Source organism: Cupressus sempervirens, chromosome 4 (genome assembly GCF_028749045.1).
Source record: "Cupressus sempervirens isolate cs-2001-9-10 chromosome 4, ASM2874904v1, whole genome shotgun sequence".
NCBI lineage: Eukaryota > Viridiplantae > Streptophyta > Pinopsida > Cupressales > Cupressaceae > Cupressus > Cupressus sempervirens.
In genome coordinates this window covers 613,840,845-614,994,277 of record NC_143121.1, presented here as the reverse complement: position 1 = coordinate 614,994,277, position 1,153,433 = coordinate 613,840,845, and the positions used below count along the sequence as shown (strand labels likewise).

At 34.4% G+C, this 1,153,433-nt stretch overlaps 4 protein-coding genes across 4 annotated transcripts; 2 read left to right on the top strand and 2 right to left on the bottom strand.

Annotated features, from left to right (window-relative positions):
* Window positions 1-340,531: 340,531 nt before the first annotated feature.
* On the bottom strand, window positions 340,532-345,907 carry LOC149562737 (uncharacterized). The gene is made up of 5 exons (XM_089828021.1): window positions 343,886-345,907; window positions 343,588-343,742; window positions 343,428-343,458; window positions 341,982-342,432; window positions 340,532-341,951 (listed from the first exon to the last, which is right to left on the bottom strand). Exons 1-5 carry the CDS (start codon window positions 345,751-345,753, stop codon window positions 341,808-341,810), a joined length of 2,649 nt encoding a protein of 882 aa, XP_089684147.1. The 5' UTR covers window positions 345,754-345,907; the 3' UTR covers window positions 340,532-341,807.
* A 255,798-nt stretch (window positions 345,908-601,705) lies between these two features.
* LOC149562736 (uncharacterized) lies at window positions 601,706-604,314 on the top strand. Its single transcript, XM_089828019.1, has 3 exons — window positions 601,706-602,049; window positions 602,235-602,718; window positions 602,815-604,314. The coding sequence occupies exons 1-3, from the start codon at window positions 601,706-601,708 to the stop codon at window positions 604,312-604,314; spliced, it is 2,328 nt and encodes a 775-aa protein (XP_089684145.1).
* Window positions 604,315-620,359: 16,045 nt separating this feature from the next.
* LOC149562735 (uncharacterized) lies at window positions 620,360-622,122 on the bottom strand. Its single transcript, XM_089828018.1, has 3 exons — window positions 622,020-622,122; window positions 620,849-621,938; window positions 620,360-620,765 (listed from the first exon to the last, which is right to left on the bottom strand). The coding sequence occupies exons 1-3, from the start codon at window positions 622,120-622,122 to the stop codon at window positions 620,360-620,362; spliced, it is 1,599 nt and encodes a 532-aa protein (XP_089684144.1).
* Window positions 622,123-925,942: 303,820 nt separating this feature from the next.
* On the top strand, window positions 925,943-946,805 carry LOC149562734 (uncharacterized). Its single transcript, XM_089828017.1, has 2 exons — window positions 925,943-926,075; window positions 946,213-946,805. Exons 1-2 carry the CDS (start codon window positions 925,943-925,945, stop codon window positions 946,803-946,805), a joined length of 726 nt encoding a protein of 241 aa, XP_089684143.1.
* The last annotated feature ends 206,628 nt before the right edge of the window (window positions 946,806-1,153,433 follow it).

Genomic DNA, 1,153,433 nt, shown 5'->3' with positions numbered 1-1,153,433 from the left:
GGACTCCATTCAACCATCCCATGTGTGGAGGAAGTGTTTTGAGGAAATCTCATGGTAGGTTCATTGTTCAAAGTTTTTTGTGCCATAAATTGATTATGAGGATCTTGCAGATACATATTCAAAGGGTCTGCTAGTAATGGTTGTGATGTCTCGATTTGGTCTTCGTCAAAGGTTTGTTGGATTTTCTTTCTCTTTCTTTGTCTTGGATGAGGTTGAGGTTTTGGTTGTTCTTGTGCCTGAGAAAAAAAAGGTTTATAGAGATGATAAAAGATGAAAAGGTCAATGATGTCAAGACATAGATAGATTTTGACCAAAGAAAATTATAATAAAAGATAAAAAGACTAGTCAAGATCCATTATCCGTCAACACTAGGAGATACTCTAAGACTTATACTTTGTCTAGATTTTTGACTAAATTCAAAGGTTTTGGGGGTTCAAAATGATTTTTTGAGGACTCAAAATGATGGTGATGCTAAGAGGATATGTGATACAAAAAATTCCTATGATGCAAAAGGGGATTTCTGGTGCAAGATACAGTTTTGGGTCAAGTGCAGAATAGGGAGGTCTAGAGGCTCCTAGATGCAGTTTTGGGGTCCTAAAGTGTATTTCGGAGGCCCAAAATGGTCATGCAGGTACCCAAGTGCACTCTAACAGTGCCAAGTGCACCCTAATAGTACCAACTATGTCAATAACACACTTGGAGCTATTTTGGGTGCACTTGGTACTTTCTAGGCGCAGTTGGTAAGCTATGAATAATGTTTGCTTATTCTGGAGAGTATTGCTACCAAACTAACATGCGAGGAAGCTAGGATGCTGGGGTTGATGTTAGGATGGGTTGGGAGATGAAAAATGAAGGTTATAATGTATATAATTATGTCTTAAGTGAAGGTGATGATGATTAGGTGTTGTACAATACAGATCTGGGCAAGCTAGTGCAAGGGGAGCTAACCAAGTACCTAAAGACACTGTTGAAGCCCCAAAATGCTATCTAGAATCCAAAACTAGATCTCAGGACCACCAAGTGCATCCAAATAGTGAAAACTACATCAATGACATAGTTGGGGCCTATTTGGGTGTAGTTGGTAATTTTTGGGCGCAGTTGGTAAGCTGGGCTGAAACTGAGGCAATTCTGGAAGCTATGGTTTCAGGATTGATGTCACAGAGAGGTAAATGGTAGAGGACAGTGTTAGGGCTAGTTTGGATGCTCAAAATGATGATTAAGACACCTAGAATGATGGATAAAGTGGTCAAGATGATGAATAGGTATGTAAAGATGTAAGGTGGTGAATGCAAAGTGCTGATTCTGAGATGGGAATGCAAAAACTAAGGGAAGTAAAATTGAACCTAAGTGGATGCAACATGAAAAGTAATAGATACTAAATGAGGACTAAAAGGTACAATATGAAGTCTATATGATGTAAGAATGAAGCCTGGATTAGGGTGAATGCAAGTGAAATCTATGCAAATGTGAGATCTATGTTTTGCCAAGCACATTTAGGAGCATAAGTCACCATGTTTTCCAAGGTTCGAGTGTGTTGAATCAAAGTTTGCAAAGTTTGATAAAGGTTGAAATGTTTTGGAAATGTGTGAGGTTTTGACAAGTTCAAATGATATCCAAGGTGTAAATTTAAAAGTTTGGCTTTTATCTTGATTATGTTTTACACACATTCAAGACACATTAAGACAAGAATAGATGTTGTAAAAGTTAACAAACACACCACAACCTAGGCTTTTAGGACTGTATCCACTGAGTCCTACTTGAACCAAATTTCAGCCATGCTTATCTAGAGCGGACAACCTAGGATCTTGGCACTACAGGCTCCCCCTTACAACACACTCACTTCTCGAGGCTACCAAGATCCGCTTCCCAAGGGGCATGACTTCCCAAGGGACTGTTGCATCTACTAAGGACCACAACAATGTAGGATGTCTTCACAGGCATGGGTGACCCCTTGAGCTAGTGGATAGAAAGGATTTTGGCCACTAAAACATGGTTTTTAGTAAGGTAATTTCATTTGGCAAGTTAATGATAAACTTCCGCAGAAGGTCTCCCAGCCCTGAGAACCGAGGTTTGACACACCACAAGGGTACTGGAGGAGAGCTATCACACAGCAATACCGCCAACATAGCTTTCACTATAATCAAATTTTATATAGCGGCTGGAACGTTGACCTAGCTTTGGCCTATTACCACTCTGAGGTCATCCCCTAGCATACCCAATATCAAGTATCTTGGTCCAAGGTAGGCCTCCTATAGAAGTTACATGGATTTTTCTTACACCCAACATCCACAAATGGCAAGGGGAGAGGATACATCCAATGCAACTCCTAGGGATCTAACATCGTAGACACGCCAGGCAAAAAAGAAAAAAGGTTCTTTTTAATCACCAAATGAAATGTTATCTAATCTAGTAAATCCACACACATAGTTTTGAAAGACACACAAAGTCTTCAACAATGTCCTACAAAGCACACATCAGTAGTTTGTTATGATCATATCTTCATCCAACGATCACCACATGCTGCAAATAGATCATTAGTAACACAAAATCACCTAATCTATGTCCTAGAGAATGATAGGAGCTTGAAATGAAGATTTTGATTGGTGCATGTGCTTACTATGAACCTAGGTGTACTCTGATAGTACAGATCTAGCTATGAAAAGGAAGAGTAGATAGTCATTATACCCTTCCAAGTGAGCTCCTTCCTTGCACCTACAAGCACAAAACAAGAAAACCCAAGTTAGATATGCATGTTCACGTCGGGTTCACCAAATGTAGGACTAGAAAAATGAGTTAGAAGTATAACATACTATGAGCAAATCATAAAACTCAATCAACATATGTTAGCACCCACTAGTCTACCATGAAAGCCAAACTAATTAAGAAAACAATAGAAACCCCCTTTTTCATTTGTAGCTCCCATGTTCTTCTTTCTTCTCCAAATGATTGTAGCTCCAATTTGCCTATAGTGCACACAATATTGGAGCCAAAGCCTATGATGTGGATCATGCCATTAGAATACTTGAAGTGTGATTTAATGTGAGAGCAAGAATGCAACATGCAAAGAAGTAGAGATTCAAAGATTCAAAAATTTGGATTTTCAAAACTTAAGTATTATGATCTGAAATGAGAGGAAGAGTGTCCATTTTATAATTTTCATGGAGAGTGAGAGCATTGAATTTTCCACCCATGGATACGTGATGTGGTAAGAGATTCCTATGACGCATATGACAGAATATGCCAAAAGTAAGATTCTATGACACATGAGAGTCAAATTTGGCTAAATGTGGAAGAGAATCTATGATGCGTCATAAGATTCCTCAACCCACTTAAAGCCAACAATCTATTATGAATAAGCCAAATAGGGACGTGCGTAAGAGGTAATAATATTTTCTATGATGCATATGATAGAATATGCCAAAATTAAGATTCTATGACACACGAGAGTCAAATTTGGAAGAGAATATATGACACGTCATAAGATTCCTCAACCCACTTAAAGCCAAGAATCTATGACGAATAAGCCAAATAGGGACATGTGTAAGAGGTAATAATATTTGATTATGATAAATCTTAGTCAAGTGTCAAAGGAGAATCCAGGAGGTGTCACATCCAAGTGTCATGATGATGAAATATTTTATGGAATATTTGAATTAAAAATCCTTTTATTCCACAAAATAAGAATTAGTAGAAAATGGAATTAATGATGGAAAATGGAACTTAGGAAATTTTAAATTTCCATGGTTTGTAGATAATGAATCAATTAATTAATAAAATTAATTAATTGAGGATGATAATCAGGAAGAATAATTAGTGAGAATAATAGAATTAAATTATGGGTTAGTTAATCTTATAGAGAAAATTAGTAGATGATTGGCCAAATTGATTAAATGAATGCGACCATATCCTTTGATGAAAATGTGACGATGATGGATATCGAATAAGATGATGAAAAGGTAGACCAAAGCCATGGTAAAATTAATTGATAGATCAAAATTGATAACATGCCAAGGACACATGACATGAATTAATTGATATGTAACATTTAACCAACATTGTAAATGCTACAGGATTGAAATTGATTGATAAGGTTTGATCATAATAACACTGATGGACACTATCAATATTATTAAAATGGTTGATGATACCATGATCTGACATTGAAAGCCTCAACAATGTCAAAGATTGAATGACATGAATGATATTTTGACCTAGTACTGAGAGCCATGACAGTATTAAAGCCAAATTGATAAGATTGATAAGTTGATAGGTTTCCAAGGCACTAAAAGCCACAACAATGCCTAGGAGCAGATAAATGATGATTGATTTGGGATGTTTTATATGTTTTGGGTTGATTAGGACTGATTTTGAGTGATTTTGAGTTGATTTGGGGTGATTCTGAGTTGATTTGAAATTGATGCGAAAGGGGATACAAATGACAAAATATGGTCAATCTGGCCAAAAGATCAAAGTTAGTAGAATGAGAAAATGGCACAAATTAGTATGAAGAAGTGATGAGGTCGTAGATGTGAACCATTTTTGAGCATCTACAATATCATTGGCCTCTTCCCTGTCAACCTCAACATTCATAATGGGTCTTTCACCAATTTTGTCTGCGTTGAATAGGGGCTCCAGTAACTATTTAGAATCCTATTGCTTTATTTCCTCTAGGATGTTCAACTAGAGAGCCTTTTCTACTAGATACAAAGTCATCCTACAATAGTCCCTAATGCAAAAATCGTAGTCATTTGTGGCATTCATCTAGTGATCTTCAATAGCATCCTCATGATGAAAGTCCTTCCCTATCAAACTCTCCACTCTCCTGACATTATCAAAATTGGGCTAAGGAGAGTTGTATTCTTCAAGAAGATAGTTCTCCCACTCCCATTTGAAAGATAGAATATCCTACTTCCTCTTTACTTGACATAGTCCAATAACCAATGGCCATGCCAAGAAACATTTTTATTGTCTCTTTATCTTCTCATAGGTTGACTCATTTTTTTGTGAAATATCCAACAACACTAGTTTGTCACTTGGATGTATCAAGAGCTTCTTAGGATTAATAGAGGCACTAGCTACTCATAGATATGTGAATGTCTTGAACTAGATGAAGTAGAATTTTGAGAGCTATAACTTGTTCTTTGACTTCATCAAATAACCTCTTCCCATAGTCTCCCTCAATGAATCAAATGATCGCAAAAATAAATGCATCATTCATGATTTTGTACTCTTTTCTCTACCCTAAGAGCTTCTTCTTCACCAATTGAGGATAGACTATGTATGGCCAGGCATTGGGATCCTACATACTACCTCTCCTATACAAACCATGATAGTTTGTTGCCCATATTGAAAGTAGGTATACCATGTAAGAAGTCATGTAGAACTTCTTCTTATCCTTCACTATCTTCAATTTCTCACACAAGTTTTTGCTTAATGTGGTGGCCCAGTCCAGTGGTATCATTGCCTATGTGATGGTCTTATTGAAGTTGACCATAAAGGTTCTAAGGTGACCTACTATGGGTAAGCCCATGATTCTGCTCAAGAGAATGATAGAGTATCCAATTTCCTCCTTTATGTATCCCCAAGTCATATCCACTTTGCTTGTTATCCTTCCCTAAGGAGGCTTCTCAATGAGGTATGAAGATTGTATGATGCCAATTGCCTTTTGTTGGTGCTCCCTATACCATCTTTTAGCTACTTCATATGAGAGCCTAATGAACTAGTCTACTCTCAGGAGATGGAACACCCTTTCAATGTTGTTGGGTCATAGGTCTAACACAACCTCTCCTATGATGCTCTTGACTACTCTTTCATTAGAAACAAAATGATGTGATAGGGCCATGATTAGCTCAACTGATTGTACTAACATGGGATGTGAAGCTACGTTCACCAACCTAGAATGAATCAGTGAGGATACAAGAGCTAATCTCTCGATGGGATTGTTGCAAATTCTTAGAAATTATCCCAAATTTATGTGTCCTAAATCAGTGTTTCAGATTTCTTCGCAGTCATCATGGAATCTCAACTTTGAGGGTACACCCTAAAACTTGAACATGATAGGTTTGGGTGCTACTCTGGATGTGTACGCCATTTGATCACCTGCACATCATGAGAGAGAAAACATTTATCAGTTCAAAATAATAAAGACTACCAATAAAATGTAAAAGCTCTCAATTTAAATAAACATTACAAAAATAAAAATGCCCAATTTGGGCATTTTATTTATTTTATTTTATTTTATCTGTTTTTATTTTTATTATTTTGATCATTTTTTATTTTTTTAAATCTATTTATTTTTATTTTTTTTAAATAATAAAAATAAAATTTAAAAAATGTGTATTGGATGTGTGCGTAGCATTGCACGCTATGTGCAAAAGGCGTGCTTAGGGTGCACCACAGGTGCAAAGCATCATAGGCATGATATTTGAGTGGCACCAAGTGCATGTTTTGAATGGCACTCAATGAATGTTTTGAATGGCATCGAGCACAGTGTAGTGGGTATGATGGTGAGGTGTGTCATGTGGGCATCTCATGGGGTGTGCCAGCGAGGGCACCATGTAGGCACCTCGTAGGGCTGGCATTTATGGTGGTGCCATGTTGTGTGGGAAGAAAGCACCGAGCACTACTATGGAGGATTTAGCACTGGTGTAGGCATAAGTTTTAGTGCCACCATGTAGGGTTAAGCACCGATGCGAGTGCAAGTTTCAGCACCACCACATGGCAAGAGTTTTAATGCTGTTGTCGAGGGTTTAGTGTTGGCATGGGTGTAAGCATTAGCATAGGTGCACAGAGTGTTTACCTTTTCTCTCACTGATCAAAGGTAAAGTGTGCAAATAAATGAGTGAGGTGAGGGTTTTATAACCCCCTGCCACCTGCAACTATGCACAGGTGCAGAAGTGCATGCTGCACACTTTGCACACGTGGATTTTAATTTTTTGTTTTTATTTTTTTTTAAATTCCAATTTTTTACAATTTTACAATTTTACAATTTTTTTCATCCTTTTCAAATTTTTGATTTTTATAGTTTTTTCAATATTCTAAATTTTTTGTATTTTTCTAATTTTTTAATTTTTTGTGTTTTTTAGACTCTAACACTTTTGACTTCTAATATTTTATCTCAACTCTCAAATGGTGAGTTTGGGAGTTGAGAAAAAGGTAGGGGGTCCCCATTCCTATCTAGGAATGGGGTGTGTGTTGTGTGACCACAAAAAATAGCCCCAAAAGAAGGAAGAAATGATGAATGCATTTCTTCATTAGCAAACATTGTTCCAATGTGTGTCAAACACCAACCAAGCTTCAAACACCTTAAGAATCTTTTGGATAATTTTTCAATCAGAATCTCAAAATTTGAAACCTTCAAGCTCAATGTGTGCTTTGTGTATTTGTTCCTTTTGAGATTCTAGGATGTAGTCTTCCTAAGTTTTTTGGTGAATTAGAAACAATCTTTGACTCCTTCTAGCTCATTCATTCAGAATATCTACGAAGGCTATTCATCGATTGTTTGCCTAACTAGATGAGAGAATTAGTTCAAGGGCTCTTGGCAGGATGCCACGTTCTTTTAACTTTCTATAACTTTTGAATAATCACTCCATGTCATTTAGAATTTTACTTTTGATGAAGCAATATTTTGAATACAAGATACTTTATTTTGAAGATGTATCTTTTTCCATTTTAGATCTTTAGAATTCTTCAATCTTAACACTGTATTTTCTCTTTTATTTCATTTTTCTCTTTTTTCTTTTTTTGTATCCTGACCATGCATAGACTGTGTAGTCAAGAAATTGCTGTCATTTCTAGGATTTGATCTCTTGTGAACATCTCTTGCATTCCTCTTTTAGAACTTTTAAAAACTCTCACGCCAAACAATGATCTTGGAAACCTTTCAAGGAGACCCCTCCTATTTGAACTAGTTGAAGTTTGGATTGTCCCTCATTATCTTTGACTCTAATTCAATAGCACCTAAAATAATCAAATTCTTAAATTTACAAAGTGTTGAGAACTTGTTGGTCTAGGATTCTGATTTCTAGACTGAAAGTTCCTTATTTCCATAAGAAATGTCGATTGCTCAGTTGGTATAAGACACACATAATCATCGAAATTTTTTGACAAAGAAATACCTCTCCTAGAAATTGAAACCAACAAGTGGTTAGCAAAATCTTTGAGAAAAATCTCAAGTACAATTTATCCCCTAAGACTAACACAGCTTTGAAAGGAAACATAAGACTGAAGGCAAACACACAACATGAAAGCAAACACACTTGCAAAAATAAACACACTTGCAAGAATAAAAATCTAAGCTAAATGCAGAAATAAAATCTAACTATTTCTTCTTCTTTTTTCGTCTTTTGGGCTTCAAAATAATGCTTTAGAAACTACCTATTTATGGGAAAGGAAATAAATTATCCCTGTAAGGAACTAAGCCTAAAAGTGTTTTCTCCAAGAATTTCTATAATCTAATAAGGGCTTGTTCACAAGTGTTGAAACTTGGTATGGCTGCCCAACTTTTCTTTCGCCTTATCCCAAAGTAGAACAAGTTTGGAAATCCTAAATGACTTTATGGTGGCTCTTTTGTCAAATCATATTTTCACAACAGCTTGATGTTTAGCCATGTGCTCCAATGCTACTATCTATTTCTTGTCCATCTCTAAAAAATTCATCAATCTAATTTGTACTTTGTCAACATCTTTAGCATACCTACTCATGAATCTCAAAATAGGAATTCTGAGATTAAGTGGGAACACTAGTTCTTGTCCATAGACAAGAAAATATAGAGAAGTCTCCAAAGAATTTTTGAATCTCACTCAATTTGTCCCTAAGGCATATTTGAGCTATTTATGTCAATCCCTAAGGTTCTCCTTCAATAGTCATTTTATTACTATGATCAAGTTCTTATTTGTAGATTTTGCTAACCCATTTCCTTGTGGGTAGTAATTCGAAGAAAGCTTGATAATGACTTAGTTTTCAAATGCCCACTAGGTTGAGAATGTAGATGTGAAGGAAGACACATTGTCACATGCAAGGATGAATGGAATTTTGAATCTGGTAAAAATATGTTCTTCCAAAAAGTTTGTTACCACTTTAGTAGTGCAATTTCTAAATGTTTTTTCTTCTGTCCAGTGTGTGCAGTAATCCATAATGGTGAGAATAAATGCATGTCTAGTTGATGATGGTGGGTTGAGAAAACCAATGAAATCCAACCCCCACTTTGCAAAGGGGTGTATCTCATACACAAGCTATAAGAGCATTGTTGGATTCCTTTCTTTGTTGGTACTAGTTTGACAGATATGGCAAGAGCGTACATGCTCAAAAGTATTTTTGAATATTGAGGACCAAAAATAACTTGATCATAAAATCATGTGAGCCATTGCTTCTACTGAGCCATGTCCTATACCATACTTATCATGAAAGTGTTCCAAGACTTCCTTTGCTTTCTCATAGCCTAAACACTTCAGATAAATCCCTTCATAGTTTCTCTTGTATAACTTGTTGTCATGTAGCATATAAGATTCACACTTCATTTTAAGTCCCCTAGGTTGTGAACTATTCATTCACTTGGGACATTGATCTTGTAGAAGATAATAAACAATATCTTGATACCAAACATCTGTCACCACACCCTAGTTAATGTCAACTTGTGATACAACCATCTTCTTCTGATAATCTTCATTTGTTTCATTGTCAAACTTGAACTCCTTTTCATTTTCATCTTGGTTATCAACTATCATCTTTGACAACCCTTGACCTCTGAATAATCTCATAGATTGAATTTCAAGATCAAATTCTTGAATTATATCCATTCACTTTCCTCTCCTTTCACCAAGTTCATTCTACATCAAAAGAATATTTACTGTCAGATCAGGTACAATTGCATACGCCTTACTTCTTAGTATGTAATGATAGAATTTTTTTTACCACATTGATTAATTCAAAGGATTATTTGTCAAGGTTTGAATAATTCAACTCTACATTCTTTAGAGGGAAACTCATAAAATCAATTGGTCTTTCATCCTCTTTTTCCTTATTTTATGTTAGGATCCTGGATAAGAGTGTTTGGAAGCAAAGGAATAGATCTTAAAAGGTAACTCATAATCAAGACTCACCAAGACTAGGGCTATAGAAATGGCAACCTTGATATCTTTAAATTATTTGTTTATCTTTGGAACCCATTCTATCTTAGCCCCCTTTTTGAGCAAATCATTAAGGGGATGAATTATCTCTACAAATCCACTTAGGAATTTTCACACAAAGTTTATCTTTCTAAAGAAAGACTTTAATTCCTTCTGACTATGTGGAGGTGCTAACTTTGGAATGGCTTCAACTTTATTAGGATCAATGAAGATTCCAACTTTAGAAATGACATGTCCTAGGAGCTTTCCTTTAGTAATGCCAAACAAGTATTTCTTGGGATTGAGGGATATGCAGTATTTATGACACCTATTGAATACCTATCTTAGATCAGGAATGTGGGTACTTTGATCTTTTGAAAAGATAGTCAAGTCATCCATGTAGATGACTATACATCAATTAATCAATCCTTTGAAAGCTTCATCCATCACTCGTTGAAATGTAGCTCCCACATTAATTAGTCCAAAGGGCATTCTTCTGTAGGCAAAAGTTCCCCACTTTATTGTGAAAGTTGTCTTTAGTCTATCTTCTTCATCAACCATCACATGATTGTATCCTAAGTAACCATCCATGAATGACATCATCTTTGAGCCATTCATAATCTACAAGACCTCATCTAGTGAGGGAAAAGGATAGTTGTCTTTCTAAGATGCTAGATTCAAGTTACAAAAGTCAACACAAAGATGAATCTCTCTAGTATTCTTCTGCATGGGAACCAAATTTTCCACCCAATTGGAATGGAAAATAGGAAATATGATCTTAGCATCTAGTATCTTCTTTACTTCTTTCATGATCAGTGGTTCAATGATAGGATTTACGTGTCTTTTTCTTTGTCAGAATGGTTTGGCATCTGGTTTCAGCAGGATGTCATGTGTGATAATCTTAGGATCATAAGTCTTTAGCTGTTCATAGCTCCAAGAAATGACATCCTTATACTCACTGAGAAATTTAAACATATCTTCTCTTTCTTGTTGATTGCACACTTTTCCTAGCTATAACATTTTTGGTTCTTCATTAGTACCCAAATTGTATACGTTGCATTCTATGATTCCCTTTTCTTGGGTTACCATTCTATTGAGTGTTGATTTATCACGATCAAAGATGTATTCTAGTTCAACCATTTCTTGTGGAATAGTGTTTGTTTTTCAATTAAGAATCACATTTCATCCTCAAGCTTATCATCTTTAGGTTTTTCATCTCATGTATCATCAATCTATTGTCCCTCAAAAAGGTGACTCCACATGATAAACTCAAGTATATGTTGATCATCTTGAAAGACCTGAAAGTTTTTGATATTATTAGGAATGGATAGAATCATAATTAATTCCACTAAGAATCTTTTCAACTTGGTTCTTTCAACTAGTTACAAAGCACTTGCTGAAATGGCGAGAGCATCTACTACCATGTTCTTTCTTCTTGGAATGGATTTGATGTTTAAAGCTTCAAAGTCATCCATTATATCCCTTGCCCTTTTTTTCTAAGAAATTAATCTTTTATTGTTGCAAGAGTATACAAATTTTATTTTTTGTATAACCAATTGAAATTCTCCTTCAATTATGAGAGTAGTGACTCCTTTTTCCAATGCAAAGAGAAGTCCTTGAATTAATGCTTTGTATTCTACAACATTGTTAGTACATCTAAATTGTAAGTGATATGTAGCATAGAAAGACCTACCCTTTGGGTTGACCAATTTGATACCTACACTGGCTCCCAACTTGCACCTAGAACCATCAAAAGTGGAGTGTCAAAATTGCATTTTCCTTGGGTGTTCTGACTTAATGCTTATTCATCCTTAACTTTTCTTTCACTTAAACCTTGAATGACTATTTCTTAGGAATTCATTGTAACTTTCCTTGTGTAGGACTTGATGATTCCCCTTTATAATTTGTAGATAGAGGAAATGTGTTTTTTTCTTGTTTATCTTGAATTTCCCCTATTAGTTCTTTGATTTCCTCAAATTTAAGTTTAGGATGAATGACTATTAAAGTCCATCCTTTAACTTTCACATATCATACTCTCCTTTGAACTTTAATCATCCCAGGAGGAGGAGAAGAAAAACCTCCACCATCTAAAGAGGTATCAATGTCTGATGCATTTAGATCTTCATTTTTGTCTTTGATCTTTTCAACAAGGTTGGATGAGTTCACTAGATTTTGACTTTCTATGAGTTCATATTTTGAGGTCCTTTTATCCTTGCTTTTCATTATGTGGGTCAATACCTTTGCTACTACTTCTTGACATGATGAGCATCCAAATTCTGAGTGACTAAATTTATGCAAGCAGTAAAATCCTAGGAGGAGGATATTGGGATTAGCTTCCTCTCCTAAACATTGTAGATTAGTCACCATATTGTCTACAAATTGTGTCATGGTTTCACTTTTGGGTACTTGCACTTTAGGTTCTTCATTCTAATCTTGAGATGTATTGGTCAGTACCATATCCAATACCATCACTTTGTATGAACCCAAATCCAAATATAAGAATTCCATCTCGTTCGGAGCATTATAATTTGTAATTGTCATTTTCAATTTGGGTTCTGCATGTATCTTGATTTGATTGTTCAATCCTTTCCATGGCAACCATAATTGACTGAAGTCTATAGAAATCCATCCTCTTAGACATTTCATCCATTCTCTGCTTAGAATAAAACCATATGTTTCTAGGATATCAACCACATGTATATCAATAATGTCATAAATTTGAGGGTCAATTGTCAATTGTATCCACACATCTTTCAATACACCAATGACTTTTACCTTTGTTTTATCTAACTCTATCACCACTTGATTAGAGGGACTAACTCCTAGCCTTTGAGCTATTGATAATGGCATTACCTTGCATGAAGCTCTCGAATCAATTAGGCAATTGTGAAGATTCTTCCCATATATCTTGATGCTAAGCAAAAATGAGGGTACCTCAACTTTGTCTTTGAACATAGTGGGCATTGCTTTTGTAGCATTCACTTGTTGAGATATTGTCTTTTGAGGAATAGTATTCATATTGTGGGAAACCTTTGTATGATCCAATGTCTTCATAAGAGCTTCTCATTGTTGTGGAAAATTCTCTAACCTATCAAACATGGACATATTGGCCTTAGTCCTTTTCAAGTCCTCTACTGCATTGTACTTTTTAGTGGACCAAGTGGGATTCTTTAGTATTGTTGGTACATTCACTTGATTTTGATTTTGTTATCCTCCATATGGTGGCCTAATTGGTGTTGGAATGTTACTCGCTCTTGGATCAAAAGGAGTTGGTTGTAAACCTAGAGGAATCCCATCTGTCAAAGGTTCCCTTTTATTTCTAAGATTGTATGTATTACGATTATTATTATGAAAGGCAAACATCTCATCATGCTGAAGATTTAGTTCTTGGCTAAATGGGAATGAGAATTCCTCACTTGTTGGTTGTTCCACTTGTGCATTTTATCAAGAATTGTAGGATTCCAATAGCATAGCATTGAATTGTATAGGAGGAGGATTGTCATTTACCTATGAATTTTGATTCATCTCCTAATTGCCATTATAGTATGAACCATCATTGTTAAGCACATTTTGGCTATCATCATACTGATTGATATCAGCATATTGAATGTTGTTGTTGTTGTTATCAGTAGAAATGTTTCCATTATTTGGTTGAGTGTTCCACTATCGGTTCTACCTTTGGAATCCATTGTTTAATCAGGGGGATTGAAGTTGTTTCCTCCACTATTGTTTCTTGCATTATTGTTGTTATTGTTCCCATTAAAGTTCCTATTCTAATTCTGACCAAAATTGTTGTTATAGGGGCCAGCATTGTTTCTTTAGAAATTTTTATTTTGTCCTTGTGAAAATCTAAGACGTGTTAATTCATTGTTCATTTGTGACATAGTCTTCTTCATTTGACCAACTTCTAAAATAAGGTTATTATCTGTCTCCATAGGAACTATGGTCTTCTATTCAAAGAAAGTTGTTTTTGGACCCTCATACCCTAGATATGTGATCACATGAGTTTGTGGAATGGGTGCCTGTTGTAATGGAACTAGACTCATAGGTATGAACTGTTTAGGAACCATGGGTGTTCCCACAGGGTATGTTGGTATTGTAGTGACTACTTGTGTTGGAAGCATCATTCCTCCTCCATTAGGATTAGCTTGCTTAGTAAAGGTAATTTCCTCTATGAAGACTTTATCCAATGTGTCAATATTTTTTGTAGGAAGTCTTCTCAAAAAGATTGTAGTAAGATGGTCCATCGCATTCAAATAAATCTAAATAGCAGCTTCAACCAGTATAGTATATGGCATTTCTAGCTTATGGTATAACATATGAAAGGGATATTTGAAGCATGAAACTATCTCAGTTAGGTCCCTTTTGATTGATATGAATTGTTCATGTATCATAGCTAGAATGTATCATAGCTAGAATGATGAATGTTTTGACTTGTTCCAAGGACAATTTTTCAAATGTGTCCCAATCTCCAATGCATCTAGGTGGCAAATTAACATACCAATTGAAGGTAATTTCCCACATAGAGCAGGGGAATAAATGAAGAACCACACCCTCATTGGTAACCTACTTGCAGTTGCAAATTTCCTTGAAAACTTTGACATGATCTTTGGCACTTTGTGTTTCACCATAGATGAATCTTAAGAAAAACTTCTCAAGATTCTTAGGGAGGTCTTGGAGTGCACCTCTTAAGTTTATTAGTGAGTGTTTAGCATTTGCAAAAAAGTTCATTGGGGGATTTGGCAGACCTAATGGTGGTTTTTGAGTAGCTATTAGAGTATGTGGTAGTCCACCAGGTGGTTAGAGTGGAGGTGGAGTTGAAGAAGATGATGAAAGTTTGAATGAAAGTGGTTGAATTTGGGATGTTCCCTTGTCACTACATGGTTTGAAAAAGTGGGTAAGCTTGAGAAACTCATGTGCACTTGGCATACACCTAAATTCTCGCCAAAATGGGGATTTTGGATCAATATCATCCAGCTTGCATCAATCTTGGAAAAAATGCACCTCTATAGAAGAACACTTTATCACCTCTGCTGGGCCCATTTGTCGTTGCACCAAAAGCCATGACTATTAGTGAACATGGAAAACCACATAATTAACCACCTGTGGGCAGGGGAGCGTGTCGCATCACCCAACAATCTCCCCCTCGACGCGCATACCAAGTGCTTACGTGGATCGGGAAGGCACCAAGGAGATTTGAACCCATGACCAGGCCAAAACCAAGCTCTGATACCAATTGTGGGGCCCATTTTTCATTGCACCAAATCTGAACCAATGTGTAGAGCTCTCTAAGAGCTTTTCGTTGACTACTCGAAGTCCAAAATATGACTCCGTATGCCCAAGTTATGCCCTAATCCGTGCTCAAAATAAATAACATCTAACTTTAGGGCTCTAAAAACTTGACAAAATTTTAAAATCACAGAATCAAACTTACACCTTGTTGTAGTGCTCTGAATTAGCTTTCCAACGCCTATAAGAACTCTAAAATCCGATATTCTGAGAGAAAGTTATGGCCATTTTACTAAGACAGTCTTTTTACCATTTTCAGTATGATTTTTCATTTTTTAGTTTTTCAGTGACGAAAATTTCGACGGGATTAAATTTGACAGCCATCATGAGCTGAAACCAAAAAATTCTTTCATTTCCTCTGAACATGGCCAAACTAGGGCATATTATATATCAAATTTTATGAAAATGTCGACCCGGATCCAATGATGAGGTCTATTTTTACCCAGGAGGTCATTTCTGCAAGCTCCCCCCTAAAACCCTCATTTAAATGAAACATCCGAAAAAATCTTGTCCAAGAATTTCACATGCCCAAATCTTTTAACATCCCATCATAACAGCAAATCCAAAACCCTCAGACCTGCAATAAATCATTCATATATCTTGCCCCTTTTTTTTATCCTCTCATGCATTCCCATGGACTCAATCTAGGGTTACAATAATAAAACCATAGCTCTGATACCAATTGCTGGGCCCATTTGCCGTTGCACCAAAAGCCATGACTATTAGTGAACATGGAACACCACATAATTAACCACCTATGGGCAGGGGAGCGCGTCGCATCACCCAACAACCTCTCTAAATTTTATGCATCATAGAGTTTTGTGCATTTGCAAAGTTGCAGATTTGCAGACCTATGTACCTAAGAAGCTGTAGAGCTACAGACCTGACTTTCTCCAAAAACTCAAAAAAAAATTGAAGTTGTGTGAAGCACAAATTTTTGTAGAAGTGAAAAATTCTGAAACTTTGACAAATTTTCTTCCTTTCTTGAGGTTCAAGCCCTCCTTCTAGTGCCACTTCTATTGGGTTTTCATTATGCATGAGGTCAATGGTAGGAATCCATTGTGCAATTCCTCTCTTGAAAAGATAATCTTTTGGGATCAACTCCAAGGTTCAGTATTTGTCTTGCGATGTACCAAAATCTACTCAGTTGAAGATAAATGTGATTGTTCATGAGGAGACCTTTGCTAGTTATATTTTTGATCTCAAAATGAAGTAAAATATGTTTGCTATCTCAAAATAACACACAAAAGAAAAATATTTTTTGTGTTTTCTATTTTTCAATGAATGTAATTCTAACAATGCAACTAAAATGAGTTCCTATTCTAACAAGGGGTTAGCAAAGCAAATAACAAAACTAAAAGAAAATAACATGAAATTGAAAACCTAATGGACATAGGCTATAGAAAACAACATGATGTAAGTTAAACTTTTGAAGAAATTGGTAAGAAACCAATGAAAATAGGAGTAGCACTTCCTATAATCCACTAATGTAATATTCGATGGGAAATTTCAATAACCAAATGATGTTTCACTCTTCATCAAATTGCAAGGTCACAGAAAGTGTGCTCATGCAAGACAAAGAATTATGCAGGAACAATTTGGTGATTTCTTCTCAAGCTTGATATGTTAGTTGAATTTACAAATATGTACCAAACACCAAAACTAAAAAATTGCACAACTAGAAACAATGTAATAAACCTTTGGCTCAATCACAATCTCGTGAAGAAAATTCAAATTCCAAATGCTAGCACCAAAAGCATAATTTTATTGCATAATAATAGTGGCCTTTATTACATATTACAATGGGGTATTTATAAGAAATTGTCTCCTCAATTTGAGTTAAGAGTGAGAGATATCATTATGCAATAAAATGCTTTTAAAACATTAAAACAAACTAAATATATACAATCTGAAAGTTAATCTTCTGCTTAGAGGGACTCCATCCATATTTTATTCATTAATTGGATGCATAGCCCTTTACATGTCAATAAAAAAGAAAATATGAAAGAAGAAATAGGAGAAAGCCTTCAGTCGAAGTAGGAGTGTTAGGAAGTGCCAAAAATAGAAGTTGGTCCTTTACTAGGCATGTATCAAAGTTAAAATGCCATCACAATGCATTTCTCATGCATAGAAAGTGCTATTTTTGGAACTAGCAGTTAATTGATAGTGCACCTTTAAATTGCAAAGCTACATCCCTATGGACCTATGCACCTTGATAGGGTCAAAATCTCAAAATTTTACTGAGTGTCAAAATTGAAATTTTGGCATCTGAGTTTTGTTCTTCTTCATCCCAAAGCTATGTTTGGATGTTTGCCCTTGAATTTATCTATCATCTTAGTAATATTAGCTACATATAGAAGATGTAAAGCCTCATACTTAGCTTTTACCTTATTTCTATAATTGTCTAGCTCAATTGGGGTATCAGTAAAATCCTCGAGTTTGATATCCAATTCTAATAGTGCTTCTTCAATGCTGAAAGCTTGTCAGATATCTTCATCATTGGATGCCTCCTCTAAGGTCTTCTTAAAATTCTCTACTACCACCTCAACTGGCAGTAGCTTCTCTCATTCCTCATCCTCAAAAATGTCTAAGCATGCATCACTATAGAGCTTTTCTACTTCCAAAATTTACTCTTGGGCTTGGTCCTTGAGCTAATGAATCTCCTCATGTAATGTTCCCATTACCTTATTGATATTCGCTATCTTTTCTATCCAATCATCAATCATATCTAATTCTTCTTTGGTATATACATCAATCAAAATGTGGTACCTTTGCACCTTAATGACTTCTAAAGTCTAAAAATCCTTACTCTAGGCCTATACTTCATCCATAATACTAAAGTCCTACTTCAAAATTGCTACGATCTTATTCATCTTCTCTTGCATAGCATGTAGTAACTTCAAATTTCCTATGATTATTGTAACTCCTTTATCTTTGAGCCTTACTTGCAACTCCTAACAAGTCTTCAAAAATGAGTCTAATTGTACACCTCCCCCTTCTCTACGTATGGTATTCCGAGTCTACTAAGGGTGTTCAGGATCAAGAGGACCAACAACTTCAGCTAGATATCCTTTTAGGATCTCAACCTACCTTTGAAGTGTTTTGAGTTTAGCCTCATCTTGTTCCATATGCTTAAGGACCTCTTTAACTCCCATAGTCATCATTTTTTGGGTTGAATCCCATGTAGGCTTCCCCAACATAACATCCTTTAACTCATAATCTTCGAGGCTAAGGCCTTCCACATTTTTGCCTTCAGGAGCGAGAACCACTTGGCAAATAGTTCCTAGTTCCTTATGCTAGTGAAAAATGCAAATGACACTACCTCATCTGATGGGGACTCAGGTTTGTTCAAGATCTTTGCAATGTCAAAAATTTCATACTTTGAAGCACAGAATTGAGGCTTAGTACTCCTCATTATTTCCTTTTGGATCCATCCAGAGATGCATCCTACTAAGGACCTAGCTCTTGATGACAAAGGGGTGTGTTTTGCTATGTCCTTCCCCTTATCGCTCCTACTTAGAGTCAACACCTATTTTGAGGGCTCCCCTTCTATAGCCTCAATCTTTGCTGATCCTATAGCTTGCACCTCAATGTCTTAGGAAGGTGGTTAAGAATATTTGACCATTTGTGCACCCTTTGATAATTCATTAGTCTCCATTTGTTTCGGTCACTCCTCTGATGATGTTTCCTTCTAAACCTACTCTCCCTCTAAACTTTGAGGTGGAGGAATCACTGAGCCTTATTCTACCACTATAACTCATGGTGGAGATGGAGGATTAAGATCAGGACCCTATGTATCTAGCAGCATTTGCATCCAATCTTCCTATTGAGGTTCTCTTGTAGGGGTGTCCCTAATGCTATCCCCAATCAATTTTGTACCCATAGGCATGAAATAAAAATTTGACATTGAGAAAAAATCATCCCCCTCTTCACTTTGCTCATCCACCCACTACTGTACTTCATTTTCTGAAGAAGAGAGTTATGAAGGTTCTGCTTGAGTGGATTGCGGGGTACCTATGGTACTCTTTCTCCTTTGAAAATCTATGGCTCTAGCTAACCAAGTTCTTCCCTATAAGGGTACTTGTTCCTCTTCTCTTCTAATTCCTCTTCTTCCTCCTCTTTGTCTCCTTTTGAAATGCTTTCAGCAATAGATGGGGAAGGCACCAATCTTCTATTTATCCTTTTCCTTTTCTTCATCAGAATCTTAATCCTCTTCTTCTATTTCTTTGGGATAGAAGGAGAAGCTAGTTCTTATTGTGTAGGAAGAATGGAAGCATGTAGAATCTCACCCTCTTCTAGTTGGCTAGACACAATAAGAGGAAACTAAGGTTCATCTTGGACTTGAGTAGCTCCACTATCATCAAACCTTTGTGCACTTTGTTCTTACTATTTGGGAGGTTCTTGTTCTACAACTTGTTCTATCTAAATCCTCTGAGGGGAGGTCCTCTTTCTTTTATTCTTTCCCTTCCTTTCATGAGGATGATAATATCCAACCGGGTGATCAAGCTGATATACTATCTTTGGCCTGATAGGAGACTGGGCTATGAAGGTAGGAATTGTTACTTTCTCCCCTCTACATCTTTCTGAATGGGCATGTGAGTGGAAGATCACTATATTAGGAATTGGATCAAGTGGAAAATGTTTCTTGATCCAATCCTTCATCATTCTGATGACATACCTCGCTTGATGGTTAATATCATCGGCATCTTCCCTATCAACCTTAGCATTCATAATGGGTCTTTCACCAATTTTGTCTATGTTGAACAAGGGGTCTAGTAACTCTTTAGAATCTTGTTTTTTTATTTCCTTTGAGATGTTCAACTAGAGAGCCTTTTCTACTAGATACAAAGTCATCCTACAATAGTCCCTAATGTGGACATCATAGTAATTTGTGGCATTCATCTAGTGATCTTGAACAACATCCTCATGATGGAATTCCTTTCTTGCTAGACTCTCCACTCTCCTAGCATTATCAAAACTAGGCCAAGGAGAGTTATATTCTTCAAGAGGATAGTTCTCCCACTCCCATTTGAAAGACGAAATATCTTGCTTCCTTTTTACCTAATATGGTCCAATGACCAATGACCATGCCCATGAAGGTCTTTGTTGTGTCTTTATCTTCTCATAGGCTAACTCAATTTGCCAAAAAAAATTCAACAACACTAGTTTTTCACTTGGATATATATGGAGCTTCTTAGGATTAAGAGAGGCACTAACTACCTACAGATATGTGAATGTCTTGAAGTGGATGAAGTAGGCTCCAAGAGCTATAACCTGTGCTTTGGCTTGATTAGATAACCTCTTCCCATTGTCTCTCTTAATGAATCAAATGATCATAAAAATGAACACATCATTCATGATTCTATACTCTTTGCTCTTCCCTAAGAGCTTCTTCTTCACCAGCTAAGGATAGACTACCTATGGCTAGGCATTAGGATCCTACATAATGCCTCTCCTGTACAAACCAAAATAGTTTTTTTTCCCTTGTTGCAAGTATATACCATGTAAGAAGTCATGTAGAACTTCTTATCCTTCACCATCCTCAATTGCTCACACAAGTTTTCACTTAGTGTGATGGCCCAATCTAGTGGTATCTTTGCTTGTTTGATGGTCTCAATAAAGTTAGCCATAAAGGTGCTTAGGTGACCTACTTTGGGTAAGCCCATGACTCTACTCAAGAGAATAATAGAGTATCCAATGTCCTCCTTCATGTATCCCTGAGTCATATCCACTTTTCCCATTATCCTTTCCGAAGGAGGCTTCTCAATGAGGTATGAAGATTGTATGATGTCAATTGCCTCCTGTTGGTGCTCCCTGTACCATCTTTTAGCTGCTTTGTATCAGAGCCTAATGAACTAGTCTACTCTCAAGAGATGGAAGACCCTTTAGATGTTGTTGGGTTGTAGGTCCAACATAACCTCTCTTGTGATGTTTTTTACTACTCTTTTATCAAGAACTAAACACTATGACAAGGCCATGATTAGTTCAACTGATTATACTAACATGGGATGTGAAGCTATGTTCATCAACCCAAAATGAATCAGTGAGGATACAAGAGCTGATCTCTTGATGGGCTTGTTGCAAATTCTTAGAAATTCTCCCAAATTTGATTGACCTAAATCAGTGTCTTGAATTTTTGCGTAGTCATCATGGAATCTCAACTTCAAGGGTACACCCTAGAACTTGAAGAGGATGTGTTTGGGTGCTACTCTAAATGTGGATGCCATTTGATGACTTGCACGTCATGAGAGAGAAAATGTTTATCAGTTCAAAATAATAAAGACTAGAAATTAAATGTAAAAGATCTCAATTTAAATAAACATAAGGAAAATAAAAAACCCAATTCAAGCATTTTATTTATTTTATTTTTTATCCCTTTTTATTTTCTATTATTTTTTATCATTTTTATCATTATTTTTAAAAATTATATATATTTTAAATAATAATAAAAAATTTAAAATGTGTAGTGGATGCACATGTGGCATTGTGTGCTATGCACAAAAGGCATGCCATGGGCATAAGGCACACCGAGGCTACAAAGGACTATGGGTGCGAAGTGCCATGAGTGCAATCTTTGAGTGGTGACAAGCACAAGTTTTGAGCATTGCCAAGCACATATTTTGAATGGAGTTGAGTGCATGTTTTAAATGGCACCAAGCACAAGGTAGTGGGTACAATGGTAGGGTGCATCATGTGGTAATCTCACAAGTGCATCAGATTGGGCACCTAATGAGGTATGTCACATAGGCACCTCACGAGGCTAGCATTTATGGTGGTGTCATGTTGTGTGGGAAAAAAGTGCCAAGCACCACTATGGAGGGTTTAGCACTAGTGTTGGTGCAAGTTTTAGCACTACCATATAGGGTTAAGCACCAATGCAAGCACAAGTTTTAGCATCGCCACATGGAAAAAGCTTTAGCACTACTGCCGAGGGTTCAACACTAGTGTGGGTCCAAGCTTCAGTGCGAATGCATGGAGGATTTACCTTTGCTCTCACTAATTGAAGGTGAAGTGTGCAAACAAATGAGTGAGGCGGGGATTTTATAAACCCCCTACCACCCATAGTCGTGTGTGAGTGCATGTCGCACACTTTGCGTGCATGTAGATTTTTTATTATTATTATATATATATTTAAATTTTCCATTTTTTTACAATTTTTCAATTTTATAATTTTTTTTGTCCTTTTCAATTTTTTGATTTTTATGGTTTTTTCAATTTTCTAATTTTTTTGTATTTTTCAAATTTTCAAATTTTTTGTGTTTTTTAGACTCTAACACATTTGACTTCTAATATTTTCTCTCAACTCTCGAATGGTGAGTTCAAGAGTCTGGAAAAAGGTAGGGGTCCCCTTTTCTGACTAGGAATGGGGCATGTGTTTCGTGACCACTACAGTACCGATCAAACAACAAATTTTCTTTAACATATAATGAACTTAAATTTCATAATTATATATGATCATTTTATCTAATTAACCTTAATCAAATGAATATGATTTCAAAGCACATGAATGTTGTAGGAAGGATGAAACATCATTGTATCCATTTTTTAATAAACACATGCATATAATTGAATTACAAGATAAATCATATGAAAGAATACTACTCATTTTTTAAAATATTTTTTGAACCACCTGATTTAAAGGCTCTATCAAGAAAGAACTAGGAAGAAAACCTGACATTGTAACCATTTCCACAATAAGTTTTAAAATAACATTTTTACACAAGATTACTATCCCAAGGAGAAATCTTGCAACATATTTGAATTTTAATAACATTTCTAAATTTCCTTCTTGGCTCCACAACAAGGAAACCATTACAAAGTCTGTAACACATCAAGTTGAACATAGAGAGAATGAAAATTGGCCAAGAGACAACCAATCTGAACATGAAGCCAATTTTAAACATTCACTCCCATCCAATTATGTACAACAAGTTCGTCATTGAACTAGAGTAGGGAGAAGGTGGATTTTTCCAATAGGAGACATCAGCCAAAATACCATAACAAGTGCCCTTTTAGGGCTATAATCACAAGAACTCCTATTCTTCCATTTCCTAAATTCTAAAACTCAAAATATGGCTTGTGCTTATGAGTAGGGGCCCATAACACCTTACTGTCTCATCCTGAGGAGAGACTCTGCACTATTGGAGTTCAACTAAAGACCTCCTCCCTTACATGACCACTTTTTCCCTATCCGAGGGTGAGTAATTCCAATACAACCCATTCAATCCCTTTGAAAATCAAAGAAAAATACTAAGAAAGAACATTTAAGAAGAAACCATTTCAATCCCTCCCAAACATATTCATCAAACACATTAACATACATATGCAAGAAAACTACCTAAGCATGAAAGACAGAAAGAACAAAATAGTCTTAAGGGATTCTTACCTTCATAATAAGATTATGGAAACTGAACAATTTGAGATGAACTTCGCTTCCTTCTCCTTCTCCTTTAATCCTAAATTGCTCTCTAAAACTAGAGGTTCTGTGAACACTCTTCGTCTTTCAAATTTTTCTCTAAATGGGATATTAACTCAACCACCTCCAAAATGAAATAACTCCCCCACTTGCCTTGAAGGTTCTAGAGTCTTCTAACTCAACTTGTCATAACGCTAACCTCAAGGTGAAATTTAACTTATCCAACTCATGGTGAAACATTTAATTTTCGAAATAAAGCAAAAATGGGATATTTGGGTGACCATAAAAGTCAACAAAAGGGGTTAGAGGGGTGGAAAATGCCCTCAACCCATACCTATACTCCTTAGGTACTTAGTTTTCATGATTTTTGGCCTCTAGGACTATTTAGGAACCTATCAAAAAGCTTTGAAAATTTGGACTTCCTAACAACCCTCAAAAAAGAAAATTAATCACTAATCCTAATTAGGATAATTAATCTTGATTACTAATTGATTAGCAAAAAGGTAACTAACCTATTCCAACTTAGATCTTTAGGTTACTTAGTTATCCCTAGCTATCAAGTTGAAATGCATATATGAGTCACAAGTGTCAAGAAATGCTATAATATCACTATTACGAAACATTAACACTTAATGCTTATAGAGTGATACATTTATTTAATTCATGATACAAATAAAATATGAACAATAGGGTCTGCATCTTTCATTAGGCTCAACCTTGGTTTCCACAAATGGTACATAGGGTCTATTTTTGATTCCCCATTAGATTTCTTGACTAATAAATCTTGCACACTCATTTCACACATCAATAGCTTGAGAAAATCACATGCATATATTTAAAACTTATTTGGATAGTTACATAAATCAAACATAAATCTTTCATTTAAATAACCCTTTCTAATTCAGGCCACAAATTTAATCATCAATAATTACATAATTAATATAGCATAACTTTATTCATTAATTTAGATTAAAATACTAGAATAATCATCATTAGGCATGCATATACCTAAACATCATAAACATCACCAATTAAGGAATGTTGAACTATCTAAATGTGTATAACCTAATCATCAAGGTACTATAATCAACATCATCATCATTGGGTGAAAACACCTCGTATCATCATTAGCAAAATTTTTAAGTTTAAATAGTCAAGATAATGTAATAGCTCTCAAATCACTGAGTATTAAAACATGGATGTATCAACTGATCTCAATTTTCATTAGGGCATTCACAACATAAAAAATTACTTCATATCCATTTCAATCTTCTATAATGGATTTAACAGAGAATTTATATTTGATAATTACATATGAGGTGGGACCTTACACTATCAAATCAGGGAAGTCATGCTTAGAAAGCCTACCTTGGATATTGCAAAAGTAATGGTTACAATAGGTATGAAGGAGGTATTCAAGAGCCTGGAGTAGGACATGGTGGAACTAATAACACTTTAGAGGAAAAATAAAATCCTAAAGGGATATCTAAATGATGTTGTTGGTCCCTTAGACCCTAAGCATTTGGAGGAGACTTTAATACAACAATTGAGAGAAGAGATAAGGGTACATCCCATTTGGATCCATTTTTTAGAGCTTGTCAATAGTGGAGAGAAAATTTTGAGGAGAAAGGTCTAATGATTATACAAGAAAATCTAAAGTTATTACACATCATGGAAGATAATGTGGATAGGCTAGTAGCCATTTTGAATCAAGATTTTGGTCTGATGGATAAGCAAATTTTCCAAGATAAGAAACATTAAAGTGATGCATGTCTGGATATTTTTGAGGATGATACACAAGAAAAGCTATTACCAATAGAGGTAGTAGTTGAGAAATTTTAAATTTTTTTGAAGAAGCTTATAATGATTAAGATATCAGGTAGGCATTTAGAATAGAAGAAGCTTTATTAGAGCTTGATATAAAACTCGAAGATTTTGTAGGAACTCGTATAGATGTGGGAAACTATAAGCAAAAATTAAAAGATAAATATAATGCTTTAGATTTTCCAAATTTAGCTTGAATTACTAAGATAATTAAGAAATTCAAGGGTAAATATCCAAAGCTAGCTTAGATATAAAGTGGAACAAAACCCAGATGCCAAAATTTTAATTTTGACACTTCATGAAATTTTGCATTTTTTGGAGCCTACTTCCAAGGTGTACTTCTATGCAAGGTGTGTCAAGTGTGCTTGTGCATAGGTGCACTTTTTTTAGTAAGTGTTTTGGAAGATTTTGAAGAACTCAAAGTTGTGTTGATAGTTAACTATCAGTTCTAAAATTAGAGCTTTCCATGAATCAAAAATGCATTCTAATAGTAGTTTAACTCCTACAGATGTCTAATCAAGATGGAGCTTCTATTCTTGCCACTTCTAGTCACTTCTACATCAACTAAATGTTAGATTGTGGTGACTGCTCAGGAAAGTACTATACATACTTCATAAATTCTTTGGGGTTCAGCCGACATTGTAGCCAACATATGGCCGACATATGGTTGACATGTTGTGACCCTAAAATGGCATAAAATACTTGTATAAAAGGGTTTAGGGTTAGGTATTTTCATTACGTTGTGATGCAAAATTGCTTCTTGTAGTGTTATTGAGCTATAAGAGATTATGGATTGTAATCAGGTTGTAATCACTAGATTGTAATAATATTGGACTTGCAATTTGGTGGACATAGCCTAGGGATTGGGTGAACCACATTAAATCTTGGTGCCTTGTGTTCATTTCTATGTGATCTATTATTTTCTATTATTGGTTATATTTGCATGTAGTTTTTTATTTATGTCTGTGGTTTATCCTAATAAGTGGTATCAAAGCCTAGTTGTTTTTCAGTTATCCTCTATAGGAAAGTTTCACAATTGAGTGGGAGTCTCACGGTTGAGTGGGAGCAATGGTAGATGAGGGTAAGCTAACGGTTGATAGGTTTAATGGGAAAAACTTCTAGTTATGGAAGACGCAAATGAAAGACTATCTATATCAGAAGGATTTATGGAAGTCGTCGGAAGGCAAAGCCAAGAATCAGGGAACTATGTCAAATGATGAATGGGATCTTTTAGATAGAAAGGCACTTGGAAGCATTCAATTATTCCTAGCACCATCAGTGGCATTTAATATTACAAAAGCAAAGACGACAGAAGAATTGATGAAAACCCTAGCGCCATTGTATGAAAAGCCCTTCACTTCAAACAAGGTATTTCTCATTAAGTGTTTATTTAATATGAAAATGGTAGAAGGTGGATCTATTGTAGATCATTTAAATGAGATTAATACTATTACTAGTTAGTTATTTTTTGTGGGTATCAATTTTGATGAAGAAATTAGGGCTCTCTTGATTTTGTGTTCTTTACCTAAAGGCTAGAATGGCTTGGTAATGGCTATGAGTAATTTTGTTCCTTGATCTAGTACCTTAAAATATGATGATGTGATTGGTGTTGTTTTGAGTGAGGAAACTCATAAGAAATCCTTAGGTGGATCTACATTAGGAAGTGCCTTGAATGCACAAAGCAAGGGTAGAATGATTGACAGAGGAAGTAACTCTAGAAATTGTGGGAAATCAAGAGGAAAGTCAAAGGGGAAGAGGTCTCAATCGAGAGGACCAAATGACTGCTGGTACTGTGAGAAACTAGGGCACAAAAAGAAAGATTGCTAGAATTGAAAGAAAAATGAAGGAGATAAATCAGATAAAGACAAGGAGGCAAATGTGGTAAGTAACAAATTTGAAGAGGATGCTTTGCTTCTATCTTTAGAAAGTGTTGATGATTTATGAGTTTTAGATTTTGGTGCTTCATTTCATGCTAGACCTCATAGAGGTTATTTCATTGATTATGTCCAAGGGGATTTTGGGCTTTTTTATTTGGGGGATAATGAACCCTGTCAAATTATTGGAAAGGGAAAAATTAAGACTAAGTTGTAGAATGGGAATCATTGGCTACTACATGAGGTAAGACATGTTCCAAGGCTGAGTAGGAATTTAATTTTAGCAGGGAAACTCGGTGATGAGGGTTGTGTAGTTGCTTTTAATGATAAAAACTAGAAGGTTTCAAAAGGTTCCCTTGTAGTAGCAAAAGGTGTGAAATTATGCATCTTCTATCTTTGTACAGGTCATATTGTTCCTTCTACTTTGATTGTTTCAGAGAAAAATGAATGTTCAGGAATAATTGCTACAGTTGAGCAGGGAGAACAAATAGCTATTGTAGATTCTGATAAAGTGTTGTGGCACAACAGACTTGGGCACATGAGTGAGAAAGGTATGAAAGTACTTTATTCAAAGAAAGTTTTACCAAGTCTAAAATATGTTAATATGGATTTCTGTGAAAGTTGTGTGTATGGAAAACAAAAGAGAGTGAGTTTTGTAAAGACTAGAAAGGAAAACAAAAAGGAGAAATTAGAGCTTGTACATATAGATGTATGGGGACCAACTCAATTATCTTCCATTGGTGGCTCTCATTATTATGTTACATTTATTAATGACATAACTAAAAAAGTATGGGTTTATTTTCTTAGATAGAAATCTGATGTATTTCAAACTTTTAAGAAATGGAAATGCTTGGTTGAAAATGAGACTAGTAAGAAATTAAAATGTCTCTGATCTGGTAATGGTGGTGAGTATTACAGTCATGAATTTGAAGATTATTGCTCCATTAATGGTATTCATAGATAGAAAACTATTCCAAGGACTCCACAAGAAAATGGAGTGGCTGAACGCATGAACAAGACTATAATTGAGTGTGCAAGGAGCATGAGGTTGCATGTTGGGTTGCCCTTACACATGTGGGTAGAGGCTATCAATACTATAGTATATTTGATTAATAGAGGTCCCTCTACTCCTTGGGCTGTGGTATTCCAGAGGAGGCATGGACTGGTAAGAAGGTAAGTTATTCTTTTCTCAAGACCTTCGATTGTGAAGCTTTTGCTCATATAGATTCTGAAAATAGAACCAAGATAGAAGCTAAATCAAAGAAATGTGTATTTTTTAGATATAGCATTAATGAATTTGGTTATAGGCTTTGGGATTTTGAAAATCATAAAATTTTTAGAAGTCAAGATGTCACATTCAATGAGAAAGTGTTGTACAAAGATCCATTGCAGCAACATGAGGACAAAGAAGATGATTATGTAGTGTTTGATAATACTCCAAAAGCTAATGTTCCAGTCATTCTTCATGATGTGCAACAACTGCAACAACAAATACCACACACGCCAGTGAATGTTAGATGGTCAACGAGGCAAATTAGAGCTCCACAAAGATTTTCTCCCTCTTTGTATTCTATTTTAATTATTGATGCTGGTGTACCTAAAAGTTATGATGAAGTTGTGCAAGTGGATACTAAGATTCAGTGGGAGTCTGCAATGAAAGATGAAATGGACTCTATCCTAAAGAATTAGGCATGGGATCTATGCAAGTTGCCTGAAGGTAAAAAGGCTTTATAGAATAAGTGGGTTTATAGGTTGAAAGAAGAGCAAGAAGGTCAGAAAAGATTTAAGGCCAGGTTAGTTGTAAAAGGATTTGCACAAAAAAAGGGAATTGATTTTGATGAGATATTTTCTCTTGTTGTTAAAATGACTTATATTCATATTTTTTTAAGTCTTGTGGCTACTAAATATTTGCATTTAGAGTAGCTAGATGTTAAAATAGCCTTTCTTCATGGTGATTTGGATGAAGAAATATATGTGGCTCAGTCACAGGGTTTTGAGGTCAAAGGTAAGGAGAACTTAGTGTGCAAATTGAAGAAAAGTTTATATGGCTTGAAGCAAGCACCTCATAAATGGCATCTAAAATTTGAAATTTTTATGCATGAACATGGATATAATAGGTTTCATTAAGATTACTATGTTTATTTTAAGAGTTTGGATGATGATAGCTACGTTATTTTATGTTTATATGTTGATGATATGCTTGTAGCTGGGTCTAACATGGATCATATTAAGGGGCTAAAACACTAGTTAGTACATGCATTTGCTATGAAGGATTTGGGGGCAGCAAAACAAATCCTTGGTATGATGATTTGTAGAGATAGGAAGAATAGAACATTAATGCTATCTCAGGCTCATTATGTTGAGAAGGTGTTGCAACGTTTCTCTATGGAGAATGCTAAAGATGTCAGCACACCTTCACCTGGTCATTTGAAGTTGACTAAGAAGATGTGTCCTAAGACATAGGAAGAGGAGGATAAGATGTCCAAGGTACCCTATCCTTCAGTTGTAGGAAGCTTGATGTATGCTATGGTATGCACTAGGCCAAATATTACACATGCAGTGGGAGTCGTTAGCAGGTATATGAGTCATCTAGGAATTGAGCATAGGAATGTAGTCAAATAGATTCTCAGATATTTGAGAGGCAAATCCAATAAGTTTTTACACTTTGGGGGCTCTACTACTTATTTGCAGGGCTATGTTGACTCAGATTTGGTAGGGGATATTGATACTAGGAAAAGTACTACATGTTATGTCTTTCTATTGGTGGGGGAGCCATGAGCTAGGTTTCTAGGTTACAAAAGATTAATGCTCTATCCACTACAAAGGTAGAGTATGTTGCTACTACTAAGGCAGACAAGGAGATGATATGGCTTCAATTTTTCTTGGAATAATTGGGACATCCTTAGAAGCATAATTATTTGTTCACAGATAGTCAAAGTGCCATTCATCTTGCAAAGAATTCAGCTCTACATTCTAAGACCAAACACATATAGTTGTGGTACCATTTCATTTAGTCAGTTTTGGAGGATGGATAGTTAAAGCTAGAGAAGATTCATACAAATAACAATCTAGCAGATATGTTGACAAAGGTTGTAACAAGGGAGAAACTGAACTCCTCTTCGGCTTTGGTTGGTCTTTTAGACTGAACATGAATAAAAGAACTACAGAGTCCAGGGTGGTTTGACCCTATGGTAGTGGTATTGCTACAAGATCAGTCTCCAAGTGAGAGATTGTTGTTTAGTGTGGAGCCTAATCAATCCCCAAGTGGGAGATTTTTAGATTGTGGTGACTGATTAGGAAAGTACTATATAAAATACTTATATAAAAGGGTTTAGGGTTAGGTATTTTCATTATGTTGTGATGCGAAATTGCTTCTTGTAGTGGTATTGAGCTATAAGGGATTAAAGATTATAATCAAGTTGTAATCACTAGATTATAATAATATTGGACTTGCAGTTTGGTGGACATAGCCTAGGGATTGGGTGAACTATGTTAAATCTTGGTGTCTTATGTTCACTTCTGTGTGATCTATTATTTTCTATTATTGGTTATTTTTGCATGTAGTTTTTTATTTTTGTTCATGGTTTATCCTAACACTAAAAGCTTTCTATTTCTTATTTTCTCAAGCTTTCTTTATTTTATGACATGTAAAGGCTCATGCATCTAATTAATAATATAAAAATGGATGGAGTCCTACTTAGCACCTCTTAGATAGATAGTTTGTATATAAATAGATTTTTTTTATTAGTTTAAAAGAATATGATTACATAAAGATATCTCTCACTCTCAACACAAATTGAGGAGAAGATTTCTTATAAATTTTGGATTGTAATATGTAATTGGGCCTACCATTATTTTGCAATTGAATATGCTTTTGGTGCTCACATTTGGAGTTTGCTAATTCTTGCCTAATTGTGTTATATTTTGTGAATGCATGTTCATGGGATGTGATTGAGCCAAAATTTTATTGTATTATTTCTAGTTGTGCAATCTTTTAAATCTAGTGTTTGCTATGGGTTTACAAATTTTTTTGATGTACTTAGTTTGAGAAGAGACCAACATATTGTTCTTGCATAACTTTTGTCCTGCATGAGCATAGTTTTTGTGGCCTTGCGATTTGATAAAAATTCAAACATCCTATAGGTACTAAATTCTTGTTAATGATTGCATCAATGGAATTGGGAAATCACTACTCCTATTTTAATTGGTTTCCTATTGATCTTTTCAAAAGCTTAACACACAAACATGTTGTTTTTCATGGTTTATGTCTGATAGGATTTTACTTCATGTTATTTGCTTAAACTTCTTGTTACCCTATCTTTGTTATTTTCTTTTCTAACCCAGGTGTTAAATTATGAATTCATAAAGTTGCATTTGATAGATTTCATTCATCATAAAAATAGAAAATACCCAAAAAAAAAAAAAAAAGACTTTTGTGTGGATTTTTTGAGACAGCAAGTAGATTGTTCATCTTATTCAAATCATTTAAGAGCCAGTAAAGGCCTCCTTATGAAGATTCACATTTATCTTCAACTAGATTTGATCCTTAGATTAGGTTTTCAAGAGAGGAGTTTGAAAGGATTCCTATTGTTTAACATTGTGCAAAATGATAGCTTAATAGAAGTGGTGCCAGAAGGAGGGCCTATTAACTTTTAGAATAGAAGAAAAAAAATTGAAAATTTTAAAATTCTACACTTAGCTACAAGTTCAAAAAAAAAATCTATGGTTTTGAGATTTTGAGGTGCGCTAGGTGTGCAAGTGTGCCAGGTGCACCAAGTGCATGTGCACCAAATTTCAAGGTACACCTTATTTGTGAGAAAGTGTACTTCTACAGAGGTGCACTTTTTCCAGATCTAATACAAACTAGAGGATTTTGATCTAGAATCCCCATTTCAACAAGCTTTAAGATCTTTACCAAGTGCACACAAGTTCCTTGTGCTTAGCCATTTTCAAAAACCTCACACTAACAAAGGAATCCCTCAAATTCTACCACTTCCATTTAACATTTCATCATCTTCTTCAGCTCCACCTCACAATAGCTACTCATTACTCCACCTAACCCTTCAATGGCCTTTTTTGAAAATGTTGTAACTCATCAATTAATTTGATAGGTGTACTCAATGATCTTCCTAAGAATCTTGAGAAGTTTTTTCCAAGGTACTTAAAGATTGCATTAATGTACTTAAAGAAATTTGCAACCAAAAGTAGATTGCTAATGACAATTTCATTCTTCACTTATTCTCCTACTCTTTGGGGGAAGTTTTCTTTAATTGGTATGTTATTTTTCCACCTAGATGTATTGGAGATGGGGCTACTTTCATCAATCTAGTTGTGACACATCAACAATTCATATCAATAAAAAAGAACCCAACTGAGATGGTCTCATGCTTCAACCACCACTTTCACATGTCATACCACAAGTTGGAAATTCTATAAACTATACTAGTTGAAGCTGCTATTCTGATTTATTTGAATGCTATGGACCATCTTACTACTATTTTTTCTAATAAGACTTCCTGTAACAAGTATCAACACATTGGACAAAGTCTTCAAAGAAGTGATTAACTTCACTAAGCCAGCCAATCCAAATGGAGGAGGATTGTTAATCCCAATTCAAGCTATTACTACAATGCCAACATATCCTATCAGAATGCCTTTGATTCCTAGCCAAGTCATACCTATGAATCTAGTTCTATTACAATAGAAACCTGCTCTACAAAACCCTGCTTTGACATATCCAGGGTACAAACCTATAAAAGCTACTTTCTTTGAACAAAAGGTAGTAGCCTTTGCCAAGCTAGACAATAGTTTTGCATCTAAGTTTGGTCAAATGAAGAAGACCATGTCACAAATGAACAATGAGATAAATTATTTAAGTTTGTCACAAGTACAAAATAACAACTTCCAAAGAAACAATGTTGGTCCTTACAACAACAATTACAATCAAAACTACAATAGGAATTTTGCTAGAAATAACAATGTTGGAAGCAATAATGTTGGGAATAACAATGGAGGAAATAACTCCAATCCTCCTAATCATAACACTGGTTTCCAAAGATAGAATAGACAATGGAACACTTGTCCAAACAAAGGTAGCATTCCTACCAACAACAACAACAACAATAACGTTTAGAATATAGACAATGATCAGTATGATGATGGTCAAAACACATCTAACAATGATGGTCCATACTACAATGGAAATTAGGATATAACTCAGAATTCACAAGTTAATTACAACATCCCTCCTATATAGTTTATTGTTATGCTACTATAATCTTACAATTTTACACAAAACATGTTGGTAGAGAAACCATCTAATGAAGAATTCTCTTTTCCATTTAGTCATGAACCAGACATTCAACTAGAAGAGATGTTCACCTTTTTTAATGACAATAGAAATATATACAATATTCAAATCCATAAAGAACCTATGACAGATGGAATTCCACCAGCATTACAACCAACTCCTCTTGATTTGAGAGCAAGTAATAATCTAGTATCGATCAAACCAACTTATGGAGGACAACAAAATTAGATTCAAGGAACTATGCCAACAATTTTGAAAAATCTAGATTGTTCTACTAAAAAATATAGTGCAATGGAAGATTTGAAATGAATAAAGGCTAACATGTCCATATTTGACATGTTGTAAAATGTCCTAAAAAATGAGAAGCATTGATGAAAACTATAGACCATACAAAGGTACCCCATAATATGAATATTGTTCCTGAAAAGATAGTATCTTAACATGTCAATGCTTTAGAGGTAATGCCAACTATGTTTAAGACAAGGTTGAGGTACCCTCATTTTTACTTAGCATCAAGATATATGGGAAGAATATTCATAATTGCCTAATTGATTCAAGAGCCTCCTATAATTTTATGCCACTATTGATAGTCAATCCTCAACCCTCCAACTGAATAGTGATCCAAATTGATAAAATAGAGGTGAAAGTCATTGGTGTGTTGAAAGATGTTTCGATACAATTGATGGTAGATCCCCAAATTTAGGACATCATTGATATACATGTGGTTGATATCCTTGAAACCTATGAATTATTACTAAGAAGAGAATGGACCAAATACCTAAGAGGATGATTTTCCATAGATTTTACTCAACTTTGGTTACCATGGAAAGGTTTGAACAATCAAATCAAGATAGATGCAGAACCAAAGTTTAAAATGATGATTACAATACAATGCTTTGAATGAGTTGGAATTCTTACAAAAAAAAATTGGTTCTTACAAGGTGATGGCTTTTGATACAACTTCAATCAAAATATCAGATAATCAAGACATAGAATCCAAGATTTCAACCCCAAAAATGAGGTCATAACATAATTCATAGATAACATGATGGCTAACTTACAATGTCTAGGAGGAGAAGTTGACCTTAGCATCTTTCTTCTTCCAAGATTTTGTCAATTGCATAAAGTTATTCATGCAAAGTTTGAATGTTCATCTTGCCAAGAAGTAGTTGCTAAAGTATTGACATAGGTGATGAGACTAGAGAATAATAATGGTCTAAAAGATGAACCCACAAAGAATCAAGATCCCACAAACATATTTGAACTTGTAGAAAAGGTTGAAGAAGAAATTGAAGTCTAAGTGCATCATATAGTGATACCTCTTCAAATGGTGGGGGTTTGTCTTCTCCTCCACCCAGAATGATCAAACTTCAGAGAAGAAGATGGTACATGAAAGGTCAAGGATGGACTTTAGTAGTCATCCATCCTAAACCCAAAGTGGATCAAATTAAATAATTGATAGGGGAAATTTAGGAAAATTAAGAAAAAATACACTTCCTCTATCAACAAGTAATAATGGAGGATCATTAAGTCCACCTTGTGAAAGATTATAGTGGATCCCCAAGAAATAATCCTTCTAGGCTCATGTGAAAGAGAAGCTAAGGATGAATAAGCATAAGGTTAGGAAACCCAAAAAGGGATCTGATATGAACACTTCATTTTGATAATTCCAAATGCAAATTAGGGGCCGACATAGGTATTGAGTTGATCAATCCAAAAGGTAAGTCTTTCTATGTAGCATATCAATTATAGTTCAGATATATTAATAATGTTGTAGAGTATGAAGCATTGGTTTGGGGAATCCTTTTCACACTAGAGAAAGCAATCACAACTCTTATAATTGAAGGAGATTCTTAGTTGGTCATATGAAAAGTGAAATTAGTATACACTTGCAATGATAAGAGGTTGCTTGCTTATAGAAAAAGAGTATTAGATTTAATGGATGATTTTGAAGCTTTGAACAAAAACTCCATTTTGAGGAGGGAAAATATGGTAGCAGATGCTCTTGCCATTTTAGCTAGTGCATTAAAACCAGTCAAGAGAACTAAATTGAAACAATTTTTAGTAGAATTAGTTATGGCTCCATCTATCCTAGACAATATCACAAACTTTCAAGTCATTCAAGATGATCAAAATATACTCAAATTTATCATGTGCAATGGCCACTTTAAAGGGCAAGAAATTGATGACATTCTAAATTAAAAACATGAGGATGATGAACTTGAGGATGAAGATGGGATCCTAAACTTGAAAACTAATACCATTCCTAAAGGAGTGATTGATTTGGAACACATTTTGATCAGGACAAATTAACACTTAACAAAAGAGTAGTCTAAGAAAATGGTATTGAAGAATTTGATTCATATAACTTAGATACTGATGAAGATCCTAGAATGGTAAGGATTGGAAAGGTGTACAATGCACAAGAAAGGGAAGACATGCTCAAATTACTTATAGAGTCTAAGGATGACATTTCTTGGAGTTATGAGGAGCTAAAGACATATGATCTCAATATTATTATGCATGACATTCCATTAAAACCTTATACAAAGCCTTTCTGGAAAAGACAAAGGCTTGTTAATCCTATTATTGAACAATTGATAATGTAGGAAGTTGAGAAGTTTCTTGATGCCAAGATCATTTTCCCCATTCACCATTCTACATAGGTGGCTAATTTGGTTCCTATACAAAAAATGACCAAAGAGATTCATCTTTCCATGGATTTTCATAATTTGACCCTCGCATCCCAAAAGGAAAATTATTTGTTTCCATCAATAGATGAAGTTCTACAAATTGTTAATGGTTTGAAGATGATATCTTTATTGGATAGATATTTAGGATATAATCAAATCATAGTCGATGAAGAAGATAGGCTGAAGATGGCATTCACAACTAAATGGGGATCTTTTGCCTACAGAAGAATACCTTTTGGACTAATTAATGTAGGGGCTACATTTCAAAGAGCCATGGATGAAGCTTTTAAGGGATTGATAACTTAGTGCATAGTCATCTATGTGAATTCTTTTACTATCTTTTCAAATAATCACAACACTCATATTGCTGATCTAAGACAAGTGTTCAACAAATGTCATAAATATGGAATATCCTTCAATCCCAAGAAATGTTTATCTAGACCAAAGGGAAGCTCATAGGACACATCATCTCTGAAGCTAGAATCTCCATTTATCCTAATAGAGTTGAAGCCATTCTAAATTTATCACCCCCTCACAGTCAAAAGGAGCATAAGTCTTTCTTCAAGAAGATAAATTTTGTGGGAAAATTCATAAATGGGTTTGCAGAGATAGTTGTCCCCTTAATGATTTAATCAAAAAAGGAGCTAAGATAGAATGGGTCCTAGAGACTAAGAAATCATTTGAGGATATCAAAGTGACCATTTTCATTGCCCTATTACTAGTAAGTCCCAACAATGGGCTACCTTTCAAAATATACTCTTTTGCATTAGAACATTTATGTGATGGGATCCTCACACAAAAGAAGGAAAAGGAAGATGAAAGGCCCATTATCTTTATGAGTTGTCCTCTAAAAAATGCTGAGTTAAATTATTCTAACCTTGACAAATAATCTTTTACTTTAATCAAAGTAGTAAAGAAGTTTTGTCATTACATACTGAGAAGCAAGGTATATGTGAGTGTGCCTGATCCAGTACTTAAGACATTGATGATGCAAAATGAGCTTGGTGAAAGAAAAGGGAAATGGATGGAAAGAATTTGATTTAGAGACTCAACCCATGAAGTTGGTTAGTGGCCAAGTATTATCAAAAATGATAGCGGATAACCAAATTAGAGATGAAGAGAAATTTTGGTTCAATAGTGAAAGAAATATGGACAATCAGAAAAGGATTGTAGTATCACAAGTGGATATTGGTCAAGATGTAATAATAGATGTTTGGTGCCAAGATATCATTTACTATCTCTTACAAAATTAGTATCCTAGTTGGATGAATAGTTCATAGCATAGGGGACTCAAAATGAAATGTGAATCCTACATGCTACATGATGAAAAATTACACAAAAGAAACTATGAAGGGATTTATCTAAAATGCTTGGGATGAGAGGAAGTAAAGGAAGTTCAATAGAGGAAACTACTCATATGATTTTAAGATTGGGTTATTTCTAGACCACAATACTCAAAGATACTTTTGAGCATGTATGTACTTGTCATATTTGTCAGACTAGTGCTAACAGAGAAAGACATCCTACAATGCCATTACAAATAGTGTTTGAGATATGCCCCTTTGCAAAGTGGGATCTAGATTTTATTGGTTCAGTGAAACCATCATCATCAACTAGATATGCCTTTACTCTTATAGCTACTAATTACTGTATGCATTGGAGAGAACTAGAGACATTCAAAAATTGCACAGATATGTTGGTTATGGACTTCTTGGAAGAACACATCATTACTAAATTTGGAATGTCATTTTCTCTAGTGTGTGATAATGGATCAGCTTTCACATTAGTATTCCTAAATCAATGGGCATTTGAAAATCAAGTCATTATTAACTTCTCTTCAAAGTATTATCCACAAGAGAATGGCATAGTGGAATCTATGAACAAAAATTTGATGACGGTAATAAGACATTTGTTAAAGGAGAATCCCAAAGATTGGCATACACAATTCAAATATGCACTATGGATAGACTAAGTTAGGGTCAAGAATGCTTTGGGGAAATCACCATATTTTCTTGTCTACAAACAAGAACCAGTATTTCCACTTAAACTCAAAATTCCTATTTTGAAATTCATGAGTGCATATGTTGAAGATACTGATAGATTAAAAATCAGATTGATGAGTCATTTGGAAATGGACAAAAAATAGACAACTATTTAGGAGCATATGGAAAAACATCAAGCAGTCATCAATAAGTGGTTTGACAAGAGGGCCACAATAAAGTCTTTTAGAATATCTGCCCTTATTCTACTCTAGGACAAGGCAAGAAAAAGCCAGATAGCCACACAAAATTTCAATCTTAAGGATTTTTTCTTATTAGATTGTGGAAATTCTAGGAGAAAACACTTTTAGGTTGACCTCCTTATAGGGGGAATTAATTATATTGCTAGTCAATGGGTAATTTTTGAAGCATTACTTTGAGGCCTAATAAATACAACAATAAAAAAAGATTTCATTTCTACAAGTGTGTTTCTTTTCAATTGCGTGTTTGTTTTGAGTTGTGTGTTTGTTTTCAAATTTGCATTAGTTGAGGGTGTAGGTGCACTCAAGATTTAATCTTGAAATATCGTACTAACCATTCTTTGGTTCTAATTTTTGGGAAGAGGTACTTATTTGTCAAAACATTTTGATGATTTTGTTTCTTACCCCAACTAAGGAATAGATGTTTCTTCTAATAATAGGGGACTTCTAATCTTGAATTTAGAATTGCAAATCAATAAGTTCTCAATACTTTGCAAATTTAAAATTCAGTTATCTCAAGTGTTGTCAAACGAAGGTTGAAGGTAGCAAGGGATGATACAAACCCCACTAGTTCAAACATAAGGGTCTTCTTGAAGGAATTGCTAAGATCATTTTTTGGTGTGAGAGTTTCTAAAAAAAAGTTCTTAAGAGAGGAATGCAAGGGATGTTCACAAAAGATCAAATCTAAGAAATGACATTTCTTAGCCACATAGTCTAAGCATGGTTAGGATATAGAAAGAGAAAAAAAAGTGGTGTTAAGAATGAAGGATTCAAAAAAGTCTAAGAAAGGTAATCCAATAATAGGATATGCACTCTATATAAACTATCCAGTACAAAATATTTCTTCTCCAAAGAATCAAATGGTGACATTATGAGCTACATGAAGCAAGTATTCAAAATATTACCCAAGACTTCAAATGAAAAATTAACAACCCATCAAGAGTTCTTAGAACTAATTCTCTCATCTGGTCAAACAATGGATCAACAAATAGCCTTCATGAAGAATCCTAACAAATGAGTTGGATGGGGTGGAAAATGGTTTCCAATTTGTTAGAAATTTTGATAGATTTCATCCTAAGATGTCAAAGGAAATGAATAAATTGAGCACACACTAAACTTGGAGGTTTGAGATTATGAAGTTTTGACTATGAAATCACTTGAAATACACTTGGAGTGACTAGGATTTAGTTGGTGCTTGACACATATTAGAGGAATGTTTGCTGATGAAGAAATGCCTTCATCATTTCTTCCCTTTTGCTAGGGCTTTTTTTTGTTGTTTCACAACACACACCCCATTTCATCTAGAAATGGGTACCCCCTACTTTATTTTTGGCTTCTCAGATCCATGGTCTTGGGTTCGAGTCTTTTTAGGGCTTTTTGGTCAAATATGGGTCCTGGCTGGAAAAACTAGTTGTCAAAAATTAGAGTGAAGGAAGATGATGACCTATTTTGAAAAAAAAAAGAAGGCACACCAATGCACCTCAACTAGTGTGCTAGTGTACCAAAGTGTACTAGAGGAGGCATTTCACTTGTATAGATGTGCAAAGGCATAGTTGTGCACCTATGCAACACAAAAGTTGACAGGGCCTATAAATCCCCCCCACACCCTTCTCCTTGCCATTGTTCTTAATTTTCTCTTCTTCTCCAACTTCCAGTCGTAGTTCCACACCAAGTGAGGTGTACCTCCCTACATCCTACCATCTATAAAACATGAAAACAAACATCAAACAACACCAAAAAGAGTTGTGCATTAGTATACCTAGTTGGGTGTACTAATGCACACCTCTTTTGCATCTTTGTCCATAAAAATATAACAAAAACCTAAAAATAAACTAGTAGAAACTAAATTAGAATGCACATCAGTGTGCACCTTAAAAACTTCACTAAAACATTTTTTTTTTCCTAGGAGTTAAAATGTAGGGTACGCAACAGCGCACCCCACAAGATGCATTGTTGCACACCTTATCTTAAGAATTTTATTTTTAAAAAAATTTTGAAAATGGGTGCACCAAGCACACTTATTAGGTGTGTTAGGTGTGTAGAAATTCTCATTTTATGGTAAAATCAAGCTTTTTCATGTTTTTAGAGTAATTAGGTTTTTAGGGATTTTTTTATTGTGTCACCCCTCAAGTGTCATTAATCCATTTTTCTTCAATTTCAAGCTAAGAGATTATCTTTTGTATAGATTTAATGGTTTCTTCATTGTCCTCCCTCACTAATAAAATGGTCCCAAAGTCTATCATGTTCAAATTTCAAGGTGTTCTAACCAAATCAAGAATCTAGGATGATCATTTAGAAATACAAGATACTAAACTAGGTCACACTAATTTTGGAGCATACTTGACACTATGCAACAAACCAATGGAAAGATCTCATATGCTTTCCACTCTGATTCGCTTTGGACTAGTGAATGCAACATCACACCAGTGTTAGTGCAATCCTTAGAGTTGATTATGACACTCATAGAGCATTATGTTCCTAAAGAGAGGGTAGTGAAAATCATAACTAGAGAGATTGTCCTAGATTTATGACCCAACAATATTGAAAAGGTGTTCCACCTTCAAAGGGCTGATCAATTCATCTGATTGACCTATCACCAAGCCAAAAGATGGTATAGAGAACATGTTGATGAATCCTTTGAGATCATTTGGTGTCATACCTTATTGAGAAGACTCCCGTAGGACAAAAAGATGGTAAATTGGATATGACATGGGGCTACATGAAGGAAGACATTGGGTATTCAATTATACTTTTGACAAGAGTCTTGGGTTTGTGTGCATCAGGACATTTGAACATTTGGATGGTGCATTTTATTGAGAACATCAAGACAAAAAAGATGCCACATGATTGGGCCTCCATTCTCAATGAGAACTTAGGAGAATAGTTGGTGGTAGTAAATAATAACTAAAGATTTTATATGACTTCATATTTGGTATGCTTGCTAGCTGCTAGAGTGACAGATTATACAAGGCTATATAAAAGGGGTAGTATGCAAGATGCAATTACATGGCCAGACATAGTATATCCTTAGCTAGTAAAGAAAAATCTATCAAAGAAAAGCAAGGAGTACAGGATAGTGAATGATGCTTTCATCTTTGCAATAATCCAATTCATAGAAAGGGATTATGTGAAATGAATGTCACAAGAAGTAGTTGCCAAGGTATTAGAAGTTGGGGCTTATTACATATAATTTTGCATGTTCACATATTTGAGGTAGTAGGTACAAAAATCAATCCAAAGAAGCTCCCTAGATATCCCAGTGATAGACTTATTTTACTAGTGATTTCTTGACAACTCTTGTCTACATATGATAGAGTTAGAAAAAAACACAAATTATGTTGGGTATAGCCTATTGCAATAGGACCATTCGAGGATGGTTCACAGATAAGACATTCCATCTTCTGAATGTGAATGGGATCAATGTCCCTTGTAAGAGTATAATACTCTATAGCCATATTTTGACAATATTGAGAGAGTGCAATACTTAGTGAGTAAAACACTCCAATGTGAGGATGCAATTGAAGATCACTAGATGAATCCAATAGATGACTATGATGTCTGCATAAGGGATTATTGTAGGATGACTCTATATTTAGCAGAGAGATTTTTAAAGATAAATATCCCATTAAAGATTGTGCAACAAGACTTAGAGGAGTTTCTCAATCCATTATTCAATAGGGATGGGATTGGCAAAAAGCCTATTATGAACGCTCAGGTAGATAGAGAAGAAAACTTAGACATCAACCATAGGGTGAGGCACATCATTAAATTGACATAGTATTGGATCAAGAAACCATTCAAACTTGATGTAATTCCTCAAACAATATTTTTTCATGCTTAAGCCCACCTAGCCAAAGGTCAATAATCAAAGGTCACAATGCCTAGATTTATAGCCCAGTTACTAGTAAGACCCAAAATGGTGCACCAACTTGATAGACTAGTTGGGTATTATCAAGCTTAGAAAGAAAGAGGTAAAGGAAAAATGAAGAGGAATTCTCCTCAATAAGTCAAGCTAGAAGAGGGATAAATTCAAGCACCTTCATAGCAAGGAGAGGAAAATATACAAGGGCCAAAAAATGTAGGAATTGAACAAGCACCAAAGGATCCCCAACTACTGCCAGCTACACAAAGCTAGGAAGAAGTAGAAACTATGGTACAAGAGGTTTCTCTACCTTGAAAAGTAGAAAAAGCCTCCCCTTCCACACCTAAAAGAAGGAATATCAAGACTCCAATGAAAAGGAGGTAAAAAGTTACTAGGAAAGTGATTCTTTTCCCCTCAATTTCCAAACCAATTCTAGAAGAAGCAGAAGAAGAGGTGATGAGAAGGAAGAAGACAATCTACCTTTGAGCTAGAGAACTTGACTTGCAAGAGCTATAGATTTGGAAAGGATGAGAAGCTCAATGATCACATTTTCATCTATCTCTAATGAACCCATTCATACTACAATATCAAAAGATGAGATGCCACAATAGATAGATAAGTATGATGTGGAGGGCACTGATATCTTTTAAATGTAAAATTTTGACTTTATGCCCATAGGTATTGAGTTGGTCAGAGATAAAATAAGTGATACACCAACTAATCAACCTAAACAAGAGGAGTGGAGTTAGATGCCACCCAAATCACAAGATCCCAAGGTAGCACCATCATCCCAAGTGCAAGTCATGTTTTATGTTGATAAGGAATTGGCTATTCCCCTTCCTCCTAACAATCAAGAAGAGAAAGTCCAAGTGGGATAGGGGGAAGAGACACAACAAGTATCTACTAAGGAAATGTCAAAATAAGGGTAGATAAGTGAAATACCTCACCAAAATTCCCAAGACACGAAGGTGAGAAGTGTGGCCTCCACAGATATAGAGACTCCTAGTGTGGATCTCTTGCAAAACGAGAGGACTCTAGAAAGGAGAGATAAGGGAAATGACATTGTAGAACAAACTCCTTCATCTTCAAAAAGAAAATATTCATTATAAAATATCCCAAGGTAGCTAAGCAAAGAGATAATAAGTAATAAAAGCACCAATTCACTACAAAGGAGGAAGATGGGTTGGAATTGATTGAAGTCCTGAGGAAACCTAATTCACCTCCAAAAGATGCACATGCATTAGAATTCATTATGAGTGATCAAAACTAGGATTTGTTTTCTCACATGGCTATCCCTCCTCTACATTTGAATGTTGAAGAATTGACTCTATGAAACTATCAGATCAAGGAAGTCATGCTTGGAAAGCCTATCTTAGATACTACAAAACTAATGGTTACAATAGATATGAAGAAGGTATTTAGGAGCTTGGAGTAGGATAGGATGGAACTAATAAAGCTGCAAAGGAAAAATTAAATCCTAAATGGATATCTGAGTGAAGTGGTTGGTCCCTTAGACCCTAAGCATCTGAAAGAGACTTTGAATACAACAATTGATAGAAGAGATAGGGGTATAGCCCAATTGGATCCATTTTTAAGAGCTTCTAAATAGTGGAGAGAAAGTTTTGTGGAGAAAGGCCTAATGATTACACAAGGAAATCTAAATTTATTACATGTCATAAAAGATAATGTGGATAGGCTAGTAGCCATTTGAATCAAATTTTGGTCTGATGGACAAGGTACATACCTTGGGCAAGAATTTGCAAACATTACAGGCAATTAAAGGCCAAAGGTGTTGGATGCATACATAGTTGAGGAATTTGTTAAAATATATTATTGGATAGAGAAGATTGTAGATATTGATAAATTAATAGATACATTACACGCATATATTCTTAGGCTCAAGGACCAAGCCCAAGAGAAAATTTTGCAAGTCGAGAAACATTATAGTGATCATGTTTAGACATTTTTGAGGATGATACACAAGGGAAGCTAGTACTAGTAAAGGTAGTAGTTGAGAAATTTTGAAAGACTTCTGAAGAAGCTTCTAATGATGAAGATATCAAGAAAGCATTTAGAATAGAAGAAGCTTTATTAGAGCTTGATGTAAAATTCAAAGATTTTGCAAAACCTCGTATCGAAGTGGGCAACTATAGGTAGAAAGTGAAAGATAAATATAACACCTTAGATTTTCTAGATGTGGCTCAAGTCACTAAGATAATTGAGAAATTCAAGGGAAAATATCTAGACATAGCTCTAATATAAAGGGGAACAAAACTGAGATGCCAAAATTTTAATTTTGACACTTGGTGAATTTTTGCATTTTTTGGAGCCTATTTCTGAGGTGCGGTGTTGTGCCAAGTGCACAAGTGCACAAGTGTTATTTTTTAGTAAGTATTCTAGAAGATTTTGAAGAACTTAGAGGTGTGTCAATAATTAACTACCAGTTCTAAAATTAGATCTTTCCATTCATGAAAAACACATTCTGATGATAGTTTAACTCCTATGCACATCTAGTGAAGATGGAGCTTCTATTTTTGTCACTTCCAGACACTTCTACATCAATCGAAGGCTTTCTCTTTCTTATTTTCTCATGCTTTATTTGTTTTATGACATGTAAATGCTCATATATCTAATTAATAATATAAAAATGGATAGAGTCCTACTCAACACTAGTTAGATAGATAATTTGTACATAAGTAGATTTGTTTTATTAGTTTAAAAGCATATGATTACATAAAAATATCTCTCTCTCTCAACACAAATTGAGGAGAATATTTATTATAAATTTTGGATTGTAATATGTAATTGGGTCTATTGTTATTTTCCAATAATATATTCTTTTGGTGTTCACATTTGGAGTGTAGTGATTCTTGCCTAAGTGTGTTATATTTTGTGAATGTATGTTCATGGGATGTGATTGAGCTAAAAGTTTATTGCATTATTTCTAGTTGTCAAATCTTTTAATTCTAGTGTTTCCTATTGGTTTACAAATTCCACTAGCATACTTAGTTTAAGAAGAGATCATCGTATTGTTCTTGCATAAATTTTGGCTTGCATGAACACACTTTCCATGGCCTTATGATTTGATGAAAAGTAAAACATCTTATAGTTACTAAATTCCCATCGACGATTGCATCAATCGAATTGGGGAAGCACTGCTCCTATTTTCATTGGTTACCTAGTGATCTTTTCAAAAGTTTAACTCATAGACTTCTTGTTTCCATGGTTTATGTCCATTAGGATTTTACTTTTGTGTTATTTTCTTAAAGTTCTTTTTACCCTATATTTTTTATTTTCTTTGCTAATCCCTTGGTTAAATTATGAATTCATATAGTTGCATTTGTTAGATTGCATTCATCATAAAAATAGAAAATACAAAAAATATATATATTCTTTTATGTTGATTTTTTGAGAGAGCAAGCAGATTGTTCATCTTATACAAATAATTTCAGAACCAAAAAATGCCTCCTCATGAGCATTCACATTTATCTTCAACTGAGTAGATTCTAGTAGGTTGCAAGATCATCCAGAACCTTGGAATTGACCCTCAGATTAGCTTTTCAAGAGAGGCGTTTGAAAGGATTTGTTTCGTTTAGCATCATGCTAAATGACAGCTCAATAAAATGCTAGGCTATTAAAGTGCCATAAGAAATGAACATGAAATGGTAGGGATTTTCTCTTAAAATCATTGGCTTCAAGAATTCATAGGCTTAATCATGTCTAATGATTTCTACACAAACTAGGATTTCTCCAAGGGCTAGGGCTTTTGTTTCGTTATATCAAATTGCAATCTTTATATATATATATATATATATATATATATATATATATATATGTCTACCTATAGATCTTAATTTTCTAAAAATATCAATAAAAAATTTGTAGTTATGTTTAACATTGTATTTCATTATTCTATTGATTTCTTCAAGATTTTGGCATTTTAAAAAAAACTCTATAAATTTGAAAGAAATGGGATATAATATTTAACATTGAAGAAAAATAAAAATATTGTGGTTTAACAGTTAACATGTAATTAATTAAAGTAATGAAACATTAATTTTAAATCTATGCTAATAGTAGCGAGGTCAAAATTCCCAAAATACTTTAGGGATGCTTACACTTGTCCACCATCACTAGCCACAAATTATGATTATGTGCAAGAAACATAAATGATCATTGTTATGTTCATTTAACTTAGATCAACAAATCAAGATGAATTTTAGACAGACTTGGGGAACACTCAACCATTTTATAAGTGTCACCTAAAAAGAAGACACATGTCAAGTTTTAACTATAATAACTAGCATTGAAGAGAAATTTTTTTTGAAGATGTTATTATTATTTAATTCTTTTAAAATTAAAAACTTAGATTTGTAGGGGTTATTTTTAGTTTTTATTAATTTCATTTAAAATATCAAATAAATATCTTAAATTTGTAAAAACAATTTACATATAATATTTCAAATATCATAATATTGTTTATCTTATGATTAATACTAATTATTATTTTATTTACTAACTACAACAAAAAATGTTTGTTTATATAACTAATTAGTATTTGCTTAATTCCCAACTTCTAATCAATCAGTCGATCTGATTAAATTTCAAATTTCAATTAATTATAGTTCTATAAAATATCTATTATAATAAAAATGATGAAGGCAAGTTCTAAGCCATGGCACCATGCAATTGTTAATATTTATAATAAATTTAATTCATCTTAAGAACTATTTTTTAATTTTATACGTATTTAACTTAATAATTATTATATTAAATTTAAATTTAAAATGACAACCATTAAATCACAATAAATGAATGACATGCGGTGTATTTTTGGAAGTCAAATTAAATAAATGGGATTTTTGAAAATCCCTTCTAGAAATGTCATACATGTCCAGTGACTAGTGTGAGTGTGACTAATCACTTTCCATGTTGAGTTTGACATGGTATAAATCAGAGGGACCCATAGTGATGTGGCACCTACATCTAGATTTCTTCATGGGATTGAGTTGCTGGGGTTGGTAATTTGTTCATTTTATTTCTAGTAGATCTTGGTTTTTTTTCTCTTATAATTATATTATGCTTTGATGCCTGTTGCATGTAATCTTTGCCATTGGAACAAAATGTGTTGACAATTTTTTTCTTGGATAAAGTGTTTTGAAGCTATCTTGTCAATTATTAGAAAGAAACATATTGACAAACATTTTCTTGAAAAAAGTGTTTTAATGTCAACTTGGTTTATATAACAATGATATGTGTGTGTGAAGGTATGCAAAAATAATAATAGAAAGAGATAGAGTGTGATAAAATATAAAGGTATATATAAATGTAGGCATATTTTGCTATAGGTTGGTTGGTATAGGTACATTTTGATAAAATTTAAGAGTATCATACCCACATCTATTGCAAATAAGTTTGGTTGATATCTTAGTAACAAGAATTAAATTCATGCATTTTTAGATCTAATTTCTCAATTCATATTTTGTTTTTATTGATAGTGACTCATCTGATTGCAAAGCCTTTGCTATGATACTATCAATGAAGCTTTCTAGACAATGAGCCCATTTACAATGATAATTCTGGCAATGAGCCACCTTTTGTAAAATTCATCTTAATTGATGTTCTTATTTATGAGAATTAGATTCTTCATGATTTTTACCATCTTAGGTTTCCATGTAAAATTTTGGTGTTGAGTACGTATGTTTCATGTATTTGTATTCATGTTTACCTATATTTTAATTGAGTGATTGAAGATTAGAGTTGCCATTTTCAAATCTATGAAATTGATCAAAGGTTTCCACTACAACTAGTTTAACTTTTTTAGTTGTTTGGGACCTTTCAATAGAGAGAGAGAGGGGGGAGAGAAAATGTGAAGGATAGAGATAAAGATAGAAGGCTTATGAAGAGGGAGAAGAAAATAAATAGTCACATAGATGTGAGGGGAGGGAGAGGGAGGTTAGAGGGAGATACATGTAGCTATTGGTATATGTGCATACATAAAGAGAATGAGATAGAGTGATGCATAAAAGGAAAAGGAAAGAGATAAAATAGAGCTAGAGATTAGAGAGATAAATGTTTAGAGTGATAAGAGAGAGATAGAAATGGAGAAAAATGTAAAGAATTGATTAGAGGTAAAAAGAGATATAGGAAAAGGGAGTGAAAGAGGGATATAAGTATAAAGAGAGTTGGGGAAAGGGGTGAAAATGAATACAAGGTGTGTAAAAATACTTCCTACTACTAACCTAGTGGTGAAGAAAGTATAAAATATTTTTTATAGAGTGCTAACAAGAATTTTAGTCTATTTTTTGGCCAAAAAGGTGGAAGTCTTTTCCCTATTTTTTCAAATTGTCTCATTTGACCTTAAATTTTTAAGTACTTAAAGATTGAAAAATTCAATATCAAAATTTTTAGTACTTTGGAGTCTACATTTGAAATATGTAACTTATTCAAATACCCATATGACACAAGTTATGTTCAATATGAAATATTGAAAAACAATTTTTAAAAGTCACTTTTCCCTGACCATACCATACTCATGTACTACAAGCATAAATTGATCATATAAAAGTGTTTATCAAAATCCTATTGGGAGAAGGTTATGTTGCCTTCTGAATTAACAACTTTTTAATAACCTAGTGATAAGAATAGATTGACCTAGGGGTAGCTAATTCCCATGTTTGATGCACCTATTTAGACACCAGGGCCAACTATAAGGCTATTTAATCTCCTTCTTCTCTTCAGGCTCTAGAAGACCTAGGAAGGTGAACCTCAGATTCGTTATATGGTACCAGTATAAAGGCATATAACTCCATCTAGATAATAGATAAAACCCTTGAATCTTCTACAATTATGCAAAAATTCATGGATGTGAAATAACTAATAATAAGGTACATGAATCTAATAAACTAAGTGAGGGAAACTTATTTTGAGTTATTAAACATAAAGGGAAAAGATATTTGATTAAAGATTTTGAATGAACATAACCCAAGTATGTAACAACAAGAATGTATAATTTCTAAGTTGATCAATCCCTTGTCCATTGGGCATAAAATAAGTCAGAACATACACATTGATACCCGAAAAATACTCATTAATCTAGATATCTAATCTATCTATCTACCTTGAAAAAAAACACCTATCTTCAAATGAAATTCATACTTATAAAATCCTCCTATGATTCTTGTAGTTTTTTTAATGTGCATCAAGAAAATTTACTTAGTTTCTTGACCTAATAGAAAGACATATAGTGGCATACAACTTTGAAAACAAGCTGCAACTAGACAATATGCACTTTGGCCATATATCAACAAAAAACTACAAACCCATAGAAAAGAGACAAATTGAGATTGAAACTTCAAATAAAGATTTGTATTCATTTATTGAAATCAATACATCATAATGTATGCAAAAGACTCAGAGAAAGACACAATGAATGACTATATTAGCTAACTACTCAAAGAAATTGTAATGTTGTTGTTCATAACAAAGAAAATAGTAAGAATGGTATCACAGTTATAAATTGGAACCAACTATGATATCATAGAGTCAAAAAATTCTTCAACTCCAGAACCCTTATAAAGAGAAAAGAGAATGAATATATAGAGAAAAAGAAAGCTCCTAGATCTTAAATCTAATTTTGATATTGCCATGTGTCATGCTAAAACTATGCCTTCCTGATGTTGTTGAATTCATCTCCTTTCTCATCTACTAGCAGATGAAATATCACTACTGACTGATGCCAGAATGCCTAAAATTCATATCAAATCTTTTAACTTTATCTTTATAACGTATCAATTTATTTTTATTTTATATTCATTCCCCTATCACTGGGTGACACTCATCGATTCTCCCTTGATTGATCGCCTAGGTAGGACCCACATCTTCTTCACAACATTGAAAATCCATTTGAATTTTTACCTTATAATGTTACAAACATATTATATTATGTTGTATCTTAACATCTTAGCCTTCAAATTATTGTCTTGCGATCTTACGATGAATTTGACATTGTCATAACATCATAATGGTTCAAATCTCATCTTTCGATCATACAATAGCATGCTAGGTGTAGCATCATAGGACTTCAACTTTCATATTAATATCTCACACCATTGTCATAACATTTTTCATAACATCATATGTCTCCATATTTTTCTCTCTAAACTTATGATGAGAATCTAAAGTTGTGCCATGTGTCACCTTTTATTTGGGCATTTGAATGGTCAAAACTTGTGACTTTAACTTGCCTCCAGCTATCCCCACACAATGGGCCCCTTCATGAATGAACTATGAGTCTCAAAAGACCCTTTCCCTTTAATACACCTACAAATGTTTTGTGAACCTATTTAAAAACCCAAAAAATACATCCCACAATGTGTTAAAAATAATAGTCCACCAAGATAGCTTTTTTTTTTTGGGGGGGGGGGGGGGGGGGGAGTGGTTGGATCAGTTAGCTAACAATTAATGCATTCATATTTTTTAAACAAACTAAAAAATTCAACCAAAGTAAATAGAAACCATAATAAGATTCACATAGACAATTATAGTAGATATGTTAACTAGGGAAACACTTGATCAAGGGAAAACTTTGGTGGTAATGATGCCCACAAGGTGATGTACTAATATAAATATTCCTTGTTAGAGGATGGATCCTATGAGGAGTCTATTAAAATATTTAGTACATAGAGTCCCTATTAGGAGACTTTGAATCCCTTTTAGGAGATTCCAACCCTATTAGGAGCTGTGGTGCAATGTATGCAAGATGAGCCCACTGCCCAAACATGCAATTTCAATTACAAGAAGAGCTCACTACTCAAACATGAAATTTATTTTTATGTTCTTCTTTCCTTTTTCTTTTCAACCAAACCAATCATTTTTTGACCTTTTAGACTAGGTCACAAACCTTAGATCACTCTGTAAAATCTCAACAATGAAGTTTCCTTCACCTCTGCACTGCTCTGCTCAACTTTGCATTCTACTTTTTCTCTACTGACAATCTCCTTTCATAAACACAATTCATATTATACTTGATAAAGGAAAATTTCCTTCCTTTATACATAGTCCTCAAAACTATTCCCTGAATCAGCTATTAGACCTTCTTAATTAATTATTATAGGACCAATAAGAATATGTTACACTTAGTGATAACAATAATCTTCTGCCTTACAACTTGAATAAATTTATGTACATGTAATATTATGATGAGAAAAATTAGATATGTCATCATCAACATGTCTTCTTCATGTCCTTAACCTCAATCCTTGGAATATCAACTCTGCTAAGAGATATAAAAAGTTTACCTAAACATGGCTCTATAAACTCTATCTCAAGATAAACATCACCAAAAGTTACATAACTTCTTCTCGACTTATGCTTTCTTCTTTTGATGTTAACTACATGTACTAGATACTCATAAGTATCTCCCATAACCTTGAATAGTTATATTACTCAACTAGTCATCCATACCAACTTGATCTTTCTGCTATTCTTCTATCAAATACCACAAAAAACTTATATGTTGACATCAATGACAAACTTAGTCATGATTGTAACATATCATCATAGTAACATATCTACAATACTCCCCATTAGGAATATCATTAGCATTCATGCTTCCAACATAATGAATATTGGACTAACCCCCTGGGAGTGTTTCCAAATTATCTACCATATATCCATCAAATTTTACCATTGATCTTGACAATATAAAAAAGATAGCCTACAGGTTCATGAAGGAGAAATGTATGGAGGTTAATTGGTCATGTATGGTGACATTGAAGCACACACTTTCATCCTTTCTTCTGCTCCAACACTCCAACTATCATTACCCTCTTGTTTACATCTCTATCCACTATAAATTCACATAGACTCAAGAAAAACAATAGCAACATGCCATCAAATGATATCATCATAGAAAAGCAACAAGAAGAAAACAAAAACCTTTCCTTATGGCTATATAAGTTATAGAGAAAAAGAAATCCTTCCTTTCCACTTCATACACTTCTCATAACTTGATTAAGGGTACTATGTGACTATTGGAATTACAAGAGGAAAGCTAAACTTTTGGGGTGGGGGGAATCAATAGTTTAAACTTGGACCCATAAAACTTTCACCATACATTCATCACATGCATTCAATGAATGACCTAAAATAAAATATAAAGCATATGCATCTAAATCATATGACCATGTAAGAATTCACACACATAACACTATATATGATTACCTAGAAACCCTGCAAGTGAGAAGGTAAAAATGGGGTGGGGATGACACTCACAAATCTTCACTACTATAGTAATAAAGTGTATCCAATAAATTTTATAGTGTTTTCACCATGAAATGTGATCTATACCTATTAAAGGTTTGCCCTGTTGAAGGCTTACAAAGACTATTAGGTCTCACCTTGTTATAGGATTTCAACACCCTATTAGAAGTGTGCCTTGTTAGAGGACTTCAACTTACAACTAAGTAAGCACCCTATTAAAGGATTTCAAATAACCTATTAGGACTACTCTATTAAGAGATTTAACTAAAATCACCTGTTAAAATGTCTCAACATAGATCATCTCATTGGCACTTGCTTGCCTAATAATAGATCTCCTCTAAACAATATCTTCTTGATCCTTCATGATCAAGTGTCTCAATTTTGTATCCTTTACTCTATCCTCTATTCTCTCTAAATAATTCTACAATTCACTCTTTCATCATAACTTCTATGTCACCTTGAATGCTCTGCATGCAAACTATCTTTTTTGCTCCTTCAATTCCTTACATGCTCATTCTCCTCTTTGATAAAGTGTTTAGGGCTTCATCCTCCTTAAGAAGACTTAGGTGTCTTAGTGTTAGGTATGAATATATGGCTAAGATTCATCCATTTTACCACTTAAACCTTCCCTTTTTCTAATTGGTTGCATGTAATTGCATAGGGAATCCAAATACAAATTTCTCCTTATCTCCAAAATATCAATATATAATATTAATTTGGCTCAAAAAAGGTTAACATATTTTTTTTCCCCTTAGAAAAAAATTTGTCAAAATTGTGTCACTCGACATATAAAGTCTCTAATGTTCAGCATACACTGTTATTTATACTGTGACTCAGTACTTGCATTACTTGGCATCCACTATTTAATTAGCTCCTAAATCATTCAACATGGTCTATCTTCTTGGCACATGAGTGCCTTGGCACTAATTGCAACTTTTCATGGTCTAATATTTACATGTTGTTCTTAGCATGTATTACTAGTTCAACATTACTAACTAAATGACTTAAGTGTGTTGACACTCACTTGTCAAAACCAATCTGAGATCAAGAATCTCCCCCTTTGACATGAGTGTCAAAAACACTTGAATATACAATATTATCCTTAATATCTAGAGCATAACATATCCATGACTTGACTTATATACCAAATTTCAAAAATTTGTAATAACTTGTATACCTCAAAATTTTATAACTCCCCTTGAGTTAATGTGTCTAAGTTATATCCAAAATTTGTGCTTTTATCTAAGTAAATGTGTCTCTACTAATACACTTTGACTTTAATGCACTATGTTACTGATACTCTTTCATCTAATATGTTGTCCCTTAGCTGATATCTATCCTCATTTTCTGCTTTCTCCCAAAACTATATATCTCCCCCTTTATTCATGCTCCCCCATATTATATTTTCCCAAATTATATTTCTCCCCCTTTTTGACACTTATGTCAAATGGGCTATACACCTATGGTATGTTTGTCCAAAAAAGATTTATGGACATCAATTGTTATCCTTAGAGCTACATCCCAATTATCACATGTAACATCCAATGACTTAATTTGGATTGCAAGCTCAGCACCAAGGTGTACTAGACCATACAAAGTAGAAAGATTGGGGTCTTTCTTCAATAGAGTTTCAGCATAGCCTAGCTCCTTGTGCATTATCTCCATATGTGGGTGAGGGTAGCCTGAATACTTGTTATTTTGGCTCTAATGTTAGCTTCATCTATTGTTAAGATAGCTAGTTGACTTTGTGTCTAAAGAAATGTTCTAAAAAATTTCTCACTCTGAGCTAGATTTGTAGGTAGGCTTTGACCTGATGTGGATATTTTTCTCTCCAGACTCAAAATTTGACTTCTAGTATCTTGGGTGAAGAGTATAAGAGTGCATAGTTTTGTGTACAATGAGAATATATTCTCAAGTACCTTCTTCATGTCCTCAATCTTGGTTTCCAATGCAACTTGTTATAGTGCTATCTCACTAGTTATTTTCTCATTTACTGTGCTTTGAAACTTCTTTTTAGACCATTCTAATAGTTTTGTATTTGTATCAAGGTATTCATTACTAACCTTCTCCATTATATCTATCAATTTTTCTATTACTAGCTTTGTCTCTTTAGGAGGTGGTAGACTAAATGCATCTAAAAATATGTTCTTGATATCTTGAAGTGTTTGCTTCTGCCTATGTTCTCTCGTAAGCATTTCTTGAGGCTTTTTCCTTTCTAATGATTGTTGTAAAATGCCTACTTGCTCCAATGTCATAGTATGATAATCATACTTTGGAATAACAATTTATTCATCAAGGCTTAGGTCTCCATAATGTATTACCTTGTTAACCTTTGATGAGTTTGGGGTTGGCACTAAGATCTAGAATGGGTTAGCATCTTTGCTTGGCTTCTAAAGAGTTTGAGTAGGAGTAGTAGATGTTGTTAAGGCTACAAGTTCTTGGATGGTCACTTGTTCCTTCACTTTTTGTTTTGTCTCTTCAGGCTTGCCCTAGTCTATCAATATGACTTGGCTTGCACCTTGTTCTTGTGTTGTAGGTATAGATGAATCTTTCTATCCTATTTCTTCTTGTTGTCCTATAGTTATGTCTTGCTCTTCTACTTTCTTCTCAACTTTATCAACCTTAGTAGATGTATCTACTATCATTTGAATCAAAGGTTATACATCGGTAACTAAAGGGGTGATGGAAGTTGGTTATTGTGGATTCACCTTTTCCCTTGTGACATTAGTTATTACCTTTTTCAATTCTTCTACACTAACCAAAATAGGATTACCACATAGTTTTGCTTGCAAGGTAGATTGATCTAAAATCTTCTTTAAATCTTCTATAGTAAGAGGATTGATGTATTGAACTGATGGATTAGAGACATCCTTAATAATTATAGTTTCAGTGGTTTTGGTTGTGTCATGAGGAGGACTAACACTTGGAAATTGTTTGTCATGCATACTCTATTCTTCTTGCTATTACTCAACTATTGCCTTGTCATCATCTTGATTTTCTATCTCTCCTCCAACTATGTTATCTTTATCATCATCTTTACCCTTTGAGGGGTCATCTTCTCCTTTATTAACAATGGTTAACCCATAAATGAGTTTCCATATTTGTGTTGACTTCTTAACAAAATATTCAATATTCTTTTTGAGAATGATAAAGGCTATATATTTAGGTGTGAACCTAACTACATATTTCTTGATAGCCTTAGCAATTTTCCCCTTTTTCAATTCTAGCATTACATGGGCTAAAGCTTTCTCCCTAATTTGTCTTTCCACATTCAAACAATAATGTCATTTTTGCTCAACTAAGTCATATAGACTTTTAGGTATTGAGTTGGAAAATTCTAGTGGTATTGTCTTAAACTTTGACATCATGGCATATAATACCTTTTCCACTTGGGTTTTATCTTCTTTACCCAATTTATCAAAATCAATATGTCTAAAACCTTATAAATCAGCATTTTTTTTAACATTTTCACACAAGTTCTCAAGATTAGTGAGAGGATTATGACTCACCACCTTAAATTAGCTATTATCATCTAATTCTATCTTCTCTTCATCAAAAATTGGTTGAGCTACATACTTCCTTCTCTATATTTTCTTCTCATGTCCACCTTGCTCTATTTTCTTTAACTTTTCCTTAGCCTTTTGGGTAGTTGCATGTGTGGTGGCCCTTTTAGTAGGTATACTAAGCTTTGATTGACTTGGTTTTACAAGTTTCTTTTCCCTTGCCATGGGTGGTGCCTTTTCCTTCTTCTTCTTTGACTTAGTAGGAGTAGGTGCTTCCTAGGCTTCTTCTCCCTTGGCACATTTAATCTCCTCCTCTTCTCTATCTTCTCCCATGTCTTGAGTTAAAGCTAGATGTTCTTGAGCTTGTGTTTGTTCATCTTCTTCATCCTCTTCTTCTTTTACCTCTTCCTCCTTGGCACCTTCTCCAAATTTTTCTTTTAACTTCCTTACCAACTTGTCCTTTTTCTTTATTATGGAGGTAGTCTTTAGTTCCATGGCAATCTATGATTTCACCATCTCATAATTTCCAAAAACTTTAATAGTTTTATCTACTTCTTCTACAAGTAGAGTTGATATGGCTACTAAGGCTTCATCTACATTTACCTCATAACCTAAGGGTCTCAACCATCTTACCCTTGGTGTGGCAGCTTGCACAAATGTGTAGTCAGCATCAACAAGAAAATATGCATCATTATAATATTTTTCAACTAAGGAAACTGATATTCTAAGTCTCTGCTTCATTGAATTCTTGAAATCATCAAAGTAACTAGTCATTATGGATTCAAAGTTTTCTCCTAGTTACTCAATGTAATCACCTATATGCACTACAATTGATCTATTAGCATTCCATCCTAATTTTCCAAATGAGGAAAATGTGTTCTATACATAAAAGAGTATACAAACTAGTATAGAACCAAACTTGCATTGTGCACTCTTGGTTTTCCTTATTGCTCCAAGGTTCTCCATAAGTTGTTGTAACTCAAGTTCTGCTAGATCATATGTATGATTTTACTTAACAATTTTATATCCAACATCCATAGCTATGTAGGGTACACTATTCAATCTAATGGATTGATGGAATTTATGTGAGATTAGCCTTACAGAAAAATTAATGAGAGGATTTGTGATTGTATCTATAGTCATACCTCTCTTATTCCATACTACTCCAATAGTTTTCTCAATCACTTCCTTGGAATAACTTCTAAGTGTCTTGGGTCGATCTAGGGTTAGGTAGCCAGTAACCCTATGAATTATTTTCTTATTTATTTTGATTATTCCTCCTTCCATCCACAAGGAACCATTATGAATTCAGCTCAACGTAGTTTGTATCCAGTCAATTTTAAATACATTTAGAAAATATAAGGCTCATGTTAAACCCTTTGTCTCAACAATTTTGTATTCTTCCTTCAAAACACCATTGTCACACAATATATTGTAGGAACCTCTTATTTCCATGTCACCAATGCTTCCTATCTTGAAATTGTATCATTTCCTCACATCTTTCACCATTATCACATTTGGTAGGATCATAGAAAATGCACTAGAAGGGTTTTGTTTATAAGTGATGTCAGGAATGGCTTTAAATATAAGCTACTTAACTTCATTACTAACTAGCTAAACATTTAAAACTTCTTTCCCTTCAACATTTTTTGAACTTGATGCCATAGAGACAAGCTAGGGTTCATGAAAATTTAAACTCTACAGTTTAGCTTTTGATAAATACCTTAGAAAATCTGATGAATTCATAATAAATTGTTGTACAAATCTTCTATAATCATTGCTAACAAATTTTAGGTTGCTACTAGCTCTTCTTTTTCTGTCTTGATTTTGAAATGATGAAAAATGAGCTCAAATCAATCATATAACACTTGAAAACCTTGCATTTAATGCTAAGTGATTGCATAGCTATAAGCTCAACAATAGCTAATTTTAGGTTCATTTGGCATCCATTGACATCTTCATCACTCAGTAGCTACTACGAGCTCAACATCAAATACCTAGTCTGACAACTCAACATCAACTAGCATTCCACTTAGCTCATATAAGAAATTTTTCATATTCGGAAACAACATGAAAATTTTGAAGAGTTGTCTTGAATTTCTAATAACATCTTGCATCTTTATTCATGCTAACATATTCTTTTTAGTACTATCTCCTTTTGGAACTGGTGTATGATATGACCTTTAAATATGAGTCTCACATACCTCCTTTTTGTCTAGTTTGATTAAGTGTGATCACCTTACCCATTGACTGAAGTGATCCCTTCTCCATTTGATGTGATGCAAATATATTTCTTTTTCCATGTCTTGTTCATCTCATCTCTAATGTGTTCAACATCTGCCTTGCCTTTACCTTTATCAAATTCACAACTTGGTGCCTTTGACCTAGTTGGACAATATTTACTAAGGTGACTAGTCTTCAAATAGCTAAAACATGTAGTTTGACTTAACCATCTTTTTTAATTACCACTAAAGTGTGTGCTAAAACAATTCTCAAGAACATTCCATATTCTTGACAACAATGATAGCTACATCTTGTATTACAATCCTAATTGTAAGAGTTCCCATTGTTTCTTACCTTTGTTGACTTGTTTGATGACCACATGGATCTATATCTGCATTCAAAAGCTCTATGTCCATACTTATAACAATTGTAGTAATATCCTTCAAATCTTTGTGTATGCATGGTTCTAGTTCTGCATTCATGTGCCTGATGACCTTTCTTGTTGCACTTATAACAAAGAGTCATGTTCTTAGGCTTGACATTCTGATTTGTAATTTTTCTCTTGCACACATTAGCAATATGTCCTTTCTTATCACAATTATGACAAGTATGTTTAGAGTTCTTACCTTTGGCATTTCTTTCTTTTGCAACTTTGGGTGATTCTCCTTCTTCAATGCTTGTGTAGCCTAGTCCTAATGTATCATTATTAGATCTAAGGGATCTCAATAATTGCTCAAAGTATTTGATAGCTTCATTTGGCTTGTTGAAACTTTTAGCAAATCATTTTTCTCTCTTTAAGTCATTCTACAATTGTTCATTCTACAACTTCAATGTAGTTATCTCAATGTCCTTGGCAGTTAGTTCAAACTTGGCATTCATTATTTTACTTATAGTATTCAATTGTATGTTGGAAATCTTGATTAGCTCTGTTGACTTCTCTTCCAATCTATTGGCCAGAATTCTTTTATCTTCTTCAATCATAGCTTTATCTATCATAGCTTTCTTCTTTTGTTTAGTCACCTCACATAGTAGTATATGTCATTTTCAGAAATTATAGGGCAAAACAAAACCAACAATTTTTTTTTTGAAAAGTGAACTAAAGGATAATATATAGATCTATACTTTTTCATGAATATTCTATCGATCTTTGGAATATAACAACACATTTTTCTCAAGAATGTTAGAATGTTACTTTATTTGGTCATTGAGATGGAGATGATTAATCTTAGTTGATGCAATAGAATTTATTTTGTTCATAGTTTTGGACTTCAAGTTTCCAAGGAAGACCAATTAGTTTTGTATCATTCGTTGAAAATCTATGTTATAACATAAGAGTTAGATTTCGTTCACCAGATTGTGACAAAATAGATTGTGACAAAATAGATTCCTTGAATGAAAACATGGTTAATCTAGGGGACTATCTAACCAATGCCAGCCTTGAGGGGAAAGTGGAGCAGGGTATAGAGCACAGAACCAGCTAGGAAGATCCACAGAAAGAGACTGGAAACCAGGAAAGTTAGGGGGACCAGAAGCATTTCCTCCCCACGATCCAGGAGGAAGAGGCCAACCAGAAGGAAAGTGATGCTGCAAAAACCGTGCAGACAATGGAAAAGAAGGGACACTAGTCTGCCCACCAGGCTCTGTTCCTGGCCTTTGTTTCTCAGGCTTCAGGCCTTTTTGTCTCTGGCCTTTTGAGGCAGTTTTTTTTGTCTTTTCAGTTTTAAGTTGTTTTCTACTGTAAAACTTTGGGTTTCAGGTCCCCTGTAAAACCTGTTTTCCTAATAAAAAACATAAGAGTTAGATGATGTTATCATTTTGTTTCCACATCCTAAACTTGTAAGTAAATGTTGCCAATATGAATGTGAAGCATCAATACTTAGTTAAGATAGTTCCAAGAACTTAAAGAGTTAGAATGGGTAACATGCCTATTTATTCTAAATATTCTAATTTTTACTCACTTGAGAGATATTTTTCTCTATTTTTTATAAGGTAGTCTTAATTCGATTCATTACTATGCCAACTCTATCTTCTTTTATTTTATTTTATTTTTATAAATATTCATACCTTAAGGGAACTCTAACATGTTACAATTTAATTATACTCTACTAACCATGATCTTACCAACTAGATTATTGCATTGATTACTAATCATCAAATTTCCCAAAACTACTACAATATTTTATCATCTACTAACCCTTTATTCATCAATTAATATTCAAATTAAATAACCCTAATCCTAAAACTATCTAAGCTTATATAGAACTAACATTATTTACTATCTAATATGTACTACTCCTTACCATTAATTTAACTACTAACTAATTAATGCTTACCCCACTAACTTCACTACTTAACTACTTACACATGAATAATTAAATATCAATAACTTAAATTTTCAAAATTACCCACTAACTAATGATACTCCCCGCTTACCAATTTTCATACCTCTAAATGCTAACACATGCCTTTATATCATAATATTAGCCAAACATTATTAATTAGTCAATTTAATTAAAATTACTTTCACTACTATCCTACTTTACCTCTTACCATTTCTAAAATATAAAGTAACATATATAGTTATTTGGGTTAGCACTTAAAAATATAATTTTATCTACCTAAATTCCTACTTGTCTCATTCTTTTTTTCCTACAACTTTACCTCTAACATGAAAAGTCACATGTCAAAACCTATCCTTGGCATTCATATTAAATCCCTACACCTCTCTAGGTGAATTTCCAAGCCCTAGGCTCAAGTGCCTAGGGAATAGTTTGGGTCCTTCCATGGTGATATGATTTTAGTCCTATCACCTCCTTAGGTGCCTAGGGAATAGTTTGGGTAGCATTTACACAAGGTTGGATTTTTCTACCAAGGTGATGGTGAGTTCTACAAGGTGACTGACATATGTCAATGGGGCACCTTTTTCCCAAGTGCCTCAAATGTCTTCTAAAGATGGTCTACCTTTTATTAATTTGTTTTGGGGCTACCATTCTATTTCACCCTCAACCCCTTTTAACATCCCTCACTATTACCAAGTCCATATGTTTTGGGAGGGGGGATGGTCAAATCCTAAAGACCATTGACTTCACACATGTCAAAGGGATGTGGTAGTTTAGGGTGGTCGGCTAGGTCATCTTTTGGGTTTTTTTTTTTCTTTATTTTGCTAAGTGATTATGAATGTGTGATGTGCTTAGTGGTTTTTTCCACTTTTCTTAATTGAGTTGCACATATATCAATATTGTTTTTTTTTTTTTTTTTTTTTTAAACCAAGTACACATAGGTCCCCTCAAGGTTCATGTGATCATCAAACAATTTTTTAATTTTTATAAATTATTACCAACTATGCTTCATAAGTCTATTTAGGAGTCAAGATCTTAGGGAATATTCTCTAAGATTAATTTATTGGTCTATAATGCAAAGTGGAATATTTTTCCATTTCCCATACAATTTCTAGAGAAAAATGTGCATCTACAGACTTGTTTGTGCATGCATATTTGCATTTTAAGATCCTACTTAGTTATTTTTATTTGTTTATTTTTGTCTCTTACTAAAGGTTTTGTCACATGGTAATCAACTATAGTGTTGAGTATTAGTGTTAATAAAAATGTTTTAATTGATACCTCAAATTGAATACTTTATTAAACTATCAGAATCCATTTGAGACTTAAAACTTGAGAGTCAAATCTACTACCTTTTGGCAAGACAATAAATTTGAGTATTGTATTATACTTGTACAAGATCAACTATGAAGACAAATAGATCAATCCTTTCCTAACTAGAACAAATCCTTTAAATGAAATTTCCTATCGAACCAATAGATAATAAAATGTTTGTCCACATATGAAATGCACTTTTCTTGTATTATTTCATGATCAAAATAATGAACATGTTTCACCTATGCTTAGTCAATTCTATGAACATAATTACAAGGATCTATCTATTGGAGTGTTTTTTTTTTTTTACATTTCAACTATATCATCAGTGATTCATCTTTCTATTTCCTTACATAAGAAGACACATCACTAAACAATGATACACTTATATCTCCACAAATTCCAATTTTCCAACATGTATTCATGCATCACAATAATTTAATACAATGTGAAATTTCTCCATGACAATGAAATACACAAATGACACATTGTCTCCTTCATGTTCCATCCATGCAATGAGAAATACCAAGTTTCTCCAATGAATCCATTGAGCACAAAATCTACAAATACATTATTAAAGAAAACACAAGAACCATTGATGCAGAGGCTAGTGGGCTGCAACAATATTATCTTCCACTAGACTCCACATCTTAATGTCTTCACTCTTTGAACCCTCCCACTCATGCATCAATGCATTCTGAACATATGGTGTTGTGACTGTTCCAGTCTTCCAGCACTCCACTTGTCTCCAATAACATATCAACTAGGATCACTCTCAAAGGATCCACTACTACTTGAAACAAAAGGACTCTTCTATGTGTCCCCCTACAACTCTTTAATCCCTTTATAAAACTTCTCAACACATTCATGAAACAAATCCATAAAAATCTGCCCTATCACAGTCCTCTACACATACCCGTGAACAGTCATTCATAACTTCTTGATAAAAGCTTATTTTCTCAATCTAACCGTTGATATTTTGAGAAATTTGTTCCCCAACAACATATAAAAATCTGAGGCAAATCCAACGGTGGGTTTGGGAGATATGACCCCCGCACTGGACTACATTTTCTGGGACAGTTTTCCATTCATTTTCCAAACAGCACTTTGTCACAATCTGAGACCTCTTTATTCAATCTCTTGCATATCCTACATGAAAAAAATACCTACAAGAAGTATCATACATTTTTAACCCTCCTCCCACAAGAAACAACCATCTACATAAAGTGGGAGGGGATTTTACTCTTTAAAACAACAAAACAATCTTAAATCTGTCACGTGACAGCCTTATTACAGCAAACAAAATGACTTATTTCTCTTAAACTTTCACTATCCAAATGTTAATAAGTCATGATCAAAGCCTTCTAAATATTTAGGATTCAAATACAAAGCTTTTTGATGTCAAAAGACTTACAAACTTTAAAACAATCCAAATTGCATCAGTCACTGTTTGTGACAGTTATAATGTGACAGTGAAACACAGAATTTTATTGATTTTTTCAAGACTTTTACATTAATATCTCTGAACCCCTCCTTGGACACCAAATACATTGTATTTATAAACTCCTTTTCCACCATCTAACTGTCCAAACTTCAAAAACTGACCAAAAACTCCCTAATTGTCTATGACAGTTTTGAATAACCTTTAATTAAATTTTAAAAACAACTAGTTACTGCTTATTTCAGACTTCTAAGACTCAAACATTCATGAAACTTTTGAAACTAATGTAAATGGATGTTCCTATGCTCAAAAGACTTATAAATCCTTACTTAACCCTTGACTCCATCATAGTGCCCTATGTGGCCTATTACTAACATTTTGACAATTTGACATGTTTTCCCAATTACATTGTAATTATTTGCATTTGATATGCACTTTATGACTCTTTGATCCCATTTATCAACCTAGTAAATTCTAGGACTCTATCCCCATGACACTTCATTACATCACATTAATGACCCTTAGGTACATTCCTTGTCCTTTCATCATGCCATTAATGGCTTACAATTTTGAACTTTAACAAAATGAGTACAAAACATATTAAAAGGACCTTTACAAGGTCTTATTACATTTAATGACCCAATATTCTCATGTTGCCATCTTGTGACCTTAATGTCTTCTCATGCCTTCAACCTTGGCCTTGATGCTCCTGCATCAACCATGAAAGCTCACCTCCCATCCTAGGCTTCGATTAAGCCACCCACCAAGCAAGGGAAACAAGTCAAAATGGGATACAACGATAGAAAATTTAATAATGCATGAAAACATACAACACCACTCATAACAATCCCATCCAAGGTTTATGCCATATACATAACTCAAAAATCAAATTTCAATTGCATTTTTGCCCCTCAAGGCTATCATAAAATCTCCTCCTTCTTACACATACACTTATACCTCCAAAATAAACAAAAGGAATATGGTTTCAATGGACCCCATACTCCATGAAAGGAAAAACAACTCCTCATCATGAGGTAAACTTTCTCAACTACAATGTTAAGCCCAACTAACCTCTTCACCCAAGGCTTCTCTTCTCTCCCAAGGGTGAGTGAAGCCTTCACACCCATGAACAAATTTCAACATTCATGCAAAACAAGGAGATAAAGTAAGAAAACCAAGAAAATCTATGAAACACAATACACAATAACGACACAATACAAAGATTACAATGACAGTACATGATCCCATAACAACACTCCATACTTTTAGATTCATTATGCAATGCAAAGACAAAATGATTAGGGTTTGAGTACCAATCTTGGTCCAAGATAAAGGTAGTGATAGTTGATGAAAAGCTCCCTTGGCCTCCCTTCAAAACCATAACTATCTCTAAACATAGAGAGTGGGTGAACACCCCACTAGTTTGTCCAAGACTCTCTAAAAAGGCTTTGCCACTAACTATTTTGGCAAAAACACCAAGTCACTTCTTCTTACAAACTTGTCTCTCCCTAAGTTTTCTATATTTGACTTAGTGGAAACATGGGGAAGGACTCATGTGACAGCTCCATTTTCAAATTAGTGGAAGAAGGAATTGGTAAAGGGGGTCCCTAGGATGTCTAGTCACTTTCATGGTCAAAATTAGGTCCCTAACATGTTATATACTATCATATGGGTAGCTGATTTTCACATAAAAGACAATTTGTGACCACCTAATGACCCTTCAAAACCCTAGTCAAGTCTAAATTTCAATTTCCTTTTGATAATGACCCATCCTAGCCCTTGTCAAGTGGGTTTACTTAATATTTAACAAGGTAATTAGTTTTAGGATAAAATGCCACCATGACCAAAACCCTAAATGACATGTCATTAACACACAAAATCTGCAAGTGTCAAGTGACACATACATGTCCCTAATGAATCTTTTGAGATTGAAAATTTCACACAAAAACAAGCTTACATTTACAAAATAAAATACATCACAATGAGGCTTTTTAATCTTTCAAAGATTCACCTTGGCTAAACCATGTTCATATATGTTTGGACCTTATTTCCCCCAATAATTTCCATGGTTCCACTTCTTGTGCACTAAACTCAAGCTTCAGTAGTCCATTGAGGTCATATAAAATACACGTAATAAATGCATAAAATTCAAATGTTACATAATCCATATTAACATAATTCACTTAAATTTCTTTTCTTAATCATTTCAAATAAAACATTCAAAATTTTAAGATATCAAAATATGCACATCACATGTAATCATAAATCATCATAATCTATTTAACATTTTGCATCGCATTATAATCTATTTCTTATCATAATGATAAAATGTTGAATCTATATAGCTAATTTAGCCAACATGAAAATTAGTTTTCAGTTACATACCTTATACCAAAACCACCAAAATATAATCATCACAACCAATATACTTGATTCAATTAAATATAGTTTGATTACTAACACTATCTTGTTATCATTATGAGATGTTACATGATAAGCATATGTCTCTAAAATCACTAATGTCAAGAAATTAGGATGTTTTCATAATCATGTCTACATAGGTTCCAAATCAGTCATCAGGAAAACCCATTATATCTATTAGTCAGTATATTAAATATTCATCTTAATCATTCACTATAGCTTATCCACCTAATACTACTTGTACAAAAATTGAATTATTATATATACATCATATTGAGATCTATCAAGTAGACATTTATATAAATCAATAACAATTTATATCCATAATTATTATTAGTATTCACAAAGGTGAGTGTTAATTTATCTTTCACAATGGCCTTCTAAAACAACTATCCTAATAAATCATAACATATTATGAACTCATTAGCATAGTTTTCTAAGTTATAACATCTCGAGTCTTTATTCCATAGGGACTTAGCTTACCAACCTAATAAAATTTCAAATATGATGCTTATGACAATAATGACTACAATGTATATTAGTCTTAATAAGATCTTATGTCCAATGTTAATAAAAAGGATGCCAATCATGACATACCTAAATCCTAAAACCTACTTATCATCATTCTATCATAAGGTCTATGATAACAAATGATAATTTACATACCTTGCATGAGAGACAAAGACATGACATCTCACCTTCTTATGCTTGCTAGTTCTATGTTAAAAATGCTTTAGAATAATTGAGAGGGGGTGTTAATTAGTTATTAAAGGTCCAAAAGTCATAATAAAACTTTTTCACTAAATATAGTGAGCCCATTTAACTAATCATGCATCCAAGCTTAAATTTTCCTACTTAGCAAGTTACTGTAAAATCAACATGTTAGAATAAAACATGAAGAATCAACACATAACACAATGATTTACATAGAAACCCAATTTGAAAAAAACCACCAGTAACATGCTACTCAATTCTCACTCTTCTGAAGTGATGCCCTATGAAAGGCATGCCTTGTTAAAGGCTACAACACACTGTTAAATGTGACTTGGTTAAAAGATTTCAACCACCCTATTAGAAGTGGGCCTGGTTAGAGGACTTTAGAACATTCACTTGGAATTCCACCCTATTAAATAATTTACAAATGGTTGTTAGACCAACCTAAGTCCATAGGGTTTTACCCTAAGTGATAGAATTGTTAGAGAGTAACAATAAGGGTTTTCAATCTGATACAACTCATAACTTAACTTGTAGATTTTAGATCTTAGTTTAGCTCCCAAATTTTCCTGGCTTTCGGTCTCTATAGCTCTAACAACTTTTCCTCCTCTCAAGCTTTGTCTGCTTGAGTCTATGTGCTTGATATACTAGTACAATCTCCTTTATGGTCAAATATCAAAGCAGAGTCTTTGTACTCTATTCCTTCTTCTCTCTTGATGCCTTCACCTTGACATCCTACCAACCACTTCAACAACTTGGCAACTTAGAAACTCTTGCTTCTTGACCTAAAACTCCTTAAATAGAAGTCTAGAAAACTTTTCCCACTTGAATCTTTCCACTTTTAATTTTAGTTTGAATGGATTAGGTAAGATTCAATGAATCTACCTCTTATCTAGTTTCTTCTAGAAACATCATGAAGAATCCTCATGATGCCCAAAAATGGTTTACCTAAAATTTTGTGCCACCATCTCATCATCCTTATCCTCCATCTAGTACACAAAATATAAGGTAACAAAGTTGTTGGCTCAGATCTAGAAAATCTTTGACTTTTCCAACAATGCAATAACTCGGCACTACTAAAATCTTGATGCTAAGCACATACTATATTACTTAGCACCTTTTGTGCTTTACTGATGCTCAACATCTACTATGGATTCACTTAGCATCAACTAATTTTTTTTTATGCTTGGCACCTATTACTTGCTCAACACCTAAACTTGCTTGGATCCTTCTATTTCACTTGATACACACTTGATCTTGCATTTGCTTGGCACTTACTGATAATCTACTTGACATGAACTAGCTTGCTTAACATCCACTAATGAACTTAGTCAAGATTTGAAAATAGCCTTGTTACAACTTATCTTTCTAGAGTTTCTAAATGTGACCAACCTCCCTATCTTCAAGTATATCATCAATATATCATTTTACCATTGTCTTAACTGATCCTTGTACTTCATTCCAAAACCATAACTCAACCTTTCCTTAGGTGCTTTTGTTATGTCTTATTGATTAAATCCTCTCCATCAATCAACTAAGTGATAGTACTTTGACCTTATAAGTAATTGCCATTCTAGTAAATAGCAGGTTTGACATTAGTGACAAAACAATGATTGAAAACATGCTTTATCAACAATTTTCATCTTTATTGATGGGGACACAACCCAAGCACAGAATAGACACAACAGGAAAGGGAAATTTTATTGACTATAAAAATATGCTAGTACACTTAGTGCAGAAAAAAAGACTCCAAAATAATGCCTTATGGGCTTACAATAGCATAAATCTGGAGATAAATTCTTCTCCCAGTACCTTCTCTCAAACTCCACTCCGAACTGCCTTTTACAATGCCAAAAATGTTCTTAAATAGACCCCAAAGGGTTAAGGATTAGGAATACATTCTAGAAAGTGCTAGTAGGCATCCACTGACCAAATAGAAGGCTCTAGAAGTTGCATTAGAAGTCAGAAAAAAATTAGAAGAATCTAGAAACGGTAATCGAACTTTCGGGAGGCATAACTTTTGAACCGTAGCTTCGATTGACAAATCGTTTACATTTCCAAAAAGCTCTCAAAGTGCTCTATAGCCCTATGGACCAGCATCGCTCATCCCCCATTTTTTGGCCCTATTCAAGGTCATTTAATGCCCCTAACCTAAATTTGAAGTATTCTTAGGATGTCTCCAAAAACTGAAAAACTGCAATAACTTTCAAACTGTGGGGCCTTTTGACCTGATTCTTTTTCTAGAATTCTCTAAATTATAATTACAATCATTCGACCAATTTACACCTCCTAGTTCACCAAAATGATGGCTCAATTATATACTCTTATTTTTCTAGCATTTACACATATCCCAAGGTGTTTAACTACTCTAACCCAGAACACTAATAGTGGAATTGTGAGAGTTGGAACTTTTATTTGACCCAAATGGGTATCCAAAAATGAAAACACATGAAATAGAAACTAAGTCTAAGTAAATTTTTTGAATGACATAGGATTACCCTTATACCTCTGGATGCTCCTGCATCAGACACCCAGGGTAGATTGAAAAGTGACCCTGTCACTTTATGAATGGTAGAGGAAATCCCAAATGGGAAACCTCAGCTGCTGATATCCAAGTTGAGTCCTCAATCGGCCATCCTTTCCACTTGACCAAATACTCTTCATACTGCCTATGTTTGGTACTCCTACCCACACGATGATCTAGAATGTCTTCTATCTCCTCCTTCTTAAAAGTAGGAATTGGAAATGGCTCTAACATTGGCTCCTCATCTGCACCATCATCATGATACTCTATTAAATCTACAATGTTGAAAATAGGAGAAATGTGAATACCATCTGGCAACTCCACCTCATATGCATTTCCTAAGTAATGTTTCTTTAGAATTTTGCAAGGGCCAAATTTCTTCATTTTCAGCTTGTTGTAAGTACCGACTAGAAATCTTTCTTTTTGTAAGTGTACCATGACTAGATCCCCTACTTGGAATTCCTTATGTCTTCTCCTTTGATCAACCTATTGGAAATATTTAGGACTAACAAGGTTACTGAGAAGGGAGGGTTGAATCAGTAAGCCTTAAAGTCTTAAATCAATTTAGCATAATAACAAATTCACCATTCATTCATCTACTTTACTATAAGCATGAAAAGATTAACACACTGATTTGGTGACCCAGAAACCTTTCAATTAGAAAGTAAAACTGGGGTGGGGATGATGCCCATGAAACTTCAATACTGCAATATAAAGTTGGCCAATTAAGGCTTACAATGATCACTTCTGGTGATCTGCCCTGTTAGGAGCAAGTAGAATTGCTAGATCCACCTTGTTAGAGGATTTACAAACATACAATGAAGTATGCACTCTGTTAGGAGATTTATAAAAGACTTTTAAGTCTACCTTGTTAAAGGATTTACAAACTAATTCACCTATTAAGATGAAGTAGTGGATCTGCCTTCAACTGGTTTGCTGATTAGATCTTAAGTACTGATCACTTGACGTGATGGATATATCTTTGTTGCTCCTTGATAACCTTGCTGAATACTCTGCTGCTAATTCTCTTTCAATTCACATAATTACTTTCTTACTTCACTATATTGCAAATGGCACAATACATCACATTTATACCATTCCAATATTTACAACAACAAGGTCGGCTAAACACAAGTTGACAAAACATTACTGAGTCAGCCAGATAGTAGAAAACTCAGGTTCCTCAAACTCACTCGATGACCTTTTGACACTCGACATCCACTACAATACACTACATCATCATGTACTCGGCAAGATTAGAGGCACAATCCATACTAATCACTCTGAGTAGCTTGGAACTTGGTAACCACTGGTGACTCGGTAAACATTGTGTCACTCGATAGAAACTGATTCACTTGGTAAGCACAGAATACTTCTTTTACCTTTCTGTCTTGGTAATCACTAAAACCTTCATTTACCTTCCTGACTCAATAAATACTAAATTCTTCGTTTACCTTCCTAACTCGGTAAATACTAAATCCTTCGTTTACCTTCCTAACTTGGTAAACACTAAATCCTTCATTTACCTTCCTAACTCGGTAAACACTAAATCCTTTGTTTACCTTCCTGACTTGGTAAACACTAAATCCTTCGTTTACCTTCCTGACTCGGTAAACACTGCTAAACATACTTGGTAACCGACGAATGCTCGGTATGAACTATAAACTGAGTGATGAACTCGGTAAGCATTCAGAATCAAATAAGTGTTGTAACTAATGACAAATGTATCATTATTCCAACAATCTCCCCCTTTGGCATTAGTGACAAAAACACATATGAGCCAAAATTTATATACAAGATCTGACAAAACTGACTTGATTCTGTTGTGCATAATATACATGGGTTACCTTACATATAACTCCCCCATACAATATACACAAGGTTTTTACATGAGTTATATGACTTTATTCATATTTTCACCACTATCACTATCTCTTTATTACTTTATTACTTTCTTTCTGTCTGATTCTCCTCTATATATTACCTCTATATATTACTGTCTCCCCCTTTTTGACAATAATGCCAAAAAATAAAGAATGTATTTACATGGAGACACCAAAATGTGTGATAAACTCAGAGTGTACCTAAAGAATTAGTTGCAGAGTTTTATCCCAATTTTCTTGCAGGATTTTACATGTGGAGAGAGCTACTTGAACTTCTGCGAAAAGTTCAATCACATGGTCTACAATAGAGAAGTTATTGTCATGGATCAATTTTTTTGAATATGCAATGTGCTTCTGCATTATGTTCATGATGGGAAGGATCATGTTCTGGATTTCTAGGAGTGTAGACCTTATCCTTCCTTCCTCTTTGAGTAACTTTTTCTGCTTCTCTATCAAAAATTTGATCCTAAGGTGATGAGATGAGCTTGAACGGGGGTCAAGCTTTAGTGATTGGGCACTTATCTTCAAATCCTTATCTATCTTATTTAACTTCTCTCTTATTTCCTTTGTATACTCGGTAACATCACAAAGTTTTGCAAAAAGTGAAGTTACATTATTAAAAGAATTTTCAATGTTAGACAAAATTGAGGTTAATTCAACCTGTTTTATTGCTAAGTGTTGAGCAATGTTCTCAAGCACCTTATTTTCAAATTTCCTTTTTGCTTTTTCCATTAATTTTTCTTGTCCCGAGATATCCTCATTAAATTTATTCACTGCCTCTTCTAGCTATAACAAAATGTGTTGAGATGAATCCACATCAACACTTATAGCCTCAGTTATTATGTTTTTAGCACTTTCAATTATGTTGAATTCTCTATCCCTTTCATTCCTTAGCTGCATTTGTTGTGCCTTTTGCTCTAGATGCTGACTAGCCAATCTTAGTTCATTAACTGTAGCAGTTTCTAGATTTATCTTTGGAATGACAATTTCTTCATCCAAATCTATATCACTATCTAATACTTTGCCTATAAGTAGTAGTTTCAATGGTGTCTTTGGTTTATCTATTGTGCTTACCTCTTTTCCTTTTGAAGTAGATACAATGGTTGATGATGCAGGACTAGCAGTCAAAACTGGAATGGGACCAACTAAAGGTAAACTAAGAGAAGTGTTGGCTGTATCAAAACTTGATATACTTCTCAAAAATGATGTATTACTCAAAAATGGTGTACATACTGGCATATTTACAATTGGAGAACTAACTGGAGCCAATGTGGCTAAGGAAGAAAAAATTGATAAGAAACTTGGAAGACTTACTATACAAACTACAAGTGGAAGAGATACACTTGGTGAAGTAACTGCTGCAGTGGATGACTCATTAGCTAATGATGTGCTCTCAATAACTAAAGAAGTGAATGCCAGCTTGGTAGATGAAGTGCTTGGCACTTGCATTGCAAAAACCTAGAGCTGAGAGGAGACTAGAGGAGATTGAGCAATGGATGTCTCTGTTGTGCTCACAATCTTTCTTGAAGATCCTATCTCCATAATAGATTTTACAGTCTTTGGTGGAGAGTGAGGAAGGGACGCAATGATAGCTGCTGCAATTTTGACTGCATCATCCTCTTCCTCAACATCTTCTTCCTCCTTTTCTTCTTCTTCCTTCTCCTTCATTACTTGTTCAAGGTCTTCATCAATTACTTCCATGGAAATGGTGTTGCCACCATCTATATCCTCTTCATCATCACCATTTTCATCATCATCCTTGATCTCTATGGGTTCCTTAGTTGTCTTATGTAGTTTATATACATCACTCCAGACATCAGTTGCATTTTTAACAACTGGCTCAGTGCTTTTTAGCAATATGAGACATGTATTAAATCTCATATTCATTCTACCTTCATGATCCTTCAATGCCCTTTTGATTTTTGCATCTGTTAGGCTGGGGACCAATTCTCTTAATTTTTGTTCAAAAATGTCTTTAACTATTTGCTCGGTGTTCTCCCATCTCACCTTTATTTTATCAAACAGTTCAGCAGGAATTTGGGAAACAAATTGGTCTGGGGAGAATTTCTAGGTTCCCAACTTCTCCATTATCAGATCTTCAATTTCTTTTGGCTCAGTAGGAGTCCTGGTTTCATATTTCAATGCCTTGAAATTGTTAATTCCTGCACCAATCCTTAGTTGTTTCATCCTTCTTCAAATGTTAGAGGAGGTTTGTTGAACACAACTTCTTTCTTGCCTCTCCTGGTTCTCCTTGTGAACACCACCTAAGGTTTGGTAATGATTAGCCTACCTTTTTTCTTTGTTGGCTCTACTTCCTTTTCTAGCTCCTCTTCTTCTTCTTCCTTTTCTTCATCCTCACCGATGCCCTTGGTAAGCATAAGAGGTCCAGTATCAGTTTTCAGCTTTTCTATCTTACTTTTGCCTTTAGAGATTGCTTGAGGAAGCTTGATTTCAAGCTCTATTCTAACCTTTTCCTCTTCATAGGTTCCAAATGTAGGCAACTTGGGATCCACTAGTTCATTTACTAGTGCCTCAATGATATCTCTGGCATCATCAATATTTAGCTCATAGGGAAATGGTTTTACCCATGCCACTTGGGGTTTGACTGCTTGGATGCAGACTCTATCACAGTCAACCATGAAACAGACATCATCCTTATAATCTTCAACAAGTTTCAGAGGTATCCTGAACCTATTGTTCATCCTTTCCTTGAAATCTTCAAAATAATTATCCATTACCTTGTCAAAATTGATACCCATTTCTGCTATGAACTCATTTATTTGATACAAAATTGGAGTATCTTTCCTCCATACAACTGCACCTTTAGATGGAAAGAATTTTTGTACATAGAAAAATAAACAAACTAGCAAAGAACCAAATTTATAGGGGTTTTTCTTTTCAGTCATTATGTTATCCATGTTTTTATTCAATTGTTTTAATAGCACATCAGCTAGGTCAAAATCTATGTTTTTCTTCACAATCTTATATGCCAAATCTATAGCCTCACAGGGTACACTATTCAGCCTACTGGAACTATACAGTTTGTATGCAATAACACAAATACCAAATTTCAGCTCTACATCTGAGACATTGTTAAGCTTTAAACCTCTACCATCCCATATAGCTTGGGTTAACTTCTAAAGTTCATCCCGACCTAGGGTTTTGGTGGTTTTGGCTTTGGTCAACATTGGTAAACCAGTGATCTTGTGGATCATCTTCTTCATTATGAGGACAGGTTGCTCTAACCACAATTGTCCATTATGCACACGGCTTAAGATATACCTCAACCATTTCACTTGGAAACTTCTTGGCAGATGCGGGATATGGGTTACACCTTTGGTTTCCAAATGTTTAAACTCGGGTTTTAGGGTTCCATCCACGCATAACTCAGCCAGGGTACTATCCATATCTAGTGTCCCTATTTCTTGCATAGTACACTTGAAATGAGTACGAATATCATTGATAAGGAGTACCTTTGGAGGGATCTGCAATTGACCTCCATGCAGGTCGAGTGATTCAGCAATGGTAGGAATGATTTTGAAATTGGGCACCTTCCATTCGACTCCCTTCACAAGCATTTCAGAACCTCTCTTCGCCTTGCTGCCATTGGTGCTTGTGGATGCCATTACTGTTTGGTGAGTGAACAATTTCGTAACACAAATTCTTCACTGGAAAAATTGCTTCAAATCACTTGAACTCGCTTGGGTGCACTTGAAAATATATTTGATCTATGAACTCTAAATTCGCGGTGAAAAATGAGATCAAATTCAGCCTTTTTGATTGAAATTTTGTCATTAATGCTCGGGTACTAAGGTAGCTAAGAATTAGGGTTTTACAAATAGTCATCGACTTACTCAGTAAACCTTGCAACTTGGTGAACACAAAAACCTTTCTTATTTTCTGACCAAGCTCGGTAAGGTCTGAAAACCAATCTTACTTGATAGATGCAACACTACGAATTATGACTTGTATCTGCAATACTGATTTATCATTTCCATTCTTTCTTTTTGGAACTACTTAGGATATGGCTTGAAGATGCAGTCCCTTATCCTTCTTTATAAGTCTAATTAGGAATGGTGGAATCATCCACTTCTAGAGTGACATTTCCATCATTTGAATTTTCTTGCTCGGTAGACTTAGGAATCCACTGTTGTTTCATTTGCTTACGAATATTATCAGCTCTAGTTTTCTTTTCATCTTCAACCTTTCCTATATTCATGCAATTCTTGGCTATATGACCAAGTTCAGTACAAGTATAGCATCTTATGGTTGTATCTTTCTTCCTTAAGTGATGCCTTCTATAGTTTGCTCCTATGTGTCCATATTCTCCACAATAGTGACATCTGCACCAAGTATTGTAATCCCAATCAAATATTGCTTTGACAATTTTTTCTGCTGGATTGAATGATTTTGATCTACATTCAAATGCCTTGTGTCCTTGTTTCTTGCATTTGTGACATTTGCCTTCAAACTTTGGTTTCTCCTTGCATTCATTGGCTTTGTGACCATGCTGATTGCAATTGAAACATTTTCCATTGAATTTACCTTTACCATTACTCCAACATCTGTTAGATGTATGACCTATCTTGCCAAAATGATTACAAGTAGGTCTTTGATTCCTTTGGGTACCTTGTTCAGAAGATTCACCTTCTTCCTTGTATCCAAGACTAGCTTTACCTTTTTGCTTATAAAAATTTTGCTCATTTTGCTGATTCAATTGATTTATGTCTGCTTGAGATTTTGTCATCCTTTCATTGACTTATTTTTCAATATTTAGATCATTTTCCAAGCTTTCATTGATTTTCCTTTCAAATCTTAGGTCTCTTCTTAGACTTTCATTGATTTGTCTTTCAATATTTAATTCATTTCTCATTCTTTCACTTTGAGCTTTGAGAATCCTAATTTCTTCATTTGCATTGGATAGTTGATCTGTTAGATCTTCATGTTCAAGGGATTGATTTTGAGTTTTATTGTCCCTTCTTTCTATTTCTTCTTGCATCATGTTTCTTTGCTCCATAATTTCACAAAATCTTATTGATTGAGTTTCTTGTTCCAATCTTAGCATCCTTACTTCTTCTTACAAAGATCCATTCTTTTGTAGAGTTCTTTGATTGCCTTGTCTACCTCATTAGCTTCATTTGAACTACTTAATGGGATGAGATCTTCAATTTTTGTTTCAGCATACTGATGATCATTCATTTCTTTTGCAAGATCTTTCCTTCTTTTTAGGGATAGAGAAAGATGCTCTTTTGCTTCTTTGAGTTGTACCATGGACATTTCCAAATCTAGCTTTTCATTCTCAATAGTTTTGTCAAGTCTAAATATCTCCATTGTCCTTGATCTTTGCTCAAGCTGTTTAAACTTTATCCTGAGAACCACAATGCTCTGATACCAATAGTTGGAAATATTTAGGACTAACAAGGTTACTGAGAGGGGAGGGGTGAATCAATTTAGCATAATAACAAATTCACCATTCATTCATCTACTTTACTGTAAGCATGAAAAGATTAACACACTGATTTGGTGACCCAGAAACCTTTCAATTAGAAAGCAAAACTAGGGTGGGGATGATGCCCACGAAACTTCAATACTGCAATATAAAGTTGGCTAGTTAAGGCTTACAATGATCAGTTCTGGTGATCTGCCCTGTTAGGAGCAAGTAGGATTGCTAGATCCACCTTGTTAGAGGATTTAAAAACATACAATGAAGTATGCACTCTGTTAGGAGATTTACAAAAGACTTTTAAGTCTACCTTGTTAAAGGATTTACAAACTGATTCACCTGTTAAGATGAAGCAGTGGATCTGCTTGCAACTGGTTTATTGATTAGATCTTATGTACTAATCACTTGACGTGATGGATATATCTTTGTTGCTCCTTGATAACCTTGTTGAATACTCTGTTGCTGATTCTCTTTCAATTTGTATAATTACTTTCTTACTTCACTATATTGCAAATGGCACAATACATTACATATATACCATTCCAATATTTAAAGCAACAAGGTCAGCTAAACACAAGTTGACAAAACATTACTGAGTCAGCCAGATAGTAGAAAACTCAGGTTCCTCAAACTCACTCAGTGACCTTCTGACACTCGGCATCCACTGCAATACACTGCATCATCATGTACTTGGTAAGAGTAGAGGCACAGTCCATACTAATCACTCTGAGTAGCTTGGAACTTGGTAACCACTGGTGACTCAATAAACATTGTGTCACTCGGTAGAAACTGATTCACTTGGTAAGCACAGAATACTTCTTTTACCTTTCTGTCTTGGTAATCACTGAAACCTTCATTTACCTTCCTGAATCAGTAAATACTAAATCCTTCGTTTACCTTCCTAACTCGGTAAATACTAAATCCTTCGTTTACCTTCCTGACTCGATAAACACTAAATCCTTCATTTACCTTCCTGACTCGGTAAACACTAAATCCTTCATTTACCTTCCTGACTTGGTAAACACTAAATCCTTCGTTTACCTTCCTAACTCGGTAAACACTGCTGAACATACTTGGTAACCGACGAATGCTCGGTATGAACTGTACACTGAGTGATGAACTCGATAAGCATTCAGAATCAAATAAGTGTTGTAACTAATGACAAATGTATCATTATTCTAACATAGCCCTGGCTTTATACTCTTGATTCATCTTGGTAATGTGTGCCTAAACCTCCTCATGTAGATGCTTGATATGTTCAGCAAATTCTTCAGCATTAGCACTTGTCCTTTCCCCTTGCTCTATCTTCCTCAATTTTGGTGTAGTCCTTGGGCTACTTCCAAATAAAATTTGGAATGGTGATCTACCAGTACTCCTATTTACAGAGTTAATGTAAGTAAACTTCGCTTGTGGTAGAATCAAATCACATCCCTTGGGATTATCCCCAACTAAACATCTCAACAAATTGCCCAGACTTCTGTTTACCACTTCTATTTGGCCGTCAGTCCGTGGGTGATGTGTGGAACTGAATTTCAAGTCTGTTCTCAACTTTTTCCACAATGTTCTCCAGAAATACCCCAAAAATTTAGTATCTCTGTCAAAAATTATACTCCTTGGGAGACCATGTAGTCTTACCACCTCTCTGAAAAATAAGTCTGCAATATGGAAAACATCATGAGTTTTGTGGCATGGAATGAAATGTACCATTTTAGAGAACCTATCAACCACCACAAATGTTGAGTCATTACCCCTTTGTGTCCTCGGCAATCCAAGAACAAAATCCATACTTATGTCCTCCCATGGCTTTCATGGAATAGGAAATGTCTGATATAGCCCAGTATTGTGACTAGATCCCTTGGCAACTTGACAAATCTGACAACTTTGTACAAACTTCTTCACATCCTATGACATTTGAGGCCAAAAATAATGTTCTTTGAGAATGGAAATGGTCTTATCTCAACCAAAATGTCCTGCCATCCCTCCACTATGTTTCTCCTTTATCAAATTTTCCCTCATGGAACTCCTTGGAATGCACAATTGATTGCCCTTGAATAACATACCATCATGAATTAGATAGTCTAACCACTTAGTTCTATCTATAGAAACAGGCTCTTTACAAGCTTTTCATGCTTCAACAAAATCAAGATCCTCAGGGTATAGATTCTTGAGTTCATCAAACCCAACTACTTCAACCTGCATTAATGTCAACAACAACTATCTCCTACTTAGTGCATCTGCAACCTTGTTAGATTTTCCACTTCTATGCTTCAACACAAATGTATAGCTCTACAAGAACTCTACCCACTTCATATGCCTCTGATTCAATTTACCTTAGCCATTTAGGTACTGTAATGCCTAATGATCAGTATACAAAAAAAATTCCTTTGGCAATAATAATGCCTCCATTTCTTTAAGGCCTGAACTATTGCATAGAACTCTTGATCATAAATAGAATACTTCTTTTTTGCATCATTCAATTTTTCACTAAAATATGCAATAGGCTTACCTTCTTTGCTTCATACAGCCCCAATAGCACTGCCACTAGCATCACAATCAACCTGGAACACCTTTCTAAAATTTGGAATTGCCAACACAAGTTGTTTTGTCACCTTCTTCTTCAGCATTTCAAAACTTCTCGTAGCTGCCACAGTCCATTTGAACTCTTTTCTATCCCCTCTTATTTTGTCAGTCAGAGGTGCACATATGCCACTGAAATTCTTAATGAACTTTCTGTAAAAACTAACCAAACCATGGAATGATCTTACCTCAGTAGTAGACCTTGGAGTAGGCCATTCCAAGATGGCTTTTACCTTCTCTGGATCCATTTTGAGACCTTTAGGTGATATAACAAACCCCAAGCAGACTAACTCCCTTTTTGCAAAGATACACTTCTTTAGATTAATTAATAGTTTCTCTTCCCTTAACCTTTCAAGGACACTACAAATATGTAATAAATTTTCTTCCAAAGTCTTTCTGAAAATTAAAATATCATCCAAATAGACAATAACAAATTTTCCCAAGAACTTATTAAGTACCTCATTCATAAGCCGCATGAAGATGTTTGGGGAATTCATCAATCCAAAGGGCATGACTAACCACTCATAAAGGCCCTCCTTGGTCTTGAAGGCTATTTTCCACTCATCTCCTTCTTGTATCTATATCTAATGATAGCCACTCTTGAGATCTATCTTTGTGAAGTACTGAGCTCCACTCAAGCAGTCCATAAGATCATCATTCTTGGCAAAGGAAACCAATACTTGATGGCTATACTATTTATAGCTCAAGAGTCTGTACACATCCTCCACTCTCCATCCTTCTTTGGTGCTAGTACTGTAGGTACTACACATGGACTTAGGCTCTCCCAAATCAAGCCCTTCCTCAATAGCTCCTGAACCTATCTATTTAGCTCCTCAGTTTTAGTAGGAGTCATCCTGTGAGCATCTTTGTTAGGCAAAATAGCTCCTGGGATTAAATCTATATTATGATTGATTTCCCTTACTGATGGAAATCCTTTTGGAACATTATCAGAGATGATATCTCCAAACTCACCTAGTAAATCTAAAACTTCAAATGGTATTTCACTACTACCTTCTTTATCTTTCCTAGGGATCAAAGCATAGCACATACGCTAACATTTCATGCCATCTAAAAACTTCCTTCCATCAACAAGACAAATCTTAGCACTACTACATACCTTTTTGCCTTCCTTTTTCATGGGCTTTAGTTTGTGGTGAACTCCATCCTTTTTTAGAGAGTATGTGTTTGCATGACCATCGTGTACTGCATGCCTATCAAACTGCAACAGTCTTCCCAATAATAGATGGCAAACATCCATTGGAATAATATCACAGAGAACTTCATCATGGTAACTCCCAATTTTGAATTTCACTAAACATTGTTCACTTACCAAGACCTTATGATCATCCTTCATGCAAGCAATTTGATAGGGTTGGGGGTGTTTCTCCCTCTTGAGCTTCATCTTAGAGACCATCTCCTCTGATACCAATTTATCAGTGCTACCACCATCAATGATCACATCACAACATTTATCCTCACACTTGCACCTAGTATGGAATAAAATCCTCCTTTGTCCTAGTTCAATCTCACCACTTAGTAGGACCCTTTCATTCACTAAAGTCTCTCCTCTTTTTGCATCCTCTAAATGTGATGATTGTGCATGCTCATCCACATGAGATCTCCTAGCTTGACCCTCAGCTCTCCTATCTATCCTTCCTTGTCATTGAGGGCATTCAAAGGCATGATGACTTTCTTCATTGCAATAGAAATAGGTACCCAAAAGACTCCTCATCCTTGTCCATGACCTCTACTTCTTCCTCTCTAATTTTCAACCTCTTGATCACAGGAGCGGTTGAAACTCTCATTCCTCTGGTTCCTGCTAGTACCCACATCTTCATTTTTCTTTTGGGTTTCATTTCGGCCTCCAGATGACCCACCACTAAACCTTTCTCATTGACCACACCCTCTTTGTCTCCCTTCAAACCTCTTATTTAGCTTCTCTTCAACTCATAGTGTAAATTGGTATGCCTCTTCAACGCTAGTCATTCTTACCAGACTTAATTCCTCCTAGATGCTAGGTCGCAACCCACTAATATAACAAGTAACCTTCTCCTTATTTGCTTTTGCATGCCTTGCTCTAATCAAGAGTAGGTAAAACTCCTCCATATATTCTTGGACTGATTTTCCTTCTTGCTTTAACCCATGCATCTTCTTGAACAAATCAAGTTCATAATCAATAGGAATGAACTGCTTTTTCAATTTGTCCACCATACGATCCCACCTTGTTATCTTATCTTTTCCTCTTCTATTTTGTTCCAATTGAAACTCTTGCCACCAAATTTTGGCATGGCCTTTTAGTTTGGCCTTTGCAAACTTAACCCTATCTGGATCCTTGATATCCTCATACTCAAAGTACTCTTCCAGTTCATTGATCCAATCGATCAACTCATCTGGTTTCAAATTTCCTAAAAATACACCCACATCAATTGTAGGACTTTTTCCAAACTTAGTAATGGCCCTAAAAAGCCTCTCCTCTACCTGATTCAAAAATTCCCCATCAAATTCCCCTTCTAGTCCAATTTTTTCTTCTTCATTGTCATCCTCAATTTCATCACCTGCAGCAACATTTGTTCCTCTACGAAGCTCCTCCTGCAATGCTTGTACATGCCTTTGGAGGGCTCTAACCTCCTCAAGATTAATAGCTCCATCCCTTCCACCATGCTCTCTTTGTGGAGGCATCTTCTTAACTCAAACCCACAACTACACAATCCTTGTGCAAACTACCTCACAGTTGGTGCTCTATCTACACACTTAGGAAAACCTGCTCTGATACCACTTGATGGGGACATGACCCAAGAAAAGAATGGACACAACAGGAAAGAGAAAATTTTATTAACTATAAAAATATTCTAGTACACTTAGTGCAAATAAATAGACTCCAAAACATGCCTTATGGGCTTATAATAGCATAAATCTGGAGATAAATTCTTCTCCCAGTACCTTCTCTCAAACTCCACTATGAACTACCTTTTACAATGCCAGAAATGTTCTTAAATAGACTCCAGAGGGTTAAGGATTAGGAATACATTCTAGAAAGTTCTATTAGGCATCCACTAACCAAATAGAAGGCTCTAGAAGTCACATTAGAAGTCAGCACAAAATTAGAAGAATCCAAAAACGGTAATTGAACTTTCAGGAGGCATAACTTTTGAACTGTAGCTCCGATTGATGAACCGTTTACATTTTTGGAAAGCTCTCGAAGTACTCTATGGCCCTATGGACCAGCATCACTCATCCCCAATTTTTTGGCCCTATTCAAGGTCATTTAATTCCCCTAACCTTACTTTGAAGCACTCTTAGGATGTCTCCAGAAATTGAAATACTGTGATAACTTTCAAACCGTGGGGCCTTTTAGCCTGATTCTTTTTTTGAAATGCTCTAAATTACAATTACAATAATCTAACCAATTTACACCTTTTAGTTCACCAAAATTATGGCTCAATTACATACTCCTATTTTTGTGGCATTTACATGTATCGCAAGGTGTTCAAATACTCTAACCCAGAACACTAATAGTGCAATTGTGAGAGTTGGAACTTTTATTTGACCCAAATGGGTATCCAGAAATGAAAACACATGAAATAGAAACTAAGTTTAAGTACATTTTTTGGATGACATAGGATTACCCTTATACTTATAGATGCTCTTGCATCATTTATAAACAATCTCTCTTCTTCAGTAGTGATCTTTTCAATTAGATTCCAACAATCTCCCTCTTTGGTATTGATGGAAAACCAAACTAATCAACCAAGTTATCAAAATGCAAACTAGGTTAAAATAGTAAATTAAATGTCAAAAAGAAAACTTTATTCAAAACTATTATTTCTTTCAGCAACACAAACTAGCTTGTGACTCCCTCTAAATTTTGTAAGTAACTCCCTCTTTCAAGGTATTAGGAATATCTCTTTTGTTGATACAGTGTCTTTTATGTTGTTGTTCAACTATTTCTCCCTCTACATATCTACATATCTGATCAGTTTTTGTCTTCATCTTAACTGATATTTCTCCCTCTTACATTATTTCTCCCTATGTATGTATTGATTAGTTTTTGCTACTTCTCCCTTCACACATTTGATTTTGTAGATTTTATCGATTTAGATACTTCTCCCTCTTTGACAACAATGCCAAAGACATATTATTTCAACATCTTATCATGCAAATGTAGAATTTACATGAACTCCAATTTCTCCCTCTGTCACCTTTCTTGTGACTTTTTTGGAATTTTAGTATTTTAATTACTTCAAAAAAAAAACCTAAAGTAAGTATTCTCTGCATCAATTTATAACATTTCAACAATTAGTTTATTTGATGTAGGGTAGTCTTGTTATTGCTTAAATAGCCTTGGATAGGGGTATCACCCTTAACTTACCTCTAAGATATTTAAATGCATCTTTAGGTAATGCTTTTGCGAAGATGTCAACAATTTGTACCTTTGAGTTGACATATTTCATTTTCACTTTCTTGTCTTCCACCAATTCTCTTACATAGCGATACTTAATTGTAATGTGCTTTCTTTTAGCGTGCATCATAGGATTCTTTGATATATTGATGGCACTTGTGTTATTTCAATAGAGTATCATAGGTTCAATCATCTCTTCCTTCATACCTTGCAACAGATGTTTGATCCATACAATATTGGTGTAGTTGATAGTAGTAGCAACATACTTAGCTTCTATTGTGGACTATGAGGTACAACTTTTCTTTTTGCTAGTCCAAGTGACTAACCTTTTACCTAAGAAAAGTGCTCTTCCACTGGTGCTTTTTTTTTTCATCTATATGACCTCCCCAATCTGCATCAGTGTAGGCTTTCAACTCAAAATTTTCACTCCTCTTGTAGTATAAGCCAAAGTCATATATTCCTTTTAGGTACCTCAATATTCTTTTTACTGCCATAAGATGATTTTCTCTTAGGTTTTCAAAAAATCTTGCCACTATTCCAACAGTTAATGCAATGTTTGGTCTACTATACGCAACATATTGCAACTTTCCAATCATTGATCTATACATTGTCTGATTTACCTTAGCTGACTCAGCATTCTTGGATAACTTATGTCCTATTACCATTGGTATACTGACTAGTTTTGAATCTTCTAAGACAAATGTCTTTAGTATCTCCTTGATATATTTTGATTGGGTCGCAAATATGCCATGTTTTAGTTGATGTACTTGTAATCCAACAAAGAATTTGATTTCTCCAAACATTGACATTTCAAAATTGTGTTTTATTTGATCAAAAAAATCTTTGCAAAGGGCATCTTTTCCTACAAATATTATATCATCAAAAAAGATTTAGATATCAAAATGTCTTTACCTTTTTCTACCTTGATATACAAGTTGTTGTTATCATCTATTCTTTTAAATCCTATCTTTACAAGATATTTGTGAAGTCTCTCATACCATGCTCTAGGCACTTGTTTCAAACCATAGAGTGATTTATGCAGTTTGCAAACCATATCCTTCTTGTTGCCATCAACAAAACCCTTTGGTTATTCTATGTAGACTTCCTCTTCTAGTATACTATTAAGAAAAGTAGACTTTACATCCATTTGGTAAACTTTAAAACCTTTGTAGCTAGCATATGTAAGTAGTGTTTTTACTCCTTCCATCCTTGCAATAGGGGGAAATGTTTCCTCATAGTCCAATCCTTCTTCTTGTGCATAACCTTTGTAGACTAGTCTAGCCTTATTTCTTATGATCTCACCATTCTCATCTAGATTGTTCCTAAATACCCATTTTGTACCAATCACATTCTTATCAGCTAGTCTTGGAACTAAGGTCTAGGTTTTATTCTTCTCTATTTGATCTATCTCTTCTTCCGTAGCTTTATGCCAATTATTATCTTGTTGTACATCTTTCACTATTTTGGATTAAATCTTGCTCAACATACATGATTCATTTCTTAGTTTTTTCCTTGTCATTGGTCTAGCTTTCTTGTCACCAATGATTTGTTTTGTAGGGTTATGTCTTCTCACATACTTGGATAGCCTTGGTTATTTTCTCATTTCTAAGTTTGTTCTTTCAACTTTAGAGTCACTGTGCACATCTCTTTCTGGTATTTCATCATCTCTTCCATGTGTATTGATTTCAGAATTAGAATGTGTATTATCTTTATTTTCCAACTTAGCTTCTAAATGCAACTCGGCATTCACTAGTTGTGACTCAACTAATACTAAAACTTTTTGCTAATTCCCATCTTGATTGGTAGCTTCTTCTTCAGTAGGCATTCTTTCATAGAAGTATACAAAGGATCTATACTCTTTTGGTTTCTTGGTTTCATTAGATTGAACTTCTACATGTCCATCAAAATTTATATTTGCACTCTCCACAATTTTTTTAGTGTTAGTACTCAAACACTTATATGCTTTACTTCTAGTGGAGTATCCAAGGAATATGCCTTCATCACTTTTGCATCAAACTTTTCATTTCTAGTATCATTGAGAATATAACATCTACAACCAAATACTTTGAAATGATTTACATTGGGTGAGTAACCATACCATAATTCAAAAGGTATCGCATTTGTACCTTTCTTGACCTATACTAGATTCAAGGTGTAGATAGTTGTACTTATAGCTTCTCTTCAATACTTTAGAGCAACATTTTTCTCCATCATTAATGTTCTAGCATAGTCTATCACTAATCTATTCCTTCTCTCTACAATGCCTTTCTATGGGGGAGTTCTAGGTGTTGATGTTTGTCTCTTAATTCCTTTTTCATTGCAAAATGTCTCAAATTATTTTGATGTGAACTCTCCTCCTCTATCTAATCTTAGGCACTTCAGACTCTTTGTTGTTTTCTTCTCAACCCTCGCCAAATACCACTTAAATATTTGAAATGCATTAGATTTTTTCTTTAAGCACATGGCAATCATCATCCTAGAGTAATCATTCATAAGCAACATTATATATATATATATATATGTATGTATGTATGTATGTATGTATGTATGTATGTATGTATGTATGTCTTCTTTGTAGCTTTACACTTCTATTGGGCCACATAAATCTGTATGGAATAACTCTAGTACTTTTTTGGAAGTGTAGGTTTTTCTTTTGAAACTTGACTTGGTCATCTTTCCTAGTTGACACTATTTACACATTGTGTTTTTAGGTTTCTTTAGTTTAGGAAAACCTCTAACTTTCTTCATTTTGCTAATGCTAATTAGATTACAAAGTTGACATGACATAGCCTTTTATGCCATAGCCACACATCATCAATTCTCACAAAAAAATAGGATGCATCTTCCATATTTGAGTAAAACAAATTGCTCCTAGTTTGTTCTCCTTTTCCTATCAGATTTCCATTAGTATCATAGATTTTACTAGTTTTTTTTCCAAATTCTACTTTGCAACCTATATTGCCTAATTGTTATGCACTCAGCAGATTATAGTTCAATACTTCAACATAATATGCATTATCACATGAGATTTTCTCTATAAGTTTAATAGAACCTTTTCCTTTGATTGGAGATGGAGCATCATTTCTAAATCTAACACTATTTCCATCATACTGAGTAAAGGTAATAAACTTACTTTTGTCTCCTATCATGTGATGTGAGCATCCACTATCTATGATCCATTTTTCATTCTTGTTTACACAGGTTACCAGTGTTGTTGCCTCATCTTCATCTGAATCATCCTTCATGGCTACATAGACTACCTCATCATCATTTTTATCATAATCTTCTTCTTCAACAATGTAGCACTTTTTGCCTTTTTCTTTGTTCTATATACATCTTGTTTCAATATGTCCTACTTCATTGTAATTAAAACATATGATAGGAAGCTTACCTTGAATTTACCTTTTCCTTTGTGAAATCTTTTAGCCAGCAATGCTTCCAATTGTTCAACATCTTTTTCATTTGTGTTGTTGTCACTAGATGCCTACTTTACCTTTTTCTTCTTCTTCTTTGGTTTGACCTCCTTAGTGTCTTTTAATAGCTTGGCCTTGAAAGCAGATTCAAGATTCTCAAGTATGTAGTTATCAAAGTTTGACAACTCAAATGCAGTTAGTCTTCCCACTATACCTTTAAGAGTTAGTGTGTTTCTTGGTACACATCTTAATTCTTGTATAGCTGAAACTCTAATATCATAGATGGGGAGCAAAGTTCTTAAGAATTTTCTATTAAAGTGTCATCATCTAAATGACCACCCAAACTTCTTATTACACTTATTACTTCTTTCATTCTAGAGGCATATTGAGCAGTGTTCTCACCTTCCTCCATTTTCATGTCATCAAACTTTCCTTTGAGATTTTCTCTTTTTGCTCTTTGAACATTTTGATCTCCTCCATAAAAATCAATCAAGGCTTTCCACATTTTGAGCGCAAAATTACATCCCTTGATGTCATCAAATTTAGCATAGTTAAGGGCAAAGACAATCTCTAGCATTTCCTAATTGTGCTCCTTCTTTTTCTTCATATCTTCTATAATGGCTATATTTGGATCAACATGTTCTACTTTAATTGAGGTTTGTTCATGGTCACTTATTGATCCGAGGTGTAGTGTCATTAAACTTTTCCATGCAATGAAGTTATCTTTGTTGAGCTTGGGAACTTCTTTATTGGACATCTTGATCTTCCTACTTCTAGTACCTTTAAACTAAATCAGCAGATGGCTCTAATACCAATTTTTAGAAATCCTTTTGAATAATTGAGAGGGGAGGTTAATCATTTATTCAAGGTCCAAATGTCATAATAAAACTTTTTCAGTAAATATAGTGAGATCCTTTAATTAATCATGCATCCAAGCTTAAACTTTCCTACTTAGCAAGTTATAGTAAAATCAACATGCAAGAATAACACATGAAGAATAAACACATAACACAATGATTTATGTGGAAATACAATTTGGGAAAAACTACCAGTAACATGCTACTCAATTCTCACTCTTTTGAAGTGATGCCCTGTGAAAGTCATGTCCTATTAAAGGCTACAACACACTGTTAAATGTGACCTAGTTAAAGGATTTCAACCACCTTGTTAGAAGTTGGCCTAGTTAGAGGACTTTAGAATATTCACTTGGAATGTCACCCTATTAAAGGATTTACAAATGGCTATTAAACCAACCTAAGTCCATAGGATTTTACCCTAATTGATATAATAATTAGAGAGTAACAATAAGGGCTTTAATTCTGATACAACTCACAACTTAACTTGCAGATTTCAAATCTTAGTTTAGCTCTCAAATTTTCTTGGCTTTTAGTCTCTATAGCTCTAATAGTTTTTCCTCCTTTCAAGCTTTGTCTCCTTGAGTCTCCATGCTCGATGAACTAGTGCAATCTCCTCTGTGGTCACCTATCAAAGAAAAGTCTCTATACTCTATTCCTTCTCTCTTGATGCCTTCACCTTGACATCCTACCAACCACTTCAACAACTTGGCAACTCAAAAACTCTTGCTTCTTGACATATAATTGCTTAAATTTAAGTTTGAAAAATTTTTCCTACTCGAATCTTCTCGCTTTTAATTTCAATTTGAATAAATGAGGCAAGATTCAATGAATCTACCCCTTGTCTTGTTTATTCCAGAACCATCATGAAGAATCCTCCTAAATTTGCCCAAAAATGGTTTACCTAAAATTTTGTGCCACTACCTCATCATCCTTATCCTCCATCTAGTTCACAAAATTCAAGGTAAAAAACTTGTTGGCTCAAATTTGGTGAATCTTTGACTTTTTGTATAATGTAGCAGCTCGGCACTATTGAAATCTTGATGCTTAGCACATACTATATTACTCAACCTCTTCTATGTTTTACTGATGCTTGGCATCTATTATGGATTCACTTGATATCAACTAAGTTATTTTAATGCTCAACACCTGAACTTTCTTAGCTCCTTCTCTTTCACTCGACACACACTAGATTTTGCATTTGCTTGGCACTTACTGATAATCTACTCAGCATGAACTAGCTTGCTCGACATCCACTAATAAAGTTAGTCAAGCTTTGCAGATAACCCTATTACAAATTATCTTTCTAGAGTTTCTAAATGTGACCAACCTTTGTATCTTCAAGTATATTATCAATACATTGTTAGGAATAAGGTGTCTCAACCTTGTATAATTCCTATTCTTATTATTTGTTTTATAAAATGTATTTCTTGCAAATAATGTTGATGTGTCGACGTCTTGAATTGTGTGTAAGGAGATCATGGCTAAAATGATTATGATGGATTCCTATGACACGTAAGAGCTATGTTAGAAAGATTCAATGATAAGTGAAGACATGTGGAAACTAAGATATTTGAGTACGATACACTCTACCCAAATAGTGGGGTTGGGGTTCCTATTTTCTCAAAGAATGGTAAAACCCTAATATAGTTTATGTTTGGGAGTAGCCCTAAAGTGAAGCACATGTTATAAGTGTTTTTAGGGTTATGAAGAGAAGTGATGCATAAGAGTGTATTGTTGGTACTTTGAGTTGCCATTGGAGTCTTCTATTGTCACTGTTGAGCTTGCACTGCAAGTATATTGTAATATTTTGTTGAAGATAATATATTGTGTAGGTTCTGGAGGGGTGGGGTTGTTTTACCGAAAGGTTTTTCCCCACTGACAAATCTTTGTGTTATGAATTTCTTTCTTTGTTTATTTTTTGTATGCATGGTTGGCTACAATATTGTTGTTTACATGATATTGAATCTGTAAGTGTAGAAGATTTTAATAGGATTTGCATCATACCTTCCTTATGAGATTAGTTTAGGAAGTTGTTTCTGCACCTGAGTTTCCTTACATACATCATTTTACCATTGTCTTAAATGATCCTTGTAGTTCATTCCAAAACTATAACTTAACTTTTCCCTTAGGTGCTTTTGTTACATCTTATTGATTAAATCCTCTTCATCAATCAACTAAGTGATAGTACTTGGATCTTGTAAGCAATTGTCATTCTAGAAAATAGCAAGTTTGACATCAGTGACAAAACAATGATTGAAAACATTCTTTATCAAAAATCTGCCTCTTTGCAAATAATCTCTCTTCTTCAATAGTGATCTTTTCAATCAGATTCCAATAGTTCTAACCATATTCATGTTATTTAGAGTTTATAATATGGTACTAGGGAAGGAGTCTTAAAGTATAGCTTGTGATTCTTGTTCTATCTTGAGAATTCTAATTTCCTCAACTTGGACTCTATTCTTTTCTATTAGATATGCAACTACTGCATGAAATTCATTGGAATCACCATATGAAAATAGTAATCTCCTTCCTTCTCTATAAGGATTTCTTTAATTCCTCCCTTGCCTGATTCATTTGATGTAGTATGAGATGTATTTCAATCTTCTAGTTTTCAATAGTCTTTCCTAACTTGTAGACTTCTATTTCAAGATCTTTTCTCAAAGTTTCAAAGCTTCCCTTTTTTAGAACAAAGCTCTAATATCAATTCTTGGAATTACAAGAGGAAAGGTAAACTTCTAAGAGGGTGGGTGAATTATTAGTTTAAACATGGACCCATAAAACTTTCATTGTACATTCATCACATGCATTCAATGAATGAACTTAAATAACATATAAATAATATGCATCTAAATCATTAACCATGTAAGAATTTACACACATAACACTAGATATGATTACCCAGAAACCCTCCAAGTGAGAAGGTAAAACTAGGTGGGGATGACACCCATAAATCTTCACTACTATAGTAATAAAGTGTATCTAATGAAGCTTACAATGTTTTAACCATGAAACATAATCTACCTTGTTAAAGGATTCCAAAGGCTATTAGGTCTCACCTTATTAGAAGATTTCAACACCCTGTTAGAAGTGTGCCTTCTTAGAGGACTTCTAATGCAAGAGCATCCAGAGGTATAAGGGAAATCGTGTGTCACCCAAAAAAAATGTACTTAGACTTAGTTTATGTTTCATGTGTTTTCATTTTTGGATACCCATTTGGGTCAAACAAAGATTCCAACTCTCACAGCTTCACTATCAGTGTTCTAGGATAGAGTATTTGAATACCTTGGGATACGTGTAAATGCTAAAAAAGTAGGAGTATGTAATTGAGCCATCATTTTGGTGAACTAGAAGGTGTAAATTGGCCAGATGAATGTAATTGTAATTTAGAGCATTCTAGAAAAAGAACCAGGTCAAAAGGCCCAATGGTTTGAAAGTTATTGCAGTTTTTTAGTTTTTGGAGACCTCCTAAGAATGCTTCAAAGTTAGGTTAGGGGCATTAAATGACCTCAAATAGGGCCAAAAAATGGAGGATGAGTGAAGCTTGTCCATAGGGCTATAGAGTGCTTCGAGATCTTTCTGGAAATGTAAATGGTTCATCAATTGGAGCTACGATTCAAAAGTTATGCCTCCTGGAAGTTTGGTTACCATTTCTAGATACTTCTAATTTTGTGCCAACTTCTAATGCGACTTCTAGAGCCTTCTATTTGCTTGATGGATGCCAACTAGCACTTTCTAGAATTAATTCCTAATCTTTAACCCTTTGGGGTCTATTTAAGAACATTTTTGGCATTGTAAAAGGCAGTTCGGAGTGGAGTTTGAGAGAAAGTACTGGGAGAAGAATTTATCTCTAGAGTTATGCTATTGTAAGCTCATAGGGCATGTTTTGGAGTTTGTTTCTCTACTCTAAGTGTACTAGCATATTTTCATAGTTAATAAAATTTTCCCTTTCCTATTGTGTCCATTCTGTACTTGGGTTATGTCCCCATCAACTTCAACTTACAACTAAGTAAGCACCCTTTTAAAGGATTTCATATAGCTAGTTAGGACTACTCTGTTAAGAGATTTAACTAAAATTACCTGTTAAAATGTCTCAGCATAGATCTTGCTATTGGCACTTGCTTTCCTAATAACAAATTATCTCTATAAAATATATTCTTGATCCTTCATGATCAAATGTCTCAATGTTATATCCTTTAATCTATCTTTTATTCTTCTCTAACTAATTCTATAATTGACTCTTTCATCATAGCTTCTAAGTCACCTTGAATGCTCTACATGCAAACTATCTTGTTTGCTTCTTCAATTTCTTACACACTCATTCTCCTTTATAATAAAGAGTTTAGGGCTTCATCCTCCTTAAGATGGCTTAGGTGGCTTAGTGTTAGAAATGAATCTACGACTAAGATTCATCCATTCTATTGTTTAAACCTTCCCTTTTTCTAATTTATTGCATTTAATTTCATAGGGAATCCAAATATAGATTCATCCTTATCTCAAAAATATCAAAATATAATCTTAAGTCAGCTCAAAAATGGTTTACATATTTTTTTGTGCCCTTACAAAAAAATATGTCAAAACTATGTCACTTGGCATATTAAGTCTCTAATGCTCAGAATGCACTAATATTTATACTATGAATTATCACCTACATTACATAGCATCCATTATTTACTCAGGTCCTGAATCACTTGGCATGGTCTCTATTCTCGTCACTTGAGTGACTCGGCACATTAGTGACTTAGCACTCCTTACAAATTGGCATGGTCTAATATTTATGTGTTGTGCTCAACATGTATTACTAGTTTGGCATAAACTAAGTAAATGGCAATAGTGTTTTCACACTCACTTGTCAAAACCAATCATAGAAATCATTATTTAATATCTCATAATTGATTTCCTTGTAATTCAGAGAAAGAATAGGTTCAATATTTCCTATCAATGGTAACAATGGGATTATCATCAAAACTAGAGTCAACAAGTCCTATATGGACTGTCTCAGTAGCTTTATCAAAACAAGGACATTAGCCCATCCTCTACCAAATTTTTGAAAGATTTAACCATATTGGAAGTCTAAAGTCCATCTCTCCACAACTTTCAAGACCTTATAACTTTTGAGATGCAAATAGATATATATCTAGTTGATTTGTTATGTTCACACTCTCATTGTAAGAAAATATGGTAACTAAAATATCATACCATTATTCAAACATCCTCAATTTCCCTAGTCCATATCTTAGCAATCTAATGATATTAGTCGAGCCTCAAAGTAGGTCCACCTAAAAAAAAATTGAACTAAAACATCTAAAGTGTCATATTAATCCAATGAGATTTTGGCACTGATTGGATTCAAATTAAGCACTGAATCATCATTAAAAACTCATTTACCTATTTTTGACAAACTATGATTTCCTAATTTACAAGCCCAAAAGTCAGCTTTAAAAACAAGCAAACACTAGAATAAGCCCTAAAAACTTGCATGTTGATTATTTATTCTACATTCTTGCACCTTCTTTGATCTTATGTCATGAGCACACCTAGATCAAAATATATTGACCATAAAAGTTGCCTACTTGAAATTGCCTACAAACCAACATGTCAAAAAATAGGAAAGTGCATTTGGTTGAAAGTGCATTTCATGAATTTCTATTACTTTTGCATAACTCCTTATTCTAACTACAATGGTTCTAGGCCGTCTCAATTGTTGATACTGGCATGTGTTAGAGAATCCAACATCTTGAAGATTATCTCAATCATTTCAACATTGAATATGATTATACCTTGTTATCATTATCTTTGATTTTCTTGTCTCATTTTTAACATGAGATGTACAAACCAACACAAAATTTAGTTCTTGGGTAGCCACTAGGAATGATGCACCAAAAGAATATAAGTTTAGGAAGGTGCATACTTAGTGTTGTTGATTATTTCTTCATTCTTTAAATAAACTTTGACATGTCTCTTCAATGTTGGAAACCACTCAAGAAGGTGAAATATCATTTTGATAGTTTTGGTATCTATAACTAATCTTCTTATCTAGTGAGGTAACTAGTTCTTTAGAAATTGAAGAAGTTTAGTCACATTAATTAGTAGTCACTAAGAGCTCTATTGAATGGAGTTTTTGCACAATCAAATAAAATACTTCTGTTAGAAATAATAGTCCACCAAGATAAATGATTCACCCCAACCCCCTCTCATTTATCTCGGTGAAGCATGAATGTTGATGATATTCCTATGGGGAAGTATTGTAGATATGTTACATTCGTGATTGAGTTTATCATTGATGTTAACATAGTAATTTTCTATGGTATCTAATAGAAGAATAGTGAAAAGATCAAGTTGGTACAAATAGCTTTTTGAGTATTCTAACTATCTAAGGTTATCAAAGATACTTTTGAGTATCTAAAATATGCAGTTAACATTGGAAGAATAAATGATAAGTCTGGAATAAGTTATGTAAGTTTTGGTGATGTTTGTTCTAAGATAGAGTTTACAAAGGCATGTTCTAGTGAACTTGTTATATCTCTTAGAAAAATTGTTATTCTGATAATCAAGGTTGAGGATGTGAAGAAGACATGTTGGTGATAGCATGGCTAAGTTTTCTCATCATAATATTGCTTGTATGGAAAGATATTCAAGTTGCAAAGTAGAAGATTAATGATCTCGCTAAGTGTAATGTGTTCTTAATGTGGTCCTATAATGATTAATTGAGCTGGTCTAATAACCAACTTAGTGAATTGTTTCATGGAATTGGTATAAAGGAAGGAATTTTTCCTTTATTGAGTATGAAATGGAGAAGTAATTGTAAGTAGCATAGAGCAAAGTATGAAGTTTAGTGGAGTAGTGTGGAAGTTAAGGAAACTTCATTATCAAGGTTTTTTTGAGTGATTTGAGGTTTAATATTTGGGCCTAAGGTTCATGACTAGTCTACAATGTCTAACAATGATTGGCTTGGTTGATAGAACAAAGGAAAGAAAAACATAAAATTAAATTTCATGTTTGAGTAGTACGGTCTTCTTGTAGTTGAAATTGCATGTTTAGGCAGTGGGTTCATCTTGCAAACATTATACTAAAACTCCTAACAGAGTTGGCACAACCCCTAATAGGGTTGGTAGAACTCCTAATAGGATTGGAGTCTCCCAATAGGCACTCAAAGTCTCCTAATAGGGATTCATTTGTATTTAATGTTGTAATAGACTTGTAATAGGGTCCATCCTCTAACAAGGAACATTTATATTAGTACATCATCTTGTGGGCATCATACCCATTGGGGCTTTCCCTCTGATCAAGGGTTTCCCTAGTTAACATATCTAGTTTAATTTTCTATGTGCATCTTATTATTGTCTTTTTTTCTTTGGTTGAATGATTAAGGTTGTTTAAAGAAGATAAATGTCTTAAATATCAGATAACTGATTCAAGCCTCCCTGAGTTATCTTGGTGGACTATTATTTCTGAAAATTGGTATTAGAGTATTAGGTCCTTTAAGATAAAGTTTAACAACTTTGGGAGATCCATGATGAGCATGTTTAGGAAAGATAGTCCTACATCTTATAGAAAAAAATTTGACACATGAATGATTGAAATTCTTGGTGAGTTATTAAATTTGTGTAAAGAGTAGAGCATTGATTTTTTAGGTCCACAATCCTTTTATTATATACAAGGGAATAGTAGCACAAGAAAAGATAGATCCAGATCAAAAGAAGACATAATGATAAAGGAAGGTATTGATCTACTCGCAAAGAGAGAACCGAAAGATATGAAAACTTTTATTTGTTGGAGATGTAAAGAATTTGGTCATTTTCTAAGTAAATGTCCTAAGAGATTAAGAAAAGCTAGAAAGAATCTACTCTCTAATAAAGTTGAATAATTTAGAGAAAGTATGGAAAGATCCTTGAATGACTGTGTTAATGAGTCTAGATTGGTTGATGAAAAGCATGTGTCAGAAGAAATAATTTTGGAGACTATTATGCAAAGTGCAAATGTGAGAACAGATGAGAAATAAAAGATACAAGAGAGAATAGTTGATTAGAATTCGGATGATGATGTTGTTACTAAGCCAAGGAATGATGAGGTGTTTCTTGAGACTAACAATGATTTTCAGAATGAAGGATAGCCAAGGCTAGAACAAAGCCCAAAACCTTCATTAGAGCCAAGAGTTGAGATAGCAACTCCTACTTTAGTAAATTATATGATAATGAATCACCCATCTAAGAAAATCATTGAAAGCAAAGACAAAGGTGTGATGACAAGAAGTAGTCAATGAAGAACTATGTTTGATATCTCAAGTTGAACCTAAGAATGTAGATGAATAATGTAAATATGATCACTGGAAACAAGCTATGAAAGAGGAATTGGATCAAATATTAAAGAATAAGACATGGGAATTGGTCCCCATACTAGCAGGCAAGAATGTGATAGGAACTAAATAGTTATTCAGGAACAAGATGAACGAACATGGTGAAGTTGTAAGGAACAAAGAAAGATTGGTATGAAAAGGTTACTCAAAGCAAGAAGGGATAGACTATGATGAGACATATGCTCTGGTGGCTAGAATAGAAGCATTAAGATTATTCTTAGCCTATGTAGCACAAAAGAAATCAAAGTGTATCAGATTGATGTTAAGTTAGCATTTTTGAAGGGAGAACTTGAAGAAGAAATGTACATTGAGTATCTTTAAGGTTGTCCTTTGACAAATGACAAGGACATAGTATTCAAATTCAAGAAAGCATTGCATGGCTTGAAGCAAGCACCCAGAACCTAGTGTGCAAGGTTGGACAACCATTTGACATAGCATGGATATAGAAAAGTAGAGAAAATAGTAATTTGTATTGGAAAGAAACTAATAATGCTTTGATGATTTTGGTAGTATTTGTTGATGATGTCATATTTGGAGGAAATGATGATGAAAGTGACAAATTTTTTGAAGAGATGAAGAAATCATTTGAGATGAGTATGATAGGAGAAATGAAATATTTTCTAGGATTATATATTGTACAGAATAAAGAAGCAATATTTATATCTAGACAAAGTATTTGAACGATTTACTAAAAAGGTTTGGTTTGGAAACACGCAAACCCATTGGAGCACCTATGGTAATTGGACACAAGTTATCTACAATGGATGAGACACCTACTATTGAATAGAATAAGTATAGATCTATGATTGGAGGATTGCAATATCTGACTCACACAAGGCCAAATATAGAAAATGCAGTTGGAATTGTTGCAAGATTCCAAGCTGATCCCAGAGAAGCACATTATGTAGTAGTCAAAAAAATATTTAGATATATGAAAGGAATATCTAAGTTTGGATTATGGTATGATAGATCTAATGATTTTACTCTAAGTGCTTATACTAATGATGCTTGGGAAGGTAGCATGAATGAGAGAAAGAGCACCAGTGATGGAGCCTTCTTTCTTGGAGGAAGATTGGTTTCTCGATTAGTACTTCATAATGTATAGTAGAAGCATAATATGTTGTAGTAGCAAACAATTACAAAAAAAAAATTTAGATGAAGCAGATGCTAAAGGATATAAATATTATCAATAGTAACAATGGGATTATCATCAAAATCATACTAAACAAGTCATGTATGGACTGTCTCGATAGCTTTATCAAAACAAGGACATTAGCCCATCCTCTACCAAATTTTTGAAAGATTTAACGATATTGGAAGTTTAAAATGTGTCTCTCCATGACTTTCAAGACCTTCCTATAACTTTTGAGTTGTAAATAGATATATATCTAGTTGATTTGTTATGATCACACTCTCATTGTAAGATAATATGGTAACTAAAAAATCATACCATTATTCAAACATCCTTAATATCCCTAGTCCATATCTTAGCAATCTTGTGATACTAAAGTGTGAGATTGATCCAATGAGATTTTGGCACTAATTGGATTCAAAATCAAGCACTAAATCATCATTAAAAACTCATTTGCCTATTTTTCACAAACTATGATTTCCTAATTTAGAGGGTCAAAAGTCAACTTTAAAGACAAGCAAACACTTGACTGAGCCCTAAAAATTGGCATGTTGATTAGTTGTTCTACATTCTTGCACCCTATTAGATCTCATGTCATGAGGACACCTAGGTCAAAAAATATTGACCATAAAAGTTTCCTAATTGAAATTTCCTATAAACCAACATGTTCGAAAACAAGAAGGTGCATTTGGTTTCAACTTTTAAAATAGGTCAAACAGATACTTGGGGGCTTGAAAATAGGGGTGTTAGTTTTCTATCATAAGGGGATTACAATTTTATGGATTGGGCTCATGACAAATAATAGGGAACATCAGGAAATCACATGAAGTGAGGTACTCAAAACTTTTAGAATTGGAAACATCAGCAGAACAATGATTTTCACAAATGTAATGGCCCTAGGAAAGTATGTAGATGGATTGGTCAAGACTTAAAAATTAGCACACTTGAAGAATTTTTAGAGTGGAACATGATAATACAATTCATTTGGTCTTATCTATTATAGATTTAGAGATGTGATATCCCAAACAAGGATACTAATCAGTCTACATTTTGACACCAGTAAAACTTTATAAGTTGCAATCATAATCATCTTTTAAAACTGATCAAACGGGTTCATCATAGACTCAAATCTAGAACATAGAAAGTCCCTAACCTCTAGAATACAATGAAAAAATAATTTTATTAGAATTTTCAATGGGCTCAAAAGTTATAATCAATCAAACAAGAGCTCCCAGTATTCAGGGCAATTTGCATCAGCATGACAGAGATAAATAACCAACTTCAAGGGATTCAAAACCTAGTCAAAGCATGTCAAATTGAATTAAAAATTGGAACATAGGTTATCATATATGCATAATAAACACTCCCAAAGTAGTGAGTCGTGAATCATAACTAGGTGTGAGATATTCAAATGCAAATAAGGCTTCATATCACTATTTGACACTTAGGCAAAAATGCAGAACTAAACATAGCACAAAATAGAACTTTACATAATGACTCAAAATGATAGTATATCATTATAAGATGCATGTATATGTTGAATGCAACATTTTAGAAATTTAAAACACCTCTTAGGCCTCAAGATGACAGATGGGTGCATATGCAAGAAAAAGTTCTTATAGGGCTCAAAATGACTCAAAATTTTGAAATGGTACTCCAAACAAGAATGCAATTTTGAGTCCCATCAGGTTGCTAACACACTCAAAATTTATTATTATAGTTTTATTAATTGTTTTAACTGTTTTTTCATTCAACGTAGTTTTTTTTAAAATCTCTTGGGTACAACAATCATAATTTGACCTAGACTTATCATTTGTTTTTCAAGTTGTATAGAATTGTCTATATTTTAATACCAAATACTTAATTTTGTTTAAGAAAAAACCAAAAAATAATTAAAATAATATGAAATCATTTTTTTCAAGTTTATGCAACTATTTCAATAAAAAATTAAAATTTTTTAAAAAAAACTAACCCAAGTCTCTTCAACACATTCACATGTTTGAAGAATCTTTGTATTTATCCTTTATACCCCTATAGTAAAATTATTTCCTAATTTTGAAATTTTTCAGCTAAACCTCTTGTGATTATGTTTCCATGGCCTTGGATCTAGAAGAAGTTATCAATGAGTACATTCAAATCATCAAATGATGCCAAGAGGTTATGAAAAAACCTAGCTTGTGGGAAGCCAATTGGCTTGCCTATACAAACATTATTTTTCTTACCAACTCCATCAAAATAATCTTATATATGGGATACCTTAAGAGCATGTAGGGTTTCTAATCAAAAAAACTTACTCTAATTTATTTTAAACTAGAAAATTATTATAAAAGGTATGCAAATTCATTTACCATTTTCTATGTTTCTTGAGGCACTCTTGTCTTTTTAAGTGGCATATTAAAGGGACAAGTAAATACACCATAAAAAGCATCATGAATTTGTTTTCAATGTTGTATACTTCACTTCAAATTGAAATAATAATAAAATTTCCATATTGGTACCTTTTATCTAAAATAATAGTGGTAAGTCATAGTAACTACCTAAAATAAGTTACAATCGTAGACTAGGCATGAACTCATTTAAAAAGCAAGAGAATTGTGAACCTCTAAGTTTCCTACACAACTCATCATTGATGTTTTTCCCTTAGAAGATATATTATATGCCCTTTTTAATGATGGAGATATATATGTATATCCAACTCACAAAAGTGCCAGGTTTCTACAAATCCTTGGTCTTGTTGAGAAGATAAATAATGTTGTTGATCTCCTCTTTAGAATGCTCTTATAGAGAATTGATGGTGATCTAGTCAATGTATTCATCATTTTTGAGAGCCAATTTCTATTACTTTTTCATAACTCCTTATTCCAAAAATGATTATATGTCTTCTCAATTGTTAATTCTTGCATGTGTTAGAGAACCCAACATCTTGAAGATTATGTCAATCATTTCAACATTGAATATGATTATACCTTGTCATCATTATCTTTGATTATCTTGTCTCATTTTCAATGTGAGATGTACAAACCAACACAAAATCAATTTCATGGGTAGCCATTAGGAAATATGACACAAAAAGGATATAAGTTTGGAGAAGGTGCATTCTTAGTGTTGTTGATTATTTCTTCATTCTTTAAATGAACTTTGACATGTCAATGTGTCCTATCTCAGTATCTTTTATCTCTTTAATGTTGGAAACCACTCAAAAAAGTGAAATACCATTTTGATAATTTTGGTATCTATAATTCATCTTCTTGTTTGGTGAGGTAACTAGTTCTTTATACAGTGAAGAAGTTCAGTCACATTAATTGGTAGTCACTAAGAGCTCTATTGAATGGAGTTTTTGTACAACCAAAGAAAATACTTTTGTTAGAAACAATAGTCCACCAAGATAACTAATTCACCTCCCCCACTCTCATTTATGTTGGTGAAGCATTAATTTTGATAATATTCCTATGGGGGAGTATTGTAGATATGTTTCATTTGTAATTGAGTTTGTCATTGATGTCAACATGGTAGTTTTCTATGGTATCTGACAAAAGAATAGTGAAAAGATCAAGTTGGTACAAATGGCTAGTTGAGTATTCTAACTACTTGAGATTATGGGAGATACTTCTAAGTATCTAATATTTGTAATTAACATTGGAAGAAGAAATGATAAGTCTAGAAGAAGTTATGTAAGTTTTGGTAATTTTTGTACTGAGATAGAGTTTGTAGAGGCATGTTCTAGTAAACTTACTATATCTCTTGGTAGAATTTTTAGTCTGACAATCAAGGTTGAGGATGTGAAGAAGACATTTTGGTGATGGAATGGCTAAGTTTTCTCATCATAATATTGTGTTGACACAAAGATATTCAAGTTGCAAGGCAGAAGATTAATGTGATTACTAAGTGTAATGCATTCTTAATGTGATCCTATAATGAATAATTGAGCAGGTCTAATAGCCAACTCAGTGAATTGTTTTATAGACTTGGTATAAAGGAAGGACATTTTCTTTTATCAAGTATGACATGGAGAAGTAATTATAAGCTATAGAGAGAGTGGAATGTGAAGTTCAGTAGAGTAGTGTGGAAGTAAAGGAAACTTCATTATCGAGGTTTTGTTGAGTGATTTGAGGTTTGATATTTGGGTTTGATGTTCATGACTAGTATAAAAGTTCTAAAAATGGTTGGTTTGGTTGATAGAGAAAAGGAAAGAAGAACATAAAATTAAATTTCATGTTTGAGTAGTGAGCTCTTCTTGTAGTTGAAATTGCATGTTTGGGTAGTGAGTTCATCTTGCATACATTGTTCTACAACTCCTAAAAGGGTTGGCACAACTCCTAATAGGGTTGGAATCTCCTAACAGGGATTCAAAGTCTCCTAATAGGGACTCATATGTACTAAGTATTGTAATAGACTCGTAATAGGGTTCATTCTCTAACAAGGAACATTTATATTAGTACATCATTTTGTGGGCATCATTCCCACTAGGGTTTTCTCTCTGATCAAGGGTTTCCCTAGTTAACATATCTAGTTTAATTGGCTATGTGCATCTTATTATGGTCTTTTTTTGATTTGGTTGAATTATTAAGGTTGTTTAAAGAAGATAAATATCTTAATTCTTGGATAAGTGATTCACCTCCTCCCTCTCAATTATCTTGGTGGACTTTTGTTTCTAACAATTGGTATCAAAGCATTAGGTCCTTGAAGATAAAGTTTAATAACTTTGGGAGATCCATGATGAGCATGTTTAAGAAAAATAGTCCTACATCTTACAAAAGAAATTTTGACACCTAAATGATGGAAATTCTTGGTGAGTTATCAAATTTGTGTAAAGAATAGAGCATTGAGTTTTTAGATCCACAATCCTTCTGTTGTATATAAGGGAATAGTAGCACAAGGAAAGATAGATCTAGATCAGAAGAAGACATAAAGATAAACAAAGGTATTGATAAACTTACAAAGAGAGAACCAAAAGGTATGAAAATGTTTATTTGTTCAACATGTAAAGAATTTGGACTTTTTTTTAGTAAATGTCCTAAGAGATTAAGAAAGTCTAGAAAAAATCTACTCTTTGATAAAGCCAAAGAATTTAGAGAAAGTATGGAAAGTTCCTTGAAAGACTGTGTTAATGAGTCTAGATTGGTTAGTGAAAAACATGTATCAAAAGAAGTAGTTTTAGAGACAATTATGGAAAGTGCAAATGTGAGAATAGAAGAGAAAATTGGGATACAAGAGAGAATAGTTGATGACAATTCAAATGATGATGTTGTTACTAAGCCAAGGAATGATGAGGTATTTCTAGAGACTAACAATGATTTGCAGAATGAAGGAGAGCCAAGGATGGAACAAAGCTCAGAACCTTCAATAGAGCCAAGAGTTGAGATGGAAACTCCTACATTAGGAAAGAATATGATAAAGAATCACCCATCCAAGTAGATCATTAGAAGAAAAGACAAAGGTGTGATGAAAAGAAGCAGTCAATGAAGAACTATGTTCGATATCTCAAGTTGAACCTAAGAATGTAGATGAAGCATGTAAAGATGATCATTGGAAACAAGCTATGAAAGAGGAATTGGATTAGATAGTAAAGAATGATACATGGGAATCGGTCCCTAGACCAACAAACAAGAATGTGATAGGAACTAAATGGGAATTTAGGAACAAGATGAATGAACAAGGTAAAGTTGTAAGGAAAAAAGAAAGATTAGTATGCAAAGGTTACTCACATTAAGAAGGGATAGATTATGATGAAACCCATGTTCTAATAGAAGTAGTAAGATTATTCTTAGCCTATGTAGTACAAAAGAAATCAAAGTTTTTTAGATGGATGTCAAGTCAACATTTCTAAATGGAGAACTTGAAGAAGAGATGTACATTGAGTATCCTGAAGGTTTTCTTTTGAAAAATGACAAGGACATAATTTTCAAGTTAAGGAAAGCATTGTATTACTTGAAGCAAGCACCCAGAACTTCATATGCAAGGCTAGACAACCATTTGACAAAGCTTGTATATTAAAAAGGTATGAAAAATAGTAATCTATATTGGAAAGAAACTGATGATGGTTTGATGATTTTGGTAATATTTTTTGATGATATCATATTTGGAGGAAATGATGATGAAAGTGACAAATCTGTTGAAGAGATGAAGAAACAATTTGAGACGAGTATGATAGGAGAAATGAAATATTTTCTAGGATTATAGATTGTATAGAATAAAGAAGGAATCTTTATTTCTTAGACAAAGTACTTGAAGGATTTATTAAAAAGGTTTGGTTTGGAAATATGAAAACCCATTGAAACACCTATGGTAATTCGACACAAGTTATCTACAAAGGATGAGACACCTACTATTGAGTAGAAGAAGTGCAGATCTATGATTGGAGGATTGTAATATCTGACTCACACAAGGCCTAATATAGAAAATGCAGTTGGATTTGTTGCAAGATTCCAAGCTAATCCTAGACAAGCACATTATGTAGCAGCCAAAAGGATATTTATATATCTGAAAGGAACATCTAAGTTTGGATTATGATATGATAGATCTAATGGTTGTACTCTAATTGTGTATACTACTGATGCTTTGGTAGGTAGTATGAATGATAGAAAGAGCACTAGTGGTGGAGCCTTCTTTCTTTGAGGAAGATTGGTTTCTTGGTTAGTATATCATAAAGTAAAGTAAAAGCATAATATGTTGTAGCAGCAAAAAATTGCAATCAAATTTCTTGAATGAAGTAGATGCTAAAGGATATAAGGATAGGAATCAATGAAACTATTGCTATACATTGTGACAACACAAGCATTGTAAATATGTCTAAGAATCTAGTGTTGCATTTGAGGACTAAGCACATTTCTATGAATTAATCACATGTTGAGAGAGAAAGTTGTAGAAAATGAAATTAGATTAGAGTATATGAGTACTAAAGAGTAGATTGTAGATATATTGACTATGCCTCTTCCCAAAGAGACTTGTGAGTATTTATGAGGTATGCTTTGGGTTATTTCCCTTCCTACATTAGAGTAGAAGATGCAAGAGTGCATCAGCCTAGTGTAACAGAGCATCATTTTTTCCTAGACTAAATGCTAATGTTTCCTATATAGAGGAGTATCTGTGATGGATAGAGTCATCTAAGACTCTTGTTTGGACTAAATTTTGATGCTTCTTATATGGGGAGTATCTATGATGGATAGAGTAGTATAGGACTCTTGTTGAATGTTGTGTTGAATAGTGTCTTTGGACACTTAAGCTAAGTAAGAATTAGTTGTTATAGGGTTTGATGCAGTAAAGTTGGTTATTGGAACCTTTAACATTGATCTCAATGGGGAGAATTTTGGCATGAAAAATAGCATGTAAAGCATGATACTTAGAAGAAGTATAGCATGGAATGATAGTTTGATAGAAAGCACATTGAGGTATATCAATGGGGCAGAATGATTGATATAGAGAAAAAGATGAATAGTCTTTTGTTGGTATTCTTGGAACTAGATGTTTTTCATCTATGTTGCCATAAATGATAAAGGGGGAGATTGTAACATATCATCATAGTAACATATCCATAATACTCCCCCAGAGGAATATCATCAGCATTCATGCTTCCAATAGTCTGGCAACAACTTTGATATATCAAATCTTGAGGAATATGTGTGCATGGATTGACTTGCCCAAGGACAAAAATGATATGTGTAGGGTCATTACTACAATCTAGATCATGGGAACTAACTTACAAATGCATGAAAGAAATGAAAAAGTTTATTTTTGTGTGATTTTGTAGTGATCCCTTGATGGGGTTGTGCACAAATATGGGGAACCAAAAAAAATTCAAATTCCCTTTTTGGTGCTTGAAAAGAACATGTATTATATAGCATGCATGTGCTATGGCTTGGATTTTTCAAACCTAAACTAAACCATAGTGTGTATGAATTATAGTGTGACCTATAGTGTTTATGCACTATGGGACTTGCACATTATGTTCAATATAAAATCACAATTTCCCTTAAAAAATATTATTTACACACTTGATATGCATTCATAAACTTACTATGGATAATTATACTTGCATTGTAGTACATTTTTTTAAGAATGTAATGAAGAGATTGTGTTCCATGCATAGATTAAAATTCTATGGACCTTGCATGATATAAACTTTTGTTGAAGCTAGAAAATTATAACCTCATAATTAACTTTGAAGATTATTTTTAAAAATTTTCCAATGAAGAATCATCTTTGGATATTTTTGAATATTTGTAGGATCTAGAAGTGGAATTTTGACCACCTTTGAAATAGTTGATTGACAAGGAGTGCAAAAAAGTGACCACCTATTCCACCAAGTGAATCCTTGTGTCTAGGAATGTGGGGAGATTGATTTTTTATTCATCATTGCTTCCTCTACATCACAAAGAACTAGTTGAAAACTAAAATATTTCCTTCATTCACTAAGATATAGTCTTCACATCATAATTAGGATCATAAATTGGTGTGTATTCAAAAGTTTACTAGGGATAACACCAAAATCATACCTTAAAAATTCTTCACCTCTCCTACTTCTCTAATTGTAAATCCACAACAAAAACAAAATGGAAAAAGACTCCCCACTTCCAAATGTGTTTTATCTCAATGTTTTCCAAATATTTCTAATATTTATGGATGACTCATTTCTATTGGAACTATAATTGGAAAAATTGTTATGTTGTCATTGTTATCAAACATTACTAGTAAGGCATTTTCTTATAGTATAGAGTGGCATATCAGTTGATTGATGGAGAGGATTTGAAAAGAGAGATGACAAGATCAAATAGTAATGTTTTTGAGTAAAGAGGAGTAAGTATGATGGAACTATAAAGGGAACTTGATCGATTAGTAGTTGACAAGGTAATGTGTCATTTGGTCATTGTATTAAGTGAAGAAGAAAGATGATTTTAAGTATAGAAGAGATGATTGATAGAAGTCAAGAAATTGAGTAAACCATGACTTTGACTAAGTAACAAGTTACTAGTTCAATGAAGTAGTTAAGCATTACTCAAAACAATATTAAGAAACTTAAGTATTAGCCAAGTGATGGTAATGTCTGAGAAAGATGAAGAAAATTATAGTAATGATCAAACACAAAGTTGTATGAGTGAACCATTTTAAGCCAAGAAAGGTAGATGAGTAGTAATTGAGCTACCTAATGGTGACCAAGTTGAATAAGATAGTGACAACCAAGTGTCATCAAATTAATAGAGTGTGAAAGAATCAAGATTTGAGGCTGACATAGAAAAATTTATGGAATAGTCGAAACATGTCAAAGATGAGGATTGATGAGTTGGCATATTTAATGCATGAATTGAGTTTGTTAAGCAATCTAAGGCAAAGATTCAATGAGAAGTTTCTAGATGTTTCAAGGAAAGAAGTAGAAGGACAAAATGAAGAAAAAATTCAATGAATCTAATCAAACCCTAAAATCTATAGTTATGTTTAAATAGAAAAAGGTTAGACCTATCCATTTAAGGATGTATAAGAGATTATTTTAGTTGTTGTTGGCTAGAAAGTTTGTGAAGAACTCATGAAGAATAGAGTTGCAAAGGAAAAGTAAAAAGTTGGTGAAAGTGAGATTTCTTTAAGTGTTTCCAAGCAGATCAAAGACGAAGAATGTGATGAAGACTATTAAATGAACTAGGAATGAGCTAAATGGAGATCTGAATAGGCAAAGTGAGTTGTATTTTATCATATCAATATAGTTGTTACTTTCTAACCATCATGGTAGTAAAATCCTTTAATCAAGGTTGACCTAATAGTCTTATTATAAATCCTTTAATCAAGGTGATATTCAGATGGGATATTCTAAAGATCTCTATTAAGGCCACTCCTAATAGGATGATTAAATCCTTTAATAGGTTCACACTAACAATGTATTTTATAACCTTTAATAGGGTTGGCTCTTAACCAAGCTTACTTTATAAGAGTGAAAAAGTGGTGGCATATTACTTGGTGATATTTTCCAGATTGGGTTTCCATGTTAAATCTTGGTGTCGTACTTGTGTGAATTTCATTTTCATGTTTTATGCTATTTACTCTTATCTACAATCTAACCAATACTAAATAGAGAGCCAAGTCTTTCTATGAATAAGTTGGATTTCTATTGAATTTCTATATTGGCCAAGTGGATTTATGAGTTTAATAAAGTTATTTAAAGTTTCTAAATGTTGAATTGGTACATATGGACCTAAGGATAACTAATTCACCCCCACCTCTCTCAATTATTCTAATCATTCTAACAATTAGTATTAGAGTTATGGGTCATGTAAGGGAATTTATAAGAGACTTAAGCTAAAGATCAAGATTTACAAAAGAGAGGTACCCAAGCTAAACAAAAATAATTTCCCAACATGGCAACATCTGATGAGATTGTATCTATCTGGAGTTGGAGATTATGCACTATACTACTTGGACAATCAATACATAAAAGAACTTAGACCCATGACAATTGAGAAAATATAAGAAAATTAGGAGAACAGTCAAATAATGGTAGATTTGAAATCTTCCCTAAGTTATGTTGAGTTTGATGATGTAAAGGATTGCACTACTACAAAGAAAATGTAGAATAAGTTGGCAAAAATTCATAGAGGAGACAAAAAATGTGTTAATGTTCAAAGCTAAAAGTTTGAGAATCAAGCTTGATGAAATGAAAATTAAATAAGGAGAAATTGTTTCTCAATATTGTGGCTAAATAAAAGAGGTGGTGAATGCAATTAGAATTGATTGATCATACATACATGAAGAGAATGTGATCAGCAAGGTATTAAGAACTTTACTTCCTATTTATGTCATTAGAGTATCTTCAATACAAGGACTAAGATGTACACCTGGTAATGACTTGATGTTGGATAGTCTAATTGGTAGATTAATTATATTTGAATTGATAAATTTTGATAGTTATACACCTTCTAGTTTTGAATGTTCTTTCAAGTATCAACTAACCCTTGATGGATCTAGAATAAGAAAATCTTCAAAAAGTAAGCATGTGGATAGTGATAATGAATCTGATGATGACCATGATGGCTTTGGAGCATTATTGGCAAGAAGCCTACCAAGAGGAAAAGGAAAATACAAAGGTAAACTTTCTATAATCTATTTTGCATGCAATAAATTTGGTCATATTGCTGCAAGCTATCCTAATAGAGATGAAAAGGACAAACAAAAATAAAATAGATACCAAGAAATGAGAGACAACATAGACAACCAAGGTGAAAAAGACTACAAAGGAAATGGTAAGAAATCTTGTTTAATTATTGAAGAAGATGGTTCTAAAATTGAGTCTGATGAACATGATGAATAAGTTGTTTATGTTGCAATCAAAGATGAATCTAAAAAAGATGAAAACATTGAGTAAACTACTCTTATTTCACACATGAGTAAGAATGATAAATGGATAATTAATAGTGGTTCCTCATATCATATGATTGGTGATAAAATTATGTTTGAAAAGATAGAATACTATAATGGAAGTTGTGTTAATTTTGTAAATGATGCACCATGTTATGTGAAAGGTAAAGGATCTATTATATTTTATGAAAATATTAGATGTGACAATGAAAATTGGATTGATGGACTAAAATATAATCTATTGAGTGTGGCATCACTAAATAGTTCAAGCTACCAAGTTGAATTTTAAAATAAGAAGACAAAAATCTATGATGCTACTAGTAAATTGAATGGAAGTGGAGAGAAGACAAGAGGTAACTTGTTCTATCTAGACCTATCTACAAATACATGTTAACTTTAAAGATGTTTGGCTATGGCATAAGAGGCTATGTCATTTGAACTTTCATAACATGGTAACCATTACTAAGATGGAAAGAGTAAGAGGATAATGGGAAGAGTAAGAGGATAAAGTCATGGGAAAACAATGTCAAATGGGAAAAATGATAGTCAAGGTTCAGCAATAAGACCCATTATTCTGAGGATGTTTTGGAGTTGGTTCATACTAATTGATGTGATCCTATTGTAGTGTAAAGTTATTTTGGTGACAAGTATTTTATCCTATTTTTCAATTATTTCTCTAGAGTGATGATTATAATATTTCTTAAAGAAAATTATGATGCTTTTCAAACATTTAAGTGGTATTTTCCTAGACTTGAAAAGGAAATAAGTAAAAGTCCAAAATGCTTGAGATCATATACAGGAGGTGAATTCATATCAGAGGAGTTCAATACATTTTGCAATAACAAAGGAATCAAAAGACAAATTTCTACATCAAGGACTCCACCACAAAATGGGATAGTTGAAAGAAGCAATAGATCAATTATCAATTATGGACTATGTAATAACATTGATGATAAAAAAGAATGTTTCACAAAATTATTGGAGAGAAGGTGTAAGTTCTAATGTTTATACACTAGATAAAGCTCAAGTCAAGAAAGGTACAAATAAAATCCCTTTTGAACTATGGTATGGATATGCACCTAATGTCAAATATTTGGAAGTATTTGGAAGAATGTCTTATACATTAAAAGATGCAAGGAATGATAAAGGTATATTCTTAGGATATTCTACTAAAAGTAAGGCATACAATTGGTTGAATACTAACACTAAAAAATTGTGGAAAGTGCAAATGTTAGAGCTAATGAATTTGTAGAAAAGAATGAAGAAGGATACAAGAAGGAAATTGAAGATTACAAATACTTTGTATTCTTCTATGAAGGAGAACCAAGCACCATACATGAACAATAGAAGGAGGTTGTTGAACATCAAATAGAGGAAGTCACACAAAGAGGAGACCAAACACCAATCAGAGGAAGTCAAGTTACATAAGGAAATAGTTGGAGGAAATGAAACAAGTTGGACCAACTGTGCTACAATAAGGAGAAATAAGATATGAAATTGTCTTAGAAAAATATGTGAGAAGACACCACACACCTGATCAAATCATTGGAGACAAATATTTAGGAGTCATGACAAGAAACAAGTTGAGGAGTGATACATGTTTACTATGTGAGTTTGAGCCAAGAGTTCTTAAAGATGCATTGGAGAATGAAGATTGAATTATAGAAATGAATGAGGAGATTTATCAAATAGAGAAGAACAAAACATGGACATCAGTACCAAGGCCAAAGGTCAAAAATGTGATTAGAACCAAGTGGGTATTCACAAACAAGTTAAATGAGAAAGGTGAAGTCACAAGGAACAAAGCAAGATTGGTTTGCAAGGGATATGCACAAGAGGAAGGAATTGACTATGGAGAGGAATTTTTCTTTGTTCCAAGGTTGGAAGGAGTAAGAACATTACCTGCATATGTTTCTTAAAAAGGTTTCAAGGTATACCAAATAAATGGCATTCTTCATTTTTTAATGGAATCATGGAAGGAGAAGCCTACATTGAACAACCTAAAGAATTTGTTGAACATGGTATGTGAGTTTCACAAAGCATTTTATGGTTTTAAATAAACCCCTAGAGCATGGTATGAAAGGTTACATACATATTTGGCAAAAATTTGTTTTGCAAGAATAATGACAATAGAAATCTATATTTGAAAAGTGAATCTAAGAATAACATATTGACAACTAAAATATTTGTTGATGATATCATATTTGGAGGACATAATTTATTGTGAAAGGGTAAAATAGCAAACCTATGTCACCATTTTGTAAAGGAAAATGCTATCAAAAGTATAATTTTTCACCTTCAATGACATATAGTTGATATTATTATTTTGAATTTGGAAATAAGTAGAAATAGATAAATTTTAGGATTTTAATTTGTAATAATTATTTGGAATAAGAATTGATATATTTTCCCAATTTTTATAGATAATTCTTTAGGTATTGAAAAATGTTGAAAATTAGGGGTCTAGTTCCCACCACAAAACTATATGCATATAAACTTATTTCCCTTTGATCTCAAACTATGTTATAGATAACATATATATCTAGAACAATCAAAAATAAAAATTGTTTAAGAACTATTTTTTGTCTTTTATAAGGATTTAAATTTCAACTCACCTGAAATCAATAGTTTTCATCTGCCACCACATTTTTCAAAACAAATCTATTCTAACCAAGAGAAAACTTATACATTCTAGAAGAGAACTCTCTCCTTTAGAACATCATATAATTTTTAGAAAATTTATTATACGATTTAATATTTTTTTCTTTCTCATAATCAACATATTTTCGAGTATTAAAATACGTGGTAGTGGAATTTTTTTAATTTCAATATACTATATCTAGTTAAAACACTATAAACTCTACATAAGAATATTTTTGACTCTGAGCTCTATAAAATGGTGTTTATATGTTATTAAAAATATATCATAAAAAATATTAATAGTTATTGAAATGCCACTTTTCTAAAATAATTTTATTTCTTTAGTAATTGGATACAAACTAGTATAAAACATGCATTTAATAGACATGTCCAATTGGAAAATGTAAGACCATATATAGCTTAGCTATAATGAATTTATCTAGATCATATGTTTTTTTTTAAATGACTTTTAGATAAAAATACTCAAATTCAGTCATTCTGATAAGTCAACCTAAAAGGTGACATAACTTCATACTTTTACCTGAAAATAATTTTCTAATGAGATGAAGAAAGAATTTGAGATGTCAGCATTTGAAGAGATTAAATTTGTTGTTAGTTTGAAAGTCTATCAAATGAAAGGAGGTACATATATTAGATAATAAAATTATACCAAAGCAATAGTCAAAACCTTTGAAATGCAAGATTCAAGACCAGTTGGAATACCTATGCTTACTAGACATAAACTTTCAAAAAATGGTGATTCTATTGAAGTAAATTAGACATTGTACAAGTCAATGATTGAAAAAATTGTAATATATTGTTCATAGCATACCTGACATTGCATTAGGTATTATAATTTTTGCGAGGTTTTTTGTCAATCCTAAGGAGAATCACTTGATGTTTGTGATAAGATTTTGAGATATCCGATAGGAACATAATACTATGATTTTGGTATAAGAAGAATGACAAGTTTGAGCTAAAAGTTTACAAAGAAGTTGATTGGGCTAGAAACATTGATGATGGAAAGAAAAATAGTGGAGGAGCTTTCTTCCTAGGAAAGGAATCAATTTCATGGATAAGTAAAAAAAAAATTGTATTTCTCAATGCATAGGAAAAGTTGCATATGTTTTAGTACAAGTCAATTACTCAAACATAGTATGGCTCAAGAAATTGTTGGAAGGTGTGAAGGAAGAGATTACTAAACCTATGGTGATATATTATGATAACAAAAGTTTTATAAACAAGTCCAAGAATCATGCAATGCACACAAAGAATAGTAAAATATCAACTAAGTAGCATTACTTAAGGGAATTAGTCCTAGACAAAGAAGTAAGATTGGAATATCTGAATACAAAAGAATAGATTCACTAAGGCATTACCTAAGGATTCATTTGTGTATCTAAGAGGTAAGTTAGGGGTCATTTGCTAACCAAAGCTAATAAAGTTGCATGTAGATATGTGGTGATAGATTCTATGACAAAGATAATTCAAAATTTAGTCAATACAGAAGTAAAAGAGGAGATGTATGTGTGATGTCTTTGGCATTATTGTCAAAGAGGGAGAAGTTTGTTAAGTTACCATCATGAGAGATTTTTCAAAGAGGGAGCCAATGTAATTGGTATTACAATGAAAAATCTCAATTGGTATCATACAGGGAGAAGTGTAAAGAAGTGGAAAGAGGCAAGAATATCAAAGATTGTATGAATGAGAATTAGAATGAAACTAAGGATATTAATGAAGATTTGATACTCATAAACATTTTTTCCATTGCATGGTAACTAAATTTGTTGTTATCAGTGATAAAGAGGGAGATTGCTAGAACTGCGATTGGAACAATTATTATATTATCATTTATGTCAAACCTTACTGGTAAAATATTTTCTAATATTTTAGAGTGTCATATTAGTTGATTGATGAAGAAGATTTAAAAAGATAGATGACAAGATGAACCAATAAATTTTTTGAGTAAAGAGGAGCAAGTATGATGGAACTAGAAAGGGAACTTGATTAATTAGTATTTGATGAGATAATTTTTTATTTGATCATTATATTAAGTGAAGAAGAAAGATGATTTTAAGTATGGAAGAGATGATTGATAGAAGTCAAGAAGTTGAGTAAAGCATGAGTTTGACTAAGTGAGAAGTTACTAGGTCAATGAAGAAATTAAGCATTGTATATGAGCAATGTTAGTATGCTAATAGAAACTAAATTTAAATAAAGCTTCTACAAACTAAAAAAAATTCATAAACTTCAAGATAGACTAAGATGAGCTCTCAATTGAGAATATGAGCCATTAATGGGCTCTCTCAATGAGAAGCTCTCTTGTTGAGTGGCTTTGTCTAAATAGATAGGATGTATGCTCAAGCTTATGCTTCAAAAAGGGCTTCAAATGGAGTTGGAATTTGGGTGTGAGTGTATGGTTTTGATGTAAAATGGCTTCTTAAAATGGCATTATGATTTTACTTCATGGATTGTGTTAAAATGGCTTGGGAGAGGATTTCTTAAATAGGCAAAGGGCTTGAGGGATCAAGGGCTAGGATGCAAGGATGGAAAAAAGCTTATGGAAGGTTTAGATTGAATGAGAGGAGAGCACATGGATTGTGCTTCCTTACAGCCAATCAGGAAATGACACGTGTCACAAGGTCATTAGTTAGAGCAAGAGGGGTTGAGGGGTCAACAAAGGAGGCTCAAAGCTCATAAAGACCCTCATAATGGTTTGTAAGAGCAATGAATAGGCTTGTAAGAGTCATTTATGGCTTTGTGGGCTTCATAAAGTTTTATGGTTGGGATATTTTGAAGGGAGTTGAGATTGTTGACTTTGCTTGGCTTAGGAAAGTGTTAAGCTTGACTTAAGAATGTGCAAATGATTAAGGCTTGGATTAGGCTTGGGTTAAGATTAGATTAGGGATGTTAGAGATGGGCAAGTGGATGGCATTAAATGAGGGTGGGTGAAGGAGGAGATATTTGTAAGCTTTGGCTTGGGTTAGCAAGTCTTAACCCATGTTTAGGGAATGTGACAAGGTTAGGGGGGGATTAGGATTAGGGTCAAAGATAAGGATTGACATCTTCTAGAAGAGTCTAGGCTTTGGATGAGGATGAAGACTTTCTAGAAGAGTCTAGAACTTCTTAGGATGGGGATAAATTAGATTTTTAGGAAATAAATACAATTTTATTTATTTTAAGGGTTTGGGTTGAGGAGATATTTATTAAAACTTTTTTAATAAACATGAGGATTAATATTTAATCTTAATTAAATATTTTGAGTTGAGATTAGGGGTAGGAAATGATGGGATTAGCCTTTAATCAAAATTAAAGAAGGATTAGAAGACTTTGGAAGAGGTTAGTGGTCTTAAGGAAATTGGCCAAGTTTTGGGCAAAAAATAAATAAATTATTTATTTTGAGATTTTTGGTCAATTTATTAATCAAATAATTAATAAATAAGGAAATAATGTTTAAATAAGATTTAAACTTTTTGGGAGGGGTTTCTTAATTAAATATTTTTAATTAAGATAAAGAGATTTAATGGCATAAAAATTAATTAATTAAATAATTAATTAATAAATGATGATGTCATCAAGAATTTTTCAGAAAATAAAAATACTTTATTTTCTAAAGGTTTTTAGGTGTCTACATTTTGCCCCTCTTTGATGTGATGTCGCCAGTGGCATGGCATCAAAGATAAGAAAATAAGATGCCCAAGGCTAGAATTATTTATTTTGAGATTTTTGGTCAATTTATTAATTAAATAATTAATAAATAAGGAAATAATGTTTAAATAAGATTTAAAAATTTTTGGGAGGGATTCCTTAATTAAATATTTTTAATTAAGATAAAGAGATTAAATGGCATAAAAATTAATTAATTAATTGATTAATTAATTATGATGTCATTAGGAATTTTTCAGAAAATAAAAATACTTTATTTTCTAAAGGTTTTTAGGTGTCTACACTTTTCCCCTCTTTGATGTGATGCCGCCAATGGCATGGCATCAAAGATAAGAAAATAAGATGCCCAAGGCTAGAGCAGAAGAGGAGAGAATGGACTGCAAGATGCCCCCTCAAGAAGGTGGTGGGGAGAGAAAGCGAGGCTCGACAACTTCTTGAAAAGTCCAAGAATCCAAGATGAGCAAGAAGACTCAGATTTTCTTAAGAGAAGAGATTTGGTTAGCGCAAGCTCTCACTACGGGAGAATGATAAAGGGAGAATCAGAGGCACAAGGGGAAGCAAGCTTAAGATCTTAGGGATTGCAGAGGATGAAGGAGTGGAGTGCTATAAAAGGAATCTAGGATGGGGAGATGGATGAGGGGGTTAAAAAGCTAATGCAATAGGATTTCAAAGAGTTAGATTGGCGGAAGATGGGTTTCAGAGATCCCTAGGACTAGGATTGTGGATCTCGAAAGATGAGGCTTGGTGGATTGATTTGGATTGGTGAATCCCTAAGACTAGGATTGTGGATCCCTAAAGCTAAAGGTGAGGAGTGATTCAAAGAGATACTGATGCATAAGCTGGGGTAGGAGAGATAGATGTTGGATATGGATGGGGGATAATGGAGATGAAGGAAAACCATTGAAGCTTTTTGAGCGGGGGGGATACTTCAAAGAGAAGTACCACCACGTAGTTGAGCACTAGATTTTCTATAGGACTATTGGTTAATTGCCAAGGTTACCAAGAACATCAAGGCCTTTTCACTAACTATCTAGAAGACTGACGGACTTACTCAAAACAAACACACAAGGATTGCCCCAGCATCACACATGAATCTTGAAAGAATCAGAGTGGAACTGACACTGGGTAACCCACAAGCAGAAAAGAAAAACAAACAAAAGACTTGATCAAGATCTTATGCCCAAATTGCCCCATTCGTAGTATACCATGATATGGAAGATCGTGGCAACTTTGAGGAGGGAACAAAAAGATTATTTAGAAAAGATACTTCAAGACCCAAAAGGGAAGATTCCAAATCAAAAGAAAGTGAAAATCCAAAAGAGAAACATTTGCCAACGAGATGGGTAGGACGAGGTACTAATGGACCAAGATCAGACATGAGGAAAGCTATATCGTATAAGGATCTATCAAAGAGCACCTAAGCTGGTGGATCTAGATGAGTAATGTGTCTGGCAAGCTAAACTAAGAAGGATAACACTTTGGTGACAGGAGATCTAGCTAAAGGATGCATTGGAATAGCTAACCAAGGGTTGTGTGATGTGTGCAAGATGCTGATCAAGGAGGAACTGACATGAAAACTGGATAGATACAATGGTACTAATCTAAAGAGGATGTACAAGCTGACGGACCAAGTATTTACAAGCTGAAGCTGACCAAGATAGTTACAAGCAGGCAAAAGCTCAGGATGATAGTATAGCAGGATGGTTCAATGTTGTGCAAGATGCGAAAGCTAAGGGTGGGGTGATAGCGAAAGATATGGATTTGGAAAGATGCATCCAATGATGATGAGAGATTTTGTGACCAAGGATAGCTAGAGGAGTAGGATGAGATGGCTGCATAGGATGGTAGATAGCTAGGATTATGATGGATATAAAGAGATGACATTGGGTTTGCATGAGGATAGCCTAGAGCTAGATACCAATGATAAGGGAGGATAGATAAGACAAGATCTCCAAGGAATACAGTGCCCCCAATCAGAAGATAACATGTGAAAGGAGGTCTTATGATGGATGTGATAGGATTGAAGCTACAATGGAAAAAGCTAAAGGGGCTAGGGAGATGGATGATAGCTAGGATGGTTGGCTGAAGCTGTAGGAGATAAGTGGATGGTGTGAGATGGAAGATGGAGGGTGGAGGATAGGTGGATAGATTGGAAGATGGAGTTGGATGTCAAGAGATGACCAAAAGCATGAGGGTGATAGGCTAAGCTGAGGATGGCAAGATTATGCATGATGCTTGTTTGCCAAGTTTTCATCATGGTACTTGTCCAAGGTGCTTGAATTGCCAAGTTTTCACCAGTGGACGCTTTTTTTCTTTTTTTTTTTTGACTTTTTGACTTTGTACTTAGCTAGAATGATTTTGGCTTTCTTTAGCTATTTTGGCTTTTTTGGGATTTTTCACTGGCTGTTGGAATGTTCAATTTTGTTGCTAACTATTGGTACATCGGATGTGTGATTTATGTAATAGATTGGATTAGATGGGATTAATGGTAGGAGATGGAGGGATGAAAAGGCTGGAAAGGAGCATGAGATGGGGATGCTTGCAAGAGCAACATTGGAACATGTTGGGACGGGTGTGAAAAGAGCATATGGGGGATAGATGGTAGATGCAGGCATGATGGAGGATTTGTGGAAGCGTGCTTGGGGATATAGACACCTAAGATGGAGTTAGGAGATGGGGGACATGAGTCACTGGATGGGGGATTAGCAATGGTGGATGCCTTTATGCATTGGGTTTCAACTTTTTTCTTTGGGATCCACATGGTTTTGGTTTTTCCTTTCATAGGCATTTGCATTATTTTGCATTCTTTGATTGGATTTTTCCTTTTTGGAGTATGTCTTTTAGAATAGACATATGATTGCCTAGGATGTGGATTTTTAGCTTTATCCATTTTGAAGTTGGCATTTACATTGTTGTGGTAAGCTTTGGGAAGATGGTTAGGAGAAGCTTTGTGAGATGGAGAGGATATAGGAGAGCATGTATGGGGATGATGATGGATGATGTGCCTCGATATGTGCCTTTGTTGATCTTGCATAGGAATGGAGGGAATGAGATTTGAATGATGGTTGATAGGAGGATGGAGGATGGTAGATTTTGGGACATAGGGACCCAAAATGGATTTAGCAGATGAAGGGGGGATATGGTAGGTTGTTTTAGTTTGAAAAGATGGTGGAGGGGGGATGACATAATATTTCTTGAAGGAGTGATGGGAGGCTGGCATGGGGGGTTTGGAGATAGGCTTGGTTTGGGGGTGTGGTGTACCAACACCTTTAGATGGTGAGCCTTTGGATACATATCCAAGACCATGAAATCCTAGATTTTTTTGTGCAATAACAGGCTTTTTGATTCCTTGATCTTGTGGTTCTAAACCTTGACTTTGATAATGCCATCGATTGAGCATTTCAACTAGCTGAGGATACTTTTTTCTTGTAGAAAATGGTGGAAGTGCTTTATCAAATGTATTGCAATAGGGAGATACTATTCTTAATTCTTCTGCTAAGAGGAGGCCACTATGGATGAATGTAAGTGAACCAAGAGGGTATATTATAGATGGTGAAATAGCTTGGATAGGTGGTAAGATGGAAGCATGGAGTGGAGGAGATGGTAGGATAGGATCTTGATTTAGCTGATCGGATGAAAAGATATCCTGCAGTAGAGGAGGTATGGCTTGAGGTTTTGGAGATGGAGGGGATAGTGACTGCACTATGGATGGAAGACATAGTACGATGATATCTTCATTTATGCTTTGGGGGATGTCAACATGCTTTTGGGCAGGATCTTGATAGGATTGGTTTGGAGTGGATGGTGCATAGGAGGTGAAGCGATGGACTCTTTAAAGGTAGCAGATGGATAGATGGGAGATTTAGTAGTGGAGATGGGTGAGTAGAAGATGGATGCATAAGGGTCATTATGGGAGATTTGGGAAATTCTTGGAGGTGATGTGGATAGGATTTGGAGGGTTTTGATAGATGGTGGGATTTTGATGCTTGCAGGAAGTGGAAGGATTTTAAACAATTTGATGGATGGTATGGGGATGATAGCTATGGGAAATGGAGGTGATATTATAGATGGGGAAGCTTCATTACTGACTACTTCACATGGTTGGATTAGATGACATGGCTTATCAACTGCTGGAGGTGTCGTTTCTTGTATTTCCTCTAGGAGATTCCTTGGAGACTTTTGTGTCAGAGGTGGAGGTGGATTGACAAGAATAGCTAGTGTGATGGGGGTGGAAGATTGGAAGCTTGGTTGATTGGGTGATGGAGGAGAAGCTAGGATATCAGATGGCAAAACTAGATAGTTTGGAAGAATGCGTGGATTTTGTGGGATGCTTGGGGGAATGTTTCTAAGGCTTTCAATATACCTGTCATAGTCAACAATATTTTCATCATCATTGGAATAAGAGGTGATCGGAGCAAGGACAATACGACCGAACACATCATGATAGGTTTGGGATTTCATGTTTTGATGATGAGTCGGATGGGGATGGGGTCTTGCATATGGATGAACACGGAAGGTCATGGTTGGATTTGGATTAAGCACAGATTTTGGATTGGCTAATGAAGGATTTCCTAGGGAGATTCAAAGCTGTATGATAGACCTAAGGAGGATTGGCTAGAGATATTTGGTTTTCCTGTGGATGGAAGACTTCAAGGGCATGCTGTCAAAAAGTGAGAGTTTTTCTTTCCTATGTGCTGGATTGGTGGAGATTGTGTCAACTTAAGGATAGACTGATGATCCTATGGGCATGACACGAGATTGACCACTTGTGGATCCCAACCTTTAGCTCAAGGTGATGAGGGATAACAAGTGACAAAGCTAGATTACCCTAGACAAAGCTCTGTCAAAGGGATAACCTTGGTGAGGCTTGTGGATTGGTCGGATTGATTGGATAGAAAATTCTAGTAGAATGACAACAACTCTCTAAAGGCTTGCGTGTGATTTTGTTTTGGGTTGCTAGCTAGCTAGGGGGGATGATTTGGAGAGACTTTGGATTTGGGATTGTTCTAAAGAAAAGAACTAGATAGATTTGGTTGCAGCGGGGGAGCTTGGATGATTTTTTGATGAGGCAGTGACTACGCTAAGTATGCCTTGAGCTAGGAGATTTTTTCTTTTTGGGGATTTTGACCAAAGTTGGCAAACATCATTCAAAAGCTATGAACAAATAAACAAAAAAAAATTTGGACCAAGCACGTCAAACACACCAACATCCTAGAAAGCTACCTACAAGGATGAAATTTGTTATAGCTAGGGAGTCCTTGATATATGCAAGGTACATGAGGCCCAAATTCATAGATGAAACCAAAAAGATGTCACACAGTCGAGAGGAGCGGTAATCCACTTCTCCTCTTTCACTTCTCAAGGGTATAAAGTTCCTTGAGGCTTAGCCCGAGTGACAAAATCTTGATTCCAAGAGAGGTGTCTTTGGATTCAGCTCCCGATTTTTATACTTCGCCAGAATGCTGGAGTTGAGGTCATCCCAAGGGGTGATGAAATTCCCAAGCAGGCCTCCTAAAAAGTGTAAAACAAGACCACATACATGATCTCGGGCTTTAAAAGACATGTGTTTATTCTAATTGATGATTTAGATTTTGTAAGCTATGATTGAAGACACTTGTGATTATGGAATACAATGTTCATTCCAATTTGACAGCATCGTCAGCATAATGAAAGTCGAGAGATCGTCAACATAAGAAATGCGAGTGCCATTGAAAATGCGTCCAAACCATGCAATGTTCATTGATTTTTAGGCATTCAAGATTGAGTGTGAGTTTTTTTTAAGCCCAAAACAAAGATGTGTGAAACTCGATTGCCAAGCGCATGCCCAAAGGCCCTCCACGTCAAGATTTGTCCAATTTTTATGCCCAAATGAAGTGTGAGTGAGATTAATGCGCATTCAAGGAATTTTCTAACTTAGAAAAGCCACTAAAGACCCAAGTGAGTGGAGTTTGATCTTTGTGGAGCACTTAACACCCTCTTAGGTAGACCCATCCCCATAGATGGCACTGAGATTGCAACCAATGGTTAAGTTGATGGCTGATTAAAGAGGGTGAGTCCAACTACAAACTTACTCAAAGCGTCTTTATTAGTTTTTATAACTTAGAAGATTTCAAAAATGTGGATTCTTTTTATGCCCCAAAAGATGATTATTTGATCTATGGCATTCAAGATTGGATTTTTTTTTTTAATCATGCATTCATAAAAAAAAAAATTGATTTTAATCCATGGCACTCAAGAGTGATTTTAGCAACATGCATTCAAAGAAAAGTGATTAAACATTCAAGTTTTTTCCTTTGAGCATTCAAGATTGAGATTTTGTGTGTTATTTTAAGAACTTTGAAGTGCTTTGTTTTAACCTTAGATCATGCAAGATTGTTTTGGACTCAAAAGTGAAAATGACTCTTTGGACTTTGCTTTTCATTCAAGATTTTGTGTTCTAGTTTGCATGTTTTAAGCCCAAAAAATGATATTCCTAGATTGTTTTGATGCATGAAAAACCTAAGAAACATTCAAGATTTTGCAACAAGACATTTGTTTGGAACAAATAACAAAGCTTTTAGGACAATTTTTGGCAACCATTTAGGACTCTTAGTTTTCATGAGATTTTTAAAAGAACTTTAAAATATTTGCAAATGAGGTTCATTTTATCCTTGATTGATGCTTTGAGTTTGATTTAGATTTTAGTGTGCACTTAGTGTTGATTTTGAACCTTTTGAAATGGAAACTTGAAGTTCTTTGTAAATTCCCAAAAATGAAGTGTTCCTAACTTTGCATGAATGCATCTAAAACCTTGATGTTGCAAGGATGCAAATGATTGGATTGGTTTAGTTTCACTTGTTAAAAGATTTTTTCTTTTTTGCAAATTTTTTATTTTTTAATGGATTTAAGTATGATTTGGGGGTTCATTTTAAGCACTAAAAAGAAGTGTGTATGATTTTTCTTCCTTAAAATAAAAATGGCCAAGATCTCCCACAAGAAGAAGAAGAAGAAGAAGTAGATGGAATAAGAAGAATTCCAAGTTCTTTGTCCACCTATAAGCTTGAAAAATATGCGAATGCTATGAGATAGATTATGAGTTCCTTTGTCTTTTTCATGCTCATGTGGACCTACAAAACCAATTTATACAATCCTACCAATCACAAAAACAAGAAAAATTAGCAAAAATTAGAAAATGACATACAAAACTTGACTAAAAAAGTTAATGAAGATGACCCATGCGAGGTCCCACCAGGCATGCCAAAATGTATATGAGCAATGTTAGTATGCTAATAGAAAACAAATTTAAATAAAGCTTCTACAAACTAAACAAAATTCATAAACTTCAAGATAGACTAAGATGAGCTCTCAATTGAGAATATGAGCCATTAATAGGCTCTCTCAATGAGAAGTTCTCTTGTTGAGTGGCTTTGTCTAAATAGATAGGATGTATGCTCAAGCTTATGCTTCAAAAAGGGCTTCAAATGGAGTTGGAATTTGGGTGTGAATGTATGGTTTTGATGTAAAATGGCTTCTTAAAATGGCATTATGAATTTACTTCATGGATTGTGTTAAAATGGCTTGGGAGAGGATTCCTTAAATAGGCAAAGGGCTCGAAGGATCAAGGGCTACGATGCAAGGATGGAAAAAAGCTTATGAAAGGTTTAGATTGAATGAGAGGAGAGCACATGGATTATGCTTCCTTATAGCCAATCAGAGAGTGACACATGTCACAAGGTCATTAGTTAGAGCAAGAGGGGTCGAGGGGTCAACAAAGGAGGCTCAAAGCTCATAAAGACCCTCATAATGGTTTGTAAGAGTAATGAATGGGCTTGTAAGAGTCATTTATGGCTTTGTGGGCTTCATAAAATTTTATGGTTGGGATATTTTGGAGGGAGTCGAGATTGTTGACTTTGCTTGGCTTAGGAAAATGTTAAGCTTGACTTAAGAATGTGCAAATGATTAAGGCTTGGATTAGGCTTGGGTTAAGATTAGATTAGGGATGTTAGATATGGGCAAGTGGATGGTATTAAATGAGGGTGGGTGAAGGAGGAGATATTTGTAAGCTTTGGCTTGGGTTAGCAAGTCTTAACCCATGTTTAGGGAATGTGACAAGGTTAGGGGGGGGATTAGGATTAGGGTCAAAGATAAGGATTGACATCTTCTAGAAGAGTCTAGGCTTTGGATGAGGATGAAGACTTTCTAGAAGAGTCTAGAACTTCTTAGGATGGGGATAAATTAGATTTTTAGGAAATAAATAAAGTTTTATTTATTTCAAGGGTTTGGGTTGAGGAGATATTTATTAAAACTTTTTTAATAAACATAAGGATTAATATTTAATCTTAATTAAATATTTTGAGTTGATATTAGGGGTAGGAAATGATGGGATTAGCCTTTAATCAAAATTAAAGAAGGATTAGAAGACTTTGGAAGTGGTTAGTGGTCTTAAGGAAATTGGCCAAGTTTTGGGCAAAAAATAAATAAATTATTTATTTTGAGATTTTTGGTCAATTTATTAATTAAATAATTAATAAATAAGGAAATAATGTTTAAATAAGATTTAAACATTTTTGGGAGGGATTCCTTAATTAAATATTTTTAATTAAGATAAAGAGATTTAATGGGATAAAAATTAATTAATTAATTAATGATGATGTCATCATAAATTTTTCAAAAAATAAAAATACTTTATTTTTTAAAGGTTTTTAGGTGTCTACAAGCATTGCCAAGAAGAAGATTAAGGAACATAAGTGTTAGCTGAGTGATGGTAATGGTCAAACAAGATGAAGAAAATTATAGTAATGATCAAGCACAAAGTTGAACAGGAAAGCCAATATAAGCCGAGCAAGGGAGATCAGTAGTGATTGAGCTACCTAGTGGTGACCAACCTAAAGACCATAGTGATGACAAAGTGTCATCAAATTAATAGTTTGTGAAAGAATCAAGATTTGAGCCTTACATAAATGAATTTATGAAATACTCAAAATATGTTAAAGATAAGGATTGATGAGGTAGCATATTTAATGCATGAATTGAGTTTTTAAGCTATCTAAGGAGAAGATTCAATGAGAATTTTTTAGAAATTTCAAGGAAAGAAGTAGAAGGACAAAACATTGAAAAGATTCAATGAATTTGATCAAACCCTAAGATATAAAATTATGTATAAGCCAAAAAAGGTTAAACCTATATATTTAAGGAGGAATAAGTGATTATTTATAGTTCATGTTCACTCACTAATTTGTGAAGAACAAGGTTGCAAAGGAAAATTTAGAAGTTAGTGGAAGTGAGATGCTTAAAGTGTTTCCAAGTAGATCAGAGATGGAGAATGTGATGAAGACTAGTCAATGAAACAAGAATGAGTTGAATCAAGGTCTAAAATTACAAAGTTCTTTTTGTTTTATCATATCAACCTAGTTATTACTTTCTAAACATTGTGGAAATAAAATCCCTTAATCAAGGTCGACCTAACAATTATATTGTAAATCATTTAATCAAGGTGACATTCTGATGAGATGTCTTAAAGACCTCTAATAAGGCCACTCCTAAAACAATTATTAAACCATTTAATAGGGTCACACCTAAAAATGTGTTTTATAACCTTTAACATGGTTGGCTCTTAATTGAACTCATTTCAGAAGAGTGAAAAAGTGGGAGCATGTTAGTGTTTTTTTCCAATTGGGTTTCCATGATACATTTTGGTGTCATACTTGTGTGAATGTTGTTTCCACATTTCATGCCATTTACTATTACATGTTTCTTCAATTTGGCTAACACTAAACAAAGAGCTAAGTGTTGATATGAATAAGTTAGATTATTGATCAATTGTTATATTGGCCAAGTGGATCTATGAGTTTGATGAAGTTTTTTGAAATTGTTAAAATTTCAATTGGTACATCTAGACCTAAGGATAATTTACTCACCCCCACCCCCAAAAAAAATTACTCTAATAATTCTAACACTTTGTTGGTTTCATAATATTTTAAAGTAGATGAGAATGTTAAGTTTTTTAATTCAAAATTTCTTCCTCTACATCAAAAGAACTACATGAGAACTAACAACTTCTCTTCATTCAGATTACAAAGTGAGAGCATTTAAAGTACAAGTTTAGTTTCCATGTCATCATTAGGACAAATGAATAATGTGAATTCAAAATTTTATAATGGATAATAGAAGAGCCATACTGGTGTAGGAGTACCTAGTCTTAAAGATATTGGAGATGATCTCTAGAAATATTTTAATTATTTAATGTAATTCCATATGTTTTTATGTGATATTCCATGTAATGGAATCAATGGTAATGCCCAAAGGCAATAAATGTAAAGTTGTTGGGAAAGTGCAAAACTATAAGTTGTAATATTTCAAAAAGTGCAAAAATGGTTAACAAATTTGGAGTGATTCTTAGTTGTTTTTTTGATTGGTTTTCTACTTTTTGTGTTGGTTCTAGGTATTTTACAGCAATTTATGGCCTAGAAACCATGTAAAATCTATATATTTAGATATTTGGATTAATAACCTTACTTTTGGTTTTGGTTTGGAGTGATTATGTGGAGAAACGAATAACTTATGAGCATTTTGGTAAAAGTGCTTGTTTGCAAATTTGGGACTTCCTGACAATAATCATGTTTAAGAGCTTGGTACTGACACATATGGAAGAGTTATGAACTCTAAATTGATTCATTGTAAATTTATGTGAATATAGTTTTATTTACATTTATTTTGAGCTATTTTCATTGAGATTTGTGTAAGTTATACATTTCATAGTGAAAACTATTTTTTTTAAATCTTCAATAGAGTAGCAGACATATATTTGCATAGATGTAACAGTTTATGAATTTGAAGATTTAATGTATTACATATTTAGAAACTAGACCCAATATTTATTATTATTAAAAAAAATTGGGATCAATTATTTTTGCATTCTAAATGATATGGGATGCCCTAGGAAGGATTACTAGTTTTATTTCTAGTTTGTGATAGAGAAAATGTGTCTTGATACAAAGAAGATAACTTGTAATTTTTTTATTGAATGGGTATCAGATTTAGATATGCATTAAAAGGGAGAATTAGGAACAATTCCTCCAAAGGGTTTGGAAAGAAACATTAAGGATTTAAATTTAGGAATAAAGGAATCATATATAGAAATTAGGATATGTGAATGGAGAAGAATTGATGTTTTTGTGTTGGAAAATGTTTTGTTTTTCCTCATGAGATGCCTCTATATAATGAAATTATTTCATATATTTTGAAAGGATCAGCATATATCCCACTGATTGGCTTATTTTTAAGATGCTTCACATCAGATTAGTATCAAAGCTTGAAGACCTTGAGTGTGTGGGTAGAGTGGCAAAGGAGGAAATCCACTCATGTACCTTGAAGATTTGGTTTTGATTTGTTAATGATTTTTTGGTTGCATGTGCTCATCCATCTTGCTACATAAAGAAGGTGTTATGTTGGTGTGTTGACAGATATGGAAATTCTATAAAGGGTCATGAGAAGGTCCAAGTGAATGCCAAGAGACTAGGGAGAGAGGCAAAGAGGAGAACTCCTAGGTGAGGAACATGGAGAGTTATTTTTGGTGAGTTTGAAGCAGCATGCTAATGGTGGAACTTTGACTAATAAGGCACAATGGAAGTTGCAGCCATTAATGCTCCACTAATAGGAGTATTTGAGAAGGTTATTTTGAGGGCAATCCTATGTCCTTAAAGAAAGATATGATGGTTATAAAGGCATGAAGAGGAAAAGGTAAAGAAGAGGATTTTTGGTCTAGTCCTTTTTCTTGTAGGCTATTGGTTTCATTTTTCCAAGGGACTTGGAAAATTTTCAAGCTCGAGAGTATGGTGCATGAGTACCTAGTCTTAAAGATATTGGAGATGATCCCTAGAAATATTTTAATTATTTAATATAATTCCATATTTTTTTATGTTATATTCCATGTAATGGAATCAATGATAATTCTTAAAGGAAATAAATGTAAAATTGTCAAGAATGTGCAAAACTATAAGTTGTAAGATTGCAAAAACTGCAAAACTATTGTAAAATGTGAAAAAATGGTTAAGATAAGGTAAAAAGTTGGTTTGGATGTTGTAAACCACCAATGAGACTATAAAAACCTATGAGTGGTTGAAAAAATCATAATGGAAGTAAATATTTACATTTGAAACAAATTTGGAGTGATTCTAAGTTGGTGTTTTGTTTAGTTTTTCAGTTTTTGGGTTGGTTCTAGGTCCTATACAGCCATCTATAGCTAAAAAACCATGTAAAATATATATATATATGGATATTAGGATTAATAACCTTCCTTTGCATTTTTTTTTAGTGATTATGTGGAGACATGAATAACTTATGAACATTTTGGTAAAAGTACTTGTTTGCAGATTTGGGACTCCCTAACAACAGTCATGTTGAAGCACTTGGTACTGACACAGATGGAAGATTTATGTACTCTAAATTAATTCATTGAAATATATATGAATATAGTTTTATTTCCATTTTTTTTAAATTTTTTTCATTGACATTTGTGTAAGTTATACATTTCTTAGTGAAAACTAGTTTTTTAAAATCTTCAATGGAGTAGTAGGCATATATTTGCACCAATGTAATGATTTGTGAATTTTAATATTCAATGTCTTACATATTTGGAAACTATACTCAACAATAGTTATTATTAAATTAGTTCTAGAATACTTAGTTTTGTATTGTGAAATACATGGGATGCCCTAGGAAGGGTTACCAGTTTTGTTTCTAGTTTATGAAAGAGAAAATGGGTCTTGATACAAAGACCATAACTCATAATGTGTTTATTGGATGGGTATAAAATTTGGATATGACTTAAAAGGGATAATTTGGAACAATTCATCCAAATGGTTTGGAAATAAATGTGATTAAAAGTTAGGAATAAAGGAATCATAAATAGAAATCAAGATATGTGAATGGAGAAGACTTGATGTTTTTGTGTTGGAAAATGCTTTGTTTTTCCTCATGAGATGCCTCTATACAGTGAAATTATTTCATATATTTTGAATGGATCAGCATGTATCCCACTGATTGGTTAATATTTAAGATTCTATGCATCATATACTCCTAACATTCTTCACCTCTCTATCTTCTCTAATTACAATTCCACCGTAAGAAAAAGGCCAAAAACTCCTCACTTCAAAATGTTATTTATCTCAAATTATGCTCAACGTCTTTTCCATTTTATGGATAACTCATTTCTTAGTTTTACAATAGTTTAAATTAGTATTTTAATCTATATTTGGTTTTGTGTCTTTGGAATGCTATTTTATTATTCTTTTTTTAAGGCAAGAAGATAGACATAGTCAAAAAGTAGTGTGCATAAATTTGGAGGAGTTGGAAGTGACATTGTAGCTACTTTTGAGACAATTTATTGAAAAGGAGCATGAAAAGGTGACTATCAGTGCCACCAAGTGAATCCTTGTGTCTAGGAGGATAGGAGATTAAGTTTTTTTATTAGACATTTCTTCATCTACATCAAAAGGAACTAGTTAAAAACTAAAAGCTTCTTTTCATTCACATTGCAAACTAAAAGCATGCCAAGAATGAATTTAGTCTTCACAACATCATTAGGATAACCAATTGATGTGCATTTACAATTTTACTAGGGCTATACAAAATTTGAACCTCTAAATTTATTCACCTCTTCCTCTTCTTTAACTACAAATACACCATAGATAATCACTAGAGCCATTCAATATCTTAAAGTAGTGTTTTGTATTCATTCATGTCTATGGCTTTGGAACACTAGTTTACTAGTAGAGAATATGTTGACTTATATGGATACAAATAGAGCCTCTTGTTTCATTCATGTCTACCAAAAACATATAGAGATAATGAAATTTTTCTTTTTATATTTATTGGTATGATGGACACCTCAACAATTATCATTCCAAGAAGACAATGACTTATATGGAGATAGGTAGAGCCTATTGTTTCATGTGTGTCTCTTAAAAATATAGAGAGAGTGAGAGTCTTCATTTATATTTTTTGGTATAAAGGACACCTTAGAGAGAAGGGGGTGGGGGGGGGGGAGAGAGAGAGAGAGAGAGAGAGAGAGAGAGAGAGAGAGAGAGAGAGAGAGAGAGAGAGAGTCTTCATTTTATATTTTTTGTCACCATTCCAAGAATAAAATGACTTATATGAAGATAGGTAGAGATGATTGTTGCATGTGCATCTATGAAAAGTACACACACAAAGGAATGTTTGAGTTAGTCTCGTTAATTTCACTACAAAAATTACCTTACTTGCAAAGACAAAAAATTAATATGTAATTGTATGAATAGTAGTTATCAAGTTGATCAAAAATTTGTAGTGGATTGCAAGTGGGATCATAAAGATGTTTAATAATTTAGTATTCCTTTACTTAGATAGAATTTGGTTCATCTACACAACCAGAGCATGTTTGAGAACTAATTGTCTCCATTTGAAATTAGGTCTCTAGAAAGGATTATATTTGTTAGTGAAGGAGATATACCCACTAGATCTATAATAACTTTATATTCACTAGGTTTTCTATTTCTCTTCAAGTAGGATACTCTTTCTGAAATTGATCAAAACATTCCTCTTTTAATGCGTCAAAATCTCTAAGAACACAAGAAAAATATTAGGTCAAATAGAAATAATAAAATAGAACTTGAGGAATTAATTACAAGGATGAAAGATTAAGCAACAACAAACTCCTTATAGATCTACCCTTGTTGAATCACTCCAATATATTGTATTTCACATAGTATCAATGAGTTAGAAAACCAATAGGTGGTCAATCAAGATGGAAGACTAAGAAAAAATTTATGCATACAAAATTTCTTAGGAGAAAGATAAACAAAATAAAATAATGAAATCTAACTTGTGTACACTATTTACTAAACCAAGAACCACTCGACCCATACATAATGGTTGTTGGGGGTTTTTATGTTGGAGAATTCCATTGACTATATTATTATCAAATCCTAGGATGCACTCCAAAAGACCTTTGTAGAAGCTTTTCTAAATAGCTCTTTTAATGAAAGATTATCAAGAATGAAGGTTATACTATCCATTTTCATTTCATGACACCACATTGAAATCTATTACCTATTGAAATCTATTGACCTTCTTGAATTCAATTACAACCTATAGACTCCAGAAGACTTTTGTAGAAGCTTTTCTAAATAGCTCTTTTAATGAAAGATTATCAAGAATGAAGGTTATACTATCCATTTTCATTTCATGACACCACATTGAAATCTATTACCTATAGATCCTCATTTTAGACCCCTCTCATTGAGACCTTTCACTAGATTAGAGTTTTTACATGTCACTATCTCTTTTTTGTGAAGGACAATGTTGAGGTGGAGACCTTAGAATATATCAGCTTGTTGGCTTAGACCCTTATACATCACAATAGGCTACTAACTAGACCAAAGCTTGTAATGTCAGTATCCCATCTATTATGAAGGAGGTTGTTGAGGTGGAGACCTTAGAATATGTTAGTTTGTTGATTCAAACCCTTATACATGACATTAGGCTTCTAGCTAGACTAGAGTCTTTTCATGTCACTATCCCTACTGTTAAGAAGGAGGTTAATGAGTTGGAGACCTTAGAATATATTAGCTCATTGACTGAGACCCTTATACATCACACAAGGCCTCTAGCTAGATTAGATTTTGCACATGTCACTATCCCTTCTATTGTAAAGGAGGGTGTTGAGGTTGAGACCTTATATATATTATCTTATTGACTCAAACCCTTATACATTGCACTAGGCATCTAGCTAGTATTGATTTTAGACATCATTATCCATTTTTTTGTAGAGGAGGGTGTTGAGGTGGAGACCTTAGAATCCATTAGCTCATTGACCTAGACCCCTATACATCCACTAGGCCTCTAGCTAGATAGAGTTTAGGCATGTCGCTATCCCTTATGTTGTGGAGGGTGTTGTAGTGGAGACCTTAGAATCTATAAGTGTGTTGACTCAAACCCTTGTACCTAATAGTAGGCCTCTTGTTAGACCAAAGTTTTCATATGTCACTATCTCTTCTATTATAAATGAGGGTTTTGAGGTGGAGACTATAGAATATATTATCTCACCGAATCAAGCCCTCAAACATAATGCTAGGCCTCTAGCTAGACCAGAGTTTACACATTTTAGTATGTTTTTTGTTGTAAAGGATGGTGTTGAGGTGGAGACCTTAGAATATATTAGCTCATTAATTTAGACCTTTATATGACTACATGGACAACCACCTAATTATGAATTTTATTAATAATGGACCTTTAGTCTATCCCTTTGGAGCTTTGAATTTGGTTTTCATCATAATTATGTTCAATTGATTGTCTAGATAGCCCCTCGGTGGCTCTCTTCTTATCAAACTTTCTAAGGCTCTCCTTTTGTGTATTTTTTGGGTTTCCCTTGATCCACTTCCCCTTATACCTTCATGTGGGATTCTTAGTTGATCTAGGTTTAGGTTGGTTGTTGTCTAAGCATCTTCCCAATGAGAAGAAAGTCCTACTTTACATTTTTATCACTATTCAAGATAGCATGTTTCCTGTGGATTTAATCCCATTCCACTAGTTATCCAGCATTGTGAACTTCATTAGAAAATATTCTAAAGGAGAGAGTAAAAATGGCATCTTCAGATATATGTCTAGTTGATTCATGAAACAAGACCAAGAGAAGCAAAGATATAAAGCTAAGAAACTCTCAGATCAAAGATCTGAAGTCAAAATTAACTTTTTTGTAGTGAGACAAGATTTCATGTTGATAGATGCTCATCCTCTAAAAGTGGGAATTTTTTGATTTGTTTCCAAAGCTAAGATGACCCATTCTCTATTCAAAATATTTCATGTGTTTGGTGGAACCCAAGTGCATTTTTATGAAGAAGTTAACTCGAGCCCTTGATATGCATCACCAAATGATGAATCCATAGTCAGCAATTTTTTTTGAGGATATATAAGGAGAAGTGGTGAAGGTAAAGGAAAATGTTTTGGAATTATTATCTCTTTAGAAAGTGGAGGTCTTGATGGTGTTTTTCCATCTAATAGAAGAAAACAAGGCCTTCTTTCTTGAACATAGGGAGGAAATTTATTTTAAGAAATGCATACAAGGATATTCCATGGAGATGCCAAAAAGATGCTTCTTGTGAAGTAAGGTACAAGCCTATGTCCCTGATACAAAGGAAATCAAATATTCATGACTAATCTAGAGAATCCATTTTGTGGCTTTCCCAAAATTAAGTTGTGAAATTAAGAAAGAAAGCCTTATGTGGAAAAGAGGGAAATGAAGTGCCCAAGGTGTTGAAGGAGTATTGCTCACACTATGATCCCAAATCAAAGAAAGAGGCAATCTTGTATAAAGATAAGTCTAAGATATCCTTCCCCACACATAAGAAGTTATGGTGAGAACCCTTGTTCCAAATTCTAAAGTAAAGAAGGGAGTTTCCATTAGGCCTAATTCAACTAATTTGGTAAGTAGCTGATCTCTCTTCTATTAGAGATTTAAAGTGAATGATATGATTTTTGCATTTATGAATTTCATATGGGTGGAAATGGCAAGTTTTAGATAGTTGTTAACCATCAAATTTATTACAAATTTGACCATTATGACTATTACTTGTGATTTATTTCACTTTTGTGGCATCAACATTTGGATTCTTGTATCTATATGATCTTTTTTTCCCAAGCATAGCTCTTTGTTGTTTTAATGGTAATTTATCAAGTAGTTTATCCCCTTTATGAAATTGTAAATTAATGGAAATTAAAGCTATAGGGTATGATCATCTAATTGGTCAAGAAAGTGAATTCAAGAGCTTCTTAGATACCTCATTAAATTTTTATGATTTAGGCAACCTCAATATAAGGCTCAACCCTCAACTAATTTACCCAATAACCTAGAAATTGAAGGAAAATAGATTAGCTAAAGCTATTAGATTCTCCATGGTTGTGCAATTGCCAAAACTAGTAAAGGAATGTATCAAAAGGTACAATCTAGAGACAAAGAAAACATTGCTACCTGATTAGTCCATTCTACAATCTATAAACAAAGTATTGATGTAGTCTACATTTGGCATTCTAACAAAAGAAGAATACTATGATATCAATTTCTCATCCTTTGTATTGATGTTCAATGAAAAGAAGACTCTAAGAAAAGAATAAATTTAGAGAACTTGGTTCTAAACACCTCATTCTAGAAAGAGTAAAATGCTAAAGACTCCTTTTGGAACCGATTTAAAAAAAGAGATCATGAACATCTTGGCACTATTGCTAGATTGAAAGGAAAAGAGGAAATATTAGATTTCATAAAATACCACTTCTTCTTGGTGCATGTCATATGTGCTAATGGACTACTTACTAATTGGGTTAAGATTATATGTCAAGAGCTTTCTTCTTGATTAGGTTCAACTAAGGCATTTGGGTAGTTCTATATTTTTTTATACCTAATATATGCATTAGCCACACATCACCTGTGGATGCATCTTCCCAGTATCGAAGACTGTGATGAAAACATGAAGGTGTATGAGTTCATGCCCCATCTACAAGTGCAGAGGAGATGTGAAGAATATGTAAAGATTAATTATGCCTTTATAATGAGGTTGTATTAGGAATTGCAAGGGTTTCCTAAGTGTAGGTTCTCACCTAAGGCTATATTAGTGATGAACCAATTCTAATAGTGTTTCATCTAGTTCTCATCTTTCTCCTACAAGAGGATTGGTGCATTTGATGGTTTCCCAAAGAGGATTCCTAGATATCTTGAAGACAAGGTTTTTCTTGTTGAATAATGTAGAAAAATACTAGAGGTGAACATCTTGTGTTCCAATTGTCAAGAAGATAACTAGGATTTCCTTTCCAATAGTCATATGACCTTGTTCATGTAAATCTTGTTGATCCTAGATTCATTTTTGAGTTTCCAAACACACTTAAGTAATTTACTTAGTTCATGCCAAACAAGTAGTACATGTTGAGTACAACATGCATATTATAGGGTATGTCAAGTTTATAGTGAGTATCGAGTCACTCAAGTGCTCAGTAGATAGTATATACCAATTTATTTACGAGCCAAGTAGTGCATGTCGAGTGATATAGATGTCGAGTCATAGCATAGAGATCAATGTATGTCAAGAATTAGAGACTTTAGATGTCAAGTGACACAGTTTTGACATAATTATTTGTAATGGCACAAAAAACTATGTGAACCATTTTTGAGCTGACTTAAAGATGAATTTAGGATATTTTGGAGATAAAGATGAATCTTAAGTTGGATTTCCAATGAAAATATATGTATCCAATTAGAAAAAGGGAAGGTTTAAGCAAAAAAATAGATGAAACATAGTCATTGATTCATACCTAACCCTAAGTCACATAAGCCTTCTTAAGGAGGACAAACTCTCTAGAGTGTGAAAAATGTGAATGAAGGAGAGTATAGAGAAGTTTTCATGCAAAAATAGAGCATTCATGGTGGCTAATGAGTTATGGTCTAAGATTGAATTGTAGAATTAGTTAAAGGAGAATAGAGGAAGAGAAGAGAATACAACAAAGAGACATTTGATCAAGAAGGATCAAGAAGACATCAGTTTAGAGGTGATCTATCATCATGAAATCAACTGCTAATTGTAGGATCATTGCTGAATCATTCTAGTAGGTGAATCAATCAAATATCTTAACACAGTATTCCTAACAAGCTATATTGAAATCCTCTAACAAGGTGCTTACTTAATTGTGAGTTGAAGTCCTTTAGCAAGTCACACTTCTAATAGGGTGTTGAAATTATTTAATAGAGTGGGACATATCAGTCTTTGTAAGCCTTTAATAGGGTAGACCTTTCATAGGGTAGATCATGTCTCATGATCAAAACATTGTAACCTTCATTGGATACACTACTCATGCTAACTACGGGATCATTGCTAAATCATTCTAGTAGGTGAATCAATCAAATCTCTTAACACAATAGTCCTAACAAGCTATATTGAAATCCTCTAACAAGGTGCTTACTTAATTGTGAGTTGAAGTCCTTTAGCGAGTCACACTTCTAACAAGGTGCTGAAATTATTTAATAGGGTGGGACCTAAGAGTCTTTGTAAGCCTTTAATAGGGTAGATCATGTCTCATGATCAAAACATTGTAACCTTCATTGGATTAACTTTATTACTATAGTAGTGAAGATTTGTGGGTGTCATCCCCACCCTAGTTTTACCTTCTCATCAAAGGGCTTTTGGATAATCATATCTAGTGTCATACATGTGTGAATGTTTACTTTCTTACATGTTTTAGATGTACATTCTTTATATGTTATTTCAGTTTACTCATTGAATGCATGAGATGGATGTGTGGTGAAATTTTTATTGGTCAAAGTTTAAAATACTAATTCACCCCTACCCCCTCCCTCTCAGTAGTTTACCTTTCCTATTGTAATTCCAAAAATTGGTATCAATGCCTAGTTCTCTAGAAGAGAAGTTTTGCATCTTTGATGAAAGATCTTGGAAATGGAAGTCCACAAGTTGGTAAAGACCATTGAGAATCAAGAGATTGAAATACATCTCATTCTACATGAATTGAATCAAGCAAGAGAAGATTTAAAGAAATTTTTGAAGAGAATGAGGGAAATTGCTATTGAGGATAATAGCACACAATACAAAGAGATAGACACTACTAATTTGTTCACTGATGGAGGCTCAAATCAATTTGATTTAGTAGTTGTAGATCTAATGGAAAATAATATAGCCCAAGCAAAGGAAATTAGAAATCTCAAGTTAAAGAAAGAATCACAAGCCATACTACTATGTGAGGTGATCGAATAGAAGAAGAAAGCTATAGAAGACAAAGCCATGATTGAAGAAGACAAAATATTTTTGAGCAATAGACTGGAAGAGAAATCATCATAACTAACCAAGATTTTTAATATGCAATTGGATACTCTAAGTCATATGATGAATGCCAACTATGAGCTAAATGTCAAGGACATTGAGATAACAACATTGAAGTTGTAGAATGAGCAATTGCAAAGTGACCTAGAAGGGGAAAAGGAATTTGTTGAAAGTTTTAGTAAGCTTAATGAAGCCATCAAATACTTTAAGAAATTATTAATATCCCCTAGATCTAATAATGACACATCTGGACTAGGATTGACAAGTACTGAAGAAGGAGATTCATCCAAAAATGTTTAGGAAAGGAGCAACAAAGGTAAGAACTCCAAACTTACTTGTCATAATTATGGTAAGAAAGAACATACTGCTAATGTGTGCAATAGCAAGACTACAAATTAGAATGTCAACTATAAGAGCATGGTTCACTATCACAGGTGCAAAAAACAAGGTCATCAGGCACATGAATGTAGAACCAAGACCATGAACACACAAAGATTTGAAGGATATTACTACAACTATTAGAAAGATGGACATAGAGCTTTTGATTGTAGATCCAAACCCGTGTGGTCATCTAACAAGCAAACAAAGGTAAGTAACAATAGAAAATCTTATAACTTAGATTATAATACAAGGTATAGTTGTCATTATTGTCAAGAATATGAACATGTTCCTAAGAATTGTATTAGGACACACTTTAGAGGTGATTACAAGAGGTGGTTGAGTCAAACCACATGTTTTAGCTATTTGAAGACTGGTCACATCAATAGATATTTCCCAACAAGGTCAAAGGCACCAAGTTGTGAGTTTAATAAAGGAAAAGGTAAGGAAAATGTTGATAATATCAAAAATAAAATGAACAAGACATGGAAGAAAAAGGATGGTTGCATCACATCAAATGGACAAGGGATCACTTCACCCAATGGGTCAAGTGATCACACCTCATCAAACTAAGCAATCAAGAGGCATGTGGGACTAATATTTAAAGGTTATATCATACATCTGTTCCAAAATGATTTAGTACTAAAAAAATCACATTAGTATAAACAAAGATGCAAAATTTTATTAGGAATCTAAGAAAAATCTTTAAGTTTTTCATGTTACTACCAAGCATGAAAATTTTCTTGTATGTGATGAATGAAATGCTAGAAGATGTCTAGCCAATAGACTGGCTATTTGGTTCCAAGCTTATAATGGATGCCAAGAAAATAGAATGTTAATGGATGTTGAGTGAGCTTGAAATTGGTTTATGCTAAGCTTACAGGTTTATAAGCACTCAACATTAATTGCAGAGTTTTAAAGGGTATTTTATCAATTTTCAGCACATTTCACATCATTTCAAAATTGACAAAGAGTGAGAAGAGAAAGAGGTGATTTGGAAATCTAGCAAAAGTGATTCAAGAAGATTTGAGCAGTGATTCTACATTATTTCATTAGATCTTACAAGGCATTTATCAAGAGCTAAGCTAAGCAATTTATATTTTTGTAAACCCTAGTTTCAGACTATGGCATCTAGTTCAAAGAATGTAGAGGGTAAGGAGTTTTTGAATGTTTATCTAGTTAGTAATGAAGTTAAGCAACCCATATTCAAGGATCTTCCTAATATTGCTTTCAAATAAGACCCCTCTGGTGCGTTATCCATAATGCCACCAAATGTTTTAATAGTGTAAGATGTTAGGAAATGCTATAATTGTAAAATTGGTAGCATTAGTGATATGGAGATTAGGAAAGCATATGACAGACTCTTTGATAATGGTGTACTAAAGGAAGAATTCAAAATGATAGAGAAGAAAGGGTTAACACAAGCCCTAGATTTCCCAAATGTGTTTAAGGTAGAATAGATTAGGATAGTGCTTAGGTGAAATCATGATAGTTTGTTATGGCTAGATAATGGACCTATTGAGATAACCAAAAGGATAATCCATAGATTAATAGAGTGTTTAACCCTAGATCAACCTAAGACATTGAGGAGTGATTCAAAAGAAGTTATTAAGAAAAATATCAGAGTTGTATAGAACAAGAGATGCATAGCTATTAACACAATTACTTGTCCTTTGATAGAGTTTGTAGTAAGGGTTATTTCACACAAGTTTTACCAATCTAGTAGATTAAATAGTATGCCCTATATAGTAGTTGATGTGGGATATAAAATTATCAAGAAATATCACACATATGATCTAGTAGAGTTACAACTAAAGCAATTGGTTGATAACCTTGGAGCAATAAGAAAGACTAAGAGTGCACAATGTAGATTTGGTTCTATTTTGATATGCATATTCTTTTATGTTCAAAACACTTTTCCCACATTTGGCATAGTTTCTTGGAAGAAAAACATGTCAGTGGCAATACATATTGATGAATATATTGAACAATTGGGTGAGAATTTTGAATCAATGATGACTAGCTATTTTGAGGACTTTAAACAATCAGTGAGGAAAAGACTAGGAATTCTAGTATCTTTAGTGGAGAAACATTATGATGATTTTTTTTTCTAATAGATGTTGATTGCACTTTTTTTGAAGTAGCAACACCAAGGTTGAGACAGTTGAGGCCATTTGGATATGAAATAAATGTGGATGAAGCCTCTACAGCTATCAAAACTTTACTAGCAAGATAAATTGACAAAAATGACAAGGCCTTTGGAAAATATGAAATGGAAAAGTGCAACATCACCATGGAACTAAAAACTACCTCAGTTATTAAGAAGAAGGATAAGTTGGTGAAGAAATTAAAAGCTAAATTTTGTGAAGGTTCCAAGTAGGAACAAAAAGAAGAAGAAGAGGAAGAAGAGAAAGAAGACATCCAAATAGAAGAACCACTTGTATTTACTCAGGGTATGGGTGAAGATCAGCTAGAAGAGGAGATAGAAGTTGTTGAAGGTACTAAGGGAGAAGAAGCTAAGGAAGAACCTACACCCATAGAACACAACAAGAGGAAGGCTAAAGTCAAACCACTGGCAAGAACCAAGAAGAGTTAGGCCAAACCAATTGCACCTACTAACAAGGATAGTGCACATGTGACTACGCAAAAGACAAAGGAAAATATCAAACTAGCAAAGTAGGGAGGACAAGTGTAGAAAAGATATAGAAGGAAATATGTTACACAAGCTAAATTAGATGAGGAGAAAATAAAATCAGATGACAATAGCCAAATCAAAGTGGTGAATCACAATCCTCTATCAAATCTTGAAAATCTATGTAAAAATGTCAAGAATAGTGCAAACTTATCAGGATTTGCACATGTTTATTTTTATAATCTTGGTAAAGTGAAGAAAAATAAAGTGGAGGAATCTCTATATTCCATGATGTCAAAATTCAAGAGTACCCCACTATAGATTTCCAACTCAATGCCTAAGAGTTGATATGAGAGATTTGAGCAGAAATGGCACTATTGTCTAAACTTGGAGAGACAAATAGGAGAGACTTCACTTGCACAAGTGATGCCTAACCTTAGTAAGGCACAAATTTCTAAGGTTATGAAGAAATATTCAATTAGGTTTATACCTAAATATAGAGCATTTTGCATTTTGCAAAATAGCATTGAAGATGTTGTTAAGAAGTCCACACAAATGTGGAAAGTAACATATGGGCTCACCATAGTAAAATAAGGTGAACAAGAGCCTATTGATGTGAAATATTATGAGGAAGATGATAAAATGAAGGTACTATTGAGGGAGAAATAGAAATTGAAGAAGATGACAAGGCAATAGCTGAGGTAGAATAGCAAGAAGAATAGAGTGTGCAAGAAACACAATTTCCTAATGTCACCCCTCAACATGTAACAAGTGAGAATACTAAAATAGACATAGCTAAGGATGTTTCTAATCTATCTACTTAGAAAATAAATCCCCTTATAGAGGAAGATCTCAAGAATATACTAGATCAGTCTATACTATAGGCAAAGCTATGAGATAATCCTATATTGATGAGTGTAGAAGAACTATAGAAAATAGTGACTAAAACAATAAGGGAGGAGGTGAAAACACAAATACCACCTACTATTACCCCTTAAGTAACTAATGAAAAACCTTTGGACAAAGTACCTAAAGATACATTAGAGAAGCTTAATACACTTGTAAAGGACACATTGGAAGCACAAGGTACTACAAAAGCACAGAATGGAATACACAAAGTGGAATAGGTCAAATAATCTTATTTGCACCTATAGCATAAGAACAAGGTGCATCACAAGGCATTGTGGAAATAAAAGATAAGCCTAAAGAGGTAGAGATGACATCAAAGCTGAAGGAGCAAGTAGCTATTCAAGCCCTAGTAGCCTTATCAACATCTGGTACTCCTTCAAGTCATACTCTTTAGAAGCTGAGGGGATAGATGCAACACCATTATAGATCTTAGTGATGAGCCCAAGTTCATCAAAGGCTGAAGAATTAATCCAATATGGATATGTAAACTTTGATAAAGAGATTATCTTTCCAAAGTATGAATGTGCTAGAATGACCATAGAGTAGATGGGCATACTCTAGGAAACCCTAACTAGAAAGAAACATCAAGAAATGCTTAGAATGGAGAATAGGCCTTACAAGATATCAAAGACATCCTTTTAGATGTATTTAGTCAACCTACTCCATATGGTACCAAGACACTAATTGAACAACTAACACATTTAGTGGAGAAGGTTAGTGATGCAAACCTAGACACAAATGCTAAATTGTTAGAGTGGTTAGAAAAGAAATTCTAGAGCAAAGTAAATAAAAATATATTAGGTGACATAGCACTAACATAAGTTGCATTGGCAACTAAACTAGAAAGTGTGAAGAAGGTACTAGAGCATATCTTCTCATTGTACACAAACTTATGCAATCCAACAATATTCACACAAGAGACTAGACATCACATTTTGAGTTTGGAAAGTCAGATTAGTTCATCAGGTGCAAAACTACCTATGACACTAACTTAGAGTGAGAAGCACTTCAAAATATTGCTACAAACCAAGTGTGAGTTAGCTGCATTGTCAGTAGATGAAGCTAATATAAGGGCTAAACTAATTAGCATCCAGACAACATTGACCCCCCATATGGATATTTTGCACAAGGAACTAGGTTATGTTAAAACTCTTATGAAGAAAGACCCAAATCTTTCAACATTAGACAACCTAGTCCTCTATGCATAAATTGTTGATCTCTGATACTCACACACACTTTGACAGTCTTTACTTGAGAGATCATCCCAAAATGAACATTGAATTATTCGTTCAAGTAATCTAATTAGTGCAACTTGTTGCCTTCTAACTAGAAGGATTTTTCCTTGTTGTTAGATCGAGAAGCAAGAAAATAGACCTTTTAATACCAAGGATTTATGAAGCTAAATGAAAGTATAATTAGTCTAGATGAGAGATGCAATTATTAATCTAATGACAAATAAATAAAATAAAATTATATGATTGCATTTTAATCTATATGATATTGAAGCTAAATAATGAAAGCTAGGAGAATATTTAAGCAAATGAGTACTCAATTCAGTAGTAATTTGATGCAATTCAATTTTTTTCAACCTTTTCTCTAAAATGAGGAATTGAGAGATTCTTAAATATAATCTAGGAGTTGATCAATGGTCAATATCAATTTGGATGGATGGTCAAGATTAAAAATGAGATTCAATTAGAATGGAAAGTTTCCTTATGAAAAGAAAGTTAATTGATTTCTTTTGAGTGGAATAAGGAATTAATTGATTTAATTCCTTTTCTAATTTCAGTCAACTGAGATTTTCCATTTATAAACTAAAGAAAGAATATTGGAGAAGATATTTGATTTAAGGAAAATAAATATGACCTCATAATTGAGTATTCTAAATTGAATAATTAAGTTCAACAATTAGAATGAGAATATTTAATTCCTTTATACATTAGCTAAAGAAGTAATTTAATTTAATTAAAGTATAAACACTTATAATTAAATTAAATGTAATCAATAGGTTTAATGTAGCTAATTTGAGTCAATACTTAGGAATTAAATAAACAGTATGATTAATGTAGATTAGGGTTTTCTGCATTTGACACTTAGGTCAAGTAGTGAGTATTAGAATTAGAATTGCCTAGTAAAATAGGACTTAGAAATGATTGAATAGACTAGAATTGGTTTAGCATGGCAATGTGCCAATTTTGGGGTATTACATTTTCCCCTCTTTAAATGAATGTGTGGGTAGCATGTTTGATTCAAAGAAATCAAAAGTATGATGCATAGATCAAGAAATGAGATTGGTTCTAAAATTGATGATACAAAGACCAATTGATAAGCTTTTAAAGGTTATCTCTAGAATGGAGATTAAACTTAGGGAATCTAATAGAACACCTAGATCCCAAGACTAATAAACTTTTAAATATTATCTCTAAAATAGAGCTTAATCTTAAGGGATCCAGATGGAATAGCTAGATACCTAGATTGACAAAATTTTATAGATTATCTCTAGAATGGAGCTTAATCTTAAGAAATCCAAATAGAATAGCTAGATACCTAGATTGAAAAGCTTTTAAAGATTATCTCTAGAAAGGAGCTTAATCTTAGGGAATCTAGATAGAACATCTAGTTACCAAGATGATAATCTTTTAAAGATTATCTCTAGAACTAAGCTTAATCTTAAGAAATCTAGATAGAACACCTAGATACTAAGATGATAAGCCTTTAAACATTATCTCTAGAATGGAACTTAATCTTAAGGGATCCAAATAGGACACCTAGCTATTGAAATTATAAGCTTTTAAATATTATCTCTAGAATAGAGGTTAATCTTAAGGAATCTAGATAGAACACCTAGATACTGAAGTGATAAGCTTTTAAAGATTATCTCTAGAATGCAGCTTAACCTTAAGGGATCCAGATAGAAAAATTAGATATTGAGATGATAAGATTTTAAAGATTGTCTCTAGAATGGACCTTAATCTTAAGGAATCCAAATAGAACACCTAGATACCAAGATGATAAGCTTTTAAAGATTATCTCCAAAATGGAGCTTAACTTTAAGGAATCTAGATAGAACACCTAGATACCTAGTCCATAAAATATAACAAGATCCAACCATGAGTCATAGAATCATCTCCAAAATGAGGCTTGGTCCTTAGGAGTCATGGTTTAGATTGTCTCAATACCTATCCATCAAACTTTGACTCTGATAAATTGCTATAAGATGTGATCAGCTAACAAAAAGGTGAGATAGATGAAAAATAATGCCAAATAGAGGGGAAAAAGATGCCCTTACTAATGAGATGCCTCGAGTGATGAGGACATAAGATTCAAGTTGAGTTGAAATTCAAATCCAATGATGTAATCATCCTACCACCTTGGGAGTGAAATCAAAAGATGACACACCAAAAATATGATATAGAGTGGTATAGTGAGGAATACAAGAGTAATATGATATCTAGAAGAATAAAGAAGAGATTAGAATGATCAAAAGAAAATTTGGAGTCAATTTGGAGTGATTTTGAGCTCCAAAAGACCAAGTTTGAACAAAGGTTGTCCAAAGTTGACATGAGTTTACTTGAGTTAACTTCTTCTAGAATTTTGAAAAAAATTAAGGAAATGTGATTTGAAAAGATTCCAAGATTCACATAGTATTAGAAAAATGGACTGCACAAGCATTAAATCACATTGGTCCCAAAAAATTTTAATGCATTTTTTAGCTATTTAAGTGTGTTAGATTTTAAATTTGATCCCAAAAAATGGGTTCAAAGTAACCAAAGTAGCCAAGAGGGTGATTAATCAAGCATTTGTGCAGTCATGAAGAACATGATGCTTTGAAGAAGCCAATAATTCCTCATTACAAAGGATGCAAGTAGATCTACAAGTGAGCCATGTTCTTATGCAATGCAACTGTATACTAGATGTAACCTTAAACTAGATGCAACCTTAGGTTTGGTTACCAAGCTTCGACAATTATCATCACTAAGCATATAGGAAAACCCTAGATGTCATACAATCCCTACTTACATTGCAATCATATGAATATGAATAGGACATCTATTCTAGTTTTTTTGGGATTAAATATAAAGCATTCGAGGCACAAGAAGCTAGAATGACTAGAACATTTGTCCCTTTTAATGTAGAAAGAGAACATAAGCATTAAAACATAAACACTAGGATGACTAGAATGCTTCTTGCATATAGACACACCAAACACATGAGAGATCCTTCTTATGCTAAGTAATTAGCAAGTATTATATTTGCAATGACCCTTGCATTCATATCCTGAGACAAAAATGTGCTGAGTATACTCCCAGTGAACCATACATTCACTTTATAGGACAAGTAACAGTATTTACTGTAGCATGAAGAGTTCACTCCAACAATAAAGGAGAAGAACTAAACACACTAATTTATCCATATAGAGGGAGTCAAGATACACATGGCCACCTAATACAAGATGGAGGCTCTTATAGTGGAAACCCCTCTTATATGGATGCTTCAAATTATTTGAAATTAAACAACAAATAGAAAGCAAAGAAAAGATCATACCCCAGTCTTTGCTTCTCTAGTCAAAAAGGACATCATTGAGTTGCTCAAAGAGACATGATAAAGAAAAAGTGAAACAAACAAAGAAAATCTTAGCATATCCCAAAAAAATTCATTACTTTTGAGTTCATTATTTTTATGTTATAAGATTGATGTTAGGTGTCAACATTTGAAACATGTTTGAAAGAAATCTCTTCATTAAGGTGACAATAATAGACAAACATAGTTAGAACAACTAGTGACTAAAGTCAAGGAGGAATCTTCAGTATGAAGATCCTTAGTAGCAAACTATGCAACAATAGGTAGATGCAATTAGAACAACTGGTGACTATCATGAAAGAGATCTGCCTTGAGAGGAATCTCAAAAAGTGACATGAGCGATAGTAGGTAGAAATAGTTAGAAAAATTGGTGACTATTACTTAAGAGATCTTCTGCAAGAGAAATGACATTTTTTCCTATTTTTCAATTTTTTTTGTTATTACCAAGGTACCTATTGCTAGGTTTTCACCAAGATAATAGATTTCTTTAGGACTATTTGCAATTTTTAGATTTTTTTAGGATATTTTCAAATTTTTAGAATTTTTTTAGAAATTACTAGCTATCAAAAAGGATTACCTTGATTTTTTTCTAGTGTCTAACGAGGTGTAGGATTAGTAGCAAGTTGGTGGATAAGTGGAGATGGATAGGTAAGGAATATGAAGTGGTGAATGTTAACCCTCAAGGAAAGTCTTCACAAGATTACCCAAGCTAGGGGAAAAAAATAACAATATGAGCTCATGGTGTAATGAAGTGTGTCACATAAGTAATCCAAGAAAATGACCATGTCCAGAGATTGCTAAGAACTGAGTTTTCTTTTTTCTTTTGTTGATCAAGATCAAAGGGTTAACTGAATAGGATAGCAAATTTTGTTATGGAGCTTATGACTGAATGACTTTGGGAATGAGGACATCTAGAGGATAAGAAAGATCATGGTAGGATGTCATGGATGAAAGAATTATGCATGATGCATGTTTACCAAGTTTTCATCATGGTATTTATCCAAGGTGCCACAAGAAATGGTTTTCACCATAGGATGAATTTATTTTTCTTTACTTTTGCTACCAAGGAAACTATTTCCAAGTTTTCACCAAGGAATTTTTTTATATTTTTTCTTTTTTCTTTTTTTTGGATTTTTTAGAAAGAGCTTAAGCTTTCTTAAGTTAGATAGCACACCTATAAGAAAGATAAGTCTTGACAAGCCAAGGCCATAGCAAGGTATGCTCAAAGATGTTGATAAGGTAATGGAAGGGAAATGATAGGAAGATGAGAGGTAGATGGAGGATAAGGTTGTTGGTTTTGGAAGACTAAAACAAGTAAGGATAGCAAGTAGGTGTAAGATTTAGATGATTTCATGAGGGTGGATGAGATATTAGAAAATATCAACATTGACACACACATTGAAGGGTGATGGAATAATGGGGAAATCATGGACAAAATAGATTGAGGCTTAGATATATGAGGTAGTAGAGCCATTTTGGAGATGGGTGGAGTAGAAGGTTTTAAAACCCTTTTAGGAAGATGTTGGGAAGAAGATGAAGTGGAAGCCTTTGGAAGCTTGAATGTCAACTTTGATTTGTTTCCAATATTCAAGTCCTTCAAAAGAGACTTGGGAATCCATATAGCTTTTGATTTTTCATTAGATGCTTTGGAATGCATTTCTTCAATAATAGATTTAAGAACCCACACTTTCCTTGGTTGAGTTCTTTGAATAGTGGATCTTTGCGGTCTCATTTGTGTATTTTCCTTCTTGACACTCACATGTTAATTAGATGAGACATAGTGAACTTTTGAGGATGGATTCATGCACTTGTGTTTGAGTTGATTGTCTAAATTACTTCTAAAGTACTTGGGACTTGTGGATGAATGAGGCCAATATGACTGGTTTAGATGGAAAGGTGAATATGAAGAGTTTGAGTATGTGTATCTTTGTTGATCTTGGGGTAGCGTAGGAAGAATGTGTAATGAGATGAGAGTGGAAGTAGGAGATAGGAACATAGGGTCCCAATATGGATGGAAAACTTGAAGGTATTATCTTACATGGGTAGGGACCAAGGATACATTTAGAAAATGTGAATGGATCATAAGTAGGGATATTCACATCTTTAGAGTGAGCAACATGACCAAAGCCATCAATAGATTTATGATTAACTATTATAGGAGCAATACCTTTGATAGGAGTATTTAAAGCTTCAAAATATTTTTTAAGTGAATGTAGCAAGGTAGAACAAAAGGGTGAGGGAATACTTTTCTCTTCAAAAGGAATTTTAGGTAGCATAGGAAAATCATCCTTCTCTTGGTCTTTAATAATATCGTTAAGGATGGTGGAAGGAATATCTTTATCTTGCTTAGTAGAGGTGCATGGCATGGGAGAAAAAGGACTATGTGGCTCTTGAGATGGAGGAACAAGATCTTGGAAGATTTGAAAGGGGATGAAGGAATCTTGGTCTTGATCAATCCTTATTTTGTCATCATTTAAAGTAGTCCTCTTGACATGAAACAATTTCTAAGGATGAGGGAATATCTAAATCTGTATTCAAACCTATTTCTAGAGTTTTCAAATAGGCTCTTGAAGATCAAAAGTAAAGTTACTTGGAATGGACTTCATAGGCATAGTAGGGCATGAAGAAGTATGATCTATGAAGGTAGTGAAAAGACTTGCATCCCAATATTAGTTGGCTTGAGTTTCTTTCAAAGGCAGTCCTTGAGGGTACACATAGTCAACAAGGGTAGTAGCGAGTTCTTTGTTTGGTGAATATGTGTTCAAAAGTTTGGACACCTTAGAAGGTGGTTGTATGTTGGAAGAGATAAGTGTCACAATTAAACCATTACTAGACTTGGTTTCATGATTTTGATCCTTCTTGAGAGTATAATATCTAGTAGATGAAAGCTTAGATTTTTGAATTATGTCATTGTCAAAGAGATCTTGGATCTTTTTTTTAAGCTCCCTACAATTTGAATTTTTATGTAAATTATGTCTATGATAGGCACAATAGTTACTCATATAGGAAACTTTCACCAAAGTGACCTTAGGAAAAATAATGATTTTTTCTTCAAGAAGTTCTTCCAAGGTTAAATCCTAAGATTTTCCCAAAGATGTGAAATCACACTTTGGTTTAAACTCCTACGGTTTGTTTTTAAAGATGCTTAGATTTATTGGTGTTGTTGCACTATTTTCCTAGGATTTGATCTCAACATCATAAGAATTTGATGGCTCATTGTTATTAGAAAAAATAGAATAAACTTTCAAGGAGCAAGTGTTTGATGATGTTTTTGTTGATCAAATAAGTAAGATTGACAAATGAGTGTCAACATACTTAACCATTTTCACTACACATGTCGAGTTACAGATAGTGCCAAGTAGACCAAAAGATAGTATGTGCCAAGTAAGTCACAACAGGTGTTGAGCAATGCAAAAAACTAATAGGTGTTGAGTAATGCAAGAAACACAGAGGATGCCAAGCAATCTAGAATAGATGGTGTCAAGCATCAATATTACTTCATGTGCCAAGCAACATAGGATTAGCATAAGAGTTTGTGTCAATACAAACCATGATGTGAAATGGTTATGCATGACTCATGATAGGATAAAAGGATAAGATCAAATCCTCACAACCACCTATGCAATCCCCATGCATCCAATTAGAAAATTAGAGACTGCATGTAGCCAATGGGTGAATTTCAAGGTTTTGAGTGGGAACACTTGAATCAAGGATGCATAATGAACCACTAATCTTTATAAGGGAGTCTTGAAACCATTAAAAAATGCAAGAGTGAAGTGGAATTGTGAGAAGGAAAAGAAGAGCCTATTGTTAAGGTCATTGCAGAATATTGGTGTCAAAGATTTAGTGGAAAGGATGGAAAATTTACACATATAGTTGATCATAATAGAACAAGGAACACAATCATTAGATTAGATCTAGTAGAGATCAAAGATAGACAAGTAGATCAAGTACCTGAGATCAGCATTAGAGATTGCATTAGATCAGGTGTATTATTGTAATACTCTCTCACAATTGTATTCGAAATTTGAAAATCCTATTGAGTTAGGTGGGTTTAATAGCCTTATGTAAATCCTTTAATAGGGTGGAATTCTAATTTGAATGTTCTTAAGACCTCTAACAAGGCACACTCCTAACCGGGTGTAAAAATCCTTTAATAGGGTCACATTTAATAGTGTGTTGTAGCCTTTAATAGGCTAGGCCTTTAACAAGGAAAACCATCCAAAGTGGTTGAAATCAATTGCTACAGTAATTTCATGGGTATCATCCCCACCCCAGTTTTACCTTCTTATTCTTGGAGAGTTTCTATGTCACCAAAATCTCAAGTTTTATGCGGTGATGCATGTTTGTTTCTCATGATTGTTTAATGTTTATATGCATGCATGTTAATTTTAGTTATATGTTATTAAGGGTTTAAAAGTGGTTAAAAGGCCAGTACTTTTGATTCACAACCCCTCCTTAGAAGCACTCTTCCCATTAAGACATTCCAACAATTGGTATCAAAGCTCACTTCTCTCAAAAAGAAGCCTAACAACTTGGAGGAAAAGATCTGAAGATGGAAGTTTTCAAACTTGGGAAGATCGTTGAGAACCAAGTGATAGATGTACATCTAGCTCTACACAAGGTAGAGGAAGCTAGAGAGGAATTAAGAAAATCCTTAAAAAGAAGGAAGGAAATAGCTATAGCAAAAAATGATATTCACTACAAGGAGATTGAAACCACACAAGTATTTTCCAAAGGAGATTCCAAAGAATTTGATGCAACAATAGCAGAACTAATGGAGAAAAATGGAGTTCAAGCAGAAGAGATAACAACTCTTAAGATAGAGCATGAATCATAGGCCATGATGAAATGTGAAATCATTGAACAAAAGAAAAGAGAAATTGAGGATAGAGTCATGATGGAAGATGAGAAAAGAAATCTTGCAAATAGACTTGAAGAAAAATGTACTGAATTAACAAGGATCTTAAACATGCAGATGGATACACTTGCACAACTAATGAACCTTCATCATGAACTCAATATGAAAGATATTGAGATCTCTACTTTGAGGATGAAGAATGAACAACTAAAAAATGAATTGAAGAGAGAAAAAGAAATAGTAGAGAATCTCAACAAGTCAAGTGAAGCTATCAAGTACTTTGAATAGTTTCTAGAATCCCCAAGATCAGCCCATGATACATCAAGACTTGGATACAACAGCACTGAATTTGGTGAATCATCAAAGAGTGTTGAGCAAAGAAGTGTGAAAGGTAAGGATTCTAAACCCACTTGTCATTATTGTAATAAAAATGGGCATACTGCTAATGTGTGTAGGAGTAGAAGGATCAATCAGCCAAACACACCTAAAAGAAAGGGTTACTGTCACAAGTGCAACATGCAAGGTCATATGACACAAGACTATAGGTCTAAAGTCATAAGGAGTATGGACATAGAGCCTTTGAATGTAGATCAAAGCCTATGTGGACACCAAATCAGCATGTAAGAAGGGACAACTATGTACACCATTACAATTAGTTCTACAATACAAGGCAAAGCTATAAGTATTGTCAAGAGTATGGACATATACCCTAGAATTGCATCAGAATACATTTCAAGGGGAACTATAAAATATGGTTGAACCAAACTACTTGCTTCAGTTGCTTGAAAACTGGACATGTCAGCAAGAATTGTCCAACAAAGGCCAAGGCACCCAAGACTAAAGTAAATAAGGGCAAAGAAAAAAATGATGAGGAGGCACACATCAAAATAGATGTAAAGAAGACATGGCAGAAAAAGGATGGATCAAGTACATCCAATGGAAGGGTCACTTCACCCAAGAGGTCAAGTGATCATACCTCATCCAACTAATCACAAGATGAGCCTATGAGGCTGATACATATAAGGAAGTATCATACATCAGCCCTAAATAGAGATGAAGCATTGCAAAGTATAAATCTACATGAGATAAGATACTAAGATAAAACTTGAATGATGATGCTGAGCTATCTTTGGTTGCCAAGTGAAACTAATTTGGATGTCGAGTCAAGAAGTCAAGTGGAAGTTGAGTAAAAACTATAGTGGTGGCTAAGTTATCAACAAAGTGAGTAGATGCCGAGTGAGAATAGTTGTTGAGTGGATGCCGAGTTGAAAACCTTTGGAAGTCGAGTGACAGATTAAGGTACAAAAATGCATTAAATGCAAGGTTTTTAAGTCACTTAAAGGTGAAAATCGATTCATTTTGAGCCATTCAAATGAAAAGCAATTACCAGAAGCACAACTGAGTAATTTTTAAGCTTTCAACTAGTGATTTGCAGTGATTTAGCATCTACCCAAATGATTTAATTGTTCAACTAGGTATTTCCTTCAGATACTAAGTTTGTGAAGTTTATTTTAAAATGTCAAAACCCTAGTTTAGTTAAAAATGGCATCTAGTTCAAAGTCCATGAAACAGAAAGAGAGCCATGAAATTTATCTTGTTAGTAACGAGGTTAAGCAACCTGAATTTAGGCCAATCCCAGAAGTTGCATATAAAAATGATCTTGCTGGTGCCCTATCTAACATTCCTAAAAAAGTTGTTATGGTTCAAGATGTGTGAAAGTGTTATAACTACAAAATAGGAGCCATAGGAGACTTGGAAATCTTTAACGCCTTTGAAAAACTCTATGATAATGGTATATTGAAGGATGAATTTTCAATCATAGAGAAGAAGGGTTTAACTAGAGCCCTAGTTTTTCCAATCATATTCAAAACTAAGTGGACACGCATAATACTTAGCAAAATTCATGATGGATCATTCTTGTTAGAGCAAGGACTAGTTAAAATTACCAAGAAGATGGTTCATAGGGTTATAGGATTTCCAACCCTAGATCGGCCCAAGACACTAAGAAGTGAAAAGAAGGAAATAATAGATAAGAACACAGGTGCAAAATGGAATAACAAGGGAATGACAATTGACACAGTAAAAGACCCCCTATTAGATTTTTCTATGAGGATCATATCACACAAATTTTATCATTCTAATAGATTGAATAACATGCCTTGTATAGCTATTGATGTTGCATACAAACTGATAAAGAAGGATCGTGAGTATGATCTTGCAGAGCTCATGTTGCAGCAAATTAATGAAAATCTTGGAGCTATTAGAAAGTCCAAGGGAGCATGGTGCAGGAGCACATTAAATACAAGAACATGAGAAAGTTAAGATTCATTATTTGTGATATTAAATAAATTTGATTCATTTATATTGTATTTGGGTCAAGTTGTAAAGGCTATGAAGCCATTTTGTCAAAAATGTAAAAGTTGCATAAAAAGTTGTAAAATGCAACATTGAGAAAGTTGCTAACAATAAAAGAAAGATGTAAAAAGGTCTATGGTTGGTCTTGGGGGTAGTTAGGAAGGTTTCTAACTGTCAAATGGATATAAATACCATTGTATGGTCGAACCAAATCAATTTGGAGAAGAGGAAATACTTTGATACATTTTTGGTGCATTTTATTGTTGTGGTTTTGATTGGTTTTTTTTAGTTTTAGAGTAGTTTCAAGGCCTTGTACATCTATGTATGGCCTGGAAACCATGTAATATAGTAATGGATATATAGTATGATGAATCCTTCTTCTCATGCTTTTGGTTTGGTTCAATTTTATGAAGAAATGAATAAGTTATGGCTATTTTGGTGAAAGTGGATGTTTGCAAATTTGAGATTTGTTGAATATAGTCATGTTGCAGCGTGTGGTGTGGACATATTTTGGAGACTCAAGATCTCTAATGATATTCAACTGGTTTGAATCATTTTCATTTAGATTTGGGAAAGTTATGAAGATTTGAGTGGAAACTGGTTTTTAAATGCCTTCAATGGTGTTGCAGAAAAAGATTTGATATTATACAATGATTTATGAATGAGAAAAGAAAATAACTTATATATTTGGAAACTAGACTTAGAAATGGATACTACAGAATTGATTTGATATTATTTAAATTTATTTTGAGAAAGTTATTTGATTCCCTAGGAAGGGTTAATGGTTTGGCTCCTGATTTATGACAGAAAATATGGGTCTTGGTTCAGAGTACATAATTTATAATCTTCTTATTGGATTGGTCTCACCTTTGGATATGTTTTATAATTACTAATTTGGAACAATTCCTGCAAATGGTTTTTCAAGAAGATATTTAGAACTGAATTTATGAACAATTCAATCAGAAATAGAAATCTGATTGTGTGAGTGAAGATGTTTTCTTTATTGGTGTATAATGTTAGGGTTCTTTGTTGTAATCTTTGAGATGTTTTGGTTCCTTGAGGGTGTAACAGCCTGTTGTGAATCTCTTGAGTTGAACTAAGATTCCTTGAAGATAAATACAGAGGGCTCTGCATCAGAGCACAATGCAAATTTGGGTCAGTGCTAGTTTATATGTTCTTCTATATGATGAAGGAATTCCCTTCATTTGGCAAAGTCAACTGGAGTCAGAACAAAAGAATTGTTGATCAAATAAATGATTTTATTAAACAAATGGGAGATAGCTTTGATAATTAAATGTCTATCTATTTTGATGATTTCAAGAATGCAATGAAGAAAAGAATGAGGATACCTATTTCAATGGTGGAAAAAAATGTAAATGATATATGCTTTCTTGTTGATATTGACTACACTTATATCCAAGTAGTCCTTCCAAGAGTAAGATGGCTTAGACCATTGGGATATGAGCTTGATGTTGATCAATCTTTTGCAACTATTATAGCATTACTTGTAGAGGAAATGGAAAAAATTTCCAAGGCATTTGGAACATATGACACTGTCAAATCAAGAGTGGTTATAGAACACAAGACAGCTACAGTAGTGAAGAAGAAGGACAAGCTGGTGAAAAAGATAAGGAAAAAATTTGGTGTTGAAGAAACAAGTGCAGCAGGAGAAGTAGAGGGGATTAGTGATGATGAAGAAGAAGGTGATGATGAGAAAGATGAGGATGAGCTAGAACAAAGGCCACTTGAATTGTCACAAGGCAAAGGTGAAGACAAAGAGGAAGAAGGAGCCAAGGAAGCACCCATCAAAGGCAAGGTCATCAAAAGGAAGGCAATGACACCTCCTACTTCTCAGCCTACATTAAAGAATCCAACAACCAGAGCTACAACAAGGGCCACCACACAAAATCCCAAAGAGAAAGCTAAAAGGAAGAAGCAAATAACCAAGAAGGCACAGGAAGAGCCAAGGAAAAGGAAAAGATATGTGGCTCAACCTGATACTAATGAAGAAGATCACTCTGAAAAAGTAAGTCATCCTCCTAAGTCTTCAATTGATACATTATGTGAAAAGATTAAGAATGGAGACTTAAGTGAAATGAAAAAGATTGATTTCAATAAGTTCAATAAAGAGGAACAAAATAGAATAGAAGAAATAGTCTATGTAATGATGGCACAATTCAAATATACACCTCTTGAACTAGATGGACAATTGCCAAAGGAATTGTCAAAAAATGTAGAAGATAGATGGCATTTCTGTTTGAAAATGGAGAAGGAGATGAGGGAATCAACCCTAGTAAGCATACTGACTGATTTGACAAGGGAATAGATAACTAAAGCAGTCAAAAGGCATAACACTAGGTTTAAACCTAAGTATGGGGCATTCTCCATTCTCTAAAACAAAATTTAAGAATTTGTATAGAAAACCACAAGATCGTGGAAGAATTTATATAAGAAAACTAAAGATGTCCTTGAAGAGGAGTACAAAGAAGAAGCTACTGCTAAGCTAGAAGAGAGAAGAAAGAGGGGAGAAGAGAAGATAGAAGTAGAGAAAAAGGTTGAAGAGGAGGAAGGAAAAGATGAAGATAGGGGTACTGATGAGCAACAACGTGTGCAAGACACACAACTTCCACCTCCTAGTCCTCCTCACTCTACTATCACACCTATAGAAATCATAAAGATTAAGGATGTTTTTGACACCTCAAGTCAAAACATCAATCCATTAACTATAGAAGATCTGACTAAGATCCTTGACCAAACAAATCTTCAAGCATAATTGTGTACAAGTCCCATATTGGTCAATGTAGATGATCTCCAAAAGGTAGTAGATAAACTCAAAGAAGCCAAGGTTTCACCATAAGAACTACCTCAGATCACTAAAACTACTGGATTTCCATTTCTACTACCTCCATCACTACCAAGAATAGCCATGCAAGTTCATTAGGATCTGAGCACAATAGCAGGGGAAGTCATAGGTACATCAGTATAGATAACAAGTACACCCCTAGCAGCAGTGACACAAGAAGAGGATAAGGAAGAAACACAAGATAAGGAGGAGTCTGCAATACAAACTTTGGTTGAATTTCCAAAAATAGGAACTCCTACCAAACCTATTTAGTAGCCGAGTACTGAACAGTTGACCTTACAAGTTAGTACACCAAGCTCAAGTTCTACTAGGGTAGCCAAGACCATTGATTATGGCATTCCTAAGCTTGATGAAGAAATCCAAATACCCTTTATGATTCAAGCACTTTAACTAAAGAAAAGATGAATGAAATATAGAGTGCATTAGATAAGAGAAGGAGGAAAGATGCATCGAGGAAAGACTACAAATACAAGTAGGCAATGAATGAGATCAAAGATATATTCATGGATGCATTCAGCCTACAAACTCCAAATTCAAACAAGCCAATCCTTGAGCAACCATTTGATATAGTTGACCAAGTAAATAATGAACACTATAATACAAATGTAAAACTCATGGAATGGTTAGAGAAGAAGTTTCTATGCCAAGTCAACCAAAAGATAGCCAACAACATTATTTTGGGATAGGTTGACCTAGCCAAGAAATTGGATAAGGTAAAGGTTGTACTAGGGAACATCTTTTCACTTTATAGCAAATTGTGTGATTTTTCTAGGTTCACACAAGAAATAAATCCAAAAATTTTGAACCTTGAGAGCAAAATTAAGCTCTCCAGTATGCAACTACCCTCAAATCTTGCATAGAGTGAGAAGAAATTTGCTCAAATGCTTCACACTCAGAGGGAATTAGTTACATTATCAACAGAAGAGGCCACTATTAAAGAAAAATTGATGCAAATACAAGCCTCAATCACCCCTCACTTGGGGATATTACATAAGGAGAAAATGTATCTAGAAATAGTCCTCAAGAAGGATCCAAATATTTCTATGCATGAAGAACTTGTTGATCTAGCAGCAGAGCTTCCAATCCAACACAAGTCATTGGATATTGCATTGAATAACTGGGATCCAGCTCTCAAAATAATCCTTGAGGTAAATTAAACATTTTTGGCCAAGCATGGTATTACCATCTAGGAGCCTTTGACATAAGTGTCAAAAAGGGAGAGATAATATTCTAAGGGGGAGATATATTAAAGGAGGAAAAATGCATATAGCATGAAGATAAGGAGATAACAAGTTTAGAAGTTAAGAACAGGTTAAAGAACAAAGTACATTAGGCACAATGGCACAAGACATTAGAATTAATGACATAATCAACTTAGGGGGAGTCATAAGTTAAGTTTTTTTGACAATCATGTCAAAGGGGGAGATTTTTGATCAAATAAGTAAGATTGACAAATGAGTGTCAACATACTTAACCATTTTCACTACACATGCCAAGTTAAAGATAGTGCCGAGTAGACCAAAAGATAGTATGTGCTGAGCAAGTCACAATAGGTGCCAAGCAATGCAAAAAACTAATAGGTGCTGAGTAACACAGGAAACACAAAGGATGCCAAGCAATCCAAAATAGATGGTGTCGAGCATCAATATTACTTCATGTGCTGAGCAACGTAGGATTAGCATAAGAGTTTGTGTCAATAAAAAACCATGATGTGAAATAGTTATGCATGACTCATGATAGGATAAAAGGATAAGATCAAATCCTCACAACCACCTATGCAATCCCCATGTAGCCAATCAGAAAATTAGAGACTACATGTAGCCACGGGTGAATTTCAAGGGTTTGAGCAGGAACACTTGAATCAAGGATGCATAATGAACCACTAATCTTTATAAGGGAGTCTTGACACCATTAAACAATGTGAGAGTGAAGTGGAATTATAAGAAGAAGGAAAAGCAGAGCCTATTGTTAAGGTCATTGTAGAATATTGGTGTCAAAGATTTAGTGGAAAGGATGACAAATTTACACATCTAGTTGATCATAACAAAACAAGAAACACAATCAGAAAATTAGATCTAGCAAAGATCAGAGATAGATGAGCAGATCAAGTACCTAAGATCAGCATTAGAGATTGCATTAGATCAGGTGTATTATTCTAATACTCTCTCACAATTGTATTAGAAATTTGAAAATCCTATTGAGCTAGGTGGGTTTAACAACCTTATGTAAATCTTTTAATAGGGTGGCATTCTAAGTTGAATGTTCTTAAGTCCTCTAACAAGGCACACACCTAACAAGGTGTAAAAATCCTTTAATAGGGTCACATTTAACAGTGTGTTGTAGCTTTTAACAGGGTAGGCCTTTAACAAGGCAAACCATCAAAAGTGGTTGAAATCAATTGTTGCAGTAATTTTGTGGGTATCATCCCCACCCCAATTTTAATTTCTTATTCTTGGAGGGTTTTTGGGTCACCAAAATCTCAAGTGTTATGTGGTGATGCATGTTTGTTTCTAATGATTGTTTAATGTTTATATGCATGAATGTTAATTTTAGTTATATGTTATTAAGGGTTTTAAAGTGGTTAAAAGGCCAGTACTTCTAATTCACCCCACCTCTCAGAAGAACTCTTCCCATTAAGACATTCCAACAGTGTTTTCCTCATCTTTTAGTCTTTTAAGTTGAGCACTTATTGTTTCGATCTTTTCTTCATATTTGTCATTAGAATCCCTTCTTCCTCACTAGCAGTGTTAGACTGAGTGTATTTATTGCTAGCCATTTTGATGTACTATGTTTCAGGTAGTGACAGCCAAGTTTTAGAACACAAGCCCACTGTAGATAGAGGAATAACATGATTTGTATAGCCACAAACAATGAAGAAAAGAAAAATCCTAGACAAGGACAACACAAGAACACAGCCTCAAAGTGAGATAAGAGTGTTGAATACTTGGGTACAAGTCATATGAGTAATGGCTAGAATAGCCAAGAATTATGACTATCATGACACAAAGTACAACAAACACAAAAGGACAAAAAAAGATTACAAAGTGAGGAGACTAGTTCATGCATAAATCACAAGTTTTCAACTAAGCAAGAGATCATTGTTTTGACATTGTTTGTAGACAAACAAGAGGTACAATGTTGTAGATAATAGACCAAACTTAGAACACAAATAATTCTAACAGACAGTTTTGGTAATTGCAAGGCAAGATCCCACGTGAAGATTCCTAGGGAACCATGTGAGAAAGTATAGAGAATCAGGCAAAGACCTAGAACATCAAATTTTCCAAAATTTTCTCATGCAAGGACTTGTTTAAAGTCATGTGAGGATGTACTAAACTGTCACAAAAATAAGATTCTAACACAAAAGGAAAAATTTGTAAAACCTTTTGTGAAGATTTGTATAGGGTTGCACAAAAACATAGATAGTGTTGTGCAAAGAAGTGTCAACCAAAAGGTTCTCATGCAAAATTTTAATTGGGCACAAAAACAAGGAATAGATTGACCAAAGTGACTAGATTTTAAAGATATTTTAAAGGTTTTGGACTATTATGGATAGATTTTTGGTTGTTTGGATAGACTTCAAATAGATAGCAAGGTTGGTTTTCAAGTTGTTAGATAGTATTTGGTTTTGAGCAAGACAAGTTTTTTTTTGTTTTCAAAAAGACATAGGAAGCAAGCAGTAGTTGCATACAATCCAACCAAGGACAAGGAAACTCGGATGGATGGGGGAGTCTCAACTTCTTCTTTTTTTTTTGATAGGTTTAAAAAAATTTAAGACTCGATAACAAATATACTTGATCCCTATAACCAAAAATGGTAGAGGAAGAAAAACCTTTGTCCCACAACTTATGTGCATGCATACACCTCACACTACTGTGTCATCCCAGTAGAGGGTGCTCATGTTTTTGGTGTATTCTAAGGGCTCAATAACATATATGCTAAAGGAACACCCTTGTGGAAAGGGTCAAGCACATATACCACCTTCCAACACCCAGGTACATGCCTATAGTGAGTTCTACAAGAGAGATTCTTCTGCCTCCTTGCACAAAGATTATGCTCCCTTTTAGAGGTGAATTGGGTAGCAACTAACTAAGAATTTTTTACTTAGCTTTTGTTAATATTAATCCATGGTGGCTCTGCAACTAGAGTTGAGACCAACAGCCCACACCAGCATCTAAGAGTGCACACACTTGACTAGCAAGACTGGGGCTGGCACTGGCTAGTGCAATAGATAGAGCCTCCTCTTGATATATGATATCAAGAATCAAGAGGAAGAAATTAATATGGCTTTGGAGTCTTTTACTCTACAAAGCTTCTTTGTTAGAGTGAGTTGGAATCTTTGGTGAAAGGAGTGCACTCAGTTGGGTCGTTCCCAAAAGTTGGATTGCTCTGGCAAGCCCTCTAAGGGTTGACTCAAATTGGTGGTTCAAGTCTAAGGGTCTGAGTTTCTAATTTCCCTCAAGGGGAAAGAGCATACTCCTCTACCTCATCACCTTGCTCAAACATGAAGACATGTTAATCACCGAGTTATCTTAGTTGATCTAGACTTATCTTTTTTTAGGATTTTGATTCCCTAAAGGAAATCATCATCTCTTCATAGAAGAGGACTTGTACTAGAGAACCACTAACTTTCTTGCCTCCATCGAATGTCATCTTTTAGAGGCTTTTAGGGTTTTTATTTACCCTTGGTCATGACCTCCAAGTGGTAAAGAACATACTCCCCCATTCCCCTATCTTGTACCCTACAAAGTTCACAAGCCCTAATTATACTATGTGAGGAAAACAAGAAAAAGACATGACATTTAAAGAGGGTTTGAAATTGATCTTTGGCATGCATTTCTTTCATCCTAAAATCACACAATCAATACATATTTGAAGCATTTATATAAGGTTTCTTTGTCAAAATGACTTGCAAACCACTGTTATGCTACAGGAAACTAGAAATCTAAAAGAAAAATGCTTCAGAGAAAAATATTAGTCATATAGAAGATTAACTATGGGAAAATAAAATTTAACTTTTTTTGTTCTTTTTTATACCCATAAAATAGCTTAGAAAAGGTCAAAACCTATGAAAACATAAAATGTCCTACAAACCACTATTAAACTATTAAAAATTAGAAATTAAGAGTGAAAATGCTTCAAAAACCACTATTACTTAGATCATCATGATAAATAGAATTTGAAAGTTGGATATTGTAATTGCTAATGCAAAATTTCATGCAAAATCCTACACAAGCTTGTGTGAGAAAATAGTGTGTACCATGCAAGAAACCATGCAATTATACACTTTTTTTGTGTGAAATCCTACATAGGCCCACATGATAAAATTTATGTACAACACGAGAAAGAATGCAATTATGCACTTTTTTGTGCGAGGAAATGCAAAGAAAGCGGCAAAATCTTCAAATCTTTGCACAAAAATTAGATTTCTTACACAAAATTTGGAAATTTGTATAGACATGTACAATAGAAACATTAAAATAATAGAAAACAAAGTAGATGAGGCCAAAAAAATTGATTTCTTGGCCCCACAGTGAGTGTTAGAGATGTATGCTTGAATTGTGGGCCTTTGATCCTCACACACACTTCAACATAGTCTTTACCTAAGAGATCATCCCTAAATAAACATTGAATTGTTTGTCCAAGTAATCCGATCAGTGTGACCTATTGCCTTCTAACTAGAAGGATTTTTCCTTGCTCTTAGACTAAGAATCAAGCAACCAGACCTTTTAGTATGAATAATTTATGCAGCTAAATAAAAGTGCAATTATTCTAGATGAGAGATGCAATTATTAATCTAATGACAAATAAAGAAAATTAAACTATATGATTACATTTTAATCTATATGATATTAAAGTTAAACAATGAAAGCTATGAGAATATTTAAGTAAATGAGTTTGTAATTTGATAGTAATTCAATACAATTCAAAAAAAATCAGCCTCTTCTCTAAAATGAGGAATTGAGGCATTCTTAAATAGAATCTAAGAGTTGATCAATGGTCCAGATCAATTTCGATGGATGGTCAAGATTAGAAATGAGATTCAGTTAGAATGGAAAGTTTCCTTATGAAAAGGAAGTTGACTGATTTCTTTTAAGTGGAATAAGGAATAAACTGATTTAATTCCTTTTCTAATTTTAGTCAACTAAGAGTTTCCATTTCTAAACTGAAAAGGGACTATTGCAGAAGATATTTGATTTAAGGAAATTAAATGTGACCTCATAATTGAGTATAATAAAAAATTGAATAATTAAATTCAACAATTAGAATGAGAATATTTAATTAAATCAAAGATATTTTATTCCTTTGTACATTAGCTAAAGAAGTGATTTAATTTAATTAAAGTATAAACACTTATAATTAAATTTAATTTAATCAATAGGTTTAATGTAGCTAATTTGAGTCAATACTTAGGAATTAAATAAAGAGTGTGATGAATGTAGATTAGGATTTTTTCCATTCGACACTTAGGTCAAGTAGCAAGTATCAAAATCAAAATTTCCTAATAATGATTGAATATACTAGAATTGGTTTAGCATGGCAATGTGTCAATTTTGGGTTATTACAAGTCTAGCTTGCTACTGAGCTGGCAATCCAAATCAAGTCTTTGGATGTAGCATGTGCAAACTGGGATGCAACTCTCAAAATTATCTTAGATTTCCATAAATCTTTTTTAGAAAAACACACTATAAGTGTATAGTCCTTTGATATAAGTGTCAAAAAGGGGGAGAGTGAGAAATGGGAAGAGTAAACAAAGTGGGGGGAATAAAAATAAGAGAAATGAGAGAAGATAGAGAAGAATGGGGGAAAGTATGAAAGGGACAAAGAAAAGATAGAATAAGCTAAGGCAAAGCAAGCACAAAACAATATGAAGTTAAAGAGTATTAGTTGAGGCACATTTACTCATCAAGAGTACAAATTTTTGGATAGAGAATAGACATGTCAACTTAGGGGAAGTTATCACATTTTGAGGTATATAAGTTGTTACAAAATTTTGAAATTTTAAATTTTTGTACATAAGCTAAGTTAGAGATATGATATGCTTGTAAGTTTAAGGATATTAATGTATAATCAAGTGTTTTTGACATGCATGTCAGAGGTGGAGATTGTTGATCTCAATTTGGTTTTGACAAATGAGTGTCCACACACTTAAGTCATTTACTTAGTTCATGTTGAACAAGTAGTACATGTCGAGCACAACATGTATACTATAGATCATGTCAAGTTCACAATGAGTGTCGAGCCACTCATGTACCAAGTCAATCAAGTTCTAAGAAGAAAGTGTATGCTAAGTGATTCAGAAGTCAAGTAAGCAATGTGCATTTAGTGATATAGATGCCAAGTCATAGCATAGAGATCAATGTATGTCGAGCATCTGAGACTTCAAATGCTGAGTGACATAGTTTTGACATAATTGTTTGTAATGACATAAACAACTATGTAAACCATTCTTTAGCCAAATTAAAAATGAATTATGATATTTTGTAGATAAAGACAAATCTTAAGTTGGATCCCCAATGCAAATACATGCAGCCAATTAGAAAAAGGGAACATTTAAGTGGGAAAATGGATGAATCATAGTTGTTGATTCATACCTAACCCTAAGTCACCTAAGCCTTCTTAAGGAGGACAAACCCTAAACTCTCTAGAGTGTGAAGAAGGTGAATGAAGAAGAGTATAGAGAAGTTTGCATGCACAAATAGAGCATTCATGGTGGCTAAGGAGTTATGATCTAATATTGCATTATAGAATCAGTTAAAGGGGAATAGAGGACAAGAAGAGCATATAACGAAGAGATATCTGATCAAGAAGGATTGGGAAGACATCAGTTTAGAGGTGATTTGTCATCAAAAAATCAAGTGCTAATCACAAGATTATTTCTGAATCATTCTAGTAGGTGAATCAATCAAATCCCTTAATAGAGTAGTCCTAATAGGTTGCATTGAAATCCTCTAACAAGGTGCTAACCTAATTGTGAGTTAAAATCCTTTAGCAAGGCACACTTGTTATAGGGTGTTGAAATCTTTTAATAGGGTGAGACTTAATAGTCTTTGTAAGTCTTTAATAGGGAAAGCCTTTCACAAGGTAGATCAAGTCTCATGATCAAAACATTATAACCTTCATTGGATAAACTTTATTACTACAGTAGTGAAGATTTGTGGGTGTCATCCCCACCCCAGTTTGAGCAAATGATGTCTCCTAAATGCATCCCTCAAGCTACAAACAAGTTAAATTCCTTTCCTACTACCACCCAAAGAAAGGTGACACCCCTAGTGGCAAGGAAACTCTTTGATCCTACATCCCTATAGTCAATAATCAATGTCCTTTCAACTCAGTCATGGTTGGAAGAGACTATTGATCAAAAGAAGAGAAGTTGTGAGGAATTTTCCCCATCAAAAGACCTCATTGTACAAGAAACTTCTTCTCAACCACCATCAAAGAAGGTGAAGAAGCAAAAGACTATAGCAGAATTTGCTACGTATTCTTCTATTGGTCATATGCTAGTAGAAATTATAGAACCTTAGAAGGAGGGGAAGTTTCATTATTTGACTAAAAGTGATTTCCAAATTAGAACTATTGACATAGGTATTCTTGTGCACATTTCCATGGCCAACATATGGAAATCAAAAAACAAGAAAATTGAGGATAGACTGGAAGAAATAAGGGCAGAGAAAGAGGTACTAAAGGCCTCAAAAAAAGAGCTTTTTGGTGTTTTAAAAAAAACTATAGGTTTTGAAAACCTATACCAAGATGCAAAAGATAAATAAAAGCCTAAGGATTAACTAATTCCTATATATAGTAGAAATTATCTCAGACTTGGACCAATCTTCAACAAAGCACACAAGGGCTTTCTACTCTTTTGGATCTATAGAGCCAAGATAGGTGCACCTAGGGATTAAGAAGGCCTCTTCTTTGACTTTCTTCTTCAATATTTTCTCACTAATATTATTCTCTTTAGATCTATCTCTTATTTCAAATAAATGGTCAATAATCTTCTTGATATCATAAACAACTTATGTGTTATAGGAGCTAACCATAAACTCCAAGAAAGCTCTTACAACAAGGGAATGACTAGCAATTTAGTTCTTTATTACATAAATGGAAAATTTATTTTGATTTATATTTGCATTGTGCAACCACATGAATACATCAATTTGTATCTGAGTTAATGACAACCACTTATCCGTTGTTATACAAAGTCAAACTAGTAACCCTAGACCTATTTAATTGACTTAGAATTAAAATTATCATTTTTTAACCTTGAATTTAATTATTATGATATCCCTCCCATATATCTAGAAACCCTAGCAATTCATGAAAGCACGCACTTAATTCCTTGAACCAAAAGAAATCATTGAAAAAATAAACAACTCATCTAAGCTACATTAAATTGAAAGAACCTTGCTCATTTCAATCTCAAAATAACAGATACATGAAAATAGAGACAAAATTCAAGACACAGATATTGAAAACTTCTCTTTTGGATTAATTTTCCTTGAAAACCATACATTACTGGTATAAACTAAAAATATAACTTAAACTTGAAAATTTTAATCATTCAATGTTCACTATATTCTCAGACTTGCAAAATTGAATACAACATATAATTGATACAAATTTTGTACCAACTTTAATAGAAAAAAATCTAAAATTCTACAAACTTTGAACCCTCACTCCACATCTTGGAAATTCTTTTTATAAGAAAAGATTGCAAAAATATTAAAATGGGAGAACACATGAAAAAATTTGATTTGGAAGTAAATACAAAGATACTTTTTGATATTCCTATTTTACAAAACATTCTTTGTATTCAAACAAAATTAGGGAAATAGTTTTACAACTAGCAAGTGGCACTTTCTACAAGTGTCTTCAACATAATTCTATTTGTATCCTAACTATCTATCTCTTTCCTTGCCTTTTTCTTCACTTTGTATCTTCTAAAATCTTGTTGTAGTTCTTTAACTACTTCATGTTGGCAAAGCCTTGATTTCTCCAACTGCTTCTCATATATATATATATATATATATATTTCCCTTTTGGTGGGCCATTCAGTGCCTTTAACTTCATCTAAGTCTCTTACTTCTTTATTCCACCTGGCATCTGTAATGGCCTTTGATTCTATTCAAAATAAAATGCATCTATTTCAACTTTAAACAATGAATCAATTAAATAAATAAAGGGAACATCATTTTCAACCTCAAAAACTAATGTTGTGCCTACTTGTGTTAGTATTCAACTAAAAGAATCTAACCATTCTTTCCAATCTTCAATATATTATCACCATCCAAAATTGGTGGGATACAAGGCTCAATCCCTTGTGACATTTTTTTCATCCTACCTTGTATCATCTACAATTTACCAGTAAAGAAGCCTATTACTTATTTTACTATTTGTAGACCTTCGTTAACTTTGATTATCTTATATGGTAGATCTAGCTTCTTTTCCATTAACATGATTATCCTCTCTAAGAACTGTATATATGGCACCCATAAATTAAAATTCGGTGATAGTCATTCAAGTGCTTCATTGCAAACATGCTCAACATCTTGTAAAGAAATATAAAGCACATGAGCCTGTTGATAAATTTTCTTTAGAGTCTCTACTCTATGGCCTATCATGCCTATCAATATAATTACCCTCACTTCACCACCTTTCTATGTAGATTGTGTGTTAATGCTCATCCATCTTAGCTTAGGTTCCTCTTTCTCAAACTTTACAATCTGAGTAGATGCTTCTTGTATAATAATCGTTGGTTGGTTAGTGATGGCATGTGCCCTATTTTTCTCTACATTATCTAGTTGCTCCCTAAAGGATGCAACTTAAGCCTCTACCTCCTAAGATTTGGCCTCCAGCTCCTCTACCTTCTACTTGTAGATATAACTCTTTCTAAGTTCCTCTTTATAGAGCTTTCTGGCATCTATGTAATCATGAAATGTCCTTGCCAATTATGTCTCTATCTCTTCTACCTTGGCTTCATTCATGAAGGAGAAATGCTTCATGGACTTGGATATTTTTGAACTAGATGTTCTTTGTAGAGTCCATTCTATTTTATTACCTTCAGTAGTGTTCTACACATCCATCAACTTTGGGTTATTAGTCTCAAGAGCCATACTCTACACTATTAGGAATTTTGAATCAATGTTGAAGCTTGATCCCCTCTATAAACTAATAGCTCCAAAAGCCTCATAAGAGATGGAGTTCTCTTGCCTCCTTATTTGGTCAAGCATAAAAGCTTGTTCTAGATCCCATCCTAGTACTACAAACATGCCACTTATTTGGACTAAGTACCTTGCCCCTGTAGGATTCCTCACCTCACTCTCTAGGTCATAGGCATGAAGCTTCAATTTCTCCTAGTTTAAGCTTTAGGGCTAGTTCACTCTACTTCACTTTGTAGAGGAAACTTTTAAACTCATAAAATTTAAGCAAGTCGTCATCTTCTGTGAATTTTTTTTCTTGGATGATTCTATCATCCAACCTAGCTACTACTAGCTCAAGGTCTTTTAGAGAATTCTCTCCTACATTCAACCTGTCTTAAATGTAACTTTTCCTTAAATCAATAAAGTACTAATTTTTTAGACATAAATTTGAAATGTCCTCTATTTTACCTTTTTAGGTATATGGACTACTTTCTGCCTTGTGTTACCCTTGGTAACCTATGATGCTTTAGCAGGCTCTTGCTCTTCAATCTCTAGGGTTAGATTTGGCTCAAAGATAATAGGGTTTACCCTTTCCTCCTCTCCTATTGATCCTATAGGAATTTGTACCATGATCTCTGCATGATCATCCACCATCTTCATTATTATTTTTGGATAACAAATATCCATATAAAAACCCTTGAAGTAGGCTCTTTTTAGCTCATTCTCAACTCTTAAAACATCATCAAACTTAGCTAACCTATATGCAACTTCCCCCTCAACTATAATATTTATAATTAGGTCCTCTTGGGGATACTCCCTAGTATTTGGAAATATATGTATCCCCTTATTTTTTTAAGATATTCTTCATATAGCCCTCTAGGTCATACATCTTATAAGGGTAGTGGATAGATTTAAATGGTGGAGGAAAGAATGAATTTGATATAAGGGTTCTTTTCCAATGGAAAAGTCTCATATTATAAAGCATCTACACAAAAAATTCCCTTATGCACTTTAGGCCCTAGGTATTCCATGTTTACCATGAAAAATTTCCACATGAATTCAATGATGGCCAATTTAAGTGGTATGTATTTTAGTAGGATATGGGGCGGCTAGGGGCAACCATAGATTCTCATAATGGAAAAGGTTGGAAGCAAAAAAATATCACCACAATTGTGATCTAACTTTTTATTCTCAGGGAGAAGGGTTAGTCTCAATAAAATTTTCAAAATCTCTAGATCCCTAAAGAAACTTGGTTCTAGCACTTTCATAATCACATAACTAAAGTTATTGAAAAAAGAAACACAATTAGAGTAGTGATACAATCTATCCCATACCTATGTCCATAGCTAGACTAGTAGCTCTCCATTTGCATCAAATGTTTGATCAAAAAAAATTGGGCTAATATACACCACATTCTTATTTAGAATCAAGTGTATCAACAAAAAATAATGGTGGAATTTGAAATTCTCCATCTCTCCTCTCTATTCTAGCCCAATGTCCAATGGTTTGCTCATCACACCATCTAATCCAAAGGCTTTAATGAAAGAGGCATGATCCAGTGTGCATATAATGGTCCCATCATGCCTATGAAATGATTTAGTGGCTAGATTATAGGATTTAATGAGGGCCTTTACTAGATCAACATCCACAAATACTTATGGAAAAATGACCTTTGCCAGATTGTTCTTCCATGGATTACATACAGGAATCTTTTCAAACCTTTTATTATAGAAATATTTGAAAAGTTCATACCTAGTGACACCAAGACAAGTATCATCTTTTCAAAGAGCATATTGGTCTCTAAAGTCATGGTCATTTGCAAAGATGTTGTTTGAGGAGTCAGGAAACAACTTTATCCATTTGTCTACGTACTTATTGGGTTTCTTCTATCAAGTTTTTACTCATTTGGAAGTAGAAGTATCCATAACTCCCATTTCTTTATCTTGAATCTCTTCAAATTATTTTTCAATTATCTTGACTAATAATTAGGAATCTAGAAAAACCCTACAATTAGCACTAAGAACTATAAATCCTTCACATTGAAAAGTCTACAATTTTTGGAAATCATCTTTTTCTACAAATGGTAATCTATTTCAGGCCTAGAGAATATATTTATGCTATGTGTACCTCATCAAAAATATCTATGCATTGAATTCCTACATGTACAAGCCTTAAACTTATTTTTTCCTATCACCTCAAGGGAGTGTCAACATAACTATCTAGCTTTGCATTCTCTATACTTTTCTCAAATTTCATTGGTTGATAACTTCTATCATTTTTCCAACTCAAAAAAGGGAAAAAAGTTTTTTCATGTCTTATTTTAGGTCTTACAATCTTATGATTCACTTTAAGTTTCAAACCTTTCGTATCCTCTGAAGGAAGAAAATTAATGTTTACGATCTTATGATTAACCATGCTTCATATCTTCAAAAGGCCCTCTTAATCTTATTAGCTCATGAATAACAGCTTGTTATAAGTTCATAACTCTTGAATTTTATGTCATCTTTTAGAGTCACTAAATTACACTTAGAATTTTATAAACCCTTTCATAGCATCACTACATTACACATAAACTCCTACTATCTTACAATCACAACTCAACGTAGTATCGGACCTTGCCTTTTCTCACTTTAGGATCTCTCAATCATGGTAATCTAAGCTTCTTCTTAACTTTTGAAGTTTTCTCTTATGTAATGCCCCACCAAGGGATCTAAAAGAATTAACCTAAAGTTTTACTAAGTTTGCCAAAGAAATTTTTTTTTTAATCGTGGAAAATAAAACATTCACATCAAACACATAGTAGTGGAAACAATAACATACATACAACTAAAAGCATACATAACATGTTACATTCCTTAGGGATCCCAAGATGTTGAGTCACATTTAATCTAATTAATACTAAGTCTAAAAACTACCACATCCACATGAAATAATAATTAAAGGTCCACAGTCCATAATATACATTTCTTTTGAATGCCTCTTGGCAATTAAATTTGGAATGCTCAATCATCCACTATAAATGTCATAGGGTATGAAAAGCTTATAAAGAATATACATATGCAAAGATAAAAATACATCAACCTTATTGAATCTATGATAAAAAGTACAATAAAGTAAATGAAACCAATAATATACATGATATATCCATCCATCAATAAAGATATAACAATCATCATAAAAGATAACCATCCATCATAAAAAACAATTAACTAAGTGCATGGTTCCTCCCAACTATCAATAGCATCATTAGGCCATCATGGCCCCTAGCTACCCCCCTATGCATAACATCCAAAGCCACTGAAGAGATCATCAGTACTATCATAATAGGGATGTCACTCCTAAACATGCTACAACATATGTATAAAGAAATCTAACATGCTACAACATAAGCATAAAGAAATCTAACATGCAATAATAAAGCATAAGATGATCCTACAAAATAGATAATATCATCTATCACATGTTAATCATCAATATAAAGAAATATACTAGTAAATAACATCCATCATAATGATCCAAGTACAGAATGAAGATAAATGCCAATAAAGAATGCTCCAGCCACGATGACTACAGATGAATCTCAAAGGTAAGAGTGAAAAAGCACTACCACCTAACCACGTGGAACCTAAATGACCCACTCCCACCATGCTAAAGAGATAGTCTCAAGTCCCAAATAGGATATCAAAAAACATAACACAAATACTCTCTAAGTGTAGGAGTCCTAAAAGTATACTAACTCAAAGGTTCCAACATAAATTGACATCTAGACCCAAAGGCACAACAAAGACATGTAGGAACCTACTATGTAAGCGAGAAAGTGTCATCGCACAAATCATGCTAGAGTTACCCTGGTAGTCTCTTAATAGACCTCAGCCCCCTAGTGATCCCTATGCGCCACTAGTATCCTCTTGTACTGACAAGACATACTATAGAATGCAAGGTCATAACCAAGCATTCTTTATACTCCCATCCTAGTATGTACTAGCACTCGAGGCATGGGCAAGAATCATACAATTATCTTATTAGGTTCATTTTAATCCCCATTTATTGTAAAAAATTTTATTTATTAAAAAACCTACAATGAGTTACTTGGAAGCCACTTCCTAACACTACATATAGATAACATACCCTAGGCTCATGAAATCACAAATCACATGATCACCTCAGCCCTATACAAGTGACTAGAAAGAATCATAAAGAAAATCAAAATAACCACATTAATTCTCTATGAGAAACTGAAAAGTATCAAATGATAGATCACAATATCCATCGGTTCTCAATGAGCAACTAGAATAAATCACAATACCCATCAGTTCTCAACAAGCAACTAGAAAGTATCTCAAAGTAATATTGATCAAAGACCCCAAATGGTCAAGTCAAAACATGTCACAACATGACATCATCAAGATCTAAACAAACACTTCAATCCCAACAAGGTGATTGGAAAGTAACCCAAGTATAATTGATCAATGACTCAAAAATGGTTAAGTCAAGTGTCTCATACACATACACCTCAGTTTCACACAAGAAGATTGATGAGCATCAACGAATAGTAAATACAACATCTCATAGAGCATACCATCACATTTCCATGGTTGGGTCTTAAAAAGATCAAGATCAAATAACATCAGCATGACATCACATCTCATAACCCTCGAGCCTCTAGTAGATGTCCTATGACTAGTCAACAATCCAGTCAACCCCAAAACCCCAAAACATACATAGCATAACGAAACAAGATATAAACACATATTTTTGTTTGCTTTTGCAATCACATGGCTATGCCAAATATAAGGTTTCAGTTTTTGTTTCAAGTAAACCTCAAGTGTATAAGATTCTTCATTTAACCTCCAACTCAATCCAATTATCTCTTCGAATAAAACATAGAATTATCCCCCATTATTTAAAAACAATTTTCTAAAATAATTAGAAGAGAATTATTTACTTATTTAAATCATTTGCATTATTTTACTAAAATCAATGTTACTAATGATTAAGTAAAACTCCCTTAATTCTAAGATGTGTCTCCCATTATCCAAATCATTAGATTAAGACCTATCAACCTTTAGTTAAATTTTACAATTTCCTTAAAATCGGTATTCTCAATAATCAAATCAATTAGCAGTCTATTGCATAACTTAATTATCAATTAAATTTAATTAATTTAATTAATTAATAATTACATAATTTAATTAATAACTCAATGGTTATTATCAAGCGAGAAGACTCTCTTTTACCCTATAATTATCAAGTATATATAGTTGAATCAATTAAAGTTTAACCCCCATAATATCTTAATCAATTTTTCTAAAATCAACTAATGTAAAATTTTCAATAACTTAAATCATTAAGATTATAATTTAATAATCTCTCAATGATTTAATTCTAAAATCATCATCACGATAAAATGAGTTCATCTCCATTAAACACTTCACATTAAATTTAGTCTCCATTAAATTAAAATTATTCATTGATATCCAATAAATCAATTTGCAATTCTAAAGAACCCAATAATATCAATAACAATAACTAAAAACTTGAATCTATAACATTCCCTATTAATTAGCCTTAATTTAATTAAGCTAATTATTAAATTCTAAATATAACACTATATTATTATTTAATTATCTATTAAATAATAAATAGAATCTTTAACAAAACTAATAAATATTAATAAGTTAACAATTAATATTTGTAAACTTTTAATAGTATATATTTATTTATTTATTTATTTATTTATTTATAAATGCAAAACTACTAATAAAGATTATTAAACTTTACCATTTTAAAACTATTTTAAAAAAATACATATCATGCAATTTAAATTCACACTAGCTTTTAAAGTTGTTAACATAAATAAAGGGCTACATGTAATTAGGCAAGGTTGTGTGGCTATCACTGCACATCGCAAGTACGGTGTAGTGCAGCAACCCATGAACGTTGATGGGTAAGAAGAGAGTGGGGGTAGGGGGTGGTAAGCCCGCCCCTCCCCAAATATTATTATTTATTTATTTATTTTTAATTAAAAATTTTATTAAAACATTTTCGTATAAACGTTTCTTCTAGGGTCATTTTAGAATTTGACAAAACAATACCATTTAAATATATATATATATATATATATATATAAATTAATTTTTTTTAAAAATTAATATACTATGCAATATAGTCTGATAAGAGATCCACTATCAACTATTCAAATTTTCTAAAGATTTCATTCACAAAATCAAACCCTTCCCCAATTTAATTTCTCAATTCCAAATTAATTCAGCCCAAATCTCGATTTCATTTTAAATTTTTGATTATACTAAGGAAAGGTTGCAATGATATTTTAATTCCCCAATCCAAATGATACAACATGCATATCCAAATTTCCACAATATAGAACATTCACCACAAGAATTATCCAATTACTCATCTAGCAGACACAATGAAGACGGGAAGAGAGAGCATAATAGAGTATATGAAATAATCACAAGTGCCTACCTAGACACTGATGCTAATTTACTATACCTCATACAATTGCAGAGAAAAAAACTCCTTCCTTCTCCCATATTCGCAATTCCTCCAAGAACCGAACCCCCCAAGTGACTAGGAGTGCCTATAGAAGCATATGAGTATGTAGAAGCCTATGAGCTTGTAGAAGCCTATGAGGATCTAGAAGCATATGAGCATGTAGAAGCATATGAGCTTATCGAAGCATAGGAGCTTGTTGATACACACTAGGAGAGCCTGTATATAAAGGCCTCTAAGATGCATCTAGAATGTGTCTAGAAAGAACTAGGAGATAAGCATGACAACTAAGCACATATCTTCCATGATAAGAAGATAAACATGAGGTATCTAGAATGTTGTAGACACCATGTGCTCAAATAATGTGCTACTCCTATGTTTAGACAACATGTGCATAATTAGAGTGCAAACACCTGTGTTGTCAACATGACAACTCACAAGAGTTTGCATACTCCTATGTGAATCAGTATTAAAGTAATGCACATTACTTAATTAATTAAATTTCTTTATTTAATATTCACTTGACTCCTTTTTAAATTAATTTATTAATTTTAAATCTCATGCACTTATTATGTGGTCATGAAATTTTAATAAATTAATTTCTTTTCCACTTTTAAATTTATTTTCAAAACTTAATTGATAAAAATATTTATTAACTTAAATAATAATATTATTTAGCATTTATTTTAAAATAAACTCTAAAATATCATTATTAAATTAAATAAATATTATCGCGTTCTAAATATAAACTTATAACTTTTACCTTCAAATTTAATTCTTTTTATTTAATTAATTTCCCAACTAATTAAATAAAATTAAATATTAAAATATCATATTAATTCTCCATTAAATTAAATCATCAATTAAATCTTTTTAATTAGACTTAGTTAATAGAAAATACACCAAAGACTCATAAAGTAAAATACCAAAACCCATCATAGCAAAACACATACAAAATCAAACCAAGGGGTTATAATCATGAATTACATCATCTAACACATTTGGAAGGTATTTAACTCAGATACTTGTCCTAATTTTCAATTCGATCAAATAGCTTAAAGGTTTAGGATTTGGACTCAAGAATTTATCTCCTCTCTCTTACCATTGACATAATGTGATAAGGTATACTCATCCTAGCAATTTAGAGAAGTCAATACCTGGTACTTGCACCCTACATAAAATACATGCATGTACAAGCACAATATGTACTAGCCTAAATAGGCAATGGCAGGAAGTGGTGCATTCTATAGATCCTGACTAGTAGATGACTACGACTCCCTTCCTTAACCACATCAAAAATTCCATACATAAAGAAAGCAAACATAGACACCATATACATGATATATAGGGTAAGTATCCATAAGAAAACACGTATGATAATAAACCATCTAACTATCATCATCAATGACTGAAATCACTAAATAATCATCATGCATACATGAAATATAGACTGCCAAATGATCTCATCATATAATAAATTGAATGTAAAATAGTATCTAATAATCACAAAACAATATTACTGATCATAAGCATTAAAACTACCCTAAAAGAGTTTTGCAACAATAGAAAAGTGTAAACTATGGTAGGCACTACATCTTAACTATTGCATTTCTTTATGATAACTTTAGATCTTTTGCTTTCACTTTAACTTAACCCATATGACCATATGCTTGGCACTACTTTGTAACTTCAAAAGTCTTAATGTTTTTCCCTTGTGATCTTATGGTCCTCTATTCTTTGTATCTTTGGGAGACTTCAATTGCCATGTGTTTAATTTCTTTATGTGCATGCACCTTGCCCCACTTCATAATATTGTGACACTTAATACCCTTACCACTTTATGTCTTATAATCTTATGATCTCGTTTCTTTTGTATGGTCGAGGGTTCTCTTATAAGCCTTTACACTTACATGCTCTTTAGTTCATCATAAGATCATATCACTTATTTTAAACCATAAGAAGCTTATGATGACACTATGTTGGGACAATCATAAGATCAAAACCTTCATAATATACTCCCATGATTCTAAAATTACATTGGATATCATAACATCAAGAGACCTATTTTTTACCTTTATGATCCTTCACTAGCCTTAAGTTCATAACATTGGAAGAGGGGAAACTTAGACTTATAACTAGATGCTTAAAACCCCAATCATAAGATTGTAACAAAAGATGGAAATTTTGAAATCACATGTGATCTTCTACTTAAGCTTAAAACCTAGGCTAAAAGTCAAATTTGATCACAAATTTAGAAAATATCTCAATGATACGGTAAAAACATAATCCTTAGGATATTAGAATATCCTATGCTAGGGAAAAATTCAATAGGTTAGGGTTTTTATTGGAAAATTGATAACAAATATATGAAAAACCCTAACTTCATAACATATTTCAAAATATTTTTATAATAAAATTTTTAATGGTGGCACAGTGAAAATAAGGGCTAGTAGTGGTTCTATTTGGGGATGATGGACAACTTTATCCATGCAAGAATTTAAAATTTTTGCAATAATCAGACCATGCACATGATAATAATAATGACAACATCTTAGAGAGCAATGTTGAGATTGGGAAACACCACAAATATATACAAAGTGACAACACATATATACAAGGATTTACAAAATGTACAAGCTTAGCTACTACTCATGAAAAGAAAAGTACCTTCAGCAAAAGTACTTCTTCAAGAATTGTCCATGAACTGGCAATTCAAGAATGTAACCTAATAGTTCTTTTAAGATATAAGAATCCTCACCCCATGAAGAATAAATTGGATAAGGGCCTAACCAAATAGGATCAAATTTTCCATGTTTACCTTTATCCTCAATTCTTGCATTCCATATTAAAACTAAGTCTTTAGAGTCAAATTTCTTTGTCACTGCTTTCCTATCATATAAATGCTTAAATTGCAAGTGCAACTTTATATTCCTAGTAGAGGCTTCTTTCCTAGTTTCTGTCAGTCTTACCAATTCATCCATTCTCTCTTACATATCATCTATAATATCATCATCATACATCTGAATGTAATTTTAAGAATTTTCTTGAGGAAATAATTCAATACCAAGATCAAGAAGCTCAATAGATAGCACAAGAGAGAAAAATGATGATCAAATGAGAATAGATACCATATGATTTGATGAATACATAATAGAAGAGCTTTATATATAAAGAAAACTAGAATGAGTAAGAGTTAGCAAAGAGATAATCATCACAACTAAGCACATCTCCACCAAGAGTGGATTATCCTCCATTATGCATAAATGTACATGAAACAATGAGAGGATAAGAATACAAAGGTGTATCTAATAAAGAGATATAGTAAACAACAGGTGCTCAATTAGAGTGAAAACAACTATGTTGTCTACATGACAACTCATATGAATATGCAAACTCCTAGGTGCCTACATAACAACTAATATTCTAAAGCATTAACCTAAGTAAAGTTAAGTAAAGTGTAAATGGTAGATATGTATTTACACCAACACCCCCCCTTAAGTGCAACTTAGGGGAATGCACTTAAGCTCACAAAAGCTAGATGAAAATGCATGATGGATCTAGGCTTCTAGGCCATGTTAGGTACCCATGTACAAATTGCAAGTGAAAAAAATATGTAATGCAATCTCTCATAAAGAAGAGAAAGAGGGAAAACCACATGAGAAAAAACCCCCTCCAAAAAGAGAGATAAGTACAAAAAAGGAAAATGAGAGAGAAGAAAACCTCATGTAAGGAAAAGATCCCTTCCATAAGAAAGAAGAGAGAAGTCAAGTGACTCCCCTTAGTGAAATTTTACACACTCCCAAGAGATCTTGCAAATGGGTATACTTGACCTTAGTGAAGGGTTTGGTGGAGATTTCTACAACCTACTCTACTATAGGACAATACCCCAACTCAATGACCTACTCATGTATCAGCTCTCTAATGTAGTGCATAGGAACCTCAATGTGTTTGGTCCACTAATTTTGAATTTGATGTTTTGAGATCTCAATAGCACTCTAATTATAACAATGAATGATTGTAGACTATGGAAAGTTGAACCCAAACTCCTTCAAGATATGTCATAGCCATATAGCCTCTATAGCTATAGTAATAGCCCCTTGATACTCAACCTCAGTCAAAGAAAGAGCAATAGTATTTTGCTTCTTACTCTACCAACAAATGGGGCTAGAACCAAGATGAAACATGTAACCTAAAGTAGACTTGTGGGAATCAAGATCTCCTACATAATTTGAGTCTGTGTATCTAACCAATTGAAGTCTAGTACTACTACATAGTGTATCCCATGTGTATGTGTACCCTATATGTAGTGCAAGATGCATTAGGCAACCTTCCAGTGAAGCTCATGTGGCTCTTGCATGAAGTGAGAAACCATGCCAACTGCAAAAGCTATGTCAAGGCATGTATGTGTCAAGTAAATGAGACTCCCAACCAACTATCTATATAATGTAGCATCAACAAGTGGAGTGGAACACTTGGCCTCTAACTTAACACTTGAAAGAAAGGGAGTTTGTGCAGACTTACAATCACTCATATGAAAGAGAGAAAGTAAATCAAGAGCATACTTGGGTTCAGAAAGTGTGATCCTAGCTGAAGACTGTGTGATCTAAATACCAAGGAAATAATGAAGTAAACCCAAGTCTATCATAGAAAATCTATCCTACAAAGAAGTCTTGACATTGGCAATGATGGATGAAGTACTTTTGGTGACGATCAAGTTTGAGTCATCCCTCCAAAGAATGTAGACATTCAAATCTAAATGACACCTAGTGAATCCTACTAAGAGTAGGAAGGAATCCATCTTGGCATACCAATCCCTAGGAACTTGCTTAGGCCATAGATAGACTTCCTCAAACTATAAACCATTGTAAAATCATGTATGAATCCTTGAGGTTCTTCCATATATATCTCTTCAAGAAGATCCTCATTAAGGAAAGCACTCTTCACATCCATCTAATGTACAACCTAACCATGAGCTATAGTAATAGCTACTATCAAATGAATGAAGATCATCTTAGCTACTAGTGCAAAGGTCTCACTATAGTCAATAGCAAGAACCTATGAGAATACTTTGGCAAAAAGTCTAGCCTTATACTTATCCACACTTCCATTTGCTACAAACTTGGTTCAATAGATCCACTTACACCGAACCAACTTCCTTCCCTTAGGAAAAGGAACCAAGTCCCAAGTTTTTTTATTCATTAAATGGCCTTGTCCCATTTAAGAACCCTTCATACTTCATTAAATGACTATGGATCAAAAGCAATGGCAATATATGCAAGTGGAAATTATTTGTATTGTGCCCTCGTCCTCCTAGTATCTGAAGGATTCCCCACCAATGAACCTATTGAATCAAGTTTTTGTTGTGCCCAATGAGGTCTAGTGTAAGAAGAAGAAGGAATATCCTCATCTATTTGTGGACCCTATGAATTTGGTGTCTTACAAGCCAAAGTTGAAGGAATATCATCCTCCAAGTAACTATCATCACTGTCATCACTTTCCATGAAGGAAGAAGGAGGAGTTGAAGGAGCCAAACTTGGACAAGTTTCTTCAAAGAAAATATTCATCTCAAAGAAAATTTCACATTTCTCTGGATCCATGATTTTGTATGCCTTAAGATGGTTAGGATATCCAACAAATATACAAGGTTTACTTTATGGTTATAATGCCTTCCTTTTTTTGTGGAGGTATCCTTGCCCATGCTAGACAATCAAAAACTTTAAAGTGTTTTACACTTGGTTTTCTTCCACACCAAGCCTCAAAAGGTGTAATTCCATCCAAGGCCTTATGGGGACTTCTATTTTGGATGTAATTTACACAACACATAGCTTCTGCCAAAAAAATGTGATCAAGAAACTTATGTTGTAGCGTACAAGTGGTCATTTCCTTAAGGGTTCTATTCTTCCTTTTAGAAACACTATTTTGTTGTGGCAGTTGATAAATACCCTCATGAGTACAAAAGTCTATAAGCCTTGAGTTTTCATACTCCCTTCCATTATCTATTTGAAGAATCTTGGTGGCTTTCCCTAATTTCTTCTCAACTTGAGCTTTTAAGGTGATAAACTCATTAAACACTTCACTCTTATGAGCAAGAAAGAAGACCCAAGTGTATCATGAAAAATAATCAATGAACGTGAGAACATATCAAGCCTTTCCAAATGATGGTACTAGAAATGGGCCAAATACATCACTATGGACCAATTCAAGAACAATAGTAGCTCTCCAATACTTCCCCTTGTAAAACTTCTCTTTGGGATGTTTCCTGCTTCACAACCTATAAATACACCCTTTGAATACTTGACTTGAGGTAGACCTATAACCATATCCTTGTTGCTAAGTTGTTGAAGGAAGTGGTAATTAAGATGTCCAAACCTCTCATTCCATAGTTTACTTTGTGAATTTGAGTGGGTAAACAAGGCAATGAAAGTAGACTTAGGCACAAAATGAGAAAAGGAATAAAGTCTTTTATCATGATTAGCCTTTCCAATTGCCACCATAGAATCATCCTTTAGATTTTTCACCATAACTGAATCAAGAAGGAAGTCCACTTTGTTGCCACATCTATAGTGAGTGATTTGGTAGATCAAAAGGAGGTTGGTGCTAAGGTTGGGAACATGAAGAACATCCTTGAAAACTCCATTGTCCAACTCAACATTCCCTTTTCCTTCAACTTCTACTTGTGTGTCAATTCCCACATAAATGTAAGGTACATGTGATGGTTTCAAAGAGGAAAAATTCTCCCTTGAATTACCCATATGATGTGTAGCTCCTGAATCAAGAACCCATTCCCTATAATTGATTGTGCTTGCTACCAAATCTTGTACCTTAAACTCATCAATTTTCATATCCTTAAACTCATATTCATCATGACCATTCTTCTTACAATAGGCACAAGTTTTCTTCCTTTTTTTAAAGTTTTTCCCCTTCTTATTATTGTTGGAAAAAAAATTTCCTTGTTGTGAGGAAGATTATTGTGTGGAGGAATATTGATGTGTAGAGGTAGATTGTTGTGTGTTATCTTGTGGCTTAGCCTTCCACTACTTTTTCTTCTTGTTATAATTTTTACCACTGTGATTCCCTTGATTCCCCTTATTAACCACCAAGTCTTTGGACTTAGAAGACTGGAGAATTTCCATACTCAGTAACTTTTCATGTTCTAAGACCAACATTCTTGAAAAGGACTCGAATGAAGGCTTAGTGAAGGCACTTCCCATTGTTATACCAACATCTGATTTACACTAGCAAGCTCTAATCTCAACCTGCAAAAAAAAATACTCTCCAATAGTTATGCAATGAAACTCCTATAGCTCTAATACCACGTAAGAATTTTCCTATGGAAATAATTCAAAAGCAAGATCAAAAAGCTTAGTAGATAGCACAAGAGAGAAAAATGATGATCAAATGAAAATGGATATTAGATGATTGGATGAATACATCATAGAAGAGCCTTGTATATAAAGGCAGCTAGAATGATTAGGAGTTAGCAAAGAGATAATCATCACAACTAAGAACATGTCAACCAAGAGTGGATTATCCTCCATTGTGCATGAATTTGCATGCAACAATGAGAGGATAAGAATACAAAGGTGTATCTCATAATGAGATGTAGTAAACAACATGTGCTCAAGTGAAATGCAAACAACTGTCTTGCCTACATGAAAACTCCTAGGTGTCTACATGACAAATAATATGCTAAAGCATCAACTTGATTAAACTTAAGTAAAGTGTAAATAGTAAATACTTACTTACACCAATAGTAATTGTATAGGTCCATTAAGTTATTATGAGGCATTTTAACTTAGATTACATATACCAAGTCAAAAGGTGAAACACCTATTTCCTTCTTGGTAATCACTTTTTCAACCCATGCTGCTAAATGCAACTTGGAATTGTGTTCTTTTTTACTTTCATCCAAAGTCCTCTTAATGACTTTCAACAATATTTTATTTGTAGATTTAGCTTGTCCATTTCCTTGTGGATGATATAAGGTTGATGTTGATCTTATAGTACCATACTTGTCACAAAACTTGATAAATTCTTCTGACCTAAAGCACATGGCATTATCAGTCACAATTCTCTCAAGACATCCAAATCTAGTTATTTATTTACTACTTTAGTAGTAGCATTCCTAGTAGGAATAGCCTCTATCAATTTTGTAAATTAGTCTATTGCAACCAATATCCATGAGTAACCAGCAATAGATTTGGTTAAAATTTCACCTATGAAATCCATTCCCCATTGTTGAAAAGGTGCCTATACCTCCACTAATTTCAAAGGAGTACTCCTAGAAAATTTTATCTTTCTAAAAAATCTCTAGCAAGAGTCACACTTTCTAACCAAAATATTTTCATCTTTGAATAGACTAGGCCACTAGAAACCAGCTTGTATTGTCCTATGGGTAGTGGTCTTCACCATGTAGTGGCCTCCACATACTCCTGAATGCATATCAGTGAGTATTTTCTCTGATTCTTTGGGATCAATGCAGTTAAAAAGTACCCCCTACAAAATTTCTCCACCACAAATTTCCATTAACAATAACATATCTAATGGCATGTAACTTAACAGTTCTCCTTTCATTATCTATCAGATGGGGTGGGGCTTCCATATGTTGTAAGTAATGTATCACATTTTTTTACTAGTCACATTAATCCATATCACATGTATTTGATTTGAGATCTTCACATACTAAATTTATCTTATTAGCATCTAAGTTAGACTGAGCCATCAATTTTTCTAACCCTTGGCCTCTTACCAATTTTGTGATTTGGATTTCAAAGTTAAACTCTTGGATCCTATTTGTCCATCTACATCTTCTCCCTAAAACTTCCTATTGTGAAAAAATGTCCTTCACTATAGTACTTGGTAAAAATGAAATAACAATACCATGAACTAAATAGCATCTAAAATATTTTATAGCTTTGACTAGAGCATAAACCTTTTTTTCATTTATTTCATACTTGAATTCTACAAGCTAGAGGGATTTGCTAAAAAATGCAATTGGTTGCTCATAGCATTCTTCATCTTTTCGAAGCAAAATTGTTGCTATGTTATGGAATGAGGCAAGGGAGAATATATGCATGGGCTTTGCATAATATGGTGTCTTAAGAATTGGTGCATTTTTTATAGTATTTTTAATTTCTTAGAAAGTGACAGTAGGCTCACCTTCCAAACTAATGATTGCTCCTTTCTTGAGCATCTTGGATAATGGTCTACTGATCTCAGCAAAATTAGTTACAAATATCCTTAAGAAATTTACATGTCCAAAAAAAGACTATATCTCTTTGACATTTTTGGACTTAAGAACTTTTTCAATTCCTGCCACTCTTTTGATATCAATTTTAACTCCTTCTTTAGATACTATGTGACCAAGCAATTTCCCTTCTATCACTCCAAAAGTACATTTCTTTGGGTTTAATGAAACCCCATACTCCAAGGATTTTCTAAATGTCTACAATGGTCCTTAGCCTTTTTTAAGTATGTTGTCAGATCATCTTGGTAAACAACCTTGAATTTATCAATGTATTCCTTAAATGCTACATCCATAGCTCTCTGAAATGTTGCTTCTACATTTATCAAACCAAAGGGCATCCTAACATATACATAAGTTCCCCAAGCAGTTGTAATTTTTTTTTTGAATTTCTCTTTCTCGTCAACTAGTACCTGATTATATATTGAGAAATCATCCATCATAGACATTATCTCTAAACCAGTGACTTATTTCAACATGGCTTCCATATTGGGCAATGCATAGTTGTCTTTCAAAGATGCAATATTTAAGTTCCTAAAGTCAACACACAATTGAATATCACCATTATTTTTTCTGATTAACACTAGTGTAATTGGTTTGATTATTCCCCCATCCCTAAGCTTCATAGGTTCTTCCTATATTTATGGGGCTAATGTGGAATTGACAAGCCATTTATTTTACCTAAATGGATTTACATTCTCTTTAATGGGTATTACATGTTGAAAAATATCTTCCTTGTAAGCCTTAAGGTCATCATAGGACCATGTGAACACATGCCTAGATTTATTAACAAATCAATCAATGACTTCTTGATTGCAGGGGATAAAGTTTTACCGATGTATACTTTTTTGGGAGATTCAATTGTGCCAAGGTTTATTTCTTCACACTCTTGTGGCTTCTCATCTTTGATATTTGAATGCACCCTATCTTGATTATCAAAGACACTTTCTAGTACCACTAATCCTTTGGATACCTTCTTGGTCTTTAGCTACAAAAATTATTGATCAAAAATGGTTTCCTTTCCATCTTCTATTTCAAAAAATGCACTACAATCCAACTCTTGACCATGGTACTTATCCTTGTTGAGAAGGAAGTTCAAGATGTCTTTTTCATCTTCATACACTTGCCAATTTTCTACATTGTTAGGGATAGAAGGCATGTTATGCATCTCAATTATAGACACACCAGTAAATGATATATCACTTGGCTTAATCACTACATTAGCCAACAAGTTAGCTATCTTATTTTTGCTTCTATCCATCCAAGAAATGCCAAAAGTGTCAAATACTTCAATTTGGTCCCAAAAAACATTCATATATTGTTTTGGCCTCTTATTAGTCACAAATAACATGTAGTTTCTTAGTTTCATGATTTGTTGCCACTTCTAATCCCAGTAAAAGGGCCTCATACTCTACAATATTATTAGTAAATATGAAATTTAGATATTATTATTAAAATTATTATTTTCTAGAGATATGAAAAAAAACTCCAGTCCTTGATTCATCTTTAGAATTTGCCCCATCAAAGTACATGGTCCAAAGGCTTTGGGAATCTATACAATTTGTTACCTCTCATGCAATCAATGGGGCTAGCTTCTCAATTTCCTAAATAATAAGTTCAGCTCTAAAAGCATTAACCTTAGTGTCTAGGAAACATGTAGCATCTCTATCAATGTTTTTCTCAAGCATATGTGTGACTCCTAGTTCTCTATCAATTTTGATGGCCTTGTCTCCTATGTGGAATATAGCATATGAAAAATCACATTGTAGGCTACCTCCCATTCCAGCACTCCATTTTCTTGAGATCAATATCCCATATTGTGGAGGAATATCTACTACTAGGAAAGTGATAGTCAGTTCAACATCAAGGTAAGAAATTAACTTAAAAGGAAAAGCATTAATTATACCTATGACAAGAACTTCTCTTATATCCATAGCCCTATATATACCTTTCTTGGTATCCACTTTCAAACCTAAGGCTTCCATAATTTTAAAAGGAATGATAGTATTTGAAGCCCCTAAGTTAATCATACAACTTTTTAATGTAACTCAATTGTCTTCTTTCTCTTTTATTATAAGTGGTGCATGTTGCATTACTAATTATTCCCATTCAAAAACATTACTACTCCCTATTCCACCTAACCAAGATAAGGCCTTATTTTTGTGTTCCTCTATCCTACACATCTCAAATAAAGGAATTTTAACAGTGATTTGTGACAACATTGTAATCATATAAATAGGATCATATATAATAAGCTTAAAAGAATTACCTCTATCTACTACTGCTTGAACAGTAGGTTCCTCCACTTGTTTGGTAACATTAGAATTTCTTTTCTTTTCTTGTACATTTACCCTGATTGTTTCAACTACTTGAAATTGCATTTTCTTTTTTAGTCCCCACTTTTTATTCCTACTATCCTTGATTTTAACTGTAAGTGGATTGTCCTTTTTATTCTCATCATCCATTTTATGAGTAATATGATTAATGAAAATACTAGATGGCTTACCAATGACATTGTTAATAGTTTTTTTTTTCTCAGATTGTAAGTACTATGCACTTAGGCTATCATTTCTATATTTATTTGGTCAATCTCTTCATTGGATGGTTTTCTTAAGTTCATGTTCTCATATTGTACATCTTGTCTTCATCTTGATCTTCATTATTTGAAAACACTTTCTAATGATGCATTTGATACATATTTCTTAGATTTGTAATATTATTCTCAGAATCTTCTAAATTAGATCCCTCACCATTATCACAAAAGTTTATCATGTTACATCCTACATCCTTATGATTATTTTCTTCATCTCCTTCTTCATTTTGTGCTTGTTTACAGAAAATGACTGAGAAACTGCACAATAGTTAGGATAATGAGAGGATTGGCACACAATGCTCCAAGGCACATCATCCATCATGTTTACAAAAAAATTTTGCAGTAGATCTAGTGTACCCTTATCTTTTTTACATTGGGTAGGATTAGGAATAGGCTTTCCATCTTCCACTGTGTGGTATAGGGATAATTTTGCATCCTAGGCTACTTGTAATTATTGTTAAATTGAGTTTTCTCACTAATACTTGGCTTATTAGCATGCTATGCTAGTGGATTCAATTTCTTAAGTAGATTCAAGATTTGGCCCATTATATCATCCTTAGGATTCTTAGTTATAATAGATTTTTCAAGTTCTTTCTTATTTCCCCTTGGAATGAATAGTCTTGGGTCATCCCTTCTCCCTAACTTACTAGATGTTTTTCTATTATTTTCAATATTCATAGCCATCTTGTAGGCGTCCCTCAATGTTATAGGATCCTTATCTCTTAGATTATATGCCATCTTACTATTAAAAGCATTGAAATAAGTTGTGAAACACACATCTTCCCCTAATCTCATCACTTGAAACAACCTATACATCCCCTTTTGGAATATCACATTGAAATCAAATGTAAACTCATTTGGGTTCTTCTTTATGTTGTTAAATTCATTCAATATAAAACTTGCATTGGTGTTGTCACCATATTTCTCTTTGAAAATTTTCTCTAAAACATTCCATGAGCCAATACTATCATTAGGTAGTCTTCTAAACAAGTCACTAGCATCTTTAGTAAGAGAATGAATAAACAATTTCATCACAAAATCTTCATGTCCTACCTCATAGTCATTAATCACGTAAATAAACTTTAAGACATGTTCTTCACCAATCATAGCATTGTTGCCTAAGAATTTAATAACTTTGTTTCTCAAATTATTTGAAATAGGATTAGGAAAACCAAGAATGCCTATGAAAGACATTTTCTTATATTTCTACATGTAGATAGGTCTTCTTTGAAAACCTATAATATTTTATGTGCTCAATCTAGCTCCTTAGGTTTGTATAGGGATTTGGGCTTACTAGATAGTAGATATTTGACTAGTGGTAGTGGTTGAAGATGAAGTAGGTGTAGATTTAGATGTGTTTTGATTAGTCACTATTGGTCCACAAGTAGGAACTAAGGGCATAGCTTGTGAGGATAAGCTTGGCCAAGATGCTAAGGTAGAAGTAGATTTAATAAAATGTATTTTTCTTCTAGTCTTAGTGGCATGGGCCTCATTTTCAACTTTCTGAAGTTCTTTGGCTAGATCCTCTCTTTTTTTCTTAGCTTTCTCTAAGTTTAAATCAAGTTTAGACATGGTAGATTTGTTAGAAAGAACTTGGGGCTCATTAGTATGAATCCCTATTACCTTTTTCTTTCCTTTATTAGGATTTTTCATAGTTAGGTCTATGACTTTAGGTTCAATAGGCTTGTAAGGTTGGATTTGGGAGATGACAAGTGTAAGAATTTGCCCAAGGGAAAAATTCACCCAGGAACTAAGAACTCAAACACAAGCACATAGTAGACCAAAAATGGATATGATCAATTAATCAGAGTATGTCCGAATACATTGCTCTGTTCAGAATGTGATGTTCAACACACTAGGAGTGCCTATATATAAAGGCCTCTTAGGAAGAACCTAGAATGTCTCTAGAAACAACCAGGAGATAAGACAACTAAGCACCTTATCCAACATTCTAGATGAATGGATAAGAATGACAAAGTGTCATATGTGTGTAGAAGATTTTTGTGTTGTAGACAACATGTGTTTAAAAGAGGTATAGACCCCTTGTGATGTCATCATAACAACTCACAAGAGTGCACAAACTCCTAAGTGTCTCACAAATAAAATAATGCAAAATAATTAAATAATGCATTAACCTAAGTAAACTTAAGTAAGTGTAATAAGTAAATACTTATTTACATCAACACCCCCCCCTTAAGTGCAGCTTAGGGGAATGCCCTTAAGCTTACGAACTAGAATGAAGATGCATAATGGATCCCAGCTACTAGGCCATGTTAGGTACCCATGTACATAATGAAGATGCAAATCTCTCATAAAGAGGGGAAAGAGGGAAAACCTCAAGGGAAAAACCCTCCCACAAAAAGAGAGGTAAATATGGATGCATGGATGGATGGAGTAATCAAGACCCCCCCATTATGACATACATCCATGTATATACAAGAAAGAATGGAGAAGGACAAAAACTCCTATGAGGAAAAAGTCCCCCCCCCAAAAAAGAGAAGGAGAGAAGGTAGCCCCCCCCCCCCCCCCCCCCCACTTAAAAGTAGTGTTCCTATCACTAAAAAATGCTCTGATGTAGAAGCTAATCCATGACCTCTATATGATGTTCCTCCCCTTTGGAAGAAACAAAGGCAAGGGTACTTGCAAGCTACATCCGCTAGATGGAGAATAAATCTCTATGATGACTGGTATCTCTAAAATTTGTTCAAAAGTCCTTATGTCAATACTAATGATGGCTTCCTCCAAAACTGCTAAAGAGAAGAGCAGATCGAACAAGGAAGGAGGTAGAACCTGTCTCAAGAAACCAACAGTCTTCTCAAATGTGAAAGAGATCTCTTGTAGATGTTGTAAAGAAGAATCCACAATCATTCCAACCTGGAAGGATTGATCATGTAGAGCATGGAGTTGAGGGTCAGAGTGGGCCCTCACAACAATTGTAGAAGACTCCTCAGCAAAGAGAAGTGAGAAATCATCATAAAAGTCTCCCATATCTATTGTGTGTGACTCCAAGAACAAAATTGAAATGTCTAGCAAGAACTCATCGCCTAGAAGACCATGAGTACCCTACAGTGATAAAGTACATGAGTCTATCACTATGAAAAAGGATGAAGTATCCACCTCAAATAGAAGATGAATGTCATCAAGAATATCTCCCACATCTTCAATGTGAGACTCTTGGAACAACTGTGCAATGTCTGAAAGGAAGTCTTCACATGAAGGTAGAGTAGGAAGACATAAAGTATCCTATTGCACTAATTTTGAAGCATCTGTGGCTGAAATAGGATCAGTAGGAGCAACAAGAGCTGGAGGTGTGATCTCATCTGAAGAGGAGTCAGCTGCAACTGGTGGAAGAAGATCTTCTAGGAATGGAGGAATAGTTGGATCTCCATAATTCTCCCAAAGATACATCTGAAAAACATATGGATCAGATGAATTAATTTTGATCAAATTTTTCAAAACTTTATATTCCATACATAATTACAGAGTACTCCAAATGATGTCATGGTGATAAAAAGTAAACTCAAGATCTAGTGCATAGGGCAGTACATTGTGCTGACAAAGATATCTGATAGCAAGTTGACTCCATTCATGATAGTTGTGTGGGGTCAATTCAATCAAATCTTCCTCTTCCATGATGGACCAATCAATGAATCCTCCAAAATATCAAGGACAATCAAAGAAACCCCCCCCCCCCCTAATGTATGATTTGAGCACTCTATAACCACTTGCCAATTTAGGGTCTATTTATGAAAGTAGTATTTCTATCAATAGAATCTATAATGTGATTGCAGATCTGGAAAGTAGATTTAAAAAAAACACTTTCAAAAAATATGGAACCTGATTTGGAGTCCAGATGAGCCCGTACCAAGCATTTTAAGTGACAAAATTCAAGATTTTAGAGTTGCAAAAAAATTCAGAAACAGAGTGTAGACGCTCAAAAATGGTTCACATCTACAACCTCATCACTTCTTCATACTAATTTGTCCCATTTTCTCATTCTACTAACTTTGATCTTTTGGCCAGATTGACCATATTTTGTCATTTATATCCCCTTTCACATCAATTTCATATCAACTCAAAATCATATCAAATCAACTCGAAATCATATCAAATCAACTTAGAATCACCCCAAATCAACTCAAAATCACTCAAAATCAGTCCTAATCAACCCAAAACATATCAAACATCCCAAATCAATCATCATTTATCCACTCCTAGGCATTTTTGTGGCTTTCAATGCCTTGGAAACCTATCAACTTATCAATCTTATCAATCTGACCTTAGTACTGTCATGGCTCTCAGTACTAGGTCAAAATATCATTCATGTCATTCAATATTTGATGTTGTTGAGGCTTTCAATTTTATATCATGGCATCATCAACCATTTTAATAATATTGACAGTGTTTGTCAGTGTTATTATGATCAAACCTTATCAATCAATTTCAATCCTGTAGCATTTACAATGTCGGTTAAATGTTACATATCAATTAATTCATGTCATGTGTCCTTGGCATGTTATCAATTTTGATCTATCAATTAATTTGACCATGGCTTTGGTCTACCTTTTCATCATCTTATTCGATATCCATCATCATCACATTTTCATCAAAGGATACGGTCGCATTCATTTAATCAATTTGGCCAATCATCTACTAATTTTCTCTATAGGATTAAATAACCCATAATTTAATTCTATTATTCTCACTAATTATTCTTCCTGATTATCATCCTCAATTAATTAATTTTATTAATTAATTGATTCATTATCTGCAAACCATGGAAATTTACAATTTCCTAAGTTCCATTTTCCATCATTAATTCCATTTTCTACTAATTCTTATTTTGTGGAATTAAAAGATTTTTAATTCAAATATTCCATAAAATATTTCATCATCATGACACTTGGATGTGAGACCTCATGAATTCTCCTTTGATACTTGGCTAATATTTTTCATAATCAAATATTATTACCTCTTACGTATGTCCCTATTTGGCTTATTTGTCATAGATTCTTGGCTTTAAGTGGGTTGAGGAATCTTATGATGCGTCATAGATTCTCTTCCAAATTTGACTTTCGTGTGTCATAGAATCTTACTTTTGGCATATTCTGTCATATGTGTCATAGGAATTATTATTACCTCTTACGCATGTCCCTATTTGGCTTATTCGTCATAGATTCTTGGCTTTAAGTGGGTTGAGGAATCTTATGACGTGTCATAGATTCTCTTCCAAATTTGACTCTCGTGTGTTATAGAATCTTATTTTTGGCATATTCTATCATATGCAACATAGTAATTATTATTACCTCTTATGCATGTCCCTATTTGGCTTATTCGTCATATATTCTTAGCTTTAAGTGGGTTGAGGAATCTTATGACACGTCATAGATTCTCTTCCAAATTTGACTCTCGTGTGTTATAGAATCTTACTTTTGGCATATTTTGTCATATGCGTCATAGAAATCTCTTGCCACATCGCATATCTGTGGGTGAAAAATCCAATGCTCTCACCCTCCATGAAAATTATAAAATGGACACTCTTCCTCTCATTTCGGATCTGAAGACTTAAGTTTTGAAATCCAAATGTTTGAATCCTCAAATCTCTACTTCTTTGCATGTTGCATTCTTGCTCTCACATTAAAATCACACTTCAAGTATTCTCATGGCATGATCCACATCATAGGCTTTGGCTTCAATCTTGTGTGCACTATAGGCAAATTGGAGCTACAATCATTTGGAGAAGAAAGAAGAACATGAGAGCTACAAACAGAAAAGGGAGTTTTAAATTATGTTTGATTTCTTTTGATTAGTTTGGCTTTCATGGTAGACTAGAGGGTGCTAATACATGTTGATTGGGTTTGTGATTTTCTCATAGTGTGCTATGCATTTAACCCATTTTTTTGGTCCTACATTTGGTGAACCCGACATGAACATGCATATCTAACTTGGGGTTTCTTGTTTTGTGCTTGTAGGTGCAAGGAAGGAGCTCACTTGGAAGGGTATAATGACTATCTGCTCTTATTTTTCACACCTATATTAATTAGGGGGTCTAGTAAAATTCTTATATGTTGTTGTTTCATGCATTCTATTAGCTTGCTGTCCTAGGGAGCACTATGCTCTGTTAGGGCGCACTTGGGACCCCTAGGAGCAGTTGTAGGAGCCCAAAATACACCAAAGCCTCTTTCTATTGTTTCCAACTTACCAACTATGCTCATCTGGGCCCCAACTATTTCATTGACATAGTCTACACTGTTTAGGCACACTTGGGAGTGTAGCTTTGAAAATTCCAATTTCTGGGTCTTGACTAGGCACCCATTTCTCCACACTCTGCACCTAACTTCCCAACTGCACCCTAAAACTAAAAACTACACCCAACTGGGCCCCAACTACATCATTGATGTAGTCTGCACCATTTGGGTGCACTTGGGGATGTTCAAAGCCATTTTGGCCTTCTGGGGAGCAATTTGCACTGTCGGAGCACAACTAGGTTCACAGTAAGCACATGCACCAATCAAAATCTGCATTTCAAGCTCCTATCATTCTCTAGGACATATATTAGGTGATTTTGTGTTACTAATGATCTATTTTTAGCATGTGGTGATCATTGGATGAAGATATGATCGTAACAAACTACTGATGTGTGCTTTGCAGGACGTTGTCGAAGACTTTGTGTGTCTTTCAAAACTATGTGTGTGGATTTCCTAGATTAGATAACATTTCATTTGGTTCTTAAAAAGAACCTTTTTCTTTTTTGCCTGACGTGTCTATGGTGTTAGATCCCTAGGAGTTGCATTAGATGTATCCTCTCCCCTCGCCATTCGTGGATTTTGGGTGTAAGAGAAATTTGTGTAACTTCTATAGGAGGCCTGCGTTGGACCAAGATACTCGATATTGGGTATGCCAAAGGATGACCTCAGAGCGGTAACAGGCCAAAGCCAGGTCAACATTCCAGCTGCTATATAAAATTTGATTACAGTGAAAGCTATGACATCGATATTTCTATGTGATAGCTCTCCTCTAGTACCCTTTTGGTGCGTCAAACCTCGATTCTCGAGGCTGGGAGACCTTCTGCGGAAGTTTATCATTAACTTGCCGAACGAAATTCCCTTACTAAAAACCATATTTTAGTGGCCAAAATCCTTTTTATCCACTGGCTCAAGGGGTCACCCATGCTCATGAAGACATCCTACATTCTCATGGTCCTTAGTAGAGGCAACAGTCCCTTGGGAAGTCATGCCCCTTCGAAAGCGAATCTTGGTAGCCCTGAGAAGTGAGTGCGCTGTAAGGGGGAGCTTGTGGTGCCAAGATCCTAGGTTTTTTGCTCTCGATAAGCATGGCTAAACTTTAGTTCAAGTAGGAATTCAATGGATACAGTCCTAAAAACCTAGGTTGTGGTGTGTTTGTTAACTTTTACAATAGATATTCTTGTCTTAATATGTCTTGCGTGTGTGTAAAACATAATCAAGATAAAAGCCAAACTTTTAAATTTACACCTTGGATATCATTTGAACTTGTCAAAACCTCACACATTGCCAAAAAATTTCAACTTTTACCAAACTTTGCAAACTTTGATTCAACAAACTCGAACCTTGGAAAACATGGTAACTTGTGCTCCTAAACATGCTTGGCAAAACGTAGATCTCACATTTGCATAGATTTCACTTGCATTCACCCTAGTCCAAGCTTCATTCTTACATAATATAGACTTCATATTGCACCTTTTAGTCCTCATTTAGTATCTATTACTTTTCATGTTGCATCCATTTAGGTTCAATTTTACTTCCCTTAGTTTTTGCATTCCCATCTCAGAAATAGCACTTTGCATTCACCACCTTACATCTTTGCATACCTATTCATCATCTTGACCACTTTATCCATCATTTTGGGTGTCCTAATCATCATTTTGAGCATCCAAACTGGCCCTAACACTGTCCTCTACCATTTACCTCTTTGTGACATCAATCCTGAAACCATAGCTTCCAGAATTGCCTCAATTTTAGCCCAGCTTACCAACTACGCCTAGAAACTACCAACTGCGCCCAACTGGGCCCCAACTACATCATTGACATATTTTTCTCTATCTAGGCACACTTGGTGGTCTTGAGATCCAATTTTGGATTCCAGATGACATTTTGGGGCTTCAACAGTGTCTTTAGGTACTTGGTTAGCTCCCCTTGCACTGGCTTGCCCAGATCTCCATTCTACAGCACCTAATCATCATCACCTTCACTTAATAAATAATTCTATACATCAGAACCTTCATTTTTCATCTCCCAAACTATCTTAACATCAACCCCAGCATCCTAGCTTCTTGGCATGTTAGTTTGGTATCCATACTCTCCATAATCAGCAAACATTCTTTCTAGCTTACCAACTGTGCCGAGAAACTACCAATTGTGCCCAAACTAGATCCAAGTGCATCATTGACATATTTGGTACTATTAGGGTGCACTTGGAATTTTTAGAGCACACTTGGGTACCTCCATGACCATTTTGGGCCTCCGAACTGCACTTTAGGACCCCAAAACTGCATCTAGGAGCCTCTAGACCTCCCTATTCTGCACTTGACCCAAAATTGCATCTTGCACCCAAAATCCCCTTTTGAATCATAATCATTGTCTGTATCACATATCTACTTGGCATCACCATCATTTTGAGTCCTCAAAATGTCATTTTGAACCCCCAGAACCTTTGAATTTAGTCAAAAATCTAGACAAAGTATAAGTCTTAGAGAATCTCCTCGTGTTGACAGATAATGGATCTTGACTAGCCTTTTTATCTTTTCTTATCATTTTGTTTGGTCAAAATATATCTATTTCTTGATATATTTGACCTTTTTCATCTTTTATCAATTTGGTCTTTTTGTCTCTTATCAGTTTTTTGGTCAAGATCCAAAGTCCTTTATCACAAGGTTAAACTCTTAGGCAAAATACTTTCTAAGGTTTTATCTAAGTTCAAAACTCTCCATATACCCTTGTCATAGCATAATCATACCTCTAGCATCCCCAAACATCATTTTGACCTACCCTAGTGGTATATCCCTTTCATATTGCATTGATCAAAATCCTTAACATCATTTTCACTACCAAACCCTATCAAATTGTCCATTAACCAAATTTCCTTCTTGAGCATTTATCCTCATTTTTCATGTCCCAAACGTCATTACCAACCCTAGAACATCATCCTTTGCATGATATACCTTGCATAAATCAACCTTTAGCATCCTTAGGAACTCCAAAACATAACCCTAATTGTCATTCGACATACCTTAGAGTCATTTTCATCCCCTCTAGTCAAACTTCAAAACATCACCTTGCATTTACATTTGCATAACATCCCTAGGAAATTTACACTTTTCACATCAAAACTATAATTCATCTAGCATTTCCTCACATTTCATAACATTCCTAAACAATTAAAAATCCCAAAAACACTCATATTTTGCATACCCACCACCCTTTGCACTCTTAGGTATCATGCCAGCACTTACTAGGAGACAAGCAGCTCAGAGACCCAAGGAACTCTATCAACCTTTTTTTTCTGAGGCACAAGCATGATTAAAACCTCATCCAAGACAAAGAAAGAGCAATAAAATCCAACAAACCTTTGACAAAGACCAAATCAAGGAATCACAACCATTACTAGCGGACCCCTTGAACATGTATCCTCAAGATCCTCAAGCTATGGCACAACAAACCTTGAACAATACACCTACCATGAGATTTCCTTCAAACACTTCCCCCACACATGGGATTGTTCAATGGAGTCCTAACTTTGAACCTATATTCATGCCAATGCCACCAGGAGGAGGAAGCGTACCAACCTCACCTAAAGATGAACAATCACATTCCTTTGAATTCAGCCAACCTAACACATCAAACATACAACAAGGTATTGTACACCTAAGTGATGACTCTAATACTGATTATGGCATCACTGATGAAGAAATGGCTAGGGCATGTCAGGACAAAATTTTTTGCAAGAACTTCAAACATTTGGCAGCTCAAGAAATTGTCAAATTTAATCCAAACTTGGAAGGTCCTAGGTCCAAAAATCAAACCAACACAACAATTGAAAACATCCAACCCATGATAAATTTGGACTTAGACAATGGAAAACAACCTTTGGAGTTTTCAAACATGATAATGGAACCTATAAGGTCCCATCAAGAACCAACAATTGAAATCCTCCAAAGTACATTTGAACACATCAATGTTAACCCCTTGTTTGATGAAATACCACCAATCCCTAAACACCCCAAAAGGACATTAAGACTTAATTTTAGTCACATGATGCAACAACAAGATGAACCTAAAGGGACCCATGCTCTAGGGATGCCAAACATACCTTCTTTGGAGGCAAATCAACAAAGTACACCTTTGCTCCTAACTTTACCCAGTGCTACGACATCAAACACTATAGAACCTCTCATAAGTACACCATGTGAAACATCAAGCACAACCATCCCTATGGACACACAAAGGAAAAGTCTTATTGACATTACACCCATTCCCAATAGAAATGTATCTCATAGTCAAGTCAATATGATGTCACAAGCAGGAACATCTAAAACACAAAGGTACCAAAACAACAATACAAACATGACATTCAATTCTCAAGGACTTAGTCAACCCCCACGACAACAAAAACCTACAATGGTACAAGGACTCAACACTTCCAAGGCACAACCAAGTCTACATCTTCTTGACACACATCCCACATATCAACAACAACAACCACAAGTGGGGCAAACATCCAACATTCCTTACACGCAATCCCATGTGGACCCACTTGACTTACACACGATTTATCAAAAAAAATTCCAACAACAACAAATGATGTTTGCTAAAAAACAAGAGCAACTCAAGAAACAGTTAGAATACCAAAGACGCCTTGAGTAACAAATCGCATACCAACAACATTTGTTACAACAACAACATGTGCCACAATAACCTCAACAAATACCTCTAGAACAACAAGCATGCACATGGTCCCACATACAACCAACAGAGGTATCCCAACAACAACCACAACACATGGCACAACAACAACACATGGTGCCACAATCATAGTCAATCCCACAAAAAATTCCACATCAAATACCACAATGAGTTCCCCAACAATAGGGACCTTTCTATCTTCAAGGTGCCAACATATCTCCACCACCTAGCGACACTTCATCAGACTCATCAGACACAGAAATTTTAGAACCAAGTAGACATAGTTCTCGCCACAGCAAACGGTCTACTCACAAACACAAAAGACTTGAAGGAAAGACCATCATGAAAAACCCTAATGAAGAACTATTACAACAATTCAAACAACTTTCTAAACAAGTCAAGGCATTGGGAGTCCAAAAAAAATAGGCTCTATATATAGAAAGGGACCTACATCCTAACCCATTCGATAAAAGTCTATATATGCCTCCATTCCCAAAACACTTTGAAGCTCCAAGGTTTGAAAAATACCGAGGAAAAGGAAACCCTATTGATCACATCTGAGAATTTTGTGCTTCATGTACCAAACTCAATGATGAGCCCACTTACCTTATGAGATTATTCCCTCATTCTCTAGGTGGGCCTACACTTGAATGGTACTCCAAACTTCCTAGCAATATCAAATCTTGGTCAAAGCTAGCAGACAAGTTTATCTCCCACTTTGCCTTTAACATTACAAATGAGGTGACACTTTCTGATTTGTGCTCAACTAAACAGAAGATATGAGAATCATTCATCACATTCTTACTACATTGGAGAAGCTTAGTTAGTCAATGTCCACTAGACATTCCTGAAGAACAACAAGTAAACTTGTGCATTGAAAACTTAGTCCTGGATTTAATGTATGAACTCAAAATCTAGAGTCCAAGCACCATTTCTAAACTAATGAAAAAAGGGGCTAGTATTGAAGATGCTCTTATCCATAAGGGAATCCTCAAGATAAACAAAGAAAACACAAACACCAACTCATCTAATGACAAGGCAAAAATTTTCTCAAAAACCAAGAATGTGATTAATGATGGCATTGTGGATGCCCACACAATTAGCACAGCACAACCTCAATTGACTTTGAAAGGTTTAAACCATACAAATTCACAAACCTCTAATCAAACATTAGCTCCACAATAGAGAACTGAGACTCCCATGAAAGATAAACCTCAAAGACATCCTAGAACCAAAGATAGGAAATTCACACCATTGGGAATACCACTTGAGACTACATTACAATAGTTACTGAGGAATAACTTCCTATAGCTACCCCCAATCAAAGATGAACCATTAACTAAAGCAGATTGGTGGGATGACAAAAAGTATTGTGATTACCATCGCAGCAAAGGACACAAGACTTCATCATGCTTCCAACTAAAACATGCAATAAAAGACCTTATTAATGATGGTGTCATCACAGTTGATCCATCATTGTTAGCATCCAACTTTGATCACACTATTTTCAAAGATCCTTTGGGTAATCATGACAAAGAGAAACCCTCAAATTCAAACTCAAACTCGCAAGGTAATGTAAATTACACACGTACTGGCCATGACTACACCATCAATTACTTTAATGAGTTTGACTTTCGCATATCCACATTCACATTGAAGGCTGAAAACCCTCATTGTGTTGTCACTACATGTCATAGCAAGATCACCCTACCTGGAGCCCCAGTTAGGCCTACTACTTCTACTAGACCTATACCCCCATCTAGACCTACTGCTCCTACTTCAACTAATTATAACCTTGCTGAACAACTCAGCAAAACTCCTACACAAATATCTATTTTGGACCTCCTACGTGCATCCCCCCAACACCTAAAGATCTTGGAGCAAGCCCTTAAAGAGTCAATAGTCCTAGATAACATGGATGTTGCCCAATTCCAAGCCATGGTTGGGAACCTATCTGCATCACAACATATCACATTTTCACCCCGAGATATTCCTAAGGAAAAATCTAACCACAATGATCCCCTCCACCTAGAAGTCTTTGTCCACAATGTTAAAGTCAGACGTGTCTTGATAGATGGAGGAGCGGGACTGAATATTTGTACACTTAAAGTAGTCAAAGGTTTGGGGTATTCTAAAAATGATGTGGATCCCTCTCAAAGGATCACAATCAAAGCCTATGATGATGGTGAGCGTTTCTCTACAGGGGTTATCATCTTACCTATCAAAGTTGGTCCAGCTACTGAAAACACTTTATTCCAAGTTCTAGATATAGAAATGAATTGCAATATGATACTAGGTTTGCCATGGATCCATGCTATGAAAGCAGTTCCTTCTACATATCACCAATGCCTAAAGTTATCCTATAATAATATAGAGGTAACCATCCCTGGTGATCCAGATCCCTTCCAGTTTTGTGCCAATCTTAGAGGAACCACTACATACCAGGTCTCGACAAACCATGTAGTAAATCCACTAGAGTCCTCCAAGTATGTTGATCCTTCCACACTCACACCCGTATCCAAAGGAAAGCTTAAAATACAAGACCAACGTTGTGGTGATTACTCCATGTCTCATGCCTTTCACATTGGGAAACTTCCTTTATCCCCCAAGTCATATGGTAAACCTTAGCTTATACAAAACAAGCCTAAGTTTGCACTTCAAAACAGACCTCTTATGTCATTCACTAGTGGAGGCAGGCTACATGAAGAACATGTCTATGAAAATACCTCTACATGGATGGAAAAGGCTAAAGCAGAACAAGAAATTACTCCTATATCCCCCAACAGGTATGGACTTGGATTCACCATCATGCAAAAAAAGGGATATGATGGATGTAGTGGCCTAGGACTTCAAAAACAAGGCATTGTTCAACCCATCACTGCATTAGGACAACCTCATAGCTTGGGACTTGGATTCAAACCATTTGTTTTTGGTCTTCCTAATACTGAGTCATCCTCATCTGAGGAGGTGAACACTTCAAACAATGACAAGGCATCTAAGAATAACCAACCTGGACCCACCCAATCTATATCTAATGTTGAAAATCTTGATACCTCCTTTGGTCTTGATCATATGTTTGCAGATCCAGATAGCTTACCCATTGAAGATAAATATGTTAATCCACCTGTCACTCAAAACAATTCTTCACCTTGGATTGAAACATTCTAGGATCCAAGCCCTCTTTCTTCTAAACATGATCTCGATGACATCACTAAAGCAAATATCCATATATATGCCTTGGACCAAAGCTTATTCAATACCAATGATGGCATTTCCTTAGTTTTCCCTGAACTTATTGATTCGAACCAACAAGGACCACCAATGTTTGATCAGTTTGAAAATGATGATGCCATCGCAGAATTCTTTGAGCTCCGTGAAGATGTACCAGGAGGTGATCACAAGTCTAGATTTTCCATTAATCTAAACATCATGGCATATTTTTGGGAGTCAACTCCATCTTCCAGTCGCAAAATTGAGAAAATAACCAAAAAAGACACAAATAGGTCTCTTGGTGAAAACTGAAAGGCGCCATTAGACCATGAAAAAGTAAAAATAAGGGATGTATAAGAGGGTGAAAACCTCTCTGAGGTGCCTGAGGATGGAATATTGGACACACTCCCATTAAAGGAAAAATCAGCATTACTTGTAGAGATGATAGAAGAGATTAATTTGGGAACTCCTAACAACCCCAAAATCATACACTTTGTGGCCTCATTATCATCAGAAGAGAAGGATGAATTTATTAGATTTTTTCTAGAGAGGCAAATCAACTTTGCTTGGTCTTACGTAGATATGCCCGGATTAGATCCTAAACTAGTCCTTCATCACTTACCACTAAAACTAGGAATGAAACCAGTAAAGCAAAAGTTGAGGAAAATGCATCCCCAAGTTACTCTCCTTGTCAAAGCTGAATTAAAGAAACTATTGGATGTTGGCTTCATAAGACCCATTGATTATGCAGAGTGGATATCTAATCTAGTACTAGTAAGAAAACACTCTGGGGGCATCTAGACATGCACTAATTTTCGTGATCTTAACAAGGCATGTCCCAAGGATGATTTTCCTTTACCAAACATAGATATCATTGTAGACATGATAGCTGGGTATGAGATGTTATCACTAATGGATGGATTTTCTAGCTATAATCAGATAAGAATCACCCTTGAAGATCAACACAAGACAGCTTTCACATGTCCTTGGGGAACTTACTACTAGAATGTCATGCCATTTGGTCTTAAAAATGCTGGGGGCAACATGTCAAAGAGCAATGACTACAATCTTCCATGATTTCATGCACATCCTCATGGAAGACTGTGTTGATGACTTACTTTGCAAATCCTATAAAAGGAAAGAACACTTGGGCATCCTAGATTAGATATTCACCAGAATGGAAAGCTATAAGCTTTGTCTAAATCCAAAAAAGTGTGTATTTGGAGTTGTCTCTGGAAAGCTCCTAGGCTATATTGTTTCTCAATGAGGCATTGAAGTGGATCCTGAGAAAGTAAAAGCAATACTTGACATGCCTCCTCCAAAAAATTTAAAAACCCTAAGAGGGCTACAAGGAAGATTGTAGTATATTCGTAGATTCATTGCACAATTGGCTGATAAGTGTCACTCCTTTCAACACCTCTTATGTAAAGGAGTATCCTTTCAATGGAATAAGAAATGCCAAGAATCTTTCCAACAACTCAAGGATTATCTTCTACATCCAGCAGTTTTAATGGCTCCTATTCCAAGAAAACTGTTTATCTTATATATATCTGCTACAGATATAGCATTAGGCACTCTCTTAGCATAAAATGATGAACAAGGAAGAGAGCGAGCCATATATTACATTAGTAGAACACTTGTGGGCTATGAGCTAAATTATTCACTAATTGAATGAGCCTACCTTGTTATTGTCTTTGCAACCCAAAAGCTTAGACATTACATGCTCCATCAGAAAACAATGCTCATCTCTAAGATTGACCCACTGAAATACCTCCTCAATAAGGCTGCTCTCACAAGATGCTTAGCCAAATGGGTCATGGTCCTTAGTAAATTTGACATAGAATATGTAGACAGAAAAGCAATCAAAGGGCAAGTGATAGTAGATCAATTAGCAGAAGCGCCTATGTCAGATGGTCATCCCATGATAATAGACTTTCTAGATGAAGCCATATTTCACATGGATGTAGCTAAAAAATGGAAGCTTTATTTTGATGGATCACATACACAAAATGGTTCAGGAGCTAGCATTATGTTTATCACTCCTCAAGGAGACATAATCCCCAAGTCATATAGGATTGCATTCCACTGTACAAACAACATAGAAGAATATGAGGCACTAATCACAGGGCTCAAGATAGCTATCCAATGGAACATTCAACATTTACAAGTCTTTGGGGATTTCCAGTTGGTCATCCACCAAGTCAATGATGACTATGAAACCAAAGATGATAAACTAATGCCCTACAAGCAGATGGCAGACTTCCTTAAGTCTAAATTTGTTACTATATTTTTTCATTAACTACCAAGAATACACAACAAGCAAGCTAATGCTATGGCTACCATTTCTTCCATGATTGATATGCCTCAAAATGTGGCACGCTGTGAATTCCTTGTTGAGCAACTTTTGATTCCAGCATTCGAGCTCTCCCAATCTGAGTTTGTGTGTGAACTTGTTGGTCCCAACTCTCCTTGGTATCAAGATATTTATGATTACCTACATGCCCAAATCCTACCACTCAACTTTTTTGGATACAATTGATAATTGCATGATCGTCTTTGATGTTACACAAATGTCATATCAGTCATCAGACAGTGTTAACCGAGCTCACTCGGTCATCAAAGAAAAGTAGCAGACAGTGTTAACCGAGCTCACTCAATCATCGAAGAAAAGTAGCAGATAGTGTTAACCGAGCTCACTCGGTCATCGAAGAAAAGTAGCAGACAGTGTTAACCGAGCTCACTCGGTCATCAAAAGAAAGTCGGAGAAATCGGTGTTTACCGAGTTCACTCGGCGACTGAAGGATTTCATGAAATTCTCTGTATTAACTGAGCTCAGTCGGTTAACACAGGAATTATTTTCTGTGTAGTATTTACTGAGTTAAGTCGGTCAGTGAAGGATTTCACGAAATTCTCTGTATTAACCGAGCTCAGTCGGTTAACACAGGAATTATTTTCTGTGCAGTATTTACCGAGTTAAGTCGGTCAACGAAGGATTTCTCAAAGGTTAAGTAATTAAATTTAATTACTTTATGTAATGTATGAAGCCGACTTATAGCACAATTATTTATAATTGTAACTTGTATTTGAGCCGACTTGATAATCTGAAAGGTATATATGAAGGATCAAGTTGTGAATTCAAGCATGGAAGTATGAATGTGAAAAAGCTAGCAGATATGATTGAATATCTAATATGCGAATTATAAGGAAGGTCAGAGCAAATTTTTGAAGGATCAGAGATGCAGAGTTGCATTTGATCAGAGAGGATCTAGAGGAACAGAACAGAGATCTGTATCAGCAAAGATAAGTTGTATTTATTTTAGATCACTCATTGTTACTTTCTAACAATTGTAACAGTGTTTTCAAATCTCTTAACAGAGTGGGTTTAACAGCCTTTTGTAAAATCCTCTAACAAGGTGGCAATTCAGTTGAATTGATCTAAAGACCTCTAGCAAGGCCACTCCTAGCAGGGTGATTAAATCCTCTAACAAGGTCGCACCTAACAGTGTGTTTTGTAACCTTTAACAAGGTTGGCTCCTAACAGGGCTCACTTCAGAAGAGTGAAAAATAGTAACTAGTTACATTGGTGGTTTTTCCCATATTGGGTTTCCACGTTAAATCTGGTGTCTCTTGTCTCTTGTTTCTTGTGTTTTCAGATTGATTATATGAGTATCAGCAATGAGTATTTCCTTTGACATCTTAAGGGACTTGTGGGAAAAGTTTTTGTAGTAACTGATTCACCCCTCCCCTCTCAGTTACTCCATTCTCATTTCCAACAATTGGTATCAGAGCTTATTGGTGCTTGCAGGAAAAGATTTCAAGGATCTAAGCCAAAGATCAAGATGTCTTACAAGAGAGAAATTCCAAGACTCAACAAAAATAACTTGTCTACATGGCAAGGATTGATGAAACTTCATTTGGCTACTATTGGTGATACAGGACTGAAATATCTTGATGAAAAATACAAAGAACCTTCTGGCACATTATCTGTCAATGATATTGCTGAAAAGAAGACTCATAACAATATGATGATAGACATTGCATCTGCACTAAGCTATGAAGAATTTGATGATATCAAGGATTGCCAAACCACTTTTGACATGTGGAACAAGCTGAAAGAAATCTATGGAGGAGATGACAATGTGAAAAGAGCAAAAGCAGAAAGTCTAAGAGGACAATTTGACCAAATGAGAATGAGAGAGGATGAAAACATTGCAAAATATGTTGATAGAATCAAAGCATGTGTCAGTGCAATCAGGGCATCTGGAGGTGATATCAAAGAAGAGACGGTTATAAGCAAAGTTCTCAGAACCTTGCTTCCCATCTATGCAATCAGAGTTTCTGCAATTCAAGAAAGAAGGTGTGAAGCAAATCATAATATCAATTTGGAGGCTATAGTTGGAAGACTAACTGCATTTGAACTAGACAATTTTGACAACTATGTTCCAGCTTCCAAAAACACTGAATCAGCATTTGAGGCCAAACTTTCACTCAAAGATAGAGGCAAAAAGAAATCAGAGTTAGAAAGTGATGATGAATCAGACCAAAGTTCAGACAGTGATCTTGAAGTAATTGAAGCTCTACTGGCAAAGAAATACTCCAGAGGCAGAGGAAAATATAAAGGTAAAGTTCCTCTAATCTGTTTTTCATGTGAAGAAATTGGTCATATTGCAGCTAGGTGCCCAAACAAGCAGAACAATGATGAAAAGAAGGGTCATAAATGGAATAGAAAGAAAGATTACAAATCATTCAAGAACAAAGGTAAGAAATCATGTTTCATGGCTGAAAATTCTAAGGATTCTGATAATAGTGAAGATGAAATTTTTTATATTGCTGTGAAAGATGATTCTGATAGTGATGAGGAAGATAAAATGGCTCTTATCTCTCATATAAGTATGAATGATACATGGATTATAGACAGTGGTTGCTCTCATCATATGACTGGTGATAAAACTAAGTTTGATCAGTTTGAAGATTATGATGGTGGCAGTGTAAGGTTTGGTAATAATGAACCTCGTTTCATAAAAGGAAGAGGAAGAATCTCTCTAACCAAAGAACTTATATGCAACAATGCCTATTGGGTTGAAGGTCTTAAACATAACTTGCTAAGTGTGGCACAGTTACTCAATATCGGATTTAAGGTGGAATTCATGCATGGAAAGGCAAGACTGTTGAATGAGCAAGGAAAGCTGATAGGATGTGGCACACAGACCGAGACATAGGAAGTTTTTACCGATCTAAAAGAATCCGAGTCACTTTCAGACTCTACCAAGCAAGTATCTACCAAGTCTGAATCTACCGAGCCAGAACAGCAAGAATCTGAAGTACAAAGGGACAACAATGAAACTCATTCAAGAAGTAAAGAACCTGTGTTAGCTAAATATGTCAGAAGGCATCATACTCCAGATCAGATCATTGGAGACAAATCTGAAGGGACTCTGACAAGAAGTAAGTTAAAAGGCACTTGTTTACTTGCTGAATTTGAACCCAAAAATATCAAAGATGCATTGGCAAATGATAGTTGGATTGAAGCTATGAATGAAGAAATAGAACAGATAGAGAAAAACAAAACATGGACTCTTGTATCTAGACCCAAAGATAAGAATGTGATTGGAACAAAATGGGTATTCAGAAATAAACTAAATGAAGATGGCAAGGTATCAAGAAACAAAGCTAGACTAGTATGCAAAGGATATGCTCAAGAAGAAGGTATAGACTATGGAGAAACCTTTGCTCCTGTTGCAAGATTGGAAGGTATAAGAACCTTACTTGCATATGCTGCTCACAAAGGATTCAAAGTTTATCAGATGGATGTCAAGTCAGCATTTTTCAATGGAATACTGGATGAAGAAGTTTACATTGAACAACCTGAAGGTTTTGTTGATCCAGATAAGAAGAACATGGTCTGCAAATTACACAAGGCGTTGTATGGTCTAAAACAAGCTCCTAGAGCATGGTATGAAAGATTGCATAACTATCTTATTCAGATTGGTTTTCAAAGGACTAATGATAACAGTAGCTTGTATATAAAAGAAGGTCCAGATAATAAGATTGTTTTGGCAAAAATATTTGTAGATGACACTGTTTTCATAGGCAATGATGATCTATGCAAAGAATTTTCAGAACAAATGAACAAGGAGTTTGAGATGTCTATGTTTGGTGAGATTAAATTCTTTGTAGGTCTTCAAATCCAACAAAGTAAGAATGGCATCTTCATCACACAGTCAAAATACATCAAGGAGATATTAAAAAAATTTGGTATGGAGGATTGTAAACCAGTTGGAACCCCTATGTGTACTGGATTGAAACTTACCAAGGAAGATGAATCCAAAGAAGTGGATCAAACACTGTATAGATCTATGATTGGAAAGTTGCAGTATGTAGTACATACTAGGCCAGATATTGCCCTTGCAGTCGGTATTGTAGCAAGATTTTCAGCAAAACCAAGAGAAACTCATATAATGGCAATCAAAAGAATAATGAGATATTTGAAAGGAACTGAAGATTATGGGCTATGGTATAAATTTGGAGGTAATTTGGATTTGAAAGTATTTACTGATGCTGATTGGGCAGGAAACCTTGATGACAGGAAAAGCACAAGTGGAGGAGCATTCTTTCTTGGAAAGAGATTGGTTTCTTGGACAAGCAAAAAGCTGAATTGTACATCCCAATCTACAGCAGAGGCAGAGTATGTTGCTGCAGCAGTAAATTGTTCAAATATTGTTTGGCTTAAGCAGTTATTGCAAGGAATGAGGATGGAAATCAAAGAACCAGTTGTTATGTTCTGTGACAATACTAGTGCAATCAATATATCAAAGAATCCAGTGATGCATTCTAAGACCAAGCATATTGCAATCAAATATCATTTTGTCAGAGAATTGGTACAAGACAAGGAGATCAGATTAGAATATGTCAATTCAAAGGAACAAATTGCTGACATATTCACAAAGCCACTACCTAAGGATGCATTCTTGTATCTCAGAGGTAAGTTAGGGGTTACACCCCTATCCAAAATTCACTAAAAACAAGTTTTAGTGATGCATCAACGCATACCAAAATGAAAATCTATCTGTTGATGCAGTCAAATCTGGAAGCTTTGCATATGAATCAGTACTAAAGGTACATTACAATTCATTTAAGTTCTATTGTCTTTGCCATTTGTTGTCAAAGAGGGAGAGATTTACTTTACTGTCATATCTTTCTGAAATTTGTGTGAAAAAGAAAGTTCTTATGTAATTCCTTCACAGAGGGAGATTACTGAAAGAGGGAGAGTCTATCATCTTAGAGGGAGAATTGTTTTGATGACACATTGTGCTGATAAGGACTTGTTTTCAAATTTCATTCTGCTATGACATGTTGTGTTGCCATCAATGCCAAAGAGGGAGATTGTTGGATACAATTGATAATTTCATGATTGTCTTTGATGTTACACAAATGTCATATCAGTCATCAGACAGTGTTAACCGAGCTCACTCGGTCATCAAAGAAAAGTAGCAGACAGTGTTAACCGAGCTCACTTGGTCATCGAAGAAAAGTAGCAGATAGTGTTAACCGAGCTCACTCAGTCATCGAAGAAAAGTAGCAGACAGTGTTAACCGATTTCACTCGGTCATCAAAAGAAAGTCGGAGAAATCGGTGTTTACCGAGTTCACTCGGCGACTGAAAGATTTCACGAAATTCTTTGTATTAACCGAGCTCAGTCGGTTAACACAGGAATTATTTTCTGTGTAGTATTTACCGAGTTAAGTCAGTCAGTGAAGGATTTCACGAAATTCTCTGTATTAACCGAGCTCAGTCGGTTAACACAGGAATTATTTTCTGTGCAGTATTTACCGAGTTAAGTCGGTCAACGAAGGATTTCTCGAAGGTTAAGTAATTAAATTTAATTACTTTATGTAATGTATGAAGCTGACTTATAGCACAATTATTTATAATTGTAACTTGTATTTGAGCCGACTTGATAATCTGAAAGGTATATATGAAGGATCAAGTTGTGAATTCAAGCATGGAAGTATGAATGTGAAAAAGCTAGCAGATATGATTGAATATCTAATATGCGAATTATAAGGAAGGTCAGAGCAAATTTCTGAAGGATCAGAGATGCAGAGTTGCATTTGATCAGAGAGGATCTAGAGGAACAGAACAGAGATCTGTATCAGCAAAGATAAGTTGTATTTATTTCAGATCACTCATTGTTACTTTCTAACAATTGTAACAGTGTTTTCAAATCTCTTAACAGAGTGGGTTTAACAGCCTTTTGTAAAATCCTCTAACAAGGTGGCAATTCAGTTGAATTGATCTAAAGACCTCTAGCAAGGCCACTCCTAGCAGGGTGATTAAATCCTCTAACAAGGTCACACCTAACAGTGTGTTTTGTAACCTTTAACAAGGTTGGCTCCTAACAGGGCTCACTTCAGAAGAGTGAAAAACAGTAACTAGTTACATTGGTGGTTTTTCCCATATTGGGTTTCCACGTTAAATCTGGTGTCTCTTGTCTCTTGTTTCTTGTGTTTTCAGATTGATTATATGAGTATCAGCAATGAGTATTTCCTTTGACATCTTAAGGGACTTGTGGGAAAAGTTTTTGTAGTAACTGATTCACCCCTCCCCTCTCAGTTACTCCATTCTCATTTCCAACAAACTTATCCAAAAATGATCGTCAAGCCTTTATCCATCAAGCCGCTAGATATGTCATCATCGGTGACACCCTTTACAAAAGATCTTTTGACCAAACCCTTCTTAGATGCCTTGACTCGCAAGAAGCTAAAATTGCCTTGCATGAGGTTCATGAAGGTATATGTGGAGGCCATTTCAATGGTCTAAGTCTAGCCAAGAAGCTTATCAAAGCCAGGTATTATTGGCCCACCATGGAACAGGATGCCCATGACTTTGCCAAAACATGTCATGAGTGTCAGATACATAGCAATCTAATCCATGCACCAGCACAAGAATTGTAGCCAGTCATATCACCATGGCCCTTTTTATAGTGGGCATTTGATCTTATTAGAGCTATTTCTCCTCCATCCTTTGATGGTCACAAGTTCATTATCATGGCAACAGAATATTTTACCAAGTGGGTTGAAGCTATCCCCTTGACCTTCACCACTGGCAAGCAAATCTCCAGGTTTATTCTAAACTATATCATATGTCGGTATGGAATTCCCTTGGCTATTATTATTGACCATGGTACTCCATTTCAAAACAAAGATGTAGACAAGCTTTGTGATAAGTACAACATATACCATGGATATTCTAGTATTTACCATCCACAAGGCAATGGCCAAGCAGAAGCATCTAACAAGACCATTGTTAAGATTCTCCAAAAGACTGTCAATAATTTGGGCCAAGACTGGCACCTCCAGCTAAATCCAGCTCTTTTGGCATATCAAACAAGTGTCCATGCTCCTACTAGTGCAACACCATACTCTCTTGTCTATGGCACTGAGGCCATACTTCCCATTGAAGTTGAAATTCCATCATTAAGAGTATCCCTACAAGATGTTGTTGATGATGAAAACTACCAAATATCTAGACTTCATGAGCTGGAGATGCTTGATGAACGAAGATGAGCTGCCTTGACACACTTGCAAGCTTACCAAAATTGACTCAAATAGAGCTATAACAAGAAAGTACGAGGTCATCATTTTGAGGTAGGTGATCTGGTCCTAAAGATGAATTACAAGACACAACATCATAGAGAAAAACAAGGCAAATTTGAGCCAAATTGGGAAGGACCTTATATAGTTACTGCATCTTTTGGATCTAGAGTATATCAACTTGCAACTCCAGAGGGTGAACCATTGCCCATGTCCATCAACAGCATGCATCTTCGCAAGTACTACACTTGATTCTATCTAAAAGTCCTAAAAAATACCAAAAAAATTTAAAAATGTCATGAAAAGAAAAAAAGAAAAAAAAGGATGCCTTGATGAAAACCTGGCAAACAGGCATCTTAGCATGAAAATTTGAGTCAAGAGAAAAATTCTGTCCAAAAATGAAAACCTAGCAAACAGGCGCCATGTGTAATCAGTTATTGCTCCTCCATCTATCATGATTCCATCTGGTCTTTTCCCCCTCTATCATTCTTTGATCATATCCTTCATATTGCAAGACATCCTTGGTTCCTTATCATGGCACATGAACTAGTTAATGTCCTTCGTTACCTTGCTTAAGCATCACCAATCTACACACACACTCTATCATTGGCCTCTATACATAATTTGCATCTTATCTCGAGGCATAGTACCTACATGGTGTGTAAGTTTGAATTTGAACTAGGGGCATACCCCTAAGTGCCTTTTATCCATTAGATCCATCACATAATGGATTGGAGCTAACACTTGTATATGCTTATACGATCCTGAAAAAATCCCTAAAAATCATAAAATGTCCTGAGAAAATCTATAAAAATCACATAATGTCCTAAAAAAATCCTTAAAATTTCAAATACAATCCTAAGAAAATCAATAAAAATCACATAATGTCCTGAAAAAATCCTAAACATTCAAATATGATCCTGAAAAAATCACTAAAAATCATAACATCTCCTTAAAAAATCACTAAAAATCATAACATCTCCTGAAAAAAGCACTAAAAATCATAAAATGTCCTGAAATAAACCCTAAAAATTGTAAAATGACCTAAAGAAATCAGTTACACAAAAAAAATCAAATATCTCCACAAAACCCTAAAAATCACAAAACTCGTCAAAAATTTGCAATAAACCTTGCACATTTTCACTATGGATAACCACCCCTTTTGCATAAACACTTGCACTTTGTAGACTGAAAATCAAAGCGCTATGCTTCAATGCCAATCACAATATCTGTGCAACATGAACCAACAATCAATCCAACCAGTCACTATGAACTTATCAACTAAATCCACAACCAGAACTATCACATTATCAACATGTCGAACACTATCTACACACCTAAAACATTAACAAGAACGTAATAATGGACAAGAATAGCTATTGGCTCATGCTGTTTAGTGAGTGATTTATTTTTACTTTGTTTTTTCTTTGATCATGTCCCTATGCTACTCAATGATATAAATTGATCTATGAGAGTGGCCAGGATGGTTCATGGTCATCTTTTTCCATTTTTGTCTGTTACAATGTACCTTTTGAGAGTCTGGGGCATGTACATATGCCTCAGGAAGGACAAGGTCATTCTCTGTTTGCATCGTGCTTGTTTATGCAAAAGGCTTGCATTTGTGCTCTGGCCCTTTATGCCATGATGCATTGCATTCCATTTGCCATATCAAAATAAAGCTCCATTTGACATATAGTGAACTTTCTAGAAGCAAAAGTCTTTCCATCATACTAACATCTCCTCATCTCATCTTTTTTCTTCATCTCATTCTCCATCACCTTGATCATGTCTTCTAATTCACCAAATCATCTTCATCTTGCATTCATGCATTCTTGCATCATCCTACACTGTCAATCACCTTTCTGTGGCTTTCCACCTAGTTCAACCTCATTCTGACATTTGTCTCATCATCTTTGACCAAATATGACCATTTTTGATGATTTCCCTCATGTTATGACATCTTTCCATCATTTTGGGCATGCACGCACAGTTTCGGGTCATTCCGTCAGTTGTTATGGTTTTGTCTTCTTGTTGTCAATAAATTGACTTATCATATGCTTATCTTAGTCAATTTCTCAAGGGTGTACCCATATATATCATCCCTACTAGGGCATGTTGTGGCTTTCTCATCAGTTATTCTTTGATACAATGCTCTAAATCGCATTGCATCAAAGAGGGGCAAAATGTAGACGCTCAAAAATGGTTCACATCTATGACCTCATCACTTCTTCATACTAATTTGTCCCATTTTCTCATTCTACTAACTTTGATCTTTTGGCCAAATTGACCATATTTTGTCATTTATATCCCCTTTCACATCAATTTAATATCAACTCAGAATCATATCAAATCAACTTGGAATCATATCAAATCAACTCGAAATCATATCAAATCAACTCAGAATCACCCCAAATCAACTTGAAATCACTCAAAATCAGTCCTTATCAACCCAAAACATATCAAACATCCTAAATCAATCATCATTTATCCACTCCTAGGCATTGTTGTGGCTTTCAGTGCCTTGGAAACCTATCAACTTATCAATCTTATTAATCTGACCTTAGTACTGTCATGGCTCTCAGTACTAGGTCAAAATATCATTCATGTCATTCAATATTTGATGTTGTTGAGGCTTTCAATGTCAAATCATGGCATCATCAACCATTTTAATAATATTGACAGTGTTCGTCAGTGTTATTATGATCAAACCTTATCAATCAATTTCAATCTTGTAGCATTTATAATGTTGGTTAAATGTTACATATCAATTAATTCATGTCATGTGTCCTTGGCATGTTATCAATTTTGATCTATCAATTAATTTGACCATGGCTTTGGTCTACCTTTTCATCATCTTATTCAATATCCATCATCGTCACATTTTCATCAAAGGATACGGTCGCATTCAGTTAATCAATTTGGCCAATCATCTACTAATTTTCTCTATAGGATTAAATAACCCATAATTTAGTTCTATTATTCTCACTAATTATTTTTCTTGATTATCATCCTGAATTAATTAATTTTATTAATTATTTGATTCAATATCTATAAACCATGGAAATTTACAATTTTCTAAGTTCCATTTTCTATCATTAATTCCATTTTCTACTAATTCTTATTTTGTGGAATAAAAGGATTTTTAATTCAAATATTCCATAAAATATTTCATCATCATGACACTTGGATGTGACACCTCGTGGATTCTCCTTTGACACTTGGCTGAGATTTGTCATAATCAAATATTATTACCTCTTACCCATGTCCCTATTTGGCTTATTTGTCATAGATTCTTGGCTTTAAGTGGGTTGAGGAATCTTATGACACGTCATAGATTCTCTTCCAAATTTGACTCTCATGTGTCATAGAATCTTACTTTTGGCATATTCTGTCATATGCGTCATAGGAATTATTATTACCTCTTATGCATGTCCCTATTTGGCTTATTCATCATAGATTCTTAGCTTTAGGTGGGTTGAAGAATCTTATGACACGTCATAGATTCTCTTCCAAATTTGATTCTCGTGTGTCATAGAATCTTACTTTTGGCATATTCTGTCATATGCATCATAGGAATCTCTTGCCACATCGCATATCTATGGGTGACAAATCCAATGCTCTCACCCTCCATGAAAATTATAAAATGAACACTCTTCCTCTCATTTCAGATCTGAAGACTTAAGTTTTGAAAATCCAAATCTTTGAATCCTTGAATCTCTACTTCTTTGCATGTTCCATTCTTGCTCTCACATTAAAATCACACTTCAAGTATTCTCATGGCATGATCCACATCATAGGCTTTGGCTTCAATCTTGTGTGCACTATAGGAAAATTGGAGCTACAATCATTTGGAGAAGAAAGAAGAACATGGGAGCTACAAACAGAAAAGGGAGTTTTAAATTATGTTTGATTTCTTTTGATTAGTTTGGCTTTCATGGTAGTCTAGAGGGTGCTAATACATGTTGATTGGCTTTGTGATTTTCTCATAGTGTGTTATGCATTTAACCCATTTTTCTAGTCCTACATAGAGATCTCAAACCACCTACACCAATGTGTAGATCATGAAATCCTACCCCAAAACAAAAAAAGTTGCTTGCAAAAAGGAGTCCGTATGAGGAAGATATCGTTGTTTGAAAATCATTGCTACTGTTATTTTTTTTGAATCACCACTACACCTCCAAAAAATAAATGGCTCTAGATTTTGCCTCAGATGTCTAATTTGGATCAAACAAAATCTTATTTGGGGGTTTTTGGACCTTTTGAATGTGATGCAAATATCAGATTTGCACCAAGAAGCTTCAATCTTCACCTACAAAAAATCTCTCCTATGGTCTCGTGGCCAAAAAAATTCTAGAAAATAATGCAGATCTAAAAAAATAGCAGAGATACAGATGAAAAAAATTTAGATCTAAAAATTAAATGCACAGATCTAAAATGACCGTACCAATTTTGCAAATCGGTTCTTTGGGTGTCAATTTGCAAAAAAAATTTGCCTCACAATCGACTTTGGCCTAGGGTAGGCAGCTTTGTAGCTGATTTTCACCAAATCAGCATTCTGGATGCCATGGTGAGGTCAGATCTAATGTTGGACACTCCTAATTTCTATGATACTCCAGAGTCGAGCTGCGTTGATGAAGCAAGATGATGGTCTCGAATGGCTATGTGATGAGAAAGTCTCCAAGTTGCTTTGATACCATGTAAGAATTTTCTTAAGGGAAAAATTCATCCAAGAACTAAGAACTCAAACACAAGCACAGAGTAGACCAAAAATGGATATGATCAATTAATCAGAGTATGTTCAAATACATTGCTCTGTTTAGAATGTGATGTTCAACACACTAGGAGTGCCTGTATATAAAGGCCTCTTAGGAAGCACCTAGAATATCTCTAGAAACAACCAGGAGATAAGACAACTAAGCACCTTATCCAACATTCTAGATGAATGGATAAGAATGACAAAGTTTCATATGTGTGTAGAAGATTCTTGTGTTGTAGACAACATGTGCTTAAAAGAGGTGCAGACCCCTTGTGATGTCATTATAACAACTCACAAGAGTGCACAAACTCCTAAGTGTCTCACAAATAAAATAATGCAAAATAATTAAATAATGCATTAACCTAAGTAAACTTAGTAAGTGTAATAAGTAAATACTTATTTACACCAACAACAGGCCCTTCCTTTTCTTTTAGGAGGTATTCTTGTTCTTAAACTTTGGATCTCAAAACTTCCACATCCACAAAAACATCTTAATGTAGTTTAGAAGATCTTTCTTCTAATTTCTTATTTTGCTTCTGTAAGGCAACCATTCTTCTAAGCAAGTTGTCTTTCTCAATAAGAGTGTTCATAGTAATTTGTTCCTTCTCCTTCTCCAAATGTATGTTTTTGACCTCTTCCTCAACAACCTTTTCTCTAAGAATCTCCACTTCAGTAAGAAAATCATCAAGATTTGTGGCTTTTATTTTTTATTCTACAAGGTCACTAAGATCAATGAGGTTTCTCTTAATGAAAGGAATATGGCAAGGCTGAGATCTACTTGATTGAACACTTCTGGGTTTCCATGCATGACTGGTTTCTCCCTTCTTCTTAGGCCAATTCTTCTTACCACCCTTTGGTAACTCTATATACAAAGGGATATATGGGTTTTCCCTTACATATTCTCCCATACTCTTCTTTCTATCAGCCATTCTTCACTTTATTATGAGCACTAGTTAACAAAATCTAAGATTGATTCACCACTTGCTAAGAGAAAAGCTTTGTATAATGGCTAAAAGACAAGAAAATTCACAAGAAAAGTATTTCTAAAAATAGATCTAATAGAGGGACCCAATCTAGATGGTTTTAATATAGTATACTTTGATAAATTAAACTCTATATGAAAAATAACGCACTATGCAAGCCCACCCTATGTCACACAGCTTCCATGGTACTGGGATTTTTTTCTAGATTCTCAAGGTTTGTCACTCAAAAGTGACCAATATCAAAACATGGGATTACAAAATAATAGGGATATGACTATATATATGACTTACAAAAGAGATTCCAGCACTTCAGAGTTAGTTTCTTTCATAGGCTCCCAAGCATGGTCACCATTTTGTTGGTGTTTTAAAACAAACTATAGGTTGTGAAAAACTTATACCAAGATGTAGAAGATAAAGAAAAGCCTAAGGATTAGCTAATACCCATATTCAGAAAAAAAATATCTCAGACTTAGATCAATCTTCAACAAATCACACAAGGGCATTCTACTCTTTTGGCTCTGCAGGGCCAAGGCAGGTGCACCTTAGGACCCTTGATTATGAAAAGCCCATGCATATTTTTTCCTTTGCATCTTTCCATACTATTATTGTTGTCCTATAAAAAAATGAAGATGGACATGAACAACCTATAGCATTTTTTAGTAAATCCCTACAACCTATTGAACTAAAATATGAAGTCAATGAGAGACAGGCTTATGCTTTAGCTAAGGATATTAAGGCTTTTATGTGTTACCTAGTGGGTGTTTTTGTTATTTCCTTTGTACCAAGTGTAGTAGTGAAGAATATTTTTTCTCAATAAGAGGTGTCTAGTAGAAGGTGTAGGTGGATCAACAAAATTTAGGAATTCAATATAGATATTCAAATTACCAAATTGGTGAGAGGACAAGGATTAGCTAAACTAATGGTTTAGTCAAATCTAGATGCTAATCAAAATAATGTTGTAAACAAATATTTTGTTTTTGATGCATGTGATATGCATTAGTATGATTGGTATAAAGATGTAATATACTACTTACAGTATATGTAGGTCCCACCACACTTGATAGATAATCAAAGGAGGACTAGTAAGTTACATTCAGTTAGATACATCATTGTCAGTGGCAAGTTATAGTGGAGAAATTTTGAAGGTATACTTTTGAAATGCATTGATCAAGAGGAATCTAAAAGAGTACTAAGTAAGATGCATTTAGGGGTATGTGGTGGGAATTATATGAAAAAGACTACTACCCACAAGGTCATGAGAGTGGGATTTTGGTGGCCTAACTTATTTAAAGATGTGCAGATCCTAATTAGAAATTGTGTTCCTTACCAAAGATTTGCTAGAATGTTAAAGTTCTCTGGAAACACACTTTTGAAATTAGTTGAGGTCTAGGCACCTTTTCAAAAATGGGGAGTGGATTTTATAGGAGAAATATCACCCAAGTCCAATAGTGGCTACTCATGGATATTAATTGCAATTGATTATTTTACCAAATGGGTAGAAGTTATGCCTATAAAAAATACTACTAGTAAGGTGGTAAATGATTTCCTTCTGAATAATATCATGACAAGGTTTGGATGTCTTGAAAAATTAGTGACTGATAATGTTAAGTGTTTTAGGTCTAATGAATTTTATTAATTTTTGTGATAAATATAGCATTTCTAGGTAAACTTCATCATCGTATCACCCCAAAGGAAATGGAAAAGCTAAGTCTAAAAAAAAGAGCTTATTGAAGATCATAAAGATAACTTTGGAAGATAACAAGAAAGCATGGGATTTAAAATTATAGTTGGCAATCTAGGTTGATAGATTGACAATGAAAAAGGAAATTGGTGTTGTACCATTTGACCTAGTCTATGGAATTTAGGCTAGAATGCCTTAGAACAACCTAATAGTCCTATATAATTATATTTAAATATATGATGAATATATCATAGATGATATGAAAGAAAGAATGGATGGATTAGTTGGATTGACTGAAACCAAAAAGGAGGCCTCTGCAAGAAATGTAAAGTTGTAGTTTTAGACTAAGCCTCTATATGATAAGAAGGTAGTTGCTAGAAAGTTTCAACTAGATGACCTTGACCTAGTGTGGAATGCAAGGTTGATGATAAAGGAAAGCATGGAAAATTTGATCTTATATGGATTGGCCCTTATCTGGTTGACTCTACATGGGGTGAAGATTTGTACTTTATCCTGAAATTATCAAGAAGCTTTCTTGAATTGCTAGTTTATGGATAATTCTTGAAAAAATACTTTTGTTAAAGATATTTGTTTTCGATGAATAGTAGTTAGGTTTGTATATCCTTGTACATTTTTGTAATTATCTATGCATATGTAAATAATCCTTGTATATATTTATATGTTTCTATGTAATCTCACGAAAGTTGTCTTAGGTTGTCATGAGTGTGGTCTGCTTTACCAAGAGAATATGAATTCTTGCATGGATATAAGTATCCATCATCCCTAAATGGAGCCACTAATAGCCCTCATTTTCACTATACTAAAATTTTGATCCTCATTATGAAAATTATTTGAAATTATGTTGCATTATTAGGTTTTTTTGTCTCATGTATTTCAATTTTTAAAAGAACCCTAGCCAAATTATTTTACCAAAGTTCAAATAGTGAAAATATTTCCCTAGAGTTTTATTTGGGTATCTTAAGGTTGTATTATTATCTTTTCATTAAAAATTTCAACCAAAATTGCAACCTTTTTGCCCTTATCCTAAGTGTTTTTAGATGAGAGATTGTATATTTTAAAAAACCCTAGAGCTCCAATCTTATGATCATGGCCTTGGAATCTAGTCACAAGATTACATTTTCCTTCTCCCAATGTTATGACACAAGGTTTAGTGGAGGATCATAGAGTGATCTTTTATGTTACCCAATGTTAAGATATGTTACTATCATAGTATTGTGAAAGAAATGGAGGAATTAACACCAATGTGATATGTGGCTTATCATAGGATTGTAGAACAATAAGAGTATAATTAAGAAGATGGATGGTGTTGGTCCTATGATGAAGAGATAGTCATGGCATCATAATGATTTTTTTAGGTATTTTGATGTTATGCTAAATGCCTTAGCTATGAGCTTGGGGAAGAGGATTTTAAGGATCATGATGCTATAGGAATTGTGATCATAATATCATAATGAGACAAATGACAAAGCAAGCTAGCAGTTCAAGTTAGAAATGTGATGAGTGTTCTATCTTGATTGGTTAGATAATGAAAAGTATACAAGGTGGATGCCACATTAAGCTAGTGGGATTGAAGATGTCTTTACATATGTCTACAATCTAATAGAACCCATTCTACAATCTTACCATAGACGGTGCTCTATAAGATCTTAAGAGTAGCAAAAGGGTGTTGTAATGCTATGATAGGAAGTGCATTAGGAGATAATAGAGGTAAAGGTTGATGTCAAAAATGTTATGATGAAGGAAGGTGATAGTCTCTCATAGCATCATAGGGGTAAAGCAGATGACCACCAAATTCATGAAGTAGTCAGTTGAGCCATAATCATAGGATCATAAGCCAAGGAGAAATAGGATAAGATGCTATGTTGTGTAGTATAGACCACCTATCATAAGATTGTAAAGATTTTAAAAGAAAGCTCTAATGCTACAATAACTATTGTATCATAAGATTGTAGAGACTTTTTCCAAGCCTTACGACAATGTGATAATGGTTTTGATTTCAAGAGATCATAATATCAAAGGGCATTTCTTCCTTGCCTAAGATATTATGAGGGTTTTGACTCTGGGGTCAATTGTAGGATCATAAACCTAAGTTGACATTATGTATTCCATTTTTTGAGTTGGAAATGATTCAAGAGATTCATTAGTTCAAAATTTCTAATAAGAAGGTTCAAGAGATTCAAGTAGTAGACATGGAAGTTGCAGAAACCTCCACTTCCAAGGGAGGAAAAATATGATAGAAAAAACCAAAGTGGTTTGTTGAAAGAATAGTTAAAATTATTTCCATACAATAGATGATCATTCTTTTGTTGACCTATACACATTATGTAGAGATGTTATATTCCCTAGGGTCATGGGTTCTAAGATTATTAAGTATTTGTATCATAACAGAGAGAAGAAGATCCCTATTTGCAACCCTTGGAAGAAGAACTTGGGAAAATTAATATTTCTAGAGGTATTCTATAGTGCCTCTCACATTTGACTTCTATAAGTCATCTTGATGGATGCAACCTTGTTGATCTTTTGTTGTGATGGATCATGATTATGACCATGAGTGGTCTACATTGTTGAGATGATTTGATTTATGTTTCTATATCAATTTCTTTGATTATGCTTATGACTAATTTGTAAGTTTATGATGTGATTTATGGTTCACTGAGGCTTGTGCCATTGGTTACTAGGATCGATGTGGTATCATGATGTTATTATATGATTACCTTGAGAGGTGTGTAGAGATTGCACTGTGTACTAGTACCTTGCTATACTAAACTAAGTTCTTGTAGTAGTGGTTAGTCATGTTTTTTACTATGTTTGCTTATGTGTTTTAAGTGCCTTTTTATGTTGTTTAAACAACCATTATTAAATTCTTAAATAGTTAGAAATGGATTTTCTATGTTGGATTCATTAGTTATGTGTTATGGATATTTACTTATGTTATGTTTTACTTTTGAGAAGACCTAAGGGTTAGATGTCCTGCCTTGATTTTAGTATCATAGATTTAGACTACTATGTTGTTCATTTGATCATATTTGCATGATGATATCATTATGAGATGACAATGTGTTTTATGATGATATCTAGTTATCCGATATTTGCACATATCATTGATTATGTTAGGTGATGGATTTAATGCTATGGATATTAACTTCTTTCCTACATTGTTACGCTTTATGCAACCATGAGTGATGTAAATAGATTATTTTGAAATTATTAAATAAATGGTTAAATTGATTTAATGCATTAAATAGATTATTTTGATATTATTAAATAATTGGTTAAATTAGGTGATTTAATGCATTTATTTCTTTAGCTATGTTATTATATGCAATTGCACTGGATCATGTTGGTTAGTGTGTAGGATTTATATCCCTGGTAGTGGCACATCAAGTTAATGATTTAGCTATTCATATTTTACCAATGTCATCCCTGCATGGTCAATGTATCCTTATTTTAATTTTTTAATTGAATCTTTAGTGATTATTAAATCTGAACTCATCTACATTATGTGATTAGACTAGTGAGTGTGTCTATGTATTTAGAGGTTCGCTTTGTCACGAAAGTTGTTAAGGAAATTTCTATGTTTTTGGTTTTTTTGGGATTTTTAATTGATTTATTTTAATTTCCAACAGATACACCATAGATTAATTCCTATTTCTAGGAATAGCCATTTTTTGTTTAGGTTAATTCAAGGTTTAACTAGGTTGGCTAGATATTTTCCATAATCGATTATTCACTCGAAAAGTGAATAAGTATCTTAAAAGGAATTTAATTCCTCACTTCTCACTTTTGAATTAGAAAGTTGGAGAGTAAAATCCAAAATCCTCTTCATGAGGATTTATTTTTTTTCTTATTGTGCAAGCTAGGGGCACAGGATCGTCATGAGCTTAAGCTCATTGGATCCAGCTCAGGGAGACTTTAGATTGCAATGATTTTCAGCCACTTCTACAAGCTTTTTATTTTCTAGTTTATATTTTTGTTTTTCCCTTTTGGCTTCGAGCTAGGGCTCTCTTGTTCTATTATTTTTGCTTCATTTTTTCTTCTATTTTTGTTAGCCATTTGGTTGGAGGTTGAGAACTATTGTTCCCCTCCTTTTTTGTTTGCTAGTTCTACCCGGTTGGTTAGGTATGAGAATTTCACTATTTTTTGAGATGAGGGTTTGGGGTATTGTGCCATTATGCTAGCCATTTTTGTATTCAGTGTCCAAACTTATTTATTTTTAGATGTTTGAGGTTTTTGTGTCCAAAGGCCAAATGCATGTTAATTTTGAAAAATTTCCAAAATTTGGGGTTTTTACCTCATTTTATGCACCATCCTATTTTCTCAGGTTTTCTTGGCATGAGTTGGGTCGTGGACCTAGATTATCCATTTGGATATCATTCAAACTTTTTTTGCACTTTAGTTTGCATTGGGATGCATGTCACATCTATACTCCTAACTTTGTGTTCAGTTGAGTGATTTTTATACTTAGTGTTATGGTTTCTTTTGGACCTTTGGTATTGTTTCATGGACACGAGGATTCATGTAGAATCCATGCTCCCAGATTGAGGTCAATTGAGTGAGTTCATGATATTTGGTCTTGTTACATCATTGGGATTTGTGTAGAATCCACACTTCCAGATTGAGGTTAATTGAGTGTTTTCATGATGTATGGTTTTATTAGCTTAGGGATTCGAGTAGAATCCATCCTCTCAAGTTGTTGTTTGGTTAAGTGATATTTTGCATTATGTTCTCATCTAGTCCTTATGTTATGATCTTTGTGATGGTGGTGTGCCACACATGAGTACATGCATGTACATTTGTCAAAGGACTTGTGGATCTCAACCTTCCATGGTACTTTCAAATGTTATGATCATTGGGGGTTGGGTTTGGAATATGCAGGCCCATGGGTACTTATCATTGGATGAACATGGGTAGGGTAGGGTAGCATATGGAGTGGGTTTATATCTTACATTTTAGTGTTCATGGAATCGGAGGTTGGCAGAGTGAGCTTTATATAAGTGATAACTAAATAAAACACTAGGTCATAATAAAACTAAAGATAATAAAATGCATGTGTGAGAGCCTTACCATTGAGGAAGTTGTATCCACATGATCTGAGCTTGGAGCATCTCTAATGCCAAGTGACTCTCCATGATGTTAGCCCCTACATAGTAGCCCATTGAGATGTCTGACCTATATTTTATGCATTGTTTATGTCTTGGATCTAGTCATCATCCTACTTGGTGTGTGTGTTAGGCTTAGATGTTTGTTTCACATGCATTTTTCGTTGGATCGTTATCTCCATTAACATAGTGGGTGTGGACCTATGGGTGTCACATTTTTGGGAGGCATAGATAGCTTCACCATTGCTAGGGACTAGTGTACAGAGAAGGTCTTTTGTCCTAGTGCGACTATTGCTAGATGTCAACACTTGGTACTTCAAATTCTGAAGTATGCTTTTTAATGATTTATGATGTCATTGGGATGCTTGTATATCATGGTTAGATGATGTTATTTACTAATGCATTTTTTTACTTTGATGATTAGCATGTCATAGATGATGTTATCTACTTTGTAGGATTATGTTATGCTTTCTACTAGCATGTTTGATTTCCTTATGCTTATGATTGTAGCATGTTTAGTAGTGACATCCCTATTACAATAGTACTAACAATATAATAGGTGGCTTGGGATATTATGCATAGGGGATGGCTAGGATCCATGATGGTCTTGTGATGCTATTGATGGTTGGGAGGAACCATGTACTTAGTTTTTTTGTACATTACAATGTTATTTCTGTATATTGCAATGTTACTTCTATTCACTGCAATGTTGCTTTCAGTACATTCTTAATTGCTATGGTTTAGATGGATAGATGTTCCTCTTTCTTGTTTTTTATGCACCCAAGTGTTCATTCCTCAATTTATGTAGATCCAATACTCCCTAGTGTGGACATTTTCATGTTTTTATGCTTTTTATTCTTGCTTCATTGTCGCACTGATGTGTTTTCTTGTGTGGAAAGGTAGTTCCTCACACAAGAATGTACTTACTCATGCAAGAATGTACTTCTTCATGCAAGGAAGAAAAATTTTATGCATCTTGGTGTGAATCCTCATGTGATTCAATCTAAATCCTCACATGGTGCCATGCACATCCTAGCACAGAGAAATGCACTTTCTCATGTGCAGTGCTACAAGATCTTGCATGAGACTCGAGACCAGTGCACTTCCTCAGGCGAGAAATAGGGAGCAGTTAAGCTTGGCTAAGAAAGTTTTGAAAGTTGGTTTTGGACACCTTATTGGATTTCACACCTTTCTAGTTCAAAATAGTCTTTCTACGGGGTTTAAGTATAAGTTGATGTATATTTGATTCTTTATACTTAACATATATTTTAATGTATGCAACAAATATTTTGAGATAGGTTTCAGACCTCTCTTAGATAAGATAAAGATTCTAGGAAATTTAAGGGCTTCAAGATTTTAGACTTAGCCAAATTTTAGGGTTCTACATTTATACCCCAGTCTGGTGTTTTTTTAATGAGTGGTCATTTCTTCGAGCCCTCATCATGTGCGTGGTCATTGTTGGCCTCTATTTTGTGTGTGTCTATTTGGTAGTGGCAAATGGAAATTCATTGGTTTCTAGGATTGTGGAAAAGTCTTCCATTATGATCTTTGTGATCCCTATATGATGCTTTCATGTGCATTCATACTTGTAAAAAAAGAAAATCTTGACTTGAATTAAATCCTTGTTCCAAGGATCTTTGGGCGGGGGCATTAGATGTTTGTTTTGTGTGCATTTGTGGTTGGATCATTATCTCCATTAGCATGGTAGGTGTGGACCTATGGGTGCCACATGGTTGGGAGGCATAGCTACCTTCACCACTACTAGGGACTAGTGTACAAAGATAGTCTTTTATCCTAGCATGATTGTTGCTAGATGTTAACACTTGGTACTTCAGATTCTAAAGTATGCTTTCTTGTGATTTATGCTATCATTTAGATGCTTGTATATCATGGTTAGATGATGTTATTTACTGATGCATTTCCTTACTTTGATGACTAGCATGTAATAGGTGATGTTATCTACTTTGTAGGATTATCTCATTCTTTCTACTAGCATGTTAGATTTCCTTATGCTTATGATTGTAGCATGTTTAGTAGTGATGTCCCTATTATGATGGTACCAATAATCTAATTAGTGGCTTGGGATGTTACATGTGGGTGATGGCTAGGATCCATGATGGTCTTATAATACTATTAACAGTTGGGAAGAATCGTGTACTTAGTTGTTTTGTTCATTGTGATGTTTTTTTTGTACATTGTGATGTTACTTTTGTTTGCTGAAATGTCACTTTTACTATGTTTTTTATTTCTATGGTTTCAGATGGATAGATGCTCCTCTTTCTTGTTATTTATGCACTCAAGTGTTCATTCCTTGATTTACATGGATCTGGTACTCCCCGATGTGGAGTTTTTCATGTTTTTATGCTTTTTATTCTTAAGATATATAAGTCAACATATATTTAATTCCTTATACTTAAGATATATTTTAATATATGTAACAAATCTTTTGAGATAAGTTTTAGACCTCCCTGAGATAAGATAAAGATTTTGGGAAATTTCAAGGCTTCAGGATATTAGACTTAACCAAATTTCACGATTCCATTTATACCCTAGCCTAGTGTTTTGTTAATGACTGGTCATTTCTTCAAGTCCTCATCATGTGCATGGTCATTTTTGGCCTCTATTTGTGTATATCTATTTGGTAGTGGTGTTTAGAGATTCATTGGTAGCCAAGATTATATTGAAGTCTTTTTTTGTGATCCTTGTGATCCCTATATGATGTTTTCATGATCGTTCATACTTGTTAAAAAAAAAAATCTTGTCTTGAATTCAATCCTTGTTCCAAGGATCTCTAAGCTAGGCATTACATCTTCACTAATGTGGATTTGGTGAAAGCCCTAATCAAGCCATATAATTAAGCCATCAAATAATTCCATAGGAAAGATGGAACTATTTTGTGTACTTCGGACCATGTCTCATTCATTGAAGTATCTGGATTGGATGGTGTTATGAGTGAGCCAGTAGATTTGGAGGATCTACAGAAAAAAATTGAGAGAAACACCAAGGCATACACAAGAAAATCAATGTTACAGCATATGTCCATGGACCTAAATAGTGTGGGTGATTACACTAAGAAAGTGGAAAAGATGATTCCTTTGGATAAGTTCAAGAATTATTGTGTGGAAATAGTGTATGGTGTCTACAAGGTTGTTGGCAAAGATGGATCAAACATGGTGTATGGAGCTGAATTTATTATTGCCAGAGATGTGTGTTGGTAAATAGATTGTTCTTTTCAATGTAACTCTTACATGCTCGAACTAGTGAGAAACAATTTGTTGCCAACAGTTGGATAATCTATCATGAGATTGATAAATTTCCTCTGAATTGAAAGGTACAGCTCCCTTATCAATGATATTCAATGAATTTTTTTGTTCCTAAACTAATTGCGTACGTTCTTAACTCAAGAACGGAAGAGGAAAACCAAGCCAGCCCTAGATAGAACTAGCTCAGGTAGAGAATTCAGTTCTACACCTAGCCAACCCCAGGAATTCACATTTCCTATGACTCCCCAACATTGGTAATGCAATATGAATGCTATGTATGCAAATGCATTGGAAAATGAAATGAAAGAGAGTGTTAAATAATCCCAATTCTTGTAACAAGAACGTCTACAAATACTCTAATCTACAACCCATTCATAATTCAACACAAGATGGAAGATGATGCCCAAAACTGAAAATAACAATACTCTGATTGATAATTATCAAAGGAGAAATACTAAATGCTTTGATTTAGAATAAAACCCTTGTTGTTTTGAACATCACAAATAAGAATACTCAAATTTTATTTGCTCACAACTTATGCTCAATCTATTACAAAAACTCAAACTCTTAACCTGCATAATGAAAATATGAAACAAATTAACTAAGCCTCTTCCCCCTACTCCAGCTCTCTTTCTCTTGTAGAAAAGAAGAACCTATATGCAATGCAATGAAATATCTAAATGAAAATCCCCCCCTCTTCTATTCCATCTCTTTGACTATCTATAGTCAAGAAGAAGACGTCTTTTCAATGTCATCGAATTACATATTTAACACTTTCCCTCTGCTTGGCGGTGAATTTTAAGTTGCCAAGATAACTCTTTCTTTTAAGGAGTTGATTAATCATTTTCATCTAATCTGCTTGATGGCTGATGGCATTCTATTTTTAAATATAATGCCTTTGTAATTCTTTTTGAATTTGAAACTTTACATCAATTACACTTTGGTTAGTGTAATCAAACCATGGATTAATAATTGATATTTTGCATTCATAAACAAGTGTCTATTTTGCATTCAGTAGGTTCCTCCTTTACATCTTTTCTGACCTTTCATATTCAACTAAATCTCCTTTTAAGTGACTATATGTGCTATTCATTATGTATCTGATCACTAAAAATTCCTCTTTCTTTTGCCGCAAGTTGAAGGAAGCCTTAAGCATTAGAGAGTGGGTGAATCTTTCTTAACTCTTTGTGTGCCTTTGCAACAAGATTCTCACTCACTAAAACATGATAAAATCCAATGACCTCTACTCTTTTCATGCAAAGTAAATCTTTGAATTCTAGTTATAGGATCTTTAATTAAAACATATCCCACCACAACATCATGTGAAAACTTTTTCAATTCTCTCACTAAGGCATCATCAAGAGTAGGCACTTCTTGATGCTGGAATTCTTTTGAAAATCTAAAGCCTGTATCCAATTGTTTAATCTGACTCGAATTTAAATTTCCCACCTTTACAGTGCTGTCACCAGACATATTCTGCATGTCCCTGTCATATAGTGCCATCAACACACCATCATGAGAACAAGATGCATCAATTTCCATACAGTTAACTTGAGAATGAAATAGCTAAATGATATGCAACCATCGTATTTTTTGGCACCCTACTTGAATCGCCTCCATGGGCACACACGAGAGGAGGATTCTGTAACCAGCCACATTTTTGTCTTTGTATCTCAAAGATAAAATTGACCAAGCCATGATTGATTTGTTCCCCAGAGGTCTCGTGCTCGATCCCCACCTTTATTTCATAGCCACCCTCTAGTTCTGCCAAGAATTTTCAATGAGTTTTTCTTCCATTTTTGGTTCATTATCATCCTCCAAAACTCTTGCATCCCCATCTACTGGTCTATCTGAGTTGCATCATCTGGCGCATTTATATCTCTTACTGGTGCACTCAATATCTTGATCACAAATGTAGAACATAACCAATTGCAAGTACTCTATCAAATATTTGATAAAAGCTCATCATATTAGCTTTATGATTAAACTTGTGCTCCTCCAATTTCCAACTGATAGACCCAAAGTCACCGAGCTCGAGTACATCCATTTTTAACAATTTACTCTGCCATTTTGCCTTGCTTAGAAGGATATCGGGCATTACCATTACTTTCTTGGCAACTATCTTTAATTCATTTTCACTGGGGATGTTCTATGCAGGGAAATGTAGATAAAATAATTCATAATCCTTTACTTCTATCATAGCCTTTTATAGGAATAGAGGTAGTGTATCGATTAAGCCCTGCTCGACACTAAAATCATGAAGATGAAATAGCTATTGCAACTGTCCTTTTAGGACTATCATATTGGCATGACTCAAATCTAGGTCTCCTCTCCTCGGTGTTTTCACAAGAAATTTGATCAGCAGATGGAGACATCTTGATATGAAAAATTTGATAGCCAATACTATTATTATTTCTTTGATTGATGTCATCAACATTGCCCTCAAACTTTCTAACTATAGGTGGCACTGGATTGGCTAGATATGACACAAGGTCTACTAGAGAAGGAGGTGATAGAACATTTCCCTCTAATGACACCAATCTCCTCCGAATAATCTCCATGTCTCTCCATAAGCTTTCCAAGGTCAAATTTTGGAGCTTTCAAGATTTTGACTTTGCTGATGAATTCATTTCATAAAGGGTAAATGGATGAAGTAGCCTTCTCAATTTCTTTCCCAATCACGTCTACTATAAAATTTTGCATAAGCTCTTTTAGATCACATGATATAGCTTCACATACCATTATTTCTCTCATCTTCTTGCGAATCTTTCTAATCTTCTAATTCCAATTCCAAATATGCATTCCAATCCTAATTCTGCAATTCCAAATCTTATTTTTGCATGCTTGAATCTATAGATATAGATCTAGATTTGAACTCTGACATTTGAACTTTTGAATCTGAGGCATAAAACTTTTACATCTACATCTCAAGATTATGATCTTCATCTTTTACAACATCATGTTTAAAGAAAGTTTAGGAAACTTATGAGAAAATCGACCGGGACAACCAAATAATTGAAGTTTTGAAATAGGGGTACTAAAAGTATGCCTACAATGTGCAGGACTCCTCCTATGGTGGAGAATATGATTATGTTAAGTTCATTCTAGAAAAGATGAAGGAGAATATTGGCTGGCCCAAACTAGAGAAATGAAGAATTTACTTTTCCTTCATTACTCATTGTTGATGCATCTGATCCTATACAAGAATGTGGGATATTTTAGTTCACATTTCATTGATCACACCTCTGATGCTAACAGAGAGTTTTTAGTTCAATTATGGACATGGGTGTGGGACACCTCTTATCACTATTCTAATTATATCTCCATTTTCAATAATTTTAGTGTTGTTATAATGAAAATGCTATATCTAGGTTACTTTTGAGCACCTGATATCCTGAAGAGTCTTTTGAGACTAGCCCTGCTCACTGAGGGTAAGAGATTAGATCATAATTGGGGGATATTTTCTTATTCCTAGATTTTTCCCTGATGAGATTATATGGTTGTACCCAACCATCCCACATATTACCAAAATTCTTTCCTCCTAGGTTTCATATTATTGAATTCATGTGGCAACTACTTATGGTAAACAGAGAATACTTAGGGTAGGGTCACTTTTCTATGTAAATGTTTTAAGATGGGAGACTTTTCAATTGGAAAAGAATCCCTAGATCATATTTAATCTTTCCTCCACCATTACAATTGTCAATAGCACAATATAGGATCTATGACCCTGATAATTGGATGAGGACTACCCTCAAAGAAATTAGGAATTATGCATTCCCAAGTACCAAGGAGTTACCCCATAGGGATGTTATTCCTAATATTATTGTAGAGGGGGGGGAAATAGATAAATTGTCCAAAGTTGATGATTTTTTGAGGGTAGAAAGGAAATGAAGAGAGTAGATCCCAATTTTGAGGGATTATATATATTGGATATCCCTTATCCTCATAGGATTAGGAAGATGGTCATTGACCATGCTAAAATCATGGCCCAAACACCAGACGGACCCATAGGAGAAGGGGAGATGGTGTGTCCTAACATCCCTAAGCCTAATCTAGTTCCAGAGATAGAGGAAGATGAACCCACTAAGGCATAATGGGTCACTAAGGGAAATAAGAGACCAAAGATTATCCATATCCCTAAAAAATTAAAATAAAGAACACCACAAATTCTACCTAGTAAGAATTAGTACTCTTCTTATTTAAGGAAATTTTATATGCAAGATAGGGTCAAGACAACTAAGATTACACTCATCGACCTAGAGCCAGTAGTGGCAAGGCTAAATAATAGGATCATCTGAGCCTAACAATTTATGGAAGATGATGAATTCATCAAATTAGTTGATTTCAAGAGCTTTTTGTATAAGGTAATATAGAGTGAGTTGGTATTAAATATGAAACTAGGAGTATCAAATGAGAAAAAATTAGAATTGGTTGAGAATTTACAAGCCTATGGTCTTGGGAGTGAAGTTATAACTTTGGAGGAGGCAAGGGACCTTGTATAGAGAAGTGGGATGTTGATGGTACCTAGTTGGGATTTAGGGGAAGCATTTATGATTAATCAAATTAGGAGACAAGAAAATGCCATCTCCTATGAGGTTTATGTTGCTGATGGATTACAAAGAGGAACATGGTTCAACATTGACACCAAGTCTCTAGTAGTTTGGACCATGGCCCCTACCTCAAATAAGACTAAATTGATGGATTTGTAGAGCACAAAATAGTGCAACACGGTTGTGTGGACTTTAAGGGGCACTTCACATACAGAAATATTAAAGGTTGAAAAAAAAATTTCTTTCATGAATGAAGCCAAGGTAGAAGATATAGAGACAAGGCTTGCCAAGTCTATGCATGATTATATAAATGTGAGGAAGCTCTATGAGGATGATCTCAAGAAAATCCATGTCTACAAAGAAAAGGTTGAAGAGCTTGAGGCTAAGGTCCAAGTACTAGAAATTGAAGTTGCATCCCTTAGAAAGCATCTTTTAAATGTAGAGCAAGTGGTTACTATAGAGTGGAGCCAAGAATAGGACAATCAAGAGTAGCCAACTAAGGACACAACTGAAGCCCCAACACAAACAAATGAGTTGGAGGCAAAAGATATAGTAGAACCCAGCAAAATGAGCATTTATGCTCCACCAACTCAACAAGGAGATGAGGTAAGGACATTTTTCCTTAAGTGTGTGGTTGGCCATAGAGGTGAAATTTTGAGGAACACCTTTCAATAAGCCCATACATTATATGTTTCTTTACAAAGTGTTGAGCAATTGTGTTATGAAGCACTCTCATGGCTATCACCTACATTCAATCTATGGGGGCCATATATTTAGTTTTTAGAGAGGCTTATTATGATGATGGCTAAAAATCTGAATTTTCCTGATAAAATAATCACAATAAAGGAGAGCTTAGAAATAGTTAAAGAGTTAATTGGTTTCTTCGCAGGGAAATTATAGATTATACAATGTAAACTAAAAGTTTTATCTCAGGGAATTGAGCCCTACATGCCACTAATTATGGATGATAGTAATGTGGTGAAGGAATGGGATAATTGGTCTATTACATTTGGCACAATATTGACTCAAGAGGCCATAGTGGTTATTTTTGAAGATATCAGTGATGCTCCTTTCCATAATCCGATTGACTCCCTATTCAAAGTAGAAATGGATTTGACCAGATTCATAATGGAATCTAAGGCCATAATAGATGCCAAGTGGACTAAAGCCACTAAGGACCTACAAGAGGTTAAAACTATAGAATAGCCCAAAAAGAGAGAGATTTATGTATGGGAAGCAGTGGCAAAAATAAAGGCCTACTAAAGGGAAGCAGCTAAAACATTATAAAGGTTAAAGGAAAATGAGAGATTAAAGGATAAGACCAAATACATTGGTCACTTTATCCGAAGAATAAATATATTTTAAATAGGCTTATCAAACTTTGAAACTTTTTAGGTAGTGGATTGAAGAAGAAGACAAAGTGGAGTAAAGATAATTTGTTGCAGTAAAGTGTCACTTGCTAACTTTCAACTACTCTCCTAATTTTGGATAAAGCATAGGAGAGTGTTTTTTATTATCTTTTTGTTTATGTATTTCCTTTATCTTTTTCATTAAGTTAATGGCATTCATCCTTCTCCCATTTGTAGCTTTTTGTAATTCTATGTAAGTATTTCCAAGATGTGGAGTTGAGGTCCAAAGTCTATATATTTTTTAGTTTATGTTATATTTAAAATCCATCCAATCTTTTGTGAATATATAAATGTGTTAAAACTTGTGAACTTGAGAGAGTAATGAATATGAATGATCAAACTACCAAGTTCTGAGTTATATTGTGAGTCTATTTCTAGTGTTATATATATTCTCAAAGAAAATTAATAGAAAAGAGAATTTTTGTATATTTGTGTATCTGAATTTTGTCTCCTTCCTTGCATATCTATGATTTTGAGATTGAAATGAGCAATATTCTTTTAGTTTAATGCAATTTAGATTTATTGTATACCTCTTATTGATTTTATCTAGTTCAAGGAATTAAGTAATTTCTTTCAATACAAGGTAGGGTTTTGGGTATATGAGAGAGATATGATAAGAATGAAGTCCAGAGTTCACTGTTGACAAATTTAATTGCAAGTCAGCTAAATAGATCTAAGATTTGTATTGTTGACTCTATATAACAATGGATAAGGCTTTGATCACTTAATTTCAATTTCAAGTTGATGGTTTCTATAATTACAAGATATATACATCAATCATAACCAATTTTCCATTTCAAGTAATCAAGAGCTAAAGTTGTTGGTTAGCCCTTATTTGTAATTGCTTTCCTATTGATTATAAATAGTCATTATAATCAAGAAGTTTATTATAAATCTAAGAAGAATATTATGACCATTTTCTACTATAGGGGATAATCATGAAGAGAAGAGTGTCATAAAAAAATTTAGATAAATCCCTAAGGTTTTCGCACCTTGGCCCTACAGAGCCTAAAGTGAAAGGAGTATCCGTATACTCTATTGAATTTGGTCCAGAAGCTAAGACTAATCATACAAAATATAGGATTTGGCTAATCCTTAGGCTTGTTTTGTCTTATGTTTTTTGGTATTGGGTTTAAGGTACCTAGTAGTCTAAAAAACAACCAACAGGACCCTCACTCCACATCTTGCAAATCCTTTTATAAGAAAGGATTGAAACAAGCTTCAAATGGGAGAACACATGTCAAAATCCAATTTGAAAGTACATACAAAGATACTTTTTGATATTCCTATTTTACAAAACATTCTTTGTATTTAGACAAAATTAGGGAAATGGTTCTATAACTAGTATGTGGTAATTTATATAGGTGTCTTCAACATAAATTTGTTTGTATTCTAACTATCTATCACTTTCCTTTCCTTTTTCTTCATTTTGTCTCTTATACTATCTTGTTGTAGTTCTTTAACAGCTCCCTACTGGTAGACCCTTGATTTCTATAACTAACTCCCATACATATATTTCCCTTTTGGTGGGCCACTTAGTGCCTCTAACTTTATCTAAGTCTCTTATTGCTTTATTCCATCTAGCATTTGTAATTGTCTTTGATTCTATTAAAAAAAATTTTAAGTCTACTTAAACTTTAAACAATGAGTCAATTAAATTATTAAAGGGCACATCACTTTCATCCTCAAAAATTGATGTTGTTCCTTCTTGTGTTAGTATTGAACTAAAAGAATCTAGACATTCTTGCTAGTCTTTCAGTTTAGTGTCAACATCCAAAATTGTTAGGATACAAGGCTCAATCAGTTGTGACAAGATTTTCATCCTACCTTGTATCATTTTTAATTTACTAGTAAAGAAGCCTATTAATTCTTTTACTATTTCTAGGCCTTGTTTAATTGTGATGATCTTATTTGGAAAATCTAGCTTTTTTCCATTAACATTATTATCCTCTCTAAGAACTATATATATGGCCCCCATACATTAAAAGTGGGTGATAGCCATGCAAGTGTTTCATTACAAACATTCTTAGCATCTTTTAAATAAACATAAAGGGCATGAGCCTATTGAGAAATTTTATTTAGAGTCTCTACTCTGTGGCCTATCATACCTATCAATATACTTATCCTCACTTCACCACCTTATTGTGTAGATTGAGAATAAATTCTCATCCTTCTTGGCTCAGCTTCCTCTTGTTCTAGCTCCATAATTTGAGTAGTTGTTTCTTGTATAATCCTTTTTCTTTGCTCAGTGTTGGCCTATACCTTATTTTTGTCTACATTATCTAGTTTCTCCCTCAAGGTTTCAACTTCATCCTATAGCCCCTAAGCTTTGGCCTCCAAATCCTCTACCTTTTTCTTGTAGAAAACACTTTCTGAGTTATTCTTTATAGATCTTTTTCACAAATACGTAATCATGAAATATTCTTGCCAATTCTGTCTCTATCTCTTCTACCTTGGCTTCATTCATGAAGGAGAAATGCTTCATGGCCTTCGAGATTTCCACACTAGATGCACTTTACAAAGTCCATACTATCATATTACCTTCAATTGTGTTCTACACATCCATCAAGTTTGGGTTATTAGTTTCAGGAGATTTTGAATTGATGTTGAAGCCTAATCCCCTTTGTAAACCACCCACTCTAAAAGCCTCATCAGAGATGGAGTTCTCTTGCCTCCTTATTTGGTGAAGCATAAAAGCTTGTTCCAAATCCCATCCTAGTACTAAGAACATGCCACTTCTTTTGACTAAGTCTCTTACCTCTACATGAGTCATCACCTCACTCTCTAGGTCATAGGCATGAAGCTTCTCCACAAGTTCTTGTATTTTCTCTTTAGTTTCTCCTAGTTTAAGCTTTAGGGCTAGTTCACTTTGCTTCACTTTGTAGAGGAAACTTTTAATCTCAAAAAATTTAAGGAATTCAACATCTTCCATGAATTATTTTTATTGGATGATTCTATCATCTAGCCTAGTTGCTACCAGCAATAGGTTAGTAAGAAGATCTTACATTAAATGCATGCATAGCCACAAGTCAACTCACATCAAATGTTAACTACAAATATCAAAATTAAATACGTGCAAAGTCAGCCCAAATTGGAACTAGACACAAACAACTCAATAAATGAAGGCTCCATGAAATAGTGATGCTCAACATCCACATGAACTTAGAAATCATGCAAACTTAGCAACCAAAGATCACTTGGTAACCACACAAATTCAGCAACCAAAAGGTGACTCGGTAACCAAAGAACACTCAAGAGAAACTATGAACTTGGCATTAACTAGGAATCTCATCATGCACTTAACACTTAGCACTCACTAGGAACTTGGAAAATGAAGGATAACTTGGTAGCAATTGAAACTCGGTAGTAACTAGTAGAAAGAAAAAAAGTACAGGAATACATGACAACCAAATTTGGAAGAAATAATTCTCCTAAATCATTGAGATGTCACACCCTAAGCTAAATCTAACTTAGATTGAGAAATCCATGAAGCATCTTCAACCGGTCTATTCTTCCATTTCACCAAATACTCATAGTAATGTTATCCTCTTATACTCTTACCAACTCTTTGATCCAATATCCTTTCAACTTCTTCAATATGCTTCTTAGGATAATCATCTAATACAATAACTTCATCATCTAGCTACAGATACCTATATAAATCAGCAACATTGAATATAGGAGATATATCCATGTCATCAAGTAACTCAACTTTGTAAGCATTACTACTCTCAAACTTCTTCAAGACCTTACAAGGTTCAAACTTCTTCATCTTTATCTTACTGTGTGTTCTAACAAGAAATCTTCCTTTCTTCAATGAACCATCATCTCATCACTAACTTCAAAATCATGATTTCCTCTAGATTTATCAGCATTTTTTGTATATTTTGATTACTTTGTTCCAACCTCAACTTCAATTTCTTATGAAAAGACTCCATAAAATCTACAAATTCTTCCCCTACAGCACTTCCCTTTTCTTCACTAACAATATCTCTCAAATTTGATATACCTCTATGCTGCATTCCAGTAATAATCTCAAAAGATGTTTTCCTTATACACTTATTCATAGAATTATTATATATAAACTCAACTTGTACCAACACTAGTTCCCAATTACTTGGCTTATATCCCACCAAACATCTCAACAAATTACCCAAACTTTTATTCATGGCCTCTATCTATTCATCTTTTTGTGGATGGAACATAGAACTACACTTCAACTTAGTACCGATCTTCTTCCACAAAGTCTTCCAAAAATAACCAAAAAACTTTCTATCTTTGTTAGAAATAATACTTCTTGGTAATCCATGCAATCTTATAATCTCTTTAAAGAAATTTTAACATGCTCAACATATGATGTCTTCTTACATGGTATGAAATGAGGCTTCTTAAAAAATCTATCCACTACAACAAATATAGAATCATACCCCTTCATTGTCTTATGCAATCCAAGAACAAAATCTATGCTAATGTCACTCCAAGGCTTCTTAGGAATAGTAATATGCATATACAAACAATTTTTTTGACTTAATCCTTTAGCAACTTGAAAATTTTCACAACTCTTTACAAATTTCTAAACATCCTTATACATTTGTGGCCAATAATACTAATCCTTCAGCAAACTCAATGTCTTGTCAATTCCAAAATATCTAGCCAATCCATCACTATTCTTTTCCTTAATCAAATTAATTCTCATACAAATTCTAGGGATACACAACTGAATTCATTTGAACAACATGCCTTCTTGAATGAAATATTCATCATACTTACTTATGTGATCTATTAGATTTGGTGTTCTGCACTCTCTCCATGCCTCAAAAAAATAAGGGTCAAGATCATACAACTCTTTCATGTCATGAAAAATAAGAACTTCAATCTTCATTTCAGTTAATAAGGAACATCTTCTATTCAATGCATTAGAAACTCTATTAGTAACTCCACTCTTGTGCTTGATAACAAATGTGAAACTCTACAAGTACTCAATCCACTTCATATGTCTTTAATTCAATTTATGTTGACTTTCCAAGTATTGTAAGGCTTTATGATTAGTATAAAACACAAACTCCTTAGGAATCAAATAATATCTCCACTTCTTCAAGGCTTGAACAATAGCATAAACTCTTGATCATACATAGAATACTTTTAGCATCATTCAACTTTTCACTAAAGAAAGCAATAGGTTTATATTCTTGACTTAATACAGCTCGTATTGTACTACCACTTGCATCACATTCAACTTGGAATACCTTATTGAAATTAGGCAAAGCCAATATGGGTAACTCAGCAACCTTTTATTTCAAGGTCTCAAAACTGTTATTAGCTCCATGTGTGCACTTGAATTCCTTTTAATTTCCTCTCATTGTCTTAGTCATAGCATTACAAATAGAACTAAAATTTCATATGAACTTCTTATAGAAACTAGCTAAACCATGAAATGATCTTACCTCACCCACATTATTAGGTGTAGGCCATTCCAAAATTTCTTTTACCTTCTCATGATCCATCTTCAAACCATCAACTAAAATTACAAATCCTAAATACACAATCTCCTGTTGCATGAAAGAACACTTCTTCAAATTAATCATCAACTTCTCCTATTCCAATCTCTGTAATACTTGTCTAACATGCTCAAGATGTTTTTCCTTAGTCTTAATAAATATCAAAATGTCATCCAAATAAACAATCACAAACTTACCCAAAAATATTTTTAGAACTTCATTCATCAAACTCATGAAAGTACAAGGTGCATTGGTCAAATTAAAAGGCATAACCAACCATTCATACAAACCATCTTTTGTCTTGAAAGAAATCTTCCATTCATCACCTTCTCTAATTTTGATCTGATGATAACCACTTTTCAAATCAATCTTGGAAAAATACTTTGCTTTACTTAAACAATCTATTATGGCATCCATCCTTGGTATAGGAAACCTATATTTCACTGTGATCTTGTTATTAGCTCTAGAATCAATACATATTCTCCATTCTCCATTATTTTTAGGTGCTAATATAGCAAGTATATCACATGGACTCAAGATTTCTCTGATAAAACCTTTCTACAACAATTCATGCACTTGTCTATTAAGTCCTTCATTCTCTATAGGTGTCAATCTATATGGTCCTTTGTTTGGAAAACTATCTCCAAGAAGCAAATCCATACAATGACTTATACTTCTCATTGGAGGTAAACCATCAAGTATATCTTTTGTAACAATCTCTTTATACTCATTCAAAAATTCAAAATTTTCCTCTAGTACTTGGTCAATAATTACTAGTGCTCAGTTAACACTATTTTCTAGCACTCAGTTACTATTGATACAACTCAGTCTTCTTGGAATTATATCAAAACAAGCTTGATTCTTTTTCATTTCCTTTTCAATTTTTTTTCCATTAACCATGCAAATTTTTGATGTAGAAGCATCCAGAGGTATAAGGGCAATCCTGTGTCACCCAAAAAAAATTTACTTAGACTTAATTTCTATTTCATGTGTTTTCATTTTTGGATACCCATTTGGGTCAAATAAAGGTTCCAACTCTCATAGTTCCACTATTAGTGTTCTAGGATAGAGTATTTGAATACCTTGGGATATGTGTAAATGCCAAAAAAATAGGAGTATGTAATTAAGCCATCATTTTGGTAAACTACAAGGTGTAAATTGGCCGGATAAATGTAATTATAATTTAGAGCATTCTAGAAAAAGAATCAAGTCAAAAGGCCCCATGGTTTGAAAGTTATCATAGTTTTTCAGTTTCTGGAGACCTCCTAAGAATGCTTCAAAGTCAAGTTAGGGGCATTAAATGACCTTGAATAGGGCCAAAAAATGGGGGACAAGCAAAGCTGGTCCATAGGTCTATAGAGCACTTTGAGAGATTTCTAAAAATGTAAACAGTTTGTCAATTAGAGCTACGGTTCAAAAGTTATGCCTCCCAAAAGTTTAGTTACCATTTCTAGATTCTTCTAGTTTTGCACTGACTTCTAATGTAGCTTCTAGAGCCTTCTATTTGGTCGGTGGGTGCCTACTATCAGTTTCTAGAATGTATTCATAATCCTTAACCGTCCGAGCTCTATTTAAGAATATTTTTGGCATTGTAAAAGGCAGTTTGGAGTGAAGTTTGAGAGGAGGTACTGAAAGGAGAAATTATCTCTAGATTTATGCTATTGTAAGCCCATAGGGCATGTTTTGACGTCTATTTTATTTGTACTAAATGTATTAGCTTATTTATAAAGTTAATAAAATTTCCCTTTCCTGTTGTGTCCATCATGTGCTTGGGTTGTGTCCCAATTAAGTGGTATCAGAGCTGGTTTTCCTAAGTGTGTAGACAAAGCGTCGACTATGAGGCAATTTGCACCAGGACTGTGTGGTTGTCAGTTCAAGTTAAGAAGATGCCTCCATGAAGAGAGCATGGTGGAAGGGCCAAAGCTATTAATCCTGAGGAGGTTAGAGACCTCCAAAGGCAGGTACAAGCATTGCAGGAGGAGCTTTGTAGAGGAACAAATGTTGTCGCAGGCGATGAAAGCGAGGACAATAATGAAGAAGAAGAAATTGGACTAGAAGGGGAATTTGATGGGGAAGTTTTGAATCATGTAGAGGAAAGGCTTTTTAGGGCCACTACTAAGTTTGGGAAAATACTTACAATTGATGTGGGTGTATTTTCAGAAAATCTGAAACCAGATGAGTTGATCGACTGGATTAATGAACTAGAAGAATACTTTGAGTATGAAGATATCAAGGATCCAAATAGGGTTAAGTTTGCAAAGGCCAAATTGAAAGGACATGCAAAAATTTGGTGGCAAGAGGTTCAATTGGAAAGAAATAGAAGAGGAAAGGATGTAGGGCCCATTTACCATTGCACCAAAAGCCATGACTGTTAGTGAACATGGAACACAACATAATTAACCACCTGTGGGTAGGGGAGTGCATCGCATCACCAAAAAATCTCCCCCTTGACGTGCATACCAGGTGCTTACATGGGTCAGGATGGCACCAGGGAGATTTGAACCCATGACCAAGTCAAAACCAGGCTCTGATACCAATTGTAGGGCCCATTTACCATTGCACCAAAAGCCATGACTGTTAGTGAACATGGAACACCACATAATTAACCACCTGTGGGCAGGGGAGCATGTCGCATCACCCAACAAAGGATAAGATCACAAGGTGGGATCGCATGGTGGACAAACTAAATAAACAATTCATTCTTGTTGCCTATGAGCTTGATTTGTTTAAGAAGATGCATGGGTTAAAGCAAGCAAGAAAATCAGTCCAAGAATATACAAAGGAGTTTTATCGACTTCTTATTAGAGCAAGGCATGCAGAAGAAAATAAGGAGAAGGTTTCTTGTTATATTAGTGGGTTACGACCTAGCATCTAGGGGGAATTAAGTCTGGTAAGAATGACTAGCATTGAAGAGGCATACCAGTTTGCCCTACAAGTTGAAGAGAAGCTAAATAAGAGGTTTGAAGGTAGACAAAGAGGGCATGGTCAAGGAGGAATGGGTAGTGGTAGGTCATTTGGAGGCTGAAATGAAATTCAAAAGAAAAATGAAGATGTGGTTACTAGCAGGAACCAAAGGAATGAGGCTTTCAACTGCTTCTGTGATCAAGACTTTGGAAATCAGAGAGGAAGAGGTAGAGGACATGGACAAGGAAGAGGAGGCTTCTGTGGTTCCTATTTCCATTTCAATGAAGAAGGTCATCATGCCTTTGAATGCCCTCAATGACAAGGAAGGATAGATAGGAGAGCTAAGGGTCAAGCTAAGGTTGCTCATGTGGATGAGGATGCACAATCATCACATTCAGAGAATGAAAAAAAGAGAAGAGACTTTAGTAAATGAAAGGGTCCTACTAAGTGGTGAGATTGAACTAGGACAAAGGAGGAGTTTATTTTGTACCAGCTGCAAGTATGAGGATAAATGTTGTGATGTGATCATTGATGGTGGTAGCACTAATAACTTGGTATCAGAGGAGATGGTCTCTAAGCTGAAGCTCAAGAGGGAGAAACACCCCCAGCCCTATCGGATTGCTTGGGTGAGAGATGATCATAACGTCCTGGTAAGTGAACAATGTTTAGTGAAATTTAAAATTGGGAGTTACCATGATGAAGTTCTTTGTGATGTTATTCCAATAGATGTTTGCCATCTATTGTTGGGTAGACCATGGCAGTTTGATAGGCATGCAGTACATGATGGTCATGCAAACACATACTCTCTAACAAAGGATGGATTTTGCCACAAACTGAAGCCCATGAAAAAAGAAGGCCAAAAGGTATGTAGCTATGCTTTGATTCCTAGGAAAGATAAAGAAGGTAGTAGTGAAATACCACTTGAAGTTTAAGATTTACTAGGTGAGTTTGGAGATATCATCTCTGATAATTTTCTAGAAGGATTGCCACTGGTAAGGCAAATCAGTCATCAGATAGATTTAATTCCAAGAGCTAGTTTACCTAACAAGGCTACTCACAGGATGACTCCTACTGAAACTAAGGAGCTAAATAGACAAGTTTAGGAGCTATTGAGGAAGTGCTTGATTCGGGAGAACCTGAGTCCATGTGTAGTACCTATAGTACTGGAACCAAAGAAGGATGGAGAGTGGAGGATGTGTACAGACTCTTGAGCTATAAATAGGATAACCATCAAGTATCAGTTTCCTTTTCCAAGAATGGATGATCTTATGGACTGCTTGAGTAGAGCTCAGTACTTCACAAAGATATATCTCAAGAGTGGCTATCATCAGATATGGATACAAGAAGGAGATGAGTGGAAAATAGCCTTCAAGACCAAGGAGGGTCTTTATGAGTGGTTAGTCATGCCCTTTGGATTGACGAATTCCACAAGCACCTTCATGTGGCTTATAAATGAGGTACTTAAGTAGTTCTTGGGAAAATTTGTTATTGTCTATTTGGATGATATTTTAATTTTCAGCAAGACTTTGGAAGAACATTTATTACATATTCGTAGTGTCCTTGAAAGGTTAAGGGAAGAAAAACTATTAATTAATCTAAAGAAGTGTATCTTTGCAAAAAGGAAGTTAGTCTACTTGGAGTTTTTTATATCACCTGAAGGTCATTTGTAGTGTCCTTGAAAGGTTAAGGGAAGAAAAAATATTAATTAATCTGAAGAAGTGTATCTTTGCAAAAGGAAGTTAGTCTACTTGGGGTTTGTTATATGACCTGAAGGTAAAAGCCATCTTGGAATGGCCTACTCCAAGGTCTACTACTGAGGTAAGATCATTTCATGGTCTGGTTAGTTTTTACAAGAAATTCGTTAAGAATTTTAGTGGCATATGTGCACCCCTGACTGACACAATAAGAGTGGATAGAAAAGAGTTCAAATGGACTACGGCAACTACAAGAAGTTTTGAATTGCTGAAGAAGAAGGTGACAGAACAACCTATGTTGGCACTTCCAAATTTTAGAAAGGTGTTCCAGGTGGATTGTGATGTTAGTGGCAATGCTATTGGAGCTGTATTGATCCAAGAAGGTAAGCCTATTGCATATTTCAGTGAAAATTGAATGATGCAAAAAAGAAGTATTTTGTTTATGATCAAGAGTTCTATGCAATAGTTAAGGCCTTAAAGAAATGGAGGCATTATTTATTGCCAAAGGAATTTTTTATATACTGATCACTAGGCATTATAGTACCTAAATAGCCAAGGTAAATTGAATCAGAGGCATATGAAGTGGGTAGATTTCTTGCAGAGCTATACATTTTTTGTTGAAGCATAGAAGTGGAAAATCTAACAGGGTTGCAGATGCATTAAGTAGGAGATAGTTGTTGCTTATAGTAATGTAGGTTGAAGTAGTTGGGTTTGATGAACTCAAGAATTTGTACCATAAGGATCCTAATTTTATTGAAGTGTGGAAAGCTTGTAAAGAGCCTATTGTTGTAGACAGAACCAAGTGTCTAGACTATTTGATTCAGGATGGTATGTTGTTCAAGGGCAATCAATTATACATTCCAAGAAGTTCCATGAGGGAAAATCTAATTAAGGAGAAACACAGTGGAGGAATGGCAGGACATTTTGGTCAAGATAAGACCATTTTCATTCTTAGAGAACATTATTTTTGGCCTCATATTTCATAGAATGTGAAGAAGTTTGTACAGAGTTGTCAGATTTGAAGGGTTGCCAAGGGATTTAGTCACAATACTAGACTATATCAGCCATTGCCTATTTCATCAAAGCCATGGGAGGACATAAGTATGGATTTTTTTCTTGGATTGTTGAGGACACAAAGGGGTAATGACTCAGTATTTGTGGTGGTTGACAGGTTCTCCAAAATGGCACATTTCATTCCATGCCACAAAACTCATGATGATGTCCATATTGCAGACTTGTTTTTCAGAGAGGTGGTGAGACTAAATGGTCTCCCAAGGAGTATAGTTTTTGATAGAGATACTAAATTTGTGGGGTATTTCTAGAGAACATTGTGGAAGAAGTTGAGAACAGACTTGAAATTTAGTTCCACACATCACCCGTAGACTGATGGCCAAATAGAAGTGGTAAACAGAAGTTTGGGCAATTTGCTGAGATATTTTGTTGGGGATAAGCCCAAGGGGTGGGATTTGATTCTACCACAAGCAGAGTTTGCTTACAATAACTCTATAAATAGGAGTACTGGTAGATCACCATTCCAAATTGTATATGGAAGTAGCCCAAGGACTACACCAGAATTGAGGAAGATAGAGCAAGGGGAGAGGACAAGTGTTTAAGCTGAACAATTTTTTGAACATATCAAGCGTCTAAATGAGGAGGTTTAGGCACACATTACCAAGATGAATCAAGTGTATAAAGCTATGGCCAATCAAAGGAGAAGACATAAGAAATTCTAGGTAGGGGATCTAGTCATGGTACACTTAAGAAAAGAAAGATTTCTAGCTGGTACTTACAACAAGCTAAAAATGAAGAAATTTGGCCCCTGCAAAATTTTGAAGAAACATGAATCAGGAAATTCATATGAGGTGGAGTTCCCAGATGGTACTCAGATTTCTCCTATTTTCAACATTGCAGACTTAATAGAGTATCATGATGATGGTGTAGATGAGGAGCTAATATTAGAGCCATGTCCAATTCCTGCTTCTAAGAATGAGGAGATAGAAGACATTCTAAATCATCGTGTGGGTAGGAGTACCAAAAATAGGCAGTAGGAAGAGTATCTAGTCAAGTGGAAAGGATGGTCGATAGAGGACTCAACTTGGATATCAATAGGTGAGGTTTCCCATTTGGGATTTCCTCTATCATTCATAAAGTGATAGGGTCACTTTTCAATCTACCCTAGGTGTCTGATGTAGGAGCATCCAGAGGTATAAGGGCAATCTTGTGTCACCCAAAAAAAATGTGCTTAGACTTAGTTTTTGTTTCATGTGTTTTCATTTTTGGATACCCATTTGGGTCAAATAAAGGTTCCAACTCTCACAGTTCCACTATTAGTGTTCTAGGATAGAGTATTTGAACACCTTGGGATATGTGTAAATGCCAAAAAAATAGGAGTATGTAACTAAGCCATCATTTTGGTGAACTAGAAGGTGTAAATTGGCCAGATAAATATAATTGTAATTTAGAGCATTCCAAAAAAAGAATCAAGTCAAAAGGCCCCACGGGTTGAAAGTTATCGCAATTTTTCAGTTTTTGGAGACCTCCTAAGAATGCTTCAAAGTTAGGTTAGGGGCATTAAATGACCTTGAATAGGGCCAAAAAATGGGAGATTGGAAAATCTGGTCCATAGGGCTATAGAACACTTCGAGAGCTTTTCAAAAATGTAAACAATTTGTCAATCGGAGCTATGGTTCAAAAGTTATGCCTCTCGAAAGTTTGATTACTGTTTCTAGATTCATCTAGTTTTGCGTCAACTTCTAATGCGGCTTTTGGAGCCTTCTATTTGGTCAATGGATGCCTACTATCACTTTCTAGAATGTATTCCTAATCCTTAACCCTCTGAGGTCTATTTAAGAACATTTTTGGCATTGTAAAAGGCAGTTCGGAGTGGAGTTTGAGAGGAGGTACTGAAAGGAGAAATTATCTCTAGATTTATGCTATTGTAAGCCCATAGGGCATGTTTTGAAGTCTATTTTCTTTGTACTAAATGTATTAGCTTATTTAAAAAGTTAATAAAATTTCCTTTTCCTGTTGTGTCCATCCTATGCTTGGGTTGTGTCTCCATCAATTTTTAATAGAAGTACAGTTAACCTCATCTGGACTTTCAATCAAAGGTAGAAATTTTTTTTTTTTCTCATTCACCCAAAGAGTATATTGATTCAATCTTCCATCATGTATAGCATATCTATCATATTCTCAAGATCTACCCAATAGAATATGACAACAATCCGTAGGCATAATATCACGCAAAACTTCATCAAAGTAATGCCCAATCTTGAACTTCATAAGGCATTGCTCACTTACTAATATCTTATGCTCATCTTTGATCCATGAAACATGATAGGGTTTCAGATGCTTCAGCCTCTTTAATTGCAACTTTGTAACCAGCTCTTCTAATGCCAAATTTGTAGAACTTCCACTATCAATGATCACTTTGTAACATTTTTGATCCATCTAACATCTTATCTTGAAAATACTTCTCCTTAAAACAAGTTCCTCATCACTTCCCTTTTTACATAAGGTTCTTCTTACCATTATATTTTCTCCAGCTTCAAGTCCACTTGGTGAGCTCTCATCATCTCCTTGAATCATAGCATTTCTATTACCTTGCCCACTTTCAGAGGATCTACATTCGAAGAATCTATGCCTTTCTTTACCACATCTAAAACAATTACCATGAAAACCACCTCTACAATAAGAATTACCTCTTCCTCAGTAAGAATTAGTACCTCCTTGATAAGAGTTGCCACCTTTCTATTCAATCTTTCCTTTTTCATCATTCTTCCATTCAAATTTTCCCTTATCTTGTATAGAATTATCAAATCTGCCAACTCCACCATAAGATCTACCTCTACCTCTGAGGAATCTACCAGCTCTACCTCTTTGTCTTTGTCCATGCTTCTTTGTCAAGATCTCCTCAGCCTTCAAGGTATATTGGTATGCTTCTTCTACACTTCCTAGCTTCACAAAACTTATTTCATCTTGAATTCTAGATCTCAATCCATTTATGTATCTTGCAATTTTTTCAACATCATCATCCACATGTCTAGATCTGATGTCCAAACTATAGAATTCTTCAATATACTCCTTCACACTCATTTTTCTCTGCCTCAAATTTTGCATCTTTCTCAATAAGCTAACTTGGTAGTTAGCAAGAAGGAATTTTTTTTTACTTTGTTCACCAGCTTCACCCAAGTTATGATCTTCTCCTTTCCTCTCCTTTATCTATCAGTTTGAAAATGCTCCCACCACAATGAAGCATGTGCTATCAACTTAGTAATAGAAATCTTCACCTTCCTATTATCAAGAGTGTTTTCATACTCAAAGAACTTCTCCATTTTAGAGATCTAATCTAACACAACATTGGTATCCAATTTTCTATCATAAGGAACAAATTCTATAGTAGGCTTTAAATTTTCTTGACACAACGCTCTCAACAACCTTGCTTCATCTTGGTCTTCTTCAAGTTGTTAATTTGGGTTTGGTGTTATTGCTTCATCATCAAGATGTGCTCTTGTCCTTTGGGTTGTCTCCATAGCATCTAATCTAGCTATAATTTTTCTCAATATATCCAATATTGCATTATCAACATTTCCTCTACCTCGAACCATATTTACAAAGTTCCTTCAAGATTGTAACCCTTTGCAAGTTGTAGTTCAAATCTTTTGATCTGCTACCACACAACCAAATTCACTTAGGGTTCTACACAATCTGATCTCCATAAGGATGAACCTCAAACTCTGATATCACCAAAAGCAAGGAAGAATGAATAACTAAGGCCAAAGACACACCCAGCTATCCAAACCACCTTGTAAGAGTTAACACAAGGGAAACCCAACACAAAGAACAACAACCAAGGAGGAAAAGAAAAAAATTATTAATTCATCAAATAATTAGCACACATGCCTAGCTATAAGGCCTTATGGGTTATGGCCAGATACAAAATGCATTCAAATTCATGATCCAGTTTCAAATTTGGATTTCCAAACACATATGCTTCCAAATTTTTTACATCCTCTAAGTTTTGCCCCTAAAACTCAATCCTAGACCTTCTTAAATACTTGTGTGGCCATAGGTTGGCCTATTACAAAATTAAATCTTACATTAAATGCATGCATAGCCACAAGTTGGTTCACATCAAATATTAACTACCAATATCAAAAATAAATACATGTAAGGTTAGCCCAAACTAGAACCAAACATAGACAACTCAGAAAATGAAGGCTCCATAAAATACTGACATTTGACATCCACATGATCACTTGGTAATCACACAAACTTGGTAACCAAAGATCACTCTGAAACCACATGAATTTGGAAACCAAAAGGTGACTTGCTAACCAAAGAACACATAGGAGAAACTATGAACTCAGCATCAACTAGGAAGCTCGGCATACACTAAATGCTCGACAGTCACTGGGAACTCAAAAAATGAAGGATAACTTGGCAGCAACTAGAACTCAGTAGTAACTAGTAGAAAGAAAAAAAATGTAGGATTACAAGGCATCCCAGGATTCTCTTGCATCATATACATAGTCAAAGTAGTGATAGAATCTATCCCATACCCATGTCCATAGCTAGACTAGCAACTCTCCATTTGCATCAAATGTTTGATCAATAAAATCTAGGCTAATATATCCCACATTCTTGTACAAAATCTAGTGCATCAATAATGAATAATGGTGGAATTTGAAATTTCCCATCTCTCCTCTCTGTGCCAGCCCAATATTTTCCTTCATCTTCTCTAGGACATAATCTAAATAATCATATTCTCCACCATGTTATGTATCTTGTACATCTTTGGAAACAATGTATTTTGCCCCATATACCACATCAAATCCATTTTTTCCTACCACCTTGTGGACACCATATATTGTCTTCTCGAAATAATTATTAAATTTTTCTAGGAGCATCTTCTTATCTACTTTCTTTGGATAATCCCCAACCTCCTTGAGGTCCATTAGGATTTTTTGCATTATGGTTTTCCTAGTATAATCCTTGGTATTCTTCTCAAACTTCCCTTGAAGTTCAATAGTGTCTAGTGGTTTGCTTATCACATCATCTAATCTAAAGACTTCAATGAAAGAGGCATGATCTAGTGTGCATAGAATGGTCCTGTCATGCCTATAAAATAATTTAGTGGTCGGATTATAGGATTTAATGAGGGCCTTTACTAGATCGACATCTACATATACTTCTAGAAATATGAGCTTTTCTAGATTCTTCTTCCATTTGTTACATACAAGAATCTTTTTAGACCTTTTTTTATAGAAATATCTAAAAAGTTCATACCCATTGACACCAAGAAAGGTAGCATCTTTGTAGAAAGCATGTAGGTCTCTAAATTCATGTTCATTTGTAGAGATGTCATTCAAGGAGTCTGGAAATAACATTATCCATTCATCTACGTATTTACTGGGTTTCTTCTATCATGTTTTTACTCCTTTGGAAGTAGAAGTCTCCATAACTTCCATGTCTTTATATTGAATCTCTTCAACTTCTTTGTTTGACATCTTGACTGATAATTAGGAATCTGGAAAAACTTTATAACTAGCACTAAGAACTATAAATCCTTCAAACTAAAAACTTTGCAACTACTAGAAATCTTCTCTTTGTACAAATGGTAATCTATTACTAGCCTAGAGAATGTATTTATGCTATGTGTACCTCATTAAGTATTTATATGCATTGAATTCCTACATGCACAAGCCTTAAACTCATTTTTTATGTCACCTTAGGGGAGCATTGACTAACTATCTAGCTTTGGATTTTCTATACTTTCCTCAAATTTCATTGGTTGATAACTTATGTCATTTTTCTAGCTTGAAAAAGGGCAAAAAAGTTCTTTCATGTCTTATTTTAGGGCTTGTGATCTTATGATTCACTTTGAATTTCAAACCCTTGATATCATCTTAAGGAATAAAATTGATGTTTATGATCTTACAATCAACCATGCTTCATATCTTCAAAAATCCCTCTTAATCTTCTTACGATCTCATGAATAATAGCTTACACAAGATCAGAATTCTTGAATTTCATGTCCTCTTTTAGAGCCATGAACCTACACTTAGCATTTTATAAACCCTTTTTTAGCATCACTTCAATATACATAAACTTCTATGATCTTATGATCACAACTCGTCATAGCATTGGACCTTGCCTTTTCACACTTTATGATCTCTGAATCATGGTTATCTAAGCTTCTTCATAACTTTAGAAGTTTTCTCTTAACCACTTCCTTTACCTCCTGATCATATGTTGACTATAGCCTTTCTTTATCATAACTTTGGAAATTCTAATGTTCATTTTTCCTTAACCCTTGTGACCATACACTTGGCACTACTTTGTAACTTTGAAAGTCTTATGTTTTTTCCTTGTGATCTTATGATCCTGTATTCTTTGTATCTTTGGGAGACTTCAATTGTCATGTTTTCAATTTCTTTATGCCCATTTTCCTAGCCCTTCTTCATAAGATAATGATACGTAATACTTAGCATTTTATGTCTTATGATCTTATGATCTCCTTGCTTTCATATGGTCGAGGGTCTTTTTATGAGCCTTTACACTTATATTATCTTTAGTTCATTATAAGATTATATCACTTGTTTTTTACCATTAGAAACTTATTATGACACAATACTAGGACAATCATAAGATCAAAACCTTCATAATATACTCCCACAATGCTACAATTACATTTTCTTGGAAAATAGATTGTTCTTTCGATTTAACTCTTAGATGCCCAAAATTGTGAACAATATCTAGTTACAATAGTTGGAAAGTTGCTTCTAAAAAGACTAACCTTCCTCTAAATTCTTAGGTATAGCTTCTTATTGTATTATAATTTGCAATGAATTATGTTTGTTTCTAAATCTAAAATAGGGTGTGTTCTTAACCTGAGAATAGGAGAGGTAAACCAAGCTAGACCTAAAGAGGAACTAACTAGGGTAAGAAATGGTATTTTGAGATTGATTAAGTCTATGAATTCACACATCCTATGAACCCTCAAGGCTTAATTATTTAGTAATGCATACTAACTAATACTAAACTGATATCAATAGGAAACTAACTACAAAGAAAGAAATATTAGTCTTGAAGGAAAACACAAAAGAGATTTCTCTTGAACTTATGATGACAATACTATCATTTTTAGTTTGTTGCCTCAAAATAGGGGAGTGAAGCTTTTCTCATTCCTTTATTTAATTTAGATGAAAGAGAAAACATAAAACTAACACAAAATAGAATGGAATAGACAATAATTGACACAAAATACCATTCAATTGTCTCTGCAACATCAAGTATCTCACACCAAAAATTAGTTGACCTTTTATTAATCTTTCATTCTAGTACATATAGGATTCCAAGATGACCATTACAAAGGAATTTAAATTAGTTCATCTCTTTAAAAATGACAAATGGAAAGGATCCAATTTGTCCATTACAATCATTACACCAAAATATGGAAGGGGTAGAATATGAATCACTTTTCCTTCTTTTCTTTTTCTAATTTTTCCCTATAGGATTTGCCAGCAACAATGATTGGAATTAATTCCTCATGCCTATGTACATGTAAATTAGTGTATTTCAAGAGCCATTTAGGGTGCTTGATAACACTTCCAATCTACAAAACCTCCCTTGCATACCCATTAGGATCAAACATGGCCCTCAATTATTCATACATTTCCAACTTATACTTCATCTCAAACACCTTCAACATATTCTTGGAATTAGAAAAATTTTCACAACTAAAAGTTCCCACCTTCATAGGGAATTCATACCCTTTCTTCTTTAGACTCCTACTCAACACATTCACTTGAGTAGCTTCTCACATGATCTCAATCAGCATGATTATATCACTAGGATATCTTGACAGCTTCAAGGGGAAACCATCAAAAGCTACAAGACATAAATAAGAAAAGGATGAGAATTGGATGAAATAACTTCCAAATTAGTTGATGGCTTCCATGGCTTCAAGACTGAATCTCCTTTCTGGACATTCTTAAAGTTCTCTACAAATTCTCATAGTGAATGCATCATTAACCTTCACATACTCTATATAACTATTTTTCAATTGTAAGGAAGGGTTAAATTCATAAGACTTCACATCATCAAGAAAACTTTCCACTCTTGGGAGGCCTTTCCATAATTTTAAAGAAGCAAACATGTAAATGAGGAAAGAGGACTTATAAAATGTATTATAGAACTTTATGGAACAAAGAACATTTTACAAAATCACACTTACCTTATGAGCCCCATCAATATATTGGGTGTTAGAGCAGATGGCTTGCACTAAAAAGAAATATTTCTCAACAAAATTCAAAGCTTCTATCTCACCTTTTAGTCTATGTAGAAGGACCAAGATATCAATGATCTCTAGTTTGAGATTATTCCCAAACAAGGTCTTAGGAACCCTACTCTTGGCACTCTGTAGTTTTTGGAACCATGTCTGTATGATTTTCTTTCTCCAAATTTTATTCTTTGTGGAGAACTTAGAAATAGCTCCTTCAAAGTTCAAATCTAAGAATTCCTCTCTGTAAGGAAACTTGGCAACAAAGAATATAACCATTTTCACATAACCAAAATAGATCTGAAAAATAAACACGGAATTAAAATCCACATGCAAGAGAATAGACAACATACCCACAAAACTGTGACACAAGATATACCTTGGAAAACCCTTGTTGAGGGAAAAAACCCAGCCTCCAAAAGCATCCATCACCATGTATTATTCAACAAAAAATACCATTGCAATACAACCATGGAAGCCTTCATGGTCATAGCCACAACTAAGAAAACTACGTGAACAAGCATGAATCCACGCATCCCATGCCATGCTTCCAACCTTCCCAAATGCTCCCTTGGCTAACTTGTCAAGCCTTGTCCCACTCGACTCTTGCCTTTCTCACTCTCTCTCTCTCTACAACAACTACCCTTGTGGCTGCTTATATAATAGAAAGTCCCACAAAACCACTAAGTGGTATTATGTAAACCATGTGCTAAAACCATGTGCTACCTAACCCACTAACCCCACATTTAATATTGGGCATTTAATTCTTTTCCTCAATATTAAATAATTATATGAAATATTATCACAATGTTACAATACAACTCATCAAGAATATTCCATAGAAATCTTTATATGTTGCACATCCATCTAGATGGAACATTACATAATAAAATAAAAAATAATAAAATATAACAATGCAATGTGTGCAACACCCAGTATCTCAACAATCTCCCACTTGTTGTATACATTGCACAGGGTCAATCTGTAGCCACATAAATGAACAAGGGAACAATCCCTCCTAGCACATCCACCATCATGGATCAAAATACACCAAGTGCTCCATCCTAGTACTCGCAACAAAATCAAAGTATCCAACATCTCAAATATGAATAATCTCACCTCGTATTATGCCACTTCCACTAGACATACATAGAAGCCATCCAAAGAGAAAACCACCCACCCTGTCGCATCAAAAGATCATAAAACCTTGTACCAACTGAAATTCCAAGCACAAAAAACCTGATCCAAAATTAATCACATGTATCCATAGTTGTCAAAATATATCCATAGCTAAAATAGCACCCACAGCAAGTGCCAAACCCATCCAACTATCCATACGTCCAAAGGTATAACAAGTGAATCTCATATCACTGACATATCCAATCTATAACCTACAATCACAAGCCTCAAGAGAAATACCTGCCACATATATACCAAAAATCTCCCACTACAAAAGATAATGTCAAATTTATAACCAATCCACTCACAACATATCAAAGAAGTGAATCCATGTAGTATCAAGGACATCCACAATACATAAATTGATATCCTACAAGAACAACTCTTGTAACAAGTCTCCAATAGTCTCCCCAATTCTCCACAACCAATAGAGGAAAGAGATAAAGTAATAACCATGTCATCTCTCACATGACATACATGAGCACAAACTAGTGATCATAATCTCTAACCAATCTCAAATCCAATGTAGGCAAAACTGAACATCCAAGAAGATAACCAAGACCAAAGAAACCATGCAAATCATAACCTGTATCATGTCCTTCTACACACACCTCTAGATGTAAACTGTGAAAGTATGATCTCCTCCATAAAACCCCAACAAGAAGCCTCAACAACACCCAAAGCATACCATATAACTAATCATGGATGTAAGCCTCTCACAAGAAGATCAAACTCATAAAACCATTCCTAAACCAAGGAATAACCATTCCTAATCCAAGGAAAATGCCCAATATAAAACCATCTCCCAAACTCAACCAGAATAACAACATATGCACATGGAGATAACCAATGCTAAACCATCTCTCAAATGAACCCTCCAAAACTAACTCATGTACCATAGCTCAAGATCCATATCCATGAAAGACAATCATAAATATAATGTAACTGAGAGAAACAATGGGCTATACCTCTCAAGTAGCAAACTTTCAAGTAGACCAAGAGTGGGGAATGAGAATGCTCATCAAGATACCCAAGTCTCCAACTAAGACTCATCTAAGAACAATCTCTTCTCAAGTCCATATCAGGTGACTACCCCTCGAACTTCCTGCTGAAACCATCAATCATCCCAACAAATGCTTCTCTAATCCAAGAGAAATCAACATCACCACCATCTCTAAGTATCCATGAGCACCTTAACCAATCAATCCATGCCAACTCCAAATGAAACATAGCAGTATCATGAAGTATCCAGGTTATGATAAGTATACTCAATACCAAGAAACTAAACCAAGATCAATGTCAAAGTTCCAACCATGGCCTTAGGAACATAAACATGACAACATGATCTAACCATCTCAACCAAAGAGATAACATGCTCCACATGAACATACTATAACATGTCAAAACTCTAAATTTGTATCAAGAGTATACCATGACATAATATTGAAACCATCCTCATACTAAGGATAACATGCCAAATAGAAGCATAAACGACACCTTTTCCAAGAACCCCATAAGTCCTCAAGATGCAACCATCTCCACACACCATGAAGAAAACCATCTCCACATACCAGGAAGAACCATATCCACATACTATGAAGATAAAAAGTGCACCATGCAAATGTCAAAGATGCTTCTGCAGCAATAGGATCTAAGACAAACCTCCAACATCTGCAAACACTCAATAAATATATCAATGCCAACAACTCTCACTCAACTGTGGTACCAAGTCACCTATGGCATCATAAAATTCATCTCCTACATGAATATCCAAACCAAACTAGGAACTAATCCTGCACTGTCACCCCATCATTGTCACAAGCTCCCACTAAACCATGTATCTAAGCTATCAATGAGATAATGATGAAAAACCATACTCTAACCATGAGAATTAGCCATAGCATCAAACCATCAAAGAACTCAAAATGCACATCATGAGCTCCTCAAAAGATACCAAATAACCATGATCCTCAACCAAGAAGATATACCCCCATAATAGAATAAAAAAAACCAAACTAATGAATATCGAGGATGTACCTATATATCCAATCATTTCATGCCAAAATTCATGGCACCATGATCACATCCATGAACCGAGCATCTGCCTCTCAATATGTCCAACCCATCAGCATAAAATAGTCAACCACAATCCTCCACCATGACTGTACCTGATAACAACATCTCATCCCTTCTACATGAAGAAAAAATCAGCAAATCATATGACTTAGGGCATAGACAACCCAAATCCAAGCCACCAATCTGAATGTGCATCAATAATGAAAGATCAATGGGCAAATACAACCCATAACCAAGCTATAAATGTAACCTATAAGTATAGATCACTTACAAAACTACACAACTTGTAGATCCAACAAGTCATCATACATATCCAAACCAAACACTGATAACCATATCATCATGAGACCAAACTAAAATATGAACTGAGTATACAATGACATCAAATTTTAAATCTCCAATGCCATAAATCACAATCTTACCATAGTCAAAATATACCATAAACTATTCAAATCAATATATCACCAAATAAATTATGCCAAACCTCTAAACCTGCACCAAATTTGAACCAATGTGTAGAGCTCTCTAAGAGTTTTCGGTTGACTACTTGAAGCCCAAAATTTGACTCTGTATGCCCAAGTTATACCCTAATCTGTGCTCAAAATAAACAACATCTAACTTTAGGGCTCTTAAAACTTGACAAAATATCAAAATTATAGAACCAAACCTATACTATGTTGTAGTGCTCTGAATTGGCTTTCCAATGCCTATAAGAACTCTAAAATCTGATATACTGAGAGAAAGTTATGGTTATTTTACTAAGACAGTCTTTTTACCATTTTCACTGCGATTTTTCATTCTTTATTGTGATGAAAATTTTGACAAGATTAAATTTGACGGCCATCATGGGCTGAAATCAAAAAACTCTTTCATTTCCACTGAACATGGCCAAACTAGGGTATATTATATATCAAAATTTATGGAAACGTTGAACTAGATCCTATTGTGAGGTCTATTTTTACATAGGAGGTCATTTTTGCATGCTACCCCCCAATACTCTCATTTAAATGAAATATCCGAAAAACCCTTTTGTCCAACAATTTCACATGCTCAAATCTTTTAATATCCCATCATAATAGCAAACCCAAAACCCTTAGATCTACAATAAATCATTCATATATCTTGCCCTTTTCTTTTATCCTCTCATGCATTCCCATGGATTCAGTCTAAGGTTACAATAATAAAACCATAGCTCTGATACCACTTGTAAGGAAACTTGGCAACAAAGAATAAAATGATTTTCACATAACCCAAAATAGATCTAAAAAATAAACATGGAATCAAAATCCACATGCAAGAGAATAGAAAACATACCCACAAAATTGTGACACAAGATATACCTTGCAAAACCTTCATTGAGGGAAAAAACCTAGCCTCCAAAAGCATCCATCACCATGTATTATTTAGCAAAAAATACCATTGCAATACAACCATGGAAGCCATAGCCACAACTGAGCAAACTATGTGAACAAGCATGAATCCACACATCCCATGCCATGCTTCCAACCTTCGCAAATCCTCCCTTGGCTAACCTGTCAAGCCTTGTCCCGCTCGACTCTAGCCTCTCTCTCTCTCTCTCTCTCTCTCTCTCTCTCTCTCTCTCTCTCTCTCTCTCTCTCGCTACAACAACTACCCTTATGGCTACTTATATAGTAGCAAGTCCCACAAAACTACTAAGTGGTATTACGTAAACCATGTGCTACCTAACCCACTGACCCCACATTTAATATTGGGCATTTAATTCTTTTCCTCAATATTAAATAATTACATGAAATATTATCACAATGTTACAATACAACTCATCAAGAATATTCCATGGAAATCTTTAGATGTTGCACGTCCATTTAGATGGAACATTACATAATAAAATAAAAAATAATAAAATATAACAATATTATGCAATGTGTGCAACACCCATTATCTCAACACTCTCATTCTAGTACTCATAGGAAATTCACCACAGTTTGCCTGTCGATTGAAATTAGCATCATGTCATTTGGTAGTACAATTTTCCTTGTATCTGGGTTGTAATGATTTATACATTCATAGATCAACTATGGGGCTTGAACTGCAACTAGAAAACAAGTTGCCTCAACCAAACCACATCCTCAGAGCTTCTTAGTGATGGGATGAATCCACTTAGACCTCACTCTCTTTTGAAAATCCTACATGTCATAAAAATGAAGAGTGGTATTCATGAAATTCTGCAATTGGGACTTGATTCCATTCAACCCATCGAAACTTGAATATCTATTTTCCATTATTTTAAGAATGATTTTTGAATTAATAAAGTAAGAATAAAATCTAATGCAAAAAATACTGGCTTTTTGAAAAATTTATGCACATTAATAGAATAATAGTTCAAGAGAAAGAGTAGTAGTTTGTCCAACTATTCATGCTTCCATATATATAATAGCCTTGATTCATCTATTGATCTTCAAAATTCATGCCACATGAATAAATTAAAGGAGAGATCCATTGACATAGTAAATGTATGGTTGTAATAGATATCTCGAAGTCTTTTCACTATTTCATTGGCCCAATGATAATTTCAATCTCCCAATAATTACTTTCTTGTTTTCCTTTAAGTTTTGAGAAGTTAACAATAGAGTACTCCATGGTAAAATATTTTTTGGGTTGAATTCTACTCATTAACTCTTTCCCATAATGGTTAGATTCTTTCTATTCTCATCTTGAGACATTTTGTGTACAAATTGTGGGTCTAATCTACTTACTAGCTTAATATTCTTTAAAATCTAGGAAATTGTTTTCATGGGTTAAAAACCCGCTGAGGAGAAGACAATTTTTATTTTTCTGCTAACGCTTCCCTTTTAATTAACTTTTAGACCATTGTCCTTTTTGGGTTTGAAAATGTCTAAGTGAGGTGCAAAAATTCTGTAGGGGTCCAGTTATGGTTTCTTTCACTTCATGATTGCCTTTTACGAAAAACCAACTTCATGGGTTGAAAACCTGCCGACGAGAAGTTCATTTTGAGTTTTCCACTGGAAATGATTATGAAAGTTATGATGAATCTTTAAGATTTTCTAAGGTAATAATTATAAAGGAAACATGAATTCACCATAGGATACTTTTCTATTTTCTATTTTTGATCTATATGTATCATTTGGTGACCTTTGTCGAAAATCATCTTCATGGGTTAGAAACCCACTGAGGAGAAGATGAATTTCAAATTTTTGCAAGAATTTGTTTCTATTGATAAAGTGATGGGCCAAAAATTGATATAACTTGTAAATGATCATTTCATGAGCAACATGAATCTCCATCAAACTAGGCGCTAATCTACCCGTATGATCCCTTTGACAAAATGGAGAACCACCCTGCTATGAAATGCAGAGAAAGGAAAAAGGAGAAATCTAATGGAGACTCATTCCACCTAAGAAATATTATATCTAGACTTAAACACAACTAGGAACTCACTATAACACAAGTTTTCACTTTTACTAATCAGTTAGAGGATGAAGAGTGGGGCAACACATTGCATACCATAACATTGAGAGACTTTACCTTTACAATCCTTTGCTAGCCTTTAGTTTGTAACATCAAGAGAGGGAAAACTTAGACTTATGACTAGATGCTTAAAAGCGTTATCGTAAGATCATAACAAAAGATGAAAAATTTTTAAAATCACATGAGATCTCTTGCATAAACATAAAACCTAGGATAAAGGTCAAAATTGATCATGGATTTAAAAAAATTCTCAATGATAAGGTAAAAAACATAATCCTTAGGATATCATAATATCCTATACTAGGGAAAAATTCAATAGGTTAGGGTTTTTACTAGAAAACTAGTCACAAATATATGACAAACCTTAACTTCATAAAATATTTCAAAATATTTTCACAATATATTTTCAAATTTTGGCATAGTGAAAATAAGGCCTAATAGAGCCGATGGATTACATCAAGGCTACACTAGGAAGCACCTCTACAAGTACATTTGACCCAAGTGGAGCAGAGAACAAAAATCTACTACTAAAGTTATAGCAAGAGAGGCAATTTGGTCAAATTGGTCATGCCTAGATTGATAAAATGAAGGCCCAAGGTCCCCTTCTTATTGAGAAACTTGGAAACTTGTTGTTACACACTGATAAATTAAGAGAACTAATGTCTAGCCATCAAAGCTCAATGCACAAAGCATCAATGTGTCTGATAGAGAAGTTAGCCTTGTTGTAGGAGGTAATTGAAATGAAAACCAATGTCAGCATAACCCATGGAATTCTCAAAATAGGACATGAATCATTGCTTCATTGGAAGCAACTACTAGAATTCAAAATTGAGAGCTCAATGAGGTGTAAAAATGAGCTAAAAAGTGTATATGATTTATTGTAGAAAGTCATGGATGAGATATTTGAAAATCTAAAGATGTTGCATATTGAATCATAAGTCACCAATAATGGTCAATTGGTTGAAATTGAGAGAATGAAAGCTAAATGTATAGCTTTTGTAAAAGAATCCCTTGATCCATCAAGCTTCTAGATATCAAAGATCTAGGAGCTCTTAGTGGCAGATTCCATTCTAAGGCATGCATTAAAAAAGCTCCAATCAAAGATTGCCAAAGTTGAAAAGCCAAAAAAAATGCATGATTATTGGATGGTTTGAGCTAATAACATTCTTATCCCAAGAATCAGTGAGCTCAATAGTGTAACTAATGCAATGAAGGCATATAGGGCTAAGGTTGTGACCCCAGAGAAAAATTGATGCTCTGACACTCTCTTTTACAAGTGTCACCACTTCTATTTCTTAGTTGCTAATATTGTAGCCATCTTTGGCATTCTTCTCATAGGCTTGGACTCTTTAATGGATAATGACTCAATCAATCCTATTTTTAGCTTTTTCTTATTCATAGATTCTCTATAATGTAATCATCAAATGTAAGTAGCCATTCCTTACAAGGGCCTATAAGTGTAACTTTTGATAAGTTAATAAGATTGTGATGGGGACACAACCCAAGCACAGAATGGACACAACAAGAAAGGAAAAATTTTATTAACTTTGTAAATAAGCTAATACATTCAGTATAGAGAAAATAGACTTCAAAACATGCCCTATGGGCTTACAATAGTATAAATCTAGAGATAATTTCTCCTTTCAGTACCTCCTCTCAAACTCCACTCCGAACTACCTTTTACAATGCCAGAAATGTTCTTAAATAGACCTCGAAGCTTTAAGGATTAGGAATACATTCTATAAAGTGCTAGTTGGCATCCATCGACCAAATAGAAGGCTCCAAAAATTGCATTAGAAGTTGACACAAAATTAGAAGAATCTAGAAATGGTAATTGAACTTCTGGGAGGCATAACTTTTGAACCGTAGCTCCGATTGACAAACCATTTACATTTTTAGAAAGCTCTGATTGACAAACTGTTTACATTTTTAGAAAGCTCTCAAAGCGCTCTATAGCCCTATGGACCAGCTTCACTCATCCCCCATTTTTCACCCCTATTTGAGGTCATTTAATGCCCCTAACCTGAATTTGAAGCATTCTTAGGAGGTGTCCAGAAACTAAAAAATTGCGATGACATTCAAACCATGGGGCCTTTTGACTTGATTCCTTTTCTGGAATGCTCTAAATGACAATTACATTCATCTGACCAATTTACACCCTCTAATATACCAAAATGATGGCTCAATTACATACTCTTATTTTTCTAGCATTTACATGCATCCCAAGGTGTTCAAATACTCTATCCTAGAACACTGATAGTAGAACTATGAGAGTTGGAACCTTTATTTGACCCAAATGGGTATCCAAAAAGGAAAACACATGAAATAGAAACTAGGTTTAAGTACATTGTTTTGGGTGACACAGGATTGCCCTTATACCTTTGGATGCTCCTGCATCAGACACCTAGGGTAGATTGAAAAGTGACCCTATCACTTTATGAATGGTAGAGGAAATCCCAAATGGGAAACCTTAGCTACTGATATCCAAGTTGAGTCCTCTATCAGCCATCCTTTCCACTTGACTAGATACTCTTTGTATTGCCTATTTCTGGTACTCCTACGCACACGACTATCCAGAATATCCTCTATCTCCTCCTTCTTAGAAGTAGGAATTGGACATGGCTCTAACATCAGCTCCTCATCTGCACCATCATCATGATACTCTGTCAAGTCTGCAATGTTAAAAATAGGAGAAATGTGAATTCCATCTAGTAACTCCACCTCATATGCATTTCCTGAGTCATGTTTCTTCAAAATTTTGCAGGGGCCAAATTTTTTCATTTTTAGCTTGTTGTAAGTACTGGCTGGAAATCTTTCTTTTCTTAAGTGTACCATGACTAGATCCCCTACTTGAAATTCCTTATGTCTTCTCCTTTGATTAGCCCTCGCTTTATACTCTTGATTCATCTTGATAATGTGTGCCTAGACCTCCTCATGTAGACGTTTGATATGTTCAGCAAATTCTTCAGCTTTAGCACTTATCCTCTCCCCTTGCTCTATCTTCCTCAATTCTATTGCAGTTCTTGGGCTACTTCCATATACAATTTGGAATGGTGATCTACCAGTACTCCTATTTATAGACTTATTGTAAGAAAACTCTGCTTGTGGTAGAATCAAATCCCACCCCTTGGGCTTATCCCCAACTAAACATCTCAGCAAATTGCCCAAACTTCTGTTTACCACTTCTGTTTGGCCGTCAGTCTGTGGGTGTTGTGTGGAACTAAATTTCAAGTCTATTCTCAACTTCTTACACAATATTCTCTAGAAATACCCCACAAATTTAGTATCTCTATTAGAAACTATACTCCTTGGGAGACCATGTAGTCTTACCACCTCTCTGAAAAACAAGTCTGCAATATGGACAGCATCATGAGTTTTGTGGCATAGAATGAAATGTGCCATTTTGGAGAACCTATCAACCACCACAAATACTAAGTCATTACCCCTTTGTGTCCTCAGCAATCCAAGAACAAAATTCATACTTATGTCCTCCCATGGCTTTGATGGAATAGGCAATGGCTGATATAGTCCAGTATTGTGAATAAATCCCTTGGCCACTTGACAAACCTAGCAATTTTGTACAAACTTCTTCACATCCTATGACATTTGAGGCCAAAAATAACGTTCTTTGAGAATGGCAATGGTCTTATCTTGACCAAAATTTCCTACCATCCCTCCATTGTGTTTCTCCTTAATTAGATTTCCACTCATGGAACTCCTTGGAATGCACAATTGACTCCCCTTGAACAACATACCATCTTGAATCAAATATTCTAGCCACTTGGTTCTATCTACAGCAATAGGCTCTTTATAAGCTTTCCACACTTAAGAAAAATTAGGGTCCTTAGGGTACAGATTCTTGAGTTCATCAAACCCAACTACTTCAACCTACATTACTATAAGCAAAAACTATCTCCTACTTAGTGCATCTATAACCCTGTTAGATTTTCCACTTCTATGCTTCAACACAAATGTATAGCTCTGCAAGAACTCTACCCACTTCATATGCCTCTGATTCAATTTACCTTGGCTATTTAGGTACTGTAATACCTGGTGATCAGTATATAAAACAAATTCCTTTGGCAATAAATAATGCCTCCATTTTTTTAAGGCCTAAACTATTGCATAGAAATCTTGATCATGAATAGAGTACTTTTTCGCATCATTCAATTTTTCACTAAAATATGCAATAGGCTTACCTTCTTGCCTTAATATAGCCCCAATAGCACTACCACTAGCATCACAATCCACCTGGAACACATTTCTAAAATCTAGAAGTGCCAACACATTATGTTTTGTCACTTTCTTCTTCAGCATTACAAAACTTCTCGCAGTTGCCATAGTCCATTTGAACTCTTTTCTATCCCCTCTTATTATGTCAGTAAAGGGTGCACATATTCCACTCAAATTCTTAATGAACTTCTTGTAAAAACTAACTAGACCATGAAATGATCTTACCTCAATAGCAGACCTTGGGGTAGGCCATTCCAAGATAGCTTTTACCTTCTCTGGATCCATTTTGAGACCTTTGGGTGATATAACAAACCCCAAGTAGACTAACTCCCTTTTTGCAAAGATACACTTCTTTAGATTAATTAACAGTTTATCTTCCCTTAACCTTTCAAGGACACTACGAATATGCAATAAATGTTCTTCCAGAGTCTTGCTGAAAATTAAAATATCATCGAAATAGACAATAACAAATTTTCCCAAGAACTTCTTAAGTACCTCATTCATAAGCCGCATGAAAGTGCTTGGTATGTTGGTCAATCCAAAAGGCATGACTAACCACTCATAAAGACCCTCCTTGGTCTTAAAGTTTGTTTTCCACTCATCTCCTTCTCATATCCATATCTAATGATAGCCACTCTTGAGATCTATCTTTGTGAAGTATTGAGCTCCACTCAAGCAGTCCTTAAGATCATCCATTCTTGGAAAAGGAAACTAATACTCGATGGTTATCCTATTTATAGCTCAAGAGTTTGTACACATCCTCCACTCTCCATCCTTCTTTGGTGCCAATACTGTAGGTACTGCACATAGACTCAGGCTCTCCTGAATCAACCCCTTCCTCAATAGCTCCTGAACCTATCTATTTAGCTCCTCAGTTTCAATAGGAGTCATCTTGTGAGCAGCCTTGTTAGGAAAACTAGCTCCTAGGATTAAATCTATTTGATGACTGATTTTCCTTATCGGTGGCAATCCTTCTAGAACATTATCAGAGATGATATCTCCAAACTCACCTAGTAAATCTGAAACTTCAAGTGGTATTTCACTACTACCTTTTTTATCTTTCCTAGGAATCAAAGCATGCACATACACTGATGTTTCATGTCATCTAAAAAATTCCTTCCATCAACAAGACAAATCCTAGCACTGCTACATACCTTTTGGCCTTCATTTTTCATGGGCTTCAGTTTGTGGCAAACTCCATCCTTTTTTAGAGAGTATGTGTTTGCATGACCATCATGTACTGCATGCCTATCAAACTACCATGGTCTACCCAACAATAGATGGCAAACATCCATTGGAATAACATCATAGAGAACTTCATCATGGTAACTCCCAATTTTGAACTTCACTAAACATTGTTCACTTACCAGGACCTTATGATCATCTTTCACCTAAGCAATCTGATATGGTCGGGGGTGTTTCTCTCTCTTGAGCTTCAGCTTAGAGACCATCTCCTCTGATACCAAGTTATCAGTGCTACCACTATCAATGATCACATCACAACGTTTATCCTCACACTTGCACTTGGTATGGAAAACTCCTCCTTTGTCCTAGTTCAATCTCACCACTTAGTAGAACCCTTTCATTTACTAAATTCTCTCCTCTTTCTGCATCCTGTGAATGTGATGATTGTGCATCCTCATCCACATGAGCAACCCTAGCTTGACCCTCAGCTCTCCTATCTGTCCTTCCTTGTCATTGAGGGAATTCAAAGGCATGATGACCTTCTTCATTAAAATGGAAATAGGTACCATGGAAGCCTCCTCTTTCTTGTCCACGTCCTCTGCCTCTTCCTCTTTGATTTCCAAAGTCTTGATCATGGGAGCGATTGAAACCCTCATTCCTCTAGTTCTGGCTAGTACCCACATCTTCATTTTTCTTTTGGGTTTCATTTTGACCTCTAGATGACCTACCACTACCCCTTCCTCCTTGACCATGCCCTCTTTGTCTCCCTTCAAAAGTTTTATTTAGCTTCTCTTCAACTCACAGGGAAAACTGGTATGCCTCTTCAACACTGGTCATTCTTACCAGACTTAATTCCTCCTGGATGCTAGGTCACAACCCACTGATATAATGAGAAACCTTCTCCTTATTTGCTTATGCATGCCCCACTCTAATCAGAAGTTGATAAAACTTCTCTCTATATTCCTGGATTGATTTTCCTGCTTGCTTTAACCCATGCATCTTCCTAAACAAATCAAGCTCGTAGTCGACAAGAATGAACTACTTTAATTTGTCCACCATGTGATCCCACCTTGTGATCTTCTCCTTTCCTCTTCTATTTCTTTCCAATTGAACCTCTTGCCACCAAATTTTGGCATGGCCTTTCAATTTGGCCTTTGAAAACTTAACCCTATCTGGGTCCCTGATATCCTCATACTCAAAGTAATCTTCTAGTTCATTGATCCAATCGATCAATTCATTTGGTTTCAGATTTCTTGAAAATACACCCACATCAATTGTAGGTCTTTTCCCAAAATTAGTAATGGCCCTAAAAAGTCTCTCCTCTACCTGATTCAGAACTTCACTGTCAACTTCCCCTTCTTGTCCAATTTTCTCTTCTTCATTGTCGTCCTCACTTTCGTCATCTATAGTAACATTTGTTCCTCTACAGAGCTCCTCCTACAATGCTTTTACCTACCTTTGGAGGGCTCTAACCTCCTCATGATTAATATCTCTAGCCCTTTCACCACGCTCTCTTTGTGGAGGCATATTCTTAACTCAAACCCACAACTACACAATCCTAGTGCAAACTGCCTCACAGTCAGCACTCTGTCTACATACTTAGGAAAACCAGCTCTGATACCACTTGATGGGGACACAACCCAAGCACAGAATGGACACAATAGGTAAATGAAAATTTTATTAACTTTTTAAATAAGCTAATACATTCATTACAAAGAAAATAGACTTCAAAACATGCCCTATGGGCTTACAATAGTATAAATTTGGAGATAATTTCTCCTTTTAGTACCTCCTCTCAAACTCCACTCCGAACTGCCTTTTACAATGCCAAAAATGTTCTTAAATAGACCCCGAAGGGTTAAGGATTAGGAATACATTCTAGAAAGTGCTAGTTGGCATCCATCAACTAAATAGAAGGCTTCAAAAGTCGCATTAGAAGTCGGCACAAAATTAGAAGAATCTAGAAATAGTAACTAAACTTTTGGGAGGCATAACTTTTGAACCGTAGCTCTGATTGACAAACCGTTTACATTTCCAAAAAGCTCTCAAAGAGCTCTATAGCCCTATGGACAATCCTCACTTGTCACCCATTTTTCAGCCCTATTTTAGGTCATTTAATGTCCCTAACCTGACTTTGAAGCATTCTTAGGAGGTGTCCAGCAACCAAAAAACTTTAATAACTTTCAAACCATGGGGCCTTTTGACCTGATTCCTTTTCTGGAATGTTCTAAATTACAATTACATTCATCCGACCAATTTACACCCTCTAATATACCAAAATGATGGCTCAATTACATCCTCCTATTTTTCCAAAATTTGCATGTATCCCAAGGTGTTCAAATACTCTAACCTAGAACACTAATAGTGGAACTGTGAGAGTTGGAACCTTTATTTGACCCAAATGGGTATCCAAAAATGAAAATACATGAAATAGAAATCAAGTCTAAGTACATTGTTTTGGGTGACACAGGATTGCCCTTATACCTCTGGATGCTCCTGCATCAGATTGGCAAATTATTTTGTAGGAAAACCTTTGTAGTTGGGACTACAGTGTGAGAATATGTGTTTGCATCTTGAATTTTATGTTCATCTTGTTTCTATATAGTACTTGGGATGAAATATGATATTAATGAAAACTGAGAGATTGCAAATAAAATTGGTTTTATTTCTTTCATTTTAGTGGGTTCTAAGGTTTACTTTCTTCCTTACAGTATTATCTTATTCCCCTATTCTATACATGTTAGTTCATATGCATTTCATTGTTATATAATAATTGTAGGACTTGGTTAATGAAAGTGACTGAGTAGGAAACAATTTGAGCATTGTCAAATCTTGGTAACTCAAGAATTTGGGTATTGTCAAGTTAATCATAATTTCTCTTCTTACATAGTGTGCATTGGTAGATATTCATGAATTTTTATCATCTTGCATGCAAAGGTAAAATAGATTTCATTTTTGATGTTAGATAAGCTTAGCAATGACTTACATGCATTCATGTTTGTGCAATTTGTGAATTATATTCTAAAATTAGCCTAGATTGTTTGAAGTGTTAAGCAATCTGATTGTACCACTTTTTCTCTCTGGTTAAGAGCATTCCTCAAAGTTAGTTGATCTACTAAAAATAAATTCCTTGAAAATATTTGCACTACAAGGGACTTGTACAGTTCAATTCAAGGGTCTCTAATAGATTACCACATTAACCCATTATATCATTAGCTATTGTGTTTTATACCACTTTGGGCATATTAAGAGTCAAGGTATAAACCAAAACCTATGGAAGACAAACTATTAACCAACCAATAGTTTTTTGTGATATCCCCATTTTAACATATAATTTAGTAAGTATTATATATAAAGTAATACTATATTATAGTATAATCATATAATACTTTATGATCATATTATATTTATCAATATTATATTATATTATAATCATATAATAATATCATATTATAAAGGTAATATAAATATTAATATTAATATAGAAATATTATATTAATAATGTATTATAATATAATATGATATATATAGTTGATATGTTAATGTATTTGATGTATTTGATGTTTCTAAGGAAGAAGTATTCACTATGGAACATATAATAATATGTAATTATAAAATAAGGAAATATAAAATAAGATTTTTGGAAAGCGAGGATATGTCTATTTCCTAAGAGAACAAAGACTCTCAAGAAGGATGATACTACAAACTCAACAAAACAAAAATCACATCCACCAATCAAAACATGGAGCCCATTATGTGAGTGGATCAAATTAGCTTCTAAGTAGACCACCTTGATGGATGTCATAGGCTGCCATCAAGGCCAAGAGGGCCAAAGTTTCACTTTTGGTCTTAGGTAGGATATTTAAGAAGAATAAGATTACCTCCTAAGTAGAGCACCTTGATGGATGTCACAGGTTGCCATCAAGGCCAAGAGGGCCAAAGTTCCACTCTTGGGCTTAGGTAGGATATTTAAGAAGAATAATATTACCTCCTAAGTAGACCACCTTGATGGATGTCAATGGCTACCATCAAGGCCAAGAGGGCCAAAGTTCAGCTCTTGGGATTAGGTAGGAAGAATAAGATTACCATCTAAGTAGAACACCTTGATGGATGTCAATGGCTGCCATCAAGGCCAGGAGGGCCAAAGATCTGCTCCTAGGCTTAGATTGATTAAGACTTGACATCATGTTAACTCTATTCAGTTGAGAATCTTCCAAGTAGACCACCTTGATGGATGTCAATGGTTTCCATCAAGGCCAAGGGGGCCAAAGCTCCACTCCTAGGCTTAGATTGATTAAGACTTGACATCATGTCAACTCTATTCAATTGAGAATCTTCCAAGTAAACCACATTGATGGATGTCAATGGTTGCCATCGAGGCCAAGGGGGCCAAAGTTCCACTCTTGGGCTTGGTAGGATATTGGTTTAGAACTAAGTTATCATAACTAAACTTTTCTTTGGAGCTATTATATACATGTACATGCTAATAATTGTTTGTGTTGTAGGATATATGATCAAAAGATGTACTGGGGAACTATATGTTATAAATCATTCCCTTTATTCTACATCATTGTGTAAAATTATAAATAATGTATAATGTGTTTGCATCGTGTTTGCTCCATGTCTTCATCTATCTACATCATGTTTGCTCCATGTTTTCATCTATCTACATCGTGTATGCTTTATGTTTTCATGTATATTTCATAAATTTCTCGTCTTTTGAATGCAAATATGTTTTGTGTCAATGATCATACACAGGTTGAGAGCAAGCAAATTTGAGAGAGGAGGACTGTGATATCCCCATTTTAACATATAATTTAATAAGTATTATATATAAATTAATACTATATTATATTATAATCATATAATATTTTATGATCATATTATATTTATCAACATTATATTATATTATAGTCATATAATAATATCATATTATAAAGGTAATATAAATATGAATATTAATATAGCAATGTTATATTAATAATGTATTATAATATAATATGATATATATAGTTGATATGTTATTAAAATAATAGTTAATATAATTATTAAATATCTTACGATATTAGTAAAGTCAAAGCTTATTAATATATAAATATATAATTAATATTAATCTGTATTATTAATATATAATACATAATTATTAATATAATACACCTTATGATATATAAATAACCTTATTAATATATAATTAATATAATTATTAATATAATATAACTATTATGAAAGGATGTGACCCTTTGTAAATACATACATACATACATACATACATACATACATACATATATATTGAATATCAAAGAGTGAAAAAGGAGATGGGACGAAATAATAATAAAAATATCTATACAATCAGGGTTTTAAATCTAATGTCCAAAAAGGGGACATTACATTTTTGTTGACTCTACTACAAAAACTTTAGAATCTCTAAATCACATCGTTCTTGAGATGGAAAGATAAAATACTGTACCTATTCCTCACTATCTAAGTTATCTTTAGTAAGTCTATTCGTAGCTTTACTGGAGTAACTTTTGATTCCATCCTTCTTGCCACTTACATTTGTTGAGTCATGCTTGTTAACCTATGAGGAAAAATGGTGTTGACTCATGAAGGTCAAATCCCAATAATTCAACCCAACCTTGGATTTCAAGATAAACAAGAAGTTGTAATAAATCAGTTGAATACACTCACCTAGAGAAATAGAAAATCCTTAGATGAGTATAGGAGAGTCAACTTTTCTTTAGAAAGAGAAGAAGCCATCAATGAGTACTGGGAAGGTGTGTTGCAGCAAAGAAGATTGAGACAAGCATAAAGCACATGAATTGTGAATAGAATAAGTTCATCTTGGATCCGAAACATACCAGGAGTTTTCATGATTGAGGCCAAATTGATCTAGTATTTGAAGAGTTGAGGAAAGCTAATTTCCCAATATTAGAAGATCCTCTAAGAAGAGGGAGGGTTTCTTTAAGGGACCTGGTGTTTCAAGGTATTTGTAAAGCTCTATTTCTAACACCCCATCTTGTTTCTTGAAGATAGAGTGATTCTTCTTCCCCTCCTATCTTTCACACTTAGATTATGTCATTGTGTAACACCCTCACCTTACATAGAGTTATAGACCCATCTACTATCACCTTCCAACCAGTACCAAATATTCTTCCTACATCAATGGTTGTACCCTAGGGTAATGCTATTGGCCCCCTATGACTTGTTGCTAAAAATGACTTACCAAGGGCTTCCTAAAAGAACTCTTCCAAATTCAATTGTAATGAGAAAGTCTCTATAGATGAACATATGTGTGCCTTCTTTGTAGCTTGTAGTATTGTCTACCCTCAACATGAAGATGCAACTATAAAAATGTCCATTGAGACTCTAGTAGAAAATGTAGTCGATAGGTTCCAACATCTCTTGTGGGATGCATTACAACCTAGGATGATATGAAAACTCTATTTGAGGCATCCTCTAAAAGCATAAAGGATGAAAATACTTTATTGTCTTGTCTTACTCAAATAAAAAAGAAACCCAGTATTCCTATGAGAAACTTCATTGCAAGATTCAACAAGTTGGTCAAATAAAACCCTATTACAAGTAGGCTAGTTGTAGATAGTCAGAAGATGTTCTTCATTAGTTTTATGCCTCTAGATATTAGCTTTTAGATCATTAGATCACATGTGGCTAATCTCTAAGATTCTCAAACATTGGCAATAGAATTAGAAGATGATTTCATAGAAGCCAAAAATTGGAAGAGAGAACTACAAAGTGTGACTCCCATTAACACTACTACTAGTACAACCAACAAAGTGGAATAAATGCTTCTAAATTCGTCAAATGAGATGATTTCTGTGAAAATGAAAATGGTTAAAATAGTTCATTCATTCTAGTAACCTTGCCAAGAGATTTCTAGAAGGCAACATGAAGGAAAAGCCTTGCAATTACCAAATGCTCAACAAAAGCTTTCCATTGAGGGAGCTCCTAAGAAGTAGAGTATGTGTATATTGTACTTAAGAGAAGATCATGATGGTGACTCCTATCCAAAAATAAATAGATACAAGAAGCTTAATGCAAGTAATGAGCTAACAGTGAAATACCCTTGAAAGTGAAGATGATTTTGCTCCCCTTGGCAACTCTAGAACATTTTACTTGGAGTATGAATCAGATTTGGAGATAGGAGGTGACTATTTCACAACCTTGGATGGAGTACAAATGACTATAGAAAAAGGAAGCCAAAGAAATAAAGGTCTAAAAAACTCAATTACTATTCAAAATAATGCTCCTACCTCTTCTCCAGTTATGGTCAGTACATCTACCCCCTCTACTTCAAGAAGAGAACAATAAATAGTAGAGCCAAGTGGTAAGTTTCACCCCTCATTTGATATCATCCAATATTGTATAGATGCCCGTATTCAAGTTTCTCCCTTATATTACTTGAAGTCTCATCCTACTGAACTACAAAAATTAGTGGATTATTGCAAAGGAGAAACTAGTAGTAAAAATCATCCCAATATCAATACTACCATTAGTAATGATCAACCTTGTACCAATGCTTGTTTTTGTATTGATAAAGAACCAGTCCTACCCATTCTATTCAAATAAGAAGAGTCTTTAGTCCTAGATACCTTTCCTAGCCAAAAACCTAATCCATTTTATGTGTCTTTATATATAAATGGTCACAAGTTAAGTAATTACATAATTGACTCAGGTGCCTCAGACGATGTCATGCTTGCTACTACTACTCATGCCTTAGGCTTGTCCTTAATTAAACCTTTGGCCATTGTTACTCTATGGATGAAAAATAAGTCCCTCTATTAGGTCAAGTAAAGGACACCCAAGTAGCCCTAGCTGCACACCTAGCAAAGAGAATTAAATTGACCATCCTTGTGGCTAACAACCCTATTAGTTGTGGCATGTTTTTAAGTAGGAGTTTTTGCAGTGATATGGGAGGTGAAATTAAACTAGATTGGTCTCACGTTGTTATCCCTATTGGCAATAATAAGATCAAGCTCGAACCTAAGGAAAAAGATAAGTTTACTATCATGAAAACTAATGATCCCAAAGCCCAAATCTTGTATCAAGAAATGGAGTTTGGGAACTACATGATGTTTGCTAACTTAATGCTCTAGAAGAAGAATCAAAACCTCCCGATGATTAAAATATTTGAACCTTAGAATTTGATGGTAGTTGTGCAACTACTAGATCTAGAGCAGGTGTGGTGCTCAATTCCTATGAGGGAAATGTGAAACAACTTTCCTACAAGCTACAATTCAAAAACATAAATAATACTATAGAATATGAAACATCAATCTTGGGTATCACTATTGCAAAACAAAGAGGTGTGAAAACCCTTATAGCCCAAGGTGATGCAAAACTTATAGTGAGACAAGTTTGAAGTTAATATAATGTGAAGAATACAAGAGTTTGAAATTAGTTTGTGATGAAATAGAAGACCTTGATGCCTTCTCTATACAAGTTATCTGAAGGGAGAAAAATGTAAGGGAAGACATATTAGCTACCTCCTCATCCCTTCTACTACCCCATCTAGAATTCAAAGATAGAAAATATAAGGTTGAAGTCCTCTTCAGACCTAATGTACCTAACAATGTTGAATCATAGTAAGTCTTCACCAATGATAGGCAGATCCAATGTTTCTTAAAAGGAGATGAGCCTTTCACTAACCAATTTTTTGAAGGAAGTGAAATCCTTTGCTAAGAGTTCTCCCTAGATAGAAAGAAAGATTTAGAGCTTGGCATTGAGCAACTTAAACATAACAAAATTCCTAGGCATCTAATCTCTTTAGAAAATTTGTTCAATAGACACAATGCATATATTAGAAGAGAAAGAGGTAGGAAAGGAGGAAACTCTAGAGATTGTGAGGAAATGAATATAGGCATTGATTTTAATCCTAAAATGGTTAATATTGGTAGTAGTTGTTCTAATGAAGAATGGACTAGGGCTAAAAGCTTTATTTCTAAATACCAAGATATTTTTTCTTGGGGATATGAGGAGTTGAAAACTTTTAGAAATGGTGAGTTTAAACATAAGATTCTCCTTAAGCCTAAGGTAGTTCCTTTTAGACAAAAGAAATGCAACTATAATCCAATGATCACAGGCACCATCTTTAAATAAATCCATAAGATGGTAGAAGTAAGGATCATATATCCTATACACCATTCAACTTGGATAGCTAACATTGTTTCTACCTAGAAAAAGATTGGGGCGATCAAAATTTATGTTGACTTTAGAAACTTGAATCAAGCTTCTCTTAAAGACAACTATGCTTTCCTAACATGGATCATCTACTATAGACAGTGGTAGGATCTAAGATGATGTCCATGTTGGATGGTTTCTCAAGCCTCAATCAAATTGAAGTAGACCCAAGTGATCAATTTAAAATAGCATTCACCACTCCTTGGGGAATTTTTTCTTATAACAAAATGTTGTTTGGGCTAATTAATGCCAGAGATACTTTTTAAAGGACCATGAATTCATCCTTTGTAGATCCAAAGGATAAAATTGTTCTCATCTATCTAGATGATTTAAAAGTCTTCTCCAAGAAAAGAGAATGTCATTTAAAGGACTTGGAAAAAGTATTGATGAGATGTAGGGAACATGGAATCTCCCTTAACCCCAAGAAATCTATTTTCTATGTTATAGAGGGCAAGTTGCCAGGTCATATAGTGTCTCAAGAAGGCATTAAGATTAATCCTAATCATGTCAAAGTTATCCAGCAACTCAACTTGCCAACAAGAAAATTTAGAATTAAATCCTTCTTTGGACAAGTAAAATTCTTGAGGCATTTTGTTCCTAATTTATTTGAAATTACCAAGTGTATAATTGACATGATGAAGGGAAGTCAAATATTTAAGTGGAATGACTCTGGAAGGAAGGCTTTTGATGAAATCAAAGATTTCATTATCCTAGCCCCTATCCTGGTTCATGCAAATTATACCAAAGATTTTATTTTGTATTGTTATACATCAGCCTATACATTATATGTCATACTCATGCAAGAAAAAAAGGGAAGGTATTCAAGCACCTATTGCCTTTATGAGAACCCCTCTCAATGAGCATGAACTAAGGTACTCTTAGATGGAGAAGCATGCTTATGTTGTGGTAAGATCACTTAAAAAATTTAGATTCTATGTTTTACATTCACATTCTATTACATGTTCTTGATTCGCCAGTCAAGAGTATCTTGACTTAGCAAGAGATAGGTTGTAATACCAAAGGAGCCTAGATAGCCAAGATCCAAGAATATGACATTGAGTTAAAGCCAAAAAAATTGGTACAAGGAAATGGCTTGTGCAAAATAGTTGCAAAAAATTAGGAGTCAAGCAAAGAAGAAGAAATCTAAAGAGTTTTAATGGAAGTTGTTGGTGTTTTGAAAAAATATGGTTTCAAATTACCCTGATGTAAACAAGATACATCTAGGGGTAGCTACTTCCTATCTTTGACATACCCTTTCAAACATTGGGCCAACTATAAGGATAGACCCTTCTTCTACTTCAGACTCTACAAAACCTAGGCAAGTGTACCTCAAATTCACTTATATGGTACTAGTGCTAAAACATGCACATGAATCTTGACAAAGAAAATAAAAACCCTAAATCTTCTAACACTTATGCAAGGATATCAAGCATAGAATAGCTAATAACATGACCAAAAAACTTGATAAGCTAAGTGGTAGCATCCTTTTTGGTTCTTCAACATTAAAAGGAAAAATATTTAATGAATGATGTTGATTTCAGCAAAAACCCCAAATATGTAGTAGTAAGAACAAGTTGATCTTGTAGTTGATCAATGCCTTATTTATTAGGAAATTCCACAAATTAAACACATACATTTGTGATATCAAGGATGTATTCCATACACCCAGATATCAGATCTATCTTATCAATTTGTGAATCAGACATCGGTGCTCATAAAGACCTCATTCTTATGAAATATCTTTCTTAGATAACCAGCAAGATTGTCAAACACATCAAGCATTTACTTGGCCCTTTTTTCAAATAGTAAAATATATCATACATATAACCTTAAGGGGATGCAAATGGGTCTTAGTTCTTTGTCCTTAAACCACATAAGATTGCAGATTACAGAGATAGGAGATGAGAATTAGAATGAAACTAAAGAGATTCTTGCTCATTTGTATTCATTTCCTTGAAACTATACATTCAGATGCATGAAATTAAAACATAGAAATGCCTAACATATCAGAACTATCTATATTATCTTCACTACTACTATTTATTCAAGAGAACTATGTTGAATAAAATGGTGGAATCACAGCTATGGATCCAACAATGTGGTCTCACACTGAAAATTGCCAACCTAGTATCATAGTAGTGAGAAATTACTCCAAAACTAGAACCCTTACAAAGAATGAGTGAAAGAAAGATATAGGAGGAATTATTTCTTGAATCTATTCTATGAACACCATGTGTCCACTTGGAAAACTTCCTCAAGAAGTTAAAAAACATCTCTCTAATGTCTCCCAACAACTAGTAAATTAGATCCTCCCTCATTTTGCCCCCCAAAAGCATAAAATTGTTGGAAATACGCAAGACTGGCTAAGTTACTAAGAGGAGAGGGGTAAATCAATAACCTCAAAAATTTTAAATCAATTCACTGCTTAACCATATAAATCATTCATCATTCATTTATCTAATCTACTGCATGCATGAGAAAATATAAACATTCATAACACATAAACACAGTATTTTGGTGACCCAGAAACCTTCCAAATAGAAAGTAAAACTGGGGTGGGGATGATACCCACAAAACTTCACTATTGCAGTATAAAGTTGGCCTGATAGGGCTTACATTGACCACTTCTAATGATCCACCCTGTTAAAATAAATTTTGGACTACTAGGTCCACCTTGTTAGAGGTTTTGAAAACATACAATGATGTATACACTTTGTTAGGAGATTCATAAAAAGACTATTAAGTCTACCTTGTTAAAGGATTTGGAAAACTAATTCACCTATTAGGATGAAATAGTATATCTAACTTACAACTCTTTTTTTTAATAGATCTTGAAGTATAGATCACCTCTTGTGACTGATATGTCTTTGTTGCTTCTTAATGGCCTTGCTAAAAACTCTACTTTGCTATTGATTCACATTTACTCTTCTCTGACATTACATATCCATTCCTTAACATTCATTACAATAAAAAAATATTGTAGATGATGCAACACATTACATATATATCATTCCAATAATTACAATAGCAAGGTCGGCTAAAACACAAGTAAACAAAACATTATTGAGTCAGCCAAATAACAGAAAACTCGGGCTCTTCAAGCTGACTCGATGACCTTCTAATACTTGACATCCATTGCATTACTCAGCATCATCATGCACTTGGTAGAAGTAGAAGCATGGTCCATACTAATCACACAATGTATCTTGGAGCTCGATAACCATTGGAGACTTGGTAGATATAGTGTCACTCGATAAATATTGAAACCTTCGCTTACCTTGTTGTGTCTTGGTAAACACTACACATCCATTACTCGGTAGAAACTAATTTCATATCATGCAAAATGATGACTTGGTAGATACTATGAAGCTCGATGACCATTATTTGTTCAGTGAATACTGTGATCTTGGTAAACAATATTGAACTACATATTCACTCAGTAGCTTCAAGAATACGTAGCTTCAGGAATACTCAATGTGAACTACTTAACTACTGAACTTACAAAGTAACCACTGAATGCTCGGTATAAATTGCGAATTGAGTAATGAGCTCAGTAGCCATTCAGAATCAAATAAGTGTTGTCACTAATGACAAATACAACATAATGCCAACAAAAATATCTTAGATACTTGATGGAACAATAACTAGTTTTGATGCCAAATCTAAGAACGAGGCAAAGGCAAAAAAATTAGTTAAATGACCTCTAGAGGCAAGATAAACTTGTCAAAATCATTTTTCCCCACATTTAGGCTTCAAAAATCTTTCATATCTACCCTCTAACAAATTTTGATGCTCAATGATGAATTTTTCCCATTTCGCTAAGAACACCCCAAAAAATAAAAATTTGCTTATAGATTAAACCATTGAATACTTATGCAAATTTTGACCTCATATTCAAAAAATTCATCTCCTCCCAATTCCAACAATATATTGGAGTCCATATTTTGGGCAAAAATTTCCCCCCTAGTAGCCATTTGAAAAACTAGCCCAGGACTATGAACAGAGCAATTTAAATGAATGAAGTTGAAAAAAATATATATTTCTATAGTTTAAACTATAGAAAATCATCATTTAAAACAAAAAATTTTAAATAGATTTTTGGATGCTCAAAATTGTAGATTAAAAAAGTATTATTTTAAAATGATTCTCCTTATACCTCCCTTGGCCACTCAAATAGTGTCACTTGTCAGATTCTGTGTGGCTCCCACAACCTTGCTAGATTTCTATTTTGCTAGGAGGTTTCCATGTCTCCATTGGTGAAACCTCACATTTTTTGGTGGTGTGGCAACCACTAAAAACTTCACCCTTTTTTGATGAGTCTTTTTCAAGCCAAAATTGTTGACTTTACCATCCACCAACTGGCAGGCCCCACTACACAAGCAGCTCTACCTTTAAAAGGCCTTGTCCTTAAGACATTGTACCTATTGAGTATTGTAATATTTAAACACTACAAGAAACATCCACATGAGAAATGTCAGATAACTGGTTCAAAAGATATTTCTCTTCTCTTTCAACATGGGGACCCTACCTATTTCTAACCAAGCCGTGGGTGTTCTTCTTATGTTGTAGCCTTTGTCTTTTTGCATAATTTGCATATAATTGATTTTGAAACATCTACATGATCACATTGAGTCATCCCTTCACCTATAGCACTCACTCCCTCATGAGCAGCAGAAACTTCATGTCTAATGCTTTCCATAGTGATGATTCCCATTTGATCGTTGGTGTCTTTTATCATGAGAAAAAATTTCCTTTACCTGCATGAGACTTCAAAATTTCACACCTCATCCTGTTTGTTATTGCTTCAAAAACAACAAAAACAAAAAGCAGCAACTTCCTTCAATGACAAAATTGATTTTAAAATCCAACACATAAAAAGATGTCTCTTTTGTATGGAATAGTTGAAAATCTTTTGCGTTGGAGATGCTTTAAACTGTGGCTTCTTCCTCTATTGTCATGGACTACCGTCAGTTGCAAGACCTGGTCTTTTCTTTCAGCATGGGGACCCTGCCATGAGCTGCTTCATTTTGAATGATGCCCTATTGCATGCCATCATGGAATATAAATTGGAGGAAGAAATTTAAATGCTTGGAAAATAGTCATTCCAGTGAATTCAACTACCCCCATGCCATGAAGCTCCTCCTTTGGTGTGATTTCTTAGTATCCCCTATGGCTTCCTTAAACATTAGATGCATCATTTCTGGCCATTAATTTTAGTTTTTCCCTTCTTCCTTCCACTAAATCAACTTATCTACTTTCCCTTCTAGATTTTTTCCATGGTCAAAAACTTCCAATAGAGGGAAACCAATGCTAAATATATAGCATTATCAAAGTCCAGATTGAGAGGCCAATGAGGGTGGTGAAGATGTGGCAAAAAAATTTATTACTAAGTCAACGAGGAGACTATTTATAAATGGGTGTGGCTTGTGTCATGATTGAAGCAAAATCAAACCAAAAACCATCAATATGCATTTCAATAATTTCTATTACATTGATTTGATGGGAGAAGGCATATAAGCATTCGTGGCCTCCTCTTTCACCACACCACACTTCAACTTTAGAATTGCTTTGCCTTGTAAAGAAAACCCAACACTTGGCTCTCTAATGAATCTAACCCCATTCATGAGCTTTTCATAAAATGATGCCCCATGGTGGGTCATTGACTCTTGAGGAATCAATCACTCATATATATGGCTCCCACTAACTATAACCAACCATCTTCCAAGCAAGCATACTCCAACTTGCCTTAAATTGAGAGCTTTGGAACAGAGCATTGTAATTCATTACAATACCAAAAAAAAAAAAAATTTGTCAAAGGTTGTTGTAAGTGACTCCTCAGGCTCCTCACTATTCAGATGATGAGCAATCAAACATTAATCAACATGCCATTTATGAATTATAATCAAAGAAAACAATCTTGACTTATCAATCTAGTGCAATTAGTCAGGCCCCAAAGTGGGTTCAGCTATAAAAAAATTGAATTCAAACACTTGAACCCCTAAATTGTTCCAAAGAAGTTACCTTACTAACTGGAAACAATTTGCAATTCTTATTCAACCTTTAAAATTCAGTTTTTTCCAACTGCTAATTTCATGCTAGGAGGCCCTTTGACTAGCTTTAAAAACTAACCAAAACAACTGACCAGGCTCCAAAAAAAAACCTATTGATTATCTATTATTCATTCTTTCACATTGTTGAATCTTGTCTCATGAAGAATCCTTAGTCAAAAGATATTGACTGTCAAAATTGCTCTCTCAAAACTGCCTGCAAAAAAATATGTCATAAAATAGTAAATCGTGCTCAGAATTGGCTCTAAAAATAGGGAAAACTAACACTTGTGAAGATAAAAAATGGGGCATTGGTTCATTTTCATGAGGACAACATAAATCTAGGATTAGGGCTCATGATGAATAATAGGATGCATTTAGCGAATGGTCAAAGTGGGCTACTCAGAACTTGCAAATTGGAAACATTGGTAAAAAAGCATTTTTTGCAAATGGAATGGACTTGGGAAAGTGTGAAAATAGATTTTTCAAGATTTGAAAATGATTTATGTCATCACAAACAAGGGTACTAACCAATCTACATTTCTTGACACCAATAAAAATTTACAAATTGCTTTTGGGATCACATTAGAAACCATATCAAACGGATTCATCATCAGCTCAAAATTGAAATGAAGCAAGTATTTGGCCTCTATAATGCAATGCAATAGGAATTTTTACATTTTGGTCAACTAGATCAAAGTTATAACAAGTCAAACAGGGCCTCCCAGAATTTTGAACAATTCACATCATCATGACAACAATAAATGACCAACTTTGAGGGATTCAAAACCTAGTCAAAACATATCAAAATGACTTGAAATCTAAAATAATAGGTTCTTTGGTATGGAAACTAAACACTCCCAAAGAAATAAGACATGAAACATTATTGGGTGCAAGATATTCAATTGCAAACACAACCTCCTATCATTGTTTGACATAGGCCAAATGCAAACTTTGGACGTTGCTCAAGTGGAACTTCACGGAATGACTTGGAATGGAAATTTATCATCATGGGGTGAGTGGATATATTGAATCCAAGGTGTTAGAAACATTGAACACCTCTTAGGCCTCAAAAGGATAGTCGGGCACACATGCATTTAAAAGTTCTTAAAAGGCTTGATTTTTCAATGGTACTCAAAATCAGGGCTTCAATTTTGAGTCCCAACAGTGGCTCTATCTGGGGATGCATGTCTCTTGTGGGCATGATAAGTATTCAGATCTCTAGAAGAAGTACACCACACACCTAATAGCAAAGACTTCTCTTGAATAGCTTTATTGAAAGCAAAAACAACTACTCTTACTATGTACAAATGATGGTCCTGGGCCACCAAACTTCAACAAAAACTTTTTACCTCTATCATAAATCTAATTTTTATTTGAACTTTCAAGAGGTACACTAGAAATATTTATTCTATCAGTTTCACCAATCAGATTGGCATTATGAATCAACTCACTTGGCAAAACTAAATCTACACCTTCACTTTCATGATGCATATAAAAACTAGATTCATTCTCTATAAATTGCTCATTATGAAAGTTTTGATCAGCATGCTCACCAATATTAGACTCAAAATGAAATTATTTTTCAATGAATGAATCATGCATGCTATCACTCTTGAATATGAAGGCTTTGTATTCAACTTGGGGAAAGAGATCACACATACCTTGAAATTGTGTATCCTTATGCTTAACTAGATGGTATTCAAATGGGCAATCAGATTTATACTCACAAATGTCATCAATGTCAGAATCTAAAACTAATCTGGAGTCTTCCAATGGTTCTTTGAAATCAGCAAATGGATTAGTCCTCATATTAGATTATTCATCATAGAACTCATTGCAAGGTGCATGTTGATTTTCAATAGCAACTTCTTTAAACACCTTGTTATCAACATCATGAGATATAACATTATTATTATAATCGCTATCACATTTGAAAAAAGAACAATCTAATCTCTTACAACAGTAAGATAATGTATCATCATTAAACTCATCTTCAACTAAATCTGAATATTCCATGTGCTCTTCAAAAAGTAGGTTGACAACTCCATGCAAAGCTCCTTTGTAGATATTATGACAACTGATGTGTTGATCAAAATCACACTCTTCACCATACAATAGATTAATGAAAACTTTGAAACTACTTCTAACATCACTATCATGAACAATTTCAACATATGAAAAAGAGAAATCAAAATCATCACATGAAGACACACCATCCACTCCATCAATTAAGGTGATTCAAATGTCTTGCAAACCAATCATCCTTCATTTTATCAATAGATGTTCATGCATTAATCTTAAAATCATTTGCATAATGTTGATTACTACTGCATGCATCTTCACAACATTCATCTACACAATTAGGTAATTCATCATTATAAATGATCTCTTTGTCCTCATATTGTGTAGACAACTCTTCTTCACAAATTTCAACCTCAAGTTGATTTGTATAACTTTGAAATGGAACTTCACTTTTAGATTTAAAAAAAGAACTCATACCTTTACTTGCATAAGAGTCCTCACTTCCATCATTGCTTTCTTCTTTCCAATTCACATTAGATTCATATGAAGATGAAGATGTATTATCAATGTCCTCTTCTTGACTCGAGCAACAACTCTCATCATTGTCTTCACATGATGCTTCTTCATAATATGTTAGATCATAAACTTTATCTTCATCACTTGAAGCATGACTTTTAGCTTCTTCATTCTCATACTGAGATGAACATATTTCAACTTCAAAGTTTATAACATTCTCAACATAATGCAATCTATCAATAAGAGAAATCATTTCTTGCATATCTAACTAATCAAGTGAATCCACCTTATCATCCACTACTGAAATACTACAACCATGTGCACTTTGTTCATCAAGAATAGAATCATCTCTTCTTTGAAACCAAGAAACTTCATTTGCATATGTCTTTAATTCTGAATTTTCAACAAAATTATCTACCACAGTAGGGGTACCTATTTGCTCATTTGGATTTGAACACTCTTTATGACATTGATTTTTCCTTTGAACCTCATCTTGCTAGCAAATAATTCTAGAGAAATGACTCCTAGTTAATCTATACTTTATGCTATTTTCAATCTCTATTTTTTTCATGAATTCCTAATGCAAAGTATTAGGTTCTTTATCTCTTAATAGATAACTCATCTTCTTATCAAATGTGTCAAGATAAACCATTAAACACATTTGATCATCCAGGTTACCATTTTCAAAAATCTCATTTACAACCTTGGAAAATTTGATATTGAATTCAAGAACTAATTCATCACTCTTGATTTAAATCTTCGAGAACTTATAAAAATAATCATAGATGCTTACTCTTTCTCAGAACTGCTTCATAAAGGCTAAAATTAATTCATCCTAGGATCAAATAGAACATGCCGGTAAAAAGGAAAACCAATCTCTAGCATCACCTTCCAAAGTTTGAATAAACAACTTCATACGCATGTCTTCATGAGCAATTTCAAAATCACCAACTAAATCACTAAACATTTGAACATGATGACTGGCTAAATCTTCATGGTTCCCACCAAATTTATGCAAATACTTTCTAAGATCATACGGCATAGAGTTTGGGAGACCATGAATGCCATCAAAAATCAATGGCATGTATCTCTTGGTAGAAATAGATCTATAAACATCACTAGCTGACTGCATACTTGATGAAAGGAAACTTGTCATTCTTTAAAGCCTTGACACTCATCAACAATAATTCTAGTTTGTAATTTGCAGTAAGCTTATAACCTTCTACCAAATGAATCTCTTCAAACACTTCACAAAACTTTATACAACAAGCTAAAACTTATTACAATGAAGTGTATAAAACTTATCACACTATTCTCCTCCTCCTAGTGTTGAAAATCACTTGATGGAGGACACATACACATACTACTTTCTTTCATAACAAGAACAAGATCATGAAAAATAAAATACCTCGAGTGTTGATGCTGAAACCACTAATCTGTTGATTGGCACAAGTGTAAACTTCAATTCTACACACTAGTAATCAAATCCTTGTAGATTCATCATCTCCTTGAGGAGAAAAAAATGAAATCACTATTGTGATTCATTTTAACATTAAAAATTCTTATGACAACAGATCACATACAACACATCAAAACATATCAATCAAGAACTTGTATATTCTCTCTTCTTGCCTAAATCTCATCATAACTTTCAAATCTACACAATTTAGTTGAAAACTCTTGAAAACATTTATTCAAAACCAATTTGCACTGGTACAAAGATCTTTTAGAGAGTCACCACTCACAATTTTGAGAAAGATATACAACATGATTCATAGCATGACAAATATGAACTAAATTTTCAACTTGCAAAATTTTGCAAATTATTAAACACTTAGAAGAGAGAATCCACTTTTAAACAATTCTGACTTTGAATTTATAGCAGCACTTTGAAAACCAAAGTTGGCTAAATTGATTGAAAATAAAACTTGGTAACAATACAATCTGCATTCAATCCTTCAAAGCTACTGTTGTCCTGAACAAAGCATCATTGGGGTGCATGATATTTGAGTAAGAGAACTGGAAAATACATCAGATAACTTACTTCTTCAACTTTTTTCATGAACTTCTCCTATTCTATTAAATCTACTTTTTTCAAATTCTCAAGGTTTGTCTACCATTCAGATTCAATACAGTCCCTAATAGAGTCTCCATTTTCTTGGTGTTTTGAAACAATACAGTTTCAAATTACTTTGATGAGAACAAGATGCATCTAGGGACAGCTACTTCCCATCTTTGACATACCCTTCTAGACACCAAGCCAACTATAAGGCTACACCTATCTTCTACTTCAAGCTCTTAAAAACATAGGTGGGTGTACCTCAAATTCACTTATATGGTACCAATGCTAAAACATACACTTGAATCTTGACAAAGCAAATAAAAACCCTAAATCTTCTAACACTTATGTAAGGATATCAGGCATGGAATAGCTAATAATGTGACCAAAAAACTTAATAAGCTAAGTGAGGGCATCTTTTTTTATTCTTCAACATTAAAGGGAAAAAATTTAATTAATGATGTTGATTTCAGAAAAAACCCCAAATATGCAGCAATAAGAACAAGTTTATCCTATAGCTATTCAGTGCCTTATTTCTTAGGCAATTCCACAAATTAAACACATACATCTGTGATATCAAGGACATATTCCATACACCCATATATCAAATCTATCTTATGACTTTGTGAATCAAACATTGGTGTTCATAAAGATCTCATTCTTATGAAGTATCCTTCTAAAATAACTAGAAACCTTGTCAAACACATCAAGAATTTACTTGGCCCTTTGTCCCAATAGAAAAATATATCGAACATATAACCTTAAGGCGATACAAATGGATCTCATTTCTTTGTCCTTAAACCACATAAGATTGTAGATTACAGAGGAAAGGAGTTGGATCTTGTAATTGAACAGGCTAGTCATGAGTTTATATTTGATGACAATTTTGTTAAAACTAGAGCCTTCTACCAATTTTCCTACAGAGTAAACATGGGAAAGTTTGAGGAAAGGTGTAATAAGCTGAAAGTAGAGCATCCATGAATTGAGGATGTAGATGTACAAAATTAGATAAAAGAAGAAATGATGTCCAAAGCATGACCCCTGAAGAGGGGAGACAAATGGTAAAGGCATCCAATGTTTTGTTGCTATCCAATTAGGATATAGCAGATGCTTTCGTTTTTTATTTTGTTTCAAATAAACTAAGTATAGAGGATCAATGGAAGAAGGAAATAAAAGGTGCCAAATTTAGTGAGGACTAGGCTGCATTAGTCATTTGGCCAGTAAGGAAAGGATCTAGGATTGGCTCTTCCCAGCCTGATGATATTGGATTAATAGGCAACCTGATTGTGAAGAGAGTAGAAGAAACTACTAGTGTAGAAGTTGCACATCTAGGTGTTGGAGTATCTACCTTGACTTTAGCCACAACCCTAAGAGATGAAAAAGAAAAGTTGGAGTTGTAAGATAGCTATGAAAAACTTTTGGTTGCATACAATAAAGAAGTTCAAAGAAGGATTGAACTAGAGAATATAGTGATGGGACAATCCAATAGGCCACTAATCACTTATCTTCACCCATCAATGGAATATTCTAGATCCACTCCCTTCATTGAGATCCCTTATACTCCACAAAGGCCAAAATTTTATACTACTAAGGATTTAGAGGAAGAAAAGAATAAGCTTAGGGCCTTGCAAGATGAATTAACTTATCAGTATAGAGAAAAACTAGAAAAGCAATCTTATATATGGTAGATAAGATTGATTGGCCAACATTCTATGATCAATTAGTGAGCACATTGGATATGTGAAGAGAAATCAAAGATGCTGAGGAGGTTTTGAAACCTATAATAAGTAAATGGGATGGAAGAGATAAGGATATCACCCTTTTATGCATTTTAGTTATTAGCTTATCTTGTGAACAAATAGAAAAAACTTTTGATCTAACTAGTATTCTATCTAATTTTCAAAATAAGAGGGAGCCAGTGCAAAAAAGAATAATAATTTGTTTCTCAAAATATTTAGGTGAGAAATTTGGTCTTTTTCCCTAGGCACTCAAAAAGATTGACATAATAAAAGAGAAAAACGAGTGGGGAAAAGAATTAAATGATTTATTGTGGAAAAGAATAAATGAAGTCAGTAATAAAGAAGGACATGTGCTATGGACAAGGACAAATGAAGAATTTGTTAAAGTGCAACTATTTTACAATTCCCTCAAAGAGGAATTTTTTGAAATAAATGAATTAGGGAATTGGGTGGTTAAAAAGTAATGAGAAATCTTGAGCTTTGATTGGCCTAATGATATAGTCTTCAAAAAATGGGTGGATGATTTTGTCCATTCAAAACAAATGGAAATAGTAGAAGATGATGTGGACCAAGATGAGGACCACATAGATGACACATCAGTGTAGGAAGAAGAAGACAAAGAAGAAGAACTAGCCCAACTGGAAAGCACAGTGGTCCCAATTGATAATGTGGCAGAAGTAAACTCAGACATAACTATTATTTTAAAAGTACATGATGATGCAAGTGGAGATCCTCAAGTTGAAATGAACTTGCAGATATCAGAGCCAGACACATCATTGGTAAACTTGATGGCTACATATTGTGAGGATTTAGAATAGTCAAAAATCCAATCATGAAATTTATAGCATTTGAAAGTGCAATAGAAAATAATCCCACCAAAAAGGAATATTATAATGTAAAGTTTTTTTGTTGCACAAAACTTTGTCTTTTATGACAGTAACCACTAATACATTAGGTAGTGTTTTGCGACGTCAATGTGTATTTGACATTTTTTTTTGTCTTATGACCCAACGATGTCGCAATTGCGACGGTAATGTCACAATTGCGACGTCGTCGGGATATAAGACAAAAAAAAAGGGCGCATTACTCACATTGTTTGCACCCAATTCTCCCAACAAAGCAAAAAAATACCTTCGAGCACAGCGAATCAACAAATCTGCCCTCAATCGAGCACAGAGCACTACAATTATTTGGAGTAAATTTTGAATCCAAAGACTACATGAATTGTATGCAAGACAAAGGAAACAAATAAATCTCATTCAGGTCTAAGGTAAAATATCTCATTCTCTGAGACATCCTCCTCTTGAAGATGAAGGAAAGAAGCAAATCTTGATTGGACTCCAGGTTTGATGTGAAGAGGTAAAATATCTCTTTCTCTGAGACATCCTTCTCTTTGATCTCACCTTATTCAATTCATTATCTAGTCGATATAATGTTTAAATAGAACAGATTTTGTGAAATCTTTCAATGGTACAAGGTGTTGTAGTGGACAGATAGTTTGAGTATTATTTTTGGGGCTAGATGTGAACGGGAATATGAATTTTTGATTTTTTTATTTGGTCCATACCCCCACCATAACGCTCGGTTCCATATCCTGAAATGGCTTAGTCCCCGAAACTTGGCCCATTCTTGAATAGCCGCGTCTAAAGAGGAAATGGGTATCTATGAGATGGAAATGGATTTTATTGGTTGGGTGGTTAGATACCGAAAAAAAGCCAGCCGTCTTGATGCCCTACTATTCGACGGTGCATGAACCTACAGGGTGTGCATGCATGCATGAGGGCCAGGTATTGTTTCTTGTATAACCCCCTCAATCCTAACAATAACATAAATAATTAATCCCTTGTTGCCTATAGGAATGCCTCTTTCCTAACTTGGTTTAGGTTTCTGATTATCCTAAGAAGGAAATAAGAATACTTCCCCCATGTCTCAAATTTGTTTCAAATAGTGAGGATTGGGGTTCAAGGATACATGCTAATAGAGGGAGTAGGGATCATGCTTCAGGGATACTTGATGTTGGAGAGAGTAGGGTTGAGGGGGCATGTAGAATGAAACAAAGGCATGACATTATGAGAAAGCACAGAATGCCATTGAAGGCTGTAATCACACTTTCATACAGAGGATTAGGGACAATACATGTCATACTACATATCAATTCAATTTTTTAGGATGAACAAGATTCAATGAGGACTCTATTATCCTTAGAGACTGGTCAATCAACAACATTGAATGTAACAAATTGAAAGTCATCAGACTTGCCATAACAAACTCCACAACCTACAAAAGCCTACATGTCTCAAATTTGTTTCTGAGTTCTTGGAGATAAATCTTTGGACTATTGATGGAGGCATGAACCTGCAGATGATAATATGGAAAAAATAGTCTTTGTGGTTGCAAAATATTAAGCTACCTTCCAGCTTCTTCAACCGTGAGTAGAAGAAGAATTATAAGAGGCTCTCAAAGAATTGGGAGGTTAGAGATAAGTTTAAATCAATTGTAGGTCTCTCTTTTGTTTACTTACTCTAGTTCACTTTAATACTCTTACCGGCCTCCAAAACTGGTAGAGTATCAACCAATTTTAAGAACAACCTCTCACTCCATCATTATTGGGCTCAGCCTCACATGCACCACTATGTCTCCCTTCTAAGTCGGGCTTTCACTTTTTTGCTATCCTAACATTTCTCAACCATTTTTCACAGTGATAGGATGAAAATTGATTGTAAATCAGAGTAGATACAATTCAGACATGTCCTTTAGAATTACATAATCATGAATGTTGGCAATTAGTGATTAATCAAAAAATCACATTTTTTGGCTTCATCAACACATTCCTCGCAGCATCATATGAAGTTCCTTACACAATTGGCAAATGTGGGCTTAGCAAAAACTTTGGTAAATTAAAAATTGCTTAAGTTTATTTAAAAACAACTTTCTGTTATACATAAAAAAAATTCTACTATCCAATATTTTACTTGATGTTGTTTCTAGAAGAGATTGTATATGTTTTTTGAATCACAATGTTTCAGATCTCACTCTATGATCTATCATCTAGATGTTAGAGAGCAGAAGGTTGCTATGCTTGCTGGCACATTTTGGCATGAGGGAGCAAGTACCAAAGTGTTGGGCCTATCATTCTTGCAGAGGGTGCTCCTGAGCTTCCCATTTCTACAAATGGTGTAACACTTGTTTAATTGCATGTTTAGTTTGGCATGCAGATGAGCATGTGTAATATTTTTCTTGTAGATCTATTTATTTTTCTTGCAGGGAGACATAGCATAATAAAAGGAAATATGGTTAAAAGTATTTGTTCAGAGCTCATTTTCAAATTGTTTGAAAGATCACTCAATTCATTCTTTAAATGTATGGATTTGTTGTTTTTTTTGTCAATGCAAATCATGTTGTTGTTAGTAGGCTTAATTCCTTTTGATTACTATCTATGGCATTTTTTCATCTTCTTCACAGGGGCAGGAAAAGCCATACAAAAAGTTTCAAGCAGTCAGCGTAGCTTTTGTTATTGCTCAACTAGTTAAAAATATACCAAACAAATGCATCATTTATCCATCTGTATATTTTTACTATTTTTCTTAAGTTGACAATGCTTCCTTTTGAATCTATTTATGTTAAAGCAGGATGCATCAGCATTGACTGTAATAGAAAAAGAAGTTACATAGATGGAAACTTGCATTGTTGCACTTACAGCTGACATTTGACACTTGGATTTGATATGCACCTTTACATGAAATGCTGAAGTAAGATGCATATCAAATATATTGTCTTGAGTATTTCATGCCAAATTATGGGCTCTCTTGTTAAATGAGCATACACAGTTTAAATGGTATACTCTTACAAACTATTAGCTCTTTTGTTGCTCACTTACCTAATTTCCCTACAGCTACAAGCAGAAATTAACAATAAATATTTGACATATTATTAGTGTTGATCTTCTTAAGCTGGGCACTGATTTCAACCCATTCTGATTGATTGGTACAAATTCTTATAACCAGTTCCATATATTTAATTACATTTAGACACTATCTTTTAATGCTTTATTTCAGTGTGCTACATATTTTATTTCATATTTGTGATATATGATGAAAGTATTATAACATATGGAGGAATAGTCCATGAGTGGCGTGGCCAATTGAAATGGTTTTAGTTTCAATTTTACACCATTTGATACAAATAATCAGTTTACCAATCCACCCCTAGGTTCATTCCATTTGCAGTAAAATCTTCATTACATAGAAAATGTTCACAAAATCTATGTCAATGCTCACACATCTTCTTGGACTTATGCAAATCTATGTCAATCCTCACACATTTTCTTGGACTTACGCAGGAACTATGCTGCCCTGTAGCTCTTGTTAAATATGTTATCAACTTGACTTTTCTATTAAAGGCTCTCATGCTGAATTGAAAGCCAGGTAAAGAAAAAGATATTATACACTATTTTGTTGGTACCCTGTGTAGCACAACAAACTTGTTCTTACTATAAGAAAATTTTCTTTTCTTTTGTTTCATTGTAGATCTTCTGCTTGCACGGAGGTCTCTCCCCATCATTGGACACACTTGATAACATTCAAGCTTTGGATCACATACAGGAAGTGTGTCTATACACATAAGTATAAAATTCTTCTTTTCCCACAACACATATAACAACAATTTTAAGTGCTTGCAAGGTATATACTTATGAATAAATATTACATCCTGATTTAAATGTATGAAAACAATTTTCATTCCTTTTAAGCTTCATTCATCTTGAGGTGCAATTCACAAACTCAAGAATAGTGGCTTTTGTTCTTCAGGATACCTTTAGGGGAAGAGTATGTGAATGCCCCCTCGTGTTTGGAGTCTAGTTTAGAGGAGATGGCTATTTACACTGCTAAGGTTTGTTGAATGTAATTCTGAATAACATTGCTTGCTATTGTTGAATCTAATCTAATGTATATTTTAACTAGACTTATAGCTTATATGTTTTGAATTTTTTGTTAGGCCTTGTAGTTTGTATAATTTGATTGCTGGAGAGCTTCTACAGCTAAGCAAGAAGGCCGTTGCACGAGTTATAGCCGCGCGCTCAGGTATGAAAATTGTTTTTTTTTTATTCTAATGTATATTTTAACTAGACTTTTAGCTTATATGTTTTGAAATTGCTTTTAGTGGCTTAATGTTGTAAGGTCTCTTCAAATAAGACCTTCAGGTAGTTGGTCAAAGTTTTACAAATAATCTTAGGAATAAAGTCAAAGAAAGTATTTTTAAAATATTAAAGTATTTAGCTAGGTCTAAGAAGATTTGTGTACTTTCGACAGTTTTACTTAGTTTTTGAAAGTTGCAGTAGACCGAAGTTTTCATAGCCTGATTTTTGCTTCCTGCAAAGAACGATCATGTCAGATAATATAAGTGAAGAACAAAATAGGGAGACAATTGCTAGATTGTGGTCTAACTTGAAAAGAAAAGGTGATGGAAAATGTTATTGTCCTTGCAATATTTGTAAGGGCTTAAACCGTAGAAGACTGCTAATCAAAATAGTTAAGAGACATTGTAGGGAGAATGGTCACATTGAAGGGGGGCATGACTATCATCCACTGGTAAGTCGTTCATTATATCATTTTAACAATTTATATACATATGAAATCACTTGATGATGAGTTGATGATCATGGTTTATTTATGTTAATCAATTTTATATAGGTTGATCTTCCCAGGGAAGTATATGATATGAACCACAACAATCCGAAGAATATGGTTTTCGAAGTGGAGGAACATGGAGGTGCAAATATCCAAGGTGAAGATAATGATCCCATGGAAGATGATGATCATGCACCAGAAAACACAATTGAAGAGGATGGTATAAATACATTGATCCATGACACATCTAGTCCAAGCATATCTGATCATGATGATGATGATAGCCTCGATGTACCTCTACTTCAAAAGGCATACGAGCCCCTATACAAAGACTCCCAAACAACTCTTCTCTCTTCTATATTGTTGTTGTTGAACTTGAAGGTTATGAATGGTTTATCCAACATAACAATGTCACGTATGTTAAGGTATGGCATATATGTCTTTATAGTTAACAAAGGGTGAATAATGTACCACTAATATTGTTTATATTAAGAACTTATATTTTTTTTTGTAGATTGATAGGTGAGTTTCTGTTACCATCATCAAATATTCTACCTCGCTCATATCGAGAATTAACTTCTATTATGAAAGATATTGGAATGGATTATGAAGCAATACATGCTTTTCCCAATGATCATATTATATATTATAAAGAACATGAATTTGCAACACAATGCCCTGTATTTCATACGAGTAGATATCGAACAGATCGACTAACAAAAAAGGTGCCTCAAAAGGTTCTTTGTTACATCCCCATTATTCCATGGATGCGACAATTATTCAGGTGTAGTAGCTTGGCTCAATTTATGGATTATCATGCACGCAATAGAAGTTGAGATGACATTATTCGAATCCCTGCGGATGGTTTGGCATTTATGCACATAGAGGAAAAGTGGCAACACTTCAAAGAAGAACCTCATAATCTCAGGCTTTCATTGGCAGCGGATGGTGTCAATCCATTTGGAGAGATGAGATCTGTTTACTCGGTGTGGCCTATTTTTGTTATCAACAATAACATTCCTCCGTGGATGTCAATAAAGAGAGAGCACATTATGTTGGCAATGATTTTTCCACGTATCTTATCATTTGATAGTTATTAATTTACATGTACTTACAAATCTTGCAGTAAAACGGTCACAATAACTATGTAATGTTACTGTTCATTCAAGTAGGTAAATATCAAGTAAAAGATATGAATTTATATATTGAGCCTCTTATCGATGAGTTGGTGGAGTTATGGAATGGTGTCACTATGTATGACGTGTCTAGACCAATACGACAAAGACAATTTCAATTCCATGCAATACTTGCATGGACAATACATGATGCCCCAGGGCTAACACATTTTTGTGGTATGTTATAGTGAATTCAAGTTGCACACAATAATTCTAATTATAAAAATTAACATATTTAATAATCCAATTACATCATTATCTTGTAGGTCTTCAAACAAAAGGAAAATTTGCATGTTCAGTTTGTGGTCCAAAGATGAAATCTTGTCATTCAAAAAGTTTAGGAAAGCAGGTGTTTGATGAGTGTAGACACTTCCTCCACAGGAATCATAAGTATCAAAGTATAGAAAAACATCTTTTCAATGGGAAAGAAGAGACTACATCAAAGCCACAAAGAATGACACCTCGCCTATGGAAGTTGGAATATAATAGAATTAATAGTCGAGGTAATGTCGTTCCACCTAATGGTTTATGTTTTTAATTTATATATTTCTATTGTGATTTTTGTTGACAAATTGTGTAATTGATGATCCTGAAGGTCGTCAAGGCAATACTGACAACCTTCCAAAGGGACTAAAAACCTATCCCAAACAATTTAGTAGGTTGCCCTACTACAAGCACTTACAAATTGTGCATTTGTTTGATACTATGCATATTGGAAAGAATATAATAGAGACATTGTGGAAAATATTGGATGGAAGGCGTAACAAAGAAAAAATTGTCAAAATTTGTAATGACATACATGAATCCAATCATATTGCATTGAAAAATTTCATTCACTCAAATAGCAACAGAGATTAGATTAATATAAGTGCCCTTCCATGGTTATTAACGGAGCAGCAAAGTGATGCCATAAAAGAAGTCATACGAAAAATTCGATTTCCCATAGGATTTGTTGCGAACATAAACAATCTCATATCAAAAAAAAGTGAATTTGGGCCAGGGCTCAAAACGCATGATTGGCATACTTTCGTCAAGGTAAGTTATGTTCTTCTGTATTTACAATATATTCATAAACTACGTGAATTGTTTGTTATGTTATGTTAGAAAATAATGAAATGATTAGTTTATAATTACTACAGTATGTGCTTCCTCTATCTCTCCCAGAGCACTTCAACAATAACATCAAACAAGTGATATATGATCTTGGAAAATATATGAGGTAAGCAATAATATCTGTTCAATTTGTTGTATATATTTATTATATCCATGATTTGTTTTTCTTGCTATGTAATCTATTGTATATTATTTTGTAAAGTCTCATATCTATATTTTTTTGTGACTTGAATCTCTTAATGTAGGTGGTTGTCATCTAAAGAAATCCATAAAGAAGATATAAACTATTGGAAGAGAAGAATTCCTCATTTACTGTGTGAAATGCAAAAGTGTCTACCTCCAACTTTTTTCAATGCACAGGAACACTACCTCATACACCTAGTTGAGGAGATTGAATTGTGTGGACCTGTACACACTAGGTCAATGTGGATGGTTGAGAGGCATTTGAAATATTTGAAGGCTTTGGTTTGACAAAGAGCACATCCTGAGGGTTCTATGGTAGAGGGATATATGGTATACCAGACTATGGTGTACATTACTGAATATCTTCCTAAGTTTACATCAAATATCCATGTAGATCGCATTTGGGATCTCGAGCCTTTTAAAAAATTAGAAGGGGAGTACTTGATGGGGAAAAGTACATTGAGGAAAGTGAGAGGTAATAAATTATAAGATGTTATTGTAATAAATTATTTCTTAATCTTCAAAATAAATCGGTTGTAAGTTGTCTATTTTTTTTTGTACAGGTGCTCGAGAGTGGGATGCACTACATTTGTATATTGCAAACAATCTTGATTGGATGACGGTATGGATTGAACGATGTCAACATTTTGGTCGCACATTAACATGGGAAGGTGTATCTTCATTGGTTAAAGAAACTCATCGTAATGGAGATTCCAATGTTACGCAAAGGGAAATAGATTTAGCACATGGTTCAAGAGATTTCCAAGTACGTACAAATTTATTAATCACCCGTATGTTTATCAACTCACGATACAATAATTTTGATATGTTTCACATATTATTGCAAGTTAAACACCACAAGGCTATGTTCTGTAATGGTCAGAAATTTTGCGTCAAAGTGTTGGATGACACAAAGAAAACTTGTGATTTAGGAATAATTGCAGTCTTTCAAGTGACTAATATTTCATCTAGAAATGACTTACATCCTCAAGAGTCTAAAAATTGATACTATGGCATTTTGGATGAGATAATTGAGTGTGACTTTAGTTCCTTCAAATTAGTACTCTTCGTTGTCAAATGGTACAGGCTACGACTTAATCCAAATGATCCTGATAGAACTGTTATTGAACATGATAATGGATTTACAATGGTTAATACAAGGTCGTTTGAGCCAGTTGGGCATGAGCCTTATGTTCTTCCAAGCCAATGTGAGCAGGTATTTTACTCAGAGGTTCCACATAAACCGGGTTGGTCATTTTTTGTTAGACATGAACCAAGAGGAAGGCCAATAAAGTATAATGCGATGGAAGAAGAAGATACCGAAGAAGTAGAAGATGATGTAGATGGTGATCACGATCGACAGTTATTGGATGATGTTCCTGACACAAATTTTCATGAAGAAGAAGAAGAAGATGATGACGATGATGCTGCTACTGATGATGATGATGAAGATGATGTTGATGATGACGACAACAATGACTATGATGGTGAGGAGGATGATGATGACGACGACGATGATGATGATGAGGATGATGATGATGATGATGATGATGATGATGACGACGATGAGGATGATGATGATGGAATTTAGAGGTATGCCATCAATCCTTAATCTATTTAATATTCATTTCTTGCTAGAAATATATTTGTCTTATATATATGGTTACATAGTTTATTCATTATCTATTTAAAAGCTACAAGTTTCAACTACAAATAGAATACTACTAATCCATTTTAAAATTATTATAATGGGTTTTGGAAGAAATTACAGTTATCTTAATTAATATAAAATATCTAACTGAATTTCAAAATGTTATGCAAGTGGCTTTAGTCTAGGTGTTTCCTCCACCTCCACACACATCAAACAACTTCAAATAGCGTGTCCCCAAGGTGACTAAGCCCTCAACTCATCAGCTGATACAAAAACCCAGTTTTAGCCCTTCACTAGGCCTACTTCCCTAGTAGGCTTATAATGTGAGCCTGATTTAAGTGTTTTATTGTGTACCTTTTAATGCTTTTAATTTTTATGTGATGCTAATGATGGATGTGATTATGATTATGATGTGATTATGCTCACGATAATTGAATTACATTTGCAGGAAATTGAACCCCTTTCAGGAGCATCCCGCACAGTCTCATGGATCGATAGGTATAAGTCAATACTCCTTATAAATAGACTATTTAATACACTTATCAATAGTAAGATTGATGTCTTCTAAGATCTCTCCCATTTGCAGGTACCAGCGAATAGGTATTTGTCAGAAGTGTCTTCCTCAAGTGAGGGAAATATAGGAATAGAAGAGGAAAGTGAGACATGCAGTTTATCTAGAACAGAGAGATTAACTAGAGGTCAAAGGACTAGAAGGAAATTCAATAAATGCATGAAATTTTTCCTTGCTCAAGGGGGGTCATATTCTTATGATGATGAGACGGAAGGTGACATCAAGGTGCCCTTGAGGTACCAACATCTACAAAAACATTGGGTACCCAAGGAACTTCCTCCAATAAACACTGATTTTTGTGTTAACGAGAGGATATATCGCATAGCACCATCATCACTACATGGTTTGGGCCTATTTTCTATGGACGGCATAAAGGTGTCTTACAACAAAGTTTCTAAATTGATGGAGTATGTTGGACCATGTTACGATTACAAAAGTTGGATGCATATTGTTAAATATAAAAAAAGTATGCGTAGGTATGCCCTCTCGAAAAATTATATACAACAGCAAGACAATAATCAAAGTAAAAGTGTGGCTATATACATTGATGGAAGGCCAAAAGAAACAGGGAATATTGTGGGTTTTATAAATAGTACACGACCTGGGTCAACTATAAAGCAACCCAATTGCATATTTGAGGAGCACGAGGGAAATCGTGTATTCATCTGTGCGATAAAATCAATACGTGCAGGGGAAGAGCTTCTTATTGATTACAATTTGAACCGCATAGATACAAACGAGGCTACTATCATGGGGGTGGTACATACTATTAAACCAACTTCTAATCAATGACTCCAACATACTATTTAGTCAATAAATTTTTGGGTAACATTTTTATACTTCATCTTTGACACAGGGGCACAATATGGAGCAACCGCCCGGAGGGGATGCTGACGATGCTCCTGGCTCATCTACACATGAGCAGGTAAAACTCATTTGTAATTGTGCAAACTAGATAGAAGCAAAATGTTATTTTTTTAATGTTGTTTTCTTTATTGTTTTGGAGTAATTTTGATAATACTAATACTATTGTTGTCACAGAGGGCTAGTGGTCGGAGGGAGGGAAATGAACCTACAATCCCTCAGCAAGCTCCCCCTGAGGAGGACCCTTTCTATATCGATTTAGTAGAGACCGATGACCCGATCGGTTCGATTAAAATTAATTTAAAGAAAATTAGCAAAGAAATTCTACGTTTGGCAACCATAAAGCCTATGACTCAACAAATTAAAGATAGGGCATCTGAATTTTTGCACACCTCTGAGTCCTTAAAAGTAAGTATTAATGAAATTTTTAATTATAACAAGAGTTCAATAATGGTTTTTATGTTATGCTCTTTTATGGCATTAATTAAAATATGGATGCATTGTCTTTACAGATTTTTTTGCTTGATTTCAAGCCCCATTCCCATGATGAGGGTGTTGCAGGTGGTCCAGGTAGATCGCATGTTCCATTCGCCACTTTTGTTTTCCACTGAATATATATAGGAATGATCATAATCATTGACAATACATGCTCGAACAATCCTTTTTTTTAATGCTCTAACAATCTTGTCCATGCTAGTCCACGCATTCTATATTTATGCATGCTCTAACAATTTTATTCTTTAGCTTCACATCAATTGAATCCTACGATGATGCCGCCTCCATCCAGGACAACCACAAATCTCTTTTTGATTGCTGAGTCAGCAACATGTAGCTTACATGCATCGACTGTTGCACCATCTGCTGGTACACAAATCCCTCTTTTTCTCTCTTATGACAGCACCAAACAGTTTCTTTTTTACAACTTTATAACATCAATTATCATTTGTTCTTGTATACTTAGATCATGACAAAGACTTATGAAACTTATGAAACTTTTTGCAATAGGACCTGCAACATCATTTCCTGGATGTTCCTATGTTCCTAGTACGGGAACGGTGAAGGATGTCACATTGATCATCAGTGACGATGAAGGCATTCCATTAAAAGTAGCCAAAGTTCTAAGTACTTTAAAGTTATTATTATTCTATAGTGATATAATAGTAATTTAGTTTTTGATCACTCTTCATCGACTAATGATCCCATGATTGTTTTGTAGGGAATGATCTTTTTTGGAGAAAACTTGGTGATGAGTGTTTGCGAATATTTGGGCCCACCATGCATACCTGGTGGAACATCATATCCTAACTAAAACCCCAAACCACTATTTTGATTTCATATCATTGCTATAATAGTTTTCCTTTTCGTCCATTTCTTGAACTATATTAAAGGTAGCTTCACTTCATTTATGAGTCTAACATGTTTTTTTTTACTTAAAAGGTGGAATCAGCAATGCAAACCGTTGAAGGATGATCTTATAGACAGCATGACCCAACTCTTTGGACCTCGTGCATTCGAGAGAAACAAGTTCCTTGAAAAAGCTAGTTTATGTTTGAAGTATATTAGGGACCAGTACAGAAAAAAATTATGGGATAACCCCAGGTATGAGCATCCGCCCTATGTTCCTGAGGCTGAGTGGCAGGCTCTGATTTTGGATGGAAAGTATAAAGTTGACAAGAAAAATAATATTACACCAGTGGAGAGTACAGCAAGGTATGTGATACTATTGAGAATCTAATTATATACCAATTAACCTCCATATTTATACTATCTAACATATTTCAAACTTTTCATAGATTGCTTGACACATCAAAGGCAACGAAGGCAAGACTAGAAAAGCACGGGACACACAAGCTCGGCTCTGGTGGTTTTTTTAAACTTCAAGCAAGAGTTGTAAGTATTAGTAAATGAAAAATTGTATCAAATTTTTTATATAATGTGAAGGGAAATGCTAGGACTCCCTTATTTAGCTCATCAATTATAAATAGGTCAATAGAATATAATAACAGTAGTGAATTTTCATATTCAATATAAACAATTCAACAATTGAAGTCAAGACTCTGCAATCTAGATTAGTGAAGAAAACTTGTGATTCACTAATATGACATTATTTAAAATCTCACCCTTGACTGAATTTTCCTCTAATAGTTGAGAATAAAGGCAGTGATTGAAAGAATGAGGGAATGTAGCAGCACTTGCAACCATTTTTATTTCCAAAGAGCTGAACTAACTCTTACCCAACTTAAGTATTTGGAGAAAATATGTTGGTACAAGCAAAGCATACAAACACGCAACATTTATATAGTAGATTGCTCCATCAAAACTACTCGATTTTTCTCCTATTATATTGTAATGGATATAGATGATTTTCTATTGATATTTTAACTACCCTCCATTGGTTGATGAAACAATGCAAGTAAAATTCACCATACCACGCAAAAATGCAGCGCTCAGAGTTCAAGAGATGCCTCACAGAAGACGATAAGAGAATTGGCTTCCAACAAGGCTATAGAGCCGTGGCTGAATGGCTACGAGCTGAAATTAGTGTGGAAGGTTCTAATACTAATGCATCTCAGCCACAGGTAAATAAGCTAAATGAAATTTATTTCAAATTGAATACTTTACCAATTATTCTATTTGATGTTAAGTTCCAATATAAAGTGAGTATATCTGTTTTAAGCAAGCAATGATAACAATGTGTAGGATGTTGGAATGCAACCTGACAATCCTTCTACACAATCTGTGGATGTTGAAGGTTCACATGATGTGCATACCAGTGGTGGAGGTATACATTTGCTATTAAATTTTTTATATGTAATTTCAATTGGTGTTTGGATTAACGTAACATTTTGTATAGCAGTTGTAGAGGATCGAGGGGTCGATGTTCATGACCGTGTTGACGTTGAGTCCAGACAAAATGATGTGGTCAGATCAAGTAAAGAGACACAGTTATGTTATTTAAAATAATTAAATACTTGTAACAATTATAATAAATTATTTTTAATTTAACTCTTTTATTTGTTATTGCAGAGGACCCCCCTTTGCAACAGCATAGGAATTTGAGATCATCAAGAACAGAGAACAAAACAACTGATGAGGGGGCCGGAATTGATGATGACATTGATGCTCCTCTTAGAGCTTACATAGAAAAAAGAAATAGAAAGAAAAAAAAGAAATGATTGTCACTACATACCTTAATTGATAATGATTGTATTTTATGTCTCAATGAATTTAATTATGTGCTAATGAATGTTCATGAATTATGTGTTAATGCAGAATAGATATGAATGTTGCATGTTAACGAATCTAATGTGTTAATGAATGTTATCATGTGATATTGATTGAATGTTATCATGTGATATTGATTGAATGTTATCATGTGATATTGATTGAATGTTACATTTTATTAATGGTTGAAAGAATGAATGAATGTTAGATGTTAACGGGGAATGTAGAGTGATGTTAGGGGGAGGGGGGTGGGGCCAAATGAGCTTCCACCTTCACGTGGTTGGCCCTGTTTAGTAGAGAATATTAAACTATTCTTGAAACAAAGTGAAGCTCAATAAGATGTAAGTGAAGCTCAAATTGGCACAAATAGGGAGTCTATATGATGTAAGGGGTCATTTGAAGTCCTAGGGTGTCCTAGGAAGAGTTATGATTCTTTATGATTCTCTAGCTTAAGGATCCTCATATTCTCAGAGATTCTTCTTATATGTGACTTAAATTGGTAGGTTTAAAGATATCTTCCAGGAGGTATATGAGGCCAGTTGGAAAGATAAATATGACGCAGTAGGAATCTGGTTGGTTTTGTTTCTTGGCACAATAATATGAAGATTGCAATGTTGATTATCTTGATTCTGTCGGGCACACAATAACTTCTTTCAATGATTGATTCATGAATAGGCATGAGCATAGGCTTATTGATGACATGGTAGCCTATGATTTGAAGAGTAATGGTGCCTATGTTTGGGTGTGCAAAAATTATGATGGTGATGTGCAGAGTGATTTCCTTAAACAGGGTTAGTTGTGCAAAATACTATTTTTCATTGAATCTAGCTTTGAACTGATCATTATATCTAATCTTACATATATCTATTGTTTTTGTAAGGAAGGAAACATGAATTGAGATTTTTTTGGGGAAGATATTGGCTGGCTCCACAATCATGATTAATCAGGTATAATCAGTGATTTTGCAAATTATTGCTTCTCTGGTTTAAATCTGTCACTTCTTTTATAGAGATAATATAACAATTTATCAATTATATTGAACAATTACAGTACTAATAGATTTGAAAACACCAAGCAATAACAGTATATGCATTAACTCTTTTGAACATATAGTTGAATATTCTATGGAAGGCTTGTACTACCGTGTTTCATTGCAAGGTTATGCATATTTTTGTTCTCAATAAGATATCACAGATAGACTTGAGACTTGATACATATTCCAAATTGAAATAAGTCACCATCTTTTCCTGAAGTAACCAAATTGCGTAAATATGTTAACTTGGATATTTTAGTCTTACAATTTATGTATAGATTATTTTATAGTATGATTAAGTATTGTTAACTGTGTATATTTACTATTTAGTTGTATAGGATACTTAATGAAATAAATTAATGTAACTTTTTTGTGTTTTCTTTTTTGTATGGAGTTACCCAGCCCAAAAAAACATTACTGTATTGGTATGTTGTATGCAACTACCCATTCCCAATTATGATTCCAATTTGGCGACTTAGGAGTTGTGAGAGCAGTTCAAATCACTCACTGGGGAAGATGGTTCATAGTCATTTCCCCACTTGCTTCCTTGTATTGTCATAATTGGAACATAGGCATCTCTCTCTAATTAATGCTTACCTCTGATTTATTAACCATATTGTTACTATGGATATAACACAATTAAATTTAAATCTCTTGATATCTGGATCATCAATCCAAGCATGGCTGTAGAGAATCGTAGCTGTGTAGACACCAAATTTGAACAGTCCACTTACAATTGAGAAATAGATTATTGGTAGTGTCCTCATCTACTTGACAGATTGAGCATGCAGAATCTTGGTAGGTGCCTCAAACCTAGCCCTAGTTTCATTGCCAACCATAAATTTGGTGTATACACGAAAGCTGTTTTGATCTTGTGAGCATTGAATATCAAGATCTCCATTTGACTTCTCGTTATTAATGCCTTGACTCACTACTGCTGGATAAACAACCTAGTTGAAGTCCAGTGCAAAGAGGTTGTTGGCTACCAAAGATTTGATAAGTGTTACGAAAATATTCACTGTAATAATCTCCTTCTAAATTGAACTCCCGATGAATATTAATCTGGAATTCTTTTGGCACCATCTTTTTTATTTGTTTTTTAATATTCTAAATTCCTACTCTAGCCTCATTGCTCTATTTTTGTTTTTATTCTATTTAATTATATATGTAATATTACAATGTGAAATTCAATGTTCAGATGTTTGTGGATGAAGTAATGGAACTTGTGGAGCTCACTTCTTTGAGAGGTGCCTTGGTTGGGCTTCATGGACTGAATGGCCTATCTACTGAATAGTGTAAGTGGTTAACAATAGTAGTAGAGCTTGTGGCTAATCCTTCAATTATATTCATGGATGAGCCAACTTCAGGCTTGGATGCTCAGGCAGTAGCTATAATTATGAGAACAGTAAGAAATATAGTTGACATGGGGAGAACTATTGTTTGCACAATCCATTAGCCTAGTATTGATATCTTCGAGGTATTTGACGAGGTAAAGATTTGGTTTTCTTAAAATAGCTTTGTGAAGCATTTGAAATTGGCATCTTCTTAAAGCTAAATGAAATATGCTGCAGCTATTCTTAATGAAGTGAGGAAGTCAACTTATCTATGCAGGTCCACTTGGTCACAATTCTAACAAACTTATAGAATATTTTTCGGTAAGATGCCATCCACTACAGTTTTATTTTGTTGAGAGATTTAGATCTAAATCTAGTACCTTTTGATGAGCAGTTTGAATTTTGGAGTTGTAAGTAGTCATAGTTTATTGTACTAGAACCAATAGGAAGTTGATTTTATATACAAGAAATTGGTCATGCCGGATAGTGTTGACCACTAAGCTTTTAGCAAACATTCTCAATACGTTGAGCTTAAGAGTCAAGCACTAGTTGCAATCATCATATATGTTTTAGCTAATTGAAAATGATTCATGTAGGCCATTGAGGGGGTTCCACAGATCAAGGAAGGTTATAATCCAGCTACGTGGATGCTGGAAGTAACTTCTATGTCAGAAGAGCACCATCTAGGTGTCAACTTTAGTGAAATCTATAAATCATCAGACCATCTTAAAGCACAAAATTTTTTTTTTTTTTGTTTTACTCCTTTTGTCGTCGCACCTACAGTAACCCCGACGCAATTGGAGGGGTTGGCTTCGCAATTGCGACGGAAAACACAAGAATTGTGACGCGGTTGCCGTCACACCTACCCAATTGCGACGGGGTTGCTGTAGGTGCGATGGCAAACACAAGAATTGCGACGAGGATGACAGGACAACAAGGTGGCTGCATAGCGACGGATAGGCATCGCAATTGCAACAGCAAGGGTAGATGTCATAAATTGCGACTAAATAACTACGACGTCTATGTCTATCGCAGTGGCGACACATTGCTGTCGTAATTGCGACACACAGCCATCGCAAATCGATGCCAAATCTATTAGTGAACAAATGTAAATATCTTTTGTCTAAAGGACAACTGTCAGTTCTCTATTCTTGAAGCTTGTTGTATCTCACCCTATATAAGTGAGATTCCAAGGCTAGAGAAAGGGTTCAAGTTATTGCATAATTTTAGTTTTTACTAAATTTGTTCAATCTAGTTTCTTGGTGTAAACTTTATGATGTATTTCTCTGCAAATATCTAAGAATACATTAATCTTGTAGGATTTTGAGGTCTTATCTTGACTCATTCTGAGTTTTGTTTCAATTGTATACACTTTTCAATAGAAATTAATAGAAAGATGAACTGTCCCCATATCTATTTTTGGTGAATGTTGTCTCCATTTTTATTACCTAGTTATTTTGAAGTTGTATGAGCAAAGCTTGTTCAATTGGATGCAATTAAATCAAGTCGTATATCAATTCACTATTGCTTTTAATTCAATGAATTAAGTAAATGCTTCAGTGAGATTGATAGTGTTTCCATGGTAATAGGAAGGATGTCTGTAAGAATGATTTTTAGTGAGAATTGTTGATAGTATTGATTGTAATTCAGTCAATCAGATCTAGAAATTGAATGGAATATGAATCCTAATGGATGAGGCACTAATCTAGTGAATCAGTCTATAGATGGAAAGATCCTGAACAAACATCAAGCTTAAATTTGAAATCAATTTTACTTTATTGTTTGAAGAATGTCAATGCTGGTCAGTACTTGTTCGCATTTAATCCTTGTGTTTTAGTTAGATGCTATTTCTCAGAATTATTTGTAAATCTAAGAAGAATTGTGACCAAATCTACTATAAGGGATGTGTATTGTTGTGAAATGTCATGGAATGAATAAAATATGTATGCAATATCAGTTTGAAAATCTTTCATCCCTCAAGTGCACCCCCCTTGGTTTTGTAGAGCCTAAATAGTAGAAAATCTCTTTTGATTTTGTTGAAGTTGGGTCTAGATGTGAAGAACAAGTAACTTGTTATAGGAAGTAGTTGATCCTTAGGTTATTGGGATCTTTATTATCTTGATATTAAGTGTTTTGTTACTTAATAGTTAAAAAACACCGACAGAAGCCTCCAAGATCCTTAGTTTTCAAACATTGCTTACTTACTAAATGTCCAAATAGATTGACACACAAGCAAAGATTAGATCTTAGGACTAAGTCAAGCAAGTATGTTATTTATGATGATTAATTGTATAAAAGGGGAATCGATGGTACCTTCCCAAGGTGTGTGAATAAGCCTCAACAAGAGAGGTTGCTCCAAGAATTTCATAATGAAGCTTGTGGTGAGTGCTTCTCTTCTATAGTAACAGCTTATAAAATTCTGAGGCAATGCTATTATTAGCCTAGCAATTTCAAAGATGCCTTCAAGTGGGTATCCCAATGTGACAAGTGCAAGATGGTTTCTAGTAAACCTTAGTTGGTTGCCTTACCGTTGAAGCCAATAGTGATAGAATTGACTTTATTAGTCCAATTAATCCCTCCTCCTTTGCTGGTCATTATACATTATACTTGTTACAAACTACTTTACTAAGTGGATGGAAGCAAAACCTACCAAGAGAACTACCTCTAAAGTTGTTTGTGAATTTATCAAGGAAAACATCCTCATAAGATTTGGTGTCCTATTGAAACTAGTCATGGACAATGCTACATACTTATCTTCAATGGAGATTGTGGAGCTCTGCTATGACAACAATATTCATCTGAGTCATTCTTTAGACTATTTCCACCAAGGGAATGGGCAAGCAAAACCAATAAACAAAAATTTGATCAACATTATGAAGAAGCTTGTAATTAATTATCAAAAGGATTGGCATAAAAAGCTACATGAAGCTATCTAGGTGGATAGGATAGCACCTAAGAAGGCCATTGGTATTTCACCATTTGAATTAGTTTATGGAATTGAGGCTAACTTTCCCCTTCCACTGGAACGATCTATTTGAAAGTTGTAGCAAGTGATTAAGGATCTAGTATTCCAGAATGATCTCAAAAAACAAATTTTGTACTTAACCAAGTTGGAGGAAAAGTATATAAATTGGTTGATCATATCACCAAACATCAAAAGCATGTGAAGAGCTTCTTTGACAAGAAAGCAAGGTTGAGAAGGTTTATGAAAGATTATATGGTCTTGTTATGGGATAAGTGACATGAACTCAAAGCTATGCACCATAAGTTTGATTCTCTTTGGAAAGGCCCTTTCAAAATTATGCAGGTGAATCAAAATAATTCTTTTATTTTGGCCTATCCTATTAGGAAGCTTCCATCATTTTCCTATAATGGCCAAGACCTGAAGCTCTATCAGATCTGAAATTGAGAGCAGGTAGCACTTGCAGTTAGAGTTAGTCTAGGTAGGTTTTCCTTTTTGTTGTCTTCTGTGTTTTGTTTCCTGCTTTCTTAGTCTAGTGTACCTTCCTTTTGTGTGCTTAGTGTAGTGGTTCCCCCTTTAGTTTTTCATTCTAGCTATGTGAAACCAAATATTCTAGGTCCCTTCTCAAGTATTTGCAATGCCTAAGTCCCTAGTTAGAGCTACTTTTTGCTAGACTTTCAGTCTATCCTTTTGGAGCTTTGAGTTTGATGGTTTTCATTGCAATTATGTTCATTTGATTTTCTAGATAGCCCCCAGGTGTCTCTCTTCTCATTAAACTTTCTAAGGCTCTCCTTTTGTGTCTTTTTTGCATATCCCTTGATCCACTTCCCCTTATACCTTCATGCAAGATTCCTATTATTCCATAGCATTAAATTTTTAGTTGATCTAGGTTTAGGCCGGTTGTTGCCTAAGCATCTTCCCAATGAGAAGAAAGTCCTACTTGTTCTACATCTTTATCACTACTCAAGTAAGCATGTTTCCTATGGATTCCTACCCATTCCATTGGTTATCCATCTTTGGTGAACTTTATTAAATAAGAGTGTGAAGGAAGGATTAAAAATGGCATCTGCAAATATATGTCCAGCTGATTCATGAAAGAAGACCAAGAGAAACAAACATATAAAGCTAAGAAACTCTCACATCGAAGATCCGAAGTCAAAATTCATTTTTGTGTAGTGAGATAGAATTTCATGTTGATAGTTGTTGATCCTCTTGAAGTGAGCATTTTTTGATGTGTTTCAAAAGCTAAGATGACCTATGCCCTTGATATGCATCACTAAATGATGAATCCACAGTTAGCAATTTGTTTCGAGGATATATAAGGAGAAGTGGCAAAGGTAAAAGAAAATGTTTTGAAAGGGTTCTCTCTTCAGAAAGTGGAGGTCTCAAGGGTGCTTCTTCATCTAATAGAAGCAAATAAGGCCTCCTTTCCAGAAAATAGGGAGGAAATCGATTCTAAGAAATACATGTAATGAAGAAAGATGCTTCTTGTGAAGTCAGTTGCAAGCCTCTGCCCCTGATTACAAAGAAAATAAAGTATTCATAATCAAGGTGGAGAATCCATTCCACAGCTTCCCAAGAATTAAGTTGTGAAATTAAGAAAGAAAGCCTTATACGGAAAAGAGGGAAATGAAGTGCCCAAGGAGTATTGCTCGCATTGCAATCTTGAATCAAAGAAAAAGGCAAGCTTGTAAAAAGACAAGTCTAAGATCTCCTTCCCCACACATAGGAATTTGTGGTGAGAACCCTTGTTCTGGATTTGTGAGTAAAGAAGGGAGTTTCCATTAGGCCCAATTCAATTAATTCAGTAAATGGCTGATCTCACTACTACTGGAGATTTAAAGTGAAAGATATGATTGTCAGATTTATGAATCTTCATATGGGTGGAAATGGGAAGCTTTAAATCACCGTTAACCATAAAAGTTATTATATATCTGACTTTTACGACTATTAGTTATGATTTATTTCATTTATGTGGCACCAACATCTGGATACCCGCATCTATATGATCAGATTTTTCCCAAGCATAGTTCTCCATTGTTTTAACAATTATTTGTCAAGTAGTTTATCCCCTTTATGAAATTGTAAGTTAATGGAAATTAGAGCAGCAAGGTATGATCGTTTGATTATTCTAGAAAGTAAATTCAAGATCTTCTTAGATACCTCTTTCAAGTTTTATGATTTAGGTGATTTGCATAGAAGGCTCAACTCTCAAACAATTCACCCAATAACCCAAAAATTGAAGGAAAGCAGATTAGTCGAAGCTGCTAGATTCCCCATGGCCATGCAAGGACTAGAACTAGTAAAGGATTTTATCGAAAGTTACAATCCAAAGACAAAGCAAATATTGCTACCCGATCAATCCATTCTGCTATCTATAAAAAACACATTGATGCAATCTGCATTTTGCATTCCAGCAAAAGAGGAATACTATGATATTGACTTATTGTCCTCTGTGTCGATGTTCAATGAAAAGAAGACTCTAAGAAGAGAAAGCATGTAGAGAACTTGGTACCAGACACCTCGTTCCAAAATGAGTAAAATGTCAAAGATTCTTTTTGGACCCAATTTAAAAAAAAAAGATTGTGGACATCTTGTCATTATTTCTAAAATTGAAAGGAAGGGAGAAAATCTTAAATTTCATCAAACACCACTTCTTCTTAGTGCATACCATATGTGTTGATAGAATGCAGATCGATTGGGCTGAGATTATATGTGAAAATATTGCTTCTTGGTCAAGTGTCCCTAGTATCAAAGACTATGATGAAAATACAAAGGTGTATGAATTGTATCCGCACCTATAACTGTAGAGGAGCTTCAAAGAATATGTAAAGGTTAATGATGCCTTTATAATGAGGTTGTGTCAGAAATTACAAGGGTTTCCTGAGTACAGGTTCTCACCTGAGGCTATATTGGCTACTTCAACATCAATTGGTCCAACACAATCTATCTATGGAGGAGGAGTCCAACCTCCTGAAAAGATTATCCAACTCACTCCAACCTATGGAGGAGGATCACTGCCAGACACGTGAAAAGTTGGGAATGACAAGAAAAATAAAGAGGAGTAGGAGAATTCAATGACCAAGCCTCCTTCCCCCATGCAAGTCATCAACCTTGATGATGACAATAATCCCCTAGATGGTCAAGAGAAAGATGCATCTCAACAAGGTAATTATCTTTCCTACTAGCACCCAAAGAAAGGAAACACCCCTAGTGGCAAGGAAGCTTGTTGATCCTACAGCCTTATAGTCAGCAATCAATGTCCTTTCAACTAATTCATGGTTGGAAGAGACTATTGATCAAAAGAAGATAAGGTGTGAGGAAGTTGCCCAATCCAAGACTTCATTATACAAGCAAATTCTTCTTAGCCATCATCAAAGAAGGCAAAGAAGTAGAAGACTATAGTGTCATTGCCTACTGATTCTTCTAGTAGTCATATGCTAGTAGAAATTATATAACCTCAGAAGGAGGGGAAGTTTCATGAGTTGACAATGAGTGATTTCCAAATTAGAACTCTTGACATAGGTATTCTTATGCATGATTCCATGGTCAACATATGGAAATCAACAAATGAGAAAATTGAGGATAGATTGGAAGAATTGAGGGCTAAGAAAGAGCTACTAAAGGCCTCAAACAAAGAGTTGATAGATTACATCAAGATACCTCTACAAGTACATTTAACCCAAGTGTAGAGGAGAATAGAATCTACTACTAAAGCTACAGTAGGAGAGGTAATTCGGTCAAATTGGTTGTGCTTGGATTGATCAAATGAAGACCCAAAGTCCCCTTCTCATTGAGAACCTTGGAACCTAATGTTAGACACTGATAAATTGAGAGAAGCAATGTCTAGCCATCAAACCTCAATGTACAAAGCATCATGGATCTGACAAAACACTTAGCCTTGTTGCAGGAGGTAATTGATATGAAAATCAATGCTGCCATAACCAATGGGATTCTCAAAACACACCAAGAACCATTGCTTCATCGGAAGCAATCACTAGAATTTATAATTGAGAGCTCAATGAGGTTGGAAAATGAGCTAAAATTTGTACATGATTTAGTGTAGAAAGTCATGGATAAGATATTTAAAAATCTAAAGGTGTTGCATACTAAATCATATGTCATCAATAATGGTCAATTGGCTGACATTGAGTGAATGAAAGCTAAATTTCTAGCTTTTGTACACTAGTACATTTGAACTCAATTTTCAACCAAGGTTCGTCGCTATTTTTCTCATCAAAATTTTGACCAAATTGTAGGTTAGTCAAAATTTTGATGAATACATTTATCGAAATTTTGACCAACCTATAATTTCATTAAAATTTTGATGAGAAAAATAGTGATGAACCTTGGTCAAAATTCAACCAAAATTTGTAAAAAATTGGGTCCAAATTTATTAGTGCTAGAAGAAGCCACCGATCCATCAAACTTCCAAATGTTGAAGATCCAAAAGCTCTCAACCATAGATTCTATTCTAAGGCGTGCATCAGAAAAGCTCCAATCAAATATCACTAGAGTTGAAGAGTTGATAGAGATGCATGATTACTAGATGATTCGGGTTGATAACATTCTCATCCCAGGAGTTGATGAGCTCAATAGTGTAACTGATGCAATGAAGGCATACAAGGCTAAGGTTGTGACCCCAAAGAAAAATTGATGCTCTAACGCTCTCGTTTACAAGTGTCACCTCTTCTCTTTCTCAATTGCTAATGTTGTAGCCATCATTGGCATTCTTATGATAGACTTGGACTTTGTAATGGATGATGAGTCAGTCAATCCTATTTTTAGCTTTCATCTATTCATAGATTCTTTGTAACTTAATCATCAAATGTAACTGGCCATTCCTAACCAAGGCCTATAAGTGTAACTTTTTGATAAATTAATAAGATCAACAAATTATTTTGTGGGCAGACCCCTGTAGCCAATACTATGTGAGAATCTACTTCTGCATCTTGAATTTGTTGTTCATCTAGTTTTTGTATGGTGCTTGGGATGAAGTGTGTTGTTAATAAAAACTAAGAGATTGCAATAAACTTAGTCTTATTTCTTTCATTTCAATGGGTTGTAAGCTTTACTTTCTTTGTTACAATATTATCTTATTCCCTTGTTTTATACATGTTTCATATGCATTTCATTGTTGTATAAGAAGTCTAGAACTTGGTTAATGAAAGCGACTGAGTAGGAAACAATCTGGGTATTGTCAAGTTAATCATACGTTCTCTTGTTTTACAGTGTGCATTAGTAGATAGTTGTGCATTGTTATAATATTGCTTCAAGGGTAAAATAGATTGCATTTTAGGTGTTAGATGAGCTTAACAATAACTTACATGCATTCATGTTTGTGGAGTTTGTGATTTATAATCTGAAATTAACCTTGAGTGTTTGAAATGTTAAGCAATCTGCTTCTACCTCTTTTGCTCTCTGGTTAAGAGCATACCTCAAAGTTAGTTGATCTACTAAAAAAAAATTCCTTGCAAATCTTTCAGCTACAAGGGAGTTGTACCTTTCAATTTAGAGGTCTCTGATAGATTACTACGCTGACCCATTATGTCATTAACTATTGTGTTTTCCACCACTTTGGGCACATTAAGAGTCAAGGTATAAACCAAAACCTACTAGAAGACAAATTGTTAACCAACTGAATGAAACCATCAAGGAATCAAATGATATAGTACTCCATAACACAAGGTATAGTCTTGATGAACATCATATTATAGGTACATTCATTCAATATACTAATATGTGTTAAGGAATTGTAAGGTATCCTAAAGGGTCCTGATGGGTCTTGATGCGTCCTCGTGGATTGCAATAGAGCCTAAGTAGTGCAAGGACCACCTAGACATACTAGGGCTCTACCTAGATAAGAGTTTGCACATGTCAATATCCCTTTTTTTGTGAAGGAAGGTGTTAAGGTGGAGACCTTAGAATCTATAAAATCATTGACTCAAACCCTTACACTGACTATGGAGAATCTAGTTATGAATTATGTTAAGAATGAAACTATTAAGAATTTTCATGATATAGTAATCCATGGTGCAAGGTATATTCTTGATGAATGTGGCATTGTAGCTACATATATTCAATATACTAATGTGCGGCAGAGGGTCCTCAAGTGTTCCAAAGGGTTATAACAGGTCCTAAGGTTTCCTAATGGATCTTAAAGTATCTCTCTCTTACCACCTCCTACCCCTCCCCACCCACCTTCTCACTCTTCCTATCTCCATCCCTTAAGCCTTTTTGCAATGTATTGTATAGTGTGTAAACTATTAATGCATTATATTTGGAGATTACACCAAATGCCATCTCATAAGAACATTTGCATTTATATAGCGTGTGTGATATTCTCCCTACACACTTTTAAATGCATTAAAATTCACCATGCCTAAGGCTTGGATTTTCCTTAGAGATCCAACCCAAATGCTTGGAGAATTCAAGCAGGGTCTGAGACAATTTTTCTAGCAAGGATACAGCAAAAAAATGTGTCTTTTTTTGTGTGCCTTTTGTCAAGGTTTCTCATGGTTTAATAACGATAAAATCAAATGACATAATATGATAGATCTCTTTGTTCGCAATCTAACCATATAATTTATTTTGAGTTCTAATTTTGTTAAGCATTTGATCTCTAACTTCTTTTGATTGTGTGTTTGATCTTTATCAAAAACCAATGTGTAGTATTTTGGTCTTATATATTGGCTAGTTCATCAAATCTTAGCAACAAGTTTGGTTTTTAGAAATAGGACTCCATTCTACAAACTTCCAGAAAAATATTAATTTTCAATGATTTTCTAGAGGGGGTACACTGAAATTTCACATCTTCAAGATGTGTTCACTTGCAAAATTTGTAAAAGAATCAAATATACATTTAAAATAGCAATAAAATCTAGGATACACTGTGTGGTGTATTGATTAAGTAAAAATAGTTTTAAAAGAACCTGAAACCTTATACAAAGAGACCAAAAAGATCTAACAATGAAGGATCTTAAAAGAACTGTGAAATGCCACCCAACAAACTAGAGGGACACACCAATGTTCCCAACAAGAGGGCTAAAAACCAGCCTAGAAAAAGACCATCAAGATTTACATTTTGGTCCAATCTTTTCAAAATGTAAAGACATATCAAACAAAGGTTTGGATGATTGAACTTTTTTACCTTTAATTAATGTTCATCCATCCTCCACCTTTCCAACAGTCCTCTACTAATCCAAGGATAATCTAAAGAACTAAGGCCTAGATTATCTAAACGGGTAGCACCACTACTAACCCCCAAAACCCTCACAGAAGAAACATGGGCCTTAATACCCACAGCAACAGGAGATAAGATGGTTGAATCAACACTAGAAACAAAATTATGGATAGAGTCAGTAGTAAGAGAAGGGACAGCATCAACATTATGGATCAACCACCAAGAAGGTGATTTCTTCGATCTAACCTTATCAGAGGAGCACCTCGCAGTGAGATGGCTAGTCTTATGACATTTCCTAAACCTAAAGGGAATACCCTCATAATCAAGAATCTAGGTCCAAGAACCATTGGGAGAAGCTAAAGTAATATTTTTAGGGAGACCCTTGGACACATCAATCTCCACAAGAATTGGGCATACATCGTCCTATACACATTAGTAGACTTCGAATTCACCAACTAGAAGTGCCCAATAGCCTCCCCTATAGCCTCCAAAACTGAATCCACCCAAAAGTGAAGGGGAAGATTCGGCAATCTTACCCATAAAGGTATCTTATTAAAGGATTCAATAGTCAGTGCAAAACCCTAATACCAAGGTTTTTCCATTAGTGGGAACCTCTCCTCCCAAGAGAAACAACGACACAGAATTGATTTCCTATCAGTAGCATTTGCAAATTTCACAATTAAAAAGCCCCTTGCCATAGGGTAAATATGAACTAAATCCAATATAATTGGTTCCCAATGTTTGGAAATCCAAGCATGTAGATCCAAAAGAGAGGGCCAAAAACCCCTAAAACGAAAAATAGCAATAGTAGAAGAGTAGTACTCCACATATTTGAAAATCTCATCAATAGTTTCTTAATCTAGTTTAAGCACAATGGGCCTACTTACAGAGATAGAAATAGCCAAACAGAGACCCCCTCTCACAATAGGACCACCAAGGCCTACCTCAAAAGTAGCCACATCCGCATAAAAAATTGCAGATTTCCCTACAACAACCCAATACCCAGATAGGGTCGTCCGAAACGTCCCAAAGGACCCACCAGGAACAGTGATATGAACCGTAGCAAGAGTACAGAGAGCATCCACAGCAATAGCCTAAGGACGAAGAGCATTCACAACAGGACCCAGAGCACAATGGGCGAGAGAATCTGCAGTTTGAAAAACAGTGTGGGCAGGAGCGAGAGTAGGAGCCATCAAGATCATTTTCCATAAACTACGTGGTGTTAGCTAACTTCTAACTAGAGCAATTAACATCTTCAAAAAAAAAAAGATAACATTTTTTTTAGGTGGGGCAGGGGGGAAGACACAAGACACTATATTATGTTTTTTAACAAAGAACGAGACCACTATTTGTGCTCCTTGTTTTTTACGGCCTTAAATTCCACCATTTTCAAAAAAAAAAGTAGTAGTTTAGAAACTAGATTCAAAGGACTACAACTCTTGTTCTTGTTGCATCTAACTATCTTCAAATTCTTGTCGAAGTTCAAAATTTGTTGATTTTAGGAAGAAAAAAAGTGGCATCTTATAACCCCTTTTTGGTCCCTCATTTTTCTCAACTTACCATGTAATCAAGTCTCAAAGACTATATTTCAAGGATGATAGTATATAATGTTTTGCAAGAAAAGAATTGTGCAAGGGTTATAGTATACTAAACAAGTGCAATCGGGTCTCTAAGACCCAACCACAAGTTTGATACAACTAGTTCAAGTGTAGGAAGGTTTTTCAAGCTTGCAATTGGATCTTAAAGAACTAATTGCAAGTGATGATATAACATTCCTTGTAATCAAGTCCTAGAGACCCAATTGTGAGGAATGAAACTTGCAATCAACGGGTGTAATCAGGTCCTAAAGAACTAACTACAACTACTTTGGGTAAAGATAAGAAATTAACACCTTGCAATTGGGTTTCAAGGACCCTATTGCAAGGGAAACCTTGTACTTCATTCTTGTGATTGAGCCTTTGAGCCTCAATTGCAAGTTTTTTGAAACTAAAAAACTTACAATTGGTTGTGAATCATGCAAGTAGATATCTTGTAATTAGCTCATGCAGATGTAATTAAATCTGACTTGATGATACCTCATTTCACAAAAATAGGGCATTAAAAAATCCCAAAAACAAAGGGTTTGAATTCATGGCAATTGAAATCAAACACAAATGAGAAAAACACATATAAAGAACCCTAACACAAAACCTAGATAAGATAAGATAAATTTATTAATGTCTAACACTAAAAATGGCAAAGAAAATAAACACTTGTTGAGAATATGAAAAATTCACTTGCCAAGGAATGTTCAATACCAAACAATAGTAATTGCATGATGATTTCATACTAAGGCAAGAGAACTTTACCAACTCCAAATGAATTAATAAAATGAACTAGAGAGTTATAAATCAATTTCATAAAGAACAACAAATATTCTTTCAATTATAGTTGGGTCTCTAGAACCTAACTACAAGTCTTAAAGACTAAGTGTTGCAATTCAAGTCAAAGGACCGGATTTGAAAAGAATAATACAAATCAAAAGTGCAATGGCTACGCTAAGTGGTGACTTTGCATTTTACTAAAAGAAACCAACATGAATGCATACAAACTTATCAAAACAAAATAAAGACCTCAACCTTGACAACACACAACCTAACAACAAAGACACTTGAAAATATGTAATATTCGCTTCAATAAGTCTACATTAGAGGACATAGATTGCAGGTTAGGCAAAAATTCATAAGGCTTAGCATATGATTTCACCAAATTGTAATTAAGGACAACAAGGCTTAATCCCAAGAGTTCATTATATAAGGTTAAAGCATATCAATAAAACCTAAGAAAATAAAAGTTGTATCCCCATCCCCTACATATACCCTACTAGAAAAACCAACTTAAACAAACCAACAAAAAAATGAATTTTCTCATTATTCTATGCATTTTGATTTTGGTGAGCACTATGTTCGATAGAAAGAGTAAAGTTTAGTTGTGGGTGTGTGGATGTTGATTCTATTGATAGTTTTGGATATTTTTATTTATGAATTATTTTACGAGGCATGGACTAGAAAAATTAGCCAAGTTTGAGGATTTTAAACTTGTTGAAATTGAGATGGTTGAAGAAAAACATATTTAAGATAGATAGTGGAGGGTAATTGGTAATATTATTCTAGATTATTTTAATGACTTTTATAGATATGCAATTATTGCAAAAGAAAACGATATATTATGTCATTGAAAAAAAAGGCATTGAAGGGAAAACATGGTATATGTTAAGTAATACTTAATTTGATTAATGTTTATTGGTTACCATTGTAAAGTACTATTTGTTATTTGAATAATAGTTCACTTTGATGGGATTTGGTTAATAAAACAATATATGAAATTTGTAGAAGTAAGAAGACCTTCATTTTTTACATTTAGTGCTTTGCATGTGAATCTTTTGTTTGGGTGCCTAACAAGGAATATTCTAAGTTAAAATTTAAAGTTAGCAAATATTTCCATTGGTTATAGAAAGTATGTTCAAGGTTGTATGTGTTGAAATCCTTTAACCTTGATGTTAGTATTATTCTAGCGATATGATTTTGAGGGAATTTGGATTAAGCATGATTGTGTACAGTCAATAGGAGTGGAGAATGATATCGTGGATATAAAAAAATTAAGTAAAAAGATGTAGAGATGGAAGAATTAGAAGTTGGATGGCAAGATGTAGATGAAGGTACAGATTTAGAGAGTTTGGAGGAAGAACATGAATAACCTCTACCTACATCTAATGTCCAAATACACAAGGCAATAGAAACTAGTCAATAGGCATTGCCCAATAAATTTTATAGTGTATTTGTTTGAAAAATATCTTCTCCAAAATAAACATGAATTTTAAATGGAGGCTATGCAAGATGAGATGCTGACCTCAGGCAAGTGTGAAACTTGGGATCTAAGTTGAGTTGTTTGAATGAAAAAAAAAACATTGTTTGTAAGTGGGCATTTGCGAAAAAACAATTATTACAAAAAGGTTGTTGGAAATTATATAAAAAGGTATGTAGTAAAAGGAAAGGTGAAAGTTTACAAGTTAGAAAAGGAGACACTTTGGATTTGATATTAGAAATCTGATGTTTTTGTATTAGACCGTGGGTTTGTTAGAAGTGAATCATTGTCTTTCATTTTGATGATATGAACGTTGATTAAAGAACTCAAAACATAGTTATAAGGGATCTTTTTTGCATGAAAGATTTGAGATCTATGAAGTTCATTCTTGGTGTGAAGATTAACAAAAATTAGGTTGGGGAAAGAATTCTTTTGACTTCAATTATGTTAAGACTACTTTACAAACGTTTGTAATGCATAATTATTAGTAAGTCTATATTTCATTACCTGTCAATACTAAGTTATTATTAGAACAATATCCAAAGTTAGATAATGATTCAGAAAATATGTTTAATTGTAATCTTAAATCTGCAGTGCCCTTATATTTTAAAAGCTATTCAATGGTAATTTGCATTTCATCACTTTCTACTGTGAGTCCTTGAAAACTAACTCCAGCAATTGGACATGGCACTAGTTGCACCTCGTATCTTCGTTCATTCATTGCTTCTAGCAATCTCCTCACTCTTGACTGGTGTACTCTTAATTCTTCAAGATCTAATATAATACAAACAGGAATAATCAAATAAAGCTCAAGTCTAATAATCGGAACTAAATTTACAGAAGATCAGAATTTTTGTCCATTGCCTTCCTGAACATTTTAGCTTTTATAATTGGGGCAATTGCTCCTGCCTTGTATGCAGAAAATTTAGATATCAGAAAGATGTCTGAGCTATGATTTTCATAGGTGAGCATGGAGATATTTCCCAAATCCATACAGAGACCGGGTTGATGCAGTCTTGCAATGCTGGATATTAAGTTGTACCGCCCCGTTAAAAGAGTAGGCAATTGTCTAGATCACACACGCAGATGGTTCTAAATATTTGGGGCTTCTTAATTCCTCGGAATAAATTGGAAGTGATATAAAACCTTAAATACTTTTCAAAGCTATCTTCCAAAGATTGTTCAGCTTGTCCAAATGATTGATCAAACTTATTTCATCAAATAGGGGACTACAGAACGGTGCAGCATTAGTCATATTATTATAAGCAATTGAAAAAATTAGTCATTTTCATTGAGGTACTGAAATTGCAAACAGGGGTGCCAATCCATCTAATATAGTAATTTCCATGAAAAAATTTACAATTGTGAATACCAAATGGGCTGTAGAATATTTTCCAACAGGCAAGAACTAATTACTTTATGAATCAATTTCCTGCTTAAGACTTAACCATACACATGATGAACTTCCAGAACTCTTACACTTCGCAGTCAGAATTGGTGAGAAAGATGGTGGCTGTAACCAGAAATGAAAAGCCATTCCAAGTCTCCTGATACGTTAAAATCTGGATTCAAAACTGCAACAAAAAGAACCATGAAATATTCAAGCATTAGAAATTTTAATTCACATGTAGGTTGACCTAGCAGTGAAAGCTTCTATTTTGTTGCATTTAGAGTAACATGCCAAAATATTCTGGGCAATTGTACTTTCTTACTGTCTCCATAACAGAACGTTCAATAACTCCCAGTGAGTCGCGCAAGTTTAGGTGGGATGCGGACTGTGCTGTTACTGGCAGGTTTTCATGACCCATCACCATGACCCTGGTCATGGGCCATGACCCGCATGACTTGGCCAAGTCATGCAGATAATGCCATGACTATCTGGGTCCGACGATCATGACCCACACATATTACAGAAAGCGGTTTCTTTATCTTGAAGTTACAATAGTTTATAGCATTATACTCACTCTGATATGCCAGAAGAAGAAGCTCCAATGTTTGTCTGTGAGCCCCCAACTTCAACAGCAGATGATTAATGCAATAAATATGCATCAATCACTAAGCTATGGCTAGTGCAAGATGCAAGGTATAGCCCAAAAAACAGTGCATTACAAGTTCAATCAACTACAATACAGTAGAGATTGTCTTAGTGTTGTTTTGTGCACTAATTTCAATAATATTTTCACATGATTTTCTACTACTGAGCAGGGATCTGGTATTTGTTGAAGACAGATGTACAGGCAAGGAAAATATACATATGGCATGTGATAGTTTGTAAACTATTACATTCCATATATATTTTGCTTGCATGTACTAATGTGATGGATGTATATTTATGTATGTGATTGAATCAGCTTCTATTTGATGATGTTATTGTGTTGTTAAGCTTTATTCAATAAAGGTGTATGAAACAAGTTTTATATCCTAAAAAATCTCTGTTTTTTTTTTTCATTTTTCCAAGTCATAGCCGAATCATCACCAAGTAATTAGCGAGACACAGGTCAGGTCGACCTTGCCGACTCATAGGCAACTCTGAGTGATGGAACTCTGAAACTCTCGATTGATGCCAAGCCCCAAAACAAGAGTTAAATTGAAAGATACCTAGAAAACCAAACTGAAGAAGCCAAATGGAATGAGCTCAAGCAGTAAATCATTGGAACTTTTATAACCCATGTTCAAATCCAACAACTAAGAGATATGTTTCATGCTTAAGATATACAAAATTTTGAATGTGGAATTGGGTAAAACAATGATGCCCAATGTTGGTTATGACATATGCCCCAATAGTCAAGACCACTTATCCCTTAGTCATTGTATCTAAGCTATGGGACACCCCCATAAAAGGCTATTAACTGATTAAAAAAATAAAGAAAAGCAAACTGAATAAATAAAATTATTGGATTATTAGACTTTAAACTGGTAATTGAATTTCTGGTACAAGGTGAGATCTGATTATCTCCAATTTTTTAGCCATTTTGGCTTTTAGCTTCCCTGTCATGTGAGCACCTTTACGTGCAACCGACGCTTTTGTTTTGAACAAGACCAAAATTTTAAACATGTCAACTGTTTAAGCAAATATTCACACTTGTCTGCCGATTTTCCTTGACAGGATTTTCATAAGAGTGAGCATTGTAATCTAAGCAATAGGAATAAATCTAAAATCTAAATTGTATATGATCGATTTTCCTTTACTCGTAGATTACTAGCCTAAATTTTTGTATTTAAACAGTACTGAGGGCAATCTAAAAACCATATATCATTACTCTTGTAATATCCCTGGCGAGGGACCATGAAGGAGACTTGAAACAATACCCGGTGGTACCCAAATACATGGTATCATTTATGACTGAGTATCTAAAATGTTTAAATCATATACCTCTTTTATCCATGAGCAAATTCATTAGCTAAAAAATAATTCCAGAAAATGTTTATATTCATGAGAAAATAAGTCAAGCACTTATTGACTGCAGAGGGAATACCCTAACAATCTCAAACTTATTCCCTATGACATGGACACTTATGGCGCTGGATTTCATCACTGGTAAAGGTGAATTTCAAGGCAAAAAATCACGGGAATACAATCCTTCCAAATTGGAAAGGCCAAATGTTTGTCTTTTTGCACCAAGAACTGAAAAAAGTCCAGAAACATTGCCTCTCTTTGCTACTAAAAGTGTTGTAATTAACTTTCAATATCTTTTGAAATGTCTCATATTGCAGCAGTTTGTGGAGGTTGTTCAATTGCCATCTCCAGTAGATTTGATCAAGCTTATTCACCTGAAACTTTCAATATTTAAGGGAAGGCGCCATACACAAAGCATGTTAACATTAAAGCTTTCAGGAATCCTCTTGATCCAACAGTTTGATGTCATACAAGAAATTTACATGAGAGGGCACGGGTAAATTCTTATCACAAGATGTGAGAAAAATCAATATGTCACCAGCTGGAATAATTAACCAATAAAAGATTTTCTGTTTGCTCCATATTATCAAGGTCATAAACAAAAACTAAATCTCATCAATGCCCTTGGAAATGATTTCAAAGCAAGATCTTTTCTTCACTAGTACTCTCAGAACACTAACCATATCGCCAAGCAAATCTTAAACAAATCCTCACTTACGAAATCATTTTACATGACCTCCAATAAAAGAAAGACCTGTTGAATTGGAAAATGGAGAGGCCTTCATGATGGTATCCCTCAATTGCCTTAATTCTCTAAGTCCAAAAATTTCCAGTCATAGTATCACTCAATTGTGTCAATTTTAATATTTCATGCTGAGAATCCCCTGCCACCACCTTGAGTGCTACAGAGTTAGGTCTACATCCAATGGGCCAACACAACTCTGACAATTGATTCACAAACATATCAAGGTCACTACATGACAAAAAAAATAGTGGTGTTATAAGCAGTGCTAGATATCAAATTAATAGAATAATTCATATTTAAAATTGTGGCATATTTTAGTCAATTGATTATTTGTAATTTTTAAAGGAAAAAACTACTGAACGCTTGTGTAACTCCAGACTAGAAATCTTGGAGGCTTTCAAGGTCAGTTTTCCAGGTCTCCGCCATTTTGACTAACTGCACTATATTGATGTTTGTGAAGGTTTAAGCATAAGCTGTCTTTGCAATAAAGCAAAGGTCTGAATATGAAAGACACACGACACATGGAATATTTGCAATCATGAGTTTGCAACATTCAGAAGAGCTCCTTCAAGGACCAAGGAGATTCACTATGTAAGAGAAAATGGAAATATCAATAGAGGCACTATGAGATGTACCATACAGATGTACGGCCGCAAGCTTCACCCCTATAGTATTTTGTGTGACCAAATCACCCAGCATGTCACCTCCAAACACAAATACTTAGTGTGGGTACCTGTTATGTAGTTTTCACACCATCTTCCCTTTGCAAATGGGGACCGCCTCTTTTTACTTTAGCAAGTTGAAGTTGTTGTCTTAGGTTAAGTCACAAGGTTCGAGTTCGACGACTATGAATTTTGACAAGTCAAAAAAAAAAGGAAAAAAAATTGACATTGATTTCGCCTAATGTAATTTTTTTTTAAATATAAGTATATACTATTTTTATTATTATATGTTTTAATAATTGATAAATAATATAAAATGATATAAATATTAACATGTTTAATTATAAATATATGCAATCTATTATTATATAATAAAAAAGTATATTGTCATGTTTTAATATTTGATAAACAATATAAAATTAATAATAGTAATAAATAAATAATAACAAAGCATATGATAATAAAAATTTATAACTATTAACTAAACCTAAAATTAAATAATCTCAACATTAAACATTTAAAATACTATAATAAAAATTTGAAACTATTACCTAAACCTATTAAATAAATAATCTTTGAACGTAAAAATCAAAATGGCATGCACCAAACAATTGATGGAGAGTAATGGAAGTGGAGTTTAGTTCAGACATTGTTGCCGAAGAGAAGAATGGTAGCCAAGGTTTGTTCAGACACCATTCATCGCAAGGTTAAAGAGACGTCGAAAGCAAAGGGCAAAGCAGAGAGGTTAATGTCTTGAAAGCAACCGAGAAAGCAGACGACAGAATGTGTAACTAGACGGGAGAATTTGTAAACCATGACCTGCAAACTACACTCACCATTTCAGAAACACGACTTGCCTTTAGAAGAATTTAGGACGAATTTATCCAATTTTTTTATAACTTTAAAGGTTCGCCGAATTTTGAACCTAGAGCTGAAAATTCGATGAACCTCATGACATAGGTTTTAGGTGATTGATGGAGACACATCCAAAGACCAGAATGAACACACAAGAAAAGGGAAATATTATTATCAATGAAAAATGCCCTATGGGCTTACAACAGTATGATTCTGGAGAAAGAAATCCTCCACACAATACCTTCTCTCTAACTCCACTAAGAGCTGCCTTTACAACGGCAGAAATGTTCTTAAATAAGCCCCAAATGGTTTAGGGTTAGGAATACACTCTAGAATATGCCAGTTGGCATCCACTACCAAAATAGAAGGTTCCAAAAATCACGTTAGAAGTCGGTGTAAAATTAGAAGAATCCAGAAATGGTAGTCCAACTTCCAGGAGGCATAACTTTTGAACCATAACTCTGATTGATGAACTGTTTACATTTCTATAAAGCTCTCAAAGCGCTCTATAGCCCTATGGACCAGTTTCGCTCGTCCCCCATTTTTCGGCCCCGTACAAGGCCGTTTGGTGCCCCATATCTGACTTTGAAGTGCTCTTAGGAGGTCCCCAGGAATCGAAAAATTGCAATAACTTTCTAGCCGTGAAGCCTTTTGACCTGATTCTTTTTCTGGAGTGTTTTAAATTACAAATATAACCATCCCTCCAATTTACACCCTCTAACTCACCATAATTATGGCTCAATTACTTAGTCCTACTTTTTCGGCATTTACACGTATCCCAAGGTGCTTAAAAACTCTAACCCAAAACACTAATAGTGGAACTGTGAGAGTTGGAACCTTTATTTGACCCAAATGGATATCCAAAAATGAAAACAGAAACTATCTCTAAGCATATTTTTGGGTGATACAAGATTGCCCTTACACCACTAGATGCTCCTGCATCAGACACCCAGGGTAGATTGAAAAGTGACCCTGTCACTTTATGGTAGACAAAAACCCAAATGGGCAACCTCCGCTGCTGATATCCAAGTTGAGTCCTCTATTGGTCATCCTTTCCACTTCACCAGGTACTCTTCATATTGCCTATTTCTGGTACTCCTACCCACACGACTATCCAGAATCTCTTCTATCTCCTCCTTAGAAGTAGGAGTTGGACAGAGTTCCAGCATCAAACCCTCATCTGCACCATCATCATGATATTCTGTTAAGTCTGCAATGTTGAAGATAGGAGAAATGTGAATCCCATCTGGCAACTCCACCTCATATGCATTTCATATGTGAGTCATGTTTTTTCAAAATTTTACAAGGGCCAAATTTCTTCATCTTCAGCTTGTTGTAAGTACCCACTGGAAACCATTTCTTTCATAAGTGTACCATAACCATATCCCCTACTTGGAACTCCTTATGTCTCCTCCTTTGATCTGCCCTAGCTTTATACTATTGATTCATCTTGGTGATGTGTGCATGGACCTCCTCATGTAGGCTCTTGATATGTTCAACAAGTTCTTTTGCCTCGGCACTTGTCCTCTCCCCTTGCTCCATCTTTCTCAATTTTGGTGTAGTCCTTGGGCTACTCCCATACACAATTTGGAATGGTGATCTACCAGTACTCCTATTTACAGAGTTATTGTAATCAAATTCTGCTTGTGGCAGAATCAAATCCCACCCCTTGGGTTTATCTCCCACTAAACACCTCAACAAATTGCCCAAACTTCTATTTACCACTTCGGGCTGTCCATCAGACTGCAGATGATGTGTAGAACTGAACCTCAATTATGTCCTCAACTTCTTCCATAAAGTCCTCCAGAAATACCCCACAAATTTAGTATCTCTGTCGGAAACAATACTCTTTGGGAGACCATGTAGTCTCACCACCTCTCTGAAAAACAAATCTGCAATATTTACAGCATCATGAGTCTTGTGGCATGGGATGAAATGTGCCATCTTCGAGAACTTATCCACCACCACAAATATTGAGTCATTACCCCTTTGTGTCCTCGGCAATCCAAGAACAAAATCCATACTTATGTCCTCCCAAGGCTTTGATGGAACAAGCAATGGCTGATAAAGTCCAGTATTGTGACTAAATCCTTTGGCTACTTGACATACTTGACAACTCTGCACTAATTTCTTCACATCTTGTGACATTTGAGGCCAAAAATAATGTTCTCTACAAATGGCAATGTTCTTATCTCTACCAAAGTGTCCTGCCATTCCCCCATTGTGTTTCTATTTGATCAAGTTTTCCCTTATGGAACTCCTTGGAATACATAATTGACTACCCTTGAACAGCATACCATCCCAAATCAAATAATCTAGCCACCTAGTTCTGTCTACAGTAACAGGTTCTTTGCAAGCCTACCATGCTTCAGCAAAATCAAAATCCTCAGGGTACAGATTCTTGAGTTCATCAAACCCAACCACTTCAACCTGCATTACTGTAAGCAACAACTGTCTCCTACTCAATGCATTTGCAACCCTATTAGACCTTTCACTTCTATGTTTCAATACAAATGTATAGCTCTGCAAGAACTCTACCCACTTCATATGTCTCTGGTTCAATTTGCCTTGGCTATTATTTAGGTACTGCAATGCCTAGTGATCAGTATACAAGACAAATTCTTTTGGCAATAAATAATGCCTCCATTTCTTTAAGGCCCGAACTATTGCATAGAACTCCTAATCATAAACAGAATACTTCTTCTTTGCATCATTCAATTTTTCACTAAAATATGCAATAGGCTTACCTTCTTGGCTCAATACAGCCCCAATAGCACTGTTGCTAGCATCACAATCTACCTGGAACACTTCATTGAAATCAAGAAGTGCCAACACTAGTTGTTCTGTCACCTTCTTCTCAACAATTCAAAACTCCTTCCAGCTGTTGTAGTCCACTTGAACTCTTTCCTATCCCCCCTTATTGTTTCAATTAGGGGTGCACATATGCCACTGAAATTTTTAATGAACTTTCTGTAAAAACTAACCAGACCATTAAATGATCTCACCTCAGTAGCAGACCTTGGAGTAGACCATTCCAAGATGGTTTTTACCTTCTCTAGATCCATTTTGAGACCCTCAGATGATACAACAAACCCCAAGTAGACTAACTCCTTTTTTACAAAGCTACACTTCTTCAAATTAATCAACATTTTCTCTTCCCTCAACATTTCAAGGACTACGAATGTGCAATAAATGTTCATCCAAAGTCTTACTGAAAATTAAAATATCATCCAAATAGACAATAACAATTTTTTTCAAGAATTTCTTTAGTACCTCATTCATAAGCCACATGAAAGTGCTTGGCGTGTTGGTCAGTCCAAAAGGCATGACTAACCACTCATATAGACCCTCCTTGGTCTTGAATGCAGTCTTCCATTCATCTCCCTCTTGTATCCGTATCTGGTGATAGCCACTCTTGAGATCTATCTTTGTGAAGTACTAAGCTCCACTCAAGCAGTCCATAAGATCATCCATTCTTGACAAAGGAAACCGATACTTGATGCTTATTCCATTTATAGCGCAGGAGTCTATGCACATTCTCCACTCTCCATCCTTCTTTGGTGCCAGTACTGCAGGTACTGCACATGGACTCAGACTCTCTAGAATCAAACCCTTCCTCAATAGCTCCTGAACTTGTCAGTTTAGTTCCTCAGTTTCAGTAGGAGTCATCCTATGAGCAGCCTTGTTAGGCAAACTAGCTCCAGGGATTAAATCTATCTGATGACTAATCTGCTTTACTGGTGGCAACCCTTTTGGAGCATTATCAAAGATGACATCTCCATACTCACTTAATAGGCCTGACACTTCAAGTGGAATTTCACTACTACCTTCCTTATCTCTTCTAGGAATCAAAGCATAACACATTCGCTAATGTTTCATACCATCCAAAAAATTTCTCCCATCAACAAGACATATCCTAGCACTATTGCATACCTTTTCACCTTCCTTTATCATGGGCTTCAATGTGTGGCGAACTCCATCCTTTGTCAGAGAGTATGTATTTGCATGACCATCATGTACAGCATGTCTATCAAATTGCCATGGTCTTCCCAACAATAAATGGCAGACATCCATTGGAATAATGTCACAGAGAACTTCATCATGGTAACTCCCAATCTTGAACTTCACTAAACACTGTTCACTAACCAGGACCTTATCATCATCCTTCACCCAAGCAATCCGATAGGGTTGGGGGTGTTTCTCCCTCTTGAGCTTTAGCTTAGAGACCATCTCCTCAGACACTAAGTTGTCGGTGCTGCCACCATCAATAATCACATCACAACACTTATCCTCACACTTGCACCTAGTACGAAACAAATTCCTCCTTTGTCCAAGTTCAATCTCACCACTTAGTAAGACCCTTTCATTTACGAGAACCTCTCCTCTTTCTGCATCCTCAGAATGCGATGACTGTGCATCTTCGTCCACATGAGCAACCCTTGCTTGACCATCAGCTCTCCTATCTGTTCTTCCTTGTCGTTGAGGGCATTCAAAGGCACGATGACCTTCTTCATTGCAATGAAAACAAGTACCACAAAAGCCTCCTCTTCCTAATCCTTGTCCGCGTCCTCTACCTCTTCCTCTCTGATCTCCAGAGTTTTGATCACGGGAGCCGTTGAAACCCTCATTTCTCTGGTTTCTGCTAGTACCCACATCTTCATTTTTTTTTTGGGCCTCATTTCGGCCTCCAGATGACCTATTGCCGCCCCTTCCTCCTTGACCACACCCTCTTTTCCTTCCTTCAAACCTTTTATTTAGCTTCTCTTCGAATCGTAGGGAAAACTGGTATGCCTCTTCAATGCTTGTCATTCTAACCAGACTTAACTCCTCCTGAATGCTAGGTCGTAACCCACTAAGGTAATGGGCAACCTTCTCCTTATTTGCTTCTACACGCCCTGCCCTAATAAGAAGTCGATAAAATTCCTCTGTATATTCCTGGACAGATTTCCCTGCTTGCTTTGCATTTTCTTGAACAAATCAAGCTCATAATCAACAGGAATGAACTACTTCTTTAGTTTGTCCACCATGCGATCCCATCTTGTGATTTTCTCCTTTCCTCTTCTATTTCTTTCTAGCTGAATCTCTTGCCACCAGATTTTGGCATGGCTTTTCATTTTGGCCTTCGCAAACTTAACCCTATCTGGATCCCTAATATCCTCATACTCAAAATACTCCTCTAGTTCATTGATCCAGTCGATCAACTCATCCAGGTTTAGATTTCCTGAAAACATATCCACATCAATTTTAGGTCTTTTTCCAAGCTTAGAAATGGCCCTAAAAAGCCTCTCCTTTGACTAATTTAGGACTTCCACTTTGCCTTCCCCTTCCTATCTAATTTCTTCTTCATTTTCTTCCTCACTTTCATCGCCTACGGCAACATTCAGTCCTCTACGAATCTCCTCCTGCAATGCTTGAACCTGCCTCTGGAGAGCTCTAACCTCCTCAGGATTAACAACTCTGGCCCTTCCACCACGCTCTCTTCATGGAGGCATCTTCTTGACTCAAACCCACAACCACACAGTCCTAGTGTAAACTGCCTCACAGTTGGCGCTCTGTCTACACACTCAAGAAAACCAGCTCTAATACCACTTGATGGAGACACATCCAAAGACCATAATGAACACACAAGAAAAGGGAAATATTATTAATGAAAAATGCCCTGTGGGCTTACAACAGTATGATTCTGGAGAAAGAAATCCATTACACAGTACCTTCTCTCTAACTCCACTAAGAGTTGCCTTTACAATGCTAGAAATGTTCTTAAATAAGCCCCAAATGGTTTAGGGTTAGGAATACATTCTAGAATATGCCAGTTGGCATCCACTGCCAAAACAGAAGGTTCCAGAAATCACATTAGAAGTCGGTGTAAAATTAGAAGAATCCAGAAACGGTAGTCCAACTTCCAGGAGCCATAACTTTTGAACTATAATTCTGATTGACAAACCATTTACATTTCCAAAAAGCTCTCGAAGCACTCTTTAGCCCTATGGACTAGCTTCGCTCGTCCCCATTTTTCAGCCCCGTACGAGGCCGTTTAGTGCCCCATATCTGACTTTGAAGTGCTCTTAGGAGGTCTCTAGGAACCGAAAAATTGCAATAACTTTCTAACCGTGAAGCCTTTTGATCTGATTCTTTTTTTGGAGTGTTTTAAATTACAAATATAACCTTCACTCCAATTTACACCCTCTGACTCACCATAATTATGGCTCAATTACTTAGTCCTACTTTTTCTGCATTTACACGTATCCCAAGGTGCTTAAAAACTCTACCCAGAACACTAATAGTGGAACTGTGAGAGTTGGAACTTTTATTTGACCCAAATGGGTATCCAGAAATGAAAACAGAAACTATCTCTAAGCATATTTTTGGGTGATACAAGATTGCCCTTACACCATTGGATACTCCTGCATCAGTGATTTTAGTTGGCAACATTTTAAAGTGTCCAAGTCCAAGGGTGAGTTTGGGCAATTTTGGCTTGCTGGGAGGTAATATTTTGTCTAGCATTTGTGTGAGGGCATTGATTTCCTTTTGAGGTTTTTAATCATAGCCTAAGTCCTAGTGGAAGCGTAGAGTTTTAGTCTAAGTGAGGAAGGTTAACATGCCTAGAGATGGGAGAAGGCTTGTGAGCAAATTCAAATGTTTGGTGGAGATCCTCTCTCCAAAGGATTCCCACCAGCTAACATTTCTCCCCAAAATCTCAAGATTTTCTCCTTAAGACAAGGTGAGGTGCGAGCATGGTGAGGATCCCTATTACGGTACCAAATTGATCAATGCAATGTTAAAATGATGAAGAAATGGAAGAATGATAATTTTTTAGGATAACTATCGCAGTCATATTTGGTGGAAATCCTCTCTCCTTAGGATTTTCTCCTGAGTTAGAGAGTAAGCATTTTCAGATTTTTAAAGAGCTTAAGAGGGTAAGCTTTGGGGGTTAATGATTAAGATGCCTAGCATTCGATGATTTAAAAAGGGAAATTTGAATTTCTTCAAGACATAGGATGGGTGTAGGGAGACAAAATTTGATTGAAAAGGAAAGAAGCTAAGACTCATATTTTCACTAAAGCATTAACAATGGAAAAGCATGTCAACGCTCTAGGATTCCTAGTCTCTTTTACAATCCTTAGCAAGCCATCTAAACTCAAATTCTAAGTCTAATTTGTAGTTTGTTGTGGCAGATGAGAGCATGTCTAGAACCAAATCCGTACATACAAAGAAGGTAAGGCAAGCCCAAGCGAGGACATGGCTCAAGCTCGAGGACTCAAGTGAGAAGGAAAGATTCATGTTCAAGCTATCAACCTATAAATTCAAATTGAAATCAAGAGCAAATTCAAGAAGGTACAGAAGATCTAGCTACATGAGGACATATTCAAGGAGAATCAAGAAAGATCAAGTTCAGAGGCTCACAAAGATGCAAGTGATTCAAGTCAATTCCATGAAATTTCAAAGTATAGAGAAATCTCAAACATTGAGAGATATTTATGCAATTTTAACAAACATCTTCTCAAGTTAGGACTTCAAGCATAGAATAAGGATGATGAAGTGGCAACTATTTGTATCCTCCAATTAGAAAATTTTAATTTCAAGCACAATTAATCACAACATGCCAAGTGTCTTATTTTCTCATTCACTAGAAAAATCATTGTAATTTTCTTATTGGCCCATGAATTTGCACCTCCATGTAACTGGGTGCAAATTTGGTAACCCCAATTGGGGTTTGTGGGAAGAAATCTGAGTCCTTGATCTTGAATCAATCTTGGCCCTTCGTTGTAATGGAACAACTGAAAAGGCCAAGGCCCTCTCATTTGTAATTCATGAGCTTAGGAGATTAGAGTAGTAGAGAGGCAAGAGATTAGAATAGATTAGCTAAGGGGGAGATTTGATGAAGTTGTTACCATAATGCTTGTAAAAGTAATTGATAATTCATTGTTGGTTTTTCATGATGGATTACTTAATATTGCTTTGAAGTGTTGCATGGTTTCTTCAATCTTTCACTTGGAGGTGATTTCTTTTCATGTTGAAGTAGTTTAGTTGGATGGAAGTTATTGTGGATGTTTATTTGCTTGACTCGAATTCGGGCTGCTAACCTCTTGTTAATGGTAAGAGTGGCTTGTGTAGTAAGCGGATGGTTGAATACACTTAACTTTAATTGATGTTGAATCTTTAGTTTGCATCCATTTGATAGAATTGGCGAGGAAATATTGATTTGAAAACCATTTGAATGTTCCTTAGAAGCTTTCACTAGGTGGGTGGAACCGTTGGTAAGATTACATCTAGTAGAGTCCAAGTCATCCATGATTCCTTACATCCACAATTAGGAGTAAAAATTTTAAGTTAGAGTTGGAGTTGAAGTGGAAAAGTTGGAAGATATAACTACATTTTCTTTGCACATTGTGAAGCAAAATCTTGAGAAGTGTAAGAATTGATATTCATCAAATGAATAGCATAAGTCCCTCTGTAATAACCAGAATATCACATCATTAAACTAAGTGAACTCCATGATTAAGAAGGAACCTCGAAATCATTTCATAATCTTACTTTGCAAGCTTAGCATGAAATATGACCTTATATCAAGAGAGGTTTGAGTGTTTGGTGTTTCTCCTCGAAACATTAAGTATTTGATTATGCATGTTGCAATGGAACAAAACTCACATCAACAGTACCCATCACTATGGCATAGAATGCCTCCATACAATACCACGCCACTCCTATGACCATATGGAAAGACTTCCAAACCTTACCACACTATCACCATATGATGGGTTTCCAGTACAACATTCACATACCACATCACAATGACACTCTGCTTACTGTACACCACACATTGTACACTACACGCCACACATTGCACACTACATGCAACGTGCACACAATCTGCATGCATTATGCATGCCCCATACACACTTCGCATACCACGTTCACTCTTCATGCACTCACGCACTCTGCACCCTACACACTCTCCATGCCACCCTCACGCACTCAACACACTACGCATAATCCATACACACTTTGCACGCTACTTGCACAGTTACCTCCACCATATAGACTGGTCCATGTATAACTAAGTGAGCACACAACTCAACTCTTCGAATACATAGTGATGACACCAAAGTATCTTCCTCTAATTCTAGAATTATGCATAGATAAACTTGCCATACCAAAAAATATTATTGATGCAAGAATAAATTGCCGCAAATCGAAAATATTGTACTTCCAGATCTGAGATATACTTTTTGAAGATGTTCAACAATACAAATTTATCTCCAAGGGAGACATCACAAATTAGCTTAGTTGTCGATTCGTGAAACAAATCCGATTCGAGCACGTGAATAGGATCCATGGTTTCAGGATTTTTTTTCCATATCATGATTCGTGGAGGATTCATGTGTGTACATATATATACTAAAAAATGACACAAATATACATAATTCTAAAACTAAATCATTTCATAGTATGAATCTATGATTCTAGTATGGATCTATGAATCTAGTATACTTGATAATTGATTTATTTTCACGATTATAAAGAAAATTAACACATTCACATTGAATTACTGAATTACAAAATCAAATTATGATCCTTGAAGATCCTCGGGCTGTGGCTTGGATCCTTGAGGATCCGAGCAGGATCCTTGATTCTACCTGTGGATCCTCAGGCTGTGGCTTGGATCCTTGAGGATCTAGTCAGGATACTTGATTCTACCTATGGATCTGTCAGGATTTGGATCCGTAGGCCACAAATCCACAGGAAGAATCAAGGATCCAACCATGATTCTGAATCCAGATCGAATCCGGACCCAGCCTGTCTAGGACGAATCCGGCAACTAAGCAAATTTGGCATTCAAGTACAAGGTGAAATATCTAAGATGATATTTCCAACAATAGACTAGGGTGGCAACTAACCAGTAAAACTACAATTATAGACTAGACAGGGTCTTGCACCTTCGAAACTACAACAAGGACTCAATTCCAATTGGAATCGCAAATACACAAGAAAAGTTTACTCCACGATGACCTCCACAATGCCAAAATGGGCTTATAAAGGACTCTAGGAAGTTTCGCCAAGGGCTACAAATAGTCCAACATCCTTTATTTATTATTTTATTACTTGCCCCCCTTTTATTTATTAATTAATTAAGTATATGCTTATCGTATTATTTAAATTTTGAAACCACTTAATTATTTCACTCCACTAATTTGGGGACATTTCAAATCCTTGCTGCCCAAAGATTGTTTGACCTCAAGTAACTTGTCATCAAATCTAAAACCAAGCATGGATGTTGATGATCGTATCTGCTAAGAGCTTGATTCACACTACAACTATGAGCACCACCTCCAAAACCCTAACAAGCTTCCATTGTACTACTTTGATATAAGTGTTGCCATGTCAAGAGTCATCAAATTCCCACTGAAGCCAATCATCAAAGACATCGATGCTTGGATCCCTAGCTATCAAGCCATCAAGACAATCAATCACTTCCAAAAATGAAGGTCTGAATCTCAAATGTCAAGTGCAACTTGTTCTTCCCATGAGAAAACCAATCACATGAAGATATTTCAATCATGCATTCAGCATGACCAATCAAAGGGTAAACTCCATATTCAACCAATTGTAGAGATTGTATGTGCAAAGGATCATCAGTACAGTTTGCATCTCTATGAGGCTGAACAACCACTGGTAGAGCCTGCTCATTCAAAGGATCACTTATAGAACCTGTAATTCCATCAAGTTGATTGATAAGTGTAGACTTGACAAATTTGTGCAAGCATCTTCTTCATTTTTGTGAAGATTTCGGAGCTCTCCATTTGAAGAGACAATTATTGAGTCTTGCTTGTCCATATCCTCATGTTGCTGAAGTGGATTTGTGAGCATGTCTTTATCCTCTTTGGAGTTTAAGGTGTTGTGTGTTGTGTAGTCCATTGCCAATCCCTTGTTTCAGATTATTACCTCACTCAAATTATTGCCTCCACTCAAGTGAGCTTGCAGCTGAACTCCTCAAGTGTAGAGTGACAACATGAATCGATCTTGCTCTAATTCTAGAATTACACATAGATAAACTCTCTATAACAAACAATATTACTGATGCAAGAATGAATGGCTACAAAACAGATATTGTAATTCTAGATCTGAGATATATTTCTGATGAAGTTCAACAATACAAATTTGTGTCCAAGGGAGACATCACAAATTTGGCATTCAAGTACAAGGTGAAATATCTGAGATGATATTTCCAATGGCAGACTAGAGTGGTTGCTAACTGTTAATTATATTAGCTTCATGGTAATTGAAGCAATATATTTGGTTTATATTAAAACTGATTATTCATATATATAACTCAATCATTTAACTCATTTATATCTAACACTTTACATTTCATATATATATATATATATATATATATATATCATGACCTTATATTACTAACCGATCAACTCAATATAATCAAATGAGATAATATATCGATGAAGATAATGTGCATCAAATAAGTGTAGTATCGGTTGATGAGGATAGCCAATATTATGAACCATCACCAGTCATTGTTAAGACTACGATTATTATTAAAGAAATTCAGTATGTTGATCGGTGCCTTCTAAAGGTATGTGTTGGGGTATGGCTACGTAGTGTCATACCCCTACATAAACATACCTCAAGGCATATGTATATATATTGCTTGAATTCTGAATTCTGAATCAATCAATCACAAAGGAAATTGCATCTCAGTCTATGCAGATCTGCACATATATAAAACAGTATCAGTAAAAGACAAAGGAAAGCAATACTCATATATAAGGACATTCATTCTAGATCAAAAATACATTTATAAGAAATTAAATTGAAGATTGATCAAGATACTTATATAGTCAGATTATAAGGGTTAGTAAGTCTCACCAATAAACAATCAATAAATTCTATATGGTTTTATAGCCTAATTGCAGAGAGACTTCTAAAATTAAATTCTTGAAACAACAGTGACAAAACATGTCAAACAATGTTAGAGTAGAGGATAGGCTGGAAGGAGCAGCAAATTTCTTCTCATGGAAAATTCTAATTATAACAATCCTAGAAGCATTAGAACTAGAATCATTTATTGAATCAGACATTTTAATACTTAAAGATGAGGCAGAAAAGGCCACTTGGAAAAGAGGAAATAATGAAGCCAAGAACATTATTGCTGATTCAGTAAAAGATCAGATTCTTCCATCCATCTCAAATCTCAAAAAGGCATTTGAAGTATTCAAGACAATTAAGGATACATTTGAAATCAACATCTCTAGCAGATTAATTACATTAAAAAATCAACTGATTAATACAAAAATGAATAAAAGAGAGTAAATGTCATCCTACTTTGGAAAAATTTGCAAAAGAAAGAATCATCTATCTTCTATTGGAAGCAAAGTAGAAGACCAAGAACTATCTATAATAGCACTTAGAGGATTACCTATATCTTGGGAAGCATTCATTCAGGTTGTCAACAGACCCTCAACACCAGCTTTTAATCAACTAAAAAATGATTGCACATTAGAAGAATCAAGACTAATTTCGAGAGGGATCATTTCAAATCAAGAGGGGGAAAATCAAGCTCTTTCCTTAGTCTCCAACAACAAAGGAAAGAAGAGGAAATTCCAAGGAACGAAATATGGTAAGAGGAAAAGAAATAATAATTACAAAAGAAATGATTTTTCCAAAGTTAAATGTTATAAATGTGAGAAATTCAAACATACCTTCGGGAATTGCCCAGAAAGGGGAAAAATCCTAGCTTCCTTAGCCGAAACTAAAAAGGATGAAAATTTGTTATTTTATTCTACTCAATCAAGTGAGATAAAATCAAACGAAGATGTATGGATAGTAGATAGTGGTGCTTCCCAACATATAACAGGATTCAGAGATAAATTTGAAGTTTTTGGCAAGTATCTCACTAAAGGAGTCACCATTAGAGACAACTCCACATATCCAGTAAAAGGAATTGGGACCTGTTCTATACAACTAAGAACTGGGGTTACACTAAAATTGAAAAATGTTCTTTTCGTACCAAGCATAAAAAGAAATCTAGTATCAATCTTTGGACTTGCTAATGAAGGGTTTCAAGTCACCTTCAATGAAGACAAAGTATTGTACTCGCCTAAAAACACTAAACTCAAGAATGTTATCACCATAAGGACTAGAGACGGGACCTTATATAAACTTTGCAACATTCAAAAGCAACCTCTTAAGTCATGAAGTGACAAATTCTAATGAAGTGTGGCATAGAAGGCTTGGACATATTGGATTCAGTTCACTTCCAAATATAGAAAAAAATCACCACTAGAACACCTAGCCTAAATTCAAAACATATAGGCACTTGTAAAGGATGTGCTTTAGGAAAGAATATAAAAAAACCTTTTCCTCCTAGTGAACACAAATCTAAATCAATTATAGAACTCGTGCACTCTAATTTATGTGGACCTATGCCAACCCGGATCTATTTTTTAAAAGTCAAAGAATCAAATGAGGTCCTATCAAAATTTAAAGAGTTCAAAGAAATAGTGGAAAATCAAATGTCAAAAAGAATTAAAATGCTAAGATCAAACAATGGAGGAGAACAGAAAGAAAAAAATAGAACCATTGTTAAAGCAGCAAAAGCCATGCTTCATGATCAAAATTTACATTTCTCATTCTGGGCAGAGGCCACCAATACAACCATATAAATTCAAAACACATGTCCACACTCAATACTCGAAAACATAACTCTTGAAGAAGTTTTCTCAGAAACTAAACTTGACTTAAGTCATCTTAAAATATTCAGTTGCCTGTTTACATTCACATACCTTAAGAAAAAAGAACCAAGTTAGAACCATCCGCAAAGAAAGGAATATTTGTTAGGTACAGTGAGAACTCCAAAGGGTATAGAGTCTATATACATGGACAAAGATCAGTTGAAGTGAGCAGAGATGTCATATTTGAAGAAAACAATGCTTTAAAACTATCTACAAGTATAGAAGATGAGCCCATCACAGACTTAAATGAAAATCTACAAACTGAAATTTAGAGAGAGAACATATTAGAAGAGAATGAATCATTACCAGCTACAGATAATAGAGACATCACTAATATCAAGAAAAGGCCATTATGGGCAATGAAAATTATTGAAGAAAATAATGTTGAGCCAGATGAAATTTCTAGGGAAAGTAAGAAAACTAGGAACAAATCTTGTTACACTGCTTTAATAACTGAGCTTACTAAATCTGAACCATTAACTACTAAAGAAGCCCTAATCGGTCAAGCCTACAAAGATGCTATGGTTGAGGAATATCAATCCATATTACAAAATGATGTTTGGGATATCCTAGACCAAAAGACAAATCAATTGTTTCATCAAAATAGTTATACAAAATCAAATATGCTTCTAATGGCAGTATTGAAAAGCATAAAACAAAGTTTGTCGCTCAAGGTTTTTCTCAGAAGGCAGGTATTGATTATGAGGAAACTTTTGCTCCTGTTTCTCGCTACACTTCCGTAAGAACAATTATTGCAATTACAACATCCTTTGTAATTGCAACATCCAAAGGATGGAAGATACATGAAATGGATATCAAGACCACATTCCTAAATGGTGTCATAAATGAAGAAGTATATATTGAACAACCTAAAGGTTTTGCTATAAAAGATACAGATAAATATGTATATAAACTCAAGAAAGCCCTCTATGGACTCAAACAAGTACCTCGAGCTTGGTATAAAAGGATAGATAGCTACCTCAAGAAACTAGGATATTCAAAGTATGAAGTTGATCCTAACATCTACTTCAAAATTTCTAATGATGACATGTTAATACTTGTTTTATATGTTGATGATCTATTGATAACAAGTAACGATCACTTGATTGAAAAATGCAAACAAGATCTTATAGCTGAATTTGAAATGAAGAATCTAGGCCTACTACACTATTTTTTGGGCCTAGAAGTCTATCAAAAGAAAGATCATATTTTTCTAAATCAAGGGAAGTACACTCAAGACATTCTGACTAGATTTGGAATGATGAACAGCAAACCTCTAACAACTCCGATGGAAACTAATCTACACAAACTAAAAGAAGAAGCTGTGAATTCCGAGCCTATTGATCCCACTCTCTACAGACAGATCATTGGATCACTTATGTATCTTGTAAATACTAGACCTGAAATTTGCTATACTACAAATGTTTTAAGTTATTTTATGTGTGAACTAAAGAAGATTCACTTGATGGCTGCCAAACATATCTTGAGATATCTACGTAGCACTATTGGTCTTGGTTTGAAGTACAAAAATGTAGAGATCAAACTTGAAGGCTATACTGATTCTAATTGGGCTGGTTGTTCCATAAACCGCAAGAATACTACAGGGTGTTGCTTTAGTCTTGGATCAGCAATGGTATCCTGGTTCAATCGTACATGGCAGCCTCCATGGGAGCACGTGAAGCAGTATGGCTGAAAAAGCTATTATTTGGATTTTTTGGAAAACAACTAAGTCCTACAGTAATTCATTGTTATAACTAAAGTTGCATCAAGCTTTCTACAAATCCTGTTTTCCACAATTGGTCGAAGCACATCGAGACTCCTTATCATTATATAAGAGACATGGTTGACAGAAGTGTCATCAAGTTGATTCATATCAGCACAAATGAGCTCGATGATGACATTTTCACCAAACCTCTTGCAAAGTTGAAAATAGTGTACTTCAGAGGTAAACTTGGTATGACAAATTTGTAGTTACATTTGTAAATTAATATATGCATGAATAATTAAAATTAGATTGTTTGCAAACTTGTGTTATGAAAGGTGACGATCTTTCTTGTGTAAGATCACTATTATAAGGTGACGACCTTATTTATAGTTGATTTATCTTCTAACACCAAAATTGTTTTAAGTGTTATCCTTGTTCTTCTAGTCGGATTTTGCCGGACACATTGATAACCATCATGGTTCTTCAAGCCAGATTTTGGCGGACACCATAGTTTGACCACATTTTAAGTGGCGTATAACCTTTTGTTATAATTCCTTCAATTCCCGTCTTGCTAAAGAGGGAGTGTTAAGTATATTAGCTTCATGGTAATTGAAGCAATATATTTAGTTTATATTAAAACTGATTATTCATATGTGTGTGTGTACATACATACATACATACATACATATATATATATACATATGTTTATATACATATATATACACATACACACACACACACACACACATATATATACTATCATGACCTTATATTACTAACCGATTAACTCAATTAATCGAATGAGATAAAATATCGATCAAGATAATGTGCATTGAATAAGTGTAGTATCGATTGATGAGGATAGTCGATATTATGAACCGTCAACAGTCATTGTTAAGACTGCTTATTATTAAAGAAATTCAGTATCTTGATCAGTGCCTTCTAAAGGTATGTGTTGGGGTATGGATACATAGGGTCATACCCCTACATAAACATACCTTAAGGCATACGTATATATATTGCTTGAATTCTGAATTCTGAATCAATCAATCACAAAGGTAATTGCATCTCAATCTATTCAGATCTGCACATATATAAAACAGTATCAGTAAAAGTCAAAGGAAATCAATACTCATATGTTAAGGAGATTCATTCCAGATCAGAAATACAATTTATAAGAAATTAAATTGAAGATTGTTCAAGATACTTATATATTCAGATTATAAAAGTTAGTAAGTCTCCACCAATAAACAATCAATAAACTTTACACTAACCACCGAAACTGCAATTACAGATTAGAGAGGGTCTTACACCTTTAAAATTGCAACAAGGACTCAATTGCGCTTGGGGTTGCAAATATACAAGAAAACATAACTCCACAATTGCCTCCTACAATGCCAAACACGGCAATAAAATGGGCTCCAAGAAGTTTCCCCGAGGGTAACAAATAGGCTGACATACTTTATTTATTATTTTATTACTTGGCCACTTTTTATTTATTAATTAATTAAGTAGAGCCTTATCATACTATTCAAATTTTGAAACCACCTAATTAATTATTTTGCACCATTAACTTAGGGACATTACACACTATTAATAGCTTTATAATTGCAGGGGATAGAAAATCACTTGTAGTTTTTTTTATTCAAAATAGAGTCTGTTGAAACTTGTTCCCCGGCAGATCAAACTCATCCTAGAGATGGGGAGCAAATTGGGGATGACATATTAGAAAAGAAAGGAATAGAAAACAAAATACAATTTGCTGAGTTAAAAGTGGTGGTGTCATTGTCAACAAAGTTGTCTGTACTTAATCTACTCACTGAATGACCATTGCCAAACTAACACAATTTCCTCCTAGAAATTTTCATTGGGCTTACAAACTCCCTTTCAGAAAACAATAATTAGATATCACCCTCTACTTGTACTATAGTGGAAAACTGTCTAGGTTGTATGATGTATATCACGCCCAATATTTATCTTTATTTCTTCTCCTTTTTCTTTTAACTTTTTCTGTAGCTGCTGGTAGCAGCAGCACAGAGGAGGCAGCAGAAGCAATGGCAGCAGTTGTGGTTTATCCTACGGCTGGCATATTATTTGTTAGAAAATCAGTAAATAAGCATCAATCTTTCACTGATTATGATTATAACCAATCTTCTAATATAGACATCTTACAAGAATAAAAACAACAAAATATAAACCTCTCTGCTGCTAATTTTGTTACAATTATTCATAATATCAATAGAATCAAATCTATACTGATGTGCTTGCAATGATGTACATTTACACAGTTCCCTGACACCGTGAGAAAAGAACGCTCACCTCAAGTTCTGTCATCTCACTGGAGATTGTAGCTGCGACATAGATCTTTATCTCTAGAAATATGGACATTATTATCATTATGGTCAGCTTCAGCTGAAGAGAACACTTATGATTAAATTGTAATATTAAATATAAAGACGTGTCATTTGACATGCGTTGAGGCATGGAAATACGAAGAGATGTATTTGAAAATAAAGAATTATGTTATGAGAAATTTGAAGAGACCTTCAATTGGAATGTGAAGAGTCTCTCTTTTTTATATGAATCGCATCAAGCAAAAGGCATTGTACACTTGAACATTTTATGATCAAGAAGTGATATTTTTTGTTGTGTGGCTGAATTTTTTCCTTCATCTTAAAGGATTTTCCCAAGATAATTCTGAGTGTCTCTTGGTTCTTTTCTGCACTCCCTTATTGTTGTTTATCTTTATTTTTGTGGGCTTAAATTCCAACATGGTATTAGGGCACATGTTTAGATAACAGCATTTGAGGGCTACTGTGGTTATTCTTTAAGTATTTGTAGTATAAATATATAGTGTCGATATCTTCCTCTATATAGAGACTGTTTATCTTTTGTGGTATTGATTGAAAGTCAGTTGGCATATTTTATTGTGCTTTATTTGTATCGTGAGGTGAAGTATGGCACCAGTTATCAAAAAGATGATTTTGTTGACACTATGCTTCATCATCCCTACAATTGTGGCAGTGAATATTTTCCTTCGGTCATTCTAGAGTAGAAGTTGGTTAGCACTCTCAATGTAGGCGTCACAGTAGATCTTGAAATTCTTCAACAGTAATCAAGCTTTGTCCCATTCTAGCAATGCATCAAGCTCCTCTTCATGTTGATGTGCAAATCGTTCTCACTCTGTTTTTTTGGGTATATATCTTCTAAGTTTGTGGAAGTCGCCTAATTAATTCTTATGCTCATGTTGTCATCACCATGGGTATTTTCTTTGTTATTCTCTGTCTCCCTGCTAGAAAAATTGTACGCTTGATTGAAGTTGTATTTGATCTGTATACCATCGGATATTGAGTCTGTCTCTTCTAGTAACCTATGTTCCCCCAAGTTTCTGGGATGGGGACCGCAAAAGGCAGCGGGACGGTTTTTTGGGGCACCAAATTTTTTTGCCAATTTTGGGGATGGGGGGCAGCAAATGGGGACAGCTATATAATAATAGGGAAAATTAATATATAGAGAAATTTAAAATATTTATACGAACACATGGATAAAGAATGTACTTATGCATAATAGAACCTTAAGATATAAGAATCAACAAAATTCATATGACAAATTTGTGTTACTTTGCGAATCAAAGTCTAATTTGTTCTAGAAGTCAAAGTTAAAGACCCCTAGGTGTCCCCACATCTCCAAGACGTTTATGGGATGAGGATGGCTCAAACTATATGGGGGATGCATCCCCGGGTAACACTGTCTATAACGGCTCATTCTTTCTCCAAGTGTTTGTAAGTTTTAATGTTTTTGTTGTGGCGAAAAGGACATTAAGTTCCATGTTATTCAATGGAACCCAAGGATGGAAAGATGATCATACCAACTCGCGAAATTTTTTATTTTTTCTCTCGAACCTTGATTCGACTTTCGATTGGATATGCTTGGTTGGTGTGACATGCATGTGGCACTTTTATTCCACCTCAGCACTTATGGCATCTTCTTTTGTAACGACAAGCATTGAAATTATTTTCACCGCCTACGTAAGGTTTGTCATATCTCCTACTATTTATCCATTTTTGGAGTGATTTTGCATAACAGCAAAGTTTAAGAAGGTTCATTCATGTGTGCGTGGGATCGCAGAGACGACAAGTGTTCTTCTATTTATTATTTTTGCAACAAGTATTATGGACTCTCTTACTCCTATGGATTCTGCCCGACTGGCTTCGGTTGTCGTATTTATTCCAATTGTTTCGTCTCCTTCGTAATTGTTGATTCATGATAGCTGCCATCGTGGACTCCCTATGTTGCTTTGTCAATTCATGGTCCGTGGGGGTCTGACCAAAAAGAGCAAACGAAGAACTTTAAGCAGAAAATTTGGAGTGTGGGAGTTGATCCAGTAGCAAGCAAAATGTTGTCACTAGTGGCTTCTACAAAACTGCTTCATTAGGCAATTGATCGCATGTGCAAACTCTTGAAGATGGGTCATAAAGTTGACTCCAAGGATATCTTTCACCTCTGAATGGTACATGATTAGTGAAATAGGATTCAATCCATTACAAGAGGTTTGCAAAAGAGATAAGTATTTTATTTTATTTCACTAGGTATAGTGTATAATTTTGATATTGATGCAATGGCTATAGAGGCACAAGACAAAACCTCTCTCGTGTGTACATTGATTATTAATAATTACTCTTGGTTGTAGGATGCAACTAGAAGCAATATTTTAAGGATGTTGATTCAGAGGGAGAGGGAGATGTCTTAGCTCCAAGGTGAGCTTTCATTTGCTTGTGATGATCAAAATTGTTTATGTTAGAAGGTAATTATGAAGCCTCGTCATTTTTACGTATGTTAAAATTTTGGTATTGTAAATTTTGAGACTCTAGTTGGAAAAGAGTTTAAGCTATAATTTCTTTTTATTGTAGATTTTGTAATGGGAGTTGGAAGACATGTTGAGAGAGTCCATGACTGTATCACGTTGAGAGAGTCCATGATAAAATGTTGGTTGTAAACCTTAGTAACTTATCATGTTGAGAGATTCCATGACAACATCACATTAAGTGAGTCTGTGATGAAAAGTGATTGTGATTTTTGCCGATTTGTCATGTTGAGAGATTTCATAACATCACGTTGAGTGAGTCTACGACTAGTATAGATATCTTAAATAAATCTATCTAAAGAAATGCCGATAGATATCCATTATAAGCATAATTAAAATTTAATTTACTACATCTAAAAATATTTTTATTTCCATTCTTTTTTTTGCACTTAATTTTTTTATATTTTGCCTCTTTTTTGGACACACTTGAGTTTTTTTTGTTTTTTAAATGATTATTTATATCTCTTAATTTATAATTTTTTAAATATTTTATCGATCATATAGTAAACTTTTAAAAAATAATATACCATGTTTATAATAAATATTAAGATCTATCGATCAAAAAATATATATATTAAGATCTTGACATGCAGATGGTTGTCAAATTTAACCTAGAAAGTAAATGTTAACATTAACATACTCACACCTTCCCACTCCACCCATTTTGCCATTGAAGAATGTCTATCGGCATTAATAAAAGTTGAATATAATTTTTGCAGGTTTTCCATGTTGAGTGATTCCATGATTATTAACAATGAGAGATTTCATGATTATTAACAATGAGAGATTCCATGATTATTAAAAATGAGAGATTCCATGACAACATCATGATGAAAGCTGGTTGTGTTTCTTGCGGGGTTTTCATGTTGAGTGAATCCATGAATTTTATACGATCTATTTTATCATTGACATTTTGGTTGCAGCCTTGTGTGACTATTCAGCTAAAGATCTCTCTCTGGCTAAGAGGGAGTGTAGGAGATTGTAGCTGCAATAGAGATCTTTATCTCTAGAAATATGGACGTTATTATCATTATGGTCACCTTCAACTGAAGAGGGCACTCACGATTAAATTGAAATATTAAATATAAAGATGTGTGTCATTCGACATGCGTTGAGGCATGGAAATAAGAAGAGATGTATTTGAAAATAAAGAATTATGTTTTGAGAAATTCAAAAGACCTTCAATTGGAATGTGAAGAGTCTCTCCTTTTTAAATAAATCACATCAAGCAAAAGGCATTGTAACATTGAACATTTTATGATCAATAAAGTGACATTTTTGGTTGTGTAGCTGGATTTTTCTCTTCATCTTGAAGTTTCCTAGGGTAATTATGAGGGTCTCTTAGTTCTTTTCTGCTCTCCTGGTTCTTTTCTGCTCTCCCTTATTGTTGTTTATTTTTCTGGACTCAAAGTCCAACGCTTGATACCAAACACAGGTTATGAGGGCAATTTCAAACTAAAAAATTGTTGTGTATTTCCTCAATGGTAACAGTTGCGTTATTCCAGTTGCATACGAAACTCAAGCAAATTTATTGTCCAAGACAATGATGATTTCTGGCACAATTTCTATTTTGAGAAAGCGGTTTGCCAGTTTTCTTAAAGCACTGATGTTGCAGAGAGAGCTATACCATATCCTTCCACTTTCCTAATCTATATAGATATTCAGTGTCATAGAGTCATGATCTCTGAATGGAAATCTTTCTCCATCAAACTTCACTAAATTCTATTGCTTCTCCAACATTTCTCAATAACCATAGCTTTTTGTATCCCTTGCTGTGGCATGAATCATCCCATTTATGATCAAGGGTCCCGGTGGCAAGCTCACATCCCAAGTGCTATAGAGCTCAATAATCAGAACCCATTTCTGTGCAGAAAAAAGCAATTACTATTAACATAAGTTGAAATGGTAACCAAATAGTGATGTTGTATATTCCATAAATGTGATTTCCTGATTTGAACAGTTATTGATAGCAGGCAAGAACCTAAATATCACTGACTTCTTCAGGACTAATTTCAGAATATAATGGGCTTGAGTATAGAAGCCCTTTGCCTCCAGTTGTTTCATAAGCCAAGTTGATTGATGAGATTTCCTCTTCCTTAAAAGCCTCTTCACCAACACATAATAAGTTTGACCCTCTTCAGAGCAGCTTTGAGGTTGTCATCCTTGCAGAGTAAAATATGATACTGGAAGTATATTCATCACATATGTACCCCATCCTAGTGAGCTCATTAAAAAGTTCAATAGCTGTTCCTGCTCTTCCCTCTGTGTGCATCGCGTGGAACACACTGGAATACTGTACTGGAAGTCATGGCATCTGGGAAAAACCCACTTCCGTGCATCTCCTCTAAAAAATTTAGCAGCCTCCTCCATTCTTCCTTGATTGCAAAACCCATTGAATAGCGTATTGAAAGTAACAGTATCTGGGTAAAGCCCACTTCCACACATCTCCTCTAGAAGTTTAAGAGCCTCTTCCATTCTTCCTTGCTTGCAAAACCCATTAATTTATGCATTGAAAGTTACAATATCTGGGTACAGCCCATTTTCATGCATCCCCTTCAGAAGTTTAACAGCCTCGTCCATTCTTCCCTGCTTGCAAAACCCATTGATTAGTGTAGAGAGAGCCACAATATTTGGATAATGCCCACATCCATGCATCTCCTATAGAAGTTTAACAACCTCCTCAATTCTTCCCTGCTTCCCGAGCCCATCAATTAGTGTATTGAAAGTCACAGTATCTGGGTAAGACCCACATCCACGCATTTCCTTCAAAAATTTAAAAGCCTCCTCAATTCTTCCTTGCTTGCAAAATCCACTTATCAGTGTATTGAAAGTCACAGTATCTGGGTAGAGCCCGCTTCCACGCGTCCCCTCTAGAAGCTGGTTAGCCTCCTCATTTTTTCCCTGCTTCCCAAGCCCATGAATTAGTGTATTGAAAGTCACAGTATTTGGGTAAGACCCACACCCACGCATTTCCTCCACATACTTAAAAGCCTCCTCAATTCTTCCCTGTTTGCAAAATCCACTTATCAGTGTATTGAAAGTCATGGTATTTGGGTACAGCCCGCTTCCACGCATCTCCTCTAGAAGCTTGGTAGCCTCCTCCATTCTTCCCTGCTTGGGTAAAGTTCTTTAGAATAGATCTTTCTCTGAATTCAGGTGTAAATTATTGACTTCAGCAAAGGAAGCTTGGTGTTTGAGTCTGTCAGGACATCTTGCTGCTTTGTGAACATATTTGTCGCATCTAAAACATTGTACACGAGAAAGATCTGTCTGTTTCTTGAATGGTCGTTTACCATTCTTCCCCCTTTTTATTTTTAAGTTTGTGGTGAGAGCTTGAATGTCTTCATTTGTGGACTCTATGTCAATTCCTCTCGTTTTTTGATAACTCTTCTTGAATGCAGTCAGCTTTTAATTGATCGAATTTGGGGAGTTCAGGATGAGGACCTATTCATTGTCTAAAATTTTCCAATGAAACAGGCAAGGCCCATTTAATGATATAATAATTAACTCTTTACTATCATAGTTGTGATGACCGACTGTTAATCGTTAGTTTCTTAATTCTGTTATCCTCATAAAGTATGACGTAATGGTCTCTCCTTCCTAAATCTTTATATTATTGAGTTGATTTTTCAGAGTGAGAATCCTGCTAGTGTTATTGATCTCGAACATATCTTCTACAGCTTTGAACATTTCATATGCAGAGTCTAATTTTGAGATAGTAGGTAGCAGATGATCTTTTACTCCATCGACTAATAATTCCATAGCTTGGGCATTGTCATTCATCAGTCTTCTTAGTTTTAGGAGCAATTTCCACAATTGTTGTTAACTTCTGTTTTCGTAGTATCACCATCATACATAGTTTCCAAGCTTCAAAATTTGAAGCACCTTCCAGTCTGTCTTCAATCCTCATTCCATTTATCATTTTTATAAGTAGAGTTTAAGAATGTTGAGTGCACTTGATAAATAAATCTAATCAAGATCATCTCTTAGACCGGCTCTGATACCATGTTGATTTTTGTAGATTAGATTTATTCTCAAGTTTTCTTCTATGATGTCTATAATAAAATTTGTTCAAATAGTTGACTTTAAGTTTATATTCTATGTTTTATCCGACTAACTAACGCTATTAAAACATTGATATCAGAACCCATTTCTGTGCAGTAAAAAGCAATTATTATTGACATATGTTGAAATGGTAACCAAATGGTGAGGTATTATATTCCATAAATGTGATTTCCTGATTTGAACAGTTATTTATAGCAGGCAAGAACCTAAATATCACTGATTTCTTGAGGATTAATTTCAGAATATAATAAGATTCGAGTATAGAAGCCCTTTGCCTCCAGTTTTTTCATAAGCCACATTGCTTGATGAGATCTCCCCTTCCGTAAAAGCCTTTTCACCAACACATAATAAGTTTGGCCCTCTTCACAGCAGCTTTGAAGTTGTCATCCTTGCAGAGAAAAATATGATACTGGAAGTATATTCATCACATATGTACCCCTTCCTAGTGAGCTCGTTAAAAAGTTCAATAGCTGTTCCTGCTCTTCCCTCTGTGTGCATTGAGCAGAACACATGACTAGAGTGTACTGGTAGTCATGGCATCTGGGAAAAACCCACTTCCCCACATCTCCTCTAAAAATTTAGCAGCCTCCTCCATTCTTCCCTGGTCACAAAACCCATTGAATAGCGTATTAAGAGTCACAGTATCTGGGTAAAGCCCACTTCCACATAACTCCTCTAGAAGTTTAAGAGCCTCTTCCATTCTTCCTTGCTTGCAAAACCCATAAATTAACGCATTGAAAGTTACAATATCTGGATAATGCCCACATTCACACATCTCCTCTAAAAGTTTAACAACCTCCTCCATCCTTCCCTGCTTCCCGAGCCCATTCATTAGTGTATTGAAAGTCACAGTATCTGGGTAAGACCCACATCCGTGCATTTCCTCAAAAAATTTAACAGCCTCCTCAATTCTTCCTTGCTTGCAAAATACACTTATCAATGTATTGAAAGTCACAGTATTTGGGTAGATCCCGCTTCCACGCATCTCCTCTAGAAGCTTGGTAGCCTCCTCAATTCTTCCCTGCTTCCCGAGCCCATCAATCAGCGTACTGAAAGTCATTGTATTTGGGTAAGAACCACATCTACGCATTTCCTCCAAAAATTTGAAAGCCTCCTCAATTCTTCCTTGTTTGCAAAATCCACTTATCAGTGTATTGAAAGTTACGGTATCTGGGTAAAGCCCGCTTCCACGCGTCTCCTCTAGAAGCTTGGTAGCAGCCTCCATTCTTCCCTGCTTGCAGAACCCATTCATTAGTGTGCTGAAAGTCACAATATCTGGATAATGCCCGCTTCCACGCATCTCCTCTAGAAGCTTGGTAGCCTCCTCAATTCTTCCCTGCTTGCAGAACCCGTTGATTAGTGTACTGAAAGTCACATTATCTGGATAATGCCCGCTTCCACGCATTTCCTCCAAATACTTAAAAGCCTCCTCAATTCTTCCTTGCCTGCAAAATCCACTTATCAGTGTAGTGAAAGTCACAGTATTTGGGTAGAGTCCGATTCCACGCATCTCCTCTAGAAGCTTGGTAGCCTCTTCAATTCTTCCCTGTTTGCAGAACCCATTGACCACTGCAGTGAAAGTCGGAGTATCAGGAGTGCACCCATTTGAATCCATTTCCTTCAATAAGTCCGCAGCCTCTTCCATCTTACTATTTCGTATAAACCCAGACATAAGAGTACGATATGTTACTTTATCGGGGACCAAAGCAAAGTGGGACGACATATGTTTCAACAAAAACAAAGCAGAAGCTAGTTTGCCAGCCTTACATCGGGCCTTGATCAACGTGGTGATGATCTTAACATCTGGTTGGATCCCAGCTGACCTCATTTGTGAAAAGAGTGATTCCACCATCGTAAAATTGTTTTCATCAATAAGAAAATTCAGCAAAATGTTATAGATATTGACTGTGGGAGGAAGTCGTGCTACCTGCATTTCATCGAGGACTCCAAGGGCCCGGTCAACCATGTGCGCTTTGGCGTAGCTCGTAGCGATGCTGCAGAAGGCTTTCTCTGTTGGCTCGCTCATTAACCTCAAAACATCCCGCATCTGCTCTAAATGCCCTGCACTGCCCAGGCGATGAATAAGTAATTCACAGACTGAAGGATAGGGAGTGCACCCCTTGTTAATCATAGACCCTTGAAGGATTGCGAAGTCCTTCAAGACGTCCTTTTCCTTTTTCCGAGAGTGGAACCGCTTGACTGAGGTGTAGTTTTTGGGAAGCCGGTGAACTGCACCGCTGTTTGCATCTAGTGACGGGGATGATTGGGGTCTGAATTCACATCTGCAGAAAGATAGGGAAATTTGCAAGGGCTTCAAATGGACATTTGCGGATGGATGTGGCACAGTGGAGGAATAAGCAAATGGCAGGGCGGCAGAAGCCATTGCTCTTCCTTCAACAGACTACTCACAAGTTTCTGTAAGATTTGGTGCACCGATTTTCTGCGACTGGTATGGTTCTGTAAGATTTGTTGCCCCGAGTAACTGTCGGCTGGGCTTTAAGGTATTGTTGAGATTTTTCTGTAGTGGTTCGATTAAAAAATTATTTTTGTTTCAACTTAAAAATTGTTGTTTTGAAATTAAACAAAACTACTTTTAGAGTGAACATTAGTTTTAAGATTTAAAATTAATAGTGATATTATTGTTTAAAAAAATTGTTTTATAACGTTATTTTATAATTTGTATTTTTTTATTTTATTTTATTTTTGGATAGAATTCATTTAATTTTAGTAATAAATAATAAATAAATATAGAATATTTAATGAGTTTTTATCATTTATAAATTTTAAATGAATATACAAATTACAATAGCTCTTTAAAAAAAGAGTTTTTATTTAAAGATTTTTTTTTAAATTTAAAAATATATTTTCCAATCAGCAATATATAACTACAAACAATTCAAAAATAATGTTTAATTTTATTTTTTAAAAGTTTTGGGTTTAAATGAAAAAAATTTAAAATAATTCTACTTCAATTAATTATAAGGGCAAGAGCTAGTTATAGTCCATTATATTATTGTATAAAGTTCAGCCATTGTCACTTATATCAGATACCATCAAAATACATATGGATCTATGGCTTAGTTAGACTTAGAAACTAAACAATCCATGGTTGGGGACCATCTGCCCATTTAAGTCTGAGACCATCTTGTTGAATGACATTATATGGGTTTAAAAATTAGGCTTCCCAAGGCAATGTTGGAGGAGGAGGTGAGACGTCTACTACTAGACACAATTGACTAGAGTTGTTGGTAGCTACAACAAGTGACTCATAGCATGTTTCAGAATCTGATAAGTTGTTGGAAGAAGCTTCTAGCATTTTCTTTTTCTTAATTTGCTCCAGAAATTGCTTCAATGTACAATCAAAGTCAAATTCAACCTTGTCTTCGTCTGTAAACTTGTATGGAATACCTTCTTTTTTGAATATGGTGGTGCGGTCATTGATGACTTTGAGTAGCTTGCATTATTTAGCCTGCATAGTCGTAGCCAGCTGCGAGGACATGTTAAGGTAAATGTGTCTCTGCAAAGACTTGATGAGAATTTTATTTCAACCCTTGAAAATATTTGCATTCCTAATTTTCGAGATGTGTCAAAGAAAAAGAGGAGCAAAAATAAACCAAAATGAATTGTAATTTCTATCAATTCCAAAAATAGAACCATATATGACTTGAAACACTAAAATCTCACCACCTAAATAAATACCAAAGATCTTTCAAACTCCCTTAGCAAAGGGGCAATCAAAAAACACATGTAAAATAAATTCTAGGATCAATTTGCAGAAGGAGCAGATATTAGGATCACCTTCAGGTTTAGAGAGGGGGATTGTGTACAGAAGAAGGCACCAAAAGAATAATTGAATATTAGGTTGGATGGGAAAAATGTTAGAGATTACCAAGAGTTTGAATAAAGTTTGTGTTGTTGAGGTTGTTGTTCTATTTAAGGTTGAGGTTATCAATGATAGAAAAGGTGTGAGAGAGAAAGTTATTAAAAGATTATAGGGAGATCCATTTGATCACCTCAATAGGGGGAGTCTATCAGCAACATCACTACAAGCTCTAGGGAGTATAAGAACAACACAAGTCTCCTTCAATAGGGAACATGTTCTTTTTTTAGAGTGAGGAATATTATATTTGTTAACAACATCTTGGCATTTTAAAAGATTTCCCTTAGAGATGATGTCACTGAACTTGTTGATACCATTTTCTTTCAAATTAATATTGTAGGAGGGCAGGGGTTTTATGATTTCTTTTGAGATTCCACCATAATTATTTCTCTCCACGGACATTAAGCTCTTGATCCATCAACCCATTCCTTGAAATCAATTGTCTAATATGTTTCCATCTTTTCTAGATAGCTTGAAAGATTGGCCCTACAATTCTAAGGGGGGGGTCTGATTCAATTGATTCTCAAATAGATTAAATTGAGCCTCAAACCTTGAGTTTCCATTTACCTAAAAGAAGGTTGTTGATGTGTGCCCTTTTCAAAATCTTGCAATAGAGGATACTCCCCTATATATGTTGTTTTTAATAAATATGTTCCATGGTGCATTCCCTTGAGTGGCCTTAGCTACCCATTTGAAAACTACAGAAATACCTTGTCATCTAAGGTCTTTTAGTCCAAGCTCACCCACCTCTTTCCTCCTCACACACCAAACCTAGCTAACAACATGCCTCTTCTTTTTACCTTTTCCATTGTACCAGAGAAATTCTTTCATAACATTTTGCACACAATTAATGTGAACTTGATTGAATACCAAGATGAGGAATAGTATATAGTGTATGTTGATAGAATCTTTTAAAAGTCTTGTACTCTACTTGGCAAAGATAGATACCTATTGTTCCACTTGAAAATTTTCTTCTCAACCTTATTTTTTACCCATTCCCACATTGTATTTATATTAGAATGAATTGAGAAAGGAGTCCCCAACTATCTTACCTAATGATTCCCCCACCCCACATGTGAAACACCAAATTGTGGGATTCTTATCCCATTCTAACATAATAGATTTAGATAGTTTACAACCCAAAGTAGAGGAAAATATATGTATATTGGCTACTATGTTTTCAACATTATTCTCAAATAACTCTACCAACATAGTTGTATCATCTGCAAACTTGATGTTAGCTAGTTCCTCCTAGTTGGAAATCACAATCCCTCTAACCATTGGTGATATTGAGTCATCTCCCATTATATAAGATAGAGAATTTGTAGCAAGAACAATAGAGAAAGGGTTAATTGGAAACCTTGTCTAATGGATCTAGAAAGGGAAAAGGAGCTAGATCTAGCACCATCAATATATATATCGAGGTTGTAGCACCAATCATGAGAGAAATAACCATTTTGTTAAAAAAAAATAGGGAGCCCTAGCCCTTCAAGCATCACCATGATATATTTATATTCAATCCTATGATAGGATTTTTTCATAACCTACAAAAAATATATAGGCATGTCATCCAGAACATCTAGCCTAGTCCTTGGCCTCCCAACAATTAATTGAGTTTTCTAGAATAAATCTTTCTTTAACAAATCCAATTTGTGTGGAGATGATCATTTTAAGTAATATTTTTTCTTGTCTTGGTGCTAGTGTTTTGGATAGAATCTTATAAGACACATTGGGTAGGGTAATAAGCCTCCAGTTCTTGGTTAAAGTTTTGTGACTTGTCTCCATCCTTATGAATAAGTTTTATAAGGCTTGAGTTGGTAACAAAACCAAGAGATCTAGTTTCAATAGCCTCATCATACAACACCAAAAGATATTGTCAAATCTAATCAATGTTAGCCTTATACAACTCAATGGGCAACCCATCAGGCCTCAGGGCCTTCTTATTGCTAATTTTCAAAATGGCAATAGTGATTTCCTCTTTCAATATAGATTGGTCAAGCAGACAACTTTCTTCATCATCTACCTTCTTAGGAATGGGGTTTGTTTATCTTATCTCTCATTTCTTCCATAGAGCCTTCCAAATCCTTTGAAGTGGAAAGTTTTAAATTATAAGTTGGCAAAAGCATTAAGGATATCCATCTAATAACAATTGTCCTTACCATCTTTCCAAATATGTTCAATCTCGTCTCTAGCTTCCTTATATTCCAAAATCTAGAAGAAGTATTTTGACCCCCTATCCTCATGACACTCCAACCAATTAATTCTAGCCCTTATTTTGGCTCCCTAAATCTTAGAGTTTTGTAGCTTCCTCAAGGAATCTCTAGCTAGGGTTAGCGAATCCAAAGCTTGTAGGTTCAAAGGATCAAACCTCTTAATGACATATTTTTTTCAAGGACTCTAGCCCTCTAACATTCCAAGATATGAATTTGGCATTCATTAGATAATAGTTTAGGTATCAATTTCCATAGGAGCTTTAAATCTCTTAAAAGATTTTGGTAATTTCTTTCTTGGGATCTTATATGGTTTAAAAGTGTTGATTGGTTTGGGAGGCCTACTCATCTTCTTGTTGGAAGAGGTTTCTACATCCTCATAGAATATTTTATATTCAAACTTCTCTTTCACTAACACATCTTGGTTAGTTCTAGGTTTTCTAGACTTCTTATCATTTAAAATAAACCTCACCCATTTTATCAGAGTTAGAATAATCAACCTTCATCTCAGTTTGCTTCACAACATCATTACTAGTTTCAAGGACCTCTCTCTCTCTATTCCAAAACTACTTAATAGAATTTATATTCATACTAAGGGTGGTAGGAAGCCTAAGGTTATGGGGGGGAGGGAGTCAAGGAGGAGCCAAAATAAATACAACTTCATAATTACATAGTTTGTCTTCAAGATTATAGGAAAGTTTAATGGCTTACAACCCATCAATGGTCATGGCATCACAAGGGAGATCACCATAGTCCTACACTATCAATAGGAAGAGAAACTTACTATTTATTACTCCAAAGCTTAGGAGATAGGTGGGAAGGAGGAGAGACTCCATCAATTGGGGGTAACACCAAGGGGATCAAGGAGTGATTCTTGAACTTATGACTAGATATTTTGTTAATTTTCTCCAAAACTATTTGTTGGGTGTTCTACATCTTGTGCTTGGGCTTGGGAACCAAAGGATGGAGACTAATATTGATCTCATTGGGTCTAGGGAGGGACTCAACCTAAGAAAGGTCATAATTCAATGGAGTGGGGCTCCTAGAGACTTGGTGATGCTTCTTGTAGGAAATCTAGTGAGGCACAAACTTCCTCAGAATTGACAAGAGGGGCAATGTTAAGAGAAAACATTGAAGCTTGAGGGAGACCATTAATAAGATTCCCTTGTTGTAATGATGGGATCAATTTTTTAGGCAATTAGGGTTGCACTTAGGAAGGTTAGGAATTTTCTTTTTCACAAGAAGGTAATCATGTCTCGGGTGCCCTTCTCTTCTACAAAGAATGTAGGAGTTGAGACTACAAAGGAAGTAAGAAGGACACAAAAATGAGCTATCATGAAGTTTAAAAACTACTTCTTTTGGAAAATCCTTACCAGGATCAATAGCCATAGGGACTCTAGCATTAGTATGAGGCAACAATTATCAATTTTATCTTCCCTCAAAAAAACTCCAAGGGGTTTGAGAGCTTGGGGAAGAAGGTTCCATAAAAAAGGGGAATGATATAGAAATTAATCCAATAGGAGGATGATAGAGCCATGATTTTGGCAATAATAGCATTGGGTGACCATGGCATGGCCCTGAAACAAGAAGAGCCAACCCTCCAAGATTACTTATCAACCACCTCCTTTTGAGAGTTATTGTTAGAAAACAAAATTAGGAATAAACCTTTTTGAATCATTCTCAGGCAAGAAAAATGAAACCCTAATTTCTTACTCCAAACATTGTGCAAGCATTCATTCAAGTATGCCATGGATGGAATCTTATTAATGTCTTGGGTCTCAAGAAAGATGATTGAATTCCTAAGTCTATTTGCCCCCCTTAATGGCCATAGCTACCTAGGTATTAGGCCTAAGAATATAGATAGGGGTGACCAAATTCTAACCTATATCTTAACCTCTCCCATCTCCTTCTCCATTATTGCTTGATTGACACTCAGAATTTTGTCTTACTAGTAGTGGTATTTAATTTCTGAGAGCCTATTTGAAGGACCTAGGTTATTCAAGTTGCATGAAAGGTTTATTTTGTAGAGTTACACACTCTTTGTAATGTAGAGTATCTAGAGAATTATTCTCCATATTAATTGGATTGATGAGCCCACAACATTGATTTCCCCTGATGAGAGTAGATAGAAGGTATAATAATGAAGGATGACCTTTTGTTAGTGAGGAAGGCCTTCTTAGTTTCTTACCTAGGCCTTTGAGACTAGTTGCAAAGCGCTCTCTTATCGATTCTATTATGCAAAAAATTACTATTATTTTTTTACTTAAAAATTCAATAACTAAAAATATTAAAATTTCTTAAATAGTATTTAATATATTATGATAATAATATATTTTAATATGTAAAATTATGCATGATAATATATATTCTTCAAATTGCCAATAATGGCATGTTGTGATGGTTAAGTTATTGAGTTGTCTTTGAAATAAAAAGCAACCAAAAATAAGGGGTCAGGCCTTACATCCAAAAAGCTAGTAACCAACAGATTACCAACAACACATTACCAGCAGAGACCAATAGAGAACCTTAACATAATGAACTAAAGTTCCACTAAGCCATAGTAAAACATATGCATGTTACCAACCAACATAATAATATGAACAAAACCACCTAAACTATAGTAGCAGTCCAATAAGTCTATAAAACTATGAGAGTTTATCATAAAAACTGTTGACATAACCATGCCTACCCAAGTCGGAGCAACAGTTGAAAATCAACAAAACCAGAACTGGCATATAAACATAAATTTTTGGATTCGGGGATCCCCAACATCTAGAAAACTTAATTAACAGTTTTCTCCTTTCCCTTTGTAGTGAGCAGAATTCATGCCTAGTCATCTGCAAGGAATTTAAAGAGGAGCTTATGATCCTCCATATTCATTCCAATGTCCTCCTTCTCCCGAGCCAGTAGTTGGAGGGTAGTGGCAGCAGCGTGAGTGACCTTAAGGGAAAATTTAGAGAAGGGAAAGAACCCTTCCTCTAAAGACTTAACTCTCATTTCCAATTTGGCATATGCCTCCAATTGCTCCTCTATCTCTTTCTTATTAGCTGCTTCCACCTTCTTAGCTTCCTCTTTAGCATTCTGCGCTTGGTTATCATCCTGCAAAACCCTAGGGTTAGTAAAAACATTAAGTTTATCTTTGGTCGGGGAGGATAAGGTGATGGGGGAAGTGTCCACTTTTCTGCTATCCTCACTGAAGGTAATGGGCTATAGAGTAAAGCTGGCAGCAACATGGGTAGTCTCTATGTTAATAGCATTGCCAGCTACCACTTGAGTGTTATCCGCATACAATTGGGCATTTCCAACAGAATTGTCTGCCAAGTTAACACTTTTTCTACCTCCTCCATTCCTTCTTCTCCTTTGGAATCCTCCTCCTCCCCTTCTTCTTCATTATTATCTTCTCTCTCTTCTTTAGCCTCCTCAACCCTGAACCTATTGGATTTTTGTTTCTGTCTCGCCTGGGATTGAGCAATTCTCCTAGACCTTCTTGTTGCCTTTCCCTCAATCTCCTCCTCCGAGTCCTCCTCTTCCACCACCATAGGTTTTTCCATTTTAATTTTTTTACTACCCTTTTGTTCCCCAACTATATCAGGTTTTTTCTTTTTCTTATTTCCATGGTTAGGGGAGGGTCACGGGGTATGAATTTTTGTTCCAGTACTGGTGCTTGGGGATGAATTTTGACAGGGGAATTGGTTGTCAACCACCACCATCCTAGGGGGGCAAAGGGTAAGGTGGAATTGGTATAGGTGAAATATAAGACCTTGGTGGATAATGGTAAAGTTTTTCCCTCTATTTCTTTTTTCCTTAACATCACTGACCATATCTTCAAGAGAATGCAACATAAAAAATGAGATATAAATAAAATCCCTAATCCTAAAATGATTCAACAAAGGGAAGTGATAGTAGAAGCAAACATCAAACCTGCCCCCTAGCGTTAGATATTTCATAAGAACCAGGCACACATCATCCCATGAAGCTAGCAGTTTGTCCCTCTTAAATCCTCCTCTATAGCATACTGGTTCCTCACTGTTTGTAAAAAACCGATTCTTACTAGCCTCGTTCACATTTTTAGTAATCTTCTTCCATTCCTTTCCTCTCATTGAAAGACTAGTAGCCATGGCTATCGCCTCCTCATTCACTTGAAAAGTGATTCCATTAATGGTGACCTTGCGATCGTTCCACCCATTGAGTTGTTATCCTTGCCATCAAGGTTCAAATCTAATGGGGATGAGGTCCCCCATTTGTGGCCTCACTAGTTCATAGCTCCAACTCAAAGTGTTTACCCCTCTTTAAACACACACACACACACACACACACACACACACACATATGTATGTATGTATATTCTTCAAGTTGTATTCATTGTATTATGACTAGTTTTTTTACCAGTAATAATATTGATATTTATATTAATAAGAATTTATAAGATATTGGCAAATATGCTCCAATCAAAACAAGAGTCCAACCAAAATAGACCCCTCATAATTGACTATAATGATCATATAATATACATCAACATCCTAAGATACAATATTACAATCTCATATTTACTCAAAAGAAAAAAAATTATCATAGTCCATCAAAACCAAGAACAAATATACAACTATAATTTACTGCAAAAAAAAAACAATGATGATATTTTAAAATATCAACCCACCCAAGATTACATTAAAAAACTAGAAAAGATAGAGGACTAGCCATAAAAGTAGGGGAAATTGCCCATCTAGTGAATTGCAACATTGAGGTATAATCATGTCATTCAACCAATAATCTTGCAACTCCATAGAGTATCCCTTTTCCACACACCCTTCCTTTTCTTGACAATCTAAATCCTCTTTCTCTCCTAGAGTCTCCCAACCAATTTTGACCTTGAGCATATGTTAATTAATGCTTGTGGACACACACACTAAATAATAAAGGTACAAAGGTCTCCTTTACTCCCTCTTACATCTCTCCAACTCAACCTAGCTTAATTCAACAACATTTCCCAAGAATTGCATTTTCCATCATTGTCATCAAGTCAAACAACCATTTTTCCTCCACATAGATTACATGACCCACATTGCATCTTCTGTTGACCCCACTCTAGGACCAATCATAATAGATTGCAACTATATCAACATTAACCTAATAATTATGCTTAGGCTCCATGAATTCTTCACCAATGATGAGATCTACTAATTGTAGAAACATAGGGTTGTCAATACTAAAAATAACCTTCAACATTTTTTCAAATATTTTCCCTAGAAATGCCAACTATTGTTTATTGGTAGCAATGAAAAAAATTGCCTCCATCTCTACAAACAAGTTGTAGCCAATCCCCCACCTCTTCAACAAGACAAAATAAAAGAACCCAAAACACCACCAATCATGCACCATAAAATATGGTAAAGTAAATTTAGAAATTTCTAAATTATTGAAAACAATTGCTCACCTTCATCTCAAAGAATGAAATATAATTATTGTTAAGAAATAAATTAGGAAGGTGGTGGCGTATTGAATAAATTAATTTTGGGTGTCAGAAATTACCCCACACACTCCCAAGTGAATTATCTATCAAATTAACCAACCACTTGGATTATATATCAGCCAAGCTATTTTTTTAAAAAAAATTTATCGATAAGAGGCCAAAACCAAGATTAATTATTCTGTATTATTATTAATTATTATTTTATTAAGCATGGGTAGATTTGAACCCAAGACATCTTTGATAAGAGGCTCACAATTTACCGTTGTGTTGTAGGCTCTTGCCTCAACCAAGCTATTTCTTATATGGAATATATGAAAAAGATTAATTTCACTAAATGAAATAAAAATTTAACAATCTATTTGATAAATGTGTTTAAAAACCAAGATGAGGTATCGCCATGTTGGAAATATAAGGTAGGCAAGGTTCCTAATTCACCCCTCCCCTCTCAGTAACCTTGCGTACCTTATATTTCCAACATTTGGTATCAAAGCATTATGGTTCTCATAGAAGAATTTTAACAACTTGAGCAAAGATCAAAGGCAATGGAGGTATATAGGTTAGATAAGGCTATTGAAAATGAAAAGTTGAATCTTGAATTGGCCATTGGGCAACTCAAGAAAGCAAATGAGCAACTCTCTCAATTATTGAAAAGAAGGAAAGATCTTGTAGTACAAATGAATGAGAATCTCTACACTAAAGAAAGAATTGAAGATATATATCCTGAAAGAAATTCAGATGAAGCTGATGAAGCAATCAAAGACCTATTAGAAAAGAATTCCAATCTTCAAGAAGAAGTTAGAAAGATGAAAAGAGAACAAGAAATCCAATCAGTGAGATTGTGTGAAGTCATGGAAGAAAAAGACAAATTCAAAGAAGAGATAGAAGAAACGAATAATGAAATCAATCAACTATCCCTTTAGCAAGTAGATTTTATTGATCAACTCACTAGTGCAAATGAAGAACTCATGAATCTAAGATTAGAAAATGAAAGACTGTAGAATTATCTAAACATTGAAAAGAAACCCAATGAAAGGATGAAAAAATCTCAAGAAAGCATGAATCAATTGAATGAACAAAGTCAGTATAGACACAAAGGCAAAGTTGGAATAGGATACATGGAAGAAGGAAAATCATCCAAGTAAGGAGCTCACAACAATCAAAGGCTTACTTGCAATCATTGTGGTAAGATAGGTCATACATCAAATAAATGTTGGAGTAATGGTAAAGAAAAAATCAATGGAAAATGCTACAACTGCAATAAGCATGGACATAGAGCAAGTGAATGCAAGGAGAAATCTAAGTTTGAAGGAAATTGCTATAGTCACAATAAACAAGTACAAAAACATTATGAATGCAAAACCAAGAAATTGAATCTAGCAAAACATATTGTGAAAGCAATATTTGGATGGAAATACAACACATGGTGTTTTGATGCCACTACTGTAGTGAATTTGGACACATTGGAGCAAACTGTGTGAAACATTACATGAGGAAAAGAAATTTTACATAAGACTGTTAAGTCTACTTTGTTAAAGGATTTAATTGATACACCTGTTAGGATGAACTAGTGGTTGATCACTGATCTGCAACTCTAATTTCACCAATAAAATCTTCTTCTACTTATTCCACCAATTAACTATCCATATAATATTTTAATCTAATTGCATGCATGAAAGCAGTAAAACATTCATAAAAATTGACACAAGATATGATAACCCAGAAACCTTCCAAATATAAATTAAAATTGGGGTGGGGATGATACCCACAAGCTTTAGTACTGTAGTATAAAATTGGCCTGTTAAGGCTTATAATTAATCACTTCTAATGATGTACCCTATTAGAGCAATAAGGACTGTGAGGTCCACCTTGTGAAAGGATTTACAAAACATACAATGAAGTATGCACTCGATAAAGAGATTTTACATAAGATTAATAAGTCTACCTTGTTAAAGGATTTAATTGATACAACTGCTAGGATGAACCAGTGGTTGATCTTTGATCTGCAACTCTAATTTGCTGGTTGAGATTCCTTGAATTGTAATGATCAACTTTCTGTGATAAAATCTTCTTTTTTGGCCCTTATACTACTTGTAGCCTTCTTAATTTGCACTTATTCTTATTCCATGCTCATGTGATACTCCTTTAGATATGATACAATGCTTTACATTATACCAATCCAAATCATAACTTATTGAAGTCATATACAATACAAGTTTCATCAAAATCCACAAAGTTGGTCCAACTATTGTAACTCAGGTTCTGAAGACAAAATCGATGATGGTCGTATACTCAGCAACCACTGTCAAGACTCAACATCATCTAGCACTTGGTTGATGAATAATCTTGGTTCATACTGATCAATTCCAAGTAGCTTAAACTCGATCAGCACTGCATGACTTAGTGAACACTACAAAAATTGACATATATTGAATGACTTAGTTGACACTCCATGGCTTGGTCAACACTAGATTCATATCGCTAATGCTACAAGCTCGGTAGACACTGGAGAACATGGTTAACACTATGTAACTCAATTGACAATGTGTAGTTTGGTTAACACTAGAGTTTTCATCACTTGTATTGAACAACTTGGTATACTACTATACTTGGCATGAACTATACATAGGTTCTGAAGCTTAATAGCAATTGAGAAACTTGGTAACAACTATAGAACTTAGTAGCAACACAACCAATTGACTAAGTGTGAGTCACTAATAGACAAATTAACCTTAATGTCAACACACCCTTGATCAAAACATTAATAATAACTAAAGAATCCCCTTCCAAATGAATGTTTCCAATTACAAGATGTTTATCCATATTCACGACATACTAAGTTACTTAAGCTTTTATCAAGTTGTTTAAACCATCATTTACAATATTTTTCCTTCCAACACTACAATGTTTGTAGTGCCCTGTCTAGAGGTCCTTGGAAACAATCATAAACATAAACCATTTTTTGTTAAAATAAAACATATTTACATGTAACTGCAATCATAAGGTCACAATGGAATAAAAAACTAACCAACCAACCAAAGATCCCCAAGTGTTCACTACTTACCAATCTAGGTGATTAATTATACAGGGTTCATTCCTTTAATCATACTAACATAGATACAACATTCATTTTAAAACCCAAAGTATAAACTCCTACATGATTAAGCCATACAATTTTGTTTCCTGTTAAAAGGTCTAACAATATAAGATATCATCTAGCTATACTCAAATAGTATTGATGCTCGATTTCTTTTGAATTGGGAAGGTGCAAAACCCAAAATGGGTATCCAAATATTCTATTTGTGCCGCCAAAATACAATTAAAAAAATCCATTGCTTATCATATGAGAATTTTGGGTTAATCCTCATATGAGCTAGAATTGGCTACCGTATAAGAATTCTCCATGAACCATACAAATTCATGCAAGAGTTAGATGAGAAAATACCTCATCATATGAGAGTATGCTTTCCCATATAAGTAAATGCATGAGTTGTATCATGAAATGCATTGTCATACATTATTTTAGATGCAACATCCAAACATAAAAATTGAAACTATAATTAATGAATCTCTACATTGAGGAACACTAGATACACATATATCAAGGAATGAACACTTGATTGAATCAATAAGGAACAAGTAATGTAACAATACATCATCATGACAATCTAACAAATACAACTCTAATACATAGCAATGGTAATACAACATCAAGGTAAAGAAAGATAACATCTAACATTATACTCTACAAGATATCTCTAATCCATGGTAATGAGATACATAATATGAGCATTAAGAAAATACCAAGATACATCATCACATAACATTGTAAACCAAGGTACCAAGTAAAAGCACAAAGGAAAATCATAAATCACAAGCAACATACTTTAGATACAACAAAGCAACAAGTGAACATCAAGCTCTGCCCTTGAACTAGAAAAGACCATTTTTGTAAACCAATCCCTAATAGTGGTATAGGTAGCTATGCCTCCCAACAATGTGGCACCCTTAGTTTGACACCCATTATGCTAATGGAGATAGTGACCTTACCATAGTCACATAAACATACAAGACTTACACACATGTACATTAGTACACAACAATAATATCATGATCATGAAGACAACGTAGAAGGTCGAGTCACTAGCTAGACACACTATAGGATAACTATGTAGGGAACCTAGTGGAGTTTAATCCACTTGGCATCAACTATATATATATATATATATATATATATATATATATATATATATATATATATATATATATATATATATATATATATATATATATATATATATGGTATGGCTCAACTCCCTTAAGAGGCCACATACCTAGCATGGCTCAACTCCAATATGAGGTCTTGAGTCATACCCTTGTACAAACTTCCATAGAAGAAAAGTAACTGTATAGACACCACACCCTTGAACTAGATCTCTTGGGACACTTGATAATTGTACAGGTGATCTCTTATCTTATCATTAAGTTTTATTAACCATTTATTAATTATGATTATTACTTGTTTAAACCTCTTCATGTTACCTTGTTAGCAACTTTAAGACTAAGGTAAAGGAGAGAAGCCACTCCACACGTCTACCCTACATGCCCATACTCATCACACAATGAGTGTATGTAGGCAATAGAAATTCCTAATCTAGCCCCCAAATTAACAATCACTTAATCAACTTATATCTAGGGGTTCATGTCTCTCATAAGATCTCATCATACATGTACCTGTGTGTTGGTACAACCAACTTTATGAATCTGACCACATAATACTAATACAAGGGTTGAATATAAGAAATACAACAAATGTCACAAGTAGAAGAAAATGACTCAACCAAGCATCTTGCCAGGAGTATGGATTCATCACAAATCCCAATAATGCAATACAATGACATGAATCCCATTTTCCATAAAGAAAAACCATGGCATGAAATAACATAAAATGAAGCCTTTGAGTCCAAGACCCATGAATCATCAACATTTTCTAAAGAAAGAAGAAAAAAATCATCTTCAGATTTATTACTCACCACATTTACCTCCTTGTTTCCATCTTGTTTATCTCCTTCAATCTTGTTTCAAGTCCAACAATCTTTCTTTTTGTTCCTTGGTTTTCCATAGTACCAACAATCTCTTAGTCGTTTAGATTGGGACCTCCTTCACTTTGACTTTCCTCTTGATTTCCCATTAAATTTCTAAGATTATGTCCACTTGCAATCATTCTACTTCTACTTTGTGTGTTCAAGACACTTCTTGATGTAGATCCACTTGAGCTTTTCCTATTAGTTTCCTCATTTATAATAACACCAATAACATCATAATATTTTAGGGTATTAGAACCAGAGAAAAAAAATAAAAAATTACTCATGAAACCATTAAATCTTTTAGGAAAAGAGCACAAAACCAAGACAGTCCTAATTTCTTCATCAAAATTGACATTTATAGAAGATAATTGGCTGGTAACCGTATTAGAATCATTTAAATGATCATCAATAGATCTACCTTTTATCATCTATAAATAAATACTTCATAAGAAATACCTTCTTTGAAGTGGAAGGTTTTTTGTACAACTTTTCTAGGGTTTGCATTAACTCTTCTATTGTCTTCGCTTTTGTATTATTAAATGCCACCAATTATTCCAAGAATAAAAGAATACTTTCAAGTGCCTTTCTTTCTAGAATATCCTAGTCCTCATCTATCATATTTGAACATTTCTTGTCCTTTCCTCCCAATGGCCACCACAAATACTTTTGATAAAAATAGTCCTCCATTTGCATTTTCTATAACTAAAAGTTCTTCCCATTAAACTTCTCAACCTTCCACTTACCCTCATCTTCCATTGCTCCCACTTAATCATGAGACTTCCACTCAACCATGAGACTTTTCTGTAGAGAATAACTAAAATATCCTCTCTTTGATACCAATTGTTAGGATTAGAGAGACATAGATAATAATTACATGAAAATATAACTAATATCACAAAAGAGTAAAGTACACAAAAGAGAATGCAAGACACAAAGATTTAACATGATTCACCCAATCCTTAGGCTATGTCCACCAAATTGTGAGTCCAATATTCGTATTATCAAGTGATTTAAGCTTGGTAATCCCTTGCATCTCAATACCACTACAAAAAGTTACAATCTGATCACACCTAATAAAATCCCTAACTCTAATCAATTTTATACAAGATTTTTGTCGCTTACAAAATTAGGGCTAGAACTGGTTACAACATGTCAGTCATAAAAAAAATTCATGAGGATACATGGCAAGTGTATAGTACTTACCTGATCAATCTCCACAAGCTAATAAGATATACTCAGATGTGATGGTCATCTCAGTGTTTGGTAGGTGAAAGGTGTTTGTGTCACTATAGGAACATTCCACCAATGTAGTAAGAAGCATGTGATTAACTTGAATGTTAGGTACCTCATGCAAGTGTGTAAGACCAAGGATGTCTATATGTGTGACCTCTATATATGGCAGGTCTCTATAAGAACCTAGGTTAGAAGATATGTTGATCGAAACTAGGTGTTAGGAAGACCAATCTTCAAAAGGGAAAATAGAGCAAGTATTAATACAAGTTTGATATGAGTGTTGGAAACTACAATTGGAGTGATTGTTATGTTGTCATTGATGTCAAAACTATTGGTAAGATAGAGTGTCAAACCTACTAGAGAGACATTTATTAACAATGTAGAGTTCCATATCATTTGATTGATGAAGCAGATTTAAAAAGAAGAGATCATGATATGACCTAGTGAAAGGTTGAGTTGAGAAGTTAAATATCATGTAAATACAATGGGCACTTGATAAGTTAGTCCTTGACAAGATAATGTGTTGTTCAATCAATACATGAAGTAATGAAGACAATAGTATGAAGCTTAAAGTTGAAACAAGTCAAAAGGATAAGCTTGACAGAGTATCAACACTGATCGATCAATGAAGGAGCTAAATTAGAAGACTAAGGAACTTAAGTAGAAGTCGAACAAAATTGTTCAAGCTGAGTATTAGTTATTTTTGAGGAAATGTATGAAGAAGTATTAGTAGCAATAGAGCATAGCAATGGATGAGAAATCCCATTGATGTTGATTGAGACAATATAGTGTATACCGAGCTACATAATGATGATCAAGAAGAATACAATGATTGTTAAGTGTCAACAAAAATTACAAATTGAGAAATATTTGAATTTGAGGTTTACACAGTCTAAATTTTGAATCATTCAAAGTGCATAGAAGATAAAGATTGATGAGATGGAATATTTAATACATGAGGAGATGTTGTTATGAGATCAAAGGCAATGATTTGATTAGAAGTTTCTAGAAGAAGAAGGAGAAGGATTCAATGAAACTCTAAGGGTAGTTCATTATTGCTTGGTGATCTTAAAGAGAAGTTGTGAAGAGGAGAACAATAGAAGTGAAGTGTGAAGAGTTTAGTGAAGAGTGATTTCTTGAGGAGATGCCAAGTAGATTAGTGATGGAGATATCAATAGAGGTTAGTCAATGAACCAAAATATGAGCAAATGGAGATCTAAATTTACATAGTGATCTATACTTTATAGTTCAAACCTATTGTTACATTCTAACAATTGTATCAGTCAAAATCCTTTATGCAAGGTTGGCCATGTATCACCTAATCTAGTAATGTAACATGAATACTAACTATTAAATGAGAGCATTAATACAACTAAACAAGCTAACACTTAAGACAAGACTCAAGAAGACAATATAGAGGAAAGTAGACCAAGAATGGTAAACTCCTCAAGAGCTTCTCATGATGACAAAGCTATGTCCTTGATGAGAGGGGATGTATGCTCATGTTGTGCTCAAGCTTCAAAGGATGGGGGTTTTTACCAAGTATGTGTATGGATATGGGTTTCAAATAATGGAGGTATGGAGGGATTTCAACATTATGATGGTATTTTGGTAGTTTTTAGGCTCTTAAAATAGCATTATAACTTTGCATGAAAAGTGGATGATCTTTGTGAAGGGAGAGGGTTTCATTTATAGGCCAAGAGGTAGAGAGATGGATGGTCAAGATGCAAAGATGACAAAGTAGCAAGGGAGGGTCAAGATGCACTCAAAAGGGAGCACATGGATTGCTTGTTTAGAGCCAATAAGGAAGTGACACTTGTCACAAGAAGGATGAGTGTGAGAGGATAGGATAAGGGTTGGTCAAGGGTGTTGGAGTTTGAAAATGTTACCCATTTCCAATTACCCTGATGAGAACAAGATGCATCTAGGGGTAGCTAACTCCCATTATCAACACATCCATTCAGACACCAGGCCAACTATAAGGCATGACCCTTCTTCTTCTTCAGGCTCTGCAAAACCTAGGTGGGTGGACCTATAGATTCTTTATATGGTACCAGTTGTCAAAGCATACACTGAATCTAATATGAAGCAGATAAAACCCTTATTTCTCCTGATAACTCATGAAATGACATCCATCTACAGTAGCTATATGCAGATCTAGGAAACTCATGAGCTGAGTGAGGGCATTCTATTATAGCTCTTCAACATGAAAGGGGAAAAGCGTTTGATTATTGATGTTGATCTCAGCAAAACCTCAAATATGTAGCAATATAACAGGTGATCCTATAAGTGATCAGTGCCTTATCTATTGGGCAATTCATACAAAAACCTAACACACATCCCTGAAAATCATTGATATGTGCCATACATCAGGACTTCCTGATCTATCTAACCACTTTGTGAACTAGACATCTACATCCTTCTGAACCTCATACTCGACTTATCCCTTCATGAAATCTGCAATCCTATGATGAGGAATCAAGCATTTACATAACTCTTTGAGTCATAAGCAAAATAAATCAACATATACAACCAATAAGTTGCAACTGAGTTTCATTTACAAAACACAAAAGATCACAAACAGCATGAATGAGAGACAAGATATTAGAATGAAGATTGACTTGCTGCTGCCTTATCATTCATTTCCTTGAAACAAATTACAATAAGATGCATGAAATTTAAATGCAAAGCTACCTAACAGATCAGATTATCTGTATTCTTATTTCTACTGCTGTTCACATGAGAGAAATTGCTAAAGAAATATGTGGTATCACAGTATGGGAACATATCAAAACTGGATCCAAAATTTGGTATCTCAGTAGTGACTGGTTTTTCTCCAAAAACTGGAACCAACTGGTTTCTCAGTGACAAAAACTGGAACCTCTACAAAGTGAAGAAAGAAAGAAAGATATAGCAAGAAATGAATTCTCGGATCTGATATGCAATTGCCAGGTGTCCACTTGAAATCCAATCCTCTGTAACTGAAAAACCTCTTTCTTCCCTCTCTCTATCAACTGGCAGATCAAATCGTCATCATTATACCTCTCAAAGGCATCAAAATATCTCAACAACCTAATGATGAAATAATGTAACTGATTTTGATGATAAAAAAGAACTCAATATAAAAGTGAAAATCAGTTCACAGTGACCTCCAAAATGCAAGAAAACTGCTGAGAGTTAATTTTTCTCCATATTCAGATCCCGACAAGCTTTTAAAATTGCCCTCTAACCAATTTTGATGCTCTAGAATCAAGTTTTCTCATTCTGTCGCTAATGCCCCAAGAAACACAAATTGACCTATAACTCGAACTGGTGAGCACCTGTGCAAGAACCAACCTCAAATTCAGAAAATTCAGATCTTCTCGGTTCTCATGGTATATTGGAGTGCCCAATTTGGTTAAAAATTGCCCCAGATATTGCCTTTTGAAAATCTCAGTCTTGTTCATGACTTCCATGCAGTTTTGCAAAAATTTTAACTTTTATATAGTTTCAAACTATATGATAAGTGAAAATTTATTTAAAAAATCTACCCCACATGATCTTTTTAAAAAAAAAATTAATTTTTTTTTTTTTTTTTAACCTTTGAAAATTCCACCATATGTTTCACTCGGGTCAAACTTGGTTTGACCATATCGCCATGTGTCACGTGCTGATTCGCTGATTTGACTCTTGCCGAATTCTTGAGTTTTCCGGCAACCTCGCTATATCGCTAGCCGGATTTTTTGAGATTTTCCAGCAAGCGACATAGCGACCTGCCGGATTTTTGACTTTTCCGGTCGGATTTGCTGACGTCATCCTTTTGTTTGCACGTTTTCCTTCAAAATTTTACTTGTCTCCAACCAACCATGGACCCACCTGCACTAGCTTTGGCTTTACAAAAGCCTTTGTCTTGCTGACACTAAGCATTGGTAAAGATTTGTATTTAAATAATCAAAACTTCTTTCCCACAATGAATATGGGATAAAACAGTTTCAATGTTTTTTTTTTTGCTGTAGTGAATAGCTCCCTTGTTCATACATGAATCATGTGCCATCTCTGATGGACCTCCCCATTGTGTAAATTGCTGCACTTATCCTCACATGGCCCCTCTCAAAAACGTGCATTGCTGCATTATTTGCTGCCATGGACTTGCCTTTTAATTGTGGGGCTCCGTTCAGTGTGTGAGATGCATTTTTCATGGTCCTTGTGCCAAAACGTGGAGCCTTTTGTTGTTCCTATTGCCTCGGACAGTGGCATTTCCCTTTGTAATCTTTATTCTACTCTTTGGACGCCCTACAACATATGGATGCCCCAAAAACGTGGGCTGCTCTGTGATTTGCTCCAACACATGGAGTTCCTTGCTGGTTATCTTATTTAAAACATGAGACTCTCAGCTGGTGCTTCCCTTCTTCCTTGCCTATGGATGAATGACTCTTTTCCTGGTGATGCCTCTATTATGGCATGAAAGCCCTCTATTTTGCTCAATGCATCTTCTTAGTTTTCTTCTTGTGTTAAAACATTATATTGTCAAAACAAATAGCCCTTCACATTTATTTGATTCTTTTATCATTGAGAAAAAGTCCAATCTCGTACATTTAGTGAACTAAGATAATGGCAATGACTATAGTGAAGCATTGTAATGATTGTATGTAAAACAATCAATTTAAAATTTCATTTTAAATCATTTCCACACTAGTGTGAAATTTGTGTTTGAAGGCCCGCCAGGTGGCCGTAAAAACTAACTCAATCAGGTAACCAGGCCATGAAAATCGGCATGAGTGTTCAATCCTGCATACTCTATCACACTGCAAATTTTCAACCCATGATGGATTCCCAGTCAAAAGATTTTAATTGCCGAACATCCATACTTCAGTTACTCTGCAGGCAAACAATGTTAAAAAACATAAACTGGGCTCGGGTTCGGCATTATAAACTGGGTTATTGATCACTTGGGGTTTTGAAAACTAGGATATAAGTTCTTTGCCATGAAGAGGATATAATTCTATGTTTTGGGCTCATGAAGAATCACAGGGCACATTTGGCGAATTTCCGAAAACAGGCACTTGGAAATTTTAACTGGCAAATGTGTCAAAAAGTGATTTTTGGCAAATGTACGGACATAAGAAAGTATGCAAATGGATTCATCATGACTTAAGAACTGGCATGCTTCAAGAATTTCTAAGACACAACATAATGCTACAATCCATTTAGGCTAGCCAATCACAAGATCAAAGTTATAACATGCCGAACAGGGGTACGGATCAATCTGGATACCTTAGCCGTAACAAAACAATGCAAACTAGGTTTTTGATCATGTTAGCAAACTGATCAAATGGATTCGACATGATCTCAAAATTGGAACATATGAAGTGTTTTACCCCTAGAACACAATGCAAAAAGAATTTTTTCATTTGGGTCAACTGGGTCAAAGATATGATTGGTCGAACAGGGCTTCCCAGAATTGTGAACAACTAGTTAAATGCACAAAACAGTAAATGACCAACTTTGCGGGGTGCAAAACCTAGTCAAACAGATTCGAAATGACTTGAAAATTGAAACATAGGTTCTCTATTATGGACACTAAACATCCCCAAAGTGACTAGTCATGACATAGTCCTGGGTAAAAGATATTCAGATGCAAATTGGGCCTCTGATCGCTATTTGACACTTGGTAGAATTGCAAATTTTGACACTAGCTCAAAATGGGACTTCACAGAATGATTCGGGATGGCAAAATAACATTGTGGATCATATGAATATGTCAAATGAAAGGTTTTAAGCCACTCAAACACCATCTAGGCCTCAAGCTACCAACTGACCACATGCATAAAAGGCACTTTAGGACATGATTTTCCAAAATTTTCAAAATGTGACTTAAAATGAAGCATGCAATTTTTAGTCCCAACAAAGGGAGTAAAGAGGGAGGTTGAGTATGTAAGAGGCATGTAAGAGTCATAAATGTTGGAGGGTGAGGGGAGGAGATATTTTGACTTTAGCTTGGGTTAGCAAGTCTTAATCCTTGCTTAAGGTTGTGCACATGTTTAGGAGGGGGATTAGGATTAGCTTAGAAAGGGGGTTAGGGGGTAAGTGATTTAGCTTTGATGGGATGGGTTAGTTAGGTGGTTAAGTCAAGTTAGTATGGGTGAATGGGTTGGATTAGGGGTTAGGATAGGGTTTAGGGAAGCTTTAAGGGTTTTAGATATTTTATTAAATGATTTATGTAATAAAATAGGGATATGTTATTAAATTAAATAGATTTGAGAATTTATTTAATTTAATAGAGGAATAGGGATTTAATTGATAAATTGATTTTAGGTTATTATTTGATTTTATCAATTGGACTATAGTTAATTTAATTAATTAATTAACTAGGGGATGATGATTAATTAATTAAATAATAAATATTTAATCAATAATGTCCTAGGAGATGACTAAATAAGATTACTTAGTGATGCAATTAGATTTAGATGTCTACAAGCCTAACAATCATTTTGTAAATCCTTTAATCAAGGTGACATTCTAATGGAATAATCGAAAGTCCTCTAACAAGGCCACTCCTAATAGGGTGATTAAATCCTTTAACACGGTCACATTTAACAGTGTGTTGTATTACCTTTAACAAGGTTGGCTTTTAACCGAGTTTACTTCAAAAGAGTGAAAAATTGTTAGCATGTTACCTTAAGGAAACGTAATCTCGTGGCAAGGATGAGGTCAATGTGGGAATGGGGTAGGGTTGACTAGGGAGAAGAAAAGGTGAAACACAATCTCATGGGAACATGTGTCTGCAGGATCACCAAGGTAAGCTTGCGTGAGAACGTAAGCGAGAATATGGGTCAAATAGTCTAAGGGTGGGAAAGGTCAAAGGGCAATCCTGCGAGAACATATCTCCATGAGATCACAAGGTTTAATGCTCATGCGAACGTGGGTTAATGAACAAAAGTACAAAAAAATAGGGGTTTGGGTAAGATAAGGTGTGAAAAGCTAGGGTAGGCAAAGTATGGAAAAGAATACTGATGTGTGATTGGGTTTTTTGATGTGTAGAGGTCATTGGATGCCCTGGTGTCACACGAGTGATGAGCAGCCATGCTATGTGGAGGAGATCAACAGTCGGCCATAGATTGGGTGAGGATCAAGGGCATTGGGCTTGGATACTTGGCAAGGCTGCCCCACATGCAGACATACATGGCCATGGTTACAACATTGTGTGAGCGATGGCATAGCGAGACAACCACCTTCCACCTACCCACAGGGGAGATGATGATGACGCTGGAGGACGTATACCGAATCTTCAAAATACCCATACGAGGGACCAGAGAGATGACCATAGAGGTAGCAGTGTAGGGATTGGTTGGGCTAGGGTTGGCATATCAGATTTGGAGGGGATAGTTCACACTAGATGAGCATTTGGATATAATGGCCTCGAAGAGATGGACTTACTTCTAAGTATGCAAGCTAGTATCAAGATATATTGGCCCAGATATAGAGGGGATAGGAGTGACACTAGTGCTGATCCCTGTGATCATGCAGATAGTAGACACATGACTCCCTATAGCATGGGGATCATTGATGTTGGTTGAGTTGTACAGAGATCTTCACCAGATTATCTATTAGGGAGCTAGTTGATAGGGGAGGAGTATAAGGTTCCCCACCTTATTATAGGTATGGGCCTAGGAGCATATTGCAGTATTCAGGCCGATTGGGTGAAAAAATAGGTAGGTAGAGGAGCTAGTGGCATACAGCCGGGTGGAGCCATTGACATACCACCACACAGAGGATGTGGAGTACTAGAGAGTCCAAATTGATGAGATTGTAGCAGTGGTATGGAGACCCTACATGGGTCTAGGGCCATGGGCAGAGGAGGGACAAAAATTGTCCTATATTATATCCCCATGCTTCATTTTTGGATGGTGGGAGTACATTGCTAAGTAGTACCTACCAAACAGGGCCTTGCAGTAGTTTGGATGGCGACAGGTGGCTCCTAGAGAGCCAAACTGGTATCAGTGAGTGACTCGTGAGCCAGTGTTGATATACAAACCAACACTACAGAGATAGGGTTTTCTTTGGGCCTAACTAGAGTTAGAGCCACAACAGTGGGATTGGTTTGGCAGGGCAGAAAATGCGGGCTCCACTCAAGAGTATTGGGATGGTTTTCAGTGGCCAAGACCAATAGGCTGAGCACTTGTTAGGAAGGCAGCAGTAATGGCAAGAGAGCTAGCTCGGGTAGCATGGCAAGGGAGATATGTAGCAAGAGGGATATAATAGTGGGCAAAGGCCATTGTACAGGAGGAGGGGCCAATGCAATAGAGGCAGAGGGTAGGGAGGCAGGAGAGAGGGGCACAGCCAAAGAGAGGAGAGGAGAGGGGCAGAGTTGGAGAGAGAGAGGGCATCGAAGGAGAGGAGACCATAGGGGGAGGAGGAGTAGAGGCCATAGAGACTAGTAGGGGATGGTGGAGGAGGGTCATCTGCAGGGGGAGGGGATGATGGACTTGTAACCTGATACGCATCACTACAATAGATACATGATGCCACTAGCCAGCTACTGTGAGATACCAATAGTAGAGAGATTAGCTTAGGATTGAGCGAGATCAATTATGCTAGGGGCAAGATGTGGCACAAGGTCAGGCTAACAAGGTTGGGATAGAGGTGGTGAGACTATAGATGGAGGTGGCATAGATGGAGGGGAGGCTGGATGTGGTTAGCTTGGAGAGGCAGGCTATACAGGCGAGATTAGATGTCATGCAGTAGGAGCGAGACAGACTGGTGGTGGAGGTGGTGACTCTACAAGCATAAATGGTGGTGGGTGGAAGGATAGAGGAGTTGAGGAGACTATGTGTTGAGGTGGAGGATCTAAGGGAGAGGGTAGGATTCAATCAAGGGAGGTATCATGCAGCAGTCCCAATAGACCAGATAGGGCACTATAGATGACCGACACGGTCAGGGACAACTAGGACCCACACAGGGATGTAGGGAAGGGGGGGACAGTGGATGGAGCATCAGGGGTTTACATAGTACAGGTGGGTCTTAGTGCATTGGGCAGAGTTATAAGATAGGATAGAGCTAGAGGCGAGACATAGGGATGAGGGGGAGGAGGGATGAGGTAGAGAGCTAAGAGACAAGAGGATGATTGATGAGGCCACCACTAGTAGCACCAAGGGTAGGGAGAGATATAGAGGAGGACCCATATGTGGAGGCGACATATCAGGGAGACTAGTGATAGGCTGGGTACACTTGTATGATTAGCATTTTGTTGTACGGATTGGAAATTTTGAGATATATGTATATTTTTGTTTGAGCACAAACCCATTGTAGTGATATGTATGATATGGATACTGTACATATGGACTTTGATGGACTGTATTAATTTATTCTTTGTGGAGGAGAGGGATATATATATAGAGTGGATCATTCTTTGGGGCGGGATATGTGTGATGGACTTATGATTGCATGAGTATGGTTGTATATGGTTAGATGTAGATGAGAGACTGATATATTTGATATGCAGGATGTGGCATTGGATGAGAGATATGATATTGCTGACAATTTGTGATGCAAGATGTGAGGTGTGATGAGAGTTATGATTTTTTTTATAGTTTGTGATGTAGGATGTGATGTGTGATGAGAGATATGATTTTACTAATAGTTTGTGATGCAAGATGTGATGGGTTTTGAGGATGAGGTTGGTGTTGATAGCGTAGGATATGATTTTCTATGATAGTGCAAATATGATGTGATATGTTTTTGATGATATGAGTTGCTTATGATATTGTAGATGTGATGTGATTTTTGATGATGTGATTTGATTATGATATTGTAGATGTGATGTGATATGTTTTGATGTGATTTTTCTGACTGTTTGTGATGCAGGATGTGACAGGTTTTGAGGATGAGGCTGGTGTTGATAGTACAGGATGTGATTTTCTATGATAGTGCAAATATGACATGATATGTTTTTGATGATATGATTTGCTTATGATATTGTAGATGTGATGTGATATGTTTTGATGTGATTTTTGATGATGTGATTTGCTTATGATAGTATTGAGATGTTGTTTTATGTTTTGATGTGATTTTTGATGATGTGTTTTGCTTATGATAGTATTGAGATGTTTTATGATGAAGAACGTGTAGTATTTCAAAACAAACACAAACTAAGGATGACTGACAGATTTAAAATGAACACAAACTAAAGATGGATTACATATTGTAAAATAAACATAAACTACAATTGAACGTGATTTTTATGATAAGCTAAAATGAACACAAACTACAATTGAATGTGATTTTTATGATAAGCTAAAACGAACACAAACTAAAATTGAACATGATTTTTATGATAAGCCAAAATGAACACAAACTACAATTGAACATGATTTTTATGATAAGCTAAAATGAACACAAACTATAATTGAACGTGGTTTTTATGATAAGCTAAAATGAACATAACTACAATTGACCATGATTTTTATGATAAGCTAAAATGAACACAAGCTACAATTGAACATGATTTTTATGATAAATTTAAAATGAACACAAACTACAATTGAACATGATTTTTATGATAAATTTTGATGATGACATGTGCAAAGTGGGCTAAAATATATAATCATTGGATGAAAGAACTAATGATAATGAGAGATCCAAGGTATGATAAAAGGGTAGATGAACACAAGCTATGATAATACAACATGCTAAATTCGGCAGGGAGATAGTAAATAGATGTAGGCAATGATGACAATAATGAGATTGGAAAAATTATGATGGTGGGATGGGACAACCAATACTTGAATTAGGATAATGAGCTATGATAAAAAATGATCATAAACATAGGAGATACTGACTCTAATGAGGATGATGTTGGAAAATAAGTGACCAATGAACTCGTAGTCAAGAGGATAGTAGAGATTAGAGCTAGGATATTGACTTATGTTAAAGATCACATCATGATGGTGGTGAAATTGTAGCCTAAGGGATGAAAAATTTTAAGAGTATGATAATGTAGATGAGTCAATGTTTGATGATAAGGATTTTGAATTGAAAGATTCTGATAGTGGAAAAACTTGACGTTTGAGACATAGGTGATGTAAAGGAAGAGGATATAATGGGTTATGATAGGAAAGGGAAGGAAAAGTAGCAAGAAAACAAATATGAGGTGTATGAGAAGCTTGAGAGTGGGGTACTTCATGAAGAAGTACCACCATGTAGTGTGAGCACTTTATTTGATGTAGGAATATTAGGGACCTACCAAGGTTACTAAGAACATCAAGGCCTTTTCCCTAATATTAAAGAGGACTTACTCAAACAAGCACGCAAGGATTGCCCAGCATCACACATGAGTCCCAGAGAGATCAGTGTGGGAATGATGCTGGGTGATCCACAAGAAAATGATATTGCCCAAGTGCATCATGTTATCATAAACGAAAACATGGTTGAAATATGCAAAGGTGATATCCGACTGACTCACAAGTAGAAAAAAGACCACGATCGAGACCATGCCTTTGAGTTGCCCCAGTCAAAACACACCATGATATGAAAGAACATGGTGACCTTAAGGAGGGAACAACTGAAATCAGGTAGAAGTGACCAAAGCAAAATATACAAAAAACCAAAGATTAGAAGAAAGAACAAAAGTGCAAAAAAGTAACCTTTTGCTAAAGAGATCGGGATGATTAGCTATTGATGGGCTGAAAAACATGGAAGAGACACTTGGAAAGGACTTTAAAATTAGGATGTGTAGGGTAATGATAAAAAGGGACAATGACTTCTTTTCTACAAATGATGGGCTAGGGACATAGGGTGTCATAACATGACCTGAACAATATGTACAAGCATGACTTATACAATGAACAGGGACTCAGGAACGTATGGCAAAATATGGTAGTGGGTATGTATATAAAGGGGGGAAAGCTGAGGATGAGGAGATAGCATTGTTATAGTACAATTATTGTTATAGGGGTGTGATATGTAAAGTGCAACTATTGTTAGAAGGATTATGATACTGATGTATTTACAAGATTATGATGCATAGGATACAATTGTTAGTACAGGGATATGATACACAGAATACTACTTGTCGGGTAGGATATATATGGTAAAGTACAAGGATGAAAAACACCTGATAAGATACATGTGGCAAAGTGTAATGGTAGGGTAGATCTAATATGATACATGGGGTAGATTACAATGGTAGGGTAGATCTGATATGATACATGGGGTAAATCACAATGGTAGGGTAGATATACTAACAAGAACTATAATATAGGATATAGGTGGGGTGCTACAAAGTGGTGGAGACGAAAAGAAAATGTTGTGAGTTGGATTGGGGGTATGATAGTGAAACTACAAGGGACACCTTGAAAACATGAGGAGATGGGTGATGAGATATGGAGGGGTGATGGGGGAGATGCATATCATTGATAGATAATAAAAAGGCTAAGTACACTTGGTGCCTAATTGCTATGTTTTCACCAGAGTACCTATCCAAGATGCTTGAATTGCCAAGTTTTCACCATTGGATGCTTGTTTTTCTTGATCTTTTTTGTCTACTGAGATTTTTTCTTTTAGGCATAGATTTTCTTAAGGTGAGAATGATGTTGGTAGGATCATTCAGGATTTCCCTTCAAGTGTAGATAGCTGATAGGCCCTTGAGCCAAAAGATGCTGTGACCACATAAGGTCCAAGCAATGTGGGCTCAAACTTGCCTTTCTTTTCTTGATCAGTTTGAACCTTCATGTTTTCTTTGAGGACCATGTCTCCTTCTTGAAAGTGGCATGGATGGACCTTCCGATTGAAATTGTGCTTGAGGCAATTCTAGTAGACCATGAGGTGGTCATAGGCCTATTGCCTTTTTTCATCAAGTAAATCGAGTTGAGTCAGTCGAGCCACTCTATAATCCTCATCTAATATCTGACCCCATAGAGAAATGCAAAGGGATGGGAGTTCAACCTCAATAGGTAATACTGCTTCAGAGCCATAAAACCAAGAGTATGGGATTGTACTGGTGGATGTACAAAATGAGGTGTGGTATGCCCATAGGGCGGGGTTGATTTGTAAATGCCAATCATGGCTAGAATCATTAACAACTTTCTTAAGGATTTTAAGTAGGGTTTTATTAGTTGCCTCCACCTGACTATTACCTTGTGGGAAGTATGAACTAGAAAAATGGTGATGAATGTGAAGGGAAGTGCACAATTCCTCCATATATAGGTTTTTGAAATTACCTCCATGGTTAGTAAAACTGGTAGCCGGGATGCAAAAGTGACATATGATATAATATAGGATAAATTTGGACACCTAAAATCTTGTGGCAGTGACAAGGGGAATTGCCTCAACCCACTTAGTGAAATAATCAATGGCGGTGATTATCCACTTATGCCCTTCTGAAGAAAGAGGTGCGATAAGACCAACAAGGTCAAACCCCCAATAGGAAAAAGGCCATGGTGGTGCTATGGGTTGCAGATCTTGAGCTGGGGCTCAAATTAGATTAGCATGTTGTTGACAGGGTAAACATTGTTTCACAAATTCACATGCACCATGCTCTAGAGTATGCCAATAATACCTAGCTTGAAGGATTTACTTTGCTAGGACTATCCTACTTGTGTGAGCACCACAAATTCCAGCATGTACCTCTTTGAGAACCATTGCAGTCTCATTTTTTTCTAGACATCGAGAGAGAGTATCATGATAATCACGATGATATAGGGTTTGGGCAATGATAGTATAATGGGAAGCTCTGTGAATGAGGTTCTAGCATTACATTTGTGTGAGATGGGGAGATATGATACCATTTAGTAGGTAAGCATAAATTTCATGGTACCATGGAGATTGGGGACCAACCAAGATGCATACCTATATTGACTCATCATTCTCATATGTGGGCTAGTTAGCTGCTCGACCAAGAATTCATACTATGTAGCCTCACGTGGTATTTTCAAAAGGGAACCAATAGTAGCCATGCCATCAGCTACCTTATTTTGTAGTTTAGGTATTTGTATGAACTAGAGTTGAGTAAAATGTTCCTTTAATTGATCAACCAACTCTTTGTAAGGTAGTAGCTTGTCATCCTTAGTCTGGTATTCATTTAGGGCTTGTTTGATGATAAGCTGGGAATCACCGTAGGCTTGTAGTTCTGTGATATTCCATTCAATGACTATTTTGAGCCTTGCAACAAGGGCTTCATACTCTAAGATATTAGTGGTACATTGAAACTATAACTTGAAAGAACTAGGAATGTAGTCTCCTTGAGGTGTGACCAAGAGTATGCTAGCGCCAAAGCCATGGGATGTGTAAGATCCATCAAAATATAACTTCTAGGGTGGTTGTTCTTCTATCAAACAGAGGTGTTCATCTAGAAATTCCATAATGAGAGGGTGGTCTGCCACCAAGGGTGCATCTGCCAAGTGATCTACAATAGCCTAGCCTTTGATAGCCTTTTTGTCAACATATTGGATGTCAAATTTGCTAAGAAGCATGGCCCATTTAGCCAGGCGCCTTGTGAGTACTGTGCAAGATAACATATATTTTAATGGATCAATTTTGGAGATTAGTTACACAGTGTGGCTTAACATGTAATGGCGCAACTTTTGAGTGAAAAATACCATAGCTAAGCAAGCCTTTTCCATTGGTGTGTAATTGAGCTCATATCCCACTAGGGTGTGACTAATGTAGTAAATAGCCATTTCCTTGCATGCATCATCAAGTTGTGCTAGAAGAGCACCTAGTGCTATAAGAGTAGTTGTAATGTATAATATGAGCGCACACCCTACAACTAGAGGAAGCAAAATAGGTAGGTTAGCCAAGTATTGCTTAATGAGCTCAAAGTTGCAATAGCAAGAAGGCTCCCATCTGAAGTTTTGATCTTTTTGAGTAGATGTGTAAACGGTTGGCATTTATCAACAAGTTGGAAGCTGAATCATCTGATTGATTGGAGTTTCCCTTGAAGAGGATGAAGGTACTTGAGTGCCTTAGGAGGAGCCATATCCATGATGGCCTTGATATTTTTAGGATCAATCTTAATACCCTACCATGATACAATGAATCCTAGGAGCTTTCCTGAGGTAATGCCAAAGACACATTTCTTAGGATTGAGTATGAGACGATATTTAGCCAATCGATCAAACACTTCCTTGAGATGAGATAAGTGATCAAGGGCATTAAGAGATTTGACTAAAATGTCATCTACATAATCCTCAACAGTCTTATGAATTAGGTCATGGAAGATGACCATCATGGCACGCTGATATGTTGTCCTGGTGTTCTTTAGCCCAAATGGCATCATCTTATAACAGAATGTTCCCCAAGGTGTGGTAAATGTCATCTTATGTTGATCTTCCTCTGCTATCTAAATCTAGTTAGATCCAGAGAAACCATCCATGAGTGATAAGAGCTCATGGCTTGCCATGAGATCAACAATCATGTCTATATTTGGCAATGGGAAATCATCTTTCAGACAAGCTTTGATGAGATCTCTAAAGTTTGTGCATATTTTGATATCACCAGAAGGTTTTGTAACAGGTACCATGTTGGAAATCCATTCAAAATAATCTATTGGGTGAATGATTTTTGCCTCTTGCAAATTTTCTAGCTCCACTTTAACCAATAAAGCCACTTTGGGGTGCATCTTATGGAGCTTTTGTTTGACAGGTTTGGCCTTTGGATCCATGACCAAATGGTGTACTACTAACTTGAGGTCCAACCCTAGCATGTCTTGATAGGACCATGCAAAGTGACCAACATTTTCATGGAGGACTTTAATGAGAAGATCTTCTTGCTCAGGTGGTAGAGAGGCTATGATATATGTGATATGTGGTATTTTAGTTAGACTGATATTGACTAGTCTAGTTTCTTCTATCAAGACTAAAGATATGGGAGGCCTGTGATCCTATGGGGGAAGGATGAAATCTCCATCTTTGGATGCCTTAGAGAGGTTTTCATCATTAGATACATCCTTTATTTTTATTTAATTTTTTGATTCATTCAATGGTGTCCCAGAGGAGTTTTCACCAAAGGAAGTTTTGCATTTTCTTTTTTCTTTTTTGTTTCCTTTTTAATTCAATTTTGCGACTGGAGATTTCCTCCTCCCCAAAGTAACCTATTGGATCCAGTTTGTAGACATATGCAGATGGTGGTGGTAGTCATTTATGTAGTGTCTTTGCCCCCATGAATTTATGGAGTGCATGCTCGATAGAGAATTTTTCAACATGGACAACACTTGGTTGGTCCCAATTAATGAGTTTGGGGTGAGCAAGTGGTAGGTCTATAAGATTTAGGGATAATTGGCAAAGCACAAATGCTCCTAAGATAATCTTGTTAAGGAAAATATCATCGTAGGATTTCTTTTCTATTTCCTTAGGAATGTTTTTGACCTTAATGAGATTGTTTTGGATGTTTGTGAAGGCATGACCTTCTTTCGTAGTGCCCCTAGTTACAAGGAGTCCATAGCATAAGCCTTGCTTTTTCTTTTCTAGGTATGCCTCTATAGGTTGCCTAATACCTATTTCTAGACTTCCTAGACTACCTCCTTGATAATCCCATTGTTCAATGGCCAAGCGATGTGACCATGGGTACTTTTGTTTAAAGTGATCAAGAAACTCTTCACTCTTTGGAGGTGGCTCTTTGTATAGCCATGTGTTAATATTTGGAGTGGTTTCTTCGCCATCAAGGATTTCCTTGGTGATGAATGTGGTAGGGCCCATCTATTTGAGTTGAGAGGTAGTATCTAGCTTTGGCCCTTGATGTGTCGGGCATCCTTGAGTATGTGGATCAAGTGGTAGAGCATCGACAACAAAAGCATCTGTGAGACTGTATTCGCCACATCCTTGGTAGTTGATCTTAACCGTGAAAAGAGTGGAAGCTAAAATGGTATCTAGACCATGGAAGGTGCTAAAGGAACTAGCCATGGTGTCACTAATGTTGATTCCAGGACAATGATTGGTGTATGAAGCTTTAACTTCATTACAATAAGCAAAGGGTTCATGATCTGCATGGATGGTTATCTTAGTGCCAATATGCAAAAATTTGACACACTGATGATATGTGGATGGAACAACCTTCATGGCATGAATCCATGGGCAGCCAAGGAGGATTTTGCATGGAAGGTTAAGATCAACTATGTGACAAACTATTTCTTGAGTGGTTGGGTCGACTCTGAGGGGGAGCAAGATGATTCCTTCAATGGTGCACTCCAAGTTGTCATATGCTTTGATAGTGATTACTTCATCATGATATCTGCCTCAATATATCTTTCCTATTTGATAAATTTTAAAGTACATAGATTTAAAGCCGATCCATTATCGATCATGACCCTTTTGACTACAAAGTCAAAAACTATGACAGCTATGCGAAGTGGAAGGATATGATCAAGTTCAACTACTAGGATGTCAGTGGTTTTGAAGGATACATGATGCGAAAAGCTGACCGACCAAGTTTCAAAACTTGGTGGCATTTATGTTAGTGGGGATGTGTAACTCATGGAGAGCACTATCAAGGATCTCTTGATAAAGTGGGTTTGTGCATAAGAGATCTAGAATGAAAATTTGAGTTGGCGTGTTTCCAAGGTGTTCTAGGATACTATACTGTGGTCATAATGAGGGTGATCCTGATGAAGGTGTTCTATATGGTGGTGGTCTTGATGGTACAGACATAGATGGGCTAGCTATATTGAGTCAAGCTCGGCGAGTAGTCATTGCACATTGGATATTCGGGCCTTTGATGTTTATAACATTGATAGATGACTCAACTTGTGATATGCAATCGATGAGGCTCCCATAGTCCAAATATGCTAAGGTATACTTTTGAGACTTATCTCGATTATCACCTTGTTTATTTGGAGAATTTTTTGGTTTGTTGATAGGGGTGTTTGTAGGTGCTTTTCCTGTGTTTGTGTTATGAGGAGGAAAAGCATTTTGATAGATCATCAATCCTGCATTGGGTGAAGTTTGTGCCCCTACTGTGATCTCTTTCTAGTCAATAAGATCTTGGACATAATTTTTGATTTGCATGCACTTGAGGGTGGTATGTCCTTTGACATGATGAAATTTGCAAAACTCATTATCCTTATACTAGGATGCCCTATACTGATTGGGTTCCAAGGGTTGTGTCTATGGATATCGAACAAGATTATCCTTGGCTATTTTTTCAAATATTGCATCAAGGGGCTCCTCTAATGGGGTGTATGGACATAGTTGTCTCTAAACACGTGGTTTAGGTCTAGTTGAAAGTGTAATGGCATTAATTTGATTATGATGGGTAGGTACTTGTTGATTGTTTTGCATAGGGGGTTGCTGATATACAGGGGGTTGTTGTTGACAAAATGTGGTGGGGTTGTTGGTAGCTACTCTAATGATATAAACATGTCGGGTGTTAGTGACACCATTGGTCACCATGTTTTTGGTTTTATTCCAATACCATGTTTTGTCATTGCTTGGACCTCGATCTTGAGTGTTTTCTTTGTAAAGTTTGATGACACCATCCTTGATGAGCCCTTGTTCAAGTCCCATTCCTTTTTCCTTAATGTCTTTGTATGTTTGTAAATAGTTCATAACCATGTGATAGGCAAGACTAGGATGTGCATTATTTATGAACATTTTAACAAGGTGATGTTTTGGAATGGTACATGAGATCCTAGTTGTGAGGATTTGCCAACATTGTAAGTATTCTTCAAGGCTTTCTCCTCCTTTTTGCTTGGTATGAACTAGGTCTACTACATATAACTTGGTTTTGACAAGATGAGCATATTGAGCCACAAAGGCTTCAGAAAGATTAGAGAAGGTTTTAATGGTACCTTGAGGGATATGACAAAACCATTCTAGGGCTGGTAATCCTAAGCTTTTTGGAAAAAGTCACATGAGGAATAAATCATTATAAGCTACTTCTTGGCAATGCATATAAAATTCTTTGACATGCATCATTGGATCACTTTTTCCCCTAAATTTATCAAACTTGGGGATCTCAAAATTTTAGGAAATGGTGTCATTGTGATGGTTTTGTCAAATGGATATGGGCAATTATTTTCAAATTTAAAAGTTTTGGAATCTGTCCCATCTTTGAGGGCCTTAAGAGAATTTTTCATTTCCTCCCATTCAGAATTTATAGGTAGGGGAGCAGATGCCCCCAGTCCATGTGCCCCTAGTGTGGGATACATAACAGATGTTGAGGATTGATATGGAATACCCTGACTGTCATATGTGTATGCAAAAAAATAGGTTGCACAACTAGTGGGATGGACACCATGGGTTGTTGGAATGTAGTTTAGTGCTGCATCTGTTGGGTAGATTGTGGATGGGGTTGGTAAGTATGAGGTTGTTGCCCTACTGGATAATTCTATGTAGATACTTGAGCATATTGTTGATGTGATGATTGTAGCTGAAAAGGTGGTAGTGTCAGAAATGCCTGGACCATGCTCTAGGAATGCATACTTTGCCCAATATATGTTGGTTGTGCTCCTACTTGAGAGAGCAACTGAGTATTAATAGGGGCAAGGTAATTAATATGAGGAAAAGCACTCACAAAAGGGAATTGTAGTGGAGGGGTGATTTGGCTATTGCCTAAGGGTAGCATAGAAAAATAGTTGGTAAGGGGTGGTAGAGAATAGCTTCGTGAAGTGAGGGATGAAAGTGTCTGAGGCATGGACATGGATGTTATGGTAAAGGGGAGGCTAGCGGTAGGTCCTTGTGCCATAGTAACACCTTAAGGTCCTAGAAGAAATGAAGCCAATGTATTTTGGCTAGTAACAAAGGGGTTGATAGTGATGTTGGTTGGAATGGAAGATGAGGTATTTGACCCTAGTGGTGGCATTCCAGTGGTAATCGGACTAGATGTGTTGTGGGATGGGAGGGAAAATGTTGTGTTGCTAGATGTAAAAGGAGGATTTTGTGAAGTAGGGAGATGAGTGGTAGAAGCAGATGTAGATGATACACTTGGGGTTGTTTGAGATGTAGTATGTACTAGGGATTGAGTGAGGATGGGATGGGTGTTTTGTGGAATGGCCGTAGTCACATGTGTTGAAGGTATATTTAGGTTTGTAGGCTCTGCCTATTGTCGTTGGTATCGATTGTTGGTTGAAGAGAAGGGATCAAAAGGGTCTGATGACCCTACAGATGGTGGGTATCACCCAAATAGGGGATGCATGGGATCCATAATGTGGGGAGGTGGTGGACATCCAAACTCAAAAGCACCAACATTGTCCCTTAAGAAATTTCCATGATGGTTTCCTTAATTTGATGTATGATGGCATTAACAATGGTCACATGGCCAAGTTGGTTCATGAAAGCATCAATGCCTATAGAAGAACCTATGTATTCAAAGAGTTGTGGTGGAGGATCCAGTGGTGTCATGGAGACTATAGGGTAGGGTTGAGCCCGAGTTGTACTACTGCTATGACTAGGATCCATATCCTTCTTTTTCTATGTGTTCTTACCGAAATGTGCGGTGGGTGGCATGAAATGTTAATTTTCCTAAGGATGGAATGCAAGAAGGATGATGCTAAATGTATATAATGAAGGGATTTTTTCTAAGTGTGCCTAGGGTGGACTAGTTTCCTGAGATGTGAGCAAAACCTGAATGATATGGTGCTAAAGGAAGGAGACTATGTTTCCCTTAAATGTGATCCTGAATATGGTGGTGGTATCAAAACCTAAGGTAGCCAAATGTCTATTTTTCTGAGAGATAAAAGAGGATCAAGTATGTAACCCAACCTTTGGCTTAAGGTGACATAGGACACAAGTGAAATCCTATTTGAGAAATTGGTTAGTTTCAAGAATAACTATGACAGTGAGATGGATAGAAACTGTTTTTCAGGGAAAAAAAGTTTTTCAAGAAATGATGCTAAACGTTTCTAAGTACTTGAGTAAATGGTGGTAGGTACTAGGGCTTAATGATGCATGTGGAGGATTCTTTGAAAACCTAAGGTTGATGCAAAAATGGGAGGAGGTGATCCTATTTTAAATGGTTGTATGGGGGAGTGGCTCCTATTTAAAAAACTAAACCTATGAAGAAATAAGTACACAAGTGTGTGTGGAAAAAGAAAGACCTAATCAAAGTGAGTAACACTAGAGTTGTTGATAAGGCTATGGTTGACATCTCGTTGAAGAGTTAGGTTAAGAATTTTTGAATCCCACTCAGTTTGCAATACAATGTTTGCGCCATCTTTCTCAATTTGGTCTAACTTGGCAATCCTTGGGTTGGGGGTATGTTTTTTGCATTCCGCATCTATTTCCTTGTAAACTGGTATTTGTGGAAGTTTAGCCTTTTTGAACTTAGTCTTGGGTTGGCCTGACATGAGATAACCGTAAAATATTTGATCACAACTTTGGGGTTTTATAGGCAATGACTACACTAAGTGTACCTTTTGACCTTGGGTTGGGATCATAAATCAATTGAGGGATAGCTAAGTTTCTAGAAATGGTAAAGTAGTGAAGTGAGGCAAATTTAGACTTTAGATTTTGTTGCGAATGAACTTGCTAACAATATTTTGATCAGTAAGTAAGGAGTACCTATTTTGAAGACAAATGTGTTATTTTCAGTCAAGTAGGATAGGTAATAAGGATATTTTTGAAAAATGACAACTTTTGGATTAATGGCAAAAGGGTTTGATTGCAACTGAATTTTGTTGGATAGTGTGGTTTTGAGGCAATATGTATAGTTTGGAACAAGGTAAAACCAAAGAGACAAACCATTATTGTGAATGGACTTGCTAACAACTGCTTGTAGATGAAAAGATGAGGTCTTTCAAAGGCAATATGTGTTATTTTTGATCAAGTAGGATGGGTAATAAGGATATTTTTGAAAAAAGGACAACTTTTTGGTTTGAAGGACAAAGAGTTTATAATTTGGGACTTATTGAGTGGTTTGTTTTTCGGAGGGAACAAGTATAACTTTGGACAAAAAGGGGAAGTTGAACCAACGAGACAAAATTTGTTGTGAATGGACTTGCTAACAACTATTTTCTGTAATAACAAAGATGGGTTTCTTTTGATATGAGGGATTTATGAGCAAATAGTTTCTAAAAGGTTAAAGCAACTTTGAGAAAGACAAACAAATTGTCTCTTTAGCAAAAGAATTGGATAATAACCATAGAATTATGTATGTTTTACAAATGTTTTTAATGGGTCTTGAGCACAAATAAGACAATTCAAACACACGCTTTATCCCTAAGGTCAATTTTTTTGGTTGCAATATGCTATTCAACGACCCACAACTTGATGTCTCCTAATTCTAGTGCAATATGTCCCTCTCATCAAAGAGGTGAGTAGATACAAGAGTTGATCAAAAAATGATACACATCAAAGAATCTTCAAGGCATGGCAAATAGAAGTCCCACTTCTGCAGGAACAACGACCCTTGGAAATGAAACCCAAGTGGCCTTATGCCTCTATGAGGGGAGCACAATGGTGAGTAATCTTGAGGGATGCTATTTCCCTTGAACCATGAATGAACATACCATGGAAAAATATTGAGAAACTTTGACTAAGAGGGTTGTAAATGGATCTGTGGCATCTCACCAAATGGTTGTTATGTATGTGATCCACTTAAGAATCTATTTTGGACATGCTGAAATCATGGGAAAGTTTTCCCACCTCAAGCTACCCCTAGAAACACACCACCCAAACTTGGGTGATAGAGCAAGAAATTTTACCTTTCCCCTCATTTATATACTGGCTAGACTTTTTACCAGTTTGAGCTTCTCACCAAAGGGGAAGCCCTTCCCAGAGGTGGATGAACTCGCTAGAAGCACTCCTAGGTTGTTGCAGATTATCTTGCTAACAACTTTTTGTACATGCATTGCGTATTTTATGGTCTTAAGATGTAGGAAATAGAGAAGACAAAGATGTGCTAGAGGGCACAATCTTAGAACATGCAAGAGACTCGGTTCATTGCTATTTGGACACTTTAATGCTGTATTTTATGACTTGAAGACACATGTGATTAGCATTCAAAGGTTCTTTATAACTTAACAACATCACCAATAAGTAAATCGAGTCAACAAAAGGGAAATTGAGTGCGAAAGCTTTAAAGAGGAGGGAATAAGAACATTTTCACTTTAGAGAATTCAAGATTGGATGAAGTTCATTTTAAGCACCAAAAGTGAAGTGTTCACACATAATGTTCATTTGCACCTTAAAAAAAGCATTCATCACATTGGTTTAATTTTAACATTTGTCATTCAAGAGTGGATTATTTACTTAGGCTATTCACGCATTCCAATAAAAACAATGCCTAAAAGACTTAGTCATTCATTCCATGAAAAAGTGGGATTTGTTCAATTTTAAACCTTGAAACATGGTTATGGTGACAAAACCTACAGGAAACTAGTTAGTCAAAATACCTACAATAGAAAAAAATGTTAGAAGTTATAGTAAATCAGCAAATGCTACAAACCCAAGGGTAAAAGTAGCAATCTTGCAGGTGCAAGAACATGGTCTAGGGTCATAGGTTTGTTGCACAGGAATTGGCAAAAAATGTAGGAAAATGAGATGCGGGATAAAAATTTATAGAGTGATCTTGCAAACAAGCGATCTCATGGACACTTGTAACAATGTTCTCATGGAGAGGTTCATCAGCGAGTTTAACTGGTCAATAGGAGAAGCAATTTTTGGAGGTTTGACCAACAAGGTGACATGTTCCTGCAAGTGTTATATGGTGTTCCTGTAGGTAAATGCAGCATTCCAGTGAAAATAATTTTGGGGGGGATGCGGGGACTACTTTAGGACATGTGTAAAGGAGGGCTAGTGGCAAACAACAAACTTGATTTCATGGGTCCGCGTTCCCACTCTTATGTAGCTGCAATCCTACGATCGCAAGTTTACATTCTTGTGGTTACAGGATCACGAAAAAATAGGTTTGGAAATTGTTTCAACCTAAAAACCAATTTGATGGCTGGGAGCGCAATTTCCAAAGTGACTTGTGTACCTGCAAAAATATTAGCAAACCACCAGCAAGCACCCACAAGCACAAAATGTTATGTTGGTTAGTTTATCATAAAAACCCAAAAAAATGATCATATTGACCCAAATGCAGGGTCCCATCGAGCATGCCAAAATGTATCACCTAATCTAGTAATGTAACATGAATACTAACTATGAAATGAGAGCATTAACACAATAAATAAGTTAAGGCTTAAGATAGGACTCAAGGAGACAATATAGAGGAAAGTAGACCAATAATGGTAAACTCCTCAAGAGCTTCTCATGATGATGAAGCTGTGCCTAATGAGAAGGGATGTGTGCTCACGTTGTGCTCAAGCTTCAAAGGATGGGGGTTTTCACCAAGAATGTGTATGGATGAGGGTTTCAAAAAATGGAGGTATGGAGGGATTTCAACATTATGATGGTATTTTGGTAGTTTTTAGGCTCTCAAAATAGGATTATAACTTTGCATGAAAGGTGGATGCTGTTTGTGAAGGGAGAGGGTTTCATTTATAGGTCAAGAGGCAGAGAGATGGATGGTCAAGATGCAAGGATGACAAAGTAGTGAGGGAGGGTCAAGATGCACTCAAAAGGGAGCACATGGATTGTGCTTGTTTAGAGCCAATAGGGAAGTGACACTTGTCACAAGGAGGATGAGTGTGAGAGGATAGGATAAGGGTTGGTCAAGGGAGTGAAGAGGGAGGTTGAGTATGTAAGATGCATGTAAGATTCATAAAGGGTGATGTAAGAGTCATGAATGTTGGAGGGTGAGGGGAGGGGATATTTTGACTTTAGCTTGGGTTAGAAAGTTTTAATCCTTGCTTAAGGTTGTGCACATGTTTAGGAGGGGGATTAGGATTAGCTTAAAAAGGGGGTTAGGAGGTAAGTGATTTAGCTTTGATGGGATGGGTTAGTTAGGTGGCTAAGTGAGGTTAGTATGGGTGAATGGGTTGGATTAGGGGTTAGGATAGGGTTTAGGGATGCTTTAAGGGTTTTAGATATTTTATTAAATAATTTATTTAATAAAATAGGGATATGAGATTAAATTAAATAGATTTGAGAATTTATTTAATTTAATAGAGGAATAGGGATTTAATTGATAAATTGATTTTGGGTTATCATTTGATTTTATCAATTGGACTATAGTTAATTAAATAAATCAATTTACTGGGGGATGACGATTAATTAATTAAATAATAAATATTTAATCAATAATTTCCTAGGAGATGACTAAATAAGATTACTTAGTGATGTAATCAGATTTAGGTTTCTACAGGCCTAACAATCATTTTGCAAATCCTTTAATCAAGGTGGCATTCTAATGGAATAATCCAAAGTCCTCTAACAAGGCCACTCCTAATAGGGTGATTAAATCCTTTAACATGGTCACATTTAACAGTGTGTTGTATAATCTTTAACATGGTTGGCTTTTGACCGAGCTTACTTCAAAAGAGTGAAAAATTGCTACCATGTTACTTGGTGGTTTTTCCTAGATTGGGTTTCCACATTAAATCTTGGTGCCGAGTGTTCTTTTCACATGTGGATATTATTGTTATGCATGCTATATTGTATAGTAGTTTATTTATTGACAGTTGGCACATATAGCAATAATGAGTTAATATATTTCATGAAAAGTTGTTTTGTTGATTATATACTATATAGACCAAGTGGGTATCTGAGATTGATTAAGTTGTTTAAAGTTAATAAAAGTTGAATTGGTCCATCTGGATTGAGGATAATTGATTCACCCCCCTCTAAGTTATTCTTGATCAATATAACAATGAGCAATAGAAAACTAAGGAAAACAATGCAACAAAAATATTCACATGGGCTAAAAATGCATACGAAGACATCTACAAAATTAAAATGGTAAAATTCTAAGTCTAATTTTGGATGACAAAAATGAAAAGGTAAAATTGTTTCCAATTCTTGTATGACAATATATGAGTCATTTTATGACAAGATAGTTTTGGGTGACATTTCTCACCATACAAGAAGACAAAAAGACATGTTCTAATAGACTCTAAATGACACATGGGTAGTATTAAGATGAAAAATCTAGTGGATTTAAATAAATAAGTATGTTGTTCCTACTTTTTTGTACAACTATTGCCACTATGTAAGATGATGAAATGACTGGTTTAAATGAAAAAATGATTTTCTAACCTAAAAATGTGTATTATCCCCCTCCACCAAAGAAATTTAATACTAAGTCATAATTTGATGGAATAAATAATAATATAATAAAGAGAATATATTAATAGAATGACTAATTATTTATTTTTATTTTTTTTGGATCGGTAAACGACCGAAGCCTAGATTAATTATTCTTATTTATTATAATTAATTATTATTTTTATGTGTTAAGAAAATTTGAACTCAAGACCTCCCACACGAGAGGCTCACAAGTTACTATTGTGTTGTAGGCTCTTGCCTAGAATGACTAATTCATTATTAAATGCATAGTTATTAAATCAATATTTATTTGTCTTAAAAGTAATAAAATAATAAGTGTTAACAATGAGATAATAGAATATAACTAAATATATAGATAATATAGATATTTAAATTAAACTAATCCTTAAACAAACCTATACCTAAATACATAACTATATGTTAAAAGTCTTAAGTCAAAGGACACGATACATGGATGTGTATAAGAGGTAAGGTTGCGACCCATACTTGAATAAAACATATAAATGATAATATTTGGGAAACATTAAAATATAAAAATATTATCAGATAAGGATGTAGATCAAGAACAAATAAATTAGTTCATATGTGGATTATGTAGGGAGGGATATGAAGAACAAGAGCTACATGGTAGCTAAGTTCCTAAAAAAGACAATAGAGGTTTCATGCTTGAATGGAAAGGTTTCAAGATTTACTATAGGTGTGTAAGAAGATGCAATTTGTTGGTGTTATGAGGATAATATAGTCCTATTGTGCATACACCCTCAACTAAGATCAATTGCAATCTTGAGAAAAGGTGTGCATAACAATGATGTTCACATGAGCGATACAAATGTAATCAAATGCAAATTTTAAAATAATGAAATAGTGTCAATATAATTAAGAAAATTGTTCTAGTTTGACATTGTTTATCCTTGTTACAATTTTAGCTATTACTAGAGGTAACACTATTTTTATTATTATTATAAGAAAATTGCTACCAAGGGGGTAGCACCCATTACATTGAGAATCAAGATATATGAAATGACCAAAGAGACCAAAGAGACACATGCCATAAGGATAAACCCAGAAAGAAGAGACAACAACCCAACTCCATGGATAGAGGAGCACAATGAAACTAAAATGACCATAAAGAGCAACAATAATACACATCGTGTTCATGGTGGACAATGAGCAACATTATACTAGAGAAACCAAACAAAGGACAATCAAACAAACCATGTGAAAGGGGAATAACTGTAGCCACCCAAAAGAGGACCACAAAATTGACTCCATTAAGGGACACAAACATCCCTAGCATATAGAGTTATAATCAAGATGAGCCACCAAGGGAGGAGACTCCCTTGGAATGAGTGAGATAGGACTTGATGGAAAGAAGATCCATTGACTGAGAATCTTTGACACATTTTTGCTTGTTAGATTTTTGTCCAGAGTTCTTCCTTGTAATGAGAGAGTTAATCAACTAAGTAATTGACTGAGAAATGGTCCTAGGCTCCATTATATCAAGCTCATCAAGAAACTACTCACACTCATTCTCACTTGTATGATAATCAGAGTTAGATGGCACATTGAAATCCATACCAAATTCAGAAAGAGTGGTGGGACCTAAGGAAGATTTTTCCATAGGTGGCTCTGCAACCCCCAAAAAACACCATTATTAGAGAAGATGAAACACCATCAATTCCCATGTTAGGGGTGACCAAAGGGGGATCCCCAACCTGAGTAGAGACAACACCAAGATCCACACATAACTTAGCCCACATAGAAACATCATCCATAATCGATGGAGCCAAATGGAAAATATTTGCAGTTGAAATCCCATTAATCACCACTTCACAACCAAATTGCTTCTTTGTCAGAGTATATCTTTGTGCCTTAGGTTTAGGGGATGAAGCCTTAAAATGGCTACAACTTCTATGCTGGAGGCAAAAAAACCTCTTATGTTTGAAATTGATCTCTTGTCCATAAACTAGTCCTAGATGACAATAGGAGCTCCTTTGGAATGTGTTGGATAGCTATGATTAGGATACAGGCAAAGAAAAAAGAGTCCCCATCTCCCAAACCCATATAGATGGTTTGCCCAACTGCCAATCTTTGATAGGGTATCCACTGACCGATATTCCAAAGGAAGATTGTACAAATAGATTTAGGTGAGTTTGATGAAGGGGTTCATAGCTATGAGGTTAAAAATTTTCACCCACTTTTGGATAAAAAAATATTGGTCATCAAGCATCCAGGTTTTGGATAATAAGATTTTAACTTGAACGTGAGAGTTATGAAATTTGACTATGAAGAAATGCTTAGGAAGGAAGACCACCTTGACAATGTTGGTGCTCCAAATGGATTGAATCCATGATCAAATATTAGCTCGAGAATGAGCTTTGTTGATGATCCTCCCAATAATAGAAGTTTGTTCCAGTGAATTGGCAGTGATGTCAATAAATTTGACAAGTTTAATAGCCATAGAAACATATAACAATAAATATTAAATAAATTCTTAAAGCCACTGACAATCCTTAAGTTAAATGTTTTAAAACTGGAAGAGTATGTGTGTGTGTGTAAATGTTTTAAGACTGTGTGTGTGTGTGTGTGTGTGTGTGTGTGTGTGTAATAACACGTGTTATACTCAATCTTAAACTCACTAGACAATGATTAATTTAAATGTGTTGAAACTAGGAGAATACAAAACAAAATGTTGAAGCCATTAGACATTTTTTTAAAATTTTAAACTCTTTCAAGCTACCAGAATCTAGAATCTTCAATAAATGATTGAAACTTGCTTCCTTGAAATAATAACTAATGAATACGCTCTAAGGCCATAGCCTTTGTACATAACATAAATCATATATAATTTATTCCAATATGAAAATCTAGGCCTTGGTGGTATAATATATGTCACAGATTTTAATTCTATCCAAAAATGCAATTCAAACAACAACATAGGCTATTGTTTCATATCCTCCATGAGCTTTACAATTATTGGTTGTTATACACTTCAAAGCATTCTTTAAAGATATACCTTCCATATTAAGGAAGAATGCCCATGATTTCCAATAACTAGAGAACTTGTAGGAGCTATAAGTAAGACCATGGAAGAATCATAAAATGCATGAATTGAAATGAAAATCTCTTTGTTTTGTTCATAATTGCATGTTTCTCTATAACCCTGAACCTGAAGTTACTAATTAACCTAAAAACCATAGCAAGTCAATTGATAATTTCTAATAAAAATATCATTCTTAGAATATTCTTTAACAAAATTTTACCTATAGTTTATCTGTTAAATTGTCTACAAAAAGTTTTGGTAGAGGCATTAATAAATTTCGGTAGTTCTAGACTGTTTACATCATCCTTTTGTAGAACAATAACACTATCTAGGTTTCAATGGGTGAAGACCTGATTGTGGTTTGTATTAGAAAACATATGGCTATAGTGTACAATTTTAATCTGTCCATGATTCCTTGCATATCTAAGTAGACAAAGTGAGGAAGTCTAAGTTTGATAGAGAGATCAGATAGAGAAACCTAGAAGTGAAGGATAGAACATAGAAAATCAGACAAGGAGATCCTATTTAGACATTGAAATCCTATTTAGACATTGAAGATAGAAGATCCATAATAAGCTTCATAAACTAAACTAAAGGATCAAGTACTGAGACATTCTAACCAATGTATCAGGGCAAATCTCTTAATAGAGTGGTTTTAATAGACTTTGTTAAATATCCTAATAGAGTGCTTACTTCATTGGAAGTCTAAATCCTTTAATCGAGGTAGACTTAACAGTCTTGTGATGCTTTTAACCAAGAAAACCGCTCATAGGGTAGATAATCATAAGTGATCAAATTGTAGCCCTAACATGCAAACTTTGTTGTTGCAGTAGTAAAGATTCATGGGTGTCATCTCTACCCTAGTTTTACCTTTACCTTGGAGGGTATATGGGTTACCAAAATCTTTGTGTTATGAGTTTATATTTTAATGGTTGATGGATGTTATGCATAAATAGATTTTATTTTAGTTTTATAGTTCATGATTATATGGTATGAGATGGATCAGGAGTGAATGTAGTTAATCTATTATTTTGTTCAAGAAGTGAAAAGTTTTATAGATCCTGATTCACCCCACTCTTAGTATATTGTTTCCTAGTAAGACTTCCAACAATTGACCTATCAAAGATTTGTTCTCTTGAAAGAAGTCTAATAGCTTGAGAATTTAGATCTTAGAGATGGAGGCTTAAAAATTTGGAAAGATTATTGAGAATCAAATGATTGAAATCCAAATCATACTATAATAAATAGAAACAACAAAAGAAGAGTTGAGAAAATCCTTAAAGAAAAAGAAAGTCATGGCCATTCAATAGAATGATACACTTTAACAGGAAATTGATATCGAAGGATTGCTAAATAGGGATAATTCTAGTGAAAGTGATGCAACAATAAAAAAACTATTGGAGAAGAAAATCATTCTAAGTGAAGAAGCTAGAGGATTGAAAAGAGAGCATGAAATCTAATCAGTAAGATTATGTGAAGTGATTGAACAAAAAAAGAAAGATGAAGAAGACAAGATCATGGTTGAAGAAGACAAAAGACAAATGGCTACCAGACTTAAAGAAAGGTCATCAGATGTGCAGAATCTTAAGAGTAATCAGCTAGACATGATAAATTAATTGTTGCTTGTAAATCAGGAGCTAAACAGGAAGGGCATGGAGATTACAAATTTGAGATCACAAAGTCATCCAGTGGTACTTTGAAGAATTGATGAGATGATCAAGGTCATCCATTGGTACTTTTGGTCAAAAACATATCAAGCACTCTTCATCTACTAAGGAAGGAGAATCATTCAAGAGCGGAGAGTAAAGAAATGAAAAACCTAAAGGTAAAATTACATGTCATCATTGTGACAAAGTGGGACACACAAAAAACATTTGCAAAAGTAAGAATGGTATGCAAAATCCCAAGCTTAAGTTTACTGGTAATTGATTTAATTGCAAGAAATAAGTACATCAAGCACATGAGTGTAGGTCAAAGGCTAGTGATACACATACTACACCTATTTGAAGGAAGTTACTACATCTATCAGAAATATGGACATGGAGTTCAAGAATGCAAATCCAAAGCAAAATCCAACTAGACATATAAAAGGAAAACACATGCACCTAATCAAGGTGACTCTTACAATTGGGATTACAACACATGGTATAATTATCATTATTATGGAGAGTATGGTCACATTTTAGAAAATTGCACTAGCACACATTTCAGAGGTAATTACAAGAAACAAATGAATGTAATCCTAGTTTGTTTTAGTTGTCTCAAGGTTGGACATGTCAGTAAGAACTGCAGGACCCAAGCATCAACACCAAAAAATAAATACAACAAAGGAAAAGGAAAAAATGACATGAAACAAACAAAGAAAGGAGTGAATCTTACCTAGAATAAGATAGTAGGAGCTAGAGGTAGTGGATCAAGAGAAGATGAGATCGCCCAATCCAATGGTTCAGGTGATCACACCACATCCATCTAAGAAAAAGAGGTTTATAAGGAGCTGCACACTTGAATGATATATGACACACTAATTCCTAGCAAAAGATGTCATTAGAATTCTATGTCAACATGAATTAAGATGCATTGGGACAAATTTGAGAGAAGAATTGGGAAATGGAATCAATTATATTGTCAAGTGTTGAGCATCAATAATTTTGCCTATATTGACTAAGCATTGCAATATGGACCGATAGTTTACATCAACCAAGCTGATGTATTGGCTAAACTAAATGGTATTGACTAAGCTAAGTAACAACAACTGAGTATTGAAGGGAAATAAGTGTAAACACAACATGTGAAGATCAAGACAACTATAATACACCTACTTCAATACAACAAATTTATTGCAGATCTAAATTGACTAATTGAAGGTATACATCAAACTTTGATGTTCATTTTCATTTACCATGCAATTTTAGTGTACAAATGCAATTCAAAGGTGATTAAGGTGATATCAATAAAAGAACAAAAGAATTATAGCGTGCCATCAAAAATATTTGAGGAATTAAGTGAGGTTTACATTGCTGAGTTAAATTGATTTTGAAACTATTGAAGTGTAGTTGTTTAAATGAAATGGCATCCACTATATCTGGGAAGATTAATGTCCTCGACCCAAATTTATGACATGATATTGCAATGACTAGAGATGCATTTGGCACCCTATCATCTTTTCCACTGAGAATATTGATGGTTCATGATGTTCGATCATGCTATATGTGCAAGATTGCAAAAATTGGAGATTATGAATTGCAAGAAAATTATGATAAGTTGTGTGATAATGGATTTTTGAAAGATGAAAATAAGATTTTTTTTGAGAAGGGCTTACTCATGCCCTAGCATTTCTAAAGGTATTAAAAATTGAATGGATCAAGATTGTACTAATCCAAGTACATGACATGAAATTATGGTTGGAAGATCGACCGATAAAGATAAATAAAGCAATCATTCACTAAGTTACTAGTTATCCCACCTTGGACAAAGTGAAGTTATTGAGATGTATTGTGAAGGACTTTATTGAAGAACAGATGACGACCAAGTGGAATTGCCAAGGAATATCAATAGATGGGATTGAAGATCCAGTTATTGAGTATGTTGTGTGTGTAATTACACACAAACTATATCATTCAAGCCGAATGAATAATGTTCCTTGCATTTTTTTTGACCTAGGTTATAAGATTGTAAAGAAAGATCATAGTTATGACCTAGACTAGTTATAGCTACAACAACTTTCAAAAAAAACTTGGAGAAATTAAGAAGGCAAACAATACTTCATGTAAATTTGGATCATTGTTAGTTTTTATATCTTTCTATGTACAATACTCATTCCCTATAGTTGGCACAGTTGCACGTGATAGGAATAAACTTGTTACTGAACAAATCAATGTTGTCATTGAGAAATTGGGAGAAAATTTTGAGGCTATTATGTACAACTATTTTGATGAGATCAAGAACAAGATGAAGAACAGGATGAGGATTCCAAAATTAGTGGTAGATCATTATTTTGATGATATATGTTTCATGGTAGACACAAATTTCACCTATGCCCAGGCAATATCACCATGGTTGCATAGTCATTTCTAGGCAGCATTGGTTAGTCATCACTATGACTAAGCCATTTAGAGAAGGTTGAGCTACATGGACTTATTTATATTTCACTATATGTTAAGAAAGCCAAAGGTTATCGAGCACCTCGGTAGAGACCAAGCTACTATACATGTCTATTGAACTGTATAGAGACCAAGTGATGTAAAGTTAACTTATGTCGAGTGAGTTAGTATATGTCAAGCCTATAGAATCTGAGGGACATCATGAATGTTAGTCATGATTGACAATCAAAACATTCAATTGCCGAGTAAAGCAACTTTGGCATATGTGTTTGTAATGGCACAAACACTTTTGCAAATCATTTTGGTTATAACTTCTATGAGACATTTATGGATTGTAGAGACAACTAAGGTGTAATTTATGTATTTTCTTAAAAGGCATTAATCCCAAGAAAGGAAAATTAACAGAATTAGAAGGGTTAAACAAAAAAAAAAGTATTCTAGATCATTGATTATGATCTAGAACCTTCTGTAATTGTCTATTTAATAAGGGACCAAACTGTAAATCAAGTGTGTACAATAAAGAGTGTGAAGGAATATGAAGGAAGTTCGTGAATGATCAAAAATGATAAGGACAAAGCGAAGAAGGCTATGTTTGATAGAGAGATCAGACAGAGCAACCTAGCAGTAAAGGTCAGAATAGAGAAAATCAGATAAGGAGATCGGATTTAGACATTGAAGAAGAAGATTTGTAATAAGCTTCATAGAGAAAACTAAAAGATTAGGTACTAAGACATTCTAACTAGCGTACTAGGGAGAATCTCTTAATAGAGTGGTTTTAATAGACCTTGTTAAATCTCCCAATAGAGTGCTTACTTTATTGTAAGTTTAAATCCTTTAATCAAGGTAGACTTAACGGTCTTGTAATACTTTTAACTAAGTAGACCTCTCATAGGGTAGATCATCAAAAGTGATCAAATTGTAGCCCTAATAGGAAAACTTTGTTATTGAAGTAGTAAATTATTCAAAAATAAAATAAAAAATCCAAGTCCTTTAGTGGTGAAGCTCTTTAAAAAAATTCTAACGAAAATGACAACTCAGTAATGATTCTTGTTGTATTTTATGCCTTATTTTAAATTATAAAGCAAAAGATGGAGGTAGTTAATGAAAATGAAATGACAAGTCAATATCCCTTTGTCTCAATTTATACAAGTAATAATGTTGAGAGGTAGAGGTAATCTAACATCAAAACAGGGCAAATACTTTTGAAATTTGAACACAAAGTGATGGCAATGAACTTTTCACTATGAAAATGATAATCAATCATGTCATTTTTCTCCTTCTATTAAATCAAGCACCATATCTTTCAATCACTTCATGTAATCAACAAGTGCCAAATAATGGCTTAGTACTTGTCATTAGTTTTAGTATAAATTTAGTTTTTATTTAATAAATAAATAAATATATTTATTTAATTTAATTTTTGATTGGTAAGAGGTTGAAGCTAAAATTCATTATTATTATGTGATGTGATTAATTATTATTTATTAATAGGGTAATCTTTAAGAAACCTCCCTCCACAAAAAAGATATAAAATATTGGTGGATCTTTCATTATCTAAAAAAAGTAAATTATTTCTATTCACAAATCCTTCAAATTTTTTATTTTAAATATTATTTATATTGGAAATTATTTTGGAATCATAATTTTGTATAGAAAAAATTGGCAAATCTCAATAACAATAGATATTTCATTAATCAACATAGAATATTACAAATGAAAATTGGATATTTTTTAACTCATGGAATATTATGAGGATCATTACATTATATTTTAAATCAACAGTGAAAAATGAATATTGGTGATATATCCCTAAAGTAACTAATAATTATGATAATTATTGATAAAGTAATTTTAATTTCTCCTATAATATATAACATTTAGGTGAATCAAATCTAGTCATATATTAAATATTATGGTGAATCTTTGAATATAATTTGTTGGAATATTCAAATGTGGAAAGAGTACTTATGAGAGGGGCGGGGGGGGGGGGGGGCAGGGGGGTGAATCAGAAGTACTAAAATTTGTCCTATAAAACTTTTATGTGGAAATAAATTGCATGCATGTAAATACATTAAGTAAACATGAAACTAACACATGCATCAATAACACATAACACCTAAAATTGGTAACCCAGAAACCCTCCAGGAATAAGAAGGTAAAACTGGGGTGGGGATGATACCCACAAAAATTACTGCAGCAATATTGTTTAACCACTTCTGATGGTTTGCCCTGTTAAAGGCTTTACACTGTGTCAATAGTGACCTGGTTAGAGGATTTACAAACACTTAACATGAAGTGTCACCCTGTTAAAGGATTTAATCACCTATCTCTAGGATCAATGAAATAGCTGTTAAGCTAACCTATCATCATAGGATTTCCATGCTAATACAATGGCTAGAAAGTATTAGGTAAAATGAACCTGATAGTTTACAATCCTTGATTGCTGAATGCTGGTTCTGTTCTGCTTCGTCTGATCTTGATCCTTTGTGATTTGATATCTTTCGCTTCTGAAAATAGTATATCAACCACTCTATATCTTCTCCTCTATATCATCATCTTCATCATCTCCTTCTCTATCATATCTTCTCTATGAGATATCGTCTTCCTTATAAAGACATTCGAGGATTTAGGGTTAGGTCTGGATCTACGATCCATATTCAATCTTCATTTCCGCTTAATGCTTATCTTTTTCTGATTGGTTGCATGCCTTTATCATTTTTCTTATTGGCTGCATGCAAATTACATAGGAAATATAAAAGATTCGATCTGATCATTAAATCCTTCGAGATTTCCTTATGTCGGCTATAAAGAATATTTTCATCATAGTTTGTGCGATTCCAAACTCTTATGCTGATATCCTGGATTAGTCGGCTCCTGAAATATTTTTGTTGCTCGGCACATGCTGTTCTACTGAGTTACTCAACACTTACACAAAACTGTGTTACTCGACATCTAAACTTTACTCGGCACCTGATCTTCACTCGGCATTTACACTTTACTCGGCACCTACACTTTACTCGGCATTTACACTTTACTCGGCACCACTTTACTCGGCATTTACACTTTACTCGACTCCTGAAGATTACTTGGCATCTATTGCACTCGACACCTATTCTTGATCTTGGTTAAGTGTATTGACACTCAGTTGTCAAATTTATTCTTTAAGCTAACAATCTCCCCCTTTGACATGAGTGGCAAAAACACTTAACCCATGTGACTCAGTAATTAATCCTTCATTCAAACTTTGCTTCCCAAAATTTTCTTTCTCCCCCAAAATTCCAAAATTTGCTTATCTCTGCTATCTCCCTGTCAAAATTTCAAAATTGGCTATCTCTGCTATCTCCCCCTTTTATTATACTTACTCCCCTTTTTATTATACTTATTATTTCATTCCTGTACTCAACTTCTTTCTTTAATTACTTATTCTCCCCCTTTTTTGACACTTATGTCAAGGGTCTTTACAATGAAATGCCATATTTGGCCAAAAATGTGCTATTTACTTCAAGGAGTATCTTCAGAGCTACATCCTAATTTGCTAATGCAACATCTAATGTCTTATGCTGGATGGCAATCTCTACTGCTAGGTGTACAAGTCCATCAAATGAAGAAAGATTGGGGTCTTTCCTGAGAACTGTCTCTGCATCTATTTTCTCCTTATGAAGTAATCCCAAATGAGGAGTAATTGATAATTGCATTTGTATCAATTTGGCTTTTGTAGTTGCCTCCTCTGCTGCCAAAATGGCTAGCTCTCTTTGTGTGTGAAGCGATTGGACAAAATGTGTTAGATTAGGTGAAAAACTAATCTCCCAAGAACACCTGCATGCATAAAACTGTCACATGGATGAAGCAACGAACAGAGGCAAGGAAAAATCATGGAGGCCAAAAAGCTAGATCCATCTTATGGACATGCAAAGAGAAATATCTCATATAATCCAATAAGTGAATGTATAAAATACAAAGAGGTGAATCCTTATAAAGGAATCACGAAACCCGAAAAGGGAAACTAAAGCCTAAGAAAGCTAGGGTTGCACAATATAATTAATAAAATATTAATTATATGCACCTACAAGATAGCTTAAGAAAACTAGAGTAATAGGCAACTTAATTAATTAAATCAAAGTGATTTAATTAATAAGTTAGAACAAATAATTACTCTAACACCCCCCCTTAAGCGAAGCTTGGGAGGAAGCTAACCTAGCACAGCTATGAAAGAGAATTGGGTCCCGGCAACAAGGCCAGATCAGGTACCCAATCACAACAAAATCTCTATAAAGAGGAGAAATAGAGAAAACCACATGGGAAAAACCCTACTCCAAAAAGAGATAGCAAAGAATGTTCCAGAAGAAGGAACAAAGAGATCAGAAGAGAATCATTGAAGCATGAAGAACTGCAAAACTCTGTCAAAATGCTGATCTGTAGAACCTCCATGGAAATAGAAGGCATGAACCATCAACCAAAGGAACCTCCATGGAAATAGAAGGCACGAACCATCAACCAAAGAAGCATAGAATAGCAATATAACCTCCCCTTAAGGTAGGTGAGGTGACAGGCAGCTAAAAAGATGCCAAAAACATCTGCAAGAAGAAGAATCGGGAACACCAATAGTGCAATAGAAGTACAAGCACAGGATAAAGGATGGTGTCACTGACACACTGCATGGGCTAATGTCGTGGAAGAAAAATTCACTTGACAAAGGTGGATGAGCACAAAATGGCAAAACATCATGACCCCCCATGGCACTTTATAACTGAGTGCGAGTACAAAGTGAGAAAACATATAGAGTCGTGACTGATGATCTGCTCAGTTATTAAGTGCCATGGGGGGTCATGATGTTTTTCCATTTTGTGCTCATCCACCTTTGTCAAGTGAATTTTTCTTCCACGACATTAGCCCATGCAGTGTGTCAGTGACACCGCCCTTTATCCTGTGCTTGTACTTCTATTGCACTATTGGTGTCTCTGATACCATGTTAGATTAGGTGAAAAACTAATCTCCCAAGAACACCTGCATGCATAAAACTGTCACATGGATGAAGCAATGAACAGAGGCAAGGAAAAATCATGGAGGCCAAAAAGCCAGATCCATCTTATGGACATGCAAAGAGAAATATCTCATATAATCCAATAAGTGAATGTATAAAATACAAAGAGGTGAATCCTTATAAAGGAATCACGAAACCCCAAAAGGGAAACTAAAGCCTAAGAAAGCTAGGGTTGCACAATATAATTAATAAAATATTAATTATATGCACCTACAAGATAGCTTAAGAAAACTAGAGTAATAGGCAACTTAATTAATTAAATCAAAGTGATTTAATTAATAAGTTAGAACAAATAATTACTCTAACAAAATGCTTCTCACTCTGAGTTGGATCTGTAGGGAGCTGCATACTAGAAGTTTTCAGATTGCTTTCCAAACTCAGTATTTTCTGGCTAGTGTCTTGTGTGAATGTTGAAAAATCACACAACTTGTTGTACAGGGAAAAGAATTTTCCTAGTACAATTTTAATTGTTGTAACTTTCTTTGCCAGTTCTTCTTGTGCTAGTGCTATATCACTAGATATTTTACTAGTTTACTTTTCCTTGGAACTTCTTTTCTGACCATTCAAGTAATTTTACATTTGTTTCCTGGTCTTCATTAGTCACCTGGTCAACTATATCAGAAAGTTGTTCCATGATTGGTCTTGACTCATCTGGAGATTGTAAGCAAAAAGATTCCGTGAATATGTCCTTAATTTCATTCAATGTACACTTATGCTTGTATTCCTTTCTTAGTGCTTCTTGTCTCCTTCTTTTGTCTAGTGCACTCTGAATTTCATTAATCTTTTCTTCTGTAAGAGTGCTAGATTCATAATATGGGATTTTAATTTCTTGATCAAGCTCAGGAACTCCATAGTGAAGTCTCCTGACTACTTTTGATGAACTCGAGCCTGGTGTTCTAATTTTCAGCTATAATCCATCTATGCTCGGCTGCTGAAGAGTTTGTGTTGGAGTACCAGATTTGGGTAATGCAACCAGTGTTTGTATTGCAGTCTCCTCCTTTTTCTATGTCTCTTTTTCTTCAGCTTGAGTATCCCCTTTTTGAATGCTAGATGGGGTAGAACTTGGTGGCTGTTCAAATTTTTCTTTTGTTTCCCCTGCTACTGTACTTGGCACTTGGAGTGTATCAGTACTTATACTTGGTGAAGGTGGTGGTGGAAGTAATAGAATACCAGTAGTTTGTGTGATCAAAGGTGGCATTTGTGCTTTTACCCTTGCTTTTGCTTTGACTTCTGGATTCTGTAATTCATCAACACTGACCAATATAGGATTTGAACTTAATTTTGCTACTAAAAATGATTGGTCAAGGATTTCCAAATCCTCTGTAGTTAATGGATTGATGTTTTGAACTGAAATTTTTGTAACATCCTTTATTTTTATGAAATCTGCAGGTGTGATGGTGGCATGAGGAGGACTAGGAGGAGATACCTGTATGTCTTGCATACTTTGATCTTGTGGCTCAGCTGTATCTTTCTCTTCCTCTTTCTCCTCATTGAGTGCCTCTCCTTCCTTTTCTCCTTTACTCTCCTTCTCCACTAGTTTCTTCTCTTTTATTTCTGATGCTCCCTTTTATTTTATCTTGGCAATTGCTTCTACCTTATATTCCTCATTATATACATCTTCAATCTTCTTGTAAACTATTTTCCACAATCTTGTGGATTTGGTAACTACCTCTTCAATTTTATTCTGTAGAATACTGAATGCTCTATACTTGGGAGTGAATCTGTTATTATGCCTTTTTATGGCATTTATTATTTGATCTCTAGTCAAATCAGACAACAATCTTGCCAATGTTGACTCCCTTATTTCTTTTTCCATTTGTAAACAAAAATGCCATTTATCCTCTATGACTGTATACAGTTCTCTCGACATAGAGTCATCTAATTCTAGAGGTGTGTGCTTATATTCAGCCATCATAGCATACACAGACTCCTCTAATTTATTTTGCTCTCCTTTGGTGAGCTTAGAAAAATTCAGATTCTTTAATCCTTTCAAATCATTATTTCTAATTTCTGTACATAATTTATCAACATCAATCTGGGGTATTTGTCTTACCTCTTGAGATTGACTATTGTCTTCTGACTTTGTTTCCTCCTCATCTGTTTTAGGCTGGGGAATGAACTTCCTCTTCTTTGACTCAGCAACAGTCTTCTTTGAGTCTTTCTTCTTCCCTTTAGCCTCTTCTTTTGCTTTTTGAGTTGTGGCTCTTGTGGTTGGTCTTTTTGGTGCTGGGGCAACTACTTTCCTCCCCTTGGATTTAGGAGCAGATGGAGTTGTGGTCTTTTTCTTGACTGGTGCTTCCTTGGCTACTTCAACCTCAACACTTTCCTCTTTGTCTCCTTCTGACCCTTGAGTCTGATCCTGAAGTTTGTCTTCTTCTTCTTCAATGACTTCTTCTTCTTTTTTAATGTCATCTCCTTCTTCTTCTGCTGTCCCTTCTTCTTCTACACCAAACTTTCTTTTGATTTGTCTTACCATTTTCTCTTTCTTCTTTACCGCTGAAGCAGTCTTCAACTCTGTTATTATCTTTGATTTGACAACATCATAAGTTTCAAAGATTTTTGCATTTTTGTCTACTTCTTCTGCAAGTAAGGCTGTTATTGCTGCAGAGACTTGATCAACATCAAGTTCATATCCTAGTGGCCTAAGCCATCTTATTCTAGGTATAACTGCTTGCACATAAGTATAATCTATATCTACAAGAAAGCAAATATCTTTTTCATATTTCTCAGTCATTGAAACTGGAATTCTCATTCTTTGTTTCATGGACTTTTTGAAGTCCTCAAAATAACCAGTCATTTGGGCATCAAAATTTTCACCCATCTGTTCAATGTATCCATTAATTTGTTCAACAATTGTTTTTTCTGGATTCCATTTAACTTTCCCTATAGAAGGAAATTCTTTCATTAGATAGAAAAACATACATATCAAAACTGATCCAAATTTACGTTGAGCTCCTTTGCTCTTCCTTATAGCTCCCAGATTTTCATTAATCTATTGAAACATGAGCTTTGCCAGATCATAAGTGTGATCCCTTTTTATTATCTTGTATGCAACATCAACTGCTATACAAGGTACACTATTTAATCTGCTTGATTGATAGAATTTGTGTGAAATAATTCTTACAACAAAGTCTAGTAGAGGATCAGTGACTGTGTCGATAGTCATCCCTCTATTGTTCCATTTTGCACCTGTATTTCTCTCAATTACTTCCCTTTTGTCACTTCGCAGGGTCTTTGGCCGATCTAGGGTTGGAATACCAGTGACCCTATGAACAATTTTCTTGGTGAATTTTACTAGCCTTGACTCTAACCAAAAAGCTCAGTTATGTATTCGGCTCAAAACTATTCGTACCCATTCTGTTTTGAAGACAGTCAAAAATGCTAGGGTTTTGGTTAATCCTTTTCTTTCTACAATGGAAAACTCATTTTTTAGTACTTTGTTTTCACATAATTTATCATATGCATTATGAATTTCTAAGTCTCCTATGGCACCAATTTTACAATTGTAGCATCTGTAAACATCTTCTACCATAACAACTTTATCCGGAATAACTGATAATTCACCTGCAGGATCATTCTTGTATGCTACTTCAGGTATGGGCTTAAATTCAAGTTGTTTTACTTCATTGCTGATCAACTGAACTTCATGGCTTTCTAAACCCTTGGTGGTTCCTGACCCGGATGCCATTGTTTTCCAAACTAGGGTTTTATAATTCAAACAAGTTTGTGAGACCTACGTAGCTCGGCACTTAAGAGAAATACCTTGAATCGACGAGATCGAATTGCTTCTGAACTTTTCTTGATCTTCTCTGCTCCTTTTTCGGCTTTGCTTCTTGATCGCGATGCAAAAAACTGATTGAAATCACGATAATATACCCTAATTTCATCGCATTAAATGCTCAACTGCCAACTTGGCTTCTGAAGAAATTTCAACCTAACTCGGCGTCTAATAAATTTCCTTTCTACTCAGCTTCCATTGGAGTTTTTCAACTCGGCATCGGTTATCAGCTCAGTCTCTGTTGGGAGCTCAGCATTTGTTTTGAGTTTTGACTCGATATCCAAAGGTAGCTCGGCATCAACATTTAGTTTTCGTCTTGGCATCTTGTTTCATGTAGATTTATACTTTGAATTGCTTCTTTGTCTTGGGACTAATGTCTGATATAACTTTGTATATTAGTCCCATACACTTCTCATGCTTAGTTTGATGAAGTGTGATCACTTGACCCATTGGGTGAAGTGATCCCTTCACTTGATGTATTGCACTCATCTCTCTTTTTCCAAGTCTTGTTCATTTGCCCCCTTATCTTTTCAATATCAATCTTTTCTTTGCCTTTATTCTCTTCAGACTTGGGTGCCTTTGATCTTGTAGGACAATTTTTGCTGATATGACCAGTTTTCAGACAACTGAAATACGTGGTTTGGTTCAACCATCTTTTGTAGTTCCCTCTGAAATGTGTTCTTATGCAGTTCTATGGTGTATGTCCATATTCTTGACAATAATGACAACTGTACCTGGTATTGTAATCCCAATGATGATGACTTTCTTTTCCTTCTATTTTTGTTGGTTGATTTGATGTCCACATAGGTTTTGATCTGCATTCAAATGCCCTATGTCCATACTTATTGCAATTATAACAATGTCCATCAAATCTCTGAGTCCTTGTGAAATTGGATCTGCAATCTTGTGTCATATGTCCTTGCATGTTGCACTTGTGACAGAAACTCTTACTCTTGGGTGTGTTTGGTTGATTGAATCTTTTGCTCCTGCACACATTAGCAGTATGTCCCTTCTTATTACAATAATGACAAGTGGGTTTAGTATTCTTACCTTTGTCACTTCTTTGTTCAGCACTTTTTGATGATTCTCCAACTTTAGTGCTATTGTAACCAAGTCCTGATGTATCATGGGCAGATCTTGGAGTTTTCAGCAACTGTTCAAAATACTTGATGGCTTCACTTGACTTGTTGAGATTTTCTGCTACCTCTTTTTCTCTGTTCAATTCATTCTGCATCTTCAGAGTAGAGATCTCAATGTCCTTCACATTGAGTTCATGATGAAGGTTCATCATTTGAGCAAGTGTATCCATCTACATGTTTGAGATCCTTTTCAGTTCAGTACATTTTTCTTCAAGTCTGTTTGCAAGATTCCTTTTGTCATTTTCCATCATGACCTTATCATCAACTGCTCTTTTCTTTTGTTCTGTAATTTCCCATATCATTATGGCCTGTGATTCATGTTCCATCTTGAGAGATCTAATCTCTTCTTCTTGAATTTTGTTTTTCTCCATCAGTTCTACTATTGCTGCATCAAACTCTTTGGTATCTCCATTGGAAAATATGTTGGTGGTATCAATTTCCTTGTAGTGTATATCATTCTCAGCTATGGCCAGATCTTTCCTTTTTTTTAATGAGTTTCTCAAATTGATTCTAAATTCCTCCAAGCTATGCATAGCAAGTTGCACATCTATCACCTGATTTTCAATGATCTTTCCAAGTTTGAAAGCTTCCATCTCTAGATCTTTTCCTCCAAGCTGTTAAACTTTGCCTTATGAGAACTTGGTAACGCTCTGATACCAATTGTTGGAATATTCAAATGTGGAAAGAGTACTTATGAGAAGGGGGCGGGGTTGAATCAGAAGTACTAAAATTTTTCCTATAAAACTTTTATGTGGAAATAAATTGCATGCATGTAAATACATTAAGTAAACATGAAACTAACACATGCATCAATAACACATAACACCTGAAATTGGTAACCCAGAAACCCTCCAGGAATAAGAAGGTAAAACTGGGGTGGGTATGATACCCACAAAAATTACTGCAGCAATATTGTTTAACCACTTCTGATGGTTTGCCCTGTTAAAGGCCTGCCCTGTTAAAGGCTTTACACTGTGTCAATAGTGACCTGGTTAGAGGATTTATAAACACTTAACATGAAGTGTCACCCTGTTAAAGGATTTAATCACCTATCTCTAGGATCAATGAAATAGTTGTTAAGCTAACCTATCACCATAGGATTTCCATGCTAATACAATGGCTAGAAAGTATTAGGTAAAATGAACCTGATAGTTTACAATCCTTGATTGCTGAATGCTGGCTTTGTTCTGCTTTGTCTGATCTTGATCCTTTGTGATCTGATATCTTTTTCTTTTGAAAATAGTATATCAACCACTCTATATCTTCTCCTCTATATCATCATCTTCATCATCTCCTTCTCTATCATATCTTCTCTATGAGATATCGTCTTCCTTATAAAGACATTCGAGGATTTAGGGTTAGGTCTGGATCTACGATCCATATTCAATCTTCATTTCCGCTTAATACTTATCTTTTGCTGATTTGTTGCATGCCTTTATCATTTTTCTTATTGGCTGCATGCAAATTACATAGGAAATATAAAAGATTTGATCTGATCATTAAATCCTTCGAGATTTCCTTATGTCGACTGTAAAGACTGTTTTCATCATAGTTTGTGCGATTCCAAACTCTTATGCTGATATCCTGGATTAGTCGGCTCTTGAAATATTTCTGTTGCTCGACACATGCTGTTCTATTGAGTTACTCGGCACTTACACAAAACTGTGTTACTCAGCATCTAAACTTTACTCGGCACCTAATCTTCACTCGGCATTTACACTTTACTCGGCACCTACACTTTACTCGGCATTTACACTTTACTCGGCACCTACACTTTACTCGGCATTTACACTTTACTCGGCACCTGAAGATTACTCAGCATCTATTGCACTCGGCACCTATTCTTGATCTTGGTTAAGTGTATTGACACTCAGTTGTCAAATTTATTCTTTAAGCTAACATAATTTATTTAATAAAATAAATTATTGAGGGATTTTAAATATTTTAGAGCTAAAATTTATAAAAATATGGCAATTTAGGTTGCGATAATCTTAAATTATTAGCCAAATTACCAATCAAATGTTTCTAAAATTAGCCAATTAACAAATATTAGCCACTAAAAATATATTGTTTATTAATCCTGTGTAGAGTAAAACCCAAGACCTCTCAAATAAGAGGCTCACGATTTACTGTTGTGTTGTACACTCTTGCCTTCATTTAATGAATTTATTATAAAATATCTAATATTTGAATTAATAAAAAATTTATATAATATTTTTATAATAATAATATATATAATAGTATTTCTTAAAAGATTATATAATATAAGTATATATAATATTTTTAATTAAATGGAAAAAATTAATTTCTAAAATATAATATTAAAAATCTTAAAAAGTATCAAAGTATCATGTTTTACAATCCATGAAATCTGCTCCATATAAGAGTTAAAATGATTCATCAAAAAGTAATTTATAGAAAGTATTAAGTTAAGAATATTGCATCTAACCATGCACAATGTAGTGATTTTATAATTAAAGTTAAAAATGACAAATTTGAACTACTCGAAAGGAAAATTTTAAATCATGAATTAACCTATGAAATGCAAAATGTATCACAACAATATTTAGCCTATGACAAGTACTTATAATAATTCTTTTCTCCTATTAAGTCAATTAAGTCAAGCACTATATCTTTCAAACACATCATGTAATCAATAATAATTATTGTCTCTTATTAAGTCAAGCAAGTCAAGCACTATATCTTTCAAACAAGTCATGTAATCATTAATAATTCTTGTTTCTTCTTAAGTCAAGCAATATACTAGAAAAAATAGTATTAATAATAATAATTGTTCTTCTTTCTTGTTAAGTCAAGCATTATGTAAGTCAAGCATATTGCCTATCAAACACATTTGGGCAGAAATGATAATAAAAACTGATTCTTCAAGCACTCTGCTTTACCATTATTAATACTGATAGTTTTTTATATTACTTTATACTTTCAAATATGAAATTGAATTTTAAAAATGGAATTTTTTTTCTTAGACATGAGCTTTACCTTTCGCACATATTCCTCATTTCATACTAAACCAAATGAATTGAAATGTGTAGTGATTGAATTTGTTGACATATTAGTCAAGTTTTCTATAAGTGACACACACTTATTCAGAATTTGTATGGCTACTGAGATCATTGAACAGTCTACCTTGTTTTCCATGTAATTCAATAGCCACCAAGCTCTATAGTCACTAACGAGTTTTTTGGACTAATTCCAATAGCTACTGAGTATTTCAGTGCTTATCAAGGATTGTAGTTTCTACTAAATTCACAATTCATGTAATGAGAAGCTAGTGTAAACCAAGCTTATGTGTTTACCAAGTGATTCAGTTTATGCCAAGTTACACAATATCTACCAAATCACCAATGCAGATTGAGTTCAAGACTACTTTGAGGTGGTCAGTATAGACCGATCCTCTACGTCTACTGAGTGCATGACAATGTCAAGTAATGACAAGTTGTGCTAGGTATGAAAACTTCACCAAGTCAGTCTTCAGAACTCGAGTGACTTCATTTGGGATAACTTTATGATATATGTGTTAACTTATATGACAGCCAACTTTGTAATTTTGCAAATTGGTTTGATATATATGTGTATATATATGTGTGTGTATATATATATATATGTATATATATAGACATACATATATATAGATATATATACATATACATATACATATACATATACATATACATATACATATACATATATACATATATATGTGTGTGTGTATATATAAATATACATATACATATATGTGTGTGTGTGTATATACATATATATATACATATATATATATAAATATATATATATATATATACATATATACATATATATGTGTGTGTGTGTATATGTATCTATATATATATGTATATATAAATATACATATAATATGTATATACATATACATATACATATATATATATATATATGTATATGCATATGCATATACATATATATATGTATATGCATATGCATATACATATATATATATATGTATATGTATATATATATATATATACATATGCATATACATAGATATATATATATATATATACATATACATACATATATGTATGTATGTATATATGTATATGTATATGTATATACATATACATATATACATACATACATATATATATATGTATATATATACATATATATATGTATGTATATATATATATATATATATCTATGTATATGTATATGTACATACATATTATATGTATATACATACATACATATATATATATATATATATATATGTATATATATATATATATACACACATACATACATACATACGCACATACATACATACATACATACATGTGTGTGTGTGTGTGTGTGTGTGTGTAATGTATTGTATCGTATCATATCAAGGATGTATGGAAAGCAATGTGTATGAAATGCAAGTGCAAGAATGCAAATGTAAGTAGTAGATAAAGATTTATGAAGGCCATATTAGTATAAAGAGCAGCAATGAAAAATCTATCATAGAAAAGTGATTAGTACAATCAAAGAATCTCTATCACCAATCCAGTTATAAGTCAAAGATCTACTATTTCATCTTAACAAATGAACCAGTCAAAATCCTTTCACAAGGTAGAATTAATAGTCTTTCTTAAATCTCTTAATAGAGTGCATACTTCATTGTGTTTTTGAAAAACCTCTAACAAGGTGAACCTAGTAGTCCTAATTGCTCCTAATAGGGCAGATCATCTGAAGTGATCATTGTAAGCCTTAATAGGCCAACTTTATGTGGTAGTATTGAAGTTTTGTGGGTATCATCCCCACCCCAGTTTTACTTTCTATTTCGAAGGTTTATGGGTCACCAAATCATTGTGTTCAAGTGTTACGAATGTTTTATGTTTCCAGTTTGGCATGCATAAAATTAGATCAAATATGATGAGCTAAATGGTAATTAAATTACTGCAATTAAGATCTGTAATTGATAAGATTTTTCATTACTAATTCACCCCTCCCCTCTTAGTAACCTATCATAGTCTTGAATATTTGCAACAATTGGTATCAGAGCTTTGTGGTTCTTAGGAAAAAGTTTGATGGCTTGAGCAAAGATCAAGGAGCATGGAGGTATTCAGACTTGATAAGGCAATTGACAATGAAAAGTTGGATTTGTAAATGGCCATTGCACAACTCAAGAAAGCTAAGGAGCAACTTTCACAACCCCTAAAAAGAAGGAAGGAACTTGCAAATCAAATGAATGACCATATCTACATTGAAGAGAGAATTGAAGATTTTTTCCTTTCAAGAAATTTAGATGAAGCAAATGATGCAATCAAAGAACTCTTAGAGAAGAATGGCTCCCTGGAAGAAGTAAGGAAACTGAAAAGAGAACAAGAAATTCAGTCAGTAAGGTTGTGTGAAATCTTAGAACAAAGGAACAAGATAAAAGAAGAAATGGATGTAAGAAACAATGAGATCCAAAACTAATCCCTTCAACATGCAGATCTTATGGATCAAATCTCCAATGCAAATGAGGAAATCATAAGCCAAAGATAGATCAATGAAAAATTAAGGAATATGCTAAATTTAGAAAGAAAAATCAATGAAATAATAAGAAATGAGCTGAGATCTAAAAAGAAAATCAGTGAAAGGTTGAAAAATGACCTAAACACTGAAAGGAAAATCAACAAAAGAATGATGAAATCTCAAGTAGACTTGGTTCAATTGAATGAGAAAAACATCTAGAGGCAAAAAGGAAAAGCAAGAATTAGATAAAAAGAAGAAGGTGAATCCTTTGAAGAAGGTGCTCAAAGGAATCAAAGACCTACTTGCAATCATTGTGGTAAGTTAGGTCATATATCAAAAAAATGTTGGAGTAATGGTAAAGCAAAATTTAATGGAAAATGACACAATTGCAGTCAGCATGGTCATAGGGCTAATGAATGCAAAAAGAAACCAAAATTTGAGGGCAAGTGTCACAAGTGCAAGAAATAAGCTCACAAGGCATCAGAATGCAGAACCAAGTCATTCAATCCAACAAAGCAAATTGTGAAAGCAATATTTAGTTGGGACTATAACACTTGGTGTAGATGTCATTTTTGTGGAGAATTTGGACACATTGTCATGAATTATTTAAATATCACACAATGAGAAGAGATACCACCATAAGATGTTTCACTTGTATTGAACTTGGTCATCAAGCCAAAAATTGAATAAATATAGGTAAAATTGAAGATGAAAAGAAGGAAAAAGTAGATAACATTCAAAAGTAGATTAGGTAGCAATGGATTCCTAAATCTACTGAGGATGCTAGTCCAAGTAATGGTGGTCATGTCACTTAAGAAGTGGGTGACTCCACCATTTTCAACTAGGTTTCCAAAGGAGAACTGGAACTGCATTATCAAGATCACATTCAAACAGTTCCAATTGAAAGGTGACAAAGATCCAAATTAGTATTCAAGATAAAAAAGGATCACTGAGGAAGATTGGTATCAGTTATCACTGAGTTATCTTCTTTATCGAGTAAGGTTAGGCCCTGGACTCTACTGAGCAAGGTTAGGAGTAACAAGACACACATGGTTACTGAGTCACAAAGTCTTCATTAAGTAATCAATAGAATAGTGGATAATAGGCTGTCAAGCATGATGTCAACTTAGCTACCTTCATACTGAGCATTAATGGTGAAGCTTTAACAAAAACCATGAAATTAAACTCATTTCTCACTGTGAAATCTAAGTGCTATTGCAAAGAAGTGATTTACAGTGCGATCAAGTGACTTTAAGTAAATTTATAACAAGCTATCAAGGTTCTCATAGTTTACCGAGTAAAATGGCATCAAGTAGCAACAAAGTGAAGAGATGGTTTGAGATGTTGGTTCAAGAAGTTGAGTGGAAAGGGCTAGATTTCAAACTTGTGCCTGCAATTGTAGAAACCCTTGACTCAAGTAGAGCTCAATCGCAAATCCCTCTTAAGGTACTCCTTAGTAATGATATTCATACTCATTTCAAGTGCTCTATTCAAGAAATTGGTACCCTAGAAATGGATGATGCCCTAGGTGAATTGTGTGTTAATGGAATTCTTAAACCTGAGCATAAGCATTTGGAAGACAAAGGTTTAACGCATATTCCCTACATTCCCTAAGATTTTCAAATTAAATGGAATTGATACATTCTAAGCTGGGTGTATAATGGTCAACTATGGCTTGAGAAACCTATTGTGATTACAAATAAAATGATTCATCACATCACTTGTCTCCCCATGCTCACCAAAGCTAAAACCACCAAAACCCTAGGTCAGGCTAAGCTGGAAAAGAAAACCCTAGCAGAGTGGGATAGTAGAGGCATGAAAATTAGTAGTGTAATAGATGTAGAGGTAAAATTTGGAATTCATGTTATAGCACATAAGATATATAGTTTGAGCTGCCTTACTAGTGTATCATGTAAAGCTATGGACTTAGCTTATAAAGTGGTGAAAAAAAATCTATCTTATGACTTGGAAAATCTATTGTTGAAGCAACTCAACAAAAACATGGAAAGTATCAAGATATCCAAGAACAACCCCTATAAATTCAGTTCACTTTTGACTTTTTTGTTCTTTTATGTTAGAAGCTCTTCCCTTCCAAAGGCACAATAGTATGGAGAAAAGATGTGCTTGTATTATACCAGATAAATGAATACATTGGAGAATTGGGAGAGAACTATGTCAGCATTATGGACAACTACTTCAAAGTGTTCAAAGAGAAAATGAACAATAGGTTTAGGATACCTAAGAAGTTAGTTGAGGATTACAAATATGATGTGTGCTTTATGGTAGATTGTGACAAAGTTTACATCCAGGTAGTGAAGCCCAAAATTGTGTGGGTAAAACCTCTTCCTTATGAGGTAAATACTGATGAAGAAAAGGATATTATTGAAGCTCTAATTAATGAGCCTATTGATCCAAAGGCATCATACTCTGGAACCTATGAAGAAGCCAAGGCAAGGATAGAACTAGAGATAAAAATCCTTTTGGTAGTTAACAAAGGAAAGAGGAGGATAGCTAAACTGAATACTAGCACACCTCTCATGTTAACTGAAGGCAAATGAGAAGATATAGAAGAGGTAGAGGATGAAGAGGAATCAGAAAAGGAAGAAGAGCCTATGAAGAAGAAAGGCAAGGTGATCATCTCCAAGCCACCTAAGCCATCCACTATAGTTTTTACAAGGAGGTCCAGGAAGAAAGGAAGTGATATTGTCCTTAGCAAACCTCCTCCCACCTTCCAAGAAAAGTTGAAATAAATGGAAGAAGGTGAAAGTATAACAAACTTCAAATCTTTGAAGTATGAAACAAGGATAGAGGTAGAGTAGAAACAAGTGGAAGAACTAGCGTTGACCAAAATGGGAAAATGGAAGTATTCACCAGATCAAATTGCCTCTCAAGTCTCTAATGAATTGTTAGGGAAAATAAAGCTAAGATGGAACTTTGCAATGCAAACATCAAAAGACATTTATGCACAAACCCTGAGGCAATTACTACCAAGCATGAAAAATGCCAAGGTAAAAGAGTCTTTGAAGAAAAATGAAGATAAAATGACTCTTATGTTTAATACATGTTTAATTTTGATCAAAGAAATAGAGCATATAGTTAAGAATGCTACAAACATGTGGAAGAATGTTTATCATCTACATAAACCAAGTGACTTCCCAATAGATGTAAAGTATGATGATGATGATAGTGATAATGATGAAAGTTATACTAGGCTTACACATTTTGACAATGAGGAAGATGAAAAAGATAAAGAGGTACAAGCTACCGAGGAAGATATGAAGATGATGAGGAGACTAACCCAATGAAGATAGCAGCTATAGTCATTGCCTCACTTCCTCACTCTCCAAGAAAACCAATAGCTATATCAAGCTTGGAGATAGCTTTAGCAAGTTTGATTGTGACAACCATAGACACTTCACCTGTCTAATCACTCTTCACCCCCACTCAGCTCAATGTATCATTAATAGAAGTGATTTCCACTTCATCTATCGAGCTACAACTTCTCTCTTCTTCAACTACTGAATTAATGTCATCAGTCATAAATATAGTGTCTTCTACAGTTTTGAGTTCTTCAACACTAAGTACTTCAATTTTGGATTTTACAGTTTTGTCTACTTTAGTTTTGGATACTTTGGTTACGACTTCTTCAATTTTGGATTCAACAAGCATTCCTGTTAGTATTCCATCAGTTAGTACTATATCAATTTTCATTACAAGTCCTTGTATATCAACTATTGTTTCCATTCTAGACACAAAAGCATTGAGTACCCGAACAATTGAACCTAAGGCTCAACCTAGTACAAAAATTTTGAGTAAAGGGAAGGACATAGAGGATGACATAGACTTAGATGAGGAAATAGAAATCCCCAAATGGGATATTCACAATCTTTCTATAGATAACATGCATGAGTTTGGAAAAATTCTTCAGAAAAAAGGAAAAGTAGCAAAAATAAAGAGAAGAAAGAGGTAGAGAGTATAAAATTATAGATGATGCTAAAAATATTTTGTCTGAGGCTATAGGAATTGAGGTTGATACTTCTCAACCTATTTTGTTACAATTAGTAGAAGTAGTCCAAAAGTTCAATGAGGACAGACAAGACAAACTAATTGAGAAAGTTGAAAAGAAATTTGATAGTAAAGTGTTGGAGCACATTGCTCATCACATTGCTATTCATCAAGTTGAGCTTTCATCAAATTTGACCAATCTTGCGACCTCCTGCACCAATGTGACATCACTTTTTGGGAAGTTGTGTGATGTTTTTGAGTTCACTAAGGAAATAAAGGAAAAATTGTCAAAAAATGATGAGAATCTGAAAGCTAGTGCTCAACAGTTGCAACTTGACCATAGTTCAAGCTCTGCACATCACATGAAGACCATATTTTTGTTAGACATGTAGGCAGAATTATTAAGAGAAGAAGCCAGGATTTGGTCAACATTGATTGAAATTTAGAATATGATCCTTCCTATCATGGATAAAATGTAGAAACATATTATCTACTCAAAAACCTTGATCCATGACAACAACTTCTCTATTGTAGATCACATGATATAACTCTATGTAGAAGTACAAGTTGCTCTATATACATGCAAGATTTTGCAAGAAAATTGGGATAACACCCTGTCACTTATTCTTAAGGTACATTCTAATTTTTTTAATCTCATTTTGGTTTCTCCATGTAGATAAGTTCTAAATAAATCTTTGGCATTATTGTCAAAAAGGGGGAGATTATTGTTGAGACACATGGTATACTATATATGGAGAGACACATAGTATTGGGGGGGAAACATGCTATGAGGAGAATGTATATAATAGATGATGTACAGTATACCTTATAGAGATAAATTTTGAAAAATCTCAAAATAGTTTATTCTATCACACTAGTATCACATGGTGATGTATATAATATTTTGGCCAATAAGTGTTTTTGTCACTAATGCCAAAGGGGGAGATTGTTGACATATCAGTCAAGTTTGTTATTAGTGACATACACTTATTCAGATTTTGTATGGCTACCGAGCTCATTGAACAGTCTACAATGTTTGCTATGTAATTCAATAGCTGCCAAGCTCTATAGTTGCTACCAAGTTTTCTGGACTAATTCCAATAGCTACTGAGCATTGCAGTTTCTATTGAATTCATAGTTCATGTACTATGAAGCTAGTGTAAACTGAGCTTATGTGTTTACTGAGTGATTCAGTTTATGCCCAGTTACACAATATCTACCAAGTCACCAATGTAGACCAAGTTCAAGACTACTTTGAGGTGATCAATATGGACCGAGCCTCTACATCTACTAAGTGCAGGATGATGCTGAGTAATGATAGTGGGCTCTGAGTATGAGAGACAAATCTATCAGTAGTAGTGACAAATCTATCACAGAAAGGTGATCAGTACAATCAAAGAATCTCTATCAACACTCCAGTTATAAGTCAGAGATCTACTGTTTCATCATAATAGGTGAACCAATCAAAACCCTTTCACAAGGTAGACTTATCAGTCTTTTTCAAATCTCTAAATAGAGTGCATACTTCATTGTGTGTTTGTAAAACCTCTAAAAAGGTGGACCTAGTATTCCTAATTGCTCCTAATAAGGTAGATCATCGAAGTGATAATTGTAAGCCTTAACATGCCAACTTTATGCTGTAGTATTGAAGTTTTGGGGGTATCATCCCCACCCCAGTTTTACTTTCTATTTGGAAGGTTTCTAGATCACCAAATCATTGTGTTCAAGTGTTATGAATGTTTTATGTTTCTAGTTTGTCATGCATATGATAATATCAGATATGATGAACTAAATGGTAATTGAATTACTACAATTAAGATCTGTAATTGATAAGATTTTTGGTTACTAATTCACCCCTCCCCTCTTAGTAACCTATCATAGTCTTGAATATTTCTAACATGAATTATCTATAATAAATTTCAAGATCTTCAATGATGAAGCCCTTCAAACACATTAGTGGAAATGACAAGTCAATAGTTCTTTGATTGGTAAGAGGTTGAAGCTAAAATTCATTATTATTATGTGATGTGATTAATTATTATTATTTATTAATAGGACAATCTTTAAGAAACCTCCCTCCACAAAAAAGATATAAAATATTGGTGAATCATTAATTATTTTGAAAAAAAGTAATCTATTCCTATTCACAAATCCTTCAATTTTTTAATTTTAAATATTATTTATATTGGCAATTATTTTGGAATCATAATTTTTGAATAGAAAAAATTCGTAAGTCTCAATAACAATAGGTATTTCATTAATCACCATAGAATATTACAAATGAAAATTGAATATTTTTTAACTCATGGAATATTATGAGGATCATTACATTATATTTAAAATCAATAGTGAAAAATAAATATTAGTGATATATCCCTAAAGTAACTAATAATTATGATAATTATTGATAGATTAATTTTAATTTCTCCAATAATATATAACATTTAGGTGAATCAAATCTAGTCATATATTGAATATTGTGGTGAATCTTTGAAAATAATTTTTTTAATAAAATAAATTATTGAGTGATTTTAAATATTTTAGAGCAAAAATTTATAAAAATACGACAATTTAGGTTGCGATAATCTTAAATTATTAGCCAAATTACCAACCAAATGTTTCTAAAATTAGCCAATTGACAAATATTAGCCACTAAAAATACCTTTTTTATTAATCTTGTGTAGAGTCAAACACAAGACCTCTCAGATAAGAGGCTCACAATTTACTGCTGTGTTGTACAATCTTGCCTTCATTTAATAAATTTATTATAGTATATCTAATATTTAAATTAATAAAAATTTCATATAATATTTTTATAATAATAATATATATAATAGTATTTCTTAAAAGATTATATAATATAAGTATATATAATATTTTTAATTAAATGGAAAAAAAAAATTTCTAAAATATAATATTAAAAATCTTAAAAAGTATCAAAGTATCATGTTTTACAATCCATGAAATCTGGTCCATATAAGAGTTAAAATGATTCATTGAAAAGTATTTTATAGAAAGTATTAAGTTAAAAATATTGCATCTAACCATGCACAATATAGTGATTTTATAATTAAAGTTAAAAATGATAAGTTTAAACTACCTGAAAGGAAATTTTTTAATCACGAACTTACCTATGAAATGCAAAATGTATCACAACAGTACTTAGCTTATGACAAGTACTTATAATAATTCTTTTCTCCTATTAAGTCAAGTAAGTCAAGCACTATTTCTTTCAAACACATCATGTAATCAATAATAACTATTGTCTCTTATTAAGTCAAGCAAGTCAAACACTATATCTTTTAAACAAGTCATGCAGTCAATAGTAATTACTATTTCTTCTTAAGTCAAGCAATATACTAGAAAAAATAATAATGATTATTATTCTTTTTTCTTATTAAGTCAAGCATTATGTAAGTCAAGCATGTTGCCTTTCAAACACGTTTGGGTAGAAATAATAATAAAATTGATTCTTGAAGCACTCTGCTTTACCATTATTGATACTGGCAATTGTTTATATTACTTTATACTTTCAACCATGAAATTAAAAATGGATTTTTTTTCCTTAGACATGAGCTTTACACATATTCCTCATTTTATACTAAACCAAATGAGTTGAAATGTGTAGTGATTGAATTATCTATAATAAATTCCAAGACCTTCAAAAGTGAAGCCCTTTAAACACATTAGTGGAAATGACAAGTCAATAGTTCTTTGTCTCATTTTACACAAGCCAATAATGTTCTAGTTCATTTAAATTTTTGAAGTCTCAACAAAAAATGAAATGACAAGTCAATACTACTTTGTGTCATTTTGTATGAGTCAATAATGTTGAGAGACTCAACTCACTTTTGAAATTTGAATAGATGAACTTTTCATGGTAAAAATGATAATCAATCATGACTTTTTTACTCTTTCTATTAAATCAAGCACTATATACTTTACTTTATCACTATTGATATTAACAGTCATTTACATTACTTTGTACTTTCAAATATTAAATAGAAATTTTTTTCTTAGACATAGGCTTTACCCTCGTCATATATTCCTTATTTCATACTATAAATCAAAAGAATCAAAATGTGGAGTGATTGATCTAGGTGTAAGAAATTCAAATATGTTACTAGAAATAATTATAGAAGCCAATGATGTTCTCATATTATGCAAGCCAATGATGTTCTCATTCATGTTAGGAATAAGGTGTCTCAACCTTGTATAATTTCTATTCTTATTATTTGTTTTGTAAAATGTATTTCTTGTAAATAATGTTGATGTGTCAACATCTTGAATTGTATGTAAGGAGATCATGGCTAAAATGGCTATGACGGATTCCTATGACACGTAAGAGCTATGTTAGGAAGATTCAATGATAGGTGAAGACATGTGGCAACTAAGATATTTGAGTACTAAAATTTTTTGGGGTTCCTATTTTATCGAAGAATGGTAAAACCCTAATACGATTTACCTTTGGGATTAGCCCTAAAGTAAAGCACATGTTATAAGCATTTTTAGGGTTGCGAAGAGAGATGATGCAAAAAAGGTGTATTGTTGGTATTGCGAGTTACTACTGGAGTCTTTTGTTGTCGATGTTGAACTTGCATTGCAAGTGTATTGTAACCTTGTGTTGAAGATAATACATTGTGCAGGTTCTGAAGGGGTGGGGTTGTTTTATCGAAAGGTTTTTCCCCACCAAAAAATCTTTGTGTTATGTGTTTCTTTCTTTGTCTATTTTCTGTATGCATGGTTGGCTGCAATATTGTTGTTTACATGATATTGAATCTGTAAGTGTAGAAGATTTTAATAGGATTTGCATCATACTTTCCTTATGAGATTAGTGTAGGAAGCTGTTTCCACACCTAAGTTTCCTTACAATTCATCTGAAATTCTAAAGTCTCCATATTAGCATAAAGTCATTCATATTGAAATGGGGAAAAAATAGGTTATCATTGTTTTCCTCATGTTGGTGTCAGTATTCCAATCAGTTGATAGTATACTTGCAGGTAATGTATTTTTGATTAAATTATTTTATCCCTAGAAAGCCATCTTGATTGCATTTTGATCATGATACTTAATTTTATGGGTCTCATATAATAGACAAGGAGAAGTTGGGCATAAGGGAGATGCATAACACAGAGGTATAAAAGAAACAATGTATTTTTTCATCATCATTCTGAATGTATTTTTTTAACATTTCTTCATTAAAAAAATTATTTATATGGATAGGTTTATATATTTATGCCAAAGGTGTTTCCTTATTTGAAAGGAGTGAACAAAAATTAAAGATCAACAATTTAGAACATACTAGAGCAGTGGACAAATAAAAAAATTAGAGTGGCTATTAGATTTTTTAGTCACTAGTTAAAATGCTCCTCTCATTTTGTGATGCTACATATTGTTGTGATTAGACATATTGTTGTGATTAACTAACATAGTCTCATGTTCTTGATTCTCGAAACAGTCATGGTTGGGAAGGGGGATGCTCAAGTTCTACATATTCTTTCCTACAAATATATTTGTTCATGAAGATAGTGTTTGAATATCCAAAGAGTTAGTGCTAGCTTGTGGTGAAAGAAAATGTACCAAGTCATGAGTTCCTATTGTAGTTGACCCTTGTCCAATGTATCTTGTAATGATTGCCACCTACAAAATAGAAGCCATGTCAAGAATCTGTCTAAAAGTGGAAAAGTCAACAAGAGTCAAGATCAATATACATCAGTCAACGATAATTTTAATTAACATTAAATTTAAAGAAATAATAAATATGTAATAGTATGAAGATAGGAGATAAAACAAAAAGTTCTAAAAGAAACCATAACCAGTTACTAGAATACCAACATGATCTAAACCTATCTTCCAAGTTGACAAGGGCATGATAACCTATCCAAGAACATAAGGGTGAGAATATTGTAGGAGTTCTTTACTACCCTACCATGGAGCTATTAAGATTCCCCATAATCTTTCTTGACATGAAAGATACCCATCCTAACAATGAGAAAGTCTTACTAAGAAAAATTAAAGGAAGTAATGGAATAGTGCTACTTAATACATCCAAGTCCAAAATTTCCAATATAACATGTTAGGGGCATATCCACCCTACATCTCACTATTTGATTTGATTTCATACACACGAAGACACAAAATAGATAACCACAAGGTATATTCCCAAGGGAGAAATAATAGAAATACATTACCATGGGTAACCACAATAAGAATACCATCACTATTTTCATTATAGAGACACCATTCACAACCATATTTCAACAAAGATAATAAATAGAGCAAAGAAGTGTTTCATAATATTAATTTTATCAATCATGATTTCAAATAAAGTAGAGCCCTTAGCGATAAGATATATCATACAATATGCTACCACTCTTATAGTAACTTAATCATGAGAATCTAATATAAAACACATTCTTAGTTTATTGATGAAGATAAAGGCTTATGTTCAAAATAAATATCCAAAATGTGGTCAAAGTTCCTCACATTTTATACACCCCGAGATACTCACTCCCCATTGAATCTACATTAGGTCATTTCTAAAAGAACTTGGTATTCAATCCCTAAACATTTCCAAAGATAATCTATACCTACTTTGAGTTGCTTGCTTCCCAAACTAAACTACTCAACAATTTCATCACAAAAATCATCTAGTAAAATTTAGAATGCCCAACCATTTTCTCATGGAATGCATCTCACAAACTCTTAACCAAAGAAAACCTTAAAAACATACCATTTTAGTTAATGTTATACTTGATTTCAAATCATTAAGATACAAGCCATTTGAGACTCAAGATTATTCCACTCATTTTATGAAGTCTATATCTCAAAATAGATTCAAGAAGTAGTAGATAAAACCATAATAATACTAATAATTTGCAAAAATATCCTAGCTCATGATATAAATATTTTAAAGAATATTCCTTATAAATAAATAGGAAGAAGACAATTTAAAGAATTAATTCATTTTGCAAGGATTTATATCTTTAAATTTCCTCTTGATGTTAAAAACTTCTTCGCTTGATAAATTAACACCAAATGATCAACCCAACAATAGACTAATTTTATTAATCATTTATCCTCATTATCTTAATTTTATGAAGACATGATAACCTCCTACTATTATTTAAATAATGTGAATTAATCTAACTATCTGTTTACATAAGACATAACCAATTTAATCATTGAATTAAAATAGAATAATATTTTTTTTTCATCAAGGATTTATTTCATTATCATATTTCATAACTAATTTAATCATTTGATTAGATAAAATAGCCATTCAATAGAACTAACTTAATCATTTGATCAATCAAATAATATTTCCTATTTATTTGATAAAAGAAATACAACAAATCGACCATTATGACTTAAATAAATTTAACAAAGGCACTCATACATATAAGTGAGCATTAAAAAACTTGTTTAATAGAGAAAATTAGATGGTTGACAAATAACAGGAAATATTACGTAAATGCAATGCTTCATAAAAATGACTTCCCAAATCATAGCTCTAAACCATGACAATGGTAGGTGTTCAATCTCACAATGGAAGGAGGGGAATGAAACTAACACCAATGATGGGAAGAGGAAATGCAACTTTGGAAAGTCAACTGTCAATTATCCAATGTGTTGGTACTTATGAACATGGACATTGAAAATACAACAACCCATTCCCCATGGAATAAACTCAAAATGCAACAATGTTTCAAGAACAAGGGAAATGATTGAAATGATATAATTGAGTCCCAACAAACTAAGAAAATGTAGACAATAATTTCAATGTCAGAATATAAACAAACATTCAAGATATGAAAGAATTGAAACTTGCAAAAATATAGAATGCTCTTTGATTTTACTATTTTGCTTTGCCACCAAATTCATGTTAGTGTGATTTTTTCCCTCCTATTAATCCAAAAAAATTCTATTTATGATCAACCAATGCATGAAGAAAAGAGTATCAATTTTTTCCATTTCAATATAATTTGTTTTTAATATTTTATTTTCATTAATTTGTAACTTACAGGGGTTGACTAATCTATGTGGCAACTAATACACAGATTTATTCAGTTTGATAAAAATTGGGTTGTGACATACTTGTTCTTGAGTTCATATGGAGATCATAGGGGAATATTTTCATTTCCAATGTGATGGCATGTATCTTGGGTGATAAGTCTCTTGCTATTGAGTGCAGTCTGCTCATGACCAAAAATAATGCCCTTCATATCATCATGCTCAAAACTAGGATCCCTGACCCTTTGAGAGGCACGCACACCCTACTCATCACCATGGTCTTTTGACTGATGAATACTATAAGTGTGATCACCATGAGTGAAATCTATAGGAGTGTTTGGATATAATCCATCTACACCCTCAAACACATCGTTACCACTATGACTAGTCTCTTGTGCATCATTCCTTTTGCATGAGAGTGTTGACTAGTCTAATTCATTGATAACTTTTTCACTATTATGAAGTCCACAAAAGTTTGAATTAGGATACCCCAACTTGCACTAGCCAATGTATATGGAATTTGAAATGGTTGCCATTGTTGTGGAAGGAAAATCCCAAAAATAGTAATTTGACACATGACCCATATTGGCAAAATTGTGTATGTTATGTGCTAACATGAGACCCAGGTCTATATTAACATGTGCTTTAGCTGTTGTAGAATGAGATCCTTCTATTTTCTTAAATTGTTCACTTGTTGTTCAGTGATTTACATGAGAAATGGGCTCTATGATATTTTGGTATGAGTCACTGCTCATACTGTCTATTAACAGACTAGGATTTGGGGATAAAACATAGGTAGGAGTAGTAAACATGGATTGGGGCTGAGGATTTGATGATATACAATTTTTATTATTTCAAAAAATGGATAGGGAATGAATTCTTTCAGAGATGTTTCTTATGATAAAACTGGGAACTTAGACTCGCTAAAGACCACATCTCAACTTCTCACAATCTTCTTTGTAGTTGGATCCCATAAATGAAAACTAAATTCATCTTTCCCATAGCCCATTAAAATAAACTTATCATTTTGAATCCAACTTTCTCCTCTTTTCCTTAGGAACATGAATAAAAGCTTGACACCCAAAAACTTGAAGATGTGAGTAGGGAATCCTTCTTTAAATCCATTCTTCTTTTGGAATTCCAAAGTCCAAATGAGATTAAGGACTTTGATTAATCATATATACTACTATATTACAAGCCTCTACCATAATTCTTTACCTAAACCAACATTAGAAAACATGCACTGAGCTTTGTCAAGAGTGGTTCGATTGATCCTTTCCACTGCCCCATTTTCTTGAGGGGTGAATGTCACAACTTTCACCCATTGAATACCATGATCTAAACAAAAGTTTTCAAAATTTAATGAATAGAATTCATCTCCATTATCCATTTTTAAAAATTTGATTTTGTGCCTACTCTAATTTTCAACAAGAACTTTAAAAACTTTAAATTTTGAGAAAGCTTCAGTCTTCTTAAAGATCATATAAACCCAAATCTTTCTAGTACAATCATCAAGAAATGAAGCAAAATAGTTTTCTCCTCCATAAGAGATTACTTTTATGGAACTAAAGACATCTGAGTGCACTAGCTCCAATAGTTTTTTCTTCTTGTCATGACCATTCTTCAAAAAGTTGCATGTTTTTGTTTCCCATGAAGACAATGTGCAAAATTCTAAATTTGTTAATTGAAGAACCAAAAGTTGATCATAGTTAAGAATAACCTCTAGCCCATTTTTTCTCATGTGGCCTAATCTTTGATGCCAAAGTGTGACATCATTGTCCACAAAAATCATAGTAGATCCCACCTCATCATTAGTTTCTACAACATATAGCCTACCAAATTTATCTCCTTTGGAAATAACCATGGAACTCTTGGTAATTTTCCATGTGTTTATAAGAAGTGTAAGAAAGTTTTGGGTATATAACTAACTTACAAAAATCAGATTCCTTTTTAATTTGGGAACATGCCTAACAACATTAAGCAATCATTTAGCACATCCTTCTACTGATAATAGAATATCACCCTTTCCTACAATTTCACGGGCTTTTATGTCATGCAAATAGATATTCCCAAACTTACCTTCTTTGTAAATTGTGAAGGCTTTGCTACAAGAAGATGCATGAAAAGAAGCCCCAAAATCATTTACCAAGAACTTGAGGTTGTGTCACTTGTTGTAACAACCAAAATTCCATTGTCCTTATCATGAATGATGTTTTCTCTACTATCCTAAACCTTTTTTTGAGCCCTTTTACATTTTTGACAATCCTTCTAAAAATGACCATTCTTTCCACAAAACCAACATTAACCATTTTGTCTACCCCAGGACTGCAATCTTCTATTTGGTTGAGATCTATGAATGTAATTACTTCTACCTCTATTTTCTATGTTGACCATCTTTAGAGCATCACCAGTTAAAGAATCTTTATTACTTCTTCTCATGTCTTCATTAAGAAAAGCAAAAATTACTTCATCATAGACCAACTTATTTTTGCTGGCATCAAAAGTGTTGATTTGTGAATTCTTACAGATTTAGTGTTGTGGAGCCTCACTTGGAAAAGAGTTGATTAAAATATTCCCCAATATTTAGGAACTAAAAATATTACTTCCATATGCTCATTCCTATTTAGATTTAAAGAATCAAGGTTTGTATTGCATTGAAATAGACTAAGGCACTCCTCCACTTCTTGACTATTTCTCATGGCTATACCATCTTGCATCCATGCTAAATCATAAACAAAATAAAAGTGTGCATATGGTGAGTTAAACTATGATAAAGTCAAATTCCACAACCTCAATAGACTTTAGTGTGAAAAGTAGTATTCTATTTCCCAAGATCAATGAAATGAGTCATGAAAGTAATTCTTAAGCATGTCATGTAATATTTATCAAAAAAAAAGTATGTCATGTAAGAAAATTGTATAATATAAATACAAGATGAAGGATACAATTAGGATAGATATGAAAAATGCAACTTTTACATATGTAATTATGTTTGTAATTATGTGTCTACTCCATGCTATGTATCATACATTTTGTCAATTGTTATAAAGCTTATATTTTTTTACAACAAAGATGACAATAAATGCAAGTTCACATCTACAAGCATGTATAAAAAATAGATGTAGTTATTACAAATTTTTGACAAAAATCCAAAACATGGTATAAATACATAAGGCAATATATGACTAAAATTGAAAAGCAAAATGTGAACTTTTGTATATGAAAGCATATGTCTATTCCATTAAATGTAACACATCTTTCTTCTATAGTATTGATATGTATATATGTTCACAATATTTGTGATAGTATCTATGATTTTTAATCTTGTAGTATTATTTTGAAAAATTTGTACACAAGTAAAAATATTCATTGTAGTTTATGTAGTTTTCAACATTATTCTCTTAACATATAAATTCTAGACTCTTGAGCACTATTTTTTATGTACATGTTTATTATTCCTTTACATTTTCTTAGAATGATGATTTCCAAGGGTACTAATTAGGGATATGAAAATGAGAGGGAGAGAGTGGAGATGGAAGGTATAACTATATAAAGAAGAGCAAATAAAGGAGGGAGAGACATAAGATAAAGGGAGAGGGAAATGTATAGGGGTAGAGAGATATGAAGAGATAACAAGGTAGAGATGGAGATAGAGCAAGAGATGGGGAAAAAGTATGGATATGCAGAGATATTGAAAAGAGAGGAGGAGATAGAGATATATAAGAAGATAAGTGACAAGATATGTGAGATGGAAAGGAAGAAGTAATCAATAAAAAAAAAGTGAGGAAGATATAAAGAGAAAAAAGGGATATCTATCTATCGACCAAGAGAGAGGGAGGGAGAGAGAGAGAGGGAGGGAATAAATATGATATCTATCTATCGACCAAGAGAGAGGGAGGGGGAGAGAGAGAGAAGGGGGAATAAATATGAGAAAGATAGAGTGAAAAGGAGGAGTGGGAGAGAGGTTTAGGTAGAGAAATATGGAAACAAATATCTGATCAAGATAGATATATGAAAATATAGAAAAAGGGTGAAGAAAGAGGATATTATAAAAAACATAGAGATATAGAGAGACATACAATTTTAAAAATTAGGCCAATCAAGTGAGAGATTAAGGAGAGAGAGAAGGGGACAATGAGAATAAAGATATAGGGAGAAGAACATTTTTGCAAAAGAGATATCTATATTTAATTATTTGTTTTTGTCAACAATTAAGATAACATGTGTCTATGAGAAACAATGACTAATCCAATACATCATTTGCTTAAGGACTCAACCATTAACCTTTAAGACCTCTTAGTTTTATCTATCACATATACTATTGACAATTTTTTTAGATGATGTAATTCATTTGCTCAACAAGAAGAGGAAGTAGACATTTCCAAATAATGTAGATGTGTGATTTTTTATATGATGACAGGGATCTAGAATATGGGATTGATAATGGTCAAATATAACCTACCATTTATAACACATTCTTTGAATTTGCAAAAAATAATTTTATTGAAATGCAAACCACAATTAACATATGGAAATTCATTTCACATGCCTAAAATTTATAATTGCGAATTGTAGTTAGATTCAATAAATCCAAGAATATTCCAACTTACTTGATGTATTTAAAGGTTCTTAACATGGAACATTGTTATATAACCCATCATGAATATTGCACAATTTTTTCAAAGCACTAAGAGAGAGATGGAGATTGAAAAGAAGAGGGATATGGAGAAGAGAGAGATAGAGAGAGAGGGGGAGGGTGGGTAGGGGAGGATATATTGGTAGAGAAAAAAGAGATATAGAGAAGAAAAGAGGGGGATAAGAAAAAAAATGACAAATGTTTAGTTGACATTTCATATTTATTCGATGTACCTATTACACACTAAGGTTGGATTGCTAGTTAATTTGATATTGTTGTATAATGTCTTGTATTGATGATAAAATAGATGAAAAAAGGAAGTACCAAAAAATTAGGAGTTTCCTTTCATAGATAAACATATTTAGACTCCCCTATAGAAGATTCCCCTAATAGCTATTGGAATGTTCAAATGGGAAGAGTACTTCTAAGAGTGGGGGGTGAATCAGAAGTACACAATTTTTATCCTTTCAAACTCTTATTAACACATATTTGAAATTTTTTTTGCATGCATGTAAACATATAAACAAACATGAAATGAAAACATGCATCAATACATAACACAAATATTTGGTAACCCAGAAACCCTCTAGGAATAAGAAGGTAAAACTGGGGTAGGGATGACACCCACAAAAATCACTACAACAATGAGTTCAATCACTTCTGAGGTTTGCCTTGTTAAAGGCCTGTCCTGTTAAAGGCTACAACACACTGTTAAATGTGACCTATTGAAAGTATTTACAAACACTTTACATGAAGTGTCACCCTATTAAAGGATTTACATAAAGGCTATTAAACCCACCTAATACATAGGATTTTCTTGACCTTCTCTAAAGGCTCTTCTACCTAGCTATTAAGCTAACCTATCACCATAGGATTTCAACCTCTAATACAATTGTGAGAGAGTATTAAAACATTTAACCCAATTGAATGCAATCTCAAATTACTTGATTTAGGCACTTGATCTTCTCTTCCTCTTCTAATCTCTACTTGATCTGATCTCTAAATATGTCCCCTATTCTGTTTTGATCAACTAGATGTATAAATGTTGTCATTTCCACTAAGTCTTTTCTCTTCACTCTAAAATTTCGCTATAATCTCCCCTTATTCTATTTTCTTCCACTACACACAATAGTGCATTAATTATCCTTATAAAGAGTGCAAAGACTTAGGGTTAGGTATGGATCTACGATCCATTTTGAATCTCAAATTCCCACTCATACTTTGCATTTTTATTATTGGTTGCATGCCTTAACCATTTTTCTGATTGGTTGCATGTAGATTGCATAGGGAATGTAAATGATTCATCCTTATCCTTTTTCTCCTTTGAGATTTCTCTAAGTCAGCTCCAAAAATGATTCACATCTTAGTTTGTGCAAGTACAAATTCTTATGCTGATTCTTTGTTGCTTGGCACATGAAGTATTACTGATGCTCAGCACATACTGTTTATGGATTGCTTGACATCAACTACATTTTTTGGTTTGCTCGGCACCTGTTATATCCTGTATTGCTCAACATGTTTTGTTCTGAATTGCTCAACATCTGAATGATTCTGTTACTTGACACATGAATAATTTTGTATCACTCAGCATATACTACACTGTGATCTACTCGACACTAGCTGTGACTTGGCACCTATTGAAATTCTGGCTCGACATATATTATGTACTTGACATACATAGTGAAAATGGTTAAGTGTGTTGACACTCATTTTTCAATACTATTTATTTGACCAACAATCTCCCCCTTTGACATGAGTGTCAAAAACACTTAACTAAGCATTAGTGATCCTATCCTTATTGAGTACATTCTTTACTTACTCAACTTACATGTAAAATTTCAAAAATTGTGAGTAGCAATATACCTTATGACTCCCCTTGAGTTGATTATGCCTTTGAAATTGAAATTTTGTACCAATGTGCCTGATCCTCCCTATCCTTTGACTTGTTTCTACATTCTGAGCCTATATACTATATTTGATCTATGTGATGTCCCTATATTCCATGTGATTACCAAAATTTTACATCTCTGCTTTACTCCTTTATTCCTTGTCTCCCCCTTTTTGGATATTTACAATCATTCCACTTTATTCTCAAAATGAAAGAATGGAGTGAAAGAATGTAATCAAAATGATCATAATTTGTCAAAATTTGGTAATTACCCAAAGTATCTACATATCTCCTCCTTTGCTTATTACTCCCCCTATAATATTTCTCCCCCTTTTTGACACTGATGTTAAAGGGTTCTATGGAGTAATTCCATGTTTAGCCAAAAATGAGCTATTAACCTCTAGAAGTATCTTCAGAGCTATATCCCAATTATTTAATGCAATATCCAATGACTTGTGTTGGATTGCAAGCTCTGTTGCTAGTTATACAAGTCCTTCACGTGTAGAAAGATTGGGATCTTTCTTCAAGACTGTCTTTGCATACATCTACTCCTTGTGAAGTACCTCCAAGTGAGGGGTGATGGAGGATTGGATTTGCATTAGCTTGGATTTTATATTAACCTCCTCTATTGTTAATACAACTAGTTCCCTTTGAGTGTGAAGTGCCTGAGCAAAATGATTCTCACTTTGAGCTGGATTGGTAGGAAGTTGCATGCTAGAAATCTTTAGATGTCTCTCCAACTTAAATATCTTTTGGTTGATCTCTTGTGTGAAATTGGAAAAATCACACAATTTATTGTAAAGGGAGAATATATTTCCAAGTACAATTTTGACTCTATCTAATTTCTTAGCTAGGTCAACTTGTCCCAAAATGATGTCATTTGATATCTTCTGGTTGACCTTACCTTGAAACTTCTTCTCTGACCATTCAACTAGTTTGGCATTAGTGTCATGGTCCTCATTTGTCACCTGATCAACTATATCTGATAGTTACTCTATAATTGGTCTTGATTCATCTGGAGACTATAGGATGAAGGCATCCATGAATATGTCCTTGATTTTATTTAATGCTTTATTGTATTTATAATCCTTTCTAAGTGCCTCTTGTCTCCTGCTTCTATCCAATGCACTTTGTATCTCATTCATCTTTTCTTCTGTGAGAGTGCTGGATTCATAATAGGGTATCTTTATTTCTTCATCAAGCTTAGGAATTCAATAATGAAGTTTCTTGGCTACTTTTGTTGAGCTCGAGCTTGGTGTTCTAATTTGCAATGCTAGCATTTTAGTGCTAGGCTATTGAAGAGTTTTTGTAGGAGTATCTATTTTGGGAAGTTCAACCAAAGTTTGTGTTGCAGATTGCTCCTTATCTTTTGTCTCTTCTTTCTCTTCAGTTTGTTTCTCTTCTGTTGTCATTCTAGCTAGGGGTGTACCTTATGATTGTACTAATTTTCCTTTGTCATCCCTTGCTGCTGCACTCGGCTCTTGAAGTGCATCTGCAACTACTTTTGGTAGAGATGGTGGTGGAAGGAATAGAAGTCTAGTCGATTGTGTGGTCATAGGTGGTTCTTGTGTTTGCACCTTGACTACCTTTGATTTCACTACTACTTTTTGGAGTTCATCAACACTGACCAATATTGGGCTTGAACATAGTCTAGCTGCTTGTGTTGATTGGTCAAGGATCTTTGCTAGATCCTCTGCAATTAATGGATTAATATTTTGACCAAAAGTGTCAACAACATCCTTTATCTTGATAATCTTTGTAGGTGTAATGATATAATGAGGAGGGCTAGGAGGTGGCAGTTGTGTGTCCTACACACTCTATTCTTGTTGCTCATCTATCCCCTTCTCCTCTTCTTTACTCATTTCCTCTTCCTTCTCTTCTTCATTGTTCTTTTCTTCCTCCACTTTCTTCTCTTATAGCTTCTTCTCCTCTACCTTCTTCCTTCTTCCTTCTTTTATTTCCTTTGTTTTGGCACTTGCTTCTACCTTGTATTCTTCATCAAAAACATCATCAATTTTCTTGTAAATAATTTTCCACACTTTTGTGGTTTTGCTCACAACCTCTTCAATTTTATTTTGTAAAATGTTAAATGCCCTATATTTAGGAGTAAATCTATTGTTGTTCCTTTTGACTATATTTTTTATTTGACTTTTAATCAAATTAGGCAACAAAGTTGCAAAGGTTGACTACCTTATTTCCTTCTTAGTTTGTAGACAAAAATGCCATTTATCCTCTACAATCTTATATAATTCCTTCGGCAATGAGCTATCCAATTCAAGAGGTGTATGTTTATATTCTGCCATCATATTATAGACATATTTCTCTATTTTATTCTGCTCATCCTTTGTGAGCTTATTAAAATCTACATTCTTCAAGTCATTCATGTCACCGTTCCTAATCTTAGCATATAATTTGTTAATAAAAGACTTAGGCGGGTGACTTACCACTTTGAACTAACTGTGGTCTTCTAATTCCATCCTTTCTTCATCTGAATCAGGTTGAGCCACAAATTTTCTTCTTTTCTTTAGCTCTTCTTCAGTCTTCTTAGTGGATTCCTTCCTCTTTGCTGCCTCTTCTTTTACCTTTTGTGTAGTAGCTCTTGTAGTAGCTCTAGTAGTAGGCTTCTTAGGTGCAAGCCTTGCCACTTTCTTTGGCTTGGGCTAAGGAGCAGGTGGTGCTTTTTCCTTTCTTTTGATGACCTTGGTTTGGATGGATGTTTCCTTGGCTTGTTCTTCCTTGTCACTCTCATCCTCATCTTCACCTAGGCCTTGGGTCAATTGAAGTGGCCCTTACTCTAGCTCATCTTCATCTTTCTCATTATCATCCTCCTCTTCATCGTCACTTATTTCCTCTACTTCTTTTGTAGTGCCTGTCTCTCCTATATTTGTCCCAATTTTTTTCTTAAGCTTCTTTACAAGCTTGTCTTTCTTCTTGACTGCTGTTGTTGTCTTAAGGTCTATAACTACCCTTATTTTGACAACATCATATGTTCCAAAGTGCTTTGCAGTTTTATCAATTTCCTCTGCAAGTAATGCTATAATAGCTGCTGAAGCCTAATCCACATCAAGTTCATAACCCAGTGGTCTAAGCCATCTGACTCTAGGGATGACTGCTTGTATGTAAGTATAGTTAATATCCACTAGAAAAAAAATGTCTTTTTCATGTTGCTCTACCAATGAGACTGGAATTCTCATTCTCTATTTCATGGATTGTTTGAAGTCCTCAAAATAACTGGTCATTTGGGCATCAAAGTTTTCACCCATTTAATCAATGAATCTATTTATTTGGTCAACAATAGTCTTATTTGGATCCCATCTCACCTTGCCTATTGAGGGGAATTCTTTCATAATGTAGAAAAACATGCATAACAAAACTGAACCAAATTTACATTAAGCCCCTTTTGATTTCCTTATTGCTCCAAATTTTCATTGATTTGCTGCATCATCAACTCTGCAAGATCATAAGTATGATCCTTTTTCACTAGCTTGTAAGCAACATCTACTGATATGAAGGGTAAACTATTAAACTTGCTAGATTGGTAAAATTTGTGAGATATAATCCTTACAAAAAAATCTAGAAGGGGGTCTTTGATGGTGTCAATTGTCATACCCATGTTGTTCCACTTGGCACCTGTGTTTTTCTCAATTGCCTCCCTCTTATCACTCCTTAGGGTCTTGGGCCAATCTAGGGTTGGAATACCTGTAACCCTATGTACAATTTTCTTTGTGAACTTTACTAGCCCTATTTCTAACCAAAAAGCTCCATCATGGATTCTGCTCAACACAATGCGTATCCATTCTATTTTAAAGACAATAGGGAATACTAGGGTTTTGGTTAAACTGTTCTTCTCAACTATGGAGAATTCATCTTTAAGTTTCCCATTTTCACAAATTTTATCAAATGCATTGAAAATATCTAAATCTCCTATTGCTCCTATCTTATAGTTGTAGCATTTGTGTACATCTTGAACCATTACTACTTTATCAAGAATCATGGATAGGGCACCAACAGGATCATTTTTGTAGGAAACCTCTAGGATTGGCTTGAACTCAAGTTGTTTAACTTCGTTGCTAACTAATTGAATTTCCAAACCTTCCTTTCCCTTTGCAGACTTAGAACCAAATATCATTTCTAACCAAACTAAGGTTTACTATTTAAATAAACCTTTCAAACTGCGTAACTTGATACTTGAATGAAATACCTGGTAAATTGATAAAATGGAGTTGGGTTGCTATTAAATTGCTACAAATTGCCTTTTAATCACTAGGAAATCACTCAATCACTCTACTCATCTTTTCTCTTTGTTCAAATGAAAAAAAATGAACAATTTTCACTTTTATTAGGCTTGAAACCTAGCATTTATTGCATTCATTCTTTATAGCTGTCACTCGGCTTCCAAAGAATTTTCCAGCATGACATCAATTCTATTTCATTCACTCGGTAGCTACTATCTCGTTTCACTTAGCATCTACTGATCTTCTTAATTGCTCGACAACCATTATCAAGTCTTACTTGGTAGCTACTAGACTATTCAACTCGGCATGTACTGGAGTTTTACTAGGCAACCAAAGGTAACTTTGCATCATCTTCCAAATTTTATCCTAAAATCTTAACTTATGCTAATTTCTTCTTTGCAATGCTCCTATGTTCTTTTGGGCTGAAGTATGATACATCTTTATATGTATAAGCCCCATGTGCCTTTCTATTGCTTAATTTGATGAGGTGTGATCACTTGACCTCTTGGGTGAAGTGATCTCTCCATTTGATGTGTTGCATTCACTTTTATTCTACCATGTCTTCTTCATATCTTCCCTGATGTGTTCAACATTAACTTTTTCTTTGCCCTTGTTACCTTTAGTCTTGGGTGCTTTGACATTTGTTGGACAGTTCCTGCTAATATGACCAGTCTTTAAGCAACTAAAACATGTAGTTTGGTTTAACCATCTGTTGTAACTTCCCTTCAAATGTGTCATGCAATTTTTAGGAATGTGTCCATACTCTTGACAATAGTGATAGCTATACCTAGTGTTGTAATCCCAATTGTAGTGATGTGCATGATTGATTCCTCTTGAAGGCTAATTAGGTGTCCACATAGGCTTTGATCTACATTCAAATATTCTATGTCCAATTTTTTGTATTTGTAGTAGTGACCCTCAAATCTTGGTGTCCTCATGGCCTTGGTTTTGTAATCTTGTGTTAAATGTCCTTGCCTTTTGCATTTGTGATAGAAATTTGCATTTTTAGGTTTATCATGCTGATGACTATTCTTACTTTTGCACACATTAGAGGTATGTCCTTTTTTACCATAGAAATGACAAGTAGGTTTAGTGTTCTTACATTTATTGCTTCTTTCTTCCATAGCCTTGGATGATTCTCCTTGTTTAGTGCCGATGTAGCCAAGTCCTGTAGTGTCATTACTAGCCCTTGGTGATTTCAACAATTGCTCAAAGTACTTGATGGCCTCTTTGGGTCTATTGTAACTTTTTTCTATTTCCTTTTCTATCTTCAATTCATTCTACAATTGTTCATTCTGTATCTTTAAGGTGGAGATCTCAATATCCTTCATGTTTAGCTCATGATGAGCATTCATTATCTAGCTTAAGGTGTCTAATTGCATGTTTGAAATATTTTCAAATTTGATTGTCTTTTCTTCCAACCTATTGATAAGATTTATTTTGTCATCTTCTACCATGGCCTTATCTTCAATAGCTCTTTTCTTTTGTTCAGTCACTTCACAAAGCATTATGGCTTGCGATTCTTGTTCAAGCTTGAGTAATCTGATTTCTTTAGCTTATGCTCTATTTTTCTCCATTAATTTGGTTCTTGCTGCATCAAATTCTTTGGAGTCTCCATTGAAAAACAATTGTGAGTGTCAATATCCTTGTAGTGTATGTCATTTTCAGCTATGGCTATCTCCTTTCTTCTTTTCAAAGATTTTCTCAAGTCCTCTCTGGCTTCCTCTACTTTGTGTAGAGCTAGTTGCACATCAATCACCTTATTATCAATGATCTTCCCAAGTTTGAAAACTTCCATCTTCTGACCTTTTTCTCCAAGCTATTAGGCTTCTTCTTGAGAGAACCAGTGCTCTGATACCAATTGTTGGAATGTTCAAATGGGAAGAGTACTTCTGAGAGGGGGGTGAATCAGAAGTACACAATTTTTATCCTTACAAAATCTTATTAAAACATATCTAAAAAAAAATTGCATGCATGTAAACATATAAACAAACATGAAATGAAAATATGCATCAACACATTACACAAAGATTTGGTAACCCATAAACGCTCTAGGAATAAGAAGGTAAAACTGGGGTGAGGATGACACCCACAAAAATCACTGCAATAATGAGTTCAATCACTTTTGATGGTTTGCCCTATTAAAGGCTACAACACACTGTTAAATGTGACCTATTGAAAGGATTTACAAACACACAACATAAAGTGTCACCCTATTAAAGGATTTACATAAAGGCTATTAAACCCACCTAATACATAGGATTTTCTTGACATTCTCTAAAGGCTCTTTTACCTAGCTATTAAGCTAACTTATCACCATAGGATTTTAACCTCTAATATAATTGTGAGAGAGTATTAGAACATTTAACTTGATTGAATGCAATCTCAAATTGCTTGATTCAGGCACTTGATCTTCTCTTCCTCTTCTGATTTCTACTAGATCTGATCTCTAAATATGTCTCCTGTTATGTTCTGATCAACTAGATGTATAAATGCTGTCCTTTCCACTCAGTCTTTTCTCTTCACTCTAAAATTTCACTATAATCTCCCCTTATGCTATTTTCTTCCACTACACACAATAGTGCATTCTTTCTCCTTATAAAGAGTGTGAAGACTTAGGGTTAGGTATGGATCTACGATCCATTTTGAATCTCAAATTCCTACTCATACTTTGCATTTTTCTTATTGGTTGCATGCCTTCACCATTTTTCTGATTGGTTGCATGCAGATTGCATAGGGAATGTAAATGATTCATCCTTATCCTTTTTCTCCTTTGAGATTTCTCTAAGTTGGCTCCAAGAATGGTCCACATCTTAGTTTGTGAAAATACAAATTCTTATGTTGATTTTACATTGCTCGGCACATGAATTATTATTGATGCTTGGCACATACTATTTCTGGATTGCTCGACATCAACTACATTTTCAAGTTTGCTCGGCACCTGTTATATCTTGTATTGCTTGGCATGTGTTGTTCTAAATTGCTTAGCATCTAAATGATTTTGTATCACTCAACATATACCACACTATGATCTGCTCAACACTAACTATGACTCAACATCTATTGAAATTATGGGTCGACATACATTATGTGAGATTAAAACAATTTGGTGAGATTATCTTCTAGGTTGCTAATCTTGGATGATAGCTACTTTTGCATTAGATTCCTAAGGAACAAAAGACTTGTTCATGAGATCCTTTCCATGAGGTCCTCAATACTGACTCCATACTTGAATAGATCAAAAGCTTTCAACCATGTGGAGTCTTCTGGTGGATGCCCATTCCATTTGACCAAGTATTGTAGATGCTCTTTACCTCTAGTTTTCATGATGACTTTTGTGTCCAAAATTAATTCAGGCTGCTTTGGAGTTGCTTTAGGTAACTATTGCTTCCATTGGAAAACCTATTCTTCACCTATTTCAGGGAATTGGACTAGTTTCTCCTCTCCCTTATAAGGGTACATATCTGCAACATTGAAGATAGGGGAAATACCAACACCCCTTGGGTGTTCTATCTCATAATCATTGCTAAAGAACTTTTGTAAAATTGAACAAGGGCCATTTTTTTTGGCTATCAACTTGTTGCATTCCCCTCTTGGGAACCTTTCTTTTCTAAGATGAGCTAAAACCAAATCTCCCACATCATAATTTACTTCCTTCTATTTCAAATCAACTCTCTTTTTGTACTTAATGGTACTCTCTTCAAGTTTACTTTTTACTTGTTCGTGAAAATCTTGGATTGCATTGGAAAAATCTTCCCCATCAACACTTCTCATTTCCATTTGACCTAGATTCCTTAACTCATATAATACTCTAGGATATATACCATACATGATTTGGAAAGGGCTTATACCTCTACTTTTTTTAAGAGAATCATTATATGCAAACTCTGCTTGTGCAAGCACCAAGTCCCATTGTTTTGGATGCATACTCACTAAGCTTTGCAAGATGTTTCCAAGGCTTCTATTGACCACTTCTATTTGACCATCAATTTGGGGATGGTAAGCTGAGCTAAAACTCAAAGTGGTACCCAATTTCTTCCATATAGTTCTCCAAGATTTTCCTATGAATTTATTATCTCGATCAGAGATGATACTCTGAGGAAGTTCATGTAGCCTAACTATCTCTTTGAAGAATAAATTTGCAATATTAGTAGCATCACTTGTTTTTGTACATGGAATAAAATGAGCCATTTAAAAAAACCTATCAACCACTATGAATATTGAAACATGTCCTTTATGTGTTCTTGGCAGACTAAGTACAAAGTCCATACTGATGGAATCCCATGGTCTGGTTGGAATTGACAATGGTTGATACAAACCTACATTCTAGCTACTTCCCTTGGCATGTTGACATATTTTACACCTTTCCACAAACTTCTTGACATAATTTCCCATATTTGGCCAATAATAATGTGAACTTAATTGAGCCAATGTATTATTTTGTCCAAAATGCCTTGCCAAACTACCACTGTGTTTCTCCTTTAACAAGTTTTCTCTCATAGAGCTTTTTGGAATGCAAAGTTGGCTACCTTTGAATAGTAGCCCTTCTTGTATCATGTACTCCATCCAAGGACTCATATTTCTATTCAAGGGATTTAAACAAGCTTCATATGCCTATTTGAAGTCCCTATCTTCTTTATACATCTCTTGGAAGTCATCAAATCCCAATATACTTACTTGAGATTCCTACAAGATCAAAATCCTTCTACTCAAAGTGTCTACCACTTTTTTGGATTGACCACTCTTGTGCTTAGTGAAAAAAGCAAAGCTTTGCAAAAATTCTACCCATTTGACATGTCTCTGGCTTAATTTATGTTGACTACTAATAAATTATAGAGCATGGTTATTAGTGAACAAAATAAATTCTTTAGGCATGAGGTAGTGCCTCCATTTATTCAATGCTTGTATGATGGAATAGAACACCTAATTGTATGTTGACTATCCCTTCTTTGCATCATTAAGCTTTTCACTAAAGGAGGCAATGGGCTTTCCATCTTGATTGAGGACATCACCTATAGTAGTCCCACTAGCATCACACTCAACTTGATAAGGCTTAGTAAAATCAGGCAAAGACAAGATAGGTTCCTTAGTAATTTTCTTTTTAAGCATATGAAAACTTTTATTAGCATCCTTTGTCCAATAGAATGTATTTTTACTTTGCTTAATTGTATCCACTATTGGAGCACAAATCCCACTAAAATTTCTTATGAATTTTCTATAGAAACTGGTCAACCCATGAGAACTTCTTACCTCAAAGATATTCTTAGGAGTAGGCCATTAAATGATTGCCTTTATCTTGTCCTTGTCCATATTTAGTCCTTCTTGTGAGATGAAAAATTCCAAGTAAACCAATTCTATCTTCAAGAAAGTAAACTTTTTGAGTTTGATTAGTAGCTTTTCCTCATGTAATTTATTTTATACCATTCTTAAATGTTTCAAATGTTCTTCCTTTGAGTGATTATATACCAGGATGTCATCTAAGTAAACTATGACAAACTTACTTGTAAAATCTTTAAACACCTCATTCATTCGATGCATGAAAGCTCTTGGAGCATTCAATAAGCCAAATGACATAACTAGCCATTCATATAGACCATGGTTTGTCCTGAAGGTTGTCTTCCACTCATCACCTTCCCTTATTCTAATTTGATGGTAGCCACTTTTTAAGTCTATTTTAGATAAATACTTAGCCACACTTAAACAATCCAATAAATCATCAATCCTTGGTATAGGAAACCTATACCTGATGGTTATTTTGTTGATTGCTCTGGAATCTATGCACATTTGCCAACTCCCATCCTTCTTAGGGCTGAAAATGGTTGGAACTACACAAGGACTTAAACTTTCCCTTATCAATCCTTTCTCTAACAATTCTTGCACCTGTTTCTTAATTTCTTCATTTTCTCTTGGTGTCATCCTATAGGTGGATTTATTTGGAAGATGTGCTCCCAAAATTAAGTCTATGTGATGGCTAATACTCCTTAATGGGGGTAAAACATTACAAAGATCCATTACCATGTCTTTATACTCTTTCAACATATCTTGAATTTCTTTAGGAAAATCAATTATCTTTGTTCTAGTATCTTCACTTTTAAGCTTTCCTATCAAAGCAAAGTTTACCTTTTCCTTCTTAATTTGGTGAGAAATTGCTTACCACCCATTAAAATCACCCTAGAATTTGGTTCAACAACAATATGTTCCTCCTTCAGGGTTGTAGAATGTGCTTCTTCGCATCTTTCTCAAAAGTTTAGGTATTGTTTTTCCCATCATGCATAGCCTTTCTATTATATTGCCATGGTCTTCCATGTAAAACATGACATACAACATGGGTATAACATCACACACTATCCAATCCTTGTAAGTTCCTATTTGTAAATCTACTTTATATTTCTCATTAACCAAGAATTGATGTCCTTTTTGCAACCATGATACTTTGTATGGAGTAGGATGTGTTACCTTTTTCAATCCTAGCTTCTCTACCATCTTTGTTGAAACTAGATTGTCTGTGCTTCTAATATCTATGATGACATTGCAACACTTTTCCCCACTCATGCATGTTGTACAAAAAAAATTCTTTCTTTGGGGTGGTTCTATCACCTCCTTGTTGGATTGGAGTAACACCCTTTTCACTAAGAGTGATTCACCAACTTTGGGTTCATCATTATAGGTGACAAGTTCATGTACATCTTCCTTCTCTTCACCTTCAAAAATGTGTACACTTCTTTGACTTGTTGTAGAATTTTTTGGGCACTCATAAGATCTATGGCCATATTTTTTACATTTAAAACATTTTCCAAGAAATCCTCTACCTCTACCTCTTAAATAAGGCCTTCCTCTAAAAGAGTCATTACCTTGGTATGCTTGTTCTTGTGGATGCAAGTTATTGGCTTCTTTTTGTGCTTTCCATTCTCCTCTGCCTCCTTGTGATCCTCTTCCTCTAAAATTTTACCTTTTCTCTCTTGAGCTTTGTATTTGTTTCTTAAATAATTTCTCTTTAGCTTTTAGAGCATATTGGTATGATTCCTCCATAGCTCTAGGAAAAAAAAGGTTAATTTCATCTTGAATATTATACTTCAGCCCATTGAGATATCTAGCCACTTTTTCAACATCATCTTCAGTATGACTAGATCTAATGGTCAACCTATAAAATTCTTCTATGTAATCTTTAACTAACATGTCCTTTTTGTTTAAGATTTTGTAATTTCTTGAAAAGACTAAGCTAATAGTCTTTGGACAAGTATTTACCTTTTAGTTTTGCTAACATTATGTCCCAATTATTGATCTTGGTCTTTTGTTGTTGAATTCTTTCATTTTGTACTCCATCCCACTAGAGGGATGCATGACCCTTCAATTGAGTCACAAAAAACTTTACTTTCTTGTCACAAAAAACTTTACTTTCTTGTCATTAGCAACATTTTCATATTCAAAATACTTGTTAATTGCATTGATCCAATCAATTGGCTCTTCTCGACATCTAGGTTGCCTTCATAAGTAGGCACTTCAAACCTTGGCTTGGAACCAACTCCTAGAATCACTCTAACAGTTCTTGTTTCAACTCCTTCATCTTCTTCTTCATCTTCTCTTTGAGGTTGTACCTCTTCATCACTAACATCTCCTATGACATCTGCTCTTCTTTGTGCAAGTTCCATAGCTTCTAATCTTACCTCCATACGTCTAATCCCTTCTAGAATTTTTGCATTGCCAGCTTGCTTTCCTAGACCTCTTCCTCTTCCTTGTCCTCAAACTATGAGTGCTATATCTTGGCAAAAAAAATATTGTCTCACATTGGCTGGGACTTCTTCACTCTTAAGAACCAGAAATGGCAAAGAGCTGAAGAATAATCTTCTTCTCATACAAAAAGATAAAAAGTCTCTCTTCCTCTTAGTTTTCTAGAACATTTTACCCTTGCACCTTATTTGACAATTCAATTAATACCTCCCCCAAAGTATTCAAAGTGATTTAAATATTAAAAAAAAAGAAAAAAAAAAGAAAAAAAAAGAAAAAAGAAAAACATTTTCAATTTTTAGAGGATTTCCACAGTCCACCATACAATTCATCAACTCTAAAAAATTGACTTAACTTACATTTTCACCAGACATAATTCAATTGTCATGACAATTCAATAACCAATAAACAGAATAGTCCCAATATCAAGTCAAATATCATACCAATACAATGTTGGACTAGCTCAAGTCTACTTGACTTTGTATGGATTTTGCAGTTACTCCCAAGGCTGTGAATTTCTTCCTCAAACTAGTGGCTACAATCTATCTTCATTGTCCCACCTCCTCCTTGTAGCAACGAATTGACTTTTAATTTTCTATTGGTTTGATTGTGCTTGTGGATTTATACTCAAAGTACTACGGTAACTACAACAACTATGACTCTAATGCTTTCAATATTAGCATTCCATCAAATTCTCCTATCTTTGATACCACAAATGATGCATAATAGAAACTCAATGAAAAAAAATAAAATTATATAGCAAGGAATTGAATGACATTCTGGAACTTCACCAAAAACACACAATTTATTTCCTTTCTCCACACGCTCAATCTATTCTCCAAGCTTGCAAACTTACAATATTTATATGGAACTATAGAATCTCCTAATCCACAAAAAATATGGAACAATTTAATAACACTACCAAATTCCTAGTTATATAAAATTTTATCAAACTAAAATTAAGATAAAATAGTTCAGTGAGATTATCTTCTAGGATACTAATCTTGGATGACAATTCCTTCTACATCATAGAGTAAACCCATAAAATGTTTGACAAAATACTTTGTATAGAATTGACATGCTCCATCTAGCTACACCTGAAAAAAAAGGTCAAGAGAATGAGAGTATACACCACATATTGTTTTTTGATGTACATTATAATTAAAGAAAAAATTGCACTTGAACTATAAGAGGACTCAATGCACCAATTACTAGTAAATAAGATGCCATATTTTTGCATTGTTTTAAATGATGTTGCAGTCAACTTAAATACTTTTATTATATTCTTCACATTCTCATAATTTATATATTTTAATAGTTTAAAAGTTTTGACTTCAAAAAATTAAAATATTTCAATCAAAATAAAAGAGCTCTCTAATGATTGAAGTCTTATTATTAATATAGTATTTTATTTATGTTAACATCTTGTATTATATATGTAATCATTATTAAAATAAATTAATTTTTTTTAACAAATATTAATATTTAATTTTAAAATTTTATTAAAATGACAATTATTTCCTTGTTTTTCAAAGCATTTCATTTTACTTATACTTTCTTATATTTCTTATTTTTGTTTTTATATATTCTTAGAAGTAACTTTTAATTTGAAATAATTAGACATTTATTCAATATTAAAGTATTTTAATTTTATTTTATTGATGTATATAATACAAAAGTAAGCGAAATATTTCTTATTATATATATTTTTACACTTTATTCTATATTAATATAAGAGTTAACAAAAGGGTTATGCTATCTTTCATAAACAATGATCTAATTGATACATTGGCTTCAACAAGAAAATATTTTTTTTTGAGATAATACTATTGGATACAATTTTTCAATTGTGTGTTTTCTTTGATGTCACACAAATGTCATATTAGTCATCAGATAGTGTCTACCGATCTCAGAAGGTCAACAAGGCAAAGGATAGTGTCTATCGAGCTTAGAAGGTCAGCAAGGCAAAGGATAGTGTCTACCAAGCTCAGAAGGTTAGCTAGACAAAGGACAATGTTTACCGAGCTTTCATGGTAATCAAAGAAATTTAGTTCTTACTAAGCTCACTCGGTAATCAAAAAAAATGTGATAGAAATAGTTCTTACCGAGTTTGCTCGGTCATCAAAGGTAATTTGGAAGAAGCAGTTCTTACAGAGCTCACTAGGTCATCAAAGGTAATTTGGAAGAAGTAGTTCTTACCAATGGGATTTAGTTCTTACCGAGTAAACTTAGCAGCCAAAGGATTTTAAGGATATTACAATGTTAACTGAGTCAAGAAGGTTAACTCAAGAAATTTCTAAAAGAAGTATTTATCGAGCAGGGTCGGCCAGTAAAGGATTTCATTGTTTTATGAAATATCATTTATTTGTTCAGAGTAATATCTGTAGCCGACTGATGTATGGTTTATTGGTAAATGTAACATGTGAATGAGCTAACTTGCCAATCTGAATGGTATAAGTAAGAGGTCAAGTTGCAAATTGTAAGTGAAAAAGAATGTGGAATTAATGTGATATGAAGACTAATTATTGTGGAAGCAGATTTGAAGGATGATCAGAGATCATTAAGGAGCAATAGTGCCATATTTGATCAAGGAGGATCTAATAATGCTGAACAGAGACCTGTAACCAACAAATTCAACTGCATCTTGTTTAGGTCAATTCATTGTTTCTTTTTAACCATTGTACCAGTGATTTTAAATCTCTTAACAGAGTTGGTTTAACAGCCATTTTGTGAATCCTCTAACAAGGTGATAGTTCAGTTGAATTTTTCTAAAGACCTCTAGGAAGGCCACTCCTAACAAGGTGATTAAATCCTGTAACAGGGTCACACCTAATAGTGTGTATTGTAACCTTTAACAGAGTTGGCTCCTAATAGGGATCACTTTAGAAGAGTGAAAAATTGGTGACTAGCTACTTGGTGGTTTTTCCCATATTGGGTTTCCACGTTAAATTTGGTGTCTCTTGTGTTCACTTTGTTTTCAGTTACATACATGAATACTTGAAAATAAGTAATAATTTAATTTACTGAGTTACAACATTGTTTATTGAGTATCAACTATAACTAGATCTTTAAGACATCTAAGGGATTTGTGGATTAATTTTTGTTTGTAACTGATTCACCCCCCCTCTCAGTTACTCCATCTTTAATCCCAACAATTGGTATCAGAGCTATTGGTGCTTACAGGAAAAGATTTCAAGGATCTAAGCTAAAGATCAAGATGTCTTACAAAAGGGAAATTCCAAGATTTAATAGGGACAACTTCTTAGCATGGAAAGGATTGATGAGGCTTCATCTAGCTGTTATTGGTGATACAGGGCTAAAATACCTTGATGAAAAATATGAAGAACCTTCTGGTACATTATCTGTCAATGATATTGCTGAAAAGAAGACTCACAATAACATGATGATAGATATAGCATCTGCTCTGAGTTATGAAGAATTTGATGACATCAAGGATTGCAAAACTACCTTTGAAATGTGGAACAAGCTAAAAGAAATCTAAGGAGGAGACAATAATGTAAGAAGAGCCAAAATAGAAAATTTGAGAGGACAATTTGATCAAATGAGGATGAGAGAGGATGGAAACATTGCAAAGTATGTTGAAAGAGTTAAAGCATGTGTTAGTGTAATCAAAGCATCTGGAGGAGATATCAATGAGGAGATAGTTATAAGTAAAGTTCTTCGAAATCTACTTCCCATTTATGATATCAAAGTCTCTGCAATTCAAGAAAGGAGATGTAAGGCAAATCATAAAATAAATTTAGAGGTCATAGTTGGAAGATTGACTGCATTTGAGCTAGACAACTATGACAATTATGTTCCAGCTGCCAAGAACATTGAATCAGCATTTGAAGCCAAGCTTTCACTTAAAGAAAAAGGGAAAAAGATGAAGGATCCACAATTAGATAATGATGAAGAATCAGATCAAAGTTCAAATAGTGATCTTGAAGTGGTTGAAGCTCTACTAGCAAGAAAATATTCAAGAGGCAAAGGGAAATACAAAGGTAAGGTTCCTCTAATCTATTTTTCTTGTGAAGAAATTGAACATATTGCTGCCAGGTGCCCAATTAAGTAGAACAAAGATGAGAAGAAAGGTCACAAGTACAATGGCAAGAAAGACTTCAAATCATTCAAGGATAAAGGTAAGAAAACATGTTTTATGGAAAAATATTCTAATGATTTTGACGATGAAGAAGAAGATGAAATTTTCTACATTGCTATAAAAGATGAATATGATAATGATGAGGAAATGGCACTAATTTCTCATATGAGTAGAAATGATACATGGATCATAGATAGTGGTTGTTCTCATCACATGACTGGTGATAGAACTAAATTTGAATACTTTAAAGACTATGATGGTGGCAGTGTAAGATTTGGTAACAACGAACCTTGTTGTATAAGAGGAAAATGAAGAATCTCACTAACTAAGGAACTTATTTGTGATAATGCATACTGGGTAGAAGGACTAAATCACAATTTGTTAAGTGTGGCACAACTATTCAATAATGGATTCAAAGTGGAATTTATGCATGGAAAAGCAAGATTGCTGGATGGAAAGGGAAAGCTGATTGGATCGGGCACTCAAACACAAGGTAACTTATTTTATCTTGAACTTGGTGAATGTTCATGTTTCATTGCTCAAATTGAAGAAAGTTGGTTATGGCATAGGAGGTTGTGTCATGTAAACTTGGACAACTTAATAAAAATCAGTAAATTCAAGAAAGTAAGAGGTATTCCTTACTTAAAGAAACATGAGGTTAGTCTATGCAAGAATTGTCAAATTGGTAAAATGGGAAAGACTAGTTTTAAAAGCAAGAACTATCAAACTGAAGAAGTTCTAAAAATTGTGCATACTAATTTGTGTGGACCTATTGGCATTGAAAGTTATACGAGTGAAAAATTCTTCATTCTGTTTGTTGATGATTATTCAAGAATGATCACTGTCATGTACCTTAGAGAGAAATCAAAAGCACTTGAAAAGTTCAAATGGTATTTGGCTAGAGTAGAAAAGGAAATAGGCAAAATACTAAAATGCTTAAGGTCTGACAGAGGTGGTGAATTCATTTCACATGAGTTTAATAACTTTTGCATTGAAAGGGGAATCAAAAGACAGGTTTCAACACCTAGAACTCTAGAACAAAATGGAATAGTAGAAAGAAGGAATAGATCTATAATGGATTGTGCAAGAACTTTAATGATTGAGAAAGGCATTTCTATCAAATATTGGAAGGAAGCTATCAACACTGTAGTTCATACCTTGAACTGAGTACAGCTGAAAAAAGACTCATTCAAAACACCCTATGAGTTGTGGTATGGCTACAAACCCAATGTAAGTTATCTAAAAGTATTTGGAAGCAAATGTTACATTTTGAAAGAATCTAGAAAAGATAAATTTGATGTAAAAAGTGATGAAGGAATATTTTTGGGATACTCTTGCAAAAGTAAAGCATATAGATGTTTGAACTTATCTACTCACAAAGTCATAGAAAGTGCACATGTGAAAGTTGATGAGTTTGCAGAAAGAATAGAAGAAGAAAGAAAAAAGGAACTTGAAGACTACCAAAGATTTGTTTACATATAACCTAATACAATGCCAAGCATACCCATTAATCAAGAATCCTCAAATCCAAAGTCTTCATTAACTGAGTCATAAGAAGTTCAAACCAAGTCAGCATCTACTAAGCTGCAAGAGCCTGAGTTGCAAACAGAAACTACTGAATTAGCATCTACTGAGCCCGAGCAACTAGAATTAGAACTAGAAGTTGAGACGCAAAAGGATAATAATGCAAGTAATTTAAAAGGAAAGGAGCCCATGTTAGTCAAGTATGTCAGAAAGCATCATGCACTAGATCAAATCATTGGTGATAAATCAGAAGGAACAATAATAAGAAGTAAGTTGAAAGACACTTGTTTACTTACTGATTTTGAACCTAGGAATGTCAAAGATGCACTAGACAATGAGAGTTGGATTGAAGCTATGAATGAAGAGATATAATAGATAGAGAAAAAAAAAACATGGACTCTTGTACCTAGACCCAAAGACAAGAATGCAATTGGAATAAAGTGGGTATTCAGAAACAAACTAAATGAAGATGGTAAGGTATCAAGGAATAAACCTAGACTGGTATGCAAAGGATATTTGCAAGAAGAAGGTGTAGACTATGGAGAAACTTTTGCTCCTGTTGCAAGATTGGAAAGTGTCAGAACCTTACTTGCATATGCTGCATTCAAAGGATACAAGGTTTATCAGATGGATGTCAAGTCAGCATTTCTCAATGGCATATTGGATGAAGAGGTTTAAATTGAACAACTTGAAGGTTTTGTTCATCCAGACAAGAAGGACATGGTTTGCAAATTGCATAAAGCAATATATGCTCTGAAACAAGCCCCTAGAGCATGGTATGAAATATTGCATAACTATCTTATTCAGATTGGTTTTCAAAGAACTAATGACAATAGTAGTTTGTACATAAAGGAAGGACCAGATAATAAGATTGTTTTGGCAAAAATATTTGTAGATGATACTGTGTTCACAGGAAATGATGATCTTTGCAAAGAATTTTTAGAACAAATGAACAAGGAATTTGGAATGTCAATGTTTGGTGAAATAAAATTCTTTGTTGGTCTTCAAATTCAATAGAATAAGAATGGCATCTACATTACTTAATCTAAATACATCAAGGAGATACTAGAAAAGTTTGGTATAGAAGATTGCAAACTAGTTGGGACTCGTATGTGTCCTAGATTAAAACTTACTAAAGATGATGAATCAAATGAAGTGGATCAGACATTGTATAGATCTATGATTGGAAAGTTGCAATATGTAGTGCACAAAAGGCCAGACATTGCCCTTGTAGTAGGGAGTGTAGCAAGATTCTCAGCAAAACCAAAAGAAAGTCACATGATGGCAATCAAAAGAATCATGAGATACTTAAACAGAACTGAAGATTATGGATTATGGTATAAACTTGGAGGAAAACTGGATTTAAAGGTGTTCACTGATGCAGATTGGGCAGGAAATATTGATGATAGAAAGAGCACAAGAAAAGGAGCTTTCTTTTTTGGAAAAAGTTTGGTTTCTTGGACAAGAAAAAAGTAGAATTGTACATCCCAATCCATAGCAGAGGCTGAATATGTTGCCGCAACAGTATATTGCTCAAACATTGTGTGGTTTAAATAATTATTGGAAGGTATGAAGCAAGAAATCAAAGAACCAGTTGTTATGTTTTGTGATAACACAAGTGCAATTAACATCTCCAAGAATCCAGTGATGCATTCAAAAACCAAGCATATTGCCATAAAATATCATTTTATTAGAGAATTGGTGCAAGAAAAGGAAATAAGATTGGAATATGTGCATACAAAGGAACAAATTGCTAACATATTCACAAAGCCTTTACCTAAGGATGCATTCTTGTATCTAAGAGGTAAGTTAGGGGTCATTCCCTTATCTAAAGCTCACTAAAATATAGTTTTAGTGATGCATCAACAAGAACAAAATTGGAAATCTATTAGTTGATGCAGCAAACCAATGAAGATATTGCATATGAATCAGTACATCAGGTACAATGTTATTCAGTTGTTTTGAGTTTTCTTTGGCATGTGTTGTCAAAGAGGGAGAATATACTGTCATATCTTTTTGAAATTTGCGAATAATAAGAGCTTGTGTAAGAGGGAGAGATTATTGTGAAAGAGGGAGTTTTGTATTTTGTCATTAAAAGACTTGTTTTCAAATTTCATTTTGCTATGACATGTTGTGTTGCCATCAATGCCAAAGAGGGAGATTGTTGGATACAATTGTTCAATTGTGCATTGTCTTTGATGTCACACAAATGTCATATTAGTCATCAAATAGTGTCTACTGAGCTCAAAAGGTCAGAAAGGCAAAGGATAGTGTCTATCAAGCTCAGAAGGTCAGCAAGGCAAAGGATAGTGTCTACCGAGCTTAGAAGGTCAGCTAGACAAAGGACAATGTTTATCAAGCTTTCAAGGTAATCAAAGAAATTTAGTTCTTACCAAGCTCACTCGATAATCAAAGAAAATGTGATAGAAACAGTTCTTATAAAGTTTACTTGGTCATCAAAGGTAATTTGGAAGAAGTAGTTCTTACCGAGCTCACTCGGTCATCAAAGGTAATTTAGAAGAAGTAATTCTTACCGATGGGATTCAGTTCTTATCAAGTAAACTTGGCAGCCAAATGATTTTAAGGATATTACAATGTTAACTGAGTCAAGAAGGTTAACTCAAGAAATTTTTGGAAGAAGTATTTACCGAGCAGGGTCGACCAGTAAAGGATTTCATTATTTTATAAAATATCATTTATTTGTTTAGAGCAATATCTATAGCTGACTGATGTATGGTTTATTGGTAAATGTAACATGTGAATGAGCCAACTTGACAATCTGAATGGTATAAGTAAGAGGTCAAGTTGCAAATTGTAAGTGAAAAAGAATGTGGAATTAATGTGATATGAAGACTGATTACTGTGGAAGCAAATTTGAAGGATGATCAGAGATCATTGAGGAGTAGTAGAGCCATATTTGATCAAGGAGGATCTAATGATGTTGAAAAGAGACCTATAACCAGCAAATTTAGTTGCATCTTGTTCAGGTCAATTCATTGTTGCTTTTTAACTATTGGAGCAGTGATATGAAATCTCTTAACAAAGTTGGTTTAATAGCCATTTTGTAAATCCTCTAACAAGGTGACAGTTCAGTTGAATTGTTCTAAAGACCTCTAGCAAGGCCACTCCTAACAGGGTGATTAAATCCTCTAATAGGGTCACACCTAATAGTGTGTATTGTAAACTTTAATGGGGTTGGCTCCTAATAGGGCTCACTTTAGAAGAGTGAAAAATTGGTGACTAGTTTCTTGGTGGTTTTTCCCATATTGAGTTTCTACGTTAAATCTGGTGTCTCTTGTGTTTACTTTGTTTTTAGTTACATACATGAATACTTGAAAATAAGTAATAATTTAATTTACCAAGTTACAACATTGTTTACCGAGTATCAGCAATAACTAGATCTTTAAGACATGTAAGGGATCTATGGATTAATTTTTGTTTGTAACCGATTCACCCCCCCTCTTAGTTACTCTATCTTTAATCCCAAAAAATACAACACTTATAACTTATTTAGTAGGCATCTTACTCGTGCTTAAATTTTAATTTGATGAATCTCATACCAGAGTTCCCATTTCACACATTTCAAATATTCATATTTCAATTAAAGCAATCAAATCTCCATTAAAACGTTTGTTACATGAAGAATGTCTAATTGGTTTGATTATTCCTCCATCCCTGAGCTTCATAAGTTCTTCCTACATTTTAGGGGCTAATGTGGGATTGACAAGCCATTTCTTTTGCCTAAATGGATTAACATTCTCTTTAAAGTGTATTACATGTTGAAAAATATCTTCCTTGTAAGCCTTAAGGTCATCATAAGACCATGTGAACACATGCCTAAATTTTATTAACAAATCAATCAATGACTTCCTAACTACCAAGGATAAAGTCTTACCAATGTATACTTTTTTGGGAGATTCAGTTGTGCCAAGGTTTATTTCTTCAAACTCTTGTGGCTTCTCGTCTTTGATATCTGAATGCACCCTATCTTGATTATAAAAGACACTTTCCATTACCACTAATCCTTTAGATACCTTATTGGTCTTTAGCTACAAAATTTCTTGACCAAAAATGGTTTCCTTTCCATCTACTATTTCAACAAATGCACTACAGTCCAACTCTTGACCATGGTACTTATCCTCGTTGAGAAGGAAGTTCAAGTTGTCTTTGTCATCTTCACACACTTGCCAATTTTCTACATTGTCAGGGATAGAAGACATGTTATGCATCTCAATTATACACACCAATAAATGATATATCATCTGGCTTAATCACTACATTAGCCAACAAGTTAGCCATCTTATTTTTTCTTCTATCCATCCAAGAAATGCCAAAAGTGTCAAATAATTCAAATTGGTCCCAAACAACATTCCTATATTGTTTTAGCCTCTTATTCTTGGAAACATATGTCTCGTTAATTTTAGACACAACTAATTATGAATCACCAATAACATGCAATTTCTTAGTTTCATGATTTGCTACCACTTTTAATCCCATTAAAAGGGCCTCATACTCTACAATGTTATTAGTACATATAAAAATTAGATATTATTATTAAAAGTATTATTATTTGGAGATATGAAAACAAGTCCAGTCCTTGATCCATGTTTAGAATTTTCCCCATCAAAGTACATTGTCCAAAGGCTTTGGGAATCTATACAATTTGTTACCTCTTGTGCAATCAATGGGGCTAGCTTCTCAATTTCCTAAATAGTAAGTTCAGCTCTAAAAGCATTGGCCTTAGTGTCTAAGAAACATGTAGCATCTCTATCAATATTGTTCTCAAGCATATGAGTGACTCCTGGTTCTCTATCAATTTTGATGGCCTTGTCCCTATGTGGAATGTAGCATATGACAAATCACATTGTAGGCTACCTCCCATTGTAGCACTCCATTTTCTTGAGGTCAATATCCCATATTGTGGAGGAATATCAACTACTAGAAAAGTGATAGTCAGGTCAACATCAAGGTAAGCAACTAACTTAAAAGGAAAAGCATTAATTATACCTATGAAAAACACTTCTCTTATATCCATAACCCTACATATACCTTTCTTGGTATCCACTTTCAAACCTAAGGCTCACATAATCCTAAAAGGTATGATAGTATTTGAAGCCCCTAAGTCAATCATAAAGTTTTTTAATGTCTTACCATTTATATCAGACTAAAAAAGAAAGGGTCAATGTTTTCTATATAGGCTACAGATGAATTATCCAAATATATCTAAGGTATTTGGGACATAACTCTATTGTCTTCTTTGTCTTTTATTATAAGTGGTGCATGTTGCATTACTAATTATTCCCATTCAACAATATCACTACTCCTTATTCCACTCAACCAAGATAAGGCCTTATTTTTGTGTTCCTCTATCCTACACATCTCAAATAAAGGAATTTTAACAGTGATTTGTGACAACATTGTAATCATATAAGTAGGATCATATATAATAAGCTTAAAAGAATTACCTCTAGCTACTAGTGCTTGAATAGTAGGTTCCTCCACTTGCTCGGTAACATCAGAAATTTTTTTTTTCTTGTACATTTAGCCTGACTATTTCAACTACTTGAAACTGCACTTTCTTTTTTGGTTCCCACTTATTATTCTTACTATCCTTGATTTTAACTATCAGTGGATTGTCCTTTTTATTCTCATTATCCATTTTGTGAGTAATATCATTAATGAAAATACCAGATGGCTTACCAATGACATTGTTAACAATTTTTTTTCTTAGATTGTAAGTACTATGCACTTGGGCTATCATTTCTATAGTTATTTTGTCAATCTCTTCATTGGATGATTTTCTTAAGTTCATGTTCCCTACATCTGATATCATATTGTACATCTTGTCTTCATCTTGATCTTCATTATTTGAAAACACTTTCTGATGATGCAATTGATACATATTTCTTAGATTTGTAACATTATTCTCAGAACCTTCTAAATAAAATCCCTCACCATTATCACACAAGTTTATGATGTTACATCCTACATCCTCATGATTCTTTTCTTCATCTCCTTCTTCATTTTATGCTTGTTGATTTGCAAAAAAGGACTAAGAAACTACATAATAGTCAGGATAATGAGGGGATTTGCACACAATACACCAAGGCACATCATCCATCATGTTTACAAAATTTCTTTGTAGTAGATCTAGTGTACCCTTATCTTTTTTACATTGGGTAGGATTAGGAATAAGCTTTCCATCTTTCACTGTGTAGTATACGGATAATTCTACATCCTAGGCTACTTGTAATTACTATTAAATTTAGTTTTCTCACTAGTACTTGGCTTATTAGCATGGTATGCTAGTGGATTCAAGTTCTTAAGTAGATTCATCATTTGGCCCATTATATCATCCTTAGGATTCTTAGTTGTAATAGATTTGTCACCTTCTTTCTTATTTTTCCCTTGGAATGAATAGTCTTGGGTCATCCCTTCTCCCTAACTTACTAGATGTTTTCTGTTATTTTCAATATTCGCAGCCATCTTGTAGGCATCCTTCAATGTTGTAGTATCCTTATCTCTTAGAGTATATGCCATCTTACTATTAAAAGCATTGAAAATAGTTGTGAGATACACATCTTCCCCTAATCTCATCACTTGAAACAACTTATACATCCCCTTTTGGAATATCACATTGAAATCAAATGTAGACTCATTTGGGTTCTTCTTTATGTTGTTAAATTCATTCAACATAAAACTTCAATTGGTGTTGTCACCATATTTCTCTTTGAAAATTTTCTCTAAATCATTCCATGAGCCAATACTATCATCAGGTAATCTTCTAGGCAAGTCACTAGCATCTTTAGTAAGAGAATGAATAAACAATTTCATCACTACATCTTCGTGTCCTACCTCATAGTCATTAATCATGTAAATAAACTTTATGAAATGTTCTTCACTAGTCATAGCATTGTTGCCTAAGAATTTAAAAACTTTGTCTCTCAAATTATTTGAAATAGGATTAGGAAAACCAAGAATGCCTATGAAAGAAATTTTCTTATATTTCTACATGTAGATAGGTCTTATTTGAAAACCTACAATATTTGATGTGCTCAGTCTAGCTCCTTGGGTTTGTATAGGGATTTGGGTTTACTAGATAGTAGATATTTGACTAGTGGTAGTGGTTGAAGAGGAAGTAGGTACAAATTTAGATGTGTTTTGATTAGTCACTATTGGTCCACAAGTAGGAACAAAGGACATAGCTTGGCCAAGATGCTAAGGTAGAAGTGGATTTAATAAAATGTATTTTTCTTCTATTCTTAGTGGCCTGGGCCTCATTTTCAACTTTCTCAAGTTCTTTGGCTAGATCCTCTCTTTTTTTCTTGGCTTTCTCTAAGTTTAAGTTAAGTTTAGACATGGTAGATTTGTTAGAAAGAACTTGGGGCTCATTAGTTTGAATCCCTACTACCTTTTACTTTCCTTTATCATGATTTTTCATAGTTAGGTCTATGACTTCAGGTTCAATAGACTTGTAGTGTTCGATTTGGGAGATGACAGGCCCTTCCTTTTCTTTTAGGAGGTATTCTTGCTCTTAAACTTTGGATCTCAAAAATTCCACATCCCGAAAAACATCTTAATGTAGTTTAGAAGATCTTTCTTCTAATTTCTTATTTTTCTTCTGCAAGGCAGTCATTCTCCTAAGCAAGTTGTCTCTCTTAATAAGAGTGTTCATACTAATTTGTTCCTTCTCCTTCTCCAAATGTATGTGTTTGACCTCTTCCTTAGCAATCTTTTTTCTAAGAATCTCTACTTCAATAAGAAAATCATCAAGATTTGTAGTTGTTATTTTTTATTCTACAAGGTCACTAAGATCAATGAGGTTTCTCTCAATGAAAGGAATATGGAAAGGGTGAGATCTACTTGATTGAACACTTCTAGGTTTAAGACGTTGATTTAATCCTCCTAAATCACTAGATCTAAAAGTAGTATCCTCCATGGATGATATCATGTTATCTTGGTAAGGATGCTCTTCATGAAAAGGTGTAACAAAAAGATTACCCAAAAGCCTAGTACTCTTAGATTTCAATCTATGGGATAATACTTCTTTCTCAACTATAGGCTAGAACAAAAAGTTATCTCTAGGTTTTCATGCATGATTGGTTTCTCCCTTCTTCTTAGGCCAATTCTTCTTACCACCTTTTGGTAAATCTATATTCAAAGGGATATATGGGTTTTCCCTTACTTATTCTCTCATACTCTTCTTTCTATCATCCATTCTTCACTTTATTATGAGTACTAGTTAACAAAACCTAAGACTGATTCGATAGTTGCTAAGAGAAAATCTTTGTATAATGGCTAAAAGAAAAGAAAATTCATGGGAAAAGTATATCTAAAAAAAGATCTTATAGAGGGACCCAACTCAGATGGCTTCAATAGTGTATACTTTGATAAATTAAACTCTATATGGAAAATAAGGCACTATGCAAGCCCACCCTACGTCACACAACTTCCATGGTATTGGGATTTTTTCCTAGAATCTCAAGCTTTGTCACTTAAAAGTAACCAATACCAAAACATGGGCTTACAAAATAATAGGTATATGACTATATATATGACTCACAAAAGAGATTCCAGTGCTTCAGAGTTAGTTTCTTTCATAGGCTCCCAAGCATAATCACCATTTCGTTGGTGTTTTAAAACAAACTGCAGGTTGTGAAAAACTTGTACCAAGATGCAAAAGATAAAGAAAAGCCTAAGGTTTAGCTAATACCCATATTTAGAAAAGATTATCTCAAACTTGGACCTATCTTCAACAAAGCACACAAGGGTGTTCTACTCTTTTGACTCTACAAGGCCAAGGAGGTACACCTTAGGACCCTTGATTATGAAAAGCCCATGCATATTTTTCCCTTTGCATCTTTCCATACTACTATTGTTGTCCTATTATAAAAAAATGAAGATGGACATGAACAATCTATATCAATTTTTAGTAAATCCTACAAACTACTGAACTAAAATATGAAAACAATGAGAGACATGCTTATGCTTTAGTTAAGGATGTTAATGCTTTTAAGTGTTACCTAGTGGGTGTTTTTGTTATTACCTTTGTACAAGGTGTAGTAGTGAAGAATATTTTTTCTCAGCAAGAGGTGTCTAGTAGAAGGTGTAGGTGGATCAACAAAATCTAGGAATTCAATATAGATATTCAAATCACCAACTTGGTGAGAGGGGAAGGATTAGCTAAACTAATGGTTCAGTCAAATCTAGATGCTAATCAAAATAATATTGTAAACACATATTTCATTTTTGATACATGTGATATGGATTAGTGTGACTAGTATAAAGATGTAATGTACAACATATGTAGGTCCCACCACACTTGATGGATAATCAAAGAAGGACTGTCAAGTTACATTTAGTTAGATACATCATTGTTAGTGGCAAGTTATGGTGGAAAATTTTTGAAGGTATACTTTTGAAATGCATTGATCAAGAGGAATCTAAAAGAGTACTAAGTGAGATGCATTTAGCGGTATGTGGTGAGCACTATATGAAAAAGACTACTACCCACAAGGTCATGAGAGTAGGATTTTGGTGGCCTAACATATTTAAGGATGCCCAAATCCTAATTAGAAATTGTGATCCTTACTAGAGATTTGCTAGAAATTTAAAGTTATTTGGAAACACACCTTTGAAATTAGTTAAGGTCTAGGCACCTTTTCAGAAATGGGGAATGGATTTTATAGGATAAATATCACCCAAGTCCAATAGTGGCTACTCATGGATATTAGTTGCAATAGATTATTTTACCAAATGGGTAGAAGTTATGCCTACAAAAAAGAATACTAGTAAGGTGGTAAATGATTTCCTTCTGAGTAATATCATTACAAAGTTTGGATGTCCTGAAAAAATAGTGACTGATAATGCTATGTGTTTTAGGTCTGATGAATTTTATTAATTTTTGTGACAAACATAGCATTTCTAGGTCAACTTCATCACCCTATCAGCCCTAAGGAAATGGACAAGCTAAGTCTACAAACAAGATCTTATTGAAGGTCAAAAAGATAAATTTGGAAGATAACAAGAAAGCATGGGATTTAAAATTGTAGTTGGTAATCTAGGTTGATAGAATGATAGTGAAAAAGGCAATTGGTGTTGTACCATTTGACCTACTATATGGAATTCAGGCTAGAATGCCTCAGAACAACCTAATAGGCCTATATAATTACATCCAAATATATGATGAAGATATCATAGATGATATGCAAGAAAGAATGGATGAATTAGTTGGATTGATTGAAACTAGAAAGGAGGGCTCTGCAAGAAATGTAAAGTTGTAGTTTTAGACTAACCATCTATATGATAAGAAGGCAATGGCTAGAAAGTTTCAACTAGATGATGCTGTCCTAGTATGGAATGTAAGAGTTAAAGATAAAGGAAAGCATGGAAAATTTGATCTTATATGGCTTGGCCCTTATCTAGTTGACTCTACATGCAGTGAAGATTCATACTTTATCACAAAATTTTCAGGAAGCTTTCTTGCATTTCTAGTTCATGTATAATTTTTGAAGAAATAATTTTGTTGAAGATATTTTTTTTCCATGAATAGTAATTAAGTTTGTAAATCCTTGTACATTTGTGTAATTATCTGTGCATATGTAAATGATCCTCGTATATATTTATATGTTTTTGTACAATCTCAGGAAATTTGTCTCAAGTTGTCATGAGTGCAGTCTGCTTTACCAAGAGAGCATGAATTCTTGCATGGATACAAGTATCCATCATCCCTAGATAGAGCCATTGATAGCCCTCATTTTCATTATACTAAAATTTTGATCCTCATTTTCAAAATGATCTAAAATTGTGTTGCATTATTAGGGTTTTGTGTCTCACATATTTCAGTTTTTAAAAGAACCCTAGCCAAATTATTTTACCAAAGTTCAAATAGTGAAAATCTTGTCCTAGGGTTTTATTTGGGTATCTTAAAGTTGTATTCTTATCTTTCCATTAAAAATTTCAACCGAACCTACAACCTTTTTTCCCTTATCCTAAGTATTTTTAGATGGGAGATTGTATATTTTAAAAAAACCTTAGAGCTCCAATCTTATGATTATGGCCTCGACATCTAGTCACAAGTTTACATTTTCCTTCTCCCAATATTACAACACAAGGTTTAATGGAAGATCACAAAGTGATCTTTTATGTTCCTCAATGTTAAGATATGCTACTATCATAGTATTATAGAAGAACAATGGAGGAATTAACACCATGTGATATGTGGCTTACTGTAGGATCATAGACAATAAGTGTATAAAGAAGAAGATGGATGGTGTTGGTCCTATGATGAAGAGATAATCATGGCATTGTAATGGTTGTTTTTAGGTATTTTGATTTTATGCTAAATGGCCTAGCTATGAGATCAGAGAAGGGGATTTTAAGGATCACCATGCTATGGGAATGACGATCATAATATCATAAAGAAACAAATGACATGCAAGCTAGTAGTTCAAGTCAGAAATGTGATGAGTGTTCTATCTTGATTGGTTAGATAATGAAAAGTATGCAAGGTGGATGCAACATCAAGTCAATGGGATCAAAAATGTCTTTACATATGTCTGCAATCTAATAAAACCTATTCTACAATCTTAACACATATGGTGCTCTATAAGATCTTAAGGGTAGCAAAAGGGTGTTGTAATGCTATGACAAGAAGTGCATTAGGAGATAATAGAGGTAAAGGTTGATGTCAAAAATGTTATGATGAAGGAAGGTGATGGTCTCTTATAGCATTGTAGGGGTAAAGAAGATGACTGCAAAATTCACGAAGTAGTCATTTGAGCCACGATCATAGGATCATAAGCCAAGGAAAAATAGGATAAGATGATATGTTGTGTAGTATAAACCACCTATCATGAGATCATAAATATTTTTAAAAAAATCTCTAATGCTATGATAACCAATGTATCATAAGATCATAGAGACTTTTTCCAAGCCTTGTGACAATGTGATAAGGGTTTTGATTTCAAGAGATCATAGGATAAAAGGGCATTTCTTCCCTACCTAAGATATTATGAGGGTTTTGACTATAGGGTCAATCATAGGATCATAAACCTAAGTTTACATTATGTATTCCATTTTTTGAGATAGAAATGATAAAGGGTTCTCAACAAATGAGATTTAAGCAATAAATAGAAAGTGCAACATTGGATAATAACAATGACGCTCCCCTAGGGTAATAGAATAAGCTGAATTTTAAGGGTGAAGAATGTTGAAAGCTAATGCAAAGGGATGTTGATAATGAATATTGAGTTATAAATATATTCTATTGATCAGTTGTAGTTTACCATTCACAAAAGAGAAAATCTAAGTAGTTGTAGAGTTTTTAATGTGTACAAAACTACTATTTTCAGTGCTCAAATATAGCTTTTCCCAATGATTTCAAGCTAGTTTAAAATGTCTAATAAGGAGTTTCAAGAGATTCAAGTAGTAGAAATGGAAGTTGTAGAAACCTCCAATGGTTAAAATTATTCTCATAATCCTCAAATGCACATTATGTAGAGATGCTATATGCCCCGGGGTCATGAGTTCTAAGACTATTAAGTATTCATATCATAATAGAAAGAAGAAGATCCCTATTTGCAACTCTTAGAAGAAGAACTTGGCAAAATTAATATTTCCAAAGGTCTTCTATAGTGCCTCTCCCATTTGACTTCTGTAAGTCATCCTGATGGATGCAACCTTGTTGATCTTTTGTTGTGATGGATCATGATTGTGACCATGGGTGGTCTACACAGTTGAGATGATTTGATTTATGTTTCTATATCAGTTGCTTTGATTCTAATTATGACTAATTTATGAGATTATGGTGTGATTTATGGTTCACTAAGGTTTGTGCTAGTGGTTACCAGGATTGATGTGGTATCATGATGTTATTCTGTGATTATCCTGAAAGGTGTGCAAAGATTGCACTGTGTACTCTTACTGTGTTATACTAGACTAGGTTCCTATGGTACTAGTTAGTCATGTTTTTTACTATGTTCACTTATGTGTTTTAAGTGCCTTTTTATGTTGTTTGAAGAACCATTATTAAATGCTTAAATAGTTAGAAATGGATTGTCCATGTTGGATTCATTGGTTATGTGCTGTAGATATCTACTTATGTTATGTTTTACTTTTGAGATGACCTAAGGGTGAGATGTCCTACCTTGATTTTAGTATCATGGATTTTAAACTACTATGCTTTTCATTTGATCATATTTGCATGATGATGCCATTGTTAGATGACAATATGTTTTATGATGATATCTAGTTATCTAGTATTTGGACATATCATTGATTATGTTAGGTGATGGATTTAATGCTATGGTTATTTACTTCATTCTTGCATTGTTACGCTTTATGCAACCATGAGTGATGTAAATAGATTATTTTGATATAATTAAAAAAATGGTTAAATTAGGTGATTTAATGTATTTATTGCTTCAATTGTGTTATTATATGCAATTGCACTTGATCATGTTGTTTAGTGTGCAGGATTTATATCCCTAGCAGTGGCACATGGAGTTAATGATTTAGCTATTGATATTCTACCAATGTCATCCCTGTATGGTTGACGTATCCTTATTTTTATTATTTAATTAAACCTTTCAGTGATTATTAAATCCAAACTCATTTCCATTATGTGATTAGACCAGTGAGTGTGTCTATGGATTTAGAGGTTCGCTTTGTCGCAAAAGTTGTTAAGGAAATTTTTGTGTTTTTAGGTTTTTGGGCTTTTAAATTGATTTATTTTAATTTTTGGTAGCTATGCCATAGATTAATTTCTATTTCTAGGAATAGCTTATTTTTGTTTGGGTCGATTCAGGGTTTAACTAGGTTGGCTAGTTCTTTGCCCTAATTGATTATTCACTCAAAAAGTGAATAAGTATCCAAAAAGGAATTTAATTCCTCACTTCTCACTTTCAAATTAGAAAGTTGGAGAGTAAAACCCAAAATCCTCTTCATGAGGATTTATTGTTTTGTTCATCGTGGGAGCTACAGGCATGGGATCTTCATGAGGTTGAGCTTGTTGGATCCAGCTTGGGGAAACCTTGGATTGCAACAATTTTTAGCCACTTCTGTAGGCTTTTTATTTTCTAGTTTAAATTCTTGTTTTTCCCTTTTGGCTGTGAGGTAGGGCTCTCCCATTTTATTATTTTTGCTTTGTTTTTACTTTTTTTTTTGGTAGCCATTTAGTTGGAGGTTGAGAACTAGTGTTCCCCTACTTTTCTATTTGTTGGTTCTGCCCAGTTGGTCAGGTATGAGCATTTCCCTATTTCTTGGGACTAGGGTTTGGGGTTTTGCACCGTTATGCTAATTATTTTTGCATACGATGTCCAAACTTAATTTTTTTTGGGATTTTTGTACCCAAAGGCCAAATGGGTTTTAATTTTGGAAAATTTCCAAAATTTGGAGTTTTTACCTCATTTTGCATGCCACCCTATTTTCTCAAGTTTTCTTGGCATGAGTTGGGTCGTGGAACTAGATTATCCATTCAGATATTATTCAAACCTTTGTTGCACTTTATTTTGCATTGGGATGTGTGTCACATCTATACTCTTGACTTTGTGTTTGGTTGAGCAATTTTTATACTTGTTGTTATGGTTTCTTTTGGACCTTTGTTATTGTTTTGTGGACACTAGGATTTGTGTAGAACCCATGCTCCTAGATTGATGCCGATTGAGTGAGTTCATGATGTTTGGTCTTGTTGCATTATTGGGATTCATGTAGAATCCATGCTACCAAATTGAGGTTGGTTGAGTGATTTCATGATGTATGATTTTATTCTCTTTGGGATTCATGTAGAATCCATCCTCTTGAGTTGTTGTTTGGTTGATTGATATTTTAAATTTGCATTGTGTTCTCATCTACTCCTTATGTTATGATCTTTTGTGATGGTGGTGTTCCATAAATGAGTACGTGTGTGTACATTTGTTGGAGGACTTGTGGATCTCAACCTTCTGTGGTACTTCCAAAAGTTATGATCATTGGGGATTGGATTTGGAATATGCATGCCCATGAGAACTCATCATTGGATGAGCATGGGTAGGGTAGGGTAGCATATGGAGGAGGCTTCTATCTTGTAGCTCAATGTTCATGGCAACAGAGGTTGGTAGAGGGAGCTTTATATAAGTGATAACTAAACAAAACACTGGGTGGTAATAAAACTAAAGATAATAAAATGCATGTGTGAGAGCCTTACCATTGAGGGAGTTGTATTCATATGATCTGAGCTTGGAGCATCTCTGATGCCAAGAGAATCTCCATAATGTCAATCCCTACATACTAGCCCTTCAAAATGTCTGATTAGGACTTGTAGTTTATGCATTGTCTATGTCTTGGATTCAGTCATCATACTGCTTGGCATGTATGTTAGCCTTAGACGTTTGCTTTGCATGCATTTGTGGTTGTATCATTATCTCCATCAGTACAATGGGTATGGACCTACGGGTGCCACATGGTTGGGAGGCATAGCTACCTTCACCATTGCTAGGGACTAGTGTACATAGATGATCTTTTGTCTTAGTGCGACCATTGCTAGATGTTGACACTTGGTACTTCAGATTTAAGAGTATGCTTTCTTGTGATTTATGTTGTCATTGGGATGCTTGCATATCATGGTTAGATGATGTTATTTACTGATGAATTTCCTTATTTTGATGATTAGCATGTGATAGGTGATGTTATCTACTTTGTAGGATTATCTTATGCTTTCTACTAGCATGTTAGATTTCCTTATGCTTATGATTGTAGCATGTTTAATAGTGATGTCCCTATTATGATAGTACTAAAAATCCAATTAGTGGCTTGGGATGTTATGTATGGGGGATGGCTAGGATCCATGATGGTCTTATGATGTTATTGACAGTTGGGAGGAACCATGTACTTAGTTGTTTTGTTCATTGTGATGTTATTTTTATACATTGTGATGTTACTTTTGTTCACTACAATGTTGCTTTAAGTACATTCTTTATTGCTATGGTTTAGATGGATAGATGTTCCTCTTTCTTTTTGTTTATGCAATCAAGCATTCATTCCTCAATTTAAATTGATCCAATACTTGCTGGTGTGGAGGTTTTCATATTTTTATGCTTTTTATTCTTGCTATGTTGTTGCATTGATGTGTTTTCTCATTTGGAAAGTTAGTTCCTCACACTAGAATGTACTTCCTCATGTGAGAATGTACTTCCTCGTGTAGGGAAGCAAAATTTTGTGTAGCCTGGTATGAATCCTCACACAGTTCAGTGTGAATCCTTGCATGGAGTCATGCACATCCTCACACAAAAAAATGCACTTTCTCATACGTAGTGCTACAAGATCTTGCATGAGACTTGAGACTAGTACACTTCCTCATGTGAGAAATAGGGAGTAGTTAGGCTTGGCTAAGGAAGTTTTGCAAGTTGGTTTTGGACACCTTATTGGATTTCACACCTTTCTAGTTCAAAATAGTCTTTCTAAGGGGTTTAAGTATAAGTTGACATATATTTGATTCCTTATATTTAAGATATATTTTAATGTATGCGACAAATCTTTTGAGATAGGTTTCAGACCTCTCTAGGATAAGATAAATATTCTATGGAATTTTAGGGCTTCAAGATTTTAGACTTAGCCAAGTTTTAGGGTTCTATATTTATACACCAACCTAGTGTTTTTTGATGAGTGGTCATTTCTTCAAGCCCTCATCATGTGTGTGGTCATTTTTGGCCTCTGTTTGCATGTGCCTCTTTAGTAGTGGCGTTCAGAAATTTATTGGTTGCTGAGATTATGGTGAAGTCTTGCATTGCAATCTTTGTGATCCCTATATGACGTTGTCATGATCATTCATACTTGTAAAAAAAATCTTGGCTTGAATTGAATCCTTGTTCCAAGGATCTCCAAGTGAGGCATTACATCTGGTATCAAAGCCCATGTTCAAACATTGGAATCTCTATGTATATGTTGCCCATATGATTGTTGTTGCATTAGTTGAGTTCGAGTGTCTTGGTGAAGAGCTCATGATCTTTTGTTGCTTCAGTGTCTACTTAGGATGGACTTGCTTATCTAGTAGATGCAACTAGATCTATGTGAGGAGAAGGAAGTGAGTCTTCCCTTGTTTTGTAGATGGAATTGATGTGCCTTGGTTGGTTGGTTGCTTGTGTGACCCTTTTTGGATGCATGTTGGCTTTGAGTGCCTCTTTTGTTTCTCCTTGTGGATAAAGGTACATTGTTTCCCCATTTTCTCCTTGTTGTAAGTAAATAAATGAATCTTATTTGTGATTCTTTGTTTTGTCATTATATTAATGAAATATTTCCTTTCATTGAGAAATTAGTGTTATTTTGAATCATTGCAAAGAAGTAGGTTTGCATTATATCCTTGGGTTAATGACTTAAGTCCCCAATCTGATTGCTTCATAAGCTAACAGAAAATCACATTAAATTGACAAATATCTAGATGTTACATTACATGGAAAATAATTAAGGAAATTATTGTATCTACATATGCATGAGATTATTGATGGTATATTGCTTGATGTGTGTGAATGTGTGTTCTAACACTACTAGGATGATAAATTCCTTAGCATTGTGTGGTGATTATCCCTCTTGCGTGATTGTCCTTAGTCATCACCTATAATGTGATTTGATTGATGCCTTATTTTATTTGGCTGGAGGTACTTTCCTCATGTTGTTGGGCTAGCATTGGTTTTTAGTATTTTCCTCTCTTGGAATAGTCATGAAATTTTATCCATCACTCTCTTTGTGACAGTTGTCACATTTGACTTATTGTTAAAATGTGCACTTTTTGATATTTACTATTATAATTGACAATTCCCCATTTGGGCTTTTTGTTTTGGTTCTTGATGACTATTCTAAATGTGTTTTAGCTACTGCCTAGTTGTGTGTTGTGATTCTACCATGTTCATCTCAAACCTCTGGTAGTATGTATAAGGGATAATATCATGAAGAACATGCTAGTGTGTCTTTGATAGATTTAAAGTTGATAATATAATTGGATGGTTTAAAATACGAGTAAATGTAATGTTATTCTTCAAAGAAATTGAAAGATATGTACTTGTTTTATAGTGACTCTTGAACCCTTGCTTTGAAAACCTTTCAGTTTCATTGGGCATTAGTGCTCATGCTATGTTTAATTAATGAAATTATGAAAGAGAATTAATGATGGTTTTAGTGTATGAACTACCTTTCATTCCATGTCTTATGTTGTTTTGGGCATGTGTGTTCTTGAATGGTTTTGATTTTTTTCATTGCTTGTCTTGATAACTGAGACTGTTGCTTTTGCCTATGTTGTTTTGTCTTGAGTTGTGACTCAAACTCTTAGATCTTAGGACTCTCTAAGCTCCATTATGTTATATTCCTCATCAATATATATCTGATACTTTTTGAATGAATTTAATATGAGCATGGACATGAAAGTTATGGCCTCCAAAGTGAAGGCAATTTTGTGTTGATTTGAAATTTCTGTGAAAAACTAGTGATCAAGCATTTTCTCACCTAGTTTGCTGAGAAACTTTGTGTGAGATTGTGCAAATGACAAATTTCATCTAGGGAACAACAAGCATCTCATTCACATGTCTAGAGTTGTTGATTGATGTTCTGAGTACTCTTTATTGAGTAGAGGCCAATTCAATCATGACATATCATATTTATGGCCATTAGAGAAGTTTAACTCTTCATGTTATTCTTAATGGAAGAGTTATCTAGTCTTCATAATCTACTAGGTACTTGCTGGTGTTTGTGTGTTTCCTAATGCATTGATCCAACTTTATAAGGTGAAGTGTAGCCTGTAAGTGTACCTTGCTCAAGGTTGATGTTGCCTTCTCATTTGGGAGTGACCCAATTCTTTGATGAGTCTAGATTCTCCTTTTTGGGATGTTGACTTTTGCACATCTTTGTATGATTTTCTCTCTTGAGAGAGTAGGCTAGCATGGTTATTCCACTAGCTCAATTAGTGTTTTTAGATGAGTATGTTGATGGTTTTTGGAATTATGAGTTCCCTAATTCGTCTTGGGCTGATTTAGTGCAGAGGTTGAGAAAGACTCGCTCTCAGTCCTATTACTCTGTATTTTCTTTCTCCCTAAGCTTGTTTCTTCAAGAGGATTGTCTCAATCAAGTGTTCTCATGGACCATTGACTTGAGGTTGGAAATTGAGTTTAGTGGTAGGTTGGGTGTGGTATTCCTAGCATGGTGCTAGAGGGACATGGTATTGTTGGGCACATGTTATCATCTTATGAGTTGTATATAGATATTATATGATTGTGTCCACTGACAAAAGTCTTTGTAACCTTGTAGAAGGTGATATTATGTCTAGTTGGGTTGTGTAACCCTAGTTCCTAGTGGTAGTTGAGCTTTTGTACCTTGGAGAGGCATTGTGCTCCTATGTTTAGTATTGAGTAGTATTTTGGAGTGCACAATTTTGTTGGTAAACTATCATTTGCTTTGTTCTAGGGTGAGTTAAATGGATTCAACAATGCTCATGTGTGACATGATAGTATTCTTGGGAATTTTGGGATGGTTATTCCCCATGATTCCAACTCCTGTTGGAAGTGTGTCATGTTTTGACCTTATTTTTTGGTCACATGGTAGGTGCATGGCATAGTTGGGCACCTATTGACGAGGTAGAGTGGATTTTTTTCTTACCTTGTATTATTGACATTATGGCTAGATGAGTTTTTCCTAGTACATATAAGGTTCCTTGTTGGAGGACCTTGTGCCAGTGTGACACCTTTCTCTTGTGGTTGACATACATGGGGGTTGATGAGATGGTTTGAGAACATTGAAGTGATCTAGTTTGACTTGTGGAGAGTTTGTTGAGTCATTCCTATTGTTTGGTTTTGATTTTTAGTTCTTGTTGTTTTGGTTTCTATTCTTGGTTTTCAGGCTTCCAAGAGTAAGCCTAGTCTTTGGAGGGGATGATGTAGTGCCTATTCCATTTGACTTCTCTAAGTCATCTTGATGGATGCAACATTGTTGATCTTTTGTTGTGATGAATCATGATTGTGACCATGAGTGGTCTACACCGTTGAGGTGATTTGATTTATGTTTCTATATGAGTTGCTTTATTTTTTCTTATGACTAATTTATGAGATTATGACATGATTTATGGTTCATTGAGGTTTGTGCTAGTGGTTACCAAGATCGATGTGGTATCATGATGTTATTATGTGATTACCCTAAGAGGTGTGCAAAGATTACACTATGTACTATTACCATGCTATACTAGACTAGGTTCCTGTAGTAGTGGTTAGTCATGTTTTTTGATGCAAGAGCATCTAGAGGTATAAGGGCAATCGTGTGTCACCCAAAAAAAATGTACTTAGACTTAGTTTCTGTTTCATGTGTTTTCATTTCTAGATACTGATTTGGGTCAAATAAAGGTTCCAACTCTCACAGTTCCACTATTAGTGTTCTGGGTTAGAGTTTTTAATCACCTTGGGATACGTGTAAGTGCCAAAAAAATAGGAATATGTAATTGAGCCATAATTTTCATGAATTAGATGGTGTAAATTGGCTAGATGAATGTAATTGTAATTTAGAGCATTCTAAAAAAAGAATCAGGTCAAAGCGCCCCACGGTTTGAAAGTCATCATAGTTTTTCAGTTTTTGGAGACCTCCTAAGCATGCTTCAAAGTTAGGTTAGGGGCATTAAATGACCTCAAATAGGGCTGAAAAATGGGGGATGAGTGAAGCTATCCATAGGCTATAAATCACTTTGAGAGCTTTTCAAAAATGTAAACGATTTTTCAATCAGAGCTAGGGTTCAAAAGTTATGCCTCCCGAAAGTTCGGTTACCATTTCTGGATTCTTCTAATTTTGTGCCAACTTCTAATGTGACTTTTGGAGCCTTCTATTTGGTTGGTGGATGCAACTAGCAATTTCTAGAATGTTTTCCTAATCCTTAACCCTTCGAGGTCTATTCAAGGACATTTTTGGCATTGTAAAAGTCAGTTCAAAGTGGAGTTTGAGAGAAGGTACTGGGAGAAGAATTTATCTCCAAATTTATGCTATTGTAAGCCCATAGGGCATGTTTTGGAGTCTGTTTCTCTGCACTAAGTGTACTAGCATATTTTCATAGTTAATAAAATTTTCCTTTTCCTATTGTGTCCATTCTATGCTTGGGTTGTATCCCCATCAAGTGGTATCAGAGCGAGTTTTCCTGAGTTTGTAGATAGAGTGTCGACTGTGAGGCAGTTTGCACTAGGACTGTCTGGTTGTGGGTTTGAGTTAAGAAGATGCCTCCATGAAGAGAGCATGGAAAAAGGGTCAGAGCTATTAATCCTGAGGAGGTTAGAGCCCTCCAAAGGTAGGTCCAAGCATTATAGGAGGAGCTCGATAGAGGAACAAATGTTACTGGAGGAGACGAAAGTGAGGACAATAATGAAGAAGAAGAAATTGGACCAAAAGGGGAAGTTGATAGGGAAGTTCTAAATCAGGTAGAGGAGAGGCTTTTTATGGCCATTACTAAGTTTTTGAAAAGACCTACAATTGATGTAGGTGTATTTTCAGGAAATTTGAAACCAGATGAGTTGATCGACTAGATCAATGAACTAGAAGAGTACTTTGAGTATGAGGATATCAGAGATCTAGATAGGGTTAAGTTTGCAAAGGCCAAACTAAAAGGACATGCCAAAATTTGGTGGCAAGAGGTTCAATTAGAAGGAAATAGAAGAGGAAAGGAGAAGATCACAAGGTGGGATCACATGGTGGACAAACTAAAGAAGTAGTTCATTCCTGTTGACTATGAGCTTTATTTGTTTAAGAAGATGCATGGGTTAAAGCAAGCAGGAAAATTAGTCCAGGAATATACAGAGGAGTTTTATCGACTCTTGATTAGAGCAAGGCATGCATAAGCAAATAAGAAGAAGGTTGCTCATTATATCAGTGGGTTGTGACCTAGCATCTAAGAGGAATTAAGTCTGGTAAGAATGACCAACGTCGAGGAGGCATACCAGTTTGCCCTACGAGTTGAAGAGAAGCTAAATAAAAGGTTTGAAGGGAGACAAAGAGGGCATGTTCAAGGAGGAAGGGGTAGTGGTAGGTCATCTGGATGTCGAAATGAAACCCAAAAGAAAAATAAAAATGTGGGTACTAGCAGGAACCAGAGGAACGAGGGTTTCAACTGCTCCCATGATCAAGATTTTGGAAATCAGAGAGGAAGAGGTAGAGGATGTGGACAAGGAAGAGGAGGCTTTTGTGGTACCTATTTATATTGCAATGAAGAAGGTCATTATGCCTTTGAATTCCCTCAACAACAAGGAAGGAAAAAGAGCTGAGGGTCAAGCTAGGGTTGCTCATGTGGATGAGGATGCACAATCATCACATTTAGAGGATGTAGAAAGAGTAGAGACTTTAGTAAATGAAAGGATCCTACTAAATGGTGAGATTGAACCAGGAAAAAGGAGGAGTTTATTCCATACCAGGTGCAAGTGTGAGGATAAATGTTGTGATGTGATCATTGATGGTGGTAGCACTGATAACTTAGTATCAAAGGAGATGGTCTCTAAGTTGAAGCTCAAGAGGGAGAAACACCCCCAGCCTTATCGAATTGCTTGGGTGAAAGATGATCATAAGGTTCTAGTAAGTGAACAATGTTTAGTGAAGTTCAAAATTGGGAGTTACCATGATGAAGTTCTTTGTGATGTTATTCCAATGGATGTTTGCCATCTATTATTGGGTAGACCGTGGCAGTTTGATAGGCATGCAATACATGATGGTCATGCAAACACATACTCTCTAACAAAGTATGGAGTTTGCCACAAATTGAAGCCCATGAAAAAGGAAGGTGAAAAGGTATGTAGCAATGCTAGGATTTGTCTTGTTGATGAAAGGAAGTTTTTAGATGGCATGAAACATCAGTGTATGTGCTATGCTTTGATTCCTAGGAAAGATAAAGAAGGTAGTAGCGAAATACCACTTGAAGTTTCAAATTTACTAGGTGAATTTGGAGATATCATCTCTGATAATTTTCAAGAAGGATTGCCACTAGTAAGGCAAATTAGTCATCAGATAGATATAATCCCAGGAGCTAGTTTGCCTAACAAGGCTGCTCACAGGATGACTCCTACTGAAACTAAGGAGCTAAATAGATAGGTACAAGAGCTATTGAGAAAGGGTTTGATTCAGGAGAGCCTAAGTCCATGTATAGTACCTGCAATATTGGCACCAAAGAAGGATGGATTGTTAGATTATGGTGACATGGTAGCTGACATATTATGGCCGACATGTTGTAACCCTAAAATAGATAAAATACTTGTATAAAAGGGTTTAGGGTTAGGTATTTTTCATTATGTTGTGATGCAAAATTGGTTCTTGCGGCAGTATTGAGTTGTAAGGGATTACAGATTGTAATCAGGTTGTAATCACTAGATTGTAATAAGATCAGACTTTGCTATTCAGCTCAGGGATTGGGTGAACCGCGTTAAATCTTGGTGCCTTGTGTTCATTTCTGTATGATTTATTATTTTTTGTTATTGGTTATATTTGCATGTAGTTTTATTTCTATTCATGGTTTATCCTAACATGGAGAGTGGAGAATGTGTACAAACTCTTGAGCTATAAATAAGATAACCATCAAGTATCAGTTTCCTTTGCCAAGAATGGATGATCTTATGGACTGCTTGAGTGGAGCTCAGTACTTCACAAAGATAGATCTCAAGAGTGGCTATCATCAGATATAGATACGAGAAGGAGATGAGTGGAAAATAGTCTTCAAGACCAAGGAGGGTCTTTATGAGTGGCTAGTCATGCCCTTTGGATTGACAAATGCCCCAAGCACCTTCATGCGGCTTATGAATGAGGTACTTAAGAAGTTCTTGAGAAAATTTGTTATTGTCTATTTGGATGATATTTTAATTTTCAGCAAGACTTTGGAAGAACATTTATTGCATATTCATAGTGTCCTTGTAAGGTTAAGGGAAGAGAAACTGTTAATTAATCTGAAGAAGTGTATCTTTGCAAAAAGGGAGTTGGAGTTTGTTATATCACCTGGAGGTCTCAAAATGGATCCAAAGAAGGTAAAAGCCATCTTGGAATGGCCTACTCCAAGGTCTGCTATTGAGGTAAGATCATTTCATGGTCTAGTTAGTTTTTACAAGAAGTTCATTAAAAAATTTAGTGGCATATGTGCACCCCTGACTGACACAATAAGAGGGGATAGAAAAGAGTTCAAATGGACTGGGGCAGTTGCAAGAAGATTTGAATTGCTAAAGAAGAAGGTGATAGAACAACTTGTGTTGGCACTTCCAAATTTTAGAAAGATGTTCCAGGTGGATTGTGATGCTAGTGGTAGTGCTATTGGGGCTGTATTAAGCCAAGAAGGTAAGGCTATTGCATATTTTAGTGAAAAATTGAATGATGCGAAAAAGAAGTATTCTATTTATGATCAAGAGTTCTATGCAATAGTTCAAGCTTTAAAGAAATGGAGGCATTATTTATAGCCAAAGGAATTTGTTTTATATACTAATCACCAGGCATTACAGTACCTAAATAGCCAAGGTAAATTGAATCAAAGGCATATGAAGTGGGTAGAGTACTTGCAAAGTTATACATTTGTGTTGAAACATAAAAGTGAAAAATCTAATAGGGTTGCAGATGCATTAATTAGGAGGCAATTGTTGCTTATAGTAATGTATTTTGAAGTAGTTGAGTTTGATGAACTCAAGAATCTGTACCCTAAGGATCTTGATTTTGCTGAAGCATGAAAAGCTTGTAAAGAGCCTATTGCTGAAGATAGAACCAAGTGGCTAGACTATTTGATTCAGGGTGGTATGTTGTTCAAGGGCAGTCAATTGTGCATTCCAAGGAGTTCCATGAGGGAAAATCTGATTAAGGAGAAACATAGTGGAGGGATGGCATGTAATGCCCCGCCCAGAGATCCTTGGAAACAAGGATGAAATACAAGCCAGAATATTTTTTTTTTTACAAGTATGAATGCATATGACAACATCATATAGGGATCACAAAGATCGCAACGAAAGACTTCACCACAATCTCGGCAACCAACAGATCTCCAAACACCACTACCAACTGACACACATGAACAAAAGCCAACAACCACCACAAACAAGATGAGGGCACAAGAAACGACCACTCATCAGCAAAACACCAAGCTGGGGTAAAATGCAGAATCCTAAAATCTGGCTAAGCCTGAAATCCTGAAGCCCTAAAAATTGGCTAAGTGTAGATTTTTGAAGCCTTGAAATTTCTTAGAATCCATAACTTATCTTTGAGAGGTCTGAAACCTATCTCAAACAATTCATCACATATATTAAAATATATCTTAAGTATGAGAAACAATATATTTTAAACACCAAGAGACTAAAACTGAAATACAAAAACTCGATTTCAAGAGAAACCAATAGAATTCAAAATGCAATAGTAAAGGGTTGAAGAACACCCAAAATGGTATCTAACACAACTCTCAGAAGGTTCAGATCACAACGAAAAGTGTCCACTATCTGCCTGCGCAAATTTTTATAAAAAATTGTGTGACACTTCTTACTAAGGGAGGGCGACACTTCTCCTTAAGGCATGCGACACTTCACTAGTGTCATACGTCATTTATCTAAGAGGCGTGTGATACTAGAAAGTGTCGCGTGACACTTCCCTAAAAGGTATGCAATACTCTTCCAGTGTCGCATGACATTTCTCAAGAAGGCATGCGATACTTTACAGTATCGTACGATACAATTTGTATGGACTTGCGATATATTTTTATGTTGCACAATGCTGACAAAATGTCACCCATAGAAACATAAAAACACTTAAAGAAACTCAAAAAAGGGAAAAACACAGAGAAAAAACTCCACACTGAGGAGTATCAGATCTACACAAATCGAGGAATGAACACTCAAAAGTACTAACAACAAGGAAAGAGGAACATCTATCCATCTAAACTGTAACAACAAAGAACATACTAAAATAAACATCGAAGAGAATAAAGGCAACATCAAAATGTACAGAAATAAATCTCAGGAACAAAACAACCAAACTAAGTACATGAATCCTCCCATCTGTCAATAGCATCATAAGAACATCATGGGTCCTGGCCATCCCCCGTGCGTAACATCCCAAGCCACCCACCAGATCGTCCATATTGTCGTAATAGGGATGTCACTACTAAAATATGTATAATATCAACATAAAAAAATCTAACATGCTAGTGATAACGCATAAGATAATCCTATAGTAGATGACATCACCTATCACATGCTAAACAACAGTAAGCAATAGATATACTACTAAAATGAATCACATCATCTAATCATATGATAAACATCATGATAAGGGAATGCATCAAATAAACTAACATCATCTAAACATGATATCCAAGAATTCCAATGAAAGCATAAATCACAAGGAAGCATACTCCAAAACTCGAAGTACCAAGTGAAAACATCCAGCAACGGTCGCACTAGGACAAAGATCATCTTTGTACATCGATCTCTAGCAGTGGTGAAGGTAGCTATGCCTCCAAACCATGTGGAACTTGTAGCTCCACACCTACCGTGCTGATGGAGATAAAGATCCAACCACAAACACACAAAACAACATCCATGGCTAACACTCATGCCAGATAGTATGATGGCTACAATCAAGAACCTAAGACAATGCAAGGAGTACAGGTCTTGGTTAGACACTCAAAAGGCTACTAAGTAGGGGCTGACATCATGGAGAGTCACTTGGCATCGAAAAGACCAATCTCAGATCTATGTAGCTCAAATTCCTCAATGAAAGGCCAATAAACCATGTAGCTCAACTCCCTCAATGGAAGGCCAATACACAAAATTACCATTTTTTTATCTTAAGTTTTATTACTAGTCACACATTTTATTTAGTTATCACTTATTTAAAACTTCCTATCCTCCGCCAACCCTATGGGACTAAGGTCACCAGACTATGAGATAGAAGCCCCCTCCATATGCTACCCTACCCTACCCATGCTCATCCTACGACAAGTGCCCATGGGCATGCATACTCCCATCCCAACCCCAATGATCATAATTTTTGAAATTACCACAAAAGATCGGGCCTCGGAAGTCACCTGACAAATGTACATGCACATACTTGTGTGTGACGCACCACCATCATGAAGATCACAACACAAAGACAGGAATGAGAACAGAATACAAAGGAAATATCCAACTGAAAGCAACACAGGAAGGATGGATTCTACATGAATCCCAAGGCCAATGAAACCATACATCATGAAATCACTCCACCGGCCTCAATCTGGGAGTATGGATTCTACACAAATCCCAATGATGTAACAAGACCAAAAGTCATGAACTTACTCAACTGGCCTCAATTCGAGAGTATGGATTCTACACAAATCCTAGTGTCCATGAAACAAAGAAAAGGTCCAAAAGAAACTATAATAGGTATAAAATCACTCAACTGAACACAACGTCAAGAGTACGGATGTGACATGCATCCCAATGCAACATAAAAGTGCAGAAGTGGTCTGAATGATATCCAAAAGGATCATCCAAGTCCACGACCCACATTGTGCCAAGAAAACTTGAGAAAATAGGGTGGCATGCAAAATGAGGTAAAAATTCCAAATTTTAAAAAATTGAAAAATTAAAACCCATTTGGCCTTTTGGGTACGAAAACCCCAAAAATCCAAAAATAAAAAGAATCAGACACCATATGCAAAAACGGCTAGCATAACGGCCCAAAAACCCAAACCCTCATTTCAAAAAATAAGGAAATGTATGTACCCGCCCAGCTGGGTAGAACTAGCATACAAAAATGGAGGGGAACACTAGTTCTAAGCCTCCAAACAAATGGCTACCAAAAACAGAAGCAGAAATAGAGCAGAAACAATAAAACAGGAAAGCCCTACCTCACAGCCAAAAGGGAAAAATGGGAATCTGAACCATAAAATAAATATCTCGTAGAAGTAGTTGAAAATCGTGGCAATCCAAGGTTTCCCCTAGCTGGATCCAATGAGCCCAACCTCATGAAAATCCCATGCTCATAGCTCCCACAATGAACAAAACAATAAATCCTCATGAAGAGGATTTTGGGTTTTACTCTTCAACTTTCTAATTCAAAAGTGAGAAGTGAGGAATTAAATTCCTCTTTGAATACTTATTCACTTTTCGAGTGAATAATCGATTAGGGAAAATAACCAACCAACCTAGTTAAACCCCAAATCGACTCAAACAAAAACAAGCTATTCCTATAAATGAGAATTCATCTATGGCAAAGCTACTAGAAATTAAAATAAAATAATTCAAAATTCTGAAAACCCAAAAACACATAAATCTCCTTAATAACTTTCGCAACAATGCGAACCTCTAAATGCACAAACACGCTTACTGGTCTAATCACATAATGCAAATGAGTTTGGATTTAATAATCAATGAAAGGTTTAATTTAAACATTTTAATAAAGGATACATCAATCATATAAGGATGACATTGGTAAAATATGAATGACTGAATCATTAACTCCATGTGCCACTGCTAGGGATATAAATCCTATACACTAAACAACATGATCAAGTACAATTGCATATAATAACATAGTCGAAGCACTAAATGCATTAAATAACCTAATTTAACCATTTATTTAATTATATTAAAAAAATCTATTTACATCACTCACGTTTGCATAAAGCATAGCAACGCAGGAATGAAGTAAATAACCATAGTATTAAATCCATCACATAACATAGTTAGAGGTATGTCCAAAAAGCATATATCATCATAAAACACACTGTCATCTCAAAATGACATCATCATGCAAAATGGTTAACTGAACAACATAGAAGTCTAAAATCTATGATACTGGAATCAAGGTGTAACATCTTACTCTCAGGTCCTCTCAAATATAAAGCATCACATAAGAATAGATATCTCTTAGATCAGAATATAACAAGGTAAATGTCCATAGCACATAACAAAATAATCCCACATGAAAAAACCATTCTAATTACTTAAGCATTTAATAATGATTGATTACTGAATCAACAAAAAGACACTTAAAACACATAAGCAAACATAATCATAAATATGACTAACCACTGCTACAAGAACCTAATCTTGTATAGCATGGTAATAGAACATAGTGCAATCTCTGCACACATCTCAAGGTAATCACAAAAAAAACCTCATGATACCACATCAATCTTGGTAACCACTGGCACAAACCTCAGTGAACCAAAAAATCACATCATAATCTCATAGATCAGTCAAAAGCATAAACAAAACAACTGATATAGAAATAGAAATCCAAACACCTTGATGATGTAGACCACTCAGGGTCACAATCATGATCCTATCACAACAAAAGATCAGTAGGGTTGCATCCATTAGGATGACTCATAAAACTCAAATGGGAGAGGCACTACATGGCAAGACATTTTGGTTGAGATAAGACCATTGCCATTCTCAAAGAACATTATTTTTGGCCTCAAATGTCACAAGATGTGAAGAAGTTTGTACAAAATTGCCAAGTTTGTCAAGTGGGCAAGGGATTTAGTCACAATACTGGACTATATCAGCCATTTCTTGTTCCATCAAAGCCATGGGAGGACATAAGTATGGATTTTATTCTTGGATTGCTGAGGACACAAAGGGGTAATGACTTAGTATTTGTGGTGGTTGACAGGTTCTCCAAAATGGCACATTTCATTCCATGCCACAAAACTCATGATGTTGTCCATATTGCAGACTTGTTTTTTAGAGAGGTGGTAAGACTACATGGTCTCCCAAGGAGTATAGTTTTTGACAGAGATTCAAAATTTGTGGGGTTTTTCTGGAGAACATTATGGAAGAAGTTGAGAATAGACTTGAAGTTCAGTTCTACACATCACCTGCAGAATGATGGACAAACTAAAGTGGTAAATAGAAGTCTGGGCAATTTACTAAGATGTCTAGTTGGGGATAAGCCCAAGGGGTGAGATTTGATTCTACCACAAGCAGAGTTTTCTTACAATAACTCTATAAATAGGAGTAATGGTAGATCACCATTCCAAATTGTATATGGAAGTAGCCCAAGGACTGCACCAGAATTGAGGAAGATAGAGCAAGGGGAGAGGACAAGTGCTGAAGTTGAAGAATTTGCTAAACATATCAAGCGTCTACATGAGGAGGTCCAAACACACATTACCAAAATGAACCAACAGTATAAAGCTAGGGCCGATCAAAGGAGAAGACATAAGGAGTTCGAAGTAGGGGATCTAGTCATGGTACACTTAAGAAAGGAGAGATTTCTAGTAGGTACTTACAACAAGTTGAAGATGAAGAAATTTGGCCCCTACAAAATTTTGAAGAAACATCACTCAAGAAATGCATATGAAGTAGAGTTGCTAGATGGAATTCAAATTTTTTCTATTTTCAACATTGTAGACTTGACAAAGTATCATGATGATGGTGCAGATGAGGAGCTGATGTTAGAACCATGTCCAATTCCTACTTCTAAGAAGGAGGAGATAGGGGAGATTCTGGATAGTCGTGTGGGTAGGAGTACCAAAAATAGGCAGTATGAAGAGTATCTAGTCAAGTGGAAAGGACGACCGATAAAGGACTCAACTTGGATATCAACAGCTAAGGTTTCTCATTTGAGATTTACTCTACCATTCATAAAGTGACAGGGTCCCTTTTCAATCTACCCTAGGTGTTTGATGTAGGAGCATCTAGAGGTATAAGGGCAATCCTATGTCACCCAAAAAAAATGTACCTAGACTTAGTTTCTGTGTCATGTGTTTTCATTTCTAGATACCCATTTGGGTCAAATAAAGGTTCCAACTCGCATAGTTCCACTATTAGTGTTATGGGTTAGAGTTTTTAATCACCTTGGGATATGTGTAAATGCCAAAAAATAGAAGTATGTAATTGAGCCATTATTTTGATGAATTAGATGGTGTAAATTGGCTAGATGAATGTAATTGTAATTTAGAGCATTCCAAAAAAAAATTAGGTCAAAGGGCCCCACGGTTTGAAGGTTATCACAATTTTTTGATTTCTGGAGACCTCCTAAGAATGCTTCAAAGTCAAGTTAGGGGCATTAAATGACCTCAAATAGGGCTAAAAAATGGAGGACAAGCAAAGCTATCCATAGGGCTATAGAGTGCTTCAAGAGCTTTTTGGAAATGTAAATGGTTCGTTAATTGGAGCTCCGGTTCAAAAGTTATGCCTCCCAAAAGTTCGGTTACCATTTCAAGATTCTTCTAATTTTGTGCTGACTTCTAATGTGACTTTTGGAGCCTTCTATTTAGTCAGTGGATGCAACTAGCACTTTCTAGAATTTATTCCTAATCCTTAACCCTTTGGTGTCTATTTAAGGACATTTTTGGCATTGTAAAAGATAGTTCGAAGTGGAGTTTGAGAGAAGGTACTGGGAGAAGAATTTATCTCCAGATTTATGTTATTTTAAGCCCATAGGGCATGTTGTGGAGTCCGTTTCTCTACACTAAGTGTACTAGCATATTTTCATAGTTAATAAAATTTTCTCTTTCTTGCTGTGTCCATTCTGTGCTTGGGTTGGTCCCCATCATTTTTTTACTGTGTTCACTTATGTGTTTTAAGTGAATTTTTATGTTGTTTAAAGAATCATTATTAAATGCTTAAATAGTTAGAAATGGATTGTCCATGTTGGATTCATTGGTTATTGTTGGATACAATTTTTTAATTGTGTGTTGTCTTTGATGTCACACAAATGTCATATCAGTCATCAGACAGAGTCTACCGAGCTCAGATGGTCAACAAGGCAAAGGATAGAGTCTACCAAGCTCAGTAAAGAAGGTTTATAGTGTCTACTGAGTAGAAATTTGTTACCAAGCTTTCAAGGTTAAACAAAGAAATTCAATTCTTACCGAGCTCACTCAGTCATCAAAGGAAATTTAGTTATTACCAAGCTCACTTGGTCATCAAAAGGAATTATGGAAGAAATAGTTCCGACCAAGTTCTCATGGATAGAGAAAGAATTTAGTTCTTATCGAGTAAACTTGATAGCCAAAGGATTTTGCAAATGTTGCAATGTTAACCAAGTTAATATGGTTAACTCAGTAAATTTCTCGGAGTAGTATTTATCAAGAAGGGTCGACTAGTGAAGGATTTCATTGATTTTTGAAATAACATCTATTTGATATTTGTAGCTGATTGATGTATGGATTATTGGTAAATGTAACATGAGAATGAGCCAAATTGATAATCTGAATGGTATAAATAAGAGGTCAAGTTACGAATTCTAAGTGTGGAAGTGGAATTGATGTGATATGAGGACTAATAATTGTGGAAGTGAATTTGAAGGATGATAAGAGATCATTGAGGAGAAGCAAAGCCATATTTGATCAAGGAGGATCTAATGATGTAGAATAGAGACCTGTAATTAGAAAATTTAGTTGTATCTTATTTAGGTCAATTCATTGTTGCTTTCTAACAATTGTAGCAATGATTTCAAATCTCTTAACATAGTTGGTTTAAAAACCATTTTTAAAATCCTCTAATAAGGTAACAGTTCAGTTGAATTGTTCTAAAGACCTCTAGCAAGGCCACTCCTAATAGGGTGATCAAAATCCTCTAACAAGGTCACACCTAATAGTGTGTATTGTAACCTTTAATAGGGTTGGTTGCTAACAGGGCTCACTTCAGAAGAGTGAAAATTGGTAACTAGTTACTTGGTAGTTTTTCTCATATTGGGTTTCCATGTTAAATATGGTGTCTCCTGTGTTCATTTTATTTTCAATTTCATGCATGATTACTTGAAGATAAGTAACAATAGTAACTAGATCTTTAAGACATCTAAGGGATCTGTGATTAAAGTTTTTTTTGGTAGCTTATTCACCCCCCCTCTCAGTTACTCTATCTTTAATCCTAAAAATTGGTATCAGAGCTTTTGGTGCTTATAGGAAAAGATTTTGAGGATCTAAGCCAAAGATTAGGATGTCTTACAAGAGTGAAATTCTAAGACTTAACAAGAACAACTTCTCAGCATGGCAAGGATTGATGAGACTTCATCTGGCTTCTATTGGTGATTCAGGACTAAAGTATCTTGATGAAAATTATGCAAAACCTACTGGTACATTATCTATCAATGATATTGCAAAAAAGAAGACTCATAACAACATGATGATAGATATAGCATCTGCTCTGAGTTATGAAGAATTTGATGACATCAAAGATTGCAAAACTACCTTTGAAACATAGAACAAGTTGAAAGAGATCTATGGAGGAGATGATAATGTGAGAAGAGCCAAAGCAGAAAGTTTGAGAGGATAATTTGATCAAATGAGGATGAGAGAAGATTAAAACATTGCAAAGTATGTTGAAATAGTCAAAGCATGTGTTAGTGCTATCAAAGCATCTGGAGAAGATATCAAGGAGGAGACAGTTATAAGTATAGTTCTTAGAACTCTACTTACTATCTATGCAATAAGAGTCTCTTCAATTTAAGAAAGAAGATGTGAAGCAAATCATAAGATAAATTTAGAGGCCATAGTTGGAAGATTGATTGCATTTGAGCTAGACAACTATGATAATTATGTTCCAACTACCAAAAACATTAATTCAGCATTTGAAGCCAAGATTTCACTCAAAGAAAAAGGGAAGAAGAAAAAGGATCCACAATCAAATAGTCATGAAGAATCAGAACAAAGTTCAGACAATGATCTTGAGGTGGTTGAAGCTCTACTAGCAAGGAAATATTCAATAGGCAAAGGGAAATACAAAGGTAAGGTTCCTCTAATCTATTTTTCTTGTGAAAAAATTGGACATAATGCTGCTAGGTGCCCAAATAAGCAAAAAAAGGATGAGAAGAAAGGTCATAAGTACAATGGCAAGAAAGACTTCAAATCACTCAAGGATAAAGGTAAGAAAATATGTTTCATGGCTAAAGATTTTAATGATTCTGATGATGAAAAATAAGATGAAATTTTCTACATTGCTGTGAATGATGAGTCTGATAATGATGAAGAAATGATACTTATTTCTCACATGAGAAAAAATGATACATGGATTATAGATAGTGGTTGTTCTCATCACATGATTGGTGATAAAACTAAGTTTGAACATTTTGAAGACTATGATGGTGGCAGTGTAAGATTTGGAAATAATGAACCTTTTTGTATAAAAGGAAAAGGAATAATCTCTCTGACCAAGGAACTTGTATGTGATAATGCATATTGGGTAGAAGGACTAAAGTACAATCTATTGAGTGTGGCACAACTACTCAATAATAGATTCAAAGTGGAATTTATGCATGGAAAATCAAGACTGCTAAATGGCAAAGGTAAGCTGATTGGATTAGGCACTCAAACAAAAGGTAACTTATTTTATCTTGAACTTGGTGAACGTTCATGTTTTATTGCTCAAATTGAAGGGAGTTGGTTATGGAATAGGAGGTTATGTCATGTAAATTTTGAGAACTTGATAAAAACTAGTAAATTTAGGAAAGTAAGAGGCATTCCTAACATAAAGAAACCTGAGGTTGGTTTGTGCAAGAATTGTCAAATTGGTAAAATGGGAAAGACTAGTTTTAAAAGAAAGAACTATCAAACTAAAGAAGTTCTAGAAATTGTGAATACTAGTTTGTGTGGACCTATTGGCATTGAAAGTTATATTGGTAAGAAATTTTTCATTCTTTTTGTTGATGATTATTCAAGAATGATGATTGTCATGTACCTAAAAGAGAAATCAAAAGCATTTGAAAAGTTCAATTGGTATTTGGATAGAGTAGAAAAGGAAATAGACAAAAGACTAAAATTCTTAAGGTCTGATAGAGGTGGTGAATTCATTTCACATGAGTTCAATAACTTTTGCATTAAAAGAGGAATCAAAAGACAAGTTTCAACACCTGGAACTCCTGAACAAAATGGAATAGCAGAAAGAAGGAATAGATCTATCATAGACTGTGCAAGAACCTTAATGATTGAGAAAAAAATTGCTATCAAATACTGGAAGGAATCTATCAACACTACAGTTTATAGCTTGAACCAAGTACAGCTAAAAAAAATTAATTCAAAACCCCCTATAAGTTATGGTATGGCTACAAACCTAATGTAAGTTACCTAAAATATTTGGAAGCAAATGTTACATTTTGAAAGAATCTAGAAAAGGTAAATTTGATGCAAAAGGTGATGAAAGAATATTTTTGGGTTACTCTTACAAAAGTAAAGCATATAGATGTTTGAAATTATCTACTCACAAAGTCATAGAAAGTGCACATGTGAAAGTTGATCAGTTTGCAGAAAGAACAGAAGAAGAAAGCAAAAGGGAACTTGAAGACTATAGGAGATTTGTTTACATTGAACCTGATACAATACCAAATACATCTATTGATTAGGAATCTTCAACACCCAAGTCTTCATTAACCGAGTCACAGGAAGATCAAATCGAGTCAGTACCTACCGAGTTACACAAACTTGAGTTGCAAATAGAAGATACCAAGTCAGCATCTATCGAGCCTGAGCAACTAGAAGTTGAAGTATAGAAAGTTAACAAAGAAAAAAGAAAGGAATATGTGTTAGACAAGTATGTCAGGAAACATCATGCACCAAATTAGATCATTGGAGATAAATTAGAAGGAACAATGACAAGAAGTAAGCTGAAAAGCACTTGTTTACTTGTTGATTTTGAACCTAGAAATGTCAAAGATGCACTAGACAATGAAAGTTGGATTGAAGCTATGAATGAAGAAATATAAAAAATAGAGAAAAATAAAACATGGACTCTTGTACCTAGATCCAAAGACAAGAATGCGATTGGAACTAAGTGGGTATTCATAAACAAGCTAAATGAAGATGGTAAGGTATCAAGGAACAAAGCTAGATTGGTATACAAAGGATACTCTCAAGAAGAAGGTGTAGACTATGGAGAAACTTTTGCTCTTATTGCAAGATTAGAAGCTGTCAGAACCTTACGTGCATATGCTGCATACAAATGATTCAAAGTTTATCAGATGGATGTCAAGTTAGCATTTCTCAATGACATATTAGATGAAGAGGTTTACATTGACCAACCTGAAGGTTTTGTTGATGCAGATAAGAAGGACATGGTCTACAAATTGAATAAACCATTGTATGGTCTAAAACAAGCACCCAGCGCATGGTATGGAAGACTGCATAACTATCTTATTTAGATTGGTTTTCAAAGAACTAATGACAATAGTAGTTTGTACATAAAGGAAGGACTAGATAATAAGATTGTTTTGGTAGAAATATTTGTAGATGATATTTTTTTCATAGGAAATGATGATCTTTGCAAATAATTTTTAGAACAAATAAACAAGGAATTTGAAATGTCAATGTTTGGAGAAATCAAATTCTTTGTTGGTCTTCAAATTTATCAAAGTAAGAATGGTATCTACATCACTCAATCTAAATACATCAAAGAAATATTGAAAAAGTTTGGTATGGAAGACTGCAAACCAGTTAGAACTCCTATGTGTACTAGATTAAAACTTACCAAAAATGATGAATCAAAGGAAGTAGATCAAACATTGTACAGATCTATAATTGGAAAATTGCAATATGTAGTGCACACAGGTCTAGACATTGCCTTTATAGTAGGAACTATAGCAATATTATTAGCAAAACCAAAATAAAATCATATGATGGCAATCAAAAGGATCATGAGATACTTAAAAGGAACTGAAGATTATGGATTATGGTATAAACTTGGAGGAAATTTGGATTTAAAAGTGGTCATTGATGCAGATTGGGCAGAAAATGTTGATGATAGAAAGAGCATAAGTGGAGGAGCTTTCTTTCTTGGAAAAAGGTTGGTTTCTTGGACAAGTAAAAAATAGAACTGTACATCCCAATCCATAGCAGAGGCTGAATATGTTATAGCAGTAGTAAACTGTTCAAACAATTATTGGAAGGTATGAAGCAAGAAATAAAAGAACCTATTGTTATGTTTTGTGATAACACAACTGCAATTAATATCTCGAAGAATCTAGTGATGCATTCAAAAACCAAGCATATTGCCATAAAATATCACTTTGTTAGAGAATTGGTACAAGAAAAAGAAATTAGATTAGAATATGTCCATACAAAGGAAAAAATTGCTGACATTTTCACAAAGCCTTTACCTAAGGATGCATTCTAGTATCTTAGAGGTAAGTTAGGGGTCATTCCCCTATCTGAAGCTCACTAAAATATAGTTTTAGTGATGCATCAACATGAACATAATTGAAGATCTATTAGTTGATGCAACAAACCAATGAAGACATTGCATATGAATCAGTACATTAGGTACAATGCTATTCAGTTGATTTGTGTTGTCTTTGGCATGTGTTTTTAAAGAGGGAGAGTATACTATCATATCTTTTTGGAATTTTCAAAATAATAAGAGTTTATGTAAGAGGAAGAGATAGTTTGTGAAAGAGGGAGAGATTATTATGAAAGAGTGAGTTTGCTGTATTTGAAGAAGAAAGTGAAGTATTTTGTCAGTAAAGACTTGTTTTCAAATTTCACTCTGCTATGACATGTTGTATTTCCATCAATGCCAAAGAGGGAGATTGTTCGATACAATTGTTCAACTGTGTGTTGTCTTTGATGTCACACAAATGTCATATCAGTCATTGGACAGAGTCTACCGAGCTCAGATTGTTAGCAAGGCAAAGGACAAAGTCTAGTGAGCTCAGTAAAGAAGGTTTACAGTGTCTACTGAGTAGACAGTTGTTATTGAGCTTTCAAGGTTAAACAAAGAAATTCAGTTCTTACCTAGCTCACTCGATCATCAAAGAAAATTTAGTTATTTCCAAGCTAACTCGATCATCAAAGGGAATTATGCAAGAAATAGTTCCTACCGGGTTCTCATGGATAGAGAAGGAATTTAGTTCTTACCAAGTAAAATAATTAGCCAAAGGATTTCACAGATGTTACAATGTTAATCGAGTTAAGATGGTTAACTCAAGAAATTTTTGGAAGCAATATTTACCGAGCAGGGTCGGCCAGTGAAAAATTTCATTGATTTTTGAAATAACATCTATTTGATATTTGTAGCCGACTGATGTATGGATTATTGGTAAATGTAACATGAGAATGAGCTGACTTGATAATCTAAATGGTATAAATAAGAGGTGAAGTTGTGAATTCTAAGTGTAGAAGTGGAATTGATGTGATATGAGGACTGATTATTGTGGAAGTAATTTTGAAGGATGATCAAAGATCATTAAGGAGTAGAAAAGCCATATTTGATCAAGGATGATCTAATGATGTAGAATAGAGACCTGTAATCAACAAATTCATCTTATTCAGGTCAATTCATTATTGCTTTCTAACAATTGTAGCAGTGATTTCAAATCTCTTAACATAGTTGGTTTAATAGCCATTTTGTAAATCCTCTAACAAGGTAATAGTTCAGTTGAATTGTTCTAAAGACCTCTAGCAAGGCCACTCCTAACACGGTGATCAAAATCCTCTAACAAGGTCACACCTAATAGTGTGTATTGTAACCTTTAACAAGGTTGGCTCCTAATAGGGCTCACTTTAGAAGAGTGAAAATTGGTAACTAGTTACTTGGTGGTTTTTCCCATATTGGGTTTCCATGTTAAATCTGGTGTCTCCTATGTTCATTTTATTTTCAATTGCATGCATGATTGCTTGAAGATAAGTAACAATAGTAACTAGATCTTTAAGACATCTATGGGCTTTGTGATTAAAGTTTTGTTTAGTAACTGATTCACCCCCCCCTCAGTTACTCTATCTTTAATCCCAACAGTTATGTGCTACGAATATCTACTTATGTTATGTTTTACTTTTGAGATGACCTAAGGGTCAGATGTCCTACCTTGATTTCAGTATCATAGATTTTAGACTACTATTTTGTTCATTTGATCATATTTGCAAGATGATGCTATTGTGAGATGATAGTGTGTTTTATGATGATACCTAGTCATCTGGTATTTGGACATATCATTGATTATGTTAGGTGATGGATTTAATGCTATGGTTATTTACTTCATTCCTATGTTGTTACACTTTATGTAAACATGAGTGATGTAAATAGATTATTTTGATATAATTAAATAAATGGTTAAATTAGGTGATTTGATGCATTTATTATGTTAGCTATGTTATTAAATGCAATTGCACTTGATCGTGTTGTTTAGTGTGGAAGATTTATATCCATGGAAGTGGCACATGGAGTTAATGATTTAGCTATTCATATTTTACCAATGTCATCCCTATATGGTTGATGTATCCTTATTTTAGTTGTTTAAGTAAACCTTTTAGTGATTATTAAATCTAAACTCATCTACATTATGTGATTAGAAAAATGAGTGTGTTTGTGCATTTAGAGGTTCACTTTTTTGCAAAAGTTAAGAAAATTTCTATGTTTTTGGGCTTTTGGACTTTTTAATTGGTTTATTTTATTTTTTGGCAGCTTTGCCATAGATGAATTCCTATTTCTAGGAATAGTCTATTTTTGTTTGAGTTGATTTGTGGTTTAACTAGGTCGGCTAGTTATTTGCCCTAGTCGATTATTCACTCAAAAAGTGAATAAGTATCCAAAAATGAATTTAGTTCCTCACTTCTCACTTTCAAATTAGAAAGTTGGAGAGTAAAACCCAAAATCCTCTTCATGAGGATTTACTATTTTTTTTGTTGTGGAAGCTACAGGCATGGGATCATTGCGAGGTTGAGCTCTTTAGATCCAGCTCAGGGAGACCTTGGATTGTCATGATTTTCAGCCACTTTTATGAGCTTTTTATTTTTTGGTTTAGATTCCCATTTTTCCCTTTTGGCTATGAGGTAGGGCTCTCTTATTTTATTATTTCTACTTTTATTTTTGGTAGCTGTATGGCTGAAGGTTGAGAACTAGTGTTCCCCACAATTTTTGTTTGTTGGTTCTGCTCGATTAGTCAGGTATGATCATTTTCCTATTTTTTGGGATGAGTGTTTAGGGTTTTTCACTATTATGTTGGTCATTTTGCATATGATGTATAAACTTATTTAATTTTGGATTTTTTGGGTTTTTGTACCCAAAGGCCAAATGGGTTTTAATTTTGGAAATTTTTCAAAATTTGGGGTTTTTACCTCATTTTGTGTGGCACCCTATTTTCTCAAGTTTTCTTGACATGAGTTGGGTCATACACCCAAATTATCCATTTGGATATCAGTCAAACCTTTTGTTGAACTTTTGTGTTTGCATTGGGATGTGTGTTGCATCTGTACTCCTAACTTTTTCTTCAGTTGGGTGTTTTGTATACCTATTGTTATGGTTTCTTTGGACCTTTGTTATTATTTTGTGGACACTAGGATTCATGTAGAATCCATGCTCCTAGATTGAGGTTGGTTGAATGAGTTCATGACATTTCATCTTTTTGCATGATTGGGATTCATGTAGAATCCATACTCTCAAATTGAGGCCAGTTGAGTGATTTCATGATGTATGGTTTTATTGGTTTTGGGATTCATGTAGAATCTATCTTCCTAAGTTGTTTTTCACATGAGTGATATTTTTCATTTTCTTCTCATCCAATCCTTGTGTTATGATCTTTGTAATGGTGGTGTGCCACACACAAGTATGTGTGTGTACATTTGTTGGAGAACTTGTGGGTCTTGACCTTCCGTGGTACTTCCAAAAGTTATGATCATCGAGGGTTGGGTTGGGAATATGCATGTCCTTAGGCACTCATCATTGGATGAGCATGCATAGGGTAGGGTAGCATATAGAGGAGGCTTCTATCTCATAGCTCAGTGTTTGTGGCACTAGAGGTTGGTAGAGGGAGCTTTATAGAAGTAATAACTAAATAAAACACTAGGTGGTAATAAAACTAAAGATAATAAAATGCATGTGTGAGAGCCTTACTATTGAGGGAGTTGTATCTGTATGATCCAAGCTTGGAGCATCTTGATGCCAAGCAACTCTCCATGATGTTAGCCCCTACATAGTATGGGATTGAGATGTCTGACCAAGTCCTGTAGTTTATGCATTGTCTGTCTTGGATTCAGTCATCATATTACTTGGCATGTGTGTTAGTCTTGGATGTTTGTCTTGCTTGCATTTTTTGTTGAATCATTATCTTCATTAGCATGGTGGGTGTGGACCTATGGGTACCATGTGGTTCAGATACATAGCTACCTTCATCACTACTAGGGATTGGTGTATAGAGATGCTGTTATTCATACTTGTAAAAAAAAAAAAAAAAAACTTGGCTTGAATTGAATCCTTGTTCCAAGGATCTCCAAGCGGGGCATTACATCTTCATTAATGTGGATTTGGTGAAAGCCTTAATCAAGCCATATATTTTAGCCATCAAATCATTCGATAGGTAAGATGGAACTATTTTGTGTACTTTTGACCATGCCTCATTCATTGAAGCATTTGGATTGGATGGTGCTATGAGTGAGCCAGTAGATTTGGAGGATCTACAAAAAAAATTTGAGAGAAACACCAAGGCATACACAAGAAAATCAATGCTATAACATATCCCCATGAACCTAAATAGTGTGGGTGATTACTCTGAGAAAGTAGAAAAGATGATTCCTTTGGACAGGTTCAAGAATTATTTTGTGAAAATAGTGTATGGTGTCCACAAGGTGGTTGGCAAAGATGGATCAAACATGGTGTATGGAGCTAAATTTATTATTGCCAGAGATGTGTGAGACTCCTCCCATGGTGGAGAATATGATTATGTTAAGTTCATTCTAGAAAAGATGAAGGAGAATATTAAGCTGGCCTAGACTAGAGAAATGAAGAATTTACATTTCCTTAATTACTCATTGTTGATGCATCTAATACTATATAAGAATGTGGGATATTTTAGTTCACATTTCATTGATCACACCTTTGATGCTAATGGAGAGTTTTTACTTCAATTATGGACATGGGTGTGGGACACCTCTTATCACTATTTTAATTCTATCTCATTTTTCAATAATTTTAGTGTTGTTATAATGAAAATGCTAGATCTAGGTTACTTTTGAGACCAACCCTACTCCTTGAGGGTAAGAGATTAGATCATAATTGGGAGATATTTTCTTATTCCTAAATTTTTCCCTGATGAGAGTATATGGTTGTACCCAACCACCCCACATATTAGCAAAATTAATTCCTCCTAGGTTTGGTATTATTTAATTCATGTGGCAACTACTTATGGTAAACAGAGAATACTTAGGGTAGGGTCACTTTTATATGTAGATGTTTTAAGATGGGAGACTTTTCAATTGGAAAAGAATCCCTAGACCATATTCAACCTTTCCTCCACCATTACAATTATCAATAACACCATATAGAATGTATGACCCTAATAATTGGATGAGGAATACCTTCAAAGAAATTAGGAACTATGCATTGCCAAGTACCAAGGAGTTACCCCATAGAGATTTTATTCCTAATATTATTGTAGAGGGGGAGGAAATAGATAAATTGGCCAAAGTTGATGATGTTTTGAAGGTAGAAAAGGAAATGAAGAGAGTAGATCCAAATTTTGAGGGATTTTATATATTGGATATCCCTTATCCTCATAGGATTAGGAAGTTGATGGTCACTAACCATGCTAAAATCATGGCCCAAACACCAGAGGGACCCATAGGAGAAGGGAAGATGGTGTTTCCTAACATCCCTAAGCCTAATTTAGTTCTAGAGATAGAGGAAGATGAGTCTACTAAGACATTATGGGTCACTAAGGGAAATAAGAGACAAAAGATTGTCCATATCCCTACAGAAGTAAAATAAAGAACACTACAAATTCTACCTAGTAAGAATCAATATTTTTCTTATTTAAAGAAAATTTATATTCAAGATAGGGTCAAGATAGCTGAGATTACACTTATAGACCTAGAGCTAGTAGTGACAAGGTTGGATGATAGGATCATCTGAACTCAACAATTTATGGAAGATGATGAATTCATCAAATCAGTTAAGTTCAAGAGCTTTTTGTATAATGTAAAATAGACTGAGTTGGTGTTGAAGATGAAACCAGGAGTGTTAGATGAGAAAAAATTAGAATTGGTTGAGAAGTTGCAAGCCTATGGTCCTAAGAGTGAATTTATAACTTTGGAGGAGGCAAGGGACCTTATACAAAGAAGTGGGATGTTGTTGGTACCTAGTTGGGGTTTAGGAAAAGCATTTATGATTGAACAAGAAAATTCCATCTTATATGAGGCTTATGGTGCTGATGGATTACAAAGAGGAACATGGTTCAACATTAACACCAAGTCTCTAGTAGTTTGGACCATGGTCCCTACCTCAAATAAGCCTAAATTGATGGATTTGTAGAGCAAAAAACAACACAACATGGTTGTGTGGACTTTACAAGGCACTTTATGTATATAAATCTTAAAGGTCATGAAACATTTTTCTTTCATGAATAAGGCCAAGGTAGAAGAGATAGAGACAAGGCTTGCCAAGTCTATGCATGACTATATAAATGTGAGGAAGCTCTATGAGGATGATCTTAGGAAAATACATGTCTACAAAGGAAAGGTTGAAGATCTTGAGGCTAAGGTCCAAGTACTAGAAGCTAAAGTTGCATCCCTTAGAAAGCAAATTGTAAATGTAGAGCAAGTGGTTACTGTAGAGTAGAGCCAAGAATAGGACAATCAAGAGTAGCCAACTAAGGACACAATTAAAGCTCCAACACAAATAGATCAACCAGAGGCAAAATATATAGTAGAACCTAGCAGAATGAGCATTTATGCTCCACCAACTCAACAAGGAGATGAGGTAAGGACATTTTTCCTTAAGTGTATGGTTGGCCATAGAGTTGAAATTTTGAAGAACACATTTTAATAGGCTCATACATTATATGTTTCTTTACAAAGTGTTGAGCAATTTTGTAATGAAGTACTCTCATGGCTATCACCTATATTCAATCTGTGGGGGCCATATACTTGGTTTTTAGAGAGGCTTATTATGATGATGGCTAAAAATTAAATTTTCCTGATATAATAATCACAATAAAGGAGAGCCTGGAAATAGTTAAAGAGTTGATTGGTTTCTCCACTCGAAAATTACAAATTATACAAAGTAAATTGAAAGTTTTATCTTAGGGAATTGAGCCCTGCATGCCACTAATTTTGGATGATAGTAATGTGGTGAAGGAATGGAATAATTGGCCTATTGAATTTAACACAATATTCACTCAGGAGGCCATAGTGGCTATTTTTGAAGATATCAGTGATGCTTCTTTCCATAATTTGATTGACTCCCTGTTCGGAGTAGAAATGGATTTGAATAAATTCATAATGGAATCTAAGGCCATAATAGATGCTAGGTGGACTAGAGCCACTAAGGACCTAGAGGAGGTTATAACTATAGAATGGCCCACCAAGAGAGAGATTTATGTGTGGGAAGCAGTGGGAGAAATAAAGGCCTTACCAACAAGAAGTAGCTAAAACATTCTGAAGGTTAAAGGAAAATGAGAGATTAAAGGATAAGATCAGATACACTGGTTACTTTATCAGAAGGATAAATCTCTTTTAAATAGGCCTATCAAATTTTGAAACTTTTGAGGTAGTGGATGGAAGAAGAAGACAAACTGGAGCAAAGATAAGTTGTTGTAGTAAAGTGTCACTTGCTGACTTCAACTACTCTCCTAATTTTTGATAAAGTGAAGGAGAATATTTTTTATTATCTTTTTGTTTATGTCTTTCCTTTATTTTTTCCATTTAGGTAATGACATTTTTCCTCCTCCCATTTGTAGCTTTTTGTAATCCCATATAAGTATTTCCAAGATGTATATTTGAGGTTGAAAGTCTATATATATTTTAGTTTATGTTATATTTATAGTCCATCTAGTCTTTTGTGATTATATAAATGTGTTAAAACTTGTGAACTTGAGAGAGCAATGAATATGAATGATCAAACTGCCAAGTTCTGAGTTATAATGTGAGTCTATATCTAGTGTTGTATGTATTTTCAAAGAAAATTAATACAAAAGAGAATTTTTGTATATCTATGTATCTAAATTTTGTCTCCTTCCTTGCATATCTATGATTTTGAGATTGAAATGAGCAATATTCTTTTAGTTTAATGTGATTGAGATAGATTGTATATCTCTTGTTGATTTCATCTAGTTCAAGGAATTAAGTAATTGCTTTCAATAAGAGGTAGGGTTTTGGATATATGAGAGGGATATGATAAGAATGAAGTTTAGAGTTCATTTTTGACAAATTTAATTGCAAGTTAGTTAAATAGGTCCAAAATTTCTATTGTTAACTCTATATAAAAATGCATAAGGCTTTAATCATTTAATTTCAATTTCAAGTTGATAGTTTATATGATTACAAATATATACATCAATCATAACCAATTTTTTGTTTCAAGTAATCAAGAACTAAAGTTGTTGGCCAGCCCTTATTTGTAATTGCTTTCCTATTGATTATAAATAGCCATTATAATTAAGAAGTTTATGATAAATCTAAGAAGAAGATTATGACCATTTTCTACTATAGGGGATAATCATGAAGAGAAAAGTGTCACAATTTTTTAAAGATAAATCCCTAAGGTTTTCCTACCTTGACCCTACAGAGCCTAAAGTGAAAGGAGTATCTATATACTCTATTTAATTTAGTCCAAAAGCTAAGACTAATCATACTAAATATAGGATTTGGCTAATCCTTAGGCTTGTTTTGTCTTATGTTTTCTGGTATTGGGTTTAAGGTACCTAGTAGTCTAAAAAATAACAAACAAGACCCTCATTCCACATCTTGGAAATCCTTTTATAAGAAAGGATTGAAACAAGCTTCAAATGGGAGAACACAAGTCAAAATCCAATTTGAAAGTAAATACAAAGATAATTTTTGATATTCTTATTTTACAAAACATTTTTGTATTTAGAAAAAATTAGGGAAATGGTTCTATAACTAGTAGGTGGTAATTTCGACAGATTTCTTCAACATAATTTTGTTTGTATTCTAACTATCTATCACTTTCTTTTCCTTTTTCTTCACTTTGTCTCTTATACCATCTTGTTGTAGTTCTTTATCTTCTCCCTACTAGTAGAGCCTTGATTTCTCCAACTAACTCCCATACATATATTTCCTTTCTTGTCGGCCACTTAGTGCCTCTAACTTCATCAAAGTCACTTACTACTTTATTCCATCTGGCATCATGTAATTGTCTTTGATTCTATTGAAAATTTGTTTAAGTCTATTTCAACTTTAAACAATGATTCGATTAAATTTTTACAGGAAACATCATTGTCATGCTCAAAAATTAATGTCATTCCTTCTTATGTTAGTATTGAACTGAAAGAATCTAACCATTCATGCCAGTCTTTCACTTTAGTGTCAGCATCCAAAATTGTTGGAATATAGGGCTCAATCAATTGTGAGAAGATTTTCATCCTACCTTGTATCATCTGTAATTTAATAGTAAAGAAGGCTATTAATTATTTTATTGTTTCTAGGCCTTCTTTAATTGTGATGATCTTATTTGGAAAATCTAGCTTCTTTACCATTAACATTAATATCCTCTCTAAGAACTATATATATGGCCCCCATACATTAAAAATGGATGATAGCCATGCAAATGCTTCATTGCCAACATTCTTAGCATCTTGTAAATAAATATAAAGGGCATGAGCCTATTGAGAAATGTTATTTAGAGTCTCTACTTTGTGGCCTATCATGCCTATCAATATACTTACCCTCACTTCACCACCTTGCTGTGTAGATTGAGAATCAATGCTCATCCTTCTTGGCTCAACTTCCTCTTGTTCCAACTCCACAGTCTGAGTAGATTCTTCTTGTATAATCCTTGTTGGTTTTTTAATGTTGGCATATACCCTTTTTTTTTGTACATTATTTAGTTGCTCCCTCAAGGATTCAACTTCAACCTATAGCCCCTAAGCTTTGGTCTCTAACTCCTCCACCTTTTTCTTGTATAAAACACTTTCTGAGTTCCTCTTCGTAGATATTTCAAACAAATATGTAATCATGAAATGTTCTTGCCAATTTTGTCTCTATCTCTTCTACCTTGGCTTCATTCATGAAGGAGAAATGCTTCATGGCCTTGGAGATTTTTGCACCAAATGTACTCTAAAAAGTCCATACTATCATATTACCTTTAGTTGTGTTCTACACATCCATAAAATTTGGGTTATTAGTCTCAAGAGCCATGCTCCACACTACTAGGATTTTGAATTGATGTTGAAGCCTAATCCCCTTTGTAAACCACCCACTCTAAAAGCCTCATAAGAGATGGAGTTCTCTTACCTCCTTATTTGGTAAAGTATAAAAGCTTGTTCCAGATCCCATCCTAGTACTAAGAGCAAGCCACTTCTTTGGACTAAGTCCCTTACCTCTACCAGAGTCATCATCTCACTCTCTAGGTCATAGGCATGAAGCTTCTCCACCAGTTCTTATATTTTCTCTTTAGTTTATTTTGGTTTAAGCTTTAGGGCTAGTTCACTTTGCTTCACTTTGTAGAGGAAACTTTTAAACTCAGCAAATTTAAGGAAGTCATCATCTTCCATGAACTATTTTTCTTGGATGATTCTATCATCCAGCCTAGTTGCTACCAGCTCAAGATTAGTAAGAGAATTCTTTGCTACATTCACCCTGTCTTAAATGTAACTTTTCCTTAAATGAACAAAATACTGATTTTTTTCACACATAAGTTGAGGTGTCCTTTATTTACTTTTTCAAGTATATGGACTACTTTCTTCCTTGTGTTACCCTTGGTAACTCATGATGCTTGAACAAGCTCTTCCTCTTCAATCTCTAGGGTTACATTTGGCTCAGAGATATCAAGGTTTACTCTTTCCTCCCCTCCTATTGAGCTTATAGTAATTTATGCCATGATCTCTACATTATCATCCGCCATCTTCTTTATTCTTGGTGGATAAGGGATATCCATATAAAAACCCTTGAAGTTGGGATTTTCTCTTTTTAGCTCATTATCAACTCTTAAAACATCACCAAACTTAGCTAACTTATCTATAGCTTCCCATCTGCTACAATATTCATAATCAAGTCCTCTTGGGGAGACTTCATAGTATTTGGAAATATATATCATAGGATTTCTTTTAAGGTGTTCTTCATTTAGCCCTTCAGGTCATGCATCTTATAAGGGGAAGTGGATAGATTAAAATAGTAGATGAAAGAATGAAATTTGATCTAGGGATTCTTTTCCAACTAAAAAGTATCCTATTCTAAAGAATCTACACAAAAAAGTGTCCTTACACACTTTAGGCCCAAGGTATTCCCTATTTACCATGAAAAAATGCAACATGAATTCAATGATGATTAATCTAGGGGGTATGTATTTTGGTAGGATATGGGGTGGCTAGGGACAACCATAGACTCTCATAATGGAGAAGGTTGGAAATAAGACAATATTAGCCCAATTATGGTCTAACTTCTTATTCTTCAGGAGGAGGACTGATCTCAATAAAATTTTCAAAATTTCTCTAGCCCTAAAGAAATTAGGGTCTAGCACTTTCATAATCACAGAACTAAAGTTATTGAAAAAATAAACTAGTACAGGGAAGAATGAATAACTAAGGCCAAAGGCACACCCATCTATCCAAACCACCTTGCAAGAGTTAACATAGCATAAACACAACACAAAGAACAAAAACCAGAGGAAGAAGAGAAAACACTTATTGGTTCATCAAATAATTAGCACACATGCCCAACTATAAGGCCTTCTGGGTTATAGACAGATATAAAATACATTCAAATTGATGATCTAGCTTTTAATTCAGATTTCCAGACACATACGCTTCCAACTATTTTACATTCTATAGGTTCTGCGCCTAAAACTCAATCTTATACCTTCTTAAATTCTTGTGTGGCCATAGGTTAGCCTATCAAAAAATTAAATCTTACATTAAATGCATGCATAGTCACAAGTCAGCTCACATCAAATATTAACTACCAATATCAAAATTAAATATGTGCAAGGTTAGCCCAAACTGGAACTAGATGCCAACAACTCAACAAATGAAGGCTCCATGAAATACTGACGCTCAAAATCCACATGAACTCAAAAATCACACAATTTCAGCAACTAAAGATCACTAGGAAATCACATGAATTCAACAACCAAAAGGTGACATGGTAACCAAAGAACACTCAAGAGAAACTATGAATTTGGCATCAACTAGGAATCTTAGCATACACTAAACACTCAACACTCACTGGGAACTTGGAAAATGAAGGATAACTTGGTAGTAATTGGAACTTAGTAGTAACTAGCATAAATAAAAAAAGTGAAGGAGTACAAGGCAACCCAGGATGCTCCTACATCAGACAACCAAGGTTGGAAGAAATAATTCTCTCGAATCATTGAGATGTCACACCCTAAGTTGAATCTAACTTAGATTGAGAAATCCACAAAGCATCTTCAATCAGTCTATTCTTCCATTTCACCAAATACTCATAGTAATAGTTTCCTCTTGTGCTCCTACCAACTCTTTGATCCAATACCCTTTCAACTTCTTCAATATGCTTCTTAGGATTATCATCTAATACAATAACTTCATCATCTGACTCATGATACCTATATAAATTAGAAACATTGAATATAGGAGATATATCCATGTCATCATGTAACTCAACTTTATAAGGATTATTACTCTCAAACTTCTTCAAGATCTTACAAGGTCCAAATTTCTTCATCTTTAGCTTACTGTGTGTTCCAATAGGAAATCTTCCTTTCTTCAAATGAACCATCATCTTGTCACTAACTTCAAAATCATAATTTCTTATAGACTTATAAACATTCTCCATATACTTTTGATTACTTTGTTCCAACCTAAACTTCACTTCCTTATGCAAAGACTCCATAAAATCCATGAATTCTTCCCTTGCAGTGCTTCCCTTTTCTTCACTAGCAATATCTGTAAAATCTGATATACCTCTATGTTGCATTCTAGTAATAATCTGAAAAGGGGTTTTCCCTATACTCCTATTCATAGAATTAATATATGTAAACTCAACTTGTGCCAACACTACTTCCTAATTACTTGGCTTATCTCCCACTAAATATCTCAACAAATTACCCAAACTTCTATTCACAACCTCTATATGTTCATCTATTTGTGGATGGAATGTAGAACTAAACTTCAACTCAATACCCATCTTCCATAAAGTCTTCCAAAAATAACCAACAAACTTATTGTCTTTGTCAGAAATAATACTTCTTGGTAATCCATGCAATCTCACAATCTCTTTAAATAAAATTTTAACATGCTCAACAACTGATGTCTTCTTACATGGTATGAAATGAGCCATCTTAGAAAATCTATCTACCACAATAAATATAGAATCATACCCATTCATTTTCTTATGCAATCCAAGAACAAAATCCATGCTAATGTCACTCCAAGGCTTCTCAAGAATAGTAATATGCATATACAAACAAGTGTTTTGACTTACTCCTTTTGCAAATTGACAAATTCCACAAGTCTTTACAAATTTCTAAACATCCTTATACAATTGTGGCCAATAATAGTAATCCTTCAGCAAACTCAATGTCTTATCAATTCCAAAATGTTTAGCCAATCCACCACTATGCTTTTCCTTAATCAAATTATTTCTCATAGAACTTCTAGGGATACAAAACTAAATTCCTTCGAACAACATGCCTTCTTGAATGAATATTCATCATATTTACTTGTGTGATATATTAGATTTGGTGTTCTATACTCTTTCCATGCCTTAGAAAAATTAGGGTCAGGATCATACAACTCTTTCATGTCATCAAAACTAAGAACTTCAATCTTCATTTTAATCAATAAGGAACATCTTTTGTTCAATGCATCAACAACTCTATTAGCAACTCCACTCTTATGCTTGATAACAAATGTGAAACTCTACAAGTACTCAATCCACTTCATATGTCTTTGATTCAATTTATGTTGACTTCCCAAGTACTGTAAGCCTTTATGATTAGCATACAACACAAACTCCTTAGGAATCAAATAATCTCTACACTTCTTCAAGGCTTGAACAATAGCATAAAACTCTTGATCATACATAGAATACTTTTAGCATCATTCAAATTTTCACCAAAAGATCCAGTCTCAAATTTGGATTTCCAAACACATTGCTTCCAACTTTTTAACATCCTCTCAGTTCTGCCCCTAAAACTCAATCCTAGACCTTCTTAAATACTTGTGTGGCCATAGGTCAGCCTATCACAAAATTAAATTTTATATTAAATGCATGCATAGCCACAAGTCAGTTCAATCAAATATTAACTACCAATACCAAAATTAAATACATGTAAGGTCAACCCAAACTAGAACCAAACATAGACAACTCAAAAAATGAAGGCTCCATAAAATACTGATGTTCGACATCCACATGATCACTTGGAAATCACATGAACTTGGTAACCAAAGATCACTTGGCAACCACACGAATTTGGAAACCAAAAGGTGACTCTCTAACCAAAGAACACTATGGAAAAACTATGAACTTAACATCAAATAGGAAGCTTGGAAAACACTAAATGCTTGACACTCACTAGGAACTCAAAAAATGAAGTATAACTTGGTAGCAACTAGAACTCAGTAGTAATTGGCAGAAAGAAAAAAAGTGTAGGATTACAAGGCAACCCAGGATGCTCTTGCATTATAAACATAGTCAAAGTAGTGATAGAATCTATCTCATACTAATGTCCATAGCTAGACTAGCAGATCTCCATTTGCATCAAATGTTTGATGAATAAAATTCGGGCTAATATACCCCACATTCTTGTACATAATCTAGTACATCAACAATGAATAATGGTGAAATTTAAAATATCTCATCTCTCCTCTCTATGTCAACCCAATGTTTTCTTTCATCTTCTCTAGGATGTAATCTAAATAATCATATTCTCCACCATGATATGTATTATGTACATCTCTGGACACAATGTATTTTGCCCCATATACCACATCAAACCCATCTTTTCCTACCACCTTGTGGACACCATATACTGTCTTCTCAAAATAATTCTTAAATTTTTCTAGGAGCATCTTCTTATCTACTTTCTTTGGATAATCCCCAACCTTCTTGAGGTCCATTAGGATGTGTTACATCATGGTTTTCCTAGTATAAGCCTTGGTATTCTTCTCAAACTTCCCTTGAAGTTCAACTAGGTCTAGTGGTTTGCTTATCACATCATCTAATCTAAAGGCTTCAATGAAAGAGGCACAATCGAGTGTGCATAGAATGGTCTCATTATGCTTATAAAATAATTTAGTGGTTGAATTATAGGATTTAATGAAGGCCTTTACCAGATTGACATCCACAAATACTTCTGAAAAAGATGAGCTTTTCTAGATTCTTCTTCCATTTATTACATACAAGAATCTTTTCAGACCCTTTTTTATAGAAATATCTAAAAATTTTATACCCTTGACATCAAGAAAGGTAGCATCTCTATAGAAAGCATACGAGTCTCTAAATTCATGTTCATTTGTAGAGATGTCATTGAAGGAGTCTGGAAACAACTTTATCCATTTGTCTACATATTTACTAGGTCTCTTGTGTTGTGTTTTTACTCCTCTAGAAGTAGAAGTCTCCATAACTCCCATGTCTTTATCTTGAATCTCTTCAACTTATTTTTCTAACATCTTGATTGATAATTAGGAATCTAGAAAAACTTTATAACTAGCACTAGAAACTATAAATCCTTCAAACTAAAAACTCTGCAACTACTGCAAATCTTCTCTTCCTACAAACAGTAATCTATTATTGGCCTAGAGAATGCATTTATGCTATGTGTATATCATCAATCATTTATATTCGTTGAATTCCTACATGCACAAGCCTTAAACTCATTTTTAATGTCACCTCAGGGGAGCATTGACTAACTATCTAGCTTTGCATTCTCTATACTTTTCTCAAATTTCATTGGTTGATAACTTATGTCATTTTTCCAGCTCAAAAAAGGGCAAATAGTTCTTTCATGTCTTATTTTAGGGCTTGTAATCTTATGATTCACTTTGAATTTCAAACCGTTTATATCCTCTTAAGGAAGAATATTGACGTTTATGATCGTACAATCGATCATGCTTCATATCTTCAAAATTTCCTCTTAATCTTCTTACAATCTCACAAATAATAGCTTACTGCAAGATTAGAATTCTTGAATTTCATGTCCTCTTTTAGAGCCATGAAACTATGCTTATCATATTATAAACTCTTTTTTAGCATCACTTCAATATACATAAACTTCTATGATCTTATGATCACAACTCATCATAGCATTGGACCTTGCCTTTTCACACCTTACGATCTCTTGATCATGGTTATCTAAGCTTCTTCATAACTTTGGGAGTTTTCTCTTAACCACTTCCTTTACCTCTTGATAATATGCTAACTGTGGCCTTTCTTTATCATAACTTTGAAAACTCTAATGTTCACTTTGCCTTAACCCTTATGACCATACACTTGGCACTATTTTGTAACTTCAACAGTCTTCATGTTTTTCCCCTGTGATCTTATGATCCTCTATTCTTCGTATCTTTTAGAGACTTCAATGGTTATGTGTTCAATTTCTTTATGCCTATTTACCTATCCCTACTTCATGAGATCATGATACTTAATACTTAGTACTTTATGTCTTACGATCTTATGATCTCCTTACTTTCGTATGGTTGAGGGTCCTCTTATAAGCCTTTACACTTATATGCTCTTTAGTTCATTATAATATTGTATCACTTGTTTTTTACTATAAGAAATTTATGATACAATGATAGGAAAATTGTAAGATCAAAACCTTAATAATATACTCTCGCAATGCTACATTTACATTGTAATGGAAAATAGATTGTTCTTTTGGTTTAACTATTAGATGCCCAAAATTGTGAACAATATTTGGTTACAATAGTTGGAAAATTGCTTCTAAAAAGACTAACCTTCCTCTAAATTTTTAGGTATAGCTCCCTATTGTAGTATGATTTTCAATGAATTATGTTTGTTTCTAATTCTAAAATAGGGTGTGTTCTTAACTTGAGAGTAGGAGAGGTAAACCAAACTAGACCTATATAGGAACTAACTCAGGTAAGAAATGGTATTTTGAGATTGATTAAGTCTATGAATTCACACATCCTATGAAACCTCAAGGCTTAATGATTTAGTAATGCATACTAACTAATAATAAACTGATATCAATAGGAAAATAACTACAAAGAAAGAAAGACTAATCTTGAAGGAAAACACAAAAGGGATTTCTCTTGAACCTATGATGACAATACTATCATTTTTAGTTGGCTAGCTCAAAATAGGGGAGTGAAGTTTTATTCATTCCTTGATTTGATTTAGATGAAAGAGAAAACATAAAATTAACACAAAACACTTTTCAATTGTCTCTACAACATCAAGTATCTCACACCAAAAATTAGCCAACCTTTTATTAATCTTTCATTCTAGTACATATAGGATTCCAAGATGACCATTACAATGGAATTTAAATCAGTTCATGTCTTCAAAAATATCAAATGGAAAGGATCTAGTTTTTCCATTACAATCATTACATCAAAATATGTAAAGGGTAGAATATGAATCACTTTTCCTTCTTTTCTTTTTCTGATTTTCCCCTGTAGAATTCGGTAGCAACAATGATTGGAATCAATTCCTCATGTCTATGTACATGTACATTAGTGTATTTCAAGAGCCATTTAGGATGCTCTCTGGCCAAATCTTTGAGAACACCTAAATGGTCTTGTACTTCTTCCATGGCCATGTGTACACACCCACCATGTTTTTGGAGCTTAGAAACTCTATTCTTGTGATCAAAAGATATTCCCATCAAAATATCTATGAAGTTGGAGAAATTTATCTACCCTTCCTCTTAAGCCCTTCCTCTGTCACCATGATTATCTTAAAATTCAACTACATACTCTGAAGCCACTCAAATAAATGCTCATCTCCTTTAGGAAAGATATTCATTTTGACTACCTCCTTATCCTTGATGGTGATAGTCATCTTCAGTAAAGAGACACAATCTTCACTTTTAATTGTTTCTACTACCCAGGTAGCTCTATTAGCTAAAATGTAGTCCTTTTATGTTTCTAGCCTTAATATGGCATTGCTAATCTATTCTATAATTTTGAGTCACTCTAACTTGAGTTTCTCACTCCACTCTTTATCAAATTTCTTGAACTATTCATCTCCTTTGAGTTGGGAGATGAATGCTTGGACATTGGCAACCGTAGGATCACTAGTGATAGGCATTCTAGAGATACTTGCCAAATGGGTGACCAATTGTCTGATGAAGCTATTCATTTCTTGGATCTCTGCCTTCATTCTGACCTTTGATAATTTAAGAAATTCAAGTTGTCCCTCTATTTCCTTGTTTATTGACTCCCATGAGCCAACTTTACTTACATGTCTGGCCCCCCTGAGATCCATAGAGTGTAAGGAAAAATTATCTGTAGACATATCTTTTATTCTTCCTTCTTTGGTAGCCTTTGTAATCTTCATTGTCAAATTTGGTTGACTCACTCTCACTACCCCACCATCTCTGAGATTTATTACTTGCACTTGGGGACTACTTGGAAGGAGAATTGCAACACTTACAAATGGGATTAGAATACTATGAGGTGAGAGGGAAAGAGTGACCTTACCGTCCTTTAATTTCTCCACCTTCTTTTTCTTAGCTTCTATTTGGGTTCCAATCACTAGGAGGGAGCCATTCTAACAAGTCTTAGCTAAAGGAATACTTATGTCAGGAGGTTGATTGCCTCCACCTGATGGTTGTGCTAGGTCTTGAGTAATGGCTAAGGTTTCACCTATGTTACACCTTGAGAGGAGGAAGCTACTACAACTACTAGAGAAGCTTGAGTGGATGTACTTTTGTCTTGACTCCTTCTGGCTATGGTCCATTCTATTGATCTCAAATTGGTATTAACAATTAAGTGTCAACACACTTGAGATATTTACTAAGTTCATACTGAGCTAGTAATACATGTCGAGTATAATATGTATAGATACCAAGTTGAAAAGAGTGTTGAGTCACTCAAGTACTGAGTAGATAGACCATGCTGAGTGATTCAAGTGCTGAGTAAGTAATTGATGGAAACAAATTTAGGTGCTAAGTCAAAAATAGAACTACAGTACGTGTCGAGCATCAATATTATCAAGTGCCAAGTAACACAAATTAGATCTAGTTGTTTATGATGGCACAAACAATCATGTAAACCTTTTTTATGCCAACTTATGGATAAATCTCAAACCTTTGCAGATAAGGACAAATCTATTTGGATTCCCTATGTAATCAACATGCAACCAATCAAAAAATTGGAAGGGATTATGTAGCAAAACAAATGAATCTCAGCCATAGATTCATACCTAACCCTAAGCCACCAAAGTCTTTATAAGGAAGATGAAGACCCATAATTTATTACGCATGTGAGTAAAGAGTAAAAGGAAGAAAAGGGATGAATTGATCATAAAGCATTCAAGGTGACTTAGCAGAGTGAAAGAATTGTAGAATAAGTTAGTAAATAGAGGATCAAGGATACATCATTGACAAATCAGATCAGAAAGGATTAAGAAGGATAGAATGGTGATATGAAATCAGCAAGTTAAAGTTTTAAGTCATTAGATCAAACATTCTATTGTTACTTTCTAACAGTTGTATCAACAAAGCGAAATCCTTTGGACTAAAGTTGACTTAATAGTCATTGCAAAATCCTTTAATAGGGTGACATTCCAAGTGAATGTTCTAAAGTCCTTTAATCAAGCACACTTCTAGCAGGGTGTTAAAATCCTTTAATAGGGTGGGACTTAATAGTCTCTTGTAAGCCTTTAACAAGGTAGGCCTTTCATAGGGAAAATCATGTTTTATGGTCAACTTATTGTAACCTTAATTGGTGACCCTTTATTGCTATAGTAGTGAAGAATTGTGAGTGTCATCCCCACCCTAGTTTTACCTTCTCATTTGGATGGTTTCTGGGTAATCATATCAGGTATTAAATATGTGTATGCTTATTTGATGCATTTTCTTTACATTTCATTTTAGTTTATTGCATGTTGGCATTATGTTGTATTTTTCATTAGTAACAACACTTATTCGATTCTAAATGGATACCGAGCTCATCACTCAATCCATAATTTATATTGAGCATTTAGTGGTTACCTTGTAAGTTCAGTAGTTAAGTAGTTCACACCAAGCATTCCTGATGCTATCGAGTGAATGTATAGTTTACCAGTGTCTATAGAGCTTACAATGTTTACCGAACATGCAATGGTCATGCTTCATAGTGTCTACTAAGTCATCATCTTGTGTAATGTAAAGTCAGTTTCTACCAAATGATAGATGTGTAGTGTTTATCGAGTGATAGGAAGGTCAACAAAGGTTTCAGTATCTACTGAGTGACACTATATCTACTGAGTCTCCAATGGTTACCGAGTTCTAAGCTACATTATGTGATTAGTATGGACTAAACTTCTACTTCTATCGACTACTTGTGTTTTAGCTAACCTTGCAATTGTAATTATTGGAATGGTATATATGTAATGTATTGTACCATTTGCAATATATTACTATGAGTATGTTAAAGAATGGAGTTGTAATGTTTTGAGAAGAGTGAATGTGAATTAGTAGCAAAGAAAAATATTCAACAAGGTCATTAAGAAGTAGCAAAGACATATCAATCACAAGAGGTGATATGTACTTCAAGATCTATTCAGCAATAAAGTTGTATGTCAAATCTACTATTTTATCCTAATAGGTGAATTAGTTTTCTAAATCCTTTAATAGGGTAGGCTTAATAGTCTTTGTATTAATCTCCTAATAGAGTGCATACTTCATTGTATGTTTGTAAAACCTCTAACAAGGTGGATCTAGCAGTCCAAATTGCTCTTAATAGGGTAGATCATCAAAAGTGGTCAATGTAAGCCCTAATAGGCCAACTTTATACTACAGTAGTGAAGTTTTGTGGATATCATCCCCACCCTAGTTTTACTTTCTATTTGGAAGGTTTTTGGGTCACCAAAATACTATGTTCATGTGTTATGAATGTTTATCTTTTCTCATGCATGCAATAAATTAGATGAATGAATGGTGAATGATTTATATGGTTAAGTACTAAATTGATTTAAATTTTTTGAGGTTATTGATTCACCCCTCCCCTCGCAGTAACCTAGCTAGTCTTAATTATTTCCAACAATTGGTATTAGAGCTTTGTGGTTCTTAGGATAAATTTTGCCAGCTTGAGAAAAGATCAAGGGAAATGGAGATATTTAGACTTGAAAAAGCTATTGAGAATGAGAAGCTAGATTTAGTAATGTCCATAGCTCAACTCAAGGAAGCAAAAGAGCATCTTTCTCAATCCCTAAAAAGAAGGAAGGAACTTGCAAGACAAATGAATGACCATTAGTATGTTGAAGAAAAGATTGAAGACCTTTTCCCATCAAGTAGCTTAGATGAAGCAAATGAGGCAATCAAGGAACTCCTAGCAAGGAATGGCTCTCTATAATAAGAGGTAAGAAAATTGAAAAGAGATCAAGAAGTTCAATCAATAAGAATGTGTGAAATCTTGGAACAAAGGAATAAGGCAAGTGAAGACTTAGAGGCAAGGAACAATGCAAATCAAAACCAATCCCTTCAGCAAGAAAGTCTTATCAATCAACTTTCCAATGCAAATGAGTAAATCATGAATCTAAGATCTAAAAAAGAAAGCTTAAGGAATGCTTTAATCACTGAAAGATGGATCAATGAAAGATTAAAAGCTATTCTAATTTCTAAAAAGCAACTCAATGAAAGAATGATGAAATCTCAAGTAGATATGGATCAATTGAATAAACAAAGTGAGCAGAATCTCCATAGGCAAAAAGGTAAAGTAGGACTTGGCTATAAAGAAAAAAGTGAATCTTCTAAGCAAGGTACCCAAAAGAATCAAAGACCTACTTGCAATCACTGTGGTAAGTTAGGCCATACACCAAATAAATGTTAGAGCAATGGAAAAGTAAAATTCAATGGAAAATGCTACAATTGTAGTAAACATGGTCATAAAGCTAATGAATGCAAGTATAAACCAAAATTTGAAGGAAAATGTCACAAATGCAAGAAATAAGGTCACAAGGCATCTAAATGTAGATCCAAACCATTCAATCCAGCTGAACAAATTGTCAAAGCAATATTTGGTTAGGATTACAATACTTGGTGTAGATGTCACTATTGTGGAGAATATGGACACATTGGCATAGATTGTACAAAGCATGACTTAAGAAAAAGATATTCAATAGTATGATGTTATACATGCATTGAAATTGGTTATATAGCTAAAAATTGCATGAACATTGGAAGAATTGAAGATGAGAAGAAAGCTAAAGTTGATAACAATAAGAAGCAGATGAGACAATAGTGGATTCCTAAATCTACTAAGCATAATAGTTCAAATGATGGAAATATCACTCAAGAAGTGGGTGACTCCACCATTTCCAATTAGATTCTTCAAAGGAAGGACTTGAACTATATCTTCAAGCTATATCTCAAGCAGTTCCAAATGAAATAAAGTAGAAGATCCAAATCAATATTTTAGATACAAAAGGATCACATGAGTTTAGTTCATATCGAGCAAGGTTGGTCACAGACTCAATCAAGCTAGGCATTGGTCTGATTTTTTACATATTAATTTTTCTTAGAATCATAGTAAAAAAATTAGATGTGAGTTCTTTTGTTAGGTCCTAGAGTTTTAGGTTTTGGTCTCGTATTTTTGATATCTTTTAAACTCTATGTAAAACCTTAGGTCTTGCCTTTTAAATCATATTTTGGCATGAAAGTCTTAACAACAACTGAATATTCTTTGCCACCTATGTCAAGATCATTGTTGAGTCCTTTTGAAAAATCTTATCTCGCCGTTGGATCTTATTAGAATCAATAGATGTCACATACTCACTATAAAAAATTGCAAGGTTATTTCCTATAACGATGTAGTGACAATCAGAGAACTATGTCTTGGTGCTAAAAGTGAAGTCCAGTGTCAAAAAATTGTATTAATATGAAGGCATTATGGTCACATGCTATCTCCTAGGATTGTTAGTGTCAGAAAGGATGCACGAGGAGGAATTTGAAAATGGTGTCACCAGAATTGAAGTTTCTCCTAAGACTCACTAAGTCACTATCAGAAAATCTATGGGACCTGCCGATAGTGACATAGCAAGTGCTCAAATTTTAAAAGAAGCAGCAACCTTTTTAAAAAACTAATGTGATCACAAAAATTCCCATGCAAGGTCATAAATATGTGTGACCACCTTCTCTGACACCAGTATTAATTGATGAATTTTCAATCAATGTGTTTTTTTTCTTCATCACCAGAGTTTTGACTCCATTGGAAGTTGCTATGTCGCTAGTTGGGAAGTTGGTGTTTTCATCGGTAGCAAGGTAGTGACTAGTCGAAAGGTTGTGATGTAATGGAAATTTTAAATGAGATGGGCCCCAAACAAGTAATTTGTCAAAAATGAGTTGTGCAAATTAAATGACATGATGGCATCCTACTTAGCATTTATAGGCCAAAAGTTTTGACTCCATCGGAGCTCGCTATGTCACTACCAAGAAGTTTGTGATTTTTGTCGGTAGCAAGGTAGCAGTATGCCTAAAAATGAAAAACATGGTAGAGTCAAGGAAAAATGATGTCATTAGAAATTAAATAATATATATGTGTGCCAGCATGTTAAGCTAGCTGAGTGACAATAGTATCTTAGACCCACTCCCCATGCATTGAACATGTAAATGATTCTAAATCATCAGATCAAGCACAAATCAATGATACTCGCTAACTTGCTATGGAAAGATGTGGTAAATTTATGTATAGTAAGGTAGCAAGTGAGGGACCCACCATTTTTCTCTTAAAGGTTGTATCAAATGTTTGCCACAAGATCAAAGCAAAATCAATGGCTATCGCTAGCTCGCTATAGAAAGGTTCTCAAAAGTTATGTATAGTGAGGTAGTGAGTTGATGACATGTGTCCTCAATCATCCATGGGCCTAGTTTGAAATGCCAGCATTAGAGGAAAGGTACAAATGGAGTTATTTTATTGGGTTGATTGCCAACATGTTAAGAGGAAATGTGAGTCAACCCAATTTTCATTCTGTGATCGTAGGAGTTGTTGAAGATCGACGACACAAATTTAAAAGGAAGTATAGTGCCACTATGTTTCTCTATTTTTTGCATTTATGATGAATGAAAGCTTTGTGTGTGAGAAAAATAGAGTATAATATAGGAGATTTAATCACTTCTAGTCTCACTCAAACAAAGATTTGACATTTTCTGAGCAAAAGAGCTTGTTGATTGTATTGTGTTAAGCCTAGTAAAGACGTGAAGTGATTCCTTATTTGTTCGAGAGAAATTGCAAAGGTTCAAAGAAGAACAAGTTTGGAAAATCAAGTAAGTACTCAGATTACAACCTTTGTAGCATTCTAGTTCCTTTCATTATGATCAAGATGCCTCCTAAGAAAGCATTTTTTTGGCAAGTTAATTACATGGATAGGACTGTTCATGACAATTTGTTAGAATTACTCCCAGAATCCACCATTGAACCTACACAAGTTTAAAATTTGATTTCCTTAAACCCTAGGCTTAAAATTTTTGATGGCTTATATGACAAGGGGAACTAGGTTAGGGATGCAACAACTACTCAAACTAGTCTTGTCTTGTTTAAAAAGTGGTTTTCAGAGAGAAATTTGTTTCCTCGCATGCTAATGTTTGGAATTTTGATTTGGAAAAGCTAGTAGTTCCAAGTGTTTTTATGGATTATGATTTTCTTGAAGCCATTGCCAAGAATTATGACCAAGCTATTAGGGTGGTGAGAAGAAATGATGTTGTGCCTCTGATCTCAATTAGTCCTGAAGAAATTAGAGAGGTTTTTCAGTTAGAACCATTCTTAGATTACCATGTGCTAATCAATCTGTGAGAACTAGAAAATGAATACAAAGCAAAGAAGGATGTAATTAGGGGAGGTGAACTGAGGGCACACATTGGTACAATAGGAACTCTGTCAGTAATTATTGTAGCCTCTAGAGAACCTTTTAAGAAGAGTCTTTTCACTTCCTGGGCTCTAGAGATATACAAGACCCTGTGCCATATTTTTGGTGAAGATGAGTAGGATTTCATCCCCATTGGCCTTATCTATATGATGGTTCAAATTGCTTCTTTTGGTGTAGATGTTATCTTTAATTTTGCCTCCTTTTTGGCTGAAGAAATTCATACTGGTTTAGTTGGAATTGTGAAGGGCAAAGCGGAGAAAACTTTTGGCCACTATTCTCTATTAATGCATATTTTCTTGTTCAAGGGGGTGAAATATTTTGGTAATGAGATGGAAATGAACAGAGAGGAGAATGGGGAAGCGTTGCTAGTCTAGTTGTGGAGTGCAGATATGACCTGGGATGCAAATAATGCCAGTTTTGTTAGATTTGATAGGTATTTTGCTTCTAAATTGAGATGCCTCATATTGAGTGACAATCCTAGGATCCCCAAGGTATTAGTGAACCTCCTTAGGCCTATGGACAAACCCCATAGCTTGAAAGTTTCACACAATTGGGGAGATATCATTCCTTACCCTATTTCTACAATTTTCAAAATCTATGGTTTTAAAGGGAGTCCTCATGTCTTGCCTTACCAAGTACCTTTCAAGGTAGGAATGGCTGAAGTTTTGTGGCAATTAGGAGGAGTAGAAGAAATGTTCTTGTGAAAAGGCAACTAGGGTCAATTTTCCCTACCTAAATAGTGGCCCATCAGTTTGTGATTACCAAAGGGGGTTGGCTCTTTTTGCATAAAATTTTGGATTAGTATATGATGCCTATCTCCCATCCCCATTTTTATGATTCTAAGGGATTTTTTAATTAGACCTTGAGGCATAGAATTAAGCTAGGATAGGTCAAACATGATTCATATTATCTAGAGGATATTATAAAGAATGAATTCTCATTGCAGGAGTAGGAAACTAAAAAAGAAAAATGGAGAGTTTATTCCCGAGTTCTAGAATTCATTCATTGTTTTGATAAAAAATGTAGTCCTTTAGATAATGTTAATATAGAGGCTGATAGAATAAATAAGCTCATGAATAAATTCCCTAAAATAATGGAAGCTATGAATGAGAAGAAATAATTTTTTATTGATTCTTATCCTGATAAGGCAAGAGAAGTCATGAGGAGGTTGGCTTTCACTCCTAATATAGGAGCTGGTCAAATAATCGTACAAAATAAGCCTGGTTACACTATAATTCAAAATAAAAGGGCTCCTATAGATAAGGGCAAGCAAATAATGGGATCCACCAGTTTAGCCTAGGAGGAGAGACCTGATGAACCTAGTTCCAAGAGGTAGAAGGTAATGAAAGAAGAGAGACCTCAAATTGAGGAATATTCACCCACTCAATCCCCTTTGAGTATTGGAGAAGAACAACTCACTGGTGAACAGATTGAATAAATGGGATCACAGGGAGCTACTTTTATTACTCAAGCATAATTAGATGAGGACAACCCTCCAGAACCTCCCCTCCCATGTTTGGATCTAATTGTTACTAAATTGGGATATTTTTGATGCCTTACTTTTTTGGTTCTATTTCAAATAAATTTAATTTGCAAGATCATAATGAAAAGGATTTCAAGGGCACTACATTTGTTGAGGATCAAGCTGCATTGGTCAGTTGGTCATTAACAAGAGCATCTAGAGCCACACCATCAAAATCAGATAAGTCTGGATTGATGGGAAACATAATTGTAAGAAGGGTTGCTGATACTTCACATGTGCAGGTAACACACTGGAATGTGGATTCATCCAAATTTCTTTTGGCCACTACTAGGAAGGAGGAATAGGCTATGTTCAAGTTATAGAATAAATATGAAACAATTCTTGAGGCCTATAATAAGGAGGTAAAAAGGAGAATTAAGCTTGAAGACAAGCTAATGGGGAAGTCTACCAAGCCAAGAATAACATACCCCTATCCTCCAGTGAAACCTTTTAAATCCACCCCCCTTATAGAAATACCAGACACACCTCAAAGGCCAGAATATTACACAACTGAGGATTTTGAAGAAGAGAAAAGAAAGCTATGGGCCTTACATGTAGAGTTAAATATGCAATATAAGGATAAACTTAGAAATGCCCTAATGTATTTAGTAGATAAAATTGAATGGCCCTTGTTCTATGATCAGTTGGCAAGAGTAACAAGTATATGGGAGGAACTAAAAACCCATGATGAAACCCTCAAGCCTATTTTTAATAAGTGGGGAAAAAGGGAGAAAGAAATCACCCTTTTATGTTATTTAGTTATAAGGTCTTCCCTTGACCATATTGAAAAAATGTATAATGTTGCTAATGACCTATCAAATTTTGATAATAGGAGAATTGCTCTAAAACTGGAAATTGTTTCTTATTTAAGCAAGTACAAGAATCAAAAATTTGATTTGTTTCCTTGTGCCTTAGATAGAAAAAGTAAATTGAAAAATAAAGATGCATGGAGTAAAGAACTAGATGACCTGTTCTACATAAGGATAAATAAAGTTGTAAATGAAAAGGGACATGCTTGGTGGGCCATCATGACAGAGGAATTAGTTGAAGTCTAGTTATTTTTTGATTCTTTGAGACAAGAGTTTGTTGGTCTTGAAAATGAGGCTAACTATATATTAAAGAAGAAAGATGATATCCTGCAATTCAGTTGGCCCGATGATGCACATTTTAACCCCTAGATAGCAGATATTACTTCTGATGAGCAGTTAGAAGAAGGTAGCACAGATGATGATGAAGAACTAAAAGGTGAGGTGCAAATCATTGACACATTAGCACAAAATCTGATAGAAGAAGAAGGTGAAAAATTAATATTGCATGTTTAAGGTGAAAATCCACAAGAAAAAATTGATTTGGAGCCACCACAAGATAACCCTTCATTGGCTAGTTTGGTAGCCACATATTTTGAAGATTCAAAATAGTAGGGGACAAATCAAAAGTTGATGATTTATAGCAATAATAGAAATGAGCCTACCCAAAGAATTTTTGATGTGCTTGGCATTCTGTTATGCTGGTTTTTATCTCTTGTTATGATGTTTTATTTCTTGTTTGGAAGGACACTTGTCAATCACAATTTCCCTTTGCTTGTTGCAACTCATGTCTATATAAATGTGTTATCAAGGCAATGTGATGGTCTGAAAATTTGTATAATTTTTGTGTTTCTCAAGAAAAGTACAAATGGTCGGTCCAATACCATGTAGTTGTTTTGAGTTTGCTTCCACTTGTAATCTCTAGTGATATTGAAATGACAGAATTAGCAAGATGTTCTGGTATTTTCTTTGAATTCTATTGGTTATTGTATTAGTCATTCAAAAGGATAATACAAAGGGGGTATTAACACTATATTTGTGTCATCAATTTCTGTCTCCATTTTATGGGTTTGTCTACTTTGAAGTCATTTTAAATAAGGTTTAACTTGGCTGAATGCAATCTAGATGGGTTGTATGCTAATATCAGTGTTTCTTTTAATTCAAGGAATTATAGAAATGCTTCAATGAATTAGTAGGGCTTATGAGTTTATAGAAAGGATACTTCATAAGAATGGAAATGGGTGATTACAATTGATTAATTCTTTTACAAGTTATTTGAGTTAGATCTCCTACCGATAGTTAATTTTGTACCCAATGGATAAGGCACTGGTCACGTAAGTCAAAAGTGAGCAAGGGTGAATTTTGCTATTGCATATCAAATCTTTTTTTACATAAAATCAAAACCATTTCGTACCATTTTGTTTAAAGTTACAAATGCTAGTTACCACTCATTTGCATATAGTTTTTTGAGCCTTAAATAGCCACCAATTCTAGGAATACTTGTAAACTATAGGATATTTATAACCAGATTTGCTTATAGGGGATGCATATAGATTTGAGAAGCTTTTAGAGAAAATTGATAAACTGTGTATGTGCTTGAGGGTAAAAGATGAGAATCATAATGAAACTAAGATAATTTCATACCACAGTTTACATTAGAATCATCCCTAGGTATACGTGCCTTGGTTTAGCAGAGCCTAAATAGTAGAAAACCATTTTTGGTTTTTTTGAAGTTGGGTCAAAGTGGTTTATTCATGTAATTGCTACTAGGAATTGGCTAATCCTTAGATTGTGTGAGTAATTTCACTGTGATATTGAGCATTTTTTTGCTCAGTAGTTTCAAACACCAACAAAATGGTGACTCTATTGGGGAATACACTCTATGTTGTCATAAACTAGTATATCATTTATGATCTATGTTTACTTTGAGTAGAGTTTGAAGTAAGCATTTCATGCTAAAGTTTCCCATGGATTCAGAATTTGTATATATTTTGCCTGAGACTATCACTAAAGGATTTATCTTTTGTTTAGTTATTTTTCCCATTCTAATAGAGTGGGTGGCGACTCAAAAGGTTTTAACTAGTGTCAAGATTAAAAATTTGTTGTCTTAAAACCATGAAAAATAAGAAAAATACACAAGAAAATGTGAGGAAAAACCCGAGAATCAAATTACAAATTGATCTCCCTCCTAGAGGAAGACAGAATTGGGCTGTGAAGGGAAACCAGATGCAGAAAGGAAGCTATTCATAGGAGCAAATAGTAGGGAAAGATAATGCTCACCATTTTGCTATTGAAAAAGTGCCTTTCTCCAAAGGTCTAAGATCTCATCCAGTTTTGTCTGATGATGATTTCTATAATACCCCTAAAATGATATCTCAAGAAAAGGTTATGCAACCACATACATTTGGTCTTGAGGATAGGACTAGTAACAATCTTTTTCAGCATAGTACAAACCCTTTCATGTCAGATTATTCCCCTGAAAAGGTTAGACCTAGACACTTAGAACCTAAAAGTTTTAATGATGAGAAAACATCTAGGTCTGAATTCACTATCCTTGATCCTGATGAGAATGAAATTTTGAAAGCACAACTTACTGAGCAAGAAGCTATAAATAGGAGATTTCAAAAGGAAATGGAAGAAAAAATCATGAAGGCTTATGAAGAAAATAAAGAATTACTTAGGTGAATCGTTGCTCTAAAGAAGAAAAATGACATAGCAGCTAGTGCCTAGTAGCCTGAGATTGTGGGACAAGTTGAACAACTTAAGAGGCAAGAGAAAAATTTGCTGGAGATTCAAAAAATGAATCTAGAGGGACATGTAATATAGCAAATTAGGAACTATACTTCTCTAGAAGTTGATAACAATAGAGTAAAAAATATAGAACTTGTTGTAGGGGCTAAGGACAAAGGAAAACAAAAGGAAATTGGTATTAAGATCAATGAGCCAATAAAGACAGTTCAAATCTATGATTCCATGTCACTTTCTGATATTGAATTGGAAAAGAGAAGAAAATAAAGGGATTCTTTAGCCAAGAGATTGGAGATTGCAGATCTGAGATGAATAATAAGATCAAATTCTTGGAAATTACCAAGAAGTAGTTTGCAACCTATGCCTAAAGATGATGATGGATCAAATGATGCAAATCAAAATACTACTAAGGTGCCTATTTCTTTCTTGTCTTCATCCTCATAGAAAGTAGATCTTAACAAATCTATTGGTGATGCTAGTACTAGTAATAATATGAATGATACTAAGAAGGATAGTGCTAATCACGCCAAGATTGATTTACAAAGAAGACTTATTTAATTAGAAGGCCATAGGAAAATATGTTTTGATGGAATCCCTAATTTTCCAAATCCTATCCTACAAGAAATGAGGAAAAGATTGCCTAGATTTGATGGAAATAATGCTATTTCTTGTGAGGACCATTTGAGAAGTTTTCTTGATATGATGAGCAATTATGAGGTTGAAGCTGAAGATGTCATTATGAAGTTGTTTGTTCAGTCTTTAATTGAAGATGCTAGAGAATGGTTCAAGAGACTTCCTAAATTGTCTATTGTTGATTGGAAATATATTTAGTATTGTTTCAAAGAGCAATATGGTGACAAGAAAATTTAGAGCTATATCTTGAGTGAATTCAATAATATTAAGAGGTTGTCTAATGAATCTGTTACTGAATTTAACACTAGATTTCAGAAAAGGATGTACAAGCTAATGCAAGCCATGCGAATTGATGGCAAGGTATGTCTGATCACTTATATGAATGCTTTTGATGGTAAAATGGCATACCAACTTAGGGATAAAGAGCCTAGGACCTTAAAAGATGCTTTCATGATTTCCATTAATATAGAAAATAATTTGAGGATTTCAGGGAGATTAGAAAGCAAAAGAGATGATCCTAGGTTATTTGGGAATAAGGGAAATAGAAAGGAAGAAAATAAAGCCATAGGAGGAAAAAAGCATGAGCCTAGTGAAATGAGTTAGATTCTAAATGCTATAAAAGGTCTGAACCTTCCTTAGATGAAGAATGATAGGAACCCCACTAATAATAGGGCCCCCTATCAATCAAATTTCAATAGACAAAATAGGCTGCAAAATTTCCCTTATAACACTACTTGGAAGGATGGTTAGCCTAGTATCCCTCCTCCCAAGAACAACAACAACAATGTGACCCCTGATCCTTTGTCAAAAAATTCTATAAATTTGGTAGATGATCTTGAGTTTTTTGTTGAACCTACTTGGTGTTTTGCATGTCAATTACCCCATTCCCCTAAATCTTGTGCAGTAGCATTGGCATTCCTAGGAAATCAAACTGTAGTAGAAAAGTGTCATGAACAAGAAGAAAATAATGATGATGTAGGATGCAATATGTTTGAATCACATTATTTTGACTATGAGGATTATGATAGAGATGAATGACCAAAGACAGTTTTAGAATGTCATACAACAACAAGTATTTTTTGATGAAAGTGATGTGGAAGACAATGTGTGTAACATGGTAAATGAAAAGAAAGAAGTAACACTGAGAAAACCTTCTAGGGAAGAGATTGATCAAATTATTGCTAATATGATAGCTCAGGTCCAAACTAGAAACATGATTCAGAGAGATCAAAGTAATAAGGTAGGTAATATCTTCATAAAAGGGGTTGATCCTAAGAAGGGGGAAATTGTGAAACCTAAAGAAGCTCCTGCTGTGAAGGTTAAAATTACTAATAGAAGGTGGGAACAAAAGAAAGGAGGAAATCCTAAAGATATGGAGTTTTCAAATAATGTCCCCAAAAAAATAGATGAGAAGGTATCAAAGATCATCACAAAACATGATAAGAATCATCAAAATGCTCTGAACATTTTGGATAAACAAGATGATAAAAGGAATGTGACTAATGATGATCCTCTTGGTTCTTCCATAGATATGCTTGCTATTTTGTCTCAAATTATTGTTAAGGTTCCATTGTCTGAATTGCTAAGAATCCCTAAACACTAAAATAAAGCTATATCATGGTTGGGAAATACTGATGTAAGGGTAAGTTAAGATTGTAATGAAAATCAAAATCCCAAAGAAAGCACTAAAGAAGAAGTAAAGGACAATGAAGCTAAAGGAGTTGTCTCTCAAATTCCTCAAACATTTTTGGATAATTTTGTAATCAGTGTTTGGGAAATGTTGAACCATTTTTCTTGAGCATTTTAGTAAATGGTAAAACATTAAAAAATTGCATGATTGATTTTGGTGCTTCCAACACTGTGATGCCTTTTGTAATAATGAAGGAATTAGGCTTAAAATTAGATACAACTCAAGGAAGATGTTGTGCTATGGATAAAAGAGAAGTGATAGTCATAGGCACTATAAACTCTTTTCCATATAGATTAACAACCTGCCCTAACAAAGAACTTACTATGAGTGTATTGGTTGTTGACATTCCACCTCAGTATGACATGTTATTATCAAGAAAGTGGAGTGCTACTATGGGTGGGAGTTTACAGTGTGATTTATCATTCCCTACTTTAATATTGAGGGAAACCTGATAAAAATAAATAGGGAGCCTAAGAGTATATACATGATAGAGGAAGATGTAGAAGACAACATGACAAATTTTGTGGATACATATATTAATGCATTCAAAGCTGAGGTCTTGACTTTGAAAAAATTTAAGCATAAATCTTAGATGGAAATGGAAGTTAACACAAAAATAAACAAGGGTGATCTATGGACTATGTTTTTTGATGGTGCATGCTGCAAAGATGGATCTAGTGCAGGCATTTTGTTGATATCTCCAGCAAGGGTAACATACAAATTGTTAGAGTAAATAATTAATTATTAATTATTTATTCTATTTACTTAAGCTTACTTAGGTAAATGCATTTTATTTATTAGTTTTAGTCTAGGAGTTAGCTATAAGTTGTTGACAATACATGAGTTTTTTCTCTCCTAAGTCATACTTATCCTCTCACCTTGTTCGAGAACTTTCCACCTCATGTGGATGTATGCTTAGTTGTCACACTTATCTCCTAGTGTCTTCTAGCTTCTTCTAGGAGATTCTTGGAGCTCTTTATATTCGGGCTCCCTCATTGTATTTTTATCAACATATTTTGCATATTGTAAATACATATTTTCTTGTGTTGCAATATATTTTTCTCTCTCATGTCCATTTAAGGTTTTTCCCTTCCTCTACACTCTTCCTTCCTTGGCTTCTCTTTGACAAGTTTTTGCATGCAGGTGATCTCGGGCATCTTCAAAGTTGGATTTCATCAACTCTAACATGGTATCAGAGCCTCCCTACTTCTGCTTCATTGAAGATTTTTTGAACCTATGATTTGGAGACACAAACCCTAGTTTGTTTATGCGTTTTCTTCAAATCAGGGGGACAACAATTATTTGGAGCACTTTGGACCCAAATAGACACTGCCATTGGATCTGGAAGGCCATTTGCAATTAGGATTAATATATAACTCATTGATTTTGGAGACAGAGCTATGGGAGGCAAAAAATTTTAGCTCAAAGGACCTTTCATACGGTCGTATAGATGTGCAGACTTAAATTTTTTTTTTAAAAAGAGTTGCGTAGAGTGCACCATCGTGGCTCCACTCAGTAGCCATCATGGGGCCACCATGCTCTGCCTACACCCCGTTGTGATAGACTATGCCACCTTGAGCTCCACCACAGCCCAACTGCCACTCGTTGTGGAGTGCCACTAGCATATTCCTTTACAGTGCCACCCAACCCTCTGCTCCATCGGTGATCTCCACTCCTGCAGTGCTCCTCTACCACCCGGCTCCAACTCAGCACTATCTGTAGGTTTTTTTGCCACTTGGCACATTGCGGGGGTGATACATGGCCTGGGTGCCAGGTGGACCCACCATTTCACCCCTGCCATGTCAGATTTTGCCACATGACTGCTATGTGGACCTACCATGTGGCCTCTTTTTTTGCTATGATGGTTGCTGGGCTGTCAAATTTAGCACAATAATTTTCTGATGTTAGCACTACATCAGCAGACCTTTCTTGCACATCTCCAAGGTTAGTTTTTGACCTACCTTTAGTTTTTTGCCCATAAATTGAACATATGAAGGTAATTTTCTGATCTAAAAGAAGTGTCGAAAAGCTAGTTCCAAGACAGAGACATTGGTGTAGGTATTTTAAGGTTTTGATGCATTTTTGTTGCTCATATTTTTTTATTAAAGTCCAAAGTTGTGTTTTTGACTCCGACATGCATATCTTTTGCATCCCATGTCATTTTTTTGAAAACATTATATTTTTGGAAAGCTAGTTTTGTCACCTTTTTAGAAATGTGATCTTTTTCCTTAGATTCTAGTCCATGCTCTTTCTATCATATTTTTGGCATTTTTTCTCTATGGTGGATATCTTTTAGGTCTGAGGATAATTTTGTTAACATAGTTTCTTTTGTTTTAGGCTGTACTTTCTTTTCTGTTAGATTTTTCCTTGTTCTGATCATTGTAGACATTATTTGTAAGCACTTTTGTATACACACTGAGATAAAGTGTCACTTTTGCATTTTGGGTTCATGAATGTTTTTTTTGAGTCAGTTGTACTTGCACTATTTTTATAAAGCACCATGGGGGGGATAGTTGTCTGCTATTTTAGGCCTTCTTCCTTTGTTAAGTGAGTGTCCCTTCCATGACATTAGCCCCATGTAGTGTCAGTGTGACCATGTCTTTATAGGTGTCTATACCTCTTCCTCTCTCATTGTTCTTGGTTCATCTATAGGAGACTTTGGCCCACCTTCTCAGTTGCCTATCATCTCACCCTGTCTACATTAAGGGGGGGTTATGTTGTTTTTCTAATGCATATGTGATTTGATGGTTCGATAGTGTGAACTATGTATTTAGTGGTTGATCCTATATACAAGGAAATTGTAGTGGCTAACTACCTATGCATTTCGGTGAGATGGATCATCTACCATATAGACACGCTTGGTTCAAGCCTTCTTCTTCGTTGTAGGTTCTTTAGATCAGTAGTTTTCTTCTTGATGGCAAAGTTTTGTGGCTTCTTCATGCTTCAGTGATGCTCTTTATTATCACTCCTTGTTCCTGTTTTAGAGGAAATTCCTTAGTTGGAGGCTTCTTCAGTTCTTCATTAGGTTCTTACCTCTTTTTGGGGGAGGGTTTTTCCCACGTGGTTTTCTCTTTTTTCCCATTTTTAGAGGTTGCATCTCTTTGCATTGTACTTGGGTACCTAAAATGGCCTTGTTGTCGGGACCCATTCTACATTTCTTAGTTTTGTGAGCTTAAGGCATTTCTCTAAGTTGCACTTAAGGGGGGGTGTTAGAGTAAATAATTAATTATTAATTATTTATTCTATTTACTTATGCTTACTTAGGTGAATGAATTTTATTTATTAGTTGTAGTCTAGAAGTTAGCTATAAGCTGTTGACAATACGGGAGTTTGTTCTCTCCTAAGTCATACTTATCCTCTCACCTTGTTTGAGGACTTTCCACCTCATGTGGATGTATGCTTAGTTGTCACACTTATCTCCTAGCATCTTCTAGCTTCTTCTAGGAGATTCTTGGAGCTCTTTATATTTGGGCTCCCTCATTGTATTTTCATCAACATATTTTGCATATTGTAAATACATATTTTCTTGTGTTGCAATATCTTTTTCTCTCTCATGTCTATTTAGGGTTTTTCCCTTGCTCCACACTATTCCTTCCTTGGCTTCTCTTTGATAAGTTTTCACATGTAGGTGATCTTGGGCATCTTCAGAGTTGGATTTCATCAACTCCAACACAAATTCTCCTTTACTTTAAGTTTTTCTTGTACTAACAATATAGCAGAATATGAGGCTTTATTGTTAGGTCTTAGATTAGCTCATAAGTATGGGATAAAGTGTTTACATGTTGTAGGAGAATCTGAATTAGTGGTATCCCAAGTAAGAAATGCTTATGTGTTGAAGAATAAAAGATTGAAATAGTATAGAAATGCAGTGTGGGGCATGATTGAATGTTTTGATGCATTTGGGATTATTTGGAAAGATAGGAAAAATAATAAAATGGAAGATTTACTGGCAAACCTAGCAATAAAACTAGATGATATCACATTTGCTAGTGTGTCTAAAATTGAGATTCAAACTATAGCTTCTGTCCCTAATAATTTTCAAAACTGGCAAGTGTTTCAAGATGATAAGGATATTCTAAGATTTTTGAATTGTGAGCATATGTTGTCAGGAAAAGAAATTGATTGTGCAGCTTATGTAGAAAATGTAGATGGAAAATATACAATTTTTGGGTAGGATATCGTACAATTGAAGACAAACAAAATTCCAAAGGGTCTAGTTTTTTTAGAAACTATTTTTGACAACCAAGATAGGTCACAAATGGATATTAATGGGTATAATGCCAAGGATTTAGAGGAGATGAACTTGGGAACTCAAAAAACACCTAAAAAGCTATATATTGGTAAGAAATTGCCTCCTAAAATTAGGAAAGATCTAATAGACCTATTAAAGAAGTATAGACATGTGTTTGCATGGTCATATAATGATCTAAAGGCCTATAGGGAAGATCTCTTTCAACATAAAATCTCTTTGAAACTAGATGCTAAGCCTTTCAAACAAAAACAAAGGCCAATAAATCCAACCTTGGCTCCCAAAATGAAAGAAGAATTGATTAAGTTAAGAGATGCTGGGATAATAAAACCTATCAAACATTCTTCTTGGGTATCCAATTTAGTTCCTGTTAGGAAGAAAAATGGAGACATAAGGTTATGTGTTGACTTCAAGAATCTCAATATATCTTCCTTAAAAGATAATTATGGATTGCCAAATATGGAAGCCATGTTGCAAAGGGTCACTGGCTTAGGGCTTATGTCAATGATGGATGGGTTTTCAGGTTATAATCAAGTAGTTGTTAAAGAATCAGAATAGTTTAAAACTACTTTCACTACTTCATGGGTTACTTATGTTGATGTCAGGATGACTTTTGGGCTTACTAGTGTTGGAGCTACTTTCCAAAGGGCCATGGATGTGACTTTTGCTGATATTATTTACAAATTTTTGGTTGTGTATTAGGATAACCTTACTGCTTACTCCAAGAATGAAATGATCATTGTATGCACTTAGAAAAGGTATTTATCAGAGCCCTTAAATATGAAATATCTTTAAATCCAAGGAAATGTAACTTTGGTCTCATTGAAGGAAAATTGTTAAGACATCTAGTTGGCAAGCATGAAGTAAGGATTCACCCTAAAAGGGTAGAAGCAATAGATAAGATTAAAAAACCTAAGAGTGTTAAAGGAATCCAGTCATTTTTTGGACAGATCAATTTTCTTAGGATATTTGTGACAAATTTTGTAGAAATTAGTAGGCCTATATCAAGAATACTAAAGAAAGGATCTGAGATAAAATGGGATGGTGAGCCTAGTATTGCATTTTAGAAAATTAAACAAGCTATTAAAGATGCCCCTATTCTCAGAGCTCCTGATTATGAGAAACCAATGCATCTATTTTCTTTTACCTCATTTCACACTGTTGTTGCAGTACTATCACAAAAAAATGAAGAAGGTTATGAGAAACCTATTGCATTCTTCAACAAGTATTTGCAAGCAGTAGAACTCAAGTATGACATCAATGAAAAATAGGCATATGCACTAGTAAAAGGGGTGAAAGCTTTTAGGTGTTACTTGATGGGAGCTACTATCATTGCTTTTGTTCCTACTGCTGTTGTGAAGGACATCTTTTCACAACAGGAGGTATCTGGTAGGAGGTGTAGATGGATTAATAAGATACAAGAGTTTAACATTGATATTCAGATTACTAAACTGGTTAGGGGTCAAGGTTTGGCTAAGTTGATGACAGAAGCTAATCTAGAGGCAAATCAAATTAATCAGCTTGATGACAGTTGCAAAAACAATCTTTGTGATATGGATATCTCTGACTAGTACAAAGACATAATTTATTATTTGCAAAACATAAAATCTCCATTAGAGTTAACAGATAACCAGAAAAGATCCCTCAAGTTGCAGGCTATAAGGTATGTTATAGTACAGGGTCAATTATGGTGGTGAAATATGGAAGGGATACTTCTGAAGTGTGTAGATGAAAATGAGTCTAAAAGGATCCTAAAAGAAATGCATGAAGGTGTATGTGGTGGTCACTATATGGAAAAAACTACTACCCATAAAATCCTGAGAGCTAGCTTTTGGTGGCCAACACTTTTTAGAGATGCTCATGAATTTGTGAAAATATGCGATACTTGTCAAAGATTGGGGGGAAAGTTTATTTTTTTTGGAAATTTACCACTAAGACCTGTAGAAGTACAAGCACCATTTCAACAATGGGGAATTGATTTCATAGGTGAGATTTCAAATAAATCCAGTGGTGGACATTCTTGTATCCTAGAGGCTACTGATTATTTCACTAAATGGGTGGAAGCAATCCCTACTAAGAATGCAACAAGAAAAGTGGTGATCAACTTCATTTTAAATAATATTATAACTAGATTTGGTTGTCCACAGAAGATAATAACTGATAATGCTATGTGTTTTAGATCTGACGAGTATAAAGAATTCTATAGGAAATATGGCATTACAGAATATACATTCTCACCTTATCATCCTCAAGGGAATGGCCAGGCAGAATCAAGTAATAAGAGTATATTAAAAATTATCAAGAGGATCTTTGGAGAAAACAAGAAGGCTTGGGACTCAAAGTTACCATTAGCTCTATGGGCTTATAACGTTATTGTGAAAAAGGCCATTGGATGTGCCCCATTTGATTTGATCTATTGTATAAAGGCTAGACTTCCACAAAATAACCTCAAAGAGATGTATAGATTTGTTCAATTGTATGAAGATGATATCATTGATGAGATGCAACTCAGAATGGATGATATATTGCAACTAGAAGAAACAAGGAGAGAGTCTATTTTTCAAAATGCCAAGTTGCAATCACAAATGAAGCATTTATATAAAAAAAGAGCCAGTAATAGGAAATTTGAAATAGGTGACATGGTATTGATGTGGAATGCTAGATTGGAAGATAAAGGAAAGCATGGTAAATTTGACCCAATCTAGCTTGGCCCATATAACATTTGTGATAAAAATGGAGAAGATTCATATTTTCTGAAGGATTTAATTGGAGGTGTTCTTGAATTGCTAGTTCATGGACAATTCTTGAAGAGATAATTTTCTTAAAAGTATCTATTTTCCATGAACAATAGTTTTAGGGTTCTTGGTTTTCCTATACATTCTATATATTTTGTAAATCCCTGTAAATAGTTTCTCTGTACAATTTGGTTACTTTTTTCTTGTTTCTACGTGTTGCTCTATGCTCTCTAAAAAAAATTTCATCCCTATACCAAGTATGTGGTCTGCTCTCCCAAAGATTCTGAATTCTTGCATAGACTCAAGTAGTCTATCATCCCTAGACAGAGCCACTGTTGGTTTGATTTTTTACATATTAATTTTTCTTAGAATCATGGCAAAAAAATCAAATGTGAGTTCTTTTGTTAGGTCCTAGATTTTTAGGTTTTGGTCTCATATTTTTGATATCTTTTAAAGTAAAACCCTAGGTCTTGCCTTTTAAATCTTATTTTGGCGCGAAAGTCTTAACAACAACTGAATATTCTTTCTCGCCTATATTGAGGTCATTATTGATTCCTTTTGAAAAATCTTATCCCACCTTTGGATCTTGTTAGAATCAATGGATGTCATGTACTCACTATAAAAATTTGTGAGGTTCTTTCCTATAACGATGTAGCGAACATTAGAGAACTATTTCCTAGTGCTGAAAGTGAAGTTCAGCACCGAAAAAATTGTATTAATATGAAGGCATTATGGTCACATGCTATCTCCTAGGAATGTTAGTGTCAGAAAGGATGCATGAGGAGGAATTTGCAAATGGTGTCACCAAAATTGAAGTTTCTCTGGTGACTTGCTAAGTCGAGATTGAAAAATCTATGTGACCTGCCAGTAGCGACATAGTGAGTGCTAGGATTTTAAAGAAAGTGACAAGCTTTTTTAAAAACTAATGTGATCACAAAAATTCCCATGCAAGTTCATAAATATGCATGATGACCTTCTCTGACACCAGTATTAATTGATGAATTTTTAATCAATGTGTTTTTATTCTCCTTCACTAGAGTTTTGACTCCGTTGAAAGTTGCTATCTTGCTAGCCGAGAAGTTGGTGTTTTCACCAGCAGCGAGGTAGTGACTAGTCAGAAGGTTGTGATGTAATGGAAATTTTAAAAGAGATGGGCCCCAAACAAGTGATATATTATAAATGAGTTGTGCAAATTAAATGACATGGTGGCATCCTACTTAGCATTTATAGGCCAAAAGTTTTGACTCCATCAGAGCTCGCTATGTCGCTACTAGGAAGTTTGTATTTTTGCTAGTAGCGAGGTAGCAACATGCTTGAAAATGACAAACCTGACAGATTAAAGGAAAAATGATGTCATTAGAAATTAAATAATATATATGTGTGCTAGCATGTTAAGAAAACTTAGCGACAATAGTATCTTGGACCCACTCCTCATGCATAGAACATGTAAATGATTCTAAATCATCAGATCAAGCATAAATCGACGATACTCACTAACTCGCTATGGAAAGATGTGTGAAATTTATGTATAGTGAGGTAGTGAGTGAGGGACACACCATTGTTCTCTTAAGGGTTGTATCAAATGTCTGCCACGGGATCAAAGCAAAATCAATGGTTATCGCTAGCTTGCTATAGAAAGGTGCTCGAAAGTTATGTATAGCAAGGTAGTGAGTTGATGATGTAGAACTAGAATCAGTATGAAAAGAACATTAACAAATAAAGTAAACATTCACAAACCAAAAACTAAATTCACATATATGCTTAGACAAAGGAAGAAAACAAGAACTGCAAACCTCACAAGAAAAATCACTCCATGCTTTCTTGATTCTGTAGATGTGTCCTTTTGCTGTGGATGTATGCTCAAGATGCTCAAAAGCTGCTTCAATGGAGATGGTTAATGGAAAATTGGTAGCTTTGTGAGCTCTCAATTTGGCATTATAAGGGTATGGTTGATGGCTTTGGTTCTCAAAATAGCATGGTAACTTTAGCTCAAAGATTGTTGATGAAATGGCTTGGGATGGGATTCAATTTATAGGCTAAGGGGTAGAGGGATGGAGGGCTTAGATGCAAGGATGGATGAAGGCTTAAGGAGGGCTAGGATGCACTCAAAGGAGAGCACATGGATTGTGCTTGTTTAGCACCAATGGGAAGGTGACACTTGTCACAAGGAGGATGAGTGTGAGAGGGTAGGGTAGAGGGTTGGTTAAAGTCATGATGAGTGGGGTTGAGTATGTAAGAGGGATGTAAGAGGAATGAGTGTGGAAGATGGGTGTAAGAGTCATGAGTGGGCTTGTAAGAGTCTTTATGTTTTGTAAGAGCACTCATGACTTAGTGGTTGGGTTTTTTTGAGGGGAGACTTTGGTTTGGATTAGGAAAGTCTTAAACTTGTTTAAGGAATGTGACAACATTAGGGGGTGGATTAGGCTTGGGTTTAGGATTAGATTAGGGATGTTAGAGATGTGCAAGTGGATGACATTAATGAGGGTGGGTGAGTTAGTGGCTAAGCTTGGTTAGTATGGGTGGATGGGGTGGATTAGGCTAAATGGAGGATTAGAGATAGGTTAGGGGTTTTTGAATTTGAGGATTTTATTTATCAAATAGATTTATTTAATAAATGGGGATTTTTGGAATTAGATAGAAGAATAGGATTTAATTGATAAATAATAGATTATTTGATTTATCAATTAGGACTATAGATGATTAATTAAATTAATCAACTAGGGGATGACAAAGGATTAATTAAATAGAAATTTAATTAATAATGCCTTTTTAGATAACTAAATAGGATTACTAAAATAATGTAATCAAATTTAGGTGTCTACAGATGACACATGTCCTCAGTCATCCATGGGCCCAATTTGAAATGCCAGCATTAGAGTTAAGGTACAAATGGAGTTATTTTATTGGGTTGACCACCAGCGTGTTAAGAGGAAATGTGAGTCAGCCCATTTTTCATTATGTGATCGTAGGAGTTTCCAAAGATTGATGACGCAAATTTAAAAGTATGGTGTCACTTTGTTTCTCTATTTTGTGCATTTATGATGAATGAAAGCTTCATGTGTGAGAAAATTAGAGTATAATATAGGAGATTTCATCACTTCTAGTCTCACTCAAACAAAGATTTTGCATTTTCTAAGCATAAGAGCCTATTGATTGTATTGTGTTAAGCTTGGTAAAGACATGAAGTGATTCCTCATTTGTTTGAGAGCAATTACAGAGGTTTAGAGAAGAATAAATTTGGCAAATCAAGTAAGTAGTCATATTACAACCTTTGTAGCATTCCAGTTCCTTTCATTTCAATCAAGATGCCTCCTAAGCAAGCATTTTTTGGGCAAGTTAATTATATGGATAGGAATGTTCATGACGATTTGTTAGAATTACTCCCAGAATCCACCACTGAACCTGCACAAGTTAAAAAATTGATTTCCTTAAACCCTAGGCTTAAAATTGTTGATCACTTCTATGAAAAGGGGAACTAGGTTAGGGATGCAACAACTACTCAAACTGGTCTTGTCTTGTTTAAAAAGTGGTTTTTAGAGAGGAATTTGTTTGCCCTACATGCTAATGTTTGGAATTTTGATTTGGGAAAGCTAGTAGTTCCAAATGTTTTTATGGATTATGATTTTCTTGAAGCCATTGCAAGGAATTATGACCAAGCTATTAGGGTGGTGAGAAGAAATGATGGTGTGCCTCTAATCTCAATTAGTCCTAAAGAAATTAGAGAGGTTTTTCACCTAGAACCATTGTCAGATTACCATGTGCCAATCAATCTATGAGAACTAGAAAATGAATACAAAGCAAAGAAGGATGTAATTAGGGGAGGTGCACTGAGGGAACACATTGGTACAATAGGAACATTTCTTATAATTATTGCAGCCTCTAGAGAACCTTTTAAGAAGAGTCTTTTCACTTCCTGGGCTGTAGAGATATATAGGACACTATGCCGTGTTTTTTATGAAGATGAGTAGGATTTCATGCCCATTGGCCTTATGTATATGATGGTTCAAATTGCTTCTTTTGGTGTAGATGTTATCTTTGATTTTGCCTCCTTTTTGGCTGAAGAAATTCATACTGGTTTAGTTGGAATTGCGAAGGGCAAAGTGGAGAAAACTTTTGGCCACTATTCTTTATTAATGCATATGTTCTTGTTCAAGGGGGTGACATATTTTGGTAATGAGATGGAAATGAATAGAGACGAGAATGGGTAAGCATTGCCAGTCTAGTTGTGGAGCACAGATATGACTTGGGATGCAAATAATGCCAGTTTTGTCAGATTTGATAGGTATTTTGCTTCTAAATTGAGATGCCTCATATTGAGTGACAATCCAAGAATCCCTAAGGTATTATTGAACCTCCTCAGGCCTATGGACAAACCCCATAGCTTGAAATTTTCACGCAATTGGGGAGATATCATTCCTTACCCTGTTTCTATAGTTTTTAGAATCTATGGTTTTAAAGGAGTCCTCATGTCTTGCCTTACCAAGTACCTTTCAAGGTAGGAATGGCTAAAGTTTTGTAGCAATCAAGAGGAGTAGAAGAAATTTTTCTATTTAAAAGATAACTAGGGTCAATTTTCCCTGCCTGCATAGTGGCCCATCAGTTTGTGATTACCAAAGGGGGTTGGCTCTTTTTGCATAAAATTTTGGATCAGTATATGATGCTTGTCTCTCATCCCCATTTTTGTGATTCTGAGGGATTTTTTAATCAGACCTTGAGGCATAGAATTAAGCTAGGATAGGTCAAACATGATTCATATTATCCATAGGACATTATGAGGAATGAATTCGCATTGCAGGAGCAAGAAACTAAAAAAGAAAAATGGAGAGTTTATTCCTAGTTCCTAGAATTCATTCATTGTTTTGATCAGAAATATAGTCCTTTAGATAATGTTAATATAGAGGTTGACAGAATAATTAAGCTCATGAATAATTTCCTTGAAATAATGGAAGATATGAATGAGAAGAAATAATCTTTTATTGATTCTTATCTTGATAAGGCCAGTGAAGTCATGAGGAGGTTGTCTTTCACTCCTAATATAAGAGTTGGTCAAATAATTGTACAAAAGAAGCCTAGTTACACTATAATTCAAAATAAAAGGGCTCCTGTAGATAAGGACAAGCAAATAATGGGATCCACCAGTATAGCCCAAGAGGAGAGACCTGATGAACCTAGTCCCAAGAGGCAGAAGGTAATGAAAGAAGAGAGGTCTCAAATTGAGGAATATTCACCCACTAAATCCCCTTTAAGGATTGGAGAAGAACAACTCATTGTTGAGCAGATTGAATAGATGGGATCACAGGGAGGTATTTTTATTACTCAAGCATAATTAGTTGAGGGCAACCCCTAGAACCTCCCCTCCCAAGTTTGGATCTAACAATAGTAGACTATAGAGGCAGGGAATTAGACCCTGTATTAGAACAAGCAAGTCATCAATTTTTGGCTGATGACAATTTCGTGAGATCTCGGGCTTTCCAGCGGTTTACATGGAGGGAAAACATGTATATTTTTGAAGAGAGATGCAAAAGCTTAAAAAAAAAGCATCCAAAAATGGATGAAGCTTCCATCTAGAAACAAACTAAAGAAGAAATGATGAAAGAATTTAAAAATATAAGCCCTAAGGAGGGGAGGAAAATGGTGAAGGCATCTAACATTTTATTGTTACCAAATTAGGATATTGTTGATGCCTTAGTTTTCAGTTCTGTTTCAAATAAATTGAATTTGCAAGATCACAATGAAAAGGATTTCAAGGGCACTACATTTGTTGAGGATCAAGCTGCATTGGTCAGTTGGTCATTACCAAGAGGATCTAGAGCCACACCATCAAAATTAGATGAGTCTGGATTGATGGGAAACATAATTGTAAGAAGGGTTGTTGATACTTCACATGAGCAAGCAGCACACTGGAATGTGGATTCATCCAAATTTCTTTTGGCCACTTCTAGGAAGGAGGAACAGGCTATGTTCAAGTTACAAAATAAATATGAAACAATTCTTGAGGCCTATAATAAGGACATAAAAAAGAGAATTGAGCTTGAAGACAAGCTAATGGGGAAGTCTACCAAGCCAAGAATAACATACCCCCATCCTCTAGTGGAACCTTTTAAATCCACCCCCCTTGTAGAAATACCAGACACACCTCAAAGGCTAAAATATTACACAGCTGAGGATTTTGAAGAAGAGAAAAGCAACCTATGAGCCTTACATGTAGAGGTACATATACAATATGAGGATAACCTTAGAAAGGCCCTAATATATTTAGTAGCTAAAATTGAATGGCCCTTGTTCTATGATTAGTTGGCAAGAGTAACAAGTATATGGGAGGAACTAAAAACCCATGATGAAACCCTTAAGCCTATTGTTAATAAGTGGGGAAAAAGGGAGAAAGAAATCACCCTTTTATGTTATTCAATTATAAGGTTTTCCCATGAACATATTGAAAAAATTTATGATGTTGCTAATGACCTATCAGATTTTGATAATAGGAGAATTGCTCTACAACTGAAAATTGTTTCTTATTTAAGCAAGTACAAGAATCAAAAACTTGATTTGTTTCCTTATGCCTTGGATAGAAAAAGTAAATTGAAAAATAAAGATGCATGGAGTAAAGAACTAGATGACCTGTTCTGCATAAGGATAAATAAAGTTGTAAATGAAAAGGGACATGCCTGGTGGGCCATCACGATAGAGGAATTGGTTAAAGTTCAGTTATTTTTTGATTCTTTGAGACAAGAGTTTGTTGGTCTTGAAAATGAGGCTAACTATATATTAAAGAAGCAAGATGATATCCTACAATTTAGCTGGCCTAATGATGCACAGTTTAACACTTGGATGGTAGATATTACTTCTAATGAGTAGTTAGAAGAAGGTAGTATAGATGATGATGAAGAACTAAAAGGTGAGGTGCAGATCATTGACACATCAGCACTAGATCTGATAGAAGAAGAAGGTGAAAAAGTAATATTGCCTATTCAAGTTGAAAATCCACAAGAAAAAATTAATTTGAAGGCACCACAAGATAACCCTGCATTGGTTAGTTTGGTAGTCATGTATTTTGAAGATTCGGAATAGTAGGGGACAAATCAAAAGTTGATGATTTGTAGTAGTAATAGAAATGGGCCTACCTAAAGAATTTTTGATGCGCTTGGCATTCTGTTATGCTCATTTTTGTCTCTTGTTATGATGTTTTGTTTCTTGTTTGGAAGGACACTTTTCAATCACAATTTCCTATTTCTTGTTGCAACTCATGTCTATATAAATGATTTTTCAAGGGAATGTGATGGTCCAAAAATTTGTATAATTTTTGTGTTTCTCAAGAAAAGTACAGACAGTTGGTCCAGTAGTATGTAGTTGTTTTGAGTTTGCTTCCACTTGTACTCTCTGGTGATAATGAAATGATAGAATTAGGAAGATGTTTTGCGCTTTTCTTTGAATTCTATTGGTTATTGTATTAGTCATTCAAAAGGATAATACAAAGGGGTATTAACACTATATTTGTATCATCAATTTCTGTCTCCATTTTATGGGTTTGTCTACTTTGAAGTCATTTTACATAAGGTTTAACTTGGCTGAATGCAATCTAGATGGGTTGTATGCTGATATCAGTGTTGCTTTTAATTCATGGAATTATAGAAATGCTTCAATGAATTAGTAGGGTTTATGAGTTTATAGAAAGGATACTTCATAAGCATGGAAATGGGTGATTACAATTGATTAATTTATTTACAAGTTATTTGAATTAGATCTCTTGCCAATAGTTAATTTTTTGCTAAATGGATAAGGCACTGGTCACATAAGTCAGAAGTGAGCAAGGGTGAATTCTGCTACTGCATATCAAATCTTTTTGTACAAAAAATCAAAACCATTTCATTCCATTTTGTTTAAAGTTACAAATGTTAGTTACCACTCATTTGCATATATTTTTTTGAGTCTTAAATAGCCACTAATTCCAGGAATACTTGTAAACTATAGGAGATTTATAACCAGATTTTCTTATAGGGGATGCATATAGATTTGAGAAGCTTTTAGAGAAAATTGATAAACTGTGTATGTGCCTGAGGGTAAAAGATGAGAATTAGAATGAAACTAAGAAAATTTCATACCATAGTTTGCATTAGAATCATCCCTAGGCATACCCACCTTGGTTTAGCAGAGCCTAAAGAGTAGAAAACCATGTTTGGTTTGGTTGAAGTTGGGTCAAAGTGGTTTATTCATGTAATTGCTACTAGGAATTGGCTAATCCTTCGATTGTGTGAGTAATTTCACTATGATATTGAGCATTTTGTTGCTCAGTAGTTTCAAACACCAACACTAGGTTGGGAGAAGTAAAGTTTTGTTTGATCACTGAGTCACAAGTTTCTACTGAGCTAGTAAGTGGATAATAGTTTGTCATGCACTATGTCGGTATGGTACCTAGCATTAATGGAAAATTTTCATCAAAAGGGTAGAATTTGACTTAATTTTTCACCGCATCTTTAGAATTCACAGAGAAAAGAGATTTCCAGGTGCACTCAAGCAATTCCAAGCAATTTGAAGTGAATTTGTAGCTAAAGAATTTGTTCAAAAATTCCATCACTTAGTGAGTAGCAATGACATTTGCCAACACCAGTAGTAGCAAGGGAAAAAGGAGTTTAGAAATGTTGGTTAAGGGTGTGGAGTGGAAAGTGCCAAATTTCAAGCTAGTTCTAGCAGTTGTGGAGGCACTTGACCCTAATGGTGTGAATCTCAAATTCCACCAAAGGTACTCCTAATGAATGACATCCACACTTATTTTAAGAATTCTATTCAGGAGATATGAACCACACAAATGGATAGTTCTTTAGAGGAAATGTGTTTTGATGGCTCATTGAAACCTGAGCATAAGCATCTTGAAACAAAAGGTTTGACACATATCACACACCTACCTAGGAGTGTCCAAATAAAATGGATTAGGTATATTCTTAGTCACATATACAATGTCCAATTATGGTTAGAGAAGCCCGTGTTGATAACCAAAAAGATGATTCAAAATATTACTAATCTTCCCATGCTAAAAAAAGAAAAATCTACCAAAACCCTAGGTCAGGATGGACTCCATAAGAAAACCCTAGTTGAGTTGGATGATAGAGGTTTGAAAATTAGCATTGTTTCTAATGTGGAGTTAAGATTTGGTATTTATGTAATTGTGCACAAAATTTATAGCTCTAGTTGATTGAACAACATTTCATGTGAGGTAGTGGACTTAGCATTTAAAGTTGTGAAGAAGAACATGGAATTTGACCTATCAGAGTTACTACTAAAGCAATTAAACTTGAATATGGATAGCATCCGAACATCAAAGAACAACCCTTGCAAATTTGGTTCTTTGTCGACGTGTCTTTTATTTTATGTGAAAAAATTCTTTCAATCAAAAGGTTCTATTGTATGGAGAAAGGATGTTCCCATTTTATATCAGATAAATGAGTTTATTGTAGAAATGGGTGTAAAATTAGATAGTATTATGGATGATTATTTTGAAGATTTCAAGGAAATAATAAACAAAAGGTTCAGGATTCCTCCTAGAATTGTTGAGGATTATAAATATGATGTGTGTTTCATGGTTGACTATGATAGAGTATACATTCAGGCAGTCAGGCCCCGAGTTGCATGGGTAAAACCTCTCCCTTATGAGGTCAATATTGATGTAACTAGGGACATTATTGAAGCATTGGTAAATGAGCCTATAGACCCTAAGCAACTAGTTTTTGGCACATATGATGAGGCAAAAGCTAGAATTGGACTAGAAATCAAGCTACCTCAAGCAATCAACAAAGGCAAGAGGAAAATTACAAAGATGAAAATTGCCACTAGCCCTCTAATGCTTACCGAGGGAAAAAGGAGAGGATGAAGAAGAAGAAGAAGAAGAAGGAGAAGAGAAAGAATCAAAGAAGGAGGTAGAGCCAACCAAGAAGAAAGGGAGGGTAATCATTACAAAACCTCCAAAGGCCTCCATGGCTATTTTCACCAAGAGATCAAAAGGCAAAGGCAAAGGTGAAGTTATGCTCAACAAGCCCCCACTTACCTTCCAGGAAAATTTGAAATAGATGGAAGAAGGACCCAGCATCAAAAACTACAAGGCTTTAAAGTTTGAGATAAGAACGAATGTCGAGAAGATGAAAATTGAGGAGCTGGTACTCACCAAAATGAGAAAATGGAAGTATTCCCCATACCAAATTACTCCCCAAATCTCAAAAGAATTGTTAGTGAGATTGTAGCCAAGGTGGGAATCTACTATGTAGACAACTAAGGATATTTATGAACAATCTTTTAGAAAATTATTGCCAAATCTTATTGATGCAGAAGTGAAGTAAGCCATGAAAAATAATGAAGGTAAAATGATGATCAGATTCCACACATGTTTGGTTTTAATTAAAGATATTGAGCATTCTGTAAGAGATGCAACAAACATGTGGAAGGATATCTATCATCTACATAAGCCTAGCAATGATCTAGTGGAGATCAAAGATGATGATTGTGACAGTGATGATGAAGAAGATGACAACACTCCATGTTTTACATTTGATTTTGAAGACTATCAGGCATTAAGGGTTGATGATGAAGAGAAAGATGAAGAAGCTAAAGAGGAAGATAAGGATGAAAATGAAGAAGATGATCCAATGAAAATTGCAGTAGAAGTCATTGCTTCCCTTCCTCACTCTCCACCTAAGCCAAAAAAATCATCAAGGTTGGAGTTAGCTTTAGTAGGAATGATTGCAACCACATCAAAAATATCATCTGCACCTGCTACCTCACAGCTCCAAGTATCTACAATGGAAGTGTCTACCACTTCATCTACCAAGCTACAACCCTCTTCATCAGCACCAAAGAAATCTACTTCAGCAGTATGCATAGCTACCAGTTCTCTAGTTGTGTCAACTTCTACTACAACTTGTTTAGTAAGTTTACCAACATGTTCTACAATTTTTCCTACTACAGCTTTAACTACACTAGTTTTTTTTCTAGTTAGCTCGTTAGTCATAAATATTCTAGTTTGTACGATACCTATTTATGACTTTATCGTACTTCTTTCAATTTTCCTTTAGTTGGAGAAACTCAATTTTTTTCTGCTAGTCCAGCTACTTCTACTATTGTTTCCATTTCTAAGTCCAAGGAAGTAAGCCTAGAAGTAAAACTAAAGACTCCTCTAAAACTTCTACTTACTAGCAAAGAAATTGATGAAAACATAGACTTGGACAAAGAAATTGTTATTCCTAAGATAGATTTGGATACTACCATAGCTAATGAAATGATATTGGTCAGTCAACTTTTAGAGAAAAAAGAAAGGTAGAAGTAGCTTAGAGATAGAGAGACAGAGAGTTTACAACAATTGAGAATGCCAAAAATATAATTACTGAGGCTATAGGTGTTGATGTTGATCCATCTCAATAGATTTTGTTACAATTAGAAGAAGCTTTGAATAAGTTCAATCAGGACATCTCTAGCCAAGAGAAGCTCATTGAGAAGGCAGAGAAGAAATTTGATAATAAGGTTCTTGAGCACATTGCAATAAATCAGGTAGAGTTATCCACAATTTTGAGCAACCTTGATCAATCCTTCACAAATGTAACATCACTTTTTGGCAAGCTTTGTGATGTTACCAAGTATACCAAGGATATAAATGAGAAATTGAATAAGATTTATGTGGACACGAAGGCTAGTTCTCTAAGGTTATAGCTTGACCCAAGTTCAAGCTTAACACATCACATGAAGGTGAAATTTTTGTCAGAAATGCAAGTAGAGTTACTCAAAGAGGAAGCCAAGATCAGGTCTACACTGATTGATATCCAAACTATGATCCTTCTAGTTATGTACCTAATGTAGAAACATATTGCATATTCAAAAAGATTGGTCCAAGATAATAGTTTTTTAGTAGTAGATCATATGATTAAACTTTCTGCAAAAGTTCAAGTGGCCCTCTCCACCTGCAAAATTTTGCAAGATAATTGGGATAAGACATTGGCTCTTATTCTCAAGGTACATTTCAAATTTCTCTCACATTTTGATGTCTGTATTTGAATATATTGCATATACCCTTTGGCATTATTGTCAAAAAGGGGGAGTATGAGATAATGAGAACAGGGGGAGTATAGAGATAGTAAAAGACTTGTGGAGAAATAAGGGAGAAAATAGACTGATGTATGTACAAATAAAAGCTATGTATATATTATATTCCATATGTATGGGGGAGATATGGGAGATATGTAAGATATGTATATACAGTAATTTTACAAAGATCAATTTTGAAAAATAAAAAATTAGTATGTCAGTGTACAAAATTTTTGGCTCATAAGTGTTTTTGTCACTAATGCCAAAGGGGGAAATTTTTGGCATTATGTTGTATTTGTCATTAGTGACAACACTTATTCAATTTTTAATAGCTACCAAGCTCATCACTCAATCCACAATTTATACCGAGCATTCAGTGGTTACCTTGTAACTTCAACAATTAAGCAGTTCACACTGAGCTTTCCTAATGCTACCAAGTGAATGTACAGTTCAGTTACAGTGTTTACCAAATAGGTAGTGGTTACCAAGCTTGATAGTGTCTATTGAGTCATCATCTTGTGTAATGTAAAGTTAGTTTCTACTGAATGATGGATGTGTAGTGTTTATCAAGTGACAGGAAGGTAAACAAAGGTTTCAGTATCTATCGAGTGACACTACATCTATCAAGTCTCCAATGGTTACCAAGTTCCAAGCTAAGATTCTACTTCTACCGAGTGCATGATGATGCCAAGTAATGCAGTGGACGCTGAGTATCAAAAGGTCATTGAGTCAGCTTGAAGAACTTGAGTTTTCTATTGTTTGGCCGACTCAGTAATATTTTTTTTACTTGTGTTTTAGCCAACCTTGCAATTGTAATTATTGGAATGGTATATATGTAATATATTGTATCATTTGAAATATATTATCATTAGTATGTTAAGGAATGGACTTGTAATGTTTTGAGAAGAGTGAATGTGAATCAACAAGAAAGAAAAATATTCAGCAAGGTCATTAAGGAGTAGCAAAGACATATTAGTCACAAGAGGTGATTTGTACTTCAAGATCTATTTAGAAATAAAGTTGTAAGTGAAATATACTATTTCATCCTAATAGGTGAATCAATTTTCTAAATCCTTTAATAGGTTAGACTTAATAGTCTTTGTATAAATCTCCTAACAAAGTGCATACTTTATTGTATGTTTGTAAAACCTTTAACAAGGTGGATCTAGTAGTCCAAATTTCTCTTAACAGGGAAGATCATCAGAAGTGGTCAATGTAAGCCCTAACAAGCCAAATTTATACTATAGTAGTGAAGTTTTGTGGGTATCATTCCCACCCCAATTTTACTTTCTATTTGGAAGGTTTCCGGGTCACCAAAATACTATGTTCATGTTTTATGAATGTTTATCTTTTCTCATGCATGTAGTGGATTAGATGAATAAATGGTGAATGATTTATATGGTTAAGTACTAAATTGATTTAAAGTTTTTGAGGTTACTGATTCACCCTTCCCCTCTTAGTAACCTAGCTAGTCTTGAAATTATTTCCAACATTGCATGCATATAATGAATGGTAACAAAGTTTTAAGTGCTGAAGTTTGAACTTTTGATTCACCCCGCCCCCCCCCCCCCCCCCTCTTAGACGTATATGTTTCCCATTTGTAATTTTAACAATTGGTATCAGAGCTAAGTTCTCAAGAAAAGCTTTACATCTTGGACAAAAGATCTTGAGAAGGAAGTCTACAATTTGGGAAAGACCATTGAAAACTAGGAGATTGAGATACATCTCATACTACATCAAATAAATTAAGCCAGAGATTCTTTGAAGAGTTCCTTGAATAGAAGGAAAGAGATTGCTAATTATAAAATGACACACAATACAAAGAGATTGACACCACAAAACTATTTGTAGATGGAAACTCTAGTGAATTTGTTGTAGTAATTACAGATCTAATGGAAAAGAATAGAGTAGAAGCTGAAGAGATCAGAAATCTCAAGTTGGAACAATAATCACAAGCTCTACTATTGTGTGAAGTAATTGAGCAAAAGAAGAAAGCTATAAAAGACAAGGCCATGATTGAAGAAAGCAAAAGAACTTTGACAAATAGACTGGAGGAAAAGTCAACAGAACTATAGAGGATCTCAAACATACAATTGGACAGCTTAAGCCAAATGATGGATGCTCATCATGAGTTGAATGTCAAGGCCATTGAAATAACAACTTTGAAATTACAGAATGAACAACTATAGAATGACCTGAAAAGAGAAAAGAAATTTGCTAAAAGTTTCAACAAGCCAAATTAAGCCATCAACTACTTTGAGAAACTATTGAAATCCCCTAGATCTAGTAGAGATACATTAGGATTGGGCTACATAAGCAATGAATAAGGAGAATCATCTAGAGCTATTGAGGAAAGGAACAATAAAGGTAAAAAATCTAAACCTACTTGTCATCATTGTGATAAGAAAAGACATATAGCTAATGTTTTCAAAAGCAAGATTGTAAAATAGAATGGTAAGCCAAAGAACATGACTCATTGTCACAAGTGCAACAAACAAATTCATCAGGCGCATGAATGCAGAACCAAAACCATGCATGCAAAAAAATTTGAAGGACACTACTACGATTGTTAGAAGTATGGACACAAAGCCTTTGAATGCAAATCTAAGTCCACATGGTCATTAAGCAAGCCAAAAAAGGTAAGAAGATATGAAAACTCTTATAACTTGGATTACAATACAAGATATAGTTGTCACTATTGTCAGGAATATGAGCATATAGCTGAAAATTGCATTAGAACACACTTTAGTGGTAACTACAAGAGATGGTTGAGTCAAACCATATGTTTTAGACATCACAAGACTGATCACATTAGCAAGCATTGTCCAACTAGGTCAAAGGCACCTAATTCTAAATTTGGCAAAGGTAAAGGAAAGATAGATGTTGAGCACATCAAGAATGAAATGAACAAAACATGGAAGAAGAAAGATGTTGGGAGTACATCAAATGGAGAAGGGATCACTTCATCCAATGGCTCAAGTGGTCACACTTCATCAAACTAAGAAAATAAGAGGTATGTGGGACTAATATTTAAAATTATTGCATTATACATCAGTTTCAAAAGAAATTAGTACTAAAATGATTCCATTAACATGAATTAAGATGCAAGAATTGAAGGAAAATTCAAGGTTAAAGTCTTTAAGTTTTCATATTGTTGTCGAGTATAAAAGTCTTTTGTGTATGCTGAGTAAATACTAGTGTATGCCTAGCTGTCATTCAAAGTCAGTTGGAGTTGAGTCAACACTAGCTGCCGAGTGAGGGAATCTCTATATGAGCTGAGTAAAGGTAATTTCAATAGCTACCAAGTGGTTGTAAAATCAATGGATGTTGAGCTTTATAGTTGTACACAACTAAGCATTAATTACAAAGTTTTGAAGGGTATATGGTTAATTTTCACCATTTTTTTGTCATTACAAACTCAAAGCAAGAATGATCAAAGTAAAGAAACAATATACAATCTAGTTCACAGCATTTGCAAGGATCTCCACAACAATTAAGCATCAATTTATCAAATCTAAAAGGTATTCTTCATAAGCCAAATTGTGCAATTTTTATATTTGATAAACCCTAGTTTGTCAAAATGGATTCTAGTTCAAAAATTGTGAAAGAGAAAGAGGTATTTGATGTGTAATTAGTTAGCAATGAGGTTAAACAACCAAATTTCAAAGCTATTCCAAAAGTTGCCTATAAAAATGACCTAGTTGGAGCGTTATCTATGATCCTGCCTAAGGTTTAATGGTACAAGATGTAAGAAAGTGCAATAACTAAAAAGTAGGAGCCATAGGTGACATGGAAATAAGACAAGCATACCAAAAATTATGTGAAAATGGAGTTCTGATGGAAAAATTCAAAATTGTGGAGAGAAAGGGTTTGACTCGTGCCCTAGATTTTCGCATGGTTTTTAAAACAAAATGGATTAAAATAGTTCTGAGTACAATACATGATGGATGTTTGTGGTTAGAGGATGGACTTATTAAAGTTTCAAAGACAATTTTCCAAAGGGTTACTAGCTATCCAACCCTAGATCAGCCCAAGACATTAAGAAGAAACTCCAAAGAGGCAATAGAGAAAAACATAGGTGCTAACTGGAACAAACATGGAATGACCATTGTGTGCCCTGCATAGCAGTGGATGTTGGATACAAGATTGTTAAGAAAGATCACACCTATGATCTAGCAGAACTCCAATTGCAACAAATAGTGGAAAATATTGGAGCTATTAGAAGGTCAAAGAGTGCTCAATGCCAGTTTGGATCAATACTTTTATGTATACTTTTCTATGTACAAAATGAGTTTCCATCCTTTGGAAAAGTAGGATGGAAGGCAAATAAGTCAGTTTCTATTCAAATCAATGAGTATATTGAGATGGGAGATAATTTTGATTCAATTATGACAAGCTATTTTGAAGACTTTAAGAAGTCTATGAAGCAGAGGTTAAGGATTCCTATTTCTCTAGTTGAGCAATACTACAATGACATTTGTCACCTTGTAGATATTGATTACACATATATTCAGGAATTAGTACCTAGGGTTAGATGGATAAGTCCCCTAGGCTATAAAAATAAATGTCTATGAAGCCTCAACTGCCATTAATAAACTCCTAGCTAAAGAAATTGACAAAAGTGCCAATATATTTGTCAATTATGATGTTGTGAAGTCAAAGGTTGAGATGGAACTGAAGAGAGCCTCTACTTTGAAAAAGAAGGAAAATTTTTTAAGGAAACTAAAGGCCAAGTTTGGAGAAGGTGTAGTTGATGATGAGGAAGAATATGAAGAGGAAGAAGAGGTGCAAGGTCAAGAACCTTTATCTTTAACCCAAGGTACGGGTGAAGACCAAGAAGAAGAAGGTCAAGAGGAAGAAGAAGCTAAGGAAGAACCAATAAAGCTAGAACCTAAAAAGAGGAAGGCTAAGGCACAACCTATAGCCAAACCAAAAGCAAAGAGGGCTACCAAGATAGGCACATCAAAGCCAACTTCCCCAACAACAAGGGCTAGTACAAGGGCCACTACTCAAAAGGCTAAAGAGTAGGAAAAGGAGAAAACAAAAGCAACCGAACAAAAGAGCCCAATGCAGAAGAAACAAAGGAGAAAGTATATTGCACAACCTGAAATAGATGACAAGAAGACAAAGTTAGAAGATACAAGTCAGTTTAGGGTAGTAAGTCATGCACCTAAATCTGATCTTGATAATATCTATGACAATGTTAAAGATAATGCAGATATGATAGGATTAGAGAACATTGATTTTGGAAAACTTCCTAGAGAATAGAAAAAAAGGTAGAAGAGTCAATGTATTCCATGATGTCTAAGTTCAAGAATACTCCACTTGAATTAGACAACACAATGCCTAAGGACAATACACCCTCGTAGAAAATAAGTGGCATTACTACTTAAACTTAGAAAAGAAAATAAGGGAATCAACCCTAGTCCAAGTGATTTATGAAGTAAAAAAGGGACAAATTATCAAGGAAAATAAGAAGTATGGTGGAAAATTTTCACCCAAATACAGGGCATTTAGCATACTCCAGAACAACATTGAAGATGTCACAAATAAATCCACTCAAATGTGGAAATTGATATATGGGTTGAAAACTATCAAATAAGGAGAAGAGGATCCCTTGGAGGGAAGAAATGATGGAGGAGGATAGGAAGAAAAGGAAGAGGAGATAGAAAAAGAAAAATAAGATGCCACAATGGAGGAGAAACAAAAGAAGAAAGATGAAATGGCTATAGTTGAAAAGCAACAAGAAGAATAGAGTGTTCCATACACAAAAATGCCAACCATGAGCCCTCCACATGATACAAGCACACCTGTAGAAACTATAATAGTAAAGGATGTTCTTGATAACTCACCTTAGAACATCAACCCATTAAATGTAGAGGACCTAAAGAAAATCCTTGACCAATCCACACTACAGGCCAAATTGTGGGAGAATGTTGTGTTGGTCAGTGTTGAAGAGCTTCAGAAAGTAGTATATGATATAACAAGGGGTAAGGTGAACACACAAGAACCACCTTTGTCATCCCTCTATCTACTAGTGCTCAACCTCTAGTGCAAACATTAGATGATACATCTGAAAAGGTTGACACTTGTAAAAGTTGACATGGTTGAATAGAAAACTCAAACTACTCAAGAAAGAAGGCTCCAAAAGCACAAATAGGATAGACAGAGGCATCTGTACCTAAAATAAAAACATAAGGAGTAGGTCAGATAATAATGATTGATCAAGGAAGAATTGAAGAAAAGGACATACCAAAGGAGAACGAGCAAGAAGCCATACAAAAATTGGTAAATTTACCAACATCTGGCACTCCAACAAAAGTCCTTCAAAGCTCAAGCACTAATGCAATACCATTGTAGATCTTAGCACCAAGATCCAGCTCATCCAAGTTTGCCAAGGTATTTCAATATGGAGATGTAATTTTAGATGAAGAAAAAGTGATACCAAAATATGGCTATGCAGCCATAACACTAGAGAAAATAGGCATAATGCAAGAAGCCTTAGAAAAGAAGAAACAACAAGAAATACTTAGAAAAGAGTAAAAATAGAGGCAAACATTACAAGGTATTAAAGAAATCTTTTTAGATGCTTCTAGCTTGCAAATACCTGATGAATCTACACCAATATTAGAACAATTATCAAAAATTGTGGAACAGGTGAATAATGAAGACTAGGAAGCCAACGTCAAACTAATGGAATGGTCTGAAAGAAAATTCCAAGGGAAAGTCAATGAGAAAATATCAAGTGATACAACACTCTCACAAGTTGAATTGGCCACAAAAATTGAGAAAGTGAAGAAGGTACTTGAGAATATATTCTCATTGTACACAAAATTGTGTGATCCCACACTCTTCACACAAGAAACAAGCCATAGAATTCTGAGTCTAGAGAATAATTTGAAACTTTCAGGCATTCAATTATCTAAGAACCCAGCTCAGAGTGAGAATCATTCCCATTCATTGCTTCAAAAAAAAAATCAACTAGCTATGTTAATAGAAAAAGAGGCTAATATAAGAGCCAAGTTGACTAACATTCAACCCTCCCTTACCCCTCATATGGAGATACTCCAAAAGGAACTAGGATATGTAGAGACCTTGATGAAAAAAGATCCTAATCTTTCAGCATCAAATGGACTAGTTCACCTTGCAGCAAAGATAGCCATCCAAATAAAATCATTAGATGTTGTATTAGACAACTGGGATGCTACTTTGAAGATTATAATGGAAGTCCACAAGAACTTTTTGGACAAATACATAGTTAGTGTATAGACCCTTTGACATAAGTTTCAAGAAAGGGAGATAAATAAGATAAACAAATATGCAAGGGGAGGATAAAGATAGAAAAAGAGGGGGAGATAAACCAAAGGAGGAGAGCACACAAAAAGGGGGAGAAAACAACAAAAAGAATAGAAACAAAGTATATATCAGATAAAGATTATTAGTATTTTTGAAGCCAAAGAGTATTAGCAAAATACAAATCTATGAAGAACAAATTTTGGATACAAAACAGGCGCATTAACTCAGGGAGAGTTACAAAATTTTGAGGTATATAAACTATTATAGAATTTTGAATTTTTTTAAAGTTTTCTATATATGCGAAGCTGTGGATATATTATACTTGATGAGATTAGATCTATTATATATAGTTAAGTGTTTTTGACACTCATTTTGAAGGGTTGGTTTTGACAATTGAGTGTCAACACACTTAAGATATTTACTAAGTTCATGCCAAGCTAGTAATACATGCCAAGTATAATATGTATAGATATAAAGTTGAAATGAGTGCCAAGTCACTCATGTGCTAAGTCACATAAGTTCTAAGAAGATAGACCATGTCAAGTGATTTAAGTGCTAAGTAAGTAGTTGATGTTGAGAAATTTAGGTGCCAAGCTAGAAATATAACTATAGTATGTGTTGAGCATCAATATTATCAAGTGTTGAGTAACACAGATTAGATCTAGTTGTTTGTGATGGAACAAAAAACCATGTAAACTATTTTTATGCTGACTTATGGATAAATCTCAAAACTTTGAAGATAAGGATGAATCTATTTGGATTCCCTATGAAATCAACATACAACCAATCAAAAAATTGGAAGGGATTAAGCAACAAAACAAATGAATCTCAGTCGGAGATCCATACCTAACTTGAAGCTATCAAAGTCTTTATAAGGAAGATGAAGCCCCATAATTTAGTATACATGTGAGAAAAGGGTGGAAGGAAGAAAAGGGGTGAATTAATCACAAAGCATTCAAGGTGACTTAGCAAAGTGAAAGAATTGTAGAATCAGTTAGCGGAATATAGGCTCAAGTATATAGCATTGACAAATCAGATCAATAAGGATTAAGAAGGACAGAATGATGATCTGAAACCAGCAAGTTAAATTTTTAATTCAACAAATAAAATATTCTACTATTACTTTCTAACAATTGTATTAGCAGAGTGAAATCCTTTGGACTAAGGTTGACTTAACAGTCATTGCAAAATCCTTTAACAGGGTGACATTTCAAGTGAATGTTCTAAAGTCCTTTAATCAAGAACACTTCTAATAGGGTGTGAAAATCCTTTAATAGGGTGGAACTTAATAGTCTCTTGTAAGCCTTTAACAGGGTAAGCCTTTCATAGGGGAGATCATGTTTTATGGTCAACTTATTGTAACCTTAATTGGTGACACTTTATTGCTGCAGTAGTGAAGAATTGTGGGTGTCATCCCCACCCTAGTTTTACCTTCTCATTTTAAGGGTTTTTGGATAATCATATTAGGTTTTAAATGTGTGTATGCTTATTTGATGCATTTTCTTTACATTTCATTTTAGTCTATTGCATGCATATAATGAATGGTAAAAGAGTTTTAAGTGCTGAAGTTTGAACTTCTAATTCATTCCCCACCCCCCCAAAAAAAAAGTATATGTTTCCCATTTGTAATTCTAACACATTAAACCCATTTACCATTCCTTTTGATAATCTGAGCCATCATTATATCTATCTTTTCTACTGAATCCTCATAAGGTTCCAAGCTTTTTAGAGTTCCTCTTAGCTTGGTTAGGTTAGTGTTACTATACATATTTTGACCATCATCTTCTACTCCTTCCACATTGATATTAACTTTATACATTTTCACTTGATCAACTATCAATCTAGTGAAAGCATGATAATGGCTCTTGAATTCATGTTTGCAATTGGTCCAGTAGTCCTCAATGGTAGTGATGTTCTTGATAATACTTCCAATCTATAAAACCTCCCTTGCATACTCATTAGGATCAAACATGGGCCTCAAGTCTTCATACATTTCCAACTTATACTTCATCTCAAACACCTTAGACATGTTCTTTGCATCAGAGTAGGTTTCACAACTAAAAGCCCCCACCTTCATAGGGAATTCACACCCTTTCTTCTTTAGACTCCCACTCAACACATTCACTTGAGTAGCTTGTCACATGATCTCGATCAGCACAATCATATCAATGGGATATCTCGGTAGGTTCAAGGGGAAACCATCAAAAGCTACAAGACACAAATAATAAAAGGATGACAATTAGATGAAATGACTCCCAAATTAGTGGATGGTTGCCATGGCTTCAAGACTAAATCTCCTTTCTAGACATTCTTAAAGTTCTCTACAAATTCTCATAGTGAATGCATCATTAACCTTCACATACTTTGCATAACTATTTTTCAATTGTAAGCATGGGTAAAACTCATAAGATTTCACATCATCAAGAAAATTTTCCACTCTTGGGAGGTCTTTCCATAATGTTAAAGAAGTGAACATGTAAATGAGGAAAGAAGATATATAAAATTTATTGTAGAACTTTATGACACAAAGATCATTTGACAGAATCTCACTTACCTTATGAGCCCAATCAATATATTGGGTGTCAAAGTAGATGACTTGCACTAAAAAGAAATGTTTCTCAAAAAAATCCAAAGCTTCTATCTTACCTTTCAGTCTATGTAGAAGAACCAAGATATCAATGATCTCTAGTTTGAGATTAGTCCCAAACAAGGTCTTAGGAACCCTACTCTTAGTGCTCTATGGTTTTTGGAACCATGTCTACATGATTTCCTTTCTCCAAATTTTCTTCTTTGTGGAGAACTTAGAAATAGCTCCTCTGAAGGTCAAATCTAAGAATTCCTCTCATCCTAGTACTCGTAGGAAATTCACCACATTCCTGTCAATTGAAATTAGCATCGTGTCATTTGGTAGTACAATTTGTCTTGTGTCTGGGTTGTAATGATTTATACATTCATAGATAACCTCTGGGGCTTGAACTACAACTAGAAAACAAGTTGCCTCAACCAAACCACACCCTCAAAGCTTCTTAGTGATGGGATGAATCCACTTAGACCTCACTCTCTTTTGAAAATCCTACATGTAAAAATGAAGAGAGGTATCTGTGAAATTCTACAATTGGGACTTGATTCCATTCAACTTGTCAAAACCCACAAATATATTTGCCATTGTTTTAAGAATGAGTTTTGAATTAAGAAAGTGAGAAGAAAAGCTAATACAATAAATACTAGCTTTTTGAAAAATTTATGCACATTAATAGAATAACAATTCAAGAGAAAGAGCAATAGTCCTTCCAATTGTTGATGTTTCCATGTATATAATAGCCTTGATTCATTTATTGATCTTAAAAATTTGTGCCACATGAATGAATTGAAGGAGAGATCCATTGAAATAGTAAATGCATGGTTTTAATAGATATCTTGGGGTATCTTCACTATTTTTTTGGCCCAATGATAATTTTGATCTCACCATACTTACTTTCCCATTTTCCTTTAAATTTCGAGCAGTTAATAATAGAGTACTCCATAGGAAATATTCATTGGGTTGAATTCTTCTCACTAACTCTTTCCCATAATGGTTAGATTCTTTCTATTCTCATCTTGAGACATTCTGTGTACAAATTGTGGGTCCAATCTACTTACTAGCTTAATATTCTTTAAAATCCAAGAAATTGTTTTCATGGGTTAAAAACCCACCAAGGAGAAGACAATTTTTATTTTTCTGCCAACACTTCCCATTTAATTAACCTTTAGACCATTGTCCTTTTTGGGTTTGAATATATCTAAGTGAGGTGTGAAAATTCTGTAGGGGTCTAGTTATGGTTTCTTTTCCTTTAGAATTGCCTTTTATGGAATACCAACTTCATGGGTTGAAAACTTGCCAAAGAGAAGTTCATTTTGAGTTTTCCACTGGAAATGATTATGAAAGTTGTGATGAATCTTTAACATTTTCTAAGGTAACAATTTTAAAGGGAACATGAATTTTCCATAGGATACCTTTCTATTTTCTTTTTTGATCCATATGTATCATTTGGTGATCTTTGTAGAAAATCGTCTTCATGGGTTAGAAACCCACTGAGGAGAAGATGAATTTCAAATTTCCACAAGCATTTGTTTCTATTGATAAAGTGATAGACCAAAAATGGATATAAATTGTAAATGATCATTACATGAGCAACATGAATCTTCATTGGACCAGGCACTAATCTACCCATATGATCCCTTTGACAAAATGGAGAACCACCCTACTATGAAATGCAGAGAAAGGGAAAAGGAGAAATCCAATGGAGACTCATTCCACCTAAGAAAGCTTAGATCTAGACTTGAACACAACTAGGAACTCACTATAACACAAGTTTTAAATTTTTCTAATTGGTTAGTAGATGAAAATTGGGGCAACACATTGGATATTGTAACATTGAGAGACTCAATGTTTACCTTTACGATCCTTTGCTAGCCTTTAGTTCATAACATCAAGAGAGGGAAAACTTAGACTATAACTAGATGCTTAAAACTCTAATCATAAGATCATAACAAAAGATGAAAATTTTTAAAATCACATGATATCTCTTGCATAAACATAAAACCTAGGATAAAGGTCAAAATCAATCATGGATTTAAAGAAATTCTCAATGATAAGGTAAAAAACATAATCCTTAGGATATCATAATATCCTATAATAGGGAAAAATTCAATAGGTTGGGGTTTTTACTAGAAAACTAGTAACAAATATATGAAAAACCTTAACTTAATAAAATATTTCAAAATATTTTCACAATATATTTTCAAATTTTTGCACAGTGAAGATAAGGGCTAACAGAGCTAATGGATTACATCAAGCCTACACTGGGAAGCACCTCTACAAGTACATTTGACCCAAGTGCAGCAGAGAACAAAAATCTACTACTAAAGTTATAGTAGGAGAGGCAATTCAGTCAAATTGGTCATGCCTAGATTGATAAAATGAAGGCCCAAGGTCCCCTACTCATTTAGAACCTTGGAAACTTGTTGTTACACACTAATAAATTAAGAGAAGTAATGTCCAGCCATCAGACCTCAATGCACAAAGCATTAGTGCGTTTGATAGAGAAGTTAGCCTTGTTGTAGGAGGTAATTGATATGAAAACTAATGTAATCATAACCCATGGAATTCTCAAAATAAGCCATGAACCATTTCTTCATTGGAATCAATCACTGGAATTCAAAATTGAGAGCTCAATGAGGTTTGAAAATGAGCTTAAAAGTGTACATGGTTTATTGTAGAAAGTCATGAATGAGATATTTGAAAATCTAAATATGTTGCATATTGAATCATATGTCACCAATAATGGTCAATTGGTTGAAATTGAGAGAACAAAAGATAAATTTATAGCTTTTGTAGAAGAATCCCCTGATCCATCAAGCTTCCAGATATCAAAGATCCATGAGCTCTTAGTCATAGATTCCATTCTAAAGCATGCATTCAAAATGCTCCAATCAAAGATCACTAGAGTTGAAGAGCTGATAGATATGCATGATTACTGGATGGTTTGAGCTAATAACATTCTCATCCCAAGTATTGATGATCTCAATAGTGTAAAAAATGCAATGAAGGCATATAGGGCTAAGGTTATGACCCCAAAGAAAAATTGATGCTTTGACACTCTCTTTTACAAGTGTCACTACTTCTATTTCTCAATTGCTAATATTGTAGCCATCTTTGGCATTCTTCTCATAGGCTTGGACTTTGTAATTGATAACAACTTAGTCAATCCTATTTTTAGCTTTCACCTACTCATAGATTCTCTATAATGTAATCATCAAATGTAACCAACCATTCGTTAAAAAGACCTATAAGTCTAACTTTTTTATAAGTTAATAAGATTGGCAAATTATTTTGTGGGAAAACCCTTGTAGTTGGAACTATAGTGTGAGAATATGTGTCTGCATCTTGAATTTTATGTTCATCTAGTTTCTATATGGTGCTTAGGATGAAGTGTGATATTAATGAAAACTAAGAGATTATAAATAAAATTGGTTTTATTTCTTTCATTTTAGTGGGTTGTAAGCTTTACTTTCTTCCTTATAGTATTACCTTATTCCCCTATTCTATACATGTTAGTTCATATGCATTTCATTGTTGTATAAAAATTCTAGGACTTGGTTAATGAAAGTGACTTAGTAGGAAACAATTTGAGCATTGTCAAATCTTGGTAACTTAGGAATCTGGTTATTGTCAAGTTAATCATACTTTCTCTTCTTACATAGTGTTCATTAGTAGATATTCATGATTTTTTATCATCTTGCATGCAAGGGTAAAATAGATTGCATTTTTGGTGTTAGATAAGCTTAACAATGACTTACATGCATTCATGTTTGTGTCGTTTGTGAGTTATAATGTAAAATTAGCCTAGATTGTTTGAAGTGTTAAGCAATCTAATTGTACCACTTCTTCTCTCTGGTTAAGATCATACCTCAAAGTTAGTTGATCTACTAAAAACAAATACTTTTCAAATATTTGTACCGCAAGGCACTTGTAGATTTCAATTCAAGGGTCTTTGATAGATTACCACATTGACCCATTCCATAATTAACTATTGTGTTTTATACCACTTTGGGCAGATTAAGAGTCAAGGTATAAACTAAAACCTATGGAAAACAAACTACTAACCAACCAATAGTTTTTGGTGACTCTGCTATGAAAATTTTTGAATCTCTAAATCACATTGTTCTTAGGTTGGAAACATGAAATCTTGTGCCTATTCCTCACTATCTAAGTTATCTTTAGTAAGTTTGTTGGTGGCTTTACTGGAGTAACTTCTAATTCCATCCTTCTTGGAACTTACATTTGTCAAGTCATCCTTGTTAACCTATGAGGAAAAATGGTGTTGACTTATGAAGGTCAAATCCCAATAATTCAACCCAACCTTGGATTTCAAGATAAACAAGAAGATATAACAAATCAGTTAAATACACTCACGTAGAGAAATAGAAAATCCTTAGATGAGTATAGAATAGTCAACTTTGCTTTAGAAAGAGAAGAATCCATCATTGAGTACTGGGAAGGTGTGTTGTAGCAAAGAATATTGAGACAAGAGTAAAGCACAACAATTGTGAATAGAATTAGTTCATACTAGATCCTAAATATACCAGAGTGTTCATGATTGAGTCCAAATTGATCCATTATTTGAAGAGTTGAGGAAAGATAATTTCCCAATATTAGAAGATCCTCTAATAAGAGGGAGGGCTTCTTCAAGGGACTTGGTGTTTCAAGTTATTTGTAGAGATCTATTTCTACTACCCTATCCTATTTATTGGAGATAGAGTGATTCCTCTTCCCCTCCTATCGTTCACACTTAGATTATGTCATTGTGTAACACCCTCACCTTACATAGAGTTGTAGCCCCATCTGCTATCACCTTCCATCTAGTATAAAATATTCTTCCTACATCAATGGTTGTACCCTGGGGTAATGCTATTGGCCCCCTATGACTTGCTTCCAATAATGACTTACCAAGAGCTTCCCAAAAGAAATTTTCCAAATTCAATGGTAATGGGAAAGTCTCTATAGATGAACATATTTGTGCCTTCTTTGTAGCTTTTAGTATCGTCTACCCTCAACACGAATATGTAGCTATAAAAATGTCCGTTGGGACTCTAGTAGAAAATGTAGTTGATTGGTTCCAACATCTCCTATGGGATGCATTACAACCTAGGATGATATGCAAAATCTATTTGAGACATGCTATAAAAGCACAGAGGATGAACATACTTTATTGTCTTGTCATACTCAAATAAAAAAGAAACCCGATATTCCAATGAGAAACTTCATTGCAAGATTCAACAAGTTGGTCAACTAAAACCCTATTGCAAGTAGGCTAGCTATAGATAGTTAGAAGATGTTTTTCATTAGTTTTATGCCTCTAGATATTAGCTTTCAAATCACTAGATCACATGTGGCTAATCTCCAAGCTTCTCAAACATTGGCAATAGAATTAGATAATGACTTGATAGAAGCCAAAAATTGGAAGAGAGAACTACAAAGTTTGACTTCCATTAACACTACTACTGGTACAACCAAAAACATGGAAGAAATGCTTCTAAAGTTGTCAAGTGAGATGATTGCCATGAAAAGGAAAATGGGTAAAATAGTTCCTTGATTCTAGCAACCTTACCAAGATATTTCTAGAAGGAAACATGAAGGAAAAGCCTTGCAATTATCACATGCTCAACAAAAGCTTGCCATTGAGGGAGATCCTAAGAAGCAAAGTATGTGTATATTGTACTTAAAAGAAGATCATGATGGTGACTCCTATCCAAAAATAAATAAATACAAGAAGCTTAATGCAAGTAATGAGCTAACAGTGGAATACCCTTGAAAGTGAAGATGATTTTTCTCCCCTTGGTGACTCTGGAACATTTTACTTGGAGTATGAATCACATTTGGAGATAGGAGGTGACCATTTCACCACCTTGGATGGACTACAAATGACTATAGCAAAAGGAAGCCAAAGGAATAAATGTCTAACAAATTCAATTCCTATTCAAAATAATGCTCCTATCTCTTATCCAGCTATGGCCATCACATCTACCCCCTCTACTTTAGGAAGAGAACAATAAATAGTAGACTCAAGTGGTAAGTTTCACCCCTCATTTGATATCATCCAATATTGCAAAGATGCTTGTATTCAATTTTCTCCTTTTTATTACTTGAAGTCTCATCCTACTGAACTGCAAAAATTAGTGGATTATTGCAAGGGAGAAACTAGTAGTAAAAATCATCCCAATGTCAATACTACCATTAGTAATGATCAACCTTGTACTAGTGCTTGTTTCTATATTGATGAAGAACCAGTCCTACCCATGATATTCAAAGAAGAAGAGTCTTGAGTCCTAGATACCTTTCCTAGCTATAAACCTAATCCATTTTATGTGTCTTTATATAAAAATGATCACAAGTTGAGTAATTGCATAATTGACTCAAGTGCCTCAGACAATGTCATGCTTGCTATTGTTGCTCATACCTTAGTCTTGTCCTTAACTAAGACCTTTGGCAATTTTTACCCTATGGATGAAAAACAAGTCCCTCTATTTGGTCAAGTAAAGGTTGCCCAAGTAACCCTAGCTACACACCTAGCAAAGAGAATGAAATTTACCATTCTTGTGGCTGGCATCCCTATCAATTATGGCATGTTGTTAAGTCAAAGTTTTTGCAGGGATATGGGAAGTGAAATTAAACTAGATTGGTCTCATGTTTTTATCCCTATTGGAAATAATAAGATCAAGCTCAAACCTAAGGAAAATGATAACTTTATTATCATGAAAACTGATGATCCCAAAGCCCAAATCTTGTATCAAGAAATGGAGTTTGGGAACTACATGATGTTTTCTAACTTCAATGCTCTAGAAGAAGAATCAAAAACTCTTGATGATCAAAATATTTGGACCTTAGAATTTGATGGTAGTTGTGCAACTACTAGATCTAGAGTAGGTGTGGTGCTTAATTCCCATGAGGTAATTGTGAAACAACTTTCCTAGAAGCTACAGTTCAAAAACATAAATAATACTACAGAATATGAAGCATTAATATTGGGTATCACTATTGCAAAAAAAAGACGTATGAAAACCCTTATAGCTCAAGGTGATGCAAAAATTATAGTGAGACAAGTCCGAAGTTAATATACTATGAAGAACACAAGACTTTGAAATTAGTTTCGGATGAAATAGAAGACCTTGATGTCTTCACTATACAAGTTATCTAAAGGGAGAAAAATGTAACGAAAGACATGTTAGCTACCTCCTCATCCCTTCTACTACCTCATCCAAAATTCAAAGATAGAAAATATAAGGTTGAAGTCCTCTTCAAACCTAATGCACCTAACAATGTTGAATCATGGCAAGTCTTCACCAATGATAGGCATATCCAATGTTTCTTAGAAGGAGTTGAGCCTTTCACTAACCAATTTTTTGAAGGAATTGAAAGCCTTTACTAAGAGTTCTCCCTAGATAGCAAGAAATATCTAGAGCTTGGCATTGAGGAACTTAAAGGTAGTAAAATTCCTAGGCATCTAATCTCTTTAGAAAATTTGTTCAATAGACATGATGTATATATTAGAAGAGAAAGAGGTAGGAAAGGAGGAAACTCTGGAGATTATGAGGAAATGAATATAGGCATTGAGTTTAATTCTAAAATGGTTAATATTGGTAGTAGTTTTTCTAATGAAGAAAGGACTAGGGCTAAAAGATTTCTTTCTATATACCAAGACTTTTTTCTTGGGGATATGAGGATCTAAAAACTTTTAGAAATGGTGAGTTTAAACATAAGGTTCCCCTTAAGCCTAAGGTAGTTCCTTTTAGACAAAAGAAATGCAACTATAATCAAATGATCATAGGTGCCATCTTTAAAGAAATCCATAAGATGCTAGAAGCAAGGATTGTATATCCTATACACCATTCAACTTGGATAGCTATCATTGTCCCTGCTCGAAAAAAGATTAGGGTGATCAAAATCTATGTTGACTTTAGAAACTTGAATCAGGCTTCTCTTAAAGACAACTATGCTTTCCTAACATGGATCATCTACTATAGAAAGTGGTAGGATCTAAGATGATGTCCATGTTGGATGGTTTCTCAGGCCTCAATCAAATTGAAGTAGACCCAAGCGATCAATTTAAAATAGCATTCACCACTCCTTGGGGAACTTTTTCTTATAACAAAATGTTGTTTGGGCTAATTAATGCTAGAGCTACTTTTCAAAGGGCCATGAATTCATCATTTGTAGATCTAAAGGATAAAATTATTGTCATCTATCTAGATGATTTAAAAGTCTTCTCCAAGAAAAGAGAAGGTCATTTGAAGGACTTGGAAAAAGCATGGAATCTCACTTAACCCCAAGAAATCTATTTTCTATGTTACAGAGGGAAAGTTGCCAAGTCATTTAGTGTCTCAAGAAGGCATCAAGATTTATCTTGATCATGTCAAAGCTATTCAACAACTCAACTTGCCAGCAAGAAAATTTGGAATTGAATTCTTCTTTGGACAAGTAAATTTCTTGAGGCATTTTGTTCCAAATTTCTCTTAAATTGCCAAGTGTATTATTGAAACGATGAAGGGAAGTCAAATATTTAAGTGGAATGACTGTGGAAGGAAGGCTTTTGATGAGATCAAAGATTTCATTGTCCTAGTCCCTATCCTAGTTCATCCAAATTATACCAAAGAGTTTATTTTGTACTGTTATGCATCAGCCTATGCATTATATGCCATACTCATGCAAAAAAAAAAAAAAAAAAAAGGTATTCAAGAACCTATTACCTTTATGAGAACCCCTCTCAATGAGCATGAACTAAGGTATTCTTAGATTGAGAAGAATTCTTATGTTGTGGTAAGAGCACTTAAAAATTTCAGATTGTATGTTTTACATTCACATTTTATTGCATGTTCTTGATTCAACAATCAAGAGTATCTTGACTCAGCAAGAGATAGGTTGCAATACCAAAGGAGCCTGGATAGCCAAGATCCAAGAATATGACATTGAGTTAAAGCCAAAAGAATTGGTACAAGGAAATGGCTTGTGCAAAATAGTTGCAAAAAATTAGGACTCAAGCAAAGAAGAAGAAATCCAAAGAGTTTTAGTGGAAGTTTTTGTTGTTTTGAAACAATACAGTTTCAAATTACCTTGATGCAAACAAGATACATCTAGGGGCAACTACTTTCCATCTTTGACATACCCTTTCAAACATTGGGCCAACTATAAGGATAGACCCTTCTTCTACTTTAGACTCTACAAAACCTAGGTAGGTGTACCTCAGATTCACTTATATGGTACCAGTGCTAAAACATACACATGAATCTTGACAAAGCATATAAAAACCCTAAATCTTCTAACACTTATGCAAGGATATCAGACATTGAATAGCTAATAACATGACCAAAAAACTTGATAAGCTAAGTGAGGGCATCCTTTTAGTTCTTCAACATTAAAGGAAACAATATTTAATTAATGATGTTGATTTCAAAAAAAACCCCAAATATGTAGTAGTAAGAACAAGTTGATCCTGTAATTGATTGATGCCTTATTTATTGCACAATTCCACAAATTAAACACATACATCTGTGATATCAAGGATGTATTCCATACACCTGTATATTAGATATATCTTATCAATTTGTGAATTAGACATTGGTGTTCATAAAGACCTCATTCTTATGAAGTATCCTTCTCAAATAACCAGCAACCTTTTCAAACACATCAAGCATTTACTTGGCCCTTTGTTCCAATAGAAAAATATATTAGACATACAACCTTAAGGGGATGCAAATGGATCTCAATTCTTTGTCCTTAAACCACATAAGATTGTAGATTACAGAGATAGGAGATGAGAATTGGAATGAAACTAAAGAGATTGTTTCTCATTTGTATTCATTTCTTTGAAACTATACATTCAGATGCATGAAATTAAAACATAAAAATGCCTAACATATCAGAACTAGCTATATTATCTTCACTACTGCTATTCATTCAAGAGAAATATGTTGAATAAAATGGTGGAATCACAGCTATGGATCCAACAATGTGGTCTCACACTAAAAATTACCAACTTGGTACCATAGTAGTGAGAAATTACTCCAAAATTGGAACCCTTACAAAGAATGAGTGAAAGAAAGATATAGGAGGAATGATTTCTCAAATCTATTCTATGAACATCATGTGTCCACTTGGAAAACTTCCTCAAGAAGTTAAAAAACATCCCTCTAATCTCTCTCAAGAACTAGTAAATCAAATCCTCCCTTATTTTGCCTCCTAAAAGCATAAAATATCTCAGATACTTGATGGAAAAATAACTACTTTTGATGCCATATCTAAGAACAAGGCGAAGGCAAAAAATTAGTTAAATGACCTCTAGAGGCAAGATAAACATGTCAGAATCATTTTCCCCCACATTTAGACTATAACAAGCTTTCATTTTGCCCTCTAACCAATTTTGATGCTCAATGATGAATTCTGCCCATTTTGTTGAGAATACCCCAAAAAATAAAAATTTGTTTATAGACTGGGCTATTGAATATCTATGCAAATTCTGACCCTATATTCAAAAATTTCATCTCCTCCCAATTCCAATGGCATATTGGAGTCCATATTTTGGGCAAAAATTTCCCCCATAATAGCTATTTGAAAAACTAGCCTAGGACTATGAATAGAGCAATTTAAATGAATGAAATTGAAAAAAAAATAAAAAAATTCTATAGTTTAAACTATAGAAAATCATCATTTAAAACAACTTTTTTTAAATGGATATTTGGACACTCAAAATTGTAGATTTAAAAAAGTATTATTTTAAAATAATTCTCCTTATACCTCCCTTGGCCACTCAAATAGTGCCACTTGTCAAATTTTGAGTGGCTCCCACAACTCCAACAGATTTCTATTTTTTTGGGAGGTTTCCATGTCTCCACCAGAAAAACCTCCCATTTTTCAGTGGCATGGTGACCACTAAAAACTTTACCCTTTTTTGGTGAGTCTTTTTGAAGTCAAAATTGTTGACTTTACCATCCACTAGTTGGTGGGCCCCACTACGCAAGCAGCTCTGCCTTTAAAAGGCCTTGTCCTTAAGACATTGTGCCTATTGAGTATTGTAATATTTAAACACTACAAGAAACATCCACATGGGCAATGTGGGATAACTAGTTCAAAAGATACTTCTCTTCTCTTTCAACATGGGGACCTTGCCTCTTTCCAACCAAGCCGTGGGTGTTCTTCTTATGTTGTGGCCTTTGTCTTTTTGCATAATTTGCATATAACTTATTTTGAAACATCTACATGATCACATTGAACCATCCCTTCACCTATAGCACTCACTTCCTCACAACTGGCAGAAACTTCATGTCTGATGCTTTCCATAGTGATGATTCCCATATGATCTTTGGCATCTTTTATCATGAGAAAAATATTCCTTTACCTGCATGAGACTTCAAAATTTCACTCCTCATCATGTTTGTTATTGCTTCAAAAACAAAACAAAAACAAAAACTAGTGGCTTACTTCAATGACAAAATTGATTTTAAAATCCAACACATAAAATGATGTCTCTTTTGTATGCAACAATTGAAAGTCTTTTGCATTGGAGATGCTTTAAATTTCAGCTTCTTCCTCTATTATTGTGGACTACCATTAGCTCCAAGATGTGGTCTTTGCTTTCAAAATGGGGACCCTACCGTGAGCTGCTTCATTTTGAATGATTCCCTATTGCATGCCATCGTGGATTATAACTTGGAGGGAGAAATTGCAATTCTTGGAAAATAGTCATTCTAGCAAAGTTGACTACCCCCATTCCATGAAGCTCCTCCTTTGGCATGATTTCTTAGTATCCCCTATGGCTTCCTCAAACATCAAATGCATCATTTTTGGCCGTTAATTTTAGTTTTTTCTTTCTTCCTTCCACTAAATCAACTTCTCTGCTTTCCCTTCTAGATTTTCTCCATGGTCAAAAATTTCCAATGTAGGGAAACCAATGGTGAATATATATCATTTGCAAAGTCTAGATTGAGAGGTCAATGAGGGTGGTGAAGATGTGGTAAATATGTGTATTACTAAGTTAGTGGGGAGACTATTTATAATTGGGTGTGTCCTGTGTCATGATTGAAGCAAGATCAAACCAAAAACTATCAATATGCATTTCAATAATTTCTATTACATTAATTTGATGGGAGAAGGCATATAAGCATTCATGGCCTCCTCTTTCACCACACCACACTTCAACTTAGAATTGCTTCGCCTTGTAAGGAAAACCCAACACTTGGCTCTCTAATGAAATCTAACCCCATTCATAGGGTTTTCATAAAATGATGCCCCCATAGTGGCTCATTGACTCTTGATGAATCAAGCACTCATATATATGGCTCCATCTAACTATAACTGACCACCTTCCAAGTAAGCATACTCTAGCTTGCCTTAAATTGAAAGCTTTGGAAAAGAGCATTGTAATTCATTACAATACCAAAAACAAAAAGGTTTTGTCAGAGATTGTAGTTGTAAGTGACTCTTCGGGCTCCTCACCATTCAAATGATGAGAAATCAAACATAAATCAACATTGCATTCATGAATTATAATCAAAGAAAACAATCCCAACTTATCAATCTAGTGCAATTAGTCGAGCCCCAAAGTGGGTCAGGCTAAAAAAAATTTGAATTCAAACACCTGAACCCTTGAATTGTTCCAAAGAAGTTACCTTACTAACTAGATACAATTCGCAATTCTTATTCAACCTTTAAAATTCATTTTTTGCAGATTACTAATTTCATGCCAAGAGGCCCTTAACTAACCAAAACAATTGACTAGACTCTGAAAACAAACCTATTGATTGTTTGTTCTACATTCTTGCACCTTGGTGAATCTTGTTTCATGACGAATCCTCAGTCAAAAGATATTGATTGTCAAAATTGCCCTCTCGAAACTGCCTACAAGAAAATATGTCAAAAAATAGTAAATTGCACTAAGAATTGGCTCTAAAAATAGGGAAAATTGACACTTGGGGAGACAAAATCTAGCATATTGATTCATTTTCACAAGGACAACATAAATCTAGGATTAGGGTGCATTTGGCGAATGGTCAAAGTGGGCTACTCAAAACTTGCAAATTGGAAACACTGGAAAAAAAATATTTTTTTGCAAATGGAATGGACCTAGGAAAGTGCACAGATAGATTTGTCAAGATTTGAAAATGAGTTATGACATCACAAACAAGGGTACTGACCAATCTACATTTCTTGACACCAATAAAAACTTACAAATTATTTTTGGTGTCACGTTAAAAAACTTATCAAACGGATTCATCATAAGCTCAAAATTGAAATGTAGGAAGTCTTTGGCCTCTAGAATGCAATGCAATAGGAATTTTATTATTTTGGTCAAGTAGGTCAAAGTTATAACAAGTCAAATAGGGCCTCCCAAAATTTTGAACAATTCACATCAACATGACAACAATAAATGACCAACTTTGAGGGATTCAAAACCTAGTCAAAACATATCAAAATGACTTGAAATATAAAATAATAAGTTCTTTGGTATGGGCACTAAACACTCCCAAAGTAGTGAGTCATGAAACATTACTAGGTGTGAGATATTCAATTGCAAACATAGCCTCCTATCACTATTTGACATAGCCAAAATGCAGATTTGGACATTGCTCAAGTGGAACTTCACAGAATGACTTGGAATAGAAATTTATAATCATGGAGTGAGTGGCTATACTAAATTCAAGGTGTTAGAAACATTGAAGACCTCTTAGGCCTCAAAAGGATAGTCGGGTACACATGCATTTAAAAACATTTAAAGGATTTGATTTTTCAATGGTACTCAAAATTAGAGCTTTAGTTTTGAGTCCCAATAGTGGCTCTATCTAGAGATGCATATCTCTTGTAGGCATGGTAAGTATTCAAACCTCTCAAAGAAGTAGACCACGCACCTGACAACAAAGACTTCTCTTGAATAGCTTTATTGAAAGCAAAAACAACTACTCCTACTATGTACAAATGATGGCCTCGGGCCACCGAACTTCAACAAAAACTTTTTACCTCTGTCATAAACCTGATTTTCATTTGAACTTTCATGAGGTATGATAGAAATATTTATTCTATCACTTTCACCAATTAAATTGGCATTATGAATCAACTCACTTGGCAAAACTAAATCTACACCTTCACTTTCATAATGCATATAAAAACTAGATTCATTCTCTATAAATTGCTCATTATAAAAGTTTTGAACAGCATGCTCACCAATATCAGACTCAAAATAAAATTATTTTTCAATGAATGAATCATGCATGCTATCACTCTTGAATATGAAGGCTTCATACTCAACTTGGGGAATGAGATCACACATACCTTGAAATTGTGTATCCTTATGCATAACCAGATGGTATTCAAATGGACAATCAAATTTATATTCACAAATGTCATCAATGTCAAAATTTGAAACTAATCCAGAGTCTTGCAATGGTTCTTTGAAATCAGAAAATGGATTAGTCCTCACATTAGAGTATTCATCATAGAACTCACTGCAAGGTGCATGCTGATTTTCAATAACAACTTTGTCAAACACCTTGTTATCAACATCGTGAGATATCATCATTAAGACAATTTGAAAAAAGAACAATCTGATCTCTTACATTAGTAAGACAATGTATTATCATTAAACTCATCCTCAACTAAATCTAAACATTTCATGTGCTCTTCAAAAAGTGAGTTGACAACTCCATGCAAAACTCCTTTGTAGACATCATGACAAGTGATTTGTTGATCAACATCACACTCTTCACCATACAACAGATTAGTGAAAACTTTGAAATTGTTTCTAACATCACTGTCATGAACACTTTCAGCATATAAAGAAGAAAAATCAAAATCATCACATGAAAACACACCATTCACTCCATCAATAAAGCATGTAGAATATAAAACAATATTACTTGCATTGTCTTCATGAAGGTGATTCAAATGTCTTGCAAACCAATCATCCTTCATTTTATCAATAGGTGTTGATGCATTAATCTTAAAATCATTTGCATAATGTTGATTTCTACTGCATGCATCTTCACAACATTCATCTACACAATTAGGTAATTCATCATTATAAATGATCTCTTTGTCCTCGTATTGTGTAGACAACTCTTCTTCACAACTTTCAACCTCAGGTTGATTTGTATAACTCTGAAATGGAACTTCACTTTTAGATTTAGAAAAAGAACTCCTACCTTTACTTGCATAAGAGTACTCACTTATGTCATTGCTTTCTTCTTCCCAATTCACATCAGACTCATATGAAGAAAAACATGTATTATCAATGTCCTCTTCTTGATTTGAGCAACAACTCTCATCATTGTCTTCACATGATGCTTCTTCATAATATGTTAGATCAGAAACTTTATCTTCATCACTTGAACCATGACTTTTAGCTTCTTTATTCTCATACAGAGATGAACATCTTTCAACTTCAAAGTTTATAACATTCTCAACATAATGCAATCTATCAATAAGAGAAGTCATTTCTTGCATATCTTACTGATCAAGTGAATCCACCTTATCTCCACTACTGAAATACTACAAACATGTGCACTCTGTTCATCAAGAACAAAATCATCTCTTCTTTGAAACCAAGAAAATTAATTTACATATGTCTTTAATTCTAAATTTTCAACAAAATTATCTACCATAGCAAGGGTACCTATTTGCTGATTTGAATTTGACACGCTTTATGACATTGATTTTTCCTTTGAACCTCATCCTTCCAGCAAACACTTCTAGAGAAATGGCTCCTAATTAATCTATAATTTATGTTATTTTCAATCTCTATTGCTGTCATGAACACCTAATGCAAAGTATTAGGTTCTTCATCTCTTAATAGATAACTCATCTTCTTATCAAATGAGTCAAGATAAACCATTAAACACATTTGATCATCTAGCTTATCATTTTTAGAAATCTCATTAACAACCTTGGCAAATCTAATATTGAATTCAAGAACTAATTCATCACTCCTAATTTGGATCTTTAAGAAGTTATAAAAATAATGAGAGATGCTTACTCTTTCCCCAAAGTACTTCATGAAGGTTGACATTAATTCATCCCAGGATGAAATAGAACATGCTAGTAGAAAGGAAAACCAATCTCTAGCATCACCTTCCAAAGTTTGAACAAACAACTTCATATGCACATCTTCATGAGCAATTTCAAAATCACCAATCAAATCACTAAACATTTGAACATGATGACTGGCTGAATTTTCATCGTTCCCATCAAACTTAGGCAAATAATTTCTAAGATTATATGGCATAGGGTTTACGAAACCATTAATGCCATCAAAAATTAATGGCATGTATCTCTTGGTAGAAAGAGATCTATAAATATCACTAGCTGGCTGCATACTTGATGAAAGGAAACTTGTCATTCTTTCAAGCCTTGAAACTCAACAACAATAATTTTGGTTTGTAATATGCAGTAGGCTTATAACCTTCTACCAAATGAATCTCTTCAAACACTTCACAAAACTTTATACAACAAGCTAAAACTTATTACAATGAAGTGTATAAAACTTATCACATTATTCTTCTCCTCCTAGTGCTGAAAATCACTTGATGGAGAACACATACACATACCACTTTCTTTCATGACAAGAACAAGATCATGAAAAATAAAATACCTCAAGTGTTGATGCTGAAACCATTGATCTATTGATTGGCATAAATGCAAACTTCAATTCTTCATACCACTAATCAAATTCTTGTAGAGTCGCCATATCCTTGAGGAGAAAAAAATGAAATCACAGCTATGATTCATTTTAACATTTAAAATTCTTATGACAACCGATCACATACAACACATCAAAACTTATCAGTCAAGAACCCGTGTATTCTCTCTTCTTGCCTAAATCTCATCATAACTTTCAAATCTCTAAAATTCAATTGCAAACTCTTGAAAACATTTATTCAGAACATTTTTGCATTGGTACAGACATCTTTTAGAGAGTTACCACTCACAATTGTGAGAAATATTTACAACATGATTCATAGCATGACAAATCTAAATTGAATTTTCAACTTGCGAAACTTTGCAAATCAATAAACACTTAGAAGAGAGAAACCATTTTTAAACAATTCTTACTCTGAACTTATAGTAGCACCTTGGAAACCAAAGTTGGTTGAATTGATTGAAAATAAAACTTTGTAACAATACAATCTGCATTCAATCCTTCAAAGCTATTGTTGTCCTGAACAAAGCATCACTGGGGTGCATGATATTTAAGTAAGAGAACTAGAAAACACATCAGATAACTTACTTCTGCAACTTTTTTCAAGCACTTCTCCTACTATATTAAATCTACTTTTAAAAAATTTTCAAGGTTTGTCTACCATTCAGATTCAATACAGTCCCTACTAGAGTCACCATTTTGTTGGTATTTTAAAACAATGCAGTTTCAAATTACCTTGATGAGAACAAGAAACATCTAGGGCCAGCTACTTCCCATCCTTGACATACCCTTCTAAACAACAAGCCAACTATAAGGCTAGACCTGTCTTCTACTTCAAGCTCTGCAAAACCTAGGCTGATGTATCTTAGATTCACTTATATGGTACCAATGCTAAGACATACACTTGAATCTTGACAAAGCAAATAAAAACCCTAAATCTTCTAACACTTATGTAAGGATATTAGACATGGAATAGCTAATAACATGACCAAAAAAATTAATAAGCTAAGTGAGGGCATCCTTTTCGGTTCTTCAACATCAAAGGGAAAAACATTTAATTAATGTTGTTGATTTCAGCAAAAAACCCAAATATGTAGTAGTAAGAACAAGTTGATCAGTTCCTTATTTTTTAGGCAATTCCACAAATTAAACACATGTATCTGTGATATCAAGGACATATTCCATACACCCATATATTAGATCTATCTTATCACTTTGTGAATCAAACATCAGTGTTCATAAAGATCTCATTCTTATGAAGTATCCTTCTCAAATAACTAGAAACCTTGTCAAACACATCAAGCATTTACTTGGCCCTTTGTTCCAATAGAAAAATATATAAGACATACAACATTAAGGGGATACAAATGGGTCTCAATTCTTTGTCCTTAAATCGCATAAGATTGCAGATTACAAAGGAAAGCAGTTGGATCTTGTAATTGAATAGGCTAGTCATGAGTTTATAATTGACAACAATTTTGTTAAAACTAGAGCCTTCTACCAATTTTCATGGAGAGTAAACATGGGAAAGTTTGAGGAAAGGTGTAATAAGCTGAAAGAAAAGCATCTAAGAATGGAGGATGTAGATGTACAAAATCAAGTAAAAGAAGAAATGATGTCCAAAACATGACACTTGAAGAGTGGAGACAAATGGTAAAGGCATCCAGTTTTTTGTTGCTATCCAATTGGGATATAGCATATGCTTTAGTTTTTAATTCTATTTCAGATAATCTAAGTATAGAGGATTAGGGGAAGAAGGAAATAAAAGGTGCTAAATTTAGTGAGGACTAGGCTACATTAGTCATTTGGTCAGTAAGGAAAGGATCTAGGATTGGCTTTTCCTAGCCTAATGATATTGGATTAATAGGCAACTTGATTGTGAAGAGAGTAGAAGAAACTACTAGAGTAGAAGTTTCATATCTAGGTGTTGGAGTATCTGGCTTGACTTTAGCCACAACCCTAAGAGATGAAAAAGCAAAGTTGGATTTGTAAGATAGGTATGAAATTTTTTTTGCTACATATAATAAAGAAGTTCAAAGAAGAATTGAACTAGAGAATATAGTGACAGGACAATCCAATAGGCCACAAATCACTTATCCTCACCCATCAATGGAATCTTCTAGATCCACTCCCTTCATTGAGATCCCTAATACTCCACAAAGGACATAATTTTATACTGTTGAGGAGTTGGAGGAAGAAAAGAATAAGCTTAGGGCCTTGCAAGATGAATTAACTTATCAATATAGAGAAAAACTTAGAAAAGCTATCTTATATCTTGTAGATAAGATTGATTGGCAACCATTCTATGATCAATTAATGAACATATTGGATATGTGGAGAGAAATCAAAGATGCTGAGGAGGTTTTGAAACATATAATAAGTAAATGGGATGGAAGAGATAAGGATATCACCCTTTTATATATTTTAGTTATTAGCTTATCTTGTGAAAAAATAGAAAAGACTTTTGATCTAACTAGTATTCTATCTAATTTTGAAAATAAGACAGAGGCAATGAAAAAATGAATAATAATTTGTTTCTAAAAATATTTAGGTGAGAAATTTGATCTTTTTTCCTAGGCACTCAAAAAGATTGACATAATAAAAGAGCAAAAAGGGGGACAAGAATTAAATGATTTATTGTGCAAAAGAATAAATGAAGTTAGTAATAAAGAAGGACATGTGCTATGTGCAAGGACAAATGAAGAATGTTAAAGTGCAACTATTTTACAATTGCCTTAAAGAGGAATTTGTTGAAATAAATGAATTAGGGAATTGTGTGGTTAAAAAGCAATGAGAAATCTTGAGCTTTGATTAGCTTGATGATACAGTCTTCAAAAAATGGGTGGATGATATTGTCCATTTAAAACAAATGGAAATAGCAGAAGATGATGTGGACTAGGATGAGGACCAAAAAGATGACACATGAGTGCAGGTAGAAGAAGACAAAGAAGAACAACCAACCCAAGTGGAAATCACAGTAGTCCCAACTGATGATTTGGAAGAAGTAAACTTAGACATAATTATTATTTTAATTGTACATGATGATGCAAGTGGAGATCCTCAAGTTGAAGTGAACTTGTAGATATCAGAGCTAGACACATCAGTGGCAAACCTAATGGCTGCATATTCCAAGGATTCAGAATAGTAAAAAATCCAATCATGAAATTTATAGCATTTGAAAGTGTAACAAAAAAGAAGCCCACCAAAAGGAATATTATGATGTAAAGTTTTTTTGTTGCACAAAACTTTGTCTTTTATGATAGTAACAAATGTAAATATCTTTCATCTAAAGGACAGCTACCAGTTCTCTATGCCTGAAGCTTGTTGCATCTCACCCTATATAAGTGAGATCTCAGGGCTAGAGAAAGGGTCCAAGTTATTACATAATTTTAGTTTATACTAAGTTTGTTCAATCTAGTTTCTTGGTGTAAACTTTATGATGTATTTCTCTACAAATATTTGAGAATACATTATTCTTGCAAGATTTTGAGGTCTTATCTTCACTCATTCTGAGTTTTGTTTCAATTGTATACAATTTTCAAGGGAAATTAATATAAAGATGAACTATCCCCATATCTTTTTTTGGTGAATTTTGTCTCCATTTCTATTACCTAGTTATTTTGAAGTTGTATGAGCAAAGCTTGTTCAATTGAATGCAATTAAATCAAGTTGTATGTCAATTCACTATTGCTTTTAATTCAATGAACTAAGTAAATGCTTCAGTGAGATTGATAGGGTTTCCATGGTAATAGGAAGGATGTCTGTAAGAATGATTTTTAGTGAGAATTGTTGATAGTATTGATTGTAATGTGGTCAATCAGATCTAGAAATTGAATGGAATTTGAATCCCAATGGATGAGGCACTAATCTAGTTATTTAGTTTGTAGATGGAAAGATCATAAACAAACATCAAGCTTAAATTTGAAATCAATTTTACTTTACTATTTGAAGAATGTCAATGCTGATCAATACTTGTTTGCATTTACTCTTTTTTTATAGGTAGATGCTATTGCCCATAATTATTTTTAAATCTAAGAAGAATTGTGACCAAATCTCCTATAGAGGATGTGTATTGTTGTGAAATGTCATGGAATGAATAAAATATGTATGCAATATCAGTTTGAAAATATTTCATCCCTCAAGTGCACTCGCCTTGGTTTTGAAGAGCCTAAAGAGTAGAAAATCTCTTTTGATTTTGTTGAAGTTGGGTCTAGATGTGAAGAACAAGTAACTTGTTATAGGAAGTAGCTAATCCTTAGGTTATTGGGATATTTATTATCTTGATATTAAGTATTTTGTTACTTAATAGTTTAAAAACATTAACATAAGCCTCTAAGATCCTTACTTTTCAAACATTTCTTACTTCCTTACCTACAAAGAATGTCCAAATAGATTGACATACAAGAAGAGAACAGATCTTAGGACTAAGTCAACAAAGTATGTTATTTATGATGATCAATTGTATAAAAGGGGAATTGATGGTACCTTACCAAGGTGTGTGGATAAGCCTCAACAAGAGAGGTTGCTCCAAGAATTTCATAATGAAGCTTGTGGTGTGCACTTCTCTTATATAGCAACAACTTATAAAATTATGATGCAATGCTATTATTGGTTTGGCATGTTCAAAGATGCCTACAAGTGGGAAGCCCAATGTGACAAGTGCAAGATGGTTTCCAGTAAACCTCAGTTGGTCACCTTATCATTGAAGCCAGTAATGATAGAATCGACTTTATTGGTCCAATTAATCCCTCTAAATTTGTTGGACATTATACATTATAACTATTATAAACTACTTTACTAAGTGGATGGAAGCAAAACCTACCAAGAGAACTACCTCTAAAGTTGTTTGTGAATTTAACAAGGAAAACATCCTCATAAGATTTGGTGTTCCATTAAAGCTAGTCATGGACAATGCTATACTTTTCTTCAATGGAGATTTTGGAGCTCTGCTATGACAACAATATTCATCTGAGTCATTCTTTAGAATATTTCCCACAAGGGAATGGCCATGCAAAACCAAGAAACAAAAATTTGATCAACATTATGAAGGAGCTTATAATTTATTATCAAAAGGATTGGCACAAAAAGCTACATGAAGCTCTCTAAGAAGATAGGATAGCACCTAAGAAGGCCATTGGAATTTCACCATTTGAATTAGTTTATGAAATTGAGGCTAACTTTCCCCTTCCACTGGAATTATCTATTTGCAAGTTGCAGCAAGTGATTAAGGATCTAGTATTCTAGAATGATCTCAAAAAGTGAATTTTGTACTTAACCAAGTTGGAGGAAGAGTGTCATAAATTGGTTGATCATATCACTGAACATTAGTAGCATGTGAAGAGCTTCTTTGATAAGAAAGCAAGATCGAGAAGATTTATGAAAGATTATATGGTCTTGTTATGGGATAAGAGACATGAACTCAAATTTATGCACCATAAGTTTGATTCTCCTTGGAAAGGCCCTTTCAAAATTGTGCAGGTGAATCAAAATAATTCTTTTATTTTGTCCTATCCTACTGGGAAGCTTTCATCATTTTCCTACAATGGCCAAGACCTGAAGCTCTATCAGATCTACATTTGAGAGTAGGTAACATTTGTAGTTAGAGTTAGTCTAGGTAGGTTTTCCTTTTTGTTGTCTTCTTTGTTATGTTTCTTGCTTTCTTAGTCTAGTGTTCCTTCCTTTTGTGTGCTTAGTGTAGTAGTTCCCCCTTTTAGTTTGTTGTTCTAGCTATGTGAAACCAAAGATTTTATGTCCCTTCTTAGGCATTTGCAATGCCTAAGTCCCTAGTCAAAGCTAGTTTTTTCTAGACTTTTAGTCTATCCCTTTGGAGCTTTGAGTTTGATGGTTTTCATTGCAATTATGTTCATTTGATTATCTAGACAGCCCCTAGGTGTCTCTCTTCTCATCAAAATTTCTAAGGCTCTCCTTTTGTGTCTTTTCTGTGTTTACCTTGATCCACTTCCCCTTATTCTTTCATGTGAGATTCCTATTATTCCATAGCATTAAAATTTTAGTTGATCTAGGTTTAGGCAAGTTGTTGTCTAAGCATCTTCTCGATTAGAAGAAAGTCCTACTTGTTCTACATCTTTATCACTACTCAAGTAAGTATGTTTCCTATGGATCCTGGCCCATTCTATTGGTTATTGATCTTTGGTGAACTTTATTAAATAAGAGTTTGAAGGAAGGATTAACAATGGCATCTACAAATATATGTCTAACTAATTCATGAAAGAAGACCAAGAGAAGCAAACATATAAAGCTAAGAAACTCTCAGATCGAAGATCGAAAGTCAAAATTCATTTTTGTGCAATGAGACAAAATTTCATATTAATAATTTCCCATCCTCTGGAAGTGAGCATTTTTTGATGTGTTTCAAAAGCTAAGATGAGTCGTGCCCTTGATATGCATCACTAAATGATGAATCCACAATTAGCAATTCATTTCGAGGATGTATAAGGAGAAGTAGCAAAGGTAAAAGAAAATGTTTTGAAAGGGTTCTCTCTTTAGAAAGTGGAGGTCTCAAGAGTGCTTCTTTATCTAATAGAAGCAAAAAATGCCTCCTTTCCAGAAGACAAGGAGGCAATCGATTCTAAGAATTACATGTATTGATATTTAGCAAAGATGTTAGAAAGATGCTTCTTATGAAGTCAACTGCAAGCCTCAACCCCTAATTACAAAGGAAATCAAGTATTCATAATCAAGGTGGAGAATCCATTTTGCAGCTTCCCAAGAATTAAGTTGTGAAATTAAGAAAGAAAGCCTTATACAAAAAAGAGGGAAATGAAGTGCCCAAGGAGTATTGCTCACACTGCGATCCTAAATCAAAGAAAAAGGCAAGCTTGTAGAAAGATAAGTCTAAGATCTCCTTCCCCACACATAGGAATTTGTGGTGAGAACCCTTGTTTTGGATTTGTAAGTAAAGAAGGGAGTTTCCATTAGGCCCAATTCAACTGATTTGGTAAATGGCTGATCTCACTACTATAGGATATTTAAAGTGAATGATATGATCATTAGATTTATGAATCTTCATATGGGTGGAAATGGAAAGTTTTAAATAGTTGTTAACCATAAAATTTATTACAAATCTAACTATTATGGTCATTAGTTGTGATTTATGTCACTTATGTGGCACCAACATTCGAATACTTGCATCTATATGATCAGATTTTTCTTAAGCTTAGTTCTCCATTGTTTTAACAATTATTTATCAAGTAATTTATCTCCTTTATGAGATTGTAAGTTAATGGAAATTAGAGTAGTAGGGTATGATCATTTGATTATTCTAGAAAGTAAATTCAAGATCTTCTCAGATACCTCTACCAAGTTTTATGATTTAGGCAATTTGCATAGGAGGCTCAACTCTCAGCCAATTCATCCAATAACCCAAAAATTGAAGGAAAGCATTAGTTGAAGCTGCTAGATTCCCCATGCCCATGCAAGCACTAGAACTAGTAAAAGAATATATCAAAAGGTAAAATCTAGAGACAAAGAAAATATTGCTACCTAATCAATCCATTCTGCTATCTATAAAAAAAGCATTGATGTAATCTGCATTTTGCATTCTAGCAAAAGAGGAATCAAAGAATATTTAAAGGTTAATGATGCCTTTATAATGAGGTTGTGTCAAGAATTAGAAGGGTTCCCTAAGTGTAGGTTCTCACCTGAGGCTATATTGGCTACTTCAACATCAATTGGTCCAACACAGTCTATCTATGAAGGAGGAGACCAACCTCCTGAAAAGATTATCCAACTCACTCCAACCTATGGAGGAGGATCATTGCTAGAAACATGAAAAGTTTGGAATGATGAGAAGAACAAAGAGGATCAAGAGAAGTCAATGACCGAGCCTTCCTTCCCCTATGCAAGTCATCAACCTTGATAAGGGCAACAATCCCCTAGATGGTCAAGAGAAAGATGCATCTCATCAAGGTAACTACCTTTCCTACTACCACCCAAAGCAAGTAGACACCCCTAGTGGCAAGGAAGCTTTTCCATCCTACAACCTTATAGTCAGCAATCAATGTCCTTTCAATTGAGTCATGGTTGGAAGAGTCTATTGGTCAAAAGATGATAAGGTGTGAGGAAGTTGCCCAATCCAAAGACTTCATTATACAAGCAACTTCTTCTTAGCCATCATCAAAGAAGGTGAAGAAGCAAAAGACTATAGTGGCATTGGCTATTGATTCTTCTACTAGTCATATGCTAGTAGAAATTGTAGAACCTCAAAAGGAGGGGAAGTTTCATGAGTTGACTATGAGTGATTTCCAAATCAATACTCTTGACATAGGTATTCTTGTGCATGATTCCATGGTCAACATATGGAAATCAACAAATGAGAAAATTGAGGATAGACTAGAAGAATTGAGGGCTAAGAAAGAGGTACTAAAGGCTTCAAACAAAGAGTTGATGAATTACATCAAGGTACTTCTACAAGTACATTCAACCCAAGTGTAAAGGAGAACAAGAATCTATTACAAAAGATACAGTAGGAGAGGCAATTCAGTCAAATTGGTCATGCCTAGATTGATCAAATGAAGGCCCAAGGTCCCCTTCTCATTGAGACTAATAAATTGAGAGAAGCAATGTCTACCCATCAAACCTCAATGTGCAAAGCATCCTGGATCTAACAAACCACTTAGCCTTGTTGCAGGAGGTAATTGATATGAAAACTGATGCTGCCATAACCAATGAGATTCTCAACACACATCAAGAACCATTGCTTCATCAGAAGCAATCACTAGAATTCATAATTGAGAGCTCAATGAGGTTAGAAAATGAGCTAAAAAATGTACATGATTTAGTGTAGAAAGTCATGGATAAGATATTTCAAAATCTAAAGGTGTTGCATACTAAATCATATGTCACCAATAATGGTCAATTGGTTGACATTGAGCGAATGAAAGCTAAATTTCTAGATTTTGTAGAAGAAGCCACCGATCCATCAAGCTTCCAAATGTTGAAGATCCAGGAGCTCTCAGCCACAGATTCCATTCTAAGGTGTGCATTAGAAAAGCTCTAGTCAAAGATCACTAGAGTTGAAGAGTTGACAAAGATGCATGATTACTGTATAATTCAAGCTAATAACATTCTCATCCTAGGTGTTGAGCTCAATAGTGTAAATGATGCAATAAAGGCATACAAGGCTAAGGTTGTGACCCCAAAGAAAAATTGATGCTCAAATGCTCTCGTTTACAAGTGTCACCTCTTCTCTTTCTCAATTGCTAATGTTGTAGCCATCTTTGGCATTTTTATCATAGGCTTGGACTTTGTAACGGATGATGAGTCAGTCAATCCTATTTTTAGCTTTCATCTATTCATAGATTCTTTGTAACATAATCATCAAATGTAATTGATCGTTCCTAACCAAGGCCTATAAGTGTAAATTTTTGATAAGTTAATAAGATCAAAAAATTATTTTGTGGGAAAAACCCTGTAGCCGGTACTACTTTGTGAGAATCTGCATCTAAATCTTGAATTTTTTGTTCATCTAGCTTTTGTATGGTGATTGGGATGAAGTGTATTGTTAATAAAAACTAAGACATTGCAAATAAACTTAGTCTTATTTCTTTAATTTTAATAGGTTGTAAGCTTTACTTTCTTCATTACAATAATAATGTATTCCCTTGTTTTGTACATGTTAATTCATATGCATTTCATTGTTGTATAAGAAGTCTAGAACTTGGTTAATGAAAGCGACTGAGTAGGGAACAATCTGGGTATTGTCAAGTTAATCATACTTTCTCTTCTTACACAGTGTGCATTAGTAGATAGTTGTGCATTGTTATAATCTTGCTTCAAGGGTAAAATAGATTGCATTTTAGGTGTTAGATGAGCTTAACAATGACTTACATGCATTCATGTTTGTGGAGTTTTTGATTTATAATCTGAAATTAGCCTAGATTGTTTGAAGTGTTAAGCAATCTGGTTGTACCTCTTTTTCTCTCTAGTTAAGAGCATACCTCAAAGTTAGTTGATCTAATAAAAACAAATTCCTTGCAAATCTTTGAACTACAAGGGAGTTGCACCTTTCAATTTAGGGGTCTTTGATAGATTACTACATTGAGCCATTATGTCCTTAACTCTTGTGTTTTCCACCACATTGGGCACATTTAGAGTCAAGGTATAAACCAAAACCTACCAGAAGACAAACTGTTAACCAACAGAATGAAACCATAAAGGAATCAAATGATATAGTACTCCATAACACAAGGTATAGTCTTGATGAACATCAGATTATAGGTACATTCATTCAATATGCTAAGTGTGTTAAGGAATTGTAAGGTATCCTGATGGGTCTTGATGTGTCCTCATGGATTGCAATAGAACCTAAGTAGTGCAAGGACCACCTAGACATATCAGGACTCTACCTAGATAAGAGTTTTCACATGTCAGTATCCCTTTTATTGTAAAGGAGAGTGTTTAGGTGGAGACCTTAGAATCTATAAAATCATTGACTCAAACCCTTACACTGACTATGGAGAATCTAGTTATGAATTATGTTAAGAATGAAACTATTAAGAATTTTCATGATATAGTAATCCATGGTGCAAGGTATATTCTTGATGAACATGGCATTGTAGCTACATATATTTAATATACTAAGGTGTGGCAGAGGGTCCTTGAGTGGACTAAAGGGTTATAACATGTCTTAAGGTTTCCTAATGGGTCTTAAGGTATCTCTCTCTTACCACCTCCTGCCCCTCCCCACCCACCCTCACACTCTTCCTATCTTCATCCCTTAAGCCTTTTTGAATTGTATTGTATAGTGCATACACTATTAATGCAATATATATTGAGGTTACGACAAATGTCATCTCATAAGAACATTTGCATTTATATGGTGTGTGTGATATTCTCCCTACACACTTTTAAATGCATTAAAATTCACCATGCCTAAGGCTTGGATTTTCCTTAGAGATCCAACCCAAATGCTTGGAGGATTCAAGTAGGGTTGATTTGAGATGATTTTTCTAGCAAGGATACAAAAAACAACGTGTCTTTTTTTGTGTGCCTTTTGTTAGGGTTTCTCATTGTTTAATAACAATAAAATCAAATGACATGATATGATAGATATCTTTCTTCGCAATCTAACCATATAATTTATTTTGAGTTCTAATTTTGTTAAGAATTTGATCTCTAACTTCTTTTGAATGTGTGTTTGATCTTTATCAAAAACCAATGTGTAGTATTTTGGGCTTACACATTGGCTAGCTCATCGAATTTTAGCAACAAGTTTGGTTTTCAAAAATAAGACTCCATTCTACAAACTTCCAAAAAAATATTACTTTTCAATGATTTTCTAGAGGGGGTACACTAAAATTTCACATCTTCAAGATGTGTTCACTTGCAAAATTTGTAAAAGAATCAAATCTACATTAAAAATAGCAATAAAATCTAGGATAGACTGTGTGGTGTATTGATTAAGTAAAAATAAGTTTTAAAAGGACCTGAAACCTTGTACAAAGAGACCAAAAAGATATAACAATGAAGGATCTTAAAAGAACTGTGAAATGCAACCCAACAAACTAGAGGGACACATCAAAGTTCCCAACAAGAGGGCTAAAAACTAGCCTAGAAAAAGACCACCAAGATTTAGATTTTGGTCCAGTCTTTTGAGAATGTAAAGACATATCAAACGAAGGTTTGGATGATTGAACTTTTTTACTTTTAACTAATGTCCATCCATCCTCCACCTTTCCAATAGTCCTCTACTAATCCAAGGATAAACTAAAGAACTAGGGTCTAGATTATCCAAAGGAGTAGCACCACTACTAACCCCCAAAACCCTTGCAAAAGAAACATGGGCCTTAATACACCCAGCAATAGGAGATAAGACAGCTAAATCAATATCGAAAACAAAATTATGGACAGAGTCAATAGTAAGAGAAGGGATAGCATCAAAATTGTGGATCAAAGCCTCATTAAAGACAAAAATTGTATCATTAGAGACAGCAACAAAAACATCTACCAAAGAAGAATCAATTTGAGAAGATATATCCACCTCATCCTCATGCTCATCCTTGGAAGCTTTCAGAACCATATAGTGATAGTCCAAAACCCCTAACCACCAAGAAGGTGATTTCTTTGATCTAACCTTATCAGAGGAGCACCTCGCAGTGAGATGGCTAGTCTTATGACATTTCTTATACCTGAAGGGAATACCCTCATAATCAAGAATCTGGGTCCAAGAACCATTAGGAGAAGCTAAAGTAATCTTTTCAGGGAGACCTTTGGACGCATCAATCTCCACAAGAATGTGGGCATACATCATCCTATACACATTAGTAGACTCTAAATTGACCAACGAGAAATCCCCAATAGCCTCCCCTAGAGCCTCCAAAACTGAATCCAATGAAAAGTGAAGGGGAAGATTTGACAATCTTACCCATAAAGGTATCTTATTAAAGGATTTAGTAGTCAGATCAAAACCTTGATAACAAGGTTTTTCCATTAGTGGGGGCCTCTCCTCCCAAGAGAAACAATGACACAGAATTGATTTCCTATCAGTAGCATTTGCAAATTTCACAATAAAAAAGCCCCTTGCCACAAGGTAAATATGAACTAAATCTAATATAGTTGGTTCCAATGTTTGGAAATCCAAGCATGTAGATATGGAAGAGAGGGCCAAAAACCCCTAAAACAAAAAATAGTAGTAGTAGAAGAGTAGCCCTCCACATATTTGGAAATCTCATCAACAATTTCTTAATCTAGTTTAAGCACAATGGGCCTTACTTACAAAGACAAAAATAGCCAAACGAAGACCCCCTCTCATAGTAGGACCACCAAGGCCTACCTCAAAAGCAACCACATCTACATAAGAAATTGCAAATCTCCCTACAACAACCTGAGACCCAGATAGGGTCGTCTGAAATGTCCTAGAGGACCCACCAAGAATAGTGATCTGAGCCACAACGGGAGAATAGAGAGCATCCACAACAATAGCCTAAAGACGAAGAGCATCCAAAACAACACCTAGAGGATGATGGGTGGGAGAATCTATAGTTTGAAAAAGAGTGTGGGTGGGAGTGGGAGCAGGATCCATCAAGATCATTTTCTATAAACTACGTGGTGTTATCTAACTTCTAACTAGAGCAATTAAAAATTTCAGGAAAAAAAAAAAAAAAAGATAACATGTTTTTTTAGTTGGGGCATGGGGGGTAGCACACCAGACACTATATTATGTTTTTCAAAAAGAACGAGACCACTTTTTGTGCTCCTTATTTTTTAGGGCCTTGAATTCCACTATTTTCAAAAAAAATAGTAGTTTAGAAACTAGATTCAAAGGACTACAACTTTTGTTCTTGTTGCATCTAGAAATGTTAACTCTAACTATCTTCAAATTCTTGTCGAAGTTCAAAATTTGTTGATTTTAGGAAGAAAAAAAGTGGCATCTTATAACCCCTTTTTGGTCCCCCATTTTTCTCAACTTACCATGTAATCAAGTCTCAAAGACTATATTTCAAGGATGATAGTATGTAATGTTTTGTAAGAAAAGAATTGTGCAAGGGTTATAGTAAGAAAAACAAGTGCAATTGAGTCTCTAAGACCCAACCACAAGTCTGATACAATTGATTCAAGTGTAGGAAGATTTTTCAAGCTTGCAATGGGATCTTAAAGAACCAATTGCAAGTGATGATATAGCATTCCTTGTAATCAATTCCTAGAGACCCAATTGTGAGGAATGAAACTTGCAATCAATGGGTGTAATAAGGTCCTAAAGAATTGACTAAAACTACTTTGGGTAAAGAAAAGAAATTAGCACCTTGCAATTGGGTCTCAAGGACCCTATTGAAAGGGAAATTATGCACTTCATTCTTGTGATCGAGCTTTTGAGCATCAATTGCAAGTTTTTCGAAACTTGCAATGGGTTATGAATCATGCAAGTAGATATCTTGTAATTAGCTCATACAAATTTAATTAAATTTGACTTGAAGTTAAATCATGTCTAACCAATATAACACCTTTTTGGCTACATGATTGGACATCCTTCACTACCAAAGTACTATGTTGATCTCCATTAAATATCAATCCAGGAGCGTGAACTTGAGATGATGTCTACAAAGTATATGCTCTAATTTCCACTAAAAGCTACTACTACTCTGAATGCAAGTGCTATTAAAGAAATCTATTTTACCAATAGAAAAGATAGTTATCAAATGCTTAGAAGGAGATTTTAACTACTTAGGCATTCACCTATGCACCTATTGTTGCAGGAACAATAATTGGTTCTATTTCCAGTGGCTACAGGAATAACAGTTCTACACTTAGCTTAGAAAACTGAACAACTCCTAATGACTAAAGTAAACTCCACCTTTTGCGTGGGCCCCCACAAAAGAATGAAGGAAAGATAAGCTCAGATAAAAGTGTAAGAACTCAACAAAACCATATATTCATTCAAATATGCAATGGTACATAAAAAAAATAGATAACCAACAATTCTACTATCCTTCTATTATTCTCCTCTCTTGACCTCCTAAATACAGACAAGGTCTTATTTTTAAAAAGAAGGAATAACAAACTCCTAAATTTACAACTTCCTCTTGAAGGATAGTCCATTACAACATGCAAACATAAAAGCATTCACTATTCCTTGAATTCCCACAAATATAGAGCACAAAGGATGCTAAATTTGTTCCTCTGACTTAAACCATCCTCTAGGAATCTAGGTATCCACAATAGCTCCATGCATGCTTAACTGATTGCTTCAATGATTACTTTCTCACTCAACTACTTTGTTAGGTCCCGCTTGTCATCCATGAAAATAGGTCCCTTCTGATTTTTGCCGCCAAGTCCATTAACACCAACACTTCCTCAACATGAGTCTTTCGTGGTCATTCAGTTGATCCCGCTCGGCTTGAATTCCTGTGGACATCAATGATACACACAAAAATTTCGACAACATCTATTCATATTTATTAATTTATAAGAAAAGCATTAACCATTCAACTAATGGTTCCACAATCTTTTCAGTTGTGGGAAGACCTACCATGTTAAGCATACATGAAGAAAGATTTAACATAATGAACCCCTTTTTAAACATAATATCAACTATCATTTTCATGCCATAAGTTCATACTTTATACATCGAAAGGTTCAAAATACTAGGCTTAAAAGATGATAAGTTTTAACAAGATATAGACAAATGTTCATAAAAAGGGCTAAAATCATCTATTGTTCTGTGCCATCATTTTCCCCCCAACCACCCTAATGCTGGTCCCTTCAACATTCACAAGTTCCTGATTCACATCCATAACCTGAGATCATTGGGAATCTTCTCCCCTGACTCATGAGCCCTGTAGTTGAAGTATCCATGGTTTTGTTTCAATCCTTCCCATTTCTGTTCCTCATGATTCAGATTATAATCAGAAAATTATTCATATTTTCCAAGCATGGGATGTAGTAGTATAGTGGTTGAAAGCGAAGAGGGACCCAATAGTTTTTTTGATTCCTAGCCGATGTCACATACCTAGGCATCTTGTAGGTGGCCAATTCCAAGTTCTATGGTGAGTGTAACTCCCTTGTCTTCAGATCTTCTGATAATTGAATCCACCTTTGAATAGAGGCTCGTATGGCTTTAGGAGCAATTACAGAACAATGTCGCTCTCAGTCTAGGAATGCCTTTTCTTGTATGGGATGAATTTTAGCAGCACTACTAGGGTTATTGTTAGCGAAGAGCCAGTCAAAGAATACTCAATGAGTATTCTCCACCTTGAGACAAATGTATAACGGTTCTAACATTTCCTTTTGCCTGTATGGGGCAACCTGACTTTCTTGACTGATTTAATTTTGCATCCAAGATATAATGGCTCTAAACTGCACATCTCCTCCATATAACAGTGAATCCCAATCTTTGTTATCTGGCACTGCAAGATTATGGATGTACAATTCACAAAGGAGATTTTGGAGGGCCATTGGAATTGATTTAAATGCTACATAAAACTCTTGGGGTGTGTTCAAGGAAGGGTTCAACCTTTGAATAACCCAAGACAATTGAAAATTGACCATTTGCTCTTTTAAAAACAATGTATAAATAGGAGACAATGACCTGCAACTCAGAATTTCTGGAATGAGTTCTGTTACTTTAGTAACATGTTGCTGCAGGACCTTAATTTCATTGTCTTTGTCTTCAATTTGCCATGCCTGTTCTTTAATGGTTTTGAGCAATTGTTTCCTTTCTAGATCCCAATTTGCTTTTTCCCACTAAAATTGTTGATAAACATTAAGGCTGGCTGATAGTGGAGTAAGAATATTGGGTGGCGTATGACACTCAACAATAGAATGATTATCATCAAAGTGGCTAGTAGAAGGATTGACACTTGGTCCAGCGACAGTGTTGTCATCCTCAAGTGATTGACGAGCAACAGGATTGTCAACTTCTTCTTATGGCTCAATGGCTACAGGAGAAGACACAATAACCATTTTAACTTGGAATGTTTCAACAATTTCCTGAACTATTTCTTGAGCAGTCGACGGGTATTCCTCTGAAGGTAAACTATCATTTTCTTCCACTCATTGCTTGAACCCAGATACTGTTCTTTCTAAGGAATCTGTATCACTATCAATATTGATAGAACTCACTGGTCTTTGGAGAATTTCCTCAAGATCACTATTATGTTCGGGAGTAAGTATGGTGTGCTCTGGTGACTATGTACGTGTAAGTACTGGAGTTTTTACATTAATAGGTGATGCAGGAGATTCAGCAGGTGACATGGAAGGTTCAATAGGTGCCATAGAAGGTTCAGTCTTCAAATTTACCCTAGACATTATGGTGACTTATCGTGGAGTAGAAATTGGTTTCTTGCCCTTATCGACAGCTTTCCCTTTTTCAAAATTAAGTGCAGTTTCGTGTGATGACGGAGATGCCTCCTCTGAACTTTCCTCTACAACAACTATGTGGGCTTTCCTCTTTTTGGAGGTAGGGGCATCCGTGGGAGAAACTTTCCTTTTCATAGCTTTTGGTGGGGATGAAAAAGCCAAAGCTTCTGGACCTATTTTATACACTACTTTCCTAATTCCTATAACAGTCTTCTCCCGTGTCCCCATTCCTTGCCCTCTAGGCCCACTACTCTAAGGTCCCACTGGTTTTAATTTAATGAAATCCTCCCATGTTGCTAAGTGTCACCTAGTCAATTCCCTTTCAACTATGGCCCTAATTAAACAATGGTGGGACACTAACTAGGCTTTCCCTTGCTAGACATAAGAAGCTTATCTTTTGATAATATTATAGAGAAAGCTTGGAAGATTCATAGGGTGATCACCATGTCGTAGCCCACTTAAAATTTTAAAATGTACAGCATGTAGATAAGAGTATCTTCCTTCACAAGTAAAATATCTTATAATGAATTCAGCGGGCTGGATAAATTGCAAAGGAAGAGACAACCGCAAAGTACCTTGCTTTTTATTTTCCTCTAGCCAAGGATCTCCATGCACTGAGAATTTCTCTTTTCTTGCCCGCACATCCATGTCTTCTATCCATCGCTCCCCATTTGTGGGTAACCCAATGACTTCTGCAACCACTTCTTTTGTGAATTCTATACGAATTCCTTTCATAGTAGCATACCCATCCCTCAATGTGTTGTAAAACTAAAGCACAATTTCCTGGTCGAATTGTTTCAAATTGAGACAATACACCAACTATCCTCATTGTTGAAATAAATTGCATGTTGCAGGATCTGCCAACAAAACTCTATGGTCTGCTGGTTCATGTTGTTGAGGCTCTCCACCCATTTAAAAAAAACTAAAAGAGATTGAAAATGACTGAAAAATGGGACGGAGATTGCTATAGGGTTTCAACAATGGCTACAATGGCATTTGAAAATGAGACAACAATTTTAAAACACACTTTTCAAACATCACATCATATCTCCTTTAGTACTACATGATGGCATTAACATAATGGGGGTGTTAATAAGAAGTTATGCGTTAATGAAATCATAAAATAATGACTGCACTTGCTTAATTACTTCACACATACAAAGGAAGTACGAAGTGATGCCAACTCATCCCTGAGATGACCTTACCCCATACATTCTTCGTGCCAACATAAGATTTGCTCAAATTTTCATTTATGATTTCAAGTCACTTGATTTTCGTTTATTATTTTTATTTATGAATTTGATTCCCCCCCCTCCCAACCTATCATGGACTGGGTCCCACCGGGCCTTAAAGATTGCAAGTTCTGAAAATCAAAATAATTATGCCTTTCTAAATAAATAATAAAATGAATAAATGGAGAGAAGTTAAGTGTCACCGACCTGGAGTGCGATAAAAAGCGTGCTCGAAAGAATAGCGTACCATAGAATGATGATGGGATGGAGTGATAATGGGAAGACAAGAAGATGAGATGGAATGAAACAAAAAAGAAATGAATTTCATATAAATGTGAAATTTTTATTATGAAGACCTTGAAATAAATTCAAGGGGTTGCAGGCATCCGAGTGGAAGACTTAGACATAGAGGCTACAGAAAGAAATGTTTCTGCTATTTGGAACTATTGAAGAAATTCCTCCTAGGTGGTTAGTTTATGATATAGCTTCAGACGATGTCCATTAACTAGGAGTTTGAATTTGACCAGATCAATTGTAGATAGTTGAGCTGCTCCATTATTAAAAATTGCAACAATTTCATATGGTCCAAGCCATCTAGTCTAAAATTTTCCTTGATGGTGCTGATAGCGTGAATCATATAGGAGCACCAATCACCAACTGAGAATTCTCTGTCTTTAATAAATTTATCATGCCATTGTTTCCTTTGTCTTTGTATCAATTATGTGTTATGAAGAGTTGACTTGCACAATTCATCTAACTCATTAAGATGCAATATGCGGTCTTGTTGTGCTATAGGAAGAGTGATATCAAGTTCTAAGGCTGTTTGCAGAGTCTTGTGTTAAAACTCAATGGGCATGATAGCTATTTTTCCATAGAAGAGCTCAAAAGGGGTAAACCTAGTAGTGGATTTCCATGTTGTTCGATGTGCCCATAAAGCTTCAAGAAGTCGAGCTGCCCAATCCTTCTTATGTAAGGACACTATTTTAGTGAGTATATTTTCCAATTCCCTATTTGTCACTTCAACCTGTCCATTGGCTTGTGGATGGTACGAAGAAGATTTACCATGTTGGATTTTGTACTCCTCCATAAGTGCAGCTGTCAGATTAGATGTAAATTGAGCCCCTTGATCTTATTTCAATTCTCTTGGAACACCATATCTAGTAAAGATACACTCGTACAGGAACCTTGCAACATTGTTATCACGAGGATGCTTCATAGGCTTTGCTTCTACCCAATTAGTAACATAATTAGTACATACCAAGATGTAACTCTTTCCTTCTGATGGTGGTTCAATAGGACCACCCAAGTCAATCCCTCATTTATCAAATGGTGCTACTACTATCTATGGCTACAGGGGCATTTCATTTGTCTTTGTTGGTCGTTCCATTTTTTGGTATTTGTCACATCTTTTTGTATATTGAGCTGCATCTTTGTAAAGTGTGGGCCAATAATAACCTTCATTCAGAATCATTAATGCAGTCCTTTTGTTAGCAAAGTGACCACTACAGGGCTCATCATGACAAGCACAAAGAACATAATAAGTTTCATCTTCTCTGAGACACCGACATGTCACCTGATCCCGCCCAGTATAAAACATGAACCTTGAGATCCATGAGAAGTTAAAACTCTTCTCTGCCAACAACCGTTTTTCCTTTGTAGAGAAGCATGGGGGTGTTCTTCCAGTGGTTAGATAGTTGGCAATGTTAGCATACCAAGGATTTTGTGCTGACAGAAGTAAGAGATGCTCATCAGGAAAACTAACTTCTATGACTGTAGGATCTTGAGGTGTTTGAAGGCGAGACAAGAAATTAGCTACAACATTTTCCTTACCTGGTTTGTCAATAATGGTTATGTCAAATTCTTGCATCAATAACAACCATCAAGCCAATCATCCAGAGATTGCTGGTTTATTCATCAGATATTTTATAGTAGAGTGGTCTATGTGTACAAATATTTGATATCCTGTAATATAATGTCTGAACTTATTCAGAGCATAAATTACAGCAAGCAACTCTTTCTCTGTTACAGTGTAGTTATATTCAGCTCCCTAAAGATTTTTACTAATGTAATATATTGCATGTTCTATTGAATCCATCTTTTGACCAAGCACTACTCCAATGGCATAATCTGAGGCATCAGTATGTATGTGGGAAGGTAACTCCCAATTTGGTCCTTGGAGGATTGGTGTCATCAAAAGGACTTCTTTAAGCTGTAGGAAAGCCATTGTACAATCAGAGTCCCATACAAACTTAGCATCTTTTCGAAGCAACTTGTATAGAGGAGCTACAATTTGATTGAAGTCTTTAATAAAGCACCGATAATATCCTACATGCCCTAGAAAACTCCTAACTTCCTTTAGTTTGGTTGGTATAGAAAATGTATGGATAACTTCTATCTTTTCTGGATCCACTTCAATCCCTTTGGAAGAAATAAAGTGCCCTAGCACCACTCCTTCTTACATCATTATGAAAAACTTTTCACTATTTAAAGACAAGTTATAGTTTTTACATCTTTGCAAGACCTTATCCAAATTTTATTTGGCTTCCTCAAAGGTCTACCCATATGTAGTGAAGTCATCCATGTATACCTCTAAACAGTCTGTAGATATATCAGAGAAAATACTAATGATAGCTCTTTGGAAGGTTGTAGGTGCATTGCACAAACCAAATGGTAGGAAAAAATAAGCAAATGTTCCCCACGGGCATGTGAATATAGTCTTGGCCTGATCCTCAGGTCCTATCTGAATCTGGTTATAGCCATTGAACCCATCCAAGAATGAAAAATATTTCTTTCCTGCAAGATTGTCAAGAACTTGGTCGACAAATGGCAATGGGAAATGATCCTTTTTGGTGGCCAAGTTGAGTTCTCTATAATCTATGAAAACTCGCCATTTTCCTCCTTTCTTTGGTACAATAACCAATGATGAAACCCATTGACTATCTGAAATAGGATATATGAAACCAGCATTAAGTAGTTTTTGTAACTCATTTTTGACAATATCCCACAATGCTAGGTTTATCCTACATTGAGGTTGCCTTACGGGTTTACAATCAGGACTTATATAGATTCTATGAGTATGGATTGCAGGGTTCAAACCTTTCATATCTGTATATTCCCATGCAAAAGCATCTTGATGTTTTTGTAATAGCTACATGACATCTTGATGTTGTTCTTGAGACAAGGATTTGCTTCAATTAAGTTCTTTCCCTAGGGCAATTGTCGTCCTGACTACTTTTTCAACCATTGAGATGTGAGCAATTGGTGATGAATCTATTTCATGTGGAAGGAGTGAATGTAGTGATTGTGCAGACTCAGAATAATGAGTGAAATGGAAAAGGCGGGATGCTTTCTAAAACACACTCATGGTTAAAGATGTCTCAGGTTGTGTTCCATACTCATTCAGGATGATAGAGGAAATGACATCATCTTCTTCTTTGATGCTTACAAATGACTCTCTTGAGATCATCATCAATTTTTTAATAAAATCCAAGTCCATTTCAAGATCTCCCATGTTTGGCCAGACAACTTGGTCATCTTGGAGCAGAGGCTAAGCAGGAGAATACAAGGTTAAGTTTTTAGTATTCATACCATCTGAAATGGTCATCTTTCCTAATCTACATGCAATATAGGCATCTATTGTTCCTAACCATGGTCGTCCTAAGATGATAGGATATCCCCCAATACTTGTTTTTGGAGAAAGAACTACAAAATCAACTAGGTAATCCCATGAATGTAATGTAACAATGACATCCTCCAACATACCATCAGGAACAATAGTAGAACTATCTGCTAATTGAAATATTGTTCGAGTTTGTCTGAGACCAATAATGTTTAGCTTGCACACCACTTCCTTGGTCATTACATTAATGGATGCTCCCAAATCTATCAGGACATTTTGCCCTTGTATTCCTTGAATAGCAAGGGTTACTACTAGACTTCTAGGATCTGCATACTTGAGTATCCTTGGGTTATCAAGCATAAGATCAGAAAGTTGGCCAAGGACATGGATGGTCTTTGGGTCTTTCTTTTTCCTTCCTAGAGTTTTAACACAGGTTTCCTTGATAGCTTTTGAATATATGGGAACTTCTTTTATTACATCAAGCAAGGGGATTTTCACCATCATTTGCTTGAGTTGATCAAGCAAATCTAATGCAACTTGATTCTCATTTGGCAATACTTGTTCTGCCAACCTGCTAGGGAATGGTGGTTTCTTGGCTGCAGGAGAGACAGTGTTGGTAGGTTCTTGGACTGACTCAGCATTTGTATCATCTACTTCTGTTATAATGGGCTGATGAGGTGAAGCAAGCATTGTTTCATATCGTAGATGAATATCATTCAAGGTGATGGAATAACTTTGTTGCTGGGTTGAGGGTTTTACATTATTTGGGTTAGGTGTAGGTTGTGCAGGCATTTGTGGTTGTTTAGGAGGGGTTGTATTGGTTGCAGGAGGCATTAAAGCTTGTTGTTGGGGAGGCTGTGGCAAGGTTGGCTGATGCTGTTGCTACCAGTTCTGAGAACCTGAAGGAGATTGCTGCCAACCTTGTTTAGGTTGCTTCCATCCTTGCTAAGGTTGTTGCCACCCTTGGTTAGGTTTCTACCACCCTTGGTTAGGCTGTTGCCAACCTTGGTTAGGCTACTACCAATTATTATGACTACCTTGTTGTTGTTGCCATTGACTAGTACCACTATAATTATGAAGTGGGTCTTGAGGAGTCCCTGATTTTGGAGCCCACGGCCTTCGTTGAGCAACGTAGATGATTTCTCTGTCTTCATCAATTGCCCTAAACTCAGTAGGCACATGCTATGAGTCCATGTTGGCGATAGGTTTGAATCGGCAGTTCTGCTTCTTCTCTCTACAGTGAGGACAATATTCTGCCAGCATAAGATCAGCATCCTCTTTCTTTCTTCATGCTTGAATGGTGTCCAGTTGTGTAGTGACATCATTAATGATGTCTTGCTTGAAACCTGATAGGAGAATTGACAATTTTTTTTGGATATTCTTGCACCAAGATTTTTTCGGAGTAAGTCTCTTACACCTCATCCCTTTTTTATTGTTGCTCTGGAATAATTTAAGCAAATATTCTGGATTTCAGCAATTGAAATCAAACACAAATGAGAAAAACACATATAAAGAACCCTAACACAAAACCTAAAGAAGATAATCTAAGATAAATTTATTAACTAACACTAAAAATGGCAAAGAAAATAAACACTTGTTGAAAATATGAAAAATTCAGTTACCAAGGAATGCACAATACCAAGCAATAGTAGTTGTGTGATGATTTCATACAAAGGCAAGAGAACTTTCCCAACTCCAAATGAGTTAATAAAATGAACTAGAGAGTTATAAATCAATTTCATAAAGAACAACAAATATTCTTTCAATTATAGTTGGGTCTCTAGAACCTAACTACAAGTCTTAAAAGACTAAGTGTTGCAATTCAAGTCAAAGGACCGGATTTTAAAAGAATAATAAAAATTAAAAGTACAATGGCTATGCTAAGTGATGACTTTGCATTTTACTAAAAGAAACCAACATGAATGCATACAAACTTATCAAAACAAAATAAAGACCTCAACCTTGACAACACACAACCTAACAACAAAAACACTTGAAAATATGTAATATTCGCTTCAATAAGTCTACATTAGAGGACATAGATTGTAGTTTGGGCAAAAATTCATAAGGGTTAGCATATGATTTCACCAAATTGTAATTAAGGACAAGGAGGCTTAATCCCAAGAGTTCATTATATAAGCTTAAAGCATATCAATAAAACCTAAGAAAATAAAAGTGGGATCCCAAGCCCCTACATATACCCTACTAGAAACACCAACTTAAACAAACCAACAAAAAAATGAATTTTCTCAGTATTCTATGCATTTTGATTTTGGTGAGCACTATGTTTGGTAGAAAGAGTAAAGTTTAGTTGTGGGCATGTGGATGTTGATTCTATTGATAGTTTTGGATATTTTTATTTATGAATTATTTTACAAGGGATGGACTAGAAAACGTAGCAAGTTTGAGGATTTTAAACTCGTTGAGAATGAGATGGTTGAAGAAAAATATATTTAAAATAGATAATGGAGGGTAATTAGTAATATTAATCTAGATTATTTTAATGACTTTTATAGATATGCAATTGTTGCAAAAGAAAATGATATATTATATGTCATTGAAAAAAAGGCATTGAAGGGAAAACATGGTATATGTTAAGTAATACTTAATTTGATTAATGCTTCTTGGTTACCATTGTAAAGTACTATGTGTTATTTGAACAATAGTTCACTTTGATTGGATTTGGTTAATAAAACAATATATGAAATTTGGACAAGTAAGAAGACCTTCATTTTTTACATTTAGTGCTTTGCATGTGAATTTTTTGTTTGGGTGCCTAACAAGGAATATTCTAAGTTAAATTTTAATGTTATCAAATATTTTCATTGGTTATAGGAAGTATGTTCAAGGTTATATGTGTTGAAATCCTTTAACCTCGATGTTAGTATTATTCTAGAGACATGATTTTGAGGGAATTTGGATTAAGTATGATTGTGTACAATCAATAGGAGTGGAGAATGATATTGTGGATATAAAAAAATTAAGTAAAAAGATGTAAAGATGGAAGAATTAGAAGTTGGATGGGAAGATGTAGATGAAGGTACAAATTTAGAGAGTTTGGAGGAAGAAAATGAATAACCTCTACCTACATCCAATGTGCAAATACACAAGGCAATAGAAACTAGTCAATAGGCATTGGCCAATAAATTTTATAGTGTATTTGTTTGAAAAATATCTTCTCCAAAAGAAACATGAATTTTAAATGAAGGCTATGCAAGATGAGATGCTGACCTTAGGCAATTGTGAAACTTGGGATCTAAGTTGAGTTGTTTGAATGAAAAAAAAAAAAACATTATTTGTAAGTGGGCATTTGCGAAAAAACAATTATTACAAAAAGGCTGTTGGATATTATATAAAAAGGTATGTGGTAAAAGGAAAGGTGAAAGTTTACAAGTTAGAAAAGGAGTCACTTTGGAATTGATATTAGAAATCTGATGTTTTTGTATCAGACCGCGGGTTCGTTAGAAGTGAATGTAATCAATAAGTAATCATTGTCTTTCATTTTGATGATATGAACATTGATTAAAGAACTCAAAACATAGTTATAAGGGATATTTTTCACATGAAAGATTTGGAATCTATGAAGTTCATTCTTGGTGTGAAGGTTAACAAAAGTTAGGTTGGGAAAATAATTATTTTGACTTCAAGTATGTTAAGACTACTTTACAAATGTTTGTCATGCATAATTATTAGTAAGTCTATATTTCATTACCTGTCAATACTAAGTTATTATTAAAACAATATTCAAAGTTAGATAATGATTCAAAAAATATGTTTAATTGTGATCCTAAATCTGCATTGCCCTTATATTTTAAAAGCTATTCTATGGTAATTTACATCTCACCGCTTTCTACTGTGAGCCCTCCAAAACTAACTCCAGCAATTGGACATTGCACCAGTTGCACCTCGTATCTTCATTCATTCATTGCTTCTAGCAATCTCCTCACTCTTGACTGGTGTAATATAATACAAACAGGAACAATCAAATAAAGCTCAAGTCTAATAACCGGACTAAAATTTACAGAAGATCAGAACTTTTGTCCATTGCCTTCCTGAACATTTTAGCTTTTATAATTGGGGCAATTGCTCTTGCCTTGTATGCAGCAAATTTAGATATCAGAAAGACGTCTGAGCTATGATTTTCTTAGGTGAGCATGGAGATATTTCCCAAATCCATACAGAGACCGGGTTGATGCAATCTTGCAATGCTGGATATTAAATTGTACTGCCCCGTTAAAAGAGTAGGCAACTGTCTAGATCACACACGCAGATGGTTCTAAATATTTGGGGCTTCTTAATTCCTCGGAATAAATTGGGAGTGATATAAAACCTTTAATACTTTTGAAAGCTATCTTCCAAAGATTGTTCAGGTTGTCCAAATGATTGATCGAACTTATTTCATCAAATAGGGCACTACAGAACGGTGCAGCATTAGTCATATTATTATAAGCCATTGAAAAAATTAGTCATTTTCATTGAGGTACTGAAATTGCAAACAGGGGTGCCAATCCATCTGATATAGTAATTTCCATGAAAAAATTTACAATCATGAATACCAAATGGGTTGTAGAATATTTTCCAACAGGCAAGAACTAATTACTTTATGAATCAATTTCCTTCTTAAGACTTAAACATACACATGATGAACTCCAGAACTCTTACACTTCGCAGTCAGAATTGGTGAGAAAGATGGTGGCTGTAACCAGAAATGAAAAGCCATTCCAAATCTCCTGATAAATTAAAATCTGGATTCAAAACTGCAACAAAAAGAACCATGAAATATTCAAGCATTAGAAATTTTAATTCACATGTAGGTTGACCTAGCAGTGAAAGCTTCTATTTTGTTGCATTTAGAGTAACATGCCAAAATATTCTGGAAATTGTACTTTCTTAATGTCTCCATAACAGAGTGTTCAATAACTCCCGGTGAGTCGTACGAGTTTAGGTAGGACGCAAGCTGTGCAGTTACTGGCAGATTTTCATGACCCATCACCATGACCCGCATGGCCCGCATGACTTGGCCAAGTCATGCAGATAATGCCATGACTATCTGGGTCCGACGATCATGACCCACACATATTACAGAAAGCAGTTTCTTTATCTTGAAGTTACAATAGTTTAAAGCATTATACTCACTCTGATATGCCAGAATAAGAAGCTCCAATGCTTGTCTGTGAGCCCCCAACTTCAACAGCAGATGATTAATGCAATAAATATGCATCAATCACTGAGCTATGGCTAGTGCAAGATGCAAGGCATAGCCCAAAAAATAGTGCATTACAAATTCAATCAACTACAATACAGTAGAGATTGTCTTAGTGTTGTTTTGTACACTAATTTCAATAATATTTTCACATGATTTTCTACTACTGAGCGGGGATCTGGTATTTGTTGAAGACAGATGTACCGGCAAGGAAAATATACATATGACATGTAACATTCCATATATATTTTGCTTGCATGTACTAATGTTATGGATGTATATTTATGTATGTGATCGAATCAGCTTCTATTTGATGATGTTATTCTGTCGTTAAGCTTTATTCAATAAAGGTGTATGAAACAAGTTTTATATCCTAAAAAATCTCTGTTTTTCTTTTTCATTTTTCCAATTCATAGCTGAATCATCACCAAGTCATCAGCGAGACACGGGTCAGATCGACCTTGCTGACTCATAGGCAACTCCGAGTCATGGAACTCTGAAACTTTTGATTGATGCCAAGGCCCAAAACTGTTAGAGTAAATAATTAATTATTAATTATTTATTCTATTGCTTAAGCTTACTTAGGTAAATGCATTTATTTAATACTTTGTATTTAATGCATGTAGTGGTTAGTTGATGACAACACGGGAGTTTGTTCCCTTCTAGGATGTTCCACTTTTTGTGGATGTGTGCTGAGTTGTCATCCTTATCTTCTACCACCTTCCAGCTTGTTCTACAAGCTTCTATGAGCTCTTTATAAGCGGGCTCCCTCATTGTATTTTCATAAGGCATTGTGCATATTGTAAATACATTTTTATTGTGTTTGCACATATTGTCTCTCATGTCCATTTAGGGTTTTTCTCTTCCTCCATGCTCTTCCTCTTCATGGCTTCTCTTTGACAGCTTCTTGCATGCAGGTGATCTTGGGCATCTTCAGAGTTGGCTTTCCTCAACTCCAACATGGTATCAGAGCCTTCCTGCTACTGCTTGGTTGAAGAATTTTGAAGTCGTGATTTGAAGTCACAAACCCTAGTTTGTTTGTGCAATTTTTCTTCAAATCGGGGGATCGGCAAATTTTCGGAGCACTTTGAGACCAAACGGACATCACCATTGGATCCAGAAGGTTGTTTGCAATCAAGATTCATAAAAAACTTGTCAAATTTGGAGATAGAGCTCCGGGAGGCAAATTTTTTTCGTTTCAGGTCTCTCCGTACGGATCGTACGGACACAGGCGTTTTAAAAAAATTAAAAAAAATTGTGCAGAGCGCGCCACCGCGGCACCGCCCAGCGGCCACCGTGGGGCCGCCTGTGCTCCACCAGCTCCCTTCTAAGCCCGGAGGCTCCTCCTTCCTGGCAGCTAAGTTTCCGGCCATTGACGGCGATGCTCCTCAGCACTTTGCTCGACTGGTGGTTCAGCCCAGTCTCCGCCTAGATCCGTAACCTCCGCCGGCGGTTTTGCTCCTCCCCCGGTTCTGCTCTATGCCACTCTGCCTGAGCCTCCACTCGTTTATGGAGCGCGCCCGCCTGCAGTGACGTGTATTCTCCAACCAATCAGCACCCGACAGCACAGCCCGCGTGGACAGTTTTATGCATAGTCAGCATGCATTCTGCGCATGACACGTGGCACGGGCACCACATGGCAATGCCACATCATCATCCGTACATGCCACATGGCGATGCCACGTGGCTCCTTTTTTTTCTGCGACGACTAACGGGCCATCAAATTTAAGCCAGTTGATTGCTGACGTCAGCATGACGTCTTTGACCTTCCTTGCACATCTCCTTCAAGTTCTCTTTTGGAGCTATCTTTGGTTTTTTGGCCATAACTTTTGCATACAGAGGTATTTTTTCGATCCGAAAGAAGCACCGAAAAGTTGGTTCTGAGACGAAGACTTTGGTGCAAGTATTTTTAGGTTTTGATGCTTTTTCATTGCTTATTTTTTTGTTGAAGTTCGAAGTCCTTTTTTGACTCTGGCAACCATATCTTTTGTGTCCCATGCCTGTTTTTTGAAAACTTTATATTTTTGGAAATCTGGTTCTGTGCAATTTTCAAAAATGTAGTCCTTTTCTTTAGTTTTAGGCCTCTGCTCTTTCTATCATAGTTTTGGCATTTTTGCTATATGGTGGATATCTTGAGTGTTTTAGGCCCGAGGATCATTTTCCTGACATGGATTCTCTTGTTTTTAGTTGTACTTTGTTTTGGTTCAACTTGTTTTCAGTTTTGATCATTGTAGCTATCATTTTAAAGAACTTTTTTGTATCGCACTGAGATAAAGTGTCACTTTTGCATTCTGGGAGTCATGAACGTTGTTTTGAGTCAGTTGTATATGCACTATTTTCATAAAGCACCATGGGGGGGATTATTGCTTGCTGTTTTAGGCATTCTCCCTTTGTCAAGTGAGTGTCCCTTCCATGACATTAGCCTCATGCAGAGTCAGTTAGACTATGTCTTTATAGGTGTCTGTACCTCTTTTCCTCTCTCCTCGTTCTTGGTTCGTTTGCAGGAGATTTTGGCTCACCTTCTCAGTTGCCTATCATCACACCCCGTCTGCATTAAGGGGGGGTTATTCTGTTGTTCTAATGCATCCTTGGTTCAATGGTTCGATAGTGTGAACTATGTATTTAGTGGTTGATCCTATATACAAGGTGATTGCAGTGGCTAGCTACCTATGCATTTCGGTGAGATGGATCATCTACCATATAGACATGCTCGGTTCATGCCTTCTTCTTCCATGGAGGTTCTTCAAATCAGCAGTTTGGCAAATTTTGTGGCTCTTGATGCTTCAGTGATGCTTCTTCATGATCACTCCTCGTTCCTGTTTTAGGGGACAATTTCCCTAGTTGGAGACTTCTTTAGTGCTTCACTAGGTTACCTCTTTTTGGGGGAGGGTTTTTCCCATGTGGTTTTCTCTCTTTCCCCATTTTCAGAGGTTGCATTTTCTTTGCATTTTACTTGGGTACCTAACATGGCCTCGTTGCGGGGACCCATTCTGCATTCATCTTAGTTTTGTGAGCTTAAGGCATTTCCCTAAATTGCACTTAAGGGGGGGTGTTAGAGTAAATAATTAATTATTAATTATTTATTCTATTGCTTAAGCTTACTTAGGTAAATGCATTTATTTAATGCTTTGTATTTAATGCATGTAGTGGTTAGTTGATGACAACACGGGAGTTTGTTCCCTTCTAGCATGTTCCACCTTTTGTGGATGTGTGTTGAGTTGTCATCCTTATCTTCTACCACCTTCCAGCTTTTTCTACAAGCTTCCATGAGCTCTTTATAAGTGGGCTCCCTCATTGTATTTTCATAAGGCATTGTGCATATTGTAAATACATTTTCATTGTGTTTGCACATATTGTCTCTCATGTCCGTTTAGGGTTTTTTCCTTCCTCCATGCTCTTCCTCTTCATGGCTTCTCTTTGACAGGTTCTCCCATGCAGGTGATCTTGGGTGTCTTCGGAGTTGGCTTTCCTCAACTCCAACAAAAACAAGAGTTAAATTGAAAGGTACCTAGAAAACCAAACCAAAGAAGCCAAATGGAATGAGCTCAAGCATTAAATCATTAGAACTTTTATAATCAAGACCCATGTTCAAATCCAACAAGTAAGAGATAGTTTCATGCTTAAGATATACAAAATTTTGAATGTAGAATTGGGTAAAACAATGATGCCCAATGTTGGTTATGAAATATAATCCAATAGTCAAGACCACTTATCCCTTGGTCATGGCATCTAAGCTATGGGACACCCCCATAAAATGCTATTAACCGATTAAAAAAATAAAGAAAAGCAAACTGAAATAAAATTATTGGATTATGAGACTTTAAACTGGTAACTGAATTTCTGGTACAAGGTGAGATCTGATTATCTCCTATTTTTAAGCCTTTTAGCTTCCCTGTCATGTGAGCACCTTTACATGCAACCGACGCTTTTGTTTTGAACAAGACCAAATTTTAAACATGTTGACGGTTTAAGCAAATATTCACACTTGTCTGCCCATTTTCCTTGACAGGTTTTTCATAAGAGTGAGCATTGTAATCTAAGCAATAGGAATAAATCTAAAATCTAAATTGCATATGATCGATTTTCCTTTAATCGTAGATTACTAGCCTAAATTTTTGTATTTAAATAGTAATGAGGGCAATCTAAAAACCATATATCATTACTCTTGTAATATCCCTAGTGAGGGACCATGAAGGAGACTTGAAACAATACTTGGTGGTACCCAAATACATGGTATCATTTATGACTGAATATCTAAAATGTTTAAATCATATACCTCTATTATCCATGAGCAAATTCAGTAGCTAAAAAAAAGTTCCAAAAAATGTTTATATTCATGAGAAAATAAGTCGAGCACTTATTGACTGCAGAGGGAATTGTGAGAAATATTAAAAAAATTTCAATCACAAAAACAACCTAACCATAAAACTTGCTCGAGAACAACTATTATTGAGTGCCAAAAATTTTTCGGTAACCAAAGAAACCAACTGGCAAGAGTGTTTATCGAGTGAGCTCGATAAATGAAGGACACACAACTCGGTAACCAGAGGATACCGAGTGAGCTCGGTAGACAAAGAGATTATTGAGTGAACTCGGTAGACAATATGATTACCGAGTGAACTCGGTAGAAGAGTGATTACCGAGTGAACTTGATAGAAGAAGGCACCGAGTGTACTCGATAGCCACAGGAGACGGGAGCTTGATAGAAGAAGGCACCGAGTGTACTCGGTAGCCACTGCAGAGGATGACTTCTACCAAAGACAATACCGAGTGCAAACTTGTAACGTGAATATTTCTACCATTAAAACCAAAAACTCAAAGCTTCAAACTTTCAAATAAACTTCACAAATACAATGAACAAGAAGCAATGGAATTACATATGCCTGCTTGGTTACTATTCAACTTAGATTCAAACTATTACAAAATTTGGGAGCATTCGGCTTCAACCAGAAAACCCTAAAATAACCCTAAACTTTAAACTAATAAAATTTCAAACTTTTAACTTCAAATTTGCAGCTCTAATGGCTGCATACAATAACGCCTGGAGCAATCACTACTTCAACAGGAGGAATGAAAACAATAAGCTATTCAACTTACAGAATGATCAGAGAAGAAACACATGCAACTATAGGCATGAAATGAACTTCCTCTATCCCTACAATAAACTGGATCTGCTGATCACTTTCTCTGCTCTGCAACTTTTGAGCCCTTCTTCTTCTCCTTATACTCTGTCTCAACTAGTCGAATGAATGATAAAACATTCCTTTTGTCTTCAGCAAAATTATTTTCCCTCTCATTTTCAATTTCAAAATCTCACCTGCCCGTAATAAATTTTCTAAACGTTCAGGGTGGTAGGTGGGTGTTTGGCTCCAGGGGCAAGCAACAACCATAATAAATATTCCAATAGGAATACCCTAACAATCTCAAACTTATTCCCTATGACATGGACACTTATGGCGCTAGATTTCATCACTGGTGAAGGTGAATTTCAAGGCAAAAAATCACGGGAATACAATCCTTCCAAATTGGAAAGGCCAAATGTTTGTCTTTTTGCACCAAGTACTGAGAAAAGTCTAGAAACATTGCCTCTCTTCGCTACTAAAAGTGTTGTAATTAACTTTCAACATCTTTTGTAGTGTCTCATATTGCAGCAGTTTGTGGAGGTTGTTCAATTGCCATCTCCAGTAGATTTGATCAGGCTTATTCACCCGAAACTTTCAATGTTTAAGGGAAGGCGCCATACATATTTTTCAACTCTTCCACTTCAAGAGTAAAAACATTTGAGTAGTTTGAACTGAAGGAAAGCATGTTAACATTAAAGCTTTCAGGAATCTTCTTCATCCAATAGTTTGATGTCATACAAGAAATTTACATGAGAGGGCATGGGTAAATTCTTATCACAAGATGTAAGAAAAATCAAAATGTCATCAGCTAGAATAATTAACCAATAAAAGATTTTCTATTTGCTCCATATTATCAAGGTCATAAACAAAAACTAAATCTCATCGATGCCCTTGGAAATGATTTCAAAGCAAGATCTTTTCTTCGCTAGTACTCTCAATACACTAACCATATCGCCAAGAAAATCTTAAACAAATCCTCACAATAAAAGAAAGACCTATTGAATTGGAAAATGGAGAGGCCTTCGTGATGGTATCCCTCAATTGCCTTAATTCTCTTAGTCCAAAAATTTCCAGTCATAGCATCACTCAATTGTGTCAATTTTAATATTTCATGCTGAGAATCCCCTGCCACCACCTAGAGTGCTACAGAGTTAGGTCTACATCCAATGGGCCAACACAACTCTAACAATTGATCCACAAACATATCAAGGTCGCTACATGACAAAAAAAATAGTGGTGTTATAAGTAGTGCTAGATATCCAACTAATAGAATAATTCATATTTAAAATTATGGAAAATTTTTGTCAATTGATTAATTGTAATTTTTAAAGAAAAAAACTACGGAACGCTTATGTCATTCCAGACTAGATATCTTGGAGGCTTTCAAGGTCATTTTTCAGGTCTCCGCCATTTTCACTAACTGCACTATATTGATGTTTGTGAAGGTTTGAGCATAAGCTGTCTTTGCAATAAAGCAAAGGTCTGAATATGAAAGACACACGACACATGGAATATTTGCAATCATGAGTTTGCAACATTCAGAAGAGCTCCTTTAAGGACCAAGGAGATTCACTGTGTAAGAGAAAATGGAAATATCAATAGAGGCACTATGAGATGTACCATACAGATGTACGGCTGCAAGCTTCACCCCTATAGTATTTTGTGTGACCAAATCACACAGCACGTCACCTCCAAACATTAATATCTTAGTGTGGGTACTTGTTATGTAGTTTTCACACCATCTTCCCTTTGCAAATGGGGACCACCTCTTTTTACTTTAGCAAGTTGAAGTTGTTGTCTTAGGTTAAGTCACAAGGTTCAAGCTTGACGACTATGAAGTTTGACAAATCAAAAAAAATGAAAAAAATTCGACATTGATTTTGCCTAATGTAATTTTTTAATAAATATAAGTATATACTATTTTTATTATTATATGTTTTAATAAGTGTTTAATTATAAATATATGCAATCTATTATTATATAATAAAAGAGGATATTGTCATGTTTTAATATTTGATAAACAATATAAAATTAATAATAGTAATAAATTAATAATAACAAAACATATGATAATAAAAATTTATAACTATTAACTAAACCTAAAATTAAGTAATCTCAACGTTAAACATTTAAAATACTATAATAAAAATTTGAAACTATTACCTAAACCTATTATATAAATAATCTTTGAACGTAAAAATCAAAATGGCATGCACCAAACAGCTAACGGAGAGTAATAGAAGTGGAGTTTAGTTCAGACATCGTTGTCGACAAAGAAGAATGGTAGCCAAGATTTGTTCAGACGCCATTCGTTGCAGGGTGAAAGAGACGCTGAAAGCAAAGGGCAAAGCAGAGAGGTTAATGTCTTGAAAGCAACCAAGAAAGCAAATGGTAGAATGTGTAACCAGACGGGAGAATTTGTAACCCATGACCTGAAAACTACAAACCATTTCAGAAACACGACCTGCCTTCAAACGAATTTAGGATGAATTTATCTGATTTTTTTATAACTTTTAAAGGTTCGCTGAATTTTAAACCTGGAGCTGAAAATTCGACGAACCTCGTGACATAGGTCTTAGGTGATTTTAGTTGGCAACATTTTAAAGTGTCCAAGTCCAAGGGTGAGTTTGGGCAATTTTGGCTTGCTAGGAGGTAATATTTTGTTTAGCGTTTGTGTGAGAGCATTGATTTCCTTTTGAGGTTTTTTATCATAGCCTAAGTCCTAGTGGAAGCGTAGAGTTTTAGTCTAAGTGAGGAAGGTTAACATGCCTGGGAGATGGGAGAAGGATCGTGAGCAAATTCAAATGTTTGGTGGAGATCCTCTCTCTAGAGGATTCCCACTAGCTAACATTTCTCCCCGAGCATAGCGAGGATCCTTATTATGGTACCAAACTAATCAATGCAATGTTAAAATGATGAAGAAAAGGAAGAATGGTAATTTTTTAGGATAACTATAGCAATCATATTTGGTGGAAATCCTCTCTCCTTGGGATTTTCTCCTGAGTTAGAGAGTAACCATTTTCAGATTTTAAAGAGCTTAAGAGGGTAAGCTTTGGGAGTTAATGATTAAGATGCCTAGAATTCGATGATTTAAAAAGGGAAATTTGAATTACTTCAACACATAGGATGGGTGTAGGGAGACAAAATTTGATTGAAAAGGAAAGAAGCTAAGACTCATATTTTCACTAAAGCATTAACAATGGAAAAGCATATGTGCTATCAAATTTCTGGGTTTGATTGTGTATAATTTTTTTACATCAACGTTTCAGATCATACTACATGATCCATCATCAGGATGCTAGAGCAAAAAGAGAACATGAAAAATTAGAATGCAGATCCAACCAGCTGAAGAAATAGAAGGGAGGGGGAAGGGGAGGAGAGAGAGTTAGTTGATGAGACAAGCCACCTAACTCATAAGGAGAAAAATGAATTAAAAATAAAAATAATCCCAGGGGGGAAAGAAGGGGGAAAGAAAAACCCCAATCAGAGGAAGCCACCAAGCACAAAAATTAACTTAAGAAGAGAAGACCGAAGGAAAAGGATCGAAGAGAGAAAAATACACGCACCGACGAACTAAAGGTGCATCAACTTGAATAAAACCAAGCGAGCAAAAACAAAGAAGCTCAAGAAATGTAAAGTTACAGAAAAGTCAAAAAATCGAAGGGGACTAAGCCATAAAAGAAGAAAGAAATATAAAAAATCCACCAAGCACGACAAAGAATAAAGGGGGAGAACTGAGAACCCAAACACTCAAACATCTAAAGAGAGAAAATACAACACTAAAAAACAAAAAAGGAAAAATAGAAAAAAGGATAAAATAGAAAAATGTATATATACATGTCTATACGTGTATGTATGTGTATATACATATATACATTTATATATGTATAATAATGTGTATATACATATATATCTGTATATACATATAAATATACATATATACATGTGTAGACGTATATATATATATATACATGTATATATGTAAAAGCATATATATGTATATAACTATATATGCGTTTATATAAACATATATATCCATGTATATATATATACATATATATGTGAATATATATACATATATATATATATATATATATATATATATATATGTTATGGTTCCTACTATATGTGTGAATAAAATAGAATTATATATATATCACTATTGTTACAAGTATATCTAAATATATATCACAATATTATATATATATATATATATATAAAATATATATATATATATATATATATATAAAATATATATATATATATATATAATATATATATATATATATAAAATATATATATATATCTATGTGTATGTATATATATATATATATATATTTATATGTATATATATATATATATATATATATTTATATGTATATATATATATATATATATATATATATATATATATATATATATATATATATATATATATATATATATATATATATATATATATATATATATATATATATATATATATATATCTGTGTGCCTATAAACCTAAACAAGAAACCACGAAGAGGAAAAGTTTTAATTTTTTAATTTTTTATAATAGATATTGTGGTATATATTTATATATATATATGTAGTAATATTGTAGCATATTTATATAAATCTCTATAACGATCAAAAAATAAATAAAAATTAAAAATATATAAGAATATATATAAGCCTATAAACTAAAACAATGAACCTCGAAGAAGAAAAAACACGAATAAAAAAAAATTTTAAGTGAAAAAAGAAACAAGGAGGTAGGGGCGCCACGAAATAAGCGAAACCACACATCAAAGAGCAAGGGAAAATAACAATGAGACAGACCAAGAGATCACTGAGTGTGGCTAAAGCAAAGGAAAAAATGCCAACATACCAAAGAATTGAAACTGAGAAGACGACCACAAGGTTATAAAAGGGGAAATAAAAAAGAAAGAAAAGCACACGCATAAGCAAAAGAGAAAACAAAGGAAAGAAAATTAAACACTAACTGAAAAAAAGTAAAATAACAAAAAACAAGAAAACGATGTGTTCACCCAGTCGAAGGGCCAGGACATGGGAGAAAGGGTGGGGGGGGGCGGGGGGAGCGGAGAGAAGGGAGAAGGAGGAGCCAGAGGGGAAGGAAGGGACAACGGGAAACTCGAAGAAGTGGGAGACGCGACAAGAAAGAGAGCTAAGAGCATGGCAGTTTGCGAAGGGAGGATAACAAAGGATGCCAAGAACTGCTTAAGGTCCATCCTTCATCACGATTGAGGTTAGAAGGGTTATCATTGATGACAATGGCTTCCTTGAGCTTTCTTTTAGCGAAGTTGTCTTCCCTGAACACAATTTGCATCCTCTCCAAGCAGATATGATGCTTAGTAGAGGAAGAATGATCAGCTAATGCCGATTTGAGGACCCGCTCATGCTTGATGTCAGCGGCATGTTCCTTCATTCTAGTGTTGAATGAACGGCCCGTTTCACCAATGTAAGGGGTACCGCAAGAGCACATGACCTTATAGACACTAGAATCTGCAAAGGCATCCCTAGGGTCTTTGATGGGGGGAACACGATGTCTAAGCATGGAAGCGGGCCTGAAGGCAACTCTAATGCCTTTTTTGCCCAAAATCTTGGAGATCTTGTTGGAAATCCCCTCGACATAAGGAATCGATAAGAAAGGGGGTGATTGGGTGATAGAGAGAGGAGGACGAGGGGCTGAAAGAAAGAGGGAATTGGCCAAGCGAATAGCTGTGGATATTTGCTTGTCAGAGTATCCATTCCACTTGAATACTTGACGAAGGTGCGCGAGCTCTTGGTCTAGGTTGTCACTGTCACAAATCCTAAAAGCTCTTAAGGCTAGGCTTTTTAGGATCCCTACCTTTTGATAGGGGTGGTGGTGGGAGGAAGCATGGAGATAGAGGTCAGTATGGGTGGACTTACGAAAAACTCGACGACCAAGAGTGCCATCGGGTTTTTTAAGGATTAAGATATCAAGGAAAGGTAAGCAATTATCTACTTCTAACTCCTTGGTGAAAGAGATGCCAGGAACTAAGTTGTTGATGTGGGCATGGAACTCTTCTAGCTTTTCTAGGCCATGCGACCAACAGACATTGGTGTCATCTACATAGCGTTTCCACCACTTGGGATTCAAAGGGAAAGAGTGTAAAGCCTTTGCCTCAAACTCTTCCATGTATAAATTAGCAATGACCGGTGAAAGAGGGGAACCCATGGCAACCCCCCCAACCTGCTCATAGATGACACCATTGAAGGAGAACAAAGTGGATCTCAAGAATAACTCCATAAGAGAGGCAACCTCAGACGAAACTTTCTTCTTGACAATGTCTAAGGAATCAGGTATGGGAACCTTAGTAAAAAGCAAGATCACATCAAAACTAACTAAGATATCACCGTTGACACAAGAGGCATCTTTAATGAACTGGACAAAATGGTTGGAATCTTTGACATAAGAGTCGGAATTACCAACGAGGGGGGATAATAATTTGGCGAGGAATGTCGCAAGCCTGTGGGTCGGGGAGCCTATAGTGTCAACGATGGGCCTGAGTGGAATATTAGCTTTGTGGATTTTGGGAACCCCATAAATGCGGGGGGTGAGCTCCTTCGTGGGCAACAATTGCTTTTTTGTATCAATGTCGAAGGAGGAATCATTGATAGCAGCTTTGACCTTTCTCACAATCTTAGCGCAAGGATTAGAGGCCACAATCTTGTAGCTGCTGGAGTCAGAGAGGAGGTCCAACATCTTAGACAGATAATCAGACTTGTTCATAATTACCGTGGCATTACCTTTGTCCGCCCTAGTAATAATGAGATCAAAATTACGAAGAAGATTAATAAAAGCTGCAAACTCATGCGAGGGAATGTTGCTTCTGGGGGGCTTGGCCTTCCTGAGAGCCACGACACAATCTTGCCTGGCCTCTTCGGCGGTATTGGCCGGAAGAGAATGAAGAGCATTCTCAATGTCCACCAAAAAATCAACGCGAGGGATGGTGCGGGGCGAGAGAGAGAAATTGAGACCCCGTTTGAGAACCCTAAAAGCGAGAGGGTCGATGGGGCCATTAGAAAGGTCAACAACTAATTTGGACTCCCAATTATCAATGGGGCCACTGTTCGAAGCGGGAGGGCAAACCGGATGGCAAGGGGGGATTATACGCGAAGGAAAATCTATGCATGGGGCCCGAGAAAGCTCAGGGGATGGGTTGCTGACGAAGAGGGGAGGGGGCGAATGGGGAGAAAGAGGAGGGGATTGGCAATCAGAGCTACCAGGAAAATCAACACTTGAGCCAAGGACGCAATTCAAGGAGGGGGGTGGTTGGCAATAAATAGGAGAGATACTAGAACGCGTGGAAGACAAAGACGCAGGAACAGACTCATAAATATCATTAAATTTGAAATGAGAGGGGGAGGTAGAAGAAGCCGCACCTTGACATGACGGAAGGCAAACGTTGGAAGATGACCGTTGGAGAATAGAGCTGTGCAGGGATCTGTGCGAGCCTACTTGGAGCGACCACCTAGATGCCGAGAGATTGGGGGAGGAGATCGACTGAGGAGGACCACGCTGCAAGGGTCCAAGCATGGGTTGCGCAACTGGGGAAACCACTGCAGACACCACCGCAGAGCTAGGAAAGAGCGAAGAAAGAGACGGCCGCTGAGGAAGAGCGCTGCTGGGACGGCCACAAACATTGCGAACCGGCGGGTCCAATTGCTGCTCAGCACCACACTGACCCCAACAAGGGGGCAAAAAGGGGAGCCCATTACGTAGGTGAAAGGAGAACTGCTGAGTGCCATGATTGTAATGGAGCTTTTTCCGGAGGAGAGCATCGAACTTAGATTGTTGTCTCCGAACACATGCAAATTTCCGGCCCATGGCTTTGGCATGAGAGGTAACATCTAAACGGATCCAGAGGTCTGGTCTCAAGCTAGCCGCGAGCTCAAGATGGAGTGTTAACAACTTGGAATTCAGGAGATTAATTGCCCTCTGCGTCGATTTAATGATCACTCTAAGCAGAGCCAAAGCTGCACACAAAAAAATATGTTTGGTGTGGACATTCCACATGTGGTGGATGATCTTGACAAAAGTGGGAACAATCTTGGAGTCCCGACAACGTTTCAGAAAGGCTAGATCTGCAATCTTCTTAGCAAGCTTGGTTCTAAGTTTCTCCAGCAATATAGACTTAACAGAAAATTCCCTCCCATGAAGGGTATCAATGAGATCTATTAGATTTCCACAATCCATGCTAATGTGCTATCAAATTTCTGGGTTTGATTGTGTATAATTTTTTTACATCAACGTTTCGGATCATACTACATGATCCATCATCAGGATGCTAGAGAGAAAAGAGAACATGAAAAATTAGAATGCAGATCCAACTAGCTGAAGAAATAGAAGGGAGGGGGAAGGGGAGGAGAGAGAGTTAGTTGATGAGACAAGCCACCTAACTCATAAGGAGAAAAATGAATTAAAAATAAAAATAATCCCAGGGGGGAAAGAAGCTTAGAACCAAGTTTGCTAATAAAAATAAAAATAAAAATTAAACTTAGAACCAAGCTTGCTAAGAAGATTGCAGATCTAGCCTTTCTGAAACGTTGTCGGGACTCCAAGATTGTTCCCACTTTTGTCAAGATCATCCACCACATGTGGAATGTCCACACCAAACATATTTTTTTGCGTGCAGCTTTGGCTCTGCTTAGAGTGATCATTAAATCGACGCGGAGGGCAATTAATCTCCTGAATTCCAAGCTGTTAACACTCCATCTCGAGCTCACGGCTAGCTTGAGACCAGACCTCTAGATCCGTTTAGATGTTACCTCTCATGCCAAAGCCATGGGCCAAAAATTTGCATGTGTTCGGAGACAACAATCTAAGTTCGATGCTCTCCTCCGGAAAAAGCTCCATTACAATCATGGCACTCAACAGTTCTCTGTTCACCTACGTAATGGGCTCCCCTTTTCGTCCCCTTGCTGGGGTCAGCGTGGTGCTGAGCAGCAACTGGACCCGCCGCTTTGCAATGTTTGTGGCCATCCCAGTAGCGCTCTTCCTTAGCGGCCGTCTCTTTCTTCTCTCTGTCCTAGCTCTGCGGCGGTGTCTGCAGTGGTTTCCCCAGTTGCGCAACCCATGCTTGGACCCTTGCAGCGTGGTCCTCCTCAGTCGATCTCCTCCCCCAATCTCTCGGCATCTGGGTGGTCGCTCCAGGCAGGCTCGCACAGATCCCTGCACGGCTCTATTCTCCAACGGTCATCTTCCAACGTTTGCCTTCCGTCATGTCAAGGTGCGGCTTCTTCTACCTCCCCCTCTCGTTTCAAATTTAATGATATTTATGAGTCTGTTCCTGCGTCTTTGTCTTCCACGCGTTCTAGTATCTCTCCTATTTATTGCCAACCACCCCCCTCCTTGAATTGCGTCCTTGGCTCGGGTGTTGATTTTCCTGGTAGCTCTGATTGCCAATCCCCTCCTCTTTCTCCCCATTCGCCCCCTCCCCTCTTCATCAGCAACCCATCCCCTATGCTTTCTCGGGCCCCATGCATAGATTTGCCTTCGCGTATAATCCCCCCTTGCCATCTGGTTTGCCCTCCCGCTTCGAACAGTGGCCCCATTGATAATTGGGAGTCCAAATTAGTTGTTAACCTTTCTAATGCCCCCATCGACCCTCTCGCTTTTAGGGTTCTCAAGCTGGGTCTCAATTTCTCTCTCTCGCCCCACACCATCCCTCGTGTTGATTTTTTGGTGGACATTGAGAATGCTCTTCATTCTCTTCCGGCCAATACTGCCGAAGAGGCCAGGAAAGATTGTGCCGTGGCTCTTAGGAAGGCCAAGCCCCCCAGAAGCAATATTCCCTCGCATGAGTTTGCAGCTTTTATTAATCTTCTTCGTAATTTTGATCTCATTATTACTAGGGCGGACAAAGGTAATGCCACGGTAATTATGAACAAGTCTGATTATCTGTCTAAGATGTTGGACCTCCTCTCTGACTCCAGCAGCTAGAAGATTGTGGCCTCTAATCCTTGCACTAAGATTGTGAGAAAGGTCAAAGCTGCTATCAATGATTCCTCCTTCGACATTGATACAAAAAAGCTATTGTTGCCCACGAAGGAGCTCACCCCCCGCATTTATGGGGTTCCCAAAATCCACAAAGCTAATATTTCGCTCAGGCCCATCGTTGACACTATAGGCTCCCCGACCCACAGGCTTGCGACATTCCTCGCCAAATTATTATCCCCCCTCGTTGGTAATTCTGACTCTTATGTCAAAGATTCCAACCATTTTGTCCAGTTCATTAAAGATGCCTCTTGTGTCAACGGTGATATCTTAGTTAGTTTTGATGTGGTCTCGCTTTGTACTAAGGTTCCCATACCTGATTCCTTAGACATTGTCAAGAAGAAAGTTTCGTCTGAGGTTGCCTCTCTTGTGGAGTTATGCTTGAGATCCACTTTCTTCTCCTTCAATGGTGTCATCTATGAGCAGGTTGGGGGGGTTGCCATGGGTTCCCCTCTTTCACCGGTCATTGCTAATTTATACATGGAAGAGTTTGAGGCAAAGGCTTTACACTCTTTCCCTCTGAAACCCAAGTGGTGGAAACGCTATGTAGATGACAACAATGTCTATTGGTCGCATGGCCTACAAAAGCTAGAAGAGTTCCATGCCCACATCAACAACTTAGTTCTTGGCATCTCTTTCACCAAGGAGTTAGAAGTAGATAATTGCTTACCTTTCCTTGATATCTTAATCCTTAAAAAACCTGATGGCACTCTTGGTCGTCGAGTTTTTCGTAAGTCCACCCATACTGACCTCTATCTCCATGCTGCCTCCCACCACCACCCCTGTCAAAAGGTAGGGATCCTAAAAAGCCTAGCCTTAAGAGCTTTTAGGATTTGTGACAGTGACAACCTAAACCAAGAGCTCGCGCACCTTTGTCAAGTATTCAAGTGGAATGGATACTCTGACAAGAAAATATCCACAGCTATTCGCTTGGCCAATTCCCTCTTTATTTCGGCCCCTCGTCCTCCTCTCTCTATCACCCAATCGCCCCCTTTCTTATCGATTCCTTATGTCGAGGGGATTTCCAACAAGATCTCCAAGATTTTGGGCAAAAAAGGCATTAGAGTTGCCTTCAGGCCCGCTTCCATGCTTAGACATCGTGTTCCCCCCATCAAAGACCCTAGGGATGCCTTTGCAGATTCTGGTGTCTATAAGGTCATATGCTCTTGCGGTACCCCTTACATTGGTGAAACAGGCCGTTCATTCAACACTAGAATGAAGGAACATGCCGCTGACATCAAGCATGAGTGGGTCCTCAAATCGGCATTTGCTGATCATTCTTCCTCTACTAAGCATCATATCTGCTTGGAGAGGATGCAAATTGTGTTCAGGGAAGACAACTTCGCTAAAAGAAAGCTCAAGGAAGCCATTGTCATCAATGATAACCCTTCTAACCTCAATCACGATGAAGGATGGACCTTAAGCAGTTCTTGGCATCCTTTGTTATCCTCCCTTCGCAAACCGCCGCGCTCTTAGCTCTCTTTCTTGTCGCGTCTCCCCCTTCTTCGAGCTTCCCGTTGTCCCTTCCTTCCCCTCTGGCTCCTCCTTCTCCCTTCTCTTCGCTCGCCCCGCCCCCCGCACCCTTTCTCCCATGTCCTGGCCCTTCGACTAGGTGAACACATCGTTTTCTTGTTTTTTGTTATTTTACTTTTTTTCAGTCAGTGTTTAATTTTCTTTCCTTTGTTTTCTCTTTTGCTTATGCGTGTGCTTTTCTTTCTTTTTTATTTCCCCTTTTATAACCTTGTGGTCGTCTTCTCGGTTTCAATTCTTTGGTATGTTGGCATTTTTTCCTTTGCTTTAGCCACACTCAGTGGTCTCTTGGTCTGTCTCATTGTTATTTTCCCTTGCTCTTCGATGTGTGGTTTCGCTTGTTTCGTGGCGCCCCTACCTCCTTGTTTCTTTTTTCACTTAAAAATTTTTTTTATTCGTGTTTTTTCTTCTTTGGGGTTCATTGTTTTAGTTTATAGGCTTATATATATTCTTATATATTTTTAATTTTTATTTATTTTTTGATCGTTATAGAGATTTATATAAATATGCTACAATATTACTACATATATATATATATATATCTATATATATATATATATATATATATATATATATATATATATATATATATATATATATATATATATATATATATATATATATATATATATATATAAAGATATACATATAAATATATTTATATATATACATACACATAGATATATATATATATATATATATAATATTGTGATATATATTTAGATATACTTGTAACAATAGTGATATATATATAATTCTATTTTATTCACACATATAGTAGGAACCATAACATATATATATATATATATATATATATATATATATATATATATACATATATACATATATATACATATATACATATATATACATATATGTATATATATATATATGTATATATATATATGTATATATATATATGTATATATGTATATATGTATATATGTATATATGTATATTCACATATATATGTATATATATATACATGGATATATATGTTTATATATACGCATATATAGTTATATACATATATATATATTTTTACATATATACATGTATATATATATATATATATATATATATACGTCTACACATGTATATATGTATATTTATATGTATATATAGATATATATATGTATATACATATTATTATACATATATAAATGTATATATGTATATACACATACATACACGTATAGACATGTATATATACATTTTTCTATTTTATCCTTTTTTCTATTTTTCCTTTTTTTTTTTTTAGTGTTGTAATTTCTCTCTTTAGATGTTCGAGTGTTTGGGTTCTCAGTTCTCCCCCTTTATTCTTTGTCGTGCTCGGTGGATTTTTTATATTTCTTTCTTCTTTTATGGCTTAGTCCCCTTCGATTTTTTGACTTTTCTGTAACTTTACATTTCTTGAGCTTCTTTTTTTTTGCTCGCTTAGTTTTATTCAAGTTGATGCACCTTTAGTTCGTCGGTGCGTGTATTTTTCTCTCTTCGATCCTTTTCCTTCGGTCTTCTCTTCTTAAGTTAATTTTTGTGCTTGGTGGCTTCCTCTGATTGGGGTTTTTCTTTCCCCCTTCTTTCCCCCCTGGAATTATTTTTATTTTTAATTCATTTTTCTCCTTATGAGTTAGGTGGCTTGTCTCATCAACTAACTCTCTCTCCTCCCCTTCCCCCTCCCTTCTATTTCTTCAGCTGGTTGGATCTGCATTCTAATTTTTCATGTTCTCTTTTCTCTCTAGCATCCTGATGATGGATCATGTAGTATGATCCGAAACGTTGATGTAAAAAAATTATACACAATCAAACCCAGAAATTTGATAGCACATTAGCATGGATTGTGGAAATCTAATATATCTCAATGGAAAAGCATGTCAACGCTCTAGGATTTCTAGTCTTTTTTACAATCCTTAGCAAGCCATTTAAATTCAAATTCTAAGTCTAATTTGTAGTTTGTTGTGGTAGGTGGGAGCATGTCTAGAATCAAATTCATACATACAAAGAAGGTAAGGCAAGCCCAAGCAAGGAGATGGCTCAAGCTCGAGGACTCAAGTGAGAAGGAAAGATTCATGTTCAAGCTATCAACCTACAAATTCAAATTGAAATCAAGAGCAAATTTAGGAAGGTACAGAAGATCCAACTACATGAGGAAATATTCAAGGAGAATGAAGAAAGATCAAGTTTAGAGCCTCATGAAGATGCAAGTGATACAAGTCAATTCCATGAAATTTCAAAGGATAGAGAAATCTCAAACATTGAGAGATATTTATGCAATTTTAACAAACATCTTCTCAAGTTAGGACTCCAAGCACAAGATAAGGATGATGAAGTGACAACTATTTGTCTCCTCTAATTAGAAAATTTTAATTTCAAGCTCAATTAATCACAACATGCCAAGTGTCTTATTTTCTCATTCGCTAGAAAACTCATTGTAATTTTCTTCTTGGCCCATGAATTCGCACCTCCATGTAACTGGGTGTAAATTTGGTAACCCTAATTGGGGTTTGTGGGAAGAAATCTAAGTCCTTGATCTTCAATCAATCTTGGCCCTTCGTTGTAATGGAACTACTAAAAAGGCCAAGGCCCTCTCATTTGTAATTCATGAGCTTAGGAGATTAGAGTAGTAGAGAGGCAAGAGATTAGAATAGATTAGCTAAGGGAGAGATTTGATAAAGTTGTTATCATAATGCTTGTCAAAGTAAGTGATAATTCATTGTTGGTTTTTGATGATGGATTACTCAATATTGCTTTGTAGTGTTGCATGGTTTCTTCAATCTTTCACTCGGAGGTGATTTCTTTTCATGTTGAAGTAGTTTATTTGAATGGAAGTTATTGTGGATGTTTATTTGCTTGACTCGAATCCGGGCCACTAACCTCTCGTTAATGGTAAGAGTGCCTTGTGTGGTAAGCGGATGGTTGAATACACTTAACTTCAATTGATGTTGAATCTTTAGTTTGCATCCATTTGATGGGATTGACAAGGAAATATTGATTTGAAAACCATTCGAATGTCCCTTAGAAGCTTTCACTAGGTGGGTGAAGCTGTTGGTGAGTTACATCTAGTAGTGTCCAAGTCATCCATGATTCCTTGCATCCACAATTAGGAGTAAAAGTTTTAAGTTAGAGTTGGAGTTAAAGTGGAAAAGTTGGAAGATATAACTACATTTTCTTTGCACATTGTGAAGCAAAATCTTGAGAAGTGTAAGAGTTGATATTCATCAAATGAATAGCATAAGTCCCTTTGTAATAACCAGAATATCGCATCATTAAACTAAGTGAATTCCATGATTAAGAAGGAACCTCGAAATCATTTCATAATCTTACTTTGCAAGCTTAGCATGAAATATGACCTTATATCAAGAGAGGGTTGAGTGTTTCGTGTTTCTCCTCAAAACATTAAGTATTTGATTATGCATGTTGCAATAGAACAAAACTCAAATCAACAATACCCATCACTATGGCATAGAATGCCTCCATATAATACCACACCACTCCTATGACCATATAGAAAGACTTCCAAACCTTACCACACTATCACCATATGATGGGTTTCCAGTACAACATTCACATACCGCATGACAATGACACTCCGCTTACTGCACACCACATGTTGTACACTACACGTCGCACATTGCACACCACATGCAACCTGCACACAATCTGCATGCATTATGCATGCTCCATACGCACTCTACATACCACATTCACTCTACACACACTCCCGCACTCTACACCCTACACACTTTCCATGCCACTCGCACGCACTCAACACACTATGCATAATACATACACACTTTGCATGCTATAGCACAATTACCTCCATCATACATACTAGTCAATGTACAACTAAGTGAGCACACAACAACACCAAAGTATCTTCCTCTAATTCTAGAATTATGCATAGATAAACTTGCTATACCAAAAAATATTATTGATGCAAGAATGAACTGCCGCAAATCGAAAATATTGTACTTCTAGATCTGAGATATACTTTTTGAAGATGTTCAACAATACAAATTTATCTCCAAGGGAGACATCACAAATTAGCTTAGTTGTCGATTTGTGAAACAAATCCGATTCGGGCACGTGAATAGGATTCATGGATTTGGGATTTTTTTTTCCATATCACGATTCGTGGAGGATTCATGTGTGTACATATATATACTAAAAAATAAGAAAAATATACATAATTCTAAAACTAAATAATTTCATAGTATGAATCTATGATTCTAGTATGGATCTATGAATCTAGTATACTTGATAATTGATTTATTTTCACAATTATAAAGAAAATCAACACATTCACATTGAATTACTGAATTACAAAATAAAATTATGATCCTTGAAGATCCTTGGGCTCTGACTTGGATCCTTGAGGATCCAAGCAGGATCCTTGATTCTACCTGTGGATCCTCAGGCTATGGCTTGGATCCTTGAGGATCTAGTCAGGATACTTGATTCTGCTTGTGGATCTGTCAGGATCTAGATCCGCAGGCCACAAATCTGCAGGAAGAATAAAGGATCCTGCCTAGATCCTCAAGGATCCAAGCATGATTTTGAATCCGGATCCAACCTGTCTAGGACGAATCTAACAACTAAGAAAATTTGGCATTCAAGTACAAGGTGAAATATCTAGCATGATCTTTCCAACAATAGACTAAGGTGGCAGCTAACCAGTAAAACTACAATCATAGACTAGACGGGGTCTTGCACCTTCAAAACTACAACAAGGACTCAATTCCAATTGGAATCACAAATACACAAGAAAAGTTAACTCCACGATGACCTCCTACAATGCCAAAGATGGGCTTATAAAGGAATCTAGGAAGTTTCCCCAAGGGTTACAAATAGTCCAACATCCTTTATTTATTATTTTATTATTTCCCCCACTTTTATTTATTAATTAATTAAGTATATGCTTATGGTATTATTTAAATTTTGAAACCACTTAATTATTTCACTCCACTAATTTGGGGACATTACAAATCCTTGCTGCCCAAAGATTGTTTGCCCTCAAGTAACTTGTCATCAAATCTAAAATCAAGCATGGGTGTTGATGATCGTAACCACTAAGAGCTTGATTCACACTACAACTATGAGCACCACCTCCAAAACCCTAACAAGCTTCTATTATACTACTTTGCTATAAGTGTTGCCATGTCAAGAGTCATCAAATTTCCACTGAAGCCAGTCATCAAAGACATTGATGCTTGGATCCCTAGCTATCAAGCCATCAAGACAATCAATCACTTCCAAAAATGAAGGTCTGGAATCTCAAATGTCAACTGCAACTTGTTCTTCCCATGAGAAAACCAATCATATGAAGATATTTCAAATTTCAATCATGCATTCAGCATGACCAATCAAAGGGTAAACTCCATATTCAACCAATTGTAGAGATTTTACCTACAAAGGATCATCAACACAGTTTGCATCTCTATGAGGCTGAACAACCATTGGTAGAGCCTGCTCATTCAAAGGATCACTTATAAAACCTGTAATTCCATCAAGTTGATTGATAAGTGTAGACTCGACAAAATTGTGCAAGCATCTTCTTCATTTTTGTGAAGATTTTGGAGCTCTCCATTTGAAGAGACAATTATTGAGTCTTTCTTGTCCATATCCTCATGTTGCTGAAGTGGATTTGTGAGCATGTCTTTATCCTCTTTGGAGTTTAAGGTGTTGTGTAGTCCATTGCCAATCCCCTGTTTCAAATTATTACCTCACTCAAATTATTGCCTCCACTCAAGTGAGCTTGCAGCTAAACTCCTCAAGTGTAGAGTGACAACATGAATGGATCTTGCTCTAATTATAGAATTACACATAGATAAACTCTCTATAACAAACAATATTACTAAAAAGCATGAAAATTTGTTAATTTATTCTACTCTATCAAGTGAGATAAAATCAAACGAAGATGTATAGATAATAGACAGTGGTGCTTCCTGACATATAACAGGATTCAGAGATAAATTTGAAACTTTTGGCAAGTATCTCACTGAAGGAGTCACCATTAGAGACAACTCCACATATCCAGTAAAAGGAATTGGGACTTTTTCTACACAACTAAGAACTGGGGTTACACTAAAATTGAAAGATGTTCTTTTCATACGAAGCATAAAAAGAAATCTAGTATCAATCTCTGGACTTGCTAATGAAGGGTTTCAAGTCACCTTCAATGAAGACAAAGTATTGTACTGGCCTAAAAACACTAAACTCAAGAATGTTATCACCATAGGGACTAGAGACGGGACCTTATATAAACTTTGCAACATTCAAAAGCAACCTCTAAGTCATGAAGTGACAAATTCTAATGAAGTGTGGCATAGAAGGCTTGGACATATTGGATTCAGTTCACTTCCAAATATAGAAAAAATAACCACTAGAACACCTAGCCTAAATTCAAAACATCTAGGCACTTGTAAAGGATGTGCTTTAGGAAAGAATATAAAAAAACCTTTTCCTCCTAGTGAACACAAATCTAAATCAATTATAGAACTAGTGCACTCTAATTTATGTGGACCTATGCCAATCTGGATCTATTTTTTAAAAGTCAAAGAATCAAATGAGGTCCTATCAAAATTTAAAGAGTTCAAAGAAATAGTGGAAAATCAAAAGTCAAAAAGAATTAAAAAGCTAAGATCAGACAATGGAGGAGAATATACCTCTGCTAGGATTAAGAGAAAGTATATAGTACCTTATAATCCTCAACAGAATGGGACAGCAAAAAGAAAAAAATAGAACCATTGTTAAAGTAGCAAAAGCCATGCTTCATGATCAAAATTTACATTTCTCATTATGGGCAGAGGCCACCAATACAACTGTATACATTCAAAATAGATGTCCACACTCAATACTAGAAAACATAACTCTTGAAGAAGTTTTCTTAGGAACTAAACTTAAGTCATTTTAGAATATTCGGTTGGCTGTTTACATTCACATACCTAAAGAAAAAAGAACCAAGTTAGAACCATCCACGTAGAAAGGAATATTTTTTAGGTACAGTGAGAACTCCAAAGGGTATAGAGTCTATATACTTGCACAAAGATCAGTTGAAGTGAGAAAAGATGTCATATTTGAAGAAAACAATGCTTAAAAACTATCTACAAGTATAGAAGATGAGCCCATCAAAGACTTAAATGAAAATCTACAAACTGAAATTTGGAGAGAGAACATATTAGAAGAGAATGAATCATTACCAGATACAGATAATAGAGACATCACTAATATCAAGAAAAGGCCATTATGGGAAGGGAAAATGATTAAAGAAAATAATGTTGAGCCAAACAAAATTTCCAGGGAAAGTAAGAAAACCAGGAACAAATCTTGTTACACTCCTTTAGTAATTGAGCTTACTAAATATAAACCATCAACTGTTGAAGAAGCCCTAATCTGTCAAGCCTAGAAAGATGCTATGGTTGAGTAATATCAATCCATATTACAAAATGATGTTTGGGATATCCTAGACCAAAAGACAAATCAATTGTTTCATCAAAATAGTTATACAAAATCAAATATGCTTCTGATGGCAGTATTGAAAAGCATAAAACAAGGTTTGTCACTCAAGGTTTTTCTCAAAAGGTAGGTATTGATTATGAGGAAACTTTTCCTCCTGTTTCTCGCTACACTTCCGTAAGAACAATTATTGCAATTACAACATCCTTTGTAATTGTAGCATCCAAAGGATGGAAGATACATGAAATGGATGTCAAGACCGCATTCCTAAATGGTGTCATAAATGAAGAAGTATATATTGAACAACCTAAAGGTTGTGCTATAAAAGATACATATAAATATGTATGTAAACTCAAGAAAGCCCTCTATGGACTCAAACAAGTACCTCGAGCTTGGTATGAAAGGATAGATAGCTACCTCAACAAACTAGGATATTCAAAGTACGATGCTGATCCTAACATCTACTTCAAAATTTATAATGATGACATGTTAATACTCATTTTATATGTTGATAATCTATTAATAACAAGTAATGATCACTTGATTGAAAAATGCAAACAAGATCTTATAGCTGAATTTGAAATGACGGATCTAGGCCTACTACACTATTTTTTGGGCCTAGAAGTCTGTCAAAAGAAAGATCATATTTTTCTAAATCAAGGGAAGTACACTCGGGACATTCTGACTAGATCTGGAATGATAGACAACAAACCTCTAACAACTCCGATGGAAACTAATCTACACAAACTAAAAGAAGAAACTGTGAATTCTGAGCCTATTGATCCCACTCTTTACAGACAAATCACTGGATCACTTATGTATCTTGTAAATACTAGACTTGAAATTTGCTATGCTACAAATGTTTTAAGGCATTTTATGTGTGAATTAAAGAAGATTCATTTGATGGTTGCCAAACATATCTTGAGATATCTACATGGCACTATTGGTCTTGGTTTGAAGTACAAAAATGTAGAGATCAAACTTGAAGGCTATACTGATTCTAAGTGGGTTGGTTGTTCCATAAACCACAAGAGTACTACAGGGTGTTTCTTCAGTCTTGAATCAGCAATGATATCCTTGTTTAGTCGTAAAAAATTCCATCAAAGCTAAGTACATGGAAGCCTCCATGGGAGCACGTGAAGCAGTATGGCTGAGAAAGCTATTAGTTGGACTTTTTGGAAAACAACTAAGTCCTACAATAATTCATTGTGATAACCAGAGTTGTGTCAAGCTTTCTGCAAATCCTGTTTTCCACAATCCGTTGAAGCACATCGAGACTCCTTATCATTATATAAGAGACATGGTTGACAGAAGTGTCATCAAGTTGATTTATATCAGCACAAATGACCAAAATGATGATATTTTTACCAAACCTCTTGCAAAGTTGAAAATAGTGTACTTCAGAAGTAAACTTGGCATGAAAAATTTGTAATTACATTTTTAAATTAATATATGCATGAATAATTGAAATTAGATTGTTTGCAAATTTGTGTTATGAAAGGTGATGACCTTTCTTGTGTAAGATCACTATTATAAGGTGACGACCTTATTTATAGTTGATCTATCTTCTAACACCAAAAGTATTTAAGTGTTATCCTTGTTCTTCTGGTCAGATTTTTCCGGACACATTGATAACCATCATGGTTCTTCAGGCCAAATTTTCCCGCACACCATAGTTTGACCACATTTTAAGTGGCGTATAACCTTTTGTTATAATTCCTTCAATTCCTGTCTTGCTAAAGAGGGAGTTTTAAGTATATTAGCTTCATGGTAATTGAAGCAATATATTTAGTTTATATTAAAACTAATTATTCATGTGTGTGTGTATGTATACACATATAGATATACATATATATACACATACACACACGCACACATATATATACACATATATACTATCATGACCTTATATTACTAACCGATCAACTCAATATAATCGAATGAGATAAAATATCGATGAAGATAATGTGCATTGAATAAGTGTAGTGTCGATTGATGAGGATAGTCGATATTATGAACCATCACAAGTCATTGTTAAGACTGCACTTATTATTAAAGAAATTCAGTATCTTGATCAGTGCCTTCTAAAGGTTTGTGTTGGGGTATGGAAACGTAGGGTCCTACCCCTACGTAAACATACCTTAAGGCATACGTATATATATTGCTTGAATTCTAAATTTTGAATCAATCAATCACAAAGGTAATTGCATCTCAGTCTATTCAGATCTGCACATATATAAAATAGTATCAGTAAAAGACAAAGGAAATCAATACTCATATGTTAAGGACATTCATTCCAGATCAGAAATACAATTTATAAGAAATTAAATTGATGATTGTTGAAGATACTTGTATATTCAGATTATAAAAGTTAGTAAGTCTCCACCAATAAACAATCAATAAACTTTACACTAACCACCAAAACTGCAATTACAGATTAGGGAGGATCTTACACCTTTAAAATTGCAAAAAGGACTCATTTGCGATTGGGGTTGCAAATATACAAGAAAAGATAACTCCACAATTGCCTCCTACAATGCCAAACACAGCAGTAAAATGGGCTCAAAGAAGTTTCCCTGAGGGTAACAAATAGGCTGACATACTTTATTTATTATTATTTTCCTTGGCCACTTTTTATTTATTAATTAATTAAGTAGATCCTTGTCCTACTATTAAAATTTTGAAACCACCTAATTAATTATTTTGTACCATTAACTTAGGGACATTACATACTATTAATAACTTCATAATTGCAGGGGATAGAAAATCACTTGTTTTTTGAATTCAAAATAGAGAGTGTTGAAACTTGTTCCCTGGTGGATCAAACTCATCCTAGAGATGGGGAGCCAATTGGGGATGACATATTAGAAAAGAAAGGAATAGAAATCATAATACAATTTGCTGAGTTAAAAGTGGTGGTGTCATTGTCAACAAAGTTGTCTGTACTTAATCTACTCACTGAAAGACCAGTGCCAAACTAACACAATTTCCTCCTAGCCATTTTGATTGGGCTTACAAACTTCCTTTCAGAAAACAATATTTAGATATCACCCTACTTGTACTACAGTGGAAAATTGTCTAGGTTGTATGATGTATATCACGACCAATATTTATCTCTATTTCTTCTCCTTTTTCTTTTAACTTTTTCTGTGGCTGCTGGTAGTAGTAGCACAGAGGAGGCAACAAAAGCAATGACAGTAGTTGTGGTTTATCCTACGGCTGGCATATTTGTTAGAAAATCAATAAATAAACATCAATCTTTCACTGATTATGATTATAACCAATCTTCTAATATAGACATCTTACAAGAATAAAAACAACAAAATATAAACATCTCTGCTGGTAATTTTGTTACAATTATTCATAATATTAATAGAATCAAACCTATACTGATGTGCTTGCAATGATGTATATTTACACAGTTCCTTGACACCATGAGAAAAGAACGCTCACCTCAAGTTCTGTCATCTCACTGGAGATTGTATTTGAAAATAAAGAATTATGTTATGAGAAATTGAAGAGACCTTCAGTTGGAATGTGAAGAGTCTCTCCTTTTTATATAAATCGCATCAAGCAAAAGGCATTGTACACTTGAACATTTTATGATCAATAAGTGATATTTTTTGTTGTGTGGTTGAATTTTTTCCTTCATCTTAAAGGATTTTCCCAAGATAATTTTGAGTGTCTCTTGGTTCTTTTCTGCTCTCCCTTATTGTTGTTTATCTTTATTTTTGTGGGCTTAAATTCCAACATGGTATTAGGGAACATGTTTAGATAACAACATTTGATGGCTATTGTGGTTATTCTTGAAGTATTTGTAGAATAAATATATAGTTTCAATATCTTCCTCTATATAGAGACTGTTTATCTTTTGTGGTATTGATTGAAAGTCAATAGGCATATTTTATTGTGGTTTATTTGTATCGTGAGGTGAAGTATGGCACTAGTTCTCAAAAAGATGATTTTGTTGACACTGTGCTTCATCATCCCTACAATTATGGCTGTGAATATTTTCTTTCGATCATTCTAGAGTAGAAGCTGGTTAGCACTCTCAATGCAAGTGTCACGGTAGATCTTGAAATTCTTCAACAATATCAAGCTTTGTCCCATTCTAGCAATGCATCAAACTCCTCTCCATGTCAATGTGCAGGTCATTCTCACTCTATTTTTTTGGGTATATATCTTCTAAGTTTGTGGAAGTCGCCTAATTAATTCTTATGCTCATGTTGTCATCGCCCTGGGCATTTTCTCTGTTATTCTCCGTCTCCCTACTAGAAAAATTGTATGCTCGATTGAAGTTGTATTTGATGTGTATACCATCAGATATTGAGTCTGTCTCTTCCAGTAACCTATGTTCCCCCAAGTTTCTAGGATGGGGACGACAAAGGCCAGCGGGACAGTTTTTTGGGGCACCAAATTTTTTTGCCGATTTTGGGGATGGGGGGTGGCAAATGGGGACGGCTATATAATAATAGGGAAAATTAATCTATAGAGAAATTTAAAATATTTATACAAACACATGGATAAAGAATGTACTTATACATAATAGAACCTTAAAATATAAGAATCAACAAAATTCATATGCCAAATTTGTGTTACTTTGCGAGTCAAAGTCTAATTTGTTCTAGATGTCAAAGTTAAAGTCCCCTAGGTGTCCCCACGTCTTCAAGACATTTCTGGGATGAGGATGGCTCAAACTATACGGGGGATGCATCCCCGGGTAACACTGCTATAACGGCTCATTCTTTCTCCAAGTGTTTGTAAGTTTTAATGTTTTTGTTGTGGCAAAAAGGACATTAAATTCCATGTTATTCAATAGAACCCAAGGATGGAAAGATGATCATACCAACTCACAAATTTTTTTATTTTTTTCTCTCGAACCTTGATTCGACTTTCGATTGGAGATGCTTGGTTGATGTGACATGCATGTGGCACTTTTATTCCACCTCAACACTTATGGCATCTTCCTTTGTAACAACAAGCATTGAAATTATTTTTCACCGCCTATGTAAGTGTTGTGATATCTCCTATTATTTATCCGTTTTTGGAGTGATTTTGCATAACGGCAAAGTTTAAGAAGGCTCATTCATGTGTGTGTGAGATTGAAGAGACAACAAGTGTTCTTCTATTTATTATTTTTGCAGCAAGCAATTGGACTCTCTTACTCCTGTGGATTCTACTTGACTGGCTTCAATTGTCGTATTTATTCCAATTGATTTGTCTCCTTCGTAATTGTTGATTCATGATAGCTATCATCATGGTCTCCTGATGTTGCTTTGTCAATTCATGGTTCATGGGGGCTAGACCAGAAGGAGCGATGGAAGAACTTTAAGCAAAAAATCTGGAACATGGGGGTTGATCTAGTAGCAAGAAAAATGTTGTCACTAGTAGCTTCTGTAGAACTACTTCATTAGGAAATTGATTGCATGTGCAAACTCTTGAAGATGGGTCATAAAGTTGACTCCAAGGATATCTTTCACCTCTGAATGGTACATGATTAGTGAAATAGGATTCAATCCATTACAAGGGGTTTGCAAAAGAGATAAGTATTTTATTTTATTTCAGTAGCTATAGTGTATAATTTTGATATTGATGCAATGGCTATAGAGGCACAAGAAAAAACCTCTCTCGTGTGTACATTGATTATTAATAATTACTCTTGGTTGTAGGATGCAACTAGAAGCAATATTTTAAGAATGTTGATTCAGAGGGAGAGGGAGATGTCTTAGCTCCAAGGTGAGCTTTCATTTGGTTGTGATGATCAAAATTGTTTATGTTAAAAGAGAGTAATTATGAATCCTCATCATTTTTACGTATGTTAAAATTTCAATATTGTAGATTTTGAGACTCTTGTTGGAAAAGAGTTTAAGCTATAATTTCCTTTTATTGTAGATTTTGAAACTTTTATTGGAAGAAAGTTTCAACTATGGTTTTATGAGTTATTATTCATTTGAAATTAATAACAAGTTGTAAGGGCAACCTAATAACTCTTTCGCTTAGGAGAAATTCATAGTGAGCAAGTAGGGAAAGTCCATGATGTCATCACGATGAGAGATTTTGTAATTGGAGTTGGAAGACATGTTGAGAGAGTCCATGACTATATCGCATTGAGAGAGTTAGTGATAAAATGCTAGTTGTAAACCTTAGTAACTTATCATGTTAAGAGATTCCATGACAACATCAGGTTGAGTGAGTCTATGATGAATAGTGATTGTGATTTTTGCAGATTTGTCATGTTGAGAGATTTCATAACATCACGTTGAGTGAGTCTACGACTAGTATAGATATCTTAAATAAATCTATCTAAAGAAATGCCGATAGATATCCATTATAAGCATGATTAAAATTTAATTTACTACATCTAAAAATATTTGTATTTCCATTCTTTTTTTTGCACTTAATTTTTTTATATTTTGCCTCTTTTTTGCACACAATTAAGTTTTTTAAATGATTATTTATATCTCTTAATCTATAATTTTTAAAATATTTTATGGATCATTAAGTAAACTTTTAAAAAATAATATACCATGTTTATAATAAATATTAAGATCTTGACGTGTAGATGGTTGTCAAATTTAACCTAGAAAGTAAATGTTAACATTAACGCGCTCACACCTTCTCACTCCACCCATTCTACCATTGAAGAATGCCTATCGGCATTAATAAAAGTTGAATATGATTTTCGCAGGTTTTTCATGTTGAGTGATTCCATGATTATTAACAATGAGAGATTCCATGATTATTAAAAATGAGAGATTCCATGACAACATCATGATGAAAGCTGGTTGTGTTTCTTGCGGGGTTTTCATGTCGAGTGATTCCATGAATTTTATACGATCTATTTTATCATTGACATTTTGGTTGCAGCCTTGTGTGACTATTCAGCTAAAGATCTCTCTCTAGCTAAGAGGGAGTGTAGGAGATTGTAGCTGCAATAGAGATCTTTATTTCTAAAAATATGGACATTATTATCGTTATGGTCACCTTCAGCTGAAGAGGACACTCACGATTAAATTGAAATATTAAATATAAAGATGTCTGTCATTCAACATGCTTTGAGGCATGGAAATAAGAAGAGATGTATTGAAAGTAAAAAATTATGTTTTGAGAAATTCAAGAGACCTTCAATTGGAATGTGAAGAGTCTCTCCTTTTTTAATAAATTGCATCAAGCGAAAGGCATTGTACCATTGAACATTTTATGATCAATAAAGTGACATTTTTGGTTGTGTAGCTGGATTTTTCTCTTCATCTTGAAGTTTCCCAGGGTAATTATGAGTGTCTCTTGGTTCTTTTCTGCTCTCCCTTGTTATCTTTATTTTTCTGGACTTGATACCAAACACAGGTTATGAGGGCAATTTCAAACTAAAAAATTGTTGTATATTTCCTCAACGGTAACAGTTGTGTTATTCCAGTTGCATATGAAACTCAAGCAAATTTATTATCCAACAACTTGTCCAAGACAATGATGATTTCTGGCACAATTTCAATTTTGAGAATGCGGTTTGCCAGTTTTCTTAAAGCACTGTTGTTGCATAGAGAGCTATACCATATCCTTCCACTTTCCTAATCTATATAGATATTCAGTGTCATAGAGTCATGATCTCTGAATGGAAATCCTTCTCCATAAAACTTCACTAAATTCTATTGCTTCTCTAACATTTCTCAATAACCATAGCTTTTTGTATCCCTTGCTGTGGCATGAATCATCCCATTTATGATCAAGGGTCCTGGTGGCAAGCTCACATCCCAAGTGCTATAGAGCTCAGTAATCAGAATCCATTTCTTTGCAGAAAAAAGCAATTACTATTAACATATGTTGAAATGGTAACCAAATAGTGAAACTGTATATTCCATAAATGTGATTTCCTGATTTGAACAGTTACCTAAATATCACTGACTTCTTCAGGACTAATTTCAGAATATAATGGGCTTGAGTATAGAAGCCCTTTGCCTCCAGTTGTTTCATAAGCCAAGTTGCTTGATGAGATTTCCTCTTCCTTAAAAGCCTCTTCACCAGCACATAATAAGTTTGACTTTCTTCAGAGCAGCTTTGAGGTCGTCATCCTTGCAGAGTAAAATATGATACTGGAAGTATATTCATCACATATGTACCCCATCCTAGTGAGCTCTTAAAAAGTTCAATAGCTGTTCCTGCTCTTCCCTCTGTGTGCATCGCGCGGAACACACTGGAATACTGTACTGGAAGTCATGGCATCTGGGAAAAACCCACTTCCGTGCATCTCCTTTAAGAATTTAGCAACCTCCTCCATTCTTCCTTGATCGCAAAACCCATTGAATAGCGTATTGAAAGTAACGGTATCTGGGTAAAGCCCACTTCCACACATCTCCTCTAGAAGTTTAAGAGCCTCTTCCATTCTTCCTTGCTTGCAAAACCCATTAATTAACACATTGAAAGTTACAATATCTGGGTAGGGCCCATTTTCATGCATCCCCTTCAGAAGTTTAACGGCCTCCATTAATTAACGCATTGAAAGTTACAATATCTGGGTAGGGCCCATTTTCACGCATCCCCTTCAGAAGTTTACGGCCTCGTCCATTCTTCCCTGCTTGCAAAACCCATTGATTAGTGTAGAGAGAGTCACAATATTTGGATAATGCCCACATCCATGCATCTCCTGTAGAAGTTTAACAACCTCATCAATTCTTCCCTGCTTCTCGAGCCCATCAATTAGCGTATTGAAAGTCACAGTATCTGGGTAAGACCCACATGCACGCATTTCCTCCAAAAATTTAAAAGCCTCCTCAATTCTTCCTTGCTTGCAAAATCCACTTATCAGTGTATTGAAAGTCACAGTATCTGGGTAGAGCCTGCTTCCACGCGTCTCCTCTAGAAGCTGGTTCGCCTCCTCAATTTTTCCCTGCTTCCCGAGCCCATGAATTAGTGTATTGGGAGTCACAGTATTTGGGTAAGATCCACATCTACGCATTTCCTCCAAATACTTAAAAGCTTCCTCAATTCTTCCTTGTTTGCAAAATCCACTTATCAGTGTATTGAAAGTCACAGTATTTGGGTTCTTCCTTGTTTGCAAAATCCACTTATCAGTGTATTGAAAGTCACAGTATTTGGGTACAGCCCGCTTCCACGCATCTCCTCTAGAAGCTTGGTAGCCTCCTTTATTCTTCCCTGCTTGCAGAACCCATTCATTAGTGTAGTGAAAGTCACAATATCTGGATAATGTCCGCTTCCACTCATCTCCTCTAGAAGCTTGGTAGCCTCCTTAACTCTTCCCTGCTTGCAGGACCCATCGATTAGTGTACTGAAAGTCACATTATCTGGATAATGCCCGCTTCCACGCATTTCCTCCAAATACTTAAAAGCCTCCTCAATTCTTCCTTGCTTGCAAAATCCACTTATCAGTGCATTGAAAGTCACAGTATTTGGATAGAGTCCGTTTCCACGCATCTCCTCTAGAAGCTTGGTAGCCTCTTCAATTCTTCCCTGTTTACAGAACCCATTGACCACTACAGTGGAAGTCCGAGTATCAGGAGTGCACCCATTTGAATCCATTTCCTTCAATAAGTCCACAGCCTCTTCCATCTTACTATTTCGTATAAACCCAGACATAAGAGTACGATATGTTACTTTGTCGGGGACCAAAGCGAAGTGGGACGACATATGTTTCAACAAAAACAATGCAGAGGTCATTTCGCCTGCTTTACATCGAGCCTTGATCAACGTGGTCAAGATCTTAACATCTGGTTGGATCCCAGCTGACCTCATTTGTGAAAAGAGTGATTCCACCATCGTAAACTTGTTTTCATCAATAAGAAAATTCAGCAAAATGTTATAGATATTGACTGTGGGAGGGAGTCGTGCTACCTGCATTTCGTCGAGGACTCCAAGGGCCTGGTCAACCATGTGCGCTTTGGCGTAGCTCATAGCGATGCTGCAGAAGGCTTTCTCTGTTGGCTCGCTCATTAACCTCAAAACATCTCGCATCTGCTCCAAATGCCCTGCACTGCCCAGGCGATGAATAAGTAATTCACAGACTGAAGGATTGGGAGTGCACCCCTTTTTAATTATAGACCCTTGAAGGATTGCGAAGTCCTTCAAGACGTCCTTTTCCTTTTTCAGAGAGCGGAACCGCTTGACTGAGGTTTAGTTTTTGGGAAGCCGGTGAACCGCACCGCTGTTTGCATCTAGTGACGGGGATGATTGGGGTCTAAATTCACATCTGCAGAAAGATAGGGAAATTTGCAAGGGCTTCAAATGGAAATTTGCAGATGGATGTGGAACAGTGGAGGAATAAGCAAATGGCAGGGCGGCAGAAGCCATTGCGCTTCCTTCAACAGACTACTCACAAGTTTATGTAAGATTTGGTGCTCCGATTTTCTGCGACTGGTATAGTTCTGTAAGATTCGTTGCCCCGAGTAACTGTCGGCTGGGCTTTAAGGTATTGTTGAGATTTTTCTGCAGTGGTTCTATTAAAAAATTCTTTTGTTTCAACTTAAAAATTGTTGTTTTGAAATTAAACAAAGCTACTTTTGGAGTGAACATTAGTTTTAAGATTTAAAATTAATAGTGATATTATTGTAAAAAATAATAATTTTGTAACATGTTATTTTATAATTGTAAGAATTTGGCTTAGGCCAGAATTCACTCAAGAACAAAAGAACTCAACAATAGCACACAGTAGACCAAAATAGGCAGAGTATGATCAGAATGATGATATTCATTCAATAATAGATACAACCAACCTATAAGAGTACACTAGGAGTGTCTGTCCACCACATATGGATTATCCTCCATTAAGCACGGGATTAAGTGCGATGATGTGAGGATAAGACTACAATGGTGTAGTACGAAAATCAGTGGAGTAGACAACATGTGCTAAATGAGGAGTGCGGAAAATTGTGTTGTCATCATGACAACTTAGTGAATGATGCATACTCCTGTGTTGTAGACACCATTAGCCTAATTAGAGTTGCGTAACTCAATGAGAGTTCACAAACTCCTAAGTGTCTCACCTAAAATAATAATAAAATAATGCATTAACCTAAGTAAAACTTAAGTAAGTGTAATAAGTAAATACTTATTTACACCAACACCCCCCCTTAAGTGCAAGTTAGGGGAATGCCCTTAAGCTTACACAATCTAGGATGAAATGCAAGATGGGTCCCGGCTACTAGGCCATGTTAGGTACCCATGTACATAATGATATGCAATCTCCCATAAAGCGAGGAAAGAGGGAAAACCTCATGGGAAAAACCCTCCCCCAAAAAGAGAGATAAAGAAGGATGCATGGATAGATGGAGTAATCAAGACCCCCCCATTATGACATACATCCAATATATACATAAGAGAATGATGAGAAGAGGTAGAGAGACAGAATGGGCTCCCCCCCCCCAAAGAAGAATGTCGAACAGTGAACGCTCCAATGAAGAAGTTGATCCAAGATTGTAGAATGGTGTTCCTCCCCATAGGAAGAAACAAAGCCAAAGGTACAAAGGAGATGCTTCCGTTGTGTGTGGAAAGAACCCCATGGATAAGTGATGTCTCTGAAACCTGCTCAACTAGCTGAAGAACCTGTCCCAAAGAACTGTTTGTCCCTACAACTGATGAAGAACCTTGCTGCAACTGCTGATCATAAGTATCCACATTCACTTCAACCTGTGAGGATTGATCATGTAGAGAATGAACAAGAGAGTCTGAGACCCTCGTGACAATTGAAGAAGGTAATTTTGCATCAAGAAGAAGAGGCAGATCATGAATATTGTCCCCCAAATATGTCACTGAACCTGTATCTGGAAGACTGAATGTACCCTGCTGTTCTGGACCTATCACTGTGGCGATGTATGCATGCGGACTGAACTGATGAAGTGACCTCTCACTATATCTATCGACAGAACTCCACATGTCTAAAGCTGTTGAAGCACTATCGCTGGTGTCACTATCAGTATCCACACTGTATGATGTGCGAAGAGGAGTAGAGGACAAGCTGGGAGATGGTGCAGGAGCACCTAGGCTAACCTCTACTAGTTAGTCAATTTTGGCTTGTACTTGACTCTAGCCAAGTCAAGAAGTTAGTATAATTTGGTTGAGGACCTTAGAAGGTCTTGTTTTATGTTGGTTAGGTGAATTAGTCACTAGGACTAAGGTCACTAATTAACCTTTGTTTGTTGTTATTTCAATTTCCTAGTGTTAGGAGCTTAGCTTAAGTTGGAGTCTTAAATGTGTTCTAAATACATAATGGTTGTTGTAAAGATTCCATAAGGTCATAAATGGCTTTGGATCCATGAAAAATAGGTGGTTATGAGTCCTAGAATATAGGATTGAGGCACATGACAAAGTTGCCAAGTGTTGAGAAGAAGTTGTCTTCAATTTTGCAATTATTGCAAAAGAGTGCATGCCATTCAGGTATCTTTGGATTCCCTAAGTTATAGGATGGTTATGCTGCATCCAATAGGCCCTAAAATGAAGGAAATGACATCTAATGAGACCTAATACTCGAAAACAAAGTATGATGGAAGTATTGTAATAGTTTAGAAAAAGTTTAGAGAGCTCTGCAAGCATTTTTAACAGATTTTTACTAGTGTTTGTGTTGACAGTCATATTTAATGGACTGAATGACTAAATATAATTCTTGATTAGTGTTCTATAGGTTGTTTATGAACTTTTTCATTTGGATATCAGGTCATTTTGAGTTCATCTAAGTACTGATTTTGGGCGTTTTAGTTCAGGCAGTCTATTTTCAGCTTATTTTGAGTAGTTTAGAGAGTCATGACTCCTCCATGAAATCTAACCATGGATAATCATTCATGATAGATGGAAATGGAAGAGAAGTCATTTTTGTATATATTTTTAGGAGTTAGGAGTTGTGAAAGCATGAAGAACTATATATTATGCTAGGCCCTAGCCCTAGGCGAGTTTGTGCAACCCGGTTAGAGGTTTAGAGGTGAAAAGAGTGAAGAAACATTGTATTGTTGTACGTATCCGTACTGCTCCAGGAATTTTTCATGAAGATAAACATCATATCTATCCATTCTATGCATATAGGAGTCATACCAGTCATTTAGGATTTACTTTGAGCAAGTTTGCTATCAAAACCACAGTTCAGTCCTAGAAATCAGGCCTATTAGGCATCTTGTCCTTATTTATAGGAACCCCCTGTACGATCACTTTCAGACCCAGAACCCTTAATGAAAGTTTTAAAACTTCCAAAAGGGTATCCAAATAAAGTTTTATTTTTTTGAGTTGTTTGGAAAAAATTTACTAAAAATGGGAAAAACGGACTGGTGAAGACTACAAGGAAATAAACCTATTTTAAGGTCTCTACATGATGAATTGCTGAAGCTGATTGGAAGATGATTCAAGATCCTTCCAAAATAGTTCAAATGGGAAATATTATGATTTTTTACATGATGGAGAAGACCCCTGCAATGTTGGAGCATGTTTATAGAGATTTGGCACTTAGAGCCTTCTAAGGGAGTGTGGAGAAGTGAATCAAAACTAGGGTGTTGATCATTCAAGGTGAAGTTTTCAGAGATTGACTCTTATAGAGGAGTTTGAATAGGTCTTAGTTAATGATCTAAGCCTATTGGAAGATCCTATAGAGAAATAGGATACTAGGAGGCAAGTGAAGTCTCTTGGAGGGTGTGAAAACAAGCCTTGGAGTTTTATCTTACACCATATTGGTATCAGAGCTTGGTTGATCAAGCTTGTGGTCAATGCATCAATATTCTAAATCAATAGGAGAGAATACACCAGCCCAAGCCATGGTGACTAATGCTGAACTAGCAAAGAAGGTTGAGGAACAAGAAGAGGATAACAATTTGTTAAGACAAAGAATAGCTCAAATGGAGCAGCTCTTGGGTGAAGTCCAAGACAAAGATGATAGGGTCAAAGAAAAGATTGACCTTAAAGAAGAAGCTGAAGCAAAGGAGAAGGAAGTAGAGTTGGAGGAAGAAGCACCAGCTCCTGATCCTGTTCTTCCTGAAGAGCCATTCTTGAAAGCATTGAAGGCATTGAGTGGCAAGGCTTTAGAAGGTGTTCCACTTTTTAGTGGACAAATGGATCCAGATTCAGTTGTGGATTGGATAGACAGCATTGAGAACCATTTTGAATGTAATGTTATCTCTGAAGCACAAAAGGTAATGGTGGCCAAGTCTAGACTAAGAGGTTCAGCTCTTACTTGGTGGAAGTTTGTGCAAACCAAGAGGGAAAAGGATGGTAAAGGTCCTATTGTGACATGGAAGGGTATGGTATCCAAAGTCAAGCAAACATATCTTCCTGATGACTATGAAGTCCAAATGCATAGAAGGAGACAAAATCTTAGGCAAAAAGATTTGGATGTCCAAGCATATACCGAGGAGTTTCAAAAACTGTGTTTGAGGTCCAAGGTAGTTGAGGATGAGAGCATCAAGCTAGCAAGGTATTTGAATGGTCTCAAATGGTCTATTCAAGAAGAGATGAGCCTAGTGAACTTCAAATCCATTAGGCAATGCTATCAAATGGCCTTGAAGATAGAGGAGAAAAGCAAGAGAAAGCAAGATAGCTCCAAAGGTAAAGGCAAAGGAAAAGATACAAAAGGTCAAAGAGGTGGCTATGGTGGAAGAAGTTCTGATTCTAGAGCTCAAGGTGAGGTAAAATTCAGTGAGCAGCAAGAAGGAAGCTCAAGTAGAGGTGGTAGAGGAAGGAATTCTAACTCTAACTTTAGAGGAAGAAGTGGTGGTTCTTCACAAAGTGGAAGAGGCAATTATTTTGCCAATATGAAGTGCTACCATTGCAATCAAATGGGGCACCCTACCTATAGATGCCCTGAGAAAGGTGGCTCATCACAAGGAGGTGATAAGAGAGCTAACCTTGTTCATGAAGACACTAATGCAGCAGCTAAACATTCTGAGATTCCATTAAATTCAGAGGAAGGGGAGAACCTCATGATGAGGAGAACTCTAATCAAGGAACCGGTAAAGGAGGAGCCAAGCCAAAGAAGATCTTTGTTTAGAATCAAATGCAAGATAATGGAAAAAGTATGTAGGGTCATTATTGATTCAGGCTCTACTGATAATATAGTGTCAGAAGAAGCAGTCAGCAAGCTCAAATTGAAAAGGATATCCCATACCAATCCTTACAAGGTCACTTGGCTCAATAAGGGTCAACATGTGTTAGTAAATGAACAAGCATGGGTGGAGTTCTCCATTGGAAGGTACAAAGACAAAGTTTTATGTGATGTGTTGCCTATGGATGCATGTCATTTTCTCCTAGGTAGACCTTGGCAATTTGACCGTCAAGCCATACATGATGGAGGAAAGAATTCCTATTCTTTCAAGAAGGATAATACTACCTTCAAAATTCAGTCATTGTTGGAGGATGCTGAAGTAAAGACAACAGGTCCAAATGTTCTTATGGTAGGTGAAAAAGAGTTCCTACAAACCATGGAAGAAGGTGAAGGCATAGGGTATGCATTGATGTTGAAACCAAGAGAAGGAGATGAAGACAAGGTGACTAAGAAGACTGGATTACCAAAGGAGATTCAAGGTATGTTGCAGACTTACCAAGGCATTGTAAGTGATGGTCAACCTTCAGCCTTACCCCCTCAAAGAGCCATAAGTCATAGGATAGACCTTATCCTAGGAGCTACCCTACCTAACAAAGCAGCCTATAAGATGACCCCTCAACAAAATGAGGAAATAGCAAGGCAAATACAAGAGCTCTTAGACCAAGGCCTAATTAGAAAGAGTATTAGTCCATGTGCTGTACCCACCGTACTTGCACCTAAGAAGGGAGGAAATTGGAGGCTATGTACTGATTCAAGGGCTATCAATAGGATAACCATAAGGTATAGGTCCCCTATCCCTAGGATTGAAGACTTAATGGATTGTTTAAGTGAAGCAAAGTACTATAGCAAGATAGAATTGAAGAGTAGCTATCACCAAATAAGAATCCATGAAGGAGATGAGTGGAAGACAGCCTTCAAGACTAATGAAGGACTGTATGAATGGCTTGTCATGCCATTTGGATTGTCAAATGCCCCCTCTACATTCATGAGGCTCATGAATGAAGTACTCAAGGACTACATAGGCAAGTTTGTAGTTGTATATCTAGATGATATACTAATTTTTAGCAAGACAAAGAGTGAGCATTTGAAACATCTTGATATTGTCTTCAAGAAGCTGCATGAAGAGAAGTTGATGATCAATTTGGAGAAGTGTGAGTTCATCAAATCAGAACTGGTGTATCTTGGGTTTGTTTTATCTCATGGCAATCTGAAAATGGATAAGAGCAAGGTAGAGGCTATCATGAATTGGCCTACTCCAAGGTCAGCAATTGAGCTAAGGAGTTTTCATGGTCTTGCCCTTTGTTCTTTGAATCTGAAGAAGATCCCTTCTCCTTATATGCATTAGACAATGGAACATTATGTTTCTTCATGATGTTGATCAATTCATCAATCTTTTTAAGATAGCAATCATGCTCTTCATGACCCATTTTCTTGCAATAAGCACACTTCTTTTTCTCCTTATTATTGTCCCCTTTCTTGTTGGAATTTGAGGACTTGCCTTGTTGATTTGATTGTGGTGTTGTCTTTTCTGCATCCTCAGATTTGCTCTTCCATTTCTTTTTACCCTTTCCTTTGTTTGAAGATTGTCTAGCTGAATGTTGAGAACCCTCATTGGCCACCAATGCTTTGGTCTGAGGTGATTTGAGAATCCCCATTGTTTTCAACTTCTTTTCTTCATCATTCAATAGTTTTGTATATTCATCAAAAGTTACTTTCTTGTAGGCAGACCCTAAGGTAGTCTTTGAGGTGTTAAAAGAAGGTACAAATGTGGAATATTTGGATGGCAGCTTGTTGTGAATGAGATAGATTAGTCTGTCATCTTTGATAGAATTCCCACAATCAGTAAGCTTTGTCCTTAATTCATTCACCTTGATGATGAAGTCTTGTATTGAGTCATACTACTTAGGATCTAAGGAAACTAGCTCATCTTCTATCTTGAACACATCTTCTTCAGACACTTTACCATATAGGCTTTCGAGGGTATCCCAAGCTTCCTTGGATGTAGTACATTTCTTGATTTGATACATGATCTTATCATCTACCCCCAAACATATATCACCTAGGGCTTTCCTATCCATTGTTACCCATTCAGAAATTTCACTTGTTGATACATTATCACCTGCTGGTTTAGGAAGAGTACCATCTACATATTGTGAAACTCCATTATGCATTAAGTGATACAACATTTTGATAGACCACATAGCATAGTTATGAGGAGTTAACTTAGGAAACTTAAAGTTTCCCATAATGCAGAAAAATGAAAGAAATTTGCAGAAAAGAGAGAACACAACACCAAGAATACCCCCCCTTTTCACTAAATCAAGAAACCCCCCCCAAAATAGATGCTTTGGGCACTTTATTAGTAGTGCGATTACAATGGGCCACTTGCCAATTTTGGCCTTTGTGGACTTTTGATTTTTCTTGTTACAACTTCTCAATAGAGTACAAAACTAAAACTTTACAATGTGCTACAATAATGAAGCATTACAAAGCAAAGAAAGGCCCTATTGCTGAAAGTGACAATTTTGTCCACACAACACTATAATATGATGCCAAATCTGAAAAGTAGACAAAAAAATACGCACTTTCAAAAAAAATAGAACCTATTTTCGACTCCAGATGTGCCCGTATGGAGCGTTTGAAGTTGTAAAATGTAGGATTATCTAGGTACAGTCACCAAAAAATGCAAATTCTAAAAAATTCGTATACCAAAAAAGAAAAATAGTTGTGCCACTGAAAAATTTAGAAAATTTTATCCAATTTCAAAAAAAATTGCAATTGATTTGGAGTCCGGATGTGCGAGTTATGGCCTCTTGAAGTCGGACTGCCAAAACCAAAATCAATTTGGTGAGGGGTTACACTAGCAAATGATGGGGTTAAATTTGACGGTCACACAGCCGTCACTGCAGTTATAAAATGGCCAAGTTTGACGTCCATACGAGCGTCAATTTTAGGCGCATGAAATGATGACGCCAGCAAAAAATTCGGCCACTTGGATGACGCGGTGGCTAGTGTGGCGTTCCGTACGGTACAAAATTGTAGGATGTGTACGAAAATTCTTGCGTGTTAGATGACGTGGGCTGGATCACTGACTACGCAGGCTGCTGATTGGGATAATAGCGCATGTGCTGACTGGGCGCGTTGATACAGTCAATGCTGACTGTGATAAGGCAGAGCGAGTTATACGGCGCCATGTGTCTGGGACTGCCGCCCCGGGGTTTTGCCGGAGAATGGAGTTTTGCTACCAGAATTTTGTCAACGTTGCTAGAGTTTATTATTTCGTTTCCTGTAAATGGGGTGACGATGCCGGAACCTTGGTGTTTAGTCCCACATTGTGGGTGGTGGAGAATAGAATGCGCTTTATATGCGCAGGCCGACCGACTGTGAGATGAAGGTAGTGGCCGCCGAAAATGTGTTAAGTCATCCACATATTTGATAAAGGCACCGCCGGTTTGTTTGATGTGGGCCGGAATGTGGGGATAGGCCCGTGGGAGTTATTATTGATCGGCGGGGAAAATATGATGGTGCCCGCAGAAGAATAAGTCGCCCTTCGAAAATAAAACCTGTGATAAATATGTCCGCCAACAATACAGATCCGGGATTTGATCACCCAGGTCTGTTAAATTTTTTTTTTTCTGCTTCGAATAATAAATTCGAAAATTACAGAAAATAATTTCTCTGAGGGCAATAAAAAAGTCGAAAATACTTTCGAAAAAATCCTAAGAATTGTAGAGAATTAATTCAGATTTGACAAAATAAATAATCAAATCATGAAACGATCATACCCAATTGCAAATCGGTGCTTTCGGGTGCCGGTTTGCAAAAAATTTTTGCCTCACGATCAACTTTCATCCAAGATAGGCGAATTTATAGTCAATCTTCACCGATTCAGTGCTTCGAACGCAACGGAGAGGTCAGATCTGGCTCTAGATGCTCCCAATTTCTGCGGATCCTCCGAAATTGAAGTGCTGAAGTATGAAAGGTCTCGAACGGCTATTTGATGAGAATCCTCCTCAGCTCTGATACCATGTAAGAATTTGTCTTAGGCCAGAATTCACCCAAGAAGAAAAGAACTCAACAATAGCACACAGTAGACCAAAATAGGCAGAGTATGATCAGAATGATGATATTCATTCAATAATGGATACAACCAACATATAAGAGTACACTAGGAGTGCCTGAATATAAAGGCCTTAGGAGAGCTTCTAGAATGCCTAGAAGTTAGCACCATGACATGTCATACAACCAGGCACATGTCCACCAGATATGGATTATCCTCCATTAAGCACGGGATTAAGTGCGATGATGTGAGGATAAGACTACAATGGTGTAGTACGAAAATCAGTGGAGTAGACAACATGTGCTAAATGAGGAGTGCGGAAAACTGTGTTGTCATCATGACAACTTAGTGAATGATGCATACTCCTCTGTTGTAGACACCATGTGCCTAATTAGAGTTGCGTAACTCAATGAGAGTTCACAAACTCCTAAGTGTCTCACCTAAAATAATAATAAAATAATGTAAAATAATTAAATAATGCATTAACCTAAGTAAAACTTAAGTAAGTGTAATAAGTAAATACTTATTTACACCAACAATAATTTGTATATTTTTATTTTATTTTATTTTTGGATAGAATTCATTTAATTTTAGTAATAAATAATAAATAAATATAGAATATTTAATGAGTTTTTATTATTTATAATTTTTAAATGAATATACAAATTATAATAGCTCTTTAAAAAACGTGTTTTTATTTAAAGATTTTTAAAAAAATTTAAAAATATATTTTCCAATTAGCAATATATAACTACAAACAATATATAGCATCAATTTCTGGAGGAGATTGTGTAAGAGTTTTTTGTGTCAATGTCCAGAAATTGATGCTATAGATGATGGATTGTGGAAAATTGATCTGTTTAAACTACAAACAATTCAAAAATAATGTTTTATTTTTTTAGAAAAAGTTTTGGGTTTAAATGATTTTTTTTAAAAATAATTTTATTTCAATTAATTATAAGGGCAAGTGCTAGTTATAGTCCATTATATTATTGTATAAAGTTTAGCCATTGTCACTTATATCAGATACTATCAAAATACATACCGATCTATGGCTCCGTTAGACTTAGAAACTAAATAGTCCATGGTTGGGGACCATCTACCCATTTAAGTCTAAGACCATCTTGTTGAATGACATTACATGGGTTTAAAAATTAGGCTTCCTAAGGCAGTGTTGGAGGAGGAGGTGAGACGTCTACTACCAGACACAATTGACTAGAGTTGTTGCTAGCTGCAACAAGTGACTCATAGCATGTTTCAAAATCTGATAAGTTGTTGGAAGAAGCTTCTAGCATTTTCTTTTTCTTAATTTGCTCTAGAAATGGCTTCAAGGTACAATCAAAGTCAAATTCAACCTTGTCCTTGTCTTTAAACTTGTATGGAATACCTTCTTTTCTGAATATGGTGGTGTGGTCAGTGATGACTTTGAGTAGCTTGCATTATTTAGCCTGCATAGTCGTAGCCAGGTGCAAGGACATGTTAAGGTAAATGAGTCTCCGCAAAGACTCAATAACAATTTTATTTCAACCCTTGAAAATATTTTCATTCCTAATTTTTGAGATGTGTCAAAGCAAAAGAGACGCAAAAACAAACCAAAATGAATTGTAATTTCTATCAATTCCAACAATAGAACCATATATGACTTGAAACACTGAAATCTCACCACCTAAATAAATACCAAAGATCTTACAAACTTCCTTAGCAAAGGGGCAATCAAAAAACACATGTAAAACAAATTCTAGAATCAGTTGGCAAAAGGAGCAGATATTAGGATCACCTTCAAGTTTAGAGAAGGGGATTGTGTATAGAAGAAGGCACTAAAAGAAGAATTGAATATTAGGTTCAATGGGAAAAATGTTAGAGATTACCAAGAGTTTTAATAAAGTTTGTGTTGTTGAGGTTGTTGTTCCATGTAAGGTTGAGGTTATCAAGGATAGAAAAGGTGTGAGAGAGAAGGTTATTAGAAGATTATAGGGAGATTCATTTGACCACCTCAATAGGGGGGGCCTATCAGCAGCATCACTACAAGCTCTAGGGAGTATAAGAACAACACAAGCCTCCTTCAATAGGGAACATGTTCTTTTTTTAGAGTGAGGAATATTATATTTGTTAACAACATCTTGTCATTCTGAAAGATTTCCCTCGAAGATGATGTCACTAAACTTGTTGATACCATTTTCTTTCAAAACAATATTGTAGGAGGGCAAGGGTTTTATGATTTCTTTTGAGATTCCACCATGATTATATCTCTCCACAAACATTAAGCTCTTGATCCACCAACCCATTCCTTGAAATCAATTAATATGTTTCCATCATTTCAAGGGGGGTCTGATTCAATTGATTCTCAAATAGGTTAAATTGAGCCTCAAACCTTGAGTTTTCATTTACCTAAAAGAAGGTTGTTGATGTGTAGCCCTTTTCAAAATCTTGCGATAGAGGATACTCCCCTATATATGTTGTTTTATATTAATATGTTCCATGGTACATTCCCTTGAGTGGCCTTAGCTACCCATTTGCCAACTACAACAATACCTTGTCATCTAAGGCCTTTCAGTCCAAGCTCACCCACCTCTTTCCTCCTTACACACCAATCCCAACTAACAACATGCCTCTTCTTTTTACCTTTTAATTATACTAGAGAAATTCTCTCATAACATTTTGCACACAATTAATGTGAACTTGATTGAATACCAAGATGAGGAATAGTATATAATGTGTGTTGATAGAATCTTTTAAAAGACTTGTATTCTACTTGCCAAAGATAGATACCTATTGTTCCACTTGGAAATTTTCTTCTCAATCTTATTTTTTACCCATTCCCATATTGTATTTATATTAGAATGAATTGAGAAGGGAGTCCCCAAGTATCTTACCTAATGATTCCCACCCCCCACGCGTGAAACACCGTATTGGGGGATTCTTATCCCATTATAACATAATAGATATAGCCATTGATAGTTTACAACCCAAAGTAGAGGAAAATGTATCTTTATTGGATACTATGTTTTCAACATTCTTCTCAGATAACTCTACCAACATAGTTGTATCATCTACAAATTGGATGTTAGCTAGTTCCTCCTAGTTGGAAATCACAATCCCTCTAACCATTAGTGATATTGAGTCATCTCTCCTTATATAAGATAGAGAATTTGTAGCAATAACAATAGAGAAAGGGTTAATTTGAAACCTTGTCTAATGGATCTAGAAAGAGAAAAGGAGCTACATCTAACACCATTAATATACATCGAGGTTGTAGCACCAATCATGAGAGAAATAACCATTTTGTCAAAAATAATTAGGGAGCCCTAGTCCTTCAGGCATCACCATGATATATTTCCATTCAATCCTATGATAGGAAATTTTCATAACCTACAAAAAATATACAGGCATGTCATCCAAAACATCTAGCCTAGTCCATGGCCTCCTAGTAGGTAATTGAGTTTTCCAAAATAAATCTTTCTTTAACAAATCCAATTTGTGTGGAGATGATCATTTTAAGTAATATATTTTCTTGTCTCGGTGCTAGTGTTTTTGATAGAATCTTATAAGACAATTTGGGTAGGGTAATAGGCCTCTAGTTCTTGATTAAAGTTTTGCAACTTGTCTCCATCCTTATGAATAAGTTTTATAAGGTTTGAGTTGGTAACAAAACCAAGAGATCTAGTTCGAATAGCCTCATCATACAACACCAAAAGATCTTGTCAAATCTAATCAATGTTAGCCTTATACAACTCAATGGGCAACCCATTAGGCCTCGGGGCCTTCTCATTGCTTATTTTCAAAATGGCATTAGTTATTTCCTCTTTTGATATAGATTGGTCAAGCATACAACTTTCTTCATCATCTACCTTCTTAGGAATAGGGTTTGTTTATTGTTGGCCATTTTTGCCCCCATTCAACGCATCATTGATAACCAATCTGAGAGATCTTCAATGGGCTAGATTCTTTGAGGTGGGTTAATGCACTTCTTGATCAAATTAACATCTCGTGTTAACTCAGGTTCTTCATATGCCAAGCTAGCACAATTCCTTCATGTGCCGAGTTGCATGTTAACATCTTGGGTTAACGTAGTTTCTTCATGTGCCGAGCTAGTTTAGTCCCCTTCTTTGACCGACTTGGCCCATTTTTTCTTCATTTGCTGAGTTGCAGGTCAATGCACGTTTCTATCAAGGTTAACATTGTGCATTAACCATGGTCACTATGTCACTATGCAAAGTTGCAAGGTAGTTTTTTTATGTGACATAACAACCACTTGTTGAGCTAGTTTATTTTCTTCATATGTCAAGTTGCGGGTTAACACGCATTTTCAAGTCGAGTTAACATTCTGCATTTTCGCTATTTCAAGAAGCAACTTTTTTTGCTTCCACAAAATCACAAAATTGTATGCTACCTCTTTGACCTTATATTGGGGAATGTGCCAATGAATGAATTAATGCCAAGTGGTGGGTCAGTTCCTTCATTGCATTTTACTCACCATCAGATCAAGGTTCATCTATGGTTGTCACTATGTCACTATGCAAAGTTGCAAGGTATTTATTTCCTACAACATAGCAAGTAGTGGTCATGTGGTGGTGGATCTTTGTCTTTATGGGCCCCTTTTGATCTAATGGCTCTCATATTTTTGCATCCTTCCTTGGCCCTTCTACGAAAATGTGATGGCCATCAGATTTTGATGCATTTTTGGAGATTCTTTGCTTCATCTCAATCGTCTATGTGTTAGGTAAAGAATCTTGATCGAGGGCTATGTTTTAATCAAGTGTTGGAGATATTTGTTGCAGCATTTGGGCCATCCATATTCAAATGAAGATCTACATCAATGGCTCACATCTTTTATGGGTAGATCAAATTGATTCCATGTTGTCAATTCAGTATTTTTGCAGTAGGTTAATGTGCGTGTTATCCCATCCTACATTTTCTTTGACAGTTCCAGTGTGGATTTATTTGTGGCGGTTGTGGTAAGTTGTAAGGATCGTTTCTTCAAGGCAAACCAACATTTTGGGGCTTTTTCCATGGTGTTAATGCATCTCTATGCCTCTTTATTGCATTTAATGATCAAATCTCATGAGATTTTGATCTCTTACGATTGGATACATTGATTTTTGGTTATTGTTACATCTGGAGTTGTTCCATGATCATATTTCTTCTGGATTTGTAGTAACTACTTGGTGTAGTGGTTGAGTTTGGTTTAGGGAAAAAAATATCTTAGTTATGCTTGATCTATAAAGGCAGATTTTGGAAATTTTGTAAGGGTCGACTCTTCTATGTTTTCTTTGGCATTGCTTTGGCTTGCTACTATAAATCCCCTTTCCCTCTAAACTGTATGGCACTCTACCTTATCTCCTTCAGCCATTGATTTGTAGTGCAAGAACTATTTGCCTCTTATTTCTATATTATGGATATCTGCAATCTTGCATGATTGTATCTCTTTTGTCCTATGAATGATATATAAGTGAATCTCATTTTCCTTGCATCATTTATCTAGCTTTTCTGATCCACATGTGGTTGTTAGATTAAAACAAGTCTAGATGTGTATATCTTTTGGTGTCATGATGGTTCAATAGTGCATGTATGGGCAGAGATTGGTTTGAACACTCTATTTTGGTGCATCACCTCCTTAGAATAGATTAGGTAGATTTTGTTTCTTGGATATCCTTCTCACTTTTCCTCTCAAGTGTAGTTAGGTGCATCCAGATAGCAAAGGAAGTTGGCTTTCTCTAGAGATTTGACCTTAGAGCATAAGTCCCACACTTGGAGGTCATTCCCATGTTTCACAAGCTTGTCCTTAGGTAGAAACTTTGGACAGGGGTGCAAACTTTTGTGACAACAATGTATCTTATCTTTCATTTTTCTTCCATAGAGCCTCCCAAATCCTCTGAAGTGGAAAGTTTTAAATTATAAGTTGGCAAAAGCATTAAGGATATCCATCTAATCATAATTGTCCTTACCATCTTTCCAAATATGTTCAATCTTGTCTCTAGCTTCCTTATATTCCAAAATCTAGAAGAATTATTTTGACCCCCTATCCTCATGACACTCCAACCAATTAATTTTAGCCCTTATTTTGGCTCCCTGAATCTTACATTTTTTTAGCTCCCTCAAGGAATTTCTAGCTAGGGTTAGTGAATCCAGAGCTTGTAGGTTCGAAGGATCAAATCTCTTAATGACATTTTCTTTTCAAGGACTCTAGCCCTCTGACATTCCAAGATATGAATTTTGCATTCATTAGATAATAGTTCAGGTATCAATATCCATAGGAGCTTTAAATCTCTTGAAACATTTTGGTAATTTCTTTCTTGGGATCTTATATGGTTTAATATTGTTGATTGGTTTGGGGGGCCTACTCATCTTCCTGTTGAAAGAGGTTTCTACATCCTCATAGAATATTTTATATTCACATTTATATTTCACTAACACATCTTGGTTAGTTCTAGGTTTTCTAGACTTCTTATCATTTAAAATAAACCTCACTCATTTTATCAGAGTTAGAATAATAAACCTTCATCTCATTTTGCTTCACAACATCATTACTAGTTTCAAGGGCCTCTCTCTCTCTATTCAAAAACTAATTAATAGAATTTATATTCATAATAAGGGTGGTAGGAGGCCTAAGGTTATGAGGGGGAGGGAGTCAAGGAGGAGCCAACATAAATACAAGTTCATAATTATACAATTTTTCTTCAAGATTATATAAAGTTTAATGTCTTACAACCCATCAATAGGCATGGCATCACAAGGGAGGTCAACATAGTCCTACACTATTAGTATGAAGAGAAACTTACTATTTATTACTCCAAAGCTTAGGAGATAGGTGGGAAAGAGGAGAGACTCCATCAATTGGGGGTAACACCAAGGGGACGAGTGATTCCTAAACTTATGACTAGATATTTTCTTAATTTTCTCCAGAACTATTTGTTTGGTGTTCCACATCTTGTGCTTGGGCTCAGGAACCAAAGGATGGAGACTAATATTGATCTCATTGGGTCTAGGGAGGGACTCAACCTAAGAAAGGTCATAATTCAATGGAGTGGGGCTCCTAGATACTTGGTGATGCTTCTTGAAGGGAATTTAGTGAGGCACAGACTTCCTTAAATTGACAGGAGGGGTAATGTTAAGAGAAAACATTGAAACCTGAGGGAGACCATTAATAAGATTCCCTTGTTGTAATGATGGGATCAATTTTTTAGGAAATTAGGGTTGCACTTAGGAAGGTTAGGAATTTTCTTTTTCACAAGAGGGTAATCACGTCTCAGGTGTTCTTCTCTTCTACAAAGAATGTAGGAGTTGAGACTACGAAGGAAGTAAGTAGGACACAAAAATGAAATATCATGAAGTTTAAAAACTACTTCTTTTGGAAAGTCCTTACTAGGATCAATAGCAATAGGGACTCTAGCATCAACATGAGGTAGCAATTATCAATTTTATCTACCCTCAAAAAAATTCCAAAGGGTTTGAGAGCTTGAGGAAGAAGGTTCCATAAAAAAGGGGAGTATTATAGAAATTAAATAGGAGGATGATAGAGCCATGATTTTGGCAATAATAGCATTGAGTGACCATGGCATGCCCCTAAAACAAGAAGAGTCAACCCTCCAGGATTTCTTATCAACCACCTCCTTTTGAGAGTTATTGTTAGAAAACAAAATTAGGAATATACCTTTTTGAATCATTCTTAGGTAAGAAAAATGAAACCCTAATTTCTTACTCCAAACATTGCACAAGCATTCATTCAAGTATGCCATGCATGGAATCTTATTAACATCTCGGGTCTCAAGAAAGATGATTAAATTCCTAAGTCTATTTGCCCCCCTCAATGGCCATAGCTACCTAGGTATTAGGCCTAAGAATATAGATAGGGGTGACCAAATTCTAACCTGTATCTTAGCCTGAAATGTCCTCTTTTCTGATTTGATATGGTATTTCATGCCTCTAATCAGATTTTCAAAATCAAACAACTGATATCACAAAGATCCACCAAATTTCTCAAGAAACCCCAAATCGGGTATGCCGAAAATAGTGCCAAAAAGCTTCACAGCTTCACCTGTTATTAATAAATTTGAAAGTAGAAATTTTTACATAAATTTGAGCAGCATAATAGCCTATGAAATGACATTTCCAGATCTGTCTAACATGCACACAATAGCTCCCAAACGGAGGACAAAAACAATGCTCATCGGGCTCCCGAAAATAGCACAAAATAGCTCGAAATCACCACAAAAACTTAATAATCTATCACAGAAGTATAATCATATCCAAATACATATTTTCAGCTCTATTTTAACATTTAAAAGTCTGATATGCAGCAGCAACCCAAACTGATATGAAATACTCAACCAGAAACACCAAACTCTTACAAAAAATACACCCGAAAACTCACAAATCTGCATTGTTTAGCACAAAGGCAAACTCTGCATGAGCATGCACATGGAATGGCTTCAAACTCCCATCCTTAGCCTTCCTAGAAACCTGAAAACTCCCTTTCTTGGGTCTCCCTGGAAACCTGCAAACTCTCGTTCTTGGGTCTCCTTCTCCACAGGTTTGGCAGCCTCTGAAGAATAACAAAGAATGAGCAAAATCAAGTTCTAGAATGACCCCAAAAATGCCTCCAAGCCCCTTAAAAGAGGGCATAACCATAACTCACGTCCAAGACAGGTTAATGAAATATATTTTAATAATAATTTTCATTTATTAGTCCAACGGTTTCCAAAGATTAACCCCCCTTTTTTCGAAACTTCACTTTCTTGGGCCTGCCTGCCTTAGCAAAGATTATTATTTTTTTAATTATTTGAAAAGGGGACATGACAAGTCCTCCCCTCCCAAACATTGCTTGTCCTCAAGCAATGGTTGAACAATAAACCAATCAATCCACCTAGATCCCAAATGTAGTCATGAACTATACTACTACCAATTAACACAGGCTCTTGCAATATACTCTGCAATATGACCAAGAGGAATCCATAATCAAACTGACAATTATAGCTCAACCAAACTCCAAAATCACCACTACCACAGTCAAAAACCAATGAGACACAAACTCTTTGAACATCAGAACCCAAGTAAAGTGGACAAATCAAACTACCAACACAGTAAATACCATCAACGCATCCCACTGGCCCATATGGAATGTACAATCCAACTCTGCAACAATGGTGAACGCTCTCGAATGAAACTGTACCAAGTATGGAGAATCCACACACTATACAACTCCTATAGTCAACACAACTCTGCAAATCATCGGCCACTATCTCATAACCATAACTCCCATGCACTGTTGATTGTGAAAATACATTACAAGATAAAGAGTAAGAAATGGAATCCAAACCAAATTTTCCTGCCATCAACTCCTCAAAACAAGGATCAAATGCTAACTGATGTACATACCCTACAATATAATGTTGATTAAAAAAACCAACCTTAGTCAACAGCTCACCATGAACAAGTGATACAACCCACTGTGACTGATCACTAGCTAAGTCAGGAGATGTCATAGCCAAAGGAGTAGAATCAATAACAACACCCACTGAAGCATCACTCCCAAAATCCTGCTCTAAGTCACATATTATCAAGTTGTCAACTGCAGAACCTATCACCATGTCATGCCCATCAGAACTCTCATCTTGAGGCATCAAACTGTCCCATAACTGATGATAAGCACTAGGAACCAAAGTACATCTCTGTATCATCATCTCATCAACATGGTCATCAAAGGTAAATTGATGAGCGTACCTCACAGTGTAATGTCGATAGAATGCGCCAATCTCAGTCAGTGGCTCAGACTGTAATCCAAATGAAACTAACTGCAATTGATCATTAACCATGTTGGAACTGACTACTACCTCTGAAGATATCACCAAGGGAGTAGTATTACTAGCAGGAACCATGCCAACTACCGACTCACCAACATCACACATTATCTTTGATACATCTCTAGTCTCTGTGCCATCAGTACTAGAGGCCACCATCATGTCAGGCATACCACAACAATCTACTGTAGCAGCCCACTCAACTAAACTTGACTCTAGTGGGGATGAACTTGATATGCCAATGTTAGTATCAAGGATGGATGCATCCCCATCTCCACTTTCTTTGACAATCTCGACCATGGACATCCTTGGATCATCAGACACCACCGCTTGTGATTGTACAGATTTTGGTAAAGACTGTAGTTTCTCTAACTCCATGGTCACCTTAGCCAAATGAAATTGTGACTCCTTGAAAGCCAACTGTGTACTCTCAAGAATCCCATAAGTCACCTCAAGCTGCTCAGTAAGCTCACTCACCTCATATTCCTTGGCCAACAATGCATCATATGCTATACTGCCCCACTCCATAAGATAATCTCTGTCTGCTACCAACTGCATATAATCCTATCTCAAAATCTGGATAGCCTCCCATAAAGAGTGGAACTCTATCAAGGAAAGATAACTACCTCCCTGCTCATCACTAGTAGGAGAACCCCATACATAAACTGATAACAACTGACGAGAAGCATCAAAATGCTGGCAAGTGATAGCAATGTCTCGGTCACTAACTCTCAACTGATTAGACACATGATGGCACTGGCTTGACTGTCTCCTACAAACCTCCTCTGATGCACTGTCTAAAGGAGTATCCTCAAAGTTACTAGTCTCTAGAGTATTACCATCCATATCCTGTGAATCAACTCTAAAGCTCATATCAACATATGGAGTATCAAAAACTATATTGTAACCAAGGAAACTAAGTCTTCAAAACTACCCACTGCATCCTCCTAGATGTCATCAATGCCAATATGATCCTGGGACTCATCTATACACACTGCCAAATATGAAAGATCATCAACACATTCCAGCAAGTATGGTCGGCTGGATATATGAACAAAGCCCAACACCGGTGTATAAAAACTAATACCAACATCAGACAAGCTGCTAGCACAAGAAAAGACAACACCATGCAATCTGCAAATCAAATCCATGATAGCACCCAAAAAAACACTGCTACCAAAATGTGTTAAAGATCTCCAGTCAACTGAATCCCAAATGCCAATATAACAATCTCGATTCCATATCTGTAAACTAGAATCAATTGGTAACTCAAGCAAAATCCTCACTTGAGTAATATGACCAATACCAACTAACTCCACATACCTGTCATGATGAGATAATGAAGTCACAATACTATCTTTGTTCACCTTCAGCTGGCTGGAAAAATCATGTGAAGTACTATCAGCCTCAACCTCATGTGATGAAGCATCTAACTGTGCCTGGTACTCTTTCTCAGCAAAGTCATGAATGCTCAATGTTTTCTCATCTCTACTAGGTATCTCACCATCCTGCACAACAACATCCTCATAATCATCATCTGAACCCACTATACCGTAGTCACTTCCTGTTGTAACTATACCATCCTGAATACTTGTGGCATCACCCTTTGACGACCTGTAAACAATTGTCTCAATTTGAGTATCAAGTTGACCATTACTATCAATCTGTGTAATATCCTTTCCCACCACCTCCTGTGGCAAAGTAGAATCTGAGACCTCTACCTGGCTATCAGCTAGTTTCTCAAACTCCTCATGCAAGTTCTTGGGAATTATGTCATCTGTCCTATGAGAAAATATGCCAAATAGAAATCTAGTCAACTTATCCAGCTTAGTTGGGTCCGACAACATGTCATTCATTATACGGTGGTGCTCAACAAACTGTTCAGACATGTCATGGCTTATTTTCATAAGTTTATCTTGAATGTCTAAATAACCATCCTTTCTACTGTTTTGACTCTGGATATCAATTGTCCAAGATCGTGTCCTCTGAGACTCTGTACTATACCTATCCATTCTGGATAAAGTATAGTGTAACCCCAATAGGATATAACTTCTTCAAACACCAAGAACTAACATGCAAATGATTAGAAGTAGCATGCAACCATAGATTTTGACATGCAACTGATTAGAAGCAACATGCAACCACCAAATTATGACATGCAAGATCTGGGTAGTTGTCAAAACTGACATGCAAGATCTGGGTAGTTGTCAAAACTGACATGCAAGATCTGGGTAGCTGTCAAAACTGACATGCAAGATCTAGGTAGTTGTCAAAAATGACATGCAAACTTCTACAACCACCAAATTCACAAAGAAATAACATGAAAATGATTATAAGTAGCATGCAACCATAGATTTTGACATGCAACTGATTAGAAGCAACATGCAACCACCAAATTATGACATGCAAGATCTGGGTAGTTGTCAAAACTGACATGCAAGATCTGGGTAGTTGTCGAAACTGACATGCAAGATCTGGGTAGTTATCAAAACTGACATGCAAACTTCTAAAACCACCAAATTCACCAAGAACTAACATGAAAATGATTAGAAGTAGCATGCAACCATAAATTTTGACATGCAGCTGATTAGAAGCAACATGCAACCATAAATTATGACATGCAAGATTTGGGTAGTTCTCAAAACTGACATGCAAACTTCTACAACCACCAAATTCACCAAGAAGTAACATGAACATGATTAGAAGTAGAATGCAACCATAAATTTTGACATGCAGCTGATTAGAAGCAACATGCAATCATAAATTATGACATGCAAGATCTGGGTAGTTGTCAAAACTGACATGCAAGATCTGGGTAGTTGTTAAAACTGACATGCAAGCTTCTACAAACCCTCAGGCTGGAAAGATCATGGCTCTGATACCACTGAAATTTCCCCTTTTCTGATTTTATATGGTATTTCATGCCTCTAATTAGATTTTCAAAATCAAACAACTGATATCACAAAGATCCACCAAATTTCTCAAGAAACCCCAAATCGGGTATGCCGAAAATAGTGCCAAAAAGCTTCACAGCTTCACCTGTTATTAATAAATCTGAAAGTAGACATTTAAAAAAAAAAATTGAGCAACATAATAGCCTATAAAATGATATTTCCAGATCTGTCTAACATGCGCACAATAGCTCCCAAACGGAGGACAAAAACAATGCTCATCGGGCTCCCGAAAATAGCACAAAATAGCCCGAAATCACCACAAAAACTTAATAATCTATCACAGAAGTATAATCATATCCAAATAAATATTTTCAGCTCTATTTTAACATTTAAAAGTCTAATATATAGCAGAAACCCAAACTGATATGAAATACTCAACCGGAAACACCAAACTCTTACAAAAAATACACCCGAAAACTCACAAATCTGCATTGTTTAGCACAAAGGCAAACTCTGCATGAGCATGCACATGGAATGAATTCAAAATCCCATCCTTAGCCTTCCTGGAAACCTGCAAACTCCCATTCTTGGGTCTCCCTGGAAACCTGCAAACTCCCGTTCTTGGGTCTCCTTCTCCATAGGTTTGGCAGCCTCTGAAGAATAACAAAGAATGAGCAAAATCAAGTTCTAGAATGACCCCAAAAATGCCTCCAAACCCCTTAAAAGAGGGCATAACCATAACTCATGTCCAAGACAGGTTAATGAAATATATTTTAATAATAATTTTCATTTATTAGTCCAACGGTTTCCAAAGATTAACCCCCCTTTTTTCGAAACTTCACTTTCTTGGGCGTGCCTGCCTTAGAAAAGATTATTATTTTTTTAATTATTTGAAAAGGGGACATGACATAGCCTCTCCCATATCCTTGTCCATTATTGCTTGATTGAAATTCAAAATTTTTTCTTGCTAGCAGTGGTATTTAATTTCTAAGAGCCTATTTGAAGGACCTAGGTTGTTCAAGTTGCATGAATGGTTTATTTTGTAGAGTTAAACACTCTTTGTAATGTAGAGTATCTAGAGAATTAGTCTCCATATTAATTGGATTGATGAGCCCAAAACATTGATTTCCCCTGAGGAGAGTAGATAGAAGGTATAGTAATGGAGGATGACCTTCTACTAGTGAGGAAGGCCTTCTTAGTTTCTTACCTAGGCCTTTGAGACTAGTTGCAAAGTGCTCTCTTATCGATTCTATCATGCAACAAATTACTATTAATTTTTTACTTAAAAATTCAATAACTAAAAATATTAAAATTTCTTAAATAGTATTTAATATATTATGATAATAATATATTTTAATATGTAAAAATTATGTATGATAATATATATTCTTCAAATTGTCAATAGTGGCATGTTGTGATGGTTAAGTTGTTGAGTTGTTATCCTTGCCATCAAGGTTCAGATGTAATGGGGATGAGGTCCCCTGTTTGCAGCCTCACTGGTTCATAGCTCCAAGTCAAAGCGTTTACCCCTCTTTAAATAAATAAATAAATATATATATATACTTTTCAAATTGTATTCATTGTATTATGACTAGTTTTTTTACCAGTAATAATATTGATATTTATATTAATAAGAATTTATAAGATATTGACAAATTTGCTCCAATCAAAACAAGAGTCCAAACAAAATAAACCCCTCATAATTGACTATAACGATCATACAACATACATCAAAATCCTAAGCTACAATATTACAATTTCATATTTACTCAAAAGGAAAAAATGATCATAGTCCATCCAAAACCAAGAAGAACAAATATACAACTATAATTTACTACAAAAAAAGATAAAATAATGATGATACTTTAAAATATCAACCTACCCAAGATTACATAGAAAAATTAGAAAAGATAAGAGGACTAGCCCTAAAAGTAGGGGAAATCACCCATCTAGTGAATTGAAACATTGAGGTTTAATCATGCCATTCAACCAATAATCTTGCAACTCCATAGAGTGTCCCTTTACCACACACCCTTCCTTTTCTAGACAACCTAAATCATCTTTCTCTCCTAGAGTCTCCCAACCAATTATGACCTTGATTATATGTTCATTTATGCTTGTGGACACATACACTAAATAATAAAGGTATGAAGGTCTCCTTTACTCCCTCTTACATCTCTCTAACTCAACCCAACTTAATTCAACAAAATTTACCTAGAATTTCATTTTCCATCATTATCATCAAGTCAAACAACCATATTTCCTCCACATAGATTCACATGACCCACACTACATCTTTTTTTGACCCCATTCTAGGACCAATCATAATACATTGCAACTATATCAACATTAACCTAATAATTATGCTTAGGCACCATGAATTATTCACTAATGATGAGATCTACTATTTGTTGAAACATGGGGTTGTCAATACTAAAAATAACCTTCAAACTTTTTTCAAAGATTTTCCCTAGAAATGCCAACTATTGTTTATTAGTAGCAATGAAAAAATTGCCTCCATCTCTACAAACAAGTTGTAGCCAATCCCTCATCTCTTCAATGAGATAAAATAAAAGAAACCAAAACACCACCAATCATGCACCATAAAATATGGTAAAGTAAATTTAGAAATTTCTAAATTATTGCAAACAATTGCTCATCTTCATCTCAAAGAATGAATTATAATTATTGTTAATAAATAAATTAAGAAGGTGGTGGTGTATTAAAGAAATTAATTTTGGGTGTCAGAAATTACCCCACACACTCCCAAGTGAATAATTGATCAAATTAATCAACCACTTGGATAATATATCAGCCAAGCTATTTCTTATATGGAATATATGAAAAAGATTAATTTCACTAAATGAAGTAAAAATTTAACAATCGATTTGATAAATGTGTTTAAATACAAAGATGAAGTATCACCCTATTGGAAATATAAGGTAGGAAAGGTTCTTGATTCACCCCTCCCCTCTCAGTAACCTTGCATACCTTATATTTCCGACATTTGGTATCAAAGCATTGTGGTTCTCATAGAAGAAGTTTAACAACTTGAGCAAAGATCAAAGGCAATGGAGGTATATAGGTTAGATAAGGCTATTGACAATGAAAAGTTGGATCTTGAATTGGCCATTGGGCAAATCAAGAAAGCAAAGGAGCAACTCTCTCAACCATTGAAAAGAAGGAAAGATCTTGTAGTACAAATGAATGAGAATCTCTACACTGAAGAAAGAATTGAAGATATATATCCTGAAGGAAATTCAGATGAACTTGATGAAGCAATCAAAGACCTATTAGAAAAGAATTCCAATCTTCAAGAAGAAGTTAGAAAGTTGAAAAGAGAACAAGAAATCCAATTAGTGAGATTATGTGAAGTCATGGAAGAAAAAGACAAATCCAACGAAGAGATAGAAGAAACAAATAATGAAATCAATCAACTATCCCTTCAGCAATTAGATTTGATTGATCAACTCATTGGTTCAAACGAAGAACTCATGAATCTAAGATAAAAAATGAAAGACTACAAAATGATCTAAACATTAAAAAGCAACCCAATGAAAGGATGACAAAATCTCTAGAAAACATGAATCAATTGAATGAACAAAGTCAATATAGACACAAAGGCAAAGTTGGAATATGATACATGGAAGAAGGTGAATCATCCAAAAAAGGAGCTCAAAAGAATCAAAGGCCTACTTGCAATCATTGTGGTAAGATAGGTCATACATCAAATAAATGTTGGAGTGATGGTAAAGAATAATTCAATGGAAAATGCTACAACTGCAATAAGCATGGACATAGAGCAAGTGAATGCAAGGAGAAATCTAAGTTTGAAGGAAAATGCTATAGTTGCAATAAACAACGACACAAATATTCTGAATGCAAAACCAAGAAATGGAATCCAACATAACATATTGTGAAAGCAATATTTGGATGGGACTACAACACATGGTGTTGATGCCACTACTATGGTGAATTTGGACACATTGGAGCAAACTGTGTGAAACATCACACGAGAAAAATAAATTTTACATAAGACTATTAAGTCTACCTTGTTAAAGGATTTTACTAATACATTTTTTAGGATGAACCAGTGGTTGATCATTGATTTACAACTCTAATTTCACTAATAAAATCTTCTTCTACTTATTTCACCAATTATCCATGCATATAATATTTTGATCTAATTGCATGCATGAAAGTAGTAAAACATTCATAACACTTGACACAAGATATGATAACCTAGAAACCTTCCAAATATAAAGTAAAAATATGATGGGGATGATACCCACAAACTTTAGTATTGCAATATAAAGTTGGCTTGTTAAGGCTTATAATTAATCACTTCTGATGATCTACCCTATTAGAGCAATAAGGACTATGAGGTCCACCTTGTGAAAGGATTTACGAAACATACAATGAAGTATGCACTCGGTAAAGAGATTTTACATAAGATTTTTAAATTTACCTTGTTAAAGGGTTTAACTAATACAACTATTAGGATGAACTAATGGTTGATCTTTGATATGCAACTCTGATTTGCTAGTTGAGATTCCTTGAATTTTAATGATCAACTTTCTATGATAGAATCTTCTTTGTTGTCCCTTATACTACTTGCAACCTTCTTAATTCACACTTATTCTTATTCCATGCTCTTGTGATACTCCTTTGAATATGATACAATACTTTGCATTAAACCAATCCAAATCATAACTTACTGAAGTCAGATATAATACAAGTTTCATCAAAATCCACAAAGTTAGCCCAATTGTTGTAACTTAAGTTCTAAAGAAAAAATCAGTGATGGTCTGATGCTCAACAACCACTATTAAGACTTAACATCATCTGGCACTTGGTTGATGAAGAATCTTGGTTAATACTGAGCAATTCCAAGTAGCATAAACTCAGTTAATATTGTGTGACTTAGTGAACACTACAAACTTAGCATATATTGAATCACTCAATTGACACTCCATGGCTTGGTCAACACTAGATTCATATTGCTAACACTATGAGCTTAGTAGAGATTGGAGAACATGGTTAACACTATATAACTCAATTGACACTATGTAGTTTGGTTTACACTAGAATTTCCATCACTTGTATTGAACAACTTGGTATACTACTATACTTGGCATGAACTATACATAGGTTCTGAAGCTCAATAGTAATTGAGAAACTTGGTAGAAACTATATAACTTGGTAGAAACACAACCAATTAACTAAGTGTGAGTCACTAATAGACAAACCTTAATGTCAACACACCCTTGATCAAAACATTAATAATAACTAAAGAATCCCCTTCCAAATGAATTTTTCCAATTACAAGATGTTTATCCATATTCATGACATACTAAATTGCTTAAGCCTTTATCAAGTTGTTTAAACCATCATTTTCAATAGTTTTCCTACCAGCACTACGATGTTTGTAGTGCCCTGTCTAGAGGTCCTTGGAAACAACCATAAACATAAACCATTTTTTGTTAAAATAAAACATATTTACATGCAACTACAATCATAAGGTCACAATGGAATAAAAAACTAACCAACCAATCAAAGATCCGCAAGTGTTCACTACTTACCAATCTAGGTGATTAATTATATAGGGTTCATTCCTTTAATCATACTAACATAGATACAACATTCATCTTAAAACCCAAAGTACAAACTCCTACATGATTAAGCCATACAATTTTGTTTTGTATTAAAAGGTCTAACAATATAAGATATCATCTAACTATACTCAAATAGTATTGATGTCTAATTTCTTTTGAATTGGGAAGGTACAAAACCCAAAATGGGTATCCAAATATCCAATTTGCACCCCCAAAATACAATTAAAAAAATCCATTATTTATCGTATGAGAATTTAGGGTTAATCCACGTATGAGCCAGAATTGGCTACCATATAAGAATTCTCCATGAAACATACAAAATCATGCCAGAGTTAGATGAGAAAATACCTCATCATATGAGAGTATGCTTTCCCATATGAGTAAATACATGAGTTGTATCATGAAATGCATTGTTGTACATTATTTTAGATGCAACATCCAAACATAAAAATTGAAACTATAATTAATAAATCTCCACACTGGGGAACACTAGATATACATATATCAAGGAATGGACACTTGATATAATCAATAAGGAACAAGTAATGTAACAATACATCATCATGTTAATCTACCAAATACAACTCTAGTACATAGCAATGGTAATCCAACATCAAGGTAAAGAAAGATAACATCTAGCATTCTACTCCACAAGATATCTCTAATCCATAGTAATGAGATACATAATATGAGCATTAAGAAAATACCAAGATACATCATCACATAAAATTGTAAACCAAGGCATCAAATAAAAGCACAAAGGAAAATCATAAATCACAAGTGACATACTTCAGATACAACAAAGCAACAAGTGAGCATCAAGCTCCACCTGTGAACTAGAAAAGACCATTTTTCTACACCTTTCCCTAGTAGTGGTATAGGTACCTATGCCTCCCAAAAATGTGGCACCATTAGTTTGACACCCATTATGCTAATGGAGATAGTGACCTTACCATAGACACATAAGATAAACATACAAGACTTACAAACATGTACATCTATACACAACAATAATACCATGATCATGAAGACAATGTAGAAGGTTAAGTCACTAGCCAGACACACTATAGGATAACTATGTAGGGAACCTAGTGGAGTTTAATCCACTTGGCATCTACAATATCAATATATACATATATATGTTATGGCTCAACTCCCTCAAGAGGCCACATACCTGGCATGGCTCAACTCCAATAGGAGGTCTCAAGTCATGCCCTTGTACTAACGTCCATAGAAGACAAGTAACTATATAGACACCACACCCTTGTACCAAATCTCTTGGGACACTTGATAATTGTTTAGGTGATCTCTTATCTTATCATTAAGTTTTATTAACCATTTATTAATTATGGTTATTACTTGTTTAAACCTCTTCATGTTACCTTGTTAGTGACTTTAAGACCGAGGTAAAGGAGAGAAGCCACTCCACATGTCTACCCTACATGCCCATACTCATCACACAATGAGTGTATGTAGGCAATGGAAATTCATAACCTAGCCCCCAAATTAATAATCACTCAATCAACTTATATCCAGGAGTTCATGTCTCTCATAAGTTCTCATCATACACATGTACACGCACTAGTGTATTGGCACAACCAACTTTATGAATATAACCACATAATACTAATATAATGGTTGAATATGTTGGAATTATGATATATTTTTCATTAGTGCAAACACTTATTCGATTCTGAATGCTTACCAAGCTCATCACTTAGTCTATAGTATATACCAAGCATTTAGTGGTTACCTTATAAGTTTAGTAGGTAAATAGTGTTCACCGAGCAAAGCAAGGTAAATGAAGAACTCAGTGTTCACTGAGCAAAGCAAGGTAAATGAAGAACTCAGTGTTCATCGAGAAAAGAAAGGTAAATGAAGAACTCAGTGTTCACCAAGCAAAGCAAGGTAAATGAAGGACTCAGTGTTCACCGAGCAAAGCAAGGTAAATGAAGGACTCAGTGTTCATCGAGCATAGGAAGGTAAATGAAGGACTCAGTGTTCATCGAGCACAAGAAGGTAAATGAAGGACTCAGTGTTCACTGAGCACAGGAAGGTAAATGAAGGACTCAGTGTTCACCAAGCACAAGAAGGTAAATGGAGAAGTTAGCTTCTACTGAGTGACACTATATCTACCAAGTCACCAATGGTTATCTAGTTCCAAGAAATATTGTGTAGCTAGTACAAATTGAGCCTCTACTTCTACCAAGTGCATGACAATGCCAAGTAATGTAGTAGATGCCGAGTATCAGAAGGTCACCGAGTCAGCTTGAGGAACCCGAGTTTTCTACTATCTAGCTGACCCAGTAATGTTTTGTTCACTTCTGTTTTGGCCGACCTTGTAGTTGTAAATATTGGAATGGTATATATGTAATGTATGATATCATTTGTAGTATGGTATGATGTAAAAAAAAAAAGAAGGAGATTGATGTTCGCATATGAAGAAGGTATTGATATATTTTGAGAAAAGTGAAAGCGAATCAACAATAGAATAAAAGGGAATACAACAAGGTCAACATAGGAGCAGAAAAGTTATATCTATCACATCAGGTGATCAATGCAACAAGGATCTTATCAGAAAATAGTTGTAAGCAGATCCACTGCTTCATCCTAACAGGTGAATCAGTTCATAAATCCTTTAACAGGGTGGACCTAATAGTCTTTTTGTAAATCTCCTAATAGAGTGCATACTTCACTGTATGTTTGTAAATCCTCTAACAAGGTGGATCTAGCAGTCCTACTTGCTCCTAACAGGGTAGATCACTAGAAGTGATCATTGTAAGCCTTAACAGGGCAACTTTATACTATAGTATTGAAGTTTTGTGGTCATCATACCCACCCTAGTTTTACTTTCTATTTGGAAGGTTTCTGGGTCACCAAATCTCTGTGTACATGTGCCATGAATGTTTGTTCTTTCAGTTATGCAATAGATTAGATGAATGAATGGTGAATGGTTAAAATGCTGAATTGGTTAAAAGTTTTATAAGTTACTGATTCACCCCTCCCCTCTTAGTAACCTATCTTATCCTAAATATTTCCAACAATTGGTATCAGAGCTTTGTGGTTCTCAGGATAAAGTTTGATAGCTTGAGCAAAGATCAAGGATAATGGAGATATTTAGACTTGACAAATCTATTGAAAATGAAAAGCTAGATCTAGAAATGGCCATGGCTCAACTCAAGGAAGCAAAGGAGCATCTTTCTCAATCTCTAGAAAGAAGAAAGGAACTTGCAAGACAAATGAATGATCATCAGTATGTTGAAGAAAAGATTGAAGACCTTTTACCATCAAGCAGTTCAAATGAAGCTAATGAAGCAATCAAGGAACTCCTAGCAAAGAATGGTTCTCTGCAGGAAGAAGTAAGGAAGCTTAAAAAAGAACAAGAAATCCAATCAATTATGCTATGTGAAGTTTTAGAACAGAGAAACAAGGCAAATGAAGACCTAGAGGTAAGAAATAATCAATTCCTTTAGCATGAAAATCTTGTAGGTCAACTATCTAATGCAAATAAAGAAGTTATGAATCTAAGATCCAAGAATGAAAATTTAAGAAATGATTTAATCACTGAAAGACAAATCAATGCAAGCTTACAAAGTGATCTGAGATCTGAGAGACAAATCAATGAAAGTTTGGAAAATGACTTGATCATTAAAAGGCAAGTTAATGAAAGAATGATGAAATCTCAAATAGACATGAACCTGTAAGAATTTGCTTAAAGGAAAAATTCACCCAAGAACTAAGAACTCAAACACAAGCACACAGTAGACCAAAAATGGATATGATCAATTAATCAGAGTATGTCCGAATACATTGCTCTATTCAGAATATGTGTTATCAATACACTAGGAGTGCCTGATTATAAAGGCTACAGGAGAGCTTCTAGAATGCATAGAAGTTAGCACCATGAAGTGTCACACAACCAAGCACATGTCCACCATATATAGATTATCCTCCATTAAGCACGAAAGTAAGTGCGGTGATGAGAGGATAAGCCTAGAAGGGTGGGACACGCAAAACAGTGTTGTAGACACCATGTGCTCAAATAAAGGTGCATACTCCTGTGTTGTCAACATGAAAAATCACAAGGTTGCACAAACTCCTAAGTGTCTCATAAATAAAAATAATAAAATAATGCAAAGTAATTAACTAATGCATTAACCTAAGTAAACTTAAGTGAGTGTAAATAGTAAAGTACTAATTTACACCAACACCCCCCCTTAAGTGCAAGTTAGGGGAATGCGCTTAAGCTTACAAGCTAGGATGAAGATGCATAATGGGTCCCAGCTACTAGGCCATGTTAGGTACCCATGTACATAATGAAATGCAAATCTCCCATAAAGCGGGGAAAGAGGGAAAACCTCATGGGAAAAACCCTCCCCCAAAAAGAGAGATAAAGATGGATGCATCGATGGATGGAGTAATCAAGACCCCCCCATTACGACATACATCCAATATATACATAAGAGAATGAAAGAAGGAAGAGAGACAAAAGAGGCTCCCCCCCCAAAAGAAGAATGCCAACAGGTGAAGGCTCCTCTGATGAAGAAGCAGGTCCAAGAATGCAAAATAGTGTTCCTCCCCTTAGGAAGAAATAATGCCCAAGGTACAGTCCTGAAGATGTGTGGTGGCCCAAAAACCTGCTCAAGTAGCCCTGTACTAATGCTAAAGTTTACCCCATCCAACTGTGCTGAAAGGAATGAATGCAGATTTGTCAAGGATGTCTGCTAAACCTATTCCACTAAACCATCTGTCTCCTCTACTGGCAAAGAGACGTCCACTAATTGCTGTTCATAAGGATCCACAATCACACCAACCTGTGTAGATTGATCATGTAGAGAATGGACATGAGGGTCAGAGTGAGCCCTCGCAACAACTGTAGAAGTATCAACATCAATGAGAAGATGTGTGTCCTCAAGTCTGTCTGCCAAGTCAAATGAAGCTGGAGCTGGAAGACGAGATGTACCATGCTGAGATGGACCTTTCACTGTGGCAATATAAGCACGTGGACTGGACTGATGTGACCTCTCACTGCAACTGTCGACAAAACCCCACATATCTGAACCTATTGAAGAACTATCGCTAGTGTCACTATCAGTTTCCACTGTGTATGAAGTACAAAGAGGAGTAGAGGATAAGCTTGGTGAACTTTCCTCAAAGTGAACATCCTTCTCCACAAAAATCTCATGAGTCTCTGGATCAAGAAGTCTGTAAGCCTTCACATTGTCTTCATAACCAATAAAGGTACAAGGCCTAGGTGTCTATGCCTTGCAACTCCTTGAAGAACGGTTTGCCCATGTTGGACAACCGAAGACTCTAAGGTGACTCACAACTGGTTTTCTGCCGCACCAAACCTCAAAAGGAGTCTTGCCATCTAAGGCTGGATGAGGAGACCTATTAAGTATGTGAGTAGCACTGCTAATGGCTTCAAATTCAAGTGTAGGATCGAGAGACTTGGCCTTAATCATGCAACTTGCCATGGTCTTGAGAGTCCTAATCCTCATAGCTGCAACATTTGTCTTGTGCAGACTGAATGCTGGTGAGTTCTGAAGATCAATCCCCTCAATATTACAAAAGTTCTTAAGTCTCTTGTCAACATATCTATTCTCATTGTCCACTATAATACTTTGATGGCTTTCCTTGACTTGTGTTCAACATAAGTCTTGAAGTCTTGAAGCTTATGAACTACTTCATTCTTATGATGAAGGAAGAAGACCCAAGTGAATCTTGAAAAGTCATCAACAAATGCGAGTATGTAGCGGCCTTGGCTGACTAAAGTCACTGCAAATGGTCCTGCTAATACCATGTGAACTAGCTGAAGAACAACTAGAGCTTGAGAAGACTTCCCTTTTTCATACTTCTCCTTGAGATGCATATCCACTAAACAAGATGAACACTCCCCCTTAGAAAAGTTGATGTTGGGTAGACCTTTAACCATGCATTTTGAGCAAAGTTGCTGAAGGGAACGGAAGTCAAGGTGACCAAACCGCTCATGCCATAAGTTGATGTTTGAATGTGAGTGACTTAACAAGGCTTGAGAAGAACTCTTAGGCACAAAATGGGAGAAGGAATAGAGCCTCTTGTCATCATTGACTTTCCCAACTGCTACGAATGAATCATCTTTTAGACTTCGCACCATCACTGAATCGGGAAGGAACTCAACCTTATGATCATCTCCAAGGTGAGTGATTTGGTAAACTGATAGGAGATTAGAACTTAGATTTGGAACATAGAGAACATCTTTGAACTCCCCATTTTCCATTTCAACATGTCCTTTCCCTTCAACTTCCATTTTAGTATCATCTCCCACGAAGATGTGTGGTACCTTTGACTACTTCAATGAAGAAAAATCTTGCTTTGAAGAACCCATATGGTAGGAGGCACCTGTGTCAAGTATCCATTCCGAAGAAGAATTTGAATTTTCCATAAGTGCTTGACCTTTACCCTTTGAAGAGTTAGGAGTAGAATCCTTGGAAGTACCTGGCACTTGAATTATGTTCTTCTTGAGTAGATTTTCTAACTCATCGATTCTTTTTGTTTTGCAATGATGCTCGTCATGATTTGGCTTTTTACAATATGCACAAAAGAGTTTGTCCTTCTTTTCATTACTTCCCTTCTTATTTGAAGAAGAACTGCCTTGTTGAGAGGAATCATGTTGTGTCTCAGATTGTGTTTTCTACTTCCACTGCTTTTTCTTGTTGTTGCTTTTTCCCCCTTGACTAGATTTCTGATCATCATGAGCAACTAAGGCTTTGGTCTTAGATGACTTGAGAAGGCCAAAATCCACCAAGTGAGATTGTTCAACAATCAACATGTCTGCAAATCCATCAAAGGAAGGCTTCTGGTAATCAGATCCCATGGTTAACTTGTGAGTATTAAAACTCAAAACAAAGTTGGCATACTCAGAAGGTAGCTTCTTCAGGATGTGATGTATCAACCTTTCATCCTTCATGGGATTTCCACAATGTTTTAGAAGTGCCCTATACTCATTGACTTTGATGATATAATCCTGAATTGTGTCATAATTCTTAGGATCTAAGAGAAGTAGATCATCCTCAATCTGAAATCCCTTTTCTTCATCCACTTTACCATACAACTGTTCAAGTTTGTCCCAAACTTCCTTAGATTCTGAACAATTTTTAATGTGGAAGAGAAGATCGCTATGTACACAACTCCTGATAACACCTAAATCTTGTCGGTCTTGTCTTGTCCAATCAATGAGTTATTTAGGATTAGTAGGTTTAGTGATTGTACCATCAACATATAAACTATATCCTTTTTCCATTAATCTACTCCATGTAATATCTTTCCAAGTAGAATAGTTGCGTGAAGTTAAAGGAGGACATTTAAAACCCATGATGCAGAAATGAAAGAGCACAAAATAGAGACACAAGAACACTGTACACACCCCCCCTGTTCACTCAATCAAAAGACCCCCCCAAAAGAGATGCTTTGGCACTTTATAAGTAGCGCATTTACAATGGGCCACTTGTCAAAATGAACAAAGTGGACTTTCTGATTTGGCTTTTACAACTACCTTATAAGGCTTAAATCTGTCACTTAAGCAATGTAGCTTAGTTTTACAACAATTCTGAAAAAGAATCAAAGCATTATAATGCCAAAGAAGGCCTAATTCTGAAAGTGAGAAATTTGTCCACACAACCCTAGAATTTGACTTCAGATCTGGAAATTAGATGAAAAAATATGCACTTTCAAAAAAAATAGAACCTGAAAAAGTGAGCAGATGTGCCCGTACGAAGCTTCTGAAGTTGCAAAAGGCAGGATTATGCAGGTATAGTTGCCAAAAAATGCAATTTCTGCAAAATGTGTGCACGAAAACTAGAAAACAACACCACCAATGGAAAATTCAAGAAATTTTACCTAATTTCAAAAAAAATTGCACCTGAATCGGAGTCCAGATGTCCAAGTTAGGAGCTCGCAAAGTCAGGCTGCCAAACTGAAAAGCAATCTGGAGAGGGGTCTGGAGGAGAAACTGCAAGTCTAAATTTGACGGTCAAATAGCCATCAAAGCATTTGTAAAACTATCCTAGAATGATGTCCAGACGGGCATCAAATTTAGCCCTGTAACATGATGATGTCAGCAAAAAAGCAGTGCCCTTGGGTGACGGGGCAGCTGAGCTGGAAATTTTGTACTGTATGGAATAGTGCTAACGTGGTGGTGACCGGGTTCCATAGGTGACGTGGCTGTCCTAGTCTAGCATCGCTGATGTGGCGAGCTGAATCAATGCTGAGTCGACCTGCTGACGTGTTGGTGAGTGTGTCCACCGTGGCAGTGAGCAGGTCGGTGATGCGGATGCAGAGATCGCCACGTGGCAGGTTTTGTTAGCGACACATGGTGCACTACACAATGGGATTTCTGAAAGTATTATCGCCATTGGATTTCACTGTCCGCTGTGGGCTCTGATTCTCGGCCGGGGTTTGTGGGATTAATCCCACATTCCCTGTGCGCGGGAATTACAAATGCTTTAAAAGACGCAGAGTGCAGAAGTTATAATGAAGTGAAGTTGCCGGTAGATGGTCTGTTTCCGCTGGTGCAGAATAATGAAGCCCACAGATTAAAATTGAAACCTGCGAAATAAATAAAAATGCCACCACAATGTGCAGTACGGGATTTGACAGCCCGTACTGCATAAATTTTTTTCTCTGACGGGTGTCTAAGGGCCAAATAATTTTCGAAAATTTGACCAAAAAATATGACGAAAATACAGAGAAATAAATAATAGATTTGAAAATTAATTCATAAATCTGTGAAAATGATCATACCAATACTGCAAATCGGGGCCTTCGGGTTTTGATTTGCAAATTTTTTTTTGCCTCACGGTCGACTATTGGCCAAGGTAGGTGTGCTTATAGTCGATTTTCACCAATTCAACATTTTGGTCGCAATGGAGAGGTTAGATCTGGTGCTGGACACTTCCAACTTCTGCAGCACTCCAGATTTAGGCTGAGGTGATGAAGCAAGAGGTCTCGAATGACTTGTGAAGAGAAAGTCTCCAAGCTCTGATACCATGTAAGAATTTGCTTAAAGACAAAATTCACCCAAGAACTAAGAACTCAAACACAAGCACACAGTAGACCAAAAATGGATATGATCAATTAATCAGAGTATGTCCGAATACATTGCTCTGTTCAGAATATGTGTTATCAATACACTAGGAGTGCCTGATTATAAAGGCTATAGGAGAGCTTCTAGAATGTATAGAAGTTAGCACCATGAAGTGTCAGACAACCAAGCACATGTCCACTAGATATGGATTATCCTCCATTAAGCACGGAAGTAAGTGCGATGATGAGAGGATAAGCCTAGAAGGGTGGGACATGCAAAACAGTGTTGTAGACACCATCTGCTCAAATAAAGGTGCATACTCCTGTGTTGTCAACATGACAAATCACAAGGTTGCACAAACTCCTAAGTGTCTCATAAATAAAAATAATAAAATAATGCAAAGTAATTAACTAATGCATTAACCTAAGTAAACTTAAGTAAGTGTAAATAGTAAAGTACTAATTTACACCAATAGAACCAATTGAATCAACAACATGAGCAGAATCTTCATAGACAAAAAGGTAAAGCCAATCTTGGATACAAGGAAGAAGGTGAATCCTCCAAACAAGGTGCCCAAGGGAATCAAAGACCCACTTGCAATTACTGTGGCAAGATAGGTCATACATCAAACAAATGTTGGAGTAATGGAAAAGGAAAATTCAATGGCAAATGCTTCAACTGCAACCAACATGGTCACAAAGCTAATGAATGCAAAGAAAAACCAAAATTTGAAGGAAAATGTCACAAATGCAAGAAACATGGTCACAAGGCATTCCAATGTAGATCCAAATCATTCAATCTAGTTGAACAACTTGTCAAAGCAATCTTTGGATGGGACTACAATACTTGGTGTAGATGTCATTATTGTGTAGAATATGGACATGTTGGCAAAGACTATTCAAGGCATCACTTGAGGAAAAGAGACACAATAGTAAGATGTTATACATGTATCAAACTTGGTTATATAGCCAAGAATTGCATGAATACTAAATGAAATGAAGATGAAAAGAAAGCTAAAGCTAATAACATTTGAAAGCAGATGAGACAACAATGGATTCCTAAATCTACCAAGCAAGACAGTTCAAATGATGGTCATGTCACTCAAGAAATGGGTGACTCCGCCATTTCCAATTAGATTTAAGAGGAATCAAGAACTACATCATCAAACCATATCTCAAGTAGTTCCAGAGTGAAAGAGTGCAAATGATCAAATCAGTATTTTAGGTTCAAGGACCAAAGAAAAGTTATCACTCACCGTGTTGCATCTACCGAGAAAGGTTAGTTAAAGACCTTACTAAGCTGGTCGGGAGTATCAAAGATTTTGTTTCATCACCGAGTTGCAAAGCTTTTATCGAGTAAATTGATGACAAATTGGCAAGCACTATGTCATCTCATCTACCTTTGTACCCAGCATTAATGACAATATTTCCATCAAAAGGGCAGAATTCGATTTTATTTTTCACCGCGACTTAAGAATACTCAGAGCTAAAAGATTTCTAGTAAATCTAGAGCAAAATCCAAGCAATTCGAAGAAAATTTCAAGCAGAGAATTTGTTCAAGATTTTCTTATACGTACCGAGCAGCAATGGCATCCACAAGCACCAGAGTACCAAGGCGAAAAGAGGTTCAAAAATGTTGGTAAAGGGTACAGAATGGAAAGTGCCCAACTTCAAGATTGTTCCAGCCATTGCTGAATCACTCGACCCAACTGGAGCTCAATCATAAAGACCTCCTAAGGTACTTCTTATCAATGATATTCGTACTCATTTCAAATGTTCTATTCAAGAAAATGAAAACCTAGAAATGGATAGTGTCCCAGGTGAAATGAGTGTAGATGGCTCTCTGAAACCTGAGTTCAAGCATCTTGAAACCAAAGGATTGACTCATATCTCGTATATGCCTAGAAACTTCCAAACCAAATGGATTAGGTATATCTTCAGTCGGGTGCATAATGGATGATTATGGTTAGAGCAGCCAGTGCTAATCACAAAGAAGATGATTCACAAAATCACGGGTCTCCCTATGCTCAGTAAAGCCAAAACCACCAAAACCCTAAGTCGGAAGGAGTTACAGAAGCAAACCCTAGCTGAATGGGACGGTAGAGGTTTAAAGGTCAACACTGTATTTGATGTTGAACTAAGATTTGGCATACATGTAATTGCATATAAATTATACAGTTCTAGTAGATTGAATAGTGTACCTTGTGAAGCTATGGATTTGGCCCTCAAGGTTGTAAAGAAAAACCTTGAACTTGATCTGTCTGAAGTATTGCTGAAACAATTGAATAAAAATATGGATAGTATTAGGACTTCCAAGGATAACCCTTGTAAATTTGGTTCTCTACTGATCTATTTATTTTTCTACATTCAAAAATTCTTTCCATCTAAAGGAATTATTGTATGGAGAAAAAACATTCCAATTTTGTATCAGATAAATGAGTTTGTAGCAGAGATGGGTGAAAATTTTGATAGCATCATGGACAATTACTTTGAAGATTTCAAGGAGAGAATGAATAACAGATTCCAGATTCCACCAAAGTTAGTCGAAGATTACAAAGATGATGTATGCTTCATGGTTGACTATGATAAGGTGTACATCTAGGTAGTTAGACCCCGAGTTGCATGGGTAAAACCTCTTCCCTATGTGGTAAATATTGATGAAGCCAGAGACATCATAGAAGCACTGGTAAATGAGCCAGTAGACCCAAGGCAACAAATTTTTGGAACCTATGATGAAGCAAAGGCTAGAATTGAGCTTGAAATCAAGCTACCATAGGCCATAAACAAAGGCAAGAGGAAGATAGCAAAATTGAAAACTACATCTGGCCCTCTTATGCTAATAGAAGGAAAAGGTGAGGACAAAGGAGAAGATGATGAATAAGAAGGAGAAGAAGATAAAGAAGAACAAGAAACTGGAGAAGATCCTTTGAAGAAGAAAGGTAAGGTAATAATTACCAGACCTAAGAAGAAGCCTACTGCAGTATTCACAAGAAGAACCAAAAAAGGTAAGCAGGAACCCATACTAGTTAGGCCAACACCCACATTTGAGGAAAGGCTTAAACAATTGGCAGAAGGAGCAGGCATCACAAATTCCAAGGCATTGAAATTTGAAACTAGAACAGATGCTGAGAAAATGCAGATAGAGGAACTAGTACTCAGCAAGATGGGTAAATGGAAATACTCCCTGGACTAGCTTGCCTCCCAAATCTCAAAAGAACTATTGGAGAGATTGCAATTGAGATGGGAATCAACAACCCAAATGGTAAAAGACATCTATGAGCAATCCCTGAAGAATTTTCAACCAAGTCTCACTAGAGCAGAAGTAAAGATTGCAATGAAAAACCATTAAGGTCAAATGATAATCAGATTCCACACATGTTTAATTTTGATCAAAGACATTGAGCATGTTGTAAATGATGCTACAAACATGTGGAAAAACATATATCATCTGCATAAGCCTAGTGAAGACCCAATGGAAATCAAGGATGATGACAACAGTGATAGTGAGGATATTGATGGCACTCCATCCATCATAGTTTTTCCAGGTGAGCTAAATGCATTAATTGGAGAAGACAAGGAGGAAGAAGCTGAAGAGGAAGATAAGGAGGAAGATGATCCAATAAAAATTACAGAAGTAGTGATTGCATCCCTTCCTCACTCTCCACCAAAAATTGTTTCATCCACCAAGGAGATAGCTTCTACAAGTGAGATTGTGAGCACAATTGCCACATCAATTGTTCAATCTTCACCGGCCTCCTCCCAGCTCTAGGTATCTGAGATAGATGTGCCAAGCACTTCATCTACCAAGCTGGCTATTACTTCTTTAGCTACCGAGCTAGCCTCCTCAGCCCCATCATTTTCAGTTGGTATAGCAGTAAGTTCCACAATTTTATCAATTCCAACTTGTTCTACAATTTTTTCAGCACTATCTGCATCTACTTCAAGTCTAGTTAGATCAGATACTACATTACCAAGTGTACCATCATTTTTGGGAAGCATTCTAGTTTTTGATCCGGTAAATACTCCTATTTTCACTCAATCCTCAAGTATCCCAGTTTTCACTACTAGTCCTTCCATCTCCACTATTGTGTCCACTCCCAAGGTCAAACCGGTCATCAGAGAAGCCAAACAAAAGCAACCATTAAGACTTCTTCTTACTGGAAAAGAAATTCCTAAAGATATTGACTTAGAATAGAGATAGTGATTCCAAAAATTGACTATGAAAATGCTATTATTGAAAAAATGAGGTATGCTAGTCAACTAATAGAGATGAAGGCTAGGCAGAAGCAGTTAAGGTTTGAAAGGGATAAGGAGTACAGAATAATTGAGAATGCCAAGAATATAATTATAGAAGCTATAGGTGTTGAAGTAGATTCTACTCAACACATTTTGATTCAGTTAGAAGAGACTATAAATAAATTTAATGAGGACACCTCTAGTCAAGAAAAAATGATTGAAAAGGCTGAAAGAAAAATTGATAATCAAGTGCTTTAGCACATTGCAATAAAACAGGTAGAATTGTCTACAATTTTGGTCAATCTTGAAAATTCTTTTAATAAGGTAACTTCACTTTTTGCCAAAATTTGTGATGTTACCGAGTACACCAAAGAGATCAAAGAAAAATTGAATAAAATTGATGAGGATATGAAGGTCAGTGCCCAAATGCTGCAACTTTATCCCAATTCAAGTTCATCCCATCATCTTAGAATCAGATTTTTGTTAGAAAAGTAGGTAGAATTGTTGAGAGAGGAAGCAAGCATTAGATCTACATTGGTTGACATTTAGAATATGATTCTTCCTATCATGGACACAATGCAGAAACACATTACATACTCCAAAACACTGATCCATGACAACAACTTTTCAGTTGCAGATCATGTGATTGAACTTTCAGCTGAAGTTCAGATAACACTCTCCACCTACAAAATTTTGCAAGAAAATTGGGATAAGACTTTGGCCCTTATTCTCAAGGTACATTCTGAGTTTATCTCTCATTTTGGTGTTTCTGTGTAAATACATATTGTTTACTTTGGCATTATTGTCAAAAAGGGGGAAATAGAGTACCAAAGAAGAGATAGAGACATATGTAAATAAGGAAGCCATGTGTAAAGATAGTGATATTTGTAAATACTATGTGCATATTGTATGGGGGAGGTATATGTAAATCAGGATGTCAAATTTTGCACATAAGCTTTGGCTCATAAGTGTTTTTTTCACTAATGCCAAAGGGGGAGATTGTTGAAATTATGATATATTTGTCATTAGTGCAAACACTTATTCAATTCTGAATGCTTACCGAGCTCATCACTTAGTCTACAGTATATACCAAGCATTTAGTGGTTACCTTATAAGTTTAGCAAGTAAACAGTGTTCACCGAGAAAAGAAAGGTAAATGAAGAACTCAGTGTTCATCGAGCAAAGAAAAGTAAATGAAGAACTCAGTGTTCACCAAGCAAAGCAAGATAAATGAAGAACTCAGTGTTCACTGAGCAAAGCAAGGTAAATGAAGAACTCAGTGTTCATCAAGCAAAGAAAGGTAAATTAAGAACTTAGTGTTCACCGAGCAAAGCAAGGTAAATGAAGAACTCAGTGTTCACCGAGCAAAGCAAGGTAAATGAAGAACTTAGTGTTCACTGAGCAAAGCAAGGTAAATGAAGAACTCGGTGTTCACCAAGCAAAGCAAGGTAAATGAAGGACTCAGTGTTCACTGAGCACATGAAGGTAAATGAAGGACTCAGTGTTCATTGAGCACAAGAAGGTAAATGAAGGACTTAGTGTTCACCAAGCACAACAAGGTAAATGAAGAAGTTAGTTTCTACTGAGTGACACTATATCTACCGAGTCACCAATGGTTACCAAGTTCTAAGTAGTATTGTGTGGCTAGTATGAACCGAGCCTCTACTTCTACTGAGTGCATGATGATGCCGAGTAATGTAGTAGATGTCGAGTATTAGAAGGTCACCGAGTCATCTTGAGGAACCTGAGTTTTCTACTATCTGGCCAACTCAGTAATGTTTTGTTCACTTGTGTTTTGGCCGACCTTATAGTTGTAAATATTGGAATGGTATATATGCAATGTATGATATCATTTGTAGTATGGTATGATGTAAAAAAAAAAAAAGGAGAGTGATGTTCACATATGAAGAAGGTATTGATATATTTTGAGAAAAGTGAAAGCAAATCAGTAGCAAAATAAAAGGGAATACAACAAGGTCAACATAGGAGCAGAAAAGTTATATCTATCACATCAGGTGATCAATATAACAAGGATCTTTTCAGAAAAAAGTTGTAGGAAAATCCACTACTTCATCCTAATAGGTGAATCAGTTCATAAATCTTTTAACAGGGTGGACCTAACAGTCTTTTTGTAAATCTCCTAATAGAGTGCATACTTCACTGTATGTTTGTAAATCCTCTAACAAGGTGGATCTAGCAGTCCTACTTGCTCCTAACAGGGCAGATTACTAGAAGTGATCATTGTAAGCCTTAACATGCCAACTTTATACTATAGTATTGAAGTTTTGTGGGCATCATCCCCACCCCAGTTTTACTTTCTATTTGGAAGGTTTCAGGGTCACCAAATCTCTGTGTACATGTGCAATGAATGTTTGTTCTTTTAGTTATGCAATAGATTAGACGAATGAAAGGTGAATGGTTAAAATGCTAAATTGGTTAAAAGTTTTATAAGTTACTAATTCACCCCTCCCCTCTCAGTAACCTATCTTATCCTGAATATTTCCAACAGAATATAAGAAATACAACAAATGTCACAAGTAGAAGAAAATGGCTCAATCAAACATCTTGCTAGGAGTATGGCTTCATCACAAATCCCAATAATTTAATACCATGACATGAATCGCATTGTCCATAAAGAAAAACCATGACATGTAATAGCATAAAATGAAGCCTCTAAGTCCAAGACCCATGAATCATCAAGATTTTCTAAAGAAAGAAGAAAAAATTCATCTTCAAATTTATTACTCACCACATTTACCTCCTTATTTCCATCTTGTTTGTCTCCTTCAATCTCATTTCAAGTCCGACAATATTTCTTTTTATTCCTTGGTTTCCCACAGTACCAACAATCTCTTAGTCCTTTAGATTGGGACCTCCTTCCCTTTGACTTTCCTCTTGATTTCCCATTAAATTTCTAAAATTACATCCTCTCACATTCATTCTACCTCTACTTTATGTGTTCAAGACACTTCTTGAGGTAGATCCACTTGAGCTTTTCCTATTAGTTCCCTCATTTATAATAGCACTAATAACATCATAAAATTTTAGGGTATTAGAACTAGAAAAAAAAGTTACTCGTGAAACCATTCAATCTTTCAGGAAAAGAGCACAAAACCAAGAGAGTCCTAATTTCTTCATCAAAATTGACATTTATAGAAGATAATTGGCTAGTAACCATATTAGACTCATTTAAATGATCATCAATAGATCCACCTTCTATCATCTTTAAATAAATACTTCATAAGAAATACCTTGTTTGAAGTGGAAGGTTTTTCGTACAACTTTGCTAGGGTTTGCATTAACTCTTCTATTGTCTTTTCTTTTGTAATATTAAATGCCACCAATTATTCCAAGAATAAAAGAATACTTCCAAGTGCCTTTCTATCTAACATATCCTAGTCCTCATCTATCATATTTGAACATTTCTTAGTCTTTCCTCCTAATGGCCATCGCAAATACTTTTAATAAAAAATAGTCCTCCATTTGTATTTTCTATAACTAAAAGTTCTTCCCATTAAACTTCTCAACCTTTAACTTGCTCTCATATTCCATTGCTCCCACTCAATCATGAGACTCCCACTCAACTGTGAGACTTTCCTATAGAGGATAACTAAAATATCCTCTCTCTGATACCAATTGTTAGGATTAGAGAGACATAAATAATAATTACATGAAAATATAACTAATATCACAAAAGAATAAAGCACACAGAAGAGAACATGAGACACAAAGATTTAACATGATTGACCCCATCCCTAGGATATGTCCACCAAATAGTAAGTCCAATATTCTTATTATTAAGTGATTTAAGCCTGGTAATCCCTTGCATCTCAATACCACTACAAAAAGTTACAATCTTATCACACATAATAAAATCCCTAACTCTAATCAATTTTATACAAGATTTTTGTCACTTACAAAATTAGGGCTAAAACTGGTTATAGCATGTTAGTCATAAAAAAAATTCATGAGGGTACATGGAAAGTGTACAGTACTTACCTGATCAATCTCCACAAGCTAATAAGATATCCTTGGATGTGATGGTCATCTTAGTGGTTGGTAGGTGAAAGGTGTTTGTGTCACTATAGGAACATTCCACCAATGTAGTAAGAAGCATGTGATTAACTTGAATGTTAGTACCTCACACAAGTGTGTAAGACCAAGGATGTCTATATATGTGACTTTTATATATGGAAGGTCTCTGATAAGAACCTGGGTTGAAAGATATGTGGATCAAAACTAGGTGTTAGGAAGACCAATCTTCAAAAGGGAAAATAGAGCAAGTATCAATACAAGTTTGATATGAGTGTTGGAAACTACAATTGGAGTGATTGTCATGTTGTCATTGATGTCAAAAATATTGGTAAGATAGAGTGTCAAACCTGCTAGAGAGACATTTACTAACAATGTAGAGTTCCATATCATTTGATTGATGAAGTAGATTTGAAAAGAATAGATCATGATATGACCTAGTGAAAGGTTGAGTTGAGAAGTTAAATATCATGTAAATACAATGAGCACTTGATAAGTTAGTCCTTTACAAGATAATGTGTTTTTCAATCAATACATGAAGTAATGAAGACAATTGTATGAAGCTTAAAGTTGAAACAAGTCAAAAGGATAAGCTTGATAGAGTATCAACATTGATCAATCAATGAAGGAGCTGAAGCAGAAGACTAAGGAACTTAAGTAGAAGTCAAACATAATAGTCCAAGTCGAGTATTAGTTATTTTTGAAAAAATGTATGAAGAAGTATTATTAGCAATTGAGCATAGCAATGAATGAGAAATCCTATTGACATTGATTGAGACAGTAGAGTGTATACCGAGCTACACAATGATGATCAAGAAGAACACAATGATTGTTAAGTGTCAACAAAGGTTACAAATTGAGAAATATTTGAATTTGAGGTTGACACAGTCTAAATTTTGAATTATTGAAAGTGTGTGGAAGATAAGGATTGATGAGATGGAATATTTAATACATGAGGAGATGTTGTTATGAGATCAAAGGCAATGGTTTGATTAGAAGTTTCAATGAAACTGACCTAACCCTAAGATCAAAATGTTGTATAACCAACAAAAGATCAAAATTACCTATTTAAGGAGGCATAACATATGTCATCTAAGGTTGGTTCATTGCTTCTTTGTGATCTTAAAGAGAAGTTGTGAAGAGGAGAATAATAGAGGTGAAGTGTGAAGAGTTTGGTGAAGAGTGATTGCTTGAGGAGATGCCAAGCAGATTAGTGATGGAGATATCAATGGAGGTTAGTAAATGAATAAACATATGAGCAAATAGAGATCTGAATTTACATAGTGATATGTACTTAATAGTTGAAACCTATTGTTACATTCTAACAATTGTATCAGTCAAAATCCTTTATGCAAGGTTGGCCTAACAATCATTTTGTAAATCCTTTAATCAAGTTGACATTCTAATGGAATAATCCAAAGTCCTCTAACAAGGCTACTCCTAATAGGGTGATTAAATCTTTTAATAGGGTCACATTTAATAGTATGTTGTATAACCTTTAACAGGGTTGGCTTTTAACCAAGCTCACTTCAAAAGAGTGAAAAATTGCTAGCATGTTACTTGGTGGTTTTTCCCAAATTGGGTTTCCATGTTAAATCTTGGTGTCAAGTGTTCTTTTCATGTGTGGATGTTATTGTTATGCATTCTATATTGTATAGTAGTTTATTTTTTGACAGTTGGCACATATAGCAACAACGAGTTAAGATATTTCATGAAAAGTTGTTTTGTTGATTATATACTATATAGACCAAGTGCGTATTTGAGATAGATTAAGTTGTTTAAAGTTAGTAAAATTTGAATTGGTACATCTGGACCTGAGGATAACTAATTCACCCCCCTCTAAGTTATTCTTGATCAATATAACAATGTGCAATAGAAAACTAAGGAAAACAATGCAACAAAAATATACACATGGGCTAAAATGCATACAAAGGCATCTACAAAATCAAAATGGTAAAATTCTAAGTCTAATTTTGTATGATAAAAAAGAAAAGGTAAAATTGTTGCCAATTCTTGTATGACAATATATGAGTCATTATATGACAAGGTTTTGGCTGACATTTCTCACTATATGAGAAGGCAAAAAGACATGTTCTAATAAACTCTAAATGACACATGGGTAGTACTAAGATGAAAAATCTAGTGGGTTTAGATAAATAAGTACGTTGTTCCTACATTTTTGTACAACTATTGCCACTATGTAAGATGATGAAATGACTGATTTAAATGACGAAATGATTTTCTAACCTAAAAATGTGTATTATCTCCCTCCACCAAAGAAATTTAATACTAAGTCATAATTGGATGGAATAAATAATAATATAATAAAGAGAATATATTAATAGAATGACTAATTAATCTTTTTTTTGGATCAGTAAATAGCCAAAGCGTAGATTAATTATTGTTATTTATTATAATTAATTATTATTTTTGTGTGTTAAGCAAATTTGTACTCAAGATGCCCGCATAAGAGGCTCACAAGTTACTATTGTGTTGTAGGCTCTTGCCTAGAATGACTAATTAATTATTAAATACATAGTTATTAAATCAATATTTATTAGTCTTAAAAGTAATAAAATAAATAAGTATTAATAATGAGATAATAGAATATAACTAAATATATAGATAATATATATATATTTAAATTAAAACTAATCCTTAAACAAACATATAACTAAATACATAACTATATGTTAAAAGTCTTAAGTCAAAGGACACGATACATGGATGTGTATAAGAGGTAAGGTTGTGACCCATACAAATAAAACATATAAACAATAATATCTAGAAAACACTAAAATATAAAAAATATTATTAGTTAAGGATGTAAATCAAGAACAAATAAATTTGTTTGTATGTGGATTATGTAGGGAGGGATATGAAGAACATGAGCTGCAAGGTAGCTAAGTTACTAACAAAGACAATAGACGTTTCATGCTTGAATGGAAAGGTTTCAAGATTTACCATAGGTGTGTAGGAAGATGCAATTTGTTGGTATTATGAAGATAATATAGTTTTATTGTGTATATGCCAATCTTGAGAAAGGTGTGCATAACAATGATGTTCACATGAGTGATAAACATGTAATTGAATGCAAATTTTAAAATAATGAAACAGTGTCAATATAATTAAGAAAATTGTTCTAATTTGAAATTTTTTATCATTGTTACAATTTTAGCTATTACTGGAGGTAACACTATTTTTTAATTATTATAAGAAAATTTCTACCAAGGGGTAGCACCCATTACATTGAGAATCAAGATATATGAAGTGACCAAAGAGACCACAGAGACACATGCCATAATAATAAACCCAGAAAGAAGAGACAACAACCCAACTCCATGGATAGAGGAGCACACTAAAACCAAAATGACCATAAAGAGCGACAATAACACACATTGTGTTCATGGTGGACAATGAGTAACATGATACTAGAGAAGCCAAATAGAGGACAATCAAATGAACCGTGTGAAAGGGGAATAACTATAGCCACCCAAAAGAGGACCACAAAATTGACTCCATTAAGGGACACGAGCATCCCTAGCATATAGAGTTACAATCAAGATGAGCCACCAAGGGAGGTGACTCCCTTGGAATGAGTGAGATAGGACTTGATGGAAAGAAGATCCATTGATTGAGAATCTTTGACACATTTTTACTTGTTAGATTTCTATCCAGAGTTCTTCCTTGTAGGTGGAGAGTTGATCAACTAGGTAATTGACCGAGAAATGGTCCTAGGATCCATGATATCAAGCTTATCAAGAAATTTCTCACACTCATTCTTACTTGTATGATAATCAAAGGTAGGTGGCACATTGAAATGCATACTGAATTTAGAAAGATTGGTGGGACCCGAGGAAGATTTTTCCATAGGTGGCTTTGCCACCCCCAAAAAACACCATTATTGGAGAAGATGAAACCCCATCAATTCTCATGTTAGGGGTGACCAAAGGGGGATTCCCAAGTTGAGTAGAGACAACAACAGGATCCACACACAACTTATCCCACATACCAACATCATCCATAATCGATGGAGCCAAATGGGGAACATCTGTGGTCAAAATCCCATTAATCACCACTTCACAACCAAATTGCTTCTTTGTCAGAGTCTATCTTTGTGCCCTAGGTTTAGGGCATGAAGCCTTAAAATGGCTACAACTTTTGCAATGGAGGCAAAAAAAACCTCATATGTTTGAAATTGATCTCTTGTCCATAAACCAATCCTAAACGATAAGAGGAGCTCCTTTGGAATGTGTTGGATAGCTATGATTACGATACATGTAAAGAAAAAAGAGTCCCCATCTCCCAAACCCATATCGAGGGTTTGCCCAACTGTATTGCCAATCTTTGATAGGGTATCCACCAACCAATATTCTAAAGGAAGATTGTACAAATAGATTTAGGTGAGTTCAATGAAGGGGTTCATGGCTATGAGGTTTAAAATTTTCACCCTCTTTTGGATAAAAACATATTGGTCACTAAGCATCTATGTTTTGGATAATAAGATTTTATCTCGAATGTGAGAGTTGTGAAATTTGACTACGAAGAAATGCTTAGGAAGGAAGACCATATTGACAATGTTAGTGCTCCACATGGATTAAATCCATGATCACATATTAGCCCAAGAATGAGCTTTGTTGATGATCCTCCTAATAATAGAAGTTTTTTCTAGCGAATTGGTGGTGATGTCAACAAATTTGACAAGGTTAATAGCCATAGAAGGGGGCATGTCAAACTCCTGCATGGGTGTGAGAAAATGCAGAGGCATCATTTTTATTGATCCATCCATTGATTAGAGGCAACATTGTTAGTACAATGCATATTGTCAATATCATAATGATCTAAGAAAGGAAATAAATTTGGAAATGTCCAAATAATGTAAGAAATCATGTGAACAACACTTTGTGAATGACCAAATCCATGTTATCTTTATATCATCATAATATGTATCTTGAACTTCAGGTAGATGTTGCAGATAAACATCTAAAGATTAGTTGATAAATAGATAGAAGATAGACTTCAAGCATACTACATAACAACAACATTAGCAACTCTTAGAAGCATATAAAAATTGTTTCAATAATGAAAATGGAAGCCAATAAACTTACATTAATTAAAGAAAATATAGAAGAAGTTATCTTAGACTAGTATTGAAGCATAGAATGCATGTGGAAAATATAACACCTAAATCACTCATGTCCAAAGGACAACAAAAAATACTAAATAAGGAACAAAATGAAAGAGGTTTCAATAACCTCTCAAATTTTTTTGGTGAGAACTATATACAAAACATATAATTACTTTTAGAAACATATAACAATAAATATTAAATAAATTCTTAAAGCCACTAGATAGTCCTTAATTTAAATGTTTTAAAACTAGAAGAGTATGTGTGTATGTGTAAATGTTTAAAAATCTGAAGTGTTGTGTGTGTGTGACCACACATGTTATACTTAGTCTTAAACCCACTAGACAATGATTAATTTAAATGTGTTGAAACTAGGAGAATACAAAACAAAACGTTGAAGCCATTAGACAATTTTTTATTTTGAACTTTTTCAAGTTGCCAAAATCTAGAATCTTCAATAAATGATTGAAAGTTGCTTCCTTGAAATAATAACTAATGAATGTGCTCTAAGGCCATAGCCTCTATACATAACATAAATCATATATAATTTATTCCAATATGAAAATCTAGGCCTTGGTGGTGTAATATATGTCACATATTTTATTTCTATCCAAAAATGCAATTCAAACAACAACATAGGCTATTGTTTCATATCCTCGATGAGCTTTAAAATTATTGGTTGTTATACACTTCAAAGCATTATTTAAAGATATGCCTTCCATATTAAGGAAGAATACCCATGATTTCCAATAACTAGAGAACTTGTAGGAGCTATAAGTAAGATCATGGAAGAATCATAAAATTCATGAATTGAAATGACAATCTCTTTGTTTTGTTCATAATTGCATGTTTCTCTATAACCTTGTGAAATGTACCTTTACTGATTTTGTATGATATTTCCAACCTCTAATCAGATCTTTAAGATCAAACAACCAATATTTCAAAGATCCACCAATTTCTCAATAAACCCCAAATCGGGTATGCCAGAAATAGTGCCAAAAGCTTCACAGCTTCACCTATTGTTAATAAATCTGAAAGTGGACATTTTTATAGAAATTTGAGCAGCATAACAGCATATAAAATGAAATTTATAGATTTTTATAACATGCACACAATAGCTCCCAAATGGAAGACAAAAATAATGCTCATCGGGCTCCCAAAAATAGCACAAAAAAGCCCGGAATCACCACAAAAACTTAATGATCTATCACAGAAGTATAATCATATCCAAATACATATTTTTAGCTCTATTTTAATATTTAAAAGTCTAATATACAGCATCAACCAAAACTGATATGAAATACTCAACCGAAAACACCAAACTCTTACAAAAAATACACCCGAAAACTCACAAATCTGCACTGTTTAGCACAAAGGCAAACTCTGCATGAGCATGCACATGGAATGGCTTCAAACTCCCATCCTTAGCCTTCTCAGAAACCTGAAAACTCACATTCTTGGGTCTCCCTGGAAACCTGCAAACTCCCGTTCTTGGGTCTCCTTCTCCACAGGTTTGGCAGCCTCTGAAGAATAACAAAGAAATGAGCAAAAAACAAGTTCTGGAATGAGCCCAAAATGCCTCCAAACTCTTTAAAAGAGGGAATAACCCTAACTCACATCCAAGAGGGGTTAATAAAACATATTTTAATAATAATTTTCATTTATTAGTTCATTAGCTTCCAAAGATCATCCCCTTTTTCCGAAACTTCACCTTTTTGGGCCTGCCTACCTTAGAAAAGATTATTATTTTTAATTATTTGAAAAGAGGACATGACAAGTCCTCCCCTCCCAAATATTGCTTGTCCTCAAGCAATCGCTGAACAATAAACCAATCAATCCACCTGGATCCCAAATGTAGTCATGAACTAAAATGTCCCTTTACTGATTTTGTATGATATTTCCAACCTCTAATCAGATCTTTAAAATCAAACAACCAATATTTCAAAGATCCACCAATTTATCAATAAACCCCAAATCGGGTATGCCAGAAATAGTGCCAAAAGCTTCACAACTTCACCTATTATTAATAAATCTAAAAGTGGAAATTTTTAAAAAATTTGAGCAGCATAACAACCTATAAAATGACATTTCCAGATCTTTATAACATGCACACAATAGCTCCCAAATGGAGGACAAAAACAATGCTTATCGGGCTCCCGAAAATAGCACAAAATAGCCCGAAATCACCACAAAAACTTAATGATCTATCAAAAAATTATAATCATATCCAAATACATATTTTCAGCTCTATTTTAATATTTAAAAGTCTGATATACAGCAGCAACCCAAACTGATATGAAATACTCAACCGAAAACACCAAACTCTTACAAAAAATACACCCAAAAACTCACAAATCTGCACTGTTTAGCACAAAGGCAAACTCTGCATGAGCATGCACATGGAATGAATTCAAACTCCCATCTTTAGCCTTCCTAGAAACCTACAAACTCCCGTTCTTGGGTCTCCCTGGAAACCTGCAAACTCCCGTTCTTGGGTCTCCTTCTCCACAGGTTTGGCAACCTCTGAAGAATAACAAAGAAATGAGCAAAAATCAAGTTCTAGAATGAGCCCAAAATGCCTCCAAACTCCTTAAAAGAGGGCATAACCCTAACTCACATCCAAGAGGGGTTAATAAAATATATTTTAATAATAATTTTCATTTATTAGTCCATTAGCTTCCAAAGATCATCCCCTTTTTTCGAAACTTCACCTTTTTGGGCCTGCCTGCCTTAGAAAAGATTATTATTTTTAATTATTTGAAAAGGGGACATGACACCTTGAACCTATAGTTACTTATTAACCTAAAAACCATAGCAAGTCAATTGAGAATTCCTAATAAAAATATCATTCTTAGAATGTTCTTTAACAAAATTTTACCTCTAGTTTATCTATTAAATTGTCAACAATTTTTTTGAGTAGAGGCATTAATGAATTTTAGTAGTTCCAGATTTTTTACATCATCCTGTTGCAGAACAGTAACAATATCTGGGTTTCAATGGGTGAAGACCTAATTGTGGTTTGTATTAGAGAACATATGGCTATAGTTTGGTTTGTAAGACCTAATTGTGGTTTGTATTAATCTATCCATGATTCCTTGCATATCTAAGTAGACAATTAGGTTTCACCACAGGGCCTCTAAAATGACAACCAAAATCTTTAAAATTAAGGCACAATATTAAACTAATACTTCATTGTAATCCTCTGTCCTATGAAAAACCCACTAATGAGCCTTCTTTTTAAGTCCCAACACATTACTATATGATACTAAAGTTGGGGAGATTCAAGGATTTAATCTCTAACATGTTTTCACATAGTTACGATTTTACCATGATCAAAACATAGTTTTTATTTTTCTTGTCAAAATTATATATAAAAGTTTTAGATATTCTAAATCTTATTAACTTTATCATAAAATTTTTGCTCACAACTAAGCCTTAAGATGCACTTCTAGTTCTTGGATCTTTTTCCCCATCGAGATCTTTATACAGACTCAAGATGCTACTTTTGGACTCCCATACAAAAACTTGTAGAATCTTCCTCATGAAAACCCTTGATGTTGAAATTTTAAACACTCAAGTAGAGGGAGAAGGGAGACCTCTAATCCTATCTATAGCAAGGAAATAATGAATTGGGAAGAATATGGAATATTGTAGTGTTAGGAATAAACACAAGGATTGAAAGTCAAATTTGGCATTGGCAATGAAGCAAGCAATTTTCATATTTTTAGATAACCCAATTTATGAGAAAAAACTATTGTGAAGATAATAAACCATGTTACCATTCTGAACATTGATGGTATCATACAAATATTTGTTGATCTCTAAGCCTAGTTTCTTATTAGTGTCCAATACTTAGTCATTTTCTAGGTAGGGTAGGTAAGTCATCACTATGACCAAGTCATCCAAAGAAGGCTGAGCTACATGGACTTGTTTATATTTCACTATATGTCGAGCAAGTCAAAGGTTGCTAAGCACCCTAGAAGAGATTGAGCTCCTATACATGCCGAGTGAACTATATAGAGCTAAAGCAATGTAAAGTTAACTTATGCCAAGCAAGTTAGTATATGTCGATCCTATAGAAGTTGAGGGATAACATGAATGCTAGTTATGACTAAGAATCAGGACATTCAATTGCTAAGTAAAACAGTTTTGACATATGTGTTTGTAATAGAACAAACAGTTATGAAAATAATTTTGGCCAACTTCTATGTGGCATTTATATATTGTAGAGATAGCTAAGGAGTAATTTATACATTTTTTTAGAGGGTATCAATCCCAAGAAATATAGATTAACCAATTAGAAAATTAGAAAGGTTAAGCAGAAAAAGAATGTATTTTGGATCATTGATTATGACCTAGAACCTATTAAGATTGTTTATTTATGAAGGGATCAACCCCTAAATCAAGTGTGTGTAATAGAGAGTGTGAAGGAACATGAAGGAATATTTTGAATGAGAAAAAAGGCTAAAGATAGAATGAGGAAGTCTAACTTTGATAGAGAGATTAGATAGAGAAACCTAGAAGTGAAGGGTAGAACATAGAAAATCAGATAAGGAGATCATATTTAGACAATTAAGATAGAAGATTCATAATAAGCTTCATAGACTAAAATGAAGGATTAGGTACTGAGACATTTTAACCAATGTATTAGGGCAAATCTCTTAATAGAGTGGTTTAAACAAACTTTGTTAAAAATCCTAACAGAGTGCTTACTTCATTGGAAGTTTAAATCCTTTAATCGAGGTAGACTTAACAATCTTGTGATGCTTTTAACCAAGAAAACCCCTCATAGGGTAGATAATCATAAGTGATCAAATTGTAGCCCTAACATGCAAACTCTGTTATTGCAATAGTAAAGATTTTTGGGTGTCATCCCCACTCTAGTTTTACCTTTACCTTGGAGGGTTTATGAGTTACCAAAGTCTTTGTGTTATGAGTTTATATTTTCATGGTTGATGGATGTTATGCATAAATAGATTTTATTTCAGTTTTATAGTTCATGATTATATGGTATGAGATAGATTAGGAGTGAATACAATTTATCTATTATTTTGTTCAAGAAGTGAAAAGTTTTATAGATCCCAAGTCACCCCCCTCTCCGTATATTGTTTCCTAGTAAGACTATCAAAAATTGATCTATCAAAGATTTGTTCTCTTGAAAGAAGTCTAACAGCTTGAGAATTTAGATCTTAGAGATGGAGGCTTACAAATTGGGAAAGATTATTGAGAATCAAATGATTGAAATCTAGATCATACTATAATAAATTGAAACAACAAAATAAGAGTTAAGAAAATTGTTAAAGAAAAGGAGAAACATGGCCATTCAGTGGAATGATACACTTTATCAAGAAGTTGATACCAAAGGATTACTAAATAGTGGTAATTCTAGTGAAAGTGATGCAACAATAGTAGACCTATTGGAGAAGAAAATCATTCTAAGTGAAGAAGCTAGAAGATTGAAAAGAGAACATGAAATCCAATTAGTAAGATTATGTGAATTGACTGAATAAGTGAAGAAAGATGAATAAGACAAGATCATGGTTGAAGAGGACAAAAGACAAATGGATACCAGACTTAAAGAAAGGTCATCAAATGTACAAAATCTTACAAATAATTAGCTCAACATGATGAATCAATTATTGCTTGTAAATCAGGAGCTAAACAGGAAGGACATGGAGATTACTAATTTGAGATCAAAAAGTCATCCAGTGGTTTCTTTGAAGAACTGATGAGATGATCAAGGTCATCCATTGGTACTTCTGGTGTAAAAACATATCAAACACTCTTCATCTACTAAGGAAGGAGAATCATCCAAGAGTGGAGAGCAAAGAAATGCAAAACCTAAAGGTAAAATTACATGTCATCATTGTGACAAAGTGGGACACACAAAAAACATTTGCAGAAGTAAGAATGGTATGAAAAATCTTTAGCCTAAGTTTACTAATAAGTGATTTAATTGCAAGAAACAAGGACATCAAGCACATGAGTGTAGGTCAAAGGCTAGTCATACACCTACTACACCTATATTTGAAGAATGTTATTACATCTATCAGAAATATGGACATGGAGCTCAAGAATGTAGATCCAAAGCAAAATCCAACTAGACATATAAAAGGAAAACACATGCACCTAATCAAGGTAAATCTTACAATTGGGACTACAACACATAGTATAATTATCATTATTGTGGAGAGTATGGTCACATTTCAAAAAATTGCATTAGGACACATTTCAAAGGCAATCACAAGAAACAAATGAATGTAATCCTAATTTGTTTTAGTTGTCTCAAGGTTGGACATGTTAGTAAGAACCATAGGACCTGAGCACCAACACCAAAAATAAACACAACAAAGGAAAATGAAAAAATGACATGCAACAAAAAAAGGGGTGAATATTACCTAGAATAAGATAGTCGAAGTTGGAGGTGGTTGATCAAGAGAAGATGAGATCACCCAATCCAATGGCTCAAGTCATCACACCACATCCATCTAAGAAAAATAGGTCTATAAGGAGTTGTACACTTGAATGATATATAACACACTAATTCCTAACAAAACATGTCACTAAAAATCCATGTTAGCATGAATTAAGATGCACTAGGACAAATTTGAGAGAAGAATTGGGAAATGAAATCAATTACACTATCAAGTGTCAAGCATCAATAATATTTTCTATATTGAGTGAGCATTGAAATATGGACCAAAAGTTTACATCAACTGAGCTGATGTATTGGCTAAACTAAATGGTATTGACTAAGCTAAGTAACAAAACCTGAGTATTGAAAGGAAATAAGTGTGAACACAACATGTGAAGACCAAGACAACTATAATACACCTACTTCAATACAAAATATTTATTGTAGATCTAAATTGACTTATTGAAGGCATACATCAAATTTTAATGTTCATTTTCATTTACCATGCAATTTCAGTGCACAAACACAATTCAAAGGTGATTCAGGCGATATCAATAAAAGAAAAAGAGAATTATAGTGTACCATTGACAAGATTTGAGGAATTAAGTAAGTGAGGTTTACAGTACTAAGTTAAGTTGATTTTGAAACTGCTAAAGTTAAGTTGTTTAAATGAAATGACATCCACTATATCTAGGAAAGAGATGTTGAAAAAGAGTAATGCACTAATTATGAGGAATGATTAATGTCGTCCACCCAAATTTATGATGTAATATTGCAATGACTAGAGATGCATCTGACATCCTATTGTCGATTCCACCAAGAGTATTGATGGTTCATGATGTTCGATCATGCTATATGTGCAAGATTGCAAAAATTAGAGATTATGAATTTCAAGAAAATTATGATAAGTTGTGTGATAATGGATTTTTGAAAGATGTAAATAAGATTGTTTTTGAGGAAGGGCTTACTCATGCCTTAGCATTTCCAAAGGTATTAAAAGTTGAATGGATCAAGATTGTACTGATCCAAGTACATGACATGAAATTATGGTTGGAAGGTCAACCGATAAAGATAAATAAATCAATTATTCACTAAGTTACTAGTTATCCCACCCTGGACAGAGTGAAGTCATTGAGATGTATTGCGAAGTACTTTATTGAAGAATGGATGAAGACCAAGTGGAATGGCCAAGGAATATCAATAGATGGGATTGAAGATCTAGTTATTAATTATGTTGTGTGTGTAATTACACATAAACTATATCATTCAAGATGAATGAATAATGTTCCTTGCAGTTTTGTTGACCTGGGTTATAATATTGTAAAGAAAGATCATAGTTATGACCTAGATGAGTTGCATCTACAACAACTTTCAAAAAATTTTGGAGCAACTAAGAAGGCAAAGAATACTTCATGTAAATTAGGATCATTGTTAGTTTTTATATATTTCTATGTACAATATTCATTCCTTATAATTGGCACAGTTGCACGAGATAGGAATAAACTTGTTACTGAACAAATCAATGTTGTCATTGAAAAATTGGGAGAAAATTTTGAGGCTATTATGTACAACTATTTTGATGAGTTCAAGAACAAGATGAAGAATAGGATGAGGATTCAAAAATTAGTGGTAGATCATTATTTTGATGATATATGTTTCATGGTAGACACAGATTTCACCTATGCCCAGGTAGTATTACCATGGTTGCATAGTTAAGTCCCATGCAATTTGAAGTCAATGTAGATGAAATCATTGCAGCTATCTCTACACTATTTTCTAAAGAAATAGACAATAATGTTGAGCCCTTTGACAATTATGAGTCAGCCAAGATTAAAATGCTAATACAAACAAAAGTGCCCAAGATGGATAGAAAATGAAAGAAGATGATAAGAGATATTGAAGGAAAGCTTGGAAAAGGACCACTCTAGATAACTAAGGGCAAAGGAAAGGATGAAGAATCTGAAGAAAAAGAAGACAAAGAATCAAAATGTAAAGAGTAAGTTGTTGTCAAGCCCAAGGAAACCAAACAAAAGAAAATCGTGATTGTTGATCCTAAGGTGAAGGAGGATCTAAAAAAAAATGTGAAGACAAAAATCACACCTCATGAACCTAAACCAAAGAGGAGGATAATATTAAGAAGATCCAAGGTAGCTCAGTCCCTATCTATAAAGATAAAAAGAAGCCCAACAAAAAGGAAACTGACTAAAGGTACTGAGAAAAGCCTACCTAAGAGGCGAAGGAGAAAAATAAGTGTGAAACCTAATGAGGAGGAGGAAGATGAAGAGGAAAATAAGTTTGATGATTTGATAAAGCTTGAAATTGTACCTAGACTACCTCCCATGACTATTGACTAGGTATGCAAAAATATTAGAAATTTAGCTAGCATAATAGGCCTTAAGAAAGTTAAGTATGATACTTTAAATAAAAATGATCAAGAAAAGATTAAAAAGGAAATGATGGACATGATGATATAATTTAGATACACACCAATAGAATTATGAGAAGGTATTCCTAAGGATTTGTACAATAGATTAGATGCAAAATGGAAGTGGACATTATCTACTGAAAAGAAAATAAGAGAGACAACATTAGCCCAAACAATGCTTGATATAGGGAAGACACATATCTCTATTGCCCTAAAAGATTTCAGTGAGAAATTTTTGCCAAAAGAAAGGGAATATAAAATCTTGAAGAATAAAGATGATGAAGTTGAGAATGAGAGCTTTGTGATATGGAAGAATTCATTTAGATTGCTAGTTCCATTGGCTGAGGAAGAAAAAGAGGATGAGGGAAGAGATGCTATAGAATTGGAAAGTCAAGATGATGATGATGAACTTGAGAGAATTAAAGAAGAAGTGAGGAAGTTAGAAGAGAGTGAACAACAAGATGTTGTCACTACAAAGGATATTCTTTATTTATCACCACAAAATTAGAATACATTAACTAAGGAAGACTTGAAAAATGTAGAATCAGATACCATAGACACTTCTCTTCTATGCACCAATCTAATTTTGTTACAGATACAAGATTATTCTTAGATTGATAGTTTAACAACTTATAGTTTTCTAGTTACATCAGTTATAATTATTCTTGACATGAGTGTTGAGCAACATGGTAAGGAAATCATTTTTCTACCACAATTTACTCATGTCATTGATGGACAAATAGATGATAAAGGTGAAGAAGATCAATCAACACAAGGTGTCAAAGAGGGAGAAAATAAGACAGAGTTAGCACAGATTGAAAAGCTGAAAGAGCAAGAGGCTATCCAACTCTTATTTGGCTATCGAGTGTTGTTCCTACTAATACAGTAACTATTACACCTATTTAATAGGTGGCATGAACTACACCCAGATTGAGTACAAAGGGGAAATAGCTGTAGATATCACTACCAAGTGACAACACCCCTCGATCACAGTCATTGACATAGAAGATTAATACACTAGAGACTACAGTTAGTTTAGATGAGGTCATCGCATTGCCAAAATATGACATTGACAACATGACCTTGGAATAAATGCAAGATTTACAAGATTTTCTAAATCATAGGACAAATCAAGAGCAACTAAGGTGGGCTGTCAAAAAAAAGTAGATACTTCATGATATTAAGGAAATTTTTGTTAATGCTTTTGATATTCAAGATGTAAATGAGAAACATCCAATTTTGGATCAATTAGTGTATAGATGATTTGTAAACTTGGATTTACAAGTTTTATAACTTTAATCGAAATACAGATTTAATCCCCCATCTAGGTAGTAATTGCATGGAATGTATTTTAAATTGTTGAAATTACAAGAAAATTTAAGCTTTAAACACAATTAATCAACTACGTGTTTAATGGCAATAAAAACTTAAAGAATTGAGAGAATACGAAAGAGAATAAAAAGACATAGAAAATTTGATACAGAGTTTGTCTAGGTAGGACGACATCTCTGGGTCCACTTCTCAGTTAGGGGACCACTCTATTAATTCTGCCAAGCAAAACACTTTGTTACAAAATCCAAGCTTTGAGCCTTCACAGTGTTTTCCTTCTTTTACAATTTTTGGTGTAGAATAACACCTTATATAGTCTCTCTAAAGAATTCAATAAGTCCCTCCCGTTAATCTCTCATAACAAGTGTCTTTTTCCCAAGGAATAATTTCCCACAAGAAGTTCTTCTTCCAAGTCTAATTGTTTTCCAAAGACAATAACACCCCCTTTTATACAAAATGTTTTCTTTATTTGGTCTAAAACCAAATAACAATTTTCCCCATTTCACCATTAAAAAAAACCCCTTTTCTCATACTTAATTTATGGAAAAACAATTTTTTTTGGTAATATTTGGAGTTAGTTTTAACCATAACCTTTGTTTTTAATAAATCTAGCAGCTAAACATTGTTTAAAACTAGCATACTGCTAGCTAATTTCAAAATTAGAAAATGGTGCATTGGCGGGGAGTGAATTTAGGATATGGATGGGTGGGGGTTCAAACCTCCCCATTACAATTTTTAATGTCATTGCCATGCAATTTTTAGGAAGAAAATAAAATATTGCCGAAATATAATCCCAAAGATCTTGTGTGGCTTAGTAAGGAGATTAATAAACAATGCCAAATCATTCTTGATTGGTCCATTGGTATGGAGGGAAAGTTGGAAGCTAATTTTTAGGAAGAAAATAAAATATTGCTGAAATATAATCCCAAGGATCTAGTGTGGCTTAGTAAGGAGATTAATAAATAATGCCAAATCATTCTTCATTGGTCCATTGGTATGAAGAGAAAGTTGGAAGGTAAAGGTTAGATCTCATGTGGCTTAGTAAGAAGATTAATAAATAATTCCAAATCATTCTTGATTGGTCCATTGGTATGGAGGGAAAGTTGGAAGGTAAAGATTATGGGTTCAAATCCCCAAATAAAATTTTGAATGGACACATTGATTTGTATTGCCATGTGGCATTATTTTATTTGCACACATCTTGACATGTGTCAATCAATTATTGATCCAAAATGCTGACATCATCAACATTATCTTTTGTCTTTCAAACTTCAAGTTGTTATAACTTTTACATCCGGGCTCCATTTTCGATGAAACAAATGCCGTCAAAAAGATCTTGACGGGACCTTTAATTTGAAACCCATTATTGAGTACTTTCAAGATGATGAAATTTCACCTCTTTTTTATAAGTCAACCTCTAGTTTGCTAGATTGACTTGAACTTTGACCAAGCATAACTTTTCACGATGACCTCCTTTCGATGCGATTCAAAATGTGTCAAGATCATATCAAGAAGCTCTAGTCACTGATGTTGATTCCACAAGATTCTAAGACTGTAAAAATTTTAGGCCTTGTATAGCTACTTGGATCATTCCTCCCCATTGAGAAGCTTTTGGACCTCCACAAGTCTATTTTTACATAGAATTAAAGTGAGAGCATGTTCGTCTCACTTGTCCAATATCACTTGTATAGACTGTTGGAATTCTAAATATTTGACTCATCATAAACACATATAAAAATGAGATAGAATTGTTGACACAATTAACCATACATTCACCAATATTCATTGATGCATCCACCATCCACATGGTACCAACTAGTAGAAAAAGAAGCATCAACACTGAATAAACTGATGAAACAGAAAAAATACAAACTTTCTAAATCGCCTACATAGGAACATCATTAGAAAATAAATCGTTCAAATCCTCTTTTACCATCACTGGTTGATGACTTGATTCTACTTGCACCTGATCCTCAGTAGTTGTTGTAGACATGATAGTCAGTTTACTGCTTGCATTTCCAACCATTTTCAAATGCCTAGTATTTACAATTGATCCTTCATTCTTCATGCGATGAGCTCTTATAATGTATTTAGTTCCATCTTTAAACAAATGATACTTGTTATGCTCCCTCTAGAAGATACCTTTCCCATCATATAAGTATGGGTGACCCAACACAATCCCACAAATATCAAGTGGAACTACATGAAATTCAGCCTCATCTATGAACTTAGATGTTATTGCAAATCTTAACTTACATTTCATAGTGACTTGCAATCTGCTACCATTGCACACCCAACCTAATGGATAAGGTCTCTTATGTGGCTTAGTTTCCAATCCCAATTTTTTAACTTCTTCTAAAATCAAATTAACTTGGGATCCACTATCTATTAATGTGTCAATTTTAGTGTTCTTAAAAATCACCCTTATATTAAAAATTTCACACCTTTTACTATCTTCAGGAACAACATGACTTTTTGAAGTGGAAGCATATGAAACCTTAGTGGTAGAATCAACAAAAGTTTTACCTTTCAAACCCACAACTGATATTGTTGTCTCATCACCAGAATCTTATCCAAGATCCTAAACAATAGTTGTAGACTTTTCCTTTCCTTTTTGATCCTTCTTAAACCACTTTGGTTTCAACTCTGGATGCAATTTCCAACACTTTTCTTCTGTGTGCCCTTTCTTCTAACAATGTGAACAAGTAGGCTTGTCACCTTCCTCTTTCTTCACTATGGCTGCTTTCTTTCCTTTCTTGATGCTTTTAGGAGGAACAAATTCCTTCTTTGAACTAAACCTCATGTTTCCTCCACCTGCTTCAATAGGGTTTCTTAAACACATACTTTATCAAAGTTAGAAGGACCAAATATCAATACTATATGCTTTAAATATGAATGCTTTCCACCTATATACTTTAATAGAGTGTCTTGCATGCAAAGAGGAATTCCAAGAGTCAATGACTTCTTCCTAAACACCTGTGTATACTCTTGTACAGACTATCCTTTACCTTACCTTAAATTTTTCCAATCCATAATGGCTTGCTACATATAACCCAAAGGATAAAATTATTTCTTTAAAGCAGAAGTAAATTCATACCAAGATGAAATGATTTTACCATGTGTCGCAAGATCATCTTGTATCTTACTCTCCCACTAGACTAATGCAGTACCTCCCATCCTAAGAGTAGCTAGCTGGATTCTAGAAGAATCATCCAAAATATTTTGAACTTTGTAGTACACTTCAATTTGCTTAAGCCAATTATCCAAATTTTTTGCATCCAATTCACCACTATATACAGGCAATTCAAACTTTATCAAGCTTTAACAAAGGTGTCTTCACATGTTTCTTTTTAGAAGATGTAGATAGAGAAGAAGACAATGAAGAAGATGAAGAAGATGGAGATGAAAGTTCAAGAGGGTCACTACCACCTCCTACTCCTTTGCCTTTGTGTTCTTTTGATGAAGATTTAGCTTCTTCCTTCTTCCTAGCCTTGTTCACCTTTCTCAACTATTGTTCATGCCTCTCTCTTGAAGAATGTCCACCAAAGCTTTCAACTCCAAAAAAGCTCTCTAGAAGGCTTTCGCATCAAACTTGAAAATATTTTTTTCAGATGCCATGACTCATGAAAAATTTGGTTTTTTTCCAATCTTTGGATTGAACTCTGCAAGTTCACCTTCTCCTTGTTTCAACCTCAACCTAGCTAACATTCACCACGTGCAATTTCTCTGCAAAATAGACTTTGATACCAAACTTGATCTGTAAACTAGGATTTACAAGTTTTATAACTTTAATCCAAATATAGATTTAATCCCCGATCTAGGTAGTAATTGCATGGTATGTATTTTAAATCCTAGAAATTACAAGAAAATTTATGCTTTAAACACAATTAATCAACTATGTGTTTAATGACAATAAAAATTTAAAGAATTGAGAGAATAAGAAAGAGAATAAAAAGACACAAACAATTTGATACAAAGTTTGTCTGAGTAGGACTACATCTCCAGGTCCACTTCTCAATCAGGGGACTACTCTATTAATTCTGCCAAGCGAAACACTTTGTTATAGAATCCAAGGTTTGAACCCTCACAGTCTTTTTCTTCTTTTAAAATTTTTGATGTAGAATAACATCTTATAAAGTCTCTCCTAAGAATTCAATAAGTCCCTCCCATTAATCTCTCATAACAATTGTTTTTTCCCAAGGAATAATTTCCCACAAGAAGTTCTTCTTCCAAGTCTAATTGTTTTCCAAAGACAATAACACCCCCTTTTATACAAAATGTTTTCTTTATTTGGTCTAAAACAAAATTACAATTTTCCCCATTTCACCATAACAAAATAAACCCTTTTCACTTATTTAATTTCAGGCATAAAAAAATTGTTTGGTAATATTTGGATTAGGTTTTTCTAAAAATAGGGGTAAATGCTTTGACCTAGAGCTATGAACTAGTGAGGCCACAAACGGGGGACCTCATCCCCATTGGATTTGAACCTTGATGGAAAGGATAACAACTTAATAACTTAACCATCACAACATGCCACTATTGGAAATATTTGGATTAGTTTTAACCATAACCTTTGTTTTTAATAAATCTAGTGGCTAAACATTGTTTAAAACTAACATACCAGCAGTTAATTTCAAAATTAGAAAATGGTGCATTGGTGGCGAGTTAATTTAGGATATGGGTGGTTGGGGGTTCAAACCTCCAAATTACCATTTTTAATGTTATTTCCATGCAATTTTTAGGAAGCAAATAAAATATTTCCAAAATATAATCCCAAGGATCATGTGGCTTAGTAAGGAGATTAATAAATAATGCCAAATCATTTGCTAAGATTCTCACTTGGTCCATTGGTATGGAGGAAAAGTTGGAAGGTAAAGGTTACAAATTCAAATCCCCAAACAAAATTTTGAATAGACACACTGATTTGTACTGCAACATGGCATTATTTTATTTGCACACATCCTAACATGTGTCAGTCAACTATTGATCTAAAATGCTGACATCATCAAAATCATCTTTTGTCTTGCAAACTTCAAGATGTCTAACTTTTGTGTTTGGGCTTTATTTTTGATGAAAAAAACACCATCAAAAAGCTCTTGATGAGACCTTTAATTTGAAACCCATTGTTGAGTACTTTCAAGATGATAGAATTTCACTTCTTTTTATAAGTCAACCTCTAGTTTGTTAGATTGACCCAAACTTTGACCAAGCATAACTTTTCACCATGACCTCCTTTTGACACGATTCAAAATGCATCAGGATCATATCAAGAAGCTCTCATCATTGATGTTGATTCCACAATATTCTAAGACTGTAGAAATTTTAGGCCTTGTATATCCACCTAGATCAATATAGTTGAAAAAGTGCATAATGAATACATAGAGACCAATGATAAGATGATGAGATGGTCTAAGAAGAGGTTTGAGTACAAAGTTTTGAAGAAAGTCTCAACTGAACTAGCAATCAGGTAGGTTAAGCTTTCTGTTAGCCTCAAAATGGTTTTTGATACTTGAGTGCCAACACACTTAACCACTTTCTTTACTGGAGCTGAGTACACCATGTATGCCGAGCCACAACATGAGCTGAGTCAAGAAAGCCTTTAGGTGCTGAGTGATCTTTAGGTGCCGAGTGAAGATTAGGTGCCAAATGACTTTAGGTGCCGAGCATGAAACAAGTGCCAAGTGGTATTTGAGTGCTGAGTTATAGATGATGCCGAGCAATACAGAAATACAATAGGAGCCAAGTAAGCTAGTTTGTTACATGTACCACGCATTAGGAATCAGTAAGTGCCAAGCAACACAGAATGTACATATGAGATTGTAACTTTACAAATGTAGATGTAAACCATTCTAATGGCTGACATATGATGAATCTCAAAGGATTAAAAAGATAAGAACAAATATTTTGTTCTTCCTATGCAATCTAAATGCAGCCAATAAGACAAATGGAGAAGGCATGCAACCAATAGTAAATGTGCAAGGAATGAGTGGGAAACATAGATTCAATATGGATCGTAGATCCACACCTAACCCTAAGTCTTTGAATGTCTTTATAAGGAAGATAAAATCTCATTGTATATGTGGATGGATGAGGGTGTGTTAGGAAAACTATTTTTTAGAGTGAAGAGTATCAAATCACAGAGGATCAAGATTAGAGAAAGCAGATCAAGTGCTTGTATTCAGCAATCAAAGGATTGTAAGCTATCAAGTTTATTATACCTAATACTCTCTAGCAATTGTATTAGAAAGGAAACCCTATGGTGATAGGTTAGCTTAACAACTATTTTGTAGATCCTATAAATAGGTGATTAAATCCTTTAACAGGGTAAAAATTCATGTAAAGTGTTTGAAATCCTTTAATCAGGTCATTATTGATACAATGTAAAGCCTTTAATAGGGTAGACCATCAGAAGTGGTTAAACATTATTACTGCAGTGATTTTGTGGGTATCATCCCCACCCCAGTTTTACCTTCTTATTTCTGGAGGGTTTCTGGGTTACCAAAATTTATAGTGTTATATGGTGATGCTTATGTGTTTCTCATAATTGGTTGATATGTTTAAATACATGCAATCTATTTTCAGTTAAAAATTTTTAATAGTAAAAATACAATACTTCTAATTCACCCCCCCCTCTCAGAAGCATTATTCCTATTTGAATATTTGAACAATTGGTATCAGAGCTTCAAGGTTCTCACAAGAAGAAGTCTAATAGCTTGGAGAAAAAGGTATGAATATGGAAGTCTTCAAACTTGTAAAGATTATTGACAATTAAGTGATTGATGTGCAATTGGCTCTACACAAAGTAGTGGAAGCAAGGGAGGAACTGAGAAAATCCTTGGGAAGGATATAGTCATAGCTGAAAATGATATAAACTACAATGAGATTGATACCACAAAATCATGTACCAATGGAGACACTAAAGAGTTTGATGTAGCAATAGTAGAACTGATGGAGAAAAACAAAATTCAAATAGATGAGATAAGTTCTCTCAAGATGGAACATGAATCTTAGGCCATAATGTTATGTGAAATCACTACAAAAAAGAAAAGAGCAATTGAGGATAGAGTCATGATGGAAGATGACAAAAGAAATCTTGCAAACAGACTTGAAGAAAAATTTACTGAATTATCAAGGATCTCAAGCATGCAGATGGATACACTTGCCCAAATGATGAATCTTCATCATGAACTCAATATGAAAGATATTAAGATCTCTACTTTGAAGAAGCAGAATGAACAACTGTAGAATGAATTGAACAAAGAAAAAGAGGTAGCAGAGAATCTCAACAAATCAAGTGAAGCCATCAAGTACTTTGAACAGTTGATGAAATTTTCAAGATCAGCCCATGATACATCAGGACTTGGATACAACATCACTAAAATTGGAGAATCATCAAAAAGTGTTGAGCAAAGAAGTGAAAAAGGTAAGGAGTCTAAACCCACTTGTCATCATTGTAATAAAAAAGGGCATACTGCTAATGTTTGCAGAAGTAGAAGATTCAATCAACAAAACACACCCAAAAACAAGAGTTATTGTCACAAGTGCAACATGCAAGGACATATGACACAAGATTGCAGATCCAAAGTTACAAGGACACAAAGATTTGATGGACATTGTCATAATTGTAAGAAGTATGGACATAGGGCATTTGAATGCAGACCAAAGCCTATGTGGACATCAAATCAACCAACAAAAACAAAAGGAAATGAAAGTCAATACCATTAGGCTTACAACACCAGATATAATTGTCATTATTGCCAAGAATATGGACATATCCCTAAAAATTGTATAAGAACACATTTCAGAGGGAATTATAGCAAGTGGCTAAGCCAAACCACATGTTTCAGTTGCTTAAAAACTGGTCATATTAGTAGAAACTGTCCTAAAAGGTCAAAAGCACCGAAAATTGAATCAAACAAGGGAAAAGAAAAGATTGATGTGGAACACATCAGAACAGACATGAAGAAGACATGGCAGAAAAATAATGAATCAAGTACATCCAATGAAAGGGTCACTTCACCCACAAGGTCAAGTGATCATTTCTCATCCAATTAATCTCAAGATGAGCCTATGGGGTTGATACATAGAAGGAAGTATCATACATCAGCCCTAAACCATGTAGAAGCAATGCAAAGTATAAATCTACATGAAACAAGATGCAAAGACAAAATTTTAAATGAAGATTCTAAGCTATCTTTGGATGTCAAGTTAATCCCCAATACATGCCGAGTTCCTAACAGCGATCAAGTTGATGACTGATGCTGAGTTGAGTAATTCCTATGGAAGCTGAGTAAAGAGGAAATGTAGTGCAAGCTGAGTAATGTTAAAATCCTTCATAAGCTGAGTTTGTAGTTGAGCATTTAATGAGATGGAAATAGGGTATATTATCATGATTTCAATCATTTTTCCTCATCACAATCAAGAAGCAAAGAAGATAAAGAGTGCAGAGTGAATTCATAGTAGAGAATCTAGCACTCCAAGCCGATTGCAACCTCCAACAATGTGTTTTCATTGATCTTGAGGTATTTTCATTTGTGTCGAGCTACGTAGTTTCATATTTTTGTGTAAAGGAAAACCTAGTTTACATAAATGGCTTTGAGTTCTAAGAAAACCCAAGAAAAAGAATCGTTTGAATTCTAGCTAGTATCTAATGAGGTTAGGCAGCCCGATTTTTGACCTATTCCTAAAGTTGCATACAAGAACGACCCAGTCAGAGCCCTTTCTTGCATACCCCCAAATGTTGTTATGGTCCAAGACATAAGAAGATGCTACAATTGCAAGATAGGAGCCCCAGGATATATGGAAATAAGAGAAGCCTTTGTGAAGCTGTGTGTCGATGGAGTATGAAAAGATGAATACAAAATTGTTGAAAAGAAGGGTTTAACAAAATTTTTGAGTTTTCCCATTGTGTTCAAGACAGAGTGGATCAGACTTGTATTGAGTAGAATTCATGATGGTAGTCTATGGTTAGAAGATGTCCCTGTCAAAATAACAAAAAGAATAATTCATAGGGTAACTAGATATCCTACCCTAGATTGGCACAAGACCTTGAGAAGTGAATCCAAGGAGGTTATAGAAAAGAAAATAGGTGCTCAGTGGAACAAAAGAGGAATGACTATTCATACCTTCAAGATCCTCTAGTTGAGTTTGTTGTTAGAGTTATTGCCCACAAATTCTACCAATCCAGTAGACTCAACAGTGTGCCATGTATTGCAGTGGATGTAGGCTACAAACTAGTGAAAAAGGATCATACTTATGATCTTGTTGAATTGCAACTATAGTAGATAAATGAAAACCTAATAGCTATAAGAAGGTCAAAGGGTGCCCAATGCAAATTTGGAGCAATTTTGGTTTGTATATTCTTTTATGTTTAGAATGAATTTATTTCTTTTGGCAAAGTTATATGGAGGAATGATAGAACTATCATATCCCAAATTGATGAATATATAGAACAAATGGGAGACAATTTTGATACCTTGATGACAAGTTATTTTGAGGATTTCAAGAAATCCATGAAGCAAAGGGTGAGAATAACAATTTCCTTCGTAGAAAAACATATTAATGATATATGCTTCTTAGTTGATATTGACTTCACCTATATCCAAGCAGCAATTCCAAGGGTGAGATGGCTAAGGCCATTTGGTTATGAAATTAACATTGATGAAGCATCTGCAACAATAATTGCATTGTTGGTAGAAGAGACAAATAAGAGTACCCCACACTTTGGCACTTATGATGTGGTAAGGTCAAAGATAAATATGGAATTAAAAACTTCCTCCACATTGAAAAAGAAAGATAAATTGATGAAGAAAATTAAGAAGAAATTTGGTGAAGGGATAGAGGTTGAAGTTGAAGAAGATGATGATGACAATGATGATGAAGAGGATGAACAAGAGCAAGGCCCAATGGAATTAACTGAAGGCCTAGGTGAAGACAAGGAGGAAGGTGATGAGGAAGAAGAAGCTAAGGAAGCACCAACCCAAGCTGAGCCAAAGAAGAGAAAGGCAAAAGATCAGCCTCCAGCTTAGCCCAAACCAAAGAAAATTGCCATGCCATCACCTCGAAAGGCAACAACCAGAGCTACAACGAAGGCCTCCACACAAAAAGCTAAAGAGGATACTACAAAGAAGAAACCAATCAAGAAGACATAGGAAGAGCCAAGGAAAAGAAGAAAATATGTAGTTCAACCTGATACTGATGAAGAAGATCAATCTGAAAAGGTAAGCCATTTTTCAGTTGATGCATTATGCAAAAAGATTAGAAATGGAGTTTTAAGCAACATAAATAAAGTTGATTTCAATAAGTTCACTAAAGAAGAACAGAATAGAATAGAAGAATTAGTTTATGAAATGATGGCATAGTTCAAGTACACTCCTCTTGAACTAGATGGACAATTGTTAAATGATCTGTCTAAAATTGTAGAAGATAGATGGCATTTCTATTTGAGAATGAAAAAGGAGATGAGAGAATCAGCCCTAGCAAGCATACTGCCTGATTTGACTAAGGAGAAAATAGAGAAAGCAATCAAAAGGCACAACGCTAGGTTTACACCTAAATACAAGGCATTCTTCATTCTCCAAAACAAAATGGAAGATATTGTACAAAGAACAACAAAATCATGGAAGAACTTGTACAAAAACATTGAAGATTTTCTTGAAGAAGAATACAAGGAAGAAGCTTCTACCCCACTAGAAGAAAGAAGAAAAAGGAGAGAAGAGAAGAAAGAAGTAGAGCAAGGTAGAGAAGAAAAGAAGGAAGAAGAAAAGAAATAAGAAGAAGAGAAGAAGGAAGAAGAAAAGAAAGAAATATAGGAGGAGACACAAAAGCAAGATGAAACAACAACAGCTAGGCAAGAGCAGCAATAGGACTAGAGTGTGCAAACTAGCCCTCCTCATGTACCCATCACACTTGCAAAAAATATAATAGTACAAGATGTCCCTAACTTTTATGCTCAGAACATCAATACATTAACTGCAGAGGATCTCAAAAGAATCCTTGACCAATCCACACAACAAGCAAGATTATGTGCATATCCAGTATTGGTCAGTATGGATGAATTACAAAAGCTAGTAGAAAACACAATTAGAGATAAGGTGAATCCACAAGAACCACCTTCCATCATCTCTACAGCTACTAGTAGTCAACTTCAAATACCAACAGTTGTTTCATCAGGCATAGTTGACACAACAATACATAAGCCGAGTGTAGCAGCATACAAAGAAACATAATCAACAAGACAAACTATTACATCTGATCCTATAGCACAAACTCAAGGTGCACTTCTTAAGATTACAATAATTGATCAAAGTAGATAGTAGGAGGAGAAAATAGAGGAAACCCCTAAAGAGCAGGAGGCAATACAAACACTGATAAATTTGCCTACCTCGAGGACTCCTTCACAAAAGCCATTACAAATATCAATACTAGGATCAAGCTCTACAAAAGTTGCAAGGGTACTTCACTATGGAGACCCTGAACTAGATGAGGAGATAGTCATACCAAGTTATGACTCAAAACCAATAAACATTGATCAAATTAATGAGGTACAGGAAGCATTAAATAGAAGAAAGAGGCAAGAGATACTTAGGAAGGAGTATCAAAAAAAATGAACTTTACATGAAATTAAAGACATATTTATGGATGCCTTCAGTATTTAGTCACTAGATGAGTCAAATCATATCATGGAGCAATTATCAGATATTGTTGACCAGGTGACAAATGCAGACCAAGAGACAAATGCAAAACTTATGGAATGGTCTGAAAGAAAATTTCAAGGAAAAGTTAATGAGAAAATATCTAGTGAAATAGCACTTTCATAGATTGAATTGGCAAAAGTCATAGACAAAGTGAAAAAGGTACTTGAGAATATAATCTCATTGTACAAAAAGTTGTGTGACTTTTTATACTTCACACAAGAGACCAGCCAAAACATAATGAGCTTGGAGAGAAATTTGAATATTTCTAGCATGCAGCTACCAAAAGATCCAACTCAAAGTGAGAAGCATTTTGCTCAAACACTTCACACTCAGAAAGAGATAGTTGTATTAATAGCAGAAGAGGCCACCATCAAGGAAAAACTATTACAGCTCCAATCCTCCATAACCCCACATTTGGAAATCCTCCATAAAGAACAAGTCTATGCCAAAATTGTTCTCAAGAGAGACCCTAATCTTTCTACTTCAGAAGGACTTATTCACCTTGCTGTAGAGATTGCCCTCTAGCATAAATCATTGGAGATTGCTTTGCATAATTGGGATGCAACTCTCAGGATGATTATGGAGGTAAACAACACATTTTTGGTGAAATATGGTCTTAACCCTTAAATCCCTCTGACATAAGTCTCAAAAAGGGGGAGATAAAATAAAAAGGGGGAGACAAGAATGAGGGAGATGAGATAATGGGGGAGATAAGATAAAAAGGTAGAGCATGATATACAACATAAATTTTTTTTGGTTACCAAGATAGCACAAATAATGGCACAATCAACTCAGGGGGAGTTACAATAATTTTGAGGTATATATATTGTAAATTACAAAATTTTGATTAAGGTTTTAAAACCTCTGTATGTACACCAAGTAGATTAGTAAATGTACTCATAAGGTTAGTTAAGTGTTTTTGTCACTCATGTCAAAGGGGGAGATTGTTAGCCTCAAAATGGTTTTTGATAGTTGAGTGCCAACACACTTAACCACTTTCTTCATTGGAGCCAAGTACACCATGTATGCCAAGCCACAACATGAGCCAAGTCAAGAAAGCCTTCAGCTATCGAGTGATCTTTAAGTGCCGAGTGAAGATCAGGTGCCGAGTGAAGATCAAGTGTCAAATGACTTTAGGTTCCGAGCATGAAACAAGTATCGAGTGGTATTTGAGTGTTGAGTCATAGACGATGCTGAGCAATACAAAAATACAATAGGAGCCGAGTAAGCTAGTTTGTTACATGTGCCAAGCATCAAGAATCAGTAAGTGCCAAGCTACACAGAATGCACATATGAGTTTGTAACTTTACAAATGCAGATGTAAACCATTCTCATGGCTGACATATGACGAATCTCAAAGGATTAAAAAGATAAGAATGAATCTTTTTTTCTTCCTATGCAATCTACATGCAGCCAATAAGAAAAATGGAGAAGGCATGCAACCAATAGTAAATGTGCAAGGAATGAGTGGGAACCAAAGATTCAATATGGATCATAGATCCATACCTAACCCTAAGTCTTCTAATGTCTTTATAAGGAAGACAAAATCTCATTGTATATGTGGATGGACGAGGGTGTGTAAGGAAAACTATTTTTTTAGAGTGAAGAGTATCAGATCACAGAGGATCAAGATCAAAGAAAGCAGATCAAGTGCCTATATTCAGCAATCAAAGGATTGTAAGCTATCAAGTTTATTATACCTAATACTCTCTAGAAATTGTATTAGAAAGGAAACCCTATGGTGATAGGTTAGCTTAATAGCTATTTTGTAGATCCTATAAATAGGTGATTAAATCCTTTAATAGGGTAACACTTCATGTAAAGTGTTTGAAATCCTTTAATCAGGTCACTATTGATACAGTGTAAAGCCTTTAACAGGGCAGACCATCAGAAGTGGTTAAACTTTATTACTGCAGTGATTTTGTGGGTATCATCCCCACCCCATTTTTATCTTCTTATTTTTGGAGGGTTTCTGGGTTACCAAAATTTCTAGTGTTATATGGTGATGCTTATGTGTTTCTCATAATTGGTTGATATGTTTAAATACATGCAATCTATTTTTAGTTAAAAAGTTTTAATAGTAAAAATACAATACTTCTGATTCACCCCCCCTCTCAGAAGCATTATTCCTATTTGAATATTTCTACACTTTCTACCCTTGAAACTAGTTTGGAAGGGATTCTGACAATTATACATTCTTTGTATATGAAACATTGTGTTGATTTATTCACTATGGAGAATCAACATTGCATTGATCAAATCAAAGAATATTTGAAGGCTTATACTATTTAATTGAGTAAGAATGCAATTTAAAACTTACATTCATATAATAAATTGACATTTGATCAAGGAAGATTGGCCAAGTTGATGGCTTAAACAAAAAAATTAGAAATAAATTAATTTCAATCCAACTCATGTTTATACCCCATTTGGAAATAATTCAGAAAGAGATATTAGTTGCACAAAATATAGTTAAGAGAGATTTGCATCTCTTAACTATAGATAGCTTAATTGATTTAGGTGCCTAGCTAGAAATCCAAATTTAGGTCTTGGAATAAGTACAAACTAGATAGAATTTTGGATTGGAGGTGATTTCAACAAATCACAATTTTGTATTTGAAGAAGTACAAGTTGACCCCTAAAAACCCCAAGCCATAGAGTGACAAAAACAAGGGGGAAATCATTGATGACATCATTCATATGGGAAATCATATTAGAATGGTTTGAATCATATAAAGGAAATTAAATGTGTTAGCATCAAATATCATAGGTATATATATTGTATAGCAGAGTCAATTTTTTGAAGACTAGATCATAGTCTCAGAAGGAGTGTTATTATTGATATTTTGAAATTTAACTGAATTTATAAGTCATGAAAAAGTGTTTTTGCCACTAATGTCAAAGGGGGAGATTATTGATCTCTAAGATTGGTTGCCTATTAGTGCCCAACACTTAGTCATTTTCTAGGCAACATTGGTCAGTCATCACTATGTCTAAGCCATTTAGAGAAGGCTGAGCTACATGGGCTTATTTATATTTCACTATATGTCGAGAAAGTCAAAGGTTGTTGAGCACCCTAGTAGAGACCAAGCTATTATACATGTCTATTGAACTATATAGAGACCAAGTGATGTAAAGTTAACTTATGCCGAGTGAGTCAGTATATGTTGAGCCTATAGAATCTGAGGGACATCATGAATGTTAGTTATGACTAACCATCAAAACATTCAATTGCCAAGTAAACCAGCTTTGGCATATGTGTTTTTAATATGAAGAAAAATTGCGAGTGAGAAAAAAGGATAAGGACAAAGTGAAGAAGGCTATGTTTGATAGAGAGATTAGATAGAGCAACCTAGTAGTAAAGATTAGGATAGAAAAAATTAGATAAGGAGATTAGATTTAGACATTGAAGAGAGAATATTTGTAATAAGCTTCATAGAGAAAACTAAAGGATTAGGTACTAAGACATTCTAACTAGCATACTAAGGAGAATCTCTTAATAGAGTGGTTTTAATAGACCTTGTTAAATCTCCCAATAGAGTGCTTACTTCATTGTAAGTTTAAATCCTTTAATCAAGGTAGACTTAACAATCTTGTAATAATTTTAACTGAGCAGACCCCTCATAGGGTAGATCATCAAAAGTGATCAAATTGTAGCCCTAATGGGAAAACTTTGTTATTGTAGTAGTAAAGATTTGTGGGTGTTATCACCACCCCAATTTTACCTTCACTTGAAGGGTTTTTGGGTTATCAAAATCTATTTTATGAGTTTATATTTTTATGGTTGATGGATGTTATGCATGGATAGATTTTATTTCAATTTTATAGTTCATGATTATATGGTATGAGATCTAGGTATGAGATTAAGTAGGAGTGAATGCAATTAATCTAATTTTTGTTTCAAGAAGTGAAAAGCTTTATAGATCTTGATTCACTTACCCCCCAGTATATTGTTTCCCAATAAGATTTTTGATGCAAGAGCATCCAATGGTGTAAGGGCAATCCTTTATCACCCAAAACTATGCTTAGTGTTAGTTTATGTTTAAATTTTTTTCATTTTTGGATACCCATTTGGGTCAAATAGAGATCCCAACTCTCATAGTTCCACTATTGGTTATCTAGGTTAGAGTTTTTGAGCACCTTGAGATATGTGCCAATGTAAAAAATAGGTTATTTTTTAATTGATCCATAATTATGATTAGGTGGAGGGTTTAAGTTTGAGGGATGATTATACTTGTAATTTAAAGCACTCTAGAAAAAGAATCAGGTCAAAATGCTTTACGGTTTAAAAGTTATTGTAGTTTTAAGTTGCCTAGAGACCTCCTAAGAGTGATTCAAAGTTAGATTTGAGTTAGTAAATGACCTTGTATGGGTCTGAAAATTGAGGGATGAGAAAATATGGTCCATAGGTCTATATTTAACTTGGAGATCTTTCTATAAATGTAAAAAATTTGTCAATCAGAGTCCTAGATCAAAAGTTATGCCTCCTAGAAGTTGGACTACCATTTATGGATTCTTCTAATTTTACACCGACTTTTGACATGTTTTCTAGAACCTTTTGTTTTGGTAATGAATGCCAAATGAAATATTCTAAAATTCATTCCTAACCCTAAATGTAATTTAGGTTACTTAAGGTTACTTCTAGAATTGATAAGGTAGTTTTTGGTGGAGTTTGGGAGAAGGTACTGTGAGAAGGATTTTCTCTAGAATCTGATAACATTGTAAGCCCATAGGGCATGTTGTAGAGTCTATTTTTGTTGTATTTAATGTAATAGCATATCATTTTTGATAATAATATTCCCTCTTTCTTGTTGCGTTCATTTTTTTCTTGGATTGTGCCCCATCAAGTGGTATCAAAGCTTGTTTTCCTGAGTGTGTAGATAGAGCACCACCTATGAGGTAGTTTGCACCAAGACTATGTGGTTGTGAGTTTTGATACAAGAAAATGCCTCAAAAAATGGAGCATGGTGGAAGAGCTAGAGTTGTCACTCCTAAGGTTAGAGCCCTCCAGAGACAAGTCCAGGCATTACAAGAGGAGATTCACAAAGGGATGAATGTTGCCGTTGGTGATGAAAGTGAGGAAGAAAATGAAGAAGAAGGAAATATTGGGTAGGAAAGGGAAGGCAATGGAGAAGTCCTAAACTAGGTGGAGGAGAGTCTTTTTTAGGCCATTTTCAAGCTTGGAAAAAGACCTAAAATTGACGTTGGCATATTTTTGAGAAATCTAAACTAAATGAGTTGATTGACTAGATCAATAAGCTAGAGGAATATTTTTCAGTATAAGGATATTAGGGACCCTAATAGGGTTAAGTTTGTGAAGGCAAAAATGAAAGGCCATGCCAAAATTTGGTGGGAAAAGATTTATTTGGAAAGAAATAGAAGAGGAAAGGAGAAAATCACAAGATGTGATCACATGGTGGACAAACTAAAGAAACAATTCATTTCTGTTGATTATAAGCTTGATTTGTTCAAAAAGATGCAAGGTTTAAAGCAAGTGAGAAAATTTGTCTAGGAATACATAGAGAAATTTTATTGAATCCTTATTAGGGTGAGGCATGCAAATGAAAACAAGGAGAAGGTTTCTCATTACCTTAATGGATTAAGACCTAGCATTCAAGAGGAGTTAAGTCTGGTTAGAATGACTAGGATTGAAGAGGCAGACCAATTTCCTCGCGATTTGAGGAGAAGCTATAAAAAAAGTTTGATGGAAGGAATAGAGGGAAAAACCAAGGAGGAAGGGGTGGTGGTCGGTCATTTGGAGGCCAAAATGAGAACTAGAAGAAAAATGAAGATGTGGGTACTAGCCAAAATCAGAGGAATGAGGGTTTCAACTACTCCCATGATCAAAACTTTGGAGATCAGAGAGGAAGAGGTAGATGACATGGAAAAGGTTTAGGAAGAGGAGGCTCTAGTTAATGAAAGGGTCTTACTGAGTGGTGAGACTGAACCTAGACAAAGGAGAAGTTTGTTTTGTACTAGGTGCAAGTGCAAGGGTAAATGTTGTGATGTGATTGTTGATGGTGGAAGCACTAACAACTTGGTGTCATAGGAGATGGTCTCAAAGCTAAAGCTCAAGAGGGAGAAACACATCCAACCCTATCAGATTTCTTTGGTGCAAGATGATCATAAGGTCTAGGTTAGTGAGAAATCTTTGGTAAAGTTCAAAATTGGGAGTTACAATGATGACGCTCTCTATGACATCATTCCAATGGATATCTACCATTTATTATTGGGAAGACCATGGCAGTTTGATAGGCATGCTATACATGATGTTCATGCAAATACATACACTCTAAAAAAGGATGGAGTTTGCCACAAATTGAAGCCCTTGTTAAAGGAAGGTGAAAAGGTAAGTAGTAGTGCTAGGGTATGCCTTGTTGATGCAAGAAAATTTCTAGATGGCATGAAACATTAACATATGTGTTATGCTTTAATTCCTAGAAAAGATAAGGAAGGTAGTAGTGAAATTCCATTTGAATTTTCAGGTCTAGTAAGTGAGTATGGAGATGTCATCTCTGATAATGTTCCACAAGGGTTGCTGCCAATAAGGCAAATTAGTCATCAAATAGATTAAGTCCTTGGAGCTAGTTTTCCTAACAAGGCTACTCATAGGATGACTCCTACTGAGACTAAGGAGCTAAATAGACAAGTTCAAGAGTTGTTGAGGAAAGGTTTAATTCGAGAGAGCCTAAATCCATGTGCAGTACCTATAGTACTAGCACCAAAGAAGGATGGAGAGTGGAGAATGTGTATAGACTCTTGGGCTATAAATAGAATAGCCATCAAGTATTGGTTTCTTTTGCTAAGAATGGATGATCTTATGGACTATTTGAGTGGAGCTTAATACTTCACCAAGATAGATCTCAAGAGTGGTTATCACTAGATACAAATACGAGAGGGAGATGAGTGGAAGACTACATTAAAGACTAAGGAGGGCCTATATGAGTGGTTAGTCATGCCCTTTGGACTGACCAATGTGCCAAACACCTTCATGGGGCTTATGAATGAGGTATTAAATAAATATTTGGGAAAATTTGTTATTGTCTATCTAGATGATATTTTGATTTTTATTTTGTCTTTGGATAAACATTTATTGCACATTCATAGTATCCTTGAAAGGTTGAGGGAAGAGAGATTGTTGATTAACTTGAAGAAGTGTAACTTTGTCAAAAGGGAGTTAGTTTATTTGAGGTTTGTTGTGTTAGCTGAGGGTCTCAAAATGGACCTAGAGAAGGTGAAGGTCATCTTGGAATGGCCTACTCCAAGGTCTACCACTGAGGTGAGCTTATTCCATGTTCTGACTAGTTTTTATAGGAAATTCATTAGGAATTTCAGTAGTATATGTGCACCCCTAATTGAAATAATGAGGGGATATATAAAAGAGTTCAAGTGGACTATAAGAGTTACTATGAGTTTTGAATTGCTAAAGAATAAGGTGATAGAGCAACCTGTGTTGGCACTTCTTGATTTCAAAAAAATGTTCTAGGTGGATTGAAATGCTAGTGGTAGTGCTATTGGGGTTGTGTTGAGCCAAGAAGGTAAGCCTATTGCCTATTTCAATAAAAAAATGGAATGATGCAAAGAAGAAGTATTCAGTTTATGATTAGGAGTTTTATGCAATAGTTTAAGCCTTAAAGAAATGGAGGCATTATTTGTTGCGAAAAGAATTTTTTTGGTATACTGATCACCTACATTGCAGTACCTAAATAGTCAAGGTAAATTGAATCAGTGACATTTAAAATGGGTATAGTTCATGAAAAAATATACATTTGTATTGAAACATAGAAGCATAAGGTCTAATAGGGTTGCAGATGCATTAAGTGGGAGACATTTTTTGCTAACAATAATACAGGTTGAAGTGGTTGGGTTTGATGAACTCAAGAATATGTACCCTGAGGATCCTAACTTTGTAGAGGCTTGTAAGGCTTGTAAAGAACCTGTTACTCTAGATAGGACCAGGTGGCTTGATTACATGATTTAGGATGGTATGTTGTTCAAGGGAAGTCAATTGTGTATCCCAAGTAGTTTCATAAGGGAGAACTTGATCAAGGAGAAGCATAGTGGAGGGATGGCAGGATACTTTGGTCAAGATAAGACCATTTCCATTATTAGAGAACATTATTTTTTACCTCAATTGTCATAAGATGTGAAGAAGTTTGTGCATAGTTTTCAAGTATGTCAAACAAGTAAAGGATATAGTCAAAATACTAGACTCTATCGGCCATTGCCTATTCCATTGAAGCCTTGGGAGGACATAAGTATGGCTTTTATTCTTGGATTACTGAGGACACAAAGGGGTAATGAATCAGTATTTGTAGTGGTTGATAGGTTCTCCAAGATGGAATATTTCATTCCATGCCACAAGACTCATGATGCGGTGCATATTGTAGATGTTTTTTTAGAGAGGTGGTGAGGCTACGTGGTTTCCCAAAAAGTATTGTTTCTGTTAGAGATACTAAATTTTTTGGGTATTTTTGGAGGACTTTGTGGAAGAAGTTGAAGAAAAAATTGAATTTTAGTTGTGTACATTATCCACAAATTGATGGACAAAAAGAAGTAGCGAATATAATTCTGGACAATTTGCAAAGGTGTTTAGTAGCAGATAAGCCCAAGAGATGGGGTTTGATTCTACCACAAGCAAAATTTGCTTACAATAATTCTATAAATAGGAGTACTGGTAGATCACCATTCCAAATTGTGTATGGGAGTAGTCCAAGGACTACACCAAAGCTGAGGAAGATGGAGCAAGAGGAGAGAACAAGTGCTAAGGTAGAAGACTTTGCTAAACATGTCAAGAACCTACATGATGAGGTGCAAGAACATATTACTAGGATGAACCTATAGTATAAGGCTAGGGTAGATCAAAGAGGAGGCATAAGGAGTTTCAATTTGGAGATCAAGTTATGGTATATTTGAGGAAGGAACAATTTCCAGTGGGTGCCTACAACAAGCTGAAGATGAAGAAATTTGGCCCCTGCAAAATTTTGAAGAAACATGATTCAAGGAATGCATAGGAGGTGGAGTTGCTAGATGGGATTTACATTTCTCCTATTTTCAATATTGTAGACTTAATAGAATATCATGATGATGATGCAAGTTAGGAGTTGATGCTAGAGCCATGTCCACTTCTTACTTCTACAAAGGAAGAGATTGAAGAAGTTCTGGATAGTTGCGTGGGCCAGAGTACCAGAAATAGGCAGTAGGAAGAATAGCTAGTGAAGTGGAAAGTATGATCAATAGAAGACTCAACTTGGATATTTGCAATGGAGGTTGCCCATTTGAGTTTTTCTCTACTAGCTATAAAGTGACAGGGTCACTTTTCAATCTACCCTAGGTGTTTGATGCAGAAGCATCCAGTGGTGTAAGGGCAATCCTGTATCACCCTAAAAATATGCTTAATGTTAGTTTCTATTTAAAGAATTTTCAATTCTAGATACCCATTCGGGTCAAATAGAGATTCCAACTCTCATAGTTCCAATATTGGTTTTTTGGGTTTGTTTTTGAGCACCTTGGGATACATGCCAATGTAGAAAATAAGTTATTTTATAATTGAGCAATAATTATGATGAGTTGAGGGGTGTAAGTTGGAGGCATAATTATATTTGTAATTTAAAGCACTCCAAGAAAAAGAATCAAGTCAAAAGGCTTTACAATTTGAAAGTTATTGTATTTTTAAGTTTCCTAGAGACCTCCTAAGAGCAGTTCAAATTCAGATTTGAGGCACTAATTGGCCTCATACAGGCCCAAAAAATGGGGAAAGCTAGTTCATAGGGCTATAGAGCACTTGGAGAGCTTTTTAGGAATATAGAGGGTTTGTCAATTGAAGTCCTAGATCAAAAGTTATGCCTCTCAAAAGTTGGACTACCATTTATGGATTCTTCTAATTTTACACTAACTTCTAACATGTTTTCTAGAACCTTTTGTTTTGGTGGTGGATGCCAAATGGCATATTCTAAAATGTATTTGTTAGGAATTCATTTTGCATGAGGTCAATGACAGGAATCGATAGTGTAATTCCTCTCTTGAAAAGTAAATCTTTTTAAGGATCCGCTCCAAGGTTCAGTGTTTGTCTTGCGATGTACCAAAATTCGCTTAGTAGAAGATAAATGTGAGTGTTCACAAGGAGGCCTTTGCTGGTTCAAAAAACTCTTTTATCTTAGAATTGAGGTAAAATTTGTTCGCTGTCTCAAAATATCACACCAAAAGAACAATATTTTTGTATTTTCTATTTTTCAATGAATGCAACTCTAACAATGTAGCTGGTATGAGGTCCTAATCTAACAAGGGGGTTAGCAAATCAAATAACAAAATTGAAAGCAAATAACATGAAATTAAAATTCCTAAACAGACATAAGCTATAGAACACAACATGCTACGAGTTAAACCTTCAAAGAAATTGGCAGGAAATCAATGAAAATAGGAGCAGCACTTCCTAGAATCCACTGATGCAATTGTTGGTGAGAATCTTTAACAAATCGAACGATGTTTCACTCTTCATCAAATTGCAAGGCCATGAAAAGTGTGCTCATGCGAGACAAAAAGCTATGTGTAGACACTAAAAATTGTCCCGAATGACTTTATTAATTTAATTAATAATGGTCACATTCTTCTACTTATTTAATTAAAATTATTTTAATTAAATAGGTTCATTTTTGGCCTAAGTATTTAAATTTAATTTAAATACCTCCTAGCCTTAATGTGTTAAATTTAATTTAACACATGATTCTCCATTTATTCCCCTTTTTAAATAAATTTTATTTATTTAAATATTCCATATCCTATTAATTTCTTCTAGACCTTGATTAAATTAAATTTCATTTAATTTAATCTTTATCCTAATCTTTATCCATAGCCTAAGAGTATGTGTACTCTTATGAGTTGTCATGATAAGGGTTTACATTTCTTTTTAAGCACATGGTGTCTACAACTTGAGAACTTTCTATACACATTTGCCACCTCATCATTTTTATCCTCCCAACTAAGAATATGGGATAAGGTGCTTAATTGTTAATTCTTATCCTTATCTTTTAGACACCTTCTAGATGTTTACTGAGATTGCATATAGAGATTATTGGATTGCATTGACACTCCGTCGCTTTGAGTCTAGAATCACCACATTGAGAGCTTGCATTATAGCTGCATTTCCATATTGAGTTCATAGGCTGCATATTAGTGATTTGATAGTTGGTTAGATCTACATTTTGTATTGCATCTTAATTTTTTTTTTGTGCATTCACATTTAGTTTACATTCTAGTTTTAGTTTTCATTCTAGTTATAGCTTGCATCCATAGATAGTTTTCATAATTTCATGTTCATTGCATCATAAAGTACCTTTGAGTGTGACTTCCTCCATAGTCATATCTTGAAAGTATTCTTCTTTTCATATAGTCTAGGATCATATTGCACATTCACTTTTCACTCACACTCACAATTGCACTTCCACACAAGGGATTTACTTATTGTTGTGTTTGTGAGAGCGTACCAAACACACCCTCCATCAAAGATACACCAACAATGGCTACACATAGCTGCCCTTGTTGAGTAGTAGAGGTGGTTGGAATTTTGGTTTTTTGGTTGCTTTTGTGGATTTCTTTTAAATTAGCTTGATTCCTTAGGCTTCCAGCAATTTGTACATTTTTTCAGCACACATTTTGGCACATCCAGTGGGACCCACGTCCCTGATCTTACTTTTGAAGTCTGCCAATAAAACTTTCTATAGTTCGGACTAGCATTTTGTCATCTCTGATAGTCTTAGTCTCATCTGCATTGTGCGTCTATGCATATCAGCGTCTCCGTAGATCAACATTTTCGAGAACAAGCATCTACGCCGCCGCCAAAAAAATTAGGTTCCTTTTTTTTTTTGGCATCTGCGTCTAATTTATTCTGTCGTCTACATTAGGTTTTGTCATCTGTGCTAATTTCTCTGTCGTTTGATCACTGTGATATGTCATCTGCGATCTAAAATTGGCATCTCCGCTTTGTATCCTAGCTTTTGCGCTCTGCATTTTGGCGTCTGCACTCTGCACTTTGGCGTCTATGCTCTGTACTTTTTTGTCTGTGAGTTTTAGCATTTTTTAATATTAGTGTTTGTGACTATTGAGGTTTAAACTAACAGTTAACTATTTCTTGAGCATTTTGTGAGTTTGCAGGTTGATGATTTATCTTAGAGGATGAACTTGAGTGTAAAAGGCCTAGTCACATTTGAAATTGGATCATTTTAAATGGGTACATTTAGTATAGAGCACATTTGGATTTGGGCCTTAAAATGAAATCACATCCAAAGCCTTAAGAAAAATTAACTTCATTTCAGCATTTTCATTTTCAGCATTTTCTTTTAGTATTTTATTTTCTACTATTTAAAGTTGGAAAGAACTTTGTATGCTCTAAACACGTGTGTCTTCAATTAGAGTAGAAAACTTAAATTTTTGTGGATAACGAACAAGTGTCTTTTAAACCCCAAGTCCACTTACGTATTCTCTCCCCTCGCGCCTTTGGGCAATCTTGGGTGCACAAGAAATAAGTGGATTTGTTTTTCATTTTATTAGGAGGCCTACTTGGGGATTTCATCACCCCTTGGGACGACCTCAACTCCAGTGTTTTGGCGGAGTATAAGAATCAGGAGGTGAATTGAAAGACACCTCTCTTGGAAGTGTAAATATTGTCACTCTTGGCTAAGCCCCAAAGAACTTTATACCTTTGGGAAGTGAAGGAGGAGATTTGGGTTACCGTCTCCCCCCAGCTGTGTGGCAGTATTTCATTTCATCTACAGAATTGGGCCTCATGTACCTAGTGTATATCGAGGATGCCCTTTAGTTAAGCCTTGTATAGCCTAGTATCAGCCTTATTAGGATTGTTGTTGTGTTTGGTGTGTTTTTTCAAATAATTTAAAAAAAAAAAAAAACAAAAACTTCAAACAAGCCAAAAAATGAGTGAAATTGTGAGGGAACCTTTGCAGTAAGATAGGTTAGGTGAGGTCTCTTTGACTCACAGTCATCTTTTGGAAGTTTTTGGCATTAGAGTCACGTTTCAAGTTTTGGTTGAGTTTATTTTTGATGTCAAAAAGTTTGAGTCTTGTTTTGTTCTTGCCATGACCAAAAAAGTCAACCAAACCAAGCATAAGAAAGTGAAACTGTCCAAACCACATGTCTACAAAGAAAGGAAGAGACTAACACACGGTGACAAACAATTTAGCTATGCAATCAAGGACATTCAAAAAGAAGAAGCTAGGCAAGACCGCTACGATAGGATCACCTATAACGAAAAACTTCAGAACTGGTCTGCTTTCCCAGGTGTAAACCCAAGGTTCTTATTTCCTGTAAACAAAAATTGAATCAACCATATATGTGGCCATCATACATTCATCTTTCTTATTCATTTCCATTTCTTCCATCTTCAAACTTTCTTCTAAGGGAGCTAAAAAAGCTAAAAACATCTTTTTATCTTGTGACATCAGACCTTACATCCATAAGAAAACACCTTATCCTAATCACATTCTCTTATTTGGGACCACAAGTCAGTCTCCAAATAGCAAGAAATCCATTTAGTGTCCTATCTTGCCTATAAGATCATATTTGACTATCTTTGGTAAGAGAAAGATACTCAAGTCTTACTTATTTGGGATCACAAGTCAATCTCCAAATAGTAAGCAGTCCACTCAATACCTTACCTTGCTTATTTGGGACCACAAGTCAGTCTCCAAATAGTAAGTGATCCATTTGGTGTCTTATCTTTCCTACAAGATCATATTTGACTATCTTTGGTAAGAAAAGGATACTATTATCTTTCAATATCATTTTGTTTGCTAAACTAAGGTCTCTTGTTCAAATTTGGGTAGTTGACCCACTGATCATCTAAGGTTAAGAGCTCTCATTTTCATTTTCTATTTCTCTCATAAGCCTTCATTCATAATTTGGCCATTCTTGTAGGGTAAAAACATGATCAGGAAGGTTTACATTCAACCCCAAAACACATTTGTGGGAATCGACAAAGCAATCAAAAATGGAGAATCTTCCTCCTTTAGCTGCAACTTCATTAGGGGATGTGGTTCCCTCTAATCTGAATCTTGGTATGCCTAATATCCAAGAGCCACAACAACCTTTTCATAATAACAATCCAGGTGTTAATGATGAAGAAGTATACCAAGATGAAGACCCTATTGATTTCGGTGATATTTCTAGTGAGGTTAAGACCTTCCTTGCAGACCCTTACAATGTAGAGATGATGGAGAAATCCATTAAGGAAAACAAGATTGACATATTCTTAAATTTGATCAAGGATGGTGTTAATGTTCCTACAAGTTTTGATGAGAACATCCTATTTAATCAAGTCAAGAAAGGTGGTGCTCCCTGAGCACCTAATTCAAGTGCAATACCAACATCAAGCAAAGGAAAAGAACCTACGGTGACAACTAGTGCTATGCCCACATCTAGCACTTTACCACAACCAACGCTTCAAACCAACTCTAAAATCTTTCAAAAATTCATCAATGCTCTATCTAATCTTGCCACATACACTAATGCTCCACAAAACATCTCAACAACTTAAAATGTAGGAGGCCTTGGTATTAGTCAAGCACCAACTCAACCAATGGTCATTTCTACACAGCCTACACCTTCACCTCAGTTGCATGTGCCTACAACCATGGTAACAACATCGGCGACAAATGCAATGAGTGCATATCAATAGGGTGGTTCAAATGGAACAACTCCACCACCCCAGCAGTCACAAGCACAAATGAACTCTGAAGTAACACATCTCACTCAAATGTTTCATGAACTACGAAATGAGGTGCGCAACACAAACAATAAAGGGGTAAAACACTTGTCTCTTGATGAGATTTGTCCTTTTGATAAATTTGTTCCTGTTACTCCATTCCTAGTTGGTTTTGAGATTCCAAAGTTTGACAAATATATGGGAAAAACATGCCCTATCACACATGTAAGGGAGTTCTATATTTTTTGTCAAGAGGTGGCATACAGTGATGATTACCTTAAGAGACTCTTTCCACAAAGTCTCGGAGGCCCTGCATTTGAGTGGTTCATAAATCTACCTAAGGGTTCTCACACTACCTTCAATGAATTGGCAAATAAGTTCATAGCACAATACTCTTACAACATGGACAATCAGGTTTCATTAAGTGACTTGTGTAATACTAAGCAACAAAATGGAGAAACTTTTGCCAATTTCTTGCAAAGATGGAGACATCTTGCTAGTCATATGCCATACAAAATTGAGGACTCTCATCTTGTAGATATTTTCATCAAAAATTTGATACCTAAAATGTCCTTTCACTTGAAAATGGCGAGTCCTGAGGACTTTCCTACTCTAATCAAAAAGGGTAAAAACATTGAAAGTGAACTTTTAGAAAAAGGCACCATTAAACATTATAGTTCTTCATCTTCCCATAATGAATCGAACAACAATAACAAGCCTATATCATGGTCTAAGAATAGGGGTGTTACACACGATGGTGTTACGGATGTCAAAAGACTTCAAGGAGGTAGCAACAATAATTATCGCAATCGTAACAACAATAACTCAAATCAAGACAACCAGGGTAATCAGCAAGCTCGATTCTTTCCGCGTAACAATTACAATCATGATTATGATCGAAATAGGACATTCACCAACTTCTGTGAACCATTGGAAGCCATCTTTCAAAAGTTGGTAGATCATAACTTGATGGTGTTTCCTAATACACGTCCTTTTGATGAAAATCAACCAAAACCTAGGTGGTATCAAGAAAATGAATATTGCAAATACCATCGCGTCAAAGGACTTGATACCAATAAGTGTTTCAAACTCAAAGTGTTTATCCAAAACCTTGTCAATAATGGAGAAATTGAAGTGGAAGGAGGTCCTTCCTCTAAGAATGCTAAGTTGAAAATATTTCAAAAGCCATTTCCCAATCACAACAATGGTAACAATAATATGAATCAAGCCTCCACATCAAACGTTGTACCTTATGATTACTCTACTAACCACATATCAGGGTTTGACTCCTTGTGTGGTAAAATAAATACCAATGATATATGTGGTTTTGACTCCTTATGTGGTCACATCGAAAGGGTAAACACTCATGTGAATACCCTTGTCTTACAAGCAGCTGATTGTGATGCAACCACTCGACGTAGAAGACTCATTTTGCAAGCAGCTACTCCTAATAATAGTAATTCACCAGCTCCACACATGCTTGCTGTGCTATCCACTCCACAAAGGCCCGCTTCATGCTATGATGTATTATCCCAACTAGGTAAGACTCTTGCACAAATATCCATCCTCGAGCTTCTTACCACCTCACCTGTACATAAGGAAATCTTGGAAAAGGCTCTTTTAGAGTCTTGTGTCCCTGATAATATTAATGCCGCCCAATTCACTACCATGATTGGAAACCTTGCCACTCAACAACATTTGGTCTTCACAGATAAAGATTTCCAAGCTCCCAATCCCAACCATAATATGTCACTCCATATTGAAGTCCTTATACAATGACATAAAATAAAAAGAGTCCTCATAGACAATGGATCCGGTCTAAATCTTTGTACATTAAAGATGATTCATTTCCTGGGACTTCCAGAGGATCTCCTTGATTCTAGCAAAAGAATTACTATAAATGCATATGATGAAAGAGAAAGGGAATCAAAAGGAGTTATTATGTTTCCTCTCAAAGTTGGACCAGCCATTATCAATACTAAATGTCATGTCCTAGATTTAGATTTGCCATATAATATCTTGCTTGGTAGACCATGGATACACACTCTCAAAGCAGTGCCTTCCACATACCACCAATGTTTGAAATTCCCGCACCAAGGAAGAGAAGTTACAATTCTAGGGGATCCTACACCCTTTGAATTTTGTAGAAGATTGGAAGGTACTCAGACAAATCTTTGTCCCATAAGTGAGTTTTCTACAGTCATACCTAAGCCTCTTGTCATTAAAGAAACTTCTTCCACTACAACACCAGAAGCAGCCCATGAGAGTTCAAATTCCTATAAAGGAAAAGAGAAAGTTGAAGATGCTAAAGTTATCAGTACAAGGAAAAAGACCACCTTTACTGACTTGGGAATGGGAGAGTATAAGTTCGAAAATGCCTTGTGTGTTGGACAATTACCACTCTCCCCTTGTTCCCTTGGAAACCCTTCACAATTGCCATCCTCTACTAATAAGGAAACCATGCAAGTTAACAAAATGACATTTGAACATTGGGGTTCCCTTAGTGATGAACACATGGAAGATAATATTTTGGATTGGTTATATTATGATGGCAAAGATGAACCTATGGAGTTTCCTAAGGACAGATATGTCAAAGCACCTACCATTGTTGAAAGCATGGGATATCATGGTACTGGTCTTGGCCCAAATGAAAATGGAATTAGAAAACCCTTAGAAGCTAATAGCTATCCTAAAAGATGCAGTTTGGGTTCCCTCAAACCTAAGGTTAGCTTTGCTGACAACTATTTGGCCGAACCTGAATCTGAGACTGAAGAGGAGGAATTCTTCGAAGTGCCTTTCCAATATGTCGAAGATGACCTAAATAACCATGTCCATACCATTACCATAAATGACCTTTCATCTGTTGATCTACCTCTCACTAACCCTGACATGATAGATTGGGTCCTTCAAGATATGCCACCAAGTTTGGACATTTGTAAGTCTGATGAGGTAGTGATGGCACTCTTTGGCCTTAAGAATCTTCAAGATTACGAGCATGAGATCCAATATGATGAAAAAGTCTACTTTGGTAGCCAAATAAACTCTCTTAGTCGCAAAAATGAAAAGGAAAACAAAAATAAAAAAATCAAAGAAACATCCTCTAGTGAAAACCCTTCTAGGGCGCTTTTGGATGATGAAAAAATAAAATAAGGGATGCATCTTCTGGTGAAAACCTCATAGATGCCCCAGAAGAGGGAGAGTTGAATTTTCCATTCAGATCCTTGCCGCCAGAAAAGTCATCCATTTTGAATGAAGACACTATTGCAATAAACTTGGGAACAAAAGATAATCCATAGATTACCTACATTGCTGCCACCTTGAGTCCTGAAGAACAAAAAGCTATGACAATATTCTTGAAAAAAGGAAAGATCAAATTTGCATGGACTTATAAGGATATGCCTAGATTGGATACAGATTTAGTGGTACATCATTTGACAGTTGATCCCAAAATCAAACCAGTAAAACAAAAGTTGCATAAAATGCATCCTAAGGTAGCACTTCTAGTCAAGGCAGAATTACAAAAGATGCTAGAAGCAAAGTTCATTCAACCCATTGACTATCCTGAGTGGATCTCCAATATTGTTCCTATGGGAAAAGCATCTAGGGGCATTCATGTTTGTTCTAATTTTTGAGATTTGAATCTCGCATGTCCTAAGGATGATTTTCTACTACCCAACATAGACATCATAGTGGATTTGACAGCTGGACATGCGATGTTGTCTTTGATGGATGGATTTTCTGGTTATAACCAAATCAAGATTGCAGAAGAGGATCAACATAAGATGGCATTTATCATGCCTTGGGGAACCTTTTGTTATCAAGTCATGCCCTTTGGTTTGAAAAATGCTGGCGCCACATATCAACGCGCGATGACTACCATATTCCATGATCTTCTACACATCATATTGGAGGAATATGTTGATGAAATCTTAGGAAAATCCAAGACTAGAGAAGCCCACATTGATGTCCTTACTACTATTTTTGAAAGATTGGAGAAGTACAAAGTGCGCCTTAATCCAAAAAAGTGTGTATTTGGGGTCAAATCTGGTAAATTATTAGGTTACATTATATCTAGAAGAGGAATTGAAGTAGACCCTGCAAAAGTAAAGGCCATCATGGATATGCCTCCTCCTACCACATTAAGAGAGGTTCATAGTTTTCAAGGAAGATTACAATCAATCAGAAGATTTGTGTCACAGCTAGCTGATAAAGTTCATCCCCTTCAGCATTTGCTTCGTAAAGGAAATTAGTTTCAATGGGATTGCTTGTGCCAAAAAGCATTTGAACAAATCAAGGCATATTTGACTAATCCTCCAGTCTTAGTCCCTCTAGTAGCAGGACAACCATTGATCTTGTACATTTCAGCTACTTCAGTTGCCTTAGGAGCACTCCTGGCACAATTAGATGATAATGGAAATGAACAAGCCATATATTACCTCAGTTGAACACTAGTTGGTTATGAGTTGAATTACACTGCTATTGAAAAAGCATGTTTGGCCGTGGTCTTTTGTACATAGAAACTATGCCATTATATGCTTAATCATACTACATTTCTCATTGCCAAAATTGATCCACTCAAATACCTATTGTCAAGAGCCGCCCTGACTAGTCGAGTAGCAAAGTGGGTCTTAATCCTAAGTGAATTCGACATTGTGTATAAGGATCATAAAGCTATTAAGGGACAAGTAATTGCAGATCAGTTAGTTGAAGCACCTCTTCTAGGCAGTCACCCTATTGTGGTAGACTTTCCAGATGATACCATTATGACTATAGCCCCTAGTATATCATGGAAACTTTTTTTTGATGGATCCTTCACACAAAAGGGATCGGGGGCAGGAGTTTTGTTTGTAACACCACAAGGGGATTTAATTCCTAAGTCCTACAAAATTTCATTCTCTTGCACAAATAACATAGCTGAGTATGAAGCATTAGTGACAGGAATGCATCAAGCAATTAAATGGAATATTAAGAATCTTCTTGTCTTTGGAGACTCACAACTAGTTATCAAACAAGTGACTGATGAATATCACATCAAAGATGAGAAATTGTTGCCCTATCGCCGAATAGTTGAGAATCTTAAGCAACACTTTACAAAAATTGTCTTTCAACAAGTTCCAAGGGCTAACAATAAAGTAGCAGATGCCATGGCCACTATTGCTTCTATGATTGCCATGCTAGAATATAGTCCAAAATGTGAGTTTCTCAGTGAGAATCTTGTTACTCCTGCTTATGAGCAGAATGATTTTGAAGTGATGTGCAAGATCATTGGTCCTAAGTCTCCATGGTATGCCAATATTTTTGCCTATCTACATCATAAAACTATTCCCATAACCCTCACTCCAAACCAAAGTAAGACCTTTATTCACCGAACTGCTCACTATACCATTATAGGTGATACCCTTTTCTGGAAACACTTTGATGGAACCCTCCTCCGATGTCTCAATTCAGATGAAGCCAAAATGAAGTTAGAAGAGGTTCACCAAGGGATTTGTGGTGCCCACTCTAGTGGCTTTACGTTAGCGAAAAAGCTTCTTAGGATAGGTTATTATTGGCCCACTATGGAAGCCGATGCATATAATTTTGTGAAAAGATGTATCCCTTGTCAGCAACATGGCGATTTGATACACACTCCTGCCCAAGACTTGCAACCTACCATCACACCATGGCCCTTTTCTTGCTGGGGATTTGATCTTGTTGGTCAAGTGTATCCTAATTCTGCTAATGGCCACAAGTATATTATTTCCGCAACTGAGTATTTCACAAAATGGGTTGAAGCCATTCCCCTAACCTACATCACTGGCAAGCAAATTTCTAAATTTATCCTAAACTATATTATTTGCCACTTTGGTATACCTCAAGATATTATCACTGATAATGGAACCCCATTTAAAAACCAAGAGGTAGCCACATTATGCCAAAAATTTGGAATAACCCACCATTTCTCCACCAAATACTACCCTCAAGGCAATGGCCAAGCTGAAGCCACAAATAAAACCCTCTTGAAAATCCTAAAGAAAACTGTTGATGCAGCTGGCCATAATTGGCATCTCTAGATTGCTCCCACACTTTGGGCCTATCGAACCTCCATTCACACCCCCACAGGAGCCACTCCATTGTCCCTCGTCTATGGTTCTGAAGCCATTTTACCCATTGATATTGAGTTACCCTCCCTTAGAGTCTCTCTACAAAACCTCATATCCGATGAAGAATACCAAGTTGCTCGCTTGCAAGAGTTGGCACTCCTTGATGAGAGATGCCTAAGCACCCTTAACCACCTCTGCGTGTATCAACATCACCTCCAACTACAATATAATAGGAGGGTCCAGCCGAGGGAATTTGAAGTGGGTGATCTAGTGCTACAACATAATATGAGGAATCTCCAGAACCGTGAAAAGAAAGGAAAATTTGAGGCAAATTGGCTAGGTCCATTCATAGTTACAGCCAAATATGGTTCTAGGGCATATCAGATTGCTACACTTGAGGGGGATCCGCTCCCTAAACTTGTAAATATTTAGCATCTCAAGCGCTTTTATGCTTGAGCATTTGTAGATCTTGTACAGTCTTTAAAAGTCCAAAAAAAAAAAAAAAAGCTCTAAAAATCATAAAAAGTCCTGAAAAAAAAAAAATGCCAATCCATTGTCTATCCAAACCATTCCTTTCATGTCCTACCATTATTCCTTTTTTCCATTTGTGCAGAGTAGTACTTAGTCTTTCGCTTGTTGCTAAATCCAACAAAAGACCTCTTGTCTGCGAGGCCTCATTTTCATTTCCATTCTTGCAAGACCTCAAGTTTGCGAAGCATGCTTCCTGTCAAATGGTTGTTTAATCGCATTCTATTGCACACTCTTACGATAGTGACCACACTTGGATACACATAAAATCACCTTTTGGAGGCTTAATGATTCGAGAAGTTTGTTCATTTCACAAACCCCTTCTGGAATCACACAATCATATTATCACAAAACACTTGATTCAACATTTCCCCGTAGGATGAGTCCTTCCTATAGGCGATATGGGGACTTTCACTTTTCTAGACTTAAGGCTCTTGGCAGGAACTGTGAAATAAATGACTACTTGGTCATGAAGTCTCTTTTGTTTGGTTTGTCATTTTGGGTATCCATAAGAGACCTTTTAGGGTGTGCCTTGATCATCCATATTTTGGTTGTACCCAAATGGCTCTTATGGATTACTCATTTTTTTGTAGTTTATTTTCTTTATGTGTTTTATGGTTTTACTGTGTGTGTGTCTCAGATATTAATGCCTGTCGCAATGGGGGAAATTACGCAAAGGAGCTTTAACATTTATGCTTCTATAGCATATAATGCATACACTCTTTTGCAAAATAAAGATAATGGTGTGCTCTCCACATAAACACAATAGAATCCCTTGATTTCACTTAGTTAGGGTGCATGTAATATAGGGTTTCATTCAAGTCGTGCTTGAGACAAGGTTCTATTTATGTCCTCCTATGCTATGCTCCTGGATCTTTATGGGTGATGATTTTGACAGATATTCATTAGGTTGCATCTTTAGGTGGAGTGTTCATTTTTCATCCTTTTAAGTTACATTAATTGTTCAATATAGACTGCATTAGTTTACTCGTCAAATTACATTTCTTATTGCTCATTAGATAGTCTAGTTCATTTTAGCATTAGCATTACATTTAGGGGCACATACATATCATAATGCATAAGTCTTATAATCGCTAGCCAATCTGCATCACACATGTTAACCATCATTTAGTATATAGAAAAGTTACATCACATCCTGCATCATAAACGTCAGTCTCATAAGCATCACATAAAATCCATACATATGCATCATAAAAACTCATACACATATAGAATCATCAACTCATGTCATGTATATATATCACAAAAGAATCAATGTCTGTACAATCCAAATACATATAGAATCATATAGTACAAATGCATCATCAAAAAAAAAAAAAACTCGCTGCATCTGCACATATCTGTCAAAATATTTGATCTCTATACAAAATCTAGGAGCCATGCTATGAGGGTCCTGCTCCTCCTGTGTCACCCCCTCGAGGTGGTCAGCTCTACCCTATTGACTGCTCTGATCTAGCTCTACCACCCATGGTCCAAGAACTAGCCCCTCTCTCAAAATTAGGCTGTCGCTGGTCAGCAGGTACGACATCATGATACAGTGACTAATAATAGGCTGCCTCTCATACTACCCGTGCCTCAGATTGCCTGGCTGAGATGGCCTCCTGCATCACTGTCACACTAGCCCCCGGCATAACCATCTATCTCGCTATGTCTCGCTGCCTGTGATACTCATCGATCCGAGCCTGATTTTTTGCCTGCTCGGCATGCAAGGTAGACACCTCTCCCCGTAACCTCGCTAGCTCCTCAGTGTCAGCATGCACTGCCATACCCACAAAATCCCCTACATCTACTCGTGCTTGTAAAGCTGCTAGTGCCTCCTATGTGCTATCTGCTCTGACTCTCTGTAGCTGTACCTCTTCCGCCACATTTATGGCATCATAAATGCCTCTAACCTAGTTTAACTATCAAATTACGAAGAGGATCAAATGACTCACCGGTGCCCCCATCGCGGCTGGTCTCTAGTGCTCCCAAATGCGCTCACCAAGCTGCAATCTCTCGATAGGGTCCATAGTTTCTCTAGATGCTCTTCTCGTGGTGTGACAATGACCTTCCCATGGGTCCCTTGGAGGCTTATATAGGTCCCATGGACCCCGTTTGTGCACTTCTCTGCTCTGAGCCGTGTATGTCTCATGATTTCTCCATATTTTCATCCTATTTTTCTCATTTCTTTCTTTCCCTTCTTTTTGTTCCAAGACCTTTTCACGAAAATTGCCCAAATTTGTATTTCTTGCGCAATTTCCATGAGGGGGCATCAGGATTTTCCTTCCTTCTCTGGGGCAACCTGCATTTTTTTTTTTTGATATGATGTCGTGCCGACACCACATCAAAGAGGGGCAAAATTTGGACACTAAAAATTGTCCCAAATGACTTTATTAATTTAATTAATAATGGTCACATTCTTCTACTTATTTAATTAAAATTATTTTAATTAAATAGGTTCATTTTTGGCCTAAGTATTTAAATTTAATTTAAATACCTCCTAGCCTTAATGTGTTAAATTTAATTTAACACATGATTCTCCATTTATTCCTTTTTTAAAATAAATTTTATTTATTTAAATCCTCCATATCCTATTAATATCTTCTAGACCTTGATTAAATTAAATTTCATTTAATTTAATCTTTATCCATAGCTTAAGAGTATGTGTACTCTTATGAGTTGTCATCATAAGGGTTTACATTTCTTTTTAAGCACATGGTGTCTACAACTTGAGAACTTTCTATACACATGTTCCACCTCATCATTTTTATCCTCCCAACTAAGAATATGGGATAAGGTGCTTAATGTTAATTCTTATCCTTATCTTTTGGACACCTTCTAGATGTTTCCTGAGAGTCTTTAAATAGAAGCCCTGTCTCAAGCATTGCATATAGAGATTATTGGATTGCATTGACACTCCGTCGCTTTGAGTCTAGAATCACCACATTGAGAGCTTGCATTATAGCTACATTTCCATATTGAGTTCATAGGCTGCATATTAGTGATTTGATAGTTGGTTAGATCTATATTTTGTATTGCATCTTAGTTTTTTTTTGTGCATTCACATTTAGTTTACATTCTAGTTTTAGTTTTCATTCTAGTTATAGCTTGCATCCATAGATAGTTTTCATAATTTCATGTTCATTGCATCATAAAGTACCTTTGAGTGTGACTTCCTCCATAGTCATATCTTGAAAGTATTCTTCTTTTCATATAGTCTAGGATCATATTGCACATTCACTTTTCACTCACACTCACATTTGCACTTCCACACAAGGGATTTACTTATTGTTGTGTTTATAAGAGCGTACCAAACACACCTTCCATCAAAGATACACCAACAATGGCTACACATAGCTGCCCTTGTTGAGTAGTAGAGGTGGTTGGAATTTTGGTTTGTTGGTTGCTTTTGTGGATTTCTTTTAAATTAGCTTGATTCCTTAGGCTTCCAGCAATTTGTACATTTTTCCAGCACACACTATGTAGACACAATCGAGTGATCTCTTCTCAAGCTCGTTACATCAATAAAATTCATATATCTATAGAAAACACCTAAACTAAAAGATCACACAACTAGAAACAATGCAATAAACCTTTGGCTCAATCACAATCTCATGAATAAAATCCACAAAACAATGACACATTCAGGAAAGAATAACTACACTCCAAATGCTAGCACCAAAAGCATATCTTTATTGCATAATAACGACGACCCTTTTTACATTTTACAATGTGGTATTTATAAGAAATTGTCTCCTCAAATTATGTTGAGAGTGAGAGATCTTGATGCAATAAAATGTTTTTAAAATATTTAAACAAACTAAATATATATAAACTGACAATCTAACTGGTGCTTAGAGGGACTCCATCCATATTTTATTCATTAATTGGATGCATGAGCCCTTTACATGTCAAAAACAATGAAAGCATGAGAGAGAAAGTAGGAGGAAGCCATCAGTTGAATTAGAAGTGCATGGAGACACCAAAAATAGAAGCTAGCCCTTGACTTGATGTGTGTCGGAGTTAACTTGCCGTCAAAATGCACTCCCATTGCATGGAAAGTGCTATTTTTGGAATTGGTAGTCAACTATCAATGCACCTCTAAATTGAAGACCTGCATGAAAATGTAGAGCTGTGGATCTGCGTACCTGCAGAAATGCGGATCTACAGAGCTACAGATCTGTGGACCTGCGGATTGTAGATCTCAATTCGCCAAAAAATCAAAGTTCTCAATTTTGAAAATAGTTTTTGGGTTTTGCTCAAATGAGGTTTTAGATCACTTTTTGTACACGCTCCATGCCCCTTTCTAATGATTTACACCCTCTTTATAGCCAATTACTTTCATAAACTTGCACTTCCTCTACTTCTTCAATCAAAAATCTCAAGGCACCTGCATTGAATCTTGTCCCCAATAGATGCATAAGAAGAGAAACTTGATTTGCTTTATGTATCAAACCTCTGTATCTTTGACCTTTGTGTTCTCTCCACCTGTCCAATCCTTTTTGGTGAGAAACCAAGTGATCTAGATTATCCAAGATGATCAAATGTTTGCAACTTTTTCATATTTTTTCACAAATTTTTCTAGGCATTTTTAAACGACCTTTTTGGAGGTCTTTTGCTCAAAATTTCAAGCTAGAACCTTTGTCGATCCCAAAAAATGGATAGTTGAAGGCTCACTATTTTAGGGACCAAAATTAGATCTTCAATTCTTCTTTCCAATGGTGTAAGCAGTTCTGAATTCTGAGGGTTGAGTCAAAAGTTATGACCTCAATAAGTTGAGGATGCCATTTTTACCTACAAAAGATGCAAACATTAGTTCGTAGAGTTAACAATGCATAGTAAAGACACACTAGCTACCTAAACAAAACTGGAGGTGAATCTTGAAATCTGGCTAAGTCTGAAATTTTGAAGCCCTGAAATTTGGCTAAGTCTGAAATCCTAAAGCCCTGAAATTTGGCTAAGTCTAAAATCCTAAAGCCCTAAAATTTGGCTAAGTCTGAAATCTTGAAGCCTTGAAATTTGGCTAAATTTGGATTTCTGAAGCCCTGAAATTTCCTAGAATCTTTACCTTATCTCCGGGAGGTCTGAAACCTATCTCAAAAGATTCGTCGTATATATTAGAATATATCTTAAGTATAAGGAATTAATATACATCAACTTATTTTATTTTATTTTATTTTTAAATTTTTTTTTTTTCGTTTTCAAATTTTTTAATTTTTTGTGTTTTTCAATATTTGATTTTTTTGTGATTTTTGGACTCAAATTTCAAACAAAAATTCTTCTCCTGACTCTCAAATTGTGAGTCTATGAGTAAAAAAAAATAGGGGTTTCCCATTCCTAGTGAGGAATGGGGCATGTGTTGTGGACACCAGAACAATATTCCTAACCCTAAACCTAATTCAGGTTACTTAAGGTCACTTTTGGCATTGTAAAGGTAGTTTTTGGTGGAGTTCTAGAGAAGGTACTGTAAGAAGGGGTTTCTCCATAATCTGATAACATTGTAAGCTCATAGGGCATGTTGGGGAGTCTATTTTTTTGTATTGAATGTAATAGCATATCATTTTTGATAATAATATTCCCCCTTTCCTGTTGTGTTCATTTTTGTCTTAGATTGTGCCCCATAAACTTCCAACAATATTTTGGTAAGGAGCATCAATAAATCTAATTAGTTTATATGATTAAGCTTCACATTTCCAAAATTTGCAATAGCTAGCTTTTCACACATATTTAAATATTTTGCAAGGGTTAACTCACAGTGATGTCAATAATTCCAAAATTCACACAAATTTGGATATTATTTAGGGTTCTGTTACAAAGACATCAACAATTATAATTAATATATAAAAAAGACATCAACAATTCTAAAATTCACAACAACTAGAAATTCATACAAGTTTGACAACTTTTCAAGGGTGTCACTACAAATATATCAACAATTTTGGAATGCAAAACAACTAATAATTCACACAAATTTGTAACAACTATGAATTCATAAAAATTCAAATACATTCCAAGAGTTTCTTTCAAAAACACTAAAGCATTCATCCCGAACAAAAAATAGACATGGGAAAACCCTAACCAAGAAAAACTTGACAAAAACAATATTTCAAATCTAAAAAGATTTTAAATTCATGTGATTTACATTCTAACAAAAATTGAGCACATTCAATATCAAAACATAATCCAAACTTGTGCCTTCCAAAACTAGTACAAGAGCCATCTAAAACCAAAACTAGAGTTGTCGAAAAGGCAGTGAGGTGTTTTTCTGGTTTTACTCTTTTTTGATTGAAGGATTAATTTTATGTTTTTCATGAAAGTGAAGATATATGTGGTGAGGGAAATGAAATAGAAATGACCATTGAAAAATATACTAGTTGAATGCTAGAATGAATCAAGGAAAACCCACTCACCAACTACTCCTTTCAATCATCCCATGGTAATGGATGACACAAGACCTTGGTATATGGAAGAATTCTATAATATATCTAACCCCAATGACCATTCCTTGATGTTGCCTCTTCTCTTTCATTGGATACTATGAAAACACTGATATGCCCCTACTTATGGTAACTCCCGATCAACTTCATAAACTTTAAAAGATACATTAGTTGAAATTGAAATTTTGAAAGGATAAAGAAACATTTAGATTGGCTGTAGAGGGGAAGTTTAATAACTAGTTAACTTGAAGCCCTAGGCAACAATTTACTACAATGACAAGAACTAATAAACATATAATGAGAAATGTCAAATTGACCAATCCCTTATGCATGAAATAAAATGGAAAAAAATTATATTTAAGAAAGAGGAAAAGGAAACACTATAGTCAAAAGGAAATAAGGGGACACGGTAGTAGAAAGGAGGAAATAAACATAAAAATAATACACTTAAGCATAAATAAGGTGCAAGATTTAACAACAACAATATAATATTGAGGTGAAGTAACATAATAAACATTTCGGAGAATCCATCCATAATATGGAGCAAGACAAACAAGACATAAGTTATTTACATTTGGAATATATGCAGAAAATGTTAATATATCAACACCACTCATCAAATAATAAAGAGGACTACCATATAAACAATAAAAGCATACTATGAGGTCCTTCAAGAGAAATCAAGGTATACACTTGGAATGGGGAGCCATACATAAGACAAAACAAATCAGATTTTAAGAAAGAGCTCATGTGGAGGGAGAACTTTAAATTGTAGCTAAGCTAAGAAAGGTAAGTATAATATAAATTGAACATTCTTACTCTTTTTGTTATATAGGCAAATATTAAATAAAATTATATATATATATATATATATATATATATATATATATATATGTATGTATGTATGTATGTATGTATGTATGTATGTATGTATGTATGTATGTATGTATGTATGTATGTATGTATGTATGTATGTATGTGAAAGATATTTATCTAAAATAATATAATGCTATCATGGATATGAAATCCATTCAAATGATATTTTATTATTGATTTGAATATAGATATAAATAGATTTTATTTTTTTATTTGAGTAATATGAACATATGTTATATTTGTGATAATCAATTGTAGACACTTAAAATTTTTCTAAAGACTATAATAATTTATTTAATATTTCCCTTGAAATTATAATTATTTATTTAATTAATTAATTATATTTGTCATATTCTTCTACCTATTTAATTAAGTGGGTTCACTTTTCTAAGGTATTTAAATTTGATTTAAATACTTCCATCCGTAATGTGTTAAAATTATTTAATAAATGATCCCCCATAATCCCCCTTTTAAATAAATTATATTTATTTAAACCCCTCCATCTCATTAATTGCTCTAAATATATGATTAAATTAAATCTTATTTAATTTAATCTTAAACTTAGCCTAAAACCTAGTCTACACCTATCACTTTCATCCTCCTAAACCTATTGACCATTTAACCTCACTTAATTACCTTAATCATCTTGCTAAACCCTTCTTAAGCCTAAGTGTGTGCTCACACATGTGTGAGACCACTCCCTCTTGCAAGCTTTGTCCCCCACTCTTCTCTCCAAGTTTTCTCACATAGGTGTGAGCAAACTTTGAATGTTGACCACTTGCATGGCTTGCTTATGTGTCTCCTTGTGGTACTATGTGGATGCCACATAGATGCCACCTCACCCAGGGCCTCCCTCAAGCCTATAAATAGAGCCCTTGTCTCAAGCATTTTCATCTCCTCCACATGCATTTTTATCATGTTAGTTTGAGTTTTGAGCTTTCATAGTGATTTTCATGTTGCATACTAACCCTTGGTACCTGATTTTAGATTGCATTTCCATTGTTAGATTTAGCTTATTAATACATTTAGATCTTCATTTCACTTGCATACTAGTTTAGCTTGCACATTAGCTTAGTTTATTTATTTAATTCCATCTCCACATCCTTGAATTCTTTCAAAAATGGCTTCCTCCATAGCCATTGTTTGAGGTGTTCTTCATCTCATATAGCATAGTTTCATAGTTTCATCAATCACACTTGCACCTTCACACCAAGAGTTTCAAACATAGTTTTTTTTGGGAGAGCTCACCAAACATCCCTCCAATCCAACACACCAACAAGGCCTCTCATGGATGCCTTTGTTGAGCTATTTGAGGTTTCTTGAGGACTTGAGTTGTTGGTTTCTTTGAGTTGCAAAACTCAAGTAAATGTTTGTTAGTTTTATTTCATTGTTGAAGATTTAATTCATGCACATCAACTAATGTTTGTTTGTTAACTCTTGCTTCCAGCAGGTCAAATTCTCTAGTATACATCAATATAGCTCCTTATATAAAGAATATTAGATTTTGGATAATATTTTATTATCTTATAGAGCTAACACCATGGAGATTAAGGGGATTCATATCATGGGGTATGAGAGGCATTAAGGTCACCATTTGACTACCATGATTAGAATTAGTAGATAAGCTCCATATTGAAAAATATTCTAATGATATCAATAGATGCATATGTGATTGGCCTTGGATAGAGGATGTTCCATCCAAGAATAATCTTAAGGGAAACACTCCTAATAAGACGATTGAGTAGCTAAGGGTTATGAAGCTCGATTAGGAGATGTCCTTAACTTTGGGGTTAAAATAGAGGATAGAATAGTATATAATTATGATTCTAACTATTTATTTGTAGGTATTATTTATCCCAAGCTAACCCTAATAGTAGTAACATTACAAAATGCCTAAAAACAAGAAAATTTAAACCAAAAATGAAAATAAAATCATCAAAAGTATGGTATTCAATGGTGGATACACCTTCATCTAAATATGGCATTTATGAAGTTCAAATCTATGAGTCTCTATGGGAACCACCATTTTTCTTAGAAGAGGGAATATGATAAATCAAATGTTTGAAATGAAAATGACCTTTTGGGACTTATATAGGTTTTGACCTAATTTTGCAAAGTGGTCCAATTGGTAATTGGTGTAAAAATTGTTATGATGCAAAATCAACCTCAGAACATACGCAAATCAAAGTTTTATCAATTTCTTAAATTCAACATAAAAAATCAACTTTGGCCAACCAAGGTCAAACTTGGTTAAGAAGACCTTAGATCATTATAGAAAGCACTCATAATTTTATGGAAATCAACTAAAATTAGATCACATCAATCTTACATCATTGAATCTCATTCTTCAACCAAATGTGTTAGATCAACTTTTAATCACAAAATCTTTTGTTCTACTCTTGAGGGGGCATGAATGAATACATCATGGAATTAATTTATCTATTAACCTAATCAAAACTAAAATTCCTCATTGATAGGGGCATTTCATCACCCAGGGCATCTTAATTTCATCAAAACCCATATCAAACTAAGTACTCTGGGATCTATCTATATTTCTCTTAGCTTCATTAGAATTCATATCAATTGGAGGTTAATCAATCTCTTTGAATGAGTGACCCCATAAGAATTTTGATCTCATTTTGGTTTTGACAAGGCAGTGACAAAATACTTAAGTCATTACTTATCTAAACTATGTATGTGCTGAGTAAGTAGTGTATGTCAAGCAATATATGTAGTTAGTGCCAGGTAGATGGCATGTGCCAAGCTGCTCAAGTGCTGAGCAAGACATATATGCTAAGTAATTCATATGCCAAGTAAAATAGTGGATGCCGAGTCACTAAGGAGTTGAGTTCTAACACTGAAGATGTAGTGAATGTTGAGCAACAAAGCTTACATATGCCAAGTAAATAGTTTTGGACATAGTTATTTTTAATGGAATAAACTCCCATGTAAACTATTTTAGGGCCAACTTAAGGATTTTTTTATGATATTAGAAGATATATACTAAGGTATATTAAGAATCCCTATGTAGTGCATACAACAAATCAGATTAAGGGATGTTTTAAGTGGCAAAATGGGTTAATCATAATTGTTGATTCCTACCTAACCCTAGCTTACCTAAGTCTTTTTAAGGTAGGAAAACCCTAAAAAGTATGTGTGTGGATCACAAGAGAAGGGCGAATGCTAAGTGTAGAGAGAGCATTCATGGTGGCTAAGGAGGTTGTGAGAGAGATATGAATTCTAGAATCAATTAGAGAGAACATAATAGAGTGGTTAAATGATAGAAGAGATACATCTGATTATGAGGATAAAGTATACATAAGGAAAGAGGAGATCTAATATCTAGTAAAGAGGTGTTAATTGAAGGATCAATGCTAAAAAATTCTAATAGGTGAATTAGTGATAATCTCTTAATAGGGTAGCCTTTACATGTTTCAAGTTCTAATAGAATTTTGTGTATATATCTTAACTGAGTGCTTTTTTTATTGCAAGTTTAAGTCCTCTAACAAGGTACACTTCTAGCAGGGTGTTTAAAATCCTTTTACTAGGCGAGTCCTAATAATCTTTATATGCCTTTAACATGATAGACCTTTCACAAGGTAGATCATAGTTTATGGTCAAACTTTTGTAACCTTCATTGGCTACACTTTATAGTTGCAACAATAAAGATTAGTGGGTATCATCCCCACTCCAATTTTAGCTTCTTATTGGAGGGTTTTTGGGTAACAAACTAATTGTCACATGTTATTTGTTTTATGCTATTGATGAACATGTATGGCTAGCTATTTTAATTTACATGATAAATTGTGAGATGGATGTGTGGTGAATTTTTTTATGGTTAAAGTTTTGAAGTGTTGATTCAACACCCCTCTTGATCCCCCCACTTCCAAAGTTTACATTCCCATTGTTAATTCCAACAATTGGTATCAGAGCCTTGTTCTTGTTAATTCCAACAATTGGTATCAGAGCCTTGTTCTTGTTAATTCCAACAATTGGTATCAAAGCCTTGTTCTCTAGAAAGGAAAGCTTTCGAGCTTTGAGGAAAGATCTTAAAGATGGAAGTCTACAAATTAGGAAAGGTTATTGAGAACAAGAAGATTGAAATCCACCTTTCCCTACACCAACTCAATGAAGCAAGAGATGACTTGAAGTGCTCATTGAAGAGAAGGAAAGAGACATCTATTCAGAAAAATGATACACATTACCAAGAGGAAGATATTAGTTAATTGTTTGTAGATAGAAACTCAAGTGAGTTTGATGCAGGAGGTGTAGATCTAATGGAAAAGAATGGTGCCCTAAATAAAGAGGTTGAAAATCTAAAGATAAAACAAGAAGTCCAATCAGTCTTGCTATGTGAGGTGACCAAGCAAAAAAAGAAAGTTGAGGAAGAAAAAGTCATGATTGAAGATAATAAAAGAACACTAACCAACAAATTGGAAGAGAAGACATCAGAGGTACAAAGGATTACTAGCATACAACTAGATATAGTGAATTAATTAATGATTGCAAATCATGAGCTAAATAGAAAAGGACATTGAGATCACAACCCTAAAGTTACAAAATGAACAACTAAGCAATGAATTAATAAAAGAAAAGGAATTTGCTGAAAGTTTCAACAAACCCAGTGAATCCATAAAATACTTTGAGAAACTGATGAGATCTTCTATATCTAACAATGATACTACTAGATTGGGATATATCAATACTAAAGAAGGAGAATTATCTAAAAGTGGTGAACAAAGAAACAACAAAGGGAAGAACTACAAACCCACTTATCATAATTGTGGAAAGTTGTGTCATACAACAAATGTTTGCAGGAGCAACAATGCAAATTAGAAACCTAAGAAAAAATTCAAGGGTTACTATCATAAGTGCAACAAGTATGGACATAAAGCATATGAATGTAGATCTAATGCCAACTGGACATCAAACAAGAAGACAAAGGTACAACACAATGGAAAATATTACAATTGGGATTACAATACAAGGTACAATTGTAACTATTTTCAAGAGTATTGACATGTTCCTCAAAATTGCATTAGAACAAATTTTAGAAGTGGTTACAATAGATGGTTGATTCAAATTACATGCTTTAGCTATTTGAAGACTGGTCACATCAGCAAAAACTATCGAACAAGGTCAAAGGCACCAAGTAATGAATTCAATAAAGGCAAGGAGAAGGTTGATGTTGAGAAGGTCAAAGTAAAAATGAACAATACATGGAAGAAGAAGGAAGATTGCAACACATCAAGCTCAAATGAGGTCACTTCATCCAATGGATCTGGTGATCACATTACGCCCAACTAGGAAATGAAAAGGTATGTTTGGGATTGATATTTCAAAGTTATTTCATACCTTAGTTCTAAGAACCTAACATCTAAAAAGATATTATATGCATAAATTGAGATGCAATGCATTAGTTAGAACTTGGAAGAAATCTATAGTTTTGTAAGTTTTCATGTTGTTGTTGCTGAGTGATGGAAATATATTAGTAGTTGCCAAGCTCACTGTGGTTGCCAAGCATAGTGGAAATCATTAAGCCAAGTGAGTAGAAATCCTATGATAGATGAGCTTATAGCTGTATAAGCATTAAGAATTTATTGCCAAATATCAAGGGTTATATAGTTGATTTTTGACTCATTTGCATTCATCAGAGATCAAAGATTACATGAACAACATAAGGTGAACTAAGGAGAAGAGACTCAAGTGTTTGCAAACTAGATTCAACTATTACTCATCATCATTCATTATATTCACAAGGTGATGTATGGAGGTATGAATAACTAGGGCCAACGACACACCCAACTATTCAAACCACCTACACAGAGTCAACACAACGAAAATAACAACAAAAAAAACAACTCGAGAGATAGAGGACAAAAAATCCCTTTATTCATATATTCATGCACACATCAATTACATGCCCAACTATAAGGCCTTCTGGGTTATGACCATATATCAAATCAATTACAATATTTGATGATCAAATTTTTCATTGTACTTACTCTTTCTATTATCCTTGTCTCTAAAAATATAATGAAGGTCTCTTAAATACATGCATGACCACAAGTCAGCCTATTTGAAATATAGATAAATAAGGTCTCATATTAAATGCTAGGCTAAGCCATCAGTTGGATCACATCAAATATCTAACACTAAATTAAATACAAAGGTTGGCCTCAATAGGAAATCACACAGACAACTCAACAAACAAAGACTCCAAAAAATACTAACACTTAGCATCTAAACAAACTTGACAATCACATGAACTCAAAATCCAAGAAAAGTTGGCAACCACACAAGCCCAACATCTAAAGGATGAGTCATCAACCAAAGAACACTTGACAACCAAAGACACTTGGCATCAACTGTGAACTTGACATCAACCATGAAGCTCGACATCCACTAAAAGCTCAACAACCACTGAGAACTTAGGAATACAAGACATTGTAACTTAGTAGAAATTAAGAAAATAAAAAACATGGAGGATAGCAGTACAACCTAGGATGCTCCTACATAAGACAACTAGGGTAGAAAGAAATGATTCTCCTAAATCATGCAAGTGTCATAACCTGAACTGAATCCAACTCAGACTGAGAAATCCATGTAGCATCTTCACTAGGTCTATTTTTCCATTTTACCAAATACTCATAGTAATCTTTTACTCTTTTTCTCTTACCAAATTTTTTCTCTAGTATCTTTTCCACTTCTTCAATCACCTTCTTAGAATAATCATCTAATACATTCACTTCATCTTCTGACTAATGATATTTGAATAAATCAAGAACATTGAATATAGGAGATATATCCATGTCATCAGGAAACTCAACTTCATAAGCATTACCACTGTCAAACTTCCTTAAAATCTTACAAGCTCTAAAAAATTTCATCCTTTGTTTATTGTATGCTCCAATAGGAAATTTCCTTTCTTCAAATGAGTCATCACCTCATCACCAACTTTGAAATCATGATGTCTTCTAGATTTATTTGTTGGAAATATAAGAGGAGTAACTAAGAGGGGAGGGGTGAATTAGTTACTACTAAAATAAATCCCAGATCCCTTAGATGTCAATTGAAATCTAGACTAATAAAATTGATTACTGCTGATACTTGGTAAACACATAGAAATTGCTATAACTCGGTAAATGCAGAGTGTGAATTACTTTAGCAGATCTTAAGATGTTATCAGTAATTTACTTGTAAGCATGAAAGAAATTACATGAACACATAAGACACTAGGATTTAACATGGAAACCCAATTTGGAAAAAATCACCAAATGTAACTAGTTACTATTTTTCACTCTTCTGAAGTGAGCCCTATCAGGAGCCAACCCTTTAAAGGTTACAAAAGACACTATTAGGTGTGACCCTTTTAAAGGATTTAATCACCCTATTAGGAGTGGCCTTCTAAAAGGTCTTGAAACAATTCAATGGAATTGCCACCTTTGTAGAGGATTTACAGGTAGCTGTTGAACCAACTCTATAGATTTTAGTTCACTACTACAATGGTGAGGGAGTGACAATAAAATGACCTAATTTTGATGCAACTAAATTGCTGATTATAGATTTTTGTTCTGGTTCATAATTGATCCTTCTTGATTGAATAACACTTTTTTTATCCACAAAGATATTTGCTTATCCTTTAACTTCGCTTCCTCTCTTCTCATCTTTCTCAAATCATTCAACTTGCATCTTACACTTTTAAATCATAACTTGAACTTTTACTTATACCTCCTAGATTGTCAAGTTAGCTCAAATACAAATTAGAATAACCAATTTTCATCACCTTAGTTGGCTAGAATCAATAGGTAAAATAATTAAGCTTTACATGCCAAAATAAGAAAATTCTTTGGTAGCTGATCCAACTTGGTAGAAACTGATTCTAAAGAAATTTCTTGTGTTAACCAACAAAAGCTCAGTTAACATTGTGAACTTACAAAATTCCTTTGGTAACCAAGTAAACTCAGTTCTCTATTCAACTTTCCCTTTGTTAATTGAGTGAGCTAGGTTAACACTCTTTTCTACATAACTTCCTTCAATGCCTGAGTGAGCTCGATAGATATTGCCTTCTATATAGAGTAAACTTAGGAATGCTTAGTAGACTAGGAAAACTATCTTCAGTGATCAAGTGAGTTCAACATGCACTAATTGTCAACTGATATGACATTTGTGTAACATCAAGGACAACACACAATTAAACAATTGTATCCAACAATCTCCCTCTTTGGCATTGATGGAAATACAACATGTCATGGCACAATGAAATTTTGAGAACAAGACTCCCTCTATCAAAAAGCTTCTCCCTCTTTAATTTTATACACAAAACTTCTCCTATAGTATTCTCCCTCTATGAAGGAACTGGTTAACTTTTCCTTCTACAAAATTTTAGAAAGATATGACAGTAAACTTCTCCCTCTTTGACAACACATGCCAAAGACAATTATGAGTAGTATTAATGTACCTCACATATAGATTCATCTGCAACATGTTCTTGTCAATACTATATTAACTGATTGATCTTCAACTTGGTTCCTATTGATGCATCACTAAAATTTATTTAGTGAGCTTCAGATAGGGGAATGACCCTTAGCTCACCTCTTAGATACAAAAATGCATCCTTAGGTAATGGCTTGGTGAATAGATCTACAATTTGTTCTTTTGTATTCACATATTTCAATATGATTTCTTTGTCCTAAATTAATTCTCTTACAAAGTGATATTTTATAGCAATGTGCTTTGTTTTGGAATGCGTCATTGGATTCTTTGATATGTTGATTGCAATGGTGTTATCACAATACATGACTATTGGATCTTTGATTTCAACCTTCATTTCTTCCAACAACTATTTGAACAAAAAAATGTTAGAGAAATTCACTACTATTACTATATATTCTGCTTTTGCTATGGATTGAAATGTGCAATTTTGCTTCTTTCTTGTCCAAGATACCAACCTTTACCAAGAAAAAATGCTCCACCACTAATGCTTTTTCTGTCATCAAGCTTTCCTGCCCAATCAGCATCAATAAATACTTTTAGGTCAAGGTTGCCTCCATGTTTGTACCATAAGCCATAGTCTTCAGTATCTTTTAGATATGTTAAGATTTTTTTTATTGCCATCATGTGGTTTTCTCTAGGTTTAGTTGAGAATCCTACCACTATTCCAACTGCTAAGGTAATATTATGCCTTGTATGTACCACATAATATAGTTTCCCAATCATTGATCTATATAAGGTCTGATCTACTTCTTGGAATCATCATTTTTGGTAAGCTTAAGTCCAGTACACATGGGGGTTCCAACTAGTTTTGAATCTTCCATTCCAAATTTCTTGAGTATCTCTTTGATATATTTAGATTGAGTGATATAGATACCATTTCTATTCTGCTACATCTGTAATCCAACAAAGAATTTTATGTCACCAAACATAGAAATTTTAAATTCTTTATTCATTTGTTTTGAAAATGCTTTGCATAAGTCATCATTTCCTATGAATAGAGTATCATCCACAAATATTTCTGGCAACACAATCTTCTTATCTAGTCCTTCCTTGATATACTAAGTACTATTATCATTTGTTCTTTGAAAACCAATCTGTATCAAATAGTTATGTAGCCTTTCATACCAAGCTCTAGGAGCTTGTTTAAGACCATATAGGGCTTTGTGTAATTTTTAGAGCATGCCCCTTTTGTCTAGATTAAAAAAACCTTCTGGCTATTCAATGTAGACTTCCTCATCAATAATTCCATTCAAGAATGTAGATTTAACATCCATCTAATATACTTTGAATCCTTTGTGAGTTGCATAAGTGAGTAAACTCCTAACACCTTCTAATCTTGCAACAAGGGAAAAAGTTTCATTTTAATCAATACCTTCTTCTTGATAATAAGATTTACATACCAACCTTGCTTTGTTTCTTGACACTTTTCCATCTTCATTTAGCTTAATTCTAAATACCCATTTTGTACCAATCACATTTTTATCTTTGGGCCTATGTACAAGAGTCCAAGTTTTATTCTTGTTTATCTCTTATATTTCTTCATTCATAGCCTCAATCTAACTTTCATTTTCCAGAGCATGGTTAACACTTCTAGGTTCAAATTCAACAAGTAAATATGTACCTTTTAGTTTGTTTCTTGTCATTGTTCCATCTGATTTGTCTCCAATGATCTAATTAGGTGCATGATGCATTCTAACATATTTAGCCAATACAAGTTCTTTGACTTTTGAATGAATTGTACTATCTTCATTTTTAATCTCAAATTCAAACTTAGGTCCTTCTATCTATGGCTCGAGTTATTTAGACTTGGTATGCACTAACTTGATAGCCTCTAAATGTGACTCAAGTCCTTGTGACTCGGTTTGCACTTCCTGCAACTTGGTAACTAATGGAGATTTGGAGATCTCAGGAGATGAAGTCTTCTTTTTCTCAAAATTTTTTGGTAATGTATCAAGTTCATAGTAGACAAATCTTCTATAATCTTCTAGCTCCTTTTTGCTTTCTTCTTCAGTCTTTTCTGCAAACTCATCAATTCTCACATGTGCACTTTTTATGATTTTGTGAGTGGATAAATTCAAACATTTGTATGCTTTAATTCTATAGGAATACCTTAGAAATATACCTTCATCACCTTTTGCATCAAATTTTCCTTTTCTAGATTCTTTCAAGATACAAAATTTGTTGCCAAATACTTTTAAGTAACTTACATTGGGTTTGTAGCCATACCATAGTTCACAGGCAGTTTTGTTTGAGTCCTTCAACTAAACTTGGTTCAAAATATGAACTATAGTGCTAGTAGCTTCCTTCTAGTACTTGATAGAAACATTCTTTTCAATCATTACTGTCCTTGCACAATCCATGATCGATCTATTTCTTTTTTCAGCTATTCCATTTTGCTCAAGAGTACCAGGGGCTAATACTTGTCTTTTGATTCCTCTTTCAATGTAGAAATTGTTGAATTTATTTGAGATGAATTCAACACCTCTATCTAATCTTAAGCATTTCAATCTTTTTCTAGTTTCTTTTTCTACTCTAGCTAGATACCATTTAAATTTCTCAAAAGCTTTTGATTTTTCTTTTAGATACATAACAATCATCATTCTAGAATAATCATCAACAAAAAGAATGAAAAACTTTTCTCCACTATAAGTTTCTATTTCAATGGGTCCACATAAATCATTATGCGCAATTTCTAAGACATCTTCTAACTGATAGTTTTTTGCTTCTAAAACTAGTATTTCCCATTTTACCAATTTGACAATTTTTATATAATCAAAAATTAGGTTTCTTCAAACTAGGAAGACCTCTTACTCTTCTGAGTTTTCTTATCTTGACCATATTATCAAAGTTTACATGAGATAGTCTTCTGTGCCATAGCCAACTTTCTTCTACTTGAGCAATAAAACATGAACAATCACCAAGATCAAGATAAAACAGGTTACCTTTTGTTTGTCTGCCTGATCCAATCAGATTTCCTTGGTTATCCAGTAGTCTTGCTTTGCCATTCATGAATTCTACCTTGAATCCAATATTGTTCAGCTGTGCCACACTTAATAAATTATGTTTTAGTCCTTCAACCAGTAGGCATTGTCACATACAAGCTCATTGGTTAATGAGATACAACCTTTTCCTTTTATGCAACAAGGTTCAATGTTTCCAAACCTTACACTACCTCCATCATAGTGTTCAAAATGTTCAAACTTAGTTTTATCTCTAGTCATATGGTAAGAACATCCACTATCTATGATCCATGTGTCATATTTGCTAACATTAGAGACAAGTGCCATCTTATCTCCTTTATCATCAGATTCATCTTTTACAACAATATACACTATTTCATCTTCATTGTTATTAGAATCTTTAGCCATGAAACAAGTTTTCTTACCTTTGTCTTTGTTGGATTTGTGACATTTGAATTCCTTCTTGCCTTTGTATTTGTGGCTTTTCTTCTCTTCTTTACTTTCTTTGTTTGGACACCTAGTAGCAAGATGACCAATTTCTTCACAAGAAAAATAGACTAAAGGAATTTTACCTTTGTATTTTCCTTTTGGCCTAGAATATTTCTTTGGAAGTAGAGCACAAATAATTTCAAGATCACTATCAGAAATTTCTTTAGTTTCTTCTTCACTTTTTGATTGGTTATCTTTTATTTTCTTTCCTTTTTCTTTGAGTGAGAATTTACCTTCAAATGCAGACTCAATATTCTTGGAAGCAGGAACATAGTTGTCAAAGTTGTCTAGTTCAAAAGTTGTCAATCTTCCTACTAGGGCATCGAAACCTATCTTTTTATTTGGATCAAATCTCTTTTCTTGAATAGTAGATACTCTAATTGCATAGATAGGAAGCAAAGTTTTGAGTGTTTTTCTTACAATAGTTTCTTCTTTGATTTCTCCTCTAGATGCTCTGATTGCACTAACACTGGCCTTGATTATTTCCACATATTTTACAACATTTTTATCTTCTCTCATTCTCTTTTGATCAAATTTTCCTCGAAGGATTTTTTCTTTGGCTCTTCTTACATTTTCATCTCCTCCATAGATTTCTTTCAGTTTGTTCCACATATCAAAAGTAGTTTTATAGTCTTTGACCTCATCAAATTAAGCATAACTGAGAGCATATGAAATGTCAATCATCATGATGTTATGGTTCTTTTTCTTAGTAATATCTTCAACTCATAATGTTCCAGTGGGAGTTTTATATTCTTCATCAAGATATTTTCATCATGAATCACTGATGGTAGCCAAATGAAGCCTCGTAAGTCCTTGCCATGTTGCAAAGTTATCTCTGTTAAGCTTTGGAATCTCTCTCTTGTAAGACATTTTGATCTCTAGCTTAGGTCCTTGAAACCTTCTTAACAAGAACCAAAAGCTCTAATACGAATTGTTGGAAATAAAAGGGGATTAACTAAGAGGGGAGGGGTGAATCAATTAATACTAAAATAAATCCCAGATCCCTTAGATGTCAATTGAAATCTAGACTAATACAACTAATTAATGTCGATACTCAATAAACTCACATAAATTGTTATAACTCGATAAATGTAGAGTGTGAATTACTTTAGCAAATCTTAAGATTTTATCAACAATTTACTTGCAAGCATGAAAGAAATAACATGAACACATAAGACACCAAGATTTAATGTGGAAGCCCAACTTGGGAAAAAATACCAAATGCAACTAGTTACTATTTTTCACTCTTTTGCAGTGAGCCCTATTAGGAGCCAACCCTATTAAAGGTTACAAAACAAACTGTTAGGTGTAACCCTTGTAAAGGATTTAATCACCCTATTAGGAGTGGCCTTGCAAAAATTCTTGAAACAATTCAATGGAATTGCCACTTTGTTAGAGGATTTACAATGGCTATTAAACTAACTTTGTTAAGAGATTTTAGTTCACTGCTACAATGGTTAGAAAGTAATAATGAAATGACCTAATTGTGATGCAACTAAATTTCTGATTACAGATCTTTGTTCGAGTTCATACTTGATCCTTCTTGATTGGATAACACTTTTCTACTCTACAAGGATGTCTACTTATCCTTAAATTTTGCTTCCTCTCTTCTTATCTTTCTCAACTCATTCAACTTGCATCTTACACTTTTAAATCATAACTTGACCTTTTGCTTATACCTTCCAAATCATCAAGTCAGCTCAAATACAAATTAGAATAACCAATATTCGTCACCTCCGTCAACTAGAATCAATATGTAAAATAATTAAGCTTTAATTGCCAAAATAAGAAAATCCTTTGGCAGCTGACCCAACTTAGTAGAAACTAATTCTAAAGTGATTTCTTGTGTTAACCGATAGAAGCTCAGTTAACACTACAAACTTACAAAATTCTTTTGTTAACTGAGTGAACTCAGTTAACAATAAATTTATTCAACTTTTCCTTTGTTAATTGACTGAGCTCAGTTAACACTCTTTTCTACATAACTGCCTTTGATGCCCGAGTGAGCTTGGTAGATACTGCCTTCTATACAGAGTAAACTCAAGAACACTTAGTAGACTAGGGAAACTATCTTCACTGACCAGGTAAGCTTGGCATGCACTGACTATTACCTAATATGACATTTGTGTAACATCAAGGACAACTCACAATTAAGCAATTGTATCCAACATTATCAACATTCTCCTTATACCTTTGATTAATTTGTTCCATTCTCAATTTTACTTCCTTATACAAAGACTTCATAAAATCAACAAATTCTTCTCCTGTAGCACTTATTTTTTCTTCAGTAGCAACATCCCTCAAATTTGATACTCTTTTAGGTTGCATTCCTATAATAATCTCAAAAGGTGTCTTCCCTATACTCCTATTCACAAAATTACTATATGCAAACTCAACTTGTGCTAATACCATCTCCCAATTACTTGGCTTATCTCCAACTAAACATCTTAATAAGTTACTCAAGCTTCTATTCACAACCTCTATCTATCCATTTGTCTGTAGATGGAATGTAGAACTAAACTTCAACTCAGTACCCATCTTCTTCCATGAAGTCTTCTAAAAATAACCAACAAACTTACTATCTCTATTAGAAATAATACTTCATGGTAATCCATGCAATCACACAATCTCTTTGGAGAAAAATTTAGCAACATGCTCAACATTTGATGTCTTCTTACAATGTATGAAATGAGCCATCTTAAAAAATTTATCTACAACAACAAATATATAATCATACCCCTTCACTATTTTAGGTAATCCAAGAATAAAATCCATACTAATGTCACTCCAAGGTTTATCAAGAATAGTAATATGTGTATATAAACCATTATTTTGACTTACTCCTTTTGTAACTTAACAAACTCCACAATTTTTGATAAATTTTTGAACATCCTTATACATTTTTGGCCAATAATCCTTATCTTTCAACAAACTCAATGTTTTATCCATTCCAAAGTGTTTAATCAATCCACCATTATTTTTTTCATTAATCAAATTATCTCTTATGGAATTTTTAGGGATACACAACTGAATACCTTTGAACAATATACCTTCTTGAATAAAATATTCATCACACAATATACCTTCTTGAATAAAGTATTCATCATACTTATGTGATTTGCTAGATTTGGTGCTCTTCACTCTCTTCATGCCTCAGAAAAATTAGGGTTAGTATCATACTACAATTTCATTTCATCAAAATCAAGAACTTCAACCTTCATCTCAGTCAATAAAGAATGTCTTCTGCTCAATGCATCAACAACTCTATTAGTAACTCCACTTTTATGCTTGATTACAAGTGTGAAACTTTGCAAGTACTCAACACACTTCATATGTCTCTAATTCAATTTATGTTGACTTTCCAAGTACTGTAAAGCTTTATGATTAGTATATAACACAAACTCCTTAGGAATCAAATAATGTCTCCACTTCTTCAATGCTTGAACAATAGCATAAAACTCTTGATCATACACAAAATACTTCCTTTTAGCATAATTCAACTTCTCACTAAAGAAAGCAATAGGTTTACCTTCTTGAATTAATGAAGCTCCTATTGCACTACCACTTGCATCACATTTAACTTGAAATACCTTATTGAAATTAGGCAAAGCCAATATAGGCAACTCAACAACCCTTTGTTTCAAAGTCTCAAAACTCTTATCAGCTCCATGTGTCCAATTGAATTCCTTTTTATCTCCTCTCATTGTCTCGATCATAACATTACAAATAGAACTATAATTACTTATAAACTTCCTATATAAACTATCCAAACCATGACATGACCTTACCTCATCCACATTCTTAGGTGTAGGCAATTCTCTTAAAGTAAATAATTAATTATTAATTTTTTATTCCATTTACTTAAGTTTACTTAGGTTAATGCATGTAGTTGATAGTTGTTGACAACATGGGAGTTTGTTCCCTTCTAGCATATTCCACCTTTTTGTGGAAGTGTGCTTAGTTGTCAACCTTATCTTCTACCACTTTCTAGCTTGTTCTAAAAGCTTCCATGATGCCTTTATATTTGGGCTCTCTCATTGTATTTTTATATCTCATTTTCATTGTAAATACATTTTTCTTATTTTGCAATATTTTCTTTCTCAAGTCTATTTAGGGTTTCTCCAAGCTCCACCTCTTCCTTCTTGGTTTCCCTTCGACATGTTATTTGCATACAGGTGATCTTGGTGAGCTGTGGAGTTCTATTTTGTCAACTCCTACATGGTATTAGAGCCTCCCTACTATTTCTTGTTCGAAAGATTTTTGAAGTCATGATTCAGAGACATAAACCCTAGTTTGTTTGTGTATTTTTCTTCAATTCAATGGAAGAGCATTTTTCAGAGCACTTTGGGTCTAAATGGACACTACCATTAGATCTACAAGGCCATTTATAGTTAGGATTCATATAAAATCTTCTAATTTTGGAGAAAGTTGCTCTGGGAGGCAAAATTTTTTGGTTGCAGGCCTGTTGTATGCATGTATGAATGATTTAGCGAAAAAAATATAAAATAGGCAACACCGCCAATTGGCCACCACCACACCACCTCGTGGCCATTGCCACATAGCCTACATGTAGCTTGCAAGCTACCATAGTCAGTTGTGCCATAGTAGGGCAGCCCAGGCCTGGTTGTCATTGGTAGGCCACCCGTCCAACACCTCCACCAGTTCTGTGACTATTTTCTCTACTCATGCTCTGCTCTATTAGTTTTACCACACAGTCTGCAGTGATCACCAACTATTCTACTTGCATGACATTTATTGCACTATTGGACCACTCAATGGGTGACACGTGGCATGGGTGCCATGTTGGCACTTTGTCATGTGGCCCTTGCCACGCCACCTACCACCTCAACAACCTACCATGTGGCATCCATATGGCACTGCCACATGGACCTTTTTTACTATGATGGCCCCCAAGCCATCAAATTTTTTGTCATAGTTTGCTTACACTAGCATGATGTCATCCTGCATCAGTACCCTTGCTAGGCTCTCTAGGGTCCTTTTTGACCTACTTGCAATTTTTTTGCCATAATTTGAGGATACAAAGGTATTTTTTTGATTTGAAAGAAGTGCTAGAAAGTTGGTTCTAAGACAGAGACATTGGTGTAGGTATTTTTAGGTTTTGATGCAGTTTTGTTGCTCATTTTTGTAGTCAAAGTTTGAAGTTTTTTTTTGACTCCAACAAGCATATCTTTTGTCTCCCATGTTCATTTTTTGAAAATGTTATATTTTTGAAAAGTTGGTTTTGTCATCTTTTTAAAAAATGTTGTCATTTCCTTCAGATTCTACCTCATGCTCTTTTTATCATGTTTTAGGCATTTTTGCTCTATGGTGGATATCTTGGATGTTCTAGGTCCAAGGATCATTTTCATAGAATGTGATCTTTTGTTTTGGGTTGTACTATCTTTTGTATCAAGTTTTTTACTTTTCTAATCATTGTAGCTATAACTTATAAGTATCTTTATGTATACATACTGAGATAAAGTGCCACTGTTGCATTTTGAGTTCATGAATGTTGTTTTGAGACAATTGTACTTGCACTATTTTATAAAGCACCATGGGGGGGATAGTTGTTTGCTACTTTTGTGCCTTCTTCCTTTTTTGCCCCATGCAAAGTAAGTGTGACCATGTCTTTATAGGTGTATGTACCTGTTTCCCTCTCTCATCATTCTTGGTTATGTCTGCGGAGGATATTGGCCCACCTTTTCAGTTGCCTATCATCTCACCTTGTCTATATTAAGCGGGGGGGGGGGGGGGGGGGGGGGGGTAATTCTAGTGTTCCAATGCTTCCATGGTTTGATGGTTTGATAGTGTGAGCTATGTATTTAGTGGTTGATCCTATATACTAGGTGATTGCAATGGTTGGCTACCTATGCACTTCGATGAGAAGGATCATCTACCATATATATATGCTTGTCTCGTGCCTTTTTCTTCCATGGAGGTTCTTTGGATCAGAAGTTTCCTTTTTATTATAGAATTTGTAGCTTCTTCATGCTTTAGTGATGCTCTTCATGATCACTCTTTGTTCTTATTTTATGGGACATTCCTCTAGTTGGAGGCTTCTTCAGTCCTTCACTAGGTTACCTCTTTTTGGAGGAGGGTTTTTCCCATGATTTTTCCCTCTTTCTCCATTTTTAGAGGTTGCATTTCTTTGCATTGTACATGGGTACCTAACATGGCCTTGTTTCTGAGACCCATTCTGTATTTTCTCTTAGTTTTGTCAGCTTAAGGCATTCCCCTAAGTTGCACTTAAGGGGGGGTGTTAGAGTAAATAATTAATAATTAATAATTTATTCTATTTACTTAAGTTTACTTAGGTTAATGCATGTTGTTAATAGTTGTAGTGATGATTTGTTGACAACACGAGAGTTTGTTCCCTTCTAGCATGTTTAACCTTTTTGTGGAAGTATGCTTAGTTGTCAACCTTATCTTCTACCACTTTTTAGCTTATTCTAAAAGCTTCCATGAGGCCTTTATATTTAGGCTCTCTCATTGTATTTTTATATATCATTTTTATTGTAAATACATTTTTCTTGTTTTACAATATTTTCTCTCTCAAGTTCGTTTAGGGTTTTTCCAAGCTCAACCTATTCCTTCTTGGTTTCCCTTCGATAGGTTATTTGCATGTAGGTGATCTTGGTGAGCTGTGGAGTTGGATTTTATCAACTCCTACAAATTCCAATATTGCTTTTATTTTCTTAGGATCCATCTTCAAACCATCAACTAGAATTACAAATCCCAAATGCACAATCTCCTTTTACATAAAAGAACACTTTTTCAAATTAATCATCAACTTCTCCTCTTTCAATCTTTGCAATACTTACCTAATATGCTCAAGATGTTCTTCCTTAGTCTTATTGAATATCAAGATGTGATCCAAATAGACAATCACAAACTTACCCAAGAATCTTTTTATAACTTCATTTATCAATCTCATGAAAGTACTAGGTGCATTAGTCAAACCAAAGGCATAACCAACCATTCATACAAACCATCTTTTATCTTGAAAGTAGTCTTCCACTCATCACCTTGTCTGATTCTGATTTGATGATAACCACTCTTCAAATTAATCTTGGTAAAATTCTTTACTCCACTCAAACAATCCATTATGCCATCCATCCTCAGTATAAGTAACCTATATTTCATTGTGATCTTGTTAATAGCTCTATAATCAATACACATTCTACATTCTCCATTCTTTTTAGGTGCTAATACAATTGGTACAACACATAGGCACAAAATTTCTTTGATCAATCCTTTCTACAATAATTCATGCACATATTTTTTGGGTTCTTCATTCTCTATAGGTGTTAATCTATATGGTGCTTTATTTGGCAAACTAGCTCTAGGAATTAGATCTATACAATGCCTTATGCTTCTCATTGATGCAAACCATCAAATTCTTCAAATTTACAAGTGGGAAGAGTACTTTTTTGGGGGAGGGGGTGAATCAAAAGTACCAAACTTCAATCCATAAAACTTTTAAGTAAAATCAATACATGAATGAAACATTTCTAATAAACATGAAAGTAAAGGCATGCATGAAAATATACAACACAATATTTTGTCACCTAGAAACCCTAAAAAATGAGAAGGTAAAATTGGGGCGGGAATGACACCCACAACTTATCACTACAAAAATATGTAACTTGTCAAGGTTAGAAAGTTTGACCATCATCAATGGCCTACTCTGTGAGAGGCCTACCTTGTTAAAGGCTCCAACACTCTGTTAAAAATGTACCTTTTTAAAGGATTTAAAAAACATTCAATCGGAATGTCACCCTATTAGAGGATTTACAAAATGACATCTAAACCAACCTATCTTCATAATATTTTCATTCTCCTAATACAATGGCTAGAAAGTGTAGTAGAATGTGTTGACCTGATAACTTACAATCCTTAATTACTAATTTTAGATCGATGTTTAGTCCATTCTGATATGATCCTCATTGATCTAATATGATTCTATTTGAAGTGTTTATGCTCTATTTTTTTAATTGATACTGTAATATTGTCCTTCTTCTAAGTCCTTACACCCCTTTCACTTCCTTCAAAATTTGCTTGTATTCTCTCCTTGCATGCATTCTCTTCTCACATACTTTCTCATGCATTCCCATACATTACTAAATTATGGGGTTTTGACCTCCTTAAAAAGGTTTCATGACTTAGGTTTAAGTATGAATCTATGATTAAGATTCATCCATCTTTCTCACTCAATTCTTTCCATTTTTCTAATTGGTTGCATGCTGATTTCATAGGGAATCAAAAAGATTTGATCTCATCTTTAAATCCTTCAAGATTCATCATATGTCAGATCAAAGATGGTTTACATCTTAGTTTGTGAGGGCACAAACTCTTATGCTAATTCTATGTTATTAAACACTTACTGATTACTGATGCTCAACACATATAGAAATTCTATCTTACTTGGCACCTATGGAAATTCTATCTTGCTCGATACCTATAGTTTACTCAATAGTTGAAACTTGCTTGGCACTAGCTATTTTCTTGGCATCTGAATGACTCGACACTTAATGAATTTTTGGCTCAGCACATACTATAACTCAACATCTATATTATACTCAGCATCAACTTAGAAAATTTCTTAAGTGTGTTGACACTCAATTATCAAAACCAATCTGAGACCAACAATCTCCCCCTTTGACATGAGTGTCAAAAACACGTAACTATACATGATGAATCTAATTTCTTTGAGTATAATATAAATTCTATTTGACATGTATACAAAACTTCAAAAATTGTTCAAAATTTTTTGTGAAGGAGTTTATACCTCAAAATTTGTAACTCCCCCTGAGTTGATGTGCCTTTGCTGTATCCACAACTTCTCATGCTGGATTTGTCTCATGCTGATTCTGATTCTTTTGCCTTGTCATTCTTTCTCTATCTACTTTATATTGACTCCCCCTTTCACATATCTTCCCTTATAGTTATAGTTTCCTTTTGGCTTTTCTATTTCTCCCCCTTAAAATTTATCTCCCTCAATTCAACAATATTATCTTCCCCTTTTTTGATACTTATGTCAAAGGAGTTTATACATTAACTGAATATTTAGCCAAAAAGGATTTATTTACCTCCATTACTATCCTTAGAGTAGCATCCCAATTATGTAGTGTGATTTCTAGTGATTTTATCTAGATGGCTAACTTTGCTGCAAGGTGAACTAGGCCTTCTAATGTAGAAAAATTGGGGTCTTTCTTCAACACATTTTCAGCATAGGCTAGTTCTTTTTGCAAAATTTCCATGTGTGGGGTTATGGCAGATTGAATTTGTATTAACTTGGCCTTGGTATTTGCCTCATCTACTGTAAGCACAACTAGTTTCTTCTGAGTGTGAAGCATAGTTTGAAAATGATTCTCACTCAGAGTTAGATTTCTTGGTAATTGCATAGAAGATAGCTTTACATTCCTCTCCAAGCTCATTATTCACTGGCTGGTTTACTGAGTGAATATGAAAGGATCACATAGCTTTGTATACAATGAGAAAATGTTCTCAAGTACTCCCTTCACTTTTTTAATTTTCTTGGCTAGCTCCACCTATGATACTACTATTTCACTTGATATTCTTTCATTCACCTTTATTTGAAACTTCTTTTTAGACCATTCTAACAGTTTTGCATTAGTATCAAGGTCTTCATTCTGTACTTGGTACACTATACTGGATAGTTGTTCCATAATGGGCTTAGTCTCATTAGGTACTTGCAAGCTAAATGCATCTAAAAAGATGTCTTTAATCTTAATTAATGCTTACTTTTGTTTGTACTCATTTTTGAGTATCTCCTGTTTCTTTTTTCTTTTTTCTAGTGCCTCTTGCACTTCATTTATTTGATCAATATTCATAGTTTCATAGTCATACTTGGGAATGACTATGTCCTCATCTAGTGTAGGGTCTCCATAGTGAAATACCCTTGTAACCTTTGTAGAGCTTGAGCTTGGTGCTAAAATTTGAAGTGGTATTGCTTCAATGCTCTACTTTTGAGATGTTCTAGTTGGAGTCCCTATTGTAGGCAAATTTATCAATGTTTTTATTTCCTCTTGTTCCTTCTCCTTAGGACTTTCCTTGTCCTCTTTAGGTCTTTCCTTATCAATTATTGTGATTTTTGGGGGTGCACCTTGTTCTTTTGTAGTAGAGATAGAGGTATCCATCTATCTTGTATGATCTTTTACTAACTCCTTGATAGTTGTAGTGACTGGTACTATGGAGTCAACCTTTGTAGATGTGTCTAATACTATTTGCACTATTGGTTTTCCATTTTTAGCTATTGGGATATGAGAAGGTGGTTCTTGTGGATTCACCTTATGCCTTGTGAAGTTAGCTACAACTTTTTGTAGTTCATCCACACTCACCAAGACTGGATTTGTACGCAGCTATGCTTGTAGGGTAGTTTGGTGAAGGATTCTTTTAAGATCCTTTGTAGTTAGTGGATTTATATTCTGACCCAAATTTTTAGGAACATCTTATATAGTTACTCTATCTATAGGTGTGGGAGTTACATGTGAAGGACTTGGTGGTGACAATTGTGTGTCTTGCACACTCTATTCTATTTGCTATTATTTAGTAGTTGCCATATCATCCTTTTGTATTTCCTTCACTACTTTGTCATCTTCCTTTTATTTTTCACCTTCTTCCTCCTTATCATTGTCCTCTTCTTCTTCATTGTTTCTTCCCTCAAAGGGATCTACCTCTCCTTCTTTGATAGTTGTGAGGCCATAGATTAACTTCCACATTTGAGTGGACTTCTTGACAACATCTTCAATTTTATTCTATAGAATACTAAATGCTCTATACTTGGGTGTAAATTTTCTCCCATGCTTCTTATTTGCCTTGCTAATTTGCTCTCTAGTAAGTTCAGGGATTACTCAAGCCAATGTTGACTCCCTTATTTATTTTTCCATATTGAGACAATAATGCCATTTATTCTCTACAATTGAATATAACTCATTAGGCATTGAATTGTCAAGTTCAAGTAGAGTGTTCTTGAACTTTGCCATCATGGTGTAGACTAACTCCTCAACCATGTTCTTTTCCTCTCTATTCAACTTATTAAAATTAATACTTTTTAAACCTAACAACTCTACATTATCCCTAATGTTATCACATATGTTTTCTAAATTAGACTTAGTAGTGTGACTCACCACTCTGAATTGGCTATTGTCATCAGATTCTATTCTCTCTTCATCTAATTAAGTGGGTGAAACATATTTTCTTCTCATCTTCTTCTTGGTTGGACCTTCCTTTTCAGTGGCCTTATTTTTTTTCTCCTCCTTAGCCTTCTTTGATGTGGCTCTTGTACTAGCCCTTGTGGTAGCCTTTGCTAGGCTAGGCTTAGCAACTTTCTTAGGCTTGGCAGTTGGTTTGGTGGAGGCTTTTCTTTTCTTTGCCTCTAGCTTGGTATGTACTTCCTTGGTTTCCTCTTCCCCCTCAACACCTTCTACCTCTTTTGCATATTCTCCCATACCTTGGGTCAAGGCAAGTGGTTTTTGGCCCTATTTTTCTTCTTCTTCTTCATCTTCATCATGTTCTTCCTCTACTTCTGTAGTCCCTTCCTTGAATCTAGCCTTAAGATTTTTCACCAATCTATCCATTTTCTTTAGGGTTGAAGTAGTTTTTAATTCCATTTCAAATTTGGACTTCACAACATCAAAAGTGCCAAAAGGTTTTGCACTTTTATCAATATCTTCTACTAGCAATGTTGTGATTGCTGCTGATGCCTCATCAATATTGATTTCATATCCAAGTGACCTTAGCCATCTCACCCTTGGTACTACTGCTTGGATGTATGTGAAATCAATGTCAAATAAGAAAAAAATGTCATTAATATATTGTTCAACAAGAGAGACAGGTATCCTAAGTCTCTATTTCATTGACTTCTTAAAGTCTTCAAAGTAGCTGGTCATTATAGTTTCAAAAATTTCCCCCATTTTCTCTATGTATTCAATATTAACCGATACTACTATTGACCTATTTGTTTACCTTTCCAAAAGAGGAGAATTCATTCTAAACATAAAATAACACGCATATCAAAGTTGCTCCAAATTTGCATTGGGCACCCTTGGACCTTCTTATGGCTCCCAAGTTCTCCATAATTTGTTGTAATTGCAGTTCAGCTAGATCATAAGTATGATCCTTCTTAATCAACTATAATACAAGGTACACTATTGAATTAGCTTGAATGGTAGAATTTATGAGATATGACCCTAATAGTGAATTCTACAAGAGGATCTTTGATGGTGTTAATAGTCATCCCTCTCTTGTTCCACTTTACCCCAATGTTCTTTTCTATAGCTTCTTTAGAATCACTTCTTAGTGTTTTTGGCCGTTCTAAGGTTGGGTACCTAGTTAGTCTATGTATAACTCTTTTAGATAGTTTAATGGGTCCATCTTCCAACCATAGGCATCCATCATGGATTCTACTTAACACAAGTCTTATCCATTTAATTTTGAATATAGTAGGTAAATCTAGGGCATGAGTTAAGCCCTTCCTCTCAACAATCTGAAACTCTTCCTTCAAAACCCTATTCTCACAAAGTTTAACATATCCTTGCCAAATCTCCATGTCACTAATTGCACCTATTTTATAGTTATAAAGCCTTCTAACATCTTGCACCATCACAACTTTAGGTGGAATAATAGATAAAGCTCTGATAGGGTCATTTTTGTATGCAACTTTAAGAATTGGTCTAAAATTTAGTTGTTTAATTTCATTACTGACCAATTGAACCTCAAATGACTCCTTGTCCTAGGGTTTCCTAGAGCTAGATTCCATTTCTTCAAACTAGGGTTTCAAGATGTAAAAATTGCTTGACTGCATAGCTTGGCACTAGTGTAAATAACTCAAATCGACGAAATGATGCTGAATCTTGACTAGAATCTTTTCAAAAGATTCAATCTTTACTTTGAAATCATTTCTACACTCTTCTTGCTCTTGCTCTATATTTGCAATGATGAAAAATGATTGAAAACTTGACCTTATACCCTTCATTTCATAGCATTTAATGCTTAGTGCATATAAAACTATCCACTTAGCTCCTTATGCAGTTCTATTTCATTTTGCTTCCATTGATTTTCCAACACTCAACATACACTAGAGTTTCTCTTACTTAGCTTCAATAGAAATTTTTCTTCACTCAGCATCCACTACTAACTTGACTTCTACTAATTTTGGTAGACAACTTGGCATATACTAGGATTTTACTTGGATTTTGAAGGAAACTTTCCTTACACGACAACATTGTGAAAATTTTGAAGATTTCCTTTGCATCTTTATTCATGCTAATATACCCTTTTCAATATTGATTTAGTTTTGGAACTGATGTATGATAAAACATTTAAATATCAGTCCCACATACCTTCTTTTTCTTAGTTGGATGAAGTGTGACCACTTGACCTTTTAGGTGAAGTGATCCCTCCATTGGATGTGCTACTTCGATCTTTTCTTTTCCATGTTCTATTTATTTCTCCTTTGATTTGTTCAACATCAAATTTTCCTTTTCCTTTGTTGAGCTTAGAGTTCGGTGCCTTTGACCTAGTTGGGAAATACTTACTCATGTGTCCAATATTTAGGTAGCTGAAACAAGTGGTTTGACACAACCACCTATTGTAGTTGCCACTGAAGTGTTTTCTTATGTAGTTCTTAGGAATGTGTCCATATTCTTGATAGTAGTGATAGCTCTGCCTAGTGTTGTAGTCCCAATTGTAGTGACGTCCATAACTTTTTGACTTTGCTGATTGGTTTGGTGTTCAAATAGGCTTTGATCTACATTCAAAGGCTCTATGCCCATACTTCTTGCAATTGTAGTAGTGACCTTCAAATCTTGGTGTTCTGATGATTCTAGTCCTATAGTTATATGCCTAATTACCTTGCTTATTGCACTTGCGACAATGTCCCACATTTTTAGGTTTTTCATGATGATTGACATTCTTGCTCCTACATACATAAGAGGTATGCCCCTTTTTACCACAAAAATGACAAGTGGGTTTTGTGTTCTTACCTTTGTTATTTCTTTCTTTTGTAGTCTTAGATGACTCTCCTTCTTTAGTGCTGGTGTATCCTAGTCTTGAAGTGTCATTTTTGGATCTTGGTGATTTTAGTAGCTATTCAATGTACTTGATGGCTTCATTAGGTTTGTTGAAGCTTTTTTTAATTTCTATTTCTCTTCTCAAGTCATTTTGCAATTATTCATTCTACATATTTACTGTGGAGATATCAATGTCCTTGACATTTAGCTCATGATGGGCATTCATCATTTGGCTTAGGGTGTCTAGCTACATGTTGGAGACTCTTGCAAGTTTAATTGACTTTTCGTCTAGTCTCTTGGCAAGGTTTCTCTTGTCATCTTCCATCATAGCTTATCTTCAATAGCTCTCTTCTTTTGTTTAGTCACTTCATAAAGCATCATGGCTTGTGATTATTGTTCAATCTTGAGAGTTCTGATCTCTTCTGTTTGAGCTCTATTCTTCCCCATCAGGTCTACAATTGCTACATCAAACTCCTTAAAATCTCCATTGGCAAACACGTTTTTGGTGTCAATCTCCTTGTACTATGTATCATTCCTAGCTATGGCAATTTCTTTTCTTCTCTTTAGGGATTTTCTCAATTCTTCCCAAACTTATTCTAGAGAATGTAGAATGAGATGTATTTCAATCTCCTAATTCTCTATAATATTCCCAAGCTTGTAGACCTCCATTTCTAGATCTTTTCTTCAAGCTGTAAGGATTCTCCTTGTAAGAACTTGGCTCTAATACCAATTGTTGAAATTTACAAGTGGGAAGAGTACTTCTGAGAGGGAGGTGAATTAGAAGTACCAAACTTTAATCCATAAATTTTTTAAGTAAAATCAATAAATGTATGAAAAATTTGTAATTAACATGAAAGTAAAGGCATGCATGAAAATAGGAAAAAAATACCCTCCAAAATGAGAAGGTAAAACTAGGGTGGGGATGACACCCACAACTTATCACTGCAACAATATGTAAGTTGTCAAGGTTACAAAGTTTGACCATCAACAATGATCTGCCCTGTGAGAGGCTTGGCCTATTAAAGGCTCCAACACTCTATTAAAAGTGTACCTATCTAAAGGATTTATAAAAATTTCACTTGGAATGTCACACTGTTAAAGGATTTACAAAATGTCTGTTAAACCAACCTATCTTCATAGGATTTTCATTCTCCTAATACAATGGCTAGAAAGTATCGTAGAATGTGTTGACCTGATAACTTACAATCCTTAATTTCTAATTTTAGATCAATGTTTAGTCCATTCTAATTTGATCCTCATTGATCTGATATGATTCTGTTTAAAGTGTTGATACTCTATTCTGTTAACTGATATTGCAATGTTGTCTTTCTTCTAAGTCTTTACACCCATTTCACTTCCTTCAAACTTTGCTAGTATTCTCTCCTTGCATGCATTCTCTTCTCGCATACTTTCTCATGCATTCCCATACATTATTGAATTATGGGGTTTCAACCTCCTTAAAAAGGTTTCATGACTTAGGGTTAGGTATGAATCTACAATGGAGATTCATCCATCTTTCTTGCTCAATTCTTTCCATTTTTCTGATTGGTTGCATGTTGATTTCATAGGGAATTAAAAATATTTGATCTTATCTTTAATTCCTTTAATATTCATCATATGTTGGCTCAAAAATGGTTTACATATTAGTTTGTGAGGGCACAAACTCTTATGTTGATTCTGTGTTACTCAGTGCTTACTAATTATTGATGTTCAACACATATAGAAATTTTGTCTTGCTCGGCACCTATAGAAATTCTATCTTGCTCAAAACCTATATAAATTCTATCTTGCTCAACACCTATAGTTTACTCAGAAGTTGACACTTGCTCGAAACTATTTATCTGCTCAAGATTTGAATGACTCAACACTTGATGAATTTCTGGCTCGACACATACTATAACTTGGCATCTATATTATACTTGGAATCAACTTAGAAAATTTCTTAGGTGTGTTGACATTCAATTATCAAAACCAATCTGAGACCAACATAGATATATCTTCTACAATAATATCCTCATATTTTTCTAGCTAATTTTCAATTTCTGTTGATACTCAACTTCTATCAGTTTCTACTACTTGGTCACCATTGACTAGCACTTGGTTAACATTGTTTTGTAGCACTCGGTTGCCATTCACACAACCTAGTCTCCTTGGAATTATAGAAAAATAGACTTGATTCTTTTTCACTCCCTTTTCAAATTTTTTTCCATTAACCATGCAAATTTTTACAGTAGTACAATTAACCTCATCTAGACTTTCAATCAAAGGCAACAATATCTATTTCATTCCATTCACCCAAAGAGTATATTGATTCAATCTTCCATCATGTACAACATATCTATCATATTGTCAAGGTGTACCCAAAAAAATATGACAACAATCCATAAGTGTAATATCACACAAAAATTCATCAAAATAATGTCCAATCTTGAACTTTACAATACATTGCTCACTTACTAATATCTTATGCTCATCCTTGATCCATTAAACATGATAGGGTTTAGGATGCTTCAACCTCTGTAACTAAAAATTTTTAACCAACTTTTTTGATGCTAAATTTATGGAACTTCAATTATCAATAATTACCTTGCAACATTTTCTAGTCATCTTACATCTGGTTTTGAAAAGACTTCTCCTAATGATAAGTTCCTCATCACTTCCCTTATTAAATAAGGTTCTTCTCACCATTAGATTTTCTCCAACCTTAGGTCCACTTGGTGAACCCTTAGTGGCTCCTTGAATTAGAACATTTATGTTGCCCACCTTCATAGAAGCTGTTGGCGTTAAAAATTGTAGGCTCAATTTTGAGTACCATTGAGAAAGAATAGGCCTATAAACACTTTTGATGAGATTGTACCTAGCTATACCTTTGAGCCCTGTGAAGTGTTTAATGATTCTAAAATCCTTCATCCAATGTGTCTAAGTGTTCCATGAAGCCAAATTTCCATTTTGAGCCATTTCATGAAGTCCCATTTTGAGCATTTGCTAAGTCTACATTTTCACCTGTGTCAAACAGCGACAGGAGCCTATATTTGCAAGTGAATATATCACACCTAGTAATGTGTCATGACCCACCACTTTGGGAGTGTTTAGTGTCCATAATTGAGAGCCTATGTTTTAGATTTTGAGTCATTTCAAATCTGTTTGACTAGGTTTTGAATCCCTCAAAGTTGGTAGTTTATTGTTTTCATGCGAATGCACATTGCACATAATTCTAGAAGGCCTTGTTTGACATGCTATAATTTTGACCTAGTTGACCCAAATGTTAAATTTCTTTTGTGTTGCATTGTTGATGTTTGAGACTTGTTATGTTTCAAGTTTTAGCTCATGACGAATCCATTTCATCAGTTTTCAAATGCAATTCCAAATGCAATTTCTATCTTTTTATTGGTGTTAGCATTTGTAGATTTGTTGGTACCCCTATTTGTGACATCATAACTTGAGATCCATGATTGGTAAGATAAAATGGATTGTACCATTATGTTGTCTTCTGAAAATACTTCAGGTGTATCAAGTTGCAAGTCATGATGAATCCATTTGCACACTTTTCTAGGTCCATTCCATTTGCAAAAATCACTTTTTTGTCATTGTTTCTAGTCAGTAAATTTGAGTAGCCTACTTTGACTACTCGCCATTTGCACCCAATTATTTTTCATGAGACCAAATCATAGATTTATAATCTACTCATGACAGTGAACCAATGTCCCAATTTTCGTCTTCCCAAGTGTTAGTTTACCCAATTTTTGAGGCCAAATCTGAACCCAATTTAGTGTTTTCTGACATGTTTACTTGCAGGTAGTTCTGAAAGGGCCACTTTGATGGTCAATATCTTTTGACCTCGAATTTTTCATGAGACAAGATTTGACAAGATGCAAGAATGCAAAAACAAAGAGTCAGTGCACTAGTTTTCAGTGCCTTGTTAGAGGTTGGGGTCAGTTTTTTAGGCTAGTCAAAGGACCCTCTAGCACAAATTTGACAAGTTGACAAGAAAGTGATAAAATGAGCTATTAATGACAGAAAAGTGCTTGATTTTGAATCTAGTCAACATTAGGTGATGAGTAGATCACTTTGAGATCTCAGTTGTTTGAAAACAAATTTTTTTTTAGCCGAACCTACTTTGGGGTCCAACTGATTTCTCCAGATTGATAAAATGTGAAGGATGTTGTTTCAAATGGAGATTAATCATTAATAAGAACCAGACATTTAACTATAATAGAGATGTTCTCCATTGGAGTCATTGAGGGTTCTAAAATAATGAATGATTATTATTTATCAAACAATAAAAAATAATATGTCAAGCAAGTTACTAGTAGACATGATGATACAGAGCTACATTTAGCAGTAAAAAAGGGAGATTTAGAGGTTGTGAAACAACTGTTGGGTAATGTAAAATCTAATGGCTCATAGAATCCTCAGGTAGATCATACAGTGATTGATATTGAGATGAGGGAGAACTTACCAAGTCTGATGGATGAAGTAAATGATCTAGGAGAAACACCCTTGTACATTGTTGCAGAACAAGGGCATTAGGAAGTCTTCAAAGAGCTTTTGAAGTTTTCCTATGCTGAAACTCTTACTAAAAAATGTGTTGGATATGATGTCTTACATATTGCAGTAAAGCAGGGTCACATAGGTATTGTGAAAGAGTTTTTGAATCTCCAACCGAGACTGAGAGAAACATTTGATTTGTCAAATGCTACACCTTTTACTTATGTTGCAATCAATGGCCATTTCTAGTGCACATGTGTAAAAAGAGATGAAGATATAAAGAAACCCATCAACGCTAAAGGCATAGTTTAATATAAAGGGAGCTCATGCCATTTGGATAGGAGTTGGCATGTATAAAAGAATCAGTAGCAATCAAGAAAAAGCCATTCACACCATTTGAAAAGGGAATAGGTGGCGGTCAAAAGTTAAAGACAACCACACATTCAAAGAAGAAAAAGTTCTATTCACAACATACCCCACATAAAGCCATGATGCAGGATCATCCAGAGGTATAAGGGCAATCCTGTGTCACCCAAAAAAATGTACTTAAACTTAGTTTCTATTTCATGTGTTTTCATTTTTGGATACCCATTTGGGTCAAATAAAAGTTCCAACTCTCACAGTTCCACTATAAGTGTTCTAGGATAGAGTATTTGAACACCTTGGGATACGTGTAAATGCCAAAAAAATAGGAGTATGTAATTGAGCCATCATTTTTGTGAACTAGGAGGTGTAAATTGGCCAGATGAATGTAATTGTAATTTAGAGCATTCCAAAAAAAGAATCAGGTCAAAAGGCCCCACGGTTTGAAAGTTATTGCAATTTTTTGGGTTTTGGAGACCTCCTAAGAATGCTTCAAAGTCAGGATAGGGGCATTAAATGACCTTGAAAAGGGTCAAAAAAATGGGGGATGAGAAAATTTGGTCTATAGGGCTATAGAGCACTTTGAGAGCTTTCCAAAAATGTAAACGGTTTGTCAATCGTAGCTACAGTTCAAAAGTTATGCCTCCTGAAAGTTCGGTTACCGTTTCTAGATTCTTCTAGATTTGTGTCAACTTCTAACGGAGCTTCTAGAGCCTTCTATTTGGTTGGTGGATGCCTACTAGCACTTTCTAGAATGTATTCCTAGTCCTTAACCCTTCGGGGTCTATTTAAGGACATTTCTGGCATTGTAAAAGGTAGTTCAGAGTGGAGTTTGAGAGGATGTACTAAAAGGAGAAATTGTCTCCAGATTTATGCTATTGTAAGCCCATAGGGCATGTTTTGAAGTCTATTTTCTCTATACTAGATGTATTAGCTTATTTACAAAGTTAATGAAATTTCCCTTTTCCTGTTGTGTCCATTTTGTGCTTGGGTTGTGTCCCCATCAAGCCAAGTCATGGCATAGAGTAGTTAATGCAAGAAAAGTCATAAGATGTGGTCAAAGATGCTGAAGCATGGAGGAACACACATTAAAAGTAAGCTGCTTTAGAGGGAAAAGGTGTCAAATAAGGCAGTCCACATGTAGTGTAAGAGGGCAAAGCTACAACATAAAGTAAAAGACAAAGCCATATGATCAAAGGGTCTCCCCACGCAAATCAAAGAGGAAAAGCCACAGGGGGGGCACTAAAAGCTCACATGGCATACAAAAACAATGGTCAACATCCAATAAAGGAAGCCTATAGTAGGTAGAACGCCCATGCTAGTAGAGGTAAGCTGTGAGTATAGATGAAATCCACAACAATATACAAGAAAGATCACACATTAAAAGGGTAATCTACCATGGAAGAATGATAGTTAGTGACATTTAAAATAGAACAAGCCACGTTTTAAGAAAAGCAACTCACATAGTCAGGGTATCCCATGTAGACAAATACAAGGATCCCATGACACATAAGGAAAGGCAAGAGTGTGTTATAGAGCAACCCTATAGTTTAAAAAGAGCATCTATGACATCAGAATGAGTAGAGATCTCCACATGCCAACAAAGCCCATGGCTAAGATAGGGAGAAAGGGAGACCACCAGCAAGGATGACTAGAGACAGTGAAATAAAGATAGCATTTAGTCCCACATTGGGGGTGCAGTGGGTGTTTAGTTGTTTAAATACTATTCTTCACAAGATGGATAATGTCTAATAGACTAAAGGCATTTGCAAGCCACAAACCCATGAGATGAACCCCATGGCTGATGTCAGCAATGGTGTCATTAAATTTTGAATGAACCTTCGAACAAGCACATGCATGCCTATTGAGATGCTTATGTGGATTTGAATGCAAGAGATCATGCCATGTGGCAGATCATGTGACTATCGCTACATCACTAAACTGAAGGTGCAGGGATGTTAGCCATAGCGACATAGCAAGCGCAAAGGTGGTGACAACACGTGGTAGCAAAGTAGAAAAGGATGAGATTGCCAAAAAACTTGCCAGAAATTTTAGGAAACTAGTAATGATGTGGGTCCCGCCCAATTATCAAGGGCCTATCATGGAGTGAAATGTGGCATCCTTGGAGAAGGATTAATTTAATTAAAATAATGATATCAATGTTATGTTCAGTTCAAAGATTGAAAATATTTTTGCTTAAAAAATGAATAATTTATAGTTCAGACTATAGTATATTTTTAAAATTTTCAATCTTTTGGCATTTTAATGTGGAACTGTGAACAGAGGCTTGTATTTCAAATGAGCATAACTGGAGCATTTTTTTAATAAAAAATGGGCACTCCAATATACCACCAGAACCAAAACGAGCTGAATTTTCCATTTTTGAGGTTGGTTTGTGCACATGTATTCACCAGTTCATGCTATAGGTCAATTTGTAAAACCTGAGGCATTGGCAGCAAAATAGGCAAATTTGATCATTGAGAATCAGAGTTTGTTAGAGGGCAATTTTAATGGCTTTTTGGGATTTTAATGTGGAGAAAATCAACTCTAAATAGTTTTCTTGCATTTTGGAAGTTATATTGAACTAATTTTCACTTTTTACCATGAATTCACTTTGGCATCAAAAATTAGTTATGATGGTGAATCAAATTTATAAGATATTTGATTCCTTTGAGAGGTAAAATGATCAAGATTTTGATTCACATTAAGAAGAGAGATTAGAGAGAGTCTTTTCATGGAAAAGAGAGGGAATTTTAGGTAGACACATGTTAGTTGCAAAGCAGATCTAGCAATTTCTTCTTCCTATATCTATCTCATTCTTTCTCATTGCACAGGTTCTAGTTTCTGGAGAAAATTTGTTCATTGCTATGATACCAAGGTTTTGGTTCTAATCTTGATGTATTCCCAATACTGAGACACCATTTGCTTTAGCATATTCTCTCTTGTATGAACATCATTAGGAAGGATAATATAGATAGTCCAGATCCATTAGGTTTTTTTTTATGTTTTTCAATTCATGCATATGAATGTATTGTTTCAAGGAAATTAATACAATGAACAGATGGTTAAGTTTCATCTTGAATCTTGTCTCCTTTATCAGTAATCTTCAATTTTTTATAATCTTTGAATAGAGAGCTTAGGTTTTAATTGCAATCCTTTAAGGCTGTATGTTGTTTCATGGTTGCCTATAACTCAAGGGGTTATGTAAATGCTTCAAGGGAATCAATAGGGTTGCAAGGTTACTGATGGGGATATCATGTAAGAATGAGTTTTAGATTGAGCATAGATGTCTATTTACAAGTTAAATGGATAAATCAAGTATCTGAAGATATGAATATGTCTCAAATATCCATACGTGTATTTTTTATTCATGGATTTGTCCAATGGTTAAGGCACTAATTAGCTACAGGATCATTAGGTCTTACTACTACATATCTAAGGTTTTGTTGAATTCAACATCATTAATCAAATGTTTCCCCTTTCATGTTGAAACTTTTTCAAAGTTTAACCTGCACTTAGCTTACCAGTTCATGAGTCATGTTCTTGGCTATTTCATGCTTGTGATTTCTAGGTTAAGTATAGAAGATGTAGGGGTTTCATCTATTATTCTAGATCTTGATTATGCTCATTGCATTGGTCAAATGATCAGATCTTAGGAGGTTTACCCAACTAGGTTTTACAGAGCCTAAAGTGAAGAAGGAGTGTACCCTTATAGTCAGTCCAGGTTCTTAATAAATTGTGTTCATTATTGGAGATAGCTACCCATAGACACATTCTTACCATGTCTACTTGGTTATTCCAACTTTGTTAAATTAGGAGCCAACAAAATAATGACTCTGTTGGGGACTTGTATTGAGTCTAAATGATAGAAAAACCTTGATAATTTGGAGAATATTCAACACATCAGAAAGAATTTGCTACAATAGTGGGGTTGTGAGGTATTCTTCATATCCTTGCTAACTTTTGTGTTCCCCAGTAAGCTTTATTTTCTTATAGCAGTAGTTCTCAAATTGGATTGAAATTGTGTAGAGAATTGAGTAAATCCTCAATTAGTTTAGTTTGTTTTGAATTGTTGTTATAAAGTTTCAGAGTCAATGGAATGATTAGTATCTTGTTCTCTTTTCAAAATATTTGAGGATCTGCAAGCTATTTCATGGTGAAAGTCTAGTTCAGAATTAGATCAGTAATTTTTTTTTTTTCAAAATATTTTCTCACAATTGTGAGTGGCCACTCTATCATTGCAACCAGTGGCATTTAATTGTATGTGTATTTTGTTGAGGGATTTTAGCACATTATTGGGCAGATTTGAATTTTTTGTTGAAATTCTTGTTCAAAAAAAGAGGTGTAGCTTTGATCTGATGGTGTTGAGAAGTTGTGTTTCAACTTTGTTTAGAGATTTCAAATTTGAAATAAACCTGAAGAGGTTTCTTCCATCAGCTATTGTTTCAAATCAATTTGTAATTTTGTTCAAATCTAATTCAATTAATGTCTCATTTAATGTGAGTGGCAACTCGAAGTTAATCTCTATACCAGTGCAGTATTATGCATGAATTGTGATTAGTTACTATAGGATAAGAATAGATTTGAAGAGGTTGAAACATTTGAATGGTTGCAAGATTTGTGGTGTGTTGATTCAAAAGGTTCAGTAAGGATTTGATAAGACTTTGGGTTCTACTGTTGTAAATGGTAGGCAAAGAACTTTCAGCCATCCGGATCTTGAGGTATTCTCATTTTCATGAATTTTCTTTTCATGAAAATTGATTGTGAAAAGTTTTCTCCATCAAGTAAATTTTAGCACTAAAAGGAGGAGAATAGTTTAAAAGGTTTTATACACTTCATTAGATTAAGTTTTAGCAGTTGTTGTATTTAAGTTGTGAAGTGTATTTGGAGAAATTCATTTGGTACAGAGTTGTGTAAGCCTGCTGCAAATTATAAATTAGAATTTATTATGGATGAATGAGTTTCGTATCTTTAAAGAATCTCATGTTTCATTTCATCTAGTATGTAGCTAGTTAGTGAAATTCCTAGATCCATTTCTACCAAGAGATATATGCCATTAAATTTTGATGGCATTCATGGTTTCCCAAATGTCATTCCTAATGATGTTAGAAATAAATTGCCTAAGTTTAGAGGGAACCATCTTGTTTAAGCTAGTGATCATGGGGAGTTGTTTACTAATTTGATGGGTGACTATGAGATTGCTCATGAGGACATGCACATGAAGTTATTCATTCAAACTTTGGAAGGTGATGCTAGAGACTGGTTTTCTTTTTTACCAACACATTCTATTTCATCATGGGGTGAGTTGTGTTGGTGTTTGAAAATGTTACCCATTTCCAATTACCCTGATGAGAACAAAACACATCTAGGGGCAGCTAACTCCCATTTTCAACATGCCCATTTAGACACCAGGCCAACTATAAGGCTATACTCCTTCTGCACTTCAGGCTCTGTAAAACCTAGGCGGGTGAACCTATAGATTTCTTATATGGTACCAGTTGTCAAAGCATACACTAAATCTAATGTAAAGCAGATAAAAACCCCTAAATCTTCTATACTTACCCAAGAATCACAAGTATGAAATAGCTAAGAACATACTTCATGAAACTAGCAAGCTAAGTGTGGGTTAACATTGAATAGCTTTCAACATAAAAGGGAAAATTGATTTAATATGTTAATATCAACAAGACCCAAATATGAGCAACAAAATCTAGTGATCCTATTTCTGATCAGTGCCTTATCTATTGGGTGATTAAATGAATTATAACCATACATCTTTTGGAAATCTGAGACACATTACTACATCCAGATCCCTGATCTATCCTTCACCTTGTGAATAGACATCTGCTTCAGATTTGAATCTCATACTCAAAATATCCCATCATGAAATCTGCAAAACAGTATGATAAATACCAAGCAATTACATGGCTCTTTGATCCATATCCAAGACATTTTAACCACATACATTCCAAAATGAGATGCAACCTAATCTATGATCCTTGATCACAAACTAGAAAGATTACATATCCATAAACAGGAGACAAGACTCAAATTGAATTTGGAAACCTTTGCTATATTTTATTTATTCTCCTTGAAAATGAATATATGAAAGACGTACAAAAAATAACTCATAGATCACCTAACAGAAATAGAACTATATGCATAAAACTTAATTTTCTATTCATACAGAAGAGAAATTGCTGAAGAATGTGGGTGGAATCACAGATCTGGATCCAATAAAGTGGTCTCATAGAATGACTGCAAATTCTCTACCAACAATGGTTTCTCAATAACAAAAAATTGGAACTCCTCAAATGATAGAAAGAAAGAATCATATAGACAAGGGTGAATTCTCGGATCTAATCTACAACTGCCATCTGTCCACTTGGAATTCAATCTTTCTTAGCTGAATCACCTCTCTCTTCTTTCTACCATTGTGATCTAATTTGATTTCATCATTTTTTGTAATTGATTTGAAAATGTCTATTTTTGAATGATGAAAACTTGTTGAGTCACTAAAATATCTCATTTACCTTATGAAAAGCTGGTGAACTCCCTAAATAATTGACTTAAACGTGACCCCAACTACATTTTCACTGTATGCTATTGATATTCAAGTCATTACCATGTTGGAAAAATTTTTTGGACTTCGATATCTAAAAATGGTTGCAATTCAAGTACCTGAGACAAATCCTCCTATAGCTCAAACAGACTAATACCTGTGCAAAAATTGACTCTTGAATTAGAAAGTTCATCTTCTCTCAATTCTAGCGATATATAACATTTCCTATTTGGCCTCTTGGAAACCTCCTGAAAATCATTTTGAAAATGACTCCTCTGCTAGAAACTCATGTCTGCACATTTGACTTTTTAAATTTGAAAAATTTTTAAAATTCTAAAGTCAAAACTTTAGAAAAAATATCTCTTGGATGACTGAACATGCATTTTTTATAAAAATAATAATAAAATATTATTATTTTTTATTCTTTAATTTCTATTGCCTTTGAATCTGGGGTCAACCTTAAGTTTGACCAATGCCACGTGGCATCTTTTGATTGGATTGCTCGTCGCATCTGCCACTTCATCAAACACGGGACTCATTGCCACATGTCGTCTTCTCATTAACTCACTATGCTAGATCTCATGCATCTTCCGCTTGGTGAGTAAGCAAGGATCACTGGATATGCCACGTGTCGCAAATCCCTTTCATCTGAACTCATCCATCATTCGCCAGATTTCTAAACTTTTTTGGTGAATCGCTAAGTCGCTAGCCAGAATTTCTTAGATTTTCTAGCTAGCGAGTAATGACTAGCCAAATTTTTAACATTTTTCGATGACCTCATGTTTGGTGACATCACTATCTTGTTATGCTTGCATTCGTTCAAAATTTATGTCCTGTTTCCACCAGGTCAGATGAATGGGACCCATTGTGCACAAGCATAGCCTTTCCTAAAGGCTATTCGTTTAATTCATAGCTAAAAGTGCATAGGATGTTATTTAAAGATTAAAATTACTCTTCCCACGTTGAATGTGGGATATTGCTTTGTATCTGGGCTACCTGTGCTCCCTTTTGAACATGGAGATCGCTTTTTTTATGCTTCTGTAGCTTCCTTCATCATTTGGCGTGGTCTTATTTCAAGAGTGGAGGTTCTGCCTTATCTGATGGCGCCCTATATCTGGTATTTCTGCATGTGAGGAACTCCATTTCTACACAGGCGTGAGTTTATACTCTTTGGTGTGAGTTTATACTCTTTGGCATGGTCTGTGTTTTGGTTTTAATGCCTATGGGCTTCTTTATTTGGAGTTGTGGACTGTGTTGTGTATCCTCTGCAGTTTCTATTCTAGCTTAGGTCGTGAGCTCCTTCAAAATGGCATGTTTGATGCTTTTCCTTTTACCTATTTGCAGCTCTTTGTATATTATGTGTGTTGGATCTTCTCTTCAGGGTCCGCTGCTTAGCTTGTTGCTCTGCAATGTGCTGCTCAATGCGTGGGTCTCTATGTTTAGCATGAGTTCTCCTTGATAAAGCTATGGAAGTTCTCATTTGTTACGTTGCGTGAATGCCCCTGTGGCTTCTTCTTACAATGCTATGTGTGTGCTTTGAAACTGCCCTGTTGCAAATTCCCCTGTTCCTCAACATGGCCCTGACGCCTCCTTTTAACATGCCGCCTTTTATGTCAAAGTGGTCTCCAATTTTCTTTTCATAAGGATTTCAATCATTAGCTACAAAATATTTTGAACATATTTTTCTTGCTCCTCTGTCATTCTTTGGTATCGTAATGCCTCCATTTGCATCATTGCTTTCTTTTCTTTTCTTTTCTTTTTTGGTAGAAACATGATCATGGCTATGGCATGATATTTAGAGGAAGGCAATAGATTAACAATGTTCAATTTTTTAATCTAATATGTGCAAGGTTTCTTTGAGTCAAGATATTCTGGATATCACTATCTCACAACAGTTTACTTAAGTGGTATAAAACTTTAGGATGAAAGGGTAATTCACCAAGACACAACCATAGTTTAGAATGATGACGGTTATCAAAAGCTCAAAGCAATTTTCAATATTTGGGCAAAATAACATAATAATATGAAACCTTCTTAAGTGAGCAACAGACAATACATTTCATATCTATGGAGCTGGCCACTATAGTTACCATACCCTCAAGCTTTCCAAAGATCTGCTACTAGTGTTATGAAGCTGCAACATTTCCATTCTCATATGTCTCTATAACACAACAATCACATATTCCAAGAGTCCTTCAAATACCACTTAAAACTATTCCACATTTGAAATAATCTGGATACCATAATAGCTTGGTGAAATTAGTCGGACCCCAAGTGGGTCCAGCTAAAAAAATTTCGTTTCTAAACACCTGAACTACAAAACTAATCCACTAACCTTTTAGATTGATTAGAATCAACTTTGATCACTGACTAATCGAATAAAACTCAATTTTTCACTTTTTTGCAAAATGCAAACTTGGTGTCAGGAGGTCCACTGTCTAGCCTTAAAAATTGATCCAAACCTCTAACCAGGCTCTGAAAACTGGTATGTTGACTCTCTGTTCTGCATACTCCTATCCTGTCTAATCTCGTCTCATGAAGAATTCCTAGTCAAGAGATATTGACTCTCAAAGTCACCTTCTCAAAATTACCTGCATGAAAACACGTCAGAAAACAACAAAGTGGGTTTGGATTTGGCCCGAGAAATTGGGCTAATGGACACTTGGGAAGACAAAAATGGGGGTGTTCATCCTCTGTCATGAGAACATTATGAAGATGTGATTTGGGCTAATGATGAATCACAGGACACAAATGGCAGACATTCAAGGTAGGCTACTCAGAATTATGCAACTAGGAACACTGACTAAAAGCGATTCTTGCAAATAGAATTGACCTCGAAAAGTGTGCATATGGATTTGTCATGACTTACAAACTGACACGCTTGGAGTATTTTCAGTGGACAACATAGAGGTATAATCCATCTGGCTTGACCAATCACAGATCAAGAGTTATGATGCCATGAACAGGGCTACCAATCAATCTGCACTTACTAACACCAGTGAGAAGTTAGAAATTCCATTTGGAATCACATTCGAAAACTGCTCAAATGAATTTGTCAAGAGCTGAAACTTGAAACATAACAAGTTTCTGACATCTACAATGCAATGCAATAGGAATTTCAACATTTTGGTCAACTGGGTCAAAATTTCAACACGTCAAACAGGGCTACCTAGAAATGTGTGCAAAGTGCAAAAGCATGAAAACATTAACTGGCCAATTTTGAGGGATTTGAGACCTAATTAAATGAACTCGAAATGACTCAAAATCTGAAACATAGATTTTTGGATATGGATACTAGGTAATTTCAAAGTGGTGAGTTATGATACAATTTTGGACAAAAGATATTTGGGTTCAAACACAGCCTCCTATAGCTATTTGACACTTAGGGTAAAATGCAAGATTGAGAATTTATGAAAGCAAGACTTTGCCAAATGACTCGGAATGATGATTTAACTTCATGGAAAACTTAGATAGGCTGAATATAGGGTGTTAGAAAACTTAAACACCTTTTAGGCTTCAGACTGGTAGTCGAGTGCATAGGCATCAAAAAGCTTTCATAGGGCTTAATTTCTCAATAGTGCTCAAAATAAGGGCTGCAATTTTGAGCACCAACAATGGCTCTATCTGGGGATGCATGCCTCTTGTAGGCATGGCAAGATTTCAGATCTTTGGGAGAAGTAGACCACGCACCTGAAACGACAAAACTCTCCTGAACAGCTTTATTGAAAGTAGGGAAACTACTCTAACTATATACAAGGGATGTCCCCAAGCCACCAAAAAGGTTCAGAACCTTTTACCTCTATCATAAACTTGATTTTCATTTACATTCTCCAGAGGTAAACTAAAATTCTCATTATCATTTGTTTCACCAATCAGATCAGCATATTGAAACAAATAACTTGGCAAAACAAAGTAACTTCCTTCATTCTCATAGTGCATATAAAATTCAAAGGCTATTTCCTCTTCATGCTCACTATGAGAAAAAGCATCTGCATGCTCATGAATACACAAACTAAACTGAGAAACAAAATCCAATGATGATTCATGCATGCTGATCAGAAACACAAAAACTTCATAATCTACATCATTCCCCAAGTTGCAAACACAAAAAACTTGCAACTCACCTTGTGTCTCTGGCTGCAAAGAGTGTTTGGAATCTGATTGTTGCCTACTTGCAGTCATATCATTCACTAAATCAGATTCATCCTTCACTGAAACCTCTTCACACTCAAAACATTGATTAGTCACCATACATGAAAATTTATTCTAAAAGTGCTGATCCAAACTATGCTGATCATTATCATTTTCTTCATCAGACTGAATGTCAGAATAGACCTTGAACTCATCTTTACAAGACCTATCAGCATATAAAGAAAATCTATAATTGGATTGACAACACTCACTGTTTTCCACTTCACCATATGAAACATCAAAACAATGTTCAGCAAGATCAACATGAAAAGAATCTGAAATAGCATTAACCTTTCCCTCATTAACATAATTAGCATTCAAAAAATTTTCATGTGCAAATACATTTGAGGTATTATCATCTACACCTCCAAAGTCTAACAAAGATCATTCGGATTCTACATCTTTTTCCACATCAAACTTTGGGAAATTGATTTGACTGAATGAGGAATTATTATGAGAGAACATATGAAGATCCTTAGAGATACTTACATTCTTTTCAAACTCACAAGCCAACAAAACAGAGATTTCATCAGAACTCAAGAAGACTACCTCACAAATCTTCTCCCGGCTATGGTTGTCATCTGGATAACATGAAGAACTTACAATAGCAGGATCCTTAGTGTAACAATATGGAAAATCAACATTATTACAACATTCTTTTTTATCATAGCAATCACTAGATCTACTGTTATTACAACTTTCTTCAACTTCATATGTATTGTAACAAAATTTATCTTCTCTTTTATATCCATCTTTTTCATGCTGATTGCTATTACCTGATTCATTAACATTTGAATCCACCTCTTCACATTCGGAAGATAGATTATGTTACTCTACAGATTCATTATATTCATTTCTACCTTGGCTTTCAACACACTCATTATCATCAGAAGATATTTCATGAAATCTGTAATCACCACTTTCCATCTCCTCAATGAATTTTTCAATTTGCAAAATCATTTGTAACCTTATAGGTGTTGGCCAATTGACTAAATCGGGTACTAGAACATCAAGGAAAACACTAGGTAGTGAAGATTCCTCAGGTCTGCAATGAAAAGGCATCTTACTGATTACTGACTTAAGCCTTAAATAACATTGTTCGACACTTAGACCTTGAGTACTACCTACTTCAGTTCTTATAAGATTGACAATCCTTTGATAAACCAGTCTATTCAACATAGCAATGTTATTATTCACAATTTTTAAACTCTCAGAATTTGGCAAACTAATCTCAGATCTGAGATCTGACTCCATTATAGAATGAAATTTCTACCTCTTCTTTCTAGTGCTGAAAATCACTTAATAGAGGCAACTTCTGTAAACACTTGATTTCCATGAAAAGAAAGATGAAAATCAAAATACCTCAAGTGTTGATGCTAAACTTCGATCTGCTGATTTGGCACAGGCGTAAGATTGAAAATCCTTTACACCACTAATCAAACTTTGTAGAGTCGCCACCTCTTTGTAAGAGGAATAAAATAACCACTTCTATGATTGATTTTTTTACATTTCAATTTCTTTAGAATAGCAGATTTCAAACAGCACTTTAAAACTTATCAAGAATTTAAAAATTCCTTTCAAGAAACTACCAACAATTTTAGATCTGCCCACACAACTGAAAATCCTTCAAAATTTTTACAATGAAATCAACTAGGAACAACTGGTACAGAGATTTGAGAGTCGCCACTCACTCATGTGAGAAATAAAACATAATTTGTCACTTGACAAATCTGAACTAGACTTTCAATGTAGGAGAACTTGCAGATCATTATTATCTTGAAAAGAATTTACACTTTATAAATGAATTCTTGACTCTAAAAATTTCTCAACAGTATTTACAAACTGGACTGATTGAAGATAGACCTATGATAGTCATAGAACACAATTTTCATCCAGTTTCACAACATACTGATGTGCATGAATAAAGCTCAACTGGGGTGCATAATATTTGAGTAAGAGACCTGGAAAACACATCAGATAACCTATTGCTACAAAAATTTTATGCATTTCTTTTTCTGTATTGAATCTTTTCTTTTAAATTCTCAAGGTTTGTCTATCATTTAGATTCAATACAGTCCCTAGCAGAGTCGCCATTTTGTTGGTGTTTGAAAATGTTAACCATTTCAAATTACCTTGATGAGAACAAAACACATCTAGGGGCAGCTAACTCCCATTTTAAACATGCCCATTCAGACACCAGGCCAACTATAAGGCTATACTCCTTCTGCACTTCAGGCTCTGCAAAACCTAGGTGGGTGAACCTATAGATTCCTTATATGGTACCAGTTGTCAAAGCATACACTGAACCTAATGTAAAGAAGATAAAAACCCCTAAATCTTCTATACTTACCCAAGAATCACAAGTATGAAATAGCTAAGAACATACTTCATGAAACTAGCAAGCTAAGTGCGGGTTAACATTGAATAGCTTTCAACATAAAAGGGAAAATTGATTTAATATGTTGATATCAAAAAGACCCAAATATGAGCAACAAAATCTAGTGATCCTATTTCTGATCAGTGCCTTATCTATTGGGCGATTAAATGAATTATAACCATACATCTTTTGGAAATCTAAGACACATTAGTACATCCAGATCCCTGATCTATCCTTCACCTTGTGTATAGACATCTGCTTCAGATTTGAATCTCATACTCAAAATTTCCCATCATGAAATCTGCAAAACCCTGTGATAAATACCAAGCAATTACATGGCTCTTTGATCCATATGCAAGACATTTTAACCACATACATTCCAAAACAAGATGCAACCTAATCTATGATCCTTGATCACAAACTAGAAAGATTACAGATCCATAAATAGGAGACAAGACTCAAATTGAATTTGGAAACCTTTATTGTATTTTATTTATTCTCCTTGAAAATGAATATATGAAAGACGTATAGAAAATAACTCATAGATCACCTAACAGAAATAGAACTAAATGCATAAAACTTAATTTTTTGTTCATACAGAAGAGAAATGCTGAAGAATGTGGGTGGAATCACAGATCTGGATCCAACAAAGTGGTCTCACAGAATGACTACAAATTCTCTACCAACAATGGTTTCTCAGTAACAAAAAACTGGAACCCCTCAAATGATAGAAAGAAAGAATCATATAGACAAGGGTGAATTCCTAGATCTGATCTACAACTGCCATCTATCCACTTGGAATTCAATCTTTCTTAGTTGAATCACCTCTCTCTTCTTTCTACCATTGTGATCTGATTTGATTTCATCATTTTTGTAACTGATTTGCAAATGTCTATTTCTGAATGATGAAAACTTGCTGAGTCACTAAAATATCTCATTTACCTTATGAAAAGCTGGTGAACTCCCCAAATAACTGACTTAAATGTGACCCCAACTGCATTTTCATTGTATGCTACTAATATTCAAGTCATTACCATGTTGGAAAACAATTCTAGACTTTGATATCTAAAAATGGTTGCAATTCAGGTACCTCATACAAATCCTCCTATAGCTCAAACAGACTAATACCTATGCAAAAATCGACTCCAGAATCAGAAAGTTCATCTTCTCTCGATTTCGGTGATATATAACATCGCCTATCTGGCCTCTTGGAAACCTCTTGAAAATCATTTTGAAAATGACTCCTCTGCTAGAAACTCATGTCTGCACATTTGACTTTTTAAATTTGAAAAATTTAAAAAATTCTAGAGTCAAAACTTTAGAAAAAATATCTCTTGGATGACTGAACGTGCATTTTTTATAATAATAATAATAAACTATTATTATTTTTTATTCTTTAATTTTTATTGCTTTTGAATCCAGAATCAACCTTAAGTTTGACCAATGCCACGTGACATCTTCTGATTGGACCGCTCGTCGCATCTGCCACATCATCGAACATGGGACTCATTGCCCATGTCATCTTCTCGTTAACTTTCTATGCTAAATCTTGTGCATCTTTCGCTTGGCAAGTAAGCAAGGACCGTTGGATATGCCACGTGTCACAATTCCCTTTCATCTGAACTCATCCATCGTTCGCCCAATTTTTGAACTTTTTCGGTGACTCGCTAAGTTGCTAGCCAAAATTTCTTAGATTTTCTAGCTAGTGAGTAACGACTAGCAGGATTTTTAACATTTTTTGATGACCTCATGTTTGGTGACGTCACTATCTTGTTATGCATGCATTCGTTCAAAATTTATATCCTGTTTCCACCAGGTTGGATGAATGAGACCCATCGTGCACAAGCATAGCCTTTCCAAAAGGCTCTTCGTTTAATTCATAGCTAAAAGTGCATAGGATGCTATTTAAAGATTAAAATTACTCTTCCCACGTTGAATGTGGGATATTGCTTTGTATCTAGGCTGCCTGTGCTCCCTTTTGAACATGGAGATCGCTTTTTTTATGCTTCTGCAGCTTCCTTCATCGTTTGGCATGTTCTTCTTTCAAGAGTGGAGGTTCTGCCTTGTCTGATGGCGCCCTATATCTGCTATTTTCGCATGTGAGGAACTCCATTTCTATGTAGGCATGAGTTTATACTCTTTGGCATGGTCTCTGTTTTGGTTTTAATGCCTGCGAGCTTCTTTATTTGGAGCCGTGGACTATGTTGTGTATCCTCTGTGATTTCTATTCTAGCTTAGGCCGTGAGCTCCTTCAAAATGGCATGTTTGATGCTTTTCCTTTTACCTATTTGCAGCTCTTTGTAGCTTACGTGTGTTGGATCTACTCTTTAGGGTCCTCTGCTTAGCTTGTTGCTCTACAATGCGCTGCCCAATGCGTGGGTCTCTATGTTCAGCATGAGTTCTCCTTGATAAAGCTGCAAAAGTTCTCATTTGTTACGTTGCATGAATGCCCCTGCGGCTTCTTCTTACATTGTTGTGTGTGTGCTTTGAAACTGCCCTGTTGCGGATTCCCCTGTTCCTCAACATGGCCCTGGCGCCTCCTTTTAACATGTCACCTTTTATGTCAAAGTGGTCTCCAATTTTCTTTTCACAAGGATTTCAATCATTAGTTGCAAAATATGTTGAACATATTTTGCTTGCTCCTCTATCATTCTTTGGTATTGTAATGCCTCCATTTGCATCATTGCTTTCTTTTCTTTTCTTTTTGGTTAGAAACATGATCATGGCTATGTCATGATATTTAGAGGAAGGCAATAGATTAACAATGTTCAGTTTTTGAATCTAATATGTGCAAGGTTTCTTTGAGTCAAGATATTCTGGATATCACTGTCTCACAACAGTTTACTTAAGTGGTATAAAACTTCAGGATGAAAGGGTAATTCACCAAGACACAACCATAGTTCAAAATGATGAGGGTTATCAAAAGCTCAAAGCAATTTTCAATATTTGAGCAAAATAACATAATAATATGAAACCTTCTTAAGTGAGCAACAGACAATACATTTCATATCTATGGAGCTGGCCACTATAGTTACCATACCCTCAAGCTTTTCAAAGATCTGCTACTACTGTTATGAAGTTGCAACATTTCCATTCTCATATGTCTCTATAACGCAATAATCACACATTCCAAGAGTCCTAAAAATACCACTTAAAACTATTCCACATTTGAAATAATCTGGATACCATAATAGCTTGGTGAAATTAGTCGGACCCCAAGTGGGTCCGGCTAAAAAATTTTTGTTATTGAACACCTGAACTGCAAAACTAATCCACTGACCTTTCAGATTGATTAGAATCAACTTTTATCATTGACTGATCGAATAAAACTTAATTTGTCACTTTTTTGCAAAATGCAAACTTGGTGTCAGGAGGTCCACTGTCTGGCCTTAAAAACTGATCCAAACCTCTGACCAGGCTCTGAAAACTAGCATGTTGACTCTCTATTCTGTATACTCCTATCTTGTCTAATCTCATCTCATGATGAATTCCTAGTCAAGAGATATTGACTCTCAAAGTCACCTTCTCAAAATTACCTGCATGAAAACACGTCAGAAAACAAAAAACTGGGTTTGGATTTGGCTCAAAAAATTGGGCTAATGGACACTTGGGAAGACAAAAATGGGGGTGTTCATCCTTTGTCATGAGAACAGTATGAAGATGAAATTTGGGCTCATGATGAATCACAGGATGCAAATGGCAGACATACAAAGTAGGCTACTTAGAATTATGCAACTAGGAACACTGACTGAAAGCGATTCTTGCAAATGGAATTGACCTCGAAAAGTGTGCATATGGATTCATCATGACTTACAAACTGACACTCTTGGAGCATTTTCAGTGGAGAACATAGAGGTACAATCCATTTGACTTGACCAATCATGGATCAGGAGTTATGATTCCACGAACAGGGCTACGAATCAATCTACACTTACTGATAGCAGTGAGAATTTAGAAATTCCATTTGGAATTGCATTCGAAAACTGCTTAAACAGATTCGTCAAGAGATGAAACTTGAAACATAATAAGTTTTTGATGTCTACAATCCAACACAATAGGAATTTCAACATTTTGGTCAACTGGGTCAAAATTTCAACACGTCAAACAGGGCTACACAAAAATGTGTGCAAAGTGCAAAAGCATGAAAACATTAACTGCCCGATTTTGAGGGATTCAAAACCTAATTAAATGAACTTGAAATGAATCGAAATCTGAAACATAGATTCTTGGATATGGATACTAGGTACTCTCAAAATGGTGAGTTATGATAAAACTCTAGACAAAAGATATTCAGGTTCAAACACAGCCTCCTATCGTTGTTTGACACTTAGGGTAAAATGCAAGATTGACAATTTCTGAAAGCAAGACTTCGCCAAATGACTCAGAATGATGATTTAACTTCATGGAACACTTAGACCAGCTTAATATAGGGTGTTAGAAACATTAAACACCTTTTAGGCTTCAGACTAGCAGTCAAGTGCATAGGCATCAAAAAGCTTTCATAGGGCTTAATTTCTCAACAGTGCTCAAAACAAGGGCTGCAATTTTGAGTGCAACAAGTTGCATTCAACCTTCATGGAGAAATTTGGAGAACAAGTAAGCATAGTTGATTCTTATGACAAGTTTTTGAGGATTCATATTGAGAGTGATGAACTTGTCCCTCAATTTAATATCAGATTTGTGAGAGTTTTGAATGAAATTCCTAAGAGTTATAGACCTAATGATCAAATGTGTTTGTTTGTTTAATTTGATGCATTTGACAAGAAAATGAACTATCTACTAAGGGATAAAGAACCACATACATTATATCAAGCTTTTATGACCGCTAGGAATATTGAAAATAATTTAAAATATGGATTGAATAGAAGTCATTTTGCTAAAAATATGTGCTGGTATAATGTATCCAAAAGAAAGGATGAAGGTGATATTGATACTTCAATTTCAAATCAGAATATCAACACCCCTGCTGTAAGTTTCAATCAGATTAAAAATTCAGATCATAATGTATGTATAAGGAAGGTTAGTTTAGTTACAAATGAAGATATATATATTTTTGATGCTATAGTAGTAAGATGTATTTCAAACTTTGATAAACATCAGCAATGTGTTGATATTGTAGATCAAGGATTAGCTGCATTAGTGAGTTCTTGTATTGCTGATTATGTACCTAATGATGTTGCTAATGCAATTGTTGCACCTAGATCTTAGTATTGTGCAAGTGAGGAGGCTGAAAGTTATCTCTCTAGTCATGGGTATGATGTTGTTGATCCGACATGCCATGGATAGATAACACAGGATGAAGAATGTAAGTCACATTCATCTTAGTTTTAGTTAGAAGAACAAAGTGCATATGTTTCTAATGTTTCAGTAGTAGATGGTAATATGGATTCACTTGATTAGCTGGATATGCAAGAAATGGTTTATCTTATTCATAGATTACATCATGTTGAAACTATTATTAAATTTGAATTTGAAAGATATTCATCTCAATGTGAGTATGAAGAAGCTGAAGTTCATGTTTCAAGTGATGACAATAAACTTGCTGATCCAATGTATTATGAAGAAGCATCATGTGAAGACAATGATGAGGGTTTTTTCTCAAGGCAAGAAGAGGACAATGATAGTGCATATTCATCTTCACATGAATCGGATGCAGCATGGGAAGAAGAGAGTAATGATGAGAGAATATTTTCTCATGAAAGTAAAGGTATAAGTTCTTTCTCTAAATCTGAAAATGAATATCTAGTTCTAAATTATTCAAATCAGCTTAAGGTTGAAAGGCATGAAGAAGAATTGTCCACACAATCCAAAGACAAAGAGATTATTTACAAGGACAAATTGATTGGTTGTGTAGCCGAATGTCTTGAAGACAGATGTAGTAATAACTAGCAGTATACTAATGATTCTGAAGTTAATGCATCAAAACTTAACAATGATTGGTTTGCAAGACATTTGAATCACCTTGATGAAGATGATGAATATAGTATTGATTTAATTTCTATATGCTCTATTGATGGAGAAGAAAATGAGTCTTCATGTAGTTCTAGTTTTTCTTCATACCCTGCAAGTGTTTGTGACAATACATTGGGTAATAGTTTCAAAGTGTATGATAATGCTTTATATGATGAAGATTGTGATGGAAATAAACCCATTTTTTGTTAAGATGTTCAACAAGGGTTATTACATGGAGTTATTAACCCCTTGTTCGAAGAAGATATAGAAATTTCAGATTTAGTTGAGAATGATCTTAATGCTGATACTTTATCTTACTACTATGAGAAATCAGATTGTACTTCGCCCAAGTATGATGGTGAAAGCATTGATGAGATTGCATCTCATGAGATTGAGAACAAGGTATTTGATGAAGATATTATTGAAAATCAATGTACACCTTGTAAAGATCTTTTTATGATGAGCTTTCTGATGTGAAGACTAAAATATTTTCTAATTGTGAAGAACCATTTGAAGATTATGGATTAGTTTTAGATTATGATATTGATGACATGTGTGAATACCAGTCAGATTGTTCTTCAAAGTACCATCCAAATATGCATAAGGAAACACAATTTCAAGGTGTGTGTGATCCTTTTTCCTATGTTGAATATGAAGCCTTCATATTCAAGAATGATAGCATACATGATTTGTCTAATAAAGATGAGTTTTAGTTTCAGTCTGATATGTTTGAGCATGCTGATTAGTATTTTCATAATGAGCAAATGGTTGAGAATGAAGCAAGTTTTTCTATGCATTATGGAAGTAAGAATTAAGATTCAGTTTTACAAAATGTTGAGTTTTAGGATGCTGATCTAATTGGTGAAATTGATAGGAGAAGTATTATTAGTTTACCTTATGCACATTCAGATGAAAATTAGGTTTACGATAGAGGTAAATAATCTTGTTGAAGTTTGGTGACCTGTATATAGTAGGAGTAGTTCTTTCCTATTTTCAATAAAGCTGTGCAAGAGGAGTTTTTGAAGTTCAAGTGTGTGGTTTACTTCTGCCAAAGATCTGAATCCTTTCCATGCCCACAAGGGACATGCAACCCTAGACAGAGCCACTGTTAGCGCTAAAAATTGTAGGCTCAATTTTGAGTACCATTGAGAAAGAATAGGCCTATAAATGCTTTTGATGAGATTGTACTTGGCTATACCTTTGAGCCTTGTGAGTTGTTTAATGATTCTAACATCCTTCATTTAGTGTGCCTAAGTGTTCCATGAAATCAAATTTCCATTTTGAGCCATTTCGTGAAGTCTCATTTTGAGCATTTGCCGAGTGCATTTTCACCAAAGTGTCAAACAAGACATGAGCCTATATTTGCAAGTGAATATCACACCTAGTAATGTCTCATAACCCGCCAATTTGGGAGTGTTAAGTGTCCATACTAGAGAGCCTATGTTTTAGATTTTGATTCATTTTGAATCCATTTGACTAGGTTTTGAATCCCTCAAAGTCGGTAGTTTATTATTTTCATGCTGATGCACATTACACATAATTTTGGAAGGCCCTGTTTGACGTGCTATAATTTTGACCCAATTGACCCAAATGTTAAATTTCCTTCTGTGTTGCATTATAGATGTTTGAGACTTGTTATGTTTCAAGTTTTAGCACATGATGAATCCATTTGGTCAGTTTTCAAATGCGATTCCAAATGCAATTTCTATCTTTTTAGTGGTGTTAGCATTTGCAAATTTGTTGGTACCCCTGTTCGTGACATCATAACTTGAGATTCGTGATTGGTAAGATAAAATGGATTGTACCATTATTTTTTCCTCCAAAAATACTTCAGGTGTGTCAAGTTGCAATTCATGACAAGTCCATTTGCACACTTTTCCAGGTCCATTCTATTTGCAAAAATTGTTTTTCTATCATTGTTTCCAATCAGCAAATCTGAGTAGCCTACTTTGACCGCTCGCCATTTGCGCCCAGTTATTCATCATGAGCCCAAATCATAGATTTATACTCTCCTCATGATAGTGAACCAATGTCCCAATTTTTGTCTTCCCAAGTATCAATTTACCCAATCTTTGAGGCCAATTTTGAACCCAATTTAGTGTTTTATGACATGTTACTTGCAGGTAGTTCTGAAAGGGTCACTTTGATGGTCAATATCTTTTGACCCTGAATTCATCATGAGATGAGATTTGACAAGGTGCAAGAATGTATAACAAAGAGTTAGTGTGCCAATTTTTAGAGCTCGGTCAAAGGTTTGGGTTAGTTTTTTAGGCCAATCAAGGACCCTTTGGCACAAATTTGCCAAGTTGCAAAAAAGTGATAAAATGAGCTATTAATGATATAAAAGTGCTTGATTATGAATCCAATCAACATCAAGTGATGAGTAGATCACTTTGAGATCTTAGTTGTTTGAAATTATTATTATTTTTAGTCGGACCCACTTTGGGGTCCGACGGATTTCTCCAGATTGATAAAATGTGAAGGATGTTTCAAATGGAGATTAATCATTAATAAGAACTAGACATTTAACTATAATAGAGATGTTCTCCATTGGAGTCATTGAGGGTTGTGAAATAATGGATTATTATTATTTTTCAAACAATAAAAAATAATATGTCAAGCGAATTACTAGTAGACATGACGATACATAGCTACATTTAGTAGTAAAAAATGGAGATTTAGAGGTTGTGAAACAACTATTGGGTAATGTAAAATCTAATGGCTCATGGAATCCTTAGGCAAATCATACAGTGATTGATATTGAGATAAGGGAGAACTTACCAAGGCTGATGGATGAAGTGAATGATCTAGGAGAAACACCCTTGTACATTGTTGCAGAACGAGGGCATTAGGAAGTCTTCAAAGAGCTTTTGAAGTTTTCCTATGCTGAAACTCTTACTATAAAATGTGTTGGATATGATGTCTTACATAGTGCAGTAAAGCAGGGCCACATAGGTATTGTGAAAGAGTTTTTGAATCTCCAACCGGGACTGAGCAAAACATTTGATTTATCAAATGCTACAGTTTTTATGTTTGTTGCAATCAATGGCCATTGCTAGTGTATGAGTGTAAAAAGAGATGAAGATATAAAGAAACCCATCAATGCTAAAGGAAAAGTTTAATAGAAAGGGAGTTGACACCATTTGGATAGGAGTTAGCATGTATAAAGGAATCAGTGGCAGTCAAGACAAAGCCATTCATTCTATTTGAAAAAGGAATAGGCAGTGGTCAAAAGTTAAAGCCAACCATGCATTCAAAGAAGAAAAATTTCTATCCATAGTAGACCCCACATAAAGCTAGGCCATGTCATAGAGTAGTTAATGCAAGAAAAGTCATAAGCCATGGTCAAAGACGCTGAAGCATGGAGGAACACACATTAAAAACAAGCTACTTTAGAAGGAAAAGATTCCAAATAAGGCAATCCACATGTAGTGTAAGAGGGAAAAGCCACTACATAAAGTAAAGGACACAACCATATAATCAAAGGGTATCCCCATACAAGTCAAAGAGGAAAAGCCATAGGGGGAGCAGTAAAAGCTCACATGGCATACAAAAAAAATACTCAGCATCCAATAAAGGAGGCCTATAGTAGGCAGAATGCCGATGCTAGTAGAGGTAAGCCGTGAGTATAGATGAAATCCATGACAGTATACAAGAAAGACTACAAATTAAAAGGAGAATCTACCATGGAAGCATGATAGTCAATGGCATTGAAAATAGAGTAAGCCATGTTTTAAAAAAAGCAACTCACATAGTCAAGGCATCCCACATAGACAAATAAAAGGAGCCCATGACGCATAAGGAAAGGCAAGAGCCTATTACAGAGCAACCCTACAGTTTAAAAAGAGCATCTACGACATCAGAATGAGTAGAGATCTCCACATGCCGACAAAGCCCACAACTAAGATAGGGAGAAAGGGAGACCACCATCAAGGATGACTTGAGATAGCAAAACAAAGATAGTGTTTAGTCCCACATTGGGTGTGCAGTAGGCATTTAGTTGTTTAAATGCTATTCTTCACAAGATGGATAATGTCTAACAGACTTAAGGCTTTTGCAAGTTGCAAACCCATGGATGATGTCAGCAATGATTTCTTTAAATTTTGAATGAACCTCTGAACAAGCACATGCATGCCTATTGAGATGTTGATGTGGATTTTAATGGACGAGATCACGCCATGTGGCAGATCATGCGACTGTCACTACATTGCCAAACTAAAGGTGCAGGGAAGTTAACCATAGCGACATAGCATAGAGGTGGTGATGACACATGGTAGCAAAGTATCCAAGGATGAGGTTGCCAAAAAACTTGCCAAAAAATTCAAGAAATTGGTAATGATGTGGGTCTCGCCTAGTTATCAAGGGCCTATCATGGAGGGACACATGGCATCCTTGGAGAAGGATTAAATTAATTAAAACAATGATATCTGTGTCACATTCAGTTCAAAGATTGAAATTATTTTTTCTTAAAAAAGGAATTTCTTTAAATTTTGAATGAACCTTTGAACAAGCACGTGCACGCCTATTGAGATGTTGATGTGTATTTGAATGGATGAGATCATGCCATGTGGTAGATCATGTGACTGTCGCTACATTGCCAAACTAAAGTTGCAGGGAAGTTAACCATAGTGACATAACAAGCATAGAGGTGGTGATGACACATGGTAGCAAAGTAGCCAAGGATGAGGTTGCCAAAAAACTTGCCAAAAAATTCAAGAAATCGGTAATGATGTGGGTCCCACCTAGTTATCAAGGGCCTATTATGGAGTGACACATGGAATCCTTGGAGAAGGATTAATTTAATTAAAACAATGATATCTGTGTCACATTCAGTTCAAAGATTGAAAGTATTTTTCCTTAAAAAAGGAATAATCTATAGTTTAGACTATAGTATATTTTTAAAATTTTCAATCTTTTGGAATTTTAATGTGGAATAGTGAACAGAGGCTTGAATTTCAAATGAGCATAACTGGAGCATTTTTTTATCCAAAATGGGCACTCCAATATACCACTAGAATTGAAACGAGGTGAATTTTCCATTTTTGAGGTTGGTTTGTGCACAAGTATTTACCACTTTGTGCTATAGGTCAATTTGTAAAACCTAGGGCATTGGCAGCAAAACATGTAAATTTGATCATTGAGCATCAAAGTTTGTTAGAGGGTAGTTTTAAAGGCTTTTTGGGATCTGAATGTGGAGAAAATAAACTCTAAATAGTTTTCTTGCATTCTGGAAGTTATATTGAACTGATTTTCACTTTTTACGATGAATTCACTTTGGCATCAAAAATTAGTTATGATGGTGAATCAAATTTTTAAGATATTTGATTCCTTTGAGAGGTAAAATGATCAAGATTTTGATTCACCATGGAGGAGAGAGATTAGAGAGAGTCTTTTCATGGCAAAGAGAGGGAATTTCAAGTGGGCACATGTCAATTATAGAGCATATCCAAGAACTTCTTCCTATATCTATCTCATTCTTTCTCATTGTATAGGTTCCAATTTTTGGAGAAAATTTGTTCATTGATGTGATACCAAGGTGTTGGTTCTAGTCTTGATGTATTCTCAATACTAAGACACCATTTTCTTTAGCATATTCTCTCTCGTATGAACAACACTAGGAAGGATAATATAGATAGTCGAGATCCATTAGGTTTTTTAGTATTTTTTAATTCATGCATATGAATGTATTGTTTCAAGGAAATTAATACAATGAACAGATGGTTAAGTTTCATCTTGAATTTGTCTTCTTTATCAATGATCTTTAATGTTTTATAATCTTTGAACAGAGAGCTTAGGCTATAATTGCAGTCCTTTAAGGTTGTATGTTGTTTCATGGTTGCCTATAACTCAAGGGGTTATGTAAATGCTTCAAGGGAATCAACAGGGTTGTAAGTTTATTGATGGGGATATGATGTAAGAATGAGGTTTAGATTGAGCATAGATGTCTATTTACAAGTTAAATGGATAGATCAAGTATTTGAAGATACAAATATGTATCAGATATCCATATGTGTGTTTTTGATTCATGAATTTGTCCAATGGTTAAGGCATTGATTAGCTACAGGAACATTAGGTCTTACTGCTACATATCTAAGGTTTTGTTGAATTCAACATCATTAATCACATGTTTCCCCTTTCATGTTAAAAGTTATTCAAAGTTTAACTTGCACTTAGCTTATCGATTTCATGAGTCATGTTCTTGACTATTTCATGCTTGTGATTTCTAGGTTAAGGATAGAATATGTAGGGGTTTCATCTATTATTCTAGATCCTAATTATGCTCATTGCACTGGTCATATGATCAAATCTTAAGAGGTTTACCCGCCTAGGTTTTACAGAGCCTGAAGTGAAGAAGGAGTGTAGTGTTATAGTTGGCCCAGGTTCTTAGTAAATTGTGTCCATTATTGGAGATAGCTTCCCATAGACACATTCTTACCATGTCTACTTGGTTATTCAAATTTTATTAAATCAGGAGTCAATAGGATCTATACTCAAAGGAGCTATGCCCTTCTTTACCAAATCTAAAGCAATTACCATGAAATCTACCTCTAGAATAAGAATTACCTTTTCCTCAGTATGAACTAGTAACTCCTCAATATGAATCACCACCTTTCCTCTTGGTCTTGCCTTTGTCATCATTCTTCCATTCTAATTTTCCCTTATCACACATAGAATTGTTAGATCTACCACCTTCTCCATAAGATCTACCTCTACCTCTTTGGAATCTACCACCTCTACCTTTTTGTCTTTGTGCATGCTTCTTTGTCAAGATCTCGTTAGCTTTCAAGGCATATTGGTATGCTTCTTCCATACTTTCCAATTTCAAAAAACTTATGTTATCTTGAATTCTAGATCTCAATCCATTTATGTATCTTACAATTTTCTCAACATCACCATCCACATGTCTAGATCTAATATCCAATCTATAAAATTCCTTAGTATACTCCTTCATAGTCATGTCTCTTTATCTTAAATTTTGCATCTTTCTCAACAAGCTAACTTGGTAATCACTAGGAATGAATTTGTTCTTTACCTTGTTTACCATCTTCACCCAAGTTTTGATCTTCTCCTTTCCACATCTTTTTCCATCAATTTAAAAATGCTCCCACCATAGTGAGATGTGTCCTTTCCACCCAGTAAGTACAATTTTCACCATTTAGTTATTAGGAGTATTTTCATACCCATAAAACTTCTCCATTTTAGAGATCCAATCAAATACAACATTGGTATCCAATTTTCCATCATAATGAACAATTTCTATAATAGACTTTGAATTTTCCCTAGACAACACTCTCAACAACCTTGCTTCATCTTGATCTTCTTCAATTTCTAGATTAGGGTTTGGTGCTACTGCTTCATCATCACTTACACCATGAAGATGTGCTCCTCTCCTCTAGGCCATCTCCATAGCATCTAATCTAGCTTAAATTTGTCTCAATGTAACTAATATTGCACTATCAACATTTTCTCAACCTTGAACTATTTTCAAATTAGGTTCCTACAAGATTTTAATCCCCTACAACTTGTAGGACAAATTCTCATATCTGCTACCCCACAACCAAAGTCACTTAGGTTTCTACATAATCTAGTCTCCACAAGGATGGGCCTCTACTTTGATACCACCTAACATAGGAGATGCAAATAACTAGGGGCAAAGGCACAACCAACTATTTAAACCACTTACACAGAGTCAACACAATGGAAATAACAAAAAAACAAATAGCTCAAGAGATAGAGGACGAAAATGGCTTCATTCATATATTCATCTAAAAATCAATTGCATGACCAGCTGTAAGGCCTTCTAGGTTATGACCATATATCAAATCAATTGCAATCTTTGATGATCAAAATTTACATTTTATTCTCTCTCTCTCTCTCTCTCTCTCTCTCTCTCTCTCTCTCTCTCTCTCTCTCTCTCTCTCTCTCTCTCTCTCTCTCTCTCTAAGCTCCTTATCTCTAAGACTCTAACCAAGGTATCTTAAATGCATACACAAACACATGTTAGCCTATTGAAAATACAATGAAATAAACTCTCATATTAAATTCTAGGCTAAGCCATCAGTCAGGTCACAACAAATATCAAATGGCTCAATCCTATGCCCATTTTATAGACTTGAAGGAATTTTCAGATTTATTCAAAGAAAGAACTAAGGCCATAGCTCATAAAAAAATGGTATAGTTTCCAGAAGATATAGTTAGAAATAAGTTCTCATTACAAGAGTAGGAATTTAGGAAGGAAAAGTGGAAAATATACAACAAAGTTTTGGATTTTATAAATTCTTTTGTGCTAAATTATGATCCCTTAGTTGATAGAAAATATTGGGGTTTGAAAGTAGATAAGTTGAAGGATATATTTATGGGGATTATGCAAAATTTGAATGAAAAGTAGGAAATTATGACATCATAATACTCTAACAAGGCCATTGAGATGGAAAAGAAATTGGAAGGTAAAATGATTTTGAACCCAGGGTAGTACACATTGTAGAAAAGAGTTGGCTACATAGTGGCTAGGAGCATACACCCTGTTCCTCCATATAAAAGACCAAGTTTTGAAAGCCCACCTACTACACATGCACCTAAGAAACAAAATTGGAGTAGGAATCATCTTCTAGGGTTGACAAGTATTCACCTACCTAGACCCCACAAAGGATAGATGATAAAGTATCCTTAAGAGAATAATTGAGACAAATAGGAGGGGAGAGAGATATTGTGGTTACAACTACAAATGTAGAAGAAGGAGTACCTACGAAACCTCCTATGCCAACACTAACTCTCATTGTAGGAGATTATAGAGGTAAGGAAATAGATCCTATAATAGCACAGGCTTCTAAAAATTTTGTTGATGATAAAGGTTTTGTCAAGTCTAGAGCATTTGTTCAATCTTTATGGAGGAGAAATATTGGTAATTTGGAGGCCAAGTGTAAAATAATCAAAGCAGAGAAACCTAACAAAAGGGACTCTGAAATTGAAGAGGAAGTCAAAGCTAGTTTCATGGAAGAGTTTGCACAGATAACCCCTGAGAGTGGGAGGTAGTTGTTGAAAGACTTAGGAATTTTTATTTTACTTGAATCCAACATTGCAAATGCCATGATTTTTGATGTTGTGAGAAAAGAAAAAGATAATCAGTTTAAAACTAAAGAAGAAGTATTGCAAGCCCATAAGAGATTGAAATATAGTGATGATCATTAGGGATTAGTGATATGGTCTATTGAGAAAAGGGATAAGACCAAGATGCAAGAAGCTTCATGCTAAACATATAGGCAACCTCATGGTCTATAGGGAAGAAGGGGTAGATAGTGCAAAGGTATCCAGAATGACTAAAGAAATGGTAGATTTTGGAGTTGTTGTTGCCATAAAAGACAATAATAAATTCTTGGAGCTCAATGCTAAATTTGAAGAGATGCTAAAAGAATATGAGGAAAGAATAAATAAGATACATCAATTGGAGGCTTAGGTGGCCCAAATGGATAAGCAACTTGGAAAGAGAAAAGTGGGAGAATTCATCCAGCCCAAGATTGCTTATCCTCATCCTCAAGTTGAGCCCTTTAAGTCAACTCCCCTTGTAGAGCTACCAAATACTCTGTAGAGATCATAATTTTACATGACTAAGGATTTTGAAAAGGAGAAGAGAAAACATTGGGCATTACATGTGGAATTGAATGACCAATATGAGGACAAAATTAGAAGAACAATCTTTATCTTGTAGATAAGATTGACTACCCTACCTTTTATGAGAAAATGGTAAAAGTAATGGACAAATGGACACATAGAATGACATAAAAGGTAGTAAGGATGTCTTGAAGCCAATTATGAGTAAATGGGGTAGTAGGGATAAAGATGTTACTTTTTTATGTGTTTTAGTCATTAGTTTATCTTGTGAATAGATAGAAAAAACATTTGACATGACTAATGACCTCTATGATTTTGATGATAAGAGAGTTGCAGTGTAGAAGAGAATCATAATCTATTTTTCAAAGTATCTTGCTGAAAAATTTGGTCTTTTCCCCCATGCACTTAGGGAAAATAGATAAATTAAGGGACAAGGGAGAGTGCACCAAAGAATTAGATGATTTCTTATGCCTTAGAATTAATGGTGTCATAAATGAAAGGGGCATGCATTGTGGGAAAAAATGATTGAGGAAGTTGTTAGAGTTCAAATATTCTATGATTCTATTAGGGAAGAATTTGTGGAAATAAATAAGTTAGGAGATTTTTTTTTGAAGAAGCAACGTGAAGTATTTAATTTTCATTGGCTAGATGATACACTTTTTAACAAGTGGATAGTAGATTTTCTACATTCAAAATAGTAAGTGCTTGGTGAAACCGATGAAGATGAGATAGATCAAGATGAGTTACAAAAAAATGATTGATCACTTCAATCAAAAGAAGACAAAGATAAAGAATCATCTATAGTAACATGCACAAAGCTTAAAATTGATAACTTGGCAGTAGGAGAATCAAGTGTAACTATGAGTTTGTTATTACACAATGACTTGGATGAAGAACCACAAGTTAGGCTTAGTTTTCAAGTATTAGAATTACGTCCATCACAAGGATCATATTAAGTACCAATTACAAGCTCTACAACAACAAAGAAGTGTAGTAGAAGTGGTCCCCATAAAAGCATATTCATGATGTAAATCATTTTGTTGCACCAATTTTTGTCTTTTGTGACAATAACTTCAATAAATATCTTTTTGTCTTAAGGACAACTGTCATTGCTCTCTAGGCCTAGAGCTTGTTGCATCTAATGCTATATAAATGAGATCCCAAGGCTAGAGAAGGGGTCTAAAATATTATGTAATTTTTTAGTTTTTGCTAGGCTTACATTAGGTCTAGTTTCCTTGATGCCAAATTTGTGATGTATTTTCTTTACAAATTTGAGAATACATTAACATTCAAAGATCATGTTGTCTGGTCTTGAGTTGTTCTGAGTTTTATTTCAATGCTATATAATTTTCAAAGAAAATTAATACAAATATGAACTATCACCATATCTATTTTCTTTGAATCTTGTCTTCACTATTATTGACTGGTTATCTTGAAGTTGTATGGGCAAAGCTTATTCAATTTAAAGTAACTAGGATAGGTTGTATATCAACTCACTATTTCTTTTAATTCAATGAATTAAGTAAATGCTTTAGTGATATGATAGGATTTCTAGGCTATAAGAATGATATACATATGAATGAGTTTTAGGAAAAATTACTTATAGTATTGATTATAATGCAATCAATTAGGTCAAAATAGTTGGGCAGACTCTGAATCACAATGGATGAGGCATTGATTAATTATTTCAATTTGCATATGAAGAGACCTTGAATAGGAATCAAGCAAAATATTAAAATCAAAATCAATTTTACTTTAATTTCATAAAGAGTATCATAGCTAGTCAATACTTGATTGCATTTAATCTCTATGTTTTAGTTAGCTGCTACTACCTAGAATTACATGTAAATTTGAGAAGAATTATGAGCAAACATTTGCTATAGGGTATGTGTATTTTAATAAAATATTAGTAAGTAAATGAAGTGTGAAGATAGTATCAAGTTTTGAATCATTTTATCCCTCAGGCGCACCCACCTTGGTTTTGCAAAACCCAAATAGTAGAAATTCCTTGTGATTTTGTTGAAGCTAGATCCAAATTTTGAGAAATTCTTAGTTGAACATAGGCGATAGCTAGCACTTAGAATTTTTTTTTCCTTGCCATCTTTGTATCAAGTATTTTGTTGCTTGGTACTTAAAAAACACCAATAAAATGATGACTCTGCTGGGGGCTTGTTCAACACATGCTTATGTGTGTAAAGTACTGCAATCTCTAGTGATATAAGTATATGTGCTTTTGGCTTCTTTCAAGATATTTCCCATGGTTATATTGGAATTTTCTAGTGAGAAATATTGATAATTCAAAAAAATAGTTCCCAATACCATAGGTGTAGACTAACACATACTATCCTTATAGAGGTGTCTTATCTAGTAAGCAAGAGTTACAATCCCAAATTCTTTAAGATTTTTATGTTATATTTTCCCTAGAATAGGGTAGTGATTCAGTCAAGGTTTTGATGCTAGTGCTTATTGACAAATAATTTCCACAAATGGAAGACAAGAGAAAAAAACACACGAGCATATACAAGAGCCAATCTGGAAGTAGCATTGTATGATTCACTTTAGGGTGGTAGGAAGAGCCAAAACACAAAGAAAGTAGATTTGAATCCTACTTGGAAACCAAGAGGTAGTGTATTAGTAAACTCTCAATACTAGCCTATGGTATGGAGAGAATCCTCTTCATTAAGCTCTGAATCAAAAACCACTAAACTTTTAGGAGGGATGTTTAGTACCTCACTACAAGAAGAACTAGCTTATCATGACAATAATGTCTCTTTAGTGGAAAATATTTTTTGTAGACCTGATATGATGAACAAGATGAATCATAAGTTGGCATATAAGAATGCTATGGAAGACTCTTTCAATCCCAGACCAGCCGCATATATGGAGACAAAACCTATAGGTCTTGATGATCCTATTGATTCAAAAACAACCTCTATTGATCACAAAGAAGTATACTCAAATATAGAAGTTCTTAGGGAATGGGTTGTAGAATAGGATGCCAAACACATCCATATAGAGAAAGAGAAGGAGTAGATCACCTTGAATGCTCTCATTGAGAGAGATAATTTTCTTAGGAGGATGGCTGCCTTGAAAGAGTAGAATAAGAAATTAGAAGAAATGAATTTAGTTATGCATGCTAATGTTTTTGGAGATGTGGATAATTTGAGATCCAAGGTTCTAGAAGAAGAAAAACTCCAAAGCCGGAGACAAGAACATGTTATAGCTTAGGTTAAATCCTACAAGCCTACTCAGCTAGAATTCATAGATTTGACTATTAAACAAGTTGATAAGGGTAAAAAAAATATTGTAGGAATCCATATCAATGAACCTTAAGTTGCCCCTAACAAGGTAGAAAATATTCCCATGTCTATGTCCTAACTTGATCTAGAATTAAAATAGGCTAGGAAGGAGAAGTAGGATTGAGCTAAGGAGCTTGAGAAAGTAGAAAATGAAGCACAAGTAGCTAAAACTAGAAGGAAAATTAAATTCATAAAGTTTGATTCTACTTTGGCTTCATGGCCCAATATGTCCACCCTAACTACAACCTTTATTCGCACTTGTGGACCAACAATCCTTAACCAAAATGTGTCTTTACCCAAGCTAGTTCATCATCTACTACTAGTATCCAGATCCTACTATTCAAATATAACAATCTCAAAACATTGTTCAAAACCAAACCAATGCAACTTGTACATCAAATGTTGTTGGTTTTTAGAAGAAACCTATATACACAGAAAAATATAGAAAAATTTAATTCTTAGGTATTCTTGGTTTCCCACATCCAATATCGTTTGACCTTAGAGATAAGGACATCAAATTCTTAGGTAATAATGCTATCACTAGTGAAGAACATTTGAGAAAGTTTACTGACATGCTAAATGACTATGAGGTTGAGCATAAGGATGTGGTTATGAAGCTATTTATACACTCTTTGATAGAGGATGAAAGGGATTTGTTTAGGAGGTTTCTTGATGATAGTGTGAGTTCTTGGAATGAATTAGAAAAGTTGTTTAAAGAACAATATGTGGAAAATACTAATGTTAGGTTCATGTTGAATGATTTTAATAACATAAAAAAGAACTCAAATGAATCCACATTTGATTTTAATGTGATATTTTAAAAGGGGATGTATAAGTTATTTCAAGTGATGACTCTAGGTGAGGATGTGTGTCTTATCACATATTCTAATGCATTTGACTACAAAATGGCTTACAGCTTCTAGGATAAGAATCCAAGGACATTAAGAGATGCTTATAAGATGGAAATACATATATAAAGTAATATGAAAGGCTCTGGTAAGTTAGGGAAAAGAGATGATCCAAAATTGTTCAATCCTAAAAATAATTAGAAGGAAGTTGAGAAAATTGTTGCAGACAAGAAACCTTAAGAAGCCACAATAGGTCAAGTTTTAACTTTGCTCAAAAACATGAATCCCCAAGCTTTTATTGCAAACATGTCTTACTAGAAAGAAGGCACTTTTTAACAACAATCATTATAATAGGCAGCCAAAGATGCATAATTATCTATATACAACTCAATGGAAGGATGGAAAGCCTGTTCCTAATAATGCTCAAGGTCATAAGGATAAAGATACACCAAACCCTTTGTAGAGAAATTTAGTCAATATGACTAATGATGTACCATGATCCCTTGTATTTCATTCCCCCCATTCCCTTGATCATTGTGTATTACTTCAATCCATTGTTTCAAATCAGCAAACACAAGGTCAAGATAAAGGGGAAGAAGCAAAAGAGGATGAAGATATAGGCTATAAATTGATAAATTTATGTGACAATGATGAGGAATCTAATTTGGAAGACTCTAAGAGTGATGTTGTAAGTCAGAGAAACTTCTACTAATCCCATCATCAATAAGTATTTCCAAATGATGAAGGTTATGATGAGGATAGAGTATGTGTTGTATCTTTAGGTGTGGACCATATAAATTTGAGATAGCTATCTAGAGAGGAGATTGAAAATATTACTATAGAAATGATATCAAAAGTTCATAGAACTACAATCTTAGAAACAAAAATTTCAACACCAACACTGGAAAACCATCTAGCATATTTATAAAGAATATCACTCATAAGATGAGAAATGATAGTTAGAAGGAAGATAAAATAGTAGCTAAGATTAAAGATAGTAAAAATAAGAAATGGGAACCTAAGAATAAAGTGTAATGTGAAGTGGTTGACATAGCCAAGGCTATTGTGAAAAATAAAAGGTCAGAGCTTGATATTACAAAGCAAGGTATTTCTACAAAACCTACTATCTATGATTCACTTGATATGATTTCTATGTTGTCTCAGATAACTATGAAAGTTTCTTTGTCATAACTTTTTAGAATTTAAGAGCATAAGAGAAAGGCTTTAACTTGGCTACATGGAATAAGTAGTGATAATATTATTGATCCAAAAGCTATACAACAAATCCCAATTATAGAGGAGGACAATGGAGTGATGTCCCAAATACCCCAAATGTATTTGGACAATTCATCTATGGCTTACTTAGAGGATATAGATGCTTTCTTCCTTTGTTTATCTATAAGAGACAAAACCCTAAATAATTGTATGATATACTTAGGGACATCTAATAATATCATGCCTTTTAAAGCCATGGAAGCCCTTGGTTTGTAGGTAGCTACTAGATAGGGTAGATGCAGAGTAATGGATGCTAGAGAAGTGCCTATCATAGGTGCAATAAATGCATTTCCTTTTAAGTTAGTCACTTATCTTGATGTTGAGTTGACTATGGCTGTCCTAGTAGTAGATATCCCTCACCATTATGGAATGTTATTATCTAGGAAATGGAGTGCTACAATGGGAGGTATTATACAATGTGATTTTTCATATGCTACTTTCCACATAGAGGACAAGGTTCTTAAAGTTGATAGAGAGCAAAGGTTCAATCATATTTTTGAGGAGAGTATTGAAAAAGATTCTACTTGCTTCATTCAAAGTAGAGCTGATCATTCAAGTTGAAAAGTTGCCATCATTGGTAGCAAAAGAGATAGCATGTTATATGGATTCAAAAATCCTATGGACTATGTATTTTGATGGGGAAAGTTCTAAGGAAGGTTTAGGAGTTGGAGTAGTATTCATATCCCTAGAGAAGAATAAATTTAAGTACTCATTTACCTTGAATTTCTCATGCACCAATAATATAGCAGAATATGAGGCACTTTTATTAGGATCAAGAGTTGCAACTTGTCATGGAATAAAGATGTTGTGTGTTATTGGTGATTCTAAATTGATTATTTCTTAGATAAGAGAAACTTATGAATCTAAGAATAAAAGATTAAAACAGTACAAGAATTTTGTATGGGACCAAATAGAACTATTTGATGCTTTTGGCATCCCTTGGATGGACAGGAGTAATGATAAGATAACATATTTGCTAGCAAATGTAGCTATTAAACCTAGAGATATATCCTTTGCTGGTATATCATAGATTAAAGTGTAGAAAAAACCATCAGTTCTTGATAATGTACATAATAGGGAGGTCTTTGAAGATGATAATGATAGCATAAATTTTGTGAATTATAAAGGCCAGTTTCATGGACAAGAAATTGATTGTGCAGCTTATGTTAAAAATGTTAATGGTAAAGACATTATGTTCAGACAAGAGGCTGTGCAACTAAAACCAAATAAAATCACAAAGGGATTGGTAGTTTTAGAAATGGTCTTTAATAGTCATGACAGATCCAAAGTGGACAATAAATAATCTAGTACCAAGGATCTAGAAGAAATAAACTTAGGGACTAATGAAGCACCCAAAAGGGTTTACATTGGAAAGAATTTGGCCCCTAAAATTAGGAAAGGATTAATTTGTCTATGAGAAACTATAAACATGTATTTTCTTGGTCCTATGATGATTTGAAAGCATATAGAGAAGACCTCTTTCAACATGAAGTACCATTGAAAGAGGGAGCCAAGCCTTTTAGACAAAAGAAAAGGTCAACAAATCCTACCCCAACACCCAAGATGCAAGAAGAACTAATAAAGTTAACAGATGTTGGCATTATCAAGCCTATAAGGCATTCATCTTGGGTATCAAATCTAGTCCCTATTAGAAAGAAGAATGGCGATATAAGACTGTGTGTAGATTTCAAGATTTTGAACATATCTTCATTAAAGAACAATTATGGCTTACCTAATATGGAAGTAATGCTATAGAGAGTTATTGGAACAAAAATTATATCCATGATGGATGGGTTCTCAGGTTATAACCAAGTAGTTTTCAAATAAACTAAGCAATATAAGACTATATTCACAACACCTTGGGGCACTTATGTTTATAGTAGAATACCTTTTGGCTTGATAAACACTAATGCCACTTTCCAAAGAGCCATGTATGTAGTTTTTAAGGATATTATTGATAAATTCTTGGTGGTATACCAAGATGACCTAATAACCTACTCAAAGAATGCTAATGAGCATTGCATGCATTTAGAGAAAGTTTTCATCAAAGCACTAAAGTTTGGCATTTCTTTGAATCCTAGAAAATGTGCATTTTCTATTACAAAGGATAAGTTACTTGGCTATTTGATTGGAAAGGAAGGAGTTAGAATAGACCCTGAGAGGGTTGAAGCAATTGACAAGATTCAGAAACCAAAGAATGTGAGAGGTATTCAATTATTTTTTGGTTAAATTAATTTTCTCAGAAGGTTTAGTACAAGTTTTTTTGAAATAAATAGGCTCATCACAAAAATGTTAAAGAAAGGGTTAGAGATTAAATGGATTGAAGAGCCAAGCATGGCATTTAATGAAATAAAGCAACTCATTAAAGATGCCCTTATTTTGAGAGCTCCTAATTATTCTATGCCCATGCATATTTTTTCATTTTCTTCTTTTCATACAATTGCTACTGTCTTATTAAAGAAAAATGAGGAAGGATTTGAGAAACTCATTGCATTTTTTAGTAAGTCTTTGTAGGTTGCTGAGCTTAAATATGATATAAATGAGAAGCAAGAATATGCCTTGGTCAAAGAAGTAAAGGCATTTAGGTGTTATTTGATGGAAGCCACTATGATTACATTTGTTCCAAATGCTGTAGTAAAAGATATCTTTTCTCAACAAGAATTTTTAGGAAGAAGATGCAAATGGTTCAATAGATCCAAGAATTTAATATTGATGTTTAGATTACTAAGCTAGTTAGAGGTCAAGGTCTTGCTCAACTAATGGTAGAAACTAATCTTGAGGCAAATCAAAAAAACCAGTTGGATGATGGTTTTAGAAGTGACATATGTGAAATGGATACCAATGAGTGGTATAAAGATGTGATATTTTTCTTACAATAGATGAAAACTCCACCAGAGTTTACAAAAAACTAGAGAAGAGATTTGAAGTTACAAGCTATTAGATACATTATTGTTAGAGGCCAGTTATGGTGGAGAGATATGGAGGGTGTCCTTTTAAAATGTGTAAATAGGGACGAATCAAAGAAGATCTTGAGTGATATGCATGAAGGAACATGCAGGGGGCATTATATGGCTAAAACAACAATCCAAAAGATTCTTAGATGTTGCTTTTGGTGGACTACCTTATTCAAGGATGCTCAAGAATTGGTACGAAAATGTGATGCATGCCAATGACTCAGTGAAAAATTGAAGTTTTCTAGAAATTTTCTTTTTAAAACTAGTGGAAGTGCAAGCACCTTTTCAACAATGGGGCATAGATTTCATTGGATAAATCACTAGCAAATATAGTGGTGGACATTCATGGATTTTAGTTGCTACTGATTATTTTACAAAATGGGAAGAAGCAATTCCTACTAAGAATGTAACAACTAAAGTAGTGACCAATTTCATAGTGAATAACATTATTGCCAAGTTTGAATGCTCATAGAAAATTGTTACTGATAATGCTATGTACTTTAGATTAGATGAATATAATTTTTTTGCAAGAAGCATGGCATTATTGATGCTACATCATCACCTTGCCATCCCAACGATAATAATCAAGCTGAGTCCAACAAAAAAATCTGCTCAAAATCATTAAAATGATTTTAAAAGAAAATAAGAAGGCTTGGGATTCTAAATTACCTCTAGCATTATGGGCAAATAGGGCTATAGTGAAAAAATCTATTGGCTATATACCTTTTGATCTGGTATATGGTGTTCATGCAATATTACCTCAAAACAATCTGAATGATATGTACAAATTCATCCAAGTATATGATAGTGATATTGTTGATGATATGCAGTTAATAAGGGATGATATTTCATAATTGGATGAAACAAGGAGAGACGCATCTGCATAAAATGCTAAGCTTCAATCACAAATGAAATATTTTATGACAAAAAAACATTAGAGAGGAAATTCTAGCTTGAAGAGATGGTATTATTATGGAATGTCAGGTTTGAAGATAAGAGAAAACATGGGAAGTTTGATCCCATCTAGCTTAGTCCTTATTTGATTCAAGGGAACAAGGGGAAGATTCATATTATGTTAGAGAATTATCTGGTGATATTCTTGAACTGCTTGTTCATGGATAATTCTCAAAGAGGTAATTTTGCTAAAAATACTTGTTTTCCATGAATAGTAGTTTTGGATTTTTCTGTATATTCTATAAATTGTTGTGAATTTTTGTATAGCCTTGTATAGTGTTTCTTCCCATGTTGTTGCTCTATTAGAAGTTGTCAAGAAAAAAATTGGTCAAGTATGTGGTCTTCTTCTTCCAGGCATTTTGAGCCCTTGCATGAATTTGCATATTCATCATCCCTAGATAGAGCCACTGTTGGCTTTGTTTTTCACCTCCCATAATTTTGTTGCATTTCATAGTGAAAAACCAATGAATTTATATTTTTAAAAGATAAGGTGTGTTAAAAACCCTAGATAAAATTCTAAGTTTCATGAAACCCTTATCTTTTTGACCTAGTTTTCATAAAATTCATAAAGTATTGTTTTATTTTGAAAATTTTGTGGGAGGTTATTTGTTTTAGGAAATTCTTTTTCCTTTTTTCTGTGTTTATTTTTAAATTACTTTCCCAAAAATCTTTTTTCCATTAACCCTTATTTTAAACTGTAGTTTTAACCCTATGTTGATTCTTTGGTGTTTTTTAAAAGTGTTTTTAACCTCGGTAGGGTCTACCTTTATAAATAGTTGGTCAAAGAAAGATCAACAATGAGCACTTTCTCGCAATTCAAACTTGCTCAACCTTTAGAAAATATAGGGAAGCACTAGAATGACTCGTAGCCCATGATTTTGTTAGTTCCTTAATGAGCCACAAAAATTTGACCTATTAGAATAATTTTAGGGTTTTTAGGTGGTCATCAAGACATGCTAGAAAATTTAAACCATTTCATTGGTCATTATTGTTGACTAGATCACAAATAGGGAAAAGCTTATGGGACCATTGATCATTTGGAGATTGACAAAGAGATGTCTAGTGTTTAAAGAATGTAGGGAAGTGATTGATTGACATGTGGATAGGTGGGGCCAATCATTCAAAGGTTTTCCTAGTCATGATGAGTTGGAACACATTCTAAAATGTCTTATACTAATTTCTTGAGTGGTCTACATGTTTATTGAGTTGCAGGGTGATTGTGTAAGTGGGTCCAAAATATTAAAAGTGGATGTAGAAAATTCCAAAGATTTTTATGATTGTTGATCTCTGAAAGATCAACAGTCGATGCTTTCTAACAATTTGAAATTGCTCAAACTTTAGTAAATATGGGGAAGCGCTTTATTGATGCATGGCCAATTTCACAAAAGGTAAATTTAGTCATATGGGTTCCAAGATAAGTCATCCAATTCTTGAAGATTGACGATTGAAATTTAAACTCTACAGCATGACACAAAATATGACTGTTAGAGCATTAATTTTGATCAATGCTAATTTGTGCGAGGTTAATGTTGTAGTAAGAATTCCAATTTTTCATTATTAAGCAATAAGGTTGTAGAATTCTCATAGAACAAGGATTTTTAGAGGTAAGGGAAATTTTTCCAAGGGTTTTGATTTATTGCTAAGTGATTTTTAGAAGAAAAAACAAGAAAATCGGGTGAGTCTTTTGGGGTTTCTGGAAAATTGAGAAGTTATATTTGCAGTAGGGTAATTATCAAACATGTCTCCATGAAGAGATTTTTTAGGAAAGGTAGATTATTTAAAAAGAGTTGTGCATTATGATTTCCTAGAGAAAATGCCATAATCCATGAATGATCATTCTAGGGGAAAAGATTTTATTCTGAAGAACCCTAGGTTGTTGATCAATGAGGGTTTTTATGACAAAGCAAATTGGTTGAGGGATGCTAAAGTATTTGTTGCAGGATTAGAGCTTTTTCAAAAATAGTTTATAGAAAGAAGACTAGATACTCCCTTGAATAATGTATGGGAATTTAACATAGAAAAATTAACTATCATAGATTTTCTTGTAATAATGTCAAAGAAATATGATCCAATTCCCTGGATTGTGAAGAATCATGCTAGTGATAATCTTTTTAGGGTTTCATAAGAATTGATTAAAGAGGTATTTAAATTAAACCCTAACCATGCAGTCCATGAGAAGATAGACATGGAAGACCTCCAAGATAGGTATTTTGTACAAAGAGTATATCTAAGGGGAGGATAATTACAAGAGAACTTTATCAAAATAGGATCACTGCCCCTGGTTACACCAAACACTCTAGAGCCTTTTTTGAAAAAATATTTCAACCCTAGAGCATAGGCATTGTATTTCTCTCTGCAAAATCTTTGGCACGGATGAGCAAGACCACATCCCAGGTTGCATTGTCTTCATCATTGCCCAAACTTTTTAGTATGATATGTGTTCTAATTTTGACTTTGCTACTCACTTGGTAGAAGAAATTCATACTGAGTTTCATGTACAAAATTTATAAGGCAAAAAACAACTACAATTTTGTTTTTTTAAAGACAATATTTAGGAGTCACAACTTGACATATGCATGTTGCAATTAGGCTATCAAATAGTTAGGCATTCAGAATAGATATATTCAGGGCATTAGAGAAGAGGTTAAGTTCATTAGAGTATGGTATGTGTTGATACCTACTACTTTTACTAATAGAAGAGAATCTCTTTAATCAGTGATTTAGTATAGAGTAATACACTTAAGAGTAATCATATTGCATTAATAATTCCAACTAGACCTTAGACAACACATCTGATCTTTTGAACATAGTTTCATAATTGTATTGTATTAAAACAGGTATAGATAAATAAGTTCATATTTTTGTTTGGTATCAACCCCTATAAAATTTCCTTTTTATACTATATACTATATTCATAATATATACATGTAATTTTGAGTCACGACTCATGAAACTTCTTAACTAGATAACCAAATGGATATTCATAATTGTCTACATCTCTTTGTTTTATATATCATGTTTATTTTTGTATATCAATATCTCTTCGTTTCACACTATAAATACTACCCACTGTGTATGTCAAGTATTATGAATGTTTAATGTGTGACATGAGTAGAGTTTAACAACTAAATATTTAAGCCTATACATCTAATTCCAGTAGCTACTTTTCAATTTTTGAATCTAATTATGTAGCTGAAGTTTTAGAAGTTACTAATTAATAAAAGGATGCTACTACTCCTAACTTCCTACACACTAGTGTGAGTTAAGTTATCATTCTAACTAGTATTTAAACTTCTTATTTTACCATCCCGCTCACAAATATTGACTATATCATCTCACATTATCTATCAGCTAATTTATTTATATATATTACTAATATAAAGTATTATCATTAACAAAGGATTCTTCTTAATAAGACCTAGTATGAACCTTTACTAACTTGGCAATAATACCAATGTACAACTCAATCATTCATTTATTAAATTATTTATTCTAACTCACAAATTAATACTAATCTATAAAATTCAAATAAAATTATATTATTATATTATCTTATGTACTAAATGATTAACACTAATTATTCTACTAATATTCACTTATTATTAATATCCTAATCATACATACTTACTAGTAGTATGTGCCTCATAACATCTACTTTATTCAACATTATTAATATTAACTAAGGACTAACAATTATCCTATCTAAATACAATCTACCCCACACTCCTTACTAATTTCCTAACTATAAAACTAAAACTACTAATCCATATTGCATCTACCCAAACTATCTAACTAATCCCCTAAATCCCTACCTACCCTATCCCTTCACACTTGTCTACAACTTTCCCAATATCCCATTAGCACTTTACTCCACCAAACACTATAATCCATGTAGATCTATCTTACCTCCTTAATTTTTTTATTATCACCCCCAAGTCAACTCCCTAATCCACTCACCTAAACTTCATTCAAAACTATTTCCAATGCATGTAAGGGGAGGGGGTTGACAAACAAGGAGGAAGAGGGTGGTAGATGTGAGGAGACCACTCCGCCTTGAGAAGGGTGTGGTCCCTACTCCTTGTGACATAGTACAGGGTGGTTATAATAGGTGTAAATAAATTTTATTTTATTTTTTCCTTTTTTTTATTTTTTTATTTTTTATTTTTGGTACAAGTGGGTTACCATTGACTATGGTGCATCCTCAACAAAAGTGTTGGGTCTCAGAGTTATTACGTGAGGTACTTCCAATATTATAATTCATTTAAACATCATTATATTGGGTGTCTTCCATGTCACCTCTTGGGACCATGTGATAATTTTATATTATTACGTTATGAGATGGAATCTTTAGGGATATTTTTCAATTATTTTAATGGGTCTATATTCCTTTTGTTTGACAGAGATATTATCTTTTATTCTCATACAATTTCTAGAGACTGGAAGCACATTGCCAAACACTATTTCTTTATAACTCTAACTCATTTGTATTTCTCTTGATGCTGCTTTGTCTATTAACTCTAACTCCTACCAGTACCATTATGATCATGCAATTAATTTGAACAACAAAATAAATCTATTAAAGGCTATTGAGCTTACTTGAAAGGATACTTAATGTCTTGAGAGTTTTATCCTTCCTTATAATGTTATACTTGTGACTTAGCAAGAATTTATATGGATTCAATTCCACCACATCTATACTTATATCAAACTTTAGATCACAATGAAAGTATTTAACTAAGAAGAATAGTTCATTACATTTCAGCTAGTTTAGGTCATTACTTGCATTCTCCTACATTCTCTTACTATCACATCTACATTATTGTCAACCAACCAAATTCACTATGAAACTACTCATAATTTTAAGCATATTGAGAATGCAAGATTACATAACATTTTCTTAATCATTAATGGAATAATTTTAGATACACATTTTTATTTCACATGAATAGTGAGCACACTTTTCTCATCACATTTCATATATCAAATGGGCATACTCCACATATTCCTATTAATTTCAATAGACATTGAATACTATTGAATAACTACTTAACATGATTCGATGCCACATTTCAACTATACCTACAATAATGTTTCAACTTGCAATCTCATTACATCCAAATGCATACCAATGAAATAATGACACAATTACATATGATCCTTTCACGATTCCTTCATTCTACCATGCAATCATGTATCGCAACAACATGAAGAAGATGGAGATTTCTCCATTACAAATGCAATGCACAATGAACAAGTTTCTTTTCCTGATATTGCAACCCATGAGCAATCCAAGCCTTCTTTTATGAATTCATTAAGCACAACCTTGAAAATACATAAAAGGAAAACAACAAGACCCAATCAGGTTACACTCAAGCAACAATAATACATAAAATAAGACATTAAAACACATATAAGCTCCCTTCAAGGTTTAACACAATGGTTCACCATTAGAATCATGAAACAATGGGTGAAGGTGGGCTCTCCAAAGAGGAAAATGTCATATCCATATCCATATACACATTTACATTTGCAATTGCATAATGCCTCTTCCAAGCTATCAAAATGTATCCTCCTCATTATACAAATGCCTCTTCAAGGCTATCAAATACTTTCTTCTCATCACATCAATACACTTATACCTTCCATAATAAAAACAAGGCATATGGATTCAAAGGAGCACATACTCCATAAACAACATAACCCTCTCCAAGAGGAAAATATCTCAACTTCAATGTTGAGCCCCACTAACCCCTTCACCCAAGGCATCTCTTCCCTCCCAAGGGTGAGTGAACCCTTCACACCCATCAACATTCGTACATACAAAAACAAGGAAAAAATATCTGCAAGAGAAATCCATCACAATAATGGCACATACCAAAAATCTCAACACAAATACATGACATGAATTTTAACACAATATGAACAAGAACAACATCATTAAGCAAGTGCAATGAGCATTGAGAGTTATGACATAGGAACCAACCTTGGTCCAAGCTAAAGGAAAAATGAAAGTTTTTATAGAGCTCCCTTCTCCTTAGTCTTTGCTCCCTCTAAACCCTAATTGTCTCTAAACTTAGAGAGTGGGTGAACACCGCACTAGTTTGTCACCACTCCTCTAAAAGACTCTATACTATCCCATTTTTGGTAGAAACATCAAGGTCACTATATCTTACATTATTGTCCCTTCCTAAAAGAAACTTTGACAAAGTGGGAGTGTGAGCGTACAGTCATGGGAAAACCCAAAATTACGAATTGGTGGAAGATTGCATTGGTTAAGGGGTCCCCTAGGCTAGATAAACACTAAAATAGTCAAATTTATGCTTCTAATGTGTTATACTAACATATGAGTGGCTTATTTGCACAAAAATGACACTTTGGGACCACTTATTGACCCTTAAAAATACTTGTCAAGTTTGAATTCGAATTCCCCTTGATGGTGACCCATCTCATCCTTTCTTCAAGTGGATTTACTTAATCTTTTAAAAGACAATTAGTTTAAGGTTAAGTGATGCCATGACCCAAACCCTAAGTGACATGTCTAACACAAAAATAATTACTTGTGTCAAGTGACACATTTAAAACACATATCACATCACCATAAAATTGTTAGAATAATTATTTGTTTGCACTTATTAATTAAATCACTTTGATTTAATTAATTAAGTTGCCCAATACTCTAGTTTGCTTAAGCTATCTTGTAGGTGCATATAATTAATATTTTATTAATTATATTGTGCAACCTAGCTTTTTTAGGCTTTAGGTTACCCTTTTTGGGTTTTGATCTCCTTTTATAAGGATTGATCTCTTTGTATTTTTCATTATGAAGATCCATTGAATAATATTTTCTTCATCTTAGTTTTTCAGATCAAACCCTTGCCTCTTCTTGTCTTTTTCTTCTTCATGATAGGTTTTTTGCATGTAGGATTTCTTGGGCTTCATGGATTTGTTATGTGCTTTTGCTCAAATCCTACATGGTATCAGAGCCAAATCTACTATAGCTTGTTCAGTATTTGAATGAAAAGGGAAAACAAGGGTTTGACAGATTAGATCTAGTGTTTTTTAGGTATTTCCTAAGAAAATAAAGGGTTCACCAATTTTTAGAGTAGTTTGAGGCCAAACAGATGCTTCCATTCAGTCCAAAAGGCCGTTTATAGTCAAAATACATAAAAAACTTGTCATTTTTAGCTTTTGGGCATCTGGGAAATTTTTTTAGCCCCCAAGGAGGCCGTACGGACACATTTTTAGAGAATTTAAAAAAAAAAAAATCAAAAAAAGTGTTGGAAAAGGGCTACTGCTAGGTGACCACCATAGCGCCACCATGTGGTCGTTTCCATGTAGCTCGCACACTGCTCGCTAGCCGCCGTAGCCAGCCACGCTGCCACAGCTTAGCCTGGGCCTTGTCGCTATTGACAGGCCACCTGACTGCTACCTCCACCAGTGGCAGCCACTGTTCCTCTCTACTTAGCCAAATTTTTCCACTCCTCCACCACTAGTTACAGTTAATAGTTGTGTGGAGTATTTCATTGACTTGGCCCAGTCTACAGCTGGCATGTAGTGAGGGGTGCCATGTTGGCACTTGCCACGTGGCCCCTGCCAGGTCAGCTACCCAGTTAGCTCTCTGCTACGTGGCATCCACATGGCACTACCATGTGGCATGCCATGTAGCCCCTTTTTTCTGTGATGACCCCCTGTTGGTCAAATTTTTTACATCATTTTGCTAATGTTAGCATGACATTATCCTACATTAGCACCCCTGCCAGCACTCTAGGTCCTTTTTTGACCTACTTGCAATTTTTTGGCCATATCTTGAGCATACGAAGGTCTTTTTACGATCTAAAAGAAGTGCCAAAAAGCTAGTTCTGAGATAGAGATAGTGATGGATTTTTTTTGGTTTTGATGCAGTTTTGCTACTTGTTTTTGTAGTTAAATTCTAAAGTTCTATTTTTGACTCCAGTGAGTGTTTCTTGTTCATCCCATCTTTATTTTTTGAAAATGTGATATTTTTGGAAAACTGGTTCTGTCTACTTTTTAGAAATGATGTAATTGCTTCTAGATTCTACCGAATTCTCTTTCTATCATATTTTCGACATTTTTTCTCTATGGTGGATATCTTGGGTGTTTTAGGTCCGAGGATCATTTTCTTGGCATGGGATCTTTTTTTTTGGGCTATACTATATTTTGTATTAGCTTTTTTCCCTTTCTGTCATAGTTGATATTATTTGTAAGCATCTTTATGCAAACACACTGAGATAAAGTGCCACTCTTAAGTTTTAGGATCCTTTTCATCATTGTGATTCATTGCACTTGCACTATTTTATAAAGTGTCATGGGGGGGATAGTTGTTTGCTACTTATAGGCCCTCTTTCTCTTTTGCCTCATGTAGTGTTGATGACACGTGCCTTTATAGGTGTCTGTACCTCACTCTTGATGTGTCTGGTTCCTGTGTTGTAGGAGATTTTTTGGCCCACCTTTTTAGCTGCTTGTCACCTCACCTACCTTAAGGGGGGGTTATATTGTTGTTCTATGCTTCTTTGGTTGATGGTTCATTGGTGTGAGTTATGTATTTAGTACCTAATCTTACATACTAGGCGATTGCAGTGGCTGGCTACCTATGCATTTCAGTGAGATGGATCATCTACCATATAGAAACGCTTAGTTCGTGCCTTCTATTTCCATGGAGGTTCTATAGATCAACATTTTTGATAGAGTTTTGTAGATTTTCATGCTTCAGTGGTTCTCTTCATGATCTTTCTTTGTTCCTTCTTCTGGAACATTCTTTGCTATCTCTTTTTGGAGTAGGCCTTTTCCCATGTGGTTTTCTCTATTTCTCCTCTTTATAGAGATTTTGTTGTGATTGGGTACCTGATTAGGCCTTGTTGTCAGGACACAATTTTCTACTTTCATAGTTGTGCTAGGTTAGCTTACCTCCTGAACTTTGCTTAAGGGGGGGGGGTGTTAGAGTAATTATTTGTTTGCACTTATTAATTAAATCACTTTGATTTAATTAATTAAGTTTCCAATTACTTTAGTTTTCTTAAGCTATCTTGTAGGTGCATATAATTAATATTTTATTAATTATATTGTGCAACCTAGCTTTTCTAGGCTTTAGGTTACCTTTTTTGGGTTTCGATCTCTTTTTATAAGGATTGATCTCTTTGTATTTTTCATTATGAAGATCTGTTGAATAATATTTTCTTCATTTGAGTTTTTCAGATCAAACCCTTGCCTCTTCTTGTTTTTTTCTTCTCCGTGATAGGTTTTCTGCATGCAAGTTTTCTTGGGCTTCATGGATTTGTTATGCGCTTTTGCTCAAATCCTACAAAAATGTCCCTAATGTATTAATGAGATTGAGTGTACAACACACATGAAAGCTTACATTTACAAAATAAACACATCACAATGAGGCTTTTGAATCTTCCAAAGATTCACCTTGGCTAAACTATATTCACATGAGTTTGGACCTTGTTTCCCCAAATAAATTCCATGGTTTAATTTCCTGTACACTAAACACGAACATCAATAGCCTAATGAAAAATCATATAAAATGCATGTATATAGGTGCATGACAATTTCATATTAAATAATTCACATTAACATCATAATTAATTTTTTATTTTCTAGTCATTTTTCATATAAACCCTTAAAAACCTTAAAATATCAAAATCTGCATATTGACATTAATCTCTAGTCAAATGATCCAATTAACATACTAAACCACATCATAATCCATTTCCTACCATAATGATGAAATGTTGAATCCATACTATTAAATCAACCAACATGAAAATTAGTTCTGAATACATATCTTAGGTCAAAATTTCCAAAATGTAAACATCACAACTAATATCCTTGATTCAATTAAATATGGTTTTATTACTAACAATAGTCTGTTATCATTATGAGATAATAAATTATAAGGGATATCAATTATGTCATGTAATCAAGATTTTTGCATAGTCACATTATTTTAAAATCAATCATAGAAAAAATCCATTATATTTTATTGAGCCATAAAATATATCCTCTTGAATATCCACATATCCACCTAATACTAGCACAATAATTAACTCATTACATTACACCATATTGAGTTATTCTATACAGACCCTTACCCAACTTTGATAACAATTTTCATCTATGACTATTAGTAATATCATAAGGGTGGGTGTTGATTCATCTTTCCATAATAACCATCTAATTCAATTATCCTAATAGATCACAAAATATCATGAACCTATCAACATATTTTCTCAGTATGACACATCAAGCCTTTATTACATAGGGTCTTAGCTTATCAACCTAATGTAATTTCAAATTGGATACTTAGCACAATAATAACTAGAATATATCAGTCTCAATAAGATCTCAGGTTCATTATTGATAAGGAAAATGTCAATCATCATATACTTAGATTCCAAACCTTCTTACCATCATTCTATCATAAGGTGTAAGGTAATAGTCTATAATTCACATTCTATACACAAGAGATAGAAACATGACATCTCATCTCCTTATTCGTCCTCACTCTAATCATATTCATGTTATTAAGATTTATAATGGGTTACTAGGGAAGAGGCCTTACATTGGGCTAATAGGTATTGCAAAGGCTAAAGTTAATAAACCCTTATGTTGGTACTCCATACAGATGTACATTTGTTTGTACAAGGGAGTTATCTTTTTCTCTAAAGAAATGAAGATGGAATTGGAAAGAGATGGAGAAAAGCTCCCTGTCCAATTGTGGAGTGTAGATATGACATGGGAGGTGATGATGCTAGTTTTGCCACATTTGAATGGTATTTTTCTTCCAAGCTTATAATGTTGTTAATAGGGGATAACCCTAGAATACCACAACCTCTACTAGAATTAATCAAACCAAAAGATCATGCTAAGGGTTGATGGTGAGTCACAATTGGAGAGACATCATCCCATATGCAATGTCTACTATTTTCACAGTTTATGGTTTTCTTGGAAAACTACATGTGCTACCCTATCAAGTGCCTTTGAAAGTAGGGATTACTGAGCTTCTATGGCAGATAGGATCAATGGAAGAAAGAGAGTTATTGGGAAAATATAAAGGTACTTGCTTTCCCCAAATTACTACTATGCACAACTTTGTTTTTGTCAAGAAGGGATGAAGGCACTAGGAGAAATTTTTAGACAAGTATCGAATGGCTCAATCCCCTGCCCATTTTATAGACTCAGGGATTTTATGATCTATTCAAAGAAATAACTAAGGCCAAAGCTCATAAAAAAATGGTATACTTTCAACAGGATATAGTTAGAAATAAGTTCTCATTACAAGAGTAGGAACTTAGGAAGGAAAAGTGGAAAGTATACAAAAAAATCTTAGATTTTATAAATGATTTTGAGCCAAATTATGATCCCCTAGCTGATAGAAAATATTGGGGTATGAAAGTAGATATGTTGATGAATAACTTTGAGGGGATTATCCAAACTTTGAATGAAAAGAAGGAAATTTTGACACAAGAATACCTTGACAAGGCCATTGAGGTGGAGAAGAAATTGGCAAGTAAAATGACTTTCAACCCAAGGCAGTACACATTGTAGAAAAGAGTTGGGTAGATAGTGGCTTGAAGTGTACAACCCATTCCTCCATATAAAAGACCAAGTTCTAAAAGCCCACCTACTACACATGCACCTAAGAAACAAAATTGGAGCAAGGATCATCTTCTAGGGTTGAAGAGTGTCCACCTACCCAGACCCCACTCAAGCTAAATGATGAAGTATCCTTAAGAGAAAATTTGAGATACATATGAGGGAAGAGGGATACTATGGTTACAACTACATATATAGAATAAGGAATACCTAAGGAACCTCCTATGCCAACACTAGTTCTCACTATGGGAGATTATAGAGGTAATGAAATAGATCCTATAATAGCACAGGCTTCTAAAAAATTTATTGATGATGAGAGTTTTGTCAAGTCTAGAGCATTTGCTCAATTTTTATGAAGGAGAAATATTGGCAATTTTGAGGCCAAGAGTAAAATAATCAAAGTAGAGAAACCTTACAAAAGGGACTCTAAAATTGAAGAGGAACTCAAAGCTAGTTTCATGGAAGAGTTTACACAGATAACCCCTAAGGGTGGGAGGCATTTATTGAAAGTCTAAGGAATTTTGATTTTACTTGAATGGGACATTGAAAATGCCATGACTTTGTTGGAAATATAAGAGGAGTAACTAGGAGGGGAGGGGTGAATCAATTACTACTAAAATAAATCGCAGATCATGTAGATGTGAGTACAAGAATGTAAATTGCAAAACTAAATATTGTTAAAGCTCAGTAAACACACATAGAATGTTGTAGCTTGATAATAACTAAATTAGCTTGATAAATTTTTAACATTTAAACTTTTAGATGTTGTCTATGATTATCATTACTTTAACTAAGTTGTAAACATGTAAAAGAAAATAACATGAACATAGCAGACACTAGGATTTAATGTGAAAACCCAATTTGGGAAAAACCATCAATTGCAACTAGTTACTATTTTAGACTTTGAAGTGAGCCCTATTATGAGCGAACCCTATTAAAAGTTAAAAAATAAACTATTAGGTGTGACCCTATTAAAGGATTTAATCAGCCTATTAGGAGTGGCCTTGTTAGAGGTCTTGAGACAATTCAATAGAACTACCACCTTGTTAGAGGATTTTCAAATGGATGTTAAGACAACTTTGTTAAGAGATTTAGATCACTAATGCAATGGTTAGAGAGTAATAATGAGATGAACTAATTTTAATGCAACTAATTTTCTAATTATAGAACTTTATATTGGCTTGTAGTTGGTCCTTCCTCATTGAATATAGCTTTGCTACTCCACAAGGATATTCTTCTTATCTTTCAAATTCACGTCCTCTTCTCATTATTAAAAATACCATCTTCATGATTTCCACACACACTTTGAATAATTATATCTTTCACTTTGTCAATTCGGCTCAAAAGCAACTTAGAATAATCAATATCCATCACTTTAGTCAGTTGGAATCAATAGATAAATAAATTATGCTTAATACAACCAAATAAGAAAATCCTTCATTGGCTGACCCAACTTGGTAGAAAGTGACTCAGAAATAATTTCCTTTGTTAACTAATAGGAGCTTGGTCAACACTGGAAACTCGCAAAAATCCTTTGGCAACTAAGTGAGCTCGATTAGCACTAGTTTCATACAACTTTCCTTCATTAACCAAGTGATCTCGGTTAACACTCACTTTCTACATCTTTTCCTTTGATGCCTAAGTGAACTTGGTAGACATTGCCTTTTGAACTTGGCAAACACAAGAATGCTTAGTAGACACTGAGAACTATCTTCGCTATCTTAATGAACTCGACATATATTGACTGATAATGATATGACATTTTTGTAACATCAAAGACAACACAATTAATCAATTGTATCCAACAATCTGCCTCTTTGGCATTGATGGAAAAACAACATGTCATAGCTCATTTGCTAATTACAAAACTTTATTCTGGCTTGTACTTGATCCTTCTTGATCAAATATAGCTTGGCTACTCCACAAGGATATTTTGTTTATCTTTCAAATTCACTTCCTCTTCTCATCATTAAAAATATCGTCTTCATGATTTTCACACACACTTTGAAATCACAACTTGACCTTATACTTATATCTTCCACTTTGTCAAGTTAGCTCAAATGCAACTTAGAATAATCAATATCCATCACTTTAGTCAGTTGGAATTAATAGATAAATAAATTATGCTTAATACAAAAAAAATAAGAAAATCCTTCATTAGATAACCTAGCTTGGTAGAAACTGACTCAAAAAAATTTCCTTTGTTAACCAATAGAAGCTTAATCAACGCTGGAAACTTGCAAAAATCCTTTAGCAACTGAGTGAGCTTGGTTAGCACTAGTTTCATCCAACTTTCCTTCATTAACTGAGTGAGCTCGGTTAACACTCACTTTCTACATCTTTTCCTTTGATGCCTGAGTGAACTTGGTAGACATTACCTTTGAACTTGGCAAACACAAGAATGCTTAGTAGGCACTGAGAACTATCTTCACTGCTCGAATGAGCTCCACATATACTAACTAATAATGATATGAAATTTTTGTAACATCAAAGACAACACACAATTAATCAATTTTATCCAACAATCTCCCTCTTTGGCATTGATGGCAACACATGTCATAGCACAATGAAATTTTGGATTTAGACTTGAGAACTCCCTCTATCAATATGAGCTCTTCCTTTTACTGGATTCTATCTTTTGACTACAACTACTACTACCCAATTCATTCAGAACATTCTCCCTCTTTTAAGAAACTTCTTCTTTGGAAAACTTCTCCCTCTCTAGTTCCTTACTTTATTCTGGTTCCAAAAATTTCTTAGAGATATGACAGTAAATTTCTCCCTCTTTGACAACACGTGATATCCCCATTTTGATATATAATAATAAATAAGTATTATATATTATTAAAAAAGATTAATAATGTAGATAAATTGAAAAATATAAATTATATATATATATACATACCATAAATATTATCATATAACTATATGTGTATATAATATATATACTTCTATATATATTAGATATTAAAATACTATATTATTGAATATAAATAATTAATATACATATGCAAAAAATCAACTATTCACAAATATGTCTTAATTACTTCTTAATAGTATTATTAATTACAAGGAATATGATTTATATAATTTATAATCATATTTAATATAATAATAAATAATATAGTTATCTTATTAATATATTTAATTTTAATTATGAAAGGACATGTCACTTGGAGATGCACACACACATATATATAGGATATAGAAGGTATTGGAAAGGATATCAAGAAGGGAAAAATAAAATCTATGCACAATTAGGGTAAAAGAAAATCTAATGGCCTGAAATGGGTCATTACAAAATGGTATCAGAGCATTGATCCTGCCATCCTGTAGGGATAAAACCAAATACATGCATGAATATACTACTATCATTTGAGCACTAAAAGTGAAGCAAAGACTTGTCTCTGTCAATTTTCCTTTCCATGTCTTGTGTGACAATCGTAGACCATTCAAGACTACTTCAAAAATATATATCAATGAAGAATCTCATTCATAAACCACTAAATAAATCACAAGAGGAGATCGAACATAAAAGTGGAGAGGAGTACAGAAGAATAATGGGTTATAACAATAACAGATATATAGTTGAATGACATTCACCATTCAATGTAAGTGATAGTTTGGTGGAGAAGGGAGGATCTACATTATAATTTTGATATATTAATTGATCTACAAAAGTTTAGAAGAATGGAGGCTATAATTAGAGTTAACCCAAGAAGCTGAAGCTTACCAAACATGAACTCCATTCTCCATAGACACAAACAACAAAATTTTCATTAGATAAAAGGGAAAAAAAATAACATTGGTTAGGAGAATGCATAGTTTGATTCTTCTAGTCTATCATTTGTGCACACTCCCTATAGAGGTGCTAAACAAATAAAAATTTATGTGTTTGAACAAGGGTGTGTGTGGAGTTATATTCTAAAGATGAAATTAGATCGACAGTGGGGAAAGAAGACAATCTTTATTTCTAAGCAACACTTAAAATTCAAAAAAAAATAATAATGAAGATCTATATGAGATTATGCATGGAATTGGACTTATGTTGCTACAGGTTATAGCAGATGCCTTTCTATATTTGATGATTCCAATGTCTTTACACAAATAGTCTTGTCGGATCATCTGGGACTTTGTACGACTTTCAAGCTTGGTTACAAATAATTTTTGGAATTGAAAGGGAATAAAATATTTGAAAAGTGCCAATAATAGATGTTCCATGTGGATTCCATTGAGTGGGAGTTGAGGGCAATACCACTTGTGCCCGTACATAAACTATAGCATAAGGTGAACCCTACTCCTATCATCCTAATGCCATAGATAATAACAATGACAAAGACCAATGACAAGGTTGAAAAAGGTATGAACCTGCCGAATAGGAGGAGAAAAGATGCCACAACTATTGAAGGCTATGTGTGAGCTAATTTCTTTCTATTTGAGGTTACGTTGAATGGAAAATCATGAATAGTTTAAGGCAGTCCTAAGTGCCTCTATGATTTTGATGATTAATTAGTGGATGTTTGGGGTGGAGTACAAATTGGGATAGAAGGAAATGGTGAAGGCTCCCATTCTATATGTAGGTTACATGTCATAAATGTGCTCTGTAATAAGATTTATTATGTCAAGTTCCTAGTCTGATTGTGTGTGTGGTTAGATGTGTAAAGAATTTTAAGTGATGAAACATTTCCTTACTTTTTCTTATTTCAATTTGTAAGCAAGGTTTTAACATGTAAACTTTGTGTCTGCATCATGTCTTCATGCATCAATGTGTTTTCTTTGTGTCTTCTTCGTGTCTTCTTGCATTCATGTGTCTACATCATGTTTCCATCATGTCTTCATGCATTAATGTGTCTACTTTGTGTCTTTATACATATGTTCTTGTAAATACTATTATCTACTAACATATTTACTTTGCAAGTATCTAAAACATATGCAGGAAAGAGAATGAATCCAGACTATGAATTAACAAGGATCAAATCAATTGCTTGAGGACAAGCAAATTTGAGGGGGGAGGACTATGATATCCCCATTTTGATATACAATAATAAATAAGTATTATATATTATTGAAAAAGATTAATAATTTAGATAAATTAAAAAATATAAATTATATATACATATATACCATAGATATTATCACATAACTATACGTGCATATAATAAGTATATATACTTCTATATATATTAGTTATTAAAATACTATATTATTGAATATAAATAATTAATATACATACACATAAATCAACTATTCACAAATATATCTTAATTACTTATTAATAGTATTATTAATTACAAGGAATATGATTTATATAATTTATAATCATATTTAATATAATAATAAATAATATAGTTATCTTATTAATATATTTAATTTTAATAATGAAAGGACATGTCACTTGGAGACACACACATATATATAGGATATAGAAGACATTGGAATGGATAGCAAGAAGGAAAAATAAAATATACACACAATTAGGGTAAAAAAAATCTAATGGCCTGAAACGGGTCATTACAACATGCCAAAGACAATGATTTTGTAAATACTAATGTACCTTAAGTATTGATTCATCTACAATATGCCCTTACTAATTCTGCATCAATTGATTGATCTTCAATAGGTTCTAGTTGATGCATTCACTAAACTTTATTTAATGAATTTCAGATAGGGGAATGATCCCTAGCTTACCTCTTAGATAAAGAAATGCATCCTTAGATAATGGCTTGGTGAGTATGTATACAATCTATTCCTTTGTATTTACATATTCCAATCTAACTTCTTTATCTTGCACCAACTCTCTTAAGAATTGATATTTTATAGAAATGTGCTTTGTTTTGGAATGCATTATTAGATTCTTTGATATGTTGATTGCATTGGTGTTATCACAATATATGCCTACTAGATCTTTGATTTCTACCTTCATTCCTTCCAACGGTTGTTTGAGCCAAACAATGTTAGAACAATTGACTATTGCTACTACATATTTTTCCTCTATTGTGGATTGAGATGTACAATTTTGCTTCATGCTTGTCCAAGATACTACTCTTTTACCAAGAAAGAATGCTCCACCACTAGTGCTTTTTCTGTCATCAAGACTTCTTGCCTAATCAGCATCAGTAAATACTTTCAAGTCCAAATTGCCTCCAAGTTTATACCATAAACCATAGTCTTTAGTACCTTTCAAATATCTCATGATTCTCTTGATTGCCATCACATGATTTTCCTTAGGATTTGCTGAGAATCTTGCCACTATTTCAACTACTAGAGCAATATTAGGTCTTGTGTGTACTACATACTACAATTTTCTAATCATTGATCTATATGTGGTCTTATATACTTCTTTGGAATCATCATTTTTGAAGAGCTTATGTCTAGTAGACATAGGGGTTCCAACTAGTCTTGAATCTTCCATTCCAAATTTATTCTGTATCTCCTTGATATACTTAGATTGAGTGATGTAGATACCATTTTTGTTCTACTATATCTATAATGCAAAAAATAATTTTATCTCACCAAACATGGACATCTCAAATTCTTTACTCATTTCTTCTGAAAATGCTTTGCACAAGTCATCATGTCTTGAAAAATAGAATATTGTCAACAAATATTTCTACCAATACAATTATGAAGTCTTTCATACCAAGATTTGGGAGCTTGCTTGAGACCATATAATGCTTTATGTAACTTGTGAACCATGTCTCTTTTGCTAGGATCTACAAAACCTTCTGGTTGTTCAATGTAGACTTCTTCATCAAGAATTCCATTCAAGAATGCATACTTGACATCCATTTAATATACTTTAAATATTGTATGTGCTACATATGCTAATAAGGTTCTAACACCTTCTAGTCTTGCCACAGGGGAAAAAGTCTCACCATAGTCAATACCTTCTCTTGAGAATACATTTTGCACCCCAATCTTGCTTTGTTTCTTGAAACTTTTCCATCTTCATTCAACTTATTTCTAAATACCCAATTTGTACCAATTACAATTTTATCCTTGGGTCTAGGAACAAGAGTCCAAGTTTTGTTCTTTTCTATCTATTATATCTCTTCATTCATTGCTTCAATCCAACTTTTATTTTCCATAGCATCTTAACACTTCTAGGTTCAAATTTAGTAAGTACACATGTACCTTTTAGTTTTCTTCTTGTCATTGTTCCATCTAATTTTTCTCTAATGATCTGATTACTTGCATGATGCCTTTTGGCATATCTTGCTAATAAAGGCTCTTTGGTATTTGAATGAGTTTTGTTAAGCTATCATTATGCATGATGCTAAACGACAAGAATTCTTTTGAACTCCTCACTTGAAAAGTCAATATTTTGAAACAACTCCAAGGTTTTGGGTGATCTTGTGACCTACTAGAATCCATTCAGTTGAAGATAAATGATCATGAGGAGGCCTTTTCTAGTTTGAATGATTTTAGATGAGATGTAGGATCTATTCACTACTTCAAAATAAACAGGCAAAAGAACTATGTTTTTGTATTTTTTGTTTTGTTTTTTTTTTTCTAAATTTTTATTTTAATGAATGCAATCTAACAATGCAACTGGTATGAATTCTTAAATAAACAAGGGGTTAGTAAAGAAAATAATAAATACTTTAAAGAAAATAACATAAAAGTAAAATCCTAATGGACACAAGCTACAGAAACAACATGCCTACAAGTTAAGCTTTAAAATAAATCAGTGGGTAACCAATGAAAATAGGAGTGATGCTTCCTTGATTCCACTAATGCAATTGTCAATGGGAAACTTAATAATTGAATTATGTTTCACTCTTCATCAAGTCGCAAGGCCACAAAAAGTGCACTCATGTGAGACAAAAAGTTATGTAGACACAATTTGGTGATTTTTTCTCGAGCTAGATACATTAGAAAAATTTATAAAACCATAGCAAACATTAGAACTAAAAGATCACACAACCAAAAATAACGCAATAAACCATTAGCTCAATAACAATTTCATGAACATACATTCACAAAAACATGACACATTTAGGCAAGAATTACTATACTCCAAGTTCAAGCACTAAAAGCATAATATTATTGAGAATAACAACGACCCTAATTACATATTACAATCCTATATTTATAAGAAATCATCTCATTAATTTGTGTTGAGAGTGAGACATATCTTATGCAATAATAAGCTTTTAATTTAATAAAACTTTGATTATATACAAATTAACAATCTAACTAGTGTTTAGTAGGACTCCATCCATTTTTATATTCATTAATTGGATGCATGAGCCTTTACATGTCATAAAACAAAGAAATTGAGAGAAAATAAGAAGAAGAAAGCCATCAGTCAAAGTAGAAGTGTCTGGAAGTGTCAAAAATAGAAGTTAATCCTTCACTGGGCATCTTTTGGAGTTAAATTGCTATCAGGATGTGTTTTCGGTGCATGGAAAGCATTAATTTTAAAACTAGTAGTTAAATGTCGACGCACTTCTAGAAAAACCACACCTCCGAAGAAAGTGCATTAGCGCACCTATGCACCTCTAACTTCTTCAAAATTATTCCAACACTTAGTAACTAAAAAGAACACTAGCGCACCTAGTGCAGTAGCACGCTAGTACAATAGTGCACCTCAAAGGTCCAAAATTACAAAATCTGACCAATTGTCAAAATTGAAATTCTGGCTTCTGGGTTTTGTCCCTCTTCATACTAGAGCTTTGTCTAGATGCTTGCCTTTGAATTTCTTAATAATCTTAGTGATATTTTCTACTTCTAGTAAATCTAAAGCATTATACTTATCCTTAACCTTTTGATGGTAATTATATACCTCTATATGGGTCTTAGCAAAATCCTTGAGTTTAGTATCCAACTCTAACAAGGTTTCTTCTATTCTGAATGCCTGCTAGATGTCATCATCATTAGAAACCTCATCAAAAATATTTCTAAACTTCTGGACTACTACATCAATTGGTATCAATTTTTCTCATGCATCATCTTCAAATATGTCTATACATGCATCACTATAATGTTTCTTTGCCTCCAAAATTTTCTCTCAAGCTTGGTTCTTGAGATGGTGGATCTTTGCATGTAATGATTCCATTACCATATTACCATCTGCTATCTTCTCTATCCAATAATCAATCAAATCAAGCTCTTCTACAGTATATACATGCATAAGTGTTCTATATCTCTAGCCCTTGATTGCCTATAACAACTGTAAATCCTTTCCCCATGCATGTACCTCATCCATAATACTAAAATCTTGTTTCAAAATTGCTACCATTTAATCCACATTTTCCTACATAGCATGAAGTAGCTTCAAATTTACCTGGATGATGAGAATGCCCTTTTCCTCAAAAAATTTCTGCCATTGTTGACAAGTATTCAAAAATGGATCCAATTGTACTCCTCCCCTATCTCTTCTTTGAAGTGTAGCATTTAGAGTCTCCTCAAGGTGTTTAGGAACCAAGGGACCAACAACTTTGGCTAAATATCCTTTTAGGATTTCATTTTTCCTTTGAAGTGTTATCAATTCTTTCCCTTCTTGCTCCAAACTCCTAAATACCTCCTTCATCCCCATTGTGACCATCAACTTGGTTGTATCCAATGTAGGCTTCCCAAGCATGACCTCTCTAATTTGATAATCATGTGGAGTCAAATCCTCTACATCTACATTAGGAGAAGGAATAGCCACTTGCACAAATAAATCTTGATCCTAGTCACTGTTGATGAAAGTTAATGCTTTGGCCTCTTTTGATCGAGATTCGGGTTTCCTTAAAACCTCAATCAACTCAATCATGTCCTCTTCATTGGCATTGAATTATTTCTTTTTATTTCTTATCATTTCCTTTTACAACCATCTTGGAACCCAGTCCACCGAAGGCCTACCTCTTGAGGATGAAGGAGTTTTCTCTGCTATCCCTTTTACCTTATCGCTCCTTTCTGGGGTTCTCTCCCTCTATGAAGGCTCTTCCTCTATAGTTTCTATTTCAGTGGAGCCCACAGTTCTTACCTTGGTGTCTTGGGGAGCTTGCTAATGTTATTGAACCATTTTCCCTTCCCTAGACACTTCATCAATTGATACTTGTTGTGGCTCTTAGTCCTATTCCTTTTGAGCTTGTTCTTCTTTGGTACTTGGAGGCAAAGGAGTAGTAAAACCTTTATCCATAACTATGACTTGCAATGGGGATGAAGGGGTTATCTTAGGACCCTATGACTCTAGGGGCATTTAAATCCAATCTTCCTATTAGGGCTTGTCTATTGGTGTATCCTTGATCTTATCTCCAACTAATTTAGTACCTACGAGCATGAAATAAAAATTTGACATCTTAAAGATATTAGTACGCTCCACATCCTATTCATCAATCCATTGCTACATTTCATCCTCTGATGTAGTCGTCTGTAGAGGTTCTTCTAGAATTAGTGGTGGTTTAGTAGTAGATTTTCTTCTTCTTTCTTGCTCTATGGCTCTTGCTAGTTGGGTTCTCCTATTTAAAGGTACATTTCCCTCATCATCTTCTTCTTCCTCTTCTTCAGGAATAGGTTTCAAAATATATGGGAAAGGCACTACCCTCCTAATCACCCTTTTCCTTTTCTTGACTAGAGTTTTAATCTTTCTTCCTTTCTTGGGCATAGAAGGGGATGCTTTTTCTATTTGCCGAGGTGGAGAAACCTCTTGAACCTCAACTTTTTTCTTCGTTTGGATGGGTGCACTAGCTAGTGGCAATTGTGGGTCATCTTGAATTTGTGATGCCCCAGTATCCTTGGACCCTTCTACATTTACTTCTTGTTGTTGTGGGGGTGCTAGGATTTCAACTTCCTCTAGCTCAGCTCTTTAGGGAGAACTCCTCTTTCTTTTGCCCTTTTCTTTTCTCTCCTGAGGGTGATAGTTGTACACTCAAAGGGTGTACTTCTCTAAATCATTCTATCTGAGGTTCTCCATAGATTGGAAAGCTCAAATGATGACTTAGAGCTCCCTAGTCATGGAGTGCAAGGGGCATACAAATGAGCATATAGGAGCTCTTAGCTGAGCCTTAGAAACATAGCTCTTGCTAGTAAACCACAAAATGGGAGATTCTTTAGACAAGAGCAAGAGTGTTAGTGTCAAACAACTCTTGGATCATGCAATGCAAAAATGAAACTATATTAGGATGAGATGCACAATGCAAGCTATGCTAAAATGAGATGGGAATGTTACAAATCCAACTATTAAGCTATGTGATCTAATTATTTGCAAAGGAAACTACACTAACATGCGATATGATCTTAAGACTAATATGAAGGAAATGAGAGAATGAGACAAGAAATGAGAAGTTCTCCATAAAACTCCAAGGAAACCTGTTAGAAAACTTGCAGCATAACAATATTCAAAAGATGGATTGAGGGGGAAATCTCTCTCCCTTTTAAAGTTGTATGGATGGTGGAGATCAAGATGAAGATGGTGGATGATCAACGGTGGAATTCAAAAAGAGGAGTGATCCATGTGCACACACAAGTCAACCAATAGAATATAAGTTGACTTGTCATATAAGACAAAAGTTACAAAGCCTTTTTTTAAAATTGCGAAATAGAAAAAGGACTTTATGTGTGCACTTTAAGTGGGTTAGAAGAATGGGGTCTTTTATTTAATTAAAAGGGGACATGTTCTTTTAATTAAATAATGAACTTAGGATAACATAGTCAAACTATAGGTTATAATCAAATAAATTGATTATTAGCAATTTGGTCTAGGTAAATGATTAAATTAATTTAGCCAAAATGTTGAAAAGGGGGCTAATAGTCTAGATGACCATTTTTAGGTGATTACATTTGCCCCTCTTTGACTAATGCATGATTGATCTGGGAACACATTATGTCAAAGAAAATAGAAGCCAAGTAGGCAGCAATAGAAATAGATATCTGATTCCGAAAAATGAAATACAGATAGAGATAGCAAATCCTGAATGTATAGTCTAATAGCAGTAGTACTAAACACTAGGATAGAGATGATGTTAGAATTCAAGAAGAATACTAACACTTAGCAAAGTAGATAGATCAAGAGCAAGTGAAAAGATCAAACAAGTGCTCCAAAGAAGTAGATAGTTGTAACAAGTATTGATAGACTATTTCTGCCCCCTCGGGATCGAAATTGAAATGAGGTAAGGGGATGCAAAAATTGGCTAGACATGAGAAAATTAGAATATAGCAATGTCCAAGATGACAGATAGACTATTAGAACCCAAGAATGACTATAAGAAATTGATAAAATGCCCCAGTTTGACCAAAGTTGACCGTAAAAGATAAATCATAAAAATTAGGTCAAATCGAGTAGAAAGAGGATTTAGATGTGAAAAGGTGAATAGAAGTAGATATGAAGCATAGAAATGATGAAGTCATGAAGAAATGAAGATGCTCCAACGATGATTCAAAGATTAGACCTCAAATGGTCAGCTAACTGCTCAGAAGAAGGTAGAATTTTAAAATGCAATTTTGACCATCAAGATGAAGTCGGATTTCAATTTCGATCCCGAAAATGGATCCAGGACGTCAAAATTATTTAAGAGGTCAAAAATTTATATAATATGATGATAAGATAGAAAAGAGATGAAGTGAAAGATTAAGAAGGTGAAAGGACATGAACAAGAAGAAAGTAAAGAAATATATGAAAGGAGTTAGCCAATATGTCTATGAAAAGATGAAGAGACAGCTCTCCCCATATGCAAGGATGCAAGACTAAGCTAGAAAATGAACCTAAAATGCAAGCTAATATGCAGAGTGGTTTACCAACAAGAAGTGCATAACATTTAGACTCTTAATTTCATCATTGAGCATTTATTAGGGACATCATGAGATCATACAACCATCACTAGTATAACTATGCGGATATGAATATGATCGATATTAGATAGGTATGTGGAAATCCAATCTAAGCATCAGAGACATGTAAGTCAAGATAACTACATGATTAGATTCCCTAAGTTTAATTTAGCAAGATTACACCTGTATCAAGGCATAAGCGCCAAGATAAACCCTAAGTGCGGTCTTGCAAAATAGTCAAGGATGATACATTTGTAAGTCAAAATGTTGAATAGGTCAAGCATAAATGCTTACAACACTATAGACAAACAAAGTATACCCACAAGAAAAAATCAAGAAAACATGCCCCATGCCCCCAGTCTTCTAGTCAATGACATCCTTGAAAGACTATTATGGATGGAACATATAGTAAAGAAATCATCATAGACCTCACACAAAGTAGATAAAGGTCAGCATAGCTCAGTCATTTAAGTGTTAAAGTGCATGTTTGTAAGTTACTTGGCCATTTCTTCAAGACTTGATTCCGATAGTGAGAAATATCGCAACATCGGAGACCATAGGTAAACTATCTGAAAAGTGTTGAAAAACACTAGATGTCAAGGTGGGGGAAGTGTTGAGAAACACTATTTTGTGATTTTTCAAAGAAACCCTAATGCACAAGAATACCTCAATAGGTTAAGTAGCTATGCCCTCGAGACAAGGACAAGAAACAATTCCAAGCCAGGAAATGTGTAGTGAAGTGGATAATTGAGATTGATAGACATAGGTGCGAGGGTTTCAAGTAGCGCCTGTTTTTAGGTTTTCACCACTTGACAGATTTTTTTAGGACTTTTTTTCAATTTTTTTGTATTTTTAAATTTTTTATTTTTTTGATGATACATCAAAGCACCTATTGCTAGGTTTTCACTAAGATGATCTTTTTTCATGACATTTTCTGATTTTTAGGATTTTTTTCAGCATCATATATGATTTTTTGGATTTTTTAGAAGGTTTTAGAGATCACTAGTCCTCGAGCAAGATCACATAATTTTCTCCCAATCTCTAGCAAGGTGTAGGACATGGTGGAGTAAAAATTTGGTGGATACACAAAGATGGATAAGAAAGGAGTATGAAGCAAGTGAAAGTGATCCTCAAGGACACGCTCCTCAACAGTACCCAAGCTAGGGAAAGAGGTGAAATAGTCATATGAATCATTTTTTGGATAAGCAATGGAAGTAATGAGAAATATAGCATGTAGGATAAGCAGTGGAAGCCAATGAGGAAGATAGCATGAAAGCGTGTAGTCCAAAAGAGTAGCCATGTCAAGAGACCCATGAGAACCATGTTTTATTTATTGTGATCAAGACTCAGGGGTCAACTAGATAGGATAGCGATGGGATAGAGCAATAAAAATAAGCTCAAGATGGAGGTTATGAGGGAATGAGAAAGCACAAATAGAGAATCTCATGGATAAGATAGCCAATATGCAAAGATAGCTTAACATTGTCAAGATCAAAGAGAGAAGAGGGGATAGGTGGATGATAGAAGAATTACTCATGATGCCTATTTACTAGGTTTTCATCATGGTACTTACCCAAGGTGCCACAAGAAGTAGTTTTCACCATAGGATGCATTTAGTTCTCTTTACTATTTCTACCAAGGTGCACAAGAAGTGGTTTTCACCAAGGCACATTTTCATTTTTTTTCTTTTTTCTTTTTTGTTTTCTTTTTCTTTTTTGAATTTTTAGAAAGAGCTCAAGCTTTTTGAATGTAAATAGTGCTCCTATAAGAAAGATGAGTCATGATAAGCCAAGACCATAGAAAGGTATGCTCAAAGATGTTGATAGGGTGATGAAAGAGAAATAATAGTAGGAAAAATATATGGAGGATAAGATTTCATGTATAGAAAGTAAGTGTAAGCTTTAGAGGATTTCATGAGGGTAGTTGAAATATTGGACAACATCAACATTGACACACACCTTGAAGCATATTGGAATGATGGAGGAATCATGGATGAAATAGCTTGAGGTTTAGATGCATGAGGTGGTAGAAGAAATTTGGAAAAAAGTGGAGTGGAAGGCTTTGGAATATTTTTGGGAAGATTTTTGGAAGAAGATGGAATGGAAGCCTTTGGAAGCTTGAATGTCAACTTTGAAGTATTTTCAATATTCAAGTCTTCTAAAAGTGACTTGGGAATCCATATAGCTTTAGATTTTCCTTTGGATACTTCAAAACACATTTCTTCAATAATGGGTTTAGGAACCAATATTTTCTTTGATTTAGCTTTTTTAATAGTGGACCTTTGTAGTCTCTTTTGTGCATTCTCCTTCTTAGCATTCACATGTCGATTAGATAGGACATAGTGATCTTTCCTTTTCAATGGATTCTTATGTTTATTCTCACTTCCAAAGGACTTGGGATTTGTGGATGAATAAGGATGATATGACTGGTTTAGATATATAGATGGGTGAAAATTCATCAAGGATGAGTGTCTTTGTTGATCTTGAGGTATGATGGGAGAGCTATGGAATGAGCTAGGAGTGAATGTAGGAGATGGAGGAACATAAGGCCCCAAAATAGATGGAAGGTTTGAAGGCTTTAGCTTTGATAGATAAGGACCAAGGATAGACTTAGAAGATGCAAATGGATAGTGAAAAGGGATATCAACATCTTTAGAGTGAGCAACATGGTCAAAGCCATCAATAGACTCATGAGTAGCTTTGATAGGAGCAACATTTTTAATAGGAGCACTTGAAGCTTGAGCATAATTTTGAAGTGGATATGGAGAAGTAGAACATGAGGGGATGCTTTGATCTTGACAAGTAGCTTTGGATAGCATATGAAGAGAACTTTTCTCATAATTTTTAGTAAGCTCAAGGGAGATAATGGAAGTGGTATCTTCATCATATGTAGGGGATGGAAAAGACATAGGATATGGAGGGGAAAAATCTTGAAAGAGATGAAAGGGTGCTTGATCTTGATCTTTCTTGACATTTATAAATTTTTCTTTTTGAGAGTCCTCTTGACATGGAGCCACTTCTAAGGACAAGGGAGAATGAAGAGTGAATGGAGTAGTGCTTGGATTAGGCATAGTAGTGCATGAAGGTTGAGGATATTTAGGATTAGTAGCATGGAAAAGGTTTGCAGCCAAGTGAAGGTTAGCTTGAGTTTCTTTTAAGGGTAGCCCTTGAAGATACACATAGTCAATGTGGAAAGCATTAGGTTCCTTTTTTGATAGAGGCATGTTGGAAAGCTTTGAAGTGTTGGGAGATGCATGAGTGTTGAAAGAAGTGGAAGATGTAATGGAACCACTACTAGACATAGGTTCATCAACGTAATCTTGCTCAAGAGAAGTATCCTCAGCACATGAGTCACTAGAGGTTCCAATAATTCCATTATCCATAAGATCTTGGATTTTATATTTTAGCTCAATGCAATCTGAAGTACTATGCTCATTATGTTGATGATAAGCACAATAGATATCCAAGAATGGGTTTCCATATGAGCTAGACTTAGGTAACATGATGATCTTATTGCCAAGAAGTTTTTGCAAAGTATCATCATAAAAATCTTCCAAGGGAGCAAAAGTTCTATCCAAATTATGTCTAGAGTCCTTTTTTTGTTTCTCAAGTGAATGGTATGCATCCATGTCTTCGTCATTATCTTGGTCAAAGATAGGTCCATCATGAAATTTTAGCATAGGCTCAAAGTAGGTATCACTTTCTTGTTCTCTAAAGAGGTCTTTAGATCTAGAAGATGAAGACATTTGATGTCTTGAAGTAGAGCATGTAGACCTAGAAGAAGAGGATGACCTCAAAGAAGGTGACTCACATGCATGTAAAGACCTTAAGGAAGATTCATGTAATGATGAAATCTTCTCCTCTAACCTTTTCTCAAGTTTAAACTTCATTTCTATCATGTGCTTAGAGAGATGAAGGTAAGAAAGATCATTTGTCTCTTCTAGTTCTTTGTATTGCGCATATAGATCTTGAAACTCTTTAGCGGCATGGAGGATATCATGATCATCTAGATTTTGCCAAGGTTTGATAGCACAAGGTTTAGATCCCATAGTTTTAGATGCAAAGCCAAGCATAAAAGAGCCTAGAAGATAACTCGATGTTGAAACTATAGGAGGTAGAGTGTTCACTTGCCAAGATAGTAGAGAGAGATTATAGTGACTTGTCAAACAATATGTCCAAGAAACTTACGACATGAATGACTCAAGTCAATAGCAAGGCAAGATGCCCAAATAGCCAAATAGATAGAGCAAGCGGGGTTACAAGTGAAAAACTTTCCCAACCCAAGAGTGTTGTCAAGAAATCAAGGTAACCATTTTAGCAAAAGGATAACTAGCAAGCATGCATAGACCATGAAGACAAAAAGACCAAGAGCACTAAGACCAAAGAGCCACTTTAAGCATGTTTAAGCACTAGAGACATAACAAATCATAGCCAAATGATGAAACCCCCCTTAGCAAGTAACACAAGAAAATGTTTTCACTTGACATTTTGACTTGGTTGACAAAGTTTGACAATAATTGATAGCATAGAAAATTTGATGTTCAAAAGCAATTTCTTTCTAAGAAAGATAGTGACACATGGATTATTCTTCAAACAATCAAGAAAAGGAAAAAGCAACCTTGAATGATACAAGCATATGTGAGGTCTTAAAATAAATCCCTAGAATTATCATCGTGTGTATGTTCCAAAGATTTTCATAGGTCTAGCACATTCGAGAACACATCAAGCAATATCTACCTAAAAGACATGGTTCATTACTCAACAACTTGACCCACACTTGATGCTCCTTCACCTCACACCAAGTGGTTTCTCACAAGAGATATTGGCTTTATCATAGAAGTGCCATAGGCACAACTAAGGGAACACATATGGTGAGTGTAAATCTTGGGGTGATCTGGGTAGTCCACTAGGATCGATCCTTGCACCAAGAAGTTGAGTGGCTAAAAAAGGTAGTTACTAACTTAGGGTGTTTAGATAGAGCTTCTATTCATAGTGCTCCTCTTGCTCTTGATACAGGACACCTCACCTTGCAATGAGTAACCGGTCTCGCGACCACAAGAGTACCTTAAGAATTCTTGCCTAGTGATCTCCCTATGGTCAAAATCCCATAAGCGATCACACTAGGCGAAGACAAACACTATGTCTACCAAGGTTTTGTGTCCTTGATAGCCTTGAGTTTATAGTGGGTTGGAAGAGTCAGGTAATCTGCTTGTCCCCACTTGGGTCATTCCTCTCAGGTTGTCCGAGAGCAGGCTCTCTAAAGGATTCTAAACTACACAAAGAGTGGATCAACTTTTGGAAGTCAAGATTTCTGATTCACCACAAGAGTGAAGAGCATACTCTCCTATTCCAATCATTTTCTCCCAAACACACAAAGAAAATTTAGTTGCATCTTACTCTTGAAACCAAATGGTAAGTCAAGATTTCAGATTCACCACAAGGGTGAAGAGCATACTCTCCTATCACCAAAAGATCCCACTTGTAAATTTTAATGTGCCTAAAAATAAACAACTAGTATATGCCACATATGTAAAATTAAAGAACAAGAAAAATTGGATTTTTATGCATTGGGCAGCCCTGCAAACAATCGTTAGTAGCCCTTGTGCATTTGAAGCTTTGACATGCATTCTTTTTATGCAATGTTTCAATTTTTTTCACAAGGATGGCAACCTGCAATCACAACTTGTTAGCACCACAAGCTAGTGTGAAATAACATAAAATAATACAATAAAAATTGGTTAGTTGCCTCAAATATCCAAGTTATCTTCCAATCAAGTGTATGCAAAGAAAGTGCAAACTAATCACAAATGCTCTCATTTTTACTCTTTGCTTTTGACCTAGTCAACAAGATTGGACTTTTTGCTATGATTTTGGATCCAAAAATAGAAATGAAAAGAAGAGACCCCTAATAAAAATCAGAGAGCTTTCCAAAAATGTAAGAAATTCAAAAAAATCTCTTCATTTGTGCCCTAGGGACCCATTTTGTCAAAAAAGGCCAGATTTATCAAATTGAATTTTTGATCCTTAATAGAACCTCAAAAATAAAAAAAATAAAAAAATTACCCCCCTTTACATTCAAAAAAATTTCTAAAAATGTAAGTTTTTCTGAAAAATGTGCTAATTTGCGATCAGAAATAGCTTTTTATGAAAAACAAAGAAAAAATCATAACTCCCGCAAATAACATAAAAATACTCTAAAAATTTGACAAAGACATTTTGGACACATATCAAACTCACAAAAAAAAATTCAGAACCAATCTCTAAGCGGTTTAAAATATATGATCAAATCTTTAAACCAACTAGATTTTTTGTCTTCAAACCAATCTACTTATGGGTTGGCCTTAAAACCAAAGTGACAATTCTACAAAAGCACTTGATTAGATCCAATATTCTACTATAAAAAATTAGAGATAAAAAATAAAAGAAAATAGAGCTAAAAACTTGATTCAAGCCCCACGGTGGGCGCCAAAAATGTACACTCGAAAGGTGCACTTCTCTAAATCATTCTATCCGAGGTTCTCCATAGATTAGAAAGCTTGAATGCCAACTTAGAGCTCCCTAGTCATGGAGTGCAAGGGGCATACAAATGAGCATATAGGAGCTCTCAGCTGAGCCTCAGAAACACAGCCCTTACTAGTAAACCACAAAATGGGAGATTCTTTAGACAAGAGCAAGAGTGCTAGTGTCAAAGAACTCTTGGATCATGCAATGCAAAAATGAAACTATATTAGGATGAGATGCACAATGCAATCTATGCTAAAATGAGATGAGAATGTTACAAATCCAACTATTAAGCTATGTGATCTAATTATTTGCAAAGGAAACTACACTAACATGCACTATGATCTTAAGACTAATATGAAGGAAATGAGAGAATGAGACAAGAAATGAGAAGTTCTCCACAAAGCTTCAAGGAAACTTGTTACAAAACTTGCAGCATAACAATATTCAAAAGATGGATTGAGGGGGAAAGCTCTCTCCCTTTTAAAGTTGTAGGGACGGTGGAGATCAAGATGAAGATGGTGGATGATCAACGGTGGAACTCAAAAAGAGGAGTGATCCATGTGCACACACAAGTCAACCAGTAGAATATAAGTTGACTTGTCATATAAGACAAAATTCACAAATCCTTTTCTTTTAATTGCAAAATAGAAAAAGGACTTTATGTGCGCACTTTAAGTGGGTTAGAAGAATGGAGTCTTTTATTTAATTAAAAGGGGACATGTTCTTTTAATCAAATAATGAACTTAGGATAGCATAGTCAAACTATAGGTTATAATCAAATAAATTGATTATTAGCAATTTGGTCTAGGTAAATGATTAAATTAATTTAGCCAAAATGTTGAAAAGGGGGCTAATAGTCTAGATGACCATTTTTAGGTGATTACAATAGTATCCAACTAGTCTGTCAAGTTGGTATACCATTTTAGGTCTTATCGATGACTAAGCTACAAAGGTAGGGATGGTGACTTTCATCTCTCTACCTTTGGTTGGGTGGGCTTGTGCATGGAAGATTACTATTTTAGGTATTGGATCAAGTTTAAATGGTTTCTTGATCCAATCTTGTGTCATTTTAATGATGTGCCTCACCCTATGGTTAATGTCAGAGTTCTCTTCTCTGTCAACCTCAACATTCATTATGGGTCTTTTCCCAATTTTATCTATGTTGAACAATGGAACAAGCATCTCCCCTAAGTCTTGTTGCAATACCTTTAATGGAATCTTTATCTTCAGGGCCTTCTCTACCAAGTACAAAGTCATCCCACAATAATCCTTTTTTCGAACATCATAGTCATTTGTAGCATTCATCCAATGATCCTCAATGGCTTCTTCATGGTGGAATGTCTTCCCTACTAGATATTGCACTCTTCCAATATTATCAAAACATGGCCTTGGAGAATTGTACTCTTCTAAGGGATATTGATCCCATTCACATTCAAAAGATGAAATATCTTATTTTTGAAGCACCCAAAATGGTCCTATGGTTAGAGGCCATGTCCAACAATGTTTATGTTGTTTTTTTACTCTATAGACACAATCTATCGAGCAATCTCCAAGAGGACGAGTCTATCAAAAGGGTTCCTTGGAAGCTTCTTCAGGTTGAACATGGTACCAAATACCCTTATATATGTAAATGTTTTGAATTGAATGTAGTATGCTCCAAGTACCATTATTTGTGCCACTACATCATCTTATAATCTTTTGGCATAATCTTCTTCTATGAATCTAATTATGGAAAATATAAATGCATCATTCACAATTCTGTATTCTTTTCTTTTCTTTGAGAGCTTCTTCTTCACCAACTAAGGGTAGACGATGTATGGCCATGCATTTGGATCCTACATGCTACCTCTTCTGTACAACCCTAGATAATCTATTGCCCTTGTAGCTAACAAGTATACTAGATATGAGGTCATATAGAACTTCCTTTTGTTCTTTACCACCTCCAACTATTCACATAAATTCTCACTGAAATTAGAGGCCCAATAAGTGGCATCTTTTCCATCTTGATGGTCTTGATGAAATGCACTATACAGATGTTCAAATGTCCTACCACTAGCAAACCCATAACACTACTCAAAAGTATAATTGCATATCCAATGTCTTCTTTCATATATCCTCTAGTCATGTCAGCTTTACCAACCTACTTTCCCATAGGAGTCTTCTTGATAAGGTGAGATGACTAAATAATCTCTGAGGCTTGCTCAATATGCTCTTGGTTCCACCTTTATGCTTGTTCATAGGTAATCTTGATGAAGTGATTTGCACATGGAAGATGGAATACCCTCTCAATGTTGTTGGGTTAGAGATCAAGAACAATTTTCCCAGTAATGCTCTTCACAACTCTCTCCTCAGAGACAAAGTGTTCCATAGGTTTCATTATGAGCTCTGAAGATTGTATTGACATTGGGTGCAAAGCTATATTTACTAGCCCTGATCAGATCAATGCAGAGACCATAACAGACCTCTAAGTGGGTTTGTTACAAATCATCAAGAATTCCCCCAAATCAGTATGCCCCAAGTCTATATCTTTGATTTCTAAGTAGTCATCCTAAAACCTTGATTTTTTTAGAACTCCTTGGAATTTGAAGATCACAGGTTTTGGTGCTATTTTATCACCCATAGAAGTTGATGAAGATGCCATTATATCTGCACCAAAGGACACCCATTAGTTCAAAATTGAGGAAAAATGAATTAATTAAAACCTTAGAACTAACTCATATAAAACCTAAAAATCTTGACCCTAAAAAAAATGAAAAACCCTTATTTTACCCCTAAATTACAAAAAATGACATGCTTGGTGCACCCCTTGTTGGAGAATTTTATAAGGATAAGGTGCACATTAGCACACCTCATGTGGTGCATTGATGCACACCTTATAATCTACTTAGGCTTTTTTTTTTTGTGTTTTGAGAGTATGCAGTAGTGCACCTAATTAGGTGCACTATTGCACACCCTAATTGATTGTAAAGCTTTGTTTTTAAGTTTTTATGTTCTTTCAAATTTTTTAGCCTTTTTTGTTCATCAAAAACAAAATTGGGTGCCCATTGGCACACTTGGGCAAGTGCACTAATGCACACCCAATTTTGGGTGTATTTTATTTTTTGAAGTCTTTATTGTTTTACATGGCATGATGATGAACACAAAATAGGACACTAGAAAAGACCTTAAAATAACTTGGACCCTAGACTAGGGCCCCAAAAAGGTCAAAAAATATAAGTAGGGTGTCCCCATTTCTGTCAGAAATGGGGTGTGCATTATGGAACCACAACAAGTTCCACCATTTTTATCATGAATTTTGGTTTCAAGCTTGGATCCTTCTATATGTGACTCAAGTCCATCAGGCTCAGTTTGAACTAGCTTAGTAGCCTCTGATTGTGGCTCGGGTTCTTTAGACTATAGCTTGGGTTGCACTGCCTATAGCTCAGTAACTATTGGTGCTTTTGGGGATTTGGGAGATGAAGCTTCTTTTCTCTCAAATATATTTGGTAGGGTATTAAGTTCATAGTAAAACAATCTTCTATAATCTTCTGGCTCCTTATTTCTTTCTTCTTCACTCTTTTCTACAAACTCATCAATTCTAACATGTGCACTTTCAAATTTTTGTGAGTAGACAAATTCAAACATCTATATGCTTTACTTCTATAGGAGTATCCTAGAAATATGTCTTCATCACCTTTTACATCAAATTTTTCTTTTCTAGATGCTTTCAATATATAACATTTACTACCAAATACTTTCAAGTAACTTACATTAGGTTTGTAGCCATACCATAGCTAATAAGGTGTTTTGTTTGAATGTTTCTTCAATTGAACTCTATTCAAGGTATGAACTATAGTGCTGATGGCTTCCTTCCAGTATTTGAGAGCAACATTCTTTTCAATCATCAGGGTTCTTGCACATTACCAGGGGCTAATACTTTTCTTTTAATTCCTTTTTCAATGAAAAAATTATTGAATTCATGGGAAATGAATTCACCATCTCTGTTTGATCTTAAGCATTTCAACGTTTTTCTAGTTTCCTTTTCTACTCTTGCCAGATACCACTTGAATTTGTGAAAGGGTTCTGATTTTTCTTTTAGATACATTATTGTCATTATTCTAGAATAGTCATCAACAAAAAGAATGAAAACCTTTTCTCCACTATAGCTTTCTATTCCAATAGGTCCACATAAATTTGTATGAACAATTTCAAGACTTCTTCTGACTGATAGTTTTTTCTTTTGAAGCTAGTCTTTCCCATCTTACCAATTTCACAATTCTTGCATAGACCCATGTTAGGCTTCTTCAAAATAGGAATGCCTCTTACTCTTCTATTTTTTTTTATCTTAACCAGATTATCAAAGTTCCCATGAGACAACCTCTTGTGTCATAACTAGCTTTCCTCTACTTGAGCAATAAAACATGAACAATCACTAAGATCAAGATAAAATAGATTACCTTTTGTTTGCTTGTTGAATCCAACCAATTTTTCGTTTCCATCCAGTAGTTTGGCCTATCCATTCATGAATTCTACCTTGAATCCAATGTTATTCAACTGTGCCACACTCAATAGGTTATGCTTTAGTCCTTCAACCCAATAAGCATTGTCACAAACAAGTTCTTTAGTCAATAAAATACATCCTTTTCCTTTTATATTAGAAGGTTCATTGTTTCCAAATCTCACACTACCTCCATCATAATATTCCATATGCTCAAATTTTGTTTTGTCTCCAGTTATATGATGTGAGTATCCACTGACAATAATCCATATATCATTTTTACTAACATGAGAGATAAGTGCCATCTTATGTCCTTCATCATCAGATTCATCTTTCACAGCAATATATACCATTTCATCTTCATTGTTATCAGAATCTTTAGCTATAAAACATGATTTATTACCTTTGTCATTGTAGTTCTTGTAATTCTTGGAGTCCTTCTTGCATTTATGCTTATTACTTTTCTTCTCATCCTTGATTTCCTTATTTGGACACCTAGTAGCAATGTGACCAACTTCTTCACAAGAAAAGCAGATTAGAGGAACTTTGCCTTTGCATTTTCCTGTTCCTTTGGAATACTTCCTTGCAAGTAGGGCTTCAACAACTTCAAGATCACTGTCTAAAATTTCTTTTGATGGTCCATCTTCTTCACTTCTTGATTGATTGGACTTTGAACAAAAGTTTAGCTTTAAATGAAAATTCAATATTCTTTGAAACAGGAACATAGTTATCATAGTTGTCTAATTCAAAAGTTGTCAATCTTCCAACTAGAGCATCGAAGCCTAATTTTTTATTTGGATCACATCTCATTTCTTAAATAGTAGATACTCTAATTGCATAAACAAGAAGAAGACTTTTGAGCACTTTACTTACACAATTTTCCTCCTTAATGTCTCCTCCAAATGCTTTGATTGCACTTACTCTAGCCTTGATCCTTTCCACATATTTTGCAATGTTTTCATCTTCTCTCATTCTCATTTGATCAAATTATCCTCTTAGAATTTATTCTTTAGCTCTTCTTACATTGTCATCTCCTCCATAGATATCTTTTAGTTTTTTCCACATTTCATAAGTAGTTTTGCAATCCTTTACCTCATCAAATTTAATATAACTGAGAGCAGATGCAATATCAATCATCATGATATTATGATTCTTCTTTTCAGCAATATCTTCAATTGATAATGTTACAATGTGTATTCAACATCAACATATTTGCAACCTAAATTACTGATGGTAGCCAAATGTAGCCTCATAAGTCCTTGCCATGCTACAAAGTTGTCTCTGTTCAGCTTGGAAATCTCTCTTTTGTAAGACATCTTGATCTTTAGCTTAGGTCCTTGAAACCTCCTCAGCAAGAACCAAAAGCTCTGATACCAATTGTTGGAAATATAAGAGGAGTAACTAAGAGGGGAGGGGTAATTAGTTACTACTAAAATAAATCCCATATCCCTTAGATGTTAGTACAAAAATGAAAACTACAAAATTGAATACTGTTGAAGCTTGATAAACACACACAAAATGCTATAACTTGGTAATAACTGTATTATATTGTTAATGCTTAACATATGAACTTTTAGATGTTTTATGTGATTATCATTACTTTAATTGAATTACAAACATGTAAAAGAAAATAACATGAACACAATAGACACTAGGATTTAACATAAAAACCCAATTTGGGAAAAAGCACCAATTGCAACTAGTTATTATTTTTCACTCTTTTTAAGTGAGCCCTGTTAGGAAGCAACCCTGTTAAAGGTTACAAAACACACCATTAGGTGTGACCCTATTAATTTATTTAATCACCCTATTAGGAGTGGCCTTGTTAGAGGTCTTAAGACAATTCAATAGAACTGCCACCTTGTTAGAGGATTTGCAAATGGTTGTTAAGCCAACTCTGTTAAGAGATTTAGATCACTGCTACAATGATTAGAGAGTAACAATGAGATGACCTGATTTGAATGCAACTAATTTTTTGATTATAGATATCTATTCTAGCTTGTACTTGATCCTTCCTAATCAAATATAGATTTGTTTCTCCACAAGGATATTCTATTTATCCTTCAAATTCATTGTTGGAAATAATTGAAAAGCTCATGATTGAGGAGTAATGGAACTGATAAAGAGAATGTTTTCAATCATTGTTTTGTCATTGATGTCAAACTTGCTACTTGCAGGAATGAAAATTGCTTTAGTGGTCCAAATACTATAAGTTGGTTGATTGACAAGGAGGTGGCAATCAATAAGATGTAACTACAGTACCTAGACAAAGGTTGAAGTTATGATGTTGTAATGAAGTATAAGGATCAGCTAATCCATTGATGAAATAGTGTATTGATGACATACTCTAAGACATAGAGAATAGACACACCAAGACATATCAAAACTGTAAGGTTTAGCTAAGTCATTTGTATAGCCTAACTAAGTTCATAAGAGAGTGCCGAGAAAGCTATTTAGTGCCTAACAGATTCTTAGTTGAAGTCGAGCAAGTTCACCTTTAGAGTGTGCCAAGTGATCTTCAAGTGTCAAGTAAATATCAAGTGCCAAGTGATCTTCAAGTGTTGAGTAAATATCAAGTTCCGAGCAATCTTCAAGTGCTAAGTAAATATCAAGTGCCAAGCAAAGATCAGATGTCGAGAAGAATACAAGAGCCAAGTAATATAGAGGGTGTTGAGCATCAGTAAATCAATAATGCCGAGTTGTTGTATTAGTTTGAAAATTAAAGATTTGCCAAATTTGAGCCGACATGGTTATTATCTAGAATTCTATGAATCAGATAGAAGATAAGAATGATGAGCTAATGGCACAAAACACTATGTAAACTGTTTCTAAAAAAACAATTGGATTCTAGATGAAGTTTCTAGATAAGAGCAAAATATGGGATAGATACATTTTATCATACCTAATCTATTGAAACCCCAAAATTGGAGAGGGAGAATCGAGCTGAAAAGAGATTCTAGATTTCTATTTAAGGAGTCATACGGTCATGAAGCAAAGAAGGAGAGATGGTCTAGCATGAAGTGCTAAAGAAGTTGCTAAGGTGAAAGAGAGTACATATACTCTGCTTCAATAGGTGACCATAGATATGATTGCATTGGTATGATGAGTAAGAAGAGTCAAGGAGATGAAGCTTGAGTTGAAAAGCTAATAGATCTGAAGTGATTAAAGCCAAGCAAAGGATTGAACTAAAGTGTGATCTATAATCTGCAAGATATGTTATAAGTTGTATCAGATCAAAAGCCATTGTTGTTACTCTCTAGCAATTGTAACAGTTAAGATAAATCCTATAAACTTAGGTTGGTTTAATAGCCATGTTATAAATCCTTTAACAGGGTGACATTCAGAGTGAATGTTCCAAAGTCCTTTAACCAGGCCCGTTCCTAACAGTATGGTGAAATCATCTAACAAGGTCACATTTAACAATGTGTTATAGCCTTTAACAGGGCAGACCATCAGAAGTGGTTGAAATCAATTGCACAATTATTTTGTGGGTATCACCCCCACCCTAGTTTTACCTTCTTATTCCTGGAAGGTTTCTAGGTTATCAAATTCTTAATGTTATGGTGTGATGCATGTCTACTTTTTATAGTTGTTTAAATGTTCAAATTACATACATGATAGTTTCAGTTATGTGCTATTGAGGATTAAAAATGGAAAAATGGCATTGGACCTCGAATAACTGATTCACCCCCCCTCTCAGTTATTCTAAAGAATTATAACATTCACTTCCTCTTATCATCATTAAAAATACCATCTTCATTCCTTCCACACACACTTTGAAATCACAACTTGACCTTATACTTATATCTTCCACTTTGTCAAGTAGGCTCAAATACAACATAGAATAATCAATATCCATCACCTTAGTCGTCTAGAATCAATAGATAAATCAATTAGGCTTAATACAACAAAATAAGGAAATCCTTCATTAGCCAACCTAGCTCAGTAGAAACTAACTTAGAAATGATTTCTTTTGTTAACCAACAGAAGCTTAGTTAATGTTGTAAACTCACAAAAATCCTTTTGCAACTGAGTGAGCTTGGTTAGCACTGGTTCCATCCAATTTTCCTTCATTAGCTGAGTGAGCTCGATTAACACTCACTTTCTACATCTTTTCCTTTGATGCTTGAGTGAACTCAATAAACACTACCTTCTAAACTGGGCAAACATAGGAACACTTAGTAGACACTAAGAACTATCTTCACTACTTGAATGAGCTTGACATATACTAACTAATAAGGATATGACATTTGTGTAACATCAAAGAAAACACATAATTAATCATTTGTATGCAATATATTTTTGTTGTTGTGAGAAAAGAAAAGGATACTTAGTTTAGAACTGAAGAAGAAGTCTTGCAGGCCCACAAGAGATTGAAATGTAGTGATGATTATTAGGTGTTGGTGATATGTTCTATTGAGAAAAGGGATAAGACGAAAGATGCAAGAAGCTTCAAATGTTGAACACAAAGGCAACCTCATGGCCTAAAAGGTACAAAATCCAAATAGTAAAAATGGTGCAGAGCACCTAATCAAATGGTTTTCTTTCCTTCATGTAATAAGGTATTTGGATAGATCAAACAAGCTCCCTAAGACCATCCACTTTTGTAATGGATATAAGACCCCATAGTGCAATTATAAGCTTGGGCATCAATCAGTCCAATAAAGTGGATTTTTGGTAAATTTCATGTTTTCTAGGCTAGTCTAGGTGTTTAGAGCATTAGAAGAGTCTCTAGGAGTTGGTGGAATCCATTTTACAAGAAAATGTTGTCCTAGCACAAAAATTGCAAAAATTGCAAAAAGTTGGTTAGTAACTTTTGTAATTTTGTTGACAACTTTTTCAAATAACAATTCCCAATGGCTAGAACTGTCATAATGTGGTTTAAATAGTTGCAAATGGCTATAAAGGCTTTAAATAATCAAAGGAGGAGGTAGAATAAAGAAGTACATTCTTTCTTTCTTTTAAAATCAATAAAACTTGTTGTTCTAATGCATTTTTTCTTGATTTTTCTATATAGTACAGAATTTAATGATTGAAGGGTGAATGTTTTTGCCTTGGGAAGTTGATATTGTTTATTTTGAACATTTTTGTTTTGGTTTCAAGTTCTTATACATCATTGTGTTCAAGATATCCTATTTTTTAGGCTGCTGGTTTGAGAAACCCTTAAAATCAAGGTTTGGTCATAAAAATGACCCTAACTTGAATGTCCACAAGTGGAATTCTTTCCATTTTGGAATGGAGAAAGTTAAGGGTGTACTTTATCATATTCTATAAGTTTTGGAATAGTAGGTTGCAGTAGTGATTTTTAAGAGCAAGCCCTAGGTCAAATATTTCTATGTATTTGACCCTATTTTGATGAAGTTTGAATGGATAGGAAGGAGGAAGGAGTTTGAGGACTTGGCATAAGAAAAAAGTACCATTATTTGATTTTGAAGAATATCTTGGTGGTGGAGATCTAACTTCATGAACCCATTCTTTACCATCTACCTTGAAAACCAAGCCTAAAGTGGCTAATTAGGCCTGCGTACTTGCTGTTGGTTAAGACATGCTAGAGTGGAGTTGGAATTTGAAACTTAGGAGTTTATTGGTACTTGGAAAATGGTATTTTAATCTAAATTTTTTTCCCCAGGTCCTTTGGTAAGTTTTGAAGTTATTGGACAAACTATTTTAGGAGACCTAATAGGCTACTAGGTCCAATTGAGCATTTTGAGTTGTGGGTTGTTGGGAATGCATCCAGTTGATAGTTTGCCTTGTTCATGTTAAGACTAAGCTTTTTCATGCCCTTTTTGGTGATAGAAATTCCAATAACAACAAGATCCCCATTTTACCCATTTTGAGGAAGGTTGCCATATTTGCACTAAGTTGGGTGCAATTGGGTTTGGGTCTTACTTGTGGAAGGTGGGTCTGGAAACCCTTTTTTAGAGTTTTTAAGGAGGAGTATCCACTAAGGGAAGTATATCAAATCCTTGTTCAATCCTTGTGAATACCTTGGAGTTTGTGTAGGAGTTGGGTTGATACTTGCTTCCTTTGTGCTTTCTCTACATCATAAAAAGTATCTAGAATGACTAAAGAAATGGTAGACTTTGGAGTTGCTATTGTCAAAAAACACAAGAATAAATTATTTGAGCTTGATTCTAAATTTGAAGAGAAGCTAAAATTATATAAGGAAATATGAAATAGGATACATCAATTGGAGGCTCAGGTGGCCTAAATGGATAAGCACCTTGGGAAGAGAAAAGTGGGAGAATTCAACTAGCCTATGATTTCTTATCCTCATCCTTGAGTTGAGACCTTTAAGTCAACTCCCATTGTAGAGCTACTAGATTCTCCACATAGACCAACATTTTACACAACTAAGGAGTTTGAAGAGGAGAAGAGAAAACTTTGGGCATTACATGTGGAATTGAATGACTAATATGATGACAAAATGAAAAGAACAATCTTGTATCTGGTAGATAAGAATTATTGGCCTACATTTTATGAGAAATTTGTAAAAATAATGGACATATGGAATGAGATAAATGGTATTAAGGATTCTTTGAAGCTAATTATGAGTAAATGGGGTAGTAGGGATAAATATGTCACCCTTTTATGTATTTCAGTCATTAGTCTATCTTGTGGATAGATAGAAAAAACTTTTGACACAACTAATGATCTCTCTGATTTTGATGAAATTATAATCTATTTTTCAGAGTATCTTTCTGAAAAATTGAACTTTTCCCCCATGCACTTAGGAAAATAGATAAATTAAGGGACAAGGAAGAATGGGCCAATGAATTAGATGATTTGTTATGCCTTAGAATTAACGGGGTCATAAATGAAAGGGGCATGCATTGTGGGCAAAGAAAAAATAAGGAAGTTGTTAGAGTTAAAATATGCTATGATTCTATTAGGGAAGAATTTGTGGAAATAAATAAGTTAGGAGATTTTGTTTTAAAGAAGTAACATGAAGTATTGAGTTTTCATTGGCCAAATGACACACTTTTTAACAAGTGGATGGAAAATTTTGTGCATTCAAAATAGTTAGTGCTTGGTGACATTGATGAAGATGAGATGAAATAAGATGAGTTGCAAACAACTAATGCATTAGTTAAAGTAGAAGAAGACAAAGATAAAAAATCAACTGTAGTAACAAGCACAGAGGTTCAAACTAATGACTTGGCAGCAGGAGAATCAAGTGTAATTGTTAGTTTTTAGTACACAATAACTTGGATGGAGAACCACAAGTTAAGCTCAATTTTCAAGTTTCAGAACCAAGTCTATCACAAGCATCATAATTAGTTCCAATTAAAAACTCCCTAGCAATAAAGAAGCATAGTAGATGTGGTACCCACAAAAGCATATTAATGCTGGAAATCATTTTATTGCACCAAATTTTGTCTTTTGTGACAGTAACATTTATAAATATCTTTTTGTCTTAAAGACAACTGTCATTTCTCTCTAGGCCTAAATCTTGTTGCATCTCATGTTATATAAATAGGATCCCAAGGCTAGAGAGGGGGTCTACAATGTTATGTAATTTTTTAGTTTTTACTAGGCTTACTTCTGGTCCAGTTTCCATGATGCCAATTTTGTGATGAATTTTCTCTGCAAATCTGAGAATACATCAACATTCAAAGATCAGGTTGTGTGGTCTTGTGTTGTTCTGTGTTTTATTTCAATGTTATATAATTTTCAAAAAAAAAATACAAAGATAAACTATCACAATATCTATTTTTCTTGAATCTTGTCTCCACTGTTATTGACTAGTTATCTTGAGGTTGTATGGGCAAAGCTTGTTCAATTTAATGCAACTAGGATAGGTTGTATATCTATTTTCTATTGCTTTTAATTCAATAATTAAGTCAATGCTTTAGTGATATGATAAGATTTCTAGAAAGTAAGAAGGATATGCATAAGAATGAGTGTTAGGGAAAATTGTTGATAATATTGATTGTAATGCAATCAATTAGGTCAAAATAGTTGGGTAGACATTGAATCCCAATGGATTAGGCACTAATCAATTATTTTAGTTTGGATATAAAGTGACCATGAATAAGCATCAAGAAAAATCTTAACATCAAAATCAATTTTACTTTAAATGTATGAAGAGTATCATAGCTGATCAGTACTTGATTGCATTTAATCTCTATGTTTAGTTAGCTACTAATACCCAGAATTACATGTAAATCTAAGAAGAATTATGATGCAAGGAAGGAATGAATACAACTAGGGCCAAAGACACACCCAACTATCCAAACCACCTTGCAAGATTTAACATAGTGGAAACATGACACATAAAACAACAACCAAAGGAGGAAGAAGAGAAAACACTTATTGATTCATCAAATAATAAGCATACATGCCCAACTATAAGGCCTTCTAGGTTATGAATAGATAAAAATATATTCAAGATCAAAGATCTAACATCAAATTCATAACTCCAAATACATATGCAATAAACTTTCCAAACTTTTCACATTCTACTCTAGAATCCCTCCAACAACTCTTCCCAAAAATTGCCCTAACTCTAAGCTTAAACATTCTATTTATACTTGCCAAAATGGATTATAGATCATTCTAGAACCTTACATAAGAGGAAGGCTAACCCAAAAATGGTCAGGACACATCCCAAGAAAAAATATTAACATAATTGTTATGATCGAAATAAATCTTGCAAGTTAGCTTGCAGAAATTACGTCCAAATGCTGACACTCGGCATAAACAAGAAAAATTGGCACATGAAGGGTCACTTGGTCAACACTAGATTGTGATAGTAACTTAGCATCCACTAGAACTATAGTAACTTAGCATCCATTAGAGCTATAGTAACTCGACATCCACTAGAGCTATAGTAACTCGACATCAACATATAGAATGAAGAAAAATGAGTAGGATAAAAAGGCAACCTAGGATGCTCCTACATCAGACAATTAGGGTTGAAAGAAACGATTCTCCTAAATCATTGAGATGTCACAATATGAGTTGAATCCAACTCAAATTGAGAAATCCATGAAGCATCTTCAATAGGTCTATTCTTCCACTTCACCAAATATTCACAATAATCTTTTCCTCTTGTGGTCATTCCAACTCTCTAATCCAATATCTATTCAAATTCTTCAATCTGCTTCTTACGATAATCTTCTAGTACAACAAATTCATCATCTGACTCATTATACTTATACAAATCATTAATATTGAATATAGGAGATGTATCAATGTCATTAGGTAACTCAACTTCATAAGCATTTTCACTGTCAAACTTCTTTAAGATCTTACAAAGTCCAAATTTCTTCATCTTTAGCTTACTGTATGTTCCAATAGGAAATCTTCCTTTCTTTAAATGAACCATCACCTCATCGCCAAATTCAAAATTATGATGTCTTCTAGACTTATTAGCATTCTTCTTATACTTTTGATTACTTTATTCCAACCTCAACTTCACTTCCTTATGTAAAGACTCCATAAAATCAACAAATTCTTCTCTTGTAGTGCTTCTCTTTTCTTCACTAGCAACATCTCTCAAATTTGATATACCTCTAGGCTACATTCTGGTAAAAATCTCAGAAGGTGTTTTCCCTCTATTACTATTCATAGAATTGTTATATGAAAACTTGGCTTGTGCTAACACTACTTCCCAATTACTCGACTTATCTCAAACTAAAAATCTCAGCAAATTACCCAAGCTTCTATTCAAAACCTTTGTCTACCCATCTATCTATCGATGGAATGTAGAACTAAACTTCAATTCATACCTATCTTCTTCCACAAAGTCCTTTAAAAATAACCAACAAACTTACTATTTCTATTGGAAATAATACTTCTTGATAATGCATGCAATCTCACAATCTCTTTAACAAAAAGTTCAACAACATACTCAACATCTGATGTCTTCTTACATGGTATGAAATGAGCCATCTTAGAAAATCTATCCACTACAATAAATACAAAATCATACCCCTTTACTGTCTTAGGTAATCCAAGAACAAAATCCATACTAATGTCACTCCAAGGTTTCTCAGGAATAGTAATAAGTGTACACAAACCAATATTTTTGACTCACTCCTTTTGTAACTTGACAAACTCCACAATTTTTTACAAATTTTTGAATGCCCTTATACAACTCAATGTCTTATCAATTCCAAAATGTCCAACCAATCCACCACTATGCTTTTCCTTAATTAGATTCAACCTCATATAACTTCTAAGAATACACAATTGAATGCCTTTGAACAACATACCTTCTTGAATGAAATATTCATCATACTTACTTATGTGATATTTTATATTTGGTGCTCTACACTCTCTCTATGCCTCAAAAGAATCAAGATTAACATCATACAACTCTTTCATTTCATCAAAACCAATAAATTCAACCTTCATTTTAGTAAACAAAGAATGTCTTCTACTCAATGCATCAACAATTCTATTAGTAACTCCACTCTTGTGCTTAATGAAAAATGCATGTACTCAACCCACTTCATAGGCCTTTGATTCAATTTGTGTTGACCTCCCAAGTATTGTAAAACTTTATGATTACTATACAACACAAACTCCTTAGGAATCAAATAATGTCTCCACTTTTCTAAGGCTTAAACAATAGCATAAAACTCTTGATCATACACATAATATTTCCTTTTAGCATCATTCAACTTCTCACTAAAGACAACAACAAGTTTACCTTCTTGACTTAATACATCTCTTATGGCACTACCACTTGCATCACATTCAACTTGAAATATCTTATTGAAATCAGGCAAAGCTAATACAAATAACTCAACAACCTTTTGTTTCAAAGTCCCAAAACTCTTATTAGCCTCATGTGTCCACTTGAATTCCTTTTTATCTCCTCTCATTGTCTCAATCATTACATTACAAATAGATCTTGCAATTTTCTTAACATCATCATCCACATGTCTAGATTTGATATCCAATCTATAAAATTCCTCAGTATACTCCTTCATAGTCATGTCTCTTTGTCTTAAATTTTGCATCTTTCTCAACAAGCTAACATGGTAATCATTAGGAGAATATTGTTTTGAGATAGAAATAGGGGACAACAACAATACAATATATCTACTCAACAAGAGATATACATAATTCAGAAACAACAAGAAACACTCAACTCAAGGGGAGTTACAAAATTTTGAGAGGTATGATAGTTAAGTCATCAGTTGGGAAAAATTTTGAAATTTTGAAATTTTGTATGAGATACATATTATCTAAGTTATGCACATAAGTTAGGTTGTATATGCATAATGGAGTGATTTTCCCACTTATGTCAAAGGGGGAGATTTTGATCTTATTTTGGTTTTGACAAGGTAGTGACACAGCACTTAAGTTACTACTTATTAGAACTCTATATTTACCAAGTAAGTAGTGTATGCTGAGTAATATATGTAGTTAGTGCTAAGCACTAGCATGTGTCAAGTCACTCAAGTGTTGATTGAGCAAGACATACATGCTGAGTGATTCATATGCTGAGTAAAATAGAAGATGCTGAGTCATTCAGGAGCTGAGTTCTAGCATTGAAGATGTAGTGAATGATGAACAACAGAGCTTACATATGCTGAGTAAATAGTTTTGGACATAGTTTTTTGTAATAGCACAAACTCCTATGTAAACCATTTTTGGGCTGACTTAAGGATTTGTTTATGATTCTAGAAGATATATATATATATGTGTGTGTGTGTGTGTGTGTGTGTGTGTGTGTGTGTGTGTGTGTGTGTGTGTGTGTGTGTGTGTGTGTATTGAGGATTCCTATGTAGTGTATGCAACCAATCAGATTAAGGGATGTTCTAAGTGGAAAAATGGGTGAATCATAATAGTTGATTCGTACCTAACCCTAGCTCACCTAAGTCTTATTAAACCCTAACCCTAACCATAACAAGGCACACTTCTAGCAGGGTGTTTAAATCCTTTAACGAGGTGAGACCTAACAGTCTTTGTAAGACTTTAATAAGGCATCATAGTTTATGGTCAAAATTTTGTAACCTTCATTGGCTACACTTCACATTTGTAATAGTAAAGATGTGTGGGTGTCATCTCCACTCTAGTTTTACCTTCTCATTGGAGGGTTTTTGGGTAACAAACTTATTGTGTCATGTATTATTTGTTTTATGCTATGGATGAACATGTGTAGCTAGCTATTTCAATTTACATGATAAATTGTGAGATGGATGTATGGTGAATATTTTTATAGTTAAAGTTTTGAAGTGTTGATTCACCCCCCCTCTCAAAGTTTACATTCCCAATGTTAATTCCAACAAAAAATCCATATCAAGACACTCTGATAGACATCTCAATCAAATATCTAGGGGCTTATAAAGTTCATCAAGACCCATATTAAGTCAATTATCCTACTCAACTTCTTAACCATAATCAGGTTCATTAGGAACCATATCAATCTGATTATTCATTCTAAATCAAACTTATCAAAATGATCAATTTCATTAGACTCATATTGAATTGTTTATTTGTCATTATCATAGGAAAAATGTTCATTTTCATCATGATCCACATTGAATTGAATATATTGATATCTTATTAATTGATTCTCATTCCATCAAGATTAGAGTCAATTTTTATCTATTTGATTGATCTTTGTTTGATCAACTTTAGAGTTGGTTTATCTTTACATGAATTGGTCTATGTTTAATCAAGTTCAAAGTCCATTTCTTTTCATCTCCTTCTTGAGAATAGCTTCATTGATCTACATCAAGTTATCTTGCATTTCATAATCAAAACTTCTTTAAATCAATATGCTACTCACACATCAATTCAAAGAGAGGAAAATCCAATCACCCAAAATTGCTCCTCTAAAATAGATGCTGTAAATCTTGATTATCAACAAAATCAAAACCCTAAAAAAAAAGGCACATCAATTTCTTTCAATCCAACTGATTTTAATTATCAAATTTGCAATTATCTTCAAATATTAACTTATTTCTAAATATCAACATTAATTGGTAATTAAATCATCATAAATTAATTAATATAGTTTAACATCCTAACACATTAATTAAATTAAACCCATTTATCAATTACACATCAAAAAATATATTAAATTGAAATAAATCTCTAAAAATATCAATTATTGAATTAAATATTCAAAATTTAAGAAAAACAATTAAAATGAGATAAATAATTTAATTATCCTCCAAAAAATTGGTAAAAACAAGAAAGATCCAATTTTTGAGGAAAAAGTTAAGTTTGGTTAAAATTAGTAATAAAAAAAGAAAAGAAAACAAATAAAAATTTATTCAAAAATAATGAGCATAGTTAACTCAAATTATGCATAATTAAGAATAAAGGGATTGAACTATTAACTATGCGTTAAAAATTAGAGGTGTTAGTTAAATCTACTGTCTTATAAAATCTCTTAAAAAATAGAGGAAGTAAATTGCACTTCCACCTCCCAAAGCATTTGATTAACATGAGGTGCATGATTTGTAACTCAACTTCAACTCATCTTTAGATCAATCTTGATTGTTCATCTAAATTGATCTCAACCACTAGTTTATCAGGGGTTTCTACAAAAGAAGGCCTCTTATCTCTCATTTCTTATGTAAAATTGAAGAGTAAGAAGATTCTATTAAAATTGCTCTAGCGATGTTGTGTGTCATATTTAAGGAAAGTTAATTATTGATTATTATTTATTGCATGTTTATTAGATTATCTTACGTATAAGATCATCATCATTCATATACATTAATTTTATCTTACTATTACATAGAAAATACAAAAAAATAGATTATTTTTCATCCATATTAAATCCTTCATTCTAGTGTTGTCTATGGTCACAGATAGCTTTAGAATTTGAGAATATTCATATTCACAATAGATTAGAATTAATGGATTGATTGATTCGATTTTTTATTGTTATTTATTTGATTCTCTTATCTAACTAACCTGACATCAAATGATTTATTGAAGTGTAATATTACAACTGCAAGACCATATTTTACACACAAACCAACCGATAGCTTAACACATGTGAACATACTTATATCATATTCAAACCTTATGTTATCCATATCCAAAGTTGTGGCCAATAATATTGATTTTGCTAAGCTCACTAATCTAAGAACAATGTACCTATTCATTGTTTCTTGTATCATACATAGGAAAATTTTATATTCAAAATTTGACTATAACAGAATATGATGTTAAGTGATCATACCAGATATCTTGGTTGGCATCAATGAAAAAACATATGCCCTTGATTGTGATCACTTTCCAAAAACTATCTTGTCTAATAGGATTCCTTTAAATGGTTCTCAACACTTAATAGTGCTTAAATACAATGAGGGAATCCTAACACCATTCTCTAATTTGGAAAATTCTAACCGATAATACTTCCATCTAAGGATATTAAGCTATCTACTAAACACTACTAATTTAATTGTTCACAATCCAATGAGTATTCTTAAGAAATTGCAAGATCATCTAACTTGATCAGAGGACCACCTTTGCTACATACAATTCATCAATTATACAAATCCTTAAAAGTCTCATTGGGTAAATGGGCACAAATGAAAAATCAAATTAATAAAACAAAGTTGGTAGGGTTTTCTAGTTCATTCAAAGGGATGTATTAATATTAAAAGGTAGATGATAACATTTTATTAGAAGTCCAGATCTCAAAGGCAATTCAAATTACAACTATTTTAATAAAAAACCAACCAAAACATCACTACGAGACTTGAACTCTTTCACAAGATGCAAAAAGATAGTACTACAAATATAGTTCTCATTCCCTTAAGGGCCCATTTGGTCCATGGAAGATGACGGGAATTAGCTTTTTCATAATCTATATTTGTAAATTTTTGTGTTTGTTTCAACAGTGGAAAAATGGAATTAGAATACCAAGCATTTACTCATAAAAATATGTCTTCCCACTCATCTTCCAAGTGAAACAAATAGTTCAAGTAAAATTTCAAAAATAGAAATGAAGATTTGCAAAACCTTGGTTTGGCTAAATCAAGATCTCTACAATTCCATAAACCAAACAAACCCTTAATGAATTCCTTATAACATGATTAAATTTCACTTAATGGGCATTTGATGATTAAATTTCACTATCTCAAATACTCTTGGACCGCTTTTCTTCATTAGAAAAAAAACTAATTGTAATACATCACTCATTTTTATGAATACTAGAAAATAAATAAAATTGAACCCAATACTAACAGTGGCATGTATAAATTCTCTAACTTGGGAATTAATGTCCCACCCTAGGGCTATTAGGGGAACCTTCTAATCTAGGGCCTGAATATGCTTTTCTATAAAAGGAAACTCCTACTTGTTCGATACTTTTTTTTTCCTATACATTTCATCACCAATACAAGACATTATACAATGTTGATAAACAAATATTACATTTATTTTAAAATATACATGCATAATCAAACAAAAATATATCAAAATAAGGGAAAAAAATATTTTACAAGAATCTTATTAAGCTGAGAGGCTTCTAAAATGGTAGCAACTTTGGTTTAAACAATTTGACATTTGAAAAAAATTTGACATTCATTTAGAAGTGTATGTTGAGTCCACTTTAATATGTCATTAACCTATTGTATGTTTCATGCAGCTAGAGCTATTCCTACATTTTGTGCAGCCAAAGGTAACTGAAGAGACAACATAAGTGAAGCAATGTTGTAACTGATCTTTTCTACTTTATAGTTGGCTAATCAAATCATTTCCTTTTTAATTAATTCATTTCTAAAAAAGAAGAAAACATGGGTTCTTGAGTGCATATCACTCGAAGAATGTCAAAAGATTTTCCTTTTTCAACTTCATGCAATTCATGTAATCCTTCTCAAAATTTGAAGAAGATTAAACATCTATAGTATCAAGGATTTTCATCATCCACAAGCTCGTCTAGTGTCCAAATTTATTTATCCCTTGTAAATCGAACAAAATAGGGCACTAAACATTAATCCACCTAGCCTTTATACACCACCCAATGCTTTGCACTATGGTATCTGCCATTGCTCCACACTTGAACACAATCAAATCTTTTTCACTGTTCATGTTGATTTACAATTTTGATATGCAAATATGAAATTTAAGTCAGTTCATTTCTCACCTTGAAGGAATTCCCCAAATTGAAAATGAATGAACTTGAGATTGGCTTCACATTCTGCCACTCCCTTTCCTTGGATTGAATCTAGAGACCACCATTATCATCCTAGTAAAGAATCATGAAGAAACCAATGTCTATATGAGAAAATAACATCTCCTCCTCCACAATTTTGGCAACAAAAAAGGAGTGGTTTATTTGCATGTAAGCTGTGCATTTTTTGAAATGGAAGTGCTATAATTTCTCCACATCTAGGTCCAAACTCGCTAGAATAGCTTTACAGATCTTCTATGCAAGCTCTACCATAATTAAAGAGTATTCTCTAAACATCTCGCTGACATTTAATTCAAGACACAATTTTTATTTATGATCTAGGGTTTGAATTTCAAATGCATAAAGAAATAGAAACCATTGAAATTTAAAATACCTAAAATTTGTTGATTTTCCCTCCTTTGGCCAAATCTTGTTAGAAAGTTCATGAATCAAATGACATTCTAGAAAATTCAAGATAGTGAAGCCCTCTTCCTTAGGTGTTTGATGGTAGCTCATGACTAAATTGCATGTGACGGCTCTTTCTTTGGCTTCTTTTAGCATAGAACATAAACGGTGGCTCTGTAGCTCTAATTGTTGGAGAAGATTTTCAGGAATTCCATGGTTTGTGATAGAGAAAAGTGTATGTTGAGTCTACTTTAATATGTCATTAAATTTTTATTTTAATAACCTATTGCATGTTTCATGCAACTAGAGCTATTCCTACATTTTGTGTAGCTAGAGGTAACTGAAAAGACAACATAACTGAAGCAATGTTGTAACTAATCTTTTTTACTTTATAGCTGGCTAATCAATTCATTTCTAACAAAGAAGAAAACATGGGTTCTTCATCCTGCAACATGTGAAGTGATGGTAATGCTCCATTTAAATCCTTCATCTTCATCAATTCTGAAAATAATAATTTTTTGCCTTCAATTTGATTTTGTTGCGATTATTTCATTCTGGACTTGATTTCTTACATATGGGCTAAAGCTAATGTTTCTTGTTTTCAGTCCACTTTTTATTTAAAGAATTTTCATTTAATATCATTTATTTTTTAGTTCTCATAATTTTTTTAAAGATCTCCATATTGGATATTGTTGTAGGGTTTGAGAAGTAATGGATCATTTGATGAACACTCTACAACAAGTGTTGGGGTTTGCTAATAAACTAGAGAAGCATCTTAATGCCTCAACCTACACATACATTTGTGACACAAAAACCATCGCCTCAACTACTATGTTTTTTTATCGTCAAGGTGCCTAATCTTACAATATCAAGGTATTTCCTCTACAAATTCATCATTTATTTCGTAGCTTTCATGCTTAAAGATTTAAAAATTTCATCTTGCTAGAGCTTAATCTTTTGTTTGTGGACAAGTAGATTCAAAAGGATATAATCAACGAAGAGTGAAAGAGAGAGGAAGAGCAGGATGTCAAATTCATTCAGATGGAGTGCAGACTTGGTAGATTCAAATGAAAGCCATTCATGTTAGGATGGAGTGTTTTTCTGTTACTATTCCAAAGCTCCGTCCTCCTGAGATGAAAATACCCAAGATTATTGAAATTAAAATTGCATAAGAGTTAATAAATTGAATAATGTAAATTTTTCCTGTAAATTTCAATCTGTCATAGTTTGGTACTGTGCTTTGTTTCAAATATGTATCCATGCTTATATATCTAATCTAGTATTTCATGTTTCGCTATTTTTGTGTTTATGTTTTTGGGGATTATGTCTTCTGATGCTCAATTCCTCTTTTTAGTTGTTTGAATTGCTAAAGAGTGTAATATAAATGCTTTGTCATCATAAATTTTCTCAAAGCTTTCATCATTTCCAAATATTTCTAATTGTTGATAGACTTATTGTACAGGATTTATTTATTTGTGGAATATTTCCTTTCTTTCTATTATAATCAAAGATTTGACAGATGTATATGATTTTTGATGAAAATTTATTACCTTAATTATTAGATTGTTGTGCATGATGTGCACAATAGTTTATTCTGATATTTTTGAAGAAAAAAGATGGATACAAATGGGGATGGCTATTATGTAGCTGGCTGATTGTTTAAATCCTTATTAAGGATTAATTTGGGGTTTTTATCAGTCTTTATGTCTCTATGGCTGAAGAAATTAGATTAAAAAACAAAATGACCATTATAGTTCCCTTAGGTTATGTTAGATTCCAAGATTCCAGAAAATGATTCATCTCAACTCATAATTTTCAAATCTTTGCACTATGTTTTATTGGAAATTGTTAGAATTATACTCTTTGGATTGAATTTATGCCATGATTTTTCCAAATTTTAATTTAAATAGACAATTAGATCTGAATTTGCATCAATTGACATACATTTGTATTATTGATTTCCCTTAAATCAAGATTTTCATAGAGGATAATGATCTATTTTTTTAATATATTGTATAATTCATATAAATAAATTTGAATTTTTTTTTGATAAAGTTTAGTAATTTCTAAATTGAAACAAGAAACCTTATAAAAAATCAAATTTAATTTAGAAACTTACTAAAATTTATATATTTTATATTTTTAACAAAAGTAACTTTTTTTTTCTTATTACAATCTCAAATTTTCTTTATTTTTTGAATCTATTCTATAATATAATTTAGTTTCTATTTAATAAAAATAATATTATAATTCATCTTAGATTCCTTTCCACACTATTATAATTCCTTTTTATTCTTGCAATTTTATTCACGCAAAAATGATTTAAAAAATATAGAATTGTTGCATTAGATGTGGTTGATTTCATAGTTGAGTATTTGTATGCTTATTATTGAAAATTTGCATTGAAAAAATAAAATGAATTTATATTTTAGAAGAACTATGAAAAAAATTATACTATGACATTTGATAGGAAAAAATGTTAAACTTTTTAAATATATATTGTTTTAAATTATAAGAGAAATGAGTTTCAATATGTCTAGGCTAAAATAATAATATGTTCATTCATTCTTGTCTTTGCAAATACTATATATTATCCTAATCTATTGGATTGATGTGATAAAACTAATTATCTAATTTAGTTAGAAAGAGAGGAGAGGGGGAAGATATCAAGTAGAAATAGACAACATACATGGGGAAGATATGAGTCAAAGAGAAAGAAATAATTAGAGTATAATTTGAGAGAGAGAGAGAGAGAGAGAGAGAGAGAGATTAGGGGAGAGATATGGTTAGAGGGGGAAGAAGGAAAAGAGGAGAGGGGGAGAGATGAGCTATGGAGAGAGAAAGGATAAAAAGGGTCCAAAATGACCATTATAGAGAGAGAGAGAGAGAGAGAGAGAGAGAGAGAGAGAGAGAGAGAGAGAGAGATCACATGAGGTGACGTGATAGAGAGAAAGAGTGAGACTTGGGGGAGAGGGAAAGAAACATGAGGTATACATAGAGAGATCATGGAGATGAGAGACATATGAGGTAGAGAAAGAGGATAAATAAGGGGAAGACATGATCAGTTTAATTAGGAGGGAGGGAGATAGAGAGAGGGAGTGAGAGATAGAGTAATTATGGGGAAACATGAGAGATATCATAGATATGGGAGACATATGAGGTAGAGAAAGTGGATAAATAAGGGGAAGGCATGGTGAGTTTACCTAGAGGAGAGAGTGTAAGATGGTAATTATGGGGAAGACATTGTGAGAGGTAAAGAGCCATGTGAGTGAGAGAGGGTGAGAGACATGCGATAGATATAGGGGGTGAATAGGCTAGGGGGATGATATTGTGAGATGAGTGAGGGGAGAGAGTTGAAGAGTGTAGTTAGGGAGAAAGAGATAGGGAGAGAAGAGGGAGAGGGTGAAAGACATGATGTAGAAATTAATACTAATTGGGGGACACAATGGTAGGAGCATGTGGGAAAAAGAGAAAGACAAAAGAGGGGAAAGAAGTGAGGTAGGGAATCAAATGGATGGATTTGGTGATGGAGAGAGAGAGAAAGAGAGAGAGAGAGAGAGAGAGAGAGAGAGAGAGAGAGAGAGAGAGAGAGAGAGAGAGAGAGAGAGGGGCATGAGCTAAACATAGTGTGAAGGATGAGAGATAAAGAAACATGAGAGAGTTGTTGAGACTTTAATTTAATGATTAATAAACAAACCATGTATTCTAAAATTTGAAGCCTTAATAACTCTTTAACTCTTGATTTCTTTAAAGAAGTCCCACTATGACCTTTTCTCTATTGCAAATAATAATCTAGCTTTAAGGATAAAACTTATGCTAGAACTACTGCAAATGAAAACTCTAATTTCTATCCAAAGGTTAATTTTAATTACTTAAATAAAAAATACACATTTTGATCATATTAATTATTATGTTGGTGGTGATTTTTTTTTCAAAGCTATTATATTAAGTATACTTTTGAAGTGAACCTATAAAATCTATAATGTATCACAAAATTTAATATATTTAATAATTATTATCTATTCTTTTACATTAATGACAATAATGTCTTTCATCGTTAGTGCTACTAGCTTATATATATTATATATATAAAATAATCTAATAGATATCCTTCTTAAGGCACCTATTTTGATAAATTGCCTCAGAGCAATAGGCACCCTAGAAGGATATCTCTCAACTTATTTTATATATATATATATATATGTGTGTGTGTGTGTGTGTGTGTGTGTGTGTGTGTGTATAAAAGCTAGTTTATTTTTATTATAGCTCTATATTATGCATCTCCCTTATGCTCAACTTCTCCTTGTCTATCATATCAGACCCTAAAATTTAAGTATCATAATAAAAATGCTATCAAGACAACTTTCCAATAATAAAATGTAAAAAAAAACATTACTTGCAAGCAGTCTATCAATTGATGAGAATATTAACGCCAACATGAGGAAAAAAATGATGGCTAATCATTTCCCCATTCCATATGAATGAATTATCGAGGGATAAAACTTGTTATTATATGTTGTTCATTCTTTGAATGGAAAAGAGAATATATAATATTTGTTACTCTGTGTGGAAATTTTATTTGCTATTATTGTTGACTTGTCATTTCCAGTAACATTTTTGAAGGGCTTCATTGTTTAAGGACTTGGGATTTCTTACGCATAATTCAATCACTACACATTTTAGTTCATTTGGTTTATAGTATGAAACAAAGAATATGTGAGGAGGGTAAAGCGTAAGTCTAAGGAAACATTAATTTAATTTTTAATTTTATATTTAAAAGTATAAAGTAATGTAAATAAATGAAAATATCAATAATGGTAATGTAATGTGCTTCAATTAATACAAGAAAACAAGAACCACTTTTTATTATCATTTTTAGTGTAATGTGTTTGAAAGACAATGTGCTTGACTTAATAAGAAACAAGAATAACTATTATTATTATTTTTAATCTAATGTGTTTGAAATGTATATTGCTTGACTTAGTATAAGGAGACAAGAATTAGTATTGATTATATGATGTGTTTGAAAGATATAGTGTTTGACTTAATAAAAAGAGAAAAAAATCATGATTGATTATCATTTTTGTCTTTAGAGTTCATCACCATGACTTTCTACTCAAATTTCAAATGTATTTGCCTTTTTTTTAATGTTAAATGACCTTTGTCTCTAGCATTAAAATGAAAAAAACATTATTGACTTGTGTAAAATGAGACAAAGAGGTATTGACTTGTCACTTAATTTGGAAGAATGTGGTGACTAATCAGGAAAGGAAAGTATTGTACATACTTCATAAATTCTTTTGGGCTAACATGTAATTATTAATTATAGCCCTAAAGTAGTAAAAATACTTGTATACAAGTGCTTAGGGTTAGGGATTATTTCATAAGGTGATACGAAAATTGGTTCTTATGGCGATATTGAGCTATAAGGGATTACAGATTGTAATTAGGTTATAATTACTGGATCGTAAAAATATTGGACTTGCTATTTGGTGGATTTAGCCCAGGGTTTGGGTGAACCACGTTAAATCTTGGTGTCTTGTGTTCTTTTCTATGTGATCTATTATTTTTTGATATTGGTTATATTTGCATGTAATTGTTATTTCTGTCTATGGTTTATTCCTAACATAATTTTCGTTGACTACCTCAATCTTTTGCATTATAAATAAAAAATAGGCATAAAATGAAACAAGAATCACTACTAAGTTGTCATTTTCATTAGAATTTTCTTCTAAGCTTCACCACTGAAGGACTTGGATTATTTTTTTCATAATTCATTCAATCTACACTTCAATTATTTTGTGTTTTAGTGTGAAACTATGGACAAGAGGTTTAAGGGAAAACACTTTCAAAGTATGAAGTCATGTTAACAATTGTCTATACTAATAATGGTAAAACAAAGAGTATATACTATTTGACTTAAATGGATACAAGCTTTGTTATATATTATTATTTTTCCATATATATGTGTTTGAAAGGTTGTCCCATTTTACTTTTAATTCAATTATTCTACATTTTAATTCTTTTCATTCAATGTGAACTATCGAATTGGGAAATAATTTTATTCACAACTCAATCGCTATATATTTGAGTAATTTTAATTAAATGTCAAATCATGAAATGAAGAAATAATTTTAATGTTAAACTAAAAAAAGTCAAAAAAAAATTCAACTAAATATTTTCAAGTTTTAAATTAATAATTAAGATTTGAAATAATAAACTAATGCTAATAGGGCAAGAGCCTACAACATAATGATAACTTTTGAGCCTCTCATGTGGGAGGTCTTAGGTTTGAGTTTGCTTAATTCATAAAAATAATTATATACAACAAATAAAAATAACTAATCTAGGCTTTAGCCATTTACCAATATAAAACAATTGATGTTAACAAATATTTGATTAAATTATTTAAAATTTATATTTTTCAAGATTGAATCAAATTATTTTTTTGTATAATTAATTAATATATTATTAAATTACTAATACAAATAAACATTCATAATCTTGACAAAACACCATGAACTAGCTTTCAAAAAAACATCTTTAGTTTTTTATTTATTTACCCCTATATATTGTGCTTCTCTTTTACAACCATATTTCCTTATTTAGAAATGAAAAGCCTTTGCAAGTGCATTATGATCATCAAAATGATATCAATAACTTTCAAATGCATTAGAAATTACACAAAAAAAAATATAGAGACCATGTATATGACAATGTAAATAAAAAATTAGAACTAATAACAATAAAATCATGACAACGTAGCATCTATCCATCCCAAACATATAGTTATCTAAATAGAAAAGAATGAAAATCACAAAAATGTTTTAGAACCCCTTAACTTATAAGGGAGAAAATCAAAGTCTTTTAAAAAGGTATAGAATTTTATCAAAAAATTGAAGTCCTTTGTGGGAGGAGTGAAAGCATGGAGCCACAAGGTTGTCTAAACTGAATCATCAGAGTGTTTCCAGTGACAAAAACTTAAAGTGAACCTTGCTACCAATGGAGATGTCATCTCAAATGACAATCGAGGGGGGGGGGGGAGGGGAGAGAGAGAGAGAGATGTTGCCACTTAGCCATTTACAAGGAAAAGTTAGATAGTCATCACTGCAATTACGCTACTCTACATAGGCCGAGTCATGTACATAAGAAAGTATATACTGAGCTCTATAGGAGTTGAGTAAGTTTATGGTCACTGATTATTTTAATATGAGCCAAGCTCATCAATAATTGAGAAAATTTTAAGCATACAAGCCAAGTGACATAGTGTGTGCTAAGCACTATACAAACCAAGAAACAATAATTCCAAGTGTTAGAAAATAGTAAAGGCCAATCAATGTAGAGCTTACACAAAAGTTAGGAATGGAATAGATTTTAAGGTAACACATTTTTGAGCCAACATTGAAGGAACATTTAATGTTTGTAGATGTAGTCACATAGAGTTTTACATGTGAATGAAGTGGATTACTTATCCCATTGATTTGTGATCAACAATTCATATGGAGAGACTATTATGGACTCATCTAAAAAACTCTTTACAAAAATTTTTAAATAGAGATGATCTTAACCTAGATAGGGTATGCATGTTCGAGAAAGAGCAAGAGAAAGAATGGTGAAGTGTATGCATGCAAATAAGGAGTAAAGTGAAGGATCAAGATCATATAAGAAGTTCATAAAAGGGTTATGTTATCACTAAATAGAGCAAGTGACCTATTCATAGTAGTAAAGTGAAAGGGAAGACAAGTTTATTAGATTAGAAGAGAGTATTAGTTAGCAAGGAGAGGACTCAAAATCAATTTATAGAGAAAACTGAAAGTCAGGTACTAAATTAACCGACTTGAATTAGGGTAAATCTCTAGAATGGTCTTAACAAATCTTTGTAAATCTCTTTACAGACTCCTTACTTTGTTGTAAGTGTCAAATCCTCTAATAAGGTGAGACCTAGAAGTATCTTAAGATTTTAATAGGGCAAGCCCCTCGTAGGGTAGATCATATTTTATGATAAAAATTTGTAAACATAATAGGTTAAATTTATTATTGCAGTAGTGAATATTTGTGGGTGTCATCCCCACCCTACTTTTACCTTCACCTTGGAGGATTTCTAGGTAACAAATATTGTGTTATGTGTTTGTTTTCATGCATGCGATGGATTATATTTATGTGTTATAGAAGATTTACATTACAATTTTTACATGTGTTAGGATTAAACCTCAGAATGAAATAACAATAACATACAAATATAAACAATATCAAAAAATAATAGATCACATAGAAAAGAACACAAGACACCAAGATTTAATTTTGTTCACCCAAACCCTAGGCTACATCCACCAAACAGAAAGTCCAATATTATTGTTATCTAGTGATTACAACTAGACTACAATCCATAATCCCTTACAACTTAATATTGTCGTAAGAACCAATTTTTACATCCCCTTATGGAACAATCCCTAACCTAAGCACTTTTATAAATGTATTTTTCCCACTTTAGGGTTAAAATTAGTTACAACATGTTGGCCATACATTGGCAAATATAAACAATAGGCAATTGGTGAATAGTAGCCCAAAATTTTGTGCCATTGGTGAATAGATAGTTGCCCCAAAGAATTTATGAAGTATGTACAATACTTTCCTAATCACTCACCACAAACTAACAACATGCACAAGTTTACAAATAGATGTGAGTGAATTGGTGAATAGTATATGCAACGCCCTGCCAAGGGATCCAAAAGAATTAACCTAAATTTTCACTAAGTTTGGTAGCATTTTTTTTTTTTTGAAATATGAAAGTAAAACCATTCACAACATAGTAGTGGAAGCAATAACATCATTCAACTGAAAGTATACATAAGCATACATAATAGGTTACATTCTTCAAGGATCCCTTAATGTTGAATCACAATTATATCTACTAATATTAATTCCATCTAATACTACATTCACATGAAATGATAAGTCTAACATTCTTAAAACAATATAATTTGTTCCAAATGTCCCTTGGTAAATTACATTTCAGAATGCTCAATCATCCACTATACATGTCATAGGGTATGAAAGACATAAAAGAATAAACATATTTGAAAATAAAGTACATCATCCTAATTTTAAAACCATGATGCAAGTGTAGTAAAGTACATGAAACCAAATACCATACATGAACATCATCATTGAAAATATAATCATCCATCATAAAAGATAACCATATATCATCAAACATAATTGACTAAGTGCATGGTTCCTCCCAATCGTAAATAGCATCATTAGACCATCGTGGGCCCTAGCCATCCCTCTGTTAATAACATCCCAAGTTACTGAAGAGATCATCGGTATTATCATAGTCGAAATGTCACTCCTAAAACATACTACATCATATGAAAAAAGAAATCTAACACGCTACTGCATAAGAAATCTAATCTTGCAAAATAAAGCATAAGATAAGTAAACAACATCATCTATCATATACTAAACATCAATATAAGGATATGTGTCCATCATCATAATCCATGAACAGAATGAAGATAGATGCCAACAAAGAATGCATCAGCCACAGTGTCTCAGACAGATCTCAAATGGTAAGACTCAAAAAAGCACTACCACTCAACCACATGGAACCTAAATGGCCCACTCCCACCATGCTGAGGAGATAATCTCAGTCCCAAATAGGTTATCAATCACATAGCACAAATACTCACTAAGTCCAAGAATCTTAAAAGTATACTAACTCAAAGGTTCCAATCACAAGCTGACATCTAATCCCAGAGGCACACAAAGACATGTAGGAAACCTACTATGTAAGTGAGAAAGTGTCATCACACGGATCACGCTAGAGTTACCTTGGTGTCTCTCAATAGACCCTGGCCCCCTAGTGATCCCTATGTGGCCACTAGTATCCTCTCATACTGACGAGGCATACTATGAAATGCAAGGTCACAACCAAGCATTCTCTCTACTCCCATCCTAGTCTATACTAGCACTCGAGGCATGAGTGAGAACAAAAAAATATCTTATTAGGTGTAATTTTTTCACTTATTAAAAAACTTACAATGAGCTACCCTAGCAACCACTTAGGGCCCTGGCCCCCATTGCAAGCCACTTCCTGACATTACAAGTAGATAAGCTACCCTAGGCTCATGGAATCATAAATCACAAAATCACCATAGTACTATACAAGCGACTAGAAGAATACCAAAAGATAATCCACAATAAGAGCATCAAATCTCCATGAGCAACTTTAAAAACATCCATTGATAATCATGACCACAACAGTTCTCTGTTGGCAACTGAAGGTATCAATGATAATCACAATAACCATTGGTTCTCAATAAGCAACCAAAAAAGCATATCAAGCAAATACTATTGATCAAAGACTCCAAAATGGTCAAGTCAAAACATGACATCATCAAGATCAGATAAATAATTCAATCCCATTAATGTGATTGGAAAGTAATCCAAATACAACTGATCGATACTCATAAATGGTTACATATGTCACAGCTTACAGAAGAAGACTGGAAATAATATCAATCAGTAAACCACACACACACCATAGAGCATGCCATCACATAACCATGGTTGGGTTTAAAAAGATCCAGATCAAAAGACATCATCATGACATCATAATCATAACCCCCAAGCCTCTGGTAGACATCCTATAATTGGTCAACCAACTAGTCAACCCAAACCCAAAACAGGAAGCATAGAGAAAGCACAAAATACAAGCACATGTTTTGGTTTGTTAAAATCACATAGTTGAATTAAGTGTGGGGTTCCAGTTTTCGTTTGCAAGTATATTTCAAGTGTATAAGGTTCTCCATTTAAATACAAGTCAACCCATTTATCTCTTCAAATTAAACATAATACAAGTCAACCCATTTATCTCTTCAAATTAAACATAGAATTATCCCTCCATTATTTTAAAACAATTTTCTAAAATAATCGGAAGATAATTATTTACTTATTTAAATCATTAAACTAATAATTAAATATAACTTCCTTATGAAGCATCCCCCATTATATGAGTCATTAGCATAAGACTTATCAATAATCAAATAAATAATTTATAATTTCCTTTAAGCACCTCAAGGAAAATCATTTGTTCAAAATAATCTTTGTTGATATTTAAATATAATAATCACCAACTTCATTAATCACAATTTCATTCATGATTCAGAATTATATAACTCCATTAGCCAATTGATCATGATTGAAATTGTATTTAAATTAAGTTAATTAACAATTATATGATTAATTATTAAATCTCTAAACCAAATCCTTCATTAATTAAATTCAAACAAATAATATCTCTTTTTCATTTAGTAATAATTAACAAACTATTATTAAATTAATGCTCCATATTTATCATTGTAAAATAATAATAATAAAAAGCATTAACATATATATAATAATAATAATAATATATAAATAACAAATATTAATATTAGTTAATGAATATATATATATTTTTTTTTTAAATCATATTTAATAACATATATAATATTAAACTTTATATAATATAATATATAATATTTTGTAACATTGATAATATTAAACTTTATAACATTTAATATATAAATTGAAGACTTTACACACATATATATACCTGTGCCTATGCAGGCGCCGTGCATTGATAGCTGCTACTGCAGTTGCAGGTATGTCTGTGTTAGTAGATCGTAGGCCAACATTTTAAATATAAAAGGGGTGGGGTGGGATGAAACCCCCGCCCTCCCATTTCATATAAATTTAAAAAAAAAAAAATTTATAATATGATTTCAATAATTGTTTTTTTAAAATGTTTTCAAATATGACCCATTTTAATGTTGCCAATATGGTGAAATTTCATAACTAAATAAATGTGTGTGTGTGTGTGTGCGCACGTGCGCGTATTCAGGCATAGTTCTGAATGTTGTGTACAAAAATTATTCGGATGAAGAAATACAACCCATCATATTTTAACAATCTATTCCCACATTATTTAAATCTAATCCATTAAATTACCCATATCTACACATGGTGCAATTTCCTCAACCAAAATTTTAAACATCCATGACAGGAATGCATACAATCAAGATATTCAACACATGAAATCCTCAGATAGCATTCAAAAGACATGAAGAAGATAGGAAGTGCAAGAAGTGAAAATAATATATGCAAAATTACAAGTGTCTACTTAGACACTGATGCTAATTCACTTCTCTTCAAAATTTGTAGAGCAAGCTCCTTCCTTCTCCAACACTCGTGAATCCACCAAACACGCTCTTCCCAAGCTTCTAAGAGTGCCTGAATATAAAGAACTCTCAGGAAGCACCTAGAATGTCTCTAGAAACAACTAGAAGATGAGATAAGCATTGAAAACTAAGCACAAGATTTTTCCAACCTTCTAGATGAGTCACCAGGTTGTAGACACCATGTGCTTAATTCATGCACTAACTCCTTTGTTGTAGACATATGTGCAATCAAGGGGTGCGCTTACTCCTAGGTAGACTTATGACTTTTATTTTAATTCTTTTATTATTTTTATTATTATTATTTATTATTATTTTTATTATTATTAATTTTAATTTCTTTTATGTAATTCTTTTACTCAATTAATTTCCCATTTAATCAAAATATCAAAATATCATAACATTATATTAATTTTTCCAAAATAATTAAATTATTAATTAAATATTTTAATTTTTAGACTTAATTAATAGAATATTCACCAAAGACCTCCAAAACAAAATATGAAAACCCATCATAGAACAATCCATACAAAATTAGTATAAGGGGTTAAAATCATGAATTACATCATTCGATGCATTTGGAAGGTAAAACATCTCAGTTACTTGTCCTAACTTTCTAGGACAATTGGTTTAAGGGTTTAGGATTTGGACTTGATAATTTATCTCCCCTCTCTTACCATTAAGATAGTGTAATAAGGTACGCTCATCCTGGAAATTCAAGGAAGTCAATACCCAATACCTACAACCTGCATAAAATCCATGCATGTACATAGAATATATATATATATATATATATATATATAGATATATATATATATATATATATATATATATATATATATATATATATATATAATGCCATACATAAGAAAAAAAACACACACACCATACACATGCAAGTATGGGGTAAGTATCCATCAAAAAACACATGTGATAATAAACCATCTAACTAATTATCATCAATAACAAAAAATAATGTAATAATTATCATGCACACCTGAAATGTAGAGTCTAAGTAATCACATCATATATCAACTGAATCTGTAACACAATATCTAATAGTCTCAACATAAAACTAGTCTAATAAAGTTCGGCCATGATAGCAACAATGTATCTAGAAAAATGTAAATGAGGGCAGGCACTACATCCACCCCCCCTAAGATTAGGCTTACTCCTAGAAGCCTACAAAAAAGTAGGGATATAAATCCTATAATCTAACTGCATCCTCCCATGTAGTTGAAGAGTTATCAGTAGGGTCCCATTGGACCCTTACCTATTCTAAGGTTCGACCCCTGAGAGTCAACTCACGCTGCTCCAGAATACGAACTGGCTCTATAGTTAGTTGGTCGTCCCCTACTTGCAACCCATTCCAATCAAGAACATGTACTAGATCAGGGATATACTGCCTAAGTACTAAAACATGGAAAACATCATGAATGCAAGATAGGTTGAGCAGTAAAGCAAGGTGATAAGCAATTGGGCCAATCCTCTCAAGAATCTTGAATGGTCCCACAAAGTGAGGTGCTAGCTTTGAACCTATTCTATATCAGATAAGACTCTTCCATGGATGCACTCTCAAGAAGACCTTGTCTCGCATAGCAAATTGCTTTTTTGTTGTATGAGCATCATCATACTTTTTTTGCCTATCATGTGCCATAGTCAAGTGCTCGCTGATACGCTATACCTATTGCTCTGTATCATGAAGCATCTCAGGACCCAATAGGATGCGATCCTCAAGACTATCACAACTCAAGGGTGTATGAAAAAGATGCCCATATAAATCTTGAAATGGTACCATGCCAATAGAATTGTGATACCCATTGTTGTAAGAAAACTCCACTAGGTAGAGATAGTCCTCCCAATGTGTCTACCTATCTATCACATACATCCTTAACATGTCTTCTAGAACCTGATTCACCCTCTCTATCTAACCATTTGTCTTTAGGTGATATGCCGAACTAAAATTCAATTGTGCTCCAAGCTCATGCTGTAGTGATGTCTAAAATGTGAATGCGAATACATGATCCCTATCTGAAATGATCTTTCAAGGAATACCATGTAATCGCACAATGTCACACATGAAGACATTAGCTATAGAAGTTGTCATGTAGTAATACCTGATTGGTGAAAAATGTGCCACCTTAGTTAACCGATCAATAGTGACCATAATAGCATCATGACGACGAGCAATCATAGGTAATCCTACTATGAAGTGCATAGAGATGATGTCCCATTTCCATGGAGGAATGAGATTTGGTTGCAAAAGTCCTGTCAGATGCTAGTGTTTTGGTTTGACTCTTTGACACTCAAGATACCTAGCCACATAATCTGCAATGTCGCGCTTCATCCTAGACCAAAATAACAAACATTGCAAATCAGCATGCATCTTCTTGACACTTGGATGTGCTGAGTAAGGTGCACGATGGGCTTCTGCTAAAATCAAGGTGCGAAACTCATCCAACAATAGCACATAAATCCTTCCTACATGTCTCAAAACACCATCAAACTCTAGGACATAACCTAAAAACTTACCCTCCAAAGGTCTCCCTGAATCTATTTCTCTACACACCTCCTGGTACCAAGAATTTGTAGGAGGTGCCTAAAGAATCTGACTCCTCAAATCAGCACTAAGAGTCATAGATGATATCACATGTCTCCTACAACTCAAAGCATCTGCCACCACATTCTCCTTTCCTTGAATGTACTTTACTTCAAAGTCATACTCACATAGAAATTCCATCCATCACCTCTAGCGAGCATTCAGATTAGGCTGAGTGAAAATGTACTGAAGACTATGATTATCACTATGTAATTCAAATCTGTGCCCCAACAAGAAATGTCTCCACCTTGTGAAAGCATGAACCACCACTGCTAACTCAAGATCATGTGTAGGATAATTTAGCTTGTGATCCTTGAGCTTGCGTGATTCATATGCAATCACCCATCCATTCTACATCAAAACCACTCCAATCCCTTCAAGGGAAGCATCTGTACAAACCATGAAATCACCTTATGGATCAGATACTACTAAGATCGATGGACTGGTCAAAAGTTCCTTGAGCTTTCAAAATGCTTCCTCACATTTCTCCATCCACATGAACTTCTTTCCTTTCCTCTCAAGGGAAGTAATAGGATGCACTCTTCTAGAGAAGTTTTGGACAAATTTGTGATAATAACTAGCTAGACCCATGAAACTACGAATCTCTAACACATTAGTCAGTGTAGGCCAATCTACTATTGCCTGGATCTTCGCAGGGTCTACAAAAATACCATCACCTGATATGATATGCCCTAAATACTAAATCTCTAATTTGAAGAATTCACACTTAGCTGCATTGGCATAAAGCTAATTGTCTCTCAAGCACTGTAAAACCAATTGCAAGTGTTCCTCATGCTCCTTCTGAGACTTAGAATATATCAATATATCATCAAGGAACACAAGTACAAACCTATCAAGATAAGATCAAAACACCCCATTCATCAAACTCATGAAAATTGAAGGAGCATTAGTTAGCCCAAAAGGTACCACTGTGAACTCATAGTGCCCATAGCGAGTTCAAAAGGTAGTCTTCTGAATGTCAACTTCCTTAATGCAAAGCTAGTGGTATCCTGACTTCAGGTTGATCTTGGAGAATACTATAGCTCCCTTGATCTAATCAAATAAGTCATCAATCTTTGGTAGAGGATACCTGTTCTTTATAGTCACCTTATTCAATTTTCTGTAATCAATAGAAAGGTGCAAAGAACCATCTTTATTTTTCATGAAGAGCACTGGAGCTCCTCATGGTGACACATTAGGTTGAATGCTCCCTTTGGCCAAAAGTTCCTCTAGCTGAAGACACAACTCACTCAATTCCTATGTAGTCATATGATAAGGAGCTTTAGAGATAGGCTCCACTCCTGGAATAAGATCAATGCTGAAATCAATGTCCCTTTTTGAGGGCATGCCTGGAATCTCACTTGGAAAACCATCTACGTACTCCTATAAAATTGGGTGATCTAAAGTCTTTCTCATAGGATCTTCCTCAACAAGCTCGTTTACCATAATCACAAATATCTAACATCCCTTATGAAAAATTTGCTTCAATTACATAGTAGAAATCATCCGTACAGATATAGGCCTTGGTATTCCAACAATCTTCACATCATTCCCTTGGTCATCTTGACACAATATAATCTTCTTCTTGCAGTCTATACTAGCTCTATGAGAGTCAAGAAAATCCATGCCTAAAACCACATCATAGGAACCAAGAGGTATAACCCAAAGGTCAACTGCAGTATCAAATCCTCCTATGCTAAGTGCACACTTATGAACTATAGAATCTATGGAGACCTTAATACCTAAGGCTAGTTCCACTTGCCAACCAAGATGTATGCTACTGCATAGCATAAAAGGCACATGTTTTGCAAATAGACTAAGTTTAATTTCATTTTTGCCTTTGTTTAAGTTTAAGTAGAATTTTTTAGTTTTGAAAGCTAAGTGTTGTAGTGTGAAACATATGCAAGTAACAATTTTAGATTCTGTCTTAGTTCACCTAGTTTCAAGTTTGAAAGAGATACACATGATAGTTCAAAGTCCTTGTTTTGTTCCAAAATACTCAAAGCTCCCAATGTAGAAACTCAGGTTCTGATAGTATAAATATTTAAGATTCTAATTAACCCCCCTCTTAATATAATGTCTATCATATTTATGCTTCCATCATTCAATAATTGGTATTAGAGTATTGGTTTTCTGAAGGAATCTTAATAGCTTGGAGATTAGATCTTAGAGATGGAGGATTTCAAAATAGACAAGGTTATTGGCAATTAGGTAAATGACATCCAACTCATACTATAGAATCTTGAGAAGGAAAGATAAGATCTAAAGGATTCCCTATAAAGGAGAAAGGGAACTACCATCTAGACAAAATAGTTCTTATATGAAGAAGTGGAAACTGGAGGACTATTTGAACCAATCAATCCAAATGACAAAGCATCTGCTAATCTACTTGACAAGAACAAACTTCTAAATGAAGAAATAAGAGGATTGAAAAGAGAGCATGAAATCTAACTAGTAAGACTATATGAAGTGACTAAACAAAAGAAGAAAGATGAAGAAGATAAGACTATGGGTGAAGAAGAAAAAAGGGTGATGGCTACCAAACTTGAAGAAAGGATATCAAATGTATAGAAGCTCACAAAAACAAAATTGGACATGATGAATCAACTAATGATTGCAAATCAAGAATTAAATCACAAGGATGTGAGAATTACAAATTTCAAACCACAAAAGGACATACTAGAGAATAAATTGAAAGATGAGAAATAATCTATGAAAAATTCAACAAACCTAAAGAGGAAATGAAGTACTTTGTAGAACTTATGAAGTCATCAAGTTGTTTTTATGGGTTAGGACATTCATGCACTAAGAAAGGAGAATCATCTAGAAATGATGAAATAAGGTATGCAAATTCAAAGGAAAAACTAGCATGGTATCACTATGGAAAACTTGGTCATTCTACAAATATTTGTTGAAGAAAACATGGTATGCAAAACCCTAAACCTAAGTTTACTGGTTACTATTATTACTACAAGAAATAAGGACATCAAATACATGAGTGTAGGTCAAGACTACGGAATACACCTCCTACACTTAGATTTGAAACATATTGCTATAGATGTTAGAAATATGGGCATAGAGAACATGAATACAAATCACAGAAAAAACCCTATTGGACAAATCAAAGGAAGAATTATGCACCTAACAATGCATGCTACAAATGTCACAAGTTTGGACATATAAGAAAGAATTGTAGGACTCAAGTACATTTAGCAAATTAGACAAAAGACAAAGGAAAAGACAAAGTGGACATTGAGAAAATTAAGAAGGAAATGAATAAAAAATGGAAAAAGATAAGATAAAATGTAAATAGTGGAGAAAATGGAGCTGAGGTCACCCAATCCAATGGAGAAGGTGATCATGTCATCTCAAACTAAGAAAAAGAGGTATTTATGGAACTATATACTTAATTAATATATCATACATCAGTTTCTTACATGTAAATGTGCCAAAATTTTATATCTACATAAATTAAGATGTATAAGAACAAATTTATGAAGGATTTGCAAGCATTAGTAAAATTTCCTATGTTGATTGAGTGTTACTATTGACATATCGGTCAAGTTTTTTATTAGTGACACACATTTATTCAGATTATATATAGCTACCAAACTTATTGTACAACTATTAGTGTTTTCCAAGTATTTTAGTTGTCACCAAGTTCTATAGTTGCTACCAAGTCCTTTGGACAAATCTCAGTGGTTACTGAATAGTCACAATTATAGTGAAGACTAGTAGTGTAAACCGTGCATCTTAGTTCATTCCAAGTTTACCAGTATAACATGAGTTGTGTAGTGTTCACCAAGTTTGCAATATATGTGATGTGAGTCTAGTGTCAACTGAGCCACTTGGTGTTAATCAAGAGACTCAGTTTATACTGAGCTCGAAGTGATAGTGTTTACTGAGTCATACAATGTAAATCAAGAGACTCAGTTTATATGACGTGTTTCACAATATCTACCAAATCACTAGTGTATACCAAGTTCAAGACTACTTGAAAGTGATTAGTATGGACTAAGCTTCTACGTCTACCAAGTGCATGATGATGCCAAGCATTGATAGTGGATACCAAGTATCAAAACCTCACCGAGTCAATCTTCAAAACCTAAGTGTCTTCATGTGGGCCGACTTTGTAATATTTGTGGTAACTTGTATTATGGTCAACTTTGTCATTTGTATAATTGGATTGATATATATGTAATGAATTTTATCATATCCAAGTATAAAAAAGGAAGCAAGGAATGTGAATGCAATGAGAGAAAAGTAGAAAGAGTGAATTATAAAGATTACAATAGTATAAGGAGCAGAAAAGTCATATCTATCACAACAAGGTGATTAACACATAAAGAATTTCATTCAAAAAACCAAGCTGTAGATCAGAGATTGTCTAATTTTTCATTCTAATAGGTGGATCAATTAAATCCTTTTACAAGGTAAACTAAAAATCTTTTGTAAATATCTTTACCAAGTGCATACTTAATCGTATGTTTGTAAATCCTTTCACAAGGTGGACCTAGCAGTCCTTATTGCTCCTAATAGGGTAGATCATCAAAAGTGATCAATGTAAGGTTTAATAGGCTGACTTTATACTGTAGTACTAAAGTTTGTGGGTATCATCCCCACCCCAATTTTACTTTTTATTTGAAAGGTTTCTAGGTCACCAAATCTTTGTGTCACAATGTTATGAATGCTTTCATGTTTTTAGTTTCTTATGCATGAAATTAGATTAGATTATATGTAATGGATTAAATGCTAATTTGATTGTTGGATTAAGAGTTGAAATTGTTGAAGCATTGGAAGTTATTGATTCACCCAAGAAAAGTCTTGAGAACACTACTTAATTGTATGTTTGTAAATCATTTCACAAGGTGGACCTAGTAGTCCTTATTGCTCCTAATAGGGTAGATCATTAGAAGTGATTAGAAGTGATAAATCTCTTTACCAAGTTCATACTTAATTGTATGTTTGTAAATCCTTTCACAAGGTGGACCTAGTAGTCCTTATTGCTCCTAATAGGGTAGATCATTAGAAGTGATCAATGTAAGCTTTAATAGGCTAACTTTATAATGCAGTACTAAATTTTGTGGGTATCATCCCCACCCCAGTTTTACTTTTTATTTGGAAGGTTTTTGGGTCACCAAATCTTTGTGTCACAATGTTATGAATGCTTTCATGTTTTCAGTTTCTTATGCATGCAATTAGATTAGATTATATGTAATGGATTAAATGCTAATTGGATTGTTGGATTAAGAGTTGAAATTGTTGAAGCATTAGAAGTTATTGATCCACCCAAGAAAAGTCTTGAGAACACTACTACCTATATATGCTATTAGAGTTTCTGTAATTCAAGAACTAAGATGCATCCCAAGAAATAATCTATCACTTGAAGGTATGTTTGGTAGACTCACTACTTTTGAGCTATCTAACTTTGATAATTACAAATTTGAGAATATTAAATCCGCTTTCAAAGCTAAGGTGTCACTGAAGGAACCTGATGAGAAGAAGAAGAAGATAAAGATAAAGTATGTGTCCAGTGATAGTGATACAAATGATAAGGATGTAGAACAACTTGAAGCACTACAAGAAAGAAGATTCCTCAAAGGTAAAGGTAAGTTCAAATGTAAAGTACCTATCATTTGTTTCAATTGTAATGAGGTTGGTCATATTGTTGCTAGATGTCTAAGAAGAAGAACTACAGAGGTGGTGAATAGTACAAAAGTAGGAGAGATGAGGATAGTAAGGACTATAAAGACAAAGGTAAAAAATCATGCTACATTGCTAAAGAGGAAACAAAAGATGAATTTGATGAATAGGATGATGAAGTTATCTATGTTGCAATGAAGGATGAATCTAATGAAGATGAGGCAACTACACTTGTAACTTGTGTGAACAAGAATGATAGATGGATCATTGATAGTGGTTGCTCACATCACATGACTGGAGACAAAAGTAAGTTCATTATCTTGAATTGTTATGATGGAAATAGTGTAAGATTTGGTAATGATGCAACACGTTTGATAAAAGTAAAAGGTTCTATCAAACTCACAAATAAGATTTTATATGACAATGCTTACTATGTTGAAGGACTTAATTAAAATATCTTGATTTCTCACAACTAAATAATTTGGGATGTAAGGTTGAATTTGAAAACAAGGTTGCTAAGATATATGACACAAATAGAAAACTGAATGGAAAAGGTGATCAAAATAGTATTAATCTATTCTATCTTGATATAGAGGATGCTACTTGTCTAGTTGTAAAATTTGATGATGAATGGTTGTGGCACAAAAAGTTATGTCATGTCAGTTTTGATAACCTGGTTAGTATCAATAACATGAGAAAGGTTAGAGGTTTGCCTAATTTAGAAAAGCCTAATAATATAATGTGCAAACAATGTCAATTAGGCAAAATGACAAAGTCAAGTTTTAAGAGTAAAACTCATACCTCTAAAAAAAATTAGAGATTGTTCATACTGACTTTTGTGGACCAATTAATGTGAAAAGCTACAAAGGAGATAAGTACATTATGCTATTTGTTGATGGTTATTCTAGAATGATGACAATTATGTTTTTGAAATAGAAATTTGATGCTTTTCAAATGTTTAAGTGGTACTTAGTAAGAGTTGAGAAGGAAATAGGTAAAATCTTGATGTGTTTAAGATCTGATAGAGGAGGAGAATTTACATCAAACAAGTTTGAAATGTTTTGCAATGATAGAGGAATCAAAAGACAAATATCTACCCCTTGAACCCCTCCACAAAATAGAATTTCTTAAAGAAGGAATAGATCTATAATGGATTGTGCTAGAACACTTATGATGGAGAAAAATGTTACTTTGAAATACTAGAGAGAAGTTGTAAGTATAGCTATCTATATCTTGAACCATGTACAAGTCAAGAAAGGTACTCACTCAATACCTTTTGAACTATGGTATGGATACTCACCCAATGTAAACTACTTTAAGGTATTTGGAAGAAAGTGTTACATTCTTAAAGACTTTAGCAATGGTAAACTAGATGAAAAAAAGTGAAGAAGGTATGGTCCTAGGATTTTCCACAAGTAAAGCTTATAAGTGCTTGAATACTAAAACTAACAAAGATGTGAAAGTGCAAATGTGAACTTTGATGAATATATAGAAGTACACAAGGCTAAACTGATGAAAGAACTAAAATAATAAAAATCATTAGTATACTCTTATAAAGGTATGCCTGCTAAAGAAGATGATGCAAATCAAGATACAAACCAACAACAAGTTTCAATGATTACCGAGTCACACACTATGAATGTTGAGTTGTATTTAGAAACAAAGCTACATTCAGATAGTAAGTTACCGAATGAAGTTAAAGCACATTCAAATTTTGAGATTAGTTGAAATGCTAAGTTACTAAACAAAGATGTACACAATGATTCTAAAACTAAGAGATAAATTGAAGAAACTAGAGGTGAACCAAGATTGTCCAAATATGTCAAGAGACATCATCCTATTGCACAAATTAGTGGAGATAAAGATGCAAGACCAATGACAAGAAATAGATTAAGAAGTGATACATGTTTTTTGATCATGAAAGAACCTAAATCAATGAGAGATGCATTGGAAGATGTAGACTAGAGTAAAGCCGTGGAAGAAGAGATTGAACAAATTGAGAAAAAAAAACGTGAACTCTAATTCCTAGACTAGAAGACAAAAATGTGATTCACACCAAATGGCTATTCGAAAACAAGCTAGATGAAAATAGTGAAGTAACAAGAAAAAAGGCAAGATTATTTTGCAAAGGATATGCACAAGAAGGAGGAATTGACTATGGAGAGACATTTTCCCTTGTTGCTACATTGAAAGGAGTAAAAATTTTACTTGCTTATCATGCATACAAAGGTTTCAAAGTTTATCAAATGGATGTTAAATTTGCATTTTTGAATGGCATATTAGAGGAAGAAGTTTTCATAGAACAACCAAAAGGTTTTGTTGATGTTAACAATAAAAACATGGTATGCAGATTACACAAAGTTCTATATGGTTTGAAATAAGCACCAAGAGCATGGTATGAGAAACTTCATAAGTATCTTATGAATATTGTATTTGAAAGGATTGATGATAATAGCAATCTATATATAAAGATAGAGAAAGGAAAAGGTATTTTGTTAATTGAAATTTTTGTTGATGATATCACATTTGGAGGTCAAGATGCTTTGTGTAAGGCTTTTGCAAATGTAAATGAAGAAAAAATTTGAAATGTCTATGTTTGGAGAAATCAAACTCTTTGTGGGTTTGCAAGTATATCAGATGAAATATGGTATATACATCACTCAATCAAAATATATCAAAGAAATACTAATTTTTTTTTGGATTGGAGGATTCCAAACCAATAAGTACACCTATGGTAATAGGACACAAGTTGTCAAAGAATGATGATTCAACTAAGGTGAATCAAACATTACACAGGTCTATGATTGGAAAATTAAAATATGTACTACATAGTAAACCTAGCGTTGCATTATCTGTAGGGGTAGTTGCAAGGTTCTTTTCTAATCTCAGGGATAATCATATGATGGCTTTAAAGAGAATAATGGGATATCTGAAAGAAATAAAGGAGTATGGTCTATACTATAAGAAAAATAAAAAATTTAAATTAAGAGCCTACACTGATGTTGATTGAGCTATAAACATTGATGACAGAAAGAGCACAAGTGGAGGAGCATTTTTCTTAGGCAAGAGGCTAGTTACATGGACTAGAAAGAAACAAAATTGCACTTCATAATCTACTACTAAAGCCAAACATCATGTTGCTACTGTAAATTGTACAAACATTGTATGGATCAAATGGTTACTCAAAGGAATGAAAGAAGAGATCATAGAACCAATAACACTTTATTGTGATAATACAAGTGCTATCAATATATCAAAATATCTTGTGATGCACACAAAGACTAAGCACATTGCAATCAAGTATCATTAGGAGAGAATTAATTCAAGATAAAGAAGTGAAGATGGAATATGTCAACACTAAAGAGAAAATTGTTGATATCTTCACAAAAGTATTACCTAAGGATTCTCACAAGTATCTAAGAAGTAAACTAGGGGTGATACCCCTATCAAAGACTATCTAAGCAACAAAAGGAATTCCATGTATCAAACAAGTTGCTTTTCAATACTACAAATTGATGCAGAGGATCTTACTTTAGAGCTACATAAAGTAACCAAAGATTTGAAACTTCAAATCAATCGCAAGTAAGGTGACAAAGGGAAAAACTAAAGAAATTAAAGAACTTCATAACTGCATGATAAGATGACAAGTCTTTGGCATTGTTGTCAAAGAGGGAGATAGTTATTGATCAAGAAAAATGCAAGAAAAAGGGAGATAGTTACTGATCAAGGAAGTAATTGCTGAAGGAGATAATTGTTGATCAAAGGAAGTAAAAGTATGATGAGGGAGATAGTAATTGATTAGGAGAAAAAAGAAGGAGAAATTCAAACACCTACCTAGTAAGAGGGAGATATAGTAAGGTGAAATTTAGAGGGAGTTAAAAGGAAGAATTTGTAACCTACTCAAAAGATGGAAGTTGATAGAGAGAGAGAGATTTCAATACAAGAAATTATTTCCATTTTGGTATTGTCTTACTATTTTAACCTAGTCAGTTTGGTTGAGTAGTTTGGTTTGCCATCAATACCAAAGAGGGAGATTGTTGAAAACAGATTGATACAAGTATGATCAATAAGCTTCAATCATTATTTTTTTACTGATGTCAAACCTGCTATTATGTAAAGAAGTGCAAGGATTAGTTAAGATAGTGATAACATGATGTACTAATAATCTACTTAAGGTTATGAAGGCTAGTTAGACTAAGAAATTTTAGAAGAACAATTACACAAAGTTTGTCTACCAAGCTTGACCAAGTGGATAGTAGATGCTGAGAAAAGTTAATATAAGCCGAGAAAAAAATTAGTTCGATCCGACTAAAAGTTTACTATAGTGTATGACAAGAAAAATAGTGGATGCTGAGTAAAGTTTAGTTGATGTCAAGCACCAGTAAACTTTAGTTTGTACCAAGTAATTTCACAGAGGATGTCGAGCAACACAGTATATGTTGAGCATCAGAAGCCAAATAATATTGAGTGGCTACATTATTTAAAAGTTCAAGAATTTGATTGATCTGAGTTGATAATTTTTTTTCTTGGAATGTGAAAACTAGGTGGAAAATAAGGTTGATGAGCTGGTGGCACAAAATTCAAGGTAAACCATTTTTAGGAAAAATTCGAAGAGGATTCAAGGAGAAGTCTCTAAAAGAGATACAAAATGTGGGATAGATTCATTGTATCCTACCTAATCCATCCTAACACTAAATTAGACAATGAAAAATGAGTGGTAAAAGATCTTAATTTCCTATTTATAGAAATGGATAGTCAGAAGAAAAGTGTGTCATGTGTGAGAACCTAAGGAACAAAAGGAGTCAAGAGTTTTTCTTCATCAAGTGACCTAAGATAAGAGTCTGCATTGGCATGTTAAGAAATAAGGCTTAAGGGTACGAATGCTTGAAGGGAAAATAAGCTATTAGAGATGAAATGTATAAAGGCCAAGAAAAATGGAGGACTAAAATAGTGATCTATAATCTACAAATGAAGTTGTAAGTTGTTATCAGATCAAGCCTTACTGTTACTCTCTAATAATTGTATCAGTCTAGGGTAAATCCTTTGGATTAATGTTGACCTAACAATCATTTGTAAATCCTTTAACCTAGTGACATTCCAAGTGAATGGTCTAAAGTACTCTAACAAGGCTCACTCCTATTAGGGTGATTGAAATACTTTAATAGGTTCACATTTAATAGTGTCTATGGTAAACTTTAATAGGTTTGACCTTTCATAGGGCATCACTCAGAAGAGTGAGAAAGAGTAGCATGTTACTAGTGATTTTTTCCAAATTAGGTTTCCACGTAAATCATTGTGTTAAGTGTGTTGATGAATCTGTTATGTTTCATGTTTACATTTTTGTAAGTTGATTTGATAGTAACCTACAAGTTTTAAGTGATTGCATAATCTTATGGATGCATGCATGAAGAATGTTTTATGGGTTCATTAAGTTGTGAAAAGTTTTATTTATACATCTGGACCTTGGATAATTGATTCATCCCCCCCCCTCTCAGTTATTCTAAAAGTATTCCAACAAAATTTTTATGGAACTTATTAGAGGATGGTGGAATCAAGGAAATTTTAAAGGTTCCAAAATGTATATATTTGTTTCCAAGATGAAAATGATTAAAGAAAATATACTTATGTGGAATAAAGAACAATTCAATAATATATCTAAAGAAAAAATAGACATCGAAGAAAGATTAAAAGAATTAAACATAGATGTAATTAAAAAAAGGTATGGATAATGATAACTTTTATCTAGAAAAAGAATTACTTGCTAGGCAAGAAAACATCCTAGCAAAGGAAGAATTTTTCGAAGACAAAAATCAAGAGAAAAATGGCTAGAAGAAGGAGACTATAATACAAAAGTTTTCCATAACAACACCCTATATAATGGAGCCAAAAGCAAAATTATAAAAATCAAAGATTCTCTAGGTATTATCACTAAAAACCCTGACAAAATAGCTAAGATTTTTGTAAGTCACTTTCATAATATGTTAAATAAATTTGATATCTCGAATATGATAGCTCAAGAAAAAATGCTTGAAGCTATACCAAAAGTGGTTACTATAGAAGATAATAAAGCATTAATTACACCTATATCTCTAGAAGAAGTCAGATCTATGTTATTCAACATGAACCCTGACAAATCTTCAGGTCCAAATGGATTTCAGGCTTTCTTCTACCAAAATTGTTGGGACATTATCAAAATTTATTTTTGGAAAGCCATTGAAGCATCAAGAAACTATGGATCATTACTATCTAAAATCAATAATACCTTTCTTATCTTGATACCCAAAAAAGATGACCCTAAAAACCCAAGGGATTTTGGATCTATAGCTCTATGCAACCCCATCTATAAAAACATATCCAAAATTTTAGCAAATTGACTAAAACTGATTCTTCCTAAGATTATATTAGAAGAACAAATCAACTTTGTTCTAGGAAGATCGATCCTAGATGGTATACTCATTATACAAGAAATGCTACACTTAGCCAATAAGAATAAAGTGGCAAGCATGTTCATGAAATTGGATATTCAAAAAACTTATGACATGGTTGATTGGAGGTTTCTATGCAAAACCTTAGAAGCCTTTAGATCTCACAACAATGGATTAATATCATCTATTAGTTCATCTCAACAACTTAAATTTTAGTTCTTATTAATGGAACTCTCAAAGCTTCTTTGACACATCAAGAGGTATAAGACAAGGAGATCCCCTATCTCCTTTCCTATACATCGTCATGGAAAAAGCCTTTAGTAGAGCAATAACCAATGCCCACTCTAATTACAAATTAAGTGGAATTATGGTAGCTGAAAATGTACCTAATATAACCCACCAAAAATATGCAGATGATACCATTCTACTAAGAAAAAGTACAATAGAAGAGGCCCTAAACCTCAAATCAATCATTCAACAGTACATGGAAGCATCAGGTTAAAGAGTGAATGTTGGAAAATCAGATTTTTTTTTCATTAACATTAAATCTGATACAAAAAAATAGATTTGTAATATTACAGGATTAAAATGGGTACATTCACATGTAAATAATTAGGAATAGAGTTAGAAAATGGTAGCAAAACTAATAAGGGATGGCATAATATCCTTGAAAGAGTGGATAAAAAGATAGGAAGTTGGAAAGATAAATGGCTCACAAAGGTGATAAAGCTATAAAGATCAAAGAAGTCTTATCTACCCTCCCAACCTACCCCCTTTCATGCTTACACCTATCTAAAAGTATTAATAAGAAGCTTGAGGAAAAACTTAGAAGCTTCTTTTGGAATGAAACTAATGAAAAAAAATAGCTCTTATAAAATGGGAAAATTTATGTAAACCAAAGGAATTAGGAGGTTCAGGTATCAAAAAATTAAGCTAGAAAAATGAACCTTTAGGGGCTAAACTGACTTGGTGCCTATTCATCAAAAGAGATAAAAAATTGTCAAAATTTTTGTATAAAAAATACTTAAATGTATTAGATCCCTATTCCTTTTTTAGAATGAGGAACCTCCCTAAAGGCTCCAAAAGTTGGAATTTCATAGTAAAATGTAGACCCTTGATCAGTAAATATCTCACTTGGGACATCAATAATGGTGACGAAGCTCTCTTTTGGGAGGACTCTTGGGATGGCCATCCCCCAGTGGATAGTATGGATATCCCAACAATTCTTAAAGATTAATTAGTTAATCTTTTGAGGTGTAAAGTCAATAATTATAAAACTAAAAAAGATATTAATGGCAGTAATAGTTGGGAATGGAAAACTTTGGATAATATTGACTTGGAACCAACATTTAAAAAGGTTTATGAAAATATCATTCTTAAGAGGAAGATAAAGAAATTAGTGAGAAATGGCAAACTCATTTTGGAAGCTTCAAAAGATGGTCCTTATAACATTAAGAATGGATATAGAGTAATCACACATTCACAAAGGTGGGAAGAAGTTGATATTCCCCTTAAACTATGTTGGGACTCATCTTATTTGCCTAAGGTAGGCTTCTTTTTGTGGACTACTTCTCAGGAAAAGGATTCCAACTGCTGACTGACTTAGAAAGATGGGTATTGAGGGCCCTTCAAGATGTGTGTTATGCAAGCATGATTGTGAAGATTCTAATAATCTCCTATATAATTTCCCATATAAAAAATATTGTTGGGATTGGCTCCGATACATGTTGGGTTGGTCCACTCCTTTGCCAGAATGTCTGGATGATCAACTTAGAGGACAACCAACTGATAGTAGTAGTTGCATCTATGATAAACTATGTAATATTTCCCCATCTATCCTTGTTTGGGAAGTATGGAAAGAAAGAAACAAAAGAATATTTCACAATCAGAAAATGATGGCTCATGAGCTTATAAAATTGAGGCTAGTATTGTTGAAACCTTAAACTCTTATCTTAGGAAAACTCCAAAAGAGGAAGGGTCCTTTTAAGATTGGGATGGTATAATGAAAAAGAGATGGAGAAATCTAATTAATCCCCCGCTTATGTTTTTAAAAAAAGAATAAAGAAGTAAGGTACAAGTGTAGATGGAGTCCACCCCCAAGTGGTTGGACCAAACTAATTTTTGATGGAGCTTCAAGAAGAAATCCAAGGACTATTGGGATAGGATGCATCATTAATAATGAACTTGGAAAATGGATAGATTATATGGCCAAATCTATAAGATCCACCACTAACAATCTTGCTAAATTAGAAGCCCTTCAAGAAGGTCTCCAAATTTTCCTAAAGCATCTCAAAATTTATTATTGAAGGAGATTCACAAATTGTCCTAAATGCCATTAGGAAAAGGGAGACACCAAATTAGGTTTTAATCTCTGAACTAGAAGAAGTTCTAAATCTCCTAGATTTTTTGAAGATATTCAAATTCTACACATCTTCTGGGAAGGGAATAAAGTGGCTAATTGCTTAGCAAACAAAGGGGTAGATAGAGAAGAATTATTAGCTATTAATCAAGACTTCTTAAAGAATTACAAATGTAAAGTTAAAAATAAGAATTAAAAAGATTTTTAATTTAAAAATTAATTTAAATAGAAACAAAAATAAAACTTCTATATTTGAAAGGAAAACATTTGAAGATTTAGGGAATTAGTAAGTGTATCTAGGAATATATTTTTGAATCTTACTAGTATTTAGGCCTAGCCCTAATCTCTATTTTGGCCTCCTTTTTGATATTTTCTATAATGCCCATCTTTGTGACCTCCTTATTAGCCTCATTAACTTTTCATCATCACTTAACACTAGGTATAAATTAGTGTCATCATGTTGTGGTTCATCTTTAGCCAACATTAGTAGATGACATCAAAACTCTCAGCTCTTTTGGATCCTTCCTTTATGTTTGGTAGTTTTATATTTAACTTAGTCTTGGTTTATGTTTCCTTTTTACCCTTTCTTTATCAAGATTGATTTGGACATATAGTCAATGTGGACACTATTGTCAGTCTATTCAAGCCCTTAGAGGTGTGTACCATGGCTTTTAGAGGTAATGTTATAACCAAAAAGATGGAACCATTTATTGAATCCTATGGATGACATGACTAGGATAGTTGTTATCCATGTCTTCAATTATGACTTTTCCTAGAGAACAAACAATGACATTATGGGTTCTTTTATAAGGTGTTTAGTCAGAGCCAAAGGGGAGAAGTGAGAAATTATCAAGCTTTGCTACAATGTTTTCAACCCTACTTGGTGTGTAGGTCCTGAATAGGCAGTTGAGAGCATAGATGAGAAGCTTAGAATTCCTCTACCTAAGCTCTATATGGCACATCCACCTGGGAGCTTTGAGTTGGCCATTGTACCTAAATGACCCTTGCTAGTTATCTGAGAGAATGTATTATTTTTTAAAGAGTAGCTGAAAATGGAAGCCAACAGCCATTTTCTTCGTAGGTGGTGAAGGATTATTGAAGATCATAAAAAGGCTTAGCTTCGACACTATCTTTGCGTCTTCAATTCCTACATTCAACCAGGAGTGGAGCTTGATAACTTGGAAAATTTGGATTTTCACATCCCAAATATGGAAAATTCTAGTAAAGGAAAAAGTTCCTTCAAATTTTTATTGAACTTCCAAATTGAGAACCCTAAGGACATAGTGGAAATTATCATGTTGTTTTAAAAAATGAAGGTTAAGTTGGATGATTTCTCCTACTTGTTGGTTTTTTATGGAAGTCAAATTTTGAGATTTTTCTCTTCCTGTCCCTCCTTTACTATCAATTGGCTTATATGTAGCTCAGATGGTATTAGATTATATCTCTAAGTTTTCATGGTTTGGGTCTTGTTTCCCTTTTTGGGTCCTTCCTTTTTGCCCTGATTCTGGTGTTATCTAGAATTAATAGGTTTATATAACACTAGATGCTTAGTATTATTGTTATCCTTATTCTTCACATCTTGGAATAATATTATTGTTATTAATGAATTTGGTTTTTAGATTTGTCAACATATGTTTGATGTTTTGAGGATCTTCTTATCTATTTTCCCCTAAATGTATGAATAATGGCAGAATTATGGTATTATCACCTTTAGAAACTGGTATGATCATTTTGAAAGTTAACATTTTTCATATTTCAATTTATATAGGAACATGTAGATTTAAATTTAGAAGTTCAAAATATGAAGGAAACATATAAGGAAATAAATGATGCCTATCTTTTTAGGCATTCTAGTTTGGCTTGGTGTTTCCTTTTCCCTTTATTGGGTGGATTTATGGGGTTTTTTGCTACTTGTCTTTTTGGGGGGTTATTTACTAGTTAGGCCCTCATTTTGACCTTAGCTGACATGTCTTCACGTCTTCTAGGATGCTGGGTTCACTACATTTTCCCTAAGCACTATTTAAATTTCTTAATCTACTAGGATTGCTTTTGAGCTAGGTGGGATATTATGCATTTTCTACTCTGTTTTGCCATATTAGGTCTTTCAGGCTTGGTTGTTGTGGGTGGTGTATCTGTTTGCTATCTGTGGGGTATATGTATTAGTCATCTAAGTAGTTTAGGATTATCTCTTATCTCTTCTAGGATTGTATTAACATAGCCAACTTTATCTTGGATTTCCAGGTCTCACTTCAAAATGGTAGATAAAAAATTAATGATATTAAAATTGCTCTATCAAATCATTTAATCATTGATAGAACAAGTAAAAGTTGTACTCAATAGTTAGCCTACAACCATTAATCTTAAAATGATAAACAAGCAAAGGCGCTATATGATTTTGAGGGATCACAAATTTAGGTGTTTCTAATCTCAAAGCAAAATAATAATTAAAAATGATTTATAATGGATATAGTAAGGTAATAGTAAAATAAAGCTCACTTAAAACTAGAAAATATTTAAAATAAGCTAAATAGTAGGCAGATTTACTAGCACTAAGAAATTTTTTTAGTATTATATCATTGTCTTATTAATTTTTAGATTACTAATTGATAATTAATGTCAAATTCAACATTGATAAATGATAAAATAATTCTTGAAGGAATTGTCTATAGTCAATAAGGGCTATGAGTATATTGTTTTCTCTGGTTCTCTCCTTCCTTATTTTTTTTTCACTAACTCTTCCTACTAATCCCCAATTGGAAGTTAGACCTATTTGTCGCAGGACAAATTTCTTCCTTTGGCCAATGCTATAATTATCTTGATTGTGCTCTCGTCTTTTCTCAAGCTCACTAATCCTATCCACTTGATTATTATTTGCTTGTTAGTTGACTTGACATATGTGATACAATTAAAAATTAGTTCTCAAATTCACATTGGGGTATGCCCCTTTTAACTTTTGTACTATATAGGACTTGGTCCTAGGCAAGACTGGAGGTTTTCGTACTCTGTTCTTTCCTACCAGTGCCCATTCTCTTTCCTACCAGTGCCCATTTGAATGAAGAGCTCTATAACTCTTCTATTTTTCTAATATAATATAAGGCTTTGACCATTTACCCAAAAAAAAAATAATAATAAAACAAATAATAAAAATATTAAACATTAAATTTTATTTGATGTAAAAAATAATTTGATATAAATTTTAACATGTAAAAATAAGAGATATTTGTTTTAAAATTTATGATGAAAAAAAAAGTATTTATATTCAACAAATTTTTAATATTAATTTTGGTAATAATATAGAATATAATTTAATTATCTACTCATAAATTTTATATAATAAAAATTAAAAAAATGTCATTATCTACTTTTATTTCAACAAGTGTAATTGAAATTTTTTTATATAATAAAATTTAAAATACTACTATTGTCTACTTTTATTTACAAGACAATTGAAAAGAATTTTATATAATCAGACATAGTAATTGCATTAATCCTTTGATAAGTTAATTTAATTGTAAAATTGGAATTCTTCCATAAAAGAACTTTTTGAGGAGTCGAGAATTCACAAGATGGCCATTTTGCTAAAGCAAATCCACAACAAAAGGGACAGCCTTGATTAATAAGTCTTGTTTGGTCCATAGACTATTGATCTCGTGGGCATCAATAAAACTCATTCCTTCAATCTTATTTCTCATTTCTTCCAAAAACAAGTTCCTCATTCCTTTTATGAATTGTGGGTAAAGTGTGGAAAGAAGGGTATATGGTGCAATAGCTATCATCACTTTGTTATTTATTCATTCCTCAACTACATCAAAAACATCTACAAATTTTCATTTGAAGCCCTTGCAAATCTCCTGATCATTCTACAGATGTGACCTCAAACCCCAATCATCCCCATCACCAAATGCAAATAGTTGTGTAGTTTTCTAGTTGCCCAAAAAATACACTTCAATCAAGTTTTTCTGCTCTAAGAAAGGAAAAAGATACTTTGAAGGCTTTCACAATTATTCCAAGAGTTGAAATAAAAAAGGGGACAAGCTAATCTCCAAAAAAATATACTAAAGACAAAAAAAAGTCAAACTTTATTTTTTCTAGATTCATGAAAGCGTAGTGATTTTTTTCTAATTTTTTTGTTTTTTTCAACTATAGACTAGGTAGATCATGAAGATCAAATGCCATGATGTTTTCAAGTTTTTAAAAATTGGTCAACTATACAGTTTGTATAGGAGGATAATAGCATCCATAAAATAGGGATGTGCCCCCACCCTATAGTTTGTGAATTATTCATTCATCGCCTAAGTAGTGTAGGGCTTTTGGAGTAGATGTAGGATGTTTTGAGGTTAATGAGCGAGCCAACAGAGAAAGCCTTTTTCAACATTGCTATGAGCTATGCCAAAGTGCACATGGTTGATTAGGTCCTTGGAATCCTTGACAAAATGGAGGTAGCACAACTCTCTCCCATAATCAAAATATACAAAATTTTGATGAATTTTCTTATTGATGAAAATAAGTTTATGATGGTGGAATCACTCCTTTCACAAATGAGGTCTACTAGGATCCAACCAGATGTTAAGACCTTCACCATGTTGATCAAGGCCCAATGTAAGGCTATCAAAATGGCTTCTGTGTTGTTGAGTTTGTTGAAACACATGTCATCTAACTTTGGTTTTGTCCCTTATGAAGTAACATATAACACTCTTATGGTTGGGTTCATACAGATAGAGAAGATGAAAGAAGCTTTGGAGTTATTAAAGGAAATAAAATCAAATGGGTGCAATCTTGATATTTTGAATTATGCAATGGTAATTAAGGAGTTTTGCAAGTAGGAACAAATGGAGGAGACTGCTAAAATGCTAGAGTAGATGTGTGAAAATGGGCTTCACCCAGTTATTGTAACTTTCACTCTACACTTTAACTTTTGCAAGCAGGGAATAATGGAAGATACTATTAAGTTTTTAGAGGAAATGCATGGAAGTGGGCTCTATCCAAATACTGTGACTTTTAGTATAGTAATCAAGGAGTTCTACAAGAAAGGGAGAATGGAGACGGTCATTACATTTCTTGAGGAGATGCGTGAAAAGGGGGTCTATCCAAATACTATAACTTTCAATACACTAATCAATGGGTTCCACCTATAGGAATAATGGAGGAGGCTATTAAAATTCTAGAGGGGATGCATAGAAGTGAGTTTTACCCAAATACTGTGACTTTTAATACACTAATTAATGGCTTTCACAAGGTAGGAAGAATGGAGGCTACCAAGTTTTTGGAGGAGATGCATGGAAGCAAGTCTTATCTAGATAAAGCAACTTTAAATATAGTTTTGCAAGCAGGGAAGAATTGAAGATGCTTGTAAACTTTTGGAGGAGATGAGTGGAGATGGGTTTTATACAGATTCTATAGTTTTCAATCCAGTAATCAATAGCCAATGTAGAGCAACTTAGCAAGAGACTTATCAAAGGAATGGTAGGAGAGGGCATTAAACCTAATGCTTTTACATACAATACTATAACTTTAGGTCTATTCATTATGAGGAGGTCTTAAGAAATCTTTTGGAGGAAATTGGTGTGCAAGGCTGTGCTCCAAATATATTTTCTTATAATAATGTAGATGGTCATAGATTGTCTTTAGTGATGTTTTGTGCAAAAGAAAGTGGATGTGGATGTGAAAAAACATAAAATAAATGATAGATAGAACAATCATTTGAACATGTGTCTTACTAATAGAAAATAAGTTAGAGCCTTCATTCTAGATAAATTTTGTAAGAGGAATTAGAGTAAAGGGATATACACAAAGAAAAATTATTATATCAGTGAGTTTAATCCCACAAGTGGCAAACTTCAATAGCCTTACATTGGTGGCAATATTTCTTGGAGAGATAAACATTTTATTACTCAGTTGAGGACTAAGTCTAACTCACATAAGCTCTATTGTGAGACCAGGTGTTGGAAAAGGCTTAAATAGGCTTGAGAGGAGAGGTTCTATACCTTTTACAACTCTATAATTGTGGAAAATGAGTACCATTTTGTCATTGGTTGTGTTGCTTTTAAGGACAACAGGGTCAAATCCACAGATTTTCTAACTGCTTGCTCTTAGAATAACCTTTTCAGCGAGGAAAACATTGAGAATCTTGGGCCCTCATCTATTGGAAATATGGAAGGAGTAACTAAGAGAGGGGTGAATCAGTTACCACTAAAATAAATCCCAGATCCCTTACATATCAACAATAAATTTAGACTAAGAAAATTGATTACTGTTGTTACTCGATAAATACATAGAAAATGCTATCACTCAGTAAATGCAGAGTGTGAATTACTTTTAGCAAATCTTAAAACATTATTAGTAATTAACATGCAAGTATAAGAGAAATAACATGAACACATGAGACACCAGGATTTAACATGGAAACCCAATTTGGAAAAAACCACCAATGTAACTAGTTACTATTTTTCACTCTTTTGAAGTGAGCCCTGTTAGGAGCCAACCCTGTTAAAGTTACAAAGCACACTGCTAGGTGTGACCTTATTAGAGGATTTAATCACCCTACTAGGATTGGCCTTATAAGAGGTCTTAAAAAAAATCAATTTAATTGCCACCTTGTTAGAGAATTTACAATTGGCTGTTAAACCAACTATGTTTAAGAGATTTTAGGTCATTGCTACAATGGTTAGAGAGCAACAATGAAATGACTTGATTGTGATGCAACTGAATTGCTAAATCCAACTCTCTTTTCTACTTAAACTTGATTCTTCCTAATCAAATATTACTTTTTTTCTCCACAAGGGTACCTACATATCCTTCAAGTTTGCTCCCTCTTTTCTTTTCAATTCAATCAACACACTTGCACACACACTAGAAATCTCAGCTTGACTATTTATTTATACCTTCTAGATTGTTAAGTCAACCCAAATTCAAATTACAATCACCAATATTCATTATTAGAGTCAACTAGAGTCAATACATAAAGTAATTAAGCTTCATATGGCAAAATAAGAAAAATCTTTCGTAACTCGGCCCTACTTGGTAGAAACTAACTTTGGAACAATTCTCTGTGTTAGCCAATAGAAGCTTAGTTAACACTGTGAACTTACAAAAATCCTTTAGCATTTGAGTGAAATCAGTGAATACTAACTCTATCCAACCTTCCCTTTATTAATCGAGTGAGCTTAGTTAACACTCTTTTCTACCTAAATTCCTTTGATGCTCGAGTGATCTTAGTAGACACTACCATCTATTCAAAGTAAACCTATGAATGCTCAGTAGACAAGGAAAACTATCTTCACTGACCAAGTGAGCTTAGTAGGCACTATTTGTCAATTGATATGACATTTGTGTAACATCAAAGACAACACACAATTAATCAATTGTATCCAACAATCTCCGTCTTTGGAATTGATGGAAACACAGCATGTCATAGCACAATAAAATTTTGAGAACAAGATTTCTTTGGACAGAAAGTTTTTTCCCTCTTTGATTTTACACAATAACTTCTTCTTTATGTTGTATTCTCCCTTTGTATAAATACATTTCAAACTTCTCCCTCTACAAAATTTTAGAAATATAAAGATATGACATTAAACTTCTCCATGTTTGACAACACATGCCAAAGACAACACATGTCAAATTTGTATCAATGTACCTTGAGTACTGATTCATATGCAATATTCTCTTGATTATGCTGCATCAACTGATTTATCTTTAACTTGGTTTTTGTTGATGCATCACTAAAATTTATTTAGTGAGCTTCAGATAGGGGAATGACCCCTAGCTTACCTCTTAGATACAAGAATGCATACTTAAGTAATGGCTTAGTGAATATGTCTACAATTTGTTCTTTTGTATGGACATATTCCAATATGATTTCTTTGTCTTGCACCAGTTCTCTGACAAAGTGATATTTTATAGCAATGTGCTTTGTTTTGGAATGCATCATTAGGTTCTTTGATATGTTAATTGCACCAGTGTTATCACAATACATGTCTACTAGCTCTTTGATTTCAACCTTCATTCCTTCTAGCAATTGTTTGAACCAAACAATGTTAGAACAATTTACTGCTACTACCACATACTCTGCTTCTACTGTGGATTAAGATGTGCAATTTTTCTTCTTGCTTGTCCAAGATACTAGCCTTTTACCAAGAAAGACAGCTCCACCACTAGTGCCTTTTCTGTCATCAAGATTCTTGCCCAATCAACATTAGTAAATACCTTTAGGTCTAGGTTTCCTCCAAGTTTTTACAATAAACCATAGTCTTTAGTACCTTTCAGATATCTCAAGATTCTTTTGATTGCCATCATGTGATTTTCTCTAGGTTTAGTTGAGAATCTTGCCATTATTCCAACTGTTAAGGAAATATCAGGCCTTGTGTGAACTATATACTATAATTTTCCAATAATTGATGTGTATAAGGTTTGATCTACTTCTTTGGAGTCATCATCTTTTGTAAGCTTGAGTCCAATACACATAGGGGTACCAACTAGTTTTGAATCTTTCATTCCAAACTTCTTGAGTATCTCTTTTATATACTTGGATTGGGTGATATAAATACCATTTTTGTTCTGTTGTGTCTATAATCCAAAAAAGAATTTTATTTCACCAAACATGGACATCCCAAACTCTTTGTTCATTTGTTCTAAAAATGCTTTTCATAGGTCATCATTTCCTATAAATAGAGTATCATCCACAAATATCTCTACCAACACAATTTTGTTCTTTGGTCCTTCCTTAATGTATAGACTATTGTTATCATTTTTTCTTTAAAAACCAATATGTATGAAGTAGTTATGTAGTCTTTCATACCAGGCTCTAGGAGATTTTTTGAACCATACAGTGCTTTGTGTAATTTACAGACCATGTCTCTTTTGTTAGGATCAACAAAACCTTATGGTTGTTCAATGTAGACTTCTTCATCAAGAATGTAGATTTAACATCCATTTGATATACTTTAAATCCTCTATGAGTTGTATATGCAAGTAGGGTCCTAACACCTTCTAATCTTTTAATAGGAGCAAAAGTCTCACCATAATCAATTCCTTCTTCTTGAGAATACCCTTTACATACTAATCTAGCTTTGTTTCTTGATACTTGTCCATCTTCATTTAGCTCATTTCTGAATACCCATTTTGTTCCAATCACATTTTTATCTTTAGGACTAGGAAAAAGAGTTCAAGTTTTGTTCTTTTCTATCTATTCTATTTCTTCATTCATTGCCTCAATCCAAATTTCATTTTCTAGAGCATCCTTAATACTTCTAGGTTCAAAATCAGCAAGTAAACATGTACCTTTTAATTTTCTTCTTGTCATAGTACCTTCTGATTTATCTCTAATAATTTGATCAAGTGCATGATGCCTTCTAACATACTTAGCCAATATAGATTCTTTTCCTTTTGAATGAATTACATTGTCTTCATTCTAAATTTCAACTTCAGGCTCGGGTCATTCAAACTTAGTACATTGACTCTGTAGTTTTAGAATGTGACTTGGATCCTTATGACTCAATTTTTACTTCTTGCAACTCGATAACTATGGAAGACTTAGGATATGAAGTCTCCTTATTGTTAAACGTGCTTGGAAATGTATTAGGTTCAAAGTAAACAAATCTTTTGTAATATTTTGGTTCCCTTTTGCTTTCTTCTTGAGTCTTTTTCTACAAACTCATCAATTCTCACATGTGCACTTTCTATGATTTTATGAGTAGACAAATTCAAACATTTATATGCCTTACTTCTACAGGAATATCCTAAGAATATACCTTCATCACTTTTCACATCAAACCTTCCTTTTCTAGACTCTTTCAAGATATAACATTTACTGCCAAGTACTTTCAGGTAACTTATATTGGGTTTGTAGCCATACCATAACTCATAGGGAGTTTTATGTGAGTCCTTCTTCAGCTGTACTTGGTTAAAAGTATGAACTACAATGCTAATGGCTTCCTTCCAATATTTGATAGTAACATTTTTTTTTAATCATTAGAGTCCTTGCACAATCTATGATGGATCTGTTTCTTCTTTTAGTTATTCCATTCTACTCAAGAGTGTTAAGGGTTGATACTTGCCTTTTGATCCTCTTTCAATGCAGAAATTATTGAATTCATTGGAGATGAATTCACCACCACTCTCTAATCTTAAGCATTTCAAGATTTTTCCTATTTCTTTTTCTACTCTTGCTAGATACAATTTGAACTTTTCAAATGCTTCTAACTTTTCTCTAAGATACATAACAATTATCATTCTAGAGTATTCATCAACAAAAAGAATAAAGAATTTTTCTCCACTATAACTTTCTATTCCAATGGATCCACACAAATTAGTATGCACAATTTCAAAGAGATCTTCAAATTGATAGTTTTTGCTCTTAAAACTAGTCTTTCCCATATTTCCAATTTGACAATTTTTGCATAATCCAACATTTGGTTTCTTCAAACTAGGGATACCTCTTACTTTTCTGAATTTTCTTATCTTGACCATATTATCAAAGTTTACATGACATAGTCTTCTATGCAATAACCAACTTTCTTCCATTTGAGAAATAAAATAGAAGCAATCACCATGACCAAGAAAACATAAGTTACCTCTTGTTTGTTTACCTAATCCAATTTGATTCCCTTTGTCATCTAGTAGTTTTGCTTTGTCATACATGAAGTCTACCTTGAATCCAATGTTGATTAGTTGTGCCACACTTATTAGGTTATGTTTTAGTCCTTTAACCCAATAATCATTGTCACATATAAGTTCATTGGTTAATGAGATTTGGCCTTTCCCTTTTATGCAACAAGGTTCATTGTTTCCAAACCTTACACTACCTTCATCATAGTGTTCAAAGTGTTCAAATTTTTTTTTGTCTCTAGTCATATGATGTGAACATCCACTATCTATGATCCATGTGTCATTTTTACTAACATGAGAGATAAGTGCCATCTTGTCTTCTTCTTCATCAGATTCATCTTTTACACAAATGTACACTATTTCATCTTCACTATTATTAGAATTTTTAGCCATAAAACAAGTCTTCTTACCTTTCTCTTTGAAGGATTTGTGACTTTTGGATTCCTTCTTGCCTTTGTACTTGTGTCTCTTCTTCTTATCCTTTCTTTCTTTGTTTGGACACCTGGCAGCAATATGACCAATTTTGTCACATGAAAAACAAATTAAACGAACTTTACCTTTGTACTTTCCTCTACCTCTAGAATATTTCTTTGCAAGTAAAGCTTCAACAACTTCAAGATCACTATCAAAAATTTCCTTTGTTTCCTCTTCACTTTTTGATTGAATGTCCTTTGTTTTCTTGCCTTTTTCTTTGAGTGGAAGTTTAACTTCAAATGTAAACTCAACATTTTTGGAAGCTAGAACATAATTGTCAAAGTTGTCTAGCTCAAAACCTGTCAATCTTCCTACCAAGGCATCCAAACTTAACTTGTGATTTGTGTCACATCTCTTTTCTTGAATAGTAGATACTTTAAGTGCATAGATAGGAAGTAATGTTCTAAAATTTTTACTTACAATAGTTTCTTCCTTGATTTATCCTCTAGAAGCTCTGATTGCACTGACACTAGCTTTGGTTCTTTCCAATTATATTTGGCAACATTTTCATCTTCTCTCATTCTCATCTGATCAAACTATCCTCTAAGGATTTCTTCTTTGGTTCTCCTTACATTGTCATCACCACCATATATTTCCTTAAGATTGTTCCATATATCAAAAGTAGTTTTATAGTCTTTGATCTCATCAAATTCATCATAGCTAAGAGCATATGCAATATCAATCATCGTGATGTTATGGTTCTTTTTCTCGGCAAGATCTCCAATAGATAATGTACCAATAGGAGTTTTTTATTCCTCATCAAGGTATTTGTATCCCAAATCACTAATGGTGGCCAGATGAAGTCTCATGAGTCCCTTCCATGCTGAAAAGTTGTCCCTATTTAGCTTTGGAATCTCTCTGTTGTAAGACATCCCGATCTTTAGCTTAGGTCCTTGAAACCTTTCCTACAAGCACCAAAAACTATGATACAAATTGTTTGAAATATAGAAGGAGTAAATGAGAGGAGGGGGGGTAAATAAATTTCCACTAAAATAAATCCCAGATCCCTTAGATGTCAACAATAAATTTAGACTAAGAAAATTGATTACTGTTGTTATTCAGTAAATACATAGAAAATGTTGTCACTCGATAAATGTAGAGTGTGAATTACTTTTACCAAATCTTAAAACATTATCAATAATTAACTTGCAAGCATAAGAGAAATAAAATGAACACATGAGACACCAAGATTTTATGTGGAAACCCAATTTAGGAAAATCCACCAATGTAACTAGTTACTATTTTTCACTCTTCTAAAGTGAGCCCTATTAAAAGCCAACCGTATTAAAGGTTACAAAACACACTATTAAGTGTGATCCTATTAGAGGATTTAATCACCTTTCTAGGAGTGGCCTTGCAAGAGGTCTTAAAAAAATTCAATGGAATTGCCACCTTGTTAAAGGATTTACAACTAGCTATTAAACCAACTCTATTTAAGAGATTTTAGATCACTGCTACATTGGTTAGAGAGCAACAATGAAATGATCTAATTGTGATGCAACTGAATTGCTAAATCTAGATCTCTTTTCTAATTAAACTTGATCCTTCCTAATTGAATATTACTTTTTTGCTCCACAAGGATACTTTCTTATCCTTCAAGTTCATTCCCTCTCTTTTCTTTTCAATTCAATCAACACACTTGCACACACACTAGAAATCTCAACTTGACCTTTTATTTATGGGTAAGTGCACAAAGTTGTGGTGCCAAAAGGGGGGTATAAGTGGACACCTTTTTCCTAAAATCTAAAAATTTTGAACTTCAACAAGAATTTGAAGATAGTTACACTCAAAATTTTAAGATATTAAAAAAAAAAGTCGTAGTCCTTTGAATCTAGTTTCTAAACTACTATTTTTTTTTTCAAAATGGTTTAGTTTTAGGTCCTCAAAAAAGGGGGCCACAAAAAGTGGTACTGTTTATTCCAAAAAAACATAACACAGTACAAAGTGTGGCCCCCCTAAAATTTTAACTTCTTTTTTGAAATTCTTTAATCACTCTGGTCAAAAGTTACTTAACACTATGCAGTTTATCCTAGATTTTTCGGGTAATTTTATAATGTGTATTTTTTAACTAGACACATCTCAAAAATGTGAAATATTTGTGTGCTTATCCTAGAAATAATTGAAAACTAATCTAAAATCAAAACATTTTTTTTTTCAAAGTGTGTAGAATGGAGTCTAGTTTCTAAAAAACTAAGTTGTTACAAAATTTGATGAATGCGCTAAAATCTATAGCCCAATTAGTACATGGTGGTTTTTGACAAAAAATGAACATACATTCAAAAGAAATTATAGATGAAAGGTTTGAAATAGTTAAAATTAAAAATAAATTATATGGTTAGATAGCTAACACAGAGACCCATAATGCTATGTAACTTGATCTTATCGATACCCAACCACAAGGAATCTTGAAGGGGAGCACACAAGAAAAAATAATCATTTTTGGTATGTTTGCTGAAAAGCATGTCTCAGACCTATTCATAAACTCCAAACCTTTGGGTTGGATCTCCAAGGCAAAACCAAGCCTTAGGCTTGGGTTTAAATAAGCTTTTAATAGCACATGTGCCCTATAGTGAGCACATGCTATAGTGCACACATGCTATCTAAAACATGATTTCTCAGTAGTGCGTGCGTGCTATAGGGCGCATGCACTATTAAGATCTAAATTGAATAAGAGATCTAGGTGGGGGGGGGGATAAGGGAATGGCTATGTGTGTGAGAGAGAGAGATAGAGAGAAAGTAGGGAATGGGAGAGGGGAGAGAGAAAGTGAAAAAGAGTACGAGTGGCAAAGAGAGTATAGGATGGGAGAGAGAGTAGGGGTGGCAAAGAAAGTACAGGATGTGAGAGAGAGGAAGTGTGAGAGAGAGTATGGGTGGAAAAGAGAGAGTGGAGGATGGGGGAAAGAGATTGAAAGTAGGGGATGGGAGAGAGAGGAAGTGTGAGAAAGAGTACAGGTTGGGAGAGAGAGATTAAGAGTAGGGGATGGGGGAGAGAGAGAGAGTAGGTGATGGGAGACGGAGTGGGAGAGGAAGAGTGAGAGAGAGGAGGATGGGAGTGTGTTTGTGTGAAAGAGAGAGAGTATGGAATGGGAGAGGGGGAGGACAAAGTAGCTCAAGAGAGATTAGGGGATAAAAGAGAGAGTAGGCAATGGGAGAGGGAGTGGGAGAGGGAGAGAAAGGGGGGATAGAAATGTGTGTAAGAGAGAAAGAGAGAGAGAGAGAGTAGGGGATAAGAGAGAGTGTGAAAATGTAAGAGAGAGTAGAGAGAGTAGAGAGAGAGAGAGTAGGTAGTGTGAGAGGGAGTGGGAGAGGGAGAGCGAGTGAGAGAAAAAGTACGGGATGGAAGAGGAGAGAGGGGGATGGGTGTGTGTGTGTGTGTGTGAAAGAGAGAGAGAGTAGGGAATGAGAGAAGGGAGAGAGAGATAGAGAGAGTAGGAAATGGTAGAGGGATGGGAGAGAGAGGGAGAGAGTGAGAGATAGTAGGTGGTGGGAGAGGGAGTGGGAGGGAGAGAGAGGTGGAATGGAAGCGTAAGAGAGATAGAGTAGGGGATAGGAGAGAGTAGGTAGTGGGACAGGGATTTCAAGAGAGAGAGGGTGGGAATGGGAATGTGTATTTATTTATAAGAGAGATAGAGTAAGGGATGGGAGAGAGTGTGAGAGTTTGAGAGAAAGTAGGAGGTGGCAGAGAGAGCTCATATGAGATGGGGGCGAGAGAGTGAGAGAGTAGGGGATGGGAGAGAGTGTGAGAGAGAGTAGGGGATGGAAGAGAGAGAGTGAGAGTAGGGGATGGGAGAGAGAAAGTAGAGAAGGAGAGAGAGTACTTGAGAGAGAGAGAGATAGTAGGCAGTGCAAGAGGGAGAGGGAGAGGAAGAGAGAGGGGGGATGGGAGTGTGTTAAAAATCTAGAGAGTCAGGAATGGGAGAGGATAGAGAGAGAGGGAGGATGGGAGTGTGTGTGTAAGAGAGATAGAGTAGGGGATGGGAAAGAGTCTGAGAGTGAGAGAGAGAGTAGGTGGTGGAAAAGAGAGCTCGTATAGGATGGGAGAGAGTGAGATTATGAGATGGGAGAGCGTGAGAGAGAGTAGGGGATGGGAGAGAGAGAGTGACAGTAAGGGACGGGAGAGAGAGATAGAGTAGAGAGGAAGAAAGAAAACTTGAGAGAGAGAGAGAGATAGTAGGTGGTAGGAGAGGGAGTGGGAGAGGGAGAGGGAGAGAGATAGGGGCATGGGAGTGTGTGTGACAAATTTAGAGAGTAGGGGATGAGAGAGAAGAAGAGTGGGGGGATAAGAGTGTGTGTATCTCTAAAAGAGAGAGAGTAGGGGATGGGAGAGAGTGTGAGAGTGTGAGAGTAGGGGGTGGTAGAGAGAGAGTACAATGATGGAGGAGAGAAAGTAGGCTATGGGAGAGGGAAAGAGAGAGGGGGATGGGAGTGTGTGTGTTTGTTTGTGTGTGTAAGAGAGACAGAGTAGGGGATGGGAGAGAGTGTGAGAGAGTAGAGGATGGGAGACGAGAGAGAGTAGGGGATGGGGGAGAGAAAGTAGGTGGTGGGAGAGGGAGAGAGAGAGAGAGAGAGTAGGGGATGGGAGAGAAGAAGAGTGGGAGGATAAGAGTGTGTGTATCTATAAAAGAGAGAGAGTAGGGGATGGGAGAGAGTGTGAGAGTGTGAGAGTAGGGTGTGTTAGAGAGAGAGAGTATGGTGATGGGGGAGAGAAAGTAGGTAGTGGGAGAGGGAAAGAAAGAGGAGGGATGGGAGTGTGTGTAAGAGAGATAGAGTAGGGGATGGGAGAGAGAGTGAGAGTAAGGGATGGGAGAGAGAAAGAGTAGAGAGGAAGAAAGAGAACTTGAGAGAGAGAGAGAGAGAGTAGGTGGTAGGAGAGGGAGAGAGTGGGGGGATAAGAGTGTGTGTATCTATGAAAGAGAGAGAGTAGGGGATGGGAGATAGTGTGAGAGTGTGAGAGTAGGGGGTGGCAGAGAGAGAGTATGATGATGGGAGAGAGAAAGTAGGTGGTGGGAGAGGGAAAGATAGAGGGGGAATGGGAGTGTGTGTGAGAGAGATAGAGTAGAGGATGGGAGAGAGTATGAGTGTGAGAGAATACGGGATGGGAGAGGAGAGAGAGAGCAAGGGATGTGGGAGAGAAAGTAGGCAGTGGGGGAGGGAGAGAGAGAGAGAGGGGGGGATGGGAGTGTGTACGTGAGAGAGACAGAGTAGGGGATGGAAGAGAGTGTGAGTGTGAGAGAGTAGGGGATGGGAGAGGAGAGAGAGAGAGCAAGGGATGGGGGAGAGAAAGTAGGTGGTGAGAGAGGGAGTGGGAGAGGGAGAGAGAGAGGGGGAATGAGAGTGTGTGTGTGTAAGAGAGATAGAGTAGGGAATGGGAGAGAGTGTGAGAGTGGATAGGTGGTTGTAGATAGAGCTCATACAAGATGGGAGAGAGAGAGAGACAGTAGAGAGGGAGAGAGATAACTTGAGAGAGAGAGATAGTAGGCAGTAGGAGAGGGAATGGGAGAGGGAGAGGGAGAGGGAGAGAGATAGGGGGGATAAGAGTGTGTGTGAGAGATCTAAAGAGTCAGGGATGGGAGAGGAGAGAGGATGGGAGAGGGGAGAGAGAGTAGGAAGAAAGAGAGGGAGGGGATGGGAGAGAGAGTAGGGAGGATGGGGAGTGATGTGATTTCACATAGTGTGTATGCACTATAGTGTGTACATGCTTTATAGTGCGTACGCGCTATAGTGCATACACACTATCTCAAATGACTTAAAAATGATAAAAAACCAACATTGGGGCCCATTTCATCTTTTTTTTCTTTTGGTTTGTTATGCACTCTGTTATTCAGACAAAAATCACAGGTTTCAACATAGCAAACACTATTTCAACACTTTTGGAAGTTAGCACCAAATTCAATCATTGGATACGTGATTTGAAAACTTTTTGAATATTCCTTGTATAGAAAATATTAGTGTAATCCATTTTAAATATTGTTTTTCAATATATAGATGCAAATTTGATTATAATTTGACATGTTATTTAATATATAGTGAATTCAAAATTGTATGTTTGAATGAAATGTTATTTCAAAATTGTTAGAAATTTGACAAGTCATTTGATATATATTGTGTATTCATTCAAATAATTATAATTTTTATATGTAATTGAATAATTTATAATTTACACATTTTAAGTAATTCAGATGTTTGAATAATTTGACATGTAGAAATCATCATCATGCCAAGGAAGAAACCAAAGATTCAAACAAATGAAGATAGGGAGAGAGATTTGGCAATTAAAAGAGATAAAATGAAATTACTACGTGAACAAAGAAAATTACAAAGAAATAATGAAGAATTGACTTTCAAAGAGGATTAAGAACCACCAGTACAAAGAAACAAAGAGGAAGAATTAGAAAGACAAAGAGAATGAATGAGATTGTTATGCTCAAGAAAACAATTGAATTGTGAAGCTACATCATCCTCCAATGTTGGAGTCATATTGTCCACTACACCATCTTCCAATGTTGGAGTACCATCTTCCAATGTTGAAGGCATATCATCCTTTCATGTAGAAGAGACACTAATTTGTAGATCCGATGATATACACACTCCATCATGTCATGTTGAAAGCACAACATCAACACATCAAGTAGGTGATACTCCATCTTTTACATCTTATTGCCAAGGCACATCATTTTCGGTTCAAAGTATGCAATACACTCAACCTTATATTGATGTTCAAAATATTAAGAGAATTGAAGAGATTAGAACACCTTCTAGAATTCATTTTAGAAGACCAAAATATTTGATTGATATTGATACTAACATTTTGAAATCAATGCCTGACAAGATTAGCAAGCGTACTTGTCAAAGAAAAGTTAATAGTATGTGGAGATTATTTTTAAAGAATTAAATATTATAGGTCAATGCCAATTATTTGTTGAAATGATGAGAAATTTGAAATTTAGGCCTATCATGAAGATTCTTGGGCTAAGAATGATGGAGGATTCAAATGAAAGAAATATTGTAAAGAATCTAATGAGTGCTTATGACAAAGTGGGTTCTAAATCATGCACCAAAGATAGTAATACCACAAGATGAGTACTCACATCAGCAATAGTAAGTAGCCAAATGAAGAAAGCTTGAATCGTGAGAAAGACAAGCGAAACATTAAAAATTGGTAGAGGTACCCTAAGGAGAGTCATGCTAAGGTGTGAGAGATTAGAAGATCTAACAAAAAATAAGTTATGGACATTTAGTGGTAGACTACTGTGAAAGGATAAAGAAATTAGTGAAGCCTTGAAATCATTGATCAAATATTTTTGGAAAAATAATACATGTGTTTTTCCTAATCAAAGAGATGTTGTAAGAAGGAGGATTGGTAGCCGAAATCACGAGCCACATGCGAAACATTTTTGGACTCAACTCAGTCACAATTTTTTGCAAAATTTATTGGTATGTATCCTCAAATTCGAATAAGTCAAAGATTTTTTGAGATGGGTAAACCTTTTTATGTGAAGATAAATCACAAATGCACAACTTGTTTTTGTAGGATACATATTGAATTTTCTAACCATTTTGATGTTTTTACGCATATATGTGTAGTTTTGTATTCTCAATTTGTTTTGCAGAATTGTGACATAAAAGAGCCACCAAGATCTTCAAGGGAATTCATATCCAACATTTTATGTGAAATAGGGGATGGCCAAAAATTTTACAAGACATCATGCTTGGATGGTATGTGCTTATTTTGTGGTTCTTTGCAACTTTTATCAACTTTTCAACATATGGATAGTACGCATGCAATTGGAAATAAAATGAGTAGATTACAAAAAATTCAAGACAATGACATATGCTCTAAAAGATAGGAAACATGGTAAAAGATGTGATCTAGTCATTGAAAAGATTCCAGTGTATGAGTTCATAAAAAAAATTTGTGAAAAGATTATTTACTAGTATGCATGGCATACCCATAGAGCTCGATGGTTGGATTTGCAATTCAAGTTGTGCAAGGATACGTTTCCATTGAATACCATTATTTCGATTGTAGATTTTGTAGAGAACTACACACTACAACCACAAAATGAGGTGCAATCAAAGTATTATACATCTCAACAGGTTTCCATATTTTTTCACATAACATTCATGCATTCATCTACAAGTACAGAGGATGATAGGAAGATTTTGAGGGAGTACCATTTTTACATCAGCGATGATTGATCACATTTTATAGAGTTTGTACATGGTTGTTTTCAACTATTTTATAGAGATTTGGCTAACATGGGCATATCATATCATCAGCATATTATTTGGTCAGACAATTGTGCATCTCAATTCAAGAATGCACAGATGTTCTATTGGTTTAGCAGGATGCACAGGTTGTGTAGAATTTAATATATGTGGAATTTCACAGAGGCTAGTCATGGTAAGGGAGAGCACGATGGTGCAGGCTCATGCATTAAAAGAGTCTTGGCTTGTGAAGAACTAAAGTACAAAGATTGAGCAATATTGATAGATGCAAAATCCATCATCTAATGGTGTAATGCTACAATGGGTCTAGGTAAGGAAAGTGAGTCTACAGTTCGTAGATTTTTTTGGTTGATAGATAATACTAACATTGCACCATATCAAGATTGTTGCACACTAATAGGATCTAGTGAGTTACACTCTTTTATAAGCTCTGATATAGGTTCATGGAGTATCCACACACAAAAAATGGCATGCTATTGTCCATCATGTGTAGAGGAAAATTTTGATGACTGTGAGTCAACTGAATGGATGGACAAATGGGATATGTGGGTTTTGGACCCAATTGACACCTATCATCCCCCACAAGCACTGGAAATGGTAGAGATGGATTCATCTATTGACTTTGACTGCTTGTCAGATCTAGTGCAACCTGGTTATATATATATATATATATATATATATATATATATATATATCTTTGTAGTTTCAATATGTAACTTTATAACTTTTACCCAAGTATTTTCTAAATTAATGACTACATTTTGTACATTTGTCATTGCAAGCCATGTTTTTGCTATTATTGCACCTGAAGACAATGAACAAGGGACATATTATTATTTGTGTCATTGTGTTGAAGTCAAATAAAAATTGGATCACTCGGTTATATATGGTGAAGGTTTAGAGTACCATGTCGGTGCGGTGGTTGTAACAGGCACATGGCTTAGAAGATATCCTATGAAGACCCCTAACTTGTGGTTATTTGAGGATTAGCAAATAGAGAGGAAGATTATTCATTATTCAAACTTTTTTGTCGCATCAAATGTCCACTTGATAAAATATGGTGGAAAACCACATAATAAGATTCTTTGAAAGTTTGTGAGTTAGACCATGAGGCAATACTTGAGACATTAAAATGTCGAGCAGATCTAGTTGGCTCATTAGATTGAATAGGGAGAGAGGGAGAGAGAGAGAAAGTGATCAATTGGATCCAAATACAATGTTACAACCTCTTCCCCAAGACTATCACATGACTAAGGTGGACCGTATTGTTATGATGTGTAAGTGATGAGATTTAGTTTTTATTTGTTTAGAATCTAGATACATTATTTGAATTTATATTATATTCTTTAATAGGACCCATTTTCAAAATCTTATCTTAGATTTTTTACTGTGCTAATTCTTCATTTGTAGGTCACCAAAGAAGAGGGCTAATAAAGTTGACACACAAGTGATAAAGGGTGAGATGCCAAAATCATCTACGAAACGGTATTATCAATTCACATCCACAATATTTATTGGTGTTCTTTGTTCAAGTACCATTGTATGCTAATCATCTTATGCCTGGAATTTCAAAGGATCACAATCATCAAAAAGTAAGAAGGAAAATAGGTCTCGATCCGATAATAATGGGGCAGTGATAGATATAGTTCTCTCTCCAATTTGTTGGACATTGACTCATTATTATCATAAAGTTGGAATGTTGGAAAGGGTTAATAGTTGATTATGAATATTCATCCCATGTGTTTTAAACTTAGTGGATTAATTTTATCTTAGATTTTTTACTATGCTAATTCTTCATTTGCAGGTCACCAAAGAAGAGGGCTAATAAAGTTGACACACAAGTGATAAATGGTGAGATTCCAAAATCATTTCTGAAATGGTATTATCAATTCACATCCTCAATATTTATTAGTTTTCTTTGTTCAAGTACCATTATATGCTAATCATCTTATGCCTAGAATTGTAGAGGATCACAATCATCAAAAAGTAAGAAGGAAAATAGGTCTCGATCTGATGATAATGGGGCAGTGACAGATATAGTTCTCTCTAAGGATTCCAATTTGTTGGGATTTGACTCATTATTATCATAAAGTTGGCATGTTGGAAAGGGTTAATAGTTGATTATGTATATTCATCCCATGTGTGTTCCATGAGGTTAATAATATTGTAACATGATCAATTTGTTCAAGTGACATATGATGAGGTTGTTTGTACAATGTAATGATTGAGTTGAAGTGATTTATTAAGTAATGGTTGTTTGTACACTATAGTTTTTAGCATAGACTTCCTAGAGTAAAATTTGTACTATGCTTTGAATGAAAAATAGAAATTTCAATCTGCATATAATATGATCCTATAGTTTTGTTATAGCATGTGCATACATTATCCCTCAATATCAAACATGGAAGGCTATTATCTACTATATTTAGAATTGCTTTGGTAGTTCATACACATGTTAATAATAACTTATTTCCAAACCCAATTGAATTCAACCCGAAATATGGTTAAATTATGTCAATACTAAGGTTTGTAGCATTAATTGGTCACATTCCTAATATTGACACACAATTGAACTGGGAACAACTATTCCTCACAGGTTTACACCAGAAAACATATTTTAATGGAGATGTATATTAGAAGATTCAACACAATGGTGATGAGTTTGGGTCATAGCTTTCATGAAGAGTTTGACATAGTTTAAAATAGTTATAAGTACATACTTCTGGGAAGTCACATTCTAATGACTTGAAACAGATTTACAATGCTCAGAACTTCCATTTGTTTAAAGTAGAAAACAATCATATAGAACTAGATTCCAATCAATTCCTAGAGATGTCATTCAATTTAGGATAGTCACCTCATTGTCATCTATCTTTTAAGAAGATCATGACTACTTACATGTGATGCTCTATATGGCCTATTGTGTGGTGACCATTCCAAATATAAATTGTTCACCATTTCATATGAAACTAAACTATCATTGGAACCTAGATGAATTATTGTCATTCACAACTTATCTTGACTCTTATATTGTGCTCTAAAAATTAATAGCTTTGGTTTCACTTTTTTTGTTTTCCCCTTATAAAAATCAATATTTATCCTTTAGTCTCTAAAATTAGTTAAACATAAGGATCTGAACCTCTATGTGCTCTAACTTCTTGACCCTCTTCTTAATCTTCCTTTCACCTTGATCATTTAATTGACACTTAATTGATGTGTTCCCTACACTTCCTGTAAACATCCATGTTCCTCTACCTAAACAAAATCTTCCTCCAACTCTATAGCCTCCTCTTTGATAAGAAAAAAAGTTCCATTACCCTTGTCATTTCTTCCTTGTCCTATTCATTTATTATTGGTTTTTCTTCCCCTTCCTCTATTTGCATTTCCTCTACCACCTTCTTGTCTCTCTTTCTTCCTATTGACCATATCTTATGCACTTATAGCCAATTGGAAACTATCTCTAAGCGTCTTAGGAAAAATCAAGGTAGTCCCATTTTGCAAGTTTTATATGAGCCCATTAAGATACCTTGAAACATTGTCATCTTTATGCTCTAATCCACCTCTTATGCTCAAATTGTGAAATTCTTCTATGTAGGTCATCAAACCCATCTCCTTTTCTTTCAAGTTATTCCTTATCCTCTATTTTTGGATTGTATTATTTGATGGAAGAGGCACATCCTTCACCATTTGGTCATGTTTGTTCCACCCTTACAAAACCTCTTTTCCATTACACTACTCCACCATGTCAATGTTGTCCCTCTTAGCTATGTTTTGTATAGCTTTACCTTATTTTACTTCACTTATATCTCCATAATTATAATAGTTCTCTTGGGAATCTATCAACCCCAAAACCTCTTCACTATCTATCTTTCCATGATAGATATGGAAATCAATTATTGTCTTTCTTCTACCACATTGAAATATCTTCAACAACCTTATCATCCTTCTTTCTTCAAGATCTAAGTCCCCTCCATCCTCTCCATGAGGATTCTTAGGTGCTTAAGCATCACTTTCTTGTTCTTCATGCACATCCCTTGTAGGAATCCTTTCCAAAGCTTTCAAGATTTCCAAGATGGTTGCATTTTACTTGCTTACTTTTCTTAGTTCTCTTTACCTTATTGAATCTTAGTCTCTTTGTTTCCTCAACTCTCTATCCATTATTTTAGTAGCTTAAATCAGCTCTTGTATCTCCTTCTATATATTTTTCTTTGGAGGCATCTTCTCAATATAACTATCTACAACACAAGTAACTAATTTTGCACCTCTCAATAGATCTACTAGATGTGATACCAATGATTTGAGGAGTCAAACTAGATCCCCAAGAAGTAATAAACATTTAGAAAATGACTTGTTTCAAGAATAGATTCAAACCATTAAACTAAATACCTACCCTTCTCCATAAGGGTCCCTCCAAATGTTCAAATTGGGTTACCAAATTTATTGGTTTGTCCCAACTCTTTCTAAGGTCTTCAAATATCTCAATTAGGCTATTCCAATAGTCTAAATGCATATCTTTAATAGGTTTATTCAAAACCCCTTACTTGGACATTATCTAGGCTTGATCTTAGTATCACTATGAATCAGGTAATTCCTTATTTTCACTAATTTCTCCCAAACCCCATAAAAGTAAATTATAGTTACAAATACTACCATTGGAGTATGACAACATATAGCAATCTCATTTGTAGTTCCTTTGGACCAACTATTTGATCCAACACTATGGATTCAACAAAATAGGCCTAATTACCCTTCACTTACAAAGAAAATCTCAATATTTCTAACCCAAGGCCCTATAAAAGCAATGTTAATATTCTATCATGATCTAAAACAACATATTTTCACACCCATCTACCTAGCCATGGGCATTTGATAGGCTAACTACCAAACCCTCAGTCTTATGCCCTCAAAACTAGGGCTTTCTCAAAGTGCCTTCTCCAACCACTTCCAAATTCAAACAAAGGTTACTTCACCTATCCTCTAACATACATGACATATTATGAAGGAAAATATCACCTACAAACAAAAAAATTCCATTTTGAAGAAAGAAAACATTTCCCCTTTATCTCTAGTCATCTTAGTTTCTTGCACCAAAATCACATCCTATTTATGCTACCAAACCAAATTCCACAAAATATCCTTCTTATAAGGAGAATTAAATCCTCTAATATTCTATGATATGATATTCCTTTATAACTTTTGTTGCAACTCTCCTAGATGGTGAACTATCTCCCATTTACTATATCAACTTTACTTGCCAATTCTCTTATTTCTTTATTATTCTTCCTACCCAAACAATAATTCTTACCTTCCACATTAGGTTTTTAATTTCTCTTAGTAACCATGTTAAAAAAGGGGCTAGTAGTCGAGAACTTCTTCTTCCTACTATTGACTTCTACCAATTGGCTTTGAGCTTTGTTGGTGCAGGAGCACCTAGGAAATATGCCAAGTTTCCTAAATCATTTTTGGCTTGTAGTGGTCTTGGCTAGACCACATGAATAAGGGTGATTTGATAAAGCCCCAAGTGTGTGAGTTGTGTTTTTAAATAGGTTTGTGTTGTGTTTGAGTTCCCAAGTTGCTTCTATGTTGGCAAAGTTGCTTAAATTGCTTGTTAGAGCCTAGAATGGTCAAACATTGACCAAGACCCCAGGAGGATGGGAAAGATGAAAAATATGTTAAAAGTTTTAATTACATGGAAATAGTTTCATTTAACCATGTGAGGTCATGGAGCCATTAAGTGCACAATAGTGCAAAAGTTGCACTTGGCAACTATGCAACTTTGCAAAGTTGCTTGACAACATTAACAAAAAGTGCTAAAACTTTATAAGGGCTTCAAGAATCGGTTGGAAACCTATGAGATCTGTTGATTCACATGGGTAAGAGGTATTTAAGACCAATAAAATTTATTTTGAGGGTTGGCACATGCTTTTGTACAAATTTTGGCATTGGAATGAAGAGCAAACTAAGCATTTTGATGACAGTTTTCTGATTTCACCCTTCATCCACACCTTTAATGGATTGATATGGTTTCTATTTTCATGTGGTTTGATATTATATGGAATGTAGATGCTTTGGTAAATATTAGGAGTTTTTTTTATCAATCTCTTTACTAGTTTGAAAAATCTTTTTAAAGTTGCCAATTCCCTAGTTTGTACAAAGTAATTAGCAAAGAAACCTCTGTAACTTGAATTCCAACGGTGGAACCATGATGGCCTTTTTGAATCAAGTAATAGACTATATAAAAAATGTAAATATGTATTTTGGTCTTATTTTGGAGTGGTTTTTTTTTTTTTTTCAAGAGGCCCTAGGCGAGTTTGCATACCCGACTAGACAATGAAATCAACAAATAAGTGTTTGAAAGGAGCATAGAATGGGGTGTTGGTGGTGCAGGGGCACATTGAAACATAGGTCTCTCACCTTTTCTTTTTGTTTTTTTGTGCTCCAAGAGAGCTCTTGTAAATAATAATAAGGGTCATTGGACCTAAGTGTGGTGGTTGGGGTGTAGGAGGTCAAAATGTCCTAGGTAGAGTGCAAAATGGCCTAAAAGGCACGGTATACCTTACCATGGGGTAATGGGTAGCTTAAGTGATGAGTAACTAACTTAGGAAAGGGTCTCTAGAAAAAAATTTCTAAGGGGTGACCTATTTGACAAGTTGGAAGTGTAAAAAGGCACAAGCAAGAAAAATTGCAAAAGTTGCTCTATTGCAATTTTGCAATTTTTCAAAAAAATGCTATCCTTTGCTAGAAATTGGAGTTTTTTTTCTTTAAAACATAAAAAGGCTGATGCAAAACATTAGGAGGGGAGGAAAATACGTAGGAGGAAGTATAAATTACTTCCCAAACCCTAAAGTGAGGAAGAAGTTGTCATTTTGAAAAAAAACAAGTGTTGTAGCATGCATTTTGAGAGCAAAAAAATTGGTTTTTTTCAATTTTGAGGTTTTCCTTCATTTTTTTTGCATGTTGTACCTGATATAATGTTAGATGGCATGATTTAGAATAATTTTTATTTAGGAAGTTTGGCTTGAAAGCATTTCGTTTGGTAGTTGTAAAAATCTTTTGTTTTTAGGTAGTTTGTTGTCCAATTTACAACACTTTGTAAAGAAAATGAGATAACTCACTATCCCATTGTAGGAATTGTATGGCCTTTTGGGGATAGTGAGTACACTAAATTTACTATATGAAAAAAAAATTAAGGCCCTTTAAAATGCTGGCAAGCATTTTTAATCTCTTGCCCTAGGCGAGCCAAAGCAAGCCCCATTAGGGAAGAGTTGCATAAATAAGCATTTTACATTGCAAGATTGTGGATTTTGTTGCAGGTTTCTAAAGGAGGTTGGAAGAAGAGTGAAAGGAGATTCTTTGGGTGAAAGGACAGTGCTCCACCAATCCATTTGGCTAAAAAACAAGATAGGACATCAGGTTGTCCTTTGATTCCTTGTAGCTTTATTTTGGAGCAATTTGGTGAAATTGGTAAGGAAGAAGGCTTCAGCAACCTATTTTGACATGATAAAGGAGTACATTGTAAGAGTTTGAGACTCCTTCCATGATAATACAAGTGGTTGGTAAGATTGGTCAAGAAGAACTAGTTTGATTGAAGGTTTTGAATGATCTTCATTGAGAATGGCAGCCTGGCACGTAGCAAGAAGTGAAAACTTCTCAAGATAGTGGAGAAGGGTTTAGGATTGGGGGATATTTTCTTGAAAAGATCCTATAAATCCATGTGGTGATCTTGGAGGACACCCTAAGTCTTAGAGGTAGACTGGAAACATGAATCAGTGATTGATTCATCCCTTCTCTCCCTATCAGTTGGGTGCAATACAAATTCATGGAAGGCAAGAGTGGTGAGTGAAGGAAATTAATTCTAGAAGATTAGTCATTTAGAGTCCATTTGAGTGGTGGAAGGAAAAACCCTCTATATTTCTATTCATACAAACAAGAAACCCTTGTAAATAGGCATATTTTTGGGAATCCCTTGTACAGATGACTTGGGTGTTGTAGACCTGAAAAATCTTCAAGGGGATCCAAAAAGGTACCCAAATCATAATGTTTTTTGAGTTCTTCTTAAGGGTTTGAGGATATATAAGCCAAAAATCAGTTTTAGAGGCCTAATTTGTTATGTCCTAGTAGCCCTCTTAACTATGTAATTTGCAAATCAATTGGAAACCCAATACTCCAATCCACTTAGTGATCCTAAAAAATATTGAATGAGACCTAATAGAAGCCTTGGAATTCAATATAGCCAAGAATGCACTCCTAGAAGCCAGTTGTGAAGAACGGTGCAATGAGAGCACTAGGGAGACCCCATGGTGAAATAGAGTTTTGAGTTGATTGGTGTGGATTAGTGTAATAAGGGAATAGAGAGAAGATTCCCTTGGAATAGGGTATAGGAGAAATACCCTAAGAGGCTAGGAGAAAGCTTGGATTAAGTTCTAGTAGTTGAGGCTAGAACCTTGTTGAAGATCCTCCCCATCATTTTTCCTCCAACTCCAAACTATTTCCAATACCAAACTGAAAGTGATTTTCTAGAACAATCAAAACTAACAACACCAGAAGGCTAGATTACCATGCACCATGCACCTAGTACATACCAACTATTATAAAGACTTAAAACTGGCTATTTTAGTCTACTAACTAGGCCTAGTTTAAGGCCATTTACAAAGCAACTCAAAATCCCTTAACTTTTGGAACTTTGATAACCCAAAAAAGTCTTAAGAGATGACTCAAATGCAAGGATTCTTTTATTTTTTTGGTCTCATGATCAACTTTACAATGGTTTTTACAAAACCTTCCTTTCTAGCCCCTTTACCCTAGGGCTTTCTATAAATCTTACTTTGCAATGTCTCTAGAATCCCAAAATAGTTCAAACACCTTCACTTTGGTTATATTAGATGACTTCCAATGTAAAATGAAACTCTTGTTTAGAGAAAACACTAAATCCACCTTTGGAGCAATCAATTTTGACTACCCAAACTTGTCTCCCACACATGGGAATGAGGTTTTAAACTCATTTAGACTCTCAAAACCAAATGAAACCCCCCTTTGGACCCTTTACATGACTTGATTAAGCCCATTTTGGTTTATATTGCCAATGTTGGCAATTTTACAAAATATTGCACTTTTAGTGCATTTTACATCTTTTAGAGGGCTCAATAGCCTTATTACATTATTTAATACCTTTATAGGTCTTTTCTATCCACCCTTAACCTAGGATCAATCCTGATGTAGAGGATAGGATGCTGGACCCAAGTAACAACCCAAAATGAGAAAATTTGTAACAATGTGCCAAGTGACCCTTCTAGGTCCTGATGGGAAAATCCTACAAACAGTCAACTCTAAGATGTTTTTAGGCTTTACTAGGTTTTTTCTACCCTATCTATCATGTTTCCATCAACACCTTTTAGTTTCCATACCTCCCAAGCCAAAATGCATAATTCACCCAAATGTTGTCAATGCAAAAATTGCAAAGTTGCATTAGCAACTTTTGCAACAATTTAGCAACTTTTAGGAAATAACCATAAAACTATCTATATTCCTATATTCCTTTGAGGTTTTACTATTTCCAAACCTTTTCTAAGTCATAGATTTGGAATCAAGTGAAAAATGTAAAAATTGCTCTTTTTGTGCAAAGTTGCATTGTTGAAAGTTGTAAAAGTTGCTCAAATTTGCAACTTAGTGGAAAAAAGATCATGGGATCAAACTATCTACTCTGTTAACTTCGAGTGGCTAGGTAAACCCTATCCTCAAATTTTTCCTATCTACTTTAGTGCTCGAACATTCTCAGGTATGGTGAACTGGAATGTCCCCAAGGGTCACTAAATGCCATAGGGCTGTGATCTTTGATAGGGCATATCTCGAAGCTCGTGCAAGGTATGGATGCGATTCTAGTTCCTACAAGACTGTGTTGCAAAGACCTACAATAACCTCCCTCTCTTTTTGGATATCACATTCCATTTTCATTTTACAATGCCATCTCGGGTGATGCTGAAACTTGCAGTGTTGGCTAGTACAAAGTTACCAACTGTCAAATCTCTCTCACCTTTCCTTGTGGGATCAAATTGTATACTTTGTTAGCTTTGAGTGGCTGAGTAAACCCTATCCTCAACCTCATCATGTCCCCTTCAGTGCTCTAACATTCTTGGGCACACCGAACTAGAATGTCCCAAAGGGTCACTAAATTCCATAGGCCTGCAATCTTTGATGAGGCATATCTTGGAGGTGAGGTCTGGATGTGATTCTAGTTCCTACAAGACCATGTTGTAGAGACCTACAATAACCTCTTTCACTTTTTGGAGATTAGATTCCATTTTCATTTTACAATGTCATCTTGGGTGATGCTGAAACTTGCAATGTTGGCTAGTACAAAGTTGTCAACTGCCAAATCTCTCTCACCTTTCATCATGGGATCAAACTTTCTACTCTATTATCTCTGAGTGGCCAGGTAAACCCTATCCTCAACCTCGTGTTGTCCCCTTCAGTGCTTGAACATTCTCGGGCACGCCGAACCGAAATGTCCCCAAAGGTCACTAAATCCCATATGGCTGCAATCTTTGATGGGGCATATTTTGGAGCTCATGTGAGGTATGGATGTGATTCTAGTTCCTACAGGACCATGTTGTAGAGAGCTACAATAACCTCTCTCGTTTTTTGGAGATCACATTCCATTTTTATTTTACAATGCCATCTCAGGTGATGCTGAAACTTGCAGTGTTGGCTAGTACAAAGTTGCCAACTACCAAATTTCTCTCACAATTCGTTGTGGGATCGAATTGTCTGCTTTGTTAGCTCCAAGTGGCTAGGTAAACCCAATCCCCAACCTCATCCTATTCCTATGTGACAATGGATAATCAATATTGACTAACTTTAAAGATGTTAAGAAAAGGGGAAATTTAGTTAACAATATTGGAAATTTAGTTTAAAACATTGATAAATTGTTAATGAAGATAAAATATTGAATGGACTTATATCAAAGGTAGTGATGTTAAAATAGAAGATATGAGTCAAAGGGGGATAAATGAACTATTGGCGAATGCTACTTAGGGAGAGAAGTGTTATAGTTAAGATATGAGTCAAGCAAAGACATGAAGTAGAGAAGTGTTGCAAGGAGGAGATGAATGGTTTATTAGTTCTATGAGTATTTTCATAAGGGGGAATATATAATAGAAAAAAGTGGAAACATTATTGTGTTTCATCATAATTTGAAGATGATAAATATTGGTGAATAGAGGAGGTCTGAGGCCATGCACCAATTCATGCACCAATTATCTAGTAATTACTTTGAAAACTAAACCTAGTGTGACCTTATTATGTCTATGTACTTTACATGGGTTAGGTGCTACAGGAATGGAATTGGGAATCTAGGCTTTGGAGTCTTAAATAAATTTCAAAAGGGCGTTTGAATCTACCCATAGAATATTTAGATTTCAACCTAAGAGGAATTTAAGTCCAGAAAATTAGATTAGGTGACCTATAAGGAATTCTATGATAGTCAACATTTTGTACTGTATGACAATTGGAGGGTTAAACCAAGAGTTGATTCTCAATCAGTTCAACATAAGGAAGGTGTCCCAATAGAAACTTGGCTTTGGTGAAGCCATTGGTGAAGAGTTAGAATTATTGGCTTGGAATAGGGCTAGTGTCCCTAAAACAAAAAGGTGTAAGATCTTGATTGGAGATATACTCACCTTGGAGGAGTTCACAAATGACCCTATCGCTTTAGATAGGCCACAAAAATGATATCCTAAAGGAGTAAGATATTAGGAAGGCCACAAGTTTAGTTTGGTAGATTAGGAAAAAGAAAGTGCTTAAACCTCACTTCTTGCTTAACATCTCTACATTAGTGAGGGGGAGATGAAGAGGATAGATGGCTACATAGATATGGAAAAAATAGAAATATGAAGGGGGGGGGGGGGGAATAAGAGAGAGTGAGATACAAGGATAACAGGAGCCAAAACTACCAAATTGCATTGCTTGAATCCTTCATTAGAAAATCGACACCCAAATTTGAATACGAGTCTACAAAACAACATGTTCCTTCCATTTGTCATACTCTTTTATTTCCTTTTAAAGATGCTCTATAATTTTCCATAACATGCATTGTAAATTCGTTAACAAGTATAGCTCCCTCTTACGAGTATCTTATGTGTCATCTTAGATTTGTCCCCCTCTCATGTGAGATATCTCTCTTTCTTATACATCATAACTATTTATTAAACTTTTATTTTTACCCTAATCTAGTTAATATAGAATAATAACAACGCATTCCAATCAATTGGTGATTATGTTACAATCATTAATGTATGAAAACACATAAAACTATCAGTGATCATGTTATATTTATGATTTTTAAAATGACCTTTTTTTGGAAATAATCCATCTTTTATCTACTATCTATGACATTTTTCAATTGATGATAAAGAATGGTGGTTATGTATTGAAGCTCAACAAGCTAATTGTGTTTTTTCTTCTTGTCTATATTCTTTTTGTAACAATGATTTTTTCTTCTACACAAACTTTGTGACCACTTGTGATCAATTTTTTTTCTTATTTTTAACATAAATGTTTAGAGAACTTTTGATCTAATTTTGTTGGATAGAGTAATTTCAAACTACTGATTTCTTTAATGGGGTTCCTAATAAATCTCAAGGTTCTCATTTAGGTGACCAATTGCTAGGAGGTCTACGAATATTGCCTGATAAAGTCTATTGCCAATCAATATTGTATCAAAAATTCAAACTAATTAGGTATTGAATTAAACTTGATAAAAAAATGATAGAGAAGGAAAACTTTAAACATGAACAAGATCATAAATCATATGACAATGACATATTGCAAATGATTAACTTATGCTTAAACAATGATAAAGTTTATTGTTAATCAATATTCTATCAAAGTTTTGAATAGATTAAGTATTGAATTTAATTTCATACATGATTTAATGTCATACATGAACAAACATGAACAAACAAATCATATATTAACCAATAATGTCATAAGTTGAATAATGTCATACATCAAATATAGAATGTCATATACATCAATTGTGTATCAAATATGTCCACTGATGCCTATATATATATATACATGTCTAGATCAACTACATCTTTTCCTTCCCACGAGGGGAAGGAAACAAGTCTCTCAACATCCTCTATTGTCATGTGGAGGGAGACAGTGGAGATGATGGGGCCCTCCTAACACACTCACTCGACCTCTTATTGAGGTTGTTCTCTAGCTCCAACTAATACAAAGAAAGTAGATATGAATCAATATTTATTATATATTGAAATCAGATATATGTATACACAAAATCAATTATTTTCTTACAACCAACAAATAGTCACTCTATAAGTTCACCTCAAATGCTCGTGGACGATCAGGCGTGACGAGACCCTAAAAAAATTTAATAAATATAATCACTTATAAATAACATTAGAAATTTTGAAATTAACTGTTATAAACAACAACTAAAATGAAGAAAATTCCTTCATACCTCTGTCAGTGGCTATGAGCTAGCCACAGCTGCGGCCACTCCACTATCAACAGATTGTCGCAGATGAGGAGGAGTGTCCAACATCATGAGCTACATGTCATACAATACACATTAAATCTAACATGAAACATAAAATAAATATAATCAAATGAATTAAATTAACATGAAACAACTGTACCTATGTGAAGCTCGTACGATGTCTATGCTCTAAGTCTGTGGTAAAGGTTGAGGGTCCTGTGGAAAACTGATGCACATGCATAATTTTTTTTGGCAATCCTTACTATGATTAGGTAGTAATTATATTTATTAATTAAAATGATTAAATCAATACATACCTCAAGACTCATGGAAGGGACAAAAAATGGGCTTGGAGGATCGTTGCTAGGCCCAGCAACACTCTGACCCTGAATTTTGAACAATGTCACTAGATGCTAATTAATTAATCATTCACTATACATATGAAATGTGATCAAATTAGTAAATTATAATTGTAATTTACCTGTGTGTCAATGCCAAATGTGTCGTTCAGGATCTGATCGGTGACAAGCCCATCATCCGCACCATCTCTAGCATGAGTGCCAAATGTGCATAGGGATCCACATGAAGTGCACATGTGACCATGATGCATAGAAGGCTCCCCCTCAACTAATGGGCTTGTGGAATGGATGAGGGTTTGTGTCAAAGCATTAATGGTCCCTAGAGTGCTAGCCTCTACATTTTCCTTCACAACTGAAGGAATAGTCACATGCTCGCACTGTGGCTTGACCATAGGTGCCCTAACTACATTACGGTCACGACATGCTCCCAGACTCTCAAATGATGACCCCCCACCTCTACCCTGGGAGTCTAATATATCAAAATAATTAGGGATCTCCCAAGGACAAACTCACAACATAATTTCTTCAAAAAATACATGGGGACCTCGTGATTGTTGCAAGGAGGGGCATCAAAAACCATCCACCATCTATCCCAAAAATTGTTTCTAATAGCATTGTGTATGCACCAATGGATGGGGAATCATTTAGTACCCAATCTAACAGTATTTTGCTGACCAAGTTTTCTAAATAATGCACATATACTACCTTTTGGTATTTCTTCTTTTTTAACATCTTCATATGACAATTTATTTGCATAAAATCTTTTTTGTTCATCCCTCTTAACCCACCAAATATCTAACTAACCACTAACTGAGGCTATCTGGGTGTTAATGGATTCGAGGGATGATGCCAATTGAGCCCTCATTAGATTGGTTTGCCTGGATTCTTTCAACCGAGCAATGAGTATTTCTAATTCAGTTTTGCCTCTCTCTATTTCATTTATTATATTTTCTCGTGTACCTGATGGAGGTCTTGCAATTGGTTCGAGTTGTGGAATTTGTTGTTCTTCTTGAGGAGGGTTTTGGTTTTGAGGGTTTTGAGGCTCTTGTGGATTTTTTGGTTGATTATGGACATTTCCTGATAAAAAATCAATTGAAATCCAAATAAATAAACAAATCTAAATGAAATTTGTAAAAACTCTACAAAAAAATATAAAAAACCTACAAAACAATATGAAAAACATATTAAACAATGAAAAGTTAAGTTTATATCACTTATGACATCATCGTGGGTGTGCTTGTTGTCTTTGATTTCATTGGTAAGGAGGCATATTAGCAAATGATGGTGAAAACTTGGGTTTTTGACCCGTGTACATGTTCTTCTTTATGGGAATAGCAAAAAATGAAGATAAAAATGATGGGCTACAGGTCTATAGCCCATCATATATACTTTTTTGATTATGCAAATAGCATGTACACACTATTGAAATGGGGAAAAAAGAAAAAACCTTATCACCTTTTTGGTACCACAACTCGGTGCATATGCCCTTATACCTTCTAGATTGTCAAGTCGACCCAAATTCAAATTACAATCACCAATATTCATCATCATAGTTGGCTAGAGTCAATACATAAAGTAATTAAGCTTCATGTATGCCAAAATAAGAAAAATCCTTCATAAGCCAACCCTACTTAGTAGAAACTAACTTTGGAACAATTCTCTATGTTAGCCAATAGAAGCTTGGTCAATACTACAAACTTGCATAAATACTTTGGCAACTGAGTGAACTTGGTGACTACTAACTCCCTCCAAATTTCCCTTCTTTAACTAAGTGAGCTCGGATAACACTCTCTTTTTCCTAAATTCCTTCAATGCCTGAGTGAGCTCGGTAGACACTGTCATTTGTTCAAAGTAAACCTATAAATGCTCGGTAGAGAAGGAAAACTATCTTCACTGACCAAGTGAGATTAGTAAGAACTGTCTGTGAATTGATATGACATTTTTGTAACATCAAAGACAACACATAATTAATCAATTGTATCCAACATCATCATCATTAATATAGGAAAAGACTCGATCTGCTAAAAGTGACAAGTTATCCCATGGATTATGTTGAGTCTCGTAGATGTTAAATTTTTTCTTCTTTCTTCTTAGATGTGTTTCTTGCAATGCACACATAGGGAAGAGCAGTAATGGCTACTAAAATTTTAAGGATCTCACTACCAAGAGATACATACTCGATGAATAGAGTTATAGATATCATATTTTTCCTCTGTAAGGATTGATTAGAGCTGCTCAGAAGCTCATATTGTAGGCTTGCTATAGAATGTATTGTAGATGGTCAAACTTATTACATGCTAGTGAAGAGACATTTAAGGAAATGGAAATCTCATCAAGCAACATGGCCTATGAAAAAATTGAAGGCTAAGGGATTCTATAGTTGAAGTTCATCTCATTCTGAAATTGATTTTGTAAGAAATCAATGATTTTCAAGCCATTTCTAGTCTACTATCAATAACTATTCAAATTAATAAATCACATTTAAAGAATATACTACTACTCTATTTGGTTATCATTTCAACCATAGTTTAAAATATCTCGAAGAAGGTCTGCACGGTGAGAAAATACATCCTGCTTGACCAAAAAATACATAGCTTTTGTGTCAAAATCTCAACTTAGAAGTTGGTGATATATCATTGAGAATTTGCATACTTCTCTTGAGAAGTTGAAAAAATCTCATGGCCAGCCTAAGAAGATACCATTTAGTGGCCCATTTAAAAATTTTCAGCCTTTGGATGAGAGGAGAAGGGTTTTGGTTGAGATAAATAGTCATTAGAAACCTTGTAGATTTATTGCAAGTAGATATGGAGTATATTCAAAGAGATATTTCAAGAAAATACTAGCTTGAATGAGGGTGATTTAGCACTAGGATTAGTGGATTGGATGAAAATCAAGAAGAGGGTAGTGAGATTAAAGACACTGAGAGTGAGGATATAGATGAGGAGGACTCATTTCTACTGCTAGCACCAACTATATCCAGGATGGATATTGAGTCACAACTATAGCCACAGTAATAGTGGACTACTAGGGCTAGATCCCCTCCCACTCCCATAGTTTTTATTAGAGCTACTAGGAAGGGGAAGAGGAAGATGTCCACTATTTTAATATTTTACTTGACATTTATATTTTTTTATCTTTTTACAAAGACAATTTTCTATTTTTATATTGCTTCAGAATTCAGAGTCTGACTATGGTTGTCAGTCATCAACTTTCTAGATGAGGATTAGGATGTGATTTCTCCTTAATTAGGGTTTAGTGGAAAGGTTTCATCTTTAGGATTTTTGAAGATCAACTATCTCAAGCCACTTGTATAGGTCATAAATTGATCCTAGAAGCCAAATTTTATGTATTTTAAGTACCCAAGTGGTATGTGTATGGGTTAGGAACATTTTCCACCCTTCTAGAACTTCCTAGCAACATTTATGACCCCTAAAATATCTCAATTTCTCTTTATTGCAAAAATGGATCATCTCCATGAGGTTACCCAAGTTTTCACTCTTTCAAAAGGTTGTCTTGATGATAGGGGCAAGTGGAGAGACCGTAGGAGGCTTAAAGTCAAGTTTGGAGTTATTGGTATTTTGGGTAGATAAGTTTAGAGCTATTTAGAGTCCATCTGAAGAGTTGAGGGTTGTTTACTCATTCTCTACATTTAGGGCCCATTTGGAAATGAGAATACAAATGGAATAGGCATATTGAAATCCTTAAAATTTTGAATTCTTTGTTTGGATGCACCAAAATGGAATTGGAATACGAAATAAAATACATTTCTAGATTTTGCCCAAAAATGAGGTTTTGTAATTCCACCTAAATAGGTGGAATTGGAATACATATTCTTATTCCAGCTTTATTTATTTTAGAAAACATAAATTTTTTAGTCCGCAAAATCTTGCTTAACCAAAAAAAGAATAGGAATATGTACCTCCATTTTCTATTCTAGGATAGCTATTCCTATTCTGCTATTCCTATTCCAAGAGCCAAACGAGCCCTTAGAGAAGTCAAGTTTGGAATTGCAAGAAGGAGAGGATTTATCTCATCTCAAAATTTATTGTCATAACCTTTGAGAAGGTAGGTTCTCCATTGCCATAAATATGTTCTTTGTTCATTGCTAGTATGTGTTGAATTTTTACATATTATAGCATGTTTGTGTTTGTATCATGTGAAGGATGGGTATTGTGGGTTTTATTTGATTTCTTTTCATGTTTCTTTTCCTTTTTTTATTATGGAAACTATCAAAAGATTGTTGGTATTGCTCACCCTTGGATAGGACAAAAGTGGCTATGTATGGGGGAAAGGCTTAGTTAGATCCCAATAGTGTAGAGTCTCTTCTCATGTTGAGGAGATGGAGGAAGCAAGGTGTTACAGAACCTTTCTTGTCAATGTAAAACTGATTTTGATCTGGGGAAACAATGCGCAAAAGGAATGGAAGTTTATGTGATTTGGTAGCCTAGGAAGAGGCATATGATTGTGTTCTTGATTGACATCTTCTACGTGGAAAAATCCACCTTATCCCTAGTCATAAGTTTATTATGAAATCTATTGTGCATACCTTGAATGAGAATTATATGTTGGGTTATGTCATTGTATTTGGATTATGAATATCACCCGATTGGTTACTAGTTCTCCTAGCTTGGTGGGTGGCCTTTCGAAGCCTACAATGGGAGGTGAGCTATCCATGGTTGTTCTATGTGTTTGAAGATTGCTTGGATAGATTCTCAATAGAGAAACCTGATTTTGGAGTTTTGATGATGTTCTTTGAGTCACCTTGTGTGGATATTTATCCATTATTTCAATCTCTTTTGTATTCTTACCTTCATGTAATGAGGAAAACATTGTATCTTGATTTTGGTTATGAAAGGGATCCAATATTGTGAATTGCATATTTATTAATAAGATAAATTCATTCCATGAAGAATCATGCATGGCATCATTATGTTATGTAACATACCCCTTACAGCTTCATGATTGACCTTGGTTTTTGAATGTAATGGAAAAACATAATAGCTACATGTTGAATTTACTCTTCACTCATCTCCATGTAATTTGAATTACAAAAATGGAAATGAAAGATTGATATTAGCAAGTTCATGATTCTTGCATAACAGTACTAAATCCAAATATAGATAGGACCCTAAGATTCTTAATTAATCCAGTGCTCATTTTAATACATGTATTTCATTGTTCATTTTAAAATTGGTGGAATAGACCCACTTAATAAGTCTCCTAGAAGAACTAACACATTTAACCTATGGATTTCCTAAGTTGTTAAATTAATTTTCTAAGCCCTTTGGAAATTAAATTATGCTATCCTTATGTTCTCTCAATGCTCACCTAATCTAAAGGTTCATAATAATAGTCACTAGGGAAGAAAAAAAAAGAAAACAAGACAAAACTTCCCAAAATGCATATTCCTCATACATTTTTTGGGAGAGCATTTTTCTCTTTGGAAAATGTATAGGCAATATTACTATCATCAAAAGTGAAATCACATGGAATATCCTTTGAATTATTCTCTTTCAAATTTTAAAATACAAGTATATTAGGAGGTAAACTAAATATAGACATTAAAGTCTTTAAGGCACTCATTCCCTTATTACTTATCCTTTTGTTTTAATATGTTAGTGAGAAAATAAAAAAGAGGGGATGGCACAGCAGGTGGTCCTCACCCCACCTCATATCATTGTTATCCAAGTTGGATGCAGGCCTTGATAGATGCATAAATGAAGTCAATTTTTTTTAAATGCATGTCCTTTTCATGCCCCACCCTCCTTGACACTGGCTATGGTTAAACTTATTTTCACCTAGCCATTGTCCTACATGTTGCCTATGTTCGCTGACAAGCATAGTTAGTGAAATAAGTTTATATTGTCATGCAAGATTAAATTCAAATTATAAGTAATACTTTATTCTTTTTTATTGAAACCATTTTCATATATTTTAAAGTGTGAAATTTTAAAGAATATTAATCATTTGTATTTTTAGAATGACATGTAAAAAATATATAATTTAGTTAAATTTTACATTATTAAAAATTTATCTATGACTTGATAATTATTATTTCATAATTGCTTAAATAATTAAAATAACTAATATATAATTAATATTTAAATGAAGCATGTTCTTGAATTTTACAAAATAGAGTAATTATAAAATATTGAAAATAATCATTAAATTAGACAAAATTAATTTAACTGATATCTATATTAATATTTCTAATTATAATTAGACTTAAATTTTCTATACTAATATTTATGTTACAGTGTATTATAGAATTTTTTTTTGAAAATAAAAAATTTAAGAAACTGTTTTGATTTTTTTTAAAATTATATATACTTTAAAATGTTTAATTTCATTTATTAGAACTTTGAGTTTTTTTATTTGTAAAAATAAATTATTATAAAATGTCAAAACGAATAAGATAATGTTAAAAGAAATAAGATGAATGAAAATATTTATATTTACATAAAATATTAATAAAATTGTTATAAAATATTTATAAAATTAATTAATTAATTAAAGGCAAAATTAGATTTTAAATTTTTTCAAAAAAATAAGAATGATTTTATATTGATTAATTTATCTTCTTTAATACATTTTTTAATAATTTGAGATTGATATGTTCCAAAAATTAAAAAGTATGAATAAAGGAAGTTAAATTTTTTTATCTATAGTTCTATTACATAAATTCAAATAGACGTACTTATATGCATAATGCCCTCTATAAGAAAAATATTTAATATAAATTTTTACTTGTACTTAAACTAATATTACATAATGTTAAAAATTTACAATATTTAAAAAAAAAGTAATATTAGATTTATATATTTTAGAAATTAAATTATATAATTATAGTTTATTTTTATAAACATTTATAAAATATAATATTGATAAAAGCTATTAAATTAGAAAAATAAATTTGTAGCTTTAAATTATATTGAAACTTTACCAATTTAATATTTATTTATTATTATATAATTAATTCAATTCAAATTGTAACTATTTAAATATTAAAATAAAAAATGTCACTTACTTTAGTCAATAGGCTATATGTGGGAACTTTGTTCCTGTAAAATTGCTTTTTTGGCTGGAAATTTGTCAACCTTTGACCGGGAAACTATCAACCATTGCCATTAATTATTTTCTGACCAGTTTTATCTCACTCCAACTTTAACTCTATTTTTTTGCCTATTTATTTAATTTAATTAGCTATTATCTACACTATTAACTCTTTTTTTTTTGGCAAAACTTTATATTTATATTAATAATCAACTGGTTCAAAGGGCTCCCGGAGAAAGAACCAGGAAATAAAACTCCATTCATAACCCATTTACAACAAGGAATAGAGTTTATCTGATTTAGACCTAAAGCTACCCAAGATTTCTTTACAAAGAGATGCCAAGGAACTAGATTACAAAGGAAGGGAAGAGAACAAACTGCCGACAAAATATGGGCCTAGGCAGAAATATCCTCATACATTACAAGAGTGATAACACCCATAACCCAATTATATATGAAATACATGGATACAATACATTTTTGAATCTAATCCACATATATGGGCCATCATGAAGAATCCAAGAAGATGCATGTAGACACCTCAAAATTGTAGCTAGCCAAAATGAGTAGGAGCAGCAAGCCTCAAAAGGCAATATGATATCCAATGAAAGAACTAACCAAAGAACCTACAAGTTAGTCGAGCCAAAAAAGAATAAGCATATGAAAAAACTTATGAGATGCCAACCCCCAAAGCCACATTGAGAGGGAGGGGAAAAAACAATGGACTCCATAACATATCAACATGTTCAAGAATGGGATCAATAGGACCAATAAGGGGAGAGGAAACAAAGGGAGAAAATGAGGAAGCTACATCAAAAGGGAGACCCATTGAATGACAAAAAGGAGATGAAGGCATGGGAGAACCAGCACCAGCCCCTGGGCTTGGAAGATGGTTTCGGTAGTGTGAGAGAATGCCAAGAATTGCATAAGATGATCAAGGGCAAGATGGAAGAAGTGGAAATGTAGTCTTTAATTGCAACAAGGACCATAACATGCTTGTCCAAATGAAGAAGAAGCTAATGCGGGTATAATCCAAAAACAAATGCTTCCACCTGCTAGAGATTGTACTTCTAAACTACAATGAGAAGGGAATTATAATGCAAATAATGTGGGAAAATAACCCAATTAGCAATTGAAACCAGCAATGATTAGGATTGAGACAAATCAAGTAAGTTTGAACAAAAGATGGAGACGATTTGGGATGGGAATATAATTTTTCCAAAATGGGGGGACAACATAGATTCCCCAATAAGTCGATGAATACACGTAGCACATTTTAGAAAATGAATATAAAACATAGTCACAAGGAATGCATCATTGGTAACGCCCCAAGAGGGAACTTCAAGCCCAGGAGTAGGAAGATGCATGAAGAGATTGAAAGGCTGAAACTTATCTACATAATGACTGAAAACCATAGCAAACAATCAGCAGGAGCAAAATAAGGGATAAGCCAAAAGACCCAGATAAAGAGAAATATATAATAGGGAGGGAAGGAGAAAAAATTTCCCATTCAAAAATATGATTGCAAAATAGATATCATGAAGTACACCAAATCGAGAAAAGGACAAAGATCTATTGTATGCAAATGAGTGGGAATGAGCCAAGCTATCAAAACACCTGCATACTCATGAAACAAACATTAGATATAAGTGTTGAGATGTGCAAAGAAAAAGAGAAGGAAGGATATTATGAGATCAATTCATTATCATCAATCCATACAAAGATGACATAAGATGGAATAAATATGTTAGCATAATGGTCAGTCACAAACGAGGTGACAAAGAATTTAAATAGACTCAAATTGTATCAAATTAAAGATCACCAAATGAGATGTTGGAGTCACATTAGTAGATGGATAAATAATATGACAATCATCTACCCCATAATTAGCAAGAAATTCTACTAAAGAATTACCTTCACAGAATGTGTGAGTGAGAAGTGTAGAACAAGAATTAGTATGCAAAGAACATTAACAAATAAAGTAAACATTCACAAACCAAAAACTAAATTCACATATATGCTTAGACAAAGAAAGAGGACAAGAAGTGCAAACCTCACAAGAGAAAACACTCCATGCTTTCTTGATTCTGTAGATGTGTCCTTTTTCTGTGGATGTATGCTCAAGATGCTCAAAAGCTTCTTCAATGGAGATGGGTAATGGAAAATTGGTAGCTTTGTGAGCTCTCAATTTGGCATTATAAGGGTAATGTTGATGGCTTTGGTTCTCAAAATAGCATGGTAACTTTAGCTCAAAGATTGTTGATGAAATGGCTTGGGATGGGATTCAATTTATAGGCTAAGGGGTAGAGGGATGGAGGGCTTAGATGCAAGGATGGATGAAGGCTTAAGGAGGGCTAGGATGCACTCAAAGGAGAGCACATGGATTGTGCTTGTTTAGCACCAATGGGAAGGTGACACTTGTCACAAGGAGGATGAGTGTGAGAGGGTATGGTAAAGGGTTGGTTAAAGGCATGATGAGTGGGGTTGAGTATGTAAGAGGGATGTAAGAGGAATGAGTGTGGAAGAGGGAAGAGTGTGGAAGATGGGTGTAAGAGTCATGAGTGGGCTTGTAAGAGTCTTTATGTTTTGTAAGAGCACTCGTGACTTAGTAGTTGGGTTTTTTGAGGGGAGACTTTGGTTTGGATTAGGAAAGTCTTAAACTTGTTTAAGGAATGTGACAACATTAGGGGGTGGATTAGGCTTGGGTTTAGGATTAGCTTAGGGATGTTAGAGATGTGCAAGTGGATGGCATTAATGAGGGTGGGTGAGTTAGTGGCTAAGCTTGGTTAGTATGGGTGGATGGGGTGGATTAGGCTAAATGGAGGATTAGAGATAGGTTAGGGGTTTTTGAATTTGAGGATTTCATTTATCAAATAGATTTATTTAATAAATGGGGATTTTTGGAATTAGATAGAAGAATAGGATTTAATTGATAAATAATAGATTATTTGATTTATCAATTAGGACTATAGATGATTAATTAAATTAATCAACTAGGGGATGACAAAGGATTAATTAAATAGAAATTTAATTAATAATGCCTTTTTAGATAACTAAATAGGATTACTAAAATAGTGTAATCAAATTTAGGTGTCTACAAGAAGAACATTAGAAAAAGAGCCAAGAAGGGATCATATCTGTGATAACACAGTGAATTTTCCTTTAAAATAAGTTCTCTGAATGCATGCATTAATAATTACAAAGGAATCCCCTTCTACATGGATATAATGCACACAAAGTCACTTACTAGTAGAAAGACCCTATAATAAAGCAAGAGCTTCAACAAGATTGTTAGTACCTAGGGTAATAGAGAAAGCTTCAAAATAGATAGCAGAGCCAAGGTAATCATGAAGAGAAAAATTGATCCTAGAATTACCTAGATTACCCTTAGAAGAGCCATTCAAATTTAGTTTGATAAAACCAGCTTGAGGAGGGGACCATTTAATAGAGGCTTGAGATTGAAGTCTATCCTTAGGACAAAGGGGAAATGGGAGAGAAGGGAACTTCAATCCCATCCAACTTTTAGACATAATATTATCCCAAGAAGAGAAACCCTGCTCCCCCATAAATTTATATGTATAAGAATTCATAACTTCAATAATGGAATGATGCATATTATTAAGCACAGTCTTTAGAGAAGAAGGTGAATTATGAAATATATGCTTAGTTCTTTCCCACCAAATAGCCCATAAAACTAGAGATGGAGAGAAAATCCAAATACATGAAAACATGGACTTAGGATACAAAATAGGCCAAGCTTGAAAAAGGTCCCACACAATTTAAGGAAGAGTTATCAGAAAGTCAAGCTTTCCCAAGACAAAGAGCCAACAATCCCAAGCAAAGGGACAATTAATAAAGAGGTGGTCCAATCGATTCAAGGGCCTAATTGCATAACACACATGAAAAATCATTAGCAATGTTGAGCCTAGATGACCTTTCACTTGTGAGGACATGATGTCTTAAGACAAGATAGGTAAAACACCTAGCCTTGGGAAGGACAGAGTTATGCCAACAAAAATAGAACACCCTTTGTTTCGATTTGACATTTTGAGAGGTAGAAATCAATTCATACCCCAACTTAACAAAATTCTTACCATCTAGAGATGGACACCAAAAAATTTCAATTAGAAGATTGAGAAAAGAAAATAGATTGATTTGAAAGAAAAAAAATTAGCAAAAGAAGCATCATGGGAATCAATGGGAAGGAGGGAGAAGTCAAGCTAAAGGACAGATCTAGAATGAATAGAAACCACAGAGACATAATTAACAAGTTTTAATCCCCAACATGTAATTGAGCCACTTTCCAAATATCAATGAAGGGTTGAATGGTGTAAAGTGGAGGTAAACCATTCCATGCGTCTAGCCAGAAATTGACCAATTCACCATTGTGGACTTTCCAAGAGATAGAGGAGCTAATAATATGTCGAGACTTAACAATAAAATTCCAAATGGCTAAACCTTTTGGGGGATCTATAACTATTAAGATTCTAGTTGGGTCATGATTATCAATATATTTTTCTTGCATCAATCAACATCATTTAGCATAATGTTGAGAAAACAATTTCAAAACAAGTTTACCACCAAAAGCCAAATTGCAAGCAACCAAGTTGTGAAGACTAACACCACCAATAGAAGGTGAGGAAGAAACTTTTGATAAAGATATGAGAGGGAGTATATTTTCACCCATCATATTGGCAGTTCAAGGAAAAACTTGGATTAACTTATCAATTTGACCAAGGATAGATTTTGGGGCTTGCAAGACTGAGAAATAATAATTAGGTATGGTTGATAATATAGTTTTGATTAACAAGATTCTACTAGAAAGGGATAACCATCTAGCCTTCTAGGCCAACACCCTGGATTTAATCCAATTGACAACTAATTGCCAATAAGCAGCCTTGTTTGACCCAATGAAAAAAGGGACACACAATTAAGTAGATGGGAGAACATTAGATGAAAAACCAAGAATCCTGGTAATCCTATTAGCAAGAGTAGGATCAATATGAAAGTAATATATTTTAGATTTTTGTGGATTAACTTTTTGGCCTGATGCCAAGCAATAAATATCAACAACTTTGCAGATTTGTTTGGCCTCAAGAAGGGATGTCATACCAAAGAGAAGTGTACCATCAACAAATAGAGAGTGTGTGACTATAATAAATATATGTAGAATGGTAACACCTAGCCATGAACCAACCAAATGAGAAACATTAATAGCTCAACTTAAGGCCTCAACCATAATAATAAAAAGGGAAGGGGACAATGGGTCACCTTGACTTGCCCCTCGAGATGCAAAGAAATAGCCCGCAGCAAAACCATTAATTAAAATAGAGAAATGGGCACCAAAGACACAATCCAAAATCTATTTACACCTAAATGAATTTAAAAAAAATAGCAAACTTCTTTAGAAAAGTGAAAAAGTAAGAAAATCAAATTATTAGAGCAGCAAAAGGAAAAACCCTAGGTTTGCATACGTGATTGGCATCGATACTCAAGCTCATTCGAATGAACATTCCAAAGAAAGGTTCTCTTCAACTATCCAAGACTCTCAAAATTCCAAATATGCAATTGAGATGACAAATAGCTTCTCCATCCTGGAGAAATTTGAAGGACAATATCATCAAAGCCAGCAAATCCAACAAGGGGCACACTTGCAACAAATTCCTTCAAATGGATAAAGACTTGCAACTGCAATTTCTATTAATTTCCTAAGCCTACTAGGTAGACCTCGTGCTTTCTTCACCATTTATAGCTTAGAAAATTAGTTTAGGGTATTCATCTTAACTAAGTATGCCCTCCCTCACTTTCACAAGTTTCCCCCAAAACCTATAAATTCATATTTCCATTCGTCTTATACTCAACCTCATTCAGATAGGCTTAGGTTTCTTCTAACATCTGATATTAATACTCTGAGTGCATATATCCCCCCACATCATCGTCCTACAATGGAAATGGCCCATTCTCCATCAAACCCTAAGAATCTTCATAGTCCATAGTCCCTGCCAAAATTTGAAGATAGCCCCTTTGTTATATCTAATAAGGAAGTTGATGATACTTAGCTTGAATGTCAAAAGGTAGGAATTTTTGTAGTTTGGAATGGTCCTAAGAAAGATATTTCCCTTCTCTCTGACTGGCTAGAAGAAAATTGCAATGAACATGTAAGTATATCTCACTTTTCTAATAGAATTCTCCATTTACATTTTTTGGATGATTATGTTAAAAAAGAATTTATTTTAGCTTCTGAGTGTTTTTTCAAAGGGCATGTTGTTAAATTTGTAGAATGGTCTCCTAATTTTAGTATAGATAGGTTAGATTTTATGATACCAAAAAGGTTTAATATCCAATCTCTACCTCCAGAGTTGCTCCAAATAGAGATACTTAGGTCTCTAGGATCTACATTAGAAGAGCTTATTAGTATTGATTCTACCTTTCAGTGTTGTAATAATGTGAAATTGCTCATCAAGAGAAAGTTAAACTAGTCAACACAAATAAATAGGAAAGTGGTAACTAACAAAGCTACATCTTTGAAGGTAAAATATCAAAGATTATAAGATTAAATGACAATAACAAAATTAAATTCAAGACACTCCCCCTAACTTTAGATATCAATAGTAAATTCCCATGGATAAGAATCTTGAGGAAGAGAAAGAGTCAAAGGAATCTAGATTAGGACATTTCTACAGCTTCACATGATCAATTTGAGTTTCAGATAGAACCATTTTGCACAAAAGGGGCAGGTAGTGGAAGGATAGATGAAGTGCCAACAGAGAAAGTTAAGTTAAAATTAGTCATAGTGGCCGATCACAAGAAGAGCCTAGAAATGTCAAAAGAGGACAAGCTCATTAGGAAATAGAGATCTAAAGGAAAGAAAAGAACTTCAAAAAGTAGCTTGGGACAAAGTAAAATAATGGAAGATGGCAAAGTCAAGAAAAATAAAGGAAATAGAGATCCACTACAATCACAAGAGCAACTGGCATGTAAAGAAAAGGAAGTGGAGAATTTAAAGTCTATGATAGAAAAGTTTAGGAAATAGATTCTTCTCATAATAAAGGTTCTGTTGGTGTTTGAAAATGTTACCCATTTCCAATTACCCTGATGAGAACAAATCACATCTAGGGGCAGCTAACTCCCATTTTCAACATGCCCATTCAGACACCAGGCCAACTATAAGGCTATACTCCTTTTGCACTTTAGGCTCTGCAAAACCTAGGCGAGTGAACCTCTTTAGATATGACTATGTGACCAGTGCAATAACCATATTTAGGATCTAGAATCATAGATGAAACCCCTAATATCTCCTAGTGGTTTATGAAACAACATAGATTCTACAATAGCTAGGTGCAAACCGATATTATTCATAAACTGAGTGAGGGTTAAAACTTTTATGTCCACTTCAACATGAAGGGAAAATATTGATTTATATTGAGGAAAGACAACATGTTCAATATGCAGCAAAAACTTTTAATGATCCTATAAAAGACTAGAGCCTTATCCATTAGGGCAATCCTACACTCCAGAATTATGCATCCTTGAACATCAATTAACATATGGCATACGTTAATACATTCATGTTCAGTATGTTCATCTTATGAATTAGACAACAATATCCAACATAACCCCATACTTTCTCACATCCTTCTTAATTGAATCTGCAACCTTGTCTGAAACCACAAGCAATTATATGACTCGTTGAGTTAAAGGCAAGCAAATTTCAAACATACAACCGGGCAATTGCAGATAGGTTCAAGATCTTTGTTCTTGAACATATAACATTACAAACTCAACAAGAAAGGAGACAAAATTATATTGAAATTCAAAACCTTCTGCACATTGTATTTATCTCCTTGAAATAAGTACATTAGGAATGCATAAAACAAGATACAAGATCACACTACCGAATCAGAACTATCTATGAAATCCATATGTTGTTCATACAAGACATGCTGGGTATGTGGCTTTCATAGCCTGAGCAGAGCTCTAAGAACTGGAAAAAATAGGAAAACCCACCCAACACCTCCTCCTCTCTCTCTAGCCTTGGGATCTCAATTAAATACTGTGAGATGCAACAAGCTTCAGGCATAGAGAACTGACAAGTGTCCCTTACAAAAAGATATCATAAGTTTGTAATGGAAGAAGGAAGAAAATGATTAACAGAACATTATGTAGATCAAATATTCTCCTGTAAGCTCCTTTTCTATTACCACTTTTTATTGATTCGGCTCTACCACTAATTTGTTGTGTGCGCAATTGCTAAGACCACCCTATTAATGACAAAATCAACTCTGAAAAATATGCACCAACCTAGGCCCGTGGGTTTTGTCAAGATGACTACTGAATGGGAATCATCTTTACTTCCCACTCTTTACTGATCATGCCAGGCTTCAAAAATAACAGAATCATTACCTAGCATGCAGTACAGAAGCTGGAAAACAATGTGGTTACAAAAAATAACAAAATAGGGATGCTCTGATCCCCAGCCACGTCTGCTTCTTTAACCAACTTCTTGCCAAAATTTTCCATCCACTGACACAACAAGGGGGGACACACACAAAAAATGGAAAAGATTATACCCAAGGGTATAAAATCTTCCTCGCCCTCTTCCAAAACTATGCACAGGGTCTCAAATATTTCTGCTACCCTGGCATAAAACTAAGATGCTTTGAAAATTTGTTTAAAAGATGATGTTTCTGCTAAAAAGGTTGTTAGCTTACAAAGTCTATTCCTTGTTCTTCTTACCACCTTGGTGACTTGACCACGACACCTGATTACTAGCTTTCCTCTATCAAAAAACCACACACAAGCATACAAAGCTAACCATTTTCCTTTTCTGAACCATCCTCTGATAATAAATAAATCATTTTTCAAAGTATCAGTGTCCCAAAATGCACTACTCTTAACGAACAATCCTCCCACTATCCATACCCTCAGACTTAGTGAAATCTTTAGAAACGTCCTTTGAATAAATCACCAGGACTAAAAAATGCAGAGACTATGGTATACAAATTTACCTGAAACCTTTTCTTTTATCTCTGTAACTTCTGCATTTTATTCTTGAGCCAACTACTTGACACTCATGCCAAATTTATCTCAATCCCAGCAGTAATTTTCCGTTCAAAGATGACTCACAAATTTCTACTCGCACAAGTTGATATTGGGAAAATCTCACTTGTTACACCCTATTCTTTACTTTCGCACACGAAGGTTTTCATGTCTTATTAATATGCCTAATGATACCACCTTCAATAGTAAAATATGCACTGTCGATCTTGAAGATTTTATAAGTTGAAACTGTGAGCATGACGACTTCTAAATCCACTAGGCAAGCTAGTCTAGGACAACCCAATCATAATTAACCATGTGTGCAATTTATCTTTTAGTGGGCGCTTCTTGCTTCTAAGAAATGCAAATGCGCAAGAACCGTAGATCTGAATTGAATCAATGACCTGAGTCTGTCCCACATATCAGGCTTACGCACTCTCGCATTTCTTATCTTGTGAACATGTTGATATAGTGGGCCAGTGCCCTCCATCGATCTAAAGAAGATCAACGGTTGATGAGAGAAATCTTGAATAACCATTGCACTGTTCCTTTATCACGTGACACTTCAAAATGGAATGATTTGGTTAATTGCGATATGGGTCCACAATCTTTTTACCCACATTATAAAATCATACGGATATAAAACAATGCAAGCAAGCACTGGCCCTTGATGCTGGCTTAGATCGATGGTGATTCAAATTTCAATAACAGGTGACCCATCACAATGATCCTGACCAATGAGAAAATACCTTTTATTGCATGTGTTCTGACAAACCTGACCACGGCATTCAAAACTTCGGTGCCCATGACATCATTACTTCCTCGCTTGGTCCAACTATGCCACGCGTTGCAAAGTGACATGCCCACAATATTTATCTACCTCTCATCTTGAAAATGCGGGTATGCCTCATCCGTTGATCTCACATAGATCTACGATGTTCATGACTTGTCTTCTTCGCTCGTACGAACATCTCCTTATGTCTTTATAAGGGATAGATGTCACTTATGCACTTGCCCACATTTCTTATCTTGCGAGCATGCTAAAAATGCGAGCCAGTGCCCTCTGTCAATCTAAACAAGATCTTCAATCGCCGAGACTTGCATTGTAAGTTTGAAAAGTAATTTTTTGGATTTAAAAATGCGTAAACCCTGATTACCTTAAACTTTAGAATAGGTTTAATCAAAACATTATTTCATGTTTGCCTAAGGTTTAAAAAGGCATGCCTTGAGCAAGAAAATGAGAAGGGGCTAAAGGATTTCAAAGGACGTGGTGGATTTGTATAAAATAATAGGTTCTTGACTAAAATCTGCATATTAAATGGGGTAGAAAGTAGATTTAGGATTTGTTCAAAATAAGACTTTTTCATATAACTCAGAATGAAAAATTATCATCATGGAAGGCTTAGGCAAACTGAATGAAAAGTGTCAGAGACATTGAACACTTTAAGGATCTCAAATGGAAAGTCGAGTGCATATTCAATTATGGGCATTCATAGGGCTTAACTTTCTCTAAATTTCAAAAGGATGCTCAAAATGGGAATGCAATTTTGAGCACCAATAGGTTCTACAGAGCATAATTTGAGTCCTTTAGGAGAAGATGTCAAAGATAGAATGGAATTAATATTACAAAAAACAAAGGTAGAATGGGACAATAAAGAGGGAAATATCGAAGATATAGAGAATTATTTATTATTTGATCCAAAAAGAAAAAGTGAAGATGAATATAAAACTTAGAAGGATAAGAGTAAAATAGAATAGGGCTAGGTGCAGGTGTAGACATAGATGATAGATGATAAGGAAGAAACTTTAGTCTCTCACAACTTATACAAGTTTTGGTAAACTCTAGCAACCTCAATAAGCTCTCCTTTCACTTTGGTCAATGAGCAAAATGATAAGGAAATTGATACAAGGAAAGAAGATAAGTCTCTTTCAAGGAAAGTGCAAGATTTCTTAAATAAGGATATCAATTTGGACCCAACAATGGAGAATATGAGCATATAACAATTAGAAGAAGACATCTGTAATCTTTTAACTGATGAATTAATTTAGGTATTAGCTTTGAGAACATTCACAAAAGTACTAAAGCTCAGAAGGAAGATTTAATTCAAAAGATTCTTAAATTAGGAGGTAACAATTATACCTGTATAGATCTTAGAAGAGATCTATTAATAATTGAAAATGAGGAAAATAATATAAGGCAAGCTTAGAAAAAGGAGCAAATAATAGGTATAGAGCATAATGAGAAAGGAAAAAGCATTGAAACAAAACAAGCTTAGATATAGAGGTGCAAAATCATAATGGGCTTATAAATTAGATTCTAAGAGAACTTGAAAATGAGGAATTAGATAGGAACCTTGGTGATAAGTCTACTACTATTCAGAATGCGAAATTTTTTTTAGATCAACTTGGGATTCAAATGAATCAAGAAGGTCTTAAATCTCCTAATTGCAACAAAATGAAAGGTAAAAGAGGAAGAAGATACTTAAAAGAACTCAAGGAAGTAGATGGACATAGTAGAGAACAACAAAAGATTGATCAGTTATTTAACAATGGGAAGGGGAAGTGCCTTCCCAAGGAGCCATGAGAATTACAACATGGAATGCTAGGGGTCTTAATGCCCCTAGTAGAAAAAGGTTACTAAAAAAAAATCTTAAAACTTTTAAATCTGATATTATTTTAATTTAGGAAACAAAATTAAATAAGTTAAAAGGAAATAAATTAGATAAGATGTTAGGTCTCTAAAATATTTTCTTTTAAGAGTTGATGGGGGCTTCAGGAGGATTAGGAATTTTTTGGAACCCCAGGAAGGTTTCCATAGATGTTTTAAATAGTACCAATAATTGGATTGGTGGTAGTGTACAGAGTTTAAAATTAGATCTTAAGTTTATTATCATTAATGTCTATGGTCCTATTAGTAATTTAGGAAAAAAAGGTTGTTTGGGAAGATATTGCCAAATTTATGAATAAATTTGAGGATAGTCCATTCCTAGTAGGTGGAGACTTTAATATGATTTTAAACATAAATGAAAAAGTGGGAGGGAGTTAACAAATCTCTCATGCATCCAAAGAATTCAAAGAATGGTGTGATAATAATAACATGATTGATATCCTAATTAGTAATGGGACTTTTACATGGAATAATAGGAGGAAAGATTTCTCTTACATTTTCCAAAAACTAGATAGGTTCCTTATTAAAGGTGATCTGGATGTTAACAATTTGTATTTTCAATCCTCAATCTTGCCGATTGTTAGGTCTAATCACTATCCATTAGATTTGAATTCTTTGAGCCACATAAACCTACTAGGAATCCATTTAAATGTGAAAAGATGTGGTTTTTAGACCCCAACTTCATCAATAATATAAAAGAGTGGTGGGCTCAAGATAACTTTGAAGGTTCAAAGATGTTCATTTTCATTTCCAAATTGAAAATGCTTAAGGAACAAATTCTCAGGTGGAACAAGGAGCACTTTAATAATATATTTAAAGAAAAACTAGAAATTGAAAAGCAACTAAAGGACTTAAACTTAGAAGTTATTAAGAAAGGTATGAACAATGATAGTTACATGTTGGAAAAGGAACTAGTGGCAAAGCAGGAGGATATTCTATTGAAAGATGAAACTTTTTGGAGACAAAAGTCAAGAGAGAGATGGTTAGAGGAAGGGGATTGAAATATGAAATTCTTTCACAACTCCACTATATACAACAGATCCAAGAGAAAAAGATCATGCATTAAAAATCACTTGGGTATCTTAATTGATAAACCTAGTGAAATTATAGTCACCTTTGTCGATTACTTTAAGAATATTTTAAACAATTATGAAGGGTCCAATAGAGCAGTGCAAGTTAAGCTCCTCAAAGTAATCCCAAAGATTGTTACAACAGAAGATAATAGGATTTTAAATAAACCTATTACTTTGAAAGAGGTCAAGTCTATAGTCTTTATTATGAATCCAAATAAATCACTGGGCCTAGATGGCTTTCAAACCTTCTTTTTCCAAAAATGTTGGGATATTATTGGTATAGATCTCTAGAAAGCTATTGAAGCCTCTAGAAATGGTGGTTTTTTTCTATTGAAAATCAATCATTCCTTTCTCACTTTAATTCCAAAAAAATTAGAACCTGAGACCCCATGAGACTTCAGACTGATCACTCTTTGTAACACTATTTACAAAGTGTTCTCTAAGGTCTTAGCTAATAGACTTAAGGGTATCCTCTCAAAGATTATTTCAGAGGAAAAAACATGATTTGTCTCAAATAGGTCCATTCTTGATGGCATTATCACTATCCAAGAAAAAATTCACTCTGCATGTAAGAACAAAGAGGCTTGCATGTAAATATGAAATTAGACATTCAAAAAGCATACGACATGGTTGATTGGAGGTTTCTTTCCAAGGTTCTTGAAGCTTTTGGATTTTTCAATCAATGGATTAACCTCATTTTTAAATTTATATCCTCTCCCAAAATCTATGTCCTCATTAATGAAACACTAAAAGGTTTTTTGATATATCTAGAGTATCAAACAAGGAGATCCATTATCCCCTTCTCTTTATATTATCATGGCGGAGGCTTTTGGGAGAGCGATGGCTGAGGCTCATAAGAATCAAAAGATTTCAGGTAGTACTGTAACCAGCAATGTGCCCAATATCACACACCAAAAATATGTTGATGACACTATTCTTCTTGGAAAAGGTACAATATCTAAGCTTATGAGTATAAAAAGCATTATTAATTCTTATATGGTAGCATCAGGGTAGAAAATGAATGAGTTTAAATTTGAGATTTATTTTTTAAATACTAGACCTAAAATAAAACTTCAGATATGCAAAATCATGGGGTACAAAAATGGGTCATTTCCCTGCAAGTATTTGGGAATTTCCCTAGAGAAAGGTCTAAAATCTAGTAAGGTCTAGTCCAACGCACTAGAAAAAATGGATGTGAGGCTTGGTAGCTAGAAGGAAAAATGGCTGAAAAAGGCTAGAAAGAGCATCGAGATCAGATCAGTGTTATCGACCATTCCGACCTTTCCTCTTTCTTGTGTTCCTCTTCCCAAGCAAATTTGTCTAAAATTTGAATCTAAACTCAAGAATTTTCTTTGGAATGATTTTGAAGAAGACAAGAAATTGGCACTCATCAAGTGGGAAAATATATGTAAGCCTAAGGATATGGGTGGTTTAGGGATTAAGAATTTACAATGGCAAAATGAAGCCCTAGGTGCCAAACTTATATGATACCTTTATAAGGAAAGAGAACATAAATGAGCCAAGATTCTTTATAATAAATATCTCAATGTAGATGACCCTCTTTCAATTTTTAGGATGAAGACCTTGCCCAAAGGTTCTGAGAGCTAGAATTTTATGATAAAATGTCAAAATTTGGTTTGCACGTTTCTTACTTGGGATATAGGTAAGGGCAATGAGGCACTATTTTTGGAGGATTCTTGGGATGGACATCCTCCTCTCTAGAATAGTTCTATTCCTAAGGAACTTAAAGAAAAGTTATGTAATCTATGGGGAAGCAGAATCTGTGACTACAAGACTAAGGATATTTCAGATGGTAAATCAAGACGAAGATGGAAATATTTGGATGGTTTAGGTTTGGATTCAGATGCAATTAAAGCCTATGAAAGGATATTAGAAGGAAGGAGGATTAAGAAAACTGATAGGAAAGATGAATTGATTTGGGAAACTTCCAATGATGGGAAGTATAGTGTGAAAAGTGGTTACAAGGCTTTGATTCGTTGTCAACAATGTGATAAAGTGAACATTCCACTTAAACTATGCTGGGACACTGCATGCCTCGCAAAGGCAAGATTCTTTTTATGGTTGGATTTTCATAATAGAATATTGACTGCTAAAAGGTTACGTAAACTTGGTTTCCATGGCCCTTCTAGATGTGTGTTATGTAAGCATAACTATGAGGACTTGGACCATCTCTTATATTAGTGTCCATTCTCCCAAAGATGTTGGGAATGGCTCAAGCACATGTTAGGATGGTTTATGCCCTTGTCAAAATCCTTCATTGAACTCCTCAAGGGATAGCCCTCGAATATGGTTAATGGCATTTATAATAAACTTTGGAACATATGTCCTTCCATCATGGTTTGGGAAATTTGGAAGGAAAAGAATAGACATATTTTTTGCAATGAAGAAATGTAGCCTAAAGAGTTATTAGTTAAAACAGAAGCTAGCATTGTTGAAATAGAAAATTCACACCTCAGAAAAGTAAGTAAAGAAGAAGGTTCCTTCTCTAATTAGGATGGTCAAATGAAGAAGAATTGGTCAAAATTGATTAATCCTCCTCTTCTCTATACTAGGAAAAGTTAGGAGGCAAGAGAGAATTGTAAATAGGAACCTCCTCCGAAAGGTTGGGCTAAGCTAAATTTTGATGGTGCTACCAGTGGCAACCCAAGAATGGAAGGCATTGGTTGCATCATTAATAATGACACAGGTCATTGGGTAGCTAAAAAAGCTATGTCAATACAACCCACTTCCAATAATCTCGTAGAATTAGAGGCTTTGGATCAAGGTCTGTAGAAGTGTCATAAGTTAGGATTATCCAAAGTTATCATAGAAGGAGATTCTTAGATTATTTTAAATGCAATTAGGAAACAAGTGACTCCTAATTGGGTTCTTAACTCCAAGTTAGAAGAAGTCCTTACACTTTTAGATCAATTTGTAGACAGTAGAATTTGTCACATTTTTCGAGAAGGTAATAAAAAAGCTGATTATTTAACAAATTTGGGGGCAAATGGTGTCAATTCCTTGGTAATCAAGGATGTTCCTTCCTTTTCTAGTTTATAGGTTTAATGACTTACCCAGACTTCCTTGCTGGTGTGCCCGTCTTTTATTATCTTTTTTATTTTTACATTTATTTATATGATTATATGATTATATATATATATATATACACACTTTATATATATATATATATATATATATATATATATATATATATATATATATATATATATATATATATATATATATATATATATATATATATATATATATATATATATATATATATATATATACGGATTCATAAATAGATTATATTTTTTCTTTATATATTATTGCTCTTTTTATCTTAGGTTTTTCATTATAATATACTATTTTTTCTATCTTCTTTCTATTTTAAATATTTATAGATATTTTTCATATATATTTATATAAATTTATATATATATACATACACACACACACACACACACACACACACACACACACACACACACACACACATATGTAAGGTTTCACAAATAGATTCTCATATACTAGATTATATTTGTTCTATCTATTCTATTCTTTCTTGGGTTTTTTACTTTTATATTCTATTTTTAGGATGTTCATGGTTTATATCCTATATATTTTCATCATTTCATTGAGTGGTCATTTAAGGGCTTCTATTGGTTCAGTTGTCTTCGATCATTTTCCCTATATTTTCATCATTACTTAGTGTTTAAGACCACCTCGTGTTTAGGTTAATGCGAGTGACATTAGTAGATGTCATCATGATAGGGTGTGATTCTAGAGGTTTCAGAGGTCTTTATCTTCTTCTAGGGTGTCACCAATTTTCATTTTCAACTTATGCCTTTTCTTTGAGAATAGATTCGAATGTCAGTGTTTACCATGCTACTGAAAATCGCACCATGGCATTCCTTGGCAATGTCAAACTAGAACGATGGAATAGAATTCTTAGACTGGTTGATGACATGACTAGTATCACGGTGAGTAGAGCCATTGGAGAGGGGGTTTTTGATTACAAATGTTCATGGAGGATGAACAGTGACATAATTGGCTCTTTCATTGGTTGTATGGCAAGAGTAAAGATTGATCTGAGGGATATTATCAGTCTATGTTGCAGTATCTTCTGTAGGATTTGAGCAAAAGCACACAACAAATCCACGAAGCCCAAGAAAACTTGCATGCAAAAAACCTATCACAGAGAAGAAAAAGACAAGAAGAGGCAAGGGTTTGATTTGGAAAAACTCAGAAGAAGAAAATATTATTCAACAGATCTTCATAATGAAAAATACAAAGAGATCAATCCTTATAAAGGAGATCAAAACTCGAAAAGGGTAACCTAAAGCCTAAAAAAGCTAGGTTGCACAATATAATTAATAAAATATTAATTATATGCACCTACAAGATAGCTTAAGCAAACTAGAGTAATAGGAAACTTAATTAATTAAATCAAAGTGATTTAATTAATAAGTGCAAACAAATAATTACTCTAACACCCCCCCCTTAAGTGAAGCTCAGGAGGTAAGCTAACCTAGCATAGCTATGAAAGCAGGAAAATTGGGTCTCGGCAACAAGGCCTGATCAGGTACCCAATCACAAAAAATTCTCTATAAAGAGGAGAAATGGAGAAAACCACATGGGAAAAACCCTACTCCAAAAAGAGAAAGCAAAGAATGTTCCAGAAGAAAGAACAAAGAGAGAGCAGAAGAGAATCACTGAAGCATGAAGAACCGCAAAACTCTATCAAAATGCTGATCTGTAGAACCTCCATGGAAATAGAAGGCATGAACTAAGCATGTCCATATGGTAGATGATCCATCTCACCGAAATGCATAGGTAGCCAACCACTACAATCACCTAGTATGTAGGATCAGGTACTAAATACATAGCTCACACCAATGAACCATCAACCAAAGAAGCTTAGAACAACAATATAACCCCTGCTTAATGTAGGTGGGGTGATAGGCAGCTGAAAAAGTGGGCCAAAAAATCTCCTACAACACAGGAACTAGACACATCGAGAGTGAGGTATAGACACCAATAAAGTCGCGTGTCATCGACACTGCATGAGGCAAAAGAGAAAGAGAGCCTATAAGTGGCAAACAACTATCCCCCCCATGGCACTTTATAAAATAGTGTGAGTACAATGAATCAAAATGATGAAAAGGATCCCGAAACGTAAGAGTGGCACTTTATCTTAGTGTGTTGCATAAAGATGGTTACAATGAATATCAACAATGATCAGAAAAAACATAAGGCTGAAACAATAGAAGGTAGAGCCCAAAACGAAGCAACTGAAGCAACAAAATCGATCTCCAGACCTAAAACAATCAGGATATCCACCAGAATGCTAAAATGAAAAAGATTGACTAGGATGTGCCTAGAATAGAATCTGGAACAACAACTAGCATCACTAGAAAGAGCACAGAAAGAGCTTTCCAACAATATAAAGAAGTCCAAAATTGGAGATTAGATGCTCAAGATACGCCTCCCGGAGTGCAAAATAGAACATCCAACTTTGACTTCCAAAACAGGCAACCAAACTACATCAAAACCAAAGAACATCTATACCAGCATCTCCGTCTTGGAACCAGCTTTCCAGCACATTTTTTGGATCAAAAGAATACGTTCGTATGCTCGAGTTACGGAAGAAAAACCTCCAGGGCCTCTAAAATGCATGAAATTTTTTTTTTTTTAATAAAAATAAAAATAATAATAATAAATTAAAAAATCTCACCAACCGCCGACGGAGTGGTGGCCTAGCGGCAAGAGGGTGGAAGGCCACCGCAAGCGGAGCAACAGTGGGACTACGACGAGAGCCACTGGTAGAGCCACTATAGGCCATTGGGCGGATCGTCAGTGACAACTACTAGTGGTGGCCGCCAGCGGTGATTGTAGTGGGAACTGCTAGTGGTTCCACCATGGTTTGTTAATCACCGTGCTTTGAAACGATGCAAAAAAAAAAAAAAAATTGTGATTTTTAAAAATATTTCCGCGTCTTGGATTGCGTGCAATGGCTGTATGGCCCTGTACGGCAAAAAAATTTGCCTCCCAGATCAATGTTGTCCAAATCGAACAAATTTTATATCAAAATAGGGGTTTTGATGTCTTCTGAATCCATCTGTGAGATCTTTTTGGCCTCAAACTACTCTAAAAATTAGTGACCCTCCTGTTTTATCAAAGAAAGCTTAGAAAAACACTAGATCTGATCCGCCAAACCCTTGTTCTCCCTTTTTCTTAAAACATCGAACAAGCTATAGCAGATCTGGCTCTGATACCATGTGGGATTTGAGAAAAAGCATACAACAAATCCATGAAGCCCAAGAAAACCTGTCACGGAGAAGAAAAAGACAAGAAGAGGCAAGGGTTTGATCTGAAAAAACTTAGAAGAAGAAAATATTATTCAACGGATCTTCATAATGAAAAATACAAAGAGATCAATCCTTATAAAGGAGATCGAAACCTGAAAAGGGTAACCTAAAGCCTAAAAAATCTAGGTTGCACAATATAATTAATAAAATATTAATTATATGCACTTACAAGATAGCTTGAGCAAACTAGATTAATAGGCAACTTACTTAATTAAATCAAAGTGATTTAATTAATAAGTGCAAACAAATAATTTCTCTAACATCTTCGACCCAGTTTGGAGGAAAGGTCTCGAGCAAGATATTTACAACATAGATGATAAATGCTACATTCCCCTCTCGAAGAAATACATGGAGCTCCCATTGGGGTCACCTGATTTACAGATAGCCTATAGGCATCCTTCAATGGTGATTTGTGAGAACTTTTCCTTTCACCAAGAATGGCCTAAGATGGAGGCAAGCATTCAATTCCTCCTATGGTGGAGAGGAATTGTTGAGGAAGAAAGCAGAGCATGGTTGAAAAACTACATGAACCTATTCAATGCTTATATTCAACTTGGAGTGGTCTTCGATAATCTTGATGCCCTAGAATTTTGCACCCCGAATTCAAAGAAAACTAGTAGGGCTAAATGTTATTTCAAATTCCCTCTAACTTTTATATTGAGAAACCTAATGATATTCTTGAGGTCATTATGGTGTTCTAGAAGAAAGCTTAATGTTGATGTTTCTGAGGAAGTTTTTCACAAGTTTTGGCAGATAGTAAGTAGATATTAGGTCTCAAGGTTTGGTGTTTTCTCAAATTATTGTAATTATTAGCTTACTTGTGATAACTTAATATGTGGCCTCTATAATCATGATCTCAGGACTCTTGGTATATGAATTCTCATAGATGTAGATACATGATATTTCGGTCTTACCCTAAATTTTGTATTTTATAACTTGACTATATAGTTAATATTAAGTAGTTTACTGTGTTACATTATCCCTTTGATTTCTCTAGTGTGGATGCCCTCAAGGCTTATGATATTTAGTAGATTAGTCCATTTACTCTATTTTGATTTAATGATTGATGTATTAAGATTTAGATGCCAGCTCTGGAGCTATTAAAGGAAGCTTGGCTCTAGTTTAGTAGTAGGTTAATTGAATCCATGTATTAGGGATTTAGATTGCTGTTGTATGTCATGGATTTGGTAATTATCATTTTGTTAATGCTTTTCTATTGTATTATGTAGCAATATTAACTAGGGTTCCTAGCTATGAGAATCAATTTAAGATCCTGACATATGGAGATATGTATCCTACCAAATTATGGTTTATATCTTATTTGGGTTATGCAACTGATAATAAGTAGTCTAGTTTTTATTGTTCTTGAGGAATCTAGGTTTGGATGCCCTCGTGGCTTATGGTTCCTTAAACATTCTCAAAACATGTTTTTATATTATGTTCACATGGGTTGGTATGATCTTATTCAAGCATGTTTTCTGCATCAATGGTCTGTTAGGGATGTTAATTTTTTATCTAAATTTGGTCATGATTATTTATGGTGCCACCTACACTTTAGTAGTATCTTTCTCTCTCTATTGGACGGTTGCTATGGTCTGGATTACTGGATTAAGATATTGGTGTGCTCCTCGATCTTATTAGAAAGATGGTTATGTTGCAATCATGTTAATATGATTCAGACTGATTGGTATGTTCCTTAGTTACATTAAGTTTCTCTGATTGGGTTAATCCAATGATTGGTATGTTGTGGTTTGGTTTTGGTTTTGAAGTTTTGAGTATTGGATGCAAGACTGGATGATAGTTTTACTCATTTGCCCCTAGTATTCTTCCGTATTAGGTTAGAATGTTTTGCTCTAATGGTTTTGTTTAGGTTGTTTCCTCCTTTTTTGTCATTTTTCTTTAGTTAGGTCTCAACTTTTATTCACTTTGATTTTGATTGATATGTTTTTCTCATCTCAATAAGTTTAGGTAAGCACTTTAGACTTATCTTGATGTAGTTTAAAGCTTGGTTAATTAAGATGGGTTTAGAAGGTAGCTAGTTATTAATAGTCTCTAAGTTTAAAGTTTCTATGATTTCCATGTTTAACCAATTTGATTGGTAATCCATTTAGATAGGGACGTGCATTTTGACATCTTTGAAAGAACATATAGAAAGTGATGGTATTTCTTTAAGAGATCCTGAAATTATCAAGGAGCTTATGCTCAAATAATTTTGTGTAAACATGATTTTTGTAATGTAATATTTGAAACATGAATAATTTGACTGGGGTATGCCCCTTTTATGATGTAATAATAAAGGACCATAGTCCTAGGCTAGACTAGAGGTTTGCTTTCCCCGTTCTTTCCTACCAGTGCTTATTTGAATGGAGGAATGCTACTATAACTATTTATTTAATTTTAATTAATATTATCATGGCCATTGGCCATTTATTGATTTAAAAAAATCTATTTATGCTTTTTTTTTGAAAATCCAAATTTTGATAATACCTTTAATAAAAAGGACCAATTTAATCCATCATAAGCCTTCATCATATCCAATTTAGCAATAAAAGAGGGGATAAAATGAGTTTAAATGGAATGTAAAGTTTCATGAGAAAGAATAACCCCATCAGTCATGTCCCTACTAAGAACAAAACCCCCTTGTTTAGAAGAGACAATTCTAGGAATAATATGTTGTAACTGAAGGTAGATGGCTTTAGTGACAATCTTGTAAATAGTATTACAAAGGGATATTGGTTGAAAATCTGCAAAAGTTTGAGGATCATCAATCTTAGGAATAAGAACAATATTTGTAGAATTAAATGACTTTAGCATAGCTGAATTATTTTTAGATTCTTCCAAAATAGACAAGAGGTCAAAATATATCACATCCCAAGCTTTTTGAAAAAAGAGTCCTATAAAGCCATCCAAGCCAGGGGCTAAAGAAAAGACAACTTTTTTGACCTCAACCAAAGTAAAGGGGGCCATGTGAATAAGATTATCCTGTGTAGTGACAAGAGGAGGAATAGAATCCAATAGAAAATCAATAGAAGTAATATCAAGATGGGGGGAAGGAGGGGGAGATAATAGATCGGAAAAAAATTTCACACCTTGCATCCTAATGTCATCAGGATTAGTAAAAGTGTTTCCACTATCATCTTTAATAGAAAAAATGTTTTAACAAAAGTCTTGTGTTTGGCAGAAGCATGAAAAAACTTAGTATTATGATCACCAAGTTGTAACCAACATTATTGAGATTTTTGACGCCAGTAATCTTCTTCTCTAGCACAAGTTTTAGCCCATTTAGATTGTAGACATTTTTTATCCTCAAAAGTTTGAGGATCTAATCTGAAAGTTATGATGTGATGGTTAACTGCAATTAGATCCTTCTGTAATTGAGATTTTTGATCAATTTTTTTTTTGAAAAAATTAACATTCCAACCTTTAATCAACTTTTTAGTATGCTACATTTTCTTGAAGAATTGGAAAATCTTAGTTCCCTCCTCACTAGGAGGGATAACCACCATTGCTTAAGAAGAGAATGAAAAAGAGGATGTCTAAACCAAATAGATTCAAATTTAAAGGAAGATCTATGAGGTGCAATATTAGAAGGTTTGGGTGTATCAAATTTTAGACGGATATGAAAATGGTTAGAATCAAAGAATGGCTACATATCTAAAGATAGGGAGAAATTTTTCAACTTCCAATTTTGTGAACAAAAAAATTTGTCAACCCTAACAACAATCTGCAAGAAACCAAACCTATGATTGGTCTAGGTGTAAGACCCATTTGAAGGAAGAATGCCAAATAAGTCATTATCAAGGATGAAATTATTAAAGTCAAAAACTACCTGAATAGGAGGAGAGATACCCATTATCTTATTAGTTGAACCCAACATAGCATTGAAGTCTCTAGCTAAGAGGAATTTAGAATTAGGGAATTGCTAGATGATGTTTGTTAATGTTTTCCACAATTGAAACTTAGCTAGTGAAGAAGTGAGACCATACAAGTTAATCAGAAAAAAGGTTAAAGAAAAGTGCTTAACACTAATTAACTGCCAATTGAGGCTAGATTGTAACAGAAATAGCGTCACTTTCTTAGCATTTAATAGGAGAACGAGGCCACCAAAGATACCATTAGAAGGAACAAAGGAATTCTACCAAGAGGTTCATTTACCCACTGAGAGAGAGAAGGTATCAACATATAATTTTGTTTCTTGAAGAAGGACAACATCATATTGGGAAGGATCAAGCCAATGCTTGATTCTAGATCTCTTGTTAGAGGCATTAATGCCTCTGACATTCCATGAGAGGATCTTCATTGAGGACAAGGAGAAACCTTAGTTCTCATTGTCAAGCAACTTTTTGAAGTATAAAAATTAGCATCCAACGTTGATTGGACACCAGCTACAATTTCTTCCAAAGCTTTAGCTGCTTTAGATTTTTTGCCTCTAGTTTTAACAACAAATGTTTTGATGTTAGGGGATAAAGAGGTTTGAACAATAGTAGCCTTGTCATGTTCCTTGAGCAAGGAATCCATTAGATATACAATAGTCGGAGGTGCAAAATGGCTAACAATGTCCATACCAACATCAAAGGGTTGGAAAATTGTATCATGAGGCAAAAGAGAAGGGGGACAATCATCATTAACATGGGAAAGAAAAGAATCATTCATGACATTCGTTGAAGTCTACAAATTAGATTTAATAGGAAGACAATCAATATCACTCATAGAGTGAACAGAATAATTAGGTGGGTTTCAAGTAGAAGGGGGGAATAGGTCAACCACACACTACATATCAGAACAAAAATTATTTTGGAAGAAAGGGGCAATAGTCGAAGACATCTCAACAACCATAAGATCCGTATGCTGAGAAGTCATCCTATGAAATTGAAGAGGATTATCTGAAAACATTAATTTTTTGATAGCAAAATCCTTTAATAATGAATTGATTACTTTTGTGGCAAACAAAGAAGAGGTTAGATGAAACACAATATGAGAAAAATCAACACCCTTGATTATCAAAATAATAACAGACAAATATACTTTTAGCATGCAAATGAAAGAGCTGATAGAAGAGAATGAAAAAACCAAGAATTGACTTTTAGGAACCAAGTGCATATCATGTATAGGTGCAGGTTGAATATCTGGAATAGGGCATTCTATCGAAGCTGCCAGATCACCAGAATTATGTAGTGAACCATCCCCATTTGATTGATGGTTGGCATCAAAATTAGGCAATGGTTCCGAAGGGGGGTGGGTGGAATGAAGAAGAGTGACCCATTTGATTCACCAAGGAGCATTGAGAGGGAAAGGTAGTGTGATCTTTGTAGACAACCTACTTTGAGCAATTTGGGTCTTTAGATTAATTTTTTAAATGACCCAGAAGATTAGCATAAAGGGAGATAGTTCATGCATCTTGAATAATAATGTTTTGTTTCAAGAAACCCTAGTTAGACTGAAGGGTAATGAATTGAGCATTGACTAGATATTGTTACTTTCACTACGCTAATCAATGAGCTTTGCAAACAAGGAAGAATGAAGGAGGCTATTAAACTTTTGGAGGATATGCATGGAATTGGAATTTTCCCAAATATTGTGACGTTCAATGCAGTAGTAAATGGGTTTTACAAGCAAGGAAGAATGGAGGAGGCTATTAAATTTTTGGAGGTGTGAGGATGTTGGTTTTACCCAGATACTATGACTTTCAATGCAATGTCAATTGGTTTTGCAAGCAAGGAAGAATTATGGAGGCGGTTAATGTGTTGAAGGAGATACATGAAAATGGGTTTTGCAAGCAAGTAAATATTAAGAAGTTCATTAAAGTGTTGTAGGAGATGTGAAAATGGGCTCTATCTAAATACCACAACTTTCCCTAAATTAATTAATTGGCTTTAGTTGCAAGGATGGAGGAGGTTGCTAAATCCATAGAAGAGATGTGTGGACTTTCAAAACTCTAACCAATAGACTCTGGAAGCAGGTAAGGATGGAGGATGCATGGAAGTGAGTTATACCAAGATACTATGACATCTCGAAAAGATGGTAGGGGAGGCATAAAGCCTAATGCTTTTACATATAAGATTATAATTTTAGGTCTGTGCATTATGGGGACGTCTTGAAAAGATAGTAGGGGAGGCATAAATCCTAGTGCTTTGACATATAATACTGTAATTTTAGGTCTGTGCATCATGGGGAGGTTCCAAAAGGCAAGAAAGCTTTTGGACCAAATGGTTGCTCAAGGTTGTGCTCCATATATATTTACCATAGTTGCACAGAGACATGTCTGTATATTATCAGATATTGGGACGCATCTCTCGTACCGTAGACAAGTCCATGGAGTCTTCGCTGGATTAGTGATGAAAGATCTAATGATTTTGGATGCCATTTTGAGGATTTAGAATTTAGGAGCAACTGTAGCAGCTGAAATGAGTAGTGATTTCAGTGTTGATAGTGGATTTTTGTGTAACAGTATCCAAGTATCATTAAATTATAGTTACAGTCCACTATATTTTCAGAATTTTTTATAAACTATTAAATTATATTGAAAAAAACAGCTGCTATATTGAAAAAAAGCCATAGTAGTACATTTCACACTACTCTAGATTCTACACAGCCCCTCTTTTCACTAGCTTATTCTGCCTTATATTCACCCTTAAACGTCTGGAGGATATATGTGGACGTGGGTTTTACCCAGATACCGTGACTTCTTGAAAAGATGGTAGAAGATCGACAGGGCATAAAGCCTAATGCTTTTACATATAATACTGTAATTTTAGGTCTGTTCATTATGGGGAGGTCCAAAGAGGCAAGAAAACTTCACAAAATGGTTACTCAAGGTTGTGCTCCAGATATATTTACATATAATAGTCTGCTCCATGCAATGCACATGGAGGGAACAATAGGAACAGCTATTGAGATTTTTAAACAGTTCACTAGCAAGAGGTACATACCTGATGAGTATTATATTTTTTCTCTGCAAGAATGACAAGCTCAAAGATGCTCTGTAGTTCGTATCTACTATACTTCCAGGGATTGTATTTCAAAAGGTCAAAGTTATTATATGTTTGTGTAAAAGGCTTTTAAGGAAAGGGGAAATCTCATCAAGCAACGTGGCTTATGGAAACTGGAGGCAAAGGGCTTCTATAGTCAAAGGCCATCACATTCTGAAATTAATTATTCAAGAAATAGTGATTTTTAGGCCATTTCTGGCATTGCTATCAATAACTGTTAAAACCAGGAAATCAAATTTAAAGAATATATCACTCCACTTTTTGGTTACCATTTCAACATATGTCAATAGGAATTGATTTTCGCTGCACAAAGATGCATTCTGATTATTGAGCTTTATAGTATTTGGGATGTGAGCTTGCAATCGAGACCTTGACTGGATGATTCTCGCCATGGCAAAGGATACAAAAAGCTATGGTTACAGAGATATGTTGAAGAAAATGCTGATTGGAGAAGCAATAGAATTTAGTAAAATTTGATGGGGAAGGTTTTAAATTCAGAAGTCATGACTTAATGAGATTTATTGAATATCTACATCCTTCAAGAAGGGGAAAGGATAGGGTAAAGCTTGCTATGTAATAACAGTGCCTTAAAAAGAAAATGGGAAACCATTTTCTCAATATAGGAAATGTGCAAGAAACCATCATTTTCTTGGACAAGTTGTTGGATAAAAATCAACAAATGAGCTTAAATTTTATATGCAACTGGAATAACATAACTTTTACCGAAGGGGAAATATATTGTGATTTCTTTGGAATTTGCTATCATAACCTGTGTTTGGCATCAAGCAGCGTTGACGTTCAGTTAGATAAAATAACTTGAGGTGAGCGTTCTTTTCTCTTGTTGTCAGGGAACTGTGTGATTGCACATCATTACAAAATATAATCATGTCAGTGTAGATTTGATCCTATCAGTATAGTAGATTATTGTAGCAAAATTAGCAGCAGAGATGTTTGTAATTTTTGGTTTTATTTTTCTAAGATGTTTACATTAGAAGACTGGTTAGAATCATAATTAACGAAACACTTATGTCTATCTACTGATTCGGGGATAGGAGAAACCACCACTACTGCCACTGCTTCTGTCGCCTCTTCTGTGCTGCTGAAATGAGAAGGTGCAGCAAATGTTAAAAGGAGGAGAAGAAATGAATAGAGATATTTGGTGGCAATATACATCATGCAATCTAGGTAATGTTGCACTATAGCACAAGTATATTGAAGTCTAAGTATTGTTTATTAAAAGGGAATTTGTAGGTCTGACTAGGGTGGCTAGGGGAAGATTGAGATAGCTTGCCAATGGTCATTCAGTGAATCAGTAGATTAATGACAGACAACTTTGTTGAATCTCCCATTTTTTACTTATAATTTTTTTCCATTCCTTTCATTTTGAATCAGTCGCCTTCAATTCACTCCCCATCTCTTGGAAGTGTTTGATCCACCATGGGAGAAGTATCCAAACACCCTATTTTCAATAAAATAGAGCTTCAAGCAGAATATTTTTGATCCCTGCAATTTTAAAACCAGTATTAGTGCCTCTATTGATATTCCCATTTTCTCTTAAACACGGTGAATCTCCTTGGTCCTTGAATGAGCTCTTCTGAATGTTGCAATCTCATGAGTGCAGATATTTCTTGTGTTGTATGTCTTTGGTCTTCAGACCTTTTCTACATTAGAAGACAGCTTATGCCCAAGCCTTCCACAAACATTAATATAGCTCAGTTGTTAGTCAAAATGACATAGACATGTTAAATTGCCCTTCCAAGCCTTCACGAGTTCTAATTTGGAGTTATACAAGGGTTCAGTATATGTTTTTAACTTTTCAAATTACGAATTCTCAATTGATGAAAATATGCCATGATTGTAAATTGGAATTATTCTATTAATTGGATATCTGGCAATTCTTATAACACAACTGCGAGTTGTGTTTGACCATTGTATGTAGCCCTAATTCTGTAGCACTCTAGCTGGTGGCAGGGGATTTCCAGCATGAAATATTTTAGTTCACAAAATTAAGTGTTACTGTCACAGAAAATTTGGGGACTAGGGGAATCAAGGTAAACATCTCTACAACCTGAATCATTTCTAATTCAATAGTTCTTGTTTTTATTGGAGGTCATGTGAAATGATTTCGTATCTTTCTGGTGAAGATTGTTTTATGATTTTCTTGGCTATATGGTGAGCATAAGAGAAGAGCTAGCTTAGAAATCGTTTCTAAGGGCTTTGATGAGTTCTACTTGTTGATGACCCAATACGATATGGAGCTCAGCAAACACAAACTTTTATGGATGAATTATTTTCCACATGATGACAGGTTGCTTTTTGCATCATCATGATAAAAACTTACATGTGCGCTCTCATGTAAAATTCTTAGTGGATGAAGAAGATTTCTGAAAGCTTTAATACTGACCTTCTTTCCTTCAGTTCTAACTGCTTAAATGTTTTGAAGATTTAGTGGGATAGTTGAGAAATATATATGTGGCATTCCCTTAAGTATTGAAAGTTTCAGGTCAATAAGCTTGATTGTATCTGCTGGAAATGGAAATTGGACAACCGCCACAAACTGTTGCTATAGATATTGCAAAAGATATCAAAAGTTAACTCGTAATGTCCTTCTTTTGAGATTGCCCTAACTTTTACCATAGAATCACCAATTCCATTAGAATAAGAATTGTAATATAGTTAGAGATGACAAATTAAAATGTTTTTTAACTAGACAAATCCTGATCAGACAATATTGTATATGTATATGTAAATCATAAATCCAATCATTTCTATTAGGGTTTGTAATCACACATATGAATACAATTATGACCACCGCAATTCACTGGATAAGACATGATACATCTATATTCATGTTTAGTATTCACTCACGATAGGTTCGAATGAGGGGAGTAAGATCAGTTGGCCCAAAGCAATCCTCACACCAAGTCCAATAGTGGACACAAACTTTTGGCCCCATGTGGCAGGCACATTGGACATTCAGCATGAAGTGGTCTAGGTAGTGGATGCTCGCATTTTCCCTCCCTATTCATGTCTCCTCAGTCATCCTCCTACGACCGATTTCTCTAACAGTGATCCTCTTATGACTGATCTCTGGAAAAGGTCTATTTCTCCGGACGAAAGGAATACATGCACATATCCTTAGTTGTTTGCAACACACCCAACACTGGTTCAGCCCTATCTTGCAGATCTTCCACCAGCAGCCTGACATTACTCTCCTCTATGTTCACAATCTTTATAAGGCGATGTTTCTACTATTAATTTTGTAGCTTCCGTCGAAGTGTGTGGTTAAATAATCAATTGTTATTATGTTAAACAAGAGCTCTTGGTGAGCTGGAGTCCCTCCCTTTTGGAGGAAGGCTAGACAGAGACATATTACATGGCACAATGAATAAATATTAAGAGCATATATAGCAAGAGGTGCATCTTGTCAGCAGTATAACAGTATAATGCATTTATAGCTACAAATAGATGAAGTTAGTGGCATCATGTAAGAAAGACATGGAATCGTAATAATTCTTTTCAATAGTTAAAATTTAAGATTAAAATGAAGAAAAAAAATTAAATGGCAGAATTTCAAATGTGAATTTGAAATATTTATAAAATTTTCACTAGGAAATTCTGAAAATAAATTGAAATAGTTTAAACATATGAGTATTTATAATTATGTTGTTTTTTAGATTAAAAGAATGAAATAGTAAAAATTATTAAAATCAAAACAACAAATATACCTATTAAATCTTAAATTATAATATATTAGAAGTGAAGAATCAATGAAATAAATATTTATCTATAAATTATCTACAATAGTTTGTATTATTAAATATAACAATAAATAAGTATAATGTCATTGTTAATTTAAATTTAGTTACAATATCATAATTATTACAATTTTCTAAATTTATAACCAATTAAACAAAGAAAACAAAATATTCTAAGATACATAAATATGATTTTAAATAATATCTAAATATACTTTTTCATTGTAGATTTTTATAAATCATTAAAAATAGTTTACAAAATTTTAAAAACTAAAAATTAAAACATCATTTACAATTGTTTATGTAGAGTAAAATACTAATAAATAGTTAATAACTTGTTCAAGTAAAAATAATTTTCTAATCCATTTTTGTTAATTTTTGTGTGGAAAAAAATGCAATATTAATATTAACCAATAATTTAGGAAATTACATTACAAAGAGGCAAAGAGGCATGCGGTCATGGAGGTTAAAAAGATATACTTGATGAACAGGACAAAATGACCACTAAATAATCTGACTCATTGAATAGTCTTATTAGATATGTACAAGTATTCCAAACAAGTCATGACTTTTAAGGAATAAATGGATTCAATCATCTTTATAGTTTTTTAATGCTTGAAGTTTATGAACATTAACAACGAATTGCATTTTTTAATTTTTGTTTTGCAAATAACAAGACATGGAAACTATAATTTTTAAAATGCATTAAATCTTATTTCAATCTAAGGTGTGAAATCATCTCACTTAGCATGATAATCAGCTCCTCAAATAAAAGTCTCATCAAAGCGATATTAATTATATTAAAAGTATTTTTTTATTGACTTATACAATTTTACAAGATAGTATTAAGATGCTAATTATATCACCATCAAATTTAACTTTTGTATAAATGAAATGAATCATAAAATATTTTTTTATTGACTTATAAAGAGTATCATACAATCATAATGGTATGATACTAAATTATAATGAATAATTAAAAGGCCAAAAAAATTACCATTATAATTATGATCTTCTTTCACTAGTAGAAACATTAATAAATATTATTTGTTACTTAAAGAGATTCTTCTTTATGAGAATATTAAATCTTTAAAAAAAAAATCACTATATGAATACACCAAAACTACAAGTTCTACTTAATAATAATAAATCAACAATAAAAGTTCATGTTTAACAATCTCCCTATCTTCCATTCCTTGCCCTAAAACTAGAGTAAGGCAAATACACAGATCCTAAACTAAGAGCATTAGAAAGTACTACACCCTAATTTTCACAAACATGATAAAACTTCATTGCTTGTGTGGGTGCATACACACAAATAGATCAAAATTTTGATTGGCTACAAATTGAAATAAAGAAAGAATAGACTACAAGAAAATGGGGTTGTAAGAAAGGCCTTTGGTCGAATGGAAAAAGTGTCACTTTTGATTGGGGGTTCTTTTCAAGTCTGCTTTTAGCTTGCAGTAGTATTGTGGTGTGTTTTGGAGTGCAAGAGAGTTGAATCTCAAGTGATTTCAATATGTCAAGTTTTCATAGTTTAGTGACATGGGTATGTTAGTTTGGTTGATCTATAGTGATGGGCAAATCATCAGTGCAGGATAATTCTTCTGTTGTGGAAGAAGATCAGATGGTTCATGAGTACATTTTGCCCTTTCAAAATTGTAACATACTAATGCTCAAAGCTCCCATGGGGAAACACTTCTAGTCTCCATACTTGCACAAGTTGATCAATAGATCCGCTGCAGTAAAATTCTCTCACTGTGGGTCAATTGCACATGTAACCTGCATATTGGTACTTGCCAAAATTAATCACAATGTGTAGAGCAACTCTAGGAATGATTTGGGAAGGTTTGAGAAGAAGATAGTGTTTGCCAAGAAGTGCAAGAGGGAAGCCATCATGGGGAATTTTATCTTGCACCACCTTGACAGTGCCCTAAAATATGTTCAAATGTTGTTTTGTTGAATGGTTATGTGGAGGAATTTCACCAAAGAATTAAACAGCTCACGTTGGATTGCAAATTGGTCTCCTCATGACAACCCTGAACCTACCCCCTACTATTCACCAAGGCATCACCTTGACCCGGTACAATAGGCTGGGGGTAGGGGTCATTGCCAACGACACTCCCATGCAAAGTGCCCCTACTATTCGCCAAGGTTGACCCCGCTAGGGGTAGGGGGTCTAGCCAACAACACTCCTACCTCTGCATGCGTGCAAAGTGCCCCTACTATTCTAAGGTGCATTAGATAGTAGGGGGTGGCCGGGGGTAGGGGGTCTAGCCAACTATCTATATGCAGAAGGGAGCCTCCAAATTAGGCATTGGGTAAATCCTTTCGTGATGGCCCTGAACTTTATAGAACTTTCTACAGACTACTACATATTTTATAATTGTTATTTTTGAACTAAAACATAAATAAAATCCCAAGAAATTAGAAACCAACTAATTGAAAAAAAGATTTTATTGATTAAAAGCTATTTTAAAAATAAATCAGCTTTCAAACTTTAGAGATAGAATAACGTCTATTCGAAAAATTAATTAGAAAGAGAAAGTGGGAACATTAGTTCCCTGCCTATATATAGGCAGGGACTAACAAAAAATGATGAATAGACATGTCCCATGAAGGGACTCATCTCTCCTTTCCTCATCCTTAATATAAATGCAAGAGACATCATTGCATTTCAAAAACATATAAAACCACAAGTAGTGTAATTACAATTGTAGAGATCCCAAAACTTAACATGATATTAGAGTAGGTTCCTTCAAATTAGTAGTACAAACTGTAAGATTAATTTATTAATACATTTTAATGACCCACATGAAGAGGCACATATGATAGGAAGTTATAGTTTGTTAACAAGAGATTTCACATCCTTAGTGTAATTTTTATTTGATCATTTTTAGAGGAGTAGTTTTTCCAAGACTCCTACTTTGATGGACAAGTGGACTATAACTGTTTTGGTAAAACCGGTCCTCTCTCCACCCATAAATGTTTTTTTTTTTCAAAATACCATCAAATGTTAACTGTGAAAACTAAAAATGTATCGGTAAAGGGTAAGAGGGAGAAACCATCTTTTATCTTGCAAAAGGCATCTTGAAGCAAAAAAGAATGTTGCACTATATTGGAGTAATAAAGATTGTTGTATCAGTCATCTTCCAAATTTTAGCACAAATGGACTTAAGTATAATTGATGATTAATGTTTTTCTGCATTATGATACATTTTTGAAAATCATGAAAGTTCTAGATCTTGAAATTATAGTAGATTTTGAAGTTAAATATTAACATGCGGTATCAGAGCCTTGTTGAGAACTCTCATGTTTTTCCATTATATTTGATGTTGATTCATACATTTAATTGGATCAAAAAATTTGTGCATGTTACAAACATAAAATCATGATTTGGTTTAATACATGGTTGCCTGCATAATAATTTTTTTGTATTGCCTATTTTGTTTGTTGATTTAATGTATATGAAAAATCATTATATTAATTTGAGATCTATATTATGATATGGTTTGGTAGCCACCAAAATGATCCAACCGAAATGATATGTAGATATCAAGTTAAATTATTGAAGTTTTTAATACTTTTTTTCGATGAACATTAAAAACAAAATAATGATTTTGTAAATTGCAATTTTTAATCGTTAGAATATTAGGTTGGCCCAAAGGTGCACCATTTTTTTAAAAAGATTAATTAATTGGAATAGGATGATTGGTGGATATTCACGATTAATGGTTAGTACAAATACCCAAAGGTAATAGACTTACTTAGTTGTGAATATTTTATCAATTAGTTATGTTAGGTGAAAGGGAATCACCATAATATTTAATAGTTTACCATAAGATTAACCCAAACATAGGTCATGGTAATACTATTTATTATTAAGCCATGTGTTTTTTTTCATGTTGGTTATTTTAATTATAACTCCTAAAATTAATGTTGTGAACATGAATTTTTGGTTGCAGTGTCAATTCCTGTTCCGCTACATTCGCATGCCTCTTCTATTTTGATCCTGAATGGAATGAATTTCTTAGATTGGAGAGAACGTATTCAATTTCACCTTGGTTTTCTAGATCTTGATACAACTCTTGAAACTGAGAAATCAGCTACTATTATTGATAAAAGCAGTATAGAAGAAAAGAATATATTCAAAGCATGGGAAAGATCAAATAGATTGAGCCTTAAGTTTATGCAGATGACTGTAGCAAACAACATCAAGTCAACTCTTCCTAAAACTGACAATGCTAAGGAATTTTTGAAATTTGTGGGAGAGCATTTTCAAACTTTTGACAAATCCCTTGCTAGAACATTAATGGCTATGCTTACAACCATTAAGTTTGATGGTATGCATGACATACATGAGCATGTTCTTGAAATGACAAATTTGGTTGCTCATTTAAATACACTTGAGATAAAGGTGGATGAATTTTTTCACGTGCAATTGATTTTGAATTCCTTGCTTCCTCAGTATGGGCCATTTCAGATTCACTATAACACTATTAAGGATAAGTGGAATGTGAATGAATTGACTAGTATGCTCAATCAAGAAGAGGCATGACTTTAGCAACATGGACAACGTTCAGTTCATCTCACAACTCAAGGAAAGGGAAAAAGCCAAGAAAGGGCATGAAGCGAGTACCACCTAAGGCATACAAGCTTAATCAAGGTTCTCAAGCCTATAAGAAGGATAGGAACAATGATAAGTGTCACTTCTATAAAAAGTTGAGACACTATCAAAAAGATTGTTAGAAACATAGGGAATTGTTTGAAAAGAAAGGTATGAATTTGGTTTCTATTTGTCTCAAATCAAACCTAACTGAAGTTCCTTCAAATACTTGGTGGATTGATTCTGGGGCTACTACTCATGTCTCAACTATGATGTAGGGATTCCTTACAACCTAGACCACAAATCCAAATGAAATTTTTTTGTTCATGGGAAATTGGGTTAAAGCTCCAATTGAAGCCATTTGGACCTATTGTTTATCTCTAGATTCTAGTTACCATTTGGATATGTTTCAGACTCTTTATGTTCCTTCTATTTCTAGGAATTTAATTTCCTTGTCTAAACTTGACATTGCTAGATACTGGATACTCTTTTAAATTTGAGAATGAAAGCTTTAGTTTGTTTAAGAATACCTCTTTTATTGGTTCTGGCATTCTTTGTGATGGTTTGTACAAATTAAATCTTGATAATCTTTTTGCTGAAACGGTTCTTACGTTGCATCATAATATTGGTACTAAACGATGTCTCATTAATGAAAATTCCTCATACTTGTGGCATAAATGGCTGGAACATATTTCTAGAGAATAATTACTAAGATTAGTTAAAGATGGGATTTTCCTAAACCTAAATTTTTCTAATTTTGGGGTATGTGTGGATCGTATTAAGGGAAAACAAACCAAACACACCAAGAAAGGTGTCATACGTAGTACATAACTACTTGAGATTATTCATACAGACATTTGTCAGCCTTTTGACAATCCATCTTTTGGTGGAGAAAAGTATTTTATCACCTTTATAGATGAGTTTTCATGTTATGGTTATGTCAATTTTCTGCATGAAAAATCTTAGTCTATGGATGCTCTTGAGGTATACATTACTGAGGCTAAAAGACAACTAGATAGAAAGGTGAAAATCATCAGGTTTGATAGAGGTGGGGAATACTATGGAAAGTATGATGAAACAGGGCAGTGCCCTGGCCCATTTGCTAAATTCCTTGAGAAGCACGACATATGTGCACATTATACTATGCCTAGGGCACCACAATAGAATGGTGTATCTAAGAGGTATAATTGTACTCTACTAGATATGGTCAGGAGTATGTTAAGTGATTCCAATTTACCCCTATCATTTTGGATGCATGGACTTAAAACTATTGTATACTTATTGAATCGGGTTCCTAGTAAGTCAGTTCCAAAGACCCTTTTTGAACTATGGATAGTAAGGAAGCTGAGTTTGAGACACTTGCATGTTTGGGGTTTCCCAATGGAGGTTAGAGTATATAATCCACATAAGAAGACATTGGATTTTAGAACAGTCAGTGGTTACTTGGTTGGTTACCCTGAAAAATCTAAAGGGTATCGATTTTATTGTCCTCACCATGATACACAAATTATAGAAACCAATAATGCTAGGTTCGTTGAAAACAAAGATGATAGTGGGAGTGATAAATCATAATGGCTAGTCATCCAAGAAGTCAGGGTACAAGCCCCTCTATCTTTGGCTTTGAAGGAAATTGTTGTTCCTACTATTGTTGAACAACTTGACAACAATAATGAGACTATCATCAATAAACAACAAATTAATGAGCTCCCACTTATAATGAAACTGTCATCAGCAAACCAATAGTAGAAGAACCACAGGCCAATGCATTAAGAATATCTCAAAGGGAAAGGAGGTCTACTATTTTGGATGATTATGTGGTTTATCTACAAGAAGCAGGGACATGTAAGGATTTGGTTTCATTTTTACAAGCCATAGAAAGTAATGATTCTGCTAAATGGGTTGATGCCATGAATGATGAACTAAAATCAATGGAACAAAATGGAGTCTTGGATCTTGTTGGATTTCCCAAAGGACACAAGAAAGTTGGTTACAAATGGGTCTTTAAGACCAAGCACAACAATAAGGGCAATATTGAATGACATAAAGCTAGACTCATGGGCAAAGGTTTCACTCATAAAGGAGGCATAGACTACATAGAGACTTTCTCACCTATATCCAATAAAGGCTCACATAGAATCATTTTAGCATTGGTGGCTCATTATGATTTGGAGCTACACCAAATGGATGTAAAAACCACTATTTTGAATGTGAGTTTAGAGGAAAAATTCTATATGGATCAATTTTGAAGGTTTCTACATTAAAGGAAAAGAACACCTAGCTTGCAAACTTAAGAAATCAATATATGGACTTAAACCGGCTTCTTGGCAATGGTACCTTAAGTTCCATGATACCATTACTTCCTTTGGATTTAAGGAAAACATTTTTGATCGATGTATATATCTAAAGATTAGTGGGAGTAAGTTTATATTTCTAATTTTATATGTTGATGATATATTTCTTGCCACCCATGATTTTGGTTTATTGAATGAAACCAAGAAATTTCTCTCTATGGACTTTGAAATGAAAGATATGGGTGAGGCATCTTATGTGATAGGAATTGAAAATTCTGGGATCGATCATGTGGATTGTTAGGATTGTCTCAGAAGGCCTATATTGAAAGAGTTCTAGACAGATTCAGGATGTTGAAATGTTCAATTAGTGATGCCCCTATTCAGAAAGGGGATAAATTCAGCCTTATGCAATGTCCATAGAATAAATGGGAATGAAAATAGATGGAAGGGATTCCTTATGCTTCTATCATAGGAACTCTAATGTATGCACAGACTTGCACCAAACTAGACATCAATTTTGCAGTTGGTATGTTGGGAAGATATCAAGTTAACCCTAGATCACTAGAAAACTACAAAGAAAGTGATGAGGTTCTTGTAGGGAACAAAGGATTACATGCTTACATTTAGGAGGATTGATAATCTAGAGGTAATTGGCTACTCAAAATCAGATTTTGTTGGATGCGTTGATAGCAGAAAGTCCACTTTTGCTTATTTGTTCCTATTAGCTGGAGGAGCAATATAATGGAAAAGTAAAAAACAAACCATCATTGCTTCATCCACAATGGAAGCTGAATTTGTGGCATGCTTTGAGGCCACAATTCATGGTTTTTGGTTGCAAAATTTTATCTTAGGACTTGGGGTTGTTGACTCTATTGCCAAGTCGCTAAGAATTTATTGTGATAACTCTGGAGCTATATTTTTCTCTAAGAAAGACAAGTATTCTAATGGTGCTAAACACATCAAATTGAAATACTTTTCCATTAAAGATGAAGTTCAGAAACAATGAGTGTCAATTGAACATATAAGCACACTACTTATGGTTCTAGAGCCATTAACAAAAGGATTAACCCCAAAATTATTTAAGGAACATGCCAATAGAATGGGTATTGAATGTAGCACATAATAACTATTACTTTTATGTAGTGGATTGCATTATGTTATTTGTTTTGACACTTTGAGATCTTTATAAAGATGTTTTTGATTTATAATTCCTTTTTTAATATGTATCTACATGTATGAGAATAAATGTAGGATGACAGGAATAGTCTCTTACAAGGGACATTATTGTTGGACCTTATGAATACACTTCTCATTCATAGACTAAAATATAAACAAGTTACAAATATTGTGGTACATGGAAGGGGCTATGTTTCTTTATTAACATGGAACCGCCATGACTCACATTAGTGGGTTGTTTGACTATAGTATTATGATGATCAACTAAAAGTTAAGATGGATATGGTTTATAGTGTGCCTGATGACTACTCTCTTTTAAAATCTAATGTTAAGTCATCATATGTGCCAAGTGGGAGAATGTAAGATTAATTTATTAATGTAACATTAATGTCTTAACACATTTTAATGGTGCACGTGAAGAGGAACATATGATAGGAAGTTACAGTTTGTCAAAAAGGGATTTCACATCCTTAATGTAATTTTTATTTGAACATTTTTAAAGGAGTAGTTTTTCCAAGACTCCTACTTTGATGGACAAGTGGAGTATAACTATTTTGGTAAAACTACAAATAAGACTTTCACATACATGTAGAAAGGACTCACATTGTGAAGGATGTCATTGGATATTTGCTCCAATATAATAAGGTAAGTATTTTTTTATTAAATCTTCAATATTGTCGTTATTTTTATGGTCAACCTCATATATATTTCTATATGTACTATAAGAGTTTTTTACCATGACCTTTTCCAAGGATGCTCTTGCAAGAAAAAAGAAGATTGATGTTAGATTTAGAGGGAGACAAACATTTCATTAGAGACAACATTGGAAAGAGAGGGAGCATATAGGATATGTTTCAATTGAGTTTTGAAGATCGTGATTGTATCTATTTAGAGGGAGTAGACTATGTTGAGATGGAACCTTCAGTGATCAAAAAATTGTAGCAGTTAGAGGACTATTAACCATGAATGCTATTTTGTGACTATTTTGGGACCTGTATATATCATGAAGAAGTGACAACTTCTAAATGATTATCACTTGTATTTGTAAAAGTTATCAGAAGGTGAGGATCTTACAATAACTTAATCTTCTATTATAATGGATAACTTATGATGTCTATGAAAATCATGGTAGATTATATCTTTCATGGTGGGTTAATTTCCTTAAACATACCACAAGTTAGACCCAGTCACAACTTATCATGACCTTCTTCTTGCCCTTAGCTCCTACTCAAGGTGTGAACCAACTATGCAGATTCCCTAACATGGGCCATTCCAGATTAGTGAGACCCCACGATGGACTTTTTTGCTAGTGACACTCCTCTCATAGCACTTAGCTACACCACATGACCCTTGGTAGCTATCGGTCATATCAGTTGCTATTGGATTTTTTCCCTTTGAAGATAGATACCTAATCTTTTTCGTGATATCTCCTACTTTCTTCTTCATTTATTATGCTTGTCCTTTTGTGGACACTATTTGGTGCTCCATTTGTCTACTATCTTCTTGGTTGTAAGCTTCTAGTCCCATAGACCCAAGATGTGGTCTTTTGTTGGACATTAATAAAATTATCTCATCTTATTTTATCTATGGTAAGTATTATTGAGGATACTTGTGTACATACCTTATGGACATTTTGAGTATTTGGTGAATGCCATTCAACTTGATGTTCATGAGGTCATTACTAAGATTGCTTGGTGAATATCATGCAACTTGATGTTCAAGATGCCATTACTCATAGTACTTGGTGAATATCATGCAAATTGACAATTATAAGGCCATTACTTCAAGTACTTGGTGAATATCATGTGACTTGATATTTTGAGGCCATTATATTACTCCTAATTAATATTCAAATGTGAGTATTTTTTGATCAAAAATATTCTTAGTTATGCCATCTTAATATTACGTCGAGGTAATATAATATAATATCATGTGTTTATCCTCCCTAGCTAAGAGGGAGTGTTGATATTTTTTATCTTTTGTTTGATAAATCCCATGAGGCATGTGTGTGTGTGTGGTTAAATATTTATTTTTCATATATTAAATTAATAATAATGAATAGAAATGTTCCATGAAGGGACATCTCTCTCCTTGCATCATCCTCAATATAAATGCAAGAGAGATTGTTGCATTTGAAAAACACATAAAATAGGTAATGTCATTACATTTATAGAGATCCCAAAAAAAGTTTCCCCCACTTCCAACCTAGGGCTCTTTCTCTCACCTTGCATAATCTTGATTATTTCCATTTCCTCCTTTTTACTTAGAGATATCAACACATCATGATCTAAAGAGGACTTGTAGTCCACCAGGATCGAATCCCTCTCTCTCTGCCATACCATTACCAATATACATATTTTGATTTTTATTCTCATTGTGGTTAGGAGAAATAATTTTCTCACCAAGTTGACTAGGAGGCACCTAAGTACTAGGAGAAGAAGCATTAGGGGCTTTCTCACCCTCACTGACTCCACTCATCATCACTTGTATATTCATCCTTAATATCCACCTGTTACTGGCTACCTTAATCAACATTACCCTCCAGAATGGGATTCTCCTCCTTACTTTCACCCTCATAATCAATTTCCATATCATTTTTATCCAATTTTTTTTTCCCTTAGCATAGGATGGCATGGAACTCTCCTCATGCTCCTTTCTTCTTTTTCCTTTACCCTCGACAGAACCAAGGGTAGAATCCTTCTTGTCAACCTTACCTTGAATACCCAATTGAACTAAATCAAGAACCCTATTTCTAATGTAATCCACAATTAGAAGAATCATACTTTTATGCAACACATTCTTAGGTTTCTTCTTAGGAGCATTAATGCTCTAATTGAGAGATTTCATTACGTAAAAGGGAAAGGAAACCCTTTTCTTATGTCGAAAGTGATTTAACAAAACAAAATGGTAAGAATGAGCCCTCTTATATCTATAATCTAGAGTAATGTACTCCACAATAGTTGGCTGGTCACCTTAATACCTATAATACCCCAAAATTGGCACATTGGCATATCAACCAACTTTGGTTTATTCAACTATTCCTAAGTCCTATTTCACTAGGCAATTCTAATTCTGATAATTGCTACTTGACCTAGGTGTCAAATGCAAAAAACCCTAATTTGTATTAATCACACTATCTATTTAATTCTTAAGTATCGACTCAAATTAGCTACATAAACCTATTGATTTAATTTAATTTAATTATAAGTGTTCTACTTTAATTAAATTAAAATTACCTCTTTAAGCTAATGTACAAAGGAATTAAATACATTTAATTTAATAAGATATCTCCTCTTTTTTATTATTGAATTTAATTATTCAATTAATTAAAGTTATTCATTTATGAGGTCATATTCTATTTTATTAAATTAAATATTCTTGAAAAGGGATTAACTCCTTTTAGCACTCAAAAGGCAATCAATAACTCCTTTTATCACTTAAAAAGGAATCAGTTAACTCTTTTTATCACTCAAAAAGGAATCAGTTAACTTCTTTTATCACTCAAAAGGCAATTAGTTAGCTCCTTTTATCACTCAAAGGCAACCAGTTAACTCCCTTTTCATGAGGAAGTTTCCTTTATGACTAGCTCTCCTCTTCAATCTTGATCGTCCATTTTGGTTAATCTCGACCGTTGATCACCTCTTGGATTCTATAAAAGAAGCTCTCTATTCCTCATTACAGAGGTAGAAAATTGGAATTTGAGTCAAACTTATGCTGAAATATCCACTCATTTTCTCTTACATTCTTAGCTTAAATTTTTACATTGCAATCTCATATTAGCTTAAAATGCATTAATTTGACATAATATGTTTCTTTATGTCTTAGCTTAACAATGCATTCTCATCTAGATTAATCTTGCATTATCTCATATAGCTTAAAATCCTTCATTCTAGAGGTTTGGCTGCTTGCTTCTCATTTAGAGAGCAAAGGCAAAATCCTCCTAGTTAGAAGTCAACAGGTCAAACTATTTGATTTACTTAGATGAATAATCTTGTATTTATTCTAGGATGATCTTTTAGATAATGACCATGTTGAAGTGTATGTGAGGATCTAAGGCCCACATTCCACATATACAATACCTTAGTAACAAAGGATTGGACATCCTTTCACAGTGACTCCATGATTAGATAGAATCATGTGTTTTCCTAAAATAACATGTTGACTTTTGTTTTTGGTCAACCCAAGAGCATAAGCTTGAGAGGGTGGCTACAAAGTATATGCTCTAATTCTTCTTTAAGTTCTTTAAGTCATTACAACCAAACCAAAGGAAATGTTGAAAGAGACTTAAGCTAGAAACTAAAACAACATCTTAAACTTAAAGCTTAAAGTAATGTTGCAAATAGTAAAGCTATCTATGCACCTATGTTGCAGGAACCATTCACTGATTCTATTATCAATGGTTGGAGGAATAGAAGAATTATACCTTGTGAAGAAAAAAACAAGGAAATGAAATCTATTCTAACAAAGTAGTTCACTCACCAAGTGGGCCCCCTTGGATGAGTGAATAGAAGATACAATCAAGTCAGAAGGCGTACACTTGAACTTTGTATTCTATCCATTCATGGTAAGAGATTACATCTGATTAAAAACAAGATCAGACATTGTTGTTATGAAAATCAATCTATTCTATCTTTCATCCAAAAACTCCTCCTCAAAGCTACAACAGGCATTATTTTAAGGGAAACTACAACAACTTTCTAACTTTATGATCACTGCATCAATGAGGATCAATTATAGATTCATAAAGTTTGCAACTGAAATATCATTAACTACAATTAAATCCTCCAAGAATATATTAGGTTGAGGGAGTTATATTTGTGCACTACCATAATAGAAAATATATAATAACTTGCTCGTTTGCAGCCATTCAATAATCTAGTTAGCTCTGACTTATCATCAACGTGCTGAATTTGAACTCACATGACAAGTACCTACAAAACAATGAATGCATACAACTTCCACATACATATATTTATTTCATCATCAATGTTAGAAAAAGGTGTAATATTCAAACTATCACTCTTTGCAAATCCTATGGCTATAGGAAGGAGTCTACCCAAAACAAAGCATGGATGAGGAAACATTTATTAACATGTAACATTCCTTCATTATACCATAGAAGCCCATAGATTCAAGAAAATATAGCATATTTGAACTATCCATACTTCTACTTTATGTCTTAACATATAGATAACATATTCATAAAAACACAAGTTCATTTTCTTAAAACCATAGAGTCATGATTGTTGCTACAAGATAATTGTCTAAAAACAAGATAAAAGGATCTCAAAATAATGGCCTTTTGGAGGTCCATCAATAGCCACCATGACCCTACTTCAAATTAACTTAATCAAATCAACATCATAAAACCCCCCATAATCTTTAACAATTTTATCAACCTCAACACCTTTAGGGAATATATCAATGACCTTCTCAGAGATTTTCCTATCATAGAAAAAAATCATACCTTTCAATTTGAGGACATCTTTGCACTGATCTCAATAGAAATCCTAATCCTCTTCCATACATCTTTACAGAGCCCTCTTTCTAACCTTCAACAAACTTATTGGTAACATTATCATCAAAGTGATCATTAACAAAGGGGCTTGAATGGCTTTTGCACAAGTATGTCTTTCACAAGGGTTTCGCTAGTGACTACTACTCCTTAGTGTGCTCTTGGGTCTAATGGGTCTATGCACTAATAGGTAGATCAACGAGGCTAGTGGTGCAAAAGGGTGTTGGTGAGAACCCCCTGAGTTCCTTTGGCATCAACATATGCTAGAGGAAATGATGCTTGTATTCATGTGTGTGGCCTTCTAGTGGTTGTGGCGTCTAAGGTGCTCTCTTCTAGGGTACATACTAGAGTTATATGTAGGGACCCTCTAATGCCAAGTCAATGCATAATGGTGGGGGTTTGGGGGATGTCAAAAAACTAATAGATTCCAAGCCCTTCCTACATGTCACTCTATTTTAGTCCACTTAGATGAAGATACAATATTAGACATTGAGAAACAAACAAAATTCCTTTCGAAGAATGTTGTTTCTTGTTGATTTAAGGGTTTCTGGCCCACTCTCTTAGGGCCACATGCTTGAAACTCTAAGCACAGGGAACCAAAGTTAATTGATTCTGTTAAGATCTTTCCTCTTGGAAAATTTTTATTCATTGCCAGATTTGATATCCTAGAAGATAGTAGAACTATCAGATATATGATCATTTCTTTACATGGGAAAATTGTTTCCCACTGATGGTTAACATTGGCACAAGGATTTTAACCCTTCCACTAAATCTTTTTGCAAAATTCCTACCTAGGTATGACTTCCCAACATTCCTCTTTATCTTTGGTTGGATTCTATTCGTGAGAAAATTAGAGAGGCTTTAGGTGGTTTCTTAATGGTGGATTCAGATTCCTTTGATATGTTTCATTCTATCTATGCATGGATTCTTGTTAATATAGATGCTTCTAAAGGCCTACCAACTTAGACTAAACTTTGTGGTCCAAATGAGTCTTGACTCTAGTCTTTAGGTTATGAAGGTCTTCCATTTAGATGAAAAAAATGCTTTCAAACTAGGCATGTTGTGGCAAAGTGTGAGATTGAAAGAATTAAAGCTAAGAGCCTTCTTTATTGGGAAGGGCACTCATCTCAACATTATATGGTGGTCAAAAAATTCTCTTGCAATGGAATTTCCTTCAAATGCCAATGATTCTAATCATAGACAAGAAGGGGATACAAACCCTCCTTTTGTTCCCGTGTTGGAAGACACCATTCCTTTTGATTCTGGTCAGAAGGATGTAGAAGGTTGTGGTTTCTATTCGCTCTGAGCATAACATATTTTATTGTTCAATAAGGGAGGATCATGCTCATTCAATTATTGGTGGTTCTCTTGTGGATGGCTCTACTGGTTCTAGTTAGTTGGTGGTTATGGTGCCTTTTGGTTTTGTTGGCTCTATCTGAAGTATAGCTTCCTTTAAGATTTCTTCCCCTTTGGATGTTTTTGTTGATTTTAAATGATGGTTAGATAGATGACCTAGCTAAAATTAACTCAACTTATGCTCTTGAGGTGCCTGTTATCATTGCTACAGTGGAAAATTGTGTACCCTCTGGTGGTGTTGGTTATGCTCCCCTTGTTGAGCTTGCTATCCCTATTACTATGGGTGTTGACTCTACTCCCCTCAACAAGTCTATTTTTCTATCTCTTAATGTTTTGTGGATTCATTAGCATGGCATTCTAAGGTAGCTAAGGTTCAAGAAGCATGGATTACAGTTAACGAAAAACATTCAAAATAACCCTCTACTTCTTTCAACATGACCTTTAGATCCCACTAGCTGAGATCTAAGGGGAAATGTTAATCCTATAGATTTTTCCTTTTTTGGGTTGTCTGATGATTGAGTGTATTTACTTTGCTTCATTGCTAGTAACTATATGTAGGGGATGAGTTCTCATTGGTTCCCCCCTCTCTGTCATGTTTGAAGGGGATGGTTGGTGATTTATTCCTCTCTCTTTTTCTTTTTCTCATTCTACCCTTGTTTGATTCTTTCTTATGGAGCTCATCACATATTTTTTAGTTTAGTTTTTAGGTCCCTTTGTTTAAAACCTAGCTTGTATCAGGTTTTAGGTCCTTAGTTTAAAACTTGGCTTGTATCAGGTTTTAGGCCCTCATCAAAACTCATTTTCTCTTAATAAAAAACATTTTCATCAAAGCCATGAAGCTTTTCTATGAATGGATCAAGGCCTCATTTTCTCCTCTTTTCCTATACCTTGACCTCCTTCCTCCATTTGTCACAGTCTAGAGTTTCTCTCCTTTTCAAATCTCCACCCATTCTGTGATTGTTAGTGTAGCTATATCAAATCTTAAAGCTCTTACACAAAGAAACCCAAATGAAAATGACAACCCACCATGACCCTACTCCAGATTAGCTTAATCAACTTAACATCACACCCCCAAAATCTTTAATGATTTTCCTAGCCTCCTAAACACCTTTAGGGAACATATTAATAGCCTTCTTAGATATTTTCCTATCATAGAAAAATTCATACCTTTCAATTTGAGGTTGAAAATCTCTATGATGAGATGAATAGTAACCTTAATCTTCTTCCTGTACACCATCACACAACCTTTCTTCCAACCTTCAAAAAACTTACTAGTAACATTCTTGTCAATGACATGAAGCTTTTCCATGAAAGGATCAAAGTCTCTATTGCTCTAAATTTCCTAGGCCTCAACCTCCTTCATCCATTTTTCATAGTTCAAAGGCTCTCTCCTTTTCAAATGCCCATCCATTTTGTAATTCAAACACAACTATAAAAGATCTCAAATCACTTACATAAAGAAACCCAAATAAAAATGAAAATCCACAAATTAGGAAAAAAGGTATTTGAAGTGTTTCTGATAATGATGTCTTTGAGAAAGAAGAATCCTTCTATGCACATAAATAAATTGATGTTACTAATTATTTTCCTTGTTATCTTTACCCAAAATATTTGCTTAATCACAACACCTATAGTGTGTTATCATAATTGAAGACAACACTAAGATCAACATTAAATTTACTTTCACCTTACCAAGTGATGATGATGTCCAACTTGGAAACTATCTAGAGGAGGACCCATTTACAATGACTGCAATCAAAGATGTTTTTATGAGCTGAAGAACAAGTTGAATGAAACTATCTCCAAAACCAAAAGCATTGAGAACCCTGGACAAAAATCTGTAATCCACTTTATCATAGGCTTTTGACAAGTCTAGGAAGAATCTTTGATTAATAAAATTGTGCACAAAGTGAATGACTTCATCCACCTTAATAATAGAATCTTAAAAAAATTTACTAAGCACAAATTCATTTTGTTGAGGTAAAATAATTGGTGGAAGGAGATCTTGCAACCTCACCATGAGCACTTTAGAGAATATTTTATAAACAAAGTTGCATAGACTAATAGGCCTAAAAGTGTCCATCAAATAAGCATGATGCTTCTAAGGAATCAAGACAAGGAAAGTGGAATTTGATTCCTTTATCATAGATCTAAAACCAAAGAATTCCTTAAAAAAATTACAAATTTCTAGACCCATAGTCAACCAAGGCACTTGAAATAAGAACATTGGGAAGCCAGCCAACCTCGAAGATATCTCTCGTTCAAAAGAAAACCATCTTTTTTAATCTCTTCAACACTAGGGACAACAATAAGCTTTTTATTATGATGCTTGTTAAGAAGAGAGGGGATGGCCAAAAGAAGTGCATCTTTATTATCAATATTAAGGTTCTTATCCAAAGAAAGCAATCAGGAAAAGTATTTGACCATATCATTTGACATGTCTTTCCCTTTATCAATCCTATCATTCTTAGCTCATACTAGATATTCTACTAGCAGCCCTATGTTTTAAAGTTGTCATGTGAAAATTTATTCTATTCCTATCACCATGTTTCAACCAAAGATATATGAGATTTGTCTCTAATAGATCTCCTCCTTAGCAATAATATTTTGTTACTTTACTAAAGTCGCATCTTTCTTGTTGCTTAAATCTTGGGGATAACCTTCCTTCTAGATACTATCATGGATTTCATCTAGTTGGGCTATAATGGAGTGCTTGATTTTAAAGATGTCTCCATAAACTTATTTGTTCTAGACTTTAATTTTGGCCTTACTAAATATAAGCCTCTTAGCCACCTGAAACATAGCAGTACCTTCCACTTCAATTTTTCACCATTCCCTAATCTATTGATAAGATCTAGATGATCAAGCCAATTTTTAAAAAAATCTAAATGGGAAGTTCCTTTTGACCACAATGGCATTAACCAAAAAATAGATAGGGAAATGATCCAAACCCACCTTAGTCATGGAAGCTAAGGAATACAAATATATATTGTAACAATCACTTGATATAAGAGCTCTATCAAGGCGAGTTTGGATAAGATGCACACTAGTCCTATTAGACCAAGTGTAATTGAGTCCTTGCACATCTACATCTAGTAGAGCCCATCAGTTAATAAAATCCATTAAGTCCAATCTTCCTTTGCAAATGTATTTGAAATCTTATACCTCCAAACTTCTTACTTTTCTTACGAAGGGAGTTGAAGTCCCCTGTTAACAATAATGGATAATCTAGAAAAGAAATCTTATTCCACTCTAGTCTTCTCGAATACTTCATCTGCCTAAACTTAGTATTAGTATCATAGACATTGGAAAAAACCCAAGAGAGAACATCTTGAATATGACTAAATTTAATAGTTAATAAATTTTCTTTGGAATACATGATGTCTCCTTGGATATACCCTTCATTTCAAAAAAAAGTCACTACCACAGAGGCCCTATTAGAACTACATTCAACAACCACAATGCTTAAAAAAAAATATTTTCAACCTTCTCTCTTGATATTTTAGTCTCCTGAATGAGAATCAAATTAGGTTTATGATCTCTAACTAAATCCATCAAAATTTCCTTCTTCTAAGGGGCATTAAGACCCCTAATGCTCCAAGAGATACAAACTTCTTGGGTGGTAATTTTGTTTGGCCCTATTTTCTTGGAGCCAACATCAAGTTTCATTATCCTTGGGGTAACACTATGTCAAAGTGATTGATTCTCTTTATTGAAAAATTTTTCCCTTCTCCTATTAACTCCCTTGTGTCATTACTCTTCCCCTTGATCTATCAGAAGATCATCCACATCTCTATCTAAAGTTTCATCTTCCCAGCTACCAGAGAAAATCCTATCATATATTGAGGAAATATCTTCCTCCTATAGCATCTTGTTTGATGAAGAAGGGAGAAACTCCCCATAAATTTTGTTACACTATTGACGATCTTGAAATTATTCTTTAACCAACCACTCTTGCTCCAACAACTGATCTTTCTATCCCAAGAATTGAATTTTGTCAACCCTTGAAGAAACTTGACTTGTTTCCATTAGAGCTCAAATAGGAAACCCAGATAGAGGACCATCTAGTTGGGACCTGATGCTTTCATTTATTTCACCATCTTCCATCTCATTGAGATGTTTTGTTTGTTCCTAACTTGCATCTTCAATCCATCCATAGGAATCCCCTTGTTTAGTCGACTTAGGGGATATCATATTTTATCCACTATTTTTATGAATCCCCACTTGATCCACATCCTACTGGGAAATAAAAAAAGGGGTTTCAACATTAGCTACTTCCTTTTTAGAATCCATTGAGCCCTCCCCTACTATATTTTCTTAGCCATTACAATATCATCCTCCTTTTTTCTTTCCAAATTTTCTTTACTTCTAACTTTTAAGTTTTATCCGTAGGCACCTATTTCTACTACCTTTTTAAATTGCTTCAGGATGTTCTTGGCCCATTAACCCATCTTATTAAAGATAAGACATAAAGGGAAGGGCTTCAAAATCCACTTCATGTCTCTATTTCCCTAACTTTGAGTTAATATTGATAACTGAAGGGAGGTTATCAAACTTATAAATATTGACACAGATCATAGAAAATACTAATCTTATCCTTGAATTTTTCATAGGATCTATGTACAAAAACTCACAAGAGGATGTATCCAACTCTTTAAACATCTCTTTATTCCAAAACTCAAGTGGGAGGCTTGGGAGCCTAACTCAAACAAGGACCATAATGAAGATGTTATCATTATGGTCCCATCTTGGACTCCATTTCTTGAAATCCACTGCCATTTTTCTAAACATCCAAGGTTCCTCATATAGGATATAGATGATTCAAAGTGGTCAACGGAGGTGATGGATAGGTAAGAATACTTCTTCGAGTTTGAAAAGTTTGTCCTAGAACCCACTAGCCCTTAAGGCACTTAACTAGCCCAAGTACACCCCAATGACTCCAAAGACCTCCAAATGCCTATGGTGGATTAAAATAATGTTAACAAGGTGTATTAGGTAGGATCCAGCCATTTTTGGTCTTCTATGCAACTTCCAACATTCAAATCCCTCAAAACTATCTTTTAGGCCTAAGAGACCCCAATTAGCCCTGCTAGACCTGTTTTCTCAAGTTTTCTCCTAACTTTTTCAAAGGAATAGGAAAAAAATTGCATTCTTAGATACCCTTTTTGGATTTTTTCAACATAGAAAAATTTAAACTATGACTTATTTGACAAGTTTCAGACTTCCTTCACAAATTCCTTGTTGACAAGCATATGAAATAGGTGCATTTACAAAGAAACTCATAAAATTACTTACCATATAGACTTAAAATTTTGCATAGATCCACAAAATGTCCCCAATTAGAGGATCATTCAACCAATTTCACTCCAAGAGCCTTCTAACCCCAAAAGCTCCAAATTTGCCCTCTTGAAACCCTTGTTCCTAGGGCTTTCTAGATCTCCCACATGACAGAACTTCCAGACCCAATTGGAAGTTCAAACATCATTATTTAAACATTCCAAACATGTTCCAAACATTTAACCATGCCCTCCTTAAGGCCAAACTCCCGCCGCTTGAGCCTACTAGGCCCTTTTTCACCAATTTTCACTCATGTTAGTGGATAGCTATCCTTCAAACCTTGTTAACTAAAAATGTTAGTGCATATTTGTAATTTAAATGTTATATTTGAGCCATTCCATGAAAAAAAGTAGAAATATCTCATGGAATGACCATGATTATTAGTAAAAACCCTCAAAATTGCTTGAAAATGTGAGTTTCTAGCCAATCAATGAATAATAGGTTAACAAAATGCAATTAACAGTCAGTATATCTTCATAAAATAGTGTTAAAAATCAATGGAAATGATCATACCACTTACTCCTATCATATTGGAACTCAAAACACCAAGAAATCTTCAAAATGCACTAAAAAACAAGGCTTTTTCATTCCATTTATGGAGTAGTCTGTACAACCACTATACCCGTATGTACAATGAAGGTTCCTAACCTTATATAGATACTATAGGGACCCCTTAACCATTTCCAAGTGGTTACACATGATTATCTTTAACCAAATTCAAGTTATGGCTTTTCCCTCCAAATGCATATAACCGTTACTATTTGAAATTTTGAATTCTTAAACTATTAAAACAAGCATTTAATGAGTCCTATGAACCTTCCAACCTATCAATTGACATGAGTTGAATATGACCAACTATCTAATCCTATAAAATGACTCATTTAACCTATGCACCCCCTATTCCTCTTACAATGCAAGATTTTCACAATTTGTCCTTTTAGGACTTATTACAAATATATGCTTTTTTAAGCATTTAAAGTTTATTTCATGAAAGACCACATCATATCTTTATCCTCCTAGTGCTTTGGTCTTGAAAAGGGTCCCAAGGAGATGCCCCTGCATCAAACTCCCAAGGACAATAAAATTCAAGTCCTCTTGGATTGGTCTTCTTCCTCCTTTTCCAATTTACCATGATTCCAAGTTCATGCCATGCAATCTTGATGTCTTGTTTGCCTCTACTCTTTTTGTACCTCCAAACATGATTGTTGTAAAAATTTCCAGCATGTAGCCAAGTATATAAAGGTTCATCATGCTTTGACTCTTCATCATAAGACAAGAAAATGTCGGGTTCCTGCAAAGAAAACAGAATGCTAGCAAAATCAGAACTTGTTTCTTCTCCATGTTTCATCCAACCATGCAATATCCTTTCCACTTCTTCATTCTTCCATCTTCTTTCCTCATACATCATTATGTCATTCCTTATCATCATCATACTACTATCTTGGCTATCAATGTTCTCAAAAAACATATTGTCCCATAGTAATATATTGTCACATATATTCTTGACAACACGTTGTCCCATTACTCTATCCCCATACACCCAAAGAATGAAAGGTGTCTTCTCAATTGCATAACCCCTCTCTTTGCCACCATTTGTATTAGATTTTTCTCCCACCATTTCCATTCCCCAAACACTGTATTGACTGTCATAAATAGTTTTAAATTCTGCAAAATCCAGTACTTGCTGTCTTGCTGCTACTACTTTAAGCTTTGTCACATTTTTGCTACTGTCCCCTTCATAAAACTGCTTCACCACTTCCTTTTCTTTGTTTCCAACTTGTCCCATGCCTTTAAAAAACACAAGGACACTCTCTACATGTCCCTTTTGTCCCTCTCTATCAGCAATTACCTTGTTGTTCTTCTCTTCATTTGTTGTCTCAAAAATTTCTGCAATAATGTCACCTTGCTGTTCACTATCATCTTCCTTATTTTTTTGTCATAGAGTCTTGTATCTCTCTATCATATAGCTATTCATTACCTTCATTTCCATCTTTTATCTCAGTCTTTTCATTATTACTGTCAGCTTTATTGTCCTTTTTCTTTTTCTCTATCATGTCTTCAGTCACTGTCATCATTTCTTTTACATTTACTGTCTTCCTTCTTACTGTCTTTCTTCTTCTCTTAAATATCTTTTTAGCAGGTTTCAATGCTTTCTTTCTACCTTGTTTCAGAGACCAACTCCCCACTATCTCTTTCCATTCATAAACCATAGAAATTTCTTGTTCATGCTGTCTTAGCATCACCCCATTCACTGTCATTATATCTTCTTCCTTTTTGCTGTCTTTTCCAGCATCCTCATTGTCTTTAGCTTGTCCTTCCATATCAAACACTTCATCCCTCAACTCAACCTTTGAACATTCATTCTTCTCACCTCCTTGTTCATCCCAAAAACTCTTTGTTAGAAGATTTTCACCCTTGTCTTTTCTTGCAAGTCCATTACCCCTTTTCTTCAAAGCAAACTCTTTGCCAACATCCCTTTACTTAGCAACCATAGTGCTGTCCTATTCTAGCCTTTCCTCTAGGCTCTTCCCCATATTTTTCTCTTTTTTATTCTCCTTTTCTCTAGGGTCTACAAACCCAATCCACTCCATCTCTTTGACATATTTAGCCACTAACCATTGGCCTTTCTCCTTTTGCAATGAAGTCATTCTTATCATCCCTTCATCCTTCTCAAAATTATATGTGTTAGTTGGTTTATCAAACCATGCTTCCTTCTCCCTTATACATGTCCTCCCAAGGAAAAAATGACACTCCATCTTAGGAACTATATCAAACCACAAGTGATCTTCATAAGGACCAATACCAAAATGAATATATGCTTGCTCAGTGATGTCAATGGTGTCCTCCCCATTCCAACCTTGAACTCTATAAGGCTTCCTCAATGTGAACTTCTCAACACCCAACTTCTCAATCATTTCAAGTGAAACAAAATTTGAAAAGGTTGCCTCTGTTATTGCCATTTTGAAAATCTTACCATGACACTTACATTGTGTTTTGAACACTCCTTCTTCTTCATAACTCTCCTTTTCAAGGGATCTATTCATTATCACCATTTTTTTGTCAGATTAAAATTTAATCACCTCATACTTTCTTCACTAAGAACTCTTCTGACACCTCAAATATACCTTTCAACTCTAGAACACACAAGGAGGAATTGGACACTCCAAGGCTTCAACAAAGGGACTAGTATACTAAGGATGACAAAAGACTCCTTATGATGATGAAACCTGCAACTTTCAATTGCAAAAAAGATCTTTATCACACTGATACCACTTGATATAGAGTGGTCAATAGAGGTGATGGATAGGTACGAATACTTATTCAAGTTTGAAAAGTTTTTCCTAGAACCCACTAGCCCTTAAGGCACTTAACTAGCCCAAGTACACCCCAATGACTCCAAAGACCTCCAAATGCCTATGGTGGATTAAAATAATGTTAACAAGGTGCATTAGGTAGGATCCAACTAGTTTTGATCTTCTAGGAAACTTCCAACATTCAAATCTCTCAAAACTGTCTTTTAGGCCTAAGAGATCCCAATTAGCCCTGTTGGACATATTTTCTCAAGTTTTCTTCTAACTTTTTCAAAGGATTGGGAAAAAAATTTGCATTCTCAGATACCCATTTTGGAGTTTTTCAACATATAGAAATTTCAACTAGGACTTCTTTGACAAGTTTTAAACTTCCTTCACAAACTGCTTGTTGATAAGCATATGAAATAGGTGCATTTACAAAGCAAGTCATAAAATTACTTAACATATAGACTTAAAATTTTTAATAGGTCCACAAAATGTCCCCAATTAGAGGATTCTTTAACCAATTTCACTCCAAGAGCCTTCTAACCCCAAAAGCCCCAAATTTGCCCTCTTGAAACCCTTGTTCCTAGGCCTTTCTAGATCTCCCACATGCCAGAACTTCTAGACCCAATTGGAAGTGTAGAAATCATTATTTCAAAATTCCAAACATGTTCCAAGTATTTAACCATGCCCTCCTTAATGCCAAACCCTCGTTGCTTAAGCCTACTAGGCCCTTTTTCACTAATTTTCACCCATGTTAGTGGATAGCTATCCTTCAAACCTTCTTAACTGCAAATGTTAGTGCATATCTATAATGTAAATGTTATATTTGATCCATCCCATGAAAAAAAAATTAAATATCTCATGGAATGACCATGATTATTAGTAAAAACCCTCAAAATTACTTGAAAATGTGAGTTTCCAGCCAATCAATGAATAATTGGTTAATAAAATGCAATGAAAAGTCAGTAGATCTTCATGAAAAAATGTTAAACATAAATGGAAATGATCATACCACTTACTCCTATTAGATTGGAACTCAAAACACCAAGAAATCTTCAAAATACATTAAAAAACAAGGCTTTTTCATTCCATTTATGGAGTAGTCCGTACAACCATTGTACCTATCCATACAATGAAGGTTCCTAACCTTATATAGATATTATAGGGACCACTTAACCATTTTCAAATGGTTATACATGATTATCTTCAACCAAATTCAAGTTATGGCTTTTCCCTCCAAATGCATATAACCGTTACTATTTGAAATTTTGAATTCTTAAACTATTAAAACAAGAATTTCATGAGCCCTATGAACCTTCCAACCTATCAATTGACATGAGTTGACTATGACCAACTATCTGATCCTATAAAATGACTCATTTAACATATGCACCCCCTATTCCTCTTACAATGCAAGATTTTCACAATTTGTCCTTTTAGGACTTATTACAAATTTATGCTTTTTTAAGAATTTAAACTTTATTTCATGAAAGACCACATCATATCTATATCCTCCTAGTGCTTTGGTCTTCAAAAGGGTCCCAAGGAGATGCCCCTGCATCAATAGGTCCATATATTCTTTATTTGGAAATACAAGGAAAAATACTCTTTTGGTAAGGGAGTTATATCTGCTTGACCTTAGATTTTCCATTTCTTTCTGGCGTAACATTTGACCTCCTTAATATTTTGATGAGCCCCTAGAAATTTATCTACTAATGATATTTCCATAACAAATATAGAGTGGTCAACCAAGGAATGAATGAAAAAATTTGAAAGATCAACTTTCTGTCAATCCACCTTAACAATAACCTTTGGAAAGGAAGACTTCGCTAGGGGTTTGACTCCAAAAAGAGAAGACCGTTTATTTCATTCATCCTATAGACCATTTTCCTTGGAAATCTCCAAAAAATCATGAGATGTGTAATATCTTATTGTCTTCGCCCATCAAATGGGTCCCTAGGTGGATCACCACCATCAACATCCTTCATGATCAGAATACTCTCTTATTCCCTGATGTAATCCTTGACCGAACACACCTATGCTTACATTCCTTATGTAGATCGCAACTTTCCCACTAGGGCTAGTTTTCCTATTCACTCTCTCTATTCAAAAACTACAATGTTTACATTTTGTCACCTTCTTATTGTTAAACTAATAATTTTGTTGACTTCAGTTAGTAACCATTTAATCACTCATTTAGAGAATATTATTGATAGCTATCCATCCTTATTGGAACTAAAATGCATAAAAAAACTGATTGATTAATTCTTTAATCATTAACATCTAGTTGATGGAAAAAATATTGCTCACTATCCTAGATTGTAATTGTCTTTTCCACTGAAAACACAACATCACACCATAGATTTTTTACCACCCAACCATGGGTTGACTAATCTCCCTTGGACACTTCCTTTTTGAGGTCATTTGGCCCTTCACAAGGGGTGGAATTTTTTCACCCAATCATAAATTGATTGATCTCCTTTAGAGACTTCTTACTCGAGTTCATTCAACCCTTCACAAGGGGTACAAACATGGTGATAAATAAGTCATCTAAATTTGGTATATGATGCTATATAACTCTAGTTGGTCTCACTCTATATCTATTTCTAATTTAGTGTGAATCCTGACTAGAAATGCATATGGATCAATACAAACTAGCCAATACTAGAATTTCTTAGTATACCTTGGCCAAGGTTTTAAGATATAAACATTGACATGATATGTAGTCTAGTTCTCATGCTATCTAACTTGGCTCCACTTTTTGACAAGATTACTATTATCTAATTTTGTAATCGCACAAGACTCTTAATGTAACTAGTCCTAGTCATTCTAATCTCGATGTATAATATAGAGATGATGCTCATAAAATTCACTTGAATGGAGTTTTTAGAGGAATATTCTTCTTTTATTTGGCTTTATTTTAGAGTAAGTGAGTTGGACCATGAGTTATGTTACCTTTATATCCCTCTTTGTTCTTTTTAATGGCCAATCTTCCCAATTATTTGGTGCCTCTAGGAGTCTTTTATAGGGTGATCCTCTTTCTCCCTATTCTTTTATTATTATGGAAAAGAGATTGGGTAGATTTATTAGATCTCAAGTGTCTTAGAACTTGATTCATGGGTGTCACTAGGATAATGGATTAGCTAATCTTTGTTATTTGCAATTTGTTGATGATATTGTTCATAGTGGAATGACTTGGGTCCAGGAATATGAGACCTTTCAAAAATTTGTGGACATTTATTTGGTAGTATTAGGCTAGAAAACTAATGAGCACAAATCCTCTATATATTTTTAATACTCCATAACCCATGGTTTTAGATTGGGTCACTCACTTTGATGTATCTAGCCATTCCTTTATGTATTCGTAGGTAGCCAATGCTCTTCTAGTAGGGTTTTCTTAACAATCTTTGGGGGAAGGTCAATACTTGGACTCATAGATGACTCTCTACAACTTGTTGGGTTACCCTTCTTCAATATATTATTCATGATCTCTCTATTTGAAGGAAGCACAATTCAAAAAGCTCATGTTTACTTTCTTAAGGAGTTTGATGCTCTTTCCTAGCAATTCCTTTGTAGTAGCAATTTGCACAACTCTAGATGGAGGTTAACTAGTTGGGAGACTATTTGTAGGCCTAAGGAGGGATGTCTTGGTCTACACTTTTCTATCTTGAGTAACCAAGTGTTGGTGGTTAAGCTTTGTTAGTGGTGGTGCTCTAGTCATTATCAACTCTAGGATTGTATAATCACTTATAAGTCTTTCAAAGGTGTTGATCTTCATATTTTTCTTGACTCCCCCTAGAAGATCATGGTTCTATAGTGTGGAGTATCTTGAGATTGGACATCATTTGGTTAAGAGGATCATTTTCTAGATATGAAATGGAGGCTACAAGGATTTTTTTGGTCCAATTCTTGGGATGGAAACCCTTATCTCTTATCCATATACCCTCATCTTTAAATTCTTTGTGATTCTTTTCTTGTTGCAGGATGGGATAAGGTGGCTCATTATAAGAATACTTATCACTTAGGTCTTGTTGTTGGCTATAGATGGTAGAACTCTTTGGATCGACCACCTTGGGGCTTAGAGGAGGATTGACAAGAGCTTACTAGAATACATGCCTCTAAGGATTGTTGCTCATTGATGAGGCCAATTTGTTTGGCTTGGGGTGGTACCCCGTCTAGTAAATACTCTATTTATGTTGGGTACCAAGAGCTTACTCAAAAATTGTTTGGAGATGTTGAGTTACCTCAATGGAAGCAATTTTGGAATAATTTTTCCCAGCCCAAATATAATTTCTTCTTATGGTTGGTGATTCACAAACAATTTCTTACATGGGATAATCTTTATAAGCATGGATTTTAGGGCCCCTCAATATGTGTGTTATGTGGCAACAGAGAGGAGTTTGTCTCCCATATTTTTTTCTAATATTTTTTTGATAATTAGATATGACACCTTTGGTGGAATGCTTTGGTTTAATATTTTTGGTATGTTTCCTCCTTGTATGCTTTCTAGGATTTTTTGGGAAGTTCCCCCACTAGAGCCTCTCCTCTTCAAGTTGTTTGGGTTGTCAGTCCTTCATTTATTCTTTGGCATGTTTGGTTGGAGAGGATCAAGATGATCTTTTAGGGTGTCCAAATTGGAGCAAAGAAACTCTGGTGGAAGAAATTACCCACTCTCTTTATGAAATAGTTTACGCTATGTGTGTGTCAGATGGGGTTATGGCTCATGGAGATCTTTCTAATTGCAATCATCTCAATTTTATCTCTTTAGGGAGGGGTAACTATATCTTTTGATTAGTGGTTTCATAGTATGCCTAGGCAGTAAGTGAATCATGAGGGCCTAGGTGACAAGTGAATCATGAGGGGCTAGGCAACAAGTGAGTCGTGAGGGGCATTGGACTCCTCTTCTATCTAGAGTTCTTAAAGTCAACACTAATGGTTCTTCCTAAGGGAATCTTAGACCTATTGGCATTGGGAGAGTTTCCTATAGAAGCTCTAGTGAAGTCTAATTTCCTTTCTCTATAAATAAGGGCATTCATACGTAATAATACTATAGAGGCTCTAGCCATTTTGCATGTTATGAAATATTGTTGTTTGTAAGGGAAAAACATGATTATCTATGAGTTTGACTCATAAGTGGTTGTGAACTTGCTAACTACACAAATGCTTGAGGATGTTATTTGGAACCTGGTTTTAGTTGTTAATCATACTTTCCACTTATATAGATATCTTGATTTTGTTAGCTTTAATTACATCTCTTTGGAGTGGAATTGAGTTTCCTATTGCATGGCTAAATGTGCTTCTTCTCATGTGCATGACTAGAATATTGTGGATAAAGGGAAATTTCCCCCTAGTTTATCTCATGAACTTGATGAACTTTTTGAATGGGATAGAGCTCCTTGGTGAGATCTCCCTTTTGTATTTCTTTTTTTTTTAATAAATTTTCTACCCCTCTTTTAGTTCAAATTAGAAATCAATAACATCAACATTTCATTTTGGGATACCATATAAACAAAGGGCCATGATTTATGAAGCCTATGATGAGACTTGTTATAATGTAGGCCTACTAGTCGTACCTATTCCACACTATTCCATGTAATAGTTTCCATTGTGACCAATGATATTTATCTACTATTTTTATTTTTTTAACCAAGTTTGAAGTTCTATACTTCAATTAGTCTAAGTTTAGACTTATACCATTTGTCTACTTCTTGAATGGTAACATTAGTTTGGATTGTAAAGGGTTAAAGGCATCTCTAGCCCTTCATGCTCTCATGGAAGTGCTTCTATCTTTGCATCTTTCATGCTTGCATTTGAGTATAGCTTTATCATAAATCTTTACACTCCAAATATATTTTTTCTAGAAAAATACAAGTAAACAATGAAAATAAGTTGTATAATTAATTATTCACCCATGATCAAAAGTTGACTCCATGACTGAGCCTATTTTCACATAAATAGTGACATACTTTTTCATTAAAAAAAAACGTATTTCACCATCCTATCTTGGGAATTTAGCTTATTGATCTAGTTTGTTGTTATGCTTTATTATAGCAAGTATTTAAGGTATAGGCCCTATTGCCATGATATCACCTCTTAATTACCTCACTTGTTCATTTTTAAAGAGCTTCATTATAAACACAATGAACCATGAGCTCACATTTTTTCCCTCTCACTATATGCTTATACACTTTTACCAAATTACTTCTTGTTATAATCTCCATTGTTCATGCAAGACATATTAAAGGTTATGTCCAGAATAACTGTTGTGTCCCTTATTAGTCACTGGCTAGAGGCCTCTTACAAATATACACCATCATTGTGTACAAAAATGAACTTTAATTCACATTGTTATAGTAATTCCACACTTTACTATTTTAAACAATATAATAGAAAATCCTCTTTTTTCCCTTTTATGACTATTCTGGTTGGAACAATTTTTTTTTCCATGTTATGGCTAATACATAATTTTTCCCCTACCTCAAACAAAGACTCTATGTAATCTAGTTTTATTCAAGAGGAATAATAATAAGGATCAACATAATATTGTAATGATTATTAGTTTTTTCCTAAATTCATAAGAAAAATATTTGGTACAATTTGGACAAGCTAAATATCTTGATTTATTGATTAGATAATATTGCCAAGATTTAGAGTGTTTTGTTGTGCCTTAAATAATTCCTCTTACATATGGACGTGGTCAAGGTTGTGGTCAACAGGATACTTGATAGAAAAACCAAGAGGAAGAATAAAATGAGAAACACAATGAGGAAGAATTTCAGGAAGAAAGGAAGAGATAGGGAGAGAATAGAGGAAAAGATGAGGCCTTGGTATCTTTTCTATGGGAGCTTGTAACTTGTTTGGGTCCTCAAGTTGAGGATTCTCTGCATGGTGATTATCAGTTAAAGGGATAATAGGGTGGAGACTCCCATGTGTCAAAACATGAGGAGGAGAGAGGAGAGTGAGTTTTCTCACATGTCACTCGGTGGCTAAGGATACCACATGAGAGGTAGAGATTGGGGTGATGATGACACCATTCAATTGGATATCATGAGAGACCTTCAATGGTCTCAATCACATTTCTTTGATGGAAAGGGAGGTGAAAATAAGGTTGAGATGTGATTATTGGACTTAGGGTGTCACTTTTCTATGCATCCTTATGCGAGCAACCTGAGAGCCCTTTATGCAAGGACACACCTACATGATCATACATCCACTTTGTGGGACATAGAGGAGAAAAAGCTCCAAATTAGTTTCAGAGATCTCACATGGGAGATATTCAAGGAGTGGTTCATAGAGAGGTTTCTATCTTCTTAGTACAAAGAGGCTCGAGTAGAAGAGTTCCACAAGATTAGATAGGGGAACATCTGTTGTTATATGGAGCCTAATCTGACTCAGGGGTTAAATTTTTCTTACTTCATTTGACGCAATTTCCCCCCATATTATCTATAGGGTTTTGGGAGCAATGCCCCCAAGATGAGGTCAAGAGGTCCCCTTGAAAAGTATAGGATAGGGTCAAGAGGTTGCACCCCCAAAAGCTCAACAAACATTATTATTTTAAAATGGGTTGATTACTCTTTTTCTATTGGATGACTTATTCTAGCACTAATTTAGTAAGCTACAAAAATCTTGTATAAAATCGCTTAGAATTAGGAATTTGATAACATATGATAAGATTGTAGCTTCTTGTAGCAATATTGATTTGTAAGGGATTGTATATTGTAATCAAGTTGAAATCACTGGCTAATAAGAGTGTTGGATTAGTTGTTTGGTGGACCTGGCCTAGGGATTGGGTGAATCGCACTATATATTTGTGTCTTGTGTTCTCTTTTGTGTGCTATATAATTTTTTGATATCAGTTATATTTGCACATAATTTCTATCCCCGTCTCTATAGGAAGGTGTTAGGCTTAATTTGGAGAAATGGAAGATGAGGGTAAGCTAAAGGTTGAGAAGTTTAATGGGAAGAATTCTTAGATATAGAAAATGCAAATGGAGGACTATCTTTATTAGAAGAAATTATGGCAACCACTAAAAGGAAAGGCCACGAAAGAGATAGCTATGATAGATGAGGATTGGGAGATTTTGGACAAAAAGGCACTTGGAAGTATTCATAATTTATGCTTGGCACAATTGATGCAATTTAATATTATGAAATCTAAGCTGATGGGAGATTTGATGCAAACCCTAGCAAAGTTTATTTAAAATAAGGTATTTCTCATGAAGAGTTTATTTAATATGAAGATAGAAAAAAGTGGATCTATTTCTAATTATTTAAATGAGTTTAATACAATTACTAATCAATTATTTGTAATTGTTTATTTTGGTGAAGAAACTAGGGTTCTCTTGATTTTATGTTCTTTTCCTTAAACCTAGAATGGCTTGGTAATGGATATGAGTAATTCAGTTTCTAATTCTAATACCCTAAGATTTGATGATGTTATTAGTGTGATTCTAAGTGGGAAAACTCATAGGAAAGGCTTAGGTGCATCTACATTAGGAAGCATTTTGAATGCACAATGAAGAGGCATAATGAATGAGAGTGGAAATAATTCTAGAAATTGTGGGAAATATAGAGTAAAATCAAAGGGAAAGATGTCACAATCTAGATGACCAAGAGATTTTTGGTAATATGGGAAGCCAAGCCATAATAAGAAATATTTTTGGACTCAAAAAAAAATGAAGGAGATAAATAAGAAGGAAATAAGGAGGCAAATGTAAAAGGTAATAAATCTAACAAGAATGTCTTGCTTCTTTCCTCATAAAATGTTTATGATTCATGAGTTTTAGATTCAAGGGTTTCATTTCATGCTACTCTCTATAGAGGCTATTTACTTGATTATGTCCAAGGGGATTTTTGGCTTGTTTATTTGAGACATAATGAGCCCTATTAGATTGTTGGAAAGGAGAAAATTAAGATTAAGTTGCAAAATGAGAATCATTAGCTAGTACAAGTGGTGAGAAATGTTCCAAGGCTGAGTTGGAATTTAATTTTAGCAGGGAACCTAAATGATGAGGGTTGTACTATTACTTTTAGTTATAAAAATTGGAAGGTTTCAAAAGGTTCTTTAGTAGTAGGAAAAGGTGTGAAAGTAGGAACCTTATATCTTTGTATAGGTCATACTATTCTTTCTACTTTAACTGTTTCAGATCTAAAAATGAATATTTAGGAATAGTTGTTGCGGTTGAGCAAGGAGAAAAAATAAATTGATGTAGATTTTGAAACAACACTATGACACAATGGAATTGGGTACATGAGTGAGAAAGGGACAAAATTACTTCATTCAAATAAAGTTTTACTGGGTCTAAAATGTGTCAATATGGATTTTTGTGAAAGTTGTATGTATGTAAAGTAAAAGAGAGTGAGTTTTGTGAAGAGTGAGAAGGAAAAAAAAAGAGAAATAAAAGCTTGTGCATACAAATGTATGAGGACCCACTCAGGTTTCTTCCCTTGGTGGCTCTCATTATTTTATCACATGCATTAATGGCCCAACTAGGAAAGTATGGCTTTATTTTCTTTGACATAAATCTGATGTATTTCAAACTCTTAAAAAATGGAAATTCTTGGTTGAAAATAAAACTGGTCAAAGACATAAATGTCCTAGATCTGATGATGGTGATGATTATTTTAGTAATGAATTTGGATACTATTATTCCACTAATGGTATTTATAGAGAGAAAATTATTCCTAATACTCCATAAGAAAATGGAGTGGTTCAACACACAAACATGACAATAATAGAGCATGCAAGGAGCATGAGGTTGCATGCTAGGATGCCCATAAACATGTGGGCAAAGGATATAAATACTTTCATATATTTAATAAATATAGGTCCCTCTATTCCTTTGGACTATGTTATTCTAGAGGAAACATGGACTAGTATGAAGGTGAGTTATTCTTTCCTCAGAACCTTTAGTTGTAAAATTTTTGCATTTATATAGATCCTAAAACTAGAACCAAGATGAAAGCTAAGTCAAATAAATGTGTATTTTTTGGATATGACATTGATGAATTTTTTTATAGGCTTTGGGATTTTGAAAATCATAAAATTGTAAGTAGGGATGTCATATTCAATGAGGAAGTGTTATACAAATATATGTTGCAATGACATGAGAAGAAAGAAAATGATTACACAAAACTAGATAATACTCCAAAAGATGATGTTTCAGTAGTTCCTTATATTCCACAACAAAAACTACAACAACAACAACAACAATAAACACCATAAACCCCAGTGAATGTTAGATGGTCAACAAGGCTAATTAGACCTCCAGACATATTTTCTCCCTCTTTGTATTCTATTTTATTAATAGATACAAGTGAACTAGAATGCTATGATAAAGTTGTATGGGTGGATACAAAGCTTTAATGGGAGTTTAACATTGCAGAAGAAATGGACTCCTTGCTGAAAAATCAAACTTGAGATTTATGTAAATTTCTTGTAGGAAAAAAAGACTTTACAAAAGAAATGGGTTTATAGGTTGAACAAAGAGGATGAAGATAGGAAAAGGTTTAAAGAAAAGTTAGTTGTAAAAGGAATTGAATAAAAAATGGAATTATTCTTGATGAGATATTTTCTCGAGTTGTTAAAATGACTTCTATTCGTACTACTTTAGGTATTGTGGCTACTGAAGATTTTGATTTGGAGTAACTTGATGTTAAAAAAACTTTTCTTCATTTTGATTTGGATGAAGAAATATATATGGAACAATGATGGGGACACAACCCAAGCACATAATGGACACAACAAGAAAGGGGAAATTGTACTAACTATCTAAATATTCTATTACATTTAGTACAGAGAAAATAGACTTCAAAACATGCCCTAAGGGCTTACAACAGTTTAAGTCTGGAGATAATTTCTCCTTTTAGTGCCTCCTCTCAAACTCCACTCCGAACTACCTTTTACAATGCCAGAAACGTTCTTAAATAGACTCCGGAGGGTTAAGGATTAGGAATACATTCTAGAAAGTGCTAGTAGGCATCCACTGACCAAATAGAAGGCTCTAGAAGTTGCATTAGAAGTCGGCACAAAATTAGAAGAATCCAGAAACGGTAACCGAACTTTTGGGAGGCATAACTTTTGAACCGTAGCTCCGATTGATGAACCATTTACATTTTCGAAAAGCTCTCAAAGCGCTCTATAGCCCTATGAACAAGCTTTACTCGTCCCCCAATTTTTGGCCCTTTTCAAGGTCATTTAATTGCCCTAACCTGACTTTGAAGCATTCTTAGGATGTCTCCAAAAACTGAAAAATTGCGATAACTTTCAAACCGTGGGGCCTTTTGACCTAATTCTTTTTCTAGAATGCTCTAAATTACAATTGCATTCATCTGCCCAATTTACACATTCTTTTTTACCAAAATGATGGCTCAATTACATACTCCTTTTTTTTTTTTGTCATTTACACATATCTCAAGGTGTTCAAATACTCTATCCTAGAACACTGATAGTGGAACTGTGAGAGTTGAAACCTTTATTTGACCCAAATGGGTATCTAGAAATGAAAACACATGAAACAAAAACTAAGTCTAAGTACATTTTTTTGGTTGACATAGGATTGCCCTTATAGCTCAAGATGCTCCTGCATCAAACAACCATAAGGATTTGAGGTCAAAGGCAAAGAGAAATTAGTGTGCAAATTGAAGAAAATTTTATATGGCTTGAAGAAATTGTCTTGGAAATGATATCTTAAATTTGGCAGTTTCATGCATAAGCATGGGTAACTAGGTGTCATTTAGACCATTGTGCTTAATTTAAGAGGTTGGATGATGAAAACTACATTATTTTATTTTTTTAGGTTGATGATATGCTTGTAGTTAGGTCTAATATGACTCACATCAAGGGGTTGAAACAATAGTTAGCACATTTATTTTCTATAAAGGATTCAGGTGCAACCAAAAAAATCCATGATATGAAAATATAAAGAGATATGAAGAATAAAAAATTGACATTATCTCAAACTAATCATATTGAGAAGGTGTTGAAATAATTCACTATGTAGAATGCCAAGGTTTTCAACACACCTTTTCTCAATCATTTAAAATTGACTAAGGAGATGTGTCCAAAGACACAAGAAGAGGAGGATGAGATGTCCAAGGTGCCTTATGTATCATCTACAAAGATTTTAATTTATGACATGGTAAATACTAGGACAAATATTGCACATATAGTGGGAGTTGTTAGTAGGCATATGAGTCATCCTGGGATTGAACATTGGAATGCAGTTAAATGGATTCTTAGACATTTGAGAGGCACATCTAGTAAATGTTTACATTTTGGAGACTCTACTACTGATTTACAAGGCCATGTTGACTTATATTTGGCAGGGGATCTAGATACTAGGTGGAGTACTACATGATATGTACTTACTATTGGTGGGAAAAAAGTGAGTTGGATTTCTCAATTATATAAGGTGAATGCTTTATCCACTATAGATGTAGAGTATGTTGTTGTTATAGAGGCAACCAAGGAGATGATATGGCTTGAATTCTTCATGGAAGAATTGGGACACCCACAAATAGACAATTATTTGTTTATAGATAGCAAGAGTGCTATTCATCTTGCAAAGATTTTTTCTCTCTATTTAAAGACAAAACACATATAGTTGTGCTACTATTTAATTTAGTTAGCTCTCAATGATGGTTGGTTAGTTAAAGATAGAAAATATACATACAAATGATAATCCAACATATATGTATACAAGGAGGTATCTAGGGAGAAGTTGGACTCCTCTTCAACTTTGGTTGGTATTCTTGACTGAAAAGAAAAAAAGAACAATAGAGTCCAAGGTGGTTTTACATTACAATGGGAGCTATAGGTTTTTTGATTAGTCTCCAAGTGGAAGGTTATGTTTTTGGAGTCTGATTAGTCTCCAAGTGGAAGAATTTTTTTATGTGGATCCTAATAAGACTCAGAGGTTAAATTTTCCCTACTTAATTTGGGATAGTTTTCCCTCAAATTATTCTACAAAGGTTTGAGGGCAATGCCCCCAAGATGGGGTCAAGGGGTAGCACCCCTTGTAGGTGCACTTCTTTTTGTAGTATAGGGAAGAGTTGAGGGGTTTCACACCCAAAAGCTCAATTGAATTTATTTTTGTAAAATACATCAACTTTTATATTTATATTGGATGACTTATTGTAGCCCTAATTTTGTAACCTTGTACAAAATGTCTTAGGGTTAGGGATTTTATAATTTATGATGATATTGTAGCTTCTTATGATGGTATTAAGATGTAAGGAATTGCATATTGTAACCAAGTTTTCATCACTAGATAATAAGAATATTGGACTCATTGTATGGTGGATGTAGCACATGGATTGGGTGAACTACATTAGATCTTTTAGTCTTGTGTTCTCTTATGTGTGATTTATTATTTTATGATATTGATTATATTTTCTCGTAATTATTATTTATGTCTTGTTAACTTGAACAATGTGTTAGTGGAGCATGAGATATGCTTCTTTGAGCTAAGACAATACTCAAGCTATAACCATGACAAGGTACTCCTTACTCACCACTTCATTCAGGGCCACAATGACTCTATCATTAGAGATGCCCATATGCACCAACCACGGACACTTGCATTTTCCACCAAGAAGGTGAGGGTTTCTGAGAGAAATTTGGCTTGAGGTTACAGCAATATGTTGAAATATTCAAAATGGGAAGAGTACTTTTGAGAGGGGGGTGAATTAGAAGTACCATACTTTAGCCTTTTCAACTCCTTTAAAACAAATAACTAAAAGTAAACTACATGAATGTAAACATATTAAATAAACATAAAGAAAACACATCCATTAAAATAGATAACACCAAATTTGGTAACCTAGAAACCCTCCAAGAATAAGAAGGTAAAACTGGAGTGGGGATGATACTCACAAAAATTACTGTAGCAATAATTGTTTGACCACTTCTGATGATCTACCCTGTGAAAGAGCTACCCTATTAAAGGCTTTACACTATGTCAATAGTGACTTGGTTAAAGGATTTACAAACTCTTTACATGAAGTTTCACCCTATTAAAGAATTTAGTTACCTCTTCAAAGGATTTACAAAATAGCTATTAAGCTAACCTATCAACATAGGGTTTTCAATATCTAATACATTAGTAAGAGAGTATTAGAAATATTTTGACATGATTACTTATGATCTTCAATTGTTGATTTTAGGAACTTGATCTTCTCACTCTAATGTGATCCTTACTTGATCTGATATCTATTTGTATCCCTTGTTTTGTTCTAATCAACTAGATGTGTAATTGTTGCTCAATTCACTAAGTCTGTGATGCCCCTGTTGTTTACTCTTGTTCTACAATTTTCTATTTTCTTAGCAACTTCCTTGAATTCCCTTTTTTTTAGCAACATAAAATCATGGGGTCCAAGCCTTCTTATGAAGACTTCATAAACTTAGGGTTAGGTATGGATCTATGATCCATATTGAATCTTGAGTGCCCGATCATTCCTTGCATTTTTCTCATTGGTTACATGCCTTATCCTTTTTTTTCATTGGTTACATTATTATTGCATAGGAAATATAAAATATTCATTCTTACCCTTATCATCCTTCGAATCCTTCTATGTTGGCTCAAAAAATGGTTTACATTTGAGTTTCTGAGGGCACAAACTCATATGTTGATTCTGTGTTACTCGGCACATACTAGACTATTGGTGCTTGGCACATATACTATCCTACTTTGCTCAACATCTGTTGCATTCTATCTTGCTTAGCACATGTATGACTTTGGCTTACTTAGTATATGTAGAATTTTGACTTGCTTAAGATCAATTGTGACTCAAAACCTATATATCACTCTGCACCTGTTGGAATTCTGACTCAGCACATACTGTGGCTCGACATACATAGTGTACTCTACTTCAATGTAGAAAGTGGTTAAGTGTATTAGCACTTAAATGTCAGAACCATTCTAAAACCAAAAATCTCCTCCTTTGACATGAGTGTCAAAAACACTTAACTAAACATTACTAATTTGTCCTTACAAGTACCCTATCCAATCTGTTCTGCATAAAATTTCAAAAAAAATTCAAAAGTACCTTATAACTCTCTTGAGTTGATTGTTCTATTTCATTCTTGTACTTCAAAATTTTGTGCTAGATGTACTTGATGCTCTTTGTCTTTACCCTATTCTTGTGTGCTAAGCAATTTTGTTGACTTTTTTTGTACTTGCTAGTTTTATTCATATTTCCCTCAAAACATTATTTCTCCTATTGAAATAATGTAATTAAAACTTAGTATTCTCCCCCTTAGATATATCTTCCTTACTATTATTTCTCCCCCTATCTTCCTTATTATTTCTCCCCTTTTTTGACACTTATGTCAAAGGGCTCAAAGGAGTAACACCATATATTTCCAAAAATGTGATGTTTACCTCCATTATTATTTTTAGAGCTACATCCCAATTCTCCAAAGTAATGTCTAGTGACTTGTGCTAGATGACAGTCTCTACAGAAAGATGTTCAAGTCCATCTAATGTAGAAATATTAGGATCTTTCTTTAAGATAGTTTTAGTATAGACTTGTTCTTTGTGGAGGACCTCCAAATGTGGGGTTATGGAGGATTGAATCTACATTAATTTGGCCTTTATATTAGCCTATTCACTTGCTAATGTAGCTAACTATCTTTGAGTGTGAAGCGATTGGGAAAAATGCTTCTCACTTTGAGCAGGATCCCTTAGCAGTTGCATGCTAGAAATTTTCAAATTTCTCTCCAAGCTCAATATCCTTTGATTTGTCTCTTGTGTGAAGTAGGAGAAATCACACAGCTTTTTGTACAATGAGAAAATGTTCTCAAGTACAGCTTTGACCTTGTCAATTTTCTTGACCAATTCTATCTATTCAAGTGCTATACCACTTGATATTTTCTCATTCATCTTCTCCTGAAATTTCCTTTCAAGCCATTCCATAAGTTTAACATTTGTATCCTGGTCTTCACTAGTCACTTGGTCAACTATATTAGATAGTTGTTCTATTATGGGCTTTGCTTCATCTAGTGACTGCAAGCTGAAGGTATCCATAAATATGTCCTTAATCTCATGTAGTGCTTGCTTGTGTTTATAATATTTTCTAAGTATTTCCTATCTCTTCCTTCTATTTAAAGCATCTTGTATTTCTATGATCTAATCCATGGTAATGGTCTTTAAGTCATAGGTAGGTATGACTATGTCTTCATCTAGCTTAGGGTCTCCATACTGAAGTACTTTGGCCACTCTAGTTGAGCTCAAGCCTAGTGTTGAGATTTGCAAAGATATGGCTTCAGTGCTTGGCTTCTGAAGGGTCTTTGTAGGAGTGCCTGTCTTTGGTAGTTCTACCAATTTTTGAATAGTGGCCTACTCCTTTTCCTTTGATATATCCTCCTTCTCATTAGGCTCCCCTTCTTCTATGCTTGGCTTTTGTAAAGTATCACCTACTGTTGTAGGTGGTGGAAGCATCAAAATTATAGTGCTAGTAGTTGTATAGGTTAAAGGTGGTTCTTATGGTTTCACCTTGTCTTTTTTTGGTTCTACTACTACCTTTTGTAGCTCATCTACACTCACTAATATAGGGTTTGTACATAATTGTGCCTAAAGAGTGGATTGGTGAAGGATCTTGGAGAGATACTCTACAGCTAGGGGATTGATGTTCTGAGCTAAATTGTTAGGAACATCCTTAACAATTATTGTGTATGCAAGTGTGATGGTTACATGAGGAGGGATAGGAGGTGGCATTTATGTGTCTTGCACACTCTGTTCCTCTTCTTTTTGTTGTTCAGCTATTGTCGTATCTTCTTCTTTTTGTGTTTCTTCCTCCTCACCTTTTTCTTTGTCCTTCTTAACTTTCTTATCTTCCTCGTCTTTCTTCTTTTCTTCATCTACTTTTGTTGTTGCTTCCTTCTCTTCCTCTTGCTTCTCTTCCTCTCCTTTATTTTCTTCTATTTTATTTTCCTTGGTATTGGCCTCTATCTTATTTGCTTCCTCTTCCTTGTCATCAGTTATTTTGAAAATTATTTTCCAAAATTGTGTGGATTTATTTACAACATCCTCAATCTTGTTTTGTAGGATGTTGAAGGCTCTATATTTAGGTACAAATTTTCCACCATGTTTCTTATTAGTCTTTGTTATTTGACCTCTTGTTAGGTCAGGCATCACTTGTGCTAAGGTAGATTCTCTGATCTCCTTTTCCATTTTTAGACAATAATGCCATTTATTTTCAATGATCTCATATAGCTCTCTAGGCATGGTATTGTCTAGCTCTAGAGGTGTATTCTTAAATTCAGCCATCATGGCATATACTAATTCCTCTATTCTATTTTTTTCTTCTCTACTTAACTTGTTGAAATCAAGACTTTTTAGATCATTTAAATCTGTATTCCTAACGTTTTCACAATTTTTTCTAAGGCAAATTTGGGAGGATGACTTACCACTCTGAATTGGTTGACATCCTTTGACTCTTTTCTTTCCTCTTTATCTATGTCTAGTTGTGCCACATATTTTCTTCTCTTTTTTGGCACTTCATTAGGCTATTTAGTGGCCTTATTTTTCTCTTTTTTTTCCTCTTTGGCCTTTTGTGTGGATGCCCTTGTGGTAGCTCTTGTTGTTGGTGTTGGCTTGGCTTGTATAGGCTTAGTGACCTTCTTGGGCTTGGGCTGAGCTGGAGGCTGAGTTTTAGCATTTCTTATCTTTTTCTCAACTAGTGTAGGTGCTTCCTTGGCTTCTTCTTCCTCGGCACCTTCCTCCTTGTCTTCTCCTAAGCCCTAGGTCAAATCCATTGGCCCTTGCCCTTGCTCTTCTTCTTCTTCACTTTCTCCATCTTCTTCTTCTTCTTCTTCTTCACCACCTACTTCTTCTTCAATATTTGCTCCAAATTTCTTCTTTATCTTCTTTACTAATTTATCTTTCCACATAATAATAAAGGTTGTCTTCAATTTAGTTTCAACTATGGATTTGACAACATCATATATGCCAAAGTGAGGAGCCTCCTCATCTATCTCTTTTGCAAGCAATGTTGTAATTGTTGTTGGGGCTTCATTTATATCAAGCTCATATCCCAATGGCCTTAGCCATCTTACTCTTGGTATTGCTACCTGAATGTAGATATAATCAATGTCAACCAAAAAGCATATGTCATTAATGTGTTTTTCCACTAGGGAAATCAATATTCTCACCCTTTGCTTCATGGATTTCTTAAAATCCTCAAAATAGCTTGTCATTTGGGCCTCAAAATTATCACCCATCTAATCAATGAACTCATTGATTTGTGTAATTGTAGTTTTGTTAGGGTTCCAATTCACCTTTCCAATAGAAGGAAACTCTTCCATAACATAAAAGAATATACACATAAGAACTGAACAAATTTTCATTGAGCACCTTTTGATCTCCTTATTGCTCCTAGGTTTTCATTTATTTGCTACAACATTAGTTCTAACAGATCATATGTGTGATCTTTCTTTACCAGTTTGTAGGCTACATCAATAAATATACATGGCACACTGTTCAATCTACTGGATTGATAGAATTTATGAGAAATCACTCTCACTAAAAAATCTAGAAGTGGATCAGTTACAATATCAATAGTCATACCCATCTTATTCCATTTGGCTCCTATATTCCTTTCAATGATCTCTTTGGAATCACTGCACAAGGTCTTAGGCTGATCTAGGGTTGGGAAACCCATAACTCTATGCACTATCCTTTTTGTAATCTTTATTGGTGCTATTTCCAACCTCAAACATCCATTGTGAATTCTGCTAAGGACAATCTATATCCATTTAGTTTTGAAACCTATAGGGTAAACTAGGGCATTGGTCAAACCCTTTTTCTCAACTATTTGGAATTCATCCTTCAGAATTTTGTTTCACATAGCTTGTCATAGGCTTGGAATATCTCAAGGTCACCTACTGCACCTATCTTGTAGTTATAACACTTTCTCACATCTTGTACCATGACAACTTTTGGTGGAATGATGGACAATGCACCAGGTGGATCATTTCTATAGGAAACTTCAGGGATTGGCCTAAACTCATGTTGTTTTACCTCTTTACTAACTAACTGGACCTCATGACCTTCCTTTCCTTTGGTGTTTATTGAACTAGAAGAAATTATACCAAACTAGGGTTTCAATGTATTAAAAACTTTAACATTGCGTAGCTTGACACTTGATAAATACCTTAGATCGTTGAAATGTATGCTAAATCACCATTGAGATCAATGTAAATGGCTTCAAGGTTGTTGCATGATTACTTCTACACTCCTTTTTTTCTTTGCTCTATGTTTGAATGGCATGAAAACGATCAAAATTTGACCTTATACCTATCAAAATCTAGCATTAAATTCTTAGTACATACAGTTGTAAACTTGGCACTTGAAGATTTCACCATGACTTGACTCCCATTGTATTTTGTTTACTCATCTTCTACTAGTTTTCTACTTCACTCAGCCTCAACTATCAACTCAGTCACTATTAGAAACTCTACATCCATTGAAGCTTTACTCTGCATCTGAGGATAGTTCGACAGTATTTGTAAAAACTTTAAATTTTGACTTGGCATCTTTGCTCATGTAGATTTCTTCCTTGTAGTACTTCTTTGTCTTGGAACTGATGTATGATATAAATTTATATATCAGTCTCATACACCTATTCTTTCCTTAGTTAGATGAGATGTGATCACTTGACCTCTTAGGTGAAGTGATCTATCCATTTGATGTGCTACACTCATCTTTCTTCTTCCAAGTCTTGTTCATTTACCCTCTTATTTGTTCAACATCAACCTTCTCTTTTCCTTTGTTGACTTCTGTCTTGGGTTCTTTTGACTTTGTTGGGCAATTCTCGCTGATATGACCAGTTCTCAAGCAACTAAAACATGTAGTTTGACTTAACCATCTATTGTAATTCCCTCTAAAATGTGTCCTTATGCAATTTTTAGGAATGTGTTCATACTCCTGACAATAGTGACAACTATATCTGGTGTTGTAATCCTAGTTGTAGTGATGACCATGGTTGGTTCCTTTTGTAGGTTGATTAGGTTTCCACATAGGCTTTGATATACATTCAAATGCTTTATGTCCATACCTTTTGTAGTTGTAGTAGTGACCTTCAAATCTTGATGTCCTCATGGTCTTGGTTCTACATTCATGTACTTGATGTCCTTGCTTTCTGCACTTGCAATAAAAGCTTGCATTTCTAGGCTTATCATGCTAATGACTATTCTTGCTCCTACATACATTAGAGGTATGTCCCTTGTTACCATAGAAATGACAAGTAGGTTTAGTGTTCTTACCTTTGTTACTCCTTTCTTCTATAGTCTTGGATGATTCTTCTTGCTCAGTGCCAGTATAAACAAGTCCTAAAGTATCATTACTAGCCCTTGGTGATTTGAATAGTTTCTCAAAGTACTTGATAGCCTCATTGGGTTTGTTGAAGCTTTCTACTATCTCCTTCTCTCTTTTCAATTCATTCTACAATTTCTCATTTTGCATTCTCAAGGTGGAAATCCCAATTTCCTTTATGTTTAGCTAATGATGAGCATTCATCATCTGACTTAAGGTGTCCAGCTGCATGTTTGAGATTCTTTCAAACTCAATTGTCTTCTCCTCTAGTCTATTGGTAAGATTTCTCTTGTCATCTTCTATCATGACCTTGTCTTCAATGGCTCTCTTCTTTTGTTTAGTTACTTGACTAAGCATTATGGCTTGTGATTCTTGTTCAAGCTTGAGTATTTTGATTTCTTCAACTTGTGCTCTATTTTTCTCCATCAATTTAGCTATTGCTGCATCAAATTCCTTGGAATCTCCATTGGAAAACACTTGTGTGGTATCAATCTCCTTGTAGTGTATGTCATTTTCAGCTATGGCTATATCCTTCCTTCTTTTAAAGGACTTTCTCAATTCTTCTCTAGCTTTTTCCAATTTGTGTAGAGCGAGGTGCACATCAATCACCTAATTATCTATGATCTTCCCAAGTTTGAAGACTTCCATCTTTAGAACTTTTCTCTAAGCTATTAGGCTTCTCCTTGTGAGAACCTATGCTCTGATACCAATTGTTGAAATATTCAAAATGGGAAGAGTACTTTTTAGGGGGGGGGGGGGGGGGGGGGGCGGGGTGAATCAGAAGTACCACACTTTAGCCTTTTCAACTCCTTTAAAAAAAAAACTAAAAGTAAACTGCATGCATGTAAACATATTAAATAAACATAAAGAAAACACATCCATCAACACACATAACACCAAATTTGGTAACCCAGAAACCCTGAAGGAATAAGAAGGTAAAACTGGGGTGGGGATGATACCCACAAAAATACTATAGCAATAATTGTTTGACCACTTCTGATGGTCTACCTTGTGAAAGGTCTACCCTATTAAAGGCTTTATATTGTGTCAATAGTGACCTAGTTAAAGGATTTACAAACACTTTACATGAAGTGTCACCCTATTAAAGGATTTAGTTACCTCTTCAAAGGATTTACAAAATAGTTGTTATTCTAACCTATCAACATAGGGTTTTCACTATCTAATACAATAGTAAGAGAGTATTAGAAATATTTTGACCTAATTGCTTACAATCTTCAATTGTTGATTTTAGGCACTTGATCTGCTCACTCTAATGTGATCCTTACTTGATTTGATATCTATTTGTATCCCTTGTTCTATTCTGATCAACTGGATGTGTAATTGCTACTCAATTCACTAAGTCTGTGATGCCCCTACTATTTACTCTTGTTCTAAAATTTTCTATATTCTTAGCAACTTCCATGACTTCCTTTTTTTTTTTAGTAGCATAAAATTGTGGGGTCTAAGCCTTCTTATAAAGACTTCATAAACTTAGGTTTAGGTATGGATCTATAATCCATATTGAATCTTGAGTTCTCACTCACTCCTTGCATTTTTCTCATTGTTTGCATGCCTTCTCAATTTTTTTGATTGGTTGCATGTTGATTGCATAGGAAATATGGAATATTTGTTGTTATCCTTATCATCTTTCGAAATCCTTCTATGTTGGCTCAAAAAAGGGTTTACATCTAAGTTTGTGAGGGTACAAAGTCATATGTTGATTTTGTATTACTCGACACATACTGGACTACTGGTGCTTGACACATATACTATCCTACTTTGCTTGGCATCTATTACATTTTATATTGCTTAGCACATGCATTACTTTGGCTTACTTGGCATATGTAGCATTCTAACTTTCTCAACATCAACTATGACTTGACACCTATATATCACTCGAAACCTGTATAATATTTGGCACCTAAAGTCACTTGACACTTGTTGGAATACTGACTTGGCTTCAATGTAGAAAGTGGTTAAGTGTGTTGACACTCAATGTCAAAACCATTCTAAGACCAACACAATAGAGTGGGTATATAGAGTCATAGTGTATGACCTAAGGGTTGGTTGTACCATCTTATAAGATATAGTCTATAGGAAAAAAATACCCAATCAACACCTTCAAAAGGTGGACATAGTCAATATGGTGGTCAACACTTCTCACAAATCCAATAGAGTGGCTAGGGTTCATCTACTATAGGTGGTAAGGGGCATGACCATTAGTGAGAGAGGTAGTCACAAAAGATTCAACCATCTTAGGGAGATTAAAAGAGTTCTAGTAGGGAGAGCTCCTAGTAGTCTAGTGCTCCTTAGGGAGGATTTGGTTATAGGTATAACTCTAGAGCATGCTTCTCTTATCACCAGTTTGTTGATAAGTTGGCAGGATATCTTAAAAAGATATTAATAGGGTTAAGTAGAGGTGCGACCATGTTAAAGTATATCATGGGAGATGTAGGTAGATCCTATAGAGTAGTTGTGGAAGTTGATAATCATTAGGCTAAGTGTTAAGGTACCTTAGTCAAGACTACATTAACATTGCATGATTTCTCTACCAATATATTATTTGATTTGGTTACTTTAGATTTTTTTATTCACCCCCTTGTTCAATGATGTGGCCTATTCACAATATGACATGTATATAGGTGGTAGGTTGAATTAGCCATGAGATCCAAAGTGGTTGTGGATTCCCTAGTTGATGGTTGCATGTTGGACTTGGACACCTTCACCTCCAAAAATTTTTTTTGTATCATACCCCTAGGATCTTATGGCATCATGTTGGGTATGAATTTTTTATCTTCACATTGGAAAATTATTGATTGTTGACATAAGTTAGTACAGCATGTCAATGACACTAGTGGGAAAGTTGAGCTTGTAGGGGTCCAAAGACCAGTCTCAGATTGGATGATTTCAGTTGAGTAGCTGAAATAAAGTATGCAAAATGGTTGTTAGATGTTCACAATATTCACGAGTGACCTCAATGAGTTTGGGATTTGAGAGATGTCAATTGATGATCACCCACTCCTCTATAAGTATGAAGATGTGTTTATTAACAAGACAACATGACATTGGTTTTTGTATTGATCTCATTCCATGAGTAGAGTCTATTTCTTAGGCACCTTACCACATGAATACTCAAGAGCAGGGTGAACTTCAATTGCAACTTGAGGAGTTGTTTTCCAAGCACTATATTCATCCTAGTGTATGTCTATGGGGTGCACCAATCATCTTTATAAAGAAGAATGATAGATCATTGTGTTTATGCATTGACTACTAATAGTTGAATAAGATGACAATGATGATTCAATATCCCTTGCCAAGGATAGATGACTTGTTTGGTCAAATGAAGGGAACAAGAGTGTTCTCAAATATAGATCTTAAGTTAGGATACCATCAGCTTCATATCCATAAGGTTGATATTTATTGGATAACTTTTTGTGCATGCTATGGGCATTATGAATTCATAGTTATAGACTTTGGGTTGAAAAATGTGTCATCAGTGTTTACAAGTTTGATGAACAAGGTATTCTACACTTACATTGATTGATTTGTCTTGGTATTTTTGGATGAAATATTGATCTATTCTGAGACTATGGAGGAGCATAAGGTCCATTTTTATAGGTACTACAATGTTAATATGACCATCAATCGTATGGAAACTTGGGCAAGTGTGAGTTCTTCATGTCTGAGGTGAAGTATTTAAGGAACATAATTATAGGTGATGGTTTTGCAATGGATCCTTCTAACATCTAAGATATCATGGATTGACCAACACCCTCTAGTTTTCTTGAGGTTCAAAACTCAATGGGATCGGTAGGTTATTAACATTGATTCACGAATGATTTATCTTATGTGGCTCATCCTATCACTTCTCTTCAATAGAAAGGGAAGACGTATATTTGGACTAGGAATTGTGATTTAGCATTTGAGGCTCTTAAGGACTAATTAACCAGCGTGTCTATCCTTGCAATGCCTAATCCTACAAGTGAGTTCATGGTATGCACAAATGTATCATTAGAGGATGTGGGGGCAGTTTTGTTGCAAGATAGTTGAGTGATTTCATGAGTCTAAAAATATCAAGGACCATGAGATGAACTACCCCACTCATGATTTGGAGTTAGGAGTAGTTGTGCATGCACTTGTGCATTGAAGACATTTTATTTGGGGACATAGGTTTGAGATGCATAATGATCATTGTAGATTGTAGTATATCTTTACTTAGCCAAAGCTGAATACATGAAAACATTTCTACATGGAGTTCTTGTGTGAGTATAATTTTTATTTTCATTACATCAAGGGTAAAGAGAACATTTTTGTGGATGACTTCAAGAGGAAAGGTGTGAGATATCCATTTTGTCATGGGGAGTTGATTTGTGTAGTCATATCTTGGAGGACTTGCCTAGTGACACTTTGTATTAGGAGGATAGAGAAAATATTGAGTTTGTACATACACTTGAGGGGTAGTTTTCAAGTTATTCTTTGGAGTCCAACGGACTATTACAACATGTATGTGCTAGTGCTAGGAGATCTTTGATCTTTAGTGTTGTTTCAAGTGCATCATGCACTATATTCTATACATCTCAAGAAGATGCATGGTGATCATAGAAAATTGTACTTTTGGGTAGGGATAAGGTGTGATGTTGTTTATTTTGTTACTTAATACCTTGAGTACTAGAGAATGAAAGAAAAACATCAACATCATGTGGGTATTTTGCAACCACTCTCCATTTCAGAGTAAAAGTGGGGGACATGCTATGTATTAGCTTTATCATAGGATTACCTATGTTATTGCATCATCATGATTATATAATTGTGATAGTGGACAAGTTGTCCAAGGTAGCACACTTTTCACCAATGAGAGCGTAATATGCAACCACTTCGATGGATCATGTATTCTTGAAGGATATTTTTTGGTTGTAAGGGATCCCTTGTAAGATCATTTTAGATAGAGATACAATGTTCACTTCAACATTGTGGGTGTCTCTTTAGCATGTTTTGGATACATAGTTCAATTTTATTTTGGCATATCACCTAGAGACAAATGGGCAGACTAATCGGGTGAACCAAGTTTTGCAGGACATGCTTTTCATGTATGTAATGGATCGACATGTGAGGTGGGAGGACTATTTGTTCTTGGCTAAGTTTTCCTATAAAAATGGGTACCATCATTACCTTGGCATGTCACCTTTGTAGGTGCTATATGATAGGCCATGTTGTACCCCTTTAAGGTGGGATTATTTGGAGGGTTGAGTAGTTTTTAGTCCTGAGATGCTTCATGATATGGAGTTACAAGTTGGTCATGTTAGAGAGAATTTGGTTATTGCCCAGGATCAACAAAAGAAGTATGGAAATACCCATAGGATGGATTGTCACTTTTATATTGGTGACAAGGTATTTTTGAGTGTTTTTATATGGAAAAGCCCCATTTTTTATGGGAAATACTCTAAGTTAGTGTCACATTTTGTTGGACCTTTTGAGATCCAAGATTGAATTGGTCTTTTTTTGTATTATGTAAAATTGCCACCTAACCTATCGTATATCCATGATGTTTTCCATGCTTTTAGTTTGAGATGGAATATTCCTAATGTGACCCATGTACTTGATTAGGATGCTTTACAAGTAGAGGACTAACATATTTCTTTAGAGCCAATTTGCATTCTTCAACATCGAAGGTTGACCCTTAGAGGCCAAGATATAGAGAAAGTAAGGGTCTAATGGAACTCGAGTGATAAGACTTTAGCCTTTTGGGAGGATGTCACATGGTTGAAAGATTTGTACCCTTATCTTTTTGTGGGATTCTAGGAGTAAACCTATGCTTAGTGAGAGAGGATGTTATAGCATCTCTCATGTTTGCATTTTGTTTCATTGATTATTTTTGCTTCAAAAGATAACTTGATGTTTACCTCTATATTTTCATGTTGAGATGCTTTGATGACTTTACATTATTTTGGTTGCTAGTATCATAGTTGATAAATGATAGATGCATTACTGTTTAGTTTCATCATATATACATGATGCTGTTTTAGATTATGATAAAAATAGGTTTTGAAGGAACCCAAAAACCCTTTAACAAAAGCAGAAAAGATAAAGCATCAAAGTCCACCAGGTTTTACAAGGACCTGAAACCTACTGAGAAACAACATCAAAATCAAGTTTTACAGGGACCTAAAACCACATAAAAAATTCAATAAAACTACCTAGGTTTTACAAGGACCTAGAACCTAGTTTAAAGACCAAACAAAAACCAGAAAATAGGTAAAAGAAAAAACCATTAATCACAACTAGCAAAAAAGACCAAAAGCTAGGAAAAAAACCAAAGATCAAAACCCAATGAGAGCTACTACTGCAACTCTTTGATCATTTTGAGAACCTCTTTTCCAATCTCTATAGTGTCTTGAATGGAATTAGCAACAACAACCTCTTGAGCCTACTTCCTAAAACTCTTCCTTGTTCTCTTTCTTGGACCCCTAGTGATATGATCTCTTCATTTGTGTGTTTTCCAAGACTGGCAGTAGTAGCGCAGATACTGGAAGTCACCTGTTCTATTTTATTACCACTTTCCTTTATAAGAATTTGAAGGTTTTGTTCATAATCCTTGAGTTTTTTGGGATGTTTCCCACCTATACTTCTAGCTAGCTAATTTTGGCATGGTCAATATCTTGGTTTTGTTGCACAATATCCATTTTCTTTTTCAGACCCATAATTTCATTATATATCCATGAATCAACTTGGAGAATGGAATTGGATTTTTTCTTAGCAGAGTGCAAAAAGGGAAACATAGTTTCCCTCTATAGAGAAACATTCTTTTCCTCTTCCACAACCTCTCTAGTAGGAGAAGCGAACTTATCTGTTTGTTCCTCCTCCCTTATAGTAGTAAGATCCTCATTTTTGTCTTGTTCCACAACCTCTCTAGTGGGTGAAGCAATCTTAACATTCTAATCCTCCTCCCTCATAGTAACAGGGTCCTATTTGGCCTTTACCATCTATTCTTCACCAACATAAGTATCACTTTGATTACCCTCATCACCAGTGTTACCCTGTTCTGTGTTATCTTCACTGTTTTCTTCCTCATCCTCTTTCCCACTTTTTCCTTTGCTCTCTGAGTAACCTTCCAGATTAGAACTAAAATCTCCAACATCTATGTTATCCTCTTCCTTTGGAGTATCATCCTCTTTCATTTTAGATTTCTCACACTCAGTATTTAGTTCCACCTTGTACTTTTGAGAATGCGAGGGTTTTTGTCTGAGAATCCTCTTCTTACCCTTAACATTCTCTTCATTCTTATTCTTTTTAAAATGAGAATCAATAACAAAACCCTTATTTTTATCTAATGAAGGAGTGGAAATAATAGACTTGCTTTTATAGTAACCCTGAATTAGGATAATTAAACCTTCATGTAAAATAGGATGCAGCTCCTTCCTATGAGCATGTAGACTTTGAAGCAAAGAAAACTGCAAATAGAAAGGAAAAGAAAGTCTATCCTTGTGTCTAAAATGATTGAGAAAGACAAAATGAAATTTATGAACTCTTTTATTTCTACCATCCAAAATGAAATACTCATGACTACAGGAGAGCACATCCCACCAAATTTCCTTTATCTACTCTACATCGTAGAAATCTCCACTTTTTTCTAGATTTTTCTCCTCATCATCCATTTTAGAAATTTTTTGAAAGCATCATTTAAAATGCTTGTTTTTTTAGTGAACTTTATGCCTTCCATGGGTAAACCTGTGATCTCAACTATGAAGTCCTCTGTCAATTTCATAGTAACACCATGTAAAGAGACCCTATCCTTAGTCCAATTTTTGAAAAATTCCATGGTGACATGCAGTTTGAACCTGTGAAGGCATTCCAAATATTGGTCACCTTCTCCTTCTCCAAAATATTCCAAACATCCTTCCTAGCATTCCATTTATCACAATTTTTTGGTTCTTGGTTCTGTGGCTCACCTCCCATTTTTAGAGAATTACAGAGAATGGCTAAAACTAGGAGCAAGTGAAAGCCAAAAGCAAACAAGTAAAATAGATACCAAATTTTCATCACATCACATAAAACCCATTTTAGAGATGATACATGCAAATCCTACCTTGTAATCACATAAATGTACCTCCTCGGGGAAGAAACTCTGAAAATCATATGGCCAGTACCAAAAATCATTAAATTTCTAATCTTGGCATATCTTTCCCACTTTCACATGAGTAACATCATAATTAATAAGGGCTTTAAGATCAATGTGTTTGTATAGCTCACCAATCCACGCCATTTTGTAACCCATCTAGACTGCATAATTGGCAACCTAGTCAAATACCCCATTAGCCTCTCGATAATAGTGGGATATTATGACTTTTTCAAATTTATTAATTGGAGATTTAATCTCCATGGCTGTTGCCTCAATGGACCAAGTAATTGAATTTTTATTATTGAGCATGTTAATAATATTTAATGAGTCACCTTCCAACCATAGTTTAGGGTAAACTAAATCAATTGCTAACTTCATAGTGTATAGAGCAGCAATAGCTTCAACAATGTGGCTATTAGAATTAACTATAGGAACTGCAATGACATCAATAATATTTCTAGCATGATCTCTTAAGACCCCTCCACATCTTGCTCTTCCTGGATTGCCCCTTGCAACACCATCAAAGTTCCCTTTAATCCATCCATTAGGGGGAGTATTCCATCTAGAAGTTAACCATGGGTTATCAATTTTTAATTTAGGACCTTTTGATCGTAAAGGATTATCAATTTGAAAAGTTTGAAAAGATTTCCTCTGAGATTTGGAATTTTCCTTTATTGTTGTAACAATATTTTGTCCAAGCACCCATCCTAGCAAATCTTTATTTCTAAAGATTCCATTATTTCTTTCTTTCCAGATACCCCACTAGAGATGGGGAAGAGTTATTTTCCATAGTAGTTAAACATCAGGATCCCTAGAAGGACACTTCCAACTTTTAAAACAAAGTTCAACATTGTTTTGATGGACCCATACTATATTCTAGTAATTGAGAATCTTAGCCCAAAATTTTTGACTGTAAGAATAGTTCAAGAACAAATGGTCTCTATCGTCAAATCCATTTTTACATAAGGTACATCTATTTACCACATTAATACCTCTTTTTTTGCAGATTATCCTGGGTGAGGATTTTATTTTGAAGCATAATCCAATAAAAAATGTTTATTTTAGGTATGAGACCCTTAATCTAAGCTTGAGATGAAAAAGGATGATTACCCTTCTCCCTATAAGTAAAGATAGTAGAAACTTTGAATTGACCACTAGGATCAGCATTCCATATCATCTCATCCTCATAAGTAGGATATAGAGAAAAAACATTCAAACTTAATTGTATGTTATTAAAGCCTTAATCAATATTAGTCAAATTCACACAAGAATTGTTATGCCAATAATGACTCACTAAAATGCCATACCTTTTCTTACATATGTCAACTTGAGTAGTATCTTGAAAGTCTTCTAGTAGAGGATGATCCATTAGCCAAACATCTTCCCAAAATCTCACCTTTTTCCCATTTCCAATTTTCCAAGAGCAACCCTTTCCAAAATTATTCTTTGTCCCCTAAACAACACCTCATATGGCAGATGGATAAAGGACATCAAGAGAAGAAAAGAAATCAGCTAGACTATTAACATTGAAAAGGTACTTATGTTTCCATATGGTACTCCATTCATTGTCATCATGATATGTTCTCCAACCTTGTTTATCCAACATAGCTCTATTCATACTTCTTATTGTCCTGATCCCCAATCCACCTTCTTTGATAAGCTTACAAACTTGGTCCCAAGCAATCAAAGGCAGTCTCTTTTTTTCCTCAGTCTTAGTCCATAAAAAATTCCTCTAAATTTTTTCAATAGTATCTAAAAATTTCACTGGAATTCTAAAAAGGCTCAAAGAATAAGTCGGTATACTTTGAAGACAATCTTTGAGAAGAGTTAATTTACCTGCTTGACTTAAAAGAGTTCCTTTCCAACCCACCAACTTCTTATTGAATTCATTTATGAGATCTTCCTAGAAGGAATTAGGGACTTTCAAACCTAAAGGTAGACCCAAATAGATTCAAGGGAAAGATCTAATAGAACATCGAAGGATATTATCAATTTTATTCTATCTAGAAATAGGGGTGTTAATAAAAAACACAACATTTTTATTCCAATTAATCAATTGACCCAAGGCTAAAGAATACATTTAGAGCTTGCTTCAGGTTTCTGGCTTCATTGACTTCAAATTTACCCATAAAGATTGTATCATCAAAAAACTGACCATGAGAGAAAATAAGAGGTTGGGAAGAAGGCTATAAACCTTTAATAACACCTTTTTGAACCAAATCCCCTATGTATCTCCCTAGACAATAAACCATATTAACAAAAAGAATGGGGGATAAAGGGTCTCCTTGTCTCAGACCACGAGAAGGATTGAAAAAATGAGAAGAACATCAACTGATAAATAGCTCCAACAACCTTATGGTCAAAACCAAAAGCATACAAGATTTTAGATAGCAATGCCCATTCAACTCTATCATAGGCCTTAGCAATGTCTACTTTCATAATAAAACCCTGATTATTGGAACATGACAAAGAATGAATATTCTCATGGGCTGAGATAATATAATTAAGAATTTGTCTACCTGGGATGAAGCCATTTTGTTGATAAAAAAGGATTGAAGGAATCACCAAAAGTAATCTAGAATTAAGGACTTTGGAAATAATCTTATAGAAAGAATTACAAAGGCTGATTGGTCTAAACGAATCTGGAGAATCACCTCTAATCTTCTTGGGAATTAGACATAGGAATGTGGAATTGATTTCCTTTAGCATTTTTTTTGCTCCATAAAATTCCTTCATAGCATCACAAACATCTTTCCCAACAAGTTTCCATAATTTTTGAAAGAAAAACATGGGAAATCATCTAGATTAGGTGCTTTGTCTCCTCCTAGAGAACAAACAACTTTGAAAATTTCTTCATTTTTGGGAATAGAGCTTAACAATTTATTTTGTTCTTTAAAACCAAAGGAGGAATCACTATAAGAAAATCAGCCTGGTGGTCTTGATTAATATTAGTATTAGTAGTCATTAAAGAAGAGAAAAAGGAAACCATTTCTTTCATAATTTCTGTATCCTCAATAAACTTCAGATCCCCCTTTTTCAGGTGTGAAATGTGAGTTTGAGCTTTGTGCAGTATTGGAAATATTCAAGATATGATATGTTACTAAGAGGGGAGGGGTGAATTAGTAACATCAAAACTTTTAAAACAATTCAACACTTTAACCATATATACTATTCTTAATCCATTCATTTAATCTACTGCATTTATGAGAGAACAAACATTTATAACACATGTACACAGTAATTTGGTGACCTAGAAACCTTCCAAATAGAAAGTAAAATTGGGGTGGGGATGATACCCAAAAAAATTCATTATTACAGTATGAAGTTGGCTTGTTAAGGCTTACATTGGCCACTTCTAGTGATCTGCCTTGTTAGGAGCAAAAGGGACTACTAGGTCCACCTTGTTAGACGATTTACAAAATTACACTAAAGTATGCACTTTGTTAGGAGATTTATACAAAGACTGTTAAGTCTACCCTATTAAAAGATTTACAAAACTGATTCACTTATTAGGATGAAATAGTGGATCTACTTACAAACTTGATTTTCTGATTAGATCCTTGAAGTATAGATCACCTCTTGTGACTGATGAATCTTTACTATTCCTTGTAGACCTTGCTGAATATTTTGGTCTTCTATTGATTCGTATTTATACTTCAAAATATTACATGCCTCTCTTTGTACTCTCATCCATTCATTGTAAATGATATAATACATTACATATATATCATTCCAATAATTATAATTTCAAGGTTAGCTAGAACACAAGTGAACAAAACATTACTGAGTCGGCCAAATAGTAGAAAACTCGAATTCACTGAATTGACTCGGTAACCTTATGATACTCGACATCCACTACATTACTCATCACTGTCATGCACTTGGTAGAAGTGAAGGCTCAGTCCATACTAATCACTTGACATAGTTTTGAACTCGGTAACCATTGGAGACTTGGTAGATATAGTATCACTTGATAAAAATTGAATCCTTTGTTTACCTTGCTTTCACTCGATAAACACTACACTTTCATTACTTGGTAAACACTGCGCTTCCATCCCTTGGTAAACACTGCACTTTCATTACTCAATAAATATTGTGCTTCCATCACTCTATAAATACTATGTAGCTTAGTGAACATTGGAATGCTCAGTGTGAACAGCGAAGCTCGGTATGAACTACTTAAGTGATGAACCTATAAGATAACCACTAAATGCTTGGTATACACTATAGATGCTCAGTGTAAACTGTGAAGTTTGGTGAGTGTAGGAAACTAAGTGTTGAGCTTGGTAGATATACTAATATGGATAAGTGTTTTCACTAATGGAAATAATAACTTAATGCCAATAGAGAGATGAAAGAATCTAGTATTTTTATCACCTTCACTCAACCATATCAATCTTGATCTTTGTCTCCAGTAGATTTCTTCTTTAGTAATGATGTCATGATATTGGGCCAACTTATCATTTTCTTTTGTAATAAAGTCAGGAGTGTATACTTCCTTCTAAATTTTATCTTGAATTTTTTGGATGTCTTCCTTGATAGTAGATTTATTCTCAAAAATATTACCAAAATAGTTTTTTTTCCATATTTTAACTTCTTTTTTAACATTTCTGAGCTTGGAAGCAACTCTATAGAGAGTAGTACCTCCAATTTCTATATTCCACCATTCAAATAGTTTTCTTTCAAACTAAGGATGCTGAAACCACATCTTTTCAAATCTAAAAGGAAACTTTTTCTTGAAGTTTATCTTTATACTAGTAAAGATTAGAGGAAAGTGATTTGACCCAATCTTCTGATAGGCTTCCAACTTACAAATAAAATCTTTTTTTCCAATCATGAGAGATAAGAGCATGGTCAAGCTAAGCCTGAATACATTCATTACCAACTCTCTTGTTACTCTAAGTAAACTGGATTCCATGGAGGTCCATATCCATTAAACCCTCCTTGTTAATGAAATCCATAAGGTCCAGTCTACCTTCTAGTTGACTCACATTTCCTCCCTTTTTCTCATGGTCATAGAGAGGAACATTAAAATCACCCATAATGATCCATTGACCAAGATAATCCTTACTTTTTATATCAAAGAGAGTTTCCCATCCTTTTTCCTAAGGTTCTTATTGTAATAATTTTGGCTACCATTAGATATTTACTAGCATTCAAAATGGTTCCCAAATAATAGTTTTTCTTCCATAACATCAAAGTTCCCCCTAAAGCACCTTCTGAACTACTAGCATTTATTGAGTCATTTTTAAAGGATTTAATCTATTCAACTTTCTCTTTATCCATCTTTTTTTCTTTCAATAAAAGAAAATTTTGCTTTTTCTCTCTAACAAAATTCCTGACAACATCAAGCTTATGGATGCTATTCACTCCCCTAATATTCCAAGTTATAATTTTCATTTATGTTTTTTAGGGGTAAAATCCAGAATAGTTGCTTGTCTTCCATCAGCAATATTCTACATACTCTCTAATTCTTTGGTTTTCTTAGAGAATCTTCTTCCAAGTTTATCTGGGATACCAACATCTAGTTTCACCTTAGTTTGCTGATCCATTCTACCTCCATATTTTTTTGGGGTACGATCAATAGGGTTCACCTTAATTTGCTGATCCACTTTATTGCTTCTAGTGTCTACCCCTTAGAAATAGTATTGGTCATTTTTTCAGCCTTTTTCCTTTGATTTGGTTTATGATTTGAGTCTTCTCCTTCCTCCTTTGAAACTTCTAGGATAAGATCATTCCTAAAAGGAGCAATATCTTTACACTTAGTAATATCTGTCTCCTTTAATAGATCTCTAGAGTCATCTAGGATATCCCCTTCCTCAAGAATCTCCTTCCCATCTAAATCTCCCCATCAATCTTCCATCCTTTGATAAATAAAAATTTGTTTCAATAAATCTACCAAGTCATTTATATTTTTTTTTGGCCTCATAGATTGAAACATGGATCCATTATCACCTTTTCCAGAGTTGTCTTTCTTAGGTTGTAGCACAGGTGTATTCCCCATGGATCTATTCAATTCCTTTTGACTATTCTCAAAATCTTTATCAGTGGCTTCATCTTGAGCTTTTGAAACCATGATCTCCTCCTTCTTGTTTAGGTGAGAAATTTTAGGTTTCCACACTTTCTTCTGAACTTTAGCCTTCTTCACTTCCTTTTTAGTTCTTGAATGATTCTTACTTTTATTGAGACAATTTGTAACTAGATGACCCTATTTTTTATAGGCATAGCAGTAATTTGGAAGATCTTAAAAAATAATTTCATGTGTTCTCTTTCTAAGCTTGGAAATTAATTCCACCTTTTGTGGAAGATGATTCAGGTCTGCCACCTTAACATAAAGTCTGGCACTATGAAGTTTTGTTTTGGTAGTTGTAGCATTATCCAAAGCCACCGGTTCACCAAATGAGCTAGTAATACCTTTAAAAATATCTTCATGCCAAAATTCTAAAGGGAGGCTAGGGAGTCTAGCCCAAATCGGGGTGGTTAAGCAAAAAGAGTCTGATAAATCTACATTAGGCTCCCATCTTTTAATAGTGAGAGAATTTTTCCCAAATGACCATGGACCTCCATAGAGAACCAAATTCATATATTCCTTACAGTTAAAAATAAATGAGAAAAAGCCATTCAACATGGGAGCAATACCAACATCCCCTTTAATAACCCATGTCCTTTTAACCATTTTCCTCAGAGAATCTAAATTTGGTCTAGCCCCTAAAAATTTTCCCACTAGGGTAAAATCCATGGAAGACATAGGAAAATCAACTAAAGGATCTAGGATAAATATTTGAAACTCACCTTTCTCCCAACAAGATTTAGCAGTCACTGGTAGAAAGGATAATTTACCATTAGGTTTTTTGCCAAAAAGAGAAGACCAAGTCCTTTGCTCTGAAAACCCTACCTTTGACCCTTCAAAAAAAATTTCCTTATTGGTCTCAACAATAACCAAAGGGGTTTTATCCTTCTCAAAAACTTGCCCTGGCACATGAACTATAGAAAGGGAATCTAAGAGAGGGTCTCAAACCACACAACATGTGCCTGAATCACACATAGACTTGTCCATATTGGCCATAAAGATACTTTTTTTCCCATCATTCTTTGGTAGATTCTTCTCAGTACCCCCTCTAGTTCCTCCAGGATCTGTACCTCCTGCCACATTCTCCCCAACCAGTTTCTTGCCTTCCTATGAACCAGCTAATTTAAAAAAGGTGAGAGTCCCCATATCGTTTCCTATAGCTACATTATATACATGATGATGTTAGTATTGTGACGTGATTCTTTATGATGATGTCTGGTTAATTTGTATTTAGACATAAATTATGTTCTATGATTACCTAATGGGTATTACTTGGATTCATTTTTGGTGTGATTTTAATACATATATTTATCTTTTTATTTTAGTAAACATATGAAATGTTGTAAATAAAATATTTAGATAGATTATTTTAATCAATTCAATTAGATGCTTTATTAATTGATTAATCATACTTGTTTCTTCAACTATTATGTATTGTGTATTTGTTGTTGTTTATTGTACATGAACTTATATCCGTAGCAGTAACACAAGAAGTTAGTGATTTGGCCATTCATACTAAGCCAATATCATCTCTATGTGGGTGACATATATGTCGAAATAATATTATAAATCCTTTGTTAGTTTAGTAAATTTGGATTCATTATGTATTTTGTGTTTAGACCCATGAGCTTGTCTATACATTTAGGATTCCACAGTTTTTATGGAAAATGTTATTTAAATGTGATTTAATTAATTAATGGAAACATTTATATTGATTTAATTTATCTTTAATTACTAGTTGATTTATGGTAATTGAATTCCAAGAATAGGAATTGTCTAATTTATTTGGGAAAAGGAGCCCAATTAGTTCTTAAGTTGTTTTCATAACCTAATTTATAAGTCAATTTAAAAATTGTGTATATTGGAAAATTAGAAATTTATTGTTCACTATTCACTTTTTCATTTCATGTTTTCAGAGTGAAATTATTCAAATCCTCTCGTGGTAAAATCTTGTTTTTTTTGTTGGGTGAGATTGGCTTGATAGATCATCTCAAGGTTGGTCTTGTTGGATTCCTAGCAAGAATTCTTGCTTTGTCAAGTTTTATTGCATTCAAAAGACTTATTTTGTGGTTGCCTTCCTAATTTTTCCCTTTTGGCTATGATGTAGAGCCTTCTTATTTTATCATCATATCTTCATTTTAGCTTTCATTTCTTGTTGCTAAATATTTGGAGGATGAGAACTAGTGTTCCACTTCATTTCCATGCTTTAATTTGACCTAACTGAGTGAGAATGAACATTATGTATTTTATGTGATTTAATTTGTAAGATTTACTTATGTTATGTTGCCAAAATTTTCATTTGATCTTATAGATTGAATTTTAATTAAGATATGGGTGTTTGATCCCATCAGGGAAGTGGGTTTTATTATTTCATCAAATTCTAGTAAGCTTGATTTTTGAGAGATTTTAACATGTTTTGTGTGCCACCCAAATTTTATGGGTATTTCTTGGCACATTTTTTTGGTTTTGGATTTGGAATTTTTTCTAGGTTTATAATCTAACGATGGTTTTACATTGTATTTTATGGGCATTTCTCATCTAACCCTTCTTTTGACTTTTTGGCTTTCATGAAGTTACTTGTGCCCATACATGAGCACATGCACATGCATATGACATGATCTTGTGAGACTCAAACTCTTAGATTTAGGTCAGTTGAAATATTGTTCATTGTAGATTGGATTGGGAATTCACACCATCTATGGGCAGTCATTGTCTAATGAGCATGGGTATGTATGATAGATGTGTGGAGTGTCTTATCTCATGTACCCCAACATGTAAGTGGATGATAAGGTAACATGAAGAGGTTCTAACAAGTGACAACTAAACTAACTATTTGGTTAACAAAATGTAATATAAGATATGGGATATACCCATTCAAACAATAGTTGAGCATCACGAGGGAGTCAATGTGAGGGTGGTGTGTAGATAGTAGTCACTCTTTTGTGGAATTTGGTGTAAGGGAATAGTGTGATGACCTTGTAAGGGAGTTGAGTTCTACACCACATTCATCTTGGACTTGTCAATGTCAAGCAATTACACTCCACTATAGTTCCTACGTAGTTATCCCATAGAGTGTCTCACCAGTGACCTATTGTATTGCATTGTTCTCATTATTAGGGTGTTGGTTTCATGTTATACTTGGCATGAGTGTTAGATTTGGATGATTGTACTTTTTTTTTGTGGTCAGGTCACTATCTCAATTAGTACGGTGAATGTGCACCTATGGGTACCACATGGTTGGGAGACTTAGCTACCTATACCACTGTTGGGGAGTAATTTATAGAGATAGTCTGCTTCTAGTTTAGGGTCAGAGCTTGGTACTTTCCTTGGATTATTTGGGTTTCTAGAGTATGTTTCCTTGTGGCTTATGTTATTCCTTGATGCTTATGATATCATGTTTTAGATGTTGTATCTTGTGTTTACTTATGTATTTATTTACTACGATGTTGCATATTATGACATAGAGCATGGATTTGATTTAAGTAGTATATTATATTTGGTTGATTTCTATTAATGCTATCGAGTGTCCATTCCTTGAATTACACAAATCCGATACTCCTTGGTATGGGGATTTAGTTAGCTTAGTTGTTTTTACTTTGAAATTTTAGATGTTATTCTCCTAATGTCATATGATGGTGAATTTTTTTGTATGATAAAGCATTTCATCATATGACATATGCATTTCATCATATGAGTTTTCATGAGCTTGTATGAGGAAGCACAATCTTGTATGAGTTTGGAGGGAATTTTTCCTATCCCTAGAGTTTTCTCGTATGAGAGCTAATCTTGGCTCATACGAGGATGTACCCTATTTTAAATTGTATGATTATTAAGGGGATTTATGCTTATTTCTTAGGGATACAATTTACAAATTTGGACACCCTTTTGGGTCTTACATCTTCCTAGATCATAGCAAACTAGATATCAAGTACTTCTAGTAAAATATAGTAGGTACCCTATCATGGTAATTAGATTTAGCAAGTAATAAAGTTTTATGTTTTAACCATGTAAGAATGTGTAATTGGGCTTAAAATGAATGCTATAATAAATATTTGGTTGTATCTTGGAATGAACATTGTATGCTTAATTCATGTTGGAAATGAGTGCATTGGCAAGTAGTGATGCTTGGCGAGCTTTGGCAGTTGATATTTTAATTTTCAATTATGATCTTTGTATGAATGAATGTTAGCTTTATCTTTATACATACACACACACACACACACACACACACACACACACACATATCAACCTATTTTGATCCTTGTTTCCAATAATCTCAGGGTAATGCATTACACAATGTAAAGAGTAGAAAAAGAATTATCGAAGAATTTAGATTAAACAAATAGAAATTATGTATATTAGGAGACCAGTAAAGAAGGTGATACTTTTTTCAACAAAGAAGTTGATAAAGAAAACTACTTTCAAATATATGAATTTGTTACAATATGTCATGATGCACCTTATAAGACCCCTACTTTGTTGGAATAAAGTGATATTTTGACCCTAGTTGACTCAATCAGTTAGATGTATACTTGAGTTCACATGTTTTGAGATACTATGTTGGAATCTTAGTTAGTGCTTTTCATTAGAAGTTTTCAACTTTATGATGTTCTTGTGTTGTACTCATTTTTGCTAGGGCTCTTAGACTTTTAGTTGATGTTTTGTTTGGATACATTCATCTATTTCCTTATGATTACTTTCATTTACACTTATCATGTTTAATTTGATACATGATGATGATTCTCTATTGTTTAATCATTATGGAAATGTCTAATGTTTAATCACATTGATGTACATTTGAAGACCATGATACTTGTTTATATGTATATATGATGGTTATGATGTGAATTGAAGTGTAATGTGATATAATGTTATCCCTTTTGATTATGATTTATTGGGACGCTAACGTATTGATGTGGTATCAAGTTTGTCTTGGTGGTTCCAAGAAGAAGTAAACAATGTGGATGAGGTAGAGGAGGTTAGCTCCTTAAAAATGGTGGGTATGGATGGTTTGGATTAGCATATACCACTTAGTTTCTTCCCACGATAGATTTAATGAGTTTACTTTCTAACCTTGATCTCTATTAATCAAATATCTGGTTGAATGAACTAGTTTACATTGCATATCATGCAAATAATTTATAATGTGTGATTTGATATGGGAGATCAAATATAGGCTATGATGAAAGAATTAGAGTTTAACACAAGAAGATTCTCAACCATATCATAAATATAATAAATATATAGAAATGTTAAATAATTTTTTCATTATCTCTTTCTAGATTGATCCAACAATATTAATGTTCTTAAGTTATTTCAATTCCTATTAACATATTAAAATAAAGCCAAATATTACTTACGAAAAAAAGTACTATGTGATTCTTCATTGAAATATTTAAATTGAATTTCATACTCAATTAAATGAAAGGAGAAAAAATGACATTTATATTTTTGTTTCAAATGAGTAACAAAAAGTATCTAGGTTACCATAATGCATAAGGCTCCAATAGTTCCATAACTTTGTTTTAAAATTTGTAAGTATTATAATGGGAATAACATTAAGCAGTTTATTATATAAATTTCTGTTTGAATGGCTTAGAGGTAAAATCAAGAAGTTATTCCTATTTATTGTTTTGAACTTTTGATATACTAGTTTTCAAATGAAATCATATGTGAATGTGAATGGGTAAGGTCCTGCAGAGTGTCTTTTAAAGGAAAAAGAAATTGAATCCTACACACGCAACATGTAGAAGTTTGGATTTTTCCTTTCTTTGCTAGAATCTATTCAAAAGGATGTTCTTGCATAAGCTTTAGAGGAAAAGAGATGGAATGGGAAATAGAATAATGAGCAAGAACATGAAAGTTGAAAGCCATAAAAAATTGTGAAGGAGATTCCTGAAGCTGGCAATTGGTGCCACTAAATTATTCAGGCTCTCCATTTTGCTACTAAACTTCCATTTCCATCTTGTACATATGTTCTTGGAAAAATTATTAATAAATTGTAGAATGCTTGATTTTTCTTCTTTCAATCCTATAGGTCAACATTAGTGTCCTTCAAATACAAAGCCTACCATGTTTGCAGTCTGAAGTGAGTTCTTAGCCATGCATCATTTGTTTCCTATTTTATTTTTTGTTCTCACTCACCTAACTCAATGATCATGTGTAGTTGTTTGATCATATACTCTACCTTGTGTAATCTTATGGGCTTGATGAGGGTTGGGCTTAACTGGAACACTCGAAGCTTTGACCACTTTAAGTGGCTAATGTGGCCCCAGACATGATTCTACTGATTTTAGTTTGTCGTTAACAGAGATGTTTGGTGGATGAGCACAAATTTAAATTTTAAACTTGCCTCTACTTCCCACTCACCCCAACATCAGTTAAAGTTGCTACCCTCTATGAAAAAACACCTTGCGAATTAGAGAAAGAATAATTGTCCACCATAGAGGAGAAGCTCATTCTAGTAGAAATAGATGCAAAATGTGGAGGGACGTCATTGTTACCATATTGCACTCTTCTTCACGTATATCAATGAAGATGATTTATTTATAAGTCTTTACATAATGTCAACATATTTTAATTTGCAGGCATAAATCCAAAATTATTTTTTCTCAAACTCCAAAATAGGTTGTGTGCACAACCATTACATGATGGAGGAAAAAGGAATTTCATTAGTTGTTGCAGTTACAATTGTATATGTGAAGTTTTGAATCACAAATAGGGCATGCAGGTAGACTGTTTGATGGAACACCCAAATAAAATGTCTTCTCATGGATCATGATTATTGCAAGATATTCATGACAATGTCAATTTTTTTAAAATATTTTATAAATGTAGCTAGTACATGTAAAAATAGGCATTCATTTACTAGACCACCTTGCACTCAATGTTGAATGGGAGGATTTAAACATGGTATGAATATCCATAAAAGTATGAAATAATAAGGGGTTTTCCAGACTATGAAAATTGTACAATAATAGAGGAGATAAAAGAGAAATGTTTCAATATCCCTCAAAAGAATTTGGTTTCATGACATACAATGTTTAAAGAATATGATAAAAATGACATTGTTGACCTAAAACCTAGGAACTGTCCATAGTAAATGAAATTAAAATGATTAAAATATCCTAATCACAACTTCAAAACTTATAAAAGTGTATGCTAGAAATCAAAGACATAATAATTGTTTAGAGTAGTTGTAGTAATTGCTTGGCCAAAGAAAGGGATCAAAATCCTATAGCAATGGGTTGCTTAACCCAAGATTGGACATCTCAAGTGGTTCTTATCCAACTCATTTGGATTCATTTAATTTATCAACTAGGGATGTAAACTTGAAATGGTGTTTGCAAAATATATGCTTCAAACTTATCTCAACTTAAGAACTACTCTACAGAAATTCAAGTGCTTAAACTATAGGAAATTTATGCTAAAGCTAAGAACCAAATCTATTTTAATAAAGCATGAAAATATAGCTAGGAATTACTTCAATTGCCTATGTTGTAGGAACAATCCACTAATTTTTTTATTGGTGGTTGTAGGAACAACAGAGTCTACCTTGGTTCTATGAACTGAATGTAAATCCTATGCTAACTAATTAGTTCACTCCCTTTGTGGATCCCACAGAGAAGTAAAGTAAAATGACTCAGAGATGAAAACTTGAAATGAAATTTTTATTCATAACAATAAAACATACATATTGATGAATAGCAATATTATATTCAGTACTTAAAAACTCAGGAACTTCTTTCTATTGAAAAATGACTGACTAAAACCTAGCACTTTTGGAACACAAACTTCCAGTTATTTAAAACATAAACTAGGAATAGAATTCCTAGATTTAAGACTCATCAACTATAAAAACAAATGATGGCATTGATTATTACAATAGGTGCATTAATTCTAGTGCCAAATAGAAAAATAATTTAGGATCTCACGACTCTTGAATTTCCTCCGCTCAAGACTAGTCCATTAATGTAAGCAACCACTTTGACTCATACTTGGTTGAGTTGACTTTGGTTTTATATCTAGAAAATATTAGTGCCTCCAAAACAATAACATACATTGAGACTTATTCAAAACATGTTATCTAGATTAGTTTACCCTATGTCACATTGTTGTAGGAGAACTACCCAACCTAGCTAAGGAAGAAAACACATCGTTCTCATGATTTTGTAATTAAATGGCATGTCTTTTCACAACATATTCATTTTGATCCTAAAAAGTAATTATGCACACATTTGTCTAAAATCATCATAAACATCATGTTCTTGAACATCAAAGACTTTAGAAATTTTGCAAATTAAACTGAAAATGAAATGACAAAATAGAACATATTCTAGTCTCATCATTCCTCCCAACTAAAACTTTGACTTGTCCTCAACAAAACATAAAAATTTTCACCCTCGCAGCCATCCTGAAATCTGAGGCAACACTTTTTCCTTTACCCCCTCTAGCAATGTTCCAATAAAAACCTTTACTCTCCCTGTACCTTTCCCATCTACAAAGCTCTTCTGACATATCAAATTTCTCTAAATCTTGTTGATTAGCAAGCAATGGGGACAAAAATAGTGGAGGCTGAAAAGTTAAATGAATCCAATCATTTTTTCTTTCTTCCCTTAGCATGATATACCAGGGTGCTCGCATAGTGGCCATGATAAAATTCAGCAGAGAATGAGGTTCCCTCTTGTGCAAGTCTTCACTCGATCCTATCTAGCACCATTGATTCACCTACTTTGCTGCAAGAAGATGTATTTCTGCCATAACTTTATATTCCTGATAGATTGTTTCCCTTAAAGGAGGAATAATCTGAATTTTGGGTTTTGAGTAAGAAATTTTCAACTATTCATAGTCAAAAGTTATGGCATCCTTGGCCTCAAGCCTTAGAAAAAGTGTCATCTCATACTCTAATTCCTTGTATTGATGGGCCTGGTTTTCCCTACTAATTTCATTTTGGATCCAAGGCATCAATGCCCTAAGTTGAATATCACCCACATAAGGTAGAGGGTTTCAATCTCTGTTATCAATGACTACTAAATTATGTAAAAAGAGTTCAAAGAGAAAAATTTTGATGGCTACAGGGGTAGTATGAAAAGCTTGGAAGAATTCATGAGGAGTATTCAATATTGAACTTTTACCCTACATTACATAGGTCATCTGGTAATTGACAAATTGTTCTTTCAAAAAGAGAGCATAAATAGGAGAAGGAGAGCAATAAGACATTAATTAAGGAATCATGTTGGTAACTTTTGTAAATTTACCACTTTATTGCTTAATCTCCTCATCCTTCTCAGTCAAATCTTGAGTTTGATTGAAGATGGTTTTTTCTAGGCTCTCTCTCTCTCTCTCTCTCTCTCTCTCTCTCTCTCTCTCTCTCTCTCTCTCTCTCTCTCTCTCTCTCTCTCTCTCTATTTTCCATTCTTTCTCTCCTAAATTAATTAGTTAGTTAACTATGAAATAATGCTTAACAATGAAATAGTGGAACTAGGATGGAAAGTAACATGTGTCTTAGGTGAAGGATCAATAGGATCAGTTTGCTAGGTTGTGGATGCTAAAGCATCAAGTCCATGAGGAAGAATATGTTGAACAACAATATTAATTACATAAAAATTTATTCCAACATCTTCTTCATGAAATTTTTCTCTTTGAGTTGGAGGAAAATTTGAAACTCCAACATATACACTATCGTCATTGTCTAAATCTATGGAAATGATGGGTGGTTGGACAGAGGATGTTCTTGTAGCTATAGGTACATGTTCTACACTTTCACCCTCTACAATGATGATCTTATCTTTATTAGAGGAAGAGGATTTCTCTTTTTCAATAGCTACATTTTTAGACATAGGGGATTGAAAAGACACAGCCTCATCAGGTTTTACAAATGATTAGCTCCTTTGAGTTCTATGCCTGAGGGGTACTTCTATTACCTTTGAAGCTGTAGGAGGTTTTGGAGATGTTTCTTGTACATTCCCCCTTTTCTTCTTATAAACCCTAGGAACTACAAGAGAGCTAGTATTTGGGGAAATTTTAACTTTAATTTTACCCTTATAAGATGTGGGTCCTGACCTAGAGGTAGAAGTTATGGGATTCAAAATTGAGGTTCTCTATGACCTCCTGGGTCTAATTAAGGAAGATCCTAGTGCTAGGTCTACATGATTTTCCTTAGGGTCTCTTTCCTATTCAACTTGCTCTACAGGTTGCCTAACAGGGTTTTGTACTTTGTTTTCAACAAAATCATCCCAAGATATCCCAAGTTATTCCCTAAGGGCTTTTTCTATGATGAGCTTAATAAAATAATGGTGTGAAACATTCTCTGGGTTCCTTTTTATATTGTACTGGCTCTTTTTAAAACAAAATATGATACATAAAATGAAGAACATTCAAAGAGTAGCCATCATGTCTTAGGCAGCTCAAAAATTTGAAATACATGGTATGCAAATATGAATGTCTCCCCTCACAAGTAAAATATCTCATAATATAAGTAGCACATTCATTAAATGATTTTGGTGAAGATGTGCAGATTGTACCTTATTTATAGCCTATTTAAAGTTGTGGGTCTGTATACATTGTAAATTGGGCTCTGGCCAAAACTAGGTTTAATGTGTCTAAAAACTGCTCTCCTGCCAACGACAATTCCATTATATTTGTTGTAATTTTGGGTGAAAATGGAACCCTTACTCTTTTGATTTTAGCAAAACCATCCATCAATGATCATAAGAATTCTAAGGCAAGCTCCTCATTCCATGTAGATAATTTGAACATGTAATTTGTCGACCCCCTCCTTTGAAATATAGGTAGGCAAACTAGATCTAGCAACAATTTTGTATGGTCAGCTGGTTCTCCTCTTAACAAACCACCCCCCATTGTTCCTCTAGAGTGATTATAGGAGTAATTTCAAAAATTGAAAAACTTGCAATAAACGAGAAGGAAAGTGATAGTACATGTTTTAAGAAACTAACATTTTTAGCATTTAAGATCACTTGATTTTGCATTAAGTACCTTAGTTGGAACTTGTACTTACCAACTTGTGAAAAATGTGTGACATAAAGGTGACTATCACATCACATTATTCTCTTATAATGATTTATGGAAAGGACACAATATGTGGTGACACATAAAGAATATCATAGAAATCTAATTATAACAAAAAAAAGAAATATAATACCCCTCCCCTCAACTAAATTAGGAAATAGCTCCTACAATTGCTAGTGACAAAGGGAACTAAAAATAGAACAACACATTAAGAAATTTTTTAAAACTGAGTATGTGTATAGACCTATTAAGTCATGTTGTCATTTGATACCATCATGTAGGTTGATGAAGGGTGACGTGAGGTAGAAGACAAGAAAAAGTGGAGTGAGGTGGAAATATTATAGAGAAAATACTTTCACAAAGAAAGTACTTTATTATGATGAGTGAAATGCTTTTAGAGAGAGGATGGCAAATGAGTGGGAAACTCATCTACAGTTGCTACAAGATTAGTAGGATTAGTAGATGACTGGAATTGCTACAAGAACTCTTCATGACTAGATAGCTTATGGTATACTTTTAAGTTGTGTCCATTAACAAGGAGTTTGAAGCAAACATGATCAATCGTAGAGAGTTGTACTACACCATTATCAAACACAAAAAAGATTTATTACGATCCAAGCCAATGGGTTTGAAATTTTCCTAGATTTTTTTGATAACAGGAATCATATAGGAGGCGCAGTCTCCAACATAAAACTTCTTGTCACAGATGAACTTCTCATGACATTTCTTTCGTTGTTGTTGGATTATCTTTGTATTGTGTAGGTTAGATTTAAGAAATTCATCAAGGGAATTCAACTATAGTAACATGTCTTCTTGAGCCTTTGAAAGATCAACATCTAGCACTAAAGTAGTTTTTAGAGTCTTGTATTCAAGTTCTATAGGCATGGAAGTAGATTTACCATAAAGTAATTCAAATGGGGTAAATCCAGTGGTGCTCTTTCATGTAGTCCTATAAGCCCAAATTGCTTCAAGAAGCATGGTAACTCAGTCCCATTTGTGAATAACAATTGTTTTAGTGAGGATTTCTTCTATCTCTCTGTTTGTGATTTCTACCTAACCATTAGCTTGAGGATGGTATGGGGAAGATGTATCATGATGGATCATGTACTTCTTCATGAATTCCACAATTAATTTTGATGTGAATTGAGCTCCTTGATCCATGACAATTTCCCTAAGTATTCCAATTCTAGTGAATATGTATTCATATAAAAAATTGGCTACTTTGTGATCTCATGCATGTGTCATAGCTTGTGCTTCAATCCACTTAGTTGCATAATCAATACATACCAAGATGTATGATTTTCAATGAGAAGAGGGCTCTATTGGACCAACAAAATTGATACCCCATTTTTCAAAAGGTGTGACTACCACCTATGGTTGTAGGGGCATTTCATCACTTTTAGTGGGCCTTCCCATGCATTGGCATTGATCACATTAACTTTTATACTTTACTGTATCTTTGTGGAGAGTAGGCCAGTAGTATTTGATTGTTAAAATCTTGTATGCTTTTCTTTTTGTTGCCAAATGACCCCTACATGGTTCATCATGACATGCCCATAGGATGTCATAAGTTTCATCTTCATTTACATGTTGGTGAGTTATTTGATTTGGTCCTATAATGCCTCTCATGTTTGCAGTCTGTACCTTATTATTTATTTTGATTTGAGAGATACTAGATACTCTTATTTTGTACTTTGAGGATGACCTAAGGGTCAGATGTTATACTTTGATTCAGTGCCATAGATGCCTTACTACTATGCTATTTAGTTTATCATATTTGCATGTTGATGCTATTTTGAGATGACAGTAGATCTATGATGATATCTGGTTATATAGTTTACTAAACATATTTGTTGATTATGTTATGAGTTGGATTCTATGCTATGGTTATTTATTTCATTCATGTATCTTTACACTTTCTGTGAATGTGAGTGGTGTAAATGGATTAATTAAGTATTTAAATGCACTAATTACTTTGGTTATGATATTATATGCAATTGTAGTTGATCATTTGTTTTAGTGTGTAGGAATTATATCCCTAGCAGTGGCACATGGAGTTAGTGATTCAGCCATTCATATTTTTAGCAATGTCATCCTTGTATGGTTGATGTATCCTTATTTAATTGTTTTAAATTAAAACCTTTAAATGATTAGTAAATCAAAACTCATTATGCATTATGTGATTAGACAAGTGAGCATGTCTGTGCATTTAGAGGTTCACTTTGTCGTGAAAGTGTTAAGTGATTTTGGGTTTTTGGGTTTAAATATTTTTGGATTTAATTTCTGGCAACTTTTCCTTAGGTGAATTCTCATTACAGAGAATAACTTATTTTCGTTTGGGTTGATTTGGAGTTTAGTTACTCTAGTTGGCTATTTTCCCTAATCAACTATTCACTCGAAAAGTGAGTAAGTATTGAAAAAGTGATTTTATTATTCACTTCTCACTTTTTGAAATAGAAAATTTGAGAGCTTTTTGGGAATCCTCTTCTAAAGGATTTGAATTCTATACATTTTGGGAGCTATGAGCATGGGTTTTTCATGAGATCAGTATCATTAGATCTAGCTTGGGGAGTTCTTGCTTTGCCATCACTTTCAGTAGTTTTGGTGGGATATTTATTTTATTCTACAGGTTTTAGTTTCTGCCCCTTTTGTTGTTAGGTAGGGCTTTCCCATTTTGTTTCTTTTGCTCTATTTTAGCTTCCATTTCTTGTAGCAGTATGTTAGCAGGTTGAGAACTAGTGTTCCCCTTCATTTCTATTTGCTAGTTCTGCTCAGTTGGTTGGGTATGAATGTTTTTCCTATTTTTGGGATGGGGGTTTGGGGTTTTGAGCCATTTTTGCATACTTTCGAACTCATTTATTTTTGGATTTTTTGAGTTTTTACACCCAAAGGCCAAATGGGTTTTAATTTCAATTTTTTTTCCAAATTTTGGGGTTTTGCCTCATTTTTCATACCACCCTATTTTCTTGAGTTTTCTTGGCACAATATGGGTCATGGACCTAGATTATTTGTTTGGATATTAGTTAGACCACTATTGCACTTTTATATTGTATTGGGATGCATGCCACATCCATCCTCCTAAGTTTGTGGGTAGTTGAGTAATTTTGTGCATTATTTTCTCATCTAGTCCCTATGTTGTGATCTTTGTGATGATGGTGTGCCACACACGAGTATGTGTGTGTACATTTATCGAGTGACTTGTGGGACCTAATCTTCTATGGTACTTCTAAAAGTTATGATAATTGGGGTTGGGTTGGGAATTTGCATGCCTATGGGCACTAATCATTGGATGAGCATGGGTGAGGTAGGGTAGCATATGGAGGGGACTTCTATCTTTACAACCTGATGTCTATTTCCCAAGGGTTACTATGCAAAAGCTTTGTAAAATAGTGATAACTAAACCTAAACATTGGGTGGTAGTAAAATGTAAAGATAATAAAAATGATTTGGGATGTGCTCCTTCCATTGGGAAGTGGAGAGTTTCTAGTACAAGCTTGGCCTTGTCAATGCCAAGTGACTCTCTATGATGTCAGCCCCTACTTAGTAGACCTTTGAGTGTTTGACTAGGACCTGTAGTTTATGCATTGTCTTTGTCTTAGTTTAAATCATCATACTGCCTAGCATGTCTGTTAGCCATGGATGTTTTCTTTGTGTGTGTTTGTGGTTGGATCATTATCTCCATCAGCATGACAGGTGTAGACTTGTGGGTACCACATGGTTGGGAGGCATAGCTATCTATACAACTGCTAAGGACCAGTGTACATAGATGGTCTTTTGTCCTAGTGTGACCATTGCTAGATGTGTTTACTTGATGCTTCAAGTTTTGGAGTATGCTTTCTTGTGATTTATACTTTCATTAGAATGCTTGTATATCATGTTTAGATGATGTTATTATTTATGCATTTCTTTACTATGATGATTAGAAGGTTATAGGTGATGTTATCTACTTGTAGGATTATCTTATGCTTTACTTCTAGCATGTTAGATTTCCTTATGCTTATGTTGTAGCATGTTTAGTAGTGACGTCCCTATTATGATAGTACCAACAATCTAATCAGTGGCTTGGGATGTTGCATGTGGGGGATGGCTAGGGCCCACAATGGTGTTATGATGTGATGTTATTTCTATTTACTACAATGTTTTTTTTAGTACTCTACAATGTTTCCCTTCTATTCTTTTACTTTGATGAGTGATTAGATGGTTAGATGTTATTCCTAGTTTTCTATCTTTCAGTTATGGTTTGAGTGTTCTTGCCTCAAAATGTGCATCTAGTACTCCCCAGTGCAGAGGAACTTTGTTCTTAGATTTCTTAGCTTTTTACTACCTTCATTTCTTGCATGCCAATTTGGGATCTTGCACGAGATTGCACTTCCTCATGCGAGGATGCAAGTCTTCATGTGACATGTTGGGTTTCTTTCTGTGGCTTGGCACTTTCTCATGCAAAACCCTACACTAGTTCTGAGGTGTTTTGGTTGTCTGGCCAAATGCTTCCTCATGCATTTGAGCACTTCTTCACACAAAAAGGCACTTCTTTGCATAGAATTATGGAAGAGAATGTTCTCGCATGAAAATAAGGGCTATCTAGGCTTGTCAAAGAAAACTTTGAAAGTTGGTTTTGGACACCCTTTTAGGTTTTACACCTTCCTAGTTCAAAATAGATTTGCTAAGGGGTTTAAAATATATCATTTAAGTATAAGTTGATGTATATTTAATTTCTTATACTTAAGATATATTTTAATATATGCAATGAAGATAGGTTCCAATCCTCTCCAAGCTAAGATAAAGATTCTAGGAAATTTCAGGGCTTTAGAAATACAAACTTAGCCAATTTTTAGGAGTCAGCTCTTGTCTTTCAGCTTGGTTGATCTCTTAAGTTTTCTTGTTTATGTTTAGGGTCAGCAGTGACACTCGGAGATCTTTGGTGGTTTGTTGTTCATTAGTCTTTCATTGTGATCTTTGCAATCCATGTATGATGGTTGTCTTGTGCTTTCATACTAGTTCTAAAACAAAACAAAAAATTATATTTCTTATATTTCATCCTTGTTCCAAAGATCTCTGAGAGGGACATTATAGGTCTAGTGTAGAATATCAATCTAGCTATCCATGAGAAATTGAAACTTTTTTCTACCAAGAGACAGTGCTAATTGGGTGAAAAGTGTAGTGGTTTTCTTCCCAAAGCAAGGTAATTTCCTATATCTATGAACCATGGGTTATAAATTTCTATTGAAAATATATGCTCATTAGGAAAGCTGTCATTTATGGCTATAGGATCATTAGATACTTGAAGTCATGATAGAAAACTTGCTACTACATTAGTTCGGCCTAGTTTATCTATTATCTTTACATTAAACTCTTGCATGAGGAGTAGCCAATGTGCTAATCTACTATAGATAATAGGTTTATTCATCAAGTATTTTATAGTAGAGTGGTCATTGTAGACAAAAACCTCATAGCTTGTGATATAATGCCAAAACTTCTTAAGTGCATACACAACAGTAAGCAATTCTTTTTTAATGACAGTATAATTCATCTTGTTGGTGTTTGAAACTAATAAGCAACAAAATGCTCAATATCATAGTGAAATTACACATATAATCTAAGGATTAGCCAATTCCTAGTAGCAATTACATGAATAAACCACTTTGACCCAACTTCAACAAAAACCAAAAATGGTTTTCTACTCTTTAGGCTCTGCTAAACCAAGGCAAGTATACCTGGGGATGATTCTAATGCAAACTGTGGAATGAAATTATCTTAGTTTCATTCTAATTCTCATCTTTTACCCTTAGACACATACACAATTTACCAATTTTCTCTAAAAGCTTCTCAAATCTATATGCATCCCCTATAAGAAGATCTGGTTATAAATCTCCTATAGTTTACAAGTATTCCTAGAATTTGTGGCTATCTAAGACTCATATAACTATATGCAAATGAGTGGTAACCAACATTTGTAACTTTAAAAAAAATGAAATGAAGTGGTTTTGATTTTTTTTAAAGATGATTTCATATGTAGTAGTAGAATTCACCCTTGCTCACTTCTGACTTATGTGACTAGTGCCTTATCCATTGGGCAGAAAATTAAATATTGGTAGGAGATCTAATAAATAACTTGTAAATGAATCAATCAATTGTAATCACCCATTTCCATTCTTATGAAGTATCCTTTCTATAAACTCATAAACCCTACTAATTCATTAAAGCATTTCTATAATTCATTGAATTAAAAGCAACAGTGATCTCAGCATACAACCCATCCAGATTGCATTCAGCCAAGTTAAACCCTATTTAAAATGACTTCAAAGTAGACAAAACCATAAAATGGAGATAGAAATTGATGACACAAATATAGTGTAAATACCCCTTTGTATTATCCTTTTAGATGACTAATACAATGACCAATATAAATTAATTGAAAGCCCAAAACAGATTGCTACTTATATCAGAAAGTACAATTGGAAGCAAACTCAAAACAACTACATACTATTGGACCAACTATCTTTACTTTTCTTGAGAGAAAACAAAAATTATACAAGTTTTTTGGGTGATCACATTGCCTCAAAAAATCATTTATATAGACATGAGTTGCAACAAGAAAAGGGAAAATGTGATTGACAGGTGTCCCTCAAAAAGATATTTACATACACTTATAACAAAAAGACAAAATGCAAATAATAGAAAGGCTAATACATCGAACATTCCTTTGTGGGTCCCTTTTCTGTTATTCTACCTGAATAGATAAAAGTGTTACCATCTAAAACTTTGATTGTTCTCATTCCTCAGAATAAGTGGCCATCAAGTTTGAAAGCGATGAGTCATCTCTGATTACCTGCATACTTACTTTAATCTGAGGATTTTCCTTGTCTTCATCATTTATTGTAAGGGCAACTTTTACTTTGGCACCTTCTCCTCCTCATCATCTTTTGTTTCATCATCCTGTAGCATCTGCTCTTCTGACATAGATTTATCTTTCCACTCATTATAGGCAGTATCATTAGGCCAATCAAAATTGAGGACATCTCTTTGTTCTATTATCAAAGAATTTCCAATTGCTTCTATATCAACCAATTCTTTTCTGATGGAGTCATAGAATGTTTACACTTTAACCAACTCCTCATTTGTCATAGCCCATAACAAGTGTCCAGTTTCATTTATAACTTTATTTATCCTTTCAAAAAAAATCTCATCCAACTCCCTCTTTCACAACTTTTTTTGCAAATTTGTTTAAACTACTATGAAATTTTCTGCCCTAGCTCTGGAAATCCTTTCATGCTAAGAGAATTTGCAATTTTTTGACTCAATAATGGTGAATTCTCATGTTATACCTATGCATTAAGGTTGCACGAAGGAACTCTAAATCATATTAACTCCTGTAGCCATTATTTTCGTGTTTGTGCTTCAACTTTGAATTTCACCTGTTGATCCTATGATGATCAGACAACTTTATTTGAAAATACAAAAGCTTTAAAAAATTTAGAGCACCTGGCCACATGTCAAAATGGTGCATGCCCGCATTATTTAAAATTCTTGCAACTTCTTATTGTGGGCATGTGCTCTTCGTCGATCTTTCATAGATCGACCATGGGCCAAAGTCCTTTTCTTTGATGGCCCACTCAGTTGGCTTAACCAATAAAATATCATCCTTTTATCAACGTGCTCTAACAGATTTGACTGTAGCATTTAAACTTTCAACACAAATGACATGACTAATTTCAACTCAGAATACCTATCATATTCCACCAATGAGCACACTTTACTTCATTTGACCTTTCTAGCATGGCATGACTCAACATTCCTTTCAAGGCTCAGTCCCACTTTGCCACATGTCACAGAGGGGCTTGCCCATATTATTTAAAAGTCAAGCAGTTCCATATTATGGGCAAGCCCTAGCCCTTGATCTTGTTCAAATCTATGGTGATTAAAAATCTTGCATGACTGTAATACCTAGTTAGCTAGTTAGACCAATGAGATGCTTCCTTTGTATTCCAACTCACTTGACAACTGCCACAAAAGACAAGCTGTTATTATCTCCTACGAAAGGTGGGCCCATGATGTCACACTGTGCCATGTATCATGAAGGGGCTTGCCTGCATTTCTTAAAATTTATGCATTTTCATATTGTGGGCAAGTGCTAGCCATTGATGCTTGCTAAACCAACGATCAAAAAATTTGAACTGCAAAGTATTAATATCATTAAAAGACCAACCTATGACATTGCAAGAAATTCAAAATGTGCACAAGGAACACTGACAATTCTGCAAAAGGTTTGACTACTTCTGACAACTTAAGAACTTTTGTGGCACTGAGGTTTGAACGTCAACAGGGGCTACGTGTCGAAAAGGCTCTTGCCTACAATATTTAAAGATCTTGCAACTCCATATTGTGGGCAAGCCTCAACCCTTGATCTCAAAAGGATCTATGATACTTGAAACAAATTGCAATTAAGAAAAGCTTTATAAGGTTTATCAAAAAGATTAAAAGGTCATTCTTATGTAAATAAACCTTTAGGATAAAATGTCCCACCAAAATTTATTTGAAATGATACTTTCTAAGGTTTTCAAATGCTAGGGCCAAACAGGGCTAGGTACAAGGTTACTTAGTGAATTTTGCCTAGGGTTTTGACCAAATTTCAAATTATTTGGGGTACACATTTAGGGGTTTTTCATTGCAAAATACAACAAAACAAGGGTGGTGAAAAACCAAGCCAATAGTGGCTCTATCTGAGGATGATAGACTACTTGAGTCTATGCAAGAATTTAGAATCTTTGGGACAGCATACCACATACTTGGTATGAATGAAAATTTTTTCAGAGAGCACAGAGCAACACACATAAACAAGAAACAAGAAACCAAAATGTACAGAGAGACTATTTACAGGGATTTACAAAATATACAGAATGTATAGGAAAACCAAGAACCCTAAAACTACTATTCATGGAAAACAGATACTTTTAAGAAAAGTACCTCTTCAAGAATTGTCCATGAACTAGAAATTCAAGAATACCTCTAGTTAAATGCTTTAGAAAATATGAATTTCTCCATTTTTTTCACAAATTTTATACAGGCCAAGCCAGATTGGGTCAAATTTACCATGCTTTTCTTTATCTCCAATCTAGCATTGCACATTAGTACCATGTCACCTATTTCAAAGTTCCTCTCAGTGGCTCTTTTGTCATATAAGTGCTTCATTTGTGATTGTAACTTGACATTTCGAATAGAAGACTATCTCCTTGTTTCTTCTAGTTGCAAAATATCATCCATTCTAAGTTGCATCTCATCAATGATGTCGTCTTTATATAGTTGAACAAATTTATACATCTCCTTTAGGTTATTTTGTAGAAGTCTAGCCTCTATGCCATAAACTAGATCAAATGGGGCACATCCAATGACCTTTTTCACAGTAACCCTGTCAGCCCACAAAGCTAATGGAAACTTTGAATCCTATGCCTTCTTGTTTCCCCCTAGAATTCTTTTGATAACCTTTAGTATACTCTTATTGCTTGATTCTTCCTGACCATTCTGTTAAGGATGATAGGGTGATGATGTGTACTTTGTAATGCCATATTTCTTGCAAAAAGTTTTATATTTGTCTGATCTAAAACACATAGCATTATCTGTTACAATCTTCTATGGTTGTCCAAATCTAGTCACAATATTATTTAAAATGAAATTAATCACCACCTTACTTGTTGCATTCTTAGTAGGGACTGCCTCAACCCACTTGGTAAAATAATTAGTGGCTACTAAGATCCATGAATGACCACCACTAGACTTATTTGTGATCTCACCTATAAATTCAATTCCCCGCTATTGAAAAGGCACCTACACTTCAATTAGTCTGAATGGAAAATTCCCAGAGAATTTTAACTTTCCACTAAACCTTTGACAAGCATCAAAAACTTTTACAAACTCATGAGTATCTCTGAAAAATGTAGGCCACCAAAAACCACCTAAAAATCCATCCATCATTGACATAAGCCCTAAGCTAGTGACCTTTGCAACATGGCTTCCATATTGGGTAAACCATAATTATCTTTTAATGAAGATATGTTGAGATTCTTGAAATCAACACATAACCTTATATCTCCATTTTTCTTTCTTACTAGTACTAGATTGGATACCCAAGACGAATGTCTAATAGGCTTTATAATCCTAGCATCTCTTAAGTTGATCAATTCTTCTTGCATTTTGGGAGCCAAGGTTGGATTTATTGGCCTTTCTTTTTGTCTAAAAGGCTTAGCATCTGGTTTCAAAGGGATTTCATGTTGAAAGAGATCTTCCCTATAGGCCTTTAGATCATCATATGACCATGCAAACACATGTCTATACTTCCTTATCAGGTCTATTAGATCTTTCCTAATTTTAGGAGGCAATTTCTTACCAATATATACCTTTTTAGGTGTTTCCTAAGTTCCCTATTTCACCTCCTCTAAATCCTTGGCATTATACCCATTAGTATCCATTTGTGACCTATCTTGTTTGTCAAAAATAGTTTCTAAAACAACTAGACCCTTTGGAATTTTTTTTGTCTTTAATTGTATAACTTCCTACCCAAAAATTGTATCTTTTCCATCTACATTTTCTACATAAGTTGCACAATCAATTTCTTGTCTTGACAACATATGCTCACAATTCAAAAATCTTAGAATATCCTTATCATCTTGAAACACTTGCTAGTTTTGAACATTATCAAGGACAGAAGGTCTAGCTTGAATCTCAATTTTAGACACACCAGCAAATGTGATATCGTCTAATTTTATTGCTATGTTTGCCAATAAATCTGCCATTTTATTATTTTTCCTATCTTTCCAAATAATCCCAAATGCATCAAAACATTCAATCATGTCCCACACTACATTTCTATACTGTTTCAATCTTTTATTCTTTGACACATAAGCATTTCTTACTTGGGATGCCACCAATTCAGAATCTCCTACAACATGTAAACACTTTATTCCATGCTTATGAGCTAATCTAAGACCTAACAACAGAGCCTCATATTCTACTCTATTGTTAGTACAAGGGATACTTAAAGTAAAGGAGAATTTGTATGTTACCCCTACTGGAGATATCAGAAAAATGCCTGCACTAGACCCCTCTTTGAAACATGCACCATCAAAAAAAAATAGTCCATAAATCACCCTTGTCTATTTTTGTATGCTTAGATTTTTTCAAAGTCAGGACCTCGGCTCTAAATGCATTAATATCTGTATCCATAAAATTTGTCATATTGTCTTCTACATCTTCCTCTATCATGTATATACTTTTAGGCTTCCTATTGACTTTTATCAAATTCCCCTCAATATTAAAAGTAGCAAATGAAAAATCACACTATAGACTCCCACCCATAATAGCACTCCATTTTCTTGATAATAACATGTCATACTGAGGTGGAATGTCAACAACCAATTTACATTCATAGTAAGTTCTTTGTTAGGGTAGGCTACTAATCTATATGGCAAAGAGTTTCTAGTGCCTATGACTGTCACTTCTCTTTTATCCATATCACAACATCTTCCTTGAGTTGTATCCACTTTTAAGCCTAATTCCTTCATTATTTCAAAAGGCATCACAGTGTTGGAAGCACCAAAATCAATCATGCAATTTTTTAATGTTTTACCATTTACTAAAATGCTTAATAAAAATGGTCCAACATTTCCCAAACACTGATTTACAGAATTATCTTAAAACATTTGAGGAATTTGAGAGACAACTCCTTCAGCTTCATTGTTCGTTACTTCTTCTTTAGTGCTTTCTTTGGGATTGTGATTTTTATTACAATCCTGACTTACCCTTACATCAGTATTTCCCAACCATGCTATAGCTTTATTTTGGTGTTCAGGGATTCTTAGCAATTTAGACAATGGAACCTTAATAGTAATCTGAGACAAAATAGCAAGCATATCTATGGAAGAACCAAGAGGATCATCATTAGTCACATTCCTTTTCTCATCTTATTTATCCAAAATGTTTAGAGAATTTTGATGGTTCTTATCATGTTTTGTGATGATCTTTGATACCTTCTCATCTATTTTTCTGGGGACATTATTTGAAAACTCCATATCTTTAGGATTTCCTCCTTTCTTTTGTTCCCACCTTCTATTAGTAATTTTAAGCTTCATAGTAGGAGCTTCTTTAGGTTTCACAATTTCCCCCTTCTTAGGATTAACCCCTTTTATGAAGACACTAGCTACCTTATTACTTTTATCTCTCTGAGTCATGTTTCTAGTGTGAACCTAAGCTATCATATTAGTAGTAATTTGATCAATCTCTTCCCTAGAAGGTTTTCTCAGTGTTACTTCTTCCTTTGAATTTACCATGTTACACACATTGTCCTCCATATCACTTTCATCAAAAAATACTTGTTGTTGTATGACATTCTAAAACTATCTTTGGTCATACACATCTCTGTCCTAATCTTCATAGTCAAAATAATGTGATTCAAAGATATTGCATCCTACATCATCATTATTTTCTTCTTGCTCATGAAACTTTTCTACTACAATTTGATTTCCTGCTAATGACAATGCTACTGCACAAGATTTAGGGGAATAGGGTAATTGACATGCAAAACACCAAGTAGGTTCAGCAACAAACTTAGGATCATCTAGAATTTTTTGACAAAGGATCAGAGGTCATCTTGTTGTTGTGGCTCTTGGGAGGAGGGATACTAGGCTGACCATCCTTCCAAGTAGTGTTATAGGGGAAATTTTGCAGCCTATTTTGTCTATTGAAATTTGATTGATAGGGGACCCTATTATCAGTGGGGTTCATATCATTCTTCATCTGAGGAAGGTTAAGACCTTTTATAGCATTTAGAATCTGACTCATTTAACTAGGCTCTTGCTTTTTTCCTCCTATGGCGTTATTTTCTTCCTTTCTATTTCCCTTATTCCTAAATAACCTAGGATCATCTCTTTTGCTTTCTAATCTCCCTGAAATCCTCAAATTATTTTCTATATTGATGGCAATCTAAAAGAATCTCTTAAGGTCCTAGGCTCTTTATCCCTAAGTTGGTAAGCCATATTACCATCAAAAGCATTCAAATAAGTGATCAGACATACATTGTCATCAATTCGCATGGCTTGCATTAGTTTGTACATCCTTTTCTAAAATCTAGTGATAAATTTAGTGATAGATTCATTAGGCAACCTCTTAATATTATTGAATTCACTCAAAATATAGATCTAATTTTTCTTGTCACCATATTTCTCTTTGAAACAATACTCGATATATTTCCAATCAACAATAGAAAATTTAGGATGTCTCTTGAACCACTCTCTAGCACCTTCAATTAGTGACTGCACAAACAACTTCATAATGGCATCTTTAGCTTCAACGTCATAATCACTCATCATATCAAGAAAACTTCTCAAATGGTCCTCACAAGAAATAGCATTATTTCCATCAAATCTAGGCAATCTTTTCCTCATTTCTTAAGGGATAGGATTTGGAAAACCAGGGATTCCATCAAAACATATTTTTCTATAGCCTTCTAATTGAATAGGTCTTCTTTGTAAATCAATCTTGGGGTGATTAGCACTATCTTTCTTAGTATTATTCATAGTATTACTAGTGCTAGCATCACCAATAGATTTGTTAAGATCTACTTTTAGTGAAGATGAAGACAAGAAAGAAATAGGTACCTTAGTAGTATTCTGATTTGCATCATTAGATCCATCATCATCTTTAGGCATAGCTGCAGACTACTTCTTGGTACTTTCCAAGAACCTAATCTTGTTGTTGATCTCAGCTATAGAAGCCTCATTTTTAGCAATCTCCAATCTCTTAGCTAAAGCATCTCTTTCTTTCCTTCTCTTTTCAAATTCAATATCAGAGAGTGACATAGAATCATGGATCTGAATTGTCTTCACTAGCTCATTGATCTTAATACCAATCTCCTTTTGTTTTCCTTTGTCCTTAGCCCCTACAAGAGGTTCCACATTTTTTACTCTATTGTTATCAACTTCTAGAGTAGTATAGTTCTTAATTTTCTATATTACAGGTCCCTCTAGATTCATTTTCTGAGTTTCCAGCAAATTCTACTATTGCTTCTTAAGCTGTTCAACTTGTCCCACAATCTCAAGCTGCCATGCATTAGTTGCTATCTCATTTTTCTTCTTTAGAGCAACAATTTTCCTTAGTAATTCTTGTTTTTCTTCATAATTCTTCATAATCACTTCTTCCCTTTCTTTTTGAAATCTCCTTTTAATAGTTTCTTGCTCAGCAAGCTATGCTTTCAAAATTTCATTCTCATTAGGATCAAGGATAGTGAATTTAGACCTAGATGTTTTCTCATCATTAAAACTTTCAGGTTCTGAGTGTCTAGGTCTGACCTTCTTAGGGGAATAATCTGACATGAAAGGGTTTGTACTGCACTAAAAAATATTGTTACTAGTCCTATCCTAAAGACCAAATGTATGTGGTTGCACAACCTTTTCCTGACATACCATTTCATGGGTATTATAGAAATCATCATCAGACAAAACTGGATCAGATCTTGGACCTTTGGAGGAAGGCATTTTTTCAACAGCAGAATGGTGAATGTTACCTTTCCCTACTAGTTGCTCCTACGAATAGCTTCCTTTCTACATCTAATTTCCCTTCATAGCCCAATTCTATCCTCTAGGAGGGAGATCAGTTTTTAATTTGATTTCCAGGTTTTTCCTCACATTTTCCCATGTATTTCTTTTATTCTCCATAATTTGGGACAACAATTTTCAAAAAATTGACACTAGTTAACCATTTGAGTCACCAACCATCCTATTAGAATAGGAATAAACTTGTTGAGTGGATAATCACAATTACTCCACTTAATAGTTTCAAGAAAAATGTAAACAACTTTCAAACCCATGAGAATCTTCTTATGAAATATCTACAACTCTAGCCAAGGGGACATATATCTCTAATAATTCACTATTTATGACAACACTAAGTGTAACTCCCCAACAGAGTCACCATTTTGTTTGTGTTTGAAACTACTGAGAAACAAAATGCTCAATATCATAGTGAAATTAGTCACACAATCTAAGCATTAGCCAATTCCTAGTAGCAATTACATGAATAAACCACTTTGACCCAACTTCAACAAAACCAAAAATAGTTTTCTACTCTTTAGGTTTTGCTAAACCACAACGAGTATACCTAGGGATGATTCTAATGTAAACTGTGGTTTGAAATTATCTTAGTTTCATTCTAATTCTCATCTTTTACCCTCAGGTACATACACAGTTTATCAATTTTCTATAAAAGCTTCTCAAATCTATATGCATCCCCTATAAGCAAATCTGATTATAAATCTCCTATAGTTTACAAGTATTCCTGGAATTAGTGGCTATCTAAGACTCATAAAACTATATGAAAACAAGTGGTAACCAGCATTTGTAGCTTTAAACAAAATGGAATGAAATGGTTTTGATTTTTTTTTTAATGATTTAATATGCAGCAGCAAAATTCACCCTTGCTCACTTCTGACTTATGTCACCAGTGCCTTATCCATTAGGTAGAAAATTAATTATTGGTAGGAGATCTAATTCAAATAACTTGTAAATGAATTAATCAATTATAATCACCCATTTCCATTCTTATGAAGTATCCTTTCTATAAACTCATAAACCCTATTGATTCATTGAAGCATTTCTATAATTCCTTGAATTGAAAGCAATAGTGATACCAGCATACAACCCATCCATATTGCATTTAGCCAAGTTAAACCTTATTTAAAATGAGTTCAAAGTAGAAAAACCCATAAAATGGAGATAGAAATTGATGACACAAATATAGTGTATTATCTTTATAGATGACTAATACAATGACCAATAGAAAATAATTCAAAGCCCAGAACAGATTGTTATTTCTATCATTTCAATGTGTCATCAGAAAGTACAATTGGAAGCAAACTCAAAACAACTACATACTATTGGACCAACTATCTTTACTTTTCTTGAGAGAAAATAAAAATGATACAAGTTTTACGGACGATCACATTGCCTCAAAAAATCATTTATATAGACATGGGTTGCAACAAGCAAAGGGAAAATGTGATTAAGAGGTGTCCGTCAAAAATATATTTACATAAACCTGTAACAAAAAGACAATGAAAATAACAAAAAGGCTAATACATCGAACATTCTTTCGTTGGTCCCTTTTCTGTTCTTCTACCTGAATAGATAAAAGTGTTACCATCTAAATCTTTGATTATTCTCATTCCTCAGAATAAGCGGCCATCAAGTTTAAAAGTGATGAGCCATCTCTAATTACCTACATACTTACTTTAATCTGAAGATTTTCCTTGTCTTCATCATTTATTGTAAGGGTAACTTTTACTTTGGCACCTTCTTCCTCCTCATCACCTTTTGTTTCATCATCTTATAGCATCTTCTCTTCTGACATTAATTTATCTTTCCACTCATTATAGGCAGTATCATTAGGCCAATCAAAATTGAGGAATCTCTTTGTTCTATTATCAGAGAATTTCCAATTGTTTCTATATCAACCAATTCTTTTCTGATGGAGTCATAGAATATTTACACTTTAACTAACTCCTCATTTGTCATAACCCACAAGAAGTGTCCAGTTTCATTTATAACTTTATTTATCCTTTCACAAAAAATCTCATCCAACTCCCTCTTCCATTCCTCTTTCACAACTTTTTTTGCAAATTTGTTCAAATTGCTATGAAATTTCATGCCCTAGCTCTGGAAATCCTTTTACGCTGAGAGAATCTACAATTTTGTGACTCAATAATGGAAAATTCTCATGTTATACCTATGCATTAAGGTTGCACGAAGGAAATTTGAATCATATTAACTCTTGTACCCATTATTTTTGTGTTTGTGCTTCAACTTTGAATTTCACCCATTGATCCTATGATGATCAAATGGCTTTATTTGAAAACAGAAAAAGCTTTAAAAATTTTAGAGCACCTAGTCACATGTTAAAAGGGCACATGCCCGCATTATTTAAAATTCTTGCAACTTCTTACTGTAGGCATGCACTCTTTTTTAATCTTTTTGAGATCAACAATGGGCCAAAGTCCTTTTCTTTAATGGCCCACTCAGCTAGCTTAACCAATAAAATATCATCCTTTTATCAATGTGCTTTGATAGATTTGACTACAGAATTAAAAAATTTAGCACCCATGACATCACTACTTTCAACTCGGCATACCTATCATATTCCACCAATGAGCGCACTTTACTTCATCTGATCTTTCTAGCATGGCATGACTCAGCATTCCTTTCAAGGCTCAGTCCCACTTTGCCATGCATTATAGAGGGGCTTTCCCACATTATTTAAAATTTGATCAGTTCCATATTTTGGGCAAGCCCTAACCCTTGATATTTTTCAAATCTATGGTGATTAAAAATCTTGCATGACTGTAATACCCAGTCAGCTAGTCAGACCAATGAGATGCTTCCTTTGTATTCAACTCACCTAACAACTACCATTGAAGACAAGCTATTATTATCTCTTGAGAAAGGCAAGTCGATGATGTCACACTGTGCCACATTTCATGAAGGAGCTTGCCAAAATTGCTTAAAATTTGTGCATTTTCATATTGCAGGCAAGTGCTAGCCCTTGATGCTTGCTAAATCAACGATCACAAAATCTGAACTACAAATTATTAATATCATTAAAAGACCAACCAATGACATCGAAGGAAATTCAGAATGTGCATAGGGAACATTGACAACTTTGCAAAAGGTCTCACTATTTCTAACAACTTAAGAACTTTTGTGGCACTGAGGTTTGAACATCAGTAGGGAGCTACATGTCGAAAAGGTGCTTGCTCACAATATTTAAAGACCTTGCAGCTCCATATTGTGGGCAAGCCTCAACCCTTGATTTCAAAAGGATCTATGATGCTTGAAAGAAATTGCAATTAAGACAAGCTTTATAAGGTTTATCAAAAAGATTAAAAGGTCATTCTTATGTAAATAAACCTTTATTATAAAATGTCCCACCAAAATTTATTTGAAATGATACTTTCTAAGGTTTTCAAAGGCTAGGGCCAAACCCAGCTAGGTACAAGGTTACTTAGTGAATTTTGCCTAGGGTTTTGACCTAATTTAAAATTATTTGGGGTACTCATTTAGGGTTTTTTCACTGCAAAATATAACAAAACAAGGGTTGTGAAAAACTAGGCCAACACATCTCAGCACCCTACAAATTCTTACTAATATAATAAATGGCATACTCAATAGTACCTTCTTTTTATCTGAGAATTGTCCCTAAAGAAGTGTTAGATGCATCAATATGAATGTGGAAGGGTAGCTTCCAATAAGGTCCTCTAAGAATAGGTGTTGTTTTCAAAACATCCCTCAATTTTTGGAATGTTGTTTCATAGTCTTTTGTCCACTCAAATTCAACTTGCTTCTTAAGTAGGTTATACAAAGCAGTAGCAAGCTTACTGAAATCTTTGATGAATCTCTTGTAGTATCTGGCATGTCCATGAAATCTTCTAACATCTATTTTCGTAGTTGGCATTGGTAAATTAGTAATGACAATAATCTTTGTAGGATCCACTTGAATTCCAAAAGAGGGAAGGTAGTGCCCAAGAACAACTCCTTCTTCTATCATGAAATAACACTTCTCACTATTAAGAGAAAGGTTGTATTCTTGAAACCTTTTTAGCACCTTCACCAACTTGGCATGAGCTTATTCAAATGTATCACCATAAGTGGTAAAATCATCCATATAGATCTCAACACAATTAGTAGCTATGTCAGAAAATATGCTAAGTACCACTCGCTAAAAAGTTACAGGTGAATTACATAATCCAAATGGTAAGATAGAGTAAGAAAATGTTCCCCATGGATAGGTGAATTTTGTCTTATCCTGACGTCTAGAGAGATCTCGATTTGATTATAGCCATTGAAACCATCTAGAAATGAGAAATATCTTTTTCTCGCTAAGTTATATAGTACTTGATCAATGAGTGGCAAAGGGAAGTGATCCTTTTTAGTGTCTTTATTAAGCTCCCTGTAGTCTACACATACTCTCCATTTTCCCCCTTTTTTGGAACAATAACTAAAGTGACACCCATTGGCTATCAAAAATAGGATAAATAAATCCAGCGTCAAGAAGTTTTTATAACTCTACTTTGACTATATCTTTTAATGTTGGGTTTACCTTCCTTTGGGGTTGTCTCATTGGCTTACATTCCAAGCTGATAAATATCATATGTGTACAAATACTAGGATCTAAACCCTTCATGTCATTATAGTCCCATGCAAAGGCTTGTTGACTATCTTGCAATAGTTTAATGATACTTGTCATATGAGATGCAGTAAGTTCATTATTGATATTCAGCTCTTTTTCTACATCAATCTCTACTTTCTTTAGCTTGTCCATCATTATAATCTTTTCTATTGATGGAGATTTAATTTCATGGGGTAATAATGTATGAAGGTAATTAGGTGCTACAAGAGATTGAGGTGCATCATATTTAGGCAATATAGTTTGCAAGGATCCAGTAGTATCTTCAAAAATAGACTCCTCAGAATCGTATTGATTAGTAAGGATCACTGCCAATATATCATCTTCTTCCTAGGATACAAAAAATGGGTTTCTTTTTAGCATTTGAGATGCCAAGAGACTTAAAAGTCATAGATGAACAAGGGGAGAAGTTGCAGCTGATTTAAAGACACACTAAGAAAGAAACAACCTACTAACTTTCTAAAAAAAAGCAGGAACATCACAAGAGACAAGAGATCCACAAAGACGATGAAGATATCCATGTAGGAGTCCATGCTTTATAGAGAGCCTATGCTGAAACAAGGAGTCCATGTATAAAAAAGAAAGTAACAGTTAGAAAAGAACCCACAACACTTGAATCTAAGAGCAAGTCATGCTGACTAGTAGATTCAATGCAATATAAAAAGGGGGAATCTGCTAGTTAAGAGGGGTCGGGCTCCACACAGAAGTAGGGGAGATCTATGATTTAAAAGGATTATCGCCTAGCCAAGGAAGGAAAATTTTGATGTTGGAGAACAAGGAAGATCCATGTTATGAGTTTGATGATTAGGAGAGTGGTTAGGTCTACAAAAGACATGAGGTTTGAGGAGATGAGTCTTACTATTGATCAGGTAAAAAATGCCATGAAGATGAATGACTGGGATCTAGCTCTGTCACAGTTATTAGCGCTCAAAAACATAAAAGCTACTTATATGGACATGGAGGCCCATGGTTGTGGGAGATTTTTCAAAACCTATTATCCCACATTTTTCATGTGGAGGGAATTATATGTTTTTAAATACTTTGAGACACCTTATGTATTGTGTCTTAAAGAAGCAAGCTTTTGGAAGCCAAGTGCATGTGATGTGGGGTCCGTTGTGGCCAGCCAACTGGGTGCTCAAACAAATAAATTTTGACTAAGTGCAAATGTGAAGTACAGATGTGGAAGGTGCCAGAAAAGTGAAAATTTGGTTAGTCGCTATGTTGCTAGCCAAAAAATCCAAGGATTTTTGGCTAGCGACATAGCGACTAGTTGGAAAACTTAAAAATTTAGTGGAAAGTGTGAGAGGATACATAGGTCACGCCTAGGAGATGTAGTGAATCAGGTACTACCAAGTGGCAGCCAATAGGATGATGAGATGCTGATGTCAAATATGAGTACTGAGATCATGACACGTGGTGAATCGTGTGGATGTCGCTATCTCACCAAGCAAAGATGCTCACTAGTTAGCCATAGTGACATAGCGAATGCAGTGAGGTGGTGCCCAGTTGGAAATAAATGAGTGATGTGATAGATTGTGGACCAATTAGAAGGTGACATGTGTCACCCAGGTGGCCAGTAAGTTTGAATTGTAGGGTGATGTGGAAATTTCTCAGCCAATCAGACACTGCCACGTGGTAGTCTGATGGCATCTAGTCAGTTGAAGATAAAACTGAAAGAATAAATCTTTTGAATTTAATGATTTTTCTGTGCACATCTTTAAAAGAGGATAGTTTTAAATTGAAAATATTTTCATCCTATAGTTAAAACTATAGAAAAATTATTAATTTTTCAAATTTTAATGAGAAGCCATGAATGGATACCTAAACTTTAGAGGGCCATATTTGAGGCAATTTTTATCAAAAATGGGCACTTCAATATACCATTGAAACTAGGAGAATTCAAATTTTCCTTTTCTAAAGTCATTTTGTGCACAGTTTCTCACCGATTTGAGCTATAAGACAATTTGTAAAATCTAGGGCATTGGCAATAGAATGAGCAGATTTCAACATTGGTCATCACGATTGGTAAGAGGAAAAATATGAAGGCTTGGTGAAATGTTAAAATGAAGAAAATAAATTCTATGATGTTTTCTTGGCTTCTAAAGGTCATATAACTAATTTTTCACTTTTTACTTTAAGTTGAAATGCGACATCAGAAATCAGTTATATTTTCTACCAAATATCTGAGATTCTTTATGCCTTGTAGAGCCAAAATTATGAGATTTGATTTTCAGTTATAGAGAGAAGGTAGAGAGAGGCTTTTGATCTTCTTGGGAAGGAATTTTGAATGGACACTTGTCATCTCCTGATCAGATCTAAGAATTCACTTCTCCCTATATCATTCCCTTTCTTTCTCATTATAGGGGTTCCAATTTTTGTCACTGAGAAACCAGTTGGTTCTAGATTTGAGAAGAAAATGACTCACTACTAAGACACCATTCTTCAACACTTCTTCTTGTATGAGCAGCATTTATGTTTTAATGCAAATAGTTCTAGTTTGTTAGGTGATTTCTGAGTCATTTTGGTACATCTTTCATGTATTTGATTTCAAGGAAAACAAATAAAGTGCAACAAAGGGTTTCAAATTCAGTTTGAATCTTGTCTCCTGCTATGGATATGTAATCTTTTCTAATTTGTGAACCAAGAGCATGAATTAGGTTGCATTTTGTTTTGGATTGTATGTGGTTAAAATTTCTTTCAAATGGAACAAAGAGCCATGTAATTGTTTGGTGTTTATCACAGGGTTTGCAGATTTCATGATGGGATAATTTGAGTATGAGATTCAAATCTAGAGCAGATGTTTGTTCACAAGGTGAAGGATAGATTAGGGATCTTGATGTAGAGATACATCTGAGATTTCTAGAAGATGTATGGTTATAATTAATTTATTTGCCCAATAGATAAGGCACTGATTAGAGATAGGATCATTAGGTTTTGTTTCTTATATTTGGGTCTTTTTGATATCAACATTATTAATCAAATGCTTTTCCCCTTTCATGTTGAAGAGCTATAATAGAATGCCCTCACTCAACTTCTGAGATTCATAGATTTGCATCTAGCTATTGTAGATCTGTGTCTTTTCTTAAGCCATTAGGAGATATAAGGGTTTTCATCCACTTAATAGATTCACAGATATGTTTTTGCACTAGTACGGTATCAATTGAATCTCAGGTCCACCCACCTAGGTTTTGCAGAGCCTGAAGTAGAAGAAGGGTCATGCCTTATAGTTGGCCTATTTTTAGAAATGCCATGTTGAAAATGGGAGTTAGCTGCCCCTAGACATGTTAGTTTCTCAGTGGGATAATTGAAAACCCAGTAACATTTTCAAACACCAACAAGTACGATGCACATCAAGGGCTTCATGATGATGTGTATGATCTATGTCATGATTAACAGGCTACATTGCAATGTCATGCACATTATTATCAAATAAATTTTTGCTCAAGTATTCAATTTCTAATATATTTTTTAGCATATTTACCTATGCACATTATGTAAGAGATTGTTTGGTTGGGGCAATGGAAGCTTACCGTAGGCATTCATCCACCATTGCATAGCCTTGCTTGAAGGCAATTTTTTTGTGTTCTTTCGTGGCCTCCAGATTAAAATCAGCACCCTGCATTTTATGAATAATTTTTCTTTGCAATTCATTTATTGCTACTTACAACACGTGCTTTGATTTTCGAATATCCCCCAAAGCCAAGTTTGTGCTGCCCAATTTTTTCTAGCCTCACCTTTGTTGCCTTTGATATGTCCTACAACCTATGAAAAGTTTGAAATATGTTAGATAATATAGATACAAAGATCAGTACTAATTAGTCGATTATTATATATTGGTATGAAGGTTTTAGCATAAAGTAGCATGTTCCACCAAAAATATGAAAAAAGGGAAGAAATTATAGCCTCATACCTTTAATTGACATGTGTAATCATGTTATTTATCCATGATAGATCTAGAAGGTCATCAAATATGGTTGCCCACATGTCATCAATATTCTTGGTACTCTTTGTAATTGGTAATTGGTAATTGGTAATTAGTAATGACTAAGAATTGCTTATCATATTAAGATTTTTGGATGTAATTTTAGTGTGGTTACTAATTGGAAGAAGTTTTTTTTTAATCAACACAACATCTCTCTACTTTTCTTGAGCTTTTAATGTAAACTCAATCTTCAAGATTCTAATTTTGAACTCCTCCAAAAGGTCTTTGAAAACTTCGCAGACATTGGTCTTGACCAAACAAGTTAGATGATTTTTCCATATAAACCAAACAATCAACTTTGCTGATTGTAGATGTAGAAGGCAATGAAAAATGACTGCCAAAATGTAATCAGTCCTATTGGTGTTTCTACCAGTTTTAATGGGTAATGATTGATAATTTATTTTGTTATTGCAAAATTTGTATATAATTTTAGTGTGGTTGTTGATTGAAGCGTTGTTTTTGTAAGTATATGCAGTGGAGATGAAACAAAAGATATTTTTGTTTTTTGAGATTTATATGTAGACACTAGAAATTACTATTCTGGTATTAAAAATAGCATAGTTTCAACATGGAAATATCCATATGGTATCACTTGGCTTGGGCACCCATCAGGTAGGGTATCATCTGGAAAAATTCTTACTAATTATTTAGGTAATCTTTCTCAAAATCAATTTCTAATGATCTCAAAGGTCCATATCAAAAACTATTGTTCATATCAAGAATTATTGTTGCATATTTTAGCCCAAAATATTTGGATAGGCAATATAAATAGAATTCAATTTGCCTCAAAATTTTCCATTGCTAAGTATTAGGGTTTCCAAGTGCTTTACACCATCAACTAATATAGGTATATGTTTGACTTCTCTCTAATTATATAATGATTATAGATCATGGTATTGACTTTTGATTTTCTAAGTATAATAATGATTAAGGGTCTCATTTGCAATTTTGTATATTTATATTTTGCATTGTGAACCTAGAAATTCCCCCAAATTTTATAAGATATAAAAATCCTATCAAAAAAATCTTATTGAAATTGCATTTGGAAGGAAAGCCAAAACTTTTCAAAGTAATCATATGAAACAAAAAAATCATGACCCTTTAGGATTGCACTATAGGATCCTTTGAAAATCCTTTTTCAATCCATCGATATAACTCCTCATAATTGATGCCCTCTTCAAGATACAATTATATTAAAATTGAACAAGCAATTTTCAATTTTAAAGTCTTGATAACTATGAAAAATTCTCTCTAGTAGTGCTTCTCTTGTATACTCTAAGCCATGGACCAGAACAATCATATTTCCTTAATCTATTAACATTAAAATGCTTATCTACAAGAGCTTCTATATTTTATTGTGTATATTTTTTTAAGCATGGATGTTTCCAATCAAACTTTGTGTTCTATGATTGTGTATCTTTTTTCTTGTAGCCTCTTATGCTTGATTTCATCTCTTTTATGATTGATTTCATCCTGATGATGGTTCAAAATGTCGATGCTAAAAAAATTATACAAAATTAAATCCAAAAGCTCTTGCAAATAATTGTCACAGATTGTAAAAATATGTTCTCATTGATTAAAATACTTCTTTTCTTTATGATTATATTGCCATGGTTTTAAATATACAGGTGAATGCATTTACCAGAGTTGGTGTTTTTTCTTAAATTTATGCAGCCCAAATCTTAGGTCATCCATCTCCAATGACCTACAAGGTTCTAAAAATTCCAATCCATCATATACAAGCAAGGAAAGGCATAAACTTTGTAGTAGCATACAGTGGGGTATTTGATACTTTTGGAGTTCCAAAGCTGAGTGTCCAATTTGGAAATTTCAAGGATTCCACTATATCTCAAAAATATGGTTCTCATCATCTGAAGCACTCAATAGGACTTCTCACTCTAAATGGAAATGACTATGTTGCTACAACTTTTACCATAGTGTTAAGAATAAATATCACCAAACTTGCTATGTTCTAAAGATTTTTTTTGTTTATAGATTTAATTGTGGAAGCTTTTTTAGTATCAGCGCTTCGGATCCACTCTGTGATCTATCATCAAGATGAAAGAATTATCTTACATCCTTCTCTCATTCTGATGATGGATCATATCTTACATCCTTCTCTCATTCTAATGATGGATCACACAGTGCGATCCATTGATACTAAAAAAACTTACACAATCAAATCCAGAAACAAAAAAGATTTTTTTGAAATAGATTGTGAAAATCTGATATTATTAATTTTCATGTTGTACTAGAATGATTCAAATGTGATTTTAAAAAATATGTGACTGAGGGTTATGTTTACAGGGAACAAAGAAGTTTGTGAAGAGTGTTGTAGCAGAGATGAAATTGCAACTCATAGAGCTATATAATATTGGGGTAAGGAATATTTTGGTATCAAATAACATGCCATTTGACTACCAACTAGGTTACTTACAGTCTAGAGTAGTATGTTTGAACACAATAATGGAATTAGTTTCCACAAACAACAAATATCTATCACAAGCCATTTCAGAGCTGAGGGAGTTTGAAGATGTCAACTTCCTCATCCTTGATTTCTTTGCAGCCTTCTCTCATATTCTCTATAGAAAAATTGGTTAGTATCTTCTCTTGAAAGTATGAAATTGTAATGTACCAAATTACTAAACTAGAGAATTACTAGTATAGACAAAAGGTCATTGATAATTCAGATGATCCTACCAAACCCCTAATAAAAAGGAATTCTAGAATAATTAAACAACTTGCACAATACGACATTATAGAAAAGGTCATGAGGCATCACTCCACATCAAGAGCCCTTGCATTCACCACTTCCTATCATGTTTACGTCTTGCAAGAAAATCCTTATTATAATATAAAAAATAATTATTTAAAGTACCTAGAATCTTAGGACATTTCAAAGGCATTGATTCATCATTGTCAATCAACAACAATGTTTTCATAGCTCTCGTGCTAGAAACACAAGTAGCTCCAGGAAATGATGGTGAATTATCACCAATACATGCACTATGATCCACATTTGGTGACGTACCAGGAAATGCATCTCCTACCACAAAAAAAATAATACACTATGTGATGCACCCAATATTAAAGTACATATTATCAACTCATAATTAACACAAAACCAAATATAGTAAAACAAGGATTTACCAGCTAGACGTCCCCTTGTTGTTGACATTGCAGTCGGCAATCCTGTATGAGCATCCATCAACCTCGTAGGAGTCTCCTATATTGGATGACTTGAACAATACATTGTTAGCAAAGACATTTTGAAATAATAAAAGTAAGAGTTAAGAAGTTTTGAATGTTTGAAATAAAAAATTCCCTCTAACTTGTCAACTAAAAGATTATTTTACCAGTGGTAGTCAGAGCTCTACTACTACCGGCCTCACTACGTTGCCCTTGACCAAGTTGTGGATCAGTTGCCAAAAAATTTTGTATAACAAGAATTTAGTAGTTAAATTTTCTTACAACTCTTTAAAAAAATTGCATCAATAAAGTATTTTGCACATATTACATATTTTACTTCACAACATAGAAGATTATAAAATATAAGTATTTATTGAACTTTTGTTATAACTAAAGATTCATTCCTACTTACTTCATAACAATGAGCTTGCACTCTCGAATCTGATAGCCTCTTCATCATCTCCTTGGATTCCATATTTGCCTCATCCAAAATTTTCATTATTTCTAAATTAATTTTTTTATTTGTGTTCTTCAACATTGTTGTTACATTGGGAGTTTCAGCAATATCCTCATCAAAAGGCATAGCTAGTGGCTCGGTACTTACTATTGGTGCTTTACCCTTATCCTGAACATCAAATTGTGAGAGGAATATCAGTAAAACTATTGTAAAACTCAAAAACTATAAATAAAATAACATAATAATATAAAAAATTTCATCTATCTAATTTTTATAATGTCAAAAAGGCTTACCCTCACTAAAGAAAGGGTGGGAGTAGCATCTTGGTGACCTTTATCATTTGTCGGATCCATATCATCATGTCACAAAGATTAAACATAAAAAATTCAGCTAACTGAAAGCAATAGACAACAAAAAAAAACTTATTAACAAAATGGTAAATAGTACTTACAACCCTCATGATAGTAACTTTGTTTGTATCTATGTGATTTAAATTGTAATCGATTAGCAGTTCTTCCCCTGCACTTATTGATTTTATTACACAAACAAAAACTTCATTCCCCTCACGCACCTCAAATATGCAATTGGGTTGCTTACTAGTTGAAGAAGGTCACATACTATTTATAAAACCTACAATATTACCTATTGCTTTTGGTCTCCCATCAATGTACATAGAAAATCTTTTACTTTGATCATTTTCTTTCCATTGTATATAATTACTTGATACCCCATACCTATGCATACTTTTTTTATATCAAACAATCCACATCCAATCATTATAATTGTAACATGGATCGACATACTTGAACAATTCGACAACTATGTTGTAACATACCTTTATCCCATCCATGGAAAATAGGCCCAAACCATGTAATGAGGATGGAGCAATGTGATATATCCTCTCATTAACAGAAAAATCTTTGTTAATTGGGGGTAGCTTAATGGGTACCCATTCTTTCTCAATGTGTGTGTACGAAAAGGGCAACTTGATGTCACCTTTGGTCTCATCATCATAAGAACATGACCCCCCATTAGCAAGGAAAAATTGCACGTGTTTATCATTTTTTTTCTATTCTTTTGACCTCTAGTTGATCTCCCTATTTTAGTCATACTACATGTAGAGATTTCATCTACCATTTCCTCATTTCCCTCATTCGATGCAGATAGATCTGACAAGTACCTATTTGATGGGTCCTGCAATCCATCAAATGGAAAGTGAAAGTGACAAATATAAAATGTAGTAAGTTGAAAGTGATTATACAATTATATTTCTATACAGACCTTCTTTGTTTATATATACATTATATAATTATATAATATGTCTATTTATAACATACGTGCTCAATGATAAACAAGAAGAATATAAGGAAATTATGTCTATTTATTGACTGATACCTGTTGATCCATGTCACTGTGCACAATCCACACCAAAAGGGTCAAATTTCCTGCATATGTTAATCATTTATCTTAAGTTAGCTAAAAATTACATGATACACATAAACATGAAAAATTTACATGATACACATTTGCTACAAATAACTTAGAAGACAACATGAACAATAGGAAACATTGCAAACATGAACAAATTTCCCTTATATATGGAATGCAAGATCATCAACAGAAGGGATGATGATGTACCTATAGTCAATTGACTGTTTGCAAAAAGAGTCATAATTAGACACAACATAAACATTTGTAACTATAAATAACATATGTTGTAATCATTAGAAATGAACACAATAAATATGTAATCAAATTTCCTGCATATGTTAATCATTTATCTTAAGTTAGCTAAAAATTACATGATATGTGTATGCTACAAATAACTTAGAAGACAACATGAACAATATGCAACATTGTAAACATGAAAAAATTTACCTTATATATGGAATGCAAGATTTTCAACAGAAGGGGTGACAACATTTGTATTCATTGATTATCTTCATCATCATCACCATCATCATCATCGTCGTCGTCATCATCACCATCAGCATCGCCATCATCATCACCATCATCATCACCATCATCATCACCATCATCACCATTGCCATCATCATCATCATCACCATCATTATCATCATCATCACCATCACTGTCATCGTCATCACCATCATTGTCATCACCATCATCTTGATCTTCATCATCTGCTTCTTTATCATCTTCAATATCTTCTTCTTCCATAACATTATACTTTATTGGCCTTCCTCTTGGATCATGTCTAACAACAAATTACAAACCCTATTTATGTGGAACCTCTGAGTAAAACACTTACTCGCATTGGCTTGGAATAAGATAGGGCTCATCTCCAACTGGCTCAAATGACCTTGTATTGATCATTGTAAATCTATTATCATGTTGAATAACCATTCTATCTGGATCATTTTGATTTAGTCGTAACCTATACCATTTGACAATGAATAGAACTACTTTGAAGGTGTTAAATTCACACTCAATTATATCATCCAAGATGCCATAGTATTGATTTTGAGATTGTTGAGTATGGATGTCATTTCTAGATGATATATTGTGGACCTCAAAAATTGCACTTATCCCAGAATCACAAGTTTTCTTTGTGTCATCCAACCTTTTTATGTGAAATTTGTGGCCATGATAGTACATAGCTTTGTGGTGCTTGACCTACAATTTTTGAAGTGTGTGTAAATTATTTGCATCATGAGTTGATACGAAACATACGTCGAGTTATGATCATTAATAAATTTCTACATACCTCTCCACCTCTTAAACCCTTTACTAGATCAACTACCATCAGCATAACATTGGAATCTCCATTACAATGAGCTTTTGTAACCAATGAAGCAACACCTTCCCATGTTAATGAGAAACCATTTGTTGACATCATTCAATCCATTTCATCATCCAATCAAGATTGTTCACAATATACATATGTGTTGCATCCCACTCTCGACCACCTATTTCAAAAAAATACACCAATTAAAAATAACTTATATTGAAGATTTATAAGAATTAATTAACTACAATAACATCTTAGATTTACCTCTCACTTTCCTCGATCTACCATTTCCCATCAAGTACTCCCCTTTGAATTTGTTAATTGAGTTGGGATCCCAAATATGATCTACATAGATCTTTGTTACAAACTTAGGAAGATATTCACTAATGTACACCATGGTCTGGTATACCATATATCCCTCCACCATAGAACCCTCAAGATACGCTCTCTGTTGAACCAAGCCTTTCAAAAATTTCAAGTGCCTCTCAACCATCCACATTGACCTGGTTGGTATAGGTCCACACAATTCAACCTCCTCAACTTGATGTATGAGGTAGTGTTCTTGTGCTTTGAAAAAACTTGGAGATAGACATTTTTGCATTTCACACATCAAAAGAGGAATTTTTCTCTTCCAGTATTTTATATGTTCTTTATTGACTTCTTTAGATGACAACCACATCATGTATTTTCCAATATCATATATAACCTATTTGACATTGTTGGTGAAGTGGTGTGGGAGAGATAGAGGTAGAATGTACTGCAATATTTGTAAAATGATCTTGTCAATATTTTATAAAAAAATTCAATTGAAACTACATGCAGTATATAAATATATAGTGAATGCAAAATAACATGAATTACCTTAATAAATGTATGCCAATCTTGTGTTTTCAACCCTGGCCCAAATTCACTTTTATTTGATATGAGATTGTTTATGTTCGAAGCAAATCCTATGGAAAATCATATTTTTTTATGACTTCTTTCATAGCATTGCTTTGCTACTCTGACAATAACCAACTAAGGGCACTTGTATCAATCTGGTCTCCATTGTTATTTGATCGAATGCCATTTTTCATTGTATGGTTGGATTCTTCAATGTCACTACAAGTTTTGATAATTTGATCTTTGTCACGCCTTCCATCCAAGATTTTCTATAATGTCTCTATTACATTCTTTCCAATATGCATAGGATCAAACAAATGCACAATTGGGAGTTTCTCATAGTATGACAACCTAGTAAATTGCATAGGATAAATTTTTAGTCCTTTTGGAAGTTGGTCATTGATGCCTTGATGACCTTCACAAGCATCAATCACATCATCAGTAAACAAAACACAATATCAAAATATAAATTTGAAACAAAAACCATCAAATGGAATGACATTACCTTGACAATTTATTTTATTATATGCCAACTTCCATAGGCAAGGTGTCATTCTCTGTGGCTTTGACGTAGTCTCTTCTAGACCATTGAAAAGATGTTTTTCGATAATTTGGTACTTATGATTTTTGTGTAGAAAGTGTCTATTCTCATCGAACACCTACTTTCTTAAAAATTTTGAATAACAAGATTTCATCTTTGTACCACAAACTAGACATGCAAATTTTCCCTTTGTCTAGAGACCTACAAGATCATGTATAATTGGATTAAATGTGTTAACTTTGACCTACCAAAAAAGAGGTGTCAAGAAGAGAACATACCACAAAAATGTGTTAGCCCAGGGGCATCATGTATTGTCCATACAAGCATTGCATGAAATTGAAATTGTCTTTGTCCTATTGGTCTATAGATGTCATACATAGTAACCCCATTCCATAACACCACCAACTCATTGATAAGGGGTTCAATATATACATTGATATCTTTAACTTGGTACTTACCTAGTTGAATGAACAAAAACATTACATAATTATTATGACCATTTGATGGATTAGTAATAATAAATTAATTTAGATGACAACTAAACCAAAAAATACCTAGAACAATAAGTGTCAACATTATGTGCTCTCTCTTTATCAACAACCAAGGAGGTATGTTATTCTTGATAACAAAAATAAGCCACACTAAGTAAGTAGATCTCATCTCTCCAAAAGGATTGACACCATCTGTTGCTAATGAAAGCTTGAGATTATGAGGTTCTTCTTTAAAGTGTGGCCATTTTTCCTCTATTTCCTTAAATGTCAAACCATCTACAAGCATTCGCATAATGTCATCTTGACTTCTATTTCATGCATGGTAGTCCATAAATTGTGCCAAGCTATTTCACTTGAATAATCATTGCAGACGTGGAATAATGGGAATATGCCGAAGAACCTTGCGAGGCACCTTTTTTATTAATTGATCTAATTGATATCTACTGATATGACAAGTAGGGCATTGTGTTGCAAATTCATGTTGTTTATGATATATAATATGATCATTTGGACATGCATGTATTGTTTGATACTCCATTCCAATATCTTTCATGATGGTCGATAATTCTTGGTACGAGCGAGGTAGAATGTTTGATGGTGGTAACAAACACTCACCTATCAACCTACGACCAAAAATATAATTTGTTAATTTAAAGAATATTAATTGCTACATGAACCCAATGTTAATTGTAAGGGAACTACGAGTAAAATAATGAAAGAAGATGGCATACCTTAACATACATGTCATTGCTACATTGGATAAACCATTCATAACCTTCAAGTTCACCAACATCAATACAGTAGCAAGAAGAGTTGTTCTGGAGCCTTCATATAGGGATTGGTGTGCCTTCTCAAGTAAAGGTACATCAAGCTATGTGTCAACATCATCATCTTGATCATTTTGATCATCTTGATCATCATGATCATTTTGATCATCATGATCTTCATCATCCTAGTCTTCTTCCATGGTATCATTACCTTCTACTTCAATATTCACACCTTCATGTTCTCTTGTTTGGAAATCTGCATTCTCCAAATTATCATGGTCCATAACATGAAACTCAAGGACGTTGACCTATATGAAAATTATGACCTTATATTAACCATGACCATGATTTCATCATAAAATCATTTCTTATGTAATTTATAAACTATTAAAATACATACCAATGGGTGATATTTGTTTCCCCCTTCAATGTTACCATGTTGCCTACAATGTTGCTCAGCTGTTGTGATTAGATATCTTCGAGTCTTTAAGCCCTTAAACATTTTACAAGGACAATAACATTTTCCATCACCTTTTCTTTTTAAGTTAGACCACAGTCTAGCAATTGTCTCCCTATTTTTTTGTGCATTAATATCATCAGACATGGTCTTTCTTGAATGGAATGACTCGTTGGTGGAAGAAGGATGATTTGTTTCCAACCTACAGATGGAGTAGTCAAAGGAAGACACATATAGAAAGTAGTTAGGTCGGTGAACCAAGTAGGATTTAGGACATGCTAGAGTGGGGTCAGCCCAAGATATTTTGGAATCTTGAAGAACCTGGTAAAGGGTATCTGGAAAGGTGAAAATAAACAAGTATTTTTATAGCTACAAAGGAGGAATCGAGAGCATTATAAATAATGAAGAAGAAACTCAAATCCATATAGCTTCACCTCTATTTACAATTTGACCTTTTTGCATATGAAATATGACAATAGACAAAATTTTCAGTCACATTTTCACTTAAAAAAGAACACCAAATATACCTTTGCTACAATATCTTCTTCAAATTCTTCGCTATCAGATTCTTCAAAACTGCAAGCTCCTGTGCAGAAAAAAGATGAGATGTACTAAGTAATTTTTGATGGGAAATATTTAAACAAATCAAGTATAAAAAAAAAAAATTATGAAATTCAATTGCTTTATTAAGTACTGAAGACTTGGCAAGATTTTCCCACGTCTATCTATAGAATGCCTATTTGCATGGTTGTTTGCAAATAGTCTAGTATGGTGTTGCTTTTGAACAACAAAAAATGTCACTAGAGTTGGTAATTTGGCTCAAGAGATGCACAAGCCTATTAACACCATAGAAATTTTAGTTTATATAGCATTCAGCTATCTTCTTTAACAAAATCCAAAGAGAATACAAACAAACTAATGAGTCGTGTCTATCTCAATTGAATAGCAAGTACTATAGTTCATAAAGTAGAACTTGGTAAAACTATCCTTCACTTACACCTTCAACTCAAAACCAACTTGTATCGAGAATAGTTGATCAAACCTGGATCACCTCAATGTGAAAATTCATTTAAGATATGGTGACTAAAAGTTAGGTTTTTTTTCTCAAAATCAGTACAACTTAGAGGAACAAATCTTTGCTGATTAGTTTAACATAGATTGGTCAACAAAAATTTCATATTAAAAATTTGTTTTTTTTCCACACTTGTTCAAACCATATAATGAATGACGAAAAATGAATTGCATACGAGTCACTCCAAATCCTTAGCTTTTAATATGCTTCATAGATGAGATTGAATTATATGGTTTGAACAAGATGTGGAAAAAAATGAAATGACATAGATATAAGCATTCTCACACCATGAGTGAAGCACCAATTGCATAAAGATTTATTGCAAAAAAATTGTCAATATTATTTACATTGTACATACTTGTTTATATAATGCTTCAATTCCTAAACTAAGAAACTATAGCTAGTGTTCTAACCATGCATAAAAATAAAATTACAGTGCAGATGTATGAAATTATATGCATAACTACTCTTATACTAGTTTATAACTACTATGCACATATTTTTATCCATTTACAAAGTGCATCTAGGCATTACAACTCAAAAATCTATCAAAAAATGGAAGAAAATGGATTGCAACACAACAAAAATTGGTCTCCGACTTGAGCTCAATTTGATCTTCTAAAAATATCTCTCAGCATGTGCCCATGAATCCTCTAATTGAATGCAACTAATTGAATTACCAGCACAAACAAAATGCACATAAACCAGAAGAAGCAAATACAGAATGCAAATGATGGACCTAGAACTCCTCAATTTTATGATTATTTTTCTATCCCCATATCATCATAAGCTCCCTTCCCTTGTTGATCAACTCTCTTAGCTTGGGGAAGAAAGTTGAAACACATCCTGAGACTCTAGTAAGTTGATACATATTAAAGAGATTTTTTAATTAAATGAACACTACTCTTCAATAGAATCTTATTATTACTCTTAAGTAAGTTTTAATCATTATTCTTATATTGTGAAGGGTGAAGTACTGGCAAGAGTTGTATCTAGACTTTGTGATATACTGAGAAGTACAATATTTTATCTAATTAGAGTGGACTTGATGTTAGCTTAATTTTTTAATAGAACAAGGATTATTATAGTTCTTAATCATCTTCTAAGTTTAGTTTGTTCATTGATAATATCGGGACAATGATTATCTAAGGAGATTTCTAAATATCTATCTCTTGAACATGCAAAGAAAGTACTTTGCCTACTTGCTTGGGTGGAATGAACATAAAGATTTGTATCAAACTAGCTTGCTCAAGTCATGATGTGTAGTTACTGCCACTAAGTCGCATTTTAGTTATCATTGCCAAACTCTTTTAGGCCAGTTTTATGTTTGATGATTAGTAGTATTGTTTTAAGATTATCAGATATTGTTTTACATTCAATTTAGTATATAGTGAGATTACTTGGTACTCTATATTTCATGTATGTATGATGATTATTCAGTGTTTTTAGTTATTGATGATGATTAGTTAGATGGTTTATTATCACATGTGTTTTCTTATGGATACTTACCCCATATTGCATGTGTATGGTGTGCATGTTTGTTTTCTTTATGTATGGTGTTTCTGATGTGGTTAAGGAAGGGAGTCATAGTCACCTGCTAGTCAGGATCTACACAATGCACCACTTCCTGCCATTACTTGTTTAGTTTAGAATATTGTGTCTTTACATGCATGGATTTTATGCAAGTTGTAGGTACTGGGTATCGACTTCCCTGAATTGCTAGGATGAGCGTACCCTATCACATTATCTCAATGGTAAGAGAGGGGAGATAAATCTTAAGTTCAAATCCTAAACCCTTTAACCATTTGTCCTAATTGATAAATAGGACAAGTATCTAAGTCAAGTACCCTCTGAACGTGTCAAATGATGTAAATTCATGATTATAACCCTTTGTTTGATTTTGTATGTGTTTTGCTATGATGGGTTTCTGTACGTTGTTTATGAGTCCTTGGTGTATTTTCTATTAATTAAGTCTAATTAAAAGATTAAATTAATGATTTAATTTAATGATAATTTATTATGACATTTTAATATTTAATTATATTTAATTAATTGAGAAATTAATTAAATAAAAAGAATTAAATTTTGGAGTCAAAAGTTTTAAGTATAAATTTAGAATGTGATAATATTTAGTTAATTTAATAATAATATATTTAGAGTTCATTTTTAAATAAATGCTCAATATTATTATTATTTGAGTTAATAAATATTTTATCAATTAAGTTTCTAAAATGAATTATGAAGTGGAAAAGATATTAAACTATTAAAAGATTCTAGATCGCATGATGCAAGCATGAGTTGAAAATAAAAGAAATTAATTAAAAAGATAAAATAAGTGAAAATAATAATGTTATTTTAATTTCATAAAGTGCACATGGGATTAAAAATAATAAAGATTAAAAATAGAAGTCTAGAGGAAAACTAAATAAAGTTATTTAATAATTCAGTTAATGTACATACAAAGATAAAGCAAAGATTAATAAAAGTTAAGATTGAGTTAAGAGTGGTGATCAAGGAGTTCTCCCAAGTGAACACACAATTAGTGCCCCAATTTGAGGAGAAAACTCCTTATCACAACTTTGGGGTTCATTTTGAGGGACGACAAATTTTGAGGACAATTTTTGGACATGAATTTTGGATGCAAAATTTGGAGGCGAATTTCAGAAGGGGAATTCTAGGAAAATTTTAAGAGAAAGGTTCCTAAAGAGGAGCGAATTCTCTCACAGTTTCCACAGATTGTGTGTTAGCATCAGGCTCAGGTAGGGTCTTGTGTTTTGATTACTGAGTAATTACACAATTATCCTTTCCTGTCTTCTTCATGTCTGTGGATTGTAAATTCGAATTCTATGTGATGAAAGTTTAAACATTTCAATATTGTGAATTATTAATTGCTTGTCAATAATTTTTGTATACGTGGAGAATAGAAGAGTTATTAGAAACCCTCATTTTCTAGACTAAAGAAATTAAAATTTAATTTGTGAAGGGTTTGAATTTAAAAATGAGAATTCTAGATTTAAAAATTTAGATGGTTGATATTATTTCCTCTATCAGAGTACTGTGGAAATCTAAATTATATATATATATAAGAGTTATTTAATTAATTTTATATAATTATAAATTTTATAACATAAACAATTTTATAAAATAAATAAATTATATATATTTCTTTTAAAAGAAATTGTTTAACAAATTTAACATATAACAAAGTTTATTTAAAATAAAACATAATTAAAAAAAATTAAAACAATAAATTTGGGAGGGGGGTGGTTTTACCCCACCCCATCCCCAACTCATCTACACTGTCGGCGGAAGTCATACCCGCTGTCGCGGGTACTGCGACTGCCGTCACAAGCCCTACGATAGAGGGAAAGCCACACAACCCATTAAACACTGGCGTCATTTATATTATGCGCTCAGTAAAGTTTGACAATAATGAAGTTTGTTTTTTCAATTATTTATTTTATTTTATTTTTATTGTTATTTGTTGATAAGTTTATATTAATAATTATTAAATTAAATTAATAACAATTATTAATAAGTTTAATAATATTGTTAATTTAATTAATAATTATTATTAATAATGATTTAATACTACTTGTTATTATTTGATAATATTCTTTAACAAGTTTTATTATCATTATTAATTTAAATATCAATGCATAGTTAATTTTTAATTAGTTTTATAAAATTTATTAATTAATGTAATTTAATTTAATTTAATTAAGATTAGTTAATAATTAAAGTAATCTAATGAATTATTAATCAATATAAATAAATGAATCTAATGGAGATTGGATTAAAGGAGAACATTTAATAGAATTCATTTTATAATGTTCATGATTTTTAATAAAATCAAAAATAATTCATTGAGAGGTCATTAATTATAATCTTAATGATTTAAGTAATTCAAACATTTACCCTAAGTTAATTTTTAGAAAGATTGTCTTCAAGTATTTTGGGGGTAAAATCTTAATTTTCATTCAAACAAATATACTGGTGTAATATAAAGGTAGTAGTGAGAAACCTTTACACTAGAAACGTTCATTGAAAAAAAAACTAAAACTTTATCTTAAACCGTATTGTGTATTCTGGAAAACAAATCCAAACTATGAAACTATATTGTACTATTTTTCTTTATGTTGTTTATGTTTTCAAGTTCTTGGAGTTGTCCTAGTGTTGACCAGTTTAGGTTGTTACCAGAGGCTCGGGGGATTTATGTGTTTGTGATGTTATGTTGATTTGGTCTCAATCCTTCTTAACCCAACTATGGTGATGTGTTGATATGCTTTAGGATGGATGATTTTTACTATTTGTTATTGTTTTCCAGTTTCCTTGTGTGAAGTTGAGGTGTATGTTTTTGAGTTACCTAACTTAACCATTTATGAGTCCTTGATCAGTTATACTTGGGTTGCTTTCCAGTCACCTTGATGGGACTAAAGTGTTTTGCTATGCTCTTGATGATGTCATATTGTGACATGTTTGACTTGACCATTTTGGAGTCTTCGATCATTATTGTGATCTATTATTAGGATACTTTTTGGTTGCTCATTGGAGAACCATTGGATATTGTGATTGATCATTGATGCCTTCAGTTGCTGATAGAGAACTGTTGTGATTATTATGATTATCATTTGATGCTTTTCAGTTGCTCGTGGAGAACTGATATGATTATTGTGGATTATATTTATGGTGTTTCCAGTCACTTGTATAGGACTGAGGTGATTTTATTATGATTCTTTGATTCGTGATTTAATGAGCCTAGGGTAGGTTATCTATGTCTAGTGTTGAGAAGTGGCTTGCAATGGGGGTCGGTGCCCTAAGAGGTTGCCTGGAGAAACCCATTGTAAGTTGTTTTAATAAGTGAAAACATCTCACCTAAATACTGACTTAAATGAACCTAATAAGATAACTGTATGTTCTCTCCTGTGCCTTGAGTGCTAGTACAAACTAGGATGGGGTAGAGAGAATTCTTGGTTGTGACCTTACATTCCATAGTGTGCCTCGTTAGTATGAGAGCATACTAGTGGCCGTAGGATCACAGGGGACCTGAGATTCCTAGGGGATTGCTCGGGTAACTTCCAATGTGACTTTTGTGATGACACTTTCCCACTTGCATAGTAGCTTTCCTACGTGTCTTTGTGTGCCTCTAGGTCTAGATGTCTATCTATGTTGGAACCTTTGAGTTAATGTACTTTTAGGATTTCTCAGACTTAGAGAGTATTTGTGTTTTGTGTTTTGATATCCTATTTGGGACTTGAAACTATCTCCTCAATGTGGTGGGAGTGGACCATTTAGGTTCCATGTGGTTGAGTGGTAGTACTTTTTACTTTTACCATTGAGATCCGTTTATGGTCACCGTGGCTGGAGCTTTCTTGGTTGGCAATTACCTTCATTCTTTTCATGAATTATTATGATGGATGGTTAGATTTTATGATGGATTTTTTATCATTATGGATGTATAGATGTATCATGTATGGTGAATGATTTCATTTATATGACTATACTTTGTATCATGGATTTTAGGATGATGTATCTTTATTTCTACATATGTATATTCTTTTAAGCCTTGCATACCCTGTGACATGTATAGTGGATGAATGAGCATTCTAAATTAATTTGCCAAGAGGTATTTGGAACAAATGTATATTAAATGGACATTGGACTTTTCATTATTCTTTCATGTGGATATGGTAGTTGATAGACTTAGAATTAATTAAATTTAAATGTGACTTATTGTCTTGGGATCCTTAAGGAATGTAACCTGTTATGTATGTTTGTTGATGATTACATGTTATTGCTTCCGCTACTATGTGTTTGATGTGTATGTTATACTTTCTTACTTTCAAAAAAAAAATGTTTAGCAAACTTAGTAAAACTTTAGGTTAATTATTTTGGATCCCTTGGTGGGGCATTACATGATGGTAGATTTGGCAAATACAAATGTAACATCAATTTGAAGATCTCAAAGGATGAGTGAGCAACAAGCCTAGTTTATTCGACATACAATCATCAAAGAGATAATTTGAATCAAGGAGCTTGGGAGGGATGAAGAGATTGGTGTGAATTTTAGGATAGATTTGTCTTATAAAAGGTTGTAGATTTAAATGAGACTATCTTGGATGAGTATTAAAGGATTCTGATGTGTCAAATTTCATACTGTCTTGTGATCAATTTCTTTTAAGCAAAGGAGATGACATTTAGAGGTTGTTCATCTCTAGAGCTCTTAGATATTTTTGTGGCAGCAAGAATCAAGGACAAGTTATGTGTAGAAGTTAAGATTTCAATTAAGACGATTATGGTCTTGCAAATCCAAGTAGCTTAATATTAATAATTTTCAAGTAGCCTAGTCTAGTGAGAATTGGTAGCTCTTCAAGCTCAAAACACTCACCAATGCACATGTTTATTAACTTTGTAAGATTTCCACTCCATTCACTACAACTTTTTTGAGCCAAAAACAAGCAAAATTCATCCATGTCCATAAGAAGGGGAACCTTGCTAAAGGTCATCAATCTAGGTGATTGTGGTTTTTTCTTTTTCTAGACATTTGGTTGTCCCATTCCCAGAGCAATGGAAATACCATTAGGATACTAGAGCAACCCCAGGTTGGTTGAGGGAGGGTCAGAATGCCAAGGCACCCTTTGGCATTCCATAATGGAGAGGTCTCCACAGAAACATTTCCGAATTATGGGCATGTCCCATTTTCTGCCTTTTTGATGGGTGGAGCGGGAATGTTTTTTCCCCATCTTCAAGCTCCAAAAATTATAGACATATGGTTTTCATAATTCATAATGCTGAAATGCACAGAATCACTTCCAGAAGTTACAAATTTCAGCTCCAAAAATGTTCCCATTACTCAAGAAAGGCTAGAAACTTACAAGAAATACTATATCAATCTTAACATGTTGACATTAATAGCATAATAGTACAATAAAGGCTAAAACTTTCTACCTAATTGCTACATGTGCTTTATCTTTGGAATTATTATATTATATGAAGATAATTTCTAAGGGAATAGATTCAATATTTGAAAAGCCAATCTTCAAAACAATACCAAATGGCAATCCATTGTCTTACAGGTGTCTCTGCTGAGGGCACATTCAAAGCTTTCATGCTGCCACATAGATATCCATGTTCAAGATCATAGTCCTAAAGATGTACATTCACCTTCTAGGCTTCATCCTTCTATGAATTTGATACATTCTATGTATCATCAAAGGCCTGTAAATCAAAAAAGTTGTGGAAAAAAAACACCATTAGGAATTTATATTTCATGGGGCTTAAATAACCCACCTCTTTGCTCTGATTTTCCATTTTGTTCTCTTTTTCCTTGGTCTCTTATGAAACTTTCACTATTTTATGAAACTCCCTCTTCTTATTAAGAAGGATGAGCAATGATATGAAGAAATGTAATTTGTGATGAAGGAGGGAAATGAGGAAAATAAATGGAAATTATTTAGATACTCCCAATATTGAGTGTTAATATTTCTCACCTTTTTTAGAATTGGTAGTTGCAAACATTGCTTTGAAAACATTGCCTATGTAGTTAAGCTGGATAGATGGATGCTTGCCAACAGAGTATACATTGTCTACATCAAATTTGTGGACACATAATTGCCATAAATTTAATTAGTCATGCTAGGTATCCAAACAAATCTTAATCTCTCTTCAAATTTTTGAGGGACCCTAAAGGGGAAAAGAGTGTTTGAGCTTTGATTTGAAGCCACATAGATAAATAATAAGAAAAATAGACAGCATTCTGTGTACCCGTCTCATTCCCAATTCGGTGCAATTTTATTCCTTAGACGCTCATATTTATTTACTTAAATTGTTACTAAACCTGAATGACCTAATTATATTGTTAAATGTTCTTTTAGGAAATAATAGTTTTTTAGGTTGTGAGTTTTTTCTAAACTTTTTGTGATTAGTTATTTTTAAATATACTATCATCAATCTATTACCTCCAGTTTTCTAACTTTGTATTGAAGAATGCATCTTATATATAATGGAAAACTAAGAAAAGGTGGTTCATAATAACAGAAATCACAACAGTATATACTACAACCCAAGACTAGCTGAGACAAATAGCAACATGAACAAGGAAAACTCATGAAACTCACTTTGCTGAATACATTCAAGTTAGCAAGACTTGTTGATAACAAAACAATAATTATAGGTATGCTTAGTGAGGCTTGAAGTTACAATATTTCCACTTTAATTTATCATCACTATCTGTAGTTGATAATAATCTAGTTTATTATATATTTCTTCACCATAATGAATGTCTCTCTAATGCTATAAAAATATTAATAGCTCTGTGATTTCTATATCTTATCTTCTTTGACGGACATTTAAAAAACTACACAAAAGCTACTCAAAACTTCAATAGTGAAACACCTAGCATCACCACTTTAATGTCTGGTACTACAAGATCTGAATTCCCAAATGTAAGATCAAGAATTTTCTCAAAGAGAAGTTTTATTTTATGGAGAAACTACACAAAATAGTTCCAAAAACACATCAATAACATTCTCCACACCTAAACAAGCATTTTCTCATTTACATAGAGATCAAAATCAAATTAAAATGAAACCCACATACCATTGAAGCTGATGCAAAAAATTTGTTAGCCATGATCATGATGATGGTGAAGATGAAGCAGCTTGCCGAAGATGAATTATAACTACACAACACCCAAATTAACAAACTCTTGCAATCTACCAAAATAATTGGTAATAAAACACAAGAAAGATGCTCAGGAAGAATGCAGTGAGCACTGCCCTCATCCTCCTTGAAAAATTCCACCATGATGTTCAACATTGCCAAAAAAAATGATTGAAGAAAGGATGGAGTGAGAGAAAACAAAGGAGAGATTTGAGAGTGATAATATGCTAAGATCCAAGAATATGCTAAGATCAAAGAATATGCTAACTAGAGGGGAAGAGAAAGATGTGTTAAAAGGAGGACAGAGGCCATCCTCATTCTCAAATCCTCTCCCCACAATTATCATCCCTATCAATGCTCCCCAAATGTATAACGGATCCCTTTTTTTTTTTCATCCCAACAATTTTTATTGTTAGTGTTTGTCCATTTTCATTAAAAGAATGTTTTTATTTACAAGCACTATAATACACATGGCAAGAGAATAATTTATATATTCGGATAAAAAAAAATGTGGGTTATGTCACCATACAAAATTTCAAATTATAGCACTAGTGTTGAAATGATTGACTTGAACACAAGAGAAATGTTTAAATGAGGTTTCTAATCCATCCATCTTCATCTCTCAATATAAAACTCAATCGGAAGTAATAAGCAGCAAGCTCAAATCTATGTAGTGGCTAAAAATTTATGATTTGTTCAAAAGGTGAAAAATAATAATGAAAATAATGGTTTAATCTTCACAAATAGTTTGGATGCTGCTATGCACAATAAGACATCAAATGTAGATGAAAATAATATCTATATGTCCAATTAGGGTGTCTCACTCATCTTGTGATTTGGTAGTGTTGATGTCATGTAGTTATTTTTAATATTTTTTTACTATTGTCTTTATAGTTAGGACTACTTTTCCTAGACTAAAAGTGTTAAATAGTCAAATTTAAACCTATTTTTCTAATCTTAATTTCTTCCTTGGCCTATGATGTTTATATAATATTTATAATAAAATCTTCATGATCATTAGTTATTAGTTTTAGGAAATAGGATAGTTGTTACTAATGATATAGGATACATAAATAAGGGCAGCAAGGTAGCATAGTTCCTACCAAAAGATGGTAGGACAATTTTAGGAAATAGGATAGTTGTTGATAATCAATTTCTAAGAAGATCAAAGGAGATCAAATTAGTACAAAAAAAGACAATTGAATTGTAATAAACTAGCTGATAATCTGTAATCTATTCTTAAAACTAGTCTAAATATACACAATTAGAATCTATTGATTGTACTCAACTTTGTACAACTTTTGGATCCTACATGACCTCAATAGTATTAGACATTAGGAAATGAAAAACATCGGCACAACCATTAATGGCTGCTTTGATCTAAAATAATTTTAGCCTTTTCTTGCACCCCTTCCATTGTGTTCTTGATCATAAGATAGAGAATAAGAGAGCTAAAGGATGATAAAGGTGCGTTGGAATTCTTTTGGTTAGTTGATCTTTGATCTTTGATATCTTTCATTTAGAGCCGCTATTCCTTATTCCAAGAGAGGCTGATTAATATCAACTAAAAAATTATCACTAATGCCTTTGGATCCATTTTCATATCCCTGACCCCATGTCTTCATGCTACTACTTTATTTTGTGCTTAAAAATAAGTATAAAACTATCTTTATGTAATTTTTTAATTAGCTCACAAGTAAATTTAAGAATCTTCTCCTATTGTTGTGGTGCAGTAGCTGCTTAACAATTGAAAATAGACTATTGAAAAAATGGGGGCTTGAAGTGAATCACTTGCTACAAACTGAATAAAAGGCCAAGTTTTTCTTCCCGATATTAAGATATATTTCTCTCCAATTTTTCCCTCTAAACTTATGTTCATATACTAAATTATATAAAAAGAAAACAGGTCTGAAAATTATAAGTAGCAAAATAACAAGAATTAATAATTTCATGGGGACACCTGCTCCATGCAATATTCCTTAAAATGTGGAGCAACGGCTGCTAACCAAATTAAGCTTAGCAGCCCCACAAGGACCTCCAAGTCTTGGAAACATCCCTACTAAGAACATGCCTCCATGGAACATTGTAGAAGATACTAACTGAATGTAAAAAGTTGGGAAGCTCCATATCCCACTTTAGCTCCCATGCAAAGGCATCAGTCTCAAAAATCAAGACAATTATAGGTACTCTAGATAGCCTCTAAGAGAAGCATCATTATTGTCAATGATTTTTCAACTAGATACTTCTTCAAAATTGGGACATGATTGAGGAACATTGATCAATTTCCATTTGATGCAGACATCACGGCCATGCAATAGCACTACCAAACAATTTCAATGCACAATGTGTCTCTGCAAGAGTAGGGCCTTTGTAGAAAGTCACGATCATTGCCTCCCACACAGATTATGTTGCCTATAACTTTTTCTTGTCCACACTTACTTTTGATGTTGACATGTACCATTCTAAAGAAAATGCTCAGTTCACATCAATTTAAACACATTTCATACTTTTGATGTCAATTTGTTCCAATCTCAAAATAACTTTAGTTCATATTAATTTAAACCCATTTTATGTTTTTGATGTCAACTTTTTTAATAAAAAAAAGACTAGTTTAGAATCATTTTTTCTATGTAAAAAGCAATTGTAAAAAAATTAAAGAAGCTAGCATTGGTAAATAATGTAGCACTACAGCAATCTAAAATCCTCTCCAGACATCCACAAGTCTATGAATTCTAATTTAAAAGGCTTTTACATTTCAACTTCCTAATTTTACTTCAATTTTTGCACAAAACTCTTCTATTGATTGCCACTTGTGAACCCTAATTACCAAGTCTTCTTGTTTTACTACCATGTGCATGCACTAGTGGGATAGGTGGGTGGCCATAGTATTGTAAAAGACCAATCAGAGGTAGAAAAAAATATGCGACTTCTAAGGCACATATATGCATATTTATAACATCCAAAATGTGGATAAGTAAGCAGATACAACATGCTAGCCCTACCCAAATCACACCCAAATCCATTCATTCCTCCACATAGAAAAGCATTGTTTATTTATTATTCTTGACATCCATTTTTCATCTTATTGTGCAACACTTAGAGAAACACTCAAAGATACAAAATTGAGACCTATACGATAGCAGAAACATATATACATACTCAAACCCATGAACCTTTTTTGAAAAAGAGTGCCACCATGTAAGCATGCAGCTAGGCATAGAATAAGAATTAGCAAATGAAGAAGAAATTATAGCAGGAATTAATGGAATTTGATTTGTAGCACAAATTTTCTATGGGAAGAGGTAGTAGCAGCTACATCCTACAATTCTTTGAAGGTAGTTTCTACCTGATTCTAGGCTGGGAAAGGCTTTGCATCTTGGTCAAACTCAAGATAGATAGGCATTTTTAAGCATTTCAGTGAACGAATCCCTATCCAAGTGTCCATATTCGCAATCCAAACATTTAAATTGTGCATCTTCATAATCTTTAAATAGGACTTGAATAAGATTACTGACATATCCCAATGTTCAATCCAAAAGAAAATATTTAAATAGGACATACTTTTACCTGTTATAATGATTGCACACAATGCCGAGTCCTCTCTTCTAGAACCCCCCTTGAAAATCTATGCCCTCATGCGAGTGAAATGCTGGAAGTGAAGGAGTTGAAGTGCCCTTGGATTGATGTAGGTGGAACCATATCAAATCTCTGGAGAAACCATTAACTTGCACTTCTTGTGAATACCTTGGAACCCTCAACACCAAATGAAATGTGATATATTTTTGCCCTTTTTTTTTGTTTTATTTTATGCTACATTGTGTGTCACAATTGCAACAAAAATAATTGGTCGCAATTGTGACCAACACGAGCATGTTATAAAATAAAACAAAAATTTGCTTTATAAATCGACCAACCAACCCATTTAAAATACTTAGTCAAAATTTTTGGTCAAAAATTAGGGTAAAATGCACTAGTGATGGTATTTCTCAATTAGAGGCTTGATTGAATGGGCTTGGTGGAGAATCCTAGTGCTTGGTCAAAGAAAAAGGGTGGATACTCAGTCAAAACAAGGTGTAGTGTTGATAGAGGTGCTCAGTCGTTATGGTGTTCGCTTGTTGATGGATCTCAACATATAGTTTCTAGTGCTTGGAAGAACCTATTCTCAGTGATGCTTTTATTTCTCACTAATTCTTATGGGAGCTCGATAGGCATACTCAATTATTTTGCTAACATTCGGTAGGGTGATGTTGTTGACTGGAGTTCTTAAGGTTTTGGTTGTCTGACTTGGTGTATTTAATGCATGTAGTGTGTGATTGTGATGTGGATTGATCTTGGATGTGTGAGGACCTATGTGTGGTCTTGGTTACCTCTCCTATGTGCATTTAATTAGTTTTGTAAACTTGGGGTATTGTCCTAAGTATTTTTTGTGTGGTTATCATAGGTTAACATGAGGTTAACATTTTATATTTAATGTTTTTTTTGAGGTAACTTGTATCTTAAATATGCATATAATGTAAGGGTTTATTTAATTTTTAACTTCCTAGGCTGACTTGTGGCTTAGTTGGGTATAAGTAAGGGCTCTTGTGGAGTCTTAAGTCTTAATCATCCAGCTTGGAGAAGAGGATGTGAAACAAGGATATTTCTTGGTGGCTTGTGAGCACAAGTTTAGATCTTTCTTGGAAGCTTCTACCAAATTGTTGTGGTTCTATAGATCTGGACTAGCTAGGGTTTAGGTTGGATCTTGAAGTATCTTGCAAAATTATTACTAACTTTGTATTTGGTCATAACCGGGAAGGCATTACAGCCCAACACATTGCATGTAATCAATTGTTTTATGAACAAATATTTGTATTTAGTATTAGATCTTATATCTTGTGTTGTTTTTTCATTGTGTAGTTATTTGTTGGGGGCTAGGACATCTCCTTCGGGGATTCTCTTGTCTTGTATTGTGTCATAAAGGTTTCCAAAAAAAACATTAAGTTGTTGAAGAAGTGACAATAGACTATATATAGTATGATTCATTAGCCCTGGGACCTATAATATAAAATCTAAATACCATCATGTTATAGGTCTCCCAAGTGACTATTGACCACAAAGTAGTCCCCATTCAATAAGAATGAAGTCAAAACTGCATATAGATAGAGATGAAATCTGAGATGAATTCAAAATAATATCTTAACACAAATACATTTTTAAAAAAAATCGCTTACCTTTACAATAGTTGCACTTACCAATAAAATTTTAGTATCAATTAGAATTGAGAGGTCATAAGCAACCAAATTATCTAAAATACTATTGATTTATGAATTGTTTATACAAATCCATTTTTATGGAAAATTTGGCAAGAATAATATGTGAAATACAAATATTTAGCAAAGCTCATGTAATAATAACATGTTTAATGTAATTTTTGAGCTGATTATGGGTCATCTAGTAATTTTATATGATTAATAGAGTAGGAAAACAATGGCATTGATTTGAGATACACATCGGCAAAATGCTAGGAAAATTTGGGGCCTCCTCTAAAAATATATTTATAACAATAATGGAAAATTTAGGTCACCGATGAAGAAAAGCTTTGGAAATTGTAGGCCAAAAACTTCCAAAAATTAGATTTGATTAGTGATATCATGAAAGAAAAAAAGATAATTACATAAACTAGGAGGCAATGGATTATGATATTTAACTCAATATCTATAAAATACCAACAACATGACCAACCCAATATACAACTTTTATTCATCGAATCTCGAGTTGCCAACATGAAACATTCACCAATTGGTGATTTTTTTCTACTAAAACTATTCTTGATGTAGACCAAGAGCTTTGTCACCTCTATCATGTTATAAAAGTAAATAGTTATGAAAGAAAATGCAAATATAAATCTTTGAATTGAGCCAAATCTAGTTTTTTTTTTTTTAAACTTGAGGGCTTGAAGGCCTTCCCCATCTCAACCATCTTATTACCTCTATCTTGTATATTAAGGGTATCTCAAACAAAAACTACAAGATCCTCCAAAGAAATGGTATTTATTATACCTTCAAACTAATCTTGTCATTGAGATTTCTAATCCCCTCCCTTAAATACCACCAAGACCTTATGTTCAACTTGGGAATATAGAAAGTGGTATGCTCTTGTGGGTCACCATACATTGGTGAAATGAACTGAATTTGAGAACCATAATTAAAGAGCATAGCACATATATTAGACATCGTCATGTATCTAAACCTACCTTAGCACAAAATTCATCCAAAGCTAAGTACCACATATTCCTAAGAAGCACACAAATTCAAGTCAATGAAGACAAATATTTCAATAGAAAATTAAAATAGGCCATAGATTTCAATAACCACCTTCAAACCTAAATTATGTTGAACTTGTTTCTTCTCTTCCCCTAACATTTTTGTCCCTCCTCTTCCACTACTCTCTACCCCCTACCCAATCTTTCGCTCTTGAACAAGATTTTACTCTTCTTTCCTTCCTTTGTTTCTCCTCCTCTTATCCTTTTCTCCCTCATCTCTCCACACCTATTACAACCCCCAAAACCACTCACCCCCTTTCTCTTCCCCATGCTTTTTCACCTCAATGAACACTTCAAGTCTTTCATTTTTTCCTTTGTTTCTTTGTGTGTGAGGTTTTATATATGCTTTCACTTTTCATTTCAATTTTTGGGAGCCTTTCTTTGTTATATAAGGTTTTTGATCTTTATTTATTTTTAAATTTATTTTATTGAAAAATTTCATGATAACTTATTTTTATCTATGCTATATATATATATATATATGAGAGAGAGAGAGAGAGAGAGGTCTTGCAATATTGCTAGAGTTAATGGACAACTCTTCTTTATTTGTTTGGAAGTATTGAACTATGCAACTATTGAGAAAATGAGAATTGTATCTATGTGACATAATAATATTTTAAAAAATCCAATTTGGTCTCCTATCATTGGAAGATAAATTGAAATGATTTAGATATAACTAGTTTCTTGATCTTTTATGAATTAATTCAATTTTATTAATTATCAAAAAATATATTAAAATTAATTAATTTAACTATATTAATTTACTTTATCATTATCTATTTTATTTATTTTAATATTTATTATTTATTATAGTATTAAGATAGTTATATTTTAAAATTAAATGCCTCTAAACAATATGTATATCTCCATTCTCTAACAACATTTATGAGATGCTTATCTCATAATATTTCATTTTAACAATCATACTTGTCTTAGTTAATCATATGTAAAGAATACCAAGAGGAATAATTCTTGAGATGGACTATCTTTATTACATTTGTGACATTTAAGTGGAATGTATACATAAAAAATGTTGTCTATCTACATTTTTCAAGTATATTTACCTAAAATAAGTATACCAGTCTTATCTACATCATGTCTCTCTTATGTTTCCAATTTTTCAACTATCAATTCAACTCTATATTCCACAAATTTGTCTACAATTATCTTTTTAACATTTTCTATGATTTGTTTTAAATTTAATCTAAGATCATGTATATATTTATTGGTCTCTCTTAGTGTACCTACTATTTATTTATTTCTTTGTTAGCTAAAATATATCTAAATAAAATCTTCTGTTGATGCGGATAGTGGGTTTAATATACTCCATGCTATAAATAATGAAAAACAGTCATGAACACAAGAAGGATGATGCAAATTAAACTTTAATAGGACCAAAAGTGACAATCTAGGAACATCAAGTGTCACATGTATCATTAAAGATTAAGAGGTTTTAATAAGAGGATACATAGGGATAAAATAATGTTCAATTGAACTCCAAGTTTGGGGATACAAATGAAACACCCAAGCTTAAATGTTAAGTGGATTTTAATGTTATTTAGTTTGATGAATTATATTGCTAGTAGTTGGAGGCAATGCTAAGAGTAAAAAATAATTGTTGAAGAATTTAAATTGAACAATTAGAAACTATGTATATTAGGAGGCTAATAAAGAAGTTGACACATTGTTTAACAAAGAAAACTATTTTTTAAATATTTGAACTCGTTACAATATGTTGTGACCTGCCTTGTGGGACTCCTACTTTCTAGGACTAATGTGATATTTTGACCCTAGTATACTTTTACCATAGCACATGTTATATATTTCTCCTTCTTTCCCATGTTTTGTTGAAGACACAAAAATATCTTCAAGCCTTGTGCTACTTATAGTTTTCTCCAATTGCAAGTTGGATTGATAGCTTGTCCGTATGATAGTAATGAAAATTAAAAGATTAGTCTTCTTGTGAAATTCTAGATAAAGACAATAGAGCCGCAAAAATATAGAATTTGAATGGTTGTTTTGAAAGTTTTTAATAAAATCTTAAAATTGTATGATGTGTCATAAGAATTATTTCATCTCAATTCAATAAATTTTAGGGCTCAGATTTTGACATCCATATCACATCAATATTTCTTATACACCATATTCTTTCATCTTAATTGAATAAATTTTAGGGCTCAGATTTTGACATCCATGGGTATGTGTAGGATAATGGTGTGCCAAAAAGTGGCGATGTGAAAAATATGTAGTTTTGAAATGCCTAAAAGTGAGTCAAAATTTGCTTTGACTTTTTCCCACCCATCCTAGTACCAAACCAAAAATGTAATACCTTGCTTAATCGGTTATCCAATTTGAGCATGGGTATTTGATTTGAGAATGGATATCTGATTTGAGAATAGATATCCAATTTGGGATAGGGTATCCAATTTATGTTCCCAAATTATGGAGCCTAATTCAAATGTAAAGGGAGTGGGGACTAATTTTTAAGATAAATATTGATTTTTATTTACGAACTCAAAGAGGGACCAATTTTTAAGTTGTATCAAGTCCTAGTATAATATAGTTATATCATAATTTTGGGGGAGGGGGGAAGGGAATTATTATATATAGTTACTAAAATTTATTATATAGAATTAAATAATTATTATTATTTATTATATAATTATTTTTATATATAGTTATTACTTATTATATATTATTATATAATTATATATCATATATATTAATATTATATATTATATATTACTAACCTAGGTTAATAAACTATATAATGATGTATGTTCCTAGGGGTCCCCCTAGGGACATACATGTGTTCTAAATGAGTCATAGGATACCCCAATTCTATATCATATATATTATTATTGTATATTATATATATATTAGTAGCCCAAGTTTATAAACTATATGATTATATATGTTCCTACGAGTCTCACTAGGGACATACATGTGTTCCAATGAGTCCAAATGGGTCATGGGATACCCTATGACCCATTTTGACCCATTATATGACAACATATCTTCCCAAGGGTCCAAGGATGCCTAGGGACATATATCTCGTGTTTTATTTAGTAGAAAAAGGTTATGGAGTATCATATGACCCCTTTTGACATAATACATGATAACATATGTTCCTAGGGGTCTTAGGACCCTTATAGACATATATGTTGTGTTCCAATGGGTTGAAAGGGTTCATAGAATATCATATGACCCTTTCAAGCCATTACATGACAACATATGTTCCTAGGGGTCATAGGACCCTTAGGAACATATGTTGTCATGTAATGGGCCAAAATGGGTCATAGGGCATCTCATGACCCCTTTTGACCCATTGGAACACAACATGTATGACCTTAGGATATTAAGACCCCTAGCAACATATGTTATCATGTAATGGGTCAAAATTTGACCCATCGGAGCACAACACACATGATGATAAGGGTCCTAAGACCCCTAGCAACATATGTTCTCATGTAATGTGTCAAAAGGGGTCACAAAATACTCTATGACCCCTTTCCACCCATTGGAATATAAAAGGTGTGTCCCTAGGGGTCATAGGATACCCTGTTACCCCTTTCTATCCATTGGAACACAACATATATGTCCCTAGGGGCCCTAGGATCCCTAAGAACATAAGGTGTCATGTATTTGATTGAAATGGGTCATAGGTTATCCTATGACCCTTTCAAACCATTTCAACACAACATGCTTGATCCTAGAGGTCTTAGGACTCACAAGAACATATTTTGTCTTATAAAGGGTCGAAATGGATCATTAGATATCATTTAGCCCAATTTAACCCATTGGAACACAACATGTATGTCCCTAGGGGTCCTACAAACCTTATGAATGTATTTATGTAATAGGTCAAAATGTGTCATGGCATGCCCTATGACCCCTTTTTATCCATTATAACACATCATCTATGTCCCAAGGGGTCTTAGGACCCCTAGGAACATACATCATGTGTTTGAATGGGTTGAAAGGGGTCATAGGGTTCCCTACAACCCTTTTTGACCCATTAAATGATAACATATGCTAATAGGGGTCCTATAACCCTTAGAAAATATATCATGTGTCAAAATGAGTTGAAAGGGGTCATAGGGTACCCTATGAACCCTTTCAATACATTATTTCACAATATATGTTCTTAGGGATCCTAGAACCCCTAGGGACATAAATCATGTGTTTAAATGGGTTGAAAGGGTTCATAGGGTAACCTATGATCTATTTTGACTCATTAAATGACAACATATGTCTCTAGGTGTCTTAGGACCCCTAGGAACATATTACAATCATTTATATGGGTCAAAAGGGGTCGTAGGATAACTTATGACCTCTTTTGACACATTTCATTATAACATATGTCTCTAAGGCTCCTAGGACCCCTAAGGACATATTATAACCATTTATATGGGTCGAAAGGGGTCATAGGATAACCTATGATCCCTTTCGACATACTTCATTTCAACATATGTCTCTAGGGTTCATAGGACCCCAGGGACATATTACAATAACTTCTATGGTTTAAAGGGGGTCATTGTATATATGACACCTTTCAACACATTTCATTACAACATATGTCCTTAGGGGTCTTAGGACCCCTAGAGATATATTATAATCAGTTATATGGGTCAAAAGGGGTTACAGGTCATGTCTCATTACAACATATGTCTTTAGGGGTCTTTAGAGCCCCAGGGACATATTATAATCATTTATATGCATCAAAAGGGGTCATAGGATAACGTATCACCCTTTTCGACACATTTCATTACAACATGTCTTTAGGGGTCCCAAGACCTTAGGAACATATGATAATCATTTATATGAGTCAAAAGGGATCATAGGATAACCTATGAGCTTTTTTGACACATCTCATGATAACATATGTTTCTAGGGGTCTTAGGACCCGTAAGAACATATTATAATCATTTATATGGGTCAAACGGGGTCATAAGATAACCTATTACCCCTATCGACACATTTCATTACAACATATGTCTCTAAGGGTCCCAAGATCCCTTGGGACATATTATAATTGTTAATATGGGTCAAAAGGGGTCATAAGATAACCTATGACACTTTTTAACACATTTCATGACAACATATGTCTCTAAGGCTCCGAGGACCCCTACGGATATATTATAATCATTTATGTGTGTTAAAAGGGGTTGTTGGAAAACCTATGACACCTTTCAACACATTTCATTGCAAAACATGTCTCTAAGTGTTCCAGGGCCCCTAGGGACATATTATAATTATTAATATGGGTCAAAAGGGGCCATAGGATAACCTATGACCCCTTTCGACACATTTCATGACAACATAAGTCTCTACATGTCCCAAGACCCTAAAAATATATTATAGTCATTTATATGGTCACAAGGGCTCATAGGATAACCTATGACTCCTTTCGACACATCTCATGACAACATATGTCTCTATGGGCCCTAGGTTCTCTAGGGACATATTATAATCATTTATATGGGTTGAAAAGGGTCATAAGATAACCTATGACTGCTTTTGACACATTTCATTACAACATATGTCTCTAGGGGTCCTAAGACCCCTAGAGACATATTATAATCATTTATATATGTCAAAAGGGGTCATTGGAAAACCTATGACCCCTTTCGACACATTTCATTGCAACATATGTCTCTAGGAGTCCCAACACTCCTAGGGACATATTATAATCACTTATCTAGGACAAAAGGGGTCTAGTATAACCTCTAACTCCTTCAACACATTTCATGACAATATATGTCTCTAGGGGTCCAACGAAACTAAGAACATATTATAATCATTTATATGGGTCAAAAGGAGCCATAGGATGACCTATCACTCCTTTTGACACATTTCATTAGAACATATGTCTCAAGGGGTCCTAGGACCCCTAGGGACATATTATAATCATTTATATGGGTGGAAAAGGGTCATAAAATAACCTATAAAACCTTTCAACACATTTCATGACATCATAAGTCTCTAGAGGTGATTGGAACCTTAAGGACATATTAGAATCATTTATATGGGTTGAAAGGGGTGATAGGATAACCTATGACCCCTTTCAACCCATTTTATGAAAACATATGTCTCTATGGGTCCCAAGACCCTAATAACATATTATAATTATTTATATGGGTCAAAAGGGGCCATAGGATGACCTATGACACTTTTTGACACATCTCATTACAACATATGTCTCTTTAGGTCCTAGGAACCCTAGGGACATATTTTAATCATTTATATGGGTGGAAAAGGGTCATAAGATAACCTATGACCCCTTTCAACACACTTCATCACAACATGTCTCTAGGAGTCCCAAGACCCTTAGAGACATATTAGAATTGTTTATATGGGTCGAAAGGAGTCATGGGATAACCTATGACCCATTTTCACATATTTCATTACAACATACATCCCTAGGGGTCCTAGAACCCCTAGGGATGTATTATAATCATTCATATGGGTTGAAAGGGTTCATAGGGTAACCTATAACCCCTTTTGAAACATTTCATTACAACATATGTCTCAAGGGATCTAAGGACCCCTAGGGACATATTATAATCATTTATATGGGTCAAAGGGGGTCATAGTATAACCTACAACACTTTTACATTTCATGACAACATATGTCTCTTAGGGTTCCAGGACCCCTAGTGACATATTAGAATTATTTATATGGGTCAAAAGAGGTGATAGGATAACCTATGACCCCTTTTGACACATTTCATGACAACATATGTCTCTAGAGGTCTCAGGATTATAGGAACATATTATAATCATTTATATGGGTTGAAAGGGTCCATAGGATGACATATCACCCTTTTTCACACAATTCATTATAACATAAGTCTCTAGGGGGCCTAGGACCCCTAGGGACATATTTTAATGGTTTATATGGGTGGAAAGGAGTCATAGGATCACCTATGACCCCTTTCGACACATTTCATGACAACATATGTCTCTAGGGGTTCTAGGACCTCTAGGAATATATTAGAATTATTTATATGGATTGAAAGGGATCATGGGATAATCGATGACCACTTTCAACATATTTTATTACAACATATGTCTATAGGGGTCTTAGGACCCTTAGGGACTTATTATAATCATTTATATGGGTATAAAGGGGTAATAGGATAACTTATGACCCCTTTTGACACATTTCATTACAACATGTCTCTAGGAGTCGCAGGACCCCTAGGAACATATTATAATTATTTATATGGGTCGAAAGGGGTCATCGAAAAACTTATGACCCCTTTCAAAATATTTCATTGCAATATAAGTCTTTAGGATACTCGTTTATATGGGTCAAAAGGGGTTATTGTATAACGTATGACCCTTTACGACACATTTCATGACCACATATGTCTCTAGGGATCCTAGGGCCCCTAGGGACATACTATAATTGTTTATATGGGTGGAATCGGGTCATAGGATAACCTATGACACCTTTTGACACATTTCATGACAACATATGTCTCTAGGGGTCCCAATACCCCTAGAGACATATTAGAATCATTTATATTGGTCAAAAGGGGTGATAGGATAACCTATGACCCCTTTCACCACATTTAATGACAACATATGTTTGTAGGGGTCCAAGGACCCTAAGAATATATTATAATCATTTATATGGGTTGAGAGGGTCCATAGGATGACCTATATGACCCCTCTTGACACATTTCATTACAACATATGTCTCTATGGGTCCTAGGACCCTTATGGACGTATTTTAATCATTTATATGGGTGGAAAAGGGTCATAGGATAACCTATGACCCCTTTCGACACGTTTCATAGTAACATATGTCTCTAGGGTTCCCAAGACCCCTAGGGACATATTAAAAAATTTTATATGGGTCGAAAGGGGTCATGGGATAACCTATGACCCCTTTCGACATATTTCATTATAACATAATCATTCATCTGGGTCGAAAGAGATCATAGGCCCTTTTAACACTTTTCATTACAACATATGTGTTTAGGGATCCAAAGACCCCTAGGGTCATATTATAATCAATTATATGGTTCAAAAGGTGTCATAATATAACCTATCACACTTTTTGACAGATTTTATGACAACATATGTCTCTAGAGGTCCCAGGACCCATAAAGACATATTAGAATCTTTTATGTAGGTCGAAAAGGGTGATAGGATAACATATGACCCCTTTCATCACATTTCATAAAAACATGTCTCTAGGTGTCCCAGGATAGTAGGAACATATTATAATCATTTATATACGTCAAAAGGGGCCATAGGATGACCCATGACCCCTTTTCACACATTTCATTACAACATATGTCTCTAAGGGTCCTAGGACCCCTAGGGACATATTCTAATCATTAATATGGGTGGAAAGGGGTCATAGGATAACCTATGACCCCTTTCGACACATTTCATGACAACATATGTCTCTAGGGTTCATAGGACCCCTAGGAACATATTATAATCATTTTTATGGTTTGAAAGGGGTTATATTATAACCTATAACCCATTTCGACACAATTCATTACAACATATGTTTGTAGGGGTCTTAGGACCTATAGGAGCCTATTATAATCATTTATATAGGTTGAAAGGAGTCATAGGATAACCTTATGACCCTTTTTGACATGTTTCATAACAACATATGTCCCTAGAGGTCCTAGGACCCCTATAGACATATTATAGTCATTTATATAGTTCAAAAGGTGTCATAGGATAACCTATGACCCCTTTCGACACATTTGATGACAACATATGTCTCTAGGGGTCCCAAGAGCCCTAGGGACATATTATAATCATTTATATGGCTCAACTAACACATTTCATGCAAACATATGTCTCTAGGGGTCATAAGACCCTAGGAACGTATTATAATCATTTATATGGGTCAAAAGAGGTCATAGGATAACCTATAACCCCTTTCGATACATCTCATGACAACATATGTTTCTAGAGATCCCAGGATACCTAAGGACATATTAGAATCATTTATATAGGTTGAAAGGAGTGATAGGATAACTTATGACCCCTTTCGACACATATCATCACAACATATGTATCTAGGGATCCCAAGACCTTGAGAACATATTATAATCATTTATATGGGTCGAAAGAGGCCATAAGATGACCTATGAACCCTTTCAACACTTTTTATTACAACATATGTCTCTAAGGCTCCCAAGACCCCTAAGGACATTTTAATCATTTATATGGGTCGAAAGGGATCATAGGAAAACCTATGACCCCTTTCAACACATTTTATTACAACATATGTCCCCAGGGGTGCTAGGACCCCAAGGGACATATTCTAATAATTTATATGGATTGACAGGAGTCATAGGATAACCATATGACCCCTTTTGACATGTTTCATCACAACATATGTCCCTAGGGGTCCTAGGAATCCTAGGGATATATTATAATTATTTATATTGGTCGAAAAGGGTCATGCAAAAACCTATGACCCTTTTCGACACATTTCAATACAACATATGTCTCTAGCAATTCCAAGAACACTAGGAACATATTATAATCATTTATATGAGTCAAAAGGGGTCATAGAATAACCTAGTACCCCTTTCGACACATTTCATGACAATATGTGTCTCTAGGGATCCCAAGACCTTAGAAAATATATTATAATCATTTATATGGGTCGAAAGGGGTCATAGCATAACCGATGACCCCTTTCAACACATTTCATGAATACATATGTCTCAAGGGGTCCCAGGACCCTAGGAACATATTATAATCATTTATATTGGTCAAAAGGGGTAATAGGGTAACCTATAACCCCTTTTGACACATCTCATGACCACATTTGTCTCTAAGGGTCATACGACCACTAGGGACATATATAATTATTTATATGGGTTGAAAGGGGACATAGGATAACTGATGATCCCTTTCAACACATTTTATTACAACATATGTCTCTAGGTGTCTCAAGACCCCTAGGGACATATTATAATCATTTATATGGGTTAAAAGGGGTCATATGATAACCTATGACCCCTTTCGATAAATTTCCTGACAACATATGTCTCTAGGGGTCCCAGGACCCCTAGGGACATATTATAATCATTTATATGGGTCGCAAGGGGTCATCAAAAAATCTATGGCTCATTTCAACACATTTCATTGCAACATATGTCTCTATGGGTTCTAGGAGTCCTAGGGACATATAATTTTTTATATGGGTCAAAAGGGGTCATAGGATAACCTATGACCCCTTTTGTCACATTTCATGACATGTCTCTAGGCGTCCCAAGACCCTAAGAACATATTATAATCATTTATATGGGTCAAAAGGTGCCATTTGTGACACATTTCATTACAACATGTGTCTCTAGGCATCCTAGGACTTCTAGGGTCATATTATAATCATTTATATGGGTTGAAATCCTATGACCCCTTTAAACACATTTTATGGCAACATATGTCTTCAGGGGTTCTAGGACCTCTTGGGACATATTAGAATCATTAATATGGGTTGAAAGGGATCATAGGATAACCTATGACTTCTTTCAACATATTTCATTACAACATATGTCGCTAGGGGTCATAGGACCCTTAGGGACATATTATAACCATTTCTATATTTTGAAAGGGGTCATAGGATAATTTATGACCCCTTTTGTCACATCTCATGACAACATATGTCCCTAAGGGTCCTAGGACCCCTAGGGACATATTGGAATCATTTATATGAGTCGAAAGGGATAATAGGATAACCTATGATCCCTTTCAACACATTTCATTGCAAAATATGTCTCTAGGGGTATTAAGATCCCTAGGAAAATATTATAATCATTTATATGGGTTGAAAGGGGTCATATGATAACCTAAGAGTTTTTTGACACATTTGATTACAACATGTCTTTAAGGGTCGTAGGACCCTTAGGGACATATTATAATCATTTATATGGGTAGAAATGGGCCATAGGATGTCTTATGACCTATTTCCACACATTTCATTACAACATATGTCTCTACGGTTCCTAGGACCCCTAGGGACATATTATAATTGTTTATATGATTCAAAAGGGGTCATAGGATAACTTATGACCCCTTTTGACACATTTCATTACAACATATGTCCCTAGGGGTCCTAGGACCCCTATGGACATATTATAATAATTTATATGGATTAAAAGGAGTCATAGGATAACCTTATGACCCCTTTCGACATGTTTCATTATAGTATATGTCTCTAACGGTCCTAGGACTCCCAAGAACATATTATAATCATTTATATGAGTTGAAAAGAGTCATAGGATAACCTATGACTCCCTTCAACACAACTCATGACAACATATATCTCTAGTGGTCCTAAGACCCCTAAGGACATATTACAATCATTTATATGTGTCAAAAGGGGTCATAGGTTATATAAGATAACCAATGACCCCTTTTGACAAATGCCATTATAACATATGTCTCTAAAGATCCAAGGACCCCTAGGTACATATTATAATTATTTATATAGATTGAAAGGGGTCATAGGATAGCCTATGAACCCTTTCAACATTTTTTGTTACAACATATGTCTCTAAGGGTCCCAAGACCCCTAAGGACATATTATAATTGTTCATATGGATCAAAATGACCCCTTTCAACACATTTCATTACAACATATGTATCTAGGGGTTTTAGGACCCCTAGGGACATATTCTAATCATGTATATGGGTTGAAAGGGGTCACATGATAACCTAGACCCCTTTTGACATATTTTGTTATAGCATATGTCTCTAGGGGTCCTAGGACCCCTAAGAACATATTATAATCATTTACATAGGTCAAAAGATGTCATAGGTTATCCTATGACCCCTTTATACACATTTCATGACAACATATATCTCTAGGTGTCCTATGACTCCTAGGGATATATTATAATCATTTATATGGGTCCAAAGGGGTAGGACCACATATGTTCCTAGAGGTCCTAAGACCCCTAGGGACATACATTATGTGTTTGAATGGGTTGAATGGGATTATAAAGTTCCCTATGACCCCTCTTGACTCATTAAATAAGAAAATGCATTCCTAAGGGTCATAAGAATATATATTATGTATATGAATGAGTAAAAAGGGGTAATAGAGTATCTTATGACCCCTAAGCACACTTCATGTCATCAAATGGGTCAAAAATGGTCATAGGATCTTTGGAGGCCATTTTGAGTCATTAGATCACATTATTTATGTTGTTAGGTGTCCTAGGAACCAGAAGCACACATATTGTGATTGAATGGGTTAAAATGTGTCAAATGATACCCTATGACCCCTTTTGATCCTTAGGAACCATTATATGTATGGTTAATGGTTTTAAAGCCTTTAAAAAACATATTAAGTATCCTAAAAAGGGGTTATACTATTATAAAAGAATTTTTAAAAATTGAAATTTTAAAAAAAATTGAAAAAAAATATTTTTAAAAAATGGATATCCAATTTGAGAATGGGTATCTGATTTGGGAATGGATGCCCAATTTGGGAATGGGTACCATATTAGTCTTGGATTTGCTTTGGATGCCAACAATCCATGGTCAATGCCAAAAACATCCCAAAAACTTATTTTTGGTGTGTTGTGTGTTTATGACTCTGACAATGTAGTTGATGAGTTTTTTTCATCCAAATTTGATGAAACAAAAAGGGATTCTTGAGAATGTTCTTAGCTTTCCATCAATATAATGTCTATCAAATTATGAGTTAAGTAATTATTACTTATTTTCTAATGGCGGTAGCTACAAAGTGTTGATTGACATACTAATTGAAAAATAGTTATAACTTTCAAACCGTATAAGATTTGTGAAATCCAAAGGATGCATCACATTCTATGCTTTGACTAGTATAGGGGAAAAAATTAATTTTGAATTTTTTGGAACGAGTTAAGATTGTCAGACATAGGCATTTTTTAATTCTAAAAACAATATATTAGAAAATTTATAATTAATTATTTATTTGGAATAAAAATTCCCAAAAATATGTCACATCCGAGCATGAATCTACTTTTTATATCTATAATTATATTTTAAAAAATTATCATTTGATTTTGATTAAGATGGTTAAACATACACCTACTTTTTATTTTTGCCCTAAATTTTTTGTAGTACTACATTAAAATCCAAACTTTTGACCAATCAAATAATTTGTTCTCCAGATAAGGCCTAGTAGTTTAGAAACTACATTAAATTTTCTACAAATTATTTTCTTACAACTTTTTGATATAAAGTCTAGAACCACTTTAAAATTATGTTTCAAGTTGACATAACCCTAATTTGTTGGTTTTTCACTGCCATCTAAGGTCATAGTTTGGTTGAGCATGATCCTACACACACCCCATAGCACATCAAGCTTGCCTATTTTTGCTTACTAGTGAAACATTTTGTAGAAATTAGTACACTCTACAAATATGCTCAGTGTTCAAAAATTAATTTTAATTCAAAGCATAGGTAACTTAAGAGTTGAAGTATGTAGATCAATTTAAAATGCATAACAACACTTAAAATTAAGAACATTGTTCTAAAAAAAATTCATCATGGTAGCACCATGAAAAGGTTTTCAAATGAAGATTATAATTGGGCTATTAATTAAAATTGAGACAATTAAATATAAAAATTATTATGTGATTTATTTTTATCTACTATGTTCAAATCATTGTCATAGTTTCTCATTTTTGGTATTCTTAAATTTGAGGGGGATGATATTTGAACTAAAGTAGAGAATGTTTTACACTCAAGAAAAAAGTCTTAAAGGAAGATAATCCTGGTAAGTTATAAATGATGGTAGATTTGGATTGAGTTTGATAGGAATAATTGGACTACAATTAGAAAGTGTTAAAAGACACAAATGTGTAAATTTAGTCTATTTTGATGCACTTTTTATGTATGTGATACTAAAAGAATCTAGATTGATGCTATGAAATAAAAGCTCTAAAAACATGGTTTGAACTTTTATGCATGTAGTTAAAACTTTAGAGAGTTAAATGTAATCGGTAAAGAATGATGGTAAAGTTAGAGATAGAAATTATCATCAAAATCTATGTAGTTGTCTGCATAAACATCCTATATACATATTTTTTTATCTTTTCAATGAACATGCCTAGAGACAATGATTATGCTTGAAATTATTATCCTTAATATGAAACTAACCTTAAAAATTACAATTACAATCACAATCTTCTTTAAGAGATAAATTTTGATTGAAGTACAATTGCACTCACAATCTTATTGAAGAGAAGGGGACATTCCATAATGGAAGCATTAAATGCCACTTCGATGGGAAATTAATTTTCTTCACACAAAATATTTGTCATGTGCTCATTTAATATTACACTAAAATCCATTTCAGTGGATTAAATGTAAGATCGTTAGATAAATTGTAGATGTAGATTGCAAGTGCACATATTTTTAAAATTATAAAAACTAATTTTATTTGTTATTTGGTAGACACTTGTTAGAACTTGCATAGTTTAGATACATGAATGTTACTCCTTTGGTATGTTTTCAGTCAAAATATGATCATACTTGTACTTGATTAAGAATCAGATGATCATGGTCATAGATTAAAATATGTACATTTTTTTAATTGCAGAATAAGTTATTGTGCTATGAAGTAGAGGAAATTTTTAATTGAGGTTGTGTTTCAAATTCTCTTTTGAATAATCTTGTTTGTGTAATCTTGTTTTAATTAGAATTTAAAATATATATATATATAACTTTTGTCTTGTAAATAATACTACAGAAAATTTAAATGTTAGAAGAATTATAATAATATATATTTTAATTAATAAACTAATATTTAGGAATTTGTTTCAAGAATTTTTTTTATATATTTAAGAATGTGTTTCAATGTGCATAACTATGTAAGATTGTGTCTCTTCTTAATTAATGTGAAGAAGTTATAACTAAAGTTATGAAAATAGTGTATTCATTGTTGAAATGAGAGGAAGTGGAAGTGGAATGAGTCTTCTAGGGTAAGTCTTCATGAGGAGAAACTCGCAATTGTCATGTCATAAAAGAAACTTTTTATTATGCATATTGAGCTATTGTGTGTTATGAATATTTTAATGTGTATTCGTATCTTCTCATTTTTCTTTTAATATTACAAGTGTTTGAAAAAAAATATTATTAGACAAGAGCCTACAACGCAATGGTAAATTGTGAGTCCCTTATCTAGAGGTCATGGATTCAAATCTACTCAAGATTAATAAATAATAATAATAATTAACCACAACAGATAATTTTTTAAAAAAATATTTTTATTCTATATATTGTATATCTATGAAAGTTAACCTGGTGTAGGTTTTTGTTTTAGGTTTGTTTAGAGTAATAACTACACTTAACTAATTACATGAAAAGAAAAAATAATAGTTGATTTTTTTTGGGTATATAATTCATAACTTGTTTTAATAGTTCAATTATCCTAATTTTATGTAATCCTTAACATCAAGCCTTATCATTATAGGATTGTAATCCTTAATTAATTCTAATAGGTTGTTTCATGTGTCTAGTATTTTGTAAACATTTATAGAATATTAATTTGAAATGCATTCAAATAGAAATCATTAGATCTACCTAGATAATAAATTCAAATGAAAGAGTTAATAGCATTCTATGATCTCTAATTATAAATATTTCAGGTATGCTTTGAGTTTTTCCTTTCTTATGTTCAATCAATTTTAGAATCATATATCCCTAAGAAGTAATCATTCATCTTTTGATATGTATATTCTATCTTTGAAGCTAACTTTACATATCCTTATGACTATTACTAAACAACCCAATGTCATTAAACTAGTGTTTTGTATTGTTGTTTGACATTGACACTTCTTTGAGCTAGCTTCATATCATTAGAGGCTCCACATATTATCTTTTTACTTTTTTTTATTGTAAATCATTTTAATTTATCTATTTTTGAGATTTTTTAGGATTATTTAAATTAATTTAAAAAAATTGAATGACAAATTGTTTTTTTTGAATAAATTCATTAAATTGGCATTGAATGGTGAACCTCATAAGTGATTTCATAATTAAAAAAGAGGAAGTCGTCAGACTTTGATATTTGGAAGGTGCTTGGACCTGTTGGTGGGAAATTCCTTTGATTGAAACACATTATTTTGTAAGAAAGCATGGATAGAGGGCACATATACATGCAACTTACTACATAGACCAACCATGTTGGATGTCAAAGGTGTCTACCGCTTGGGACCAAGAGGGTGACTTTCCACGATTGGAGAGTCATAGAATGCCATGGCCATTCAAAAGAAGGACTGACTAGGGTTATTAAAGATAAACAATAATTAATTCTTAGGGCCAATTAAAAATAAGAATATAATTATTGGTGCCAATAGTGGCCTGTTGTGATGGTTAAGTTGTTGAGTTGTTATCCTTGCCATCAAGGTTAAATCTAATGGGGATGAGATCCCCTATTTGTGGCCTCACTGGTTCATAGCTTTAGCTCAAAATGTTTACCCCTCTTAATTTTATTTTTTAAAGAATTTAATTATTGGCGTTACTTCTAAAAGCGGGGAGTTTTCTACAATCTATTTACAAGTGACTTAGCTTGTTTCAAATTATTTAAGGGATGTTATAAGTGTCATTTTTGTAAAATAAGCAAAAGATTAACACATTAGGGCAACAATCAATCATGGAGGGTTATATCCCTAGCAAGGACAATGAATTTGATGAAATATCTCATTTTGGGCTGGAAATCATTATAATAGTTCACAAGATAGCATCTTCTATGGGAACACCACCTCACTATTTTGGCTTTTTTTTCCATTAGGTGTCATTTGATCTTATTGAAATTTTCTATTCTTATTTCTTTTAAGTTCTTGCTTATAGTCATTGCTTCTTTACATATTCCATATTCATGATCACTCTAAAATAATTCATGTAAGAACTTGCATTCATTTTTCTTGCTACAATAGAGACAATCTAGAGATTAGATCATAGAAGTGATTGATTCAGGAAGTATATGATCTATTTTGATTAATTAAATTGTGTACTCTCCACACTAATATATGAATCAAATTTATACTAGAGCAAGAACTTTTTGGATAAGTGAGAGGCCTAGCATGCTATAATGCAACTAAGGTGGACCCTACTATTGTAAAGGGCAGCAGTGGGAATGGCCTAAAATTCTATGGGCCAATCGTTTATGAATGCCCAATGGACATCTAACCAAGAAGTAGACCAACCTACCTCTACCGACTACTGACACTAAGCAAGTATTTCCCCTTAGTTGAGGAGTAACAAACTCAATTGAAGTACATAGAACAATGTGAGATAGTAGGGCCAGATTCCCCTACTATTGAAAGGGTGGGTGGATATAGATGGCATGGATTGACTTATAATAGGTATCAGTACTAATGCAAGAGCATCCTAGGTGTAAGAGCAATCTTGCATCTCCCAAGAATATTTTCTTTTTAGTCTTTTCTATTTTAATAAGGACTAGTAGATAGGGTGGTTACTATTTATGGGAAATTTCTATTTTTAGTAAGTTTTTCATATGAGCTCATAATGTTCTCATTTTCTATAGTAAGGTTCATTTTAGATTTTTTAGCCTACCATAAAAATCTCATTTCTAAAGCATAAGTATTGGAGAAGTTATTATAGATTTTTTGGTGAAAAAATTTGCAGAAAAATCTTCAAGCTCACCATTGGAGGCTTTCGAGTGCCCAGATGAGGTCCGAAAACTCAATGGAAGGGTGCTTGTATTGTTCCAAGCCTATAGATTATGAGCTATTAGTTTTGAAAAGTGGTTATAATAGCCAATTGGAGCAATGGCTCAAGAGTTATGGCCTTCCGAAGTTGGGCTACTCAAAATTCCTAAAATAAATGTCAAAGATGTATTTGGCCAACTCTATATTTATTGTTAGGATCTGTCAGCCCTAGGTATTTTCATTATCTAGAACCTTCCTTGGAGGCATAAATTTATCTATTTAAGAAAGGCCCAAACATTGTCTAGGACAACTCAAGGTGATAGTTCATAGCTTGCCTTGTAGATTATTGTAATGAAGGTGCCCATGTGGGTTAGCATATTGTATTTGTGAATTTTGCAATTCCACATTTGTGGTACAAATAAGAAGTCCTTATTTTTTTCTAGCATTTGTTATTGTTTCTTTGTTTTCTATTATGGTTTATGGTATTAAGGGGAGCATCCCTCATTGGGTACTCACTTTGGAGGATGATGGCGATGAATTAACCATCGCCTGTGCCATCATCTAATAATGAAATGTAATGAGTTGATATGGCTAGAGGAGATAGACTCCCCCTAACTATAGTCTCTATGAATGTACACAAGAACCCCATAGGGTCCTCCCTTCTTATTCTATCTTGATTATAGCCCCTAGCGAATAGCCCCTATTATTAAATTAGTCTAGCCCTTGAAAAATAGCCCCTATTATTATATTATTCACTTGATTCACCACCCCTAGCAATAGAATTGTAGGCCCCCCTATAATAAGTTGTAGGGCCTCTAAAATTCTATGGGCAAGTTGATTCCCCACAATTCTATGGGGCTAGCCAACTAGAATGTTGGAGAGGAGGGCCCTTAAAATAATATACCTTAATTATATATGAGGAGGCTGGTGCATGCAAAGGCTCAATTCTAGATGTAACATGCCTAGGGTGGGAGGAAGAGAGCCCCCAGATTATAGTGATCCCTAGGGGCTGAATAACATAATAGGGCAATTGTGTTCTCTTCCTATTTTTTTGGAAAGAGTTAGTCCCTACTATTCTAAATGGATGTCCAATTGCCTATGCGTGCAAAGTGCCTACCAATCCTCTGCATGAATCACAAGGTCCAACTAGATAGGTTGGTCACACAAATGATGTATGTCCACCCACCATAGATAGGGTGGATATGCAGGGGTCAATCGATGGTTGAAATCTTCTCCAAAAAGAAGAGCTATCTTCTCCCACCCTAGTCAAGTTGCCCCTATTATTCTAAAGGGTGGCCCCTACCCCTACTATTTTAAGGTAAGGTAAGGTGCATGTTTTCCATGTTTCCTCCTATTTGTAAGTAAATAAATGAATCTTATATGTAATTTTATGTTATGTCAATATAGTAATGAAATGTTTCCTTTCATTAAGAAATGAGTTTTTATCATGACTCATTGCAAAGAAGTAGGTCTTGCATTAGATACTTTTGGTTAATGACTTAAGTCCCCAAATTGATTGTTTCTTATGCTTATGGAAATTGTATTAAAATTTATGGATATCAAAATGTTGCATTTCATAGAAAAATTTAAGGAAATTATTGTAATCTACATATGCATGAGGTTATTGATGGTATGTTTCCTAATGTGTGTCTAATGTTGCTAGGATGATGTATTCCTTAACATTGTGTGGAGATTTATCCCTCTTGTTTGACAGTTCTTAGTCACTACATGTAATGTGATTTGATTGTTGTCTTATTTTATTTGGATAGAGGTAATTTCCTCATGTTGTTAGGCTATCATTGGTTTTCACTATTTTCCTTTCTTGGAATAGTCATCAAATTTCTCTATCTCTCTCTTTATGGTTGTTGTCACAACTTGACTTATTATTGAAATTAGCTCTTTGGTGATTTACTTTTGGAGTTGACAATTCCCCTATTTGGGCTTTTGATTTTGTTTCTCTATGACTATTCTACATGTATTTTATTATTTCCCAATCAAGTATTGTGACTCCATCATGTTCATCTCAAACCTCCAATAGTATGTACAAAGGATAATATCATAGAGAACATACTACTATGTTTGTGATAGATGTAAAGTTGTTAGTATTATTGGATGGTTTAAATGATGATTAAAGGTAATTTTATTCTAGAAAGAGATTTGTAAAGAAATGTACTTATTTTATTGTAAGTGACTCTTGAACCCTTGCTTCTAAAACCTTTCGGTTTCATTGTGCATTAATGTTTGTGTTATGGTTAACTAATGAAATTATGAAAGAGAATTAATATTGGTTCCAATGTGTGAATTATCTTTCATTTAATTCTCTATGTCATTTTAGACATCTCTTCTCTTTGGTTGTTTTGGATGTTGCATCTATTGTTGGTCTTGATAACCAAGATTGTTTGATCTTGCCTATAATTTTTTATCTTGAGTGGTGGCTCAAACTCTTAGGTATTAGGACTCTCTAAACTCCATCATGTTATAGGCCTTGTTGGTATCTTTTTGATGCATTTCAAATGGATTCAATCAAAGTTCTAATGTGAAAGTTATGGTCTCTGGAGGGATGACAATTTTGTGCTAATGTGAAATTTTGTGTGAGTAAACATATTGTCATGCATTTACTCACCTAGGACATTGAATTATCTCACATAGTTCTATGAGAGACCTCACGTGAGAGTATGCTAATGCAAAATATTGCCTGGTGAACAAACAACACCTCTTTCATACTTTAGAAGATGTAAATTGATGTTCTAAGTACCCTTTCACAAGTAGAGGCCAATTCAATCATGAAAAATCATATTTACGGATGTTAGAGAAGTTTAACTCTTCATGTTATCCTTAAAGGAGGAGTTAATAGCCTTCATAATATGCTTGGTAGTTAGTTGGGATTTGTGCTTGGGTTTGTGTGTTCTCTAAAACACCAATCCACCTTTGTGAGTTGAAGTTTAGACCATGAGCATTCCTTGCTTGAGGTTTACTACAATATTTGGGGTCAAATTGCAATGGAAATTTGCAATGATAGTGTAATTTGTGATTATTTTCATGTTTTTTCTTCATAATTTTCCCCAAAAATATCACAATAGTGATGTTGGCATCGTAATTGTGATGCCCTCATGAGCATAAAACAAAACAAAAACAAAAAAACATGACAATCATTTTCCTTTCATTTTGATTTTGGAGAGAGGTGTGCATGAAAGAGGTGGAGAGGTATGAACATTGTCATGGTGCCCTTGTGATCGGTGCATTTGGTTGTTGTGCCCTCATGATCTGTGTATTTCATTATCATACCCTTTCTCTATGATTTCATTATCATGACATGCCCTTGCTTTGCGATTTCATTGTCATGTCATGCCCTTGCTCTGCAATTTCATTATTTTGTCATTCCCTTGTGATCTACGTGCTCTTTCCCTATGATTTTCTTCCAAGGCAAGAAGAGATACATATGTAAATGTTCTTTTCCTTTCCTTTTAAACATGTATATCTTTATATTTCCTCCTAAACATGTATCTCTTTCTATAATTTTAGTGTGTTTTTTAAGATGCTTATTACATCTTATCTACATAATAGAAAAAATGATCTAATTGCATACATATTCCAAAATCCAAATAATAAAACAATAAAACTCACTCAACCTATGCTAAGTGACTTACCTCAAGATCCTACACAAAAATAATGCAAACCATGAAAAATGGGTAGAGTTCGCAAGAAATATTACAAAAACATATCATAGCAAATATATTTATATATTCAAAGAGAACTTTTTTAAGGTGCTTATTACATATTATCCACACAATAGAAAAAATGATCCATCTACATACATATTCCAAAATCCAAATAATAAAATAATAAAACTACTCAACCTATGCTAAGTGACTTACCTCAAGATCCTACACCAAAATAATGTAGACAACAAAAAATGGGTAGAGTTTGCAAGAAATTTTACAAAAACATATCATAGCAGATATCTTTATATATTTAGATAGAACTTTTTTAAGGTGCTTATTACATATTATCTACACAATAGAAAAATGACCCAACTCCATACATATTCCAAAATCCAAATAATAAAATAATAAAACTCACTAAACCCATGTTGAGTGACTTACCTTAAGATCCTACACACAAAAAATGCAAACCACAAAAAATGGGTAGAGTTCACAAGAAATTTTACAAAAACATATCATAGAAGATATCTTTATAAATTCAAAGATTTTAAGGTGCTTATTACATATTATCTACACAATAGAAAAAATGGTCTAGCTGAATACATAATCCAAAATCCAAATAATAAAAGAATAAAACTCGCTCAACCCATGCTAAGTGACTTACCTCAAGATCCTGCACAAAAATAATGAAAACTAGGAAAAATGGGTAGAGTTCGCATGAAATTTAAAAAAAAAACATATCATAACAGATATCTTTATATATTTAGAGAGAACTCTTTTAATGTTCTTATTACATATTATCTACACCACAGAAAAAATGATCCAGGTGCATACATTTTCCAAAATCCAAATAATAAAACAATAAAACTCACTGAACCTGTCCTAAGTGACTTCCCTCAAGATCCTGCACAAAAATAATGTAGACCATGAAAAATGGGTAGAGTTCGCAAGAAATTTTACAAAAATGCATCATAGTAGTTATCTTTATATATTCAGAGAGAACTTTTTAAAGGTGCTTATCACATATTATCTACACAATAAAAAAATGATCCAACTGCATACATATTCCAAAATCCAAATAATAAAACCATAAAACTATTTGAGGTCAGCATTATGATGCCAGCCTATCACAATAATGACAATGTTATGGTGACTATTTTCCCTACTTTCAACCAAATTGCGATGAATTTTATCATCAAAATTGCAATAGATGAGGTTTTTGTTGCAATGTCTGATGCCTGTCTACCGAGAGCCAATTCTTGGCATTGTCACTTGGGTGATGGTTATCCATCATAATTGTGATGTCCTACCATTGCAATTCAGATCTGAATGTAATTGTGTTTGATGTTGCACAATACTATCTTGGGGTACTTGATGCCAAGCTACTTACCCTCCAATGAGTCCCTATATAGTTGACCCATAGAGTGTCTAACTAGAACATGTTGTACGTGCATTATCTCATGATCTTGGTTTTAATCATCTTTATTGTCCAACGTGACTGTTACCCATGGACATTTTTTTTATGTGTGCTTGTGTTTAGTTCATTATCTCCATCAACATGACAGGAGTGGGCATATGGATTCTGTTGGGACTAAATATTGCATGGTCAATTTTGAGAACCATTGAAAAAATCAAGCCCTTAAATGCTTTTAAATGAGATCGTACCCAGTTGTTAGTCTGAGGCCTAAGAGGTGTTTAATGCTTCTAACACCTTTCATTTAGTGCATCTATGTTTTCTATGAAGTTAAACTGACATTTTGAACCATTCTACGAAGTCCCATTTTGAGCTAGTGTCAAATAGCGATCAGAGGCCCAGTTTACATCTGAATATTTTTTACCCAGGAATGTGTCATGACTAACCACTTTGGGGATGTTTAGTATGCATAACAAATAACCTATTTTTCAATTTTCAAGTCATTTCAAATCCGTTTGACTAGGTTTTGCACCCCCCAAAGTTGGTCATTTACTGTTTTGTGCATTTGACTAGTTGTTCACAATTCTGGGAAGCCTGTTCGACCAATCATATCTTTGACCTAGTTGAGCCAAATGAAAAAATTATTTTTGCATTGTGTTCTAGGGGTAAGACAATTTTGAGATCATGTCGAATCCATTTGATCAGTTTGCTAACATGATTAAAAACCCAGTTTGCATTGTTTTCTTACGGCTAAGGTATCCAGATTGATCCGTACCCCTGTTCGGCATGTTATAACTTTAATCTTGTGATTGGCTAGCCTAAATGGATTGTACCATTGTGTTGTTTCCTAGAAATCCTTGAAGTATGTCAGTTCTTAAGTCATGATGAATCCATCTGCATACTTTCATATGTCCATACATTTGCCAAAAATCACTTTTTGACACATTTGCCAGTTAAAATTTCCAAGTGCCTATTTTCGAAAATTCGCCAAATGTGCCCTGTGATTCGTCATGAGCCCAAAATGTGGAATTATATTCTCTTCATGGAAAAGAACTTATATCCTAGTTTTCAAAACCCCAAGTGATCAATAACCCAGTTTATAATGCTGAACCCGAGCCCAGTTTATGTTTTTTAACATTGTTTCCCTACAGGGTAATTGAAGTATGGATGTTCGGCAATTAAAATCTGTTGAGATAATGAGTGTTGCACACATTGCATAATATTGTTATTTTATTATTTTATTTTGTTATGTAATGTTGTGCCTAGGTGGACGTGCAACATGTAAAGATTCCCATGGAATATTCTTGATGAGTTGTATTGTAACATTGTGAAAATATTTTATGTAATTATTTAATATTGGGGAAAAGAATTAAATGACCAATATTAAATGTGGGGTTAGTGGGTTAGGTAGCACATGGTTTATGTAATACCACTTGGTGGTTTTGTGGGACTTTCTACTATATAAGCAGCCACAAGGGTAGTTGTTGTAGAGAGAGGAAGAGTGTGACAAGGAAAAGACAAAAGGCAAGAGTCGAGTGGGACAAGGCTTGACAGGTTAGCCAAGGGAGCATTTGTGAAGGTTGAAAGCATGGCATGGGATGTGTGGATTCATGCTTGTTCACATAGTTTGCTCAGTTGTGGCTATGGCCATGAAGGTTTCCATGGTTGTATGGCAATGGTATTTTTGCTGAATAATACATAGTGATGGATGCTTTTGGAGGCTGGGTTTTTCCCTCAATGAGGGTTTCCCAGGGTATATCTTGTGTCACAATTTTGTGGGTATGTTGTCTATTCTCTTGCATGTGGATTTTAATTCCATGATTATTTCAGATTTATTATGGGTTATGTGGAAACGGTTATATTCTTTGTTGCCAAGTTTCCTTACAAGTGGTATCAGAGCTATGGTTTTATTGTTTGTAACCCTAGATTGAATCCATGGGAATGCATGAGAGGATAAAAGAAAAGGGCAAGATATATGAATGATTTATTGCAGATCTAAGGGTTTTGGGTTTGCTGTTATGATGGGATGTTAAAAGATTTGGGCATGTGAAATTGTTGGACAAAAATATTTTTTCGAATGTTTCATTTAAATGAGGGTTTTGGGGGGTAGCTTGCAGAAATGACCTCTTGGGTAAAAACAAACCTTGCCATTGGATCCGGGTTGACATTTCCATAAAATTTGATATATAATATGCCCTAGTTTGGCCATGTTCAGAGGAAATAAAAGAGTTTTTTAGTTTCAGCCCATGATGGCCATCAAATTTAATCTCGTCGGAATTTTCGTCACTGAAAAAATTAAAAAATTAAAAATCATATTGAAAATGGCAAAAAGGTTGTCTTAGTAAAATGGCCATAACTTTCTCTCATAATATCAGATTTCAGAGTTCTTACAGGCGTTGAAAAGCTAATTTAGAGCACTACAACATGGTGTAGGTTTGGTTCTATGATTTTGAGATTTTGTCAGGGTTTAAGAGCCCTAAAGTCAGATGTTATTTATTTTGAGCACGGATTGGGGCATAACTTGGGCATACGGAGTCAGATTTTGGACTTTGAGTAGTCAACGGAAAGCTCTTGGAGAGATCTACACATTGGTTTAGATTTGGTGCAGGTTTGGCATGATTTATTTGTTGATATATTTATCTAAACAGTTTATGGTATATATTTTGACTATGGTAACATTGTGAGTTTATGGCATTGGAGATTTAAGATTTGATTTCATTGTATACTCAGTTCATATTTCAGATTGGTCTCATGATGATATGGTTATTAGTGTTTGGTTTGGATATGCATGATGACTTGTTGGGTCTACAAGTTGTGCAGTGTTGTAAGCGGTCTATACTTACAGGTTGCATTTATAGCTTGGTTATGGGTTGTCTTTGCCCATTGATCTTTCATTATTGATGCATATTCAGATTGGTGGCTTGGATTTGGGTTGTCTATGCCCTAAGTCACATGATTTACTATTTTCTTCATGTTGAAGGGATGAGATGTTGTTACCAGGTACATTCATGGCAGAGGATTGTGGTTGACTATACTGACAGGTTGGACATATTGAGATCCAGATGCTTGGTTCATGGATGTGATCATGGTGTCATGAATTTTGGCATGACATGATTGGTTATACAGGTACATCCCTTATATTCATTAGCTTGGATTTTCTAATTTGGTTATGGTGGTATATCTTCTTGGTTGAGGATCATGGTTATTTGGTTTCTTTTGAGGAGCTCATGATGTGCACTTTGAGTTCTTTGATAGTTTGATGCCTCGGTTGATTCTCATGGTTAGAGGATGGAATTTTTCATCATGATGTCATGTATAGCTTGGATACATGGTTTAGTGAGAGCTTGTGATAGTGATGGGGTGACAGTGCAAGATTAGTTCCTAGTTTGGTTTATATCTTCTTGGTTTCGAGAGGATGGATTTTATGATGCCATAGGTGACTTGGTACCACGGTTGAGTGGGAGTTGTTGGCATTGATATATTTATTGAGTGTTTGCAGATGTTGGAGGTTTGTCTTAGATCCTGTTGCTGCAGAAGCGTCTTTGACATTTGCATGGTGCACTTTTTATCTTCATGGTGTATGAAGATAGTTAGATCTTGAGGACTCATGGAGTTCTTGGTTATCTTCATGGTGTATGGAGATGGTTCTTCCTGGTATGTGGAGATGGTTTTCTTCATAGTGTGTGGAGATGATTGCATCTTGAGGACTCACAGGGTTCTTGGTAAAGGTGTGGTTTATGCTTTTATTTCGAATGTTATCCTTGGTATGAGGATGGTTTCATTATTATGTCATGGTATACTCTTGATACACGTTTAGAGTTGTGACATGTTATAGTATGTTCATGTGGAGCATGTTATCTCTTTGGTTGAGATGGTTTAGATCATGTTGTCATGTTTATGTTCTTAAGGCCATGGTTGGAACTTTGACATTGATCTTGGTTTAGTTTCTTGGTATTGAGTACACTGATCATAAGTTGGATACTTCATGGTATTGCTATGTTGCATTTGGAGTTGGCATGGATTGATTGGTTACAGGTGCTCATGGATACTTAGAGACGGTGGTGACACTGATTTCTCTTGGATTAGAGAAGTATTTGTTGGGACGGTTAATGGTTTCAACAGGAAGTCTGAGGGGCAGTCACCTGATATGGACTTAAGAGGAGATTGTTCTTAGATGAGTCTTGGTTGGAGACTTGGGTATCTTGATGAACATTCTCATTCTCCACTCTTGGTCTACTCGGCGGTTTGCTACTTGAGAGGTATAGCCCATTGTTTCTCTCAGTTGCATTATATTTATGCTTGTCTTTCATGGATATGGATCTTGAGCTATGGTACATGAGTTAGTTCTGGAGGGTTCATTTGAGAGATGGTTTAGCATTGGTTATCTCCATGTGCATATGTTGTTATGCTAGTTGAATTTGGGAGATGGTTTTATATTGGGCATATTCCTTGGATTAGGAATGGTTATTCCTTGGTTTAGGAATGGTTTTATTGAGTTTGATCTTCTTGTGAGAGGCTTACATCCATGATTAGTTATATGGTATGGTTTGGGTGTTGTTGAGGCTTCTTGTTAGAGTTTTATGGAGGAGATCTAACTTGCACAGTTTACATCTAGAGGTGTGTGTAGAAGGACATGATACAGGTTATAATTTGCATGATTTCTCTGGTCTTGGTTATCTTCCTGGATGTTCAGTTTTGCCTACATTGGATTTGAGATTGGTTGGAGATTGTGATCACTGGTTTGTGCTCATGTATGTCATGTGAGAGATGACATGGTTATTCCTTTATCTCTTTCCTCTATTGGTTGTGGTGAACTTGGGAGAGCATTGGAGACTTGTTATGAGAGTTTTTTTCTTGCAGGATATTAGTTTATGTATTGTGGATGTCCTTGATACTACATGAATTCACTTCTTTGAGATGTGTTGAGTGGATTGGTTATAGATTTGACATTATCTTTTGCAGTGGGAGCTTCTTGGTATATATGTGGTAGGTATTGCTCTTGAGGCTTGTGATTGCAAGTTACAGATTGGATATGTCAGTGATATGAGATTCACTTGTTATACCTTTGAGGTATGGATAGTTGGATGGGTTTGGCACTTTGCTATGGGTGCTATTTCAGCTATGGATATTTTGACAACTACGAATACATGTGATTACCTTTGGATTAGGTTATTTGTGCTTGAAATTTCAGTTGGTACAGGATTTTATGATCTTCTAATGCGACAGGTTGGGTGGTTTTCTCTTTGGATGGCTTCTATGTATGTCCAGTGGGAGTGGCATAATAGGAGGTGAGATCATTCGAGATGCTGGATACTTTGATTTTTTTGCGGGTACCAGGATGGAGCACTTGGTGTATTTTGATCCATGATGGTGGATGTGTTGGGAGGGATTGTTCCCTTGTTCATTTATGTGGCTACGGATTGACCCTATGCAATGTATACAGCAAGTGGGAGATTGTTGAAATAATGAGTGTTGCACACATTGCATAATATTATTATTTTATTATTTTATTTTGTTATTTAATGTTGTGCCTAGGTGGACGTGCAACACATAAAGATTCCCATGGAATATTCTTGATGAGTTGTATTGTAACATTGTGAAAATATTTTATGTAATTATTTAATATTGGGAAAAGAATTAAATGCCCAATATTAAATGTGGGGTTAGTGGGTTAGGTAGCACATGGTTTATGTAATACCACTTGGTGGTTTTGTGGGACTTTCTACTATATAAGCAGCCACAAGGGTAGTTGTTGTAGAGAGAGGAAGAGTGTGACAAGGAAAAGACAAAAGGCAAGAGTCGAGCGAGACAAGGCTTGACAGGTTAGCCAAGGGAGCATTTGTGAAGGTTGAAAGCATGGCATGGGATGTGTGGATTCATGCTTGTTCGCATAGTTTGCTCAGTTGTGGCTATGGCCATGAACGCTTTCATGGTTGTATGGCAATGGTATTTTTTCTGAATAATACATGGTGATGGATGCTTTTGGAGGCTGGGTTTTTCCCTCAATGAGGGTTTCCCAGGGTATATCTTGTGTCACAATTTTGTGGGTATGTTGTCTATTCTCTTGCATGTGGATTTTAATTCCCTGATTATTTTAGATTTATTATGGGTTATGTGGAAACGGTTATATTCTTTGTTGCCAAGTTTCCTTACAAAATCTTTTTACTGGAAAATCGTCATGGGCTAAGAATTTGCAGTGTGATAGAGTGTGCAGGACTGAACACTCATGCCGATTTTTATGGCCTGGTTACTTGATTGAGTTAGTTTTTATGGCCACCTAGCGAGCCTCCAGACACAAATTTCACACTGTGCGAAAATGATTAAATTGGAATTTTAAAGTGATGTTTCAGTGATTGTTCTAATTCCAGTCATTACATTGCAATCATGGGATAAATAAGAGGATTCCAGTTGTTTGAAAGGAAAAAGTTTTAGCCAAACCCGCTTTGGGATCCAACTAAATTCTTCAAGCATGGGTTATTGTTAATATCAAATAAATGTTATCATGATTCAAATTATTTGAATGCATGATCATAGTTCTTAAAAGGAGAGGAAACTTGTAGATGATTTGAAATACCCACCATTGGGCAATCCACATTTTGGTAAATGATATTAAATCCACAAGCATAATGAAGCATTTTGTTGTGAGTTTGCACATTGAATTACGGAAAAGATTGCATAAAGGCTGCTCTCTCTCACATTGTAGTCTCAATTTGAAAGTTGTAGCTGAGAGGTAGTTTTCAGCATGGAAAATGTGCTCCATGTTTGGAGAAAATAAGGGGTACAGCAGCAAGCATCCATAGAGGAAGAAACAATCCACGTTTCTAACAAAATGTATAGATTTGTTGCTGAAACAAAGCTCAAGGCAGCATGTTATTCACGTTTTTGCAGCAAGCAATGAATAAAAGACCATATGTGCATAAAAGAGGAAGCAAACAACCCACATTTTTCAAGCCCATGGCTTCTCCAAAGGTGCATCCACATTTTTGAAGGGGGCAACAGCATTATAAATGCCCATGAGCATAAGAAATGACTATTACCATGAAAAGTTCATAGATTCATAGCAAAAAATGACTAGCAGGACGGAGCTCCATGTTTAGAATAAGCAACTCATGCCAAAGGAGCTGAATAGCTCTTCATTGTGTAGAAATCAGCATCTACAGGGGAGTTGAGGAAAATGCAGCAAGTATTATCCCACATTGAGTGGGAAATGATTTTCTTATGTCTTTAAATACAAAGGCTTACACATCTTATAATGTCTAAAAGACAATAGTCTTTTGTGAAAGCCAGCTCATGTGCATGGGCCTATGGGCGGCCAGCTAGCAGGATGCCTATGTTAAATTTTGAAGCAAAATCCAAAAACATTGCCGAAAAATTCAAGTTTGTTCAAAAATTCAAATTCGACTGGAAAAGTCCAAAAATTTGGCGGTCGCTACCTCGCTAGCCGAAAAATATTGAAAAATCCGGCTAGCGACATAGCGAGGTCGCCGAAAAATTTAGGAATTTGGCAAGAGTCAACAGCCAATCAGAAAGTGACACGTGGCATTGGTCAAACCTAGAGTTGACCCAAAATTAAAGAGGCTAAGAAAAATAAAATGATTTTAAAATTTTCATTTCAAAATTATTTTGCCAAGAAACTGACATGCAGGGTCTTTTAAATTGAAAATTTTATTTCCTAAAGTTTAAAGTTTAAAATTTTTGAAATTATTTTAAATACAGACCTGAACACTCTTAGCAGAGCAGTGATTTTCAAAATGTGATTCAGGGTGTTTTCGGAAAGAAAAATACATGATGTTATATATCGCCGAAATCAGCAAGAGACGAGCTTTTCAATTCTGAAGTTTGTTTTTGCACAGAATGCCACTAGTTCAAGCTATAGGGGGATTTGTCTTAGGTACCTGAATTGCAACTATATTCTGACCAGGAAGTTCAGATTTGATTTTTGACATGATATTGATTTGAATATGGTTAAAAAACACTTTGAAATGTAGTATGGGTCAAAATTTGAGCAGATTCATTTAGTAAAAACTAAAATTTCACCAGCATTTCAGTGGGTAAATCAGATATTTTGGTGACTCAGCAAGTTTTCATCATTCAGAAATAGACATTTGCAAATCAGTTGCAAGATAATGATAAAACAAGATCAGATCAAAAGGGGAAGAGAGAAGAGAGAGGTTTTCCAATTGGAGGAGATTGAATTCCAAGTGGACACTTGTCATTCTGAAATCAGATCTGGGAATTCATCTAGGCTATATCATTCTTTCTTTCTGTCATTGTAAGGGTTCCAATTTTTTTTTTGTAACTAAGAGACCATTCATGGTTCCAATCTTGAGTTCTCTCAGATCTATGATACCATTCTTCAGCAAATTTCTCATGTAATGAACATCAAGAAATAAGAATACAAATAGTCTGATCTATTAGGTAGCTTTGCATTTAAATTTCATGCATCTTATTGTAATTTGTTTCAAGGAAATGAATGATAAGGCAGAAACAAGTCAATCTTCATTCTGATATCTTGTCTCTTATTCATGTTTTTTGTGATCTTTTTTGTTTTGCAAACAAAGAATGAAACTCAGTTGCAACTTATTGGTTGTATATGTTGATTTATTTTTCTTATGAGTCAAAGAGTTATGTAAATTTTTTGATTCTTCATCATAGGATTGCATATTTCATGAAGGGATAACTCGAGTATGAGGTTCAGAAGGATGCAGATGTCTAATTCACAAAGTGGTTAGATAGATCAGGAAGTCCTGATGTATGGCACATGTCAGTGATTTTCAGGGATGTGTGTTAAGTTTTTGTGTGAATTGCCCAATAGATAAGGCACTAATCACTTATAGGATCACCTGTTATACTACTGCATATTTGAAGTTTTTTTGAGATCAACATCAATAATCAAACACTTTTCCCCTTTCATGTTGAAGAGCTATAATAGAATGCCCTCACTCAGCTCATGAGATTCCTAGATCTTCATTTAGCTACTATAGATTGATGTCATTTCATGAGTTATCAGGAGAAATAAGGGTTTTATCTACTTCATATTAGATTCAGTATATGCTTTGACAACTGGTACCATATAAAGAATCTGTAGGTCCACCCGCCTAGGTTTTGCAGAGCTTAAAGAAGAAGAAGGGTCATGCCTTATAGTTGGCCTGGTGTCTGAATATATGTGTTGATAATGGAAGTTAGCTACCCCTAGATGTGTCATATTCTCATGGGGATAATTGGAAACAGGTAACATTTTCAAACACCAACAGATTCCTCATGGTTGGGAGGTGTAGCTACTTATACCACTTGATGGTGTAGCTGGGGACCAATGTATAGAGATGGTCTATTTCCATTTGAGACCAATGCTTGATGTTTCACTTGGTATTTCAATTTTCCAAAGTATATTTCCTTGTGATGTATCCTTTAATTGGAATGCTTTGATATCATTTTTAGATGATGTTATTTTCATTTGATGCATTCCTTTTTTATGATATTTTAGCATATGATTAGATGATGTGATTCATTACCAGTTGGAGTATCTATTCTTTGATGGATTATCACATTAGATATTCTTGTTCTTATGATGTTAGTTACATTTGTAGTAGTAACTCCCTCATAAGACATCTATGACTATCTAGTCAGAAGTTTGGGATGTTATGCATGGGGGATGGCCAAGGCCTTTAAGGTCTCATGATGTTATTACTATTGGGAGGAACCACACATGATTTTTAGTTGTGTTTGTGCTTTGATGTAATGCTTTTCCTTCATATGATGTTTCGTTTATGAACCATGTATGTACATGCAATGGTGCTTTCCACATGTTCCTTCATATGTTGTTATGGAGTAGATGGATAGATATTTTCTACTCCTTATTGCATGGTTTTTTGTATTTCATGCTTCCAAGTGACTTATCCTCAATTAAAATGGTTTTGGCACTCCCCAATGTGGAGTTTCTCACCTTCTTTTCCTTCTAGACTTGTCATTTTGTTTTCTAGTTTGGTAGCAGGGCGATATTTGTTTAGCATGGGCGATACAAAAAAGTATCGCACCATAGTAGTGACAAATATCATATGATACTAGTAAAGTATCACCTAGCCATACTAAGAATTATATAAAAAATTGTATAAATATAATATAATTACAAGTTTATTAAATTTGATGAAAGGTCGAGAGGCAAGCAATGAAGAGTATGTATTGGTACTCTAGCTAATCATGGCATGAAGAGAAGAGGTGAAGACAATGCTCAAAAGTAGAATAACATGAATGTGCAATGGTTAAATGTTGTGATTAACTATGGTCAAATATCATGATTAACATGATATAAAAATGACAATAATTTCAAGATGAAAATAATAAGGAGCAATACATTGACCTCATGAATTAATGGTTATCAAAAGATCTGAAAAATAAGATTACTTCACCATTGAGTGTCTATCGACATAACTCTTGCATCTTCTTTGAATGCAAGTGCTAGTTACAATATGTCATGACCTACCTTGTGAGACTCCTACTTTCTAGGACTAAAGTGATATTTTGACCCTAGTTGACCCAGTCGGTTAGATGTAGACTTGAGTTGAAATATTTTGAATCACTCTATTTTTTTTTTTTGGCAAAAATGGCTAAGCCATTATATTTGTATTAATATTATTTTTTTAAATATGCTACTTCAGGGACCTCCAAAGTGAAAAAAGTAGGAAAAAAACCCTCTTTCTTAGCCCAAAAAGAAACAATATAGCTACCTAAAATAGAACTACACTTTTCAAAAAAATGATCACTGAAATATACATATAAAAATTTTGAAGCCTATACATCAAAATATTGAAGACATAGTAGATATGCCCAAGCCTTTGAGCCTCTAAGAGAATAGCTTCTAATTGCATCATGGGTTTCATCGACCAACCCAAATTCTAGCTTGAGGAGAGTCAACCATAGTCTGATCAAAACTTTGACACTTCCAGAATGGAGAGACCATGAAAATTGCAAAAACCCACAAGGTGAGATCGAAACAACCAAAGCATCTGCAAAATAAGCCTTAAATAAAGAAAATGTCAAACTCCATAAGTGGTAATGAAAGCATGTAGTAGTCACCCCACACTTGAGCTTCCAGTATATTGTTAATTGTTAGACTATCACATATCCAATGACATATGATCATTTGTTAAAAAGTTCTACTTTGGCATCTTCATACATGTGTTCAAATGCAAGAGCCATCAATACCACTAATCCTCCCATCATAATAATAAGTGACATGTGTCATTTATTACCTTTCCAATCTGCTAAAAAATCTTTTAAAATTTCGATCCTGATTTCCAAGGCATGGAAAGAGAGGGAACATATTTTAATCATGATGTTTTTATTAGAATATTTTGACTTTACGATGTTCCTACATCAATGTACTTATTATCATTAAGGTTCGTAGACTTTTAGTTGATGTTTTGTTTTGATAAATTTGATTTTGTCCCTATGCTTTCTTTCATAATTTTCTCTTATCATGTTTGATTTGATACATGATGATGATTCTCTATTGTTTAATCATTATGGAAAAGTCTAATGTTTAATGATGTTGATGTGTATTTGAAGACAATGATACATATTTACATGCATATATGATGGTTATGATGTGAATTGGAATGTAATGTGTTATAATGTTATCCCTTTTGATTATGATTCATTGGGATGCTAACCTGTTGATGTGGTCTCAATTGTGTTTGAGTGGTTGCAAGAAGAAGAAGATAATGCACTTGAGGTAGACGAGGTTAGCCCCTCAATGATTGTGGGTATGGATGGTTTGGATTAGCATACACACCACTTAGTTGCCTCCCATGATAGTTTTAATGAGTTTGATTTATAACCTTGATCTCTATTAATAAAACATGTGGTTGAATGGACTAGTTTATATTCAATATCATGGAAATAATTTGTAATGTATGATTTTATTTATGGGAGATGAAGTATATTCTATAGTGAATGAATTAAAAAGTTTAATACAAGAAGATTCTCAATCATATCATAAATGTTATAAATATAGAGAAATGTTAAAGAGTTTTGTCCTTACCTCTCTCTAGAATGATCCATTAATGCTCTTAATTAGTTTAATTCCTATTAGCATATTAAGTGAAAGAAAAATGTTAATAAAGTACCATGTAGTTCATCATTGAAACATTTAAATTGATTTCCATAATTAAATAAAAGGAGAAAAAGATGATATTTAGATACTTTTTCAAATGACTAATGAATAGTAACTAATTTATTGTAATACATGAGGCTCAAATGATTTCATAACCTTTGTGTTAAAATTTGAAAGTTATATAATGGGGATATCACGAAGTAGCTTATTATAAAAATTTCCCTTTGAATGTCTTTTATAGTGAAATAAAGAAGAAGGGTTTTTTATTATTTTGAAATCTTGATGTATTAGTTTTGAAATGAAATGACATGGGAATGTGAATGGGGATAAGGTCAATGGAGTGGCTTTTAAAGGAAAAAGAAAATGAATCCTACGGGTGCATGTTGAATTTAGATTTTCTTTTTCTTAGCTAGAACCTATTCAAAAGGATGTTCTTGCATGAGCTTTAGGGGGAAAGAGATGGAACATGCAACATAGTAATGAGTGAGAAGGTGAAATTTCTAAGTTGAAAGCCATATAAAATTGCAAAAGGAATTCCTTAAGTTGGCTAGTAGTACCACTAAATTATACAAGCTCTCCACTTTACTACTTTACTTCCATCTTCATTTTGTTCATACTTCATTTTGGAAACATAATATTGGTGTGAGTTTAATAAAGTGTAGAATGCTTGATTTTGTTTTCTTTTAATGTTATAGGTGTGTAGATTGTTGACTTGGTGGTCATCATTTCTTTGGAGATTTGTGTTCTGGATCAGGTTAAACCTAACATATGTATAAGGTACTAACAGTTTGAACTTTTGGTGCAACAAAAAATTATCCCAACCAGTGGAATGAAAGCATTGAGTCACAGACTTGAGTATCCCTTAAATACATACTAATAAAAAATATTTATTGGCTAGTTATATTTGTACATCTCCCATTCAAATTTTGAATACATTGTATTCTTTTGAACTTTGATATATTTCATTAGGCTTTGATCAATTGTCTTTTGAAAATGGAGATTACTTTCTTCTTGATTCGTCAAAGTAAAAATTTCTTATTGTACAAGTCTTAGAAGTGCACTTCATGACATATTCTAAATGTGATTTCTTGGTTTGATGTTAAAAAAGATAAAGAAAGAGAAAATATTTTAGTGTTGTTGATCTAGGGAAAAACAACTCACAGAATGTTGTAAACAATGTTGATCTCAATTTGAGACTCTTATAAATTCCAAATTAAATAATAGTTGTGTTTCTGTAAGATACACCTCTGGCTGCTGATATTTGTCTTATTAATATTTCCTCACTTTAAAAATTTGTTGAGAAAGGTAATTACAAGTTCATTTTGTGTTACAATGAAGAATGTTTCTATGATTTTTCTTCAAGATTAGGTATTGTAATGAAATTGTTGGTAGAAATATTTAGAATGAATGAAGAATTGTTTTATTTTATTTTTTCTATTAGACTAGTACTATATCACATTATCCACATAGGATTTCTTAAGTATATGGAAGTATTTGTAATTTTTTCCTTCTTTTTTGAAACAACTGATGACTAAATATTTTCCTCCTTGTACTTTTTGGAAGCTATAGTGAAGAGTTGTGAGCTTATTGTTTGAGAAACATATGCATGTGTTCATAATACTTAATTATGTCTAATGTGTAGTTACATCACCTTGGGGGATGGAGAGACAAGGGGACAAGTTTCTGGGACGAGGGATAAAGAGGCCTCAATTTGGGAATGAAAAGGGGTGGGAATGGGGTGTTGTATATATTATATACTATACATGTGGTACTTAAAATGCTAGTAATGAAAATATGTATAACAATATAAGACATAAAGATGTAAAATACTAATTTACTAAAACTTGAATACTTGAGTCTTGAACATTGCATTGAACATCGAACATGAAAGTAGAACTCGGACAATAAATATTGAAGTCTTAAATATTGGAATGAACAAATGAAAGAGTTCTAACTTATATTATATAAATATTACATAATAATAGTCATAGATATCAAAAGTATGAGTATCTTATGATAGAGATGATTACATTGAGCAATGTGATATGATATTCAATACACCCTATAGAATATTAAATGTGTTTAGTTTAGTTTTTTTGTTGGAAATGGAACACCTAGTTGTCCCCTAGAGGGGTCAGGAGACTTGTTCTCATCCCCTTTTTCTGAAAGGGAATGTGGTCCCCCCATCCTAGGTGTGTCCCCATCTCAAATGCATTGGGGAAAAAGAGTGAGGACGCATCCTCATGTTATTATAGTCTAATGTTAAAAGTAGATCTTGTTTAGTAACATTTTATTTCATAAGCATATCTTTATTATCTTTTTCTTTTATGTAAGAAAAGGAAAAATGAAATGGTGTTGAATGTTGGCCAATAGAGGAGGGTAGAAGTCTAATTTAAATGCTCTAGCTATTAGAAATCTGATTACAAAGATCATTATTGAAGAATGAAAAAGATTGATTGAAAAGAGGGAGATTGTTGTTAAAGAATGTTTCCAATCATTATTTTGTCATTGATGTCAAACTTGTTATTTGTTGGGATGAAAATTGTTTATAAGATCCAAGTACTATCACTTAGTTGATTGATGAAGAGGATTTAATCAGCAAGATGTGATAAAAGCACCTTAGAGAAAGGTTGAGTTATGGTTTTGTAATGAAATGCAAGGATCAGTTAAGACAATGGTATAATGATGTATTCATAATATACTTGAAGATATAGAGGTTGGTCGTAGTTAGAAACACTGGAAGAATAAGTTGTCTACAAAGCTTAACTAAATTCATTAGTGAGTACCAAGCAAGCTAGTTTGAGGCAGGCAAATTTTTAGTTAGTGCTAAGCAAATATAAAATCTAGTGTGTGCCAAGTGATATAGAAGGAGCCAAGCATATTCAGGTGCTGAGAAAAGTAACAGGTGTCGAGCATCAAAAAATTTAGTGGATGTCTAGTGAATCCACAGTAGGTGTTGAGCATCAATAAAACATAGTTGGTGCCGAGTAATACAGTATATGTCGAGCACTAGAATTTTAATAGTGTCGAGCTACTGCACTATGTGAAAATTCAAAGATTCACCAGATCTAAGCCAACAAGTTTTTTACCTTGAATTTTGTGAATCAGATGGAGGATAAGGATGATGAGCTGGTGGCACAAAATTTTACGTAAACTTTTTTTAAGGGAATTCAAGAGGATTCTTCATGATGTTTCTAGAAGGAACAAGATATGGGTTAGATTCAATGAATCCTACCTAATCCACTCAAACTAAAGATTAAAGGAGGAAGAATCAAGTGGGAAAAAGAAATTCCAAACTTCTATTTAAGGAGTCGCAGGCCTAGAAACAAGAGTAGCTAGGGTGCCAAAATGTGAAGCTACTAAAGGATGTCAAGGAGAAGGTATTGAGAAGGAAGAACAAAGCATAGAGACTTTGCTTCGATAAGTGGTCATAAATGAGATTGCACTAGTACATAGAGCATGAAGACTCAAGGAGACAAAGCTTGAAAGGAAGACAAGTTGTTAGAGCTGCAGAGACTAAAAACTAGGCAATGTTATGAGCTGAACTGTGATCTAAAATCTACAAGTTAAGTTGTGAGTTGTATCAGGTCAAAATCCCTTGTTGTCACTCTCTAACAATTGTGTAAGCTAGGGTAAAATCCTATGGACTTAGGTTGGTTTAATAGCCATTTTTAAATTCTTTAACTACGTGACATTCCAAGTGAATGTTCTAAAGTCCTCTAACTAGGCCCACTTTTAATAGGGTAATTAAATCCTTTAACTAGGTCTCATTTAATAGTGTGTTGTAGCCTTTAACAAGGCATCACTTCAAAAGAGTGAGAATTGAGTAGCATGTTACTAGTGGTTTTTCCCAAATTAGGTTTTTATGTAAATCATTGTTCTATGTGTTGATCTTTCATGTGTTATGCTTGCATGTTGATTTACAGTAAGTTGCTAAGTAGGAAAATTTAAGCTTGGATGCATGAACAGATTAATAAGCTCACTATACTTGATGAAAAAAATTTAATTGGACATTTGGACCTTGAATAACTGATTCAACGCCCACCCCCCCCCCCCCCCCCCCCCCGGTAGTTATTCTAAAGAATTTCTAACAATTGGTATCAAAGCCATCTACTAATTTAGCTTAAAGGCACTAGAAGCAGGAAGATCAAGATGTCCCTGAGAGAAGTTCCCAAGCTTAACAGAGATAACTTCACTGCATGGAAAAGGTTGATGAAGCTACACCTTGGATTGATAAGTGACCATGCTCAAACCTCAATTAAAGTAGAACATGTTGATCCAATTGTACCTACTAAAGGAGATATGAAGAAAAAGAAGGAGCATAGTCAAGCAATGTTGGAGATTGCCTCTACCCTCAACTATGTTGAATTTGATGACATCAAGTGATGTGACTCTACATTCAAGATGTGGAGATCCTTGACTAATATCTATGAAGGAGACCATAATGTTCAAAGAGCAAAGAGAGAAAGCCTCAGAGGAAAGTTTGATGACATGAAAATAAAGGAAGGTGAGAATGTTGCTCAATATGCCTCTAGAATGAAAGAAGTGGTAAGTGCAATAAGAAGTTTGGGTTGTAATTTGGAAGATGACATTGTTAACAAAAAAATACTTAAGAACCCTACTCCCTATCTATGATATTAGATTTTCAGCCATCCAAGAGTTAAGATGTGTCCTAGGAAATCAATTAACCTTTGAAGGAATAGTAGAAAGACTCATTGCATTTGAGGTGTCCAACTTTGATAACTACAGACCTGAGAACCTTGAATCTTCTTTCAAGGCCAAGCTATCATTAAAAGACACTAAGGAGGTGAAGCCAAAGAAGAAGAAGAAAAAGATAAAATATGCATACAATGACAGTAACACAAATGAAGAAGATGTAGAACAATTAGAAGCACAACTGGCTAGAAGATTTCATAGAGGCAAAGATAAATTTGAAGGTAAGTTGCCTATTATTTGTTTTAATTACAATGAAGTAGGACATATTGTTGCAAGATGTGCATAGAAGAAGAACTATAGAGAAGGCAACAAGAACAAGAACAAAAGAGAAGATGATAGCATAGATTACAAAGATAAAGGCAAAAAGTGCTACATTGTTGAAGAAGAGAATTCTGATGAAAATTATGATGAAGTAGTCTATGTAGCCATGAAGGATGAATCAGATGAAGATGAGGCAGTAGCATTGGTAACCTATATGAACAAGAATGACAAGTGGATCATAGATAGTAGATAGTCACATCACATGATAGGAGACAAAAGTAAGTTTATTACCTTTACCCAATATGATGGAAATAGTGTTAGATTTGGAAATGATGCTCCATGTCAAATCAAAAGAAAAGGTTCTATTAAACTTATAGAGAAAATCTCATGTGATAATGCATACTATGTTGAAGGACTAAACTACAATTTTTTGAGTGTATCACAGCTAGGTAATGTAGGTTGCAAAGTAGAATTTGGAGACAAAACTACCAAAATCTATGATACTGATGAAAATCTAATAGGAAAAGGTGAACAAACTAGGAGTAATTTGTTTTACCTAGATATGGAAGATGCAACTTATCTTATTTTTAGACTTGATGATGTTTGGTTATGGCATAAAAGGCTATGTCATGTTAACTTTAACAATCTAATTATTTTCAGCAAAAAGAAGAAAGTCGGAGGTTTGCCTAAGCTGAAGAAGCCTAAAAATACAATGTGCAAACAATGGCAACTAGGAAAGATGATCAAGTCATTTTTGAAAAGTAAAGTCTACACTTCCAAAGAAGTACTAGACCTAGTCCATATAGACTTATGTGGCCCAATATAAGTACAAAGCTACCAAGGAGATAGATACATAATGCTATTTGTGGATGACTATTCTAGGATGATGATTGCCATGTTCTTAAAGCAAAAATATGATGCATTTAAAATGTTTAAGTGGTATTTGGCCAGGGTTGAGAAGGAAATAGGAAAGAGTCTAAAGTGCCTGAGATCATACAAAGGAGGAGAGTTTGCATCAAAAGAGTTTGAAATATTTTGCAATGACAAAGGAATCAAGAGACAAACATCAGCACCAAGAACTCCACCTCAGAATGGAATTGTAGAAAGAAGGAATAGATTAGTAATAGATTATGCAAGAACATTAATGATGGAGAAAAATGTTGCTCTAAAGTACTGGAGAGAAGCTATAAGTACTACTATTTACTTCCTGAATCAAGTCCAAGTCAAGATAGGTACAAATGCAACACCTTTTGAATTATGGTATGGTCATTCACCTAATGTAAAACATTTCAAAATATTTTGTTGTAAATGCTATATTCTTAGAGATACTAGAAATGGAAAGTTTGATGCAAAGAGTGATGAAGGCATATTCCTTGGATACTCCACTAGAAGCAAAGCATATAAGTGTTTGAATACTAACACTAACAAGATTGTGGAGAGTACAAATGTAAATTTTGATGAGCATGCAGAAGTCCAAGTTGATGAATTCAAGAAACCAGAAGAGTATAGATCTTTTGTATACTTCTATGAAGGAATTCCTACTAAAGATGAAGCTATCAATCAAGTAGGGAATCAGCAACAAATTTTAGTATCAGTCGAGTCATAGCCAGTGAATGCCAAGCTACATTCAAAAGTTGAGTTGCAGAATGAAGATAATGCACATTTTTATTCTAAAATTAGTACACATGGAAGAGATGATGAAATACTTGAAAGTGATGTGCAAAGTGATTCAAAAGCTAAAGGACTAAACATGGAAAGAAGGATAGAACCAAGACTATCCAAGTATCTAAGAGGACATCACCTTGCAAAATAAATCATTGGTGACAAGGAAGCTAGACCAATGACAAGGAACTATTAGAATTCCTTTTAGAATAACTGAGGGTGGGGAGCGGGGGGGGGGGGGGGCGGGGCTGAATCAGTTATAAGAAGGTGAATCACTAAGGATTTTGATGACCCAGAAACCCTTTAGGAATAAGAAGGTAAAACTGGGGTGGGGGTGATACCCACAAAATAACTGCACAATTGATTTCAACCACTTCTGATGGTCTGCCCTGTTAAAGGCTTTACACATTGTAAGATGTGACCCTTTTAAAGGATTTACATAGAGCTGTTAGGCTCACCCAAGTCCATGGGATTTTTAGTCACCTTCTCAAAAGAATCTTTCATCCCTCTCTAAGGATCTCCTATCCTCCTCTTAAGGATCTCATATCCTTCTCCTAAGGATCTCTTTATCCTTTTTCCTAAGAATCTCTTTGTCCTTCTTCTGGGAATCTCTTTATCCTTTTCCTGAGGATTATCCACCTAGTTATTAAGCTAACCTAGCAATGTAGGGTTTCAATTTCTAATACAATGGTAAGAAAGTATTAGAAGGGTTTTGACCTGATATAGATTGCAACCCTAACTGTGCATAGTTTAGATCACTCTTCAGTTCTTTTTCTTTGCTTGGCTTTCCTCCCTTGTAGTGCTGACAGCTTGTTCACCCTTCAAGAGCTATCTCCTTGAGTTCTTCCACTTGTTATGCCAATGCACTCTATGGTTGCTTGATCAACTCAAAGTCTTGATGCTCTGTTCTTACTCCTCTTGGCTTCTTTGCATGACCATACTTTATGAACAACTCCCTTCCATGCATGCCCATTTGATCTCTGACCTGTAACTCCTTATAAAGAAGTTATGTTCTCGATTTCCCACTCAAATCTTAATTTTCTCTTGAGAAAATGGTATTGTTTTCCCTCCAAATTGTTTCTTCTAGAAACTTCATGATAAATCCATTAGCATTGGCCTTGAAAACGGTTTGCATGGATTACATAGAATTTTGTGACATCTACTCACCATTCCTATCATCCAACTAATTCAAAAAATTCAACGTGACAACCTTATTGCTGCTGATTTGGAAAATCTTTGACTTTAATAAATAATGCAACAACTTGACATTATTGGTTTACCGATGCTCAGCTCCTTCTGTGTTACTCAGCTTCTATTATTATTTACTGGCACTCGACACCTGAAGAAATTCTATGTAACTTGGCACCTGATCTTCACTCATCACCTAAAAACTACTCAGTACCTAAAGATCACTTGGTACCTGAAGGCTACTTGGCACTTGAAGATCACTCAGCACCTGAAGGCTACTCGGCACCTGAAGATTACTTGGCACACACTAAGTTGAACTTGCTCAGCTTCAACTGAGAATCTATTTAGCACTAACTAGATAGCTTAGCTCTCTTCAATGAACTTAGTTAATCCTTACATCTTTGTGTATCTTAGTGTGTCCATCCTCTATGTCTTAAAGTATGTCATCAATATACTATTTCATCAAGGGCTTAGCTGATCCTTATACTTCATTACGACACCATAACTTCAACCTTTCTCTAGGTAATCTAGTTACATCTTATTTATTGCCACCTCCTTGTCAATCAACCAATTGATAGTATTTGGGTCACTAAAGCAATTGTCATTACTGAAAGTAGCAAGTTTGACATTAATGACAAAACAATGATTGAAACATTCTTTACTAGTTCCATTATTCTTCATTCATGATCTTTTTCAATCATTTCCAATAGGAACAGACTAAGGAATGAATCATGTCTATTGAGCAAGATTGAACCCAAAATAGTGAAAGATGCAGTGTAAGATGATAATTGGCATAAATCTATCGAAGAGGAGATAGATCAGATGGAGAAGAACAAAACTTGGAACCTAGTTCCTAGACTAGCTAATAAGAATGTGATTGGTACCAAATGGGTGTTTAGGAACAAACTTGATGAGAATGGTGAGATAACAAAAAACAAAGCCAGATTAGTCTGCAAAGGTTTTGCACAAGAAGAAGGACTGGACTATGGGGAAACATTTTCCCATGTTGCAAGAATGGGAGTAAGAACACTACTTGCATATGTTGCTTATAAAGGTTTCGAAGTTTATCAGATGGATGTAAAGTCTACTTTTCTGAATGGTATGCTGGAAGAGGAAGTCTACATAGAAAAACCAAAGAAATTTGTTGATGACAACAACAAGGATATGGTTTTCAAATTGCATAAAGAAAAGTATATTTTAAAGCAAGCACCTAGAGCATGGTTTGAGAGACTACACAAATACCTTGTGAACATAGGATTTGAGAGAATATATGACAACAAAAATCTATATATCAAGGTAGAAAAAGGTAAAGATATTCTAATTTTTGAAATCTTTGTTGATGATATAATATTTGGAGGAAAAGATGTCCAATGCAAAGATTTTTCTGACCAAATGAAACATGAGTTTCAGATGCCAATGTTTGGAGAAATCAAATTCTTTGTTGGATTGCAAGTACATCAATTGAAGCATGGCATATTTATGACCCAATCAAAATACATCAAGTAGATACTCAAGACATTTGGATTAGAAGATTCAAAACCAATAAGTACATCGATGGTAACATGACATAAGTTATCCAAGAATGATGAGTCAGCTGAAGTACATCAGACAATGTATAGATCAATGATTGGAAAGTTGTAGTATGTTGTGCATAGTAGACCAAACATTGCATTAGCTATTGGAATAGTGGCAAGATTCTCTACTAACCTAAGAGAAAATCATATAATCAAAGTAAAGAGAATACTAAGGTACCTAAAAGGAACTGATGACTTTGGTTTATACTACAAGAGGACTGAAAAGTTTGAGTTGAAAGCCTATATTGATGTAGACTAGAAAGGTAATATTGATGATAGAAAGAGCACCAATTTAGGAGCACTTTTCTTAGGAAAAAGATTGGTTACTTGGACTAGCAAAAAGAAAAGTTGTACCTCACAATCCATAGCAAAATTTGAATATGTTGTTGATTCTATCAACTACACTAATATTGTATGGATCAAACATCTGTTGCAAGGTATGAAAGAAGAGGTAATTGAACCTGTGATACTCTATTATAATAACACAAGTACCATCAACATATCAAAGAATCATATGATGCATGCCAAAACAAAGCATATTGCAATTAAGTATTACTATGTAAGACAATTGGTGGAAGACAAGAAAGTAAGGATGGAATATGTTAGCTCAAAGGAACAAATTGCTAACATCTTTACAACAACACTACCTAAAGATGTTTTTGAGTATCTTAGAGATAATTTAGGGGTGATAGCCCTATTCAAGGTTGTTTGAGGCAAAAGCAAGACTTCCTTACATCAAATGAGTGGATTTTTGAAATATTACAAATTGATTCAGAGGATATTCACTTTAGAGTCATGCCTAGAGTAATTAATGTGTCAAAGTTCTAAACAAGTCACAATCAAGGTGATAGAGGGAGAAATTGGAGTACCTATAAAATGTTACACTTGCATGCTGAAATAATATTTCTTTGGTGTTGGTTTCAAAGAGGGAGAAATAAGCTAGGAAACTGATCAATGCATACAGAGGGAGTCATACACAAAGGAAGAAATAGTGTGTAGAGGGAGAAGTGGCATACACACATGCAAGAGGGAGAAATAGTAGAGAAGAACTTATCAAAGTAGCAACCTATAGAAAAGAGGGAGTCATACAGGATTAGACATGCAGAAGATTATTTGCAAAAAAGTAAGAGAAAGGAAATAGTAGCTAAGAGGGAGAAGCAGAAGAAAAAAAATTAGGATAGCAGATCAGAGGGGGAGAAGTAAGAAATGATAATAAAATTTCTTTTTGGCATTTGATTTACTATTTTAACCTAGTTAGCATTTTTGATAACTTGGTTGATCAATTTGGTTTGTCATCAATGCTAAAGAGGGAGATTGTTAGAAATCTGATTGAAAAGATCATTATTGAAGAATGAAGGAGATTGATTGCAAAGAGGGAGATTGTTTCTAAAGAATGTTTTCAATCATTGTTTTGTCACTGATGTCAAATCTACTATTTGTTGGGATGACAATTGCTTATAAAATCCAAGTACTATCACTTTGTTGATTGATGAAGAGGATTTAATCAACAAGATATAACAAAAGCACCTAAGGGATGTACACTCAAAAGTGTCCCACTCTAAATCCTTCTATCCAAACGATTCCATGAGTTTGAAATGCTTGGATGCTGACTTAGAGATCCCTATCCACGAAGTGCAAGAGAGTATATTTTAAGTTCAAGGGCTCTCAGATGAGCCTTAGAGATACTCTTCTTTCTAGTAAACCATGCAATGGGAGGTTCCAAAGACAAGATGCAAGAATGCAAATGTCCCAAGGAGTTCCTCAAGAATGCAATGCAAATGAAAATTAAGCTAGAATGAGATGTAAAGTGGAGCTATGCTAAAACATGTATGAGAGTGTTACAATACCATTATTAAGCTATGTGAGATTAAGCTACATGTAAAAATGAAAGCTAAGCTAAGCTAGAATGCCATGATGCCATGGATGAGAGAATTTAGACAAGAAATAGAAGTTCTCCACAAAGCTCCAAAGAAACCTGTTAGAAAACCTGCAGCATAACAATATTCAAAAGATGGATTAATTGAGGGGGAAAGCTCTCTCCCTTTTAAAGATGTATGGATGGTGGAGATTGAGATGAAGATGGTGGATGATCAACGGTTGAATTCGAAAAGAGGAGTGATCCATGTGCACACACAAGTCAACCAATAGAATATAAGTTGACTTTTCATATAAGACAAAAGACACAAAGCCTTTTCTTTTAATTGCAAAATAGAAAAAAGACTTTATTTGTGCACTTTAAGTGGGTTAGAAGAATGGGGTCTTTTATTTAATTAAAAGGGGACATGTTCTTTTAATCAAATAATTAACTTAGGATAGCATAGTCAAACTATAGGTTATAATCAAATAAATTGATTATTAGCAATTTGGTCTAGGTAAATGATTAAATTAATTTAGCCAAAATGTTGAAAAGAGGGCTAATAGTCTAGATTGCCATTTTTAGGTGATTACATTTTCCCCTCTTTGACTAATGCGTGATCGATTTGGGAACACATTATGTCAAAGAAAATAGAAAGCCAAGTAGGCAGTGATAGATATAGATATCTGATTTTGAAGAACAAAATGCAGAAATAGATAGCAAGTCTTGAATGCATAGCTTGATAGCGGTAGTACTGAACACTAGGAAGATGATGTTAGGATCCAAAAATAATTCTAACACCTAGCAAAGAGAATAGATCGAGAGCAAGTGATAGGATCAAAAAAATACTCCTAAGAAATAGATAGCTATAACAATCAGCAATAGAGTACTTCTGCCCCCTCGGGATCAAAATTGAAAAGAGGTAAGGGGATGCAAAAACTGGCTAAACATGAGAAAACTAGAATATAGCAATGTCCAAGATGACAGATAGATGATTAGAACCCAAGAATGACTATAAAAAAAAAATTGATAAAATGCCCCAATTTGACTAGAGTTGACCTTGAAGGATATATCATAAAAATTAGGTTGAAACGAGTAGAAAGGTGATTCTAGACATGAAACAGTGAATTGAAGTAGATATGAAGTATGGAAATGATGAAGACATGAAGAAATGAAGATGCCCCAGTGATGATTCAGAGATTAGACCTCAAAAGGCCAGCTAACTGCTCAAAAGAAAGTAGAATTTTAAAAGACAATTTTGACCATCAAGATGAACTCGAATTTGGATTTTGATCTCGAAAATGAATCTAGGATGTTGAAATTATTTAAGAGGTCAAAATTTTATATAATGTGATGATAAGATAGAAAAGAGATGAAGTGAAAGATTAAGAAGGTGAAAAGACATGAACAAGAAGAAAGTAAAGAAATATATGAAAGGAGTTAGCTGATATGTCCACAAAAAAGATGAAGAGAGAGCTGTCCCCATATGCAAGAATGCAAGACTAATCTAGAAAATGAACCTAAAATGCAAGCTAATATGTAAAGTGGTTTACTAGCAAGAGGTGCACAACATTTAGACTCTTAATTTCATCATTGAGCATTTATTAGGGACATCATGAGATCATACAACCATCACTAGTATAACTATGAGGATATGAATATGATCGATATTAGATAGGTATGTGGAAATCCAATCTAAGCATCAGAGACATGTAAGTCAAGATAACTACATGATTAGATTCCATAAGTTTAATTTAGCAATATTACACTTGTATCAAGGCATAAGTGCCAGGATAAACCCTGAGTGTGATCTTGCAAAATAGTCAGGGATGATACATTTATAAGTCAAAGTGTTGAATAGGAAAAGCACGAATGCTTACAACACTATAGACAAACAAAGTATACCCACAAGCAAAAATCAAAAAAAATGCCCCATGCCCCCAATCTTCTAGTCAATGACATCCTTGAAAGACTATTAGGGATGGAACATATAGTAAATAAATTGTCATAGACAGCACACAAAGTAGATAAAGATCAGCATAGCTTAGTTGTTTAAGTGTTAAAGTGCATGTGTGTAAGTCACTTGGCCATTTCTTCAAGAATTGATTCTGATAGTGAGAAATATCGCGACATCGAAGACCGTAGGTAAACTATTTGAAAAGTGTTGAAAAACACTAGATGTCAAGGTGGGGGAAGTGTTGAGAAACACTATTTTGTGAGCTATCAAAGAAACCCTAATGCACAAGAATACCTCAAAAGGCTAAGCAACTATGTCTCCGGACAAGAAACAATTCCAAGATAGGAAATGTGTAGTGAAGTGAGTGATTGAGGCTGATAGACATAGGTGTGAGGGTTTCAAGTAGTGCCTGTTTCCAAGTTTTCACCACTTGACAGATTTTTTTGGGACTTTTTTTTTTTTTTTTGCATTTTTAAAGATTTTTATTCTTTTGGTGATACACCAAACACCTATTGCTAGGTTTTCACTAAGATGATCATTTTTTCAAGACATTTTCTGATTTTTAGGATTTTTTTCAGGATCATATATGATTTTTTTTGGAATTTTTTAGAAGGCTTTAGAGATCACTAGTTCTCAAGCAAGATCACATCATTTTCTCCCAATGTCTAGCAAGGTATAGGATATGATGAAGAAAAAATTTGGTGGATAGACAAAGATGGATAAGAAAGGAGTATGAAGCAAGTGAAAGTGATCCTCAAGGACACACTCCTGAAGAGTACCCAAGCTAGGAAAAGAGGTGAAATAGTCATATGAAGCATATTTTGGATAAGCAATGGAAGTAATGAGAAAGATAGCATGTAGGATAAGCAATGGAAGCCAATGAGGAAGATAGCATGAAAGCGTGCAATCCAAGAGAGTATACATGTCAAGAGGCCTATGAGAACCATGTTTGATTTATTGTGATCAAGACCAAGGGGTCAACTAGATAGGATAGTAATAGGATAGAGCAATAAGAATAAAGCTCAAGATAGAGGCTATGAGTGAATGGGAGAGCACAATAGAAAATCTTGTGGATAAGATAGCCAATATGCAAAGATAGCTCAACATTGTCAAGATCAAAGAGAGAAGAGGGGGTAGATGGATGATGGAAGAATTATGCATGATGCCTGTTTGCCAAGTTTTCATCATGGTACTTATCCAAGGTGCCACAAGAAGTAGTTTTCACCATAGGATAAATTTATTTCTCTTTAATTTTGCTAACAAGGTGCCACAAGAAGTGGTTTTCACCAAGGCACTTTTTCATTTTTTTGATTTTTTAATTTTTTTTTTTTTTTTTTTGAATTTTTAGAAAGAGCTGAAGCTGTTTGAATGTAGATAATGCTCCTATAGAAAAGATAAGTCATGATAAGCCAAGACCATAGAAAGATATGCTCAAAGATGTTGATAGGGTGATGAAAGAGAAATGGTAGTAGGAAGAGTATATGGAGGATAATAGTTCATGTATAGAAAGTTAGTGTAAGCTTTAGAGGATTTCATGAGGGTAGTTGAAATATTGTACAAGATCAACATTGACACACACCTTGAAGGGTATTGGAATGATGGAGGAATCATGGGTGAAGTAGCTTGAGGTTTAGATGTATGAGGTGGTAGAAGATATTTGGAAAAAAGTGGAGTGGAAGGCTTTGGAATATTTTTAGAAAGATTTTTGAAAGAAGATGGAATGGAAGCCTTTGGAAGCTTGAATGTCACCTTTGAAATATTTTCAATATTCAAGTCTTTTAAAAGAGACTTGGGAATCCACATAGCTTTATATTTTCCTCGTTCTTTGAGTGTTTGAGAGTGCCTTTGTATAATGATGGATTTAGGAACCCATATTTTCTTTGGTTTAGCTCTTTGAGTAGTGGACCTTTGTGGTCTTTTTTGTGCATTTTCCTTCTTGGCATTCACATGTCAATTAGATGGGACATAGTGATCTTTCTTTTTCAATGGATTCTTATGTTTATTCTCACTTCCAAAGGACTTGGGATTTTTGGATGAATAAGGATGATATGACTAGTTTAGATGTATATATGGGTGAAAAGTCATCAAGGATGAGTTTCTTTGTTGATCTTAAGGTAATATAGGAGAGCTAGGGAATGAGCTATGAGTGAATGTAGGAGATGGAGGAACATAAGGCCCCAATATGGATGGAAGGTTTGAATGTTTTAGCTTAGATTGATAAGGACCAAGCATAGATTTAGAAGATGCAAAGGGATAGTGGGAAGGGATATCAACATCTTTAGAATGAACAACATGGTCAAAGCCTTCAATAGACTCATGAGTACCTTTGATAGGAACAACATTTTTAATAGTAGCACTTGAAGCTTGAGCACAATTTTGTAGTGAATATGGAGAAGTAGAACATGAGGGGATGCTTTGATCTTGACAAGAAGCTTTGGATAGCATATGAAGAGAAATTTTCTCATAATTTTTAGTAAGCTCAAGGGAGATAATGGAAGTGGTATCTTCATCATACTTAGGAGGTGGACGAGATATAGGATATGGAGGGGAAAAATCTTGAAAGAGATGAAAGGGTGCTTGATCTTGATTTTTCTTGACATTTATAGCTTTTTCTTTTTGAGAGTCCTCTTGACATGGAGCCACTTCTAAGGACAAGGGAGAATGAAGAGTGAATGGAGTAGTGTTTGGATTAGGCATAGCAGTGCATGAAGGTTGAGGATGTTTAGGATTAGTAGCATGGAAAAGGTTTGCAGCCAAGTGAAGGTTCACTTGAGTTTCTTTTAGAGGTAGCCCTTGAGGACACACATAGTCAATGTGGAAAGCATTAGGTTCCTTTTTTTATAGAGGCATGTTGGAAAGCTTTGAAGTGTTAGGAGATGCATGAGTGTTGGAAGAAGTGGAAGATGTAATGGAGCCACTACTAGACATAGGTTCATCAATGTAATCTTGCTCAAGAGAAGTATTCTCAGCACATGAGTCACTAGAGGCTCCAAGATCAACAATCTCATCATCAATGAGATCTTGGATTTTATGTTTCAGCTCTATACAATTAGAAGTAGCATGGTCATTAGATTGATGATAGGCACAATAGGTATCCAAGAATGGATTTCCATAGGAGCTAGACTTAGGCAACATGATGAGCTTGGTGCCAAGAAGTGTTCTCAAAATGTCATCATAAGAATCTTTCAAGGGAGCAAAAGTTCTATTAGAAGTATGTCTAGAGTCCTTTTTTTGTTTCTCAAGTGAATGGTATGTATCCATGTATTCATCATTATCTTGGTCAAAGATAGGTCCATCATAAAATTTTAGCATAGGCTCAAAGGAGGTATCACTTGCTTTTTCTCTAAAGAGGTCTTTAGATCTAGAAGATGAAGACATTTGATGTCTTGAAGTAGAGCATGTAGACCTAGAAGAAGAGGATGACCTCAAAGAAGGTGACTCACATTCATGTAAAGACCTTAAGGAAGATTCATGTAATGATGCAATCTTCTCCTCTAACCTTTTCTCAAGTTTAGACTTCATTTATGTCATGCGCTTAGAGAGATGAAGGTAAGAAAGATCATTTGTCTCTTCTAGTTCTTTGTATTCTGCATATAGATCTTGAAACTCTTTAGCGGCATGGAGGATATCATGATCATCTAGATTTGGCTGAGATTTGATAGCACAAGATTTGAATTCCATAGTGGTAGATAGATAATCAAGCATGAAGGAGACTAGAGGAAGTTAACAAGGTGACACAAGATAACTTGATGTCCAAACTAGAGAGGTAGATTATTCACTTGCCAATATAGTAGAGAGAGATTAAAGTGACTTGTCAAACAATATGTCCAAGAAACTTACGACATGAATGACTTAAGTTAATAGCTAGGAAAGATGCCCAAATAGCCAAACAGATAGAACAAGCAGGGTGACAAGTGAACAACTTTCCCAACCCAAGAGTGTAGTCAAGAAATCAAGGTAACCATTTTAGCAAAAGGATAACTAGCAAGCATGCATAGACCATGAAGATAGAAAGACCAAGAGCACCAAGACCAAAGAGCCACTTTAAGCATGTTTAAAAACTAGAGACATAGCAAATCAAAGTCAAATGATGAGACTCCTCTTAGCAAGCAACACAAGAAAAATGTTAAGACTTGATGCTTTGACTTGGTTGACAAAGTTTGATAATAGTTGATACCATATCAAGTTTGATGTTCAAAAAGCAATTTCTTTCCAAGCAAGATAGTGATACATGGAGTAGTCTTCAAACAATCAAGCAAGGGACAAAGCAACCTTGCATGATACAAGCATATGTGACGTCTTAAAAGAAATCCCTAGAATTATTGTCATGTGTATGTTCAAAAGATTTTCACAGGTATACCACATTCGAGAACACATCCAGTAATATCTACCTAAAGGACATGGTTCATTACTCAACAACTTGGCCCACGCTTGATGCTCCTTTTCCTCACACCAAGTGGTTGCCCAAAAGAGATATTGGCTTTTTCATGGAAATGCCATAAGCATAACCAAGGGAACATATATGGTGAGTGTAAATCTTGGGGTGATCTAGGGAGTCCACTAGGATCAATCCTTGCACCAAGAAGTTGAGCGGCTAAAAAAGGTAGTTACTAACTTAGGGTTTTTAGATCGAGCTTCCATTCATAGTGTTCCTCTTGCTCCAAATTATGAGACACCTCACCTTGTGATGAGTAACCAATCTCGTGACCACAAGAGTACCTTAAGCATTCTTGCCTAGTGATCTCCCTATGGTTGAAATCCCATAAGTGATCACACTAGGCAAAGATAAACACTACATCTACCAAGGTTTTGTGTCCTTGATAGCCTTGAGTTTATAGTAGGTTGGAAGAGCCAGGTAATTTGCTTGTCCCCACTTGAGTCGTTCCTCTTAGGTTGTCTGAGAGCAGGCCCTCTAAAGGATTCTAAACTACACAAAGAGTGGATCAACTTTTGAAAGTCAAGATTTTTGATTCACCACAAGGGTGAAGAGAATACTCTCCTATTCCAATTGTTTTCTCCAAAACACACCAAGAAGATTTGGTTGCCTCTTACTCTTGAAACCAAATGGTAAGTCAAGATTTTTGATTCACCACAAGGGTGAAGAGCATACTCTCCTATCACCAAAAGATCCCAATTGTAAGTTTTAATGTGCCTAAAAATAAACAACTAGTATGTGTTGCACATGTAAAAGTAAAGAACAAGAAAAATTGGGTTTTTATGCATTAGGCAGCCCTGCAAACAATCGTTAGTAGCCCTTGTGCATTTGAAGCTTTAACATGTGTTCTTTTTATGCAATGTTTTAATTTTTTTCATAAGGATGGCAAGCTGTAATCACAACTTGTTAGCACCACAATTTAGTGTGAAATAACATAATAATCTGCAATAAAAAGTGGTTATTTGCCTCAAAAATCCAATTTATCTTCCAACCAAGTGCATGCAAAGAAAGTGCAAGTTAATCACAAATGCTCTCATTTTTACTCTTTGATTTTGACCTAGTCAACAAGATTGGACTTGTTTGCTATGATTTCATATCCAAAAATAAAAATGAAAAGAAGACACCCCTATTAAAAATCAGAGAGCTTTCCAAAAATGAAAGAAATTTAAAAAAATCTCTTCATTTGCGCTCTAGAGATTGATTTTGTCAAAATAGGCCAAATTTATCAAATTGAGTTTTTGATCATTAATATGACCTCAAAATTCAAAACACAAAGAAAGAACCCCCATTAGAATTAAAAAAAATTTCTGAAAATGTAAGATTTTTTGAAAAATTCACTGATTTGTGACAAAAACGGCTTTTTATGAAAAATAAAGAAAAACTCATAACTCCTGAAAATCACCTCAAAATGCTCTAAAAATCGGATTGAGACATTTTTAGCACATACCCAACCTAAAAAAAAAATTTCAGAACAAAAATCTAAGCGGTTTAAAAGATATGATCAAATCTTTAAACCAACTAAGTTTTTGGCCTTCAAACCAATCTACTTATGCGTTGGCCTTAAAACCAAACTGATAATTCTATAAAAGTATTTGATTAGATCCAATATGCTGCTATAAAAAATTAGAGATGAAAAATAAAATTAAATGGAGCTAGAAACTTGATTCAAGCCCCATGGTGGGTGCCAAAAATGTACACTCGAAAGTGTCCCACTCTAAATCCTTCTATCCAAATGATTCCATGAGTTCAGAATGCTTGGATGCCAACTTAGAGCTCCCTATCCACAGAGTGCAAGAGAGTATATTTTAAGTTCAAGGGCTCTCAGATGAGCCTTAGAGATACTCTTCTTGCTAGTAAACCATGCAATGGGAGGTTCCAAAGACAAGATGCAAGAATGCAAATGCCCCAAGGAGTTCCTCAAGAATGCAATGCAAATGAAAATTAAGCTAGAATGAGATGCAAAGTGGAGCTATGCTAAAACATGTATGAGAGTGTTACAATACCATTATTAAGCTATGTGAGATTAAGCTACATGTAAAAATGAAAGCTAAGCTAAGCTAGAATGCCATGATGCCATGGATGAGAGAATTTAGACAAGAAATAGAAGTTCTCCACAAAGCTCCAAAGAAACCTATTAAAAAACCTGCAGCATAACAATATTCAAAAGATAGATTGATTAAGGGGGAAAGCTCTCTCCCTTTTAAAGATGTACGGACGGTGGAGATCAAGATTAAGATGGTGGATGATCAACGGTTGAATTCGAAAAGAGGAGTGATCCATGTGCACACACAAGTCAACCAATAGAATATAAGTTGACTTGTCATATAAGACAAAAGTCACAAAGCCTTTTCTTTTAATTGCAAAATAGAAAAAGGACTTTATGTGTGCACTTTAAGTGGGTTAGAAGAATGGGGTCTTTTATTTAATTAAAAGGGGACATGTTCTTTTAATCAAATAATGAACTTAGGATAGCATAGTCAAACTATAGGTTATAATCAAATAAATTGATCATTAGAAATTTGGTCTAGGTAAATGATTAAATTAATTTAGCCAAAATGTTGAAAAGAGGGCTAATAGTCTAGATTGCCATTTTTAGGTGATTACAAGGGAAAGGTTAAGTTATGGTTTTGTAATGAAGAGCAAGGATCAATTAAGACAATGGTAAAATGATGTATTGATAACATACTTGAAGATACAGAGGTTGGCCACACTTAGAAACACTGGAAGAATAAGTTACAACAAGGTTGTCTGCAAAGCTTAACTAAGTTCATTAGTGAGTGCCAAGAAAGCTAGTTTGAGCCGAGCAGATTTTCAATTAGTACTGAGCAAATGTAAAATCTAGTGTGTTCCAAGTGATACAGAAGGAGCTGAGCATGTTTAGGTGTCGAGAAAAGTAAAAAGTGTCGAGCATCAGAAAACGTAGTGGATGTCAAGTGAATCCACAGTAGGTTTCGAGCATGATGTCAAGTGAATCCACAGTAGGTTTCGAGCATCAGTAAAACATGGTATCAAGTAACACAGAATGTGTCGAGCACTAGAATTTCAATAGTGTCGAGTTGCCACATTATGTGAAAAGTCAAAGATTCACCTCTAAGCTGATAAGTTTGTTACCTTGAATTTTGTGAAATAGATGGAGGATAAGGATGTTGAGCTGGTGGTACAGAATTTTAGGTAAACCATTTTAAAGAAAATTCAAGAGGATTCTTCATGATGTTTCTAGAAGGAACAAGATATGGGTTAGATTCAATGGATCCTACCTAATCCATTCGAACTAAAGATTAAAGAAGGGAAGAATCGAGTGGGAAAAAACAATTCTAGACTTCTATTTAAGGAGTCACAAGCCAAGAAGCAAGAGTAGCTAGGGTGCCAAAATGCGAAGCTGCTGAAGGATGTGAAGGAGAAGGTATTGAGAAGGAAGAATAGAGAACATAGACTCTTCTTTGATAAGTGGTCATATATGAGATTGCACTGGTACATTGAGCATGATGACCCAAGGAGACGAAGCTTGAAAGGAGGACAAGCTGTCAAAGTTGCAGAGACTGAAAGTTAGGCAATGTTATGAGTTGAACTGTGATTTGAAATTTGCAAGTTAAGTTGTGAGTTGTATCAGGTCAAAAGCCCTTGTTGTCACTCTCTAACAATTGTGTAAGCTAGGGTAAAATCCTATGGACTTAAGTTGGTTTAATAACCATTTGTAAATCCTTTAATAGGGTGACATTCCAAGTGAATGTTCTAAAGTCTTCTAACCAAGCCCACTTTTAACAAGGTGGTTAAATCCTTTAACTAGGTAACATTTAATTTTGTGTTGTAGTCTTTAACATCACAGGCCTTTCATGGGGCATCACTTCAGAAGAGTGAGAATTGAGTAGCATGTTACTGGTGGTTTTTCCCAAAATGATTTTCCATGTAAATCATTGTGCTATGTGTTGATCTTTCATATGTTATGCTTGCATGTTGATTTACAGTAACTTGCTAAGTAGGAATATTTAAGCTTGGATGCATGAACAATTTAATAGACTCACTTTACTTGATGAATAAGTTTTAATTGGACATTTGGACCTTGAATAACTAATTCACCCCCACCCCAAGTTATGATTATGTTTGACAATTAGGCATATGTGTTTGTATTTAGTTTCACAACTGCACTAGATCCATCTAATCCACCAGTTCAAAGTTGCTAGGCTTCTCAAATAGGTTCAAGGAGTTCTTCATGTTAGGAAGAATGTTGGGGGAGCTAACCACATTTTGGTTGGGTGGAAAAAGTGTTTGAGTCATGCACTCTTGTCTCAAGTATAGTAGATGGATATTATTTGGTAGCTAAGGAGATAGGGACATGCAGATAGACAGATATATGATGACATATTTGTTTCATGTATTATGATTCGACCTTATGGTCTTGTAATGATTAATTTACTCTAGATCTATGTTGTACTTGATCTTTAACATGATGGTCAACATCCATATTTTCTATTTGATATATAGCATACTTGATCTCATGTATGATGTATTCTCATGATGTAATGGAGCTTGACATGTAGGTCAACCTCCTCAATGTAAATGAACATATTTTATTCTAGTGATGTAATGACATAATGTACTCAACAATTTGATCGAGATTTTGTTTTTAAATAAATTGTGGTTCATTTCTTAATTCGACTAGTTGGTTAGATTTGTGTGTATTTTCCTTTTGTTCGATATGGAAAATATTGTTGACAAGACTATGTATTTTTTACATTAACTTTGTAGTTTGACTATTTTCTTTTGACACATTTTTGCATGTCTAAGGAAAATGTAGTCTTTACACAATATTCAAATATCTGAACTTGTCTCTATTTTCAAATATTTGAGCTTGTTACTATTTTCAAATATATGAACTTGATCAATAGATGGTGGAGCAATATTAGAAATTTTGAAAAGCTAGAGGAGAAATACATTTAACTCTTAAAAACATTAAATTGGCTTTGCCTCACCAATGATTATAAGTTGTCATGTGTGACCTTTCTTTGAAAGTTCCAATCTAGATCTCATCAAGGATGATGACACAAACAAAAGAAATGAAATGAATGGTTTTGGTAATGGAAACTCAAAGTTTTTAATGTCATATTTTGTATTAATTTTGTACTTTTCTCCATTTTTCTATTTGAAGCATGGTAGAATAGTAATTTGGAGTTTAGATAAAGGAGCCAATAATGTAGTTATGGGTAGCTTTGCTAATTTTCTCCTCTTGTGGAGTCCATAAGATATGAATTTTGTGAACTTCCTTCACTGATTTTGTAGGATACAAGTGGTAGATTTTGTAAAGGATGTACATTTTTACTAATACCTAAATATATAGGGTGTGGTGTTTAAGATTGTTATTTTCTTCGTTATCTAATTAGAAATGATAACTCTCCTTTCATTATAGGTTGTTGCTTTATTTTTTTGTATAAACTTTATGTAAGCAGATGGAAACCCCTTAAACACCACCCAAAACATACTGCAACAATGGTTTTCATCAACAACAAAATAGCTTCTCAAAAGAAAAACTTCAAGCTCTCTATAAACTTCCTCTCAAACTCATGCCTACCATTCTCTTAAAAACTCTCACTCTAAAAATTTCCATACCCCCCTCAAAAAAAAATCACATTCCCAAAAATTTAGAAAAGAAGTGTTATGATTCCCTTAAGAAATAACACCTCCAAAGAACTAAATTGTCAACTAAATGCCATTACCCAACCACGGTGATATTTCCATAACCACTCATCTCCACTACTCTAGAAACCATGTATCTCCACTACTCTAGAAAACATGTAATACACACATTATGGAGAGCCTCAAATTTCAAAAAGGAAATATCTCCCATGTGGATACTCTCCAACAAATACCCATGGTAGAAATAAATGTTTCATGAGTGAAAAACATAAACATTTATAATTCCCATGTGTTCTTCTGCATTAATATTCTTGAATATATTTAATTAGTTTACATCTATTCTAACTTCTCCTTTATTTTTCATTTTTCATTTTTCTTACTCTTGTTAGTTCCTCCAAACATAGGTAACTAATGGAATGTTTAGTACCCACTTAAACTACATTTAGATTTAAATAGATTAATGAAGGTTTTAAACTTTTAGAAATCCAAACTGTTTTGTTTTAATCATAGTTTTAACTACATTTAAATTTAAATAGATCAATGAAAGTCTTAAACTTTTAGAAATCTAAAGTGTTTTATTTCAATCATATTTTTCTAACTTAAATAATAATATTTATCATGATTCTTATTGGCTAAAAGAGCAAAAGACAATGTAAAAAATAAAATTTGTTACCAAAATATGACAAATTATAAATGTTGTTGTCATGTCTGACGGTAGGTTGCTATTACTATATTAAATTCACTGCAAACATTAAATTGGACTGTTATGGACAATATTATAAGTGAGTGTGAGTGACAGCGGGTTGCTAAGTTAAAAGCAGGCAACTATGAAGCTCACGCTAGCTAAATATTCCACCTACAAGAATTTCAATGCACAGGCAGAGCAAGGAAGGAAGGAATTTGAGAGTGGGGAGTTGAGGGGCACCGATGCATAGATAGAGGTTGAGGATGAATTCACTAAAGTTAAGGCACAAGATGTCTCAGCTACCAATGGGAAATATAAATTAGTTAAGGAAAATAGGGGATTCTATGTTGTTTATCTAATAAAGTTAGTAGTTTTATTGTTTATGCTTTGATCATCCATCAAATGATTGTGTTCATTCCACCTTAGTACATTATATTTTCCTAGTAATGAATTTATGCTATATTTAATATTTATAACTAATTTTTGAATAATATATAACTAATATTTGCCATATTTTCCATATATGGTGACATATTTGCATAATGCTGAGACATATTCATGAATTTTTACTATCTCTACTTCATATTTGGAAAATGAGCTTCCTAAAATACAAACAAAAAAATATTCATAATAGTTTTATGAGCTTCTTGTCAACACATGTTAGACAAGGTTAGGTTTAAGAATTTGCGTTTTGAGATAGCTCCATTAGTTGCTATTTTTAATAAATAATATTTTCTTTGATTTATTATGTTCAGACTTTTCTTTTTTTAATTGTATTAAATTAGATGAAATTTCATTTTCCTTAATAAATATACAAGCCATAATATCAATGCAATTAATGTCACCGTACTCTTATAGGTTGATTTTGGTAGATGATTATTAAAAAATAATTTAAAATATTTTTAAAAGAATCTAAACTTTTTATATGGTTAAATTTTATTAAAGAAGAAATATTTATATTTATTTTACATTATTCTTGATCAGTGCAATAATAAAAATCTTTTAATACTATATATATAATTGATTACTTTATTAATAATTATAAAATAATATAGAATAACCATATTGAATAAAACTTTTTATAATTTTTTATATTTAATTTAATTACATACATATATACATACATATATACATATATATATATATATACAAATATATATATATATATATATATATATATATATATATACATATACATATATATATATATATATGTATATGTATATATATATATATATATGTATATGTGTATATGTATATGTATATGTATATGTATATGTATATGTATATATGTATATGTATATGTATATGTGTATACATATACATATATACATATACATATACATATACATATACATATACACATATACATATATATATACATATATACATATATATATATACATATACATATATACATATACATATACATATATATACACATATACATACATATATATATACACATATACATATATATATACACACATATATATACATATATATATACACATATATACATATATATACATATATATATATATATATATATATATATGATAGTTTAGTCAATAAAATGTACCTAGTGGGATTGTAGTTCAATTGGTTAGAGAATCATCCTATCAAGATGGAAGTTGCGGGTTTGAGACCCATCAGTCCCAATTCAATAAATTGAACAATTGTTTGAGTTATATATATATATATATATATATATGACAGTTTAGTCAATAAAATATACCTAGTGGGATTGTAGTTCAATTGGTTAGAGTATCATCCTGTCAAGATGGAAGTTGCGGGTTTGAGCCCCATCAGTCCCAATTCAATAAATTGAACAATTGTTTGAGCAATTCCTACCCCAAACAAGAGAAAAAAAGGAAAATAGAGTAGACTAGAATAGATTTGACATCTTTTTTTACACATTTTGTGTGTGGATTCATTGAATTATTAGATCCACAATCTTTTTTTCCTTGAGAAATAAAAAAAGGCATAATAAGATAGATCTGTGTTAGGAAGAATATCGTGTATAGATTTACATTATACGTTCATCTCTCATTTTTTTTTTGCTCATCAATTTTTTACTAGACCCTTTTTGGTTTTTGACTATTTCTAGGATCATCAAAACCATCTATCTCTATATAGATAGATCTTGTTCTAATATATAATAGACATTAGCATAAAAAAAATATTTGATTGAGACAAATATTAATGAAAATTTTTTTGTAAAAAAAAAAGAGATACTCTGTGAGATCAAATCTCGAGTTATTTTAAAATGAAGTGAAAATCAATCATGGAAGTAAATAACCTTGCATTTATTTCTATTCTATTATTCATCGCAGTGCCCACTACTTTTCTAATCGTTATTTACATGCAAAAAAAGCCTTAAAGTGAACTAGCATGATTACTTAGAATCTAGAATTAGTCTAAATCGTAACTATAAAAAAGTAATAGCAGTCAGTAGACTTTTTTTGAGAAGTAGTTACAAAAAAAAATTTGTTTGTACCACTTATATATAGATTTTGGATAAGCAGATCTAAATTATAATTTATCTTGTGGGAACTAGACATAATTTCTTACATATCTCTAGAAAAATTGATGTAAATAAAAACATAGGTGTTATTTTGATTGGAATAATATTTTCAAAAATATTTATAATATGAATACGAATTGTTTACTATTCCATAGTAATATACAAAATTGGAAATCATAAAGGCAAAAAAATAATATGGAAAAGACAAAGCAATAATGCTCCATATGCTTTAAGAGATGTATAGTTAAAAATAGTATGGTTCACTATATAAAACACTACTTCATATTTTCTAAATATGGAGTAGAATTTTATTTCTAACATGATCAATTTGATATTATAAATCATCTTGTTGATAATTTAATTTAACAATAGATAAATAATTAATGATAGTAATGATTTAATCATTGTTTATTTGTTTTTAACAGATTAATTAAAAATAGAAGGATTATTCAAATTCTATTAAATTTCACTTCTACCCCATACTACAAGTGAAAGAGAAAAATTAAAAACTACCATTAGAGAAACCCAAGAGATAACGACTATATCCATACGAATCCCTCTCTTTATAAAAACTTTTTTTTTAAAGTTAAAAAAAATATCATTATTGATTCTTGATGATAATGGAACTATTCAAAATAGTGCAAAGTGGGAATCTTCTACCTTCCTATTCTGAAAGGATGAGTTGATAGCAGAGGCTTCTCAAAAAAAAAAATTTGTAACTAATTACTATAAACTACCTATCAAATCAGACATTAATGATAAAATTAAATTGAATATTGTATCCAAGAACAATCTTAATTCCATGGGGAATGGCGAGCGATAGTGGAAGCAGTGTGAAGGGAGCGGGCGGGAATAAAAATTTGAATTCTGTGAGATCTGTGCCAGGTCTAGGATCAGTGTCAGCTGGGGATTCTACAGGTCTAGATGGTGCTAACCATGTAGCTACGATGGAGGACCTAGGAGGAGGCAAGTTTTTGGAGGACTCAAGTGGAGGACCCAAGCCAATTAAAAAATGGTTGAGCCTATTTGGAGTATGACCTATAGGAAAATATTGCTTTCCACTAATTATAGATACGTCAGCAAAGGATAAAGGCAATTTTTCCATCCAAATCCCTGACCAGATCATTGATAAAAACATTTCAAGCATGTATACTACTCTAGTTGGGAGGTTTATTGGGGCTAGACTCAATATTGATGATGTAAGGAATTTTGTGCATAAGAAATGGAGCCTAAAAGGCCAAGTGGATGTCTCTGTGATGGCTAAAGGGTGTCTCTCTTTTTGCTTTTCTTGTGATGAGGATAAATGAGAAATTCTTTGCAATAGTCCTTAGGTGATGGGAAGGCATACCTTAGTTCTCTAGAAATGGTCTCCTAATCTTTATGCTATGGATGACTCTACTATTCAAGCCCTAGTATGGGTTCGTTTACATGGCCTCCACCTCGAGTTTTGGGTGGAAGATGTTTTTTAGGGTATAGCCAATACCTTTGGTGAGCTCCTTTCATTAGATCAAATGATGGTATCTTGAAAAAGGATGAATTATGCCAGATTCTATGTTGGAGTTAAGCAAGGAGTGGATATGCTTGATTTTATCTCTTTAAAATCTAAGCTGGGCATTTGGGATCAGCGCATTGAATATGAGTCGTTCCCCTTTGTTTGCTTTCAGTATAAGAAAGTGAGGCATTGGGCCAAAAATTGTCCTTCTCTAAGAGAAAAGCCCAAAAAGGGTAAAAAAGTGTGGCAGAGGAAGGTTGTGCATAGGGATGTTGGATCTTCAATGGGTAGAGGGGGGATTCCAGATGGGAACACTACCTCAAAGGATCAGATCAAGGATGCAGGGACTGCTAAGACTAATGGAGTTTTAGTCAAGACTAATGGAGGGGCTAATGGAGTGGTTATAGGTGAGGGGGGTGTGCAGTAGGGATCTCCCCTTCATAAGAAACAAAATAGTTCTTATGATAAGGGGCCTAGTCTTCCTAGGAAAGATTCAACTGAGGTTTTGGAGAAAAGTGTAGAGATTCATGCTCAGATTAGGACGCAAATTCCTAATAAATATGGATTGAAGAAAACCCTTGCTAATAAGAATGCTAGTCCTAAGGATGCGAAGGAAGGTCTTTTTAAGCAGACTACTTTGGAAGTTATGGAGAATGACTTGGAGCTTATTGCTCAGGAATTGTTGGATGACTCTAATGGAGATAGTCTGAAGATGACCCTAGATAATAAGGATATTATCCCTAAGGGTGGTATGGTTCATGCTGAAGAGGGTACCCTATTGTTTTTGGCTCTTCCTTAAAGTCCTACTATCAAGGAATCGTCAAAGAAAGGAAACTTTGTTAGAGGAGAAGTTGAGGACTTGTTTTCTATATATCAAGATGAGGAAGATCAGTGGGATGAGGATGCCTCTATTGCTAAGTAGACTATGGTTAAAAAGAAAGCCAAAGGCAAAAATAAGGGTAGGAAAAAATACAGGGAGAAGGCACCTCCTAAGAACATGAAGAAAGGTCCCAAGCCAAAAGGGGACATCTTACAAAATAGATCAGAAGGTTCATTAGCTAAGTCTCTTGGGGCTACTTGTAAGAATGGGGACATTGGGTCTTCCCTTTCTCCGGTTGGTAGACCTTCTAACCAGCAAAATAGAACAACTAAGACCATCAAAAGCATTTTTGATTTTAGTCAAAGAACTATCTTGGAGGCAAAAAAAATTCATAAATTATGAAGATAATCTCGTGGAATATTTGTGGGTTAAATAACCCTCACAAACAGGACATTTTGAAGCATATGATCAGAGATAATAGGCTGGATATTTTGGTTATTCAATAAACTAAGATGCTTAAAGACAAGGTGGAAATTCTTCCAATGTTTAAGAGTAGAAAGATTACTAGTAATGATTTAGTGGGAGCTTCAGGTGGTTTGGAAATTTTTTGGTCCAATAGATGGATTCAAGGGGAGATTATTACTCAAAACTCTAATTTTATGAATATTAGATTCAATAATTCAAAAGATAATTTTAGTTGGACCCTCACTAATGTTTATGCTCCCAACTCCAGATGGGGAAGGAAGGCATTATGGTCTGAAATCTCTAATCAAATATAGTTTTTTGAGGACGAGAATTGGATTGTTATTGGAGACTTCAATACTTCGATAAAAAAAATGAAAAATGGGCCGGAGGGGGCAAACACATCTTGATAATAGAATTGATTTAATGGAGTTTATTGATCAGCACATTCTTCATGATATTGATTTATATGGTATTGAGTATACCTAGACTAAAAGAAGGGCTGGTAAGGATCTTATTCAAGTTAGGTTGGATCATGCTCTCATTAGTAATGACTGGCTCCTTAGGTATAAATGTAACCTTAGTGCTCAAGTGAGGGTGGGATCTAATCATTACCCTTTTTTTGGTAGATGATAAGATTAATTTTCATAAAAACTTCCCATTTAAGTTTGAAAAAATGTGGACTCATCATCTGGATTTGGAGACTCTAATAAAGGAGTGGTGGGGTATTCAAGTTGAAGGTACAACAATGTTTAAAGTTGCTACAAAACTGAAGAATGTTAAGAAAAAGATTAAAATATGGAATAAAAATACTTTTGGTAATATCTTTGAGAAGAAGAAAAAGATCATGGAGGAACTTAAGGATATTCAAGATAGGATTCAAATGGAGGGTTATGAGACCTTTTCTAGGGAAGAGGAAAGTAGTAAATTGGATGAATTGCATGATGTCATTGCTAAAGAGGAAACATTTTGGAGGCAGCACTCTAGAAAGGTCTTTTTAAAGGAAGGTGATCATAATACTAAGTTCTTCCATGTGACAACTCTCAAGCATAGGATGGCCAACAGAATTTGCAGACTTATCACAGATAAGGGACCTACGGATAATGAAGAGATTATTTAAAGGGAGGTAGTGAGCTTCTTTAAATCTCTATTACAAGAATCCAATATAGATCTAGAGAAATAGAATTTTTTTCTTGAGTGCATCCCTTCCTATGTCTCTAAGGATTAGAATATGTCTCTCACTTCTATTCCTTCGAATGATGAGATTCTTTAGACCATTTTTTCCTTTGAAGGAGACAAAGCCCCTAGTCCTGATGGGTTCTTGCTCTTGTTCTTTCATAAGTACTGGCATATTTTTGGGGTGGATATCTACAATGGGGTGAAGGAATTCTTTGGGTCCAGGAATATCCTTAAAGCGCTGAATGGCACATTCCTTGCTCTTATTCCTAAAAAGCTTGGGGCTAATAGTATGGACTTGTTCAGACCCCTGAGTTTGTGTAACTCTTTTTATAAGGTCATTTCTAAGGTTCTTACTCTAAGGATTATGACTCTTTTGCCTCACATTATATCTAGATAGCAAAATAGGTTTGTTCTTGGTAGATAGATTGTGGATTCCATTATTACGGTGCACAAAAATATTCATTCTCTTTCGGTGTCAAAGAACGAAGGTTTTTAGCTAAAGCTTGATCTTTCTAAAGCCTATGATAGAGTGGAATGGCACTTTCTCCTTTGTCTCTTGGAAGCTTTTGGTTTTAGTAAGAGATTTTGGGATCTCATTTTTATGTTGGTGTCATCATCTTCTTTCTCGGTGCTCGTGAATGGTTCCCCCTCTTCTTTCTTCAAGGCTTCTAGGAGCCTTAGACAAGATGACCCTATTTCTCCTATTCTTTTTATTATTAATGCTGAATGTTTGGGAAGATTTGTTGATTGTATGGTTCTTAAAGGAGACTTTGTGGGCCTTAATCCTTCTTCCTCAACTTTAGTTTGTTCCCATCAACAATTCATTGATGATTCTATTGTTATGGGAGAAGCATCGAGGTGAAGAATGCTAGGAGTTTAAAGAAGGCTTTGGTGGATTATGGAAATGCTACTAGTCAAATTTTTAACTGGAATAAAAGTATGATTTACTTTATGAATGTCAGTATGGAAAGGCAATTGAAGATTAAAAAGATTATTGGCTATGATATTGGTTCCTTACCTAGTTCTTATCTGGGACTTCCTTTGGGATTATCTCCTCCTAACAGTTTTTGGAACTCTTTGATTGACAAAATTCATTTGAAACTTGAGGGTTGGAAAGGATCCCTACTCAACCAAGTAGGTAAGGTTGTTTTTCTAAAATCTATCTTGCAATGTGTCCAGCTATATGCTTTGAGACTTTTCAAAATTCCAAGAAAATATGTTCTTGCTATTGAAAAGATCTAGAAAACTTTCTTATGGATGGATATGGAGAACAAAAAAAGACTTACTCTCATTGCTTGGCAAAATCTTTGTATGCCTTATAAGAAGTGAGGTCTTGGGTTATGAAGGGTTACCTCCATGAATGATTTCTTAATGGAAAAACTATTATGGAGATGGCACAAAGAAGATGGGGAATGGAAGAATATTTGGAATGATAAATACAACTTTGATAACTCTAACTTTAACCATTTCCTAAATAGTAATGTGGAACAAGCGGGATCAATGATTTGGAAAAATTCTTAGAAGCTTAGAAATATTATTCAAAAAGGGATAAAATGGAAGGTTGGAAATGGTAGGAGAGTTCTTTTTTGGGAAAATGTATGGATTTTGGATCACCCCTTGAGTGATGACCCAAGATGGAACAGGTATATGGAGCTTTGTAAGACCTAGATTGGATCTCTTGTGGTAGACTACAGGATAGACAATGAATGGGTGGATTTCTATAGATTAGATCCCAATTTGGTAGAACTAAGAAAATTCTTGAATATGTTTTTCCTAAACCAAAAGGAGGATGAGCTGATATCGAGAAATGAACCTAGTGGTTTTTTTTTCAGTCACTTCAGCCTATGTTGATTCTTTTGATAACCATGAAGAACCATGTAGGGCCAAGGCATGGATGAAGGGTATGACACCAAAAGTCAAAATTTTCTTTTGGATCCTTTTGTAGAATAAAGTGCTTACTCCGGATAATCTTAAAAAAAGAGGGATTATTATTATTAATAAATGTGTTCTATGCAAGAATTATGGGGAATTAGTTGATCATATCATCTTGCATTGTCCTTTTTCAATGAAGATTTGGGATAATATATTCAACTTATTGAATGTTGAATGGGTTTTCCCTTCCACTATTTAGTTGTTCTTTACTAGTTGGAAGGCTCCTTCAAAGAATACTCTAATTGGTAAATTGTGGGATTTTATTCTACCGTATGTTAGATGGGGTATTCGAAAGGAGCATAATGATAGAATCTTTAGAGATGTAGAATCCAGCCCGACTCAAGTTTTCCACAAGATAAAGACTCTTTTGATAGAGAATATTAAAACTATGGCTTTAGAACATCAATTTTGTAATGAATGGGAAACTAGTGTCAATTAGAACTTGAAGAGTGTGACTATGGGTGATCAAATACCTAATCCTAGAGAACACGCTAGATGGGATTGCCCTCCTAACAATTGGTATAAGATAAACTTTGACACAGCTTCGAAAGGAAACCTAGGCAAAGCAGGGTGTGGTATTGTGATTAGAAATTCCAACGAAGATAATATGGGAAGTTTGGCTATACCAATTGGGCACCAAACCAATCATGTTGCTAAAACCTCAGCAGCTCTCCATGGTCTTCTTTATGGAAAAAAATTGAACATGGATAAAATTTGGTTAGAAGGGGACTCACTCAATATTATTAATTGTCTTAGTAAAAAAACTATACCTTCATGGACAATTAGTAATATAATTTATGATGCTATTCAAATTATTAATTCATTTGAAATTTTTGTTATTTCCCATAATTTTAGAGAGGCTAATGGGATGGCTGACTGGGCAATGAATGTGGCATGTAGAAATGATCGATCTATCATTTGGGAAAATCATGACCCCTTACCACTAGAGGCTCAACTTCTCTTTCATAATGATAAATGGAGGTCATTACAAAAGGTTTTTTAATTATGACTGTGTCAGTATGAGGGTATAATGCAAAGTTATGTGGTCACGAGTTTTGTGTTTTAATTCCCAATGATTCTTGTAAAGTTTTGCATAGATTTTGGGTTTATCTTGCCATTGTGTTTGCTATTATATGTGATTTTTCCTTCATTTGGGAGTTGCAGAGGAAGAAAATTAAGAGTTTAAGTGCTTGGAAAATGGGAGGAAAGAGGAAACATTTTGAACCAGTGAGTTGCATGGAGTGGATCAAGAAGGAGGAGGTGTGGGAAATTTTGAGAAGGGGTAACTTCACTGGGTTTATGGAGAGGCTGAATGGGAGCAATCATGCCATCACGTAATAGTTTATTAAAACTTGGAAAGAGGGCTCAATCATGGTGGGCAATCAATGCATGGAGGTTTCAGAGAGGTGATTGTTGAGGCTACAGGATTGGACCTTGACGGTCTCAATTTTTATAGGGAGCAAAAATTATCAGATAGAATTTTTGATGAGTTTGTGGATTCAGAGCTTAAGAAGAGCCATCTAGTTAAAATTGATAAGTCTTACATCAACCCAGCCTCAATCTCTCATCCTTGGTAGTTCATAATGTTTGTTATTATGGATTATTTAACTTTGGATGGGAGATTCACAAAATCTTATGGTTATCACTTCATGTTGGCCAACCACTTTAGGCACAGTGTCAAAATTAATTTCCCTTTCTATTTGAAATAGTCCCTTAGTATCTCTATTCAAGCTTTACAAAAAGACCCAAATGGTAAACGTGTATGCCATTAGGGTCTCATGGTGCTTATTATGAATGTTTTAAAGTCTAAAAGAATTGTGATGAATAGAGGCTTCATTAAGGATGCAGATTATGAAACGGAAGGGAAATTGCAGGAGAAGGGTTATGCCTCTGAAACCCAGGATGAAGCTGAAGGAGGTGAGGTTAATATGAACAAGGGCACTGGGAATAGATCTAAGAAGAAAAGAAGAGTAACAAGACACTCTAATTCTGAGAAGGAGAGTGATTTTGTGAAGGATTTGGTGAGGGATTATAAGAAGAAATATGAGATTAATGGTAAGAGGGTTAAGGAAAGTTCAGGGATGAGGGATTCTTCCCCATTAGATGATGAGACCCTTGCTCGATGACTGGAGAAGAAAAGATATCCTTCAAGATGCCTTGAGAAGGATTTAGGAGATAAAGGGGAGTCAGGTGATGAGGATTCTCTGGAGCAGGGGATACATGAGGATTATGATGACAAGTATGAAGCTACTCCTAGGTCTGTGAAAAGGTTGCATGGTAACTTGGGAGCTATTCAAAAAGAAATTGGGATAACGAAAATTCAAATGCAGACACTTGGTAGGGACATGCAAGACTTAAGGAAGGAAGTTGTGCATACAAATAGAATTGCACATGGTGATCATACTCTCGGCCAACATATTGACAGTCTAATGGAGGTGGTTGGGAGTTCTGAAGATGTCAAAAACTTAATGTAGAAGATCTCGCAATTGGAGGCCAAGAATAGCACTATTGATAGAGACTTCAATGTCAACCAGGGCAAGCTCACCATGACAGAAGCCAAGATGAGTAACCTTGAGAAACTTATAAAACAAATGGCTGATAATGTGCGTACTTTTCTAAAGAAACTAGAAATGGGAAAAGGCTAGGATTCCCTTCAGGCAGCTGGTAACCAAGGTCCCAGCAAATGCACTAGGGCTCGCTCAAAGAATATTGAAGACATGGGCAAGAAGGATGAGGTGAAGGTAGTGGTGAAGAACACGCAGATCCTAGAAAATCAGGCACTAGACCTAATCAAGGTTACCTAACTAGTTTTTTTCTATCTTTTATGTTATCTTTTTGTTGTTTTTGAGCTATCTCTTTGTTGTTTCTTTCAAAAGTTCTTTCTGTAACATTTGTTGTGTTCTTTTTGGAGGTCTATGTCATGTTTGCTTCTAATTGCTCTATATATTTCTAGAATGACTTGATGTAAAAAGGTTTCAAGTCCTTAAAACCTATTTTTACTTAATCAAAACGATAAAATTAAATTTTATTTTTTGTATTAGCAATAGCACTTGAAGCTACACAAGTTGTCTCCAAAAGACATGGATACAAATAGAGACTTTTGTATTTGTTTAGACCACCAAGGTGACACCCAAATTTGAATTGGGGATAGAGGATTTCTTGTCCCCTACCTTACCACTTGGCTATGTCGCCATCCCCATATCTAGATTATCCTAAGGGAAAAAGATATTTTGATTTATTTATTAGAGATGATATGTAAGCTATTTCACATATTCTTGTTTATCACTTGGATATGCCATATAACTAATTTATAGTCCCTAGGTCTAATAGGGGATTTAGACTTTTCCAATAGGAAAAAGAGGGATTGGTTTTCAATTATCTTATTGAAATGGAACCTACAACCTATTAATATCGGTTAGGAATTTAAGTTCCTTCCTTTAGTATAGAATAGGAATTTAGAGTACCCAATTAGTATACTAAATCCACTTTTGTCTATCAATAACTAGAGAATTTAAAACTACAAAAATATTTACATCATATATCATTTTTTAATAATAAAAGAAAATAGCTTCTTCTTTTTTTAGTGAACAAAACATGTCAATTTTTTGTCAATTTTATTTGTCTAGATTAATGGGGAATACAATATTGAAAGATAAAATTTACTATAGAAATATAGGATAGCAAACATTCAATGCGATTAGAAGAAAATAAAGGAGTATTTACAATTCCCCAATTTGGTAAAATCCAACTTGAAGGATTTTTTTCATTTTATCAATCAAGGATTAATAGAAGAAATCAATAACTTTTCAAAAATTGAAAGCTCAAATAAAAAGATAAAAATGATTCTTTTTGGTTCTGAATATAAACTAACAAAACCTTTCATTAAAGAGAGAGAGATGTTGTATATATGTCTCTTACATATAACTGTCAGTTATATGTACCAGCAAGATTGATTAAGAAAACTTGTGAAATACAGGACCGGATTTTATATCTAGGAGATATTCCTTTGATGAATTCTAATTTAACTTTTGTAATAACTAGGTTTTTTACAAGAGAGAATTACTTCTATGAAAAAAGGATCTATAACCTCCATTCAATTAGTTTATGTACTTGCAGATGACTTGATTGATCTCACTCCTGCTACAACATTTACATATTTAGATGCTACTACTGTACTATCGAGAGGATTAGTTGCCAAGGGCATCTATCCAATGGTGGATCTGCTAGATTCCACACCAACTATGCTCCAACCTTAATTTGTAGGCAAAGAACATTATGAAACTATGCAAGGAGTTAAAGAAAATTTGCAACTTTATAAGGAACTTCAAGATATTATAGCTATTCTTGGATTAGAAAAATTATCAGAAGATGATCATTTAATCATGGCAAGAGTAAGAAAAATTGAACAGTTTTTTTCATAACCTTTTTTGTATCAGAGATATTTACTAATTCCCCCAATAAATATGTGTCTAATAGATATGATTAGAGGTTTTCAAATGATCCTTTCTAGAGAATTAGATGGTCTACCCAAACAATATTTTTATTTGGTAGGTAATAATGATGAAGCTACCACAAAGGCTATAAACTTAAAAGAAATTTAAAGAAAAAAATGAACCTAAATCTTCGTGTACTCACTCCCAATCGAGTTGTTTGGGATTCAAAAGTTCAAGAAATAATAATTACTACTAGTAGTGGTCAAATGGGTGTACCACCCAATCATATTGCAATTGTAATAGCTTTGGATATAGGAGTCATGAAAATATGTCTCAATGCCTAGTGGTCCACTATGGCTTTGATGGGTGGTTTTGCCAAAATAAAAAAAGATGAAATCACATTATTGGTAAATAATTTAGAAAGAGGTATTGATATAGATCTTCAAGAGGCTCAGGAAAGGTTTAGACTAGCAAAAGCTGAGTGAGCTGAAGGCAAGAGACAAGCAATCGAGGCTGATGTGGCTCTCAAAAGAGCTAGAACATAACTAGAGGTTGCTGATGCAATTTTATTAAGATAAAGAATTAATCTACAAAATTGTAAGTAAATAGATTCCAATCATAAGGAAGTCCTTAAGTGTCTGAGCCAATAACTAGGCACATTTCCACTTATGCCCATGATGTCTACTATTGCAATTTTTTTAAAATTGTATTCTTCACCTAAAGTGAAGAAATCTATCACATTTCACTATTAATAATAGAATAAATTAGAATTGCCAAAAGATCCTCAAGTCAAACTAAGAAATTGGGTTGCATCACACATACAAAACATGATACAATATAACTTGAATGAAAGAAAAAAAAAAACCTTTTTGACAATAGAGGCTAAAAAATGAGTATTTTGTACCAAAAAAAATTGTAATTCAATACAAAAGGGATTCTTTATGTTCAACACCCAGGTCAAGAAGACCTTGTTCTTGTAAGAGTTATTAACCAATAAATCATAGGGAGGGATTTATTTATGTCACCAAAAATAGAGACTAAAGCAAATGTCAAATTCAAAGTGGGTGTTAATGATTACAAATTAACTTATTATACTCTGGAATATTAGAACAAAGACACCGATATCTTGGTAGCATTCTGAGTCACTCTTCAACCTGGAGTGCCCCCCCGAAGAAGTAGGAGCAATGGTAGCTGTTGAATCTTCCACTAGTACGTGGACCACTATTTGGATCAATGGTCTTACTATTCTTGATCATTAAAAGGGGTGATGTTATGATATTGAATCTATTCTTGGAGAAGAAACTCAATTTATTGCCTATGTAGCTTACCCTTTAGACCTTTTTGAAGAAGGCTATGTGACTAACCTATTTACTTCTATTGTAGGTAATGTATTTGGAGTCAAATCTTTATGGGCTCTGCGTCTAGAAGATTTATGAATTCCTCCTACTTATTCAAAAACTTTTCAATGCTCACCACATGGTATTTAAGTAGAAAGAGATAAATTAAACAAATATGGTCATCCTTTATTGGGATGTACTATCAAACCAAAATTGGGTCTATCTGCCAAGAATTATGGTAGAACGATTTATGAATATCTCTGTGGTGGATGTGATTTTACCAAGGATGATGAAAACATGAATTCCTAGCCATTTATGCACTAGAGAGATCATTTTTTCTTTTGTGCAGAAGGAATTTATAAAGATTGGGCTAAGATGGGTGAGATTAAGGGACATTACCTAAATGTGATTGTAGGTACATGTAAAGAAATGATGAAAAGATTAGTATTTACCAAAGAATTGGGAGTTCCTATAGTCATGCATGACTATCTGACTGGAGGTTTTACGACAAATACTTTGTTGGCTCATTATTGCCAAGATAACGGCCTACTTTTTCATATTCACTATGCAATGCATGTAGTTATTGATAGACAAAGAAATCATGGTATGCACTTCTTTGTACTAGTTAAAGCACTATGTATGTCTAGTGGAGATCATACTCATGTTGGAACTATAGTAGGTAAACTTGAAGGAGAACAAGAAGTCACTTTGGGTTTTTTTGATCTATTATGTGATGATTTTATTGAAAAAGACCAAAGTTGTGGTATTTATTTCACACAAGATTGGGTCTCTATGTCAGGTGTTATGCCTGTAGCTTCTAGAGGTATTCAAATTTTTCATATGCCTGCTCTAACCAAGAACTTTGGAGATGATTCTGTATTACAATTTAGTGGAGGGACTTTGGGGCACCCTTGGGGAAATGCACCTAGTGTAGTGGCTAATTGGGTCACTTAAAAAGCTTGTGTACAAGCTCGTAATGAAGGACATGATCTTGTGCATAAATGTAATGAAGTGATATGTGAAGTTGTTAAATGGAGTATTGAACTAGTTGCCACTTGTGAAGTATGGAAGGAAATCAAATTTGAATTTTATATGATTTATCACTTGTAATCGAGAGACTTTCATCTATTTGGTCCCTTGATTGAAGCGAACTCGGCCCACTCTTTCATTTTGAGATTGAGCTTAATACTGAATGGATGGGAATAGAATGATTCAGCTAGAGGAAAGGTATTTTTCTAATATCTAATATTCTAGATTACTTGATGGGGTTAGTGGATCAAGAGATCTAGGCCTAGGGGGGACAAGGGTCTACAATCTATTCTAGCTCGCACCCAAGCTGATCTGAAGTACGATGGTTTGTATTTGTGTCTATTAAAAGTTAAGTTGTACATGTAACAATATATGTAGAAAACATATGAGAAGATGTGTGAAGAAAACAAAGATTCTAAGAAAATGTGTGAAGAAGACAAAGATTCTGAAAAAATGTGCGAAGAAGACAAAGATTCTGAGAAAATATGTGAAGAAGACAAAGATTCTAAAAAATGTGTGAAGAAGACAAAGATTCTGAACATATCGACGAAACAAAACCTATAGAAAACAAATTGAATTTAGAACATTTTAAACATTTGTGGTTTTTGTGCGAGAATTGTGAGATCATTATATATTTAAAAAAATTAGAACAAAAAGGTGTTTGTGAGGAATGTGGAGCAACGCTACAGATGACTAGTTCAGAGTGAATTGAATTATTAATTGATAATGGCACTTGGTGTCCTATGGACATGAATTTTTCTAGTACAAATGTTTTAGAAAAATAGAATACGACGTTTGGCATCAAAATAGTTCAAAGGATCTCAACTTTATTGTACAAAATAATTATGACAAATATTTTGACTTTGAATTTTTTCATGAAGAAAAAATGAGTTGAAAACATTAGTAGGATACAATATTACTCTTGTTAATATCATTAAGGTTGTATTAGGAAAAAAAATCATAAAATATCTGAGTTTAGAAAAAAAGGAAACTATTAAGATAATACAAAATATTATTGATACAAGTTTGAAGACAGTTCAAGTTGTCCTTTTTGAAATACATAAAAAAATAACAGATGAATTAAAGCGATTTGCACTGTTATCTATTTTTTCATCTATTTTAGATGATAAATATTTGAAAGATGATGAACAAATTATGTGGTTCATTTGTATTTTAAATATAGTTACATCATTTGAAAATGATGAACTTGTATTTCTATTGTCAATAGACGTTGTGCATGATTTTATAGATGTAGCATTCAATCAAATTGATCAAAGTATAAATTCTTTTTTGCTATACTAGAAAATTCTATTCAACTTGTACAATCTTTAATGGATTTTCTTGAATTGAAAATTTTCATAAATTTGACCTTCCTAATTAAATTAATTAAACAATTAGCCAATTTAAAAGAACAATTACTATCACAAGATAAGTTCTTGAAAGTAGTGGCGGTAAACTTAGTGAAAATAGAACTTGATTTTTTGTAAGAAAAAAGAAAAGTAAGGAAAATGAAAAAAAATGTTTCCTTTTTATCTAGGAAATAATCCAGAGACATTACTTTTTATGGCTGTGAAAACATATGGTGATATGTTTGATGGAAAGATATCTGGTTTTGAAAAAATTTAATTATTGGTTTAAATTTTATTGTTGTGGTTTACTTAAAGGAGAATAATTCTATAGGTTTGGTTCTGATATTCTAGTAGAATATGTTAAAAAACAAGATCACTATGAGTGTGATAATAGCATTGATCATATCATACATGATGATCCACTATATCGACAAATAGAAAATATATACCTCCATTACAAGAAAAATGAAAAAAATTGTGACAATAATTTATTGTTGTGTACTAAAGATATTGTGATTGATATATTATTTCTATATTTACTAGAGATAATGAAAAAAAATCCTACATTAGCACTAGATAGAAAAGAAAAATTTTGTAAGAAAAATGAAGAAACTGATATAGAAGATATTGAAGATTCTAAGGATATTGAAGAAGAATATCCTTTAACTTATTCTTCTTTAACTAAAGAAGAAAAAAAGTATGTTGATGCTGGTGTAAAACTAATTAAGAGTACACTTAATCTAGGAAAGGACGAATTTATAGAAATAGAAGAACAATGTTATGACAATTATAACACTTCCTATCAAAAAGAAATATGTTTACCCAACATTATTCAAATAGGCATAGGTCAAATAAATGGTCTTCTTGTTGCACTCAGAGTTATGGATTTTCAGTTCATGGAAGGTAGTATGGGATCGGTAGTGGGTGAGAAAATAACCCATTTAATATAGTATGCTACTGAGCATCTTCTTGCATTAATTCTCGTATGTGCTTCTGGTAGAGCTCGTATTCAAGAAGGAAGTTTTAGCTTAATGCAAATCAATAAGATAGTTGTTTTGTTGCATGTACATCAAAAGGAAAAATAAATTTCCATATATTTCAATTCTTACATCTTTGACAATTGGCAGGGTCACTGCTAGCTTTGGTATGTTAGCTAATGTCACCATTGTCGAGCCAAATGCATACATTGCATTTGCGGGTAAAAGAGTTATTGAACAAACAATAAACCAAATAGTAGATGATGAAGATCAAATATCTGATTCTTTATTTAATTTTGGAATTTTTGATAGCATGTTTCCACAAACTCTTTTTAAAAATGTTCTAAGAAAAATAATTGAATTATACATGTTGAGTGATTAAAAGGTCTAAATAATTTTTGAATTTGAAACTTAAATAGGAATTAAATTAATAAGTGGTCTAGTTATGAATTTTCCATATTCTATTGACATACAATATAATTGTAAATTATAATTATATCTTAATGATACATAATTTCTAATTCTATTATATGATGCCAATGATAGATAATTTGTAAATCTATAAGATTTCATCCACGAAGAAGGGAGCTATAAAGATCGTAAAAAAAAAGGTTATGAGCACTCTATCGATGAATTTATTTTTTATATCTTACGTATAAGATAAGATGACCAACTAAGAGTTTGCTTCTTTTTATTTCTTTTTGTGTTTTTTTCTTTTTTTTAATTGATAAAAGAAAAGTCAATATAAACAATTCTTATTCTATTCTTATTTCTAATAATCTATTTATTAATAATTAGGCAAAAGGAGGTAATGAGAAGTGGGTAAATTTATGGTCTTTTTAGTGGTTTACCTTGTCATCGGAAATTTTTTCCCTTAGATGAGTAATGAATTGAATTTCAAGTTGGGATGGGTTGAGTTAGAGTATAACGAAGCTAATGTTTTTGCCAGGTCAGGTAGAAAAATGTACCCTTAGGTGAGTAATGAATTGAATTTCAGGTTGGGATGGGTTGAATTGAATATAAGGAAGGCTAATGTTTTGGCCTTCCTTCAAGTCCAGATCAAGTATATTTCTATAAAATAAAAAACATGTAAATTGAACAATATTTATTCATATTAATAATGACATAGAGATCATTGAAATATAACCTTTCCTCTCTGATAGAGGATATTAATGAGTTGACTTAATAAGAATAGATGTAGAATTATACTATCTGCTTAAGGACTATAAATTGTCCTAGTTAAAGTTATATCAAGATGATATAAGGTACCAAAATAACTCATTTAAATTCAAACCACTAAGCCTTGTTATACGAAAGAAAATAATAGACATTTGTTACTTACAGCTAGTAAGGAATCAATTAGAGGAATTGGATTCTACAATGATGGATGATTTTATTTATAAGGAAGAAGACAAAGAATAATTTGAGAGAAAAAAAATATGTTACCATTTTTAATAATGTTTATCGATTTTGTTTTTTCTTCTCAATAGAACTTGGTTCAGTCACAATATCTTAAAAACATAATTTTCTATGCAGCTAGAGTGTCATTTATAACTATAGTTTAATTCTATTTGTTGAACTATAATAAAGGTGGATATAGGCATTTGTATTTTATTTGTAAATGATAGCAAAGGAGAAATATTTATTTATGAAGTTCAATGTCTATATTTTTTACTTACAGAGAAAAGTGTTAATCTATTTGAGAAAAATCAATATATTTTAAATGTCAATTCAGGATCAAATAAAACAAAGATTAGAAATTGGATTGAACTTTTCTTCAACATTAAAGTAATAGGAGTCAATAGTTATTGACCTTCGCAAAAGAAAGAAAAAAGAGGAAATAGAAAACAAATAATGAAACATAGAATGCATTATAAACGTATTATTATTATACTAAAACTAGGTGATTCCATTCCATGTTTTCCTTCAAAATGAAACTTATTGGAATTGTCAAACATGAACACCTGTTCATACAGGACTTTGATTCTAGGCACACATGATAAATCTCTATCAAATTTTGATGAAAAAGTCCAATCTCATCTACAAAAGAAATTGACTTCTGGCTAGCATCATTGTGAGAAAGGTCATAATAATAGTGGAATTATTACCATACATCATAGAGGAGGAGGTCACAAGTGTATGTATGATCAAATTGATTTTCACGGAGTCAAAAAAATATACTGGAAAAAATTGTAACAATAGAGAATGACCCTAATAGAAGTGCATATATCTGTCTTGTGCACTATAGAATTGGTAAAAAGATATATATTTTGCATCCAAGAGGGATTATGATTGGAGATACTATTATTTCCAATGCAAGAGCCCCCATATCAATGGGAAGTGCCCTACCTTTGAGTATGGTTTGAATTATTAATTGTACATAATTGAAAATAACTGATTGGATTTACAACAAAATCTTAAAATCTATCACTGACCCAACTAAAATATTTTGATGGGATCAATCCCAAAGGGAAACTAAGAATTAAGAATAGTAGGTAATTGAGTTCAATGGTTTCTAAATTAATTATTGACTCTAGAGATATGATAATATGGAGAAGACTTAATTGTCTAAAGAAAAAACAACTAAGGTAAAGGAACCCTTGTTCTAAAGAAAAAAACAAGTAACTCACATTTGATTTGATGGTCGAAGGAAAATTTGAAGCTGAATAGTGACAAATAGTTTTTTTATCAAAAAAATTGATATCTCAAATGCCTCCTACGTTATCCAAAAGATGCGAAAGCATTAACATAATTTAATAAAGTCATTCATTTTGAATGCTACATGCAAAAATAACATAAGCTAGATGATGGAATAAAGAAACCTAGGATGTACAAAATAAGGACATAAGGAATTGAAAATATGCCATTCATCTTAAGCCTCTATATAAAATAGATTAATAATAATCATATTCTATTCACATCTAGAAATTTGTATACCCTGAGAGAGGCTTGTACATTTTGGGAAGATATTTTTACAAATTAAAGATCTACTTCAACCAATATACCTTTAGGCATGATTATACATAATGTCAAAGTATAAGTCAAAAAAGGTGGACAATTAGCTAGAGTAATTGGTGTTGTGGCAGAATTGATCACAAAAGAAGGTTGATTAACCACATTAAGATTACCATCTGGAGAGGTTCGTTTAATGTCTGAGAACTGCTCAGCAACAATTGGACAAGTAGGCAATGTTAAATGGAAAAATTGAACTTTAAGTAAAGTTGGATCAAAACATTGGCTAGGTAAATGTCCTTAAGTAAGAGGAATAGTTATGAATGTTGTAGATCATCCTCATGGGGGTGGTAAAGGAAGAGCTCAAATTGGCAGAAAAAAAACCCCTGACCCCTTGTGGCTATAGTGCACTTGGAAGAAAAAGTCAGAAGAGAAATAAATATAGCGATGTTTCAATTCTTCGTCAATGTAAATAGGAATAGTTGTAAATCCATTTTTATTTTCTATCAATAAAAAGAAAGGTAATTAATTAACCATTGCACATTCACTAAGAAAAAATACTTTTGTATATAATGATTTGTTAAATAAAATCGATAATCTAAACATGATTAAAGAGAAGAAGATAATAGTAACCTAGTCCTGTAGATCTGCCATTGTACCTGCAATGATTGGTCATACCATTGTTGTTCATAATGGAAAGGTACATTTATCCATTTTTATAAAAAATGGTATGATAAACCACAAATTAGGAGGATTTGCACCTACTTCCATTTTCTAGGGACATGTGAAAAAGGATAAAAAATCAAAAAACAAAAAAAGAGAAAAGCAACAAAAATAATAATAAAATGCACACACAAAAAAGAGAGAGAGAAATGATACATAAAAAAGTCTCGTTGTAAATAGTATACATTAATTCATTATGGAGGGTGAAGATGAAATTGATATTTCAAAATAGGGATTGAGATTTAAATTCAACTATAAGAATACGATTTATAGCTAAACATGTACGTATGTCTTCTAATAAAGCACATAGAGTAGCTCATTTACTTCATAATTCTACCTATATATAGGCACTTGCAATACTGACTTTCATGGATTATAGAGCATGTGAGCCTATATTCAAAGTATTGGTTTCGGCAGCCAAAAATGCATGTTCATTTATGGGTATACATAAGTGCTATTTACTTGTCCTTGCAACTGAAGTGAATGAAGGTCCTACTTTAAAAATATTTTGACCTAGAGCTTGGGGTCATGGTTATCCAATATAGAAATCCACTTGTCATATAAATAGTACAATGAAACATTAAATAGAAAAAAAATATCAAAATAGATGATCCATTTATGCCTCAAATATACTACTACTTAAAGTACTAAAAAAAATATGTATGGGAAACAAAATAAATCCACTTGGTTTAGACTTGGTTTTACTCAAAACCATTATTCCCTTTGGTTTGAAGAAAGAGATTATTCTGAAGATCTACGAGAAGATGAGAGAATATATAATTGCATTGAAAATTATGTAAAACATATCAAAAGTTCTATCAATTCTAGTTATGGAGGAATTACACATATAGAGATTCTGAAATAGACTGAATTAATTTCTATAAATATATATATTGCATTTGTCGATTTTTTTTATTGAAAAAAATATGCCATGAAAAAAAGAAAAAATGAAGGAATTAAGAAAGGAAGTACAAAAAATGCTTGTACAAAGTATGCTTAATTCTGTAAATAGAGAACTTTTCATTTCTATAGAAAAGGTGGATACACCTTATAGAGAACCCAAAATTCTTGTGGAATATATTGCTCTACAACTAAAGGAGAGAGTTGAAATAAGAAAAATAATGAAAAACATTATTCAACTAGCTAAAAAGGCAACTGTCAAAGATGTTAAAATAAATATTAAAGTGCATCTTAACGAAATTGAGAGAGCCTAGAAAGAATCGGCTATATAAGGTAGAGTGCCCCTACAGACCCTTCGAGCTAAAATTGATTATTGTTATCATGTAGTTCAAACCATCTATGGAGTATTAGGGATAAAAATTTGGATCTTTGTTTAAGATGAGAAATATCTTTCTATAATCTAACCAATCATAAATCTTAAATTCTATAAGATCAAATAAAAATTATTAAATATTTTGGAGCAGTGCTATGCTTAGTGTGTGACTCATTGAGATCAAGTTTTTTCTTCTTTTCTAAAATGAATGATAGGGAACTCAAAATTAAAAAAAATTGTCTCTAGTATATTTTATTTGACTAAGATCCAATAAGCTAGTTATTTAAATATAGATAGTTCTATCAAAGAAATGAAAGATAGACCTCTTTTTCCATGATATGAAGAGATAAACCTATATCTCTCATAAAGAGAAAAAGTATCACTCATAGAGAGAAAAGAGTCTTTGGTAATGCAAGAAAATAAAAAGGGAAGGAGAAAAAGTAAAAATGAAATATTCTTCCTTATAGTATTGTATGGTTCATAAATCACCCTCAAAGAGCACTGTGATAAAGCATAAGAATTACCTTGATTATTTCTATTCAATTTATTAAAAAGAGCTTTGGATCAATGGAAACTAAGAATATTGATTCTTATAAAAAAATATAAATATGAACTCCATTGCAGAGGGTATACCTAAGTAGCCATTCAAAAGCTATGGGAACGATGGAACCTATGACTGTATAAGATCATATAGAAATCTTAATTATTCATTGGATAGGATGGCAAAATAAACCAATAAAGAATAAATTTCATTGGAGTCCAAAAGTAAACCCCAAATAACTTAGAGTTAATATTCGCCTGTAAGATACTTATTGGACATATAGAGGCATTTGTATCCTTATATTATATGAACAACTAATATGTGTAATGAATCAATATTGATTGATTTCTAGGACCTCACTATTTATGATCCCATAGATTCTTCACAAGGAGTCGAATGAGAAGAGACTTTCATATTCGATTCTGAAATAGAGATGGAATTCAAATAGTATTATATTATACAACCATCGACTACAACCCAAAAAGAAAAGAAAAAATTTCACCAACATAGGGAAAGAATCAAGGGAATATCTTCTCGGGGTAATCGCATTTGTTTTGGTAGATTTTCTCTTCAGGCATTGGAACTTGTTTGGATCACATCTAGGCAGACAAAAGCAGGACGATGAGAAATTACTCATTATGCCTGTCGCGACATTAAAATATGGATATATATATTTCCTAAAAACCCTATTAGAAAAAGACCTGTAGAAATACATATGGGTTCAGAGAAAGCTAAGGGATCTCCAAAATATTGGGTATCTGTCATCAAACTAGGTCAAATACTTTATGAAATAAGTGGAGTATCAGAGACTATGGCAAGAGTAGCTTTCAAATTGTTGCATATAAAATGCCTATACATAATAAATTTATTACTAGTTCTTGTAAATAATGTCGAGACAAAGAGATATTTCTAGCAAAAAAAGATCATTTATTTGATAAGAAATACCTTTTTTTCTATCAACGTAACAATTGGAGGAAAAATGATTCAGTCCTAAACTTACTTGAATGTAGCAAACAATAGTGGAGCCCAAAAATTAATGTGCATTCGAGTGCTAGAAGTAGGTAATCATAACACCACTAATATTGGCAATATTAACATTGCTATAATTAAAGAAGCAACACCTAATATGCTTGTAATGCCTCGCTCAAAGATCCTTGGAACAAGGATGAAATATAACAAGAATTTTATTTTTTTAACCAAGTGTAAGTGCACATGATAATGATGGGGACACAACCCAAGCACAAAATGGACACAACAGGAAAGGGAAAATTTTATTAACTGTAAAAATATACTAGTACACTTAGTGCAGAGGAAATAGACTCCAAAACATGCCCTATGGGCTTACAATAGCATAAATCTGGAGATAAATTTTTCTCCCAGTACCTTCTCTAAAACTCCACTCTGAACTGCCTTTTACAATGCTAGAAATATTCTTAAGTAGACCCCAGAGGGTTAAGGATTAGGAATACATTCTAGAAAGTGCTAGTTGGCATCCACCAACCAAATAGAAGGCTCCAGAAGTCACATTAGAAGTCGGCACAAAATTAGAAGAATCCAAAAATGGTAACTGAACTTCTAGGAGGCATAACTTTTAAACCGTAGCTCTGATTGATGAACCGTTTACATTTTTGGAAAGCTCTCGAAGTGCTCTATAGCCCTATGGACCAGCTATGCTCATCCCCCATTTTTTGGCCCTATTTGAGGCCATTTAATGCCCCTAACCTGACTTTGAAGCATTCTTAGGAGGTCTCCAAAAACTGAAAAACTGCAATAACTTTCAAATCGTGGGGCCTTTTGACCTGATTCTTTTTTTGGAATGCTCTAAATTATGATTACATTCATCTGGCCAATTTATACCCTCTAATTTACCAAAATTATGGCTCAATTAAATACTCCTATTTTTTTGGCATTTACACATATCCCAAGGTGTTCAAATACTCTAACCTAGAACATTGATAGTGGAACTGTGAGAGTTGGAACCTTTATTTGACCCAAATGGGTATCCAAAAATGAAAACACATGAAACAAAAACTAATTCTAAGTACATTTTTTTTGGGTGACACGGGATTGCCCTTATACCTCTAGATGCTCCTGCATCGGATAACAACCTACACAGATTAAAAAGATTGCAACAGAAGACTAAAAAACATCCAACACCAATAGATCTCCAAATGTCACCACTGACTAAAACATAAGAGATCAACCAAGCAGAAAGAAAAAAGTGGATTCCTGAAAATTGGCTAAGGTTAAAATCCTAAAGCCCTAAAATTTGGCTAAGTTTGAATTTCAGAAGCCTTGAAATTTCCTAGAATCTTTATCTTAGCTCATTGAGGTCTAGAGCCTATCTCAATTGAATTGTCACATATATTAAAATATATCTTAAGTATACATAAACTTATACTTAAATGATATATTTCAAACCCCTAGGAAATCAATTTTGAACAAGGAAGGTGTAAATCCAAAAAAGGGTGTCCAAAACCAATTTCTAAACTTTTCTCTGACAACCCAAGATAGCCCCTATTTTTCGTAAGAAGGCAAAGAATACTAGATTCTCCATGAAGAAGTTCCTTCTTGTGCAAAGAAGTGCATAATGTCACACAAAGAAGTGCATTCCAACAACATAAGATGATGTTGGGTTTCGTACGAGGAAGTGCAAAGCTGCGTGAAGAAACTCACCGTGTCACACAAAGACTTGCATTATTGCATGAGAAAGTGCAATCTTGCATGAGATCTTAAATTAGCACACAAACATGAAACACAATAGAAAGCTAAGGAAACCACAAAACAAATTTCTTCCACATCGGGGAGTACTGGATCCAAAATTTAAAGCAATAACACTTGACAAAAATAGAAGATGGAAAGCTAGAACCTAACCATCTAATCAACATCAAAGGAATAACAGAAAGAAACATTGTAGTATACTAAAATCAATATTGCATTTAAATATAAATAACAAACTAAGTATGTGGTTCCTCCCAACCATAATAGTGTCATTAGACCATCATGGGCCCTAGCCATCCCCTATGCATAACATTTCCAAGCTACTGATTGAATCGTCGGTACTATCATAACAGAATCATCACTACTAAACATGCTACAAAAACCAAAGGAAATCTAACATGCTAGTAGTAAAGCAAAAGATAATCCTACAAAGTAGGTAGCATCACCTACCACATGCTAGTCATCATAATAAGGAATGTGTTAAAACTAACATCATCTAAACATGATAAAAAAATCCCAATAAAAGCATACATCATAAGAAAGCATACTCCGTAAACTGAAGTACCAAGTGAACACCTCCAGCAATGGTTGCACTAGGATACAAGACTATCTTTGTACACCAGTCCCTAGTAGTGGTGTAGGTAGCCACACCTCCCAACCATGTGGCACCCGTAGGTCTACACCCACTGTGCTAATGGAGATAATGATCCAACCACAACCACACACAAAGAAAAAATCCATGGCTAACACACATGCCAAGTATTATGATGACTGAATTCAAGACATAGACAATGCATAAATATAGGTCCTTATTAGACATCTTAAAGGGATACTAAGTAGGGGATGACATCATAGAGAGTCACTTGGCATCCAAAAGCCTAAGCTTGGATCACATGTGGCAACACTCTCAAGGTCCTCCCTTGGAACCATCACACGAATGTGGAACTTTTCATTATCTTAAATTTTATTACCACCCAATGTTTTATTTAGTTATCACTTATATAAAGCTCCCTCTGCCAACCCATGGAACCATGATCATCGAGCTATGAGATAGAAGCCCCCTCCATATGCTACCCTACCCTACCCATTCTCATCCAATGATGAGTGCCCATAAGCATGCAAATTTCAAACCCAACCCTAATGATCACAACTTCCAGAAGTACCACAAAAGATCGGGCCTCATAGGTCAGCCAACAGATATACTAGTGTGCGGTGCACCACCATCACAAAGATCAACACAAGGACTGGATGAGAACCCAAACAGAAAGTCAATCAACTGAAAAATAAAATCGAGATGATAGATGCTACATGCATCCCAATGCAAAAAAAGATGCAAAAGTGGTCTGACGAATATCCAAATAGATCATCTAGGTCCACGAATCACATTGTGCCAATAAAACCCAAAAAAATAGGGTGGCATGCAAAATGACGTAAAAACCCCAAATTTTGGAAAAATTCTGAAATTAAAACCCATTTGGCCTTTAGGTGAAAAAACCTCAAAAAATCTAAAAATAACTGAAATTGGATATCGTATGCAAAAATGGCCAGCATAATGGCTCAAAAACCCAAACCCCTATTTAAAAAATAGGGAAAACATTCATTCCTAACCAACCGAGTAGAACCAACAAACAAAAATAGAGGAGAACACTAGTTCTCAACCTCCTAATATAATACTGCAAGATATAGAAGTTGAAACAGAGTGAAAATAATAAAAAGGAAGGCCCTACCTGTCAGCAAAAAGAGCAAAAATAGAAACCTATGCAATAAAATAAATACTCTGCCCAAACTACTGAAAATGATGGCAAAGCAAAAACTCCCTGAGCCTAATCCAATGAGACCAACCACACAAAGATCCCATGCTCATAGCTCCCAAAATGAACAAAAAAAGAATCCTTCAGAAGAGGATATCCCAATTTTCTCTCAAATTCTATTTCTAAAATGTGAGAAGTCAATAATAAAATCACTTTTCCAACACTTATTCACTTTTCAAGTGAATGGTTGATTATGGAAAATAGCCAGTTGGAGTAGCTAAACTCCAAAATGACCCAAATGAAAATAGGTTATTATCCGTAATGAAAATTCACCTAAGGCAAAGCTATTAGAAATTAAATTTGAAAAGATTTAAAACTTGAAAACCCAAAATCACAAAAAATCACTTAACACTTTCGCGACAAATTGAACCTCTAAATGCACAGACATGCTCAGTGGTCTAATCACATAATGCAGATGAGTTCATATTTACTAATCGTCGAAAGGTTTTAATTTAAACAACTAAAATAAGGGTACATCAACCATATAGGGACAACATTGGTAAAATATGAATAGTTGAATCACTAACTCCATAGGCCACTGTAAAGGATATAATTCCTACACACTAAAACACATGATCAAGTACAATTGCATATAATATAGTAGTGGAAGCAATTAAAAAATGAATTAACTAATTGATCCATTTACATCACTCACATTTGCAAAAAGTGTAAAATCCAAGAATGAAGTAAATAACCATAGCATAGAATCCATCTCATAACATAATCAACAAATATGTCCAATAAACGATATAACTAGATATCATCATAGATCTATTGTCATCTCAAAATAGCATCAACATGCAAATATGATAAACTGAACAGCATAGCAATAAAGCATCTATGGTACTGAATCAAAGTATAACATCTAACCCTCAGGTCATCTCAAAGTACAAAAATAATAAGAGTGACAAGTATCTCTCGAATCAAAATAAATAAGGTATAGATTGCAAAAACAAGAGGCACTACATCCTCCCCACTAGCATAGGCTTACTCCTGGAAGCCAGCAAAAAGGTAGGGGTACAATCCCCTCAGTCATGTAGCATCTTCCCAAGTCGTAGAGGTCTCATCGCTTGGGTCCCATTGGACCCTTACCTGCTCGATGTCCTAACCTTGTAAGGTCAACCTTCATTGCTATAGGATACGAATGGACTCCAAAGTAAGCTACCCGTTCGCTACCTGTAAAGCATCCCAATCAAAAACATGGGTCACATCTGGAATATACTGTCGCAAAATAGGAACATGGAAAACATTATGGATGTGTGATAGGCCAGGTGGCAGTGCTAGTCAATATGCAATAGGACCAATCCTCTCAAGGATCTCAAAAGGTCTGATAAAACATGGTGCCAACTTAGAGCCTTTCCCATAATGAATGGGGCTCTTCCTCAGACGCACTCACAAAAACACCCTGTCACCAACAGAAAAGTGATGATCCAACCTATGGGCATCTGCATACTTCTTCTATCTATCTTGAGCAGTAACCAAATGCTCCCTAATGCAAATGACCTACTGCTCCATATCCTAAAGCATATCTAGACCCAAAAGAACTCAGTCCTCTAAATGATCCCAATTCAAAGGGGTATGGCATGGTCTACCGTACAAGGCCTGAAAAGGTGACATGCCAAGAGAACTATGATACACATTATTGTATACAAACTCAACAAGGTACAAATAGCCCTCCCACTTCACCTACCTATCCATAATATACATGTGAAGCATATCCTCTAGAACTTGATTCACTCTCTTAGTTTGACCATTGGTCTCCAGGTGATAAGCCGAACTGAAATTGAGTTGCGTGCCCAAAGCATGTTGGAGAGACATCCACATTACAGAAGTAAACACTAGATCTCTATCCAAAATGATCTAATGAGGAATCCCATGCAAACGAACAATATCCACCAAGAAAACATGTACTATAGAAGAAGTTGTGTAGGATGCTCTCATGAGTGAAAAGTGTGCTACCTTGGACAACTTGTCCACTATCACCATGATGCATTCATGTCTTTGCGATGACATAGGCAACCCTTTGATAAAATCAATAGATATTGTATCCCACTTCCACTCTGGAATGGTATGTGGTTGTAAAATACCTTCTAAATGCTAATGCTCTACCTTCACTCTCTAGCGCTCAAGACATCTAGCAACAAAATTAGCAACATCACATCTCATCCCTACCTAGAAGTATGATTGTTTGAGATCAACATGCATCTTCTTGACTCCAAGATGTGTAGAATACGGTGCACGATGGGCTTCCGACAAAACTAAGGTACAAAGATCACCTAACATGGGTGCATAGATACGCCCCATGTGTCACAATAGTCCATCAGACTCAAGCATATAACCCAAAAATCTCCCCTCAAGGGTATGTCTAGACTCGATCTCTGCCCTCACCTCCTAATACCAAGTGTCACTCGGCAAAACCTTCAAGATATGGCTTTGCAAATCCACTCCCAATGACATCATTGATACCTCATGTCACCTTCTTCTCAAAGCATCCATGATGACATTCTCCTTCCCTTTGATGTAATGAACATCAAAGTCATACTCGCATAGGAACTCCATTTAACAACACTGTTGTGCATTTAGGTTTGGCTGAGTAAAGATATACTGCAAGCTCCTATGATCACTATGCAAGTGAAACCTGTATCCCAAAAGAAAATGCATCCAATGGACAAGGGAATGCACTAAATCATGAGTTGGGTAGTTAAGCTCATGGTCCTTGAGTTTTCTAGACTCAAAAGAAATCACTTGACCATCTTGCATTAACACCACACCCACACCTTCCAACGAAGCATCTGTGCAAACCATGAAATCACCTATAGGATTAGGCACTACAAGGATTAGTGCACTGGTCAAACACTCCTTAAGAGCATTAAATGTTGCCTCACACTAGTCTAACCAAACAAATTTCTTCCCTTTCCTCTGAAGAGAAGTGATGGGATGGGCTACTTGTGAGAAATCCTTCATGAAGCAATGGTAGTAACCTACCAATCCCATGAAACTACAAACTTCTGAAACATTAGTGGGTGTCAGCCAATCCATGATAGCACAAATCTTCTCTAGATCCATTGCAATTCCATCACCAATGATGATATGTCCCAAATACTTCACCTCAGACTAGAAGAACCCACATTTACTCAATTTTCCATACAATTGATGGTCTCTCAAACACTACAAAACCTAACGTAAATGGACTTCATGCTCCTCCTCATTCTTTGAATAGATCAATATGTCATCTAGGAATACAATGACACACTAATTGAGGTAAGTGTGAAATACACCATTTATAACACTCATAAACACTGATGGCACATTGGTTAACCCAAAGGGCACAACCATGAACTCATCATGCCCATACCATGTACAAAAAGTTTTTCAATGAATATTAGCCTCCTAGATATGAAGCTACTGGTATCCCAACTTTAGATCAATCTTTGAGAACACTCATGCTCCCTTCATCTGATCAAACAAGTCATATATTCTTAGCAAAGGATAATGATTCTTCATTGTCACCTTATTCAACTACCGGTAATAGATGCACAAATGAAATGAACCATCCTTCTTCTTCACAAAAATTATTAGTGCACCCCATGGGGATACACTAGGATGAATATGGCCCTTGGCCAACAATTCCTCCAACTACAATTTTAGCTCACTCAACTCCTGAGTAGTCATGTGATAAGGAGCTTTAGAAATTAGCCCCACTCCTAGTACAAGATCAACTTGAAAATCAATGTCACGTTGTGGTGCCATACCTAGCATCTCATCAGGAAACATATTGGTCTACACACAAAGGAGTGGGTGATCATTAAGAGTTATCGTATAGATCTCAGCTTCCTTGAGATCACTAAGAGACACAAGAAACAACTAGCAACCCTTCCATACTTTCCACTTCAGCTGATTAGCTGAGACCATGTAAAGTGAAACTGGTCTCTGAACTCCCAAAAGTTCCACCTGCCAACTTGTGTCATCAACACAATGTACCACCTTACGATGGAAATCAATATTTTCCTAATGAGTAGCTAACCAATCCATGCCCAATACAATTTCATACGATCCCAGAGGTAGAATCCATAGATCCACTATGGTGGTGAAGGTTCCCAAATTCAAACAACAACTCCTAACCAATGAGTTGAAAACCACCTTAGAACCCATGGCTAACTCCACCTGCCACCTATCAACCTGATGCATTGCCACTAGCCCACATTAATGAGAAAGAGATCACAAAATGAAAGAATCAGAAGCACTAGAGTCAAACAAAACTAAAGTTGAAATACCATGCAATGTACCTGTAGCCTCGACTAACGTACCTTGATGCTCAGCTTGATGGTTGTCAACTGCTACAAAGACTCTATGATTTAGATCTGCATCTTCTACAGTAGGCTCAAATCTTGCTGCACCTTTACTAGGTCCTAACGATGGTTTAATGGAACACTCAAAAGATCTATGGCCAAGCTGACCACAAGAGTAATAGTTTCCTCCAAAGCTGGCACTTATTCCATAGCCACCTTGAGTAGCGCTAGGGTAAGGTGCACTACCCCTACTGGAATCATGCTAACTACTTTGAGGAGGATGATCCTACTAAGATTTCTATCCATAATTCTAGTTATCTTTTTTCTTTCCTGATATACTAGAAGATTGTCCCTTCTATCCCCAAAACTTCTACATACTCTTACCGGGATAACCACCCTGAGAGGCTTCTAATTGGAATTGGTGCTTCCTTGAGGATTGAGTGAACTGAGTATACTGCCTAGAATTCCAAGAACTTTGGTTCTGAGAACCAAATTTCCCACAGATCCCCTACCCACATTTCTCTTGATGATCCTTCCTTCTCAATGGCAAGAGCAAGTCTCCTTGGTTGATGAGCACAGACATCACCAATGATGAAATCTCTAAGGCCTCTCACAAAATGTTGGGTGATGAGTGCATCATCATGCCTGTAGCTTGAGTATTGTTTCAAACCAAGGAACTTCTTCTCATGTTGATCAACCATCATACAGACCTATTTAAGTTCATGGAATTCATCAATATGAGCTTCACGATACTGTGGTGACTGAAACTTCTCTTTGAACCTTTCCTCGAAGATCTCCCAGGTGAGACCTACAACATTGATACCAAGTCTTTCACTCTCTTCACCCCACCAAATGGAACCATGTTCCCTAAGCTATATTATTGCACAAGAGGACTTTTATGTTGCTCCCATAAGGTAATAATGAGAAAAAATGCCCCATGTCAAGTAACTAGGTCTCAGCCTTGAGTCTTGTTCCTTGGCCATCAAACTCTGGTGGTTTGGACCTCTAAAGTTACCACATCATCTCAATCTATGTGAGATCAAAATCATCTCGGCCATGGCCCCTCCATCGGTGCCTTCTTTTGCCAAGTGGTGTTTGAGAATATTCACATTCATGCTCATGTTCCTCCTCTCTATGCTCTAAACAATGGGACTCCCCATGATGAGACCCCTCTTCCTACTCCTAATCATGTTGGCACTCCTCAACATGATGGCCCATTCGAGTAAGAATTTCCTAGAGGACTAGCATCAATGCCCCCAAGAGATTCTGATTAGCATTGTTATCCTATTCTCCCTCTCCCTCCTAATGTTCCTCTTCTGAGTCTTCTTCCTCTTGAATAACCCATTGGCTACCACCCTGACCAAACTTATGTGTAGGAGGCATCCCTATAGAAGAAACAAGGCAAAATCAGACATAAGGATCACAAGCATAAGAGTCAAAACATGAACCCAAGAGATATCAAAATAACATAATATAACAATACACAACAAAAAACAAAACCATGGCAGAAGTATAACATAGAGATCCCAATGTTGCAACATGGGCTCTAATACCAGATGTAATGCTCTGCCCAGAGATCCTTGGAACAAGGATGAAATATAGCAAGAATTGTTTTTTTTTTTTAAACCAAGTGTAAGTGCACATGATAACAACCTACATAGATCAATAAGATTGCAACAAAAGACTAACAAACATCCAACACCAACAGATCTCCAAACGTCACCACTGACTAAAACATAAGAGATCAACCAAGCTAAAAGACAAAAGTGGATTCCTAAAAATTGGTTAAGGCTGAAATCCTGAAGCCCTAAAATTTGGCTAAGTCTAAATTTTTGAAGCCCTGAAATTTTCTAGAATCTTTATCTTAGCTCGTAGAGGTCTGGAACCTATCTCAAATGAATCGTCGCATATATTAAAATATATCTCAAGTATAAGTCAACTTATATTTAAACGATATATTTTAAACCCCTAGGAAATCTATTTTTAACTAGGAAGGTGTAAAACCTAAAAGGGTGTCCAAAACCAATTTCCAAACTTTTCTGCAACAACCCTAGATAGCCCCTATTTTTTGCACGAAGGCAAATAATACCAGATTCTCGCACAAAGAAGTGCCTTCTCCCACAAATAAGTACATAGTGTCACACAAAGAAGTGCATTTCTATGCATTCCAACAACATAAATTGATGGTAGGTTTTGCACAAAGAAGTGCAAAGCTGCGTGAAGAAACCTACTGTGTCACGTGAAGACTTGCATTATTGCACGAGAAAGTGCAATCTCGCACAAGATCTTAAATCAACATGCAAACATGAAACACAATAGAAAGCTAAGGAAACTATGAAACAAAGTTCCTCCACACCAGGGAGTACCAGATCCACATTTCAAAGCAATAACACTCGACAAAAATAGAAAGACAGAATGCTAGAACCTAACCATCTAATCAACATTGAAGGAATAATAGAAAGAAACATCACAGTATACAGAAAGCAACATTGCATTTAAATATAAATAATAAACTAAGTATGCAGTTCCTCCCAACCATAATAGCATCATCAAACCATCATGGGCCCTAGCCATCCCCCACACATAACATTCCTAAGCTACTGATTGAATCATCAGTACTATCATAACAAAAATGTCACTACTAAACA

What these genes read in the sequence shown, in the direction of transcription:
- LOC149562737 (XM_089828021.1), bottom strand. Translation starts at nt 345,753, where the DNA reads ATGGCTTCTGCCGCCCTGCCATTTGCTTATTCCTCCACTGTGCCACAT. An exon ending in ATGACTACCAGTACACTCTA is followed by an intron (nt 343,743 to 343,885) that starts GTCATGTGTTCT and finishes ACAACTTCAAAG; the next exon opens with CTGCTGTGAAGAGGGCCAAA. An exon ending in GATATCAATGTTTTAATAGC is followed by an intron (nt 342,433 to 343,427) that starts GTTAGTTAGTCG and finishes TCTATTCTAAAG; the next exon opens with AACTTTACCCAAGCAGGGAA.
- LOC149562736 (XM_089828019.1), top strand. Translation starts at nt 601,706, where the DNA reads ATGGCACTCAACAGTTCTCTGTTCACCTACGTAATGGGCTCCCCTTTT. An exon ending in TCCAACGGTCATCTTCCAAC is followed by an intron (nt 602,050 to 602,234) that starts GTTTGCCTTCCG and finishes TTTTCCTGGTAG; the next exon opens with CTCTGATTGCCAATCCCCTC. An exon ending in CGGACAAAGGTAATGCCACG is followed by an intron (nt 602,719 to 602,814) that starts GTAATTATGAAC and finishes CCTTGCACTAAG; the next exon opens with ATTGTGAGAAAGGTCAAAGC.
- LOC149562735 (XM_089828018.1), bottom strand. Translation starts at nt 622,122, where the DNA reads ATGGCTTCTGCCGCCCTGCCATTTGCTTATTCCTCCACTGTTCCACAT. An exon ending in TTCCCTATCTTTCTGCAGAT is followed by an intron (nt 621,939 to 622,019) that starts GTGAATTTAGAC and finishes ACTAAACCTCAG; the next exon opens with TCAAGCGGTTCCGCTCTCTG. An exon ending in CAAGGAAGAACCCAAATACT is followed by an intron (nt 620,766 to 620,848) that starts GTGACTTTCAAT and finishes GGAAATGCGTAG; the next exon opens with ATGTGGATCTTACCCAAATA.
- LOC149562734 (XM_089828017.1), top strand. Translation starts at nt 925,943, where the DNA reads ATGGCGGAGGCTTTTGGGAGAGCGATGGCTGAGGCTCATAAGAATCAA. An exon ending in CACTATTCTTCTTGGAAAAG is followed by an intron (nt 926,076 to 946,212) that starts GTACAATATCTA and finishes TTTTGGTTGCAG; the next exon opens with TGTCAATTCCTGTTCCGCTA.